This window comes from Dermacentor albipictus, chromosome 10 (genome assembly GCF_038994185.2).
Source record: "Dermacentor albipictus isolate Rhodes 1998 colony chromosome 10, USDA_Dalb.pri_finalv2, whole genome shotgun sequence".
Lineage (NCBI taxonomy): Eukaryota > Metazoa > Arthropoda > Arachnida > Ixodida > Ixodidae > Dermacentor > Dermacentor albipictus.
In genome coordinates, this window is record NC_091830.1 from 78,483,640 (window position 1) to 79,422,003 (window position 938,364).

Below are 938,364 nucleotides of genomic sequence, written 5' to 3' on the forward strand. Positions count from 1 at the left end.
TACTAAGTGACTCGCAAACGGCAGTAAAGAATTATGCCAAAGGTCGAATTTCCAAGGAAGCCATGTCCATTCTGGCCAAAGCGGGCAGATCCAAAACCGCGAGCTCGAGGATCATATGGTTCCCCGCGCACGTCACCACGGAAGGCGACGCGCTCCCGAACCTAAACGAGACGGCGCACCGGACGGCGCGAGACATGACCCGCCGCGCCGAACAGGGAAAGGCCTCTCGCACGATAGCGAACGCTTCTCGAGCAGAACGGGACAGGCTCACAAGATACAACGACATCACCAGTGCATATTTGAACGCCAGAAGGATATACCCCCCGCCGAGTCCCAAATTGAACAGGAGGCAGGCCGTCGCCTGGCGACAACTCCAGACAAACACGTTCCCTAATCCATTCCGTCTCAAACGCATCTTTCCAGATAAGCATCAGGACGACACGTGCAAATTGTGCCAGGAAAGACCAGCAACACTCAAACACATGCTGTGGGAGTGCAAAGTAGTTATAGGAGGGATGGCAGTTACTCCGGAGACCCTGTCGTCGAGGTGGGCCGCCGCTCTACGCAGCTCAGACCTCGGAATCCAGACGTGGGCAGTCCAGCAAGCCCGTGAGGTGGCGTTGAGGCAGGGCCTCGACGTTCCTCCATGGGAGACCTGAGCCCAGTCGCGTTAAACCTTGCCGGACGTACAAGAAAGTTGTATCCATCCATCCATCCTATTGAAAATATATCTCGTATATATTGTGTTTTCCTTTCTCCTTTGTTCGCTAGTGGGTTATCCTGCACAGATATTAAACCATATAACACATCCGAATTAATTGATATTATAATCACAACTACCATCTCTCTGAGGCCGTTGTGCCAAATTGCGCCCTAGAGCATGATGAATTTATTATGCCAATAATAATTTTGATTTACCAGGCTGTTTTCTGCAGGTGAGAAGGGTGCCCATGAATGGTAACATATGCAGTAGCAGGAACCTAATGAGCGAAAAATTGGTAGCGGCAGAATAGCGGCTTTCTACCGTGACAGCAGTGGGACATCAGGCGGGTGCAGAAGTGATACAATCCCGCGGTGGCAAGTGCGGCGGTATAGGAGACCCACAATTTTGTTGTGCTGGAAAATAGGAATATTCCATATCTCCGACAAGGACTTGAAAGCTGAGAGCGCATTAAATCTTGCTCATTTATACGACAATGCCACCATCACTTTTTTCTCGAGTGATGACGCCTACACACCTCGTTCCAACAATCAAATATCACACGCGTGTAGCAATATGCTTGCTGTATAAGGACTGGAGCTTACGATGACTAACTGCACAAGCGGGGCCAGAAATTTGCAGCCAACGATACAATTGTAAAATGAGTTTTATAGAGCTGCTTACTGGGTAAGGTGAAATAATGAAGACATCCATGGCAAGAACAGAACCAGGAATGACAAAAATTATGTGCACCATCTCTTGTGTGGGGTAAGAACACCACTGGAAAAATGAGGATAGGCTATGATCTATTCCCTTTGACAGAAAACAAGAACACATTTTGTTACGTTTCCGAAACACAGCAAACCCTTTACTCAAGAAATTTTCTAGAATAATTTAAGAGTGTGAGTGAGTGCAAAACTGTCAGCTCTAGGTTCGCTGGTCTTCTGCGGTCTTCAGATGGCTTCGCCCATCTTCTAGCACAACGGTCGGTTGCCCTTAGTCCAGGGCTCCGCTGGATGCTGCTGCGAGTTGTGCTCGCCGAATCAGACCTTCTTGTCGACCTTGCGATCGCTGGAGAGCACTCCCTCCCCTTGCTCCGCACTACGGTTTGGTACAACGGGTACCACGTCTATCTTCTGGCATGCCCACGTTATGTGATACAGCGTGGGTGTTTCGTGGCACCAGGGGCATTTGTCATTGTACTGTGTGGGATAAATTTTGCTGAGTACGTTTAGATTTGGGTACGAGCGCGTTTGTAGCTGCCTCCACACGACAGAGTCCTCTCTGCTAAGAGAGTTGTGCGGTGGTGGATACCGCTTTCTGCAGCCCTTGTAGTAATTTACTAACGCTGAATAGTCTTGGGGTACAGGTTCTGTCCCCTCGAGGTCACCTACGTCGGATGCTCGGTAATAAGTGTACCCTCGAGCTATCCTGTCCACCTCTTGGTTCCCTGCCACTCCCGCGTGTCCCGGCGTCCATGCTATCGTATGCCGAATTGGTTCTTCTTTTGTTTGTCGTTGTGTTAGGTGGTCTCCGGAGTGGAGTATGCGGAGCGCTGCGTGCCCTATTCTGCCGTGCATGTAGTTGCTCAAGTATACTGTAGTGTTCCTTGCGTGCTGGCGTTAAATGCACAGCCCGTTTCAGCCGAATACATTTGTAACGTTCTTAGAGGCATACAGCAGGGTATTTTTCCTGCTGCATCACTGACAAGCGCAATAAAAGAAAGAACAAAGAATCCTCTGAGCTTGTTTTATCCTACGCTGAAACATGGTTCTATTTTATAGGGACGCGAACAAATGACTACAAAACAGACAAAGATATATTTTGTCTGGGAAATGTCCAGTCAATTTATTGATCATCCGCACCTGGACCAATAGTGTTGCTCTCATGCACTCTGCGTTCTTGACACCTGCATTTCTCTCTCTCCCTACCTCGCTCCAGATATTTTGTTTATGGGGGAAGGAGAGGGAGGCGGAGGCTGTTCGTGTATAAAAGGCGGCGACGCTTAGCTACCCTATTCACAGTACAGTGGAGACCTGCTAGTGCACAATATTCGCAATGGGTGCTTTGAAGGTTCTTGTATTCCTGTACATTATGGCCAGCGTCATGATTGTGTAAGTATGCGGCGAGACCCTTAAAAATGTGGTGATGTACAGCATGCAGACATTTCTTGTCCTTGAAGGTTCTGATGGTCGTATGTCGTTCAAGATCCTGGAGCGGTGGCTAGGAGTGTGCAGAAAGAGTTTCAATTGCTGCCGCACCAGTGATTCTAAATATATCTTAATTTCCCTCTTTTCTGCCTGAAGGTTCTTACCACGAAATGAGCAGCGAAAATATCTCTACCATGTTATATGGATGGATGGATGGATACAACTTTCTTGAACCATGTTATACTAGCTGTAACTTTTTTTTTAACTGCATCACTGTAAGAATGTCGTTGTCTCTTCTGCGCTAGAACTAACGTCGCATGAACGTTTCAGAACTAAAATTCTAAAAGGTAGGTCTGACAATTAGGACAGAAAACTGTAAAATTCGGTTTGGATACGTACTTCTAAATGACGCAAGAAGCACAAAAGAATTGCTGAGACACGGAACTACTCGTGTCACGCCACTAGTGGATGCAGTTTCTGCATTTCCGTAATCCATCGTAATATAAAGGTTTGCTGTACGCATGCGAAATTTCTACAAGACAAATATTAAAGCACCCTGACAGACAGCTTTGATGCGTACTTTGTGTCACCCATGCCAACGCATGTAGAAATCTGCATATGACAAAATCAAAAGCTTGCTAATGCTGATGTGCCTTCAAGCAGTCACAGTCTCGGTAAGCTACCTTAAATTCTCACACTGTATATTCCGAAGACTGCAACCGAAAGGTTACCCCATATTCGCATAAGATTCTTATTCATAAATGCGAGACGATTTCATTTGCTTCTGCACCAAACTATCTGTTATATCAGTGGTCTCGATACCATGACCGCATAAAGAAAATAACAGGGTGGTTACTAGAGTGTAAAACAATTTTTTTTTGCGCTGGTTCTGCTGTCAGCTAGAACTTTTCGTTCGCGATTTCGAGTTCGCCGAACCTCTTAGCGGCTAAGGGTCCTTGTTTTTCCATCACGTATGTGTAAAGCATGTTCTGCAGCGTCCTCGTCTAAACAACTATGCTCTTCTCCGATTGCTCGCATGCACGCCAACTTTCTAAGCCTACACTGGCTCAGGTCGGCTTCCCAGAGCGCGCTGAGCGAGGCATCGCCACCGTAACAATTAAATATCTAGTTAACAGGACGCAACGGCAAACAGAAAAGCAAGGCACCTCAGTCATACAGAAAAACTTGCCCGATACAGGCGGTGGAGTGCAACACAATTACTCGCATTACAGCTACCGGAGCTTTGCGTCCCCTAAACGACCACTCCCCATCTCACCGCAAGCGACGCCGCTTGCGCTTCCACCAACGGAAGCTTCTTCTGGCTTTGCTCTCCCCTATCTCCCTTCTCTCACTCACCTTTATGGCTACGGATGGCGCAAAATGTGTGAAACCGATCAACGAGCTAAGAAAATGTTAGATTAATCTGCAATTACAAAATTATATCTCCTACGATGCGTAGAACCGGAGCCTGCAGCAAGAATGGTGTCAGCTATCTTTGAGGCTATGCCAAAAGTTGAAAACTGGGTGCAGAATATGCGCGGCACTAGAGTGTAAGGGCACTGCCACCATTGCGCTGTCACAATACCGACAACCATACTCGGTAAGCAGAGGTCCAGAGACGCTCAGTGCGTGTGCTTTCCAATAAGGTTAGTTGCGAGTCAACGATGTTCTGCATTTTTCCTTCCTTGTATCTTGGTTGTTTGCCTGGCCCCATCAAGACGTTCCACCAGTACGAACTTGCAGAAATGTCCATTCTTTTCAAGACATGGGGCCCTATAACGTAAAACTATTCCAATATGTTTCTATTCCAATTTCCTGACGTCAAATTTGCGTAACCACCGACGCAAGCACTGGCCGGTCACCCATAGGGTTGTCTGAAGAGACCAATCAAACGCTCTCCTCGTTCATAGGAGGTCCCTTTTGTTTGCTTGAAAAACGAATAACATTGCCTGCACTGAGCGGCTTGTTGTATCTAATTGGCTGACAAGAGGCGAGGAGAACGCTCAAGTGGAGAGGGATTCACTAGGGCAGAGCTAGTGCACTGAAAACCGATAACCGGATGAAGAGGGTGGTGCCGGCGTCTGCGATTGGTCGGCTTTCCCTTACTTAGATTGTGGTGGCTGGTCGAAAATCGCGGCGGAATGCAACGGAAGCTTAAGAATGACGCTAAAATTGACCCTCAGCAAAGAAGAGTTGGTAGAATGAGGTAGTAAACGTGTCGAAAGTGCTTAAAAACGTTACACGGTAACGCAAGAAGTTTTATTGCACGCAAATACACCCATGCTCTCCGGCAGGTGCGAGTAGCCAGTGCTTGATTGATCGGCGGCAGCCATCCTTTATTCCTTTCGGAACGGGGCAGCCTGCGGCTATTCCGAAAAAAATTCAGTTTTGTTCGGCATATTAATGCATCTTTATCGCGTACACGTCACTTTGACGCAGTGAGTTCGTGCGGTTTTGTGACGTCGTGTGACACGCAGGTGAAGTGGGTGCAGCCCGAAAACTTTTTACCAATAGCCGAGGGCTAATGTCGAAAAGGGGTCGAATCAGAAATAACTGTTTTTCTTTTTTCTGTCAAATCATGCATAATCAGTGTGCACACATCATATCAGATGGGGAGGTATTGCGGTTTTTGTACGTCAGGTGACAGACAGGTGAAATGGGGGGTGGTCGAAAAAAGTTTTTGACCAATCGCGGAGGGCTGATAGCAGAATTGGAATAGAAAACTTTGGAATAGTTTTACGTTATAGCGCCCATGCAGTCGTAACTTCACCTCCCGTTTCGTCAGCTCTAATGAAAGTTGGATGAAGGACATGTACGTTGCGAATTAAGCGCTCTCGTATTACTAAGGAATGATCGTAAACGGGTTATGTCCGAATGTTTTTAAAGATGCCAGAAGTGGAGGTCATAGTAATAGCTAGCCTTAAATGGATGTAATAGTCGGCCACGTCGCCAGTACTCAGTGCAACGCTTCATGTTAGAAGTACCCAGGATTCAGCGACATACTTAACTTTAGGCTCTATGCAAACAAGCAACGAATGAATGTCGAATTGGCTTTGTCATCAAAAACTTATCCTGTAAATGCTGAATATGCCAGACGGTTTCGCTCATCGCTAAAGCAACGCGTACATGGAGCAAACTTTCACGACTAATTTTGTACAAATTAAGCAACGGTATCGCTGAGCCCGTGCGCTGGCTTGCGATTCACAGAATGAAAGAGAGGCACACCTCACCATGTCTTCACCATGTCGACCCGTTGCCAAGAATAAGAAAACGCGGATAAGCAGTGCAATGTTGCAGTACGCCGGATATGGCAAACAGTGTCCCTTTACCGCGAGAGCTTCACAGTGTCGAAGTGGCGAAATGTGTATGCATGTCAACTGGCAGGTATATATATATATATATATATATATATATATATATATATATTGTCGCAACCTATTAGGAGACGGGGAAGCCGGCGTAGAGGACGTGTAAAAGCACTTTTATGAGAGCAGTCAACGCGACGTCGTTGTCGTCTCTGTTTTTCCACTCGCGCGCCACTTCAGCGTCGTTCTCATCGCCTGGCACATACCCGCGGCGACCATATAGGATGTGGCATTTGCCCCCCCTTTGAAAAAAAAGGCATCGTCCCGATGCACTAACCGCCGAAGGCTGTGCACAGACGGTGCAAAGTGGAGGTCACGAAGAAATGTAGGGCTTCATACGAAGCACGTGCACAACCTCGGGCAGATGCCGCCGGCGTTTGGAGCAGTTATGGCTGTCGGGGACAACTTCATAATTCACATCGCTGATGCGGCGCAGAACTGTGTACGGGCCGAAGTATCTTCGCAGGAGCTTCTCAGACAGCCCCCGCCGACGAATCGGAGTCCAGATCCACACCTGGTCACCGACGTTGTATGTGACGGGTCTGTGCCGAAGATTGTAGTGTCGGGCATCGTAGTCCTGTCGTTCTTGGATTCGCAAACGCGCAAGCTGCCTGGCTTCCTCTGCGCGTTGCGTAAACTCGTCGGCACCAGTCTCGTCGTCACCGCACTCGTGTGGCAGCATTGCGTCCAACATTGTTGTCACTTCGCGTCCGTAAACGAGGTTGAAAGGCGTCACGCGTGTGGTCTCTTGGCGAGCCGTGTTATACGCAAATGTAACGTATGGTAAAATCTCGTCCCAGTTCTTGTGGTCGACGTCGATGTACATACTCATCATGTCTGCCAGTGTCTTATTCAGACGTTCTGTCAGCCCATTGGTTTGGGGATGATAAGCCGTGGTCTTTCGGTGAGTGGTACCACTCAGTCGCAACACGGTATCCAGAAGAGCAGCCGTGAACGCAGATCCTCTATCTGTTATGACCACTGCGGGAGCGCCATGCCTTAGGACGACGGCCTCGACGAAAAATCGCGCTGCTTCGGCTGCTGTTCCACGTTGGATAGCACCTGTTTCGGCGTATCGAGTAAGATAATCAGTGACGACGATTATCCATCTATTGCCGGCAGTAGACAGTGGAAATGGACCTAAAAGGTCCATGCCAATTTGTTCGAATGGCGCTTGCGGTATCTGAACAGGATGCAGCAGTCCAGCTGGCTTGCCGGGTAGGGCTTTGCGGCGCTGGCAATCTAGGCATGTCTGTGTGTAACGTTTCACGATCGACGCAAGTCTTGGCCAATAGTACTTTAGCCTTATTCTTGCCAATGTGCGGGTGTATCCCAAGTGACCAGCGGTCGGCTCGTTGTGACAGGCATGTAGGACTTCGTCGCGAAGAGATGCGGGAATGACGAGTAGGTAGCTGCTGCCATTAGGTGAAAAGTTCTTTTTATAGAGAACGTCGTGGCGTAAGCAAAACGAAGGCAGCCCTCTCGCGAATAACCTCGGCACGCTGCTTGTTTTTCCCTCTAAGTAATTGAAAAGAGGAACCAGTTCTGCGTCCTCGCGTTGGTGGCGGGAAACGTCGACAGTATCTAGCACGCCTAGAAAACCCGCGTCATCATCGTCGTGGACTGCAGTCTCAACAGGGGACCGAGAGAGGCAGTCGGCGTCGGTGTGTCGTTTCCCCGATTTGTACACAACCGTGAAGTCGAACTCTTGGAGCCGAAGACTCCAGCGCGCAAGCCGACCAGTTGGATCTTTTAAATTAGTCAGCCAGCAAAGTGCATGATGATCACTGACAACGGTGAAACTCCGACCATACAAATATGGCCGAAATTTCAGGACGGCCCACACCAGAGCGAGACATTCTTTTTCTGTAGTGGAGTAGTTAGCCTCCGTCCTGGATAGCGTCCTGCTGGCGTAAGCAATCACTCTTTCGGTGCCGTCCTGCCGCTGTACAAGCACTGCGCCAAGGCCGACATTACTAGCGTCGGTATGAAGAATCGTAGGAACGTCTTCATCAAAGTGTGCGAGGACGGGAGGCGCCTGCAGCCGTTGCCGTAGGTCATCAAAAGCCCGTTGCTGGTCTTCGCCCCAGACAAAGGGGACATCTTCTCTGTTAAGATGGGTCAATGGCCATGCGATGCGCGAAAATTCCGCAATAAACCGTCGGTAGTAGGCGCAAAGGCCGAGAAAACGTCGCACGGCCTTTTTATCTGATGGCGTTGGGAAATTAGCAACGGCAGATATTTTATCAGGGTCAGGTCGGACACCTTCACGACTAACAACGTGACCGAGAAATTGAAGTTCTTCAAAGCCAAAATGGCACTTTTCAGGTTTTAAAGTTAGACCAGCTGAGCGTATCGCTTCGAAGACCATCTTTAGTCTTCGTAAGTGTTCCTCGAACGTTACGGAGAAAACAATCACGTCGTCGAGGTAGACCAGACAGGTTTGCCATTTGAGGCCTGAGAGTACAGTGTCCATGAGTCGTTGAAACGTTGCCGGCGCAGAACACAAACCGAAGGGGAGCACCTGAAATTCATAAAGTCCGTCGGGCGTAACAAAAGCGGTCTTCTCACGGTCTCTCTCATCAACTTCTATTTGCCAGTAGCCGCTTTTCAAATCCATCGACGAAAAGTAACGTGCGTTTCGTAGCCTGTCCAGTGAATCGTCGATACGCGGTAGCGGATAAACGTCTTTCTTTGTGATCAGGTTGAGTTTTCGGTAGTCGACGCAGAAGCGCAGGCTACCATCCTTCTTTTTCACCAATACGACAGGCGATGCCCAAGGACTCTTAGATGGCCGAATAACGCCGTCGTCAAGCATCGTCTTCACTTGTGTTTGGATTGCCTCGCGCTCTTTTGGTGCTACACGATAAGGGTTCTGCCGAATTGGTCTGGCGTCGGCTTCGGTGATAATACGGTGCTTAGTGAGCGGCGTCTGGCTAACTCGTGACGTGGATGAGAAGCAGCTCTTAAACTCATCGATGAGCTCAAGAAGGCTGCTGCGTTCGACGGGCGATAAGGTGGGACTGATATCGACCACAGGGGCAGGCATAGCCCCAGTGAACGTCGCGTGCTCCACTGAGAGGCAGTCCTGTATTGATGTAAATTCGTCGAAGTAAGCAACAGCCGTGCCTTTAACAATGTGTCGACGTTCCCCGGTAAAATTCGTCAGCAGGAGTTCAGCACGTCCGTCACGTACGTTAATTACGGCCCTGGCGATGGAAACGCCTTGACGCAGTACCAGTGCGTCGATGTGTTCAGCGACGCCAGTGCCAGTGTTGAAGTTGTCGCAGATGACAGGCACGAGGGAACAGCTTCGCGGCGGAAGCGTGACGTCGTCGTCGGCGGTACGTAAGCGGGGTCGCTGGTGCTCCGCGGGGTCGACGTCGTCTGAACTCGTAGAAAATGTGACAACGAGGTCACGGACATTGATCACTGCACCATACTCTCTCAAAAAATCCATCCCCAATATAAGTTCTTTACAACACTCAAAGAGAATGACGAGGGTGGCGACGAAGGTTGCACCGGCGATTACTATTCTGGCTGTGCATTTGCCAATCGGCGTCATCAACTGGCCACCGGCAGTTCTGATGTTGGGCCCGGTCCACGGCGTCTTCACTTTTCGCAGCCTGTCGGCCAGCTTTTGACTGATTATCGAAAAATGCGAACCAGTATCGACGAGAGCGGCCACTTGGTGGCCGTCAATGGAAACGACAAGATCGGCGCTGACGGCGTCGGTTACAGGAGGTGTGGTTGGAGTCGTCGGAGTTGTAGAGTCGTCGATCGTCGGAGATGGGGGCTCTTGGGTAGCTAGCCGGTTTGCAACCTCACCCCCGGAGGTCGCTGCGTCTAGTTTCCCCGGCGCGGGCTAGGGGACCTGCCCCTAGAGGCGTCAGAAAAATCGCGACGGGTCGGTGGGGTGTAACGAGCAGGAGAGGGGGAACGCGATCGAGGCGTCGTTGAACCTTCTGGCCGAAAGTTTGTAGAATTTCCGTCGCGGCTACGTGCAGCATCAGACACAGGGTAACTGCAGCTGGTAAATTTTGGATACCCAGCCGCGCGGTAGTGGCACGCGCGGTAAACATGTCCTGCTTCGCCGCAATGAAAGCATAGCGGCCGGCGGTCAGGGGTGCGCCACAAATCAGTCTTTCGAAGCGGGTAGCCGGCAGAGGATTCACTGTAGAAACGAGGCGCAGCGATCGACTGGCGGCGATACGGCATAGTTGGCGGCGGCTGTGACTGTCGAAAATAGGGCGTCGGGGATGGCGGTGATGGCTGCGTCGTAGTGGGCGACGGTGTCAGCAACATCGAAGTGGCAGGAGGTGGACGGCAGACAGCTTCCGCGTAGGTCAATCGTCGCGGCACCGCCTGCCAGTCGGGCGACGAAAAGGCCTCTCGAACTTCCTGCCGAACGATATCAGCGACAGAAGGCACCGCTGGTGCCATGGGAGAGATCCCGAGCTGCCGGATCTCCTCTCGCACAATCTCTCTGATGACTTCACGTAGAGACGTGCTGCAGCTCTCAGGTAGAATGGAAGCATTCACCGGCGAGCTCTTGCGATCATATTGGTGGTACCGTTGCTGTAGTGCCCGTTCTATAGCGGTAGCCTCCTTGGTAAATTCGGCCACTGTCGTCGGTGGGTTCCTCACGAGCCCGGCAAACAGTTCCTCCTTCACTCCGCGCAAGAGATAGCGCAACTTCTTTTCTTCGGCCATCTCAGGGTCTGCTCTGCGGAAAAGGCGGGCCATATCTTCTGCAAACATGGCAACGCTCTCGTTTGGTTTTTGAATACGAGATTCAAGTAGGCGCTGTGCGTTGTCTCTTCTGTCGCTACTAGTGAACGTGTCTAGCAGCTGGGTGCGGAAGGCATCCCACGTGGTCAAATTTCTCTCCCGGTTCACAAACCACGTCCGCGCACTGTCTTGAAGCGCAAAATAGACATTAGACAGCTTTTGCTGGGAGCCCCAGTCATTATAAGTGGCGACACGCTCAAATTGGTCAAGCCAATCTTGGACATCCTCAAAAGCGTCGCCGTGGAAACTTTCTGGTATCTTAGGATTCTGCAGCGTCACCTGCGATGGAGTTGCAGTAGCCATGGCGGAAGTAGGTTGACGCGTTCCAGCAGGGTCCTGCAAAGGGTTGAACTCGGGCGTCAGGCCTAGCAGGCGGCGACTGTACCGGTGAACAGGAGTTTCGATGAACGAAGGTGATTCCGCTTTCGAGGTATGGCTCCGCGAAGGGGTGCCGAGCATGAGACAATCCTACCCCGCACCTCCACCAGTGTCGCAACCTATTAGGAGACGGGGAAGCCGGCGTAGAGGACGTGTAAAAGCACTTTTATGAGAGCAGTCAACGCGACGTCGTTGTCGTCTCTGTTTTTCCACTCGCGCGCCACTTCAGCGTCGTTCTCATCGCCTGGCACATACCCGCGGCGACCATATAGGATGTGGCATAGTATGCATGTCAACTGGCAGGTATATATATATATATATATATATATATATATATATATATATATATATATATATATATAAGAAGCCAGCAAGCCACGAAACCACAGACATCAAAGGGTAAATTACTTGTGCTTACTAATTCAATTGAAAAGTGATCAATTAATCGAACCGGAAATGGACGAAGCAACAGATTGCCGCAGGTGGGGAGTGTTCCCACTTCTTTGGATTGCATGTGGGATGCTCTACCAATTCAGTTACGGAGGCACCGTTTCCCTATCCGCTTCCGTGGGTACTTATGTTTTACTACTGGACCTAACCTTGGGACTGTTAGCCAGCGTCACCACTCACAAATCCTGGTCATTGATGTGAAACAACGTATCCTTTCTGTCACAGGCGTGACGAACCTTGTTTTTTTAGGGGGGGGGCGGAGGGTGGTGAAGGTAACTGGTCAATAAACCCACACATGGCGTTTAAAGGCCTCAATGTTGCCGGGTTTGAGACCCTTGCTATGTGAGAACCCGAGGTAAGGAGGTTAACCGCGGGGCCCGACTTTTATTCATCATATCATAAGAAGCCACTAAACAATGACACCAAGGACACCACAGCGGTGACTACTTGTGGTTATTAAGTGAATTAAAGAAATGATAAATAAAAGGAAATAAACGTGGACGCAAAAGCAACTTGAATGCATAAAGCGACGTTTTGTTAAGAAATTAACTAGAACAGCAGTGCATTTCCCCGCAAAGTTCCGGAATGATATCTCGAAACTTTTGTCATCTTGAGAATTCGTTCCTCGCGGATCCGCCTTTCGATGTCCACGGCTAGAATTTGTCAATTTTAATATGGGCCATAAGGCAATTAGGCAAAAAGTCGTTAGTAAATTTTGTTAATTTCTCGATTATGCATTTCAACTTTTTTCTGCAGGTAGTTTCCGTCGCTTCAGTAGACCGCCTCATGAAGTAGAATTGTGCCATCTGCCATAGGCAACCTTTAAAAGCTTTTGAAACTGTTCGCTGAAACACTCGGTATGCCAGTGAAGCATAGAATCAAAGGATCCGGCACGGATGCAGTCCCAAGAATAGAAGCACATAGGAGAAATAAAAGAACTTTACTGGCGTTAGGGCTAGGGCTACGCCTTCATCGATATATACATATAATATACATATACCCCTAAAAGCAGTATTTTCATGTAAAGGAAAGAAGTAACCATCTCATGTTTTCTATGGTACAAAACTACATTACTTTGCTTAAGCGAAGGCTTAAAAAAGAACAATGTGTAGTGCATTTTCATGTTGCTGCTGCATCCTAGATTTTCACACACATGGAAAGAATTCGAAGCGCCTTCAACGCCACTTTTCGCTTCCTGTGATAACACAGATGTCAAATGAATGAACCACTTCAGTACAGTTCCAGATGCACATGACTTGATATCCAGAATGGATAGTTTTACTAATCACTTCCCAGTGGATTTTACAAAAAGAAAATGAAGATGCAATATACTGTTGAAGGGGTCTCAGCAGGTAATTTGCGCGATGATCATTTTCAAGTTTTCTGAAACTTTTAGAAATTGGTGGTGGCAGATAGGATAATTGTTTTCCCTAAGCTCGATTATCCGAAGAGGCTGGCAGCCGTATTGTTTATTGATACTTTAAAGGTCTAACAGGGCATTACATGAGGGATGGGCACATAAAAGGCAGTAATGATGGTGATGACATGAAAGGTAGGTCAGAACACTCGGTGGCAAATCTACAGGTTGCTCTGTCACGTATGAGAGCAGTTTGTCTCGGAAGGCTATTCGAGTCTCGGGCAGTTCGAACGAATAATGACTGCAGGAACGTAGTGGTGCGGGCTCGTGGCGGGATTACCGAGTTCGGATGGTCTGTTCGATGAACACGATGAGCGAGCTAAATCAGCAGGCCGGAACCCTATATGGAAAACGAAACTTTGATAAATGTATAGGCGAGAGATGCTACGACGAGAGGCAAGATGTGATAGGTGTGGATCAGATTTTACATTTGAAGCGCTAGTGTGATATGAGTAATCTGAAAGAATAAACCCAGCAGCACAGTTCTTAACAGAGTCACTGGGTTTAGTGAGATTAGTTTGGTAAGGATCAAAGATATCACGTGCACATTCATGCTTTCGTCGAAAAAGCGTTTAATAGGCATCTGATTTGACGGTTGATTGTGCCACGAAGAGATTACAGCTAATAAGGAATTTTGTTGGTTGAATTAATATGGCGTACGTGATCTGTCCAAGACAAATTTTTGCAGAGGTGAAATCCTAAGCACACGAAAGTGTCAGTCATAAAAGTTGTCGGGCATGATGGCGGCTAGAGTGGGACTCTGAAGTTCCAGGTTAGTCGAAGCCCAGCAAACTCCACGATTTCCTAAGCGATTTATTATCGGCGGACGCAGGCGAAGGGGCATCGGGGACAAGCGATTGGAGAAGCACACCAACCACGAGCTCATGCCGGCGGCGATGCTGCTCTTAAGCAGGGTACTCTTCCTCGTTAGAGTACGCTTTCGTATATCAGACTATTTTGGCCCGTGGTGCTTGCAATGCAGTTCATCGATCATACCGATCATAACGCCAGATCCATGTAGGGCTGATTATTATAATCTGTAAATTACCCTAGTTACTACTGCGAACATTCATTTCGGTTTGACTTTATTCTGTTAAGAAGTCCTATTCGACAACCAGGCGGGTCTCTTTTGCACTGATTGGGGTTTCCGTAATTTTTTCATTGCTTTGGTTGAGTAGTATATTTAAACGTGTCATTTAAGTGTTGGCACTAAATTAAAAATTTTTGATAAATATCATCGCGATGTCGATTTATTTTAGATTCAGTGAGGACATCTTTGCCGCGAACGTTTCCCAAGGGAGTGATATTTTTCTGAGACAAAAGTTAATTCAAGTAGGAAGAACAGCGTTGCCTAAATGTTGCTACGTCTATTTTTTTGTATATTTACAACGCAAACTTCAAAAATGTGCGTGTGCTCGCAGAACCCACTGCATGGCAGCAGAGGCAGCAGAGGCAGCAGGCGCGGGGTCATCAGGTACAGAAAGCACTAGTGAAAGCACTCCCGCTCCTCCAGCCACGAATGCTGCAGCTGCTCCCGCTGCTCCGGCCGCGCCTGCTCCTGCTTCTAGCGCTGGCGGAGTGCCTTCAACGTAGAGACCTAAACGTTGACGGTGAGGCACGTTATCGACATATTGTTGACGTTGTTGTCCTTGTCATTGTTGCTGTTGACATGTTATTACATATTGTTGACGGTGAGACATGTTATTATTGGTTTCATAAGATTTTTGCAAGTCCTGCGGTGTAGAGGAAACCATAGACTATCTACTGCGCTACTGCCCATCTTTTGAAAATGAGAGGCATGACCTCTGCTCAGCTCTCAATCAGCTAGATAGAAAACCGTTCACCTTGAACAAGATCTTGGGACCATGGCCTTGCATATCGCAGCTACAAAAGGCCACAAAAAAAACTGTTGCAATATTTGAAAGCTACCGGATTGAGTCAGCGTCTTTTATCCGGACTGAGTGAACTAATGATAACCCCAGTGGACTTTCTCTTCTTCTTTTAATCCTTCGGCCCCACTTTCCCTTTCCCCAGTGTAGAGTAGCCAACCGTGCTCAATCCTGTTTATCCTCCCTAACTTTCATTTATCATTTGCTCTCTCTCGCTTGGGATGATTTCTATCTGTTCATCTAAATGAGTCTTTCTAGCCGAACTATATTCGGTTTAGTTAGGCACGACATGCATAACATACTGAGTTCATGAGGCAACGCTGCATCTAATATTTAATTATTGTATGTAGGCGCTCTCTTGATGAACTTTCGTTCGTAGACAATGACTATGGTGGAGGCGGTGTTGCAGCAGGCGAGGCTAGCCTGGCATACGTAGCCGGCAATTTAACCGCTTGAGCATACTGTGTGTGTGGGTCCTCAGGTGTCGAAGAGCCCTGTAGCTTAGATGGGGAAAATTATCATTCATTGCACTTTCTTCCTGAACTGCCCGGAACCTCTGGGGAAAACGATGCCTTCAAGTGTTCTCTGCAAAAGACCATTCTTTTGCAGTCTGTTGACCATCGCTTTTCGTTCTGCGTCGAACTACGAGCACAAGCAAATCACGCTCGATGTGGCCGATATCGTCACAGCCGGGTACATAGCCGCCGGAGAAGCTCCGCGTCTGTGAGGTAATTGCACCGCACCAATAGTTGCGTCAACAAGGCCTGAAATGCCAAAAGGCTGAGTGGACGAGACCCCGCTTTGTTACCAACCTTCTTGCTTGAAGCCACATGAGGAACACTCATCGGCAAGCGAAGTCACTTTCTGTGCATTACATCCAAGCCCTCGAATTGGCTCGGTGATGGTGATATTGACAGAGGATTCGGCTTGTTATCAATGCAGCATTCAATTTAAGCATATACATAGGATTTTTCACAAACGAACACCTGCCGTGCGACGAAGTGCGCTGACTCTTTGCAGTGATACAGCAACAACACTTTCAACTGCGTTACCATAGTAGCTTGCTGTTGATGCTGATTCCGAAGAATGGAACACTAATCGCATGGCAAATCGGATAGCCTATAATATAGAGCGAAACGCGTGTTAACTTCCACCTCACTCGCGAAAAAGCACGAAGGCGGGTTTTTTCGCTAATAAAGATAGGCCAAGCATCGATGCGATGACGGAGGCTGCGCCCTGCTCTATCCAGAACAAACCTTTGCGCTGGTACTTGAGACAAAGTGTGAATGTCACCTGCGCCGATTGACATTCTCACTGCTGACAAACCTACCTTCAGTGCTCCTGGAAGGGTCGCAATTGCAACGTTAATTAAAAAGCAAGGGAGATGGTACACTTCCTTGTGGAACCTCGGTAAGAATGCGTCGCTTTGCGCTCATTCACGAGCTTAATCTGAAAGTCTCGCTCTCTAATAAACTCATGACAAATCGAAGACCATTTCCACAGACACCCAGGGCTTGGAGTCCGTCTATGATGCCAGTAAGAGGCACAAAGTCTTGTGCTTTGGAAACGTCAATAAAGACGGCGAGTGTCGAAAGGGCATGGGCGCGAAGGTGCTCGATGTGGTTTAGTGAGGCCTAGACACTTTCCTGGACACACAAACATGGGCAAAATATGATCATACACGCTGACAGTCTACCTACTCGTTCAATAAACTAAGTTAACCTCGTACATATGATTCTTTCCAATAACTTTGACACACACGATGTTCTCGATATTGGCCCATATGAAGCGCGTTTCACAGAATCATTTCCAGACTTGAGTACTGGCGCCACCCATGTGGTCTTCCACGCTTCGGGGATCTCTGCCACGCTCCAGACGCGAATAAATATGTCCAGAAAGGCTCGTCCTCGCTGGAATGGCACATTGGTCAGCACTTGATTGCTGACCAAATCATGACCCACAGCGCACGTCTTTTTATTCCGCTAAGCGCCAAATGCAACTCACGAAAGTGAATAGCGTATTCATCCCATGGAATAATTTAGAGCGCAGAGGGTTGGCGATACCTGCGCTCGTGCTGTGTTGCGTTTTTCTTTCGCCTGTCTCCGTTTTTTCGCACATTTTTAACCTCCCTTTATGTATGAAGCAACTAGACCCTAAGAACGTCCTACTGAAGTACATTCCCGCTGATCCTCCAGATTTTTAAATGTCTGCAAAATCATCTGCATTGTTAGGGTTGATAAATATTTTCCTAGCTGTAAAGCTAGTGCTCCGATAGAATTGTGTGGTCGAATCTTTCAGAATAGCCTGATTACTGCCCATATCTTTGTCATGGTAGTAAACTCCAATAATGCCTTACAGAAAATAGCCAATTTAACCCCTCTTAACATCTTTGTTCGACGACGGACGACAGCGCTTACATTGTTCAGTTTTCGCAGTGGGTTTCCCATTTCTTCGAAATTGTTATCGCTCCGCTGCTTCAATTTTTTTAGAACTTCTAGATTATCTAACATATCAACAAAGTTTACATAAATTTAGGTGCGTGGGAGGATCTCGATCTTAAGAAACACCCGTTCACACTGTTATACACGAAGTCTGTAGAAGTACAGAGGCGGTGAAAGAAGAAAGGGCGATGAAAATGAAAGTGAAAATGAAAGTTTATTTTATTTCAACAAAAAGACAGCGCCAAGACAAAGAGCAAGGGCCTGATGAGGTCCTGGTCACCCGTAGAGCAGCTGGCATTCTGTATGAGCACTTCACAACAAATTACTCAAGCGTTGTAAAAAGGATGACGCAGTAAGTTAAGATGCATGAAATTTGCACTAGAAAAGAGTGAGTCGCATACACAACTTATCGTATGAGCGGTATAAACATACACCATTTTTGACAAACACAGAAATGGCAGTCCTAAACCAGTGAAAAAATATCACAAAGCTTGCAACATGTGCGTTAGAGAAAAAAAAAACATTTGACAGCAGTGAAAATACAAGTAAATACAAAATCTGTCGACTAAAGAAATATCTTATTCTCTCTGTTCCAATAGGTATCTTTAATTGTAAATGTCAAACGTTTCTGTAGAAGGTAATATTCAGTTTCAAAGAGAAATTGATTTAATACCGTGGGAATTTCGTAGGTTTGTGTTTGCTGGCCGTAATTATTTCGTCAGATTGGAACAAGCTTAAATGTCGTTCGAAAACCATATCGGCTGCTGGAATTATCTGGACAAGAGAAGAACAATTCATGACGATGGATGCACTTAAGTAGACAGAAGTTATGTTTCATTTACCTTAAGGACTCAATGTTTTCTAAATAGCGGTGACGTAGATAAATCTGAAGGTCTGCCATGGAACCCATCAAAAGAACGCAAAGTGCGTTTCCGTATCGAAATGAGTTCAGGACAATTGCTAGACGTCGTAGTAAGAATGGAAAAAACTTATCGTGTTATCAGCCATGTGCCTGCATTCTCGACTCCCGTTCCGTGCAACTGAGTGATCATGCGCGAAGTGGCGTGTCACCACCGCCTGTTTTACCCATCACACCGACTAGAGGAGAACAAATATTCTTTTACGTGGTCACGGCTAAATGTGTGAGAAACATGTACACGGAAATGTGAATAGGCGTTCGTCAGGAAATATTCAAAATCAATCACGAATGACCGCCCCGCTTTACTGCACACCTTTGGCGCACTATTCCTCTCACATGTGTCGGCAGCGCTCCTTCACTGTTTGTTCTTGGACGTGTTGGCTGTTATGTACAATCAACACGCAGGTTACACAGCCAACACATTTACTTTCCCGGCACCAGGAAGCAGCTAGTTTGAATGCGCCTTGATAACATACAGAAACTGGGCCTCTTCTCGAAAGTCTGATACGCAGAAAAACTTAGTGTAATTAACAGGCGCAAAAAGCTCACATGTCAGAATTCCTCGCATAAGGTATGAAGTGCTGAGAGAAAGCGTGCGTGCCTTCAGGCTATGTTATCTTTAATATTATGGTGTCAGTCAAATTTGCTGACATCTACTAAAACATATTTTGTATTATTTATCACCTCGGCTTCAATGAATACCAAGGTACTCGAAATCAGTATAAGCGGGACCAATCGCCTCTGCTCTGTATGCCTTAGATCTCCATAGTGTAACATCGGTTTTATTAAAAACCTTCCTGCAAAAGAAGTACCTGCGATTTGTATTTAGGTAGGACAGAGGAAGAAGGGAAAGGCAGGCCGTTTAACGAGAAGAAAATATTTGCTGAACTTTGCGATTTATATAATCCATCAAGCCATGTTAGGAGCTATGGAAAATGCTTGCGAATGTCAGACCTAATATATTTTTATCTTTCCAGGGCACAGTTGAAGCCACCGAAAAACCGCAATATCGCCATTGATGGTGTTTGCGCCAACGTAAAGATAAAAACCAGTCACCAGAGAAAGACATCTCAATGTGGTCTCATTATTGCTTTCACACGATATTGAAGTGCAGCACCAAGATAACAAAGGATAATCAAAATACACATCGCATTGTATCCCAGCATTCTTCTAATATGAGTTATAAAAATTCTAAAATTCAATGCAGTCATGCCTATGGATAAATTTTAGTTGGTCTAAAAAAATATGCTTTTTGCCTTTGTATAGCCCCTAAATCTAGGCTCTGTGTGCAGTTTTCTCAATAGCGCATTGCAGACGCCCACTATAGTCGCGATACACAGACGTCGCCAGATCTCTTGGCTTAGGCGACATGGAATAAACGCTGTTAGGATGATCACTTGTCTTGAGTTTATCTAAATGTTTAGATAATATTGACACATACTTTATCTGTACTCGGTGACCATGTTCCACCGTCTAACAAATATCACTCAGCGCAGCACGCGCTTGCATGTGTCGGAAGTTTCTCGAATGTTATCGACGGCTGTATCCGCTCTCTGTGGTCACCGCAACATGTGTAATCTCATTGCATGTAGGCGTGACGCGAACTGTGTAGTACTTTTTGGAAGACACCCGGGTACCTGCGGTTACTCTGAAATCTTTAAGGACTCATGTATAAAAGCCGACGTGCTTGACCCACTGATGAGGTTTCCGTTATCGCCGACGGTGTTCACCGTCACCGTTGTGCTTTAAATGTAGCCTGTTTCTGTTGGCACAGGTTCAACCAATATAACTTAGTTTCATCATTCACAGTTCTGCTACTGTGTTTCTTACCATCAGTACTAAGTAACATCTGGTGGAGGTGCTTTGCGTTCATGTATCGGACGCTATTGCAAAGCGGTAATCCAAGCCCGAACCGGTAAGAGAAATCCAAGGACCAGCAAGTTAGCCGCAGGCTTCAAGAACTGCCCCCAGTGTACAGCCTATTAGCAGAGATGACTTGGAAGGTCGTTGTCAAGACACCAACACTAGCAGCTTCAGCGTCCCCCATCGCGCTTCATCAACCGAAGCAGCCACCTACCCTCCGTGCAGCTTCGTCGGACGATCCCGACACTTGCCTCCAAACTTTCGAAAGAATGTCAGCCTTCAACAAATGGACCTCTGAGGATAAGTTACGCCACGTGTACTTATCTTTGGAAGAGGCCAAGTGGACATGGTTCGAGAAATGGGAGTTTACCTTTACAACGGGGAACCTGTTCCCTAGTAACATAACGAGGACCTTGACGAGCGCCGTCCGTAAAGAAGGGGCCAAAGTTATATTCCATGTCGGAGTGCAGCTACCTATCGATAACGTTGCCATCTTTGCGGTAGAAATAGCGCTCTATTGCACCACGCTGACCCGGCAATGTCCGAGAAGTAAGTCCACCAACTCATGCGTGGTATGAAGCAAGAACGTTTTAACATAATGAGATGAAGCCCACCAAAGATCCCTGAAGAGTTTATTCGCGAGGCCGCTAGCATCGAGAAAACACTGGAAATGTGGTACGGACAATTCAACCGCTGCACGAAGTTGACAAACCACGCCGGAGTTCAATCAGTGGGCACGGACGATCTGCGCGAGACTATCAGAGTGGTCGCACGGGAGGAGCTTCAAAAGTTCTTCCCCTCGACGCATCCTCAATCAGCTTCCATCTCTGAGTTCGTCCGCAAGAATATTCAGCAGTCACTTGGAGTCCCTGCCCTTATGATAATAGTTATGTCCTTTATGTTTACTGTATGTTTCCCGCAGTTCACATGAGGAAATATCCTTTATGTTTCCTCCATGTTGAAATTTGGCCACTGCTTTTATGTTTCCTTCGTGTGTCCTCCCTTTATGTATCCCTTATGTTACCGTACTTTATGTTTCCTCCATGTTGAAATTTGGCCACTGCTTTTATGTTTCCTTCGTGTGTCCTCCCTTTATGTATCCCTTATGTTACCGTACTTTATGTTTCCTCCATGTTGAAATTTGGCCACTGCTTTTATGTTTCCTTCGTGTGTCCTACCTTTATGCATCCTTTATGTGGCCGCAGTGACTAAACCCTGTATTTTACGTAGACATGCATAGTAGAAGAGTTCCGTGTACACATTTTATATTTATAAATTTTTCCTGAGTTAAAAAGTTTTGCATTGGTTTTCATTGTAAGGTTACTGTTCCCTACATGATGCAGCGCATGGATTGAAACTCTGCTATGGCACAGAAATTCATGCCAATTTGTTCTAAAATTACAAACTAATTAGCCTTCATAGATTATTTCAGTATAACACTTGGAGAACCACTGTACGTTCCTCACTGCAGTGCTGCTGTTCTAGTTATGTCTTTGTGACTAATATAATATGTAATGTTTGGATGGAAAGATCAGGTTGGATCAGTGCTTGCACTTTTAAAAGAAAGTTTTGACTATACTTTGCAAAAGTTTGTCTGAAACTACGAACACTTTATTGGACTATCTGAATGTTACTTCAGTTTGCCACGTCTGCTCACAGCAGACCTCTGGAATGTGTTGCTTGGGTGAGAGCTCACAAGGCACCTGAAAAACAAAACAAAAGCCAATCTTTTTCACTTATTCAAAAATATTCATATAAGCAAGAACAGCCTGGCCTGTATGCACACAGCTAAGAAACGTGGAGAAGTCAAAAACAGATCATAAAAACATCAGGGCAACACAGAAGCTTTTAACTAATTGTTGTTTGAAAGAGACTGAGCTGCCAGTCCACTCAGGTATTAAATTGATCACAAATTTTTTAAAACATTTCTGCAGCAGCTGCTAAGTAGTACATGACCTATAGGAGTAGGCAACTGGCCAACAAATCTTTGTGTGCCTGCTTGTACAGATGTCTCGTAGTTATATCTCAAGTGGTTACACTGTTATATGGTAAAATTCAGGCGGGAATAAAACCAGCCGCAAACATCAGACTACATGGGAAATTATCACCAAAACTTAAAGGTCTAGTAAATCAAATGAACAATCGATTACGAAGGGTCTAAAACCTAGACCGCGATTTTGTAGCGATCCCTTTTCCGATGCTACTCCTTTTGCTCATTGATCTGACCGACATTCCGCTATCGTTATTAACTATAACAGCCAGCCGTGAAAGGTGGGTTATAAGAGTGGCAAACATCGAGCGCAAAGCATCGCAAGAAAATCGCATCCCTTATTAGGCAGTGCTACAAGCCACTGTCTTTAACAATCGCAGGAACTCACATCCCGTTCTTCGGATGAAAATATTAATGAAAACGAGCGTCTGATTGAGATGCCTCGATTAAAAAGAAATTTCGCTGTTGTAATGTCGGTCTACATTTGCCCTACAATATAGAAGACAAATACACGAGCACGTCGAAGAACACAAACAATGCAGACAAGTTCTCGCGAAGTTGCACTTCAATCTGAACACTATCAATAAAGTAATCTTCACACAAGCTAATACCTGTTCAAGTGTCAAACATCGCAGTCGCGTGCCAACTGGCGATGCCCGTGACACATCGACATGCATTACAAACGTAACTTGCGGAAATTCATATCTACGGAAGAATTTCTTGCCGGGAAACTACCGAGAAAACAGTAACTTTTAGCGTTTACGTAAATATTTGCCCATTAAGTCCCAACAATCAGCGGTGGTAGCACATCACTCCATAAAGCAAGTAAGCGGTAAGAAATGATACATTTCACGGAAACTCCCCTCGTGAAACGCTTTGCTAAATGTGCACAGCAACATGGTCAACGTACGCTCAGAAAGTGTTCTGTTGTCGTTCCACAAAGATTACTACATGAACCAAAAGCTGCGAGAATGCGCGCAAGCGTCAGACCTGCTTACCTTCAATGTGGTCAGCAAACGGCTTCTTCGTCTCGCAGGCACCACGCGACAACGCTCTTTCCGGCACGAACACTGTTGAATTGCCGATGAACACCAGCGCACGAAAGCACAACTGTCAACAAATTCTTTCACGCACCATAATTCGAAGCCACAGTATCAGGTATTCCACGAGCGAACGCGGACAGGCGAGAACAAAGGCAGCTCGGACGGGCGCTGTAGTACACAAGACACTGGCGTATCACACAAAACATAAGGCGAACTAATGGCGTTACACGAGTCCAGAGGTTTCCTGATGGTTAATGCACACGGTACGGATCACAGTTTGTTTAGGCACTTCGAAAATATGATTAAATTACTGTGTAACGAACACTCTCACCGCTCACAGCAACACAACGTGGCCCAGCTCACCGTCAACCGTTACACTGCAGCAGCGCCGCACTGCGGTTAAAACGTGAATTTAGCCTCCGAGATCTACATTTTCCTTTAGGGCATGCATTTTGGAAAAGCACGGCCTTCGAGATTTAAAAACGTCGTTGCTGGAAGGAAGGCTGGTATTTAAACACAAATTATTGATTTTAAAGTGTCTTGGTGCGCTGCCTTGTTTTTTTTAAAGTATATGCAGAGATTTTAGACGAACTATGCGAGAACGCTTGTCCTGTGGTTTATCGGCGGACACGAGCCAATCAGCGCGCATCATGTGCTGTTCCGTCGGTTGGGATGGCCATTGGGATGGCGCACGGTGTGCGGGCAGCCGCGAGAGCTGTGACGCCTACCGATCAGAAATTCGGAATTGCCACACATATACACGCTTCTTATGGTGCCCAGTGGCGTGTTTTTGAGAATGTCAGGCCTTATCTTGCATAGGTGGAACCATATTTGCTCGTAGCGTAAGGAATGAAGGCGACAAAATGTGGCGATGGCTGGCTTGCAGCGGCAGCGGAACTTCAGCCAAAGTGAAACAGGCGTACTGCTTGCATGCTCGCGTAATCAAATACGGCCATACTCCGCACACAACTTTCATACTTAGCCAACTCACAATTATAAATTGTTCAGTTGTACGCCCAAGCAAGCATTTACGGGATCCGCGCTGCTCTGCTTCTACGCGTGCTAATATCGACACAGCAGTTACTCGTACTTGTGGTCAGCGCGAAAGCGACACGGACAAAAGGAAGAAACACAACAAGACGGCGCTGTTTCTTCGGAGTGTTCCTTGTTTCCGCGTTGCTTTTGTGCTGTTGCTAAAGGTACGATGAATCATAACCAACTCGCCCACTATATGCTCTATGTTACCTACGTGTGCACTGACGTGCACACCTAGGTAACATCCCGCCGTAAACACAAAGGGCACATACTACAATAATTATAATAAGGGTTGTTTTCTTGGGGCAAAGGAAAGCATAAGTCAAGATTTAGTACTTACAATGACTCTGTAGAGTGTATTAACGGCTGTCACAAAGTTCAGGTATATCTGTCTGTATTATATGTACAGACAGTTGTTATGTGCACTCTATGTCCCCTACATGTGCACTCAAGTGTACACTCAGGTAACACATAGTGCACATCCAGTTAACATCCTGCGGTAAACATAAAGGACACATCCTAGAGGCATAATAAAGGTCACATCCTCGAGGTATACGTTAGGATGAGTAAACATGTGGTACACACAAAGTTGGCGTCCCGGAGGTCACACAAAGGACAAGGAATCATAAAGGTCACATAGGGCACAAGAAGGAAACATAAAGGAAACATAAAGGATATGACCATTTTCATAGGGGTGGATCGCAGTGGCCACAGACGGAAGCCGTGACCTACACTCCCGTAGCCCACCGTCTCCCGCCCTCACGCTCCCCCTTCAAGACCGCGCCAGGGCCCGCTAGAGCCGCAGTTCCGTCTTTCGCCGCTGCAGTTGTCAGCTCTCCCTCACATCACCCAGCGGAGCAACCCAGGCAAGACTGATGTACGGTACTCACCGGAGCACCACCCGTTCAGCTACCACTGCGTAGAAGCGGGCCACGTCTACCGCCGGTGATCATACTGCGACTTGGGAAATGCGAGGCTTCGCAGTCAACGCGCCGCGTCCATAGCTTGGTGAGCGGCCACGCGACATGGCCAAACATAACGTCACAACATAGAGGACACGCCGACTACGTTCGCGTTCGTCATCGCCAGAACGCTACCTGTCGCCGCAGAGCCGACCATACACTGGCCGAACCCGGGTCCATACCGTAAGCCCTTCTACGGAAAACTAAAAGCAGCATCCGATGGAGGTGCGGTTGCTGTACGTCGAAAAAAGAAAGATCTTCCGCCACCGACGATGATGCTTCAAGATCTATTTCGACGACGCAGCAACGACTCGCCGCTGTCCAGACGAAGCCTGGAAGCCAAAAATACGCCTGCGCAAAACGACCGGACGATGCCACGTACCAGCCACAAGTCAACACGACGCAGCCGTGATCCGACGCCAAGACTTAACTGCAACCGAAGGGACTGGAATGAGCTACTTCGTAATCAGTGTAATACTGGCTGCCAAGTTAGTGAAAGTCAAGACTGCATGCGACGGCCCTCAAATCTGGATGGCTGGAAGACACCTCCTACGGCCAGAATTAGAGTTGTTGATCGCACCTACCCCTCTATCTTCGTTATCATCTAACAGTGTTCACGAGACGTAACTTTCGGCATGGACATCTTGAACCAACCCTTCGCAGTCATTGACCTGAAGTCGAAGTCGATAGTGCTATCCGAAGATTAAGCGGTACCGCAGTAGCGCTCTCGTAGCCACCACGCCTCGCTTTCCGTGACCAAGGAAACACCTGCAGATGTAGATGGCGTCATCGACGGTGACCAAAGTCCACTGCTCAATCGTGAAATTTTGTCTCAACTGGTATCGCTAAAATGCACGGAGAGAAAGCGAAAGTGATGGTGACGAATTTAAGGCAGGAGTTCAAGCACATCAACAAAGGCACGAAGGTCGCGTGCAATAAAGAAATTGTAAAAACCAGCAATGAGTTTGTCCTCTAGGAATCTGCGGCATCTACCCCAAGGAACATAGTTCCCGAACCAGACATAAATTGAATGGTCCCTATGAGTAAGCAGCAACAGCTCAGAAGCCTTCAGTGGCGATAAAAAGAGTGCTTTTTGAAGTCATCAAGGATTCGACAAATACCACTTGCAAAGCATGCCATAATAACCGAAGAGCGTTCTCGATGACTCCGCCAGAACCCTTTCCTAGTTTCGAGTCCATAAAGTCAAGCTATAAGGCAACAAGTCGACGAAACATTGTGTGACAGCGTCAGTCAGCCGTCGAAAAGTCCGTGGTCATTCATTACGTGTTGTCTTGGTGAAGAAAAAGGACAGAACCACAGGCGCTGGCTACGGGTGGGCACCGGGGACCGAGTCCCCTCTGGAATCTTAAGCGGGAGGGGGCAGAGCCCACCCGGTCGAGGCACGCCGTAGTGGAGGACTCCGGAAATTCGGACCACCTGGGGTTCTTTAACGTGCACCTAAATCTAAGTACACCGGTGTATTCGCATTTCGCCCCCATCGTACCGCGGTATTTTTAGCAACGTACTAATTGCGTACTTATTTGTTTCCTGCTGATAAGTTAACATCACGAAATATATTGAATACCACGTGACTGCGCTCCCACTCGGATGATGAAGCAGCGCCCTCGAACAACCCCCCTCTGAGTTATGCAGAACAAAGTAAAGAAATAAAGAAAAAAAATTGTAGGACGCTTGAGCTTCGCCTTCAAGAGGGGACCAAATTCATCAACTATCATCAGAAGCTATGAAAACGGGAAAAAAACCAGCAGCTTAAAGAAACAGCGGCGGAGGACTCCAGCTTTGATTCCTAGCCTACGCACACTGATGTTCTAGCATTTATGGCCTCAAACCCTCATGCTAGCGTGCGGAACGTGACCGCTCAGGTACCATTTTCCAAGTGATCAGTTTGGGGGATTCTAAACGACTGCCTTTTACCCATACAACGTAAACCAGCACCAATGCTTACAAGCTGCGAATCTGTAGAATCGTCAAAATTTCTCGAGTTGGGTCCTTATGAAAGCCATGAGTCAACGGATTATTTAGCAACATCAGATGCCCATATGAAGCCTATTTTCGCAGAAACGTGTAGGCAAGCTTACATAATGCACAACATTGCCAATACTCCTATCTACACTGGGTAAAGCGCAATCGGCACCAGTACTAGTGCTCGCTCAATGTGCAGTTCGACATTTATGCCTGTGCTATAATCGGTCCCTTCTTCTTCGATCAGACACTGACTACATACGTGAACAAAATACTTGAAGGGGTGCTGGATGAGTAACTCAGCCAAGTCCTGCTGTCACCACTTCTGTAGTATCAGCAAGATGGGACACCCGCACACCGCAGCAGCCGAGCACAAAACTAGCTGCATGCGACTTTCCATGCACAATTGTTTGGAAGGCACGGGCCTGTGAATTGGCCGGCTAGGTCACCTGACCGCCCTCCACTCAACTTCTTCTTTTGGGGTTATGTTAAAGATCGTGGTTACATGATCGAGACGGACGTCGGATTAGTTAAAAGGAAGGATGATGGAAGTTTGCCATTGAATTCTGGTGACGCTTTTCAAGAAAGCAAATGAAGGTGTGATAAAACGGACGTGGTAGTACCTAGTTGCAACAAAGAGACCTATTCGAACACGTCCTTTACGCTGGTGTTCAACGGAGCTCAAAAATTCATAGATTGTAAGGGCACACTGAAATCCGATGTTCTGTTTTTTTTTTGGTGCAGATATCTCGGTTGCCGATTCAGCTCATTAAGAAGTGGTATATTTAAGTACTTTCTTGAACGCATCGGTCTTGACTTTTCTCTACACGTTCGTCGTTTCCCGGTCGGTTTATTTCTCTTTTATTTTTTTACACGAACCTGTTTTTGGATCCCGTATACAATTTTACGAAAACTAAAATGTTCGGTTTAATTTCATTGTGGGCTGAAGCAAGCTTCTGGCGCGAAATATAGCTAGGCGTGCACTCAGTCGGTGCGGTGCGAGCACAGCCCGAAATATTCGATTGCTTTTCGAATTTCGTGCGAAGTCAGAGCTGTGCTTCAGCCACAGTATGAAGGGGCTTTTGCTAGGAATGCGATCAGTCGGCCTTGAGACACAGATAATAAGTGTGGCGTAGAAACGAGAGGAAGGAATAGCTGCGAAGATGCGAAACTTGCTGTTGGTGCTCCTAACGTGCCGTTATCAAGGTGATACGCTGTCTCTTCGGGTTTCTGATACGCAATGCATTTGCTTTCAATCAGCATATTTGAGGACGCTGCTTTATGATGCTGGGGGGAGCGCACTCACCTGGTATTTTTCATGCTTTGTGAGGTTTCTTTGCCACTGGTAAAAAATGGCCAGACTTAGCTTGGTTAAGCCAAGAATGCGTTGCATATTGCGCGAGTTGGGGCCCAGCTTTTCCTCCGGCTGTCGTGACGTCACGTCACCTGGTTGCGCTAAAGGTCAATGGTGGCTGCCCGGCCGCGCCCAAGGGCTGAACTGAGCGATTGCAATATGCAACGCATAAAAATAGAAGCAACGTAATAACAAACATAGCAAACTTAAAAGAGAATAGACCCACATATGAGACGCGCCGCAATGAACAATGGCTCATACCCTCAATGGCGGCTGCCCGGCCGCGCCCAAGGGCTGAACTGAGTAATTGCAATATTCAACGCATAAAAATTGTGCGCAATTAGTACGGCGCTGAAAATGCCCCAGTGAGTTGCCATTTTGGGATTCCTACAAATGCATCATTGAGTCTTTTAAAATTAGGACACTACCTCTGCAGTTCGATAATTATTTGCAGTTGCCGAAGTAAATCTCAGTAACGAAGGAATTACTGGCGGCTACTCTTCGGTACTGAAAGCAATATGGACTAAGTTTTCTTCGAAAAACGCAACTGCTCTTTTTTTTAATCTTGATGCATTGCACTTTGAAAGCATTGTATAATTCCGTCAGTAACCGAGATGAAGCCAAACAAGATTGACTTGGAATAAGAATCAACAGAAGGGTGGCGTAACAGCGCTTATGCGCGGAGTCGCCGGAAAGCCGAATCAATATTAGTGATATTGCCAAGGATGCGACAATTATATGAAGGCAGATTTCACCACCAAGAGGACTCAGGCTGTGAATTTGAACTGTGCCCTACTATGAGGTCTTGTATATACGCTTAGAACGCCGTCACTTCAGCACTCAGTTATTCGAGGTCACGCGAAGATTCATCAAGTGCCAGAAATATATATATATATATATATATATATATATATATATATATATATATATTGTAAGACCCAGACCGACCATGCTGACAAGCGCTATTTATTCCAAAAAAGGTAACGCCAGAGCTCATGCGCGAAAAAGTAGAAGAGGGAACATGTTGCTGGCTATGTACAAATGAAAACGACGAAGTACATTAATAGTGCTTACATTAACTAACCTCCTCCCCCCCCCCCGGTCATGGAATCGGCCAGCCTGGCCGCAGATTGGAGATTATCTAAATGGGGAGGAGGGGCTTCATCCGCGAGACGGCAACAATTTTGGCATTCCGGCGGCACCGTTCAGTAACGGCGTGTACTGGGCGGATGAGATAGTTCACTGCAGATGTTTGCTGCAGAACGGTGTATGGGCCAATGCAGCGTTGAAGGAACTTCTCACAGAGGCCTGGAGTGCGGACAGGAGTCAAAAGCAGGACTTGGTCTCGAGAGTGGAAACGGAGGTCTTGTGTTTGCAGCGACGTTTGCGCTCAGCTTGGGTAGCTTCTATGCTTTGCCGGGCGATTTGACGGCAATGTGCAACTCGGGCGGCAAAAATCTTCTAGAAGGGACGCGTTAGGCGACGAATGTGCTAAATATTCTCTGTGGAATATGGTGGAAGGAGATCTTCCATACACAAGGAAGAAAGGGCTGTATGCGGTAGTCCACTGAATAGCACTATTATATGCAAATATCACAAAAGGAAGAATTTTATCCTACACTCTAAGAAAAAAGAGAGTAAAAAGGGAGTCATGGCACCGTGACTCTCTTTTTTCTTTTGAAGACCCATTTTTCGCGAGTAGAATCACAAAACAACAGTCAAATTTTGTGCATGGGTCGCTTGACTCTCAATAGCACGCCAATAGTCATCGTGGAAGATCGCTGCTCCTCAGAGAAAGCTTAACCTCCAGAAGCAGAAAAGTTCGATAATTGCTTTTCGAATTTTCCTGAATGTGTGTAAACACGCTCTCAAGTACAAGTTTCTTAGTTTAAGCATTAGTCATGTCACCGTAATACAGTTACTACGCAGTTCTGCACATGTTTTATTATTGAATCAATAGGAGATAGTCATTATATAATAGCACGTAAAATTATTCCTGAGAGTGCATACAAGGACACTCTGGCATGAATGATAATAAACGGTTAAAATATGGTATGTTACAAATAACTTAAGAACCGCCATTACACATGAAGAAAGTAATTTTATGCATAGAAACGTCCTATATTAAACATTTGTGTTTGTCCGTTCGTGTGTCCGTGATACCACATATAAACACATCATGTGTACAATGTGAATTCGGCGTTGATATATCCACACAGAAACTGTAGTATGCTATTTGATCCACCTAAGTGCATCATGACAATAAGGATTTTAGAATGGCACATACATTTCCTTAGATTACCAAGAAAAAATGCTTGGTTTAGTTAGCTACATAATTACAATCTATAGTGGTAATGCGAGTTGAACGCATGTGCATGCACATTTACACTACACTGAAGCAATGTTGTAGACAAGGCAATAAAAATATGAATGATCAGATACATAACAAAACCGATGACCACAAGGACAACTCAGTAACAGTGTCAATAACGACATCAATCGAACAACACAACTTCACATCTTGTGACAACTTCCCCTCCAAAATACAGGTCAACACACTCAGGAAGTGCTTCATCTCCAAGTTTCATAGCAGACACTGTACCTCTTTTTGTGACCCGAAAGGAATATCGGTGCCTTCTGAATTCTAGCATCTCTAGTCTTTCGACTTAACAAGCAACTTAGTTGCTCACAATTAAGATGCCAATTATCTGGCAAAATTGTGGGCCATCCCCTTTGCGCATTACAAGCACATCTTCTACTTTGTAGGTTATCTGTCGTAGTGCCACTGACTTTGCCTGCCATGTAATGTCAAGTGGCAGCGCGTCTTCAACCCATGGGGGGTGAAGCTCAGCCTTATCCACAGGTTTTGCACTGTCGCTACACAACACACCGTTGAAAGTTCATTCAGTGACTCGAAACTTTGCAGCAGCGGTGCCTCTCTGCAGGGGTTTTACTGATATTCCTGAAATTTTTTACACGCATTGAAAGGCTGGTAAAAGATTGGTGATTTGCCTCAAACCTCATTCACCAGAATGCTTCAGTTGCCCAAAAAGAGGTATCAGGGGGGTAGTGTATCAGATAGTGCATTTTTTTAATGAGACGGACAGTTGGGTAGCGTCTGACAAAGGAACGATGGAACTCTTGAACTTTAATTTCCAGGTATGACAGGGACTCCAATGGAAAGGTGTCTAATAAAACATATTTCTCTTAAGAGGAGCGATAATTCGCAGTCTTCATTTCTCTCTGGAACACTGGACCCAAATATTTGGGGCAAGAGTCGAAAAAAACACAATTTTGGGGAAGCAGTGTCCTTCAGAGCATTTTTGCCTTGTACAAAGACTTCCCTTGGTGGCAGCAGTTTCTTTGTCACATCATTTCGACCATACTGAAATTTGCCTACTTTTTCAAGGTCTGATGAGGACAAAATGTGCTCCTCAAACAACCTTTTTAGCACATGCTGTATTACAAATGGCAAGGCTCTTTCAAAGATATCATGCATGATATCCGGTGGTAGCTGCGACATAAGATCAAAGTCTTCAAGAGAAGACATTACTGACTCACCATTCAATCATACAGCCGCTTATACAATGCTCGGTTTATTTGAATGGTTTTCAGGGGGTCTTCATGGCGCTCTTTATTTCTTATTTGGCATAAATCTTCTCTTGTTAGTGATGAAAGGTTTTTGATTTGTGCCATGCCAAACGGACCAACAGATCCATGAGAAAAGTTGCAGGAAAAACCACCCAAGCGATGCATCGACAAGTTGTCTCCACAGACAGCTAAAACTACCACCTTTACAAACACTTGTTTTCCATCAAACATTATATTAAGGCCCCTATCCTGCAAAGTATTTAACTCTGCAAGCAATGGCCTGAGATAAATTTCCATGCCATGCTTTTGTACGTCTACATACTTTGCCATGATTGCGAGATACAACCTTTTTCAACTGTGAACGATATGCAGGAGATACGTTGATGACACTGTAATACACTCTCAAAAGTTTGTGCACATCTCTGGCTGCTCCAATTGGGTTAGCAATTTTAAGCTCATCTGTATACAATAAAAGTTGAAATAGCTTCCCATTAGAGTTCGCAAGGATGTCAGTCACATGCTTCTTATATATCCTGCCTTCGTGATAGCTTTGTATTACTTTTGCTTCGGCAGCCTTGGGTTTTGTTATCTGTTAAGAGATGCCCTTGCAGTTCATGAAATTGTTCAACACATTGCCTACATGAACGTAGTAGAAAGAAGCTCGGTAACCGTCAGTATATTGGCACTTTTGAGCCTCGGTGAAAGGGAACTTTGATTCAGCACACTGAACTCTTTGGTACTGCGAGCGAATATCATCAAAAAGGCCTTCAAGGAAGTTGCAGTTCAGCAAGTGAGTGAGGGACTCAGGTTAGTAGAAAAAAATGAATTCAGTGCACACCTCACTCGCTCTGAAAACTGTTGTATGGTCCATCTAAGTATAGCCTCAACTTCTTAGAACAAAGTTTCGCAAGTCGAATTGGGCACCCCTCGTGCTTCAGCAACACGGAAGAACAGGTTTGCAAGTGATTTTTTCAGTCCTATGGCAAAGTGTTCTAGTATTGCGGTCTCCGGGATTTCCTGGAACCTTGTATCAGGTTCATGCTGCGTATCATGAGCGGCGAGCTGGCCAATAACACCTGTACCAGGATATTCTGTTGCATCGGAATCATAAGCTTAGGATTTTCGTCTGACTCACTCCGCGTTTCTCCTTCAACGCGCGAAATCCACTGCTGGTGCTTGCGATAGAGATGGCTTCGGAGGCTTGATACTATTGTATATCACTTGTCACAGCCTTCAACGCCACACGTAACTTCGGAATTTGACTCCGTGGAGTGGCATCTTCAAGATGGCAAATCACGTGCATAAACTTAGCCGCAAAGAAATTGTATCGCGGGCATCCAAAGCCAGGCACGACACTCATCGCTATACACCAAAGTCGCAGGTTTCTTGAGTATCTCGTCAGTCAGCGCGCAACATACACAAACTATCTTCCATGGCGGAGTTAGCGGATGGCACGAAGAGCATGGCTGCCCCACCGACGAAAGCTGCACAAAGTAGACAAGTTTATCGATGGCCGTGTAGAAAAGACACGTTTAACAACCTCGACCGTAGCAGCGCCGCGGAACACTAGCAGAAAAAGAAAGTACGAGCAACGACCAACAAGTCCGCGCCGCAAGTGATCGTCTGCAAGATACCGCTGATACCGCTCGCTAGCGTGGCGAGTACCTATGGAATCTCACGTATGCATCACGCCACTCATACCCTTCCACTTGTTATCTTCGAATAAATATCGGGCTAATCTCAAGACCGCAGCATTCGTGGCCCCCAGTTGAACCTCCACCCCTTAATTAACATCCAATGTGAAAGTGACCGTGGATGAAAAAAAAAATTATCCGACGATTACGATACTCCCTAATGCGAAATTTGAGCGCAGCTCTATACGTGTTTCCATTTCGCGATATTTTGAAGCAAAGAATTTGAGAGAGACATGTAGCAGAGTCGGTAATGGTCGAAAATCTGATCTGCGGATCAAGCGAGCCGGCGTTTATACATGACTCGTCAAAGGTTCCAGTGTGATCGCTGGTGCCGCATGGTTTCCAGAAAGTACTATACAATTCGCATAGCGCATACAATCAGATTAAGAAACAATCTCACACAATAACAACCAAAACAAGCGCGAACGAGACCGACCCAACAGAACCAAACAGGCGCGGGCGAGAGCTTTGGCGCGAGCAGACGATAGTACGGAACGAGCGGATCGGCTGAGACCAGACACGAGTGCGCATCGAGCCGTAAGGAGGATCCGCATGACACCAGCATCGCGCGCGCACGTCACTGAAGGGGCCGCTCTCATTGGTCTCCGCCATTCGCGGCTCGCGTCCTTCGTCTCCCACTCCAGCGAAGGGGGGCGGAGCTGGTTACGAGGCCGACAACGCCGACGACGACGCGAAACCCAGGAACGGACGCCAAAGAGCTGCGCTCTAAAAGGTTGGCGGTAACTTAAACTAGAAAAGAAATTGGAGGACGCTTAAGCGTTGCCTAGGTTTATCACGCCCCGTTATAGGTTTATCACGCCCCGTTCGGACCAACCACTCATTCGCTCGGCATGCTCTTGAGTTACACTAAGACATAGTTTTCATATACAACACTTCTAAGTCCACGGTACAACTTTGGGGCATCCACGCACCGGTCCCGGTACGGCCCCAATGCGCTCAAACGAGACGAGGGCGAGAAGCGGGCGAGTGGCGCGCCAACTGTCGGGGCAGCACCGTGCATTGCGAGGAGGGGGTCTTCTGTGTTTGCCGCAAGATGGCTCTGCGTGTGCGCCAAGCGAATAAGAAACGTATTGGAAACCTACTTCGCTACAGGGTCTCCATCTCACACTCCGGAGACCCTGGTTCGATTCCCACCCAGCCCATATTGGAAGTTGTTTTTATTTATGAATTGCCTTCAGCCACCTTTCGCTCACGGCCAACGCCGCCAACGACATCGGCTTTTCTGCGACACGAGCTCCTTAACGCTGTCACGTTAAAAAAAACGCACATACATACATTGAAATAAAGAATGGCGCGCACCAGACTGCTTCTAATTGAGCACCCTATGCTCCAGCAACGGCTCCGGTAAAAATACACTAATAGCGAAGGCTGCGCTTTTGGAAGCTGGAAGAGCAATAACTTATTGACAAGTAAAATATAAGTCGAAGATGGTATTGTAACTAAAAAATAGCGTTTATGACCACCTTTATTTCGTGAAATTGCTCTTCGTAAAGCTGAACAAAAATGCAAACTTCGAGATCAGCTTTCTTTACAAGGAGTGAGCCGTACATGTTAGATTTGACGGCTTTGACTTTTCGCTATGGTTTTGGCTTTCGGATGACGCGAACACCGGGAAGACCCGCTTAACGCACAGCCGGGGCAAGACTATGGCGACGAATTCGCACGATCTTTGTGAAAAGTAGCGAACAGGAGCATGCTTGAAACCACCGCGCAAGATGTTTGCTTAGTGTGTTACGGCCAATAAAAGAAGGTTATTCTACCCACGGGTGCACGGAAGCAAGCTGATCTGCATGCAAGCCTGCATGAAAACCACTTCGCGCTCTTATCTTGCAGGTGCTTTCTGATTCAGGCGAGAGCGAGAAGAATTAGTTTGTATCTCCCTATGCCCTTAAAGCGAACCTGTAATATCACTAGAAGTACTCGGAAACATTATATGCGTGTTTTGATTGTGTCTTGTCGAATTTATACTGAGAAGAAATGTGGCGCACGTTGAGACATGCGCGAGTAGGCAAATTAGAAACTACCTGTAGTGATGAAGTGTACAATTTAAGTTGCTAATACCTTGTTTTCTGCCGCTTAATAAGCACATTATTAAATATATACAAGTTTTCTTGCCACCTTGGGTGAACTAACGATGAGATCATTTCGGTATTTGGACTGAGTGGAGTGCACGTAACGTTATTATGCCTGGCGAAACGCAATACTGGGATCACGCGGCAACTGGCGCTTCTTGGGCCACCGGTGATACCTGGGTTATCTCTAAGGGGTGGAATGCAGTCACAGTGCACCACAAAGGCTCTCGCTTTCCTGTGATACAAAAATTATCATCTCGGTGGCCCTAGCGCCCACCGAGAGCGCGAAATGCGCCGGCAGCCATGCACTCCCGGTATCCCGTTACAATAATCTTTTCATGCAATGTACACAAGCGCACATGAGCTTTGCAATCGTATTTTGCGAACCGCACGGGCAGTTTGCCTAATTTCCTAAGAGAAATCAACGTGCCGCAATTCGTTCGAATGCCTTGGAACTGCAATATGGCAGTTATTCGCTATGTTTCGAATCGTTCCGAGATGACGCCATTGCACCGAGTTTACATTTGCAAAAATGTGTGGCCTGTGAAGTGTAATTATGGCTCAACTTATGAACCCTTTGCATTCTTTTCTCTCATTTCTTCTTTCTTTCTTCTTTTTTGTACCCCCGGCGGCTTGCGGCACCCAACGCTTATGTAGCCTAATCTTAAACGCTTGATTCGCTCAAAAATTGAGGCTGATGTGCATTGGAGGTTGAGTGTGTAGGTGAAATATTGTCTTGCTAAAGAATTCCTAAGGACGTGCTAAAAAGCATGCGCAATTTCTCATCAACCGGAAAGCGCTAATCTTCTTATCCATTGCCAACATTCCCTGCAGTCATGGTCATCATATATCAGCAGCTTAGCACTAGGAGCAGCGATATCTTTCTAGTATTTTATAATAGTAATAACAATAATAGTAATAGTAGTGTTTATTGGCACCAAAAATGCAAAACTACACCAACACGCCAGTCTGAGCCTTTGCTGGCTTGTAGGACCGTGCCTGTGAACATTTCACACATGGTGAAATGGCGAACATTGTTTAACTGCGCGAACAAACGAACCACAAAGACAGAGAGGACCAAGGACGGGCGTCCCGTCCCTTGTCCTCTCTCTGTCTTTGTGGTTCGTTTGTTCGCGCAGTTAAACAATGTTCGCTAATATCTACCAACTCGCCCAACAGCAAGTTCTACTAAACTATGTATGGTGAAATGGTTTCACACATTTCACACATGGTTCTAGCGTCTGTTCCAGAGCATGGAATAGGAACATTCATGGAGAGTAGAATGGAACGGAACGCTCCAACACTCTTGCCTGCATAAACACTTTCACTGCTCTTGTAATGACCATGTAACCATTGAAAATAATGTTTGTGTCCTATTTATTTGACGCGGTGCTGATGCTTTGAGAGTTTGCTTTAAGTTGTTTTAAGTTGCTTTAAGAGTGATGCTTTAAAATCTACGTTGGATAGCCGACTACATTGAAAAGCTGTTTTGGAGCTCCAACAGAAGCACCAAGCAATCAGTAGTCTAGAAAAGCAAGAGACGTTTAGAGTACTGGTGAAAATAGTAGGCTATAAATTGATAGAAACTAATCCGTCACAGGCATGGGCAGCGGTAGAAGGTAGATAGAGCAGTTTTCAGAAAGAGAAGAGAGATCGAGGAGATGTGTACACAAAAATGCTACAAAGAAAAGCATGTGTAACATACCTTGGCTGCTTGAGTAGCTCAAGCAGGCTCAAGCGTTTGCGAATAAATTATCGTCATCATCATGTGACACCACAGTTGTAGCTTTCCATCTGTGTCCATGACCCTTAAATCTCTGTTTGAATAACAATTTTGAAAGGGCCTGTGCAGTAAGCCACGTATACTGAAACCGGTATGCCGGTCTCAATGTTTTCATTTTGTCATTTCTTGGCGTCGTTGTCTGATAATTACCACGATTCGTGTATTTCATTTCCTTGAATTGTACTTGGCGCAGTGAGGCCCTACAAGGTTGGATTCCCGAAAGGCCTTGCATTCAATGTTGATCGGAAATAGCGAATGCTCTGGTAAGAAAATGCACGCACACGCGCAAATACTAATGACCAAGAATTATACCCAGAATAAGGAGGTGACCTAATGCTAGTTTTAAAATGGTTAGGGAAACTCATGGCATTCGTAGTGCATAGTGGCAATCATGCACAATGCGCGGGTTCAGCAGATTTTTAGTTGGGTGCGTTGTCGAGAGCGGATGACTTTGTTTGATGACGAAGTTGAGCAGGGAGTTCTGGTTTCCCAGGTTTAGGAAACGGAGCCGGGAGGCTGCCAGTCGCTTTGAAGGCGACGGACAGGCACGCAGCCATGTCAAGGTATTTATGCACGATTACACGAGACCGAAGCAGGGGACACTCGAATTATTTCCAATGAGCACTTAGCCTTCCTTTCTTCTCATGGCATGCTGCACTGCTTCGACGAAGAAAACAACATCACACCAAATAAGTCGCATATGCTTTCTCACAAGTAAACTTTTTTTGGATCACGAACAAAGCGCTAGAATATGTTACTCGAGCTGTATTGAGATCATGAAAAGCGAAGGTAAAGCAAGTGCGTTACTTTCATTTCTCCTGTGATTGACATTACCACACCCAACATTTTAATCAGTATTTTTATGTGGTTATTCTTGCAATCAATGCCCGCACCTGTTATGTAAGAGGGCCGTATGCGTAAGGAAATAAGTCTAGTGGTGAGTTCTTCGGGATATTTTTGACGCCTAATAACGTGGCACATCGCTGTTTCTTTGAAGACATAAAACGAAAAGTCCAAAGAATATCACGTCGCCACATTTGGTTTTCAAATGTGAACTGAAAGTACCTTTAATGGTACTATTAACAAGGAACTTTAAAATGAGATTGATATCGTGAAATTTAGATTCGTGAAATCGTAGACATTAGTGATTACCTTAACGTGCTTCATGCAGTTACAGAAACCTGAATTCTGTCTCGCACTCGCATACGTAGCCGCCGCAATGGCATCGTTGGGTTTTATCACTCTACGGCATTAGAACGGCCGACCAAGACAAAGAAAATACCCGAATAAAAGTATACTTGAATTGAAATAGGAAATATGTCGTCTTAATCTTCATTTGTTGAACAGTATGTCATTGTCAAGACCAAAACTGTTATAATGACAGATCGCGAAGCATTAAAACTAAGGTAAGTTAAGGTCCACCTAATCAAGAACAAACGTTTGCAAGAAGCGGCGACATATTCTAAAACCCAATCAATCCACAACAAGGTATATCTGCAGAGTCTCTCTAAGGCGCAGGACTTTAGCCTAGCGGACGTAAAGCTAGGGTAAAATAGGACATAAAATGAGGTAGTTTCTGGGTTTCCGCCATCTCTCTTGTGTTCGGTATGTTTCGACCATTTTGCTTTGTCGCGTGTAAGCCTACTTGCAGTTTACAAGTCTAGGGCAGATAGGATTATTATTGTGATAGCCAACCATTATAAACAGTGAAAGATAACATGACATGAAGACTATTGCCGATGTCAACCTGTGGCCGCAGTGCATGAGTCACTATCTCCGAATATTTCTCAAGTATTGTTCACACGTCGGAAGAATGAGAGGAGCTCCACGCCTTCTAGAATAACAACGCAGTGGCAGCTCGGCCATAGGATGTCACTGAATTTGTTCTGCAGAACAATTTGTTCTGTTACAGAATAAAAGGAAAACAAACTTGCAGAAACATCTTGCTGCTGACAGTGTAAAAATATGTTTTTCTTTAAGCGCACCTGTGGGAGCCACATGATTTTCGATCATTCGACGGCCCACAGTGTTTATAATGTATCAATTATTAAGACTATCTCGCTCAGCATTGTTTGGAATCGTACTCTTTAGGAAAGACTGAAGGTTGCAAAAGTTGAATCGTTTTTTTCAAACAAATCTTTCGGCGCCTGTGTTTCCCGAAAACAGACAAAACAACCCACGACCACAGGTGCGTTCAGATTCTACGGATTTTAGTCCCCGCCGGCGACCCAACGGAAAAGGACAAACCTGACCAGACAGCACACAACGTAGCTCTAGGGCTCACTTTCCTAGCTGCGATATATTTTGAGCCTTTGCTAGTCCCCCGATGTGTCGTAAAGGGAGGACACAATGACTACATTCGATAATATTACAAAATTTTATAAATTGCTCAGGTGCATTTGCCCACCACTTCACCCGCAACTCAACAGTTCGCTGTCTGCTCAATGGCGACAGGTAAAAACCAACTCATGTAAATGGCCGGCACTACTACATGTTATAAATGCAGCAGTATACACGACAGATGTATGCAAAGGCTGCCATGCACGAGCTACATTAGAACACTTAATATGGAACTGCCAGGGATTAAAGCAGGATAATGGGAACACAGCGTCCACCGACAGCCGCCGCGCGTGTTGGCACGCCGCGCTGCTCATCTCAGCGCTGGACAAGCAACTCTGGGCAATACAGTGGATCGAGAAAGTCTCTAGGAGGCAAGACCTCTTGGTCAACTCCTAGGCGGGAGGCCAGTCCCCAAACATGCCGTATACGAAATAAACTTTTTTCTGTCTCAGTTGGCGCATATGACCAGTTCTCGCATAGGCACAGTCTTTATTGCATGACGTGGCATAACATATTTAAGGTGGCAAATCACGGTCTACTTGCATCTTTCCATATATTTCATGCGATGTTGTGTCACAGGCGTAGAGCAGGACACAGAGCTCAGAGAAGACGATAGCATCCAGCTGGCATAAGATAATGCGGCTGAACGCCTTCCACCATCAAGGATAATAATAATAATATTTGGGGTTTTACGTGCCAAAACCACTTTCTGATTATGAGGCACGCCGTAATGGAGGACTCCGGGAATTTTGACCACCTGGGGTTCTTTAACGTGCACCTAAATCTAAGCACACGGGTGTTTTCGCACTTCGCCTCCATCGAAATGCGGCCGCCGTGGCCGGGATACGATCCCGCGACTTCGTGCTCAGCAGCCCAACACCATAGCCACTGAGCAACCACGGCGTGTCACCATCAAGGAGCACTGCGATACACCTTTGTGCTATCGTCTTTTGTGAGCTCCATTTCCACTATCTGTAGGAAACGAAACTATTGCCTCGTGATTCTGCAATGCATGACGTATAATTTGCGAGACGCTTAATTTGAAACCTCTAAATGTTGATATGAGCACGGGCAATCTAGCGAATGGACTATAAAATTCGCTGTACCAAATTTTCAGTTAGGGATAGTTAGTAGCATCAAATTTCACCAGTCATTGTGTAAACATGTTATCCCCGGTGCCGGAAATAAAAGTGACCCTAGATCTTCGATGATCTGGAACTGTTTTTGACCGATGCTGGGCTAATATTTCCCATGTAGTCCTGCTTTTCGACGTATAACGTTTTACTGACATAGCCTTCTAATTCTTTTGGCAGGCTTTGAAAGAAATACTGGGCGTTCATATGTAAGGCTCCAATAAAGAAAAACATACTTTTTGCACCTGTGTAACGAACTCGGTAGCGTTATTTTTCTTCCGCAGCGGGAACTAAACATCCACTAAGGGAAAGTCCATGATTAAGGGAAATCTTAGCGCTCCTATTGTACTTTTGGCATTCATTCTTTTTATGGGTGTTTTGTTATGGAGGTAGGAAATATCCGCACCCGTGAAATCGACTCAGCACGTTTCTCAGAACTGGTATTCATTCTTTTAACAAACTTGGCAATGTCTTCAACGGAGATCACCAATTTCATGAGTTGAATTGAGTATATGGCAAACGATAATCACTAGAAAAAATTTGATGTTCCAAGAAAAGTCTCCCCAAAAAATGAGAAGCCTGCGCGGCAAGGCCAGCCCAATCACAGGATAAGCTGGAGGACCAGATCCCTAGGAGCTCTATTTTCACCAGCACGCAATAAGAGTCTGCGGCGAAGTCTGTTTGCGTCGTTTATAATAGAGGGATCTGAACTGCACGCCGGTGTCGATGGCGAGCTGCAGCTTGTGCTGCTCTCTCCACAGCAATCTGCTGAGTCATACGTTGCCTGGTTGCAGCCGCACGCGTAGCTCTACGATTTGCTTCTTCAGCAGCGGTTTGTGCATTGCGAGGAATTGTCTCAAATTGCACGGAAGTGTGAACACAAGTGTCGAGACTGCGTAGTGCATATGGCACATTGTTTGACCCGTGAAATGCTACATGCTGTTCTTGGTGATGACGATATATTTGCATGCCGTTTCATGTAGGGCAGTGAAAAATAATAAACTAGCCTGCTTGAATTAACCAACTCCAGCTATATGTAACAAGCAAGTGCTAGATTCAAGAAACTTGGTGGAATACAACCCAAATTCAATGCAAAGTTTCCAGCATCGACGATACGCTGCGCTAGTGACAGATCACGGGACAAGTGGCACGATTCGATGTTGCTGATGCTGATGATTTATTGGCTACCCTTTTGAAACGGGGCAGCAGCAAACAGTGACCTAGCCTGCTTGATCTAATCAGGTATACTAAACATGTTTTTCATTCCAGCAATTGTGCATAATCTCATCAGCCTTCTCTCACAGAGGAGCTGTTATACGATAGGCCCTGACTCGTGTGCACGCACAAACGATGGCGATCACCCAAGCGCCGAAAGAGCAAACGCATAAAGAAAAAGCGCATCGCCCAGCTGCATATATTCGCGAAATGTGTCACAACCTATTCTTATAAAATATAGCCTAATAAACAAGTGAAACCCACATAGACACTGTTTAGTATGGATGCTGGTTGACTTCACGGGCTCGATAAGCTAACCACGTAACTTTATCTGAGTCCCCTTTCACCTGTGCAATGGGTAAGCCGCGTGAGGTGAGGACTTCGGAAGAACACCGTGCCTACGAAGAAGACCGTCGTGAAGAGAAGAGGCTATGGGAGTGGCGACGGCGGGCGGCATGTATAACTGGCGTAGATAATGCCAAAGATGCAAAGCGTATGCACTTATGATTGGAACACCCATACCGGCTCCACTCATTTCATAATTGGGGTGGATTTTAACATAGACGCGTCTCGGACCGAATCAAAATGGTTCGTGGCGTTTCGCTTGGAAAGCTTCGGCGTTCATTGTTCCACGAACATCAGCGTGGCCACGACGCATCACCAGTCGCGTATAGACCTCACATTGGCCATGATCCTTTCCAGTGTCAGCTCAAAGCCACTGGCCATATATATCATAGAAATCATAAAGCGATAGTCATCTTGGTTACCCAATACTAAATCCAAAACAGCAGAGAAAAGAGGGTAAACAAAAAGAAGCATTGATAAGCATTGCTATTTAATAAAACAACAAAACAATCAATGTTGTATGGGTCTCATTTTCCGTCAGTATATTTATAATCAACATATTTATCACCATATATTCAGCTCCACTGGTCATCCCCCTTCACTGCGTGAAATGGTTCTGCACTTTTTTCTTCACGACAATCAATTAATTTCTTGGCCAATGCCCCACAGTGCGTGGGAGCTGTATACCCAATAGTGAACAGAAACTGCCTAGTACCGCTACGCATGTATGCTGGATGGATGGATGGATGAATGTCATGAGCGTTCCCTTCGGCACGGCGTGGTGGGTTGCGCCACCAAGCTCTTGCAATTATATTGCCTAATGCCCTACCTAGGTTAAACAATATAAAAACCCTATTAACTACCCCACCCTAACTTTCTGATCCCCTGATTCGAACTGTGCTTTTGTACGTCCCCGTTTTTTGTCGTTTCCCTACTTTTCTTCAACGAATCCTCCAATCGCCTCTTACTAATGCCTCTTGCGGACACGTTTACTTTTCCACTGCTCTCGCTGAGCCCAAGGCCTTCAATTAAGCCAGTGGGGCCTAAATTGACCGCTAGGTAGACGTCTTCACATTCTAACAAAACATGCTCCACAGTTTCCCTAGCTTTACCGCAGCAAGCACATACTTCTTCTTCCTTCTTAGACCTCACTTTATAGGTGCGTATTCTAAGGCATTCCGATGTCACTTCGAAAAGTAATGAGCTTCCCTTTGAGTTATCATAAATGGTTTCTTTCCTGATTTCGTTTTTTCCTCATTAGTGGTTACTCATGGCAGGTTTCTTTTGCATTGCCGCCACCCATGCGAATATTTCGGTCTCTCTGACTTTCCGCTTGACGTTCTCTGTTGCTTTGTTGCCCACCCTACAGGCCGCATACTTGCTGGTCAGCTTCCTAGTTCTTTCCTCCACTGTGAATCAATGTTTTTCCTGTACAGGTACCTCAAAATTCTCCCAGCCCATTTACATTCTTCCATATTCCTCAGTCGTTCTTCATACTCAATTTTACTGCGAGCTTCCCTCACTTCAAAACTAGTCCAGCCCTTATCACCCTGCACAGCTTCATTTGTAGTCTTCCCGTGAGCGCCCAATGCGAGGCGACCCACTGACCTTTGGTTCACATCGAGTCCTGATTGTACCCCTGATTTAAAGCAAATAACCGCATTGCCAAAAATAAGTCCTGGAACCAGTACACCTTTCCACATACCTCGGAGCACCTCCTCCCTATTGTATCCCCATAGCTCTCTGTGCTTCATTATCGCTGCATTTTTCTTCCCCTTAACTGTAGATTGTTTTTTCCTGTGTTTCCATATATATATATATGTACGTACACATCGTCGCAGTCTATAAATACCTTGTTGTATGGGTAAACGAAGGCTATATATATATATATATATATATATATATATATATATATATATATATATATATATATATATTGCGCCTTCGTTTACCCATATAACAAGGTATTTATAGACTGCTACCCGAGGTATTTCCTGGCCCTGTATTGCCACTGTCCGTTCACTGTTTTCATTAAATACCATAACACCTGCCTTTCTAACACTAAATTGCAAACATAAATTGTTGCATTACGTCCACAGATATTAGCCAGATGTTGCAAATCACTTTGCTTTTTAGCTAGCAACACAATGTCGTCCGCATAAAATAATCCTGGAAGCTGCTGCTGCTCTACTACTGTAGCCCCCTGTTTGCATGAGAGATTAAAATCGATATTACTTCCTTCTACCGCCCTCTCCATCCTCACCATGTCATCATAAACAGCAGTGGGGATAAAGGGCACCCCTGCCTCAGTCCCTTGTTGATATGAACTTTCTCCTCGCTCCGCGTCTTTCATCTCGCCATCTAGTTCTGAACCCACCGCCCTTGCCCAACATTCATTATATGTAAATAAGGATGTGTGCGGGTTCTGGAAACATACAACAGATTGAAGGTAGTGAAATGGTCCTATAATTAGTGCCATGAGTGCTGTCGCCAGATTTAAATACAGGAACAACAACACCTTTCTGTTAGTGGTTCGGGATGCTTGACGAATCTAAACGAAGTTGAAATTTGAGCCAGAATGAAGAAAAGAAGTAAGTTTACTGATTGGCTCTAAAGAGTCATGTTATGTCTTGGCCTAGTCTTTAGCGGAAATCCGCTTGAAGCTGAAGATGTGCCCCTTGTCGAGGCAAAGCTTGGACCGGTGGTACGATCAAGGCCTCGCAGGGGCAACACGATTCTGTAGTTCTACGGCACTCAAACTATAAACACTCTTAGAAATTTCTGGTGAATGCTTCGGCACGCTCTTGATACAGCATTATTATAACGTGATTCCATGTACGTGTGTAAGCATAGTCAGTGATTCAATAGCTTTTGATTTGACTAGCAGTCACTAGTGTATGAATCATGCGTGAGGATGGTATTGAAATATATCTCGCTGGCTTTCTTAGTAATCATTCTAATGGTGCTGTAAAGATTTTTATAGGTCTAAAAGGAATGAGCGAGATTTGTTCTATTAGTCTTTCTATGTACTCCTTTCTTTCTACGGCCACATCTCCTCACATCATGGAACAACAAAGATTGAATAATTCAAGTGATAACACATTGTGTTGGTAGGCATACTTTTGCAATTTGTTCCAGTTTCTCCGTATAAAGGAACACGAGTCACCTTGACGCCGTCGTCGCCGCTAGCATAATGCCACAATATCATCGGCGCATGAACTCAGTGCGCCGACATCTGGTGGTCACGTGATCTAAGGCCAATGCAAGGTCGAAAAAGAGTGCCACAATGCTGGTGCCTTCTTTATAAGAGCGATAGAAGGTATCCACACATGAGAGCAGTATGCATTCATTTTCGCAGCAAAAATGGCAAGGCCGAACGATCGCACCCTCATATTCCACTTAATTGCCTCGAGAGTGAAGCGAAGGCGGCGTTCTCACTTTCGATGCTAGCCCGGCAGAATACCACCCACACCCTAGCGTGGACGCAGAGCAGCTGCGTGCCAAAAAAATGACAATCGCAATATTCCGGAATGCGAAATGTGAGCGCATTGTAAACATTGTAAACATTGTAAACGAGCCAATAGTGGCCCGACTGCCTCGCTAACCAGGAAATCACTAGAGGCAGTGCGTGTGTTGCGCTTCGGTGCAATTCGCCGCAGCCGCCCCCGACAGACCTCCGCTTGTGCTTTGTTGTCATACGTGGAATCAGCGGACTCTCTTGTGGCATGCCTTGTAGATGGCGTCTTCGGTGAATACACGGCGCGCGTTTTATTATTTATTATTATTTTATTATTGTTATTATATTACTTATTTATTTTTTTATTTAAAATGCTGACCACGATCTATAGCTATCACATGCAACCTTAGTGCTTCCAATATATTTGCAAGAACATTGCGCTGTTCCCGAAATGAGTCAACAGTTGTTCTGCAGAAATGCTTAATACGTCCCGAATTTCAAGAGAACAATATTGAGAATGAGTGTGATGGTGCAGATAAAGCACTTGTCTATGGAAGGAATGCTTAAAATACCTTTACATACACATGCATCTTAAGCATGCAAGTGAACGAAAACAAACACGCCAAAAATGATAGTCCGAAAGAGAAGCTGACCAAAGAATATTCGCGAAAGCAGAACGCTTGTGATACAGAGAAAAGGGCCATTGTATTTTGACTAACGATATAGAAATCTGACAAGACAATATAGTTGTGACTAGAAAAACGCCGAAAGGTGGGACAATGCGTACAATAAGCCGGCACGAAGTGCATTACTTCGCTGTTTTTTTTGTTTTGTATTTTGCTATGCGTTCCATTGCATGTTCCAAGAAATGCAGAAACGAATAAGAGAAAATGTATTACCATAAGACAAATGGAGTCCATGTGGACAGCTGAAGGGTTAACAACATTCATAAGCAATTAAACAATGAAAACCCACTAACCGTTTATTGCGTAATAATAGATCAACAAGGAAAATCAAGCCTAGCATCGAAAGAGAAGAACAAGAGTGCCAAGTTCTTAAGAACCCAAAACCAGGGCGAGAAGTTAACAGGCTAAGGATTCCCCCATTATCAGACGCACGCTCCCCTATTTGTAGTGACACTCTTGAATGCGTTGTGTGCGTGATTCTATTATCGTATCCAGCTTTTCTGGACACAAGGGTTTAGTTCGCGTGAATGCCACCACGTGGCGTACTGACCTTAAACTTTTCAAACTTCCCGCGGTGACGCGTGATGACGTCAACCAAACAAAAATAAAAAAAAGTAAAAGCTATCCCTGTGCATTGAACTTCGCCACAATGCTTGTCCCGCCAGCGTTATCAGTGTTCTTGATCAAGCGTATTCGCTCGTCGCCTGGAAATTGCTCGTCATCCAGCGTTTACTCGCGACGAGCAATTGTTGATTCTGGGCTTTTGATTCGGTTCCTTTTTTTTTCTTCTCTTTTCCTTTTCTTTTTCTTTTTTTTCATTCTACGGAGTAAAGAAGCTAGCCTAACCGTCAGAAGCACTTCGGGGCAGCCTTTCTTCAATCGGCATACATTGTTAACGTCCGAACATCGCACCGCGCCTACTAGAGACGCCGTCGTGGATGGATTTTGATTTTCCCTTATCGAATTTGTTAAGGTGCACACAATTATTTCACTAGCGACTTTGCAATGCGCACTCATGGGCTATCGCCGCAGCTGCAAATCTAGATGTGCTTAAGTATTAAGACATATACATGGATATGTCGGTTTTTCATCTTGACCCAAAAGTCACGAAACAAGAGTTGAGCAAACTGTCCCTGTGTCGTCGCAGGGTGTGAGAGGGGGCTAGTTGGTATTCCATGCTAAAGTGACTAGCGCAAGACACTAAAGAGGCGACAAGGATAAGCGCAAACTTCCAACTGGGCGCTTGTCCTTGTAGCGTCTCTCTCTTGTCCACTCTTGCGCTAGTCACTTCAGTCTGTGTCGTCATCCGTTAGCATGCTATGGCCGAAGCTGCTCGCAATATTACGTCACATTTACTGGCCACCAGGCCAGGTACATCCTTGGGTACGACATATACAGTACTTGCAGTTAGTTTCCAAAGTAGTCTCCTTTGGCGGCTATCCACGTGCGTGAAGCAAGAACGCTATTTAAAATTATTGTGCAGTAATATAGGCGGGATTTGTAGGTTCTCCACATTCTCTACTATGTTGCCGTTCCGCCTTTATTATATAGCCGCAATGTAGACTAGCAGCTATCGAACGCCATAAAGGCTATCCACATATTCAACCCTTAATGACCATCGGTTATCTTCCCTCCTCATTACATGTCCTGCCCATGCCAATTTCTTTTTCTTGATTTCAACTAAGATGTCATTAACTCGCGTTTGTTCCCTCACCCAATCTGCTCTTTTCTTATCCCTTAACGTTACACCCGTCATTCTTCTTTCAATAGCTCGTTGCCTCGTCCATAATTTAAGTAGAATCCTTTTCGTAAGGCTCCAAGTTTCTGCCCCGTAGGTGAGTACTGGTAAGACACAGCTATTATACACAGACTGGATTCCAAGGGAAGGGAAGCGTAGCAGGGGGCGGCAGAAGGTTAGGTGGGCGGATGAGATTAAGAAGTTTGCAGGGACGACATGGCCACAATTAGTAGGTGACCGGGGTTGTTGGAGAAGCATGGGAGAGGTCTTTGCCCTGCAGTGGGCGTAACCAGGCTGATGATGATGATGATGATGATGATGATGATGACATATTCAAGGACCTCACGCGCAACTCCTGAAACTTAATTGTATTCAAGAGTTGTGCTACTGCCCAGGACATCCTTCACGAATGTTACATAACGCATTATGAGGTTTTACTTGCCAAAACCACAATTTCATTATGAGGCATGCCATAGTGGAGGATTCGGGAATAATTTAGACCACTTGGGATTGTTAACGTGTGCCTAACCCTAAGTACGCGGGTTTTCGCATTTCACACCCATTGAAATACAGCTGCCGTGGTTGGGATTCGATCCCGAGACCTCGTGATTAGCAGCCGAACCCAATAAAAGCTAAGCGACTACGGAGGGAAAGGAATGTTGGCAGTAGGAGGAAGGTGAAGGCCGGCACGTGAGAGAATTTGTTCTTATCCTCATTGCTGGAGAGTCGGTACCATCTGTCCAAGAATGACACCGTAGAATGCACTGTATTCAATGTGATGGAGTCCGCGTCCAATATTTCAGACCCGAATAATACTGTAATTACTGACGACCAGGCATCTCGCTAATACGTGCAGTCGTTTGACAGCTGCCGAGCGCTGGCGTCGGCCACAGGACCTACTTGACCTTTGTTCAATACTTGCCGACATTCTCGCCTTACTTCGCACCATTGCGTTTCAGCTGAACTGCTTCAACAGCCGATTTATTTGTGCCAGAATTTGGCCACCCTGTCAACGTTATGGTTTCTTATTTTTAAGTCATATTTTATATTTAGGCTAAGGCTGTCGTGAAATTTCCAGCGGTTTCACTTTTCCCAAAATGCCCGCATTTTTGTCGGCCTCTGTTAATATTTTGGAGGATTTTTAATAGACGTGGAAACCATTGCATGGCCCCCTGACCAAGCTGCTCAAAAAGTCATTTTATATCCCTGAGGTCATGCGCAAGTTTCCACCTACTTGCCGTTCATCAACCTCCTGATTTCCCTGTCACCTGTATTCCATTTTGACAACTGCATTCCCACGGAAGTTGGCGACGATATGTCCATGGGATTAAAGCCATTTAAATCAATTCTACTGTGGATACCACAGCCGCTTATGCTCACTGTGGATGGAAATGTTGCGCTAATGAGCGCCATTCTGAAGCATCTAAATTGATAGTCACAAAATTATGCGGATCCCACGTATGTGCGAATCGATGTAAGCAAAGCTTTCTGTGTTTGTTGTCATTGTTAAACGTAATCTCCACGGAGTAGTCAGGCACCCTCTAATGAAATGCTGTCAATGTTTGCCTGATTACGCCCATCATTGTGATGCAAATAAACGTAACTCCAACTCATTTTCTCAGAAATAAACGCTGAACGAAACGCTGACGTCATCCTGAACAAGATCAACAAGCGCCCTAGTGCTCGATCTTATGATGCCCCTATTCGTAAGCTTATATTCATGATTTAGTTATTCGGGGGGGGGGGGTGGAGGGCGAGAGCGATGTCTTCTTATACCGTAGAAACATCCCTCGGACGTCTCTGATGTGCTCGTTCTAATTCTCAAGTACCCAATGCAAACTGTAATCGCTGCAACTTCATGATGTCCTGGTGGCAGGCCACCATGGCATGTCGCGCAAGTATGACCGCGCTGATTCATTTGGGTTGGCATATACTATTTGGCGCGTCATACTTCGCCACATGCATTTTTCAAGCAGAGCTTGAAAAGGGCGGCCAACTCACTACGTCCCTTTCCTCTGTTTACTTCCGCAAAGTGTGTGTCTATCGCTGTGGTTACCAAATACGCCCAGCGGTATGCTACTACTCAAGCCTTCTGTCGGCTGAGCAACTGAAGTCGCAGGCTTTCTTCAACACGGCGTCGACGTTCAATATGGCTATCCTCAATTACTTTTCGCGGACTTCGCTCACCGCCTTCTCTCCAATGAAATCTCCTATACTACTCGCTCCTGCTAGACACAACACAAACACGCAACGACCTTAATGAAGTATCTATAACACGCTAGTTGACATGCTGTCGACGTATATTTCCGCTGAGCACCGGGATTGGAGGGTGGTCATGTCTATGGTGACATTATCGGTCTACAGCTTCGCTCAACAGCACCGCTCGTTACTCATCAGTTTTTCTTTTTTTTTTGCCGACAAGAGTATAGCGTATCTCCTCTGAATATACTTTCGGCTTTAAGTGGGACCTTGCACGCCCGCTTATTCTGTCACGTTGACGGCGACCGTTGTCGTCAGGCTGCCGCCTAATTCTGAGCGTCGCAGTCACCAGAGTGCACAGAAAGCTGTCTTCCCAAACAAACCACCGGGATTCGAGCCCATCTCCCAAATGCAGCATCTTGCATTTGGGAGATGGGCACTCTAACCATTACGCTACCACCTGCCTCCACCAATTTCCATTTATCTGCCTTCCCACTTCTCGTTTTTGCCGCAGACGCAGGAAGAACGGATGCAGAAACGAAAAAAAAAAGTAAAGATTGCTTGAGCCGCCAGTGACGCATGACTTTAACTTTGGCAGGTTACCCTCATTGGAGCGCATGTAGGCTTGCGGCTTCGTGCAGATGGTGGGTCGCCTTAGCTTTATTGTAAATTTACTTTCACCAACTCTTTTCAGCTAGAACTGAAACGACAAAAATGAGACCTACCGTTGAATATTTTTCTTGTTTTCTAGGTTTAAAGCAAAAATGCTCATTAACACTAATAGTGATTTTTTTTAAGAAATGGCATAAGGATACTATATTTCAAGGTGATGTTTTGTCAATACGGCCCGGCACCACGTATCGACGAAAGGGCATCACAGTGCCGATGCACGCGGCAGGTTACTGAATGAAGAAAACAGGAAACGACTGTTTTTCAGTTCTCGCAACATATTGTACACAGAACACAAGGCACCCACCACCATGACATTCTTTTTTTTTATGCGAAGCATATTACGAGAGCTCAACCCAGCTCCTCAGGCGCGGCGGTGTCGCCTTCAATACCACGTGACACCGTGACGTCACGACAGAGGAGAAACGGGGCTCCAACTCGCGCCGTCGCTCGCGGCGTCTCCCCCCGCATCGGACGCGGTGAGCGTCGAGCAACGCAGCGTTCGGCGCGACAACGAAATGTGCGCCTGAGCAAGCGCCGCACGCCTGAGCCGACGCCGACGACACCGGCTTTTCTGCGACACGAGCTCCTTAACGCTGTCGCGTTAAAATAAAGGCTGGTATGCTTCGCATCCTGGGCTTAACCTTAGCTAAGCCACAGCCATTTTTTTACAACAGCGACACACAATGCCGGACTGATATACTTCCTAAAGGGGTCTCATTTGATTTTTCATCGCAGTACCGCAAGCACAGTTGCGTCGCGCGTGCTTGCAGCCACGTACTGTAGCCGTGCTCCTTTTCCTCTAACAATATGGCCGCCGGCGGCTTCAAGCGCTCCCGTAGGTGGCGGATTGGACTGTCACTCGAGAAGTTTAAATACATAACCTCTTTGCATAGAAACGACGGCATGATTGTTAACATCGTTGCTCTCCAGACTGATCTTGATGAGCTAACTCATTGGTGCGGTAGGGCAAATGGTAATTAACGTAGACACAACTATACATCTCAAGTTTACTTCCGCTGCTAAGACGATTCCTAATGCCCACACAGTTAATAATACTATCATTCAAACTTCAGCGTCGGTAAAATACCTCGGTGTAAATTTTAGCTCTTATTTATCCTGGAGCACTCATATTGAACTGATTACTACCAAAGACTTAAAAAAACTTGGTCTTCTTAAACGCCGACTATGCCAAGCCAACCAGGATACAAAACTACACGCATTCAACAGGCTAATCAAGCCTGTGATAGAATACGCACCCGTGATCTGAAACCCTCATTATACCTATCTTTTTAACATGTTGGAATGTATCCAAAACAAGGCTGCTCTATTCATCCTTTTCCGTTACTCTCGGTATCAAAGTGTAACAGTACTGAAAATATCGCTCCGTCTCCCGCCTCTGGTCATGCGCAGAAAACTCAGCCGTTTATCTTTTTTCCATACTCTCTACCACAGCAACACACCATACGCAAGTTCACATCTTCTCCCGGTGCCGCACACACCGGCTCGTGTAGATCACATGAAGAAGACTAAACCCATTTTCGCTCGGACAGAACGATACAAATACTCATCTCTGGTCCTGGCTATTGAAGAGTGGGATTCGCTTCCTTCTAGCATTGCGGCTATCGCTGGAACATCATCATTTCAAACAGCTCTTTGGTCCCCCCCCCATACTTAGAAAATTCCACTAGAATGATGTGCGTTTTTTTTTCTTTTTTTTTCAGTGTGTGCGTGTGGGCCGTAACGTTCTGTGGAATGTTAGATGACATGTTTTGTAACTTCTGAAAGTGCGATTTTTGTTTTGTGGGATTTGCTACATGTGCATTTTTTCAGTACCTGTTCCTAGCATTTCTTCCCCTGTCAACTTGTACCTGGCTTATTAACTTGTTTATTCCTGTCTTCATCCGTTTATATTCTGTGTTGTATATTGTTAAGTTTTCTTTGATGAATCCCCCCCTACGTAACGCCCGCATTGGGCCTTTAGGGTATTGAAATAAAACAAATATTGCTGGCTTGGATATGTTTGGCACGAGGCCCAAGTCGGTACCGTGTCTTCTAACACGTTCTTTTGTTTTCGTCTCTGTCTTGAAAGGACGCGCACCGTAACATGCTGCAATGGTGATTGCGTTGCGCGTATGTAAGGTGAGAAACGCGGTTCTAAAATGCCTGTTCACTAACTTGTGCAGTAAGCCCATGTTTATAGTATTCGCGCAATAGTAAGAGTCACGAGTATGGCAACCGTAACCGCAAGCGCCACGTTATAGTCGTAACTTGTCGCGACAGCGTAGTTGAAATCCACTGACCCTGCCACTAAGAAATACGTGGCGAGGTATGGCTGATGAATAATTAATTGCGAAGATTGGTTTTCAGTAAACGTTTGTTACCAAGAACGGCGGGTGCTCATACTACCGCAAATGACGGATGCTTGGCGGTGACTCCAATCATTTACTCGCCACATCACAGATCTACACTTGAATTCAACTGGTTTCACCAACTCTTGCTTATATTCTCTCGCCCTTAAACTGCGCCCTCGCCTGCCACCAGGCCTCCAGCTTTTCCTCTTTGTCCCCCGCTTCTTTCCCAATCTGCTGAGACGTGCTTCCACTGATGCTTGGTCTTCTTTTTTCTCAATAAATGAAGGCATTCATTCATGTTTTCCTATGTTACTGCAGAAAATAGCGTGTCTTTTTCTACATAACCACCCTGTCTCTCACCTGGACTCTCCAATCGCAGAACAAAGTTGCGGTGTTGCAAATGACTGGGCGTCACATACACAATTTTCTAGGAATGGCCAGTAGCACGGCGGGCAATTTTTGGTGGGTGACGAGACAGTATATAGAACACCTTCTCTGCAATATCCCCACTCAGTGCTCTGCTTCGTGAGCTACTATTAGCAGCTACTACGAAGTACGAAATGAAAGAAACCTAGCTGGGCTGGTCACGGACAGGTCTTTTTGGATTCGTGATGCGTCGATATAAAATATATATATTTCGTATATAAGCCTAAATGACAGCGATATAAGCGAGGTGAGCAACGCTAGCACGTTGGTTTTGACCAACGATGCTCTTCATGCAGCACTTTCGTCTTATGCGTGTTTGCGAACGGGAATGAAAGACAGGAGGGTAATACGGCTTCCTGAAATTAAACATTCGGAATAACTCTTTGTTGGACGGTTAGACATATGTTGAGGGCCCCCGATACGAACCACCTGCAAGTCTGTATCAGCTTGCAAAGAGGAACTCAGATTAAACGTTGCCAAGAGGATAGGCTTTTAATTATCATAAAGATATCTTTATTGAAATTCCTTACCATGAGGTGAAAGCCGACTAACAAGCATTTATATTTTCTGTGTTATTAAAACGTCCTGTTAATAAAAGGTTGCTGTGCTTTACAGCCTCCTAAATTAGGTTATAAAAAATAAATTGATGCGGTAAGTGTGTAAACGCAGACGCAAGAAAAGGCCTAGTCCGTTTCCAAGTGTTCACTCAATGAAGATGGAGCGCCTCTATACTCTCACATTGTAGGGATGTCAAGAACAAAACACTTCCAAAGAGTGAGTCATGAATATAACTCATTATAAAGTGAGCTTGCTCTGGAAAAGAAAACGCTCAAAGCGCAACGATGGCTGCGTGCAAAGTGCTTCCTCTTATTCCGATCTACGGATCAAGGCGTTAGTTCGTCATACTGAAATGGTCGTACATTGCAGCGCAATCTCGGGTCCTCAAATGTGACGGCGAATGTAGGCCAGTATTCGCTTCACGCGCGCAATCTGATAAGATAACGCTCTTTCGCTATTGAATCCGTGACAACATACTGGATATTAGAAACACATGCAGGCCATCTTGAGCTAACTGATAACTTTGGAACTGTGGTTAGACGCTAAAAAAAAAGCACCCCCCCCCCCCTAAAAAAGGAATACAGTTGCTTTCAATATTAGCTGAAAAATAGTGCTTGTCGTTTGAAAAGGGCCTCCAACACTGCACAGCGGCACCGACATACAGGAAATTCAAGCGCGAACTATCAAACCAGCGTATCGTGGTTCAATGTATCCCAATAGTCCAGGGGCCAATTCCACCACGGCTACTGTGTCGGAGCTCGTATTTCATGTCAGCATTATCTGTCACAAAATCACAGTATTTTTTCTTTAGATCTTATCATTACACAGCTAAAATACATCCAGCGAAAGCCTCATCTTAATATTTCAGTACTTTTCGTTCTAACGTGCACATCCGTGATGATCCATATGTTACAAAGTACTGAAAATGTACCCAATGCTTTCCTCCAGGCAGCAGTTTTTATTCCTTATGATGCCAGGAAACCGAGCCTGATGCCACCAACGCTCAGACACTTAATCAGGAGCGCACACAATGTTCTCGCACACCTTGTGGGATGTACCGTAGCGCTGAGGTGCTTCTTGTATAATATATCAGAATCGGTTGTAAAGGCAGTCGTGCAAGTTTGGGCACATGTGCTTAAGCTCATGAAGTTGATTTGTGCCAAGATAACCTGTCCAAGCTTTCACACTTACTTTATAAGAAGTCTACAACACCATCAATATGCCGGCTGCTTTTAACTGCACGAAACAAAACTATTGAAATGATACAAACAATGTTAACATCATTTTATCATTCGAGTGTTCAGATTGGTAATCTCTAGATGCGGAGTAAGTTGAGAAGTTGTTTGCGTAATCAACAAAGCTACGTTAATTAAATTTTCAGTAATGGTTCTTACGTGGCTAAAGAAAATGAGCAGTTTGGAGCCCGTCCTCGAGATTATGCAGCCAATCGAAAAACTTTCGACTAAACATACTTCTGTAAGAGCCATGCAAACAAACATTTTCCAAGTAAACACTCTCGGAAGGCGTAACTGACGCAGAAAAGGAACGTCTGTAAAGCCACAGAAAGAACAGCAGTTCACGACGGGACACAAAGGAGGAACAACACACAAACTGCGCTAACAACTTCAATCGCTGTTTATGTGATAATGAAGCAGCTAGACCTTCAGTCGTTCCTTCCAAACCTGTAAAGTCAACCTGACCACATTTAGCCTTTCGGTATGCTGTCATCAATAGTATGGCCCCGCGAACATATTCCCCGTGGCCTTATCGTCGCCTTCCATTTTTATTCATGCTGTTTTCTCGAAAGCAAGCAGTTTAAAGTTTTGGTGTCAACGCGGCAGTGTACGTGTGCCGCCGAAAGCTTGCTTGGTCGCAGAAGCGATGCATGACGGAATGATGGTGCAGATTTAGCGCGCCGCTGGCATCAAGACAATGCGCGGCCGCCAAGGGAAGGAAGATAACGAAAGTGAACAGCTTGGTAGCTGCTCATAGAGCCGTGCCGATGGGGACGGTGCCATCCTGACGAAATCTGAGCCGGCGATATTGATAGATGCAGCGTTTTTGTTTTCTTTAATTCTTCTTCTTTTTTTTTTTTACAGCGAAGTCGTTAAGAGGAAGCTTTAACACGGGCCCTACTCTGACTCGGCCTATTCAAATAGATGTAAAACGCCGAACCCCTTTCCTTAGATAACCCCTGGACCGATTTTAACGAAATTTGTTGGATTCGGGAGAGAAAGGTAAATTCTAGTGACTATTGGAAGCGGAATTTCTATTTAGGGCCTGAATTTTGGTAAAAGATATTAAACAATTCGAAAGTGCGAAAAGTACACAAGCACGAAGTTTACAAATTAATAACTCCAGATCAAGAACTGATATCGCGGTTCTGTAAACAGCATCCATTAGACAATTCCAATATGCCGATTTATATCTTACGTGAAGTCGTTACGTTGTGAACAAGGGTTGTAGAAAAGCTGTATTTCCGTATTACTAAATTTTTTAAGATTCATGCGTAATATATCAATTTTGTCTGCTTTAGATGTGCTGTTAGATGCAATGTACATAATTTTGATATCAGTTTTCTTTGCCGAAAGAGAGTTGTAAACTTGATGGTTTCGTTTTTTTTTAATTTGCAATTTTGAACAATTTTGAATAAACAAATGATGACCTAATTCAAGAATTCGAAACCAACAGACACTAGATTTTGAGTTCTTGTTTTAAATGCAACAAACCTTGTCAAATTAGATGCAGTGGCTGTCGAGAAAAACGAATTGTCCTTTTACATTTATTAAGATAGGACCACCAGAGCTAAAGCTTCCTGTTAAGGGCTACTTTCTCCACTATCGCGTCCGCGTGTAGAGCCAAACGCTGAAGGTAGCGTAATACCGGCCCGACCCGCAGCGGTGGTGAAGCATGCGTTCAGCGCTCCCCATATGTGGGCTGATCCCGAATGTAATGCCATGCCGGGGAGACCCGCGGCGGAGATGAAGCAGGCGTTAAGCACTCCCCATATGTGGGCCGATCTCGAAGACAGTGCAATGCGGGGCCAACATACGGTGGAGGTGCAGTTCATCATTAAGGGACCCACATACACAGCTTTGCAGGTCATGTTTCTTCACAGAGTGGAAGGGCACTGAGATTTTTTAGTTATCCGCGTTTATCCTGCATGCGTCTGCGATGAAAACAAGAAGCAGATATGCCTGGAAAATCTAAGGTGGTGGAAGCAGGTGGTAACGGAGAGGTTAGCATACTCAGCCCCTGCACGTACTTATATCTGCATTGACATGGGTTCGTGGTAGTGATAGCGACCAAAGCTCTACTTTTTGTGCGTACTCTAGTCATTGTGAAACTAAGGATGTGCTTAGCATGCCCAGTCACTGAATGCTAATTGCAGCAGTTACGAGTGGTGGAATCCCGCTGGGGCTGATTGTGAAGAAAGCTTCCTTTCTCTGTCCACTCTCGTGATGGTGAAGCTAAAAATGAGGAGGAGGCCTGACGGACACAACGTTGATCGTCACCATAACAGAATGGATGGACGACCTGCGGAAAGGACAAGGCACACCAAGTTTTTAGCACTTAATTTGTCCTACAGTAAAGCGCTACAATGGCTAGTATGCCCTCATGGGAATGGTAGACCGAACTGCTTCTCACTGCTAACACTGGACTGATACTAAGAAAATACTCCGTCCGCAGGCACCACGCTACACTGAAATTAGCAAAACAATGTCAGTTTATAAACTGATATTGCCAATTATCTGGTGTCCTTCTTGTGTGTGTGGAGGGCATAAAGGTCCTGGCAATGAAATGGTAGTATTTTCGTTTTGCTGCAGTTGCACACAAACGAAATTCTTTGAAGTAATGCGACAGCGATCTACCGGCGGAGAAGACCAATCCACAATATAAAAATAATTGCTGGTTTCAGATCTTCCAATTTACTTTGCGCTTAGCTACCATCTGTTATATTTTTCTTTTTGTGCTCTTATAAAGAAGAAAACTCCACATTACTACAATATCAACAACCGTACACAAAATAGACTGGCTTTGAAGCTGTGACCACGCACCGCACTTTTCTGCATTTAGCACATGTAGTATTGGGCAACACGTTTGAGCTAAATGATTAGGTTTTCGGTCAAAGCACTGTGACAGGCGGGAGAAACTCGTTGTCATGCCCGGTCGAAACAATACCATCTGAAATCTTATTTACTTATATTCATTTTTGAAAAATCACTATAACCGTTTATACATTTGCTTCGTTTGAGTTATATTCTAGCTTGCCTCGTCAATCTCAAAAATCTATTCTCTTTTCGGGAGACGGCCTTCGTGAAAAACGACGCAACATGACAGTAAAACATCCAGCAAGGCTCTATCCAATGATTGGCGAAATAGTGCGCTGAGAGCGTGTCGACTAGCGTGGGAGTGAAAGTTGAATTATGATAGTTGTCAGCTTGTTTTGCCTCTAGCACGAGCGAGTAGTGTTAGCAATGACATTGGTGCAAAAATGGTCAGCTCAGTCTGCGATTTGTTCATGTGATCTCCGCATTGAACGTCGCAGTTGTCACTTCTGTACTTCTATGAGTACTACTGTGACATTATCAGCCCAGTGGGCTGGGAAGGCTCGATGGTAGCTCACCTTGAGGAGTATTAGGTAACAATTATTAATATACATACTTTGCGATGATGAAAAAGATGCAGAAACACCACTGGTGTTGTCTAACTATTCATAAACAGGCCCCCAAATTTCAATTAGCCCACCCCCAAACATTAGATAGGCCCACCCCCAAATTTCAAGTTGGCACACCCTTAAATTAAAATTGGCCCACCCCCCGATTTTAAGTCGGCCACGCCCGATTTTTTTTCGCCCAGCCTTAAACTTGGAGTTGGCCCATCCCCAATTTCAACTGGGCCACCCCTAATTTTCAAGTTGGTCCATCCACGAATTTTCATAAATCGTTCCCCAAAATTCCAGTCGACGCACCCCAAAATTTAGGTTGGCCCACCCCCATATCGCCCCCAAGTTCAGATTGAGCGACCCCGAGATTGCCCCCAGATTTAGGTAGGACCAACCCCATATCACCCCCAAATACAGATTGGCCCGCCTCCACAACACCGCCAAATTTATATTGGCCCACTCCAATACCACCTGCAAATCTAGGTTGACCCACCCCCATATCAGCCCCAAACTAATGCTGGCCCACCCCTCGATCACCTCAAATTTAGGATGGCCCACCGCAAATCATACCCCAATATAGGTTAGTCCACCCATCACCTACCCCCCCCCCCCCCCAATTCAGCTTGGCCCAGCCAAACATCACCCCCATGGTTAGGTTAGCGCGTCCCCATGTTACCTTCAAATTTAGGTTCGCCAACCCCCATATCATCCTCAAATCCAGGTTGGCCCACCCCCCTATCAGCCCCAAACTTAGCCTGGCCCACCCGTCTATCACCTCAAATTTAGGATGGCCCACCGCAAATCACTCCCAAATTTAGGTTAGCCCCCCTACCCCCCCCCCCCCCTCCATTCAGCTTGGCCCAGCCCCGTATCACGCCCATGGTTAGGGTGGCCCACCCCCCATATCACCCCCAAATTTAGGTTCTCCCACCCCCATATCATTCCCAAATCCAGGCTGACCCACCTCCATATTCCCCCAAACTTAGGCTTACCCACCCCTATATTACCTCAAACTTAGGTTGGGCCACCCCCATATCAGCCTCAAATTCAGCTTCGCTTACTACCATTTCACCCCAAATTTAGGTAGGGCCACTCCCATATCACTGCTAAATTCACCTTGGCCCAAATTTATGCTGATGCCACTTCCAATTTCAAGTTGGTCACCCCAACACTTTATATGACGACCTATATATTTATATGGGAAATGCGTCAAGCTTTTGGCGTTACAGGCACGATATTGCACGATTTTGCTACCAAATTGCAGGGGTACTCGACAAAGAATGCTGCCCATTAAAAGCAAATGCACCGAACGAAGGACATTTACTCAAATGGTTTTTTACGGCCACACCTACGGATTGATACCACTCGGCTGTAGGGAACACATTAACAGTAGCTACTAATCCAGACGCTGCACATCTCCTAGTTGGAACATTTCTTATTTGGATGAATATTTAGAAATAATTAACGTTCTGGCAGCGACTCAGCCTAGCAGACCCTTTGTTCCACAGGAATGTTGCATAGGCATGGCACTGGCGACCGGGTAACATTGTGGCACAGCTGGACGTCATTCGCTCGGAGTGTGTGCCATTAAGGACAGCCGAAAGTCGAAGAAAACGGACCTTCCAGAAGAACGCAATAAGAATAGCCATCTTGTTCTTGCAGGTTCCACGCTACAAAGCACGAAAGTTTTTTTTTTCGTAACACAAAGCCATGCGCAAGCTTCTAGTTATGTATTCTAATGAATAAAACCTTCATAAAAGCAATGAATTAACAAATGAACACGATACTGCTACGTTTTATGAAGGAAAAACAGAAAGCATAATATTTCAAGAGCACCACTGGAAAACCAGAACCGAAAGCAATTCTTGAGTTTTGTGTTTATGCCATTTGGTAGGAGACTATAATCCCTATGCGGCTTTCAAATAATGCGCTGCTGAGAAACCAAAACCGAAACCGAAAGCAAATCTTGGGTTTTGTGATTCTGCCATCTAGTGAGAGACTACAAAACTAGGTCGTATGCTGCTTAAAAAAAAAGAAAACCGCTGTGAAGGGGGAATCGAACCGCGGCCGCCGTGATGCGGGACGAAAGGTGCTCGGTATTCTACCACTCGGCCACGGTTACCGAGGCTTCGCGGAGGGGTACGCTCATGTTGTTATAGATACCAAGGCAATTTTCACGACAGTGTTACAAAAATCGCTTTCGGGAACAGTCTTACGCCATATGTGGAGAGTCGAGAGAGGCATCAATCGAAAGCTGAGTCTCCGGACTACTTACGCTCCACTGCGTATTACGATAGACTGGATAGTTTTATTACAGTCATCATTCTTGCCTCAAAAATCGAGCACAAATTTTCGTCGTTTTCATAGGCTTCCATTGCTAAAACTTTAACTGCTGTGGGAACAAAATTTTTACGTGCCATAGAGTGATCACTGCATTTGGCTCGTGTGGACTGTCTTCCAGAACACGTTTGTCACCTGCGTTTTTCAATAATCGGCCTGCAGCTTTTGTTATTCGCGAAAAACCCGCTCGTTCCATTGAAAACGCGCTAGCTTCGTGCCGGGCCCGCTTGGGGCGCTAGTTGGTACGTGTCCAGAAAAGCTGGATATGATGTAAGCACTTAACGCTTCGCGTTGCTGAGTGCTTGCAACCTCTGCATTACGAGAGCGACGAGCGTTTCATTTTTGGCTTGCCTAGAGGGGTACGCGCCATTGTGGATAATAGGAGTATTTCCACTATTGAACCAGACGATGTGTCTTTTTTGTTTTTTGGGGGGAGGGGGAAAGGTATGAATTATGTGCGCGATGGCGGGACCGAACCACCATCCCCCTTACAAATGCCCTAATCATTAGGTCCCTGTCGCAAGTACACTTCTATTCGTGCCAACACTAACTAAATGCTGCAAATGATCAGCGCGCCTGTCACATTACGTAGCACGGGTGCACTAGAGAAAGTATACGCGCACGACGGTCATTTACGACAAACACAAAATGACGAAATGTACAAAATCTTAGAATTTCCTTAACACTTCGCAAAAAGTTCGCCATACCAAGAGGTGCACTTTACCGGCACAACGCTTTTCAAATTTTTATTGCTTTCTTCAATAACATTCATACCAGTCAATACGCTCTCGAGACTCTGTTCTCTGTGACCAGAGGATATAAATATTTACGATGTTAACTTATATTGCAGCCTTTTCTTAACTCGCATGAAGTGCAGCGCGGCTCACAAGTGAACGATGCAACCCATGAAGTCATCAAAATCTGCTGTGGTGGGGCTGTGGTGCCAGATGTCATTGATGCGTACGCACACTGTGGTCGTGCTGCCGAAAGCCAAGTCTGTGCAGCATTCGGCGGGACTAGAGGCGAAAGCGTGTACACCTCAGTTTCCCGGAGAAACAAACAATGGACGTCCCATTTTGCCAGATTTCAGGGACACGATCCTTGTATCGCCTTCACCTGTCGTAGCCAGCTGACTCGGACGCTCTTTGGTTGCTTCTGTTACCATGTCACCACCGATTTTGGAGCTGTGATCTGTCATACTTCTCACGCTAGTAGCAACGCTGTGCTTCACAGGCTTTGTGTCCAGATTACATAAAAGGTGCGTGAATATTTATTTCTGGAGCTTCTGAAGAAGGTAATCTTCAGACTATAAATACGGAGCCGACAAATGCCAAAAAAGCAAGAAAAAGTGGCACACAGCATTTTTTACCAGCACTTACTTTAATGGCGAAAGCTGGATAGTTAGAACATGTACGTCTGTGAAATTTCCTCCTCCCGCTTCAGCGCGAAAAACAACACGTCTTATAAGACACGAAAGCAATGGCGCCGTTTTTTAGCTGGTTTTGCTTCCCTAAACAATGCGTTGTAGAATGTGCCTTGACGGTATTCTGAAATGCTGCATCGCAGTTTCCTGCGTTCATTGCCGAGTTTGGAACACTCACGCCACGTCTTGTAGGTTTTCAGTCTGAGGTCCCATGGGCAGTATTATTATGAGAACAAATCAACTTCCAACTTCATACATTCGACCATTCGAGATCGTATGCAGCCCAGAACCGTGAACGATTGTAGCTGCTCTTCACATTGCTAGGCAGAGCCATAGCACAGTTGCTGTAGTGGGACAGAATTTTCCTGCAACTGTATTTTCCCGCAACATGTATATTTATTGACGCTGAAGCGTCAAATGGCCCACTGAGGGAAAAGGCCGGCGTGTGTAGCCTCCAGCAACAAAACGCCACCTAAATTCCCATTGGCTGCCGCGCCTCGTCACGTGGGCGCTTCGGCGGCGCAGAGCGGGTGAAATGTAACACATCGCGAACACCGCTGGTGTTGCGTGAGGGGAGAGGGCATCGCTGCAACGCTCCACACCCCTTGGTCGTTCTCGGAGGACGGCGCGCGGTGCCCGAGCTAGTGCCACAGGCTGCTGCTACATGCTGGCTCCGACAGCACGTAACGTTATCGCCTGCTGGCCTTGTTGGCTCCTGCGGCTTCCTCGGTGTCGCGTCCCGCAGGACGTCGGTGGCATATGACGTTGGCCGCTATGGTACTTTGCTCGCAGCGCGAAACTCGAAAGAGCAATCAGCGGCTTTCAATTGGACGAAAATGTTTTCGCATTCACAACTCATATGAAGTGCTTAGATGTCTTCGAATTTTTCAAAAGTCCCTGCGTTCCATTCAAGTACAAAGAACCAAAATGCAGACTGATGCACGAAGCTCAATGTAGAAAATGAAGTCTAACAGCTTTGCATACGCCGCAGTTGTTGTACTGACAACATAATAAAATGATTACCTATGACCGTGCTTTTGTACTACATGCGTGTAACAGGGGGTCATACGCATGCAATGTTTTGAGAATTGTGACTAATACGGTGTGACTAACCGTGTGACTTATGGTGTGTATTTTTCCAGGCCAGTTTAATCACTTCAGAACGAGTGAACTTCCTATGCGATCATTTTTCCTTAAGTACTTCCTTTTTGCGCAACCACTTCATATATGTTAGACCTCCTAATAAAATGGTGAAAAAGCGTATTGCGCATATGCAGGCATGTGTATGTCTGTGCCTTTCTACATCTCGGTTTTTAACTCGAACACAACATATTTCTCGCACAGCACTAGGGTAGCAGCCCCGGCCATGGCCCAGATAGAGATAGCATCGCCCCCGCAGGGGCGTCTGCGCAAGCAGGCGTTTGGTTTGTTGCGACACCACGGACCCGAGCACACGAGGGTTGGACCCTCCCGCGTGTAGCCGTGCGCGGCTTAGCCGTGTCTGGGGAAAGGGGGATCCTGGGGGTTGAGCTGAGGCTGGGTGTTTGGACCTTTAAGGCCCCCCGGCGGAGGCAACACACCCCTTTGGCCTCTGCTTCACATAGACGGCACCCCCGGACTGACCCACCCGGGGGAAATCGGTAGTTGCCTTTTCCTGTCTCTCTCTCCCTACAACCTTCGTCTTTTCCTTACTTTCCACCTTTCCTGTCTCCTTCTCATTTCTTTATTACTTCTGACCTTCCTGGCAGCAAGGGTTAACTTGGTGTGCTATGACCTACCTTGGTTATAACATATGTGGTTATAGCGACGATGTACAGTTGGCATGGTAGGGTTTGCTTCACCGCATACCCTGCCGTGTCCCCTTGTTGGGCTCGGTGGTGGGTGACTGGCATCGTCGCTGAATACACAACACATTTCATGGGAACTTCCAACCCCTTCTGTACCGATCGCCCCTCTAAAAGGGGGCGCACCGATGCTACGTTCCAGTTTTTTTTTAAAAGGCACTCAGACTTTCCCTAAATTTCGCGTTGTCCACAGTGACAAACCTGACAAGAAAGCAAGACAAATTTCACCATTCGTTGTCGCGAAGCATCTCGCAGAGACCATTGGAGGCGGCTATAAGATCACCAAGCTGGCGAGTGGGGACCTATTGCTAGAACTAAAAGACAAAGCACAACACGACAAGCTAACAAAAGTTGTACAACTTGGAGACATCCCTGTCAGTGTGACAGCACACCGAACATTGAATACGGCCAAAGGCGTAATCTCTGACATAGACCTGATGGACTTGGCCGATGAAGAACTCCTGGAAGGATGGAAAGATGAAAACGTAATAAGTGTACAAAGAATAAAGATTAGACGTGACAACAAGGAACTGCCAACTAAGCTCCTGATTATTACCTTTGGCTCTAGCACACTACCAGAGGCATTAGAAACAGGATATACCAAACTCAGAGTACGACCATACATCCCAACCCTCGACGTTGTTTTAAATGCCAGAGGTTTGGTCATGCTTCCCAGAGCTGCCGAGGGCGGCTAACATGTGCAAAATGTGGCATCAATGACCACTCTGCAGATGACTGTAAGGCTGAGCCCCGGTGTAGTAATTGTAATGGTGGTCACCCAGCATATTCCCGATCATGCGCAGTCTGGAAGAAAGAAAAAGAAATAATTACAATAAAGGTGAAAGAAAACATAACTTTCAGAGAAGCAGGGCAACGCATCTCACAAACATTTACACAGACCGCATCTTTCGCCGAAGTGGTACGTCGGGGGGCAGTACCACAACGGCACTTGGCGGACGCCAGCACCACGCGTAGCGAGCGTGCGGCAACGCCACCCGCCCCCACGGTGGAAGCAGCGAAGGCTGCCCTACCTCTCCCGAATTCGTCCACAGTTGAGGCCTCCGCTAGTGCTGGCACCAGTCAGCCCAGCTCCGAGGTCAAGACTAGCCCACCAACCACCAGGACGGTGGGCTCCAAGGCCTTGTCTTCCGAGACAAGGCTTTCACGGAAAACACACCGCTCGCAAGAGCGGCTGTCCAGTGCCTCTCAAGAGGCCATGGACACAACACCGAGTCAGAAGGCGCAGTTGACGCCTAAGGAGCGGCGCGATTTTGCCGATTGCTCCAAAAAAGACAAAACTCCAATTACAGGGCCCCAAAAGGGCAACATAAGCTAAACCAAGTTCACTCTCTTTGACACATAGCACAACATTTATTTTAATATGGATACACTGATTATTCAGTGGAATATCAGAGGCCTGCTCTGCAACCTCGATGATATTCAAGAACTCCTTAATCAACTAACTCCTAAAGTGCTGTGTGTCCAAGAGACTCATTTGAAATCTAAACACAAACACTTCCTACGTCAGTATGTTATTTTTCGGAAGGATCGCGATGATGCCCTCGCATCATCCGGCGGCGTAGCCATCATAGCTGACAAATCTATAGCCTGTCAACACTTACAGTTACAAACACCCCTTGAGGCAGTGGCCATTCGAGCTGTACTCTTAAATAAGCTGATAACCATCTGCTCCCTATATATACCACCGCATTTTCAGCTCCACAAACAAGAATTCCAAACACTAATAGATCAGTTGCCTGAACCATATCTTGTGCTTGGAGATTTAAATGCCCACAGCAACCTATGGGGCGACTCGCGCTGCGACGCGACAGGTCGCTTGATTGAACAGTTCCTTTTTTCTTCAGGTGCATGTCTTTTGAATGGGAAGGTGCCCACGTATTATCACATGGCAAACAAAACATACTCCTCAATAGATCTTAGCATAGCATCTCCTACTCTTCTACCTTACTTTCAATGCAAAGTTATCAAAAACCCATACGGGAGTGATCATTTCCCTGTAGTTCTAAGCACACCTATGGCTAATGAATGCCTTCCACAATTACCTCGCTGGAGAACTGACTCGGCTGACTGGGAAACGTTCAAAAAGCTTGCTTGTTTATCCTGGGACGACATGTGTGCTTTAAACATAGACGCTGCGGTTGAATATTTTACGGCTTTTCTCCTTGACACCTCCTCCAAATGTATCCCTGTAACAAGTGGATTGTCCACAAAATGCCGTCTTCCATGGTGGAATGATGAGTGTCGAAAAGCGCGAAAGAAGCAAAACAAGGCATGGGGTTTACTTCGGGATTCTCCGACAGCAGAAAATCTAGTCAATTTCAAGCAGGTCAAATCCCAGGGTCGAAGAACGCGGCGACAAGCTAGAAGAGAGAGTTGGAGAAAGTATATATCAGGCATTAACTCCTACACTGACGAAACAAAGGTTTGGAATAGAATTAATAGAATAAAGGGTCGACAGTCTTACTCTCTACCTTTAGTGAATACTCAAGGCGACAGCATGGAAGATCAGGCGAACTTTCTTGGCGCACATTTCGAACAGATATCCAGCTCGTCGCACTACTCTGAAACATTCCAAAGGTACAAAAGGCAAATAGAAGGACAACCGTTAGAAAGGAAAAGCACAAAATACGAGGCATAGAATAGACCCTTTTGCATGGCAGAGCTTCAGGCAGCCCTAAACAGCTGCAACCAATCTGCCCCCGGATCTGACCGCATCCTATATGAAATGCTTAAACACCTGCCGCCTGAAACACAAAAAACCCTTCTTTGTCTCTACAATTCTATATGGTCGTCCGGCCGCATTCCCTCTGCTTGGAAAGAGGCCATCATAATTCCTATTTTGAAACAGGGTAAGGACCCTTCTTTGGCAAATAGTTATAGGCCTATAGCATTGACGAGCTGCTTATGTAAAGTTTTTGAAAAGATGGTAAACAGTCGCCTGGTACATTATCTAGAAGTTAACAAGAAATTAGATCAATATCAATGTGGCTTTAGAGAAGGCAGATCAACGACAGATCAGCTTGTACGCATGGAAATGTATATCAGGGAAGCGTTTGTCCACAAACAGCTTGTGTTGTCCGTCTTTCTTGACACGGAGAAGGCGTATGATACCACGTGGCGCTTTGGGATCCTTCGGGATCTTTCTGCAATGGGCATTCGCGGCAACCTGCTGAGAATAATTGAAAGCTATCTCTCTAACAGGACATTTCGTGTTAGAGTTGGCAACGTGCAATCTCGACCATTCATACAGGAGACAGGCGTACCGCAGGGTGGAGTACTGAGCTGTACGTTATTTATCGTTAAAATGAATTCCCTCCACACCATATTACCTCGGACACTCTTCTATTCCGTCTATGTGGACGACGTACAGATAGGGTTCAGGTCATGCAATCTTAGCATTTGCGAGAGGCAGCTACAACTTGGCTTGAATAGATTCTCAAGGTGGGCGGACGAGAATGGTTTCAAATTGAACCCCCAAAAGAGCACATGTGTCCTGTTTTCTAACAAGAGAAGTGTACTACCACAACCCGATATTAACCTTAATGGAGAAAGACTAACTGTTAGCCCTGAACACAAATTCTTAGGTGTTATCCTGGACACAAAGCTTAACTTCGTCCCCCACTTAAAATATCTTAAAGAAAAATCCCTCAAGACCATGAACCTCCTCAAGCTGCTCTCTCGAACAAGCTGGGGCAGTGACAGGAAGTGTCTGCTGAGCCTGTATAAGAGTCTCGTACAATCACGCCTCGATTATGGAGCCGTGGTGTACAACTCCGCAACTGAGAGTGCTCTAAAGATTCTCGACCCAGTTCACAACCTCGGTATACGACTGGCAACAGGCGCCTTTAGAACTAGCCCTGTTGAAAGTTTGTACGTCGAGGCCAACGAATGGTCCTTACATCTACGCAGAACATTCTTAAGTTTTTCATACTACACTAAGGTAAAATCAGACACCGAGCATCCATGTCATTCCATTGTTAGCGACCTGTCCGCTGTCAGACTTTACAGTAACCGCCCACGTATTAGAACTCCTTTGAGCCTACGTTTGGAAGCAATGGCAGAAGAAACAAACATCCATATCCCAGAAAATATCTTAATGCCTCCCACTCGCCTTCCACCGCCTTGGGAATGGCAGACCATGGAGTGCGATATCTCTTTTGTTGCAATAACGAAACATGCACCTGAGGCACATATACTATCACACTTCCTCGAACTCCAAGCAAAGTACTGCTGTGCCGAGTATTATACAGATGCTTCTAAATCATCTGCTGGTGTCGCGTATGCAGCTCTTGGGCCAGTTTTTTCCACCTCCGGTACTCGAAATCCTAACACAAGTATTTTTACGGCTGAAGCGTACGCAGTACTCTCAGCCGTAAAGCACATCAGAAATACAAATCTGAATAAGGCCATCATTTTCACAGATTCATTGAGTGTAATAAGGGCCTTAATGAGTTTTCGAAAACATAAGAACCCTGTTTTTAATGAACTATACACACAACTATGCCTAGCATTAATGCACAACCAGAACATCATCCTATGTTGGGTACCAGGCCATAGGGGCATAAAAGGCAATGTAGCTGCTGACGAAAGTGCAACGTCAGTCACCTTTAATGAAACGGATATGAATAAACCTATATCAGCAAAAGAACTTAAGCCCTTCTTACGCAACAAACTGAGGAAGTACTGGCAGGACCAATGGGATAATGCAGTATTGAATAAGCTACACGTTATCAAGCCAAGATTAGGGAACTGGATAACTCAAAAAATAACAAGACATAAGGAAGTGCTTCTGTGCAGATTAAGAATAGGACATACGTACGCCACTCACTCCTACCTTTTGACGGGAAGCGAACCACCGACATGTAGCAAATGTGGCAACAGGCTTACAGTTATTCATGTTCTTATTCAATGCACTGAAATAGAGGCAGAAAGGAAAAAGCACTTTCCCTCTGCGTATATCCAACACATACCGTTACATCCAGCATTTTTTCTTAGCAATGAGCCCCTTTTTACTTTTCAATCACTATTCAACTTTTTATTTGAAACTGACACCCTAAATGTGATTTGGCCAGGCTACTTGTAGCGCGGCCTCCACCTGGAAGTCGTAGCTGCAATGAAAACATTTTCGAGAGCACCTGCCTCCCAGCCCTTGCTTTCAAGGATTTGCTGAGGCACTAGTGCTACAGATTTTACATAATTTACTGACCATCCCCATCTTGTGAAACATCTATTGTCATCGCAGAAACGATCAATCACAGTCATTTTTTATATTATGTATATACTTGTATTTTACGCACTTTAGAGCAAATAAATTTTAGGCCCTTTTACAGCCACATCGCACCACATGCATATACTGCGCTTTTTAGCGAATATTTTAGGCCACTATACAGCCGTGTTTCATTACTCCCCGCAATTAACACCCATATATCATTCAGAAGTACAGACCATCGACTTGGCGCTCTTTGGTCACATCTGGCCCTTGCGCCAAAAAACCCTACTAATCAATCAATCAGAGATAGCATCGCAAATTGGGGTGCGGCACTGGGCATGTTCGTATTGCTTGATTTAGTGGAAACAGCGCGAGAAACACACACAACGCGAGCTCGGCGTTGTGTGTCTCAGTCTTTGTTTCCCACGCTCTTTTCCATCACAAGATATCTAGCATCCCTACTGAAACTTTCCGTACGCAATCCCTTAATTCCATATACTTACCGTGCAATTTTTGTAGAGCTTTCACAAAATTTGTATGGAATTCATATATATTCTATAATAATCGTACGGTAAACAAGAATAAATGTGCAGAAATAAAGGAATGGCAGTTAAAACGTGTCAGGCGGGCTATCTTCAAAAAGTCGGATGCTTTTGTACTCTGTTGGTAATGTTGTGAACACACATGGCGCAGTTACCTTCTAGAACTTAAGCTACTGTTCTGTCAAGAAGAAACACAAAATATGACATAGAGAATCGGTTACTAAGCGCCATCACGCATATATCTCCTAAAGGCAGGCTTGAGGCTGGTTGACTCCATTGTTGTCTGTTTTAATGACCCCAGAGCAGTTTCCTAGCAAAGCAAAATGAAATCCCCATGTTTGATTTTTTTTCTGGCATGAATCTGCAAGCCAAATGTATGCATATTCGAGAGCCTGCAGGACCTGGTATGATTCACACACTTTAACTTATAGAACAACAACGCTTTCCTGAGATCGTCGAGGCAAGACACATCCATTTCGATTGTGATAAAGCTCTGAATCTTCAGCATTCCCGCATTTGAAGTCAACAAATAGTCATTTTTTCCCCACAAGGACGTCCAGCCATGTTTTAAAAACGTATCATATCTATCAGTGTTTTGTATGAAAAGGTTATAACTGAGCAATCCTTCATCTCCTTAACAGTATTTTCACCGTTGTGCACTGCGCATTACGAGTCCAGTATAACGATATAAGCCAACAGTGGTTGCGATAACGCTTGTCAGGGGATGGCATATAGGCCGAATAGCGCAAATTGGGTATATAGTTGTGGCACGGTCATACAATTTCTTGTGGCGCTACTGGCTTCGAAATGTGGGTGAACGAGCCAACCGGCGATTTTATTGGCTATGCAGCCGATTGGGACACACTCGTATACTTTACGCGCTGGATCAGGGATATTATTAAGGGCAAAAAAATAAAAGAACTGAACGTTGTTGTTTTCACATTTTCATAGAAGCATGCAAAATACGCTGAACACAAGAATATCTGGAAAGCAAGAAAAATTATTTGCGGAACATTTTCCGCAATGCATTTGTTGTGTGGGGATAACATCGGGCAGAGAAACAAAAGTGATATTCACTCGAAGCCACCAATTACTTAGCTCGGTACTTGTCTAGAACATCCGAATATAAAAACTCTGTGTGGATTTCATTTCCCCTACATATTCAAATCAAATCAAATCAAATTAGGTTATGCATTACAAAAAAGAAAACGGTTACATTTTTGTTTTACAGACAAGGGTCCATAAGTCGAAGAGTGTAACCGGGGCGCTCGGTGGGTAATCAAAAGAATAAAGTTACATAGGTGGAAGAACAGAAATAAAATTTGCGAAATGTACACTGAGAGAAACAAAGAGGTTAAGTGCAACAACAGAGACGCGATTATGACTACAATGTACAGTATTGTTATCAACAAATAAAAACAAAATCGGCGTACAGCAGAACCTTTGAATTATGAAAAGAAGGAACACAACGAAATGGAGAAAAATATAATCGGTAGACCTAAATGAACATAAACTACAAATATCAGTCTGCTAAAATATACCTATAAAAATTTTCAACAGGCATAAAAAGCAAGAGAAGATATAAAAAGAAGCATTTATAAAGAAAACTAATAAAGCAATGGACAAGCATGTGAATAGCAAAACACAGAAGAAACAGTGATAAGAATAACAAATAAAGCATTTGGAACCATACTTGAGTCAATGCGTCAAAAGGAAACCATTAAAGGGTTTTTTGACAGCACAGAACGAAGTGAGGGATTTCTTCTTTGATGGTAAGCGATTCCATAGATATGCCAGCAAAAGTTGATGTTAGTTTACCATAATTTGTACGAACACGATGCCGCAAAAATTTCTGTAATAGCATATATAGTGCGATTCCAGTTAAATAAATAATTTAAGTCTATGCATTCGTGAAGCAATCGGTTTTTATCTAACTTGAAAATTAAGATTGTTAAATTATATTGCAACAAGTTCAAGGTCATTCAAATGAGGTTTTGACGGAGAAAAATGGATACATTTGAATGGCTAGGACTGTTAGTAATGAATGATACTGGCTTGATTATGTAAATGGTGAACTGTTGACAGGTGACAATTCTACGTGTTACCCCAGGCAGCATTTCCATATTTAACATGACTATGAATAGAAGCACAGTGATAAAAGAGCCTTGTGCAAAAAGAAAGTGCGTGCTTTTATTAGAGCGCGAATGCCAAATACCGTTTTTTTCTTAACATCGGTAATGTGGGAGTCATATTTGAGGTTAGCGCCCAGGAGAACACCGAGCAATAGAACAAAGTCGCCGGCTGGAACTTGATGAGCAACAAGTGTTAGCGCTAGTGGAGAAGTTAGGACCCTCCGAGCACTATTGAATATTATATGTTTAGTTTTCTCGCGAATAATAATGAGGTAATTACAGTGACACAATTCTATGATGTCAGTTAGTGCAGAATTTACCTTTGATTTTAATGAGATAAACGACGTGTCTGATAATGATAAGGTAGTGTCATCGGCTTAGAAAATGCAGTGAGATTAATGTGAAAGGTTTGGTAGGACATTAATGTAAATAATAAATCGTAATGCACCATGAGTGTAACCCTGGCGTACACCTAGGTTAATTATTACACTTTGAGTAAGCGCAGCCGTTACAGAAATCACCTACTGCTTATCCAACAAATAGGTTTTTATTAGAGTTAAGGCGGCACCAGTAATACCGTATGCTTCAAGTTTGGCGAATAAAATGCTCTGATTATTCCTGTCAAAAGCTTTGATGAAATCTAAAAAGACAGAGCCAACGAATTTACCAGCATCTACAAATTTCTTTAAAAAATTAGTTCAAGAAAGTAATAGTAAGTAAGTGGAAATTCCGTTACGGAAACCGAACTGACAGGGATTAATTATATTAACTTTTTCCAGGTTGTTATTTAAACGTTTAGCAAATATATGTGCAATAATTTTACTAAAAGAGGAAAGAATAGATGTTGGTCTGTAGTTAGAAATTAGGTCTCTCGCAACCTTCCTAAATACGAGAATAAGCTTAGGCTTCTTTAGAGATAGAGGAAAAGCGCCGGATTCGGAAATGCGATTAGTTATGAGAGATATTGGTTCGGAACTAATAATAGCAACTTAAGTTTAAATGGTGTGCGCAAATGTTATCTAAACCCAGCTTCTGTTTTTCAAGCTACATATAGTTAAATACACCTCTCAAGCAGTGAAAGACGAAAGAAAAAAGGTATTGAGGTGATCTAAACAAGGTCGACTGAGTGACTGTGTTGTTATTTATTTGTTACTGCGCAAAATAATCGCTCAAGGCATTGGTAATATGAGTGGGCTCTTGGTGTATTGTACCATTCAGTTTAATTTTAGAACATTGTTCAGTCCTAGAAGATTTATTAATAAATTCGTGCAGAGGCTTCCATCTCTTTTTGGTTTATTGTTGTGTTTATTGGATTTACTATCATTATAGCGCCTTTTAGCCTGTTTAAGTATTACCGATGTAACAGCACTGCGCTCGGGGCGTTACATCGGTCTTTCTGTAATCGCCGCGCTTCGCAATAGTGTTGTAAAAATAAGACTCCGCCAAGCTACACTAAACTACTTCCTCGTTCCTTGTCATTGTATTGATCCAGCATTGTATTGATCCAGATTCCGTTCATTGACTTCCGTGAACGTCAGCTTCAGACATACGTATTTAGATTGAAACTCCGTATTGAAATGCGAAACGCACGGAGGAAAATATCAAATTCAATGAAAACTTTTGTACCTGTGCGAAGGCAAGGTTTTGTTGCGTGGTTACCTAAATGTTACAAAACTAAATATCATTAGTACAGTTGTTTCATGTGTGATCTGTGCAATGTGTATTCTCTACTAAGCCTACTTTATTTATTTTCATTTATTTGCAGATACTGCAGGGCGTCTTCGATCCTATGCAGGAGTTGGTACAATCAACAAAAGACAGAAGCAAATACAAAGACGACCACAAAGGAAACTACCAAGAAAAGATTGAAACCTAATGAATACAAAATTTAATGGGCAATACTCAAGACAAGAGTATCAGTTATATGCACACAACTTTATAGAGGCGCAATTGCAAACCGCTGATGCGGCTTTCACAAACGTTAGTTAGGAAGGTGTTGATAGCAATGAAAATATGGTCCGCATTAACAGTCAAGTGCAAATTTTTTACGAGGTCAACTAACCGCTCCGTTTAATTAGTGTTAACCGAATGCTCTGGTAACTTGTTCCATAATAAAATAGCACGGGCCACACAATGTCGTCCGCATAAAATCAACTCGGAAGCTGCTGCTCTACTACTGTACCCGCCTGTTTGTATGAGAGATTAAATCCGTTATTTCTTTCTTCCGTGCCCTCTGAATCCTGACGCTGTACATAATTACCAGCAGTGGAGATAAAGGGAACCCGTGCTCCAGTCCCTTGTTGATATCAAGTCTCTCCTCACTCGTGGTCCCTTTCCATTCAACCAAATGGTATTTACTAGATAAATCTCTCTCAAAAGCTGTAGACAGTCGTCACCTAAGCCTACCGCTTCCAGAACATCCAACAAAATATCGCGGTCTACGTTGTTATACGCTCCTGTAATGTCTAAAAATGCCACATATAACCGTTTGCTTTCTACTCTTGATATTTGAATACACTGAGTAAGAACAAATAATTTATCATCCAAACGCCTACCTATTCTGAAGCCATTTGGAAGTTCTCCCAAAATTCCAATATTGTATGCCGAAGCTTGCAGGCTTTAATTGGATTGCCTGCATTGCTAACCTGTAAATTGTCAATGCAATTCAACGGTCAAAGGTCTATCTATACGAGTTAAATCTTTCTCACCCCTTACCTTTCTAAATAAATTCATTCTACTTTGTCGCTAACTACCTGGCATTCTTCGATCTTTTAAAGTTTTTTTCACTACTTTCATCAGCGCTACCTTACTTTGTTGTCCTAGTTGATTAATCAGCGTAATGGGAACCTCGTCCAGCCTCGTGATTCTGCGCTTAGGAATTTCCTCTTCGGCTTTCTTCCAGGTTAAATTTCTCAGCACCCGCTCCTCTACCATTTGGTTCCCTTTCATGCTCTTTTTTATTCAAATGCAACCGCGTCATTGACTTGGATATGTGCAGTTTTTATTTTGCAAATGTAATTTAATGCCGCGTTCCCTTCCTGTTTGTTTCCATCTTCGTCTGGGATATGTTTTTTTTTGTTCCTTATTTCCTGCCTTGTAACTTTATGCGGTTCCAAGATATTCTAGGTGCGGCCTTCTTTCTTTTTTTTGATGGTGGCCTTCGTTTGAGTTGATGCAAGTAGAAAATTTTAATGACATAGGTGAACACAGCCAGTATGTATGCACACAAAGGTTTACTACGCTGTCATTTTTATGTAAACAAAGAAAAAAATGAAGAAAAATTGGAGGACGCTTAAGCTTCGCCTTCAAGAGTGGGACGCGACAGCGTTCCCGTCGACCCGCCAAGGGGTATAAGACAATGCGCTACGGCACAGCAATCACTTACGATGCGCCCCGCATCGGACTTAGCGCCCACCTATCACGCGGTGAGCGTCGAGCAACGCAGCGTTCGGCGCGGCAACGAAACGTGCGCCTGAGCGAACGAAACGAACCAAAGAACTCGGTGTCTCGGAGGGGAAACGATCTACGCCAGCCAAACGTCGTGATCGGCACGGGCAGAGAGATAGATAGTAATCTAAACCGGGAGCACGGCGAAGCGTCGTCAGGGGAGAGGGAGTCCCGCGACGCGCCTGGCAGCGGTCCCAATGCGCGCGCGGCGCGCCTCCTGTCGGGGCAGCGCCGTACATTGAGAGGAGGGGGTCTTCTGTGTTTGCCGCAAGATGGCTCTGCGTGTGCGGAAAGCGCAGAAGAAATGCAGCGGAAACGCACTTCGCAACTCGTGTAATTGTGACTTCTGTACCTTACATGTTCATAATTACCGATATACACCGCAGTATAACTTTCCACGGCTCGTTTCGAAGGCAACACCGCATTCACTAGAGGCGCGTTTGCACCGCTTGAAAGCATCGAACTCGTGGCTGAGTGGTAGCGTCTCCGTCTCACACTCCTGAGACCCGGGTTCGATTCCCACCGGGCCAATCTTGGAAGTTGCTTTTTATTTATGAAGCGCCTGCCGTGATTTATCGCTCACGGTCAACGCCGCCGACGCCGACACCGACGCCGACGACACCGGCTTTTCTGCGACACGAGCTCCTTAACGCTATCGCGTTAAAATGCCAGCGCCGAAGCATTGCTCTTCAAGAAGCCTACGAGTAACGCATGTTCTGATCGTTTTTCTTGGCGTGGGATAGAGTGTGAAATACCTGCTACCTTAAACGTAAACGTTAAGTGGAATTCAGTGTGTATGGTGTCGAATGTCTTTGTTTCCTGTCCGCCTTCCGGAGCCATATCAACGCATTGAACGAAATTTTAGTAGCGCATCCCTCTGTGTACGGATTTTCCAGCAGCGTGGCGCCCTCTTTATGCAGACTGCTGACTGAGAGCAGCCAGCATCCCGCGGCGAAGCATGGCTTCGCAGATTAAAGGCGCTGCCCACTTGCCACAGCCGGTTACAAATGTGAAAGCATTATGCAGGGCGCAATCGATCACCATTTTCTCGACAAGTGAGTCATCCCTTGGCTTTAAATATTCTGCGTAGTTTTTGTCAGGGGAAATCTAATCAAAGTCACTTCATGTCCAGGAATTCTGGACATTCTCCTTCGGAACTTCACTGCAACGCACAAGTGTAACTCAATGGGAAAATTTTTTTTCGAATTTATATTTCAGAATATAGGGCGAGGGTCAAAAAGTTTCAAATGACGACAACAAGAGGGTAGTCCCTTCTAGCAACATATGCATTTTGGCACTTAGTCGGAACATTGGTGGTACGTTAAAGCAGTTAAAGAAAGTCAGACAGGGGAGGTGAAGTCCAACGACAGGAGAAAATCGTTTTGCACCCTCCCACCAGAGGGCACATTGGCTTGAAAAAGCGCCAAATTTAAACCATAAAGCGATTTATTACAGTTGGCATTGAGAAGGTATTGGTAGAGGGAGTGTTATGTAGCCTGTTGGCACGTGCAGGCTTTTGAGAAGCAGCCGAGATGGTACAGAGTGGTTATGCATGTGCATGTCTTGAGCGTGCCTGGGTATGGTTCTATGCGCATGTTCGCTCTGTGTATGAGTGTGCGGGCGTGTGCCTCCGTATTTGCGTTTGCATGCTCGCGAGTGCGTGTATGCGTGTGTCAGCGTTCGCGACGTGTGTGAGCGTTCGCAGCGTATGTGAGCGGTTGCAGCGTGTGTGCGTGCGCAAGTGCGCGCGCTTACGGTGCATGCGTGGACGCGTGTGAACGTGTACGCGTGCCAACGGGTTTTCGAATTTCAGCATGCACGATTGCGAAGAAATGTGTGCGTGTTTGTGTGGATGGCTGTGCGTGCGTATAGTGTGTGTGTGTGTGCGTGTGTGTGTGCGTGCGTGCGTATGACGGATGGAGAGAGAGTACGTGCGTGTGAGGGAGAGTGCGTTTGTGTGTGGGGGAGACAGAAAGTGCCCTTATGAAAATATGAGATGAGTTTCATATGAAAGTCTGACGAGTTTTGACATCACAGTCATCTGACTTTCTGATGAGTTTCTTTGGAATTTTTTGATGTATTCCTAATGTCATTCTATAACATATTGGCCACCGTCTTTCTGTAGAATACTTGACGAGTGTTTTTCTTGCGAGCATGAAATGTCTTCCTAATGTGCACTCCAGAGTAGTTTTCTTTCGACTTTGTAATGTCTTCCTAATGAACTTCTAATGAGCTTGTGCATTATTTTACTGGCGTTTAAAGCATGGCTATAAAAAAATTAGGCACCATGTGGTAACGTTTTTCGATGTGTCCTGATCCACAGATATTATTTAGAGTATACACGTGCCTGCAGCTGTCTTTGGTGCTTGATATGTGAAGCCTACTTCTGAATAAAGGGAAAATGAGACATCCACCTGTTTGTAGCAATTGCTACAAACAGGTGGATGTCTCATTTTCCCTTTATTCATTACTTCTCTCCACCTTGCGGGTTTCCGCAGAACTACTACGTCGAAGCCTACTTCTACGTGTATATCTCAAGCAAAGGTGCAGCACATTTTACAACATGTATGTGACTCATACGTATGCTGCACATAAGACAAATCTCAACAAAAAGAAGTTAAAAACATTTAATAAATACACACATGCTTCTTATACACTGTACAGGTAGGTTAAATGAACGGAAAAAAATAGCATGTCTTGTATATCCTAGTAGTTTCATTTAATCTCCCTGCTAATCATGGAAGATAGGCTGCTCTTGATCTGGAGAGTGGTAGTGTCAAACTGGGTGCACGTGTACCCTGCATGGAAGAAAAAGGACAAAATTAACAAAACTTGGCAATCAGCCAGTGAAATACACTGTATTTAACCAAATCATAGACCACACATAGCCGATGTGTATCGTGTACAACACCAAAACTGCCTCCACAGCTTTTGCAACCGCCCACTTCCAGAGCTAGTGTCATCATCACAATGTGTGAGAACGCATTCCACATACACTAGTGATAATGTGCGAGGTTAGCTACTAAAGCTAAATGAAAATATTTGATGTGCTAAGTTATAGCCACAGCACACCACAAGTTAAACTGGTAAAGTGGTTAGTTGAGGCATGTGTAATCATCCTGCTCATGGCTTTCAGTCAAATATCAAATGCAATGGGATCTATGGGGAGCAACATGTACCGTATTTACTCGCATAATGATCGCACTTTTTTGTCAGAAAAATGGATGCAAAACCAGGGGTGCGATCATCACGCGGGTTAAATTTCTGCGAAAAGAAAAAAATTTTTCCTCCTGCATTTGCTGCGGGACACCAAAACAAAAATGGCGGCCGGTGGAGCAAGCCGAACGTGCCGAATGCGTTTTTTCTTCTCATGAGTACATTACGTGCATTGAAACAGTTCCTTCCGTATCAGTAATGAATAGTATTGTCAATATCAGCAAGTTTGCGGCAATAACGTAGCCATGTCCACTTTGAGGGGACAGAAACACATGGGCACGCTTAGGTGCCAGTGACATAGAAACACATGGCCGGCATGCTGCGGAACCTGCGGCATCTGTCTTCACTACTATCCTAATACGGAATGTTTCCGCTAAGGGTGGGGGAATATCTTGGCTGTGTTACAGGCGTTGGTGTATGAATAGATTACACTTTTAACGTATCAGTGTAAACCTGGCTACTATCGCTGCCGCTCGTGATTTGTTGCGTGCCCACAAGTGCAGATGAAAAGAATCGAAAGGCACCTTTTTTGTTGTTGACCACAACCGTTATAAAGCCTACACATACTAAAGGCAAGTTTGGTTGCAGCTTTTTTTAGTCATGGAAGTGCGGAAAGTGATGAAAGTAATGAAATGAGGCATCTACTTAAGAATGTTTGTTGCGTGCAGACCGCTTCGTTTGTGTAGCATTCGACAGATGGTAAGCGCTATCAATATTAGCTAGACTTGGCACATGACATATCGCTGCAGCAAGTTCGGTGTACGATCATTACATGGGAAATAAAAAAAAATTGAATTTTCATGACAAAATTCAGGGGTGCCATCATTATGCGAGTAGAAACGGTAGTGGTCCACAGATAGCAATAAAAAGCTACCTGATAGCTCGGGAATAAATTTTCATCCTGTGAAAGTAAATCTGCATCTTTCTCGATTGCAAGATGCGATTCTTGTGTTAAAAATTCTGTGGGCTTTGTGTGGCCCACGCTATGGTGGAGGGCTCAGGATTAATTTTGATCCACCAGGATTCTAACACGCTCTGAATGCGTGGCACATGAGTATTGTTGTATTCCGTCCCCATCAGAATGCGGCCACTGCAGCCTTGATAGAACCCACAACTAGACTAGTGCATCGATGTGATACAGCCTAAAAGTACACAATGCTATAAACAAGGATCATCTTTCTATGTACGGCATCTTTGTGGATTAAGCTACTACATACCAATGACAGCATTCAGCTTTAACGGGCAAAGCCCTTCTTTCACTGGGCCCTCTTTGTTGGTGTTGGACCCCTTCCCGTACAAGGATTTTCCTCGGAGGCCTTCATCTCCGAAGACATGTCGCAACAGGTTGCGGGCAAATTTCGTGGGCAGGCCACCGCAGTGTGCACGGAGGCGGCTGAGCACTGTTTTTTCCACCAGAATGCCATTTCCAATGTCCACCTGCATAAAGAAGGCAAAAAAAGACACATTGAGATTTCCTTAGTTAAGGGCTATGTACACACAACGCAGGCATTACAATGCTTTAAATGTAAAAAGAGCTTGCACTTGATCTAATAAAACAATGAATTTAGTTTGTTATAGTTTTTTCTGCATATATAACAATCCAAGGTCAAATGCCCTCCTGCATTCCAGCAAAACCACTTTCGATACCATGACTTGCAACACTAGCTGTAGTTGAAAAATAGTACAGAAGTCGGACAATAATATTTGGCGAAATATACTAAAAAATCATTCCATTATTCAAGATGCCTATATTTCATATGAGGACTTCTAAAAGTGTTCTGTAGACAAGCATTTTGATCTATAGGCACAACAAGAATTATCTGCAGCAGAGAAAAAGGAAAATACTTATGATTACTCATGAATCATTCATGTAATGGCGGCCAATATTTTGGTTTCCATCACATTAATAAATGGATGGTGTTAGTATTTGAAGGCTCAATTAATCCTGCAGGCACCAAAAATCGGGCTGAAATATTGGTCAGGGACTGTTTTTCTTTTTTTTTCTTTCTTAAGTATAAATTTGGCCCTAAAACCGGTCCCAAATCAAAAATAGTAAATTTACTAGTGTCTAAACCACATTCACAAATGAGCTTTAAGCATATGGCATCTTACGATTGAGTACTGAGTATTGACAAACCATAAATGCTGTCTGCATTACCAGCGCGAAGCTCTACCAATTGAGCTACTGTGGCGCCGCCTTCCCATCCACTTTCTGTTGTATTTATGTTTTACTAATAGAACTGACCCTGGGAATGTTAGCCAGTGCCACCACTTACTAACCTCGCTAGTGGCTGTCGAACATCCTTTCTGCCGCAGGCGTCACGAGTATGTGATCTTTCTGGGTGAAGGTATCTGCTCAATAAACCCGCACATGCTGCCTGAAGGCATCAATGTTGCGGGATTCGAGACCCTCGTTATGTAAGGACGAGAAGGGGGTTAACTGACGGGCCCAATTTTTAGTAATCGTATCATGAGAAGCCAACAAACGAAGACACCAAGGACAACACAGGGGAGATTAATTTGTACTTACTAATCGAAATGAATTCATGGAATGGAAAGTGGATGAAAAAACAACTTGCCACAGGTTGGGAATGATCCCATGCCTTCGCAATACATGTGCGATGCTCTATCAATTAAACTAGCGTGGCACCACCTTCCCATCCACTTTATGGGGTACTTATGTGTTACTGTGTACTAAAACTAATCCTGGGAATGTTAGCCAGCACCACCACTTGCAAACCTTGGCGGCGGATGTGGAACATCCTTTCTGCCACAGGCGTCATGAGTATGTGGTCTTTTTCGGTGAAGGCAACTGGTTGTTCAACATCCACTGCCAAGGTTAGTGAGGGCACTGGCTAACACTCCCAAGGTTAGTTTTAGTAGCAACATATAAATACCCCAGAAAGTGGATGGGAAGACGGTGCTGTGGTAGCTCAATTGGTAGAGCATCGCATGCGTAATGCGAAGACGTGGGTTCGTTCCCCACTGCAGCAAGTTGTTTTTTCATCCCTTTCAATTACATTAATTTATTATTTATTTATTTCAATTATTAAGTACAAGCAATCTCCCCTGCGTTATCTTTGTTGGCTTCTTAAAATACCAGCCTAAATGTTTCAATTTTAGGAGTCGTAGTGCCTCTGGGGAGATTCGACCATTGGCAAAGTTTCGTATGGCCGTCTGGGAATCACTGACGATTATGCCCACTTGTGTTTGTGCTATGGCTAGCGCGATAGCTATTTCCCTTGCTGTTTCTGCGGCACAACTCCTAAACATAGCTAATAACAACCACGACAAAGTGTCGATCTTATCTGGACAGCCGCTCACCCAGTACCAGACAGTAGCCATGAGGCAGCGCACCGCATGGCTCGAGAGCTTACGGACCGACCCTGGGTTAGCCCCGCCTCACCGACTACAGATGAGGGGGAAGATCGAAGGACCAGACTTCACGAAATTACACAACACCATAGATTTCAGAGTCGTACATTCCCGCTGCCAACCCCAAAATTAAGGAAAAGTCAGTCTGTCAAATGGCGGCATTTACAGACCAGATCCTATCTGAGCCCAGCTACTATGCATCTAATACACCCAGATTTATACACGACGAACAAATGCAGATGTTGCGACTCTAGAGCCACCCTGGAGCATATCCTATGGGAAAGTATGGCTGTAATACAGGATAACGGTGACGCAGCCTCAAACAGCGACAGCAGCGCGCTGGGAGGCTGCGTTGCTCAGCTCAGACCTGCAGCACCCTCTGGGCTGTCCAGCGAGCCAAGGAAGACAAAAAGGGGCCACCAACCCTTGGTCGAAACCTAGGCGAGGTCCAGGCCTACCCCACCAAATCACATGGCACTGAATAAATGAATTAATAAATGTTTCAAGGAACAGGCATCTTACTTGCTCGGCCTGCACCACTTGTGTGGCCTTCTGCACGTCCGCCAGGCCCTCTAGCCTCCTGACTAGCTTGTTGGCTTTCATCAGCATTGCGAAGGACTCTAGAGCAGACACAGAATAGGAAAGAAACATGGCATCATTTCATACATAACTGCACAGAACTCCAGTTACATGTCATGCACCTGTTAGGTCTGTGTAATAGTTGATAATAATAATAATAGACCATTCTGGTCTTGTGAAAGTGGTGAAGTCCCTCTTGGAATTTGTGAATACAGTTAATAGATACGATGCTAAATTACTAGCAGTCAACTGTATAACAGGTGTACCAGCTAACAAGAAACAAGTTCTAAAGAAAATAAAAGCTTTATGTGCACATGTAAAACAATTCAAATAGAAAGTCGGTTAATCAGTGATAAAGAAACCATTGAGAGGAAGCTTTAGCTCATTGCCAACTCCTAATTTCCCATTCAAATACATGTAAAATGCACAAATGCTTTTATGAGGCAACACTAGACAAATCTGAAAGAAGCTTGTCACATTTGAAAGAAAAATTCTAGCGGCTCAAGGAAGCAGAATTCTTTTATAGGGCCTGGAATCTTTCGCAAAAATTCCCATAAGTGGCATGCCTAAAAAAAAATAATGCAAAAGTTTACAACTCCATAACTCTGCACCAAAAAGCAATATCGTGCTTCTGTAGACTGCATTTGCTACAGCTACAGCCAACAAATGTGACACAGGAATTTATATATAATGTGGAATTGCTGCAATTTTTTATGAGCGTTTAGCAAAGGTCCTACTCACAAATTAATGGTATATATTACGGCAATTTCGCATGCTTACAGATTTATTACTAGTAGTAAGTAACAGAATTCTGATACCATTTTTTATTGCTTAGTTGTACATTCGATAAGAGTTTTTTTTATTTTCAATTTTTAAGAATCTTCTAAAAAATATTGATGGCCTATATAAAATTTTGGCTTCCTGCAGTCAGTAGGTTTTAACTTTTCTTTTTAAGTGCAACCAAGTCAAAAAAAATCAGTGCAGTGGTTGCTGAAAAAAAGTATTTAGATAGGTGCTCCGGAGCTAAAGCAACCTCTTAAGAAAAATCTATGTTGTTAGCATCGCTTCTCCAAAGTGTTGCTAACAACATACAGATGATTTCATCTGCACAGAAGGCTTGTTTTTTACTTTTTGTGTGTGTTAGCAGGGATACCCCCCATATTTAGAAGTTTTCAGTAAAATAATGACTACACGATAATGAAGATTTGTCCTCAAAAAGAAGCATGAATCTAAAATATTCCAGTGAAACAGTGATGGCCTTAGTTTGTGCTGCACCACCTAAACAGAATAATGAACGTTGCAAGATATATTGCTAGCCCGTTTTTTACTGACCTAACTGCAAAGCACCTTTAACTTCATTTAAGAAAACATAGGGCTGATAATTTGTTTTGTGCTTATTAAACCTACCTGCCTCAATTTTCCGGCTACTTTATCATTTATTATACAACTGTTGCATAATGCACTGTAAGAAAGACACCGATTGAATACATTTAGGAATTATTCCTGTGGCAGAATTCTTGGAACCATCCTGCGTCTATTAAGCTAGTGTATGGCAGAACAGGTTCCAGTGAAATAGCAGCAATAAAATTTTTTATTCATACCAGGCATTTCATGAAACGGTGAGTGATTTGCAAATAAAAAGCCTATAAGAGAAAGACAGGCAAATTTTTTAAGCATTATTTGTGGTGGCAGACATTACACCTATACACTAATCACTAAAGCAATCATTAATAGAACACTTGCAATGCAGGTGGCGATACTTGTTACAATTGTTCTAATAGCCATGTCTGGCTCCTACATAAATAAAGCGTATGCAGGTATCTGGATCGGAAATATGTGACATATAGGGAAAAAAATCTGAGACGTGTGGAAATAAATATCTCACCAAGGTTGTTGTTTGCCGCTTCTAGCTTCTTTTTCAGCTCCTGCACCTGGGCCTCCAAGACGACGACCTTTCTCGAGGCCTCACAGTCACACCCTTCACACTGTGCCCATAAATATTGCACGAGTCAAGATGACAGTTTAATCAAGCATCAAGTGCATAGGGTGAAAAAAATCCAATGGCTTCCTTTTTAGTAAACAGTGCTTCACCAAATTTATTTGACTTTGTGTGAAAGTCACAAAAAGCAATGACAATTCTTAATATTAGTGCATGAATATTTCAAGTGCATGAACAAGGCACTTGAAATAAAAAATTACCAAAATAATTTAATTGTATTTAGAATAATGGATTTCACTCTGCGTCGTTTGAAGTATTTTCTACTTTTTCAACTTGCAACAGCTACATTTGCATGTTTGGCAGGCTTCAAGCAAGCAAGCAAAAAAAAAGATTGCAGAACAAGAGTGTGATAATTACCACAACCTAGGAGTTGTGCAACTAAACCAATGCAGTAGTGATGGCGTCCAGATGTTTCTTCACTTTTAATGCACCCTATCTCAAGGATAACTGTGCTTTGTTCAAGAGAAAGCTGTTTTAACTACAACTATGGAATCTATTCATATCATGGAGGGTTGCAAGGAAGTTTCCATAATTTAATGCACGATTTAAGAAGTATTTCTGAAGTGGGGCCATCAAGATCTGTTCTAGACAATGTACAACTCCATATTATACAACACTTTTTTGATCCAACAACCTCCTTGAGCGAGCTAGCTCGTGAGCATTGAAGCTGCAAGGAATGCAGAACTCCAGGACAAACAGCGCAAATAACAAAACAGCACAGTAACAATACCTATGAACTTCCGCTGGATAGAAATGCAACAAAAGAACAGAAACAGGAAATGGCGGACCAACAACATCGGCTATATCCATGGCTACGTATAGCCACTCCATTGACTTCTACGATGATGATAGCGCATTTTCAATTCTTGCTTCAGTTTTACTAGCAAGGCAGCATGTTCGAAATGACGCTCTTGTTCCTATGCTTTCTTTGGCACAGGCTTGGTGCAATCTTCTGCTATATGTCATATTAGAGCAGAATGGCAGAGGACTGTTCTTGGCATAATTTGGCACCAGTGTACCACCACTGAACACATGTGCATAGCATGTAGCCCCTGACAGAGGTGAGCTAATGATTTATTTCACAGTGTGATAGATAGGTAGATGATGCATTCTCACAACCATCACCTTCTCTTTGAGCACATTATGCTTGATTTTGTCAACAGAAGATTAAAAGAATACCAATTTAACTGACCCGTTGTCAACACAATCAAAGCTCGCTGTGACAATTTATTTCACTGGTTGTGTGCATGTGTGCTTGTCACGATAAATGTCTAAACTGACTGTGAATGACCTACATTTAAATACAGTGACTACCAGCTGGCAGATACAGTACAGTGCAAGAGGTTGATGTAATAGTTCTGTGGAAACCCGCAAGATGGAAAGAAGTAATTAATAAAGGGAAAATGGAGATGTTCACCCAATCGTAGCAATTGCTGCAAAGAAAAGCCTCGCACTCCCGGACCAGAATGAATTTTTCTTCAACTGCGAGGCTTTTCTTTCGAGGAACCGATGAGTTTTCTTTGTGGCAGTTGCTACGAATGGGTGGATGTCTCAGTTTCCCTTTATTAACAGTGCAAGAAGGGTGAGCTTCCTGCAAGAAATTGCTGCCTCAGTTTTAGACTCAAAAAGCAACACGCAGTAGATGAACTAACAGCCACGCTTCCACTTGGGCAGAAATGAGCCCAGTAATGGTGTCCTATGTGCTCTAAATTTTGCATGAAAACAGCTGGAAAATGTGCTCTATCAAAGCGGAAAGTTGGACCAGTTGGTATATGCTCATAACGACAACGGAGTGAATGGACACAGGACAAGCGCTGTCCTGTGTCCATTCACTCTGTCGTCATTTTGTTCAAGCTGTTACCATTACGAAGGTGCTCGGTTGTGTCAGTGCCGAATAACCCGGCACATACGTGCTGAGCGGTGCATAACAGAAAAAGTTGCTGTCAGTGTAAGAAAGAAACTGCACACTTTGTAACACGAAGAACAAAAATAGTTTACGGTACAACTCTGTTGTACAACTATTGCAATGTTGGTCCGACAGGGCACTGCAGTGACGCAACAGTCCCGTGTGCAGGGGCAAGCTCTAATGGGGCTGAAATCGCTTGAAAATCATATTTGCACGTATGCACATTTCTTTGAAAGTCCATATGTTCTGGTGAAGCATCAAGGTACAAAATAAAGACAAGATGACGCATAGTGTGTTAAAAAAAAAGTGGTAGTTGCATGAGCAACTTTTTGATCATACTGTCAAACTAAAGGTGATCTAATCTGTGCATATCATATTGACCGCAAATAAAGACGGGCACTGTGGAAGGGAACACATGAACGACTCAGGCGGTAACTTTCAACTGGTTTATTCGCGGCAGCCCATGGGCATATACGGACAAATAGAACATGCGCAGAACACAGCAAACAAGAACACTCATCAGCCTAGCGGGGCAACCAATTATAAAAAAAAAATCTATTTCCAATTTAAACAACTGAATGGAAGTGTCACTAACACAGTCTTGGCCTTTCTTTTTTTATGTGAAAAGCCTCCATCGGTTCCCATGCAGTCTGGTCCTAGCATCTCCCCAGAATCTATCTCCTTAAAAAGAGGTGCACAGTGACAGGCATTGCAGTGCACAGGCAAGTGCGCGAATTCATCTTTCGTTAACTTTTGTTCCGCGTTCCCTGGCTCGATCATTCAGGTATCGTCCTGTCTGCTCTATGTAGGACTTGCCACACGCCAGGAGGATGGCGGCTCTGTCGGGATCCTAATGAAAGGCAAGGCTGTGGCAAGAACCATACCAAGCCGCATGCAAAATTCTATGTAGGAGTTGTGTACATGATCCCCCTGGAGTGTGGCAAATCCTACATAGGGCAGACAGGACGGTACCTGAATGATCGAGCCAGGGAACACGAACAAAAGCTAACGAAAAATGAATTCGTGCACTTGCCTGTGCACTGCAATGCCTGTCACTGTGCACCTCTTTTTAAGGAGATAAAGATTCTGGGGAGAAGCCAGGACCAGACTGCACACGAACCGATCAAGGCTTATCACATAAAAAAGAAAGGCCAAGACTGTGTTAGTGACACTTCCATTCGGTTGGTTAAACCAGAAATAGATTTTTTTTATAATTGGTTGTTCGCTAGGCTGATGAGTGTTCTTGTTTGTTGGGTTCTGTGCATGTTCTATTTGTCCATATATGCCCACGGGCTGCCGTGAATAAACCAGTTGAAAGTTACCGCCCGTGTCGTTTGTGTTCTCTTCCACTGTCCCCGTCTTTATTTGCGGTCAATCTGATATGCAATAAACACTAACTAGGCCAAACTGAAGTTCTGCTGAAGGATGTAATCTTTGTGAGGGGGCTACGTGATATGCACACATATTGACAAGCCGATGTTGTGAAAGCGCCTTTCACTGCAGTCAACATGCTCTGCAATGGAATGCATTTTTTTCAACTGAAGTCTGCTGAATACCAACATGTTTGCACTAGTGTGTCATTATTCCTTAAATATGCTGGAGATATCCAGCCCTTTATGCAATATCTACTTGCACTTAGAAATTAGTGCTAACTCTGATAGTGTGCTATATTTATTAGGACTATAGTTGCACAGGTGTAGGTGAGCTTTAGAAGAAAGTGCTTTTAGCGTAATTTAATCGCCATTATTTGCCTCTTAAGCCGACGTGATATCAGAACAAAGAACTACAACATAATTGTTTGTGCTGTTACCACCACCTAAAATTATATATTTAGAAAGTATTTTACTCATTGTATTTTGCCTGTTTATCCTGCTCTACTCACTCCCCCCTGTAATGCCTCTGGAGCCTGAGGGTATAAATAAACACAACTTTAATCTCCTTTCGCACACGGTTCACCAGTGCAAGACTGCGACTGCAAGAACACATGCCTTGCACCGCACTCGGAAAGAGTACGGCGCAAGGGCCAGCCCGCGGCGGTACGCAATAAGCACAGCTTTGGCAACAGCAAATTAATAGCAAAATGACGAAAACATTTGCCGGTGTACCTTTCTTTTTGACGCCACCTGTCCCAGTGGCTGTTCGCCCCTCCGCTGCAGGACCGCTTTCACAAGCTGGGTTCTTTTTTTCTCCAGTGCTTTGTGCACGCCTGCGTATTTGATGCGTACAACACATTCGCGATGAGGAAATTTACAACCATTGTGCCATTCTGCACTCACCAAAATCGAGTAATTGTGCCTCCGCTGGCGCCGAGTTATCGGTCCACTTTATCGACACAGTGCTGCCCCGGACCTGGTCGATAAAACCTTCTTCCGTCAGCAGCCGGAATCCCAGCTGAGCGTCGACGATGGCGCGCACCGAATACACGTCCCAGGACTCTTCTGTTAGCCATTTCACCAGCACATGCGTCATGCTCTAGAATTCAAGCTGGCCGCTTCGCTCCAAAAAATATATCTATACACAACCAAATGCGCACGTGGGAAACGTCACCGCTAGGCCTGCCTCAATATTTATACCAAGCCAGGCTGAACGAGCGATGGCGCTGCTGTCTAGACAACCTTACATGGTAGAGACACACACACGCAAGCATAATCCGAGAGGTAAAATCCATAAATTTATTAAAAAATTAAGGAATTGTGTTTAAACGGACATATAACAAGGGTAATGTCGTACTAAGGTACCTATGGTAGTGCGGAAAATTCACGAAATGAACTAAAATAAATCAAACAAACATTCATGCCCCTCGTAGCCAAGCCGCCTAGCCTAGCCACAGCCGCCGCCACAGCCATTCGCTGGTGTTCGTCGTTGTACAACGTGCGTACGTCCGCGGGTTTTTGTTGTTGCCTTTGGTTGCTTTGTGCTCTGTAGGTGTGATTTCGTTTATCGTTCCAAACAAATGCGTGGGCATGGCACCAAAAAGGAAGTATATCGAGTACCTTTGGAACTCTGAAGTTGAAGTGCCGGTTCGCACAAAACATCGTGTCAAGACGCTAGCTGCCACCGACAGTGATGCCCGATCTTCAGGACACCACTCTGCGGACTCCGTGGAACACCTGCAACCGCGCTCCCCCGTAGAGACGGCCCATGAGAGCTGTGACATCAATGCTTTTGCATGTGCGCCATTGCCCCGTCCCGACACTTCACAGGCTAATAGCGCCCCTCTGGATTCTGATGATTCATCTCAACTGCATTTCGACACACTTCAGACTCGCTGCAGTACTGACGACTATGACAGCGCCAGCGAAAGTGAATTGGACGAAGCCGCAGAAGGCGAAGAACCAGATAGCGCACCGTCGGAGACGAACGCTGAGCTGGTAATATTTTAGGGCATCTAAATTAACGGTACCCACACGGATCGCCAAAGCTTTGCTTTATGAAGTTAAACTCCATGGGCTATATTAAGTTAGTGAAATTAGGTTCTTATTTCATCTCCAATTTTATATAACTCATTGTCGGGTACTTTACAGAAATATTAAGCTCCAGAGTGTCAGAATTACCGTGACTTGAGTTTACATTGAAGATGAAATGAAACAAACATTACAATGTCGACTAGAGAAAAAAAATCCAAAGTGAAGGAGAGAAGCTTCATGTTCATTTTTAACGATTAGCTGAACTCTCAGTGGTAATAAGTCACTCTATTCGATGTAGGTAGCAAACAATCGGTCACCGTTTGCAACGGTCAGTTTGTTATAGGCTGTAGTAGCCTCACATACAAATGCATAGGCTAGAAATAACTGTTATAAATTGTATAGGTAACAAAGAACTGCCGGTCAGCCAGGCGCATCTCCAGCTTATTAAATTCAATGAAGAATTGCCGGTTCTGGCTACTTGCAGGGAAAAACCTCCACACCGAGTTCTACCTCTAGCTTCTTGCGTACCCTGTCAATAAACTCCTTGACAAGGAATATAAAATTATCAGAAAACAGTGTATTTAAGACCTATTAAAGCTTGTTTCCACAACCCTATTTAGGCAAGCTATAAATTTTTTATTTAAGCATTGTGTAAGTGAGACAGATTAAAACTATTCTTAACATGAATCTTTTTCTGTACCTATGACAGGACCAACCATTGTACCCAGGCTCAAAAGTCACTGTGGCCGAAAGCCTTCTACTCATTATGGGGCACAGCATTCACCACGACGCTTCAAGAGAAGCAACTGAAAGTCTTCTGAAGCTCCTCCATGCTCATGTACCGGAAGGAACGCTGCTGCCAACGTCAAAGTACACGTTCTTCCAACATTTTAATGGGGTCGACATGAAAAAAGCCAGGCACTTTTATTGCCATAGTTGTTCATCGTACCTTGGCCCTCTTGAACAGGTTGCACAAGTTACGTGTGATAAATGCAAGGCTCAGCTTCAGGTGCCTGACCTTGTAAAAAAAGCTTCATTCTTTTTTGTGTTAGACATTGAAGGGCAAGTACGAGATATTATGAAAGCAGGGCGCACCATACCTGTTCAGCAGTCAGCTTCGCTTGACATCACTGACATCACTGACAGCGTGGGTTATCGGAAGCTTCCGCTTTCCGCTAGTGATATCAGTTTAACGTTCAACACAGATGGCGTTTCACTCTTTGAAAGCAGCAGTTATGGAATTTGGCCACTTCTTGCCCAAGTAAATGAATTGCCATTCAAAGAGCGGGCTAATAATCTAATTCTAGCTGGTTTATGGTTCGGTAACCACAAACCGGCTATGAACACTTTTCTTTTGCCTTTTGTGCTCAAGATGAATGAGCTTTCATCTACTGGTGTAAAGTGGCAGGATTTTGAAGGTTGTGAGAGAACAACGAAAGTGTATCCTGGTCCTTGCACTGTTGATAGTGTAGCCAGGAGTGAACTTATGGGCATGACCCAATTTAATGGAAAACATGGCTGTGGTCGGTGTGAATCCCCAGGGCAGGTGGTTGCCCGAGGCAACGGCCACTGCCGTGTCTACTCTGCGCCAAAGTCTATGCCCAAGCTGCGCACAAGTGACTCGTTCATTCAGCACGCCCACAAAGCCAGAGCACTAAGACAGAAAGCAAGTTGTGGAGTCAAAGGCACAAGCGTTCTCACACTTCTGGCTTCATTCACTTTTTGTTCTGGCTTTGTGGTTGATTATATGCATGCAGTGTGCTCCGGCTTTGTTAAAGCAACAACATTAATATGGCTCAAGTCAAGAGCATCCAGGGCTTTCACCTTCGTGATCGGTTTGAAGAGATCGATGAAAGGTTGTTGGGCATACGTCCTGTCTGGGAAATGTCTAGGCTGCCTAGGTCGCTGAAGGAAGTGAAGTACTGGAAAGCTGCTTACTGGCGAAACTGGTTACTGTTATACTCACCTGTTGTTCTCTCTGGGTATATACCTTCAAGAAATCTTAAGCATTGGCTGTCTTTTGTGGACATGATGCATTGCATGTTGAGTGACCGGATCGCACTTGAGAAATTGCATGCCATAAAGATTAGAATGTTAAAGTTTTTGCGGGAATATGAGGAGCTCTATGGCCTTAGTAACATGACCTTTAATTCGCATTTACTTTTGCACCTGGCTGACACCGTAAAGGAATGGGGCCCCCTGTGGGCTTACTCCATGTTCCCATTTGAATCGATGAATGGCAAGCTTACAAAGATGGTTAGGGGTACCAGACACCCTGAAAGGCAGATTGTCGAAAAGTTTTGTTTGATGCAGGCTCTTCCACTGTTATGGCATCATGTCACAAAAAGGAGCGCTGATGTTGACGACATTTTCCGAATGCTAGTAAAGGGCTACATGCTGAGAAAGAAGTGTGTGAAAATTGGGGAGGTCATGTTCTATGGCAAGGGTGTGCACAGGACTGATGGCATTCACTATAAGAAGATGGCAATAGGCTCCTTCACATTTTGCACTGCGGAACTTGATAAATCAAAGAGAGTAAATTCTTTTGTTTTTGTGGATGGTAACTTTGGCCGTCTAATTGACATCATTGCTGTTTGTTTTGAGGGGCATGCGAAATGCACATGTCTGAGACGCATTGTGCTCCACATAGAAGTGTTCAGGGTATGCGGCGATGTATTGGGGACATTTTGCAAGAACAGTTTCTCTCAGTTTGTCTTTGCCAAATGCACTGGAGAACACATCACAGTGCCAATGGCTGATGTGCAAAAATGTGTTGCTGTAGTTTGCAATAACAAGACATACTTAAGCATACTGAATGATAAATTCGGTCTTGAGGCCATTTAAAGAGTTGCTAAAGAGAAAATTGTTCAAATCAAATTTGGGTTTTCACGTGCCAAAACCACTTTCTGATTATGAGGCACGCCGTAGTGGAGGACTCCGGAAATTTCGACCACCTGGGGTTCTTTAACGTGCACCTAAATCTAAGCACACGGGTGTTTTCGCATTTCGCCCCCATCGAAATGCGGCCACCGTGGCCGGGATTAGATCCCGCGACCTCGTGCTCAGCAGCCCAACACCATAGCCACTGAGCAACCACGGCGGGTCAAGAGAAAAATTGTTTTGGGTAGTGTTAGTACATTGCTCTTCCGCAATGCCAAAACAGCCACTCTTAGATGCTTGGTAAGCCAGAAAAGATGTAAAAAAAATGGAAGTCTGGTGGTGACACTTGGAGTTCCTGCACCGTCTCACTGTAACATCATGGATTCCTACTTTGTCCCTTCAGGCGTAGATATATTTTCATTGGTCAGAATGAATTACATTGAATTCTAATAGAGCCAAATTTTTAACTTGGGAAGTTTCAAAAACATTACGTGAACCACAACAGCTTATATGCAAGAAGAATATTGTGGCATCCTTGATGTCACACTGGTGTACCTGCACTGAGATATCAGCACAAAATTCACAAAAGGTACTTTGACCATCATTTTCTCTTCTAATATATCAACTTATTGCATTTAAATCAATAAAACTAGCGTTCTTCCAGAGTACCTTATCAGTCCCAACAGATTCAGTGTTTCTCTTTAGTGCCCCTTTAAATACTCCTTAAGCCAATGCTTAAAATTTCTTGAAGGTATATACCCAGAGAAAGCGTTTGATTTTGTCGAAACCTCAGCAGTCATGGAGGCATTACGGAACCAGGGTGTAGATGAGCCGTATGTAAAAATACTGAAAGATATCTATAGCGGCTCCACAGCCACCATAGTCCTCCATAAAGAAAGCAACAAAATCCCAGTAAAGAAAGGCGTCAGGCAGGGAGATGCGATCTCTCCAATGCTATTCACAGCATGTTTACAGGAGGTATTCAGAAACCTGGAGTGGGAAGAATTGGGGATAAAAGTTGATGGAGAATACCTTAGCAACTTGCGATTCGCTGATGATATCGCCTTGCTTAGTAACTCAGGGGATCAATTGCAATGCATGCTCAATGACCTGGAGAGGCAAAGCAGAAGAGTGGGTCTAAAAATTAATCTGCAGAAAACTAAAGTAATGTTTAACAGTCTCGGAAGAGAACAGCAATTTACAATAGGTAGCGAGGCACTGGAAGTGGTAAGGGAATATATCTACTTAGAGCAGATAGTGACGGCTGATCCGGATCATGAGACGGAAATAATCAGAAGAATAAGAATGGGTTGGGGTGCGTTTGGCAGGCATTCTCAGATCATGAACAGCAGGTTGCCATTATCCCTCAAGAGAAAAGTCTAAAATAGCTGTGTCTTACCAGTACTCACCTACGGGGCAGAAACCTGGAGGCTTACGAAAAGGGTTCTACTCAAATTGAGGACGACGCAACGAGCTATGGAAAGAAGAATGATAGGCGTAACGTTAAGGGATAAGAAACGAGCAGATTGGGTGAGGGAACAAACGCGAGTTAATGACATCTTAGTTGAAATCAAGAAAAAGAAATGGGCATGGGCAGGACATGTAATGAGGAGGGAAGATAACCGATGGTTATTAAGGGTTACGGACTGGATTTCAAGGGAAGGGAAGCGTAGCAGGGGGCGGCAGAAAGTTAGGTGGGCGGATGAGATTAAGAAGTTTGCAGGGACGGCATGGCCACAATTAGTACATGACCGGGGTTGTTGGAGAAATATGGGAGAGGCCTTTGCCCTGCAGTGGGCGTAACCAGGCTGATGATGATGATGAAATACTCCTCAAAGCAAGCTGTGAAAAGAATTAGTCTTATAATACGACCATGGTCTGTAATACTTAGACCAATTTATTTTATTCCATAGAAGGGATTCTCAAAGCATGTTTGTGCATGTGTGTAGTATGGTATTTTGGGACTAAGCTGTGGTATAAGGTGTTAGCCAAAAGTTCCCGGGCTGGTGTCATTATGTGGGATAAAAGAAAAGCATGTGCTTCACATGAGTAAATGTATTGAGTGGTGAGGTGATAGGAGGGTGTTCCAAGATTGGCAAACGCACTGGGACAGATGCATTCAATCCCACGGAGACTGCTTCAAAAGGTGTTAAGCTTAAATCAACGTATGATAACAATAAACCGTTCTGTACACCCAGTCCAGGAGCTTTCGTATACCACCTCATATATTTCCACATTTGCATAAACTATGGCAGCTGCTAGATGGCATTACATGGTGGAAAAAGTCTGTTGCCACTAGTCTTTGGCACATTATAGTGTATACGGTGAGTGACTATCCGGAGATGGTTGTTCACCCTGAACAATGTGTAAAGGTGAAAATTAAATTAGAGTTTTACGTGCAAAAGCCACCATCTGATTACGTGGCACGCCATAGTGGGGTCTCCAGAAATTCAGACCACCTGGGGTACTTTAATGTGCACCTAAATCTAAGCACACGGGTGTTTTCGCATTTTGCCCGCATCGAAATGTGGTTGCTGCGACCTCTTGCTTAGCAGCCCAACACCATGGCCACTAAGCAACCGTGGTGGGTAGTGTGCAAAGATAAAACTCTGAAGTTTGGCAAAACAGCCTTACAGACATAGGAGCTTGTTCCTGACACATATGGCAGCGAAACATAATTGGTATTGGAAGTATTTTAGTGGCTAAAGAACTTTGTCTGTAAGAGAACATTGGCAGATAACACAAGGCAAGGGCACCCTTCAACCTCACAGAAGGACTGCAATGTGGCTTAGATCAGGAAAATCATACAGCAAAACAGTCCACATGCTATCATATGCCGTCAACATCACTATGGCTATATGATACCAGATTTTGCATGAGAACTTAAACGTAAGCTAAATGTGAGACTAGTGCCACACTCGCTTAAAGGGACACTAAAGGTTGCTATGAAGCACGACCGGCTTTATTGCTCGCGACCTGCTCACTATGCCGGCTCCTATGGTGGCGCGTGTCTGCGTAAATATCACGTGACTGTTCAGGAGGGACAGGGCGCCGCAACAGGTGGCGCCACAAGTTACCCTCATTTCGGCAGCGCCCGCCGTACGCTTCTGTTAGCTTCAGTACGCTTGCGTTACCATGTTGCCAGTAGGACGAGTTAAACCGCATCGTTTAAGCACGCACCGCAAAGACGTGTTAATATTCATCAGATGCAATAATCGTGGACAGCTTTCTGTATACAGTGGTAGTTAAGAGCGCGAGCTGTCAGCTAACACGCCTAAGTCTCTGGCTCATGAGCGCGCGAGAACAGCGCAGAAGCAGGCGTCTTGTGCTCGTAGCAATTCCCCTGCATAGCCGCAAAAAGCTGTACCCAACTAAAGGCTGATAGCGGTAATATTTTTCTTTCTCAGCGCAGCAGTTTTGCAGCTAAAACAAGCTCAAAAAGAGGTTGTAGTGGTGGGCGCGGCTCTGGTGCTACTCAAGCGGAGTTTTTTTTTTTTTTTTTGCTTCTGCTCTGTAGCTAGCAGCATCCCAGGGTGAAGCCGCGCTACTTTCCACCAATTTACGACAAAAAGCGCACTATGCACACTTACTCGTTTTCAGGAGCATTCACCCGATTGTTAATCATTTCAAGACGCACTCTACATGAAAAATGAATAAAACCAGACTAGAAAAGCTTGTTTGCCAGACACAATAGCCAGTTGTGACCAGAACTTTATTTCAGGTCAGCCAGATTCTTGCACTTTTAGGACCGTTCGTGATTTCGTTTTGGCACTAATTAATTTTCATTTGGTGTGCTCTTCTGTGAGATAAGAGGCAAAATTGGACAAAAATGGCCTCATAAACTTGTGGACAATCAGCTTTAGCAAGGCCCTTCTGTGAGGCTCTGTGGTATCCTTCAAGCGCACAAACAGCGGATTTTTTGTAAGTGACGGCAGCACTAGGTCTGCAAACTTCTTATGTGGTGTTGGCCCCCTAACAAGCACAGGAGCGACACTTGATGCAGCACCTTTCAGGCGGCTGACAAACCCTGCGAAAGCCAAGGTAGGGTACGATAGCCCTCCCCTGTCCATGCCTGCTATGATGGCAGTAGTAGTAGACTGAGAGGCTGGCGCCCTCAAATTAATGAGACAGCCCTCACATGTGATACCCTTTGTGTGCGCCCGCTCGATTTGCAGAGCGGAACGCAGCAATACATCATCGTGGGCGATGATTTTTACAGCCTACGAAATGTAAAGGCTCTCAGCAGTAATTGCGTTCTTGGCACGTATGCGGGCAGCAATCAGAACAGCCGGAAACACGGTGTTCAGACAAGCACAAAAACGCAACGAAGAAGCCGCCACTGCTACCGCTACACCAGCCCGCACTCGCCGTGGGGGTAAGTTCTGGCGCCACGGAGAGCAGCGGCGGTTGGGCGAACTAAGAATGAACTAAACAAGCAGTAAAAAATCGGGGGCTACGGAGGCGGCGCCGGTGAACAGGTCGCGAAGTAATAAAGCCGGTCGTGCTATGAAGTCAAGTTAAAGTGATAAAGCAATGCTCTAGAACCTCTAAGGCGTCAATCCAGAACAAGACTGAGACGGCTGTTATGCTCACTCAATGTGCTGCCAAAAATCACCAAATCATCAAGGTAGCGCAAACAAATTTCCCATTTAAGTCCTCTGAGGATAGTATCCATAAATCGTTCGAATGTTGCTGGCATGTTACAAAGGCCGAATGGCATAACATTAAATTCATAAAGACCGTCTGGTGTCACGAAGGCCATTTTCTCCTTATCTTCTGGGTGCATGGGTGTCTGCCAATACCCCGATTGCAAATGTAGTGATGAAACGTAGGCAGCGGAATGTAGACAATCGATGACATCATGACAGGAAGCGATGACAGGAAGCGATGACAGGAAGCAGATACACATCCTTTTTGGTGGCTGCTTTCAGTTTCCTGTAATCAACGCAGAACCGCCATGATCCATCCTTCTTTACTAAGGTTACTGGTGCTGCCCACGGACTAGAGGACTCTTGAACAACACTTTTCCGTAGCATGTCTTTCACCTGTCTAGCGATAACAGTCCTCTCCGTTGAAGAAAAGCGGTAAGGCTTTTGCCGAATGGGGTGCGCAGATCCGGTGTCAATTCTGTGGCGAGCACGAGAACGCGGGAGTGAAGCGTGCTGGTCGCCTTGTGTGAAATCGAACACAGAAAGATGTGCCCACTAAACTTGTGCGAGTGTGTGGTGCTCATGTCAGGGTAGCGCCTTGTTGATCATCCGTAGGATCTGCTCTTCAGAAGTGCTTCGGTGAGGATTGCTAGTGTGAGGCTGCTCCTGCTCGCTTAGAACTGTAATGGAGTTGTAAGTAATCTTGTCAAATTCAGCGAGCTTCATATCACGCGGGAAAACAGCAGGGACGCAAGAACAATTGGAAGCCCACAAATTTGAGGTGCCATTCACTACTCTCGCGAGAGAGCGTGGTACAAATACATCTTTCTTCGCGCAGCTCGACGTAAGTGGCTGGACTTGCGTGTCAAATGATGAAAGGTCATTTGCTGGGATACGTGACAGCGACCAAGGCGGTAGCAGCAACTCGTTCGAAACAACACTATAGTTTTTCTCTGGTAAGGATGTGGTGGCGAGAAGCGCGCTATTCAAAGAAATTTCACCTGTGCCTCAGTTAACGGATGCACGACATTCCTGAAGAAATTCAGTCCCGAGAATCACATCATGAGTGCACCGCGGTAGTATGAGAAATTCTGTTTTAAGATCTTCTCCTCCGAATAAAACACTTGCAACACAGGCACTTTGTTCTTCACCTTCACAATAGGCAGAGGAGTATTTCGCAGAAACGCAGACTGTCCGGCGACCTTACCTCCATCGTCCACGCCGGCTAGTTTCCCCACGGTGGTGGTGAGGTGGCACGTCGCCGTGGTATCAGAATCTGTCGGCCAATGGTCATCATAACTGTCACGTTCAAAATTAGGCCATGTTGGTGGTGGGTCATATGTTGTTGTCTGTCAGCGCCAGTGACAAAAACGAGCAATCTGTCCTGAGGCGCCTCAGTTGTAACGCACAGGCAATGCGTGACCAACGCTTTAAGCCTTGGGGTCAACCCTGGGACGCTGCGAATAGTAAACGCGATCTTCCGAATTGCGATCCGTGGTGGTAGCTTGACGAGGGCGTTGATCGTGCGTCATGTCGTCGGGAAAGGAACGTCGGTGCTGTCGCAGCTGATTGACTCGACAGTCTGCAACGCCTGGTATGGCAGACAATGCAGACACAACAGGTGGATGTTCTTGAGGTTGGTTAGAAGCGCAAACGAGCTCCAGAAACAAACACACCAGAAACTGCTGCCGAGCATATATACCGGTCACAACACGTAGCATTCACCCAAGCTATCAAGCAGACATCATATAGATATCACCACTGCCTACGCAATATGGCGATGCCCATGAAAAACAGGTCTATAGCAAACCACAAGGTGTAAACAACATTTTGTGCCATTTTCTGTCTCATGCATAGTCTATGGAATTAATATATTACATGGGTCAGCATTCACTGCATATCCACTGAGTGTGCATACTCCTAATGCAAGCAGCCTTTCCAAGGGGTTGTACTTGTGTACCATAGTGGTTTTATTTTTCGTATGTTGTGTCATGATTTCTTATCAAGAATTAATTTTGAGCTCTGTTCATTTATTGTTTGACATGTTCTTGTGAGACATTTTCTGTAAGGTATAAATAGTTTGCACATGCTTCACTTCTGGTCTTTTTTGCAAGTGTGTCTGCCATTTCCATTGCTCACGCTGCTCTATTATTGATCCAAGGTTCCTTGTTGTGTCCTGATCATTTCAGTCTGTACAATTGTTGGTTGTCACTTGAAAAGAAGTAACACTGCCACGAAGCCAAACTACACAGAACCAGGCATACACTATAGGTCTGCACCGTTTACCAAGTGTGATAACATGGCAGCAAGAACTCTCAGTGCTGTAAAAAAAGAAGGTTGGGGCCTTGTTGCTAGCCCGACTAAATCTTCATCATTTATAAAGCATGTATCACCACTTTTATTTATTTAAGCGATAGATTCACGATTGTGGACTGCACAAGGGACAAAGAAAGTGAGACTAAAAACACATTCTGTTTGTTATATCGCTTACGTTTCTTTCACTTAGACTGCCCCCAACCATGAGTCGGACCAGCTTACCAATTTGCTGCTCTTGTGAACACAAGGATTATAAACTAAAGCTAATTAGTGTGGATCTAATTACTTATGTCCAACCGCTGCAGTTTTGCCTGAATGCAAGGAAGCATGAAAGATTGCAGTAAACTTAAAGTTTTGTGGCTGCTTAGGCTTCACGACACTATACTCACTTCATAAAGACAGAGTGTACCTCCCATCTAGTAAGCCAGATTTCACGGAAAGGAGTGAACACATGATTGAAAGCTTGTGTTCTGCACACACATGCACACACAAAAAAAAACTGCATGCATGTTTGAATCTGTGTGACAGGCAAGTCTTGTGTGAGCCAAGAAAGTTTTCACTGCCGCACGCAGAAGAACATGTTTTAATTGTCTCGTCTCACTGAGCATGGTAATAAGGTGTACCTGATGGCAGGTGCTGTGCTGCTAGGTTTTTAACCAAAACAATTGATAGCTTACTGTGATTTATACACTTTAATTTCTTGCAGAGTCGATGGTATTTGTAGAGAGCACCAGGTAATTATAATTACATTTGCACATATCATGGCTGATATCACCTCTGTATCACCTCTTTCTGAGGCTCGTGTCAGCTGCACAAGCCAATCTTTGTACGAAGGGCAAAATTCAGGACTTCTAATTGTTCCATTGCACAGCTCCTAGGCCAATAATCACCTGGCATGTATGCATTGAAGTGAGCGACAAACACAGAGCGTAATACAAGGAAGGCACCTAGCAAAGGCGGATGGTCAGGAGAGACATTGAATGTGAGGTGACATGCACACTATGTATACAATTTGATGAAAGGAAAATGAAGCATAAGACAGTGAACATGTAGTTAGTGAGTCCTCTCTTTGAATGACTAGTTTGGGCAACCTTTGTCTTTTTGTTTAATCTATGTCCCTGTTAAACTTCCCTGTATATACCATTTCACCCTTGTATATTACTTTATTTACCTGAATAAGATCAAGACATTATTCTTTGATAATGTTGTTACCACATGTTTTATGCTCACCTGCAGTGCTGTAATTGCCCAGACCAACTGTATTAATAACTGCAATGGGACAAATTATGTAGGACTGTACAAAGGTAATAATTGACAGCTTGCATGTTTGCACCTAATCTAGCCTGGCACATTGTGTTTTCTAGAAAGTTGTTACGCTTTGTTGTTTGCTGTATGTTTTCATTGTATTTTGTACAATGCCTCAAAATGGTGCGAAAGTGTCTATGCATGGCGATCAGGCTTTTATATGTTAAGTGCTTGTTTGTACTTTTTTGTGTGTTGTGAGTTTGGTCATTTCTTTTACTGTTAGTTGGCTCATGCCTTGTGTGAATTCTTTGTCAAACTAATGAATAATGTGTGCACAAGTGTAAATGTGGCAAAAAATAAATTTTGCGTGGTTTTCTGAATGAGTGTTTTTAATAGCTTTTTTAAAATATACCACCACATTGGTAGCACTGCTCCATCGCTCCATAGGACTTCATCCAAATTTACTGTTGCAGCCCATTCCGAACATCACATCTTTACCTACCAAAGATGTTTTCGTGAACAAAATGTTCATTTTTTGGGGAGGAGAGTAAATGAAAGAGCAACTACCCGTATACTTGTGTCTACTAAATTGAAAATGAAATTTGTTTCTGTGTGTATGATACTAAGGTTTTTATAAGAATGTTAAGCATAGTTTGTGTGACTAGGTGCAATATAGGTAAACATATCCTGATCACATGATAGGATCATAACCTGATCAGTAAACTTTTCTGAAATCGGTATGTGATAGCTCTCTGCAGCTTAACATATTATTGATAGCACTTAACTGGTTGAAAATGTAGGCACGTGCCACATAGTAGATTGTACTAGTTCTCTTATGAAGCACTCATTCCAATTTCACTTGTTAATATATCTGGCAACTTTCTTTTCATCAGGAGAGCTTATTCACCATCCGACATATTCAGGGCGTATGTATGCTTTGACAAGAATAAGAATGTAAAAATTACCATATTTTAATGCTATTAGCCTGTTTGGGCAATTCACCCAGTGCGTGTATGTCTGCACCTAAACTCTTTCCCACCATCTTGGGTCAGCTTGTAGTCCATCGTCAAATAGGTAGAGCATCCAGTTGTAATGACGTAACTTGCTCGAAAACCGTCCTTTGGACTGACTTGGCTCACTGCCTATGTAACTCTTGGAGTTTGCCGGTCTTCAGTGATCCTCTTTTACGTCAACTTGGGTCATTGGGTATCTACCACTGTTGTGCGCTGCTCTCCAACGAACCTTTTCATGCAAACTTGGATCACTGGGTGCGTTTTACTGGGTGTGTGCTGCCTTCCATCATAATCATTATATAAAACACATCAAAAATTACCCACAACCATAACATGCATTGCTAATAGCGTTAAAGATGCCAATCATCTCGATGCACTGCCACATTTTTTTTTGTTTACGCTCATGTCTCCTTTTGTTTTCCTCACTTTATCCCGAAAAGATTGTAAGAGTGTTCACTTTTCTAATGATTGTTTGCTTCTCAATTTAATTAGCACCCAATTTTTAGCAGTTCTTTCATATGTCAACAAGAATAACTCCTTTACTACTAAAGATTTTTAAGTAAAATGTGGTACACTCATTTCTTATGTAGTCGAATGAATTATCACAATTACAGTAAAATTTCTAATATGGCTTCATTTTCTAGTATTGCATACCTATCAGAAGAGCATTTTCTTCTTCAGTTAATTCATCATTGTGTTCCAAGGACCTTTAAGATGTTTAGTAGTTTTGTTTCATTGCACAGATCAATGTCTCCTCTATGTGACTGCCAAAGATATATTATGGTTAGCTAAAGTTATAACTGCAGGCATGATAGTTGCCTTTGTTAACATGTTCAGTAATGAAATAAAATGTGTTGGGTGCATGCTAAAGAACTTGGTGAAAATTAATCTGAAACCTCCCCCTTCCACCCCCACCCCCCACTGCACTGTGCCTCTATTGTGGCTTTCGCATAAACCCCAGAGTTGGTTTTAAATCAATATTTTTGGCAAAATATGTAACACTGGGATTTGCATAAAAATGTACTCTATATGATAGAATAATCTGTATTATTAATTCTGAAGCATTACATGGCTCATGAGGTGGGAAATCTGGCATTGGCATGACCAAACGATGGACCAAAAAGTCAAGTGAGCCAATTGAGGCAGTTGATGTTGTCAATTAAGGAAAAGTTAATTAAAGCTGGTTTAGTTAAGAGAAAGTTCATTATGACACTCTAACCCATGTTATTTGATGTTAAAGCGAAGCTAGTTAAGAGGCAGTTGAGATATAGTTAAGGCACTCAAACTCATCACCTTTGGTGTTAATGCATAGCTCATTACGGCACTCAATCCCACAAACTATGGGGTTAATTAAGACGAAGCTAATTACATAGTTAAGGTAGTCGAACCCACAACCTTTCGTGTTAAGACAGGATAATTAAGACAGTTGGGATAATTGAACCCACGACCTTTAGTGTTGAGGTAAACTTAGTCAAGATATAGTTAATTAAGGCACTCGAAGCGACTACATATGGTGTTAATTAAGCAGACGTTAATTAAGGCACTAGAACCGACGACTTTTGGTGTTAAGTCGAAGTTGCTGCACTCGTACCGACGACTATTGGTGTTAATTAAGGTGAGGGTAATTAAGGCACTAGAGCAGAGTGTTATTGTTAATTAAGGCACTCGGACCGACGACAACTGGGGTTAATTAAGGTGAAGTGAATTAAGGCACTCGGACCGACGACTTTTCGTTTTAAGGCGAAGTTAAGGCACTCGAACCGACATCTTTTGGTGTTTTAATTAAGGGGAAGTTAAGGCACTTTAACCCGCGACTTTTGGTGTTAAGACGAAGTTGAAGTTAAAGCACTCTAACCCACGACTTCTGGTGTTAATTAAGACAAAGTTAATTAAGGCACTTGAACCCACGAACTTAGGTTTTATTAAGGCGGAGTTAAGACGACTGAAAGAACATGGGCCTCTCCCTGTGGTCGCAAAGCTTTCGCATTCATCACGTCGAGATAAGTGCCTCTTAAAATTTTCTCCTCCCCCCCCCCAAAAAAAAAGATTCATGACTCAATTGACGTCGTATACTATGTTATGTGATGTGCTTTGACATTAGCAATAACAAAGAAAGTCTGTGTACTCCTCTCATCGGAAATCCTATGGTGTATTGTCATTTGAGTTTCTGATGTACTTCTGATGCTAAAAAACATTAGACGATGCATTTCTGATGCTTTTCTGATGACACATTAGGAATGCATCACGTCCTCTACAGAAACTCATGGTTCATTTTCATAAGGGTGTGTTTGTGTGCGAGGCAGAAAGAGCGTGTGTATGCGCGAGGGAGAGAGAGACTGCGTGTGTGTGCGTGCAAGGGGAGAGTGTGTGTGCGTGCTAGTGCCTCCATATTTGCAAATGCATGCACGCGAATACGTGTATGCGTGTGTGAGTGTTCACGGTGTGTGTGCATGCCTGGATCTGCGTGTTAGTGCATGTGTGTGTGCGCTTGCGTGCTTGCGGCGCATGCATGGCGGCGTGTGAATGTGCACGTCTTTCAGCATGCATGCCTGCGGACAAAAGTGCGTGTTTGTGCGCGCATGGATATATGTGCGTGCGATAGAGAGAGCGTGCGAGTGCTTGTGAGGAAGACAGTGTGTGCTTGTGCGAGGGAGAGAGAGTGCGTATGTGTGCGTGCGAGGGTGTTTGTGTGTTTTCGTGTGTGAGTGAACATTTTCCTACTTACACCTACTCTTGGAAACAAACGCGGTGTGGAGAGCATTAAAACCCGTGTTTAAATCCTCGAGACAAGAACGAATGGCACTGCAGTTGTAGCATTATCTCTTTATTAAAGCGAAACCGACAAAAAAGTGCGCCTGTGACGTCAGTATTGCCGCCCTTGGCTGGCGCGGCCCCGTAAGTTGAACTGCTTGGCCCCTGGCGCGGCCAAGCAGTTCAATTTCGTTATCTTCGCTGCCGTTATCTTCGTTATCATCGCTGCCGCCAACGGAAGCAATTGCTTCCGTTGGCGGCAGCGCAATGCCTTGAGAGCATTGACGCGCTAAATTTGCACTATCATTCAATCGTGCATCGTTTCAGCGACCAAGCACGCTTTCGGCAGCACACGTTCGTTGCTACATTGACATTTAAACTTTAAACGGCTTGCCTTCGGAAAAACGATGTGAATAAATATCGACAGTCGCCTGGCCGCAAGGAACATGCTCACGGAGCCGTGCCATTCATCGCAATATCTCGAAAGGCTGGAAGCGGTCAGGTCGATGCTACCCACGATTGTTTTCCGCGTCAGTTAGGCTTTTAGAGAACGCTTAATTACAAAATATTTGTTCTTAGCTCTTACAGAAGCATGATTATTAAGCATATATTCGCTCAACTTCAATATGTCGAAGACAGGCTCCAGACTGCTAATTTGCTTTAGCCACCCAAAATTATTTAAATGGTAATTAACATACATTCGTAAATTGCGCACACAACTGCTCAACTTGATCCGTATCCGGAGGTTACTATCTGAACACTCGAATGATAACAATAATGTCAGGAAGATTTACATTGATCTATTTCTTAATATTCGGTGCCGTTAAAGAAGACCGCCTGTATATTGTTGGTGCAGTAGGCACCTAATAAAGGAGGTGCGAATACTCGGACAGGTTTTCTTGACGCAATTCAAGTTCAACTTAGAACAGATGCACCCAACCGTGCACCTCTGTCTTTACAATGTTTTCTCCTACATTGTACAAGAAACGCCTCCGCGCCATGGTACATCAAAAAAGGTGTGCGAGAGTATTATTTGCGCTAATAGATTTCTGAGCATTGGTGGCATCAGGCTTGGTTTCCTTGCGTCATCAGGAATGAAAGGATCACATAGCTAGGGGCCCAAGCAGGTAGACTACTTCCGCCACTGGGTCGGCGTAAGATTACAGACAGACAGACCAACAGACGGACGGACGGACGGACAGATATGTTCGAAATGGCTGAATAAAGGCAAATAATGCTATTTACCTTAATAGCAACTCTCTGGGGGAAAGCATTGAATAATGTTTTTCCGTAATTCGTAACAGATGGGGCAGTGCGGACCCGATTAGATTTGGGTTGGGACGGAAAATATCGGAATTTTAAGTTGAGTGCTTTGCCGCGAATAGATTGATTGTTTAAAGTGAATTATAATAAATCCTTCGGTTTTACGAGCAAAAACGACGATATAATTATCAGGCACATCGTAGTCGCAGACTCCCGATTAATTTTGCCTACCTGGGCGTTCTTTCAACTTCCACACAATGCACGGTACGCTACACTTCTTGCATTTCGTTGCCGTGGAAATGCGCTCGCCTCGGCTGGCATTCCAACCCACACCCTCTGACGTAGCGGCGCCACGCCGAAGTCAGAGCTTTAGGGTGGCTGGAAATGGGAGGCGTGAAAACCGACCTCTCTAAGCTTGTCGCGATGCGCGATCACTTCAATGTGGCACTGTTGTCGTCGGGGGCGGGGGGGGGGGGGGGGGGGCGACTGGCAAACAGTTAATTAGGGTCTGATTTATCTTGCATGAGTAACAGACAAATCGCGCAACAGAAGGTCCCCGGACTGATGTAGGATGACGCCATTCTGCCACTAGCGGACAACGCATGTGATTTAGACACTTGCGAATATTTGTGGCAAGGCAGCGACAAACCTAGACCTTAAGTTTACACAGAGAAATAGGGATTTATAATCTGTAATGAAAGGACGAATAATTACATGGTGTCAATTCAACAGCAAGTCATACGCATAGCCAAGCACTGTATATACCTATGCGTATATACAGGGTGTCCCACGTATCTTGAGAGAAATATTAAAAATATGCAAATACAACGTAACTGAACAGACTCAAGGTAATGTTGTTTTCCATCGCTTGGAGATACTCAGATTAATTTTTTTTATTTGGCCTAATTAAATAACTAGCCCTAATTAATTATTCAACTTCTCAAATATTACAATTCGGTTAAAAGTGTCAATGAAAAAACTGTATAGCAACACGAATACTCCCAATCAAACAAAAAAATGCAATGCCTCATAGCCCCCTAAGACAGAGGCTACGAGCCCTCAGTAAAGTCAAGCGAACAGTACTTAAATTCTTTCTAATCACGCATACAACATACAAAGCAGCATGTCGAAGAATGTCATCATCAATGGCTCATACCCCAGTAAGCAAGCAAAACATGCAATGGCTCATAGTCCCGTAAGTTTCATGGCTACTCACTTTGCGTGAATTAGCTGCGATGACACTATCTCTGTTGTTGTCGGTGATTTCAATGTGTATTTGTGGGTATCGAAAAGGGAGCGGTTTACGCGTTCCGTGTTGCAGACATACCCCTTGCGATGCCACACTGATCCGGCCCAACCGTCCATCCAGCGGCGTACGTGCACCGATTTGACATTCTCAAAGAATGTGATTGCAGTTGCGAGTTAAATAATGACGACCCTTAGGACAATAAATGAGTTTGTACCTTTTGTTCAAAATTATGTGTCACCTCCGAGTCATGTGCTAAATAGCTTCGCTCGTCAACCACCTTCACGGAGTGGAATGGCTCATGATTTTTTTTTACTTTCTCTTTGTCTTTCCTTTTTCGTTTCTTTCTTTGTTCTCTCTTTCATTCTTTTGTTCCTTCTTTTTTCCTTCGTTCTTTTTTTCCTTTAGTTTCTTCATTCATATATATTCAGCCACTGCATCTTTGCTTCCTTACGAAGGTATTAGCCATTCCTGATAATGTCGTTCTTTTTTCGGGAAGGAGCCATTGCTGCTGGTATTTTTTGTACCATTCCTCTACTTTTCTTGTATCACTCTTCTACTTTGTATCACTGAACTAGACACCGCTTATTGGGGCAGGGGGGGGGGGCGGTGTATGAGCAATTGCTACGAGCCACTTGAACCCTTCGCCTTAATAAACCGTGTGCCAATGTAGCCGTGCGGTTTGGGGCCACTAGGGCCACCTCGGCCACTAGGGTCGGAACTCATGTTTCCCTTGACTAGCATACTTATGTCAACATTAATTCTTTAAAAAATCCGGTATTTTCTTTCTTTATGTGTTCACAATAGACACTTAAAGTATATTCCTCAAGGAACTCACCCCAATACTTCAGTACTTTTTGTTCCAACACACACGTGCGCGCTACTCTATTTGATACAATGTACTAAAAATTATCCGTTGCTCTCCACCCGGCAGCTTAATGACGCCAGAAAACCGACCCTGATGCCACCAACGCTTATATAGTAATCGGGAGCACGCACAATGTTCTCGCACACCTTGTGTGATATACCGTAGCGCTGAAGTGTTTCTTCTATAGCGTAGGAGCAGAAGCAGAAGTGCACTGTTGGGCACAGGTGCTTAAGTTGATGAACTTGAATTGCGCCAAGAGCCATCGAAGCAATCGCACTTGCTTTTTAAGAAGCCTACTGCGCCATGAATATCAAGGCAGTTATTTTTTAACGGCGCCAAACTTTAATAGAGCAATATAAATCTTGCTGACATTATTGTTATCATTCGAGTGTTGAAATTGCTAGCCTCTAGATAAGGTGTAAGTTGATTAGTTGTTTGCGTAATAAACGAAGGTACGATAATTAAATTGTCAATAATTGATCTTAGGCAGCTAACGGACATGATTAGCTTGGAGCCAGTCCTCGAGATTATCTAGCTGAGCGAATAATTATTAAACGTGCGTCTGTATTGCACAAATGTTTAGAAGCAATCTATTTGAAAGCATAACTGATGCTGAAAAAGAACGTTTATGAGGGCGACCTGACCGAGCCCAGTCTTTTGTGATAATCTGATCAATGGCATCGCTCCGTGAGTACTGTACATTCCTTGCGGCCCGTCCGCTTTCGATGTACAGGCTCGTCCACCCTTAGGGTGAACACGGCTCGCCGTGGCCGCGCTCCGCGGGGCGCCAGTGCGTCCGGCGCGGCGGCGCATCGAAGCGAAGTGGCGCAGGCGCACACGGAACTCGGGGAGGCGCTTCGCGTCGTCTGCTACAGAGCTGGAGCGCGCCGCTCTGGCTTTGCTTTTTTTTCTTCTTTATTGCCTGTTTGCAGCACAAACCAAGAACACATTCAAACGCTAAAACATGTCAACCACACTTTGGCTAACATTATATATTAAAATCGCTTCAGCTTGATCAGTTCATCAAGAATAGCCACCCACTCGGGAGGCTCACTTTGGGCACGATATATTTCCCGAATATACGCGACACTTTCGATGAAGTTTATTCTCGCCGGACGGGCATCGACATCGGAGTGTCGCACTGCCATTCTCGTTTTCCACAGACTGTGGAGGCCAAGGAGCATAAACATATCGTACGGAACTCCTCCTTCGTTATCGGTTGGCAAATATCGAATACCAAGAGGTGTAATCGGTAGTTCTTTTTTAAGTGTACGTTGTAAGACATCCCAATGAAATATTGCATCCCAGCAATCGATGAAAACGTGTTCAATGGTCTCTGGCTTTTTACAAAGTAAGCTTTGCTGTAGACATCGCTAGACCCAGGTGACTGAGCGACCGAGGCGGCGTGGCGGGAAGGCGCACTTCACTTACTGGAGAATTTTCCAGCTATTTCGGTCTACAGCTTGCGAACAGCCTGCTTAATCAATATACATTAACAGAAACAAGCTTATCACCACATAAATCACTTAGCATGTTTTTAATAAGTGATGAGGGTAAAAATACAGTCATTTCTTCGCGCTCTTTATTAGGCTGGTGCCATTTTATTTTACTCTCACAGCACTTGGTGTAGTGCATACCGAGAAACCTATTAGGCGCGCTCTTCTTCGTTGGAGTCATCATGTGATGAGCCTAGCGCGCCATTTCGCGCATGTCTTGATGATAGAACGAACTTGCTTAATTGGCCTAAAAAAGCGACCGAAACCCGCAATAAATTCCACAGAAAGTTAGAGAACGATTGTTCAATCATGCATCATCATGTTTGCCATCGATTTTACCATTAAGGAGGGCAATAATATTACTTCGACAGCAACTAAGAAGTGACATCCGCTACTTTGCGACTTTCTTATTGACGCGTTAATGTCGCTGGTAGGGGTGCATGGAGCGCTTTACGCGATGTTGGAAAGGGCTCTCCCCTGCATAGCAACTGATTTGGCGGCAGTTTTACTCCCCCTTTTCATCTTTCTACATCATATTTTTGTTGTCACAGATTGGTTAAAATCGCCGAAGCGGTGCCGGTCCTTTGACGGCTACCTGACGAGAGAAGTCGCATTCTTATTTAGGGGAATCGTCGGTCAGTTATTTGATTACATTGATTAGGTGGAGTGAAACATGTGGTGCCATCGTTTATTGGGTTGTTTGTTTTTTTCTCTTTGGAGTCGATGCACACCGCATGCGAATGCCCTTTCTGTCCGTTTTGAATAGGTAATTGAATGGATGGATGAATGGATGCAAAACTTTAATAAGGTCCTGAGGTACGCGACTCAGCGCGCTGCGGGCCGCTCCCACGATGGGACAGTCAGGCCTTGCCCGACCGCGTAATTGAAGTGGAAAATCTATAATCTACATGTCTGTTTTCTAGCTTAAATTACGTCTTGCCGGGTAATTAAGTCGTTACTCGCTTGTATTTCATTTCAGTACTTCCTCGGAATAGGTCTTATGTATATTCTCACTAGCATTTAATTGTTCGGTATGCGTCCCGAAGCGGCACATGGCCTCTGCGTTACGCCATATAGGGGGGCATCGGATAAATTTGGAGGAAAGGAGGAATTGATTTCTCTTTTTTTAGGGGTTGGGGGGGGTGGCGAGGCTGTGTGGGTACAACCCAAATATGAATACGGCACAGGAACCCTTGCCTTGAACAAGCCATGCTGTTGCCATCGTGGGGAAGTGCCCGGTCAGTGTGTTGGACGAACGTGGCCACGATAACTAAACCGGCGGTCATGAGGCCGGCCAGGTGTCGTCTGCCGACAGCAAGCCGGTGGTCGGCCAACGGGCTCGACATTTGTAAAAGCCAAGCCCGGCCCAAGCCAGATTGCTATGTTCGGGCCAGTCTACTTTTTTTAACTGACCATGGGCGTCAGTGGGATCTACCACCGAGCCCCGCCCCCTCCCCCTTGTTTTTTGGCTTAGGTCATGCTACTCCATTTTAGCGTAATATGGTGATGTGGTGCAGCCAACGGCTGCTCAAGTGAATGACTGGCCGCTCACGAGTTAAATATTCTGGGATGACTCGTCAAATCGAAAGACACCAGAGGTGTTTCCATTAAACGCATTTTATCGACTTGCATGATGAATTGCATTTTGTTCGGTTGTTGGTTGCCGGGGCACTTCGGCGACAAAAACGCTTAACAGTACAGGATTTTATTTCCCCGGTGCACTTTCGTAAACTGGCCATGTCGCGGGTACCGGAAAAAGAAAGACGACGCATTGCAGATCTGTGCCTACAAAAGTATTCTCAACGCGTTATATTGTAGATGACAAAAAGGCCACTGAAAACTGTGAATCGAATAGACCAGGCTTACAAGAAGGATGGAAGAATTGCGGATGTTCCCCGTAAAGCCCGGCAAACTGTGACCACTGAAGCTGAATACATGACCATTGATGCGGCGGCTGCTGCAAACCCGACCTTTATCGCTCAGGAAATTAAGAACAGCCTCTGGCTGGGTGATGTCTCTGACACGACTATTAAGCGTTGCCTCTACGCCCCAGCCTAATAAAGAGCGCGAAAAAATGACTGTATGTTTACCCTCATCACTTATAAAAACATGCTAAGTGATTTATGTGGTGATAAGCTTGTTTCTGTTAATGTATATTGATTAAGCAGGCTGTTCACAAGCTGTAGACCGAACTAGGTGGAAAATGCTCCGTGAGTGAAGTGCGCCTTCCCCCCACGCCGCCTCGGTCGCTCAGTCACCTGGGTCTAGCGAAGTCTACAGCAAAGCCAGAGCGGCGCGCTCCAGCGCTGTAGCAGACGACGCGAAGCACCTCCCCTGGTTCCGTGTGCGCCTGCGTCACTTCGCTTCGATGCGCCGCCGCGCCGGAACGCACTGGCGCCCCGCGGAGCGCGGCCACGGTGAGCCGTGTTCACCCTTAAAGTGGACGAGCCTGTACATTCGTTTTTATGCGAAGCATATTACGAGGGCTCAACCCAGCTCCTCAGGCGCGGCGGTGACCATGAAATCACGTGACACCGTGACGTCACGACAGAGGAGAAGTGGCTTTGGCTCAACTCTTGCAAGACGGGCTGGGTGGGAATCGAACCAGGGTCTCCGGAGTGTGGGACGGAGACGCTACCACTGAGCCACGAGTACAACGCTTCAAAGCGGTACAAAAGCGCCTCTAGTGAATGCGGTGTTGCCTTAGAAACGCGCTGTTTCTAAGGCGTGCGTCTCTTGCTCAGGCGCACATTTCGTTGCCGCGCCGAACGCTGCTTTGCTCGACGCTCACCGCGTCCAATGCGGGGCGCGTAGTCGCTGCCCTGTAGCCCATTGTCTTACACCCCTTGGCGGGTCGACGGGAACGCTGTCGCGTTCCACTCTTGAAGGCGAAGAAGTAATGCATGAGTTGTTTCTTCGTCTAGCCGAACCAAATATAGCCAAGCAACAGCAGTTCACCAGGCTAAACAGTGGTTCAACAACTAAAATAAAGGCTAGTATGCTTCGCATCCTGGGCTTAACCTTACCTAAGCCACAGCCATTTTTTCTCTCGAAATCGAGCAGTATAAAGCTTTAATGTCAATACAAACGCGAACGTGTGCCGCCGAAAACTTGCTTGGTCGAAGGAGGGATGCACGACGCAATGATGGTGCAGATTTAGCGCGTCATCGCCGTCAAGAGGCAAGGGAGACAACGAACGCGAACCGCTAGCAGCTCCTCGCGAGACCGTGCCGATGGTGATAGTGCCGTCGAGACAAAATACAGGGTGGCAGTACTTACTGCACAGGCGCGTTCACAGCAAAGCTATGTACCTTTGGCCGGAAATGCAGTTGTCGTGTTCGGGAGCAAAAATGCCGGCCGATCCCGGAGGTTGCGGTGTACCGGACTGTCATGCGGCGGAGGTGAAGCAGGCTTCGAGTGCTCCGCCAATAAAAATAATAATAATAATAATAATAATAATAATAATAATAATAATAATAATAATAATAATAATAATGAGGATGCATTGTTTTCCGTCGATGGGTATGCTGGAATCGCACATGGCTTCACGCGCAGAAGGCATTGCCATATATGCAGAGGAGGAAATGTATGTATACTACCATACAACCTTAACTCGTAAGAGGAGAGGGGCACCGACTGTGGAGTTGTGTGTGCTGTACAAACGAAAGACGGAATTATGATATCCACTGTCTACATATATTCAGGCACACCCAACTGTGGTATTAAGAAGTTCATGACCACGCACTTTGCATTGGTTAGCCGCGATGACACTACCCTTGTGATCACCATTGGAGGCCTCAATGTGGGCATTTCAAAACCAGAAAAGAAATGGTTCACTGAGCTTGTGCAACAAGAATTTGGTTTGAAGTGCTAAACCAATCGAAGTAACTCAATTAAGTAGCAACGGTCAAGATTCTGTCTAAGGTTGTAACCGGGCCAACCCGCATAAATCACAGTAACCACAAGGCTATCGTCACTACCATTACCAAATGATGAAAATAAATACATGACCCCTTGTCTAATCCTGTCTGATGTGCTACAGCTTAACTGGTCATCCAGCTCCACAGAGTGTAATGGCTCCTAATATATATTTTTTTCCTTGTGCGTTGGTTTCGCTTTCAGAAAGTGATGATGGTATAAAGGCATTCAATCCTGTCTCTGTGGATATAAATAAGATTCAAGTAAACTCTATATCCGCGCCGTGCTTGCTTAGTGTGTGTGGTGTTGGGCTGCTAACCCTTACAAAAATGACTTTACACTGTCTATAGAAAGTCTATAGACTTTTTATAGACTACCTTGCCTTTAGTATTGAATCTATAGATTTGGACTTTTGTTGATACAAAGTCTATAGACTGTCTATAGAGAAAAGTCGTTAAAGTTTCTATTTCTTTTTGTCTATGCGCAGTCTATAGACAGTGTATAGAAAAAAGTCGATATGGTGTTCGTTTCTTTTTTGTCTGCTTTCCCACAACAGACACCTATAGACAAAAGTCTATACAGCCTCTATTTATTTTTCTCTGTTATTTGTCTATAGACTTTCTATAGACGAATGTCGATAAGAATTCTATTTCTTTTTGTCTACTCGCAGTCTATAGACAGTCTATAGAAAAAAGTCGATACAGTCTCTCTTTATTGTTGTTCATTCGTCGTCTTTAGACTGTCTATAGACGAGAGTCAATAAGGTGTATATTTCTTCGTGTCTATTCCCACTCTACGTAGTTCTTCAAACATGCACATGCACACACACACACGCACACATATACACATACACACATATATAGACACATACACACATACATACACATACATACACACATACACACATACATACACACATACATACACACATACACATACATACGTACACACGCATACATACACACATACATACACACATACACATACACACACATACACAAACATACACACACACACACACATACATATATCGCTGCGCGACCAGCTGCTCGAGTCACATTCCTTATTACCTCCTTATTCTACCAAGCACAAATTTACTAATGCATGTCATCCGCAGACTAATGGTCTTACGGAGCGGCTTCATCGAATAATAACAGACATGCTCTTCATATATGTTTCTGATGACCATCGTGACTGGGATACTGCTCGCCCGTTTGTCATATTAACGTACAATTCATCACGCCACGACACTGCGCGTTACTCGCCGTTTTATTTGTTGTGCGGCCGAGATTCAGTATTGCTTTTTAATGGAATACTGTCTACCCCTCAAGAGTCCGTGTCTTAGTATAAAAGCGATGTCATTGCTCGAGCCCAAGAAACACGCCAAGTTGCTCACCGTCGCTTTTGTGCTTCTCAGAACAAGAGTAAAAGCATTTGCGACAGTAGTCACCGGGACGCCGATTATATTCTCGGGGATCTTGTCCCTCTTCGATCTCCCACCCGCCGTTTCGGCCTCTCGGAAAAACTTATATCCCGCTACTCCGGCGCTTACCGGCTCCTCTGTCAGGTAACCTACGTAACCTACGATATGTCTCCGGTCACACCTACTACTCGCTTCATCCAGACTTCCCATGACGTCTTTCAGGTCAGCCGCCTAAAACGCTACCACTCCTTTTCTGCCTAAAAAGCAGCGGAACGGCGCTTCCACGCCAAGTGGAAATATGTTACGCAGCTCTGCACAAAGCTGAGGAACATGAGCGCGAGCTTAGGTCTGAAGAAGTGAATGGTTTAATGACTAGCCTGCTTTGTCAATTACTGTAAAAAACTGTACATTCTGTAAATAAAAAAATATGTGGTATTACGTGACAAGACCATGATCTGATTGTGAGGCATGGCGTAGTTGGGGAATCTGGAAAATTTAGACCACCTGGGCATCCTTAACGTACACCTAAATCTAAGTACACGTGTGTCTTCGCATTTCGCCCCCATCGAACTGCGGCTGCCACAATGTATATGCGCTACTCGTCTTGCTTCTTCTCTACAAATACAAGTTTAGACTAATACAAAAGTATTAGTCTGAACCTAACTTAACGGGAAGCTTTAGCTCCTACCTGGGAAATCATCAATCCTTTCTTCTTACGACCACTGCACCGCAATTCATGAGTTATGTTGAACTTAAAAGCAACAGTTAAAATTAGATTTCAGAAAACCAATTTTTATTTAGCTTCCAGTTTTCTAAATTCAAAAAATTGCGAAATCTCAAGAAACAATACTCGAATTATACGACTCTGTACCTCAGCAACTAAAGATGATGTCGGAATTCGCTAAGCTGCACCTAATATTTCATTTAATGCAGACAAAAATGATATATCATATGCCACCCTGAAATACACCGCCAACTCCTGAATATGGTATTCGCAAAACCTTAACAGGCATTGTAACTTCACATAAGTTATAAATTCATACATCGAATTTGTCCGATTGAAATGCTCCAAGGGATGCAATTTAGAGGGATGCGATATCAGTTTTCATCCGCACTAACGGATTTGTAAATTTCGTACTTCTTTTTCAAATTTGCCGATTTCCGATAATTCTTGTCAGTAATGCCATGGCCTAGATCAAAATTATTATTGCAGCGATCACTGTGATCTAACGTTCTCTCTTGAATACAACAATTCTAATTCATATCGGTTGAGCGATTTTCTCATAAAATCATTTATGCGTTTTACATGTATTTCAGCAGCCGGCATCGAAGAAGGGCCCGAGCTAAAGCTTCCTCTTATTGAATCACACTGGTTCTTAGAAAACACAAGAAAAATAACGCTGACTATACCGAAGCCCGCGGCCGCAGTTGTGCACAAATAAACAGAAAAACAACGAAGAAAGGGAACCCAACGGAAGCTTTGCGGGAGCTGTTATCTCGGCCAGACATCTCACCCGGAATGTCGACGAGCTGTCTGGCAAGGTGTCTAGAAAATCGTGGATTCATTGCAAGTCGAGCAAGTAGCAGGTTGTCTTCAAGATAACGCTGATACATAAGCGCGATCGTTTCCAAGTGCCGAGGGGAAGCAACAGTCTCAGGGTGTGCTTCTTTTTATTGTGTTTTCTTTAGTTGTGCGTCATTGCATACGTCACGGCGCGAATTTCAAATCTTTAAGGTGGATACGCCACGTGGTGGCGAAAAAAGAAAGTAAACGCATGTCCAGAATTCCTGGGTATGGTTGCCTTTAGCCTCCTTCTAAGCTGTTTTGACATCAGCTGTTGTACTTTAAAACATCCCCCACTTGCCGACACACGGTCCAAATGCTTGTGTTAGTACGCGTCTAATACAATGGCTCCTTGGACAACCGGTTGTTACATCAAATGGGATTTTTTCAAGCAAGCTTAAGCGAAGGCAATGTACTTATGGTAAAGTTTTTCGAAGTGCCGATAGAGACCATATTCTAGCGGGAGACTAAATGGCATTTTCTTCCGTTCATAAGCAACTTCTCATCTTAGATTTTTCTTTTGCATGCCGTCAAACATATTTTATAGCATTGTACTTTATTTTTTTTTCTGCACCCATCACTTGAAGCACACTTTACAACGATGATCGTTCTATTATTTTCATACCTCACGTGAGCCGCAAAAAAAAAACATCGCCAACTGCATACGTAGACATGTTTCGAGTCCGGCTTATATTGATACGCCCGTTATGATCTACAAAACTAATCCTGAACAGGAATATTTTGCTCGGGCTACAACTGACATTTCAATAATACTCAAATACATCTCAAACGTAGCGATGTTAGATTGACAAAACCACGAAACCCGTTTGAATAAAACATACTGCATTTGATAGAAAACAAAAAGCTCAAGAAATGACAGGAAGCAAAGTATTTAAGTAGGTCTTGGAATGTTTGATAAAATATTAAATTCTGAAAGAATGGATCAAATTGAAGCCGCAAGTTTACATTTGCGTAACTCTGAACTAAAAAAGACGCATCGCACCTTTTAAAGCATCTGACGCTGAATATGTAATTTTAGAGCTTACTTGAAATAGTAGAAGTGTTTAGGACGGCTTTACGGAAGTCCAACTCAAAAACTAATGGAACATATCAAAGCGCGGTGTGTAAAAAATCTATGTCGTCTAAATATAGTGTACTTGTCGGTTCGGTTAACAATATTGTGATGTTATTTTTATTGCTTAGTTACAGAATTGTTAACTCGAAGGTGTTGTAGTTGTTTCTTTTTGAATATATCGCAATACTCAGCAATTTTTAAAAACAAATAAACTTTTTAAATAATGAATCTGCTCGCGGCAGTCACTAAATTAGAGTATTTTTCTTTAACTAATATCAACCTCATCATATTCGGTGCAATGTCTGGCGAAAGGAAAAAAATATTTCTACGTTCCCACATCAGATCTATAAATACGGTGTATTTTTACACAATACAGCATTCCTAATAATGAATTATATAATGATCGCATAAGAGCCTTCGTCATAGGTGACATTGCGATTACGCAGAATGAACCGGGAAACTGCAATCGCCAGTGCATAGCGTCTTCCACTTGCCAATAAAATGCAGAAGTGTAAACCACTGGTATGGCTGGTCCATGCCGATGAACAGAAAAAAAAAATGAAATTCTGTGGTTTCACCTGCCACAACCACGGTCTGATTATGAGGCATGCTGCAGTGGGGGCACTCCTATTACGTTCGACCACCTGAGGTTCGCTAAGGTGCAACCAGTGCATCGCATACGAGTATTCTTGCATTCCGCCCCCATCGAAAGGCGACTGCCGCATTCGCGATGCAACTAGCGACCTCGCGCTCAGCAGAGCAAAGCCTAGCCACTGCATTACCGCAGCAAGTGCATACTATAGCGCTATAGTATTTCACTTCAGCTTGCATTACTGAAATGCTGCCCCTTGCACTGTGCGCTGTTGATCGTTGCTGCCCCTAAAACGTTGTGCAAAAAACAGGGAAAACATTTATTGAGAATAATTCAAACACGCTGACGACGTTACGAGGCAATTTTTGTGTGGTTTGCGAAAAAATCTTGACGAAAGACCAAACTGTTGTTGTGGATGAGAGCATTCCTGGCGCCGAAGATGCAAGGGATCAGCCTCGCATCAAGTAAGGCTGGTCTTGGCGTGGCGGCACAAGCTTCAGCCAACAAGGCTGCAAAACGGGGGAAAAGGAGAATGCACAATCCACTCCGAGAAATCACGTGTTTACCTCAATGCATACGTGAAAGAATATGCATATATATATAGGAAGCGGAGGGGATCTATGTAAGTAATTTTTTGCAGGTTCAATATGCGTTGCGAGAGCTATTTGTTTCTGGTGTAATTTTGTTGTCGTGAGCAGAGGGCCCAGAATAGAGTGCCACCAGCCATGTTTGCTGTGACATTCATGGTCGCTTGGGCACTGAGCAGGTATTTCGCAGCTGCACAATCAGTACAAATTATATTAGAAAATTTCGCAACGTTACTTGTTCTACTCGTTTTTTCTTAAGTCATTCGAGCAGCCTATTTTTGATGTTCGCCAGCGTGCGCAAAGCGAATGAAAGAATTTCATCGATGGGCGCGAAGTATTAAACACCTTTAGCGTAAACAATGGATGCGATTTCTTGCCTCATTCACCAAAAAACTGCATTAGTAAACAGACAGATGATCAGTTAAGTGTTTGGAAAGGGCATGAGTTGTGAGAACTTTTTCACAACCTAATTTATGCCAACTGAATCATGCAGTATAGTATTTAGAACGTAGCACACTACAAAAAGAGTCGTGTACATGCGCGAGAAGCTCATCCTCAGCCCAGAATACAATATTTTACGTCTAGCACAAGACACACCGAGCAAATGTTATTATTTAAGAACCTTACTGCAACGGCATCAACGTACCAGCATCCATTGATAGAAGACTGGCCTGAAGGAGCAAGTATCCTGCAGAACACACGTGAACAAAGGCAATCTATCAGTCACATTTAGCCCATGCTTCCAAAAGTCTAGCTTGCGCAAAAGGCACCTTTGCTACTGCTAGCCTCGCCCCGGTTAGCATAGACGAGTCGTCTTGCGAGACAGAGAACGGTCGTTCGGTCACTCCTTCGTTTCGGGAAGGCGAGGCAGGGTACCGAGGTGAAGAAAACGTGCTCTAGAACACCCATGGGCCGTGATTATCGGCCTGTGCCCAGTCTCAGCCCGGCACTTGTATAATTTTACCCGTCCGAGCCCAAACCAATCGGTTAAAATGGCCCAGCGCTAGCCGGAAAAAAAGTAAGCCTACTCAGCCAGTCCCGGCCCGACCACACGACAGTGCCGAGCGAGATCCGAATGTACCCTCGACAGCAAGGTGTTTCAAATAGGAATATTCGATTTGCGTTGGCGCATTCTTTTAAACAGATGCTTTAACCTTGAGTAAATTATTTTACAAAAGCGTCGCAGGTTGGAGAAAGATAGCTGCGCGCATCGTACGAGGAGCGTTTATTTAGCTGTGGCACACTGTAATAACTTTCTGTAAATACAGCGCTCGAAGTCGTCAAGAGAATTTCGTTGCAGACTTTTTGCAGAAAACCTATTTATTCGACCTGTAACCGAGATTTAATGATCTCGCGTAACCGTGTGTCGGGGAGGCGCCGAAAAGAGGAAGGGGGACTGTCGCCTCGCAACTCCTCCGTTCGTTCATTTTTTCGTTCGTTCGTTCGCTCGGTAGCTCATTCGGGCTAATGGCTTACATTCACAATCGCAGTGAATGTAATGGTTTCTGCAATGTAGGTGGTTTCTGCATAACTTTAAAGTGAATACCCTTTTTTGTTCTTTCTATGGTATGGAGTGGTTAGAGTATGCCGATCACTGTACAACATAGCCACCACAAAGCCATTTCGACCGTCGTTACTAAGCGACAATGAATGATAGCACAATATCTTTCTCATATTTTTTTAGCGCAGTGTTAACAGCTACACTGGTCTTCCACTTTCGCAGGGTGGAGTGGCCTTGAATGTTATCGCACTGAAATTTCTACTAACGTTCTTGGCTGCTATTTTGTCAAAGTGCATAAATGAACAAATTTGAATAGAAAAAAATTACCTGAAATTTTCTGCTCCCAAGCCACCATAGAGCAACGTACAGCTCCTGCAAAACACGTGCAGTGCTTGGGACTATCATCATCATCATCATCATCAGCAGCAGCAGCAGCAGCAGCCTGGGTACGCCCACTGCAGGGCAAAGGCGTCTCCCATACTTCTCCAACTACCCTGGTCATGTACTAATTGTGGCCATGTGGTCAGCTTTTTCTGCAGCTCATCCGGTTTTTTTTGTTTGTTTCGTTATGAAAATAAACTTTATGATTATTATTGGTATTCTTATTTTTGATATTATTATTATTGTTGTAGTCTTATACACTAGAGAATTACCTATGATGACATCGTAAACAGGAGAGGTCACGCACTTGACTATCGGCTTTCCGGAAATGTATGGCGAAAGAATCTATATCTACTTCGGGTACCTAGATCCAACTACGAGTGGGCAACAAAATAGTGATGGTGGTACCCGCAAGTGCTACGTCTGAGACATGGGAACGACGCACAACCGGTGTATTGCTCCCGGTATCCCCTCAAGACAGAGATGGTGTCACCGAGCACCTGCCTGTAACACTGCCGAGGAGGGATGTATAGCCGTTGCGTTGCGTGTTCATAGCGAGCTGGCAATGTATTTATTGTATTGCAAGTTATCCGTGCACTCAGGCGTTTCCGATCTGTCGTTAAGTGAAACAGTAGAAGCGATCGAATCCTTGTAACCACGGTTTTTTTTTCTTTGGATATGCCTTCACCGCAAGCCTTTCTCAATGACATTACCCACCGTAGAGTTGCTTGGCTCTCATTTGGCAATCATATGCTCTGTACTTTGTAGGCAACGGAGACTAAGCTGATCAGTCTATAATTTTTCAAGTCCTTGGCGTCCGCTTTCTTATGGATTATGATTAAGTTAGCTTTCTTCCAAGATGCCGGTATGCTCGAGGTCATGAGGCATTGCGTATACGCGGTGGCCAGTTTTTATAGATCAATCTGCCCAACATCCTTCAACAAATCTGCTGTTACCTGATCCTCCCCAGCTGCCTTCCCCTTGAGACTATAGTGGCCACAGAAATTTGCATGTTCCTGTTTCAGGAAAACGATGTGCATTTTGAAATTTTTACCTTCATCGCGTTTTCATTTGACGGAATTGTGTGAGTAGAAGGGTACAGTGCAAAAAACACACTTTATTGGCTCAATCAATACTTTCAGGGAAAAAAATTTTACCCACAAAAACATTTCATGAACTGGGGCTTAGGTTTTAGGCACGACATATCTGACACTAATCACTGATGTTATTTGTGTTAACACTCTGGACCCACAGTGCAAACACGGAAAAAGACCCACAAGCAGAAACTCCTCGCTTAGGGCCCTCACAAGTCAAGATGCAAGAAAAGTAAGGAGACACTTATTTCTTTCAAAGTGCAAAACAAGAGAACTATACTTTTCTCTTCAAATGTCTAGTAGTGCGAAGCAAGGGCACATTCGCCTTCTTGAAACAGTATCGCTGCAACAAATGAAGCGACGTGTCTTTTTATTGCGATATCAATTACATAGGCACTCCAAGCGCAATTCTGCTGACGCTGTCATCGTCACCATGATGTTCCGCGTGAAGTGCAAACACGATAACATGGTTACCACGTGCCGTGCGCTGAATGCGAGTGACAGCTTGCGAGGGTCAGCCTGCGATCGTGGTTCAATCTTACGCAACCGACGGAGGAAGGCGGGGTGTATGCACGCCGTTTTCTGTCGCGCGTAAGGCATTAAAACTTCTTTCTGGGCGAGTTGGTGCATACTTGACATAAAAATTGTTACAGCGCAAACACATGCAACCACAAGTATCATGGACGAGACAGAAGCGCTGACTGTCAACTAAATTTTTTTTACCGAAGACGGATACCTTATATGAGGGGAGAGGGAGAAGTGAAGGGGGAAGGGCGTGATACAATTGGGAAAAAATGACATTGCGCATCGATGAACGAACGTGCCAGCAGTCAACGGAATCAGGCGCAGAAAAAACAAGAAAACGAGAAAAAACTTGAAAAACACTAGAAAAAGGCGAGGGATACCAACATGCAATCAAATCAGTAAGCAGTTGCTTCCAAAAAATGAAGCTCTGCAGCAAAAACCGACACAGAAGAGGTGCTTACGCACGTGCTGCCATATTTTTGTATGTGGATGTGCATGTGAGGCATGTAGGACATGTATGTAGGCATGTATTTGTGTATTTGGGTGTGTATGTGAGGCATGTACGGAGGAGAGCAAAGGGAGGGTCTACTACAGTGTCTGCTGCTTACCGTGCGGTCGTGCGGGCGCCGTATATCTTGCAAGCGATCTGCGAAGTGGGCACGTGTGTGCCTGCCCAGACCTGATATTCAGAACGATCTGTAATGTGGACCAAGTATGCGGAGTGCTGGTAGCTTGGTATGCGCTGTGATTCCAACATTTAGTTCGCGTTACAGGAATAGAGAGGACGAGGGTCATTTCGCTCGCTGCTGCTGCCGCACTTCTGCACTCCAACGTTTCGACAGAGTGTTTCCCCGATTATTGAGCGAGATGTGTTCATGTTGATATGTGTGTGTGTGACACCGTGCTTGTTAATTTAATTAGTAAGCGAATGTTTGCAAGTTGATGCGGCCGATAAAACTACTATCCTTACCTCGTATATCTGTCTACAAATTTGCTATCGCAGCCGATGCTTCGGCTTTTTGAACAATGCAACTAATTCTGCCATTGCAATACACTGTAAAATCCTAGCTGTTCTCGAGACAATCATGTGGGTTGGCGTCCTGCACGTGACGCCCGTGACCATACGTGACGACGACTCACATGATTGGCCATGCCGTCACGAAAGGTGGTAGAAGCTGAGTAATATTACAAGAGACGCGCTAACGGAGTTCGTTACTTTTTTTAACGTACCAATCACGCCATATTATGTGGCTTTCCCCAAACTCCTGTGGAACTTATTTCTAGCTGGGTGTGACGTTCCCAAACAGCTATTCCTTCCTCATTCAAATGGCAGACAGCCTTGCTTACGACAAAATCATTTCAGAGAAGATAACCAGACACCTACTATGTGACGGTCCCCGTTGCACAGTGGCAAGAAAATTGCTCGCGACCGAATTTGACAAACTAGACAATCGCCGCTTGACGGACGAAAACAGTCCTAGGACACTAGTCCCTACTGGCTTTGGCAAGTAAAAGGTTGAATGCGCTGGTAAGATGCTTAAGGATTCTCGAAATGCGCGAAGGACTTTGGAAGTGATTGCTGGCTGCATTGTGTAACAAATATTTCTCTTCTTATTTTATCCGTGCTATATTTATTTATTATCTTTGCATATTTGCACGGCAGAGAGTAGCCATCCCGTAGATAAACTGGCGAACTTTCATGTCTTTCCCTCTATTTTGTCTCCTCCTCCTCCCCTGACACTGCAGCGAAATAGTCAGAAGTGATTCTGCTCATAAACGTATTTTGAAATTAAATTCTGGTCGTGGCTTAGGACGGATACGTCGCACAATCGCTTCATCTGGACCTGTGTTTTTCGTCAGAATATTTCTGACACTTGTCCATTTAAAATATTGCCTTCATGCGATTTTTTTCCCCGAGTATTGAATGATTGATTTGGCGCTTTCATGTCCCAAATGACTGGTAAATGAGGTCCCGGTTCTTCCCGAATGCCATAGGCATTCAGTTCATAGGTGGCATTTTTTCCGCTGGTATATATTTATTTCAGTTGAAATGGTCGCGAGAAGACAAGAATATATGATTTCAAGAACCTAACCACCTAAACCTCCTCATAGCTAATCGGGTAATTACACCTCAACGAAATGGCTGAATTCCTGTACGAGTCTTAAATATACAGCATAGGCACTCTGACGGGGATAATCAATAGGTAGTACTTACGTGTCATAAATTCATACGCCTATCATTGTTTATGTGTATTTACGGGGAGTTGAGGTAAATGTACCGGAAAATTTAGATTTCACATTTTTTATTCTATGATTGGTGCCGTTCTTTTGGTATGTGTAATTTCCTACTTTGATGTACTTTGGAGCAGTGTATGTTTTAAGGAAGTGTAATATGGATAGCATTGATCATGCTCTCAGGAACGGAAGAAGCCTAAAACAGTGAAGAAGAAACTAGGAATAGGCAAGGATCAGATGTACACGTTAAGCGACAAAGCCAGCAATATCATTACATGGATAAGATATTTCCAGTGGCTGAGCAGTTCTCCACAGGTTTATACAGTACCAGGGGCCCCAACGACGATAATGGAAGAGGGAATAGTCTAGAGGACTTTGACATACCACAAGTGACGCCAGAAGAAGTAAAGGAAGCCTTGCGAGTTGTGCAAAGGGGCAAGACCGCTGGGAGGATCAGGTACCAGCAGATTTCTTGAAGGATGGTGGGAAAATTGTTCTAGAAAATCTGGCCATCCTGCCTACGCAATGCCTCATGACTTCGAGCATAACGGAACCTTGGAAGAACGCCAACATAATCCTAATCTATAAGAAAAGGGACGCCAAGGACTTGAAAAATTATAGACGATGAGCTTACTGTCCGTTGCCTACAAAGTATTTGCTGAGGTAATCGCAAATAGAATCAGGAACACCTTAGACTTCTGTCAACCAATAGACCTGGCAGGATTTCGTAAGGGCTACTCAACAATAAACCGTGTTCACACTATGAATAAGCTGATAGAGAAATGTGCAGAGTATCACCAACCCTTACATATAGTTTTCATTGATTACGAGAAAGCGTTGGATTCAGTCGAACCCTCAGCAGTCACGCAGACATTACGGAATCAGAGTGCAGACAAGCCGTATGTAAAAATACTTAAAGATATCTGTAGCAGCTCCACAGCCACCGTAGTCCTCCGAAAGAAAACAACAAAATCCCAATAAAGAAGGGCGTCAGGCAGGGACATACGATCTCTCCAATGCTATTTACAGCATGTTTACAAGAGGTATTCAGAGAGCTGGATTGTGAAGAATTGGGGATACGATTTAATGGAGAATACCTTAGTAACTTGCGATTCACTAATGATATTGCCTCGCTTAATAACTCAATTGGGAACAATTGTAATGGATGCTCACTGACCTGGACAGGCAAATCAGATGGGTGGGTCTAAAAATTATTCTGCATTAAACTCAAGTAATTTTTAACGGTCTCGGAAGAGAAGAGCAGTTTACCATATGTTGCGAGGCACAAGAAGTGGTAAGGGAATACATCTTCTTGGGGCAGGTAGTGACCGCGGATCCGGATCATAAGACTGAAATATTCAGAAGAATAAGATTTGGCTGGGGTGCGTTTGGCAAGCATTCTCAGATAATGAACCGCAGAATGCCATGATCCCTCAAGAGAAAAGTGTGTAACAGCTGTGTCTTACGAGTACTCACCTATGGGGCAGAATGCTGGGGACTTACGAGAAGAGTTCTACATAAAGTGAGGACGACAAAACGAGCTACTGATAGAAGAATGATGGGTGTAACTTTAAGGGGGGATAAGAAGAGAGTAGATTGGGTGAGCGAAAAAACGCGAGTTAATGACATCTTAATTGAAATCAAGAAAGAGAAATTGGCAAGGCATGTAATGAGGAGGGAAGATAACCGATGGTAATTAAGGGTTACGGATTGGATTCCAAGGGAAGGGAATCGTAGCAAGGGGCTGGAGGTGCCCGGCTTCGCTGGAGACAGACCGAACCACGGACCCGCTGCTTACTTTCCACGAGATGACTACTGAATACCAGCTGGGATGCAGTCAGTTTCCGGCTCCTCACCCGAAGCTAGGCAGACCGCAGGCGTCGGTGCTGAAAATGCTGCAGACGGGCTGCTTTCCGTCTCGCTCAAGGCTGAGCCACTACACTCCCCTTGTGGATGCCCGCGGCCCTGGTCCACCTTGAAACACATGCTGTGGCAAAGTTCTGCGTTGCGCCCCTCGCCTTTCAACAGGCAAGTAGACTGGGATGAAGCCGTCAAGTGCGACAACATTGAAGTCCAGCGTCAGGCTGGCCAAAGGGCCTGCGACAGGGTTGAAGATCACGGTCTTCCACCCCCGGCGTGGGTGCGGCCCGTGACTACGACAACGTAGTCACTGAGGACCAATTAAAGTTTCTGGTCTGTCTGTCTGTCTGTCTGTCTGTCTGTCTGTCTGTCTGTCTGTCTGTCTGTCTGTCTGTCTGTCTGTCTGTCTGTCTGTCTGTCTGTCTGTCTGTCTGTCTGTCTGTCTGTCTGTCTGTCTGTCTGTCCGTCCGTCCGTCCGTCCGTCCGTCCGTCCGTCCGTCCGTCCGTCCGTCCGTCTGTCTGTCTGTCTGTCTGTCTGTCTGTCTGTCTGTCCTCCGTCCGTCCGTCCGTCCGTCCGTCGGTCAGTCTGTCCGTCCATCCGTCCGTCTGTCTGTCTGTCTGTCTGTCTGTCTGTCTGTCTGTCTGTCTGTCTGTCTGTCTGTCTGTCTGTCTGTCTGTCTGTCTGTCTGTCTGTCTGTCTGTCTGTCTGTCTGTCTGTCTGTCTGTCTGTCTGTCTGTCTGTCTGTCTGTCTGTCTGTCTGTCTGTCTGTCTGTCTGTCTGTCTGTCTGTCTGTCTGTCTGTCTGTCTGTCTGTCTGTCTGTCTGTCTGTCTGTCGGTCTGTCTGCTACTGTGTTCTTGACCGTCACTAGCCAGGGACAATATAAGTCGTCGTGGTGCCATTATTATTAGGCGGTCGTAAACACGCTGAAACCTTAGGAACGCCATCAAATTTTCGTCATGCCATCGTCGTCATTGCCTTCGACGATACATCGGCATAATTTCTTCGCCGTCATTCTAGCATAATGATGCTGTCATCATTCAGTCATGAACATGCTGCTGTTGCCATGCCACCTTCATCATTGCATCGTCAACAGCAGTCGTTATGTTGTATCACTGCTCATACCATCATCGTCATGCTTTGGTGACCACCATTGTCGTCGTGCAGTGGTGTGGTATTCATTGTCATACCGCCGTCTTGATGACGTTGTAGACGGTCTATCCCCTTCACTGTAGCTACGACACCCGACTCTCGTCATGCTGTTATCGTCATACAGTCTTAGTTATTCTGTAGTCTTCGCGTCATCATCGTCATATACGGGTTGTTCTCTCATTGTCCTCATACAGCTGTCATGCTTTTTCGCTTCCCCATCGTCGACATGCCGTCTTCCCGACGCTGTCGTTTGAAAATTTTCATCGGCCCAGAGACTTCATCCCATTTTCCTCACGTCCTTAGTCATCATACTTATTTCGTTGCTCCGTCGACGTCATTCCTACTGCGTCATGCTAACCTGGTCATGCTATGGTCACTATGGCAACAGTGACTATGCCACCGTTGCACTGCCATCGTCGTCAGTGCGTCGTAGTCAGACAGCCACTGTCATGTGTTCAATGTCATTGCGTGGCCACCCAATCGTCGCAATTCGAGCTTCGCCCTCTGGCGGCAGTCGTACTTCGTCACCATTCCATGGCCCTCATGGCGTCATTGCCACGCTGCCGCTTTGCACTTTGATATCAATGCCATTATTTCAAGATAATCATCTCATTCTCGTCATACCACCGTTCTCATGCCGCGTTTGTCAAGGCACAGATGTAATTTCTTTTTCGTCATTCCATTGTTGTCAATGTATCAATGTCATCTGGTCCTCATCATACGGTCATGCTCATCAGACACCTTGGCAAGTGACTACTACGTTATATTGTGCCGATATAGGAGACATTGTGTGTCGCACATCGCTGAAGAAACAGAAGTCCTAGAATAAACGTGATTTCATGCAAAATTTGTGTGGTTAAATTGTTTGCATGCTAATTGCATTACCGTCGATAGTCATTGTGCGATGGGTTCTGCCTGAATTTTTCCTTCTAGCCATTCCTATCCTCCGAAACGGCTATCCAGCAGGTTTCAGCACGGCTAGCATCCTTGTCCTTTTTTATAACCAGTTTGTCTGTATTTTGGCTGGCCAACGCTAATGGAAAGACAAGAGGCTAAACCAAGTGCGACAGTTCGCAACAGGAGTCAGCAACACAGCTACGCGTAAATATATTATGCCTCATCATGTTCTTTGTTTTAGAGCGCAGCTCTTTGGCGTCCGTTCCTGGGTTTCGCGTCGTCGTCGGCGTTGTCGTCGGCGTTGTCGTCGGCCTCGTAACCAGCTCGCCGACGAATCTGCTCCGCCGCCGCGCATGCGCGCTGTCGGCTCTCCGGGCGAGGGAGGATGATGGAAGGGAGGAGGAGAGACTGTGGAGGAGGGCTGGCTACACAAATGGCTCTTTGGCGTCCGTTCCTGGGTATCGCGTCGTCGTCGGCGTTGTCGTCGGCCTCGTAACCAGCTCCGCCCCCCTTTCATCCCCCCAGCGCTAGCAGCGACCGACTGATACCGCTTTCGTGAGTCCGCTACCGCACTCACGAAAGACGTCGTGCACTTCCTGCAACTCGCATTAACCGTCCATCGATCCACACCGATGTTAGTAGTGGGGGACTTTAATGTCGACATAAAGACAAACAGCAATTTCCTAACACTTATGCGGGAGAACATCCCGTTCCTCTCGCTCGTAACGCATCCCATGGCTGTGACACCTCGCGAGGCACTTGTATAGATCTCGTCTTTGAGAATCAAGCATTGGTGTACCAAGTCGAACATATATCAGTCTATTTCTCCGACCACAAAGCTTCCTTCATGACTGTCAAGAACTGTTAGTGGAGTCTTTGTTAAAGGAATACGTGTGAAAAATAAAAAAAATTCTGTGATAGCGCATACATGTGTTGCTCGATTTCTTTGCCTCAATCTATCGAAAAGGTGAAACAGCTTATTTGCTGCGCTCAAATTTCGCAATAGGAAGTAACGTAATCGTCGGTAATTTTTTTTTCTGCCACCATTAGAAATTGGCCATTCTATTTCGGTGCTCATGCAATGGTCTCAGGCACTTTCCTATCCTCACTTCTCTGAAAACAGCAGATCTTAACCTTTTCATTGTTGTCTTCAATGAAAGGAATGTTAGGCTCGACAAGTAATGTTCATTTGCTTCCTTCTGCCTAGCTTAGCACAAAAACGGAAACACATCACCAACAAACTGCAATAAAATCCCTTGCAGAAATTGACTTTGGTAATAAGTTCTTCCATAATTGCAGTCATATCAAAAGGTCAAAACATTCAACTGCCGCAGCATTCATTGGCCTGCTTGTGAACTATAGTGGTTATTTAGCAATACTGCAACTTGTCTTATCTTATAAAACGGAAAAGAAAATTTTAAACAGAAACGTGTTTCAGAATATGAGAACATCAAGAAATACGAGGAGCATTGACCTGAGTAGTTTATCTTAACCTAAAACTAGCAGCAACTTCCATAAGACAATCTGTAAAGGGGCGCTAGGATGAATACGTATATTAAAATCAAAATACATAAATAGCTTACCAATACAAAACCACGATCAGCGCAGTACAATGGGCTCAAAGCTAGCAACGTAATGTCATACACCATAAAAGAAAGGAAAAAAACGATAGTAATTAAAATTAAACACGCAACGACGAACAAAAATTGAAATTGATCAAAAAAGATCACGTTCACGTAAAAGAAAAGGTACGGACATATCGAGAACACGTCTATAGGCAAAGAAAGTGCTGCAAGCACGTGAGGGAGCATGTAAGTTATACACGTCCTTATTACCGAACACGCACACAAATTAATTTTTATGCATTGTGCCTGAAGTATGATAACCTTGTACAGAACATGTCACAGTGGTTGGAACGAACTTGCGGAAGCGCATATAAGAGCAATGCCACGACGATATATGAGAGGCCTTATAACACGTACAAGGAAGTGGTTTCCAGAAACAGTTAATCTAATATTTCTTACCCATTTGGCATTTGAACATATCTATCCAGTCTAGGAAAATGTAGTAACACCTGCGAGTAACAAACTTCAAAATTATAAAAATTCGTTAGTGATAACAAAGAAGTAATCATTTGCTTGATGAAGGCAGTGGTTTTTGAAAGCGCAAATATCTTGTTCAACCAACTTACGTGGAAAATAGCACATATTTTATTAAGCATAAAAGGTCAGAATGTTTACCCTTTTCATCAGTGTTGCATTTTGGCACATGGCGGCTGGAGCATCGCACGTTAGCTTGCCCCGCAATGTCACGTTCAGTGCCTGTTTGGTTGAAAACAGAACAGCATTTTATGGCAGCTTTTAAAAGTGTAAAGTTTATTTTATATAATTAGCCTGCCTAAGAAGTACTTCCTGTGCACTACGAATAGAAAACAATTTCACTCGGATATATCCGTGCTCAAACTTGTATCAATGCGATAATGAGAAGTGTTAATTGGAACTTCCTTTTTCACTACGACAAGATAATGTAAGTATTCCGTGCACCATGCAATCAAGGGCCCTTGAAGAAAAGGGGTATTATGGATTCCATGCAATCACGTTCAGAATCTAAAAAAGAGGGGTAGAGGACGCCTATTTCAACGGTCAGATGCGGGGGCACCATTCGTACCTCGTCGTCCTTTCATTCGTCGTAGTTCTAAAGAACAGTAGCATTCTGTGTATTCAGAAACACAAATCTTAACCTTATATAGTTATACGCGTGCGTTACAGATTGCTCCTTCTTGCACTTTGGCCCTGCGTGCTGACGGATGTATAGGAAATTATCTTGAATTAGGTGAATCAGCACAACTGAGCAGTATTCATGGAAAGCTGGCGAGCTGTTCATAATTATCACAATTGCAGAAGAGTCCACGGACCTGTATAGGTTCCTTCGTAGCTCCATTTTACTGACACTGAATGCAGCTTTCATTTTAATAAAAGAATAAGCACCTCGTAATTTAGCAGACAAACCGGTCCCTGTAACAATCTTCTGCGAGCACGTTTTTATTACGATAGCAATTATATGGCCACTCCAAGCCATCTTATTGCCGGGGCCGTCGCCATCGCCATCAGCATCGCCGTGAAGTTCAGTGTATATAAAGGTATACATATCCAATATGCCATACCTTGCTGCATGACATACGGTATATGCGGGTGATACTGCAACACCATTCTTTCACTACAGTTGCTCATACCTGGTCTTATATTCTTGACAAAATTCTTCATCAGAATTTTGAGAATGGCAGACCTTTAACAAATCACATGAAACGGAAGAACGACCGAAGATGCCTTTTATCTTAGGTGTTCGCAAACGTAAATAATGAAAGTGCGAAACAGTAACAGAGGTCAACCCTGAAAATGCTGAAACTTTATTGGCACGGCTGTGCACGCCTCTAGGATCGGCCCAAGAAAAAGGTTTGAAACATCCCCGATACGTAAGAGTGGTGGTACGCTCGGTAAGAAACACTTTGGCTTTAATCAACAAACAAAAATGAAATTATCCGGTGGCAGTATTTAAGGAGAGGACCGCTACAACAGCGCCTTTTCGCTTACCTTACATTTACTTCATTTCATACTCCCACAAAAGCTACGAGTCTTACACTTTGGTTATTATTGTAACACGTTGCTATCACATTCATTGGTTCGTCCATATTGCGAAACTGTTATATTTTCTTGTTCGTCTGTTGTGCTTTCTTCAGTTTCATAAGAAACTACGAAATACTAGTGGTTATGGAATTATGAAAAAATGACGTACGCACGTGACCGAGTCCACCTCCAAACGTAGTTTTTCTATGCAGGCTCTGGTACCTTATTGGTTGAAAGAAAATAGAAAGATAAATTTTTATAACGGCGCTACACTAACCTGGAACCATTTGCGAAATGCCGTCAATTATCACTGATACTGGGTCACTGAGCGTAGGCTGAAACATTCATACTAATTTATATATAGCAAAAGTCAATGTGAGCACCCAAGTCTCGATAACATTTCGTGTGCAATTCCTGAAATTTTGAAATATTCAACCTTAACTTCTTCATGCCTACAGATTTTTGAGCCAACATCCACTATTCAGTTGCCTATGAAATATTTACGACAGACGGGATGCAGGGGTTATCAGATACAGTGCCAGTAACGCAATGGTTGACTTCATATACATGAGAAATTGCAAGTGGCACCGGTTTTTTCACTAATCTAAGCACTCACATTACGGCTAGGATGGATTAGGTTTAAGTAAAGGCATTGGACCTCTGTGATCAGCGTCGTTATTACCGAAGTACTTTGGTTATTCCCGCTACGTTGGTTCCCACAGCGATCTCTCTTTCCATCCGTATTCTCGTCATTGTGATTCCTCTTTTAAGAAAACAGTAATTTTCTTGTCCGGTGACCGGTGTGTACTCATTATGTCAATAAATGGCTTCTTCCTTCCTGTTAATTTTTTTTCACAAGTACTGTCAGCCTTGTCACCAGGCTTTCGGTAACTGGTGAAAAAGACTGGAAATCAGCACAGGCCCGTGGCTGTTTGAAATAGAGTGGCGGGCCACAGCTTGCTATCTCAAATAAATTTTATTCACTCACAGGAATTGCTACTCGATAATTTGTAGATCCCTTTCAGTGCTGCTCTACAACACAATGTGATTTATCCTCTGTTGGGAGCTCACCTATTGCGCATTTGCCCTTTTACCTAATGATTTGTTTTAAGTAAACGGTTGAAACATATCTTGTAACCAGGCCGTTCATAATAAAGCTTATATATTGACCACTATTCGTGACACCTAACTCTGCCATTGTTCTATCCAGGTTTTGTGGAAAATAAGATTTATGCCATAACTAAAGGAAATTGTCCGCTTTCATGTCAAGTCACAAGTCACTCGAAAATGCACCTGTTACGTACGTTCCTAAATAATGTAAATACTGCTTTCAGTGTGAACTAAATTGTTTGAAATATCTAACTCTCTAAATCAATAAGGGCACGTCCACTGACTTCAACAAATTATATAATATAAACGAGTCGTAAATGTCTACGTGCAGATGACTATCAAAAGAAACAAAAAATAACAACCTCCGCACTGACCAGCATTCAGTTTCAATCGACGGCCACTAAAGCCGAATGTTGTACACCGGACGAAATCTTTAATTTCTGGCTACTTCAGAAATTGTCCTTATACTATCGCGATAGGTTCGTTAGAGCTAGCTCTTTCTGGGATGAGCTGTGTATGTTGACAAGGAGAGAAGTGAGCTAAGCTGTGAAATCCAACTTAAGAAAGATCCGAAAGACGATTCGCGTGCTTCATGGCCGAAAATGGAGAAAAATACGGCAGGTCAAGCGACGCGACGGCAAACACTCCTCGGTATGGCGGAGTAAGTTGATTGCTGACACACCTGCAGCTGTTCACCCAACCTCGCGAACAGCTGGCACGAAACGTCGAGTCAAGATTGTCACTGGCATTGGAATCGCTGTGAAGATCATCTATGACGAATCAGTTCATTACGTGCTTCGCAATTAGTGGCTCTGGGTGAGATTTCCATTACTGTCATTATATGCAACGCGCAGACATTTGCAATATTTGTGTTGCTACACTCACAAATTGCACAGTGTCACGGGTGCACAATATTAGACGTCCATGAAGTGATGACGGGAGTAGGAAAGCGGTGTTTGGTGCTTGCAGAGGCAAATTGGCGACGACAATATAAAAGCCGACAAGCATGACGCATATCGATCTCCATTTCCGAATTTTGTACCACCTTTGTAACAGTGGCACGTACCTAATCTGGAAGATTAGCCATGAATACGTTCAGAATACATTTGTCGCTTTTTAGAATAAAAACCCACATTGCATCAGGTTGCGTGCTGCATAAGATATAGGTAAACACAATTATAGGTCTCCCCTTTATTTGAATGCACGCTACAAGTTTGATTAGAGGCTTCCTTAACATTGATTCCAACACGTGCGTTGGATCTCCATAATTGACTTTGCTCAAGGTGATATGGTTGTTAAGTGTTTAAGGTAGTGTGTTCACTTCTCTACAGCCATTACACAACAGCCACGCTTGAACGGGCAAACAGCCAACTATTTCGGAGACCGGTTCATAAGCGCGCGATATATGCCACTAAATGAGATTGCTATCAGCTTTGCGAGTCGCATCTGGAAGCTAATGAGATATGATATTTCGATCATTTCAAGAGCCGCTAAAAAGGGCATTTATTAAATCTTTATGGCGTTTACAGCACTTCGGGGCTGTGCATATCTGCGTTCGCTAAATGAATTCATGGGTTAGTTTTTTCCAGCGTTTCTGAGAACGCATTATGACCGGGAATGACCACAGAGGCCGTACTAAAAATGATAAAGATTGCTTTAACGTCCGTGCTGCGGGTGATAATTCGAAGAACTTTTCTAAGATCGAAAGTAATTAGTGCATTAGTGATTGAAACAAAGCATTCACAAGCATACATACATACCGTTCGTGCACTCGTCGTAATAGCAGCTCCACACAGCTGTACAGAGTACTGTAACAGTGGCTGTAAGGGCAAATGCAATTCTCGAAGACCTGTATACATCCATGTGAGGTGCCGTTCGAACCTGTGTATGTACCGAGCCGTTCAGAAAGCTGTCAACGAAGCGAGTGGTCACGCGGGCTGACCGGCATTTGGAAGCTGAATAAACATGTGCTTCGCGCCTTTTCGTGTGTTTTGGCAGCGTTAAACAACTCAAAAAGCCAGTGCTAGTGCGTTGACAGTTGCTTGTAGGAAAAGTGTTTGAAATGGTTCACGCAACACTGGTCGTAGATGAAAATAAAAAAGAACGAAACTAACGCCAATTGACGCAAACTTGTGACAGAAAGAGGATGAATTGATACATGAGTTACCACACGAGTTAGGTGTGGGAGTCTTCTTTCAATGTATCAGAAAAAAAAAGTTGCCTAGGTTCGCTAGAACCATCCTACTTAATAAGGGGCAAATTGACTTCGCAAAGCCCGTGTACATAACGGACGCTCAGTAGAATCAATTACTGGTCTTTTTTTTATTATTTCCTTTCTTCCAGCCTACCATATTAAACTCCACTCTGTATATGTTGTTTCAACAGTGAGAAGCCAACAGAAAATGAAGCCAAGGAAAGCATATGGAAATTTGTTGCGTTCTTTATTTGACATGTGCAAATGATAGAGTAAACGTGAGTGAAAGCGGACAGAGAGAACAATTTGTCGGCAGTGGGACCTGAACCTACTCCACATCACACGTGAAATGTCATACCGTTCAGCTGAGCCGATAAACTGATTTTACGTCCCCATTTTTTGCTACTCACGTTAATGTAAATATCTGACACTAATGGTGTTAGCCTAGGCCGCTTATCAGTGTGGCGGCGGACGCGGAATACGGTGTCTGTCTGCTGATGTCACGTGGAACGCGAACTATTTTAAGCATAGACAGCTGGCCAATAACAGATTTGCTAGAATGAATGAATCATGGTATATAGAATAATAGATTAGCAAATGACAAGAAATATTTTTTTCCTACTGCTAGACAATCTCAGTCCACTGCATATTGAAAAACCTAAAAAGCAGCACATTCGTGTCACCGCAGCAATTTTAAACAACCTAAATAAAGTTGCTTCAGCAAGACGCTTCTATCTATCTTAAATATTACGCTGAAAGGTTTTACCATTCTGTAAAGGGAAATCAATGCGGGCTAACAGAACTAGTGAATGAATGAATGAATGAATGAATGAATGAATGAATGAATGAATGAATGAATGAATGGATGAAAGAATGAATGAGTGAATGAATGAATTAATTAATTAATGAATTAATGAATGAATTAATGAATGAACAAACGAACGAACTCTGTGGTACTACGGGGACATTTGATTATGAGGCACACCCTAGCGGTGGACTCTAGAATAACTATGAGCACCAGAGAATCATTAACGTGCCCCCAATGGACAGGGACAGGGGCTTTTTGCATTGTGCCCCCATCGACGCCGTAGCATTTGTAACCGCGGCTTCGTGCTGAGGCCGGTTAAACTAGCGAACACAAATGGTGAAGTCATTTTGGAAGAGCAAAGTGTCGCATTATGGAATGATTGTTTTAGCGAAGCGTTCACGACTGCCGCAAGCAATTACGATTTACCTTGTTCGCGATTTCAAATATTCCGCTGATGTTCTAAATTTTTGTATGTGCTCAAGAAAATCTCTGGAGAGTGAACAAATTCAATATTTTATCGTTGTGTGGGGTGATAGCGTAAACGCGAAGTCTCTTATTAACACCGCGAAGTACCTTTGCAATAAATTGGAGTTTGGAGTTGGAGGGGAATTCGAGTTTGGTGTTTTTTTTCCATGGGTGTCATTCTTGCGTCATCATTTGGGTGCCACAATCAAGGGCATATGTCCAGGAAGAAATTCACTGCCTTGCTAAAGATACACTGCACAAAATTAGTTCCATGTGTGAAGACAGAGTCACGACAATATCAAGTTTCCTTATTCCGAATCCTCAGGGTATAGTTTTATTAAAGTCATGCTTCTACATTTTATCCAGCACACCAGATAATAAATAAAAACTTCTTTCTTTATTCTAATTCCTGTATTAGAAGGCAAATAGCCAGACAGAAACTATACAGAATCAAGTTAAAAATTAAACACTACAGCTACTTTTCTTGCCTTCACTGTTTCATCAGAAGTCGCTTTCTGACTCTGACAGATACACAGACAGACTACTGAATTATGCAGAGAAAATGAGATTACGGACGACACAATGAAGCATATTTTTCTTTCTTAACGCTGTATACGAAGGCAATTTCGGCCTAGCCAGCTAAACGGTCATACAGTGTTCAGTTACATGCTCTCACACAGAGAAATTTTGCGTCTTTTCCTGTAGGTGACACTTGGCTTTCTAATCATTTGCTCAGTGTCACACAATGAACCTTAGTGCCACTAAGGTTCATTGTGAGTTTGGTGGGTTTGGTGAACTCGCTTTACTCAGCTTGCACAGACTTCACACTGTGCAGGTAAATAGTAAGCCACCCAGTGCGACGACCATTCTTGGCCAGTGCGAGCATGGCCTCGTTTCCAGAAGATAGCTTGGAACAGGGCCGGTGTTGTCTAGCTCGAGTAGGTGTATACTCTCCATCTCTGGACACACCTGCCGTGCAGTATACTGTCAGGACTACACTTATTCGGCTTAATTCCTGGCTGAAGACAGCATGAGAACTAGCCGGTGTTTCTTTTCTTGAGGGAAATCGTTGGGGACGACCTCAGAAAAGGATAGCACTATATATATCGCCCTGCATTTCGTTGCGGTAATGCCCAAGGAAATGCTTGTCATCAACAAACAGGTCCAGCGGCTTCGCCTTGTGGAAATAGCACATATTATTGGGTATGCAATTAGTATTTCTTCGAAATAGGCATGTTATAGGCATGGGCTCCACCAGCGTCATATTGGTTTTCACCTCCACCGCGCCGCCTTGAAGGGTGTACAAAGTATAAGTGATTTTGGCGAAATCATCATCATTTGACCATCAAAAGTGAGTGACAAGTCGGAATTGGGTAATAGAAAAGTGTTGAGTTTCGTAATATGCCCACAATAAGGCTCTAAACACAAAATTAGGCATTTAAACAGGAAGGTTTATTCAGAAACACATCTATAAAAGTACATCAACAGATAAATTGCGTTTTCTTTTCTCTGCAACTAGTGAGCTAGTTATGAAGAAGCTTGTTGCATGCAAAAGTAAACTTTACCGGCTACATGAAATCCATTTAAATTGCACACATACATACACGCAAGCATACACGCGCACAAAGACATCCGCATACAAACTCAAAGACACAGGCCCAAACCCACTGACAAAACCACAGAAACACACCTATGCACATGGACACAAAAACACGTGCGCACACGCAGAAAAGCACTCGTAGAACGACGCAAACGCACACATATATACAATAACACGCCCCTACACGCCGTGTATTTGTACACGAGCGCACAGATAGACGCAGTTACAGGCACGCGAAAACGCACGCAGACACGCACACACCGATGGACATAAACGTGCGCGCCCACACCCACTCACATAAATGAACACGGTTACACAGACGCACATGCGTACTGCCAAGCGCAAACACGCGCGCGTGTACCCGCACACCTGCATGGACTTAAACACAAGCGTGCACATACGTGCAGAAACACATAAAACGCACAAAAACACGTGCAGACACTGGAACACAGAGAAACGCACTCACACAAGCACGCAATCTCAAAATTCTCGCCGGTGAGTTCGCAAGGCGGATTCACTTCGAACCAATTCTCGAGCGGACATCTGTTTCGAGATAATTCTCGAAATCTGCGAAAAAATGTATACGCGTTGCAGTTCCTTTTCCGGTTCAATGTATAAAATGGCATTTTGTTAAGAAAATAAGTGAATTTTCGTTAATAAGTCGATTATGCATTCCATTTTTTGTGCTAATAATCTCCACTTCGAATAGACTAGCGCGTGGAATAGAATTGTACTATCCGTCACAAGCATTGTTCATGATATTTTTGATTGTTCGCTGAAACACCCTATATGTAGGAAAACTCTCTCTGTAGTACGTTTCATAATTCTGCAAGAAAAGCTTCCTGAAGTTCTCTTCTACACCTCTTAGGCGAAACGCCAAATTCCAGTATATTGAGTCCTTAAGAGTACTGGTTTAAGAGGTTTGGTATTTCAGAGGACAATAAATCAGTACCATAATTAGTACGCGCTCTACATTTATACATTAGGCGTTTTAGTTTGCTTAGAATGTGCCTAATGTGGTATTCGTATTGAAACTGAGTTTTGCTTGTGCGGTGCTGACGTAGAATTCGGAAAGATAATATGTACTTATATATTTGTTTATTCGTAAGATATGATAACTTTTGAAGAAGGGCATAACATTTTTCATATAGTTTAATGTTATCATGGGCTCGTAGTGCACTTGTCGATAGGGTAAATAAATACAGAAGGTTTGTTTCCATCCGTGTAACCATAATACCGAGGTGTATGTCAGGCTTGAATGCACGGTTGCGTAATGAATTTGGTGTTGAACAGTAAAAGGGCACCTGCGAAGAAATTTCAGTTGGGGTAAATTGACTATCAATTCCAATCGTATACTATCGAAGTAATCATGACAAAGTGTCAGGACTGGTAATTACCTAATTTTGTTATCAGTAGCTATTAAATAGCGTCTATGCAGGCGACGCGTGCATATGGCGGCACAGCGGTACAGATGCTGATATGACGAGTATTGAAGAACCGCACGCAACTGCTGATCTCTCAGTTGCGTCATGTTGCGCCTAGGCAGCCAGGCGCATGGCTCGTTCATCATATGCGAGTTGGCGGGCGTCTCTCTTGGCGCGCATTCTCCCTGTTGCTGTCGTGATTTGAGCGGTTGCAAGAATGTGATGCGTTGCGTGGCAGTCGTGTATTCGAATACGTACTCGAACACGAGCGACGGCTGTACAGTACACAACGCTGAGTAGAGGAAGGCCACCGAGTACATCTTTCCTGTACCAGCTTTCAGGGCGAATTTAAAGCGTGGACCCCGGCGCAGCCGGCCAGTGCGACGCAGACGAGACAACGCGCACAAAGCACGTAAACTGCTGTTGACGAAACTGCACAGGCTACATTTAAAGAGCACAGTCACTTACCCATCAAGATGTGCTTTGGCAAACGCTTTCTAGGGGCGACTGTAAGTGCTATATGCCCTGATGGCGCACGAAAGCCGAAGGTAACGTTCGAAGGTAAGTTGTATTCAAGGGCGATCATTTCCGGTAGTGTGTCTCTGTATCGGACGCGTCAATGTAGACGAAGGAAACCCTTTCTGACACAGCGCCAGAAACGAGCAAGAACCGCACGCTGCATTTGTCACGAAGGAGAACGCGGCGCGGTGGCAACGGTGTACATGCGGCGGCAAGCCATCAAAGCTTCGCCCACAGCGAACTGGGCGAAGCTTTACCACGGCCGCCGTCCGGTCTGTCTGGTCGTGAATTCACGCACATCTAGCATCGTATCCCTCAAGGCCCGGTGACAAGCCTCATCTACTTATCATCCTTTGCTACAGAGGGAGGCAGTTGTCTGGTCGGTCGACAAGTCCGGTGCTTCCAGCGTGCCAGGCAGCGGCCGGGCACGCTGTCGTATACGTGATGCCGGAGACGTTAAGATCGCTAGAATTTTACCCTGCTCTTTATGGTGACCTGCAGCACCGCAACGACCACTTGCTGCCGCAGCTCTAGCGGACAATTACGCAGCGAGCCCGAGCTTCTGTTTTTTTTTCAAAGGTGCAAACACCACACGCTCGCTTCAGTGAGCCCGAACAGCGTGCAGCTGGCCAACCAAGCTAGAGCGCCTTGCTACCTGTTCCAGCTGCTCCGGCCTGCGATAGGACATGTACTGTTCCCGCGCCAGTCACACTAGACTATAGACGTCCAATTGTCGCTGACGTGGCTTAACTGCATCCCGCGTGGATTGCGTCCGCGTTAAGCCGGACTATACGGCACCTTTAGCTTGGCCACCGCAATGCGCTCTTCTTGGAGCGGGGGCAGAATACATCGAGCACTACTGCTGAGCGTAGACCCGGCTGGACTCGGAGAATACGTCGTAATAAAAGAATATCACGGGCGCACAACATCGTTATCAAGGCGCACGAAGTAGTTAAGAAAGCATACTAACTGTATGGCTAGCAGACCTGCGGGACCTGTTCGCTGATACACCAGAACGGAACACAAGCAAAGAAAGCAGATAGCACGGGCGCTGGTTCTCCACATTCTTCACTGTACGTCACTTCTTCCGGGCGATAATGGTGGCGCTATTTAGAGCGCAGCTCTTTGGCGCCCCTTCCTGCGTTTCGCGTCGGCATCGAGCCTTGCCGTCATCCCTCGCCGTAACCAGCTCTGTAGCCGGGACCAGCGCGCTGCTCTAGCTGTGCGCGCTCCTGGCGCCATCTCTCGCGCATGACACGAGCCTTGCTCTCTTCGCTCCTCCACCAATGCCACCCCTGTGTGGTGGCAATCAGAGCGGTGGCTCGGTGGTGGCTGATTGTGATAATGTGCTGCTGCCCAAGACGAAACACATAACCGCTGCCGTTCGCCACTACGTGTGCTCCTCCCCCGCACTCCTCTCCTGCGGCGACCGCGCAGGAGCGCGCGGTGTTTTTTCTGGCTGCCGAAGCAGGCCCCGCACACTCTCAAGTTCTATCGATCGCCACACAGGGCGAGAAATCAACCGCTAGGGAAGGTATTGGGAAGGTAAATAAACCGCAAGGGAAGCACAAGGGAAGGTATTGGCAAGCAAACGTGGCCTCCGCCGTGATCCCGTTGATTCTTCAATGCCTAGCAGTGCGAAGGCTGCGGCGCCGTGGGGCATGCCCACAACGCTCCGCCTTCTAAATGTCACTGTGGCGCGCAGTTTAAATTTCATTTTGGATGTTAACGTACATGCCACGACCTCCAACTTTGGTGCCCACGCCAGGCTAAACATAAGCCGAACACGGTTGCCTTGAGCGAGCCTCAGTGCGTTTAGCCAGTTGCTTCGTGGCGGCACCCCTTGGCGGCAGCGGTATCCATGCCGTGTAGCCGAGAAATTTGATCCCAGGTTGATCTGTATCGGTCGTGAAAGTTGGAACTAAATGGGCATCCAAAGCTCTGTCTCTAATGTATTTTGTTTATGATCCCTCTTCTGTATATTTCTTTCGTCGTGTATCATGTTATAATGCTTCTCATACGTTTTCGGTGACATAGCTAAACAAAGAAATTAAATTGAATCTAACATTTAGTACCAATGAAATGACGATATGGAGTATAATCGAACCGTGAGTAGGTGCAGGGGGAAAATCAATCATACTAAAATAAAATATGTCGATCGCACGCACTGTGGCGATTGATGTAAGCGAAGTTTTACATGCTGTTTTGCTTTGTCTAGCCATAATTAGCGTTTATGTTGGCGGCGAATGTGCAATTTCTTTAGCGTTGCGTCCAATACCAGAGGGGTGAGCTTATTTTAAACATTACCTTGTGTGCACTAGTGCTATTTGTCTATATAGTCGATAGAACACACAGGGACAGGTGTTTGTTTGAGGTGATGTTTCGCGTCAATGTTGGCAGTCTCTGAGAATACAGCATTTACAGTGCCTCACATGTCACATCACATGATGGCCGAAGTGTCAAACTTTAGCTGAATTACGGCGACGTACGAAATTGAATTATTTAGTATATTTATACATTTAGTTAATATATTGGCCGTCTTCAGGGCCTTTCATCGCGTAGCGAAGACGCTCATATTCGTCTTAGGCTTCTTGACGGACTGCGCGTTCCCGACTCTCAGTCCACACTTTGGAACCATTCTGCTGGCGCGAGTTCACGCGCTCATTCTGCATACTTGGCCAACACGCTGTCTAGGTCCCACATCCAAGCGCTCTCTTCAAGCTATGGACACGTGTACTTGTCTTTGTCGGGCGACGCGTTTCACCGCCTAACAAATGTTATCGCACGGCGCAGGACGCGCCTGCACGTATTGGAAGTTTCTGGAATGTTATCGAAGATTCCATCCGCTGTCTGTGACCGAACCTTGTGAAAAATGATTGCATGCGTGCGCGAGGCGAATAACGTAGAACTTTGTGGAAGACGCGCGGGCCCCAGCGATTAGTCTGGAACATTCGACGATTGATGTATAAAAGACGACGCGCATGACCTGCTGAGCAGATTTTCGACGATCGCCGACTTTGTTCGCCGCTCTCTTTGTTTTTTAAGTGCAGCCTGTTTTGTGGGCACAGGTTCGCCCAATAAAAGCTAGTTTTGCCTTTCACAGTATCGCTACTCTGTTCTTTGACGTCACGACCACGTGACACTATGAAAGATCGTAATGTTTACACAATCACAGCCAGCACGCGACCTCCATTGCCCAGCACCTGTGTCTTTATCGCGTAGGAAAGCAAGCACAGCACGTGCCATATGCACAAACAGTGAAATGGCGCCGCGGCGCCGCTTGCTGCGATTCGTAATGTTCCTAAATAACAGATGTTTTTAACGCAGCACCGCTGTTCCTTTTATGCTCCAACCTCCTTTCGGTCACTGTACGCAAGCGCCCCCAAGAAAGTTCAAAACCACGCAGGCCACACAGAAGAATAGGTGTACTTGTTATTTATTTTCACACCGACTATAAGTACTTCTTTCATGCAAACATTAGTACACACTCTGAATAACCTTTCTCGTATACGCCCACTTCGATCCGAATTCACGCCTATTATTTGCGCTGCGCTGTGACGGCAAGACGGCAAGAAATAAAGTATTAAATAAGTCATCGCTTCATCACTATTAAATAAGTCATCGTTCTTATTGAGCGCAGTAGTTTTGAACCTGTTGCAATATATTAAGTATCACCCCCAGCCATTAATATATCACGTGCAAGCAATGTACTAATCACAGAGTCGAACGAAGTAGACAAGAGAGAGTAAGCGCTAAATTGAGGAGGGCGGCGCAAAGAACAATGACTGTCGCGTACTTGTAAACCTGTTTTATCTACGAACCTTAAGCATTCACGGAGGCAATCGCCTTTTTGAGGTGTTGCAAGAAGCCCAGCGGTGGAAAGAGCATGAATGGATCGATGGATGGTTGGTATCAGCGTTCCCTTTGAATCAGGGCGGTGGGTTGCGCCACTAGGCTCTTGTTATTACATTTCCTAATGCCCTACCTACATCATATATATGAAACAAAACCAGAATACGCAAAATCAAGCTGTTTTAATTACTATTATGAACTTTGTTCTTGTACGCCTTCATTGTTTGTGAGGCCCCTACTTTTCGGCCACTAAGCTTTCCATCGCCTCTTACTAATTTCTATAATGGCGATGTGACTTTCACCTATTATCGCTGACCCTAACGGCTTGAAGGAGACAATAGAAGCCTAAGGCGACCGCTGGGTAAGTATCTTCGCATTCTAATAAACACGTTCCATCGTTTCTGTAGCGTTACTGAACCACGCACATGCTTCTTTCTTGTTTTACCTCGCTAATAATTGCGCCTTTTCAGCACGCGTTAGCTTCGCAATATAAGACCAGCAGGACCATGGGCCGAGCAGCATCTGGTGGTCTTTAAAGAAAGGCACAGGGGTGCGCGACAAAGACCACAGCAACAGCGCTCAGAAGAGGCAAAGGTAACGTATCCAGTTAAATAACGCTTCAAGCATAGCTACATCTTTACATAACATCATTATTATTTACTTTCTTTATTCAAATACAGCAAAGCCATAAACGACGAGATAGTGCTACGCGCACCTATCAGTCATTTTAAAGCATTCGGGCGAAAATAAAGGAAAGCTGTTTTACAATGAGCGAAATCATGTTTAGATAGTGGTAAGGATGCCACGTCAACGACACCTAACAGCAGAGGCAACTTGGAACATTTCAAGTTACCTCTGATGATCCTTGTTGCGTTGTCAGGCCAATTTGAGACGAAGAAAGACTTGTGTCTTGAAGAAATCGTGAGTAAATATAAACATACGGCTCGGTTTTACAACCCGTGTGCCGGAAAGCGTTACCGTAACCGCATTCATTGTAACTGTTGCATTTTCTAAAGAAAAATAAGGTAATACAGAGGACAGCGCTACACCGGATACAATTGCTGAAAATGCACTGTGCTGTTGAATATACATGTGCGCTGTGCGAAAACTTACTTGGCCCACGTGTTAAAACTGTTGCAGAACATTAAAAAATATCAGCGTGTTCTGATAGCCACTGGCTATGGGAGAAAGAAGCCTGAGTTACGAAATAGCAGATAACTGCGGGTAGCACTATCAGTGTGATAGTAGTCATAACAAGGGTTTATGGGAAGGGTCACCGATGGTGTTCCAAGTTTTCGCAAGCGGCAGTTTGCCCGGCAGTGAAAGCGGGCGGGCGCCGCATTCGTCATGGCTCCTCTGAACCAGCGGTACACGTTAGTCGGGTTTTCTAACGAATTGGACTGGAGGCCTACGGACTTCTTGGAGCCCATTCCGGCGTACAGAATCTGCAAAGCATGTGGTCTGGTGCCCAGAGTGACCGCTTCTTTGCCGTGTCTGCACGTTCTTTGCAAGAAGTGTTACGACCGTTGCCGGCATGACGACGGACGTCGCTGTCCGCTCGATGGTGAGCGAGTCCGGGAAGACGACGTCGAGTGGCGGGAGTTTCCAGTAGACAACCTGCTCAAACGGAAGGTAAGAGAGCCAAAATTGCACTATGGAAATATATAGCGTTGATGAGTAAAGGATGTCATTTGTATTCAAAACTAACAACTGAACGGCAATCACGGGGATTAGCATTGCCTGGGAGTACTTGATACGAGTTTTATATTACGTCTGAACCTAAGGACACGGTATTTATTCGCTTCCTATCATTGCAACCAACGTTAGTCTTTTTATTCAATGATAATGTTGTTCCGTAACTGTCATCATCATCATCAGCTTGGCTACGGCCACTGCAGGGCACAGGCCTCTCGCATACTCCTCCAACATCCCCAGTCATGTGCTAATTGTGGCCATGTTGTCCTTGGAAACTTCTTAATCTCATCCGTCCATCTAGCTTTCTGCCGCCCCCTGCTACGCTTCCACTCTCTTGCAAACTCTTGCAATCTAGTCCGTAACCATTAATGACCACCGGGTGTATTCCCTCGTCATTACATGCCCTGCCCATACCCGTTTCTTTTCCTTGATTTAAACTAAGATGTCATTAACTCGCGTTTGTTCCCTCACCCATTCTGCTCTCTTTTTATCTCAACGTTTCACCCATCACTCTTTTTCCGTAGCCGTTGCGTCGTCCTCAATTTAAGTAGAACCCTTTTCGTAAGCATCCAGGTTTCTGCCCCTTAAGCGCGGGCAAATCCGAGTAGCTCGAGTGGGCGGAAGAAGCATTGATTGAATTTTTGTTGTTGTGTTTGACATGTGTTAGATCGAGGTCCTGTGAACACTGAGAAGCAATTAGGGGCTCTCTAACGAAGTTCATTAAAAATAGATGCAAAAAAGGAAGACGTCATCTGCGTGCGCATGTGATTATGCCACATGAAATAAATCGCCAAGATTTTATCTGTCATAACCTGACAAACAGATAGACGGGTTTGATAGGCAATCATCATGCATATTTCGTAAGTGAAAGGCTTCTGCGGGTTCACGACCTTTTTTGTCTTTGTGCTTATCGATGACCTTAGTCCTATCGAAGAAATGCCTACAACCACATGCTTTACAGCGTGCTCAAAGATCGGAAGTAGGCATTTCCTTTAAGGTATTGTTCTGCTGACGCAAGCGTTTGCTCGCGCTTTATTCAATGTCATAAGTTTTCTACAAGACAGCGGGATCTCGTAAACGAAGTCAACAGTGCAAAAGACAAAACTGTTTCTATTGTATTACAGAGCAATCAGCATTAATTACCCTGCGTACTTTCCTCTCAATCGCCGCGGCAGCCTTCCTAACTTTAAGCTTGCCGAAATAAAACCACAACCATCTTTTTTTGAAGCGATGAGGTTTTGAGTGAATATATGTGATGACTGCAACATTTTCGTTCTTCTTATTTTTGCCAATTACGTTAGCTTCTCTCCAAGGGCGAGGTTTTATTTTTTCATAATTTTCTCGGACGCCGTCACCAGCACAAGCGCAGGGTAACATGTGCCGTTGAGACGCCGAACTGCTCCTCAACCGATTATGACCATGATAAAACTGCGAGTGCAATTTTCTTAAAAGTTTGTGCAGAACGATAGAATAACATAACTATCACACCTCCAAACAATTGTCTAGAAATATTTGTTGGTTATGAAGGTAAAATGGTATACTACATATAATAAATGGGAGCATGGTGTTTCAGTGACCAATACACTGGTCATTGCGCTCCTACCTCCTCGTATGAAAACTTCAAAGCGTCCTTTTTTGAGGCATATTGCGCCTGTGCAATTCTAACATATCCGTGATGCTTCAGCGTCAAATAATCGGCATTTGGGCTGCTTTCTGATTTTTTTTTTTGGGGGGGGGGGGTAGTGACCGTGACCATCCGCCATGAGGGTCGAAACACACATACAGTAACACCTAGCAAACACGGAGGCGGCAAGCTGTCATCGCTACTACGGCTAACGAGTCCTCAATAATACCATTTCAATTAAATCATTTTAGTAAACTATTGTTCCAGGCTTTGTTGAACTATCGTAAACGCAGACGTCGTTCACAGCAAAAGCATCGGTGTTATCGTCGCCTTTCTCCTCATTCGTATCTTCAGCTCGTTCTGGTGGCAGAATCACAATACCAGTGTACTCATCTAAGTTTGCTGCACGCTCAACTGCATCGCTCGCTCACGTGATAAAACGGCTTCCTTCTGAAGAACGCTGTATAAATGCTTGAACAGAACGAAATGAAAACGCCTATTTATAAGACTGCTTATGGCCACTGTACTTTGTCAAGTTCACAAAATGTTCAAAGTGCGTTCCGTTCTTTCAGATGCCGCTCAAGTTTCGAGTTTGTTCCTAATTCACTCAACATATGTACTAAATACCGCGAAAAGCCTTACGCAAACATATAAAGCAGGCGAACAGAAATAAATGAAAGGTGACTAGACATCCCAATTCACCACGAGTCTGCAGTTGTGCAGGAATTGACGCGAAATTTTAGATATGCATTAAACAATACCTTCAAACCTATGTTAATGTGTGTGAGCGTCCTCTGGGTACAAGAGACGCATATTGCTAAATTTAAATATTCTGTTGTTCAAGAGGTATGGATTCGAAGCTAAGTCTACAAGCTTTAGTAAAATGGGCGCTAATGGGTTAAAACTGTCCAAAATTAAGTAGCCACGTGACCTTTAAGGCATGCTTAAAATTCCTCCGAATAAAATATTACATTTTGATGCGCCCTTGTAAGTGCAACTTCGATGTGCTTATTCAACTCGAAGCTGTGGGATAATTACGTGCGAAGATACTTATAGTCCGACTCATTGCTCATTATTGAATGGCTAACGGTGTCACTTTACTCTAATTTATGAACATGGTATATTAATTTTGTGAAGCAGCATTTCCAGGCGTATCGTGTCATTTTTCATTTTTAAAACCACAGCTTTATTGTGTGGAAGCGGATTTGTAAAGTTTCCGTTTCTCTTCGTGATTTCATTACCCTAAACAGTATGCAGTCACCTGCAAATAATTTAATGGGAGAGGTTATATCTTCAACGATGATATTAATCGTAACGAAGAACAGTGGTCCTAATACAGTACCTTGTGATTCACTAGAGGTCGCGGTTGCCGCGGATTAGTTTTAACCGTCAAGAACTACGGTTTGTTGGAGGATGTTTAAATAATTTTTATCCCTTTATGAGGGGCAATGCTTATGTTTACAGAAATTATCGCACATTCTGAAAGGTTCTCTGGTACGGTGTGGAGCGCCTCACGGAAATTAAGAAATACTGCTTCTGCTTCAATATTACTCTCTTTAAAGAACGCAAAATGTAGTGCTTAAATTCGTATAGCTGCGTAAGACATGAGTGTCCACTCCTAAAACCATGTTCAGATAGTGTAAAGAAGCTGAATAAATCAAGCTACTTGACCATTTCACTCTAAACGATGTGCTCGAATAGCTTAGGGCACCTGCCATGGTTGCTCAGGGCCTATGGTGTTGGGCTGCTGATCACGAGATCGCGGGATCGAATCCCGGCCACGGCGGCAGCATTTCGGTGGCAGCGAAATGCGAAAACACCCGTGTACACAGGTATAGGTGCACGTTAAAGAACCCTAGATGGTCAATACTTTCGGATTCCTCCACTACGGCGTGCCTCAAAATCAGACAGTGATTTCGGCACGTTGAACCCCATGATATTATTTTTTTAGCTTAGGGCGAGTTGCTGTTAACGAGACGGGGCTGTAAATGTAAACTTCATCACCTGACTTCTCTGCCGGTACGCCGTGTGCAACTTTCCAGTCATGTGAATCGATTCTAGCATTGTGATTTCTTCTCCAACGCTCAACTACCTGCAATAATAATATGACTGGCTTAGAAAACAAACGGCCATAATGCGGTAGGACCAAGCGCATTCGATGCATCTATCTGTAGCAGTCAGCGCCAATAACGCCAATGTGAACGTCCGTCACTGAAGGCTGAGTGAATGACAGTGCTGCCAAAGTGTCAGGTGCACTTTGATTAAATACTGACCTAATATACTTGTTCAAACCGCATGGTTCTTTTTAACAATGTTTATAATTTCATCATGTACAGCGAAATCACAAACGTTCTCATCCTCTTCCAAGAATTCTCTGAAGTTTTTTTTCGAGTATTTTAAAACTATCCAAGAAATGAATTGTTCCTATGTTTTATTGCAGCTTTGAGGATCATGTTAGCGTTTTGTACCTCCTGATCGTTAGGCGAAGTACAGTTATTTCAAAACATTTTATAGGAACGCCTCGCTTTCCTAGCCGGCCTAGGTATATTGCCTTGAAACCAATGTATTTGTTTGGCTCTCCTTTTTAGCATTCGACATCGTAGGAAACGCTCAACTTCTTCCACTAACTTATCAGGGAAAGCGCACTGAAACGCCAAAGAACAAAGGTTTACAGCTGCCTGCAAGACAGTTGGGAAATGCAATTCTAATTCCGCACAAATCGCGTCCTAATCGACATGCTCACACGTGAATATTTTTCTAGGAGTTACCTGCGCTACTCGGTCGCCTGATATCCCCTTAAATACAATATTTGATACAATCTGTTTAAATCTGTCACAATGGTGTTATGCTCACTGATGCCAAGGCTCACAAACACTTTGGAAACTATGTGTGAGCCGTTACATAAGAGTAAATCCAGGATGACGTTACGTCTTATGGAATCTTTTACAGACTGGGAAACATGAAAAACACTCAAGAAATCACCAAATGGTAGATTAGCCACGGAGTTTGTGCACTTATGACAGTCCAATCACAATCTGGCCAGTTAATATCCACGCTCAGGAATACAATATCTGGAATTGCGTGCACCATCTCAAAAAGCCCTGCCAGCAGAGTGTCGCCGCTGTACGACGGACGATAAAAACACCCACAACGGCAGTATTTTCACATACACAGCAACACGGCACAATACTGATTCGGCTGCATTCTCAAGAAATTTCCTCTTTAGTCATCTTGATCGCAACCAAGACGAATACGGCCCCAACATGGCGATTTCCGTCTTTCCGATAACTAGAGAACCCGTGTGGAAAGATCCCAGTGTCTTACATGGTGTCGTCCAGCCAAGGTTCTGTACCCATAATAACTTTCGGTTCACTAATCGCCACGAGAGATGCAGAGTCGTCAAGCTCATTTTTAACCCATTGAGGGTCGACGCCGTAAATATACGGCGCCGCGAACAGGTCCGAAAATGGTCGATGCCGTATATTTACGGCGCCGTCTGTACGTTTAAAACGCGGGCTAATTTCCTAACTTTTTCTTGCCTGGCATGTGATGCTACTATGTGGGAATACATGAAATTTTTTTCTCGCGTCTCTCTCTTTCAGTTTTCGTTCTATAGTTTTTTCTTGCTCCGGCGCGTCTGCTACCGCTCGCGCATTGGCGCGCTCGCGGGCGCGCGGCGGTTAGTTTCGGTTTTGTTCCGCACGCGGTTTCGGCTTCTTTTGCTCGCAAAACTGATGGCTATCTCGTTCTTGTCACTCAAAGGGTGACCGCCTGTTACCCGCTCGGTTGTTGCTCACAGGGGTCCACATACGAAGGATGCGGCTGTGCATGCGTTTCCTTTTTTGGCCCTTTATTCCGAAGTTGCCTCCCACGTCTGCTCAGGGAAGCAGTACCCAGAGGAGGTGCCATGTCTGCGCCAACACCACTCGGCAGCAAAATATCGCGAGGACACAAGGTACATGCGCGCTGAGTGCAACAAACCGCTCTGCGTGGAGCCATGCTTCAAGAACTACCACACGCTGAAGAAGTATTAGTGCAAAAGGAACATTTGAGACTTGCAAAAAATTTTCGTGTGCGCATTGTTCATGTGTATTTTTCTCGTGTCCATATTGTGTATAACAATGCGCCAATTTTTTTAAAAATCTTATAACTTTATTTGCTATTGTTTATTGTTTTTCATGAATACACAGTCCATATATGCCAACGCCAAACATTTTTTTCGCACTTTACGGTCACCCTAGAAAAATTACAGTAATTTTTTTCGAAATAGCTCCCTCTGAAGAATTTAAATGTGCAATAAAAAAAATCGACCCTGAGTGGTCGCATGTGGCGAAAAAAATCGACCCTCAAAGGGTTAATGCTTCGACAGTGCACGAGAAGCGCAAAAATTTATCCGCACGCGTTAACAACCTCGATTTGGTTCGGTCTTTGAGTGAAAAATGCTATGTCAGCCCTCACTTTTTCATTGCACATGCGCATGAAGCCCAGGAAGCAGGTGCATTTCGCTGTCCTACACCAATGTGCGCCCGCCGACGATAAGCTTATCTTAGTTAAGGCGCACTTGGTTGTCCTTACTTTCTCTATTTTCCAAGGCATAATTCCAAAGAAGCCGCCGCATTCCGCGAAACAGGATGGCTAAAGTCTTCAGCTAAACTAGATAACGTATTCTTCAATTTGTAGGTATTATGCATAACACTTTTGATCGCCTTCTACCCTGCAGATATCCTTAATCAGTATGTTAGATTTTTCCCATGTTGATTCGCTCGAGTGGTCAGGTAGCCCCCCCCCCCCCTTCCCACTCCAAAAAAAGAAGGTCGCAGTTTGACCGGAAAGACTACCATTCATTGCAATAGCACATTAGTGGACAGCTATACGAATTAAGAATCATAGTTTTATCGGTCGTACAATGTTGTAGACATAGGCCTACTAAATGTAAAACCAAGAATGCTGTCACGCGCGCACAAGCAAACATGAACACAACTCGCTGGATGACCGCGGGAGCTCACTGTTAAAATGACGGAGCGAGGAAGTGCCGCAGCAGCGGCGTGCGAATGGACCTTCGTGCTTCTTCTCGCATCAATCCGCATTCAACTGCGAAAATTCCGCGGATCGCAGACTCTGCCCCGTCACAGATGGCTTTCAAGATACACCGGTTCGGCGCCAGCACGCGCACGGCCACCCCGAGTGCGGTCTGCTATAACTATTCACAATGCTAAACCAGGAAAAGCAAGTAACACACACACCGAGGGATTCGGCGTAGCCATTGTGTAAAACCTTGAAGAAGATCCAAGAAATATCAAACATAGCCGATGGCAAAGGCAATCTCTCTGTGCGAGTTGACTAGTTAGCTAGTAACAGCTAGCAAGAGTATTCAGTAAAAACCTACTAGCCTACCTAAAATAGTTGTTGCCGCTTATTGTTCGTAGAAGTGTGAGTGCGACTATTCCATCGAAGGGCGACGTACACGTCTGTCATCCTCGTGATTTCATTTTGTAGACATCTCGCACTGTGATTCTTCCTAACTTGGTGCTTTTATCCCGCCATAAATTGTAGGTAGTGTAGTGCATAAACTTAAAAATTTCATCAGAGTAAAGTTGTGACCTAAGTTGTCGATAAACACACGGTCCACGACATGTCGTGTTCCATGGAGCGCAAGAGGCAAATTGATACACTTTGCGGAGTTTGATTAAACCCTTCAGAGAGATTCGAAACTGTGCTTTGTATCCCAAAATTTTTACGCAGATAGGGCAGATATTGTGAGCTCCTCATCTAAATGGGATTGGACTTCTCATTAAGATGCCCATAAAATACATTTTGTTTTGTTGCGGTGCTGCCTAAACAAAGAATGTTTAAATCTTATGAATTGTAGGATATCAGCTAGTAAACGTCACATCGTACTAGACATCGTACTAGACATCCTTCGCATGGCGAAATCACGCAAAACATCTGTCAGGTCTTTTTATCGAATGTATCTCCAAAACTGAGGCGCCATGATCAAGTGTGCGTATTCGCCACTCGGAGCCTCGTTTTAGAGCGCAGCTCTTTGGCGTCCGTTCCTGGGTTTCGCGTCGTCGTCGGCGTTGTCGTCGGCCTCGTAACCAGCTCCGCCCCCCTTTCATCCCCCCAGCGCTAGCAGCGACCGACTGATACCGCTGGATGCCGCTGACGCCGCTAGAGAGTCAAGATAACGTGACTGCATAGAACACCGTCGCCGCCATGCAGAAAGAGGAGGAAAGGGTCCCCCCCCCCGTTCTTGTGTGGCGGATAGGGTGCTCTTCAGTTGCCGACGCGCCGGTTATTTCACGTAGGCCCCGGCACGTCGACGAATACGTGACCACCTTCCCACGGCTAGACCTGGTTCTTAGCGCTGCGGAAGCGAGGGTATCATATTGTTTGTGTCGGCATCGGCGGCGTTGTCCCTGAAACCAGCTCCGCAGCTGGGGTTGACTCACTATCGGCGTCAGCGGCATCAGTCAGTCGCTGCTATCTCTTCCCTCCTCCCTTTATCGTGTTGTCCGCTTGCTGCGCGCGCTTCTGCCCCCATCGTTTGCCGCTGGGTGTACATGCCGCCCCCCTCCCCCCTCTTCCTGCGAGTCTCCGGTTGTCAAAGCGCCGGCTCGAACTTAATTCCTTTCTTCGCTCCTCCTTCACTGCAACCCCTGTGCGGTGGCAATCAGAGAGCCAGATCGGTGGCGGCGGATCTGTATATGTGCACCGCCCAAGCCGAAATTGCCGCTGCCGTTCGCCCTGTGCGGTGGCAATCAGAGAGCCAGATCGGTGGCGGCGGATCTGTATATGTGCACCGCCCGAGCCGAAATTGCCGCTGCCGTTCACCACTGCGAAATTATCTGCCAGTTCTTTCTGAGCCATGAGCGAGACGACCGATGGAAGTCCTCCGTCTGCTGCTGCTGCTGCTGCTGCTGCTGCTAAACGAGCTGCCAGAGCAGAGGCCCAGCGCCGTCGCCGTCAGAATCCAGAGGTGCGTGCCGCCGAAGCAGAAGCTTACCGTCGCCGCCGTCGAGATGATACATGTGTTGCTCGATTTCTTTGCCTCAATCTATCAAAAAGGTGAAACAGCTTATTTGCTGCGCTCAAATTTCGCATTAGGAAGTAACGTAATCGTGGGTAATTTTTTTTACCATCCATCTTATTTGTCACACTATTTTTTTCCCTCGTAGTATTATTGAATACTTGCGTTTCCGCATACGGGACGGCAGCTTGCCGCGCCGAATAAGTGCAATGAAAAATGTAGCAAATTATTCCTAAATGAGCCCACTAAAAAGGCTGTGTTTAGTTAATAAATGCCGTGACTAACGTTTAAAACTCCGACCGTAAAATATAAAAAGCGCCACGCTGCACCCACGGTGACACATTAGTGGAGCAAAGTATACGAGTGTGTGCACAATTTTCAGTGTATCACTTCGGGAAAGAAACCCCTAGACCAAACCCATTGTCACTGCGGTGGTCACAAATGACGTTGCTCTTTGAGAAGTTCTTGACACTTCCAATGGCAATGCGGTGGTGTCATAGTAGAGAGAGAGAGAGTGAACTTTAATAAGCACCAGCAGTTTTGTCGGCTGGGCCTAGGCCTCCCACGATGGGACGTCGAGGTCTTGCCTCTTCGCCGCTTCGTAGGCCTGCTGGGTCGCCCAGAGTTGGTCGTCGAGGTGGGAGCTGCGCAGGGCGGCGTGCCATCTCGACGAGAGGGTCACGGGGTTAAGGTCTTGGTATTGGTGTTTGCACTCCCATAGCATGTGGTGGAGTGTTGCCGGTTCAGTTTTACAGACCTTGCACGTCTGGCTCGGGTAGATGTCGGGGTATATGGTGTGATAGCGTGTGAGGGAGGGGTATGTATTCGTCTGTAACAGGCGAAGGGTGGTTGCCTGTGCCCTGTTTAACTTGCAGTGAGGGGTGGGGAAGGTTCTTCTTGCGAGGTAAAATGACTTTACAAGGTCGTTGTATCTGGTAAGGCGGTCGCGTCCTGCGGGTGCACCTGCACCGTCTCCGGCACGGTTGACTAGTCCTCGTGCTACGGAGTGTGTAACCTCATTGAGGTTGGTGAGGTGCGGGTGGACAACGCCGGCGTGTGCTGGGATCCAGACGAGGGTGATCTGATTTTCAGACGAATGCGGGGCTTGTCGTAAGATGCGGAGTGATTGATGAGAAATGCGACCTTTGATGTAGTTGTTGACTGCTGCGCGAGAATCACTCACTATGGTGTGACAGGCTGGGTCAAGAGTGGCCATGGCGATGGCCACTTCCTCGGCCGTCTCGGCATTTTTGGTAATGCTGGCAGCATGTCGGAGCAAGCCGCCTGCTGTGGTAACCGCCGCAAAGCGCCGTCCATCTTGGTACTCAGCTGCGTCGACGAAGGTGACGCCCGCGGTGTTGGCGTAAGCTTTGATGAGGGAAGTAGCTCGCGCCTTCCTGCGTTCTTTGTTGTAGTCTGGGTGCATGTTTGTCGGGATAGGGTCGGCGTGTATCCATTGCTGATAGAGACAAATATTATGCGGATCCCAGGTTTTGTGAGAATAGGTAGAGGCGATATTTTCATTGGTGCTTGCGAGAAGGGTAAGTTTTGTTTAGAAATAATTCGGCGGTATGGCGCACGCCGAAATTTGTAGACATTTTCATGGGAAGACTACCCGCTCAACATCAAGATGGGGTGCTTCAACGTTCGAATCCATCAACCTACAACGGAGGGACGACGGCAGAACTGGACTGCCAATGATGGCGGGACGACAATGAGATTATGTCTTTCGAATAATGATGCAGACAACGATGATATAATGATGATGGCATGACGGTGATGGAATGAGGAAGATGGCACAGCATTTGGATGAAGATAATAGATGAACTCGAACGTACCGACAAGGATGTTATAACAATTGCACGATGAAGTTGGAGTGACTGCGATGGTACGTCCATGACGGCTACACGTAAGCGGTATCATTCCGAATGTACGATGGAGATGAACTGAAGACAATGAGACACATGTTTTTTTCCGAAAGCGTAAACTACAAGCGCAATTGCATGTGAACAGTTCCTCGAAACAATTGGCAGCACACGTGAGTCGTCTGCTGTAGTTGCTCTGTGCGTGCGTAAGTTTGTGCGCATGCGCATGTTAGTGAATCACGGTAGTGAATTGTGATTATCAGGTTGAAGGGCAGATCGTTGCAAAGTCTAACCAAAGCTTGGAGAAATGGGAAGGATAGCAGGTCTTCAAGAATAATTTCGGCTTTCTAGGACGCATGCATGATTTCATCTAGCAATTTGCAGTTGCAAGTGATGCAGTTTTTTTGGGGCGAGAGGAAGAGCAGCTTTTGTTCTTTCGTTCACCTGCCGCACATTGGCTTACCAGCAATGAGCTCTCCCAATGAAATCAAGGAATCAATTATTCATTTCGTCAATTAGTAAGACAATCTTCATTACAACAGCTGAGATACATAGAGAAATATGCAGAACGAGGCCTCAAGGTTACAAACCACAGGTGGGCCTCGTTAATACAGTAAACATAGCTATTACAGCGAACATATACCAAAGACCAAAATGAATATATTAAAGGGTAACAAGATAGCATACAACGTTTAGTATTTGTCAAGAAATCGTCATTAAGCCAATACAAGTGAAAAAGTTAATGTAGCAGCTAAACAATAAATACAGATTTTGAGCTTTCCCCTCAACGCAATAAGCATGAGTTTTTTTTTAATTGAGTATGTTTAAGTGCATTCCATTGTAAAATTTATGAAAACGATGACTATTTGAAATAGTGTCTTAAGCAATAGGTGGTTATTACGAAACGGAAATCTAGCTCTATTAGTGTTACATAACGTGAAATCCGTAAAAAAATTAGGTTTTATTACACAATAATCAAAACCTTTTAATTTAACAACAAAATACGGTGTGTATATATATATATATATATATATATACATATATATATATATATATATATATATATATATATATATATATATATATAGATATAGATATAGATATATAGATATAGATATCTGTCTCACCTTCAACGACTCAAATTCGTTCTTCCCAAGTAACCGCGTGTAGACGATAATGATCGCCAACATCAATTGCACTGCGGAAATTAAAAGGCTATAAAATCGCGTTATATATCATGTGTCATTTCGGCCCACTTAAGAAAGAATAACAAAATGGGACTCGTTAAATGTATGCGGTCTTACAGGAGACAAGGGAAAACCTTACATCTAGTCACCGAAATTCGACAGCACTCATATCTCCGGACGATGCAACCTTGACGAGGCATAGTCTCACCACTGCGGAGACGAGTTGAGGCGAAACCGCACGGCCTGCATGTTTAAAACAGCACTCTGAGAAATGATTTCTAGAAAACGCATAGCTGAGAGATGTCTTCAGAGTAAAACGATCCTGCCAGCACAATGAAATTTAGTTGCAAATCATTTATCTGTAACGGTTTTCATAATTGCATGCCTCCTCCTTTCAAGTTTAGCATCTTCACCATGGTCTGTTGTTTCATTTCATTTTCCTTTTAATTCACTGTTGCTCTTCTTTCAACATGGTGTGTGTATCCTTAAGACACTATTTATGCTACAACTCGTTTTCTCCGTCGTAAGCTTATAGCTGCAACGTTACAAGATACAATATGCCATGAGCTATGCCTGTTTATTTAAGTTATCCAGAAAAAGATACTAAATACTTTAAAAACGTCCTAAGCACAATATAAAGCACTGTGGTGTCGACATGGTCCAAAATAGAAACTCTCTTAAAATAGCATTATCCTAATGCGTTTTTTTTTCGTGCTTTCCTTCAGGTAAAATGCTGGAACGAAGAAAGTGGCTGCCACAGGGTACTGACTGCATCAGAACTGAACAAGCACTTTTGCAAAGACTGTGACCATCACTTTACGTCTTGTCCCAAGTGTTCAATACTCGTACTTTGCAAGGATGTCTGCGCGCATATACAAAGCGAATGCAGGAATTACGCGGTGCCTCTTACAAATGGGTCCCCTCCAGCTACTAACAGTGACCAAACAGCAATAATGATGGCTTTTAATTCAAGCATCAATGGGCAAGTGTGTGAAATAAAAGACAGGCTTGCCCAAGTTGCAAATGATAATAACTCCCAAAGTGGATGTCTGAATGAACTTTCACATTGCATGAACTCGATCAAAGGAACGCTGCTACAAATATTAAGGGGAAGCAAAACGTTTGAAAACGTTGCGTCCCCAGCTGCCGATTGGATATCGTGCTCTGAAGCAATAAGGGAAACACTGATTGGTCATGGCCAAAAGCTGCAGGAGCTCGCAGGAGCGATAGGCAATTCAACTAAAACCCTTATGGAAGATTCAGAGGACAGGAGGCGAGCTGTAGAGCAAATGAAAGAAAATGCAGCGAACGCGTTGCAAGAAGCACTAAGGAAACATTCAGCGGCTGACAGTGAGGCGTTCAATAAAGTATGTGAAAAGGTAAACACGATGGAGAGGAGCTTAGAAAAACAGTTGCAGGATGTTACTAGGACAATCTGTAGTGTCTTAGAAAAAATTGTTGCAGGCATTGGTGAAGGAATGAATCGTCCGGAGCGAAACAGTTCGACGCCATTATATATAGAGAAAGAACTGGCCCTAAACACAATCAGCCTAAAGCGATACGAGTTTTCTGTAAAAGGATTGAAGGCAAAGAAGGAACAGGCATATTCCCAAGGCTACTGTGATTGCCCGAGTGTAAACCTATATATTTCAGGGTATCACTTGTTGCCGGGAGTGTACCTTAGCAAACATGAGGGTAATGTGTTGCTGCATGTTGGTATTCAGCTGCTGAAAGGAGTGATAGACAATTTTCTTCAATGGCCATTCGAAAAGAGCATTAAGCTGACAGTCAAACATCCGTCGAATGGCAAACATCGCCAGTTCGTAACTAAACCTGAAGACAACCTCCTGTACTATGGAAAGCCAGAAGGATCAAGTAACGAAGGGGCATACTTGAGTGACAAATCATTTCCATTGGATGACCTAGAACGTAAAGGATACGTCACGGACGACAATCTCCATATAGTGTGGGAAATCGTTCAGTAAGGCCGGACCAAATAATGATAGACGCCTTACGTATTTCCTAAATACGTCAGCTGAGCTGTTAAACGGGTTAGAAATGAACATTGCTCCGCAGCCCATCTTCGTTGAAAGCCAAATAAAGTTGCTATTGAACTGCACGTGGTATTTTTATTGTATACAGTGTTCCTGCTAGCATGCATCAGTCATATGACACAGATCAATGTACAGGAATATACCCAGTGCATGACCACAGTGGAGAAGAGTTTCTGCCAGTAAGCGTTAGTTGGTGCCATTCTATGCATCGTTCGCAATTAACTAATGTTTTAACTACTGGTATGAAGCACCCGTTGGTAATGAATTTGTAGGAAAAAATGTTAAAGAATGTTGTCATGTTTCCGGCGAGGTACATTTTGCCCGTTTATTTCGGACAGATCAAGAAAGCCCGTGATAAATTAGAAATATCGCGTGACTAACTGTCCTACCAACTCTTCTGGGAGTTCTCTAAATATATGTAAGCACTGCGCCACTCGCTCATCTCCATGCAGCCCATCGTCATTACCAATGCTGTGAAGCTGTCAAGTGCTCCAGCGTCACGAACTGTTGGGGATGGCGGCACGAGGTGAACTGATGACGCAAGATTACTGCAGGTTGCAGTAGCTGGTGCGCTGTTGAAGTTTCGATCAACACAAGCCGCTCTATATCGCCTTGTCCATCCGCATCCGACCATTACGAACCGTGGTCAACCTTATTCCGGTGGTGCATGGCGCAGCCACACGGGCCCTATCTTGATAGCGATCTGCGATGGTGGCAGAGTGCGCCTAATGCTGATAGCTTCGTGTGCACTGCGTTTTCGCAGCTTATTCCCCGTTGAATCGAGAGGCAGCACGGTCACTTCACACACAGCTGCTACGGGCATATATATCTGGAACGCGATAGTCTTACATGACGGGTGGGCGGGCATCCTCGACGGGTAAACATAGAGGTGCCTACGCATTTGAATGCAGCGCCCTCAAACGAACTCCACACTCGCTACTGAGTGGACTCTTTCCATAACGAATCAACCACCAGTTCTCGGCGCTCTCATCAACACTGCGAGGTCGTCCAAACTCTTATCAACACTGTGAGGTCATCGGATAGATTGTTTGTTGAATACACTTTCTTCTAAAGTGAAGCTTTTCTTTGCGAACACAGCCGAGACTTCATGACCGTGAGTGCTGCGACGTGGCAGTTCTCTAGCCAATCAGGCCAAGCTATCATAGCGCAGGACTCGCTCTATGTCACCGCCGCTAAGTTGCATGCACCACCATCATGGCGCTCGCCGCTACGCATCCACGGTAGTGTTGGCTGTGCTGGTGAAGCGTAAATAATATATAAAAAAACAATGCCTGAGCATCGCCTGACCTTTATCTTTAATCATTGCACCACCACCACATGGCGCTCGCCTTCACACAAAGACGGCAGCAGTGGCCGCATTGCATCTCGTTGGCTTCGCTGCACAATTCTTGTTTTTGCTTTGAAATATTGTTGCATTAGGACCGTTTTGTATATTTTAGCAACTTTTTGGTCGAAAAATCCATTTTCAAGAAGAGCCATGGGTATCGGCGACGGAAACGCGAGTGTCCATGGCATTAGCAGTAGGGACGGTGACAGAACACTGACAGCAGCAAAAGCACACCTTGAAGTGGCGATTCTTACGTGACGTGCGCCGCTGAGACAGGCCAACCACTGACTAGCGCAACTCGGTGCGCGTAACATTCCATAGAATAAAAGTGGTGCTCTTACCTTACAACCACATGCTTCTAATGCAACTACATTGTTATGACAGGTCCCCTCACTGTAGCGAGTGCCTGAAGAAACAAACAAATTGGAAGAGACTGCTTCAGAGAATCACGAAAAAGAGTGGAGGTTAGCGGAAGCTTAGAGGTACTGCGGAATTCTAGGAGCTTTCCAGCGTTGCATCATTAACCGCATCATTTATCCGCACCAAATGACTTACAATACAAAAAAAACTTTCGTTCGCTTCTATCTCACTACCATCTCAAAGCGTTACAAAATCCATCAAAACATTAAAAAGGAACAAAAGAGAAAGAAGAGTTGAAGTAGAAACATCAAATACATTTAATAAGCTTGATTGCTTTTTCTAACTACGCAATGTACGTTAAGCATACTCACCTAAATAGTGAATGTGTAACTGTGAGTTGTTGTCTACTTCGTTTTCTACGAGGTATAACCACGTGCTGCATAAACGTCCCCATTTCGAACATTTTCTAAAAAAAATAAACGGAACGTGCTTTTAATTGGTTATTTTTGGTTAAAGGAAACACCAAGTGAGCAAATTAGACAAGAATTGGTTAACAAACACCCCCTTTCGGTCAATTATTTCATTTTCCCGTAGCATACATTTACTTCTCGCTGACGCTTTCGTCATTCTTTTCATCATAGACAGCGCGTTTTGTCGTAAAGGAAGAAGAAGACGGGCAGCGAGAAAGGCAGGCGAGGCGTACACATCAGCCGAGCAGCAAACCAGAGCAAGCCCATGTGAGTACTTTCGCAAGAGTGACTTTTAATTGACTTCTTTATTTTATTCTTCAGCGTAACGCGTCACGCATCCCAAACGTCGCGACGTTTTAATGCGACTAGAACCCTTGGGATACTTCACGATCGTTCCACTTTCTGCCTGTAAGTGTAGGGGTCTAACCGTCAGCCCACCAGTTTAGATTACTGGGTATTCCATGGTGGATTGGGTGTAGAATCGGGTTGCTGCGATTTAGGAACCGCTTCAAAGCAGCCATCAGACCGGCGTGAATCACTGGCTATGTAACACTGGTGATGGGTCAATCTTCAATTAGAACTTAAGAAGAAATATTTTTCTGGCCTCATTGGGGTAGCTCGGAATCTGACTCAAGTGATATATATTCAGAGAAGCTTCTGTCAGTAGTTCGCACGCACACAACACGAGGACTTCGTTGTTGAACTGTTTGATGGCCCTGGGTTGTCCAGAGTGTCGTTACATTGAAAAATATATGTGTGAGAAAAAAAAGCTAGCGCCCTCTTTATTAACCATACTTCGGGCTGTAAGGAGAGCTTGGTCGCACTGTCGTTTTTAAACTGGGGAAATGTAAATACACCGCGAGTAATTTTACGTAAATAACGGGCAAAGCGCGCGCCTAGCTATCGCAGTAACTCTCGTATCCTTCTATGTCGGAGGCCACAAAGTGCTTACTTTATGTGAAGCAATGAACAACTTGCCACCGACGGCATCCATCAGCTACTTGTAGTGTCCTTGCCCGGTAGTCTGAGGTTTGGGCTTCGCAATGTGTACTTTATTAAATAATGTTTTTCGAGGAAAAGCGCATGTGTTAATATATCTTTGTAGCACGTGTACAAGTGACGTTATAAGGATAGCTGGAAGGCTCTTGCGAAAGCACTACAACTGCGTTATTCCCCCCCCCCCTCCCCACCAAGGTGTGTAACAAAACAAGATGTTTCAGAGCTTTGTGACAGCACGGCGTCTTTAGGTAAAGGCAAGAGTTTTGCGTCTCATGGAATGACGTGTTATAAACATGCTGATGGCCAAAATATTCAATGTGGGACGCTGAGGAATTGGTTCGAGTTACTTTACGTGGCAACTGTTGGGGCGCCAGAGTTGCGTCTCGCTTTTCAATTTGCCACTCACGGCTCCTTACGTGAGACACAGTCAGGTGGATTAGCAAGCAACCATGTAACGTTGAGTAGCCACCGGTAATGGACGGACTGCAGCACAGATCAAAAATTTTGCGATGGCAGGACCACCCCCTCGTCACGGTTTGCGCTCCGTTCAGTTAGCAAGATCAGGGGCCGTATAACTTTAAACTATTCCAATATGTTTTTATTCCAATCTTCTGGCGTCAAATTTGCGTAACCACCGACGCAAGCATCCGGCAGTCGCCCGTAGGGTTGTCTGATCAAACCAATCAAAAGCTCTCCTCATTCATAGGAGGTAACTTTTGTTTGCTTGAAAAACGAATAACATTGGCTGCACTGAGCGGCGTGTCTTGTCTAATTGGCTCACAAGAGGCGAGGAGCACGCTCTAGTGGAGAGGGATTCGATAGAGCCGAGCCACTGCACTGAATACCGACAACCGGATGAAGAGGGTGGTGCCGGCGTCTGAGATTGGCCCGTTTTCTCTCACTTATCTTGCGGTGGCTCGTCGACAATCGCGGCGGCATGCAGCGGAAGCTTAAGAGTGACGCTAAAACGGATCCTCAGCAAAGATGAGCTGGCAGAACCGGGTCGTAAACGTGCCGAAAGTTCTCGAAGACCTTACACGGCCACGCAACATGTTTTATTACACGCAAATTAGCTCATACTCTCCGGCAGGGGTGAGTAGCCAGTGCCTGAGCGATCGGAGGCAGCCATCTTTTATTACTTTCGGAACGGGGCAGCCTGCGGCTATTCAGAGAAAAATCCGCTTTTGTTCGGAATATTTATGCATTTTTAATGCGTACACGTGACGTTGACGTGATGAGCTTTCGCGGTTTTCTGACGTCGCGTGACAGGTAGGTGAAGTGGGTGCTGCCCTAAAACTTTTCAACAATAGTCGAGGCGTAACGACGAAAAGGCGTCGAATCAGAAATAACAATTTTTCTTTTGTTCGGTGCAATCATGGAAAATCAATGCGCACACGTTAAATGAGATAGAGAGGTATCGCGGTTTTCGTGACGTCGCGTGACAAGACAGGCGAAGTGGGGGTGGTCGAAAAAAGTGTGGGACCAATCGCGTAGGGCTGATTGCAGAATTGGAATAGAAAAGTTTGGAATAGCTTTACGTTATAGTGCCCCAGGACCATTGCTTCCGAAATTATTCTGTATTGTCTTTCCGTCCTTGTAGCAAAGGAGCTCAAAAAGAGTTCTCAGTTCTCAAAAAGAGCGGAGTTGCGCCTGCCTTATCCTATCAGCCGCGACTCGCTCAGCCTCATTGAGAAGCCACATTCCGGACGCGACCACGACCCTTCGTTATCTTCAATGCCATAACACTCTTGGCCTGAAGCGCAGGACATATAATGTAATGAATTGTGTGACCTCTTATTAAAGACATGCGTAACATGACATTGGACTTTGTAACATAACGTCACGAATGGTAGGCATAAATGGCACGAAAAATGATTACACGTGTCACATGACCCGATTTGCACTGTATGCATCACATGAAATGCACACAAGACATTTATGACGTGTGCGAACAACACGACAAACTTGACGTGAATTTCGTGGCATTTATGTCAAAATAGGGATGACAAGTCAAGGAAAGTATGCGTGACACGTTTGATACTGTACAACAAGAGTGACTTACATGCACGCCAAAATATGAACATGAAAGACATGTTTGGCGGGCATTCATGACATAATGCGAATGGCTCGTTGTGCCTAGTGTTGAACCAGAATCTTTTGCATCCGGTTGATCCGTTTGGGTCACCGACAGCGTCTAAGTACCGGTTCAACTCCGTAGCCAAAATATAGCGGTTGAAACTAGAACCATTTCGATTCAATTTTCATAACCGAGAAATAGTTAGAGGAGAATAGCACAAATTTATTTAGTACGAAAACTCGATGCTACTGAGGCCCTGCACTAAAGTATTGCCCGTTGTTTGTTGTTCAGGTCTCACGCAGTTACCAAATCATTATGCAGATTCATCACCAGTCCTGGAATCCATGTGAAGCGAATCTTTATTGAGGGAAAGAGTAAGAAAAAGAGATAGAGATAGGAGAGAATATATAGTGGCAACCCCGAGTCCTCCAGCCTGCCCAATTTTTCATGGAGAAAGGGAAGAGCAGAAAAATGGGGACTTAAGCATAAATGTGGAAGATAGGCTCGTGTAGCATGCGGAAGTCCCCTTGAGAGTCTTGTGTATAATAATAATAAATTGTGTGGTTCTACACGCCAAAAGCACGATTTGATTATGTCGCACACCGTAGTGAGGGGCTCCAGGAACATTCTTGACCATCTGGGATGATTTAACGTGCTCCCTTTGCACGGTACACGGGCGTTATTCGCAGCTGCCGAGGCTGCGATTCTATCCCGCACCCGCGGGCTTAGTGAGGCAACGCTTTGGCCAGTACGCCACCATGGCGGCTAGCCTTTAATATTATTTCTGTCTTCTAAATATTCTGATAGCCTTGATGGCTAGCTTCAATATACACCAGGTGGATGACGCAGTAACGCTTTTTCACTGAACGGCCGGTTAATAGGCGCTAACGATGAGATCAATGCCGGCCATTCGCAACCATTCTGGGGACACGATACGAACGTACGTGCTACGCTGTCTCAGGTATTCGGCACGCATTGCCCTCTCGCGAAGGCACGCTTCGGGTGCGATGCAGATGTTTTCACGTTAACCCAACACCTAGTTTGCCCACTGACGCACTAAACTGGAAACCGTACTAACGGTCCGCCTTCTTTCGAAACATGGCAAGGTGGTGCGTATTTACAAATGAAGCAGCATTCCAACGAGAAGTGCAGACAATGCAGGAATGATGAGAGCCAGAAAAGATGGACAACCTAAAGGGAAACTGTCATTTCTGCCTTTTGGTGTCACTCCGGAGTGTTAAAAAAAGTCTTAACACCCCGATTCACATATGGTTCGATGAAATAGAATGTTTGTGTTTTTAGTTCAATACTTCTTCGATACCGTGGCCATGACGTGCTCGACTCCAAGCGCATAATGAAAAGAAGCTGCCATGATTCTGCTGGATGACGGCTGAGCATGTTCATCTAGAGAACGCTTTTAGAGATTACGAAATTATCTTAGAGCTGTGAGAGTTGGCTTGTTTTCTAGCTTCACTACAGTCTTCATACGTGTCTATGCAGACTTCATTTAGCAGCAATTCAGTCAAACGAATTAGAAGTTTTATGCAGATATTCTGAGCTCCATTTGCAGTTTTCCCTAAGCAATAAAGCATGACAATGTGAATGCTTATTCGTATTCAGTGCACCTCGTTGTGAATCAGGATTTATAAATAAAGCACGTTGTGCTAGTGTAGTTTTATTAAGTTAACATACAACGTTCACCTTGTAACAGTGAGTCTTCAAATGACCATAATGTATCCAAATATGTGTTTCTGTAGTGACATAAAATACGAACCGCGAAATTTAGTTCTAAGCTTTCGCGTAGAGCTGATGCCACTTTCCGACTGTGTCTAGATGATTTCAGGATTGAAGATGACATTAACTGAAACCATGGCTATGGATCACTGGTCTGCTGATCATCTACCTCTTCACTTTAGCTCGCTTCGCACGTGTCGAAAGGGGGTTAACGAAGGGGCCCGATTTTTATTGATCATCAGAAGCCAACATACAACGATACCAAGCAAAACATATGGAAGATGACTTGTACTTACTAACTGAATTTAAACAAAGGATAATGACAATGAAAGTGGATGAAAAAACAGCTTGCCGCAGGAGGGGAGCGATCCCACCTCTTCGCATTACGGCTGGTATGCCCACCTACGGCAAGTTGTTTCTTCATCCGCTTTCATTGCCATAAATTTATCATTTCTATAATTCAATTATTAAGTACAAATAATATCCCCTATGTTTTCCTTGGGATATTTGTTTGTTGGCTTCTCATTATTCGCACGCTTCCATAACACAACTGCTATGCCACGGCAAAAATAAAAGGAGAAAAATTCGCATATGGCGTTGTATACAACGACCCAGTTTAAGAATATCTGGCGTTGTTTGCACGGCTCCTATATTCTTGTCTTGGGCATGTTCCCGTCATTTCTGGGACTCGTACTATCAGTGTTCAAACTTCACTATTTGGAGGAGTGAGTGCGTTATCTTTTTCGTCTAAGAAGGCCCTCGCAATATTCCTTGCCGCTGTCTCCCAATATCACTTTTGTCATTGAGGTAGTTATTTCTGTGGCATTCCTAGTTTGCACTATTCTTCAGGTTCTTATCTGGTGTTATATTGTGTGGAAATAACGGGCAAATAAGCGTATATTTTAGTCTAGATTTTGTTGTTTTTTCCGAACAACGCAACACCAAAAAAACTGCACATGCACATAAACAAATTCATATCCAAATGCAATATCCTGAGCCCATACCAACGCGGTTCCATACTTCAGATATCTACTCCTTTCGCTGTGCTCACTCAGACGCACCTACTGGTACGGCTCTCCAGCAGAATAAAATTCCGGTCGTTGTCTATCTCGACATAAAGAAGGCATTCGATACAGTTGACCATCAGATATTACTGAACAAGAATAACACTCAAGGACTTAGCGGCAAAATCCTGAACTTACTCAGAAGCTACCTCAGTAACCGCAAGCAGCATATAATACTTAAAAATGATACGTCTGCTTCACAAATCCTACTAACCGACGTGCCAGACAGTTTCGTTCTGGGGCCCATGCTCTTCTCAGTCTACATAAAAGGTCTCCCTGCAAAGCACTGGCATAACAGACGCTGATGTATGTTGACGACACTACTCTTGTATTCACTAGAGACAGTCTGCTTGTTATAAAGGCGAAAATAAATGCAGAGTTAGATAATGTTTCTAAGCGGTTCACGTCCATTGAACTGACTCTTAATCTTAGTAGGACTAAGTATACAGCTTTCTATTCCAGGAAGAAACAACTCCACACTGGACATATTACGAGGTGCAAAACTACACAAGTAGTCTCTTACAAATATTTAGCCACTTTCTTCGATTCAGATATGCACTGGAAAGCTCACGTTTATATATCTTTGTTCCAAGCTTGCTTACGGATCTTATATTCTTCTTAAGGCTTGTGAATGTTTTGAATATCCTGTCCTACGCATTCTGTACATTTCCTTCATTCCGAGTCACATATCTTATTGTATTCAGTCTAAGGAAACACTTTCATAACTTACCTTGATCCTGTATTCCGTCTGCAAAAAGGCGCATTGAGAATTATCACTTCGAGAAGCACACAATCCAGTGCATACTTGTATAGCTGATTGCATGTGTTTCCAGTGCATGCATTGTATGAATTGAAAATGGCTGAGGTCATTCACAGTATTATCGAAACCAATGATCCACTTCCTATTACTTTGTTTAAAATCGTGTTAGAAAATATAATAGCTGCAACTAAAGGGTGTTTTAATCTGCTTCCATGTCATAATCTGTACGGGAAAAAGGCTCGTGGAGTTTAACGGCGCACTTGTTTGGAATTCCCTGCCAATGCTGGTAAAAGAAGCCCGTATCCTTATGTCTTCTCTGAGAAAATACTGTTTTTTTAAGAATACTGTGGATAAAAGTACACTTGCTTTATATTTACATTCCTGCCTAAGTTGCGCATCTCAATTTCATTGTTATGTATTATGTATGTTTTGTCTGCTCGCGTGCGTGAAGGATAAAAGTACACTGATATGTAGGTTAATTTTATTGTTATGTATTACGTCTGCTGTTTTGTTTCCTCGCATGCTGCGTTTTGTACTCTAGCCTGACTATGGACCCGGGACTAGCCATTGGCTATGGGTTCAGTAATGCTTTTCTATATTGTAAAAGAATGCTGTACATAAAGAATGATTGAATGAACTCAAGGAGGTCTAAGAATAGCGCTACCTGGTATGTAAAATCTATGTTGTATAAACAATACCTCACCCTACATACTGAGCGAATCAGGTAATAGAAACAAACTCGCAATTTCAAGCATTATCAGTAAAAAGCCGATGAACGGGAGGGTGCGAAGTGCCAAGCGGGCAAAACGAAATTTTCACTCGTCCTGTCCTCTCACACTGTGATCTTCTTGCAAAGTTTCTTGCAAGAGAAAACAAAAGCACCCTCCGCCGGTTCACAAGCAAGCAACAAAAAAATTATCCGACGATTACGATACTCCCTAATGCGAAATTTGAGCGCAGCTCTATACGTGTTTCCATTTCGCGATATTTTGAAGCAAAGAATTTGAGAGAGACATGTAGCAGAGTCGGTAATGGTCGAAAATCTGATCTGCGGATCAAGCGAGCCGGCGTTTATACATGACTCGTCAAAGGTTCCAGTGTGATCGCTGGTGCCGCATGGCTTCCAGAAAGTACTATACAATTCGCATAGCGCATACAATCAGATTAAGAAACAATCTCACACAATAACAACCAAAACAAGCGCGAACGAGACCGACCCAACAGAACCAAACAGGCGCGGGCGAGAGCTTTGGCGCGAGCAGACGATAGTACGAAACGAGCGGATCGGCTGAGACCAGACACGAGTGCGCATCGAGCCGTAAGGAGGGTCCGCATGACACCAGCATCGCGCGCGGACGTCACTGAAGGGGCCGCTCTCATTGGTCTCCGCCATTCGCGGCTCGCGTCCTTCGTCTCCCACTCCAGCGAAGGGGGGCGGAGCTGGTTACGAGGCCGACAACACCGACGACGACGCGAAACCCAGGAACGGACGCCAAAGAGCTGCGCTCTAAAAGAAAAACACACACATAAAATGAAACCGGTTATCAAGGCCGGCGTCCTGAGCACCATATTGATAGTTCCCCGTGCCTGCAGATGGAATCGCCTTTAGATGTGGAACTTTATTTGAACACATCCTGCGGGATGGCTGTGAAAGCGCTGTCGCGAGGAACACCAGCAACAGCATCGAGTGAATTGTTCTTCGGACGTCCTCTCGCTTCCTCGTCAAGAGGCGAGAACGCAGTACACACAAAGCCATCAGCCCTCTGCTCTTCTAGACATTGTGCCCTCCACAGATCGCTTTCGAGATAGGGTTCGCGCTGCCGCACTCAGTGGTGCCACGGGCATCCGCTGCCTGAGCATAATTCCCACTTAATGGTTTGGGCGCTACCGAAGACAGCGGTCTTCATTCCTGCATTCCTACATTCGGCGTGTGAGATTCATCCATTATGCTTTCATGATTTCATGGTTAAACCACCCTCGCACGCTTTCACTGGCACCCGCAGCATACGACGTGCGATCGCGATGTTATCGAACTTGGACTTTATAAAAACATCATGGCAACGGGGCTGGCAGTGATGACAATTGGCCTTGAGTTAATGTATAATTTTTCTTGCATGAACACTTATAAAACAAACCAAGACTGGCTCTCACACGCAGGTGAGATTACGACGGCCAATCATAATTTCCTTTTGGCGACGATATGCATGGGTCACAAGAGTACATTGAATAAAGTGTGTGATACGATGGCGACGCCGCCGCTGACGACAGAAATTCGCCTAGGGCGTCCATATTGGTCTCAAGATAAAAACTAAGCCAAAAAGTTGAGTTCACGATTTTTGGCGGGAATCAAAACAAATGCCTTCCAACTTGTGAAATAGTAAGGAAGCGATTCAGTCTTCCTTTTCTGTGTTTTCTTTTTCAGAGCTCCTAAACAACCTGCACAAAGATGTGTCTTTGCGATACGCCGATGGGAGTGTTGATACTGGGAATTGCCTGCCTCGTAAGTATGCTACGATTACAAGCGTCCTAGCAACAGATAGTCGCAACGTGATTGCATTAAGCGCCGAAATGCCTAATTTAGGCAAAACCTTAATCCTTTAGGCAGGCTTAGCGTATTTGATAACAAAACGTTTTCAAAATAATGCAATTTACTTCACAAAGGAGCGGCATTGGTACCTATCCTCCAAGTAAACGTACTTTATCCAAAACTGCCCACCACTTTCCTGATTAAATTTAGTAAAAACAATATTAGGAGAATTAATTTAGCTTAGGTTCATTGTACACTCTTACACTCCATGTCTGTACTTTCTTGCAATGGTGCAGAAGTTTTGGGATTTTTTAGCGAATAGGAAATACGAATGCCCCTCAAGTTATGCTAATCCAAGCCGTGTCTTCTGCTCGGTGTCTACCTAGTCATCTTGTCGACATGTGCTCAATAGTCGGTGGATTGACGGAACAAATGGTTTGCCTTTGTAAGCATAAGCTGAGTCTACATAAATGCCGCAATGGAGCTTTGCTCATTTATAGGCTTCTTTTTTCTGCAATTCCTCACAGCGACTTTAACCACTGGGACTACACTAGTACCTAAGTCGTGCCGCCTTCTGTGTTAGCAGAGCCAAAGCGCCTCACTTCGCACATCGAGTTTACACCCACTAGCCACGTGTGCGCCTTTGCATGAACACGAGCAGCCAATCTGCTAGTTTCCTTTAAGCGACAAATCTGCTCAAACTCTGGGTAAATATATCGCATATACACAGCGCATGAAGACAACTTCACTATATGTTGAACACAGCGCGGAGCCTGAAGCCTCCTAGCCCGAATCAGCATGGTGTGACCTTATCATGCGTAGTCTTGGATTATAAGCTCACATTTATTGGTCGCCAACGTACGCACCCACACTTCGTTTGACTGTCCTTGCAGCGAAGCTTCGATGTCGTCATCACGTGTACTGACAGCACCGACAGACGCAGACGAAATGCTGCCTCGCGTTTCCAACGTCCTCATTGTCTTTCATCTCCTACGTGCAAAAGTGCGTTCTAGACAGCGTGGCGTTGATCCTAGATGTCAGTCCTAAAAGTTTTGCACCGATTGAAAAAGATGTCCACTTCTACATTGGTTGCACTCGTGCAGCCAGCCCAGGTAAAGAAAAAGGAGGACCTGCTGTCCTTACGTACAACAGCAGCTAAGGACAGTAAAAAATGAGAAATTAGGCCTATAGAGTGTTCTGCACAGTGCATTCATCAGTTTCAGTTTCAGTTTATTCTCCATTCAAAAAACAATGACTACTTCACAAAATAGTATGCAGACGAGGGTCCCAAAGTCAATGACTGGAACGGGACGCTCGGTTCCGAAATCAAAGAAGATGTACACAAAACGTGCGTTAAAGCAGCAAAGATTTAGGAAGTACAAATGAAACAATTGAACGCGCGTAATACAATGCAATCGTAAAAGAAAACAAACAAAAACGTACGTATATAAAAAAGGATAACTATACAGAGAACAGGTTATAATGCATGAAAGAATTTACAAAAAGAAATAAAACATTGACTCATCTTTGAACACATTCAAAGATGACGTTCGTTTAAGTGAATGGGGTAGGTTATTCCATATTTTTAATGCTGACAACGAGGATGACATTTTTCCATAGTTAGTGTTATATTAAGGTAATCAAAAGTTGTAATTATGCGCAAACCTAGTCAGGTTGGTATTATTAACTTGCAGTCCACAAATTCGTAAGCAAGCTGTTTTGTTAAGTTTTTTTAGAAAAGATAACATTTAGATTATACTTAAGCAAGCCAGATACAGGTAGTATAAAGTTTGCCTGGAGTACCGTGAGAGCATTTGAGTAAAATGAACTCTTGGTGATTATGAGAATAGCCTAGTTCTGTATGCGTTGAATGGACGACAGGTGGCAGTTATATGTGTTTCCCCAGCAAGCAATACCACTGGTGATATGAATATGTATGAACGCGAGGTATAACTATAATAATGCGTGTCCTGAAAAGAATTCGCGTGCATAATGAGAACTCCTATGCCAAAAGGTGTTTCCTGTCTAAAAAAGGCGATATCATTAGTACACTTCAAGTGAGAATCTAATTTTATTCCAAGGAACGACACACAGTCCGCTGCAGGAATAAGGTGACTATTGAATGTTACTTGGGCGATACACGGCACGATCTTCTGCTTTGTTTTAAATAGCAAGCGCTAATGCTGCGGTGCTACCAGCGCACAAGAAGTGAAACTAATTTTACGACTCAGCGCCGCGTATGCAGTCGTAGGAACGTGAAAACAAACAGCCGATCTCAATATTAACCACAGAATATACTTGACGCTTTGCCCCCAGCAAGAGATAAGACTGAGCACTGACAAATTTTACCCTTATTTCTGGCTGTCAGAACGGAGAGCCAGTGACAAGCGTGAATTTCGAACGAAGCGTATTTACGCTTCCATATTCTTACGTAACCGGCATTAGGCCGGTTACTGAAGGTTACCGACGGTGTTTGCTTACAAAGGTGAAGTTTTTTCTTCCTCCATACCATACCGTCACAGTAATTCATGGTGAGCGATGTGCATGCGCAAAGGGCACAGCATGTCCCGTAATGCTATAACCTATCATTAGCATCAAGTAACAAGCACTAATAAAACTGTCTTATCCCACTGCTAGTGCGACATTCTTACAGCAACAATGTTCGACTACGATAGATACTGTCTCTGCACATCTGGTACCTTCAGCAGTGCTGCAAGTTACTTGGGAGCTGGAGTATAGAGTCTTTGATTAATTGCGAGCACAGCTCCCATGATAAGCGAGCGGGTGTCACCACAGTAGGCGCATGTTCTCGGTTAGAGCCTTAGAAGAAGCTTCCACATTGCGAAAGAATCACGAACTCTAAATTCTATAGTGGCGTTCAACTGGTATATGGCAAACCCTATTGCGGCAATGGCGGCGCCTTCTCTTAGGCCTTTCGCATCTAACATGACGGCTGACGCTACTAATGGGGGCGAAAGGTACCTAACGCTCTGTCCTGGAGGAGTAATAGGACAACGCGAAAGCTGCTTTTGCGAAACCTTATGTGCCGTCTCGATGAGAGGGAGCACGGCTGCATTCGCATTCAGGCTGGCGGCTTCGGCGACGCAAGACGCGCTAGCCGCGCAACACCCGCGACGCTACTGCTGGACGAGCACCTATGCAAGGCGCCAAACTCTTTTTAGCATTCTGCGCATGCCAATTGCGAAGCTGCTCCAAATAATGGAACACGCCATATATTCACACGTAATGAATTTCCTAGACAGTGGTAACTTTTTTCATCCGTCGCAACATGGCTTCCGTAAAGGGCTGTCACGTGACACTCAATTAGCTGCATTTCTTCATGACCTACACTCAAATCTCGATACTAACACTTTCACCGATATCATTTTTCCTGGCTTTGCAAAGGCGTTTGATAAAGTAGCTCATGAACGCTCATTATTAAAACTTTCTCGCTTGAACCTTCACCACCCCCCCCCCCCCCGCAGGGGCGTCTGCGTGAGCAGGCGTTTGGTGTGTTGCGACACCACGTACCCGAGCACACGAGGGTTGGACCCTCCCGCGTGTAGCCGTGCGTGGCTTAGCCGTGTCAGGGGAAAGGGGGATCCTGGGGGTTCAGGCGATGCCGGGTGATCGGACCTTTAAGGCCCCCCGGCGGAGGCAACACACCTCTTTGGCCTCTGCTTCACGTAGACGGCACCCCCGGACTGACCCACCCGGGGGAAATCGGCAGTCGCCTTTTCCTGTCCCCCTCTTCAATCTTTTTCTTTCCTGTCTTCTTTCTTTTACTGTCCTATCATTTTGTCTCTTCCGTCACTTCCTAATTTTCTAGGCGGCTAGGGTTAACCTTGTGTATGTGCCCTCCCTTGGGTATGGTATATTAGGTTATAGCAGCAGTGCACGGCTGGCGTCTGCAGCCTTACACGTTAAGTGCTACAGCGTCCCCCTGTTGGGCTCCATGGTGGGTGGCCGCCATTGCCGCCGAAAATGTCCGGAATATTATGGGAACACCTGCTTTTCCACGTCTGCTTGATCGTCACCCTCAAAAGAGGGGACGCACCGATGAAATTCTAAGCCTCTTCAAACCAAAAGAAATTTTCCCCCGATTCCAAGTCGCTCACAGCGAAAAAACAGATAAAACCAGCTAGAACCGTATCACCTTTCCTTGTTGCTAAAGGCTTGACTGATGCACTTGGCCTAGGCTATAAGGTCACCAAAATGTCGAGCGGGGATCTCCTTGAAATCCATGGTAAAGAACAGCACAACAAACTAAACAGACTTGTGGCATTTGGAGATATACCTGTTACCGTTTCACCCCATCGGTCTGTGAACACAGCACGCGGTGTAGTATCTGATGCAGATGTCATCGACTTGTCCGAAACAGAGCTGTTAGAAGGCTGGAAAGAGCAAAATGTAATTAACGTTCAATGAATCATTATCCGAAGAGAAAATAAGGAAATTCCTACAAAGCACCTGATCCTCACATTTGCCACTTGCGATCTGCCACAAACAATAGAAACTGGATACACGAAGATAGCTGTCAGACCATACATCCCTAATCCAAGAAGATGCTTCCAATGTCAAAGATTTGGCCACGGATCGCAGAGCTGCCGTGGTAAACTTACATGTGCGAAATGTGGAGCCCAAGGCCATGCCTCAGATCAATGTGAAGCAACACCTCACTGTGTAAACTGTGAAGGTGAACATCCAGCATACTCCCGATCTTGTCCCAACTGGAAGAAAGAAAAGGAAATAATCACCTTAAAAGTACATGAAAACATCTCCTTCAAGGAAGCACGAAAAAGGTGCTCCCCATTCCACACCAAAACGCACGCCGATGCGACGCGTCAGGGGGCAGCGCCACACCGGCCTGCGCCACCTGCCCGGCCCGCGCACAGCGAGTCGTTGGCTGTGGCATCCCCCGCCCCCGAGGTGGAAGCAGTTAAACCTGCGCCACCTACCAAGACACAGAGGCCGGCTACCCCGGGTACGTCGGGCCTCAAGACCACGCCTCGCCAGGCGTGGTCTGACACACAAACTAGAAGCCCGCACGCGCGGGCGTCCAGTGCTTCCCAGGAGGCAATGGACAAAACACCGGCACGTTTGGCGCCGAAACACCGGCATGGCTCTCTCGAGCTCGCCAAAACAAACAAAAAACCCATAACAGGGCCAGACGACGGTCCTGTTACCTAAAGTACGCCACTACACACCTGAACACGGAACATTTCTCATCCTAATAAAATGGCTGTACAAATTATTGATTGGAATGCCCGTGGCATTCTGAACAACTTAGATGATATCAAAGAAATAATACAAGAATTTAATCCTAGGCTGTTCTGCGTTCAGGAAACACACTTGAAACAATCAAATACAAATTTCTTAACACAACACACATTATTCCGGAAAGATCGCGATGATGGCCATGCCGTGTCTGGTGGCGTGGCTATTATAGCCCAGAGGTCAGTTGCTTACCAACACCTCCACCTTCAAACTAATTTTGAGGCCGTAGCGGTTAGGGCGATTCTTTTCGACAGGTTGGTTACGGTCTGTTCCCTCTACATACCACCCGAACATCGCTTGCAACTAAGGGATCTTGAAATACTAGTCAATCAGCTTCCGGAACCATTCATTTTAACAGGTGATGTGAACGCCCACAATACGCTATGGGGTGACTCGCGCTGTGATGCAAGAGGGCGTACTATAGAAGACTTTCTTTTAAGTACCAGTGCAGTTCTTCTCAATAAAAAAGAACCCACCTTTTATAGCACCACACATAAGTCATATTCATCAATAGACCTAACCATAGCCTCTCCATCTATAATGACGTACCTTGACTGGAAGGTCGTAAAAAACCCTTACGGAGGTGACCACTTCCCTATTCTCCTAACTTTAACAAAACGAGCTGATCCCGCTCCACAGATTCCCCGATGGAAAATCGACTCGTCGGATTGGGAAATGTTTCAAGAGATCACATATTTACAGTACGATGATTTTACTTCTTTAAACGTGGATGATGCTGTGGCATATTTAACAGTTTTTATTATTAACGCCGCTGAAAAATGCGTAAAACAAACTAACGGACTTGCCAATAAGCGTCGTTTGCCTTGGTGGAATGACGCATGCAAAGAAGCACGGAAAAAAACAAAATAAAGCTTGGAGCCTGCTTCGTGACCATCCAACTACGGAGAACCTCATTAATTTCAAGAAGGCGAAATCACAGGGCAGAAGAACACGACGAGGTGCTAAGCGAGAAAGCTGGGAAAGATACATATGTAGCATCAACTCTTACAAAGATGAGGGTAAGGTATGGAACAGGGTGAACAGATTAAAGGGCAGGGAAGCACAACCGCTTCCTTTAGTAAACGCTCAAGGCAACACCATGAAAGATCAGGCAGACTTCCTGGGTACGCATTTTGAAGATATTTCTAGTGCATCACACTATTCGCCAACTTTCCTAAAGTTCAAGGAACGCATAGAGCGAGAGCGCCTTGAACGAAAATGCGCAGCAGATGAACCTTACAACTGTCCCTTTAATCTCGCTGATCTGAAGGCTGCTCTCATTTCCTGCAGCAACTCAGCACCAGGTAGTGATCGCATAATGTATGCAATGATCAAGAATATGCATCCAGAAACATTGAACACACTTCTGTCCCTTTACAACACCATGTGGGTATCAGGGCATATTCCATCCTCATGGAAAGAAGCAATTGTCATCCCAATTCATAAGCAAGGCAAAGACCCTGCATTAGCCAGTAGATATAGGCCAATAGCACTAACAAGCTGCATGTGTAAGTTATATGAAAAAATGGTAAATCGGCGTCTAATCTATTTCCTGGAAAGCAACCGTCTACTTGATACCCTTCAATGTGGTTTCAGGGAGGGTAGGTCAACAATAGACCACCTAGTTCGCATTGAGGCAAATATTAGAGAGGCTTATATACACAAACAATTTTTTCTCTCTGTATTTCTGGACTTGGAGAAAGCCTATGACACAACATGGCGATTTGGAATCCTCCGAGACCTCTCTGCGATGGGCATACGCGGCAACATGCTAAATATGATAGAAAACTACTTGACTAACCGGACGTTCCGTGTTAAAGTGGGCAATGCCCTGTCCAGGCTATTCACTCAAGAGACCGGTGTGCCACAAGGAGGCGTGCTTAGCTGCACCCTCTTCATTGTGAAAATGAATTCCCTCCACAAAGTCATTCCGTCCTCAATGTCTTATTCAATATATGTAGACGATGTGCAATTAGGATTTAAGTCTTGTAATCTTGCTGTCTGCGAGCGCCAAGTCCAACTCGGACTGAACAAGGTCTCACAATGGGCAAATGAAAATGGCTTCAAGCTAAACCCCCTCAAATGCTCCTGTGTACTTTTTTCTAGAAAGAGAGGTTTGATACAAGATCCTGATATTATGCTGCATGGACAACACATACCACTCAACACTGAACATAAATTTTTAGGCATAATACTCGACTCAAAACTAACCTTCATTCCTCATATCAAGTACTTGAAAGCTAAATGCCTTAAAACAATGAACATCCTGGAAACACTGTCATATACAACATGGGGAAGCGACAGGAAATGCCTCATGAACCTCTACAGGAGCCTTGTACGATCGCGGTTAGACTACGGTGCCGTTGTGTATCACTCAGCTACACCCAGTGCTCTTAAGATGCTGGACCCTGTGCATCATCTTGGTATCCGCCTCGCCACCAGCGCCTTTAGGACGAGTCCGATTCAAAGCCTCTATGCCGAGTCGAATGAATGGTAGCTCGAGCTGCAGCGGTCATATTCTACACTTAATTATTTTCTGAAAGTACATGCTAACAAAAACCATCCTTGTTATCCCACCATAAACAATATGACCTCTGCAACACTCTTTCGTAACCAACCTACAGCCAGAGAGCCATTCTCGATCCGTGTGACAAAGCTGAGCGAGAAGATGGATGTTCCTATTCATGAAAATAGTCTATGGCTTCTGCGAAGCCATTTCCACCGTGGTTGTGGCGAATTATTGACTTTGACACGTCATTTGTGGAGGTAACGAAGCGTGCTCCAGAGGCGCACATTCATATGCATTTTCTGGAATTACAATTTAAATACTCGTGTCCAGAGTATTACACAGATGCGTCTAAATCACATGCTGGCGTGTCATATGCAGCCGTCGGGCCATCCTTTTCCGAGTCCGATGTTCTGCACCCTCAAACAAGCATCTTTACAGCAGAGGCATATGCACTGTGGTCGGCTGCGAAACACATCAAACAGTTAAAACTACATAAGGCGGTCATATACACAGACTCATTAAGCGTTGTGAAAACATTGATGTCATGCTCCAACCACACAAATCCAGTAATTGCAGATCTTTTTTCTCTCCTCTGTACTATTTATGCATCTGGCCAACATGTAACGATATGCTGGGTGCCTGGACACAGAGGTATTGAAGGTAACGTCCTGGCAGACCGAATTGCTACCTCCTTAGACACAAAAGCTTGCAACATGTCCGTAGCCGTTCCGGTCTCAGACCTAAAGCCATACTTGCGGAAAAAACTCAGAAACTACTGGCAGCATAAATGGGACGCTGAAACCCTTAATAAACTCCACATAGTTAAGCCACATTTAGGATACTGGCCATCACTGACCAAGTCCAGACGAAGTGAAGTCCTATTCTGTCGTCTCAGAATAGGGCACATTTACGGTACACATAGCTTTTTGTTGAGCGACGGTGAACGTCCAATGTGTAGTAGATGTGGGGAGACACTCAGTGTTCAACATGTCTTCCTAGAATGCCGCGAAACACAAGTCGAGAGGAAAAAACACTTCCCTTTAGCATACAGTCAGTATATACCGCTTCACCTGGCACTGTTTCTAGGCAGAGAACCGCTATTTCACATGCAGTCTACCTTAGCCTTTCTAAACGACGTTGACACGCTCCACGTTTTCTGTCCAAGAAATTCGTAACACGGCCTCTTGCGAGAGGCCATGGTTGCGATTTCAACCTATGTTATAGCAGATGCCTCCAGGCCCTTGCACTCAAGGGAACCGCTGAGGCTGTTCTGCTATTCGTCAACAACAATCACATGTTCATTTTTATTCATCTAACGCTATTACACCGTTGTTGTACATCCTATACTTATAACATACCCTACATTAGTCATTTTCACATTTTTATTCCTTGTGTATTTTATGCAACTTCTTGCTCTCAGTTTTAGGCCTCTCTACAGCCACGTCACATCAGCCATTAGTCCATTCAGTGCTCATCACCATTGTCTTGGCGCTCTTTGGTCACACTTGGCCCTTGCGCCATTAAACACTACATATCATCATCATCACGTACCCTCTTGGCGCCATGGGTATCTCCCTCTCGTCCTCGGTGTCTTCGCCCCTGGACCATTGATCGTTACCGCCGCTGGACCACCAGGCGCCTCGTCCGCGCAGCAATTGAGTCGCGTGCATACCAGGGGCCCAGTTCAACACGGCCATGGAATCCTTCGCAAGAGAAAGGCAGACTTTGAATGTGTAGCAAAGCTTCAATGAATGGCATTCGGCAAGTGGGCGTGGGGCATTCGCAAAGCCCGACGCAGAAGCCAATACACTAGACACGGCACATGTGAAGGCACCTCAGATATGTTGTCCTACACGTTATTAGTCCCGTACATTCGTAGCGCTTCCTCTCTAGAGAGGATGCCGTTGTGATAGCCATACTGTATTGCACAGGCCTCCGGGCTCTTGTTTCAAGGGCTCTGGCGAGGCAGTAGTGCTCCAGGTAATTTTAACATCTCATATATATTTTATAATGCATCATTCTCTCACGATAGATTTTATTGCACATAGAACATGTCATTATCATCGACATAATCTTATAACAGATAGATTTTACGCACTCTAGAGCGACTACATTTAAGGCCCCTTTACAGCCACGTCTCATGAACATCATTGAACTCACAACTACATTGCGAATTCATCAACACTGGCTTGGCGCTCTTTGGCCATACCTGGCCCTTGCGCCAGTAACAACCAAACATTCATTCAACCTTCACCCCAATGTCCTAACATGGATAAAATAATTTCTTAGTAACCGATCACAGTCCCTCAGTGTTAACAATACTACCTCAGAATTTCTTCCCGTAACATCAGGCGTACCCCAAGGTTCAGTCTTAGGTTCCCTCCTGTTCCTAATATACATTAACAATCTTCCATTGCATGTTTCCTCCCAGATTCGTATGTTTGCAGTTGATTGCGTTGTCTATCGAACTATCACTTATAGTGATGACTGCATTTATCTTCAATATGACCTGACCAACATTACAACCTGGTGTGATCAATGGTCAATGGTACTAAACAATAATAAATGCAAATCTATCAATTACCCGCAGCCGTAATCAGCATGACTTTCTCTACACAATTAATGACATCCCAATCGACACTGTAAAATCTATTAGGTGCCTAGGCATTACGATCACGCATGATTTAAACTGGTGCTCGCATATAACTAACATCACATTATCTGCTAAGAAAAACCATGGGATTTCTGAAACGCAACCTCCGCAATGTTCCTCAACAGGTAAAACTACTAGCATATAAAACACTGGTTAGGCCAAAAGTCAAATACGCATCACCTATATGGCATCCTCACCAGATTTACCACAGCAACGCAATAGAGTCCGTACAGAACCGCGCCGTAAGATAGATTCACTCGACATACTCATATGATATCAGCGTATCACCATTAGAAGTAGAGTCTGGTTTGGACACACTAGCGCACCGTCGCCGTATCGCGAGCTTATCATTATTCCATAAATTCTACATCAGCTCGCTTCGCCACGCACTTTACATTGCACCACCTTCACGCATATCGCTGCGCACAGGCCACCCACAAAATGTTGCTCGCCTTAGCGCGCGCACTGTCACCTGCTCGCCATAATTTTTTCATCGTACAGCTAAAGACTGGAACGGCCTTCCCCACCACGTCGCTGCAGTCACCACCTCTTCTGCCTTCGTGGAAGAAGTAACGAGTATTCTGTCTGTAAAATAACATAGCCGGCAACCTCCTGTATTTTTGTATCATCCACCCCTTATGGAATACTCCGCAAGGGGTTTTTAAGGTAATAAAATGAAATGAAATGAAGTGAAATAGCCAGCGGATCTGCGTACGCAACGGTGAAACTGTCTAATAAGGCATTAAAAAAGAACGCCTGCATTGGCTACATGTGTAAAGAAAACCCATATATCTTGCTTTTTTTTTAAGCGAAGGTGTTAAAGCGACTCGAAGCGGTTGATAACATTATGTCAGTTTTCTTAATTTTCCGGGACCACTTGATAACTTCCGTAACTTTCACCAGCTTTCGAACGAAAAAAATGGCTGTGGCTTAGCTAAGGTTAAGCCCAGGATGCGAAGCATACTTGCCTTTATTTTAACGCGACAACGTGAAGGAGCTCGTGTCGCAGAAAAGCCGGTGTCGTCGGCATCCGCTCAGGCGTGCGTCGCTTGCTCAGGCGCACATTTCGTTGTCGCGCCGAACGCTGCGTTGCTCGACGCTCACCGCGTGCGATGCGGGGCGCGTCGTCACTGTGCCGTAGACCATTGTCTTACACCCCTTGGCGGGTCGACGGGAACGCTGTCGCGTTCCACTCTTGAAGCGAAGCTTAAGCGTCCGCTTTGCAGCTGTTATGACGTCACATGGTAGCTACGCGGCCGTGCGCAGCGCAGCAAGGAAGAGCGTAGTTGTGCGGCTAGTATGCTTCGCATAAAAATTCATATCCCTTCCCCTCCCTGAAGAACGATGGCCAGCGAAGCTGAGTATGTGAGCCCCTTAGTAGCGAACTGCAACTCCACCGCGGGTCGGCATGGCATTCCACCCTCTTCGATATCGGCCCACGTATGGGGAGTCCTTAACGCCTGCTTCACCTCGGCCACGGGCAGCCCGGCATTGCCCCATCTTCGAGATCGGCCTAAGTATGGGGAGTGCTTAACGCCTGCTTCACCTCCGCCGCGGGTCGGCCCGGCATTGCATCATCTTTGGGATTGGCCCACGTATGGTCGAATGCTTAACGCCTGTTTCACCTCCGCCGTGGATCGGCTCCGCCTTGCGCTATCTTCGGGAGCTTTGGCTAAAAATATAATTTGTGCACACAAGGCACCATTCTCTCTCTGTTTTTTTCTTCACAGAGAAATCAATGACTCCGGACTTCACGTCATCGTTCCGGGCGCATCAGCCGCTTCGCTGGCCCTATCGCCGCGAGGTGCTTGAGCCCCGCTGTCATTGTAGTCCGTCTTCTACCCAGAATATCATGGCCTCGAATCATCCCGATCGAGTGCTGCCGTCAACGCAGCTAGCCCACGATTCCGAGGTCTGGTGGTCGGACTCGGAACTTTGGTTCCTTACCATCAAATCCTCGTTCCGTCGCGTGAGTTCCCATATCTCGCTGATCCTTTTCAACATTACAATGATTGGGATAGCCCGGAAGCTGGAAGTGATCGACGGCATGCATCATGCCATTTATGCCGACTATATCACCGTCTGGACTAACCAGAGGCTCGGTCAGGCAAAACGAAGAACGGCTACAAGCCGGAGCAAGATGCGTGGAAGAATGCGTTAGGGAAAGAGGCCTAGCCTGCTCGACGGAGAAGTCCTAGCTTCTGAGAGTCAGAAGAGGAAAACGCTCAGAAGAACAAATCAGCGTCTCCATAGAAGGAAAGAAGATACCAGAAAAAGAAGCCGTCAGGTTTCTGGGAATGTGGGTGCAGAGCAATCAACGCTGCACACACACCATAAACTACTCAAGCAAGCGACAGCACAGGTGGCACGTATGATCACCCGCGTCTCGCAAAAAGGAAGTGGAATGAAGTAGGAAGATACGGTCAAGTTGGTTAAGAGCCTCATAACCAGCCGGATCACGTACGCCCTCCCATATTACAACACATGTAAACAAAGGCGAACGGGGTCAGGCCGACGCCATCATAAGGAAAGCATACAAAACAGCACTCCACCTGCCGGCCAACACCTCGACAGAGCAGCTGCTGGCCCTCGGACTCCACAACATGTTCCAAGAGCTCAAAGAAGCGCAACTAGGGTCGCAGCTACTCAGACTCCAGCAGACTACCTCGGGCAGAAAGCTCATAAAAATCTAGGTCACAAAGAAATTGAAAGGAAAGAACAAAGAACGGCAAACCTAGCCGATGAGTATCGCAGCACCATCAAGGTAAGGTCTCTGCCAAGAAGCATGGACTCGAATTTACACACAGCCAGGCGGAACGCTAGGGAAAAATATGTAGAAAAATACCTAGCAACTAAGGCGAACACGGTATAGACGGACGCCGCGGTATATCGTCGAGAACGAAGGGAAACAGAACAATGAGTCGTCGCGGCAGTAATTTACTCGGACTATAGGGAAATCGCTTGCGTGTCGGCACAGGATTGTACGGTAAATGAGGGAGAGGACATAGTTGTTGCTCTAGCAGCTGTGGAGGGCTACCGCACAAATAGATCCCTTATAATTCTAACAGACTCCAAAAAAGAATGCCGAAACTACATTAACGACAGAATCGTTCAAAAAGCGATTCAAATCTTCCTCCGCGCTGGCCGACAGAAGAAACGCATTAGACACCATCTTTTGGGTATCGGGGCACACTGAGATTGAGCGAAACCAAAGGGTTGATAGGATCGCTCGCGAGCAAACAAACCGAGCGGACCTAAACAGAGATCCTGAAGATTTCATAATAGTGATCCCAACATACTCTGCCATACTCAGTTACCATAGAGGGACGAGGATCAGATATCCTCCGCCCCACAATACACTCACTCAACAACAGGCAGTTTACTGGTGAAAGCTGCAGACAGGAACTTGTCCAAATTTACATATACTCAGCAAAATGTTCCCAAGTCAATACAGGGACGCATGCCCGTGGTGTGGCGCAATGCCCGTACTTTATCACATCACATGGGAGTGCAATACGAATAAGGCATTCCAGAAAATATAAAATCCGTGCGCAGAGTAATGGGAGAGCGTGCTCTCCAGCGGCAACACTAGCCTCCAACGGAGGCTGGTGAATCATGCCTGACGAGCAGCCACGCTCAGTGGTGCCCTAGAATAGGGGCGCAAACCATGCAGGCCGGTGATGAAGATGAAGACATCCGGCTTGACCGCTGATTGCTCTTTCTAGAGCAATAAAGTTTACTTCCTCCTCCTCCTCCTCCTCCTCCTCCTCCTCGCAGTTCATCATGTGTGACCAAGTCATTGGAGGGCGTCTACCTACTAATGCTGCGATTGTTCGCGATGTTCTAGGCTCTCCGCCCATGGACCGCCCCTATGACCACCTTAAGGCGACGATCGTCTAGCGCACCACTGAAACGGAGTGGTATTGATTGCAGGTACGTGTTATATTGGAGGAGCTCGGCGACCGCTAACCTACGGGTTTATTGCACCGCATGCAAGCATTGCCTGTAGAACTGGCTCCTTCAACCGACACCGAACTTCTCCGGGAAGATTTCTTTCAGCGCCTTCAACTGCAGCTGCACATGATCCCAACCCCACTTTCACCCTCGATCCTCGAATTTATGGCTCAATCGGCCGACAAGATTATGAAAGTCGGTTTTCCCTTCATGACAATACCTCATCGCCCTCCCCACCCTCCGTAACGCGAAGCAGGTGCTGGCCATAGCTAAGCGCGTCTCCTCGGACCTAACGAGGAGCTTACACCACAGGCAGCGGGACTGACAGCTGAGGTCGCTGCCATTCGAACACGCCTGCCGCGTTTTTCGTCACGACCTCACTGCCCGAGCCCGGTCTATCTGGTCTCAGTTCTCGTCCTCCCGTTACGTTGTACTGGTACCACCGTCGTTGTGGCTGCCGCGGAAACCAGTGTCGCCAGGCTTGGTCCTACGCGGGAGTGGTTGGGCCGAACACTGACGGCGACCGCTTCTCCTGGCCCAGATACTGTCTTTTCCACATGACCCCCCCCCCCCCCCGACCGTGTCACCAAAGTCCGCTATCTCGTAGACACTGGCGCAGAGATTTCAGTCGTTCCTTTTACGTTGGCTGAGCGCCACCACCCTCCCGACTCTCCTCCTCTCACCGTGGTCAACGGACCGGCCATCCGCATCTACAGCAAAAACTCGGTGACCCTTGACATAGGCTTCAGACGTATCTTTCACGGGATCTTTGTCATCGCGATTGCGCGGAGGCCAGTTTTCGCCGTTGACTTTCTTTAGTGCTACAAGCTCGTCGTCGGCGTGCGACACAGTCGCATATTGAACTCTGAGACGAGCTGAAAAGGCGCTTCCTGTCGCACTATACCTCTCCGGCTTCTCCAGGCACACATGGGCGTTCCTGACCCTTGGTCAGCTGTCCTTTTCCAGTTGCCGGACGTCTTGCAACCCCCCTCCTTTCAGTCCTCAGTCCCTCACAACGTCAAATGCCATATCGTCACGACTGGTCCTCCTGTGCTTGCTCGGGCTCATTGCCTCGTACCGGATCTTGTAGTCGCCAAAAATAGTTTGAACACATGCATGACCTTGGCTTCATACGTTCCCCTCTAGTTCTCGGGCATCGTCGCTCCATTTGGTGGATAAGAAGACTGGTGACTGGCGCCCCTGCGGCAAATTTTGGGCTGTCCACAGGCCACGGTCCTGCACCGGTACCCAATACCTCCCATTCCAGATTTTTATCAAGGTCGACCAGGTGAAATCCTACCACCAGATTCTTGTGCAACCGCCAAATATTATGAAGACCGCCATTATAGCAATATTTAGGCATGTTTGAAAATCCACGCATGCCGTTCTTTCTTCTTAATACTGGCCAGACCTTTCAGCGTTTCGTTGACCTGGTATTACGCGGTTTGACGTGCTGCTTTCGGAATCTTGACGGCATGCTTGACTACAGCACCACCGCCAAAGCTCGTAAGCTGCATCTACGTCAAGTGCTTGCAAGACTGAGCAAGTTAGGTGTTGTAACCGTCCAAGGATAATGTTTGGCGGTGCAGATTTGAATTTCCGCGGCCATCACAACAACGCACGTGGCATTCGTCAAATCCCGACCTGCGTTACAGCCATCTGTGAATTTCCTCAGCCATCCACCACTCGGCCATTGCGTGAAGTTCTAAGGTTCGCCAAATTTTCCCATTCCTTCTTGCCTCGCTGGGCTAATCTACTGCAGCCTCTGCACTTTCTCTGGAGCCTCAGACACCGATTACTTCAATGGCCTCCAACGACACCACTGACCACGCGTTAACAGGCATCAAAGAAGCCATTGCCAGCGTGACAGCCCTTGTTCATCCCAAATGCGACGCCCCAACATCTTATATGGTTGACGTATCGAACACCGCTGTCGGCGAAGTGTTACAGCAGTTCTTATGGGTGTTTAGCAGCCCATTGGCTTCTTTTCTAAGAAGCTTGCACCCCCCGAGCGCCGCTACAGCACGTTGGGTCAAGAGTTGCCTGCTATCTATTTGGCTGTAAAGCACTTTCGACAATTTCTCTAGGGATGCTCCTTCCGAATCCTTGCCCACCATAATCACCGACTCAACCCCCCTCCCCCCCCCCCCCCAGCGTCCAGCACCTCCTCCTACGCGCCGCTTCAAATGAGACAACTCGCCTACATTTCTGAAAACACCAGCGACGTTCGTCACGTCAGTGAAAAATCCAGTGCCGTTGTCGACGCACTTTGTCGCACTGCCATCCATGCAACGGACCATGGCCGAGCAGTGATCGACCTCACAGCCATGCCTACCGCCCAGAGTGCTGACGCCGAGCTCCAGCTGGTTCACACGAGTGCTACCTCTCTGGTGTTTGAAGATATCTTTCTTCGTCACTGCAACGTCCCCCTCGTTTGTGATGCGTAGAGCACACGTACGCTACTTACGTGCGTGGTCCATACCGCCTGGCCGTCTTTGATGAACTCCATACTTCGGCTCATCCTTGCATTCGTGCAACACAGCGGCTCGTTACTTCTCGTTATGTGTGGCCCAGTATCAACATAGACGTTGGTCGCTAGTGAGGCGCGTGCCTCAACTGCCAATAGTCTAATGTACGTCGCCACACTGCGACTTCTCTTGGCCCATTCCCGGCACCAGACGCCCGCTTCAGCCATGTACACGTCGATATTGTTGGCCCCCTTCCTTCCTGCGGGAACCATCGCTACTTGTTAATCTGCACTTACAGGTTCACCAGATGGCCTGAAGCGATGCCCCTCCTTCACATAATAGCGGAGTCGATAGCTCGAGCACTCATCATACTCTGGATTAGCGGCTACGGTGTCCCATCCACCATTACACTGGGCGTGGTCGCCACTTCGACTCAACATTGTTCGCCAATCTATCTCGGCTACTCGGCATCAACTACATCAAGAGTACCTCTAACCAGCCGATATACAATGCGATCACAGATCGTTTTCACCGCGAATTGAAGGCTTCATTCAAAGCTTCGACTTTTCCTTCATTATGGATCGAGCGCCTTTCTTTCGTTATACTTGTCATCTACACTGCTCTTCGCAGTGACTCTTCCACCAGAACCTCCAAGCTTACGTTTGGCACCACTGCACGTGTCCGTGGCGAATTCTTCGCCGTACTGCTGACGTTTCCGTCGACGCCTACACTCCGCTAGGGTGCGCTCGAGACGTCACTGGAGTGATGCGCGTACTGCGCATGCGCCCAGTAAATGGCGCCACCCTCACGATCCAAAACGGCGTCGGCAGACGCTCTTCGCTAGCCCAGTCAGTCGGATGTCCCCGAAGCACTGCTCCCGTTTCTCCAGCAATCAAGCGCGCTCACGCTCCCGAACGAAAGCGCAAGTCGCGGCAGGTTCAGCGTCATTACAGTGGAGAGGAACAGCGTATTCCAGAGTCTCCCAACACAAGCAGGTTGAAAACCTGTGAACGGATGCGACTGAAGTGACTGAACCGGTCTCCTGGGACGAAGGCTAAAGAGGCAGAACGCAAGCGACAACAATGCCTTCGGAACAAGCTCCAGTAACAGCAGCAACAGCAATAAGGCACTACGAGGGGGACTCAAGCGTCAACGACACATTTTCCCCCGCGACAACTTTCAAGCAGAGACGGAATTCACAAAAGAACAAGTACCAGTAGAATCAGCCAATAAATGAATGAATCACAGTGCATTTCAATCAAACAGGACAGTTCAGACTGCAGCAACCGAGGCAGTCATAGAAAGGCTTTTGCCTACCGCAATTTAGCTCGGAAAAGTTTCCACGCATTTTTTCCAGAACGATTAAACTTTTTTGCTTGTTTGTCATTAATCTTTGTAGATTTTTGCTGCTCGAACAACCGAACATGTGCGATGTCTTTCAGCATACCAGTATGAATGCGACTCTTCTTTTTTTTTTTACTCCTTGTTATCAATATGCTCTGTACAGGTCGTGCGGCTCAGCGAATAACTGTGTTCGAAAATATATTGAAATTTTGTGAAGCTTTTTCGTTGGAATGCTCTGTACGGATCGTGCTGATCAGGGAATATGTCTATTCCAATGTATTGAATCATTGTAATGGTTTTTGCTGTTTATTTTTCGTGTGTTGGTTTTGTTCATCTGTGTATCGCGCGGTGCCCTCCTGCCCAAGGTCTAAGACTAAGGCCTGCAATATCCTGTAAATAACTAAATAAATAAATAGGTTCATATGAGATAAAAGACCCGTGGGAAACTGGTAGGTTTATTACATGACCTCGCCAAGCTAGCCTTAGCCAGGCTTCTTACATAAGGCTTGTACAATATACGATAATGAGATCTACAGTGCAAGCTCTTCAGTATTTTTGGCCATCAGTATATTTTTTCTGTCTGATATAACCTGACTGCTACGCATGAATATTGCAGGAAATTTGGAAGTTTTTATCCAGATCAACGTTGTCGGCCTAATAGCTGTAATTAGATTTTACCATGCTGTGTCTTTGTTAACCAGCTTTACGGGTAGCGCGGCAAATGTGAAAAGACGCGCATTATTAGGCGCCACGCACCGACACGCCAGTGGTCCCAAAACTGATTTGAACCAAATGCCTTCGCTCATTTTCATACTCGACAAACGCCAAGTCATCACGCAGCTCGCAATCAGTGGGCACCAACAACAGCCATTGGTCGTTCTGGTTAATGTAGAATTCTGAGCATGAACGGAGACACGCTTGCACGTTACTTGATGCAAGCTTTTTTCCTCGCACATATTGCGATATATTACATGGACACTGCAGGTGCATTTCTGCCATCTGCGTCGCCGTAATGTTCGTATGAAGTCCGATCACGATAACATCGTAGCCGCGTGCTGTACGCGTTATCTGCGACTAAAAGCGTTTGAGTGTGAGCCGACGATGGTGGCTCAATCCCGCGCGCGCAAGGGAGCAAAGCGTGGAGGAAGCGCGCTACCTTCTGTCGCCCGCAAGGCACCGATGGGTGAGGAGGAGGGGGGTGTTATATTACGGCTACGGCGGCGGCCGGGTGCGCATCATATTGAAAGCAATCTGGAATGGGGACTGAGTGCGCCAAGCACTGATAGCTTCGCGTGCCCTGTGTTTTCGCCGCTTAGTTCGATTTGAAGCAAGCGGCAGCCCGATGGTCAACTCACTTGCTGCTGCTGCCGTTGTCTCTCACACCAGCGTTTTGACAGTGAGTGTGCGCGGTCATCGAGCGAGATGTGTCCATATTTTCTTGCGCATGCGCGGTGCCGTGCTTCTTAATTTAGTTAGTGGGCAAATGTTTACAAATCTATACGGCCGATACACTTACCATCCTTACTTCGTATAGCTCTGTGCTAATTTGCTATCGCGATCGTTGCTTCGCCTTTCATGCGAAATTTCAACATTTTACAGCATAAGCTATTGTCGGTTCATTCTAATAGTCGTTTCGTTTGGGGACGTTGTCCACCGCCGCTGTCTGTGGCAGCCATCGGAAGGCTCCTTCACCAGTATAGGGGGTTGGCCAAGAAATGAATGGACTGCCTTCAGGAGAAAAAAAAATGATTAAGGAGGTGTCTAAAGAATGCCAGAATCAAAAACATGTACAGCATAAAGTTGACGCTAATATATGATAACAACAATATTATTCATCATCATTAGCATCCTATCTTGCCACTTGTCACGTGATGCGAGATGGGTGCCGCATGGCATCGATATGTTAGCAATTTCTATTGCCATAGCATATTATTATACCACGTGGCACGACACGTAGCATTTGCATTGGTAGGTGTAAAAAGTAGTTTTTGTTTCCTATGAAGCACGCTTTCGTCTCACTATGGAGGACTGGCCAAGAAATAAGTCGATTGTCTTATGGAAGGAAATAGATGTTTAGATGTATACAAAAATGCTAGAATGAAAATATGTATACCATACATGATTAAATCAATGAGACTAGTTTACACTTTGTCGGCGCACCCTTTAAAGTGGGATCGCAATAAATTATCATCAGCAGCAGCAGCAGCATTATCAGTATCGAATCGTACCCCTTGTCAGGCTCTGGGAAATACACGCCACATAGCGTCGATACGTGCAAACTGTGCATTGCAGTAGCTTTCTATACGACTAGGTGTCCTGATATGTAGCAGTTGCAAGCAGCAGTTCCATGTCGCCTTTAACTAGATCTGGTCTACTCAAGTAGGCTAGAAGGCTATATTTCGCTGCCCTCTTTTAAAGGGGATGCCAGTAAACCATCATCAACAGCATCGCGTCGTGGGAAGATCAACGGATGTGACATGTGCACCTCGTAATCTCGACGCCTGTATTTGCTTTCGGTACGCGTTAGGGCATAAACTCGCAAGGTGTGAACCCCTGCTGAACAAGCGAATCGTACAGCTACGCGTGCAGCGGGAGCCTGGCAACGTCGGGCTCATCCGACCGTGGTGCAGAGGGCAGCACAAGCGGCTACTCGCCGTCGACGCCGGGTGGACAGTTCAGATCGTTTTCGCGAGAATGATGCGACGAGACTTCGCGGCGAAGACTCTCTAGAGCGTCCAGCCGAAAATGCAACTGCTGTGGAGCCGCTCTATCGCTCACGCTGCGACTGTGCCGCGTATGCCGCGCGGGCCTTCGACCTTTAAGGCCAGTCCTGCGCTTCAAAAGCGTTTTCTTATTCTGACACCGAAGCTTTCGCGCCGCAGACAATAAATGCGTCTAAAAATAAAGTTGTCACTGATAGCTTCTCCCGTATGCATTGCAAGAGGACATTTTCTTCCTGGCCTCTCATGCGTGGTGTCTTCCTTGTTTCTTTGTGCTCTAAGATCCGAACTTAGAGCAATAGCGAGTTTACGCTCGTCTTGAGTCCACCTTTTGTCCACACTAGGTTCCACGTTTCTTTAGCCTAAAGATATGGACCACCTAGCCCAACAATACGTTCTATTAGGCGTGTCACTCCCAGGCATTCGTTCATTCTGAGTCACGTTACTCCCATACAGTGCTAGTCAGGCAACGGACTGAGTTAGTTTCTACGCATAACTTTTTGCGCCATCGCATAGTAATAGCACTGCCGTTCTCACTACAGTGAACTAGTAGAAATTGTTGCATATTTGATTAATTCACGTATACGAAATGCCATGCAGGCAAGGCATTCTAGGCAGGGCTGGGTGAAGCAATATAAAAATGATCAATTACAAAATGAAACAAATCACGTTGTATTACGGCAAGTCATAAGTACAAAATGGATATCGAAGAAACAAAAATATCGCAACTCACCTTAACGCAAAATGAAAAGATGTATCAAGCGATTGCGGATTATTATTCAAGTGTGGAGACAACGAGCGACAAAACTGATACAATTGCAACGGCAGGGTGGTTCAAATCACTCGATGCGTGCGAGAAAAGAGAAGTGTGTTTTGTTGTAGCAAGTGCGTTTGACTTTTTCTTTGATGATCAGCCCCCGAGCAGGCATCACAAGTTCGGTACGCAACGACCAAAGGTGGCGTACGTTCTGACAAAAACAAAATGTGGGTATAATTCATGACGCAAGGACACGTTCGTTGATGACAGGTTCATAATAACGGGAATACCCGCTCATAGAAGGTTTGTTAACTCGCCTTGAGAACTGCTAAAAGGGGAACATTTCCGGAGCATACAGCAAGACCTCCTAAATAACGTTTGACAATCCATGATACGGAAAAATTTATTTATATAACTACTAGCATGAATGACACCCTAATATGCAGAAAACTGTGTTAAGCATTCGTAACCGCGATTGTATATTCGGTCGATGAAAGTTGAAATGATGGCCGACAAACGTTATTGACATCTAACCCGATAGATCAGAAAATAGGTTTGTTCTTGATGGGTTAACGCTTAATGTGGCAATGTTTCCATAGATACTTCTGATTAGGAATAATATTGCGAGAAGGAATAGGTGAGTTAGGTAAATGTCGAGCTTAAGCAAACAGCAAATTTCTCTTATTTCGAGCTCTGCGCATCAGTGCAGTTGCAGAAATGCTGGAAGTTTATTTTCAGTGGCGTTAAGATTACAGGACGAGTAATTATGGTTTGCTTTTTTCCACTCATTTTGTTTTTACTTTAGCTGTTGAATTATGCATTCACCGCAATGCCGTGCAACGATATATCGTTGGTAGATGAAATTTCACTGTTGGTAATGATTTGTTCAATTGGAAAATGTGCGAAATGTATTGCAAACCGCATTCGTATGCAATTTGGTGTCATCGCTATGTTTTATTATTACAAATGTTTGCATATAAACTGTTTTAGGAAGGACACGCAAGGTCACTTTCGATTTGTTGCTTCTGCATAAAAAAATCAAATTTCCGCTTAGAAGTCCAGCCATGTGACGCCAAAATCGTAAAGGCGACCCAAAAATGTCGATAACACTAAAAATAACGAGGACGTAAGCTGAAGGCGATGAATGAAACTTGAACTAAATTAAATTTCTCGGTTTTGCGAGGAGTGCAAAGTAACAAGCTAAATTAGGCAATTGAGAATTGCTAGCGTGTATATCTATGCACCAAGCGTGCATTTAGTGTGTCTTGCGCCCAAACATTACATCTGTGGCCCCAACCCTAGCATGTAATCAATGCAATTAACATATAAAAATGTACGTTCTTTTGCAGATCTGCAATCTAGTTGCGCTTGCCGTTCTGTACTCTGTCTTCGAAGAGAGCAAGTATTTCATTTTGTTACTCCTCACCGCTTACCGATGCAATGCGCATTAGTGAAATATCCTTTGAGGCTAGCCAAAACTTAAATTTCGCTTCTGAATCTCGTGACTGTAGTTTGATTAGGCTGCAAACGAAGAGCTTGCTAAGAAATTAGCATTTCCCGATTTTTGATGTACAAGTCGAACTGTTATCTCCATTTATGTCCATTTACTGCACGTTTAAAAGAAGAATGCATCGACCTTTGCAAAGTCGTATTATTTATGGGAACCAGAAGCAGAGTACTCAGCTCGTTTAGGTGGTGGTAATATGGTGAGTCGCTTCATTTCTTGAATGCTAATCGCAGTAACATTTACATTTATCGTGAGATGGATCCACCTGTTTTTTATGTCTGAAGGTCGTTGTACTGGTAACCGCGGAAGCGGTGAAGGCAAGGGATAAATCTAGATAATATTTAATAGTTAATTTTCGCGGGGATAGACAGTTTTTTTTTCAGTTTCAGTTTCAGTTTATTGAGCGTTTGAAATGTTTTACAGAAGTAACTCTAGGAGGTCCCATAGTCAAAGACTGAGGAGGGACCTCCAACAAAAAATACATAGAAAAAGTTTACTTAATGCGGTTAACAACAGCAGTAGCAATCCTAGGGACAGTAAGTATTAACAAACAAAGTCGAGTCATAGTAATAACAACAAAGTATAAACACGGAAAGCAGATCCGAGGAGTGTTCTTCGACTTACAGAAGCGTAAAAATTATACAACACAATCACTTTCCCAACAAGTGGCGACGAATTTTCCTCTTCAATAAATGAATGGAAGGAGATGATTTAATGGAGGGTGGTAGTGAATTCCATATTGATGTTGCTAAAAAGTTTGCAGTAAGTTTGCCGTAGTTAGTCCTTGGTTGCGGTAGGAGGTAGTTATTATGGTGTGAAAATCGAGTGCCAGTGAAATGGGGGGGTCTGGTCTTTTGATATCAACAAAATTGGTAGTTCTCCTCGACAAAATTTATACATCAGGACACTAAGACAACATTTATTTAAATCCACTACGGACAGAACATTATATGTGCGGAGTAATGGCAGAGCACTACATGAAAAATGGCTGTAACTTATTATTCTCAAAGCTTGGTTTTGTATATGTGTTGCAGGGGCGCTATTTGAGTTTCGTAAGTATTACCCCAAGAAGAAATGCAGTAAGAGATGTGGCTGTGAATAAATGCGTAGTAAAGTTAAATTAATATATGTATAGGAAAATATGGGCGGACTTTGATTAGTATTCTGATACCATATGCTGCTTTACGCGTTAATAATGATATGTCATTTGTAAATTTCAAATGATTATCCAGTTCAACTCCAAGAAATGTTGCATGGTCAACAGCCTGAAGCGAAGTCGGACCAATGTTAATGCATGGCTTCTCCTGTACACTTTTTTGCGCGGATGAAAAAATTACAAATTGCGATTTAGTAGCAATAATACTGAGCATATTATCTCGGCACCAATTAACTATTTTAACCACGTTGGCATTAAGGTGACATATTAGCGATTCCAAGGAAGTGTTAGAAGAATAAATTGTTGTGTCGTCAGCGTATAAAATACAACTGGAATGTGTAATGTATTCTGGAAGGTCATTGATGTACACGAGGAATAAAATTGGTCCTAGTGTTGAGCCTTGTAGAACCCCTATGTTAGTTTGTTTGGCACGCGAATGTGTATCAGAAATAGAGACGATATGTTTTCGATCATGTAAATAACTGCGAATTAGGGAAAGTGCTGGACCACACACGCCAACAGCGTTTAGTTTAGCAAAAAGTATGTCATGATTTAATGAATGGAATGCTTTAGAAAAATCAATAAACAAGGTACCAGCCAATTTACCTGTGTCAATGGCTCTATTAAGATGATCGGTTAAAGTAATGAGCGCTAATTCAGTTGAATAACCAGATCGAAAGCCAAATTGATAAGAGGACAAAATACTGAACTTTGTGAAATAGCTAGTTAAACGTACTACGAATAACTTTTCAATTATCTTGCTGAAAAATGATAAAATAGATATAGGGCGGTGGTTTAATAACGAGTTCTTGCAACCCTTTTTGAAAACAGGAACAACTTTAGCGATCTTTAAGCAGCTAGGAAAGACGCCAGTTTGGAATATTAGATTTATTATGTGTGAGAGTGTCTCACTGATAAGATGAGCTATAAGCTTTACATGAGATGAGTTGAAGTTATCTAAACCAGCTCCAGTGTTCTTTAAGCTCAGAATGGTCATGCGCACTTCTCCTGGGGAACTGTGTGGCAAACGATGATAAGCCTTGTCGATGTGAACTGAGAGACGTGGCTAGTCGGGGCAAAAAGAATCGACAAAGGCGTTAGCAATGGCTAAAGGATTATTAAGGGTTTGTTCCCCAACTTGAATAGCAGTTATGGCGGGATTTGGCGATGTTCTATTTAAAAATTCATTGATAATTTTCCACTGCTTTTTAGAATCGTTGCCAGCATGGTCAATTTCCTTTTCATAATACTCTTTTTTAGCGTATTTAAGAAGCCTGCGCAAAATATTCGAGTAGCACTTGTAACGAGGGAGCAGGGTTAAATTAAATGGCTTTTTTTGTTTTTTTATAAAGAATAACTTTTCTGCGCACGCGTTTGAGAAGATTATCAGTCATCCACGGACAACGAGGAAAAGCGAACCTTTTCTTACTCGTGGTTATTGTGGTTGATTCGAAAGTAGCGTTAGAAATTATATTGCAAAACAATTCGAAGGCGATTTCTGGATTATTTTGCGACGTAGCGGGGTACCAATTAACTTCGGCGATTTTCCTAACAAATGAAGTTTTGTCGAGATTTTTTTCTTTTAACATGCATATCTGGAATATTAATATTGGAATTTATACGCACGAATATTGGATAATGATCATTGAGTGAAACTTCAATGACACCAGATCCAGGTGTAACCATGAGATTCGACAATGCATGGTCAATTAGTGTATCCGGACCATTTATATTCCGCCGAGTAGGTACACTTACAAGTGATTCGAGGCCATGTCCATTCAATGTATCTGTATAAGCAATAATAATAATAATATTTGGGGTTTTACGTGCCAAAACCATTTTCTGATTATGAGGCACGCCGTAGTGGAGGACTCCGGAAATTTTGACCACCTCGGGTTCTTTAACGTGCACCTAAATCTAAGCACACGGGTGTTTTCGCATTTCGCCCCCATCGAAATGCGGCCACCGTGGCCGGGATTCGATCCCGCGACCTCGTGCTCAGCAGCCCAACACCATAGCCACTGAGCAACCACGGCGGGTCTGTATAAGCAGTGTATGATGAATTGTGAACATCTAAAAGATTAATATTTATGTCACCCATAATAATGATGTTTTTACATTCTAGCGATAGCGTGTGCAAAACATGGTTTAGTTCTAAACAAAAATCATTAAAGGATGACGACGGTGATCGATAAATAGAACCAACCACTAAATATTTGGCGTCAGTATCGAGAAATGATGCGTTCAGCTCAATCCACACTGATTCGCAATTTACTTGATTAATTGTTAAGTCCCGACGCCTGGAATATTCTAACTCTGAAGAAATGAAGACAGCTGCGCCGCCATGACAGCTGTCACTCCGGTGACAGTATTCTGGCGTATAAAATGAAAAAGAGTACAAGTTGTTATCGGTTTCGCTGAGCCAGGTTTCACTAACACATATGATCGAGAAGTGGTGCTGACTAGATGATAGGAAATGATAAATGTCATCAAAATGTTTCCGTAAGCTGCGTGCATTAAAATGTACGAGGGATCGGCAAGGAGGCTTAAGGTAAGAATCTAGTTCGGACGGTGTGAAGTATGAAGCCATAAAAGGTCTGTTGGGGACGGATTGACATTATGCACGTGATTCAGGTTAAGAGACAATAGAAAGGTCCGCTTCACAGTTAATGCGGTGAACTCGGCTGTCTTCGGACTTGCGTGCGTTAATACGGCAATTCTTAGTCCATAGGAAGCGCCATCCTTTTTCTTTCTTGAGTGCTAAGGCCTGAGCAAACAGCCTCTTTTTGTCAGCAGTAAGGTGTTCGTTAATGAAGATGGGCCCTGCGTTCTCTCCAGAGAAACCAAGGCTGCCGGTATCCATCCTGGCCTTGCGAGCCTTTGCCAGGAAATCATTTTTTTTTAGCGCGAGAGCAAAACCTAGCAATAATATTTTGATGACCTGATTTAGTGGGCCCAAGATGTGCTATCTCGATCTCGACCGGAGCAAGAGAGCATGCCGCCTTATCGACAACGGCAGTTACAATAGAAATGCAGTCTTCCTCCTTTGTAAATGGTATTCCTTTGATATCAACATTGTTGATTCTAGAATACTGTTCCATCTCGGCTAGCCTTTTTTTAAGGGCTTCATTTTCTGATTTCAGAGCCTTGTTTGATGCCGATAGCTCAGCTTGCTGGGTACGCGTGTTCTCGACAATTTCATTTAGCATGGTCAGACTGCCATCCATGCCAGAAACTTGGGTACGCAGGGTGCTGTTATCCAATCCAGCTTCCTGCAGCTTCCCTTTCACATCGGAAACAAGTTTCTCGACCAATTTCTGCAATCTACCTTGAAATTGCGCCTCGAGATCATCGAGTCGCTTGGCCAACTCTGCGTTGGTAGGTATAACGGAAAAGCAACTTGAAAAACGATAGAGTGCGAAACGCGAATGCAGCAGCAGCAGCAGTTGCGGTCACAAATACTCTTATGCTATCACCAGGGGTAAAAAGCACCAACCTGTGAAACGTAGAAGAATACTTTAGCAAGCGCACACTTGGACCGCAACTGCTGCCGCTTTGATGCCGGTGTCCATCCGACGGAAGCTTTTAAGGCCTCAGATGGTCTGGCGCAGGCGCTCTGCATTCGATCCCGTCGCCACGTAGCGGAGCTTGGGCGCACCTGGAGGAGCAGCGATTACACTCACGTGCGGTATGGAGCAGCAAACAGCTTCGCCAGCAGATGATAGCCCCGGGCCGTAGAAGTCTGTGAACCGTAGAAGAATACATTAGCAAGCGCGCAATTGGACCGCAACTGCTGCCGCTTTGATGCCGGTGTCCATCCGACGGAAGCTTTTAAGGCCTCAGATGGTCTGGCGCAGGCGCTCTGGATGCGATCCCGTCGCCACGTAGCGGAGCTTGGGCGCACCTGGAGGAGTAGCGATTACACCCACGTGCGGTATGGAGCAGCAAACAGCTTCGCCAGCAGATGATAGCCCCGGGCCGTAGAATTCTGTGAAACGTAGAAGAATACTTTAGCAAGCGCGCAATTGGACCGCAACTGCTGCCGCTTTGATGCCGGTGTCCATCCGACGGAAGCTTTTAAGGCCTCAGATGGTCTGGCGCAGGCGCTCTGGATGCGATCCCGTCGCCACGTAGCGGAGCTTGGGCGCACCTGGAGGAGTAGCGATTACACCCACGTGCGGTATGGAGCAGCAAACAGCTTCGCCAGCAGATGATAGCCCCGGGCCGTAGAATTCTGTGAAACGTAGAAGAATACTTTAGCAAGCGCGGAATTGGACCGCAACTGCTGCCGCTTTGATGCCGGTGTCCATCCGACGGAAGCTTTTAAGGCCTCAGATGGTCTGGCGCAGGCGCTTTGGATGCGATCCCGTCGCCACGTAGCGGAGCTTGGGCGCACCTGGAGGAGCAGCGATTACACTCACGTGCGGTATGGAGCAGCAAACAGCTTCGCCAGCAGATGATAGCCCCGGGCCGTAGAAGTCTGTGAACCGTAGAAGAATACATTAGCAAGCGCGCAATTGGACCGCATCTGCTGCCGCTTTGATGCCGGTGTCCATCCGACGGAAGCTTTTAAGGCCTCAGATGGTCTGGCGCAGGCGCTCTGGATGCGATCCCGTCGCCACGTAGCGGAGCTTGGGCGCACCTGGAGGAGTAGCGATTACACCCACGTGCGGTATGGAGCAGCAAACAGCTTCGCCAGCAGATGATAGCCCCGGGCCGTAGAATTCTGTGAAACGTAGAAGAATACTTTAGCAAGCGCGCAATTGTACCGCAACTGCTGCCGCTTTGATGCCGGTGTCCATCCGACGGAAGCTTTTAAGGCCTCAGATGGTCTGGCGCAGGCGCTCTGGATGCGATCCCGTCGCCACGTAGCGGAGCTTGGGCGCACCTGGAGGAGTAGCGATTACACCCACGTGCGGTATGGAGCAGCAAACAGCTTCGCCAGCAGATGATAGCCCCGGGCCGTAGAATTCTGTGAAACGTAGAAGAATACTTTAGCAAGCGCACAATTGGACCGCAACTGCTGCCGCTTTGATGCCGGTGTCCATCCGACGGAAGCTTTTAAGGCCTCAGATGGTCTGGCGCAGGCGCTCTGGATGCGATCCCGTCGCCACGTAGCGGAGCTTGGGCGCACCTGGAGGAGCAGCGATTACAACCACGTGCGGTATGGAGCAGCAAACAGCTTCGCCAGCAGATTATAGCCCCGGGCCGTAGAATTCTGTGAAACGTAGAATACTTTAGCAAGCGCACAATTGGACCGCAACTGCTGCCGCTTTGATGCCGGTGTCCATCCGACGGAAGCTTTTAAGGCCTCAGATGGTCTGGCGCAGGCGCTCTGGATGCGATCCCGTCGCCACGTAGCGGAGCTTGGGCGCACCTGGAGGAGTAGCGATTACACCCACGTGCGGTATGGAGCAGCAAACAGCTTTGCCAGCAGATTATAGCCCCGGGCCGTAGAATTCTGTGAAACGTAGAAGAATACTTTAGCAAGCGCACAATTGGACCGCAACTGCTGCCGCTTTGATGCCGGTGTCCATCCGACGGAAGCTTTTAAGGCCTCAGATGGTCTGGCGCAGGCGCTCTGGATGCGATCCCGTCGCCACGTAGCGGAGCTTGGGCGCACCTGGAGGAGTAGCGATTACACCCACGTGCGGTATGGAGCAGCAAACAGCTTCGCCAGCAGATGATAGCCCCGGGCCGTAGAATTCTGTGAAACGTAGAAGAATACTTTAGCAAGCGCACAATTGGACCGCAACTGCTGCCGCTTTGATGCCGGTGTCCATCCGACGGAAGCTTTTAAGGCCTCAGATGGTCTGGCGCAGGCGCTCTGGATGCGATCCCGTCGCCACGTAGCGGAGCTTGGGCGCACCTGGAGGAGTAGCGATTACACCCACGTGCGGTATGGAGCAGCAAATAGCTTCGCCAGCAGATTATAGCCCCGGGCCGTAGAATTCTGTGAAACGTAGAAGAATACTTTAGCAAGCGCACACTTGGACCGCAACTGCTGGACCGCAGCTGACAAATGTCCCATTCAGAGACGTCAGCTAAGTTTAGCTTTTTCCTATGGAGCTAAATAGCCATGTTGGCCGGAATTTATATTTTTTTAAATATATGCACATTCAGAAATAGTGATCTTTAAAACCAGCGCTAAAAACGTACACTGGACGACATTACAGAGGATAGGACACACGCGGCTCTGACAACTGCGTTTATTGGAAAAAACACGATGGTTTTTAAAGCCTTACATCAAGCGTGCGCATGCTCGATATTCATAATAGCAGTTGTAATTCCCAACTCATTATATCGTTGACGCGGGTGAGATTAACACCGTTATTCACCCCGGCTCAGCAAGCCCATTTCCTTCAAACATAAGGCTACGGAAGGCTGAATAACACACCCACTACATTTCCTCATTATGTGAAATGCTTCGGCCACTTCCTTTGTAATGCTACCATTATACACAAACATGACTTTCGTCAACAAAGAATGGTTTACAATTGCTTTCGAAGCACAGCTTTCCAAGGTTTAAATATTTATTGTCTAAAGAATTCTGGTGCTCCGATAGCCTTACATTAATGCATCGCCCTGCATTCCCTATGTATGAAAGTCCACATTACAAGTGGATTTGGTAAACAACAGCAAGCTTTCAGGGCGCGGGCTTTTCTCCCACGTTATATTTTACAGCCTGTGTTCTTTCCTATTTCTTCTCGTTCCTTGGACAGCTGCCCCCACCTTACCAACTTCATTAGGAGCTGAAAACAAAACTTTGACACCATATCTGGCCCGTCCTTTTTTAATCGGTGCGAGGGCATGAACGTATGGTATTACCGCTAGTTTTTTTTACTCCTTTCAACCGGCCTGCAACACTGTCCAAGTCGCGTTCGGGGGGCTATAACTTCCCAAGAATTTTGCCTGCACATGAGACAAGGAGCGAGTCTATGTAACCGGCCTCCCTGCATCGGTATACCTGTGCCTCGACACTACTGCTCATCTTATGATGACAAGACTTCTTGACTGCCATGCCCATGGAGCCTTCTACACTCCCATTTTCGACAAGTTTTCAGTGGCATTAACTGCAGTTAGTCTTCTCTCTCCAAGGGGAGTAGTGCCAACACAGGTGGTCATGTTCGACGATTAGCTTTAAATCTAAGTACTGCAGTATGCAATATTCTGGGTCTTCATGCGTCTGTTTGAGTCTGGAAACGTTTTCTTTAAGAACATTGAGATTATGTGGGGCACTTTCAGGTTTGAGGGATTTGACAAGCATACGAAAATCATCTATGTGCATAAACATTCGTATAAAATCACCGGCCAAGTGTTTCTACAATTTTTTTGTCAACACGGCTAAGAAAAACTTAACTTAGAACTTGGGCTGATTTGGCACCCATACAAACACCAGACGTTTGCACGTATTTTTGGCCTTCCCAAACAACCTACGTATTGCTGAGGTAGAAAGACAGGAGTTGCAGACAGGATCCCGTGTTAATTCCTGATTCACTTGAAAACAAACGCTCGTCATTTTCCTCCTCAAGCCATTCCTGAACGCACTGCAGAAGCATGTTATGCGAAAGGCAAAAGAAGAAGTCTTCCACGTCCACGCTGAAATTGGAACATGCTCCTGTGTTATTCTTCATTAGGAACTTTACGTTCTCCTCCGAATTGGGAACAAGGAACGGGTGTGCCACAGTAAGCGTTGACAAATGTCTGTTTGTGTACGTAGAAACAAATATCTGCCAACTGTTGTACAAGGACACGATTGCCCTAAAGGGGACTTAGGGTTTGTGCGTCTCCGCCCCAAAGAAAATTTTATGACCGGGTAGCTCAGCCCTTTTTACTTTCTTTGCTAGCGCTTCTAGATTGAACGTTAACAGCCGAGCTACTGCCTCCGGTCTGCAAAGGGTCGGGCTGTTTTCAACAGGCCGAAAATTCTTGACGACTGTATTGCGAGCATTCTTCAGCATAAGGTTCTTCAGACGTGACTGCAACGAACGCCTTTTTGTCCGAATGCACCGCTCGTGAACGTTTATCAGATAAATAATTTACCAGAGAGCGAAACCAATGGCTCTGTCCCTTAGACAGCCCGCTACTTGTTACAGCATCTACGCATTCAGAAACACATGCTGATCTTTCAACTTCTGGGGCCTTTGAAGGCACATTGCGGGCAAAAGGAATTTCCATTCCATTCCACCAATTCCATACCAGTTTCTATACAGAACTTTGGTTCCAAGCGAAGGGTATTTTCCTGTTGAGCATCCACGGTGACGTCTTCCTGGACCAAAAAATCTCCTTTTGCTGGCCGTCGCATGGTAGCCTTGGGAAGCGAAGAGTGGACGAAGTTCCAAACAAATTCTGTGGTGTGGTCTGTAGTGTTACAATAGTCGCAAAATATGCGCTGGTTCTCACATTGGTCCTTGACGCGGCACTTTATTCCAAGCACGTCCTTAAATAGTCTTGGCTGGTGCCACCATTCGCTCTTGACAATCTTGCAGGTTCTCTTGGTGTGTCCTTCTCATGGGCACATCAACCCAGAGAGGGCTTTCAGATCCATAGGGCACTTTCTATAACGGCAGTGCCAAGATTCAATGCGTACTCGGCAGATGCGCATGGCGATGAGCGGAGAAGAAGAGCTGGATCTTACAAGGGAATGTTTCGACATATACAGAACCCCACTTAATAGATATGAACTGAAGAACGGCAGATCGGGCGAGTGGGTGGTTTTTGATCATGTTTAAAAGACAGCGCTGCAATTGTACCCCAGCCAACATAATACAGGGTGGAAAACACACGGTGTTGGCTTACAACAGCGTTTATTGTAAAAACAAAAAAGATGGTTTTTAAAGGCTTACATCAACCGTGCGCGCACGGTCGATGTGAATAAAACTATTTTTCATTTCCAACACATTGCCTCGTGGTCGCCGGTGTAATGTAAGGCTATCGGAGCATAAGACATCTTTAAGAAATGAACCTGCAAACCTGACAAAGCACTGCTTCTAAAATTCTGTGTGTACACAATAATAGCATTACAAGGGAAGTGGCGGAAGCATTTAACGCAATGAAAAAGGGAGTGGATGTGTAGTCTGCCTTCCGTAACTTTATCTTTGAAGTAAATGGGTTTGCTGAACCGGGATGAACGAGGCTGTTAATCTTACTCGTGAGCACGAGACCTCTGGGTTTGGGATGACGACTGCTTTTATTCACATCGAGCATGTGCGGAAGCTGGATGCATGTCTTTAAATTCCAATCGTGTTTTTTTTTCAATAAACACAGTTCTAAGTCAGTGCCGTGTGTGTCCCATCCTGTATTATGTTGTCTCGTGCACATTTTTAGCGCTGTTTTTTAAACATAATGAAAAAGCGCCCAATCTGTCCTTCTTCAGTAATAGTGGCTCAGTCTTTTAGGGTTGTAGCAATTTCTACGAAGGGTTGGATGTCTGATTTTCCCTTCATTAATTAGTCTTTTAGGAACCATTCGAATCTGTATTCTGCCTGGCGTTTTCAGCAGCTTCTTGCATCTTGTCTCACCCGCTCATTGACTCTAGCTGTCTTACAATATTGGAAGTTCTTTTCCAAACTTCCTCTGAAGTCTAGTGCATAATCACAATGAGGTTACGAACTTCATTTGGAATTAAACGCAAGCCATTCTGTTGAATTATATTACGTTCGTATTTATTTATTTACTTCGAGATGCCTTACAGGCTCCATGAGGAGCATTGAGTAAAAAGGCATCAAAAGAAGAAAGTTGTACACTAGAACACCTTAAAGATGAGTAGAAATAATCGCTGCAAAACTGGATTACAAACGCAGAACTGCGGTAGTAGGCAAACATCGGATAAATTTTATCCGGCACGTTGCTCGCACACATAATCAAAGATCGTGTAAAAAAGTGTAGTATGAACCATGAGAAGCAGAAAAAAGAAAAAAAATACTAACAATACTGAGACAAACATAAATTATATTTACGGGTATCGTACAAAACAAACTTTTATTGGGCGAACCTGCGCCCAAAAAACAGGCTACGCTTATAGCACAACGATAGCGGCGAACACGGTCGGCGATGGTCGGAAATCTGATCTGCGGGTCAAGCGCGTCGGCTTTTAAAGAACAGTCGTCGAATGTTCCAGACAAATCGTTGGGACCCGCGTGCCTTCCACAAAGTTCTACACCATTCGCGTCAGGCGATGAAATCAGATAACACAAGGTTCGCGACAACAGACAGCCGGATAGAAGCATCGGTAACTTTCCAGAAACTTCGGATACATGCAGGCGCGTTCTGCGCTGTGCGATAAAATTTGACAGGCGGCGAGACGTGGTCGCCCTCCAAAGATAAGTACGCGTGTCAATACCCTCCTCTTAAAAAGCATCGACCCGATGCTGCAAACAAACGAAATTAATAAAGAAAAGCACTCGTAGCAAAGAAAACAACAAAGTAAGGAAGTTCGTCAGCGTCCGTAGAAGGGTTTAATGCGCACCACGTTGACCACATCAGATCGTGCGCGGCGCCGCTGTGAATGCGAAATGCCGTCTGGCACGACCTCATAGTCGAGTTCACCAATACGTCGAATGACCTTGTAGGGTCCGAAATAGCGTCGAAGTAGTTTCTCACTGAGTCCTCATCGGCGCATCGGTGTCCAAACCCAAACACGATCACCTGGCTGTCGGCTGTCGGCTGTCGGTACGCTGCTGGTTCTTGATCCGTAGGTGGGCGACCTGTCGAGCTTCTTGGGCGCGGTAGAGATAGCTAGCGACGTTAACATTCTCTTCGTCAGTGACGTGCGGCAGCATGGCGTCGAGCGTCGTCGTCGGGTTCCTGCCGTAAATCAGCCTACACGGCGTGATCTGTGTTGTTTCTTGCACCGCCGTGTTGTAAGCGAAGGTTACGTACGGCAGGACCGCATCCCACGTCTTCTGCTCGATGTCGACGTACATTGCTAGCATGTCGGCGAGGGTCTTGTTCAGGCACTCCGTGAGACCATTCGTCTGCGGGTGGTAGGCAGTTGTTCTCCTGTGACTTGTCTGGCTGTATTGCAGAATGTCTTGCGTGAGCTCTGCTGTAAAAGCCGTTCCTCTGTCGGTGATGAGGAATCCTGGAGCACCATGTCGCAGCAGGATATTCTCGACGAAAAATTTCGACTTCGGCTGCACTGCCTTTCGGTCGAGCTTTAGTTTCAGCGAAGCGGGTGAGATGGTCCGTCGCCACGACGATCCACTTATTTCCGGAAGCTGATGTCGGAAAGGGTCCCAGCAAGTCCATCCCGATCTGCTGAAAAGGTCGGTAAGGAGGCTTGATCGGCTGTAGTAATCCCGCTGGCCTTATCGGTGGTGTTTTGCGTCGCTGACAGTCGCGGCATGTCTTGACGTAACGGGCGACATCGGCGGTTAGGCGCGGCCAGTAATACGTTTCTTGTATCCTCGATAGCGTCCGTGAGAAACCGAGGTGCCCAGCGGTCTGATCGTCATGTAGGGCGTGCAGTGCTTCTAGACGCAGCGCCGACGGAACAACAAAAAATAGTTGGCGTGGACTTGTGAGAAGTTCTTCTTCACGAACAGTTGTTTTGAAGCGTAAATGAAGACAATCCGCGCTTAAATGTCCTAGGGACAACGTCGGTGTGCCCTTGCATAAACTCAACGAGGTCTTTTAGCATTTGGTCTGCTCGTTGCTGTTCAGCGAAAACTTCCGCTCTTATTATTCCAAAGAAGGCGTCGTCATCCTCGTCATCTTGCGCCGGCGGGTCAATGGGGGCCGTGATAGGCAATCGGCATCCCAGTGTTTTCGTCCGGACTTGTAGGCTACAGTGACGTCGTATTCTTGTAGTCTGAGGCTCCACCGCACCAGCCGTCCTGAAGGGTCCTTTAAGTTAGCTAGCCAACACAACACGTGATGGTCGCTGACGACTTTGAATGGCCTGCAATATATGTAAGGGCGGAATTTTGCTGTTGCCCAAATGATGGCGAGGCACACCTTTTCAGTCGTAGAATAATTGCCTTCCGCTTTTCACAGCGACCGGCTAGCATAGGATATGGCTGTGTTTCTTCTAGACTAGGACGGCACTGAGACCTAAGCTACTGGCGTCAGTGTGAATTTCTGTATCGGCGTCTTCGTAGAAATGTGCAAGAACCAGCGGCGACTGCATGCGTCGTTTTAGTCCTTGAAATGCGTCGGCCTGCGGCGTTTGCCACTTGGACTCGATATGAAATTTGGTTAGATGCGTTAGCGGCCTAGCGATGCGTGAAAAGTCCTTGACAAAGCGCTTATAGTAGGCACACAGGCCAAGGAATCTACTCACTGCATTCTTGTCGGTGGGCTGCGGGAACTTTGCGATGGCAGCTGTTTTCTGCTTGTCGGGGCGTACTCCGGATTTGCTGATGACGTGGCCTAAGAACAGAAGCTCATCGTAAGCGAAGCGGCACTTTTGGGGCTTCAGAGTGAGCCCTGATGATTTGACGGCCTCTAATACTGTTGCAAGCCGCCTAAGGTAGTCGTCGAAATTTTCGCCGATGACAACGACGTCATCCAAGTAAACAAGACACGTCTGCCACTTCAATCCTGCTAACTCCATGTCCATGACGCGCTGAAACGTTTCAGGCGCAGAGCACAGTCCGAATGGCATGACCTTGAACTCGTAGAGGCCGTCTGGCGTGATGAAGGCGGTCTTTTCGCGATCTCTCTCGTCGACTTCTATTTGCCAGTAGCCAGACTTGAGGTCCATCGACGAGAAGTATTTAGCATTACAGAGCCGATCCAATGCGTCGTCTATCCACGGAAGGGGGTATACGTCCTTCTTCGTGATCTAGTTCAGTCGACGATAATCGACGCAGAAACGAAGGGTTCCGTCCTTTTTCTTAACCAGGACAACAGGAGACGCCCACAGGATTTTCGACGGCTGGATGATATGATCGCGCAGCATTTCGTCGACTTGTTGCCTAATAGCTTCACGTCGTCACGTCGAAACTCGGCAAGGGCTCTTGCGGAGTGGTCGAGCGCACTCTTCGGTTATGGTGCGATGCTTTGAAATGGGTGTTTGTCGAATCCTCGATGACGTCGAAAAGCAGTCTTCGTATCGTCGGAGAAGACATCTGAGCTGTTGCTGCTTGCTCATGGGGAGCCTTGGATTTACGTCGAAGTCTGGTTCGGGGCCATGGTCGGCGGGGTAGTTGCCGCAGAATCTGAGAGGACAAAGGCATTGCTCGTTTCCAGAATTTCCTCGATGTACGCGATTGTCGTGCCCTTGCTGATGTGCTTGAACTCCTTGCTGAAGTTTGTTAGCATCACTTCCGTTTTGCCTCCATGGGATAGAGCAAATTTTACAGTCGAGTAGTAGATGCTGGTCGCCCTCGATGACGCCCTCTACGTCAGCGGGTGTTCCGGTGCCGACGGAAATAACAATGCTGGAGGGCGGCGGGATGCTCACTTGATCTTTGAGCACACTCAAGGTGTGGTGACCACGAAAGCTCTCCGATGGTATCGCTTGATCTTGCGAAAGCATTATCGATTTCGACTTCAGGTCGATGATTGCGCCGTGTTGTTTCAGGAAGTCCATGCCAAGAATGACGTCTCGTCAACAGTGTTGGAGGATAGCGAAGGTGGCAGGGTAAGTCCGGTCATGAACGGTAATTCTTGCCGTGCAGATTCCAGTCGGCGTAATGAGGTGTCCTTCAGCGGTCCGAATTTGGGGGCCCTCCCATGCAGTCTTAACCTTCTTCAACTGGGCGGCGATGTGACCGCTCATTACGGAGTAAGCGGCACCTGTGTCGACTAAGGCAGTGACTGCGTGGCCGTCGAGAAACACGTCGAGGTCGGTGGTTCTTTGTCTGGCGTTGCAGTTAGGTCTTGGCGTCGGATGGCGGCAGCGTCGTGTTGAACGGAAGCGGGAACGTCGCGTCGTCAAGTCGTCTTTCGTCGGTGTAGCCTTGGCTTCCTGACTTCGTCGGGACGGTGGCGTGTCGGCATTAGGTCGTCGAGATGGTTTCTTCGTCTTCTTTGTCGGCGGCGGAGAATCTTCGTCAGTTCGACGAACCGCAACCGCACCTCCATCGGTTGCTGCTTTTAGTTTTCCGGATGTGGGCTCGCAGAGCGGCCCCGGGCTGGGCCGGTGTATGGTCGGTGCTGCGGCGACAGGTAGCGGCCTGGTGACGGCGAACGGGATGGTCGTCGAGGGCTCCTTTGAGTAGCGGCGAGGTAGTCGGCGATGTCACGTGGGCACTCTCCAAGCTGGGGACGCGGCGCGTTGACGGCGAACCCTCTCAGTCCCAAGTCGCGGTATGGGCACCGGCGATACACATGGCCGGCTTCTCCGCAGTGATAGCAGAGCGGGCGGTGGTAGGGGGCTCGCCAAATGTCCGTCTTCCTCGCGTAGCTGCGCTGGGCGACGGGTAGGCGTGCTGGCGGCGTGGCGATGGACGACGGAATTGCAGCGTTACAGAGCCCTGGCGCGGTCGCGGAGGGGGGCCGTGACGGCGTGCGACGGCAGCGTAGGTCATCGCTCCTGGCTGGTGCTGCGGTAACTGAGGTTGCACCTCAGGAACTCTAAGCGATCGCTGAACCTCATATTTCACGATGTCGGCGATCGAGGCCACATGAGGTTGCGACGATGGTGGACCTTGCGCAGTTCTTCGCGCACAATGGCCCTGATGGTCTCTTGAAGGTCTTCGGAACCCAGTCCTTGGATGGCGTACTCCGGCGTGAGCCCCTGGCGGTTATATTGCTGGGTGCGCATCTCCAGTGTATTCTCGATCGTCGATGCCTCTGTAGAAAGCTCAGCTACGGTCTTCGATGGGTTACGAATAAGTCCGGGAAAAGTTCCTACCTGACGCCCCGCATTAGGAAGCGTACTTTTATGCGAAGCATACTAGCCGCACAACCACGCTCTTCCTTGCTGCGCCGCGCGCGGCCGCGTGTCTACCATATGACGCCATAACAGCTTCAAAGCGGACGCTTAAGCTTCGCCTTCTAGAGTGGAACGCGACAGCGTTCCCGTCGACCCGCCAAGGGGTGTAAGACAATGGGCTACGGCGCAGTGGCTACGCGCCCCGCATCGGACGCGGTGAGCGTCGAGCAACGCAGCGCTCGGCGCGACAACGAAATGTGCGCCTGAGCAAGCGACGCACGTCTGAGCCTTAGAAACAGCTCGTTTCTAAGGCAACACCGCGTTCACTAGAGGCGCTTTGTACCGCTTTCAAGCATCGAACTCGTGGCTCAGTGCACTAAAGAAAAAAAAGAACTCGTGGCTCAGTGGTAACGTCTCCGTCTCACACTCCGGAGACCGTGGTTCGATTCCCACCCAGCCCATCTTGCAAGTTGTTTTTTATTCATGAAGTGCCTGCTGGGATTTATCGCTCACGGCCAACGCCGCAGACGCCGACGCCGACGACACCGGCTTTTCTGCGACACGAGCTCATTAACGCTGTCGCGTTAAAATAAAGGCTAGTATGCTTCGCATCCTGGGCTTAACCTTATCTAAGCCACTGCCATTCTTTCTCCTCCTACATTTCCGGGTTGGCGTGCCGGAAAAGACGGACCATCTCCTCCGTGAGGATCGTGATCGTCTCGTTTGGAAGCTGCACTCCGTTTTCTAGTAGAGCTTGGGCTCGCTCTTTTCGCATGACGCTAGAAAACGTTTGCAATAAGCCGCTTCGGAACAGGTCCACGTCGTTAAGGTGGCTTCTCGATTCTCGAACCATATCCTGTCGGCGTCTTCCAATGCGAAATAGACATGCCGCAGCTTGTCGTCGCTGTCCCAACTGTTAAACGTAGCGTCCCTCTCATACGTCTCCAGCCAGCTTTCCGGGTCCTCAATTGTGGAACCGCGGAACGTCGGTGGCTCCCTGGGATGCTGCAGAACTATTGGAGCTGCTCCGGCTGCCATTGGGGCTGTCTTCTTGGTCGTCTCTGGACGAACTTCTCTGACAGTCTTCTTGGTCGTCTCTGGTAGAATTCCGTGTTCCGGGGCAGCTGCTGTAGCCGGCGGCTTGCTCGAATTTCCGGGACGGCGCTGGTGTTGTCTTTGCAGTCCGGGCTTGGATTACGGCTAGTCGAGGGCTTCCGGTACATGGACGTAAAGCACCACCACCAGATGTCACGTGGTGGTGACGTTGAATAACACAGTAGCAATACTGTGAACGACAAAACTAACTTTTATTGGGCGAACTTGTGCCCACAAAACAGGCTACACTTAGAGCACAACGATAGCGGCGAACACGGTCGGTGATCGTCAAAAATCTGATCTATGGGTCAAGCGCGTCGGCTTTTATACAGCAGTCGTCGAGCGTTCCGTTATCGTTGGGACCCGCGTGCCTTCCACAAAGTTCTACACCATTCGCGTCAGGCGATGAAATCAGATAACGCAATGTTCGGCGACAACAGACAGCGAATAGAAGCATCAATAATTTTCCAGAAACTTCGGATACATGCAGGTGCGTCCCGCGCTGTGCGATAACATCTGTCAGGCAGCGAAACGTGGTCGCCCGATAAAGATAAGTAGACGTGTCAATATACAACTTGCAGGTTCTAGCAGCAAAGACGATGACTTTATTTGATGAACATATTTATGGAGCAATGACAGCAATGCCACGTCACGATGACTACTTAGTGCAGGAAGTGAAAGATCAAGTTTGATTCTAATTAAGCTTGACGGTCTATCCTAATTGCGGGAGAATAATGGGCTAGCTCGGTTTTGGCTAGATTCTAGCATGCATATTGAATATTCACGACGAGGTGACCACATCGCGGGCGCGAACTCAAGCTGGGGACGGACGAAAGTCAGGAATGGTAATATGTGGATGTGAGAAAGGGGTTTACGTAGGTTGCGACGAATGTATCCTAGTGTGTTGGAGCAATGGCGCATATGGTTGTTATATGGGAGGCTCAGGAAAGATCTTGTGTAAGAATAACACCTCGATATTTGTACATTGAAGCTTCCATTACGGGATCCGTATTTATGTAATAAGAAAAACTTGATTTAAGGTGTTTGCCTGTGAAAGTCATTGCTTTGCATTTATGTGAATTAAGTGTCATTTGCCATATGTTCTACTAATCGCTGATGCGTTGAAGGTCACCTTGAGGAATAAGATTGTCCTCAAAGCTGGTTATTGGTTGGTATATTATGCAGTCATCGGCAAAAATTCGCGTGAAAGAAGACATGGTGTTGGCCCGATCGTCGATGTAGATTAGAAAAAACTGTGATCCTAATACACTGCCCCGCGGTACGCCGGAAGTTGCGTAGGTGAGACGTGATGTAAAATTGTTCGCAACGGTAAATTGCTGATCATTAGTTAGAAAGTTCCAGATTCAAGATAGCGTTAAACAGTTTGATTTGAGAGCAGTAAATTTGGCAATTACACGGCAATAAGCCACGCGGTCGAAAGCCCTAGAAAAGTCTAGAAAGATACAATCTGTTTGAAGGTTATTGTCCATGTTAGAATGTACGTCAGTTCTGAACTCTAATAACTGTGTCTCGCGCGATAAACCTTTCCTGAAGCCGTGCTGGTTCGCTTCTACCGCTTTCTTTTGTGTCTCGTTGAATTATGTTTTTGCATATTCTACGGTTTTGTCTTCGTCAAGAGCCCAATAAATATCGTCTTAACGCGACAGCGTTAGAGGCACAGTGTCGCCGAAAATCCAGCGACCATCATCGGACGTCGCCCCGGCAAAAGCATTTTGAAACCTCACATACCCAGGCCCTTTCTGTGGCACAAGGGAGCTGCTGAACTAATTGTATTTCTCAAGCTAAAATAAGCACTACTTACAGAAAACCTACAGAGATGATAGCGTCAGATTGTAATTTAAATATATGATAATGCATAAATCTGTTATGTCAAAACTCTATCATCCTTTCCAGCGTTTTTCGCATTTATAGGCCGGCCACGGTGCCCGCCATTTGCGAGCGCCGGCGCCTGTCTATCTCGCCGTTCAGGAAGCGGCTCGCCCCCTTCCTTGAAGCACTTCCAAATGGCGCTCGCCTCCACCGCATTGCGACCCACGCAAAAAGGCCGCGTTTCTACCAGAAAGCCCACCTTCGTGCATAGCGTTCGCCGCGAGCGTTTCCAGATAAACATTAAGATTACATACGCTGCAGCTCCCGGGAAGGGCGAGAAGCAGTCAGGCGTCTTTGAATGATATTGCGTTCCACTCTCAAAGACGAAGCTCAAGCGTCTTCCAAATTTTTTAATGTTACTGGCCGCGAACTTGCGATTTCGCCATGGCGGTGCTCCAAGGAGGCACATGACGTCACAACACGCACCTCGCCGCGGATATTTCTCTCTCACTCGCTCCCTATTTACTACTGTGCATGCACTACTAGTACCACCGAGACACAGGTGTTCCACCGCTGTGCAGCGCCTTTCAACCGCCGCCGTTTGGTATGACGTCACGCCGCGTTCCTCGTCGTTCCGCTCGCCTGCGCTCGCTTCGCCAGCTACGTCGGATGTCTGATATGTCGGAGGATTGAAAAGGAGAGCTCGCGTGCGTCGCCAGCACAGTTGAGGCGGCAGTATGGATGGCTACAATTCTGATAAACAGAAGGGGGCCGTGAATCGACATCGGAACGAGATGGAGAGGAAAGTAATCGCCCAGGAAACAGACAAACAGGGCGCCGAACGACTGGCAACATAGCTAGACAACCAGACTTACCTGGTCTTGCAATCAAGATTAACCAAGGCTAACCATGCTATGCCTTAGGTTTCGCTACGTATATCCTGGCATAGCCGAGCTAAGCCACTGCCAATTTTTTCCGCGCTGCGAGTGAATGCACAAACTTAAGAGTAAGCTTCATCTCTTCGATTAGGTGACAATCCCAGCTTCGTCTTTTTTCCTCTGTAAGCTCTTGAAAGCTAATGTATGTCAAGAATTCACTCTGCTGTTTGATCATAAACTTATTAGATAGGCACGCAAATGTCATCACGGTTTTTCTGGCTTGATGCACCAGTTTAGCATTCTTAACGTCCTCTTTTGTGCCCCTCAGAAGATTCACAACACCTAAAATAGCACGCAGCACGTGTAAGATCAGTGGTTTTGGCTTGCCTTGGTCTTCATGTTGTGGCACGATATGCAGCGCGTGGGCGCTGGCTCTCGGGGTGGCGGATCGAATGCGAACGGCGATTCGTGGCTATCGAATTTGGCAGAATAATACCTGGCAAAATTTGACAGACCCGAAGAGCTGGTGCAGCTGACATTGTCACCCGAAGGTCGGGCGCGGTCATGATTCAGCCGAGCGCCAGCACTTCGCTGCCAGCCGAGGAGACTGGCATACCTCGCGCGCCTTCCCCGGTGGAGACAACCGTGACGTCACACTTAGACAGGTTTCACTTTCGTTCTTACACTTTTTTTTCTCATTTAAAATGCTTTTGGAATTTGCGAAACAATTCTGCTATCAGACGTGTGGCAGGGGGTCTCGGGAACCTAAATATTATATTACGATGTCATGATAAAAAAATCGCCAGAGTTGCACATCAGCAGAATAATTTTGGCCTGAATGCGCCTTGACTGCTCAGCGAAACAAAACTCAATATCCCGTTTAAATTAGGATAGCAGAAAGTTGGGTTATTGTCGTACTCTTCCAGTCCACAAAACCGCTTTGACGAGTCTTGAGAAACATCAAAATTGAATGTTTCTGCTTGCGCGGTTGAAACTAAGTGTTAAAAGTACCCAAGGGTACCCACGCGAGCATTAAGTACCCACGCGAGCAATAATACACGTCGTCACCTTCTGCAGTGACTGCGCTCTACAAAATTCTTTTAATAGGTAACAGTAAATGTTACATAGTAATCAAGCAGGTGTCACGCGCTGATGAACTCGCTGTTATGCGAGGTATATTGATGGTAAATCTTTACCCGCATAGTTTAGGATCACGCAAAGGGTTACCAGGTAGATGGACACGTTTGTGCAAGATGAATAGGTTTGTGTGCTACGGCAGTGCGCCTGTGACGGCAGCAGCAAGTCGACGGCGACGGCGATCGTGTGACGCCTGCGGCATGATTACTACTCCAGCCGTTTCACGCGACCTTATCACATAGCGTTTCTTGGACACTGGACTTGTGCAAGAGAGAGACACGCGTTGTGACATCTTCAGCTGCTGCGTGTTATACAGTCGCACTTACCTCTAGCTATGTCATGTTGTGTATGTTACAGCCACGATGTCATTTTCACTCTGCCGATGAATTGTCAAAACCTGTTTGACATTGATCATGAAGGTGCTACAGTCACAGTTTTCTTTACACAGTTAGCTGCTGCGAGGGCGGTACTGATAACTTCTGGTCGATTCCAAGGACAACAAAGTCTAACAAGCGTTCGTGAGGAAAGAAAGCGAAAAACTGGCACGTGACGCACCCACCGGACATGCCAAAGAGCTGGAAGGCGTTAGTGCGAGAGGAGTATGTGTTCGATTGTGACCTAGCAGACAGCGAGCATTGGTTTGCTGTGCTCGAAGGCGGAAGTTTGATTCTGACGTTATCGAGACATTTCATTTGGTTAAATTGGCCCGAATAGGGTAAAGCAAGAAATAGCCGCCTACTTACCGGCTTCCCGCAAATTGACTATATTAAGGTCAATAATGCGCTGCAGGAAATAAATAAATTTATTTGTTATTTATTTATAACATACCTCATCGCACTGAATGAAGTGTAGAACATTTAAAAGTGCGCCTCTGCATTCACTGCCATCTACTAATCCTGGTCGCGCAAACATTGAGGTGAACTCAATGTTTGAGGTGAACTTTAAAGAAGGGCACGCCATACACGAACCCGAATACTTCTTCAGATTGCTCACTGCATTCGAAATCATTTTGTACCTCCGAGTTAACTTGACCGGTCCTCAAGAATATTCGCAGCTTCTTGCTTCGCATTCGCGGGGTTGCAACAGAAGTCCCAGTACTAAAATCCCCGCAGTCAGCAAATCCCGACATTTCGTTGCTGAGGAGTGCATCTTTGGAGGAGTTTCTGACAATGCGTCTGATGCACACGAGAATTACTAAGCTTACCATGACAACGACATTCCGACCCGGTACTAAGGACAATTAGCCATGCTGCAGGTGCGCAAGTCGGCAACAATTTTTCTGAACACTACCTAGTTACATTGAGCCTCGCTTATGGAAACAATCGTTCGCTGCATGACTCGAATCATGCACTTAGCCATGTGAAGCAGCATGTTGCAGTGGAGCTACTTCGCACAGTTTCATACACGTGACTGCGGGGTACCAAATCTATAAGTGCCGCAGCTATAAATGATTAAAAATATGCGGCGGTTGTTACCGTACTTGATGTTTTGGGCTTTATACAGACAGGTGTACTTATTTATTCATTCCTCGGGACAGTATTTCACGGGCTAAAAATTTAAAATTACCGCTCACTGCAACACGCACCGGCTTAATCTTGAAATTACTCGACTTTTATCGATTATTACATATTTTGGGCATATTCTCACTGCGCCTTGTACTATCAGTTTGTATGGGTGGGACTAATTGTGTAGTACTATCTGGAAGGCACGCGGGCACCACCGATTACTCAAGAACCTTCGACATCTTTGCAGCTTTGCCCGCCAATCACGGCTTAGACGATCGCTAACTGCACTCACAGCTGTCGTGATTTACTGTAGCTTGTTTTATGCTGGGCACAGGTTCACATGGTAAAGAGTTGCTTTCGTGATTTACACTATTCGCTACGGTTTTCTTCGCCATCGCCGCAACGCGACAATATACCCGAAGCACAATTTAACTGATTTCACGCAGCTGTAACTAGCTTCCAGCTATAAGGTCACTGGATCAATGGTGAAGAAAACATTTTGCATGGCATATGATGGACGATAAATCAAGATAAAGGATGATAAACGCAGTTAAAGCATAATGTAAATTTGTAATAGTACATTAGTTGTTATTTACACTCCACGCAGTGAGACGAAGCAGATAAGACACTTAGATACGATGACTTGCGTCACTATACACTATGCCATCACAGGACGCGTGCAGGTATACCTGAATGCAAGCATTCATTTATCTGTGTAGATTTTTAAAGATTAATTGATTTTCTAATTACTTATACCGCCATGTCGGGAGAGGCAGATTAGAGTACATTAGAAGGGCAGCTATCTAAAAGGAAATTATAACTATCGCCTGCATAGACATTTATGAACAAAAACACTATTGCTACAATGGGGCCGGTTTATTTAAACATTACTAGCGAAAAAGGGGTTAAGTGTTGCCGCCCTGACACCGAGTCGCTGAAAGACAGGTACACTTCCCCCTCTTCTTAAATCCATGTTGTCGCTTTAGCTCAATGCTCCTCGCTACACAGACGAAGCTCGCTGGGTGAGTAACTATTACCTGCAGAAGAATCGACATTGGGTGAGCTCGAATAGGTCGAACATTTTGAACGGGCAGCGCAAGAAGATGATTATAAAAAGACGAAGACGAAGACCTGCCTGTTGTCTTCTTTGTCTTGAGCTGCCCCTTCAGAATGGTAGACTGTTATGGTGCACTTAGCAGTCGCGGGGATGACAGCGCTTCAGGTGGGCTACGTCGAAAAGCCTCGTCTGCCTAAAACCGTAACCATTAAACACGAGACAAGCTATCTGAAAGGTCACATCACTTAGACGATGGGTGATGACTAGAGGCCCGATGTAACGAGCCAGAAACTTCTGGCACCGGCCACGCATGCGAAGTGGCGTCCAAAGCCATATTATGTCCCCGTTGTCGTGCAGCAAATTCTAATGCCGCGAATCCTAGCTGACCTTGGAGCTGTTCCGGGACCCCAACGTACGGAGCTGAGATATACGGCGTGCTTCCACAGTGCGGCAGAGAGTCTTGACATGAGAAGTAAAATGCAGAATGGTGTCAAGGAAGCTGCGAGATGGCTTAACTTCAAGGAGATAGAAGGGGCTTTGGCCGGTAGTTTCATGCTTTGCAGTGTTGCAGGCGTATGTGATAAAAGGCGCGATGCCATCCCATTTTTTGTGCCTGGGATTGACGTATGTATAAAGCCTGTTGGTCAAAGTCCCCTTAGTGTACTCGACGAGACAATTTTTCTGCGGTTTATGGGGAACCGCGGGGTGAAACTGGCAATCGCAGAGACGTAACAGCTGTTCGACTACGTCGACAACGAACAAGCGACGACAATCGCTCACAATAGTACGACTGGGTCCATGGTGCAATGTAACGGAGAACAGGAGGAAGCTAAAAATACCGATGGCTGTTGCCATTGGAATCGATGCCGCGTCAGCACAACGCGTCAGGTGGTCAACACAGGCTATAGACCAGCGGTTGTCGTTTGCGAAGTGCGGGGATGTGCTTAGAAGTTGAATAAATTGTTTGGTTTTACATGCCAAAACCATGATCTGATGATAAGTCGCGTCAAAGTGGGGGTCTCCGGGAATTTGGGCCACCTCTAAGCACTCATTTCGCCCCCATCGAAATGCGGCCACCGTGGCCGGGATTCGTTCTCGCGACCTCGTGCTTAGCAACCCAGCACCTTTGCCACTAAGCAACCATGGCGGGTTGGACCAATATTAGGGTACCTGAATTGCTGGCAGTTATTACAACTGGCCACATACTTTTCTATGTTCCCTCGCATACTAGGCCTGTAGAATCGGTCCTGAATGCGGTGGTATGCTCTGATGAAACCCAGGAGCCCAGCGGTCACGTCCTCTTGCATAGCACAGAGCACGAGTGCTCTAAATTTCTTATGGACCACTAAGAGGAGGGGACATGATCAGCCACCTAATTCTCTTTGTAGAGTAGGCCATCTTGGATAATAAAGCCATTTTTACCTGTCGGCTGAGAAGCCAAGGCGAAAAGGGAATTCAGGCTGCGGTCATTGCACTGCTCTTTCCGGAAGGTGGCCAGGTTGGGAAAAAGAATTTCGTCGATGGCGGCGAGGTCTCATGAAAATTGTCGGCGTCACATGCAGTTGGCGGTAGAGGGAGCCTCGAAAGGCAGACGGCGTCCGCATGGTGGCGGCCACTCTTTTAACGGTCTCCAAAGTAAAGTTAATGCAAAGGTTAAGGCAAGCTCAGTTGTGCGGGAGAAACATTATGTTGCTGAAGCTGCGCACCTAATCGGAATCCGCAATGCCATGCAAGCCTTTTTTCACTATGACCCTCCAAACATTTTACTTACTAATCCAAGAAAATACTGGCAGATGATAAACCCCAAAGAAGCGCGTATCAATAATCTTACTAACGAGCTGGGTGAATCGGTGACAGGTTTAACCTGCGCTAATATGTTCAACAACGCATTTTCTTCAGTCTTCACTAATCAAATGGACACACTTCCTCCCCCGCCAACCCCAAATATACAGTGCAACATGTCAACCATCACATTCACAGTACGTGGGCTCTTATCTGTGATAGAAAATATTAAGTTGTCTTCATCATCTGGCATCGATGAGATTAATTCTAAACTACTAAAACACACGAAACCCATTCAGTTTCTCTATTTATTATTTTCGCGGTCGCTTTCCACAGGCACCATGCCAGATGAGTGGATGATGGGGAGCATTACTACAGTCTACAAATTGGGCAACAAAAATTATCCCCTAAATTACCGCCCCATCTCATTGACAAGTGTGCCCTGCAAGATCATGGAACATGTAATCTACTCTTATATTATGAACTTTCTAGACGCTAACAACTTCTTTCATCCTTCACAGCACGGGTTCCATAGGGGCCGTTCTTCCGAGACCCAGCTTGCACTATTTATTCATGACGTTCATGCTAATCTTGACCATAACATACAAACAGTGCCATATTTTTGGATTACGCACAAGTGTTTCACAAAGTAGCTCATCAACGCCTATTACTAAAAATTTCTAGTTTGAATTAGCATCCTGACATCCTCAAATGGCTTGAGCAATTTTAACTAACCCCTCACAGTATGGGTCATTTAATAACCACGCTTCAAACATTATAGTCATCACGTCAGGCGTACCACAGGGGTCCGTCCTTGGCCCCCTTTTCTTAATTTACATTAACGACTTACCCTTGCATGTGTCCTGCCATATCCGTATGTTTGCCGATGACTGCGTTATTTACCGCACAGTCGATACCATCACTGACCAAATAACCCTTCAATCTAACCTGAACCTCGTACAAGAATGGTGTGTTGTTTGGATGATGAAACTCAACTCTAATAAATGCAAACTTGTCTCATTTACCCGTCGTCATCAGCCTCTTCATTTTTTTTATCTTATTGGTGACGTCACCGTGTAATCAGTGGAATCCTACAAACTCCTAGGTATCACCTTGACTAATGATCTAACCTGGAATGCGCATGTTACTAGTGTTATTTCATCGGCTAACAAAACATTGGCATTTCTAAGACGCCACCTTCGCCTCGCGCCATTGCATGTAAAACTGTTAGCCTATAGATCATTGGTAAGAACGAAACTCGAATAACCACCTGCGATCTGGCATCCGCATCAAGCATATCTCGCCAATGCCATCGAGGCAATTCAAAATCGCACCACCAGGTATATTCATTCCACATACTCTTACAACGTCAGCATATCGTCTTTCAAAACAGAATCATCCTTATCGCTTCGATCCCTTCGTCGCCGCATTTCCACCCTTTCCCTCTTCCACGGGTTTTACTATTCGACGCTTAATCGACCACCATACATTGTTCCTCCAACGCGCCGGTCACGATGCATTGGCCATCCCCAGTAGGTAGCACAACCACAATCATGCAAAAATACATTTTCAGCCTAATTTTTCTACCGAGCATCTAAAGACTGGAATGGCCTCTCTCATCAAATTGCTGCTCCCCCTGCTCTTCACAACTTCTTCAAGATATAACAACTTTTTATCGACAGAATTGAGTGCCTTGTTAGCACTTGTTTGTATGTGTTGTATTCCCACTTGAGCCAGCGGGGCACCCACTGGCTCAAGTTGGCACCAGTGTACCCCAGCCTGGTGTCCGACTTCTGTCAAGGGTAATACGCTTGGGAAAGGAGCCTGCGTAATAAATTCCCGCTGAAAACTTTGTAAGCACGAGAAATGGAGGGTTAGGCTGTTCCCATGGCGGCTATTTGCAATGTGGCGTCCCGCATGCACTGGCTGAGGTGAGGACGCCTTCCGGTTGGGGACAAACACCCTTTTAAAAGCATTGAGGCCCTATAATGGCCGAGCGCTTGGCCGGAAGCACGCCTGTGCCTATTTTGCTGGTAGGTAGCCGGTTGGAGCACTTCCCTCGCCCAGCCGTGGCGTATTCTCGTCGACGAGGCCGTCGACGAGGTCGGACGAGAGGCTCCAAGAGCCAGCTACGCAAATCTGTACTGAACCTCGTTTCGATAGGTGAACTCCCCACAAAAGCCGAGCAAGAGGCCAGGGAACACCTCCACTTATAAGAAGACAAAAAGAAATGGACGGTGGGTTTCCGGGCCGGAAGATGTTCTACCGTTGGTGCTTCACTGCTGCCAGAAGGGTTGCCGCGCCGACATCGAGCCGCTCCCTAGACAACCGCACTTTATCCCCCTCTTCTTCCAAATTTAAAAATATATTTTGGGGTTTTACGTGCCAAAACCACTTTCTGATTATGAGGCATGACCGGCCGTGGTTGCTCAGTGGCTGTAGTGTTGGGCTGCTGAGCACGAGGTCGCGGGATCCGAATCCCGGCCACGGCGGCCGCGTTTAGATGGGGCAAAAATGCGAAAACACCCGTGTACTTAGATTTAGGTGCACGCTAAAGAACCCCAGGTCATCAAAATTTCCGGAGTCCTCTACTACGGCGTGCCTCATAATCAGAAAGTGGTTTTGGCACGTAAAACCCCACAATTTTTTTTATTATGAGGTACGCCGTAGTGGGGGACTCCGAAATTTTCGACCACCTGGGGTTCTTTAACGTGCACCGAAATCTAAGTACATGGGTGTTTTCGCATTCCGCCCCCATTGAAGTGCGGCCGCCGTGGCCGGGATTCGATTCTTCCATCTTTGCTGTAGCCTTCGCGTAACAGGAGCTTATACGGGGTAATCTTGTTAAAGATTTCCAGAATTTTAAAAAATCACCTGGGACACATTGCATAATTCCAGTGGTTGAGCTGAATTATTTGAAGAAGCAACACATCAACTGCACGAGAAGTTGAAACACATGCTCAACTAATGAGGAACAATTAACTTTCAAACAAAAAATTCATGGTATATATCGCAATTTACGAATATTAGCCGGAGAGCTTTCAAGGTGCATCCGCCAGAAATAAATCTCCGAATTGACACCGGTTTCGAGATGTTATTTCTGAATATGCAATGATGAAGTAATTTGGAGTTCTAGTTAACTTTGTGCTTCAATGCATCAAAGAGCCCTTCGTTAAAAAATAATTAGAACAACAGTGCATTTTGGCGGCGCATATAATGGCGCATATCTGCAAACTGTAAATTCCTCCCAGGCGGGTAGGCCTTGCAACGTCACCCCATACTATTCCTAAATTGAAATTTGTGCCCTAAGCTAATAAATTGAAATGTGAATTTGTAAATTTGTTTACGTTAGTTAAACATGTATTTTTATTTTTCATGCTAGCAATGCCCGCCTGTCGAATGCTTCTGCTCATGGACTAGAAATACGTTATCTGCAACAGGCAATTTTTCAAAATCCCGCAAGTCTTAAACCTGATTAACGCTGATATTTCTGACTAATGTGAAAAATTAGGCTTACTAAGGAGTAACGTTCTTCTCACTTGGTATACTGTTTGAGCGAAGTCTCTAAAAAGAACCAGCGGTGTGCGATGCTTGTAAGGCCTCTGGGAAGCTAGTTCAGTACCATAATGTTTTGGGCATTGTCAAAGATATGGCATTTTAACGTGGTCTTACTTCACGACATGCTACTAGTGAAAATCTATCATAACATCTGTGTGGACATGAGCATTTGCTGAATTATATGTTTCTGTCTTTCTTTTTCTTCTGCAGAGGTATACTACCGTGGTGTCACTGCGTTCAGAGTAGTTACTGGCGTATACTACGTTCTTGGGTGCTTGCTTTCGGTTGCTCTGATAATCGCAACCCGTTTGGTAAGTACTAACTTACTCACAAAGTTCGAACAATGTGAACAAACCCCGGCAACATAACTTTATCGCATTTGTTAGTACCCTGAACGCTCTGAAGCACTAAAGAAGGGAGTGCCGCAGGGACTTGCAAGCAGCGGGAGGTAACTGGTGAGCGCTGGTTAAATTTGTAAAACAACTCCCACTGATCAACGTCCCCTCCTGGACTAATTTTGTTCAAGGCGTAAGTGCCTGATAATTGGCGGGATGAGATAGCTTTATTTTTTTTGAACAGTTGTCTTGCGACACTCCGTCAGCTCACCGTAGGGGTCATTTGCCCATGCTGCGGAAATTTGGTTTACCTTGGCCTGCCTCGCCATAGGGGTCATTGTCCCCTGCTCTTTCTTGGAAGCGAGGCGGCTGCCCGACTTTGGCGCCACGGCAGCCGCTAGGGAAATCTGCTTTTATACTTGAGTAAGGCCATTTGGCTCCCCGTTTTCAAGCGGTCAAAACTTGTGCTCTTTGCCTCCGCTAAACCGAGCTTACAGCAACTGGTGATCCAGGACATTTACGTTTCTTTTTCGAACACTATTTATTTATTTTTTATTTATTTATTTACCCACAGCACCACAGTGGCACTACAGTGGGGGGTTGTGCAAAAAAAATATTACGAAGGCAGTCACAATGACAATGTAAACACTTCATTGTCAGTACTATTAACAAGAAATGAAGATAAAGCATTCCATTCGCGAACAGTGAGAAAAAAACGACATCTCGAACATTACGGTTCTTGACCTGAATTCACGCATTTTATGGTTATGACCGACCCGCTCGGATCTGTAGTGTGGATGAAAAATGTACTTCTCCCTAGGAATAGCAATCTTATCGTAATAAATGTTATGGAAAAATTTCAGCCTTAGCTTTCTTCTTCTTACTTCAAGTGGTTCCCATTCTAATTCCTCTGTTATGCCAAACACACTAATACATCTACTATAATTACCAGAAACATAGCGGGCCGCTAAGTTCTGGATTCTTTCTGATTTTTGTCTGTCGGTCTTTGTCGGCGGATCCCATACAGTACAAGCATATTCCAACGCGGACTTAATATACGTATTAAATAGTAAGTCCCTAGAGTCTGGCGGAAACATTCTCGTGTTAGGGCGCAAAAAACACAACATTTCGCAAGCTTTCCCAGCAACATAATCAACATGTCGATGCCACCATATATTTGAGGTGATGTACACACCTAAATACTTATATTCGAGAACAGTTTCCAATAAGTGGCCGCTTATGTTATAGACGTAATTAGGTACATTATTTTTCCTCGTGAAACACATGTGCACTGTTCTTTGCAAATTTATATTCATGTGCCACTGTTCGCACCACTGGTGCAATGTATCTGGGTCTTCCTGAAAGTAAGTGAATCATGGGAATTGTTCACTTCTCTGTAGACTACACAGTCATCAGCGAAGAGTCGTATGTGGGAAGTAATATTCTCTGATATGTCATTAACACAAGAAAAAGCAATGGTCCGAAAACTTACCCCTGTGGTACGCCTGACGTGACGGAAGTTACATTTGATTTGGCTCCGTTTATCGTGACGTACTTACACCTTAAACTTAAATATTCCCTAATCGATTCAACAACCTTCTCATTAACATATAAACAGTGCAACTTGTGGACGAAGAGACCATGATCTACTACGTCAAAAGCCGTTTTAAAAACGATGAATATGCAGTCAGTGACGCTACAACGATCCAAAGCTTCGCCTACCTCATGAACAAACTCGGTTAGTTGTGTAACACACGATGTCCCTTGCCGGAAGCCGTGCTGATTTGGATTTAATAAAGATTTAGATGATTCATTATGTTCGTATATAGGATGTGCTCTAGAGTTTTACAGACATTACCTTTTAAGGATATAGGACGGTAATTAGAGACCAATTCCCGAGGCCCGGTCTTAAGAATAGGGACCACGCGGGCAACGTTCCAATCTGTAGGAAGAGAACTAGTAAGCAAAGATTTCTTTAATAGGAGAGCTCAAAAGAGAAGTAATGCAGTAATTCCCCTTTCATCTATTTATATGGACGCCATACAATTAAGCTGAACTTGCTGATAAGGGATATCACAAGTCGTGCTGGGCCGAAATACCGAACTGAAAAATTCAATAAAGGAGTTTGCCTTTTCAAGACTGCCATATATCATGTGGCCATTGTGCGCTATGCTTGGAATGCCTAAATTATCTTTACTATTGCGTTTGACGTATCGCCAAAATTTCTTTGGGTTCTTTTGGAACCTCGACGAGAAGGAGTCAAGGAAGCCCTTTTTAGCTTTTGCAACAGCCATCTGTAGAGCATTGTTAGCCGCATCCAACTGATTCATGATCACTGATTCCTGGCAGGGCTAAAGTGGACGAAACCCAAGGTTTCCTATTTGTCAGTACTAAATCTAACATATGGGTTAGTCGAGTTGCTTGGGTCACCATCTGGGTCGATGCGAAATCATGCATGATGTTTACGAATTCTTTTCCTGCACCAGAGGCAGCTCCGCACGAGCTAGAGTGTTGATTGAAACAGAGCTCTAGTAAGTTGATGTCTCCTCCTATCACAAGACACTCTGCTTGTATCATTTCTACTGTTTTCTACAATTCTCGCATTATATCAACCGAGCTTCCAGGGGTCCTATAGAAGGAGCAACAGATAAACCTTTCCCGTTTGGCAAACTAATCCAGCACCACACAGCTTCGCATGACCCAACTGGCACCTCAAGACGGTAGCAAGATATAGTATGATGAACTAATATAAAGACACCCCTCCGTGATTGTTCCTGTCTGTCCTGTAGCATGTGTAATCAGCTGGAAAATCTTCACTATCTCCGATATCAGCATCGAGCCACGATTCTGTGGCGAGAACCATGGAGGGCTCTGTCATGCGCAGTAGGTTTTCCAGATTTTCCGCCTTATTTCTGATGCTTCGGCAGTTCACAACCAAAAAAGAAATTTTAGATACTGATACCGGCTTGTATCATGCACTCTCAACAACTTGCCGTAGACCTTCGTCATGCACATATTTTATATAATTTAGGTGCAGAACATCATACTTCAGTTTTACACGAGTACCTTCACTCTTATGCAGCTTTGAAAAATTCCACAAGAATTTTCTTCTGCGACGTATAGCCTCAGAGAAATCTTCCGTGATACTAACAGCTTTCCCTTTCAACTTCTTCGCGTTGGTTACGACGCTTTGTTTACTTTCAAAGAAGCAAATTTAGCAATGATAGGTTGTTTCCTCCTTTCATGGTGTCTCCCTAGTCTGTGCGCTACTTCAATGTGCACGGTGCCTACACCAAGGTCAGAGACTATTTCCATGACGTGTCTTTTAGACGTCTCGGGAGGCTCATGAGTCGCTGTATCAGAAATTTCGCAAAATACCAAATTAGAACATCGACTTCTGTTTTCCACATCATCGACTTTTTTCACTGCGTTTCTCACCACAGTTTGGCCGTCTTCGCATTGTTTCTGCATGTAGTTAAGGTCGATTTGATACCTTCAAACTGTTCGATAGTTTCTTCGAAGCTCTCAATTCGCTTCTTTAGGCACTTCAAGATGGTAGCAGGATATAGTATGATGAACTAATATAAAGACACCCCCTCCGTGATTGTTGCTGTCTTTCCTGTAGCACGTGTAATCAGCTGGAAAAACTTCACTATCTCCGATATCAGAATCGAGCCATGATTCTGTGCCCAGAACCATGGAGGGCTCTGTCATGCGCAGTAGGTTTTCCAGATTTTCCGCCTTATTTCTGATGCTTCGGCAGTTCACAACCAAAAAAGAAATTTTAGATACTGATACCGGCTTGTATCATGCACTCTCAACAACTTGCTGTAGACCTTCGTCATGCACATATTTTGTATCATTTAGGCGCAGAACATGATACTTCAGTTTTACTCTCTTATGCAGCTTTGAAAAATCCCACATTGCGACGTATAGCCTCAGAGAAACCTTCTGAGATACTAACAGTTTTCCCTTTCAACTTCTTCGCGTTAGCTTCTTTCAAAGAAGCAAATTTAGCAATGATAGGTCGTTTCCTTCCTTCATGGTGTCTACCTAGTCTGTGCGCTACTTCAATGTGCACGGTGCCTACACGAAGGTGAGGTACTATTTCCATGACGTGTCTTTTAGACGTCTCTGGAGGCTCATGAGTCGCTGTATCAGAAATTCCGTAAAATAGCAAATTAGAACATCGACTTCTGTTTACCAGATCATCGACATTTTTCAATACGTCTTTCACCACAGTTTGGCTGTCTTCGCATTGTTTCCTGCATGTGGTTAAGGTCGATTTAATACCTTGAAACTGCTCGATAGTTTCTTCTAAGCTCTCGATTCACTTCTTTAGGTCTTGTAATGCAGTCACACCCTTCTCCTGCTTAGCCTCAATAGCTTCTAATTTCGATTTAATTTCATTCTGTCCTTCCAGAAGCATGTCTAATGTATCTTGCATATCGGGTCCGGGATCCAACTCGACATCCCCACACAATAGTAACAAGAGAAAATAAAAGCATAACTACGCAATAGGACAAAGAGTCGCCGCTCAGAACGCTTGACACATCGCGACTGTGCGCTTGCAAAGACAATGTGGGGCGGAAGCGGCAAAACATGCAGATCATTGTGACACGAATTTTTAAAACAATCACCGACCTGCATAGGCAGGAAAAATTCCTTGTAACGCAATGGCATAGCTGCGCCGGTTACATGCCCCAAGTTGACACTAACGGTACCGACTTCTTGTAGGCTGCATACTGCTGCATACGTGTCGATGCGGCTCCCAATGTTCGTAGGATGGCAGTAGACACTGGTCAAACTCAGCTGGAGCACATTTTACGCTGATGAAAACGTTGAATAGAAATTCAACGCTGTCGGGAATGGATGATGCTGGTAGCAGAGCTATTCCTTTGTGGTCGACGAGAAGTGGTGCGTAAGCAGAGCCACTGACAACCTGCATAAGGAGAAAAGATTTCGTGTAACGCAACGGCATAGCTGCGCCGGTTACACGCCCCACAACACTACACACTAGCCGTGATAGCACTATCCATGAACGAAGCTGTTCCTACTCCTGCTGACAGTGATGACTCCGTGATTACATCTCCTGTCATCGCCACAGAGCTTCAGCTTCCTAGCTCTTGACTCCCGAATACCAGAGTTTGGATTAGACAAGTAGAGACCCGTTTTCAACTCCGGCACATGACTTCACACACCTAGAAGTACCTACACATGTTCGCCGCGCTTCCCAACGACATCACCGGTGCCATAGACGACTTGCTAGCGGGTAGTTTTGGCGACCGCATAAGCGACCTGAGACGCATGGTCTTGCAGCGCCTCTAGCCATCGTAGCAGATTTGGCTCCGAATATTCCGCTCCGAGGAACTCAGCCACCAACGTCTGTCACCACTGCTGCAGCGGTTGTGTCTGTCAGTGAATAAGCACTCCGGAAACTAGAGCCAGCTTCCAATTTTGCGTCAGCTCTTCCTGCAATGCTTCCCACATTCAGCACGCATGGAACTGGCGGGCTGAGCGCTTGCAAAAGCAGTCCCAGTTGGAAGGATTCTTTGCGGGGCACGCGTGTGAGACATCGCCGGCATTGAAAAGTAACAGAGAGCCACCCTTCGTACGACCAGTGGCTACCGAAGCACGTGAGAAACGAAGACCTGCTAAGCGAGGTAAAGATACCACCCACACAGGACCCAATGAACCACAAATTCGAAAGCGATACGGGTTGGAAAACAGCACTACACGTACGGCCACAACTCGCACGGTATGCTAAGCTGTATTCTAAGGCCTCAGCTTAGACATCTTTGCTTTATGACAGGAATTGTAAAACAGCCTACGCACTCTCTTCGAAGCATGCCTGCTCTGTTAACGTGTGCCATCACTTTTTCACGCGTAGTATCTAAGGCATGGTGACTAGACTAGTACCTGCCGAAGCGTACTTTCTTCAGTGACACACTGCGTTTCTTACATGAGGTAAACATGCCATGTGTAGTGAGAACGGCCGCTTAGAGGCTCTAACGAACGGTAATCGCAATAAAACACAGCTGGCTCACACACACGCAACGACCATTCGGTCAGTTAAGAGGAAGAAACTATGTGCTGTCAGTAGTGCGGCGCATGCTAGAGTTCAACACTGGAAGGTGCCAGACCTGGCACTGCTGCAGCAGGCGGCCGAGGCTAAGCGACGAAGTCGACAAAACACCGCAGTTCATAAACACGAAGCGCACTCACACATCGTGACCACCGAGAGCATTCCACAGTTCGGGAACGGAAGGCCAACACAAAGCCGACTAGACCCTTTCGTTCTAACCGATGCAGCTCGCGGTCATTGAGTTTTCTCTATTCATGAATCTACACACGCCATATAACGCGTGTTAACTTAGTTTACCACAATTCATGTTATGGCTACAGCTACGAGGCTTACACTTTGTGTAAAATACCAAAATTTTGCTATCGCATTCATTGCTTCTCCACAATGGCTAAACTATGCTATTTTATAACAAAACATCGCTTTACGCATTCAAGCGCAGAATTAACTAGAACGCCCATGTGGTTTGTCCCACTTTGTGGAAAGCAATATACTGCAGTTGGTGCCATCCTAGAAATTATTTCTAAGAGGAGACGCCCTCCAAGCTCGCCCGCTACTACAATGGTTGCCATGACCGAAGTAATGAATTAGGAAATTGATTAGCCAAATTTTCGCAATTTTTGAATGAGTGTTTCAATTTCTACTCCTAGTAATGTCCGCCGCTTCGAATAATCCAGCCAAAGGACAATAATTTATTTGTTTATTTATGTATTGTACCTAAAGGCCCGAAGGCGTTACAGAAGGAAGTGTAACGAAATACAGAGTATGTACGCATGGCAAGTTATAATAATAAAAAAATTCAGAGAAGGAAAAGTTTTCTTGAATAGTAGTTCTAGTAGCAGATGTACCAGTTAGGTTAACAATTAAGGCCGCCAGATGATTCAGTTCATTGCTAGTTTTAGGAATAAATGAATAAAAAATAGGTTCGTGCGACAATGTGGAACGCTCTATTTATGGTGATGGTCAGTACGAGATTATATGTATGCAGGTTCGAAGAAAAGCTTTTTAATTTCAGATTGTAGTAATAAATTTTGTGCAGCAGTGATAAGCGTGCTAACTTCCTACGGCATGAGAGGAGAGGGAGGTTTAAAGTAGCGTTCATATATGTTACGCTTGATGTCCAAGAATGAAGAATGAAACGTGCGCTACGGCTTTGTCAAGAGTCTATTGCATTTGTTAAGTAATCTAAGCCAGAGTCCCAGACAGAAGAGGCATATTCAAGTTTAGGAAGTATAATTGCATTGTGCAGAAGTAGCTTTAAGTTAGTGGGGGCCATATGGAAATTGCGACAGAGGTAACTAAGCGTACGTTTAGCATCGTTAGTGATGTAGTTTATGTGTGTCTGCCAGGAAAAATTAGATGTTATGTGGACGCCTAAGTATTCATCGGAAGTGTCTCCTTCGAGTACACAGTTCATTAAGCAATAATTGGATAGTTTAGACGAAGTAGTATTGCGAGCAATCCTCACTAGTTTGCACTTTTGGCTGTCAAGTCGCATTTTCCAAGTGTTACACCAGTTAGACACCTTGTGTAGATGAGATTGTAACTTTAAATTGTCAGGATTTGATGATATTACTATTTAAATAACACAATCGTCGCCAAATGACCTCATGGAGGACGCTACATAATCAGGAAAATCATTAATATTGTTTCGTGTGGAAAGACACAGACAGAAGATACTATTTACAGGCTATTTACACTGGAGCCAGGCAGCCAGGCCGACACTCGCTCGCGCCAAGCGCACCGACCAACTTCAGAATCATTCTCGCGGCGGCTCGTTTCTTGAGCATCACTCAATGATATCGTAATAATATAAATGAGGAAAAGCAAGGGTCGGAGAACAGAACCTTGCGGAACGCCGGAACTGCCAGGACAAAGCGTAGAGTCAAAATTTTTAGCAGAGACAAATTGGGCTCTACTGGACAAGAGGTTTTAAATCCATGAGATCCACTCACCATTGACATCAAGGTCAATGCAGAGTCAATGCAATTATTTCAGACAAATAATTGGTGAGAGATGAGATCAAGTGCTTCAGAATAGACTAAGAAAATGGTGTCAATGTGAAATCCATTACCCAACGCCGGACAGATGCAATGCGTAAATGAAAGATGTTGAGTATCACAGGAAGATTATATACAGAACCCATGCTGGCAAAACGAAAAGAATTATTTGTTTCTAGGACGTTAATGCTGGCTACCACAGCCAGTTTTTAAAATTCCGGAGAAGGTAAAAATATTCACCGGGATAATATTGTCAAGTAGTAGTGACGCTGAAGAAGGCGGCAAAACTGTGATTAATTAAACTAGCGTTTTATTGGGCAAACTTGTGCCCTCAAAAGCAGGCTACACTCAAAGAACAACCATAGCGGCGAACAGACTCGGCGATCGTCGAAAATCCGCCCAGCAGGTGAAGCGCGTCGACTTTTATACATCAGTCGCCGACTGTTGCAGAGTAATCGCTGAGACCCACGTGTCTTTCACAAAGTTGTACACTATATGCGTCGCGAATACATGCAATCACATTACACGAGGTTTGGTGGCAGACATCGGATCGAACCATCGATCACATTCCAGAAATGTCCGCTACATGCAGGCACGTCCTGCGCTGTGCGATAACATTTTTTAGACAGTGACATGTGGTCACTCGGAAAAGATAAACAAGTAAACGTGTTGATATGGTCAGTTTGTCTGAGACACATATATTGCCATGCACCATCATCCTCGAAGGCATTGAATATCGATGCAATTATCATGCAATTCATGCAATTTAATAGCATGAATATCATACAATTATTTTCGCAGAGCTAGTGATAGTCAAGTTAGGACAATCCTGAACCAACCGACCTAACAGTTTTCCACAAAATGTCATGTCAGTCTCTTTATGTCTTGAAGCTCAGCCTACATGAACATTTTTATCACTAGCATGATTGATTCCCGATGACCATCACTTCAGGGTTATTGTGTCCATCAGTTGCGTCAAAAAGAACTTGAAATCCTCAGTTGTGAATACGAGCACACACTGGAATAAAGCCTTAGCCTACATCGCCCCCAAAAACCATGTAACTCATTCAAAAGTGCTGTGTCCAGTTATTATATGTAAAATCAGATCTTGTTCGTTAGAATGTGGTATTATGAATGTTTCGCTCTTGTCTTATAATTGCACAATTTTTTAACCACCACTATTTATTGTTTCCAGCCTAGAGTAACTAAATATTGTGAAATTCCCGCGCTTACCATTCTCATTTAACTCTTTGCAGTTGTTTAACGCTGATGTCCCAGCATGTATAATTCGCTTCCGCACATCCATTGGTTGGTAAATACTTCTAGCCTGGTAAATACTTCTCGCTGCCTCTTGTACAAGATATCAAAATATAAGCATTTTATACAGTGCAATTTTAGTTGTACGACCTCCAATTATAATGAAAGCCAATTTATGTGAACCACAGACTATTAGGGGAACAAAAATATTCTAGAGAAAAAAAAATGACGCCACAGGTTGTCACTGCGGCCGAAGTTCACTTAAGTGCATTAGAGTCACTTATTACACCGATGCACTCCTCTGTTTATTGCAGTCAAACCGTGGCCTCTTGGAGAAAGTTCTACTGGGAATCAAAATAAAAGTGGTCTTCTTTATTTTAATACAGTCACTAGTAATTTATACCGTGAGTATTCATTGCTTTATGGCGATTTCTGTGATGCATGCCATCGGAGGCACAATTACCGTGCTAAAACACAAACAAAATTTGAACGCAGAAGCACAGGAAACTCACGCGGGAATCCTAAACAGCTTGCCTAATCCTTTTAGCCACATGTGACAGCATATAACTGCTTTCAAAAGTGTAGCAGTAATTTTATTACGAAGTCAAACACTTGACGTAATACTTCTGCGGAAGCCCGCAAGGTGGCGAGAAGTAATTAATAAAAGGAAACTCCGACATCTACCCGTTCGTTGCAATTGCCAACATAGTAGTTGCCGCGCTTTACTTGTGCTGCCAGACCCACATTGCCTACGTTGTATTACTTATGATTGTGCACGTGATGTGCTCAAACTACTCTTGCTGGTCGGTGATATCAAGACTAATCATGGACCTTCCAGCGCTGAGCTATTCAATGCATTAAAGGAGCTGCAGTCTGGCCGAAATGCAATTCTTCACCAGTGAAAAACAATCCAACTGACGCTTAGTGACCGTGAAAAGAAAATAGGCGACTTGAAGAGAAGACTAACTAAAATTGAATCGGATTGTCGCCTCTTGCAACATTGCAAAGACAAGTAGATAACATACAGACTGTTAGTGCCAACTGCATGTCTGAAGTCTCCAGACTGGCGGCCCGCATGGATGACACAGAAAGTAGAACCAGAGGGCGCAATCTTATATTTAACGGGCTGAAAGATGCACAAAACGAAACCTGACAGGATTCGGAAAAACTGTTAATCGAACATTTCATGTTCCACCACTGAGCGGTTGTGCAACCACGTGATTTCAAGCGTGCTCACCGACTAGCCGTATGCCACCAGGATAGGTGAAGACCAATTATTAGTAAACTTGCTCATCTCAAATAAAAAGAACACTTGCTCCCTTTATGAATTAAGCTAAATAGCACTACTTATGTCATGGGCGAAGATTTCTCGTTCGAAGGCACTTGGTTCAGTTTGAAAAATCTTTGAAAACCCCGTTCAAGCTCCGCTTCGACGAGCTTCTATGCGGTAAGAAAATCTACGTATTGGACCCTGCTACAGAAAAAACGTTGAAAAATCAAAATAGCAATTACCTACTACTCTCAAACAATCGTCACTCAGCCTTTGCCCCCAACCGAACTGCGTTCTTCTATCTTTCTCGTTCACTAACATACGCAGCGTCATTTCTAATCGTGACCTCTTACGCTATCTCATCCATTGAATCTAACTGAAACATGGCTCAACTCGTCAGTCAACAATTCAGAAATCCTACCTGCCTTTAATAATTATGCGGTGTTCCGTAAAGACAGGGAGAACAATCTGCGTGGTGGTGGTGCTCTCATCGCAGGCCATAACCAATTACTTTGCTGTACCGTCAACTTAACAACTCAATTGGAAATGCTCTGGATATGCTATAAAGCTACCATTCTACACGTACAAATCGGTATCTGTTGTCGTCCACCCAGCAATGACTCGCCATTTATATCATTGTTCAACGGGGCTATGTGCACCAATAACACTACCTATCCATGTTTGCCCATTTTGCTTTTCGTCGATTTTAATTTTCCTTCCATAGAGTGGTCTGATATAGCAATTACGTCATAAAAATCGACTTGGCTAGCGAGTTCGCGAGCGCATGTCTAAACTTTGGTTTATCCGCAAAAAATCAGTAAGTCAACGCGCACGACTACCCACTCTGCCAACATTCTGGACCTCATATTAACGACACATTCCGATAATATCTCCGATATCACATACTTGCCATGCTTTAACGAACACATAGTCATCCATAGTACGTTCCCTTGTAATCTACTCATCAGTAAAACAGCTAAAAAGACACTCACGCTTTACGATAAATTCGGCTACATGAGCATAAATAATGAACTACCTAAGTTCTGTGATCGTATTACATCTGTCTTTCACTCACAGACCGCCGAATCAAATTGGCAGCTATTCAAATCTGAAATTCTCCGTTTATATAACCTACATATTCCCACTATATATATATAACTTAACGCGCATGCCATCCATGCTTCAACACAACTTTGAAAATAATAAAAATAAGGAAACCGTCTATTTCGTTCAGTTAAGGCGTTGGGTTCTTCCTCGGGATCTTCATTTGCATGGGAAAAGTATCACGCTGCAACAAAGCATTCATCATCATCATCATCATATTCATCAGCCTGGCTACGCCTACTGCAGGGCAAAGTCCTCTCCCATACTTCTCCTTCTACCCGGGTCATGCCCTAATTGTGGCCATGTTGTCCCTGAAAACTTTTTAATCTTCTCCACCCACCTAAATTTCGGCCACCCCCTGCTACGTTTCGCTTCTGTGGGAATCCATTCCGTAACCCTTAAAGACCACCGGTTACCTTCTCTTCTCATTACATTTCCTGTCCATTCCCATTTCTTTTTCTTGATTTCAACTGTCATTAACTCGCGTTTGTTCCCTCACTTAATCTGCCCTCTTCTTATCCCCCCCCTCGTTAACGGTACATTCATCATTCTTCTTCCCATAGCTCGTTGTTTCGTCCCCAATTCAAGTAGAACCCTTTTCGTAAGCCTCCAGGTTTCTGCCCCGTAAATGAGTACTCGTAAGACACAGTCTTCTCTTGAGGGATAATGACAACCTGCTGTTCATGATCTGAGAATGCCTGCCAAACGCACCCCAGGGTACTCATATTCTTCTGATTATCTCAGTCTCATGATCCGGGCAGCGATGGTGTAGAGGTAGAGCATCTGCCTCGCGTGCAAAAGTACTGTGGTTCGAATGCAGGTGCGCCGCAATTTTCCACGGGATTAAAAAAAATCCGCGAGTTGATAATCTCACTTAGTGATTACAACGGCAGTATCACACGGGAAAGGGAAGTAGCTGATGTCCTAAACATGACTTTCTCTTCGGTTTTTACTAGCGAATCCACTGACATGTGCGAAATTTTACCATAGACTGATACCCATACAAATACAATTAGGTTGAGCCTAATGGCATCGTTAAACTTATTCATTCACTAGAAAATTCATCGTCAACCGGAATCCATCGAATCAATGCCAAGGTGCTCAGAAACAGTAAGCATCTTTCGAGCATCATTGCTGCAAAAATTTTCCAGCAAACTCTTAATACAGGTACTATGCCGCTTGACTAGCGCGTTGCCCAAGTAAACCCAGTTTTCAAAAAAGGTACCAAGTCTCGTCGCAAAAACTACCACCCTATTTCAATCGCATGCGGAAGCTCCAAATTATTAGAACATGTCATTTCTTCTAGTGTAGCCAAAGTTGTATGCTTCATCAACTTTTTTGATCCTAACCAACACGGCTTCCCTAAAGGCCATTCCTCCGAGAAGCAGCTCGCTTTGTTCTTGCACGGCATTCACTCATCTCTTGATAGTAACACACCTGTCCATGCATTTGGGATTGATTTCGAAGAGGCGCTCGATAAAGTGCCTCAAGCTCGTTTACTACTCAAACGTCCAACATAAAATCTACACAAATCAGTTCCTAATTGGATTCAAGCATTCCTAACAGACCATCATCAATTCGTCTATGTTAACACACATTCTTCATCATTCTCACAAGTATTATCCTGTGTCCTCCAGGACATGCTCCTTGGGCCACTTCTGTATTTAATATATGTTAACGACTTACTCCATCATCTGTCATCGAAAGTGCGCCTTTGGCCGATCATTGTGTTCTTTACCACCCTATAACAGACTCGTCCGATACTTATATCCTCCATAACGATCTTGATCACATAGAAGAGTGGTGTAAAACTTAGTTGATGTCTCTCACCGTTAACAAAACTACACTAATTTCATGTCACCCTGTCGCAACTTCACAACTCTTGAATCCACCAATACCAAATTTTCGGTAATTCCCGGTGATTCGCTCAAATACCTAAATGTTCACATCTCCCACCACCTAATTTGGACCGATCATGTTAATCAAGGTACTAATTCTGCAAATTGTGACTTGGGATACATCCGTCGCAATCTAGCCCTTGCACCTTCCTCTGTTAAGCTCTTTGCACACATCACACTAGTTCGTTCAAAACTATATAATGCTAGTGAATGATATCATTCTTTCCAGTGAAACCGAATTAAAACGCTCGAAGCAGTCCAGAATCAAGCGTCTAGATTCGCCTCGAGCGATTACTCTTACAAATCAAGCATCACAGCACCAAAATCACAATTTGATCTACCCGACCTGGCTCATTGGCGAAGAAATTTTGGAGTAAATGTTTATCACAAGTTATTTCACTGCTTGCCGCCTAAAAATTACCTCATCGTTCCCGGCCATCGCATTCCACGCAACACCCAACCAAACGCCATCGTTCCTCCCCGTGCGCACACATCAAAAATTCAGCAATCATTTTTTTTATTCGTAGTGCACGCGACGGGATTCGCCTTCCAGCCCATAGGGTAACGATACCGAGCCTGCATCATTTAGATCTGCCATCAAGGAAACCACACACATTCACGTTAACACATAGGATTATAGAGTATACCTTTACTATTTTATTTGTCACGCCTGGCATTTACTAACTGATTTGTATTACTTTCACCTGTATGCACCAGTTTTGACTCTATTATGTTATATTCCTTGTACCCACCTCTCATGTAATGTCCCTAATTGGGACCCTTTAGGTATAGTAAAAAAATGGGAACCCAAACGGTTACCCCAAAACAAATGTCTGGCATTAGAAGAAAAAATTATCCTGGTCCGGGACTCATGCCCCAGGCCACCGCCTTTCCAGGGAAGCCGCTCTAACATATGAACTAACCACGTGGCTAGCAGATGGCAGGGTGAAGTCGAATTTGTCAACAACTCAAAGCAAAGCAAGAGTTTGACGTAATAGTTCTGCGGAACCCCGCTAAATATAGGGGAGTAATTATTAAGGGAAAATCAGACATACACCCGTTCGTAGCAGATGCTATAAAGAAAACCCATAAAGGTTCCTCGAAAGCAAAGTCGCGAAATTGAAGAAAAATTGGTACTGGTGCCGGATTAGAGCCCTGGACCACCGCCTTCCAGGTCAGCTGCTCTAATATCTGAGCTAACCACGCGGCTAGCAGATGACATGTTGAAGTCGAATTTGTCAACAGCTCGAATCAAAGCAAGAATTTGACGTACTAGTCCTGCAGAAACCCGCATGGCGGGGAGAAGTAACTAATAAAGTGAAAATCAGACATGCACCCACTCAAGTAGTTGCTACAAAAAAATCCATACGGGTACCTCGAAAGAAAAGTCTCGCAGTTGAAGGAAAATTCGTACTGGTGCCAGACTAGTGCCCTGGACAACGTCTTTCCCGGTGAGCCGTTCTACCATTTGAGCTAACCAAGCCGCTAGCAGATGACATGGTGTAGTCTAATTTGTCAACAGCTCGAAGCAAAGCCAAAATTTGACGTAATAGCTCTGCGGAAATCCGCATGGTGGAGATGAGCAATAATTAAAAGGAGAATCAGTCATGCACCCGTTCATGGCAGTTGCTACAAACAAAACACATTCGTCTTTCTCGAAAGCAAAGTCTCGCAGTTGAAGAAAAATTCGTACTGTTGCCGGACTAGAGCCCAGGACCACCGCCTTTCTGGGTCAGCCGCTCTACCATCTGAGTTAACCAAGCGGCTAGCAGGTGACATCGTGAAGTCTAATTTGTCAGCCACTCGAAGCAAAGCAAAAATTTGGCCTAATAGTTCTGCGGAAACCCGCATGGTGGGGAGAAGTATTTAATAAAGGGAAATTAGACATGCACTCGTTCGTAGCAATTGCTACAAAGAAAACCCATGCAGGTTCCTCGAAAGCAAATTCTCGCAGGTGAAAGAAAAACTTCTACGAGTGCGGGATAAGAAACCTTGACCACCACTTTCCCTGGTCAGCCGCTCTACCATCTGAGTTAACAAAGCGGCTAGCAGATGACATGGTGAAGTCTAATTTGTCAACAACTCGAAGCAAAGCAAGAATTTGACGTAATAGTACTGCGGAAACCTGCATGGTGGAGAGAAGTATTTAATAAAGGGAAAATTACACATGCACTCGTTCGTAGCAGCTGCTACGAAAAAGTTGCATACGGGTTCCTCGAAAGCAAAGTCTCGCAGTTGAAGAAAAATTCGTACTGCTGCTGGACTAGAACCCTGGACCACCACCTTACCCGGCCAGCCACTCAATCATCTGTGCTAACCAGAAGGCTAGCAGATGGCAGGGTGAAGTAGAATTTGTCAACAGCTCGAAGCAAAGCAATAATTTGATGTAATAGTCCTGCGGAAACCCGCAAGGGGGAGAGAAGTAATTGATAAGGGGAAAATCAGGCATGCACCCGTTCGTAGCAATTGCTACAAAGAAAACCTAAGTGGGTACCTCGAAAGAAAAGCCTCAAAATTGAAGAAAACTTCACCGCACTCAAGCCCTGGACCACCACCTTTCCGGGCTAGCCGCTCTACCATCTGAGCTAACCAGGCCGCTAGCAGATGGGAGAGTGAAGTCGAATTGGTCAACTGGAAGCAAAGGCAAGGGTTAGACGTAATAATCTTGTGGAAACCCGTGAGTTGGAGAGAAGTAATTAATAAAGGGAAAATCAGGCTTGCACTCGTTTGCAGTACTTGCTACAAAAAAAATCCATACGGGTAGCTCGAAATTAGGTGTGCAATTTAAATATTTTCGGCTAATTTCGGATGGACATTTTTCCTTCACCTCCTAGACATTGTACTAATCTTTTTTGTAGAATTTCTGGCCATAATTATAGTGTTCCCTAACGTCAAGCCAGTCAACTGCGTTCCTAATGAATTCTCTGTCTCTGTGCTCCTTCCTCGCGTCTTTTGATGACTCCTAGGTTTTGCGAAACTTGAAATGGCTTTGTCCTCTCCACCCTCCCCCTGTATAGTTTTGATTAGGTTGCTTTGGGTACCGAAGCATAAATGGCTATCTATAAACAAAATTACAGATTTCTTGGCAAAAGCGTCCCTGAATGGCCCAGTCACTCAAATCCTACCAACATCAGCTTTCATCATATCGGGTTAGATTTCACTGGCAAATCTTGTTCCAGGAATTTGGCGTCCCTTCTTTAACAAACTACTCCGATTTGTTGCACTTGGCACAATATTGCAATATAATATTGTGTCGTACACGAGCACTTCAAGTCGCAATCACTAGACTACGGTGCCGAATTTCATTTATAAATTTTTACCTACACAGCTGGGCTGGCTGTCTCAGCAAACTCTCTTTCTCTCTTGCGGGGAACAAAAGCAATTCTTTTATTTTTTTTCGTTATCCTAAATTTCCTAACATCCGTAATCCTAAATTTATTTTCCTAATCCTAATCCTACACTTCCTTATATATTTTAAAATATATGCTGAATTGCTCAAAAGAAGAATAAAAGGACTATTCTACTTTCTTAAATCGGACCTAAATGTTCTAAATTTACTATCGTCGGGTGCTTCGACCCTTGGGTACAACAACAGAAACTTTCGCGATGCCATCGAAGATTTTATTGCAAAGCCAAAAAGACATCGACTACAAGTTAAGGACTTAACGTTTCACGATATTTATATAAATTGATTAGGTAGCTTTAGTTTTGTTTTAATTTATTCCTTCATTCTATAACAATTATCAACTGCAATATATGCAATATTTCTCATATGCCTGTGCACGAACATTGTTTACAATTTTCGTTTTTTAGAGCGCAGCTCTTTGGCGTCCGTTCCTGGGTTTCGCGTCGTCGTCGGCGTTGTCGTCGGCCTCGTAACCAGCTCCGCCCCCCTTTCATCCCCCCAGCGCTAGCAGCGACCGACTGATACCGCTGGATGCCGCTGACGCCGCTAGAGAGTCAAGATAACGTGACTGCATAGAACACCGTCGCCGCCATGCAGAAAGAGGAGGAAAGGGTCCCCCCCCCCCCTGTTCTTGTGTGGCGGATAGGGTGCTCTTCAGTTGCCGACGCGCCGGTTATTTCACGTAGGCCCCGGCACGTCGACGAATACGTGACCACCTTCCCACGGCTAGACCTGGTTCTTAGCGCGCTGCGGAAGCGAGGGTATCATATTGTTTGTGTCGGCATCGGCGGCGTTGTCCCTGAAACCAACTCCGCAGCTGGGGTTGACTCACTATCGGCGTCAGCGGCATCAGTCAGTCGCTGCTATCTCTTCCCTCCTCCCTTTATCGTGTTGTCCGCTTGCTGCGCGCGCTTCTGCCCCCATCGTTTGCCGCTGGGTGTACACGCCGCCCCCCTCCCCCCTCTTCCTGCGAGTCTCCGGTTGTCAAACCGCCGGCTCGAACTTAATTCTTTTCTTCGCTCCTCCTCCAATGCAACCCCTGTGCGGTGGCAATCAGAGAGCCAGATCGGTGGCGGCGGATCTTTATATGTGCACCGCCCGAGCCGAAATTGCCGCTGCCGTTCGCCCTGTGCGGTGGCAATCACAGAGCCAGATCGGTGGTGGCGGATCTGTATATGTGCACCGCCCGAGCCGAAATTGCCGCTGCCGTTCGCCACTGCGAAATTATCTGCCAGTTCTTTCTGAGCCATGAGCGAGACGACCGATGGAAGTCCTCCGTCTGCTGCTGCTGCTGCTGCTGCTGCTGCTGCTAAACGAGCTGCCGAGCAGAGGCCCAGCGCCGTCGCCGTCAGAATCCAGAGGTGCGTGCCGCCGAAGCAGAAGCTTACCGTCGCCGCCATCGAGATGATCCAGGAGTACGCGTCGCCGAAGCAGAGGCTAAGCGCCGCCGCCGAGAAGACCCTGCCGTTCGCGCCGCCGAAGCGGAGGCTCATCGCTGCCGTCGAGAGCAACCAGCAGTAAGCGAGGCTGAAGCAGAAGCTCATCGCCGCCGCCGAGAAGACCCTGCAGTTCGCGCCGCCGAAGCGGAGGCTCATCGCCGCCGTCGAGAGCAACCAGCAGTAAGCGAGGCTGAAGCAGAAGCTCATCGCCGCCGCCGAGAAGACCCTGCCGTTCGCACCGCCGAAGCGGAGGCTCATCGCCGCCGTCGAGAGCAACCAGCAGTAAGCGAGGCTGAAGCAGAAGCTCATCGCCGTCGCAGAGAAGACTCTACCGTTCGTGCGGCCGAGGCCGAGGCCAAACGCAAACAAAGGCTCGCAAACAGTCAGGGTGCAACAAATGCTTTCCGGCGACAGTTTACAGACAATCCGTTTGGAAGTTTGTGTTCAGTGTGTGATCGGCTTCCAAAATGACGTGAAACCGCTTCCGGATACGTGCCGTGAGAATCTCCGGTGTGCGTTTCCCAACTCGGACTTGTGTCAATTCAGACTGTGTTCTTCATGCATGCAATCTGTGCGGAAAGGTGAAATTCCTCATTGCGATCAATGAGGAATACCGAATCACAGAAAAAAATTCTGTGATAGCGCATGTGCGTTGCTCGATTTCTTTGCCTCAATCTATCGAAAAGGTGAAACAGCTTATTTGCTGCGCTCAAATTTCGCATTAGGAAGTAACGTAATCGTCAGTAATTTTTTTTGTATAATTAACTACCCACTCTTGGCCAATCCGCCAGAGTTTGCACGTGGCACTAACGCTTAATCTCTGCATCTACGGCTGTGTTGCTACGGTGCCAGTCGCTCTCACTGAGCAAATATTGTATGTAAACGAATTTTGGTATCTGCCCGACCTAATATATATATATATATATATATATATATATATATATATATATATATATATATATATATATATATATATTAGCCGCACCGTACAACGCCTCCTGGGCCATGGATGCGAACTGCCACAGCAAACAGGTCGCTCACTTTGGACAATCTGCCCATCTGCTTTGCGTCTGCCTACGCGGGCCACGTGGCGCATTTTGGTACGTTTTTGCTAACGCGACAAATCATATGGTCGGTTCTCCCCGCGCATGCGATGACCCGCCTTCTGACTCGTCACCGCAGTACGCCCGAGGACCGTCACTCGCCGATGCGGCCTCCTCCCTTCACTCACGAGGACGAAAACTAGTCGTCCCAGTCCACGAAGCACGGGCTGCGGCGCTATCAAAATCTGAAAAGTCCTCTACGAAGCCCGTCGAATATTATAGACGTGTTTGTGGACGGTGTTCACGCACCTGCGCTCGTGGACACTGGCACCGCCGTATCTGTAATGACCGCGCAACTTAGCAGTATGTTTTTGAAAGTGACGACGCTAGTTTCTGGGCTATCCCTCCGTACAGCCAGAGCTCCGTTGGTGTTGTCATTGCAGACGTTCTATACGCCATCGAATTCAACATTTCCTCAAGCTCGCATGGCCTCATCTTAGGCTGGGTTTTTCTGTCCCGGCACAATGCCGCGATTCATTGAGCACGCACCGAAATAAGAACTCTCAACGTTTTCACACTTGACGCTGGCCGACAGTCCTTCAACTTCGAATTAGCTACTCGTCAATTACGTCCCCACAGTTCTCCCGAACTCGTCAACGGTTGTGTCTGTCTGTTGCAGCAGCCTCTCCGACACCACTGCACTACTTTCTCCAGCCGACCCCTTTTGCAACCTAAACGGTCTGCTGCTCCCTTTTGCGACCATAGAATTACTGCGGGATCAAGCGCTATCACGGGCACGTCCTGTGCTACAGGGGCTTAGCAGAGAGAAGGGAACTAGGCGTCGGATTCCTGATTAATAAGAATATAGCTGTTAACATACAGGAATTCTATAGCATTAACGAGAGGGTGGCAGGTCTTGTTGTGAAACTTAATAAGAGGTACAAAATGAAGATTGTACAGGTCTACGCCCCTACATCCAGTCATGATGACCAGGAAGTCGAAAGCTTCTATGAAGACGTGGAATCGGCGATGGGTAGAGTGAAAACTAAATACACTATACTAATGGGTGACTTTAATGCCAAAGTAGGCAAAAAGCAGGCTGGAGACAAGGCAGTGGGGGAATATGGCATAGGCACTAGGAATATCAGGGGGGAGTTATTAGTAGAGTTTGCGGAACAGAATAATATGAGGATAATGAATACCTTCTTCCGCAAGCGGGATAGCCGAAAGTGGACGTGGAGAGGCCCCAATGGCGAGACTAGAAATGAAATTGACTGCATACTCTGCGCTAAACCTGGCATCATACAAGATGTGGACGTGCTCGGCAAGGTGCGCTGCAGTGACCACAGGATGGTAAGAACTCGAATTAGCCTAGACCTGAGTAGGGAACGGAAGAAACTGGTACATAAAAAGCCGATCAATGAGTTAGCGGTAAGAGGGAAAATAGAGGAATTCCAGATCAAGCTTCAGAACAGGTATTCGGCTTTAACTCAGGAAGAGGACCTTAGTGTTGAAGCAATGAACGACAATCTTGTGGACATCATTAAGGAGTGTGCAATGGAAGTCGGTGGTAACTCCGTTAGGCAGCATACCAGTAAACTATCGCAGGAGACGAAAGATCTCATCAAGAAACGCCAATGTATGAAAGCCTCTAACTCTACAGCTAGAATAGAACTGGCAGAACTTTCGAAGTTAATCAACAAGCGTAAGACAGCTGACATAAGGAAGTACAATATGGATAGAATTGAACATGCTCTCAGGAACGGAGGAAGCCTAAAAACAGTGAAGAAGAAACTAGGAATTGGCAAGAATCAGATGTATGCGTTAAGAGACAAAGCCGGCAATATCATTACTAATATGGATGAGATGGTACAAGTGGCTGAGGAGTTCTATAGAGATTTATACAGTACCAGTGCCACCCACGACGATAATGGCAGAGAAAGTAGTCTAGAGGAATTCGAAATCCCACAGGTAACGCCGGAAGAAGTAAAGAAAGCCTTGGGAGATATGCAAAGGGGGAAGGCAGCTGGGGAGGATCAGGTAACAGCAGATTTATTGAAGGATGGTGGGCAGATTGTTCTAGAGAAACTGGCCACCCTGTATACGCAATGCCTCATAACGTCGAGCGTACCGGAGTCTTGGAAAAACGCTAACATAATCCTAATCCATAAGAAAGGGGACGCCAAAGACCGACCAGCTTACTGTGCGTTGCCTACAAACTATTTACTAAGGTAATCGCAAATAGAATCAGGAACACCTTAGACTTCTGTGAAGCAAAGAACCAGGCAGGATTCCGTAAAGGTTACTCAACAATAGATCATATTCACACTATCAATCAGGTGATAGAGAAATGTGCGGAATATAACCAACCGTTATATATAGCTTTCATTGATTACGAGAAAGCATTTGATTCTGTCGAAACCTCAGCAGCCATGGAGGCATTACGGAATCAGGGTGTAGACGAGCCATATGTACAAATACTGAAAAATATCTATAGCGGCTCCACAGCCACCGTAGTCCTCCATAAAGAAAGCAACAAAATCCCAATAATGAAAGGCGTCAGGCAGGGAGATACGATCTCTCCAATGCTATTCACAGCGTGTTTACAGGAGGTATTCAGAGACCTGGATTGGGAAGAAATAGGGATAAAAGGTAATGGAGAATACCTTAGTAACTTGCGATTCGCTGATGATATTGCCTTGCTTAGTAACTCAGGGGACCAACTGCAATTCATGCTCACTGACCTGGAGAGGCAAAGCAGAAGAGTGGGTCTAAAAATTAATCTGCAGAAAACTAAAGTAATGTTTAACAGTCTCGGAAGAGAACAGCAGTTTACAGTAGGCAGCGAGGCACTGGAAGTCGTAAGGGAATACATCTACTTAGGGCAGGTAGTGACTGCGGATCCGGATCATGAGACAGAAATAATCAGAAGAATAAGAATGGGCTGGGGTGCGTTTGGCAGGCATTCTCAGATCATGAACAGCAGGTTGCCATTATCCCTCAAGAGAAAAGTGTATAATAGCTGTGTCTTATCAGTACTCGCCTACGGGGCAGAAACCTGGAGGCTTACGAAAAGGGTTCTACTCAAATTGAGGACGACGCAACGAGCTATGGAAGGAAGAATGATAGGTGTAATGTTAAGGGATAAGAAAAGAGCAGATTGGGTGAGGGAACAAACGCGAGTTAATGACATCTTAGTTGAAGTCAAGAAAAAGAAATGGGCATGGGCAGGACATGTAATGAGGAGGGAAGATAACCGATGGTCATTAATGGTTACGGACTGGATTCCAAGGGAAGGGAAGCGTAGCAGGGGACGGCAGAAAGTTAGGTGGGCGGATGAGATTAAGAAATTTGCAGGGACGGCATGGCCACAATTAGTACATGACCGGGGTTGTTGGAGAAATATGGGAGAGGCCTTTGCCCTGCAGTGGGCGTAACCAGGCTGATGATGATGATGATGATGATGATGATGATGATGATGAAGCGCTATCTTTGGTAGCAATCCGTCCCCATGCAATGTGATGTTGCGGTGAGGGAAATGTCTTCGCAACGTGGAAGCCATTGAAGCCGCGCAAGTTCTGGACAATAGGCTCTGTTATTTCGACGTCTGCTCCGTCACCCTGTGATCTCTTTGGATCCTCCATTGCTGATAACCTTAGGCCAGCCCAACGTTCCCAGCTTCTGCGGCTATTAGAATTTCGTTCTTCTTTTGACGTCTGGCAACCTTGGGCCGGACGTCCACTGTTACGGATCGCATCGACAGTGGCTCCCAACGCACACAGCGGCAACTATCGGTTCGCGTGTCTCCTGCAGAACGTCATGTACTAAACGAGCAAGTCGACGATATGCGTCCGCGCCCTGCGATTCTACATTCGAACAGTCCATAAGCATCAGTGGTCGTCCATGTTGCGAAAATAGACGATTATGTACGATTCTGTGTGGACTTTAGGCACCACCACAAGATTACTCGCAAGGAAGTTTACCCACTACCGCGAATTGACGACGCCATTGACAACATATAAGGAGCAGAACTCTTCTTCTGAGCTCAGCCCATTCGCAGGTACTACGGTCGACCGACAGCGATAGACCGATGACAGCTTTTGTCAAGCCTGTTAACTTGTACAAATTTAAAGTCATGCCATTGGGACTTTCTAATGCGCCCGCAACTTTTTAGCTCATGATGGACACCATTCCGGGCAACTAGATATGGCATACATGCTTGTGCTACCTTGACGATGTCGTTGTTTTCGCTCCGAACTTCCCCACGCGACTTCAATGCCTCCGGTGTGTTTTGACGTGCTTGCGAAAGGCCGGCCTAGAACTAAATTTAAAGAAATGCCGATTTGCAGTGCTGGAGCTGACAATACTTGGTTGCGTCGTCTCCAAGGACGGAATCCTCACCGATCCAGCCAAACTTCGCGGCCTTTGTCAAGTTCCCTAAAGCTACATCTGTCAAAGGCCTGCGCTGTTTTTTGGGTCTGCGTTCTGATTCAGGAGCTTCACCCAAAACTTCACCACCATCATATCGCCTCTGAAGAGGCTCCTTGAAAGCCGCGGCCTCCTCACTTCGTGGTCGTCAGAATACCACCATGCGTTCGCAATCGTGCGCCGTTTGCTAACGTCACCTCCAGTTTTGCGTCAATACAACCCGACAGCCCCTACAGAGGTGCACACTGATGCAAGCGGTGTTGGCCTCGGCGCAGTCCCTGCGCAGGCCAAACACAGGTTTCTTGAATACGTTGTTGCTTATGCGAGTCACCCGCTTACGAAACCCGATTGTAACTATACCGCGATGGAAAAAGAATGTTGGCGATCGTCAGGGATCATAGTAAGTTCCCGCCATATCTGTAGCCACACATTCGACGTCGTCACGGGCCACCACGCACTTTTTTGGTCATCGTCACTAAGGAGCCCTCAGGCAGCCTTGCCCGTTGGACACTTCACCTGCAGGACTGCTATATTCGTGTGCTCTGCCGTAGCGGCTGCCAGCACTTTGTCGCCGCCACCCTGTCGCTCTCTGCTTTGCCCGATGGCAATGCCCGCTCTTCCATATCCCAGCTTGCCGTTTGTTCCACCGACCTTCGCTTCATCGCTTCTGAACAGTGGAAGGGACACTGGATCCTCTAAGTGATAGGCTTGCTCTCTAATCCATCAGTACAACTAACCACTCACCTACTACGTCGCCAAGCCCACCATTTCGCCATTCATGATGACCTAATCCACTGACGCAATTGCACCGCTGATGGTCACCAGTGGTTGCTTGTAATACCCCGTTGTCTGCGTTTTGAAATATGCCCGTCGTTCCTCTCTGATCCAGAGTGTGCACACAAGGAAGTATTCAAAACTTACTAGCGCATTTGACAGCGGTACTATTAACGCCATATGTGCAGCTACGTTCAGATTTTCGTTCACTCGTGCCCCGATCCTAAGTGCCGAAAATCTTCGCCGCACCTCTCGCCAGGTGGTCTGCAGCCGTTACCTTGCCCTACCCGGCCGTTCGGGAGCGTCAGCTTCGATCTGTATGGGCTATTTCCCCTGCCATGTACTAGAACCGTTCAAGCATCGCGGCTGTAAACCACCTCACGCGATACGTCATAACTGCCACCCACCCGGTGGCTACAGCACGCGATGTTGCCTCCTCCTTGCTTCGCCGAATAATACTGCCTCATGGTCCACCATAGGAGTTGGTCAGCGATCGTGGAAGTGTCTTGTCCTCGAAAGTCGTCCAAGCCATCGTTAAAGAGTGCCACATTGTGCAGTGCACAAATACTGCTTACCATCCGCAGACCAATGGCCTCACAGAACACTTTCACCGTACGCTTGGCGACATGCTCGCAATGTACGTAGACTCAGGCCCCACAAATTGATTGCCATTCTGCCCTTTGCAACCTACGCGCACAATACCGCCACTCAGAACATCACTGGCTTTTCACCGTTTTTCTTAGTGCGTCGCACACAATCGACGCAATCCTTCCGTGCACTGGACGAGGATGACGATATAGGCTTGTTTACTAGCCATCATTGAAATGTATCTGTACAGCGCAACAGAACAAAGACACACGAAGAAATGAAGATGAAGAGAAGCGCTTGTCTTCGTCCTAGTTTCTTCTTGTGTCCTTCTTTTCATGCGCTGAACACATACCATCCGTCAAGCAGGATGCATCAGAGTGTGTGCCTATTTCTGCCACAGCCAGACTTGCCGAAGAGTATCTCGATCTCGCGCGGGGCTTTACTTCAAATTACCAAAAGCGCCAGAAAGGCGTTGCCGGGGACACCACTTCTGCGCCCACTTTCCTTCTAGGAGCACTTGTGTGGCTGTCGGTCCCCTCCACTGCATCTGGACTCGTCGAAACTACTGGCCAAATGTAAAGGCTCCTACTGCATCTGCGAACCAACATCTCCGGTCAACTGAGTGCTCGAGCTCTTCGATCAGTCTTCGAACAATCGCCGTCGTAGACCAGACATTGTCAATGTCGACCGCCTTCAGACCTACCATGGCCTACTCAGTGACATGATCTTTGGTCGCCGGGTGGAACCGTTTTCGTTCGCGGGGTAATTGTAGAGAAGGATCGGGAGGATATAGTGGGTCGTCATTTGCAGCACTTTATAGTGGATCCGCTTCTTCAGCGCTATTACTCGTGAATTCCGCTCGCACTCGGAGTCCCTGATCTGTCTAGACTGTCGCCACTGCGATTACATATATAGATATATATGAAAAGAAAGGGAACCCACACGTGCATTTAGTATGTGATCAGAAGTGAAAGACAATGAAAAAACTTATTGATAGTGGCAGCGGAACTCGCAACCTTCACGTTAACATATGGATGGTATAAAATTGCCCGCCCATTGCGCCATTCAACATTCAGGTACCATTCCTCAGATTAGGGCCCTGCCAATTTTACAGCGATTATATTTTAGTCCATCTAGCCTCTCACGCCTACCCAGTGACTCACGTTTGCTACTAGCCAGGGCTCCAGGGTACTTGGTCATTGTCCGGATGCAATTCTGTCACTCCAGCGTCATCATTCACGCTTCGTAATTCAACTCTCATGTTGATGTTGCCATCATGTCATCGTCGCCATGCATTCGTCATCATATTATCGTCATTCCCTCGCCATCAGGCTATCTCGTAGCTTTGTCATCAATGCACAAACGCCGTGCAATTGTATTCATGTCATCGTCATCAAACTGCCTTCGCCATTGAACGGCGTCATTCCTTCATTGTCATTCCATAGCAATCATGATGTCGCCATTACAGTGCGAATATACCACCATTGTCGTGCCATCGTCCTAACTGCGTCACCATCGTATAGACGCCGTTACACATTCGTCGTCTTATTGTCGTCGTGGTGCCGTCGTTGTTGTTTCATCACCATTTGAGCTTCGTTATCCAATTCCCGCCACCACAATCTCGTAGCGTCGTCGTCTTTATGCCATCGTCGTCATTCTAATGCCCGCCTGCTCCTAGCCGTTGTCACACTGTCGCTTCACTATCGTGGTCATTTCACCGTTGTCCTCTATCCGCCGCAATACTACAGTGTTTATACGGCCTTGTAGTGTACTCGCCCCAGCGGGAGCGAAAAGAAAACTGTTCTCCTGAAGGTTTGTCACGAGAAACATGCGCACGAGTCTAATAGATTGCGTTGAATCCTGTGGACCACTGCAACCGTCTTCGTTCCATCAACGTCCTACATTTGTCGTTCCATCGTGGTCACTGCGTCATCATCATAGAGCTGTCGCCATGTCTACTGTTAGATATGGAGCTGTTTCCTGCGATTACTTCGAGTTCCCCAGACCACATCGGATTGCAGCACAGCTAATTGAGGAATGCAGAAGCAGGAAAGCGCATTCCAGAGGAGACACGTGCAAACAAGTTTGCGGCCCCCAGGTCGTGTGCCGCCGGGATTAGAAGGGGCCCTGAGACAATGGAGCTCAATCGTCCCCCTTCGCCTTTGAAGAAGGCATTTGCCACCGCTGCGGAGCCGAGTCACCGGGAGCAGGTGGGCCCTTGCACAATGGAGCATGAGCGCCCCCCCTCCTTCTCCACCTTAGAAGTGGATTGCAATTCTGCGAGGCAAGAGCGCAGTACCGGGAACAAGTGATCAAGAGTGGAGGACCAGGCGCTGACTCTCTTCGCCGGGTATGACGCCATCGCACGGGCGCCTGCCATTGGCGGAAAGTGGCGTCATCGGAGCGGACTCTCCTATTGGTCGAACATGACGTGACTTCCAGTGCTCGAAGGGTTTATAAGAAGCCTTCCAGAGAGACCTGAGCATTCTGGGATTTTCCCTGATTCCCTGATTCACCTCTCTCGAACTTCTTGCCGCGGGCCGCAGCGTCCGAGTTGCTGCTGGCCCGTAATGACTGTACGAATGTTACTGGACGCTCACCTCCTTGTAAATAATGTAGGATAAACCCTCCCAAGTTTTGCGTCTTCATCCCGAAGTCCGTACCTCAACCCCTACATCTGGTTGGCAGCGGTAGGATCGCCTCCGAATGCATCATCTGGTGGCAGCGCTACGGATAATCCTTCGTCGAGAGAGATCCTAAGGAACCGGGAAGAGATAAGAAGAGAGAGCCTTCCTCGAAAGAGGTCCGAAGAAACTGGGAGTAGCGAAGAAGGAGCGAGCCTTCGACCCAGGGAGTCCGGAGGAACCGGGAACAGCGGACAAGGGAACCGGATGGCAGGGTGCTGCAACCGTAAGTGAGCGCGTGGTTTTTTTCCTTATGATTCGCCAGACTCAAATGTTGTGTGTTCATTTTGATAGTTTTGGGAATCGGGAGTTTGATGCATTGTGTGTTTGCACAAATTAATTAAGGAAAACAGTTTTAACCACCTGTCGGGGCAGCTGCCATGGATCTTAGAAGGTTGACGAGGTTAGACTTGTTGTTGGTGTGCGACGATTTGGGAGTTGAGGCGGACGAACGGATGAAAACGCCAGCTATCATTAAAGGCGATTCAAGATAGTGGAAATGATGGCAAAAGCATTGAGCTTGCTTGGGAGGTGATACAGGAGCCACGGGAGCGAGAGCGTCGTGTACGTTTGCGAGAGCGTCGTGAACTTAGGAGTAAGCGTCAGCGTGAAGAACGCGAGAATGAACGGAAGCATGAGCTTCAAGAACTTACTCTTAGGTGTGAGCGTCACGGACGTGAGAATGAACGCGAACGTGAGCGAGAGGAAAAGTATGAGAGAGAGAAGGCAGCACTGATCAAAGAGATACAGTATTGTGATCAGTTATTGGCACAGAGACAACGGCTGTCTGAGAATTCTGTACGTAGTACAGAGCGAAAGAATGAGGTAGCATAGAGCGGATTTTCGCCAAAAGCCAACGAGAAGAGTAGTGCCTGTGAGATTGGCTGCCGATTCATAAGTGAAGGGAAAAGGCTAGCTGCTAACGATGCCTTAGTGGCAACAGAGGCCGTTAAAGGCCGTAGTGAAAGCGACGAGGTGCTGTGCCAACAGATGACTGTAGAGACAGCTAGGCCAGCTGCGCACAAATTGGCACAGTTACCGCGCGTGTGCGTCGCTGGTAATGTTAGCGAGGTTGCTAGCGAAGAAAAGGGTACTGTTGACGCGACAGAAGCGAGCACCCATGTAGAGCCAGATCTGCGTGCAGAAGTGAGGTGCGAGCTGGACGATGCAGGTGAGAGTAGTTCTCGGGATGGCGAGCTCCGTAGTCCACGAGAGAACAACTGCATTGTTCAGGGATCGGTGCGGCTCTCCGCCAGTCTAGGTAGCCTAGAGATGGATGATTTAATTAGGAATCATTCGGACTGTGCGCGTGAGACAGCGATCGATGCCGACGGGATGTGTGCCGATGCACAGCGTGCGCTGGGCAATGTAGTAGAGGGCAGTTCGCAAGAGTGCGAGTTGTCTAACTCGAGTAAAGCCTGCTGCATTGTGCCAGAGTCGGTTGAGCTGTCCGCCAGTCGAGGCAGAGAGAGTGTTGATTTAAGTGAGAATCACTCAGACTGTGCGGGTAAGAGACCGATCCAGGCCGACGAGATGTGTACCGGCCAGCACGAGGCACGAGAAGGCGACATGAAAGTGAGTGCGAAGAGAAAGCGCCGTAAAAAGAAGCGCAGTAAAGACCGGAAGACGGTAATTAATGTAGCGCCGCCAAAGATGGCAAGAACCCCAAATGGGCAGGGCGCGAGGAAGAAGGTGCGGTTGTCTAGGACGATGTTGACGCATCGAAAACGTTCGAGCCACCGGTCAAAGGGGGACCGCGAACCATGGTCTGCACGGACGCGGACAAAGGGCACGAGGCAGTTAAACTCCTCGTCGTTCCGTAGTTCTTTTCACAGCTCAGCGTGCAGTTCGAAGAAACGCAAGGTGGCAGGACGAGACCAGGTGGGGAGTAGCGACGCGGTCAATCGAGTTCGTGTTGAAAGCGGGGCGCGAGGACGCAAATTAGCAGGAGACCGTAACGTATTGGGGGAGCTGATAGTGAATCAGCCCTTTTGTTGTCTCTCGGCAGCCAGAGTAGCTTTCAGACCACGCCCACCCCGAGTACGGCTCAAAGTATGAGTCAGTCAAAAACGTTTGAAACGGGAGGCCAAGAGCCCTTCCGTAGAAATGAAGTGTGTTGTTTTTAATTTTGAACATTTGCAAATTTTCGCGATTTGAGACAAGGGTTTCTTTCAATGTGTAAGGTATGAGCTTTGTTTATGTTTTCGTTCGAGAAGCTCGAGATTTGAAAGATGCGTTTTAGGTAAACATGTAGTCTCGCGAGATGTTCATTAATAAGTATATAGGCTTTCTTTTTTTGTGTGCGTGTGTGAGTAACCTGAGGGTCAAGGTTATTGTTAAGAGGCCTATCGTAACACGCGTGTGTGTTATTTAACCTTCTTTCTTTTTAAGTGTTGAATTTTCTAAGGTTAAGCGCGTAGATTTTCAGTGAGTGCATGATTTGCACGGAGAAGCGTTCTTAGTTCCATTAGCGCGTGTCCTGTGTGGACGGAAGGAAGCAGACTTTATGACTGGGTTGCTAGTGTGTGTGGACGGCAGCCGTATTCTGACCTCTTTAGTGAACGTGCGTGGAAAGAGTTAGTAGAAGACGCATCATTTTAAGAGTTCTGCGGAGTGTGTTAGTCCCGCGAGTTTAATTGTTCGTTTACGTCACGTGTCCTGTAGGACTTTCAGGGAAGAAACGTGAGTAAGCGTGAATGCAAAGTTTGCCTACAACGCAAGTACGCGTTTTGTTTAGTGACCACAAGGCTAGTGCGCTTGTGATTACGTACTTGTGAGGTAGACCAGATTGTTCAGTGGCACCAATACGTGCGATAAGTACGCCACTGCGATAGATTGGAAACATGCTGTTCGTGTAGTTAGGCCACTTAAGTTATGTTCGGCTGTTTTCATTTGTTGTTTGCATCGTCAACGACCCTTTTGTTTTGCAACAACAATAGTACTCTGGTCTTGTCGGCAATCGAGGAGAAATGGATAGCTGTTTGGAAGGGTGGTTGGAACTGCTTTGTCAAAATTGGGGAACTAAAAGATCAGGGTTGATTTTGACTCAGTAATAGCCTGGCGAGTCAGGGGCGAAGAGCCTGCGCTTACGCGTGGTGCAGCGCTGTGTTGTTTGGTTTGTTTGACGTATGTTCTCCAGGGCCCAGGATCCCGAGGGTTGTCAAACGAGGCTCGACCCCAGTACCCTGCAGCTTCTTTCAGCGTTCCTCATGGCCAGCGAATTGAGTTCACCGGCCATTCAGAACAACCGGGGCGAGGACGAGCTGTTAGATATGGAGCTGTTTCCTGCGATTACTTCGAGTTCCCCAGACCACATCGGATTGCAGCACAGCTAATTGAGGAATGCAGACGCAGGAAAGCGCATTCCAGAGGAGACATGTGCAAACACGTTTGCGGCCCCCAGGTCGTGTGCCGCCGGGATTAGAAGGGGCCCTGGGACAATGGAGCTCAATCGTCCCCCTTCGCCTTTGAAGAAGGCATTTGCCACCGCTGCGGAGCCGAGTCACCGGGAGCAGGTGGGCCCTTGTACAATGGAGCATGAGCGCCCCCCCTCCTTCTCCACCTTAGAAGTGGATTGCAATTGTGCGAGGCAAGAGCGCAGTACCGGGAACAAGTGATCAAGAGTGGAGGACCAGGCGCTGACTCTCTTCGCCGGGTATGACGCCATCGCACGGGCGCCTGCCATTGGCGGAAAGTGGCGTCATCGGAGCGGACTCTCCTATTGGTCGAACATGACGTGACTTCCAGTGCTCGAAGGGTTTATAAGAAGCCTTCTAGAGAGACCTGAGCATTCTGGGATTTTCCCTGATTCCCTGATTCACCTCTCTCGAACTTCTTGCCGCGGGCCGCAGCGTCCGAGTTGCTGCTGGCCCGTAATGACTGTACGAATGTTACTGGACGCTCACCTCCTTCTAAATAATGTAGAATAAATCCTCCCAAGTTTGGTTTTCATCCCGACGTCCGTACCTCAACCCCTACACTACATAGTCAGGACAAACCCTGGTGAGCAAGCCTCACGGGAAAGTGACATCTCCACTTTTTTCAAGCTGTCTTCGGTACTAATTTCGCTCTGCGCTTTTATGACCTCACAACAAGCTCGCGACACCTCACCATTTACCACCTCGTTTGTCGTATTGCTATGGTCCCCAATGTGCATCAATCTTAATATATCTTATATCCCCCCAGAAATGTCCTATCTTATGCCCAGATTGGCATTTGCGCGCCTTAGCTTTGGTATTTTAAAAATCATGAAATTCAACCTTGCGGGCTGGCACAATTGTAATTTATCATCTACTGCCTACTTACACTTCTAGTTATCAATTACTGCGGCCTGGCTATCCCATTTCGTGGCTTACTGGTTAGCTCAGATGTTCGAGAAACCGTGCCGTCTTAACTCCGCCACCCCTCGTCTAAAGGTGTTGCAGCATATGTTACAATGAAAAGGAAGTGTGGTGCCGTAGATGTATACCGTGTGGAATAGCTAGATGCAGTTTTCCTAGTACAGCTGCAGCTAGAAGTTCATATAAACTGTTGCGATGTGCATCTCTTCGCTTAACGCACAGAAAGTGATAACCGCGCTCCTGAACATTGATATAATTATTCATTATGGTAATAAAGTGACAACAAACCCTGCTGCGTAATTAACATTGTTATGGACAGTTTTAAAGACGGCTACGTGTTCACGCTGGCTATCTTAGAACTTGTCACACACATACATGTGCAGCCAAAGGAGCACTCCCGCAAGTTACCATCGGTAAATTGCACGACCATGTTTCTCTAGCCTGCAGGTTTGCGCCTACCATAATTTCTTATTGTGTGTAAAGGGGTGCAGGCTCAACTGTTCCTTCACGTATACTTCGTCATTGACCTGTCTTACACAGCGTATATTCTAATCAAGGACTATCTTTGCACCAACTCGATTCCGCACCGCGCCAAGCGAGTTGGTTCCACTTATCTCGGCAGCATACTTTCTGTATTGCTTTGAAGAGTCTGCCACTTTTCTCAGACCAATTTTACAACCTGTAAAATCTTGCTAATAGATGTCTTGAACTGAGAAAAATTGCAGACCTTACGAGACTTCTTAGGTGTTGGAGCGCGAAAACGTGATATTGCAATTGGTGAAATATTTCCGCGTGTTCCTTGTCTGCGCAAGCTCTCACCTGCGTTCTAACTGCGCCTCGGTAAAGCCAAACCAAGACGCGCTAAGCGTCGCACACTGCTCGCTTGCCCGTGAGTTCATAACTCGAAGCACCATTCAGCGCGTTCAATTGAGAAACAATGTTTTTTACGCGCAAGTGTAGATGCCCCGTACGTGAAATCGGCGGGGCTATCTTTTTCGGAGCGAGGGAAGCGAGCGCCGTAGGAGGAAGGCACCAGCAGGTGAAGAGAATCGCCGCGTTCGCGTCCTTTCCCTTCGTACTTCGACCCCGCGGTGCTCGCTAAGCATGGTCGCAGCGTCTCTCCTGTGCATGCGGACTGTTATGCACATTCCCTGTGGCACACCAGGCGTCGCACCATAGAGGCCAATTTCGCGTGCCGTGACAGCGTTCCGGCCCTCCCCATTTGTGCTTCGACGCCACGGTGACCGCTGTGCATGTGCACGGCGTCCATACGCTTTCGCCTAACCCACGTACGCGAAGTGTAACGCCTCTGTACCTTTTATTTTAAATGCTCATTTTATACGCTTATAAGGTGGCGCTACCTTCTCTCCTTTGATTGAGCGCTCACGTGCTCAATGACGCACGCACTATTTCACACCTTCTTTCAGCCAGAACCGTGACGCCGCCGGGGCGTAGCGGAAACGTGATTGTCTCGTGCCTGGGAAGACCCGGTTCAATTCACACCCAGTCCGAAAATATAAAATTTTCATTTCAACTTTATTCATTAACTTTGTTTTCAGAACCCTCCTTGAGAAATTTAAAGTCAATCCGAGCATTTTTGCCGTGTTTTTACTCTTTCGTAGTCGTCCATTTTTTGTACCATCGCTCTGTGGTGACGCCAACGACGCCGCATTTTTCCGTTGTGCCTCGTGTATTGCGTTCGCATCACAATACTTCTCCAACAACGATTTCACAAACGCGGTGCTATTCTTGGCTTCAACGTTTTTCATGGTGAGGCACAGACACAGCGCCACGTTCTCGAGAAGCTGAGGCAGAGGCTATTACCAGAGAACGTGCATACTTCTTTTCAGGCAGCTCTGTACAAAATCAGGGATAGAAATTAAACTTGACTGCCTGAACAAAGCAAATGACACCAGTTGTTCTGCTCCGTCGCAACAAAACTGTAAGCGCCAAGAAACAACTTGTAGTACTACGCTTCCGATTTCCTCGTTTAATCTATGTCGCGCTGCAGTGCGTTCAAAAGTACAGCGCATCAGGCCTCAAAACAGAGCCTTGGACAAAACGAAGGTGGGCTACGTCACATTGCTGTGCAAGGGTCCCCGTGCCAAAGAACAGCGCAGCTCCAAGCAAAGTTCACATATCGCTCCTTTAGGACATGTTCCACAAAAGACGCAGCTTGTTCAGAGGAAAGCCGAAGTCGAGATGAATTACTTAATACCTTCCATTGTGTGCGTGAGCCAAATCCTATTTAACCGCCTTACTGTTACTGTGGCCTTCGATAATACCATCCATTCCATATCATGCTAAACTATTGTCTTCGTGTAGTGGCCCGTCAAGGAACACTGCGTGTTTTTGAATAGCGCAGACGACGACACAGAAGTTCAACATGATTATAAGCATGGTCAGCATAGTGCCGTAAATACGTACGGTCATTGAATATTGTGCTTATAACCCATACTAAATAGTAGAATAAGGAATGTCACTAGAGTTAACCTTTCACAAAGGCGGCTTGGCAGGTCCTCTTGTTGAAACGCTGGCATCTCCCGCGACATTCCTTGGTGTACGCTGTTCGGTCCTCTAAGCCTCCACCTTTCTATGAACTGTCCTTCATGCAGAGCGTGATATAGCATCAAGTTAAAAATAAGTTGCACTTCCTCCTATCAAAAGGTAAGGGAGCGCCCCGACTCGCTTTCAACGTCCTTTGTGACAGCCTTCTGATCACATTTCCCCAATCGCTGTCGCCATTTTTTGTCAGTTTTCATTGCCACCTTAATCATCTTGCGGTAGATGATAAGCACATGGCCCTATGTTAAGGCTATTTAAGGCTATTTTTCTTGTTTCAGATAGCAACCTCCGAGCCCGAGATTATCGTGATTGCGAATATAGATATCCCAAAAGTAAGTAACTTCATTACGGGAATGTCAAGGTGACTAGTACGCTCTAAGAACATTGAAAATTGAAATGCCATTTGATGTAAGCGTTTAGCAGGATGAAAGAAGTTTGCTTTCGTACTGTGCATAAGAATACTAGCGAACCGCAAGGGAACACTGAAAGAATGTCGGTTCAAAGTCTAAAGAAAAGCTGAAATTAGGGAACAGGGCTTAAATATAATTATTTCAATAAAATACTATCTTCACTTGACCTAAAGATTCTTGTACTACTGTATACATACACATACTTATACGTAATAATTTTATATTGCCATGCCTATCGAATGATTTAGTGTCTTTGCTTGTCCGAAACAAGAATAGCTTTCCGACACTTCTCAGGGCACAACTTTTTGGTACCTAAATTATCTAGAATTCCTCCTTTCTGCTCGCTCATCGTTTCACCAAAAATTGGTCTGCTTCGTTACAGCGGGGAATAACCAAACTGCTTAGAATGCAATGGCCTTTTCCCACTAGTCCCTGTACGAACTAGTTTCTCATCTTCACGCTTCGCGTGACGGACTACAAGATGAGTGAAATCCTGACTGCTCAATATATGTTTTAGCACAAGTTGATGAAATCTGCTCAACACGCGTTCTATATTTTGCATACATGTTCCCATGTGTCTTACAATAACCTGTTCTGCGCACACCACGCTTTAACACACGATTTAGGACGATGACAAACCATGGCGCATGGTCACATTGTAATATTAAAAGTTTGTTTGGTTTGCATTTATGCCGGCACTGTTTTGTCGGCTGAAAGCAATGTTTTATGAAAATAAAGTCAGTTGGAAGGGCATCGCCCTATATCTTACACCTAATTTTGGCCTTTCTGTATGAATAAATTTTTCTTATTCATTTTTTTCGATGTTACCGAATTGCTGAGAAACAAATATTTATTCGTACTTTCAGGCTACCATCAGGACCAGCCTTACTTCTAGCTGCAATTGCTAAATTACAGCATGGCTCTGGCAGCTGTTATATGCAATAATTTGACCCAATAAAGCTACAAAAGTGGAAGAAAAGTTGCGCAGATTAAACGCGCATCTCGGAATCTATGTGAATTTGAACAGGCATGTAACGTACACCTTGAGAAGCGCCGAGGATTCAAACCAAATACAAGCATACAGGATTCAGCAATGGAGATAGCGAGAAGACGTTCAAAGAATGGTGAAAAAAAAGCAGGGAATAGGTTATAGGACCTGATTCCTTACACGTCGAGCTGCAGTAATGGTAAAAGAGCGAAATTTAGAAGAGATGCGCGCGAAACGCTATATTGATAAGCATGAATAGATTACCTCTTTAGCTCAAGCAGGCCTGATCACTGATTTTCACCACCCCGCTAGAATGGGGTTGCCAATAAAGCATCCTAATTGTAATCATCATCATGGAGAAGAAGAAGAATTATCAGTGAATCATAACTTGCTAGTGTATTAGGGCACTAAAGAGCGTGTTTTGAAAACAGGCTTTGTAAGTGCATTGATTGAGTGCTGCTTCAACAAAGTTCTTGCGTTTTCATTGCAGAGGTCCCGCATAGAAAATGACTCTTCGGTAAGTCAGAGGCATTTACTCACAAGCATAGAGCAACTGACAACGCGGTTCTTGTAACATCGTGATTTTACAATAGTTATCTAGTCTTTCCAACGCAGTGAAACAGTTGCCCTTCTTACGAGAAATATCACCGTTGTTATTTTCGCCGCGAATTGTCGGCCATCATTACCAGCGCGTAATCACATGAGAGTAAATAGCTTTTGGCCTTTATTTTTCAGAATAACGATGTCAAAGCAGCAATGGAAGAAAATTGCTCATTTAGGCTAGTGCCACCTGCTATAAGACATGATTTAAAGTAGTAAATCAAATAAGTGAACTTGCAGAGGACCTAGAATTTGCATCTTTGACGTAGTAAATAAGTGCAGTAACACAGCATAAAAGAAACGAAACGGGCAGATTACAAAACCGAGTACAGGAAGGTTCATTCCATTTCTTTGAACATGACAGGAAATCGACTTTTTTAGAGTGCAACCAAAATAAATATTGAACAATTTATGTTATGTCTTTATTAGGCGCCGACCCGCATGCTGCAGCTCCTGAAATTTATTGGAAGATGCGGATATTGATAGACTACCTGAGAATAGCGCTTTGTACCTGTCTGTTTTTCTCTGTATTTTGCCTTATTATGCCCAGACTATCATCATATCACCCGAAATGTGCGGAATATTACCAACCCTTATATATTGCGTTCATTTATTACGAGAAAGCATTTGATTCAGTCGCAACCTCAGCAGTCAGAGAGGCATTACGGAATCAGGGTGTATGTAAAAATACTGAAAGTTATGTATAGCGGCTCCACAGCCACCATAGTCCTTAAAGAAAGGCGTCAGGCAGGGAGATACGGTCTCTGGAATGGTATTCGCAGCGTGTTTACAGGAGCTTTTCAGAAACCTGGATTGGGAGGAATTGGGGATAAAAGTAAATGGAGAATACCTTAGTAACTTGTGATTCGCTGATGCTATTACCTCGCTTAGTAACTCAGGGGACCAATTGCAATGCATGCTCACTGACCTGGAGAGGCGAAGCAGAAGAGTGGGTCTAAAAATTAATATGCAGGAAACTAAAGTAATGTTTAACAGTCTCGGAAGAGAAAGCAGTTTACGATAGGTAGCCAGGCACTGGACGTGGTAAGGGAATGCATGTAATTAGGGCAGGCACTGACCACGGATCCAGATCATGAGAATGAGATAATCAGAACAGTGAGAATGCGCTGGGGCGCGTTTGGCAGGTATTCTCAGATCATGAATGTTTGCCATTATCCGTCAAGAGAAAATTGTATAGCAGCAGTGCCTTACCAGTACTCATGTGCGGCGCAGAAACCTGGAGGTTTACGAAAAGGGTTCTACTCAAACTGAGGACAACGCAACACGCTATGGAAGGAAGAGTGATAGGAGTAACGTTAAGGGATAAGAAAAGAGCAGATTGGGTGAGGGAACAAACGCGAGTTGATGACATCTTAGTTGAAATGAAGAAAAAGAATTGGGCATGGGCAGGGCATGTAATGAGGAGAGAATATAACCGATGGTCATTAAGGGTTATGGACTGGACTCCAAGGGAAGGGAAGCGTGGTAGGGGGCGGAAGAAAGTTAGGTGGGCGGATAAGATTAAAAAATTTGCAGGGACAACATGGCCGCAATTAGTACATGACCGGGTAGGTGGAGAAGTATGGGAGAGGCCTTTGCCCTGCAATGGGAGTAACCAGACTGATGATGATGATTATGGTGATCATCATCATCATAATCATCATACTTACAGTGTAACAGGCTTCCATGTGGTTTATAGTTAGGAAACCTGGTAGGATAGACTCGTTTAAACGAGCGGCTGCACCATATTTGTCATTGGCTGGCTATCTCGTGCCAGCAGGAAAAAGCATGAACATTGATTAATAATTGAAATGCTATACTTAGGCAGACACATCTCGATGTGTGTAAACAAACGGTAATGCATTCATGACAGGCACTTTACTCATTGGTACTGCAAACAACGAGAACCTGGGAGCAGTTATAAATAAATAGTGAAGCCCAAATGAAATATTATGCGAGAGCAAGCGCGAGAATTCTCCTGCGCAGTTTAGTAACAACATTTAACTTTATTAAGCACAGTGATTATTTCTTCTACGGAAAAAGCAATAATAAAAAGGTGTAGAACTAACATTTCTAATAGGCAAAAGCTTTTGCGTGAGTAAGATTGTTTACCCATTTATCATGAAGTGCGTTCCCCGTAGTATATGCAAGAGACACCCTTCTATAAAGATTGTGACAATAACAAGAATATATACAGTTGATTCCGAACCAAAATTACCGAAGGCTTTTACAACTTATGATAAATACCGTATTTTCACGATTCTGAGCACAGCCCCTCTATTTTCGCGAGTGAATTGGGAAAAACGTTTGCATGCGAATTAGGCACCCCCTATTTGTCAGAAAGCGGGCGTAGCCAAGTCCGCCAAGCGCGCTTGCTCACTCTGTCATCAAGCCGCAGCCGTCGGAGTCCCGAGGTGGCACGGCGTCCGCGGCGCGAGTACGCCGTACAACCGAACTGTACGGATGCATGGCGAAAGCTACCGAAAGCGTCCCCATCAACTATCGCAAAGTGAATTTCGGACGCTTGGAAGCGGGTCCAAGTAAACGTTGTGGCCCAATCATTTAAGAACTCGATCACAAACCACTTCGACGGAACGGAAGATGACCTGTTGTGGGATACCGAGAGTGGCGGTTCAAGCGGTGCGACGAACTCGGGTGGCAGTGAGAGTAACTGAGCATCCGACACAAGCGGTGGGTTCATTGTGTGCAGTGATTTTTCCTTTGAAGGTTTGCAAAAGAGAATGTTATTTCTCGCACTCGTCTCGTCATGATGTCGCAGCGAAAAGGGGGAGGGGGGGGTGATTCTAGATTTTTCAAATCTAAGCACCCCCCTTCACATTGGGCCTCGCGATCGTAAAAAGAGGGGGTGCTTAGAATCGAGTCAATACAGTTGATGCATTTGAGGCTCATCAAACGTGTTCTGGGAATTATGTTAAGCGGCACAGCACATGATATTTTACCACAAATCGCAAAGCAGCAGTAACATAGTGGTACGGGAGCCTATCGATCACAGGAGCTCTCAAGCAAATTCCTTCTGATACTTTTAAGGCACTAGCGTCAAGAACCTCGTGTCGCAGAAAAATCTGGTGCCGGCGTGCTACGTCCAGCGTAGACCATCCTCTGGCCATAAATCATCTCGAACTAAGCAAAACCAAGAACCCTTCCCTCCAACGCAGGCCCTCCATGTTTACTGAAATAATTTTCTCAAACTAATCTAGTTGAGAAAAAAAAAATGTAAAGTACGGCTTAAGCACAAACTGCAGACATGATGGCGCCGAATTGTAATTTGAGTATAGGAGGAAACATACTTACGCTAAAACAAGCCTCTTTTGTAGCGTTTCTACCATTCATGTCGGAGGGCGCCGAGTGGTGCGCCAGACTCAGGCACGTACCCAGGGGGGGGCCCGGGGGGGCCCGGGTCCCCCCCGAAATCAAGTGGAATACCCCTCCCCCCCTCTCCCCACCCACGCCAACACTCCTCACACATTCCTAAAGCGCCGCCAGATGAATGTTGAGACTTGGCAGCTGTTCATCGGTCAGCCTTATGCTGCCTTTTTCACTCCTTTTAAATGGCGGTAGTTATCGGCATTTCTTGTAATGTGAAGGACAGTTTACTCATAGATTTCGCACCCGCGCGATTAAGTCGAGATGCGCTCAGTTGTCACCATCTATTCAACCGTCACGCGCATAGCTGTTGCTTTTGTTAGTTCAACCTTCTTTGTTTAGGCTGATCCTGGGACCAGGAGAGGGACGCGGCTGTTACTCAGCTGGTCTGTACTCTCATGGAACGTATTGCGGCCGGAAAAAACACCAATTGCTTTTAACTTTTCCCTTTGCTTCATTATTTCCTTGAGGTACGGCTCGCCGCGACGCTGGCAGATGCCCGGAACCATATACACGTGATATGGGTTATATAAAGTGGGAAATAAAATGATGTGAAAGAGCGTCCATCATGAAACCCTACAAAAACCCTTAAACCCATAAACAATATGACTGTCGCCAGTTACCTCGTCTATTTTTCCTTAATTGTATAGCACTTTTCGTGCAAAACTGGAAACCGGAATCAAAAATCGCAAGGAGTTGAGAAATTAAGCGATCTACTAAGGGAGAGAGCCAACGCAACAACCAAACTGCAAGCAAAAGCGAATAATAAAAATGTTAACCGTTGTTTATGAGAATATTTATGGATCAACATCTTTTTATTTAAAAAGGAAGTAGGGAAAACGCCGCCGGAAGTGGAGAATAATTATTTGCTTTGAATGACTCTTCAACAGTTATCGGTCGAACCGCCTCACGTAGCCACTTCTCTGCTGTGCTTATGTGGGTGTTTTTCTAACCTTTCTCGGTGAGCGCAGTACGTCTAGAATCGCAGAGTCCTGCGCTCTACGCGGTTGTATGGGACTGGCGGCCGCACAGCGTTACGCAATTCGCGGAACTGTCAAAACTGATCCACAAGGCGAAAATAACTGATATTCGAAACTATAACATGTGAAAGGCTGAAGAAGCAGTAAAAAAATGAACGCAGCCTGAAATCAGTAAAAAAGAAACCTGGCATAGAACTAACCATGATGTATGCACTAAAAGATAAGAAGGATAATATCATAAGCAATCTCGAACATACAGTAAAAGCAGCAAAACAATTTTTAGCTGACCTGTATACAGTACCCAGAGGAGTCACGATACCTCATTTAGAAACAGTAATGAACAGGATACAGAAACTCTCCTATAACTAGCGATGAGGTCAGAAGGGCGCTGCAAGACATGAAACGATGAAGAGCGGGAGGAGATGGTGGAATAACAGTCCGTTTATTCAAAGATGGAGGAGACATAATGCTTAGAAAACTGGCGGCTCTTTATACGAAGTGTATATCGACTGCAAGAGTCCCAGAAAACTGGAAGAATGCAGACATTATACTAATCCACAAAAAAGGAGACGCTAAAGAATTGAAAAATGATAGGACCATTAGCTTGCTCCCAGGATTATATAAGATATTTACCAAAATAATCTCCAATAGAATAAGGGCAACACTGGATTTTGTCAACCAAGGGAACAGGCTGGCTTCAGGAAGAGATACCTCACAATGGATCACATCCATGTCATCAATCACGTTATCGCGAAATCTGCAGAGTATTACGTAGATAGATTACGAAAATGCAGTTGATGCAGTAGAGATACCAGCAGTCTAGAGGCACTACGTAATCAAGGACTACAGAACGCTTACGCAAAAAGCTTGAAAAATATTGCGACATGCGTGTGGTATTTGTTTGTTTGAACGAGGTGCGTGTTCGCCATCACTCCAGAAAAGAGGAGGAAGAACGAACTGGGCTCGCGCTGTGAATCTAACTGGTCAGCGCTGCAACCGTTGTTGTAAATATAATCTGTAAATAGTTTCTCGGCTTACTGGCTCGTCCTTCGCGTAAGAATATATACAGAGGCTCTACAGCTACCTTAATTCTACACAGGAAAAGCACGGAGATACCTGTAGGGAAATGGGTCAGACAGGGAGACACAATTTCTCCAAAGCTATTCACTGCGTACTTAGAAGAAGTCAAGCTATTAAACTGAGAAGGCTTAGGAGTAAAGATCGACGGCAAATATCTCAGCAACCTTCGGTTTGCCGATGACATTGTTCTATTCAACAACAATGCAGACCAGTTACAACAAATGATTGGAGACCTTAACAGAGAGAGTGGGGTTGAATATTAATATGCAGAAGATGCCGATAATGATAAATAGCCGGGCAAAGGAACAAGAGATCAGGATCGCCAGTCGGCCACTAGAGACTGTGAAGGAGTACGTTTACCTAGGTCAATTATTCACAGGGAACCCTGATCATGAAAAGAAAATTCAAAGAAGAATAAAAATAGGTTGCATCGCATACGCCAGACATTGCCAGCTTCTGACTGGAAGCTTACCATTGTTATTGAAACGTAAGGTGTGCAATCAGTGCATTTTGCCAGTGCTGACATATGGGGCAGAGACTTGAGAATGCGTTAAGGACCGCGCGAAGAGCGATCGAACGAAGATTGCTAGGCATAACGTTAAGAGAGAGAAAGAGAGCGGTTTGGATCAGCGAGCGAACGGGTATAGACGATATCCTAATTGACATCAAGAGGACAAAATGTAGCTGGGCAGGTCATGTAATGCGCCGGCTAGATAACCGTTGGACCATTAGGGTTACAGAATGGGTACCAAGAGAAGGAAAACGCAATCGAGGACGACAAAACACTAAGTGGAGCGATGAAATTAGGAAATTCGCGGGCGCTAGTGGGAATCGGTTGGCGCAGGACAGAGGTAAATGGAGATCGCAGGGAGAGGCCTTCGTCCTGCAATGGACATAAAACATGATGATGATGATGATGATGATGATGATGATGATGATGGTGGTGGTGGTGGTGGTGGTGGTGGGCCCCCCCCGAAAAAAAATCCTGGGTAATTGCCTGGCCAGACTCCTTCTAACATCACAAGATGGCGCTCGCGTCCGCCCCATCGCGGCGCACGCAAGAGGTCGCGACTAAAGCACCTTGATAATTTGAAAGAAGCGACATTCTCCTCCTCGCGGTGAATTCCTCCTCGATTCTGCTTGCCCGCCGGCTGCGCACTGCACTCTTTTTCCCCTGGCCTTCCGCGGACTGGCCGCAGCATCCTTTGGGGGCGTGCTATTTTGGGCCAGTTGCGTGCCCCAGTGGTGTTGAAAATTTCGAGCAATATAAAAGGAGGTTTCAGGCGAGTTCTATGCCCCAGACAATTTTTCTGCCACATGATGACATGCTATACCTTGTGCGTTTGATCTAATACTCCTCGTGGCACCTCCCTTTTTGTGTGGCTCATTACGCGAAAGCCTTACATCTGTGTTTCAAGGTCGCGTTGGGAGCTACAGAAAATGTCACGTAACCGAAGGAAGGCCGGAAGCGAACCAAAGCATGTTCAACCATGTATAAGAGATGATTACCGATTAGCAAGGAACAATTGATTAGTGATTGGATTAAGAACTAAATTGTATTAAGGAGGACAAAGGTGTATTAAGGAGAATTAACGTGGATTAAAGTTGATGAAGGTGGATTTGGGTGAATGAACGTGGATTAAGGTGCGTTAGGTAGGATTGTGGTGAACTAAACAGAATGATGAAGGATTAGGGCGGATTGAGGAGTATTAAGGAGCATTGAAGGTGGATTAAGGTGTATTACGTAGGATTATGGTGCAATAAAAGGAATGAAGAAGGATTAGGGTGAATGAGCGTGGATTAGGGGAATTAAGGTCGTATAAGCTGGACTAGGGTGGATGAAGGCGGGTTAACGAGAATGGTGGACTAGGGTGGATGAAAGCATAAAGGAGGATTAAGGCATAATAAGGAGGATTAAGGTGGATTAAAATAAATGAAGGTGAATTAAGGCCACAAGGTAGGGTTATGGTGGATTAAAGCGAATGAAGAGGGATAAGGGTGGATTAATGAGTATTGAAGTGCATTAAGAAGAATTAGGGTGGATTAAGTTCGATGAAGAATTGTGAACGAGAATTATGGTGAATTAATATCGATTAAAGAACATTAGGGATGATTAAGGCCGATTAAGGTGGAAGGAGGATTAGTATTGATTAAGGTTTATTAGAATAGGCTCTATAACCTTAATCCTCCTTGATCCGCCTTAATCCCCCTTCATGCACCTTAATCCGCCTTAATCCTCCTTAATACACGCTAAGCACATTTATCCTCCCCAGTCCACGTTACCTTAAACGCTAATGAATCATTCATTAACTTGAGTAATCATTCTCTTATACAGGGGTGGACATGCTTTGGGTCGCCTCTGGCCTTCCTTGGGTCACGTGATATTTTATCTTCACAAGGCGACCTTGAAACATTGAGATCTAAGGGCTTTCGCCTTAAAAGAAAAAAAAACGCATTGTGAACTAGCTAGCGCTCATCACCTGCAATACCACGGGTATACATGCCACTAATTTTTCCAGGGCTTGCATTCATGCCATCTCACTGAAGCACAGATTGACGTATGCTAGAAATAATAGCTCCACTACAAGCCGCTATTTCAATTTTCTCTAAAACAGGCAACCAATCCTAAGATTCGCGAAAAGTGCGATCGAGAGGCTGTATCTTTGCACATAAATGCTCACAGTGGAAAGAAGACTATAGTGCTGCATTCCCGAGTGAATACCTGTTGGCGACATGCGAGGTGATGGAGCCACCGCACATAATAAGCATACTGAGGATACCGCATTTTTATGCAACGTACAAATTGCCGCAATAAAAAGGCTGGTGACCAGTCCAGAAGAATGAAAAAAATGCAGCAATATGGCAAGCTTTGCTACGAGCAGTAAGAAAGACGCCTCACATCGCAAACAATGCTGTTCTTTGTAGGAACAAAGTTGTTTCCACCAATGTCATGCAGTCACTGCTTCTTCCGCAAGCCGTCATGCTTTGAACAAGGGTGGTTGCTTGGGCTAGTTGGTAATTCATGATCAAAAATAACGTACAGCGCAAAGGACAAGGACAGTGATAGACGACATACACAGCGCTGTGTATGTCGTCTATCACTGTCGTGTCCTTTGCGCTGTACGTTATTTTTCGTCATGCTTTCCTTGTGGTACTATGAAAATGACAGAACCAACTTCAGGATTCAAGCTGCAGTTATATGCTCAACAGCATGGCATAGCGCTAAGCACATAAAGCATAGCACAGCATAGCATAAAGCATAGCACATAAAGCAGGAAACACAGCTTACAATGTTCGCTACTCCAACCTAAAGCACCGAGCCAGCTGAGCTGAGGAGAAAAATGGCGCGAACGAAAAAGAAAAACGCAAGCAAAACGCCAGATCCGCGCGCTTCCAAGGACAACGGTAGGGAGACCAATAATCATGCAGGAAACGGGGGTGAAACAGGTTGCCTTGGGGGACCGGGACGCGCAAGGGTCGAGGAGGAGGCGAGGAGGTAGAGCGTGGGCGGCAGAGTTCAAAGAGTGGCGGTACTTTCTAATTATCATCATCTTCCTCCTCAGCCCGGTTAGGCCCACTGCAGGGCTAAGGCCTCTCCAATACTTCTTCAACTGCCCCGGCCATGTGCTAATTGTGGCCATGCTGTCCGTGCAAACTTCTTAATCACATTCGTCCACCTAACTTTCTGCCGCCCTCTGCTGCGCGCCCCTTCCATTGGAATCCAATCCGTAACCTTTAATGGCCATCGGTTATCTTCCCTCCTCATTACATGTCCTGCCAATGCCCATTTCTTTTTCTTGATTTCAACTAGGATATCATTACCTCGCGTTTGTTCCCTCACCCAATCTGCTCCTATTACACTATTATTCCTGTTACACCTATTCTGTTATTCCTGTTGCTCCTGTTACACCTATCATTCTTCTTTCCATAGGTCGTTGCGTCATTCTCAATTTCAGTAGAAACCATTTCGTAAGCCTCCAGGTTTCTGCCCCGTACGTGAGTACTGGTAAGACACAGATGTTATATACATTTCTCTTGAGGGATAATGGCAACCTGCTGTTCATGATCTGAGAATGCCTGCCAAACGCACCCCCAGCCAATTCATATTCTTCTGATTATTTCAGTCTCATGATCCGGTTCCACACTCACTACCTGCCCTAAGTGGATGTATTCCCTCACCACTTCCAGTGCCTTGCTACCTATCGTAAACTGCTGTTCTCTTAGGAGACTGTTAAACACAGCTTTAGTTTTCTGCAGATTAATTGTTAGAGAAACCCTTCGGCTTTGCCTCTCCAGGACAGTGGGCATGCATTGCAGTTGGTCCCCTGAGTTACTAAGCAAGGCAATATCGTCAGCGAAACGCAAGTTACTAAGGTATTCTCCAATAAACCTTATCCCCAATTCTTCCCAATCCAGGTCTCTGGATACCTCCTGTAAACACGCTGTGAATAGCCTTGGAGAGATCGTATCTCCCTGCCCGGCGCCTTTATTTATTGCGATTTTGCTGCTTTCTCTATGGAGGACTACGGTGGCTGTGCAGCCGCTATAAATATTTCCAGTATTTTTACATACGACTCCTCTAACCCTGATTCCGCAATGCATGCATGACTGCTGATGTTTCGAATGAATCAAACGCTTTCTCCCAATCAATGAAAGCTATATATAAGGGTTGGTTATATTCCGCACATTTCTTTATAACCTGATTGATAGTGTGAATATTGTCTATTGTTGTGTAGCCTTTACGGAATCCTGCCTGGTCCTTTGGTTGACAGAAGTGCAAGGTGTTCCTGATTCTATTTGCAATTGCCTTAGTAAATACTTTGTAGGCAACGGACAGTTATAAGCTGTTCTGTATATACTATTTCAATGCTTTTTACGCCCCCTTTTTTATGGATTAGGATTACATTAGGGTTTTTCCAAGATTCCGGTGTGCTCGAAGTCATGAGGCATTGCGTATACAAGGTGGCCAGTTTTTTTAGAGCAATCTGCCCACCATCTTTCAACAAATCTGCTGTTACCAGATCCTCCCCAGATGCCTTCCTCCTTTGCATAGCTCCCAAGGCTTTCTCTACTTCTGCCGGCGATACTTGTGGGATTTCAAATTCCTCTAGATTATTCTCTCTTCCATTATCGCCGTGGGTGCCACTGGTACTTTATAAATCTCTATAGAGCTCTTCAGCTCCTTCAACAATCTCATCCATATTAGTAATGGTATTGCCGGCTTTGTCTCTTAACGCATACATCTCATTCTTGCCTATTCCTAGTTTCTTTTTCACTGCTTTTAGGCTTGCTCCATTCCTGAGGGCATGTTCAATTCTACCCATATTATACTTGCTTATGTCAGCTGTCTTACACTTGTTGAATAACTTCAAAAGTTCTGCCAGTTCTATTCTAGCTGTAGGGTTAGAGTCTTTCATACATTGGCGTTTCTTGATGAGATCTTTCGTCTCCTGCGATAGTTTACTGGTATGCTGTCTAACCGAGTTGCCACCGACTTCTATTGCAGACTCCTTAACGATGCCCATAAGATTGTCGTTCATGGCTACAACACTAAGGTCCTCTTCCCGTGTTAAAGCCGAATACCTGTTATGTAGCTTGATCCGCTATTCCTCTATTTTCCCTCTTGCCGCAAACTCATTGATCGGCTTCTTATGTACCAGTTTCTTCCTCAAGTGTTTTTAATTATCAAGGGACGTTAACCACGAGCTAATGTCCTTTCGCTTTATCCTCTGCTCGCTTCAACACTAGTTAAGGAGGGAAGCTGTTCAAGATCTGAAGTCGGCGCCTTTCGCTGGACAGCTGTAGTCAAAGCTTTGCTTCCACAAGACGTTGTTGCCATCAAAAGGGACCAAATGATGCGTCTGAATGTGCGTGGTGCCTGCGTAAGTTGGACCTCAAGATATTCGATGAGCAGGCGAAAATCTGGGTCATCATGATGTTGCTGTGCCAAGTCAGACACGGTGACGGCGCAGACAAAACTGTCAGCGAAAGATAGTTCAGGCGAAGTCGTTTCTGCATGAGCGCGGGACAGACAGCAGCATCCGTGGGCTTGAGTGCCGACTTATAGACAACCGTAACGTTGAACTCATGAAGACGATGACTCGAGCTTGGGCCTGAGGGGTCTGAGATCGGGAAGCCAACACAACGAATGGTGGTTACTGGCAACTTTGAATAGCAGAGAATACAAATATAGTCGGAACATGGGCAAGGACCATACGGCAGCGAAGGCATTCTTCTTCTGTATTCTAGTAGTTCGTTTCGGCCGATGACAAGGTACAAGTAGCGTAGGCGATCGCTCTTTAGAGACCTTCTCGCCACAGCGGAAGGATAGCTTCGAGGCGGACATTCCTGGCGTCTATGTGCACTTCAGTGTCGCCGTCATCGTCTAAGTAACATAAAATTGGAGGGGTCTGAAGCCGTCGTTGTAGGTCGCAAAAACGAGATATTGCTCTAGGTGCGAAACAAAAGCAAGATTCTCCCCTGTGAAATAATGCAAGGGCTGGGCTATTTCGAAAGAGTAGTATGAAGTGACAGCAGTACGAGCAATGTCCCTAAAAAACGGGAAACGTCGCATTTTTTCGCCGGTGTCGGGAAGGCAACAACTCTTCGCATTTTTTGGTAGCTGGAAATTGACGTGGTAGAGCTAACACAGTGGAAGGCAAGTGTCGTGTTGTAGATGGTTAGGTTGCTCCATACGGCTTGCCCATGTGTCAGAAGGGGAGGTTCCGGTCGCATTGGTGCCAATGGGTGGTTCAGGGTCCTCATTTCGTCACGAAATATGTCAAGAACCGCAATAACAGTCGGCGCACCAGCAGCTTTGCGAACTTCCTCCTGCTCTACGCGAGTGCCGCTGTGTCGATTCTAGATCAGGGACATGCTCACCCACATAACACACGAATGCACCGACCGCCCGGGCGACGCTATTTCGCCACGAGTCACAGCACATACACTCACTACGTGGTCTTGGGAAGCGACTCTCTCAGCTGGACTTGGGACGCCAACTAGCGGCCCTTGACCAGGCCCGGCGAGCCGCGATCGCCAGTGGAGCCCTGTCAGAGGGAACCACCCAGGAATAAACCGCGAAACGGTTTGTGCAATAATAAAGTTCCATCCTCCTCTTCTTGCTCTTCGCGCGCAACGCTTAGGTCAAGCTCTTCAAGTGCTGCTAAATCACGCCGGCAGGTTAAACTTCACGCAGCGGCGACGGCGCTTTGGCGATAGTACTGTTGGGAAGGATGATGCAGTGCTCGCTCTATTGTGTTGCTTCACTTATAAGCTTAGCGAAGGTAGCTGAAGGGTTGCGCATGAGTCCAGCGAAGAGTTGTTCTTTCACATGTCACAGTAGGAGACGGACATTCTTTGTCTCGGCTATACCTAAATCAGTACGTCGGAATAAACGCGACATGTCCTCGAGAAGCGTGACAACCCCATTTTTCTTCTGAAAGCAACTATGCAAAATCTACTCGGCATTTCCTTTCCTTTCGCGGTTGCTGTATGTCTCGCGGAGCTGTCGTCTGAATTCTTGCCAGCTAGTGATAGAGCCCTCTTGATTCTCTAACCACTTGCGAGCGTAGTCTTCAAGGGCAAAGTAAAAACAGCGGAGTTTCCTACAGCCATCCCCTTCATTGACTGCGGCGACTTGGTCAAAGTCGCCAATCCTCCAAGTTGTCGCACACGTGCCACGAAATCACTTCGGAACTCGCGCTGCGTGGAAGAGAATCGGGGTAGAAGTTGCCTAGACTGTGTCGCTTTATTGCGTCTGACGTACTTCTGTGGTGGACATTCTTACAGGGCTGAATATGACGTATTCTGGAGGTAGTCCTTGCAAGCGGTGGCTGTGGGGAAGTGCCCGGTTTTCCTGTGGGATTTTGTGAATGGTGGTAGGAACTTGACGCGCCGGGGGGTTAGATTAGTGGAGAAGATGGTAAACAGCACCCTCCACCAGTTTTGTCGCTATTAACACGCCATCCAGCAGTAGAGCTCCGATGGAGCAGTACACCTTCGTCGTCCTCGTTTCTCTCTCTCTCTCATTATATATATATATATATATATATATATATATATATATATATATATATATATATATATATATATATAGTCTTAAGAAGACAACAATGTCATGAAGCAGATCCTTAGTTAAATTGTATGCAGGTCGTCACAATGGGCATGCTGTTCTCTTATCAATCTGGCTGCCACGAGACCGTTTTGTCATCCACATTCTGGTGCATTCATGCTTGTCTACTAAAACAAATTGCGGGGCTGTTAGCCAGCGCCACACCTCTTGGCCATAACAGTGGAGGCAGAACATCCTTTCTACCGTAGGTGTCACCTAGTACGTAAACTTTTTTACGTAGACAACGGGTCAATCAGCCAATACATGCTACTTACTGGCTTTGGAGCTGCCGCCATTCAGACCCTCCCTATGAAATGAAGAGTGGAAATCAAACTGAAGAACTAGATTTTTTTTCTCAAGTCAAAAAAGGAGCCAGCGAGAGTTACACGAAGGACAGCCCAGGGAAGGCATGTACAGCTACCTCTTGAGAGAGATATTGAAATGATCATTAAATGACAATGCAAGTGTATGAGAAAACTGGCCACAGGTAGACTACAAACCCGCTGCTTCACATTAAGCATGCGATCGGTAATAGCACCGCATGCATAAAGAAATATCATCGTTCGTATCCAAACTGCGGTCACTTTCTTTTTTCTGGCATTTATTTTCTGGCATTTATTTATTACATTATGACTTCGATTAAGAACTAGCTACGCATAACTTCCCCTGGGCTGCCCTTCGTGCAATTGTTTGCTTTCTCCTTATGGCTTGACTAAAAAAAGAAAAACTGACGTTCACTTCAGTATACGTTATAGAGGATGAAAGTGAAAGCCTGAGCACTGCCGAGATATTAAATAAATCATTTGACATTCTCATTTGAAGGCGTTGTTATTTCATATTGTTTTTTCTCGCTAGATCTCCTGGGTCCAAGTAACCTAATGAACTCTACCCTAATAAGTTTGCGTAAAAACCTCGGCCCTGTTTAACACGAGTGGTCATGGGTTTGCGTACCTTAATAAACTATATCCCAATTACTGTGCCTCATTCATCTTTGTTTTAACACCAAAGGACATGGGTTTCAGTGTCCTAATTAAGTGTCCTAATTAAGGCAGTCGAACTCACGAACTTTATTGATAGCTGAACCCTCGACCGTTGGTGTTAGGCGAACCCATGGTGGCACCATCAATTCGGCGTTACGGTGATACCATGACGCCGGACATTGAATTTTTTGACCAATGATCCACCTAAGGTTGTCGCCTTAATGAACTGGCACTCCTCTGTTTCATTTGCACTCCACATTTTACAGCGAAGACCTTATGTCCGGCAGCCTTGATGCCTATAGGTAGAAGTCACGGGTTTATTGATCTGTTTTCTTGACTCATGGGGTTCACATAACTCTTCAAACGTGCGGTGGGTCGGATATTTGACATCTACTACCGTGGCATGAGTGGTGGCGCTGGCAACACTCTGTCGGCTTGTTCTAGTAGAAAAACATAAACATCCCGCAATGCCTTAGGAGGAAACTTTAGCTCGTGCCCTACTCCCATGCCGTCAATTTAAAGACATGCAAAACGCCGAAACGTTTTTCTGAAATAAGCACTGGGCCGATTTTCATAACCTTTGTTGAATTTGAGAGCGCAAGTTAAATTAGTGTGTTCCAGAAGCGGAATGCCGATTAATGGCTTGAATATTTTAAATGGTATCTAAAAACAAGTCGCGGTTGCGCCGAAAGGCGGAGCGTCGATTGTGATCGATAGCACATTAGCAGACAGCTGTACGAACTGAGGATAGCAGTTTTATTGGCCGTACAAACATCTAACCAGAGGCATACTACTCAAATTAACAAGCACGGCTATACGCGCGCCCAAGCAAACATGGACAAATCTCACTGGATGACCGCTGAAACTGGCTCCCACGACGCTACAGCGGGGAAGCGCGTCTGCAGCAGCGAGCGAATTTACCTTCGTGCTGCCATTCGAATCACCGTGAACTAAGCGGCGAAAGCACAACCCACGGCCGCAGGGACTGTCGCCGTTGTAGATGGCTTTCAATATAGCCCAGCAAGGGTGGACGCGCGCGGGCAGTCACCCCCCCGCCTTCCTTCGAAGCCGGGCACGAGACGGAAGACTGCACTTCCTCTCCGCTTTCCTCCCTTTCAACAGCCAGATAGAACCGCCATCGCCGGCTCACTCTCGCACGCTTTCACTCGAACATATAGCATATACGGCACACGGCAGCGATATTATCGCCCTTGGACTTTACAAGGGAGCTTACGGCCATGGCGAGAGCAGGAATGCGCCTGGATTGTCCATATAATTGACAGAAGTTATAAACTTTGTAAAAGAAAAAGTAACCTGCTGTTTACAAATTCGTAGCTCTGCACCTAGAACATCGCAATTCTGTAAACTACAGCCATTAGAGCAACCGAAGCGTAAAATTTGATGTGAAGTGATATCTTACGTAATTTTTTTACGTTGTTTACAAGAGTCTTGCAAAAGTCTTATTCGCGTATTAGTGGTCTATTTGAGAGCCACATCAGATACATAAATTTTTTCCGCTTTAGATGTACTGTTAGATACAATTTACAGAATTGGGATATCGCTTGCCATTGCCGAGTTAGCATTGTAAATTTCATGGCATCATTTTCTAAAAATATAAACTTTTTACCTAGCTTTATAAAAAGAGGATTTCTTAACAAAACGATTTTTCATGCATTGAAGCACAAAAGCAACTGGAACGCCAATTCATTTCTCCGCAAAGTTCGGGAATTGATATCTCGAAACTGGAGCCATCCTGAGAATTCGTTCTAACTGGATCCGCCTTAATAACTCTACGGCTACAATTTGCAGATCGCCATATGAACCATAAGTTAATCCCCGCAGGGGCGTCTGCGTCAGCAGGCGTTTGGTGTATTGCGACACCACGTACCCGAGCACACGAGGGTTGGACCTTCCCGCGTGTAGCCGTGCGCGGCTCAACCGTGTCCGGGGAAAGGGGGATCCTGGGGGTTGAGCCGATGCCGGGTGTTTGGACCTTCAAGGCCCCCCGGCGGAGGCAACACACCTCTTTGGCCTCTGCTTCACGTAGACGGCACCCCCGAACTGACCCTTCCGGGGGAAATCGGCAGTCCCCTCTTCCTGCCTCTTCCTCCCCAAATCTTAGTCTTTATCTCTGACTTTTTGATCTTTCCTGTCTTCTTCTCTCTTCCATTTACTTCCTTTCTCCACGGCGGCTAGGGTTAACCTTGTGTGGCTATCCTACCTTGGGTACACCGTATTTGGTTATAGTGATGGCGTACGACTGGCGTCGTGCAGGCTTGTACACAAGCTCTGCCGCGTCCCCTCGTTGGGCTCCGCGGTGGGCGGTCGCCGCTCTTGCCAAACATACACATTTTTCTCATGGCGGCGCAAGCCTCTATTCTATATGATCGGCGTCTGAAAAGATGCCGCACCGAAGCAACGTTCCAGTTCTCTTTTCGGAGCAACGCTCCATCATTTCCCAAGTTCTATGTACTGGACTGTGAAAACAACTTACCAGTGAGAAAGCGCTCTCCATTTCTAGTGGCGAAGTGTCTAAAAGAAAAAATCGGACCTACATACAAAGCCTCAAAAATTTCTAGCGGGGACCTCCTCCTAGAACTAAATGACAAAGACCAAGCGCAAAAGCTCACAGAACTTAGCAGTATTGGTAACGCAAGAGTGACAATTTCACCATATAGAACAATAAATACACGCAGGGGTGTAATATCAGAGGAAGATTTTATTGGCTTAAGCGACGAAGAACTGCCGGAAGGTTTCCAGGAACAAAATCTTACCGAAGTCCAAAAAATTGTCATCCGCAGGAACGACCAAGAAATCGCCACGAAACATCTAATACTCACCTTCGGAACAAGTGTAATGCCTACCTCCCTGGATGCAGGTTATGTAAAGGTAAATGTTAGACCGTATATCCCGAACCCTAGACGATGTTTCAAATGCCAAAGGTTTCGACATGCTTCGCATGCATGTCGAGGGCGAACTACTTGTGCTAAATGCAGCTCCAACCATCATCAAACTGGCAATTGCACCTCTTCCCTATTTTGTGTTAACTGCAAGGGAGATCACCCAGCTTACTCGTGGTCCTGCCCTTGCTGGAAAAAAGAAAAAGAAGTAATTGCTGTAACTGTGAAAGAAAAAATCTCGTTCTGTGAAGCCAGAAAGCGGCTATCGTACCTTCCGCAAAGAAGTCACGCCGATGTGACGCAGATGGAGGCAGCATCACAGAGGTCTCAGGACCACGCATAGTGGTCCCGCAGTGACCCCTCCCGCCCCCGTGGTGGAAGCAGCCAGTTCTGCTCCATCCTCTTCGCAGGCCCTGCAGACACCAGTCCCGCAGGGCCCTAAGATCAAGCGAACCCCAAGGCCCGAGACACGTGTCTCGGCGCCAAACTGTCGGTCCTCCAGCGCCTCAGAGAGAGCGACGGAGGTCGAAACGAAAACCCCGGTGTCATCGACACCGAAGGACAAGCGCTGCGCGGTAAGAGGGGCAAAATCCCAATAACAACCCAAATTAAGAAGGCTATAACCTAAGGGTTATAGCTCCGTTGTACCTGCCGTCTTCAGATCCTTGTCACCTAACATATTTCTTATCTTCCATTCACTCGTTAATATCATTTCTTACCCTTCAATTTTATAATGGCTTTTATGATCCATTGGAATCGTAGAGGTCTCTTACATACTTAGGTGACATAAAAGGCCTGTTATTTAATTTCTCTCCCGTAGCTTTATGCTTACAGAAAACAAACCTAGGTGAAAAGCACAAAAACATTTTAAAAGGCTTCACTGTTGTACGGCGCGATCGTACTCAGGCGAACCGGCTTTCGGGTGGTGTAGCCATACTTCTACAGAGCGGCATTACAGCTGGAGAAGTTGCCAATAATACTCACTTAGAAGCCGTTGCTGTCACGGTTATAGCACATAAAACCATTACCATTTGTTCAATGTACATTCCACCCCATTCACATTTTACTGTTAGAGATCTGGAGTTAGGGCCAAATAAATGAAATCTTCGTCACCTCAGTAAGGAAGCCTTCATTGCGGTGAAGCTACCTTATGTCACTCTGAAAGCTTCCTTACTGAGGGGCCCTCGGTGAAGGCTTCCTTGCTGCTTCCTCAGCATTAGGTAGCTCCAAAGCTACCTTCATGCGTCCTTACGCCGCTCCTGGTCCTGAACGATCGCTTCACCTCACTGCTTAACGACGTGACGTTTGCTTGCGCATGCGCGCTGTCGCCCACCTGCGCAGAAGCGCGAGCATGGTACGTCTTGCCAGGCATGTTCATTTCAGTCACGCGTGCGGCATGAAAGCGTTGCTAGGTGTTCCTACGCGTTGCACGACGCCGGCGTGCCAGCGTTGATGGAGCCCATCAAGTTTTGCACTGTAATGCGCTACTTTTTTAAAGTTTAGTCAACAAAACTAGAAGAAAGCGTCCACGCTTGTCTATATTATGCGAAGCATATTACGAGAGCTCAACCCAGCTCCTCAGGCGCGGCGGTGTCGCCTTCAATACCACGTGACACGGTGACGTCACGACAGAGGAGAAGTGGCTTTGGCTGAACTCTTGCAAGATGGGCTGGGTGGGAATCGAACCAGGGTCTCCGCAGTGTGAGACGGAGACGCTACCACTGAGCCACGAGTACGATGCTTCAAAGCGGTACAAAAGCGTCTCTAGTGAATGCGGTGTTGCCTTAGAAACGAGCTGTTTCTAAGGCTCAGGCGTGCGTCGCTTGCTCAGGCGCACATTTCGTTGCCGCGACGAAGGCTGCGTTGCTCGACGCTCACCGCGTCCAATGCGGGGCGCGTAGTCGCTGCGCCGTAGCCCATTGTAATGGCGCGTCGACGGGAACGCTGTCGCGTTCCACTCTTGAAGGCGAAGCAGAGTAACGCATGAGTTGTTTCTTCGTCTAGCCGAACCAAATATAGCCAAGCAACAGCAGTTCACCAGGCTAAACAGTGGTTCAACAACTAAAATAAAGGCTAGTATGCTTCCCATCCTGGGCTTAACCTTACCTAAGCCACAGCCATTTTTTTAGCTCTTCAATTTAAAGATTGTGCGACGATACAAAATTTTTTTATTCAATAATGGTGTTCGCATAAAGCTTTAAAGAGATAATCTCGAACCCAGGCATGCGACAACCGCTCCTTACGTGAGGACGAGTGAAGGCAGCTTTCAGAGTACGCTTGCTTCCTCCATCGGTCCTTCGCTGTAAGGAGGCCTAACGTAAGGTTAGGAAGCGCTCGAAGGAAATGGAACGTTTCATTGTTTGGGCCCTAGTTTTAAACCAGTTACCTAAACCTTTTTTATAGCAGGTGATTTTAACGCTGATAACATATTATGGGGCAGCAAAACAACTGACACCAGGGGACAAACACTTGAAGATTTTATCCTGACTAACGAAATATGCTTTTTAAACGCTGGTGCGCCAACCTACTGCTCCCCAAGCACAGGAGCTATGAGCTGTCTATATCTGGCGCTGTGCACTCCATCTCTGTTGATCGATATTAAATTAACTTAATTTATTAAAAAACACCTCCTTTCCCTACAGTACCATTAAGACCACCCCGTTGAAAAATCCATCTTGCAGACTGGCCTCTCTTCAGCGAGAAGACCAGTCTTGATCACATATCAGATGATCAAACAATAGACGAAATGTATGAAAGATTATTGCCTCCATACTTTCTGCAGCAGAACCGACGACCCCCAATCCTCCGGCTTCTTAAGGAAAAAACTGAAACCCTGGTGGACGAATGAATGCACTCAAACTAAAAAAGCACAAAACAAAGCATGGGATATCTTTCAGCGATATCCAACACAAGACAACCTCCTGTATTTCAAAAAAGCAAAGGCGAAAGCCCGGTACACGCGTAGGCAAGCCGAAAGACAGTCTTGACATACGTATGTATCCTCCATCAATAGCTCAATAACATCCAAAAGAATGTGGGATGAGCTTTGTAAGTTTAGAAGCAAGTACGCTCCTTATACAATCCCCATACTCTCACCTCCAGGTAAACAAACGAATTTAAAAGAACAAGCAGACATAATAGGGCAGCATTTCCATACCATATCGAGCTCACTAAACTACTCCACTGAATCTCAACAGTATAAACAATCAGCAGAAAAACAAAAGCTTCCGATAGGAGGAAGTTCCGAGAAACCATATAATGCCCCCTAACGCTTCCCGAAATCAACAGTGTACTCATTACTGGCAGAAAAACAGCGCCAGGTCCGGACAGAATACATTACACAATGCTCGCACACCTATCTTCGAAAGCAGTTCAGAAATTGCTCCGCTTTTTTAGCATAATCTGGGAAACAGGAAAAATGCCGAATGAGTGGAAAAAAGCCATTATAATCCCTTTCTTGAAAGCTGGAAAGCATCCTACAACAGCTACCAGCTACCGACCTAAAACACTCACAAGCTGCCTCACCAAGTCCTATGAATCCATTATAAACATCAGATTGGCATACGTCCTCGAAACTGAGAAACTGCTCGATAATCATCAGTATGGGTACAAGAAAGGCTGCTCTACAACACATGAGTTAGTTCGGCTAGAACACGAGATACGTGCGGCCTTTCTACACTAGCAATATTGTCTCACAGTTTTCTTTGATCTTGAAAAGGCGTACGACACACCATGGAGGCTCGGTATTTTAAGGGATTTAGCGGATTTAGACATCCGCGGCAGAATGATTAAATGTCTAGCTGATTTCATGTCCGATCAAACATTCCAAGTGCGTTTAGCAACGGTGCTTTCCAGCATATTCATTCAGGAAAACGGAGTACCTCAGGGATGCGCATTGAGCACAATATTTTTTGTGGTGAAAATGAACTCGCTTAATAATGTTATTCCATCTTCTATAATGCATTCATTATATGTGGATGATCTTCAAATTGCATGTCGTGCATCGAACATGGCAACCTGTGAACGACAAATTCAAATTACACTAAACAAACTAACGCAGTGGGCATCTGAAAACGACTTTCACTTCTCAAGTGAAAAAACGGTTAGTGTTGTCTTTACACAAAAAAGAGGCCTACAACCAGATCCCATCCTTAAACTACAGGATGCCACACTACCCGTGAAACAAGAACTCAGTTTCTGGGTGTTCTGTTTGATAAAAAGTTGAACTTTCTCGCACACATGAATAGTATTAAAAGCAAACCGAACAATGCACTTAACATTCTAAAAATCCTGTCCCGGAAACGGTGGGGCTCTGACCGTAAATGCCTGCTACACATCTACCGCACTTTGGTGTGTAGCATATTAGACTACGGTAGCATTACATATGGTTCAGCCAGACTATCTTACGTCCGATGACTTGATCCAGTCCATAACCTAGGACTACGACCGGCATGCGCTGCTTACAGAACATCACCTATACACAGCTTACATGTTGAATGTAATGAACCTCCTTTACAGCATCGCAGAGTGCTACTAACTTTTTCCTACATACTCAAAATCCGATCCTGACCACAACACATATGCTACAACATCGTCACACAGTGCAGCTCACGCTTACATTACACAAATAAACCAAGCATGATTAGGCCGCTTATCTTGCGATACGAGGAATACTGTCGGAATTATGACATCCCTCGGGAAGTCCTCCAGGCTGCCAGAAAGCCTGCACGTTTACCCCCGTGGTGTGATTTCATAGCGTTATGTGATTGGACACTAATACAGCTAAAGAAAAGAGACACACCACATCAACACATTATACAAGAATTCCGCTCTCTTCAAGACAAGTATATAAACTACATAGAATTTTATACTGATGGCTCTAAAACGGAAAAAAACACGCGGGTGTAGGGGCCGTCACAGAAAATTGGGAAACAAGTATTCAATTACCTCAGCATGCCTCTGTCTACACAGCCGAAGTGTACGCGATATGGACGGTAGTTCAAAAGATCATTCCTGATAAACTTAAAAACACTGTCATATACACAGATTCATTAGGCGTACTGAAGACTCTACACATGAAATCCCAAAGTGAACCCTTGTTAGGCGATATTTTGAATGCATTAACGTCAAACAAATATGGCAGATGAATTAAGTTTTGCTGGGTACCAAGCCATGTTGGAATATTAGGTAACAAAGCGGCGGATAGATGCGCATCAATGGCAGCGTACAAATACATTCAAAATACAGCACTTCCATATAAAGACAGTGTCAATTCGATTCGGAAGGCCTTGACGTCAAAATGGCAACGCGATTGGGACACTTGTTTAAGCAACAAGATTCATCTAATTAAACCTGTAATTGGCGAGTGGAAATCATACAGCCACCAGCAACGATTCTACGAGGTGATCTTGTGTCGACTTCGAATTGGACACACACATCTGACACACAATTTCCTTCTCCGAAAAGAAAACCAGCCGACTTGCTAAAAATGTAATGAAGCTCTTACAGTCATTCACATCTTAATAACATGTCCACACATCAATACACTGAGACGGAGGTTCTTACACGGCCTGTATAAATTGCACATTCCATTACACCCTGCCCTATTAGTAGCAGATGACTCCCTAGTGCCATTTCCTAACCTCTTCGACATTTTAGAAAAAACTGGTTATTTACACCCACTATAATGTAATGCAGTTTTACCTGCCCAAACGTTCCGTTTTATTTTGTCTTATGACTGGCGCAGCATGGCCTTAGTTGCCTTTGTGTCATTAAACCCCATTTAACTAATTAACCATAAGTTAATTAGTTAGAAACCTAATTAGTGAAGTTTCATTAAGTTATCGATTATGCATTACACGTTTTTGTGCACCTAATGTCTGCCTCTTCGACTAAACCAGTCCTTGAAATAGAATTTTGTTATCTGCCCCAGGCAACCTTTAAGAATTTTTGACATTGTTTGCTTAAACACCCGGTATATCCAAGCTGGCTCATCATGATATGCTTGTTCCATTTTCTCTTGGATAGTTTGCCTTAGTTTACTAGTATAATATTGCATGCATGGTAATTTCGTGCTGTTGTATTTTCTTGAAATCAAGCATTATATTTATAAATGAACCAATTGTGCCTGCGCGTTTCGTTTCTTTATTACAAATTCTTTCTTCACATGTCTTGTGTCTCTTGTACAGAGCCAAGATATATGTCAAGCTACCTTGCCCATATGCCAGTGCTGCTTACTACGTAATTATAACACCAGAGATGCAGCTTAGTCAAGCTTCGCTTACCTAGGTTTTTTTCTGCGACTTAATTTCTCTCTTTGAGATAAATGAAAATTTGAATGGCTGAAAGTGTAAATTGGAAAACGTGGATAGCGAACTTCATTAAGTAGCTCACTCGACATTGTGATTTATTGCGCATGTGGTGGCTTCCTATTAATGTAGTACTCCAGATCAGAGCGAACTGCGCTATTAGCAACATGGGCTTGACGAAATTATCCGGTTAAAAAAACAGGTATAGTCACCTAAGGCTACTAAATATAGTCACATATGTCTTATATACAACCGTCACAAAGTAATTACTGCTGGTAGTTTTGTTTCTGCACCCGTGTTCAGCAGCTTTCTGGCGTTGTCTGTTTTTTATAATGCTGGAGATATACCCAGTGGCCTAATCCTCACCTATTTCTTTATGACGCACGGATTTTGTCAGAGCCTGGATCTCGGTACTATAGCGGTAAGTGACTGTTTCTGTGATTCTAACACAATACTTACTACTTCAAATGATGCCACCTACTAAAAGCCTGTGCCACCTCATCAGCTACCCGTCCATGAATCGGAGAGTTACTCAAGAGCAAGAGTTTACCCTTCGTTTTCTTTTCCTACATATATTGAAAATGTCAGTGCTGCTTATACAGACAAATGCAGTCCTTTGTATGCTTTTCTTACATTTTATTTCCAAAGATATTGCTTCTTCATACGCAACCGATGCAAAATGATGTATGGGCAAGGGACGCACACGCTTTCCATGCTGACAGCAGTGCTAGGTGGCATCGCTAAGCAATGAAACGAATCACATATAATGCAGCAAACTTTATGCGTTCTCGATTCCTAACGTGCGTTGATAGCGAGGTATGCATATGCATGTTCTTCATTATATACATGGTGTTCCAACTATTTTGTACCAAGATTTAAGAAGGTGCAAAAGCCATGTAACTGGACAAAAGCAATGTAATATTGTTTGCCGTTGCTAGAAGATATTCAGGTTTCTTTTTTGCATTCCGCCTAATTACATAATTAGTCCTAAGTATTTACTCAACTTCTCAAATAGTATAACTAGATGAAATATGTCAGTGAGAAAATAGTATAGCCGCATGAAGAACTCCCGATAAGGTTTTCGGTTGCTCAATACGTGCTATATCAAGGTGTTTTTTCCGAACGTGAAGGAATCCGCCGAATACAAGCAAAGTGTCTCGAGCGGCCAGTCGCGTGGGAACACAGAAAGATGTATCAGAACTTCTTCATGCTGCCCAACAATTTTCTCATTCACACTTTGATGCTAATCGTAACAGCGGAGAAGTTGATTATTCAATTTTGTCAAATTATGTAATTAGGCAGAACGCAAAAAAAGAGTCCCTGAACCTTCTAGGGGTGGCAAACAGCATTACCTATGTTGTGTCCAGCTACGTAGTATTTGCATATTTTTAAATATTGGTGCAAGAAAGTTTGGCAACCTGGTATGTACGTGTGCATGCATAAGTGGACAAATTTATCTGTCGTGTGTCTTCGAACGTTGCCGTGGAACGCTGACGTCAGAAGGGAGCTGGACTATCAGCACCCCAAGATATGCAGTCACGGTAATTGCAAGGAAGCCTGAACAGGTCAAACAGGTTGCGATCGCTGGTGCGCTCACCGACGACAATCTTTCCCATATCTACAGCAATTCCATAGCCGCTGTCAGAGCTTTCTAAAAGGCCACGGTCTGCGCACAGGCTCTCAGATTTGTTTCAAAGAAAGAGATTAAGAACCACGTCATATACTGGTTCCTGGCACCCTTAGGACCAAAGATCGGCGACGTCCCCAACCTTAACGAGGTGGCACACGAGGCTGCGCGTGCGCTTACAAACCACGCGGCTTCACCCGACCCCTCGGAGAATAAGGACGGTTCCTCTACATACAATGAAATCACTAAACACTACTACCTACAAATTAGACAGTAGCACGCCCCACCGCACGCTCACTCGAGCTCAAGCGGCTACACTCAGAATGCAACGAACACACACATACCCCACGCAAAACAGACTACGCCATTACATGCCTGAGCTCTACAACAAGTCTTATTGCACCAATTGCAATACATCCCTTAACGTATATCATTTACTCTGGCCGTGCTCGCAAGCTCACATGAACTCCGAACCGGACAAGCGCAACAAGCTCCCCAACTCTGAGCCGTCCAGCAGGTCCATGACGCCGCCAGGAAACTCAACCTCCCAGTTCCATCGTGGAAGACGCCTACTCCGTGAGAGCCCAAAACTCGTGGCCTGCAGGACCTGAATAAAGTTTATTTCCTTCCTTCCTTCCTATCAGCTTCAAGCAAGGCATTACGCGGACGCAAGTCTTGCTGTTCACTTCTGCGCCTTATTTGTGTCATAGGATAAGTGGCTGGAATCAACAAGCCTTGTAGGAAGCTGAAAAACTTGAACACATCCTGGCCAGCGTCCAGTGCCTATAGAGATTTTCATTCACAACTTCCTGTCTTCGAAGACCATATGCATTTTGGGAGGGAAAACGTAACTAGAACCAGCATGTACGAATCTGCATTGCGTTTCTGTGGTGAACAACATGGCTAGTGGGTCCAATTCCAAAGGAACTCTCCCACTACTCTAACATTCAGTGAGATAATGCCGTACATTGGAGTAAATATCATATTTTCAATGTTGCGAGCATTCTAAGAATATTTCGTTGCCTTTTCACATCAGACTCAAGGACAGATGTCCGTCAGTCTTACACGCCTTCGGCGTTATCTCAAATAAAACTATTTGGCGCAAGCCATCTCCAGATAACTATGGGTGGATATGTGTTTTATTGTTAAAATATTCATCATCATCATCCTGGTTACGCCCACCGCAGGGCAAAGGCCTCTCCCATACTTCTCCAACAACCCCGGTCATATAATAATTGTGGCCATGTTGTCCCAGCAAATTTCTTAATCTTATCCGCCCACTTAACTTTCTTCCTCCCCCTACCAACCTTCCCTTCCCTTGTAATCCAGTCCGTAAGCCTTAATAACCATCGGTTATCTTCCCTCCTCATTACATGTCCTGCCGATGCCCATTTTTTTTCTTGATTTGAACTAAGATGTCATCAAGTCACGTTTGTTCCCTCACCCAATCTGTTCTTTTCTTATCTCTCAACGTTACACCTATCATTCTTGTTTTCATAGCTCGTTGCGTCGTCCTCAGTTTAAGTAGAAGCCTTTTCGTAAGCCTCCAGGTTTCTGCCCCATGCGTTAGTACTGGTAAGACACAGCTGTTATACACTTTTGTCTTGAGGGACAATTACAACCTGCTGTTCATGATCTGAGAATGCCTGCCAAACGCACCTCAGCCCATTCTTATTCTTCTGATTATTTCAGACTCATGATACGGATCTGCAGTCACAACCTGTCCTAAGCGAATGTATTCCCTTACTACTTCCAGTGCCTCGCTACCTATCATAACTGCTGTTCTCTTGCCGAGACTGCTAAACATTAGTGTGCTGCAGATTAATTTTTAGACCAACCCTTCTGCTTTGCCTCTCCAGGTCAGTGAGCGTGCATTGCAGTTGGTCCCCTGAGTCACTAAGCAAGGCAATATCATCAGCGAGTCGCAAGTTACTAAGGTATTCTCTATAACTCTTATCCCCAATTCTTCCCAATCCAGGTCTCTGAATACCTCCTTAATCACACAGTGAATAGAATTGGAGAGATCGTATCTCCCTGCCTGGCACTTTTCTTTACTGGGATTTTGTTGCTTTCTTTATGGAGGATTACGGTGGCTGTGAAGCCGCTATATATATCTTTAGGTATTTTTACATACGGCTCGTCTACACCCTGATTCCGCAATACCTCCATAACTGCTGAGGTTTCAACTGAATGAAACGCTTTCGCGAAATCAATGCAAGCTATATATAAGGGTTGGCTATATTCCGCACATTTCTCGGTCACCTAATTGATAGTGTGAATATGGTCTATTGTTGAGCAGCCTTTACGGAATCCTGTCTGGTATTTGGGTTGTGGAAGCCTGATGTTTTCCTGATTCTTTTGCAATTACCTTAGTAAATACTTTGTAGGCAACGGACAATAAGCTGATCGGTCTATAATTTTTCATGTCTTTGGTTTCCCCTTTCTTGTGGATTAGAATTATATTAGCGTTCTTCCAAGATTCCGGTGCGCTCGAAGTCATGAGGCATTGCGTATACAAGGTGGCCCGTCTTTCTTGAACAATATGCCCACCATCCTTCAACAAATCTGCTGTTACCTGATCCTCCCCAGCTGCCTTCCCTCTTTGTATAGCTCCCAATGCTTTCTTTACTTCTTCCGGCGTTACTTGTCGGATTTCAAATTCCTCTAGACTATTATCTCTTCCATTATTGCCATGGGTTCCACTAGAACTGGATTTTCTCTTGCATGACATTATCTTACTTCATGGCGCCCCGCGACAGCTGCTTACTGACCTTGGTCGTAACTTACTCTCGAAAGTTATCGCCGACATTTTGCGTTCCTGCTCCATTCAACACAAGCCGACTACTTCATACAATCCTCATACCAATGGCCTGACAGAGAGGTTAAACCATACTCTTACCGATGTGCTGTTCAAGTAGGTTTCCAAGGACCACCACGACTGGGACATTGCCCATCCTTACGTCACCATTGCGTACAATTCTTTCCGGCATGACACCGCCGGATTTGCTCCATTTTATCTAAGGTGCGTTCGTGAACCGACCTTGCCCCTTGACACAGCACTTCCTCCTGCTGCGATCTCAACAAGCGAGTATGCGCGCGAAGCCATCGCCCTCGCCGACCATGCACGCCAGCTTGCCCGTACTCGACTGACGGCCTCGCAAACCACTCAGCAGCGTCAGTACAACGCCCGCCACCGTGACGTGGAGTTTTCTCCTGGTGCGCTCGTGCTCCTGTGGTCGCCCTCTCGTCACGTTGGACTTTCAGAGAAACTCCTTTCGCCATATACAGGGCCCTACCGCATGCTGCGCTAGGTGACGCCTGTAAGGTACTAAATTGCTCCTGTGCTTTCAACCTCGTCCTCTACTCTGGCGTCTAGTGATGCTGTGCATGTCAGTAGGCTCAAGGCCTGCTACACTACTTCCAAATCCGGCCTTTAGTCGCTCCGGGACGGCGCTTTTTCCGCCGGGGTTAGTGCTACGGAACAGTAAGAGGTGAGCAGGGTGAAGACGACGACGACGATTAGAGGCTATCGCAGGCACTTGACTCTTGGCCAAGTGCGGCGTATTGCCTTGTAAATATACTTGCATATAGCTTTACGTCGGCGTCTTTCTATGTAAGAATATGTTGCCACTTTCATCGCTGGCGCCTTCCTTGTGTAACTAACCTGGGGAGCAAACATTGTACATAATTGTGTTTAGCACTCATAATAGAACCAACCTAACTACCCATAATTTACACTAAGAACCCTAGATCTTCGCACATGACATTACGAATATCACTGTCGATAACCTAATTATTACTATAACTTGAAACCTGATATTTATCATGAAAACGTTATTCACTGTTGCCATCGTACTTTGTTCTAAATTAACCCCAGTACTCTGCCTTTGTGACATTTCACTCCACTCAAAACAAGGTCTAAGAGATTCCACCCTTAACTCTCGATGATCACTCCATCAAGGGTATTGATCATTGTCGATTTTGGGGAGTGGTTCTTGATTTTTACCTGATGTACATTACGCATAACTGGCACCTAAAGCAATACACACATGAGGTATCAGGGTAAGTATAAATGCAAGCGCTGAATTTAGCCTTAAAATTGTGCTTTCTCTATGTCACGCGCCCACTCACAGACATGTATCTAACTGCATTGTATCATGGGTTAACGCATTCCTCTGAGATAGGTGTTTTACAATGCGTTCTATACAAGGCCATCCGCATTACTACCCTCTCACCACGTCCACGTAGCGCATCGACACTGTTTAACCGCGTAATTGTCTCCCAATTCTTAAGATATTTTATTTAAGCTTGGCATACCGTTCCTACAACTACCTCCAGTAAAAGATTATCTGAATGAATTTAAAAATTAACACATTGTTGTTCACAGCCGAAAAGTAACTGTATCAAGCAATAACTTTTCTTTATCTCAAATTGAGAATTATGACTGAAAGTTATCTTATTTGTTGGTGGCAGCATCGTTCTGAAACTCTGGTCAGGCAAACATAATTATGTGTCTCAGCAGACACTTTCAAAAGGGACATATCTTAACTTTCGCTCCACTTGATTACTGCACTGCAATGCCATTTCTAGCGGTTAGAATGCTTTAGTAAACTTTCAAGCCATAGTTCTGTATAACGGTACATCTATTATGAAACGTTATACCTTCATCATTTTCACCTTCTTTATATTAAAACTTGCCTGTTTGGTTAGTAGCAACCTCCATTTCTTACCTCATTTGTATTATACCATGGTTTTAAATATTACGTATTTGATGCATTGGAATCAAACACATTTATTTTTGTAATGTTGTTCAGCTGTTCCCCTTAAAGCCTAGAATCTCCTGCATATCTTGTGGCCATGTTTATTTTCGTTTGCAAAAGCATAAATGTATCACCTTCTTTCATGACCTCAACTTGGATCACGGTCCATGTGCCGATACATCTGCGCAACTCCTCATTGAAACGCAAGAAAAACAATAATTAAATACTAAGTACCTGTAAAGGCATAATTCAACCTATCTCATTGATATTCGGCCATACTTGTTTGTGTATTCACACATGCACCACAAGCCGACTTCGCGGCAGCACTCGAATATATCGCAGCGTATCCAAAGGAAAGCGGGAGAGAGAAGGTCTGCTGCACGCAGGCCTAAAACGTGACGTGTCTCACTGAACACAAAAGGGTGTTTATTACTGTGTTCAATACGACGTTAATAGTCGTCGCATTCCGTCGGCATTCGTTTTGGGGTGGGTTCTGCCAGCATTCTTTTTCCTTTGCAAATTTTTATTACAGAGGCTGCGTGTGGTTTTATCTCACTGCTCTTTATAATATAGTCGCGGTTTTTTTTTCTTTCCCAAGGCTTACGCTGCCAATATTTATTTGTTCTGGCGCATAACAAGTCAAACATGGTAACATTGCCTGATTTTCAGCTTCAATAATATTTCCTCATTGTCTTGCAACAGTATAAACAAGTGGAAGGTGGGCAATAATCTCCCTAAACAGTACTTCATACTTCAGTTCCATGCGTGAAAGAAGTACAAAAGCGCTTCTAGTGAATGCGGTGTTGCCTTAGAAACGTGCCGTAGAAGGTTATACTGCGGTGTATATCGGTAATTATGAGCATGCAACTTACAAAAGTCGCATTTACATGAGTAGCGCAGTACGTTTCCGCAACATTTCTTCTGTGCTTACCGCACACGCAGAGCCATCTTGCGGCAAACACAGAAGACCCCCTCCTCTCAATGTACGGCGCTGTCCCGACAGGTGGCGCGCCACGGCTGTGCGCAGACCAGTGCAAGGCGCGTCGCGTGCCCCGACTCCCTCTCCCCTGACGACGCTTCGCCGTTCTCCCACACGGGTTGCAGACTCAAGCGCCGTTCCTTTCTTTAGATTACTATCTATCCATCTCTCTGCCCGTGCCGATCACGACGTTCGGCTGGCGTAGATCGTTTCCTCCTCCGAGACACCGAGTTCTTTGGTTCGTTCCGTTTGCTCAGGCGCACATTTCGTTGCCGCGCCGAACACTGCATTGCTCGACGCTCACCGTGTCCGATGCGGGGCGCCTCGTAAGTGATCGCTGCGCCGTCGCGCATTGTCTTACATCCCTTGGCGGGTCGATGGGAATGCTGTTGCGTTCCACTCTTGAAGGCGAAGCTTAAGCGTCCTCCAATTTTTGCTCACTTTTTCGAACAAATTGTCATTGCTATCAAGGCATAGCTGGCCCCAAGACGAGTCTGCCGTATCCGTCGTTTCATAAAGGTTGTCGTGAAATCTGTAAATAGTGTGCTCTTGTCAGCCAACACGCATGACGGGAATACTGTTGAAAATTCCGCGGTATAACATCCCAAATCCACAATCTGATTAAGTGCGACGCAGTAATGAGGGTCTGTGCAATGGTTTGGACTACCTGCTGTCCTTTAATCAGTACCTAAGCTTATATAAACTGTATTTCTTTCTATTTTGCTACCATTGAAATGCGGCCACTAGACCACGATGGAACTTTCCATCTCCAGCTCGGCAGCACAGCGCCATAGGCTCTTGGCTATCGCGTTGTGGCTGGAAGGTTACTGTTGAGCGTTCTCAATCGCCAGAAATAATCCTGGAAAGTGCGATTGCACATGTGCCTAAAGCGAGCAGGCTTGACCTGCGGCCCCTTATTAGACTACTAAAAACCATGCTCGGTTTATGGCTGTGTTTCCAGCGTTAATTTCTTAGTGTAGCAGTATATAGCTAAATTCTATATACACTTTTCACAAAGTTCAGTTTTGTCCCTCACTACAATGTGACAGTGCAGTCACATTACCCGAGGAATAACTACCACTGTTTTCCGTTAAAACTCTCTAATATTTAGGTGTTCGGGAGGTATTCATGCATTTCATTAATTAACAAAAATTACCTACCTTATGCTAACCAACAATTAATTTTTTTAAAATTTTCCCTACATATATATACAGCACCTTACTGTCACCTTAACTGGATTACTTGAAATAGAGGACACAATTTGTGGGATATGAATTGCACAATCGTGTTTGGGTCTTCACAATATTACTAATTCGTCTTACAAATAACCAACTTAATGCATATATTCTCGCTCAGGAATATCAACAAAGCAGTAATAAATAAGTACTCATTTTGAAAAAGTGTTGCAATCCGTAGGATATTGGAGAGCCGCCTATTCGAAATCTTGCGAACAAAGCTTTCATATTCCAGTGAACACTCGGCGGCAAATTTTTGACATGAGCGTTACAAATTATGTAACTGTATCCTCGCACAGGGTGCGTTAGGTAAATTTGTTTTGTCTTTTACTTTTCAAGCAACCTCTGCCTCTCAAGGTTGTACGACAACATAATAGAATTGCATTACCACGAGACATATTTAGTAATTCTGTATCTACTAAAACATTTTACCAAATCTCCTGAACGGAATAAAGCGCGAACACAAAAACACGGAAGAGCAAATAAAAAAGGGCAGACTTGACTGGAAGCATTCTTCAGAGTCAGTCAAACACTAATAGGACATAAGTGTTAGTAATGATGGGGAATTGTCGCAATTTTACCAGTATCCGACATTTTAGAGCTTTGCACAAGAAATTTTCAAGGCTCCTATGAGGGTGTATTCGGGTTTATCCCACAACAGCGATATTGTCTATCAACTGAGCACAGCCATGATCCGTAAGCCAATCAACTACTGTGCTGACGGTAAGGTGGAATTGTGGTTGAAGTTGCTCCCTATCCAAAGACTGAATGGTTCCGTGTATTAGCAGGTACAAACTTCAGCATGTACTAATTGCGGCACCTTTGTGTATGCTTCGCACTAAATATTTGTTACTTTCCTTCCCATTTGTTTCGACACTTGCCTACCACAGGGACCCAGGTTCTTGGCGGTAAGTTGCACTTATTTTTGACCCTACTACATAATAAATCAAATAAATAAATGAAATTAGTTTAATCGACCGCATAGCTCAGGAAACATTCGCTTACTAATTTAAACAAGCTTGGTGTCAGCGATACAAGCAAACATGAACACATCACACTCGACGAGCGCGAACACTCGCTGTCAAAATGCTGGTGTGAGCAAGCGTGGCAGCGGCAGCGAGCGAAGGTACATTAGTGCTGTCTGTCGCTTCAACACGGGGGTGGCGAGAACACAGCGCGCACAAAGTTATAAGGCGCCTGCAGATTCATGTCAAGGTACGGCGCAGGTGACCGCCGCGGCCCTGGAATGTACGCACCTGTTGACAGAGTCCAAGCATCCTGCGCTGCTTCCCCTCATTGCTCCCTCTTGCGCGCGACATGGAGCCACGATGCTCTTGCACCCGTTCGCGAAGTACGCAATGGCTGTCGCAGCACAACGCCGCCTTCCTTCTCGTTCCCTCTCATCAACCCCCGACTTCTCGCGCGACGGAAGGCGGCGCGTTTGCTTTCGGCTTTCTTCCGCGCACCGCAGCTCGAGCCGCTATCGTAGGCTTGCGTCGCATGCACACCGCGCGCGCGACGGTGTGATCCCGTTGGACTAAAAAAAGGCACATCACGTAATTGCTATCGCAATCACAACAAATATACGCACGCGGTAATTTACGAACTGTAACCGGTGAGACAACCCGTAGGGTACGTTGGCCATCCAAATCGCTCAAGCGCGTGAACCTCCAGTGTCGCGAAACAGAATAGATCCGTGTTGTGGTTTGGCCGGGATGGAGGGAAGATGCGGTTTTTAATACGCTCTTACGAAAAATGTAATGTGACACAAAAACCAAAAGGAGAAAGGCGACACGAGCTATTCCATGTCTGCACCCGTCTCCCCCACAGTGCTACCGTACATGAGAATCCGCACTCTTTACAGATTATACATACGCCGCCAAATATACATAGGGTCTTCTTTGTCAATCTGTCAGCAGGTAGAGGTTAGAGGCTAGTTGGTGTCGGAGGTGTGGTCGATGTAACTGTCGCGGTCGCTGCTCCACCTTTCCACGTCTCCCTATGTTGACGCTGATTTCGCTGTCCGCACGACGACGTCAATACCCTGCTATCCATAACGGCGCCGATTTCGCAGTCCACCCTTCGTCGTGGTTCATGACGTCCCGGCCTTCCCCCCAGGTTTCATTTCGTGCGTTCTCGGTTCCACATCAACGCGCGCGTTGCATGAAACACCTTTCTGTTCGGTCCCCCCCCCCCCCCCCCCCGTCGCGTAAGTTGCTGCCGGGAGGGAAGCTTGAGACCGCACGGGGAGCAATGTTACCCACGAGGATTCCGATCTTTTGGGTCATTTACGACGCGTAAGTTACTGCATTCCTGTCCCTGGTTCACCCACTGCGCATATGTTGCTGCGTGTAGGGAAAAGGGCACCTGTCGCCGATGGTCTCCCCTTGTGCGTCCCTTGAGGCCGTCACACCAGTGAGCGTGCAAGGGGTATTCACTTGAATTAACTGTCCAGAATATCACCAGTTTGGAGATACCCACCACCAAATGCCCTGGAAATGCATTGTTGTGCAATAACCTTATTTGCCTACTTGAGCCTGCCTGCCTGCCTGCCTGCCTGCTGCCTACCGGCCACCCTGCCCATCCATCCATGTGCCTATCTAGCCTATTATGGCCGAGTGGGCGAAGTTGCCTTCTTGCTCGGTTCCAGTTTGAATATATCCGCCATGAAAGGTTCTAAAACTACACTGCTGTTCAAAAGCATTCATTGCCGACTTAAACCGTGCGGAGCCTGTCCGCATGCCTGCTATTGCTGCCTGTCTATTGTAGCATTCGTAATATGAAGGTCACAATAGACGTAAATCACTGCTGTGGAACTGGTGTCCACACCAGTTCCACAACCTTTATTCTCACTTAACTCTCCTCTTCTCCTGTACCCAGGCTCCTGCGCTTCTTCATCATCTTTTCGAAGGTTCATACCGCTACACCCTTCCGCTTTTTTTGCTAACCCCTCCTGCGGTAATACTTGAAAATCTTTCCGATCGAAGCACATTGAACAGAGCCACGTTCACCAATGTGCCACACAGTTTTCAATATTCCTTTCTCAGTAGCTGTCTTTGTCAGGAAGTAAGGACCATAATATTTGGCACTGGATTGTCTTATTCCTTTCCTTACTAGAACGAGGTCGGTGATTTGAATGTCTTGTATATCTGAGCAATGTATCTTATCGAAATTTCTTTTTCATTCGTTTGCGGTACCTCTCCTCCTGCGATTTTTGCTTACTCTCCTCGATAATCTTGTGATTATCTAACAGCCCCTGCTCACGGTCCGCCTGTAGAATACGGTTTTCTCCTGAAGAAGCGAACTGTGGGCTGGATCCCAAGCCACTGGTGTAGGAGCGATTGTGATGTCTTACAGCTGCTTCTAAAGAGCATTTCCATCTACCAGGTGAGCTATCATACATCCTGACGTATTGTTTCACATCTCGTATAGTATGCTCTACAAGCCCATTCACCACGGTATGGTATGGCGTACAGAATATGATTGATATATTGCGGTCTAGCGCCCATCTTTCTAGCTTTTCACTCTTGAACGCTGGACCGCTGTCACATACGATCGTCCTGATTGTCCTAAACATATCCCGTTCGAGGGGGGCAATGGCACTATCCGCATCTTCTTTTACTGCCCATGCCGCAACCATCCTGGTGCATTCATCTATCGCCACAAGAAAACCTTGCGTTTTTCGGACTCCTTCTGGTTCTTTATTTAGTTCGGCGAAACCCAGGTGTATAACTATAAAAGCCACATTGGAGTGGCAAGGTATTATTATGGCATCCGTAGGCTGCTTAGATTTCACTTTGTTGACTTTACAAATGTGGCATGAACGAACGTATTGCTTGTCGTCTTCCCTCATGTGAGCCCACGGAAATCTCTTGACTAGTTTATTGTAGGTGCGCCAAAATCCGTCATGTCCTCCAGGTTCTGCGATATCGTGGTACAAATAAAGCACTCTGGAAACCAGCGTTGGTGAGACTTGATATTGACCTTCCATAAAAAACAATTCTTCAGTGCCTTGCCACAATTTTACTTCATTGATTTATTCCAATTGTATTTTTTGCCTGTATCATCAGTCTACACAACTCATCTGCAGCGGTCAAAAAGGATCCAGCCCTATGGGAGATGGTGAAATCCAACTGCTGCAAGTAGTCACCCATCTGGTGATGATACATCCCTTAGGTGGGGTCATATTCAAAAGATAAGTGAGGGTTTGGTGATCACCAGGCCCTCACCGGTATGTACTCAAGTACTGAATTGCTTTAAGGACTGCGAGAGCTTCCTTTTCACTAGTGCTGTAGTTGACTTCAGATGGCTTGAGGATTTAGCCGAAGTAACCTACTACGTGTCGTTTTTCTCGGCCGGATGCTTCTGCACATTTCTGGTACAAGTCTGCACCTGTTCCATATTCCATAGTATGAGGCGTCGATATTTAGTTCAAAGAGTAAAGTAACATTTGGTATCCGTAGAATAGGGTCAGCAGACATTCTGTGCACCAGATCACGGTAGACTCTACCAGATCGATCATACCACGGTTGGCTCTACCATTCCTGATCCCACTCAAATGGAACTTCTTTTCAGCGTTAGGCACGTGAGGCATCTTCTTTTTATGGCAGTCTTTTATGGGAGCTCATAAATGTCCCGCTAATCCCCAAACACACGCAGTGAGTGGACATCATATGGTTTCACCAGTTGGGATATTCTCTCAACGGACTCTTGTTTCATGCTTTTGGTAGTCCCATCAAATACTCTGCCAAGGAACACAACCTTTCTTCGCAAGAACGCACTTTTCCTAAAATTAGCCGTGAGGTGTGCCAAGCTCAAGGCATTTAATACCTGAGACAGCTGTTCCTGATGCTCAGACTCTGTTTTGGAGAAGACGATAATATCGCCTATCGCATAACGCCTAACCATGCTGGCGATTTTTTCCAGCCAAAAAGAAACCGGGTATACTCGCACAGATTGAAGAGCACGATAGAATCAGTGTACATTTTTGCTTCTTCGGTTAGCGGGATCTACCAGAAACCTTAGCACAAGTCAATACGTGAAAAATATAGGTAACCACCAGTCTCATCTATAATACTGTCTATCTTTGGCATGGGGAGTGGTATGAGTTCTGTCTAGCGATTGAGAAACCTGTAATCTGTGCACAGTCTGAAAGTTCCATCTTCCTTGGCGCAATTCTTATAGGAGAGGCGAAAGGTGACAGCGAAGGTCGGAATATATCGGCGTCTAGCATCTCCTGCAATTCTTTTTTCAACGATATCTTGTGCTCTGTTGACATGTTATAAGATGAATTTCGGATGACGGTCTTGTCAGCTAATTCGAAAGGCACCTTGTGTGACTTCATCGCTTGTATAGCTTCCTATGCATACCAGTTCAGGGTAGGTCGTTGCAATATCGTCCGCGCACTTGACAGCGCGTAGGTAAATTTTCTGCCCTGCTGTGTCTCTTAATTCCGTCGATAGTCTTTCAACTGAAACCGCATCGTCCCAGTATACGTTGATTTTTAGTTTCGTTATATCTTGTCTGGACAGCAGAAAAGTCGAACATCACCCCTTGTGACACCAGTATTTCACTATCTATTTCTTGACCTTGGAATTCGATGTTTACTGAGGCCCACTCATTATGAATTGTCACTTTTCCATCATAACCCTGCACCCGTAGTACTCTTCTACTATGCAGGTGACTTGTATCTACTAGCTGGGCATTTATTATGGACACAGAAGCAACGCTGTCAACTAAAGCCATCATATCTATGTTTCCCAGGAATGTGAAGTAGGCTAGAGCAAGTTAAATAAACCATCTCAGTTGTGTTCATCGGGTCGGACTGATCACCCTTGTTTATTAGATTTTGTCATCGGAAACTTTTGAGCGTACGAAATTAGGGGACAGGGTCGTTGTCGACGTTATTCACATGGCCTCTGGGAACGCGCCAACGTAAATTCTCGGTGCTACCTACAAGGTTGCTCGGTTCTCGTTGATTACGGCTTGACCAATGCGCGCCGGTCCGTCGGAATCGACTCCTTGAGTTACCGGTGACATTTTATTCTGCAGTAGATGGTACGTCGTGAAGGCACTCCAGGAGCCCGTCCATAGTTTTAGGTTATCGTACTTGCACTTGATTTAGGATTTCCGCGTGCAGTCCGTGCATTATTAGTGCTACTATGGCAGAAGAAGGAAGCATAGGCTGGGCCAGCTTTAAAAGGCGGCGTTTTTCAAAGATATACTCAACGAGGGAGCCCTGCATGAAATTTAAATTAGGCGCGGCGTCCCATCTTTGCACTGGATTGCTTTATAATGTCCTCAAGAATTTTTCCTTCCACTGGTTCCAAGGGTTGTCAGCTTCTTCAATAATGTGCAGATCGCACCACTTCCGTGCAGAACCTCTTAACTAGGCATGTTAGTAATCTTTTCCTCATTAGAGTGTCAGTTCTTCTTCCCAGCGGCATATCATAGAATTCAAGCCAACTTTCTGGACTTGAAGACATGCCCTCAAAAGCATCGGGTTCTACAATAATCACCGGCTTCTCAGTGTCTAGACAGCTTGTAAACTATCCCACGAGTTGGTTTTGTTGCTCAATGTGATGTTGCTGTAGCTGAAGAGCTTTCAAAACGAGGCTCACCTCTTCCGTCGAAGATCATGATCCAGAGTCCTTTGGACGCATCGGTTGAACTAATTCGTCGACCATGCTAGACGCATGTTCACTATCACAGCAGCCTTCCGGCGCAGTTCAGCAGTGTGCACGGAAGCCTTCTCTACAACCAGGTTCACGAGTTCTGCCGAGTTGAGTTCGTGAGGTAGTTCCGCGTCTGGTTCATCTTCAGCTTGGTATCTCGAAAAGATTATGTCGGAATATATATCCATAAAAAGGCCTCCTCAAGGAAAAGTGTCACCCACATGTTGGAGTCAACTGTTGGCTGAGCCAAAATAATGAAGCGTTACTAGTTAAAGGACACGACAGACGTCAAGATCTATCTATCTATCTATCTATCTATCTATCTATCTATCTATCTATCTATCTATCTATCTATCTATCTATCTATCTATCTATCTATCTATCTATCTATCTATCTATCTATCTATCTATCTATCTATCTATCTATCTATCTATCTATCTATCTATCTATCTATCTATCTATCTATCTATCTATCTATCTATCTATCTATCTATCTATCTATCTATCTATCTATCTATCTATCTATCTATCTATCTATTTGTCTAGCTAAATGTCTCTGTCTGTCTGTCCGTCCGTCTGTCCGTTGGTCCATCCATCCGCCCAATTAGCCTACCCAGTGGGCGAAGTTGGGTTCCTGCTTGCGCCACCATGTATGTGCTCCTTGTAGTGATGCCGTCGTGGTCATTCCATTGCAGCCATTCCAGCTTCGTAATCTCTTTCTCGTCATACCGTCATCATCATCTGTTCTATCTCGACAGAGTAGACGGCCAACTGAAGCGTCAGTGTGCCGTCAGTGGCTATATGGAATAAAAAGCTTGAATTCTTAACATAGTGTGCAGGTGACAGTTTACTTTCGTCTTCTCTGCGGATTTGATTTCGTTTACATATATGCTCAGCATCCGCAGTAACACTTTTTCTTAAAAGTTAGCGTTTGTCCTGTCTCGACTTGTCACTAGTCCTTACTGAGCTATGGTGCATGCATTACGACGAATAACCAACATGGCCAAATCTATTTCCTTATGAAGCGAAATTTTTGTTATGCCAGTTTCCTTATATTACTCTTGTCATACTGTCATCGTCACGCCATCTACTCTGGCACTATGGTACAATTTCTCTAAAAGCGTGGACCACACGGTATGTGTTCGGGCACCGTGGTGCCTGCCGTGGTTGCTGCATCTTCATCATTCCACTTTTGTGATTCTAGTTTCGCCATGCCATCGTCGTAACACCATCATCATCATACAGCTTTGGTGATACAGTTATCGTGCCGTCATTGTCATCACCCATTGGTCATCATGTCATTGTGCACATGCCATCGCCATCACTGCATTGTCATCATTCTTTTGCGAAATTCTATTTTATACACTGAAGCGCAGTAGTAAATAGAACGCCCATGTATTTCGTTCTACAATCTGGGAAATAATATTGTTACGTAAGAAGATGCAGATGAGAAGCTATATACAACTATATTTACAACGTAATACGCCGCACTTGGCCAAGAGGCAACAGCCTGCGAGAGCCTCCAATCGTCGTCGTCATCTTCTGACTGCTCGCCTCTTCGTCATCGGTAATACTATTCCGTAGTACTACCCCCGGCGGCAAAAGCGCCGTCCCGGAGCGACTAAAGGCCGAACTCGGAAGCAGTGTAGTAGGCCTTGAGCCTACTGACATCACTAGATGTCACGACATCACTAGATGCCACAGTAGATGACGAGGTTGAGCTCACAGGAGCAATTTCGTACGTCACAGGCGTCACCTGATGCAGCACGTGGTAGGGCCCTGTGTATCGCGAAAGGAGCTTTTGTGAAAGTGCGACATGACGACAGGACGACCACAAGAGCACGAGCGCACCAGGCGAAAACAACGTCATGGTGGCGGGCGTTTTACTGACGCTGCTGAGTGGTTTGCGAGTCCGTCAGTCGAGCACGGGCAAGCTGGCGTGCATGGTCGGCGAGGGCGATGGTGTCGCGCTCATACTCGCTTGTTGAGATCGAAGCAGGAGGAAGTGCCGTGTCAAGGGGCTTCGCGACCGTAGAGTAGATAAAAGGGAGAAAATCCGACGGTGTCGTGCCGGGAAGAATTATATGCAAATGTTACGTAAGGAAGGGCAATGTCCCTGTCATGGTGGTCCTTGGAAACGTACTTGGACAGCATATCAGTAAGAGTACGGTTTAACCGCTCTGTCAGGCAATTGGTTTGAGGATGGTATGAGGTAGTCAGCTTGCGTTGAGTGGAGCAGGAACGTACAATGTCGGCGATAACTTTCGAGAGGAAGTTACGACCACGGTCAGTGAGCAGCTGTCGCGGGGTGCCATGAAGAAAGATAATGTCACGTAAGAGAAAGTCCGCGACGTCAGTGGCGCAACTGGTAGGGAGAGCCCGCGTGATAGCATATCGGGTGGCGTAATCAGTTGCGACGGCTACCCATTTCTTCCCAGAGGATGACGTGGGCAAGGGACCGAGGAGGTCTAATCCAACACAAAAGAACAGTTCCACAGGGACAGTGCTCGGCTGGAGATGACCGGCAGGTAGCACCTGAGGTCTTTTCAGACGCTGGCAGGTATCACAGGCAGCAACATAGCGTCGGACGGAGTGAGCGAGACCAGGCCAATAGAAGCGGCGGCGGACGCAGTCGTACGTGCGCGTTACGCCAAGATGTCCTGCAGTAGGTGCGTCATACATCTCAAAGAGCACAGTCTGTCGTAGATGTTTTGGCACGACAAGAAGATCAGATCCGTCAGGGAGAAAGTTCCTTCGGTACAGAATGCCGCCCTGGAGAACATAGCGGCGAACGGACGCGTCGGTAGGTGTAGAGCACAGACGCTCGATGAGTGCTCGCAGTGGTAGGTCGCGGTACTGCTCATCGGCGATGTTAGCGAAGGCAGACACAAAGAAAATGCCGTTGGCGGTACTACTGTCAGCGTCGTCAGGCTTGTCTACCGGGTAACGAGACAGGCAGTCAGCGTCCTTGTGTAGTCCGCCAGATTTGTAGGTGACAGTATATGAATATTCTTGGAGGCGTAATGCCCAGCGACCAAGTCTTCCTGTAGGATCTTTCAGTGAGCATAGCCAGCAAAGCACGTGATGTTCTGTGACAACGGAAAAGGGTCGGCCATATAAGTGTGGGCGGAACTTCGCAACCACCCAAACTAGGGCCAGACACTCACGCTCAGTGATGGAATAGTTGCGCTCCGCGGGTGAGAGAGGAGCCTGCTGGCGTAAGCGATAACACGGCTGGCGTTGTGCCAGTACTGCGCCAATTCCGTGACCGCTGGCATCAGTACGGACTTCGGTAGGCGCAGAAGGATCGAAATGGGCCAGAACGGGAGGCGTTGTGAGAACGTCGATTATATGCGAGAATGCAGAGGCCTCGTTATCGCCCCACTGGAAAGGGGCGTCTTTTTTAAAAAGCTCGGTTAGTGGTCGTGCTATGGCCGCGAAATTTTTCACGAAACGGCGGCAGTAGGAACAAAGGCGGACGAAGCTGCGCACATCCTTGACACACTTCGGAACAGGGAAGTGCGTAACAGCATGGATCTTGCCTGGGTCCGGTTGCACTCCGTTCGCGTCAACGAGATGCCCAAGGACGGTAATCTGGCAACGGCCGAATTGGCACTTCGAAGCGTTCAGTTGCAGACCGGCGCGACGAAAAACGTCCAGAACTGCGGAGAGGCGCTCGAGGTGCGTAGCGAAGGTGGCGGATAATACTATGACGTCGTCCAAGTAGCACAGGCACGTGGACCATTTGAAACCGTGAAGAAGGGAGTCCATCATGCGTTCGAAAGTGGCAGGTGCGTTATGTAGACCGAACGGCATCACTTTGAATTGATAAGGACCGTCCGGAGTTACAAAAGCAATCTTCTCGCGGTCGAGATCGTCCATGGCAATCTGCCAGTAGCCGGAGCGGAGGTCAATAGAAGAGAAGTAGCGAGCGCCATGGAGGCAGTCAAGGGCGTCATCGATCCGAGGTAGGGGATACACGTCCTTTTTGGTAACCCTGTTAAGGGGCCGATAATCCACGCAAAAGCGCCATGAGCCATCCTTTTTTACCAGTGCAACAGGTGACGCCCATGGACTACATGACGGTTCGATGATGTTTTGGCAAGCATTTTGCGAACTTCTGCGTGAATAACTTGACGCTCAGCCGGTGACACTCGATACGGGCGGTGATGAATAGGAGGGGCATCGCCGGTATTGATGCGATGTTTAACAGTTGCAGTTTGGGCCAACGACGATCGTTAAAGTCAAAAATATCGTTGTAGGAAAACAGAACGCGGTAGAGCTCACGAGCGTGCTCGGACGGCATGTCAGGCGCAATCATTTTCTGTAAGTCGGCGATGGTACAAGTTGTCGACTGAGATGGTAGAGGAGGATCTGCTGAATTGCCACGTACCTCAATAGATGTTATTGAGTGATCTTCGAAGGAGCAAAGCTGGGCCAGAGATATCCCACGTGGCAGCACTTGTGTCGTCAAGGCAAAATTGACCACTGGCAGGCAGTCGAAATTAGCCGTAATAGATAAAACGGTATGAGGTACCGTGATTCCGTGTTTAAGGAGGACGTCTTGCATAGGAGCCGCGATATAGTGACCGTCGGGCACTGGTGGGGATGACACTAGGTCAACGTAAGTCAGTGCCGTAGGTGGCAAGCGAACGAAGTCGAAGGGACTGAGGCGACTGGGCTGTGGTTCAGTGGGATCCAGAACAGGCAGGTCAAGGCGGGGAGTACTGGCGGAACAATCAACGAGAGCAGATGGTGCGGAGAGGAAGTCTAAGCCGAGGATGATGTCGTGGGGACAGTGGGCGAGGACTGTGAATAGCGAAATTGTGGAGCGGTCGGCGAGGGAGACACGGGCGGCACACATACCAATTACCGGGGCTGTTCCGCCATCGGCGACACGGACAACATGCGTCGTGGCGGGCGTGATTATTCTTTTCAGGCGGGTACGAAAGTCCGCGCTCATTACCGACAAATGCGCCCCAGTGTCTATAAGAGCAGATACAGGAACACCGTCGACTTGCACGTCAAGAAGGTTCAGATGAGTGGGCAACGTCAGTGGACGTTTTGGTGGCGTAGGGAGCAATGCAGTGTCACCTCAGGCGCTGCATCATCTAGTTTTCCGGCTGGGAGCGGCGTTTGAAGGGAGTCGGCGAAAAGGAGCGATGGGCCTGGGGAGAGCGCGATTGTCGTCGTTGGGGCGAAGGTGAACGAGAATAGGGGCGGTTCGGCGCAGGAGAGTCAGTGCAGGTATTATCGGAGCTTCCGGCATAGGGACGAGAAGGGCCACCTGAGGGACGAGAGTAGGCAGTATAAGCAGATCGGGGCGGGGAAGTCCAGCGACTTCGACAGGGCCGAGAAATGTGCCCGATTCGACAGCAGCAGTGCGCCATTCAGCTGGGTTGCGGAAGCGTAGTGGCTAAGAAGATGCGGGACGGGCGGAATCGAAGAAGCCGGATGGGTATCAGGGCGATGGGCCGAGTAGATGGTGTGAAGGCCCATGTTTTCGAACTCCTGGCGGACAACTGCCTGGATCAGGGAAACCGTGACTGCAGGTGCTTTGGTGGGGCTGGAGTCGAAGGCACCCTGATAGGCGGCCTCAATCTCACGCCGGACGATCTTGGTATTATCGACAGTGTTGTTGGGACGAGGAGCGTCGGCACAGGAAGATGTCGCTGGGGTGTTGGGCAAACAGGCAAACAGCTGATCGATACGTCGGCTTTTAGCGAGTTCCAGGCGGCGGCACTCTTTTATAACAGCATCCACCGTCGTGACGTTGTTGAATACGAGCAAGTTGCAGGCGTCATCGGCAATGCCTTTAAGGATGTGGGATATCTTGTCTGACTCCGTCTTGTGGACATCAACTTTGCGGCACAGAGCCAAGAAGTCCTGAATTTACGTGACATAGGGCTCTGTTGACGCCTGCACATGGCCGGAAAGCGCCTTCTGCGCGGCAAGTTTGTGACCGTAGGTGTTGCCGAACATGTCTCGGAGCTTTTGCTTCAGCCAATCCCAACTGGCGAGCTCCTCTGCGTGCGTCCGAAACCAAACTCGGGGTGTGCCACCGAGGTAAAAGACTAGGTTGGCGAGCATGATAGTAGGGTCCCACCGGTTATTGCGGCTGACGTGTTCGTACAGGCTGATCGAGTCGTCGACGTCTTCCCCATCTTTGCCCGAGAATACGCCAGGATCACGAGGAGCAGGGAGAGTGATGTAGGTCGCCGAAGTGGCAGCAGGTGTCGGAGGCGGCTGAGTCGAGTTGTCATCGCCGGGAGCCATGAAGCTAGGCTCGTACCGTCCACTGCGAAGCTCCGTGACGAGGTACAGGGAACGTCCACCTCCACCAGATATGTTACGTAAGAAGAGGCAGATGAAAAGATATATACAAGTATATTTACAACGTAAACGCCGCACTTGGTCAAAAGGCAACAGCTCGCGCTAGCCTCCAATCGTCGTCGTCGTCTTCTGACTGCTCGCCTCTTCCTCATCGGTAATACTATTCCGTAGCAATATCAAGAAATTGGTGTCATCTTGGAAAATAATTTCATTTGGATACCTCTTGCAAACTCACCACCTACTATTCGTGAACTGCCTTATGTGCCATAAAGCAGTTAATTTACAAGTAAGTGAGTTGAGTGTTGAGAGTTGAGTTTAGTTGAGTAAGTTACAAGTAAGTAAGTTGAGTGAACATTTGTTCAATACCTGTGTATTTTTTATCCCTATCTCGTGCTAGTAATATCCACCTCTTCGAATGATCAAGTTCAAGGAGAACATTTATGGCATCTACCACAGGCGATTTTTAGAAATTCCGTAAGACGAAAATCATCACGCTATAGCCTTAATCTCATATCCTTTGTTTGGTGTATCGAAAGGAGGCTGTTATTAACAGTAAAATATTGACAAATACCCAAAATCGTTAAAGAATTTAATGTCTAAAGGAGCAAAGTTGAGATTGGGTCACATTGTAGGTGCTAACTTTCGTTAGGTTGGTTAACTTACCTATTTTTTCAGGAGTGTCTCTAGTTGGCAACATACTAGTTGGCATTATACGAAGTGAAGCTCATGTAGAGTGCTTAAAATATTTACTGTTACCGACGTTTCACATAATTATGTGATGACACGTGGTGTAGTTAAACGTGCGACATTAGTCAAGCAACATTCAGAGGTTCAGTACGTTCTGTACATATAGAGGTTTTGTTCTGTACACTGCTGCATCTCCATTTTGGAGCATTTTCGAAGAACGAGCACAAACCAAGTGACTCCATGCAACAGATTAAATGAAGTGAAATAATGGTAATAAAATACTTATTAACTATAAAAACATATGAGATCTGCAAATATCTGAGCAAACTTGATATTACCTTCTTTTTAATACGAATCGTACGCACTGGAAAATGGCCGTTTTGCAGTAGTGGCTATGAGAAAAGTGGCAAGCAGTAAACGACTAGATAGAAAAGAGCCTCATCAGAGGTTCCGGTAAATAATTTACTATTCCATTCACCGTCCAGTTTGCATTAATGACGCCTGTAAGCTGATGGGATGTGTTAAGTTTTAAGGCGTAAATAAAGTGTCTTCTGTTGCGCAGAGCAGAAATTGGCATAGGTGGCCAGCATGCAATCTTTATATTAGCCACTCGGTGGCACCTTTATCTATTCATTACTTGTACATCAACAAATATATTCTACAAGACAGAAAAAGCAGCAGCACCAACCCAGTCAACAACCACCGTCAGGAAGCCATGAGAGGGTTCAAAAGGAGAGCTCCGCTTCGAAAATTACGCAGCTGCGAGGCTCATTTTTTCAACCTATGTGAAGTGAACCTCTCGTGAAGGGGTGATGAAGGGCTCTGGATTGGACCGATCCATTCCTCCATCTGTGGCGCGAAGGAAACTGAAACGCTTGTGCTGTTCGGCGCTCATGCTAAGCAAAATGACCACTTTTATATTTCCTTACGTTTCTTCACTTTTTTAATTTACAGGAAATGTAGAGCCCGCGTGGGCAAATCCCTAGTGTTTGGTATCTGCCATAGCGTGGAAAATCGTAGTTCTGCCTCCAAGCTATCCCAGAAGACCGTGTACGATCGCCATCACAGACTCATTAACTACAACCCGGGCTTTACAAGGTCCTACGCCGGGTCACTAACCTCACGTACGACATCGCTCCGTTGGACAGTCATCTCCCGCGTCCGCCACTGGTATCGTGCACGTCTCCCAACCTAATTCTTATGTCACCGGACGCGATCCTACTTCTTAAGCGCCTAGACGGCGCTCTCGCCCGCGGGGGTGCTATGTTAGGCGCTATTGCCGCACACTGAAGCATGCATCCTGCAGAGCATGGAAGAATGCGCCAGAAAGATGGTGAAGATGACAGTCAGAGTAGCGCTCTTGTTCTGCCATCAAGCCTGAGGCGTCTCTCTCTGTGTATACGTTGTAAATACAATTTCCTATCCTTTTTAGCTACTTTCATTCCTGTGGCATTATTGTTACGAGCCACCTCCTTCGACTAACCACGAAGACGACAATGGCGGGCATGTTGTGCCTGTTTATTAATCTTGACAATGCCTGTAAATAATCTCTGCTTATATTCGGGTTCGCTTTCATCTATTTCACGCCCCGCCACACATTGGTTCAGGTGCGGGTTACTTTCACCACACGACGGAGCTTCGAAGCGGTTGGCTCTTCGGTGCGAACACCATGGCAGATCAGCCGGAATCTGCGTCTGAGCCGCACACCGCCATTGTTTAGCCCCTCCTCGCCATCCTGGAAAGTTCAACGGGACTAATGACACCGACGTTGAGGAGTGGTTCACAACATAGCGAACGGGTGAGCGATCGCGACCACTGGGACCTTACAGTCATACTGACCAATGTGGTATTTAACCTGAGCGGAACGGCGAAGTTGGAGTGCGACAATCATAAGGTCGAACATGGAAGCTGAGAAAAATTTAAGCAAAATCTCCGTAGCCTGTCGGCAAGGCCTCCAGTTGCAAAATCGCTGCGAGGAAACAGCTACCAACACGAGCCCAAACGTCGATGCAGCCCTACCTGTCGTACATAAGATATGCTGGCTCCGTTCCATAAAGCAGACTGTGACGTGCCCGAGTCTGACAAGGTTGGGAACGTTCTGAAGGGGATCGCTGATGACGTATTCAATCAGATCATGGGCAGAAATTGTGCTACAGCCGATGGCGTGAACGAGGAGTGCGGGCGCTTGTAGGCAGGCCAAGAACCGCCGAATAGAACGACTATTCGTCTGCTTCCCAACGCGGTCGCGGCGTCTGCGTGTGCAGAGCAGCTGCCATCTCACCTTTCACCGCCTTCTGCCGCAATGAATACGATTGTCCAATCTCTAACGCCAGCGACTGGAACGCTCCAGCTCTTAACTCGTCCAAGCTATCGTGCGCAACGAACTAGCGAATCTTGGGGTTCACGCTGCTTGCACCGTCCACAGTCGTACGTCCACATCCGAGACCCAGAACTCTTTCCCTCGTTATCAAGGATTCGCTCCACGGTCTCGGAACCCTACCGATTGGAGAACTGAAGACGGTCAGCCTATCTGCTTTGGCTGCCGGCTTGTTGGGAACGTTGGTCGACACTGTAACAACCGCTGGTCGTTCGCGAAACGTATTTCATACTTTGCCCATGCTCGCCACCTTAATCGGGGCCTTTTTGAGACACCACATGTGGCACACCCACGCAACTCTGACGCTGCCGCGACATGCTCCAGCCGCTTGCTGTCACCTAGAGTTCGCCAGTCTAGTTCGAGACCTTTCCGTCTTCCGTCCTCCCGCTCCCCGCCACCTTGCCGCGCGACGTCCCTGACATCCGCGACGTCCCGTTCATTCCTGAAAACTATACGATGCAGCGCTCGGAAGTAACACTGCATCCAAGATTCCGCCCAAAATCATTTAGTTACTTTGCCGACTCGACAATGTATGCTGGACGTCGAAGTTGATGGCGTGACCACCTCTGTAGTTATACTACTATAGACGGTATACTAGTATAAGACTACGTCTTGACTAACGCTGCCACCACTAGTGCCAGTGAACGTGCTGGCTTCCAATCACTTCACTGAGTTCGCTTCTTATAACGTGCTGACCCATACTGCCACTGCAATATATAACGTCTATGCAGAACTTCACGTCAGCCTTACGCCACGCTTCGAATTGCTGAAGAAATTTATGCTCGAGAACAATGTGCTGAATTATTGTTCGGATAGACATCATTGCGTTCTGGTTCTACCTCTTACACTTCGCGCGCAGGTACTGAAAGCCTTGCATGGCGACTCCTCTGCTGGTCACCTAGGTTTTCACAAATCCTAAAACCGGATCAAGACCCGTTTCTTCTGGCCTGGTCTATATACCCTTGTGGTTAATTACGTCGCTTCTTGCATGCTTTGCCAACTGCGGAAGCCAGCAACAATGCCTCTTGCTGGCCTGCTACAACCCATTATTTGTCCGAAGACAACTTTTGACATCACTGGTAGAGACCTTTTCGGTCTTCTTCCTATCACGCCGACAGGGCATCGATAGATTGTGACTGCTATCGACCACATTACACGCTGCGCAGAGACTACTCCTATACGTTCTGGCGCTGCGTCAGAAGGCGTCAGTATCTCTCTGGAAGTCATCGTGTTATGTCTTGGAGTGCTTTGGGTCCTGTTGAGTAACCCAGGCAAGATGATTTTGTCGACAATCCCCGAAGAAATACTCGGAACGTATCACACTGTTCATAAGACGATGTCAGCTTACCACCCACTGAGCGATTTCATATAACATTAGCTGATACGACATCTATGATTATCGTACCAGACCACAACAATTGGAAAACAATTGTGATGCTTGTGCAAAACATCGCTGTTAAGTGAACTGCAGCGTACTCCCCTTTCTGCCTCGTTTACGGCCGTTTACCGACATTTGAACACGACGCTTCTTTATTTAATGTCTCTACTAACTCTTCGGCGTCTGTGTGCGACCAGCTCGTCTCCAGACTTCACCAATGTAGACAACGTGCTCGATTAAATAGAGGCGCCAGCCAACTCGATCGTAATCAGCGTTACGACAGCTCTCACTGCGGCGTTTTCTTGCGTTCCGGGGATGAGGAGGTGCTCTGGACAGCCATTCGTACCCGGGCTTGTGTGAAGATATTCTATCACGTTTCCTAGGAGCCTACATCATTACAGAACGTCTCCTGTGAACTACCATGCACTCCCACTGCAGTTCCTTGTGAGCCTGGTTGCCATGGTTCCAAAATTCGTCATGATTCGCGTCTCAAACCGTTCTGCATTTCTTGCCATTCTAATTTTCGGCCAGGCTGCCCGCTGCAGCGCACTGGGGAAGTTAGTGTGAGCACTTTGTGTGCATTTAATCTTCCTCATCTGAGCATACTCATCACCACTTGGGGCCGGAAGAGTGGTTGGCTCCTTTGCGGAAATATTTATTTTTATTTATTTACGTATTTCAATACCCTAAAGGCCCTGGTGGGCATTACATAGGGCGGATTTCAGGTAAGTACATAAGTACTATTTATAAACAATGCAAATCAAAAAAAAGAATTCTAACAGCGAAACACGTAAAAGTAAACAGCAAGTTGATTTGAACCAAGGTGCTCAAATTCGCATATTAAAAACAAGTCCGCATATAGATTGAAAACGAATATATATCAAACCACTGATCATAAATACATTGGAAATAACACTGCACACATGTAGCGTACAAAGACCTTATATAAAATGAATAGAGGCAGACATGGGTTAGCAATAAAAAAATGTTTCTTATTTTGTAAATAGCCCAGGAGCGCTTAGTGGAATACTGAAGGATCCGATATCTCGGCGATGTTTGAGGGCAGGAAGTTCCATTCGCTTATACACAATGCTAAAGGCGAATTTTAGTACTTCTTTTCGCGGGAAAAAATGGGCGATACTTTGTGCACGGTATTGAGACAACTTGAAGTATGAGGGGCTGGAAAAATGTGCGATTGGGCAAACTTTGTGCTGCTGTGGCAAAGTGAGTACAAAAACGATATCCGAGTACGCCGCTATCACATGACAAGCGTAGCTAGATTAAGTTCTGCTTTTAGCGATGGGACGCTCATGAAACGTGAATAAGGGATGTGACCAACATCACGGCTTTGTTCTGTACTATTTCGAGCATGTTAGCAAGACCTGTTAGTTGAGGATGCCATATGATAGAAGCATATTCTAGAGAGAGCCGAATGAATGAATTCAAAGCGTGCAGTCTTGTATCTTTATTAGCGAAATGCAAGTGTCGTTTAAGGAGGCCGAGCTTCTTGAAAGACTTAATAGGAATATGCTCGATGCGAGTGGCCCACCTTAAAGGAGAAGTATGATGCCCAGGCACTTGAATGGCTTGACTTGTTTGATTACTGTATCAATTATTTCATAAGAATTTGAGCATGCAGAAGAAATCTAAGTAAACTTCAAGTGCTTGGTTTTTAAAGAATAATTTCCATTTGCCAATTACTGTATCATTCCTTTAACCTTGAGATAACCGATTGTAGGTATGCGAAGTAGGCCATGCCAGTTATTTTCTTAAATATAACACAATCATGCGCGAAAAGACGGCTTGACGAAGTTATGTTAGATGCTATGTCCTAGCGTATACTAAAAAGAGAACAGGACCCATTACACTCCCTTGAGGCACCCTAGAAGTTACACATGTCAGATTATATATGTCATCGTTAAGTTTAAGTGACTGACAGCGACTGTTTAGAAATTCTTCGATTAAAGCAGTCGTTCTCTCTTCGTGACGCAGATTACGTATGTTTAACATAGTCGACTATGTGTTACACGGTCGAAGGCTTTCGAAAAGTCTATGAAAATAGCATCCATGTAGACGGACACATGGATTGATGTGTGTAGGTCTGTCACATGTCCGAAAAGTGGTGTCTGACATGATAATTTTTCGCGAAAACCATGCTGGGTGTTAGAAGTAAATTGTTACTGCCTAGATGACTTGTGAATATGTGTGTGCTCTAGTACCTTACATGAAATGGGCGTAAGTGAAATCGGCCTTTAGTTGTTAGGGGGATTGCTGCTGCCAGATTTCATTATAGGTACCATATATGCAGTTTTACAGTCCTCCGGTATACAACAAGAATCAAGGAATTGCTGCAAGATTGATGCTAGCACGTTAGCTCAACGATGGCAGGTTAAGAACCTTGGCGTTGATGCCATTGTGAACGAGACTGGTTTCGTGCGGAAGTCGATTTGTGGCGGTAGCCACGCCATGTTCCGTAAATAGGGTTGCTGGAAAAAGGGTGTGAAATGAGCGGCTGTGGCAGCTACAGCGTATCATTTAGTGGAATTTCGTAATGGACACTTCTGTGAAGTCCTTAATAGATTGCTCGGTACAGTGTTCGACCGCTAAAGCGCTGCCGTCTTCTGTCGTCAGCACCGGTATTGAGTGGCTACTTTTACGGTTCACCATATTCCAACATTTTTTAGAGTCAGTCTTCATAAGGTTAAGGAGCGGCTCAAAAAAGTATTTGTCTGTAGCTTAGAGAATGACGCTCTGTGTTTGAACAGCAATGTTTTCGTAGGCTGCCAAATCTTCACGACACTTTGAGCGACTCGCTTTCCTCTAGATCCTTTTTTTTTCTTGCCAAGGGAACGTTTCATGTATAGGATGAACCATGGGTCATCTGACTTACAAGTTACTGTTACTTGAGGCACGCTAGCACCTCCAATTATTTTTAGTTTTTTCTCGAACCAAGCACCAGTTTTCATCAGTTTTACGTTCGTTAAATTACTCGTGAAAACCAGCCACAATAGCATGTAGCAGACTGTTCAACTTCGTTATGTCGGCACACGCGTACTTCAGCAGTTGTATCATATTTTTTATTTCTTTGCTGGGGGAAGTGAAACCAAGGAATGGAAGCCCTATGATCGCTGGTTTCTTCAAGTATGCGTGTGTTAGCAATTTCAGGGCGGTTAGTTAGAACAAGACCTAAAAGGTGGTCCTTCCGCGTAGTTTCATGTAGAAGCTTTGTCATGTTGTGATAAATGAGCAACTAAAGAAAGCGGATACATTCAGACCGATTATTAAGATTATCGGTAGGTGGAACGGACCAGTCGACTTCTGGATAATTAAAATCACTGCCTAAGAAGAATAGCGAATTCGGGAAGTTGTGCATGGCTTGGTCGATGATGTCGTTCAGAAGGTCTGTGAACTCCGAACTGGAGTCGGATGGTCGATAACAAAAGCCAGTGACACAGACGACGTGCCCAAGTGACAAGAGGCCCTGGCTATTTTGAGAGTAGAGCCTACTGGAATAGAAGAGGTATGGTATGATTTGTTAACTGCAATAACTACACCACCACCACGACAACCGATTCTGTCTTTGCAGAAGATCACGAATGACGATGGCGACAAAAGCTTGCAGCTTGCGACGTCCTCCGAAAGCCACGTTTCGGTACCGATGATGATTTCGGCAGAACACGTGTGCATGAATGTCAGTCTTATTGTACTTGCTACGAAAGCTGGCGATTAACATCGAAAAGAAGCCTATGTGTAAGAGTCCCTTGTGTTGCGCCGCAGAAAATCATGCGGCAGATCGTTCAGGTCCTGAAGTTTGAACCACCACAAACCGGCGGGAGTCGAAGTGGTAAATTTTGCCTTTTAGATGAAGTTTGTTAAAGCGTACCGAAAACCGTGCGTTGTCAATGCTCTTGGCGAAATCCCGCAGTTTCTTGCGTCCGGACTGAACACTTGGGGGTAAATCTTTCAACCAAACTTTTGGTGACTCCACATTTTTTAAGCTTTACGAATTGCGCAGTGCATGTATATTAAATTTAAAGTTGAGAAACTAACAATGATTGGAGGCCGGAAACTGGCATGGTGCTGGACAAAGCGATGTGCCGGTTCAATATCCCCCGCTGTAATAGTAAGGTGATCAGCGAAAAGATTCTTGATGATTTGTTCTGTTTCCTTGTAACTGTCGTGATCGCCTTCAGGAAGGCCTTTTATAATAAGGTTATTCCTCCTTAATCTGTTGTTCAGGTCGTCAACCACGTCAACTAACTGTCCATTTGTGTAACATATATTCGATTTACCTTCGTTCACATATTCGGTGACAGTGTCGAAGTCTTGAAACTAAATAATGCTGTTCAATTTTTTTTTCAATAGTTGCAACTCGAGTCTTCAAGGTACTGACATTCTATTTGGCATCATTCAAGATTTTTGTGGTTTCGTCATTGGATTCTGTTCTGAGGGTGAGCATGTCCTAGGTTCGACGGCCCGGATTAGCTTCCACGTCCCCAGCGCAAAGCAAAAGTAAGGCGACGCCCTTTGAAAGTAGGAGCATGGAGGGCCTAGGGCAAGGTTACTTTATTACAGTTAATTTAACACCAAAATGAACATGACTAAAGCTTCTGGGTGCACTACACGCAAGAACACGTGCCCATTCCATAATTGTAATACATGGGTCTATATCTATTGCTACACCAGGAGCGAAAAGTGCGTGTATTCACAGCCACAGAGATTATGAGCGAATTGTTGGACCAGATAAACAGCCTACCTACAACGGGAGAAGACAAGTCAAGCATCTGTCACTCGTGGCAGCAAATCCCAGGTGGAATCCGTCTGGCTGGCGTTTATAAGGCTTCTGGTGGCACTGCAACATGTGACGTCACCGAATGCGTCACACTCTCCTCTGGTGCGCTGAACGGGATCGATGGGCTGATGGTTCTTTCGTTGGTCTGCTGATCCCGTGCGGCAACGAAAAGCTTGCGCGGGGAAAAATTAGTCAATCTATAACAGGAGAACGCACAAGTCAAGCATCTGTTGCTCGTGGCCCCAAAATGAAAGATCTGTGGCCTAACCGCTGTTTTATATGCATCTGTTTCTTGGAGTTGCCTTTTTCTCTTAACCAAGCATCCTCTCTTTAAATGAACGTATTAAATACCTGCGCGCTTTGTTACTGCATGACGATTTTTCTTCGCAGTTTTGTGTCTCCTGTAGAGTCCCTATATTTATGGCAAGCTACCTTGCACATACTCCACTGCTGATTAATGCTGAATTGTTACACCGGAGCTACACACTCCTATCCGGTGTAAATGTTACACGGGCTTAGTCAAGCTGCACTTAACCAGCTCTTTCGCACCATCTCCTTTGACTTTTTGAAATGAATAAAAGTTTGACTGACTGATGAAACTGAACTTTTGGAAAAGTAAAAAAAAAATTCATAAGTAGCCGCCTCGACATAGTGATTTATTGCGCAAGTGGTGGCCTCCTTTTCATGTAGTGCTCCTGATGTAGTACTGCTGTAGTACTCCTGAGCGAACTGCACTGTGCATCATGGGCGTGGTGAAATTATTTGGTTAAGAAAGACAGGTACAGTCATGTGGGGCTACCAGACAGTCAACTATGGCTTATATACAACAGTCAGAAAGTAACGACTCCTGACAGTTTTTTTTCTGCACTCCTGTTTAGGAGTTCTGTGGTGTAGCTTATATGTTTCTTATAGAATAATATAGACATAACCAATGACCTAATCATCACGTATTTATGGCGCACGGATTTTTTTCTCAGAACCTGGACCCCGGCGCTATAGCGGTAAGTCCTCTTCTCGTGATTTCAGTACCATACATAATACACCAAACGATGCTACCAGCAAAAAGCCAGTGCCACGTCGTCAGCTAGTCGTCCATAAGTCTTACAATTGCTCAAGTGCAAGAATTCACCCTTGCTTCATTTTTCTGATATATTGGAAGTGTCGGTGGTGCTCACTCAGACAAGTGTGGCCGTGTGTGTGCTTTTCTTAGAACTGATTTGCACAGCATATTACTTGTTAATATATTGCCGACCCCGAATCCTCTATCGGCACCGGACGCGCATGCTTTCCATGCGGATATCAGTACCAGATTACATCGCTTATGGTGGATCCACATGAAAGACGGCTCCACGAAAATCTGTTCCACGGGTGCTTATTCCCCCGCCCATACGGTTGCGAAGCGCATCCAGATGACGGACGGAGTGAGCAGACGACCGTGCCGGAAAAATAAAGCTGGCGGCACCGCCCGAAGTGACTGTCCACTGTGTGGCCCGTAACTTTCAAACTGAGGCTAGTATTTGGTTTAAATTTCTGTCCAGATGCTTCGACAGCAAAGTATTCGTGATGAGTCGCACCGTTTCCGAAAGCCATACTCAGATTCTCGGCGTGTAGCCCTAGAGTGCCTGTACTGGCTGAACGTGGCCTCGAAGATGTTGCGGCAACCCGGCGGATCTCAGCCGCCGTAAGTTACAAATGTTCGCTTGTTTCTAGTCACTCTAGAAGGCACCATCGGTGTAATATATACATTGTCATACTTTTTTTAACTCTGAATGAAGATGCATGGAGATCGAAAGGAAACGACAGTTAGCCGCAATGGCTGTTGTTCGGCCGAATTAGACGATGACGGGCACTTGTTCCATCAAAAGAGGTCTTCTTGGCAAAATGACTATATCGCCAACAAGCATCTTGGTATGCGAAACCACTTCTACTGAGAGCTGTTGGTCAGTGAGATTGAGGAATAACGGAGGCTGCTTCGAGTGACAAGAGAGCAGTTTCTTCAGTTGCTGCCAAATTGTCTCTCGCTCTCGCGTTCCCGTAATCGGCGTAATCGGGGAAATTCATGTCCCACAACGCTGGTAATTGCTTCGCGAGATGGAAGAAGAAAGTTGCCTCGTCTCTCAAGTTCATTGCAGTCGCCCTTGTGCGAGCCGCGCGCGCATACAGGCAAGAATGGTGTCAACAGCGATGAAGCTGTTTCATAAAGATCGCAAATCCGCGCTTGTTGCCAGACTTCAGAGCATGCTAGGCTAAATCCGCAGCATTCAACCCTCAGAATCTGGATGCGAAAAATAGCTCGGCGTTTTCCATTATGGGGGGTCGTGGACGACGCGCAGACGACAGGAATCCGGGACGCGTAGTGACGTGATACGCCGTCCGTCGCGGAAAAGACGGATTGAGTCCGTCGTGTGGGTCCATCGTTACCGATGAGAAGAATCGTATACTGTTAGATATGGCGCCGTTTCCTGAGGCTACTTCGAGTTCCCCAAACCACATCGAATCGCAGCACAGCTAATTGAGGAATGCAGAAGCAGGAAAGCACATTCCAGAGGAGCGCCCAGGCAAGCAAGTTGAAGGCCACAAGACAAGTGCAAACAAGTTTGCACCCAACAAGGTCGTACGCCGCCGGGATTAGAAGGGGTCCTCGGACAATGGAGCCCAATCGTCCCCCTTCGCCTTTGAAGAAGGCATTTGCCACCACTGCGGAGCCGAGCCACCGGGAGCAGGTGGGCCCTTGTACAATGGAGCATGAGCGCCCCCCCCCTCCTTCTCCACCTTAGAAGAAGTGGATTGCAATTCTGTGAGGCAAGAGCGCAGGGGGATCGAGTGATCAAGCAAGGGGGCCCAAGCGGCGACTCTCTTCGCCGGGTATGACACCATCGCACGGGCGCCTACCATTGGCTGAAAGTGGCGTCATCTGAGCGGAGTCTCCCATTGGTCGAACATGACGCGACTTCCAGTGCTCGAAGGGTTTATAAGAAGCGTTCCAGAGAGACCAGAGTATGCCCTGATTCCCTGATTCACCTCTCTCGAACTTCTTGCCGCGGGCCGCAGCGTCCGAGTTGCTGCCGGCCCGTAATGACTGTACGACTGTTATTTGACGCTCACCTCACTGTATATAATGTAAAATAAACCCTCCCAAGTTTGGTTTTCATCCCGGCGTCCGTCCTTCAACCCCTACAATACATTGCAGGAAAGGTTACGCTTTTGCGATTCTATCTAACCAGCGTTGATAGCGAGGAAAGCATTTGTACATTCTCCACATTATATGCAGTATATGCATGTGCATGTCGCACGCGTTCCAAACAGACCGTGGATTGCTGACGTGACAAGGAAGCTCGATTGTGAGCTTCAAGCAAGCCATGAGATGGACGCAAGTCTGTTGCCTTTCACAGTTGCGTCTTATTTCGGTTGTATACAAACGCCCGACATTAGCAAGCTTTGCAAGAACGTGAAAAACCGGAACACCTCCTGGCCAGCGCCCAGTACCTACGGAGATCTTGATTCACAACGTTCTGACTTCTCTGACCAAATATGCTCTTTCTTTGGCAAAAGCTTATTAGCACCAGCATGGGCCAATCTGCCGTTCGCTTGTCTGGTTACCAACGCCGCTAGTGGGTCTAATTTTTAAAGAACAATCCAACTACTCCAATGCTTGTCAATAAAACATCGCGCATTGACATACCTAAAAGATTTTTAATGCTATTACCATTCTCAGAATATTTTATCGCCCTTTCGGTATGTGTGAGTGTAACCGTATTCCCTATCTTCAAGAAAAACATTCGCAGAGCCCATCGCATGATAACTGACAAAGGTTACGGGTTCTGCTTTGAATCAATATACTAAGTTAGCCTATACCAGCTTCGAAACGGTTAGGCGTGAGGTGTGTGCTACAGCGGCATCCTGCTTTCGAGCTTCAGCGATGATGATAATCGCGATGATGGTTTAATGTTATCTTTGAAACGAGGCGGTGTAATATATTCACCTAGCCCGTTCTAGTTAGCGGTGTATGGTAACGAGGTATTATTTAACGAGTTAACTAGGTTCTGGCATTTTGTATACATTTTTCTAATGCTGAGTGTTTCCTACGTACACTCGGCGCAATTTAGCGCCACCGCTTGTCAGTGTGCGGGTGGCATCTGAAATGCATATTCCACCAGTGTGTAATAATGCATATAAACGCCTCATGCAGCAATATGACTCATCTCTTCAGTGTCTTATTAGGCATGCTACAACACATAACGGCGTAGCCAAGAAATCTACTCGTGGCCTCCGAGCCGAGTAGAGCACGTCGGTGCTTGCGAAGGCTGAGAATTGCTGCTCACTTGCCCCTCAGCCAGTGGAGCCCCACACCAAGCTCCTGCCCCAACAGGCGCTTGATGTGTTGCGACCCCATGGGCCCGAGCACATGTGGATCGGACATTACCGCGTATAGCCGTGCGTGGCTTAGCCTTGTCTGGGGAAAAGAGGATCGCGGGGTTTGAGCCATTGCTGAGTTCTTGGACCTTTATGACCCCTCGGCGGAGGCAACACACCCCTTTGGCCTCGGCTTTACGTTGGCGCCACCCCCAGACTGACCCACCCGGGGGGAATCGGTAGTTGCATTATACAATCCTTCTCTCTGAAGTTCGTCTTTCTCCCTCACTTCTAATCTTTTCTGTGTTCTCCTCTCTTACCTCTCATTTCCTAGGGTGCATGTGTTAACCTGGTTTAGTCTATTCAGCCTACTGAATTACATCTTACGTCATAGCACCTAGGTACACCTAGCGTCTGCGCCTCCTTCGGGTCCCGTAAAGATTCCTTGCAGGGCTCGGCAATGAGCGGCTGGCGTAGTCGTCGAAACGAAATGAAGTATTTACGGCATTAAGCATCTTTAGCGGTCTGCTTCATCGCTGTCTTTTTAAAAGACGTCGATCTTCGGGGTGCCGTCTTTTTAAGAGACGGCACCCCGAACAAACAAAACATTTTTTTGTCCAGCGCAAGGTATCCTTACTGCACTACCACGGGATACATAATCAATGCCCCGAAAAAAAAAACAGTAAGAACCTTTTCACCTTTTACCGCAGCAAAAGCTCTTATGGACGTGCTAGGTACCGGATACACGTCACTAAAATGGCGAGCAGCACCTACTGCTTAAAGTACGCGACAAGCTACCACATGAAAAGTTTTGAAATCTCATAGCTTTTGGTGAGTTTGAATTCGCGTTAGCCCCACATCGTTCAATTAACACATACAGAGATTTGGCGTCAAATTATGATCTCTTGAATCTTAGCGAAGAACTACTGGAAGGATGGAACAAGCAGGATATTGTGAAATTGCGAAGAATAATGATCAAACTCGACAATAAACAAACACGTAGAAAAAATTTTAATTTCACCTTTGCTACGAATGTGCTGCTAGAATGACTTGAAACAGGTTACAGAAAGACCTGACGAAGGCCATAAATGAAAAATCCACGCAGATGCTTCAAATACAGAGATCTCACCGTGGCTCGCAAAGTTACCGCGGCCGGCTCATTTGCGCAAAATGCGACAAGCAAGAACGCGCTAAGGACTACTGCACTAGCCCGCTAAATTGTGCGAACTGCGGCGGTGAGCATGCCACATATTCCCGATTATATCTTACGTGCCAGAAGAAAAACATATATTTGCACTGAAAGTTAAAGATAACATCATGTAGCAAAATGTTCTTCTGTCAGCTTGCTGGTTTTAGACATTACCGAGTATTGAGGTACAGCTTAATAGCTGAGCAAGAGATGAGAAACGATGGAGTAGATATAGTGAAGAAGGCAAAAGAAAGCTATGTGCTCTTAACCGTGTTTGGTGATTCCATAGTTACAGGTAACCCGGACTACGAATGCGACTTTCAATGGATCAAACTCATAGATAAAATGACCTCATCTTCGTTCCTACTGCCTCTACAACCAGTCAGGTACCTTCTCTAAGTATGGACAGCTGGGCTAGTTGGTTGTGATTGGAATTATGAAGCATGGTTCCAGCGCACAATTGAACACGGACGAGAAGCGAAGGACAACACGAGCGCCGGTCTCGTCCGTGTTCTCGTCCGTGTTCAATTGTGCGCTGGAACAATGTTTCACAATGCCATGTACCTTCTACAGGTTTAATACGGGCTATAGCTGGCATTAAGCTAACACAGCTATGGCTCGCCAATCCCACGTTATGGTTCATACAAGCTGAAGACAAGCTCCTCAGTCATCTCGTCACGTTGGAGTTTCGCAAATATGAACTCCTGCTTGAAGCGTTGGCACTAGAGGCCATGGCTGCGATACGCCACATCCTCATCCGTGCACATCAGGAAACGCCATATACAACAATGAAAGAGGCTCTTCTCGAGCGTCTCGTCCCGCCTATGCATCGGAATATGCAGCAGCTCCTGAACAATGCAGAACTCGGTGACCGACGTTGAACTCAATTTACACGTCTATCTGCAACACCTTATTGGTGACCAACTAGACTTGTTGGATTGGGTTGCATTATCTGAGTTGTTTCTACGTCTTTCAGCCAACGTACGCATGGTTCTCGTGACAGCTACACATATTCCCTTGACGGAACTGAGTGAACCTGGCGATGATATGATGGACGTTGCTCCGGCAGGCATAAACGCTGTCCGTAGCTGTCAACTTCCTGAAGTGGATTCCCTTCAGGAAACCGTGAGTGTTCGCATGTCAAGTCGCCTACTTACGTAAGCAATTTCGAAACACTCCCCCTTAATTGACCCACCCTATTCAACTCACCACCCTCTCGCGCCGCCTTCTACCAACGGCCGTTTCAATGACCTGAGCACAATTTTTCATCAGAGGGCCTGTGCTGCTACCACCGAAGTTCAAGCGCCGCGGCTTGTCGATGTGTGCATCGAACGCGTTTCCCGCGTTTCACAAACGTAGGAAACGTTCAGGCCGGTCGCCAATAACTGCGACGTGCGATCACGGCCATAGGCCAAGTAACCATTTCCACATTATCTACTGAACCACTGGAGTGCGTTTGCTGGTACACACTGGCGCGCAGCTCAGCATAATTGTGCCGTTCAAAGCTGACCGGCGCCTCCGCACCCTGTCAAGCCCGCTACAAGCTATTAACTGTTGCGTCATCGCAACTTGCGGGCAGAAGTCTCTTACCCACGATCTCTGTCTTAAGAGCGGATTGCCACCGCTCTTTTGGATAGCAGGCGTCCACTATACCCTCTGAACGGCTGATTTCTTGAGCCATTTTCATCTGCTCATGGACGTTAGCTGCTGTCACCTGGTGCACGACATCATGCGTCTGACAGTCAAGGATTTTCTGTCGCACGCCACTGCTCTCAACCCTTCTTACCTCAAACTGCCTATCTCACTGTATGCGGCTCAACTCAACGAGTTTCCGGATATTACTACACCACCTACGATGGATAAAATCGCTAAAGACGCTTTGTCCCATTGCATTGTTACCACAGGCCCGCCCGTTCACTGCCGCCCCCTCCCACCCGGTCCTGATAAACGTCGAGTTGCCCGAAATAAATTCGAGCATATGATACAACTAAAATCCTTCGTCCGTCACCAAACTCATGGTCATGAACACTATCCTGCTAGTAACAGCGCAAAATGTAGACAAGGGACGAGACAAGAAGACACCACAAGCGCTGTGGTGTCTTCTTGTCTCGTCTCTTGTCTACATGTTGCGCTGTTACTAGCAGGATGGAAAACCAACAAGCCCAAGCTGCTATTCTAGCATGAACACTATGCATGGTACCTAAGAAGAACAATGGCTGGCGGTGCTGTGGTGATTATCGAGCACTGAATGCGATCAGTGTTCCCGACCAATACCCACCGCCAAATATTCAGGATTGCACTGCATTTTAGGCGGCACAACAATATCTTCGAAAATAGATTTTTGGAAAAGTTATCACCATATCTCAGTTGAGCCAGCCGACATTCCAAAGAATGCTATAACTACGCCATTTGGCCTTTTTGAGGGTTTACACATGCCTTTCGGTTACGGTAACGCAGATCAAGCCTTTCAGCGTTTTATAGATGAAGTCACCAGAGGCTTACCCTTTTGTTTTGCCTGCATAGATGATCGTCTCGTGGCCAGCAGCGGTGCTGAAACCCGCATAGCACATCTACGCGAACTTCTGACTCGACTTTGTGATTGTGCTCTTGTCATCAATGTTGAGGAATATCAGTTTGTGGATCTGGCAATCGATTTTCTCGAGCATCACATCACCACTCGTGGCATCACTCCAGTGCCTGACAATGTTTTGACCGTGATAGACTACCCGCCACCATCGTCCACACGTAGCTCGCGACGTTTTCTCAGAGTCATCAATCTTTATCGCTGTTTCATTCCTTCATGCTCTAAATTGGTGCATCCTCGTGACGTATTCCTCTCTATTTCGAAAGCTAATTCCTTTCTTGGGACATGGTCGTTGATAAAGTTTCAGCCACCGTTGACACCGCACTTACATAAGCTGCCTTCGTGCGTCACCCTTCACAGACCGATCCCACTAGCCTCATTGCGCACGCTTCTTCGTAAGCTGGGAAAGCCGCTCTTCATCTGTGAACTAATGGTGCATGGACCTTCAGCTGCTTCTTTTCCTCTAAATTACGCGACACTGAACGCCGATACAGCACTTTCGGACGGGAGCTCCTCGGGGCCTACCTCGCAGTGAAGCATTTCAGATAATTCTTGCAAGAGCAATAATTTTATTCTTACAGACCACAAACACTTGTTTCGGCTTTACGTTTCTGCAGTGCCACCTATTTCATCGCCGAATTGACCACAGACATACGCTACGCCAAATGCTTCCTTAACAGAGCACCGGACGCTCTCAGTCGTCTCAAGATAAGTTTTGTCCACTTTACGTTGTTTTCACCAGCGCCGGCTCAAGCATCAGACGATGAACTTCCACAACTACGATCTTTTACGTGACTCCGCTTGCAGCAAGTCAAGTTTCCTCACCACGACGTCACACTGTGGTGCGACGTTTCACCTACCAGTAGCCCCATTTATGTTCCTGCTCTTCTTCGTCGTGCTCTTTTGGATACACTGCACTCAGTCACCCATTGAGGCGTACGTGCGTCGCAACACTTTATCACCGGACGTTATATTTCCCCGTGCATACGCGCTCATATACGCTGCTGGGTCCGCACTTCTACAGCGTCTCAACGTTTCAAGGTGCAACAACACACCCAGCATCCGTAGTGCGAAATTCCCTCTACCCTTGCAGTTTCGACACCATTTCACAATCCTGGGCAAGCTACGCGAAGTTGCCATCGCAAGGATCAAACCCCTTTATAGACCGCACTTCAGACGATGTGACCACCTCTACAAGTGACAAGGTGACCACTTGTCACCGCCTAACAAATGTTATCGCACATAGCAGGACGCACCTGCATGTATGGGAAGTTTGTGGAATGTTATCGATGGTTCCATCCGCTGTCTATCAGCGAACCTTGTGTAACCTGATTGCATGTCTGCGCGACGCGTATAGTGTACAACTTTGTGGAAGGCATGCGGTTCCCGGCTATTACTCTGGAACATTCCACGACTGATGTACAAAAGCCGACGTGCTTGACCGCCTGATTAGATTTTCGATGATCGCCTAGTGTGTTCACCGCTATCCTTGTTCTTTGAGGGTACAAGTTCGTCCAATAAAACGCTAGTTTCGTTAATCACAGTGTTGCTGCCTTCTTCACCGTCACTACTACGTGACATCTGGTTGAGGTGCTTCACGTTCATGTACAGGACGCGAGCCGGACAAGCCATAATCCAAGCCCGGACCGCAAAGGCGACACCAACGTCGTCCCGGAACACCGAGCAAGCCGCCGACTGTGGCAGCTGCCTGCGGAACACGGACTTCTACCAGGGACTACCACGAAGATCATCCAGAGATAACCAAAAGACAGCCGCAATGACAGCCTCCTCCTCCACAATAGTTCTGGAGCAGCCCAGGGAGCCAGAAACGTTCCGCGGTTCCACATTCGAGGACCCGGAAAGCTTGCTGGAGACGTATGATAGGGTCGCTAAGTTTAACCGCTGGAACAGCGACGACAAGCTGCGACATGTCTATTTCGCAATGGAAGACTAGGCCAGGACGTGGTTCGAGAATCGAGAAGCCACTTTAACGAGGTGGGACCTTTTCTGAAGCACCTTTCTCCAAACATAAAGAAGCATCGTGAGTAAAGAACGCGCCCACTGCCCACAGCTTCTCAATGAGACCATAGCGATCTTCATAGAGTGCATGGCCCGCCTTTTCAGGCACGCCAAACCGGAAATGTCGGAGGCGAAAAACGTCCGCTTCCTGATGCGGGGTGTCAAGCAAGAACTTTTCGCCCGGACGATTCACAACCCGCCCGCGCCCTGGCACCCGCGCCAGGGCTACATAACGCTGCGATACCATTGCCGCCACCTCGCCTACCTGTGGGCCAGCGAAACACCCCGAAAAAGACAGATATTTGGCGCGCCCCCGACCATCGCCCGCTCTGCTACCAAGGCGGGGAAGCCGGACATGTCTACAGCCGATGCCCATTCCGCGAAATGTGACTACGAGGGTTCGCTGTCAACGCTTCGCGCCCGCAGCAAGGTGAACGCCATCGGGATATCGCCGACTACCTCGCCGCCACTCAGTGGAGCCCGCGACGACCACGCCGTCCACCGTCACCCGGCCGCTACCTGACCCCGCAACAACGACCATACACTGGCCCAGCCCAGGACCGGTGTGCAAGCCCATATCCGGAAAACTAACAGCCGCTACCGATGGGGTTGCTACTTTCGTAGACTTACGTGCATTCACGCAGTTATTGCGCCCTCTTGATCGTCCCATAATCGAGATGCTATGTTTCTGCCGCTAGCAATGCTCTGTGCTCACTTATCGCATGTAATTGTCTCTTTGCTCGTTATATTCAAAGCGGTTCACACCGGACACAGCACTATGTGTCCACTGGCTACTGGCTGGTGTGTGCCACGGGTTATTCGTGGATTTTACAACGCCTCCGCAAGAAGGTGGAGCATGTACACAGGCAAAACCGATGGGTCCGTTCAATACGCACCTCACACGTGACGATTTTGGGTAATTCGCTTAGGTGCATATTTATCCTTGTTTACTCCTGCGCGATATTTTTCGGAATAGTTCCAGGAGTTCGTAATGCACTTTCTAAGCCTAAGTGAATTTCAACAGGAGACGAACGTTAAATTCAAGCTTCGCGCTCTGTAGTCGTACGTGGCTTGGGCTCGGTTCACTTAGTAGTCAATTTGTTCAACAAAAATGGGTCAAATATTACGCCTTCGTTCACGTTAAAAAGAAAAAGAACGCCACGTTACAACGCATGAAGTGTTGAAACTCGTTCTTTTTTTTTCGCTTTAAAATATTGTCTTTGCTATCAAGGCATGGCTGCCTACCAGATGTGTCTGCCGTATCCGCAGTTTGGTGCGACGCGCGACAGGAATTGTGCTGAAAATTCCGCGGTATTGTATGCCAAAACCACAGTCTGATTAAGTGGGAGGCAGTTGTGAGGTACTGTGGAGCGATTTGGACCACCTGGCCTTCTTGAACGTGTGCCTATACTCAAGCAAACTAGGTTTTTTTTTTTCAGTTTGCTCTCATTGAAATGCGGCCGCGCGTCCGAGATGGAGCCCACAGTCTCTAGCTTGGCAATAGGCGCTTTGCTATCGCGTTGTATAGGGAAAGTTACTGTTGTGCATCCTCAATCGCCAGAAATACCCCTCTAAAACTGCGATTGTGCCGTGTGTCCATAACGAGCAGACTTGACTCATGGGCCTGTATTCGACTATCGAAAACCACCCTGACTTTATTGTCGCGGTTGGAGCGTTAACTGCTTAGTCTCCCAGTAAAGAACTAAAATATATAGACTCCACAGTCCTCAGTTGCGTTCCTCACTACAATGTGACAATGCAGTCACTTTAGCTTGAGAAACTGACGCTATTTTCTTTAACACTCACAAATATATAAATGTTTGGGAGGTAGCAATATATCTGAATATGTACAAAAAATTGTCTTGATCATTGCAACCGAGAATCAAGTTTTAAAAATTATTCTTACATGTATATATCTCCCTCTATTACCTGAAATGGATCACTTACAGCAGAGGACACAACTGGTGGAATGAATTGCAAAATCATGTTTTACCCTACGCCGGCATCACTAAGTAACCTCATAAATAATCAGTTTAGGGCACATGTTTCCACTCAGGAATTGAAAGAAAGCACTGAAGAATACATACTCATCTTGCAGAAGTGTTGCATTCAGTAGGATTTTTGAGAGCTGCCTACTCAAATCTAGCCAAAAACGCTTTCATATTCCTGTGAACACTTGTAAGCAAACTGTGGTCGAGGATGTTGCAAAATAAGTTACTTTATCCTCGCACACAGGTCTCTTTGTTTGCATTTTACCTTTGAAACATCATATGCCTCTCAAAGTAGCACAGCCTTTAAGACAGAATTGCACTACCACAAGATATATTTTGTAATTCTGTGTCCATTAAAACATGTTTTCAATTATGAACAATGTAAGAAAACACAAAATCAAAAGTACAGGTGAATAAAAAAGGACAGGCTTGACTGGAAGCATTCTTCAGAAGCAGTCTTATACTAATAGGACATCATGGTGTTAGGCTGCTGAGCACGAGGCCGCGGGATCGAATCCCGGCCACGGCGGCCGCATTTCGATGGGGGCGAAATGCGAAAACACCTGTGTGCTTAGATTTAGGTGCACGTTAAGGAACCCCAGGTGGTCGAAATTTCCGGAGTCCTCCACTACGGCGTGCCTCATAATCAGAAAGTGGTTTTGGCACGTAAAACCCCATAATTTAACTAATAGGACATCACCGTTAGTGATAACGGTGAATTCTAACTATTTAGCAGTATCAGGCCTTATAGAGCTTTGCACAATAATTTGTGTAGACCTCTGCGATGGTGTATTCAGGTTTTTGCCGCAACAGCGATTTCGTCTACGCGCACAACACATCCGTGAACTTAAGAAGAAACTTTACTTCGGGTCCAACTCCGACGCGGCCTATTCAAATACATGTAAAACGCAAAAACGTTTCTTTGCCATAACCTCTGGACCAATAATAATGAAATGTGTTTCATTTGAGAGAGAAATTTAATCTCTTATGGCTGTTGGAAGCGGAATTTCGATTTAGGGCTTGAATACTGTTAAAATAATTTTCAAAAATTCAAAACTTTGAAAAAGACATAGCAGCACGAAGTTTACAAATTAATAGCTCTGATTCAAGAACAGATTTCCTGGTTCCGTCAACGGCATCCACTAGATCATTCAAAGCGGACAAATTTGAGATGTCGCTTTAAATGTTACGTGAATTACTTAAGTTGTGCACAAAAGTTACACAAAATCTGTATATCCATATTACTAAATTTTTCGAAATACATGTGTAACATGTGAATTTTGTCTGCGTTAGATTAACTGTTATATGCAATTCACAGAATCGTAACATCATTTTCCTTGCGGAGTTAGCGTTTGATAGTTTCGTTTTCTGAAAATTCGCGAAATTTGGCAATTTTGAATAAGAAAGTTACACCCTTAGTGAAAATCGCGAAACCAACAGTCACTAGAATTAGAATTTTTCTTTCATACGCAACAAACCTCGTCAAATTTGGTGCAGTGGATGCTGAGAAAAACGAAATCTCCTTTAGCATGTTTTAGATAGGAGCACCCGAGCGAAAGCTTCCCCTTAAGCCGAGCTACTGCAGTACGAATAGTAAGGTTGATTCGTGGTTGAAGTTGCACCGAATCCTAGGAATGAATGGTTGCGCGAAGTAGCAGATACCAACTTCATTATGTAGAAATTAAGAAAACATTATTTGTGCTTTGAACTAAATGCTTGTTGCTCTCTTTCCCGCTTGTTTCGACATATACTAACCACAGGATCCGAAGTTGCTGGCGGTAAGCTGCACTTATTCATACCTTATGTTTTTCCTTCCTATCCAACGTGCTCTTTATTGAATTGCTTAAACATATGCTAAGGTTGTACATGACGACAATATAACCGCAAGTCCTGTCTTGGCATGCGCTAGCAGTGTGAATCAATAAATGATAATAATGGGGTGAGAAGTTTAGACATTACGGATTATTTAAACATCGCCTGCTTCAGATGACAAAATTTTTATCCACGAGCTCACATATTGAGAAAGAGAGACATTACTTGTAGGATGAGTGTGATATTCAACTGTTACATTCAACTGTGATATTCAACTGTGATATTCAATAATTGATACTCAACTGATGAACTTCGCTATTTAACATTTTAAAATATTATACGGCACATGGTAATCTACGAACTGTAGCCGGTGAGTGTGCGAGGGGTATCCACTTCGAATGAAATTCAAGAATGATACCAGTTTGAGGACTGTCAACCTCCAAATGCCCTTAATATTACTATTAACGCGATAGCGTTAAGGAGCTCGTATCGCAGAAAAGCCGGTGTCGTCGGCGTCGGGTGTCGGCGTCCGCGGCGTTGACCGTGAGCGATAAATAACGGCAGGTACTTCATAAATAAAAAGCAACTTCCAAGATGGGCTGGGTGGGAATCGAACCAGGGTCTCCGGAGTGTGAGACGGAGACGCTACCACTCAGCCACGAATTTGATGCTTCCAAGCGGTACAAACGCGCCTGTAGTGAATGCGGTGTTGCCTTCGAAACTAGCCGTGGAAAGTTATACTGCAGTGTATACAGGTAATTATGAACATGTAACTTACAGAAGTCGCAATTACAAGAGTAGCGAAGTGCGTTAACGCTGCATTTCTTCTGCGCTTTCCGCACACGTAGAGCCATCTTGCGGCAAACACAGAAGACCCCCTCCTCTCCATGTAGGGCGCTGCCTCGACAGATGGCGCGCCACGCCCGCATTGGAGCTGTGGAAGGACCGGTGCGAGGGAGGTCGTTGCCCGGACTCTCTCTCCCCTGACAACGCTTCGCCTTGCTCCCTCGGCAGAATCCAGCGTCCTTCCTTTCATTAGATCGCTATCTGTCTATCTCTCTGCCCGTGCCGATCACGACGTTTGGCTGGCGTGCATCATTCATTTCCCCCTACGAGATACCGAGTTCTTCGGTTCGTTCCGCTTGCTCAGGCGCACGTTTCGTTGCTGCGCCGAACGCCGCGTTGCTCGACCATATGGCTCGACGCTCACCGCGTCCGATGCGGGGCGCCTTGTAAGTGATGGCTGTCCTGTAGCCCATTGTCTTACACCCCTTGGCGGGTCGACGGGAACGCTGTCGCGTTCCACTCTTGAAGGCGAAGCTTAAGCGTCCTCCAATTTTTGTTCGATAGCATTCTTTGCCTACTCGTAGGCCTTTTGAAGCAATGGACCAACCAACCAACCAACCGACCAACCGGTCGACCGACCGCCTTTTGCCCACCCCGTAGGTGAAGCTGTTTGCCTGCTTGGGCAACTAGGTGTGTGCTCCGAGTTGTGATGACGTCATGGTCGTTCCATTGTCGCCATTTAAGCTTCAGCACCTCACTCCCGTGATGCCTTTTATCCCGATACCGTAGCCCAACTTGTATGGGCGACTAGGTATGTGCTCCTAGCCGAGATGCCATGGTGGTTGTTGCATCGCCGCCATTCAAGCTGTGTTCTCTGACACTCGACAAGCCGTCGTCGCCACGGCATCGTTTTCATACAGACGTCATGCATTCATCGCCACACCACCCTAGTGACGTGGCCGCGGTCGGTCAATCTTCGTCCTTCGAGTTGTGATCTTATTCTTGTGATGTCGTCGACCCGCCATATACTCAGCCCAGTGGTCCAATTTCGCTTGTAGCCTGGACTACAAAGAATGCTTCGGGTGACGTAATGCAGCCGTGGTGGCGGCATCGTCGTCATTCAGCCTTTGTGATTCTACTCTCGTGATGGCGTCGCCGTCACGCAGTTGCCATCATACAGCTTTGGTGATACAGGTATTTTCACGCTATTATATTCACACACCTGTCACCATGAGATTATGCCCAAGCCAGCTCCGTCACTGCATCGTCACCACGCAGTCTTCGTCATCCGTTCGTTGTCATACCATCGTGGGGATAGCTTCGCAGCGTTTGCGTTGTCATCACTGTTACTTCAACATCCGACTTGCGCCTTACCATCGTCATCATAATTTGCCATCATAACATCGTTTTCAAGCGGTTATTTCACTATAGTCGCTGCTTAACTATCTTTGACCCAATGTCATGATTCCGTTGTCGGCATACTACCTTCGATTTATTCGTTACTCGTCATTTTATCGTAAGCATTATATCGTCATTGGATAGTAATTATGCTGCAGTTCTCATGTCATCGTCGTCATTTTGCACGCCATCAAATTTCTGTATCATGCATACATTGTCTTACCGTCGTGCTCATATCATCCAGTTCCTGCATCGCTGTAATTCCAACTTCGCCACCCGTTTATTGTTGCACGATTGTGGTCACCCCAGCGCCATCATTCCTATACCTTCACGGATTCTTCGTCACAACATCCTCATTATTTATTATTCGTCATCTAATTGTCGTCTTGCGGTCGTCGTAATATGGCCCTTGACATCGCAGCGATGTCGATCCATCGATGCTACGCGATCCTACTCACTGCGACGGCGCTATAACGTCATCGGGATACCGCCATGCTCATGGTTCATTTGACAAGTGATTGCATTAGCAAAGTTGCATGATACCGAAGTATCTATAACACAACTGGAACAACGAGTGTCTGAATTACTGGTATGCGTGCTAAACAAAGTTGATTTCAGGAATATGACCTCGATACACTACTTCATTGGTAGTCGCATTTCTTTTTAAAGTCATCGTAACATGAAATCCCATGTAGTTTTTCAGCGAAATTTTCTTTGACGCACTGAAGCACAAAAGTAATAAAAACGCTCACGGGCTCCGATCCACAGTTTGAGAAATAACTTCAAGCTGGTGTCATCAAAGACATTTATGTCACGTTTATAGGTCTTGTAAACTCACAGGCTAGTATTCGTATATTTCATTAGGTGCCATAAAGTGAATAAGTGAGAAGGTATTACGTGATATTTTGTTAACTTGTGCAATTAGTTTATTTATTTGTCGTGCTAGTAATATCTGACTGTTCAAGTAATCAAGTTGAAGGACACCAATTATGTTAAGGGCCATAGGCGATTTTTAAGAATTCTGCAAGGCATAATAATCATCACGCCATAACTACAATTTTATATAACGTGTTTGGTTGTGTCGAAACAAGGCTGTTATTAACAGAAAACTATCGACTAAACATCAACAGTGTTAAACAATGACGTTTAAAGAAGTAAAGTTGAGGTAGGGTGACATTTTTGGTGTTCACTTACGTTCAGCGAAAAAACCTGCGCATTTGTTCAGCGCTATCTGCAGTCATGGCAAGAAGAAATGCATGCAGATCTAACGTACTTGTTTACATTATGCGAATGGAGGCTTATGTAAAGCCGTTAATTGTATTATTTACAGCTAGTGACGATGCACACCATTAGGTGACGACAAGTGATGCAGATAAACGTACGAGACCCATCCCGCAACATTGAGTGGTTGTGTACGTTCTATACATTTAGAGGTCCTGCACGGTACAGCGGGACATTCCAATTCTGGAGAATTTTCACAGACACGGCACACATCAAGTAGCCCAAAGCGAATTCAGGGAACATAACTAACGCTCTACGCTCCACAAATATCTCAGCCCAAGAAATATCATCTTGCTTTATGTAGGAATCATATGTAATGAAACATGACCACTTTGCAAGAGTAGCTAAGAGAGAAGGGGCATACACTGAATGGCCGCACCAGAACAAAACAAAATCAGAGAATACGGTAAAAAATTTACCGTTTATCAGAGACTTACCAAATTTACCAAATTTAACAGAGATTCACTTAAAAAGAGCGCAAGAAAAGTGCTTTATTGCGATGCAAATTATATTAACAACTGAGGCGCATTTGTGCTTTCGGCGTCGGTGTTGCCGTGAAGTTCCGGAGAAAGTCTAGGGCTATGAAAGGCGCGCCCTGTGCTCTATGCTCGAGTAAAAGCATGCGAGGGCGAAGTGAGTGGTATGGTTATGGATTGCGGCTCAGTCTCGCCTACGGAAAGCGGGGAAGAGGCACGCCGCCGTTCGTCGCCCGCAAGGTATTCCGGATCGGGTAGGGAGGGTAGGGCGCGTTCTATTCCGGGCGGTCCGGGTAGTCATCTGTGAGGAGTACTGAGTCCGCGTTGCGAAACGGTTTCGCGGCTTAGCTCGCGTTCATCGCGATCGGCAGCACCAAGGTCAACCCGCTCGTTCCTGCGGACGCGTCTCCTCATTGCTGCGTTTTGACGGCCAATTACGGCGGTTATTGAGTGTGAGATGATGCTTGCGCGTGACACCCTGCTTTAATATTTAGTTAGTATGCCCACGATTACAAGTTGATACTGCCGATAAAACTATTATCCTTATTTTGTATAGCTGTTAACTAATTTGCTATCGAAATTGACGCTTAGCCTATTCGTCCCAAGTGTGACTTTTTCTTAACGGCTTCTGGGTAACCTGATTTCCCCCACTCCCAAGAGAAAATCATGGCTCGGTACAACATCTAGCGACATCCCAGCAATTGGGTTTGTATTTGCCACTGCAGCACTTCCATGCGATTTCGAAGACATATTGAAGACTTGGAGCATGCCATCCATCGGGTGCGCCGTCAAAAGATCGTTTAATCGTCATCACCAAAAACATTTATTGTGTTGACAGGGTCTTTTGCTCTGATCATTCAGAGTCTGCTTGGACGTACTGCGGTGGGTTTAGCCTGAGTATGGTTCCTCAGCAGTCCTGCATGTTCCCTTAACAAAACCAATTCGCCCCTCGCAGCTGTCGCTGGCCAGCAGTGCCTCCCATTGCTCCGAACTTGGATTTATGATTTTGGGGACTGCTGTTATAAGAGAGCGCGACGCTTAAATTTGAACTGCCTATTTGTGGGAATAAAGCGCTGTGGTTGGTGGCGTCATGGTTTGAGTCCAGAGGTGGAAAGGTCCGTTTGGCCATGGACATCTCAATGGATTCAGCAGGGCTACTTGCACACCTTGTTGTCTCTTTGGTGAAGCTGAATATGTAGGGCAGTGGGTGTCTGGCCAGTTGGCGACACGCATATGTAATTCGTTGTTATCGATGTCTTTCACGTTACACGTACATTTACCTGAATTCTACATAAATGGGTTTACGCCTTTCCAGAGGGAGTGCACTTTCTAGTGTGCTCACAAGTGTCATCATTTCGTTCGGCTCGGCCACGTAAGCGCTCCTTCACAAGAAGCTAGCCAAAAGCATCCATGTTATTCGTTTGCCGAGCAGGTTATGATATCGCTCCCGTAATTTCTGAGCCCGTTTCGTCCCATCTGTCAATTAAAATATGACCGACAGCGTGAAGATTTAATCCCACTTGTCATAGGTGTTCACTCGTTCACACAAAACGATACAGTCCTCTGTGTCGTAATCATCTGTGGGGCACGCGCACCCCAATAACGCCGGAGAAAACAATAGCCGCGGGTATGGCAGAAGCCTCGGATGGACCATCGTGCTGCCGAGTTTCAAACTCGTGAATGAAATCCGTCCCTCCACAAATTGTAGTGAGGTTGTCGGCCTGTAAAGTTGTACAGAAAACTGCTTAAGCGAGTCAGTGAAAACTGTGGAAGTGTAGACGGCCGATCGCCTTCTATTATCCTCTACATTCACTCGCATGGTAGGTATCTTGGTTGGGTGGTGGGACTGCCTGGCGGTGCCTTCTCCAGGCAGGCCTGCGTTACGGGAACATGGAGAACGTGACGGCACCCGGCAGGAGGCGTAGCCCGTTCTGGAACTCTAGGCTTCCGTAATCACTCTGAACTCTGGGCTTCCGTTCTGGAACTCTAGGGTTCCAGAACGGAGGCTTCTTTTCGGATGATGTCACACATTGAAGCAACCTGTAGTTGTGGCGCTAGGGAAATCGTTCACATTTCATCAAAACACAACGACCGTGATAGACTATCGGAGGCCGCCGAAGTTTAGTCCTTGCACTACGTCCTTCGGCGTAAGCAATTCAATGCAATATAGCGTGGTTCATATTTTCAGCGTCTGAGCAATGGCTGTCGCTCTGCGATGAACTAGAGTAGGTTCCGAGCTGCACTTCAGAAGTGGATGTTCCCTCACCCTGCAACAGGAAATGAACGTTGCTTTTCATGAGACGTGGCGGTCAGAAGTATATACCAAGCGAGTTTTAGCTTGGTTGAACATAACGACATATTATTCGTTAAATACGGGCGACGTTCTGGCAAGGTTTCAGTAACTTATTTTTGAACGAGACTCGAGAAGGTGTAAATCGAGCTCCTATCAAACAGGTCCCATGTGGTTATGCTTAACTCTTAATTATGAGACTAGGTTCGAGCAGTTCCATCCAAAGGGAAATAGGCGTGGTGCAGCACCTGGCCACAGCTGCTTTTGTTCAACATCGTGACCATTTTCATGCATCCAGCCAGCTTCCAGATACTTTACATGATATTCTGTGGAATGTCATTGTTTCGCCTGTTTGTTGAAGCATGGTAAGCTATACTAATGAGGAATCGGGAAAGCAAAAAGCGGTGGTATACAAGTGTAGAGAGTGCTGCAGCCTCTCGCGTCTATTATTACTCGCTGTTTCTGATCATTGCTCTTAAAGAGGCTTATTCCAGCTGCTTCAGCTTAGGTCCGACTCCCACCATCGTCTCCCAGACACCTTTTCCGGCGGCGGGTCGTATTCGGCACGTCCTGTTTTTGAAAGCTGGTCTATGTCCTCATGAAAAAGAGGGAGTCAAGCGAGGGTACATCGGGGGGCGTAGTTGAGGTCGGATTAATGGATTTGCTCGGTTTGCATAGACTCGCCACCTTTAAGACGTTATGGAACCTGAAATGAATGGCAAACCGATTAGCACAATTTCGTGTTAGCGTTAGCTCCTGGCTCTTTCACAACAACGAACCAGTCGCTAATCCAAGAATATTTTGTTTCCCAGTGGTCAAAGTCTCTATTTTCTTCAGATACTCAACTACTCTGGTCACCGCTATTACGTGCCACTTCAACAACTCCGAGCCGCCCGCTCTGGCAACGACAGCTTTTTTCTCTTAAAAATGCAGCGCCGACGTAGCCGGATCCAAGGTGTCAGTGTGGCATGACAATACGGTTTGCCCTAAGCGTTTGTCAACAGACTGCCATCTGTGTGGCTTTTGTTTTACCTTACATGCCTTTCGCTCATCTTTTCGCTGCTTCCGTGTTTGTGCGATGTCATTGTTACTCAGCATCGTCGCGTCTACAATGAGGCCCCGGATATCAGTGCGGGACCTCTTGCATATCCCCCCACACCTGCCTCTGCTGCAACGGGCACCTTCCACGACCTCAGCTCTCACTCGCAAGTCGGAGTTTGGTCCGTTCGAGGGCTTTTTTCTTGTCACTTTTGATGGATACAAGGCGTCCGGCTGTACCATCTTCCTTTCCCGTGTGATATTGCGACTCGGGAGGCTGGCGTTGCTCCGTCGCTCTTTCTTGCACCTCCGGAGGCTGCAGCGATTCCTGGGGGGGGGAGGGGGGGGGGCAGGGGAAGCTTCCCCTTAGGTTTGTTCTCTAGATCACAATTTTGTACTACGCGGGCCTCGGGCTTTGCAGTACGTTCCCCTCGGATGTACAGCTTGAGTGCTCCAACATGGTTCGCTCGCTCAGCCTGCCCCATTTCTTATCTCTCCGTTCAGACAAAAGACCTCCGCAATTTAAATTGATCCCGCCCCTTTTGGCGGTAGACCTTCCGCACAGCCAGTGCTAGCGCCACTGAGTGCGTGATTAAGCGTTAAGGCGGCGTCTCCCACTTTGATTTTAACATGTCTATGCGAATAATCATAGTCCACCTTGTGGCTTGCAGTCGGTTTCGCACGGCCGCGGTTGCTCAAAACGCCAGGATTTCCAAGTGTTTGGTGCTACATTTAAGCTAACACAGTGCAAGTCGTCTTGCACTTAGCGAACTCTATGCTTGTCAGACAGGGCATGGCGTGCATACTTACCTGCGCCGAACTACCTTTTTAGCCACCCGCCGTGGTTGCTCAGTGGCTATGGTGTTGGGCTGCTGAGCACGAGGTCGCGGGATCGAATCCCGGCCACGGCGGCCGCATTTCGGTGGGGGCGAAATGCGAAAACACCCGTGTGCTTAGATTTAGGCTCACGTTAAAGAACCCCAGGTGGTCAAAATTTCCGGAGTCCTCCACTACGGCGTGCCTCATAATCAGAAAGGGGTTTTGGCACGTAAAACCCCAGATATTATTATTACCTTTTTAGCCAGGTAGCGAACAAGCAAAGCTTTTGCCATGTCTTTGGCCAACTGTCGTGGCCGTGGACATCATCATAGTGCCCCAGTGCAGCTCGGCGCAGTTTTCGCGGAATAACAGCTCTGAAGCACTCGTTTGTGCCATCTTTGCCCAGCACGTACTCCAATAATGCGCCATCAGCGCCAGCCGCGAAAGTCTCTAGACTAACCGCCGCATCGCCAGTTACACTAGACCAACACTGCAGCACCAGCGCTCGTCGTGCGCCTATTAAAGTCAAAATACAAAACTTGCCGCCGCATGACAGCTCCCGCCCGTGCGCCTTGCATTCGCAGCACCTCTCAATTTTCAGCTCTTTTAACGTACAAGACGCGCGCAAGCGCGAGTCCACTTGGATGCCATTTAGGTCTTGGTAGCCGTCGTTTCTTATTTTTCTAAGGCAGCCAGAGCACCAATATTTATCGGGAGAAGTTGGACAGTTTAGTATATTGTTTGGTGCCTTACATACATTAAATGCAAGCACGTTTGTGGGATGTTTTTGTGTGAGCGTTCCTTCAAAACTTTTAGTTTAACATAGGGGAAAGAAAAACGCGAAGAAGCTTTATTGAACGTGATACAGAACAACTGATTTATATGCTAAAGAAAATGCGGCAACCGTGGAACCTTGCACTGCCGATCCATGGCAATCCATTCCACTTCAGATCGATTGACCGAACATGATTCAACACGTAGGGCTCACAAGCTCCGCAACCGTCGGCACAGAAATCTTGACGTCGTAATATTCGCAGGGTTCCTTCGCAGCTTGTTTCTGGGATCTCTTCCGATCCATTGCGATTCATTCCACTTCCGATCCATTGAGCGAACATGATTCAACACGTAGGGGTCACAAGCTCCGCAACCGCTGGCACAGAAATCTTGACGTCGTAATTTTCTCAGGGTTCCTTCGCAGCTTCTTTCTGGGATCTCAAGCAACTGATTTATATGTTAAAGAAAATGCGGCAACCGTGGATCCTTCCACTTCCGATCCATTGCGATCCATTCCACTTCAGATCCATTGACCGAACATGATTCAACACGTAGGGGTCACAAGCTCCGCAACCGCTGGCAAAGAAATCTTGACGTCGTAATCTTCGCAGGGTTCATTCGCAGCTTCTCTCTGGGATCTCAAACGACTGATTTATATGTTAAAGAAAATGCGGCAACCGTGGAACCTTCCACTTCCGATCCATTGCGATCCATTCCACTTCAGATCCATTGACCGAACATGATTCAACACGTAGGGGTCACAAGCTCCGCAACCGCCGGCACAGAAATCTTGACGTCGTAATTTTCGCAGGGTTCATTCGCAGCTTCTTTTTGGGATCTCTCCGATGATTTGTGGTAATAATAGCGTTGTTAGGTAATCATATTGCTATGGCATGAGCCGAGCGAGGAGAAGAAGAAGAAGACGTTAGCGTGTGCATGCGTGTGCAGCCTCGGGACGCCATCTTTACTTCGCCATCAATCTCGGTCCTTAAATAAAGCCTGTTTAACTTTAACCGTAACAGTTTTGTGGTTGAGGTGCGGGGTACTTCGACCAAGACGACGGAGCTGCTGCAGCAAGTACCACGCCGGAGCCGACGCCTCGCTCGACTGCCCCCAACACCACTTGAGATCCCGATGTCCCACAGCGGTGACCAACAACCTTCTCTGGCAGCTCCAGTGCGAACAACCGGCGCCTGGATGCATCAGATGGAGCCCCGCCCTTTCTCAGGAAAATTCGGCGAGGACGTGGAGGAATGGCTCACCCACTACAAGCGTGTGAGCAAGTACAACGGCTGGAATTCCACGGCTCAGCTCGACAATGTGGTTCTGTTCCTCACAGACACTGCGCTAGTGTGGTTCGAGAACCATGAAGGTATCTGCATAACGTGGGACAGCTTCGTGACTCACCTTACCGAATGCTTCGGCGATTCCACCACGAAGAGGAAGCGGGCGGAGCAGACATTGCTGCAGCGCGCTCAAGTCCCAGGTGAGACCTGTACCACGTACATTGAAGCAATCCTGAAGCTTTGCAGAACGGTCAATCCTCGAATGTCCGAAGAGGACAAGGCTGGACACCTTCTCAAAGGCATAGCCGAGGATGTGTACAATTATTTAATCGGCAAGGAGAGTCTCGCCTCGGTCGCCGACCTCATCAAGCATTGCCGCACATTTGAGGCCTTGAAGCTGCGCCGTATCACGCCTAAGTTCGGCAGGTTAGCAAATGTCGCAACGGTGGCAAGCGTTGAAGACAATGACTACAGTTTTCAATTTGACTTGCGGCAACGATAAGGCAAATTGTTCGCGAAGAACAGAAAGACACAACAAAGGGGCGGATGTCGAACAGCTTGGGTGGGCTCCCAACCAACCTCAAGAACATGCATCTGCTGTGTCCGCATTGTCTGCCATGCCAGGCGTTGCAGAGTGTCGAGTCGATCAGCTGCGACAGCACCGGCGTACCTTTCCCGACGACGTGACGCACGATCAACGAACTCGTCAAGCTACCACCACGAATCGGAATTCGGAAGATCGCATTTAATATTCGCAGCGTCCCAGGGTTGACCCCGAGGCTTACAACGTCGGTCGCGCATCGCCTGTGTGTTACAGCTGTGGCGCCTCAGGGACATTGCTCGTTTTTGTCGCCGGCGCCGACAGACAAGATATGGCCCACCACCAACTTGGCCTAATTTTGAACGTGACAGTTATGACGACCGTTGGCCGACAGACCCTGATGGTGCAAACACCACAGGCGCGCCACCCCGGAATACCTTCCGCCAATATAGTAGAAGGAGTGGCTCGCCAGCTTCGGACCGTAGCCTGACGCCCCCAACCAGTCGCCCACGCCGTTCACCGTCACCACGGCGACGTGCTGCGTCACCTCCGCCGTCGGGAAACTAGCCGGCGCGACCGATGGAGGTAAGGTCGCCGGACCGTCTGCGTCTCTGCGAAATACTCCTCTGCCTATTATGATGGTGAAGAACAAAGTGCGTGTGTTAATTGATAGTATACCTGCAACAGCAATAGTGGATACTGGTGCTACCGTTTCCGTCATGAGTGTGACTTTCAAGGAGAGGCTGGGTCGGAAAGTTATGTTCCCGTGGAATGGTGATGTGACGTTTCGTGGTGTCAGTGGAGAGTGCCTAGTTCCCCTTGGTATCTGTGTTGCAAGTGTTTTGTTCGGAGGAGAAGACCTTAAAACAGAATTTCTCGTATTACCGCGGTGCACTCATGACGTAATTCTCGGGATTGACTTTCTTCAGGATTGTGGTGCATCTGTTAACTGTGGCACAGGCGAAATTACTTTGAATAGCGCACTTCTCGACACCCTTGCCGACACATCCTTACCAGTGAAAAACTATTGTGTTGTTTTGAAGAATTTGCTGGTACCGCCTTGGTCGCTGTCACGTGTCCCTGTCAACTTCACTGCTGCCGACCTTTCATCGTTTGACGCGCAAGTCCAGCCACTTACGTCGAGCTGCGCAAAGAAAGATGTACTCGTGCCACGCTCTGTCGTGAGAGTAGTGAATGGCGTCTCAAATTTGTGGGCTTTCAATTGTTCTTGCGTCCCTGCCGTTCTCCCGCGTGATATGAAGCTTGCTGAATTTGACAAGATTACTTATAGCTCCATTACAGTTCTAAGCGAGGAGGAGCAGTCTCATACTAGCGATCCCCAACGAAACATTTCTGAAGAGCAGATCCTACGAATGATCAACAAGGCACTGCCCTCACATGAGCGCCGCGCTCTCGCACAAGTATTGTGGGCACATCTTTCTGTGTTCGATTTCACACAAGGCGACAAGCAGGCTTCACTCCCGCGTTCTCGTGCTCGCCACAGAATTGACACCGGATCTGCGCACCCCATTCCGCAAAAGCCTTATCGCGTTTCTTCAACCGAGAGGACAGTTATTGCTGAACAGGTGAAAGACATGCTGCGGAATAATGTCGTTCAAGAGTCTTCTAGTCCGTGGGCAGCACCAGTGATCTTAGTAAAGAAGAAGGATGGATCGTGGCGGTTTTGCGTCGATTACAGGAAACTGAATGCGGTCACCAAAAAGGATGTGTATCCACTTCCTAGAATTGATGATGTCATCGATTGTTTACATTCCGCTGCCTACTTTTCATCACTGGATTTGCGATCAGGGTATTGGCAGATACCCATGCACCCAGACGATAAGGAGAAAACGGCCTTCGTGACACCAGACGGTCTTTATGAATTTAACGTTATGCCGTTCGGCCTTTGTAACGCGCCAGCAACATTCGAACGATTCATGGATACTATCCTCCGAGGACTTAAATGGGAAATTTGTTTGTGCTACCTCGACGATGTGGTGATTTTTGGCAGCATATTGAGTGAGCATAACAGCCGTCTCAGTCTTGTTCTGGATTGTGTCAAACAAGCCGGCTTGATCCTAAATTCCAAGAAATGTCGTTTCGGGGAAACCGAGACGTTAGTACTTGGGCATCTGGTCGACAAAAACGGTGTGAGGCCAGATCCACGGAAGATTGAGGCAGTCAGCTCCTTCGAAGCACCGAAGTCAGTGCGGGAGTTGAGAAGTTTCTTGGGCCTGTGCTCGTATTTTCGTCGCTTCGTCCCAAGATTCGCCGACGTGGTGTACCCCCTAACATGTCTTCTCCAAAAAGCCGTCCCTTTCAACTGGACATCGGCTTGCGACGACGCGTTCCGCCAGCTAAAATTCCTGCTAACGTCAGGGCCCATATTACGTCACTTCGATGCATCCGCACCTACGGAAGTGCACGCTGATGCCAGTGGCATCGGCATCGGTGCCGTACTTGTGCAACGTCATCAAGGAGCTGAACACGTTGTGGCTTATGCTAGTCGCTCTTTGACTAAGGCGGAACGCAATTACACTGTGACTGAGCAAGAATGCTTGGCAGCTGTTTTCGCTGTCCACAAATTTCGACCCTATATCTATGGACGCCCGTTCACTGTCATTACTGACCACCACGCGTTGTGCTGGTTGGTGAATCTCCGTGACCCGAGTGGACGACTGGCACGTTGGGCTCTTCGACTGCAGGAGTACGACTTCGTTATTTCCTACAAGCCCGGGCGTCGCCACGCAGATCAGGACTGTCTCTCCCGCCTTCCTCTGACGACGACGGAGTGTGACGAAGACAATTTTGATGATTGTTTTGCTCCCATTTCTTCTACATTCCCAGATTCGATGACTTTCAAAGCAGAGCAGGAAAATGATATTAGTTTGGAACCTCTATTTGTAGCCGCATCGCGTCCTGGAGCCACCGGTCGATTTTGTGTCCGTGACGGCCTGCTTTACAAGACCAATTATGCTGTTAAAGGAGCACGCTTCCTTCTGGTGGTGCCGCAAAGTCTGCGAACGGACATACTGAGAGCCATGCACAACGATGTAACCTCTGGTCATCTAGGATTCGTAAGAACTTTGAACCGGACACAGGAGCGTTTTTACTGGCCCAAAATGCGGGCCACAGTCAAGCACTACGTCGCCAGTTGCGAACAATGTCAACGCTACAAGCGCCCTACGACCGCTCCGCCAGGTCTTCTCCAACCTCTGCCGCCACCTTGCCTGCCATTTGAACAAGTGGGTATCGATCTTCTGGGCCCATTTCCCCGATCATCTAACGACAACCGATGGGTGATCGTATGTGTCAACCATCTGACCCGTTACGCGGAAACGGCGGCCGTACCATCTTCAACAGCTGCGTCCGTTGCGACGTTTTTGCTTCGATTCATTATTCTTCGACATGGTCCCCCCCGTGTCATCATTAGCGATCGCGGTCGTCAGTTCGTTGCGGACGCCGTAGAAGAACTGCTTCGTCTCTGCAGTTCGCAGTTCCGTCATTCAACGCCTTATCACCCTCAGACAAATGTGCTCGTGGAACGTACGAACAGAACTCTAACTAACATGCTAGCCATGTACGTATCTTCCGATCACAAGGACTGGGATGACGTACTCCCCTTCATCACCTATGCTTATAATACTGCAAAGCATGAGACGACCGATTACAGTCCTTTTTATCTCCTTTACGCACGTTCACCGCTAAGCTGCATTGACACTATACTACCGTTTGACTTTCACAGCGAGTACTCTGTTGCCAAGACGCTTTGTCTTGCCGAAGAAGCCAGGCGTATCGCTCGGCTTCGCACTGTGGCATCGCAAGACCGATCGAAAGAGCGCTATGACAGCCGACATCAGTTTGTCTCGTACGCCAAAGGAGACTTTGTGTGGTTGTGGACTCCGCAACGTAAACGTGGCTTATGCGAAAAGTTTTTACCCCAGTACACGGGCCCATTCGTCATTGTAGATCGCTTGAGTGACTTGACGTACGTGGTGGCACGCTTGACGTCGGCTGGTCGTCGGTCTAGCCGGACCCAGTTAGTACATGTTGCCCGTCTTAAGCGGTTTCACCCTACGCTTTCCAAGTGATTTGGACTTGCCCAGCGGGCTTCGTCTGGCAACCGGGGATTGCTACGGCATGAGCCGGGCGAGGAGAAGAAGAAGAAGACGTTAGCGTGTGCATGCCTGTGCAGCCTCGGGACGCCATCTTTACTTCGCCATCAATCTCGGTCCTTAAATAAAGCCTGTTTAACTTTAACCGTAACAATATAATATACATAAGTAGAAGCACCGTATTACACCATCTTTGATAAAGATTCCTTAGTCTACAAGATGGGTAAATTCAGGCTTGAGGAACTATTCCGAAATGCGTCCTTCACACTCAAACAGTGTCCGCTGCTGCTGTTGTCGGCGCTGTAAACAATGCTGTTTTAGGCTCCCGTGATTTTATAGTTCAGAGCGAAGAAATAACCGTGCTTCGTGATCTTCTTTAAAGGAGAAATACCGCTACTATTTGGCGCGTGCTCCGCTTATTGGCCAGCGGATACGAGCTTCCGCTAACCATACCACTCACGTTTTTATCGTAGAAGCTTCAGCATACTTTCGGAACTTGCAGACACGCAGCGACAGATACCTGTATCTGCGCATTGCACAAACTGACGGCAAGAGAGAACAGTTTTTTTTTTACTCTGCGCGCTTATTCTGCCTGAATTACCAGACGAGCTGCGCCGCTGAGAACCTCTGTACTGAGCCCAGCGCCGCCTCTCTGTGATGCGGACAAGTGTCGAACCGCGTTCCGGATGGGTTGGTCGTCACACCTACTCTTCTAGCCACCACAGCCCTGTGGTTTCTATGCGGACGCGTCTAGTGAGGCGTACGGGCGCCAGAATAACAGAACACTGTCAGAAATTGAAGGCGCTATGCACTTATAACTAGCGCTTCAGGTGAGTTTAGACAAAGATAAAGGACGTTCCAATAGTTTCTCGACACCTGCGCGAGTTACAACGTAGCCATCACGAGAATTCACGCTGAAGTGCGACCCATGGATGCCGCCATGTCGGGCAACGCTATTTATTAGCATGCCTAAATAGTTTACGTTGAAACCGGCAAATCGTGCTGGCGCGCATCGGGGTGTCATGGGGCATCGATGATTGCTTGCAACGGTGCATCGAAGTGCCCCGGTGCGAACTGGTGCGATTTGCTGACCCATCGCATCGTCTGTGCTCGCGCCGCGTTTGGACGCGTACGACCTGTCCTGCGCCGTCCGCGCGCGCATGAGGCGCGTGGGCGCGAGCTATCGCGTACCGGCACCAGTACGCGTAGTTTGGCCTTTGCTCTCAAAAATCGGAGGCTTCGTCTCTTCTTCAAGTGCGGCAAGCATCTCCTTTTGAACAGTACGGGTCCTTGTTCTTAGCGTTTAGCAGCTCTTTTCTTCTCAGTGCCATCTCAAGGGGAAACTTTGTCCCACCAAGAGGAACGTGCTCTCAGGGCGCAGCAGGCGGTAAGTTCTGCGCACCACTCCCTACAAGCCACACGCCAGGCAGCGGAACTTCCGCCTCCTCATCCTCTTATCAGACCTCTATGAACAACGCGTTCGTCATTGGATGAGAGCAGCCGGAGAAGAGAGCGCGCACCGTCATGCGGTGCGATCGTGCAGGCGTCATTAGTGCAGCCTGCGTGTAGCCTCGTGACACAGCGGCAGCTCATGCTAGCTCCATTCACAATTCTGTGTTACGCAAAGAACAAGCCCAGGCTTGCCACTTGCCCATTCCTGCCGCAATGTATCAGCGAGACACATAAGGTGCCGCAACCTGTTCTCAAGGTTTGCCACCGTTGCCAGTGGAGGCTAGTAGCGAACACACTTCGACCAGAAATACTGTTGGTGCGCCAATTTTCTCTGCAAACTAGAAGACCCGTGGTGTGCTCTAGTTCCCACCTAGCTGCTACTCGGGTGCTGCGGACACTGTATAGCGGCCATGCGCACGCACGTCCCTTGCTGGTCCCAGCTTCACAGTAACACCGTGTGCGATCACGGACACGACAGAGACCCAGTGATAAGCAAGCCAAATGCTTTAACTGGTCTTCCCGACAGAAGAGAAGCAAAGAAGCAAAGTTATTCAACTCTGTCTAGATCTCACATCAACCCGCGTTTGATGGAGTGATCATGACACCAAAACCAGTGCTAACAAAAAAACCAACATTTTATTGGGTATTTACAACTAATATCGCGTGCTTCCGAAGTCCTTGAAGAAGAAGCATGGAAGCAAGAATCAGAGGGATTCATATGTTTTAGTGCTGCTGCCTCTGGTGTCTGTCGTTTGCTCCACGGTCGTGGTTCTTGTGAGATACCGATTACAGCTGATTGCACTCCGGTCGGTCTTCCGGTGTCATCTGCGTGGCACCTTCCTCGGGTGTGGATCCCATTCACCACCGCCTCTCCTTGAAATCCGTTTGGTGTCACTCATCAGTATAGACAGGGATAATGGCCAAGGTACATCAGCGTGCGACGTAACGGGATAAGCAACGCACGTCCGCCGTTTCCTGTACGCTTTACTTGAGACGCAAAAATTTAAGAAAAAGAGCATCCATGTTCCAGTATTTCGACCTTGCACCCAACTATATTAGAGATGAGTTAGTACTTGCTCTGCCAAGTCGCTGTACCCCACATGTGCACATGTTGTAATTGTCATTTCTTGTTGTTCTTGTCATCTGTAAGCCAAATCGGAAGTAAGCATTAATGTTACTCGAGGACCACACTCAGAAGTGATACGGATTTTCGGGGTGCGGCAACCATATATAGTTGCATATATATATTTTGACCACGTGCAGCACTTTGTAACGCGCGAAAGAGACCATTTATCACCTTATGGATGAATGGCGCTGTTTACTTTGGGTCGCGAAGGTGGGCGCAAGAGCGGCCAGCTGGTTGATCAACTCAGCGTCGTTCTCTTCTTTCTTCCCCCCCTGGGGACCGCAAGCACGTTCACCGGTCTTCGTTTTCTTCATGCGTAACAATATTATTAAAAAAAAACTGATAACGTTCCTGTTCTTGCATGTTATTGTGCTTTTACTTAGGTATCTGCTGTCTTTATATAAATACGTTTCATTAAAACTTACGCATTGTAATCTAGTCCTGGAAGGTAAACAAGCAAGGCTATAACGTTGTGGTAACTCATGCGATATTTACGTATGTAATACACAAACCACATAAGTAAAACACCATCGTGACAACTATATGAGTTTAATGAAACGTGGTTTTTTCCAGGTGAACACAAAATCGCCGGAACAGGAGAGGGTAGACAAACCAAAGTTTGACTTCGCTGACTGGAAGGTGCGTACCTTTTATAGAAATTGTGCTAAAAAATGTCAATATGAAAATTAGGCCTCATTACACCCCGATAGAGGTGCATCCGCAGATGGAAGCTTCAGCTACATATTTTTGGCATTAACCAGAGATGCGCATATGCACCGGTGAGATTACATTTTCTTAAGTCCAAAAATAATTGGAGAAAATTTTAGCCTAGAGGAGCATTGAATCGCATAAGTTCAAGTGCATTTTAGTTGTTATGTTTCATATGTGGATATTCTTCCTTTCCTCCTGCAAATGGAAATAGAAGGGTCTCTTGTTTTGGGATCGGTCGTATTATGAGGTTGCAGTGTACTTTAATATAGCCTACGTAGCTCCCTGTAAATTTGAACATTCCCAAGAATGTTGCAATGTGAGCTTTTTAAGCTTTAATCACGGAAGAAAGTGTTCCTTATATTGATTACACTTATCAGAACTTTCGATGTCATGTTTTATTACCTGCACCTAATCAAACAAGCAGTTACAAATACTTTCATTCAGCGCGCGCTCCTGCATGCCTCTACCATTTTAGACCGAGAATGCGGGTATACGTAAATTATTTTTCTGGACAAAAGGAAAAGAAACATTTGATTAATCGAAAAGCAGAAAGCAAATTTTCTAAGCGACTTTTTTTGCTACGTAGATGGTCACTTTAAATAGGATTTCGTCAGAATGCTGACCATCCCCAAATAAGAAAAAATGAAACATGTCATGCGGCATAGGTAGCAGTTTCAGAGAACTGATGAATTTGATTGTCCCATGGGGATTATCATTACTTGGGATTGATATTTCACTCCTTTTACAGGATGTTTCTGTTTGCCCTTGTACCACTGTACAATCCACGGTCGAGCAACTAGATCATCGGCCTGTTGCACTGAACAAACCGTGTTGAAAAGCAACCACTGGACAAACTTTTCTAGCTGAGTGGGTGGCAGCAGATGTATGCCACCATTTAATTAACTTTGGCGTCAACATGGGCCATTCGATATATGTGGCTAGGCATGTGGTGCATTTTGATCCACATCTCGCAAACAACTTGGGTTTCTTTGCATATGCCGATCTTCCTTGAAAAAAAAAACAATTGAAAAATATTTATGGTGTTGAGCAGTATTGAACAGCGTTCCTATGCATTCAGCGAAATCTGGCTTAATGTGCATTCAGACATGCCAAGCACGAAATTCACGCAGGTGCCACTTTCCTTAAAGCGATTTGTATTCACGTCCACTTTAATCGCTGGATTCTCTATTTCACAATTTAAAATGCGACATTATGCTCAGGGTACTCCACCCACTTTCCGGGGCCAAGTATTTCTTTACGCGTGTGTGTATGCAACCAATTTTCCGCCTCCCAGGTTGACTGGTTGGCTCCTTGTCGAGTATGTAGCGCACCTGGCTGCGGTGCTGAGACAACAGGGTTGGAGGCCATAGGTCGGAACAACTTGGTTCGCCGAGTGTACATCAATGTGCACATATTTGCCACTCTTCAACGAACCTCTTTCACATCAATTTCGGTCACCCTGCATGCAACACCGGCTAGGCACCGCTGATCGAAGAAAATCTTTCACGCCAACTTGTAGCACTCGTTAGGTGCCACACGGCATCTACTGTCTTCAATGATCCATTAATAGGAAACTTGGATTACAGGTTAACCTTAACCCAGTAACGTAACGTAGTTGCTGTAATCATACGGTAGCTCAGTAGTTGTGCGCTGCTCATCATTGGGCTTCTTTGCCGCCATTTAAGGTGACTAGTTACGTGCCACTGCTGATGTGCCACTCTACAGCGACAAAAAAGAACCCTTAAATTTCTGCCATGCTGAGTGGAATCGGACCCATGTCCTGAAGGACAAGAACCTGACGTTTAGTAGGCAGCGCCACAACTGCACTGGTTATGTGTTGCATTTAAAAGAAAGTCTCTCACGAAAACGCGTTGGCAAGCTCAGCCACGAGAGCACTGGGTCAGCGCCGCACTTGAATTATTGTTGGCCACGTGCGTCACTGAGTATGTGTCACTGGGTGTGCGGCAAGCCAGAGAACAATTATCAGCGTTAGCAGGCACTGACACTTCAAGTATGTTGTGTCTGAGGCCGTGAACGCAAGTATTGGTGGCGCCACTAGGAGGCGCATCATGTCCAAAAGCAATCGGGAGAGAGAAACCCGGTTACCACGTGACGCGTTTCCACGCTTTGGCCGGAACCAGAGTGCCATGCATTTCCGAGGCTACGCTCTGGTTCGACAGTGGTGGCGGTAGATGTCGCCGCATGTTCTCAGAGAAAAGCGAAATATTACTCCTTTTTCAGTACACGGCTCCTATACGACTCTTTTGAGCGGTGGCACTACGTTGCCTCTCTATAATAATTCAATGCTAAGCGCATAAAAGTCGATAGGCTACGTGAGACAGGTTGTGCGGATATTTTTGTTATACAGCATTGACAAGATCTTGCTTCAATTTTGTTTGTTCGAGAGGGACTTCTGATTCTTTCTGATCAGTTCCTGTATCTTTTGGTCGCTATAAACGGCTAAGTTGGAAGAACGTCTAAGTTGGAAGCCTTGCGCCACCTTAATGTAACACGTGTGAGTTTTATTGGAAATCACAGATGAGTATTAGATTAGCCATATCCACAACTGTGGGGCAACTAGTTCTCGTTTCGAGGCACTACAACGAGATATTGCTGCTGAGACTCTATCACGTTTCGAGTATGCCTTTATAAGAACTACACGATAGCATTTAGTTGTCAGAATCTATGTACAAAGCATTTCCATCGGCTAGGAACTGCAGAAAATTGGAATTTAAGCTGATACCGACTCAGTCGCTGTCATTTATCGCATGTTTAAGTAAGAACCTTCAGCATTAGGACAAAACATGCGGTTGTGAAGCTCTCGCGCACGGCATCGATCCAAAAATTAACTTCTAGAACTGCCACGCCTGAACAATTATAATTGCTCGCCGTCTGTGATATCTACCCATGTATGGAATGATCGAGCGTAGTTGTGCAATCAAAATCGAAAAAGAAATTATCTGAAAGGCAAGTTATAATGCTTGACAACTATTTATTCTAAAAACTACGGAACACACTAGTGCTCTCATGCACAGATTACCCATATTAATACTGTACAAAGCGAGTAAGTAATAAACTTCCCCACTTGGTTGCAGCGCGTACAGAGAGAGGATTAAGACGGCACTATCTAGACATTTTCAGGTAGCCATCGGTGCTACGGCTATTGCGCAAGATCGTCCGGCATGATCCCGTAGTCGAGTGCACCTAGATGTCGCCGTATCTGGTGCGGCTTGAGACAGCGTCGCAGAGGTTTTTCACGGAACACTTATCGGCGTATTGATTTGCAAAACGTCGCATATATTGGCGTACAAGGCTTCCTCGAATATTCTAGCTCCAGCTCTGTTTTTTGCTAGTTTATTGAGCACAGTTGGACGAATGATTCGTTGACGCGGTTGTGGCTGGCGGATACGTCGAAATGCTTTACGTTTGTGACGTTCAGCAGCATGCTGTCCAGCGTGGTAATCTGGTTGCTTCCTTAGCTTGAAGAGTGTTGCTTCCTTTATTTCTTCCACTGATTCTTTGTGCGTACACGTAAGGACGGCATCTCACGCTCTGTGTAGTAAATGAACTTTTGTTGCTACCATGTTGGGGAGCGCCATATTCCGGTATTCCCTAATGCTATTGGCCTGCGAGCGACCGGCTAGCTCAATACAATGGCTTTCCCGCGATTGTTGGGTGATTGTGCAGCAGTGAGTTGTTAGCTATATTGCAAGGTCACCTTAGTAAGTTGTGCGGTAACGTCTATAGCTCGTTATGATTTCTAGACGCGCTCTGTTACACCAGAATTTCCCCATGAACAATTTCACTACTTTCCAGCACGGCTACGACTTCGACGAAATAGAAGATATGGTCGCTAGCTCTGACGATCCACTTACTTATAGAAGTGGATGATTGAAAGTAACCCAAAGAGTTCGTTCAAATTAGTTGACATGGTCGGCAAGGGGGTTAAGAAGCTGTAATAATGCTGCTGGCCTTGTCATTGGTATCTTCCCGCGCTGTTAGCCTCCGCATGCCTTAATGCAATGAGCGATGTCAGAGTCTGATAAGCAGTAGTGCTTATGTTGCATCACCACTGGCAGAAAAACCAAGGTACACAGCTGTCGGATCGTCATGTAGGCATTCAGCCCTTCCTGGCTTGATAGCACGAACAGAAGAAATTGAAGATGGACTGGCGTAAAGTTATCCTTGCCAATGGCTTTGTTTTGGTACAAAAAAATCTGAGAGAGCCTTCGCTTTAATAGGCTTGGGCCAACGTCCTTCCATGTACTCGACAACGCCACTTAATATTTGTGTCTGCTCTGCGCTGTTCGGCGAAGTTTTCTATGCTTATTATTTCATGGAAGGGGCCATTCGCTTGTTTGCCTGGCTGGCTGTTCAAAGCGTGCTCAAAGGCTGCTCAAAGACTAGCTGCTCAATACAGATAGTTGGAATCACAGTGTTTCTTTGCGAATTTATACATCATGTTGACGTTCATTCTTCCTTCCTGAAGCTTCACCGTTAGTCCTTGTCTTAAGGGCCCTTTAAGTCCCCAGCAAACGGCAGTTGCAATGTTCGCTTATGACTTGGCATAGCCTGTCATAGGGCTACGGCCAAAATTCTGCCAAAGCCACATTGATGGCTGGGTACTCTTCTTCCGTAGTAGAATAGTTCACTTTCTCTTTCGGTAGCGGATTCATGGCGTAATTTCACATAAGGGGTACCTTAAAAATAAATTATGGGGTTTTACGTGCAAGAACCACGTTCTGACAATCAACGAAAGCTGATTTTTATCTTCGCGATATCCGCAGATGTATGAAAGTACTAAAATTGAATGGTAGATACAGTCTCATATAAACTGAACGTTTCCATTGGTAAATAGAGGCAAAGAGTTCCAATAATTATTATTGATTCAATTACTAAGCTGGCGTTGTTCTCCTATGAAGTTTGAAAGCTTAAAACGGGGCTTTCATTTATAGAATGCTTGACTTACAGCCGAAGTTATGGCCCAGTGACACAAGCACTTTGGATCGTACTTGAGCCGTGCTGTTGGAGCTCTAACGCCTGAAGTGTAAACGAGTATGTCCGAAGCAAATAATAAACGTACCTAATAGGTAGTAAAAGTAGTTGTGCCACACGTTTTTTTAGAAAAATAACTTTTCATTTTCATTTTACGTAAAGACGTGCCACGTCCGCCGATACTGGTCATTTCAAGCCAAGAACTACAAGCATAGTGTCAACCTACAGACAGGGATTTCCAAATATAAACACACATGAACCATGATTTATCTTGTATAGTTGGTTGAAATGGCCTTTTAGAAGATTATTTTTTCGGCTTTCGGTATTTCCGATTATGTCTCGTTTTCTAACATACTGAACTAGAAGCTGCTTACATTGGCCTCGAATCGATATCGGGTCGTTCGATCACGACACGCAGACCACGACTGATTGCATTCGGTTCGAGGCTCAATCGCGATCGAAAGTGATTGTGCACCTGACCTCGACGGGCTCCTCCGCAATTCATAGTGGCAGTATGAGTACGGTTTTACTACGAAACAACACCCGTTTCAGGGCATCAAATTAGTCCATCAAACAAAATCAACCTGCAGCACTGAAGTAATTGCTCGAAGCTCTTGCATCCACGCCGCTCTGGCACCTTCTGCAGTGATCATTGTACGAGTATCGTGGTAAACGCTTACCGTATGTAGCCAACTAATATACCAATTGGCGACATGTCAACCGATAAGCCGACATGATTTTTCACTCGATGCTCTAGCACACACATTCGAGGCCGTCAGTGCCACGGGCTGGGCAACCACTTCAAACAGATCGTGGATTAACTACACCGCAGTAGGCACAATAAAAACTATAAGTAACTGACGAGCTGACGTGAACGGCGCACAAAAAGCTCACGAGTTAGTTTGAATTGCTTGGTGCGAACGAAGGACGCGCATACACGATGCCAGGGTGCTCCAGCACGAACACATGCAACGTTAAAAAGACAAATAATGGCGCCCTTGCGTTTTTGTTCAACCACGAGCCAGAGCTTTGCGTCATCAGTCAAGCCACTGCCCATCCGTGGACAGCACACAACAGAGCTGGCAGCACCATCGCCCATGCTTACAGTTGTACTGCTGCTCCATTGCCCTTCAACCCAAAACCAGTCATATTGGCGCGGTTACGGGATCCCAAACGTGGCCGGTCCCATACGCCGCTGCTGAAAAACGTGTATATCTCACATGGTGTGCTCGGTTCCACCTGGTATGCTTCCGCTCCTCTACAAGTTTGAAGTTCTCTTTCAAGACTTGATAGAGCCATTGATTCGGGCTACTTGGTCTGTTTATACAAGGAACCTCAATAGAACAATTTCGGTTCCCAATACTTTCAAGAGTGCTTTCATTCATTTGGTCCTAAATTGTGTTCTCTAGTTGAAACTAGATGCGGCACGAAGCGGTCGCCTCTCTCTGCTAGCGCTCTTCATCAAGACAGCCTCGTGACAGTGAATGACCGCAGTGATTGAGTGAGATGTGTTTATATTGACTTGTGCTAGCGGGACACCATGCTTGTAATAGGCGTACCATGCTTGTAATACGCTTGAGGCATGCTGCCCGCCACACACACACACACACACACACACTCACACACACACACACACACACACACACACACACACACACACACACACACTTGTGGGCACTACCGACTGTACAGTGACAAATCGAACAATACAGCTGATATCAAGCTTTCTCTTGGAATTACCTCCACCTAGGTACAATTTCTCCATTACATGTCCCCTGCTTGGGCAGCTACAATTGTCTTCCCGGCGTTGTCGACACGTGCAGTAGAAATTGATGCTCACCTTGCCGCACTAGGTACTTACGAGCTACTGTGCTTTGCGATGCGAGACGCCTGTCACGCTAGAGTTTCCAAAGGAAGGCATTTGTTGAATGTACAATCCACGTTCTTTGAAAGGACTGCTACCGTTTGAGAGCGCCCATTCCAAGATTGTAAAGCGTGCAATTGCTGCCAATTCTCTGGAAACTGCTTTAACTAAGTCTTGTTTCCATTTGGTGTCAAGTAGCTTTAGCGCTCAAGTGCGACGGCAACAAGAGGCGGGCTTCCCGCCATGTCTGATTTCAGCCGTCTGCGAAACGATGCTTCAAAAACTCAAGCGCCCGCCTCTTATTAGGAAGCCAGTTTCACGCAGTTCTGTTGCGGAATTCCGTACCTTCATAAGGTATCGCACAACATTAAGAAACATTAAGAACATTAAGAAATATTAAGAAAGTGGCGAGCAGGCATAATGTTCAGGTTGTCTTCTCCGCGCCTTGTAATTTGTGTAAGCTTTGTGCCATGAACAGATAGAAACGCCTGGCTGGTTCAATTCAGCATCAGAAGAAGTTCACCGAATGCAGGCACGTGTCGTGTATTCAATCCTTCTAAGCTGCGGTCGCAGCTATATCGGACAAACAGGTCGATGTTTCAATGAGCGTGCAATGGAACATTGTCGTTATCTGCGCAACAATGAAGGGAGCTTCCTTGCAGAGGCTGCACTAATTGCACCAAAACACGTTGTGGGGCTAGTTGGTGCATAGCTTTCAATAGATGAAGCGACAATACTGACGGCACACAAGAAGAAAAATAGACAGGACAAGGCGCTACTTGCAACCCTTTATTGAAGTGATAGGTGGATGATTATATAGCCATGAGAAGAGGGGAACGAAAAAAGAGGGACACTGAATATGTGAATGCGCACGTGCGAGAACACTAAAAATATATATGAAGGGAATCACGCTCAATCTAAATATAAAACTCATCTAAAAACATTGAATTGAAGGGCGTTTTTAGATAAGCTTCAGATTTAGATTAAGCGTGATTCCCTTCATATATATATTGACACGTGTACTTATCTTTATCGGGCGACCAGGTTTCGCTACCTAACAAATGTTATCGCACAGCGCGGGACGCGCCTGCATGTATCCGAAGTCTCTGGAAAGTTATCGATGCTTCTATCCGCTGTCTGTTGTCGCCGAGCCTTGTATTATCTGATTTCATCGCTTGACACGAATGGTGTAGAACATTGTAGAAGGCATGCGCGTCCCAACGTTTAGTCTGGAACATTCGGTGACTGCTGTATAAAAGCCGACGCGTTTGACCCGCTGATCAGATTTACGACGATCGCCGACTGTGTTCGCCGCTCTCGTTGTGCTTTAAGTGTACCTGTTTTGTGGGCACAGGTTCGCCCAATAAAAGCTCGTTTTCGCCTTTCACAGTATTGCTACTGTGTTCTTTGACGTCATGACCACGTGACAATATCTTTAGTGTTTTCGCACATGCGCATTCACATATTCAGTGTCCCTCTTTTTTCGTTCCCCTCTCCTCATGGCTATATATTCAGCCACCTGTCACTTCAATAAACAGTTGCAAGTAGCGCCTTGTCCTGTCTCTATTTCTTCTTGTTTGCCGTGACTATTAGCGCTTCACCTAATGAAAACTGCACTATATACCGCCCTTAGTTCGACAAAACAAAATTTTTAAAGTTTGGAAAAGACAGGTTCGAGCGGGAGATTGTGGAAGCCTAGTTAATCAAGAATGAGAGAAACAAATGCTTCAGCAGGCCTTCCAGTGTGCTTAGTGACAAGGAGCCAAATCTTTAGAAGGTTTCCATTAGGCCTTATGTTAGAGTGACTTCATTTCGGTTTTTATGCGAAGCATATTACGAGAGCTCAACCCAGCTCCTCAGGCGCGGTGGTGTCGCCTTCAATACCACGTGACACCGTGACGTCACGACAGAGGAGAAGTGGCTTTGGCTCAACTCTTGCAAGATGGGCTGGGTGGGAATCGAACCAGGGTCTCCGGAGTGTGAGACGGAGACGCTACCACTGAGCCACGAGTACGATGCTTCAAAGCGGTACAAAAGCGCCTCTAGTGAATGCGGTGTTGCCTTAGAAACGAGCTGTTTCTAAGGCTCAGGCGTGCGTCGCTTGCTCAGGCGCACATTTCGTTGCCGCGCCGAACGCTGCGTTGCTCGACGCTCACCGCGTCCAATGCGGGGCGCGTAGTCGCTGCGCCGTAGCTCATTGTCTTACACCCCTTGGCGGGTCGACGGGAACGCTGTCGCGTTCCACTCTTGAAGGCGAAGCAGAGTAACGCATGAGTTGTTTCTTCGTCTAGCCGAACCAAATATAGCCAAGCAACTGCAGTTCACCAGGCTAAACAGTGGTTCAACAACTAAAATAAAAGCTAGTATGCTTCGCATCCTGGGCTTAACCTTACCTAAGCCACAGCCATTTTTTCCATCTGTCTTCCTTTTATTTATCTACGTTTTATACTGTTGACGATTTTCTAGTGGCTCTTACAAGTTTTGTCACTTTTTGACCGTTTTTTTTTGTTTCGACGCAGACGCTGTTCCTTAGACTCTTTATTGCTTAACTGTTCTGTCCATTTCATTGTCACATCGCTCATTTTTCGCGCGGTCACACGTTTTATCATTTTTTTAGGTGAGTGTCTATTAGAGATTGTAGTTTTGACGCAGACGTTGTAGTCAGACGCCCTTTCTTCATGTTTTCCCTTGTTTTTAAATGGTCAATATTCCCATAGAGAGAGAGAGAGAGAGAGAGACAACTTTATTGAGGCGAGCTCGACATCTTAGACGCCGTCGATGGAAGTGTTTCCCTCTTCACAAGTCCCATATGCTTCCCTAGCCGCCTGGCCACTGCAGATCAAAATGAGCTGGTCTTCCAAGGCGGGGCTGGTTAGCAAGGTCTCCCATCGCTCGGTAAGGGTGGATGAGGGATGGGGTAGGGTAGTGGGGCAGTTAAGAGGTGGGCACACTGCCTTGACGAATTCGCATACTCCGATGACATGTTAGAGAGTGCCTAACTGAGTCTTGCACAAGTGACATTCCTTCTCGTACCCTTCTGGGAACATCTTGTTTTGAAGGCAAGGGTGCGGGCAGAATCCTGCCTGTATCTGCCTGTAGATCGATTGCTGTTCTCTGATAAGCGATTTGTGAGGAAAGGGGGAACGGCACCTCTCCGTCTTGTAACGGTTCTTAATGTCCCTATAACTAATTATGGACTGTGGCCCACCTTCCTCTACCAGTTGTTCCATCTCTCAGGCGAACTGGTGGGCAAGTTCATTGCCCTCCAGCACAGAGTGAGCCGGCGTCCACATCAACTCAACTTTGATTTCAGGTCATCATCATCATCGTCATCAACCTGGTTACGCCCACTGCAGGTCAAAGGCCTCTCCCATACTTCTCCAACTACCCCGGTCATGTACTAATTGTGGCCATGCCGTCCCGGCAAGCTTGTTAATCTCATCCACCCACCTAACTTTCTGCCGCCCCCATGCTAGGTTCCCCTTCCCTGGGAATCCGGTCCGTAACCCTTAATGACCATCGATTTTCTTCCCTCCTCATTACATGTCCTGCCTATGGTATGGTATGGTAAAACTTTAATGAAGTCCTGCAGATCGTGAGTCTCGACGAAGCGGGCCGCTCCCACGTGGGAATCTGAAGGCCGAGCCTCTCGGCCGCATCTTAGGCCTGCTGGACAGCCCAGAGTTGGTCAGACAGAAGAGGGCTGCCGAAAACCGCCGAGGCCAGAAATGCCAGAAATGTCAGATATGCCAGAAATGGGCATCTCCTGCCCATGCCCATTTCTTTTTCTTGATTTCAACTAAGATGTCATTAACTTGCGTTTGTTCCCTCACCCAATCTGCTCTTTTCTTATCCCTTAACGTTACACCCATCATTCTTCTTTCTATAGCTCGTCGCGTCATCCTCAATTTAAGTAGAATGCCTTTCGTAAGCCTTTTCTAAGGTTTCTGCCTCGTAGGTGAGTACTGGTAAGACACAGCTGTTATACACTTTTCTCTTGAGGGTTAATGACAGCCAGCTGTTCATGATTTGAGAATGCCTGCCAAACGCGCCCCAGCCCATTCTTATTCGTCTGATTATTTCCGTCTCATGATCTGAATCCGCGGTCACTACCTGCCCTAACTAGATGTATTCCCTTACCACTTCCAGTGCCTCGCTACCTATTGTAAATTGCTGTTCTCTTCCGAGACTGTTAAACATTGCTTTAGTTTTCTGCATACTAATTTTTAGACCCACTCTTCTGCTTCGCCTCTCCAGGTCAGTCAGCATACATTGCAGTTGGTCCCCTGAGTTACTAAGCAATGCAATATCATCAGCGAATCGCAAGTTACAAAGGTATTCTCCATTAAGTCCTATCACCAATTCTTCCCAATCCAGGTCTCTGAATACCTCCTGTAAACACGCTGTGAATAGCATTGGAGCGATAGTATCTCCCTGCCTGACGCCTTTCTTTATTGGGATCTTGTTGTTTTCTTTATGAAGGACTACGGTGGCAGTGGAGCCGCTATAGATATCTTTCAGTATTTTTACTTACGGCTCGTCTACACCCTGATTCCGTAATGCCTCCATGACTGCTGAGGTTTCGACAGAATCAAACGCTTTCTCGTAATGAATGAAAGTTATATATAATGGTTGGTTATATTCTGCACATTTCTCTATCATCTGATTGATAGTGTGAATATGGTCACGTCTAATCAGGAACACGTTTGTGGTAAATAGACATTAAACTATCATGGGCAATCATGGTCATGTTAACTGCAAGGTAACAACCACCATGAAAAGAACTTCTCTAATAGAAGCTTGACACCTTTAGAGTCTGGTGGCAGAAGGCTTTCCAAGAATGACAGAGTACTGTGTGACCAACTTTCCAGAAACGCAAAAAAATATATTTGTTGAGAAAATACCAGAAGCTATGGAAGAGCAAAAGAAAAAGCTTGTTAGTGGTTTCTGTACCCTAGACGCAATCAATGGTATCTTACAAGCGAAATATCGCTGGTTATAATTTAAAAGATAAAACTATGCTAGAAAGACTAATTGGCAGGCAATGGTTTTGCAAGATCGGCCGCACATATTTGCTAGTCAGAACCATATGAAAGTAACAGGTGATAAAGAAAAGTAAAGGAAGGGACAACGGAAGTTTTTTGTAGTTTTCAATTGAAGTTTTAAAATGAGAAGCTGCAGGTAATAGAGGAAAGAAAGCTTGCTAACGGTTAGATCCGGACTGATAAGCTCCGCATTACGCGCGACCTGCACGACCGATTGTGCTATGGCGACGGCAGTTCTCACGTCCATGTATTCTTGGGTATTTATGTATGTGTACAAGATGTAACCCACGGAGCGTATACGAGCACCACAGTTTCTCCGCTAAACCGAAATCAAAGCTTGCATTACCGATTTTATTTCTGCATTCCTTGAAAACTTTGTAGTTGTTTTAATTGCGATCATGATATTTGCGAATTTTTCGATAAGACGCAGAACAGTAACCCTATGTTAACATTCGGTTGCTTCGAAATATTTGTTCAGTTTTTGACATTCGAAAATACCGCAATACGTATTCCAAACATCGTATATTCGCCCACCCTATACTTTTAGTAAGGCCAAGCCTTCTATATCCTGCAGGTAAATTCATTGTTTCCCCTCAGCTGTACGAGCAGTAGAGCAACATGAAACGCGTAGGGGAATTATTTCTTTCGGATTAGCGTATTATTAGGGTGCTTCAGAACATTTGCGCTCTAAACGCATTTCACAGTTATAGGGAAAATTTTAGTGATGTTGTTGTCTCACTTCAGTGAGAAACTTCCGACAATATTGGCAGTGCTACACTGTAATGGTTCATAATTTGCGATTGAAAATCAGGTCTGTGAATCGCAAAGATAACTTTCACTGACGCATTTTTCAATTTTAATCCATCGGGTAGGCAATCGGGCAATCCGCAAAGGAGGCAATCTTTACAGTACGTGCCATCTGGGACAGTTCTTACTTTGCCCCGCCCAGTAATCAAAGTGAACTTGTGCATAGCCTCCGATGAATATTTTAGATAAATGAACATTTTATTAACACAACAAATGAAAGAACATGTCACTGTTTATTGGTGTGCGGCCACTGCAACCACATCTACCTCGCCCCATGCTACCTGTGCACCGGCTCGCTCCCCTCACCATGGCAGGAGCCCTCCGTGTGTGGCTTTATGGTAAAGCAAAGGACAAATGAACACTTACGCCAGAGGCAAAATGGCCAAATTATATGCAGGTTTACAGTAGTGCAACTTCTTTTGTTGGTGTGGCGTTACTGCCAGAAAAGTAGCGGCGGCAGAGTAATCCCAAGCGACGATGCGTAGTGCGAAGATCACTTCCCAATCCGCCACTACACTCTCTATTTCTATATATACAATTTCTGCATGATCCACTTATTGCAGGAGCACACAAAAGGAACACGAACAAATGGCTTTTTGTTTCGACATTTCGGCCGGACTCTGCTTTCCATCACTCATACTCTCTATTTTACACACACACACACACACACACACACACACACACACACACACACATATATATATATATATATATATATATATTTATATATATATATATACAGAGAGAGAGAGTTAGTTTGCCCCTCCTCGCTCGATAAACAGTACACTACTGTTCAGCCCTCCACATTTTCAGGCTTAGCTACTGAAACTTGGATAACATATCACCGCCGTTTACCACACTGCCTAATGCGAAATTTCAGTGCAACTCTATACGTGTTTTCATTTCGCGATATATTGTCTGGCGCGGACAATCGTTCTCGTGCGGCACGTTGTGATGGGAGCGACGTCTGGCGCGACTGTCCTGCTAATCTGGAGAGATCGCGAGAGCCAGCGCCTGGGGCCAGCGCGCGGATGACCCGTGGGTGGCATTCACAGAAGCCGCCACCGACAAACCTTCCAGAGGACGCCATCTCGTAGCCATCGACGGGGCACTACGCTTTTCTTCTCATACATTTTCTATACTCCTCTTCGCTTTTCACGTCATGGTTCCTCTGCATCCTCATCTCCGCTTTTCAGCTCGCACCTCTTCGCTTTCACCGCTTTTTACCATCCCCTGCTGCACGCTGCGTTCACTCTCACCTTTCACTGTGTTCGTTCACTCGGTTACAAGGTAGGGCGATGCATTTTTTATGTGGAGCTATATTATTCATGATGTCACTAAATTAGGAGGGCCGACTAAACTTCAATAAAGACAATCCGACCACCATAACAAGTTGTGACCTTCCTTGTGCCGGATATGGTGATCATTTCCTTCATGTCTTTTGGAATTAACACCTGCCCTCAGCCGAAGGTCAGCATGAACTGACCAAAATGGCACTCAGACCTGCGGCGCAGCACAGGATGCTAAGGCCACTGCTGGAAACTGAACTCAGGTTCCATGTCGTTAGTCTTGACGGTATTCTCTGAGTCCTAAAGGCATCTTGCAATGTAAGCTAGATGTGGTCCGGCTTGTCTTCAGAGTTTCTCTCGCTGAATTGAGAACCGTCAGAAGGCTATCAGGCCCGTTTCGGGTCGTACGACGAAGCTTCGCAGAAGTGAGGCGCCTCGCTTCGTGGTCAAGACATGATCATTGATGCTGACACTGCAGCGGTCCCCACGTCTGTTGTCTTTGCTACAAACCTGGTTCTGTTTTCGGCTTGTGGAGCGTGCAACGGCGGCAGACCTTGTAGACAGCGGTTTGCTTATTAGTCCTTGACCGCGGCGTTGCCTTCAAGACTTTGGCTTTCAAGGTCTGTCCGCTACGCAGTGCTGAAGCCCCTCCACACGCTACCACGTTGTAGTTACTGGGAGGGATAGAACTACCGGATGCGTAAATCAATAATTTAAATGCCTATTTGACCCGAAATTGCAAAAAATTAACATTCAAGCGCAACGATAGTGTAAAGAACATTTTTCGCGTAAATCACATTTTTTCGCTTGAGGAAAAGTGAGCTATGGGTCAAATGCGCCAGCTTTTATGCATGAGTCATCGTTGATTCCAGCGTAATAACTCGTGGTCCCATGTGTTCAAGAATATGCGCCGTTATTCGCCTAGAGCCCCCGCACATATAAAATAAGGACCTTACCCTATTATTGCCGTGAAAAAATTGTGAAAATTTCGGAGACGTGCACGGACGTTTCACTCCACGCGATAATTTGGATACAGTGGTTGGGCGGTGAAAATGCTGATAAAAAACGTGAATAGTGTTCGCGACACAATATAACTGAGTGGTCTAAGTTTGCTAAACGTACCCGGTTTCCTTTGATCGTTAGGACTGTGTGACATACACAAAAAAGGCTATAACGACCATGTACTGAGTTTGGGTTGTATGGTCCTCCAAAGTTTACATGATGAACAGCTTCTATTTTTTTTTGGTTTCCAGAAGAACCGCATAATGGAAAAAGTAGCACTTCTCGTCATATGGACTCCTGTTGATGTAAGTAACCACAAATACTTTGGTAAAGTGGAGCTTGGCTCTGGCAATACTCTGGCTCCATTCTCGTAAAGTGGAGCTTAGCGGAAGTCTGAATAAGCGCCTGCATTTCGTCCGACTAACTTTACGCGTTGCAGCACGAACCTGGATCCTTAATTCCTTATTTTTTCAGTAAATGTAACCTGTGGTGCAGGGCGAGGCATCTCTCCTTTGTGCCTCTCTCACTTTCAGTAAATGTAACCTAAAGCGGCTGGTCCCGTCTGTCTCGCATTTCTTTTTCTTCCATCTGTCGCACTCCACAGTAGTCAAATATGCATACCATCTAGCCGAAATTTATCATCTTCTTGAAACTTTATTTCGCGTCAACTGCAATGCTAAGCAAATCCAATTTCTGTAAAGAAAGCACGTATTCGCTTGCACAGATGACTGCGATCGATCTAACCTGCGTTTATTAGGCGTGTGTTTCGTCAAATTCATAATCCATAAATATCAACAATTCCAGCCCAGAAAAACCACGAAGCGAGGACAAAACACATACGATGGCACGAAGCACCAATTTCTCAATGGGGTGTTTACGCTGATGCAAACTCTGTCCGTGTGTGCGCGTTTGTGAGTACGTGTGCGTGCACGTATAGATGGGTATGCACGTGTGTGTTTCTCTCTGCGCAATATGTATGCGTGTGCTCACATGTTTTTGTATCCGCATGTATGTGATGCGTGTTTGTATGCGTGCGATTATTTCTGTATATATGAGGATACGGGAGTATGTATGTTGTGTGCGCGCGCGCGCGTGTGTGTGTGTGTGTGTGTGTGTGTGTTTGTGCCTGTGTGTGTGTGTGCGTGCGTGCGTGTGCGTGCGTGCGTGCGTGTGTCTGCGTGTGTATGTGTGTGTGCATGTTGTGTACATGTATTTGGTGCCAGAAGTGTTTATGTGCTTGCGCGGTGCCTGTATCTGTGTGCAGTGTGTAGTTCGCGCAGGTGTGCATGCGGGTATAATGTATGTGTGCGTGCGTGTGTGCGCACTTGATAAAGAACACGGCATGCGGACAGCTGACATAGCCCTGTTGGCAGTATCCTAGAGAGGTAAATTATTTCTTGCGTTGAACGGCTGCAAACTGGACAGAGTTTATGTGGAGTGTGTGGGGAAAATGTTACACAAGTTGAGCAAACCAGTAACACGCCTGTTGACATTCGGCTTCAAAAAAATACCACATTACTCATCTAACTATGAATGTCGAAGTTAATGCGACTAGCATCGCATATATATATATCAATTGAAAGAAGTGCAGTCTCACGTAGAAAAGCATAAGCAAACATTGAGTTTTGACGTTTAGCTTGCGGCCCGGCCATCAAAAAGACTGCGACTGCAAACACCCAACGCTCAATTTATACATTTTTCTCTGTAAGAGCGAAGCATACTTTAAGTAATCTGCAAAAGTAAATGTAGGGCGTCATGAATACCTGCGCGCGTGCGTTCACTACGGGTAAAAAAAAAGCACAGGTCGCCTATGAATACAAACACGCGCACATTTTGTAGCGTGCACAAAAAATAGGCATGAGAAATATTAGAAGCTGGCAGATAGTGAAATTTAAGGTAGAGGAACCAGATGTTTGCAATAGAGCATGCTAGGCGTCCAAGCTGCTTGAAGAGTGCTTCGCTTGCTATTTGTTCCAAGTTAGTGCAGTTGCTGCTTGCGAGACCACGAAGACGGTCAATGCAGCCCCCATTGGTTAAATCCCCTAAAAGTTGTTTTCGAAAGTAATTGAAATGTCATTCACCAACGTCAACAAATGAAAATTGAAAGCACATTATGGCATTGTTGAAGCAACCTCAGAAAGTCATTCAATATCAACCGTCTTATTCATTTTGAATAGTTAAGTAATCTATTTGAAAACCTATGGCCATTGGTCACCTGCTGGAAGACTAAAAAAATATTTCTCATGTCAGTTTTATTTCAGTTTTGTTCAGTGCCACAAAAACGAACGAAATGATTCACAAAAAAAACTTGTTTCATGCATACATGAAAAGCACATCACTGCCATTATTGGAGAGCTTTTGCTGCACCTAATTTCAAGCTAACTTATACCATTGATTTCTTACTCATGTACTTGTACAGCAAAATAAACTGAACTTGCAAACCTATCTAAAATACAATTTTTGTTGAACCGAAACCTTCTGACAATGGAACAGATGTACTTGCAGGTGGGTTATCCACGCGAAATCGACCAGCGTTTTTTCGGACACTGTAGATATAGGTGTAAAATTTCTACACTTTCGTTGGCGTTCACAACTCGTTCAACACATTTATTTAAATTTAACAAACGTTTTCTAGCATTTTTCCGGCAGATAAAGTTTTCTGCCCAGCTGAGCTAAAAGGAATGAATTAATTTTATATTTAATGATCCACTTGTTCAAATGGTATGTATCAAAAGACGGTCAGGTGATGTGACTGCCCAAAGAGCCCATTTTAAATTATGCCAATACTTCGAGTGCTTTTGGCAAAGGCAAGAATGATTCAAGTTGCAATGTCTTTAATTTTTTTCTCGGAAAGCGGAAAGATTCCTAAGACAGAAATTGAATATAGTATAATACCCCGGTTGAGAAACTAGCAGAAAAATATTAAAGCTTTCAAGGTTCAGCTAACCGCCTGTAAAAAAAAAATTTCAGGTTCCAAGTTTTTGCAAAAGGCTCCGTGTTCAAGGCCAGAAAAGTAGATTTGTTGGTTGGCGTAAAAATATATGCGTTGAGCCATTAGACAGCTATATATGTCTGCTATGCTTGTGTATATTTAAAAAATTGAATCATTTTTTTACGAGCGAAATATTTTTTTTTCCTTTTTGTGTGAGCAATTAAGGGCTTTTCGCCGACCTGCGAACAAGCTTGCCGGCCAGGAATGCTGGCGATAAAGGTGACTTCGTCTGCCACGCGTTTGACATAGAAGCGGTGTTGCGGCCCACGTTTCATGTCTCATGAAATCCGGCCTGTGCTTGGTGCGTGCCGGTTAACCACACAGTCATTGCACACGAAATATCAGTAGCTATCGAATTCGCCGGCGAGTCCTGCACTGTTAAAAGACATGTTTCATGCAGTTTACAAAAAGAAGCGTTTGCTCCTTCACAGCCAGTAAATCCAGAAAGATCGCTGATATCGACCACACAAAGCATTTTAAAACAGATACCTTACGACGTGAGCGTGAACAAATTCGTGTGCTGTTAAGTGTTACCGCTGTTCGACAGAATGAACAAGCTCGGCCATAGAAGTCATGCATGTCCTGTTCAGTCTGTTGTTGGTCAGACGCGCACTTTTCGCGTTCACGTTAAAAAAAAAACATTTCTTTCGCAGCCGTACCGCTTGACGTCGCGTGTCTTTTTCGTATCAATAAGAAATAAATGAAGTTACAGTTCGTTTATTAAATGTTGGGGCTCACTTCATCAAAAATCTCTCCTTGCTGGACGACAAGGTTTAACATATTTATGTCGTATGCGCGATCCACATGTGAACATTAAAAAAACATTCCGCTCTGAAAAATACCTTTTTTAACTTTCCACATGAATGGCAGAGAAGTAGGGCTTTAGAATAATTTATCGCACGTAGTCTTACGCTGGCCACCCAAGACTCATTTTCACATTGAACACAAGGATTCTTGTTTTAAAAAAACTGAGCTTTACAGTTTCTTTTAGGCGATCCACTCAACCTGTAAGGCTTGAAATATTTTTCGGCTATACTATGTTAACTTACTCGTGTAGCCCGCTCCTAAGTTATTTTGTATAAGATCGCAGCATTTAGAGGCAAAAAAAAAACTGGCCATTACTCTACATTTAATTTATGCCTCTGCATTCCCCTGGTTTCTGCGAAAGAAACTGGAACTTTGCAAATTTACTCGCGTTTCCCGCGACCACAGACATTCGTAGTACTAAAGTATTTGAAAATTGGCTATCTTGGCACTCACAGCTTTTCAATGTATTTCCATGAGCAATATCTAAAGGTCTGGTTTATGCATTGTGTCTGAAAAATAAAGAACGCTGATCAGTGTCTTCTGGGTCAGCTGGGCAAGAATCAGTTTTCACAAGAAGGCCAAACAATTTTGTGATGAAATTAAATTGGGAGAAATAGTTTTGAGTTTCAACAAACATCTGAAGCGATTTGCAAGCACATCTGTGATGGTCAAAAACACTCGTTGATTTCGTGTCAAGTGACCAAGAATTAGGTATGAAAAAATATTTTTCGAGAAATTTCTCATTATACCGACTTTCGCCTATAAACAACGTTGAACTCGTTGGCACCACGGAACATTTTCTGAAAAAAAAAGATGGGTTGTTAGGCATAAATAACCCAACATACATAAAAAATAAAATATGAAAGATCACTATTTTTGTTACAACTATAACGAATATTCGTATAAAAATGTAGTCAAGAATTACAAAGCACTGCACATGTATGCTGGTTTGAATCATCTAACGTGGGGATTTTAAGGGGACTAGCATAATTAACCTAAATAATCTTCACATAAAAATAACTAAAACTGCGAACCGTACACTTGTATTCTGGTTAGAGTCATCCCCAGACTCTTCAAGAGACCAGCTTAATTAAAACAAATAAAGTTAACATAAAAATGTCAATACTTACAAAAGCAAAACATTTTTTGCTTGTTTGATAAATACGAGCTCGGCTTTTCAGGAGACTAACATAACAAACATAAATGAATATAAAAGATGTCTAGCGTTACAGCAGCACGAGCCTTGTGTTTTGATTTCAGCTGTCCAACTTGAGCTCTTCAGGCCGCTTTATGTCATGCGAGAAGCGAAGCCAGGGTGTTCACAACATAGATAATGTCGGTAGCAGCAAATGTGCAACGCATAAAGCTTGCTAAAAACAACAAAAACAAGAAAAAGCTTTAGGAACTAAGTTCCACATGCAAGAGCGAGGCACACAGTTTGCTCTCGTTAAGACGATATTGGTTTATTTGTTTTGCTTCATTGAAACTTATCACGGCTAAAACTTCAGGGCATGACGAGTTTAGTTTATACAGTGAAAGGTGAAGCAGGACTCTAATTAGGAAGAAATGCAGAAAAGGCAATGAAGAACTGCACACTGTGCCACTACACTCTAATCATTATTCTCGATGTCAAAGATGTAAACTGTGCATGCTTCTAAACGAACAGTCCAACAAGTAAAACTTTTTGTGACTTTCATAATTACAGTGGGAAGCATGTGATTTTGTACGCGCCAAATGCAATAGTGTCATGTCACCAGAGTTGAGCCTGGGTTCATTTGAAGAGACGTCTTACGAGCTCATGCAATTGGAGTACACTTTCCGCCGTACAATGCCTATTCTGAGGACTCTCTACTGTAACGAAATGCGTGTTTCCTCGCCTCAATCAATGTTATCACGAGGATTCTCTGTACTTGTGCGTAGTGCGGGTACTGTACCAAGGCCGTCACGTGCCACGTAGGGCCTCCCGCCGCTGAAGACAACCTAAATACGGTGAATCAGCCTATGTGCAGCACCTCCTATACACCAGCTTTGTGACACTTTGTGCAGGCTCTTTTGTCTGCAAATTTCACCAATAAAACAACCAACGTGGTCTAAGTAAGCTCACGGCAAGAAAGATGCACCTTTAATTGCTAATGATTTTCATTAGGCTAATAACTCGCCGTGAGGATTGGCTACTCGCTTACGTTGCCAATCGACCCGCCGTCATTGTTCAGTGGCTATGGTGTTGGGCTACTGAGCACGAGGTCGTGGTATCGAATGCTGGCCACAGTAGCCGCATTTTGATGGAAGCGAAAACACCCGTGTACTTAGATTTAGGTGCACGTTAAAGAACCCCAGGTGCTTAAAATTTCCGGAGTCTTCCACTACGGCGTGCCTCATAAAAAGAAAGTGGTTGTGGCACGTAAAACCCCATAATTTAATTTTCGTTACGTTGCCACTCATTCTCCTTGGAATGTGCACAATATCTTTGCCCGATAAGCCAACGTGCCGTAGCAAGACCCAGAACAGGGCCAAGTCACAAGGTGTGAAGTGGGCTTCGCGACGCCTAGAGTCTCAAGGCTCGTTGTTGCCTTTCTTGCGCTATGGTAAAGTTATAGGTAGACAAACAAACACGCATCTGCAGTAATGGCGTCAGGGCCACGAAGTCCTCTTTAGAGTGCGGGAAACTCAACTGACAGACAAAAGTGAATGCTTGATAAAGAAACACGCAATATTGACAAGGAATCACGTGTCGATACAAGAAAAGAGGGGATATTGCGGCGGCTGTTTCGTAGGCGGCGGCAGCCATTACATATGGCAAGTTCTGTGAATTTGGGACCAAAAGTACACCGTTTTTTATTCGCTAGGGCTCACTGCCCAGTTGAAAATGACAACAGAGGTTGTGTTCAGTACTACAGAAATTTCTGTTGTACAACAGGATTTTTCTGTAGTAACTACAGATTCCTGATGGAGCGACATACTTTTCTGATGTACAACAGACATTTGTTGTTGCTACTACAGAAGTACAGTCTGTTGTATGTCTGTTGTTACAACAGAAAGCTGAAGCTCTACAACAGATTTTTGTAGTACTACAGAAAAATTTGTCATCACTACAGGCACCCTGTTGTCCCAACAGAAATGTTCCTCAAGTAACCCGAAAAGCTTCTGTAGTGCTACAGAGAACTGTTGAAATACTACAGAAACCTATTGTGGCAACAGGCCCCCAATTGTCACAACAGAAGTGTTCCTGAAGTAATGCGACCAACTTCTGTTGTACTACAGAAAAATGTTGTTGTACGACAGAAACCTATCATTGCAACAGGCCCCCAGTTGTCATAACAGAAGTGTTCCTGAAGGAATGGACAAACTTCTGTTGTACTACAGAGAACTGTTCCACAACGGAAACCTATCGCCGCAGCATGTACCCAATGATGACAACAGAAGTGCACTGAAATTGTGTGATGCGACAAGCTTCTGTAGTGCCCGGTTGAAAAAGACAAAAGGAATTCCTGTCGCAACTACAGAAATTCTGTTGTACGACAGAAGTTGTTGACATTTCTTAATTGGGAGACATTTCTGACGTTACGACAGAAATTCTGATTTCGCAACAGAAGCATTCTGTCGCGACAACAAGAGTTCTGAAGTCGGAACAACAGCTTTATATCCTGACAGCGACTCCGACGTTACGACACCAATTCTGACGTCGCAGCAGAAACATTCGGTCGTGACGGCCAAGAGTTCCGAAGTCGCAACAGAAGCGATTTCCGTCGCGGTCCTTCAAAATTGTATGTTTGCGCATCGTTGGTGTACACTGTACTTTTCTCTTGCGCGGTATTCAAATGCGCTTCTCTGAAGCCGGCAATGCTGATGGCACCGACACCGGTAATAAAGTCGACGTGGCGAATAGTTATAATTGTGCCGTGACGACGCGGCACCAGCAACGCCCTACCGGCCTCCTCAAAATCGGCCGCTGATCAAAATCATACCATCTGCGGGAATGGCTGCGTATCCGTTTTTTTTTTGGTAAGATGTGGCACACAGGCCTGTGGACTTACATGTGCTGTTACACTGACACATTAGTTAATTTCCCAGGAATATTCCACAAGCTTATGCGAAGCGGAAAAGAAGATTGGGGTTGTTCCACAAAGTTGCGTGAAAAGCTGTCTCGCTCGGGTCTCATTAATCTGATACAGTGCTGCCGTGAGAAGCCAGTATGCTGTCAGAAAGAACTCTCATCCACGAATGTTTATCTAGCTATTTTGCATTGAACACACGAAATATATGCGCGCTCAAAAGTGTAAAGAACGAGAGACAACTGTCGAAACTAGCAGTAATAACCCTAAAAGTCAACGTTGTCTATTTCTGAATTTCTTATTTAATAAGGATATCGTACATCAAAATCGATGTTCTAGCACTGCACGATGTACCTGTCAATGGTACGAACACTCTTGCTCTTCTAGAGATGCGGCACTTGACGCGGTGGAGTGATAGCGGATCTTGCCTCTCAAAATGCAAATGTAAACACCAGCGTATCAGCACGTCGTACTATTCACACGGCTAAAACGTACACTCGAATAGCATGTTTGGGGTGGTGCAGTGGTAAGATGCCGGGCTGGGAATCGTGAGGTCGCATGTTCGAATCCTAGGCGGAGACGTTTTTTTTTTAAATTTTTTTTACTTTTATGTTTTTCTTTTTTGTACTAACAAATTTACATATCCTTACGGACGTCTCTGTCAATTTTTAATTAAATATTTATCAAGAACTACAGAACTTTCTACTACAGGACGTCACACTACAGACAACAGAACTACAGACAACAGAACTACAGGCAACAGAACTACAGGCAACGGAACTACAGGCAACAGAACTACAGGCAACAGAACTACAGGCAACAGAACTACAGGCAACAGAACTACAGAAACAACGTCCCAAAATACGACAGACTGTGAAAATTTCCTGTTGTGTTTTTCAACTGGGTGTCGTTGGCCGACTGCTTTCCCTAAAGTATACATATCGATTGTTGTACATGAACAGGCCAACGCATTTACATGGTATCCGAACTATCGCGCACCAACATTTCAAGATATGCAAATTCCACTTAGCTAGACAGAACCAAGGTAACGTTCTTTGTTGTTGCTTCGAGATGCTGTGGTTATTTTTTTTCATTCCGCCTAATAATAGAATAAGGGTTGATTATTTTATGAACTTCTCAAATATGATTAGCTACCAATTGTCAAGGAGAAAATTGTAGATAAACATGAAAAACTCCCGATACAGCTCTCCGATGCCCATTACGTGCTTCATAAACATGTTTCTCAGAGTGTGAAAGCAGCCCGCAAATACACGCAAAAGCTTTCGCACGAAAGGCCACTCGAAGCACTTTGTCTGTATTCGTGGGCTTCTTTCACGCTCGGACAAGCACTTTTATATAGCACGTATTGAGAAACCAAAAGCTGTTTTTCATGCTGCTGTACAGCTTTCTCATTGACAGCATTCATCTGATTATAGTATGAGACGTTGAATAAATAATTAGGTGAAATAATGTTATTAGGCGAAATGCAAAAATTACTCTGAATATCTCCAATCGACGTCAAAAAACATCACCTTGGTTCTGTCCTTCTACGTGGCATTTCAATATCTTTACACCTTGGTGCATGATAGTGGGGACACCCTGAATTGAATGTTTCGGAACCTATGCAACCGACTGACACCTAAACCACGGAATGCCTACTTGCGACGCATTGTAACACCACTGTCAGTGTACAATAAATATTGCTACGAGCCACTGCAGCAGCGAACGATGATGAGAAGAAAGAGAGGCTCCGGGACACTCGTAGCGAGCGGTCGCATTCCCCCTCGCTCCGACGACCACAGCACTCGCTACAGACTTCGTTGTGAGAGGTTTTTTTTACCCCTAACCCTAGCTACTTGTTAACCTTCTCCCACGACAGCGCTCAGAGCGTAGCCCTTTTTAGGGCACCCAGGGGAGAAGGTAATGTACCTGTAGCCGGCCGCTTCAGCCCTTCGTTGGACCCTGACATGGATGACACCCAGGACACAGTGCCTGGATTTCGTCTCGGCATGCCACAGCCTCGCTCGCGAGCACTGGACTTGCTGCTTTTGGAGGACCGCCGTATCCTAGGCTCGAAAGGGATGCCAAAGCGCCTGTCATCGACAACCCGTAAGAACGTCGGCCGCAAGAACGCCAACCGCCAGGCACGTGGCAACCATGATCGGCAAGAGGCCGCCAACACCACTGCCGCCGCAGCAGCTTTTTCCGAGATGGAAAGCGACAGCAATGCCTCAGCGCCTACGTCTACGAGTAGCAGCACGATCTTCTCCTCGCCGGCCACCAGCTCTGACAGCACGGAGTCGTCGCCATCAGTCAGCGCCTCGTGTAGCGGGTCACCGACCTGTAATGGTGCCGGCAACCTGCATCATTGCCTGCCTCACTGCTGACTCGCGTTGGAAACGAAACTATGACCGCGGCCGTGACAGAAAGCAGCCCACCACCATCGCTCGATGCTCCGTAACATGGCGAACAACAAACGAACGACCCCCGCCGGTGCCATGACAGCCACCCCGCGTTACCTTCCCAAGCTTTCCACGTGGCAGCTCTTGCCGAGCATTCGCCGATTGGGCCAGCTCCCCAAGCAAGCCCCCATTGGCCAAGCCACCTACTTGTCCGCGCCCGACAGAGCGAGAGAGAGAGAGGGTCAGTCTCCCTCTCCAATGACTCACTCCGGGGTCGCACCTGCGACATGCTCTCAAGGTACGAGCAACGATGGCGCCGAAGTGAAAAAATTACCGACGATTACGTTACTTCCTAATGCGAAATTTGAGCGCAGCAAATAAGCTGTTTCACCTTTTCGATAGATTGAGGCAAAGAAATCGAGCAACACATGTATGCGCTATCACAGAATTTTTTTTTATTTTTCACACGTATTCCTTTAACAAAGACTCCACTAACAGTTCTTGACAGTCATGAAGGAAGCTTTGTGGTCGGAGAAATAGACTGATATATGTTCGACTTGGTACACCAATGCTTGATTCTCAAAGACGAGATCTATACAAGTGCCTCGCGAGGTTGTCACAGCCGTGGGACGCGTTACGAGCGAGAGGAACGGGATGTTCTCCCGCATAAGTGTTAGGAAATTGCTGTTTGTCTTTATGTCAACATTAAAGTCCCCCACTACTAACATCGGTGTGGATCGATGGACGGTTAATGCGAGTTGCAGGAAGTGCACGACGTCTTTCGTGAGTGCGGTAGGGGCGAAGTAGGCAGCTACTACCAGCAAGCCGTTGGGCAACTTTGTGGCGCACAGTTCGCCAACTTCAAAGTTCGAGCCGGCGCTTTGACAACCGGAGACTCGCAGGAAGGGGTGGGAGGGGGGCGGCGTGTACACCCAGCGGCAAACGATGGGGGCAGAAGCGCGCGCAGCAAGCGGACAACACGATAAAGGGAGGAGGGAAGAGATAGCAGCGACTGACTGATGCCGCTGACGCCGATAGTGAGTCAACCCCAGCTGCGGAGTTGGTTTCAGGGACAACGCCGCCGATGCCGACACAAACAATATGATACCCTCGCTTCCGCAGCGCTAAGAACCAGGGGGGGGGGGGACCCTTTCCTCCTCTTTCTGCATGGCGGCGACGGTGTTCTATGCAGTCACGTTATCTTGACTCTCTAGCGGCGTCAGTGGCATCCAGCGGTATCAGTCGGTCGCTGCTAGCGCTGGGGGGATGAAAGGGGGGCGGAGCTGGTTACGAGGCCGACGACAACGCCGACGCGAAACCCAGGAACGGACGCCAAAGAGCTGCGCTCTAAAAAGGCAACGGGAGAAAAGGAATGCACTCCTCAACCGACCCAGCTAGCTCGGCGTGCCCGCGCCCCAGCTGTGTTCTCGGGCTGCTCCAGCCTCTCGCTCCGCAAAGCAGCCAGCAGCAGCAGCCCCACACCGAGCATGAACGTCGCCCAGCACTCATCTCCACCTCGGATTTAACAGAGCAGGCTACTCAACACAGCGCTAATCCCCCATCATCACCCAAGAGGGCCGGGAAAAGGAGGCCGCGCTACAGGCCTCTCGAGATGATCCCGCATACACCCTCGGTCGACGGCCCAGCTCCAGGATAACGCGTTGACACGGTCCCGTTTCGTCCCCAAGGGAAGAAAGGCAACTTCCTGAGACTGACGCAAGAAACTATCGCCGCACAGCTCTCAGCTAATCAGGGAGCACACCGCGTGTGTGTGAACTTTCAACGGAATGTTGTCGCCGTCGACGCGCTCCCGGAGGCAGAACTGTCACATCTCCTACAAGTCCGCACCGTCGGCGATGTGCCAGTGAGGGCGAAAGCTCTCACAAAACCACCGGCACTGGCACCATCTTCGGTGTCGACCGCTCGTTCGACGCGGACACAATAAGAGACCACCTTGAAGCCTCCGTGACCGTGATCACATACAAACGTAGGGGCCACAACACAGCGGTGCGATTCGCCGGCAACGCCGTTTCGCCCGAAGTGCTCCCCTTCAAGCAGCGTCGCACGGTTCGTCCCAGACTCCCGCGGTCACTCCAGTGCGATCGATGCGACTTGTTTGGTCACGCCGGCGCAACACGTTCGCGCGATAACCGCTGCCCATGTTGAGGAGAGTCGCACGCCACCGCAGACTGCACCGCCGACTGCACCTCACAGAGGCCGCGCTGCACGAACTGCAGCGGGAATCACGAAGCCTCGGAGCCGCGCTGCCCCAACTGGCAAATGGACAGGAGGGCTGCTGTGCTGCCCTCGCAGCAGCACTGCGCGTCCTCATAGAGACAGCAGCGATGGACGACACCACACGGCAAGTGCACCGCGGGCCTTGCAGCCCAGCAAGCCCTGGCTCACCATGGATAGGCGATCTCCGAAACGTCGGCCGCGCATTCTCCAATTGAATGTCCGCTCGATGCGCCACTGCCACGATGAACTCGCCGAGCACCTCTCACTACACGAATACGACGTGCTCGCGCTACAAGAAACTTACGCGCGTCCCGGCGAGTTTAACTTTTCCGGATTTGTGGCCTATCACAGTGCCACCGAATGCCGGTCGCATACCTGTAGCAAGGCTCGTTGCTGCGGCCTGCTGCATTCGCCTGGACGGTCCCACGCATCTCTGTATGTTCGCGCATGTCTCGCGCAAGCCGATGTAGATGTCACCGACATCGTGACCAGTCACATCGAGTGCGTGGCCGTGACTGTGCGTGTTGGGGGTGCCGACACCTCCGTCGCCAGTGTTTATGTTCGGCCCGTGCGTCGGTGGGACAGTTCCTTTGTGGTTGCGCTTGTCGCTGGCATCGGGGGTGACTCTGTGGTGTTGTTTGACTTCAACAGTCACTACACAACATAAGGGCGCTCGCACACCGAGCCGCGAGGTACAGACTTGCTCGACTCCATCCTCTCTGCGGGCCTCCTACTTCTCAACACCGGCAGTCCCACATTCGTGCGCCGGGGCGCACGGGAGAGCACCATCGACTTGTCACTTGTGAGCGAGGGTTGCCTTTAGGAGTGTCACTACACTACGAGTGCCACTACGCAGCCCGAACACTCAGGGCTCCGATCATTACCCGATCTCCATCGACCCGCACGCTGCAGCCCATGGACCGCGGCGCTCCTACCGTGTCACCGACTGGACACAGTTTCGGAAACTCTGTGCCACGCCCCCTACTGCGAACACGGATTTTCTGACTCCCGTGAGATGTTGTGTCGACGCCGGCACGAAATGCTGTTCTGTGCCTGCGGGAACGCCGGTGCCCGACATCAAGCTGCTTAACACTTCGAGCTGTCCGGCGCAGCACTGAACTCCGAGCCATCAAGAGTGACAGGAGAGAGGATTGGACTCTCAACAATCGCCTTGATGCGGCGTGCCGCCGTAATGCCAGGCAGCAGCGCAAGCAGATGTGGAGCAGTTTTTGTGTGTCGCTCGATGATACGCGCAACAAATCGCGCCCGTGGCGCATTCTCGGCACTCTCCTTCGACCAAAGATCCTGTTACGACTTTGCACCACTGCCACCGCTATTACGACTTTGATGTGGTCCCGTAGCGCTCGTCACCCGTTTCGTGACAGAGCGTTGGTAGCGAAGACTCCGAGTCAGGCGTCGGTGAGAATAACAAAAGGGACTTTATACACTATATACAGGTCATTATACAGTACATGATCGGATCGGCACTGGGGCCGAGCGCTCACAGCAAACGCGACTGTTCCAGCACGGCGACGTCCGGCGAAAACGCCTGACACATCTCACTCTAGTCGAGAGCGGCACTCTGCTCCCGGTGGGTCGGCGGATCGGGTTTTCCACGCGGCCGCGTCACAGCTTATAATGCCCCGAGAAACCATTGTCACTCAAACGGCCCAATACAAAGCCAGCACTCGACGGTCATCCGAGAGGTGCAACCAGCGACCGCGCTGGCGCCCCGGTTCAAAGTTGGCGGGCGCGGTGACCTCTAGGCAAAGGGAGGTACGGCGCCGGGCTGTCTGGCACTTGGTTGCACGTTTGGACATGTCGCTCGCCGATGCTTCTCCGCAGGATTCCGCTGCCTGGCGGCTCAGCATCTTGACTTGGCAATGGAGAATTAGGGCGCTGTGCCTTTCGGCGCAGCCCCTGGTTCGTCCAAAGGGCATTCGCAGGATCGATTCGGCATCTTGTAGATTAGGAATCCGGGCTGGTGATAATGGCACAACAGCATCCCAGCCCTCAGATGAAGCGCCGGGAAGACGAGCTGCCTCCACGTGGCTCGGATGCCAGGCGCGCACGTTCGTCAGGCTCGTCCAAGTTCACGTCCAGTGTCTGGACGCCAGGTACCTTCACGTGCCCAGGTCCCACTCGCCAGGACAGGAGCTCTGCTCACCGCGTTGTCGCCAAGGCACCTCAACCAGCTCCCCTCGGGTCGTTCCTAAGCCCTTGCTTCTCGCCACTGGTCCTGGTTGGTCGTTCTGCAGCTTGCAAAACCGACCGGCAAAAGGCAACACCCAACACGAACAAGTGCCCTCTGTCTCCCGCCAAACACCTGACAAGGCCATAATCCAAATCAACCTAAATAAATTGCTATCCCCCTTTTTGCTCCCGCTGCAACAAGAGGCAGGTGTACGATCTAGTACACAAGGCTCAAACAACCATTTTTCACATGAACAACACACCAAAATATCAGGAACAATTAATAATCAGCAATAATAATGACAAATGGAATGGTCCCCTTGAAATCACTAGGACCGAAAACATACTACTGAGGAAGCAAATGAGGTCATTCATTTTTTTCCCGATGATATTTTTGAGGAATCAGAAGCTGCTTATATTTGCGACCCGGCTTATCCGTGTAGCGGCGGTACAATAAGCCAGATTCCTCGTAAAATGAAACCCTCTTTTTTTCACTCCCCGTTTGACGCTCTTCCTCAGATCGGCTAGTGAACAGTCTTCCTGTTGCTTGCGAATCCGAGTTTCCCTTTCAACTGCAGCCAGCTCCTGCCGGTTGGCGGAAACCGGAGCGAGTATGGAGCCCGCGTCGTCTAACTGCGGTGTCGTGTCCATATCGCGGTTAGCACTGCACGTGTCATTCCCACTCACTTCCAGGACCCGCTCGCCGAGCCCAGCCTCCGAGCTCTGCCTCTCCCGTGATTGCTCGCCACTCAAGTTATCTTGATCGGTCAGTGTGCCGCACCGCTGTTCGCTCACCGACGCAAAGTCAAGTTCCCTCGACAGCGGGCGCGGTTTGGATCGCCTGAGGGCCATGTACGCCACGTCGGCAAAAAATGATTTGCCCTGATCCTTCAGCAGCTGCTCCGAGCTATTTGAGAAGAGGTAGGGAAAATGCTCCGCGAGGGCGGCAGACACAGCGGCTTCTGGGTTAAGTTTCCCGAACTCTCCTCCAATGATAACCGTTACGATCGGTAAACAGCCACTCTCCTCCTCGGCCACTTGCCGTATCCAAGCGCACTCTCCCGTAAAATCATTCGAGGAGACGAAAGACGGGCGGACAACGTCCATAGTTGCTGCAGAGTCCCGAAGTGCTCGGCACTTCTTGCCGTTTACCTTAATTTCCCGCATATATGGCTCCAATAGTCGTATGTTTTTGTTAGTTTCCTGTATTGTTGCAAAAGCAATTTTCTCTGGGCAGCTCGCAGCGATGTGCCCTTGCTTTTTGCAATTGTAGCAAGTTAACGGCTTCCGTTTTTCAAAAAAACGCGTCGTATCGTTTCGCTGCTTGGGACCATCGTTAGCATTCTGAGATGCATCCTGTCCTTCCCTTACATTTTCTTTGGTAAGGGACTCGTCTTTCCGAAACTTGCGACGCGTGATTTGCTTCCGTTCGTCGGGCTTCCCGGACAACCCATCTCTCCTATCTGCTTTTTCTACGCGCACTGCCTTGCTGTGCAAGCTGCGGCGGGTGTAATTCTCTTCCGCTAACTCTGCTGCCTTGTTTAGCTTAACCTCCTTTAGCCTATCTTGCAGCTAGAGCCTGACATCCACATCAATGCAACAGTAGAACTGCACCAACGCGATGCATTCGACGATTTTGTCACGGTCGTCGTAAACCTCTTCGCCCTTCAGCCATTCCACCAGGTCGGCTTTCAGACGAAACGCAAAGTCAACATTCGACTCCCTGCCTTTTTTTGCATACCGGAACTTCTGCCGGAAAGCTTCGGGCGACAATCTGTACTTCCGCAGTAGCGCTCCCTTCACATCACTGCAACTCTCAAACGACTCTTTCGATAAGCCAGTTATTACGTCCGGTGCCTCCCCAGGAAGCAAGGCTAACAGATTCTGTGCCCAGAGGGATCGCTCAATGCTATTCCGTTCGCACACGTGCTCACATTTCACGAGGTATTTGGCCATATCTTCTCCGACGAAAAAGGGTGGAGGTTGATCGCGTATTCTTGCACCGTTAGAAGTGAGACTAGGCGCCGGCGAGCTATTTCGGGTCTCCAACTCTTTCATTTTAAGCTCGTGCTCGCGACATTCCCTCTGTCTCCTTTCCTCATTTTCCTCCTCGCGACGTTCCTTTTCTGCCTGCCCCTCCCGACGTACTTTTTCTTTCCTTTCCTCCTCGCGACGTTCCTTTTCTTTCCTTTCCTTCCTTTCCCGACGTTCATTGATATCCGCCCATGCCTCTTCGGCTTCCTCAGCCGTTACGTCCCCAGTCCTCATGACCTCAAGGATCGCATTCTTTCTTTTGGTTGAGCCCAACTCAATGCCCAACTCCTCACGAATTTGGAGAAGTTCCTTCACCTTGTACTTCTCCATCGTTCACACTGTCCTCCTGCTGTTTACCCTTTTTGAGTATACCTGCCGTACGCTACTCTAATGCTTCTAGTAAGACATCCGCAAGTATTTCACACACTGCCCTGTTTGCCCCCTCAGCATCCCCTGGTTTTCAAAACACGCTCACTAGGCTTGAAACACACAAGGTTAACACAATGCAACACCAAATGCTTCCCTGAGCTACTATGACCTGTGTCAGAGAATGTCTGGTGTTTGAGGTAAACTTGAGGCACTCACCGCGCCGAGGTAGCCGATGCCGGTCAATCCCGTTGCTGCCATCCACTGTTACGACATCCTACCGCTGCCACCACTATTACGACTTTGAGGTGGTCCCGTAGCGCCCGTCACTCGTTTCGTGACAGAGCGTTGGTAGCGAAGACTCCGAGTCAGGCGTCGGTGAGAATAACAAAAGGGACTTTATACACTATATACAGATCATTATACAGGACATGATCCGATCGGCACTGGGGCGGAGAGCTCACAGGAAACGCGACTGTTCCCGCATGGCGACGTCCGGCGAAAAGGCGTGACACATCCCACTCCAGTCGAGAGCGGCACTCTGCTCCCGGTGGGTTGACGGATCCGGTTTTTCTGGCGGTCGCGTCGCAGCTTATCAGCGTCACCGCGTCCGCCCCCGGTTCAAAGTTGGCGGGCGCGGTGACCTCCAGGCAAAGGGAGGTACGGCGCCGGGCTGTCTGGCACTTGGTTGCACGTTTGGACATGTCGCTCACCGATGCTTTTCCACAGGACTCCGCTGCCTGACGGCTCAGCATCTTGACTTGGCAATGGAGAATTAGGGCGCTGTGCCTTTCGGTACAGCCCCGGGTTTGTCCAAAGGGCATTCGCAGGATCGATTTGGCATCTTGTAGATTCTGAATCCGGGCTGGTGGTAATGGCACAACAATCCCTCGCTATCCTACGCTTTCCATCGCGGTCGCAAAGGGCTTGAGCGCAGAGGAGCTCACGGACGCGTTCGCCGCCGCCTTTGCAGCGCCGCCGCCGTTGCTTCCGCCGGATGGCCCAGTTGTCGAGCTTCCTGAGCGCAACAAAGCCGCTCTCCTGGCGCCGCTGCGCTACTTCGCGACGAACAGAATTATGCAGCAGGTGCAGGCGCTGTGCAAGGACTTCACCTTGGGCGAGCTTCGCATCGTCCTCAACGCTCGGAGGCGATGTTCCGCGCCGCGCGTGGATGCGACCACCTATCAGACGCTGCGAAACATCGACGACGAGCAGCTCCGATCGCTGTTGGAGGTGTACAACCGCGTCTGGCGCACCGGCGTCGTCCCTCGCGAGTGGCAAGAAGCAACCGTGGCACCTCTCCTAAAGAGTGGCAAACCGCAAAGGAGCGTGAGCTACTACCGTCCGGTTTCACTCAGCTCTGTCACCGGTAAGGTACTCGAAGCTATGGCACTTCGTCGTCTGGATTGGATTGCAGTGGCACTCGACGCATTCGCTCCCGAGCAGAGCGGCTTCCGCCGGCTGCGTGGAACGGCTGACGCCCTGGCCGAGGTTGTCGCTACCTCGAGCAGGCGCATTCTACGATCGTCAGTGCACTGCACAAGCTCGGCATAACCAACCGGCTACTCCACTACGTGCGAGCGTTCTTGTCTGATCGCACGCTTCGGGTGCGGATTGGAGGTGCGCTCAGCCGGCCGCGCAGTGTGTTTTCTGGTGCTCAAGGCAGTGTTTGAGCCCCTTTTTGTTTAATCTTGCCCTCGCGCAACTTCCGGACTACATCCCAAAAGCGATGCCGCACGAAGTACGGTTGGCCTTCTACGCTGATGACATCGCCCTCTTTGCGACTGGCCCTACTGAAGTGGGCTATCAGGTGCGCGCATCCGTCCAGACGGCAATCGACGCGGTGGACCAGTACATGGGAAACATCGGCCTCCAGCTGTCGGCGACCAAAACAAGGCACTGCTGGTACACCCACGAGGCACGCTGGCACTTTCCGAAGCGCCACTGCTGACTCAGCGCCGTTGCACTCTCCCATAGCGCAAGAGCGTCGTTACCTCGGCCTGCAGATCGACTGCCGTGTCAACTTCAATGCCGCCGTCTCCCACATTTCTAAGCAATCAAGGAAAGTCGCCAGCGCCACGCGCTCTCTTCTCGCGCTTGGACACGGATGCACGCCGCAACTCGCACTGCGCGTGTACAACTCTGTGGCCACATCGAGGACACTCTACGCCCTCTCGACCACCAATGCTCGAGCGGCGAATTGGAATGCTATTGACACGGCGCACCGTACTGCGGTGCGAGAACTATACGGACTGCCTCGCTTCTCCCAAGTAGCGGTGACACTCGCGGAAGTGAGCAACTGGCCGCCATCCCTTCGTGCACGAAAGTAGGCGCCCCAAAACACTGAGCACCTGCAGCGCTCACTGCAGGGCCAGCGGCTCGTCTGCAGACTCCACTCCCTGCCGAACTCGGGTATGGGCAAACGCGCCACCGAGTTCTCAAAGCTCACTGGGTCGTCACAACAGTTCGTCTCCCTGCCGTGCTGCTCCAGTCTGCTCGACGTGGGCATCACGGTACCTGGCGTCGCATCAAAGCGCCGAACTGCGGTGCGCGCCATGAGAAAGGAGACCGCCTCCCTACTGCACGAGCGACTGGCAGGGTGCCTACTCGTCTACACCGATGGCTCGGCGACGCCGGACGGGTCCGGTGCTGCGGCTTGCATGGCAAGGGACATCTCGGAAACGCGCCAGAGCCGACTGCGCTTTGCCGCGTCGTCGACAGTGGCCGAACTCGCCGCCATCGATCTCCCTGCCGACCTCCTTTTGGAAAAGGAACATCCGAACAGTGTCGGCGGCCATTCTCACTGACTCTCATGCGGCGCTTTGCATGCTGACCAGAGACTATGCCGAAGTGCCCCTTGTTGTTCGAGTTGGCTTCAAACTACGACATATCGTCAATCAAGGCTGCGACCTGGCGCTCCAGTGAATACCCGCACACGTAGGATTACCAGGCAACGAGGAGGCTGACTCCCTCGCCAAGGCGGCGCACGGTGAGCGCTTTCCCCTCACCCACTTGGTGACGAGCTTCGACGCGGCCAAGACAATGGTTCCGCGCAGGCTCAATGTGCAACACCCCGATCGGTGCGTCGTGGGAGTAGCGCCCCCGCGCCTACTCCCACGTGCGGGCCTCTCTCGGGCTGACAGCGCCTTCCTTCTCCGCCTGCGCATCAGCTGCTACAAAAAAGCGGCGCGCACATACAGGCTCACGGGAACTGGCAGCCCCGTGTGTGGTGGCTGCGACGGTGTGGAGACATTGGAGCATCTTGTGCGTCACTGCCCGGCCTTAGGGACCGAGAGTGAGGCTCTGTACGCCTCCTACCGCCGATGTGGCTTGCCATCCACCACCCTGCAGTGCCTACTCTTCCCCAATGCTCACAGATCCATCACTAAGCGTGCATTTTCGGCAATAATGGAATTCTGTGAAGCAACACACCTCAGAGCACGGCTGTAGGTCCCGCAAACGCTTAGCTTCATTGTCTTTTTTTACTATTCTGGTCTCTCTCTGCTTTTTACTTCCGGTCTCCATCTCCTTTATTTTTTTATCCCCATAGTCCTTCCCCTGCATTGCTGTTGAGGTGTCCTCCTGTGATAGACAGTTGCGGCACTGAACTTCTCTCTTCCATTTCTCTTTACAAATCACTTCACACACACACCGATGAACCCGACGATCACCGAAATGCGTGAGCACGGGCGCCATCTTGTGTGCCTTTTTTCTGCCCGTTATATATATCTTGTACATATAGTGTCAAGCGTCTTTTCTCCCGGCAATAATTTGGTGGAGGTGCGAGATTTTCATGTTTCAGGACAGATCTACGTAGCGTACGCTCCTTGGCGGCATGTACAATGCGAGCTCAAGGTGGGGACGAGAATGTTACCAGCAGGTCACTAACCGTGCCTCAACCATCCAATGTCAACGGCACCGTGGTCTTCACACAACCACGTAACCTAGGTAACGTTTCCGGCTCTGACAACACCGACGTCGAAGATTGGCTTCAACTCTACGAACGGGTGAGCACTCGCAACAGCTGGGACGCGACTCTGATGCTAGCTAACATCATCGTTTGCCTGGCGGGCACGGCACAACTGTGGTTTCTGAACCACGAACCGGAACTTACGAGCTGGGAATATGTAAGAACAAGGGGGGCTCATTGATCTGTTCGGCAAGCCCATCGGACCCCGTCGTACTGAACAGAAAGAACTCGCCTCCCGAGCTCAGACTTCCACTGAGTCATATGTGACGTCCATCCAGAACATGCTCGTGTTCTATCGGAGATGATGACACGATGCCGGAAACGGAAAATGATGTGCATATCCTCAAAGCTATTGCGAATGACGCATTTACACTTCTGGTTTTTGAGAACTCATCCACACTGCTGGACGTCACTAATGAATGCCGGCGCTTTGAAGAAGCAAAATGTGGCCGCGTTACCCCGAACTTCAGGCGTCTTCCGAACACGGCTGCGACGTCTGCCAGCGAGTACCTCCTCCTCCCACCCTCTCCACCTGTGCCTGAAGCACCCGATAATAATGTGTGCATTATGCATCCCGAGATTGAAGCTGCCTTCGCAGTTCTTCAGGTGCGTAACCCCGATGCGTCCCATGGAACCATTTCCCTTATCCAAACTCCTGTTCACCAAGAAGTAGCAAACGCAGGATAACAGATGTTTTACCCTGTCAATGGTCTTGAATAATGCTCGCCCGCCGTACCTGAGTTATACAGAAGCCCAGGCGTTCATCGTCATTATCATAATTTCGCAGAATGGCGCACTTCCGATGGCAGGCCCATCTGCTTCTGTTGTGGACACGTTGACACATTTGCCTCTATTGTCGCAGTGCTTGGAACTCACGAACTTGACTGAGCTATCGAAACATCCGACGTGCAGGAGGTAGTTCCCGAGTGCCAGTACACAATGACGATGCCAGTGCTCCGCCATCATGGCCAGCACGATGAAACCGCTCCCATTCACCATCCCGACACCTGCCCCGCTCAACTCCTCATGCTCCCTCTCATTCTCCCCCGTTCTCCCGTCAATCATGGGGAAGTTGATGGCGCAGCTCCGAGAGGTGAGCCTGCCACATCGACCCGACCCGAAATTCCTCTGTTCGCATTACCTGGACCTCACAACCTCGTCGACGTAGACGTGGACCGTATACCTGTCATCGCTCTCATTGACACCGGCGCCCATATATCGGTCATGAAATCATACCTCCGTATTTGTCTGAAGGAGGTTGTTACTCCTGCTCGAATCGCTGTAGTCCGCGTAGTCGATGGTGCGACTCTGGATGTTGCTTGGTTGTGGACCGCCCGTGTCACTGTTGCGAGACACCACACATCACTTTTGCTTTAAGTCTTGCATCAGTGCCCACCGGCAATGATGTTAGCACTTGACTTCCTCTCGGCACATTCAGCTCTTATTGAATGCTCGGCAGGGGTTATCCAGTTTGCCTTACCCCATGTCGTCGAGCTTTCTGCTCCTATGCCGATTGGGCTGTGTTCCACCGATTACATTCGTTTACCACATCTAGCCGTGACGTACATCAGCGTCTCTCCAGATCCCCCTGGGTACAACGGCGATGACATCTTGTCGCCCAATGCTACCGTCCTCTTTTCGCAGAATGTCATGTTTCCGCACTCGGTCATCAGTGTAAAGGGCAATGCCGCATGCCGCATCTTCTTATTGTGAATTTGGGCTATACCCACAGGTGATACTCCCGGGTATCTCTCTTTCCACCGTAGGTACACCCTCCGACTATGATGTTTCCGTCTTAAATGAGCCTGCTGCATCGCCTCCTGCTGCTATTGACTCGAACCCCACGATGCTAGTTAACATAACGAAGACAATCGCCACTGACCTTCTGGACGAACACGCGCACGCACTTCGGGGCCTGCTCATGTTGTACCAGGACGTTTTTGATCACAGTGACCGACCACTGGGCCAAACAACAGTTGTCGAGCATCGGGCTCACACCGGCGACGACAAACCCATACACCAACGTCCCTATCGTGTGTCCTCCGCTGAGCGTCAAGTTATACAAAAGGAAGGGGAGAAAACGCTTGCCCGTGATATCATCGAACCTTCTTTAAGCCCATGCCATTTTCTGTCGCGCGCGTTAGAAAGAAGTACAACAGCTGGTGCTCCTGTATAGACTACCGTAATCTTAACCAAATAACAAAAAGAGACCTGTACTTCTTACCTCGCATATAATAATAATGTCTTTGTTTGTGTCATATGTCTAGCGTGCGCGACACTAGAGGCCAGCAGTAAAAGCTGTAATCAATGACAGCTTGACAAAGCCGCAGGCCCCCACGGACTTGACAGCAGTATAGCGGCATTGCTTACATCAGAAAAAGAAACAGACACGGTACACAGTACAGGATACAATGCACCCTGATAAATCAACTCCATTTTCCGGAACTGAATAGAAACAAATTTATTGTGATGTAAGGCAGAAAGCAATGACAGAACAAATAACTAGAACGAAATAAAAAAATAATACGAAAGTGTAGCCTACTAAGGTAAGAAAAAGGCAATTCACTACAATTCAAAATACAATTCAAAATACAAATCATCAACACAAATTACTCATTAGGTGGAAAGAACATCCATACGTATACAAGAAAATGGGGAATGGAAATATGGTCACTTGGAATAAGGAGAAAGGACTTACCTAAAACAGTAGTAAGTTGAGAACAAGAATAACGGAATAAGAAAAAAAGATGTATGTAAGAAAGAAGAATATATGTATGATGTCCTTGACTGTCTCAGTGGTTCAAGTATTTTTCGTCGATAGGCCTACGTTCCGGGTATTGGCAGATTACAGTTGAGGAGATGAATCGCGAAAAGACGGAGTTTACGACACCTGAAGGGCTCTATCAGTTTGCGGTTATGCCATTCTGGCTATGCAATGCTCCCGCCACATTCTAACGAATGAGGGATACCCCCCCTAACTGCTCAAAGTGGTCAATCTGCTTGAACGACCTCGATAATGTCATTGACTTTTCGCCGAATTTCGACACACACGTTGAGCATCTCTTCACAATTATTTCAGTGTCCCGTAAGGCGAAACTTAAGCTCAAGTCGACGAAATGTCACTTCGGCCGCCGGCAACCTATTGTGCTCGGACTCCTCGTCCACCCTTCTGGCGTTCGTCACGATCAGGAGAACGTTCGCGCGTTGAAGTATTTCCCGGTGCCCACCTGCGCAACCGAGATTCCAAACTTTGCAGGCCTCTGCTTCTATTTCCACAGAGTTGTGAGAATTATTGCTGACATCGCAGGCCCTCTAACAAGACTTTTTAGGAAGACGCTACTTTTGTCTAAGGTCCAGGCCAAGCTTGCGCGTTCGCTGAGCTGATGACGCAGCTCACGTCGCGACCCATTTTCGGCCACTTTTACTTGTTCGCCCCAACTCAGTTTCGCACGGACGCCAGCGGCCACGGTATCGGCGCTGTATTGGCACGAGAGCACGGTTGTGACCATGCCATTCCTTACGCTGGCCATCTTCTGTCATCAGACGAACGCAATTACTCGATCACCGAACGTGAATGCCTTCTCCCCTCGTTTGGACAGTACGTAAATTTCGCTCCTACCTCTATGGACTGCCGTTCACGGTTATCAGCGATCACCACGCCTTATGCTGGCTTTCGTCTTTAAAGGATCCAGCTAGACGCTTTGGTTGGTGGGCTCTACGGCTCTAGAGTACTCTTACACAGTGATGTATAAGACAGACAGGCCGACTTCAGGAGGACGCTGATTCCTTGTCACGTCATCCGTTTGAGCCACCAGGACGGCGCAAGACCGCCGATTCAACTTCCGTCCTTGCGCTTACTGCGCTTGCTGACATCGCCGATGAGCAACGACGTGACCCTTACCTGAGGGAGAACATTCTCAGTTTGACGGACTTGACAAGTTGCCCCTCTGCGCGTATGTTTGTGCGGCATAATAGCATATTGTACCGTTATAACATGCACCTAGATGGCCCTAGACTACTAGTGGTCGTTCCCAAGCATATGCGTGAGACTGTACTCGCACAGTTGCACGATGTTCGAACAGCTGCCCATCTGGAACTGCCAAAGGCATATGATCGTGTTTAGCGTCGTTTCTTTTGGCACGGTATTTAGCGTTCCGTTTGCCATTACGTCGCCTCCTGTAAATCTTGTCCGCACAGAAAAAAAAGAAAACAGCAGCTCTACCAGCTGGCCGTCTTCGGCCCATTGAAACACCATCTGCGCCCTTCTTTCGGGTTAGTCTTCATCTCCTTGGCCCTTTTTCTCTATCAGTTAGTGGGAACAACTGAATAGCAGTTGCTACAGAGTACACCACCCGGTAAGCGATCATGCGGGCTCTCCCTACCAGATGTGCAACTGACGTCACTGACTTCCTTCTCGACGCAGTAAACGTAACCACGATTCACCCTATAACCTTGGTGATATTGCGCTTCTTCGAAACCAGTACGGCGAGTTGGACTTTGTGAGAAGCTGATGTCGCCGTACAGGCCCATACCGTGTCTTGCGACAAGCGGCAGACCTGACGTAGCAGTTACAACCTTTCCATACCTCTGCACAGCGACCCTACTCTGATATCGTTCACGTCGCTCTATTGATGTGATATCACTCAAATTTACCAAGCGCCGGGACAGCGCCTCTGTCGCCGGGGGGTCACCCTAGAAGGCGCTGCAGCAGCGAACGATAATAGAGGTACAACGAAGACAACGGTCGCCGATAGTCGTGCGCACCGGTTCCAATTTGCATGCCTGGCTTCTGTCCGATGCTTATGTTTTGTAAATATATTGTAAAGCGTGTTTTCTGCCTGTAACAATGTTAATAACGCTCTCATTGGCTCTTCTGTTGAATGTCATGCTAGTTCGTTATTTCTTTGCTTTCGGTTGAAAACTGTAGGATGCGCATCTTCGAGGGAGAACCGCATGCAGCGACATGTACTGCTCCTGCACATATGCTAGTTACCGACATTTTCTCAACAAGGTTGCGCACGTAATGGAACAACAAATGCCATCACTGCATAAAATATGTGGCTTCACGCGTAGAACGGCTGTATAACGCCAAGACTTCGTTCCATTATTTCCCTAGTTGTAGCGCGCCAGCTCGGTCAATTACTCACCTTGTAAATTGGGCCGGTCCCGGAAAAAGTGCCATATTAAACTGCGCCGTTCACCAAACATCGGCAGAAAAAGCACGACCGATCTCGGAGATTTGAATGAAGATATGGCTCAACGCGTAAAACGTTTAATAAAAGCTCGGCGAATTGTGGATAAGGCATTTCAAAAATGAAGATAATTAAGGCGACATTGTAAAAAAAAATATGGCGGGTTCCAGAACATGCGTAATAAAAACTCGAGCGATCACGAAAAGTGTTGTAGCGTACTCAACCCCAGCGAGAGCAAAAGCGTCTGATCTCCGTGAGCTTGGGGACAAGCTTGGTTTAATTTAAAAAAAGAGAAAGCACGTTGTGGAAAAGGACAAGATATACATGGCGTCTTAACTGCGTGTCTTCCAGGGTGCGCGGGAGATCACAAGCGGGGGGATGTTGGCAGCGTACGGCCCGAGCGCTCCGCCGGCGCCCAAACATTACTCGAAAACCCGAGCGAGTCTAACGGTGTGCGTTGCGCCCTGGGGGCTGGAAGCCAAGGTTCCGTCATCGGCGACCACCACAGGGTCATGTAAATTTTGGCGATCGTGGGGACTGCTATAAGAAAACTGCGCAGATCCTGTTAAACTGGGTGAATCGTTGATAAGATGCGACGAAATCTGTCGATCGCGGCAAATGTGTAAAGAAAGCTGGGCAAATTCTAGTGATGATACAATGAAAACTGTACCATTATTAGATCAGGTGTAACGATAGCTAGGCCTATTCCAAGAACAACGTAACAGTAAACTCTGCAGGTTCGACATTTGTGAGGAAAACTGCATCGACCTTGGATACCGTGTAGTAATAAACTGGGCCGTTCCCACGCATCTGTCATGAATTCTCCCCGATCCCGGAGAGTTTCACAAAAATGATACCTCGGATGAAATTATAATAAAACGTGAGATGCTTCGACTCAGACCCAACCCGCAGATAAGGTTCAATGAAAATTGGAACAGCTCCGGACACAGTCTAAATATAAACGGGGCCAGTCCAAAAGCATGTCAAACAATGGGATAAAAGGTAGGTCTCTCCCAGAGTTAAATCTGCCATATTTACAGCGTTCAAATCCCCTCCTAATGTAAGCTTCCTTCATGCAGATTCCAAGATTAGCGTTGGGTCTGCGCAACCCGTAAATACGGAAGCATTCCGGGGCTTCTTCCCTCGGAAATAAGTCCGCGCCTCCCTCCGTCTGTCTGTCTAATGCCGGACACAATTCGCTGGATAGGTATACATTGGGCCCGAAACGGGTGTATATGAGAAGGCCTCAAGACTACGCATCCCTTGTTAGATGTATTATTGTGGCTCCATATCGTGAATATAGAAGCTTTATTTGGAGTTTTTAAGGTTAACAAGACAGCAGTAGGATTAATTTAGGTGGGAATATTTACACCTAAAAGAGATTAGTTAAGACCATTGAAGGGTCAGGAAGCGCAATGGACATTGCGTTGGCTATCAGGTAGTTGGGTTAGTTGACACCATACATGGTGGTAATAAACAGCGCGACTTTTAGCGTATACCATAGGGAAAGGAGACATACGCAAGCGCCGAATGTCTTTTTTGCCTCTGCTCTACGTAAAACTTGCGCTGTTTATTTCCAAAACGTAACGGATTATGGTCACGATGAAACTACTTAAGCATAAGGATAAGTAATTGAGGGTCAATAAGAATAGTCAGCCTAACTAAAAAATAGGGTAAATAATTAGGTTAATGGAGAATGTCGGGACGGAATAATGATTAGGCCTAATATAAATGGGCAACATGATTAGCTAAAATCAGCATAATAAAGACTAATTAGGATTAAATATGTCCATTAAAAGCTAACTACGACTACACAGCATACGTCATGCACAGTCAAGAATAATGATGGTACTACTAATATTTCTTTATAAGAATATGTAAAGGATTATTGCATTAATTCTGCTTACATTACTTAAGCCTACTCATGAATATTACGGGCAATAATGAGAGACGTATGCGTGCAAGGCGAGCAACTGCAAATAGTGCTTGCGTGCCCTGTGACAATATAACTGCGGAATCTCTGCAGTAAAATTTTTCTCCCTCATGCTGCAGGTCTTCGTGATATACAGACTGGGAATATTCATCTCCACTGTGAGAGCGCCGCCAACGTAACAAGCCTTCCTCAGGAGGGACATGCCCACAGCGCTTCTCCATCTCCTGCCGACACCAAACGCCATGGATTAGCATATTACTAAAATCATTAAAGACCGTGCGGTGTCATTATATGCATTGGGAGGTGCTCAGAGAAAAATATTTTCATTTTCCTGCAGCCATTTTTTTTAAATAAACGCAGTGATCGTGTGATGTGCTCACTGTTATATTGTTTCCAGTGAAATGCCGTCCCACCAAAGGAAGACACAAGTCGGAAATGGAAATTTGGAAATGTATAGGAAACGTCCGTTTTTGTTTCTTTTCACCTCCCCGACATTCAATATCTCTCACGATCTCAGCAATAATAATCTTGACTAGGCCTTGAACCAGCGCACTATTCTCCAGTGAATGCAGTAGCACGTTGGAACCGTCTGAACAAGTTTAAGTCTGTTGTGACTGAATGGCGTTTACGCTCCGTGTATTCACTCGCCCTCGGAGCCAGTCTGTACAGAGCTGAATCTAGAATATCCTGGAGAATACGCTCCTCAATGCAGGATTTTACATGCGAATTATGGAATTATCGGCGCTTTAATATCAATTTCTACTGCCTAGTAACCGCCATTAGCAGCGAAAATATTTGATCCTGTCAGACATCTGCTTCACCCCATGGCGAACACCCTAAGCCAAAGAGGGGCCCTGAAGCAATATTCATCTATGTCCAGAAAGGCATACCAAATTATTATAAAGTATTCCAAAAATACGTTGCAAGAACAAGACCTCCAGATAGTTCAGTCGACGCAAAATTATTGGCAATCAAAGATAGCCTTGTACGTTGCGCTCCGAAGGCTACGCGGGGTGTGGGTGCGCCCCCATAACGTTCCGCCTCTTGAATGTCACTGCATGGCACAGTTCAATCTTGATTTATTTTGATGCGACCGCATCAAATAGCCCATTCAGCCAGAAATATGGTGGGGTCTGTACCAGAAAAATATCCCATTGGCTGCAACCCCACATCTTGACGCTTGCTCTGGCCTTGTCGAAGCTGAGCTGAAAAAAGGGAACGCCTGCTGCCGCAGTATTGCGTGAATGGAGAGGGCATAACCAGTCACACTCGCCCTCGCTCTCGGAAGTCTGTGTTATCCGCGCGTTCCTTATCAGCGCATGCTCTCGCCTGAGTTCTAACTGCGCCTTGGTAAGGCCAAATCTCTACACGACGAACATTTGAAGGCGCTCGCTTCACCGCGAGGAGTTCATAACCGGGCCGACCACTCAGCGGCACCCGAGTGGACATTAATGCTTTCGCATTTGCAACTCATCAGAAGTGCTCAGGTGTGTTCTGATTCTTTTGCGTTCGCATTCGCAACTGATCAGAAGTGCTGAGGTGTGTTCTCATTTTTTTGCGGTCTCGTAGACGCCACTAAGGATTTTTGCACCTATGACGCACCGAACTCGCGACCTATTCCTCAACTGATGGTTTAGTTCAGGCCGTCTCCTCAGATAAATAATCCCTTTAGCGAGCTTCAGCGCAGAATAACTACGCCCGGCTATGTTTGGATGTAACAAATGGCGTCAGTAGCATATTTCCTTTCTCACTCATTAGTACAACAATTGCACTATTTCCCAGGGTCTAACAGGAGATCTTCTTTAAATTCGCACATGTGAGTCCGTCGACAGCGCGCGAATTGGCATCAAGGAACGAGTATAGTCCGCAGTAACGCGGACGGGCACCAAGCACAGCGCAGTTACGGTACGCCCGATCACATTCTAGGCTGCATAACGTAGCGTCCGTTGCTGTCATCCTTGCCGATGGCACTGGACGGGATTCGGTGAGGCTGCCACGGGAACAGAAAGTGTCCTACGTCACGCCAGAGCCACTACACCAGAGTGCATCATGCGTTCGTTGGGGTGGCCGGAGTCGTGTTAGCCTAGATTTCGTGTGCACTGAAGCACGCCCGCTTCAAGGAGCCTTCTAGCGTGGGATAATTAACGCCATCGTTTCGCCGTGTCAAATGACTTATACTACAAAAAAAAAACTGTCCTTCCTTGCTGTCTCACTACCAGCTCAAGGCGTTACAAAATCCATGAAAACAACCAAAGGGAACAAAAGAGAAAGAAGAGTTGAAGTACAAACATCAAATAAATTTCATATGCTTAGTTACTTTTTTTAACTACGCAGTCTACGGTAAGTGTGCTTGCCTAAAAAGTGAATGTGCAACTATGAGTTGTCTACTTTTTTTACCACTCATGACGCCATGCAACATAAATGTCTTCATTTCGAATTTTTTCTGGAAAAGAAGAACTATTTTAATGACTGGGAAATGTAGAATGTGGAGCATCTGGCCTGCTACTCTACGTAAGGGAAGGGGAATAGGGGAAGAAAAAGGGTCACAATGGGGGATGGTAATGGGAGGAACGAGGTGATGGACACATTACACAACTGGTATCACAGGCCCAGGCCCATGTCATCTAAGAAACGTGAAAGAGCACGCATTGTCTCTGTCGTCTGCCAACTCTGTGGCCATGCGCCTAGCAAGAGCGTTTAATTGCTTATATTTGGTTAAAGGAAACAGAACATGCGGTAATTCGTTTAGGCAACAATTGCTTAAAGAGCACCCCCTCGGGTGCATTATTTCATTTTCCCGTAGCATACATTCACTCTTGGCTGAGGCGTTGGTCAGTATTTTCGTCATAGGCAGCACCTTTTTCTCGTAAAGGAAGAGGACGACGGGCAGCGGGAAAAGCAGCTAACCGCTCCCAACAACGGAGGGATAAACCGGAACAAGGCCATGTGAGTACTTCCGGAAGAGTGACTTTTATTTGACTACGTTATCTCAGTCTGCAGCATGATGTGTTACGCATTGCGAAGGTCGCCACGTTTTAATGCGATTGGAACCCTTGGGATACTTCACGCTGTTTCCGGCGTCTGAGCGTAAATGTATGGATCTAACCATCAGCACACCAGCTTGGAACACGCGGACTTCTTTGTTGAACGGTTAGATGGCGCTGGGTTGTCCGGATTGTCACCACATTAAAGAATGTAAGTTGAAAAAACGAGCTTGAACCCTCCTTATTAACTATACTTCGGGCTGTAAAGAGTGCTTAGTCGCACTTTCGTTCTTAAACTGCGAAAAATTTTGTAAGGCCGCCGTGAGTAATTTTACAGAAATAACCAGCAACCCGCACGCTTTGTAAACGCAGGTAACTGTGGTGTCCGTCTATGTCTGAGGCGACAAGATGATTTCGTTATGTCAAGCAAAAAAAAAACAATTTCCCAAGAAAGCGCCGACAAGCCACGTTAAAGGTAGCCTCCTTGCTCGATATTCTGAGGTATGTGCTTCTCTCCAAGTGTACATTATTAAATAATTTTTCGCGAGGAAGAGCGCATGTGTTAAAATTTGTTGGTAGCACGTTTACTAGCGACATTATATGGACAGCTAGAAGGCTCTTGCCACAGCACTGCAAGTACCTTATTCTCTCCACAACAATGCGTGTAAAGAACAAAATGTTCCAGAGCTTTGTGACAGCACCACGTATTTAGGTAAAGGCAAGACTTTTGCGTCTCGCGCAATGACTTGTTATAAACAAGTTCATGTTCACAATATTCAATGTGGGACGCTTAGGAATTTTTTCGATTTACTCTACATGGAAACCTTTGGCGTCCCAGTGATGCGTCTCACTTTTCCATTTGCCATGCACGGCTCCTTACGCGAGGCACAGTCAGGTAGTTTCCCAAGCAAACATGTAACCTTGAGCAGCCATCGGTAATGCACGGACCGTAGCACAGATCGAAAATCTCGCGATGTCAGGACCACCCCGTCGTCACGGTTTGCGCTCTGTTCAGTTAGCATGATCAGGACTACTGCTTCCGAAATTATTCTGTATTGTCTTTCCGTCTGTATAGCGAAAATCACATCACAAGAATTTTTTGATCTCGGCTTTTTAACTCACTCCTACTGATGGTTAACACGTGTTTCGGCAGATGGCACCGCAAGGTTTCACACAATACAGTACCTTCATAATTTGAAAGTAGCGACACTCTTTGAACTCTGCCGCGGCCGCGCAACCTCCTCGCCTCCTCCTTGCCCGTCACGTGTTCCACCGCGGCAACCAGTTTTGCCCCTGTTTTTCTGTACGACGATTCGTCTCCCTGCCGTTGCCCTTGTAAACGCGCGGATCTTGAGTTTTGCTTCGGTTTTTCTTTTTCGTTCGCGCCATTTTCCTCCTTAGCATGGCTGGCTCGGCGCTTTAGCTCGGCGTAGCGAACTTTGTACGCCGTGTTTCCTGCTCTATGTGCTAGCGCTATGCCGGGTAGTTGCGCATATAACTGCCGGAAGAACCATGAAGATGGTTATGCCGTTTTTACAGTACCACAAGGAAAGCGTGACGGCTTCCGCAGGAAGCAGTGGCTGCATGACATTGGCCGAAAGAACTTTGTTCCGACAAAGAAAAGCGTTGTTTGCGAGCTGAGGCGTCTTTCTTATAGCTCGTAGCAAAGCATCCCGTAATGCTGCATTTTTTTTTCATTCTTCCGGCCTGCTCACCAGCGTTTAAGTTGCGGTTGTCCTCAGTATGCTTAATATTCTGGGGCGGCTCGATCACCTCGCACGTCGCTAACTGTTGTTATTCAGTCGAAGTGCAGCATTATAGATTCTGCTTCGCGCCCTGAAAAAAATCAGCGGCAAGTATGCACGGGGTATTGCAGGTGATGAGCGTTAGCTAGTCATCATTGAGCTTTTTTTTTAGTTTTAAGGCGAAAGCCTTGAGATCTCTGTTTCAAGGTTGCGTTGTAAACTGTATGTACCACATGACCCAAGGATGGCCAGGGGCCGTATTCTGTAGCGGTTCGCTTTGGAACCGGTTCGGTCAGGCTATTACGTCTGGATTACGTCACTCGGAGAAAAAGTAGAACGGGGCGGCGTGAGGGGAACCAGTCAACGAGCGGCGGTCTGCCGGGAGATCACGTCATCATTTTCGTTTGAACTTCGGGGACGGTATAGCAATTGAAAAATGTCGGTGGTTTGATAATTAAACATTCGTTTGTATAGAACACTTGTAAATATAATTTTCAGTAATGAATGTGAGCTTGCGGCGGAGACGGCTACTTTGAGTGGCAATTTTATTTGTGTTGTTTTCTTATTTAGTCGCTAGGTGGTGTGCCATACATTATGTAAACAACTTGTCTCACTTTCTTTACGTTTTGGACTTGTTCGCGCGCCGAAACCGAAACGATGTCGTCACACAAGGACAGGTGACTGGGTCCTCATGTTTCAGTGAGGCAGCGTGATATACTCGTTTCATTTGTCGAGGAGCACCCCTACCTAGCAAAGGCGTCGTGTGTGTTGGGCCAGCACAGCTGACGGCGGCTTTCTGCTCCGCCGTGGATGGGAATCTAACCCATCGTTTTTCTTGGCCCACAACTGTAATAGCCTTGGCGACGGCTGTAATGATCCGGTTGACCGAAGGCTGCGACAGTGCAATCGCTTCTTCATTCCTGACGCACTGTTGAAAGCTCCCGGTGGCAAAAAACCTCAGCGCGCACAGCACTTTCATCGTAGTGTCGACACCACTAAATCTTTGAGGTCCGAGATCTTCCTCCAGCTCATCGCAAAGACGTCGCTCTATGTCTTTGGAGAGCCTAAAATTCCTTCGAAACTCTTCTTTGGACATGCCGAACGCGTCGCTTCGTTGCCTCTCGTAGCATCGTTGTCTTTCGGCGCTCGCCAGCAGCACAACCTAGCACAACCAAAGGAGCCGGCATTGCCGTCTCTGTCTTGTCTCGTCTAGGTGCCGGCTCGTCAGCTGGCGCTAGATTAGCCGGCAGCCACGGTTGCCCTAGCAACCGTCGACATCATGCTCGCCACCGCGCGCGACCCTCGAGCGAACCACTTCTCCGCGGTTCCTCTCGTAGCAGGGAACCGGTTCCTTTCCAGATAATTGACAACCTGTGTGACGTCAACAAAATATGTCGTCCCGCCCACCAGGAATGACGACAACGAAGCGCCGACCAACGGCAACAGCCAGACCGAACCGGTTCCAAAGCGAACCGCTACAGATTACGGCCCCAGAGGTGATCCAAAGCATGTCCACCCCTGTATAAGAGAATGATTACCCAAGTTAATGAATCATTAGTGATTCACATAAGGTGCATTAGGGAGGACTAAGGTTGATTAGAGGGTATTAAGGAAAATTAAGGTGAATTAGATTGCATTAAGGATTAAGATGCATGAATAAAGATTAGGGTGGGTGAAAGGGGATTAAGGCGGAATATGGTGGATTATGGTGAAGGGTTGATGAAAGGTTATTAAGACCGATTAGGGTGCATGAACAAGAAGTATGGAGGATTAAGGTGGATAAAGGAATATTAAGGTCGAATAATGTGGATTAAGGTGAATTAGGGTTGATAAATGAGGATTAAGAGCGAATAGGGAGAATTAGGGTAGATTAAGGTGGATTTGGGACCATGGAGCTGGATTAGGTTTGATAGAGGTGGATTAGGGTGTAATAAGGTAGATTGGGGCTATAAAGCAGAATTAAGTTGGATTATATTCCCATGAATAAGGATTAAGGTGGATGAAGGAGGATTAAGGCGGATTATGATGGGTTAGGGTTGATAAAGGAGTATTGAGACCGTATAGGGTAGGCTAAGGTGCATTAGGCGCGATATAGGTTGATTAGATTGTATTAGGTGGATTGGGAGTATTAAGCTGGATTAAGGTGGATGAAGGAGCATTAGGGTGTATTAGCGTGGACTAAGGTGAATTAGGGTTCATTGAATATTAAGACCGGTTAGTCTACCATAATCCTCCTAATGCACTATAATCCACCGAATCCCCATTCATCCATCTTAATCTACCTTCATTCACTTTAATCCACCATAATCCATGGAAGTCCTCCTTATTGCACCCTAATCTAACTTCATCGACCTTAAATTACTCTAACCCTCGTTAATGTACTTTTATCATCCTTAATCAACCCTAATGCTGCCTTGTTCACTTTAATCCACCCTAATCCCCTATAATCGTCCTTAATTCATCTTAATCCACCCGAAGCCACATTCATCTTAGTCTACTCATTCTCCTTCATTCACTTTAATTCACCCTAGCCGACCATAATCATCCTTAATGCACCTTAATCCGTGTTAATCCACCCTTATCCATCTTCATGCACTTTTTTCCACCCTAATCCTCTATATACGTCCTTAATGCACATCAGCGCCCCTTCATCCACCCTAATGCACCTTCATTGACCTTAATCTAACCTAGTCCTCCTTTATGCACTTTAATCCACCTTCATTCACCGTAATGCACCTTCATCGACTTTAATCCACCTTAACCCTCCTTAATACACCCGAATTCACCTTAATCCAATCACTAATCAATTATTACTTTGCTAATCATTAAGCACCTCTTATACGCGGCTGCACATGCTTTGGTTCGCTTCCCGCCTTCGGTCACGTGATATTTTCAGCAGCTCACAACGGGACTTTGAAACAGAGGTCTAAGGCTTTCGTTAATAAGCCACACACAACGGGATGTGTCACAAGCAATAGTAGATCAGACGCACGAAGTAAAGCATCTGATCATGAGGCAGAAAAGTTGTCTGAAGTATAGAACTGGCCTCAAAGTTGCCATTACTTCGGTATACCCAATTCATACGGCTTTAAGAAAAAACCAACCTCCTCATAAACGTTGCCTCCAGCATTATCGATGCTGTTATTAGCATTTCTAAAGATTTTCAACCGCACTGGGGCACACAACTGGCCCAAAATAACACACCTCCATAGAATCGTGCCGGCCGTCCGCTAGAGCCCAGGAGGAAAAGCGCGCCGTGCGCTGCCGGCGGTCGAGGAGAATTGAGCAGGAAAGTGCCGTGAGGAGGAGAGTGTCGCTACTTTTATATCATCAAGGGGCTTTATCACGGTGTAGTCTCGCGCTGTATATTGTCAAAAATTACCGACGATTACGTTACTTCCTAATGCGAAATTTGAGCGCAGCCAATAAGCTGTTTCACCTTTTCGATAGATTGAGGCAAAGAAATCGAGCAACACATGTATGCGCTATCACAGAATTTTTTTTTCACACGTATTCCTTTAACAAAGACTCCACTAACAGTTCTTGACAGTCATGAAGGAAGCTTTGTGGTCGGAGAAATAGACTGATATATGTTCGACTTGGTACACCAATGCTTGATTCTCAAAGACGAGATCTATGCAAGTGCCTCGCGAGGTTGTCACTGCCGTGGGACGCGTTACGAGCGAGAGGAACGGGATGTTCTCCCGCATAAGTGTTAGGAAATTGCTGTTTGTCTTTATGTCAACCGGACACTCGCAGGAAGAGGGGGGAGGGGGGCGGCGTGTACACCCAGCGGCCAACGATGGGGGCAGAAGCGCGCGCAGCAAGCGGACAACACGATAAAGGGAGGAGGGAAGAGATAGCAGCGACTGACTGATGCCGCTGACGCCGATAGTGAGTCAACCACAGCTGCGGAGTTGGTTTCAGGGACAACGCCGCCGATGCTGACACAAACAATATGATACCCTCGCTTCCGCTGCGCTAAGAACCAGGTCCAGCCGTGGGAAGGTGGTCACGTATTCGTCGACGTGCCGGGGCCTACGTGAAATAACCGGCGCGTCGGCAACTGAAGAGCACCCTATCCGCTACACAAGAACAGGGGGGGGGGGGACCCTTTCCTCCTCTTTCTGCATGGCGGCGACGGTGTTCTATGCAGTCACGTTATCTTGACTCTCTAGCGGCGTCAGCGGCATCCAGCGGTATCATTCGGTCGCTGCTAGCGCTGGGGGGATGAAAGGGGGGCGGAGCTGGTTACGAGGCCGACGACAACGCCGACGACGACGCGAAACCCAGGAACGGACGCCAAAGAGCTGCGCTCTAAAAGAGCGGACCTGCGCCTGCCGTATCCTTTCATCCGCGACTCGCTCAGCCAACTTGAGAATGCACATTCACGGACGCGACCCTTCCTTATCTTCAATGCCATACCACTCGTGGCACGACGCGCAGGACATATAATGAATGCCATGACATTTGATTATTCACATGCGTAACATGACTTTTGCTTTATATCATAACGTGATGAATGTCAGGCATAAATGACATGAAAAGTGATGACACGTGTCACATGACACGGTTTACACTACATGAATGACATGAAATACACACAAGGCATCTATGACGTGCGCGAAATAATATGACAAATTTAGCATAGATTTAATGGCATCATTTATGTGATGAAAAGCGTGCGTTACCTGAGTGACACTGTACAACAAGAGTGACATGCACGCACACATGTCAAGATACGAACATGAAATACAAGTACAACCGACATTCATGACGTAATGCGAATTTCACGTCACGAACTTCTTTCGTTCCGTTTATCCGTTGGTTCACCGACAGCATCTCAGTACCGGTTCAACTCCAGAGCGAAAAAAATTAACGGTTGAAATTCGGACCGGTTCGATTTAATTTTTATAACCGAGCAATATTCAGTGACAAACAGTACAAATTTATTTAGTACATGAACTCAATGCTGCTGAGGTGCTCCACTGATATATTACGCCTGTTGTGTATTCTTCAGGCAGAACATAATTACCAAATCATAACGCAGATCCCACACCAGGGCTGGAATCTATCTGAAGCGAGTCATTATTGATGGAAAAAGGAAGACAAAACTGATAGAAAGAGGAGAGAATATATTGTTACAGGGATGTTTGGAGTATAGAAAGACTGTATTTACAATATATAAACAAGATGCGTCAGAGTAATTAGGATGGCTGACCGTCAACCACACGCAGCAGCCAGCTTCCCCCGAACTTCTTCCACTCTCTTCTTTCATCCTTCCGTAACAATATTGTGGTAACGCATAGTGCTCCAGCTTGTCAATTTTCTCATGGGGAAAGGGAAGAGCAGAAGAATATAGCACTGAACAGTAATGATGTAGATACGCTAATGTAGCATGCGAAAGGCCCCTTGACAGTCTTCAATATAATAATAAGAATAAATCGTGTGGTTCTACGTGCCAAACCACAATTAGAGTATGTCTCACGCTGCAGTGAAGGAGTCTACATTAAATTAGACCACCTGGGATTTTGTAACGTGCTTCCTGGGCACGGTACACTGCGGTTGTCTTCGCTGCCGAGGCCGGCATTCTATGCCGCACCATCGGGCTTAGTAGAGCAACGCCTTAAGTACTACGCCACTACGGAGGGTAGCCTTCAATATAATTTGTGTCATTTAAATATTTGTAGAGCCCTTATGGCTAGCTTCAATATACACCTGGGGGATGGCCCAGGAATGCATTTTGCACTTCCTCCACGCCCGCAGTGCAGTGCACCTCCTCCACGCCCGGTTAATTGGCGCTAACGAGGAGGTCAAGGCCTGCCATTCGCTGCCATTTTTGGGACACAATACCAGTATATGTGCTAACCTCTCTCAGGTATTCGGCACGCATCGCAGTCTCGCGAAACAAGGCGCTGAATGCGATGCAAATGTTGTCGCGTTAACACAACACCTAGCCTGCCCACTGGCGCACTAAAGTGGAAGCCCTACTAACGGTGCACTTTCTTTTAAAACATGGGAAGGTGGTGCGTATACTGAAATGAAGCAGCATCCCAACGAGAAGTGCAGACTTATGCAGAGATGATAAGAGCCAAAAAAGTGTACAACCTGAACGGAAAGCTGTTATTTCTGCCTTTCGGTATCGCTCCGGATTGATTAAAAAGATCGTAACGCCCCGATTCAGGTATGGTTCGAGCAAATATAATGATTTTATTTTGTTTTCTGTTTTCGGTTCAGTACTTCTACGATACCCTGGTCATGACATGCTTGAATCCAAGAGCATCTTGAGTAGAAGCCGCCATGATTCTGCAGGATAACGGCGGAGCATGTTCATCTACAGAACGTTTCTAGAGATTAATAGGTTATCTTACAGCTGTGAGAGGTAGCTCGTTTTCTAGCTTCAGCAGAGTCGTCATACTCCTATTTGGAGACTACGTTTAGCATCAGTTCAGCGAAAACGAATTAGAAGTTTTATGTAGTTATTCCGAGCTCCATTAGCAATTTTTTTTTAAACCTACAACATCACAACGTGAATGGTTATTCGTGCTCAGTGCGCTTCTGAGGGAACCAGAATGATTTAAGAATAAAGTAGGTTGTGCTAGTGTAGTTTTATTAGCTTAAACGAAATATTTGAACTTGTAACAGCGAGTCTCCAAATGAGCATAATGTATACAAATATGTGCTTCTGTAGAGAAATCAAAAAGGAACCCCGAAATTTAATTGTAAGCTTTGGCGTAGAACTGATGTCACTTTCGGACTGTGACTAGGTGATTTGAGGGCCAAAGATGACATTAAGCGGAGCCATGGCTATGAATCAATGACCTGCTGACTATGTGGTAATTTACATTTTCACCATGTACCTCTTCATTTCCATAGCTAAAAGAAACAAGAAAAATTCGCATATGACGTCGAATAGAATGGCTCAGTTTAAGAATATCTGGCGTTGTTAACATGGCTCGTATATTCTTGTCTTGGGTTTAAGCATGATCCCGTGATTTCTAGGACTCCTACTGTGAGTGCACACGCTTCACCATTTGGCGGAGTGAGCGCTTTATATTTTTCGTCTAAGAATGCCGTCACCTTATTCCTCGAAACCTTCTCTCATTATCATTTTTCTCATATAGGTAGTTATTTCTATGGCATTCGTAGCTTGTACTATTGTTCTCCTTCTTATCTTGTGTGTGCTATGGCGGGCAAATGACGGGCAACTGAGCGCATATTTTTGTCTACATGTTGTTTTCTTTCTTTTTGAACAAAGCAACATCAAAATTATTTCGAAGAAGTCTAACAATAGCGCAAACTGGCACGTAAATCCGTGTTGTAAAAGCACTGTCTGCCCCTACATACAGGGGTTAAGGGATAATTGTAATCCTAGAATTTCAAACATTATCAATAAAAAGTCCGATGAATGCGAGGTTGCCAAGTGCCGAGCGGGCAAAATTAAATTTTCACTCAGCTCTTCCCCTCGCACTCTAATCTTACAAAGTTTCTTTCCAGAGCAAACGAAACCACCCAATTCCCGTCTACAATAAAGCAACGAAAAAAAACACAAAATAGAAACCGATTAACAAGGCGGGCATCTTGTGCACCGTATACAGTGAACTCCACACCCGCGGACAGAATCCCCTTTAGATGTGTAATTTTATTTATCACACAATGTCCCAGTTTCGCCTGAAACGTGAAGCACCGATTAGGATGGCAAATTAGAGAGCTATGCGGAGTGAGGACGGTAGGTTTTTCGGCCTTGTAAACTTGCGAACCTTCGTTAGCTATCTAAATGAACACGCAAGGTGTCGCGCGCGCACAGGCCAACAAGAACACATCTTACTGGATCGCTGTCAAAGCGCTGTCGCGAGGAAGAGCAGCAGCAGCAGCGAGCGAATTGCTCTTTGTACGGCCTCTCGCTTCATGGAGAGCTGAGCGGCGAGAACGCAGCGCACACAAAGCCCTCAGCCCTGAGCACTTCTAGACTCCTTACTCAGCACAGATCACTTTCAAGATGCACAGCCACTTTTAAGTAAGAACGCCCACCTCGTCGTTGGGCCTTATGGAAGACAGTGCACTTCCTCCCTACCCTCCTACCTTGGGCGTGCGAGAATTGCGCTTCCGTGCGTTCATGTGTGAACCACCTTCGTATACTTTCACTCACACCTGCAACATACGGCTTGCGGTCACGCCGTTTCGCACTTGGACTTTATATGGAACATCACGCCAACGGGGCTCGCAGTGATGACAAGAGACCATGAGTTATTAAATAATTGTGCTTGCATGATCACCTATGAAATAAACCAAGACTGGCTCTCGTGCGCATCTGAGAAAACGACTGTCAATAATAATTTCGCTTTGGCGATGATATGCTTTGGTCACGAGAGCACAATGCCTGAAAATATATGATACGACGGCGATGCCTACGCTGAGGGCAGAAATTCGCCTACAGTTTCCATGGTGCTATCGCCATGAAAACTACGCCCAAATGTTCACTTCACGATTTTTGGCGGGACTCAGAACAATAGCCTTTCAGCTTGTGAAATACCAAGTGATTGATTTTTCCTTTTTTGTGTGTTTTCTTTGTCAGAGCCTCTAAACCCCTTGTATAAAGATGTGCCTTTGCGATACACCGATGACCGTAATGATACTAGGAATCGCCTGCTTGGTAAGTACACTGAAATTACAAGCGTTCTAGGAACACATAGTTGAAACGTAAGCGCAAGAAGTGGCGAAATGCTAAATCCAGGGTAAACGTTAGTCTTTTAGGTAGACGTAGCCTATTTGTGAACAATGAACATTTTAGGAATACGCGGACAATTTAGAACATAAAAGTGCGGTTTTGGTACCTATTCTCCAAGTACCTTTATGCGAAACTATTTACCGCTTTCATCTTTAATATTGCGACAAACAGAATTAGGAGAATCAGTGTAGCCTAGCTGCTCTGTATATTCATATACTGCATATCTGTAGTCCCTTGCAACGGTGTGCACGCTTTGGGACTTCTTAGCCAATGTGGAGGGCAAATGCCCCTCAAAATGTGTCCATCCAAGCCATGTCCTCTCCTTGTCAGTCTTGTCAGCTTGTCGATGCATGCTCCATGGTTGTTGGACTGAGCGAACAAATGGTCTCGCTTTAAAAGCATAAGCTATGTTTGTATGAATGCGGCAAAGGGGCTTTCCCACATTTGTACGCTTTTTTCTTAAATTCGTAGCAGCGACTTTATCCAGTAGTAATAGAGTAGTACCCAGGTCGCGCCGCCTTCTCCGTTAGCAGAGGAGAAGAGCCTAACTTGGCACTCTGAGCTTTCACCCACCACCTGCGTATAGATCTTTCAAGGAACGCGAACAGCCGATGTGCTAGTTTGCCTCACCAAGAAACCTACTCAAACTATAGCGAAAGACATTGCAAATACGCGGCGCATGAATGCAATTTTGCTATGTATTTACCACAGCGCCGAGTATGAAATCGCTTAGTCCGAATAAGCAATAAGAGTGAAAAAGATAGGAAGATGAGCTCGCATTTATTTGTCACACACGGACACGTGAACACTTCGCCTGTCTGTCCTTGCAGCAAAGCTTCGCTGTCGTCATCACATGTACCGACAGCAAAGACCACCACAGGGAAAGTGGGGCCTCACGTTTCCAATGCCCTACTTTTCGTCTCTCGTCTGCTTCGTACAAAGATGGGGTGTAGAAAGCGTACTATTGATGCTGGATTTCGGCACTCAAAATTTTTGGAAAAAATTCCACTTCTGTGGATAAAAATAAAACATAAACCCTACTGGCATCACGTACCATAGCAGCGAAGAATAGCAAAAAATGAGCAATTAGGCTTATAGACTGTTACGCATCTCGCGTGCATCCCCAGCGCTAATGCTGTGGGGCCACCAGCTATACTGAGGACACTAATGCTTTGCAGGAACTTCATAAATTTATGGTTTGTTTCATTATAATATTGCTTATCGCGCTCGATGAAATGGTGAACAATGAACAGTGCGTCTCTATTCACTGCCATATAGTTTTCCTGTTCACGTAACTGCCATGCTTTGAGGTAAACTTTAAATAAAGGCACGTCATACATGAACCAAAATTCTTCTTGATATTTCTCATTGCATTCGAAATATTTTTGTACCTCCGGGTTAACTTAATTGATCCTCAAAAGTATTCAAGGCTTCTTACTTCACATTAGCGTGTTAGCGGGGTTCTAGCGGATGTCCCTGTTCAAATGTCTGTGTAGTCACAATTACTTCCAGACGTTTCGTTGTAGAGGCGGGCATCTTTGGAAGAGTTTCTGGCAATGTGCCTGATGCACACGGCATTTACTAATAGTATCATGACAGCGATAGTCTTAACCAGTACTTCAGAGAATTTGCCCTGCTGCAGGTGCGCAAATTCAGAACAGTATTTCTGAGTATTGCCTAATGCTGTAAATTGATCATTACATTGAGCCTCACATGTGGAAACATTGGTTTGCTGCACGACTCGCATCACTTAGCCAGGTGAAGCAGCACGCTGCAGGAAGCTATTTCACGCAGTTGTTCACCGGTAGCTGTGGAATCAGTCTTTAACCCGAAGTGTCGCAGCTACAGATGATGATTGGAAGCATGCCAACCTTCTAAACTTATCTGATGCCTTGGACTTCATACGGACATCTGCACTCATTTATCCTTCTCTCGGGGACCACATTTCACCCGCTGACAATTTAAAGTTCTCGGTTAGTGGAAAACGCTCCTGCAAAATTTTGAAATTTCTCGCATGTTATCGCTTATTCCATCTATCGGGCATGTTCTCACCACACCTGGTAGAGTCAGATTATACGCGGGACACGATCTGTATAGTGTTTTCTAGAAAGCATGCAGGCACCCCGAATTACTCTCCAACCTTCGACGAGACATGCATCAGAGCCGACGCGCTTTATCCGCAGATCACAGCTTCGACGATGGCGGACTGCTCTCGCAGTTATCGTTGTGACTTGCTATTGCTTGTTCTTGCTGAGCAAAGGTTCGCCTAATGAAAGGTTAATTTCGTGTTTCACAATTTTCACTACGGTGTTCTTCGCCCTTACTACAACGTGATAATGCACACGAAGTACAACTTAACTAATTTCACAGAGCTATATGTCGCACCCATCTATAAGGTCACCTAATTTTGAATTGTGGAAAAAGCACTTTGCAAGGCATATAATGGATGATAAATGATGATGAAGGACGATGAATGCGCTGAAAGCTTGATATAAATTTGTAGTAGAGAATTGCTTATGGTTGACGTTGCACGCAATGAGAAAGACGAAAACAGATGAAGCACGAAGAATATGTGAAGATCTGGAGCACTCCACAGTTCTCAAGATGGACATGTATGGAAGCAATCATCCATACAGAATTTTATTGATTGATTTATCTAGTATATTTATCGGCATGGTAGGAGGGATAGGTTAGAGTTGATGAAATGCATAGCTGTTTGAGCTGAAAATTTAGGCGACACGTTTTATAAAGGCATTTGTGAATAAAAACAATATTGTTAAGGTGAGGTTCCATTATTTCCAAACAAATTGATGAAGAAGGGGAGAAGGGTTTCCGCATCGACACATAGCTGCTCCAAAAACAGGCGCATTTCTTCCTCCTCTTCCGTCCTTGCTGTCGCTCAAACATAACACTCCTCCCTTCACAGACGAAACACGCTGGGACAGTAAATATTACGTCCGCTCAGAGTAACGGGAATCACATGTATACGTCGGCCACTCCGCCTGTTGCGATAAGAGTTTAGGAGACGCTTTTTGCCTGACTATAGAAGGTAAAATTGATAAAGGCAATCCACGTCCGTGTATATGTCAGTCACCATATGTATAACATGCGTTCTCATTTGGGGACATAAGCGCTAAGTGGTCGCCGCGTCTTGCTTGAGGTGGCAACGTTTTATCGTGCACTACAGCTGCTTCTCGTTATTTTTCAAGTGCTGGAATTCGGTATCGCTCGTTTTCCTGAGTGAAAATTCATAAGTCTTGGTTCCTGTCACTCAATTACGCACATGAAATGTTCGCACAAATTGGAAATTGCAGTATATCAGAACGCACAGACAATGATACTTTTTTAAGAAATAGCAAAAAGGCGGACTGCGTTCTGGATACACCTGCTACGCCTGATGAATTAGGTGAGGAGCTACACTTAACGAGCAATCATAGTGTAAAAACGCTTTGGAGAAGACATCAGCTTATTATAGTGAAATCGGTGCTGAAAATTAACCTTGTTTCAATGAGATGCTGACTCCGTGCCAAATAGCTTGCGCTACATGCCCAAGACTACACTTAGCTGTCTGCATCAAGGTATATGAATGAGCTGCAATATGAACTGTCACATAAAGTTTCACTTTTGCCTCTCCAGAACTACAAGACCCTTATGGGCTCATTTCAGGACACCCTTGCAGACTTTACAAGAAAGGAAGCACAAATAATTTAAAGCGAAGCTTTCTTTGCCTCTGCCTTCGACTGTTCCTCTGCTGCTGCTGTTGTCTGTTGCTGCGTATGCTGGTCTCCAGTATGCCGCTAGCGTCCGCCATGTCAGTATGAAGTTGAGACGCACACCATTAACGTCGGCAGCATCGGGACGAGGTCGAGACGTGCCCATGTCACAAAAACACAAAGGCAAGCCCGGTCGGTGTTTTGTTTCATGAGTCACCGACGCCGCTTTCCTTGTCCCACGTGATTTATTTAATGTACTTTGGGTGTGGGTATGTGTTTGTCTGGAGTAGCCTAAATGCGACCCCTTGTGTTTTGTCGAGTTGCTTGGCCGGCGCTGGGAGCGCGCGATGCCTCAAGCGATGCCTATGGGCTATTTCGTGATAAGTCTCGCAGCGTTCCTCGTGTCTCTCCTCCTCGTTCACACCGTCCGCATCCACGGACGAGGCTCGATGCGCCAGATCTCGAGCCATACTGTGAAGCTACGCGCTGCCAGACACAGCCACGTGAGCGAAGACCCACACGAGGGTTTCCAGGCTCCTTAGGGGGTGCCGAATGAAGACACGGTACTCCTGTTTGGAAATTCTACCGCGGAGGAAATTGCCGATGGCCTGCTTGCTATCGTTGATGACGGTATTAGCTTCCGCATGCATGGCCATGGCAAGTGCGGTGTCCTCCGCTTCCACCTCTCGGCCAGTCGTGGTGGTTGTAACATTGTTAGACAAACAGCTTTCGGCTGCTTTAGATAATATAAAACAGCCTACGTTGTTTGGTTTTTCAGGTACTGGAAATGGGATGCGCTCAGTATAACATATGCAAAGCGTTGATACGAACAGAAGCACAGCAGGTGATATGCATCTTTATTTTTCTACGATAAGCTGCATCTCTACACACCCAAAACAAAAAAAAGCTGATAAAGACATTAAGGGTATATGTTAGTGAACGAGAATTGTCTGAAATTCCAAGCAAAGCGTGTCAGTATTTAGAAACCTCTGTGAACGTGAATGGTATTTTGTGTTTGCAAAGCAGAGCATGGATACTGCTTTCTTTCTAGATAAGGTAATGGTTGCAATAAAGTGGTTTTAGCAACTCACTTTTAAGAGAAGTGCTAGTTCTTGCCAGTTACCACCCCGACCACTGCATGAAACTACTTCCTACTTCTTGGTACTCATATGCTTCGAGCTAGCACTGTTATTCTTTCTTACTCCAATAATGGGCATCGTTATTTATTACATGCGATATTGGCGCGGGTTATTCTGCATCCCTGGCCATTGCCTAATCGAATCTATTACAGAAAGATTATGCATCACACGAAGAACGAAGGTGCTTAGCATTGCTGAAGAGAGCGTAGAAAACACCATGATGCAAATATTTATCGATATCTAAAGGCAAAATGGCATGAACTCAATTAATTATAAAATCTTCTATTGAACCCAACAAAAACATGCTAAAAATAAAATTTACTAACTGTCGAAAATGTGGTGGCATTTGACAGTGTGTCTTCAATACACAATCAATTAGACCGAGCCTAATTGAAGTTGCAGAAACCGGAACTTGTTGTACATCTTCCCTCGTAAACGTTTATGCGTGTACCTGAAACAAAAAGAAATGTGTAAAAAGCTACACTTCATCATCATCATCAGCCTGGTTACGCCCACTGCAGGGCAAAGGCCTCTCCCATACTTCTCCAATAAGCCTGGTCATGTACTAATTGTCGCCATGCCGTCCCTGAAAACTTCTTAATCTCATCCGCCCACCTCACTTTCTGCCGCCCCCTGCTACGCTTCCCTTCCCTTGTGATCCAGTCCGTAACCCTTAATGACCATCGGTTATCTTCCCTCCTCAATACATGTCCTGCCCATGCCCATTTCTTTTTCTTGATTTCAACTAAGGTGTCATTAACTGGCGTTTGTTCCCTCACCCAATCTGCTCTTTTCTTATCCTTTAACGTTACACCTATCATTCTTCCTACACTGAGCCCTTTACAAATAACACAGGTATCGAATAAGGAACAATATCGACCAACAGGAAAACAAACACGCCTCAAGCTCAAACACAAGTTTAGGGATCTGTTATAGAACGCTGGCTGCATCTTGGAGAGTTCTGTTGCGAAGAAAACTACCTAATGTAGAGGCTATTCTCGCGCTCTGCGTTGCCAATGATATTTTCAGGTGCATTCCCGTACACAAATGAAAATTGTAGGCTACATGACTGTTACTGCACGTGGCTTGTATGTTCTGTACGCTGCTGTTGGTGCTTGTCATTTTCTTGTGTTATATCCTCAATTTTTTGGTTAACCTTTAGGGGCAATTTTACCAAGACCGATTTTAGCACACGCCACCTGTCCTAGCACATGAGTGACATTATGGTACGCACACAAATCATATATACACAGATTTATTTTCACTGCGCAATCTTTTTTTTATGTTTCAGTCATACGAGTGTATGTTACAACCAGTGCATAACGAGGTAAGTACAACTCGTCAAAAATGAACTGTGAGGAAATTGAGCTATTTTTAACCTATATAAACACGACGTCAAAATCAGTGATTAACCTATATAAGGAACGCACGCAGAAGACACTTTCATTTTATTTACTGGTAGCTATACGGATGCCTTATTACACTTATAAACACTACATGAGAGAATCTAAAAGCAAGGACTGAAAGAAATTCCTTAGGTATTATGCAACAAAATACAAAAGCTGTAATTTTGCCCTGTCAGAAACAGATTTTTTTCTCCAGAGCACAAATTGCGTATAACTAGCGCGGCCATTGAAATTGTAGAAAGCATTAGAACTCTAGAAGTTCTTCTTTACTTGTAATATGTTATGATAACCTAAAATAAATAATTTAATAACTGAACTTTTAAAATGTATCGGTATATTTGCAAGAATCCATTCGTTTCTCCCAGTTTTTGTTAAGACATTATAACAGCCTGTTATTATAGTATGTCAAGTATTGTTTCTGGGTATGGGGAAATGCAATGACGAATAATATTATTCAGGCATAAAGAAATAAAAAAAACTCTTAGCATCACAGGTAATGACTGCTGTGTCCAAACTGGTGATTGTTAAACCGTATAACATGGTCCGACTTCACAAACTCTATCGCTAACTCCTAGGAATAAAGTATCGGCAATCACTGTGTAATAATAATAACGCTTGCTTTAATATATTTCGTCTGGAAACGCATGCTGCTCAATGACGTACTCGTCACGAACAACATTAGATCTTTCCAACCGTCAGAACGAATTTGGGTGATAAATGCTGCAGTTCACTGCTCCTGTGTCAATAAATAATTAACTCCAAAGAATAATAACGCTTGAACAATGTCGTTCACGTGATTCTAGACAATAACGTTTATTATCAAAAGAGATGCAATGCTAATTTAGGTGTTGGGGAATGTCCCTGTGTATAAGTAGTTTGTGTATGTGGCATTACTGATCATGCTTATTATGATTCGTATTTTATAAAACCTTGTCACGTTTTGTGACGTTCAATGAACTAGCCCTTACGTCCTGGTTGCTTTCCATGCATCAGGGAGGCCTGGGCTCACGCCAAGTGGCGAGCTTCACTTTTGTTTTCTTCCGACCCTACCTGCATCCTTGAGATGAAGATAAATTTGAAGGAAGGTATCGCACGCATCTTCCTAACTTGTAATTGCTTCGACAGTATAAGGTTTGATTTAAGCGCTATAATGCAGCGCTAACTGCAAAAATACTTGATCCAAAAAGCACAGATTGTGTACTTGATTTAGCGCCTTCTGTAGTCGCATTTCTGGGTGCAGCAGTTGCCTCATGAGACTGGCGCTCTCCTGTCCACAGAGTTTGTTATATTACACTCACCTGAACTTGACAAAGGAACACATGCATGCAGTGGACAAGGTCATGGTGAGTGTTACACTCAGCTAGAGAAATCGCATATCACAGCATCAAACATTCGTTATCACTAGGATGAAGAAGCATTCCCGTTTATGCCAGTCGGTGGTGAATTCATGAATTAGATTAAAGTACAAAGGTCGTTCTCTTTAGCTAGCACTAAACAAGTAACATTTTATTGACTCACACTTCTGAAAATAATTTTCTACAATGCGCGCCGACTTTGGACCTGGTTTTGGTTATTTCAAAAAACATTTTTTAATCGGTCATGACAAATCGCGCTTTCGTGATTTTTTCGGTCAATACGTGGAAGAGGTGTGAAATACTGGCGTAATACGAACGGTCTGGTGCGTTATCTAAAATATCCATTGATTGCCTTCCTAATTATAGATCTTGAGGCACTTGCGCCAACTGCGAAATTGATGCTGAGCAGAAGTGAAGTTGTTCGCACCGCACCTAATGAGAATATCAACGTTAACACCACCGTAAATTTATGCGTTACGAACTTCTGTTCGAATCGGTTGTCACATCAGTTGACAAAACCTCCAAGTGATAAAGCAATGCTTTTTTGGGGGGGAGGGGGGAATCCTATCAGGGAAAATAATAATAAGTATCATCATCAGCCTATTTTTTGGGTGACCTCCACTTATATCTGTCTTGCCGTTGCTGTCTCCAACATGCGCCTGCTAATGTCCTAAATTCATCACCCCACCTACTTTTCTGGCATACTCGACCGCGCTGCCCTTCCTTGGCGCCCACTCTAGAAGTCTTACGGTCCCCCGGTTATCTACGCTACCCATTACATGGCCTCCCCAGCTCATGTGTTTCTCTTAATGTCAACTACAATATTAACTATCTCCGTTTGCTTTCTGATCCCTACCTCTGTATGCCTGTTTCTTAGCGTTATCCCTAACATTTTTCATCGCATCGCTGTTTGCTCGGTCTTTAACTCGTTCTGCAGCTTCTTCGTCAACCTTCAAGTTTCTCCGCCATAGGTTAGCACTAACAGAATACTATGTTATCCGCAAAGGTGCGTTGGTCTTCGTCATCTTGGCGCGGCGGGTCAATTGGCCGTGAGACAGGCAATCGGAAATCAGTGTTTCAATCTGGACTTGTACACCACGGAGACGTCTATTTCTTCCAGTCTTAGGCTCGAGTGTCCTAGCGCCCTGAAGGATGGTGTAACCTTACATGCTAATGCAATGGGTGATTGTCGCTGCCGACATTAAAGTGCCGGTCATATATTTAAGGTCAAAAATTTTACTTAACCCGTATAGTGTCAAAGCAGTATTTTTCCGTCATAGAAAAATCGACTTCCGCTTTAGACTTGAACGATTAGCATAAGCTATCACACTTTCATTCCTGTATTTTTTTTGGTATATCACTGCACCGAGGCACACGCTAGATACGCCGGTATGCATTTCCGTATGGGCATCTTTCTTCAAGAGGGTAAATTTTGCTGGTGAACACAGGCGTCGTTTAGGCTCTTGTAGTACTTTGGCATGGGGAGCTTGCCCGTTGAACTCGATGTCTCGTTTGGTGAGATTGGTCAATGGTTTCGTGATGCGAAAAAGTATTTGACAGGGTGCATATAGTAGGCAGGAGGCCAACGAATCTAGCTGCTGCTTTCTTGTCGAAGGGCTGCTGAAATTTCTTTATGGGAGCTGTTTTCAATGGGTCAAGAAGGAGTAAGGACTTGGTGATGGTGTGCCTCAGTAGCATGAGCCATCGCTAGAAAGAAGCACTTTATGCTTAGGCTTCCATGTCTTCTTCGTGTCCGTCAGCAAATCAGCGTCTGCAAAAACTCAGCTACCGACTGTGATGCAAAATTGTCCATTTCTATGATCACTTGGTCATGTACTTTTGGGAGAGTAGTTAACAATAAGCACTATTTCAAAAATCAGGAGACTTAAAGGTCGATAGTAACGATAGTAACGAGATACGTTTTTGCTTGCTTACGGTTGTATTAGCCATTGTATAAGTGAGTCTTACGTAACAAACTTCACATTAGGGTAGGCACAGAAGGGCTCAAACATTTAGAAGAGCTGATATGAGAATGTGTGCGTAACTATTGTCACAATGACAATTGATCGTGGCAATAAATGTTTGAGTAACTTTGTCTGAAATTCTGTCACCGCAGTGTTGTGTGCTAAACAGGGACGGGATTCTGAAACGATCACTTTCGGCGATGCTACATCCTTGGCCATGCCTTCGTCATCGGCAGAAGCTGATTCCCTTCTTTAGCATAATTGGATCAACTGATTGGCAGGTTGAGCACTTCGTCATTCGATTTTGCTCGACCAGTCAAGTCAGCTCGCGTCTGAGGGCAGAACTATCGCCAAAGTGGATGGTTTCAGCATACGTCCCCAGCTTTGCTGGCCATAAACATTCGCAGATTGGAATGGCTCATGATTTACACTACTCGAAGCTGCACTTTTCCGGCTTCAGGGTAAGGCCGGCTGATTTATTTCCTCAAAAAGGATTCCAAGCCGCTTAAGGTGACGTCGAAATTTAGGCAAAGATGATGACGTCATCCAAGTAGATGAGACACATCTGGCACTTAAGGCCTGCCAAAACCATGTTCACCACGCTGCTAGAATTTTTCAGGTGCTGAGCAAAGCAGAAACGGCGTGACCCTAAATTATTAGAGGCCATGCGACGCAATAAACGCAGCCTTTTCTTTTTCCCTCTTGTTGACGCCAATTTTCCAGTAGCCAGTCGTTACATCCATGAAAGAAATATATTTTGGTGTTACAGAGCGGGCCCAATCCGTTTTTCCTCGGTTGGAGGAGGTATACCTCCTTCTAAGTGAATTTTAAGCGGACAATAGTTGACTGAAAACGCCGACTTCCATCCTTCTGCTTCACCAAGACAACAGGATACGCCCACAAACTATTTGATGGCTGAATAATTTTTTTAGGAAACATTTCGTCGACTTGCGGCTTCATAGCTTCTTGATCCCGCGCACAGACTTGGTGCTGGTACTGAGGCAGTGATGGGTCGCATTATTCGGTCATTATGCGATTCGTAGTACTTTCTCATTGTCTAATCTTTGATATCGCAGAAAATAATTCTTCGTGCCGGGGTGTAGAAACCTTAAGAGCGTTACTTGTTGATATAGGGGAAGACGTGTATTCGTGTCGAAACCTGGTTCGGGAACTATGATATTCTAAGTAGATAAATCGGAATATGGAAGTAATGCCGTATCGCAGGTCTCCAAAATTTTCTTGTTTAAGCGATCGTCCTGCCTTTGTTGATATGCTTGTGCTCCTGGCTGGCTTTTTTCAGCATCACTGTCGCTTTCATCCATGCAGTCAAGAGATACCTCTTGTGGCGCAAATTTTATGGTCGAGCAGGAGATGTTGGTCACAATAGGTGACACCTTCTACGGCTGCGACTGTTGCGGTTCCGAGAGAAATGATAATGCTTGAGCGAGGCGGTTTGCTAACTTGATCTTCGACCACACATAAGGCATGGTGTTTCGGAGATCTCACCGTCGGTATTGCGTGTTCTCTAGTTAGCCTTATCGGTTTAGACTTCAGGTGCATAACGGCACCGTATTGGTTCAGGAATACTACACTGAGAATTACATCTCGAGGGCACTGTTGAAGAATAACAAAGGTCTCAGGAAAGGTTCGGTCATAATCATAATTCTTGCCGTGCAGGTTCCAGTCGGCGTTATCAGGGGCCCTCCAGCTGTTCGGATTTGAAGGTTATTCCACGCTTTGCTCAATTTCTTCAACTTGGCGGCAGCTGATCCACTCATAATTGAACAGCCAGCTCCTGTGTCTAGAAGAGCTTTGACTTTGTGGCCATCGTGTAGGACGTCAATAGCACTGGTTCTTTGTCTTGCGCTGAAGGTAAACCGTTGCGTCCGGTCACGGCTGCGTCACTTTGTCCTAGTGATGTTATATGGAGTCTCGAAATGTATCGGCGGCGTTTCGATTGAGTTATGTCTTCGTCTGATCAGTGGCGTGTCGTTGCTACGTCGTCAACATGGGACTTGCAATGGCGTCTTCGACTGCGGAGGATTTCCGACACTGACGGATAGTAACCGCACCTACATCGGCTTCTGGTCTTAGTTTTCACGATAATGGCTTAATGACCGGCTGTGGTATGAGCCAGTGTATGATCACCGCTGCGGTGACACATACCATCCTGCCAATTGTGAATAGGGACTCCGTCGAGGTCTCCAGTCAGTGGTTGCGATGTAGTAGGAAATCTGACGTGGTCGATCGCATTGCGTGGGGCGCGGTAAGTAGTAGGCGAATCCTCGTACGCCGATCTCGTAGTATGAACGTCGGCTGTAGACGTGGTCCGTTTCTCCGCAGTGACAGCGCAGCGGGTGGTCGTCCAAATATGTCATAAGTCTGTCTTTGGTGTGCTGCGCTGGTGGATATGCCGTAGGTGGCCGGTGGTGCAAGGCGGCGACTGGCGACGGAATTGCTTCGAAGCGTGACGTGGGCGCTGTAGGGGGATTATGGCTGCGGATAGAAGCGGCGAAGCACGTCCCTCCTGGCTGAGGCTCCAGTGGTCCAGAGAGTCCAGGCGACCGTTTGATTTTCTCACATAAATTTTTGGCATTCTGAGGGATGGAGCGGCGTAGCACATCGCTTCTGGCTGCGTCTACTGTGGTTTTAAGAATCCTAGCGACTGCTTCATTTTCTAACATACATTTCGGCATTCGAAACCACTTGAAACTGCAATGAAGGGAAATCTTATCAGGCTCCTCCCTAACGACCGATCCGAAGGTAGCACACATGTAGGCGGTACCTAGTGATTAAACTTCGGCGTAGTTTGTCGTTAACATACGGTTGTTATGTTGCCTTTCACCATTTCGAGTTTTCTTGCCATGGTGATAGCCTGAAAACGAAGCTCTTCGACAGTCTTCGCTAGACTTCACATCATTCTGGCGAAACGTTCTTGCTTCCCACAACGCAAGACCAAGCGCAGTTTTTTCTCCTTGGGGATTTCCAGGTTGGCGTGGCGCAAAAGCTGGGTCACGTCTTCGGTAATGATCACAAAGTTCTCGCTACGTAGCTGCTTTCGGGCTTCCAGTAGAACTTCAGGCCATTCTTTTCTCACACAGCTGGTAAAGAGCCTAACGCACTTGCTGTAGAATAGGTCCCGCGTTGTAATGGCATACTCGGGGTTCTCGATCCCTGTCTCCCCGGCAGCCAAAAAGGACTACACTGGCGCAGCTAGTCCTCTGAGTTCGAATTGTTGAAGATTGAAGCACCTTGGAATGTCTCGAGCGAGGTTTATGTATCGTTGAGTGAAGCTAAGTGGGAGATAAGCGGTTTTGAGGAGGTATGCCGAAGCATTACCACACTTGATAGTTTGCCCTGCCTAGAGTTTCACTCTTGGCACGTGTTCCATGTGTTTTGAAATAAGGTGATGCCACATTAGTAAAAGTTACCACCCCATATCACTGCCTTCACCATGTTGCAAATTACTTGACCATATCGTAGCCAGTTGAAGTAAATAAATTTATATGTGATTACAACCTACTTTATGCTTGACATCTTTTTCGCAAGACCCTTTCTACCGTAACACAATTACCAAATGTTATTCACAATTTCGCTCGTGTTCTTCATAGATCCGGACAAAGTGGTGTAATATTTTTAGATTTTAGAAAAGTGTTTGATCTTGTATCTCATACGAACGTTAAATTAAATTCGAATAAATTAACCTTTGAACCTACTTATAGAATTTGGTGGCTGCTGATCTAACTAAAAGCATGCACTTCATTTCAAATATTGACGACTAACGAACTTCCAATACCATCTCGAGTGTCCTAGTGCAGCTTACCTGGCCCTTTACTATTTGCGATGTACAATGTTGACTTTAAAAATGATATAAAATCTCTTAATTCAATTTGCAGACGCTTGTGCACTGTATAATGAAATTACCCGCCACGAAGATCGAGTAGTACTAAACTGTAAGGTCCAAAGCATTATTTATTGGTATTATCGGTGGCGCATGAAATCAAATGTCATAAAAGCAGTCTACTTGTCAATAAAGAAGGAACAAATAAAAAATACCGGTCGTTTGTTTACATACTAGGTTCCGAGCTCCTTATGGATGTCAGCGAATACATGTCCTTGGTAATCAATACAACCAAGAAAGTCAGCTGGAGTACTCGCGTTTCTAGCATATGTACCTATTCGTTCAAGAAACTGCTTTGTGAGGCAAGATAAAACGTACACCTCCTGGTACTAGATTAACAGCTTATGCAGTACTGGTTCCCCGTAAACGCGAATAGGCCAGCGTTGTCTGGAATCCCTATAAAACTAACATCGGCATGTTTGAAATGATACAGACATAGGCTGTCAGATTCGTCTATTTGAAATATCAGACAAGTGACTTTCCCGCTAGTTTAAATACACATCATAGTATTCAGACTTTTCAATTACGAAGAAAAGCAGACAGACTAAAATTTCTGTTTTCGGTCAAACAAAATCTCGTCTATAAACTCAGATACTTATTCGAAGCCACTTACAACACGGCATCCTCACGCTGACTTATAACACCCAGACTGGTGTTTTCAAATATTCCTTCACTCCACACACCATAACGGATTGGAACACTACAGTTTTCACAAATATTCAAATTTATTTTTAAGACATATTTGCCTTTGATATCACTGTCAATAATTTAGTGCGAATTCATACCCACACTTATCAATTTTCTTTTGTTCGGTTAGCCTGGGTCTCATCAGCTACTGCAACGGCTTTGTACAATGTTTTTTTTTTGCGTATCTGTGCGTGCAACACGCAATTGTGAACATGGTTGCGTTGAGTGTAAGTTCTTAAACAGCATTACATATCATTGTGTCGATTGGCACGCTTCATTGTCCTTGCACTTCGTATTGCTATTTACTAATAATTGTAAGTTCCTGCCCTTTTCCTTCTCGTTTTCCTCCTTTTACATTTACTGCTGCTCATGGTTGCTGGGTAATGTCACATACTAATATCTGTACACGTTGCATTGCTATATTTTCATGTACTTTTGCCCGGCCTGCTTCGGCCCTCGTCCGGGCCTGCAGTATTCTGTAAACATATGCTCGAAAATAGCCTCTGCGATTGAGAAGCCTCGGCTGCTTTAATGGGGCTCACTGAACCTTCTACCGTAGTTATTGGGGCTCTCATAAATTCCAGGATGTGTAGAGTAGTCCAGCCTTAGTACGAATCCCCAGCAGCGGTAATCCGCTCCGCGAAGCGTGCGCACGCGGCTCCGTACTCGTAATAAGAGTGGAACTACGTAATAAAAGTGCACAGGATACTCGTAATAAGAGTATCCTGTGCAGCAGTACTCCCTTCGCACCGAGATTTTCATTACTCGAGGCCCGGCGATAACACCGACAACAGACAGCACCACAGGTAGCATTCAAGAAAACTTCCAGAATGAAATGCGTGTCGCGCGACGATCGATAACTTTTAACGTTTGTTACGTGGTGAAACCACGTGGTTACGTGGTTTTTTTTCATCTAAGTGCGCTAAATACACAAAATTGCTGGAACATTTTCCCCTAATAATGGAAAAGCAGAAGAGCAGAAACTGGAAGCGGGCTCCACTCCACGGCTTCTGCTGCTTTCTTTCAAATTGGTACAGACAGCTCTCGTTATAACTAAGCCATAGAGGTACATTTAATTTGTTTAATATCGTGAGTGAAGCAACACTGGAGCAAGAGCTATTTCATTCCCCTGTCTTCGTTGACCGTGCTTTTATAATGAAGTTAGTCGCGTGTCCAATTTCTCCCCATCCTGTATTGCTGGTCTGGCAAATGACGCTTGCTGCTTCCCATTTAGCTATGACCGAAGACAATTAAGCAGGCACTTCGTATATAATACGGAAGCTTCACAAGAAAAAGTATATTCTTTGCTGTTGCCTGTAGGCAACGTTTGTCTGTAAAGACCTTGGTACTTTGCTACAATTCTGTTTGATATAATAGTCAGCAATAACTGTTTGGTAGCTTTTAGAGCGGATCACCTATTTAAATTGCAACAAACTAAAATTTGCTTACAGTTTATGATTCGCTATTGTCTCGCAAGCTATTTTTCACATTTTTTCTTGAAACCTAGTTTAGAAAAGATATATTCTTTTTTGTGTTTAGGCGCAAGAGCTTATCACGAACGATAATGTGGTGTTCAGACCGAGACTATGAACGATAACGAGGTTTCGGCGTGCACGTGCTGCACACATTTCTTATCTTTAATCTCTGCAAGAGTCAGCACAGTTAACATTCATTCAATACTTGTCTATCATAAAAAATATTTCCTTGCTAGCGCTATTGTTGCTTGCTTTCCACTTTTTGAATTTCATGCTGTGTTCGTAGTGTTGATTAGGATAATCAATATTCTGCCACAATTACACGCTTTACCTTCTTTCAGGCTTGTGCTTGGAAGGTTGTTGGTAACTCGACGATGCTGCGGCGCTTGTACGCCACGCTGCTTTTACTTTTGGGTGGACCTGAAAGAATAAATCAACGCCTAGAATGTGCGCTCCATTTGCTGCACTTGTTCAGTCTACTTGCCCTACATTAGGGCACAGCTATTTTTTTATTGTTGTGTACTGGATAAATGCCACCAAGGAACATTGCAGGGACGAAATATTTATCGCGTAATTGGGATGGTCTCGCATTATACCGAAATGGACATGTCTTTATCACACAAATTTTTACAACTATTTTGTTTGGCGTGCCAAATAGAAAACCTGATTTTGAGGCACACCGTAGTAGGGACTCGGGATTAATTTTGACACCCTGTGGTTCTTTAACTTGGACCTAAAGCTAAGCGCACAGGTATTTTTATGTTTCAACGCTATTGTAATGCTGCCGTGCCTGGCATTCAAACCCTCGGCCTCATGCGTGCCAGCGCAAACAACCCACTGAGCAACCACGATGGGTGAATAGAAATATTTTAATAACATTTAACAGCCAAGCTGTATGGAACCTCGTACCGATGTATATCCACGGATGTCTGTTTGCTTCCCTGATGTACAACGTAAGTTGCTTTATCTCTATATTATGCGCTGTTAATGTATTCAACAGCTGCCTATCAAAAGAAGCCTCAGGTAGGAGTCCAAGACTCGACAAAAGGATATGACTTGCTCCTAGGTGTCAGTGGTATGGCAATAGTGGTTCTTCACGTACTAGTACGTTCTTATTCTAGTGGTAATTGAGCATTTGAAGACCCTCTTCTCGAAGCTTGCAGCACTTTTCTCTTACTTAATACATGACTCAGGTACTTTGAGTTCACTGACGTGAATCTCTTGTCTTTTTTAAAAACAATCTCCCTGTGCTGGGTTACTTTTGAACTTTTTGTTACATGCTACGTGTGGCACATCACATATTGGCCCTCGGGCTTTCTTCTGAACACGAATCCAAATTTTCGTAGAAAGACCCAATGTTACCAAATATGTAACTGCAAGTGGTGGGAATGAAGCTCTCCCATTTGGAATATACGATGCTTCTCATTGCGGTATTCGATTTGGTAGCCTCATGTACATATGAAGCGTAGCACCAGCTTTCATTTCTTGATTGCACAGCACTCAAAAGCCGCGAGAAGTGGACTTTCATAAAGTGCTCCGTCATAAATGTTGTTCATCCCTGGCCTTTGCTAAATACATTTCTTTTACGATGACTATCGTGAATATTTCTAGCGAAAGTATATCTCTGTGAAAAGGGGGCCCTGTTTTCCTATTTCTGCCGTCATTTTGACTGTTGATCTAAAATCTGCGAGTTGTATTACTTCTTGGTATTGACAGCAAGGTAACGTCGTATCTTCAGAACTTTCTCTATGTCGAACAGCCACCCATTATTGGCATGAGAATACTCCCATGATACCAAAATCACTAGTTGCGAGGCCTAGACGCCTCCTTTATCACAGTAGTCTCCGCGTCGTTTCTTTCTCTTAGGGTGTCGGCTAATCCAGTAGTAAGGCGCCCTTGTTTCATTGATCCGTTGCTGCTTCTGCTTAAAAGATTTCAAAATGCTACTCACTTGCTTCGCTGGCATGAGCTCGATCAGGAAATCATGGCACTTGGACACCTGTACGAGCTCCATTATTGCTAGTATTTGCGGATTGACGGGGACTCAATCAGTCTACAAATGTTCTTTACAGCTTGTACAAACTTTCTCGTTTACTGTGCAGATGAAACCAGAAGAGCTGACCTACAGTTGGTTGAAAATACAGTTGGTGCTTCATATTTCACGCTGCAGCCATTGCAGATTATGCCCTGCGACAAGATCTGGCCGGCCAAGTGACCCACTTGGCCGACGCGTTTATATTATATTGTCACGTTGTAGTGGAACTAAAGAACCAGACAGTAACAAAAACTGCGGGTCATGAATCGATCACTTGGTTGCGCGAAACTCTACCAAGAACAACAAGTGACACTCATAGCACAGCGACAACAAAGCACAGATGGCATTTGCCGAAATCTGATTTACGGGTCAAATGCTTAGGGTATGCATATATTAATCGTGGACTGTAATGTAATCGCGGCTGCTCAGCTGTGTTCGAAGATGAGCAACACCACTCGTGTCGCACATGGAATCTGATTTCAAAAGCTTTTCTCGCCATTGAATCCGGGACAGTTTCGGTCGGAGTCTCGATACAAGCGTGCGCGTCTTGCTCCGAGCGATGGCATTGCTACAGAAAAACATGTGAACTTTGGTCATATATCCGCTGCCCCCCCCCCCCCCCCCCTTATTAATTGCAACATGATGCTGCTGCAAAAAGAACATGAAAGGGAAAAAATTGATGAGCCATTCAACTCTATGAAGCAGGATGCCCAGCAAAGCTGTTTAGCGCATGACACAGATGCGACATAGTATTTTTAACAAACGTACGAACATAACTAGTGTCATGATCGGTGGTAATTGTGACGATAGGCATGCAAGAAAATTCGCACATTACCTCTCGTAATAATGTGAACTAATCAATTTTTTATTTATTTACTAATTACTAATTATTTTTGTACAAGGTATTCAAGGCAAAAATGAATCAACTATGGCAGACTCGAACCTCGCCAACGTTCTCGCCCGAAAAGGACCGCGTCATCACATCCACCGCCTACTGCCGTCGCAGCTTCCGACCGTATGCCGTTGATTTCAGAGAGGGCGTTCTGGAACCATAGGCAACGACGTAGTCGGTAGCTTGATCCGAAGTTGCGATTCAGAAAGTTTCTTTGGAACCGTGCGTAGGGGTGATTGAATCCCGGCCGCATGGCCTCTTGGCGTCGACGTCTTTGTGCGCCATTCTCGGCGTCGCGATATGCGTCGTCGGCTGTTGCTCATCACCTATGGAGCACACGGTGCGCACGCTGTTAGCGAAATGGTATCACAAATTCCTTTTGTTCGCCTTACAAGGTCACACTACGTCACGCACTACGTCATACACCCATGGAGACGCAGCTTCGATGGAGCGCCGTTTTAGTCACAGGTGTCTCTTAAACCGAGCTTAGACGCGAGTGGCAATACGCGTTTGCTTTTGTTGTTGGCTCTTGAGCTCTCACTTCTTTGGGGGTTTTCAGCGCGGATGCCATAAGATCCCGGATGCTAACAATAGGCAGCTTCGCTGTAACATGCACGCACCTATAAATAATAACGTGACAAAAAATAAAGTAGCATGCGTGGCATCCAAGCAAGCGCACTACGCGGGCGACTTCAGCGCCTGCGCAGCACCTCTGCTATAGCCAAATGCTGTCGGGAAATTCATCAGAGCCCTGTGCACGAAGACTTCGAATTACCTTGTACGGTGCGAAACAGTGTTGCCGATGTCTTCCACTCAGTACGCGTGCGCCTCAATAGCTAAACACGGTTGTCAGGCAGGTATTCCCGTACGGTTGTCGAAGACATTAGTGCCGACTGTCGATTTGTGGTTGGTTCATATTGCGCAGAGGGCGAGTTGCAGGCTTCTTTAGCGCGGTCAAGAAAGCCGGTGGTGCCGAGGTTCTCTTGGTCAATGACGTCAGGCAGCATTGCGTCAGGTGCAGTCACCTGCTTCCTTCCTTATATCACCTTGAACGGCATTATCTGCTCTGATATTTGTACAGCCGCATTTTAAGCTAAGTTAGAGTAAGGGAGGAGGGTGCACTGCGTCTTGCCTTTTAGGTCGGCCTAAATTGTCTAGATGTCGTCGAGGACCTTGTTCTGGCATTCCTGAGGGCTTTTCATCTGCCTTTGCTCGGCGGTTGTTGTCCAGAGACTGAACTGGTTGTAGTGCAGGAGTGAGCGAGCTTCGCTGTGAAAGGTACCGTGTCGTATCAACATGTTTTTGATGAAGTATTTCGTTACTATGGCTGCACTTTATCTTTCAATAGGGTGCAGGAGTGGTTAGCAATTATGATGCATTTATTCGCGCATTTTCATGTCGTAACGTCGTAACGAGCTGGTCCTGAGCTAGCCGCAGTGAACTTAGCCCGTGGACTCATGGCGGCGCCTCGCGGCAATCGCTGCACCTACGCCATGTATCCGACCGCATCTCGATGCCAGCTACCAGCCAATAGCAGCCAGCCAATAGCAGCCGTCCCAGGGAAGGACAAACTAAAGCGTCCGGTAAAGAAAGTAAAGCGTCCAGAAGAGAGAGAGGACACGGCCGCCTTCTTTTGAAAAGAGAGCGTATGAGAGATTGTTGACTTCGGGATCTGCTTGCGAGCTCCACACACCGCGCTCCACTGCAAAGCTTGGCTGAGATGTTCAGAGCAGCGTATGCTATCCGCGTACTAAGATATTTCACCGAGCCCAATGGGCGGTTCAGGGTCCCTTTAACACGCGCAATATACACAGTGTCCCAACTAATATGCACCAAGATTAATAAAAATGATATACAACGTAGCTGGACAGAACGAAGGTAATTTTATCTGCCATCGTTTGGCCAGAGAGTATTTTTTTTCATCCACAATAATTACATAATTAGTCATCAATTAAGCAACTTCTCAAATAATATAAATACAGGAACAATGTCAATGAGAAAATTCAAAAGCAACATGCAAAACTCCCGATGCAGTTTTCTGCTGCTCAATCAACCCCTCCTCCATAAAAGTGTTTTTCCGAGCATGAAGGAAACCCGCGAATACGCGCAAAATTGCCGATAGACTGGCCTCTCTCGGTAAGTAAGTAGAAAAGGACCTTATTTTTGTGTCGGAAAACGACAGAATATAGACAACCAACTCGACAACACCACAAGAATACGAACCCTCGCAGTATAAGGCAATTGTGTACGACGAATTATGCGCTCAAAATTTCATTTCATTTCATTTATTTTCGTCTTAAAGGCCCGTAGGCATTACATAAGGGGGGAGCAAAATAAAGGTCAAAGAGGTATGTAACAGTTGACAAAGGCGAGCAATAACAAAAAAGGGTATGTAACAGTAAAATGTTCTTGTCACGCGTATACAATGCAAAGTAAAATTCACGGGATTGAAACACGAGAAAAAGGAAAAAATATAGATATATATATGAAACACTCAATTATTACACGAGAAAAATACAGTGAAAAAGGCATCACAAGGGAAACAAGTAAAAATAAATAATAATCAGCTGTTCAGAGTGCAGAATTGAATATGACAGGAACCTTTTGCCCTCATGAAAAATGGTCGTTTAGTTTATCCCGGAATGATTTGCGGTTAGTGCATGATGCGATGGTGTTTGGCAGGCCATTCCATAGTGCTATCGCGTCCGGAAAAAATGATGACATTAAAGCTAAGGTGCGACAGTTGGTGCGTGCGATGCTATGGTCATGGCTTAGGCGGCTAGACGTCCTGTGCGGGTGTTGCAGCTTTTCGTTTCTCGTGCGTGGGTGATAGTAGAAATGATGAAGAAGACAGAGGCAAGATATAATGCGGCGTGACTCCGTAATGGGATGGGATGGACAGTGATGGGATGGCCAGGGAGTGTTTCAGTGCGGTAATACTGGTTTTTCTTGAATAGCACGATGGTATAAATCGGACGGCGCGATTCTGCACGGCTTCAAGGTCAGCGGCGAGGTACGCTTGTGATGGGTGCCAAATGGATGAGGCATATTCTAGTTTTGGGCAAATTAATGTTATATATGCTAGTTTTTTTTTATGTCGGGGGATGCGGCCTTAAAGTTACGGCGCAGGTATCCGAGTGTGCGAGAGGGTGTAGCGCAGATGTTTTGAATGTGAGTTACCCATGATAGCGATGGTGTTAGATGGAGGCCAAGATATCTGTAGGATAATGCGGAATCAATGGAAAATGAGCCAATACTGTATTGGTGCAGATTCATGGTGCGTTTTCTGGTGAAAGACATGGATTTGCATTTGTTAATATTTAAGGAGAGGAGGGATTTATCGCACCAAGAGGAGATAGTGTCAAGATCGTACTGAAGAAAAGATTAAAAGAAATTAGAGTCGTAATTTGCTGCACATAAGAATATTCGTCGTAAAACACTTGATGATGACTGTCGGCTGTATATCACTTAGCACTGCCGAAACATAGCGACCCACTAAATTGCCAGACAGTGAAACGTGTTGTGTGTGAGGCATGTACTGCATCGCCTCCAAATACACGAAGCACCGGTAATACACGACATGAGGCTGCGTCCTTCTTTCTAGCGCTTTTTTTTTCTTAACACGTTGTTTGTGCCATCTAGCAGTTTTCTTTTTAAATCAGGCAATGCAACCAAAACGAGAAGGATTGCGCGCCTGTGCATGTGAACGCTGAGAACTGTTCCCACGCTGTCGGCTCACGAAGCAGCCCTTGCTCAGTGACCCACTCTGGCGGGAGATTGGGTGAAGTGCAGTAAATACGCACCGCACCCGTAGCACAGCTCCGTATAGCGTTGGCCTCAAAGACGTTCATTGATAAGCGGAACGTGGCCTATGCATTTGTGACGCAGCTTACTAATGCGTTGGTCTACTGTGCTTGAGGAAACACGTTGCATTGGTTCCAATCGGCCCAGCGCGGGGAAGGTTTAAGAAGCTTCGTGATGGTACATTCTGCCGGTACGAATTGGGCATCGCGAAATCGGCTGGTCCAACTGCCGCAGGGCTCCTTTCCCATGCCTCCGACTGATCCCATTGTGTCACATAGCAGTACTGCCGTAAAGTCTGCACTCATGAAAGGTTTGAAAGTGCCAACCATGGGATAAAGTTACAGGATTTCTTCTGTCGTTGTGGAGCTGCACATTGTCAGTGGTACGTTCCCACAAGAACAGAGTGTTTGCCTGCTCTTCACATTGTTGCACGAGTTTTACATGACAGTGCAGGAGGGTACGTTGTCACTGTGCCACATGGCAAGCAAATAATTTGCTTAATTTCCTAGCTGTAGAGTTAATTATCTTTCAAAGCAAATGTTAATACAGGTGCAGTAAGGATACAAAGTTCGCAACATATTCAATGTTTGTTGCTTTCCGTGCAAGAGAAAAAAAAATCTCCAGAGAACAGGTGCAATTAAAGTGGGTGTAATATTCGAAAACAAATTAACGTCCCCGTTCATTCAACCCACGAATTTAATGCTATCGCAGAAAATTCTTTACGATAGCCTACACTTTTGCACTGTCAAACTTAATAAGTTGGTTAAGATATACTTTCAAGAGGCATCGGGAAATTCGGCAACTCGCAAAGGTGTACGAAGCAAACGTGAAAATGCACCCCATTAGCTGCGTAGCGTCTCACCGAACGCGTCGAAATGCGAGAACGTAACCTGCGGCACAATTTTTTTATTCTCCCTTCACGTACATACCAAATTCGACAATCCACGTCTCCGCGCATTGCACTTCTCGTGCGAGACGCCACTTTCCAAAATAAACCGGCAAAGTAGCGCCACGACAGCTCTCCGCGCAATTTCGAAGGAAAATCGCAGCGATTGCTGCGACGGTGCGACTGTGCGACCAACCGGTTGGTCGCAGCCGAAAATCGGGATTTTGGCACTGCGACTGCTATTTTCATCACAAACGAGGCAATCGCACTTCCGGTGCGACGAAAATCGCATCATGTGAAGCAGGCTTAACGCGTTTTTCAGCGTTCGCATGCACTGGCGCTCCGTGTATTTTGGAGGCCACGCGCAGGCTTCCTGGCGGCGCTGCTAGATGGCGCAGACTGTCCTTAGAGAAGGGCAACAGATGAATGCCGCTGCAGTATAAGCCTCATACATAAATCGTTTCTATGGTGGCAAAATTTTGTGCGGCTATACTTATTCAACATTAAACCGATTACCATTAATCATGATCGTGAGATGTGTTCTACCGTTATTTTTTGTACGTACGGACTAGGCTGCTGGCTGAAAAATGTGTGAAAAAGTTTGACAGTGATTTGCAGATTTAAAATTTTGCATCTTCTAAAGTTTACGCGGGCAGAAGATGGTGAAGAACCATCTTTTTTACGTGCGCCATGGAATATTTAAAGTCCGGGTGCTACGATGCTAGGACATTGATGTTTTTAAACATTTTTGAACCATCATTCACCAATTCATGATTTTCATTTTATTCTTGGCACAGGTTCTGAACACTAAAGAGAAGCTGTGGTTGTACCTGCAAACTTATAACAGCAGTGAGATACACTTTCATAGTACTACTTCACCTTACAAATGTTTATATATGTCGAAGAATAATCTACAGGGCAACGAGTACAATTTCACAGAAACATTGAGATACGCTAGAACACAGTAAGTAGGCTTAAACGTATTTACCTAAATTTTGCTTTTTGATGAGCGAAACCATAATGTAAAAGAAAATATTGGCACTTACGCGCCACAGGCCATGTCAAGCCAAATAACCATATCGATAGAATATTATGAGACACCTACACTAAGCAAGGTTTGTAGCTATACCGATCAGAAATGGCAGCAAGTAAGTAAATAATTTGACGTAACTCGGGAAATTAGGGACACACACGGGGCTAACTGAACCATGCGGAAAGCGGAGATGAGACGGACAGTGGAGGAGGATGTTATGGTCAACGCATTGAAAGGGAAACGCAGCGCCGTGAAAGATCAGCACTGTGGCGGCGATGGCTACGAGATGGCACCAGAGAAGGGGGTGTAATATGGGACGTCCGTCGGCGGCGGATGCTGTGTATCGTGCCCACGAGTCCCCCATGCACTACTCCTCGCGATCTCCCGATTAGCCAGGCAGAGGCTCCACATATCGCTCAGCTTGCAACGTGCTGCACCTAAATTAAAGCACGAACTGCGCTCTAATTTCGCGTTAGAGAGTATCGCATTTGTCCGCGAATATCTTGTCCACATTTATTTCCCTTTATTTTGTAAATTCTACACTTTACATTGAAGTGGAACAAACGACTCTGTGCTTTCCTCAGCTTCATTATTTGTTGGTTATAAGGGGGTGTAGCTAATTGAAGTTGCATCTCTCACTTCCCGTTTTGTCGATGACTTGGTAACAAAAACAAATCGGTAGCATGATTTTCAGGCCATTAGGGGATAACAAACACTTGAGACATTCTTTGTTCTTTGGTGTAATATGTGCTGGTGTTTCTGGTTTTTAAAAGAAAACATTTTTGGACAAGTTTTTCAGTTGTTTTGCTGTTTGAATATGAACGCCACACTAGTTTTCGATTACCTATTAACCAGTGCCAAAAGAACGGAATACAAAGAGTTAGAATAATTGTGAATATGCATATGCCACGTAGCTGCGCAAATCTAGGTAACGTTGTTTGTGGTCGCTTGCAGATACTCAGATTGCTTTGCGCCTTCCGCCCAGTTACATAATTAGTCGTAATTAGTTATCCAATAAGAAAAATATTATGTTTGGAAAAAAATAATCAATGTCAACATGAAAACTCGCTATGCAGGTATCTGTTGCTCAATGCGTGCTACATCAAAGTGTTTTTCAGAGCTTGAAAGAAGCCCTCGAATACGCGCAAAAGGTCACGCGAGGCACTTTGCGAGGCACCTATTTCTCATTCTTAAATGCTCAAGGTTGATATAAATATTTTGGTCTGAGATTAATGAGATTACTTATTTACGCTTTATTGTAGTTTAAGCGTCAGTGCTTCATGTGCGATAGATTCATTACGTTTTTACGCATTTTCATTACGGATCTGTAATGACGTTATTAGGCAGCGCAGGTCGAACTCGTGATTCAAGTTTCCTTCATTTTACAGAGATAGCATTCCATATTACGGGCGACTGGTACGGACTAGATGGGATGAAAAGCCAATGACCGCCGTGGAAGTTTTTAAACCACCAGATACGCTGAGCAACATATACAACCTAGATGAAACAATGGCCACTTAATTACCCTACGTAGATGAAGGAGAAAGCATTGTGGCCACACAGCGCGACGCTTAGGCATTATGCACAATGCAAGATTGTTGGTTCTACTTCCACGAAGCATCAAGGGTTTGACTACCAACAAAGGCTGTGAGTTCGATTGCCTTACCTAACTACACCCCAATTACCTGAGGTTATCAAAAGACGTAAGGTCATAGGATTGAGTGCTCTAACGCACTCAATCTATATCTCAGATATCTTATCTGTGCTTTCATTCAACTACGCCTTAATTGACACCTCAGGTCATGGGTTCGACTGCCACGAATGCTTCTGGGATCCAAGGCTTACTTAAGTGTGCCTTAGGTAACTTCGTCCTATTATATACTAGCGGTCGCGAGTTCGACTCGAATCGTATAAAGGTCAAATGTTCGTAACCTTTCCGCGTCATCCTGTGGTCATGCCACCAACGCCGCATTTTCCGGCTCGTGAGCTATTTAATGCTCTAGAATTCGAATTGTATATTTCCAATAAACCGGAACAGCACATTCTGCTGGAGACGGAACAGTTATTTTTCGGATATAACTTGGCTTGCATGCTGTATCACAGAGTATGTATGCGACGTGCTAATTACATAAAGACAATGTTGCATTGAAATATTGCATGTATTATGAACTGACAGACCGGTTTCGCTTATATTTACAATATTCTCAATTATCTGCAAGCAAGATATTCGCGGTGTATGGGACGCTGATTTACCTATCATCATCAGATATTAGATATTGTTAGTAGACTGCATACCCCGCTCGCCACGAGGGAAAAAAGTGTCTATCTCGGCTTCCTTTTCTTTGACCTGGCTGCTCGCCAATGACCCTTAATACTTCGAAAGATTCACGAGGCATTCGGGAGTGCTATCGCCATATCTTTCAGTAATGTTTTGGTAGCGCCGAGAAGCTATTAAGAGATACTCCCCATCTTCGGGCTCCTCCCCTCATCCTCCGCTCTAAACTTAGCTACCTGGCATGAACGGAGGAGTGGAGAAGGTGCAGCTTGCGCGTGCTGCACATCTGCCTCGCCCGACATCATAAACAGATCTTGCCGCCTGCCATACTCATAAGATCGCCGCCAAGACGATCCATGAAGGCACCGAAACCTTCACAATTGCCTACGAACGGCTATAATATTGCACTTGCGATCCTGGGCTGCCTCCACTGCACCAAACCTACTCCAGCATCCTACGACAGATCTCCTCAAGGTGGTCGGCCTACCCATCAATGACTACACCGCTCAAGGCCAACTTTGCGTCAACAAAATAAGTCATACCATCCTGGTTAACATTCAAATATAGACTGCGCTGACTTCTACAACACCATCCGCATCTTCAACTTTAGCGGTACCACCTGCGAGGTGGCCACTCACGTAGCTGACCGTTCGGACACCTATCGCGGCGTAATCCCCTTACCTGTCGACACACTCGAGCAAGCTACCCTCCCCACCCTCGTCGGCTACAATCCAAACTTCAGAATCGGATCCATCAGTAGATTGGGAAACACCGAATCTATCGTCATCACCTTCCAAGGCAAGCGCGTCCCCCACTATACCAACTACACGGATTGTGCCCTCTCATATATACCCTTCCGGAAAAAGATCGCGCATCCACTCACTGCCGGGAAGTATGCCGTTGCCAGGGCGTGCACCTGTTAACCGCGGACACACACTGCCTGAAATGCGGAACCGTTGACCCCTTAATGAACCACGACTGTAACCCGGTGTGCATTGTCTGTAATGTGTAATAGAGCACAATCTAAGGGGCTGACCGCTGTACAAGCAGCGGTAAAAGCCCCAACCGACCACCTGTGGACACTCTCACCAATGGATAAAGCCAATGGACGCTCTCAACCTCGGCCCAAGCGCTGCCCAAGCCCGCACCAGAAGCAGCAACAAGACCCGAGGGGCGCGCTCTACCTCCAAGGGCGGAACCTTCCGGCCATAACACCACCACCGTGACATCCCTCAGTGCTCGTGACAGACGCAGCCCCGTTAAGCTGTACTAGGGTGTCTTCCACCTACTCGTTGCCACCTGAGCCCTCCAACCCATCAGCATCTCTCATTCAAGGAAACGCCACTCTCAGAGATGATATCGGCTTGCTAAAACTGGCGCTTTATGCCACCTTGCCAGCCTCCCAACCTTCTGAGATCCTGAGATGTTGTCTCTGCAAACTTCTTATTGTCATCCGGCCCCATAACTTTCTGCAACACCCTGCTACGCTTCCCTTCACTTGGGATCCAGTCTGTAACCCCTAATGACCATCGGTTATCTTCCCTCCTACATTACACGTCCTGCCCATGCCCATTTGACCCGCCGCGGTTGCTCAGTGGCTATGGTGTTAGGCTGCTGAGCACGAGGTCGTGGGATCGAATCCCGGCCACGGCGGCCGCATTTCGACGGGGGCGAAATGCGAAAACAGCCGTGTACTTAGCTTTAGGTGCACGTTAAAGAACCCCAGGTGGTCGAAATTTCCGGAGTCTTCCACTATGGCGTGCCTCATAATCAGGAAGTGGTTTTGGCACGTAAAACCCCATAATTTCATTTTTATGCCCATTTGTTTTTATTGATTTAAACTAAGATATCATTACCTCGGGTTTGTTCCCTCACCAAATCTGCTATTTTCTTATCCCTTAACGTTACACCCATCATTCATCTTTCCATAGCTCGTTGCGTCGTCCTCAATTTAAGTAGAATCCTTTTCGTTAGCCTCCAAGTTTCTGCCCCATACGTGAGTACTGGTAAGACACGGCTGTTATACACTATTGAGGGATAGTGGCAACCTCCTGTTCATGATTTGAGAATGCCTGCCAAACGCACCCCAGCCCATTCTTATTCATTTGATGATCCGGATCCGCACTCACTACCTGTCCTAAGTATATGTATTCCCTTACCACTTCCAGTGCCTCGCTCTACCACCGAAAATTCAACGAAGCTGTGCCAGTCTTCTGCACAGACTAAGGCTGGGGGTAGCGTTTACGCGCGGATACGTGCAACTCATGCGACGCGCCGAGTCTCCACACTGTGAGGTGTGCAATGTGACTGAGACTATAGGTCAAGTGCTTTGTGACTGCCCTAAGTTTGTGGAAGAGTGCGATAGGTTTGTCAAGGACCTTACGCGTCTCGACAGCGCACCGTTGTCGGAGGACGTTATTTTAGGCCCTTGACCAGACGCTCAGCCGAGTTTCAAGGCCATCAAGGCATTACTGAACTTCTTAAAAATTACGGGCCTGGATTGCACACTTTGTGCATGCCAAATTGCTTGCCATATGTTCTACATCTTCCTTCTATCGTCATCATCACCCATAATGCAACTCTTTCTTTCCGCTTTCTTTCCCTCTTCCCCTTCCCCCAATGCCGAGTAAATGGCTAGAGGAATATACCTCAGGACGACCTCTCGGCATTTCGTGTCATTAAACTTCTTTCTCTCTCTCTCGCTGCCTATCGCAAATTGCTGTTCTCTTCCGAGACGGCTAAACATTACTTTAGCTTTCTGCATATTAATTTTTAGACTGCAGGAAGGAGAACTTAGTCTGACAGGGTTCGTGGTCCGCCTCTAAGTGGATTGTCGGTCCCGAGGGAGTACAAAGTGTCGACGAGCAATGTGGTTACTGGGCTCAGCACAAGCGGTGCGTAATATGATGACGATGATAGCCTTAGAAACTGTGGCGCATACCCGCTCTGGGGGACGGACCAAGAAAGCGACGTCAGAAAGCAAATATGGAGTAACCCTGAATTAGACGCCTGAATTTGAAAAAAATGGGATCAAGGAAAATGGTGCAAGCCAGACTGGTATGAGCAGAATCAGACTGAGATATTGGGGATGGATGGAGATGAAGATATATGGCGATGGAAATCTGAAAAAAAATATTATAGGACAATTATAAGTGCACAAGGTCATTCTCCTGGGATTCTGAAAAAAAATATCTGAAATTTACTAATCTTTTTGGGCGAAATTCCACTACTTATACAAGCAGTTTGCATAGATATTCGCACTTTGCAGTCTACAGCGAGCTAAATAAGCTACAGGACGATGCTTTTTGTGCCAATTTCTATACAGGTAAGTGCCTCCAAGGCTCACTATATTTTACAGTTATATAGGACATAATTAAAAAACCAAGCAGCCACCCAAGAGCTAATGACACACTGGAAATGTACATAAAACACTAGGAAAGGCTATATTTTTCATTTTCAAGCACAATTTTTAAAAATAATCTATTTAGTGTCATCTCTCCTTAAGAGATGGAACGCGATAGCATTGAGAGATCTCCGATTGGTTCTCACGCTGCAGCGAAACAGCAGTTTATGTAACCGGTGTGTTTGCCGGGAAACGCTCGCGGCGAACGCTATGCCCGAAGACGACCCTTCTGGTAGAAATGCGGCCTCTTGCGTGGACTGCGAGGCAAGCGCTACCTCGAGGTGTTGCAAGGAACAGCAAGTGTCGTTCTGTGGCCTTCGAGATTTGCGCGCGCCGGCACGCGTATATCTGGGATTCCGTGGCCGATCTATGCATGGTAGAAACGCTGGAAAATGGGTTTGTGTTTGACTTTTTGCGTTACGAAATTGTGTTTTCTCGTACATTGAAATTACTACTCGACGCTATCATTTCTCTACGCTGTGTGTAAGTCATCCTTTACGATTTTTCTGACGTTCAGTACCTTCAGTAATTACTTCAGTAATTCCTTCAGTAAGTTTTTGTTACACTGAGGTTGTGCGTGTTTGGGTATGGGAGGCTGAGTTTTCAGGGTTCGGAATAATTTTCAACACAACGACAGTCGATGCAGGACGCCAACGCGTGATTTGCTGCGGCACGGAGCCCTTAACGCTAACGCGTTAATAACGTGACGCGCATATGCGCCTATATTTTGCCACGCATCAACGACGCGTTTTGCAACCTTCAAGGAGTAGAATTATTTTTGTCCTATGACTACCGTGTTTGCTGGTGGCAGGTGACAATGGCAGAGTTTTTCCTCTTTCCAAATCAATGGTGCTCTTTTTTGCGGGCAGCATTCTTAAAAAAAGGCCAGTTGAATCGCCCTCCCCCCCCCCCAAAAGCTATCCGCACTGTAAATAAAAAAGGATTGTCAAGAGATTTGGCTAAACTGGCCTTACCTACGCAAATGTGCAGGGCTCTACCTGGGGATGAGCCAAGGCATTATATCTTATATCGGGTTAAAAAATGTTTCCTTCATCTAGAACGAAAACCTTTCATTTTTTGACAACTGCATTCAGGTACACTGGGAGGTCAAAAGGTGGTTCCAAGAAAAGCGGCTGTATGTACCATGGGGAGTTATGGGCTATGCATGCCGCGAGCTGAAACCACTGAACACGTCTTCCTAGACCGCAGAAAATGCCAGTGATTTGGGATGTTTTACACAAAAGTACTAAAAAGGACTTGCCGCTGGATGCATATGGCAGGAAGCTTTTGCAGTACTACGGGAAGCTAATGCACCAATTGATGGCGTCATGCTCATTGCTCTCTACAGCATTTGGAAAAATTGCTTCACAGTGTTTAATGCACATGCTGTTGTTAGACCAATTCGTCGGCATTTCCGAGAACTTATCGCAATATTTCATGTAGCACTTAGACAGCAAGCGCGCGTTCCAGAATAGCTCAACGAATCGGAGCCACTTGAACGCCTAAACAAAAATTCAACTCCTGAATTGGCGAATATTGGTTGCCATGTTTTAATCTTCTTGCTTTTAGAAATATGACCGTCTTCCGAGCCAACGCTGGCGATGAAGCATAAGAAAGCGTCCATGGCGCTATGGTTGAAACATCAGCCTTCTGTGCTAGTGTTTCCGCGTTCAAGTCTTGCCATGCGATAGTTTTAGTAATTCTTTATTTATTTATTTATTTATTTATTTATTTATTTATTTATTTCACAGTTATTTGTTGATATGGACCAGTTTAGAACATCATGAAGCCGGTTCAATGCGCAAGATCGTAGTTTAGGCAAATTCGTTTAATACCCAACATTCCCGTGCTGACTGAACCGTCCCATTTGCAGTTACCGTAGACACTACACTCTAAAAACTAGGAAGGGTATCGCAGGAGTGAAGCAGCCGGTTCACTCTTCAAAGCGTTGTTTTACTCTTGCAAAATGTCGAGGAGAGTGAAATGCATTGGTCACCGAGGAGAGAGTGGAACGTGATTTTCACTCTCCCCTATAGAGAGAGAGTAGAATGCCCGTTTTACTCTTGCGGCAACAGAGAAAAAAAGGTAGCGTAATCTTCTGCTTCAAGTGTAGGTGGCTGGCCCCGAACATGGCAATGTATCAATCATGCACGCTGAGTAAAGAACACATCGTTTTGCTTCTAAGAGAACAGGCCGCCGCAGTTCGAAATAACGCGGAGCGAGCGCTCTACTTTTTCACTCGGAGTTGCTCCACCGCGCGTGCGCGCGCGCTCAAGATCGCAGAACAACACAGCACCGGAGAAAGGTGATCCGTCCCGTGAGCAGAGCAGCAATGAAGGCCAGCCAAGGGAGATCTTGTGTCAGCCTTCTCCCGTCGCCACGAAAACACGACAGTCGTTCGTCATGCCTTGGATATAACAACAAATTCTCCACGGTAAGTGAATTCTAACTTAGGTGCACATTCTCCGTATATGTCATGCTATCGCCAGGAAGTCGTCGCTGCGCTTAGCCGACGCGATTGACAAAGGACTAGGCATACGCGCTGTGTCTCTCGATGTCAATAGAAAAAGCCAGTCGTCGCGATAACTGGATGTGATTTTATCTTATTCCTGTGGGTGGGCAGCGCAACCCACAGCAATATGTTCAACCACCAAGTCGCCCAGCTTGCCGTCTTGATTTTATCACTTTGACGTTGTCCATAAAATCTTTAAAAATCGCAAACGCTGCCAGAACTATGATATGTTCAATAAGACGCCAGGCGAGAGGACGCTTAAAATGGTTCGTTCACCAGCCCGTGATTCCGAGCCTATGCGGAGCGTGATTAGCGTACGTTTTGTGTGTTTGGATGTATTCAATTTGGCAGTGTACTCTGTACGGAACGCTGTTGAACTAAGGAATCACATAACAGAAGCCGTCATTTTGTTGGCAGCATGCTTTTTTTTAATAAATAAACCGCGCGCTTGACGGTGTCTCGCGCACGGAGAATCTGCGACCACTGAAGTTACGTGCAGCACCAGTGCTAGTTAGAAACTTTGCCGCAGCCATTCAGCTGCATGCTGCAAGTGGTCAATCTGCGACCACTGAAGTTACGTGCAGCACCAGTGCTAGTTAGAAACTTTGCCGCAGCCATTCAGCTGCATGCTGCAAGAGGTCAGTTGGGCGCGTTATCTTGAACTTACTGAAAACGCATGAGGAATCCATGTTTTATGCTGAAAAAAGTATAAACCCTATATAAGCGATCTTGCGCGCGGCAGCTACAAGCGACGCGATGGAGGTGGCTGTCGCGTTCGCTCGTCACCTACAAGTCGTACTCCGTGCGAGCGACGATATTGAGCGACGCCTCCCCGGTGTTGCCGGCATGAGAGCTGCAATAACGCGTGACGCGTGCTTTAGTAATTTACGTTGATGTATTTTACTATAAAAATAGCATAAAATATTTCCGGAGGTCTTGCAGTAGGTTCTTATCCTTGCGCGTATAAAAATTGAATCATTTGCTCGTTCCGCGCGACAATCGGTAGTATTTGAGCGATGTACATCCAGTTCCGACTTCGCGCTATTGGCTAGTCGCTCATAGCACTTCGGGGCGACGAGCGACGATTTCAAGATTTCCAGAACCGAGCCATCTAATCAAGCGACGGCCCGTTTTGTCGCTCAAAGCCGTCGCTCGTCGCCGTCGCGCACTAGATCCCCCTCACAGTGTTTATCCCTAAGACTGAACTGTTTTTGTTCATGTATTGAAATGGTGTGTTCAAAAAATGGCTGTGGATGAGCTAAGGTTAAGCCCAGGATGCGAAGCATACTAGCCTTTATTTTAGTTGTTGAACCACTGTTTAGCCTGTTGAACTGCTGTTGCTTGGCTGTATTTGGTTCGGCTAGACGAAGAAACTCATGCGTTACTCTCCTTCGCCTTCAAGAGTGGAACGCGGCAGCGTTCCCGTCGACCCGCCAAGGGGTGTAAGACAATGGGCTACGGCGCAGCGACTACGCACCCCGCATTGGACGCGGTGAGCGTCGAGCAACGCAGCGTTCGGCGCGGCAACGAAATGTGCGCCTGAGCAAGCGAAGCATGCCTGAGCCTTAGAAACAGCTCGTTTCTAAGGCAACACCGCATTCACTAGAGGCGCTTTTGTACCGCTTTGAAGCATCGTACTCGTGCCTCAGTGGTAGCGTCTCCGTCTCACACTCCGGAGACCTTGGTTCGATTCCCACCCAGCCCTTCTTGCAAGAGTTGAGCCAAAGCCACCTAGAAACAAGCGCAGCTGCTAATATACCGACGCGTGTGACGGCGCGAGTTGGAGCCCCGTTTCTCCTCTGTCGTGACGTCATGGTGTCACATGGTATGGCATGGGATCAAAGGTCATTGAAGGCGACACCGCCGCGCCTGAGGAGCTGGGTTGAGCTCTAGTAATATGCTTCGCATAATAGGTCTGGTTTTGTCTCCTGTTGCGGTTTTCGCGTGCACCGTGCAAAACTGAAAGGTTGCTTATGTCTACGAACTCGGTGTATTGTCGAGCAGCTAGTTATGCATCGGCATCGAATATAATGGCTGCTGTGTGGAATTACAATTGCAGGGGCGCTTTGCCTACGCTTATTGTTTTGGACATGCCTGTGCATTCGCTAATGTGAGTTGGCGTGTCAGAGTTATGTCATATGAACAGCTAAATCAGCCTTCCTCTAGGGGTTACAAGTGTAATGTGTGCATTTTGCTATTGCATGGCAGATCAAAATGTGTTTATCGCTTGAATATTTTTAGTGGAGAAATAAAATATCAAAATAAAATGTTGTTTTAACTCCGTGTTACGAGTCTCTCATACACAGAGCAATAAGTTGGTGTAATAAACTAATAACTGCGGTTTAACTACAACTTTTACATGCCTTCAAGAATCTAAAATGGTAGATTTCAAACTGCAGCAGTAGTCGGGTCTGTCAAAAATGAACTCCATTGCGCACCTCATACATGAAAATAAGTTCATGCCTTTTAGTAAGCTTAGATGCAGGCCGCAGTGAACTTTCTTGTTAGTATTGAAATGTGGGTAAGCTTGCCATAACAAGCCTTGTAGCCCTTTTTTATAGGCACATCCATATATCCATTGAACTGAAGGACAATATTTTAATCCCTACTGATCATCATGTTAGCAGCTGTAATCCTCAAATTATGGCTTCAGCAGTGGCACAACCAGGGATGGTGCGGGGGCACGCTGCGCATGTGCTTAAGATGTGTCACAAGTGCTGTTTGCGATACACCAGTCTCATGACAGACCTATGACGTCTTTGAAATGACCAATATTCTATTCATTAGCAGGAGTATCCTAACATTCGTGACAAACAAGGACGAACTGTTGGTTATTTGCTTTTTGCTTAAATCTAAAATTTGAATTTGGTTTAGCAGTTGACTGTTGCAGTCATTTGGATGTTTTGCATGCATTTCACTAGGAAGAATAAGAGCTAAGACTTTCTTTTATTGCCATGGCCTTGACTGTCTTGATGTTGTTTTGCACCATGCCCTTGTGTGGACGTTTGCATACAATATTTTTCAGGCACCCGCTTTATATAACGCAAGAAGGCAGCTGCAAGGACACGAGGATGGGAAAGAGCCAGTGCAGCGGGACTTCACGTAGTGCAGAGGAGCCAATGCCAAAAAATCAAAATACATTGGCATGCAATTTGGACAATAAAACTAGTATGTGGGTATATTGCGTGTACCATTCGACCAAATGTCAACAAAATCAAGATAGGGTATGTTACACAAAGATGAAAATTCTCACGTGCTGCAGGCAGTCATCCTAACATGGTATATTTATGTAATGTCTCTGATTGGAAAGTCCAATCAAGTGTGCTCTCTGGAGACAAACACATAGCAGCAAGTTTCATTGAAAAGTTAGAAATGCGTTTTAAAAACGCTCATTAGTTCTGAGAAGGGAGTGCTTTTTGTCTTGCATCTCAACAGATACATCCATGTGATAAAAAAATAGTGGTACAATGAAATCGCACATTTGCTTAGTGACATGATGCATACTTGCAATGAGCACGGTGCCTGTGTTTACTATAGAAAGAAACAGCCCATGCTTGGTTGGGTTAGGCCCACTACAACATACAGGCATGGGGGGGGGGGGGTGATTGTTGCTTTTTTTTATTTCTGTGTCGTGAGGTTTATTGACGTGCGTATAGGTGCAGTGGCACGCAGTATGGCTAGTACAAAAAGGGGGGGAGGCAGATATATGTGGCTCACTGTACACGACACGGCAAAGGAAATCCGGGTTCAGCAACTATGTTAAATGCCATGTGCGTAAATTTTACAACGCTACTCATTTGAAGCGCGCACAGGTGCATATTGAAGAAAAGCTTTCCAGGGTAGATAATTTAGTGCGTAATTTACACTAACATTGCTCTAACCACGTGACATAATAATTTGAATATGCTGCACGGAAAAACCTAGAGCGAATTAAATTGTGTGTCGGCTTCGTGTGTATACATAAAGTCTTTCCTATGCATTAGGTTTTTCGCATAATGCATTACCAGTTGACAGCCTATCTTAACATGTGTATTCTGTTTACATTACAGTTGTTTATTAGTTTACTCATTTGTTTTGCAACTTATGAAATGCCGGTGTATATATATTTTCAACATTTGACATAACCCTGTATGTTTTGTAGGGACAACCCAGGACGTGCATTTCTTAGCACCCAGTCAACTGCCAGAAGTGACTCAAACACAGGCCACCAGTAAGTCGACATCAGTTGCAATTTTACATTATGCAGTTGGCTGCTGCCTTGTACTCAGGCTTTTTTTTAAATGAGATGGTGGTGTCGTTCTAATGTACATTTTCACCATAAAGGTGCGACCATGTCTCACAGAGGCATATATGGTTGCTATTCTCTGTGAGGGACGGTTCTCGTGTTCGTGAAGCATTTGTGTTCGGCAGTATGTCGCCCAATGAGTCAGATATAAACACTGTAACTTGCCACTGCCGGCAAGTAGTTGCGAGAAATAGAATATATTACGACGCTGTAAAGTTATTTCATTATTTCGAAGAAAAGTTTTGCAGCAGGAAAAAAGGTTGCTATTCCATGTAAACATGTCTTTTTTACACAAGTTATTTAACCAAACTGTGGATGCGTGAAATTCGTGACTCATGAATTGATTTTAATTTATCCTTTAGTAATGCTTCTGAAAGAGACTAGAAATAGCATGTGACTACCTCTCCAATCAGCAGATCATACACTTACAGTCATAAGTGGTAGTTCCATGCAGTCTTTTTTTCTATATAACCTTTCCTTTCAGCAGCATTGGAACTGGTGGCTGCGTTTTCAGAAGGAGGAGTGCACTTGGCACTGTATATGTATGTCTGCATTCGGTTTTCTTTGTTTGTGTCGGCTCACTGACACAAACAGTGCAAAAATCAGTTGTACCATGAGGCTCATGAGGCCATGAGGCCTTGTCTCACGAGACCATGAGAAATGCTGCACTTCATATTTTATAGTACTGTATGACATTTAAATCAAAGATAGCACATAAAATGATGGAGAAAACTAACCGCTGCTGTAGCTGTTTTCCTCAAAGAAAGCTTGTCTTTTACGGGCTGTCTTATTCTGAGCTCTCCACCGATGTTTCAGTAGTATTACCCCTTAGTGAGTGAGAGATTGGGGGCAATTAATCGTGTTAGTGTTTAAATGGTGTCCTAATTTTGTGTATTTGTTCCAACAAAGTTGTCTAGGTTACTTTTTTGTGTAGTGCAAAGCTTATGAAACCATCAGCAGCTACTGAGTTGCTAACATGCATATGCATTTGTCGCTATACAAGTGGCACTCGGCTGTACCACTGCAGTGCTGCGGAAATTGCCAGCACCAGCAGCCTTGCAACAGCTGTTTCACAGCATGTCTGTATGTGCTAATTTATAGTTAGGTTGGGATGAGCTAGTATTATGGACCACTGCTACTCTGTATTTTGACAGATTCATATGATAAGTGATGTAATGGGCACAGCGAAAACCTGTCCATGTTTTACTATGGTACTTAAAAAGGCTCTCCTTTTCGTCACTGGAGCAGGGGAGAAGAGCATGCAGGCACTCCTGAATGTACATATATTTCAAAACATGAGAAACACACACACACACACACATATATATATATACATATATATATATACAGTAAACCAAAGGAAGGAGCATTAAATCTTTCATCTTGAATTGACTTGTAGAGCGCAAAAATACAACACAGACCACAGAGAAGCTCGCATGTTAACAGGTTTGAAACCCACAATAATTCAACAGATTTGATACTTCAGGCGTGCTATTTTACGCAAGGGTGAAGGGAAAGGGGAGAAAACCAGAAAAAAAGAGTGGAGTGGAAAACAAAGGAATCGCGTCAAAAAGCATCAGAAACATCGTGCAGCCAGGATCGCCAGGGGGACATCTAAAAAGAACTCTCATAAAATTGTATACAGGGCGACCTTACGTATTGTTTGTTTCAATCAACTCAAATCACATGCAGCCATTACTGCGATCAAGTTGTTTCCTTATGTCATATGAGGGCATGATGTGGGCCCGAAAAACTGTTTATAGCTGAAGGATTATGTTAGATGCTAGCCTCATTACCTGCCTTTTTATCATATTGTTATCAGCTGCTTATGTTAGTGACAAAAAGTAAGAGTACGAGCTTTTTCCTGATTCACCATTCCACACATGTCTTTGTGACTATATGTACATGCAGACGATCCATAGATGAAAAATAACCCGTACAGTAGAATCTCTTTACAAGATACACATGGTTGTAAGAGACCTCTGAATATGGTTTGGTTGGTTTTCCAATGTTTGCCATGTTAACAACACTGTACACAATAGACACGGTTGTTACTAACGACTTTTTATGTATTCACTACTTCGAAGGGACACAATCCTGACACATTCACTTCATGCACCTTGTGTGCTCTGAAGGGCGTAAAGATCACGCAATCCTCACACAAGTCAATTGCGCATGTCTCTTTAAGCATGAACTAGAAAAGGAGGGCAACGAGGACAGTGCAGGGCACAAAGTGTGCGCAGTTGAAGCTGACGAGCGTCTAAGAGCACCTCAAAGGTACTGCGAGCAACAAGGCTTGCAAAGTGAAGTGTTTAACTTCCAGAAGTTAGGAAGGAAGCTAACACAATCTACAGTCACTAAAAAGCTGCGAATGTCTTCTTTAAAGGGCCCCTAAACCATCGAGTTTGAAATTTAGTTGCGGTGTTGCAGTTGTACATGTTAGGGGAACGAACACGTTGCTACGAGAATTTTTCGAAATGGTGCAGTAATAGTGGAGCTACGTGTGTTTATCGAAAAGTAGACCCCGCTCATTTTACTCTTTCATCTGGTGCACGCCATCTGGACAGTATCGTCTTTTCCTCCCCTAGTACGCCTCCAATTGTTACGGGACAGGTCACCACCAACGACCTCTGTTGCTGCCGTGCAGGCCTGTCGTCCTGCGAGGGGTGGCGGTAATGACCTCACCAATATAATGGGACTGTACGGTGACTCTAGTTGCAGAGCCTCATAGGGAGACCCTTTTGTTGGCGTTTCTGTTCTTTGCCCCCACTGGCTGCTCACAATGGCATTGCGAGCAACGTGACGAGGAAGAAGGAGTGTGTATTTGCTTGCAGGCCTTGCCGGAAGTTGTACACTTTTGTTCGACCAATCGAGAGCACCGGAAACTGGTGACATCTTCAGAGACAGCCTGATGATGTCAGGACAAACTGGGGGGTGCAGGATGGGTCAAGAGAGGCACACGGGGTCGTTTTCTTCATATTGTGTGCTCCCACAGTGCTACGCACTGTGGCGTTTGGCATCGTCAATTGTGACGGCATTCTGATTTTGATGCGCGTGTTTACTAGAAATGTTCAAAAAATGTCGAGAAGAGGTTCCGGGGCCCTTTAAGCCACTCTGAGCAATTATTCCTTTAGATGTATCTAAACATATTTTAGTGACGATGCATAGTAAAGTGATCTAGTCTGGCTCCTCAGTGTTATAAAATTTTTGGTTCGGAAAGACATGTTTTCCGTGCCTCTTGAGTATCTCTTCTAATGAGGCTTAACTGTAATGTACACACACAATTGTGTAACTGCTCCTGCAAGTATTATTCATTAAGCCTGGTCACTGATGTGCAAAGCTTGTGGTTAAGTTTTGATGTCCGTACTTTTTAGACCTATGTTTATTAATTCAGGCTGTTCTTATTGGTTCATGGATGCAGGAGACAATGTCTACGAAATTATTGGCCCTGATGACGAGAGTGCTCAAGAGGCAAACGACATCTCTGTTGCAGAAGTGAGCCCGATACCACCTGAAGTTACCATGACAGGTGACACAGCAGCAATAGATACATAGACGGCCATGTGTACCGCAGCTGCAACAGTGTACGAGGCAAGCAGCAGTGTGTCAGCATCAGCAGCAGTGTCAGAAGGAACCGCACCAGGCCTGGTAGAGCAACACATGTGCTATCACTGTGACTTTTTTGTAGTGAATACAACTCATTTGCTCAACATACAAAAGCTTTTCATCATGACTGTGAGCCAGTGCTCTTGTGCAGCAAGTGCAAGACTAAGTTAGGTGTTACAACACAGTACAAGCATCACTTTAAGATATGCAAACATATTGCAGTAGTTGCCTCCCCAGCCAGCCCACATAGCGACAACAATGTGGAACACATGGTGGGACACACCTCTTCCCCGTTAGAAGATAGTGGAGACTGTCAGTGTTGTTGCTAGATTAACTGGTCTTTTTAGGCAACTAGAAGGACAACACAGGTGTCATAAGATTGTTGTTGTTGTTGAAGAGGTAAAAAAGAAGTTTGATGCAGCTGAAGTGCCAACTGATACTGAGCAAATCAAAAAGAACCACCTGAGAAAGCAACACTATAGAAATTTGGGTATCAATGTGCCGCCAACTCTGGTAAGGATGTCATAGGACAGAAGTGTGATGAAAATAACACAGACACTGCTGTTCCATCACTGGTCACCGTGAGCAGTGACTTGTAGGGCAAGAGAGTCAACCGAAACGAACATTATGGCATAGTGGCATGCTCCCATGTGACCACTTTCCATGTTATTTTGCATGATACAGCTCAATCTCCAGAAACGAGACAACAACTTGTCTGTAAAAAGCTTTCACAAAAAATTATTCATAACACTATTAACACAGCAGTATCCTTTTTTGTGGGTTCGAGGTTCCCGGGTGTCCATTATAGCAAAAATTGCGGAAAAAAAGAACATGTGTTGTACTTACACCTTTTTAACAAGTACGAGGAGGACAGAACTTTTCTAGTCGTGCATCTTCATCATACTATGAAGTTGTTAAATGCCTTTTATAATTATAATTACCAGTTATATCTGAGTGCATTGCATGCATTTAGCAGGTGTAAAATCAGGTAAGTTTGATCAGAGTCTTATCTGCAAGAGAGCCCTATATTCAAAAAAATTGAATTAAAATAGGTACGTTAGAGGCGCAGCCTTTCAGCACTTTATTGCGTGCGGTTTAAGCACTGCTCAATACTGTGGATGGCAGTTTCAACCGGCACAGCACTGCACTTTGTCACGGTCACGTGTCTTCAAAGCGGTGTTTACCATTTGTGTTGATTTGTTTGTGTATTCATAGAGCAAATTTTTAACTTAATTTTTTTCCGCATTCTTGTGCTTGCACTAAGCTTGTATAATGCAGTTACAAAATGTGCGTCACTATAACGAACTGTTGTTTTGAGCTTACACTTGCAAATAGTAGTGTTCAGATGGCCGCACTTCTATGTAGGTGCACCGATAGCTTTGTGTATGTTCTCATGTTTGTATAAAGCTTATCTAAGCTAGTTACAAAATGGATGTCAATAAGCATTGTGCTGTTCTTTAAAGAACTGCTTGGTTGGTTTTACACTTGTGAATTACTATTGAGGTGGTGGTATTTCCATGTAGGCCTACTGCTAGCTTTGTTTGTGCTCACGTGTTTGTATTAAGCTTTTACAAGGGAGTTACAGCATGTACGGTACTAAGCGCTCTGATATTTTTAAAGAGCTGCTTTGTTGGTTTTACACCTGTGAGTAATAGTACTCGGGTGGCACTAGTCATGTGTAGGTACACAGGGACCATTTGTATACATTATACTCATGTGAAGCAGTTACAAAGTGTATGTCACTGATCACTGTGATATTAGTTGAAGAATTGCTATGATGGTTTTACACATGTGAATAATAGTGGTCAGGACACAGTACTTGCGATGTATAGTTGAACTTATACAGTGCCAAGACACGGGCTGTATACGTACCAAAAGAAATGTATGTCATTACATTGTTGTGATTATTACTGTTTGGATTTTATTAAACTCTAATAAAATTGTTTCTTGTATCTATTGAGGTATGGCAATTTGTCATGCAACGAAACTGAGGACCTGAACTTGTGCATACAAATAAACAGCTAATTTAAGAGTGTACTGCTCATATTCTGCGAAACCAGTTTAACAAATCTTCTATTACAATGCTGGAAAAATGACAGAGCTGACAGAATGTACAGAAAGAGTTCTGCACTGGCTGAAGGACTGCCCCACACTGGAGTTGGTAATGTTGCGTTTATTGGAGTAGAACAGGAAGTGCACTTCTATTAAAAATGTGACAGTCAATGTAGAAACATGTGGCAGACGAGCAGTGTGTCACATTCTTTTGAGGGTCCTCCATGCCTACTACTGCATTTCTAGTCTTCCTGGGCTCTTCGAATAAGCCTTTGTTCAGCCAAGGTTTTTAGTCCATGACAGTTGTTCTACTGGGTTTGTAGCAATATTGAAGAAAAAAATTCAATGGTTTTCAAGAACTTTCGAGGCCCCGACACAGCAACTTCAAGGGCCTCGCGTGATTTTTTTTTGTAGTTTGGAGAGGCAATAACTTGTTCAAGAACATTGTTAACTTTAATGCAAACGAAAGAAAAAACAAATCGCATTTCACTAATTTCAAACATTTGAAACACTGCTAATTTGCCTTTCACCGCCCATCACTAAACGCACACAAGGAAGCATTTCAAGAAAGCGCTCAAAGTTTTTCTACAGTAGCACAATTAACTACTTGCACCTGCAACATTTGCAGTTTTTGAATACTGTTCGGTTAGACAGCGCATGTGATGTCAGCTGTTGCCTCAGCTTTTCACCATCAAATAATAGTCATTTGTAATTTCCTTTTATTGTGTCTGTAGCTCTCGATTTACTCATCACGGCTTTTCTTTGAATGCCTCAACTGCTGAGCTTCCTGGTTCTGCTCCTCCAAGTATATTTGTCGCCGGTTCCATGTGCCTAAAACTGGTACCTGCAGCTCCTTTGTAATTTCAGCTTTAAGGACGTTGCTTTCCTTCTATGACCTCCACAGACAATTCTCTGTGACATGCGAAGAGTGTCACAGAAGGAAGAAAACGCTTGGCAATGTCTGCTAAGTCTAGCCAAGTGTACACATTTAGGGACTTTCCAGTAGATCTAAAGATTCCAGGTTTTTCAATGCCTTGAAAATGGCATTTTAGAAATAAAGGGTTTTCAAGGATCGCTGCGAACCCTGGATTCTAGCACCTAAATAATTTTACACGCTCATTTTGCCATGGAGCTCGGAAATTCATGTTTTTTAGCTAACGGTGCACTATCTCTGTACATTGAAGCCACGAGAGCGCAACCATTTTGGAGTAAAGAAAAATACTGAAAGCTTTTATTACCACTCTTTTTCTATGGAGCTTCGTATTGCCTAGATAAGTTTACGAATGTGCCTGGTTTTGGTGGGCGTTTCTTCGACATTTTCGGTGAGAAGTAGATGACTAACCCCCGTATTCAGAAATGTACCTTAATACAAAGCTCATGCTTGACTTTATATAAACGATGCCTGGTGCGAACGTCCCCCATACGCTCAATGCCTTTCTTTTGGTGCGTTCACGACTTGCGTCATTCAGATCAAGTCAAGCATGGGCTTCAGGTTATGATCATTTCTGAATATGGGAGCAAGCGTGCGCAATTCCGGGCAACGCATTACGCCATTGACACTGAGAGGAAACGGGGAAAACAAAGTTAACGCCCTATGCTCCTTAACTTTCGCGTACATGTGGTGTGCCTGTATCGTGGAAGACGAAACAGCGCAAACGCCAGGACGAAAAACAGCATCAACCACACCAGCGCTTCGTGGTGTGGTCCATGTTTTTGCGTCGTCCTTGTGTTGCGCTGTTTCTTCTTCTAAAATGCTCAACCAACTAGCCGGCAAGTCCATCCTGTGGATATATATTGAACACACGTATGAGTGTAGATGGTCTTCGAAGCTTTTAGAACGAGCACTGCCACAGGATACGAGCAGTACACGCGTACCAAGTGGACACATTAGTCTTTTAAACATGCGTGCCAATGCATGTGACACGGCTATCGGCACGAGCAGTCTCCAAGTGCTGGAATGCATGCTCTTCAAAATGCTAACAATCCGCTGCTAATGCAGGACAACAGCTAACAGCGGACTGAACCGAACTCTAAACTAATGCACTTCAAAAGAACGCCTACACAGCAGCGTGAGGTAAGTCGAAATGCCTGGTACTGGCGTCGAACTTGACCATATACGAATGGAACTGGCGGGAAAAAATAAACAAATGCTCACCAGGATACGCGCGAATTAAATTCACATACCTGGATGGTTGGCACGATACTGTCACGAGTAGGTTAACGCCTGGTACGCTTGCTTGAGCGAGCGGAAGGAACACAGGAGCGCAAGGTGCAGCACACACAACATTCATTCAAAATGGACTCTTAAGAACAGGAAAACACGGTAACATTCGACTTATCGCTCACGGCATGCGTCCTCCCTTAGTAAGCTTACCGCGCGCACTACCGCGTTTACAAACGTCTGTGCGACGATTGTCTATTCACTGTAGTATGAGCGCTTACAGTACCGGCACTGTTCGACGCGAGTATCGGCGTCCCCCGGTCTGTGGTCTGTCGATGCGATCTGGTCGTCGTCCGTCGTTGTTAGTGTCCGGCGTCACCGATGCCCCAGCCGACGTGACGACGGCACGGTCCCTGAGGCGCTGTCGCGCTCCGGCAGAGCGGGGCTCGTGCCGGCAGGCACTCCCGGTGCGCGCCGGCCCAGCTTGGTTCTCCGGACGGGATGGTGACTGGCTGTAGCCAGCCTCCGCGCGTCTACGTTCAGCGGCAGCAACGCTGACGTGTCCTAGCAGGTAGGTCCGGGCCAGCGGTGGTTCCAGGGACGTCGGACATCTGCTCGCCGAGGCTGGTACTCGGGCGGGACGTCGATGTGTCGCCTAAGATCTGGGGCAGGACCCAGACAGGCGATCTCCGGCCGTCTTCTCTTCGAATGCTGCGCCCTGTCACCCCGTCCTTCTCTGCGCGCGCCCCTTCTCCAAGATGGCGGCTCCACGTGCTCGCTCCGCTCTTTCTTCCTCGTCTTCTTTCCTTGTCCACGCTTGTCACTCCTGACAATGGCCCCCTTGTTTTCCGAGTTTTCGCTCCGCGAAAACTTCACTCACTGCTCGTCTCCTCTTGGGTTTATACGGACACTGCACTTCCACTTCGTCACACCACATATAACTTCACTTCGCCACTTCTTCGTTCACACGTCACTGCATTTCACTTCACTGCACTACACCACATATAACTACTCTTCGCCGTTTCTTCCTTCACACCCTCACTGCACTCCACCGCACTTCACTGCACCCACACGCACATCACGCAAGTTTCTGCCAAGTCTTAACACTACGTCAATGTCAACGGTGCCACCCTTCACACAGCACTGTTCTACTTTGGTAGCGGCACCTTTTGGCTTCCTAAAAGGTCGCTCTACTCATAAAATCCGCACCCACGTTGTCTCACCCTTTAGTATACTGCACCGAGAAGTCATACTCTTGTAACACTAGGCTCCAGCGCATGACTTTGGCGTTGTTGTGCTTTACCCGGTTTAGATACTCTAGTGGCTGATGATCAGTTTGCACAATGAACTGAGTCCCATATAGATAAATATGAAATCGTTTGACAGCCCACACTAAAGCATAGCATTCCTTTTCTACTGTAGCGTAGTTTCTTTCCCGGTCATTCAACTTTCGGCTTGCATAAAGGACAGGGTGCAATACACCATCAGCCTCCTGCAACAGCACAGCCCCTACACACCTTTCCTATGCATCTGTTCGCAAAACGAACTTTTTCTTGAGGTCCGGTGCCCTCGGAACCGGAGGTTCCGCCATACATTTCTTTAATCGTTCAAATGCCTGTTGATGACATTCTGACCAGGGTAATATATTCGGAGCATTCTTTTTCGTGAGATCGGTAAGGGGACTCACTATCTCCGCGTACTGAGGGATAAACTCTCTATAGTACCCTGTAAGGCCTAAGAAGGATCTCAGCTGTTTCTTATTCACTGGTCTAGGAGCACTCTGGATCTTCTCTAAAGTGTCTGTATGGGTCGCGACGTGGCCCATGCCCAACGTGTGACCAAGGAATGTAATTGCATGGAACCCAATTTGACATTTGTTCGGCTTAACTGTGATCGCCGCCGCGCAAAGCCTACCGAACACTTCCTGCAACGTTTCCAAGTGCTCCTGCCAAGTATCTGTTGCTACTAGGATGTCGTCTATATAGTGTTCCACATTGTGTAGTCCCTGAAGTACTATTCGCATAAGCTTAGTAAACGTCTGTGCAGCAGTCTTGAGTCAAAATGGCATAAACCTGAATTGAAATAAACCCCGCGCACATAAGAAGGCTGTTTTTTCTTTCGATTCCTCGTCAAGGGGTATCTGCCAATACCCTTTAGTTAAGTCCAGCTTAGAAAAAAACTTTTTCTTGGCAACCTTCGCAAAGACTGCATCCACTCGTGGTATTGGTTCTGCATCATCCACCAACACCTTATTTAGGCGCCGAAAATCGACACAGACTCTGTTAGACCCGTCGGGCTTCTTTACCACCACCAGAGGCGAATTGTACGCAGAGGTGGAACGTTCGATCACTCCCAATTCTAACATCTGTCCAATTTCGTTATCTATGTCCTCTTGCACCGCTAATGGGAGAGGATACTGTTTTACGTTGACTGGCTTGTCGGTTGTTAATCGAAGGCTGCACTTGAGCACTGTCGTCTTGCCCGGGAGATCCGAGAATATCTCATCAAACTCTTTTAGCACTGTCTGCACTTCTTCTCTTTCCACTTCGGTTAAAGTAGGGTTTATCACCACCTTCTCTCGACCCATTGTTTTCTTGCTGCTGTACTTGGGGATTTCTGCTTCGTATGGAGTTTCAGCGTCCGATTCTGTGATGACCATTCCTGCAACTTCCTCTACATTTTCTGGTTGTCTCAACTCGTATCCTTTCAGCATGTTCACGTGAAATACTTTTCTTCTTTCTCCAATTTCTAGTTCGTAGTCCACGTCGCTTACTATCTTGCTCACATTGAATGGTCCTTTCCAACTCATGGTGAGCTTGTTGGTGTCATTTGGAAGTAGCACCAGTGCCATGTCCCCAACCTGAAGAACTCGTTTCCGGCTTTTCTTATCATAATATTTCTTGTACGATGCCTGGGCTTCGGTAAGACTCTCTCGGGCGATGCGACAGGTTTCTTCTAGCCTATATCTCAATTCCAATAGATAGACATACGAGGACTTTTGCTCTTCTTTCAATTTCGTGTTCGACCACATTTCCCGCAAAACCATTAATGGTCCCCTCACCGCTCTGCCATAGATTAACTCGAATGGTGAAAATCCAGTGCTATCCTGCGGCACTTCCCTATATGCAAACAAGAGTGCAGGTAAATAGCGATCCCATTCCTTGGGTTTCTCTTGACACACCTTGCGTAACATGCTCTTAAGCGTGCCATTGAACTTTTCTACCAGCCCGTTACACATGGGGTGATATGGCGTCGTCAAGAGGTGTCGTAGAGACAACAGTCTGCAAATCTCTGTCATCAATTCTGATGTGAAATAGGTTCCTCTATCCGTCAGTATTTCCTTCGGGACTCCATACCTAGTAAACATTTCTACCAAAGCCTCAGCAATTGTTACCGTGTCCACCATTTCTAATGGGACAGCGTCAGGATATCTTGTGGAAACATCCACCATTGTGAGGATGTACTTGTTTCCTTTATTTGACGCTGGATTAATAGGGCATACAATGTCCACTGCGACCCTCTGGAAAGGTTGCTCAATAATAGGCATAGTCCCTAGAGGTACCTTTGATACCAATCCTTTTGGTGTGGTTCTCTGGCATATGTCGCAAGATCGCACAAACCGTTTGATGTCACTTTGCATGCACCGCCAAAAGAATTCTTCTGATACTCGGCTGGTCGTCTTTCTTACTCCTTGATGGCCAGCCATTATAGTGTCGTGCGCCAACTCGAGGACTGCTCGTCGTAAACTCGCTGGCACTACTAGCTGTCGTGTTTCTCTTCCATCGTGGGTTCTGGCGATTCGGCACAGTAATTCTCCAACCTTCTCAAACTTATGTACGACCCGGCTCTTCTTATTCTGAATCCATTTCCCTAACATTTCAAAATAATGTCGCAACGTACTATCCGCTTCTTGCCTTTTCTTCATTTCTGTCGCGGTTATATCGATGCCGGTGCCTGAAGTCTTCTTTATACCGACATCTTTCCTATCCTGGTTGTTTGTGCTTTTCTCTACTGACAAAATGCTAGCTTCTCCGGTATATGGATCAGAGCTTCTTTCGTTATCTCTGCCCCCGGCTTTGGTGGATTCATGCTCCGTCCTACTTGTAATCTGGATATTGGGAAAACTCCAGAGGGGATCTGGATCATCCACTCTTCTGACTCAGGGCACATTCCCAAGAATGACGTCGTAAAGCGGTTCTTTGACGCACCGGGCTTCAATCGAACCGCAATAATAAGGTGTCAAAAGCAATACACGAGCCATAGGCATTCGCCTTACTGTACCATCCGCCAATCGACCTGGCGTTTCTGTCCCGGTGATATCTCTTTCCGGCACCATGGATTGTCTTACCAGAACAATGTTGGACCCAGTGTCTCTGAGTACAGACACTTTTCGTCCCTGCAGCATTCCCACTACTACTGGCATCGAGGTTTTCGGGTCTTCTGACCTCGGAGCCGTCGTGACAGCGCTTGCCTTGTCGCTGGCCTCCTTCTGTTCCATTTGCGTACTGTCAACACCAATGGTATTTTCGCTCGCAACAATGCAGGCAGTGTTATTTTCTGACTCAGCTAGGCAGGTTCGCATTGTATGTCCATGCCGTCCGCACCCCTCGCACTTCAACGTCGAACTGCGAGTGCGACCCAAGGGACAATTCATAGCCCGATGCCCTATCCTGTCACACATAAAACATTTGATTGTACTCCGAGTATTTTCTCTCTCATCTGGTATCTTCTTATCTTCCTTCCCCTTTCCTAAGTGCCTTCGGCCTTGGGCTTCTAAATAGCGGTCGGCGTGTTCAGATAGTTCCGCCACCATCCTCAAGTTGCGTTCTTTCAAGAATACTGCCACGCCCTGTTGACATGATGCTAGGAACTGTTCTCCAATCATGTTGTCCCTCAAGTCTTCAAATGTCTTCTCTACGTTAGCCATCTCCAACCAACGATCAAAATAGTTGGAGATTCGAGCGGCGAATTGCTGGCCTGTCTCGTTATCCTGTGGCTTGGAGCTTCGGAATTTATCCCGGAAACCTTCGGCCGTTAGTCTGAAGCGTTGTAGGAGAGCCTTCTTTACCTTGTCATAATCTAGTGTGTCGGTCGCTGACATCCGGCTGTACACGGCCAACGTTTCCCCCACGAGACACATACTCAATCCCGTCACCCAGTCACTCTTCGGCCAGCCTTGTCCAGTTGCTATTCGCTCAAAACGTTGTATATAGGCATCCAGATCATCTCGCCTTTCGTCAAAAGGGGCGATAAGCTTTTGGGGACACACTGTCGCTATTCTCTGAGGTAGCACGTATGAGCTATTTCCTGCCTCTTCTCCACTATTACTCATGCGCAGCTGCAATTTCTGTTCTGTAAGCTCTTTTTCCAAAATCAAATTCCTATACGCACGCTCGTCCGCATCCTTCGCTCTCTCCTCAGCTGCCTTCGCTCTCTCCTCATCTTCCTTCGCAGCCTCTCGCGCCTCTGCGCGTTCTTCTCTTAATCGCTTCTGTTCCTCGTGGTACAGTGCTATTATGGCCTCAGCCGACGTGCCCGCGGCACTTCCCGCCGTCATCAAACGTTCAAGGTCCATTCCGCTGCTCAAGACACCCCGAGGCACGTGACGAAGTTAAAAGGATCCTGGCAGGCCCGCCAATGTTGTCACGAGTAGGTTAACGCCTGGTACGCTTGCTTGAGCGAGCGGAAGGAACACAGGAGCGCAAGGTGCAGCACACACAACCTTCATTCAAAATGGACTCTTAAGAACAGGAAAACACGGTAACATTCGACTTATCGCTCACGGCATGCGTCCTCCCTTAGTAAGCTTACCGCGCACACTACCGCGTTTACAAACGTCTGTGCGGCGATTGTCTATTCACTGTAGTATGAGCGCTTACAGTACCGGCACTGTTCGACGCGAGTATCGGCGTCCCCCGGTCTGTGGTCTGTCGATGCGATCTGGTCGTTGTCCGTCGTTGTTAGTGTCCGGCGTCACCGATGCCCCAGCCGACGTGACGACGGCACGGTCCCTGAGGCGCTGTCGCGCTCCGGCAGAGCGGGGCTCGTGCCGGCTGGCGCTCCCGGTGCGCGCCGGCCCAGCTTGATTCTCCGGACGGGATGGTGACTGGCTGTAGCCAGCCTCCGCACGTCTACGTTCAGCGGCAGCAACGCTGACGTGTCCTAGCAGGTAGGTCCGGGCCAGCGGTGGTTCCAGGGACGTCGGACATCTGCTCGCCGAGGCTGGTACTCGGGCGGGACGTCGATGTGTCGCCTAAGATCTGGGGCAGGACCCAGATAGGCGATCTCCGGCCGTCTTCTCTTCGAATGCTGCGCCCGGTCACCTCGTCCTTCTCTGCGCGCGCCCCTTCTCCAAGATGGCGGCTCCACGCGCTCGCTCCGCTCTTTCTTCCTCCTCTTCTTTCCTTGTCCACGCTTGTCACTCCTGACAGATACTTTGTATCCGCGTATTTTCGGAGAACATATAATGCACGGACTGGAAAAGCACTCGATCGTGAGCTGAGCGGCACATTTGTTATTTTGCTGGGGTGACGACAAGCCGGGAATAGTTCTCACGTTGTCGTCTACGTTGTATTCCTTCGTTAGTCGTAGCAAGGAATGGAAATGATGCAAACGCAAACGTATTCCAGTACACAACAGCACAACATACTGCAGAGAAACTCCACCCACCACAGACGATTCCTCAAATACATTTGTTATATATATAACCTCTAAAAGAACATGACTGGACCTGGTGGCTGTGTGGTGTAATGGTTAGGATGTGTGCTTTGAATTGTATAGATGCGAGTGTACGCGGGTTCGAATCCACGTGATGTATAGAGTAATGTGGTTCTTCGTAAGTATGCGATTCGCTTGACTATTGTGTTCTGATTAGATTATGTGACTCCTCATTGTGAACTTTGCGAAGATAATTGCGGATTACGTGTCAATTAGCTTTTGTTTCTCGGCAGTGGCGTTCGGGACGCATACGCATAGGCCGATTCCGAGCAGTCACGCCTCATGGTAGGCAGCAAATAGCCAGGAAAAATGACTTTAAAATCCTGCATAACTTTGCTCACGCCTATTCTGAAGGCCGCTTGGAATTGGGCCACTGACTCTGAGGAGCCGCCTAGGGAACGGTATATCAGCGGTCCTAATTTGATCTGATTTCCTGCCTGCATGCGTGGCCACGACTTCGCTAAGAGGGTATTGGGAAGAGTACTAGCACTCGAGGGAGTAGAAGTACTCGGTCTGGTGGAGTGCCATTACCCCTGCGGTGAGAGTGTTAGCTCTCTGCGGAAGAGTACTAGCACTCTCTGTAGGAAGAGTATTATCACTCTGCGGAAGAGTACAAGCAATCCCTTCCAATGGAGTACCGAAATTCTGTCAACAGGAGTTGAACTACTCTCTCTCTCTCAGAGGGTTGATCTACTCTGGAAAAGAGAGTGAAATATGGGACAAGCCGCTACTCCCTCAAAGAGAGTGCCCGGAAGTCTCTTTGTTTTTAGAGTGTAGCGTCAGCGTTCCTACAGGTAAATTATCGCTATAAACTCTATGCGGCTACCAGTTGAGGCTCAAGCAGACACGCCGGGTGTCCCCCAAGAGAGGTGTTAACGTAGTTTCCGTTGAGCACAAACTGCGGAACATCTCGAAGCTGAAAACACGCATTGCGATAATATATGCTTATTTTATCGTATCAGGAAAGCTGAAAATGTAGGGCATATTTTATAAAGCGTACGTAAGTGCAATTAGAAAAGGGCGTCAAGACTCTGATACGCTTACCATCGCGTCGGTTAGTGAACGTGTTTTGCAGAACTATATGCATGAAAGACTCAAGGACTAATTGTACCAAGTTTGACATGAAATATGCATGTGCAAACTTCACAAGCATGCCCCCTAGCTAGCATCTTCCGAAGAGTTTCTATTTTATTATTTTTGGCCTCTTTCGCTCTTTCTACAATACGATGCCACCGAAGGGTGTGAATGTCGCCACGTGGCATCATGTACTTACCATAATCATCATCAGCTTATTTTACGTCCACTGCAGGACGAAGGCCTCTCCCTGCGATCTCCAGCTACCCATGTCCTGCGCCAACCGATTCCAACTGGTCCCTGCGAATTTCCTAATTTCATCGCCCCATCTATCTTCTCCCGTCCTCAGATGCACTTTCCTTCTTTTGGCACCCATTCTGCAACCTTACTGGCGCACCAGTTATGCAAGCTACGCTTTGCATTACCTGCCCAGATCCATTTTCTTGTCGTACTGTCAACTAGAATATCGATAATCCCCGCTTTCTCCATGGTCCAGACCCCTGCCTTCCTCTCTCTGATGGCTAAAATACCATGGGTGCTATAACGTAAAGCTATTCCAAACTTTTCTATTCCAATTCTGCCATGGGCCCTCCGCGATTCGCCGTAACTTTTTGGACCACCCCCACTTCGCCTGTCTTTCACGCGACGTCACGAAAACTGCAATAGCTCCCCATCTGCTATGACGTTTACACACTGATTATGCCTGATTGGACCGAACAAAAGAAAAATAGTTATTTCTGATTCGACGCCTTTTCCCCATTAGCCATCGGCTACTCGTCAAACGTTTTCCGGTTGCACCCACTTCACCTGCCTGTCGCGCGACATTACAAAACCGCGAAAACTCACCGCGTCAAAGTGGCGTGTACGCGGTAAAGATATATTATTAAGCCGAACAAAACTGGACTTTCTTCTGAATAGCCAAAGGCTACCCCGCTTCGAAAGGAATAAAACATGGCCGCCGTCGATCAATCAGGCTCTAGCTACTCGCACCTGCCGGAGAGCATTGGTTTATTTGAGTATAATAAAGCTCTCTGTGTGGCCGTGTAAAATTTTTGAGCCCTTTGAGCCCGTTTACGACCTCGTTCTGGCAACGCTTCTTTGCTGAGGATCGGTTTTAGTGTCATTCTTAAGCTTCCATTGAATGCCGCCGCAATTTTCGACCAGCCACCGCAAGCTAAGTAAGGGAAAGCGGACCAATCACAGACGCTGGCACCACCCTCTTCATCCGCTAATCGTTTTTAATACACGGCTCGGCCCCATAGAATCCCTCTCCGCTGGAGTGTTCTCCTCGTCTCTTGTCAGCCAATTAGATAAGACGAGCCGCTCAGTGAATGCAATGTTATTCGTATTTCAAGCAAACAAAAGGGACCTGCTATGATTGAGGAGAGTGGTTGATTAGTCTGTTCAGACAACACTGCTGCTCCCCTCCCGATTCTTGCGATGGCGGTTACGCAAATCTGACGTTGGGCGATTGGAATAGTTATACGTTAGAGGGCCCCATGTAATTACCGACGGTAAATTTCTGCCCCTTCCTTCTTTGCTGGAGAGAGCATGGTACGCTGAACACGCAAAACATGCTAGCTGGTGGCAAACAGTAAACGGGGCAGTACACACTGTGAAGGTGGTGACTCAAAACACAGAGAGTGCAGCATTTTAATGATGTTTCACTAATTCATTCCTGTTTTTTTTATTTTCTTAGCACACGCAGTAAGGTGACAGCCATGTCTACTTAACGAAGACGCTCTTCTGTCATTGGCACCTCTGATCGTCTTGACCTTTCAACGCCAGACAAAAGAGTCTAATGACAGTGTACGGAGGCTCGGGGCACTTGCTACTGAAGTCCTGCAGGTGCACGTTGTATAAGAGCCATGCGGTACGCTGACGAAGGCCTTGCTTGTTTACGCCGGTCGTGAACTGCGAGCGATGAAGTTTTATTGGTTGTAAGTTCACTGTTCTAGGTGCACTGCGGACGCTTTAATCGTACGAGATATTGCGATCGCATAGGTTTTCATGTGTAATGCTACCGCAACTTGCGATGAATAAAGACCAAGATTATACCGGATAGTTCTCAATAAACTAAAATCGACAAATCCAACTTGGAACAATTAAGAAATTCGAAGTGTAGCTAATGAAAACCGCAAAATTTTCAATGAGAAAATTTATTACAGGCGAGAGAAAAAGGGCGTGCGGGTATTCGAAATTTCAAATATTTGAAATATTTGAATAGTTGATTCGCATTTCACTAAAAAATTGACTATTCGAAATTGCCAAATATTAGTTGGTCCTCAAATATAAGGAACATAAGAATCGCTCGAGTAAGGAGAGTCAATACAGTGATATTGACACAAGCGAAGACAACGTATTTCGATTAGATATGTCGCCAGAGAGCTGTCCCTCTTAGGCAGACGCCAGTTTTTTTTTTGAACACACAGGACGAGTAACCTCAGCTCAATAACTTCAAATTGTTCACTTTCTTTATCTGCTTCCTGAATGTTGACTCGGCCTCATTGGCGTCGGCGTCCGCAGACGAGGCTTTAGGCGTGCGCCCGTAAGTGCTTCTACTCCTCCAGTGAAAGCTCAAGCGACGCTGTGTACGTAACTACCAATGAGAGAAGAAGGTTCGGTGACACTTCCCTGCAGTACCACCACAATATTGTTGCCCTCTGCGCACCACGACCGTCAGAATACACTCACTGCGCCCAAGATATCTCAGAAGTCGTAGTGTGCCCCCTATTGAAGGCACTTGCATGGCAAACGCGCGGAGGGCTAGGGGCCTCAAGAGACGTGGAACGCGTTTGCGTTCCAAAAGAACGACGACGCAAGCAGGACGCACTGTCAACGGTATGCTCAGTAGACTCACGGTGGACCACACCACTTGCAGACAGTGCGTTTATTGCTCGAGATTGAAAGCGAGAATGCCTAACCAGTATCACCGCTAACACTTATATGCTTGTTATGGCCCTGTAATTTTTTAGTCACTCATCTAGAATGCCTCACTTGTAGACTGCCTATTAGACGTCTGTTTGAACAAAACACCGCCGACGCCGACACCGACACCGACGCCGAGGACACCGGCTTCTCTGCGACACGAGCTCCTTAACGCTATCGCGTTAAAAGTATATGTTGCTTAAACAGACTCAAGCTGGTATCCTTTCAGAACACTGCTGAGCATTGTAGGATGACACTTTTTCAACGAATACAATGTACGTAAAGCGTCTGACGTGTTCCCTTTTCTATTACTGCCATCAGTATTGTACATCAGATAACGTGAAAACGTTATTTGTCATTTACACTCCTCAATCTACTTGGCTTTCAGTTTCTATTGTCACTACAAAAATGCTTAAACAAACGCAATGCGACCTCGTGTTTTGACACATTCTTAACAGAAGCAATAAATTTTAATTTCTTCACAAATAAGGACACGTTCAATGCGGCATTCGAAGTTCGTTGTTCTTAGTTTGATTCAACTCGAAAATTCACTATTGGAACACACCTAATATATACGTACTGTACAGCGTACTGAAAAAACAAACGAACAAGCAAGATGTACAGCGCAGATGAAATAACCAATCGATACTACCACTCGCTATTGCTGATAATCTATGGCTGTGCTCCTTCCCGAATCATCAATTTTGGCGACAATGTGCTAGATGGCTTTGCTAAACAAGGTTGTGCTACCGTGGCTATGTGGATTCCTCTATCATTTTATCGTATGCAGCGATGATGTTTGCAGCAGGTTGTCATTATCCCTCAAGAGAAAAGTGTATAACAGCTGTGTCTTACCAGTACTCACGTACGGGGGAGAAACATGAAGACTTACGAAAAGGGTTCTACTTATATTGAGGACGACGCAAAGAGCTATGGAAAGAATCATGGGTGTGACGTTAAGGGATAAGAAAAGAGCAGAATGGGCGAAGGAACGAACGAGAGTTAATGACATCTAAGTTGAAATCAAGAAAAAGAAATGGGCACGGGCAGAACAAGTAATGAGGAGGGAAAATAACCGATGGTCATTAAGGGTTCCGGACTGGATTCCAAGGGAAGGGAATCGTAGCAGGGAGCGGCAGAAAGTTAGGTGGGCAGATGAGATTAAGAAGTTTGCGGGGACAACATGGCCGCAAATAGTACATAACCGGCCTTTGCTCGGCAGTGGGCGTAACCAGGCTGATGATGATGGTGATGATGATGATGATGATGATGATGGATTTAGCGTTCCCGCTTCACTTAGCAGACGACCCCTGGTGAAAGCGTGGTGCCAGCTAATCACGTAAGCGCAAACCAATGTCGGGAAAGCCATATGCTTCCGCGGCCTCGCCTCTGGTACTGGGACGCAACCAGCGTTGGAGCAAATTGTCACACGCCTTGAAGAGGTCTCGTAGGCGCGACGTCGACTTAAGTGCCTACTGGTATGGGCATGGCGGCCAGACGCAAACGCTGTTCACTTCTCCCACTACCATGCCAAAGAATCTTCAGTAGAGCCTGAGGCAAACGCCAATCGAGCATCACGGAAGCTTGATGCAACATGGACGACCCTCTAAGCAACTTTTACGACGAGAACGAGTACTCATATAGAGAGCAAAAAAAATTGCAGTATTTTTACAGCTTAGCAGTTCAGCGCTAGGTTCTGGTGCTTTGTGGCCGTATGCAAGAAAGATGGCGGCTTCCCCATAAATAAAAGAGCTAACACATAAAATAAAAGCGTATTGCCCAATATGCGCAAGTTGCGTTTAAACGCGAGAAGTATCAAAACATATTGCGCTAAAAATGATTGTAAATAAAAAAATTGGCGCCCAAGCACTTTGTACAGATGGGTAACCAGCGAAGCTAAAATGTGGGGTCCCGGTGTTTATCACGCAATTAATCCCGACGTTCAATAAACGACGGCTTGTTAGGCTGCTGGATCCTCGGTAAACCGTTGCTGCTTGCGGTCAGCTGCGCCAGCCTGTTCTTGTGCACAGACCACAGCATCGGCAAGGCGTAGACTAGCTCTTTCCCAATTCTGCTCGCAGGCGATGCTGATCGAAAGGTGCCTGTTCCTCAGGAATACGTATGACGAGTGGCATACGCACTTCGGAGCCGGAGAGAAATTGCTGCGTGCGTGGTCTATTGCAACGGAGAGCAACGGAGTCACTACTGGCGCAGCTAACCATGGGCTCATCTTTCTCTTTTTTTTTTTGCCCATGCGCATATGATTGAGCCGGAGGAGTTTTCGGCGTACAGGTGGCAGACGACGGATGGACGGACGAATCGGCTAGCCTTATGCAGCTTCGCTGTAAAATAGTGAGAATAATATACCGACAGGCGGACAGGCGAATTGGCTAGAAACACAGCTTTGCTGTAGAAAGTAAAACAAACCGGAATAGACACTCTTTAGTACGGATGACATCTTGACGTCATGGGCTCATAGGCAAATCACGTAACCTTATCTCAGTTCCCTTCTAGCCGTGCAATGGCTAGGCCGCGTGTGGTTAGGCCCGCGGAAGAACAGCGCGGCTGCAACGAACACCACCGTGAACAGAAGTGGGAATATGCGCGGCGACGGCCGCCTGGACGTAATAAGGACAAAGATCGTGCCGCAAGTGCCAAACGTGTCCACCGTTGGTTGGATCGCCCCTACCGGCGCCACTCCAATCGTAATTGTGGGTGATTTGAACATACGCGTGTAACGACCAGATGGAAAGTGCTTCGTGGCGTTTCGCTTGGAACAGTTCAGCATTCAATGTTACACAAACAGGCCTACGACACGTCATCGGTCATAGATAGACCTCGTATTGGACAAGAACCTTTTCAGTATTGCCACAGAGCCACTGGACGCACCTAATAGCGATCTTAATGCTATAGTGACCTCGCTGACCAAATAATAAATCCAGAAAAGCAAGCAAAAAAATAAAAATGAAAGGACATTCAGTATACAATTTAATAAAAACAACAAAATTAAAAAAGCGAAATTCATTGTGGCATGTGTCGTTTATTGTATATCATCCTATTTATTGTCGAAATATTTATCACCATATACACATCTCCGCCAGTCATACACCTTCACAGAGTGGAATGGCTGTGTTTTTTAGAGCGCAGCTCTTTGGCGTCCGTTCCTGGGTTTCGCGTCGTCGTCGGCGTTGTCGTCGGCCTCGTAACCAGCTCCGCCCCCCTTTCAGCCCCCCAGCGCTAGCAGCGACCGACTGATACCGCTGGATGCCGCTGACGCCGCTAGAGAGTCAAGATAACGTGACTGCATAGAACACCGTCACCGCCATGCAGAAAGAGGAGGAAAGGGTCCCCCCCCCTGTTCTTGCGTGGCGGATAGGGTGCTCTTCAGTTGCCGACGCGCCGGTTATTGCACGTAGGCCCCAGAACGTCGACGAATACGTGACCACCTTCCCACGGCTAGACCTGGTTCTTAGCGTGGCGGAAGCGAGGGTATCAAATTGTTTGTGTCGGCATCGGCGGCGTTGTCCCTGAAACCCACTCCGCAGCTGGGGTTGACTCACTATCGGCGTCAGCGGCATCAGTCAGTCGCTGATATCTCTTCCCTCCTCCCTTTATCGTGTTGTCCGCTTCCTGCGCGCGCTTCTGCCCCATCGTTTGCCGCTGGGTGTACACGCCGCCCCCCTCCCCCCTCTTCCTGCGAGTCTCCGGTTGTCAAAGCGCCGGCTCGAACTTAATTCCTTTCTTCGCTCCTCCTCCAATGCAACCCCTGTGCGGTGGCAATCAGAAAGCCAGATCGGTGGCGGCGGATCTGTATATGTGCACCGCCCGAGCCGAAATTGCCGCTGCCGTTCGCCACTGCGAAGTTATCTGCCAGTTCTTTCTGAGCCATGAGCGAGACGACCGATGGAAGTCCTTCGTCTGCTGCTGCTGCTGCTGCTGCTGCTGCTAAACGAGCTGCCAGAGTAGAGGCCCAGCGCCGTCGCCGTCAGAATCCAGAGGTGCGTGCCGCCGAAGCAGAAGCTTACCGTCGCCGCCGTCGAGATGATCCAGGAGTACGCGTCGCCAAAGCAGAGGCTAAGCGCCGCCGCCGAGAAGACCCTGCCGTTCGCGCCGCCGAAGCGGAGGCTCATCGCCGCCGTCGAGAGCAACCAGCAGTAAGCGAGGCTGAAGCAGAAGCTCATCGCCGCCGCCGAGAAGACCCTGCAGTTCGCGCCGCCGAAGCGGAGGCTCATCGCCGCCGTCGAGAGCAACCAGCAGTAAGCGAGGCTGAAGCAGAAGCTCATCGCCGCCGCCGAGAACGTCTTTGAGAATCAAGCATTGGTGTACCAAGTCGAACATATATCAGCCTATTTCTCCGACCACAAAGCTTCCTTCATGACTGTCAAGAACTGTTAGTGGAGTCTTTGTTAAAGGAATACGTGTGAAAAATAAAAAAAAATTCTGTGATAGCGCATACATGTGTTGCTCGATTTCTTTGCCTCAATCTATCGAAAAGGTGAAACAGCTTATTTGCTGCGCTCAAATTTCGCATTAGGAAGTAACGTAATCGTCGGTAATTTTTTTTTAATGTTTAGGACAGAGACTTCTAAAGTGACGAAATCGTCAGCGCTGTTGTTTCAAGAGCCGGCGATTACAGTGTAGGAGTCATCCGACGCGTGGTGGGCTTTAAATTCTTAGTAGACACAAGCAACCCCTCACGGGCAACCAAGCTAATGGTAGCCGAAACTTTCGGGAGAAAATCGGATTCAAAGCGCTAGGACACCAATGACGCTCGTGACAGCACACTGGCTTCCGGTATACGTAGGCGACCAAACGCTGCAACACAGCGCTGACAGAGTGCAAAACAATAATAAAAAAGGCATGGGGCGTAGTGAAAACCAGACGGAATATGTTGAGCGAAGTTTGACTAGTTAAAATAGAGATGAAGTTACGGGTACTATTTCAAACGATGATTCATGCCCATGAAGTCACGTTCGAGTACCGAGGTACGAGGTGAGTATACGTGCACGTCGGCCGCGATAACCACACGGACATGGGGCGCCAACGCCCTGCTGCTCCCGGTGCGAAGTCTGTGGCGGTGACACAGAAGCCTGTATCAATGCGTGTAAAAGCTGCGTGGGGCCACATAGAGCTAACAGCTATTGCGATCACTAATCCTACGCGGAAACGTCGCGGCAAATGACGCCCAAAACCACAGAACGCTCCCGCCCCGAGAAAGCCTCTGCCTAACATGTGCACCGACCATAAACATCACGATTTCGTGTTATGATGCCACGCTGCGCGCAGCAAAAGAAGGACCTGCCACGCTACAAGGAACCCCCAAATTGTCCAAAAAGTAAGGTATTCGAGCAAAGACAGCATTACATATGACCAGTGAAGCTACGAGAACCAAAACAACCGAAACTACAAGACAGAACAAAGACACACGCGGAACAACCGAAGTCGATACATCATCATGATCGTGCTGCGAGAATGAAAGGTCAAACAGAGCAATCCTAATCAAGCGAACTGAAGGCAACGAAACTAAAATAGAAGGAGAATGAAGAAAAACGTAAAACGAAAAGGAAAAGAAAGCACCAGGCTTCAATTGCAAAATGAAGATATATGACTAAAGCGACGCTTTCAAATAGATCTTAATATGATGGCGTGGTACAGTCAAATGCAATACCACTTGAAGAACAGCGCCGCCTAAAGAAATAAAGAAACACACACCGCAGGCTCAAAACAAACGCCAATTCCACTTACAATTACACGCGGAATCGATCAAAATAAAGACGTCTGGGTTGCCGGAAAACAGACAGCGACGATGAGCCACAGATAAAGAAGCTTTAGTTAGACCTGTTGCTAACGAATTGCACAAACAGTTGCAATCACGCCACCAGCACAAGTCTGAATACTCAAGCAACCTTAGCGAAGAGGCGCAAGCTGCGCAATTTAACAAACCGAGAATCCTTCATTTATCAAGACCGAGTGACCCGAAGAGCGCTTTGGATTATTTACCTTAATCCGATCTACCCAAGGTTACCTCGCAGCATATCTTCTAACCCTTTTCAACCCGAAGCACAGTTTAGGGACAAATGAAAGATATTCGGTTCCGCGCTAACAAACTACGGCTTCCTTCCGATTAGGCAAACCACACACGATTGAAGACGCTCGCGCAACCTGTGTCTGCTTCACAACTGGGGTGGCTCAATAAATCTGGTTTATGTTATTGTGCTGTGAATGAAGCGAAGATGAGGCAACGGAAGCCAGAAGAAAATTGCAATGCCAGAAACTGGTGGCACAAGCAACGAGTGCTACCTGGATACCAGGGCGAGCCTTGGGAAACTGTAGGACTCAAGAAAGATCTCAATGCAACGAATATAATTTCTTTATCATGCTTAGGGTGAAGCTAAATACATTTTAACAGAGAAAAGCAAAACAAGAGAACAGCATAGGAAAAGATTTTCTCTACACCACTCCCCATAAAGTATAATTCTGACTACTATCGAACTCCTTCTAATGAGCGGTTTCTAAGACAGGAACAAGTGCACCCAGCGCTCGCAATTCCCAGCTGCTGTAACAACGCTATACACGTTAACTGCCAAACAAATATTTCAGGACATGCGCAGAAGACAAGAAGGAAGACAGACCTAAAGTTTGTGAATACTTACCTTGAAAGCCACGGAGTCGTTGTACTCGCTCATTAAGACGACTTTCGACGAATGAGTTAGAACGCCGTACGCTGATACTTGATCGCCGAAGTAATTATCGGCCTTGCTTCTAAAGTCGCCATTTGCGCAAAGCTGAAATTATAGATGCATAAGAAGCGTTAGGTATACCTATACACATGCGTCCAGATAGAAAAATACCAAATATAAAAGGCAAGTTATTCAGCTGTTGGATAGTATAGGCAGAGAAATCGAATGCAATCAAACGTCAAAATGCACCTCAAACACTGGCCTATCTCCTGTAAACATGAGACACCAGCTGGGGAGTGTGACCGTAAAATAAAAAATACATGTTCTTGAGCTATATAGAATATTTCTACACTTTTTTAGGAAGCAATACAGTAAAAAATTACGTGATATACAGAGTCCCAGCAAAAGTTGGCCAATGTTTAAAAATATTTCTCTGCGCTAAACCGGGACGTGACTGAGGTAAGGTTGTCGGCCACTCTAGCTATGCCGCAAAATCACGGCATTCTTCTCAGGCGTCTACGTTGCATAAGTATTCAAGATTAAAAATCGACGCTGCAAGTACCAAATTTAGCAACTGTTTACGACCGAACACTGGGATTTGGCTCTGACGGATCTTGCTACACTAAGCGCATCACTTGGTGTGATGATGTGGGTAGTTCGCTAACTGCTCGATGCACAATGTCTACGCAACAAGCTCGGATTAGGCTCTACCAGATGGCGCCGCCTACATAGCCTGAGTAAACGTTTGAACCTTCGAAACTTCGGCAACCCCTCGTGGTTTGTGCCAAGAAAAAACAATATTCAAACAGGGCGCGCTCAATGAGTCGTGTTAAGTCAGACACCCGTCTGGGCATCCAGCTAGGTAGCCTCGCGCAAGTCGTTCGGTCCTTTTCCTGTCGCGTTTCAGAACGAGTCGATAACAGCCAGGTAAGCACGATAGTTAGGACGGACAATCGTCACGGTGAAAGTTTGCTCATCAGTTTATTGTGGAGAGCGAAGTGTGGCGAAGCCTGTGCTACCTACTAGCCATAGAGTTTAGTACAATTACTTGACGGACGTCCGGCGCATGTGTCTACGGGAGCTGCAAGCAGAGTGGTTCAGTCAGCGTGGCGATCATGGGTAGTGCATGGATTTCCCAAACCTTCGTCCTTCTGGGTTCAGGCTGCTTCCTGACTTAATAACCTCGTTATTTTCGACAAAGTACTTTGGAAAAATACGGGTAAATGTTACGAACATTGTTTGACGGATGATTTGACCACAGCACCCCTACGAAGCACATGGCCGCGACATTCAAATCATTAGGCCCCAGGCGCATGCATCAACAAGGGGCCATAGTATGCCCTTATGAACTTCCGACAGGCAAGCCAGCACGTTGAAACGCTTGGCACGTTTCCATTTGGCAACCTTGGCAGGCTGAACTGCTGTAATTACTAGCAATTGTGAGTGTTTGCAGAGTTAGTATTCCGCACTTAGAAAAGCATAGACTGCTCTGAAATTTCGGACAATGAAGTCGGATAAAGCGTGATAAACAGAGCCTCAAGAACGTCTGAATGCACAAGCAGGAAGATCAGGCAAGTCGTTGTACTCCCCATCATCCACATGGTGCAGCACGATCGCAGCACCAGGATTCCCTCAAGAAATATTGTGGGAAACTTCATGAGACTAGCTGCTACTGGTACGAACGAGGAGGCGCGCAGAAAATATCATCTGCTTGCGGACAACGAAAGTGATTTCCCGATAATTGCAATCCAGTGACGAATCTAGGCGATGAGTTTGACACACATAAATGGGAAATTTTGATCTCTAACGAACACCCAAGTAATGACGTCGTTTCAATTAAACAGCAAGTTATGTTCATAGTAAAGAAATATGAAGACGTCAGTGTGCCCATCAACAAAAGAAAAACTTCTAAAGCATCTAACATAATATTATAAAACTGAAAGTCACGCAAGATGGCGCAATAACAAAACCTTACTCAGAGTACTGTGGCTCGAATAAATTCGAGCTGGTTCGAGGAAGTTTGAAAATTTTAATCGTGCCAGCGCTTACGTTTGCAAATGCAACTTCGTGATTTGAATTTAAAATATTGTCAGAATTAAACCAAGCTTTGTAGTGCCAAATTGCGTGGATGGCCCTTGTTAAATCTCCGAATGAGTCTATGGAAGGGCTCCAAGAAACTACTTCCAATGTTAGCGCCTTCAATATAACTCAACCGCATAATGCCCAAAAACGATCACACATGAAATGAAATTCAAACAACCTCTTAGCAAGTAGTTTAAGATTACTGTGAGCACATTTAACAAAAACATGAAATTCTGTAATTGGTAATCCTACATTTGAACTTTCTTCAATTGGTCTTCATAACGGTTAACAACATAAACATTACTCCAGGATATCAAAAACACTGTTATAAACTATGCCTTAAGTTTTTAGGGCTTCTTTTACATACGCAGGACTCACCACTGTGTTGTCTATGTTAAAAAGTGGCAAGCGTTTTTACTAAAGTTAGTAAACGACTCATGTACATATGTCATTCTTTGTCAATGCTCATCTCAAACTCACTCAATGCTCAAACATATCTCATGTTTGTAGTGTTGTTTCTACCCTTACAATGCCTCGATTGTTTTCTGTAACCTGGATGGATTTCCTGAATTTCGCCGATTAGCCTATGTTTCTTTTTTTAGATTGTGCACTGCAAATGATCTCATTGTCTTTCGGCATCACATACGTAAATTTGTTTTTCTGTAATACCTTGTTGTACCTTACCAGCATTTTTTTTATGTAAACAGCGACTTTCTGGGTGACATAGGTTCGTCAGGCACTCTCCTGCCTCCAGACATGTCCCCTGAGGGAATTTCTCACTTGCCTTCGATAAACTAATGAAGAAATAAAGACATCACATTTCCATGGCGTCAGAACCGCGGAAATATTTGTTACCTCGCGCAGTTAAGGGTTAAAATAAGTACCAGATTCACTGCGAAAATTAAACTTAGGTGACCTTGAAAGAGACTTGCCAGATTGCGACTGTCCCTCCACGCACCGTGGCACGGGCTGAAAAGACTTTCATTGAGCGAGGATGCTGTCCCCACAAGGTTGTACTCCAGTGTGGACAGGTCGAAAGATAGGCCAGTCTGTATCGACGGTCTGGTGTAATTTGCTCGGGGCGACACGATGTGCCAGTGTTTTAACTGAAAGGAGTCATAAGCAGACGCGTAGACAACGGTTATGGAGAAAGGCACAGAAAATGTATGCGGAAAAGGCGAGCCATATTGTTATATACCTTTTCCAGCTCACTACTACATGCACTTAAGAAACTCGGGAACTAAGATCCGTAGGGATTAAGAGGTAATTCGCAAGTGTGGCTGACTAGGGAAAATTGGTACGGCATGATCTTGTATTGTTTCTAGCTCATCTCAGGAAAAGTGTAAAGGAAGAGAGAAGAAGGCAAAGAACAAAAATGAAAGAATAGGTGCTAATTTCCAGCTGCTTATTTTGCGACTCTTGCGAGCACATTTTCTTCTACGCGCACAGCCAACACAATCACACACTGAAGTGTTAAAAACAGCTCACTGAGCACGTCCCGACTGACCAAGAAAGTGTATTTTCTTGCAGGGTGAAGAGAGTGAACTCACTCATACATCTGCAAATTTCGAATTATCCTCCGGTTTAAAACCATTGCGCTGAAGTTGATTCTAAATCCGATCTAGAACAAGACATTTGATCAATCGTGGGGTGCAACCCCATATTTTACAGTGCCCAACGAGCAAACCACTGAATCAAGTTCTATTCTTGGTATTGTTGCAACTCTGCATGGTAAAGCAAGTTTCCGTGTTCGCCCCTGAAGAAGCCGTGGCCTGTGTTATTTCGGAAGGTGTGGAAATTGTTGCCCGCTCTAATGATGCACGTCCTAAGTAGTCTGTTAAGCAGGTTGAAAATTAATTGAGTGCGATTTCTGTCTGTGTTCCGCCTGCCGACTTTATACCACTCGCAATTTTTGTGCCAAAGCAAACGAGGCTATCTCCTTTGCATTTAAATGCTATGACGGAGTGCCACTGATCAAGGTAAGAACCCAACCAAAAGAAGCTTTCCTATAGATTTACCCTCAGAAAACTGTTGAAGAGCATTAGGATAACTCATCTTCATATATCATTTTGTTCAGGAACTGGTAAACTTGACCTACCAATAAGGGCGATTTATCATAAAAACGACACCTGCTTGAAGTCAACAGCCCTCTTTTTGCAAGCTAAGCTTCCCTGTTTGGCAGTTAATTATCCTTTCCAAAAACCTGACACAGATGAAGCTAACTTCATTAAACCTAATCCTTACAAAGGCTACCAGGCCTTCTCCATCAAAATAAAAGATATTTACGTCGGAAGACCAATACGGTGACATGCGGTTTCAGAAGGAAAGTGTGAGCCCTAGGGTTAATAATCTAGAGCTAGAACCCACATTGATTACCTTGGAAGACGTTATTTGCCCGTGTAAAAAAAGCGCGTGAACCAGATCTTGCATACCTACTATGCCGAATGATTTGTTTTATTGCTATAGCAATTACACGATCACTCTACGCGCATGTCTGCTGTCGTATTGGGCACGAAGTTCCGGAAAGAGTCCAAGGGTGATAACATCGTCACCATGCGCCGTATGCTGTACGTTCGAGGGTGCGACGAGCGTGGTAAGGTGAGCTGACGTTGGCGGCTAAATTTCGCGCTCGCATGCGAAGACGAAGAGCAATGTTATTTATTCACTCTTGAAAATAAAATGACAGTAACAAGATATACAGAAGAAGGTCCCACAGCTCAGGACAGACCCGGGAGGAAAGCGGGGAGGAAACGCACCATCTTGCATCACGAGCAACGCTCCAAGGGAAGGGAAGACAGGGGGTGTTCTTGCCCTGCAGCTGCTGCGCATGGTACAGCCGCCTGGGCCCTATTTTGACAGCGATTTGCGATGGGGACAGAGGCCACCGGGTACTGATAGCTTCGCGTGCGCTGTGTTTTAGCACCGCATACCCGCGTTGAAGCGAGAGGCAGCACGACGGTTCATTCCCTCGCTGATGCTGCCGTGCTTCCCAACGCCAGCGCCTTGACAGTGTTTTTCCGGGTTGATCGAGTAAAATGTGATCATATTTTCATCTGCGCGCGTGATGCCATGCTACTTAATTTGGTTAGTAATAGAATGTTTTCATGTTTATACGATTGGTAAATGTACACTCGTTATTGCCTATAGCTGCCTACTAATTTGTTATCGCTGCAGATGCTTAGCCTTTCGGGCAAAATGGCGACATTATGTATTGAGCGTCGCCACCTCTCTCACCAACGAGCACCCTAAGACAGACATTTTGAAGGTCTTCCAATGTGTGGATGATTTTTTTTGTTTTATATTGACTGTTCCTCAGTTCAGGAGGAGGACCAGGTTGATACGTTGATGTCAATTATGAGAGATTCTCTTGCACACTTGATGTGATGCTTAAGCTCCTTCAGGGCGGTGCTATCCGGCATTTCGACCTTCGTCTGTTTTGTTCGGTAGGACACACCTGTTGTAGCTGTTGTTGTTGTAGTCCAGTCCTACCCTACAACTCGGCTCATTTCTAGCTTGTGAAAAGAAGCATCGCTAATTCTTGCTTTAAGAAGGCCTAATGAAATTGTGCCACCATTCCGTGTTTGCTATTACGGACAAAGCAGGCATTCGTCAACAGCAGGCTAACCCAAGCTGTTGGAAGTGCCTGTGGGAGAACGCATGTTTAAAAATATTTCAAAGCATCAGCCGCAAGAAACCAAGGCGGAATTAGCACGGAGCGAAATAAATGTAATTCTATATATTCCTATTACATCTCACTATTTGATGAAGATTGCTTCAAGAGCGGGGCAGTGCTGTGCATTTTATGCGTTGCATATTACAATCGCTCAGTTCAGCCCTTGGGCGCGGCCGGGCAGCCACCATTGACCTTGAGCGCAACCACGTGACGTGACGTCACGACAGCCGGAGGAAAAGCTGGGTCGCGCGCGGCCGCAGCCACCACCTGACTCCCCACTCCTCCCGCTAGGGGGGCTGCGCCGGCGCGTGACGTCACGGAGGAAAAGCTGGTCCCCAACTCGCGTGGTCGCGCGCGGCCGTAGCCACCACCTGACTCCCGCTAGGGGCACTGAGCCGGAGCGTGATACCTCGCCCTCAAGAAAGATGGGCTAGGTGGGAATCGAACCAGGGTCTCCGGAGTGTGAGACGGAGAGGTTACCAATGAGCCACGAGTTCGATGCTTCAAAGCGGTACAAAAGCGCCTCTAGTGAACGCGGTGTTGCCTTAGAAACGAGCCGTTTCTAAGGCTCAGGCGTGCGTCGCTTGCTCACGCGCACATTTCGTTGTCGCGCTGAACGCTGCGTTGCTCGACGGTCACCGCGTCCGATGCGGGGCGCGTAGTCGCTGCGCCGTAGCCCATTGTCTTACACCCCTTGGCGGGTCGACTGGAACGCTGTCGCGTTCCACTCTTGAAGGCGAAGCTTAAGCGTCCGCTTTGCAGCTGTTATGACGTCATATGGTAGCAACGCGGCCGCGCGCGGTGCAGCAAGGAAGAGCGTGGCTGTGTGGCTAGTATGCTTCACATAAAAAAAAGACCGCGCAATATGCAACGCATTCTTGGCTTAACCAAGCTAAAACTGGACATTTTTTTCTGCACCAAATAAAATAGATAGGCTTTGTAACATAGTCGCGGCCGTTAGGCCACGGCAGGAACGAAACGTACGTACACGCCTGGGAACGAGACAGGTAAAACTCCGCCTTTATTGTCAACAGCAGGGTGGTTATATAGTAATCCAGGAGAGGGGGAATGGAAAGGGGAGACAGCGAGTTAGAAAGAAAACTTCACGCTTGCGCAGTGTGTAGCCCGCATAATGACACAGCGGCCGATACAACACTTCTTCCTCCTAAAATCGGTCAACAGGTCTCCTCGTCCTCGTAGAACGTCGTAAGACTTGAGCGGGTTCGCTTTGCACTACTGCTTCGGGTGACGGAAGTGCCGGGAAGGCGCGGTCAGCATGATGATCCCCAACTGCAGGCGGCAAGGCAGATGCTTCCAGTCCCCAATCGAGCTGTGGCGAGGATTCCTCTGGCCTGAATGTAGCGCCGTCCGAGCACGCGTCTTCCGCAATGTCGGGTGACTGCGTTTCTGTAGGCCGACGACGCACCTGGTCCACGTGCCGCCGGACAATTGCTCCAGGTGTTTCTACTGTAAACATTCGGGTCCCAGATGTAGATGTCACATGTCCTGGTATCCATTTGTCTCCTGCCCCATAGTTGCGAACGTGCACACGGCTCTCTAGTTGGGGCAGCCACTCCTGGTTATCAGACGGTGCGTCTCCACTACCCTTCCGAAAACACGTTTCCAGGCGCGATCTAATCTGGTATCCGAGAAGCATCTGTGATGGCGACTTTCCGCTCTTCTGGGGTGTCCTTCTGTAATTGAGCAGTAGTCGCATTAGTTTGTGCTCCAGTTTTCCTTCCTTCAACTTCCGAAGACCATCTTTCACTGTTCGGACAGCTCTTTCGGCGGCCCCATTAGATTGCGGGTGGAAGGGGGCGGTCCTAACGTGGGATATGTTGTTGTTCTCGACAAATGTTGCAAATTCACGACTAGTGAATTGTGTTCCGTTATCGGAAACTATCGTTCTGGGCACGCCAAATCCGCTGAAAATGTCCCGCAAACAGTGGATTGTAGCTGTCGAGGTAGCTTGCTTCAAAGGAAGCGCTTCTATCCACTTGGTGTGCGAATCGATTAGCACAAGCACCATCTTGCCTTCTATCGGTCCGGCAAAATCCACATGGATGCGCGACCACTTCTCAAAAGTTTGTGGCCAGCTTGCTGGTGGAGCGGCTGGCGGCATGGGCAAATTGTCGATGCAATTCTTGCACTGAGCCAACATTTCCTCAATCTCTCGGACTAGGCCTGGCCACCAGAACAATGATCGCGCAATCGATTTCATCGGCGAAGACCCTTGGTGGGTTTCATGCAACAGCTGCAGCAATCGCTTTCGCGCACCGGCAGGTATAACCACTCGATGGCCCCAATAAATTAACCCATGTGCCAGGGACAACTCCAGTCGACGGTCAAAAAATACCGCCAGGCATGGCTCAAGGCCTTTCGAGCTTCTAGGCCAACCACGTAGCACGTAATGCTTGGCGCGATCTAGTGTCGGGTCGACAGCTGTAAGGTCCTTCAGCTCTCGTGTCGTGACTGTGCCTTCCTCCAGGATTTCCAAAGAAAAAACGTACTCTTGCGGCTCTAGGGGCTCCATACTGGGACCGCGTGATTGTAGCGGAAGCCTGCTGAGGGCGTCCGAGTTCAGCAGTTGTCTTCCGGGAGTGTACTGAAGTTTGTAGCAATATCCTCCGAGATAGAGGGCCCAACGCTGAATGCGGGCTGCAGCCATAGACGGTGTTGGGCGGTCGGCCCTTAGCAATCCGAGGAGAGGCTGGTGGTCTGTAACCAAGGTGAATTCACGGCCCAACAGATAGTCTCGGAATCTCGTGACCCCAAAAACGAGTGCCAGTGCCTCACGTTCCAGCTGCGAGTAATTCCGTTCGGCTTTCGTGAGAGTCCTTGAACGGAATCCTATCGGTGTGTGGACGCTGCCTACTGTGTGAAACAGTACTGCGCCAATGCCGTGTGGGGAAGCGTCGCACTCGAGTTTCAGCTCCTTTAACGGGTCAAAATGGGCAAGCACTTCGGCATTCTTGAGACACTGTTTGGCCTTGGCGAACGCAGTTTCCTTGGGCTGGTTCCACTGCCATCGCGCATTCTTTTCTAGTAACTGATACAACAGGGACAATACGCTTGACATGTTCGGCAAAAACCTTGAATAAAATGTTAGCATTCCGACAAACGAACGCAGCTCGCTCACGTTACGAGGGCTCGGTGCTTTAGAGTATGTCAAACGTTTTATTCCAAAGACCCATAGGTGCCCTAATGAGCGTTTGCGTGAACATAACAACGTCGAGAATGATATTTCATTTAGTGCTTTTCTCGCTCTACACTGTAAAATTTGCGGCTGTACGCCTGCGTTCAACACATCTATTTGAACGTTGCCAACGCTTGTGCTTAACTGTAATTACGCAGTAACTGAAGCAAGTGCCGATGTGAATTTGTCGCAAGCCCGTAATAGTAGGAACTGCCGTTTCTTCGGCCTCAATTACATCACATTACGTCTTACGGTTTTTTTATGCAGCAAGCTTCAAGTAATGCCGGGGAAATGGTTCCCATAATTGAGGAGGCATTAAAAGAACATTGATCATTGGAATCTACAGCTCTTGAATCGTGGATATTGTAATAAATTCCCATCTATGATTTCTGCAGAGAGGCTAGTTCACAATATAAACCCCCAACAACCACCGCCATGACCAAAAAGGAACTAATAAACCAAAAAAGGAAGGCTACTTAAAAACGAATTAGAAAGTAACATAGTGACACTGTAAAAGACGACGATTTAAAATGTCTGTCAAACAGAAAAAAAACGCCATAACAAATTAGCGAAGCAACCCTCATCCTCCACACACTGGGCTGCTCAAAGGTCTGTGCAAGATGGTCATGTACCAGCACACTGTATTCCTGTAGCGGTTTCTTGGCCGACTACACAAGCAGACAAAAATGTTCCAATATTAACTTAATAGTGTTGCAGTCCATACTGATTTATTTAGGCGGAAATCTATTACATGTGCTGTCAATTAGAACATAATAGAGAAAACCTGAATAACAGTAACTGGACTGAACTTTGGAAAAGTTCAAAGGTAAAAAAAGTTGATAACCCTTAGTCAAACTTGCTTGTGCCTAATACGACGCTGTACAGTTCTTATTTTACAGCAAATAATATCGTTAAAAGAAAGCTTTCACTGTGACTTGATAAATCGGTGTCATGATGCCAACGAATGCTACTGCGCCGTGCGTCTATTTCGGCTTGTAGTGACGCGAGCTACTCAGCTCGCGTCGCTGTGACGCGACCGGCGTCGTTGCGACGCAAGCGGAGTCGCTTGACGCGTTCGATCATGGACGCGAAACGTATAAATACGGGACCAGCGCTTGCGCTGGCTCAGTCCGACGGGCGCCCCAGACGCGCTTGCTGCTTTCGCCGTCACCGCGTTGTTGGCTTGATTTAGGGCACAAGTTCGCCCATTAAACTCTCTTTAAGTCTACCACCGACGCAATGCCCCTTTCCCTCTACCTGCGTGCCACGTAGCTCACAGTCACGTACGTGACATTTTGGTGCAGGTGCTTATGCTTCGGACACCCCCTCAAAGCCGTGACACCAGCCCAAGTGCATCTGGAGCTGTCTTCCGCGTCGCCAGCTCCAGAGAATACAAGAAGGAAGTAACCCGGAGCGGCCGCCGACTACAAGGACTGCCCGCTGAATTGGGACCACTACCTGCCCCTGGTCGTCGTGTGAAGCACCGCTCGATGTCACCAATGCAAGCCGCCGCCACACCTCCGCCGCTCGTCGTCCAGCAGCCGCGAGTACTTCCGTTTTTAGCGGCTCAACTTCCGAAGATATACAAGATTGGCTGGAACGTCACGAAAGAGTTGCAATCTTCAACAAGTGGTCTGACGAAGACAAACTTCGGAACGTCTTCTTCTTCTCTCAAAGACTCTGCTAGAACCTGGTACGAGAACCAGGAGCTGTCCCTGACAATATGGGAGGCTTTGACGAGGCATTTATCTGCAACTTTCGGAAGTATTCTGCGCAAAGAACGAGCTGAGGCCTTGCTTCAAACTCGCCAGCACATCCAAACGTGTTCATAACCGTCTTTGCGGAAGAAATGCAAAATTTTTTCCGCCACGCGGACGCCAACATGACTGAAAACAAGAAGCTTCAGTACCTTATGAGGGCCGTCAAGGAGCAACATTTCGGCCCTCTCATTCGAAACCCGCTGATGAACGTTGCCGAATGGATTAGGGAAGCGGCCACTATTGAGAAGACGCTGGAGCTTCACTCAAAGCAGCACGATCGCAAATTACGCGCTGCTCCGTCACACTGCGACCACTCCCGAAGTGCCTCCGCAGTAGCCCTTCGAGATACCATCTGCGCCATCGTGCGCGACGAGCTGCGCCAGTTGCTACCGGGTGCGCAAACACAAATATCCTCGCTCACCGACGTCGTAAGGGACGGTGTACAGCAAGCGCTGGGCACACTAAATCCTGCCGAAACGGTGCCAACCCTTGCCAGCAGCCACGCGTTTTAATTTACGCCACCACTCTGCAAAGCCAAGCGAGACCAACCAGCTGGCGACGGGAAGCGTACACGCCACCTCAACGCAGCCAAGCCTACTCGCCACCGCCGCGCCGGCCGCAGGCCATCCTCTCGAACACGTTCCGGCAAACCACCACGAGGAGGACTGACATGTGGAGAATGCCAGATCAACAACCGCTTTCTTTTCACTGTGGTGAAGCCGGCCACCTCCAAAGAGAGTGCCCCTACCGTCAGATGGGCCTCCGCGGGTACAACATCGACGCCCCACGACCCATTCCTGGCCAACGGCCTCGAGAAATTGAAGCATACCTTCGAGCGACCGAAGATGCCGCCCCACGTCGCTTCAGGTTCCCGTCACCCTACCCATGCCGTTGGTCTTCGCCGTACCAAAGGTATGCGAGGGAGAGGTCACCAAGACCTCGTAGGGGAAACTAAAGCCAGCGACGTCGGGAGGTGGCGCCGCCCTCGAGCGAAGACCGAAAAACCCTCCAACCACGCTGCATTCTGCCGCCTCGACGCATTCCGACGCCTCGTCGCATTCCGACAAGACGACGCGACCCGAGGCAGCGACGCCACATAACACGAAGCGGCGACCCCACACCACAAATTTGATGGCGTGGCTGAAGGCCACAACAGCACCTTGCCATGAGGCTTGCACCCGACGCAGCCGCGACCATGCGAAGCGACAGACCGCTCAGTCGGTGATCGACCGACATCGAACCCGGACACCAAGTGCCGACATACAAGTTACCCTAGATAGACATCCAGTGGTTGCACTCGTCGACACCGGGGCCGGCTACACCGTCGTTAGTGCATAATCCTTGTCACAACTCAAGAAATTCAAAACCGCATGGGAAGGTCCTCAAATAGGAACAGCCGGAGCCACCTCATAACCCCGACGGTACGATGCAATGCGCGAGTAGCTGTTCACGGTCAGAGCTACCTTGTGAACTTCATCCTACGGCACTGCTCTCGCGACGCAATCCTCGGGATGGACTTCCAGAACGAAAACGGTGCGTTTATCGACCTGCAGACGAAAACCATAACACTGATGACAAAACGGTCAGAAAGAATGCAAAGCAATCATTATCATCGCGCCACGTTCACCATCCTCGACGATCAAGTGAGCCTCCCGCCAAATGTTAGCGTCATGGCACTCGTCAAACCAGACGCGTTCGCAAGCGGCCATGTGAGCGTCGAAGCGAACATTCAGCTGCTTCTGGATCGCCAAATTTGCGTCGCACGCAGTGTCGTCCATCTGCGTAAAGGCAGAGCGGCTGTGCTAATAATGAATTTCAGCACGCAACAGAAGCACCTCAACAGGGTTACGATGGCCGCTTTCTTGGAAGAGTTCGCTGAAATAAGCGATGCATTAGTGCTCTCCGCGTCATCCCATGAGGCGTCGTTGACGGTGACTGATGAGGTGAACTTCGACATTAACCCCGCACTGCCTCGACAAAAGCAAGAAAAGCTGCGTCGTCTTCTGCGATATTACGAATGTTTTATGCGAAGCATATTACGAGAGCTCAACCCAGCTCCTCAGGCGCGGCGGTGTCGCCTTGAAACCACGTGACACCGTGACGTCACGACAGAGGAGAAGTGGCTTTGGCTCAACTCTTGCAAGACGGGCTGGGTGGGAGTCGAACCAGGGTCTCCGGAGTGTGGGACGGAGACGCTACCACTGAGCCACGAGTACGATGCTTCAAAGCGGTACAAAAGCGCCTCTAGTGAATGCGGTGTTGCCTTAGAAACGAGCTGTTTCTAGGGCTCAGGCGTGCGTCACTTGCTCAGGCGCACATTTCGTTGCCGCGCCGAACGCTGCGTTGCTCGACGCTCACCGCGTCCAATGCGGGGCGCGTAGTCGCTGCCCTGTAGCTCATTGTCTTACACCCCTTGGCGGGTCGACGGGAACGCTGTCGCGTTCCACTCTTTAAGGCGAAGCAGTAATGCATGAGTTGTTTCTTCGTCTAGCCGAACCAAATATAGCCAAGCAACAGCAGTTCACCAGGCTAAACAGTGGTTCAACAACTAAAATAAAGGCTAGTATGCTTCGCATCCTGGGCTTAACCTTACCTAAGCCACAGCCATTTTTTTTAAGGTCGTCGATGATGCGGCAAACGCACAAAGCGAGGCATCGCATTATAACCGATGAATCGGCTCGTACCGTTCACCGAAGTCTCTACCGCGTTTCAGCGCGAGAACGTAAAACAATCAATACACAAGTTGAAGAAATGCTTCGCGATGACGTCATTCAGCCGTCCAAGAGCCCGTGGTTTTTACCCGGGGTGCTTGTAAAGAAGAAAGACGCGACCCTATGGTTTTGCGCCGATAATAGACGTCTCAACAGCGTCACAAAAAAAGACGTCTACCTGCTTCCGAGATTCGACGACACGTTAGATCGACTGTGCGGCGCCAAGTTGTTGTCGTCGATGGACCTCCGGAGAGGCTACTGGCACATTGAGATCGAGGAGAGGGACCTGTTACCTTTCGCCTGCGACGCGCGGTCGAGCCGGCGCGGATGCAACGGACGCCGGGGCCTTCGTTCAAAGCGGCGGACATTTTGGCCCGTTCGGAGCGGCCGCAACGCATCCCCGCCAAACGCGTCCAGGCTTGTTTCAGTGCCACGTGTCTTCTTGTGTGCGTGTGTGTGTGTGTGTGTGCCCACGCTTGTCAAAGCGCGGCAGTCGGGGAGAGGAGCTCCCCAAGTGTGAAGCGAGGAGATCTGACCGGCGCCAGCCCGGCTGATGCGTTACTACACTCGTCTCTACATGTCTTTCAGCTCGTCCGTGCCTCGCTGTCAGGTGGTCTCATCCCGTGACCTTCCTTCTTGCCCGCGACGCCAATAGTATAAGAGCAGCTGCCCCCGGAACCAGGAGAGAGGCTCCGAATTCTTCCGTCGAGAAGCGTGCTCTCCCGTCTCTCCACTTCGGTCGACCTGACCGGCCGCTCTTTTGCGATACTAGAATAAACAAGTTGTTCTGTTAGCAGTCGACTCATGCTTTGCCAGGACCTTCGGATGCTTCCAGTGGTGCCCCAGGCCGCCAGGTCAACGCTACCCTTGGGGCTTGCGACCCATTTGCAACAACTCGTGCCAGCGGTGCGACTGCAATAACGGGTGTCAGCCCTGAGGCTCCAACAGACCGTGAGAAGAGTGCTATCATTATGCCGGACGCTCTTTACGAATTCATAGTCATGCCATTCGGGCTATGCTCAGCGCCCGCGACATTTCAGCGTGTCATGTACACCACGTTGTCTGGGCTGAAATGGCAGATATGCCTCGCATATCTCGACGACGTAGTTTTTTTATGCGAAGCATATTACGAGAGCTCAACCCAGCTCCTCAGGCGCGGCGGTGTCGCCATGAAACCACGTGACACCGTGACGTCATGACAGAGGAGAAGTGGCTTTGGCTCAACTCTTGCAAGACGGGCTGGGTGGGAATCGAACCAGGGTCTCCGGAGTGTGGGGCGGAGACGCTACCACTGAGCCATGAGTACGATGCTTCAAAGCGGTACAAAAGCGCCTCTAGTGAATGCGGTGTTGCCTTAGAAACGAGCTGTTTCTAAGGCGTGCGTCTCTTGCTCAGGCGCACATTTTGTTGCCGCGCCGAACGCTGCTTTGCTCGACGCTCACCGCGTCCAATGCGGGGCGCGTAGTCGCTGCCGTGTAGCCCATTGTCTTACACCCGTTGGCGGGTCGACGGGAACGCTGTCGCGTTCCACTCTTGAAGGCGAAGCAGTAATGCATGAGTTGTTTCTTCGTCTAGCCGAACCAAATATAGCCAAGCAACAGCAGTTCACCAGGCTAAATAGTGGTTCAACAACTAAAATAAAGGCTAGTATGCTTCGCATCCTGGGCTTAACCTTACCTAAGCCACAGCCATTTTTTCTCATCCACTTTCGACGAGCACCTTAAAAGGCTGGAGACCGTGCTAGAGGCAATTAGGGTGCCGGGACTTGATCGGAAATCAGAGAAATGTCGTTTCGCCTAGGAAGACCTCCTGTTCCCCGGCCACGTAGTTAATTGCAAAGGCGTGCGTCCGGACCCCAAAAAGACGGCAGCCATCGAAAGTTTCCCGATACCCAGTGAAAAGAAAGCTGTGCGTAGATTTTTGCGGCTCTGTGCGCATTGCAAGCGTTTTGCACGAGTTTTCTCTCGAATTCAAAGACTTCAAAGACGCTTGCAGTCACCGCCAGTACTCGGCCATTTCGGCCAGAGCGCTGACGCCGAGATCCACACGGACGCAAGCGGCATAGGACTCGGTGCTGTGTTGATTCAAAAGACGAACGGCCTGGAGAACGGCCATCGCCTACGCGATGTCGAAATTGGAATTGAACTATTCGACGACCAAAAACGAATGCCTCGCGACGACCAAAAACGAATAGCTGCAGCAGGTCGACGCCCGACTATACAACCTACAACGACAAGACAAAGTGTACGCACTTGGTGACCGCGTTATGGTGCGGACACCAATTCGTCGCCGCGGGCTTAGTGAGGAGATCCTGCGCCGTTACTTCGGACCCTACAAGATAACTCCGCGACTTGGACCGCTGGTCTGCGAGGTTGTGCACGATGGAGTGACACGGTCACAGCGACGTCGCGCACCACCTGCGATGGTGCATGTCGCGCGCCTCAAAAAGTTTTTTTGAGCGTTAGCGGACTAACAGACATTCTTTTTTTTTCGTTTTCAATGGTTGATTGCATGCTTACAAGTTTCTTGTTTTCTTTAGCATCGGACTGGTGCTTTCTTTCACGGGGGTGGGGGTGGGGGGAGGGAGTAATGCCACGTCCGTTTATTTAGGCTTGTAGCGAAGCGACGTACGCAGCTCGCGTCACTACGACGCGACCGGCTTCGCTTGACGCGTTTCGATCATGGCCGCGATACGTATAAATACGGGACCATCGCTTGTCGCTTGTGCTGCCTCAGTCCAACGAACGCCCCAGACGCGCTTGCTGCTTTCGCTGTCACCACGTTGTTCTCTTAATTTAGGGCACAAGTTCGCCCATTAAACTCTCTTTAAGTCTAGCGCCGACGCAGTGTTCCTTTCTGTCTGCCTGCGTGCCAGGTAGCTCACCGCCACCTACGTGACACTATTTGCAAACACATTACCTTGCGCACTTTTTATGCGAAGCATATTACTAGAGCTCAACCCAACTCCTCAGGCGCGGCGGTGTCGCCTTCAATACCATGTGACACCGTGACGTCACGACAGAGGAGAAACGGGGCTCCAACTCGCGCCGTCGCTCGTGGCGTCGCGGCGGTATACAAGCAGCTGAGCTTGCCTCTGCTAGACACTCACGAGGTGAGATGCCTCCTGGAGACAGAGCTGCTCGTTGGAATGAGAAGCGAATGTTGCGGCGTGCTACAGAGACTGTTTCTAGGTGGCTTTGCTACGGCGCAGCGACTACGCGCCCCGCACCGGACGCGGTGAGCGTCGAGCAACGCAGCGTTCGGCGCGACAACGAAATGTGCGCCTGAGCAAGCGCCGCACGCCTGAGCCGACGCCGACGACACCGGCTTTTCTGCGACACGACCTCCTTAATGCTGTCGCGTTAAAATAAAGGCTAGTATGCTTCGCATCCTGGGCTTGACCGTAGCTAAGCCATAGCCAGTTTTTTTTCTAAACAGTCATGCTTGCTTGGCTTCAACTTCAGCAAAAAAAAAAAACCAACACAATCGAATGTGTGCTAAATATGCCTGCATGTATGCACCAACCCCGTTTGTTTGGACGTTGGTAATAATTGCACCTGATAAGATAGCTTGCAATGCAGCTACCGAAGCAAGTGCAGGTGCGTGTTCTTCCCCCTATGCCTGTAATGGAGTGTACACCGTGTTTTTTCAGCCCTTGACTGCGATAATACAAATGTTCTTCGTGTATTGAACAACCAAAGCATGCATCATTTTAGGGTCAGCCGAGCTTTTTCTTTAAACCAGCAAGACAAAATTCAAGACAAATGGTTCACATACTGAATAATTATTCATAATGCATTTGTCATTTGAAAGTACTTCACTTTATTTGTGCACATCCCCATCTACAATTCTTGCCGGAAGGGCTACAGACACACACAACTGGACACTTACTGTCCATCAAAAGAATGCAAAACGTGAATGAACTCTAAGGAAATGTGAATATATACAGCGGATAGACAAATACTGAAAACAAGTAGAAATGCATGAAAATATTTCTGACATACAGTAATTAACAATAAAGGTGCAGCTTCGCACATTATCATTGTGGTCTGCAATCCTTGCAGCAGGAAGGCCTCTCTTACCAACTACGTAATTAACACAAAATGTGCCGAATAAAGCAAATTAGAAAGGGCAGTTAAAATTGTGTTAGCAAGCAGCATGAAAAGATGTGGCAATGCGTATATACAATGAATGTAACGGTGTGCTATGCACAATAAATACAGCAGATAGGTGTGCAATGTGTTGCACATTGAAGTCTAAAAAAAGACTTTGCGTACAAAGTGACCTGTTTGGTCTACTATTTGGCTGACGGCTTCACATATCAGGCAAAACATGCATATGCGGCACAGTTCGCCCCCCCCCCCCCCCACACACACACATACACAAGTGCCTGCTGTACGAAGTTTCAGTTTTGTAACCAATGCCATGCAAAGTAGAAAAAACAGAGGAATAAATTCGCTGCATCCACCCGACAATTTATAGTCTGTATCCACGCAATGGCACTCGGCTCAGAATTGAAAACAGCCGGCTACAAGGTGGTTCTTGGTCCTTTTGCTTGACCTATGAAAAGTTCACTCAAGCACACGTCTTGCTTGAATGTGCCACAAAACATCGAACTATTTGTTGGCGAATATGCATTCGCAAGCCTGAGCTAACATACTTCTGCAAAAGCAACTTTTCAACATTTTCTCTGTGAGAACTACACGCACCTTCAAGATTAACCTCCGCATATTCAGCCAGGAACCTTGATATGGACCTTGACGGAGCCTTCATCTCCAAGATGGTATCAGCTGAGACAAATGCCTTGAAATATTCCTCAAAGTGAACCAGGACAGCTATCACTACATTTCTGGGCCTGATTAGGCTGCGAGCCCCCTTCACGTACCCCTTTAAGTGGACGAGTGCATTGTAGCTTTCATTTTCTCCAAATGATACTGTCATTCATGGCTCACAATTCCCTGTTGCCTTCGTTACAGCCCTGAGAAGAAATCCTCCGAAGTAGGCGAGGATGTCGCATTCAGTTGATGAAACTGCCTCAATAACAGGATCCTCTATGCTCTCCTCGTAATCCGTAAACTCCACAAGCTGACTTTGTAGAGTTGGCCCAAGAAGGTCGGCAAGGTGCAGGCTGTCATCAATGTCGTAGCTTGTTTACTTCGCTGTGTGTAGAAACTGCCCTACACAAACCAGCTTCAAAGCGCATTAGACATCGCGTGCACTTGGGGTAGGCTTTTTAATGCGCAAGAATGAGAAGATAATTTTCAGGTAGTCTCGGATTTATCGACTGGTCAGGACATACACGCACCCTCGGTGGCATAGAAGTTCTTCTGCGAGGCTAAGTACGACAGATGTTGAAATCAGAGGGCCTGCCTGAGACGGCTTCCAGGGTGCTGGTCCCATTTTCACATGTCGCAGCGTATGCTAGGCAAGGTTAAGCGTTGCTATCGCCTCTTTATACTTGGTGACGTCTACCTTGCTCAAAGCAAGCTCAGGATGATGTGATGACATTAAACTATACAATCTCCAAAGTAGCACAAGAAACACGCCGCTGCTTCGGCCTCGGCTGGAAGCTTTTATTTGCAGATTAGGTTGCGAATACCAGCAGGGGCTTCACGACGAAGCTGTACAGCAATGCTGACCTTCATTTTGGCAAAAATGTCCAGTGCTGACGTGGACAGAAGACAAGCCATTTTCTATCTTAAGGTCATTATCGCAGTCGTGCTCGAGTACTTCCTCTACAAGTGTGATGTCGGCCTTGTTGCCAGGAAGACCCTGCAGGTACACTGTTTCATTGTTCAAGTAGAAACAGCTTACTCGCAAAAGCTGCTCCCGGAGTTTTTTAGAACTTGTTCTGGATCCGCCATAAAGTGCAGCACCTTACCTTCAAGGTGAGGGTGAGGGACACTGCTAACTGTTTAAGAGTTTCGATCGCTAGAAAGACCTAGCAACCACCACACAGCCCGGTTTGCTGACCCCATATCGCTTGCTACGACAAGGACTCTTAGCGATATTCTCTGAAGCATTTCTATGAGGTTGAAAACAATGTCTTTCAGCAGTAGTCCACCAACAGCTCTGCCCGTGAAGCGGTTTGTAATCGCTTGTTTATAGCGCTTGCTTGGATCGCCCACCATGAACACCCAAATGTGGTTTGCTACATTGTCTGGTGTGTCGGGCAGGGTCGTACTGCCAAAAAGGTAGTCCAGTGAACGCTCATGCTCGTACCCTTGAGGGATTTCCATTTCATCTAGGAATAGGACACAATCCTTTTCAATATCCTCCGTTGCCTCCACTTTGCGTTTGAGTACATCGAACACTTCATGGAGGATACCTTGAAGAAAGCGGATGTTTAGTACGCTCCAGATCAGGGTTCTGTCTGAGGGCAGGGGACACAATTATGATCGAAGAAGATCATAACCAGCTGTACCACATGCACGCTTGATTTGCAGCGATGTTCTGATTGTTTATTCAGACCAAACGCATCCTTTGCTATTTTTTTCTATTTAGTACTTTTTGGTCTTCATTTAGGAATGTCATATTGGACATGAATTCAAGTTTTTTTGCGCCCAGACTTGTCGCTTGAGGCTTCGAATGGAGGCCTTTGCCTGGTTGTGCAGCATTTACAGTCTTTTGTACTTCCGTTTTAGGTGACTGTTCTTTTTTTTTGAAGCTCTGCAGTGTAATTGCCTGTCGATTCTAGCTTTTCATTGGTGTCGTTTCCACAGAAAGTGAACAAGACCAGATTGGTAGTTCCCTGGTTATCACAGGACCCAGCTGCTACTTCTGGTGACAATTCTCACGTCATTGTGCCAGTAGGTTCAGAATGTACCTCTGTCAGCTGTAGTGAAGGGAGCATGCTCCGAGAAGTGCTATTACTTAGTTTAGCCGGTGTATTGCTTGACAACTCTCTCGATACATGGGGGAGGGATAAGGAAATTTTCTTTTCATTATCAATGCCGTTTGACTGAAACTTGCTATATGTTGCAGCAGCAGTCCTCTGTTGTGAAGGCTCGTCGTCCTCATCACTGTCAACACTGCAGCTGACAACTAAACACCTGGGTGGGTGAGCGTTTGCCTCATATGGTAATGAAGTTGATGAACGTAAATCTGCAAAGCATGCAGAGCTACTCGTTCCAGAACTGCCTGGACTATCGCACATGTTCAGGCTGTAATGCTGATTCGGTGAGTGGATCACATTGCTGTCACAGTTCTCCGTCAACTGATCTTGCACATCTTCAGCTGCCATAACACCAACGCATAAGCTGTTTGATATGCTACCACACTGGCTTGTAGCTCCATTACTAGCTCTCAGTCCAGTTGCCACCACGTTAGCAGAGACTGTGTTTTGGGAGAGAAGCTTTGGTGGCTTGCGGCGTTTCGGTACAGCTGTAAAAAATTGTTCAGAAGCAAGAGTTAACAATCAAACCGAACAAAGGCAGCCCCTGTGCTTTATTTTTACAGACGATAGCATGCCAAAGGGATTTTATGCTGACTGATCGCAGCGTCACCATCAGTGCGACTTCAGCCTTAATGAGCGCAGTATTGCCATCGTTTGTGTCACGAAACGCTAGTGACAAGTGAGGTGACGCGAATGTTTTTGTAGACAACAGTGTTGTGGCATTACCACTCCGGAGTTGAAATTACTCCGGAACAGTCATGTTTGAGACGGTGCTACTTCAACGAATGTCTTTTTATAATTCCTCATTTTCTTTTTGTTACTCCTGAAAAAGTGAGTCACATCACTGCAAGGTAGGGCCTGAGAGTGGGCATAGGCATTTTTAGACTGCAATGAGATTGAATTAAAATAAGATAGGGCGCAAGCTCATATTTGCCGAAAGTAGTCCTTATTGCCATCCGCCATAAAGGTTCCCTTCTGTGGTCTACACCCGTTGTACACCACTCATTCTCTCACCCCTATCCCCCGCACACACCATACCTCCTGCATACCCAAGTCATGCCTCAGGTGAAATTTTACATATAAGATTTCTTTCTTGTGGAGGCTTGCTAAAACTTAGCTGCGATAAGGAGCGACAAGCATGAATTTTTCATAGAATTGAGAACCTACAATCCTACATTGATACTGTTGTCAATATTTTGTGAACATTTTGCTGAAGCACCAAGCCGTTTAAAATTGTTACTATATCAAATGCTAACTAGTCATAAAGTCGAGTATGCGTCTGCTATCTGTGATCCAGGCTTAAGTAACCTTTCAGATGCAATAGAGTCTCTTCAGAATCGCTCAGTTCGCTTTATCGTATCAAACAGCTCCCTTACTGCCCATGTTTTGCTGAAGAAATCTAATCTTGGCCTTCCGAACTTCCTCTCAAAGAAGAAAAATATAACGTACGCATTTGTCTATTTCATAAAGTTTTACTTGAACCAGTCATTTAAACACCAAGTTCTATCACAAGCATCGTATTTTTCAGCCCGTATTGATCACCAGCATAAGGTCGCCATTCATTTTTGCCGTACTAACCTGTTTCACGATTCATTTATACCAAAGACTAGCTCAGGATGGAATCACCTTTGCAGTGCCATAGACAGCATTGAAGATGTAGTCATACAAGGCCGCAGTTGTTGATCGCGTCACAGAATAACCTGCGCAGTTGGTAATTCAACAAGTATTTCATTTCAATGTACAGTAATGTTGCTAACGGTATTGTCATTGAAGGCTTTTGGTATTGACATGTTAGAATAACCTGTCCTGTTAATCATTTTTGTTTTTGTTGCTTTGTTTTGCCTTTTTATACATAGCATTGTTGTTGTTTAAATTATTTCGCTTGTATAATCAGAATGAACCCACGCCCTCTGTAATGCCGCTTGGGCCCGGAGGGTATTGCAATAAATAAAATATGTATTACTTACTACGAAATGGAAAGAGTGTAGGGATGGCATGTCTTGTTAGCTTCGTCCAATTATCTTTTCTGTTTTGCTCGAAGCTGCGGTCCTCAAAGTGGGCCTGCAGGCCATAGAAATTTTGTAAATAACACCGCGGTATTGTCATTGCTTCGATTCTTATTGCACATCATGCGACGGAAGCCACGGGTGTGAGCTTGTAGCGTCTAAAAATGTACCGGCTTACGCACCATGGATGCACTTAAGCGTCATGAAGTGGCAAGCTCGTTCTTATGAGCATTCTTTCTATGCAGGAATGGCAGGGTGTATGACAGCTCTCTACGAGAGCACATAACCTGTTAAATAGTAAGCCCAAAATAGGTTAGCTATCAGGGTTGCTCGTAACCATGCTGGCATTTGCAAGGAAATTGAAATTGCTTAACGGTGTTGAAGTACACCCACTGCAAATGGAGACACTGCTCAACTTCTACATCATACTGCAGCTCCTGCCTATTCAATTCCTCACTGCTTCTTTAGAATTCCTTGCTCTGTGCATGGAAGCACGACCACCTTCAGTATAACAGCAAACTACATAACTAAGAAAATATGCACCAGCTGCCGCTGCTGCATGCAGTTACTGAGGCTAGGCAGTCCAGCTTACAAAAACATTACCTACACGAAATGCAGTTGGTTTTACCTCGAATTCTAGTACACATTCACTCGTCAGTCAATTGTGCACGTTCTTGATGCAATTCAATTCAGCCTCGCTAACTGCGATTGTGCGTGAGCATGCAGCAAAACTTTATATTGTATGCCAAGGATAACTCTATCGCACGAATAAGGATTAGAGCAATACTTACATAGCATAAGTATGACGAGGCCGACGTTGTCTATAGGTCTCGTTTAAATTGCGCCAGCCAGCGCTTCCTTCAGGTAGGACTGGGCGGAAAAGAAAGCATCCACACGCCATTGGGGCTTATCTTAGAGCACTGCGGTACGCAGCGGCCGGTCATGATTGTCATCTTCGAGGTCGGGAGGGGTAGGATTACCATCCGCAGCCGAGCGGGCTTAACAGCTGATTTCGTTCACAGTTGCGGGAGCATTCGATGGCTTTCACACCAACCCAGATGTCATTCATTACTGAAACACGAAAGCAGACTGGCTGCCGGCTTCTGCAGGTCGTTGTAGCGCCTACCGAACCACAGAATAGGGACCGCACTGTAGCACGACGCCACGTTCGAGTGACAATCAAAATGGCGGAAGTGGAGGTTGGCAGCAGCGCCATCCGCGACACTTAGAGGAATTCCGGCGAGCGCGGCACGGGCGCTTAAAAAGGCTGGCACCACCCTAAAAAGGCGGTACATGGAGGCTCCCTATTATGGAAGCACCTAAGAGGAGTCCTGTTGAAGTGCACGTCTCACCCATAAGTCATGTTGATGGTGGCAATATGTTCTGTCGCTATATTGATTCAATGTTAACGCATTGTCGTCGAGAGTCATCGTGAGATTGGATCTGCTGCAATATTTTACTCACAAGTAACTGCAGTGAGTTATCAATTTGCGAACGCTATAGTGCACTGAAATTCTGTCTTTTTGAAGAAATGAAGAAGTACATGAGTAATTTCCCGAAATCGGCACTGAATATCATGAGGTAGTTGGCAGTGTTGTATTTTGAGTAAATAAGTGGCAGAACAGCTCTCTGCGGCAGCATCATGCCTGGAATTTCAAACGACGTTAACAAAGCGAAGTGTAACTCTTTACTCCCTGCCCAAGGACTGTCGCAACTATTAAGTTCCAGCAAATCGTGCATTCTTTGGAAGCAATATCTACCGGCGTTACTATTCGTTGAATTATTCATTGCATAAACAAACTAATATAACATGTATGAAATGGAGGAATTGTATGCGCATGAAAGCTACCACATGTTGATAGCATCCTTCTTAAGGAGCCGCCGGAAAGCTTAGTGTTTTTACTGAGTAAGTATTTTTTTTTATTTTGACCTCGCTTTTATTATATTTATGGTAGTGACGTGAAGGCTAGCTGTTAGAACATTAGAAAGCATTGGCATATTTACCGCGCCCTACCTTTCGCGTGCCTCTTTCTCTAGGATTTAAAACAAAGGCAACGAGACTCGAAGAACAGGAAAGAAGCTTCGTAGCGCAGCAGTGGTTCTTTTAAAGGTGATGCAAAGAAACTAGGGGCGCTCTAAGCCTAATTCGACTGATTCGCAGCATTCACGGGGCGTTCGCCTCGGTAAGGCCCGTGGCATTCTATGTTGATGCCAGCGACAAGCCTGAACACGGTACGGTTTGTGCGGACTGTAAACGGTGTTTTAGGGCCTATTTCTGAAACATGGCAGCGTAGGCTAACAATGTGCCACGTTGGGTGAACCAATACACGGCAATGTGTGCAACATTCACGTGGGAGAAATGCAGTTCATCACATTATTGTATGAAATTGGTCCATTACTGTGGCAGGAATCACTGTGTTCGCTGCGTGTTTGAGGTCAATACTGATGTGGTTAGCAAGCGCGAAGCGAGGCGAGCAATTTTATCAATACTCCATGGACTTGCTTTAAAGCGTAAGACAGAGGCTTACGCAAGCGATAGCGCCAACTATAGAAATCCGTGTTTGCAAATGTGTCTTAAACCTGAAGTCAATATAGATGAAGAGTTGAACAAATAATCTCTTCAGACTAATAAATCAGAACGTCAGAAAGAACACTGTACCTTTCTTTCAGCAGCAGAAACACGCATCTGTTGGCATCATCCGCATCGCAGACTTCGTATATATTTTTCTTTTGATGGTATAAGATAACAGCGTGTTGAGCCCCTGTGTAGAACTCACAAACTTGCGTGGCGCATTTTCCGCACTGCTCGATAGACCAGAAATAATTTAGTGTCGTTTATTTTCGAAGTGCAATATTGGCATTGTCGGAAAATAATATGTTCGGGTTGTACAACTGTCGCGCCGCAAATGTGCGTCGGTATTTAAAGAGTCTAAAAATTGTGGGTCTATCCCGAAGATTGTGCACTTTGAAAATGTGGGCTCGTCTCCAAGTTTTTACCGTCTTAAAAAGTGGACATTACCTGTTGGAACCGAAGGGAAGCCGTGAGGGAAGCCCTCAGGGAAACACGCAGTGGAGGCCCGCGTAGCGCATGCCACCCACTTGGCTCCCTAAAATTCTTGTAACCATCTCGCACTGCTTTGTAGATCCTGCCACCCGCGTTTTACGGCACATGCTTATTTTTGTAATGCTCACGTACTCGTCATGAAAACCAAAAGTACGCCTAAACACTGGAGGAATACACCAGGCACGTTGGGTTTCCCGAAGATTATTAAAAGAGCCCGCAACATCAAGCACTAGCTCTGAAAGCCCTCAAAGAGTTTCGAAACATTGCTTTCCAAGATTTAACGCCAATAAAAATTATTAATCACAAAATTGCGAGAATGAATCAATTTACTTGGTGCAAAGTCATGAAATAAATCTTGTAGGAATAAAATACTAAATACCATCTATATCATAGCGAGCACGAATCGGTAAAGAAATGTACTAATGAGTACTTACATTAAACTTGTCCATTTTACTCTTACCCCGAATTCTCCATTCACAATCCGCGCCTGATAGCCAGAGCAGGCTCACTTCATCCCTATTTTTTATGTAGGATGGAGTAGAAGCCCGCAAGGTAGTGAGGTACTTACGGTACCTTTCGCGAAACGCGTTTGTCTTCCTGATTGCTCTGACATTTGTTTTTATTTCTCCCATATTTGTCTCCACTAATCGTAAATAATTAAGTAAATTACACTGCTCTATTGCATTGTTTTTGCAATGGCCTGTTGACAGCCGATAATATTCGATCGTTTCTATGCAGTAATTCATTAGGCTAGATATTCCCAATCACTCTCAAATAATGCTTGATCTCTTACCCGGAGCCCTGTCTTTCCCTCTGCTGTCTTTAAAACAGTCTTTAAAATTGAAAGTGATTAATAGCGAGAAATAGAATGACGACAACAAGAAACAAGGACTCGGAAAGCATTCCTAAAGGTTTCCGTTTTATCACAATCTATATTTGTTCGCTCTCTTTAGACCAAGGCAAGCGGTAATTCTCATTGATCGGTTCTGATATCTTCGGTGGGCTCACTACCTAAATGCGAGACAGTGAAAACATGATAATGCAGATTCCAGACCATTCACCTTGCTTGCACGAACGCCGCGCTGGAGGGATGTGGTTAGGCGCCCATATTTGAAGCAAAAATATATTCAACGAAGCGACGAATATGGCCTCTTACATCCTATACGAATACTCACCAGGCCTTCGTATCGTGGGTTCGTGGACGTCAACACGGTGGGCGGGAAGGCATTACAAGGTTTGTAAAGAAGCGATGCCACCGAACTGATGGCGATTACAATGTCGACCGTGTAGGTGCTGTGGAGAAAGAACGCCGAGCAAGAATCGCATCGTCAATTACGGTGGCCCACCATTTCAACTCATTTATGAATGATCGCCCTATATAGCCCTGCGGGCTTAGTCATAGCCGGTCGAACAATACGCAGCCACACGTGCTCTCCCATGTTCTAAAGTACTGGAAGCTAATCTCTGCCTTAAAGCATGCACCGATGATTATGTTCCACGATGTAGCTACGTTGCAGTGGATCTGTTGCTTCGGTAGTCTCTCTCTGTCTCAGACAAACACACGCGTGCGCACCCGCACGCAGTCACATTCACATACAGACACAAAAGTACATAATGGCTCCCACCTCGCACGCCATTCTGCCAACACGGCCAGCTACGACATTTTCTGGTACTTTTGTACACAGCACTGTGAGACTTGGGCGAAGGAGCGTGTCGCTTGCGTTAGGAAGGTATGGTGCAGTGCTGTTATTAGGCCTAAGTTATCCACACACTTTTGTTGCCACCTTGTCCAAATCGTACTACATTGTCATGGCTTCAGTTCATATTGAGGAATAAGGGTTCGTGCCACCTATAGCGACCTGGGGCGCAGCGGCGTGACATCGCACTCGCTAGTTTTTACTCTTATTGGGTTTCCTGCTTTTAATGTACCGGCCGCGTTTCTTTCTTTTCGTGTCGTACATGCAGCGATCTGCTCCCTCGGAAAGCGCTCGCGCTAATGCACAGCACAGGTGCAGCCAGCGAACCATATTAACGCGACAGCGTTAAGGAGCTCGTGTCGCAGAAAAGCCGGTGTCATCGCCGTGGGCGGCGTCGGCCATGAGATGAAGTACCGGAAGGCAATTCATAAATTGGAAACAACTTGCAAGGTGGGTTCGCTGGGAATCGAACCAGGGTTTCCAGAGTGCGATACGGAGACGCTACCACTCAGACATGAGTTCGATGGTTCAATGCGGGACAAAAGCGCCTCTAGTGAATGCGATGTTGCCTTAGAAACGTGCCGTATAAAGTTATACTGCGGTGTATATCGGTAATTATGGGCATTTAAATTACAGAAGTCGTCGTTAAAGGAGTAGCTAAGTACGTTGCCGCTACATTTCTTGCTCGCTTGGCGTACACTCAGAGCCATCTTTCGGCAAGTACAGAAGACCTCCTCCTCGCAATGTACGGTGCTGCCCCGACAGGTGGCGCGCCACTCGCCCACTTGTGCCCTTCGTCTCGTCAAGAGCATGCCGAGCGAATGAGTGGGCGGTGCAAACGTGGTGCGATAACGCTATCGTGTTTCACTGTTGAAGGCGAAGCTTAAGCGTCCTCCAATTTTTTTGAAGCGAAACTTTCTTTGCGAGCCATGCCAGATTTATTTGACTGTAGTAGCTGCCTGTTGCTGCTTGTGCTGCTGCTGCTCGTGCTTTGTCACCAAATATATCCCCCTCGGCTGAGGGATGATGGTGCCATCTAGGAGCGATGGCTCATGCGACTTTTCCCGCAGCAGTGCGAGGTTGAGAGGGGAAGACAGCCTGCGCATACGGATCATTTGCCGTTGATAGAGCGAGGGGACGCGTAAAGCCAACACCACCTAGACAAGAGAAGGCCTGAGCTCTCGGCGAGTGATGTCAGGGAAAAGAGACCAGCAGAATGCTCGGGGATACGGGTTCGCGCCCTTATGGGGAATGTTAACCAGAGCGCCCTTGTTGTTTTTAGGCATAGCTGAACGGATGGCCCGCAGAGAACAAAGGGTATTCCAAGATTATTTTATTTATGGAAAACTATTTACTCGCGGCATTATTAAAAAGCCCGTCCATAAAATAATGAAATGGTTCAACCTTAGGACGGAGAACGAATTTAGGGTAAATGATGAAGGGGAGCACAGTGTTGCCTTCTTCTTCAGAGAAGCTTCTTTGCCTTGATTTTTCATTGACGTCAAAGAGTTTGCGTTCATGCTACCTTAAAAGTTCTTCAACAGAATGCTAGCACTGCACCATAACACAACTATCTTAGGACAAGTTTACCTTGTGCCCTTCTTCACATGCGAAACACATGTATTTATTCCAGTCTAGATTAGGCTCTAAAGGAGTAATTGCACTTTGGAGGCATTATTACATGCAGTACCGCAGTCCCCATATTTACAACACCTCAAATGAGCTTAGCAATTGAGATACAAAACATCCGTGCAACTATTTACAAAGAAACACCTGCCTTATTCCGCAGGATCCCAGCTCTCTTTGCCTTAGCATTGGCACCCAATATTCTGTCATTGATCATGCGGAAACATGAACGCATGATTTTTCAGCCCTGATTTGTGATTGCTCCAGCAATCGGGCACGCAGCACTTATTAGGCATATCCTGGTATGAACGTAATCCACATTCTGCGGTAATGAAGGCTTACCGGACACACCAACGCAACCGCAGCACGAGCACAGAGACTACATGCACGGTTCACGTCCAGAAAAAAAGTGCGCTCGGGAGCATATCGCAGCATGGCAGGATTTTTCAAACCCCGAAGTTATCCACGGAGCGGCAGAGTTTGCGGAACTAACCGAAGCGTGATCGCCGTCGTCGCCCACTCGGCCTTCCGCGCGTCATTTTCAACACAGGCGCGCTGCTTGTAGCTTCGTTGCACGCTGCACGGAACTTCTATGTGGGCCTCTTTCCCCTGATGTAGCTCAAGGGGAGAGGGTACAGCGAGAAGGCCTTATGTTCTGTAGAGGGCGTTGGTACAACCGCGATAAGAAAGGAGGGATGATCTTACGTAGCGCGTGCCTTCTGCCGCCTAGCAACAACGTCGACGATCGTATCTGCACCTCCACGGGGAGGTACGGCATGCCAACCAGTGGCGCAGAAGGCCAGCTTGCCTCTTTTACCCACTATAGCACTGGTTGCTTTCGAAGGTGCACTGCATTGCAAAGCCCCTCGTTAGTGGCGTACTTGAGCCAGATCAGAAGATGCGCGTGAATACCACGTAAGCTTTGCTCTATATAGGATGCAGCACCATACGTCACACCTGCTGAACATTCAACACGAGACAGTACTTTTTATTCTTTAGGTCCTTCGTCAACGGCTGCGGCAAAATCTCGCGGCTGATATAATACCAGGATTGGTCGCATAGCGCGAATTATGATGAGTATGGTAAATTAAATGCGTCTCTCTAAATAATGATTGTGCTCACGCTCGCCACAATTGTTTATTTCATCAGCATTTCACGAACGTGCCAAGAGATCTCTACTGGCCTCGTGGACGAAGTATTCACATGTCGTCACATGCCGCATATTGTTGGCCATTAGGTCATTTAGCTGCGCTCCATAATATAAACGAATTCAAATAATGCGTTGCCCTACAGAAGCTACATTTTAGCTTCTTACGTAGGAAACCAAGATGTGATTATGAGACACGCTAAAGTGGTGAATCGGAGGGAATTATAACCATTTGAATTTGCTAAAATGCGTTGCTCGCGGGACACAGACGATGAAACATGCAAGATGAACACCTCAGACGAAGTCGCGTCAGTAACGCGCTTTGCTGAGGTGAAATGGATTACCAATCCTTTCAAGTTCACCCCCTGTGAATTATGACTACTCGACCTTCTCCAACCTGCACCTTAATTATAGTACAGGAGCGTTTTTCCATTACAACCCACATCGAAATGCGGCAGCCGCGGTCGGAACTGAACCCGCAATCTCACGCTCACCAGTGCAGCACCAGAGCGACATAGCTACCGCATAGATTTCGCAGCTTTTAACCGTAGTGGCTGTAAGGAAATATGGTTGCCTCGATGATATCACTGCTTACTCCGTAATGAATGCAACATCCGTCAAAAAAAGACACCAGCTTAAACAGTTGCCGTTTCATCGCTAATATGTGTCGCTTTACTTCAGTGTTGTGACCAGACTTTTTTTTGTTTTTTCCAGGAGGAGGCTCGCGATGTTGCAGAGAGAGTGAACAGATGGGTATAGGAACGTGTGCTTTTTGTACCAAGTATCCACCAGGCACATACATATCTCGAGGAGGAGTGGTGGGGGGACTGTTGTTTTCCCTGTTGCCCTGGGCCCCCCGCACATGATTTTATTACCCTGCGAGTAACGCACGAAATCAGGCTCCTGCGGTGGTCCAGCGGTAGGCTAATAAAACACTGCAACAGAATTTACACTTCTACATGACCGCTCTCGACGAAGGCGACGATGATGGATAATACTTTACTTGAGCATTAGAGAAAGTATAGTCACATCTCTGACGAATACATGGTGGAAAATAATGTTTAGGTTCTCTTCGGCTGTTCCATGCGGACGTGAACGAAGCCAATAGTTAGCCACAGCATAGACTAACATTTCATTGCTGCTAACGTAGGCCGCGAAGCCAAAAGATGTAATTTAATAGAATAATCGCTATACAAACATGTGCGGCTAGGCCTTCAGCTTTATTTAAACATGGTTTCAGATTACATGCAAGCACTGCTTACCATCGCATCGATATTTCATGCCTGAGAATAACGTACAGGGTTTCAAAGAAGAAGCGGAAGTATCTTCCTAAATTTCTGACCTCCCGTGGTTTTTTAACGTCCACCTAAATTCTAGCCGCCGATCGTTTTGGTATTTCACCACATCGGTGAGCTGCTGCAGTGCTAGGTGATCCTGCCGTGGCCCCCTACTCCGCAAAACTGGATGTTAATTGAGTTACTGCGAACAGCGAATGTTCATGCCTAGAAGCTTCTCCGCAGGAAGAAGCAGAATTCAAGGAAGCTGGACTACAAACTGTGCCTTGACTCATGTCGCAGCAGCAAGAGTGGTTTTGTAAAGCACCAGTCATCAATTGCAACGCATAACATTAAAATTTAGACAAGTATTTAGGTTGAATCAATGTCCTCCGATAAAACTGATTACAATGACAACAGAGAAAATAATGGCGTAACTCATGCCATGTAACATACATGAGAAACCAATGATATGCAGTGGTATGGATGCTTCATTACAAAGAAAACAATAATAAAAATTCAGAAAGCAGTGTATTTCAACGCACTACGTCGAAGAAACACGATGTACACTGGGCATATCTAGAAGCCAACAAAGACTACGAAGGACACCATAAGGGAAAATAATTGTTCTTACTAATTTAATTAGAAGGATGGTAAATATTATAGAAATAATAGCGGATTAAAAACCAACTGCCAACAGGTGGAGCACGAACGCCCGTCTTCGCATTACTACAAGAAGTAGCATAATTATAGCTCAATTCAAAAGTGTATTGCGCGCGTAATGCGAAGAATTGAGTTCTTCCCCACTTGCTGCCAGTCGGTTTTATATCCGCTTTCATTTTCATTATTTATCACGTCTTTATTAATAAGTTCAAGTATTTTCCTCTAATCTTCTATGTTGGCTTCTTCAGATATGACTAATAAAAAATCTGGCCCTTAGTTTCCTTTCTTCTCGATTACATAGCGAGACCTCGAATCCGGCAGCACGGATGCCTTTAAATAGCATGTGATGGTTTATGAAACAGTTGCCTTCAACCAAAAAAGTGACGTACGCGTGATGTATGCTACATAAAGGATGTCCCATATCCGCCGTCAAGGGCGTAAGTGGAGGCGCTGCCTAACATTCCAAGGTTTATTCTAGTAAATAAACTTAAATACCCCAAAAAGTGGATGGCAAAACGCCACAGCGGTAATTCAGTGGGAAAGAGAATCAGACGCATAATGCGAAGATGTGGCTACGTGCCTCATATGCGGCCAGTTGTGTTTTTTCATCCACTTTCATCTCCGTTATTTTTTATCATTTCTTCAATTCAAATATTACGTACAACTAATTTCCCCTATGCTGTCTCTGATGTATTTCTCTGCTCGCAGCTTATGTTATTGCTAACAAATAATAGGACTCTTGGTTTCCTTTCTTCTCGTTCAATGTATCCTGGGGAGATTTTCAAAGCAAGAATATTGGAGCGCAGGAACAGGAACTTGGCTTCTAATAATGCATTCGAAAGTTGTGATATGCCGGGCAGACGCGCAACGGAGTTGAAGCAGGCGTCAAGCTCTCCCCATACTTGGGTCGATTCCGAGGATAGTGCAATACTGGGCCGATCCGCGGCGTGGGTGAAACGGGCATTAAGCAGTCCTCATAGGAGCGCCGATCCCAAAGATAGTACAATACCGGGTCGAGCCACAGCATGGGTGAAGCAGGCGCTAAACCATCCCCATACGAGGGCCAATTCCAAAGTTGTGCTATGCCGAGCAGACTCGCAACGGAGGTGAAGCAGGCGTCGAGCTCTCCCCATACGTGGATCGACCCCGAAGATAGTGCAAGACCAGGCCGATCCACGGCATGGGTTAAACAGGCATTAGGGCCGATCCCGAAGATAGTACAATACCGCGCCGACCCATGGCGTGGGTGAAGCAGGCGATAAACTCTCCCCATACGTGAGCCGATTCCAATGTTGTGCTATGCCGGGCCTACTCGCAAAGGAGGTGAAGCACGCGTCGAACTCTCCCCATACGTGGGTATCCCCAAGATATTGCAATACCGGGCAGGCAGGCAAGTGAAACAGGCGTTAAACATAGCCGATGCGTGAGGCCATCCCAAAGATAGTGAAATACCGGGGCGACCCGCCGCGGAGATGCAGTTCGCCATTAAGTGGCCCAATACACTGCTTCGCTGATCATCGTGCTTCATAGTGCGGAAGGGCAATGACTTTTTATCATAGTTGGGGAGCTAAGTGGAGGAATATTTGGATATCACATGTTTACTCATAGGAATTGAGTTCGCCATGCTAGCAGTGATCACATGGCTCTCCTTTCTAAAGCATAAAGCTTGTTTAAGTGTTCTATTGTCAATTGCTCATATTGATAAACAGTAGTTATGACGTGAGTGAGTCATTTAGAAGTCTATTTCTGTTCTTAGTCGAGAGGACAAAAAAGATTAATTTCACTACTATGACCGCACATTAGTAAGATATCATATCCGTTTATAACTAAAACTTGACTACCAATGGAGAATGCCAGCTGTCTTGTTCTAACGATGAAGCATTGTTAGAAGATTATTTATTTTTGCAGGCTGTTTCGTTATTTCTTGAAAACAAAAGCTTGAATATTCTTTGCGCATTCATTTAAAGTTATTTACTAATAGCAACAGACTTTTCTTAACCTCGTCTTTTTCGTTCCTTGCATTGTTAAATTGTAGATATGAAAAAAGGATAACAATAAGTTGATCCGCACACCATATTTCTTCGCAGATTTCAGAACATATAAAAAGTACTTTACTACAAGAAATATTGAAGAAAACCTAATATGGATGCCTAAGAACACCATACTTGGTCAAACTGTTTAACACTTTAGATAATGGAATGAGATGAAGTGGCAATGGCAATCTGAATACTATTGTTCAAGTGATTCTTGTTCTTGCAGTAGGATACTGCATCAATTTTAAATGAAGGCTTTATGAAACTCTTCCAAAAAAGATTAATGGCAAAGAAATATCATTTCCTTTATGTTTTATGTTTTAAGTATATATCTGTTTCATCTACAGAAGCGCCGCTTCTATCACTCAGCCGAGTACCAGGGCACATTTCTACTTACCTTTATTTAGTCACGCTCATACCACCTCTTAAAAGCACTCTATTCGACCCACACAGACATTTAATCGGACTGGAAAGTAACACATGTTGATGGTCATTCCCCTGCATCCATCCACCAGCCCTACTGAGACCCAGTTCGAGTGAGTCTGATCAATTTGACTGATTGCTGATATCTGCGACCTATGACCGCATTTCAGAGGGCATTTGCTGATATCACTGTGGAATGCCACGGTGTAATGCCACCAAGGCAAGAAGGTGCTGGTTATCTTCCCTCTCATGGCAAAACGCATGTGTCTTAAATTTGCTCACAAGTACAAGCAGCGCGCTTTGGTCATTAAGAGAAAAATTTAGCTTGGTAGCTTGTATATAAATAGTGGAAGAATGTGAAATCATTTTTTCGGCATTCACCGCGCATATGAGGGTGATGGTCTGTTGTATTTCAAAAAAGTTTAAAGGTACTATTTACAAAACGCTAATTCATTTTGAAACTTACGTTTCACAAAATTTGTTGAAAGTTGCAGAATTTAAAATGAAATCTCAAGTACCAAGTTGTCAACCTTGAAGATTCGTATTTAAAAATATATCACAATTCTTAATCTGCCCCTAATATGACATCTAAAGAGGGCGGAATGAAGCGATTAGAGATCTACAATGCACCAGTAATTTGTGAAAAGTACGTTTGCAAGATAGACGTAAGCTTTATGTCAAATTTATAAAGCAGTCCACTCATAAATCAAATTTGATCTCTATAGATGATGTACTTGTGACGGTAACAGAACATATATTCACGTGGATGTAAACATGCATGTGTACATATACATGTATGTTTCGGTGCACAGTCACATTGGTGCACAGATTTGTAAACCTCGGGCTCGTTTTATTTTTGTCTTTAAAAATTGTGCATTTTCTTTCAATTATGGGGTCCTCACTGACACGTTTCTTCCCCACTTGCTAGAATTTAGCCTTTCGCTCCAAACGAAACAATTTAATAAAAATCTTCAGGCGGTAGCCTCATCAGACCATTTGGACATTTCGCGTTCATTTGATTAGGGAAACATGAGTCCTCATGACTTCGAGCGAAAGCTCCCTCTTAAGTTTCTCTAACAATCCCGTTAATAATCTTCTTAGCCATAGACACCTATTTCCAGCTGGCGCCTAGTGCCACTTTGGAAGCACTCGATAAATACTAGTATGGCGCACGTGAAGTTGCTTGAAGTAATGCAGCCTGGGTTTGGTACACTCTTGCTATTTGACTTTAGCGTTAGCGTGCAAAATCTCTACTGATCTACTGACCATATTGATATTCGTTCACCCTCAATGGGGTTCTCTTACCACTTACTTGGCAACTTCCATGAGTGTCGCTGTGAAGTTGGATAAGACGTCGCCGGTGTAATCGTCGCAGCCGATGGCGATGACGGTTTTCGCTGTCTGGTCCCCACCCTGGATCTGTTTAAATTTCTGGAACACAAGCAAAACACGACGGACACGATGTGCTTCTAGTCGTTGTCTACATAGCAAGAGCTAGAGCAAGTCTAAACCTGCATTCGTAATCACATCGCTCTGTATATTTTTCTATAAACACAGTGATTCACTTCTAGCATGTCGCATACGCACTTTTATTAAATAGCGAAATCGTGAAGAGAAGGTACCCGGTGTATTAAAGACTAAACAGGAGTTGCACATCTGCTCTCCGCTTGCTTGTAAGGCTTTGAATAGAAACTGAGCCTGAGCGCTCCACTTGGTGATGTCGATATACAGAATTATGCACAAGTATCTCTATGCGGCACTTTGGCAATTTTACGGAACAAGCGATAGTGCCCACTGCCGACGCAGTCATGGAAAATATACAGTGGTTGCTTGAATAACAATTGAGAATGTCATTATGAGGATGTTAGCAACGATGTGTTGCACTCGCGTTTTTGTAAAAAAAATAAGCAATTTTGAAGACTCAAAATTAAGAACACATGCTGCTTCAACACTTGGGGCGAAATAGCAGCATTTACATAATAGGGAGTACCTTGCAGTTGCCCACGTGGAAAACAAGCGCAACGTATTAGCACGCACATCATCGTTGTCTTTGCGTGTTGCTATTAAGGTATACAGCCACACATTTTCATAAATTGTTGAAGCTTTCCATGACACGTGATACGTTGCGCCCATTTCGAATGCGCACCTTGTGTAGCTCATTATTGCGGTGTCTTCCGCAAGACACCGTGAGTGTGCAACCGTTTCAATATGCTCAGAGCACCCACTTTGTTTCAAATTCACCCAATATAATTTCTCGGTGTCGTAGCCAGCAAGAAATAGATCATAAAATCGGTCACTATATGGAATGATCTCATGCTGACGAAAACGTATTAGCTATTATTTGTTCGTATTATACAGATCAGCTGTTTGCTTTGAAGATGGTATGCCTAGCGAGATGGTACTAAGTCGCGAACCCTTCGATCTCCACCTACCAGATGGTGCCACAACATCAGCATCGGTAATGCGGGGTGTATGCGGAACGCTACCCATACCTAATTCTTTATTACATAAATCACTTCTATCTACGTTCTCTACGATGCTACGCCTGGATAGTATGCTAAAGCGTATCTCTCAGCATGTCGTCCGCTGTTGAACGAAGACATGACGCGAATACAGAAGGCTTAACGTATCACGTTTAATGTACGCAATCTGTCTAAAGTTGCACATTGCGTTTGTTGGTATATTGTCACGTGGTGGTGACGTTAAGAACACAGTAGCAATACTGTGATAGACAAAACTAACTTTTATTGGGCGAACCTGTGCCCACAAAACAGGCTACACTTATAGCACAACGATAGCGGCGAACACGGTCGGCGATCGTCGAAAATCTGATCAGCGGTTCAAGCGCGTCGGCTTTTATACACAATCGTCGAATGTTCCAGACTAATCGTTGGCACCCGCGTGCCTTCCATAAAGTTCTACATCATTCGCGTCAGGCGAATAAATCAGATAACACAAGGTTCGGCAACAACAGACTGCGGATAGAAGCATCGATAACTTTCCAGAAACTTCGGATACATTCAAGCGCGTCCCGCGCTGTGCGATACGATTTCTTAGGCGGTGAAACCTGGTCGCCCGATAAATATAAATACACGTGTCAATACCCCCCTCTTAAAAAGCATCGTCCCGATGCTACAAAGAGAGCGAAACACAAAGGGACACTTATTAAACATAGGTAACAAAACAACGAAAAGAAATAAAGTCCAAAGGTCAGTTACGCGAAGTGCCAAAGTTCGTCAACGCTGGTGGTACGGCTTGAGCCGCACAACGTGGACAATTTCAGGTCGTGAGCGGCGCCGCTGTGACAGCGAAATGCCGTCTGGCACGACCTCGTAGTCCAGTACACCAATACGTCGGATGATCTTGTACGGTCCAAAATAGCGACGCAAAAGCTTCTCGCTCAGTCCTCGTCGGCGTATAGGGGTCCAAACCCAAACACGGTCACCGGGCTGGTACTCAACAAAGCGTCGTCGGAGGTTGTAGTGTCGGCTGTCGGTCCTCTGCTGGTTCTTTATCCGCAGGCGGGCGAGCTGTCGGGCTTCTTCGGCGCGCTGGAGATAGCTAGCGACGTCGAGATTTTCCTCGTCGGTGACGTGGGGCAGCATGGCGTCGAGCGTCGTCGTCGGATTCCTGCCGTAAACCAGCTTAAACGGCGTGATCTGTGTTGTTTCTTGCACCGCCGTGTTGTAAGCGAATGTTACGTACGGCAGGACCGCATCCCACGTCTTGTGTTCGACGTCCACGTACATCGCTAGCATGTCGGCGAGGGTCTTATTCAGCCGCTCCGTAAGACCATTCGTCTGCGGGTGGTAGGCCGTTGTCCTCCTGTGCCTTGTCTGACTGTAGTTCAGAATGGCTTGGGTGAGCTCCGCTGTAAAGGCCGTTCCTCTGTCGGTGATGAGGACTTCTGGGGCACCATGTCGCAGCAGGATGTTTTCGACAAAGAATTTCGCCACTTCGGCTGCGCTACCTTTCGGCAGTGCTTTAGTTTCAGCGAAGCGGGTGAGGTAGTCCGTCGCCACGACGATCCATTTATTTCCGGTTGTTGACGTCGGAAAGGGTCCCAACAAGTCCATCCCGATCTGCTGGAATGGTCGGCAAGGAGGCTCGATCGGCTGTAGTAATCCGGCTGGCCTTGTCGGCGGTGTCTTGCGTCGCTGACAGTCTCGGCATGTTCTGACATAACGGGCGACGTCGGCGGTCAGGTGCGGCCAATAATACTTTTCTTGTATCCTTGATAGTGTCCGGGAAAATCCTAGGTGTCCAGCGGTCGGATCGTCATGTAGGGCGTGCAATACTTCTGGACGAAGTCCTGACGGGACAACAAGAAGGTAGTTGGCGCGGACTGGGGAGAAGTTCTTCTTCACGAGTAGATTGTTTTGAAGCGTGAAGGAAGATAATCCGCGCTTAAATGCCCTGGGGACAACGTCGGTGTGCCCTTCCAAATATTCGACGAGGCCTTTTAGCTCCGCGTCTGCCCGTTGCTGTGCAGCGAAGTCTTCCGCGCTTATCATTCCGAGGAAGGCGTCGTCATTCTCGTCGTCTTGCGGCGGCGGGTCAATGGGGGCGCGTGATAGGCAATCGGCATCGGAGTGTTTTCGTCCGGACTTGTAGGTGACAGTGATGTCGTATTCTTGTAGTCTGAGGCTCCACCGCGCGAGTCGTCCTGAAGGATCCTTTATATTCGCTAGCCAACACAACGCGTGATGGTCACTGACGACTTTGAATGGCCTGCCATAAAGATAAGGGCGAAATTTAGCTGTAGCCCAAACGATGGCGAGGCATTCCTTTTCGGTCGTAGAATAGTTGCCTTCCGCTTTTGACAGCGACCGGCTAGCGTAAGCTATCACCTGTTCGACTCCGTTTCTCCTCTGGACTAGAACGGCACCGAGGCCTAGGCTACTGGCGTCAGTATGGATTTCTGTATCGGCGTACTCGTCGAAGTGCGCAAGTACCGGCGGCGACTGCATGCGTCGTTTGAGTTCTTCAAATGCGTCGGCCTGCGGTGTTTCCCACTTGAACTCGACATCACATTTCGTTAGATGTGTTAGCGGCTCCGCGATGCGTGAAAAGTCCTTGACAAAGCGCCTATAGTAGGCACACATGCCAAGGAACCTACGCACTGCCTTCTTGTTGATGGGTTGCGGGAACTGTGCGATTGCAGCTGTCTTTTGCGGGTCTGGACGGACACCAGATTTGCTGATTACGTGGCCTAGGAACAGAAGCTCATCGTAAGCGAAGCGGCATTTTTCCGGCTTCAGAGTAAGCCCTGACGACTTGATGGCTTCTAGTACTGTCGCAAGCCGCTTGAGGTGATCGTCGAAATTCCCGGCGAAGACGACGACGTCATCCAAGTAAACGAGACAGGTCTGCCACTTCAGTCCTGCTAATACTGTGTCCATGACGCGCTGGAACGTTGCAGGTGCCGAACACAGTCCGAATGGCATAACCTTGAACTCGTAGAGGCCGTCTGGCGTGATGAAGGCGGTCTTTTCGCGATCCCTTTCGTCGACCTCTATTTGCCAGTAGCCAGACTTGAGGTCCATCGATGAGAAGTATCTAGCATTGCAGAGCCGATCCAATGCGTCGTCTATCCGTGGGAGGGGGTATACGTCTTTCTTCGTGATTTTGTTCAATCGACGATAATCGACGCAGAAACGTAGGGTTCCGTCCTTTTTCTTCACTAAAACAACTGGAGACGCCCACGGGCTTTTCGACGGCTGGATGATGTCGTCGCGCAGCATTTCGTCGACTTGGTGTCTTATAGCTTCGCGTTCTCGCGTCGAAACTCGGTAAGGGCTCTGGCGGAGTGGTCGAGCGCACTCTTCGGTTATTATGCGATGCTTTGCGACTGGGGTTTGTCGAATCCTCGATGACGTCGAAAAGCAGTCTTTGTATCGTCGAAGCAGACTTCTGAGCTGTTGCTTCTTAATCATGGGGAGACTTGGATTTATGTCGAAGTCTGGCTCGGGAACTACGGTCGTCGGGGTAGATGCAACAGAACCCGAGAGGACAAACGCATCGCTGGTTTCTTGAAATTCCTCGATGTATGCGATCGTCGTGCCCTTGTTGATGTGCTTGAATTCCTGGCTGAAGTTTGTCAGCAACACCTTCGTGTTTCCTCCGTGCAGTCGAGCGATCCCTCTTGCGACGCAAATTTCACGGTCGAGCAGTAGACGTTGGTCGCCTTCGATGACGCCTTCTACGTCAACGGGTGTTTCGGGGCCGACCGAAATGACAATGCTGGAGCGAGGCGGGATGCTCACTTGATCTTCGAGCACCCTCAAGGCGTGGTGACTACGAGGGCTCTCCGGCGGTATCGCTTGATCTTCCGACAGCGTTATTGACTTCGACTTCAGGTCGATGATTGCGCCGTGTTGGGTCAGGAAGTCCATGCCGAGAATGACGTCTCGTGAACACTGTTGGAGGATAACGAAGGTGGCAGGGTAAGTCCGGTCATGAACGGTAATTCTTGCCGTGCAGACTCCAGACGGCGTGATGAGGTGTCCTCCAGCGGTTCGAATTTGAGGGCCTTCCCACGTAGTCTTAACTTTCTTCAACTGGGCGGCGATGTGTCCACTCATGACGGAGTAATCAGCCCCTGTGTCGACTAAGGCAGTGACTGCGTGGCCGTCGAGAAGCACGTCGAGGTCGGTGGTTCTTTGTCTGGCGTTGCAGTTAGGTCGTGGCGTCGGATCACGGCTGCGTCGTGTTGAACTGAAGTTGGAACGTCGCGTCGTCAAGTCGTCGTTCATCGGTGTAGTCTTGCCTTCCTGACTTCGTCGGGACGGCGGCGTGTCGTTGTTATGTCGTCGAGATCGTTTCGTCGTCGTCTTCGTCGGCGGCGGAGGATCTTCGTCAGTTCGACGAACAGCAACCGCACCTCCATCGGTTGCTGCTTTTAGTTTTCCGGATATGGGCTCGCTGACCGGCCCCGGGCTGGGCCAGTGTATGGTCGGCGCTGCGGCGACAGGTAGCGGCCTGGTGATGGCGAACGGGACGGCCGTCGAGGGCTCCACTGAGTAGCGGCGAGGTAATCGGCGATGTCACGTGGGCGCTCGCCAAGCTGTGGACGCGGCGCGTTGACGGCGAAACCTCGAAGTCCCATCTCCCGGTACGGACATCGTCGGTAGACATGACCCGCTTCTCCGCAGTGGTAGCAGAGCGGGCGGTGGTCAGGAGCACGCCAGATGTCCGTCTTCCTCGCGTAGGTGCGCTGGGCGACGGGTGGTCGTGCTGGCGGCGGCGGCGGCGGACGACGAAACTGTGGCGTGACAGGGCCCTGGCGTGGTCGCGGAGGGGGTCCTTGACGGCGTGCGACGGCGGCGTAGGTCATCGCTTGCGGCTCACGCTGCGGCGATTCAGGGGCTACTCCAAGTTGTTGGAGTTCCTCACGCACGGCGTCGGCAATCGAAGCTACTTGAGGCTGTGATGATGGGAACAGCTTTTGTAGCTCCTCCCGCACGACAGCTCGGATAGTCTCGCGCAGGTCGTCGGCGGCCAGTGACTGAACTCCGGCGATGCTTGTCGAGGTCGTGCGGCGGTCGAATTGCCGGTTTCGCATCTCGAGTGTCTTCTCGATGCTAGTGGCCTCGTGAAGAAACTCGTCGACGGTCTTCGGTGGGCTTCGTACCATTCCGGCAAAAAGTTCCTCCTTCACACCACGCATCAGCAGGCGCACTTTCTTCTCCTCGGGCATTTCAGGGTCGGCGTGGCGGAAGAGACGGCTCATTTCTTCCGTGTAGATCGCGGTCGTCTCATTAGGTAGCTGCACCCGGGTTTCCAATAGCGCTTGGGCTCGTTCTCGGCGTACGACGCTTGCGAATGTCTTCAGGAAGCTGCTTCGGAAAAGTTCCCAGGTCGTTAGGGTGGCTTCTCGGTTCTCGAACCACGTCCTGGCCGCGTCTTCCAATGCGAAGAAGACATATCGCAGTTTGTCGTCGCTGTTCCAGTTGTTAAACGTAGCGACTCTCTCGTACGTCTCAAGCCAGCCTTCCGGGTCCTCAAAAGTTGAACCACGGAACGTCGGAGGCTCCCTGGGCTGCTGTAGCACGATGGGCGATGCCGGGGCTGCCATTGGGGTGGACTTGGTGGCAATCTTTCTGGTCGTCTCAGGCAAAAGTCCGTGCTCCGGGGGCAGTTGTTGAAGACGGCGGCTTGCTCGATGGTCCGGGACTGCGTTGGTGTTGTCTTTGCGTTCCGGGCTTGGATCACGGCTTGTCGGGGGCGTCCGGTACATGGACCAAAAGCACCTCCACCAGATGTCACGTGGTGGTGACGTTAAGAACACAGTAGCAATACTGTGATAGACAAAACTAACTTTTATTGGGCGAACCTGTGCCCACAAAACAGGCTACACTTATAGCACAACGATAGCGGCGAACACGGTCGGCGATCGTCGAAAATCTGATCAGCGGTTCAAGCGCGTCGGCTTTTATACACAATCGTCGAATGTTCCAGACTAATCGTTGGCACCCGCGTGCCTTCCATAAAGTTCTACATCATTCGCGTCAGGCGAATAAATCAGATAACACAAGGTTCGGCAACAACAGACTGCGGATAGAAGCATCGATAACTTTCCAGAAACTTCGGATACATTCAAGCGCGTCCCGCGCTGTGCGATACGATTTCTTAGGCGGTGAAACCTGGTCGCCCGATAAATATAAATACACGTGTCAATATCATGATGGAGGCAGAAGCAGAAACAGGACAAAAGAACAACACAGACGACAGACACTTTCGGCGCTGTGTCCGGTTTCTGTGTTCTTCGTTCGTCCTGTCTCCGATGCGATACGCCTTTTGCCTCGATAAATTCAGTGTTTTGCGTGTCAAAACAAAGAATCTGTTTATGCAGCACGCTCTAGTGAAAGAATACCGAACGCTTTGCACGACCAGAAATTCTTTAATGTACTCCTAAAATGAAGCACACAAGCGTTCCGCCACAGGAGATCGAACCTGCGACTACGATCCCAGCGGCCCAAGCCTAGAACACTGTTGCACGAAAATGACCTGTGCGCGCTTCTGTACCGGTCACTGCAGGAGAGGCGTTTCGGTTCCTTCTGAGGCGTGAGTATTGTGTCGCAAGGCGAAGAAGCACTTTTGTTATGCCGCAAATGTCTGTAGACATCTACACTGTGGTCAAGTGTTAAAGGGAACGCTCAAATGTCAGCCTCTCACTCCACCGGTGCCCTAACTTCATGTGACGGCTTAAGTTTTGTCAGTGAGCCCCACAGCCCTGCAGGAAGGGTGCAGTGCTATAGAGAACTTGGGCAAATGACTGACAGCAGGAGCCTTAAGGTCCACCTTGTCGATGGTTCGTCCGAAAAGATGGCCAGAATTTAAAATCTGCTGTTTCTGGTGCGCCCAAATATTCACGACACAAAGTAACAAATCAAAAAGCATTAAAACTATCAGATACATGTATATCACTATGTTTTTTTTGCAGAACGCCTAATGCTGCTTTAAGCACCCTTGCATAGGCTAATGAGCAATTGCTGCTTGTCAATGAATACGCAAGCGTTGTCACAGGACATTTCGATTATTCCAGCATACTTAAAAATTATGCGTTATTATGCTCTGTTTATTACGGTCTTCTATGAAGAGAATGTGTAAGCTGGGTTGGCTGCGTTATTTCTGAAACTCACTTTGCTTCTTTTGATCAGTGTCTCCGCCTAATTACTAGCCTGTAAAAGTCCACTAAGGGCTTCCTCAGCTAACTTTCTTAAGGCTACAGACCACAACTTTTCCACGTAGCATGTAACCTGATGTATATGTGTATGTACACAGAAACGCCATTTCCTTGACGGGTAACAATAACTAAGCCGCCTGTTTTGGTATTTGCCGATCCGACATGCTGGTCAAACCCAGTATAGCAGACTTAACTGATAGCTGCGTAATTATGGCTGACACGAACTAGCAGTCCACGTTCAGGAATTCTTTTTTTAATGTTTTCGTACTTTGTGGTAGGCCTATAGAAAACCCCCTCCCCCCAAAAAAAAGAAAAAAAACGAATATCAAGTTATTTCTCACATAGAAAGGCTCGGGTCAGTCAACTTCCTTATAGCGGTTCTATACTGTAATCTTTAGCACAGCCACGTCAACCTGCCCTTGTAAGACAAAAATTATCACGTGGTGTACGCTGCCTCAATTAAATGCTGGCTCCAACTGTAAAACAAATAAATTCTTCTGAGAACTATTATTCAATACTAGTTTTACTTACTGCATATATTAACGCGATAGCGTTAAGGAGCTCGTGTCGCAGAAAAGCCGGTGTCGTCGGCGTCGGTGTCGGCGTCGGCGGCGTTGACCGTGAGCGATAAATCACGGCAGGCGCTTCATAAATAAAAAGCAACTTCCAAGATTGGCCCGGTGGGAATCGAACCCAGGTCTCCGGAGTGTGAGACGGAGACGCTACCACTCAGCCACGAGTTCGATGCTTCCAAGCGGTGCAAACGCGCCTCTAGTGAATGCGGTGTTGCCTTCGAAACGAGCCGTGGAAAGTTATACTGCGGTGTATATCGGTAATTATGAACATGTAACGTACAAAAGTCACAATTACACGAGTTGCGAAGTGCGTTTCCGCTGCATTTCTTCTGCGCTTTCCGCACACGCAGAGCCATCTTGCGGCAAACACAGAAGACCCCCTCCTCTCAATGTACGGCGCTGCCCCGACAGGAGGCGCGCCGCGCGCGCATTGGGACCGCTGCCAGGCGCGTCGCGGGACTCCCTCTCCCCTGACGACGCTTCGCCGTGCTCCCGGTTTAGATTACTATCTATCTCTCTGCCCGTGCCGATCACGACGTTTGGCTGGCGTAGATCGTTTCCCCTCCGAGACACCGAGTTCTTTGGTTCGTTTCTTTCGCTCAGGCGCACGTTTCGTTGCCGCGGCGAACGCTGCGTTGCTCGACGCTCACCGCGTGTTAGGTGGGCGCTAAGTCCGATGCGGGGCGCATCGTAAGTGATCGCTGTGCCGTAGCGCATTGTCTTATACCCCTTGGCGGGTCGACGGGAACGCTGTCGCGTCCCACTCTTGAAGGCGAAGCTTAAGCGTCCTCCAATTTTTAATATTAAGGGACACTAGAGTTACTATAATTTGACCTGTATCAATAGAACACAATTCTGCAGTTCCGAAATCACAACCCTTGCCAGGAGAATACGTATGGCAAGCCCGAAAATACATGAAAAATTAAATAGACGTGGCGGTGCTACTTTGAACTTTGCACTTCAGCTTGCCGTGACGTCACCGATTTTGACGGCGCTTGCTCGAGCCTAAATAACGTTTATCGCTTAACTTATTTTACTCTTTATTCGCAAAATAGCCGAAGGGTAAACATATTAGGTTCAGTAAGTTTCACTTATCCACAGCGGCTCAAATAAGATAAAATATCTTGAAATTCACGATGTCGCACTAGCAAAACAGCGCTTAGGCGGCGGAGCGATAAAAAGAGAGATATTTTGCCTAATTTACATACTACCACAAAATAATAAAAATAAAGATTTGAAATAGTGCACGACCTTTTGAAATTTCTTTTTAGTTACTAAGTTGCGTCACTTCGGGCCACGACTGAATTAGCTCCTACTCAAGATAATACTCGACTTGTGTTATGTAGCTGGCTCAAGCAAACATCTCTCCTTCTTCTGCCGGTAAAAAAAAGAACATTACATAAAGCAAGAATCCCCGCCTAAAACATACCACTTCTATAAACTTTTGCGCTGCAGCTTACAGCGTTCCCAAGCAAAAATGAAAGCATACGAACAATTTCAAGGTACACTGTAAGCCCCGCTACGGGCGGCTGCAAAACAAACCCAAACGGACGGCGCGGGCCATCTGGGCAGGGGACATGCGTCTCGACGAGATTGTTTCCACACTTGAGTAATGGCTATCAACGGTTGACCCAGAGCGGGGCCTTGCAAGAAAGCAGAGTAACCACGCCGTCGGCACCCAGGGCTGCCGCACAGTTCGGGGAGCGGAGAAGACCATAAGAGCCACATTAGCGGTCGCGCATCACAGTAAAAAAAATTGGAGGACGCTTAAGCTTCGCCTTCAAGAGTGGGACGCGACAGCGTTCCCGTCGACCCGCCAAGGGGTATAAGACAGTGCGCTACGGCACATGCGCCCCGCATCGGACTTAGCGCCCACCTATCACGCGGTGAGCGTCGAGCAACGCAGCGTTCTGCGGGGCAACGAAACGTGCGCCTGAGCGAACGAAACGAACCAAAGAACTCGGTGTCTCGGAGGGGAAACTATCTACGCCAGCCAAACGTCGTGATCGGCACGGGCAGAGAGATAGATAGTAATCTAAACCGGGAGCACGGCGAAGCGTCGTCAGGGGAGAGGGAGTCCCGCGACGCGCCTGGCAGCGGTCCCAATGCGCGCGCGGCGCGCCTCCTATCGGGGCAGCGCCGTACATTGAGAGGAGGGGGTCTTCTGTGTTTGCCGCAAGATGGCTCTGCGTGTGCGGAAAGCGCAGAAGAAATGCAGCGGAAACGCACTTCGCAACTCGTGTAATTGTGACTTCTGTACGTTACATGTTCATAATTACCGATATACACCGCAGTATAACTTTCCACGGCTCGTTTCGAAGGCAACACCACATTCACTAGAGGCGCGTTTGCACCGCTTGGAAGCATCGAACTCGTGGCTGAGTGGTAGCGTCTCCGTCTCACACTTCGGAGACCCGGGTTCGATTCCCACCGGGCCAATCTTGGAAGTTGCTTTTTATTTATGAAGCGCCTGCCGTGATTTATCGCTCACGGTCAACGCCGCCGACGCCGACACCCGACGCCGACGACACCGGCTTTTCTGCGACACGAGCTCCTTAACGCTATCGCGTTAAAAGGGAGCTTCGGACCCCCGTCGCATTGTGCTTCCTCGGAATCCCCACAGGCGTTTCCCTTGCGCGCGGCCGCTGGCGGGGGTAAACTCCTTCCCAGCTGGGGTCTCCCCGACTGGGCGTCAAACGCCGTAACGGGCGGGCGCGTCTGACTTCCGCGGTGCTCTCATCGGCACCCTTGAAGAATGCTTGGTTCGGGTCTGGCCGCGGGCAACGGAGATAGCGCGGCCTCAAGCAGGCGCGCCAGCCTCATTACCTTTTATGGCTTTGCACCGCGCGCTGACCGGCGTAGGGATTCTTCGAGCCGCAAAAGAGCCTGCGGTTTTGTCTCGGTTCCGAGGCGCCGTGGGAACGTCTTCTTCGGCTTACGGCCCGGACACGAGGCCGACCTCGGCGAGTGGACAATTATCCCGGGCTCCTCTGTAACAGTTTGGCTTGCAAACAATTGCATCTTTATGGCGCCGCATGGCCTGCGGGTTCTTGGAATCCGGTCGCGTCGCGCACGTGTTCGAGCACTGGAAAACATGGTCCCGACGTTCCCAGGCTTTTTGGTTTTGTGAATGTATTTTGTTGGTCAGTGCTTGTTGCGCCGGCTGTGCTCGAGAGCCGTTGCTCGGAACTTGCGATGGGTACAGCTGGCATGACCCTCACCCCTTTGTTGTTGTATATTGTGTATTTCGGGTGAGGATTCTACACCGTGAACTGTACTAAAAAAAGATGTTCTTTGACTTTTGGTTGTTCGACTGGCCAATCCCGCACCCAAGTTCTGCTGAACGCAGTGATTGGTGAATGGATTGTCCAGTTGAGACGCAACCCGGCGGCAATTCGCCAGCAAAGATTGTGGGCGGAGCGTTGCGTCTACAAAATGCGGCCGCGGCGCTCCGAAAGGGAGTTCTGGACCTGGCTCCGGTGCTAAGCACCATCGGCTCTGCCGAAATAGGGTCGCCCTATGTGGTCCAAACCAGTGTAGCTATTTGTAACCGATGTACTGTTGAAACTATGCAATCTTGTAACCGAACTTTGTAATTTTATCTGTAAATACAAGTTGTTGTTCGTTCGTTACTGCAGCGGCTTTGTCCTTCGAACCTAAGACACCCATTGAGCCACCTGTGCAGACCGTCTCTGACGGTGCGTCTCGGACGCCGACGGTGGGGGTGAATGTCTACGAACCAATCGATCGATCGTTTGGCATCGAATTCTTACTTACACATCTATGGCATTTAACATGAGCTTCTCAAACACACATTCAATTTCAGGTTACAGGACACAACCCTACTCATGGCATTAGAAAGGGAAATACGAGCGGGTGCTTTCGAAGCCTTGCCAACGCAGCGTTGCAAAGGCGGGAGCACTAATCCGCCATTAATTCCTTTCTTGCACCTCGTGCAGCTTTGCATAGAGAAGAATGTATTCGTGTGCTCAGTTGGGGCGAGACGTCGAAGCATTCAAATATCTGAACAACGCACATCGTACATTACGCTCTCCTATGTGATATTTCCTGCGGCCTGGAAAAAAAAATATTGCGTAGAAGTGGCATCAACCAAGGCATATGAAATTGACGACGGATCAAGATCGGTTATGGCAGTCTAGTTTGACGTGCCATGTAGTTGCTAGCGCGCCACGTAGAACGGGCTTCCGTTCTAGCCTAAACAGAAAATCTATTGCAGGCAGAGATAGATATATACATTACTGAACCCTCACCCACCTCAAGAAGCGGTTTCGTCCTCGCCGCCATGTAGCTGAAGTCAGAGCGATGCACCAGCGCCCTGAGCAGTCCGTAGTGCTTGATGCCTTCGTTACGCAGCGCGCTCAGAGCGCCAGCTGCGTGGTCCAATTTTTCTGGTAGCAGATCCCTGCAACGGAAGATTCGGCTGCAAGTGCCGTCCATGGGGGCTACTTGATAACGGCGATATCTCTGCGAAAATAAACCACTCGGTGGATTTGCATTTCCGAAACGAATAATCACCAGTTTTGAAGACAAACCACGGTTCTTTAATTAGACAACGTGATTTGCAGTCAAATAGACAAAATAATATTAAGTAGGAAATGTAAGAAAAAGTAAGCAAATAAAAAGAAAACCCATAGATAGTTTATGTGGAGAGAAAAGTGGCCCACCCGTCCAGGGTGAGAGTTGCGCCTAAGGCGCTCGGTAAAACAGCGCGAAGTAAACGGCAGTGAGCTATTCTAGCCGACGGGGCGAAGTTGGCCCAAAAACAATAATTCCCGTGATGGAGTTCCATCATTTCCTTTTTTCGGTATAGCATACCAGGATGGAATACTTTCAACTGACATACCGAGTAAGCCTTAGCGCACCCAGAGCACGCAGGAAATATTATGCGCTTAGTTAGTTTCCTTCCGTTATAGCAGAGTCCTTCCATGTTTTTCTGGTCACGAAACTCCGCCGTCATGCTATGGGAGAGGTTCATATGCTGCCCAAAGGTGCCGCGACGCGGCGCCACTGTGCCACAGAGGGCATCGTTCGCGTACCGAAATGCGTGCGCAGTGCGAGGCGAGCTGACTTTTCGGGTGCGTTCTGTGCATGTGCTGTGCTATTTTTCGAGTGTTGGGCTGTTTGGTTGAAGTGGTGGGGTGGGACAACAATGCCGAACACGTGTTGCGTGTCTGGGTACCGTTCCGGCTACAAGGGCACGACCGAAAAGGTGTCATTGTTCTGTTTACCTAATAACAAGGAGCAGCGCGAGAAATGGAAGCGGGCCATACCGCGGCAGGAAAGTGGCGGTTTTAATTCCGAATCGAAGTATACACGTGTGTGCACGAAACACTTTGACGCCTCGGACATCGTCACTGCGTGCAATTTCAACATCAACGGCGACGATGTGTCCCTGGAGCGTGAGAAGCCGACGCTGAACACATTTGCTTTATGCATTGTTGCAACCTCAATTTGTGTTATACCAGGATAGAGTAGTTCACAGCAATAGCGCCCTTACCCCGACCATCTATGAAAGGTATAGCATTAGAATTCCTTTAAATGCAAGTATTAAAACAGAATAATATGCATTGTTTTATTTTCCATTGTCCTTTAGTCTTGGCCGATGATTGGCTACAATTCTTCAATTGCACGTACTTTTAAGTCTATAAGCTGCTATGAGTAAAAAGGTTATTAGCACACTGTTAGCTACATTTGTATTGTGATTTGCTGAGCAAGTTTTGTCTGCATGTTTAAGTAACAGCTGAAGAAGTAGACAGGTGGTATCTCTAACAAGCCATTAAAAAAATTGCTGTATTTGTGATGTGGCTACTTGTGTTCGTTTGAGAGTTCTTTAGCCGTGTGTTATGAAATGCTTATGCTTTACACTTTCTTGTTTATAGAAACAATCGACTATGCATTCTGTACTTATTGCCATTCGTTTGCTGGTGTTTGTTTCCTGCCTCCCAATGCATACCTCTCACGTTTGATCTTATTTCTTTATGCGTATTATATCAGTGTCATGCTTTTAACAAACTTCTTGCATTGTGAATGGTGGCCCAATTGTGACCGGACGCCTCCGTGCTATCTGTATTTCGCTCCGCTTATTTTACATGATAAATAAATGATCGTGCTTGTATTTTGTTTTTGCACCAACACGTTTTATTTATTTTCTTAATCGAATTACAGTTTTTTTTTCATTTTTCGACCATGATAAGAATATCAGGACCAGTGATTGCAACATTTTAACATATTGTAAATAGTTGCGAATTAAGAACCAAAATACCTAGTCTCGTCGTTTCTGCGTCGAAACCACGAGCAGTGTGAATAAGTGCTGGGCTTACTGACGCTTCTAAACGACTGCTTGCTAAGGCAATTGCCTAATTACAGCTAGTTTCAACTGTGCAGGTCCTAACACTTCAGGTTCGCCTTCATCCGTTGTTAAACGCCTTACCGAAGGCATTTAGCAGGATGCTTTGTGGGGCAAGTTGGTTCATTGTAATAGGAAACATTGGTTGCGCTTTCTAGACAATCACATGTAAGAAGACAGCACAGGTCTGTCTGTCTGTCCTGTCTTCTTACATGTGATTGTCTAGGAAGACATTTAGTAGCGAAGTTCGTCTTGCATTAATTCTACCTAAATCTTATTCAGAAATGACATCGCTTTGCAAAAAATCTTAAGCGCATGAAGCAGCTCAGTTCCCTTATCTTTGTCATTAAGTATTCTACGCTAGGAGCCCTTTGCAATAGCAATTTCATTCTTTTGATCTCGTTATAAGATACTGCCCACAGAGTCCTTCTATGCCACAGTTTAACAGAAACTGAACAGCTGTGCTCGGCGAACAATCTGGCGCTATGCGCAACGGAGAATTGGCGCTTACTCCTCTGGTGATAAGTGGGACCACTGGCGTTTTGTTGCGAAAGCGCGGTGTTTAATTTAAGGCAAATATTAAAAAGCGGAGCCCACCGAAGCGTTGAGGTGAACGGCGATGACGAAGAAATCCGGACCGGGACCGCCCGGCCGTGTACAACGGACGCACTTCGACGGGGGCGAAATGCAAAACACCCGTTTATTTGAATTTATGTGCATTTTAAAGGATCCCAGGTGGTCAAAACTAATCCCGAGTCCCCCACTATGGCGTGCCTCATAATCGCATCGCGGTTCTGGCTCTTAAAATTCCAGATCTTTCTTCTTTTTGGTCTGAGACCGCCGCAAGCTCCATGTTATGAGCGGCTTTTTTTTTTCGTCCCGTGCGCTCATATCAGCGCAGAAGACACGCTCAGGCAGTAATTTAATTATATTCAATGTTAAAAATAGTTACGTGAAACTAAAGTGATCGTTGAGGAAGTTGAGAAAGCTAGAATACCGAGGCTGCCCCACACACAACCACAGCGGTAGCGGCGTTCGCATGCCCTCTCATGCACGGTTGCGCCTCTAGCGGCGGGCGCTGGCGCTATATGAAACTGAGGCGGCAGTTTCGTGACCAGAAAAAACATGGAAGGACTCTGGTTATAGTATACAATTTTCATACTGCTGAGACAAAAGTCAACCGGTAGTCAGCTGACAATAGCGTCTCGCACTAAATGACGGAATTATCACAAAAAAGCACTGTTTACAGAGCACGTGCGCATATGAGAAAGGACAGCCCATTGACACGTTTTAAAGCAAATAAACAACCACTGAAAAATGTCAAAGGCTGCGAATGTAGTAGTTGAGCAACCGAGACTAAAGAATTACCCACACGTCATGTCGAAGAAGGGCTCAAGTGGGTTGAGAGGAATTCACAAAAACAAAGGCAAATTGCATAATTGCGTTTATTTCAAGTGCCATGGAAGGCTCAAATCTATACTAGGTGGCCTTGAATGGTCCGAGGAAAGCGGAACTTGCTTCGTTTTTGTGTAAGGTTACGTACAAAATGTTGCTTGCCGTCACCAAGTGGCATCGCTATGAATCTTCCCATGTGCTTTTATCTAGCCAAGAATCCAGGATATATTATTTCAGATTTCTTAGCACACTAATTCCTTGGAGCGACAGCGCATTACATGGAACAATTTGTTTTACCCGCTTGTTTATTGGTTCATTCAACGTGTGATCAGCTAGGTGTGTGTCCATTCTTGGTCAGTTATCTAGAACGATCATGTGCCACTGCTATAGAGTTTTACAGAATTCAAGAATGTGACTAGATGTATGTCGTGTTTATATATATATATACACCTCTCATCGTCAATGGTCCGTCGACAAGCATCGTACATCGCCTTCGTCGTCTTGACATTGTTGCGTAAACTCTCGCACTATGCCAGCTTGATTTGGTGTTTGCACTGTAACTTAACTTGCGACTGGTGAAGATTCGCAAAAGAACATTCGGTGAGAACAAATATGCAGCATTGCTGGTTGATAAGAACAGTGCGCGAGGTTTTCCGTTTCGAAGTAGTCAAAGAAACATTTATGCACCCAAAGCCATTGGTTATACTGCATTTTATTACCTGCTTCACACAAACCTTCTCTCATTTAGATTAAACCATGTACGTTAGAACTGCAAAACAACTTTTTTATTGCGATAGCAATTATGTGGACACTCCAGTCGTGTTTCTGCTGTCGCCGTCACCGCGACGTTCCGTATGAGGGAAAGTGTGCGAGGGTGAGCCGGCCAACGTGGTTCCGCTAATTATGTTCACCGGCCTCGAGCTCCACCACTGGAAAAGCTAGCGCCACCGTCAGCGTGACGTGCTAGGAGGGATCACGTGAACATAGCGGCCGCGTCGGCTGCTTCGGGCGCGCCGAAGCGAGCTGAAAACGAGTAGAAATTCACTCGTACGCTGCTGTCCTCATTTAGTGGCGAAATTTTCCCGCATCGAGTGTCTTCTTTACAACGCTTCAAAGCGCTACAATAGGTAGTGGCTGCCTTTGAAGGCGTGCAACATGTTAGGCTACTGCTCGGTTCCGCAGGGCCGGACGCACGTAATGGAGTCCGGTGTCAGCCTTATTCACACGTAGCCGCAGGACAAGAAGCTGCGTGAAGCTTGGCTCGCGAAACATAAAACCGGCAAAGAGTATCGGCTACAACTCGGGTATGCAACAAGCACAGACGCGAGGAAGATTTCTGCTACGGCGCCCGGTCTGCGATGTTCTGAAAACGCGCACGGAGACGCTTGCCCGAGTCCGCTGCCCGACTAATGTCATGACGGTTTGGTCTATGAACTTGTCGATGCTATAGATACTGGCAAGTTCACTGGAATGAAAAGGCAGCGGTAAGAAGCACATTTTAAAAAAAGCATGGCATGTGGTCATGCTTGTGTTATGAATTAATGCACTGAATTACAAAAAAGGAGCAGTGGGAAATTGCACGCTGAGAACGCCGATAAACATACAGTGCGACGAAACTCGAGAAACAATATTGAAAGATCAAAGAATTTAGACGAAAAAAAAAGATTGAATCGTCGCGGCGGCACACTACAGTCCCCGTAGGCATCGAAGTTTCTTCGATGAAATTTTTTTTGAACAGCTCTGATAGCGCCCACGCAACAATGGTTGCTTGTATACTGTCAAATGCTCATATTCTGAGGCCTAAAGCTCATGGCACCGTGAGAAAACGAGCGCGCGGAGAAAGCGAAACAGTGCGCGGACAAGCATGCAGACGCGCAGTCAGCCGCTGCGAATCTGCGCGATCGCTGCATTGAGGCTTCATTCTATTACGCTCCATTTAGTTATACAAACACTATAAGAACACATTTTGAGTACAGTCTCAATTTTACAGTACAGAACATCTATTCGCGTTTCCCGTGCACTCGCACGTAATATCTCGGAGGCACGTCAGCCGCCCTGGACTCTCATTAATTTCTTTAGCGTATGTTCCAAATTTATGGATGAACAAAGATTCCCTCTGCTCGCGTGCGCGGGTGTGTTGGAAACCAGATTGCAAGAGCACAATGCTCACGCATTCAAAGGAGTAATCTGGCAGCCGAAAGTGCCTGGAGAAGGATAAATTCGGGAGACTTTTCACATGCGCGTGGTGATTGTTGAACCGCATGCGGAAAGGGGTCTCTGTTTGTCCTATATATTCCTGCTTACGCACCTCACATCGAATTTTGTGCACGACGTTACTGGAATCACAGTCAAGATTTGCGTTAATTTTATATACGAAGGACGAGTTCGATGCATCAGTTGTGTCTGTTGTTGTCATATGACGGCATACCTTGCAACGAGTTTTCCCACAGGGTCGACAGCTTTGGGCGTGTTTGACATCTGTGTCCTCACTCTGAATAACAAATCTCTTAAATATTTGTTTTTTTATACACAGCCCAAGGCGGCTGCGTGAAGATAGTAGCGAATCGGATGCTCTGTTTCATGATATTGAGGACTCGCTTGAGGAAATCACTGCCGGCGGACAAAGGACGCCATCATCCTTGACCACGAGTTCCAGTGGCTGCCCCCAAGCAGAGTACTCGCATCTGATGGGGTGCGCCCCGCCTTCGAGGGGATGGCCATCATTGCCAGTCAGCTGAGGTGCGTGCTCCTGCGGGGTGCCGGATGGTCGCATGTATCTTGGCTTGATCGCACCTCGAATGGTTACGCCGGACCCACGCGGCGGGTCTCACTATCCCGTCCGGGCGATGCCCAGGCAGCCCCCTGTGACGAGGCGGACCAACATGCTGCAAGTGCCCGGAGTTCCGGCACGACCAGGGGTGCCGGTCGCTTAGGGGGGTGCGGACACCGGAGAGATTGCCCCGCCTACGCCGAGGCTGTCGGCTGCGCAGTGCCAACTCCAAGAGATTGACTGGCTAACACTTCAGGTACGGCGCGATCCGGCACTTTTTGGTCCCGAGAGTTCGTGACTTTGCGGAAAACAATTGAGAAGCGGGTGCGATTTGAGATGCGTGCCTTTAGTATGAATAAATATTTAGCCTCGGGCGTCCCACCGAAGGTTCTTCAGGTAACACAGAATCTGGCAATGGATACCTTTGACGAAAAAGATAGAGAGCAGTGGAATGTATACTACGGGAGTCCTCGCTTGGGCTCCCCCGGCTGGTGGCACAACATAGCGTGCGCAAAGCATCGTAGCTTAAAAACGACGAGCAGATTCTGTTGTGTCAGTGAAAGCTCACAGAACTGGAAGGGCTGGAACTGGTAAAATACGAGGGGAAGAAGAATGTCAACATCCAAGAACAACAAAGAGAGGAACGAGAGCGTGACAATATCCTATCGGCGATGACAGGTGATTCTCAGAGCCATAATCTTGAATTCGAAGCGACCGGTTGTTCTAAAGTAATCAGCGAAAAAAAGCACGAGACAGTGGGCAACGCCTCAAACGTCATAAACCTTCGAGCAGCCCATTGTCGAGTGCACAACTAAATCTCCATTCGAAAGGTCTAATTTTTTGTCTGGCGTCAGGAAGCGTGAAAGAGTTTCAGTTGTTTCAAGATTTGGTTGATTTCGCGAGAAATTTACGACTACGGGAGTACTTTTATGATCGAAAAATTACAGAGGGGTGTCTTGACCAGCTACCTGGACTCTCCGAAAAATTATGGACACCTGGCGAGGCACATGACAACTACTTTGACATGTATATTTCTGCGGTTCAAAAAGACATTATAAAAGAGTGCGAGAGGCATCGTTCCATCTGCAGTAACCTCTCAAAAGAGGAAGAGCAGGCGCTGCCGAGGACAAGCATTATCTGCAAATCAGCGGAACTGCCATGGGAACGGAGATGGCGCCAAATTATGCAAATATTTTTATGGCATCATTCCAAATACCATTCCTCGCAAACTCAGTCGTAAAACCAATATTTTATAAACAATTTTGGATGACATTTTCTTTGTGCAGGCCGGCAATGAACAAAGCCTATTGGACTTCATTTCGAATTTCAATTCTCTGTACCCGTCCATCTGCTTTACGCACTTCTCACAAGATAGCATTCACTTCCTCAACGTCACTCTGTCACTGAGTGGCGGCCGCATTTGCACGTCCCTGTACAAAAACCGACATATGGTTCGCAATATCAGCATTTCTATAGTAGCCACCCTCATCACTGCAATACAAGCATTCCCTACTCCCAGGCACAGAGATGCGGAAGAGTCTGTTCCGAATCTGCGCAATTTGAGCGACACGCGGAGGAACTTAAATCTGCTCTCATACGCCAAAAATATCTTCCAAAAATAGTGGACGATGCCATTGAACGCGCCCGCAGCTTAGATCGAGCACAGATAACGGGAGAAAGGGTAAGGAATACCAATACACAATCAAATCCGAACTCGGTCCTCACGCATGCTACCTGTCCTCCGTGCGTCAATGGCATTCTCAACCGCCATTTCAATATCATAAAACAGAGCATCCGACTCGCTGCTATCTTCAAGCAGCCGCCTCGGGTTGTGTATAGAAAAAACAAAAATTTAAGGGATTTGTTAGTCAGGGCCAGGACACTGATGTCAAACACGCCCAAAGCTGTCGACCGTGTGGTAAACCTCGCTGCAAGGTATGCCGTCACATGACAACAACAGACACGGCTGAGGCATCGAACTCGTCCTTCATATAAAAAATTAATGCAAATCTTGACTATTGTTCCTGTAATGTCGTGTACAAAATTCGATGCGAGGTGCGTAAGCAGGAATATATCGGACAAACAAAGACTCCTTTACGCCTGCGGTTCAACAATCACCGCGTGGATGTGAAAAGTGTCCCATATCTACCCTTCTACAGGGACTTTCGGCTGCGAGATCACTCCTTTGAACGCGTGAGCGTTGTGCTCTTGCAATCTGGTTTCCAAAACACCCGTGCACACGAGCAGAGAGAATCTTTGTTCATCCATAAATTTGGAACATACGCTAAAGGAATTAATGAAAGTCCGGGGTGACTGACGTGCCTCCGGGAGATGACGTCAGAGTGCATGGGAAACGCGAATACATGTTTTGTACTCTAAAATGGAGACGCTGGCCACCGCTTGCTCGTCCCTCAGCATGCGCCTCAAGGAGGCAAGCGGAAAACCAAAAAAGTCAGATCCCTGCCCCCTGCCACTCAAGTGGTCATTCTGAGGGACCTATGGCCCCTTCTTGGAATCCGCACGAGCTGACTTGATGTCAATTGTCGGTTAAACGTTCAAAAACTGGACCTCAAGGAGGCTATTTAACTCGGCTCTCTAAACTTAAGCCCAGGGACGCACTTGCTTTGCGAATCTCACGCTTATATTCTTTTTGGAACAACATATCTTTTCGCACCCTGGCAGGACCACAGTGTAGCCGGAACGGGCCGTGCGTTGTATATGTGCACTGTGACACTGTGGTTCTTTCCACAAGTTGCCGCTCTTCTGTCTTCCTTCCGGGCCCCTTCTCTATTGTTCCCCCCACCGCCCGATTCAACTTGCCCTCTCAGCCGCTACAAGGGCAGAGCACGCACTGGTGCTGCGCTGCGACCGTTTTCTCCCTCCTTGCCTCGGGTCGACGGGAACCTAGCTGCGGCTACTTCCCGCCCCCTTCGCTCTCCGACTTACGTCTCCCTCCTCCTGAGTGCTTTAAAATTTTTCGTTTCTTTTTTCCTTTTTTTATTCTCGCTGACCTCCTTGCCCTACGTACATGGGTCTTTGCCTTCCCCTTACCCTGCATAGTTGCCAAAGGCAGCTGCAAATCTGCCAAAGCGCCAAAAATCAATCACTGTCGCAACTGTCCTTCACGGTTTGATGTGTTTGAGGACCGGGCACTGGGTCTAGTGTCCGCGCTACCAGGGCCGAACTGCCTTTTTTTTTGTAAACCCTGATCAAGTTCGGTCCACCGATCGGAACTGTTGAAATGAAATAATTGTCCTGTCTACCTTGTAGCACCACTCAAGGTCTTCACGTTTGAAAGGTAGCGTGAAAAATTCCTCTTTCCCCACTAAATATATATATATATATATATATATATATATATACATATATGAATATATATATATATATATATATATATATATGAGGAGGGGGTGCGTGTTTCGAGTCCGCTGGCCACTTCTTTCGTTCACAGTCGAATAACCCTTTGATAAATGGTAGCCAAAGTACCGAATTTACTGTTTTAAACAGTTGTTCGCATGATAAATCACCCATATTGCGTGCTTGTTGGTTTCAAATGTTCTTGCTTTTCTGTTTAGTTTACCTCAGGATTCTAATACCTTCATGTATTTCATTTATTTGTTTGTCAAACCAGCAGTGTGATCTCTTCTAGTGTATAAACGAGCGCCCAAATGTTCTCATTTGCTATCTTAATAATACTTAAGCTGTTGACATGCATTGTAGTTAGGCAGACATCAATTTTACGGAGAGTAACAATGTTTATTTACCATCCTGTTTAAGCCCCCTAGGAAAAACAGCACATTTGCATGTCTTCTGTAGTCACAAACCATGCATAAATGCATATATTGCAACTTTTCTCATTTTATGTTGCAATATTGTGCTTATTCAATTTCTGATGTAGTCAAAATTTCTGTTCCAGACATGCAGTAATGAGGATGGCAACAGTATAACGTTACACACTACATGCACTAAGCAGAAGCTGCTGCATGCTACAACAAGGTCATTGTGTGGACTTTGTATGCTCTTACGAGGTTAACAACACTTAGTTCAGAAATAAATATGCTTGATGTATGCTGTATTTGCTTGCTAGCCTTGAGATGAATGTCATTTGTTTGTAGCAGATGATATGAACGTTTGTTCATGTTTACAGTTCACCATAATTTGTTCGAGCATAAAAGATAACACTACATGAGTTTGGATAATCTCTGCTGTATATCACGTGTCACTGTTCTGCCCTAACAGTGTCTGTGCCAAGTACATCTTGGTCATCACGGTAGCCCCAATCTACACTAACAGGAAGGGGCTGGAGCCGAATTCACAAGACCACGAAGAAAGAAGCCATTCCAGAATTACTGGGATGAGATGTAAAGCCTACGGACGACTGTGTCAAGAGTTAAAAGAGCCTTCGCCATCATTCCACCAGCACGGATATTGGTAGAGTGATCCAGGTACCTCAACAACAAAAACAATTATGTGTCTTCAGATGTACCTGCAACCTCTAAACAGGCACAGTCAGCACTCGCATAAGAGATACGTCTACTTGCCCTTACTTAGTGAGCTTCCTGGCGTTGCCAATTCGTGCCAATTATAATTTTTTTTGAATGAATGCAAGCTTTTTCATTCGACATTCTTGTTAGAGATCACTCCTCTTCCTCATCAAAACATTAAAGGTCAACCGATTCTTTGCTCATACTTAATACCAGTCACTGTCTAGAAGCATAACACATGTGTAGCAGTATTTTCTAGTGCACGTTTCCATGTGCAATTCCTCTCCTAAAATAGCTGATGCGGCATTGGCGTGTGTCTTGAACGCCAAAATTTATTTCCTAGTCTGATTCAGGATTGCTATCCTTGCTCGACATCATGGGTTTTTGAATTGGCTACATTGTAGTGATTGATTGCAGAATCTGGTTTCGCTGCTGTCCGACTTGGTACTTGTCACCGCGTTACGTTTCTCATATGTGGGAGCCTGGTCAGTTGCTTTGGGAAACAGTCTTTCGAGGGAAGCACCTGCTCCTACAGTCCACACAGTGACATAGACTGCGAATTTACAACCGTGGTTGATGCTCCCCGTTCCGTCCTTTCCAGCTGCTGCCATGTGCAAATTTTGCTTGTGGCCTTCCTCGGCCATACATGATTACTTGGTTCTAAGTGTATGAAGTTGATATCGACATGTGTGGAAAGGCCTGCCAAAGTGGCTGCAAATTGGTGATGTTCACAAAACCGACCATGCCCATGTTAAGAGTATGCGGGGCACCAAGTGTGAATTACACATTAGGAACATGCAAAATAACAAAACGAAAAATGCATGTAGGAACAGCGGTAACGCTAAAATGCCGGGCACTGCATGTCACTGTGATAGCTGCTGCAGCAGATGCTTGCGTCACCCGATTGCTTCGCAATCCAAATCGCTCATCTTCAACGGCGACTGTCGGTGCAAACACGTGGGACACACTGTCCTACCTGCTTGCGCTGGTGGTTGTTGCTTGCTACCAGACTACCATGTGCGATGAAGGCAAGCACTGGGGCTACAGTCGGAAGGTTCAATGTGCCAAAAGCAACCCGTCTGCGTGTATACTCACTGTTGTCATGTGGATCGTAGCCAATGTATAGTGTACAGTGCCAATGTATAGATTGAGCGTTATGTTAGAGTACGCTGAAGTGATTGCAGACTCTTTCAATGTTGTCCCACTTGGTCATGGTTGCCGTGTTGCATTTCTAGGATGTGGCGGCCTGGTTATTTGCATTGGGCAATGCCCCCTCGAGGTAAGCACCTGCTGCTGCAGTCCGCGCTGCGACAGACTCCCTGTTTACATGTACTGCGATTGGTGCTCCCTGTTTGTGCTTTGCTGCTGCAGCGGATGGTAGATTATGCTTGTGGGCCTTCATCGGCCGTGACGTGGCGCGAACGGAGACCGCAAACGTGATTAAATGGTCCAAAGTGTGTCAAGTTAATAGCCACATGGGTGGAAAGGCGTGCAAAAGTGGCTTCGGAATGCTAATGCCCATGTTGAGAATGTGGGGCACCAAGTATGGGTTACACATTAGCACCCCCCGAAAGGATAAAAAGAAACATGCAGGTTCGAAAGTAGGCAATGTTAAAATGCCTGATCGTCCATGTCGCTGTGTTGGTTGCGGCAGCAGATGCTTGGCGTCACCCGATTGCTTCGGAATGCAAGTTACGGCGACTGTCGATGCAAACATGTGTTGCACTGCCCAATTTGCTTGCGCTACTGATCGTCGCTAGCAGCCAGATCGCTATGTGCGACGACGAAAGTGAGCAGTTTACGAGCTCGCGTAAATGGTTTCAGCGCATCTTCTCATGCAAATTTGATTTCTGCTATTGTTCTAGAAGGTATACTGCTTTTCGTTTGCCTATAAGTTCGCCCGTCCTGTTCATTCACTTGTGACTCGTTTGTATCGGTGTCAGTAGAGGCTCTTTAGTCTCTTGGCGAATAAAACGCAACAGCTCAGGCGTGCCGCAAAGCATACAAGGCGAGCACGGCGCGTACCCAGCGTACTCCACCAGTAGAAAGCAGCCATATTGAATATTGCTCTAAAAATGGCATTTCCGCTTCCTGTTTAAATAGCGCCATCTTTCGGGCCCTCGGCTAAGTTCCATGCGCTGCCGTTTCTTATTTTCCATAGAGTTTCTCACTAGAGCGGAGGAAATCTGGCGCTGCTGCGATGTGGTATGCATGGGAATGCCGGTATATTGGGACTTCGCATCGGCATCGTTCTCGGAGAGCCAGGCAGGCCCCGTTCCGGCTGTTACAATCATCCATTTTCTACTAAAGCAGCACGTAAGAAGCTGCTTTAGGTTTTTTTATTACACAAAATCATGTTTTGTTCCACTATGAGAACATGTTATAGCATGTACAATTATATGATACGCAAAAAGTATCAGCCGGCCGCTAAAGTTGGAGGACAGAAGACAAGATTCGTGGTCTCTTTGGAGCCGTTTGTCGTCTGTTCTCGCTTTTCTTCGCTTGGTCATGCATTGTAGGTGAGTTAAGATGCAATATGCGTGAATTAAAATACTTTATGTAGATTTTACTTTAAGAACGCCTTATTTGTGTAGCCATATCCACGTTTTAGATGAAGCCTCTTACATCACCAGCAAACACAAGCCTCGCAGACACATATACCGTCATTCCCATGACGGCGCGGCACCCCTTAAGAAAATCGCATATGCAGTGGCGCCAGATTTCTCTCTAGCTGTTATAGTGAGAAACTCTATGTTATTTTCGAACCACTGTCGAAGGTACAGTTTTCCTTCTCTAAAGTTGGATCTTTATTCTATGGACGCCTTTGGCGAACGCCACAGGAACGCATTGCAGGCGCTCGTATGTGTTTAAAGCGGTCTGCGACGTGGATAACGTGTGCGCTGATCTTCAAAGCCATCTGCGATGTTTCCACAGTGCGCATAGTGTCGGTAGCTTCGTATACGCTGTGCTTTCGATGTTTCGTACGCGTTGACGCGACTGGTGCACGGTGATCAATTGGCTCGCGGCTGCGGGCCGCGATTCTTAACTGCAGCGTTTTTCACAGGCAGTTTCCGCTGTCATCGAGCGATGTGTATTTATATTACCTGTGCACGCATTAAACAGTGCTAGTTAATTAAATTAAAACACGTTGACGGGCTACATGGTTTTAAACCATGTTAGAATCGCGACCATGATAGAAAGATAACCATGGTACCATGATAAACCATGATAGAAGCGCGTCTCAACAAGGAGGTAGAAAGAAGCAGACAGACAAAGACAGCGCTGTCTCCGTGTATGTGTTTGTTTCTACGTCCTCGTTGAGTCACGCTTACTCATACTATTATTGTTCGTTTAGTTACTTACTTCGTTACTTCGTTACTTCACTAATTAGCTATCGCAATCAGTGTCTCGCGTTTCCGGCGTACTTGCGAAAATTTTTTTCCGGAGATCACTTTTTAACCTCGAAAGCCAGCGATTTTTATAACTTACTCAAAGTCGAACGAAATTCCCAGCTTCATAATCTTGTACGTCCTGGCCCTCTGCCGGAATACATGCCAGCTAATGTGATCGCGAAGTCCAGAAATTGCACTGGAAACTACGAAAACGTCAGTGTAGAAGAGGTAGTCACAATACTTGTCAGGTGGGTAGACGCTTTCAGAGCCGGCACTCTCGCTTACGGTGCAGATGATTTCTTTCACTGCGTGCAGGAAAGGGGAACCACAGGATTAGTCTAGCGGTTCTCGATGACTCATGTGTAGCTCAACTACGAGAAAAAAAAGAGGATTACTCTTGCGAACATAAGTTACTCAAGAGATACTAAGGTGCGTTTCTTCTGAGCGAAAGCTTTCAGTGCTTGCATCTGAGCTCAACACAAACTCTATGGGCCGCTCCTCGAACAGAGTCGTTATTATTTTCCGAGTGCATTCCAAGAGTCCTCTTGCAACTAACACAGCCAGGCAGTGCAAGAAATTACGAGAGGCGTCGAGTTTAACAGAAAATTATTGCAACACCCAAAGACTCTAGGGGCTATGATATGTGGCCTCCCCTTCCCCCCCCCCCCCCCCCGCTGCGGAATGCTTGAGAAAAATTCTTACGAGCTCTGATATTTTTACGTATAGCCAAAACGCGGTACATCTATTCATTTATGTACACCACAACTACCATCGTTTCGACAAGAGTACGTTTGCCCAGGTTGTAATAGCTACCTCGTTTAAGAAATGTAGCACACATGCACACAGTGCATTTCCGGTCCCAGATATGGCATTGAATTGTGGCAGCATATTTGCAGCGAAATTCACTGAACGGCATCGCACTTCATTGCGACTGAATAGTGGTGACATCTCAATGCTGGTGATAGCCTTTTCCAGGCATGGCACCAAAGAAAAAGAAAGGGTGCTGATGTCTTCACACGGGTGTATGAAGAACGCACGCTTTCAGTGTCCTACTTCTGGCTGCTGTACTAATAGGTGTTCCGATTGTTCTCGGTAATTATTGATCTCAATGCTAGGGAGAGCTTCCAGCATTCCCCAGCGTACCCCCCTGCGTACATCTCACAGGGTAAAGTTAATTCCCCGATAAAAATTGTTAACTTGTCAACTTCACAAAATCCCCTTGCAAACGTCGCAAGACGCCATTCTTGTAAGCAGCAATCGGCTTTTGAGATCTTGCGCTGAATATTGCAAGCGCCTTTCTGCTTTAAAGCCGCTTGAGGATTTTTTTCAACGGGGCTTAAATGGAAGAAAAAGCATTATGTAAAGAAAACTTTTATTCGGTTCGCGAAAAGGCGTTTTTAAACAAAGTTCCACAGAGGTTTCCCGGCTGTCCACAATACGATGACCCAAAAAATAAACACTACAGTTTCATGGACCTTTAATGGCACTAGCTTTCTTGGCCGGTCTGTCCGTCCGTCCGTCCGTCCGTCCGTCCGTCTGTCTGTCTGTCTGTCTGTCTGTCTGTCTGTCTGTCTGTCTGTCTGTCTGTCTGTCTGTCTGTCTGTCTGTCTGTCTGTCTGTCTGTCTGCTGTCTGTCTGTCTGTCTGTCTGTCTGTCTGTCTGTCTGTCTGTCTGTCTGTATGTCTGTCTGTCTGTCTGTCTATCTGTCCGTCTGTCCGTCCGTCCGTCCGTCCGTCCATCCGTCCATTTCCCCGCCTGTGAAGGTCACTGTTGTTAAGAACGGCCTGCGGAGGTGAACATTTTGCCAGCCAGGTGCGAGAGCAGCGTCGACGTTTCCTGGAAAGCCACCATAATGCTCTAGTCAAACGGCGTCACTAAGTCTACTGTGTCCGGAGGACAATACGCCGCGTCCTTGATTCTTCGTCGCGGGATTGCCGACAGGAGTTCGCCGAGCCAGGCTTTGAGACTGAACACACCACCGCCGACCCGGTCTGCCGTGAGCGACGGAGTTCCCGAGGGAACGCACTTGGAGGCGTCCTCCCACGCACCGTTTCTGACGTAAGCCCTGAGTTCTGCGAAGACCGTCTGACCTCGTGCGGAAATGTGTGTGTGTCTGCCCTTCCTCTCAAAGGCGGCTCGTCTACGATGACTGATCGAATGGTTCTTTCACCTAGGGATCGAGTGTTTATAAACCGCTGTTGTGCGGCTGCTCAGGGCACTTTCTCTCGCATTCATGCTAGACTGATGAACTGCAACGTCCTTATGTAGATACTGTTAATAAACCCATATTCCTCGTTCTCAATGAGAAGCAGTCCTTCCCTTCAACAACGTTACCAGCGTGGATAAGTTGGACGACGGCAGTTGGACGACGACGGATAAGTTGACGACATGCACACAGTGCATTTCCGGTCCCAGATATGGCATTGAAATGTGGCAGCATATTTGCAGCGAAATTCACTGAACGGCATCGCGCTTCATTGCGACTGAATAGTGGTGACATCTCAATGCTGGTGATAGCCTTTTCCAGGCATGGCACCAAAGAAAAAGAAAGGGTGCTGATGTCTTCACACGGGTGTATGAAGAACGCACGCTTTCAGTGTCCTACTTCTGGCTGCTGTACTAATAGGTGTTCCGATTGTTCTCGGTAATTATTGATCTCAATGCTAGGGAGAGCTTCCAGCATTCCCCAGCGTACCCCCCTGCGTACATCTCACAGGGTAAAGTTAATTCCCCGATAAAAATTGTTAACTTGTCAACTTCACAAAATCCCCTTGCAAACGTCGCAAGACGCCATTCTTGTAAGCAGCAATCGGCTTTTGAGATCTTGCGCTGAATATTGCAAGCGCCTTTCTGCTTTAAAGCCGCTTGAGGATTTTTTTCAACGGGGCTTAAATGGAAGAAAAAGCATTATGTAAAGAAAACTTTTATTCGGTTCGCGAAAAGGCGTTTTTAAACAAAGTTCCACAGAGGTTTCCCGGCTGTCCACAATACGATGACCCAAAAAATAAACACTACAGTTTCATGGACCTTTAATGGCACTAGCTTTCTTGGCCGGTCTGTCCGTCCGTCCGTCCGTCCGTCCGTCCGTCCGTCCGTCTGTCTGTCTGTCTGTCTGTCTGTCTGTCTGTCTGTCTGTCTGTCTGTCTGTCTGTCTGTCTGTCTGTCTGTCTGTCTGTCTGTCTGTCTGTCTGTCTGTCTGTCTGTCTGTCTGTCTGTCTGTCTGTCTGTCTGTCTGTCTGTCTGTCTGTCTGTCTGTCTGTCTGTCTGTCTGTCTGTCTGTCTGTCTGTCTGTCTGTCTGTCTGTCTGTCTGTCTGTCTGTCTGTCTGTCTGTCTGTCTGTCTGTCTGTCTGTCTGTCTGTCTGTCTGTCTGTCTGTCTGTCTGTCTGTCTGTCTGTCTGTCTGTCTGTCTGTCTGTCTGTCTGTCTGTCTGTCTGTCTGTCTGTCTGTCTGTCTGTCTGTCTGTCTGTCTGTCTGTCTGTCTGTCTGTCTGTCTGTCTGTCTGTCTGTCTGTCTGTCTGTCTGTCTGTCTGTCCGTCCGTCCGTCCGTCCGTCCGTCCGTCCGTCCGTCCGTCCGTCCGTCCGTCCGTCCGTCCGTCCGTCCGTCCGTCCGTCCGTCCGTCCGTCCGTCCGTCCGTCCGTCCGTCCGTCTGTCTGTCTGTCTGTCTGTCTGTCTGTCTGTCTGTCTGTCTGTCTGTCTCTCTGTCTGTCGGTCTGTCTGTCTGTCGGACTGTCTGTCTGTCTGTCTGTCTGTCTGTCTGTCTGTCTGTCTGTCTGTCTGTCTGTCTGTCTGTCTATCTGTCCGTCTGTCCGTCCGTCCGTCCGTCCGTCCATCCGTCCATTTCCCCGCCTGTGAAGGTCACTGTTGTTAAGAACGGCCTGCGGAGGTGAACATTTTGCCAGCCAGGTGCGAGAGCAGCGTCGACGTTTCCTGGAAAGCCACCATAATCCTCTAGTCAAACGGCGTCACTAAGTCTACTGTGTCCGGAGGACAATACGCCGCGTCCTTGATTCTTCGTCGCGGGATTGCCGACAGGAGTTCGCCGAGCCAGGCTTTGAGACTGAACACACCACCGCCGACCCGGTCTGCCGTGAGCGACGGAGTTCCCGAGGGAACGCACTTGGAGGCGTCCTCCCACGCACCGTTTCTGACGTAAGCCCTGAGTTCTGCGAAGACCGTCTGACCTCGTGCGGAAATGTGTGTGTGTCTGCCCTTCCTCTCAAAGGCGGCTCGTCTACGATGACTGATCGAATGGTTCTTTCACCTAGGGATCGAGTGTTTATAAACCGCTGTTGTGCGGCTGCTCAGGGCACTTTCTCTCGCATTCATGCTAGACTGATGAACTGCAACGTCCTTATGTAGATACTGTTAATAAACACATATTCCTCGTTCTCAATGAGAAGCAGTCCTTCCCTTCAACAACGTCACCAGCGTGGATAAGTTGGACGACGGCATGGACCAGCTTCCGTCTAATTGATGCCGGACTCCTATTTGGACAACTGATTACGAGCGGTGGGATTGACCTCCCAATCCTCACAACTGGCTGAAAGCGATGAGACGGACTTTGCGACGTGGAGCAGCGTCTGCGGTGAGTGCTTGGTTCTTGCTTTGACTCTCTAGGCTTCATTTTGTGGTTGTTCTGTTTAGAACAGTACGACTGTTAGCTAGGTTGTGTTTTCCTAGGTAGGTTTACACAGCAGAACCAAGGCAGGAAAGCAGCAATCATGGAGTTAGGAACACTGCTGAGAGACGAATCGTTCATTGTTGGTGAGGAACAGGGCCTGGATGTACGCAAGGAAATGCCTAAAATCGGAAATATTGGAGCTAATTCCCGAACAGGCTAGTGAGGAAGGAATTGAAATGGGATTGGAACTTCTAAAAAAAAGAGGGAAACGGCAAAGAGAGAGGGAAGAACGGGACAGAGAAGAACGGGACAGAGAGAGAGGAATGCGATAAAGATCGCGAGTTAAGAAAAATGCAACTTGAACTTGAAAGCAAACGTATGGAGTTGTTTCAAGGACGCGAAGGGGCTCAGGGACGATGAAGTAAGGCAGAATCATGCCGAATCGACAGGCTATTAAAGCCATTTGAGGTGGGGACCGATATAGAAAGATGGCGAAGGGTACCCGGAGTTTGCATATAGCTCAAAGGATGTGATGCACAATTGGGGACCAACCCTTTGGTTTCCGAAACACCCACAAACTTATAATGGAACTGGAAAGAAGCTTAAAATAAATAGAAGGAAATTGAAAGCATAAAATTAAAACTCAAGCAGACATCACGGCAGTGAGAAACACGCTTGGGGCTAGTATGCAGTTAGCTAGTGCGCGTGTCCGGGCGTGCCACGACGGCAGGACGGCGCAACAGTCTCGACGTGGAGACGCGGCGACAAGTTGATGAAAGGAGTTGCGCCGGTGTCAAGTAAGGTCGGGGTATAAAATTGTTGACCGGGCGACCGGAGTGTGCCAGCTCTGGCTTGCAGCGGTGAGGCAGGCGGCTTGGCGGCACGGGCACACGGTGGCCTCGTTTTAACGCGATAGCGTTAAGGAGCTCGTGTCGCAGAAAAGCCGGTGTCGTCGGCGTCGGCGTCGGCGGTGTTGACCGTGAGCGATAAATCACGGCAGGCGCTTCATAAATAAAAAGCAACTTCCAAGATTGGCCCGGTGGGAATCGAACCCGGGTCTCCGGAGTGTGAGACGGAGACGCTACCACTCAGCCACGAGTTCGATGCTTCCAAGCGGTGCAAACGCGCCTCTAGTGAATGCGGTGTTGCCTTCGAAACGAGCCGTGGAAAGTTATACTGCGGTGTATATCGGTAATTATGAACATGTAACGTACAGAAGTCACAATTACACGAGTTGCGAAGTGCGTTTCCGCTGCATTTCTTCTGCGCTTTCCGCACACGCAGAGCCATCTTGCGGCAAACACAGAAGACCCCCTCCTCTCAATGTACGGCGCTGCCCCGACAGGAGGCGCGCCGCGCGCGCATTGGGACCGCTGCCAGGCGCGTCGCGGCACTCCCTCTCCCCTGACGACGCTTCGCCGTGCTCCCGGTTTAGATTACTATCTATCTCTCTGCCCGGGCCGATCACGACGTTTGGCTGGCGTAGATCGTTTCCCCTCCGAGACACCGAGTTCTTTGGTTCGTTTCTTTCGCTCAGGCGCACGTTTCGTTGCCGCAGCGAACGCTGCGTTGCTCGACGCTCACCGCGTGATAGGTGGGCGCTAAGTCCGATGCGGGGCGCATCGTAAGTGATCGCTGTGCCGTAGCGCATTGTCTTATACCCCTTGGCGGGTCGACGGGAACGCTGTCGCGTCCCACTCTTGAAGGCGAATCTTAAGCGTCCTCCAATTTTTGACCAGGCAGCTGGGCGTAGAACTCGGGCCCATAGACCGACTGCTCTAGTCCTGCCGACGGGCACAGCAGCTCGCCGGCCTTGAGCAGCTGGCGGCACGCTCGGGTAGATGGTGACGCGCAGGAATGGGTTGGCGGGAGGCCACGGTCAGGTGAAGTCCTGGTGGCTTCACGACCAGTCCTGGTGGCCCGAGGGCACGTCTTCAACTCCCGGTCCAGCGGTCGACGTTCTCCTGGCGACTCTTCCTGGAAATCTCCCGGCGTCTCCCCCTGTGTCTTCCCCTTTCTGCCAGCGCGCCTCGCTTTTTCTCCCACTGTGGCCGATTAGTCGTTTTCTCATTGGTTGGTTGACGCCCCGTGGTCTCTCCTAATAGGTTGGCATTTTCTTCTTGCTTTCTTTTCTTGCGCAGCGTGCTGGCTTTGTTCGGCGTTGTCGTTTTCTCTCCACCTCCAACACGGAAGTCGCCTCGGTTCGCGCGCTCCTTGTCGTCTGCTTCTGTCATTCCCGACCACCGCACCATGTCGCGCACTACACATATCACAAAGGCAAACCTAGTCGAGTGGATGAAAAGCGCGGAAGGGTACGAGAGCAGAGACTGCATCATTGAATGCATGAGTCTAGAGCAGATTTACAAAAGCATCCCACCATCTGTGAAGCTGGGGGTGCAAGACAGAGGAAATGTAAGCACTGTGGAAAGGGCGGCGGAATTAGCCGACGAGTACGCAACGCGTATAAAGCTGAACGCCGAGGACGGTAATTGGGACGGTCGAAATGGACCGCGGAAACCATTTCCGTTCAAAAGGGGTTCGCAGACTAGACGATCGAAGCCTGCAGACGTGGAGGAAAAGCCCGCACAAAGGAGTGAGTAGAAACCTAATGGGGAACCGTACAAAAAGAGCAGAAAAGAACATTCAAATCTTTTAGACCGACCCGCTGCTATAAGTGCCACAAACTGGGACATACCGCTGTGAACTGCGGAAAGCCTAGCGTAGTTTTTTCCTAAGTAGATAAAAAAGAGGAGAATATTGAACTTTTATGCCCATATCTTCACGACTTGCAAGCTAATGGCGAACTATGCCGGGTGTTAAGAGACAGTGCCTCAACGATGGACAATGTCCATCCGTCTTTCGTGACGGTAGATGACTTCAGTGGAAAAGACGCATGGATCAAACAGGTTGTAGAAAAACACAGCGTGTGTCTGCCCATGGCCAAAATCAAAATCAGTGCACCATTCGGGGAGCTAGTGACCAAGGCTGCAGTTTTCTAATTTAAACCACTACAGTACCCTGACATTTCTTCGAATCGTTTGAATCGGTTACTGCGTAAAAAAAGAGCTTAAACTGGGAGAGCGTATAGTACAGGCATTGGCTCGAGGCCCAGCTTGTAAAATCGCGTCGATTTCGGCTGAAAATGCACAAGCTGCTCTGGCGGAAGTAGAAAAAGAGATAACTTCCATACCCGAATCTCAGCGAGGCGCGAGGGACAAAAAAAGACAGTTGAGGAAAGCATGCCAGCTGACCAGCACAATGAGATCGTATCACTAGGGTGTCGAAGTTCACGCCTGAAGGAACAGCAAGCTGACGCAATCGCAAACGAGACAGGGCCGTTATTATCACCGGCCTCAAAGAATTTTGATCAGTTCTTACATGTGGACAGAGAGTCACTGGCAGCCGAGCAGGAGAATGATGACAGCTTAGCTAAATTACATCACACAGCTAAAGAAGGCATTGCTAGGCGCAACGTGGCGATACAAGAGATAGGAGGATTGTTGTATCGGCCCTACAGAGATCGCAAGGATAGGATTCTAGATCAGTTAGTCGTGCCTACTAAATACAGGGAGGACCTTTTCAGTCTCAGCCATGGAAATGGGTGGTCCGGCCACCTAGGCATAAGCCAACCAAAGGAAAGATTGCTTATGGAATACTACTGGCTTGGCTGTTTCAAAGACATAGAAAACTTTGTAAGATCCTGCGACGCCTGCCAGCGCTTGGGTAAACCAGGAGAGACATGGAAAGCTCCAGTAGAGGCAGTGCCCTTAATAACAGAACCTTTCAGACGACTTGTTATAGACACGGTAAGGCCTCTACCAAAAGCAAAATCGGGTCAGCCGTACCTTTTTATCATGCTGTGTTCGGCTACAAACTTTTCAGAAGGAATCCCTCTGAAAGAGCTCAGCTCCACCGAAGAAGTAGACGCGCTTTTGACAGTATTTGCATGAGTTGTGTTTCCAGCTGAAATTCAGGCGCATCAAAGTTCAGTATTCACCAGCGCACTGACTCCCACATTCTAGAAATAGTGCGGGGTAATGCTGATACACAGTTCCGTCTATCACTCTCAGTCAAAAAGTGTAGAGAGGCGGCATTCAATGCTTAAGCGAGTTTTGCGGGCGCTCTGCTACGAGCACAAGGAGGACTGGGAGAACTGTCTTGCGGCAACTTTGTTTGCTTTGTCAACGGTTCCACATGAGGATACAGGGTTCTCGCCAGCAGAACTAGTGTATGGGAGGACACTCCGTTATTCACTGATAATGTTAAGAGAGATGTGGGAGGAAAAAGGAGAGAGTCTAACAGTGGTTGAACATGTGCTAAATCTGTTAATATGGCGAAGCGCCGCCGAAGACCTAGTCGAAAGAACATGGCAGTAGCTCAAAAGAACGCGGAATTCTGTTACGACAAGAATGCGAGGCTTCGTACATTTAACTCCGGAGACCAGGTAATGATTTTCAAACCTTCAAGAAATAACAAGTTTGAATTTCACTGGGATGGACCCGTTAAGAAGCTGCGCAAACTTTCAGATACTAACTGTACTCTTAAAATGCCCGGTCGCAAGGAAGGGGGTGAGGATATATCACTGGAATTTGATGAAGTCATAAATAGATCAGAGAGCAGGATGGCCCTAGTACCAAGTTTAAGGAGTATAAGGCCACCTCCAGCTGTGAAATCGGCCTAGAAGAAGTAGTAGAATGTTCGGTAAGCTCGCACGCTCTTAGACCCCAGCAGTGAAATGAGCTAAAAGGGGTGTTGGGGGAATATCACGAGAGATTCAGCGATTGGCCAGGTAGAAAGGAACTAATAAAGCATAAAATAGAGCTGACATCAACCGAACCCGTAAGATCAAAGCCTTACAGGGTGTCTCCAAGACAGAGAGAAATAATGGAGGCAGAGATATAGCGCATGCTAGAATTGGGAGCTATTGAGCCCACGGAGAGTGACTACACGTCATCGCTAATACTGGTAGAAACCCCTAACAAGGACCCTCGTCCGTGTGTTAAGTACAGGAAATTGAATGCCATCACTAGGGATCAGCTGTACCCGATACCCAACATTGAGGAACGAATTAGAAGTGTGCAATGGAAGTCGGTGGTAACTCCGTTAGGCAGGATGCCAGAAAACTATCGCAGGAGACGAAAGATCTGATCAAGAAACGCCAATGTATGAAAGCCTCTAAGCCTACAGCTAGAATAGAACTGGTACAACTTTCGAAGTTAATCAACAAGCGTAAAACAGCTGACATAAGGAAGTATAATATGGATAGGATTGAACATGCTCTCAGGAACGGAGGAAGCCTAAAAACAGTGAAGAAGAAACTAGGAATTGGCAAGAATCAGATGTATGCGCTAAGAGACAAAGCCGGCAATATTATTACTAATATGGATGAGATAGTTCAAGTGGCTGAGGAGTTCTATAGAGATTTATACAGTACCAGTGCCACCCAAGACGATAATGGAAGAGAAAATAGTCTAGAGGAATTCGAAATCCCAAAGGTAACGCCGGAAGAAGTAAAGAAAGCCTTGGGAATATGCAAAGGGGGAAGGCAGCTGGGGAGGATCAGGTAACAGCAGATTTGTTGAAGGATGGTGGACAGATTGTTCTAGAGAAACTGGCCACCCTGTATACGAAATGCCTCATGACCTCGAGCGTACCGGAATCTTGGAAGAACGCTAACATAATCCTAATCCATAAGAAAGGGGACGCCAAAGACATGAAAAGTTATAGACCGATCAGCTTACTGTCCGTTGCCTATAAAGTATTTACTAAGGTAATCGCAAATAGAATCAGGAACACCTTAGACTTCTGTCACCCAAAGGACCAGGCAGGATTCCGTAAAAGCTAATCAACAATAGATCATATTCACACTATCAATCAAGTGATAGAGAAATGTGCAGAATATAACCAACCCTTATATATAGCTTTCATTGATTACGAGAAAGCGTTTGATTCCGTCGAAACCTCAGCAGTCATGGAGGCATTACGGAATCAGGGTGTAGACGAGCCGTATGTAAAAATACTGAAAGATAACTATAGAGGCTCCACAGCCACCGTAGTCCTCCATAATGCAAGCAACAAAATCCCAATAAAGAAAGGCGTCAGGCAGGGAGATACGATCTCTCCAATGCTATTCACAGCATGTTTACAGGAGGTATTCAGAGACCTAGATTGGGAAGAATTGGGGATAAAAGTTAATGGAGAGTACTTTAGTAACTTGCGATTCGCTGGTGATATTGCCTTGCTTAGTAACTCAGGGGACCAATTGCAATGCATGCTCACTGACCTGGAGAGGCAAAGCAGAAGAGTGGGTCTAAAAATTAATCTGCAGAAAACGAAAGTAATTTTTAACAGTCTCGGAAGAGAGCAGCAATTTACAATTGAAAGAGTTAGCGCTGCTAAATACATTTCAACTATAGATCTCTTGCGGGGGTACCGGCAAGTTCCCATTCAGTGTCACCCACTATGCCGCATTTATCTCACCTGTAGGCACTTTTCGCCCTCTCGCACTCAGCTTCGGGCTGAAGAACGCACCGTTTAGCTTCTCTAAATTAAAGGACATTGTCCTAAATGACTTGTAGGAGTCCGCCTTGCCATATCTTGATGATGTAGCATTTTTCATCGGACAGCTGGGAACAACACGTATCGCATCTCAAACAGGTGTTCTCACAGTTGAGGGAAGCCGGCTTAACGATAAAAGCAGAAAAGTGTAGATTTGGTTGTTCGCAGGTTGCTTATCTGGGCCGTGTTGTCGGCCAGGGCAGCTACGACTGGAGAGTTTTCTCAGCGACGCACGAAAGCAAACCTGCGTTCACTTTTGGGACTTGTGAGGTACTATCGACGGTACATTCCGAGTTACACGCAAATGGCAAGTGCATTAACCGACCCCCTCCGGAAGGGAGCACCGGTAAGCGTGCACGGGGATAAGGACAAAGAGAATGCTTTCCTAAGTTTTAAAACACTCTTGGTTTCTGGTCCTGTGCTTCGCGTGCCAGACTTCACAAAGGAATTCATAGTTCAGTGCGATGCAGGTGACACAGGTATGGGCGTGGTACTTTGTCAGGTGGGCGACGATAACGAGGAGCATCCTATTCTCTATGCCAGCCGTTAACTAACTGTAAGAGAGGAAGCCTACAGCGCTTCAGAGAAGGAATGCGGTTGTTGAGTTTGGGCCGCGCAGAAGTTGTCGTGTTACTTGTGCGGAGCGAGGTTCATCTTCGAGACCGACCGCTGTCTTCTGACGTGGCTCAATCAAAAATGAAATAAAGGTGGCCGCTTGCTCCGATGGAGCCTCACTCTCAAAGAATACTAATTCTCCGTTAGATATAAGAAGGTAAAGTTCAATAGCAATGCGGATGGTTTGAGCAGGCTAATTTGAATTCTGCGTTTAAGGGGTCTGCCTGAATTTTAGGGATACTATATTGTTAATTTTGTTCAGCCAAGCAGATCCCATCTCATTTAGCAGGATTCCCTCCATGATTGCTGAATTAGTCAGCCCAAAATTGCTTCAAAAAGTGGCATAGCGAAACGCCGCATTTTTAGTTTGTGCGCTAATACTTTCTTTGAAGCCTAGCGGGTCTAAACTGAGATCCAAGATACGTCATCGCCACGCAGAGCCGTGTTGTGGGGTTCGTTTTGCAGTTGCCTGTCCTTGTTGGATGTTTTGGGGCGTGACATCATTACACAAGTGGTCGTTGCGAGCCAAGGCATCACTCCCTGGCCACCAGCCGTTCTCTTCCTGCGCAGCGGTTGTCAGCGCTGGACAGTCGAGATTTTCCGGGCTATGGAGGCGCTGTTAAGAACGGCCTGATGAGGTGCAAGTTTTGCCAGCCAAGTGCGAGAGCGGCGTCGACTTTTTCTGGAAAGCCACCATCATCCTCTAGCCAAATGGCGTCACGTAGTCTACTGTGTCCGGAGGACAATACGCCGCGTCCTCGACTCTTCGTCGCGGGATTGCCGAGAAGAGTTCAATGAACCAGGCTTTGGGACTGAACACGCCACCTCCGACGCGCTCTGCCATGAGTACGGGAGTTCCTGAAGGAACGTATTTGGAGGCCCCGTCCCACCCGCCGTTCCTGACGTAAGACCCGAGTTCAGCGAAGACCATCTTACCTCGTGCGAAGTGTGTGTGTGTGCCCTCCGGCTCAAAGGCGGCTCGTCTACGATGACTGGTGGAACGGTTCTCTCACCTAGGGATCGATGGAGGACTGAATGTTTATAAACCGCTGATCTGCGGCGGCTCAGGGTACTTTTTCTCGCAGTCATGCTAGAATGATGAAGTGTCATGTCCTTATGTAGATACTGTGAATAAACCCATATTCTTCGTTCTCAATGAGAAGCAGTCCTCCCCTTCAAGAACGTCCTCAGCGTGGATAAGTTCGACAACGGCATGGGCCAGCTACCATCTAATTCATGCCCGACTCCAATGTTGACACCTGGTTACGAGCGGTGGGACTGACCTCCCTATGCTTACACTGTGTATTGTCATGTCGTGAGTGAGCGAGTGAAGAAACTTTATTGCAGGTCCGTCGAGGACGCGAACTCGTTGCGCACCCGGCTAGTCCCACGTCAGGACCCGCGGGTCTAGCCCACCAGCCCGGTCGCGGGCACGCCGGACAGCCAGGATTTGCTTTTCTAGTGGGGGGCTACGCAGAAGCGAGTCCCGCTCCTTCTTGATGAACTTGGTGTATGTCGACCCGCACTCTCAGAGCTTGTGCGCTAGAGTGGAGGTCCAGCCGCAGGAGGAGCAGGCGTCCTCACGATACACGTCCGGGTCAGCCTCGTGGAGAACGGACAGACACGGATATGTGCTGGTATGCAGAAGCCTAAGCGAAACGGCTTGCGCCCTATTCAACTTGGGGTTAAGTGGTGAAAAGACCCTTCTAGACATGTAGAAGAATTTAATACACTCGTTGTGAGTTTAGCAGAATGTTTTGTTGGGCAAGTTGATTCATTTTAATTGGAGACATGGGTTGCGCTTTTTAGACGCTTGGGTTGCCCTTTACAATAGGGAGGCACGTTTTCTAGATAGTATGTTTAGGTGAGCCACGCCACGGTTTATTTCTGATTTTGGGTTTTTCTTGTTTTTTTTATGCTGCTGATACCTTGAAGCGCCTGCGCTGGCTTGGTCTGATATTTAAGTGTTTTTTCTCAAATAAGCCTCAGTTGTTAGTTTGCGCCTGTCCTGTCTTCCTTCCTTGTGATTGTCTAAAAAGCGCAAACTATGTCTCCAATCGTTGTGAGTAGCAGGACGTCCCTGTGACCGTAGGGAGGAGGGACGCAGAGGACGCTCCCGCGCTTCCTCTGCTTCTTGCAGAGGAAGCGCGGTCAGTGAGGTCACGCGCAACCTCGTGAGCAGACTCATTGAGGTTCGGGGGGAGCACCCTCCACCGACCCTACGTGAACGGGAAACCAGTGGATTGAATGATGCCTGAGAGCATATCGACTCGAGCTGATAAGAAGACGAGCAGCCTTCTTGGCGATGCAACCCTTCTGACAAGCCGTAACTGCCGTTTTGGAATAGCTATATATCTCGCACCCACGACCGTCTAGCAGGGCGATGGCGATGGCGGCTTGCTCAAGGACTACGGGGTCTGAAGTGCGAATGGAGGCGCTATTCGAAATCTTGCCGCTGGAGTCGACCACAACGATGGCAATGCTTTCCATCGCTCTACTCCGCGGTGTCGAAGAAGCTCGCTCTAATGTCTCGTTGCTTGATCTGTTTGAGGATGGCTGCTGCTCTGACCTTGAGTCTGCCCTCGTAATGGACGGAATGGACGTGTCGGGGCGCAGGGATCCCTCCGAACTTGTCTCGAGTGCACCCAGGTATCGGGGTACTGACCATCGGGAATCCCGCAGGTTTGTAACCCAGCTCTTCGAGGATGTGTTTACCTGCCGCTGTGGTGCTCAGGCGAGTGAGTTGCACGCGTTCTTGGGCTTCGGCAATCGCCTGGGCAGTGTTACGCACCCCCAGTTTTAGGAGATCCTCGGTATGGGTCCTGATATGTAGTCCGAGAGCCCTCTTGACCACTTTGCGGATGAGAGCGTTGAGCTTGTCTCGCTCCGCTCTGAGTCAATTGTGCATAGAAATTACACGTAAAGTGACATAGTGCGAAGGCATTGATAAGCTTGAGATATTTTTCCTTCATTCTTTGGTACCGGCTTGCTATTCTGCAAACGAGGCGGAAAGCGTTGTTCGTCCTTGCGATGATCTTGCGGAGAGCCGTTTCATTCCAGCCGTTGGATTCGACAAGCATGCCCAGGACCCGAATAAGGTCGACCCTGGGTATCAACCCCCGTCACAAGTGCGAAGACTGATGCTGCTCTCGGAGACTCGCTTCCAATCTTTCGGTCTGGCTCCCTTCTCTTTTCTGTAAAGCAGAAGCTCCGACTTGGCGGGGGTGCATCAGAGTCCGGTGGGGCGGAGATACTCCTCGATCACGTCGATCACCTCCTGCATGGATTCTTCGACTCCGCTCTCGCAGCCGCCGGAGCACCATAAGGTGATGTCGTCGGTGTATATGGTTGCTTGACGCCCTCTACGCGTGCCAACCTCTCGGGAAGACCAATCATACAGATGTTAAAATGCGTGGGTGAGATGACGGTGCCCTGAGGAGTGCCCCGCCCTCCGAGGGGCACATCGTTGGAGCGGAAGTCTCCAATGCAAAGCGCAGCCTTTCTGTCCGTTAGGAAAGAGCTGACGTGGCTATGGAATCTAGAACCGAGACCCAGGTCTGAAATGGTTTTTACGATGAAGCTGTGGAGCACATTGTCGAAAGCTTTCTCGAGGTCCAGACCCAGGAACGCCTTCACGTCTCTAGAACGGCCATCCACAATCCGATGCTTTATAAGCTTCATTACATCCTGCGTCGAGTGTCCGGTGCGGAAGCCTATCATGTTGTACGTGTGAACCTCGTTGTCATCGAGGTACCCGTTGACCCTGTTGAGGACGACGCGCTCCTGACTTCGCCAACGCAGGGCCTTAGAGAAATCGGCCTGAGGTTCTCGATGTTTGGTGCCTTGCCGGGCTTGGGAAAGAGCACCGTGCTGGCCATCTTCCATTCTGCAAGAACAACGCCGTTATTCCAGGACTCGTCGATTTTGACGGTCAGAAACACGATCGACGTGTCCTCGAGGTTTCTCAACATTCTGTTGATGACTCCGTCTGGATCCGGCGTAGACTTGCGGTTGAGCGCGAAGATGGCCTGTCTGACCTCGGCAACGGAGAAGTCTTCGTCGAGCTCGGGGCGTGGAGGGCCTCGGTACTCCGGGAGTTGGGTGACTGGATCTCCGTCGCGACGGACGGGCAAGTACTTCTGTACGAGGTTTGAGACAAGCTTATCGACCGTGTGAGACCTCGTAGCTTCGTGAAGGGCCCGGGCGAACGTATTCATCTGATTTGACTTTGAGCAGCTTTCGTCGAGAAGGTGCTTCAGCATACCCCAGGATTTGCCGCTGCGCATCTGTACGTCGATGGATTCGCAGAGCTCGTCCCACTGCTGCTGGCCTAGCACCTTGCAGTCGTCATCGATGACCTTGTTGAGCTCGGAGTTCTTTTTTCGTGCCTGCGATTGAGCCTTTGACCCTTTCATCAGCGGAGCAGGGCGTTTTTGGCCTCGATCAGTTGGGCTAGTCTGCTGTCCATCCGCTCGACGTCGAGATCGGTTTCCACTTTCTTGGTAGCCGCGGAAGCGTCGTTCCGTATGCCTTCACACGATTCCTTGAGAGTGGCGGGTGCCCTGGCTCTGCCGGGTTCTTCGCCAATTTTGCGAAAGCGGTCCCAATCGATGAACGTGAATTCCTTGATCCTACAACGAGACACCTTGAAGTTGGTCTTGAGAATGTAGTCGTCGCTGCCGAACTCCATAGCGGTGTTCTCCCAGCCCACGTCCTCAACGTTCCGACAAACGCGAGATCCGGTGTCGAGTCCCGGGTGACGGAGTTGCCGATGCGCGTAGGAAAATTCTTGTCAGTGACCAAAGTGAGGTCCATCTCGTTGGCGTCTCGCCACAGATTGCGCCCCTTGGTAGTGTCGTAGACGTAACCCCAGATGCCGTAAGGTGCGTTGAAGTCACCGACGACGACCAAGGGTCAAGGGCCGGCCAAGTCGGTCACTTTCTTGAGGATGGTCTTGAACTACTGGCGTGGGTGCCTGGGGTTGCTGTAGATATTGAGGACGAACATGCTGTTTCTGCGCTGATTATGCTGTGGTACGTCGAGCAGGATCTCAACCATTACACCTTCAATTCTACCACTCGCCTGCTTCAGGTCGTGGGTGAGATGAGTCAGCCTTTTATCAATCAAGGTGCAAATCCCTCACCCCCGGGCAGGCCCGACACGGCCCTGTAGCACTGGAGCGATGCGGCGGAGACTAATGTTTCCTGCAGAGCAATTACTTGATATTTGACAGTGAAAGAACTGAAGAACTGTTGCAGAGGGGCTTTTTTGTTAGAATACCCCCTGCAGTTCCATTGCCAAATACGAAAACTCTCTTTGGACCTATCCATTATGGCGGACCGGATGGACTCCCACCTACCGGAGTAGTTAGGGCTGGGCATAGACTGGGACCTCCTCTCGCCACTCTGGTTCTATACTGAAGTCTAGCTTCCTTTAGTATGGCGGGAACGGTAAGCGGTTGTATGACGGAGGCGGATGAAGCCGTTCGCGCTTCAATGGCGTCGATGCGACCAGCGAGAGCTCCGAGGCCCCTGCTGGGGTCTCCGAGTGCAACCTGAATTTGACGAACGTTATCGGTGAGACAACTGACGCTAGCAGTGACTTGTTTGAGGCCATCTGCCAGCCCAATGAGAGTTTGCTTAATCTCGCTGACTTCTGCGGACAACGCTCCCGATTCACCTGTTTGTTTTACTACTGCTTTGCGTTTGGAGGATGTCGCAGTACCGTCTACTGGGGCTGGGATTGGAGTCTCTGTGGTCCTGCCTGGCGCACCGTTATCCGACGCATTCGAAACGAGTTTCCGAATCTCTGCCATTTCTTTAACTAGCCTCTTGATTGTGGTCTTGAGGTCGTCGTTCTCTTTGCGTAAGCGAATGATTTCCGCGTCCCTAGCTTACTCTGGGTGCGGGTCGTTACGAGGTGCCTGAGCAGTTTCTATATTGGCACCGAGCTTGGGACGCGCCAGATCGGCCCAAAGGAGGGTCGGCTGCTTCCCCAAACACGTGGAGGTGGGCTGAGGTCCAGATGCTGGCTAGGTTCTGCAACCTGGTCTGCCCCTAGAACTGTATCTGGATCTGTATCGGACTCGGGATTTAGACATCGACCTGGCCCTGGAGACGGAGCGGCTCCTGGTGTGACCCCTGGAGCGGCCACCAGACCTGGATCGTCCCCTGGACCGGGAGCGGCTGCGACCGTATTGGCGTTCAGGTGATGCTTGCCGGGCTTGATTCGCGCCCTGCATGCGCGGGAAATGTTCGGCGTTGGAGGCGCGGGAGCGTTCCCCCGTCTGCGCCTGATGAGATCAGGCGTCTGAAATCGTCGCTTGCACTCTTTGGCGGCGGTAAGGTGGTCGTCACCACACAACTTGCATTTGAGTTCGCACCTATGCTGGGCGCCGGGGTTTTCTTCTCCGCATCCTCTGCAGATGGCGTCGTTGGGCCAAGGGCAGACGTCGGAGCAGTGCCCGAGTCTGTCGCAGCTGTAACGCACGTCCATTTGCTTGCGAAATAAATTGCACCTTACGACAGTGCCGCCATAGGAGACAAAATTCGGCACCCGATACCCCTCGAACAGGACCACTACGCTGCCGGTGTTCTTGATTCTTTTGGGACCCAGCGCCGTGGGATTTCATGGGCTGACGAGTTTTCTGCCGATCGCCGTGGGCCCGTCGCTAAGGAAGACACCTCGGATGACGCCCTTGCACGTGTAGAGGGGGATGGCCTCGTGAGCGCTCACCTCGAAACGTTGACCGACGACGGTGATGCCCTCGATGCCGAAGTAGCGTGCAGCGTTGTCCCTGTTTGTGTGCTGATCCCCATCATGTTTCGTTGAAAGTTGGAAAACATCATGTCGGTGTCTCCCGACACCGAATCGAGCCCGGCAGCCTGCCATATGGCGTCGGCGACTGCGGTAGGTCCACAAAAGCACAGGCCTCCCCTGGGCCGCACGACGATCTTTGATTATTCCTTGGGCATCGGAGGGATCCTGGCCCCTCGAATGATCTTGCTTTTAATGCCCGCGCGGTCAAAGAACACAGTAGCAATACTGTGAAAGGCAAAGCTAGCTTTTATTGGGCAAACCGTGCGCACAAAACAGGCTACACTTAAAGCACAACGAGAGTGGCGAACACAGTCGGCGATCGTCGAAACTCTCCTCAACGGGTCATGCGCGTCGGCTTTTATACATCAATCGTCAAATGTTCCAGACTAATCGCTGGGACCCACATGTCTTCCACAAAGTTCTACATTATTCGCGTCACGCAGGCATGCAATCAGTTTTCACAAGGTTCGGTAACAGACAGCGAATGGAACCATCGATAATATTCCAGAAACTTCCGATACACGCAGGTGCATCCTGCGCCATGCGATAGCATTGGTTAGCTGGTGAGACGTGTTGCCCGATAAAAGCAAGTACACGTCTCAATACCCCCCTTTTAAAAAGCATCCACCCGATGCTGCAAACAAACGAAAGTAATAAAGAAAAGCACTCGTAGCAAAGAAAACAACAAAATAAGGAATTTCGTCAGCGTGCGTAAAAGGGCTTCAGACAAACTAGCTGGACCACTTCAGATCGTGCCCGGCGCCACTTTGACTATGAAATGCCGTCTGGCAAGACCTCATAGCCCAGTTCACCAACACGCCGGATAATTTTGTAGGTTCCGAAATAACGTCGCAATAGTTTCTCACTGAGTCCTCGTCGACGTCTTGGGGTCCAAACCCAAACACGGTTAGCGAGCTGGTACTCGACGAAGCATCGTCGGAGGTTGTAGTGTCGGCACTCGGTACGCTGCTGGTTCTTGATACGTAGGTGGGCGAGCTGTCGACCTTCGGCATGCTGGAGATAAGCAGCGACGTCAAGATTCTCCTCCTCAGCGACGTGCAGCAGCATGGCGTCGAGCGTCGTCGTCTGGTTCGAGCCGTAAACCAGCTTAAACGGCGTGATCTGTGTTGTTTCTTGCCTTCTTACAAAGGCGTCTTCCTGTGCTTTTTCATTTGCTCGTGCTCAATTGACAGTTTCATTTGCTTTAAGCTTGTGTCATGATGCTTCGACAGCAATACACTGGTGACAGTAGGGTGCTGTTTGTCCGGTGCGTACTCAATATTTTTCTTGCTGTGGGCTTAACTAGAGAGGCGGTACTAGTTGAACATCGAACCAAGATTCGGCGGTGGTTGAGGCAAGCAACTCCGGCTCATCTCGGGGCACCTATACTAAATAGTTGGATGTACTTTAATCTACCGTCTCCTGCAAAACGGAGCCGCCGAAGTACACTGTACTCGAAGTTAAAAGTGCGTTCAGGAGTGGCGTACGCCATGCATTGGTGTGGGGTGCAAACGTGGGAACGTCGCGCCAGCCCATGCGATAGCACCGCTATCGCCAACATCCGTCGTTCACCCAGAAATGCGGTTATCAGTTACACTGGTTTTGCGTGGCTGACTTGGGCATCCAAGTTCGTGTGGTTTGTGATTTTTTTCTAGTTTCTGTAGTTTAGGTGACGCATTCGCTTACAGCAAAGGCTTGATTTTCACCAATATAATTTAGTTTAACGTCCAGACATCGGTTGTCGCCGGAATATTGTCATCCACGCTTAATAATTACCAAAGTAATGAAGTCCCTTTATTCGCCTAATTCTTTGAATATTTGTTCAGTTGTCGCCGGAATATTGCCATCCGCGCCTAATAATGTACTAAAGTAATGAAGTCATTTTATTCGCTTATTATTTCCATATTTGTTCATCTAAATAACGAGTATGGTTACGTTTATTCAGGAACATTTGTTTATTTATTTACTCATGTATTGATTTTGAATGTATTGATTTCGAGACCTCGGCAGCCGCATCTCGGTGGGGGCAAACGAAAAAAACGTCACCGTCCCGTGCATTGAGCGCACGTGGAAGCTGACCTGTCAGAATTTTTCCGGAGGATGCATGATAATCAACCGTGCCTCATATTCAAGTCATGGTTTTTGTGCTAAAACCACAGTAATCGTACATTCATTGTATATTTCACATAAAACAACTGCGTAATTATGACATATTCCTTTTATAATTAGGTATTGTTGCTATGCTGAATACCTTGTTCATCAAGAGACTTTAGATGTAAAGTAAGCAGTCAGATTACATAACGTTGATTTATTTTTTAAGTTGTGTTGGCGTAGAAACATCGTCATGTGTACTCTTTTTTTGTATGACACATAACGCGAAGAAATGAGAGCGCATATCCAGAGTAGTTGCTTTGCTGCAGCCTGACGATATATGAGCAACGTTTATTAATTCTGCTGTTAACTATTGTATAACTTTCGGTTTCACACTGCCAAACTTTATATAATGAGTGGACTTCTGCTTCTGAATATATATATATATATATATATATATATATATATATATATATGTGTGTGTGTGTGTGTGTGTGTGTGTGTGTGCGTGTATATAATCTTTTCTAACCCCCTCACGCGTTACTCCACCCGGAGGAAGCCTGTGAGGACATTGAACAAAATGAATAAATGAATCAGCAAACATTCACAAATGCAACGGGAACAACAAGCCATCGTTGCAGACCGTCCTAAAGGAAGCAAGCCGCTTTCATACATGATGATGACGATGATCGTTTACTTGCAGTCACATCGAAACGGGTCAGTGACAGTCACCTACACTGCTTGACATAATCAGGTATACCATACAGGGTATTGATTCTAATGTTTTCGTGTACATCTCCTTGATCTTTGTGCAGCACAGCTCTTTCGCTCCTGCTCCTTCGGCAAGCGTCGGCGTCGACAGCGGCGTAACACCAAACATAAAAAAGCGAACGCGGAGTGTAGTGGCGAGGAGGAAAGCGTAGTGCGACGATGGGAGCAGAGTAGCACGCGTCGTCTGGGAGGTCTGGGAAGATATTAAGGAATTTGGCTCTGTTATTGTTTTGCTCGGGTAATTAGAAAGTAAAACCTGGTTGTTTTCGTTGAAAACAACCTTGTTTTCAACGAAAATAAGAAGTTCTGATTATTGATGACGTTCTTCTCAACACAATATGAAGGTGCACGTTAAACAACCCCAGGTGGTCCAAATTTCTGGCGTCCCCTACTACGGCGTGCCTCATAATCAAGTCGTAGTTTTGGCACGTAAAAACCCATAATTCAACACAACATGCCAGAATAATAAGAGTTCATACCAAAACCAGTAATACAGACGCACCCTTCTGGGCGAGTCATGCGGGTTTGCGCTGGGTGTATCGTTTTAGCCCGGCATTACTTCCGTCGGGGCAGAACGTCGTGCTTTGGTGAGTCGAGCTGTGGTATAGTTCATCCTGATGACATGGTCGAGTATGGCAAAAAGGCCATCATAGTGCGCCACAAATTTGTGTTCACAGACCGCGTTTCTGTGTCGGGGTCGACAACTAGACCAAAGAACTAGCTGTATAGACAACGCCGCAGTGGCAGCTGTTGTGTCGTGTGTATGATTTATCATGCGAAGCTAGCGTGCGTAGACGAGCAAGCCGACGAGCCTCGTCAGCACGACAGGGTGTCTCTGTTGTAGGAGGATCGCCAGTATAGTCGACACTGTGAGGGCGGTGTCTAGGGTGAAACGAGGCCGGGGCGCATACCGAGGAAAGAATGGGCTGTAGCAAGTGATCGGGTGCCTTACAGGATGGGAAGCGCACGTCCTAAAGGAAATAATTTCATTCTGACTCCTATGATTCGATTCGACATAAGCATAAGCGTTCGGCTGGCACATTCTGTACGCACATGTGTTAGGGCATGGTAGAGAATGGAATGTGAGAAGGTACGAGCTCACAAGAGTAGGAGCTCCTCCACATCTGCAGTGAACTGCTGTCAGTGCCCATGGTCGCTGACTAGCACTGGAGGCTGCCCTTGACGGGGAATTATGAAGCGAAGGAAAAAAAGAGAGAGCGCAGCAGCAATGGCTTTCGTCTCGCAGTAACAAGTACTGCGGTCAACGCACGCCACTATCCAGTTTTCACCCGCGGTAGCTCGTGGAAAAGGCCAGCTTGCTCAGAAGGCGAATTGGAGGCAGCACAGGTTGGAGTTTGACTAGCAGGATGTTTGTTCGCGTGTTTATGACACTGTCACGTAGTGCTGCTGGCAACGTATTGTTGGCTTGTATGACGCATTTTCGCCAATAAGAGCGTTCTCGAGCCCAGTACAGAGACCGTGCTGGTCCCAGGAGGCTTGAGGTGGGGTCATCGCGCATGATAAGTACAGCAAAAGAGCGAAGGCTCTCCGGACCCTCCAATCTTATGGATGCATCAGTTGTAGTGCAGTTCTTTTTGTAGATTAAACCATCGCGGACGCGAAACGAACGTGCAAAAGCAGAATATCGCGTTGCGGGAAACCATGGCTGAAACTTGGGTACTTCAGCTTCTGAACCTTGAACGCATCGCTGTCGGGAAAGCAAAGCAGGTGCCAGGGAAGCAAGATAGTGTTCAAACGTAGTCAGCGTCCCAGTTCGTGGAATCAATGAACATACTTGAAAGGCAATCATCGTCAACATGGGGCCGTCCGGTCTTGTACGACACAGCGAAATCTCACTCGTGATAACGACCTAGTGCGAAAGCCGACTAGATGGATCACAAAAGTTAATGCGCCAGCAGATTGAGTGGTGGTCCGTGACAACTGTGAAGTGTCTGCCGTATAATTGCGAAGGAAGCCTTTGAACCACGATGAACGCAATATATTTGGAAGGCAAGATATTCGTCCCAAGGTCTCTTTGAGGGTTCAGCACGAGGTGGTTCAGGACCGCTTTGAAATGTAACACCCGCTTATGAAAACAAGAATTGTGTTTAGATAAGCGGTTCCTAAAGTGTACGAACAATCTGCGAGCGCTAATATGAAAATCGGAGGCAGCCGCTCCATCCCGAGTTGTCATACGCTTGTTCGGAACTTACACAAAGCAAAAAGAGTGTATTTAGCTGAAGCGAATGGTGGAAATACGAAATTTGTTGGAGCCGTGATATTTTAAGACTATTATGTTCCTAGGCCTTTCTTAGAGCATATGTTAAATTATAATACTATCTATCACCTAAACTTCACTACTATGAGTATTAAAAATTTTTAAAAATTGGATGTGCTTTAGTTTCGGTTAAACCTAGTGGAATAGCGATAGCTGAAGACCCCCGGCTGCGCTTAAGCTTCGCTTGTAGTTAGACATGTTGTTATTATACTGCGGCCTCAACTATGGCGGCAGCGACGCGAGATCTCTCCTTCTATATTCCCGGTTATCACCGCTGCGGTGCGCGGGGTGTGACGTCATACAGAGGGCGCAGGGAGCGCCCAACAGCAGGAGCGGTGGCCGCGCGGCCACCGCGACGAGCCGAATCGCTGGAGGATCAAGGGCCGTAGTGTGACGTCACAGTGCGGCCACGGCTCAAAGTGCGGCGACGACGAAGAGGCCAAATCCTGGCGTAATATAGCTATCGCTACAAAAGGGAAAACGTCCTGAGACTGACCTTACTGTTGAAGCCAATGAGCAGTGTGCTTAGGTCTTCAAAGGGTGACATGGTCATTTTCATAACTGCACAAAATTCATCCCGAACTAGTCTAAACGCTTAAGACATTGACGTTTTTAAACTGCAGCCTCCCTTCAACCACTCTTGTTGAAAAAAAGGAAAGAAAGAGTGAAATTACCATGTAATCAAGCATTGTTAACACATTTCCACAACAAAAAGACACCTACCCATGGGTGGGGTAGAAGATGTCTGTTCTGGGGTGGCTGGCGTTGGGTGCTTTGCTGCGGAGGGACGCGGATTTGCGAGTGGACCGCTGTCGATGTCGGCATCCGTGCGCGCGACGGTGCTGCCACCACCAACTGCGGAGAAACAGGCCGCAATGGGTCGCATATTGCAATATAACAAACGTTCCGGCTCCATTTGCCCACTCTAGCCCCACGTGACTACGATGTTTGACATTTTTGCGGTTGGGTGGAGCAACGTCGTATGGTATTGCCGGAGATTAAATAGCTAAATAATCCCTGAAAATGAATGAAGGAAACGCTGTCAGAATTTCGGCCGTGAATTCGAGTTCGGCTTATCCAAAATGCGACATGTGCGGTATAGTCGAAGCCGCTCAGCTACCACTGGCACAGAAGGCTTTAAATACATGACGATAGCCTTTGGTATGGTTGCCATTACATCTAGCGCCTATCTCATTAGGACATTTTGATGAAATTATGGTATTTCACTTTTCAATGTCGAGGGGGTTTGTTATCTAGCATAGGGACATGCAGTTATAAAGGGCTTTGTTCTGTACGATATACGACGAGTTCCAGACGGGCACATGACGAAGTACTTCTAGGGAAATCGTTCTTAGTACGTAAAGTATGGACATGTGTATGCTCCAATCATGGCGTATGTTCAGATATAAGATATTGTGGCGAAAGTAGGTAGAACTACTCTCATAAAGTGTCGCTGGGTGTAGCCACCTTGCATATTCAAGGCAGCTAGCGTGGAATGTTTACTATGTGGGCAAAAACAGCACTGAGAAGATTGCGATTCTCCATAGAACATTGGGATTTATTTCACGTGAGTTGCTGTGCTCCAGCTGTAGGAGCACCCAAGTTAAAGTGACACTAAAGCGAAACAATAAATCAGTTTAAACTAATGAAGCATTGTTTGAGAACCCTGCAGGCAGTCACTTCAGAAAAATAGTTTGAATATTAGATAAAAAAATGAAGGTCCAAGTATCACTATTTGAATTTCGCTACAAAACCCCAGTGCCTGTACGTCTGCGTGATATCAGGGATTCCAAATTTTGTTTTCGCATTTGGGCCGCGTGTCTGAGGGAAGGTTTAGAATTTATTATTTGGTTCCATTAAAACAAAATTTAGTCAATCTGTACCGCTATATATATTTAGTAGGCCCTAGAAAACGCCATAAAAATCCAAAACGTCACAGCCCCCTGGTGTGGGAACTCAAGTAGATGTCGCCACCCGTATTTCGTTCTTGCGCTTTTCTGGCTTAACAAATGCCTTATCATTGTAAGAGTGGCGTTTTTGGTATTGTAGACCGGTAATTTGCTAATGAAGAACAAATCATTTTACCCTTTAGAGTCCCTTAAAATCTTGTCACGTTATAGTGCATGTAGCTCTAATTACAGCTGCAGGTTTCCCCAATTCAAGATCTTGTGCCGGTCCAAGACATTTCAGTATACGCTAAAGCGAAGCTGGCGTAAAGCGGGTATTCAGTTCCCGCAAACAGTTTATGCTCGGCAACGTAATTTGAAGCATAGATATTATTTACCTGCTCGTGAAATTTGTGATACGGCGAAGCACCCACCAACATGGCTCACGTTATCCTCACGACTGCGGATTCCACTTTATCCGGCGTGGCGTGGTAAAGAGAATCACAAGAGGAAAATATCATCTTATACTACGTTAGTGTGCATTATTCTTATGACTATTGCAGTTCAAACGGATCTTTGAAATTTGTAGTTATTGCTCGAATTTTTTCTAGAACGCGCTCTCCAGTAGCCTCGCCAGGAGAGTGCCAGAAGAACTAAGCAGGAAGCTGAGGTATTGCCATTAAATTCTTACATATTCCTTTACCCAAATATTGTAGACTACAGGTTTACCACATGTAGGTGTTTAGCATACGCAGTGCCTATTCTGTGGACCAGACCACAGGCTAAACTCTCACTTTACTCTGTGGACCAGACCACAAAATACACATCAGCTTTATTTTGTTGGGTAGTGGGGTAGTTCCCCCTGTCGGTCGGGTGCGCTAGCGAACATTGAACGATTGAGATGTGCGCTGTCTAGTACCTGCTTCGGAAGTCTGCACGTCGTTGTGTGTGCGTTGTATGCCATGAAAGCGGGACGAAAGTTCTCCTCGTTTAAGGAACTCCGATCGGCAATAGCCGACTATGAGCGCACGGTTTACGCCGAATTTTGGATTAGTAAGTCGCGAACCGTTCATGCTGCAAGAAAGAAAGGCATCACACGCCCCATTGACGAGAACCTGACCTACTACAGTTTGACGTACAGCTGTAAGCACGGCAGAAGAACGCACAAATCCGAGTCAACGGGTGTTCTTCCTAAACAAACGTAAGTTATTGACTCCTCCGCATGTTTAAGTCACTTTATTGACGTCTTACAAATCGTGAAATAATGGCGTTGGGGGGGTATAGCTTAGTGCAGGAATGGCGTACACCACGTGGAAAGCCGTGAATCCATGTGGCAGGAGGAATGTAACTTCACTGCTCCTATGTATCTATTTTATGCAGGACATACAAAATCAAATGCCCGGCCCACATTTCCTTCCTTGCCACCAAAGATGGGAAATGCTTGGAAGTAATTGAAGTTGTTGACCAACACACTCACACGTTGAGTGAGGTATGTCTAATACACTGCCATTCAATCAACAAATTAGTTTCCCTTTATCCTATAACTGTACTTTAATTGAAAACTACAAATACTACCCGCTATGCTTTCCTTGATATCTGTTGGCTTCATATGGTTGCGTCTAACAAGAACGCTGAGGCCCTCGGTCAATTCTTTCAAACAAAAAATGTTAATACATGCAGCAGTAGATGAGCTCCTGAATTCGTTCTTCTTCCTTGCAGAAATGTTTCCAGCACCTGCCACGCCAAAGAAGACTCAATGAAGAGGAAACAGGAGAAGCGAAGAAACTTCTTGCACTCAAAGCTAATAAGAAATGCATACAAGGGCACTTCTTCAATGGTGGGAAGAGAATACTCCTGCGTGACCTTCACAATTTAACGACAAAGATGCAGGCGGAGAAAGTGAAAGGCTCAACGCTTGACTTCATTGCCTCCCGTGTGCAGGAATCTGGCGGCACTATGGAAATGCTTGTGGATAGTGATGATGTGCTGATTGCCCTTTTCTACCCAGATAGTGACATGAAAAAGGCATATGAGAACTTTCCAGAGATTGTTTTTGTTGAAGCCATTCACAAGAGTAATGATAAACGGATGCCATTGTATGTTGTCCTTGTGGAGGATTCCAATGGTGAGAGTGAAATAGTGGCATTGATATTGTGTGCAGGTGAGGACGAGGCAACATTACAAGCATTGTTTTCAAGGTTTAATGTGAACAACAAGTCAACCACGGACACTAAAGTTATTATGACTAACAAAGATTTTGTAGAAAGAAAGACCTTGAAGAATGTGTTTCCCTGTGCAGTCAGCACTATATGCTCATTTCATGTCCTGCGAACATTTAAAAGGGAGTTGACCATAGAGAAGATGGCTGTCACTAGTCAGATGAGGATGCACATTCTGGAATTATTGCAGAAGTTGTGCTACTCTCAAACTGAAGAAGAATACCAAGAGACCTATAAATGCTTGCAGAACACTGGTTGTGCCAAGGTTCTTCAACATTTCGATAAAAATTGGCACCCGATACGCAATGAATGGGTGGAAGGTTTGAAACATCAAGCCACAACCTTTGGAAATTCCACAAATAATCGTGTTGAGGCCATCAATCAGAAGATAATGCAAGTTGTCAAGCGGTATGCGCCTCTCCACGAGATGTTTTCTGACCTGCTTACTCTTGTGAACAGTCTGCGTCTTGAACGGGATCAGAGAGCAATGGAAGCCTTGCTGAAGGCCCCAGTGGTGAGAAATTTAACAAATTGTGAAGAAGAATACTGCAACATCTTGACACCATATGCATTTGCTATAGTTTCCAAGGAACTGAAAAAGGCAAATGAAATAGATTCCTTAGAACAGTATGCTCACCTTGAAGTGTCTGAGGAAAGCTGCTCATGTAGTCTGTCCAAAGCAATGCGCCTACCATGTAGACACACATTCTTTTACCGTAAGGAGCTTGGTCTACCAATGTTCTTCGACAACTCAACACCAAGAAGATGGACAAGAAGCTTTTATAGTCAGTCTTGTCGACTCTTTGCCAGAGATCCAACTGTTGCAGGCCACGCTAACGTGGTCTCTGATATAGCTACAAGAAAGGTAATGTCAGAGTGTCAGAAGCATAGACAAGCTATGACAATTCTCCTAAATATTGCGACACTTGTTGCGGAACTGCCAATGCGAAAGTATCAACAAACAGTAGAACTGTTGAAGGCATTGAAGACAAGCATTGAAGAAAGAAAAGAGGTGTGCCTTGTTGAAATAGCAGCACATGACGGTTCAGACGACGTCATGCAAGTCATAGACAGTACAAGTGAGTGTTTTGTTTCTTGCATTTATGCCTCAGCACTAGTTTCATATTTTATGCGGTGACACGCATTGCACCTGTGAAAATCAACTGTACATTTTTATGGCAGGCCAGCCCATGGACATGCCAGCATCCAGCAAAGGAGCAAAAGCGTCCGTGTCACTACCCACTCTGGAAGGAGCGCCTGCAGCAACATTAGAGCAAGAATGCAGTGCAAGTGGTAAGCTGCATTGCATTTGCTTTAAGTGATGCATTTCCATGGTTTTTCTGAAGAGATGCCAGTTCTGTCTTATCTTGCACTTAATTTTTTTAAAATTTATTAGTTTATACTCTCAGGACCCAGAGGGCATTACAGAGGGGGTGGATACAATGTAAATACAAAGCTATAATGTGGATTCAAAGGAAAATACATTTTGTTTGTGAAACACATACTGTTCCCGCGTCTAGCGTTCCCGCGTCTGCGCCTGATGAGATCTGGCGTCTGAAATTGTCGCTTGCACTCCTTGGCGGCGGTAAGGTGGTCGCCACCACACAACTTGCATTTGAGTTCGCACCTATGCTAGGCGCAGGGGTTTTCTCCTCCGCATCCTCTGTAGATGGCGTCGTTGGGCGAAGGGCACACCTCGGAGCAGTGCCCGAGTCTGTCGCAGCTGTAACGCACGTCCATTTGCTTGCGAAATAAAGTGCACCTTACGACAGTGCCGCCATAGGAGACAAAATTCGGCACCCGGTACCCCTCGAAAAGGACCACTACGCTGCCGGTGTTCTTGATTCTTTTGGGACCCAGCGCCGTGGGATTTCATGGGCTGACGAGTTTTTGTCGATCGCCGCGGGCCCGTCGGTAAGGAAGACGCCTCGGATGACGCCCTTGCACGTGTAGGGGGGGATGGCCTCGAGAGCACTCACCTCGAAACGTTGACCGACGACGGAGATGCCCTTGATGCCGAAGCAGCGTGCAGCGTTGTCCCTGTTTGTGTGCTGATTACCATCATGCTTCGTTGAAAGTTGGAAAACATCATGTCGGTGTCTCTCGACACCGAATCGAGCCCGGTAGCCATATGGCGTCGGCGACTGCGGTAGGTCCACACATGCACAGGCCTCCTCTGGGCCGCACGACGATCCTTGATTATTCCTTGGGCATCGGAGGGATCCTGGCCCCTCGAATGATCTTGCTTTTAATGCCCGCGCGGTCAAAGAACACAGTAGCAATACTGTGAAAGGCAAAGCTAGCTTTTATTGGGCAAACGGTGCGCACAAAACAGGCTACACTTAAAGCACAACGAGAGTGGCGAACACAGTCGGCGATCGTCGAAACTCTCCTCAACGGGTCATGCGCGTCGGCTTTTATACATCAATCGTCAAATGTTCCAGACTAATCGCTGGGACCCACATGTCTTCCACAAAGTTCTACATTATTCGCGTCGCGCAGGCATGCAATCAGTTTTCACAAGGTTCGGTCACAGACAGCGAATGGAACCATCGATAATATTCCAGAAACTTCCGATACATGCAGGTGCATCCTGCGCCTTGCGATAGCATTTGTTAGCTGGTGAGACGTGTTGCCCGATAAAAGCAAGTACACGTCTCAATACCCCCCTTTTAAAAAGCATCCACCCGATGCTGCAAACAAACGAAAGTAATAAAGAAAAGCACTCGTAGCAAAGAAAACAACAAAATAAGGAAAATCGTCAGCGTGCGTAAAAGGGCTTCAGACAAACTAGCTGGACCACTTCAGATCGTGCCCGGCGCCACTTTGACTATGAAATGCCGTCTGGCAAGACCTCATAGCCCAGTTCACCAACACGTCGGATAATTTTGTAGGTTCCGAAATAACGTCGCAATAGTTTCTCACTGAGTCCTCGTCGACGTATTGGGGTCCAAACCCAAACACGGTTAGCGAGCTGGTACTCGACGAAGCATCGTCGGAGGTTGTAGTGTCGGCACTCGGTACGCTCCTGGTTCTTGATACGTAGGTGGGCGAGCTGTCGACCTTCGGCATGCTGGAGATAAGCAGCGACGTCAAGATTCTCCTCCTCAGCGACGTGCGGCAGCATGTCGTCGAGCGTCGTCGTCTGGTTCGAGCCGTAAACCAGCTTAAACGGCGTGATCTGTGTTGTTTCTTGCCTTCTTACAAAGGCGTCTTCCTGTGCTTTTTCATTTGCTCGTGCTCAACTGACAGTTTCATTTGCTTGAAGCTTGTGTCATAATGCCTCGACAGCAATACACTGGTGACAGTAGGGTGCTGTTTGTCCGGTGCGTACTCAATATTTTTCTTGCTGTGGGCTTAACTAGAGAGGCGGTACTAGTTGAACATCGAACCAAGATTCGGCGGTGGTTGAGGCAAGCAACTCCGGCTCATCTCGGGACACCTATACTAAATAGTTGGGTGTACTTTAATCTACCGTCTCCTGCAAAACGGAGCCGCCGAAGTACACTGTACTCGAAGTTAAAAGTGCGTTCAGGAGTGGCGTACGCCATGCATTGGTGTGGGGTGCAAACATGGGAACGTCGCGCCAGCCCATACGATAGCACCGCTATCGCCAACATCCGTCGTTCACCCAGAAATGCGGTTATCAGTTACACTGGTTTTGCGTGGCTGACTTGGGCATCCAAGTTCGTGTGGTTTGTGATTTTTTTCTAGTTTCTGTAGTTTAGGTGACGCATTCGCTTACAGCAAAGGCTTGATTTTCACCAATATAATTTAGTTTAACGTCCAGACATCGGTTGTCGCCGGAATATTGTCATCCACGCTTAATAAGTACTAAAGTAATGAAGTCCCTTTATTCGCCTAATTCTTTGAATATTTGTTCAGTTGTCGCCGGAATATTGCCATCCGCGCCTAATAATGTACTAAAGTAATGAAGTCATTTTATTCGCTTATTATTTGCATATTTGTTCATCTAAATAACGAGTATGGTTACGTTTATTCAGGAACATTTGTTTATTGATTTACTCATGTATTGATTTTGAATGTATTGATTTCGAGACCTCGGCAGCCGCATCTCGGTGGGGGCAAACGAAAAAAACGTCACCGTCCCGTGCATTGAGCGCACGTGGAAGCTGACCTGTCACAATTTTTCCGGAGGATGCATGATAATCAACCGTGCCTCATATTCAAGTCATGGTTCTTGTGCTAAAACCACAGTAATTGTACATTCATTGTATATTTCACATAAAACAACTGCGTAATTATGACATATTCCTTTTATAATTAGGTATTGTTGCTATGCTGAATACCTTGTTCATCAAGAGACTTTAGATGTAAAGTAAGCAGTCAGATTACATAACGTTGATTTATTTTTTAAGTTGTGTTGGCGTAGAAACATCGTCATGTGTACTCTTTTTTTGTATGACACATAACGCGAAGAAATGAGAGCGCATATCCAGAGCAGTTGCTTTGCTGCAGCCTTACGATAAATGAGCAACGTTTATTACTTCTGCTGTTAACTTTTGTATAACTTTCGGTTTCACACTGCCAAACTTTATATAATGAGTGGACTTCTGCTTCTGAATATATATATATATATATATATATATATATATATATATATATATATATATATATATATATATATATATATATATGTGCGTGTATATAATCTTTTCTAACCCCCTCACGCGTTACTCCACCCGGAGGAAGCCTGTCAGGACATTGAACAAACTGAATAAATGAATCAGCAAACATTCACAAATGCAACGGGAACAACAAGCCATCGTTGCAGACCGTCCTAAAGGAAGCAAGCCGCTTTCATACATGATGATGACGATGATCGTTTACTTGCAGTCACATCGAAACGGGTCAGTGACAGTCACCTAGACTGCTTGACATAATCAGGTATACCATACAGGGTATTGATTCTAATGATTTCGTGTACATCTCCTTGATCTTTGTGCAGCACAGCTCTTTCGCCCCTGCTCCTTCGGCAAGCGTCGGCGTCGACAGCGGCGTAACACCAAACATAAAAAAGCGAACGCGGAGTGTAGTGGCGAGGAGGAAAGCGTAGTGCGACGATGGGAGCAGAGTAGCACGCGTCGTCTGGGAGGTCTGGGAAGATATTAAGGGATTTGGCTCTGTTATTGTTTTGCTCGGGTAATTAGAAAGTAAAACCTGGTTGTTTTCGTTGAAAACAACCTTGTTTTCAACGAAAATAAGAAGTTCTGATTATTGATGACGTTCTTCTCAAAACAATATGAAGGTGCACGTTAAACAACCAAGGTGGTCCAAATTTCTGGCGTCCCCTACTACGGCGTGCCTCATATTTAGGTCGTAGTTTTGGCACGTAAAAACCCATAATTCAACACAACATGCCAGAATAATAAGAGTTCATACCAAAACCAGTAATACATACGCACCGTTCTGGGCGAGTCATGCGGGTTTGCGCTGGGTGTATCGTTTTAGCCCGGCATTACTTCCGTCGGGGCAGAACGTCGTGCTTTGGTGAGTCGAGCTGTGGTATACTTCATCCTGATGACATGGTCGAGTATGGCAAAAAGGCCATCATAGTGCGCCACAAATTTGTGTTCACAGACCGCGTTTCTGTGTCGGGGTCGCCAACTAGACCAAAGAACTAGCTGTATAGACAACGCCGCAGTGGCAGCTGTTGTGTCGTGTGTATGATTTATCATGCGAAGCTAGCGTGCGTAGACGAGCAAGCCGACGAGCCTCGTCAGCACGACAGGGTGTCTCTGTTGTAGGAGGATCGCCAGTATAGTCGACACTGTGAGGGCGGTGTCTAGGGTGAAACGAGGCCGGGGCGCATACCGAAGAAAGAATGGGCTGTAGCAAGTGATCGGGTGCCTTACAGGATGGGAAGCGCACGTCCTAAAGGAAATAATTTCATTCTAATTCCTATGATTATATTCGACATAAGCATAAGCGTTCGGCTGGCACATTCTGTAAGCACATGTGTTAGGGAATGGTAGAGAATGGAATGTCAGAAGGTACGAGCTCACAAGAGTAGGAGCTCCTCCACATCTGAAGTGAACTGCTGTCAGTGCCCATGGTCGCTGACTAGCACTGGAGGCTGCCCTTGCCGGGGAATTATGAAGCGAAGGAAAAAAAGAGAGAGCGCAGCAGCAATGGCTTTCGTCTCGCAGTAACAAGTACTGCGGTCAACGCACGCCACTATCCAGTTTTCAACCGCGGTAGCTCGTGGAAAAGGCCAGCTTGCTCAGAAGGCGAATTGGAGGCAGCACAGGTTGGAGTTGACTAGCAGGATGTATGTTCGCGTGTTTATGACACTGTCACGTAGTGCTGCTGGCAACGTATTGTTGGCTTGTATGACGCATTTTCGCCAATAAGAGCGTTCTCGAGCCCAGTACAGAGACCGTGCTGGTCCCAGGAGGCTTGAGGTGGGGTCATCGCGCATGATAAGTACAGCAAAAGAGCGAAGGCTCTCCGGACCCTCCAATCTTATGGATGCATCAGTTGTAGTGCAGTTCTTTTTGTAGATTAAACCATCGCGGACGCGAAACGAACGTGCAAAAGCAGAATATCGCGTTGCGGGAAACCATGGCTGAAACTTGGGTACTTCAGCTTCTGAACCTTGAACGCATCGCTGTCGGGAAAGCAAAGCAGGTGCCAGGGAAGCAAGATAGTGTTCAAACGTAGTCAGCGTCCCAGTTCATGGAATCAATGAACATACTTGAAAGGCAATCATCGTCAACATGGGGCCGTCCGGTCTTGTACGACACAGCGAAATCTCACTCGTGATAACGACCTAGTGCGAAAGCCGACTAGATGGATCACAAAAGTTAATGCGCCAGCAGATTGAGTGGTGGTCCGTGACAACTGTGAAGTGTCTGCCGTATAATTGCGAAGGAAGCCTTTGAACCACGATGAACGCAATATATTTGGAAGGCAAGATATTCGTCCCAAGGTCTCTTTGAGGGTTCAGCACGAGGTGGTTCAGGACCGCTTTGAAATGTAACACCCGCTAATGAAAACAAGAATTGTGTTTAGATAAGCGGTCCCTAAAGTGTACGAACAATCTGCGAGCGCTAATATGAAAATTGGAGGCAGCCGTTCCATCCCGAGTTGTCATATGCTTGTTCGGAACTCACACCAAGCAAAAAGAGTGTATTTAGCTGAAGCGAATGCTTCATTGTGATATTTTAGGACTAATATGATATTGACCGTGATATTTTAGGACTATTATGTGCCTAGGCCTTTCTTAGAGCATATGTTAAATTATAATACACTCTATCACCTAAACTTCACTACTATGAGTATTAAAAAATTAAAAAAAAATTGTATGTGCTTTATTGTTGGTTAAACCTAGTGGAATAGCGATAGCTGAAGACCCCCGGCTGCGCTTAAGCTTCGCTTGCAGTTAGACATGTTGTTATTAAACTTAGTGCTGGGCTACTTCTCACCATCCATACTGCGGCCTCAACTATGGCGGCAACGACGCGAGATCTCTCCTTCTATATTCCCGGTTATCGCCGCTGTGGTGCGCGGGGTGTGACGTCACACAGAGGGCGCAGGGAGCGCGCAACAGCAGGAGCGGTGGCCGCGCGGCCACCGCGACGAGCCGAATCGCTGGAGGATCAAGGGCCGTAGTGTGACGTCACAGTGCGGCCACGGCTCAAAGTGCGGCGACGACGAAGAGGCCAAATCCTGGCGTAATATAGCTATCGCTACAAAAGGGAAAACGTCCTGAGACTGACCTTACTGTTGAAGCCAATGAGCAGTGTGCTTAGGTCTTCAAAGGGTGACATGGTCATTTTCATAACTGCACAAAATTCATCCCGAACTAGTCTAAACGCTTAAGACATGGACGTTTTTAAACTGCAGCCTCCCTTCAACCACTCTTGTTGAAAAAAAGGAAAGAAAGAGTGAAATTACCATGTAATCAAGCATTGTTAACACATTTCGACAACAAAAAGACACCTACCCGTGGGTGGGGTAGAAGATGTCTGTTCTGGGGTGGCTGGCGTTGGGTGCTTTGCTGCGGAGGGACGCGGATTTGCGAGTGGACCGCTGTCGATGTCGGCATCCGTGCGCGCGACGGTGCTGCCACCACCAACTGCGGAGAAACAGGCCGCAATGGGTCGCATATTGCAATATAACAAACGTTCCGGCTCCATTTGCCCACTCTAGCCCCACGTGACTACGATGTTTGACATTTTTGCGGTTGGGTCGAGCAACGACGTATGGTTTTGCCTGAGATTAAATAGCTAAATAATCCCTGAAAATGAATGAAGGAAACGCTGTCAGAATTTAGGCCGTGAATTCGAGTTCGGCTTATCCAAAAAGCGACATGTGCGGTATAGTCGAAGCCGCTCAGCTACCACTGGCACAGAAGGCTTTAAATACATGACGATAGCCTTTGGTATGGTTGCCATTACATCTAGCGCCTATCTCATTAGGACATTTTGATGAAATTATGGTATTTCACTTTTCAATGTCGACGGGGTTTGTTATCTAGCATAGGGACATGCAGTTATAAAGGGCTTTGTTCTGTACAATATACGACGAGTTCCAGACGGGCACATGACGAAGTACTTCTAGAGAAATCGTTCTTAGTACGTAAAGTATGGACTCGTGTATGCTCCAATCATGGCGTATGTTCAGATATAAGATATTGTGGCGAAAGTAGGTAGAACTACTCTCATAAAGTGTCGCTGGGTGTAGCCACCTTGCATATTCAAGGCAGCTGGCGTGGAATGTTTACTATGTGGGCAAAAACAGCACTGAGAAGATTGCGATTCTCCATAGAACATTGGGATTTATTTCATGTGAGTTGCTGTGCTCCAGCTGTAGGAGCACCCAAGTTAAAGTGACACTAAAGCGAAACAATAAATCAGTTTAAACTAATGAAGCATTGTTTGAGAACCCTGCAGGCAGTCACTTCAGAATAATAGTTTGAATATTAGATAAAAAAATGAAGGTCCAAGTATCACTATTTGAATTTCGCTACAAAACCCCAGTGCCTGTACGTCTGCGTGATATCAGGGATTCCAAATTTTGTTTTCGCATTTGGGCCGCGTGTCTGAGGGAAGGTTTAGCATTTATTATTTGGTTCCTTTAAAACAAAATTTAGTCAATCTGTACCGCTATATATATTTAGTAGGCCCTAGAAGACGCCATAAAAATCCAAAACGTCACAGCCTCCTGGTGTGGGAACTCAAGTAGATGTCGCCACCCGTATTTCGTTCTTGCGCTTTTCTGGCTTAACAAATGCCTTATCATTGTAAGAGTGGCGTTTTTGGTGTTCTAGAACGGTGATTTACTGATGAAGAACAAATCACTTTACCCTTTAGAGTCCCTTTAAGTCTTGTCACGTTATAGCGCATGTAGCTCTAATTACAGGTGCAGGTTTCCCCAATTCAAGATCTTGTGCCGGTCCAAGACATTTAAGTATACGCTAAAGCGAAGCTGGCGTAAAGCGGGTATTCAGTTCCCGCAAACAGTTTATGCTCGGCAACGTGATTTGAAGCATAGATATTATTTACCTGCTCGTGAAATTTGTGATATGGCGAAGCCCCCACCAACATGGCTCACGTTATCCTCACGACTGCGGATTCCACTTTATCCGGCGTGGCGTGGTAAAGAGAATCACAAGACGAAAATATCTTATACTACGTTAGTGTGCATTAATCTTATGACTATTACAGTTCAAACGGATCTTTGAAATTTGTAGTTATTGCTCGAATTTTTTCTAGAACGCGCTCTCCAGTAGCCTCGCCAGGAGAGTGCCAGAAGAAATATGCAGGAAGCTGAGGTATTGCCATTAAATTCTTACATATTCCTTTACCCAAATATTGTAGACTACAGGTTTACCACATGTAGGTGTTTAGCATATGTAACTGTCATAGGTTTGCCCGGTCACTCGCGTTCCCTTATAGCCGGCATGAAATATTGTCTTGCTACGACCTTAACATCGGCGACTGCGTCTCACGTGCTTGAAAAAGGAACATACAATATGGTTGCCATTATATTGTGCCGGTAGGATGAAAGAAGAGAGATGAGGAATATCGGAGACGCTGGCTGCTTCGTGTCATTGGTGGTCAGCCATGTTAACTGCTCTGACTCATCCTGTATATAAATTGTAATTATAGTCTTTCTACACTCGCAACATCCCAGTAACATATTGGTGGAGGAGCGGTGTGCCGGCCCTCCCTTACAAACAGCATCATCGGGTTTTCGCGCAATTTGCCGCGCCTTGAGCAGGATTAACAGGATTTCCAGGATTAACTGTTTTGTGCGCGAGGATATGACTTTATTCCTTCTTTGCATCTAGTGCTATAAATAATCTCCGCTTCCTCCGACTTACGAGCATGTGCCTAACAATGGGTCGGAACAGAGGGAGCTACGATGACTAGTGAGTTGACTGTTGCAACAACCCTACAGTTCGATCTCTGCTTCACCGATGCGTGTTTATCACTTGGCACTTCAAAATATTGCTACGGAACACTACATGCGATCACGAAGGGACGAGCAGTGTGAAGACGACGATGACGAATAGAGGCTAGCCCTGGCTGTTGCATCTTGGCCAAGTGCGGTGTATTTCCTTGTAAATATATTTGTATACAGCTTTTCGGCTGCGTCTTCCTACGTAACATATCTGGTGGAGGTGGACGCTCCCTGTACTTCGTCACGGAGCTTCGCAGTAGACAATAAGTCTAGCCTTCGTTCATGGCTCCCGGCGACGATAACTAGACTCCGCCGGCTTCGGCACCTGCTTCCACTTCGACGACCTATATCACTCTCCCCTCTCCCCTTTATCCTGGCGTATTCTCAGGTAAATATGGGGAAGACGCCGAAGATTGGATAAGCCTGTTCGAACTCGTCAGCCGCAATAACCGGCGGGACCCTACTATCATGCTCGCCAACGTAGTCTTTTACCTCGGTGGCACAACTCGAGTTTGTTTTCGGACGCATGAAGATGAGCTCACTAGTTGGGATTTGCTTAAGCAAAAGCTCCGATACTTGTTCGGCAACCCCTACAGTCACCAACTTGCCGCGCAGAAGGCGTTTTCCGGTCGTGTGCAGACGTCAGCAGAGCCCTATGTCAGGTACATTCAGGACGTCTTGGCTCTGTGACACAAAGTTCACGCACACCTGACTGAGTCAGAACAAGTTTCTCTCGTCCTCAAAGGTATTGCCGATGAGGTCTTCAACTTGCTCGTTTTCAACAACGTGGCGGCGGTGGATACAGTTATAGAAGAGTGCCGCCACCTGCAACATGCTAAAAGCCGAAGTATTGACCTGCAGTTTGCCCGTCTGCCCAAAACCCCAGCGGAATCTTATTGTGCCGACCCTCCTCGTCCCATCAACACTGGCGATGTTACTAGAATTGTCCGGCGTCAGATCGAGGCCACCTATCCGGCTGCCTTCGGCTCAGGCCCCACCAACGCACCTGCAGTCAAGGTTTCCCTGATCGAGGCAGTTGTCCGCCAGGAGTTGAAAAAAAAATTACCGACGATTACGTTACTTCCTAATGCGAAATTTGAGCGCAGCAAATAAGCTGTTTCACCTTTTCGATAGATTGAGGCAAAGAAATCGAGCAACACATGTATGCGCTATCACAGAATTTTTTTTTATTTTTCACACGTATTCCTTTAACAAAGACTCCACTAACAGTTCTTGACAGTCATGAAGGAAGCTTTGTGGTCGGAGAAATAGACTGATATATGTTCGACTTGGTACACCAATGCTTGATTCTCAAAGACGAGATCTATACAAGTGCCTCGCGAGGTTGTCATAGCCGTGGGACGCGTTACGAGCGAGAGGAACGGGATGTTCTCCCGCATAAGTGTTAGGAAATTGCTGTTTGTCTTTATGTCAACATTAAAGTCCCCCACTACTAACATCGGTGTGGATCGATGGACGGTTAATGCGAGTTGCAGGAAGTGCACGACGTCTTTCGTGAGTGCGGTAGCGGACTCACGAAAGCGGTATCAGTCGGTCGCTGCTAGCGCTGGGGGGATGAAAGGGGGGCGGAGCTGGTTACGAGGCTGACGATAACGCCGACGACGACGCGAAACCCAGGAACGGAGGCCAAAGAGCCATTTGTGTAGCCAGCCCTCCTCCACAGTCTCTCCTCCTCCCTTCCATCATCCTCCCTCGCCCGGAGAGCCGACAGCGCGCATGCGCGGCGGCGGAGCAGATTCGTCGGCGAGCTGGTTACGAGGCCGACGACAACGCCGACGACGACGCCGACGACGACGCGAAACCCAGGAACGGACGCCAAAGAGCCATTTGTGTAGCCAACCCTCCTCCACAGTCTCTCCTCCTCCCTTCCATCATCCTCCCTCGCCCGGAGAGCCGACAGCGCGCATGCGCGGCGGCAGAGCAGCAGATTCGACAGCGAGCTGGTTACGAGGCCGACGACAACGCCGACAACGCGGACGACGACGACGACGCGAAACCCAGGAACGGACGCCAAAGAGCTGCGCTCTAAAACATGGGTCTTCACGCCATCTGCTTGGCCGATCGCCCTGATATCCACACGGCTTCTTCGATCCCGGCCCGTCCCGTATCTTATTGCCCACCACGTTTCTGTAACCCATCTGCATTGCACACTGCTGATGACAAGCCCTTTTGTTTTCACTGCCATCGAATCGGGCACATTACTCGGCACTATCACAGTCGCTGGAGTTCCCGAGACGCAACCCACGCACGACGTTCTTAGGAAGTGCCTCGCATGGGCTCAGCGATTTCTGCTCCTAGTTTTGGCACCTCGCCCGGGATATTCTCCACTTTCTGCTATCGAGCACACGGATGTGTAAGGACCTTCCTGACACCTCATCTGCCCGGACCCGCCGACCAACGTTTCACCAGTGCCTCATCTTTGAGCAGCCACGGTACCGCCGAGCTATCGCAAACCCTCGGCGCAACGCCAGCTCGCCCTTAGCGTGCAGCTGCACGTAGCGTCGCACCGGCCTCCGCTGCGTCGCGACTCGCTCCCGTTGTCTCGAAGCCGCCGATATGTAAAGTATAGTCGACGGTACACTAATCTCCCAACAATAATTATGACGACCCTCACTGGTCCCGAATGCTCCAAGCCCACCGAGCGGCCCATCCAAAGGAAGCAGTTTCAGCCACGAACGCCTACCTCAAATCCGCCATGGCACCTCGTTATCGCTGAATACTGCCTACGCCACCACGTCCCGCTGCCTCGACTCCCAGCGGAAGACTACTAGATCGTCTTCCGCCTTGGTCGTGGCCTCAAACTCCGCACAACCACTAATGGGGCCCTCCTTGCCTCACTCTGTTTTAGCGCCAGCGTTGAGTACGGCGACGCCCATGTCGAGGACCGCGTACGCATAAACCCGTACAACTCTTTCACCATCAGTACACCCTCGGAGCAGCGCACCCGGCAGTATGTGCGAACGTCTTAGTTGCGTCTCGCCACCCAGTTGTACCCACTTCGCGCTTACGTTGCCGCACCTGACAACGCCCTCTGCGGCATAATCTAGAGCGCCGTGCACAATCAAAAGCAAGAGGAGATAATCGAGGACCTGCAGGCTATGAATCATAGCAGCACTTACGCCGTCGCTGACGCAAGGCAGATGGATCACTCCCGGTCCACCCTGATCACCTTCGTCGGCACGAAGAACTCCCTCGCACCGTGCTGTTCAACTGCGGCCTGTTTATCTGTCACCCCTTCCGCCCCATGGCTGAAGCTTGTTTCAATTGTAGGAGCCATGGTCACCGCTCCGACGTATGTACCAAGCCCATGTGCGGACGTTGCCCACGCTGCGGAGCTGTGCACGTGGAGCGGGACCCCCTGACTTCACTCCTAAATGCATCTTGCGCAGCGGCACACATGTTACGGGGTTACACACACATTACGAGCAGGGGCTGCTCACGCGCCCCCACCTCCCCAACTCTTCCACTCACCAAACCTCACAACCCATCGCTCTCCAGACATCACCGCCACCACCTCCCGCCCCTATGTCCGCCTCCTCTTCGGCCGCGTCTTCTTGCGCCGCCTTCCCCTCCCGCAGCCCTCCACATAAGAGGCGCTCCTCTACCGAACCTGCCCCCACCCTGTAGATGGAGGCTGTCATCCGCCATACGGCCTCGTTCCTCGTGGCACATGAACGACGCATCATGGCCGCCATTACTGCTCTGCGTACGGACACGCAGAGCTGGGTGGCTCAAATTAAAAACCGCATGGCCGAAATTGAGGCCCGCCAGAGTTCCCTCGAGGCCGATCTTGCCCAGATGACCATTAATGTCTCATCCCTCCTCCCCTCATCCTTATCTCCCAAACACCCTGCACCAGCAGGTGCACCCCGGCCTCAAGATGGCCAGACAACCCCGCGCCTTAATTTCTGGCAGTGGAACTGCCACGGCTTCCGCGCAAGGCGGAACACCCTGCAGCTCCAACTCCAGAACATCCCTCCCTCCGACCTCCCCGCTGTCATCGCCCTACAAGAAACCTTCTCCGCAGTAAAACTACGTGACTACGCAGCTTTCCACCCTGCTTCCCCTTCACCTCCTAACGTTACCACGCTAGTTCATCGCGCCTACATGGCAATCGAGCATCCACTCGACGTTCCGAAGTGCACTCACCTCTTCTTGGAACTCCTTCCCCGGCGGCGGCAACATGCCAGCCTCTTTGTCTTCAATGTATACAGCCCTCCCCGCACACCTGCAGCTCCTCTCCTCCCCCTTCACCGCAACGTCATTTCACACGCGAGCCGGAACGCGCTCCTAATTCTTGGGAATTCCCACGTTCATCACGTAAGTTGGGGCTACCCCAAGAACTGCAGGAAGGTCCTGGCACTATGGATCTTCTTGCAGAACGAACAGTTGACCGTCCTTAACGATTTCTCGGAACCCACCCGCATCGTCTCCAGCGTACAACGGAACACTAATCCGGACATTTCCATCTGCAAAAATATCCCGCACGCCATGTGGACGAACACCTGGGTCTCTCACGGTAGCGACCACTATATCCTGTGCGTCTCTCCTTTCCCACCCTATCTTCCTCCCGCAAGTGTCTGGTGCAGGTGGTGGACTGTGTTCGCTTCCGCCAGTCGCGGCACGAAGCCTCCACCTCCATCTCAGACCTCTCTCAAGGGACCACTAGCTTGCTTCAGGATGTTTCCTCTGCCACTTCCACCGTCCCCACCCCTCCTCCCTCCTACACGGCTGATAGTCGCCTCCTGCACCTCTGGGAGGCGTATCAGTCCCTGCACAGCCACTGGCTTTCCCAGAAACACAACCGCTCGCTGTGCCTCCTTGCTCACTTGGCAATGGACATGGAGGAGCACTGCTCCTCTCTCACCAGGCAGCAGTGCGGCCAGACCTGCGAGCGCATGGCCGGTAACCTCGGGCTGAGGGATACGTGAGTTCTCCGACGTGCCCTCCTTGACCCGTCGCATTCCAAGGCCATGCACCGCAGGGACGTGACGCGCCTCCTGCACTCGTCTCTACTCTCTGATTCCGACTTTCTTCTTGCTCTTCGTGATCGCTATATCTGCACCAAGCCCCTTCTTCTCACCCTTCCTACGCCGGCAACCCTTATTCTGCGCTCGGCGCAGATATCACCCTGAGGTTCGTGCCGCGCTGCATAAGCTGCGCACCACCACCACACCAGGGGCCGACCAAATCTCTAACAAGGCCCTCCGTAATCTGGACACCCCATCCCTCGAGGCCATCCCTGACCTCTTTAACAAACATTGGCATGAAAGCACTCTGCCTTCCGAGTGGACCCACGCTAAGGTAACTTTCCATCTCCATACCTGGCAAACCAATAGACATCCAAAATCTCTGCCCTAGTTCCCTCACCTCATGTCTCGGTAAGCTCTTGGAGCAGGCTGTTCTCGACCGCTTGCAGAACTTTCTAGAAGAACACCACCTTTTCTCCGATTCGATGTTTGGCTTTCGACCTTCCCTTTCTACCCATGACGTGATGTTCCAGCTCTCCGAAGGAATTCTTGACTCTATTCACGCCAAGCGCACTCGTGCGGTCTTGGCAATCGACCTGACGAAGGCATTTGACACCGTCCTTCATTCCGCCATCCTAGATGCTCTTTCCACCCTTAACGTGAGTCCTCATATCCACGGTTATATCACGGTTTTTCTTGCCCGTGGCACCGCTGAGATTTCATTCGGCCCTCGGACCTCTCCAAATTTCACTCTTGGAAATCAGGGCCCCCCCAGGGTTCCATCCTCTCCCCCCTCTCTTCAACATGATTGTTTTCACCATGGTACGTGCTCTCGCTGCCATTCCCAACCTGTGACATACTTTCTACGCCGATGATATCACGCTCTGGGTAACCGCCGGAAATATTGGAGAGATGGAGGCCATCCTCCAGGCGGGTGCGGACGTGGTTGCCGGTCATGCTCGCGCACTCGGGCTGGCCTGCTCCCCGTCAAAGTCGGAGCTTCTGCACGTCTCGGCTCGAGGCACGCCCCCCACCTCTTCCCCCACCCTTAGCATTATTATTGACGCACACCCCGTCCCTTGTGTCTCCTGCCTACGCATGCTGGGCCTCCTTCTGCAATCCAGCGGCAGACACACGCCTAACTATCACCATCCACCAGACCGTCAGACGTATTCGACGTGTCGCTAACCGACATCGCGGCATGCGTGAGCACAACGTCCGTCGTCTTGTCCAGGCCTTCGTTCTCAGCCACTTTGTCTACTCCCTCCGCTATCTCTTTCTCTCTCGCGCCGAGGAAGAGAAGGTGAACTGTCTCATCCGCCAAGCCTACAAGTCACCCTTGCGCTTCCCACCTACACCCCCACATCTCGTCTACTGGCAATGGGCGTTCACAATACTCTTTCAGAGCTTGTGGAGGCCCATCGCATGGCACAACTCAACCGCCTTTAGCGCACCGCATCTGGTAGAGCCCTTCTCTCTTCCCTCCGCTTAAGAGGAAGCTTTAGCTCGGGCCCAACTCCGACGCGACCTATTCAAATACACGTAAAAACGCAAAAACGTTTCTCTGAGATAACCTCTGGACTGATTTTGATGAAATTTGTTGCATTTGAGAGAGTAACATAAATTCTAGTGACTGTTGGAAACAGAATTTTGATTTAGGGCTTGAATTTTGTTAGAAAGATTTTCAAAAATTCAGAAGTTTGAAAAAAATAGAAGCATGAGGTTTCCGAACTAATAGCTCTGCATCAAGAACAGATATCGCGGTTCTGTAAACGGGATCCATTAGATCGTTCAAAGCGGACAAATATTGTATGTCATTTTACATCTCACGTGAATTTGTTACATTGTTTACGAGGGTTCTGCAAAAGTTGTAATTGCATATTAATACATTTTTTGAGTTTCATGTGTAACATATACATTTTGTCCGCTTTAGATGTGCTATCAGATACAATTTCACAGAATTGCGATATTATTTTTTCCTATTGAGTTACACAGTTGTAAACTTGATAGTTTCGTTTTCTGAAAATTTGCAATTTTTGTCAATTTTTTATAAAAAATTGATGACCTAACTAAAAAATTCGAAACCAACAGTCACTAGATTTTAAGTTTTTCTTTTAAATGCAGCAAACTCAGTCGAATTTGGTGCAGTGGTTGCCGAGAAAAACGAATTCTACTTTCACATGTATTTAGATAGGAGCGCCCGAGCTAAAGCTTCCTCTTAAGACCTGTGTCCCGTGCCTGTGTAACCCACCCCTTACCGTCCTCTGTATCTTCCATGCTCACTGTCAACCCTCTTCCCAAGAACATGCACCCTGAGCATCACGCCGCGCGTCGCTCTGCCCGTGTCTCTACCCTCTGGCGCCAATACGGCACAAAGTCTAACTCTGTGTATGTCGATGTGGTGCCATACAATTCCCACTCCGCCTACGCCCTTGCCACCATTTCCCATACATTTTCTCTCCGAACTGTTGCCACTATACCTGCCCCCACTTCCACTGCCGCAGAAGAAGCAGCTATTGCACTCGCCATTGCCAATACCCAACCCCTTTTGAAATTCAGCGACTCCATAGCTGCAGCCCACAACTTTGCGAAAGGTCGCATTTCCTCCTCCACGCTCAGCATCCTTGAGCACTCCCCTCCCCTTCCTCGTCGTATCCAACTCCTCTGGGTTCCGGCTCACGCGGGGCACCCTGGCAACGAGGCGACAAATTCCATCGCTCGCGAGATTACAGAGCGAGCTGGCCCCCTACACTCCGGAATGGACGCGCGTGACTCCGTACTCACCTTCCATGACATCACCCTTCATTACCGCAGCTCTCGCCTATCCCTCCCCCCCCCCCCCTCACAAATCCCTGTCTAAGCTCCAAGAGAGCAGGTGGCGCATTTACAGGCCCGCACTTTCCTCTCTCCTGCCCGACTTGCCCTTATTCACCCCGGTGCTTTCTCACCTGAATGCACGCTCTGCAGACACCCACGAGCAGATTATGCTCATATTCTGTATTCATGCCCTAAACACTCACCCCTGCATGCATCTAGTCCGCAGCTGTGGGAGGCTGGTTTGGCCAGCTCTGAGTCGGATGTCCAGCTACGGCTAACGATCTGGGCAGCGGAAGTCACCACCAGGCATGATCTGGAGATAGAGGCCATGACTGCCAGACTGCAGGCCGCCCACGGAATGGTGGCATATTATTTTCCTTTTTTTGCCTTCACTAAATAAAGTATGTATCACCACCACCTGGAGCTCCCTGACCCGGTCTACTTCTACTGCCTACTCTCGCACCCCAGGTCGCCCTTCTCATCCTTATGCCTGACGCTCAGATAATTCCGCCACTGATTTTCCTGCGCCGAAGCGCCCCTATTCTCGTTAGCTTTCGCCCCAAAGACGACAATATCGTTGTCCCCGGCATCGTCGCTCCTATTTGCCAACGCCCTTCGGACGCCATTCCCAGCCGGAAAACTAGACGATGCAGTGCCTCGAGGTGACGTTGCATTGTTCCCTACGCCACCAAAACCTGTGCTTACGTTGCCAACTCATCTGAACCTTCTTGACGTGCCATTCGATGGTGTTTCCCTGTCTGCTCTTATAGACACTGAGACGCATTTGTCGGTAATGAGCACTGCCATTACTAACCTGCTGAAGAAAATCATGCCCTTCACGACGCATGTTGTCCGTGTCACCGATGGCGGAAGAGCCCTCGTAATTGGTGTGTGTGCCGCCCGCGTCTGCTTCGCCGATCGCTCCACTATCGTGCTATTCACAGTCATCGCGCACTGTCCCCACGATATCATCCTCGGCTTAGACTTCCTATCCGCACATTCTCATCTCACCACTTGTTCCGCCAGTACTCTCCGCCTTGACCTGCCTCTTCTGGATCCCGCTGTGGTTCTGTGGTTCTGGAACCACAACCCAGCGGCCTCAGTTCCGTCGACTTCGTGTGCTTGCCACCTTCCGCACTGACTTACGTTGGCTTGGTGTCATTCCCACCAGTGTCCGATGGTCACTACATCGCGGATTCTATGCAAGACGTCCTCCTTACACGCTGTATCACAGTACCTCATGCAGTTTTATCTATTACGGTGAATTGCGTCTGCCTGGCAGTGGTCAATTTTGGCTTGACGACCGAAGTGCTACCACGCAGGATGTCTATGGCCCAGCTTTGCTTATTCGAGGATCACTCAGTAGCATCTATTGGTGTAGACGACAATTCAGCCGATCCTCCTCTACCATCGCATTCGGCAACTTGTACCATCGCCGACCTAAAGAAAATGATTGCGCCCGACATGCCGTCAGAACACACTCGTGAGCTCTACCGCGTTCTGTTTTCCTACCACGATATTTTTTACTTTAACAATCATACTTTGGCCCAAATTCCAGCTGGTAAACATCGCATTAGTCCCGGCAATGCCCCTTCTACTCGTCGCCGCCCGTATCAAGTGTCACCGGCTGGGCGTCTAGTTATTCACGCCGAAGTTCGCAGAATGCTTGCCAAGAACATTATTGAAGTGTCACGTAGTCCATGGGCGTCACCTGTTGTACTGGTAAAAAAGAAGCATGGCGCATGGCGCTTTTGTGTGGATTATCGGCACCTTAAGAGGATTACCAAAAAGGACGTGCACCTACTACCTCGTATCGATGACGTCCTTGACTGCCTCCACGGCGCTCTATTTCTCCTCTATTGACCTTCGCTCCGGCTACTGGCAGTTGGCGCGGATGATCTCGACCGCGAGAAGACAGCTTTTCTAACACCCGACGGTCTTTATCAATTCAAAGTGATGCCGTTCGGTCTGTGTAACGCTCCTTCCACATATGAACACATGATGGACTCCCTTCTTCACGGTTTCAAATGGTCTACATGCCTGTGCTACTTCGACAACGCTATTGTATTCTCCCCCAACGTTCTTTACGCACCTCCAGTGCCGCTCTGCAGTCCCGCACGTTTTCCGTCGAGCCGGTCTGCAGCTCAACGCATCGAAGTGCCCATTCAGCTGTCGGCAGATTTCCGTCCTTGGACATCTCGTTGACGCGAACGGAGTGCAACCGGCCCCAGGCAAGATCCATGCTGTCACGCACTTCCCTGCTCCGATGTGTGCCAAGAATGTGCGCAGCTTCATCGGCCTTTGCTCGTGGTTCCACCGTTTCATGGAAAATTTTGCCGCCATAGCATGACCACTAACCGAGTGCTTGACAAAAAAATCCCCTTTACAGTGGGGCGATAACGAGGCCTCTGCATTGCCCCATCTAATCGACATTATCACGACGCCTTCCGTTCTGGCCCATTTTGATCCTTCAGCGCCTACCGAAGTCAATACTGATGCCAGCGGTCACAGAATTGGTGGTGTGAGCGTGAGTGTTGGGCCTCACTTTGGGCGGTTGCGAAATTCCGCCCATGCGTATATGGCCACCCTTTTCTGCTGTCACAGACCATCACGCATTTGCTGGTTATGCTCACTGAAAGATCCCACAGGAAGACTTGGTCGCTGGGCCTTACGCCTCCAAGAATAGTCGTATTCTGTCATCTACGAATCTGGCCGACTACACGTGGACGCTCACTGCCTATCTCGTTACCGGGTCGACGAGCCCGACGACGCCGACAGTCGTACCGCCAACGGCATTTTCTCTGTGTTTGCCTTCGCTAAAATCACCGATGAGCAGTACCGAGACCTATCGCTGCGAGCACTCATCGAGCGTTTGCGCTCTGCACCTACCGACACATCCGTTCGCCGATATGTCATCCAGGTCGGAATTCTGTACCGAAGGAACTTCCTCCCTGACGGCTCTGATCTTCTTGTCGTGCTTGTGCTATCTACGATAGACTGTACTCTTTGAGATGCATGACGCGCCCACTGCAGGAAATCTTGGGGTAACCCGCATGTACGACCGCGTCCGCCGCTGCGTCTATCGGCCTGGTGCTGCTCGCTCCGTCCGACGCTATGTTGCTTCCTCTGCTCCCTGCCAGCATCGAAAAACGCCTCAGGTGCTACTTGCCGGTTATCTCGAGCCGATAACCGTCCCTATGGAACCGTTCTTTCGTGTTGGATTAGGCCTCCTCGGTCCCTTTCCCTCTTATATATTGAACCTCCTTAGGTTTACTATTCGCCAAACCAAAATTATCACGTAATTGTGTCAGCTTCCTTTCTTTAGCGCTGTGCTCCCCGTACTGCTCATGCCTCGAATGGCCTGCGCGTATCAATGTGACATAGCTGTCTCGAAAGGAAAGTAGCAAGTGCTTAGCCCTAAAGGAAAAGAAAACAAGGGCACGAAAGGCACACGATTATTGTTTCAGGAGAGATCATCCAGAAATGGCGGGCAAAATTTTCAAGGAGAAGTTATGCACGACTCAGTGTCACTGCCAGATATGCAGTCCGCCGGTGGCTTAGCCATGTTGGAGCGTGTAAATAAGACTCCCGAAAAAAGGTTTTTTTTTACAGTTCACTTAAGAGAAAGCATACCGACCACGTTACATTATACGTCAGAATATGAAATGCATGCATGAAATGCACATGAAATGCAGAGGGGCTAGGTCCTAAAGCGACCCGAATGCTCTTTCTCTGCTTCTTATGTGTATTGCGGAAAAATACAGTCAAGTGTGGAGCTTACGAATATCGCTTGTAGTAATAATGAGGGCGAGCACCATGACCGCCATGGCCATCAGGCAAAAGCACATGATAACAGCCAAGGCAGCCACCCTTGGTCCAGAGACACTGCAAGGGAATAAAGGCCACAAGTAGAAGGAAAACTTTTATTAAGTAGCCATTTATAGAGGAATTCTTTTTGTGATAAACCATGTTTTATTTACGTTATCCCACTGTTTTATTGGACCCTTAAACGGTTTTAAAAGATTTTGTGCAAACGTAATGAGTCATTAGACTAGGTCCCTCTTAACATTCAGTGACGCCTTGAAGCGGTTCACCTAAATTTGTAGTGTATTATAATGTTTTGCTCTGAATAGAGCAATGCTATGAAAATATCTATGCGAAGAATAATGATGGGTATAGCGTTAAGAGATAAGAAAAGAGCAGATTGGGTGAGGGAACAAACACGAGTTAATGACATCTTAGTTGAGATCAAGAAAAAAAATGGGCATGGGAGGACATGTGATGAGTAGGCAAGATAACCGATGGTCATTAAGGGTTACGGACTGGATTCCAAGCGAAAGGAAGCGTTGCAGGGGGCGGCAGAGAGTTAGGTGGCTGGATGAGATTAAGAAGTTTGCAGGGACAACATGGCCACAATTAGTACATGACCGGGGTAGTTGGAGAAGTAGGGAGAGGCCTTTGCCATGCAGTGGGCGTAACCAGGATGATGATGATGATGATGACGATGATGTCTTAGTAATGTCGAACGCTAGCGATTGCAGCGAAGCCACTCCGCCGAGTTTTCTGCCGCCCCCTTACCACTGACGCATTTGGCCTAATACACACCAATGGGTAGAGCTACTTGATTGGCTACACAGGTCGCATAATCTATGATTGCTCCAAATTTATGGTGAACGAATGTTATTCCCAATGGTTGTAATGTTGGTTATATTCTTTGCATAAGAAGTAATTGAAAAGCCACATACAACGACCATCTATCTCAGGCAATTCCAGCACACACAATGTGGCGTTGTTTGTGTTCAAACATTCTCCATGTTGACACGGGCTGCGCGGTCGCTGTTCGTCGCCAGCTTTCTTTTCAAGAGCGCCGTGGATCGCCTTCGGTGCGCTGTGGGCTGCAAATCTAGTGATCGGTGATATGGCAAGCTGTGACATCGGGTTTCTCAGCAAAGCCACTGCGAGAGGAGTTACTGCACACCATAAAGCTGTCGATGTCCTATAGACGCCAGCATCTACGCGTTGGTGGGCGCCACTTAACGCTGGAGGATTACTACCACAATATGGAGTTTTAGCGTGCAAACGTAATCCCAAGAGGACTGGGTGTTTTACCAGATAAACAGAAGGGCAAGTATTACCGACTATCACGGTGCATCCACTCGGAGGCACAGAGCCCAACCAGAGAAACAGAGAACTAATATAGCGGTAACGTATTCTACTTTGATGCTGGTGTAAGTTTTTGCCAGGGGCGTATTCGTGAACACATTGTCATTTTAAACGTTTAAAATTTTTACACTTGGTTACAGTAATATTAGCTTTGTGTTTTGGCAGGTTAAGTTCTCTGCCACTTAGTGGCTGCACCGTGCTGGTCGTTGTACAGTTGGTGCAAAGGCTCGCTTTAAAGCCTGTACTTTAGAGCCTCTAATGTAATCTGTACAGTAAATCTAAGCAATTCAGGCTGCTCACGCTTCTTTATTGCAGCAATAGTTGCCTGAAGGGGCATTTGTTCAGGTCTCCGCCTAACCGGCAAAACGCCCAGCTTGCCTGTGATCACCAAAATAGTGCAGCGACAGAACGTGTGCGACGCACGCTGCTTGGATAGCTCTCGCTGGGGGTCGACAGCCAGGCAACTAGCAGAGACGTCCGAGAGGCTTCGCGCGGCGTCTCCAAGACAACCGGAAGTAGACGGCACGACGTCACATCATGACGCAAAGAGAGTGAAAGCGGAGCTTAGCCCAGATCACTCGGGCAACAAGATGAGTCGAAAAGCTTGGCTAGGTAGGAGGGTAACATGTGATGGTACTGTAGCGCTCTTAAAATGAGACGCTTCACTCCAATTGTTGCAGGAATGTTTTACTGTAGCTAAATTCTTCGCCTCTACGAAACTGGCCCAAAGCGTTTCATGGACGTTTAAGAGGAAAAGAGGCCAAATTTAATGTTTAGGTTTATTGTTTTGCGAAAGACTTATGTTGCTAGTCGCCGCGACAGTGGTACCTAACTATTGAAAATCTGAATTGAGGAAAGCCTCGAGATTTATGTAGTGTTGTTCCTTGGCTCTGCGATGAGCTAGGATAAATGAAATGATGTGCATAATAACGAAGCATTCACTGAAAGTCTATAAGAATCAAAAGAACTACCCGCTTTGATGGCATATTTATTTAAAAGTGAGGGTATAATGTGGAAAATTTTTTGATCGATTCTATTCATCTTCGTTTATTTTATGCATATCTATGTGAGGAATGAGTACACAATATGTCATTTCAATATATTTATGAAAAATGTCATCAGTGTTTCGTAGCGTGCTGTGAGCAAAAATATTATTCAATAAATTTAAAGGAAAATAAGGTAAATAATCACTGAACAATCTTCAGGCGTTCGACATCCGTGTTTTATAAAAATATAATAATCGCGCTAACGGTGAGAATACTAATTAACACTGCAGACAGCACTAAGAAAAAAATCAAATAGTCATTAGTCAAGAAAAAGTCAAGAAAAAGGGTTTAAAAGCACGTTTTGTCTCACAAGGTAATCATGGAAGGAACATTTCTTTTAGCACCTTGCTTCTGAATGTATGCGTAAAGTTGCAATGGAAAAAACAAGGAAAACCGCTTTCTACAAAAAACCGACATCTGAATATAGCCTTGAATCTTAACCAAAAGTTGAAATAATATTGATGTAAACAAAGTGGTTTTAAAAACATTCTAAACCATGAGAAGATCCCGAGTACTTCCTAGTTCAACCTATTAGAATGGTAGGTTGATTTGTCATGCAAGCTCTGTGAGTCCTATAATATTCCACTGGGACCCAGTAAAAGTAGTCTGGAATTTGGTTGGAAATATTATAACACTATGATCTTTTCTACCACTCACTTTTTAACGTGCTAGAACTGCAGCATTCAGACCAAACAGTTGTCCCGAATTCCTGTGTCGGCAGTACCCTACATTACAAGTATATTTTGTAAAGTCGACAGTAATCTAGTGATATGAAAGGACAAGAAAAGTGTACCGGCGTTCTGTAATTGAGGTTGGATGCTACTAGAAAGACATTTGTGTTTATTACCGTTGCCAAAAAATAACTGTATGCACTATTATGTAAGAGAAAATTTTCACAATCGTTTTGATGTTAGCAGCCTCAGCCAGGGACACCAAGAGTGCAAGTCAATTCACACATGTGTGGAGGAAACACACTCAAGCGTTGTAACGTTTTAATGTAAGTCATATTGAAATTATGGCTGGAATAATCTAATCATTCTATTCTAGTTTCATTTGTTAGACGAGCTTTACCGATGGTTCATGTGGCATTCCGAATACGTTATAGCCAAGTGGCTGGCCATATGTAGTCGTTCATAATAAAAGAACACAATAGAGCGTAAGGACTCTTTACGTTTTAACAGACCAGGTGTTTTATTTATAAAGGAAATGCAATGCGAGCACCTGCGCTGGCAGTATTGTACAATGAAATACGCACATTATTTTTAGCTTCGCGTGCTGCTGAGTGAGGTATAAACAGAGCAATCAGTACTCTACGCACTGAAAAGCTAATAGCATTTCCTTCATAAACGCCAGATAAAAATGCTCGCCATGTTTTGATATGGCGGCAATGCAGCACCTTGAATAGCTGTCGATTGCGAGTGTTGGTAAACGTTTGTGAAACGAGATTATTTTATGTCTCCGTTTTAGCAGGGTTTTTCCATCATAAATCTAGCACTTCTTCGAAACCAAGACGCGAGGCTGAAGCTGGGGAAAAGAGAATTGAGAAACCAGATTTTCAATATGCCTAACCATACAAAACCAGCAAATACTGTAGCGAAATAGCATAAGGGAAGTTATTTAGTGTTGTAGTTGAAGTATATTAAACATTAATTGAAGGTAAATGAAAGTGGACAAAAAGTTGAGGAGCCACTGGAGACCGTGAAGGTGGGTGACCAGTGAAGCTGTAAAACATCCCACAGGGTTAGACGAGGGAACCTGTATTTATTTTCATTATTTCGTATTGGTAGCGATGTTTGCTTTGTGATTGTTGTGATATACACTGATTGGCTCGCTTGCAAGCTTTGACAGAATCTCAACCAAAGGTAAATCTATGCACAACTATTCTAGAGTCGCTGAGTCACATCGCTTGGTCTGGCACTTTAAATCAAACTCTTCTATTACAAACTGGGTGAACCATGTCGTGTCTGGTTTTGAAATGTCCACATCGAAATATCCAATGATGCCTACATGAGTAGTGCCATCATGGCTAATCCATGCAAAGTGTGCTGTCATGAACTTTTCAATATCATACATTCTTTGGTGTGCCTCAAGATATACACTTAGTGGATACCACAATTGCGCGTTTCTTTTCTACGGCACAGCCATCCCAGCGGTCAGTGGCATTGTCCTCTTGTGAGTCACGGGTCTACGGTTGTACATACATCTTGTGCATTGCTTATATCGCAATGCCTCCTGCTCGTGAGTCTATGTACTGTTCAAAAAGAATTTCAGTATTCCCATCCCCTTGCAACAATTCATACTGATTTATTTATTTTTGAATATGATTTACTGTTATTATTATTAGGGTGGACTTGCCTCAATCTGCTTCACCTCAGTCGCGGATCGGCCCACATTTTCCTCATGGACTCGATAGATGCATCGAGGGGTAGAGGTATACAGCTTAGCTGTAAAAACAACTTGCCTCTTGTAGGAGCTAAACCCACCACCATTTATTTACAAGCGCCTTCTAGCCGCTGCCGTCGCACAATTGGTAGTCCATCACGCGCATGATGCTCCCGCTGGTGGCTAAATGCTTTTCTTTTGGGTTCATTTTGCTTTCCTTATCATTACCCGTACTTAACTAAATTAGCAAATTACTTCCTCTATGCGTTCACTGGCTTTATTATCTGTTGGCTTTTTATGAATAAGATACATGGTTGTAGCACATGGGATTCCGTGAGTGTAAGCACAGCCATTCTATTCATAAAAGCGGAATTTGTAATCTTACATTATATCGCATCTCATAACGTGTTTTTGAAAAGTCTGAGTACATTCTCTAAACTTCCATACCACAATGAAAGATAAGAAAACCGGACATATACCTGTTATCGGATTCGGCAGCTGAAAACAGAAAAAAGGACTAAAATTAATCTTCAAGAAATCTTTGCGAATGGCCATATAGGGCGAACATCTTCCCAGCCTATGTTGATATATATGCTTTGGTACTCTTGGATGTTGCACTTGAAGCAGAGTTGGATATTTCCAGGAACGAACATTTATTTCTGATTCAGTTTGTTCACGATTTATTACTGGCCTATATGCTTTTTAACGCTCCTTCCTTCAGTGAAAATTTAGATGCGCCACGATATGCAAACAAAGCGAAAGGCAGTAAGCAAGGAAAGCAGCACAACCTGACTCCAAAAGTCTTACACCTCGTATACCAACTTTGTCCGAGAACTATCAAGCGTTTCTTTCTCTCAAGACAATCAGAGGCGACACTGGTGTAGAAAATACAGCCCGTACACGATATAATGGCACGTCAACAGATTTAAACCGCATCCTTGGGGAATAACAGAAATATAAAAGTGCAAATATGTTATGGGAAGGCGTTTTCGGCTCAATACTTGAACTGTATAAATATGCTGAGATGATAAATGGCCCCTTTCAGGTTTATAGCTGTCCTATATGTACGTACCCATATTCGGCGAGTTGCACCATTTCAACGCGCGCTGTGTTTCGATATACGTCACTACGGTTATTATGGCTCCCTGCAATGGTATCAATCAGGAAATGCTTCACCCGACATCGCGGTACCTACAAAAGGCAATAAATTGTCAAAAATCGAGAATTATGGTCTCGCAACAGCCTTGTCTGACATTAACCGAAAGTGCGATTTCGCGTTCTTCGCCAGATGATCGCAGATGAGCGCAGAAGACTATGTTGGTGTTAAGCCACATTGGGAGCCGCCGCCATTCAATACGCCGCGCTTTTCTAAGTTACCAGATGGACACGCTTTCAACGCGAGAATGTCACAGTTTCGACCGAAAGGTGAAGCAGTGAATTACGACAAAAACGTGTTCATCCGCTACACGAAGTATCGATGGTAGTTTTATTGGCCGCATAAACTTCCAAACATTTGTTAACTAAATTAATATGATGTCACTCGCACATGAGGGCAAACATGAACGCATCCTAATCTATGACCACGGAACTCACTGTCAATCCACAGGTCTGAGGAAAAGCGGCAGCAGGAGCGAGCGTATTGCCCTTCGTGCTGCGTCTCTCTGCAACCCGAAGCCACAAACGAGAACGCAACGCACGAGAGACCATCAGCCCTAGGCGTGTTCAGACTCTGTAGCCATCGAAGGTAGCTTTTTAGATGAAAATCAACGTGCTTCGTCCCAACCTTCCTTTCTGGCATGCATGATATTGAGCCATTAGTCGCCTTACCATCGCACGCTTTCACTCGCACCGACAGCGTAGTGAGCGTGGTCGTGATGTTCTTCCATTTGTCTTTATGCGGCACGCCACGTCAACGGTGACAACGACGCCGACGATAAAGCCAAGAATTCACTTGGAGAATCCATAAAATTGCGATCTCACTAAAAAGCTACAGATGAGCACGGTGCTAACGAAAGCGCTTGTTTAAACCATGGACTGATTAGGTGCCTGACCTAGCGAGTACTATCACAAAAGAAGGGCGTTTGCAGCGTATTGAGCACCTACTTCCGCGGTACTTCCGTGGTCATCACCGAAATGTCCCGTAATCAGCCCTCGGTATGACTTCGCGTCAATGTTTCGAGAGAAATATAACACGTGCCCCAAAGTCCAATTAAAATGCACAGTGCCTGTGGGTCAGTTTCGTCAGCAAGACGAGTATAAGGGCAACACTCTAGCGGTGAAGAGTGGGTTCCGTGGGGTTCCGTGGGGTTCCATGGGGTTCTGGTTCTGGAGCTCGCGATTCGTACACAGGTGTCACAAAGTGTTTCGCATACACCACCGCAGCATCTAGAACATGGTAGCTGATCTGAGCTATAACTGATCGTCGAACTAAGCTGGCTAAGCAGACCCATGTCGTTGTCCATCTCTATTATCGAGAGTCGCCTGTTGGTGAGCAGATTAGGTCGCGAGGTTGAAGAAATTAAGTGACGAGATTATTTCACATATATAAAAGTTAAAACTGACAACTCTCCATGAATATACAGCACATTTCATGTCGGAGCTCTACGTTTCTGATCTCACTACGTGCCCGAGCACACACCTGTCGGCATATACACTCTACGGTACGACAGATCGAAATTCAAGATATATCTCTATAGGCAACTAGGACAGGTAATTCGATTATTCTGCCCCAGAAAATGAGAATGGTCAAACTGTTCCCAAAATCCCATCCACAGCATCTTGCGCACCATTTCGCCAAACTCCGCCTCCGATGTTGGGCGAGTGCCGTCACCTTTTATGCAATCACGCGGTAGGTGTAAACTAAGTGTAAAGTGGAAGTGGAAGTGTAAATCCAAGTTGGCCGTCAGCGGCAGTAAACTTGTGGCAATGTGAGCATCTTTGCCTTGGCGGTCGTTATTGTTTCCAAAGAATGCGGCTCTTTCTGTCACCTCGAAGGGTTATTTTTTATTGACCGTCAATAATCCAAACTTTAATCCGTCATCGTCTAGATTTTCGCTGGTCAAGTGGTAGTGCCTTGGCAAGCATCCAACGAATGCCCACTGCCGTTTTAATACGTAACAGTCCCACCCAGACATAATACTACATCGTTCTGACATGAGCGTGACATGAGGATGCGCTTGTTTTCTTACGCAGCACTCTGTCTTATTCTAGGCGCTTTGGCATAGGTAAGTAGGTAGGCAGGTAGGTTGGTGTCTCCCGCCATTTTAATAAAAAAAACTAATATGTGACCGTTAAGGGAATCTAACCACTGCCGTCGACAGTGCATCCGTAAAGACTAATCGCATAGCCACGATGACATGCATACATCTCTCGGTCCAAAGACAGCGAGCTCTTTGAAACATTTGGCGCATGCTTCAAGTGCGAGATTATCGTGTTCTTTTCTCGTGAGAGTTCCCGCCTATGGGTGGTGTTACACTTCCCTATATCGGGCCATCAGTGTACATTTCTCAGTAGTTTCCTTGTAGAAGCTAGCGGTTTGCTTTGTAACCGGTTGGCTCTCGCGAAAGGCATTCGCCGGCGATTTTTTGTCATCCCTGGTGGACGTTACTCTCAGTTTGTTGTGACACAAGGTGTAAAACATCTGCAAAGGGAACCTTCCTCTGCTGGGGGCGGCACCGGGAAGAATTGGTTCGCTCGAGCGTCGCATATGCGGGCGTAAGCATGCTCTCAACGGCTGTTAAGGCAACCGTGGACGCCAGCAAGACTTGCGCTGCCAGGTGGGGCGAGACAGAGACACCATTAGCGGCTCATTTCTTTCTGTTGCTGGCGGACTTTGGCGAAAGATAAGGACGTTACGAACGTTGCAACGCGTTTAAGACGAGCGAGGGAGAATTCCGAAGGAATTTAGGCCCTCCAAAGAGTGCAATGGATTTGGGTTGAGCTGAAAGAATATCTCAGACAACAAATATTTAGTGGCATTGGACTTGCGACGAAATTGCTGTACGAGATGCATTTTTCGCCTTTTTTTGCTATGCGGAGTTTTAAGCAGTGTCTCTGAATGAAGAAGGGATTGGGTTGTCGCAATCGTCAATCAGTCACATCATTACAGCCGTAAATAGAGCCACCACGACTGAGGAAAACAAAGTTTGGGTGAGATTCTCCTCCACGACGCAGGAGAAAGCAGCAGCCAAGGAACGCTTCCTTGACCGCTGCAAGATGTTAAATTGAGGATTGTGCGGTGAAGCTCTCATTGCAATCGCCCTCCCTATGAAGCTACGGCCCGGTGAAACATAGTTTTGAGTCAGGGCCTACACCGAAACAAATAGAACGACGTCATTTGCATGAAGTATGGCACACAACCTAGCGACAAAAATGTAACAACGCAATATAAAATTACACCGCCAGTGGCTGTCCGCAGCGCAAGCTCACAGCGATTATTGAAAATTAAACGTGCAAGCACTTTATCTTAAACGCGCAGCTTTTCAATGATAACGTTGCAGAGATTTCACGACCGTGGAAGCTGCGTGGCGGTTGTGTCGCCGAATATACCAATGAATCACAGCGGAGGAGGCCCGCGTCTCTGCCACTGGATTCCCCTTAGGAACACCACCAGATGGCTTTGGTCTCCGCTCATCCGAAGCAGCGACGGTACTGCCCGTGCGCGTGAAAGACAAAAGTGGCATATTCGCCCGAAAGACTAAGCATCGATTTCGATAGCATATTAGTGCACGGGTATACGAAGAAAAGAAAGCAGTTTTATTGACCGTGTATACTTGTAAACACTTGGAATACTAATTAAATTAACAACAATGGTGTCCCACGCGCATACACAAACATGAACACATCTCACTCAATGAAGGCGAAAACTCTGCTTTCAAAACGTTGGACTGAGGAAGTGCGGAACCAGCAGTGAGCGAATTGACCTTCGCGCTGCGTCTCGCACTAATGCGAGCTAAGCCGCGAAACCACAGTGTGCGGTGGACTCTGTCCCCGTCGCAGATGGCTTTCAATGTACAGTGGTCCGGGTGGACGCGAGCGGCTGCTAGGGCCACCAGGAGAAGACTTCCCCCTTCCCTCCCTACCCTATACCCAATCGCGATGGAAGACGGTGCGCTTTCTCCTTTCTTGCCTCTATTGCGTGTGCGAACTTGAGCTGCGATTGCCGGCTCACCCTCGCAGGCTTTCACTCACACATATAGCACACGGCGTGCGGCGACGATATTATCGCCCTTACAGTGTATGCGGTACCTCACGGTGGTAGCTGAATCTGTAAGAGCATCGCACGCGTAATGCGAAGAGATGGGTTCGTATGCCACCTGCGAAAGGTTGTTCTTTCATCAACTTTATTAAAATAATTAACCTTTTCTTTAACTCACTTAGTAAGTACAGCTAATTTTCCGTGTGTGGCTCGTGTTGGTTTATTATGATAACATTTTATGAAGAAATTTCGGGCGCCAAACTGGATCTTCTTTTTCCTTGACGTGAGGCTGCTGGTGATCTATTTTAGAGAGAAAGGGAACATCCTATCTAGCTGACAGCATGACTAGACAAGGAAGTTAAACCTTTGGCCCGTGCAATGAATGTGCACCCCCCCCCCTGCTTCGGGCGACTGGTCTACCAGTTATGTTACCCAGAACATCTGCAACGTGTCTGTGTGGGATTGCTTTAATATAGAAATGAAACGGATGAAATTCAGAGCTGGGTAATGCCTACTGCGGTGCTTTGTATACGCAGGTGGTTTCATAAAGAATTACAGGCATGCTCCTACAATTTCTTGCTTAGAAGGTACACTGCTCTGTTGCTCCATCTGTCAAAGTTTTATTTAACAGACGTACAAAGAGGGAGAGGGCGAAGTAAGTGTGGTAGCCAAGACACTGCGAGCAGTCACAACCGTCCCCATGAAAGCATGAAAACGCTTTCCAATAACAAATTTCCTGTCGTGCTTGCCGTGCAAGAACCTTGCAAGGCTTCCGGGCTATGTGACGTGTGTTCCACCCTACGAATGCATGGGGAGGGACGTCAGGGTGTGCACCCTAGTTAAGCGCGCGACGTCGACCACGTCATGATCGAAGTCGTGCCTAGTGGTGAAAGTAGGAAGACCAGCCTCTTCCAGCTCAACGTATATAGTTCCCCCACGGAGAGATACCGAACTCACACTTTCGACGCCCTTTCTCGCGAAGCGATGGCCAAGGCTGCCTCCAGTACCTTGCTGATATGTGGAGACGTCAACACCCAGCACATGCAATGGGAATATGAAGCCGACTCGCCGAAAGGGAAGAGGCTAGCCTGGCGGATGGACGGCCTCGTCCTGACGGTACTCAAAGAACCGGCGTCGCACACCATTATCGGACAGGTAGTGTACCGGGACACATCTCCCAACCTCTCCGTCTGGTCAGCCACGGCCGTGGTCACTTGGTCGAACTCCTTCGAGGATCTGGGGAGTGACTACAGGATCCTGTGCGTGACTCTGGGAGAGGATGAAAGCGAGGAGGCCACATGCCGAAAGGCCAGCATCGTAGACTGGGACCGATTTCAGAAAAGTGGAGAACGAGACAAGAAGGAGGGCCCGATCGAAGACATCAGCGAATATTGCAGAGAACTACTCGCGGACGTACAGAAAGCCACCGATGAGATCGAATGGGCTGACTGGCGACAAGAACCCCTCAAAGTAGAGGCAGGCAGATCCCGCGGTGGCGGAGTCGACGGCCATACCCAACCGTCCAGAGTGGAAAGCCGGTTGGCACATCTCGCAGCGGCCAAGAAATCCATGCAAGAGAGAGCGAGTAGGCAATAACTCAACAGGAAGTTACGAAAGAAGATCGCCGAAATCAACCGGGAGATCAAGAGGCATTGCGCGCACCTTTGCGAGCAAGAATGGCAGGAGCTGTGCGACACGATGAAGGGAACATGAGCACTGGACGCACCTCGAAGATTCTCAGGCACCAGCTCGACCCGGGAGGCACGAGAACGGCGATCCTTACAGAGACTGACGCTGCAACAAAAGTACCAGGGTGACCCTGAGGCCTTCGCGGAGGAGATTGTGAAGACGCACCTCGCTCACCCAGAAGGGCAGACTCACCCAGAATACCGCGGGGCTGCCAACGACGAGCTTCACGCGGTCTTTTCCGTGGAGGAAATCAGAACGGTCCTCCAGCTACTGAAGACCAACTCGGCGCCCGGTTCTGACAGGATCGCCAACAATATCCAATATCCTCAGGAACCTGAACGACGACGCCATCGAGATGCTCTGCGAGTACATCAACGTATGCTGGAAGGAGGGTCGAATTCCGCAAGGGTGTAAGACCACGTACCTTATACTGATACCAAAGCCGGGCAAACCGCTGGAAGTGCGAAACATGAGGCCGATTTTCCTCATGTCCTGCGTCGGGAAAGTGATGGCGCATGCCTGCCTCAAGAAGGCGACGATCCTGCTCCAAAAAGAGGACGCTATCGGCACCCACATTATCGGTTTTCGTGTGGGACTTTCCATGCAGGATGCCATGCTGCTGATCATGGAACAGGTCGTAAATGCTCCGAGCCCGCAAGTGCGCACCCTGCTCGGGCTAGACCACAAGAGCGCCTTCGATGCTGTGAAGCACGTAGCCATAAAGGGCAAGATCAGCCGACTCGATCTCGGGGCGAGGTTCCACTGATATGTCAGCAGCTTCCTGAATGGGTGCGACGTGACGGTGAAGATTGACAGGGCCCCGCCACGAACGGTCCGAATGGGGGTGCGGGCACGCCGCAGGACTCCGTATTGCTCCCCATGCTTTTCAACCTCGTCATGATCGGCGTGCCGGAGCGTCTTGACGCGATAGAGGGCATCAACTATACGATATACGCAGATGACGTGAGGCCTTGGACCACGGAGAACACGAGCATCGGCGAAATGTAAGACCGACTGCAGCGGGCCGTCTGGGATGTGGAGCCGCACCTTGAAGACATGGAACTCGTCTGTTCATCCAACAATCCTGCTCCACAGGCCCTGCAAGAAAGGACCCCTTTCGCAGGGCGTGCCTGACACCCGTAGTTTGTGCGTCCGCGTTTCGGCGAGGGAGGTGATCCGAATACCAACGGTGCCCCAGTTGCGAGTGCTCGGCCTGTGGTTGGAGGAGAACAGTGCGAACGGCGAGCTGGTTGCCCGACTGCAGAAGAAAGTGGCCGGCGCCACAAACCTCCCGCGGCAGGTCGCGAACAAGAGGGAAGGAATGAAGGGACACAACGTTACGAGGCTGATACAGGCGCACGCGCTGAGCCACATAGCGTACGTCCACGCGTAGGCCAACTGGAACTGGAGTGAAACCGACAAGCTGAACGTTGCGATCCGCAGAGCGTTCAAGACAGTCCTGAGAGTACCCCAGTGCACGCCAAGCCACAGGCTCCTTGAGCTGGGCGTACACAACACGCTCGAGGAGATCGTCGAGGCGCAGGGAATTGCGCAGCTGGAGAGGCTGTCGAGCACCGTAACGGGAAGAAGAATCCTAGACTTGCTCGGGATTTGATATCAAGAGGCACGTGGACTGAAGGAATCACTGCTACCGGAAGTCAAGGATGCAATACAGACGGAAAATATGCCGAAGAATATATACACCCGGTGCATGACGCGCAAAGACGCATACGAAGGGTTGTAGCAATCCTCGAAAAGCATGGAAGACGAGAACGTGTCCTCTTTGTCGATGCAGTCAGACACCCGAGGCCAGTTGGTAACTCGGAAGGCGACGAGAGATGTCGACCCCAAAGCTGCTACGACGGAATCTGCGAGACGAACCGCAGTTACCAACACCCACATCACTACTACTACTACTACGACAAAAAAGGCAGCAGCAACAGTGGCAACATCGACACGGGCGGCCGACGGCGTCGGCGCCCGTATTATTCATGGCGATCGCAGATACAAAGGGAAGGATCCGAGTCACGGCATCAGTGAGACTGCCGTTGGCAGAAGCAGCGGAGCGGATGGCCATTGCCCTCGCGGCACTCCATGGAGGTGCCGCAAGCATTATCATCAATGACTCCAAATCAGCGATTCTCAACTACACCAAAGGTTGGGTGTCCGTGGATGTGGCACGCATACTCCACGCTCGAGCCGGGCACATTGGGTCGGACACAATTACAGACAAGTCCCTCAAGTGGTTCCCAGCGCACGTCGGGGAGCTTGGCAGCAACAACAACAGCAGCCGCTACACAGTGACAACAACAACGCTAACGGCCGAAGATGAGCCGACACACCTCCCACCCACAACGAGCTCGCCCACCTCGTCACAAGGGAGCTTACCCGCCGCGACGCGGTCACCCAGACGGCAGCCGCTGCCTTTGTTGTGTTGGACCCCAGCGGAACTGTGACGGCGACGGCGGCGGCCACCCCGTCCGACGCCACCGCTGTCGTTACCAACACAAAGCAAATTGCGGCGGACGGAGCTGGGGATCATGGAGGCACCGACTGCGATGTCAAGGAGTTTCCGGCAACGTACTGACAGGTGCTTGGTCACTATAGGAAAGACCGAAAGAAATATCTACAACCCTACGGGTGGTTGGACAGGTCCCAGGCGGTCGACCTGAGACGGTTGCAGACAGGCACTTTCACCAACCCCTACCACCTGCACCGCCTGTTGCACCCGTCACCCGGTTTTCCGTAGTGCGAGCACGAACGGGCCGATATGGCCAATGTGCTTTTGGAATGTCAACGCTCTGAGGAAGAAGGACCAGGAGGAATGGGGAAGACAAGAGCAGGACCCTCTGAAATGAGGCGCGTCGCTATGAGATGGCAAGCCGTCATCCTCAGCGAGGCAGCTGAAGACCAGGAGCGGGCCGTCCAGCGAGTCATTGCCTTTGCCGAGGATCTCGGAACGTTTTCCTCGGGCTATGGACCCCTGGCAGCCTAGCCCCGGGCACCAACAACAATAACCGTTGGACCAGTAGAGTTTATTCCTATCCTATCCTATCCATGCGCCAAGCGCTGCTGATGCGCGTGACTGACCGACACTTCTTATTGTATACAATATGATGGAGATGCGCCTGGATAAAAGCAATGGTTCTTCTTGGTTACACATGCTACTTTGAGGAATACGCAATCGTTGGCTTTCCTGAATGTTCAGCTATATAGAGATCTTTATTTATTTGTGTAACAGTGCATGTATTTCTAAAAAGCGAAGCCATTTTGCCTGCTTATGAACTCGCTCTGGCATAGCCTTGTTCGCCAACCTAAAACACTGTTGTCCAAAGTGAGACCTCCTTTTGCTCTTGACGCAGCGATAACACAATAAGAGATTGTTTGGGGAATGTTTGCGGAGCCTTTTCCATAGGCTAGTTAGTGATACCGGTCTTATGGTACCCCACGTAAATGCCCGCTCTCAAAGCTCGCAATGAGCCGCGCTTCTGTAGCAAAGCGCATGGTAGAATAAGGGCATAGAAACTCAATGTTGCCTTGTTTTACCTAGAATATGCGGAAAAATTTACGCAAATTGATATGTTGAGAAATCTGACGTTAGAATTTAGAGGAAATAAATGTTTATACCTTCTATTGGTCAAGCACACATGATTTTGGCTTCTAGCGCGAAGTGAAACACGGACACAGAAAGGAGCAGACAGGACGAGCGCTCCTGTCTGTCTGCTCCTTTCTGTGTCCGTGTTTCACTTCGAGCTAGAAGCCAAAATCATGTTACCGTACCAACTCGCCCAACTGTCTATCCTTTTGCAAAGCACACAGACTGTAATTTTAATGTCTGGAATGCATGAGTTAGCTTAACCCGGTCGCATCGGTGACCACTTGGAAAAATGAATGGCGATAAGATTCATGGTGCTATTGTCGAAGGTAACAGGACCAATTTCCAGCTGTTCTCAAAGTCATCACGCGACGAGCGTGCATAAGGTTCTAGTTCAATGAAAATCAACTGAACCTGCGTTCGAAAGTGCCCAAATACAGGCAGTGTGCCCTCCTACCGCTCCTACCAAAAGCTTTCTGTAAGCCCTCGTTGAACGCGTGAATTTGGGCAATCGCCGTTAATCAATACTTGTCGTAGAAGTTCAACAAGGCTGATTCTTGGACTAGTTCATACGGTTTACTCATAAGTGCAAAGCCTTCAGCGCAATTCAAAAAGACAGGGGCGTGACAGAGACACAGGACAGCGCTATCCTGTGCGCTGTCCTGTGCCTCTGTCACGTCCCTGTCTTTCTGAATTGAGCTAACGGCTATGCCCTTATGAGTCCTCGTAGAACGCATTCTCATTCAGGAATACCTTCTCACGCCCTACTTAAGAGCATTTCGCATAAGTAGGCGAGCACTTACCAGAAGTTAAGGGCATTGAACCAGAAGTTTTCGTGAACTGAGACTGGAATGCAGACTCCTCTAGAAAAAAGAAGATGAAAATAAACTTGAGTGACAGAGCACAACCAATGTTCAGTCACCGAAAAGTTGGTACGAAGTGGTTTGTCAAATGACAAGAATACCTCACGACGCGTTGCCATCAAAAAATATTTATTATGCCCATCACAAAGAAATTGCTTACCCATTATCAGGCTGCACTAGAGTATCCTTTGCACACAGTGGATGCTGGAACGTTCTGGGCTGCTTAAAACGGTTGCTACTGGATGACGGTAGCGTCCCTGGTGCTCGAAGTCAGCACGAGCTGAAAAGAAAGTTTAGCTAGAGTCTCTGCCCGTGAATTCTCAGAACGAGAATCCAAGTAAAGTGCGCAATAAGATTTCTAAATTTTATGTAGTATGGACGGACACAACGCAAATATGAAGCTAACGCAAACTAGTAGAATACGAACGTGTAGCATTGCGCGTAAAAACATAGAGAAACGGAGGAACACAGTCACATACACAAAGCGCAAACTGTCAACAAACCAACAGAGTATTGCCGAGAAGAACGTGGCAATATCTATACATTCCCACAGGCAACGATGCGCACGACGACAGGCGCAGAACCACAATGAAACGACGTCAGCAGACACGTGTCGTAGCATTCAGATACACTATTTCCTTATCTAATATGGCAACATGGGCTATGTTAACCAATTTTTCTATGAACCTTGTAACGCAATGGACCTCAATAATGATGCGCGTCACTAGAATATTAGACTTCACAATGACCATGCACTTCTCAAACTTCGGTCAGTAGCTGGCGTCATCATAATGAAGTGCCAGCCACCTTATCATACTTTTATTTACGTTGTTAGCCTGCTCGCGAAGCCGGTCGTTGTTGCAACAGCCCGTTTGTCCGACGTAAAAAGGTTACATTTTAGAGCTTTAGCTTTCATGTAAGCTTTTCTAAGCCTTCATTATATTTTACAAACTTAATTTTGGTGCTTCCTGACACACGTTTTTTTTTTCACTCTCACTCGGGTTTAGTTATACTGGAAATTTCTCCAAGCTTGTTCGGTGCGCAAAACGCGAACCTAATGTAGCAAGAGTATACTTGCAGAAGGATGCAAAATGACTAACTCTAAGGAAAAAGAAAAGAAAGCATATGTCAAGAAACACCAAACTAAATTTGTGAAATGTAATGAAGGCTTAGCATGTCAGATACCTCTAACGTGTAACCGTTTTTATGCGGAACAAAGGGGCCGTTGAAGGAGGGGTGCAACCTTATAACAATTCGGAAAGCCAACCATTTCTAGGCGCTCGCATAGTTGAACAGAATTACGCTGTCCTCAGAGAAAGCGCCATTCTGACTATTGAGGTGATGTCAAGCCAAGGGTTCCAACCTTCATATGAACCCAGGTGTTGCTGCCTCAATTTCTGCACTGCTTCTTATTGCCGCCTGCCTTTTGGGCATATTTAACGGTGGTGCCACGATACACCCAAAAATGAACAGATGGTTCGGCACCATAGGACGGGCATTTCGGGATACTTCAGGCTATGTAAAGGCAAAAGCGAGACAAAAGACAGTCTCATACGTGAGGTGTGGGATAGCGGCACCAAGGATATACAAGCCCCGCCCAAAATCAGGACGTCGAGTCCCCTTAACGTTGTAGCTACTGAACTGTTATATTGTAGTTAGCATTGTTTTTAATTTGGGCGTTTTAATCCAGTCTGTCTGTACATCTATCTATCTAGCCTCTAACGCTAACACAGTGGTTCAAGTTGTCTGCGTGCTTTGACCACAAGGTGGATGTTTTTGGCCGCGATGCCGTCATTCTCGTTCTATCACCGTCATTCGAACTTCATGGTCTGATTCTCGTCAAGCCGTCGTCGTCACGCCTTCTGCGTTAGCCCAGTAGCTCAAGTTGTGAGGTTAGCTGGGTGAAAAGGCATGGGATGCTACTCCTCTCGTCATCATGGTCATATTATTGTAGTCATTCAAGCTTTGCTATCTCACACTGACCATGCCACCATCATGTTCGACATACAGTGGTCATAGATTCGTACTCTCGTCGCAATGTCATCAAGGTCCTTCTACCATAGTCTTTCAAACGTTCACATCACTCTCCCCATGCCATCGCGATCAGGCCATCATCGTCATGCAGTCGTCTTCACGCTCCTTTTTTCCATGTTCATCACATCTGTAACGTGATATCATGGTCATTATGTTCTTGTCATTGCACCTTCTTCGTCCCAGCGGCGCAATTCCTCGTTCTGTCTCAATCATACTGTCGTCATCCAATTCTGGTTATGCCACCTCGGCCACTGTCATGCCATCGTTTCATCACGTTTTCCTCAGAGAGTAGCTGTCAAGCAGCCATTGTCGTGCCGTCTTCATCATGCCGTAGTGGTCAGTCCGTGATCGTCATCCCAGCTTCGTCATCCCGTTGTCGTCCTACCGAAGTCATCGCACCATCGCCGTTGTGCACACGTCGTTACTCAATTATAGTCATGACGTTGTCGTCACGATGTCGCCGGTATGATGTGTTCATAATTTCAGAATGGTTACCTCATTGCGATCGTGTCGCCTTTGCCCTACCCGCGACGCAATTCCTTCTTCGTCATTCGATCGTCGTCAGACAGTCGTCATCATTACGCCGTGCTCATGAGCCACCTTGGCAAGAGTGTGCCATAATAAAGGGCGGCCGATAATGGTCGCAGTGTATGTCGCATGGAAGCGAAGAAACAGCATCAGTATAACGACTACATATTGCAAATAAAATGGAATTTAGCAATCGGATGCGTTTTTAGATTGCTGTATTCTAATCACATTGCCGTCGCCAGTCATCGGGAGATTGGTTTTGCCGTAATTTTCGCGGGCTCGATAATTTCAAAAAATTACGCGTCCAGTAGCGTAGATACTTTGATTTCTACCTGTTCGGCAATATTTTCTATGATCACGTCATCTGAAGCTCTCTACTCAGGGGATGTCTGTTCCTGTCGATACCAAAAAACAGGGACATAAAAGCGCTCGCACCGGCAACTACAAGCTGAACATACCAGCGCTCTTTATGGGGTAGTGTCGTGTTTCAGGAGTAATCAATCGCACAAAAAACCAATGTCGTCATACAATGGGGCCCAATTATCGGGCAGTGCGTACTGCATGTAGTGACATTTTGCTTGCGGATAAAAACCGGCTTCATTATTTAAGTGTTGTTTTAGCTTCACAGGAAAAAGTTATCACAAGTTTGGTCATTATATGACAGAATCATAATGTTTAACATTGAAAAAACATATGTTACATAAGGACCCAGGTAAAGCAAAATTGTTTCATGCCTGCGAGTAACAGAAGGTGCTGGTTCGTTGTGGATAACATTTTTCTCTTTAATGAAATTCCTGCCAGTTTGCACAAGTTCTCAGAACTGCTTCAAAATAGGCTGAACGTTTTGCTCTTTATGTCAGTGTAGGGCGAATAGGACATAAAATGTTTTCCAGAATTCGCAAATAACTAAACAATACGCAGTGTTCTTCACCCAACATTCCCACGTGAATATAAGGGGATACCATTAAAAAAATACTGCATCCTTCCACACCTGCTGTAAGACATCCTATTAGGAGCACATATGTCCCACAACCCATATATGATGTAAAACAAAACGTCCTCCCACGCATAACAATCACGTTCGCATGTATCACATGGGACGTGCCCCACATAATAAAATACAAATGTCATTGCATATATGTGATGTATATATCCTGTATAATTAAGTGTACTGGTCTTCAAAATAGTGGCAACTGTCAGAAAGCGCATGAGACAGGACTTGGACAGGCCTTCGTCTCGTAGTGTACCTAAATACCCTGATGATCACTCTGATGAGGAGTTTTTATACTAGATACCAATTTGTCATGCGTGGTGTCCCAGCTAAGTTCAGTCAATGTTTAAGAACATGCGAACTACAGAGAAATGACACAACCGAAATCATGTTGTTCGTGTGGATCAAGGTAAACTTTTTATTACGCGCAGTTGCCTAATTTGGTAGGAACCTTGAGCTATGCATCGTAGGTGATAACTCGTAGGTGATAACTCGTAGGTGATAACTGTAAGGCAAGACTACAAATTAGAAAGCTTTAGGATGCTCAAGAAAACGCCATATTCCGCAACCTAAACTTCCGTACTTCTGACGATATTGTCTTTCGGGGTCACACAAAAACGCCCTCGAATCATGCTTAACGCACGTGGCGTGACGCAGGTGCGTCACGCGGCTTTGCGGCACGAGGTGCGGCTGCTCGGCCGTGCTACCTTAGTGGCTATGGTGACGTGCTGCTAAGCTCAAGGTCGCAGGTTCGCTCGCAAAAGCCAGCTGTGACGGCGTTTCGAGGGGAGCAGGATCTCAAAAAACACTTCTGTACATAGATAGAGGGCCACGTTCATGGAACAGAGAAGGTAAAAATATACCGGAGTCTTTCACGGCATGCCTGATGTACAGGATCGTGATTTCGGCACGTAAAACCAGAGAATTTAGTTTTAAGCATCATACATCGACTTAGTGCTCGTGAGATCGCTGCGTTGACGTTCTTGGAGTTCGATTTCGTAACTTGTGGTTGGGTGCTTGCCTTTCCGCATAGCTTCTGACCGACACAGCGAAGGCTAACTCGCAAACGCGTCCCGTGACTTCTTCCTGCTTAACTTTTTATACCGCAACGTGTCACACGCCTACGACTTTCGGGGCAGCAAATGGTCATGTTGCGCAAGCGTAAGTTTTAATTAACTGAGGCACGGTATTGCATTTGATGTACCAGCTATGCTATACACGCTTAAATTATTATTTATCCTTTGGCACGAATGCAATGATATATTCCTGCACCACATGCCAAAATATTTCGCTTTATCTGCGGCTTGAGCTGCCATGTTTCGTCTCACAATGACGATGCCAGAAACTAGGTTACAATAACAGCTCCTGTGCACAGTCCTCTGGCGTTCATGTTTGACCTTTAATTAGTGTTCGCTAGTTCGGATTGAAAGAAAGATGTGCTTGAGCATCTTAGTCCCGCGCAAGGCGACGACGGCTTGACCACTATATGATGGCGTTAGAATAAAATGACGGCCTGAAGACTAGGGTATGCAATGGGAGGCGCTACTCATCGCACCACTTCATGTCAAGCAATTATTGTGCGATGACCTTGCTTTAACTGTGGACAGTTTTACGTGCACCTGCATGACAACGGTGCCAGATAAAGCGCAAAATATTGAAGATCGCGAGCTCTGGAAATCAGCTAAGGCGAACGGCTTGTTGGTATCGGTAAAGAACGCTGCTATTAATTAACTACCATGCGCGAGTACAGAGCAAACGGCGAAGGTGGACAGAGACACACGCGGAACGACCTAGCTCAGAAGTCTTATGCTCGAGCCTGCTGGGCCCACGCATAGCGACAGCAAGAAGACATCCCAGTTACATCGCTAGAATGAAGACGATTGGACGACCACGACAACGTTACAAAAGTAGAATGGATACGATACGATGACGATGCAATGACGGCAGTTGGGTAATGAAGCCGGAATGTCCATTATGGAAGGAAGACAACGGCATTACGAAGACAACGTCGCCTCGAATAACTAACGATCCCTGATGACACGAACGCAATAAGCATAATAGAATTATAAAGGCGGGCTCAAGTCAATGGCAGGATGACTATTGAAAGGAATTGACAAACGATGGCGATGGAAAGACGATGACGGCTAAAAAACAACGGGATGGCAACCGAATGAGGAGACGGTATGACGACAACCAGATGACTCAACTGAAATTACTATTATGGAAGAAAGAAAACGGCATTATGAAGGCAATATTTCCACGAGTGCAGGACGATGACCAGCGACAACAACGCAATAACAACAATGGAATGATAAAGGCCGTATGACGTCAATAGGATGGCGACTATAGAAAGACAAAAAGGCAAGACAACAATTGGGAGAACAATAGTATGGCGACGACGGTAAGAGGACCACCGGATGACGAAACTTGAATGACGGCGATGGAACACTCGCCTCGGCGCACGATGAGAAGACCACGAGTACACGCCGAGGAATGTACGACGATGACGCAATGACAAGGACGGCCTGACAATGGCTGCGCGATCACGGTGGTTTAAACCAAGGATTGTTCAAATTCTTGGCTTTGCTTCGAGTGCCATAAGTGTTTGACTTCGCCCAGCCATCTGCTAGCCACCTGGCTAGCTTAGATCGTCCAGCTGCTTCCGCGGATAGTCGGTCTTCTCTGGTTTGAAGCCCGGACCAGGACAAATTTTTCTTCAACAGCGGGGTTTTCTTTCGGGGAAGGCGTATGGGTTTCTTTAGTAGCAATTGCTACAATTGGTGGATGTCTCATTTGGCCTTTTAATTATTGTAAAGGATGGTTAAGAGGAAGCTTTAGCTCGGGGGTTGTGATATAGATACATGGGGGCAGAGAAATAATCTTTATTTGGCGACCATTGCACAGCCTTTGATGACGGTTGTCGCATATAAAGAAAATGTTATAGCTTAGTGAGGCTTGGAAGGAAATGTTGATTTACACGGGCAAGCGTTTTAAAAAATTTTTCAAATTTGAAACTTTTCAGAGAAGCAACTCTGTCACTATGGAATGAAAAATGATATTTCAATTTTGAGAACAGCATTTAATAGCACATCTAATGACAAGAATATGTGTGTATTATACATGGCTCTCAAATAACCACTAAGGTAGGAGTACGAGTTTTGCAAAGCCATTGTAAACCTTGTACGAGATCTACGTAATATATAAATTGACGTATCAAGCTTTTCCGGCCCAAGTGGTCTAATGGATGCAGCTGATAGCACTACGATATCTGATTTCGGTGCAGATGTTAGGGACTTGTTAACTTTGTGCTTCTTTTTTTATAACTTACCGGTTTTCGGCAATTTCTGTAAAAATGTACAGCCTAAATAACACTTCTGCTTGCCACAGTTACTACAATTTATATTTCTATCTAAAATACAACCAGGCTTATACAAACTCGTTTAATAGATATTCTACAAAAGCAATTCTGTGTTTTCTATGTATTCGAATCGGCGGCATTGAACTTGGCTTTGGCCGAACGCTTCCTCTTAAGTTTGCGCGATGACGGTGGTATGATGATGATGTAATGACGTCAACAGAATTAAAATGATGGCGTGACGACTGTGTTATGATGACGACGAAATAAATACGCGATTATGGTATGAGAATAAAGAACTTCTAACGATGACAATGGCATGAAACCAAGCATTGGTCCAGTGAAATGAAAATAATGAAATGACAATGACGACAAATGGACGTTGTAGCTTACGCCCACGCTTACGTAAATCACCTGCAACCCCTGACCGTCTCGGTTCGCCCTAGAGTTTAATACTTATTCATATGATGTAGCAAATATTTTGCTAAAATGAGATGACAGATTGCAATATGCCCGATACGGGAGAATGGTCCAAGAAAGCAGCTTCTGTATATATATCCACAAATATATCTGCTGAAATACCCACCGACCCAGCTGCACTCACGGGCCAGCAGATCCATGGGAAAGTGGGCAAAGACAGCTTAGTTTTTAATAAAGTAGTGAGACAGATCTATGCGGGGACAAGTCGCCTTTTCTTTACCTTCCTCCCGATGGAGCCGCAACTGTTCTCTTAGCCGTTAGGCTTCTGTGCCCATTGGTTCGGCGCCATAAACAAAAGCCGCTGTAGATGCTCCGATAAAATTTTTACCTGGTGTATATGTCGTAAGAAGGGCGTGAACCGCAGGAGAAGCACTCGGTCAGACAGGGTTCGAAGTCGGCCGGAAAGTGGTCGCTGGGCCCGAAGAAGCGCAAAATGGCGACGAGCAAAGTGGTTACCGCGCTCACCAGAAGCGGTGCATAATATGATGACGATGATATCCTTAGAAAATGTGGCGCATACCCACTCTGGGGGACGGGCCAAGAAACAGGCGTCAGAAAGACAACAAATAGGAAGTAACCCTTAATTAGATGCGTGAAAATTTGAAAACATGAGAGCAAGGAAACTTCGGAAAAGCCATTCTGATATAAGCAGAATGAGATGGAGAGAAAGACCTGAAAATAATATTTCAAAATTATGGTAGGAGACTTATCGGTAAAATATTTGATATATATGTAAATTGAGGGAAGCTTTCAATGAGGCTTGCGTATTTAAATGAAAGAGAAGTGAAACTACCCAACTTCATTGCTACTGTCGGTTGATTTGCCCGAGATAATATATTGAAGACGGAAAGCTGCGTTCATGCAACTGGTACACTGACTGCGAAATTTCTAAAATTCATCGTCTTTAGTTAGGCACTGTCCGACTGACTATTAAAACAAGATCAATGGCGTCAGGTTAGAAGCAGCCCCATCATAAAGTGGAACTTGTCAGTGGGGTCATGTGGAAAGCAGACTACGACATTTTGGTAATGAAGATGACGATGATGACGATGAACTCCTATCAGGGCTCGTACCCACTAAGAGGGATACGCCATCAATCGCGCCACAGTAGAGAGGTAAAGAAAATTCTTATTTCAATATGAGAAACGCAGAGTAAAGGAGGAGGAGGAATAAATGTTTATTCTACAACCAGCACTTTATGATGGCCGAGCCTAAGCCTACCATGAAGGAACGTCGAGGGCTTGCCTCGCCGCCGCCTCGCGGGCGTGCTGGGTTGCCCAGGTTTGGTCGTCGAGGGCGGAGCTCCCCAGAGCCTAATGCAACCTCGACGAGAGAGTCGTGGTGTTAGTCTGTGTGTACTGTGCTGGGCACTCGCACAGCATATGCGGTAGCGTAGCGGGGTGAATGCCACAGCACCGGCAGTTGGGTTTAGTGTAGACGTCTGGAAGTATAAGGTGGAGGCAGGTGGGTGAAGGGTACGTGTTGGCTTCTGGTAGACGCAGGGTGGTAGCCTGCGCCCGGCTGAACTTGGGGTGAGGCGGGGGAAAGGTTTGACGACTGAGGTAAATGGCCTTAACGACATCGGTATAAGTTGTCATATATTCCCTGGTGTCCAGCTCATCTCCAGTGACTCCGGCATGGTTGACTAGGCCTCGAGCAATGGAGTGGGTGACCACGTTGAGACTGGGGAGGTGTGTGGGCAGGGCCCGCATGGGCCGGCATCCATGTTAGGGAGACTATGCTGTCTTTAGAGTGTGGTGTCTGGCAGATGATGCGAAGAGCTTGGGGAGAAATACGGCATTTACTGAAGTTAGTGACAGCTGAGCGAGAGTCACATACGATGGTGTGAAAGGTTGGACCTAAAGTGGCCAGGGTGATGGCCACTTCTTCAGCCGTCTCGGCAGTGGGGGTAGTGACGCTGGAGGCGTGGTGTAGGACTCCATCGCGTGTGGTGTTTGATCCCCACCGATGGCACCGGCTGTTGGAATCTCAGCGCTGCCACCAGCTGTTGGAACCTCAGTGCTGACACCCGTTGTTGCAACCGGACCGTTGGCGCCCGTTGTTGCAAATGGGTCGCAAGCCCCAAGGGTAGCGTTGGCCTGGCGGCCTGGGGCACACTGGAAGCATCCGAAGGTCCCAGCAAAGCATGATTCGACTGCTAACAGAACAACTTGTTTATTCTAGCATCGCAAAGAGCGGGCGGTCAGGTCGACCGAAGTAGAGAGACGGGAGAGCACGTTACTCAACAGAAGAAATCGGAGCCTCTCTCTTGACGTCCGGGAGCAGCTGCTTTTATACTCTTGGCGTCGCGGGCAAGAAGGAAGGTCACGAGATGACACCACGTGACAGCGAGGCACGGACGGAATGAGAGACATGTAGAGACAAGGAGGTGACGCATCAGCCGGGCCGGCGCCGGTCAGAGCTCCTCTCCCCAGCTGCCGCGCTTTGACAAGCGTGGGCACACACACACACACGCACACACGAAGACACGTGGCACTGAAACATGCCGGGACGCGCTCGGCGGGGATGCGTCGCGGCCGCTCCGAACGGGCCAAAATGTCCGCCGCTTTGAACGAAGCCGCGGCGTCCGTTGAATTCGCGCCGGCTACACCGCGCGTCATAGGCGAAACGTAACAGTGGTGACGGCCACAAATCGTTTGCCATGGGAATATTGGGCTGCATCAACAAATGTGACGCCAGGTACGTGAGCAAGGGCTTTTATGATAGCTTCAACCCGAGCTTGGCGCTGGGCCCTGTTATATTCAGGGTGCATGTTTCTAGGGATAGGGTCTATGTAGATCCAGCTACAGATGTCGGTCGGGATTGGTTGATTGGGGCCCTGTTACTAATTGTAGGTGAAGCCAAGCGTAGACAGAATAAAGCGTCCCGTTTCAGTAAGGGTGAGCCGTTCAACCTGAGAGCGTTGTTGGGCTTCAATGAGTTCGGAAAAGTTGTTGTGAACTCCCAGTTGGTTGAAGAGTTGAGTGCTGGCGCAATGCGCGAAGCCAACTGCTTGCTTGTAGACCCCTCGTATGAGGGCGTCGAGCTTGTTTTGCTCAGCCCGGTACCAGTTGAGGTACGCAGCAACGTAGGTAATATGACATAAGGCAAAGGATTGGACGAGGCGGAGAAGGCTTTCATCCTTGAGTCCCCCTCGTCGGTTAGAGATACGTTTAAGAAGTGGTAGGGTGTTTTGAGATTGGACACTGGTCTTGTTGAGAGCCAAGGCGTTGGAGCCATTGGTAGAGATGGTGAAGCCGAGGACGCGGATACTAGGGACATGTGAGATAGGACTGCCATATTGAAGGCGTAGGGTGATAGCGTCACATGGTCGGTGATCACATTGGTGTTTGGGAGGGCGACCCCGCTGAATTGGCTTGTAGAGCAGAAGCTCCGATTTAGCTGGCGAAAAGCGCAGTCCAATCCCTTGGAGATAGGCTAGACTAGTATGCCTGTGAACAGATAGACTAACTCAAAGGTTCATTTAAAAAGAGGTTACAATCCAGGAGAGAAGGAATACAATGGTTATAAATAATTTAGAGAAAACAATTTCTGTTAAATGAATGCTGATCTGATAGGTAAAATAAAGCTGCAACGGTGTTTGGCCAATGTTTATTTCCTTTTCTTACAACGTACGATAAAAGGAAGATAGCAATCACTATATTGCTTATCAAGTATTTTAACACTTATAATTCATTTCTCTTTATCCCTCTCCTAATTAAGGCAACCCGCACTATCGCATTCAGTAGTAAGCACGATGGAAGCAGAAAGAGAGCACTAGGAGGGAGAATGGAGTCACTGAGTCTAGCTTTAACGAGGCAACATTTCTGACGCACTACTCTCTCAGCTTTCACTCGGGAAATTATGGGAAATGTGCACATTGCGCGTTAAACCTTGCATACACCAATAGGCTTAGTTCGTGGTGGTTTTGATTGCCGCTGGCTACCGTCTAGTCGCCGCCTCTTTATCCATCCCGTCCCTTTCACTTTATGCTGACTGCATTTGATGTCTTTGGTTCTCGGCCTCGACACCTGGAAACATTACTTCCCTGGAAACGGAAACCATACCTCTGAAGTCTGCGCCAAACTAGATGCTCGATACACCTGCCGAGCAGCCACACAAGCGGCGCAGCGGTGAAGCGCAGCAGCGGGCTGCAACTAGAGTGGGTGAGTCAATAAAACCTGATTGGGTCCAGCAAAACGCGACAAGACACGCACCCGGCTAATCCCACGTTGGGACTGACAGGTCTAGGCTGCCAGCCCGATCGGGGGCGTGCTGGACGGCCTGGATTTGGTCTTCATAGACGGTACTGCCAGCGTATTCAAGAAAGGAAGCACAAATAAGACAGATGACGATTATTGTTGCGTGGACAATATACATGCCAACGAGCGAAACTGTTTTTAGAGAGTACAGTAAATATTTACAGTGTATAACGCCGGAGTGCCAATTTGGCGGGGAAAAATTTAGTAACGTCGGGCTCTGCCTCGATGTACTCGAATCGAGAGTGGGTAGTGGTTAGGTGTTTAAGTATGAGAACGGTGGTATTAAGTTTCGTGTTAAGTATGAGAACGGTGGTATTAAGTTTCGTGTTAGGTTTGGATTGCATGTTATTGTGACAAGGGAAGGGAGAGATTCCGTGGGTTTCCTGTAAGGCTATGATGGAAGTCAGGTAGAGACAGCTGGCAATACACTGCTGAAGACTGATTTTATTAAAGCCAAAGCCCCTTAAATCAATTGCCAGACTACAACTTCAGAGGGCAATAAACTAATGCGCATCGCTTGAGAGGGACTGCGTGGGGGGCGGGGCTGATGGCTTGGGTGAGAATGGCTACTTGTACCGTGACAGAATCAAAAAAAGCTGTCAAGTTTTTGCTTGCGGATAACCTCTCTGAGAGTAGCTTTCACTTGAATTAGAGATGTTTAGGAGTTGGAAGGCTCAGATGGCAAGGAGCAGGTCGAGGATAGTCTAGCCCTGCTTACCTGGGCTGGGTCTGTCATGGGCTTTGAGGGATGTGGCGGTGTGGTGATAGGGCCGGCAGGTTTCGCCCTTAAGGTGGAGTGGGGCACTCAGGTCTTCCTGGAGCTTCTGGTGCGGGTGTTCATGCGCTCCTGGCGTTGGAGGTGGTCGCTTGGGGCTTTTACCACTGCTTGCACAGCTGCGATCCCCTTAGAGTGCGCACCATTACAGACTATGCACACCGGGTTGAAGTCGTGGTCCATGGAGAGGTCGAGGGTTCTGCAAGTCGGGCAGTGTGCGTCCGCGGTTAATGGGCACACGCGCTGGTGACGGCGCACTTTACGGCAGTGAGTGCAAGTCTTGATCTTCTGCCGGAAGGGGATAGAGCAGAGGGCAGAATCCGCATAGTTGATGTAGTAGGGGACACGTTTGCCATGGAAGGTGATGAGAATGGATTCAGTGCTGCCCAGTCGCCTGGCGGAGCCATTTGGTAAATTTGGATTGTAGCTGACGAAGGCGGGGAGGGTGCCTTGCTCGTGTGTGTCGACAGGTAAAAGGATTACGCCGCGATAGATGTCCGAACGTGGGTGGCCACCTCGTCGGGAGTGCCGTTGAAATCGAAGGTGTGGATGGGGGTGGTAGACGTCACCACGGTCTATATCTGGAGATCTAACCAGAATGGCATCATTGATGTTGGTGACGCGAAGTTAACCTTGAGCGGGGGGTGACTTATGGCTTGGCCAGCCGCCTTGAGGATGATCAGGCGTAGGACGCAGCAGTACGTTTTGGGGCAGTCGAAGCCGCCCAGGATCTTCATTGCAATTTTCTAGTTGTTCGAAGGGAACAGTGAAATGTTCTGTGCTTTCTTGAATGACTTGGGCGGCGATTCCATGAGTATGTCAGGCGGCAAGCGCTGTTCATTGCGTCGGGCGAGACTGGTGTGCAGCTCGCGCCAGTTGTACCTTCTCCACTCCTCCGTTCATGCCAGGCAGCTAAGCTTAGCGTAGAGGGAGCTGAGGGGGAGCCCGAAGTAGGGCAGTATTACTCAGTAGCCTCGTCGGAGTTACCGAAAAATTACTGAAAAAGATGGCGATAGCACTCACGAACGTTTGGTCAAAGTTTCGCAGTACTGCGAGTCATTTGCGAAAAGCCAATTCAAAGAAAAGGCAGCCAAGATGGACACTTATCTCCCTCGTGGCTAACGCAGTATGCAGTATACAAGTGATATCTAATATTTGATCATGACAGGTAAATCAGCGACCTATACTCCGCGAACTTCTTCGCTTAGAGGTAATTCAGAATATCGCATATGTAAGCGAAGCCGGGCTGCCAGTTCCTATTACATACAATACACAATGCAACATTGTCTTTATTTGAGAAGCGCATTGCATGCATACTCTGTGATACAGCATGCATGCAAGTAAAAAAATTATATCCTACAAAAACTTTGCCTAGGCCAGCTGAATGTGCTTTTCTGGTTCACTTGAAATACATTATTTTAGTGCAAAAGCATTAAATGGCTCATGAGGAGGGAAAACCCGCTTTGGCGGAGTGACCACACGATGATGCGAAACGGCTATGAACTTTCCAAGTTTATATAGTGAGAGTGGAACTCACAACCACTGGTGTAAGTTAAGGCGAAGTTCACGAAGGCACACTTAGTTAACGTACTCAACCTCACGACCATTGACGGCAGTTGAACCCACACCCTGCAGTGTTAATTAAAGCGCAGTTGATGAAGGCAAAGTTAAGATAGAGTTATTTACAGCATTCAAGCAGATGACCTGACGCTTTATTAAATGCTAAGGTACTTAGGGCACGCTCAGGTAAGGCACTCGAACTGACGACCTTTGTTGGGAGTCGAATCATTGATGTTTGGTGGAAGTAGAATCCACAATGTTGCATTGTGCATAATATCTAAGCATCGCGCTGGGGCCACAATGCTTTCTCTTTCATCCGCATAGGGATAGTTAAGTGGCCTTTTTTATGTTGGCAGTATAATTTGATCAGCGTACCTGGTGGTTTATAAACTTCCAGAGCATTCATTGGCTTTTCGTTACGTCCTCTCCTTACCAGTCGCCCATAATACAGAAAGGTATCTCTGTAAAATGAAGGAAACTTCCATCCCGAGTTCGACCAGCGCTGCTTAACAACGCTATTACAGGTCCATAATGGAAATACATTAAAAAATTAATAAATTTATCGTGCATCCCACACTGACACTTAAATTACAGTAAAGCGTAAATAACTGATCTCATTAGCGTTAGACCAAGATATTTCTATTGACAAGCAGCATTTAAAAATTCTATATAGGTCCCTCGTAAAGAGCCTCGAGTAACCTTTTTCGCGTATTCGAGGGCTTCCTTCAAGCTCTGAAGTATACTTTTCTGTAGAAGGGTTTGAGCAGCAGAAACCTGTATAGGGAGTTTTTTGTTTCCATTGATAGTTTACATAGAAATATAATATTTCTCAAGTTGATCAAATAATTAAGGCTAATTATGTAACTAGGTGGAGTGCCAAAAACAATCTGAGTATCTCCAAGCGACCACAAACAATATTACATTGATTTGCCCAGTTACGCGGCACTTGCATATTTCAAATTCCTCTCTTTTTGTTGCGTTGTTTCGGCCCTGATTATTAAGTAAACAAAAAGTGTGGCATGCATATTCAAACACGAGCACATCTAGAAAACTTGACTATCTATAATACCATTTAGAAACTAGAAGTAACCGCACGTATTACAATAAGAAATAAAGAATGTTTGAAGTGTTTATTATCCACTAATGACCTGAAAACAATACTATCGATTTCCTTTTGTTGCCATGTCATCGACAAAAACCTGAAGTGAGGGATCCAAATTCTGTTAGCCACACCCACATGTAACCAAATGTTAATGAAGCAAAGGAAAGCACAGGGGCGTTTTTTTTTCTTTTTTAATGAAAAGTTTCGAAATTACAAAATAAAGGAAAAGAAGTGGCCATAAATCTCGCCGCCAAATATGATACTCTCTAAAGCAAAATCGGTGCGCAGTTGCCGTTTTAATTTCGCGATGTATTGGATGAAGCGGACAATCTGTCTCGTGCAGCGTGTTGCAAACTGCGCGAAATGTGGTGCGACTGCCCGGCTACTCGGGAGATCGTAGCAGAAACCTGTATAGGGAGTTTTTCATGTTGCCATTGATAGTTTACATCCAAATATTTCATTTCTCAAGTTGATCAAATAATTATGACTAATTACGTAACTGGGCGGAGTGCCAAAAACACTCTATAGTATGAAACACGTCGTACAAATTGGATTACTCGAATTCTTCCCCAACTGACTAGAATGCATAACGCTATATAGATGTTGAAAATATATAGAAAAACCAAGTAATCGGCCCCTCCAAATATGCCTGACCACCGTTTATGTACTCGGTATAAACGCCAAACAAATCAAAACGCATATTTTCAAACTATGGCATCCATTGCGATGGATACCGCAAAAAGCAGCGTGAACCTTAAGGACTGGACGGGCGTATCACCCGCTTTTTTTAGTTTTTCCTGAAACCAAAGATCGCGACAACCTACATAATGCTGTTGTTTTTTTTTTTCAAGGCATATAACTTTGACAGCACGTGGAATCACAATTTTAGGCAGCGTCCATGTTTTCCTGCTCCCTCAATCTTCGTCATCATTTCGAATATTCCTTGCTTTCTCCTTATTGATCAGTTTGACAGTTCCACGAATTATATCTGATCTCTTGAGTTGGACACATTCATGCCTTATGTCTTTCTTAGGTCCTTTGTTATTTGGGCGAGCTTACCTGCTGGTCGCCTTGGCTCCCGCTTCAATTTATGCTTCCGAAACCAGCTTACCTGCATTTTCATTCATTATCTCTACGTCAACTTCATCTCGCTGTTCTAAAGCTGCGTGTGTGTTTGCAAGCACTAGCCTGAATTGGTCTGGTTTTGCCATTACTCCGTCCAGGTTGGCCCAATTCTTCTTAACCAATTTTGTTCTTTCTCTATCCATATTGATGATAATAATAAAACTCACAAACCTATGTTCACTGCACTTTACCCTAATTAACACTTCTACTTCCTGCACTATTCTGGGATAGTACGAGAGTACGAAATCTATTTCATTTCTTGTTTCTCCATTAAGGCTTTTCTCGGTCTACTTTCTGTTGCTGCGCTTCCTGGAAAAGGTACTCATTATTCGGAGCTCGTTCCTTTCCGTATATTGTCCCAGGATCTTTCCTCTAGTGTTCCTAGAATCAATGCCGTATTTGGAAATTGCTTGTTTACCAGCCTGCTTTTCCCGCACTTTTTCAATGAAGTCACCCGTAACTATGCCATATTGAGTTTGCAATTTTCTAATCGGTAATTTAACATATTCATAAAAGTGTTCTATTTCATCATCATCGCGACTGGAGGAGGGAGCGTAGGCCTGTACTGCCCTTATTCTATACCTCCTATTACGCTCTATTATTACTCCTACCTTTACAATAATCTTCTAGTATTGATCATTGTATCCCGCTCTGTCCTTATAGATTAGAAATCCTCCTCCGTATTGTCTGTTATCCGGAAGTCCTCTGTAGTAGAGGATGTGGCCGTTAGTCTGCACTGTATAAGCCTCACCTGTTGTTCTAACCTAGCTAAGGCGAATGATATCCCATGCAATGTTTGGTAATTCTTCAAAGAGTGTTGCTAAGCTGGCTTCACTCGAGAATGTTTGTGCGCAGAACGTATCCAGATTGAGTTTCCAGTAGTGACCTGCCCGGATCCAGATATTCTAGCACCCTCTGCCGCGTTGCAGGACTGACTACCACCTTGATCAGATGTTCCACAGCTGCTGACGACTGAGGGCCATGGGTTAGTTGTGCCATGAGGGAGGTAGTTGCCGGATACTACATCAGGGAGGCCCATTCCTCTTCTGGTGAGGGTCTGTTTTTCTTGAAGCTCAGTGGAGCTTTCTAACTTGGTTTATTTACTGTAGCCTTACTGGCTCTCGGCATTGTTTTGCCGGCGTCAGGCACCACTCCAGGCCTGAAAATACAGTGTACTGCAGGAGGATTCGGCCTTACGACCTTCAGATTATAATCCCGGTGTTCTACCTATTCTCGACGCCCCAGCCTGTCACGTAGCGACAAATGGAACAGTTCCAATGGATTATTAAACCATGCTGCAGGCCATAATCACGTTCCAACCTCACCAACCTGTGATCCAACGAGACGCGTGAATGAAACTCAATTCGGGCATGTGGGTACTGATTGATATGGGCAATAGTGGACCGTGCAGTGCACCGAAAGAAGTTAAAAGACTAATTTCCAGCGACGGCTGACTTCCCTAAAGAAACCGGATTTGAACTTCTCGCTATCACAGCCGAGCATCCGATATAGCTCTGTCCGATAACCCTCTAGGCAGCGAGGGCCCTTTCAGGCGTAAACGTCCAGCCCGGAAGAACCTACATGACTAAAAACTTACTCGCGTTATCCGTGATATATAGGTTAGGTAGCACTAGGTTGTTCATGCGGCCCCATTCCACTGTCTCTGGCCGCGTCAAGAGGCGCGAGAGAAGAAAACAACTAAAAAGTGAGAGAAAAAGGTAAGAAAAGATTTACAAATGGTTCGACCATCGTGGTTCACTAGATATTAGGACTACAACTGTAACTTATCCTCAAAAAGTCACCGCGGCCACCAAGGTCACGAACCACGCCCGCACGGGGCCGCCTCCTGCTGTTTACTGGCGCAGCTAGTCGTTAGAGACCCCGAACAGTGCGTTTTTTCAATCCCAATTATTAACAAATCAGAAATGTTGTGTCATGTGGTAACTGCAGCAAACGCGCCTGTCCACCCGAGGTGGTGCCATTATAATGTTGAGACTTGGTTTGTACACTTCGCGCTGGAAGACAACCGTGCGGGAAATTATTATCAGAAAATTTAGGCGCCACATTGAGGACCATCGAGCGTAGGACATCGAGCATAGGTAAACTAAAGGCACTAAGCTGTAACAAATTTATGTTATAAATCAATGCAAAGCTAGCGGAGCGGGGCATAACGCGATAGGTAAGACGACATTACTAATTCGGCAAGGAAGCGAGAGCAGTTCCATTTCTCTGGTTGCGTCGGGAGCCGCGAGAGAATAAAAATAAATGAAAGGTGAAAAGAAAGAGAAAGAAAAGGTTTACAAATTGTTCTAACATCGTGGTTCTTAACCGCACATAAGAAGGCGACCGTAAAATCGGCTAACTACACTAGACGGCCAGGTACACTAGTACACACGCTTTATACGAAGGCCGACTAAACCTGTCATCAACACGACGTACACGACTATTGCATATGACATAACTTAATCGAAATTTGGCAACAAGGAAACCATGGGACGCTTACTGGGTACGTCTGAAAAAGGTATAGCCGCTCCCACTTTTTCAACGGATCCGTTGACCAGGGTGACCACCAGGGTGGCCAATGCTGCTCTGGTGAGAGAGTGCGTAACCGGTTCCGGTCCCCGGTATCAGGCCGCACTTCAGGCCTAATTGTGCAATTTTCTTAATACATGTTTTTTTTTATTTTCCGGTGGAGAATTGCGCGGCACCGGGATTTGAACCACGGTCCTCTTGCACGGGAGGCGGATACTCTACCGTCCTCGCAGGAGTTAAATTAAAGAATAAATTATGGGGCTTTACGTGACAAAATCACTTTCTGATTATGAGGCACGCCATAGTCGAGGACTCCGAAAATTTTGACCACCTGGGGTTCTTTACCATGCACCTAAATCTAAGTACACGGGTGTTTTTGCATTTCGCCGCCATCGAAATGCAGCCACCGTGGCCGGGATTTGATCCCGCGACCTCGTGCTCAGCAGTCTAACACCATAGCCACTGAGCAACCACGGCGGGTGCCACAGGAGTTGTACGCCTCATTTAACCTACAGTGGTGCCTTTTAGAGCGCAGCTCTTTGGCGTCCGTTCCTGGGTTTCGCGTCGTCGTCGTCGTCGTCGTCGGCGTTGTCGGCGTTGTCGTCGGCCTCGTAACCAGCTCGCCGACGAATCTGCTGCTCCGCCGCCGCGCATGCGCGCTGTCGGCTCTCCGGGCGAGGGAGGATGATGGAAGGGAGGAGGAGAGACTGTGGAGGAGGGCTGGCTACACAAATGGCTCTTTGGCGTCCGTTCCTGGGTTTCGCGTCGTAGCTCGCCGACGAATCTGCTCCGCCGTCGCGCATGCGCGCTGTCGGCTCTCCGGGCGAGGGAGGATGATGGAAGGGAGGAGGAGAGACTGTGGAGGAGGGCTGGGTACACAAATGGCTCTTTGGCGTCCGTTCCTGGGTTTCGGGTCGTCGTCGGCGTTATCGTCGGCCTCATAACCAGCTCCGCCACCCTTTCATCCCCCCAGCGCTAGCAGCGACTGACTGATACCGCTTTCGTGAGTCCGCTACCGCACTCACGAAAGACGTCGTGCACTTCCTGCAACTCGCATTAACCGTCCATCGATCCACACCGATGTTAGTAGTGGGGGACTTTAATGTTGACATAAAGACAAACAGCAATTTCCTAACACTTATGCCGGAGAACATCCCGTTCCTCTCGCTCGTAACGCGTCCCACGGCTGTGACAACCTCGCGAGGCACTTGTATAGATCTCGTCTTTGAGAATCAAGCATTGGTGTACCAAGTCAAACATATATCAGTGTATTTCTCCGACCACAAAGCTTCCTTCATGACTGTCAAGAACTGTTAGTGGAGTCTTTGTTAAAGGAATACGTGTGAAAAATAAAAAAAAATTCTGTGATAGCGCATACATGTGTTGCTCGATTTCTTTGCCTCAATCTATCGAAAAGGTGAAACAGCTTATTTGCTGCGCTCAAATTTCGCATTAGGAAGTAACGTAATCGTCGGTAATTTTTTTGATCAGTCGACGTGGACCAATCTCGGTTATACCGCACGGATGGCACTCGCTAGAGAACCTGGTATTTATGACCTGCACATGTGCGGCCACACATAGTTGAGGATATATATAATTTTTTTAGGAGTGTTCCCGTACAGTGATAAACGAAAATAAAAAAAAACATTTAAAAAGGGTAAAAAATTACCGACGATTACGTTACTTGCTAATGCGAAATTTGAGCGCAGCAAATAAGCTGTTTCACCTTTTCGATAGATTGAGGCAAAGAAATCGAGCAACACATGTATGCGCTATCACAGAATTTTTTTTTTATTTTTCACACGTATTCCTTTAACAAAGACTCCACTAACAGTTCTTGACAGTCATGAAGGAAGCTTTGTGGTCGGAGAAACAGACTGATATATGTTCGACTTGGTACACCAATGCTTGATTCTCAAAGACGAGATCTATACAAGTGCCTCGCGAGGTTGTCACAGCCGTGGGACGCGTTACGAGCGAGAGGAACGGGATGTTCTCCCGCATAAGTGTTAGGAAATTGCTGTTTGTCTTTATGTCAACATTAAAGTCCCCCACTACTAACATCGGTGTGGATCGATGGACGGTTAATGCGAGTTGCAGGAAGTGCACGACGTCTTTCGTGAGTGCGGTAGCGGACTCACGAAAGCGGTATCAGTCGGTCGCTGCTAGCGCTGGGGGGATGAAACGGGGGCGGAGCTGGTTACGAGGCCGACGATAACGCCGACGACGACGCGAAACCCAGGAACGGACGCCAAAGAGCCATTTGTGTAGCCAGCCCTCCTCCACAGTCTCTCCTCCTCCCTTCCATCATCCTCCCTCGCCCGGAGAGCCGACAGCGCGCATGCGCGGCGGCGGAGCAGATTCGTCGGCGAGCTGGTTACGAGGCCGACGACAACGCCGACGACGACGCGAAACCCAGGAACGGACGCCAAAGAGCCATTTGTGTAGCCAGCCCTCCTCCACAGTCTCTCCTCCTCCCTTCCATCATCCTCCCTCGCCCGGAGAGCCGACAGCGCGCATGCGCGGCGGCGGAGCAGCAGATTCGTCGGCGAGCTGGTTACGAGGCCGACGACAACGCCGACGACAACGCCGACGACGACGACGACGTGAAACCCAGGAACGGACGCCAAAGAGCTGCGCTCTAAAAGGAAGCCAACAAGTGATTTGAACTCTTGACCCTTGGATGTTGCCCGGAAAGATTGCTCAGTCGGTTGGATCGTCAGGCCCCAGGTTACTTTGAAGCGCAATAGCTCCTGCTCCGAGCCTCACACTTACGTGGAAAGGGACTGATGATGTCCGCGACGGCCGATTTTTGGGAGTGGTTGGAAGGCATACTTTCGTGGAAAAATGGCCGCCCGCGGAGAAGAGCGAACTCGAACGGCTTTAGAGACTAGGAAAAGCTTCATCACGTGCTCAACGAGCGCGTGATCGAATGCGCGCGGTGTTGCTTTGTCTCTGCGTGTAGTAGTTAAGAGAGCCAGTTTAAGGGAGGAGAAGAAGAAAGGAAAGGAAAGTCTCTGAAGCAAAATTGCAGCGCCGTGGTTTTTAAAGCGCACCTGTGGTAGAGAAACGGAAGGCAATATAAGCGTGCGTGGCCATGATACGCACACGACAAACTGCCTTAGAATATTTAGACTTGAGGGAGAGCTTCGTTAACAAACGATAACACGGCAATCAGCACTCGAATACGACGAGAAATTAGACGTGGAAAATTCCCTTGAAATAAGTATGGTTTGCGAGACAAGTGCTTGTAAGTATTGAAACTTTTAAAAGATGAGGGGGAATATGCGCTCAGTGAGAGGGCAGCGTCCGCACGAGACCACCACCAGTCACCTTACTGAGACGTGGAGGGCTTTGATGTAATGGTTATCAATACTGTGGAGTGCGACGTGTGATAAAGTGTCGTTGACAGCGCCACACTCGTCAATTTCTCGGTTTTCGCTATAAAATACAGACGTTTCATCAGTTTCCCAGAAAACATTAACTGCGTCCATTTTTTTAGGTAGAGTGCGCACATAAAAGTTCGGAATTTTTTTACGGTGTAGAACTGTGCGTGCGCTTTCTCTGTTACCCTCCTGGAGAGAGAGGTAGTTTAATGAATGGAAAATGTAGAGAGGTCGGCCGGATATTGGAGCATCTGGCCTGCTACTCTACGTAAGGGAAGGGGAAGAGGGGAAGAAAAAGGGTCACAATGGGGGATGATAATGGGAGGAATGAGGTGAATGACACATTACACAACTGATATCACAGGCGTGAGTCCAGGCCCCTGTCACCTAGGAAACCTGAAAGTGCACGCAATGTCTCTGTCGTCTGCCAACTCTGTGGCCACGCGCCTAGCAAGAGGTCCTCTGACAGTGGTCCATTGTGTAATTGTCTCAATGTACCTGCCAATGTCAGTCTTTCTCGCGCATACTCAGGGCACACCACGAGCACATGTTCTATAGTCTCTACCGCGCCACACACTGAACAGTCCGGGGAGTCTGTCCGTCCAATAATGTGCAAATATTTGCGCGTGAAGGCGACGCCTAATCGCAGTCTGTGTATCAGGCATGTGTGAGGGCGTGGAATTCCACTCAGAATTGGAAATTTCATATCGGGATCCAGGCTTTTAAGGCGGACGTGACGAGCGTCTGGCTGGGCCCAGCATCTCCTCGTCGCACTCCTCATTAATTCCGACAGGAGGCATGTGATGTCCGGTCTGGAGAATGGCACTACAGTTCGCAGGCCATTGCTGAGGGCGCGCCTTGCTGCAGCATCGGCCATCTCATTACCGTTGAGCCCACAGTGTCCCGGGATCCATTGGAACACTATGCGGTGGTGTTTTTCTTGAGCGTATGAAAGCAGCTCGGTGATCTGCAGGGCCAGAACCTGATATGCGGTGTGGCGCAGGAAGCATCCCAAAATTTGCAGCGCGGGTTTTGAGTCCGTGAAAATGCACCACTCTTGAGGTCTTTCCCCGCAGATGTGGCGAATCGCTTCCCGAATAGCCACAAGCTCTGCAGCGGTTGATGTTGAATTATGGTCTAGTATGAAACCTCGAGTCATCTGTTGGGCTGGTATCACCACAGCTGCTGTCGATGCCCTAGGTGACACGGAGCCGTCTGTGTACACATGAACATATGTCTGGTATTCTGACCAGATGTACGCGAGAGCAAGTTGTTGTAGTCCACTGACGGGAACCAATGATTTCTTTAGTATGCCGGGGACATGTACGCACACGGAAGGTTGAACCATCACCCATGGTGGTTTGACGGGGTGATATGGAAGGGCATAGCCTGTTGTTATGTGGGGTAGATGGCAGTGGAGTGCACTTGTGAAACTGCTTTCCGGACGCTCATGTAGAACCGACGTCAATGGATGGCAATGGTGTCGTGTCAGTAAGCGTAAATACACACGAAGTGGTTCGTGGGACAGGTATATCGGTAATGGGCATACGTGGGCTTCCTCAATTGTGCCTTTGTTGGAGGCACGCCGTGGCAACCCGAGGCATATTTTGAGTGCCTGCGCTTGGACGCTCTCTAATGTCCGTAAGCAGGAAATGCTCAAGTTTGAGAGTATCGGAAGGCTGTATCGAATGTAGCCCACGAAAAGAGACTGATAAAGTCTTAGTAATGAGCCTTCCGTGGGGCCCCATTTCATGCCTGTTGCGAAGCGAAGAACATGGCAAAACAGATTAAGTTTTTGCTTCAACATGTTAACATGCCTCGTCCATGACAAATCGCGGTCAATGATAATGCCCAAGAATCTGTGGTGGGAGACATACGGCAATATGACACCGTTAATGGAGATCGGGTAGCGCCAGACGGATTTGCTCGTGAATGCAACCACAGCACATTTTTCGGCAGCTAAGCGCAAACCCTGACGCCGTAGGTATCGCGAAGTAGATGACACAGCCCGTTGTAATTTCGCACGTAGTTGTGGGCGTGTTGCACCAGAAGCCCAGATGCAGATGTCATCTGCATATGCACTGATGTGGATGTGAGGTGGAAGCTCACCCACCAGGCCAATCAGTGCCACATTAAATAATGTTGGGCTGAGAACTCCTCCCTAAGGAACTCCGCGGCATACCTGATGACGGTTAGTGTCTCCGTCAGGCGTGGACATGTAAACAAAACGGCCGCTGAGGTAGCTCACAATCCACAGGTAGAGCCGGCCGCCAATACCCAAGTCATCTAGGGCATCGAGAATGGCTTCATGAAGGATGTTGTCGTAGGCCCCTTTGATATCTAAGAAAACAGCGGCGACGAGTCGGCGTTGACGTTTTTCATGTTCCACTGTCGTAACGAGGTCAATGACGCTGTCAATTGAAGAACGACCCCGCCGAAAACCGGTCATCATGTTCGGATAAAGATCATTTCTTTCCAGAAACCATTCGAGCCTCGCCACGACCATTCGTTCCATAACTTTGCCAACACAGCTGGCTAATGCAACTGGGCGGTATGAGGTAAGGTCATAAGGAGTCTTTCCAGGCTTCAAGAGAGCAACCAGGCGGCTGATCTTCCACTGCTGCGGAACAATACCGGATACCCATGTGTCGTTGTAATAATTGAGCAGTGCAGTGCGACCAGCCCTGCCAAGGTGAGACAGAGACGAGTACGAGATCCCGTCAGGGCCAGGAGCAGATGAATGCCGACACGACGCAAGAGCAGCCTCTAATTCGGGCATCGTAAAGAGCAAGTCGTAGTGGTTACTTGAGGAAGGTGGCGCGAAAACTTCGGATGGGATAGAGGCTGGTTGAGTTGTGCCCACAATCATTTTGCAGAAGTCGTCCGCTACCTCTACATCATTGCGGCGTTGGTAAAGGGCCAGAGCATTGAAAGGGTACCTGTCTTGTGGGGGGAAACGTAGGCTCCTGACTACATGCCAAATACGTGACAGCGGCTTGCGAGGATCCAGTGATGAGCAGAACTTTCTCCAGCGCTTCCTTCCTAATTTCTCGAGATGGCGCTTTATGTGTCGTTGAGCTCGGCGACAAAGGGCGAGATCGTACGTGGATTTCGTCCTTCTATATTTCCTTGCAGCGCGCCGTCGGACTGCGCGCAACCTCTCGAATTCCACGTCGATAGGAGACCCCGATGAAGGTGCACATATGGTCCGCGTGGCCTCACCGAGGGCGGAGGTGATCAAGTCTTCTATTTGCGTTGGTGACTCCAGATTCGCACAGGAATTCTCCACGAATGTCTTAAAAGTGGGCCAGTCAGTGCACCGCACATGAGACGAAGTGGTAGGTGCGAACCACTTGACGCAGATATACGTTGGTATGTGATCACTGCCATGTGTTTCCACATCACTGAACCACCTAATAGAAGACTGTAGTCGTGAGGAAACAAACGTCAGGTCCAAGCAGCTACTATAGGACGCGCCACGCAGAAACGTAGGAGAGCCATCATTAATATCGACGAAATCCTGTGAGTGCATAAAGTCGGACAAGGCTTTGCCTCGGTTATTCATTACTGTACTTCCCCATTGGGGGTGATGAGCATTGAAGTCGCCCACAATAATATGGGGAGCTGTGCAACTCTGGATTGCTGAGGACAGATACGAGAAATCAATGTGATCTCTGGGTGGAATGTAGCCGCCGAGGATCGAGAACACCCGCCCTTTAAGCGTTAACGTCAAGCAAATGTAGTGGTTCGAGTTATGGTGCTGGAGGGCAAGGCGGTAGTGTGGAATATCTCGGCGTATGCACACTAATACCTTGCTGGTTTCATCAGCTTCTCGAGACCACAGCAGTACATATCCAGAAAGGCGGAAAGCAGAAGGCAAGTTGGGCTCACATATAACAATCACAGGGAAGCGGTATTTCTGGACGCGCTGTCGGAAGTCACTTAGGCGACCACGCAGGCCTCGGGCATTCCACTGCATCACTACACTGCGACGTATGTGCATCGACACAGAGGAGGGGTTGTGTGGTAGCGCCATAATGAATCACTGCAATGCCGCCAAGAGCGGCTCAATTGCATCCAAAAACTGAACAACAACCCTTGCTGTTGGCGTACTGAGGCCTGAAAGCAGCGTGCGCATGGAATGTAAAAGTTCTTTTAGAAGAACGTTCACCTGCTGGTCTTCCGGCTTGTCCTTAATGTCCACTGGACCGGCACGGATTGATGGACGCGTTGGTTCGACGACTTTTGATGACAGAGCAGGCCATTCCACATCAGAGGAGGTGGATAATGTACCCGCATCTTTCTGAACCACCATGGTAACATGGGGCGCTGCAGCAGGCGGCGTCTTATCATTCTGCAGCTCAATACGTTGAGGCAACGGAGCTGAGAGTTGCTGTGACGGCGCCTGAGACAGACTAGTGACGCGTGACTCTGTGCGTTGGTGTCGGGAACGACGTTTGCGGCGACGAATAGACGCGGCCGCTTCTTGGTGACTGGAGTGTTCTTTTACCATCTTCTTCAGGATAAGCCTCTCGTTCTTCATCCTAGGACAGTCTTTAGCCGTCGCCTCATGAGCGCCGAAGCAGTTGGTGCACTTGACTGTCTCCGTCTTGCAAGTGTCATGCTGGTGTGATCCGCCGCATCGACGGCAGGATATGTCGTTTCTGCAAACAGCACTCACATGGCCAATCCTGTTGCATTTGCGGCATTGAACAGGCTTTGGAACATACAGACGGACAGGATGCCGCACATAGCCCACCTTGACGTGGGATGGGATGGAGTCGGCCTCAAAAACAACTTTAACACACTGTGATCGGCCGAAACGATGAATGTCGACTATCTTGGCCGTAGATTTGATCAGTGTCCGCAGGTCGCTGTCCGTTATTTCAGGGTCTACGTCTGTGATAACTCCAGCGGAAGTCCGTTTGCCGTGAGAGAGATAGGGGCGGACCGGCATACCGCCTAACACGCCAATTTCTTTCAGTTTGTCCACGGACGCCCGAGATTTCACATCTACCGTAAGGACATTCTTCCAAGCGTCGATTCTGACCTCTTGGACTTGTCCCGGAATCAGCTGGTCGAAGAATTGGGACAGCCGCTGTCTGTTGATGGTATTCAAATTAGACGTCTCCGTTGTGGCTACGAAGGCCACAGAGAACCCGTCAGGTGCATCAACATTCTCTGCAGGCAACTCCCTCGCTGCTTATATATATATAACTTATATTTGTCACCGGAGCGGCAGCTGAAGAACCTTATTTTATGCATTGATACCTTTTGCTGTACTCATATTTGTTACTTATAGACTAGAACGAAAAGATGTAGACAGCGATTTACAATTTCTTTGCATTCTGTACCTCCCTATGGTAAAAGTTCATGTATAGGTTCTTTTACGCGTACGTTTGGTACCTTCTGTGGCTTCATGAACTACAATTACTGGCTTACTTCAGCCTGCGTCGTGGTATACTTCAGCCAGCATGCTGCAACATGTGAGGTCTATGGGATGCACCCTCACTAGTGAGGAATGCGCTATCACTAGACAGAATTGACTGTGATCAGCTCGAACTGCATGTTCTTATCACCTTTATCTCCGCTAGTAGAACTGCGATGGGTCTCTCTGTTGATACACGGCTTCTTTCACTCCCATAAATACAGTCATCGCATGTTAACGCGATAGCGTTAAGCAGGTCATTTCATAGAAAAGCCAGCTTGGGCGGTGTTGTGACAAAAAAATCCTCATTGATTGAGAGCGTAATGCGAATGCGAGTCAAGGCATGTCGTGGTATGAACGCCATAGGTGGTATTTACGCGAATGCGTGACCACCTCAGACGGAGAGGAAGAGAGAGGATAAGGAACCTGCCGCGGAGCCTCCGAGTGTGCCCCCACGTGGTGACGCAATACTTTGACATTAAGGCTTGTCTGTCTGTAGGAGCAGAAAGTTTCCATCCATCGCGGAATTCGACCAGTGGCGCTGCGATCCTGATGTCATCGCTCCTGTGTGGAGACAGCGCCTACTCCATTTCTTTTTTTCAATACCAGCCAGATAGGCCGATGCTGCCTTTCCCCACCCTCTCCTATCGTCCTTTCCTGCTCGCCCCCGTCGGCTAGCGCTCGCGCCTGCTTCGCCCCAAAAGTAGCGCCAACCACTTCCCTGCTCGTCCGCTCCACTCCTGTGGTCGGCCCTGCCTGGACGGCTAACGCGCTACGGGAGGAAATCCGTGGAAAAGTTGGTTCAAACCCTGCGGAGCAGCGGTTGAGGCGAGATTTTGCTTCGTCAGTCGGTGACTGGCCTTAATAATGTCGTGTGGGGAATGCGCAAAGAAATAGTGAAAATTACCATTATTTAAGACCTAAAGCGACCGCACGTTCAGAGTTCGTGTTGCCATAACACGACGAATGCACACAGTGTGATCAAACACGCCGGTAATTACCTCAGTTTCAGGTTTTGACTGCGTGAATGTACGTATACGTGGTTTCGTAGGTTCGTTTACGTACCTGCAGGACACTTTTGTTCGGCCGGCGTGTGAGAGATTCCAACTGTCTGGGGCCAGCAACGCCTCAACAGGGCCACTTCTGCCCCGCGCCTTTTCCAGATGTGTGTAGCGCATGCACGTGTTGTGGCAGCCATGAGAAACGTTTTTACACGTAGACAGTATTGATAATTTGAACAACGTGCCAGCACATGAAATCGTTTTTTGTGTAATTATTACCATGAAAATGGTTGGAATTTGATAGCAAGAAGGAACTTGGTGGGACAACTCGATAAATGTTCCGAAAATAACTATCCCCCCACCTCATTACCACCAGTAACACTTTTCTTGGTGTGCTTATTTGATATTGTATACTACGTGCGTCTGTGTTCTTTTGGGTTGTAAGTTTTCGCAAGGGAAGCATTGTTGCTTTAACTGGAACATTCAAGGCACACAAGACAGAGAAAAAAATTGATTCTTGGGTTTCACGTACCAAAACCAAGATCTGATTACAGGCACGCCGTAATGGGGGACTCCGAATTAATTTTGACCAGCTGGGGTTCTTTAACGTGCCCCCAATGGACGGGACCACTAGCGTCCTTGCATATCGCCCCCATAGAATTGCCGCCGCCGCAGCCGGAATTTTATCCCGGACCAATCCGTCTGCACGTACTTTGGTCGCACTGGGCCAGCAATGGTGGTCGGAGCGCGCCGGAGATAAAAAATTACCAACGATTACGTTACTTCCTAATGCGAAATTTGAGCGCAGCAAATAAGCTGTTTCACCTTTTCGATAGATTGAGGCAAAGAAATCGAGCAACACATGTATGCGCTATCACAGAATTTTTTTTTTTTTTCACACGTATTCCTTTAACAAAGACTCCACTAACAGTTCTTGACAGTCATGAAGGAAGCTTTGTGGTCGGAGAAATAGACTGATATATGTTCGACTTGGTACACCAATGCTTGATTCTCAAAGACGAGATCTATACAAGTGCCTCGCGAGGTTGTCACAGCCGTGGGACGCGTTACGAGCGAGAGGAACGGGATGTTCTCCCGCATAAGTGTTAGGAAATTGCTGTTTGTCTTTATGTCAACATTAAAGTCCCCCACTACTAACATCGGTGTGGATCGATGGACGGTTAATGCGAGTTGCAGGAAGTGCACGACGTCTTTCGTGAGTGCGGTAGCGGACTCACGAAAGCGGTATCAGTCGGTCGCTGCTAGCGCTGGGGGGATGAAAGGGGGGCGGAGCTGGTTACGAGGCCGACGACAACGCCGACGCGAAACCCAGGAACGGACGCCAAAGAGCCATTTGTGTAGCCAGCCCTCCTCCACAGTCTCTCCTCCTCCCTTCCATCATCCTCCCTCGCCCGGAGAGCCGACAGCGCGCATGCGCGGCGGCGGAGCAGATTCGTCGGCGAGCTGGTTACGAGGCCGACGACAACGCGGACGACAACGCCGACGCGAAACCCAGGAACGGACGCCAAAGAGCTGCGCTCTAAAAAAAAATATACAGAAGTGCGAAGCGTTTTTCCAGGTGACAAAGAATGGCCAATGGGGGAGTGGAGGAGGCTGGGGAGACAGGAGGCGTGGAGGAGGAAACGCCGGGGAGAACGGGGTGGAAAAGATATAAGAATGGCGCTACTTTTTGAAAATTGTTCAATTGTATCATCCGCCTGGCTGTCCACAGCGGAAGTCGGAGGACGACTGACAGATGTGTAATAACCTGACACCTGACGGACGCAGGGACAGAGCGTCTACCACTTCTCATCGGGAACGGCAGCTCCGCGCGCTCAGACGCCCGCATTATGGCAGCAGGCGTGGCTAAATTAGTCACGCAATGTGGGTAGCGTCGCAGCGCGGCAACTCACTAAACTAAGGGTCCCCATCGGCGCCTATTTTGGAGCGAGACTTTGCACTGTCATTGACAAAATAGAGGAGGCGTTGGTGGAGAAATCCTGCCCTGCACTATGCCTAACGCCCCCCCCCCCTCCCCGTATTAACTGAGATAGTTTTCAGCTCCCTTCTTTCTTTTAATTATTCCGATGTGTTTCGGCTTAAATGAATATCTATGAATGATAACATAGCAAGCATCGTGAATATACGCTACTGAAGTCGAACACGCAATACAAGAAAAAGGGTTGCGTGGCGCATAACGCTCATGACTGCGAGGTCGTCGGATAGATTGCTTGTTGAATACGCTTTGTTTTAAAGTGAAGCTTTTGTTTGCGAACCAAGCCGAGATTTAATGACCGTGAGTGCTTCGACGTGGGAGTTCTCTAGCCAATGGGGCCAAGCTATCACAGCGCAGGACTCACTCTATGTCACCGCCGCTATGTTGCATGCACCACCACTACATGGCGCTTGCCGCCACGCATCCACGGTAGTGGTGCCCGTGCCGGTGAACGGTACATAAATTATTAAAAAAAGCAACGTCTGGGCACCACGTGATCTTTATCTCTAATCATTGCACCAACACCACATGGCGCTCGCCTTCACAAAAAGACGGCAGCGGTGGCAGCATTTGATTAGCCTCTCTGCAATGCCGGAATAAAGTATTCCGAGTAACGTTGAGCAGATGCACACAAACTCGTGTTTCGACTCTTTTTGAACTCGCACAAAGCTTCGCTTTACATAGATTCCAACTCGTTCGCTCCGCTGCATAATTTTTTTTTTGGCTTCGAAATATTGTGGCATTAGGACCGTTTTGTCTTTTTTAGGATCTTATTGGTCGAAAAATTATTTTTCAAGAACAGCCATGGGTGTCGTCGACGGAAACGTGAGTACCCACGGCATTAGCAGTAGGGACGGTGACAAAACAGTGAGAGCAGCAAAAGTACACCTCGAAGTGCCCATTCTTATGTGACGTGCGCCGCTGGGACAGGCCAACGACTGGCTTGCGCAACACCGTGCGCATTACATGCGATAGAATAAAAGTGGCGCTCTCACCTTACAACCTCATGTTTATAACGCAACTACATTCTTGTGACAGGTCCCCTCCCTGCAGCGAGTGCCTGAAGAAACAAGCAAATTGGAAGAGACTGCTTCAGAGAATCATGAAAAAGAGTGGAGGCTAGCGGAAGCTTAGAGGTACTGCGGAATTCTGGGAGCGTTCCAGCGTAGGATCATTAACCGCATCATTTATCCGCGCCAAATGAGTTACAATACAAAAAAAAACTTACGTTCGTTTCTATCTCACTAACATATCAAAGCGTTACAAAATCCATCAAAACATTAAAAAGGAACAAAAGAGAAAGAAGAGTTGAAGTAGAAACATCAAATACATTTAATAAGCTTGATTGCTTTCTCTAACTACGCAATGTACGTTAAGCATACTCACCTAAATAGTTAATGTGTAACTGTGAGTTGTTGTCTACTTCGTTTTCTACGAGGTATAACCACGTGCTGCATAAACGTCCCCATTTCGAACATTTTCTGAAAAAAATAAACGGAACGTGCTTTTAATTGGTTATATTTGGTTAAAGGAAACACCAAGTGAGCAAATTAGACAAGAATTGGTTAACAAACACCCCCTTTTCAGTCAATTATTTCATTTTCCCGTAGCATACATTTACTTCTCGCTGACGCTTTCGTCATTCTTTTCATCATAGACAGCGCGTTTTGTCGTAAAGGAAGAAGAAGACGGGCAGCGAGAAAGGCAGGCGAGGCGTACACATCAGCCGAGCAGCAAACCAGAGCAAGCCCATGTGAGTACTTTCGCAAGAGTGACTTTTAATTGACTTCTTTATTTTATTCTTCAGCGTAACGCGTCACGCATCCCAAACGTCGCGACGTTTTAATGCGACTAGAACCCTTGGGATACTTCACGATCGTTCCACTTTCTGCCTGTAAGTGTAGGGGTCTAACCGTCAGCCCACCAGTTTAGATTACTGGGTATTCCATGGTGGATTGAGTGTAGAATCCGGTTGCTGCGATTTAGGAACCGCTTCAAAGCAGCCATCAGACCGGCGTGAATCACTGGCTATGTAACACTGGTGATGGGTCAACCTTCAATTAGAACTTAAGAAGAAATATTTTTCTGGCCTCATTGGGGTAGCTCGGAATCTGACTCAAGTGATATATATACAGAGAAGCTTCTGCCAGTAGTTCGCACGCACACAACACGAGGACTTCGTTGTTGAACTGTTTGATGGCCCTGGGTTGTCCAGGGTGTCGTTACATTGAAAAATATATGTGTGAGAAAAAAAAGCTAGCGCCCTCCTTATTAACCATACTTCGGGCTGTAAGGAGAGCTTGGTCGCACTGTCGTTTTTAAACTGGGGAAATGTAAATACACCGCGAGTAATTTTACGTAAATAACGGGCAAAGCGCGCGCCTAGCTATCGCAGTAACTCTCGTATCCTTCTATGTCGGAGGCCACAAAGTGCTTACGTTATGTGAAGCAATGAACAACTTGCCACCGACGGCATCCATAAGCTACTTGTAGCGTCCTTGCCCGGTAGTCTGAGGTTTGGGCTTCCCAATGTGTACTTTATTAAATAATGTTTTTCGAGGAAGAGCGCATGTGTTAATATATCTTTGTAGCAAGTGTACAAGTGACGTTATAAGGATAGCTGGAAGGCTCTTGCGAAAGCACTACAACTGCGTTATTCCCCCCCCCCCCCTCCCTACCAAGGTGTGTAACAAAACAAGATGTTTCAGAGCTTTGTGACAGCACGGCGTCTTTTGGTAAAGGCAAGAGTTTTGCGTCTCATGGAATGACGTGTTATAAACATGCTGATGGCCAAAATATTCAATGTGGGACGCTGAGGAATTGGTTCGAGTTACTCTACGTGGCAACTGTTGGGGCGCCAGAGTTGCGTCTCGCTTTTCAATTTGCCACTCACAGCTCCTTACGTGAGACACAGTCAGGTGGATTAGCAAGCAACCATGTAACGTTGAGTAGCCACCGGTAATGGACGGACTGCAGCACAGATCAAAAATTTTTCGATGGCAGGACCACCCCCTCGTCACGGTTTGCGCTCCGTTCAGTTAGCAAGATCAGGGGCCGTATAACTTTTAAACTATTCCAATATGTTTTTATTCCAATCTTCTGGCGTCAAATTTGCGTAACCACCGACGCAAGCATCGGGCGGTCGCCCGTAGGGTTGTCTGATCAAACCAATCAAAAGCTCTCCTCATTCATAGGAGGCAACTTTTGTTTGCTTGAAAAACGAATAACATTGCCTGCACTGAGCGGCGTGTATTGTCTAATTGGCTCACAAGAGGCGAGGAGCACGCTCTAGTGGAGAGGGATTCGATGGAGCCGAGCCACTGCACTGAATACCGACAACCGGTTGAAGAGGGTGGTGCCAGCGTCTGAGATTGGCCCGTTTTCTCTCACTTATCTTGCGGTGGCTCGTCGACAATCGCGGCGGCATGCAGCGGAAGCTTAAGAATGACGCTGAAACGGATCTTCAGCAAAGATGAGCTGGCAGGACCGGGTCGTAAACGTGCCGAAAGTTCTCGAAGACCTTACACGGCCACGCAACATGTTTTATTACACGCAAATTAGCTCATACTCTCCGGCAGGGGTGAGTAGCCAGTGCCTGAGCGATCGGAGGCAGCCATCTTTTATTACTTTCGGAACGGGGCAGCCTGCGGCTATTCAGAGAAAAATCCGCTTTTGTTCGGAATATTTATGCATTTTTAATGCGTACACGTGACGTTGACGTGATGAGCTTTCGCGGCTTTCTGACGTCGCGTGACAGGTAGGTGAAGTGGGTGCTGCCCTAAAACTTTTCAACAATAGTCGAGGCGTAACGGCGAAAAGGCGTCGAATCAGAAATAACAATTTTTCTTTGGTTCGGTGCAATCATGGAAAATCAATGCGCACACGTTAAATGAGATAGAGAGGTATCGCGGTTTTCGTGACGTCGCGTGACAAGACAGGCGAAGTGGGGGTGGTCGAAAAAAGTGTGGGACCAATCGCGTAGGCTTGATTGCAGAATTGGAATAGAAAAGTTTGGAATAGCTTTACGTTATAGTGCCCCAGGACCATTGCTTCCGAAATTATTCTGTATTGTCTTTCCGTCCTTGTAGCAAAAATCACATGACATAGATTTTTGATCTCGGTTTTCCAACCGAGATCAAGAGTGTCACTCTGTATGTTCTCAAAAAGAGCGGAGTTGCGCCTGCCTTATCCTATCAGCCGCGACTCGCTCAGCCTTATTGAGAAGCCACATTCCGGACGCGACCCTGACCCTTCGTTATCTTCAATGCCGTAACACTATTGGCCCGAGGCGCAGGACATATAATGTAATGAATTGTGTGACCTCTTATTAAAGACATGCGTAACATGACATTGGACTTTGTAACATAACGTCACGAATGGCAGGCATAAATGGCACGAAAAATGATTACACGTGTCACATGACCCCATTTGCACTGTATGCATCACATGAAATGCACACAAGACATTTATGAAGTGTGCGAACAACACGACAAACTTGACGTGAATTTCGTGGCATTTATGTCAAAATAGGGATGGCAAGTCAAGGAAAGTATGCGTGACACGTTTGATACTGTACAACAAGAGTGACTTACATGCATGCCAAAATATGAACATGAAAGACATGTTTGGCGGGCATTCATGACATAATGCGAATGGCTCCTTGTACCTAGTGTTGAACCAGAATCTTTTGCATCCGGTTGATCCTTTGGGTCACCGACAGCGTCTAAGTACCGGTTCAACTCCGTAGCCAAAATATAGCGGTTGAAACTAGAACCATTTCGATTCAATTTTCATAACCGAGAAATAGTTAGAGGAGAATAGCACAAATTTATTTAGTACGAAAACTCGATGCTACTGAGGCGCTGCACTAACGTATTGCCCGTTGTTTGTTGTTCAGGTCTCACGCAGTTACCAAATCATTATGCAGATTCATCACCAGTCCTGGAATCCATGTGAAGCGAAGCTTTATTGAGGGAAAGACTAAGGAAAAGAGATAGAGATAGGAAAGAATATATAGTGGCAACCCCGAGTCCTCCAGCCTGCCCAATTTTTCATGGAGAAAGGGAAGAGCAGAAAAATGGGGACTTAAGCATAAATGTGGAAGATAGGCTCGTGTAGCATGCGGAAGTCCGCTTGAGCGTCTTGTATATAATAATAATAAATTGTGTGGTTCTACGCGCCAAAAGCACGATTTGATTATGTCGCACACCGTAGTGAAGGACTCCAGGAACATTCTTGACCATCTGGGATGCTTTAACGTGCTCCCTTTGCACGGTACACAGGCGTTATTCGCAGCTGCCGAGGCTGCGATTCTATCCCGCACCTGCGGGCTTAGTGAGGCAACGCTTTGGCCAGTACGCCACCACGGCGTCTAGCCTTTAATATATTCTCTGTCATATAAATATTCTGATAGGCTTGATGGCTTGCTTCAATATACTCCCGGTGGATGCCACAGTAACGCTTTTTCACTGAACTGCCGGTTAAATGGCGTTAACGAACAGATCAATGCCGGCCATTCGCAGCCATTCTGGGGACACGATACGAGCATATTTGCTAAGCTGTCTCGGGTATTCGGCAAGCATCGCCGTCTCGCGAAGTCACTCTTCGGGTGTGATGCAGATGTTGTCACGTTAACCCAACACCTAGTTTGCCCACTGACGCACTAAACTGGAAACCGCATTAACGGCGCGCCTTCTCTTAAAACATGGCAAGGTGGTGCGTATTTACAAATGAAGCAGCATTCCAACGAGAAGTGCAGACAACGCAGGAATGATGAGAGCCAGAAAAGATGGGCAACCTAAAGGAAAACTGTCATTTCTGCCTTTTGGTGTCACTCCGGAGTGATAAAAAAAAATCTTAACGCCTCGATTCAGGTATGGTTCGATCAAACAGAATGTTTGTGCTTTCGGCTCAATACTTGTTCGATACCCTGGTCATGATGCGCTCGACTCCAAGCGCATAATGAAAAGAAGCTACCATGATTCTGCTGGATAACGGCTCAGCATGTTCATCTAGAGAACGCTTTTCGAGATTACGAAATTATCTTACAGCTGTGAGAGTTGGCTTGTTTTCCAGGTTCACTACAATCTTCATACGTGTCTTTGCAGACTACATTTAGCAGCAATTCAGACAAACGAATTAGAAGTTATATGTAGATATTCTGAGCTCCATTTCCAGTTTTCTCTAAAAAATAAAACATGACAATGTGAATGCTTATTCGTATTCAGTGCACCTTGTTGTGAATCAGAAGGATTTATGAATAAAGCACGTTGTGCTAGTGTAGTTTTATTAAGTTAACATACAACGTTCACCTTGTAACAGTGAGTCTCCAAATGACCATAATGTATCCAAATATGTGTTTCTGTAGTGACATAAAATACGAACCCCGAAATTTAGTTCTAAGCTTTCGCGTAGAGCTGATGCCACTTTCCGACTGTGACTAGATGATTTCAGGACTGAAGATGACATTAACTGAAACCGTGGCTATGAATCACTGGTCTGCTGATCATGTACGTCTTCATTTTAGCTCGCTTCGCAAGCGTCGAAAGGGGGTTAACGAAGGGGCCCGATTTTTATTGATCATCAGAAGCCAACAAACAAAGATACCAAGCAAAACATATGGAAGATGACTTGTACTTACTAAGTGAATTAAAAAAGAAGGATAATGACAATGAAAGTGGATGAAAAAACAGCTTACCGCAGGTGGGGAGCGATCCCACGTCTTCGGATTACGGCTGCTATGCCCACCTGCGGCAAGCTGTTTCTTCATCCACTTTCATTGCCGTAAATTTATCATTTCTATAATTCAATTATTAAGTACAAATAATCTCCCCTATGTTTTCCTTGGGATCTTTGTTTGTTGGCTTCTCATGATTCGCACGCGTCCATAACCCAACTGCTATGCCACGGCAAAAATAAAAGGAGAAAAATTCGCATATGGCGTTGTATACAACGGCTCAGTTTAAGAATATCTGGCGTTGTTTGCATGGCTCTTATATTCTCGTCTTGGGCATGTTCCCGTCATTTCTGGGACTCGTACTGTGAGTGTACAAACTTCACTATCTGGATGAGTGAGTGCGTTATCTTTTTCGTCGCAGAAGACCCTCGCAATATTCCTTGCCGCTGTCTCCCAATATCACTTTTGTCATTGAGGTAATTATTTCTGTGGCATTCCTAGTTTGCACTATTCTTCAGGTTCTTATCTTGTCTTATATTGTGTGGAAATAACGGGCAATTAAGCGTATATTTTAGTCTTCATGTTGTTGTTTTTTTTCGAACGCAACGCCAGAAGAACTGCACGTGCGCATAAACAAAATTCATATCCAAATGCAATATCCTGAGACCATACCAACGTGGTTCCATACTTCAGATATCTACTTCTTTCGCTGTGCTCACTCAGACACACCTACTGGTACGGCTCTCCAGCAGAAGAAAATTGCGGTCGTTGTCTATCTCGACATAAAGAAGGCGTTCGATACAGTTGACCATCAGATATTACTGAACAAGAATAACAATCAAGGACTTAGCGGCAAAATCCTGAACTTACTCAGAAGCTACCTCAGTAAACGCAAGCAGCATATAATACTTAAAAATGATACGTCTGCTTCACAAATCCTACTAACCGGCGTGCCACACAGTTCCGTTCTGGGGCCCATGCTCTTCTCAGTCTACATAAAAGGTCTCCCTGCGAAGCTCTGGCATACACAGACCCTGATGTATGTTGACGACACTACTCTTGTATTCACTAGAGACAGTCTGCTTGTTATAAAGGATAAAATTAATGCAGAGTTACATAATGTTTCCAAGCGGTTCACGTTCATTGAACTGACCCTTTATCTTAGTAGGACTAAGTATACAGCTTTCTATTCCAGGAAGAAACAACTCCAGACTGGACATATTACGAGGTACAAAACAACACAAGTAGTCTCTTACAAATATTCAGGCATTTTCTTCGATTCAAATATGCACTGGAAAGCTCACATTATATAACTTTGTTCCAAGCTTGCTTACGAATCTTATATTCTTCTCAAGGCTTGTGAATGTTTTGAATATCCTGTCCGACCCATTATGTCCATTTCCTTCATTCAGTCACATATCTTATTGTATTCAGTCTAAGGAAGCACTTTCATAACTTACCTTGATCCTGTATTCCGTCTGCGAAAACGCGTATTGAGAATTATCACTTCTTCTGGAAGCACACAATCCAGTGCATACTTGTATAGCTGATTGCATGCGTTGCCAGTGCATGCATTGTATGAATTGAAAATGGCTGAGGTCATTCATAGTATTATCGAAACCAATGATCCACTTCCTATTACTTTGTTTAAAATCCTGTTACAAAATACAAGAGCTGCAACTAAAGGATGTTTTAATCTGCCTCGATGTCATAATCTGTACGGGAAAAGGCTCGTGGAATTTAACGGCGCACTTGTTTGGAATTCTCTGCCAATACGGGTAAAAGAAGCCCGTATCTTTATGTCTACTCTGAGAAAACACTGTTTTTTGATAAATACTGTGGATTAAAGTACACTTGCTTTATATTTACATTCCTGCCTAAGTTGGGCATCTTAATTTAATTGTTATATATTATGTATGTTTTGTCTGCTCGCGTCCGTGAAGGATAAAAGTACACTATGGCAATATTTACTTTCGTGCCTACATTATGTAGGTTAATTTTATTGTTATGTATTACGTCTGCTGTTTTGTTTCCTCGCATGCTGCGTTTTGTACTCTAGCCTGACTATGGACCCGGGACTAGCCATTGGCTATGGGTTCAGTAATGCTTTTCTATATTGTAAAAGAATGCTGTACATAAAGAATGATTGAATGAACTCAAGGAGGTCTAAGAATAGCGCTAACTGGTATGTAAAATCTATGTTGTATAAACAATACCTCACCCTACATACTGAGCGAATCAGGTAATAGAAACAAACTCGCAATTTCAAGCATTATCAGTAAAAAGCCGATGAACGGGAGGGTGCGAAGTGCCAAGCGGGCAAAACGAAATTTTCACTCGTCCTCTCCTCTCACACTGTGATCTTCTTGCAAAGTTTCTTGCAAGAGAAAACAAAAGCACCCTCCTCCCGTTCACAAGCAAGCAACAAAATAGAAAAACACACACATAAAATGAAACCGGTTATCAAAGCCGGCGTCATGAGCACCATATTGATTGTATCCCATGCCTGCAGATGGAATCGCCTTTAGATGTGGAACCTTATTTGAACACATCCTGCGGGATGGCTGTGAAAGCGCTGTCGCGAGGAACACCAGCAACAGCATCGATTGAATTGTTTTTCGTACGTCCTCTCGCTTCCTCGTCAAGAGGCGAGAACGCAGTACACACAAAGCCATCAGCCCTCTGCGCTTCTAGACATTGTGCCCTCCACAGATCGCGTTCGAGATAGGGTTCGCGCTGCCGCGCTCAGCGGTGCCACGGGCATCCGCTGCCTGAGCATAATTCCCACTTAATGGTTTGGGCGCTACCGAAGACAGCGGTCTTCATTCCTGCATTCCTACATTCGGCGTGTGAGATTCAGCCATTATGCTTTCATGATTTCATGGTTAAACCACCCTCGCACGCTTTCACTGGCACCCGCAGCATACGACGTGCGATCGCGATGTTATCGAACTTGGACTTTATAAAAACATCATGGCAACGGGGCTGGCAGTGATGACAATTGGCCTTTAGTTATTGTATAATTTTTCTTGCATGAACGCTTATAAAACAAACCAAGACTGGCTCTCACACGCAGGTGAGATAACGACGGCCAATCATAATTTCCTTTTGGCGACGATATGCATGGGTTACAAGAGTACATTGAATAAAGTGTGTGATACGATGGCGACGCCACCGCTGACGACAAAAATTCGCCTAGGGCGTCCATATTGGTCTCACAATAAAAACTAAGCCAAAAAGTTGAGTTCACGATTTCTGGCGGGAATCAAAACAACTGCCTTCCAACTTGTGAAATAGTAAGGAAGCGATTCAGTCTTCCTTTTCTGTGTGTTTTCTTTTTCAGAGCTCCTAAACAACCTGCACAAAGATGTGTCTTTGCGATACGCCGATGGGAGTGTTGATACTGGGAATCGCCTGCCTCGTAAGTATGCTACGATTACAAGCGTCCTAGCAACAGATAGTCGCAACATGATTGCATTAAGTGCCGAAATGCCTAATTTAGGCAAAACCTTAATCCTTTAGGCAGGCTTAGCGTATTTGATAACAAAACGTTTTCAAAATAATGCAATTTACTTCACAAAGGAGCCGCATTGGTACCTATCCTCCAAGTAAACGTACTTTATCCAAAACTGCCCACCACTTTCCTGATTAAATTTAGTAAAAACAATATTAGGAGAATTAATTTAGCTTAGGTTCATTGTACACTCTTACACTCCATGTCTGTACTTTCTTGCAATGGTGAAGAAGTTTTGGGATTTTTTAGCGAATAGGAAATACGAATGCCCCTCAAGTTATGCTAATCCAAGCCGTGTCTTCTGCTCGGTGTCTACCTAGTCATCTTGTCGACATGTGCTCAATAGTCGGTGGATTGACGGAACAAATGGTTTGCCTTTGTAAGCATAAGCTGAGTCTACATAAATGCCGCAATGGAGCTTTGCTCATTTATAGGCTTCTTTTTTCTGCAATTCCTCACAGCGACTTTAACCACTGGGACTACACTAGTACCTAAGTCGTGCCGCCTTCTGTGTTAGCAGAGGCAAAGCGCCTCACTTCGCACATCGAGTTTACACCCACTAGCCACGCGTGTCAGGGTGTAGACGAGCCGTATGTAAAAATACTGAAAAATATCTATAGCGCCTCCACAGCCACCGTAGTGCTCCATAAAGAAAGCAACAAAATCCCAATAAAGAAAGGCGTCAGGCAGGGAGATACGATCTCTCCAATGCTATTCACAGCGTGTTTACAGGAGGTATTCAGAGACCTGGATTGGGAAGAAATAGGGATAAAAGTTAATGCAGAATACCTTAGTAACTTGCGATTCGCTGGTGATATTGCCTTGCTTAGTAACTCAGGGGACCAACTGCAATGCATGCTCACTGACCTGGAAAGGGAAAGCAGAAGAGTGGGTCTAAAGATTAATCTGCAGAAAACTAAAGTAATGTTTAACAGTCTCGGAAGAGAACAGCAGTTTACAATAGGCAGCGAGGCACTGGAAGTCGTAAGGGAATACATCTACTTAGGGCAGGTAGTGACTGCGGATCCGGATCATGAGACAGAAATAAACAGAAGAATAAGAATGGGCTGGGGTGCGTTTGGCAGGCATTCTCAGATCATGAACAGCAGGTTGCCATTATCCCTCAAGAGAAAAGTGTATAATAGCTGTGCCTTACCAGTACTTACCTACGGGGCAGAAACCTGGAGGCTTACGAAAAGGGTTCTACTCAAATTGAGGACGACGCAACGAGCTATGGAAAGAAGAATGATAGGTGTAACGTTAAGGGATAAGAAAAGAGCAGATTGGGTGAGGGAACAAACGCAAGTTAATGACATCTTAGTTGAAATCAAGAAAAAGAAATGGGCATGGGCAGGACATGTAATGAGGAGGGAAGATAGCCGATGGTCATTAAGGGTTACGGATTGGATTCCAACGGAAGGGAAGCGTAGCAGGGGGCGGCAGAAAGTTAGATGGGCGGATGAGATTAAGAAGTTTGCAGGGACGGCATGGCCACAATTAGTACATGACCGGGGTTGTTGGAGAAATATGGGAGAGGCCTTTGCCCTGCAGTGGACGTAACCAGGCTGATGATGATGATGATGATGATGATGAGCCACGTGTGCGCCTTTGCATGAACACGAGCAGCCAATCTACTAGTTTCCTTTAAGCGACAAATCTGCTCAAACTCTGGGTAAATATATCGCATATACGCAGCTCATGAAGACAACTTCACTATATGTTGAACACAGCGCGGAGCCTGAAGCCTCCTAGCCCGAATCAGCATGGTGTGACCTTATCATGCGTAGTCTTGGATTATAAGCTCACATTTATTGGTCGCCAACGTACGCACCCACACTTCGTCTGACTGTCCTTGCAGCGAAGCTTCGATGTCGTCATCACGTGTACTGACAGCACCGACAGACGCAGACGAAATGCTGCCTCGCGTTTCCAACGTCCTCATTGTCTTTCATCTCCTACGTGCAAAAGTGCGTTCTAGACAGCGTGGCGTTGATCCTAGATTTCAGTCCTAGAAGTTTTGCACCGATTGAAAAAGATGTCCACTTCTACATTGGCTGCACTCGTACAGCCAGCCCAGGCAAAGAAAAAGGAGGACCTGCTGTCCTTACGTACAACAGCAGCTAAGGACAGTAAAAAATGAGAAATTAGGCCTATAGAGTGTTCTGCACAGTGCATTCATCAGTTTCAGTTTCAGTTTATTCTCCATTCAAAAAACAATCACTACTTCACAAAATAGTATGCAGACGAGGGTCCCAAAGTCAATGACTGGAACGGGACGCTCGGTTCCAAAATCAAAGAAGATGTACACAAAACGTGCGTTAAAGCAGCAAAGATTCAGGAAGTACAAATGAAACAATTGAACGCGCGTAATACAATGCAATCGTAAAAGAAAACAAACAAAAACGTACGTATATAAAAAAGGATAACTATACAGAGAACAGGTTATAATGCATGAAAGAATTTACAAAAAGAAATAAAACATTGACTCATCTTTGAACACATTCAAAGATGACGTTCGTTTAAGTGAATGGGGTAGGTTATTCCATATTTTTAATGCTGACAACGAGGATGACATTTTTCCATAGTTAGTGTTATATTAAGGTAATCAAAAGTTGTAATTATGCGCAAACCTAGTCAGGTTGGTATTATTAACTTGCAGTCCACAAATTTGTAAGCAAGCTGTTTTGTTAAGTTTTTTTAGAAAAGATAACATTTAGATTATACTTAAGCAAGCCAGATACAGGTAGTATAAAGTTTGCCTGGAGTACCGGGAGAGCATTTGAGTAACATGAACTCTTCGTGATTATGAGAATAGCTTAGTTCTGTATGCGTTGAATAGATGACAGGTGGCAGTTATATGTGTTTCCCCAGCAAGCAATACCACTGGTGATATGAATATGTATGAACGCGAGGTATAACTATAATAATGCGTGTTCTGAAAAGAATTCGCGTGCATAATGAGAACTCCTATGCCGAAAGGTGTTTCCTGTCTAAAAAAGGCGATATCATTAGTACACTTCAAGTGAGAATCTAATTTTATTCCAAGGAACGACACACAGTACGCTGCAGGAATAAGGTGACTATTGAATGTTACTTGGGCGATACACGGCAAGATCTTCTGCTTTGTTTTAAATAGCAAGCGCTAATGCTGCGGTGCTACCAGCGCACAAGAAGTGAAACTAATTTTACGACTCAGCGCCGCGTATGCAGTCGTAGGAACGTGAAAACAAACAGCCGATCTCAATATTAACCACAGAATATACTTGACGCTTTCACCCCAGCAAGAGATAAGACTGAGCACTGACAAATTTTACCCTTTATTTCTGGCTGTCAGGACGGAGAGCCAGTGACAAGCGTGAATTTCGAACGAAGCGTATTTACGCTTCCATATTCTTACGTAACCGGCATTAGGCCGGTTACTGAAGGTTACCGACGGTGTTTGCTTACAAAGATGAAGTTTTTTTCTTCCTCCATACCATACCGTCACAGTAATTCATGGTGAGCGATGTGCATGCGCAAAGGGCCCAGCATGTCGCGTAATGCTATAACCTATCATTAGCATCAAGTAACAAGCACTAATAAAACTGTCTTATCCCACTGCTAGTGCGACATTCTTACAGCAACAATGTTCGACTACGATAGATACTGTCTCTGCACATCTGGTACCTTCAGCAGTGCTGCAAGTTACTTGGGAGCTGGAGTATAGAGTCTTTGATTATTTGCGAGCACAGCTCCCATGATAAGCCAGCGGGTGTCACCACAGTAGGCGCATGTTCTCGGTTAGAGCCTTAGAAGAAGCTTCCACATTGCGAAAGAATCACGAACTCTAAATTCTATAGTGGCGTTCAACTGGTATATGGCAAACCCTATTGCGGCAATGGCGGCGCCTTCTCTTAGGCCTTTCGCATCTAACATGACGGCTGATGCTACTAATGGGGGCGAAAGGTACCTAACGCTCTGTCCTGGAGGAGCAATAGGACAACGCGAAAGCTGCTTTTGCGAAACCTTATGTGCCGTCTCGATCAGAGGGAGCACGGCTGCATTCGCATTCAGGCTGGCGGCTTCGGCGACGCAAGACGCGCTAGCCGCGCAACACCCCCGGCGCTACTGCTGGACGAGAGCCTATGCAAGGTGCCAAACTCTTTTTAGCATTCTGCGCATGCCAATTGCGAAGCTGCTCCAAATAATGGAACACGCCATATATTCACACGTAATGAATTTCCTAGACAGTGGTAACTTTTTTCATCCGTCGCAACATGGCTTCCGTAAAGGGCTGTCACGTGACACTCAATTAGCTGCATTTCTTCATGACCTACACTCAAATCTCGATACTAACACTTTCACCGATATCATTTTTCCTGGCTTTGCAAAGGCGGTTGATAAAGTAGCTCATGAACGCTCATTATTAAAACTTTCTCGCTTGAACCTTCAACCCCCCCCCCCCGCAGGGGCGTCTGCGTGAGCAGGCGTTTGGTGTGCTGCGACACTACGTACCCGAGCACACGAGGGTTGGACCCTCCCGCGTGTAGCCGTGCGCGGCTTACCGTGTCCGGGGAAAGGAGGATCCTGGGGGTTCAGGCGATGCCGGGTGATCGGACCTTTAAGGCCCCCCGGCGGAGGCAACACACCTCTTTGGCCTCTGCTTCACGTAGACGGCACCCCCGGAAATCGGCAGTCGCCTTTTCCTGTCCACCTCTTCAATCTTTTTCTTTCCTGTCTTCTTTCTTTTACTGTCCTATCATTTTGTCTCTTCCGTCACTTCCTAATTTTCTAGGCGGCTAGGGTTAACCTTGTGTATGTGCCCTCCCTTGGGTATGGTATATTAGGTTATAGCAGCAATGCACGGCTGGCGTCTGCAGCCTTACACGTTAAGTGCTACAGCGTCCCCCTGTCGGGCTCCATGGTGGGTGGCCGCCATTGCCGCCGAAAATGTCCGAAATATTATGGGAACACCTGCTTTTCCACGTCTGCTTGATCGTCACCCTCAAAAGAGGGGACGCACCGATGAAATTCTAAGCCTCTTCAAACCAAAAAAAATTTTCCCCCGATTCCAAGTCGCTCACAGCGAAAAAACAGAAAAACCAGCTAGAACCGTATCACCTTTCCTTGTTGCTAAAGGCCTGACTGATGCACTTGGCCTAGGCTATAAGGTCACCAAAATGTCGAGCGGGGATCTCCTTGAAATCCATGGTAAAGAACAGCACAGCAAACTAAACAGACTTGTGGCATTTGGAGATATACCTGTTACCGTTTCACCCCATCGGTCTGTGAACACAGCACGCGGTGTAGTATCTGATGCAGATGTCATCGACTTGTCCGAAACAGAGCTGTTAGAAGGCTGGAAAGAGCAAAATGTAATTAACGTTCAAAGAATCATTATCCGAAGAGAAAATAAGGAAATTCCTACAAAGCACCTAATCCTCACATTGGCCACTTGCGATCTGCCACAAACAATAGAAACTGGATACACGAAGATAGCTGCAGACCATACATCCCTAATCCAAGAAGATGCTTCCAATGTCAAAGATTTGGCCACGGATCGCAGAGCTGCCGTGGTAAACTTACATGTGCGAAATGTGGAGCCCAAGGCCATGCCTCAGATCAATGTGAAGCAACACCTCACTGTGTAAACTGTGAAGGTGAACATCCAGCATACTCCCGATCTTGTCCCAACTGGAAGAAAGAAAAGGAAATAATCACCTTAAAAGTACATGAAAACATCTCCTTCAAGGAAGCACGAAAAAGGTGCTCCCCATTCCACACCAAAACGTACGCCGATGCGACGCGTCAGGGGGCAGCACCACACCGGCCTGCGCCACCTGCCCGGCCCGCGCACAGCGAGTCGTTGGCTGTGGCATCCCCCGCCCCCGAGGTGGAAGCAGTTAAACCTGCGCCACCTACCAAGACACAGAGGCCGGCTACCCCGGGTACGTCGGGCCTCAAGACCACGCCTCGCCAGGCGTGGTCTGACAAACAAACTAGAAGCCCGCACGCGCGGGCGTCCAGTGCTTCCCAGGAGGCAATGGACAAAACACCGGCACGTTTGGCGCCGAAACACCGGCATGGCTCTCTCGAGCTCGCCAAAACAAACAAAAAACCCATAACAGGGCCAGACGACGGTCCTGTTACCTAAAGTACGCCACTACACACCTGAACACGGAACATTTCTCATCCTAATAAAATGGCTGTACAAATTATTGATTGGAATGCCCGTGGCATTCTGAACAACTTAGATGATATCAAAGAAATAATACAAGAATTTAATCCTAGGCTGTTCTGCGTTCAGGAAACACACTTGAAACAATCAAATACAAATTTCTTAACACAACACACATTATTCCGGAAAGATCGCTATGATGGCCATGCCGTGTCTGGTGGCGTGGCTATTATAGCCCAGAGGTCAGTTGCTTGCCAACACCTCCACCTTCAAACTAATTTTGAGGCCGTAGCGGTTAGGGCGATTCTTTTCGACAGGTTGGTTACGGTCTGTTCCCTCTACATACCACCCGAACATCGCTTGCAACTAAGGGATCTTGAAACACTAGTCAATCAGCTTCCGGAACCATTCATTTTAAGAGGTGATGTGAACGCCCACAATACGCTATGGGGTGACTCGCGCTGTGATGCAAGAGGGCGTACTATAGAAGACTTTCTTTTAAGTACCAGTGCAGTTCTTCTCAATAAAAAAGAACCCACCTTTTATAGCACCACACATAAGTCATATTCATCAATAGACCTAACCATAGCCTCTCCATCTATAATGACGTACCTTGACTGGAAGGTCGTAAAAAACCCTTACGGAGGTGACCACTTCCCTATTCTCCTATCTTTACCAAAACGAGCTGATCCCGCTCCACAGATTCCCCGATGGAAAATCGACTCGTCGGATTGGGAAATATTTCAAGAGATCACATATTTACAGTACGATGATTTTACTTCTTTAAACGTGGGTGATGCTGTTGCATATTTAACAGTTTTTATTATTGACGCCGCTGAAAAATGCGTAAAACAAACTAACGGACTTGCCAATAAGCATCGTTTGCCTTGGTGGAATGACGCCTGCAAACAAGCACGGAAAAAAACAAAATAAAGCTTGGAGCCTGCTTCGTGACCATCCAACTACGGAGAACCTCATTAATTTCAAGAAGGCGAAATCATAGGGCAGAAGAACACGACGAGGTGCTAAGCGAGAAAGCTGGGAAAGCTACATATGTAGTATCAACTCTTACAAAGATGAGGGTAAGGTATTGAACAGGGTGAACAGATTAAAGGGCAGGGAAGCACAACCGCTTCCTTTAGTAAACGCTCAAGGCAACACCATGAAAGATCAGGCAGACTTCCTGGGTACGCATTTTGAAAATATTTCTAGTGCATCACACTATTCGCCAACTTTCCTAAAGTTCAAGGAACGCATAGAGCGAGAGCGCCTTGAACGAAAATGCGCAGCAGATGAACCTTACAACTGTCCCTTTAATCTAGCTGAACTGAAGGCTGCTCTCATTTCCTGCAGCAACTCAGCACCAGGTAGTGATCGCATAATGTATGCAATGATCAAGAATATGCATCCAGAAACATTGAACACACTTCTGTCCCTTTACAACACCATGTGGGTATCAGGGCATATTCCATCCTCATGGAAAGAAGCAATTGTCATCCCAATTCATAAGCAAGGCAAAGACCCTGCATTAGCCAGTAGATATAGGCCAATAGCACTAACAAGCTGCATGTGTAAGTTATATGAAAAAATGGTAAATCGGCGTCTAATCTATTTCCTGGAAAGCAACCGTCTACTTGATCCCCTTCAATGTGGTTTCAGGGACGGAGGTCAACAATAGAACACCTAGTTCGCATTGAGGCAAATATTAGAGAGGCTTATATACACAAACAATTTTTTCTCTCTGTATTTCTGGACTTGGAGAAAGCCTATGACACAACATGGCGATTTGGAATCCTCCGAGACCTTTCTGCGATGGGCATACGCGGAAACATGCAAAATATGATAGAAAACTACTTGACTAACCGGACGTTCCGTGTTAAAGTGGGCAATGCCCTGTCCAGGCTATTCACTCAAGAGACCGGTGTGCCACAAGGAGGCGTGCTTAGCTGCACCCTCTTCATTGTGAAAATGAATTCCCTCCACAAAGTCATTCCGTCCTCAATGTCTTATTCAATATATGTAGACGATGTGCAATTAGGATTTAAGTCTTGTAATCTTGCTGTCTGCGAGCGCCAAGTCCAACTCGGACTGAACAAGGTCTCACAATGGGCAAATGAAAATGGCTTCAAGCTAAACCCCCTCAAATGCTCCTGTGTACTTTTTTCTAGAAAGAGAGGTTTGATACAAGATCCTGATATTATGCTGCATGGACAACACATACCACTCAACACTGAACATAAATTTTTAGGCATAATACTCGACTCAAAACTAACCTTCATTCCTCATATCAAGTACTTGAAAGCTAAATGCCTTAAAACAATGAACATCCTGGAAATACTGTCACATACAACATGGGGAAGCGACAGGAAATGCCTCAGGAACCTCTACAGGAGCCTTGTACGATCGCGGTTAGACTACGGTGCCGTTGTGTATCACTCAGCTACACCCAGTGCTCTTAAGATGCTGGACCCTGTGCATCATCTTGGTATCCGCCTCGCCACCAGCGCCTTTAGGACGAGTCCGATTCAAAGCCTCTATGCCGAGTCTAATGAATGGTAGCTCGAGCTGCAGCGGTCATATTTTACACTTAATTATTTTCTGAAAGTACATGCTAACAAAAACCATCCTTGTTATCCCACCATAAACAATATGACCTCTGCAACACTCTTTCGTAACCATCCTACAGCCAGAGAGCCATTCTCGATCCGTGTGACAAAGCTGAGCGAGAAGATGGATGTTCCTATTCATGAAAATAGTCTAATGGCTTCTGCGAAGCCATTTCCACCGTGGTTGTGGCGAATTATTGACTTTGACACGTCATTTGTGGAGGTAACGAAGCGTGCTCCAGAGGCGCACATTCATATGCATTTTCTGGAATTACAATTTAAATACTCGTGTCCAGAGTATTACACAGATGCGTCTAAATCACATGCTGGCGTGTCATATGCAGCCGTCGGGCCATCCTTTTCCGAGTCCGATGTTCTGCACCCTCAAATAAGCATCTTTACAGCAGAGGCGTATGCACTGTGGTCGGCTGCGAAACACATCAAACAGTTAAAACTACATAAGGCGGTCATATACACAGACTCATTAAGCGTTGCGAAAACATTGATGTCATGCTCCAACCACACAAATCCAGTAATTGCAGATCTTTTTTCTCTCCTCTGTACTATTTATGCATCTGGCCAACATGTAACGATATGCTGGGTGCCTGGACACAGAGGTATTGAAGGTAACGTCCTGGCAGACCGAATTGCTACCTCCTTAGACACAAAAGCTTGCAACATGTCCGTAGCCGTTCCGGTCTCAGACCTAAAGCCATACTTGCGGAAAAAACTCAGAAACTACTGGCAGCATAAATGGGACGCTGAAACCCTTAATAAACTCCACATAGTTAAGCCACATTTAGGATACTGGCCATCACTGACCAAGTCCAGACGAAGTGAACTCCTATTCTGTCGTCTCAGAATAGGGCACATTTACGGTACAAATAGCTTTTTGTTGAGCGACGGTGAACGTCCAATGTGTAGTAGATGTGGGGAGACACTCAGTGTTCAACATGTCTTCCTAGAATGCCGCGAAACACAAGTCGAGAGGAAAAAACACTTCCCTGTAGCATACAGTCAGTATATACCGCTTCACCTGGCACTGTTTCTAGGCAGAGAACCACTATTTCACATGCAGTCTACCTTAGCCTTTCTAAACGACGTTGACACGCTCCACGTTTTCTGCCCAAGAAATTCGTAACACGGCCTCTTGCGAGAGGCCATGGTTGCGATTTCAACCTATGTTATAGCAGATGCCTCCAGGCCCTTGCACTCAAGGGAACCGCTGAGGCTGTTCTGCTATTCGTCAACAACAATCACATGTTCATTTTTATTCATCTAACGCTATTACACCGTTGTTGTACATCCTATACTTATAACATACCCTACATTAGTCATTTTCACATTTTTATTCCTTGTGTATTTTATGCAACTTCTTGCTCTCAGTTTTAGGCCTCTCTACAGCCACGTCACATCAGCCATTAGTCCATTCAGTGCTCATCACCATTGTCTTGGCGCTCTTTGGTCACACTTGGCCCTTGCGCCATTAAACACTACATATCATCATCATCACGTACCCTCTTGGCGCCATGGGTATCTCCCTCTCGTCCTCGGTGTCTTCGCCCCTGGACCATTGATCGTTACCGCCGCTGGACCACCAGGCGCCTCGTCCGCGCAGCAATGGAGTCGCGTGCATACCAGGGACCCAGTTCAACACGGCCATGGAATCCTTCGCAAGAGAAAGGCAGACTTTGAATGTGTAGCAAAGCTTCAATGAATGGCATTCGGCAAGTGGGCGTGGGGCATTCGCAAAGCCCGACGCAGAAGCCAATACACTAGACACGGCACATATGAAGGCACCTCAGATATGTTGTCCTACACGTTATTAGTCCCGTACATTCGTAGCGCTTCCTCTCTAGAGAGGATGCCGTTGTGATAGTCATACTGTATTGCACAGGCCTCCGGGCTCTTGTTTCAAGGGCTCTGGCGAGGCAGTAGTGCTCCAGGTAATTTTAACATCTCACATATATTTTATAATGCATCATTCTCTCACGATAGGTTTTATTGCACATAGAACATGTCATTATCATCGACATAATCTTATAACAGATAGATTTTACGCACTCTAGAGCGACTACATTTAAGGCCCCTTTACAGCCACGTCTCATGAACCTCATTGAACTCACAACTACATTGCGAATTCATCAACACTGGCTTGGCGCTCTTTGGCCATACCTGGCCCTTGCGCCAGTAACAACCAAACATTCATTCAACCTTCACCACAATGTCCTAACATGGATAAAATAATTTCTTAGTAACCGATCACAGTCCCTCAGTGTTAACAATACTACCTCAGAATTTCTTCCCGTAACATCAGGCGTACCCCAAGGTTCAGTCTTAGCTCCCCTCCTGTTCCTAATATACATTAACAATCTTCCATTGCATGTTTCCTCCCAGATTCGTATGTTTGCAGTTGATTGCGTTGTCTATCGAACTATCACTTATAGTGATTGCTGCATTTATCTTCAATATGACCTGAACAACAGTACAGCCTGGTGTGATCAATGGTCAATGGTACTAAACAATAATAAATGCAAATCTATCAATTACCCGCAGCCGTAATCAGCATGACTTTCTCTACACAATTAATGACATCCCAATCGACACTGTAAAATTTATTAGGTGCCTAGGCATTACGATCACGCATGATTTAAACTGGTGCTCGCATATAACTAACATCACATTATCTGCTAAGAAAAACCATGGGATTTCTGAAACGGAACCTCCGCAATGTTCCTCAACAGGTAAAACTACTAGCATATAAAACACTGGTTAGGCCAAAAGTCAAATACGCATCACCTATATGGCATCCTCACCAGATTTACCACAGCAACGCAATAGAGTCCGTACAGAACCGCGCCGTAAGATAGATTCACTCGACATACTCATATGATATCAGCGTATCACCATTAGAAGTAGAGTCTGGTTTGGACACACTAGCGCACCGTCGCCGTATCGCGAGCTTATCATTATTCCATAAATTCTACATCAGCTCGCTTCGCCACGCACTTTACATTGCACCACCTTCACGCATATCGCTGCGCACAGGCCACCCACAAAATGTTGCTCGCCTTAGCGCGCGCACTGTCACCTGCTCGCCATAATTTTTTCATCGTACAGCTAAAGACTGGAACGGCCTTCCCCACCACGTCGCTGCAATCACCACCTCTTCTGCCTTCGTGGAAGAAGTAACGAGTATTCTGTCTGTAAAATAACATAGCCGGCAACCTCCTGTATTTTTGTATCATCCACCCCTTATGGAATACTCCGCAAGGGGTTTTTAAGGTAATAAAATGAAATGAAATGAAGTGAAATAGCCAGCGGATCTGCGTACGCAACGGTGAAACTGTCTAATAAGGCATTAAAAAAGAACGCCTGCATTGGCTACATGTGTAAAGAAAACCCATATATCTTGCTTTTTTTTAAGCGAAGGTGTTAAAGCGACTCGAAGCGGTTGATAACATTATGTCAGTTTTCTTAATTTTCCGGGACCACTTGATAACTTCCGTAACTTTCACCAGCTTTCGAACGAAAAAAATGGCTGTGGCTTAGCTAAGGTTAAGCCCAGGATGCGAAGCATACTTGCCTTTATTTTAACGCGACAACGTGAAGGAGCTCGTGTCGCAGAAAAGCCGGTGTCGTCGGCATCGGCTCAGGCGTGCGTCGCTTGCTCAGGCGCACATTTCGTTGTCGCGCGGAACGCTGCGTTGCTCGACGCTCACCGCGTGCGATGCGGGGCGCGTCGTCACTGTGCCGTAGACCATTGTCTTACACCCCTTGGCGGGTCGACGGGAACGCTGTCGCGTTCCACTCTTCAAGCGAAGCTTAAGCGTCCGCTTTGCAGCTGTTATGACGTCATATGGTAGCTACGCGGCCGTGCTCAGCGCAGCAAGGAAGAGCGTAGTTGTGCGGCTAGTATGCTTCGCATAAAAACTCATATCCCTTCCCCTCCCTGAAGAACGATGACCAGCGAAGCTGAGTATGTGAGCCCCTTAGTAGCGAATTGCAACTCCACCGCGGGTCGGCATGGCATTCCACCCTCTTCGATATCGGCCCACGTATGGGGAGTCCTTAACGCCTGCTTCACCTCGGCCACGGGCAGCCCGGCATTGCCCCATCTTCGAGATCGGCCTAAGTATGGGGAGTGCTTAACGCCTGCTTCACCTCCGCCGCGGGTCGGCCCGGCATTGCATCATCTTTGGGATTGGCCCACGTATGGTCGAATGCTTAACGCCTGTTTCACCTCCGCCGTGGATCGGCTCCGCCTTGCGCTATCTTCGGGAGCTATGGCTAAAAATATAATTTGTGCACACAAGGCACCATTCTCTCTCTGTTTTTTCTTCACAGAGAAATCAATGACTCCGGACTTCACGTCATCGTTCCGGGCGCATCAGCCGCTTCGCTGGCCCTATCGCCGCAAGGTGCTTGAGCCCCGCTGTCATTGTAGTCCGTCTTCTACCCAGTATATCATGGCCTCGAATCATCCCGATCGAGTGCTGCCGTCAACGCAGCTAGCCCACGATTCCGAGGTCTGGTGGTCGGACTCGGAACTTTGGTTCCTTACCATCAAATCCTCGTTCCGTCGCGTGAGTTCCCATATCTCGCTGATCCTTTTCAACATTACAATGATTGGGATAGCCCGGAAGCTGGAAGTGATCGACGGCATGCATCATGCCATTTATGCCGACTATATCACCGTCTGGACTAACCAGAGGCTCGGTCAGCCAAAACGAAGAACGGCTACAAGCCGGAGCAAGATGCGTGGAAGAATGCGTTAGGGAAAGAGGCCTAGCCTGCTCGACGGAGAAGTCCTAGCTTCTGAGAGTCAGAAGAGGAAAACGCTCAGAAGAACAAATCAGCGTCTCCATAGAAGGAAAGAAGATACCAGAAAAAGAAGCCGTCAGGTTTCTGGGAATGTGGGTGCAGAGCAATCAACGCTGCACACACACCATAAACTACTCAAGCAAGCGACAGCACAGGTGGCACGTATGATCACCCGCGTCTCGCAAAAAGGAAGTGGAATGAAGTAAGAAGATACGGTCAAGTTGGTTAAAAGCCTCATAACCAGCCGGATCACGTACGCCCTCCCATATTACAACACATGTAAACAAAGGCGAACGGGGTCAGGCCGACGCCATCATAAGGAAAGCATACAAAACAGCACTCCGCCTGCCGGCCAACACCTCGACAGAGCAGCTGCTGGCCCTCGGACTCCACAACATGTTCCAAGAGCTCAAAGAAGCGCAACTAGGGTCGCAGCTACTCAGACTCCAGCAGACTACCTCGGGCAGAAAGCTCATAAAAATCTAGGTCACAAAGAAATTGAAAGGAAAGAACAAAGAACGGCAAACCTAGCCGATGAGTATCGCAGCACCATCAAGGTAAGGTCTCTGCCAAGAAACATGGACTCGAATTTACACACAGCCAGGCGGAACGCTAGGGAAAAATATGTAGAAAAATACCTAGCAACTAAGGCGAACACGGTATAGACGGACGCCGCGGTATATCGTCGAGAACGAAGGGAAACAGAACAATGAGTCGTCGCGGCAGTAATTTACTCGGACTATAGGGAAATCGCTTGCGTGTCGGCACGGGATTGTACGGTAAATGAGGGAGCGGACATAGTTCTTGCTCTAGCAGCTGTGGAGGGCTACCGCACAAATAGATCCCTTATAATTCTAACAGACTCCAAAAAAGAATGCCGAAACTACATTAACGACAGAATCGTTGAAAAAGCGCTTCAAATCTTCCTCCGCGCTGGCCGACAGAATAAACGCATTAGACACCATCTTTTGGGCATCGGGGCACACTGAGATTGAGCGAAACCAAAGGGTTGATAGGATCGCTCGCGAGCAAACAAACCGAGCGGACCTAAACAGAGATCCTGAAGATTTCATAATAGTGATCCCAACATACTCTGCCATACTCAGTTACCATAGAGGGACGAGGATCAGATATCCTCCGCCCCACAATACACTCACTCAACAACAGGCAGTTTACTGGTGAAAGCTGCAGACAGGAACTTGTCCAAATTTACATATACTCAGCAAAATGTTCCCAAGTCAATACAGGGACGCATGCCCGTGGTGTGGCGCAATGCCCGTACTTTATCACATCACATGGGAGTGCAATACGAATAAGGCATTCCAGAAAATATAAAATCCGTGCGCAGAGTAATGGGAGAGCGTGCTCTCCAGCGGCAACACTAGCCTCCAACGGAGGCTGGTGAATCATGCCTGACGAGCAGCCACGCTCAGTGGTGCCCTAGAATAGGGGCGCAAACCATGCAGGCCGGTGATGAAGATGAAGACATCCGGCTTGACCGCTGATTGCTCTTTCTAGAGCAATAAAGTTTACTTCCTCCTCCTTCTCCTCCTCCTCCTCGCAGTTCATCATGTGTGACCAAGTCATTGGAGGGCGTCTACCTACTAATGCTGCGATTGTTCGCGATGTTCTAGGCTCTCCGCCCATGGACCGCCCCTATGACCACCTTAAGGCGACGATCGTCCAGCGCACCACTGAAACGGAGTGGTATTGATTGCAGGTCCGTGTTATAATGGAGGAGCTGGCGACCGCTAACCTACGGGTTTGTTGCACCGCATGCAAGCATTGCCTGTAGAACTGGCTCCTTCAACCGACAGCGAACTTCTCCGGGAACATTTCTTTCAGCGCCTTCAACTGCAGCTGCGCATGATCCCAACCCCACTTTCACCCTCGATCCTCGAATTTATGGCTCAATCGGCCGACAAGATTATGAAAGTCGGTTTTCCCTCCATGACAATACCTCATCGCCCTCCACACCATCCGTAACACGAAGCAGGTGCTGGCCATAGCTAAGCGCGTCTCCTCGGACCTAACGAGGAGCTTACACCACAGGCAGCGGGACTGACAGCTGAGGTCGCTGCCATTCGAACACGCCTGCCGCGTTTTTCGTCACGACCTCACTGCCCGAGCCCGGTCTATCTGGTCTCAGTTCTCGTCCTCCCGTTACGTTGTACTGGTACCACCGTCGCTGTGGCTGCCGCGGAAACCAGTGTCGCCAGGCCTGGTCCTACGCGGGAGTGGTTGGGCCGAACACTGACGGCGACCGCTTCTCCTGGCCCAGATACTGTCTTTTCCACATGACCCCCCCCCCCCCCGACCGTGTCACCAAAGTCCGCTATCTCGTAGACACTGGCGCAGAGATTTCAGTCGTTCCTTTTACGTTGGCTGAGCGCCACCACCCTCCCGACTCTCCTCCTCTCACCGTGGTCAACGGACCGGCCATACGCATCTACAGCAAAAACTCGGTGACCCTTGACATAGGCTTCAGACGTATCTTTCACGGGATCTTTGTCATCGCGATTGCGCGGAGGCCAGTTTTCGCCGTTGACTTTCTTTAGTGCTACAAGCTCGTCGTCGGCGTGCGACACAGTCGCATATTGAACTCTGAGACGAGCTGAAAAGGCGCTTCCTGTCGCACTCTACCTCTCCGGCTTCTCCAGGCACACATGGGCGTTCCTGACCCTTGGTCAGCTGTCCTTTTCCAGTTGCCGGACGTCTTGCAACCCCCCTCCTTTCAGTCCTCAGTCCCTCACAACGTCAAATGCCATATCGTCACGACTGGTCCTCCTGTGCTTGCTCGGGCTCATTGCCTCGTACCGGATCTTGTAGTCGCCAAAAATAGTTTGAACAGATGCATGACCTTGGCTTCATACGTTCCCTTCTAGTTCTCGGGCATCGTCGCTCCATTTGGTGGATAAGAAGACTGGTGACTGGCGCCCCTGCGGCAAATTTTGGGCTGTCCACAGGCCACGGTCCTGCACCGGTACCCAATACCTCCCATTCCAGATTTTTATCAAGGTCGACCAGGTGAAATCCTACCACCAGATTCTTGTGCAACCGCCAAATATTATGAAGACCGCCATTATAGCACTATTTAGGCATGTTTGAAAATCCACGCATGCCGTTCTTTCTTCTTAATACTGGCCAGACCTTTCAGCGTTTCGTTGACCTGGTATTACGGGGTTTGACGTGCTGCTTTCGGAATCTTGACGGCATGCTTGACTACAGCACCACCGCCAAAGCTCGTAAGCTGCATCTACGTCAAGTGCTTGCAAGACTGAGCAAGTTAGGTGTTGTAACCGTCCAAGGATAGAGTTTGGCGGTGCAGATTTGAATTTCCGCGGCCAACACAACAACGCACGTGGCATTCGTCAAATCCCGACCTGCGTTACAGCCATCTGTGAATTTCCTCAGCCATCCACCACTCGGCCATTGCGTGAAGTTCTAAGGTTCGCCAAATTTTCCCACTCCTGTGAATTTCCTCAGCCATCCACCACTCGGCCATTGCGTGAAGTTCTAAGGTTCGCCAAATTTTCCCACTCCTTCTTGCCTCGCTGGGCTAATCTACTGCAGCCTCTGGACTTTCTCTGGAGCCTCAGACACCGATTACTTCAATGGCCTCCAACGACACCACTGACCACGCGTTAACAGGCATCAAAGAAGCCATTGCCAGCGTGACAGCCCTTGTTCATCCCAAATGCGACGCCCCAACATTTTATATGGTTGACGTATCGAACACCGCTGTCGGCGAAGTGTTACAGCAGTTCTCTGTGAGTGTTTAGCAGCCCATTGGCTTCTTTTCTAAGAAGCTTGCACCCCCCGAGCGCCGCTACAGCACGTTGGGTCAAGAGTTGCCTGCTATCTATTTGGCTGTAAAGCACTTTCGACAATTTCTCTAGGGATGCTCCTTCCGAATCATTGCCCACCATAATCACCGACTCAACTCCCCCCCCCCCCCAGCGTCCAGCACCTCCTCCTACGCGCCGCTTCAAATGAGACAACTCGCCTACATTTCTGAAAACACCAGCGACGTTCGTCACGTCAGTGAAAAATCCAGTGCCGTTGTCGACACACTTTGTCGCGCTGCCATCCATGCAACGGACAATGGCTGAGCATCGACCTCACATCCATGCCTACCGCCCAGAGTGCTGACGCCGAGCTCCAGCTGGTTCACACGAGCCGTACCTCTCTGGTGTTTGAAGATATCTTTCTTCCTCACTGCAACGTCCCCCTTGTTTGTGATACGTAGAGCTCACGTACGCTACTTACGTGCCTGGTCCATACCGCCTGGCCGAATTTGATGAACTCCATACTTCGGCTCATCCTTGCATTCGTGCAACACAGCGACTCGTTATTTCTCGTTATGTGTGGCCCAGTATCAACATAGACGTTGGTCGCTAGTGAGGCGCGTGCCTCAACTGCCAATAGTCTAATGTACGTCGCCACACTTCGACTTCTCTTGGCCCACTCCCGGCACCGGAAGCCCGCTTCAGCCATGTACATGTCGATATTGTTGGCCCCCTTCTTTCCTGTAGGAACCATCGCTACCTGTTAATCTGCACTTACAGGTTCACCAGATGGCCTGAAGCGATGCCCCTCCTTCACATAATAGCGGAGTCGATAGCTCGAGCACTCATCACACACTGGATTAGCGGCTACGGTGTCCCATCCACCATTACACTGGGCGTGGTCGCCAATTCGACGCAACATTATGCGCCAATCTGTCTCGGCTACTCGGCATCAACTGCATCAAGACTACCTCTTACCAGCCGATAAACAATGCGATCACAGATCTCAGAGCTCCGACTTTTCCTTCATCATGGATCGAGCGGCTTTCTTTCGTTATACTTGTCATCTGCACCGTTCTTCGCAGTGACTCTTCCATCAAAGCCTCCGAGCTTACGTTTGGCACCACTGCACGTGTCGGTGGCGAATTCTTCGCCGTACTGCTGACGTTTCCGTCGGCGCCTACACTCCGCTAGGGTGCGCTCGAGACGTCGCTGGAGTGATGCGCGTACTGCGCATGCGCCCAGTAAATGGCGCCACCCTCACGATCCAAAACGGCGTCGGCAGACGCTCCTCGCTAGCCCAGTCAATCTGATGTCTCCGAAGCACTGCTCCCGTTTATCCAGCGATCAAGTGCGCTCACGCTCCCGAACGAAAGGGCAAGTCGCGGCAGGTTCAGTGTCATTACAGTGGAGTGGAACAGCGTATTCCAGAGTCTCCCAGCACAAGAAGGTTGAAAGCCAGTGAACGGATGCGACTGAACTGACTCAACCGGTCTCCTGGGGCGAAGGCTCAAGAGGCAGAACGCAAGCGACAACAATGCCTTCGGAACAAGCTCCAGAAACAGCAGCAACAACAATAAGGCACTTCGAGGGGGACTCGAGCGTCAACGAGACATTTTCCCCTGCGACAACTTTCAAGCAGAGACGGAATTCACAAAAGAACAAGTACCAGTAGAATCAGCCAATAAATGAATGAATGAACATCACAGTGCATTTCGATCAAACAGGACAGGTCAGACTGCAGCAACCGAGGCAGTCATAGAAAAGCTTTTGCCTACCGCAGTTTAGCACGGAAAAGTTCCCACGCATTTTTTTCCTGAGCGATTAAACTTTTTTGTTTGTTTGTCATTAATCTTTGTAGATTTTTGCTGCTCGAACAACCGAACATGCGCGATGTCTTTCAGCATACCAGTATGAATGCGACTCTTCTTTTTTTTTACTCCTTGTTATCAATATCGCGTTGTTATCAATATGTTCTGTACAGGTCGTGCGGCTCAGAGAATAACTGTGTTCGAAAATATATTGAAATTTTGTGAAGATTTTTCGTTGGAATGCTCTGTACGGATCATGCAGATCAGGGAATATGTCTATTCCAATGTATTGAATCATTGTAATGCTTTTTGCTGTTTATTTTTCGTGTGTTTGTTTTGTTCATCTGTGTATCGCACGGTCCCCTCCTGCCCAAGGTCTAAGACTAAGGCCTGCAATATCCTGTAAATAAGTAAATAAATAAATAGGTTCATATGAGATAAAAGACCCATGGGAAATTGGTAGTTTTATTACATGACCTCGCCAAGCTAGCCTTACCCAGGCTTCTAACATATAGCTTGTACAATATACGGTAATGAGATCTACAGTGCAGGCTCTTCAGTATTTTTGGCCATCAGTATATTTTTTTCTGTTCTGATAAAACCTGACTACTACGCATGAATATTGCAGGATATTTGAAAGTTTTTATCCAGATCAACGTTGTCGGCCTAAAAGCTGTAATTAGATTTTACCATGCTGTGCTCCTATCTTTGTTACCCAGCTTTACGGGTAGCGCGGAAATGTGAAAAGACGCACATTATCAAGCGCCACGCACGGACACGCCAGTGGTCCCAAAATTGATTTGAACGAAATGCCTTCGCTCATTGTCATACTCGACAAACGCCTTGTCATCACGCAGCTCACAATCAGTGGGCCACCAACAGCAGCCATTCGTCGTTCTGGTTAATGTACAATTCTGAGCATGAACGGAGACATGCTTGCACGTTAGTTAATGCAAGCTTTCTTCCTCGCACATCAGAAACAAGAAGACAGTGCGCATTTCATTGCGATATGTTACATGGACACTGCAGGCCCATTTCTGCCATCTGCGTCGCCGTAATGTTCGTATGGAGTCCGATCGCGATAACGTCGTAGCCGCGTGCTGTACGCGTTATCTGCGACTAAAAGCGTTTGAGTGTGAGCCGACGATGGTGGCTCAATCCCGCGAGCGCAAGGGAGCAAAGCGTGGATGAAGCGCGCTACCTTCTGTCGCCCGCAAGGCACCGATGGGTGAGCAGGAGGGGGTGTTATATTACGGCTACGGCGGCGGCCGGGTGCGCATCATATTGAAAGCGATCTGGAATGGGGACTGAGTGCGCCAAGCACTGATAGCTTCGCGTGCCCTGTGTTTTCGCCGCTTAGTTCGATTTGAAGCAAGTGGCAGCACCATGGTCAACTCAGTTGCTGCTGCTGCCGTTCTCTCTCACTCCAGCGTTTTGACAGTGAGCGTGCGCGGCCATCGAGCGAGATGTGTCCATATTTTCTTGTGCTTGCGCGGTGCCATGCTTGCTAATTTGGTTAGTAAGCAAATGTTTACACATCTATACGGCCGATACACCTAACATCCTTACTTCGTATAGCTCTGTGCTAACTTGCTATCGCAATCGTTGTGTGGCCTTTCATGCGAAACTTCAACATTTTACAGCATAAGCTATTGTCGGTTCATTCTAATAGTCGTTTCGTTTGGGGACGTTGTCCACCGCCGCTGTCTGTGGCAGCCATCGCAAGGCTCCTTCACCACTATAGGGGGTTGGCCAAGAAATTAATGGACTGCCTTCAGGAGAAAAAAAAATGATTAAGGAGGCGTCTAAAGAATGCCAGAATCAAAAACATGTACAGCATAAAGTTGACGCTAATATATGATAACAACAATATTATTCATCATCATTAGCATCCTATCTTGCCACTTGTCACGTGATGCGAGATGGGTGCCGCATGGCATCGATACGTTAGCGATTTCCATTGCCATAGCATATCATTATACCACGTGGCACGACACGTAGCATTTGCATTGGTAGGTGTAAAAAGTAGTTTGTGTTTCCTATGAAGCACGCTTTCTTCTCACTATGGAGGACTGGCCAAGAAATAAGTCGATTGTCTTATAGAAGGAAATAGATGTTAAGTAGATGTATACAAAAATGGTAGAATGAAAATATGTATAGCATACTTGATTAAATCAATGAGACTAGTTTACACTTTGTCGGCGCACCCTTTAAAGTCGGATCCCAATAAATTGTCATCAGCAGCAGCATTATCAGCATCTAATCGTACCACTTGTCAGGCTCTGGGAAATACGCGCCACGTAGCGTCGATACGTGCAAACTATGCATTGCAGTAGCTTTCTATACGACTAGGTGTCCTGATATGTAGCAGTTGCAAGCAGCAGTTCCATGTCGCCTGTAACTAGATCTGGTCTAGTCACGTAGGCTAGAAGGCTATATTTCGCTGCCCTCTTTTAAAGGGGATGCCAGTAAACCATCATCAACACCATCGCGTCGTGGGAAGATCAACGGATGTGGCATGTGCACCTCGTGATCTCGACGCCTGTGTTTGCTTTCGGTAGGCGTTAGGGCATAAACTCGCAAGGTGCGAACCACTGCTGAACAAGCGAATCGTACAGCTGCGCGTGCGGCGGGAGCCTGGCAACGTCGGGCTCATCCGACCGTGGTGCAGAGGGCAGCACAAGCGGCTACTCGCCGTCGACGCCGGGTGGACAGTTCAGATCGTTTTCGCGAGAATGATGCGACGAGACTTCGCGGCGAAGACTCTCTAGAGCGTCCAGCCGAAAATGCAACTGCTGTTGAGCCGCTCCTATCGCTCATGCTGTGACTGTGCCGCGTATGCCGCGCAGGCCTTCGACCTTTAAGGCCAGTCCTGCGCTTTAAAAGCGTTTTCTTATTCTGACACCCAAGCTTTCGCGCCGCAGGCAATAAATGCGTCTAAATATAAAGGTGTCACTGATAGACATTCATAGTAAAATATTCTTGCGCGCACAATTGACAAGGACGCTGTGAAGGGACGCTGTGTCACACACGAGCCCTTGTGTGACACACAAGCGCTCGTGTGTCCCCTTCACTGCGTCCTTCTCAATTGTGCGCGCAAGAATATTTTACTATGAATTCGTACCAACTCGCCCAACTATCAGTTCTGCTACAGTGTCACTGATAGCTTCTCCCGTATGCATTGCAAGAGGACATTTTCTTCCTGGCCTCTCATGGGTGGTGTCTTCCTTGTTTCTTTGTGCTCTAAGCTCCGAACTTAGAGCAATAGCGAGTTTACGCTTGTCTTGAGTCCACCTTTTGTCCACACTAGGTTCCGCGTTTCTTTAGCCTAAAGATATGGACCAACTAGCCCAACAATACGTTCTATTAGGCGTGTCACTCCCAGGCATTCTTTCATTCTGAGTCACGTTACTCCCATACAGTGCTAGTCAGGCAACGGACTGAGTTAGTTTCTACGCATAACGTTTTGCGCCATCGCATAGTAATAGCACTGCCGTGCTCACTATAGTGAAGTAGTAGAAATTGTTGCATATTTCATTTAATCACTTATACGACATGCCGTGCGGGCAAGGCATTCTAGGCAGGGCTGGGTGAAGCAATATAAAAATAATCAATTACAAAATGAAACAAATCATGTTGTATTACGGCAAGTCATAAGTACAAAATGGATATCGAACAAAAAAAAATATTGCAACTCACCTTAACGCAAAATGAAAGGATATATGAAGCGATTGCGGATCATTATTCAAGTGTGGAGACAACGAGCGACAAAACTGATACAATTGCAACGGCAGGGCGGTTCAAATTACTCGATGCGTGCGAGAAAAGAGAAGTGTGTTTTGTTGTAGGAAGTGCGTTTGACTTTTTTTTTTTTGATGATTAGCCCCCGAGCAGGCATCACAAGTTCGGTACGCAACGACCAAAGGTGGCTTACGTTGTGACAAAAAGAACATGCGGGTATAATTCATGACGCAAGGACACGTTCGTTGACGACAGGTTCATAATAACGGGAATACCCGCTCATAAAAACTTTGTTAACTCGCCTTGAGAACTGCTAAAAGGGGAACATTTCTGGAGCATACAGCAAGACCTCCTAAATAACGTTTGACAATCCATGATACGCAAAAAGTTATTCATATAACTACTAGCATGAATGGCACCCTAATATGCAGAAAACTGTGTTAAGCATTCGTTAACGCAATTGTATATCCGGTCGTTGAAAGTTGAAATGCTGGCCGACAAACGTTATTAACATCTAACCCGATAGATCAGAAAACAGGTTTGTTCTTGATGGAATAACGCTTAATGTTGCAATGTTTCCATAGATACTTCCGATTAGGAATAATATTTCGAGAAGGAATAATTGAGTTAGGTAAATGTCAAGCTTAAGCAAACAGCAAATTTCACTTATTTCTAGCTCTGCGCATCTGTGCAGTTGCAGAATTGCTGGAAGTTTATTTTCAGTGGTGTTAAGATTACAGGACCAGTAGTTATGGTTTGCTTCTTTCCATTCATTTTTTTTACTTTAGTTGTTGAATTATGCATTCACCGTAATGCCGTGCATGGTGCTCTAATATATCGTTGGTTGATGAAATTGCACTGTTGGTAATGATTTGTTCAATTGGAATATGTGCGAAATGTATTGCAAACCGCATTCGTATGCAATTTAGTGTCATTGCTATGTTTTATTATTGCATATGTTTGCATATAAACTCTTTTAGGAAGGACACGCAAGGTCACTTTCAATTTGTTGCTTCTGCATAAACAAATCAAATTTCCGCTTAGAAATCCAGCCATGTGACGCCAAAATCATAAAGGCGACCCAAAAATGTCGATAACACTAAATTATATAACACTAAATTAACAAAATAATAACACTAAACACTAAATAACACTAAATTAACCAAATTAATTTCGCGGTTTTGTCAGGAGTGCAAAGTAACAAGCTAAATTAGGGAATCGAGAATTGCTAGCGTGTATATCTATGCAGCAAGTGTTCATTTAGTGCGAGTCCTGCGCCCAAACATTACATTTGTGACCACACCCCTAGCATGTAATGAATGCAATTAACATATAAAAATGTACGTTCTCTTGCAGATCGGTAATCTATTTGTCGTTGGGGTTCTGTACACTCATTTCAAAGAGCGTAAGTATTTCATTTTGTTACTCGTCACCGCTTACCTATGCAATGCGCATTAGTGAAATACCCTTTGAGGCTAGCCAAAACTTAAATTTCGCTTCTGGATCTCGTGGCTGTAGTTTGATTAGGCTGCAAAACGAAGAGCTTGCTAAGAAATCAGCATTTCGCGATTTTTGATGTATAAGTCGAACTGTTATCTCCATTTATGTCCATTTACTGCACGTTTAAAAGAATGCATCGGCATTTGCAAAGTCGTATTATTTATGGGAACCAGAAGCACAGTACTCCGCTCATTTAGGTGGTGGTAATATGGTGAGTCGCTTCATTTCTTGAATGCTAATCGCAGTAACGTTTACATTTATCGTGAGATGGATCCACCTGTTTTTTATGTCTCAAGGTCGTTGTACTGGTAAGCGCGGAAGCTGTGAAGGGAAGTGATAAATCTAGATAATAATTATTAGTTAATTTTCGCGGGACTAGACAGTTCCTTTTATTGTACCGGCGTTTTGACAAATTTCCCATTCAGAGACGTCAGCTAAGTTTAGCTTTTTCCTATGGAGCTAAATAGCCATGTTGGTCGGAATTTATATATTTTTAAATATATGCACATTCAGAAATAGTGATCTTTAAAACCAGCGCTAAAAACGTACACTTGACGACATAACAGAGGACAGGACACACGCGGCTCTGACAACTGCGTTTATTGGAACAAACACGATGCCTTTTAAAGCCTTACATCAAGCGTGCCTGCATGCTCGATATGAATAAAAGCACTTGTAATTCCCAACTCATTATATCGTTGACGCGGGTGAGATTAACACCGTTATTCATCCCGGCTCAGCAAGCCTATTTCCTTCAAACATAAGGTTACGGAAGGCTGAATACCCCATCCACTACATTTTCTCATTATGTGAAATGCTTCTGCCACGTCTTTTGTAATGCTATCATTGTACACAAACAGGATTTTTGTCAACAAAGAATGGTTCACGGTTCCTTTCGAAACACAGCTTTCCCAGGTTTAAAGATGTATTGTCTAAAGAATTATGGTTGCTCCGATAGCCTTACATTAATGCATCGCCCTGCATTCCCCATGTACGAAAGTCCACATTACAAGTGGATTTGGTAAACAACAGCAAGCTTTCATGGCGCGGGCTTTTCCCCCATGTTATATTTTACAGCCTGTGTTCTTTCCTATTTCTTCTCGTTCCTTGAACAGCTGCCCCCACCTCACCAACTTTTTTAGGAGCTGAAAACAAAACTTTGACACCATATCTGGCGCGTACTTGTTTAATCTGTGCGAGGGCATAAACGTATGGTATTACCGCTAGTTTTTTTTTTTACTCCTTTCAACCGGCCTACAATACTGCTCCAAGTCACGTGTGGGGGGCTTTAACTTCCCAAGAATTTTGCCTGCACATGAGACAAGGACCGAGTCTATGAAACCGGCCTCCCTGCATCGGTGTACCTGTGCCTCGACACTACTGCTCATCTTATGATGACAAGGCTTCTTGACTGCTATGCCCATGGAGCCGTCTACTATCCCATTTTTGACAAGTTTTGAGTGGCATGAACTATAGTTAGTCTTCTCTCTCCAAGGGGAGTAGTGCCAACACAGGTGGTCATGTTCGACGATTAGCTTTAAATCTAAGCATTGCAGTATGCAATGTTTTGGGACTTCATGCGTCAATTTGAGTCTGGAACCGTTTTCTTTAAAAAACATTGAGATTATGTGGGGCACTTTCAGGTTTGAGGGATTTGACAAGCATACGAAAATCATCTATGTGCATAAACATTCGTGTAAAATCACCGGCCAAGTGTTTCTACAATTTTTGGTCAACACGGCTAAGAAAAACTTAACGTAAAACTTGGGCTGCTTTGGCACCATATAAACACCAGATGTTTGCACGCATTTTTGGCCTTCCCAAACAACCTACGTATTGTAGAGGTAGAAAGTCATGAGTTGCAGACAGGATCCCGTGTTAATTCCTGATTCAGTTGAAAACAAATGCTCGTCATTCTCCTCCTCAAGCCATTCCTGAACGTAGTACTGCAGAAGCATGTTATGCGAAAGGCAAAAGAAGAAGTCTTCCACGTCCACGCTGAAATTGGAACATGCTCCTGTGTTATTCTTCATTAGGAACATTACGCTCTCCTCCAAATTGGGAACAAGGAACGGGTCTGCCACACTAAGCGTTAAAAAATGTCTGTTTAAGTACGTAGAAACAAATATCTGCCAACTGTTGTACAAGGACACGATTGCCCTCAAGGGGACTTAGGGTTTGTGCGTCTTCGCCCCAAAGAAAATTTCATGAATGGGTAGCTCAGCCCTTTTTACTTTCTTTGCTAGCGCTTCTAGATTGAACGTTAACAGCCGAGCTACTACCTCTGGTCTGCACAGGGTCGGGCTGTTTTTAACAGGCCGAAAATTCTTGACGACTGTATTGTGAGCATTTTTCAGCATAAATTTCTTCAGACGTGACTGCAACGAACGCCTTTTTGTCCGAATGCACCGCTCGTGAACGTTTATCAGATAAATAATTTACCATATAGCGAAAGCAATGGCTCTGTCCCTTAGACAGCCCGCTACTTGTTACAGCACCTACGCATTCGGAAAGACATGCTGATCTTTCACATTCTGGGGCCTTTGAAGGCACATTGCGGGCAAAAGGAAGGTTTGCACCAATTCCATACCAGTTTCTATACTGAACTTTGGTTCCAAGCGAAGGGTATTCTTCTGTTGAGGATCCACGGTGACGTCTTCCAGGACCAAAACCTCTACTTCTGCTGGCCGTCGCATGGTAGCCTTGGGAAGCAAAGAGTGGACGAAGTTCCAAACAAATTCTGTGGTGTGGTCTGTAGTGTTAAAATACTCGCAAAATATGCGCTGGTTCTCACATTGGTCCTTGACGCGGCACTTTATTCCAAGCATGTCCTTAAATAGTCTTGGCTGGTGCCACCATTCGCTCTTGACAATCTTGCAGGTTCTCTTGGTGTGTCCTTCTGATGGGCACAGCAACCCAGAGAGGGCTTGCAGACCCGTAGGGCACTTTCTATGACGGCAGTGCCAAGATGCAATGCGTGCTCGGCAGATGCGCATGGCGATGAGCGGAGACAGAAGAGCTGGATCTTACAAGGGAATCTTTTGACATATACAGAACCCCACTTAATAGAATGAACTGAAGAACGGCAGTTCGGGCGAGTGGGTGGTTTTTGATGATGTTTAAAAAACAGCGCTGCAATTGTACCCCAGCCAACATAATGCAGGGTGCAAAACACATGGTGTTGACTTACAACAGCGTTTATTGTAAAAAATAACGATGGGTTTTAAAGGCTTACACCAACCGTGCGCGCATGGTCGATGTGAATAAAACAATTTTTCATTTCCAACACATTGCCTCGTGGTCGCCGGTGTAATGTAAGGCTATCGGAGCATAAGACATCTTTAAAAAATGAACCTGCAAACCTGACAAAGCACTGCTTCTAAAATGCTGTGTGTACACAATAATAGCATTACAAGGGAAGTGGCGGAAGCATTTAACGCAATGAAAAAGGGAGTGGATGTGTAGTCTGCCTTCCGTAACCTTATCTTTGAAGGAAATGGGTTTGCTGAACCGGGATGAACGAGGCTGTTAATCTTACCCGTGAGCACGAGGCCTCTGGGTTTGGGATGACGACTGCTTTTATTCACATCGAGCAAGTGCGAAAGCTTGATGCATGTCTTTATATTCCAATCGTGTTTTTTTTTCAATAAACGCAGTTCTAAGTTAGTGCCGTGTGGGTCGCATCCTGTATTATGTTGTCTCGTGTACATTTTTAGCGCTGTTATTTAAACATAATGAAAAAGCGCCCAATCTGTCCTTCTTCAGTAATAGGGGCTCAGTCTTTTAGGGTAGTAGCAATTTCTACGAACGGATGGGTGTCTGATTTTCCCTTTATTAATTAGTCTTTTAGGAACCATTCGATGCTGTGTTCTGCCTGGCGTTTTCAGCAGCTTCTTGCATCTTGTGTCGCCCGCTCATTGACCCTAGCTGTCTTACAATATTGGAAGTTCTTTTCCAAACTTCCTCTCTAGTCTAGTGCATAATCACAATGTTGTTACGAACTTCATTTTGAATTAAACGCAAGCCATTCTGTTGAATCATATTGCGTTCGATTTATTTATTTACTTCGAGATGCCTTACACGCCCCATGAGGAGCATTGAGTAAAGGGGCATCAACAGAAGAAAGTTGTACAGTAGAACACCTTAAAGATGAGTAGAAATAATCGCTGCAAAACACGGTTACAAACGCAGAACTGCGGTAGTAGGCAAACATCGGATAAATTTTATCCGGCACGTTGCTCGCACACATAATCAAAGATCGTGTAAAATGTTTAGTATAAACCATGAGAAGCAGAAACAAGAAAAAAATACTAACAATACAGAGACAAACATAAACGAAATTTACGGGTATCGTACAAAATAAACTTTTATTGGGCGAACCTGCGCCCAGAAAACAGGCCACGCTTATGGCACAACGACAGCGGCGAACACCGTCGGCGATCGTCGAAAATCTGATCTAAGGGTCAAGCGCGTCGGCTTTTAAAGAACAGTCGCCGAATGTTCCAGACAAATCGTTGGGACCCGCGTGCCTTCCACAAAGTTCTACACCATTCGCGTCAGGCGATGAAATCAGATAAAACAAGGTTCGGCGACAACAGACAACCAGATACAAGCATCGGTAACTTTCCAGAAACTTTGGATACATGCAGGCGCGTCCTGCGCTGTGCGATAAAATTTGTCAGGCGGCGAAACGTGGTCACCCGCTAAAGATAAGTACACGTGTCAATACCCCCACTCTTAAAAAGCATCGACCCCATGCTGCAAACAAACGAAAGTAATAAAGAAAAGCACTCGTAGCAAAGAAAATAACAAAATAAGGAAGTTCTTTAGGGTCCCCTAGAAGGGTTTAAGGCACACCACGTGGACCACTTCAGATCGTGCGCGGCACCGCTGTGAATGCGAAATGCCGTCTGGCACGACCTCATAGTCGAGTGCACCAATACGTCGAATCACCTTGTAGGGTCCGAAATAGCGTCGAAGTAGTTTCTCACCGAGTTCTCATCGGTGTATCGGGGTCCAAACCCAAACACGATCACCTGGTTGTCGGCTGTCGGCCGTCGGTACGCTGTCGGCTGTCAGCTGTCGGTAACCTGCTGGTTCTTGATCCGTAGGCGGTCGAGCTGTCGAGCTTCTTGGGCGCGCTAGAGATAGCTAGCGACGTTAACATTGTCTTCGTCAGTGACGTGCAGAAGCATGGCGTCGAGCATCGTCATCGGGTTGCTGCCGTAAACCAGCCTAAACGGCGTGATCTGTGTTGTTTCTTGCACTGCCGTGTTGTAAGCGAAGGTTACGTACGGCAGGACCGCGTCCCACGTCTTGTGCTCGATGTCGACGTACAATCAACAGAAAAAGTTTGCGGGATGCGGTTTCCCCTTGAAATGTGAATTCCTGCACTGTGAGGGCTTGACACTTCGCATTTAATGAATCACTGTGTGGGTGGCGAAGGCTATTATCCTGGAAGATTTGATTCGAGGCTGTGTGGCCACGCTTCGCGAGAATTTAGCTTCTTGGCATATCCTGCGTCCCGTAAACGTTTGCTGTTGACTGTACATAGCTAGCATGTTGGCGTGGGTCCTGTTCAGGCGCTCCCTGAGACCATTCGTCTGCGGGTGGTAGGCAGTTGTTCTCCTGTGACTTATCTGGCTGTATTGCAGAATGGCTTGCGTGAGCTCTGCTGTAAAAGCCGTTCCTCTGTCGGTGATGAGGACTTCTGGAGCACCATGTCGCAGCAGGACATTCTCGACGAAAAATTTCGACTTCGGCTGCACTGAATTTCGGTAGTGCTTTAGTTTCAGCGAAGCTGGTGACAGAGTCCGTCGCCACGACGATCCACATATTTCCGGAAGCTGATGTCGGAAAGGTTCCCAGCAAGTCCATACCGATCTGCTGAAAAGGCCGGTAAGGAGGCTTGATGGGATGTAGTAATCCCGCTGGCCTTCTCGGTGGTGTTTTGCGTCGCTCACAGTCGCGGCATGTCTTGACGTAACGGGCGACATCGGCGGTTAGGCGCGGCCAGTAATGCGTTTCTTGTATCCTCGATAGCGTCCGGGAGAAACCGAGGTGCCCAGCCGTCGGATCGTCATGTAGGGCGTGCAGCACTTCTAGACGCAGCGCCGACGGAACAACAAGGTAGTTTGCACGGATTGGTGAGAAGTTCTTCTTCACGAACAGTTGTTTTGAAGTGTGAATGAAGACAATCCGCGCTTAAATGTCGTAGGTACAACGTCGGTGTGCCCTTCCAAATACTCAACGAGGCCTTTTTGGCTGGGTCTGCTCGTTGCTGTTCAGCGAAGACTTCCACGCTTATTATTCCAAGGAAGGCGTCGTCATCCTGGTCACCTTGCGGCGGCGGGTCAATGCGGGCGCGTGATAGGCAATCGGCATCTCAGTGTTTTCGTCCGGACTTGTCGGTTACAGTGATGTCGTATTCTTGTAGTCTGAGGCTCCACCGCGCCAGCCGTCCTGAAGGGTCCTTTAAGTTAGCTAGCCAACAAAACATGTGATGGTTGCTGACGACGTTGAATGACCTGCCATATATGTAAGGGCGGAATTTTGCTGTTGCCCAAATGATGGTGAGGCATGCCCTTTCAGTCGTAGAATAATTGCCTTTCGCTTTTGACAGCGACCGGCTAGCATAAGATATGACCCGTTCATGGCTGTCTTTCTTCTAGACTAGGACGGCACCGAGACCTAGGCTACTGGCGTCAGTGTTAATTTCTGTATCGGCGTCTTCGTCGAAATGTGCAAGTACCGTCGGTGACTGCATGTGTCGTTTTAGTTCTTGAAATGCGTCGGCCTGCGGCGTTTGCCACTTGAACTCGATATCAGATTTGGTTAGATGCGTTAGCGGCCCAGCAATGCGTGAAAAGTCCGTGACAAAGCGCGTATAGTAGGCACACATGACAAGGAATCTACTCACTGCCTTCTTGTCGGTGGGCTGCGGGAACTTTGCGATGGCAGCTTTTTTTCGCGGGTCGGGGCGTACTCCGGATTTTTGATGACGTGGCCTAGGAACAGAAGCTCAACGTAAGCGAAGCGGCACTTTTGCGGCTTCAGAGTGAGCCCTGATGATTTGACGCCCTCTAATACTGTCGCAAGCCGCCTAAGGTGGTCGTCGAAATTTTCGGCGAAGACAACGGCGTCATCCAAGTAAACAAGACACGTCTGCCACGTCAATCCTGCTAACTCCATGTCCATGACGTGCTGAAACGTTTGAGGCGCAGAGCACAGTCCGAATGGCATGTCCTTGAACTCGTAGAGGCCGTCTGGCGTGATGAAGGCGGTCTTTTCGCGATCTCTCTCGTCGGCTTGTATTTGCCAGTAGCCAGACGTGAGGTCCATCGACGAGAAGTATATAGCATTAAAGAGCCGATCCAATGCGTCGTCTATCCGCGGAAGGGGGTATACGTCCTTCTTCGTGATCTTGTTCAGTCGATGGTGATCGACGCAGAAACGAAGGGTTCCGTCCTTTTTCTTAACCAGGACAACAGGAGATGCCCACGGGATTTTCGACGGCTTGATGATGTCGTCGCGCAGCATTTCGTCGAATTGTTGCCTAATAGCTTCACGTTCTGGCCTCGAAACTCGGCAAGGGCTCTGGCGGAGTGGTCGAGCGCACTCTTCGGTTATGATGCGATGCTTTGCAACGGGTGTTTGTCGAATCCTCGATGACGTCTAAAAGCAGTCTTTGCATCGTCGGAGAAGACATCTGAGCTGTTCCTGCTTGCTCATGGGGAGACTTGGATTTACGTCGAAGTCTGGTTCGGGGCTATGGTCGGCGGGGTAGATGCCGTAGAATCTGAGAGGACAAAGGCATTGCTTGTTTCCAGAATTGCCTCGATGTACGCGATTGTCGTGCCCTTGCTGATGTGCTTGAACTCTTTGCTGAAGTTTGTTAGCATCACTTCCGCCTTGCCTCCATGGAGTCGAGCAAATTTCACGGTCGAGTAGCAGATGCTGGTCGCCCTCGATGACGCCCTCTACGTCAGCGGGTGTTTCGGTGCCGACGGAAATAACAATGCTGGAGCGTGGCGGGATGCTCACTTGATCTTCGAGCGCACTCAAGGTGTGGTGACCACGAAAGCTCTCCCATGGTATCGCTTGATCTTGCGAAATCATTATCGATTTTGATTTCAGGTCGATGATTGCGCCGTGTTGTTTAAGGAAATCCATGCCATGAATGACGTCTCGTCAACAGTGTTGGAGGATAACGAAGGTGGCAGGGTAAGTCCGGTCATGAACGGTAATTCTTGCCGTGCAGATTCCAGGCGGCGTAATGAGGTGTCCTTCGGCGGTCCGAATTTGGGGGCCCTCCCATGCAGTCTTAACATTCTTCAACTGGGCGGCGATGTGTCCGCTCATTATGGAGTAAGCGGCCCCTATGTCGACTAAGGCAGTGACTGCGGTGCTGTCGAGAAGCACGTCGAGGTCGGTGGTTCTTTGTCTGGCGTTGCAGTTAGGTTCTGGCGTCGGATGGTGGCTGCGTCACGTTGAACTGAAGCTGGAACGTCGCGTCGTCAAGTCGTCTTTCGTCGGTGTAGTCTTGGCTTCCTGACTTTGCCGGGACGGTGGCGTGTCGACATTAGGTCGTCCAAATCGTTTCTTCGTCTTCTTTGTAGACGGCGGAGAATCTTCGTCAGTTCGACGAACAGCAACCGCACCTCCATCGGTTGCTGCTTTTAGTTTTCCGGATGTGGGCTCGCAGAGCGGCCCCGGGCTGGGCCGCTGTATGGTCGACGCTGCGGCGACAGGTAGCGGCCTGGTGACGGCGACGGGGACGGTCGTCGAGGGCTTCTTTGAGTAGCGGCGAGGTAGTCGGCGATGTCACGTGGGCGCTCTCCAAGCTGCGGACGCGGCGCGTTGACGGAGAACCATCTCAGTCCCAAGTCTTGGTATGGGCATCGGCGATACACATGGCCGGCTTCTCCGCAGTCATAACAGAGCGGGCGGTGGTTGGGGGCTCGCCAAATGTCCGTCTTCCTCGCGTAGCTGCGCTGGGCGACGGGTAGGCGTGCTGGCGGTGTGGCAACGGACGACGGAATTGCGGCGTTACAGGGGCCTCGCGCGGTCGCGGAGGGGGGCCGTGATGGCGTGCGACGGCAGCGTAAGGTCATCGCACCTGGCTAGTGCTGCGATAACTGAGGTTGCACCTTATCAACTCTAAGCGATAGCTGAACCTCATATTTAACGATGTCGGCGATGGAGGCCACTTGAGGTTGCGACGAAGGAGGACCTTGCGCAGTTCTTCGCGCACAATGGCCCTGATGGTCTCTTGAAGGTCTTCGGAACCCAGTCCTTGGATGGCGTACTGCGGCGTGAGCCCCTGGCGGTTATATTGCCGGGTGCGCATCTCCAGAGTATTCTCGATCGTCGATGCCTCTGTCGAAAACTCAGCTACGGTCTTCGACGGGTTACGAATAAGTCCGGGAAAAGTTCTTGTTTGACGCCCCGCATTAGGAAGCGTACTTTTTTCGCCTCCGACATTTCCGGGTTGGAGTGCCGGAAAAGACCGGCCATCTACTCCATGAGGATCGCGATCGTCTCGTTTGGGAGCTGCACTCCGGTTTCTTGTAGAGCTTGAGCTCGCTCTTTTCGCACGACGCTTGAAAACGTTTGCAAGAAGCCGCTTCGAAACAAGTCCCACGTCGTTAAGGTGGCTTCTAGATTCTCCAACCAGATCCTGGCGGCGTCTTCCAATGCAAAATAGACATGCCGCAGCTTGTCATCGCGGTCCCAACTGGTAAACGTAGCGACCCGCTCATTCGTCTCCAGCCAGCTTTCCGGGTCCTCAATTGTGGAACCGCGGAACGTCGGTGGCTCCCTGGGCTGCTGCAGAACTATTGGAGCTGCTCCGGCTGCCATTGGGGCTGTCTTCTTGGTCGCCTCTGGACGAACTTCTCTGACAATCTTCTTGGTCGTCTCTGGCAAAATTCCGTGTTCCAGGGCAGCTGCTGTAGCCGGCGGCTTGCTCGATGTTCCGGGACGGCGTTGGTGTTGTCTTTGCGGTCCGGGCTTGGATTACGGCTTGTCGGGGGTTTCCGGTACGTGAACGTAAAGCACCTCCGCCAGATGTCACGTGGTGGTGACGTTGAATAACACAGTAGCAATACTGTGAACGACAAAACTAACTTTTGTTGGGCGAACCTGTGCCCACTAAACAGGCTACACTTACAGCACAACGATAGAGGCGAACACGATCGGCGATCGTCGAAAATCTGATCTACGGGTCAGGCGCGTCGGCTTTTATACAGCAGTCGTCGAATGTTCCACACTAATCGTTTGGACCCACGTGCCTTCCACAAAGTTCTACACCATTCGTGTCAAGCGATGAAATCAGATAAGACAAGGTTCGGCGACAACAGACAGCGGATAGAAGCATCGATAACTTCCCAGAATCTTCGGATACATGCAGGCGCGTCCCGCGCTGTGCGATAACATTTCTCAGGCGACAAAACGTGCTCGCCCGATAAAGATAAGTAGACGTGTCAATATACAACTTGCAGGTTCTAGCAGCAAAGACGATGACTTTATTTGATGAGCATATTTATGGAGAAATGACAGCAATGCCACGTCACGATGACTACTTAGTGCAGGAAGTGAAAGATCAAGTTTGATTCTAGTTAAGCTTTACTGTCTATCCTAATTGCGGGAGAAGAATGGCTAGCTCGGTTTTGGCTAGATTCTAACATGCATATTGAATATTCACGACGAGGTGACCACATCGCGGGCGCGAACTCAAGCTGGGGACGGACGAAAGTCAGGAACGGCAATTTGTGGATGTGAGAAAGGGGTTTACGTAGGTTGCGACGAATGTATCCTAGTGTGTTGAAGCATTGGCGCATATGGTTGTTATATGAGAGGCTCAGGAAAGATCTTGTGTAAGATTAACGCCTCGATATTTGTACATTGAAGCTTCCATTACGGGATCCGTATTTATGTAATAAGAAAAACATGATTTAATGTGTTTGCCTGTAAAAGTTATTGCTTTGCATTTATGTGAATTAAGTGTCATTTTCCATGTGTTCTACTAGACGCTGGTGCGTTGAAGGTAGCCTTGAGGAATAAGATTGTCCTCAAAGCTGGTTATTGGTCGGTATAATATACAGTCATCGGCAAAAATTCGCGTGAAAGAAGACAGGGTGTTGGCCCGATCGACGATATAAATTACAAAAAAACTGTGATCCTAATACACTGCCCTGCGGTACACCGGAAGTTGCGTAGGTGAGGCGTGATGTAAAATTGTTCGCAACGGTAAATTGCTGATCATTAGTTAGAAAGTTCCGGATTCAAGATAGCGTTAAAGAGGTCGATTTGAGAGCAGTTAATTTGGAAATTAAACGGCAATAAGCCACGCGGTTGAAAGCCGTAGAAAAGTCGAAAAAGATACAATCTGTTTGAAGGTTATTGTCCATGTTATAATGTACGTCAGTTGTGAGCTCTAATAACTGTGTCTCGCGCGATAAACCTTTCCTGAAGCCGTGCTGGTTCGCGTCTACCACTTTCCGTTGTGTCTCGTTGAATTATTTTTTTTTGCATATTCTACGGTTTTGTCTTCGTCAAGAGCCCAATAAATATCGTCTTAACGCGACATCGTTAGAAGCACCGTGTCGCCGAAAATCCAGCGACCATCATCGGACGTCGTGCTGGCAAAAGCATTTTAAAACCGCACATACTCAGGCCCTTCCTGTGGCACAAGGAAGCTGCTGAACTAATTGCATTTCTCAAGCTAAAATAAGTACTACTTACAGAAAACCTACAGAGATGATAGCGTCGGATTGTAATTTGAATATATGATAATGCATAAATCTGTTATGTGAAAACTCAATCACCCTTTCCAGCATTTTTCGCATTTATAGGCCGGCCACGGTGTCCGCCAATGCGAGCGCCGGCGCCTGTCTATCTCGCCGTCCAGGGAGCGGCTCTCCCCCTTCCTTGAAGCACTTCCAAATGGCGCTCGCCTCCACCGCTTTCTGACCCACGCAAAAAGGCCGCGTTTCTACCAGAAAGCCCACCTTCGTGCATAGCGTTCGCCGCGAGCGTTTCCAGATAAACACTACGATTACATACGCTTCAGCTCCCGGGAAGGTTGAGAAGCAGTCATGCGTCTTTGAATGATGTTGCGTTCCACTCTCAAAGACGAAGCTCAAGCGTCTTCCAAATTTTTTAATGTTACTGGCCGCGAACTTGCGATTTCGCCGTGGCGGTGCTCCAAGGAGGCACATGACGTCACGACGCGCGCCTCGCCGCGGATATTTCTGTATCACTCGCTCCCTATTTAGTACTGTGCATGCACTACTAGTACCACCGAGACACAGGTGTTCCACCGCTGTGCAGCGCCTTTCAACCGCCGCCGTTTGGAAAGACGTCACGCCGCGTTCCTCGTCGTTCCGCTCGCCTGCGCTCGCTTCGCCAGCTACGTCGGATGTCTGATATGTCGTAGGATTGAAAAGGAGAGCTCGCCTGCGCCGCAACCACAGTTGAGGCGTCAGCATGGACGGTTACAATTCTGATAAGCAGAAGGGGGCCGTGAATTGACATCGGAACGAGATGGAGAGGAAAGTAATCGCCCAGGAAACAGACAAACAGGACACCGAACGACTGGCAACATAGCTAGACAAACATAGCAACATAGCTGCGCAAACTTAAGAGCAAGCTTAATCTATTCGATTAGGTGACAATCCCAGCTTCGTCTTTTTTCCTCTGTAAGCTCTTGAAACCTAATGTATGTCAAGAATTCAGTCTGCTGTTTGATTATAAACTTATTAGATAGGCATGCAAATGTCATCACTGTTTTTCTGGCTTGATGCACCAGTTTAGCATTCTTAACGTCCTCTTTAAATAAGATAGGGCCTAAAAATACCTCGCCGTGGTCTTTCCAGTAAGTTCTGAAAATTCCTTCGCAATCGATGGCCATTTCTCCCTAGGCTTTTGCAAAGTCTCCTACTACCTTGTCGCTTGATATCCACCTAGAGATGTGCGGTGATGCAACAACAAAGCATTCATTCAGAGAAAATCAACAGCTAGCTTCGAAGGATTTGCAATAGAACTGGCAGGCATGAAAAAAGGTAATCTTCTATGTGCGCTACAGTAGGAGGTAGGCAACTGCAGAGAATTGTGGCCTTCTATTTAGCTCTTGGCGCCGAAGAGGGATGTGTTGGTGGGTTTGTTAGTATTGATTCAGGCCAAAGAACAGTGAAAGAAAAGCAGGACAAGAAACACCAGAAAGCGCGAAAGCTGACTACCAACAGTTGAAGTATATTTCGAGATAGAAATACACGCACCTCTGAGAAAAAAAATATGGCTGTGGCTTAGGTAAGGTTAAGCCCAGGATGCGAAGCATACTAGCCTTTATTTTAGTTGTTGAACCACTGTTTAGCCTGGTGAACTGCTGTTGCTTGGCTATATTTGGTTCGGCTAGACGAAGAAACAACTCATGCATTACTTCTTCGCCTTCAAGAGTGGAACGCAACAGCGTTCCCGTCGACCCGCCAAGGGGTGTAAGACAATGGGCTACAGGGCAGCGACTACGCGCCCCGCATTGGACGCGGTGAGCGTCGAGCAAAGCAGCGTTCGGCGCGGCAACGAAATGTGCGCCTGAGCAAGAGACGCACGCCTTAGAAACAGCTCGTTTCTAAGGCAACACCGCATTCACTAGAGGCGCTTTTGTACCGCTTTGAAGCATCGTACTCGTGGCTCAGTGGTAGCGTCTCCGTCCCACACTCCGGAGACCCTGGTTCGATTCCCACCCAGCCCGTCTTGCAAGAGTTGAGCCAAAGCCACTTCTCCTCTGTCGTGACGTCACGGTGTCACGTGATTTCATGGCGACACCGCCGCGCCTGAGGAGCTGGGTTGAGCTCTCGTAATATGCTTCGCATAAAAAAGTATCTTCCGTCGGAGCTTCATAGCTTATATTAAAGATGGCGGCGTCACCAAGGGCTTTCATGGGCCAGCTACCTCACTTTGTATCGGGCCGATGGCTCATGTTGAATTCTTTGAAGCGACATTTGTACGGTGTGCGCAATGTTAACTGTTACATGTTGAACAAGAATGGTGGTGTCTCCAGATGGATTCTCCTTAATCTGCAGTACATATTGTGGTAGGCACTTAGCAACTGTAGAAAGTGCGACTTCACGGTGTGCGGCTGCTTAGATTTGAAGCATTTTGAACGGAACGGCATATGAGACTCCGTTCTTCTAAGCAGGTTGCGACCGAAAGCGATACCTCCGACGGTTGTGGCCATAATTCGTTTGATCCAAAACACGTCTCGAGCGTTTCTAGGTTTCCTTAAGAGAGTAGTGTCTGGCCTCCATTTGCTAATGGCAACTCCGGCGATATACGATGTCAACGTAGGTCAACGTATCAACCATCAACGTATGAAATTCGCTGGATACGTTCCTCTGCACACTTCCATCATGTCCCGAAAAATTCAGGTTTGAGAGTTGCACAGATTTTTTAAAAATGAATTTAATAAATTGCCTCGAACACCCTACCTTAACTGCTTCTCAGTTACAGGCAACAATGTGAATGATGTCCGGTATGCAGACGAAAGCGACGAGAGCGCAGAGAAGTCGAGGATCGTGAGCTAGTGCTTCGCGTGAGAAGTTGTTGTGACGAGAATTTGTGGTCCCTGTGGACGGACAAGTGAAGGGGGGCATGGCAAGCGGTGTTACGTTGTTGGCTGCACGAACTTCAGCCCTCACCACCCGCACACAGAGTTTGAGCCGATCCCGTTCAGCCGAGGTTAAGCCTATGTGTCACAGTCGCGTAATTCATGGGTGTGCGGCTGGCGGACCTGAGCGACTCACCTGAAGCTAATTAAGCCATCAGGATGAAGAAAACTACTTCTGTGGTGCAGTTTCGCCCATACGGATTGGATATAAACGATTCCTCATTTCGTACAGTGCACACAGAAAAAGCGAGAAGAGATGACATGGAGCAATATTGAGATTGGTACATTGCCGTTTTCGACGGAAGGCTACCGGCCGAACTCACCGGCACTCCTCTAAATAAAATGCGACTACGAAGATGAGTACGAAGCACAAAAGGAGATGTATTAGCTTCATTCCGGCGAAACATCAGTTTACAGCCCAGTCGTGTTTTGAAGTCAAGGCTGATAAGGAAAACACTCGCTCCTGTGTCCACTAAGGCCAACATAGCAACACTGATATGTCGTGCGCCTAGACAACAAGGCGTCACAGCTAGGCATGCGCCATGGTAGCGGCGCAAGAGTTATCACTCTTTGGTTGTGCTGAAAAGCACCCACATTTAAGCTGTCGCGCGCTTTTATTCCTGTAAGATAGAAATGGGCAGTTCGCCCGCCGCTGTTCGGTTGATGGCTAAATAAAGCCGTATTGTTCTCGCGTCACCGTTGCGCAGTTCTTCCGTCAGACACGACAAACACTGTCTACGAAAAAAAAAACAATCTTGTTATGGCACATGGAGATTGGCCGCATAGTGACCGCAGCCGTGGCCTTTTTGTACAGCGCCCGCCTCGGCTGCAGGTTCGATTCCCACTGCCGCGGGGCACCCACTGGCTCAAGTGGGTACCAGTGTACCCCAGGCTGGTGTCCGACTTCTGTCAAGGGTAATGCGCTTGGGAAAGGAGCCTGCGTAATAAATTCCCGCTGAAAACTTTGTAAGCACGAGAAATGGAGGGTTAGGCTGTTCCCATGGCGGCTATTTGCAATGTGGCGCCCCGCATGCACTGGCTGAGGGGCGGACGCCTTCCGGTTGGGGACAAACACCCTTTTAAAAGCATTGAGGCTCTATAATGGCCGAGCGCTTGGCCGGAAGCACGCTTGTGCCTATTTTGCTGGTAGGTAGCCGGTGGGAGCACTTCCCTCGCCCAGCCATGGCGTATTCTCGTCGACGAAGCCGCCTGTTGTTGGACGAGAGGCTCGAAGAGCCAGCTACGCAAATCTGTACTGAACCTCGTTTCGACAGGTGAACTCCCCACAAGAGCCAAGCAAGAGGCCAGAGAACACTTCCACTTATAAGAAGAAGAAAAAAACGGTGGGTTTCTGGACCGGGACCTGAACTCGGTACCTCCAGCATAAGCGGAAGATGTTCTACCGTTGGAGCTCCACTGCTTCCATAAGGGTTGCCGCGCCGATATCGAGCGGCTCCCTAGGCAACCGCACTTTATCCCCCCTTCCCATCTTTAAAAATAAATTCTTAGAAGCCAAAACCACTTTCTGATTATGAGGCACGACCCGCTGTGGTTGCTCAGTGGCTGTAGTGTTGGGCTGCTGAGCACGAGGTCGCGGAATCCGAATCCCGGCCACGGTGGCCACGTTTAGATGGGGCAAAAATGCGAAAACACCCGTGTACTTAGATTTAGGTGCGCGTTAAAGAACCCCAAGTCGTCAAAATTTCCGGAGTCCTCTACTACGGCGTGCCTCATAATCAGAAAGTGGTTTTGGCACGTAAAACCCCATAATTTTTTTTTATGAGGTACGCCGTAGTGAGGGACTCCGAAAATTTCGACCACCTGGGATTCCTTAACATGCACCGAAATCTAAGTACATGGGTGTTTTCGCATTCCGCCCCCATCGAAGTGCGGCCGCCGTGGCCGGGATTCAATTCTTCCATCTTTGCTGTAGCCTTAGCGTAACAGGAGCTCATACGGGGTAATCTTGTTAAAGATTTCCGGAATTTTAGAAAATCACCTGGGACACATTGCATAATCCCAGTGGTTGAGCTGAATTATTTGAAGAAGCAACACATTAACAGCACGAGAAGTTGACACACATGCTCAACTGATGAGGAAAAATTAACGTTCAAATAAAACATTCAGGTACATATCGCAATTTCCGAACATTAGCCGGAGAGCTTTCAAGGTGCATCCGCCAGAAATAAATCTCCGAATTGACACCGGTTTCGATATGTTATTTCTCAATATGCAATGATGAAGTACATGGGTGTTCTAGTTAACTTTGGGCTTCAATGCATCAAAGAGCCCTTCGTTAAAAAATAATTGGAACTACAGTGCATTTTGGCGGCGCATATAATGGCGCATATCTCCAAACTGTAAATTCCTCCCAGGTGGGTAGGCCTTGCAACGTCACCCCATACTATTCCTTAATTGAAATTTGTGCCGTAAGCTAATGAATTGAAATGTTAATTTGTGAATTTGTTTACGTTAGTTAAATATGTATCTTTATTTTTCATGCTAGTAATGCCCGCCTGTCGAATGCTTCTGCTCATGGACTAGAAATGCGTTATGTGCAACAGGCAATTTTTCAAAATTCCGCAAGTCTTAAACCTGATTAGCCCTGCTATTTCTGACTAATGTGAAAAATTAGGCTTACTAAGAAGTGGCGTTCTTCTCACTAGGTATACTTTTTGAGCGTAGGCTCTAAAAAGAACCAGTGGTCTGCGATGCTTGTAATGCCTCTGGGAAGCTAGTTCAGTACCATAATGTTTTGGGCATTGTCAAAGATCTCGCACTTTAACGCGGTGTTACTTCACCACATGCTACTAGTCAAAATCTATCATAACATCTGTGTGGGCACGAGCATTTGCTTAATGACATGTTTATGTCTTTCTTTTTCTTCTGCAGTGGGTGTCTCTGCGTACACAGTGCTTCTTGGCCTATACTTCGTTTTTGCGAGCTTGCTTTCGGTTGCTCTGATAATCGTATCCCGTTTGGTAAGTACTAACTTACTCACAAAGTTCGAACAACATGAACAAACCCCGGCAACATAACTTTATCGCATTTGTTAGTACCCTGAACGCCCTGGAGCACTAAAGAAGGGAGTGCCGCAGGGACTTGCAAGCAGCGGGAGGTAACTGGTGAGCGCTGGTTATATTTGTAAAACAACTCCCACTGATCAACGTCCCCTTCTGGACTAAGACAACAATGCACCCCCCCCCCCCGCCTTTTTGCGTACCACATCATACTAGCACACGGAGCGCAGTTTGTAAGCCAGCGCCTCGCGGCAGGCAAGTACTCAATATCGTGAGAGCATTTATTGCACACGCGTGCAGAGAATTCGCGCCGTCACCACTGTCTTCGTGCTGTCCTAGCGATGGCGTATACGCGCGGCTCCTCCGTAACGGCTAATGAGGGTCTCCAGATTCGTGGTGTGCGTTCGCCGGTAGAAATGACGAAGAGGAGGAGTCGCACCGTCAATGCTCGGTCTAGCCCGAGGCGGAGCAAGCGCGACGTTCTGTCTTCCGCGGCTGGCATGAGCGTTGTGTGCGCAAACACATTAAGTACACCAGCGCTATTACTGAGCTGTGTTTATGACGAGCACTGTGCACGTCGAGCTATTGGGCGAGTTAAGTTAGCGCGCTCCGAGCTCTAAAGAAGCACGCTCGAGTGCGCTCGAGTGCGGCGCCTTCGGAGCTTAACTTAACGGCCATTTTCGCGAACTCTTTTCGGGTGCACGAACGCTCCGTCTGGCGAATGTTACGTTGCTTCCGTATCCGCTACCGCACTTCGCGCGCTTTTCGAAAATGGCCCCGCCGACCGTACTGCAGCAGTTCTTGTTAGACGATGAAGAGGTAGAAGAACTCGACGCGTGGCGGTGGGTTGCAAGCGATGCAAGCTCAACGTTCGCGCGAAGACCCGCGTGTATTTCACAAAGTTGTACACTATATGCGTCGCGAATACATGCAATCACATTACACGACGTTTGGTGGCAGACATCGGATCTAACCATCGATCACATTCCAGAAATTTCCGCTACACGCAGGCGCGTCCTGCGCTGTGCGATAACATATCTTAGACAGTGACATGCGGTCACTCGGAAAAGATAAGCAAGTAAACGCGTCGATATGGTCAATTTGTCTGAGACACATATATTGCCATGCACTATCATCCTCGAAGGCATTGAATATCGATGCAATTATCATGCAATTCATGCAAGTGAATAGCATGAATATCATACAATTATTTTCGCAGGGCTAGTGATAGTCAAGTTACGACAATCCTGAATCAACCGACCTAACAGTTTTCACCAAAATGTCATGTCAGTCTCTTTACGTCTTGAAGCTTAGCCTACATGAACATTTTTATCACTAGCATGATTGATTCCCGATGACCATCAGTTCAGGGTTATTGTGTCCATCAGTTGCATTAAAAAGAACTTGAAATCCTCAGTTGTGAATACAAGCACACACTGGAATAAAGCCTTAGCCTACATCACCCCCAAAAACCATGTAACTTATTCGAAAGTGCTGTGTCCAGTTATTATATGTAAAATCAGATCTTGTTCGTGCGAATGTGGTATTATGAATGTTTCGCTCTTGTCTTATATTTGCACAATTTTGTAACCGCCACTATTTATTGTTTCCAGCCTAGAGTAACTAAATATTGTGAAATTCCCGCGCTTACCATTCTCATTTAACTCTTTGCGCTTGTTTAACGCTGATGTCCCTGCATGTATAATTCGCTTCCGCACATCCATTGGTTGGTAAATACTTCTAGCCTGGTAAATACTTCTCGCTGCCTCTTGTACAAAATATCAAAATATAGGCATTTTATACAGTGGAATTTTAGTTGTACAACCTCCAATTATAATGAAAGCCAATTTATATGAACCACAGACTATTAGGGGAACAAAAATGTTCTAGAGAAAAAAATGACGCCACAGGTTGTCACTGCGGCCTAAGTTCACTTAAGTGCATTAGAGTCACTTATCACACCGATGCACTTCTCTGTTTATTGCAGTCAAACCGTGGCCACATGGAGAAAGTTCTACTGGGAATCAAAATAAAAGTGGTCCTCTTTATTTTATTACAGACACTAGCAATTTATGAGGTGAGTATTCACTGCTTTATGGCGATTTCTGTGATGCATGCCATCGGAGGCACAATCAACGTGCTAAAACACACACAACATTTGAACGCAGAAGCACAGGAAACTCACGCGGGAATCGTAAACAGCTTGCTTAACCCTTTTAGCCACATATGACAGCATTTAACTGCTCTCAAAAGTGTAGCAGTAATTTTATTACGAAGTCAAACGCTGGACGTAATACTTCTGCGGAAACCCGCTAGGTGGCGAGAAGTAATTCATAAAGGGAAACTCCGACATCCACCCGTTCGTTGCGATTGCCAACGTAGCAGTTGCCGCACTTTACTTGTGCTGCCAGACCCACATTGCCTACGTTGTATTACTTATGATTGTGCACGTACCGTGCTCAAACTACTCTTGCTGGTCGGTGATATCAAGACTAATCCTGGACCTGCCACCGCTGAGCTATTCAATGCAGTAAAAGAGCTGCAGTCTGACCGAAATGCAATTCTTGACCAGTGAAAAACAATCCAACTGACGCTTAGTGACCGTGAAAAGACAATAGGCGACTTGAAGAGAAGACTAACTAAAATTGAATCGGATTGTGCGCTTCATGCAACATTGCAAAGACAAGTAGATAACATACAGATTGTTAGCGCCGACTGCATGTCTGAAGTCTCCAGATTGGCGGCCCGCATGGATGACGCAGAAACTAGAACCAGAGGGCACAATCTTATATTTAACGGGCTGAAAGATGCACAAAACGAAACCTGACAGGATTCGGAAAAACTGTTAATCGAACATTTCATGTTCCACCACTGAGCGGTTGCGCAACCACGTGATTTCAAGCGTGTTCACCGACTAGCTGCATGCTGCCAGGATAGGTCAAGACCAATTATTAGTAAACTTGCTCATCTCAAATAAAAAGAACACTTGCTCCCTTTATGAATTAAGCTAAATAGCACAACTTATATCATGGGCGAAGATTTCTCGCTCGAAGGCACTTGGTTCAGTTTGGAAAATCTATGAAAACCCCTTTCAAGCTCCGCTTCGACGAGCTTCTATGCGGTAACAAAATATACATATTTGACCCTGCTATAGAAAAAACGCTGAAAAATTAAAATAGCAATTCCCTACTACTCTCAAACAATCGTCACTCAGCCATTGCCCCCAACCGAACCGCGTTCTCCATCTTTCTCGTTCACTAACATACGCAGCGTCTATTCTAATCCTGACCTCTTACGCTATCGCATCCATTGAATCTAACTGAAACAAGGCTCAACTCGTCAGTCAACAATTCAGAAATCCTACCTGCCTTCAATAATTATGCGGTCTTCCGTAAAGACAGGGAGAACAATCAGGGTGGTGGTGGTGCTCTCATAGCAGGCCATAACCAATTACTTTGCTGTACCGCCGAATTACCAACTCCATTGCAAATGTTGTGGGCATGCTATAAATCTACCATTCAACGCCTACAAATCCGTATCTGTTGTCGTCCACTCAGCAATGACTCGTCATTTATATCATTGCTCAACGGTGCTATGTCCACAAATACCTCTACCTATCCATGTTTGCCCATTTTGCTTTTCGGCGATTTTAATTTTCCTTTCTTAGTTTGGTCTGATATAGCAATTACGTCATAAAAAAAGCAACTTCGCTAGCGAGTTCGCGAGCGCACGTATAAACTTCGGCTTATCCGCAGAAAATCAGTAAGTCAACGCGCACCACTTCCCACTCTGCCAACATTAAAACCTAAATTAATGACACATCCCGATAATTTCTCCGATATCACATACTTGCCATGCTTTAACGAACACGTAGTCATCCATAGTACGTTCCCTTGTAATCTACTCATCAGTAAAACAGCTAAAAATACACTCTCGCTTTACAATAAATTCGGCTACATGAGCATAAATGTTGAACTAGCTAAGTTCTGTGATCGTATTACATCTGTCTTTCACTCACAGACCGTCGAATCAAATTGGCAGCTATTCAAATCTGAAATTCTCCGTTTAAATAAGCTACTTATTCCCACTATACATATAACTTAACGCGCATGCTATCCATGCTTCAACACAACCTTGAACATAATAAAAATAAGAAAACGGTCTATTTCCTTCAGCTAAGGCGTTGAGATCTTCCTCGGGATCTTCATTTGCATGGGAAAAGTATCACGCTGCAACAAAGCATTCATCATCATCACCATATTCATCAGCCTGGCTACGCCTACTGCAGGGCAAAGTCATCTCTCATACATCTACTACCCGGGTCATGTGCTAATTGTGGCCATGTTGTCCCTGAAATCATTTTAATCTCCTCCGTCCATCTAAATTTCGGCCACCCCCTGCTACGTTTCCCTTCTGTTGGAATCCATTCCATAACCCTTAATGACCACCGGTCACCTTCTCTTCTCATTACATTCCCTGTCCATTCCCATTTCTTTTCTTGATTTCAACTGTCATTAACTCGCGTTTGTTCCCTCACTTAATCTGCCCTCTTCTTATCCCCCCCTCGTTAACGTTACATTCATCATTCTTCTTTCCATAGCTTGTTGTTTCGTCCCCAATTCAAGTAGAACCCTTTTCGTAAGCCTCCAGGTTTCTGCCCCGTAAATGAGTACTCGTAAGACACAGCTATTACACACTTTTCTCTTGAGGGATAATGGCAACCTGCTGTTCATGATCTGAGAATGCCTGCGAAACGCACCCCAGCGTACTCATATTCTTCTGATTATCTCAGTCTCATGATCCGGCCAGCGATGGTGTAGAGGCAGAGCATCCGCCTCGCGTGCAAAAGTACTGTGGTTTGAATGCAGGTGCGCCGCAATTTTCCACCGGATTAAAAAGTAATCCACTTGTTTATAATCTTAGTTAGTGATGACAACGGAAGTATCACACGGGAAAGGGAAGTAGCTAATGTCCTAAACATGACTTTCTCTTCGGTTTTTACTAACGAATCCACTGACATGTCCGAAATTTTACCGTAGACTGGTACCCATACAAATACAATTAGGTTGAGACTACTGGCGTCGTTAAACTTATTCATTCACTAGAAAATTCATCGTGAACTGGAATTCATCGAATCAATGCCAAGGTGCTCAAAAACAGTAAGCATCTTTCGAGCATCATTGCTGCAAAAATTTTCCAGCAAACTCCTAATACAGGTACTGTACCGCTTGACTAGCGCGTTGCCCAAGTAAACCCAGTTTTCAAGAAAAGGTACCAAGTCTCGTTGCAAAAACTACCACCCTATTTCAATCACATGCGGAAGCTCCAAATTATTAGAACATGTCATTTTCTCTAGTGTAGCCAAAGTTGTATCCTCCATCAACGTTTTTCATCCTAACCAACACGGTTACCCTAAAGGCCATTCCTCCGAGACGCAGCTCGCTTTGTTCTTGCACGGCATTCACTCATCTCTTGATAGTAACACGCCTGTCCATGCATTTGGGATTGATTTCGAAGAGGCGTTCAATAAAGTGCCTCATGCTCGTTTACTACTCAAACGTTCACGATAAAATCTACACAAATCAGTTCCTAATTGGATTCAAGCATTCCTAACAGACCATCATCAATTCGTCTATGTTAACACATATTCTTCATCGTTCTCACAAGTATTATCCTGTGTCCTCCAGGGCACGGTCCTTGGGCCACTTCTGCATTTAATATGTGTTAACGACTTACTCTATCATCTGTCATGGAAAGTGCGCCTCTTCGCCGATCATTGTGCTCTATACCACCCTATAACCGACTCGTCCGATACTTATATCCTCCATAACGATCTTCATCGCATAGAAGAGTGGTGTAAAACTTGGTCGATGTAGCTCACCGTTAATAAAACTACACTAATTTATTTCACAGTCGTCGCAACTTTCCAACTCCGGAATCCACCAATACCAAATTTTCGGTAATTCCAGGTTACTCGCTGAAATATATAATTGTTTACATCTCCCACAACCTAACACGGACCAATCATGTTAATCAAGGGACTAATTCTGCAAACTGTGTCTTGGGATACATACGTCGCAATCTCTCCCTTGCAGCTTGCTCTGTTAAGCATATCTTATTTTGTTATAGCGCAAGCTTGACAAGGACAAAAGAAGGCACATCAGACACACACAGCGCTAATGTCAGTGTGTGTCTGATGTGCCTTCTTTTGTCCGTGTCAAGCTTGCGCTATAACAAAATAAGATATGCCGTACCAACAAGCCCCTATTGCTATCCTTCTGTTAAGCTCTTTGCACACAACACACAAGTCCGTTCAAAACTACATTATGCTTGTGCATTATATCACTCTCTCACGTGAAACCTAATTAAAACACTCGAAGCCATCCAGAACCAAGCGGCTAAATTCGCCTCGAGCGATTACTCTTACAAATCAAGCATCACAGCACTAAAATCACAACTTGATCTACCCGCCCTGGCTCATCGCCGCAGAAATTTTCGAATAAAACTTTATCACAAGTTATGTCACTGCTTGCCGCTTAAAAATCACCTCATCGTTCCCGACCATCGCATGTCACGCAACACCCATCCAAACGCCGTCGTTCCTCCCCGTGCCCACACATAAAAATTTCCGCATTAATTTTTTTATTCGTGCTGCACGCGACGGGATTCGCCTTCTCGCCCGTATGGTCACGATCACTGAGCCTGCATAATTTACATCTGCCATCGAACAAACCACACACATTCACGTTAACACATAGTATTGTAGTGCATACCGTTACTATTTTATTTATCGCTCCTGGTATTTACTAACGGACATGTATTACTTTCACCTGTATGCACCAATTTTTACTGTAATATGTTGTATTTCTTGTACCCACCTCTCATGTAATGTCCCTAATGGGACCAGTTAGGTATAATCAAAAAGAGGAAACCCATACTGGTACCCCGAAAGAAAAGCCTGGCATTTGAAGAAAAATTCGTCCTGGTCCGGCACTCATGCCCGAGACCACTGCCTTTCGAGAGCAGCCGCTCTAACATCGGAACTAATCACGTGGCTAGCAGATGGCAGGGTGAAGTCGAATTTGTCAACAACTCGAAGCAAAGCAAGAGTTTGACGTAGTAGTTCTGCTGAATCCCGCAGAGTAGAGGGGAGTAATTATTAAGGGAAAATGAAACATACACCAGTTCGTAGCAGATGCTACAAAGAAAACCTATACGGGTTCCTCGAAAGCAAAGCCTCACAGTTGAAGAAAAATTCGTACTGGTGCCGGACTATAGCCCTGGACCACCGCCTTTCTGGGTCAGCCGCTCTACCATCAGAGCTAACCAAGCGGCTAGCAGATAACGTGGTGAAGTCTCATTTGTCAAAAACTCGAAGCAAACAAAAATTTGACATTATAGTTCCGCGAAAACCTGCATGGTGGAGAGAAGCAATTAATAAAGCAAAAATCAGACATGCACTCGTTCGTAGCAGATACTACAAAGAAAACCAATTCGGGTTCCTCGAAAGCAAAGTCTCGCTGTTGAAGAAAAAATTCGTACTGGTGCCGTACTAGAACCCTAGACCAACACCTTACCCGGTCAGCCAGTCTACCATCTGAGTTAACCAAGCAGCTAGCAGATGACATGTTGAAGTCGAATTTGTCAACAACTCGAAGCGAAGCAAAAATTTCACGTAATAGCTATGCGGAAACCCGCATGGTAGAGAGGAGTAATAATTAAAGGGAGAATCAGACATGCACCCGTTCGTAGCAGTTGCTACAAAGAAAACCCATTCGGGTTCCTCGAAAGAAAAGTCTCGTAGTTGAAGAAAAACTCGCACTGGTGCCGGACTGGAGCCCTGGACCACCGCCTTTCTGGGTCAGCCACTCTACCATCTGAGCTAACCAAGCGGCTAGCAGATGACACGGTGAAGTCTAATTTGTCAACAACTCGAATCAAAGCAGATATTTGACGTAATAGTTCTGCAGAAGCCTGCATGGTGGAGAGAAGTAATTGATAAGGGGCAAATCAGGCATGCACCCGTTCATGGCAGTTGCTACAAAAAAAAAAACACATTCGGCTTTCTCGAAAGGAAAGTCTCGAAGTTGAAGAAAAATTCGTACTGGTGGCGGACTAGAGCCTTAGACCACCACCTTCCCCGGTCAGCCGCTCTACCATCCGAGCTAACCAAGCGGCTAGGAGATGACATGGCGAAGTCTAATTTGTCAACAACTCGAAGCACAGCAAAAATTTGACTTAACAGTTCTGTGGAAACCTGTACGGCGGAGAAAAGTATTTGTTAAAGGGAAAATTAGACATGCACTCGTTCGTAGCAGTTGCTACAATGAAATTGCATACGGGTTCCTCGAAAGCAAAGTCTCGCCATTGAAGAAAAATTCGTACTGTTGCTGGACTAGAACCCTGGAACACCACCTTACGTGGCCAGCCGCTCAATCATCTGTGCTAACCAGAAGGCTAGCAGATGACAGGGTGAAGTAGAATTTGTCAACAGCTCGAAGCAAAGCAAGAATTTGATGTAATAGTCTTGCGGAAACCCACAAGGTGGAAGAAGTAATTGATAAGGGGCAAATCAGGCATGCACCCATTCGTAGCAATTGCTACAAAGAAAACCTAAGTGGGTACCTCGAAAGAAAAGCCTCACAATTGTAGAAAAATCGGCCGCACTCGAGCCCTGGACCACCACCTGTCCGGGCCAGCTGCTCTACCATCTGAGCTAACCGGGCCGCTAGCAGATGGGAGGGTGAAGTCGAATTGGTCAACTGGAAACAAAGGCAATAATTAGACATAATAATCTTGTGGAAACCCGTAAGTAGGACAGAAGTAATTAATAAAGGGAAAATCAGGCTTGAACCCGAGCTCAAAATTAAGTGTGCAATTCAAATTTCGGATGGACGTTTTTCCTTCACCTCCTAGACATTGTACTCATCTTTCTTGTAGAATTTCTGGTAATAATTACAGCATTCCCTAACGTCAAGCCAGTCAACTGCGTTCCTAATGAACTCTCTGTCTCTGTGCTCCTTCCTCGCGTCATCTGAAGACTCCTAGGTTTTGCGAAACTTGAAATGGCTTTGTCCTCTCCACCCTCCCCCTGTATAGTTTTGATTAGGTTGCTTTGGGCACCGAAGCATAAATGGCTATCTATAAACAAAATTACATATTTCTAGGCAGAAGCGTCCCTGAATGGCCCAGTCACTGAAATCGTACCAGCATCAGCTTTCATCATATCGGGTTAGATTTCACTGGCAAATCTTGTTCCAGGAATTTGGCGTCCCTTCTTTAACAAACTATTCCGATTTGTTGCACTTGACACAATATTGCAATATAATATTATGTCGTACACGAGCACTGCAAGTCGCAATCACTAGACTACGGTGCAGAATTTCATTTATAAATTTTTACCTGCACAGCTGGGCTGGCTGTCTCAGCAAACGCTCTTTTTCTCTTGCGGGGAACAGAAGCAATCCTTTTATTTTTTTTCCTTATCCTAAATTTCCTAACATTCGTAATCCTAAATTTATTTTCCTAATCCTAATCCTACACTTCCTTATTTATTTTAAAATATATGCTGAATCGCTCAAAAGAAGATTAAAAGCACTATGCTACTTTCTTAAATCGGACCTAAATGTTCTAAATTTACTATCGTCGGGTGCGTCGACCCTTGGGTACAACAACAGAAACTTTCGCGATGCCATCGAGGATTTTATTGCAAAGTCAGAAAGACATCAACTACAAGTTAAGGACTGAACGTTTCACGATATTTATATAAATTGATTAGGTAGCTTTAGTTTTGTTTTCATTTATTCCTTCATTCTATAAAAATTATCAACTGCAACATGTGCAATATTTCCCATATGCCTGTGCACGAACATTGTTTACAATTTTCGTTTTTTTGCATATTAAACTACCCACTCTTGGCCAATCCGCCAGAGTTTGCACGTGGCACTAACGCTTAGTCTCTGCATCTACGGCTTTGTTGCTAGGGTGCCAGTCACTCTCACTGAGCAAATATTGTATGTAAACTAATTTTCGTATCTGCCCGACCCAATATATATATATATATATATATATATATATATATATATATATATATATATATATATATATATATTGAGGGTGCAAGGGTGCAGCGGTGGCGTAGAGGTAGAACACCCGCCTCGCGTGCGAGAGGCCCGTGGCTCGAATCCCGGTGCCGGCAATTTTCCACCGGATTAAAAAAAAATCCGCGTGTTGACAAAATTGCACAAACACGCCTGGAGTGTGGCCTGATCCCGGTGACCAGATCCGGTAACGCACTCCCTCACCAGAGCAGGATTGGCCATTCTGGTGCATTACTTGGCCACAACCTCCTATGAACACAACAAACAAACCCCAGCCCTCAGTCCCCAGCAGCTGCAAAGCAACTGACCACGGCGGCGGTTAGACCTGCGACGCAGCAGACGGTGCTAAGAATCACTGGCTCCGGACAGGCCGCCATCGGAATATGAACCTGGCAACGTTTAACGCTAGAACGTTATCTAGTGAGGCGAGTCTAGCAGTGCTATTGGAGGAATTAGAGGGCAGTAAATGGGATATAATAGGGCTCAGTGAAGTTAGGAGGCCAAAAGAAGCATATACAGTGCTAATTAGCGGGCACGTCCTGTGCTACCGGGGCTTAGCGGAGAGAAGCGAACTGGGAGTCGGATTCCTGGTTAATAAGAATATAGCTGGTAACATACAGGAACTCTATAGCATTAACGAGAGGGTGGCAGGTCTTGTTGTGAAACTTAATAAAAGGTACAAAATGAAGATTGTACAGGTCTACGCCCCTACATCCAATCATGATGACCAGGAAGTCGAAAGCTTCTATGAAGACGTGGGATCGGCGAGGGGTAGAGTGAAAACTAAATACACTATACGAATGGGCGACTTTAATGCCAAGGTAGGCAAGAAGCAGGCTGGAGACAAGTCAGTGGGGGAATATGGCATAAGCTCTAGGAATAGCAGGGGAAAGTTATTAGTAGAGTTTGCGGAACAGAATAATATGAGGGTAATGAATACGTTCTTCCGCAAGCGGGATAGCCGAAAGTGGACATGGAGGAGCCCGAACGGCGAGACTAAAAATGAAATAGACTTCATACTCTGCGCTAACCCTGGCATCATACAAGATGTGTACGTGCTCGGCAAGGTGCGCTGCAGTGACCACAGGATGGTAAGAACTCGAATTAGCCTAGACCTGAGGAGGGAACGGAAGAAACTGGTACATAAGAAGCCGATTAATGAGTTAGCGGTAAGAGGGAAAATAGAGGAATACCAGATCAAGCTATAGAACAGATATTCAGCTTTAACTCAGGAAGAGGACGTTAGTGTTGAAGCAATGAACGACAATCTTGTGGGCATCATTAAGGAGTGTGCAATGGAAGTCGGTGGTAACTCAGTTAGGCAGGATACCAGCAAACTATCGCAGGAGACGAAAGATCTGATCAAGAAACGCCAATGTATGAAAGCATCTAACCCTACAGCTAGAAGAGAACTGGCAGAACTTTCGAAGTTAATCAACAAGCGTAAGACAGCTGACATAAGGAAGTACAATATGGATAGAATTGAAGATGCTCTCAGGGACGGAGGAAGCCTAAAAACAGTGAAGAAGGAACTAGGAATTGGCAAGAATCAGATATAAGCGTTAAGAGACACAGCCGGCAATATCATTACTAATATGGATGAGATAGTTCAAGTGGCTGAGGAGTTCTATACAGATTTATACACTACCAGTGGCACCCACGACGACAATGGAAGAGAAAATAGTCTAGAGGAATTCGAAATCCCGAAGGTAACGCCGGAAGAAGTAAAGAAAGCCTTAGGAGATATGCAAAGGGGGAAGGCAGCTGGGGAGGATCAGGTAGCAACAGATTTGTTGAAGGATGGTGGACAGATTGTTCTAGAGAAACTGGCCACCCTGTATACACAATGCCTCATGACCTCGAGCGTACCGGAATCATGGAAGAACGCTAACCTAATCCTAATCCATAAGAAAGGGGACGCCAAAGACTTGAAAAATTATAGACCGATCAGCTTACTGTCCGTTGCCTGCAAAGTATTTACTAAGGTAATTGCAAATAGAATCAGGAACACCTTAGACTTCTCTCAACCAAAGGATCAGGCAGGATTCCGTGAAGGCTACTCAACAATAGACCATATTCACACTATCGATCAAGTGATAGAGAAACGTGCAGAATATAACCAACCCTTATATATAGCTTTCATTGATTACGAGAAAGCGTTTGATTCAGTCGAAACCTCAGCAGTCATGAAGGCATTACGGAAGCAGGGTGTAGATGAGCCATATGTAAAAATACTGGAAGATATCTATAGCGGCTCCACAGCCACCGTAGTCCTCCATAAAGCAAGCAACAAAATCCCAATAAAGAAAGGCGTCAGGCAGGGAGATACGATATCTCCAATGCTATTCACAGCGTGTTTACAGGAGGTATTCAGAGACCTGGATTGGGAAGAATTGGGGATAAAAGTTAATGGAGAATACCTTAGTAACTTGGGATTCGCTGATGATATTGCCTTGCTTAGTAACTCAGGGGACCAATTGCAATGCATGCTCACTGACCTGGAGAGGCAAAGCAGAAGAGTGGGTCTAAAAATTAATCTGCAGAAAACTAAAGTAATGCTTAACAGTCTCGGGCGAGAACAGCAATTTACAATAGGCAGCGAGGCACTGGAAGTCGTAAGGCAATACATCTACTTAGGGCAGGTAGTGACGGCGGATCCGGATCATGAGACGGAAATAATCAGAAGAATAAGAATGGGCTGGGGTGCGTTTGGCAGGCATTCCCAAATCATGAACAGCAGGTTGCCATTATCCCTCAAGAGAAAAATATAATAGCTGTGCCTTACCAGTACTCACCTACGGGGCAGAAACCTGGAGGCTTATGAAAAGGGTTCTACTCAAATTGAGGACGACACAACGAGCTATGGAAAGAAGAATGATAGGTGTAACGCTAAGGGATAAGAAAAGAGCAGATTGGGTGAGGGAACAAACGCGAGTTAATGACATCTTAGTTGAAATCAAGAAAAAGAAATGGGCATGGGCAGGACATATAATGAGGAGGGAAGATAACCGATGGTCATTAAAGGTTACGGACTGGATCCCAAGGGAAGGGAATCGTAGCAGGGGGCGGCAGAAAGTTAGGTGGGCGGATGAGATTAAGAAGTTTGCAGGCAGGGCACGGCCGCAATTAGTACATGACTGGGGTTGTTGGAGAAGCATGGGAGAGGCCTGTGCCATGCAGTGGGCGCAACCAGGCTGATGATATATATATATATATATATATATATATATATATATATATATATATATATATATATATATATATTGTGACGAAGAAGATCGGCACGGTGAAAAGAAGCCCCGTTGCCTTCGCGTGGCACGTACCCAGTTTGTTCGCTGGCTGCGCCCTAACTGCTGGAGCCGAATAAACCCCCTTTACAATTGGTGGAGCTGCGGGGTACAACCAGAATTCTGGAACTTCGTAATCGGACACTGCAGCCCATCTTCATAATGCCGGAAGAAGGACCACCACAACCACAACCCGCTGCCCCTGTGACTACCGTGGTCTGCCCCGGCCCGTTGCGGCAACGCGACCCACCCATCTTCAGTGGTACAGAAGACCATGATGTCGAAGACTGGCTCGCTGACTACGACCGGGTGAGCATCCACAACCACTGGGACGACACCCAAAAACTTAACTACGTGTCGTTTTACTTGAGCGGTGTCGCCAGCGTGTGGCACCGCAACCACGAACGTGGTCTGACGACGTGGACAGTATGCTGGCCTCGCGGATCGCACTTGACGGGATCAAAGCGTCCGCTGTCCAGCTAGATAACGGGTCGAACGCAGTTGAACATTTAAAACAAACTTTAATTACACTGAGAAGGTCAAAAAAGCAAGTTAAAAATACACAAAACGTTCAGTTTTAGCCCCGTAAAAAAGTGGTCCGGTCTCTAGGGCTGGTGGGGCGAGTCTGCCCGTCCCGCGCTTTTCCAACTGTGGTTTCCATCCCCGTCGCCGCCCCCAGGCACGGGAAACAACAGCCGACCACCCCGAAGCGTCGTCACTGGGTTTCTTTCAGGAACCGAACGGAGGGAGCGGGGTCCTTTCTCTCGCGCACAGCTTGGAGTTCGCGAATGCACGGCCAGACTTTTCTTTCAAGAGGGAAGCGGGCCTCCCTTACTTTTATGGTTTTCTCTTTCACTGGCCCCCCGCGGACTCCAAGCTGTGCGCGAGAGAAAGGACCCCGCTCCCTCCGTTCGGTTCCTGAAAGAAACCCAGTGACGACGCTTCGGGGTGGTCGGCTGTTGTTTCCCGTGCCTGGGGGCGGCGAAGGGGATGGAAACCACAGTTGGAAAAGCGCGGGACGGGCAGACTCGCCCCACCAGCCCTAGAGACCGGACCACTTTTTTACGGGGCTAAAACTGAACGTTTTGTGTATTTTTAACTTGCTTTTTTGACCTTCTCAGTGTAATTAAAGTTTGTTTTAAATGTTCAACTGCGTTCGACCCGTTATCTAGCTGGACAGCGGACGCTTTGATCCCGTCAAGTGCGATCCGCGAGGCCAGCTTCACTTTTTTACGGGGCTAAAACTGAACGTTTTGTGTATTTTTAACTTGCTTTTTTGACCTTCTCAGTGTAATTAAAGTTTGTTTTAAATGTTCAACTGCGTTCGACCCGTTATCTAGCTGGACAGCGGACGCTTTGATCCCGTCAAGTGCGATCCGCGAGGCCAGCATAGTAAAAAAGTGAAGTCGACTGCCATCGGCCGCCAACTCAACGTCCGCTGCAGTGGAATACGTCGCACGGCAAGACCTCCGGTTTGACCATGACATCCGCCTACTGCAAGGACACGGCATCGCCTACAAGTTGAGCAGCTGACGGCACACAGGGCAACGACAAGGTGGGCTCGTTTCAAATTTCATCGCGCAGCTTAGCAGGCTTCACGGCATACGTCCGCTTTGAGTGAGATACGTCGTGAAGCACGCACGCCAAAATGGATCAGGACAAGCTGACGCCCGAAACGTCTCAAATTATGACAGCAGAGCATGAAGCTTCCACGGCAAATATTCGACCACAAAGAGCAACTACGTTTTCCATAAAAGCTAAAGAAACGTATGAAACGAGCCGCGAAGAGCACTGCCGGATAATAGACGCTGCCTGGAAGAACGTGGAGACAGCTATTTTCAAAGTGTCATGTGCAAAAGAGGAAGACGTTAACAACGCCGCAACGCAGCTTCGCGCAAGCTATGAGCGCTACGAACACGTCGCAGCCAGATACTCTACCTTCCTCGCCAAAACGAGCAGATCTGAAACCCAGCAGGAATTAGAACTTCAAAAAGCAATAGACGCAGATCGTTATGTGACTGTAAGCGACAAATTACGTGAGGCTACACAACGAGAACGCGACCGCTTACAAGAGGTAACGTCGCAGCACTCTCTATCGGCCCACTCAAGCGTTTCTTCGAGGTCACGACGATCGGGCTCGTCAACAATCAGCCTAGCCGCCGTACAAGCACGCGCACAAGCTGAAGCCGTCCGGGCAAGAGCAGAGTTTGGTCGCAGAGAGGCCGCAATGCGTATTGAGAGGGCAAGGATTGAGGCTGAATTGGATATTTTGCAGCATGAAAAAGAAGCGGCAGCTGCAAACGCACAGGCGAATGCGCTCGAGGCAGCCGTGGAGCAGGATGGCGGGGAGCGCATACGCACGCTCCCTCCTGGGGACCGAACGCTGCAGACTAGGAGTTATATCGATGAGCAGCAAGCCCTACGCAACTCTGCGCTCGTGTTTACTTAGGAGGCCGTTACCAACTCAAGCGACGACGTAAACAATGCTCGCACGTCGCCGAGGGCCAACACAGCTGCGAATAATTCGATGTGTCTGCGAGCTGATGAACGTCCACCTGACTACGATGCTGCCCCTAACAACCCAGGTTGTAAGCATGCTGGAGCCACGAGTCGTCTTATGAACTTACGAGTTGGTCCGCAGCCGCTTGTGCACGCCCCGACACACAACAGTTCAAGCTCAGAGCTAGCCGATGTCCTCAAATTCCTGTGCCGCAAAGACCTTGTTTCAAGCGGTCTTATCAAGTTTGATGATCGACCTGAGAACTTTCGCGCTTGGAAATCATCGTTCAAAGGTGTCGTCAGAGATCTAGGTCTTTCTGCCCAAGAAGAGCTGGACCTTCTCATCAAATGGCTCGGCCCTGAATCGTCAAATCAGGCTCGGAGATTGAAATCGGTGCACGTGAATGACTTTTCAACGGGCTTAAACGTTGTGTGGAAACGGCTCGACGACGCCTTCGGGTGCCCTGAGGCAGTTGAGGATGCACTACTGAAGCGGCTGGAAGACTTCCCGAAGATAGCTTACCGGGAAAATACCAGACTCCAGGAACTTGGCGACCTCCTGCTAGAACTCGAGGCTGCGAAAACTGACCCGTATCTCGCCGGTCTTGGCTATTTGGATACCGCAAGAGGGGTCAACAAAATTGTCTCGAAGTTGCCATCTGGACTTCAAGAAAATTGGATGTCGGTGGGGTCGAAATACAAAAAAGATCATGACACTGCATTTCCACCCTTTTCTTTCTTTTGCAAATTTGTTAGAGATCAGGCCAGCATGAGGAACGACCCGAGTTTCATCTTGCGTGCACAAAATGCGCCGTCTGAATTCAATCAGAGGAAGCAAGACAATGCTACCAAGACCACGCGGCAAAGATCATCTGTGTCAGCGAGGAAAACAGAAGTGGATCCTGCTTTTGCCAAGATTAATCAAGATGCCACTGCTAACGAACAGCAACCGGAATCGAGGGACTTTAAAAGGTGGTGTCCATATCACAAGAAACCTCACCCTTTGGAAAGGTGTCGCGTCTTCCGTGAGAAAACCTTGGAAGAGCGGCAATCTTTCATAAAGAAGCAAGGGATCTGCCTACGATGCTGCTCATCCAAGAACCACATGCAGTGGCAATGTCAGGCAGTTCTGAGATGCCTCATATGCGACAGCGCCGACCACCCCACAGCGCTTCACCCAGCACCGCCAACCTCAGAGCCGTCAAGGGCTAGTGGGTCTGATGACAGTACCACAGATGACTCAGAAAGAAGAGTCACATCTAGGCGTACTGAAGTGGCGAACGCTGACAACAGCACAAAGTCGTGTGCCAAAATCTGCCTCGTAGAGGTCACCCATGACACTCAGCCTGAGAAGACAGTTAGAGCGTACGCGATTCTTGACGACCAGAGTAATCGCTCGTTGGTTAGGCCAGAACTCCTCAACGATTTCGGAGTGAAGGGGACGCCTACGCAATACACGCTCCGCACTTGCTCCGGCAGTACTGAAGTGGTTGGAAGAGTCGCTCATGGTTTTTTCGTGCAGAGCATGTCAGGCGAAGTCAAGTTTCCTCTTCCACCTCTCCTCGAGTGCAATGCAATTCCAGAAAACAGAGAGGAAATTCCGACACCTGACGCTGCAAGGCACTACCCGCACTTGAAGTCAGTAGCAAATCACATTCCGCCTCTTGAGGAGGCTGGAATACTGCTCCTCCTTGGCCGGGACATCCTAAGAGCTCACAAGGTTCGTCAGACAATCAACGGACCCCACGACGCGCCGTATGCTCAGAAGCTCGACCTCGGATGGGTCATTGTCGGCGATGTTTGCATTGGTCGAACGCGGAAAACGGGCAGCGTCAACGTGTTCAAGACCCATGTGCTGGACAGTGGGCGACCATCTCTTTTCGAGCCGTGCCCAAGACATTTTTTTGTTAGGGAGGCACCGATTCTCTACTCTGCGGATAAGGTCTCAAAAGATTTACGATTGGCAGCAACATTGGATGACACACTGGCCCCGAATCTTTTCGAGACAACAGAACTTGACAACCAGCGTGCTCTCTCCATGGAAGACAAGACATTCCTCAAGATAATGAATAGTGAATTCACCCAAGACAAATTAAACAATTGGGTCGCCCCTCTACCCTTTCGCACACCGAGAAGTCGGCTTCCGAACAACAGAGAACAAGCTCTGTCTCGTCTGCTCTCGCTACGGCGTACCCTGCGAAAAAATCCTGAAACAAGGGAACGTTTCGTGAACTTCATGAACGAGCTCTTCATTAGGGGTCATGCGGAGGAAGCTCCACCACTTCACGTGGACGAAGAATGTTGGTATCTGCCCATATTCGGAGTTCACCACCCCCAGAAGCCTGATCAAATCCGAGTCGTATTTGACTCCAGCGCTCAGTATGAAGGGGTATCTCTGAACAACGTTCTCCTGACCGGCCCTGACCTGACGAATAACCTTGTGGGGATTTTGATACGCTTCCGGCAAGAACCAGTTGCGGTTACAGCGGACGTCCACCAAATGTTCTACAGTTTCATGGTTCGCGAGGACCATCAGAACTACCTGAGGTTCCTCTGGTTTAAGGGCAATGATATCTCCAGAGAAATCATAGAGTGCCGAATGAAGGTTCACGTTTTCGGCAACAGCCCATCGCCAGCTGTTTCAACGTATGGCCTTCGACGGACTGCCCAACAAGCTGCCCCACGATTTGGTGAAGATGCCAGGAAGTTCGTTGAAAGAGATTTCTACGTCGATGATGCACTTAAGTCTCTTCCGAGCGAAGAAGATGCCATTAGTCTGCTGCAAAGAACACAGAAAATGCTTGCAACGGCTAACATAAGGCTGCACAAGATAGCTTCGAATTGGCAGAATGTGCTGAATGCATTTCCTCGAGAGGACCACGCCCAGGGACTGAAGAACCTCGACTTCGGCACAGACGCGTTGCTTACGCAAAGAAGTCTCGGTTTACTGTGGGACATAGGCGACGACAGCTTCGTCTTCAGGGCTCCTCCTCAGGACAGGCCATATACGCGGCGAGGAGTGCTGTCGACCGTCAACAGCCTTTACGATCCACTAGGGTTTGTGGCTCCAATAACGGTTCAAGGCAAGTACCTTCTCCGTGACCTCGTGACGAAGGGTTATGACTGGGACACGCCGCTTTCGGACGAGAAAAGGCAGAGATGGGACGAGTGGAAGAACTCTCTCCAGACACTACAGCACCTTCACGTGCGAAGAACGTATGCGCCAGTCTCGACGCTTGAAGCCGAAAGCAGGGACATTCATGTATTTTCAGACGCGTCCACAAGGGCGGTCGCAGCTGTGGCATACCTACGCGTGACTGACAAGCAAGGAAACAGACACGTCGGATTTGTGATGGGAAAGGCCAAGCTTGCTCCACAACCAGAACACACCATCCCCAGGCTTGAGTTGTGTGCAGCAGTGCTTGCTGTAGAGATGACCGATTCTATACTACGAGAATTGGACTTCCAGCCGAACTCGGTCACGTTCTACACGGATAGCAAAGTGGTCTTGGGTTACATATACAACGAAACAAGAAGGTTCTACGTGTATGTGGCCAACAGGGTGCAGCGGATACGTAGCAGCACGCAACCTGAACAATGGAAATACGTTCACACAGACGAAAATCCAGCAGACCACGCCACTAGAACGATTCCAGCAGCACAGCTTAAAAGCACGAACTGGTTGTCCGGACCTGATTTTCTCTCACGACGAGAAGAGGAAGCACGGTCGTCGAGCTTCATCCTCTTAAATCCTGATGAAGACAAAGAAATACGCCCTGAAGTCTGCACTCTGGCGACGGAGGTGAACAGACGACAGCGACTCGGAGCTGAACGCTTTCATAGACTCTCGAACTGGAAATCTCTCACTCGTGCTGTAGCAAGTCTGATCCAGGTTGCCCATCGCGCAAAGAACGCATCACAAGGAGAGGTAGCTCCCGTTGAGGCGCTCTCCAAAGCCAGGCTCGTCATCATTCGCGCAGTACAGCAGGACGCATTTTATGAAGAGATATGCTGTATCCAGAGAGGAGAGCAGGTTCACAAGACAAGCTCGCTTCGAAGGCTTGACCCATTCTTAGACGCCAACGGCTTGATCCGCGTCGGCGGCCGCTTGAACAGAAGCGACCTTCCAGACGATGAAAAACACCCTCTCTTATTGCCGGGTCGGCACCATGTGGCGAAGCTTCTCGTGCGCCACCACCATGAATGCGTGCAACACCAGGGCCGACACTTCACAGAAGGAGCCGTACGAGCTGCTGGGTATTGGATCGTCGGAGGTAAAGGGTGCATCTCATCTGTGCTGCAAGCATGCATTTCATGCAAGAAGCTGCGAGGGCGCTTTCACGACCAGAAGATGGCTGACCTTCCGGCAGACCGAATCAGCACAGATCCTCCTTTCACGAATGTTGGAATCGATGTTTTCGGTCCCTGGATGATTGTCTCTCGCCGAACGAGAGGTGGTGTTGCAAACAGCAAGCGCTGGGCAGTCATGTTCACCTGCTTAAGCATTCGCGCAGTGCACATTGAGCTGATCGAATCAATGGATACGTCGAGTTTCATTAATGCCTTCCGAAGTTTCCTAGCAGTGCGAGGGCCCGTCAAGCTAATACGCTCTGACTGCGGGACCAATTTTATCGGAGCTTGCCGAGAACTTGGAATCAGCGCAGAGGGCATTCATCGCTCACAAATAGGCAAGTTCCTCAGCGGAAACGGCTGCAAATGGATATTCAATCCACCGCACGCGTCGCATACGGGCGGTGCGTGGGAGCGGATGATAGGCATTGCACGTCGCATTCTTGACTCAATGCTCATGCAGTCACGTCATCAACGACTCACGCATGACATTCTTGCAACCTTTTTGGCAGAAGTTGCGGCCATCATTAATGCCAGGCCCATAACTCCTACTTCGTCTGACCCCGAAGATCCCACAATCCTAACTCCGGCGACACTCTTAACCCAAAAACACGGAAGCGCATCTGTAACAACTGGGCAGTTAGATACAAGCAACCTCTACAAACGGCATTGGCGTCTCGTGCAAAACCTGGCTGACGAGTTCTGGAAGCGCTGGCGCACAACGTATGTCACTACTTTGCAACAACGCCGAAAATGGCAAGCAACAAAACCCGACCTCAAAGAAGGCGACGTCGTTCTACTCAGGGATAAAGAAGCAACCCGCAACGACTGGCCCGTCGGAGTGATTACACGAAGCCTGCCCAGCGCAGATGGAAGGGTGCGCAAGGTCGAGCTGAAAACAGCCAAAGACGGGGTTGTGAAAACATTCTTCCGGCGAACAACAGAAGTTGTGCGTTTGCTGTGACCGTGATATAGTGGTGGCGTCTTAACAACGGAAGACACGAGACGGGGAGTGTTCTGTGCGCGTCGCGAATGCACGGCCAGACTTTTCTTTCAAGAGGGAAGCGGGCCTCCCTTACTTTTATGGCTTTCTCTTTCACTGGCCCCCCGCGGACTCCAAGCTGTGCGCGAGAGAAAGGACCCCGCTCCCTCCGTTCGGTTCCTGAAAGAAACCCAGTGACGACGCTTCGGGGTGGTCGGCTGTTGTTTCCCGTGCCTGGGGGCGGCGACGGGGATGGAAACCACAGTCGACCACCCCGAAGCGTCGTCACTGGGTTTCTTTCAGGAACCGAACGGAGGGAGCGGGGTCCTTTCTCTCGCGCACAGCTTGGAGTCCGCGGGGGGCCAGTCGAAGAGAAAGCCATAAAAGTAAGGGAGGCCCGCTTCCCTCTTGAAAGAAAAGTCTGGCCGTGCATTCTCGACGCGCACAGAACACTCCCCGTCTGGTGTCTTCCGTTGTTAAGACGCCACCACTATATCACGGTCACAGCAAACGCACAACTTCTGTTGTTGGCCGGAAGAATGTTTTCACAACCCCGTCTTTGGCTGTTTTCAGCTCGACCTTGCGCACCCTTCCATCTGCGCTGGGCAGGCTTCGTGTAATCACTCCGACGGGCCAGTCGTTGCGGGTTGCTTCTTTATCCCTGAGTAGAACGACGTCGCCTTCTTTGAGGTCGGGTTTTGTTGCTTACCATTTTCGGCGTTGTTGCAAAGTAGTGATATACGTTGTGCGCCAGCGCTTCCAGAACTCGTCAGCCAGGTTTTGCACGAGACGCCAATGCCGTTTGTAGAGGTTGCTTGTATCTAACTGCCCAGTTGTTACAGATGCGCTTCCGTGTTTTTGGGTTAAGAGTGTCGCCGGAGTTAGGATTGTGGGATCTTCGGGGTCAGACGAAGTAGGAGTTATGGGCCTGGCATTAATGATGGCCGCAACTTCTGCCAAAAAGGTTGCAAGAATGTCATGCGTGAGTCGTTGATGACGTGACTGCATGAGCATTGAGTCAAGAATGCGACGTGCAATGCCTATCATCCGCTCCCACGCACCGCCCATATGGGACGCGTGCGGTGGATTGAATATCCATTTGCAGCCGTTTCCGCTGAGGAACTTGCCTATTTGTGAGCGATGAATGCCCTCTGCGCTGATTCCAAGTTCTCGGCAAGCTCCGATAAAATTGGTCCCGCAGTCAGAGCGTATTAGCTTGACGGGCCCTCGCACTGCTAGGAACCTTCGGAAGGCATTAATGAAACTCGACGTATCCATTGATTCGATCAGCTCAATGTCGCGTCGCGAATGCACGGCCAGACTTTTCTTTCAAGAGGGAAGCGGGCCTCCCTTACTTTTATGGCTTTCTCTTTCACTGGCCCCCCGCGGACTCCAAGCTGTGCGCGAGAGAAAGGACCCCGCTCCCTCCGTTCGGTTCCTGAAAGAAACCCAGTGACGACGCTTCGGGGTGGTCGGCTGTTGTTTCCCGTGCCTGGGGGCGGCGACGGGGATGGAAACCACAGTTGGAAAAGCGCGGGACGGGCAGACTCGCCCCACCAGCCCTAGAGACCGGACCACTTTTTTACGGGGCTAAAACTGAACGTTTTTGTGTATTTTTAACTTGCTTTTTTGACCTTCTCAGTGTAATTAAAGTTTGTTTTAAATGTTCAACTGCGTTCGACCCGTTATCTAGCTGGACAGCGGACGCTTTGATCCCGTCAAGTGCGATCCGCGAGGCCAGCATAGACAGCCTTCAAGACTAACGTGACAGAGGTATTCGGGCGCCCCGCGGCTCGCAAGCTTCGCGCCGAGCAACGTTTGCGTGGCCGTGCGCAACAGTGCGGGGAGACATTTACGAGCTATATAGAAGATGTTGTCGACCTCTGCAATCGCGTTGACGTCGCAATGCCTGATGCCGAGAAGATCCGCCATATCTTAAAAGGCATTGAAGACGACGCCTTCCAGATGCTGTTGGCGAAAAATCCCTCGACAGTCTCTGAACTCGTCAGTCTGTGTCAAAGCTTTGACGAACTGCGCAAACAACGCGTAGCCACCCGCCAATCTACACCTCAGGCCACTTCAATGTCGAGCTTGGGTGCTGCCCCGGATAACACTTCGCTGCTGCTACAGATCAAGGAGTTCGTCCGTGAAGAAGTGGCTCGTCAGCTTTCCTTGATTCCATTTGCACACGGCCAGCCGAGTACTCCGTTGGCGCCCGCTCTCCAATCTATCATCAAGGAGCAGGTAGCCGAGCACATTTCGCCTTCTCTTCAACAGGCTCCGACGGCCGCTCCCCTGACGTACGCCGAAGTCGCGATGAGGCCTGCGCCACAGATCTATGGCCCCCTTCGCCCACCTTTGCGCCCACCCGTATCCCCTCCAATCCGTCCACTGGTGAACTATGCACGACCACAAGACCATTGGCGCACGGAAGACAACCGTCCGATTTGTTTTTATTGTGGCCGTGCTGGACACGTTGCACGTCACTGTCGCCTGCTTCCACCGAACGTCCCGAACAATGTGCGTCCGTATGCACCACGTTTCCAACAACGCCGTAACCATTCGGACGCCTTTGAATCTCCTTTCCTTTGAAACACCGCACAGTGGCGTAGCAACAGGGGGGGCCGGGGGGCCGTGGGCCCCGGGTGCACGGGGCCAGTAGGGGGGGGGGGGGGGTGTCATATACGTCTGAAGACACCCAAAAATTGTCGATATCCTCGCCTTCCTCGACTACACCCGGGGGGGGGGTGACAGAATAGCTAAGGGCCCCGGGTGCCAGACGACCTAGCTACGCCACTGACACCGCATTCTCCGCCGCTCGCTTTCCCCCATGCACGGGCGGCGGAGCCCTTTGCGCCAGGAAAACTAAATATCGCAGTTCAGGAGGCGAGAACTGCGGTGCCAGCGAAATGTATAAGGCCTCACACTTCTCCGACGAATGGTATTGAAGTCGCAATCGAAGGAACATTGACGCTAGCACTTGTCGACACCGGCGCTGCACTTTCAGCGATAGATGCCCGTATTTGCCGCAAGATCGGAAAAGTGACGACGCCGCTTTCTGGACTGTCTCTTCGAACTGCCAACGCGCAGCACGTTGAGCCATCCGGCGCCTGCACTGCTCGTGTTGTCATTAAGGAGGTCCTCTCTATCATAGAATTCATCGTGTTGCCATCATGTTCACACGACGTCATATTAGGTTGGGACTTTCTCTCCACACATCATGCGATCATTGACTGCGCCCGCGCTGAAATCGAGCTGTTTCAGTTTTCGACCGATATTATCACTGACCATAAGGACCATTGTCGCAAAATCGCTGTTTCAGATGACACCGTTATACCTGCCTGTTCTTCCACTCTTGTCAGTATCTCTTGCGAATCTGTAGATGACGGCACAGTACTCTTCGCTCCGTCTGAACTCTTAGTTCGCCGCCGCTCACTACCACAGCCGTTCGCCGTCCTCGAGTTCAAAGCTGGTGCCTCTCTCATGTGCGTCTCCAACCCATCAGCTGAACCAATTACTCTACGCCGCCGTGAAAGCCTTGGCAGAGCGCAGCCACTTACCTCATCTTCAATTTTTGACACGTTGGACGACTCCACTTATCTTGCTGCTCTCGAGGCTTCGCCTCCTCAGTCACTGCCGCGTTCTTTTACGCCAGCTATTGCCAGTGACCTTACGACGCAGCAGCGCGACGAACTTCTTCGCTTGCTCCAAGGCTTCTCTTCGTCTTTTGACTGCCAAGCAACATCACTCGGCCGCACCACGACTGTTTCGCACACTATCGACACTGGGAGCCATGCACCAATTCGACAGCGTCCCTACCGAGTATCGGCGACTGAAAGGCGCGTTATCAATGACCAGGTGAACGATATGCTCAATCGCGGTGTCATCCAGCCTTCTAGTAGTCCTTGGGCATCACCAGTCGTCCTAGTTAAAAAGAAAGACGGCTCCATACGATTTTGCGTCGATTATCGAAGGCTTAATAAGATTACCCGAAAGGATGTATACCCGTTGCCACGTATTGACGACGCACTTGACTGTTTGCAAGGAGCGGAGTTTTTTTCCTCCTTAGATCTCCGCTCTGGCTACTGGCAGGTGCCCATGGCTGACGCTGACTGTTCGAAAACCGCGTTTGTAACACCTGACGGCTTATATGAATTCACTGTGATGCCGTTCGGTCTGTGCAATGCGCCCGCCACCTTCGAACGCATGATGGACGGCATCCTACGCGGCCTGAAGTGGCATACCTGCCTCTGCTACCTCGACGACGTTGTCGTCTTTTCTCCTGATTTTCCTACCCATCTTCGGCGTTTACATCAAGTTTTGACCTGTCTCCGGGATGCTGGTCTCCAGCTTAACTTAAGAAAGTGCCGATTTGCCGCTCGAAAACTGACCATATTAGGCAACGTTGTCTCCAAAGAAGGCATTCTTCCTGATCCTGCTAAACTTCGCGCCGTATCCGAATTTCCAAAGCCCACTAACTTGAAAGCACTACGCAGCTTCATTGGCCTATGCTCTTATTTTCGACGTTTCGTTCGCAATTTCGCTACTGTGATCGCACCACTAAATCAACTTCTCCAAGGCGACAATGAACTTTCTGCTTGGTCGGAAGCCTCTGATGATGCCTTTACGACTCTTCGTCACCTACTCACGTCTCTGCCAATCTTGCGCCATTTTGATCCCAGCGCACCTACAGAACTTCACACTGACGCCAGTGGTGTCGGCCTTGGTGCCATGCTCGCACAACGCAAGAACACTAATGCCGAATACGTTGTCGCCTATGCCAGTCGTGCCCTCACGAAACCTGATGCCAATTACTCAGTAACAGAAAAAGAGTGCCTGGCTATCGTATGGGCTCTTCAAAAATTTCGTCCGTATCTCTACGGTCGACGCTTTGACGTTGTGACGGATCATCACGCTCTTTGCTGGTTGTCCAACCTAAAAGACCCGTTGGGCCGCCTCGCTCGGTGGGCCCTCCGAATCCAGGAATACGATATCCGAGTCGTCTATCGCTCTGGACGCAAACACGCCGACGCCGATGCCCTCTCGCGCTCCCCTGTTACTTCAGACAGAAGCACTTCTACCGACAGACATGACATCTCACCACTTGACATCCTCGACATGGCATCGGAGCAACAACAAGACCCATGGATCGTCATGATGTTCGACTTTTTGTCAAATTCTCCGGCAACTTCGGCACCTCGAGCGCTACGCCGACAGGCGCAGCATTTCAGAATCCGGGACGGACTTTTATACCGCCGCAACTACCACAATGACGGCCGCAAATGGCTTTTAGTAGTGCCTCGCAACCTACGACAAGAGTTATGCTCCGCTTTTCATTCTGACCCGCAGTGTGGTCACGGCGGAGTGTCAAAAACTTACACACGGCTTCGCCTACGATATTATTGGCGAGGGATGTACACCTTCGTCCACAAATATGTACTCTCCTGCATTGCCTGCCAGCGACGCAAATGTGTCCCGCATCTCTCCACCGCTCCTCTCCAACCACTTCCCTGCCCAGCTCAGCCATTTGACCGTGTCGGCATTGATATATATGGGCCTCTTCCATCTACTGGCGCTGGCAACCGATGGATTGTTGTCGCCGTAGATCATTTGACAGGGTATGCTGAAACCGCCGCCTTGCCAGCCGCATCAGCAAAAGACATCGCCTCGTTCATACTACACAACTTCGTTCTCCGCCATGGCGCACCACGTGAACTGTTGAGCGATCGGGGCCGCGTATTCCTCTCAGATGTCCTGCAGTCACTCTTGTCTGAATGCCAAATTATTCACTGCACTACTACCGCTTATCATCCACAGACCAATGGCTTAACAGAACGATTCAACAGAACTCTTGGTGACATGCTATCAATGTATGTTGCATCTGACCACTCCAACTGGGACGTTGAACTTCCGTTCGTCACTTACGCATATAACACTGCCTCTCAAGCCACTACCGGATTCTCACCATTTTTTCTGCTTTACGGACGCCATCCCTCCAGCACCATTGATACGGTTCTCCCGTACCGGCCGGACCCTGCTGAATGCTCACCTGTTGCTACGGTTGCTCAGCACGCCGAGAAATGCCGCCAACTGGCCCGTTCGTTGACGTCTGCTCAACAGTGCCGCCAAAAAGAACGCCATGACCTCAATCCTCCCCCTCACCCCTTCCCCGTCGACTCAATCGTGTGGCTTTGGGTCCCACCTGTTGCTGCTCCTGGCCTTTCGTCCAAGCTCCTCCCGAAGTACCACGGGCCCTACCGCGTGGTTGCACAAACATCACCAGTGAACTACGTGGTCGAACCCGTATCGCCATCTTACGATCTGCGTCGTCGAGGGCGAGAGACTGTGCACATTGACCGGCTGAAGCAGTATTACGATCCGCCCACCTCTTCCTAGGTCGCCAGGATGGCTCCTCTTCAATTCCGGGGGTGATTGTGACGAAGAAGATCGGCACGGTGAAAAGCCCCGTTGCCATCGCGTGGCACGTACCCAGTTTGTTCGCTGGCTGCGCCCTAACTGCTGGAGCTGAGTTTGTCGCTGCTGCTCTACGAGCCGAATAAACCCCCTTTACAATATATATATATATATATATATATATATATATATATATATATAGAATAGCCGCCCCGTACAACGCCTCCTGGGCCATGGATGCGAACTGCCACAGCAAAGCGGTCACTCACTTTGGACAATCTGCCCATCTGCTTTGCGTGTGCCTACGCGGGCCACGTGGCGCGTTTTGGTAAGTTTTTGCGAATGCGACAAATCATATTGTCGGTTCTCCCTGTGCATGCGATGACCCGCCTTCTGACTCGTCACCGCATTACGCCCGAGGACCGTCACTCGCCGATGTGGCCTCCCCCCTTCACTCACGAGGACAAAAACTAGTCGTCCCAGTCCACGAAGCATGGGGTGCGGCGCTATCGAAATCTGAAAAGTCCTCTACGAAGCCCGTCGAATGTTATAGACGTGTTTGTGGACGGTGCTCACGCACCTGCGCTCGTGGACACTGGCACCTGTAATGACCACGCAACTTAGCAGTATGTTTTCGAAAGTGACGACGCTAGTTTCTGGGCTATCCCTCCGTACAGCCAGAGCTCCGTTCGTGTTGTCATTGCAGACGTTCTATACGCCATCGAATTCAACATTTCCTCATGCTCGCATGGCCTCATCTTAGGCTAGGATTTTCTGTCCCGGCACAATGCCGTGATTCATTGAGCACGCACCGAAATAGAACTCTCAACGTTATCCCACTTGACGCTGGCCGACAGTCCTCCAACTTCGAATTAGCTACTCGTCAAATACGACCCCAGAGTTCTCCCGAACTCGTCAATCGTTGTGTCTGTCTGTTGCAGCAGCCTCTCCGACACCACTACACTACTTTCTCCAGCCGACCCCTTTTGCAACCTAAACGGTCTGCTGCTCCCTTTTGCGACCGTAGAATTACTGCGGGATCAAGCGCTATCTTTGGTAGCAATCCGTCCCCATGCAATGTGATGCTGAGGCGATGGAAATGTCTTCGCAACGTGAAGCCATTGAAGCCGCGCAAGTTCTGGACAATAGGCTCTGTTATTTCGACGTCTGCTCCGTCACCCTGTGATCTTTTTGGATCCTCCTTTGCTGATAACCTTAGGCCAGCCCAACGTTCCCAGCTTCTGCGCCTGTTAGAATTTCGTTCTTCTTTTGACGTCTGGCAACCTTGGGCCGGACGTCCACTGTTACGGATCACATCGACAGTGGCTCCCAACGCACACAGCGGCAACTATCGCTTCGCGTGTCTCCTGCAGAACGTCATGTACACAACGAGCAAGTCGACGATATGCTTCCGCGCGCTGCGATTCTACATTCGAACAGTCCATAAGCATCAGTGGTCGTCCTTGTTGCGAAAATATACGGTTATGTACGATTCTGTGTGGACTTTAGGCACCACCACAAGATTACTCGCAGGGACGTTTACCCACTACCGCGAATTGACGACGCCATTGACAGCCTACAAGGAGCAGAATTCTTCTCTTCTACGCTCAGCGCATTCCCAGATACTACGATCGACTGAATACGACAGGCTGACGACAACTTTGTCAAGCCTAACGGCTTGTACGAATTTAAGTCATGCCGTTGGGACTTTGTAATGCGCCAGTCACTTTTTAGCGCAGATGTACACCATTCTGGGCAACTTGATATGGCATACATGCTTGTGCTACCTTGACGATGTCGTTGTTCTCGCTCCGGACTTCCACACGCAACTTCAATGCCTCTGGTGTGTTTTGACGTGCTTGCGAAAGGCCGGCCTACAACTAAATTTAATGAAATGCCGATTTGCAGTGCCGCAGCTGACCATACTTGGTTACGTCGACTCCAAGGATGGAATCCTCACCGATCCAGCGAAACATTGCGGCATTTGTCAAGTTCCCTAAAGCTACATCTGTCAAAGGCCTGCGCTGTTATTTTTTTAGGGGGGGGGGGAGGGGTATGTGTTCTCACTTCAGGAGCTCTATCATATCGCCACTGAAGAAGCTCCTTGAAAGCCGCGGCCTCCTCACTTTGTGCTCGTCAGAACACCACCATGGGTTCGCAATAGTGCGCCGTTTGCTAACGTCGCCTCCAATTTTGTGTCACTACAACCCGACAGCCCATACAGAGGTGCACACTGATGCCAGCGGTGTTGGCCTCGGCGCAGTCCTTTCGCAGGGCAAACATGGGTTTTCTGAATACGTCGTTGCTTATGCAAGTCGCCCGCTTACGAAACCCGAGAGTAACTACACCGCGATGGAAAAAGAATGTTGGCGATCATCAGGGATCTTAGTAATAATACTTAATACTTTATTGATGACTTGAGAATTATACAGTGGTAGAATCGGGCCTGCCAAAGCCGCGGTAGGCTTGAATGGCAGTGCCCGGCAGACAACGACAGACACATCAGTAACACGTTATTAGACAACAGTGAGAAAAAGAACACATACACATGACACGCTTCCCATCACGCATTAATGTGTCTAAGAGCCTTTCTAAGACCATATTTGCTTTTCAGATCTTGTATGCTTTGAGGAAGTGAATTAAACATTGCTGGGACATAATAGTTACGGAGTCGTCGACCATATTTCGTCTTACAGCGGGGTGTAACGTAAGGATTCTTTGGTCTCAGGGAACGAACAGGCACATAAGGAATTTTGTACTGGCTTATCCAAAAATGCTTTAAGATAACACTTTTTATTAGCAAACAATTTAAATCAGGTAAAGACAAAGTTTTGAACACTTCAAATTTGGGGGAGGCAACATGCTTCAGAATTCCACGAAGGATGGAGTTAACCCGGTCTACCAAATGTTGGGCGCCATGAGCATATGTAGATATCCCATACCGGAGTACACTGTAGCATAAGGCATCTACTACAAGCTTTCGGACAGACAATGGCATGTAAAATATAATATTAAACAAAGCACAAGACACTGCGCGAAGTTTTTGACAAATACACGCGAAATGAGAGTTCCAGGATAAACCACTGTAAAAAAGACACAAAGGTATTCAATTGAACAAGCGTATTGCACAGGGGCACACGAACAGGGATTGCAATGTGATGTGGGCAAATATAACGGGTATGATAGGGTAACTTGCTCGACAGGGTTGTGGAAACAGATTAGTTGAGTTTTGGACGCATCGATATGGACTACATTATTCTGAAACCAGTCGATCACTTTTGTAGTTGCATTTGTAAAGAAGAGAAGGCGTCAGTGTAACTTCGAGCATGTGAACCAAGGACAGTGTCATCAGCATGCTGATTTAATTTGACATTCACAACATTAGATAAATTGGTAAAACATAAATTAAATAATAACGGACTTAAAATAGAACCTTGGGGGACGCTAGCTTTAATTTCGGTCAGGTTGCTACGAAATTTTCCAATAGACACAAGTTGGTGCCTATGAGACAAGAAGTTTTTCAGAAGCCGCAAAAACGCACCCCGAAAGCCTGACAAAGAAAGTCTGGTTAGCAATATACTATGGCAGACAATGTCAAACGCTTTGCGGACGTCTAGAAACTGCACAAGCAATCTGATAGTGTAAAACGCAGAGTTTTGTGTATCGGAAAAATCTTCAAGCAGAAACTGCGTGCCCCGATTCGGCACAAAACCATACTGGCTAGGAGATAACACGCCATGATTGGTTAAAAAGCTGCTCATTGTCTTGAGCAGATGTTTTTCCAATATTTGCCCAATGCATGAAAGGATTGAAATAGGCCGGTAGTTTTCGATATTGTTGCGTGCGCCACTTTTAAAAAGAGGAATGACCAGTACATTTTTCAGATTATCGCGAATGATACCAGTGGTAATAGTATTGTTTAAAATGAGTAGTAGCACATCTTTTACTGCTTCTAAAGCTCTGCGAAGCTGTAATATCGAAATTCCATCAATTCCTGTAGACTTATTTGGTTTTAGACTGAAAGGATTGATTTGAGGTCATGTTCCGAAAACATGGGAAGAACGGCAGATTCTGAAATACTAGTTTGCAAGGTGCAAATATCTGGATGAGGTCTCGCTACACCAGACACTTTTGAAAAAAATGATTTAAAATCAGTAGTGGTGGCTGTACCATTTGAACAAAAACGAGACATCATATCAACACGGCGATTAGCGTTTACATCACCACCTCTAAGATTGTTAATTAGGGACCATGTTTTGCTGCTGTCACAACGAGCGTCCGTGAATTTTGTCGTGAGTTATTACATTTTGCTAGAAGTATCATAGCATTGACCTTATTTCGAAGCTCTTTGAACCGAAGCCGCAAAGCCGTGCAATTAGGGCTTGTCTTTATTTGAACCCATAACAAGTATTTTGCTTGTATTGCCGCGAGTATTTCTGTCGACATCCATTTTTAGTTCAAGTTACGTTGTTTGATTTTACGGACCCATGTAGCTGCAAGCCGAAAATCGGCGAACAGTGTTACAAAGTTGTCATAGGCGCCACCTGGAGGAACAGTCATCAAAACGTTATGCCAGTCGTGATTCATTACACATTTTTTCAAAGCCAGGGGGTCAACAATTGAGATTTGTTTGACTTCATTTGGAACGACCAAATTGGTAGTGTCATTTGTTGGAAAGCGGCAGACCATGTAATGATCAGCAAATTTCATTGTAATAACGGCAGATTTGACACTTAAGTTATGTGCACGTACATTTATATGATCTATGCAAGATGTGACAAGATGACCAGCAAGAAATTCTTCGCGTGTAGGTTCACAGATCGTGTTTTGCAAGCCCCATTTGGAAATGACGTCCAAATAATTGCCAACTCTCGTTGCTGAATGGCGTAGCGTATCTATGTTGACATCCCCAATTAGGCAAGCATGGTCCATTGACGACATCGAGGCCAGGGCGACATCTAGTTCATCCAGGAATATACGACCATTGCAACACGGCGGGCGTTAAACGGCAAGCAGAACTAGTGACAAGGAAGTTGCGCAAAGACGCACTGCCACAATTTCAGCTTGGGAAAACGAGAAAGTCAGCTCAGTTATCGCCCATGTGTCCCGGATGAAAACTGCCACACGCCTCCTCCCCTTTTAATTGGCCTAGTGTATGAAAAAACTTGGTATCCAATAATCTGATACTGATTGATGCAGGCGGATGGAATGTTAATCTCGATAAGCACGATCGTATCGACACAGGAGTTCAAAGGAGTAAGTAACGCCTGAAAATCGCCTCAGTGTTTTCTAATACTGCGAATGTTGACGCGAACAGCATGGAAGGCGCAACCATTAGATTTGGAAAGGAACTAAGAACCTCGTTTAGATTAGTACATGTCTTGAAGGCAAATTTGTTCATGCTCATGCAATACTCTCGAGATCAGATGCCTTATTGATATTGTCACGTGGTGGTGACGTTGAAGAACACAGTAGCAAATACTGTGAAAGACAAAACTAACTTTTATTGGGCGAACCTGTGCCCACAAAAACAGGCTACACTTTTTGCACAACGATAGCGGCGAACACGATCGGCGATCGTCGAAAATCTGATCAGCGCGTCAAGCGCGTCGGCTTTTAAAGAACAGCCCTCGAATGTTCCAGACTAATCGTTCGGACCCGTGTGCCTTCCACAAAGTTCTACACCATTCGCGTCAGGTGATGAAAACAGATAACATAGGGTTCGGCGACAACAGACAACGGATAGAAGCATCGATAACGTTCCAGAAACTTCAGATACATGCAGGCGCGTCCCACGCTGTGCGATTAAATTTGTTAGGCGGCGAAACCTGGTTGCCCGATAAAGATAGGTGCACGTGTCAATACCCCCCTCTTAAAAAGCATCGCCACGATGCTACAAATATAAGGACACTTATTAAACATCAGTAACAAAACAACGAAAAGAAACAAAGTTCAAAAGTCAGTTACGCGAAGTCCCAAAGTTCATCAACGCTGGTAGTACGGCTTGAGTCGCACAACGTGGACAATTTCAGATCGTCAGCGGCGCCGCTGTGACAGTGAAATGCCGTCTGGCACGACCTCATAGTCCAGTGCGCCAATACGTCGGATGATCTTGTACGGTCCGAAATAGCGACGCAAAAGCTTCTCGCTAAGTTCTCGTCGGTGCATAGGGGTCTAAGCCCAAAGATAGTCACCGGGCTGGTACTCGACGAAGCGTCGTCGAAGGTTGTAGTGTCGGCTGTCGGTACGCTGCTGGTTCTTGATCCGTAGGCGGGCGAGTTGTCGTGCTTCTTCGGTGCGCTGGAAGTAGGTAGCGACGTCAAGGTTCTCCTCGTCAGTGACGTGCGGCAGCATGGCGTCGAGCGTCGTCGTCGGGCTTCTGCCGTAGACCAGCTTGAACGGCGTTATCTGTGTTGTATCTTGCACCGCCATGTTGTAAGCGAATGTTACGTGCGGCAGGACGGCATCCCAAGTCTTGTGTTCGAAGTCGACGTACATCGCTAGCATGTCGGCGAGGGTCTTATTCAGCCGCTCCGTAAGACCATTCGTCTGCGGGTGGTAGGCCGTTGTCCTCCTGTGCCTTGTCTGACTGTATTTCAGAATGGCTTGGGTGAGCTCCGCTGTAAAGGCCGTTCCTCTGTCCGTGATGAGGACTTCTGGGGCGCCATGTCGCAGTAGGATGTTTTCGACAAAGAATTTCGCCACTTCGGCTGCGCTACCTTTCGACAGTGCTTTTGCTTCAGCGAAGCGGGTGAGGTAGTCCGTCACCTCGACGATCCACTTATTTCCGGTTATTTACGTCGGAAAGGGTCCCAGCACGTCCATCCCGATCTGCTGGAATCTTCGGCAAGGAGGCTCGATTGGCTGTAGTAATCCTGCTGGCCTTGTCGGCCATGTCTTGCGTCGCTCACAGTCTCGGCATGTTCTGACATAACGGGCGACGTCGGTAGTCAGGCGCAGCCAATAATACTTTTCTTATATCCTCGATAGTGTCCGGGAAAATCTGAGGTGTCCAGTGGTCGGATCGTCATGTAGGGCGTGCAGTACTTCTGGACGAAGTCCTGACGGGACAACAAGGAGGTAATTGGCGCGGACTGGTGAGAAGTTCTACACGAGTAGATTGTTTTGAAGTGTGAAGGAAGATAATCCGCGCTTAAATGCCCTGGGGACAACGTCGGTGTGCCCTTCCAAATATTCGATGAGGCCTTTTAGCTCCGGGTCTGCCCGTTGCTGTTCAGCGAAGTCTTCCGCGCTTATCATTCCAAGGAAAGCGTCGTAATTCTCGTCATCTTGCGGCGGCGGGTCCATGGGTGCGCGTGATAGTCAATCAGCATAGGAGTGTTTTCGTCCGGACTTGTAGGTTACAGTGATGTCGCATTCTTGTAGTCTGAGGCTCCACCGTGCCAGTCGTCATGAAGGATCGTTTACATTCGATAGTCAACACAACGCGGGATGGTTACTGACGACTTTAAATGGCCTGCCATAAAGATAAGGGCGAATTTTAGCTGTAGCCGAAACGATGGCGAGGCATTCCTTTTCGGTCGTAGTATAGTTGCCTTCCGCTTTTGACAGCGACCGGCTAGCGTAAGTTATCACCTGTTCGACTCCGTTTCTTCTCTGGACTATAATGGCACCGAGGCCTAGGCTACTGGCGTCAGTATGGATTTCTGTATCGGCGTACTCGTCGAAGTGCGCAAGTACCGGCGGTGACTGCATGCATCGTTTGAGTTCTTCAAATGCATAGGCCTGCGGCGTTTCCCACTTGAACTCGACATCACATTTAGTTAGACGTGTCAGCGGCTCGGCGATGAGTGAAACGTCCTTGACAAATACCTGTAGTAGGCACGCATGCCAAGGAATCTACGCACTGCCTTCTTGGTGATGGGTTGCGGGAACTGTGCGATGGCAGCTGTCTTTTGCGGGTCTGGACGGACACCAGATTTGCTGATTACGTGGCCTAGGAACAGAAGCTCATCGTAAGCGAAGCGGCATTTTTCAAGCTTCAGAGTAAGCCCTGACGATTTGATGGCCTCGAGTACTGTCGCAAGCCGCCTGAGGTGATCGTTGAAATTTCCGACGAAGACGAGGACGTCATCCAAATAAATCAGACAGGTCTGCCTGTCCATGTCATGACGCGATGGAACGTTGCAGGCGCCGAGTACAGTCCGAATTGCATAACCTTGAACTCGTAGAGGCCGTCTGGGGTAATGAAGGCCGTCTTTTCGCGATCTCTTTCGTCGACTTCTGTTTGCCAATAGCCAGACATGAGGTCCATCGACGAGAATTATTTAGCGTTGCAGAGTCGATCCAATGCGTCGTCTCTTCGGGGGAGGGGGTATACGTCCTTCTTCGTGCTCTTGTTCAGACGACGATAGTCGACGCAGAAACGTAAGGTTCCGTCCTTTTTCTTTACCAGGACCACAAGGGATGCCCACTGGTATTTCGAATGCTGGATGATCTCGTTGTGCAGCATTTCGGCGACTTTTTCTCTTATAGATGCACGTTCTCGCTGCCAACCTCGGTAAGGGCTCTGCCGGAGTGGTCGAGCGCACTCCTCGGTGATTATGCAATGCTTAGCGACTGGTGTTTGTCGAATCCTTGATGACGTCGAAAAGCTGCCTTTGTATCGTCGGAGCAGACTTCTAAGCTGCTGTTGCTTAATCACGTGGAGACTTCGATTAATGTCGTAGTCCGGTTCGGGAGCCATCGTCATCGCGGTAGATGCGGCGGAATCCGAGAGCACAAACGCATTACTGGTTTCCAGAATTTCCTCGACGTACGCGATCGTCGTGCCCTTGTTGATGTGCTTGAACTCTTGGCTGAAGTTTGTCAGCAACACTTCAGTTTCCCCTCCATGCAGTCGAGCGATCCCTCTTGCGACGCAAATTTCCTGGTCTAGCAGTAGACGTTGGTCACCTTCGATGACGCCTTCTATGTCAGCAGGTGTTTCGGTGCCGACCGAAATTACAATGCTCGAACGAGGCGGGATGCTCACTTGATCTTCGAGAACACTCAAGGCGTGGTGACTACGAAAGCTCTCCGGCGGTATCGCTTGATCTTCCGACATCGTTATCGATTTTGACTTCAGGTCTATGACGGCGCCGTGTTGGTGTAGGAAGTCCATGGCGAGAATGACCTCTCGTGAACACTGCTGGAGGATAACAAAGGTGGCAGGGTAAGTCCGGTCATGAACGGTTATTCTTGCCATGCAGATTCCAGTCGGCGTAATGAGGTGTCCTCCAGCGGTCCGAATTTCAGGGCCCTCCCATGCAGTCTTAACCTTCTTCAACTGGGCGGCGATGTGTCCACTCATTACGGAGTAATCAGCTCCTGTGTCGACTAAGGCAGTGACTGCGCGGCCGTCGAGAAGTACGTCGAGGTCGGTGGTTCTTTGCTGGCGTTGCAGTTGTGTCTTGGCGTCGGATCAGAGCTGCGTCGCGTTGAACTAAAGCTGGAACGTCGTGTCGTCAAGCCGTCTTTCGTCGCTGTAGTCTCGGCTTCCTGACTTCGTCGGGACGGCGGCGTGTCGACATAAGGTCATTGAGATGGTTTCTAAGTCGTCTTCGTTGGCGGTGGAGGATCTTCGTCAGTTCTACGAACAGCAACCGCACCTCCATCGGTTGCTGCTTTTAGTTTTCCGGATATGGGCTCGCTGACCGGCCCCGGGCTGGGGCAGTGTATGGTCGGCGCTGCGGCGAGAGGTAGCGGCCTGGTGATGGCGAACGCGACGGTCGTCGAGAGCTCCACTGAGTAGCGGCGAGGTAGTCGGCGATATCGCGAGGGTGTTCACCATGCTGCGAGCGCGGAGCTTTGACGGCGAAACCTCGCAGTCCCATCTCTCGGTATGGGCATCGGCGATACACATGGCCGGCTTCTCCGCAGTGATAGCAGAGCGGGCGGTGGTCGGGGGCTCGCCAAATGTCCGTCTTCCTCTCGTAGGTGCGCTGGGTGACTGGCGGGCGTGCTGGCGGCGGCGGTGGAGGACGGAATTGCATCGTTGCAGGGCCCTGGCGTGGTCGAGGAGGGGGACCTTGACGGCGTGCGACAGCAGCGTATGTCATCGCTTCTGGCTGGGGCGGCGGTAATTCTGGTTGCAGCTCGGGAACTCCAAGCGATCGGTGCACCTCTTCTTTCACGATGTCGGCCATCGAAGCCACTTGGGGCTGCGACGAAGGCAGGACCATGCGCAGTTCTTCACGCCCACTGGCCCTGATGGTCTCCTGAAGGTCGTCGGAATCCAGTCCTAGGACAGCGTACTGCGGCGTGCGCCCCTGTCGGTTATATTGCCGGGTGCGCATCTCCAGGGTTTTCTCGATCGTCGATGTCTCTGCAGAAAACTCAGCTACAGTCTTCGGCGGGATACGAATAAGTCCTGCGAAAATTCTTGCTTGACGCCCCGCATCAGGAAGCGGACTTTTTTCTCCTCTGACATTTCCGGGTCGGCGTCCCGGAAAAGACGGGCCACCTCCTCAGGGAAGATCGCGATCGTCTCGCTGGCAGCTGCACTCTGGTTTCTAGTAGTGCTTGGGCTCGCTCTTTTCGCACGACGCATGTAAACGTTTGCAAGAAGCCGCTTCGGAACAGGTCCTACGTCGTTAAGGCGGCTTCTCGATTCTCGAACCAGGTCCTAGCGGCGTCTTCCAGTGCGAAATTGCCATGCCCCAGCTTGTCGTCGCTGTCCCAACTGTTAAACATAGCGACCCTCTCATACGTCTCGAGCCAGGTTTTCGCGTCCTCGAACGTTGATCCGCGGAACGTCGGAGGTTCCCTGGGCTGCTGCAGAACGATGGGGGACGTTGGAGCTGCCATTGGGGTTGCCTTGGCCACAATCTTCTTGGTCTTCTCAGGTAGAAGTCCGTGCTCCGGGGGCAGCTGTTGAAGACGGCGGTTTGCTCGATGCTCCGGGACTACGTTGGTGTTCTCTTTGCTGTCCAGGCTTGGACCACGGCTTGTCGGGGGCGTCCAGTACATGAACGAAACGCACCTCCACCAGATGTCACGTGGTGGCTACGTTGAAGTACACAGTAGCAAATATTGTGAAAGACAAAACTTTTATTGGGCGAACCTGTGCCCACAAAAACAGGCTATACTTATAGCACAACGACAGCGGCGAACACGGTCGGCGATCGTCGAAATTCTGATCAGTGGGTCAAGCGCGTCGGCTTTTAAAGAACAGCTGTCGAATGCCCCAAACTAATCGTTCGGACCCGCGTGCCTTCCACAAAGTTCTACACCATTCGCGTCAGGTGATGAAATCAGATAACATATGGTTCGGCGACAACATACAGCGGATAGAAGCATCGATAACTTTCCAGAAACTTCGGATACATGCGGGCGCGTCCCAAGCTGTGCGATTACATTTGTTAGGCGGTGAAACGTGGTTGCCCGATAAAGATAAGTACACGTGTCAATATACAGAATAGGTGCATCTTCATCCCTCTTATCCAGTATCCTGCCATTTTTGGTCCAAACGAATTTAAATTTTTTTCTTTGCCTTTCTGCCTTGCCAGCCGATACAGCTCCCGTTGGGCACGCGAAAGATTATCGCTGAAGTAAAGCTGCGGAAAGGTACCATCTTGAGGTAGATAGATAGATAAACTTTATTAAAAGAATAATCAGAAAAACCGCTAATGGTCGGGGCCCTTAGTCCAGGGCTCCGCTGGCTTTTGCCATCTTCTCAGCTCTCTTAATCAGCTTGAGCTGGTCGTCGAGGGCCGAGCTGGACAGCAGTGCCTCCCATTGCTCCTTCGTTGTGTTCGTGTCGGTGTGTTCTATGTTGTGTAGTGTGCACTCCCATGTAATGTGGTATAGGGTTGGTGTGGCCCCACACCATGGGCATTCGTCCCTGTAGGCTGTCGGGTGTATCCGATGTAATATGTGCAGGTTTGTCTAAGTGCCTTTATGGAGCCTACGCCAGGTAGCGGCATCTTCTGTCTTTAGGTTTCGATGGGGTGGTGGATATCGCAAGCGACGCCCTCTGTGGTAGTTCACAATGGCTGAATACTCGAGGTCGACAGGGTCCAGGTCTTGTGTAGCCGGCGTGATGAGTGCTCGGTTATGTACGAATCCTCGAGCTGCTCTGTCGGCTTGCAGGTTGCCCGTGATGCCAGTGTGGCCCGGTATCCAGATGATGGCTTGGGTGGTGATGTCCTCAGAGCCTTCCTTGAGAATTCCGGCTAGGACTTGTGCAGCAGGTCTTCCAATTCTAGCCTGTAGGAAGTTGCGGCAGGCCTGCTTGGAATCCGTGAGGATCGTCAATGGTTAGTTTGCGTGTAGGCCCTCGCGGATGGCTAACGCGATGGCCAGCCCTTCAGCTTCCGTAATCGTGCAGGGGCGGGTCGATGCCGCGGAGGCAACGTGGCCTCGGTGGTCCCATGCCACTGCAACTGCGCCCTTGTTGTTCATCCCATACATGGCAGCGTCCGTAAAACGGGCCGTTGTACTGAACCTGAGCGCTTTCTCCATGTACTGGGCCCTTGCTCTGCTCCTGCGGGAGTGTAGGTTAGGGTCCATGTTGCGTGGTATTGGGGCAACGTGAAACCTGTCCTGGACGTGACGAGGTTTCAAGCAGGTTTCTTGGGTTCGTGTTGTTATTGCTGGGAACCCCAAGGTTTGTAGAACCTGCCGGCCCGTGCGAGTCCGCGCAAGTCTCTGTTGTTGCGAGACGTAATGGGCTTCTGTCAGTTCGCTGAGGGTGTTGTGCAACCCTAGCGCCAATACTTTTTCAGTCGATGTACTCATCGGCAGGCGGAGAGTGGTCTTCAAAGCCATCCTGAAAAGTGTGTCGGCCTGCTTTGTCTCGGACTGTGTGAGGTGGCAGTGAGGCAGGCTGTATGTGATTCTGCTCACCACCAGGCTACTGACCAGTCGGAGGGTGTCCCTTTCCTTCATGCCTCTGTTCTTGGATGTTACGCGGGAGATCATGGGTGATATCACCTTGACATTGCTTTTAAGGAGTGTAAGGGTGTGTGTGGCCCGCTGGTTGGACTGCAGCCACATGCCCAGCACCCTCAGCAATGGCTTCTCTGGTATGAGGCCCCCGTTGAGGCGTACCTCCAGTCTTCTTGTTGGGTCTGTGGGGACTGTGTGGTTACTTCGGCCTCGCCAGACTCGTAGGAGCTCAGATTTCTCGGGGGAGCATTGTAGACCTCGTTGGCTGACGTAATCTTGGATGAGATTTGCTGCAGTTTGCAGCCGCACTTCGTTTTCAACGAGGGACCCTGTTGTAGTTCAGAGTGTTAAATCGTCTGCGTAGATTGCGTGCCGAAGACCTGCTACGTCCTGCAGTTTGCTTGCGAGACCGATCATGGCGACGTTGAACAGCGTGGGAGAGATGACAGCACCTAATGGTGTGCCCTTGTTGGGAGGGTGGTACACTGGAGTCTGGATCTCTCCCATCTTCAGCTGCGCCGTGCGGTGGCTCAGGAAGCTCTGAACATACTTGTACGTTCACTCGCCGCAGTTGGTGTTGGCCAGCCCTTCTAGGATTCCTTGGTGGCTGACGTTGTCGAAAACCCCTTTGATGTCGATTGCTAGGATGACGTGTTCGCCGCTGCGGGAAACGTTGCTGAGGACTTCTTTCTTGATTTGAAGTAGCACATCTTGTGTGGACAGGCCTGCGCGGAAACCGAACATGGTGTCCGGCAGGTGTTTGTTATCTTCCAAGTGTCTCTGTGGTCTCGTGTTTATAATTTTTTTCGTACGCCTTCCCGAGGCAGGACGTGAGCGATATGGGTCTGGCGTTTTTCAATTGCCAATTTCTTGCCCGGTTTAGGGATGATGATTATTCGTACGTGTTTCCACATCGCCCGTACCGTACCTTTTTCCCAGTGTTGGTTGAGAAAGGCCGTGAGCGTGGAGATAGACTTGTCCCTCAGGTTCCGGATCATCGAATTCGTGATTTGGTCCGTGCCCGCCGTTGTGTTACGGGTGGTGGCTGCGATGACTGCTCTCAATTTGTTTTCGGTGATAGGTTCGTCCATTAGCGGGTTGGGTTGTCCTGTGTAGGGTGTTCTAAATGGTTGTGTGGGAGTGGGATCTCCATAGCACTTGGTCTTGATGGCATCGAAGAGGTCTTGTTGGCTGCCTGGGTAGGTGTGTGGTAACCGTTCCAGAGCCCTGTGTCCTTCTCCTTTGGTTTCGGTGGGGTCCAGGATGGCCTTGAGGATATGCCACGTCCTCACCGTATCCAGCGTGCCACCGAAAGAGTCACAGAATCTATACCAGTTCGCTGAGGCGAGTTGCATGGCATATTCTTCTGCTTCTTCTGTTATTTCTGCTATGCGCGTCTTCAGTTTCCTGTTATATTTCTGTTTTCTCCAGCGGCGGGTAAGGCCCCTTTTGGCATCCCACAAGTGTAGTAAGTGGGTATGCACCTCTGGGGTCTCGTCCGTTCTGGCGATTTCCTTTGTGTGGGGTTGTTTATGTCGACGGGGATTGTCGCACTAGTCTTACAGGTTCGGGATTGTGTCGGCATGCTGTTCTTGGGCTTCCCTGATTTTTCGCCAGTGAGTGAGTTTAGCTGTGCCGATCTGCCTGCGTAGGCGTCCACTCTGTAGTGCTATGTTTAGTATGTAGTTGATCGCTGCCTAGGTTTTCATGTGTGTTTAGCCATTCGGCTCCCGTGGTTTGAGTGATGAAGGCGAGGTCGGGAGTGGTGTCACGTGTTACGCTGTTCCCTTCCCTCGTCGGTTTGTTCGGGTCTGTGATGAGTGTGAGGTGACACTGTTCAATTAGTGTTTGTAGCTGGAGACCCTTCCAATCCTGCCTCTGGTACCTAAATAGCGTGTGCTGAGCGTTGAAGTTGCCTATGATTACCAGGGGACTGTCTTTAGCGAGGCGGAGGGTGTCCCCAAAGTGTTTTCCTATGTTTGCCCGCCTTTGACTGGGAGGGCAATAAATGTTGAGGGTGAAGGCGCTCTGTTTCTGGTTGCGTTTGTATATTAGTTCGAGAAGTACATGTAGTATGTCCACATCGTCTATGGGTTTGTGTTGTATGGTTATCATGTTCGTGTCTACTAGTATGGCTACCTTCCACTTGTCGTCTTGACTTGTGTGGTATTCTTCGCAGCCATGTAGTGTTGGTCGGGTACCGGGCACTTGTAGGGCTCTGACCCCCGGTGGCTTTGAAGAATGGGCGATCAATTGTGTCAGCAACCCTTTCTGCCTCCGGTACCCACGGCAGTTCCATCGCCAAATTTCTAAGTTTTCTTTGACTTGCCTGTATCGTCTTGGCATTGTTGGACGTTGTGGTCGGTGATGTTACGACTTGGTTCGGTTCTACTACAGGTGTGGCCTTGTAAAGGTTCTGTCGTAGCGTCTTTCATAGTTTTATGGAGTGAAGCTGGTTCCTAAGCTTGCTATCTAAAGTGGCTTCCATGTGTCTTATTGCTGCATCTGTGCGTTGTATTGCAGCCTGTGTTATTTGTTCCAACTGGGCGCGTGTAGCGTCCATGAAGGCTTGCATCTGGGTGCGGATGGCATCGACATGGGGTTGTAGGTCAATGATGTTCTTCTGCGGAACCATCTCTTGTGGTATTTGTGTGAGCTGTATCACTTCTTGTTTGAGTTTGAGTTTTCTTGTGTGAGTGTTTGTATCTGTGCGCGCATGGTGGCGAGTTCCTGTTCCAATTTAACAGATGGTGGCGTCTTTGGTTTTTTATACGAGGGGGAGGCTACTGCTGCCCAGCTTACCTCGTGTTCTTTGGTGATAGTCCTTTTGAGTGAGGGTTCCTTGGTCTTTCGCTGGTGCTGCTGGGGCCCCTTGTTCCCTTAGGATTCCTCGTGCAGCGAGCCATTGCTGTATGGCCGAAACAGGGTGCATCTTCAAAAGGACTACAGGAATGGTATTGCTGCGTACGGGAAGTCGGTGAACGGCAGAAACATCGGTCAATTTGAATTCGGAAATGTTTAGCTTCACCGCCAGTCCTGACAAGAAGGAAGGCAAATCCTCGTTGGGGTTATATTGCAGGCCATGAATATCAAAATTGCAGCGTCGGTTGTATTGCTCTAATTCGCTAAGTGCAGAGCCAACCTTCTCAAGCAGCTCAGCCTGGGCAACAATCTTAGAGGAGAGTGTATCTACTTCCGTGCCAAGCTCGCCTACTACTATCTGGTTCGCAGTTACAGTGGACGACACCGATTCATATTTCACAATAAGAGAATCGAGCGACCCCTGTATCTGCAGAACAGTTTCTGCAGTTTTTTCTCCGATAGCTTTGAAGGTCAGTAGTTCTTCCACTCGACTGGCCAACATTTCGACTGTACTCGTCAGCCAGTCCAGTTCATCATCCGATTTATTACCTATTGCAGGTTGCTTGACGGCTTGCGTTTTGCATGCCGGGCATACCGAAGATCCCCGTTCCGCTGCTGACATTTTCGAAACGTTTGATTCAGCGATCGTCGGGCAGTTGCCAGAAACTCATCGTCTCGCGGCAATGGCTCAGCACAAGCGGTACAATCAGGCATTGTGTTGCAGTCGGCGGCAGAGAGCAAAATAGAAAAACGAACGCCGGCAGGTGTTCATTTGAACTCACCTGTCGACAGCAAAATAACAGATCAGTACATGGTACATGATACATGGTACATGGTACAGTACAAGCAGCCCTTTTGTAGACGGTAGTCCGATTTGAATGGCCTGTCGAAATCAGGTGACCAAGGCGATGGGAGCGACGGAGGGCGACAGGGAACGAAGCCGATGTTGGCCCTTTGGTATCTTGATGCGAAAATCGGTGATCCAAGCAGCCAACGCTCGTCGATGCGTGTTCCCTGATAGCCGAATTGGTAGCTTCAAGTGCTTGCGCAGTTTTATATATATATATATATATATATATATATATATATATATATGCTTTTGTGTGTGTGTGACAAGAAGGGAAACCGAGAGGTGCGTTTAGTTGGTGATCGAAACATCACAAACCCACTCGATATTGAAGCCACGAAAATCATAGGGGAAGACATTTTTAGTTTTAATTGAACACTAAAAACGGAAGCGAAAGACAATGGAAAAAGCATACTGATAGCGGGAGCGGGACTCGCGACCTTCAGGTTAACATATGGATGACAAGGATTGGGAGGATATAGTGGGTTGTCCTTTGCAGCACTTTATAGTGAATCCGCCGCTTCAGCGCTATTCCTCGTGAATGCCGCTCGTACTCGGAGTCCCTTCTCTGTCTAGACTGTCGCCATGGCGCTTATATATATATATGTGTGTGTGTGTGTCTGATTAGTTAGTGATCGAAACATTACACGCCCACTCGATAATGAAGCCACGAATATCATAGGAGAAGACATTTGTAGTTTTAGTTGAACACTAAAAACGGATGTGAAAGACAATGGAAAAAACATACTGATAGCGGGAGCGGGACTCGCAACCTTCAGGTTAACACATGGATGGTATAAAATTGCCCCATTAGACTTTCACGTACCATTCCTCACATTAGGTCCCTGCCAATTCTAAAGCGATTATCTTTTAATCGATCTCACGCCTACCCGGTGACTCACGTTTGCTACTCACGTTTACTAGCCAAGGCCACAGGGTACTTGGTCATTGTTCGTATGCAATTCTGTCATTCAAACATCATCGTCAAAGCTTCGCAATTCAACTCTCGTGATGATGTTGCCATCACGCAAATCGTCACCACGCATTGGTCCTCATATTATCGTCATTCCCTGGTCATCAGGCTATCTCGTGGTTTTGTCAGCATTGCACAAACTCCATCCAATTGTAACGATGTCGTCGTCATCAAACTGCCTTCGCCAATCAACGACCTCATTCCTTCATTGTCACTCCATAGCATAATGTTGTCATTACAATGTGAATATACCACAATTGTCGTGCCATCATCATAATTGCCTCGCGATCGTATAGACGCCGTCGCACTTTCGTGATGCCGTCGTTGTCATTTGATCACCATTTCAGCTTAGTTATCGAATTCCCGTCACCCCAATCTCGTAGCGCCGTCGTCTTCATGCCATGCTCGTTATTCTAATGCCTCCTGCTCCTAGCCGTTGTCACACTGTCGTTTCGCTATCGTGATCATTTCAGAATTGTCATCTTTCCGCCGCAATACCACAGTCTTTATACGGCCTTGTATTTTACTCGCCCCAGAGGGAGCGAAAAGAAAGCTATTCTCCGGGAGGTTTGGGACGAGAAACATGCGCACGAATCTAATGAAGTGCGTTGGATCCTGTGGGTTAGATGTCAAAGTCCAGGTATCAGCGACCGCTCAACCGTCTTCGTTCCATCAACGTCCTACATTCGTCGTTCCATCTTGGTCACTGCGTCATCATCATAGTGCTGCCGCCATGTCTACATAGTCAGGACAAACCCTGCTGAGCAAGTCTCACGGGAAAGTGACATCTCCACTTTTTTCAAGCTGCCTTCGGTACTAATTTCGCTCTGCGCTTTTATGACCTCACAACAAGCTCGCAACACCTCACCATTTACCACCTCGTTTGTCGTTTTGCTGTGGTCTCCCAAAGTGCATCAATCTTATTATATCTTCTATCCCCCCAGAAATGTCCTATCTTATGCCCAGATTGGGATTTGCGCGCCTTAGCTTTGGTATTTTCCAAATCATGAAATTCAACCTTGCGGGCAGGCAAAATCGTAATTTATCATTTACAGCCTACTTACACTTCTAGTTATCAATTACTGCGGCCTGGCTATGCCATTTCGTGGCTTACTCGTTAGCTCAGATGTTCGAGAAACCATGCCGTCGTAACTCCGCCACCCCTCGTCTAAAGGTGTTGCAGCATATGTTACGATGAAAAGGAAGAGTGGTGCCGTAGATGTATGCGGTGTGGAATAGCTAGATGCAGTTTTCCTAGTGCAGCTGCAGCTAGAAGCTCATATAAACTGTTGCGATGTGCATCTTTTCGCTTAACGCGCAGAAAGTGGTAACCTTGCTCCTGAACATTGATATAATCATTCAATTGTGGTAATAAAGTGACAGCAAACCCTGCTGCGTAATTAACATTGTTATGGCCAGCTTTAATTACTGCTACGTGTTCACGCTGCCTATCTTAGAACTTGTCACAAACATGCATGTGCAGCCAATGGAGCACTCACGAAAGTTGCCATCGGTAAATTGCACGACCATGTTTCTCTAGCCTGCACGTTTGCGCCTACCATAATTTCTTATGGTGTGTAAACGGTGCAGGCTGAACTGTACCATCACGTATAATTCGTCATTGGCCTGTCTTACACAGCCTATATTCTAAACAAGGACTATTTTCGCACCGACTCGATTCCGTACTGCGCCAAGCGAGTTCGTTGCACTTATCTCGGCAGCACACTTTCTGTATTGCTTTGAAGCCTCTGCCACTTTTCGCAGACTAATTTTACAACCTGTAAAATCTTGTTAATTGATGTCTCGAACTTAGAAAAATTGCAGACCTTAAGAGACTTCTGACGTGTTGGAGTGCGAAAACGTGATATTGCAATTGGTGAAATATTTCCGCGCGTTCCTTGTCTGCTCAGGCTCTCACCTGCGTTCTAACTGCGCCTCAGTAAAGCCAAACCAAGACGCGCTAAGCGTCGCAAACTGCCCGCTTACCCGCGAGGAGTTCATAACTCGTAGGGCCATTCAGCACGTTCAATTGAGAAACAATGCTTTTTACGCGCAAGTGTAGATGCCCCGTTTATGAAATCAGCGGGGCCACCTTTTTCGGATCGAGGGAAGCGAGCGCCGTAGGAGGAAGGCACCTGCAGGTGAAGAGAATCATAGAGTTTCGTATAAATTACTAGAGGGAACTCTGGCGCTAGTGACTACGTGAGCTACAATGGGAGCTGTTGTCCCAGGATGGGAAATACATGGATTTGCCTAAACTTCGTCCTTTTTGGCTTCAAACGGAATTGTGACTTTGTAAACTCGTCATTTTCAACAGTTTATTGCGCAATAAATAGTTAAATAAACATCATTAAAATTGCCCGACGGCAGGATTCGAACACAGGGACTCTAGCACAGGAGCCTGATATTGAAACCATTCAGCCACAGATGCATGTATCGACAAGTGAATGAAACGCACTTATGAATTTATCGAGGGCATGCCAGTGCTTTGAGACGCTTGGTGCGTTTCGATTTGGGCACATAGACAAGCTCAGTCGTTGCAATTAATACCAATTTTACGCGGTCCCGGCGTCTTCTGCACTTCGAAGAATGAAGATTGCGCTGAAATATACGACAATCAGATTTATATAGCGTAATATACAAAGCCACAAGAACGTCTGAATCCATAAGCACGATGATCAGACAAATCCATGTACTTCCCATCATTCCCATGGTAGGACAACGACTGCAGCGCCAAAGTTCCCTCTAGTAATTTTTGTAGGAAACTCTATGAAGAGAATCGCCGCGTTCGCGTCCTTTCCCCTCGTACTTCGACCCCGCGGTGCTCGCTGTGCATGGTCGCAGCGTCTCTCCTGAGCATGTGGACTGTTATGCGCATTCCCTGTGGCACACCAGGCGTCGCACAGTAGAGGCCAATTTCGCGCGCCGTGACAGCGCTCGGGCCCTTTCCGTTTCTACTTCGACGCCACGGTGGTCGCTGTGCAAGTTCGCGGCATCCATACGCTTGCGCCTAACCCACGTTCGCGAAGTGTAACGCCTCTGTAACTTTTATTTTAAGTGCTCATTTTATACGCCTATAAGGTCGCGCTACCTTCTCCCCATTGACTGAGCGCTCACGTGCTCAATGACGCACGAACTATGTCACACCTTTTTGTCAGCCCGAACCGTGGCGCCGCCGGGGCGTAGCGGAAACGTGATTGTCTCGTGCCTGGGAAGACCCGGTTCAATTCACACCCAGTCCGAAAATATAAAATTGTCATTTGAACGGTATTCATTAACTTTGTTTTCAGAACCCTCCTTGAGAAATTTGAAGTCAATCCGAGCATTTTTGCCGTGTTTTTACTCTTTCGTAGTCGTCAATTTTTTGTACCATCGCTCTGTGGTGACGCCGACGACGCCGGATTTTTCCGTTGTGCCTCGTGTAATGCGTTCGCATTACAATACTTCTCCAACAACGATTTCACAAACGCGGTGCTATTCTTGGCTTCAACGTTTTTTATGGTGAGGCACAGACACAGGGCCACCTTCACGAGAAGCTGAGGCAGAGGCTATTACCATAGAACGTGCATACTTCTTTTCAGGCAGCTCTGTACAAAATCAGGGATAGAAATTAAACTTCACTGCCTGAACAAAGCAAATGACACCAGTTGTTCTGCTCCGTCGCAACAAAACTGTAAGCGCCAAGAAACAACTTGTAGTACTAGCGCCTGTGTGTGTCACGTCTCACCTTCGTCCTTGTCTTTTTAACGCGCTATAACCCTCACGATGTCTTGCCAACAAGCCCAAATCACTGCTTGTAGTACTACGCTTCCGATTTCTTCGTTTAATCTATGTCGCGCTGCAGTGCCTTCGAAAGTACAGCGCTTCAGGCCTCAAAAGAGAGCCTTGGAGAAAACGATTGTGGGCTACGTCACATTGCTGTGCGAGGGTCCCCGTGCCAAAGAACAACGCAGCTCCAAGCGAAGTTCACATATCGCTCCTTTAGGACATGCTCCACAAAAGACGCAGCTTGTTCAGAGGAAAGCCGAAGTCGAGATGAATTACTTAATACCTTCCATTGTGTGCGTGAGCCAAATCTTATTTAACCGCCTTACTGTTACTGTGGCCTTCGATAATACCATCCATTCCATATCATGCCAAACTATTGTTTTCGTGTAGTGGCCCGTCAAGGAACTCTGCCTGTTCTTGAATAGCGCAGACAACGACACAGAAGTTCAACATGATTATAAGCATGGTCAGCATAGTGCCGTAAATACGTACGGTCATTAAATATTGCGCTTATAACCCATACTAAATAGTAGAATAAGGAATGTCACTAGAGTTAACGTTTCACAAAGGCGGCTCTCCCGCGACATTCCTTGGTGTACGCTGTTCGGTCCTCTAAGCCTACACCTTTCTATGAACTGCACTTCATGCAGAGCGTGATATAGCATCAAGTTAAAAATAAGTTGCGCTTTCTCCTATTAAAGGTAAGGGAGCGCCCCGACTCGCTTTAAACGTCCTTTGTGACAGCCTTCTGATCACATTTCCCCAATCGCTGTCGCCATTTTTGTCAGTTTTCATTGCCACCTTAATCATCTTGCGGTAGATGATAAGCACATGGCCCTATGTTAAGGTTATTTAAGGCTATTTTTCTTGTTTCAGGTAGCAACCTACGAGCCCGAGTTTCGCATTGTTTGGAAAATAGATAAGCCAAAAGTAAGTCTCTGTCTCTTCATTACGGGAATGTCAAGGTGACTTGTACGCTCTAAGAACATTGAAAATTGAGATGCCATTTGATGTAAGCGTTTAGCAAGATGAAAGAAGTTTGCTTTCGTACTGTGCATAAGAATACTAGCGAACCGCAAGGGAACACTGAAAGAAAGTCGGGCAATTTGAACAGGCAAGTTACGTACACCTTGAGAAGCGCCGAGGATTCAAACCAAATACAAGCATACAGGAGTCAGCAGTGGAGATAGCTAGAAGACGTTCAGAGAATGGTGGAAAAAAAGCAGGGAATAGCTTATAGGACCTGATTCCTAACACTCCGAGTTACAGTAACGGTACAAGAGCGAAATTTAGAAGAGATGCGCGCAAAATGCAATATTGATAAGCATGAATAGATTACCTCTTTAGCTCAAGCAGGGCTGATCACTGATTTTCACCACCCCGCTAGAATGGGGTTGCCAAAAAAAAGACATCCTAATTGTGATCATCATCACGGAGCAGAGGAAGAGTTATCAGTCGATCATAACTTGCTAGTGTCTTAGGGTACTAAAGAGCATGTTTTGAAAACGGGCTTTGTAAGTGGATTGATTGAGTGCTGCTTCAACAAAGTTGTTGCGTTTTAGTTGCAGAGGTACCGCATGGAAAATGACTCTTGGGTAAGTCAAAGACATTTACTCACAAGCATAGAGCAACTGACGATGCGGTTCTTGTAACATTGTTATTTTGCAAAAGTTATCTTTTCTTTCCAATGGAGTGAAACAGTTGCACTTCTTACAAGAAAAAATACCGTTGTTATTTTCGCAGCGAACTGGTCGGCCATCCTTACGAGCGCGTGATCAAATCAGAGTACTTAGCTTTTGGACTTTATTTTTCAGAATTACGATGTCAAAGCCGCAATGGAGGAAGATTGCCCATTTAGGCTAGTACCACCTGCTATAAGAGATGACTTAAAGTAGTATATCAAATAAAAGAGCTTGCAGAGAACGTAGCATTTGCATCTTTGACGTGGTAGATAAGCGAAGTAACACAGCATGAAAGAAAAGAAGCAGGCAGAATGCAAAACCGGGTACAGGAAGGTTCCCTCCATTTCTTTGAACATGACAGTAAATCTGTTTTTTAAATGTGCAACCAAAATCAATATTGAGCAAATTGTATTTTTCTTTATTAGGCGCAGATGCGCATTCTGGAGCTCCTGATATTTATTGGAAAATGGTGCGATTTATAGAACAGCTGAGAATAGCGCTTTGTCCCTGCCTGTTTTTCTCTGTATTTTACCTTATTATGGCCAGATTATCATTCTATCATCTGAAATGTACGGAATGTTACCAACCCTTATATATAGCTTTCATTGATTACGAGAAAGCGCTTGATTCAGTTGATACCTCAGCAGTCATGGAGGCATTACGAAATCGGGGTGTATGTAAAAAAAAAATTGGAGGACGCTTAAGCTTCGCCTTCAAGAGTGGGACGCGACAGCATTCCCGTCGACCCGCCAAGGGGTATAAGACAATGCGCTACGGCACAGCGATCACTTACGATGCGCCCCTTATCGGACTTAGCGCCCACCTATCACGCGGTGAGCGTCGAGCAACGCAGCGTTCGGCGCGGCAACGAAACGTGCGCCTGAGCGAACGAAACGAACCAAAGAACTCGGTGTCTCGGAGGGGAAACGATCTACGCCAGCCAAACGTCGTGATCGGCACGGGCAGAGAGATAGATAGTAATCTAAAGAAAGGACCGGGAGCACGGCGAAGCGTCGTCAGGGAAGAGGGAGTCCCGCGACGCGCCTGGAAGCGGTCCCAACGCGCGCGCGGCGCGCCTCCTGTCAGGGCAGCGCCATACATTGAGAGGAGGGGGTCTTCTGTGTTTGCCGCAAGATGGCTCTGTGTGTGCGGAAAGCGCAGAAGAAATGCAGCGGAAACGCACTTCGCAACTCGTGTAATTGTGACTTCTGTACGTTACATGTTCATAATTACCAATATACACCGCAGTATAACTTTCCACGGCTCGTTTCGAAGGCAACACCGCATTCACTAGAGGCGCGTTTGCACCGCTTGGAAGCATCGAACTCGTAGCTGAGTGGTAGCGTCTCCGTCTCACACTCCAGAGACCCTGGTTCGATTCCCACCGGGCCAATCTTGGAAGTTGCTTTTTATTTATGAAGCGCCTGCCGTGATTTATCGCTCACAGTCAACGCCGCAAACGCCGACACCGACACCGACGCCGACGACACCGGCTTTTCTGCGACACGAGCTCCTTAACGCTATCGCGTTAATACTGAAATATATCTATAGCGGCTCCACAGCCACTGTAGTCCTCCATAAAGAAAGCAACAAAATCTCAATACAGAAAGGCGTCAGGCAGGGAGATACGATCTCTCCAATCGTATTCGCAGCGTGTTTACACGAGGTATTCAGAGACCTGGATAAGAGTTAATGGAGAATACCTTAGTAACTTGCGATTCGCTGATGATATTACCTTGCTTAGTAACTCAGGGGACGAATTGCAATGCATGCTCACTGATCCCGAGAGGCGAAGCAGAAGAGTGGGCCTGAAAATTAAAATGGACATAACTACAGTAATGTTTAGCAGTCTCGGAAGAGAAAGCAGTTTATGATAGGTAGCCAGGCACTGGACGTTGTAAGGGAATACATCTAATTAGGACATGCTGCTAGTGACCGCGGATCCAGATCGTGAGACTGAGATAATCAGAACAATAAGAATGCGCTGGGGCACGTTTGGCAGGCATTCTCAGATCTTGAACGATTGCCGTTATCCATCAAGAGAAAAGTGCATAACAACAGTGCCTCACCAGTACTCAAGTACGGGGCAGAAACCAAGAGGTTTACGAAAAGGGTTCTACTCAAAGTGAGGACAACGTAACAGGCTACGGAAAGAAGAAGGATGGGTGTAACGTTAAGAGATAAGAAAAGAGCAGATTGCGTGAGAGAACAAGCGCGAGTTGATGATATCTTAGTTGAAATCAATAAAAAGAAATGGGCATGGGCAGGACATGCAATGAGGAGGGAAGATAACCGATCGTCATTAAGGGTTACGGACTAGATTCCAAGGGAAGGGAAGCGTACGCGTAGGTGGTAGGGGGCGGAAGAAAGTTAGATGGGTGGATGAGATTAAGAAGTTTGCAGGGTCACCATGGCCATAATTATTACATGACCGGGGTAGTTGGAGAAGTATGGGAGAGGCCTTTGCCCTGCAGTGGGCGTAACCAGACAGGTGATGATGATTATGATGATGATCATCATCATCCTTACAGTGGGACAGGCTTCCATGTGGTTTATAGTTAGGAAATTTGGTAGGACAGACTCGTCTAAACGAGCGGCTGCACCATGTTTGTCAATGTCTGGCTGTCTCGTGCTAGCAGGAAATAGCATGAACGTTGCTCAATAATTGAAATGCTATACTTAGGTAGACACATCTCAATGTGTGTAAACAAACGTTAATGCATTCATGACAGGCACTTTACTCATTGGTACTGCAAACAACCCGAACCTGGGAGAAGTTATAAATAAATAGTGAAACCCAAATTCAATACTATACGAAAGCAAGTGCGAGAATTTTCCTGCGCAATTTTGTAATATCATTTTACTTGACTAAGCACGGTGATTATTTGTTCTACTTACGGAAAAAGCCAATAATAAAAAGGTGTTGAACTAACATTTCTAATAGGAAAAAGCACTTGCGCGAGTGAGATTGTTTACCCATTTATTATGAAGTACGTTTCACAAAGTATATGCAGGAGACACCATTCTATAAAAATTTTAACAACAAGAATATACACAGTTGATTCCGAACCAAAATTACTGAAGTCTCTTACAATTTATGGTAACTAGATGCATTTGAGGTTCATCAAAAGTGTTCTAGTAATTATGTTAGGCGGCACAGCACATCATATTTTACCACAAATTGCAAAGCAGCAGTAACATAGTGATACGGGTGAGCCTATCGATCAGAACAAGCAAATTCCTTCCGATACTTTTACCGCAGTAGCGTTAAGAGCCCCGTTTTAGGGGCTTAAGAGTTAGGGTGGATTAAGGTCGATGAATGTTTATGAAGGCATATTATGGTGAATTAATATCGATTAAGGAACATTAAGGACGATTAAGGAGGAATGAGGATTAGTACTGATTAACGTTTATTACAATATGCTTTATAACCTTAATCCTTCTTGATCCACGTTATTTCTCCTTAACGTACATTAAGCACCTTTATCCTCCCTAGTCCACGTTACCTTAAATGCTAATGAATCATTAATTACCTTGAGTAATCATACGCTTATACAGAGATGGACATGCTTTGGGTCGCTTCTCGCCTTCTTAAGGTCACGTGATATTTTATCTTCCCAAAGTGACCTTGAAACATAGAGCTCTAAGGGCTTTCGTCTTAAAAGTAAAAAAAAACGCATGGTGAACTAGTTAGCGCTCATCACCTGCAATACCACGAGTATAGTGGCTACCAATTTTTTCAGGGCTTGCATTCATGGCTTCTCACTGAAGCACAGATTGACATAAGCTAGAAATAATAGGTCCACTACAAGCCGCTATTTAAATTTTCAGTAAAACAGGCAACCGATCCTAACAATCGCGAAAAGTGCGATTGAGGAGCTATATCTTTGCACATAAATGTTCACAGCGGAAAAAAGACTCTATAGTGCTGCATTACCGAGTGAATATCAGTTGGCGACGTGCGAGGTGATGGAGCCGTCCCTCATATTAAGTATACTGAGGACGCCGAATTTTTATGCAACGTACAAATTGCCGCAACAAAAACGCTGCTGAGCACTCCAGAAGAATGAAAAAATGCAGCATTACGGGAAGCTTTGCTACGAGCAATAAGAAAGATGCCTCACTTCGCAAACAATGCTATTCTTTGTAGGAACAAAGTTGTTTCCGCCAATGTTATGCTGTCAATGCTTCCTGCGCAAGCCATCATGCTTTCCTTGTGGTATCATGACAACGACACAACCACCTTCAGGCTTCATGCTGCAGTTATATGCGCTACAGCACGGCATAGCGCTAGCACATAGAGCAGGAAACAAAGCTTACAATGTTCGCTACGCCGAGCTAAAGCACCGAGCCTGCCCAGCTGAGGAGAAAAATGGCGCGAACGAAAAAAAAAACGCAAGCAAAACGCCAGATCCGCGCGCTTCCAAGGGCAGCGGCAGGGAGACCAATAACCATGCAGAAAACGGGGGCAAAACAGGTTGTCATTGGGGTGGGGGGACGCACAAGGGTCGAGGAGGAGGCGAGGAGGTAGCGTGGGGCTGGCAGAGTTCAAAGAGTGGCGGTACTTTCTAATTATCATCATCATCATCATCCTCAGCCTGGTTACGCCCACTACAGGGCTAAGGCCTCTCCCATACTTCTCCAACTGCCCCGGTCATGTGCTAATTGTGGCCATGCTGTCCGTGCAAACTTAATAATCTCATTCACCCACCTAACATTCTGCCGCGCTCGGCTACGCTTCCCTTCCCTTGGAATCTAATCCGTAACCCTCAATGACCATTGGTTATCTTTCCTCCTCATTGCATGTCCTGCCCATGCCCATTTCTTTTTCTTGATTTCAATCAAGATATCATTAACTCGCGTTTGTTCACTCACCCAATCTGCTCTTTTCTTATCCCTTAACGTTACACCTATCATTGTTCTTTGCATAGCTCGTTGCGTCATCCTTAATCTCAGTAGAACCCTTTTCGTAAGCCTCTAGGTTTCTGCCCCCGATTTGAGTACTAGTAAGACACAGCTGTTATAAACTTTTTTCTTGAGGAATAATGGCAACCTGCTGTTCATGATCTGAGAATGCCTGCCAAACGCACCCGGTCCACTCTTATTCTTCTGATTATTTCAGTCTCCTGATCCGGATCCACAGTCACTATCTCTCCTAAGTAGATGTATTCGCTCACCACTTCCAGTGCCTCGCTACCTATCGTACACTGCTGTTCTCTACCGAGACTCCTAAACATTACTTTAGTTTTCTGCAGAATAATTTTTGGACCCACCCTTCGGCTTCGCATCTCCAGGACAGTGAGCATGCATTGCAGTTGGTCCCCTGAGTTACTAAGCAAGGCAATATCGTCAGCGAATCACAAGGTACTGAGGTATTCTCCATTAAACCTTATCCCCAATTCTTCCCACTCCAGGTCCCTGCCTGATGCTATTCTTTATTGCGATTTTGTTGCTTTCTTTATGGAGGACTACGGCGGCTCTGGAGCCGCTACAGTATTTTTACATACTGCTCGTCTAACCCTGATTCCGCAATGCCTCCATGACTGCTGAGGTTTCGACAGAATGAAACGCTTTCTCGTAATCAAGGAAAGCTATATATAAGGGTTGGTTATATTCCGCACATTTCTCTATCACCTGATTGATAGTCTGAATATGGTCTAGTGTTGTGTAGCCTTTACAGAATCCTGCCTGGTCCTTTGGTTGACGGAAGCCTAAGGTGTTCCTGATTATATTTGCAATTACCTTGGTAAATACTTTGTAGGCAACGGACAGTAAGGTGATCGGTCTGTAATATTTCAAGGCTTTTTGCATCCCCTTTTTTATGGATTAGGATTAGGTTAGCGTTTTTTCCAAGATTCCGGTACGCTCGAAGTCATGAGGCATTGCGCATAGAGAGTGGCCAGTTTTTTTTAGAACAATCTGCCCAACATCCTTCAACATATCTGCTGTTACCAGATTCTCCCCAGCTGCCTTTCTCCTTTGCAGAGCTCCCAAGGCTTTCTTTACTTCTTCCGGCGTTACTTGTGGGATCTCAAATTCCTCTAGATTATTCTCTCTTCCATTATCGTCGTGGGTGCCACTGGTACTTTATAATATCTCTATAGCACTCCTCAGCTACTTATATAGTAATGGTAACTTATACCTCAGTAACATATATTAGTAATGGTATTGCCGGCTTTGTCTCTTAACGCATACATCTCATTCTTGCCTATTGCTAGTTTCTTTTTCACTACTTTTAGGCTTCCTCCGTTCCTGAGAGCATGTTCAATTCTATCCATATTATACTTCCTTATGTCAGCTCTCTTAAGCTTGTTGAATAACTTTGAAAGTTCTGCCAGTTCTATTCTAGCTCTAGGGCTAGAGACTTTCATACATTGGCGTTTCTTGATCAGATCTCTCGTCTCCTGCGATAGCTTACTGGTATGCTGTCTAACCGAGTTGCCAACGACTTCTATTGCAGACTCCTTAATGATGCCCATAAGATTGTCATTCATGGCTTCAACACTGAGGTCCTCTTCCTGTGTTAAAGCCGAATACCTGTTATGTTGATTGAGCCGGTATTCCTCTATTTTCCCTCTTGTCGCTGACTCATTGATCTTCTTCTTATGTACCAGTTTCTTCCTCAAGTCTCTCTAATTATGAAGGGACTTTAACCAAGAGCTAATATCCTTTCTCTTTATCCTCTGCTCGCTTCAACACTAGTTAAGGAGGGAAGCTGTTCAAGATCCGAAGTCAGCGCCTTTCGCTGGACAGCTGTAGTCCGGCCTGCTCTCCAGCGTTTAAGTTGCGGTTGTCCTCAGTATGCTTAATATTCTGGGGCTGCTCGATCACCTCGCACGTCGCTAACTGTTGTTATTCAGTCGAAGTGCAGCATTATTGATTCTGCTTCGCGCCCTGAAAAAAATCAGCGGCAAGTATGCCCGTGGTATTGCAGGTCATGAGCGTTAGCTAGTCAACATTGAGCTTTTTTTTTAAGTTTTAAGGCGAAAGCTTTGAGATCTCTGCTTCAAGGTTGCGTTGTAAACTGTAAAATGTGAGCTTGCGCCGGAGATGGCAAGTGGGTGTGGTAATTTTATTTGTGTTGTTTTCTCGTTTAGTCACTAGGTGGTGTGCCATACGTTATGTAAACAACTTGCCTCACTTTCTTTACGTTGACTTGTTCACGCGCCGAAATCGAAACGATGTCATCGCAGGTCCTCATGTTTCAGTGAGGCAGCGCGAAATACTCGTTTCATTTGTCGAGGAGCACCCCTACTTAGCAATGGCGTCGTGTGTGTTGGACCAGCACAGCTGACGGCGGCTTTCTGTTCCGCCGTGGATGGGAATCTAACCCATCGTTTTTCTTGGCCCACAACTGTAATGGCCTTGGCGACGGCTGTAATGATCCGGTTGACCGAAGGCTGCGACAGTGCAATCGCTTCTTCATTCCCGACGCACTGTTGAAAGCTCCCGGTGGCAAAAAAAAACCGCAGCGTGCACAGCACTTTCATCGTAGTGTCGACACCACGATATCTTTGAGGTCCGAGATGTTCTTCCAGCTCATCGCAAAGACGTCGCACTATGTCTTTGGAGAGCCTAAAATGCCTTCGAAACTCTTCTTCGGCCATGCCGAACGCGTAGCGTCATTGCCTCTCGTAGCGTCGTTGTCTTTCGGCGCTCGCCAGCAGCACAACCAAGCACAACCAAAGGAGCCGCCATTGCCGTCTCTGTCTCGTCTCGTCTAGGTGCCGGCTCGTCAGCTGGCGCGAGATTAGCCGGCAGCCACGGTTGCCCTAGCAACCCTCGACATCATGCTCGCCACCGCGCGCGACCCTCGAGCGAAGCACTTCTGCGCGGTTCTTCTCGTAGCAGGGAACCGGTTCCTTTCCAGATAATTGACAACCTGTGTGACGTCAACAAAATTTCCCGTCCCGCCCACCAGGAATGACGACAACGAAGCACCGACCAATGGCAACAGCCCGACCGAACCGGTTCCAAAGGGAACCGCTGCAGAATACGGCCCCAGAATGTCCACCCCTGTATAAGAGAATGATTACCCAAGCTAATGAATCATTAGTGATTCACATAAGGTGGATTAGGGAGGATTAAGGTTGATTAGAGGGTATTAGGGAAAATTAAGGTGAATTAGAGTACATTAAGGATTAAGATGGATGAATAAAGATTAAGGTGGGTGGAGGATGATTAAGGCGGATTATGGTGGATTCTGGTGAAGGGTTGATGAAAGGTTATTAAGACCGATTAGGGTGCATGAACAAGAATTATGGGGGATTAATGTGGATAAAGGAATAATAAGGTCGATTATTGTGGATTAAGGTGACTTAGGGTTGATAAAGAAGGATCAAGACCGATTGGGGAGAATTAGGGTAGATTAAGATGGATTAGGGACCATGGAGCTAGATTAGGTCTGATATAGGTGGATTAGGGTGTATTAAGGTAGATTGGGACTATTAAGCAGGAATAAGTTGGATTAATTTGCATGAGTAAGGATTAAGGTGGATGATGGAGGATTAAGGCGGATTATGATGGATTAGGGTTGATAAAAAAGTATTAAGACCGTATAGGGTAGGCTAAGGTGCATTAGGGGCGATGTAGGTTGGTTACGTTGTATTAAGGTGGATTGGGAGTATTAAGGTGGATTAAGGTGGGTGAAGGAGCATTAGGGTGCATTAGCGTGGACTAAGGTGAATTAGGGTTCGTTGAGTATTAAGACCGATTAGTCTACCATAATCCTCCTAATGCACATTAATCCACCGAAACCCCATTCATCGATCTTAATCTACCTTCGTTCACTTTAATCGACCATAATCCACGAAAGTCCTTCTTAATGCACCTTAATCCACCTTCATAGACCTTAAACTACTCAACCCTCCTTAATGTACTTTAATCATCCTTAATCAACCCTAACGCTTCCTCGTTCACTTTAATCCACCCTAATCCCCATAATCGTCCTTAATTCACGTTAATCCACCTGAAACCACATTCATTTTTGTCCACCCTAATCCTCCTTCATTCACTTTAATTCACCCTAGCCGACCATAATCCTCCTTATGCACTTTAAGCCGTGTTAATCCACCCTTATCCATCTTCATGCACTTTATTCCACCCTAATCCTCTATAATCGTCCTTAAAGCACATCAGCGCCCCTTCATCCACCCTAATACACCTTCATTGACCTTCATCGAACCTAGTCCTCCTTTATGCACTTTAATCCACCTTCATTCACCCTAATACACCTTCATCGACATTAATCCACCTTAACCCTCCTTAATACACCCGAATTCATCTTAATCCAATCACTAATCAATTATTACTTTGCTAATCATTAGGCACCTCTTATACGCGGCTGCACATGCTGTGGTTCGCTTCCCGCCTTCGGTCACGTGATATTTTCTGTAGCTCACAAAGGGACTTTGAAACAGAGGCCTAAGGCTTTCGCTTAATAAGCCACACACAAAGGGATGTGTCACAGGCAATAGTTGATCAGACGCACGAAATAAAGCATCTGATCATGAGGCAGAAAAGTTGTCTGGAGTATAGAACTGGCCTCAAAGCTCCCTTTGCATCGGTATACCCAGTTCATATGGCTTTAACAAAAAACCAACCTCCTCATAAACGTTGCCTCCAGCATTATCGATGCTGTTGTTAGCATTTCTCAAAATTTTCAACCCCACTGGGGCACGCAAATGGCCCAAAATAACACACCTCCATAGAATCCTGTGGCCCGTCCGCTGGAGCCCAGGAGGAAAAGCACACCGTGTGCAGCCGGCGGGCGAGGAGAATTGAGGAGGAAAGCGCCGTGAGGAGGAGAGTGTCGGTACTTTCAAATTATCACGGGGCTTTATCACGGAGTAGCCTCGCGCTGTATGTTGTCAAAAAAGAGCGGACTTGCGCCTGCCGTATCCTTTCATCCGCGACTCGCTCAGCCAACATCAGAATGCACATTCATGGACGCTACCCCGACCCTTCGGTATCTTCAATGCCATGCCACTCGTGGCACGACGCGCAGGACATATAATGAATGCCATGACATTTGATTATTCACATGCGTAACATGCCCAGTTGAAAATGACAACAGAGGTTGTGTTCAGTACTACAGAAATTTCTGTTGTACAACAGGATTTTTCTGTAGTAACTACAGATTCCTGATGGAGCGACAGACTTTTCTGATGTACAACAGACATCTGTTGTTGCTACTACAGAAGTACAGTCTGTCGTATGTCTGTTGTTACAACAGAAAGCTGAAGCTCTACAACAGATTTTTGTAGTACTACAGAAATTTTTGTTGTACAACAGGATTTTTCTGTAGTAACTACAGATTCCTGATGGAGCGACAGACTTTTCTGATGTACAACAGACATTTGTTGTTGCTACTACAGAAGTACAGTCTGTCGTATGTCTGTTGTTGCAACAGAAAGCTGAAGCTCTACAACAGACTTTTGTAGTACTACAGAAAAAATTGTCATCACTACAGGCACCCTGTTGTCCCAACAGAAATGTTCCTGAAGTAACCCGAAAAACTTCTGTAGTGCTACAGAGAGCTGTTGAAATACTACAGAAACCTATTGTGGCAACAGGCCCCCAATTGTCACAACAGAAGTGTTCCTGAAGTAATGCGACCAACTTCTGTTGTACTACAGAAAAATGTTGTTGTACGACAGAAGCCTATCATTGCAACAGGCCTCCAGTTGTCATAACAGAAGTGTTCCTGAAGTAATGGACAAAGTTCTGTTGTACTACAGAGAACTGTTTCACAACGGAAACCTATCGCCGCAACATGTACCCAATGATGACAACAGAAGTGCACTGAAATTGTGTGATGCGACAAGCTTCTGTAGTGCCCGGTTGAAAAAGGCAAAAGGAATTCCTGTCGCAACTACAGAAATTCTGTTGTACGACAGAAGTTGTTGACATTTCTTAATTGGGAGACATTTCTGACATTACGACAGAAATTCTGATTTCGCAACAGAAGCATTCTGTCGCGACAACAAGAGTTCTGAAGTCGGAACAACAGCTTTATATCCTGACAGCGACTCCGACGTTACGACACCAATTCTGACGTCGCAGCAGAAACATTCGGTCGCGACGGCCAAGAGTTCCGAAGTCGCAACAGAAGCGCTTTCCGTCGCGGTCCTTTAAAATTGTATGTTTTCGCATCGGTGGTGTACACTGTACTTTTCTCTTGCGCGGTATTCAATCGCGCTTCTCTGAAGCCGGCAATGCTGATGGCACCGACACCGGTAATAAAGTCGACGTGGCGAATAGTTATAATTGTACCGTGACGACGCGGCACCACCAACGCCCTACCGGCCTCCTCAAAATCGGCCGCTGATCAAAATCATACCATCCGCGGGAATGGCTGCGTATCCGTTTTTTTTTTTGGTAAGATGTGGCACACAGGCCTGTGGACTTCCATGTGCTGTTACACTGACACATTAGTTAATTTCCCAGGAATATTTCTCAAGCTTATGCGAAGCGGAAAAGAAGATTTGGGTTGTTCCACAAAGTTGCGTGAAAAGCTGTCTCGCTCGGGTCTCATTAATCTGGTACAGTGCTGCCGTGAGAAGCCAGTATGCTGTCAGAAAGAACTCTCATCCACGAATGTTCATGTAGCTATTTTGCATTGAACACACGAATTATATGCGCGCTCAAAAGTGTAAAGAACGAGAGACAACTGTCGAAACTAGCAGTAATAACCCTAAAAGTCAACGTTGTCTATTTCTGAATTTCTTATTTAATAAGGATATCGTACATCAAAATCGATGTTCTAGCACTGCAAGATGTACCTGTCGATGGTACGAACACTCTTGCTCTTCTAGAGATGCGGCACTTGACGCGGTGGAGTAATAGCGGATCTTGGCTCTCAAAATGCAAATGTAAACATCAGCGCATCGGCTCGTCGTACTGTTCACATGGCCAAAACGTACACTCCAAAAGCATGTCAGGGGTGGCGCAGTGGTAAGATGCCGGGCTCGGAATCGTGAGGTAGCATGTTCGAATCCTAGGCGAAGACGTTTTTTTTAATTTTTTTTTACTTTTATGTTTTTCTTTTCTGTACTAACAAATTTACATAACCTTACGGATGTCTCTGTCAATTTTTAATTAAATATTGATCAAGAACTACACAACTTTCTACTACAGGACGTCACACTACAGACAACAGAACTACAGACAACAGAACTACAGGCAACAGAACTACAGACAACAGAACTACAGGCAACAGAACTACAGGCAACAGAACTACAGAAACAACGTCCCAAAATACGACAGACTCTTAAAATTTCCTGTTGTGTTTTTCAACTGGGTGACTTTTGCTTTATATCATAACGTGATGAATGTCAGGCATAAATGACATGTAAAGTGATGACACGTGTCACATGACACGGTTTACACTACATGAATGACATGAAATACACACAAGGCATGTATGACGTGCGCGAATAATATGACAAATTTAACATGGATTTAATGACATCATTTATGTCATGACAAGCATGCGTTACCTGAGTGACATTGTACAACAAGAGTGACATGCACGCACACATGTCAAGATACGAGCATGAAATACAAGTACAACCGACGTTCATGACGTAATGCGAATTTCACGTCATCTCTAGGGTTGAACCGTAACTTCTTCCGTTCCGTTTATCCGTTAGTTCACCGACAGCATCTCAGTACCGGTTCAACTCCAGAGCGAAAAAAATTAACGGTTGAAATTCGGACCAGTTCGATTTAATTTTTATAACCGAGCAATAGTCAGTGTTAAACAGTACAAATTTATTTAGTACATGAACTCGATGCTGCTGAGGTGCTGCACTGATATATTACGCCTGTTGTGTATTCTTCAGGCAGCACATCATTACCAAATCACAATGCAGATCCCACACCAGGGCTGGAATCTATCAGAAGCGTCGTTATTAATGGAAAAGGGAAGACAAAACAGATAGAAAGAGGAGAGAACATATTGTTACAGGGATGTTTGGAGTATAGAAAAACTGTATTTACAATATGTAAGCAAGATGAGCCAGAGTATTCAGGATGGCTGACCGTCAACCACACGCAGCAGCCAGCGTCCCCCGAACTTCTTCCACTCTCTTCTTTCATCCTTCCGTAACAATATTGTGGTAAGGCATAGTGCTCCAGCTTGTCAATTTTCTCATGGGGAAAGGGAAGAGCAGAAGAATACAGCACTGAACAGTAATGATGTAGATACGCTCGTGTAGCATGCGAAAGGCCCTTTGACAGTCTTCAATGTAATAATAAGAATAAATCGTGCGCTTCTACGTGCCAAACCACAATTCGAATATGTCTTACGCTGCAATGAAGGAGTCTACATTAAATTAGACCACCTGGGATTTTGTAACGTGCTTCCTGTGCACGGTACACAGCGGTTGTCGTCGCTGCCGAGGCCGGGATTCTATCCCGCACCATCGGGCTTAGTAGAGCAACGGCCCAAGTACTACACCACGACGGAGGCTAGCCTTCAATATTATCTGTGTCATTTAATATTTGTAGAGCCTTGATGGCTAGCTTCAATGTACACCTGGGGGATGGCCCAGGAATGCATTTTCACTGAACTGCCGGTTAATTGGCGCTAACGAGGAGATCAAGGCCTGCCATTCGCTGCCATTCTTGGGACACAATACCAGTATATGTGCTAACCTCTCTCAGGTAATCGGCACGCATCACAGTGTCGCGAAACAAGGCGCTGAATGCGATGCAAATGTTGTCGCGTTAACACAACACCTAGCCTGCCCACTGGCGCACTAAAGTGGAAGCCCTACCAACGGTGCACTTTCTTTTAAAACATGGGAAGGTGGTGCGTACATTGAAATGAAGCAGCATCCCAACGAGAAGTGCAGACTTATGTAGGGATGATAAGAGCCAAAAAAGTGTACAACCTGAACGGAAAACTGTTATATCTGCCTTTCGGTATCGCTCCGGATTGATTAAAAAGATCGTAACGCCCCGATTCCGGTATGGTTCGAGCAAATATAATGATTTATTTTGTTTTCTGTTTTCGGTTCAGTACTTGTTCGATACCCTGGTTATGACATGCTTGAATCCAAGAGCATCTTGAAAAGAAGCCGCCATGATTCTGTAGCATAACGGCGGAGCATGCTGATCTACAGAACGTTTCTAGAGATTAATAAATTACCTTACGGCTGTGAGAGGTAGCTTGTTTTCTAGCTTCAGCAGAGTGGTCATACTCCTATTTGCAGACTACGTTTAGCATCAATTCAGCCAAAACGAATTAGAAGTTTTATGTAGTTATTCCGAGCTTCATTAACATTTTTTTAAGCTAGAACATCACAACGTGAATGGTTATTCGTGCTCAGTGCGCGTCTGAGGGAACCAGAATGATTTAAGAATAAAGTAAGTTTAGCTAGTGTAGTTTTATTAACTTAAACGAAATATTTGAACTTGTAACAGCGAGTCTCCAAATGAGCATAATGTATACAAATATGTGCTTCTGTAGAGAAATCAAAAAGGAATCCCGAAATTTAGTTGTAAGCTTTCGCGTAGAACTATGCCACTTTCGGACTGTGACTAGATGATTTGAGGGCCAAAGATGACATTAACCGGAGCCGTGGCTATGAATCAATGACCTGCTGACTATGTGGTAATTTACATTTTCACCATGTACCTATTCATTTCCATAGCCAAAAGAAACAAGAAAAATTCGCATATGACGTCGAATGCAATGGCGCAGTTTAAGAATATCTGGCGTTGTTAACATGGCTCGTATATTCTGGTCTTGGGTTTAAGCATGATCCTGTGATTTCTAGGACTCCTACTGTGGGTGCACACGCTTCACTATTTGGTGGAGTGAGCGCGTTATATTTTTCGTCTAAGAATGCCGTCGCCTTATTACTCGAAACCTTCTCTCAGTATCACTTTTCTCGTATAGGTAGGTATTTCTATGGCATTCCTAGCTTGTAGTATTGTTCTCCTTCATCTCTTGTGTTTGCTATGGCGGGCAAATGACGGGCAATTGAGCGCATATTTTGTCTACATGTTGTGTTCTTTCTTTTTGAACAAAGCAACATCAAAATTATTTCGAAGATGTCTAACAATAGCGCAAGCTGGCACGTAAATCCGTGTTGTAAAAGCACTATCTGCCCCTACATACAGGGGTTTAAAGATAATTGTAATCCTAGAATTTCAAACATTATCAATAAATACTCCGATGAATGCGAGGCTGCCATGTGCCGAGCGGGCAAAATTAAATTTTCACTCATCTCTTCCCCTCGCACCCTAATCTTAGAAAGTTTCGTTCCAGAGCAAACGAAACCACCCAACTCCCATGCACAATGAAGCAACGAAAAAAAAACACACAAAATAGAAACCGTATAACAAGGCCGGCATCTTGTGCACCGTATACAGTGAACTCCACGCCCGCGGACAGAATCCCCTTTAGATGTGTAATTTTATTTATCACACAAAGTCCCAGTTTCGCCTAAAACGTGAAGCACCGATTGCGATGGCAAATTAGAGAGCTATGCGGACTGAGGACGATAGGTAAATTGTAAACTTGTAAACCTTCGTTAACTATATAAATGTACACGCATGGTGTCGCGCACGCACACGCAAACAAGAACACATCTTACTGGATCGCTGTCAAAGCGCTGTCGCGATGAAGAGCAGCAGCAGCAGCGAGCGAATTGCTCTTTGGACGGCCTCTCGCTTCATGGAGAGCTAAGCCGCGAGAACGCAGCGCACACAAAGCCCTCAGCCCTGAGCACTTCTAGACTCCTTACTCAGCACAGATCGCTTTCAAGATGCGCAGCCACTTTTAAGTAAGAACGCCCACCTCGTGGTTGGGTCCTATGGAAGACAGTGCACTTCCTCCCTGCCCTCCTACCTTGGGCGTGCAAGAATTGCGCTTCCGTGTGTTCATGTATGAACCACCTTCGTATACCTTCACTCACACCTGCAACATACGGCTTGCGGTCACGACGTTTCCCACTTGGACTTTATATGGAACATCACGCCAACGGGGCTCGCAATGATGACAGGTGACCATGAGTTATTAAATAATTGTGCTTGCATCAGCACCTATGAAATAAACCAAGACTGGCTCTCGTGCGCATGTAAGAAAACGACTGCCAATAATAATTTCGCTTTGGCGATGATATGCTTTGGTCACGAGAGCACAATGCCTGAAAATATATGATACGACGGCGATGCCTACGCTGAGGGCAGAAATTCGCCTACAGTTTCCATGGTGCTATCGCCATGAAAACTACGCCCAAATGTTCAATTCACGATTTTTGGCGGGAATCAGAACAATGGCCTTCCAGCTTGTGAAATAACAAGTGATAGATTTTTCCTTTGTGTGTGTTTTCTTTTTCAGAGCCTCTAAACCAACTGTATAAAGATGTGTCTTTGCGATACGCCGATGACCGTGATGATACTAGGAATCGCCTGCTTGGTAAGTACACTGAAATTACAAGCGTTCTAGGAACACATAGTTGAAACGTAAGCGCAATAAGTGGCGAAATGCTAAATCCAGGGAAAACGTTAGTCTTTTAGCTAGACGTAGCCTATTTGTGAACAATGAACATTTTAGGAATACGCGGAAAATTTAGCACATAAAAGTGCGGTTTTGATACCTATTCTCCATGTACCTTTATGCGAAACTATTTACCGCTTTCATAGTTAATATTGCGACAAACAGTATTAGGAGAATTACTGTAGCTTAGCTGCTCTGTATATTCATATACTGCATATCTGTAGTCCCTTGCAACGGTGTGCACCCTGTGGGACTTCTTAGCCGATGTGGAGGGCAAATGCCCCTCAAAATGTGTCCATCCAAGCCATGTCCTCTCCTTGTCAGTCTTGTCAGCTTGTCGATGCATGCTCCATGGTTGTTTGACTGAGCGAACAAATGGTCTCGCTTTAAAAGCATAAGCTCTGTTTGTATGAATGCGGCAAAGGGGCTTTCCCACATTTGTACGCTTTTTTCTTAAATTCGTAGCAGCGACTTTATCCAGTAGTAATAGAGTAGTACACAAGTCGCGCCGCCTTCTCCGTTAGCAGAGGAGAAGAGCCTAACTTGGCACTCTGAGCTTTCACCCACTAGCTGCGCATAGATCTTTCAAGGAACGCGAACAGCCGGTGTGCTAGTTTGCCTCACCAACAAATCTACTCAAACTATAGCTAAAGACATTGCAAATACGCGGCGCATGAATGCAATTTTGCTATGTATTTACCACAGCGCCGAGTATGAAATCGCTTAGTCCGAATAAGCACTAAGAGTTAAAAAGATTGGAAGATGAGCTCGCATTTATTTGTCACACACGGACACGTGAACACTTCGCCTGTCTGTCCTTGCAGCAAAGCTTCACTGTCGTCATCACATGTACCGACAGCAAAGACCGCCACAGGGGAAGTGGGGCCTCACGTTTCCAATGCCCTACTTTTCGTCTCTCGTCTGCTTCGTACAAAGATGGGGTGTAGAAAGCGTACTATTGATGCTGGATTTCGGCGCTCAAAATTATTGGAAAAAAATCCACTTCTGTGGATAAAAATAAAACATAAACCCTACTGGCATCACGTACCATAGCAGTTAAGAATAGCAAAAAATGAACAATTAGGCTTCTAGACAGTTAAGCATCTCAAGTGCATCACCAGCGCTAATGTTGTGGGGCCACCAGCTGAGAAGTAATGAAACCACTTTTACGGCTCGGCGCCGCGTCTGCAGTCGTAGCAACGTGAAAACACACAGAAGGGACCCTATAACGTGAAACTATTCCAATATGTTTTTATTACAATCCCCTGAAGTCAAAATTGCGCGACCAATGAGGCAAGCATCGGGCGGTCACCCGCATGTTTGTCTGAACAGGCGAATCAAACTCTGTCCTCGTTCAAAGGAGGTCACTTTTGTTTGCTTGACCAACAAATAACATTGCCTAAACTGAGCGACTTGTCTTCTCTAATTGGCTGACAAGACGCGATCAGCACGCTCAAGTGGAGAGGGATTCGATGTGGCAGAGCCAGTCCACTGAAAACCGATAACCGGATAAAGAGGGTGGTGCCGGCGTTTGTGATTCGTCCGCTTTCCCCCACTTAGCTTGCGATGGCTGTTTGAAAATCACGGCGACATGACACGGAAGCTTAAAGATGACGCTAAAACGGATTCTCAGCAAAGAAGAGTTGGCAGAACGAGGTTGTAAATGCGCCGAAAGTGCTCGAAAAGGTTACATGGCCACGCAAAAAGTTCTATTACACGCAAATAAACCCATACTCTCCGGCAGGTGCGAGAAGCCAGTGCTTGATTGATCGGCGGCAGCCATCCTTTATTCCTTTCGGAACGGGGCAGCCTGCGGCTATTCAGAAGAAAATTTAGTTTTGTTCGGGATATTATTGCATCGTTAACGCGTACACGTCACTTTGACGCGGTGAGTTTTGGCGGTTTTGCGACGTCATGTGAGAGGCAGAAGTGGCTGCAATCCGAAAACTTTTCACCAGTAGCCGAGGGCTAATGGCGAAAAGTGTCGAATCAGAAATAACTATTTTCCTTCTGTTCGGTGAAAACATGCATAATAAGTGTGTACACGTCATATGAGATGGGAAGCTATCGCGGTTTTCGTGACGTTGCGTGAGAGGCAGGTAAAGTGGGGGTGGTCCAAAAAAGTTTTTCAGCAATTGCGGAGGGCTGATTGCAGAATTGAAATAGCAATGTTTGCAATAGTTTTACGTTATACCGCCGCTGAGCGCGCTGTTTTGCCAACAGTGCGGCCGCTAAAGGAAGGTTGACTTCAGTCTGCAGACGCGGCTGCATTGGAGTTTGTCGTCCCTAATTTCTGCGCTTTGGTACCTCGCTTCTTGCCTCACATATTCTTTACGGTTTTGCGTATTCAAGAAATGTTCAATCCCGGCCTTCCGCGTCGGATTTACAGAAGTGGTGCACTTCTTTACATCGACATCTACAGCCACAGATCATCGCTGGCGTCAAATATCCGGGAAAAGCTGCATCGCTGATATAAAATAATGTGACACGCTAGCAAAACATGCCTATCTGCGCATAGGAGCAGGGAGGTTCCACCTCGAGACGGGTCAACATAAGCGGCCACGCAACATAGGCAATGGCACCTGTGATGCGGATGCATATATTACGGGCCGGTAATTTATTACTGATTCTCGTTTTGTTTTACCTTCATCATGCTTACATTTTCCGCGTGCCATAAAGCATTATTAGGGAAAACTGTGTTCGCATAAGCCCTCATTTATGGCCCGTACTGTTCTCGCAAGTACGCCGATGCGTTCGCTGACACCAATGGTGTAACAAGGGAGGTGGCTGTTTATGGTGCAGTACCCCATTCACCGTCTCTTCTTTGCCATTTGACGCAGAGTTAAACAGTGCCTCTCTGGGATTAAGAAAAGTGTCAGCATGACAACCCGCACAGACCCACCCATCTAACGAAGCGAATGCCCATGTGCCGTTCATTGCGTGCACATGAGGAGCCCCAGGCCGTCGAAATTATTCCGGAGTCCACCACTGCGGCGCACCTCGTAATCATATAGTGGTTTGGGCGCGCAGAATACCATGGTTTAATTAGGCGCTGTTTTAGCGAATGCGACCGGCAGCCTACGGCAATGGTGGCGTACGGTTGTCGGCACAGCGCTGGGTCCCCGCTTGCAGCTTATTGTGTACGCGCCGCGCGAAGTGCAGGGTGGTCGATTTCAAATCGCTAAGGATATAACTGAACTACGACAGCTGTTTCCTTCGTTTCAGCTGCTTAATTTTCAGTTCAGGTCCGCTGTTAGCGCGGGCACGAACTCGATGGCGCCAGGCCTAACGTTGACTGAACAGGATCAAGAGTAGCTCTATATTTACGTGCACGGCTTGGGAGGGCTGAAGTTCATGCATTCCAATTTCTTGGGCGTGTTCTAAGTTACTTTGTGCGCGATTATTATAAATGCAAACGAAAGGGCTGCAGCTGTCACGTTGTCGGTTCGACGGCCACTCACGCGTTGTTCGACCGAACGTGGTCGGCACGCTGACTTTATCGGTGCCGTTGACATAAAAGCCCATCGCAGTACAACTGGCGCTCGTTGTTTGCATATTGTCATCCTGGTTAATAAAAAACTCGTGTCAGCGACCAAGTTCGATAAATACGTTGCCAATCGTTGACGTAAGCGTCCTTGGGGTTTCGTATTGACCCCTCTTATACATATCTCAGGGTTCCGGCCTCATCTTACCTTTAGTTAGTATGTAATAATCAACGCTGCTATATCATTAGGTTACCTGTCATGTAAGTGCTGCCGAACCCCACAGTCTCTCAATGTGATGCTCTACAAAACACTAAAATGATCTAAACACCGTTACACTGTGCCTGTTTGGAATGACAATAAAGATAATCAGGGCACATTCATGTCTGAGCTTCAGTCAGTATCCTTAGGGTGACGCCATAATTACTTGCGTCTCTCTGTGTTCGACCAAGACGATGAGCAAAACGAGAACGAGGTGAAAGTGGGAGCTAACGTTTCGACAAGTAGACTTGTCTTCTTCCAGGCGACTTACGAGTTCCTCGCCACAGTATATATAGGTGGGGTTCTTCAAAAGGGGAGAGCGGGTAATACGGGTGGGTGGGGCAATGAGCGAAGGTGCGTTGGCGTTGAGGGTCTAGAATTGACCATAAAGGAGTGCTGTGCACAAGGCCGGTGACACGGCCGTCTGCCGGCCACGTGTCAACAGCCGTGGGCCAGCCCGCGTGTCAACGGCGCGCACGGCACCCCTCTATCACCTGTTTCGCTGGTGGTCGTAGGCTATCGCGTTTCTAAATGAGATAACAGAAGCAGCGTCAGGAATCGGTGCTGGTAAGAAAAGATATATAAAAAATACTGACACCGAATAAATGAATAAAAGAGAAAGAAAGAAATGAAAAGAGTCAAAAACGAATAGCAACAAAGTGATTGTTGTTACCTATATTTTGAAATTTAGCATAGCGAATAGATTCTAAAGCTCCCTTTGACATGTTTATGCCTACTGGTTGCAATCTCTTGAACTTATGGATAAGGTATGATTCTCCGTATTGTGTTTCTCGTTCGGAACGGAAATTTCACTGTAAGCTGCAGAGTTTAAATTCCTCAAAATTATAACCTGGTTGGTTGAAATGCTCGGCGTCGGCTTTGGGATAAATATCTAGCTGTGTCCGCGTGATGTCCGCTTAGTCTCACATTCAGTAAAGGGAAATCTCGCGTGCAATGGGTGGTGAATATTTCATGTTCCTTACTTCAAGATGAAGTTCGAAAATAATTATTGGGCCCGCGTCCCTACTTTCTAGTCACATACGACGTTACTTTTTTTGCTTTCTTGGATCGACGCATGATACTTTTATCTAGAGAATTATTTGCCAGATTAGGAGTAACAAGATATTAAAATTCAAAGCAGGGGTAATTAGAACTATAGCAATAAATTAGCTACGGAAGTGTTCGAGGGCGTAGTAATTCTTCGTATGCGCGGCGCAAAATGTAGCCCGCTATCCGGGCATAACTACCACTGTGACAAGCTTAAATTTAACGAACGTGGAGGAAACGTTAGGAAAATATAGGCGCGAAGAAAACTCTGGCGGCAATAAACCCAGCTTTTCTAAAAGAATGCTTATTCAAGCTTTAGAATATGCGATACGGCTACTATTAGCAATGCTTCTCAAGGTTACGAAATACCTGTAGGCTAGAACAACTTCATCTTAGTCAAATTTTTCTCAAACGATTACTAAACTGTCATTTATCCCTAGTTTTGTGTGGCATGAGGTGTACCAGGCGTCACCGGTTCACTGAACGACGGAGCATCTTTGTTTGGTGACTGCAAGGGCCACGTAATGGGTGATGTGCATACAAAGTTCGAACTTCACGGACTAAATTGGCTATTGACAACAAATTAGGTATGCATGCGTTCTGGAGCATCATCAGTGTTTCTTACGAGCGGTGCAAAATTCAGACCACAGCCCTAAAACTGATCTGTAACTTTTACGTGTTATTGCCTGCGAGGTCGAATGTCATTAAAGTAAACGGGGGGGAGGGAAGTGCGCTATAGCAAACCATTGTACAAAATAAAATATTCAAGTATTATAACGCAGCATACAGCCGCTGTTATGAATGTTCCATATTGTCCCGACACAGCGCTAGTTTACAAATGGTAAAGAAGGACCGTTGGAAGTTCACTGTGTGGCAATATTTTTCACGTGATTTAATAGACGCGTTGTAGAAATAGTTCATCTCTCCTTTTTTGCAATTCGTGTGTGTCATCCGAACTTCGCAGTTTGCTTCTGCAGCATTATTGATTAACTAAACATGGCACCTTGTTTGTATTCGACAAAATTAACGGCCATGTTATGAGTAACGTGTAGGCAAATTTAAGCTAAAGGTAAAGTGTTGGCAAAATTTACGGCATTTGCAGTGAATTTGGAGAGTGCGTGATCTGGGCCTTTATATGTGCGTCTCACGAACAATCAGGAAACCCTCACGAATCCCTGCGAAAACTGTGTACGAAGCCTAGAGGAACTTCAGTGACAACGGAAGGGTTGAGAAACACATTTACCTAGTAAGGATAAACGCCGACGCTGACTTAATGCTCCAAGATATTTTAATGAATATCGGTGGAGCTTGGTCTAGAAGTGCCATTCTATCTCGGTATGCGGCAATGAACAGTTAATCGCCGTCAATGTTTATCCGCGGACGTTAAAAGGAAACGCTAGGGTGAAGCGATTGCTGGAAATTCCAGCAAAGCTACTGCCACCAGCAGCCAACCTTCTCGTTCTTCTCTGTTTTTCGTAACCCACGTTATATCTATGACATAGATCTCTCTTGGGAATTCACTGCTAATCGATACCGCCACTCTCAAGAAAGTGGCACTACGAGCTCTCTACCTGGTATCTGAGTAGTCAGCGATTGTAGAATAAAGAGTAGGTGTGATGCTGTTTTCATGACATCGTCATCACGCTGTGGTAACTTTGTTGTCGTGATGCCTCTGTCATAATGCCGCAGTACGTTCCGTTGAACTCGTACAGTCCAACTGCCGTCGTCCTCATCGTTGCGTGCGCGGTAATATTCGTCATTTCACTGCCGTCGACTTCAGGCTCTCGTATGTCTACAAACCATGCAGACGGTGACAGTTTAAACATAATGACCTCTGGAAGAATTGGTTACGTCCATGACGCGTGATGTCATACATGTTCACGTGTCCTCAGCTGGAATTGTAGGTTAAGACACTTGCTTGTTCATTAATCCATCTTGCTTTAGTTTGTACCAACCTTAATTCATCTTAACCCACTTTACTTCCCCTTCATTCGCTTCACCTTAATTCACTTTACTCCACCTTCAGCCACCTTAATTTAATTTCTAACTTTAATTCTGTATTACTACTGGTCTCATACAAGACGATGATGACGTCGCAAATGGCGATTGTTGCGACCGCTCGTTGCGAACATCGCCGGAATTTTTTCCTCTTGGGATATATGATGCTTTCGCATTGTACCCATATGACTGTGTTCTACCAGCAGTACGAAACAAATGCCAAAGCAGAAAACTTTCTGTGAATGCTTTGGAAAAAAATTCCGTGATTGAAGAATGAAAGCTGTCTCTTCGAGATGACTTCGAGCATTCTAGACGTAAGGAAAATTGCGACGTTTTGCGAAATTTCAGAGCAATACGCGCCACATGCGTGATGCTCCACGGTGCTCGCGGTATGTGCCTTCTGTAGGGACGTTCCTTCCCTGGCCAATATGCCACCGGTTTTTGACGGCTCACGTGCTTCGCGTCCCGCAACAGTGAAAGATAAGGTGTCATTACGGTGAAAACTTATGAGGGGTTATGTGAGTGCCATCACGTTTGATAATGATTCCACGCGGATGGATAAGGTGCAAAAAGTGAGGAGGGCTTAAAATGGGGGGAACAATTTTCTTGAAACTGATAATAATCGATAAGGGTCGGATCGTGTGCGATAAGGCTGATAAGTACCAATAATTGTTGATAAGGGTCGCATAATGTCTAATATTACTGAATAGCCCAGACAAGTGCTGATGACGATGGTGTCAACTCTAATAAGGCTAATAACGACCGATAAATGTTGATGAAGGCCGGTCGAGACTGGCAAGGTTGATAACTACTGGTAAGGGTTGCTAAGTGGGGATCTAGTATAATAGGGCTTATAATGACGTATAAGCATTCATAAGATTTTATACTGACCTGATAAGTTTGGTAAGATTATTAATGACACCGGGCTTACTGAAGATGAGCAAGTAGCACAATGCATACTTAAACAGCTCCAGTGGATTTTCTGCGTTATTTTTTCATGGTAGTGCGACGTTTCGGGCAACCTATTCGGGCAATGCGAAACCATTCCGACTGTGCTTGCTCTTGTCTTTGGCGTCGGCATGCACCGACTTACTAACCCCGTGTACACATCTCCGGGGAGCTCAGCGCTGAGCGCGGTCCTTGTTGGAAGGATTCTCTGAAAAAAAAATGTAATTGTAATCGTCAATCCCAATCACAGCAGCATGGTTCAGGAAGAAATAACAACAGTCATTGTCACATCAGCGACGATGATCTGTGCGCACTAGAGCGCTATCCCATTCAATATAGAGCAGTGCATTGCTATCCTGCCAGCGCATAAACTTGCGGAAACCAATTCGACATTGGGTGACGTGCCATTCTATTTGTTGTCTATTACTATACCCTGAAGGCCAAACTACATTACAGAGTGCAGTGGTTACCTTTAGTACGAAATGATGCATGCGTGCTACAGGCACGTATGCATGCAAAAATATGTATTGGGAAAGTGTATTCGTAATAGAAAGATATATGAGTTTGTGAAATGCGCTTTATTGGATACGATGAAAATGCGCACGGGAATGTGATTTCTCTTTTAATATCCTTGTGGAAGGTGTAATGGCAAGGCAGCACAAATTCTGAATGATGAAATTCTAACCTCATGGCGATGGCGTCACTCAGGTTGAACATAATGCGGAGCGAAAACAGGTAGGTCGCGCTTAAAATGAGAATTAACTAAAGACACAGAGGGGCTCTACGATGGTGTGCTCTACACAGACTCTACGATGGCGTGCTAATGACGGCATATAGAAATTTGATTTCATGCCGCATACAGCGACAATTCTGTTATAATTAGATAGAATAAAATGACCATAGGTCTGTTGAAATACTTCTAATGCATTTTCTTTTTTCATTTTCATTTTTTTCTTTTTTTCTTGAAACCCCCTCGACAACACATTCCGAAGTCAATATGCCTTTTTCGGCGCCTCAACCCAGAATATCGCCTTCTGGATGCCGCCGTAACGACACCTACGTTAAGCGCGTGGGGCAGTGCCCCTTGAAAGACCATGCCGCTGCCTTTCAGTCACCCCATACATTGCACCGCAGACTTCTCGTCGCCACCTTAACTATTTCAACATTACTCGACCTATTACTACTATGCTACTCAAGTCACTTTCAACTCATGTTTTTTTTTTGTGTGTGTGTGGGGGGGGGGGGGTTCTCCTTCTTTTCTGCCTCTTGTGTTACTCGCGCCTGGCGCACAGACCGCTTGACCGGCCGTTCTAATGCCTCAAAAACATGCCGCCAACGACTCCCCCTGAATACCTCCTAACCTTTCGCATCCCCAACACGCTCCCGAGGCCCCGTACTTCTTAAAGATTTCATTTTTCTCTTTCTTTTTCTTTCACTCCCCCCCCCTTTTTTGTGTCTTGGTGCCGCGCTGGCTCCCCTCCCTTTTTTCCCCCTTTTTTGCGCTTTTTTCTGTTTCTATTTTTTTTCTCTCCCCGCGTGCCCACTCTCACGCTCTTGTCCCCTCGTCTTGAGAATGAGGCTCACAGACGACGGACGACAGCACCTGTTCCCTCTTGTAATCTCTCTCTTTAAAACCAGCCGCCAGCGACAACACCCGCACGTGACGTCACTGCACTAACCCTTTAAAACTAACACGCCGAGGATGACGAGGCCGCCTTTGACGAAGATAGGTCCTCCTATCGAAACGTTGGCCAGCCTGTCTGAGGCACTCCATCCCTGTTTAGAAACTTTATATTCTAATGCATGTGGTAACTTTCCATTGCTCATGTCCGATACTGATGCGGCACATTCGAGTTTCGAGAGCATCAGTGACATTTAAAGCAGACGTTTTAGTGTCAAGGTTTTTTTGTTGGTGATCAGGGCAAGAGCAGCCATGAAAAGTCCGGCACGTAGCCACCAAAGGTGATGTACCTTGTGAAAAAAGAAAGTGTGGTACAATTCATGATGCAGGGACAGGTTTAACAATTACCAGGTATTGGTTACGGGTATACTCGTTTCCAAAAACTTCTTAGTTGACGAACCTCGAGAACTTCCTAAAAGGAAAGACATTTCCTGAGCTGAGAACAAGGCGTCCTGATTGATTCGGGGTAGTTGACAGGCCAAAACTATTTTAGATAACTACTAGAATAGATGGTGCCCCAATGTGCAAAAAAATTGAGCGAAGCGTTCGTCACCGTGGTTGTATGTTCGGTCATTCAAAGTCGGAATGCGGTCCGACAAACGTTATTGAAATGCAACATGATTGATAAGCAAATACATTCTTGATTGGTAAGTGCTTAGTGTTATGATTTAATGCGAGAAAGAATACATGTTAGATAAATCGCAAGCCACTTGGTTTCAGCTCTAGGCACATCTGTAATATTTCAAAAATCATGAAGGTTCATCTTTGATAGCATTGAAATTACGAGACAAATAGTAACGATTCCTTGTTTTCGTAAACTTTAGTTCTTGAATCAAGTATTTAGCTTACTGCAGTGCATAGCGTTCTAATCGGTCGTTGGTGGCTAGAATTTCACTGTTCGAAAACTTTTGTTCAGTTGGAAAAGTTATATTCGAGATGGGGGGGGGGGTGCGCGTACGTATCATGTTATATACGTTATGTACGATTATATTATAGTTTTATAATCATTTTATATAAACTCTTTTAAGAAGGTCAAGCAAGGTTCTTTTCATTTCTTTTTTTTTCCGCGAAACACAAACAAATGTTCGCTTAGTAATCCCGCCAAATAATGCAAAAATCCTAATTGCGATTTAAAAATTTGCATAATAATGGAAAATTAAGAGGACATATGCTGAAGGTGATGAATGGAATTTACGCTAAATTCACTTTTTCTGTTTTGTGAAAAGTGTGAAGTAACAAGCTAACTTAGCGAATTGAGTATTGCTAGTGCGTATGTCCAGGTGGCAGGGCTTGATTTGTCATGAATCACGTGACCAAACATAAATGCGGGGATCCTCTATCCCCCATGCGTGAAGCCCACATCATCCGCAGCAAGGACCTTAGCTCCACCCCCTTCACACGTTAGAGGCGCATCTGACGCGCAACTGACACGCCAGAGGCGCTCGCTCATTAATACAATGATTTCACACTGAGCACCACTAACCACGCTACTGTGGAGACTGCAAACATGCCTCGACCAGAGAACGTGGGCGTTGCTTATACGTCATAAGCCATGACGCTAAGGAATACGTCGCACTACCCTAATATTTCTGAGTAAAAACAAGCAAGAGTGTATAGCTCGACAAAGCACAAATCAGGAGCCCTTATGAAATGATTCGCGTCGGTTGGACTGGCCTTACACAGTTTCGGCGATGTGTTTGGAAGTTACTACCGTCACACTTCTAGCAAGTGATATATGCAATTTATGTACAAAATGTTTATTCTCTTACAGATCTCGAACGTATCTAGCGCTTTGACTGAGCTTGCCGGATTACTACAACTGGGCAAGTATTTTATTGTGTTGCCCATCAACGCTTTCCGACACACTGCGCATTAGTGAAAAATTCTTTGTAGCTAGCTGAAACTCAGGTTTGGCTTCTCAATCCCATGACTGAAGTTGGGTCAGGCTGGAAAAAGAAGAGCTTGCTAAGAAATTAGCACTTCATAATTTTTGATACATAACAGTAAAACACGTTGTGGGGCTAGCTGGTGCATAGCTTTCAAAAAAAATTAAGCGCCAACGGCAACGGCACACAAAGAAGGAACAAAAGACAGGACCTTGGACAGTAGAAGCGCCTTGTCCTGTCTTTTGTTCCTTCTTTGTGTGCCGTTAGCGTTAGCGCTTCATTTCCTGAAAAAAAATGATATGTAAGTCCTATGTACTGCATGTTTAAGATAATTATTAATTCAATAACCTTTAAAGAGTCGCTATATGTATACGAACCGGTAGCATAGTACTAAGCACCAAGTTGGAACCCACATTGAACACAGACTTTTCTATTACTTATAATAAATTGGTGTTAGAGCTGCTTGTTTTTACACTGCGTATATCACATGACAGTTATGATAGCAATGGGGATATATGAAAAAATCCGCAGAGCACATCTGATGGTGACTGTCGGTGGTAATGCATTTAGCTTTGACTTGAAGTATCCGCCATTGTTGCTTACAGACTACGATGTTGGGCTGCTAAGCACGAGGTCACAGGCTACAATCCCGGCCACAGCGACCGCATTTGTATGGTGGTGACATGCGAAAACACCCCTGTAATTAGAATCAGCTGCACGTTAAAGAACCCCTCGTGGTGCGCATTGTTCCGCAGTCCTCCACTCATGGCGTGCCTCATAATCAGATCGTCCTTGCGGCACGTAAAACCCCACAATTTAATTTTGAAATAATTTAGTGACGCAACGCAAGTCGAAATGAGGTACATATGAGTCATCTGCTGCAGCTTGACTCCTCTTTGGTGCATCGATGGTGGCGGTGATGATTTATTTGCATCCCGCTTGAAACGTGGCGGTGGAAAATAGCCCCTTGCATGCTTGAGTCAATAAAGAATATTTGGTCCGCTGTGCTGTTTTTTCTGGTTATCCAGCTCCAGCTTGAAATAGCAAGCTCTGCTTTTCGTGTTATCATGCAGACTTTCCGTTCTCCTTTTTTCCTTCGGGTTCTCGAAAATCTCCATGCTCTTCCTGGTTTCGATTATTTGCATTCGATTCACTGTGTCTGTATCTCTCACTTTCTTTCTGATCGCTTCTGGTCCTCGTTATACACTCTAAATTACCCTGCACTTTACTGCAACCTTTCTTGGCGCTTCCCGAATCGCTAAATACTCTGATGCCATCTAGTGCCACCGCCGAGAAGCTTGCTTATGGCGCCGTTGGCTCCCGGTTTTCGCTCTACACATTTTATTAGCCTGTCCTTCGTAACTAGGCTCAGGGCAATTGAATGTGTATATACACAACCAGGAGTTATGAAAAAGCAAGTGAGGAACAGACAGTCAGCTGGATACCAAGAATGAAACCGGAAAGACGTGCGTGCGAACGCTGAGACATATGTCATCAGGAAAGTGGGCTCCTCTCTTGCACTTCTCTCAGTACGCGCAGCGCCATCTAGTCACCCTGCCCAGAAGTTCGCGTGTGGCCTCTGAGGCGAGAATCTTGGCGAGCCGGAGTCTGCGGATGTTGCGAATTTTTACCTCGCTTACTGCCCACTCAGTGACACATGTTGCGAAAGCTCATTCACGAGCGGCACATAGCGGTGCGTACACGACGCACCTTGCTAAAGCGTCGGCGTGCAATGCATTCACTGGAAGCAGCACATTCCTGTTCCCTCTGTTGTGCATCCTGGCAATGCCTCGGGTTTCTTTCATTGAGAAACCCTTTTGAAGTGTGTTCGTGGAATTTGAGAAATCCGTGGGATTTTCTACGGTCAATGTACGGCGGAACATTTTCAGTCACACATGCCTAGTCGTGCAAGTTCAAAGCCTATAGTTCAATGTTCACAGATTATTGGAAGATCGGCATGCACCTGCTGGCAAGTACCCAGTGTCGCAAGTTTCATTGGATACAAGTTTCAAAGAGGTTCATTGGATACCAACCGCATGCCGAGTGGCACGTATCCAGTGCTCCTAGTCGGTGGAGCGAGTTTCTCGAACAGCAGCAACTACTGACTTCCAATTTGCAGTAACATACGTTGGCATGAAAACGTTTCGTTGAACAGGGGTAAGAACGTGCACGTTGCCAAATACTGTGTGACCCAAATCAATTTGATGCTGGAGTTCAAATGTTCCCCCTTCAGGACACCAGACCGATGCGCTACGGATTCGGCCACGGACTATCGAGTGACCTAGGTAGAGGCAAAATGGGTTCATAAAAACAAGCTTGGATACATAGATACATAGAACCCGTAAAGTCCGTGAAGTACATAAAGAATTCTGAAGGGCTAAATCCTGTAATCCCTAAATCAAAACGCCGTTCGCATATGACATCTCGACAACTTTTATAGTACACTTTAACTATTCTACTCAATAAATTAGGTGGAAATACAAAAAAGCAGCGAAAACCATCTCAAGATTACTTTATATGCTACTGCGCTAGCACTGAATATTTATAGACAACGTATTGCTAGTCTTGAAAGGAATGATGCAAGAGACGTGTACTGTGGTGAGAGTCATTGGCGCTTGCTTAAGATGGAAGCATTCGGTCTGACCGCTGAACGACTCTGTAAATTAGAGCAATAAAGTGTCATCATCATCATCATCAGCCTGGTTACGCCCACTGCAGGGCAAGGGCCTCTCCCATACTTCTCCAACAACCCCAGTCATGTACTAATTGTGGCCATGCCGTCCCTGCAAACGTCTTAATCTCATCCGCCCACCTATCTTTCTGCCACCCCCTGCTACGCTTCCCTTCCCTTGGGATACAGTCCGTAACTCTTAATGACCATCGGTTATCTTCCCTCCTCATTACATGTCCTGCCTATGCCCATTTCTTGCCCATTTCTTGCCCATGCCCATTCAATAAAGTGTATCCTATGCTATCCTATTCTTGCTTAGGAACACGTGACCCCATGAGATGACGCCGCCTCCGAAACGCATGACGTGCCTGTGCGTGCAGACGCTGAGATTGCACCTTCAGTGGTCGCACCCTCCGCGGCACAAACTCAGTGACGCAAGCTGACGACAGCTTCCTTGAAGGGCGCCAAAACACCCAGTTCATTCATGGCGCTTCCCGCAAAGGCGCTGGCATGGAAAGCGTTCGCTGAAAGCTCACATCCCGCTAGTTCGTCGTGTTGCTGCCCTTCAGAAACCCTTATGACGTGGGCTCAAGTGCGTTCAGCATCGACAAAGTCTAAGGCACCTATTTGGCCCCGGCACATCGGTACATTCAAGTGGCAGATACGAAGTTGTCGAGATTGGTGTCACAGCCCTTCATACCTTGTGGCACAAGTGTTCATGCAATGGGTTCAGAGCAACGCACAGTGACTTGCAGATACCCATAGTCGGATACAAATTTAGAAAAAAAGGGGAGGCCCAACCCAGATGACCAATGCGTGACAGCCGATTGCCTCCGCGACTAAAATAGTTCCGCTAGAAAAATCCTGCTCCTGAAACGCGTAATTCTCAGTATAAATTAGGAATTTCGTATTTTGATGACTGGTTTAGTAGAGCTCTCATGTGCTACTGCACATGCTGGATAGCGATAGAAAAATAACTCCGTGCCTTCTACAATGCTGCCCACCGTCTGCTCGTTAGCTTCATTGCAAGTGACAAAAGTAGAAAGAGCAGCTCTGCAAGGCCTTTGCGCTTGTCCACATATATCTACGTCTCGTTTTCCAAACTTAAAATAAGTAAGTTGCTATTGAAAAAGTATTTATATAAAACAATGCATTTGTCGCAACCATTACAAACCTGGGCTCAGAATACGGTTGAGGCAGGCAGGTACAAAAATACTTCATTCATTGTTTTAAATAAATACTTTTGGTTTTAAATAGCATGAAATTTAATTTTTTTGTTTTGTGTTTTCCCAATTTCACAGCATGCATTCTACAGCTAGCGCGCGCAGTGAGCACTGGTGGGTAGCAATCAATCGACGGTGCTACACAACGCTAGAACACCGTTGCTAGACGCTCCGCTATCTCACTGCTGACAATGATCGTTCGCGCTTAGCTGGCGGTGACAAATATATGCGTTGAAGGCTTCTTCTGCAATTTTCCGTTGAGACAATCGTAGGTTTGTTGCATGCGCGCACACTTTTTCTGATTTCTCCTGAGAATGGTTTTGCTCCATCACTTCACCCAGTCCGACCAAGAACGCAGCGACACAGTACAGGAACACACCCGCCGCTAACAATAGGCTCCAGTCTTTGGAAAACTTTTCTCGTCATAACTTCACTCGGCAGCAAAATAAAACAACATGGAACAAACACGCAGGATGTGTGTTCGTAGTGGTTGCCGCGGGATCCTGTTTTCAGGCAAAGCGTAGTGCAGCGCCAGCGATGCTCACTGCAATGTTCCTTCACCGGATGACGGCTCTAAATAAACGCACGCGGCACAAATGGCGCATCGTAAGCTCGCAGTAATATTTCCTGCATGATAGACTACAACAACCAGTTCTGGAATTCAGTCTGACGTGGTACTGAAGCACACAGCTTGCACGACCTCGCACAGCTCGAAGCGCGGGCGGCCATGTTCTCCGTCGGCGGGGTCACCGGCCGTCCGGCTCATGACGTTAGTCCAGAGTGCGCGCCCATTGGTGGATGCTCGTGTGCCTCCGCCTTGGAGGAGTAGACGCCCCCCTTTTTTCTAAAGTTGTATCCGACTATAGTGCCAATGTTGGTGTCAAAGAACTTTATTGATCAGCGATACGTATCCATTCCGGCATCTACAGTGAACCATTTGTCGGCGGGAAGGTGGGTCACAGAACAGCGGCACAATGGTTAATGTGGCCACTTACTAACCCACGCTAGTCCAGCCATGGGCAGGTTGTGAATTCGCGTTTCCTCAGTAAAGCGTTCCCTCCGGACAGTAGCTATTTGCGTCATTCATTTGAACACAGATTGATCAGTGACCCAGCTTAGAAGGAAAATGATCAGTGAGCGAGAAACATGGGTAATCGGAAAGGCAGAAATACAGTTGATTAAAAAAAGTCGTAGTTTCGCTCAAAAAGCGAAGCCTTTATTGAGATAGCAAATTAGTAGACAGTTAAGTAAGGATGGTAGCTTTATCGGCCGTATAAAATTGTGTGGGAAGCTTTTCCTCTTCTTCTGGCGCATCACTGATTTTAGACATGAGCGAGGGTTGATGTACGCCTTATGAGATAAGGAAGAGGATTTAGAGGCGATGGAGTAGATCAAGTGGAGGGACATACAAATAAAACCCCTCGTCTCCTAATTGGGCCTGGTAGTTACATATTCGGAAACATTCGCTTACTAACCGAATTAGCAAGCATGGTGCCAGCGTGCACAGCAAGTTATGAACACATTACACTTGATGACTGCCCACACACTCTCAAAACGCAGGTGTGAGCAAGCGCTGCAAAAGCTGCTAGTGAAGTGACCTTCGTGCAGTCTATCGCTTGAACGCAAACCGCGGCAAGAAAACAGCACGCAAAAAGCTATGAGCCGTAGATAAATCACTGTCATGATACGGCACAGCCGACCGTGCTGCCACGCAAAGTACGCAGTTGCTGGAGAAGCAGAAGCCGCTCCCTCCCTCCATCCCGCGTTGCCTCCCCACTTTCCTCCGTTCTGCGAGTGAGATTCAAAACGGTCGTCAGTTCCCCTCATCGTGCTCAACTTCTACCGAAGTTTTTTTTATGCGGAACCGCCCATGAAGCGGCATCGAAGTGCCATGACCGGCCTACTAAGTAATCAAGCGACTACTTAACACCATCTTAGACGCAAGCCTTCAAAGACTGGAAAGCCGCTCTCGTCGACGACACCGTGTCGTATCGTCCAGAACGATCACGCTTCCTCCGGAAGCTTCACGGTTACCATCAAGGCTGCCATCACAGCAGTTCTCATACAAAGTGGGCACAATACTTGGAACCCTTTGGTATTATTCTCCGTAAAACTCGCGGCACAGAAGACAATCCTTCCCATTGCTAGTGTCGGCAACGCAACCAAGACGTCAGTGCAGAGGAACTAGCATGCAATTTGCCATCTACGATGTATATGGGACTACTTATCAAATCCCCAAAGGAATATGATTACAATATTTATACTGGCAATACAGCAGTCACATCCGTCTACACTGAATGCCGCAACAAACATCCACTTGTCCAGAAGAAACAGGTGTGGTTCTTCGGCAAATATACCACCGACATCCGGCAAAACAGCGGGACAGATTGTCACCACTGACACCCGATCCCCTTTCCCGATACTCCACTATCAGTTCACTGAAGGGCCGCTTGAAGACCAAGCGGCTACTGAACGTTCCCAAAACACTATGCTTTGCAAGCGGCCTAACTACTGTTTACCGATTTCAAAGCAGACAGCGTCAAGCTTACAGGTACTTCCCACTGCCTGTGTTACAGGAATCTTGAACACTCAAGTCTTAATGCAGCTATTGAAGAACACAATCCCGACAACAAGCTTGAAGCAGAATATAGCGCTGTAGCTGATTATGACGATCAGGCCATAGGCGTGCAGGTCGAATCACGTCGTCAGATCGCCGCTTCAGAGTGACCTGAAAGCAAGCCGCAACGAGGACTATTCGGATGCGCAACCTAAGCAGGCGGCGACAAACACAGCACCGTCACATTCGAGATTTCAATAGCCTAAGCTAACTTTCCCGCTTTTAAAGGAGATATTCACTAGTGGTCAAGATTTTGGGAGCAGTTTGCGAAAGCAGTTCACCTGAAGTAGACATTATCGCACATGGCTAATTTCGACAACTTCGGGAACTGCCTCGCAGCTCAGGCAATTCTGGCAAATCGACCACAGAATCTGGTTCTGCGGACGCTGTCGAGAATATTAGGAAACGATTTACGACCAAAAAATTAATCGAACAGCATCACTTATCAGCCTTCAGAAATCACCCCGACATGGTTTTCGAAAGGATCTAAGAGGTCTCCGGAAGCAACACGATGCCGCGCAAGTGCATATTCGTTGCCTGACTTCATCGAACATACCAGCACTTCGCTTTTCGGCAATGCTGTTAGTCTCCATGCGGCACGATTTGGCATGTGCAATTGTCCTCGTTTTCGTGCGCGCGATAAGCGGACAGAACTTCTAAAGTGAGTTCTCATCGCGTACTCTCCCGGAAACGTTTCGGGACAAACGATGGCTGCTGCGTCTTCAGAAGCCGAGTTGAAAGGTGCGCTCAACTTTCCCACGGTAGACTAAAAAAGCTGGGGGCCATGCTTCACGGCGATGGCACGGGCCCAATTGAACAATTAGAAAATTAAAAACCATAGGACTGCTTCTTTTCTGCATAATACGTATTTGGCAAATCGCGAATGTTTCTTGTGCCAATAGAACAATCATGGTACACACACATGAGAGGCTAAGCTTTCTCTTGCTGAGAAAAAGCATCATCTAGATGAGGTCAATCTTGCTTCAGTCGTACGTCCAGTCAAGGTCTTGTCGTGTACAGCTTACCTGTTAGGTTTGGCACAGGAGACATGCATCCAGCATGTTTGGACCGAACTACAAGAAGCAAGAGGTTACAGCAAGATCCACCAACAGCACGGCAGCATTTATGTAGTCAAACTCAGAACTCCGAAGTATTGTACCATAGTGCAATAAGTAACTTTCGAAAATACTACGGAGTATATCTTGAAACTTGATATACTTATGCCGGTCAAAACGCTAACTCTTCAAGCATTAGAGGTATCTTGGATAGTCGAAGCTAACGATCATTTATCAAAGGTCCCGCAATAATCTTACGAGTGAAAATCGTTTGTGAGATAAGAATCGCTTTCAACACATTTGCAAGTGGGACTTCATGAAAATGTGACAAGCGTAAAATTACAACATTTCTGTTTCGTAGCTAGCACAATGCTCCAGTAATAACTGTGCAAGCAATCATGGTACGTTTAGCTACCACGAAGTTTCTGCACCATCCAACCACAACAACTGCGTGGTTGTGGTCGGAAGCTGTGACTTCAAGGCGAATTCCTTGCAGATGCACCGTGTCTTCTTGCAGTAGATGCCGAACCGCGATTGTGCTTGCTCAAAGAATGAGTTCATGTCTAGACATCATTGACCAATGAACTCGAACGCAGCCGCGTTATCTAAGGATTAGCCGCAATCGATTCTACCTTTTGGTGGACACTACACGTATCAATTCGCTACGAAGCATTCTTCGAACGCGATGTCAATTTGGTGAGTGCGCTACAACCAGAGATGTTTTCTGACAACGAAGAAACATAACAGATTTTACATTCATTTTGCTAATTAGATTACAACGAAGACAGCAAATAGAACAACCGTCGAAAGAAGGCGACACGGGACAACCAGCTGGCGTCTTCGTTGTAATCATGTTTAACCAACTCACCCACCAGCATGCGGCCATTGATAATTCAAAAGAATGAGCATAACTGGTCGAAGCGACTCCATGAAATACGAGTCTCTGGACACACAAAGAGTAGGTGCGCGAAAACGCTTATATTAGACGAGTTGTCTACTATATGATTCAGAGAAAAAGTATAAAAGAAGAATCACTTACTCGGATGCTTAGAGCAGCGTTCTACACATCTTCAGGTGCACAAGCCCTCCCACCTCTTAATTACTGTCTAGATAAAACGGGGGGGGGATCTGAATCCCAAACTGCTGCACTTCCGATACCTTTTTGCTGGTACCCCATTTCCATTGACCCAGACAAACAGAAGGCGCTTCTGCAGCTCGAAATACAGCAACCTCATTCCATGTGAATTCCGCTTTCTTTGGTTCAGTACAGTCCTCTGTAGCCCGAGCAATAAAATTGCATTCGGGTGCCTTTTTGATAAACATCTAGTTCGTTCCTGCTAAGCGCAACTATCCATCATCCCTTGGACACCATTCGTGATGAAGACAAGGCAATAGCCTCCATGCTGAAGAAAGGTTTGTACTTCAATGATGAGCTCATTGGTGCAGACATCTTCAATACAACTTTAGACACCTACATAATGTCGAAGAGAATCATGAGAGACGCAGGTACAAATTTCCGTAAGTGGAAAACAAATGAAAAACATTTGTAAGAGGCATTTGAGCGTTAAGAAGAACTAGTAGAAAATGTACCAGAAACACCCGTTTTCGGTAAGCGCTGAGGTACAGCGACTAGTATGTTCCAATTCTATACAAATTTACTTTTCCAATACATGAACCACGCCCACGGCGAAAGGCAATGCACTCGACTAAAAACGTTTCTGGTGAAGGTCGAGGGTACGCTGGCTGCTCATCACGACAACCAACGCACTGAACAACGAGGCGTTCGCGCGTCGTTTTCCTCGCCATAGTCACTGAAGAACACATCATGCCGGAACCTACCGGGCAGCATCCGTGCTCGCCTTTTGTCAATTTATCGCTTCCAAAAGATCGTGGAAAAATCTGTGGCACAGATGACGTCGAGGTCAATGATTGGATCTCATGGTATCAGCGTGTAAGCAAACACAGCACGCGTGAGGATATGCTTATACTGGCGCACGTGGCATTTATGGTAAAGGCACCGTGCGTGTCTGCTGCGAGACGCATGGTCATGTCATGCATGAGCAGAACATGACCGTGAAACCAAAGGTTATGAATGGTTTCGCGCACAGTCATCTTTTTAATCAAACATTTCCTATGCTAATCACATTCTAGCGCTTTGCCATGAATTTGTCAGTAACATGTCCGAAGTTGGCAAGATCGGGCACACAGTCAAAGGTAGCGGCGATGACGCAATAAACATCTTGGTAATCAGGAACTGTGCTTCCGTGGACGCTATTGTGAAAGTGTGTCGGCGATTTGAACAAGGAAAATCCCGCCGTATCTCCCAGCAATTCAACAGGCTCCCCAATACAGCCGCACCATCACCATACGAAAAACCACCACCGCGTTAACAATTGCCGACTTCGAACACTTTGGCATGTATCATTCTTCGTGAACGAGAAGCAATAACACCGGCACTGACAAGGCATGTTCCTGAATTTGCTCATTGCTCAACCAAAGATGTTCTCTCCTCTTCTGTCCGATGTCTCGACTGTCAATCAGACTGTAGTTTCAGTGATTCAAGGCATGGTTAGGCAGAGAGTCGGTAATTTCTTACTCTCTTTCTGCACTGCGCGCATTCTGCCAGTCATACCAGTCACACCACCAGTTCAACCAGTCGCACCGAGAAACCAGCCCTTTTACTCTCAATACTGCAGTTCCTCTGGGTGGAGGACGACGGATGATCGCACAATGTTTCACGTGCTCGAGTTGGGAATATTGCGTGGCAGGACTGGAGGCGCCACCATCGCCTACTGGGTGGAACATCCGTAACTCCCTTCCTGCAGTCTATTCCCGTGTAGCATCGTCCCGCTCTCTTCCGACTGACACGCCAGATTTCGACGCTCGTACCCCCGTGTACAGCAGGTCACCACCGCCACGCGACCACCGATGTCACTCACTGCAAAACCGCTCAGTCCATTCGCCGCAAGCCCGCTGTTTCCCGTTACCTGCCAACCTTGGAAGCTACGCATCAGAAGATAAACGAGTGCAGCATGCAGAGGTTAAGGTGCATTCTTGACTCGGCTTCAAATCCTCGTCTCATTCTTTTTACCAGCTCTAATATGGTCGATCTCCAAGTTTACAGCGTTACTGTTACGGTACTTATGGTCGCCGGTGCACACATCTCGGCCATGAGCGCTAGTCTTCGTGAGAAGCTGAAGAAAGTGGAAACACCTGCTGTGTAAGGTACAGTAAGAGTCACCAATGGGAGCCCACTTGCCGATTTTGTAAAGAGTACTGCCGCCCTCAGTAAATCCGGCAATCGAACCAGGGCTCCGTTTCTTGCGCTTGAGCAGTGCCCATACAATCTGTCATCTTGGTCATTGACTTTTCTCCCACATTCAGCTCCCGTAGACTGTGGCGCCAGGATCCTTCAACTTGAACTTCCCTCTGTTCTCGAGACTCTTGTTGCTAGGCACACGCAGCTGTGTTCTTTAGAGTCCGTGCGATTGCCACCCCAGTCCACTACTTCCGATATTTGGACCCCGTCTCCTGCTGTCGCATATGGGGTTTACGCTGAATCCCCCATTATTGACGTTGTCTCGGCCCAGCATGTGACCGTACCACATACGGTTGTTGAAATTGTCAACAATGACGCTCATCTGGCTGTGCTCAGCCTTGGGTTATCCAGCCACTTTCTACCTTCCGGAATGGCACTTGCAACGTTGTCATCCTTAAACGACCGGCAGATTTCCACGCTAACCTCCGAAGGCACTTCAAGCGCAGCAGGATCCATTAGCCCGCCCACCAGTGAGTACAATAAAATTATTGCCGCGGAGCTTTCACATACGCGCATAGATGAGCTTTGTCATGTGTTAGTGTCAAAGCGGGATGTTTTTCACTTCGTCAATCGTCCACTTTGCCAGCCGACGGTCGTCATGCATCGAATCGATACCGGCGAAACAAACCCCATTTATCGACAGGATTATCGCGTTTCTGCTGCTACAAAATGAAGCCCACAGGATGACGCTAAAATAAATAATAGAACTTTCATGTAGCCCATGCGCATCTCCAGTTGTGCTGGTCAAGAAAAAACGGCACGTGGCGTTTCTGTGTCCATTAGAGTCACCTGAACAAGATCACTAAAAATCACGTATATCCGTTGCCACGCATAGCTGAGGTCCTCGACTGCCTCCATGGAGCAGGTTATTTTTTGTCCATTACCTGCGGTATACCTCATGATAGGCTGCCGCTCATCCTACGCACCATGAGAAGACGGCGTTTGTGACACCTGATGGGCTATACCAATTCACAGTTTTGCCCTTCGGTCTATGCAATCTGCCAGCCATATTTGAACTCACAATGGATTCTCTCCTTCGAGGCATCAAATGGTCGACTTGCTCGTCTTATATAGATGACGTTACTGTTTTTAAGGACGCTTAGCAACCATATTCAGCACCAGCCAGCCATTCTGCAAGTTTTCCGTAATGCAGTTCTTGGCCTCAACACATCCACGTGCCCCTTTGGCAATATTGCTCGCTCACCTTATTAATGTTGTAGGAATCCGACCTTAAAAAGAAAAAATGGTACCGTGAAGCATTTCCCTGCACCTTGCTCAACCAAGGAGGTTTCCTCCTTCTGTGGCTTATGCTCCTATTTGCGCCGCATTTCCAAAATTTCGCTGTCATCGCCTGTCCGCTTACTGACCTTCTAAATAAAGATGCGCATTTCTCATGGGGCCATCAAGAAGCTAATTTATTTTCGGCGCTTATCAGCCTCCTGACGGCTTCTTCTCTGTTGGCGCGCTTCGACCCATCTGCTCCTACGGAAGTTCGGACGGATGCCAGTGGATACGCTATCGAAGCCGTCCTTGCACAGTGCCAGCGTAGTCACGACTGCATTATAGCGTACACCTGCCGCATGGTCTCCTTACCCCCGGCCCCAGAGTGCAATTACTCAATTGAAAAGGGTGAATTCCTTTCCCTTGTTTGAACCATCTCCAGCTTTCTACCATACGACTTTTGACGGCCATTTACGGTAGTGTCTGGCCAACATGCCCTATGTTCACTTTCCTCGATGAAGGTTACTACAGGTTACCTTGGACGCTGAGCTATGAGCATACAAGAGTACTCGTTTCCCTCCGAGCACAAGACTGGCTAATTACCTCAAGACGCGGACTGCCTGTCTCGATATAACATGGATCGACCCCACAGCACCAACCATGATCTCGATGCCTGTGCATTTTTTACCTCGGAGGTTCTTACTTGCGGCAATGAACAGCCGCGTGATCCGGCATTACGCTCCGTAACCATCCTCCTCAGCTACGAGGCCTCTGACAAGTTGCCACGGATTTTATCATTACATAGTGGAATTTGATACCACCACAGTGTTTAGCCCGAAGGTGCTGAGCACTTGCTTGAGGTGCCCTTCCAAGTGCGAAACCGCAGCAGGCGATCTTGGTGTAACGCGCACTTATGATCGCATGCGGCGACGTTTTTCTTTAGCTTGGGCTTTATCGATGCGTGCAGAAGTATGTTTGCAACTGCGAAATGTGCCACCGATACTTTCTGCCGGCTTTCGACATCCTATTGATGTCCCAGTAGAGCCGTTCTTCAGCGTAGGACTCGATCTGCTTGAACCTTTCGCTACATCAGCACCAGGGAAAAAATGGGTCGCTGTCGTGACGGACTATGCCTCACCTAACGCTTTGCACGCGCACATACCACCAGCTGTGCTACCGTATTTACGACTTCTGCACGATGTCATTCTGAACTGTGGAGCTCCTCGTCAGCAGCTGACCAATCGCTGTCCTTAATTCTTGTCCCGTTTCATCAATGATCTTCTCGGCTCATGTTCCACAAAGCACAGTCACCACCACCTATCAGCTGTGGACAAATGGCATGTACTTTTATTCACCCAGTGCTTCGTTGGCGATTTCCTTGACATCATCCTCCCTTCTGTGTCCACGTTTTAGGTACAGATACTTGAGCACTCAGCGCTCAGCAGTCCTCCATAAAAAAAGCAACAAAATCCCCATAAAGAAAGGCGTCAAGCAGGGAGATACGATCTCTCCAATGCTATTCCAGCATGTTTACAGGAGGTATTCAGAGACCTGGATGGGAAAGAATCGGGCATGAGAGTTGATGGAGAATACCTTAGTAACTTGCGATTCGCTGATGACATTGCCTTGCTTAGTAACTCAGGGGAAAAATTGCAATACATGCTCACTGACCTGGAGAGGCAAAGCGGAAGGGTGGGTCTAAAAATTTTTCTGCAGAAAACTAAAGTAACGTTTAACAGTCTCGGAAGAGAACAGCCGTTTACGATAGGCAGCGAGGCACTGCAAGTGGTAAGCGAATACATATACTTAGGGCAGGTAGTGACCACAGATCCGGATCACGAGACTGAAATAATCAGAAGAATAAGAATGGGCTGGGATACGTTTGGCAGGCATTCTAAAATCATGAACAGCATGTTCCCAGTATCCCTAGAGAGAAAAGTATATAACAGCTGTGTCTTACCAGTACTGACGTATGGGGCAGAAACCTGGAGGCTCACGAAAAGGGATCTGCTTAAATTGAGGTCGACGCAACGAGCTATGGAAAGAAGGATGATGGGTGTAACGTTAAGGGATAAGAAAAGAACAGATTGGGTGAGGGAACAAACGCGAGGTAATGACATCTTAGTTGAAATCAAGAAATAGAAATGGGCATGGCCAGGACAAGTAATGAGGAGGGAATATAACCGATGGCCATTAAGGGTTACGGACTGGATTCCAAGGGAAGGGAAGCGTAGCAGGGGCCGCAGAACGTTAGGTGGGCGGATGAGATTAAGAAGTTTGCAGGGACGACATGGCGATAATTAGTACATGACCGGGATAGTTGGAGAAGTATGGGAGAGGCCTTTGCCTTGCAATGGGCGTAGTCAGGCTGATGATGATGATGATGACTTGAGCACTTTAGCTGCCCATTTATTTTGATCCATGTTCCTGAATCTCTCTGCAAAAGCAATATTGCTATACGCTACTGCGACGCGAAAGAGTCCCTAACTACATCTCCCTCCACTGCTTTATTTGGGGGTTTTCCATGGACTCCCAAAGCCAACCGGCCCAGCGATATTTGGTGCGCAAGTCCACCGATGCCACGGGAACTACTTTTCCTCTTCGTACCGCTAAGAAGAAGGGGAAAATTACAACGCAGACACCCTGTGCCACTTCTTTTTCTACATCGAATAACAGCGGCATGAATGCATAAGCAAAAAAAAACAAAGAACGGAGTTATTTTTTGGGTTGTCCCCGCGCATTGTAGGCTTTCGCACTCATCTGAGATGAGCAGATTAAACCTGAATACCGTACATATCGAAGAAAGCAAGCTTTCATTGGCACATTTATTTGCTATATTGAACTCGTTTTAGGTTGTACTGTATTTTTTGTTGTAAAAGACGATTCCTTAGGTCACATTCTTTTTTTTAGAAAAGCAATTCTGGCTTTGTCAAAAAAATTATCTGGCACTATAAAAATAACCAGTTATGCTCGATTAAACACATGCAACACTTGCGACACCCATCTAATCCATCAGCAAACAGTGCAGATGTCCATTTCGCTACTTCGGCAGAACCATGCGTAGTGTTGGTGTCATCTGCGAGCTTTGTGCTGGCTTTTCCGCAGTGCATACGAATGGTTAACCACGGCATCGCAATTGATGCATGGAAAAGAGCTACGTTACTCTGGCTCCCTGTGGGAGGCTACGGAAGGATTTTAAATGGAAAACACGAGTAAGGAACGAAGTTTCATGCACGCATACATTCGTGTTTTGGTGGTGGTAATATAGTGTGTCGCTTCATTGCTTCAATGCAAATCAGATTGAAGTTGAAATTTATTGCGAGATGCATCCGGGTATATTTTTTTCTGAAGGCCATTCTGTTAACCACGGAAGCTATAAAGCCAAGGGATCAATCCAGACAATATTTATTCGGTAAAACTCTCAGTGATATTAACTTACTGTGATTTTACCGATGTATTCATAATTTTCCCTTCAGATATGTAAGCTAAATTTTGCATTTTTGCTTCTTGAGCTAAATGGCCCTGGTGATAGGAATTTAGGTATTTTTAAAGATATGTACAACACGAAATAGCGGCTGACAATTTTAGAAACAATGCAATGCCGTATTCTGCCTCGCATCAATACCAGGTTTTTCATTTCGTCTCGCTTGCTAGTTGACTCGAGCTTTCCTAAGATGTTGGGAGTGCTTCTCCAAACTCGCTGGGTAGACTTCCCTCCCTAAATGAGTACGCCAACTAACGGCAGTCCTAATGACAACGTCCTTGTGAACTTCATTTTGAGGTAAACACAAGCCGTTCGCTTAAGTCATATTGCATCTGTGATCATGGTTCGCGTCTTTCAATTTTCTTTGTGCATAATTTATTATTTCTGCTTACTTTAAGGATTTCCCTTCGACATTACGCAAAGAAACAGATTTTTTTCCGCGCTCCGAGTCGCTGCACAAATTGACCACTACACTTCAAACCTAATGTATGCTGAGAAACCCCTCTCTACTTATAAAGTTATGAGATACGCAGGTAGATGTGAGTTCAGTTTTTGTGGCTTCATGAATTAGTTCAGCATTTTTGACGTTCTCCTTTAGGCTCTAAATATATCTCGACATGGTCTCGACTAGCGGTTCTTACAGTTCCTTCACAAACCTGATCTTCCCCTCTGGTTAACCTCCCTGCCTTTCCGCTTTCCTCTGTCTCCCTCTCTTTTTCACAATCCATCGGCCCTTTCCCCTCTAGGACCCCTACGGCCCCTAGGAAAAGTCTACTACAAATTTCTCGGTTAAAGCAGAGCTAAAGATCTATGGTGACGAAATAACAAAACATTACTTCAGAGCAAATCGACCAGCTTCGAAATACATGCAATAGAACTGGTAGGTATGCAAAAATATGACATCTTCCAAATGAACTATAGTGGGTGGTCCGCAGCTGTAGAGAGTGTGGCTGCGTGGTTCGTTCTAAGTGTCATAGAGAGGTGGGAGGCTGCGCTTTTAATACCGATTCACAGCGCAACACAGTGGGACAAAACAGGTCAAGAGAAACCAGAGAGTACAAAGGGTAACTGCCGACAGCTGAATTATATATGTCCACACAAATGCATGCATCCTGGAAGAAAAACTTTCTTGCGTCGAAGCTTGTCAGGTTAAATTGAAGGGGCCGGCATCACCAAGCACTTTTATCGGTCAGTTGAATCGCTTTATGTCGCGCCGATGGCTCATGTTTGATAACTTCGAAGCAACATCTATAGGGTGCGCGCAATGTTAACTCTTCCAGTTTAACAAAAATGTGGTCCCTCCTCAGATGGTTGCTCTGCATTCTGCAGTAAATATTGTAGTAGGCGGTTAGCAGCTGCGGAATGCGTGACTGCAAGGTGGGCGACTGCTTAGATATGAAGCTTTCTGAACCATGTGGCATATGAGACTCCGTTTTTCTATGGAGGCTGTGACCGAAAGCGAAATCTGGGACGGCTGTAGCCATCATTCCTTTGCACCAAAGGTATGCCTGTAGTGGATCGATGTTTTAGAGCGCAGCTCTTTGGCGTCCGTTCCTGGGTTTCGCGTCGTCGTCGGCGTTGTCGTCGCCCTCGTAACCATCTCCGCCCCCCTTTCATCCCCCCAGCGCTAGCAGCGACCGACTGATACCGCTGGATGCCGCTGACGCCGCTAGAGAGTCAAGATAACGTGACTGCATAGAACACCGTCGCCGCCATGCAGAAAGAGGAGGAAAGGGTCCCCCCCCCTGTTCTTGTGTGGCGGATAGGGTGCTCTTCAGTTGCCGACGCGCCGGTTATTTCACGTAGGCCCCGGCACGTCGACGAAAAATTGGAGGACGCTTAAGCTTCGCCTTCAAGAGTGGGACGCGACAGCGTTCCCGTCGACCCGCCAAGGGGTATAAGACAATGCGCTACGGCACAGCAATCACTTACGATGCGCCCCGCATCGGACTTAGCGCCCACCTATCACGCGGTGAGCGTCGAGCAACGCAGCGTTCGGCGCGGCAACGAAACGTGCGCCTGAGCGAACGAAACGAACCAAAGAACTCGGTGTCTCGGAGGGGAAACGATCTACGCCAGCCAAACGTCGTGATCGGCACGGGCAGAGAGATAGATAGTAATCTAAACCGGGAGCACGGCGAAGCGTCGTCAGGGGAGAGGGAGTCCCGCGACGCGCCTGGCAGCGGTCCCAATGCGCGCGCGGCGCGCCTCCTGTCGGGGCAGCGCCGTACATTGAGAGGAGGGGGTCTTCTGTGTTTGCCGCAAGATGGCTCTGCGTCTGCGGAAAGCGCAGAAGAAATGCAGCGGAAACGCACTTCGCAACTCGTGTAATTGTGACTTCTGTACGTTACATGTTCATAATTACCGATATACACCGCAGTAGAACTTTCCACGGCTCGTTTCGAAGGCAACACCGCATTCACTAGAGGCGCGTTTGCACCGCTTGAAAGCATCGAACTCGTGGCTGAGTGGTAGCGTCTCCGTCTCACACTCCGGAGACCTGGGTTCGATTCCCACCGGGTCAATCTTGGAAGTTGCTTTCTATTTATGAAGCGCCTGCCGTGATTTATCGCTCACGGTCAACGCCGCCGACGCCGACACCCGACACCGACGACACCGGCTTTTCTGCGACACGAGCTCCTTAACGCTATCGCGTTAATACGTGACCACCTTCCCACGGCTAGACCTGGTTCTTAGCGCTGCGGAAGCGAGGGTATCATATTGTTTGTGTCGGCATCGGCGGCGTTGTCCCTGAAACCAACTCCGCAGCTGGGGTTGACTCACTATCGGCGTCAGCGGCATGAGTCAGTCGCTGCTATCTCTTCCCTCCTCCCTTTATCGTGTTGTCCGCTTGCTGCGCGCGCTTCTGCCCCCATCGTTTGCCGTTGGGTGTACACGCCGCTCCGCTCCCCCCTCTTCCTGCGAGTCTCCGGTTGTCAAACCGCCGGCTCGAACTTAATTCCTTTCTTCGCTCCTCCTCCAATGCAACCCCTGTGCGGTGGCAATCGGAGAGCAAGATCGGTGGCGGCGGATCTGTATATGTGCACCGCCCGAGCCGAAATTGCCGCTGCCGTTCGCCCTGTGCGGTGGCAATCAGAGAGCCAGATCGGTGGCGGCGGATATGTATATGTGCACCGCCCGAGCCGAAATTGCCGCTGCCGTTTGCCACTGCGAAATTATCTGCCAGTTCTTTCTGAGCCATGAGCGAGACGACCGATGGAAGTCCTCCGTCTGCTGCTGCTGCTGCTGCTGCTGCTAAACTAGCTGCCAGAGCAGAGGCCCAGCGCCGTCGCCGTCAGAATCCAGAGGTGCGTGCCGCCGAAGCAGAAGCTTACGGTCGCCGCCGTCGAGATGATCCAGGAGTACGCGTCGCCGAAGCAGAGGCTAAGCGCCGCCGCCGAGAAGACCCTGCCGTTCGCGCCGCCGAAGCGGAGGCTCATCGCCGCCGTCGAGAGCAACCAGCAGTAAGCGAGGCTGAAGCAGAAGCTCATCGCCGCCGCCGAGAAGACCCTGCCGTTCGCACCGCCGAAGCGGAGGCTCATCGCCGCCGTCGAGAGCAACCAGCAGTAAGCGAGGCTGAAGCAGAAGCTCATCGCCGCCGCCGAGAAGACCCTGCCGTTCGCACCGCCGAAGCGGAGGCTCATCGCCGCCGTCGAGAGCAACCAGCAGTAAGCGAGGCTGAAGCAGAAGCTCATCGCCGTCGCAGAGAAGACTCTACCGTTCGCGCGGCCGAGGCCGAGGCCAAACGCAAACAAAGGCTCGCAAACAGTCAGGGTGCAACAAATGCTTTCCGGCGACAGTTTACAGACAATCCGTTTGGAAGTGTGTGTTCAGTGTGTGATCGGCTCTGGTTCTAAAATGACGTGAAACCGCTTCCGGATACGTGCCGTGAGAATCTCCGGTGTGCGTTTCCCAACTCGGACTTGTGTCAATTCAGACTGTGTTCTTCATGCATGCAGAAAAGGTGAAACAGCTTATTTGCTTCGCTCAAATTTCGCATTAGGAAGTAACGTAATCGTCGGTAATTTTTTTTTAAGTAGTGTCTAGTATGCACTTGTTAACAGCATGATTTTGCCTTCATGCCCGTCTGGTGATCACAGACAAAGAGTCGTATATCACGTTCCGTTTAAGATAGCAGGAAGTTGGTTTATTGGGTTACTCTCCGAATGCACACAGCCACTTTGACGGGTCAGGAGAAACGGGAAAATAGAAGGTTTCAGCTTGCGCGATTGAAACTGAGCCTTACAATTACCCGAGGGCCAACCATGCGAGCAACAATCCACATCGTCCCTTTCTTGCAATACTACGGTCTACAAAAGGATTTTATCGGGTAACAGTAAATGTTACATAAAAAAAACAAGCACTTCCCCCCACGCGGTGTTGAGCTCGTTCTTGTGCGAAGAATATTGCTGGTAGATGTTTACCCTGCATAATTTAGGATCAGGCAAAGCGTTACCAGGTGGATTGACGGGTTCGTGTAAGACAAATAATTAGCCGCGCAATGCGGGTGCGGCTATTACGGAAGCAGGAAGTCGACGGTTACGACGGTCGTTTGACACCGGCGGTATGATTCCAACTCCGGCCCTTGCACGGGAGCTTAGCTTACCACATACCGTTTCTTAAGCACCACATAGTTACTGAAATTGCGTAAGTGAGAGAAACACAAATTGTGACGTCCCCTTTGGGTACGTGTTATAAAGTCATACTTACCTGTGGCTGTCATGTTGTGTTTGTTACAGCGACGATGTCATTTTCACTCTGGCCATAAAATGTTGAGGTTTGTTCGACCGCAACCATGCAGTTGCTACACCGTCACAATTTTCTGCGCACAGCTTGCTGCTACGAGGACGGTAGCGGGAAATGTGGGTCGATTCCGTTTACAGTACAGTCTAACGCGACGCATCACAGTCAGAGCTTTCACGAGGATGGGACTCGATAAACTGGAATATAACATACGCGCCGACGTGTTAAATAAGTGGTAGGCTGTAGCACGACAGAAGTTAGTGTACGATAACGGCTTAGCGGATGAAGAGCGTTGGGCAGTTGTGCTCAAAGGCCGCAGTTAGGTTCTTAAGTTGATGAATCATTCCAGTCGTTTACAATGGCCCGACGCATGATTGAGCAAGAAATACCTATCTACTTACCGGCTTCCCTCAAGTTGGCGATACTGAGGACAGTGTACAGTTTTAGCGAAGACTGAAAGAAAGTTAAAGGGCTCTGCGACGTTTTTAATGTCTCTAGTAAGCTTGCTCAGTAAAATAATCATTTGGGCATTGTCGAATATAGCGCACTTTCGACGCAGTCCTAATTCGTCACATGCTACAGTGAAGGCACATTATGCAATTTGTACGAGCGCGAACGTTTTGGCTAAATAGAAATTTCTGTTGTCTTTTTTTTTGCAGGCACTGGAAGTACAGTTGTCAATATAAGACTGGTAGTTAGTGGCATATATTGCTTTTTAGCTTGCTTGCTTTCCCTTGGTCTGATACTGGCAGCCAACTCTGTAAGTACTAAGTTACTCACAAGGACCGAACTATGCGAATAGTCCTCCCAAATTTTGTTTCGCTTGTTAGTACCCAGAACGCCCTGAAGTGTTAATGAAGGCAGTGAAGAGCGGTGGGAGGTAGCTCGGGAGCGCTGGCTGAATTTCTAGTAGAGCTCCCACTGAAGAACGATCGCATGCGGAGTAAGACAACAATGTGCTTTTTGCATACAACCTCGTTATTGCATTGTGAGAGAAGTTTCTAAGCCAGCGCCTCATAGTCGGCAAGCGCTTAATATTGGTAGCAATTATTATGGACGCTTGCAGCAAATTCACGTCATCAGCGCTGATGAATTGTCTACATCCATGCGCCACTCGAGCTTGGGACTTGGACAACTCTATTAAAAATTTCTATGGGAATTCAATGAGAAATTGAATGAGATGTATGCATGTCGCCCAGATTTGACGGGAAGTGAATGATATGCTATGCATATTGAACGAGCTCTCATAGAAAATGTGCGAGATCTGTATGATGTGCTACGCAGACTTCTAGGAAGTGCATGAGATTTATGCGACGTGCTATAAGAATGCGTAGAGCTTGTATGAGATATGTGTGATGTGCTATGTGGACCTGACAAAATTATGTACGAGGTGTGTGAGGTGGCGTGTGAATTTACACACTGTAGTCGTGCAGGCGAAATGATCTTTGAGGATGACTATGAACTGCATACAAAGTATGTGCACTTAAGTTGTGTGCATACAAGAGCTCAATAATGACAGTAAGATTTATGATGAGTTGTTTGTAGTACATGCAAGAACATGAGCAATGTGTTTGATGACATTGAACCATTGTGACACACATACCAGCATACATTATAGAGTAAAGAAGAGGTTCGGAGTTAAACTTCTGGAATTTCATGCAATGAACACATACATGCCAATCATAGCTGGTGTCGGTACTTTTGATGCAAATATTTTGACTTGCGGACTAATTCTCAGATGAACACTTGTGGCGATACTAGTTCCTTTGCATGACGCATTCCTCTACCAGACAATAAGCACTGGATAACGTAACAATATGGTCGAAACAGAGAATGAATTCCCTGTTCCCTTCAGATCTGCCTAAGATTTCAATGCAATGTAGGAGTTGGGTACCTTGAATGTTTCCTAATAAAATGGTGCATGTTTGTTTTTGCACACAATAAAAGAATCTGGCAATGTGATCACAGTGCATAGAAAACACTTCAAACAAGGATGAGTGGGCAAAGGTGTTTATGGCAGGCAGTTTGATCAGTGAAAGAAGGTGCATGCACTTTGTCACATCCTAATACAGCTTGCAAGTTAAGTGATGGGCTTTTACATGCCGAAACCACTTTCTGATTATGAGGCATGCCGTAGTGGAGGTCTCCGAAAATTTCTATCACCTCGGGTTCTTTAACGTGCACCTGAATCTATGCACACGGATGTTTTCGCATTTCGCCCACGTCGGAAGGCGGCTGCCATGGCGGGGATTCGATCCCGCGCCCTCGTGCTCAGCAACCCAACACCATAGCCACTGAGCAACCAGGGCGAGTAATATTGCTTGCATCGGAGATGTCAGTCAGTAATGGGCGAACTTGAAGGTGTATATTTTCCAAATAGCCAGGTGCGTGAACCAGAATACCGTCAAATACAAATTTGCTCTCTTTTCATTAGCCACGGTAAGAGCATATTAGTGCCTGTTTTTGCCAAAACGTAGAAGCCAGGAATGAAATTGGCCATGCATGCCCACATAACAAAAATAAAAAGCAGAAACAAGAAGCACAGTGTAAATAAGTTGGTGAACAGACAGCCAAAATAGCCGTCAAGATTAATCGCACTTTGTTACAAATAAAATAATAAAATTATATAACCATTAATAACTAAACATGTCATGTGATCAATGCACAAGTACTGCTATGAAAAATTATTTGCACTGTCTTTCACAATTTGTTGAGAGAGCTTGATCTAGTAAAAATCCGCATATGTGCACAGCAGTGGCAAAAAACGAGATTAGCGTCGCAACTTGGTGACCACTATCTGCCTACTTACTACACAAAACTGAATTTGAAATTAAAGAAGAAATGACAAAGCAGTTCATGAGCCAATTATGGTTAAGCGCACTGCAATGCCTTGTCATGCGTTGAAAGCTGACCTCGAAGCAACCAAAATTTAAGTGCCCCTACATTAACGCAGGGTCTTTAAATGACGAGCACGTAGCACATCCTGGCATTCGCGGACGCCGTCACGAAATGAAAAACACCATTGCAAAGCGCTGGCACAATAACGACTCATGTCGGATGCGCGCGCACACAGAACGAATGCGGGCAGTTTCCTAAAGCACTCATAAAAAACATTGCGGACGTCCTTACGCGTTCGATGCATATGAGAAGCGCCCGCAAAAACACACACATACACACACACACACACAAACACACACACACACACACACACATACACACACACACACACACACGCCGAACGCCAGCAGTCTCCGAAAGCAATCGCGAAAGACGGTAAGGATGTTCTTGCAAGAAAGTAAATCCAAACGGTATGGCACCATTTCCCAATGCACAAACTGCACCATCGAATCATGAACAGTACCCATCCATAGAACGGCGCACAACAAGCCGGAACAAAGTGTACGCCACTCGACGCCAAATCCGTCGGCGATCTCACCGCTGAGAAACACGAACACTGTCTAACATTCACAAACCAAACGACGATGTGCTGCGAACTTCTAAGAAATTTTACGGCCCTGACTGGTTGATGCGGCTGCTCCGCAGGCTGTCCTCGCTGTTGAAAGCAATGTCAGCAAAGTTCTTGAAACAGGCCGCCTAACACGCACAGCATGTAAATAATACGCCTCTACTACCCATGCGATCACGGTTACCGGAACCAGAGACACCACAGTAAACATCCTCTATCGTATTGAAATGATGTCATTTCCCTTGGTTTCGGTCGAGGTTTATAGTTACATGCTCAGCTGCAGGACTATTCCTTTCGACCAGGGCGCGACTCGTTCCTAGGACTGTGAGGGCGCTGCGGTCGAGCTCTGCGCCAAGTGAGCGGCGCTGCTCTGCTGACTGTGCACGCTAGTTGCGGTGTTTGCGCTGCTTGTGCTGTAGCCGATTTTATTTTCTCACTGTGTGTGCCTTGTCACTGTCCTCGTGCACGTGGCCGGCGGTTGAGACCTTTTGCGTCGGGTCCAAGTTCTGCGCTCATGGAGGCGCCAGTACCGGCGACGTGGGGGTCACCGAGCGTTAACATTGAGTGCGCACTTTGGTTTGCAGGCCCACTTATTTTTCATCTCATTCGTTTCTTCGGACGTGCGCCCTCAGGTATGGTGTCTGTCGGAAATTATAGTTCAGCTTAAACAACAACAAAAAAAAGAAATAACGGCTGCTTTCGTCTGCGAGTACCATGTAAATGCCGAGAGCCGGGACAAACAACCATAACAGTGCCAGGATGTAGCAGACGACACCCGCACGCTTGGCGCGGACGTCGATGGCAGCGCTGCGGTGGCGGGAACGGCAGCGGGCCCCTCGGTGCGCATAGGCGAGGCGAGGAGTCGACGTACTTAAAGGAATCTATGAACGTTGCGACGGCCCGGGTGGGCGATGCGATATTGGTAGCTTGATCATATTTACGTGGTGCTTACAGAACATGTGCTCCTTTTTTGTGTGCATTAACGGTCACTAAGCCCTTGGGCCTCTGCAACACTATTAGCTCGCTGTATGTTTATTGCGGTGCGCCGCTATTGATAATAGTAGTGCGGTCTATTCGCGCTTTCTTTGAACCGGCTATTGAGAACCTCTGGTACTCTCGCCGCACCCACATCGGGTCAGAGTGCATGGAAGAATGTGTTGATAGTTTTGCTATCGCGCGCTGTAGATCAGCGCAATCCGCCTTTTGCAATGCATTGTGGCGCCATCGTGCGGTGGCCCCGAGAAACAATTTGGCAGACGCCGCTGCGGACCGCCACAGCCGTCCCACGCGAGACTCGCGACCAAACAAGCAGCGTGCGACACAAGACCGAAGCAACGTGCGCGCATCTAATCTGCTTGCTTTTACAAGGTGCGTACAAAACGGTCACGGCCACTTACGTGTTCCAGGACGTGCGCGCATCTAATCTGCTTGCTTTTACAAGGTGCGTACAAAACGGTCACGGCCACTTACGTGTTCCAGGTTATGTTCGTGTATTTGGTACTTGCCAACATTCCTGAACCTCTCATGCAATTTACAAATTCTTTGTCATTCTACAATTTTACTAATGTTCCAAAAGTAATGAGAATGAAGTTGTATTGGTGAAGATGTTTTAAAGCTATTGACAGATGGGGTGGCATGAAATCACGAAAATGCACGTAAAAATCGTGATAACACTTAGGCTGCTTTCTTAATTGTTAGCAATAAAAACCCTCACGAAAATACGAGAGAGGCACTTGCTTTAGGTAAGTTTATTAAGATACGTTGCAGAAGAAGGCCAAATTGGCAGCAACAAAAGCACTGAGAAAAACTCTGTGATCTAAAAACAACTTAGTTTCTGCTGTTCCAAGTGTGCTGCTTGTGTACAGCGTGTCAAGGTAAATAATGGTTAATAATGTGTGCATAGAAAAATGTGGGTGCTGAGAGAAAGCTTTAAGAAAGTGCGCGCTGTCTTTCCTAAACACGATTTCTGTCTAGGATTTTTGCAAAATATAAAGTGCACAGGCTGGCAGGTTTGGTAGAAAATTTTCAACACTCAACACTTTTGCTTAGATTTTAGTGCAACCAGTCCAATATGTGTCCCTAGTAAAGCTCAGCGTCAAGCTTGAAGCTGATCTCTGATGTCACATAAGCTGTAGGTTGTAATAACGTGGTATCACAAACTGCTTGTTACGCATGTCACTCAACCTGGTACAGTGGTCATTAGTGAGAGTATAACCAAAAGCTGGGTAATCTTTACCCTACTGCACATGATGTGGGATAGGGCGTGAACTATGCTATACTGGTACCATCTCCCTCATCTTCTCCTCCACATTGTTCAGTCAACTCGCTTATATGCAGAACTTCTAGAGGCATGAATGTGGTGTTGACTGCTAGACTTGGCTGATGTGAATTTCTACAGTTTTTGGTACCCTCAAAGCCATGCTATACTTTGCATGCATTTTAACATGGTCAATTTGAAATGTGTAATTAGCTGTGGCATTTTCAGATAAACAAGGCCTGTTGTTGTGAATAATGCATTACTCGCATTTTCTGGTACTCTTTCAAGGAGCAGCCTATAGGCTGCTCCCCGATGAAGTGACCACCTTTGCTTACAATACGTGGCAGTCTGGTCAAGTTTACTCAACCTGACTGCCATCTATGCATGAGGAGGAGGATAGAGGCAAAAAAGGGATCTTGGAATAATGTTTTTGCACAGATACAGCATACATTGCACTTTTGTTATCTTCCAGGATTTGTTACTGAACGCTTTCTATGGGCGAATATCAGCAGTTTCATTCCTATTTATACTTAATAAGAATTGCTTTGTTCACAGTGTCACAGCTCACTTGTTTTAATGCAGTTGTGGCTAGAATACTCTGTTGCTGATCCGTGCTGATCTCTACGCGTGAGTTGATCCCACAACATCCAGGCACAACTGTGCTTTGCTTCATTGACAAGGTAATATGATATGGACACATTGCGCCACAGTATAAGTTTTGGGAAATGTTTTAAGAAGAGACAAGTGTTGGCCTTGGTGATGAATACGCTCGTTTCCTTTTTTTAAAATGCTCTCTTTGCAGTGTTACTCGTGTACAAGTTTTCAGAGGATGCTTACTCTCTTTAAATGCAAACTGCCATGGAACTTGTTTATGCGTTATTCTTTCACTCTTTGTACTCTTGCACTCTTCCCGCAAAAAAAAGCCGTTTTAACGCACAATTCATAAGAAAGGAAAGGAGGTGGCAGGACATAACCCAGTCTAACAACCATCTAATTTTACTGCTTGCACAGCAATATAAAGTGAGAGGCGAAAGGGCGAGAACAGATAAATCGACAATGCATGTTGCTCACGCAACTGCGCAAAGGACGCATGGCACGGTTACTATGACACTTGTTTTACAATGACAAATAAGGGGTCTTGCTATCTGATAATCCACTGGAGGGGCAGCCAACTCGCAGATTTCCTGTAACCCATATAAAGAAAGGCCCACAGATCTTGCCAGCCCTATGCTCCTTGTAGATTGCCAGAATTGCACAGTTTTATAACAAAATAATGCAAGTGAGCTTCGCCCTACCACGTGACCGCCAAATAACCTGAGGATCAAGTTAACGTGGTTACAAACCCAGTGATTGGCCTGTTTTGCCGACGTAGTGTCTACTGGACGACAGTGCTATATAACACGCATCAACACCCCTGTGCTCTGCGTACTCTTCTTGCATGCTTTTTTTTCACAGGTAGCGGATACTTACTTGATTCCAGAACAATTTAGTTTGTTATACACATGATACTTCACTTGCCAGTCTTATATTAAACGTGGAATGGGTAGGAACATATTGTGGTGTTTTTATGGTGCCCTGGCGCTTTCAGCCGGTGCAGACGCTTCAAGATTGTGTTTATTGACAAAAATTGGGCTCAAGCCATAGGAGGAGGGTTGTAAAAGTGTAATGAAAGCCTCCTGATAGATGTGCTCAGTTGTGCTGCTCTGGACACTTATTGGTTACCCCTATTGGGTAATGCTGTTAGGATTATGGGTGCATTGACATTGTAGGGCCTACAGGATTGCTAGCTTTACAGAACACATTAAAACAACTGTAGGGATGCATGTCGTGCTCTGGTATCTAAATTGACCCATCAAGTGACCACCTTTGCTTACACTATAGGGCAATCTGGTCGAGTTTACTTAACCTGACTGCCATCTACGCACGAGGAGGAGGAGGGAGTAAAAACAAAAGGACCTCCAATTAATGTTCTTTTACAGATGGCCCATACTTTGCATCTTTCTTATCTTGCAGACTTTGCTACTTAAAGCTTTCTATGGGCGAATATCAGCATTTCATTCCTATTTATACCTATTAGATATTGCTTTGTGCTCAGTGTCACTTTTTATTTATTGGCTTGTGACAATAAGCTGACTTCTTCTAACGCAGGTGTGGCTTGGCCTGCAGAAAAAGTGTAAGCAGACTGCTGTCTTGCTGATCAGTGCTGATCTCCACGCCCGAGTTGGTCCCACGACATCCAGGCGGCACTGTGCTTTCACAGGGTAATGTGATAGCGACACCTTGCACCTCAGTATGGGCTTTGAGTTTGACTTTTCATAAATGTTTTAGAAGACACAAGGGTTGGCACTGGTGATAAATACACTCGTGTTCATTATTAAATTGCCTAATTTCGCAGTGTCCCTCGCGTACATGCTTTCACAGGATGCTTACAATCCCTAAATGCAAACTGCCATGGAGCTTGTTTATTCCTTAAAGTAGCACTCTTTCACCAAGAAGAAAGCCTTATGTAACGCACAATTCAAAAGAAATATCAGGAGGTGACAGCACATAGTACAATCTAACAACTATACAATTTTACTGCATGCCCAGCAGTATCAAGTGAGAAGCGAAAGGGCAAGAACAGATAAATTGACAATGCATGTTGCTCGCACAACTACGAATGAGACACGTGGCATGGTTACTATGACACTTGTTTCACAATGAAAAAGAAGCAATCTTGCTATCTTCATAACCTCCGGAAGGGACGTCAACTCGCAGATTCCCTGTCACACATATAAGGAAACACATTTCGCCACATTTCGCCAGCCCGTTCAGACATTTCGCCAGCCCTATGGTCCTTATACATTGCCACAGTTAGACAGTTTTCGAACAAAATAATACAAGTGAGCTGTGCACTACCATGTGAACGGCAAATGACCTGAGCATCAAGTTAACATGGTTGCAAATCCAGTCATTTATACATTGGCCTTTTTTCCAGACGTAGTGTTTACTACACGATAGTGGTATTTATTATCCTTCAACACCTCTTTGCTCTACGTACTCTTTTTTGCATGTTTTTCTCATAGGTAGTGATGCATGCCTCTTCATTATTTACGTGCCTACACAAGAAAGCAAGTTGCTGCCATAGCGAGAAAGAATTGTATGAAAACCCGACGTGAAACTAATTTTCTCAGTACTGAACAAGGTATGTTTGTAGGTTTGGGTTAGCGTTGATTATTTCGATAGTTTTTGGAGCTTCATACGGGTACTTGCTCACACTAAGGCAGATAAGCTTGTGGGGTATGCTTCTGCACATTGTAAAGTGCACTAAACGTCCAGGTGCGAGCCTCATCTTTGGGACGAAGTGCACTAATGGCAGCAATCACGGCGCAAATGATTCTCATTGAGTCAGGCAAAGCACAAGTGTTAATGTCTGCTCCCTTGCCCAAAACAAGTTTTAGGTTCAGTGCAGCTGTAAGAGGACATGTTAAACATAACTTCCATGCTTTAAGTGGGTGCATTTGTCTGAGGGCATAAGGTTTTTTGTCTTGCAACTGTTTGAGGGAGGGGTACTGTGCTCCCTTAGCATTTTCATGAAGTTGCCATGAAGTTGTTCATCCCGAAAATATTGAACAATTACCCTTTAGTTGATACAGTGCGAAGAAGGGATCAGTTTTGATGCCTACATTTTTTGTTGACATACTTGTGCTGCCAGTAATTTCTTCTCAGCTTCCTCAATTATGTTGAGGCCCCAAGCTCACGCTACTGATACCTTCAAATGCAGTCTTTTCAGGATAAGGCTCCTAGCTTTGCAAGTGTGGTTGAAGAAAAGGTGGCACTCACAGGTGGCTATTCTATACGTAAGGGAAACGAACTGGCAAATATTGGTTCCATATTGTGTTTAATTGTGTAGGAGGTAAAGGTTTGAAGAAAATTCGTCTGGTCTCTAACGTGATGATAATCACTTACTTGGTCAGTGACATTAACTTCACAAATCATGTTACGCAAGTAAATGAATTTTTGTCAAACACCTAACAACGCTTTCTACCAAACTTATTACAAACCAAACCGATACTTACTGGTTTGTCTCACTTGTATCCATCATAGAAACAAGTGCCACCTTTCCTTCAAACAGACTTGCATAGCAAAGAATACTAATCCAAGAAGTCTGCATTTGAAGTCATCAGGAGTGTCCGCGTGCTGCCTCAAGATAATTCGGCTAGCTGGGAAGAAATTACTGCCAGCAAGAGCTCAGTGCTGACAGAAAATCAAGGGCTTCGAAACTCGAGCGTTCATTGCAGGGAGTGAAATATAGCAGATGATTATTTGTGCCTTCTGGGACATACAATGTTGTGACTTTGGGGTGGAGTACGAAAGACGGACTCTTTCCGCAGACAAAGAAGAAACGAAAAACTTTATACCATATTTACATATAGTGGACGATGGCGTACAGGGGCTGATAGCGCAAGAGCGCATCAGACTGATTGGGCGGCTCGAAGCGACCCTTTTCTCACAATGGGCCGGTTCCCCCTTTTAGTCCCTTTGGCGAACCTCGTCGGCAGGAACCAGGCGGGGGAGTGTGATGATGTCGCCCACGTCCAATTCTTGATTCCTCGCGGAGATAGCCGGGCGCTTCTTGAAGTCGCCTTGAATTCTTGATTCGTCGCGGAGAAGTGGCAGCTCCCGTCGCCTCGCTGATATGCACGTGGGCCACGTAGTATGGCGCAACAGCACCTCCGCCTCCAGATAATAAAGTCGAGATATTCGACGCAGCTCAGCGTATGCAATGTTCTGATTGAGTGTCGTCCTTGATGAGGTTAAGGGAATGGTTTTGCCGCCCTTTCATCCGCTGGTCTTTCCTTTGCTTGAATCTGAGAAAGCTCATGGAGTGACCGAAAATCAATGCCAGCCACTTCGGTGAAAGAGAGCGCCCTCCCAATGCTCTCCACAACGCCAGACCGAACTCCGTGAAAACAAACGCTCTAACCCCCTCTGTGCTCTCAACAGCACCGTTACAGCTATTGTACTAAACACGAAACACGTACCTCACAAAGAGCCCGAGATACAGACCTCCACAAATAGCACTCTCAAAGAAGACATATTCAAAGAGAATTAACTGCTTAAGAATATTTTGGGAAGCAATTCCTTACTATCTTTCGTCAGGCAAGACACCGATGAGGCGATGGAAGAATGTTTATATTTTGCCCTGTCTCGCTCCGAGTGAAATATTGTCACTTGTCATTAGGTTTACCAACTTGCTGACATGCGTCCCATGACTTAACAAGTGTTTCAACTACTTTCCAGCATCCTGGCCAATAAAAATCTTGCGTCAGCCTAGCCTTTGTCTTCTTGATACCGAAGTGACCAGCCCAAGCATTCCCATGCGCTAATTCTAAAAGGTGTGGTTGGTATTTTTCGGGCACAAGTAGCTGGTTGTATGTCCGACCCTTGAAATCCTGATATTTGCTGTACTTGAGACCTCCTCTAGTGAAGAACAATATGTTCTTTCGAGCCAATCCATTTACATTAGCCTACAGCACAGTTAGCGAAGGCTCACTTTTCTGTGCCGCGATAAGCGCCTCTCGTTTAACCCTACTAAGCAGCTCCCAGCAAAAAGAAGCGGGACTAATTAGTGAATCTTCCACTTCAGCCCTAGGCGCCCCGTTTTTCTGAGTTTCGAAAGGCTCCTGACCCACTATCACTGATCCAGTAACTGACTCATCGCAAGTCTGAGTCATCTGCTTTTCATTAGCCGTTTCTCCCGTCTTGGACTGCCACTGTGAGAATGGTACATTATCAGTTTCCTCGTTTGAAGATTAGCTTTCACGTTTCTTTGAGAGGGCGCGCGAGTGCTATTGCGTTAATGCCATGCAAGCGAGACTGGTAGAGGACGACCAGCCCTCGGTTTCTAAAAGGTGCTCCGATTTGTTCGGAAAAAGATATGAAATGTGTTCGCGTAAACTTGGATTCACAGCTGCCTTCGTTTGCAACCTTCCAAAAGCACCCTCGAGGGTTACCCCGGCAGCTGGCCATCACGCGATCTGCTCTGCTGCGACTTGTCTGATACAGGTGCATTCTCCTGTATAGGCCCCGGGAGAAACACTGGACGCATGAGTAACATCCATGATGGCGGCGGAATCGCGAAGTGCCCTGCACATTTTCCCATTTACCACGACCTCCGGCATATATGGCTCGAGAAGCCTCAGATTTTTGTCTGAATGGCCAGCACTGGCGAATGCGATTTGCTCCTTCCAATTTAAGGAAATATGGCCTTCCTTGTTGCAGGAGAAGCAGATTACTGGTGTCCGTGCTTCGAACGCGTGCTATACCGCTGCCTTAAATTTAGAAGCCCCAGCTGACTGGGCTGTCTCTGCTAGCCCTTCCCTCGCCACCTCAGCCTTAGTCGGTACTCCTTTGCTGAAGTCATCGTTCGTGGATGATTTTTTATTCGGCGAAACTGGGTTGCGAGGGGAAACCGCTTTAGAGAATAGTCCTTTTTTTCTAGCCTATCTTCCTGAATCGGTTATTCTTGAAAGATTTGGCACAGGTAATATTCCTCCGCGAGCTGCACTGCTTTCTCTATGTCTTCCTCTGGGAGGTTGTTCTGCAGCCAAAGTCCAACTTCTTCTGGAAGAACTCGATAAAACTGCTCCAGTGATATGCATTCAAGCACCTTGTTGTGGTTGCCGTACAATTCTCCACTTTTGAGCCACCCCTTTAGGTTAGACTTTATCTCGTACGCGAACTCAATGTGCGGCTCGCTACCCCTTTTTGCCTGTGTAAACCACTGTCGAAATTCCTTGGCAGAGAGGCGGTATTTGCGAAGCACGGCTTTTACATTTCCATAGCTGTCATAGTGTTCCTTAGACAACGGTGCTAGAACTTCCGCAGCCTCTCCTGGGACAATTGAAAGAAGTTTTTTGAGACCAAAGGCTTTCGTCCAGCCCGGTCTTCGCACACGTGCACACGTGCAGAGAAAGTGTGATATCACCGCCTATCCTGTACGGTAGCATCAGATCCTGTATTCTAAATTTAGATGTACCATCTCCACCAAAAAAAAGGACTTGAATGCGCCGAGCTGATTCGAATTTGCTCTATTTCCAGTTCTCTCATTTTAGTTCTCTCATCTCGCTCTTCGCGCCTGTTTTTCTCCTCTGCCTCCTCGCGCATTGTTCTCTGATCTGCCTCCTGGCGCCTTTTCTGCTCCTCTTCGCGCATATTTTTCGCGCTTCTCCTTTCAAGAATTTCTCCCCAAACCTCTTCCGCTTCCCCATCAGTTACCTCTTGCGCCTTCATAACGTCCACAATTTCTTTTTCGCCTTGCCCCGGCAACCGGAATGCCCATCTAACAAACATCAAGAAGGTCCTGTATCCTGAGCTTCTCCATCGCAATCTGACGGCTCGTCTCTAGTTTTGCCTCTAAATTAGCTTTGCTTCCTGAAACCGCAAATGTATGTAAGGCCTGAAGCGAACTAAGACAAAACCACTACGACCCATTTAGAATACTTGAGCAATGGTCCTTAGCATTTACGTGTGCGACAAAGGTCTGGCGATGCGAAATGCAAAGGTCGGGCACTCCCCCCTCCAAAGTAGCTGACGCCGGTGGTCCTCGTGGCTGTCGTTCAGCGGTGTAGAGGGCGTTATCTGCCTTCAAATTCCACAGCTTGCCATCCACTGTTGTCACTTCGGGGTGGAGGACGAACGTCGGACTGTTGCCGCATTCAAAGAAGAAAAAAAAGTTTTATACAATATTTACAGATAGTGGATGACAGCGTACAGGTAGCAGCAAGAACGCATCATACCAAATCGACGGGTGGAAGCGACTCTCTCTTCTAAGAATGGGCCGGTTCTCCCTTTTAGTCCGTTTGGCCACCCTTGGCGGCAGGTACCAGCTGGAACAAGGTAATGAAGTCGCCCGCGTCGAATTCTTGATTCTTCGCGGAGATGGCTCGGCGCGTCTTGGTGTCGCCTCAAGCGTCTAATTCTTGATTCGCCGCAAGGCGGCAGCTCCTGTTGCTTCGCTGATATGCGCGTGGTGAACGCAGTATGGCAGCTCCCGTCGCCTCGTGGTAGCCATGTGGTGCACAACAACAGCTAAATGCGATCTTCATGTCGACACTGAAGCGCCACCTGTGCAGACAGTCTCATGAAAACTTGATCTATTTAAACCAAAAGAGCCCATTGAAACCACGAAAATATCTCGAGGCTCTCTTCCTACAAGCCCATTAACCTGCAACTGCCATTCTGCACAAAGTAATCAACATTGTGGCAATTATCCCAACCCTGACGAGAGTAACATGCACCATGGAACGTGCGAACAATAAGCTCTTTCTGAAACAAGACCATGAACTTAACCTGCCAAAACAAGAGGTCTGTTGGCTTGGCATATGTCAGTGACCATAAATTCATCATCATAAAACAAGATGCGTTAACAACTGCAAACTCAGGTCAATGTCTTCATGGGCATCATTTTGTGGAGCACAGATGAAAAAAGGCCCAGTGTGACTAGTGATCCTGCCCAGGAGTCCTAGATGTAAAGAATTGTGAAAATCATTAGCATAGGTTAACAATCGTAGAGCAAATTTGTTCTGTCGCTTGAAACAACACCATGCAAATTAAGGAGTGGTGCCAAATTTTTTAGGTGTAGTGAGCACTTTCATTTAACATATAATTTAGTTAAAAAGGAGGTAAGCCAGGATGGGTCTTATTAAACTAATGGCAGTAATTTTCGCATAAATAGATATTTGTTCAAATCATCTGAGAATTTCTTATTTTAGAAAGTATGAAATTTCCTTAAATGCAGCTGCTGTGAGATGATTCTGTATAATCATTTGACCTCTTGCATTTACTACTTCCCTTAAGTAAATTAAATTCTGGAGTTTTGGCTCCCAAAACCACAACATAATCGAGGGGTGATTTAGTGGGGACTCTGGACAATTTTGGACACTTGCGATTCTTTAATGTGCACCCCATGCAACTTATGTTTTTGCATTTTGCCAGTATCGAAATGCGGGCATTGTGGCCGGGTCATTATATTGCGTCATTTGGCTTAGCAGTGCAATGTTCGAGCCACTACGCCACCATCGTTTTTACGTTGCTGGCAGAGGGGTAGTTTCAAAGAAATTTAGTTTGCTGGACCTGTTTGTACTGCTTTTTAAAAATAAATTTTAGGCTTGTTACTTGTGTTGCTTCCATACAATTATTTATTGTTGATCAAACAGTGTTTTTCTTTTTTACTGTGATAACTTGTTCCAGTGGCCTGCTAATGCGACAGGTTATTCTTCTACAGTAATACATGTTCCATTAGAAGTCATAAACATTGCTGAAAAACACTTATTTTTACTAAATTTTGTTCAGTATCCAATATGTGCTGAATGGTGGAGCGTTTACCTGTGTGAATGTTGGCAAAACTGTTTTTGCCTATGCGCTATCATATTGCATAAGTGAAAATAAATTGTTGGCTTTTCTTTACTTTTTCAGGTGCCCTGCAAGCTCTCACTCAAGGAACACATTCCACTGTTCGTCTGTCAGCAGACTGGGTGTATTAAAGTACCATTGGAAGGTCCAATAAACAACACTTGTGAGATGTATCAGATGTTGTTGCTTAATTTCAGAGATATTATTAACGCAAACTTGAACCGCTGTGCAAAAGATCCTATGTAAAATATACTCTTTTATTTGCAAATACAAGCCTTTACTTCATCTGACATCTTCACATCAAAATTACTCCTGGCCGTAGAATTGTGAACAAACCATTACAGCAAGACAACACTGCAGTGAAGTCAACAGAAGTGATCATGCATCCAGTACCACTCACAGGAATTCTATTTGAATTATTATCGTAAATATGCAAAGAAAGTGCCACCACATTTTAGGATTTATACTCTTGCAGGTTGTACATGGTCGTTCGTCTGGTATGCACTCAGCTCGTACAAGCAAACGCGTCCATGATGTATGAGAATCTCGTTCATTGGCAAGAACGCAGTCTCATACACACGTGCAGTACGACAAATCGTTCCGTCGGCGAGAAATGCTTCAGTCGACAAGAAATCGTACAGTCTGTGGAGCAATAATAGTGTACAAGATTTCTCGTAGATTCTCCTTCCCATTCTTTTTAAATAGGGACAGCCCAAAACTTTCTCGTGGTTCTACTGCAACACCTGTATTCTCTCTCACTTTTGCTTTGCAGCATATCGTAAGGCACTAGGAGTACACAGGCAGTATCTTTGCGTTGCAGAATAAATAACACAACGTAATTGGTGGGATAAGATGGATTTATATTTGCGTAGTAGATCATATTCTACAGCGATGCTTGAGATGTTAGACCCTTGGCTAATGCCCGACGTACACCGGGAATCACTGATGAAGGTACCTTCATTACCGTAATAGTCACTCTAACCCTGGTTGCACAGCAACATGGCAGCGCCTATAAGACAAGGATAACCCACTTATTAGAGGCTGAGAAAGAATCTTGGAGAGTTTGGAAGAGTTTGGGAAAAGTCCGGCTGGCACATTCGTACAAATGCATTCAATGGCTACAAATTCAAGAGATTAGATTGCAGCGAAGCTGCTTATGGGTACTACTCCCTGCACCTCTCTTCGGCGTCAACAAATACTCAGGACAAGAAATACTTGTCGGTGTTCCTTGCATATGTATTTAGAGTGCATTAGTTTTCAACAGACACCATTTTCACGATGAGTAGACTACTGGCTCTATAATACGATCCCCGCCTAAGCCCTCCTTACGAATGCTTAACCAGCCAAGGTTAAACGTGCAGCCCGGTGTTTACCTCTGGGTTAAACGAAGGTTCTAAACGACGGCTCGGTAGGCTGCCGGATCCTCAATACATAGTTACAGTTCGCGGTCGGCTGCAGGAGCTTGTTCTTGTTTCCGGACTACAGCATCGTCACAGCGTAGAAGAGCTCGTTCCCGGGTCTGCTCGCGGGGTCGCTGATGGAAAGCTGCCTACCCCTCGGAAGTACGCGTGACCGTGGCCTACCCATTTCAAAGCCGGAGAGAAATTGCTGCGGGTGCGTTCGGCTGCCATGGAGAGCAACGACGTCAAATCTGGCACAGCTAATCCAACATTATTTGGATTGCAGAAGACCTGCTCACATCGATCTATGACTTCATGGTACCTGGGCCGACTGTTATAAAATCTAATGAGGATGATCCCGTGCAGGCAGCGATAATTTTCACGGCACCGCTTTTATCACGCAAGCCTTGTGAATGGAAATTTCGGGCCAGGTAGCGTGACACCATGAAGTGCAGTAAACACGCTGTCTGTCTAGCCGCACGAAACAGAGCAACAACAGGTCTGTGATGCCCTTATATATCCGGGGCGCGCTACACTGAAGGAAGCAGCGTGTCTTTATCCCCGTCTGAAAAGACTGGATAACCCGTGGAACTTCTTTCGTGATTGGGATAGGGGCTTGCAATTGTTCCCCTTGAACGAGGAATTCCCAGTAAGCGCGAGTCATAAGCTCGCGTTGATTACGTCCCTGCCCATCGTACACACCGCCCATCGCTGCTACCGATTGAATGATTTAGTGAGGTCTTCGGACCGATGTCCGGCGCGGCCTTTCGGTTGCGCCGGTCTGTTGGAAAGATGACCAAACTTGATCATTTAGAGGAAGTAAAAGTCGTAACAAACACGTTGTGTTGTCTGCGTGGCGTTGGCTGATTACGCGCTTCTCTTTGTTTGCTTCGTGCATGCTCTTCGGGTTGCGCCGGAGGAGTTCACGGCGTACAGCCGACCGACAGACGGATGGATGGCCGTACGAATCGGCTGGCCCTATACAGATTCACTATAAAACATTTTTCAAAGATTTGCTGCTGTGCGACCTGCGGCGGCTGTGCCTTCTTTCACAACGCCGTTTCTTTGTTGGTGTTCCGAGCGCTTGCATATCTAGTTTCCTTCCGCTCTCCCGTGGTGGCAGTGCATCTACATTTCACGCGTGTCTATGTTTGCTCCGGCTTCTCGCGGCGACTGTCCCGTCGTCCACACGTATATAAAAAAAATAGGAGAAAGAGAGCTTCTGGTTCTCCACTTTGAATTTCACGTCTCTTGTGTCGTCGTAATGGGGAGGCCGCGTATATTCTGGACTCCTGTTGAGCAACGCGGCTATGTGCTAAGCAGCTTCGATTGTCATCGACCTTCAAGTAGTGAAACGTATCATTATTTTTCCGGCAATCCACCAACTGCAGACTGCGCATAGACAGAATGGAAAGCAGACACTGAGCAGACAACCTGGTGCGGATGAAAACGTGTTCAGGGGCGTCCAGCCTTCCTATATTCGGCATAAAAATTCACGCGTAATAGGATGGCGCCCGGTGGATTTATGAGGGGGGGGGGTTAAATTTATGCTTTTTCTGTGTGAATTTTGCGGAAGCAATTTCGGGAACCGGAAACACGTCATAGCCGTCGGGTTTTGCGCACAACGTATTGGCTAAGTATTTCTGCGGCGGTCCAATTGATACTAGAAACTACTGTGACAGCAACGCCTCCTCCAACGAGACGCCTTAACAGTGACTTCGTTTCTGATTAAAAGCGCTCTGCCACGCCTTGTGAGCCGAGAGCGCAGGGTAGTGCTCTCAAACGCACCGCTGAAGGCACCTAACTCTAATCAGAGAAGCTGGCTGCTGGGCAGCCGGGTCAGCTGTTATCGCGCTCACGGTCGCCGTAGGATGCCACCAGCACATGCAAAATAGTTAATAACACGGAGGATGATAAGTGACTTCAGCAGCCGCTTCGGGCAGCCCTATCTGAAGCCCACGGTATGAAAGTGGTAACTGAATACTACAGGGAACTACATGGTATCTTGATGACATCGGATCTTTACTCGTATTTGCCTTCGGGCACTGGTCCAGCAACTGCTGTCGGAAGGTGCCCCGTAAAAAGGCGTGCCCATATCTTCTCGTTTGTGTGAATAGATGAGCATTGCCGCGCTTAGCAATGAGACATTGCTCAGCAAATAAAATAGCTTCTGACGAAATAAAACAGACTAGTGCCTGAAAGCATAAAAGTGCAGCAGATACAATTGGAGTTTATATATAGGGAATGTTTGTGTGAGTGCATGAAGAGTCGAATAAGAACTTTGTGTTTTACCCAAGCACGTGAGGCTGGGAGCCTCCCGCGCCTAACCGTGAGCGACTTAGCCGTGTTCGGGGAAAAGGGGATTCTTGGGGTTCAAAAAATACCGGGTGTTTGGACCTTTACGCCCACTCGGTGGTGGAAACACACCTTTTTGGCCTCGGCTTCACGCAGACAGCACCCCCGCACTGATCTAACCGGGAGAAATTGGTAGTTGCCTTTTCCCATCCTCCTCTCCAATCATCGGCTTTCTCTCCAGCCTTTACATATTTCCTGTCTTCTTTTTTCACGTCTTCCGAGTTTCCTGGTGCCAAGATTTAACCCTGTGTGAGCCGCTTACCAAGGTTTTCATATTCGATTATAGTGGTAACGCACCACTGGCGTTTGCAGGACCTGTTTAACAGCTCCTGCAACGTCCTCTGTACGACTCCCTGGTGGGTTGCTGGCGTTGCAGCCGAAATCTCCACATATCCCTATGACTAGTTCCTTCCCCCTACTCCATGATGGCGTTCAGAAAAGAGGGCGCACCGATGAAGTTTTCCAGTATTTTGGTCGGCAAAAAAGAACGTTTCCCCCATCTACATGTTATTCAATGTGAAAAACCAGATAAACCAGTGCGAGAAATTTCACCATTCTTTGTTTCGAAGTCTCTTGCCGAAGTTTTTGGTACAGGTTACAAGACATCGATGATGGCATGCGGAGAGCTTCTCTTGGAGCTCCAAGACCAGAAACAATACGAAAATTACCCAATCTTGTCTCATTTGGGGATGCGAAAGTAACAGTAACCACACACCATAATATGAATGCCACCCGTGGAGTTGTCTCAGATGATGATCTGGAGGGCTTCGATGGGCAACACATCAGCATTAAAAGAATAAAGATGAGACGTGACAGCAAAGAAATCCAAACCAAGCACCTGATACTCGCATTTGGCTGAAATGTTCTGCCCGATTCTACAGAGGCCGTGTACATCAAGCGCCGTGTTAGCCATACGTGCAAATCCCCTCAGGTATTTCAAATGTCAACGTTTCGGCCACATTTCACAGAGCTGCCGAGGCAGCCAGGCCTGTGCGAAATGCGTTGCCCATGAACATACATCTGAATCTTGCAAGAACACTGTCCACTTTGTAAACTGTTATGGGGAGCATGCCGCGTACTCATGGTCGTGCCCATCCTGTAAAAAAGGAAAAAAAGAAATTGTGACGATAAAAGTAAAGGAAAACAACTTTCAAGGAGGCACGGAGGCTGGTATCCTACCTACCTAAGAACACATTTGCCGATGTGACATGTGAGGGGACGGCGACAAAGCGGCTTCTCGCGGCTCTCCTGCCCAGCCGGTGATTATGCCATCCGGCCACCCAGCGGCCATAGACGTCAGACTCTGGAGTGGCACCTGCCGGTGCGAAGGGACCGTAATTGAGTAGTGCGAAGCCCGACTCTCTTGCTAAATTGCCTATGCAGATAGCGACTGCGAAACAACGATTTCACTAGACTTTGGTCCACATTGCGAGAGTTTTGCGTATTTAACACCCAGACAGAGAGCTATGAATTTCTCCGCTAGTCGGACGCGCCGTCGAATAGGTGTTCTGTGGCCAAACTGCCATAAAGCGCTTGCTGACTCACTCGTCAGACTCATGCAGGAAACGACGGCAACCTCGATAGCTCCACGCGCTACGAAGAAACGCTGCAACCGACGCTACTGTTGTGTTGTAAATTGCCATGAACGTGTAGGACTGAATAACAACGTTCAGAATTACCGATTTCCATTGCGATCGTATGAAGCGGAAAGGCAAAAGCGCCGGATACGCACCGTTGAACGTGTTGGGTAATCGAATTACTTGCATTCCCCACAACACAGTAGCTCGCATGAGAAAGTGCGACAATGTTGTTCTGCTGGAATTGCGCTGCGTAGCCCTGACGGAAGACCGTGGCAACGAAGCGAAAACTCAAGAATCTGCAGCGGCCACTTCGTTGGCAACAGAAAAAACAACGTTGTGATCCATCCTGCGTATGTTCTATCGATATTTCCACCTGTTAACAGACGTCCACCTCCGCTTGACTCGATAAGGGGAAAGGAGAGATCTGGCTGGTCAGTTTAACCAAATATTTTGGTTCGTTTATGAATTCAAAATCCTGCTCTAGAGCATCGTTGTATCGCGAGCTCATTTCTAGTTTCGGTATTTTGTATGTGCTGCGCTGATAAAACAAGCACGTTTCGCGATTTGCTGAGCCTTCTCGACTGCGTCTTTCAAATGTGAGCAATGAAGTTGCGGTAGGAGCACTGGATGATTGCGAACTAACGCAAGTGCGTAAAAAATAAATGTCGTGTTTATTTACATTTATTTCTGCGCGTGTGTTGGTTGAAGCGTCTACGAAAAGTTCAAAGGTACTGAGTGGTGCTGTAGCTCCTGCGAGACAGAAAGACGCGGCGCGCAGGCATTGTGGGAAGCTTACCATCGTTATGTTCACACGCTGTTTGCTGCCTTGGAAGACTTTTTCAGTTTGCTGCCCTCAAAAAGGCTCTGGAAGGATTTACTGTCTGTAAATAATTGCGAGAAAAAACAGGATAAAATGCATAAAAATGTAAGAGATACTTTAGTCTTGTGTTCAGGAAATTTTCAGTATGAACCAATTTGAAAAATCTCAGTGGCTATGGTGTTCGTCTGCAGAGCACGAGGTCGCGGGATTATATCCCGGCCACGGCGGCCGCATTTTGCTGGAGGCGAAATGCGAAAACGCCCGTGTACTTAGATTTAGGTCCACTGTAAAGAACCCCAGGTGGTCAAAATTTCTGGTGTCCTCCACTACGGTGGGCCTCATAATGAGACAGTTGATTTGGCAAGTAAAATCCCATATTTAAATGTTTATTTTGAAAGGCTTAGATTTGTATGCTGATACGCCTATAAACAAACCTGATGCTCTCTGTACTTGCGAGTTGCAGCACGCCGAAATAACACCTGAGACTTCTCCTATATTGTACACGTACTTCGCCCTGCTGAGCTTCCTCTCTTTCCGAAGCGTGGATGGGCCGAAGAAGCTTTCCAGGCTCTTGATTTTTAGGAAACCGTGCCTCAACACAACCTAAAAAGAGTGTTGAGTGTGGCCTGTGCACCTTCGCTTGCGGACAGCACTTTTTGCACTACTCAGTTCGTGCCAAGGATGCGATGGGGGCGCTGGTGACCGGTTTTTCCGCAGCGCCGCCTGGGCAGAGTCTCAGCTCTACAGCTAGCACTGTTCCGCCACCCCAGAAGTAGGCACCATCGACCTCCGGGCCGGTGGCCTCAAAGGTCTCGCCTTGCCGAGATGAGGCCTTCAGGTCAAGCCCAGTGCTTTCAGGAGCGCGTGTCGAGCGCCTCGCAAGAGGCAATGGACACAACAATCAGCCAGATGGTGCCGCCAGCGCCTAAGAAGAGGCTAGCTTCTGTCGATCACTCTAAAGTATACAAAACTTGCGTCACGGCACCTGGAAAGGGCCTGTCAGCTAACCTGCATCTCTTAGAACGCACAGCACAAAGCACATTTATCGTCATGGAGGCACAAATAATCTAATGTAATGCTAGAGGATTTCATCACAACCTAGAGGACATTACAGGACTTCTACGCAAACATAATCCAAGCTTGCTGTGTGCTCAAGAGACACATCTGAAACCCACACGCAGAAACTCCCTTTGTCAGCACCCAATTTATGGTAAAGATCGCAACGAGTGGAACGCCCAGTCTGGAGGTGTAGCAATAGTTGTCCACAGGTGAGTAGCTTGTCATCATGTCGCCCTTCAGACGGCCCTTGAGGCAGTGTCAGTTCGGGCAACCTTTCAAAGTAAATTGTTCAGTATATGTTGCATATACATACCCCCAAATTTTCATCTCCGAAAATGCGATTTTGATAACATAATTGATCAGCTCCAAGACCCTTGCATATTCGTTTTCATGCCCACAACACCACATGGAGAGACCCATGATGGGACGCGAGAGGTCCCTTTATTCGAAATTTTCTTGTACACTCCGGTGCATGCCTCTTCAACAAGAACGAGCCAACGTATTTTAATATTCATCATTTTTCATATTCGTCAATAGACCTCTCGATTGGCTCTGCTTCAATTTTTTCTAACTTGCAATGCAATTTACCCAAAAATCCCTATAGACGTGACCACGTTTCGGTAATGTTAAACTTAATACTTGTCGTTCTGATGGGACCGAGATGCTCGCTTTTCGCATAGGGGGAAATTTACACAATGATGTGACGGTACGCGCAAAGGCCAGCGCCATGAAAGATGACGAAGCGCGTAAGCTGCACGTTCTTTTACTGGCCCGCCATTAAAATAAAGTTCAGTTGGGAGTCTACGCACATCCTGTCCACTTCTACTTGTGCTGTCCGTGTGTTTATAGCGCAGTAACCCCTGTATTACAAGATAATCTACACCCCGTAGCTCTAACGTCAACTGTTAGTAAATTGCTAGAGAGAATGCTAAACACGAGAATATAGCACGACAACGAATACACACAACAAGGTATGCATGCGACGCAGGCAGGCTTTCGGTCGAACAAGCGTAGACATGACTGCCTGGGGTTGCTCCGCAGAGTGATCAAGCGAACGTCTCGCAAACAGCTGCCTGACTGCACTCTTGCAGTAGATGTGCCTAAAACATTCGACAATGTAAAACAAGAGGACGTCCTGCAGGAATTTACAGCCAGGTACTCTAGCCAGAAACATACAATTGCATCCATAGCTTCCTATAAAGTAGACCGATGCAGTTTCTTCATGAGGATTCTCCATGGGGCACCAATGTACAACTTCTCTGAACCAGACCTCGGCGACATTGAAAATTAGAAAGCGCCACCCTTCGCACGATCACTGGGCTACCGAAGTACACGAGGAACGAGGAGCTGGTGAAGCTGGTAGCCATGTCACTCATGCGGGACATAATCCATAACGCACGATTTCGAATGCGACCTCGGTTGTAAAACACGACTCAAGGAAAACAGATCATGACATGGGATCAACAAGTCCACGCCAGGATAGAGCCCACGGAAATCACCGTAACACCGCCCTGTGAAGCACTGCTGGACATACGGCGGCAACAAGGCGTATCGCTGGAGGAAACACGGAAGCTAGAAAACTATTTGAAAATAGATTGGAACTAACGCCGCAGCACACCATTGACATCTACGGGGACGCTGCAATCAGAAACGATATAGGCAGCATTGCACCAGCACATCTGCACGCAGCACAATGGCTATCAAATACTTCAACTTTCTGTGGGTGCAACCTTGCACGCAGAATAATTAGCCAAATGGGGAGCCGTTAACACCATTCGCATTGGCATGGAGACATTGTAGAGCAGTGTGTGAGAGATAATAATTGGAGCCTTACTGTCTCCTACAAAGCGGTGGCCGAAATAACGGCCCCTACGACAGGTGATGCTGTTGCAAATGACACCAGAAAAAGTTTCAATACATGGCACTGGCACAATGGAAACCGAGGCACACCGACACGGATGGAGGAAATGCAGCCACTGACGCAGTGGCCGCGCAAGCGGGTGGGCTTTATCACTCGTGCAGAACCACGGCAAACCAAAAGTCAGTTTGAGACTAGGGACTTGACCTTGTTGTTATTTTGTGGCCCAGTTTAGGCAACTACAGCCAAGCGCAGGACGAGCTCACACCTGCTGTATCAGCCAATAATCGGAAATGAGGCACGCATCTGGGTTCCGCGAAGAGGGGACGCCGGAAACACTCAAGCGTGAAGATGATATTGGGGGGGTGCTTGAGGTCACCGCCACCGCTAGTACCCATGCGCTTCCCAAATGTCCCGTCGACCGTCTCGGTCACGGAAATTGGGCGACGCGACGCTGCCCAGCTGGTTTGATGTTTGGCATCGGCGTGCGCCTTCTAAGAATGCCCGTGAAGACGGCGGTAGCTTTAAACCACTTGGCCGGCGACGGCCGATGGATGCTTTTGTGTGCGATTGCCATCGGGTCCCAATTATGGTGTTTGGATTTCAAGCGAACTGGCACACAGGTGCACAGGAGACATATTTCTCAGTGCTGGCCGGGTAGCCCGCTGTCCGGCGGATATGCAGTCAATAATCCGTGATTTCACGGAAAAATTCTCGGCAGTTTGCATGGCGGCCGCTTGCAGGTGAAAAGTGGGAAGACATCACGGGCCGATACTCGACGCCCAACGTAGGGGAGAGGGAGGTGGCACGTGTCTTTGAGAAATCCTATCCCCTGGCGTGTTCTAAAGAGTGCCACTGTTTCCACCAATGCCGTGCGCGGCACGAAGGTGGTTGTGCTATTCGTTACAATGATGTGAACTCGCATGAGTGATTGACTGGTTTGCGACTTCTGTGTACAACTGAGGGCTTAAAAACTCATGTTCGGTTGTGTGAAGCAGAGCGGAGCTTCGGGCTTGGACTCGGACAGACGCCTCTGCGTTTGAATAAAACGTCACTTCGTCGGACAACGGCTCTTCCTTCGCGCTGCCACCGTGCACTCGAATCATCGAGGGGCGCCGACTTCGGACCTTCAACACCTTCCCCCCTTGACTAGCGTTGAAGCTACCAGAGGACAAAGGGAAAGGAAATTAACTTCGAACCTCACCAAACCCCGCGGATCAGAATCCATACTTAAAAAATTGGAGGACGCTTAAGCTTCGCCTTCAAGAGTGGGACGCGACAGCGTTCCCGTCGACCCGCCAAGGGGTATAAGACAATGCGCTACGGCACAGCGATCACTTACGATGCGCCCCGCATCGGACTTAGCGCCCACCTATCACGCGGTGAGCGTCGAGCAACGCAGCGTTCGGCGCGGCAACGAAACGTGCGCCTGAGCGAACGGAACGAACCAAAGAACTCGGTGTCTCGGAGGGGAAACGATCTACGCCAGCCAAACGTCGCGATCGGCACGGGCAGAGAGATAGATAGCAATCTAAAGAAAGGACCGGGAGCACGGCGAAGCGTCGTCAGGGGAGAGGGAGTCCCGCGACGCGCCTAGCAGCGGTCCCAATGCGCGCGCGGTGCGCCTCCTGTCGGGGCAGCGCCGTACATTCAGAGGAGGGGGTCTTCTGTGTTTGCCGCAAGATGGCTCTGCGTGTGCGGAAAGCGCAGAAGAAATGCAGCGGAAACGCACTTCGCAACTCGTGTAATTGTGACTTCTGTACGTTACATGTTCATAATAACCGATATACACCGCAGTATAACTTTCCACGGCTCGTTTCGAAGGCAACACCGCATTCACTAGAGGCACGTTTGCACCGCTTGGAAGCATCGAACTCGTGGCCGAGTGGTAGCGTCTCCGTCTCACACACCGGAGACCCTGGTTCGATTCCCACCGGGCCAATCTTGGAAGTTGCTTTTTATTTATAAAGCGCCTGCCGTGATTTATCGCTCACGGTCAACGCCGCAAACGCCGACGACGACACCGGCTTTTCTGCGACACGAGCTCCTTAACGCTATCGCGTTAATATGCGGGCCGCAGGATCTCCTAGTAGAGTACTCAAGCATTACATTCAGACAAAAAAAAGCAGGCAGCAAACAGATACCACTAGATGCTACACCTGTGCACCTGATTGAAGAGAATGGCAGGCTTACTATCTCGGAAGAGGTTTTTCTTTAGCAGGGCTATGGTCAACACAGTATAAACACCACACCTACTATGAAAATGGCACCAAGCAAGAGAAGCTACGACCTGCGAACACTTACACCTGATGCACACTCTGCCAGGAGTCATAAAGAGGAGACTTGCAGCGGCCTAATGGGAGCTGCGCAGCGTTTTCACAAAGGGGATCTAACGTACAACACTTTCTGCAGGAAGACATGGGAAACTTAGGAAATGGAACACAAGCTAACCCTCAAAAACAAAGACATCGCGACATATGGCGCACAAGGTGGCTTGTTTCAAATACTGCAGGAGGATTCGACCAACCCATGCGAGAGCGACAGTAGTGAACATGCACCCAGTAATACCAGTGTCTGGATAATGCGGAAGATCGAAGGCTCAGATGAAGATTTGCCTCAACTAGCAATGCGGGAATCTAGGCTCCTTTGCCACCTAATTCCCAACAGCAGTCGAGATCCGTACCCTTCTCGCAAATAAAGTCTTTGTGCGTTATTATAGCGCCCTATCCATTGTTGCCATTATCTTCATGAACAGCACTGGGACAAATGCAACCCCCGCCTCAGTCCCTTGTTGGTATGAGTTTTCTCCTCCCTCCTCATCCCTTCCCACTCAACGTAAGCTATTATTTCGAGGTAAATCTCCCGCCAAAGCAGTATACAATCGTTGCCACAGCTTTATACAGTCGCGTATTTGCTTAGGCGAGCGCGATCTCGTGGTGGTTCAAAGAACGCAACGTCGGTGACGTCGCGCTTGTTCTACACTGTGATTGGTTTACCTATTCGGCAAGAGGACTACCACGCAGCACACACTGTGACCAAATCTCGGCGAGATTCGCAAAGAGATTTGCTTTTAAAAGCAAAGTACTAGCCGAAAAATGGACGCGGCAGCAGGGCCCAAGCTGACGGGCGAACATACCAGTTAACTGTATCCAGTAAAGATTAACTCCACCCTCTCAAGGTGGTATTATCTTTAGCACTTTTTTTACCAAGCCGCGCACTATATTTATGGTTTTGTTGTTGTAGCGAAATACACTGCACAGTTATCAGCTGCGTCAACGAGGAAACAACTTCGAGTTTTCTGTGCTGAAGCTCAATTAACCATACCAAGTGAAAAGCATGAAAATGGAAATAGCAGGGGTAACGGCTTCTTGGCTCATGTTGCAGGCATCTAGTGTAAAGGAGGCAATGAATACAGTATACGTGCGATGTCCGCAGTGCCACTGGCCGCCCTCATCTCCTTATCATTGTTAGCTTCCGGGCAGTGTTTCTTCTGCCATGTATAAGAAGCCTTACCTGCTAGGTCGTACGAGAATGTAGCACCCGAGTACCTTTATTTAGAATGCCGTCCTAAGAACTTAAACGTAATGACAAGTCCTGCGATCACTGTCTATGCTTCATCCTTTGGGCAAAACTGTCAACTTTAATTACGAAGCTTTATGTGCAAAGCAAGGACGTGACTATATGACGCAAAATATTGCGGGATTCCGTATTAACTTACACCGCCAAACGTTCCCCAACATGCGCCTATGTGTACTTTCAGGAGGATAATGACGAGTTGTGCATGCATTCTACAAGTGGAATCGCACTACTTGAGCACGTGATCTTGAGATGTTGGCTCTGTATAAAGCAGACAGAGAAAGGCAGAAAGAAAATGTACCACCCATGGAGATGCCAATGAAATAGGAACATCGCTCCCCTGGTGTACATACACAGGTCCATCATTTGATGCGAACCCGCGCTTTCACGGCCTGTCGTTCTCGTTTGCTTGTTTATCCTGTTCTGTAAGTTATTGCTGGCACCAGGGTACGTAGCGTACTCGTCGCCAAATTAAATGGAAAAGTTTTTTTTGGTGGATTTAATGAAATACACAGTAGGTAACAGACAGATCACGCTATTGACTACAATTACAGACCTTCGCCCTGGCACGCACGAATCAGATAACACGGGCATGCAAAACACCCGTGGGCTACAGAATATACAAGGGTGATTATTTTTTTAGTTTTCATGATTGTTTAGGAATCACCTATTGCAGTTAATTATACACCTTGAGCTGGATTATTCAGAGAGGGGGACATTACTTGAATGACTAATTCGAACACACGTTCGACTAATTTAGAAACATCCACTAATGAACTTCATGAATTACATGACTGCACATATTACAACTTACACATCGAATACCCACCACATACACCCACCCAACACACCCAACACACTCAATACGGAAAAGTTGTGGTGAGGTCGCTAAGAAATTATTTCTCCTGAATAAATAAACGAACGAATTGGTGGGTAGGAGGCATTGAACTGAGGGCCTTTAGCGCAGCAGCACAAAACTTTATAACCATTAGGCCATAGGTGCATGCATCAGTGAACGGAATCGAACATCGTTCAGAATTTGCGCGTGCATCGATACACTTCACGGACTTCTAATACACTTCACGCACTTCATTTTTTTATGTTATCAATAACTAGACGTGAAAATGCTTATTTATATCGTTTTATATTGTTTCAGAAGAGTACTCACATTAAATGTACGATTTATCTCTGCGTCAAAATTTCAACGGCGGAATGTGTGTAGCCGTGTTGACGCTCCAATGGCGGAGTCTGGTGCCCAGAAGAAACTGCGCTCTAAGACTTCGGGTTAGGCAACCATCGCTTGCCGGAACGAGTTCCATAACCGCGTACGCAATCTTTTCAGGACGTGCAACTCTCTGTCGACTTGTGCCCTTATTTTCCCACGTGTAGCATCCCCAAAGCACGATGACTAGAATAGTACCTGCCGAAGCGTGGTTTTCATAGCAAGGCGCCGTGCCAATCCCTTCGCGCAAACATGTCATGTGTAGGGAGAACGCCTCCCTAGAGGCACCGCCGAAACGCTAATGTCAATAAAACAGAACAGGCTCGTGCGCCCGCAACGCCCACTCCGTTACTTCAGATGTAGAAACAATGTGATGCTTCCGGTGTGGCACACGCCGGACCTTAACACCGGAGGGTGCCAAACCTGGCTCTGCGGCAGCAGCAGGCCGAGACTAAGCGACAGAGTGAAGCAGACACTGCAGTTAGGGAACGTGAAGCGCACGCATAGATGCGACCTACGGTGAGCAATGCGCAGGGTACGGGAACGCGAGGCCAACACAAGGCGATAACGCGGGCAACGCCCTGAAGTTGTAGCCGATTCGGCTTGCGGTCATCGAGTTTTCTTTGTTCATGGGTCTACATACGTGACACCGCACTTGTTTACTTAGCTTACTTCTACTGCATTTCATATTGGTCCTGCAGCTGCGAGCCTTACGTTTCGTGGGCAATTATAAGTTGTTGCCATTCCATGCGTTGCTTCACCCTAATGGCGAGACTTTGACATATTTAATAAAGCATCCTAGTGGCTAGCATAAATAGAACGCCCGCGACTTTGGTCCTACACTGTATGAAATAACGTACAGCAATCGATACCTTTGGGGAAATAAATTCCAAGAGGAGACGTCTTCCAAGCTCACCGGTTGCATTTCCCAAAGTACAATGAGTGCCCTAAAATAATTAGTCACGAGGTTGATGTGCAACATTTTTGTAATTGGTTGAGTGTGTGTTTGTGCTTCCGCCGCTAGTTGTTTCTGCTCTTTTGAAATACTCCAGCTGAAGCACAAGAGCTTGGCCAGTATCGCCTTGCCGCAGACGATTTTTTTTTAAATTGCGGAAAAAATAGAAATTAGCAGACCGTAGGCGTATAACGTGTGGTGCGTCTGACGGGTACACTGACATTACCGCGGGTTCTTATCCACGATGGCAATGACTATCGCTCTTCACCCTATGACCTTAGTTTCGCACAGCTAGTCTTTGCCAGTTTAGGGCAAATTTGCACCAACCTACTTGCCACATAACGTCTCGCCTCTCTCTTTCAATAAATATCACTTGGACCGTCTTCGCCTACGTGAAAATGTTTACCATTACGATGCATTATTCTCCGTGACCACCAGGTCAATATTAATGTACCCATGAGGTGCACCAAGAAGACCTTGAAATCCATTGAGCCATGCACGAGCACACACGGGAATCAAGTTTTAGCGTCCATCGCCCCTATAACCAATGTCAACTGGTTCAAAAATGTTGGGCCCAAATATGACATGTAAAATTGTCACTTCGTTCGTTAGACCCTTTTATTTTGTACGTTTTGCAGTTTTACTTTATTTCTGCAATTTTGTGACCCCCACTCTTCTCTTTAATGTGTTGGGCTGAGAATACGTAAATAATCTCAAGCACATGAGCTTAATTCTCCTATTTATTAGTTTGTAGCTGTTTGACGCCGGTGTACCTACAGATATACTGCCCTCCCGCCGCCGTACAGGCCTGGTGAAACTTCTCGCTGTTTCTTTCAGGCAAATTCAAGGTATATGCATTTCTTGCAGCTCATTTTTTGCTGTACGAGTTGCAAATATAGGGGAAGGTAAATTATGCGGACCACTGCCTATTTGAAGAACTAAAAATCCTGGAGCAGGAAATAACGTCTCAGCTTGTCATTACGGGCCAAGTCTAATTAAGAGCATTACGCTCACTGATGAATAACACTGATGCACTTCTCTGTTTATTGCAGTCAAACCGTGCCCTCATGGAGAAAGTTGTATGTGGAATCAAGATAAAAGTGGCTGGTTTTGTTATATCTATGATATTAAGCATTTATCTGGTGAGTATTCACACCTTAACTCCAAGTTCCTTGCCGGACGCCACTGCAAGCCACAATTTAGGTGCTAAAGCGTGAAAACTTGGCGCGGATAAAGGCACGAGAAATTGACGTGTTTAGGCGGCTTGCCTAACCCTTTTAGCCGCATGTGTCAGCATATGATATGACTGCCTCCAAAAGCGTATTAATATTTTCTCATTAGGAAAACTGATTTATTAGCACGATGCTAGATTTTTGAGGTTTATTAGGAAGAATGTGGTTCGCAGCAGTCAACCGCATCCACATGTATTATATGTTGAGGGCTTTCACTCTGCGGACATCCACCGCACACTCAGGTAAGACATCGCTCGCATGACTCATTCCAGATAAAAGCATCGCCATCGTTTTAGAGCGATTATTTTTTTCAGTTGAGAATGTCAAATTGAACCACGTATGAAGGCTGCTGGAAACAAAAACTTGAGTGTGTCGTGAAAACGTCTCCTAATAATTTTTCGAGTTAGAACCATATCATTTAGTTTTTGCCTAGCTCAGTGTGCAGTGTCTCTGATAATGTTATAGATATTGTAATCACGACTGCTTCATATAAAAGTACTTTTCGCGCTTGCGCCCTAGTAATTCGGTAGTGAAAATGCTGAAAATGGACGCCACGTAATCTTTACCCTGGTGCGTTATCGTTCACATTACATCACGCTTATCACGTCGGTAAGGACGCTAAGGCAGGATGGTGGTGTTGCTCCGGTGGTATTTTCTCAAGAAATAGAAAGCAGAAGATACAAGCGACGCAACCAAATTTGCTCTAAACAAAGATCGCCGTATAGTGGGCCACATGTATGTCCTAAGAGTAAAAAAAATGTCTACCACTTTTTCCGAAGACGACTCAATAGCACCTCAAAATGAGAATGACGGAACAACACTATGTTCCCAAAAGTAACGTACTTTGCTATGTCTACTTGCTTAGCTCTAGAGTTTCTACGTGCACAAAACCAGCAGTCGGACTTGATACAAAAACTTGAAATAGGAACATAAATTTTGGTCCCTTACTGCCCCTGTAGGGGATTGAGGGCATTGAGTTGAATTCACGGCGTAAAAATATATATTGCAGTACGTGCTTGCACATCACAGTTCTTGAAATATGGGTCACCTTTTGGGATAGAAAGCATCATAGGTTTGGGCCTTCGTACGGAGCTATATGAAAACTAGGCTGTCGGAAAGAAGTATTGCGGTTTTGCTTAATTTATGAGGTATTTTATATTTCGGAAGTTTGCCCTTGCTATCATGGAAATGAAGAGCCTTTGTTACCGCTTGAACCAGTTTCCATGAAGAAATATTGTCGCCTAAATTTGGTGCTCATAAACGTAGGTAAAAACGGCGCTACATCTGTTGCAATAATCATACAGTGCTTCTCACTAGGCTGTTATTTCTTTTTTAATAAAAAAGCTGCACACATGGCAAACAACATGTTTTTGAAGTTTAGCTTTACGCAAAGGCGGATATGCTTTGTCATTCTTACGTTAGCATAAGGATAACAAAACTTGCCGCAAGAGCCATTTAACGATGGCATCGGCGGTAATGCTTTGAATTGTTATAGTAACGCACTGAATTATTATAGCGACACAACCCATTCCCACCGTCCAAACGAGTTCTGTATGAGAGGTGCAGTGGATCGGGATTCTTTTGCGCGTCCTTAAGAGCATTCGGGTCCATCAAGCGCCACCACCGCGGAGCCTGCGCGTGAAGGTCCGAGATACATGGCACGCTGATGCATGCGAACGCTGAGGGCCTCTCCTCTCTCAAGCGTTTTGTCTGGACATGCTTCGCCGCCATGTAGCACTGCCGGGAAGCCCGCGCGTGGCCTTCGAGATGAGAAATGTGGTGCGACGGTGCCTCCGAACGCTGATAATTGTTCACTCGTTTGCCGCACATTCAGTGGACGTGTTTAGGGACCCGTGCTGGCGAGAGGATCACTGAAGAGCAGCACATACCCACTGCGTTCATAGGGCAGCTCGTCAAAGCGTTGGCTTGAGAGTCGATCATTGAAGTGCGAAACATACCCAGTGCAGTTTCCGTGCAGCCTGCGAGTGCGTTAGGTCGCTGCGCTTGAGGAATCCTTGTGACATTAGCATATAACTCGGTTCCGCGCAGCATATGAGAAACCTAAGGGTTCTTTTTGTCATTATGGAGGGGGCACACCTGCAGAGGCACATACGTAGCTACCCAAGTTGGCACCAAAGAAGGTTATGGAAGAGCGGGACACTTCTACTGGTGCATGCCCAGTGACCGAGGTAGGCGGGAACGGGGTAAGGCGCGCACACGCACACGCGCACGTTTATATATGTGTATATGTATACATATGTATGTACACACACACCTATATATATATATATATATATATATATATATATATATATATATATATATATATATATATATATATATATATATATATATATATAGCCATGGGGACAGACACATAGCCCCCGTTAAGTGCGTAAATTACCCTATGATTGCTAACACACTCACAAAAAAGCCCAAGGACACTGCGATGCAGCTTCTTAACCACTAGTGCAGCGTACCGTAATTTGCGGTTAGTCACATGCAGTGTCTTCTCGACCGTTGAGTGGACCGGGTCGCGGAGGCGACGCCTCTGCTTCTCTGGTACGTAGGGAAAGTGCCCGTGTCTTTTTGGCCGTCGCATGCGGTGTCGACGTAGTTGTCCTTGCAATAGGCGCAGTCTTGACTGGTGGCGTTGAAGAGCTCTTTGGTGATGTTCTTTGTAGAAAAACAACGTACTTGGTTTCTCCTCGTGTTTAGTTGGTTGGCAAGTTCGTGAGTTCGTGTCTTTCTTGTTGTCGCATTCATGTTTTCGGTGACGCTCTCGATCATCGCCTGTGTTGAAGTCACCATCGGGATCGCTGAAGGTGTTGTTGAATTTGCGGATGTTGATCTTGGTGATGCTGTTGCGACAGCTGTTGGGGTAGCGCATATATCTGAATATGCCTTTGATTGCTGACGCTAATTCACGTAGAGATGACTGAGTCGCGTGTACACTGTTCCTTTCCAAGAGATTTGTCTGGTGGTGAGTACAGTGTGGCAGCCTTCCCAGAAGGCTCTTCCGAGGCTGCCGCAACATCACGAATTGGTGCATCGGTAATTGTACAGTGCGTAACGCTGCTTTGCGTGTGCGACACTTTTGCACTGGTAACGTCTTGTTGAGGTGTAGTACGCAGAAGAAGGCTTGAGCTTCGCGAAGCAGCTAGATCTCTAGATGTATATAGCTTAAAATTCGCTTCGCCTTGAAAGGTATGTGCGTTGGTGCTGGTACTTGTATTTTTATTTCGTCTTGGCAGTAAACAAGTTGGCTTAGTTTCATCAGAACAAGTAACAGCTGCGCTTCAGGTAGGCCATTGCTTGACAGCCATGTAAGTGCCACGTGACAAGACACCCGGTGGCGGGCCGCGCGTACAATACAAGGGTGTGAGCGCCTCAAATGTCGAGAGGGTATATGGTGAAGATGGTTACCAGGTCGACATCATTATGCAAGGCATGCGCTTGTAGGTGCACTTCTCGGGAGGATGATTATATGGGAAAGCTGTAGGCGATCTGGTCTTATAATACGTGGCTTTGGTTGGAACTGATGATGATAGCTACGTGGAAAATGTGGGTGACTGTGGCGAACCAGTTCCAATGTGTTCCGTTGTTGGTTAATGAGGGGGTCTGCAGCGTATATTTTAAATCGACTGATCATCTCTTCCTTGACTTCCTCCCACGATTCACCGTTGTCAGATATATGCATTAGGTAGAAGGAAAGTGCTTCATCATCATCATCATCATCATCATCAGCCTGGTTACGCCCACTGCAGGGTAAAGGCCTCTCCCATACTTCTCCAACAACCCCGGTCATGTACTAATTGTGGCCATGTCGTCCCTGCAAGCTTCTTAATCTCATCCGCCCACCTAACTTTCTAACGCCCCCTGCTACGCTTCCGTTTCCTTGGAATCCAGTCCGTAACCCTTAAAGGCCATCGGTTATCTTCCCTCCTCATTACTTGTCCTGGCCATGCCCATTTCTATTTCTTGATTTCAACTAAGATGTCATTACCTCGCGTTTGTTCCCTCACCCAATCTGCTCTTTTCTTATGACTTAACGTTACACCCATCATTCTTCTTTCCATAGCTCGTTGCGTCGTCCTCAATTCAAGTAGAACCCCTTTCGTAAGCCTCCAGGTTTCTGCCCCGTAGGAGAGTACTAGTAAGACACAGCTATTATACACTTTTCTCTTGCAGCATAATGACAACCTGGTGTTGATAACGCATACGTCTGATTCGTGCCAATTCCTAGTTTCTTCTTCACTGCCTTTACACTTCCTCCGTTCCTGAGTGCATGTTCAATTCTATCCGTATTATACTTCCTTATGTCAGCTGTCTTGCACTTCTTGATTAACGTGGAAAGTTCAGCCAGTTATATTCTAGCTGTAGGGTTAGAGGCTTTCATACATTGGCGTGTCTTGATCAGATCTATCGTCTCCTGCGATAGTTTACTGGTATCCTGCCTAACGGAGTTACCACCGACTTCCATTGCACACCCCTTAATGATGCCAAGAGAGTGTCGTTCATTGCTTCAACACTAAAATCCTCTGTCTGAGTTAAAGCCGAATACCTGTTCTGTAGTTTGATCCGGAATTCCTCTATTTTTCCCTCTTACCCCTAACTCATTGATCGGCTTCTTATGTACCAGTTTCTTCTGTTCCCTCCTCGGATCTAGGCTACTTCGACTTATTGCCATCCTATTGTGACTGCAGCGCACCTTGCTGAGCACGTCCACATCTTGTACTATGCCAGGGTCAGAGCAGAGTATAAGGTCTATTTCATTTCTAGTCTCGTCATTCAGGCTCCTCGACGTCCACTTTCGGCTATCCCGCTTGCGAAAAGAAGGTATTTATTAGCCGCATATTATTCCGTTCTGCAAAGTTTGCTAATAGCTCTCCCCGGCTATTCCTAGAGCATATGCCATATTCCCCCACTGACTTGTCTCCAGCCTACTTCTTGCCCACCTTGGCAGTGAAGCCGCCCATCAGTATAGTGTATTTTGTTTTGACTTTACCCATCGCCAATTCCACGTCTTCATACAAGGTTTCGACTTCCTGGTCATCACGACTGGATAGAGGGGCGTAGACCTGTACAACCTTCAATGTGTACCTGTTATTAGGTTTCTCAACGAGACCTGCCACCCTCTCGTTAATGCTATAGAATTCCTGTATGTTACCAGCTATATTCGTATTAATCTGGAATCCGACTCCTTGTTCTCATCTCTCCGCTGAGCCCCGGTAGCACAAGACGTGCCCGCTTTTTAGCACCGTATATGCTTCTTTTGTCCTCCTAACTTCACTGAGCCCTATTATATCCTATTTACTGCCTTCTAATTCATCTAATAGCACTGCTAAACTCGCCTCATTAGATAACGTTCTAGCCTAAAATGTTATCAGGTTCAGGTTCCAATGGCGGCCTCTCTGGATCCAGGGATTCCTAGCGCCATCTGCTGCGTCACAAGTCTGACCGCCGCCGTGGTCAGTTGCTTCGCAGCTGCTGGGAACTGCGGGCTGGGGTTTGATTGTCGTATTCATATAGGGGGTTGTGGCCAAGTACTGCATCAGGGTGGCCAATCCTGCTCTGGTGAGGGAGTGCGTTACCGGTTCTGGTTACCGGGATCAGGCCGCGCTCCAGGCCTGTTTATGCAATTTTTTTTAATCCGCTGGAAATTTGCGCGGCACCGGGATACGAAACATGGTCCTCTTGCAGGCGAGGCGGATACTCTACTTCTACGCCACCGCTGCACGAGCCCTAGTTTGCGAGTCTGCGAGATTATTGGTGTATAAAACGGAAAGAAATTATAGTCTGTTACTAGCGATCACTACTGAGTACAGTGCTATTAATTAGGTTTAGTAATTATTCACTCGATGAGGTGCTCAATTTTAACAGTAAATATTGGTCGCTTTCAGAAGTTAAGTTAAACATAACGATAATTTACCTAAATTGCGAACGAAATATTTTACCATGCACTAAACCTCGAGGAAAAGCGCGCGCAGGCGGCCTTGATGTTTGGGTGTCACTTCTCAAGCATTCGGTCCGCTGGTTCTTGCAGAAATTGACAGTGTCACATTCCGCATAGTTCAGGGCGCCAATATACATCATAAATGAACATTCGAGTCCGTGGGCTATGCTGTAAATGACGAGTCCTTTCCCGTCCATTCAATGACGAAGAAATATTTGGCCCCTTCCACTACGGCTTCGTTACACAATACACAAACAAAATAGACCCAGCGAAACTTAAGAGCCAGCCGAATTAAACAAGTCTGGAAGCGCAGTGCGCCATGGGTTTAATCCATTATAGTGTCAAATAAGAGGATGAAATTCATTTTATATATCTCCCCATACACTTTAAACGGGTCTACAAAATTGTCCCAGCACCAAGTTTCAGCGATATGAATTTAAATAAATTCGACATATAGCGCGAGACTCTCATCAGGATCAAGTGCTCATTGTGCCATTCGCGAAAACTTGAGGCATTTACTAGCTATTAAATTAAAAAATGTATTCCCCATAAAGTTACGGTGAAGGCATCGCTCCATGATCGGCTTCTCAGTAGAAGTAGATGCCCAGGATCCCTGGACTTGCACCTGTTCGTTTGAATTAACGTTTCTCGTGCTTTCTTAAATACTAATTTCACTTTGCGCTTTTCAGGCGTCAAAAGAGGCCCTCGACATGCCGCCTTTACCTGCCTTGTTTGGTGTTTTCCTGTGGTGTCTCATGGAAAAATAAATCTTAGTATAATTTACAACGGCAACAACATGTGCTATTTTACGGGAGGCCTGGTTTGTGAACATTAACGTGTTTCATCTATTTCATGAAATTCCACCTCGCCGGCTTCCACAGACCTGATATTTCACATTTAGCCTGCTTACACATTCAGTTGTCAAATACTGCGGCCTCGCTCTGCGATTTCATAGCTTAGTGTTTAGGGCTAATGTACAAGTGAAGAACCCTCCTTACCTCCCCCCCCCCTCTGCCCATCCATCCAAGCCATGCAGTAAACGTTACGATGGAAATGAAATTTGAAGTGGAATATACATTCGGCGCATGATAGCATGACGCAGTTTTGCCGCAGTGATGTCTTCTAATACAGCTGCAACCAGGTGATGTATGAAGCTGCTATTAACTTCTGCGATACATGTCGATACGCTCAACGCAGTGGAAGTGCGAAACGCGCTCCTGAGCAAATATGTAATCCCGAAATTGAGGTAATGAATCGACAGTATAGCCTGCTACGTAGTTAGTATTGGTATCGGCAGTTTTAAAGGCTCTGCTACGTGTTCACACTGGCTGACACAAGAAAGTGTTAGAAACACAAAACAGCAGCAAATGCACCACTCGCGAAAGTTACAGTAGGTGGGTCGGCCAACCAGATTTCTGTAGCCTGTACGTTTACGCCCACTGTAATTGGTTCTGGTGCGTAAACGGTGCCGGCGCGAGTTATCTGTCACATTTAATTAGCCATTGACCTGATTTACCCAACCTATGTTCCAAATCAGGACACTTTTTTCACTGGCCTGACTCCGTACCGCGCCAAGACATCGCGCTTCCCTTATCTTGGCAGCATATTTTCTCGCCCAGCATGTGTTGTTTTAAAGGATATGCTGCTTTCCGCAGAATTGCGTTTTAATACCTGTAAAATCATGCACGTAGGTGTCTTGAATTAAAGAATGCAAAGTACTCCAACGCCAATTTCAGACACACAGCGTATTTTTGTCTTCAACCTCTTCTACGGTGGAGTAATGAAAGGAGGAAGCTCTCTCTAGAAGCTGACGCGCAGCCTGAGCTCAAAGTACGCGGATAATTTCTTTTTCAGACAGCCCCGTACGAAATTAGCGAGAGAAATGAATCCTGAATTCCTAAACTAAGCATGCGATACCTTTTCTGCTGCTCGATGGCAGCACAACTGAAAGTCTCAAGATAAATCTTGTAGTGACCTACCAATTTTATTGTTCGCCTGCCTCTATATTCCGTCATAGTGCTTTCAAGAGTGCAGCATGTCAGGACTACAACATAATCCTGTTGCCTTGGGCAACGTCTACGAAAAGCGCCACACCTTATATTTTCTTTAGGCCTAGTTCAGCCAAAAACGCGGCTGGTACAGCGGAAAGCCGAGGTCGAGTTGAAACATTTAATGCGCTGTATTGCGTGCGTGAGCCAACGAAGATTCTTGGGCGTGACTGTGGTGAACGCCTGCGAAAATAATTACCGATTTCCTATAATGCTACACTATTGCCTTTGTGGAGTGACCCGACAAGGAATTGTGAATGTTATTGAATGCGAGCAGGTAATGAAACAGAACTTCAAAATTATTTTAAATATCGTCAGAATAGTGCCGTAAACACGTACTGTCACTACACATCATGCTTATAACGCATACTTATCAAAAGAATAAGGATTGTCGCTAGAGCGAACGTTTCAAGCAAGCGCCTTGAAAATCTTGAAACAGGGGTAGCTCCGCCAAACTCCTTGGTAAGCACTGCTGAGCACTCTAAGCCTCCATCTTTCTGTGAACTTCTCTCGCTCCCGCTGAGGCTGATAAAGTATCAGGTAAGCAATAGGTTGCACTTTCTCTTACGAATACTAAGCGAGTGCCCTAGAAATGAATTTTGCAGCCACGCAGCTAGTTTGCTGGGTGACACCACTTCATTCACGTTTCCGAATGCTCGGCTGCCATTTTTGAAGTAAATTGTCTGTATCACATGAACCATAGAGGTAGATGAAAAAAAATATGTGACCCTATGTTAAGAACATTCGTCTTGTTTCAGATATCAACTATTGATGTGGATGCTTTGGTAGAAGCTTATGAAAAAGAGCTTGCCAAGAATGACAAGGTACGCACTAAGAAAAATAAAAATTGATATGCCACTCGAGGTTAGTGTTTCGCAGAATAAAAGCAGTTAGCTCTCGCCCTGAGCGTAATAACATCTAACCACATGGGAAAGAGAAGTCGAGTGAGTGGTAGATTATAAGTGGAAAGTAGGAAGCTTGATTTAAAAATGCATAAAAAATGAATAATTTGGTAAAACACTATCCTCACAAGACCTGAGGAGTCTGGTGTTACTGTAGACAGACACATACTTATACGTTATAGATGTATAGTGACTTTGCTTTTCGAACAATTTAGGTTTTTTGTCCGTTCGAAGCCAAAAGCGGTTTTTTGAGTCTTGTCAGAATCATCCGGAATCCTTCCTTCTTGCTGGCTCACCATTTCAGCAAGAATGTATATGCTTTGCAATAGCGCGCCAGCACCACACTCTTTACAATAGTATGGCCGCTTTCCACTGGTGCAGAACTAGATTCTCACCGTCACGCATACTGTTATTGACACAGCGCCTTTGCTATCCAATGTGTGCTTTCGCACTCGCTAAGAAAATCTAGGGCCTTATTACGTAAAACCATTCCAATCTGTTTTTATTGTATTCTACTGACGTCAAACTTACCTATCGACCGACGCAAGCATCGGGTGGTAATCCGGAGCGTTGTTTGAAAACAAAATCAAATGTTCTTCTCGTTTAAAAGAGGACACTTATTTTGATTCCAAAGCGAATAGCATTGAAAACGCTGAGCAGCTTTTCTTATCTAGTTGGCTGACACGAGGCGAGGAGCACGCTCAATGGGAGAGGATGTCCATGGGGCTGAGGCAGCGCAATAAAAGTAGGTAACCAAATGCGAACGTTGGTGCCGGCATATGCGATTGGTCCGTTTTCCCTTGCTTAGTTTGCTGTAGCTGGGGCGCTATAACGTAAAGCTATTCCAAACTTTTCTATTCCGATTCTGCAATCAGCCCACAGCGATTGGTCGAAAACGTTTTTGGACCACCCCCACTTCACCTGTCTGTCACGCGACGTCACGAAAACCGCGATGGCTCCCCATCTGATATAACGTGTAAGCACTGATTATGCGTACTTTGACCGAACAAAACAAACATTTTTATTTCTAATTCGACAGCTTTTTGCCATTAGCCCTCGGCTATTCGTCAAAAGTTTTCGGGCTGTACCCACTTCACCTGCCTCTCACGCGACGTCACAAAACCGCAACAATTCACCGCGTCAAAGTGATGTGTACACGATAAAGATGCATTATAAGCCGAACAAAACTGAATTTTCTTCTGAATAGCCGCAGGATGCCCCGTTCCGAGAGGAATAAAAGATGGCTGCCACCGATCGCTCCAGCACTGGCTACTCGCCCCTAAGCCAGAGCATAGATTTATTTGCTTCTAATAAAACTTTCTGCGTGGCCGTGTAACGTTTTCGAGAACGTTCGGCACGTTTATGACCTCGTTCTTCCAGCTATTTGCTCAGGATCCGTTTTAGCGTCACTCTTAGGCTGCCGTTGCATGCCGCCGCGATTGTCGACGATCCACCGCAGGCTAAGTAAGAGAAAGCGGACCAATCGCCGACGCCGGCACCACCCTCTTCATCCGGTTATCGATTTTCAGTGCAGTGGCTCGGCCCCATCGAATCCCTTTCCACTAGAGCATGCTCCTCGCCTCTTGTGAGCCAACTAGATAAGACAAACCGCTCAGTGCAGCCAATGTTATTCGTTTTTCAAGCAAACAAAAGTGACCTCCTATGAACGAGGAGAGCGTTTGATTGGTTTGTTCAGACAACTCTGCAGGTGACTGCCCGGGGCTTGCGTCGGTGGTTACGCAAATTTGACGTCAGGAAATTGAAATAAAAACATATTGAAATAGTTTTACGTTATACGGCCCCTAGTAGAAATTTGCGGGGACATGCAACGGAAGGTTAAGAATGCCGCTAAAGCGGCTCCTGAGCAAAGTAGAGTCGGCAGAGCAATGCCGTATATGCGCCGAAAGGGCTCAGTAACGTTACACTGCCACGCAAAATTATTTATATTAGGTAAATAAACCCATATTTACCGGCCGCTCCGACTTGCCACTGCCTGAGCGATCGGCGAGCAGCCATCTTCTACTCCTTTTGGGACGAGGCACTGTCCGGCTATTCAGAAAATATTTCAGTTTTTCTTTCGGCTTAATATTCCGCCAGTAATGGTTCAGGAAAAATTGCATTTCTTTCGTTTGGCATAATCGAGCATAATAAGTTTCCGCCTATCATATCGAATGGGGCGTACTTGCCGATTTCGTGACGTAGCGTGACAGACATACGATTTGGGGATGGTTCGAAATTTTTTTGACCAACCGTGGAGGGCTGATTACAGAAGTGAAAGAGAAAAGCTTGGAATAGCTTTACGGTATAGCACCGCTAGTTACACAAACGTTCTGCATTTTTGTACTTATGATTAACATGGCCACTACTCCACTCTGTTCCCTGCACACCTTTCATTATCCCACGATTGCAGACACCGAGAAATATTTACGGCGCATGGTCATATGTGGTATGAAAAGTGTGTTACGATGCCTGCCCCATTTCGGGGGCCTGGTAAGAGAATCATTTGATGAAATAATATCAATTTGAACTCAACCGCACTGCCTTTAATCTATTCTTGGCATTTTTCTCCTATTTCCGATAATGTTTTGTTTTTGTTCTGTTCGTTGCTGCCCACCTGCTCAGAACCACGTATCTATTCGTACTTTCAGGTTACCTTCATTATCAGCCTTGTCGGTGCCCTTCTTACGCTGTGGTGGGAGTTGCTAAATTACAGCATAACTCCGGCAGCTGTGCTACGCAATAATTTGACACAATGTAAGAAAAAACGAGAAAAAATAACATGTCCAGATGACACGCTCATCTTGGAATCTATGTAAATTTAGTTAACCATGAAGTCAACGCACAACTTAGAGCAGAACTGGGAATCAAATCGTATGCAAACATCAAGCTGTCTACAGTCAAGATATAGCCACGAGACATTAAGAGAATTATGGATAAAAAGCTGAGAATAGCTTAGATTCCTTACACGCAGAGGTGTAGTAACATTAAAAGAGAGAAAACTCAAAGGAAGTGAATGCAAAATGCTTTGTTAATAAGCATTAATAGATTACCTGTACAGCTCAAGCAAGACTGGTGACTGGCCTTCACCATATCTCACTTCATAGGGGATACGAATACAACACCCTAATTGGTATCATCATCGAGGAGCGGAAGAACGTGGAGACGAGGATAATTTGCTAGTGTCTTACCAATACTAAAAAGTAAGGTTGGAGACGGGCTTTACAGTACAGTGAGCAATCCTGGTGAAAGAGCATCGAAGCAAGCCCTAACCGTATCTGCAATATTTTGCACTGCCACCATTCCGTAGAGCTACACGTGCACATATCTATGACTGCCACGACAAGAGCCAAGCCTGCCGGGTTTGCCAACGAATCAACCGCCGTTCTGAGTCGACTCAAGCGCCTGCGCGGAGCAGCGTCTTCTGGACTAGAAGGCTCTATAAGCAGGTGCCTTGTCTTCGACGCTTCAGTACAGCGAGCGATCCGGGTGAAAGCGCATCGAAGCAAGCGCTAACCGTATCTACAATATTTTGCGCTGCCATCATTCCGTGGAGCTACACGTGCACACATCTATGTCTGTCACGACAAGACTCAAGCCTGCCGGGTTCGGCAAGGAATCAACCGCCATTCTGAGTCGACTCAAGCGCCTGCGCGGAACAGCGTCTACTCGACTAGAAGTTTCGCTGATAACCGTACACCGAAGACAAGTGCCGAAGGAATACGTCACTGCCGCTCAACAATCCGCCCATGTCCGCCCCCCTCATTCTGAGCTCGGCGACGAGAGCAGAAGGCAGTTCAAACACTTGACCCGGCCGACTGTGTTACCTTCCGTATTCGTAGGTTGGTAGACAACTTTTTTACTATTGCGTAAAACACTATTCAGATAGCATTACTGCTTTCCTGCCGTCGTGCGAGTGACGTTTGTGTACATGTTCAAAAGGCGGGCTTACATGGTTCGGTGATGCGAAATGACGTTTATGGCACTTGCGTCAAACATTTTTTAGACAATCAGCAATCATTGACATCCACCGAGTGTGAAGCATGTTTCCATGTGGGAAAGTGTTCGGGAGTAACAGCAAAGGCGTTCAAGCAGATGAATTCAAGCAGATGAAGTTCCTGTGCAAATCCTGACGATGGCAGGTCGTCAAATGATGACAAGGAAAGAGCCGAGCAGTATTGGTACAACATTCAGAAAATGCTAACCACTTTGCTACCCCTCTCAGAGAAAATGGAATAAATACTAGGAATGAAACGAAACATTGATAGCATTGAGAGTTTTGTGCAAATGCTCTCTGATAAATATGATGAGTTTGCAACGCGGTTGAACAAGCAAGACCAGGCGATAAATAATCTTCAGAAAGGGGTGGCCGAAATAGAAGCGGGAAATCTAAGGGAAGAAATACTTCGATTGAAGAAAGAACTAAATGAACTTCAGCAATACAGTAGACGACAGAACCTAGAGGTTCACGGCATTCAAGTAGGAACAAATAAAAATTTGTTGGCCATAGTAAACTCTTTGATTGAGGCACTGGGGCTACATGAATTGACTGACTCCGACATTGACAGCACTTATAGGTTGCCCTCACGGCCCAATCGTGTTCCACCTATTATCATTCGTTTTGCCACACGCACGATGAAAGAGCAATGGAAAGCAAAAGCTAAGCTGCTGAAAGAAAGACAGTCGGATGTAAATTTTTTTGAAAACTTGACACCACCAGATAAGAAGCTTTTTTGGCCCGGATTCTGAAACACTCCTTTTCTTACGAAGGATGTCTCACACGCTGTAAGGCGACCTGGCATCAATTCTGGAACGTACCTTACTACGGGGCACTAAGTTACAGCTTCCTTGGTGCTTCCCCGCCCTTAGGGAGCCGGCACGCTACTTTCATGCTTCTTAACCATGCTCCTCTACCTTAACGCATGCTTCTCCGCACGACTTTCCACGCGGCACGCTTGGCTAGGATAGGTGCCGTGAGCAGTCAAGGCCGCGGTAGCCATCCGCCGTGTACTGACGTCCAGTTTGGTTCGGCGGACCGCGTTCTGTGCCACATCTTTTTACTGTGGTTTTGTGAAAAGCGAGCGGCGAGAATGACGACCTTGCGATATTTCTCCGAAAATGATTTTGTTTTTGTTTCAGGTTGTCCCACAGTTTTATTAGTTGTTTCACTTAGCGTCGGCGGACGTGCTGGATGCTGTTGTATTCTGCGCACAGCAGCTCCCACGCTTTTGCCTTAGTGTTCAGTGACACAGCCTCTGCTTTCTGGCTTTCAGTCACATTGCCGTACCTTTGTAGAAGTTCCGTGAAGAAGTCTTTTTATTCCTCCGTGAAATAAGCTTTGCCCGGCTTGGCAAATACACACACATCCAATACAAACACATGCAAAAAAAAAGCGACGCCAGACCAACCGAATTCAGATGCTGCCATAGTTGAAAGACTGAGTTTACTTTCCTGCCATATGCATCATGTTTGAACTATTTTTACGTTATTAACCAACGAAATGATATTTATGCTCCAGTATAGAAGCAGCAATGCAATTTTAACAGTCCCGGTACTTTACCTTGGCAATTCATTACAAATATTTCCCATTTTCTGGAAGTAATATCGAAACCAGAAGCCTCTATTGTTACACTTCCTATGGTGAGGTGCTCCTTCCGCAGGGAAGGCGAAAGCAAGCTTTTAGAATTCGCGGTGGCCTTCCGAGGGCTCATAACGTTTAGGCAGCATGGAGGGCTCCTTGCAGAAGGTAGGGAAATGGTCTAAGGTTAGGAGCATTTCAGAATAGGGCCCTTCATCTTGCACATTCAAAAGCAATGGAAAGAGGCTACCAGTTCGTTTGGGAACGTCGCAGAACAGTGCTTGCACGCAAGCAACCAGGGAACTCTGCAATTAAAATTTCGGCTGAGAGCGATCTCGAGAAGATAGTATAAGTGTTCTGGCCTACATAACTTGCTGGATTCTTCGATAAACTCGTAAATACCATGGAGGGTTCAATGTATAGTCCAGATTACTCTAACCAGTAGGTAAAACAGACTGAGTGAACCTACAACGCGTTTTATTTGCCAGATTTCAATGCACGTAGTGTGAAAAACAAGGGGGAACAAATTGAGTGCCGATTGGAAAAGACGTCATTGAAGTTCCATGTACTGTGCGTCACTGAAAGATGGTTTGCAGGTGATAAGGATGTCTCTTTTTTCAATGGCTACAGGGAACTTAGTGTATTTCGTAGGTCAAAAAAGGGGTGGTGGTGTCACTGTTTACACAAGGGATGACGTTGATTGCACTGTGGAAAAAGAGTACTAAGTGATTTCAAATGACTACGAAATCATTACAATATCTTTTGGCAACACTTTCCTAACTGCTATATACAGGTCTCCATCGGGAAATGCCACGCGCTTCTTTCAATATCCTGATCATGTTCTTGAATATCTGTCAACTTTTGTGAAGGAAAATATAGTTACTGGGGACATAAATATTAACATTTTGTCAAACAGCCCTGCAGAAAAAATTTTTATCGTTTATGTCTAGTTATTCTTGCGAAAATCTCATAAAATGTGCTACGCGAATAACTGTTTCCAACGAGGCAATGCTAGATAATTGTTATACAAATAGTGTGGAAAATAATATAGCCTCTGGGGCACTATCTATCGATGTTAGTAATCATTTGCCTGTCTTTTGTATCTTACGAAAAACAGTAAGGAAGAATAGTTATGAAAATGTCATAAATTTAGAAGAATTGATGATTGTAAAATAGATGTGTTCAAGCAGATCGTGCTTGATGCAGGTTAGCCTGAAGTCCTGATCGAAGAGCGCTCTTCGATCTGCTTTATAAGATTTTACGAAAAGATACTGGACTTATACCACCAGGCTTTCCCAGTAGTTGTATGGAAAAAAAAAAGAAAACGGTTAGGAAACCATGCATGACACCTTTAGTTTATAAACAAATACAAGACAGGAACAAGCTGTTTCAAGAGTTCTTGAGACAGAAAGATAGCGATAAATTCAATGAATATAAAAGGTATCGCAATAAACTAAAGAAGGAAATCAGAAAGGCAAAAGACAAATTTTACGGTAATAAATTTGATGGCGTTGATGATTCAAGTAAATTATGGAATATCTATAATGAAATATGTCACTCAAAGCCCACTCATTTAATCCCCCATGAAATTAAGTTTGCCGGCAAAGCTATCACAGGTCGAGACCTTTCCAATATATTTAATCAGCATCTTTTAACTTGCCGCAGGAAATAAATATGACAAAAGTGGACCCAAGCAGTTACATAAACATAAGTTGTTCTGAAACAATATACCTGATGCCTACTAGCGAATTCGAAATAATTAGCATAATTGGATCTAATAATAATAAAACTGCAGCTCGTCCCGACGAGACTAATGCTGATGGAATCAAAGCTGTAGCATCAATGATATCAGTTCCACTGGCACACATTTGCCATGGCATTCTGAAAGACGGATACTTTCCTGATGAATTAAAGTAGCATGCGTAGCTCCGGTACATGAAGGTGGAAAAAAAGACGACTTAGGTAACTATCGTCTTATCTCCGTTCTGAATGTATTCTCGAAAGTAATTGAACGCGTGAAATTTAGAAGTATAACTGACTTTCTAGGAAAACAAATTGATAGAACCCCAGCAGTTCGGATTTAAAAAAAAAAACAAGTCCACTGAGCTAGCGCTACTAGGCATTAAAGAAAAATTAGTTGAGAATATTGAAAACGAACAATTTACGGTGGGAATAATTTTAAATATTAAGCAAGCGTTTGACTCAGTTACTCACTCTATATTATTAAAAAAGCTACCCTGTTACGCCTTCAGGGGCCAGACTTATCAATTAATCAAAAGTTATCTCGAAAATTGCAAACAGTACGTGATATTAAAGAGCTGTTCCTCAGATCACAACATAATCGCAACGGGAGTACCACAAGGTTCGATATTAGGACCCCTTTTATTTCTTTTATTCGTTAATGACATCTGCGACATACCCCATACTGAGGAAATAGTACTTTTCGCCGACGATACAAATGTATTTTTTCACAGTAAACATTTGGAACAGGCCGAATTAGAAGCTAATATATGGCTAAGAGAACTATCACTGTGGTTAGACGCAAATGCGTAACAGTTAAATACAAGTAAAATAAAATATCTCATCGTCAGAGCTCGAAACTCCCATATAAAAATAGTTTGAACCAGCGTTTTAAAGACGCAGTGCTTGAAAAGACGAGCAGTGTAAAGTTCTTAGGCGTATTTTTTCAGGAACATTTATCGTGGAATGACCACACACCCCACCTCCAAAGTGAGCTATCTCGAACAACTGGCACATTGTGGAAAATAGGTTCTTCAATTCCAAACAGATTAAAACCGGTTATATATCGTGCACTAACTCATTCCCATCTTCAATACCGCTTACTGACATGGGGCTCTACGATGACAACAAATTTAAATAAACTAGACGTTTTACAAAAGAGCTGTTCATGTTCTTGAACGCGTCCGCTTCAATCATATTACATCTCCATATAAAATGAGGTAAGAATTCCACCAAATCATATTTATACAGAGAACCTTCCGCTTTATATGTTCACAGAAATTAAAGAAAACTCGGAAAATTTTGAGTCTATCTTGAAACGACCACAGTAGACCACAACTTTGGCGCGATTAACTATACACTGCCTAAGATTGCAACTAATTATGGGATACAAGGCTTGAGGTATAAAATTACCAAGCTCCTAAATGAAAACAAGGAAATGCTACACCTAATAAAGCAATCACTTTCAATAAATTTGTGTAAAAGAAATATATGTAACCAAACGTAGCTCATCGGTGTGATGTGTGATTTTCGTGCGAACTCTGTGTTATTATAAAGCAAGTTTTAAATGTTTATTCTTGTCACTTTGAGCCAAACGAATACTGTAGCGTTTTTATATGTAAGATATAGTAAAGTTCTATGCATGTTTTTGTTTCCTGATTCCTATATTTGTTACCCAACGTATACTGCTGCAAATCGTGACGTTTTATTTTCGCGAAAACTGTTTTGTTCGTGCTGTTTTTTGGTTGCTCATTGTGTGCTCGTTTTTTTTCGCTTGTAGTGCATAAATTCTCGATCTTGCCTCATACATTCTTTGTTCCAATCCCCCCTCCTCTTTTTCTTTTCGTTCCTCCTCATTCTTACGCTGTCCTGATTGATTCGCTGGAGCACAGATTGTACAGAGGTCAGGGCCTAAGTCAGGCGCACGCTAGCGCCGTTAGTCCTGACCATTCTCGTTTTCTTTGAGCAAACCGGAAAACTTGTGAATAGAAAAAGAAAAAAACAAAGATGTCCTCAGCCCTCAAATGTAGATAACCTCTTCAACAAAATTATTGCGTCTGTCGTTGCAGAAGCCCCGCATGGGAAATGATTCATGGGTAAGTCCGAGGCATTTACTTGCAAGCATACAACTGACAATGCAGTTTATGTAACATCGTGGTTCCATTCAAGTTATGTAGTCTTTGAATCGCAGTGAAGCAATTGCCCCTCTTGAAAGAAAAATTACCGTTGTCGGTTTTCTAGTCAAGATCTAGAGTCTCATTATGCTTACATGAGCCAATGACCAATGCCCTTTTTTTTCAAGGTAACGAAGTTAAAGCAGCTGTCCAGGCAAATTGCTCAATTAGGCTAGTACAGCCTCTTAGAAGACATGATTTAAAATACCATACCACACAAAAGAACTTGCCGAGGTCATAGACACTTGACATGGTCGATAATCGCACCCACACGTCAAAACAAGACATGCTCAAACGACAAAATAGGGTATAGGAAAGACCCTTTCATTTCAGTGTACTTGAAAGCAAATACATGTTTAAGACTGTAATCTAAATACATAGTCAATCACTTTGTTTTCTGTCCTAATTGGCGCAGTTGCAGATGCTCAAGCTGCTGATGTATACATCTAAGGCGTCGTTATTGATTTCATCTGAAAATATCGCTTCTCCGTTGTCTGTATTTGGTTCTGTTTTCATTTACCACATCCAGAATGTCTTCACGATGAGAAACTCAGCAATATGGCCTATAGTTACGAAAGTTTGGCGGGTAGACTCGTTCAAACAAATGGATGCGCAAACTTTGTCAATATTTGGCGATCTCGTGGCAGCAGCAACAAGTAAAAATGGTGCCCAATATTTTATGCAGTAAGCATAGGCGGTCACATCTAGACGCGGTTAAACAGGCGATAACGCATTCATGTCAAGCACTTCAGTAATTGTGTATGGCAGGAAACCAGAAATGAGGAAGAGCGGATAAATATCTTGCGAAATGAAAATGCAACAAAATGCGAAGGAAAACGTGGGAGCATTCCTATCGAAATTTGTAATAACATGGCGATTGATTAGCCGCAGTGGTATGTTGTTCTACTCACGTAAAATGCAAATAACAAAATCAATATAAAAGTAACTATGGTAATAGCAAAGGAAGAGATCTAAGAGTAAGAATATTTAATTGTTTAATACAAAGAAAATATTTACATAGCATAGTTCATTATACAAGACAGGGTTCTCTAAGCATAGTCGCATTAAACATAAGATATACAGTTCGCAACTGATTCGTAAGGAAAACTACTGGAGAAATTTATAATTAGTGGAAATTCCTCCAAGTATTCTAGGGATTATGTTACGTAGTAAAGCACAAGAAATGTGAAATCATAAAGCAGCACTAACATTGTCGTATGGCTGAGCAAAAGAATCTGTGGAGCTCAGGAACGAATTTCTTCCAATAATTTTGATTTATCATTTAACTCTACCCAGGGCGAAATCATATCCAATTCACTATAGCACCACAAGGCTTCAAACTTCTAGAATCAATTAGGTCGTACTTCTACTAATAAACTTCAAAATTCTATTATCCACACTAAAGAAGCTACACGGAGACGTCGGTCACGAAAAATTGAATGCCAGATACATTCGCTTTACTATCACATATCAGTACTCCCAAAAATATGAAGCCACCTCATACGGACACCTTCATCCTATCCTTCTACATAGAACAATATATGTAGCACAGATGCTAAATGACAAGGCTTAGTCTGTCGAATACTTCGGCTGTAGTCTTTATTTTGCACTTTCATGCTTTACTCTGATCTGGTGGATCTGTTGACGAAGTATTCCACAGTCATTCTATGTGCTAAAGTGTAACACAAGACAGTAACTATCATTATTCATCGTACCTCTTCAAACGAATGTATAAAAGTGCACGTTCTTGTTAGAATATATTCCTGCAAAAATGCTTAATCCGTTAAAATTGATCTCGTTGACTTACTATTCAGGCGGCGTTTTTTATTATGTTAGATTGGAAGCTGACCCTCGAGGCGATAGCGAGTGTTTCGAGTAGTACATAATTGTTCTTACGGCGGCCATAAAAAACTAAATAAAATGGATGAAGTCACGTTGTGATGCATCTACGGTACAGTTCTGGCAAGACAGAGTACGAGCGACAGTACTAATATAATGTAACACCCAAACCTATAGAAATACGATCTGACAATGTTTGAATACAGTACAAAAATAGCTCGAATAATATGCGGACACCTTGCACTGTGGGAATCGATGTAAGCGAAGCCATTGTGCTGCTTTTATCGACGATAATTACATTTGATGTTTATAGCGAGAGCTTAATATCTTTAACATTTAGTCTAACACGAGACTGTTCATTTGATGTTAAACATTACCATTCGTGTACCACTGCTGTTTGTCTGCTTAGTACATAGAACACACAGTGATAGGTGTTTCCTTCAGGCGTTGTAAGGCGCCATATTTCGTAACCTCGGAGAGGGTTGAGCATTGTCACTGCCTCACGTGGCACATCGCATCGAGGCAGAATTATTAAACTTCAGTTCCGTTATCGGGCTCTACGTGCCAAACCACTGTTGCATGTCGCAGTGGCGGACTCCGCATTAATTTTGACACCGTGGTGTTCTTTAACGTGTCAAAAAATGTATGTGCACATACGTTTCCTATTTCACCCCGGTGGAGATGCGCCCTCCGCAGTAGGGATCATACCCGCACCTCTAGCAATGCCATAGCCGCAAAACTGCCGCAGCGGGCATTCAAGTGTTGATTTGATGGTCGACCGCTTCCACAGTGGTACCTAGACCCCGCGGTCGGCTTTAATTAATGCGGCTCTGGTTCTACACACCCTGCGTAATTTCTCCGCTTGACATATTTTCACGGTGTTTATTTTTTTCAGAAATAGCAGGAACGTGCTGTAATGTACCTTGAACTTAAGCATATTCAGTTTCCCTGCAAACAGTGTCATATGGTAGTAGGCTTTCCTTGCCTTCTCATGTCACCTCCCACTCCCCCCTTGTATGGGAACTGCCCTTTCTCCTGCCTCCTCTCTGCACATCAATCTACATCCCCTCTGGACTCGCACGTTACTAGATAGGGAAGCGCCAAGTAGCACGCATTTCGGCGAATGGTCACCCGTGCGTATATAATGCTATGGGCAAACAATGCCGCGTGGCGAGCGAGTACTCAAGACAAGGTAAGCGAATAGGCGGTCTCACCTGTAGGTGTCGGAACTGGCGTAGAAGCCACAACTCCTTCCCCAGAATCATGTCTCTAGGGAGGCCCTGGAAAACAGAAACTGCTGGGACAAACTTTGTCCCCGCCGATGTCCATACCACGCATGTCGAGTACGCCCACTGGTACAGCACGCTGCATCTTAGCCCTTACAGCGGGGACGGATTGTGTGAGCATCATGACGTTGGTGTAGCGCTGTTCACTCAGCGCTGGCATCCATAAGCGGCAACACGTCACCTGTCCCTTTCACAAAGACCGGCAACATAGGCGGTGGGTGATTGGCAGGCCGGGTAATAGATCCGCATTTTTGGTCACTGAGGGTACTCCGTGGCACTGTGACGAATACGACCACAATAGAAGAAGCCGGGTCATGTGGTGAGGGTCGGTGAATGTCCCGCCTCCGGCATGCCTACAGCAAAATGAAAGCTATGCTGCAGTTCAGCTGCCTTTCGAGCGTTAACACAGGTTGACGTTTCCGCAGGCTTAGCAGTGGGGTTGGCAGTGTGGGTAGAGCCCAGCAATCCATCCATCGCATAATGGCTTGAAGCAGAAGAGAACCAAATGATGTCGCAGACCCCTAGAAGGTCGAGCTTTTCATACACCTACTGCGTTACGTATTGGTTTGGTGCTTGCCTGCGGCAGCGAATGCGCATTAAGCGATCGCCATAGGTAGAAGGGAGCTGGCGGAAATCATTCACTAGGTTCGCTATCCATTCAGCCCAGGAAGTGTACGCACAGCCGCCTTATCTGTGTCACTCGGCGGCATCACTATGCCGGCTTTCGGCGAGCGCGAGCGACATCTTCGCGTCTTCCGGCCAGCCCTGTCAACGGGCCAATTAACGGCGCATACAAACGACATTCAATGGTCCTCGAAGCCATGAAACTCTGGAACTTCCTGGGAGATGGTGACGGAAGTGTGTTATGGGCAATGGCTGTTGTGTTCTAGGGCATGTGGAACATAGCCAGGTCGCTAGAGGCCGCAGCCTAGGGGTTATGGACAGCATGCGCCAATGATGCAGTAGTACCTTGAGTCACTGCAGTAGCATCCATGTCCAAGGGAACATGTACGGTGTACCTTGGCGGTAAAGGAGCTCTCCTATACATGGGTGGTCAATCCGTGATCTGGGGATTCGGATGACAGGCATGGTCGCTGCCAGATAAGATGCCGAGGAACCGTGGACGCCGTGACCGAGTAGTGCTGCAAGCGCTGAAGCAGATTCAGCAGGATGCTGGAGGATGCGCCCGCACCGCAACACGGTCTCTGAGGGGGCTCAACGAGCAGAGGTTCGTTTAGCGGCTGCGCCATTGTAAAGGAGAGAAGCAGAGAAGCGGACGTCCCTGCAATCGCCTTCATTACAGTCTCTTCTTCCTCTTTCGCCGCGGCTGCGGTTCGGGCGCTGAAGCCCAAGTGCGCAGCTTGGACCTCAATATGAATCGATATGTATATATATATATTGTCACGTGCAGCGACCGTATGAAGAATACAGTAGGACTACTGTGAAATACGAAAGTAACTTTGATTGGGCGACCCTGAGCCCACAAAAGCAGGCTACACTTGAAGAACGGCGACAACGGCGAACACAGTTGGCAATCGTGTAAATCTGATGAGCGGGTCAAGCGCGTCAGCTTTTCTAGATCAGTCGTCGAATGTTCCAGAGTAACCACTGGGACCCGCGTGCCTTCCACAAAGGTATACAACATTAGCGCCGCGCATACATGCAATCAGGTTACACAATGTTCGGCTACAACAGACAGCCGATAGAAGCATCGATAACATTCTAGAAACTTCCGATACATGTGGGCGCGTCCTGCGCTGAGCGATAACATTTCTTAGACGTTAAAAGCGCTTACCCATAAAAGATAGACGAGTTTACGTGTCGATTCGCCACCCCCCTCTCAAAAGGCATCTTGCCGATGCTACAAACACAGCAGGAGAGTGAAGCACAAAAGCTCGCTTGTTAAACAAAGTAACAAACCAACAATAAACAAAGCCCAGGGTGCCACAATCCAAAAGTCCAAAGTCCAGCTATGTGATGTCCCCAAAGTTCATTAGCGCTGCTTGAACGGCTTAAGTCACACAACATTAACTACTTCAGGTCGTGAGCGGCGCCGCTCTGATATTGAAATGCCGTCTGGCATGGCCTCATTGTCCAGTGGGCCAATGCATCGGATGATCTTCTATGGTCGGAAATAGCGGCGTAAAAGCTTTTCGCTCAGTCCTCGTCAACGTATAGTGGTCCGCATCCAAACAAGGTCGCCGGGCTGGTACTCGATGTAGCGTCGTCGGAGGTCGTAGTGTCGGCCGTTGGTCCTCTGTTGGTTGTCATTCCGCAGGCGGGTGAGCTGCCGGGCTTCTTCGGCGCGCTGGAGATAGGTAGCGACGTCAAGATTCTCTTCGCCGCAGACGTGCGGCGGCATGGCGTCTAGGGTCATCGTCGGTTTCCTGCCGTAAACAACCTTGAACGACATGATCTGTGCAGTTTCTTGCGCTGCGGTATTGTAAGTAAACGTTACGTACGGCAGGACCAAGTACCACATCTTGTGCTCGACGTAGACGTATACATTGCTAGCTTGTCGGCGAGGGTTTTGTTCAGGCGCTCCGTGAGACCATTCGTCTGCGGGTGGTAGGCAGTTGTCCTCCTGTGGCTTGTCTGGCTCTATTGCAGAATGTCATAGGTGAGCTCTGCTGTAAAGGCCGTTCCTCTGTCGGGGATGAGCACTTCTGGGGCACCATGTCGCAGCAGGATGCTCTCGACAAAAAATTTCGCCACTTCGGCTGCGCTTCCTTTCGGTAGAGCTTTAGTTTCAGCGAAGCGAGTGAGATAGTCCGTCGTCACTATGATCAACTCATTTCCTGATGTTGACGTCGGAAACGGTGCCAACTAATTCATCCCAATCTGCTGAAATGGTCGGCAAGGAGGTTCGATCGGCTGTAGTAATCCTGCTGACTTTGTCGGTGGTCTGTTGCGTCGCTGACAGTCTCGGCATGTCTTGACGCAACGGACGTCGTTGGCGGTCAGACACGGCCAGTAATACTTTTCCTGTATTCTCGACAGCGTCCGGGAGAATCCGAGGTGCCCACAGGTTAGATTCTCATGTAGGGCGTGCAGTACCTCTGGATGCAGCACTAATGGAACAACAACAAGGGAGTTGGCGCAGACTGGGGAAATGTTCTTCACGAGCAGGTTGTTTTTTAGCGTGAACCAATACAATCCGTGCTTCAATGCTCTAGGGACAACGTCCATGTTCCCTTCCAAATACTCGACGAGGCATTTTAGCTCCGGGTCTGGTCGTCGCTGTTTAGTGAAATCTTCCGCACTTGTTATTCCAAGGAAGGCGTCATCGTCCTCGTCGTCTTGTGGCGGAGGATGGGGGTGCGTGATAAGGAGTCGGCGTCACAGTTTTTTCATCCGGACTTGTAGATTACCATGACGTCATGTTCTTGCAGTCTGATGCTCCACCGCGCCAGCAGTCCTGAATGGTCCTTTAAGTTAGCTAGCCAACACAACGCGTGACGGTCGCTGACCACTTTGAATGGCCTGTCATATAGATAAGGGCGGAGTTTCGCTGTAGCCCAAATGATGGCGAGGCATTCCTTCACAGTCGTAGAATAATTGCCTTCCGCTTTTGACAGCGACCGGCTAGCATAAGATATCCCCGTTCAAGTACGCCTTTCCTCTGGACTAGGACAGCACCAAGGTCTAGGCTACTAGCGTCAGTGTGGATTTCTGTATTGGCGTCCCCGTCGAAGTGTGCAAATACCGGCGGCGACTACATACGTCGTTTGAGTTCTTGAAATGCATCGGCCTGCATCGTTTCCAACATGAACTCGACTCGATGCGTGAGAAGTCCTTGACAAAGCGCCTATAGTACGCACATATGCCAAAGAATCTATGCACCTTGTCGATGGGCTGCGGGGACTTTGCGATGGCAGCTGTCTTCTGCAGGTCAAGGCGGACTCCAGATTTGCTGATGACGTGGCCTAGAAACAGAAGCTAATAATAAGCGAAGCGGCACTTGTCCGGCTTCAGAGTGAGGTCTGATGACTTGATGACCTCTAATACTGTCGCAAGCCCCCTAAGGTGACTGTCGAAATTTCCGGCGAAGACGACGACGTTATCAGAGTAAACAAGACAGCTCTGCCACTTCAATCCCGTTAAAAGTGTGTCCACGCGCTGGAACGTTGCAGGCGCCGAGCACAGTCCAAATGCCTTAACCTTGAACTCATAGAGGCCGTCTGGCGTGATGAAGGCGGTCTTTTCGCGATCCCTCTCATCGACTTCTATTTGCCAGTAGCCAGACTTGAAGTCCATTGACGAGAAGTATTTAGCCTTGCAGAGACGAACCAATGCGTCGTCTACCCGTGGGATGGGGTATACGTCCTTCTTCGGGATCTTGTTCAGACGACGATAATCGACGCAGAAACGTAGGGTTCCGTCCTTTTAGAGCGCAGCTCTTTGGCGTCCGTTCCTGGGTTTCGCGTCGTCGTCGGCGTTGTCGTCGGCCTCGTAACCAGCTCCGCCCCCCTTTCATCCCCCCAGCGCTAGCAGCGACCGACTGATACCGCTGGATGCCGCTGACGCCACTAGAGAGTCAAGATAACGTGACTGCATAGAACACCGTCGCCGCCATGCAGAAAGAGGAGGAAAGGGTCCCCCCCCCCCTGTTCTTGTGTGGCGGATAGGGTGCTCTTCAGTTGCCGACGCGCCGGTTATTTCACGTAGGCCCCGGCACGTCGACGAATACGTGACCACCTTCCCACGGCTAGACCTGGTTCTTAGCGCTGCGGAAGCGAGGGTATCATATTGTTTGTGTCGGCATCGGCGGCGTTGTCCCTGAAACCAACTCCGCAGCTGGGGTTGACTCACTATCGGCGTCAGCGACATCAGTCAGTCGCTGCTGTCTCTTCCCTCCTCCCTTTATCGTGTTGTCCGCTTGCTGCGCGCGCTTCTGCCCCCATCGTTTGCCGCTGGGTGTACACGCCGCCCCCCTCCCCCCTCTTCCTGCGAGTCTCCGGTTGTCAAAGCGCCGGCTCGAACTTAATTCATTTCTTCGCTCCTCCTCCAATGCAGCCCCTGTGCGGTGGCAATCAGAGAGCCAGATCGGTGGCGAAATTGCCGAAATTGCCGCTGCCGTTCGCCACTGCGAAATTATCTGCCAGTTCTTTCTGAGCCATGAGCGAGACGACCGATGGAAGTCCTCTGTCTGCTGCTGCTGCTGCTGCTGCTGCTGCTGCTAAACGAGCTGCCAGAGCAGAGGCCCAGCGCCGTCGCCGTCAGAATCCAGAGGTGCGTGCCGCCGAAGCAGAAGCTTACCGTCGCCGCCGTCGAGATGATCCAGGAGTACGCGTCGCCGAAGCAGAGGCTAAGCGCCGCCGCCGAGAAGACCCTGCCGTTCGCGCCGCCGAAGCGGAGGCTCATCGCCGCCGTCGAGAGCAACCAGCAGTAAGCCAGGCTGAAGCAGAAGCTCATCGCCGTCGCAGAGAAGACTCTACCGTTCGCGCGGCCGAGGCCGAGGCCAAGCGCAAACAAAGGCTCGCAAACAGTCAGGGTGCAACAAATGCTTTCCGGCGACAGTTTACAGACAATCCGTTTGGAAGTTTGTGTTCAGTGTGTGATCGGATCTGGTTCCAAAATGACGTGAAACCGCTACCGGATACGTGCCGTGAGAACTGTTAGTGGAGCCTTTGTTAAAGGAAAACGTGTGAAAAATAAAAAAAAATGCTGTGATAGCGCATACATGTGTTGCTCGATTTCTTTGCCTCAATCTATCGGAAAGGTGAAACAGCTTATTTGCTGCGCTCAAATTTCGCATTAGGAAGTAACGTAATCGTCGGTAATTTTTTCTTCACAAAGACTACAGGAGATGCCCACGGGCTTTTTGACGGCTGGATGATGTCGTCCGCCAGCATTTTGTCGACTTGGTGCCTTATAGCTTCACGTTCTCGCGAATAAACTTGATACGGGCTCTGGTGGGGTGGTCGAGCACATTTTCGGTTAATATGCGATGCTTTGCGACTGGTGTCTGTCGAATCCTTGATGACGTCGAAAAGCAGTCTTTATATCGTCGAAGCAGACTTCTGAGCTTTTGCTGCTTAATCGCCGGGAGACTTGGATTTATGTCGAAGTCTGGCTCGGGAACCACGGTCGTCGGGGTCGATGCGCAAGAATCCGAGAGGACAAAAGAATTGCTGGTCTCTAGAATTTCCTCAGTTGATGTGATCGTCGTGTCCGTGTTGATATGCTTAAACTTCAGGCAGAAGTTTGTCAGCAAAAATTTCGTATTTCCTCCGCGCATCCGAGCGATCCGTCATGCGACGCAAATTTCACGGTCGAGCAATAGTCATTGGTTGTCTTCGATGACGCCTTCTACGTCAGCGGGTGTTTCGGTGCCGACCGAAATAACAATGCTGGAGCGAGGCGGGAGGCTCATTTGATATTCGAGTACACTCGAGGAGTGGTGACTACGAGGGCTGTCCGGCTGTATAGCTTGATCTTCCCACAGCATTATTGACTTCGACTTAAAGTCGATGATGGCGCCGTGTTGGTTCGTGAAGTCCATGCCAAGAATGACGTTTCCTGGACATTGTTGGTGGATAACCAAGGTGGTAGGGTAAGTCCGTTGATGAATGGTAATTCTTGCCGTGCAGATTACAGCGGGCGTTATGAGGTGTCCTTCTGCGGTCCGAATTGACAGGCCTTTCCATGCAGTTTTAACTTTCTTCAACTGGGCGGCGATGGGTCCACCCCTGACGGAGTAATCGGCTCCTGTGTCTACTAAGGCGGTAACTACGTGGCGGTCGAGAAGCACGTCGAGGTTGGTGGTTCTTTGTCTTGCGTTACAGTTAGGCCTTGACGCCGGATCACGGCTGCGTCACGTTGGCCAGTGGCTGGTACGGGGCGTCGTCAGGTGGTCTTTCGTCTGCGCATTCTTTGCTTCCAGACTTCGTCGGGATGGCGGTTTGTCCTTATGTTGTCGAGGCAGTCTCTTCATAGTCTTCGTAGGCCGCGGAGGATCTTTGTCAGTTCGACAAACAGCAACCGCACCTCCATCGATGGTTACTTTTAATTATCCGGACATGGGCACACAGACCAACCCCGGGCTGGGCCAGTGTATGGACGGTGCTGCGGTGACAGGTAGCGGCCTGGTGACGGTGAACCGGCGGTCGTCGTGGGCTGCACTGAGTATCGGCGAGGTAGTCGGCGACGTCACGAGGGCGTTCACCTTCCCTCGGGTGCACTGCGTTAACGGCGAAGCCTCGCAATCCCAGGTCGTGGTATGGGCATCGGTGGTTCAGATGGCCGGCTTCACCGCAGTGATAGCAGAGCGGGCGGTGGTCGGGGGCACACCAAATGTCCGTCTTCCTCGCGTAAGTGCGCTCGGCGTCGGGTTGGCGTGCTGGCGGTGGCGGCGGAGGTGGTGGATGACGGAATCGGGGCGTTACGGGGCCCTTGCGAGGTCGCTGAGGGGGACCTTGACGGCGTGCGACGGCGGCGTAGGTCATCGCTTCCGGCTGGGGCTGCGGTAATTGAGGTTGCACCTCAGGACCTCCAAGTGATCGTTGAACCTCATCTTTCACGATGTCAGCTATCGAAGCCACTTGGGGCTGCGACGAAGGCAACAGCTTGCGCAGTTTTTCGCGCACAATGGCCTTGATGGTCTCTTGGAGATCACCAGAGCCCAGTGCTTGGATGGCGCATTGAGGCGTGAGAACTTGGTGGTTATATTGCCTAGTGCGCATTGCTAAAATATTCTCAATCGTCGTTGTCTCTGTCAGGAACTCGGCTATGGTCTTCGGTGAGTTTCGGATCAGTACGGCGAAAAGTTCTTGCTTTACGCTTCGCATCAAGAAACGCACTTTTTTCTCTTCGGACATTTCCAGGTCAGCGTGCCGGAAAAGACGGATCATCTCTTCCGTGAAGATGGCGATGGTCTCATTGGATAGTTGGCCTCGGGTAGCCACCATAATTTTCGCCCTTTTTTTACGGACAACGCTCGTGAACGTTCTCGCGAAGCTACTGCGGAACAGGTCCCATGTTGTACGGGTGGACTCCCGTTTCTCGAACCAAGTCCTCGCCGCATCTTCCAAGGAGAAGTACACATGTCGTAGCTTATCCTCAGAGGTCCAGTTGTTGAAAGTCGAGATCCTTTCGAAGGTTTCGAGCCAGGTTTCCGGATGCTCCGACGTAGGTCCACGAAAGGTGTGGGGCTCTCTGGGCTGTTGAAATACGATGGGTGACACTGGGGCTGCCATTGTGGTTGTCTTGGCCACAATCTTCTTGGTATTCTCAGGTAGAAGTCCGTGCTTCGGGGGCAGCTTTTGAAGATGGTGGGTTGCTCGATGGTCCGGGACTACGTTGGAGTTCTCTTTGCGGTCCGGGCTTGGATCACGGCTTGTCGGGGGTTTCCGGTACATCAATTAAAAGCTCCTCCACCATAATGTCACGTGGAGCGACGTATGAAGAACACGGTAGCAATACGTTGAAAGACGAAAGTAACATTTATTGGGCGAACCTGTGGCCACAAAAAGAGACTACACTTGAAGAATGGTGAGAATGGTGAACACAGTCGGCGATAGTCAAAATCTGATCAGCGGGTCAAGCGCGTCGGCTTTTATAGATCAGTCGTCTAATCAGTGTTTGTCGACAGTGCCAACATTCATGTCTAGCCATATTGCGTGTATGCTAGAGCTTCTCACTGCCGAATTGTGCCACAGGAGACAGGGGTTAGCCAAGCTTCACTTTAACAGCTCTTTCCAGCGAGCCCCTTTGTCTTCTTTGGATAATCATCATATTGATTGAATCCCTTATTTATTTATTTAGTTTCTTATTTGTTTATTTATTGAGGTTTATTTGTAAAACTGAACCATTAGAAAAGTTAGCGAACTTCATTAGGTAGATGCCTGGAGAATGCAATATATTCAGCGAGTCGTGGCCTCTGACAGCGTAGTTCACCTGATCATAGAATTGCAATATATGCACCGTGCGCTTGACGAAATCATTTGATTAAGAAAGCCAGTGTAGTTTCACCTAACCCTACCAGATGTAGTGCAATATGCCTTATAACGCTGGAAGTGTACTTTCTGCACTCGTGTTTAGGAGCTTTTGGCATCGCCTATATATACGCTTTTGAATACTGGTGACAGAACCTGTTACCTAATCCTTACCTGTTTCTTTGTGACGGTTGCATTTTCTTCTCAGAGCCTGGACCCTGGCCTCATCCTGGTAAGCCACTTTTTCCGTGATTATAACACGACACTTTCTACTCCAATCCATACCGCCTACTAAAAGCCAGCGTTGCGTCATCAACTAGTTATCTATAAGAAGGATAATTACTCAAGTGCAAAAGTTTATCCTACCTTCTTTTTTCCTCCAGGTATTAGAAGTGTCAGTACTTATAGAGAAAAGAAGTATAGCCGTGCAGGTGCTTTTCAGACATTTTAGTTTTACAGCGCAGTGCTTCCAGATATAGCACCGACACCAAATGATGTATCGACAGCGGACGCATACGCTTTCTATCCTGATTACAGTGCCCGGTCACATGGCCAAGAGATGAGAGGAATTGTAGATATTGCAGGAAGTGTTAGGCTTTCGTGATTCTCTATATCCAGCGTCGATAGTGAGGCGTGCATTTCCACGTGCCCATATTATATATAGTTCAAGTTCAAGTTGAGCTTATTTCATCATGAACATCTACAGGTGTGTGCATATGTGTTTGCACAACTGTGGGCGTCATGCATACGTACCTACGTATGTAATATCATATTACTGGCGTATACCCATGAGCTAAAGTATGCGGACCAGTGATTTCGCGATAAAAGTAATTTTCTCCGCTTTCTGAGACAGCATTTTGAAATTAAAAAGGGCAATCCAAATATTCCTATTGCGAATTTTCTAGTGCAGTCGCCAGTTTCCGTTTATGAGTGTTAATTACGAAGAAATTCTGTTTCTTGCGCAACCCTGTGGTCGTATACTTTTGCTTACGGATGTACATACATACATACACACACACACACACACACACGCACGCACGCACGCACGCACGCACACACACACACATACATACACACATACATACATACATACATACATACATACATACATACATACATACATACATACATACATACATACATACATACATACATACATACATACATACATACATACATACATACATACATACATACATACATACATACATACATACATACATACATACATACATACATCATCCTCATCAGCCTGACTACGCCCTATGCTGGGCAAAGGCCTCTCTCCTATTTCTCCAACTTCGCCAGTCATATGCTAATTGTTGCCATGTTCCTGCAAGCTACGTAATCTCGTCCTCCCACCTAACTTTCTGCCACCCCCTGCTACGCTGCCCTTCTCAAGGAATTCAGTCCGTGACCCTTAATGACCATCAGTTATCTTCCTTCCTCATGATATGCCCTGCCCATGCCCATTTCTTTTTCGTGATTTCAACTAAGATGTCATTAACCCGCGTTTGTTCCCTCACCCAATCTGCTCTCTTCTTATCCCCCCTTAACGTTACACCCATTATTATTCTTTCCATAGCTCGTTGCGTCGTCCTCAATTTAAGTAGAACCGTTTTCGTAAGCATCCAGGTTTCCGCCCCATACGTGCACCATACGTGAGTACTGGTAAGACACAGCTGTTATACACTTTTCTTTTGATGGATAATGGCAACCTGCTGTTCATGATCTGAGAATACCTTTCAAACGCACCCGAGCCCATTCTTATTGTTTTGATTATTTCAGTCTTATGATACAGAGGCGCGCTTTCTAGCTGCCCTAAGTAGATGTATTCACTTACCACTTCCAGTGCCTTGCTACCTATCGTAAACTGCTGCTCTCCTCCGAGAGTGTTAAAAATTAGTTTTCTGCAGATTAATTTTTAGACCCGCCCTTCGGCTTTCCTGTCCAGGTCAGTGAGCATTCGTTGCAATTGGTCCACTGAGTTACTAAGCAAAGCAATATCATGAGTGAATCGCTAGTTACAAAGGCATTCTCCATTAAATATAATCCCAAATTCTTCCCAATCCATGTCTTTGAATACCTCCTGTAAACACGCTGTGAATAGCATTGGAGAGATCGTATCTCCATACCTGAGGCCCTTCTTTATTGCGGTTTTGTTGATTTCTTAATGGAGGGTTACGGTGGCTGTGGAGGCGCTATAGATATCTTTAAGTATTTTTACATACGGCTCGTCTACACCCTGATTCCGCAATGCCTCCATGACTGCTGAGGTTTCGACTGAATCAAACGCTATCTCGTAATCAATGAAAGCTATATATAAAGCTTGGTTATATTCTGCACATTTCTCTATCACCTGATTGATAGTGTGAATATGGTCTATTGTTGAGTAGCCTTTACGGAATCCTGCCTTGTCCTTGGCTTGACAGAAGTCTAAGGTGTTCTTGGTTCAGTTTGTGATTACTTTAGTAAATTATTTGTAGGCAACGGACAGTAAGCTGATCGTTCTGCAATTTTTCAAGTCTTTGGCGTGCCCTTTCTTATGGATTAAGGTAATGTTGGCGTTCTTCCAAGATTGCGGTACGCTCCAGGTCATAAGTCATTGCGTATACAGGGTGGCCAGTTCTTGTAGAACAATCTGCCCACCATCCTTCAACAAATATGGTGTTAACTCATCCTCCCCAGCTACCCTCCCCTTTTGCATCGCTCCCAAGGCTTTCTTTGCTTCTTCCGGTGTTACTTGTGGTATGTCAAATTCCTCTAGACTATTCTCTCTTCCATTATCGTCATGGCTGCCACTGGTACTGTATAAATCTCTTTAGAACTCCTCAGCTACATGAACTATCTTTTTCATATTTGTAATGATAGAGTAATGATATTGCCTGCTCTGTCTCTTAATGCATATATCTGATTGTTGCTATTCCTAGTTTCTTCTGCACTGCTTTTAGGCTTCCTCGGTTTCTGAGAGCATACTCAATTCTACCCATACTATACTTCCTTATGTCCGCTGTCCTACGCTTGTTGGTTAACTTGGAAAGTTCTGCCAGTTTTATTCCAGCTGTAGGGTTAGAGGATTTCATAAATTGGCGTTTCTTAATAAGATATTTTGTCTCCGGCGATAGCTTACCGGTATCCTGTCTAAGTTACCACCGACTTCTATTTCACACTCCTTAATGAGGCCCATAAGATTGTCGTTCATTGCTTCAACATTAAGGCCCTCTTGCTGAGTTAAAGCCGAATACCTGTTCTGTGGCCTAATCCGGAATTCCTCTATTTTCACTATCCCCGCTAACTCATTGATCGGCCTCTTATGTACCAGTTTCTTCCGTTCCCTCCTCAGGTGTAGGCTAATTCGAGTTCTTACCATAATGTGGTCACTGCGGCGCACCTATGGTCTCCGGCGCACGAAGCGATTACGGTGGAATAGAAGTTACATAAACAGTTATAAAGAGCCTCAGAAAGGCCTGCTGAGGTTTCCATAGGTGGCTTATACTAGTCATTGGCAGTGTTGTCAACCTCGCCTAGTTAATATTAAAGGGATAGTAGGCTGAGTTCTCGTGATGGCACTGTCGGCGGCGGCAGGCTGTTTAGGAAGAGATTGAAAAAGAAATGAACACTGTGCTTTCGCGCTTCTAAACGTTGTTGTTGGAAGGACGGTGTTCGAAGACGAGGGGAGAGAGTGGGGATGGGCGAAGCGAGAGGCTAAAGAAAAAATGTTAGGCACATCCCATCTTACAACGCCGGTCGCCGGTATTCAGTTTAGCATTTAATCAATATGACGACGTAAGGTATTCTCACCGTGGAATTGAATGATGTGTCGGTCATGTAATTCGGTGGGACTCTCTTCCCCGCTGCTCTTGAACACTTCATTCGCGAAGGCTGCCTGAGGACGATAAACTCCTTGGTGTCCGCACACAACTACAAACACCTTGTGCGGCAACTCGGCTCCTCTCCTGAGCATCTCTTATTGCCTTGGCAATCATAGACGCCCCATATGCATTTCTGCCATCGCTGTGATGCTCGGTTTAAAGACCAAGGGAAATAACATCGTCGCTGCGCGCAGGACAATGTAGGAGCGAGTGAAAGCATGTAAGAGTGAGCAGATGATATCGGTTAACTCTCGCGCGCAAGGGAAGAAAGCAGGGAGGAAGCCCGCTGTCTTCTGTCGCACGCAAGGCAACGGAAACAGGGTACAGAGGGGGTAGGGGCGTCCTATTGCGGTGGCATCCATTGAAGTATGAAAATTTGTGGAGTTTAGTTACATCTGTTAGCGAGTCGAAGGGGCCACAAGCCAAGTTCATTCTCGTTGGGTGCGGGCGTTCAAACTTTTCTATGGGGTATGATTCCGTATATTTCTTCTCAGGCAGTGAACGAAAATTTCGTTGTAGTATAGAGTTGTGCTTCTTTGAAAATATGGTCGTCCTTATCGAAGTCACTCGCTAGTGATTTAGGTAAATGGTGCATTGTATCTGCGGGATGGTAGGTGAGTCTCGCATGAATTTGTTGTTCAGTCTAATCTATGCATTGTTTTCTAGAAGTTGCACATTCTAGGCAATAGACTATGTTCATCACTGCGTTGTCCCCATCATGGCAGCCATTGACTCTGCTCCGGAAATACACTTCGCCTCGCCGTGAAGGTCATTGTTCCCTTCTATAACCTAAGCGGCTCTCCGTCAGTGGCACCACCAATGCAAGTCAGTAAACTTGGTAAACCTGGTTTTACTCTTGTATAAAGCCAGTCGAGTCTCCGTTCTGAACCTTTCCAGATGTGTATTGCCTCCGCTAAACTGAGCTCCCAACGAAATTATTTTTTCGTCTGAAGGCTACTGTGGGCAAGTGGCAAGACATTGTAATAAATTTATTGTTGCTGGTGAGAACTGGGTAGATTTCTTGAGGATGTTTGCCAAGTTTAGGAGTGCGTTTCAAAATCTAGTAACAAGAAGAGGTATTGCTGTCGTTGCAATTTTAAAGTGGTGTCTGAAAACATGGAATAACCAATATTTGGTCGTACTAGTGTAGGATTTTTGAACGGCACAGTTAATGTTTTATAGGGCTTCTTTAGTGATGGAGCCTTTCAATGTAAATTCGGTTTCTAAGTCTAATGCGATGTAGATGTGTAGTGGCGAAGCCACTACACAGACCTATTTGCAATGTCTGGCATGGTGGCTTGTGTATTCTAGGTATTGTTTTTTGTCGAAAGATTTCTTATACCTCATTGTTGTTGGTGTCCCGTTGTACATATATATATAGTGTCCAGGAAGAATATGTGTTCGGTTGCATATTTCGATGCGAATTATATTGGGTGAAAATAATTTCAGAAACTAACAACTTTATGCAGACTGTCCTCATCATGCCCCCATATTATAAATATATCGTCTATGCATTGTAAGCATGTGAGCTGGTCACTATGTGCCGCTGTATAAGCACAAATCCTCAATGAAAAATCAATGAAGCCTTGAACTGTGTGTTGTACAGAAAAAAAAAACACGTTAGTGATGGTCTGAAAGATTACGCGATCCGACCTTCCATCCTTTGCGTGACACTGTGCGGGTCGCAATGGAACCGGCGTATTTACATGCAGATAGCGCTATAGCAATACATAACACACACACCACCTGTCCGCTTCGATGCGCCACCAGCATATATCGCAGTCTCTCTATAAGGAAGCGGGAATAGAAGCTTGGCTGCCTGTACACGCCTCAAACATGACGCGTATCCGCCGTGGCAATGCGGTTTGTGGCTCATTGCTGCAATGTTAATCACATTAAGGTCAGCACTCATCGTGAGATGAGTTGGGCAAGCATTTTTTCGTTTCCAAACTTTTATTTTGGCTGCTGCTTGTGGTCGTCCGGATTTTCCTGACTGATGCTTGTATTGTAGTCACGGTCTGGTCGTTGTCGACGCTTAGCCTGCTACTATTTATTTATTCCTGCTCATCACGCGTTCAGCCTTGTGGCGTTGCGGGATAGTGCGTCTGATAAATCTCCGAAGATAGTCTTCGAACAGTATAAACTGGCTGAAGTGCAAGTGCAATTTCGCTGAACGGGACTTCATATTGTCACGGCTCACTGGAGACAAGAGCGGAGAGGGGTATTCATTTGAGAGAATTAGGGCAAGCGCTCAGTCCAGGCTTCTTCTTCTGTAGCGCCTCGCTTGCACACACACGAGGTCGTCGTCTTCCTCGTCAACGTGGTTGGGCACAGATGGCGTCACAGCATTTGCCCCCTCCAGAAGCAGCATCGTCCCTATGCTCGGCGGGTAGGATCCGGTGTCCAGCAAACCAGAGTGGGTTTATGTCATTCAGAAAAATAAGGTTCCATGAGCACCACGTGCACAGTCTCAGGCAGGTCCTGAAGGCGCCTCGAGCAGGATGGGCTGTGAGGAACGACTTCATAGTTGACGTCGCTAAGGTGTCGTAGAACCTTGTACGGTCCGAAGTATCGGCGCAGAAGTTTCTCCGCGACGCCCCGGCGGCGTACTGGAGCCCAAACCCAGAACCTTTGGCCGGGCTGGTAGACGACGCATCGGTAGTGTTGATTGTAACGTCTGGCATCACGGTCTTGCTGGCTAGCAATGCGAACGCGTGCGGGCTGTTTTGCTTCTTCGGCGCGCTCTGTAAAATCTGCAGCGTCAGTTTCGGAATCGCTGGAATCATGAGGAAGCATAGCATCCAGTATTGTGGTCACTTCTCGACCGTAGAGGAGACTTATTTGGCGTCATTGTTGTTGTTTCTTGCCGAGCCTTACTATAAGCAAACGTTACGTAGAGTAATATTTGGTCCCAGTTATTGTGTTCCACACCGACATACATGCACAGCATGTCTGCGAGAGTCTTGTTGAGTCGATTGCTTTGCGGGTGATAGGCTGTCGTCCTACTGTGTGCCGTGCCACTGAAGGCGAGTACAGTTCGCAAAAGTTCAGCCGTAAGCGCGGTTCCCCTGTCGGTTACGATGACCGCTGGAGCACCGTGCCTCCGGACGACGTTATCGATGAAGAACTGTGCGGCCTCGGCTGCTGTGCTGCTAGGAAGTGCCTTGGTTTCATCAGATCGCGTGAGGTAATCTGTCGCGACTATGATCCACTTATTTCCGGCAGCAGATATTGGGAATGGGCCCAAAAGGTCCATCCCGATTTGTGCAGACGGTGTTTTCCGCACTGGAACGGGATGTAATAGTCCGGCACGTTTCGTCAAGGCACGTTCGAACGTAGTGTTTCACCTGTGCTGCGAGCCGTGGCCAGTAATACTTTTCTTTGATCCGTGCTAATGTTCCTGTGTAGCCTAAGTGACCTGAGGTAGCTTCATCGTGACAGGCTTGCAAAATTTCATTGCAGACAGTTTTAGGGACGACTGATAGATACCTCTTCCCTGTTGAAGTGAAATTCCTCCTAAAAAGAACACTGTTGCGTAGGCAGAATGATAACAGGTGCATTGAGAACAATCTGGACTTGTTTGTGGTGCGACCTTCTGAGAAATCAATTCGTGGCGTACGCTCCTGCTCCTCTTGCTGTTGTTGAGAGATGGTGGCGGCATCAACAATTCCTAAAAATCCTGCGGATTCGTGATCATCTCCGCCTGACGACTCGATCGGCGATCTGGAAAGGCAGTCAGCGTCTAAGTGCTGCCTTCCCGATTTATAGACCACCGTCATGTCATACTTTTGAAGTCGTAGGCTCCAGCGTCCCAAACGTGCAGATCGATCTTTCATGTTCGTCAACCAACAGAGAGTATGGGGGTCACTTATAACTTCTACTCGATTGTTCTACTCGAATAGGCAATGACTCGCTCAGCGACGTCTTGCCGCTGAACAAGGACGGCGCCAAGACCTACGTTGCTGGCATCGGTGTGGATCATTGTCGGCGCATCCACGTCAAAGTGGGCAAGAACAGACGGAGTTTGTAGACGGTGCTGCAACTCGTTAAATGCCTCCTCCGGCTCCTCGCCCCTCACAAACGTGACATCTTCACTGCTTAAGTAGGTGAGCAGTGAGGCGATGGGTGCGAAACCCACCATAAATCGTCGGTAATATGCGCACAGGCCCAGGAAGCGTCTGATTGCCTTTTCGTCTGTAGGCCTTGAAAACTTTGCAACGGCTACGATTTTCTCAGGATCAGGTCTGACACCTGTGTGACTTACTACATGGCACAAAACTGTAGTTCTTCATAGCCAAAGTGGCACTTCTCAGATTTTAAGGTATGCCCAGCGGACCTCCGTATGGCTCGAAGAACCGACCACAGCCGTCTGAGATGGTCATCAAATGTGGCAGAATAAACAATGACATCGTCTAGGTAGACTAAGCAAGTCTTCCACTTCAGGTCTGAGAGGACAGTATCCATTAGTCTTTGGAACATGGCAGGGGCGGAACACAAACCAAAAGGGAGAACTTTGATTTCATAGAGCCCATCAGGCGTTGCGAAAGCAGTCCTTTCGCGATCCCGCTCATCAACCTCTATTTGCCAGTATCCGCTTTTTAAGTCCATCGATGAGATGTGCCGTGCATCCCGTAGAAAGTAGAAAGTAACCTGTCGAGGGAATGGTCGACGCGTGGTAAGGAATACACATCTTTCTTGTAACCCGATTGAGCTTGCGATAATCGACACAAAAGCGCAGGCTACCATCCTTCTTTTTAAAGAGTACCATGACAGATGCCCAGGGGCTTTTTGACGGCTTGATGACATCGTCTTCTAACATTTTCTTGACTTGATGCTGTATTGCTTCGCGTTTTTTCTCCGCCACGCGATTTGGATGCTATCGGATGGGTATTGCTGTTTCCTCCATAATAAGGCGGTGTTTCGTCAATGGTGTTTTACACACTTGGGACGTTGTAGAAAAGCAGTCCTTAAAATCGTCAAGCAGTTCCCTGAGACTTTGTTTCTGTTGCGGCGCTAAACCTGGGTCTACGTCGACGACGTGTGCATGTGGCATCGTATCGGTGGTCGATTCCTCTTTTACAGCAAAGCAGTGTTCAACGCGGTCAATTTCATCAAAGTATGCCACAGCGATGCCTTTAGTGATGTGCCGGCGTGCATTGGTGAAATTTGTCAGAAGCACCTCTGTGTGACCACCGATTCGGATGAAGATACCGCGAGCAATGCCAACACTTTGATGGAACAGAAGTGCAGTTAGTTGTTCGGCTACACCGTCTTTGTTATACTGTTCTCCGCAACTGACGGAATGGTGGTGGTATGCAGACGTCGTCGTCGGCGACGCGTAACGATGTACGTTGGCGCTCTTCGTCGTGGCTCGTCTCTGCAATAGTTGACAAGGTTATCTCGCCGTCCCGTATGTTAACGACGGCACCGTACACCCTCAAGAAGTCCATTCTAAAAATGAGTGATCTGCAGCACTCTTTAAAATCATAAAAGCGGCGACAAAAGCTGTATTGTCTATCTGGAGTCGGGCAGTACATTTTCCTGTAGGTGTCATCATCTGGCCCCCGGCATTTCGAATATAAGGGCCCGTCGATTGGATTCTGATTTTCTTAAGCCGGTCTGCCAACTGCTCACTCATTAACGAAAAGTCTGCGCCAGTATCAGCTAAAGCTGTCACGTCGTGCCCATCAATCGTTAAGAGTAGGTCAGCACTCACAAATTCGTCGGCGTTCCGTTTCTCCGCGTTGCTCTGCTCGTTTTGCTCTAATGCTGGGCGGCGTTCGGTGGTTCGACGACTTGCAACCTTCACCCCGGAGGTCGCCGATGTTAGTTTCCTCACCGCGTCGGCGAAACTGCGACGGTTCGGCGAAGAATAACGCAACGGAGACGGCGACCACACCGCAGATTAGCTGAGCTGCCTTGTTCCCGAGTGACACTGTCGTGGAAGCGTCGATGTCTCTCTGGAAACTGTCGCGGAGTGGCAGGGGACATTTCCTGGGTGCCACCCTGGAGATGAGGGGAAAAAAATTGGAGGACGCTTAAGCTTCGCCTTCAAGAGTGGAACGTGATAGCGTTATCGCACCCCGTTCGCACCGCCTACTCAAACGCGCTACGCCACCCAAACGTCGCGATTGGCACAGATAGCCGGGCCCCGACGCGCCATGAAGGCGGAAGCGATCACGGGGCGAGTGGCGCGCCACGTGTCGGGGCAGCGCCGTACATTCCGAAGAGGGGGTCTTCTGTTTTTGCCGCAAGATGGCTCTGCGTGTGCGCAGAGCGCAGAAGAAATTTAGCGGAAACGTACTTCGCTACTCGTGCAACTGCGACTTCTGTAAGTTACATGGTCATAATTACCGATATACACCGCAATATAACTTTCTACTGCACGTTTCTAAGGCGACAGTGCATTCACTAGAGGCGATTTTGTCCCGTTTTGAAGGAACGAACTCGTGGCTGAGTGGTAGCGTCTCCGTCTCGCACTCCGGAGACCCTGGTTCGATTCCCACCAGCCCATCTTGCAAGATGTTTTTATTTATGAAGTGGCTTCTGGGATTTATCGCTCACGGCCAACGCCGCGGACGCCGAAGCCGACACCCGACACCGACGACACCGGGTTTTCTGCGACACGAGCTCCCTAACGCTGTCGCGTTAAAAGGATAAGTGTGCCCTGGTTCGCCACATTGAAAACACAATGGTCGGTGATCAGCAGTGCGCCATACGTCGGTCCTGCGAAGCTGGGGTCGCCTGAAATGCTCCCTGTGTATCCAGGCAGCAATAGGTGGCCGCTGGTGGTACTGCTGTACTGGCCCGGTAGAAAGCGGGCGACGAACAGCGTCTGCGTAGCTGTATGCTCGCGGCTCGGGACACGGTTCAGGGAGTGGCTCAGGTGATGCAAATGCTTGCCGGATTTCTTGGCGGACAATTTCAGCGACCGAAGCAACATTGAACTCCTTCGGTGTCGCTGTTTGCTTCTCAATCTCCTCGTGCACAATGTGTCTTATTAGTTCACGCAGCGAAGTCTCGTCTGTCACTGTCAGTACTGCGGCTCCTGCAGGCGCATCGTTAGTCAGGCGTTCGTATTGCCGGCAATGCTGCTGCAGCGCCCACTCGATTGCTGTGGCTTCCTTAATGAACTCTTCCACTGTTGTGGGCGGGTTACGCACGAGACCAGCGAATAGCTGTTCTTTGACGCCTCGCATGAGATGGCTCAGCTTCTTCAAATCAGGCATGTTGGGATCCGCGCGGCGAAACAAACGAGACATGACCTCGGCAAACATCGAAACACTTTCGTTGGGCTTCTTAATGCGCAACTCGAGAAGGCGTTGTGCATTATCTCGGCGATCAGTTCTTCCGAAGGGGTCAAGTAGCCGACGGCAAAATTCGTCCCACGTTGTCAAATGTCAACCACATCCTTGCGCTACCTTCAAGAGCGAAGTACACATTGGAAAGCTTCTGGTCCGGACGCCACTGATTGTCCTTAGCTGCGCGTTCATACTGGTCCAGCCAGTCTTCGGCGTCTTCATACGTGCCACCCTGGGAGCTAGTGGGGACTAGGTTGTTTTCAACAGTCACCTGTGTTGGACATGCAAGCGCCATTTCCTGAGTTGGTGAGGTCACTGACAAAGTTTCTTGGAAGAGTCCAAATTCCGGGTAAAGACCTTGCAGGCGGCGGCTTGCGCGATGCACTGGTGTCTCGGACGCGTGGATGATGTCTTGAAGGGCTGGATGCAGGGCTAGTCGCAGGAGTCGTCCCTATCATTAGGTGATGATGCGATACCCAGCACGTCCACCAGTGTCACGGCTCACTGGAGACTACAGTGAAGAGCGGTATTTAATTGAGAGAATTAGGGCAAGCGCTCAGTCCAGGCTTCTTCTTCTGTAGCGCCTTACTTGCACACACGAGGCCGCCGTCGTCATCGTCAATGCGGTTGGGCACAGATTGTGTCGGGCAATATATGGAAGCACGAACGATATAGCTATGTGTATACAAAGAGTGGCACAAACCTTAAACAATATATACAGACAGCATAATTTGAGACTGTTAACTGCTTACTTTGTAGCTTACATTAGTGTAATGTGTATAAAGTAACAACACATGTTGTTGAAATACATGTAAATCAGCAAGACCCATTTCATAACTTATTCGTGCAAACAAGGCACGCAACAAGCACATTAAATTTTCAGAATATCTCAGTATGTAGTATATGAAACGTACGTTAGTGAATGTGTGAAGGATTCCGCTATCCGGCATTCCTCTCTTTTTGTGAAAGCACAAGAACAAACATGTCCTTCCTACGTTGCTCCTACGCTTCGAACACAGTGTTCGAAGCGTAGGAGACACCAAGCGTCGCTTGCAAAGACTGAGTTCTTAATTCTCATGCTTCGCACTGACGTGTTTTTCTCTGTCTCTCTCGCACGCTACGGCATGGACAGCGAGACTCCATCAACTTGATCCCGGTAAGCGCTGGTCATTCGGACACAATTTCAGCGCTGCTTGCATGCAGTGTGTTAAGATCAAGATTTGAGACCATACCTAATCAACTTTTCACTCGGTCGCCTCCTGTTTTTATCTGAAACTGACGTTCATCAATAAAGTTCGAAAGCACAGACTGTTGCGTTAGTTGATGTAGCAACACGAATACTTCAGTGCAAATCGCACACAGACGCACACAGATTGTGTTCCAGCCACGATGCTCTGTCCTTCCTGCATACTTGCGTGTGTGGTTTGCGCTGATGTATAAATGAGTGTTGGTAGAGTGCCATGAAGGTAATTCTTCTTTTTTTAATTTCCAGTCTCATCTGTAACGTAGGCACTTATTTCATATTATTGTAACTGACCCTTTTTTCGTCTGAAAAGTCTTTTGGTATATGATCTGATATGGCTGGAATGCACGAACCCTCATTGATCGTGAACCCTCATCGATCATCGAAATTAGTTCCGAGTGCATCCCAAGCAGTATTGTAGCGTCTGCGTTGCTGCGCTGCTAAGGAAGAGGTTGCCGGTGCGATCCCGGCTGCTGTTGGACGATTGTAATTTCGTTTTGTGTGGCTACATTTAGGAGCACTCGAAGAACAGCAGATAGGGAAATGTAATCCAGAGTCCTAGAATACGGTGCATCTCACGTTAAGATTGTTGTTGTCGCATGTAAAACTTGCAGAACTTAGTTTTGAAGTTTTGAGTCAGGAAGATTGCATATTGAGCTTCCCTTGTTTCGAATAGTTCCATTCGTTGTTATTTTTAGACGTCACAAATTATTTTACTTATAATATATTTCACACCTTTAGGCGCTTCGATAAAAGGTTGTTTTCCAAGTCCGAGAGAAGCAGGGAAACGAAGGGGCTGGATTTTTGTTCATCACAACCATGCTAAGCCAACAGGCAAAATGGGATGTTCAGTATTCGCCTGCCATGACCCTGACGAGCCCTGACGAGCGCTCTCAAGGCTAGATCAAGTAAGCCTCAATAAAGAAGGTAGTGGCCGGATGATTGCCGTCACCGTAGCAGAATTGGCAGTGCAACGCATACATAATGCGGAATGTTGTGGTTTCCTCTCCAACCAGCAAAATTACCTTTTCTTGAACTGCCGCTTTGAATTTTACCTCTTAATTTCTACGTTATAACGTCAACGATGCCCAATTAGCCATATGCTTCCTTTTTCTTGATTGTCTCTTGGCTTTGAATATCCCTTGAATGTGAGAATTGAGGCAAACGCTTCGCTCGCTGACTCTTTTTACATCGATCCTTTGTGAAGTGAAACAACATGAAAAGTTCGAAGACGAAGTAACAGATAGAATAAGGTTGGTATCCAAGATGAAGGAATTAATACACAGTCAAGAGTGTATACGTCTCCAACGTCACTGCTGCATGACGAAAAGTCAAGCAGCTGGTCCTGAGCGAACCTGCCCTCCATAAAAACGTACTCGCCGCACCCCTCCCCCTCCCCGCCCCAGCCTCCCGACCTTTTCTTATTTACATGGAAGGATAAAGACACGTTCGTGGTTGCAAGCGCATCGGCGCAAAGCAGAGCCATAACTCAGTGCAAATGACATAAAAATGAGGACAGTTTCGCAAATAATTGTTCACATGGTAAAACGACACATTTTATAGCATACCTTTTTCTAAGGTTTATACACCAGAAGGCAAAGAGCGCCGTCTGCTTGTGTATGGCGTAGCGTTGGAGGATTAATATTCGAGGTAATTTACATGTATTTAAAAGAACCGCCAAAATCGAATTGCGACTACTACGACAGATTTCCTTTTTTCTGGCAAAAGGACCAACGCTGACAACTTGTTTTCGTATGGGTCGCTAGATTTAGACAAAAAATTTGCTAACTTTCTAATTAGTTCTCGCATTTCGCTGATATTGTCACTAGAACTGTGGATTATGTGTAACAGAATGTAGGCGTTTTAAGAATGCTTTCATATGGGGCAACATGGTGTGATGCGTTTATCGAAACGTTTCTCGTTCGTCTTGGGTCGTGTAGTCTCGGCAGCTCAGAAACTGTGAAATTTCCAGCAGAGTGGAGCACTGTAGTGGTGCATTAAAAAACAATGCATGATGTGAGCAGGAAACCTAAGCTTTCGGTCGTGATTTGGCCTAAGAAATCCAGCACTGTTTTAAAGAACATGGGTTACCTAATTTTGCTTGCACAAGGAGACACATATAGCGCAATGTGCCTGTAGATTTTCGGGTTTTCGGTACTCATGTAAACTAAATTATGAGACGCGAGCATTGTAATGATGGTGACTTTAATTACGTAACAGTCATACAGGGGAAGTAATATGTGGCCGCCTTTTTCTTCATCTGTAAGATAAGATCGGTCTGTAGTGCTCTGTCCGCAATGCACGAGAAGCGAAAGTTTTATGCCTTGTATTTCCTTTAATGTATATATTTTCGGACAGGAGGTCCCCTTTCAGCCACATGCTCTCGGACCTCCTTCTGTATACTTATGTAAACATGTATGTCTCCTCCTTATTAAAGAAATAAACTGAACTGAAACTGATAACGTTTGGATAGTGAACAAAGCCAGACGCCGTAATACGTACACCTTTCGGAACTTGATATGACCTATTGTTTACCCAATCACCTGCTGCGTTTTAAACCTAACCACAACTTTCACTACAACAAGTGCTTGTAACTAAGTTTACCCATTTAACCTAATGCTAGCCTTGCGATTGTCTACTAATTGAATGCATTTAGTAGAACTAGAGGAACCCTTGTGTTAAGGTCCATTTTCTTAGGTTTTTTAAAGAAAGAAAAATAATCTAACGGGCGTTTTGTGAGCAGAACGTAAAACCTATTTGCCAAAGCTCTATTAACGGCAGCATATGATCTGCATGAATACAGAACACTGCTCGATGTTTTCAGATTTGTTCAGTTGCCAATGTGCGGTGACCATTTTTTTTATTTTGACCAAAAGTAACCATTTTTCTCCGCGACTACCAAAAAAAAAGACGAAACCAATCTGAGTCTTGAATTTAACGAAGATAATGTAGAAGCGCCTGTTTAGCCTGAACTTTCTTTTGCAAAACTGGGCGAATCCGCAATAGCGTTAGCTCCTAATGAAAAAGTGTTGTGTCTATGGCTCTAAAATATTTAGTGATAGAGTACGGGGGATTACCGTCGATTGTAATTGATTATTACAGAGAGCGGCTGCATTATGTGGAGGAATGGAATCGCCTGAACGCGACATTGCGCAAAATTTGACAAATTTGAGATATTTTTTTTAGGTATCTGTGACGAGCACAGCTCATCACAGGTACGTATCGCACGCAACATGCAGAACTTTTGTCAGCATATCGCCACAAAAATCGTTGAAATTGGAAGCAACTACTTTCGCTGCAGGCGGCATTAAAAATTCACGACAGTGACTAAAGATAAGGCGTAATGTTGAATTAGCTGTACATCAAGCACCCCCTCCATTCAAACCTGTAAAAGTAAATGCACAGGGAAACCGGTGCGTAAGTTAAACGAGCACTAGCACCACGACAGACGCTAAGCGACATTACATAAGTACCGCCACCACAGGCGACGTACGTCACGTGAGCACGTACGTGTGCGGAAGTGCAGCAGACAGCACTCATTCTTCCAGGCTTCCTCCATTCGCGCAAACCTTGTTGAACTAACTTAGTGCGTAAAAGTAAATTGCTTCAGAAAAGTGCGTAAAGTACGCCTTACGCACAGCTGCCGACATGATAGCTTGGGACTGACGAGACTACATAAGTCTGTTACGCGGAAATTGAAAGACAAAACGCTTTCACTCGAGCCGTTTCAGGTCCATCATGGTTAATCGTCATTCCTCTAGGCCCTCTGCCTCGCGCAAGAAGGTTTCTCAACTAATTGAACTTCTAAAAGTAATATCCATCAGAAAATTCGTAAAGTACGACTTGCACACAGCCTACAAATATGACAGCGTCGGATTGCGATCCACTATACGATAAAACATAATTTTGTTTGGGGGAAACCCGAACATCCTTGTTATAGATGCCATGGCGGTACTGTTGTAGCACAGTTTGCCATGTTGTCGATTACGGTCGCAGCACACGTGGTGGGACCGATGCATAGACGTACGACAAACGCGCACGCACGTCTACGGAAGTGCGGAATAGATCCTATTCTTGCAGGCCCTCCGCCTGAAGCGAGGGTATCATTGAACTAATTGAATTTCTCAAAGTTTAACTGTGCCACAAAATTCGTAAAGTACGACTTACGCACAACCTACCGACATGATACCATGACATTACAATTCGAATCTACAAAAAAATTAATTATGTTAAGCGGTAGTTTCAACAGAGGCACCTTTTCCAGGTTCCATTATTTGTGTTAGTAGGACACGAAAAATACCGACCCCAACTAGACGCTAAATCTTGGCTTTAGAAGGTCATCCTAAATTTCTCTTTTAACTTCCAAAATTAAGTCAATCGACTTAAAGTCATCCAATATTAAGAAAAAAAGACATGATGCATGATATCTTTGGTTTCAGAATTAAAAACAAGAAATGTGACCGAATAAGTAGCACCGCGGTTGCAACATACAGGGTCCGCGCCTGGTCGTGGCTGTGACATCAAATTAGGAGAGACGACCCAATTATACTTTCCATATCGCATTGTCACATAAATCTGTGAAACGTGTGCATTTTACTTTTTCCCCTTTAGCAGCAAATTATCACTGCCATCAAGGTATGGTCAGCCGCTAGATGAGTCTGCGTTATCCGCAGCTTCATGAAATTTTCGACAAATCTGCAACAAGTCTTGCCGTGTGAGCCAGCCTGCGTGACAGGAATCCTGCCTAATATTCCTGGGTTTTAGCTGCCGAAACCAAAACCTTTATGCCGGAAGGCCGTAATGGGGGACTCTCAATGGATTTCCACCGCCTGGTATTTGTTGACGTGTGCCCGAGCTTTAGTAAATGAGAGTTCATTTTTTTTTATTTTGCACCTATCAAAACGCGGCGGAGTATATAAGATATAACCCCTCTATCTAAGGACTGCAACGCCATAGGCACTGGGCTATCACTGTGTCTAGTAAAGATTCCCGCTGTGCGTTCTCAAGAGCCGGAAATCTCCTTGGAAAGTGCGATTGTATATCTATACATAGCGAGCCTACTAGACCGCATTTGAACACTGAAAACCATGCTCAGCACTCTCATTGTACTTCGAGCCTTGATTTCCATAGTCGCCTAGTAAACGCCTCAATTCTATGCATATCTCTAACAGCGTTCAATTTTGTTCCTCACTAAGATGTGAAAATGATGTCCCATTACCCCGTGGAACTGCCGCTATTTACCGTTAAATCAAAGCAATATTACGAATGAAGGATCTATATCTCTCATTATGTACCAAATTACCTAGGTTATGCAAATAGACAATAAAATTTTAAGAATCTCCTTCAATATGTACCGCTTTTTTGTCACCTCAACTGGACTACTTGAACTAACGGACAAACGTTGTAGGAGTAGTTACAAAATCATGCCTAATACTTCACAAGTATCGCTAGTTAACCTCATAAATAATCAATTTAAGGCATACATTCTCACTGAGGATTTGAAACAAAGCAGTAATGTATAAACAGTTACTTAGCACAACTCTTGCGCTTAGTAGCAGTTTTGAGAACTGCCTCTTCAAAATCTTGGCTGAAACGTTTTCGTATTCCACTGAACACTTGTGAGCTAACTACTGCAAACAGCGTTACATAATAAGTCACGTTATCCCCGCCCCCAGGTACGTTAGGAAGTCTTTGTTCTTGATTAACTTGAGTGCCTTTTACCTTTCAAGCGACATCTGCCTCACAAAGAAGTGCCGCTTATATTGAAAAACTGCACTAACACGTGAGATATTTAGTAAAACTGCATCTATTAAAACAATTTACAAATTATGTATAATGGAATAATGCGCGCACTTAGAAAACGGGAAAAGAAATAAATAAGGATGGGCTGGACTGGACGCATATTTTAAGAAGCGAGAAAAAATGGGACATAATTGTTAGTAATAATTGTAATGTCATGCAATTTTATCGGTATTCGACATTATCGAGTTTTACACAAGAAATTGTCTAGACTCTTATGATGGTGCATTTAGACTTCCCCCGAAACACAGATGTCACCTATGAACACAATACAGCCTTTATCTTCAAGGCAAGCTAATACAGCACTGATGGTAAGGTGGAAACGAGGGTGAAGTTGTTCCAATTCCTAGAACTGAATGGCTGCGCGAAATAGCAGATACCGACTACACCAAGTAGAAATTAGGTGATATTATCTAACTTAATATGTTGTTCTCTTCTCCGCTCTTTACGACATTGGTGTATTACAGGGCCCCAAGTACCTGCCGGTAAGCTGTATTTATGTTTAATTGCTCTAAATATTAGTTTTCAAAAAGCTGTTTACAAATATTTCACACACCTTAGAGTTACGAAATATTTCGCAGGTATCGTTTTAAATCCATTATGTTGTTGGATCTTTCTCGGTTGCATTTGTTCAGCACATTACATTGTTCGAATTTGCCGCAAGTTTTGTATTCGTTGGTCTATATGGGTATGTATTTTGACTCCCTGACCTAACTAACGTGATTACGCAGTGAGGTAATTACCTTGTTATATTTATTTATTCAGTTGTTTTGCTCATTGTTTCTTATATTGATATGTTATGTCTCCCAATCGAAACTTGAATTGTTTAAACATGCGTTAACTTTCTACACCACAGCAATGCTATCGCAACTCCTGTCGTCGTCTACGCTGCCAGTACAAATAAATAAATAAAAAAAGGGGTTAGGCTTTACGGAATAATTCAAGATTCTCTGCTGCTCACAAGATGTTTCTCTGCCTTTAGCTGGCATATTCAGAGAGACAGACAATAGTCGCAGCAGAAATGTATTCAACTAATTGACAAAGTTCGCTATTTCACTTCATCAATTATTTAGTTACGGCACCCGGTAATTTACGAACTGCAGCCGGTGAGTGTGCGAGGACTAATTATTTGGAAAGAATTTACAGAACGGCAACAATTAGGAGATAAGCACCGTCAAACAGCCTAAAAATGCATTTTTGTTCTTAGAATTATTTGCCTATTTCCACGGTTTTGAGCCTGCGTGCCTACTTGCCTTCCTGGCTGCCTATCTATCTATCTATCTATCTATCTATCTATCTATCTATCTATCTATCTATCTATCTATCTATCTATCTATCTATCTATCTATCTATCTATCTATCTATCTATCTATCTATCTATCTATCTAATCTATCTAATCTATCTATCTATCTTGACACGTGCACTTTCTAATTTTCGGGCGACCGCATTTCACCTGCTAGCAAATGTTATCGCTCAGCGCGGGAGGCGCCCGCATGTATCACAAGTTTCTCTAATGTTATGGATGGTTCTATCTGCTGTCTGTTGTCACCGAAGATTGCGTAATCTGATTGCATATGCGGTGTGAATTTCGTAGAACTTTCCGGTGGACACGCGGGCACCAGTGATTATTCTGGAACCTTCGGTGACTCATGTATAAATGCCGAAGCGCTTCTCCCGACGCTTCTCCAGTTGCTGCCACGGACATTCTTCTGGAGCAGACGAAAGGCCCATGGATTGCGTCCATGCTGCGTTTTTTGTCCAGCCCATCGACACCCACTACCAATCGCGCATTACGACGCCAAGCAAATCGCTTCTCCATTCGCGACGGGCTCTTGTACCGTCGCAGCTACCTCCAGGACGGCCGCAAATGGTTGCCTGTCATGCCCCGACACCTGCGTTCGCATATTTGCGCAGCGTTCCGTGACGATCTCCAGTGCGCGCATGCAGGGTGTAGGGGTTGAAGTACGGACTCCGGGATGAAAACCCAAACTTGGGAGGTTTTATTCTACATTATGTACAAGGAGGTGAGAGACAAGTAACATTCGTACAGTCATTACGGGCCGGCAGCAACTCGGACGCTGCGGCCCGCGGCAAGAAGTTCGAGAGAGGTGAATCAGGGAATCAGGGACTGTCCCAGAATCTCTGGAAGGCTTCTTATAAGCCCTTCGAGCACTGTAAGTCACGTCATGTTTGACCAATGGGAGAGTCCGCTCCGATGACGCCACTTTCAGCCAGTGGTAGGCGCCCGTGTCGCGGTGTCACACCTGGCGGCTCTCTGCGGTCTTGCCTCGCAGACTGGCAATGCACTTCTAACGAGAAGGGGAGGGCTGCTCATGCTCCATTATCCGATGCCCACCTGCTAATCCCGGCGCTACGGCCCCACAGCGGTAGCAAATGTCTTCTTCAAAGGCGAAGAGAGGTACGCTTGGGCCTTCCCGGCACGTCTGGCTGTCACGGCGCATTACCGCCGTCTTGGTTTGCACCTGTCTTGTGGCCTTCAACTTGTTTGCCTGGGCGCTCCTCTGGAATGTGCTTTTCCTGCTTCTGCATTCCTCAATTAGCTGTGCTGCGTTTCGAAGTGGTTTGGGGAACTCGAAGTAATCGCAGGAAACAGCTCCATATCTAACAGCTCGTCCTCGCCCCGGTTGTTCTGAATGGCCGGTGAACTCATTTCGCTGGCCATGAGGAACGCTGAAAGAAGCTGCAGGGTACTGGGGTCGAGCCTCGTTTGACAACCCTCGGGATCCTGGGCCCTGGAGAACATACGTCAAACAAACCAAACAACACAGCGCTGCACCACGCGTAAGCGCAGGCTCTTCACCCCTGACTCGCCAGGCTATTACTGAGTCAAAATCAACCCTGATCTTTTAGTTCCCCAATTTTGACAAAACAGTTCCAACCACCCTTCCAAACAGCTATCCATTTCTCCTCGATTGCCGACAAGACCAGAGTACTATTGTTGTTGCAAAACAAAAGGGTCGTTGACGATGCAAACAACAAATGAAAACAGCCGAACATAACTTAAGTGGCCTAACTACACGAACAGCATGTTTCCAACCCTACCGCAGTGGCGTACTTATCGCACGTATTGGTGCCACTGAACAATCTGGTCAACCTCACAAGTACGTAATCACAAGCGCACTAGCCTTGTGGTCACTAAACAGAACGCGTACTTGCGTTGTAGGCAAACTTTGCATTCACGCTTACTCACGTTTCTTCCCTGAAAGTCCTACAGGACACGTGACATAAACGAACAATTAAACTTGCGGGACTTACACACTCCGCAGAACCCTTAAAATGATGCGTCTTTTCATTACTCGTTCCACGCATACTTATCAGAGAAGTCAGAATACGGCTGCCCTCAACACACACGCGCAACCTAGTCATAAATCTGCTTCCTTCCGTCCACACAGGACATGCGCTAATGGAACTAAGAACGCTTCTCAGTGCAAATCATGCACTTACTAAAAACCTACGCGCTTAACCTTACAAAATTCAAAAACACTTAAAGAAGGTTAAATAACACACACGCGCGTTACGATAGGCCTCTCAACGATAACCTTGACCTTCAGGTTACTCACACACAGAAAAAAAGAAAGCCTGTATACTTATTAATGAACATCTCGCGAGACTACATGTTTACATAAAACGCATCTTTCAAATCTCGAGCTTCTCGAACGAAAACACAAACAAAGCTCAAACCTTACATATTGAAAGAAATCCTAGTCTCAAATCGCGAAAACATTCCGATGCTCAAAATAACAAACAAAATAACACGTTTTACTACGGAAGCTCTCTTGGCCTCCCTTTCCAAACGCTTATGTCTGACTCATACTCTGAGCCGTCCCCGAGCTGGTCGCGGCTTGAAAACTACTCTGGCTGCCGAGAAAACACAAAAGGGCTGACTCACTATCAGCTCCCCCAAGACGTTATGGTCTCCTGCCAATTTGCGTCCCCGCGCCCCGCTTTCAACACAAGCTCGATTGACCGCGTCGCTACTCCCCACCTGGTCTCGTCCTGCCACCTTGCGTTTCTTCGAACTGCACGCTGAGCTATGAAAAGAACTACGGAAAGACGAGGAGTTTAACAGCCTCGTGCCCTTTTTCCGCGTCCGCGCAGAACATGCTTCGCGGTCCCCCTTTGACCGGTGGCTTGACCATTCTGGATGCGTCAACATCGTCCTTGACGACCGCACCTTTTTCCTCGCGCCCTGCCTTTTTGGGTTTCTCGCCATCTTTGGCGGCGCTGCATTAATTACCGTCTTACGGTCTTTACCGCGCTTCTTTTTACGGCGCTTTCTCTTTGCACTCGCTTTCATGTCGCCTTCTCGTGCTTCGTGCTGGCCGGTACACATTTCGTAGGCCCGGATCGGTCTCTTACCCGCACAGTCTGAGTGATTCTCACTTAAATCAACACTCTCTCTGCCTCGACTGGCGGACAGCTCAACCGACTCTGGCACAATGCAGCAGGCTTTACTCGAGTAAGACAACTCGCACTCTTGCGAACTGCCCTCTACTACATTGCCCAGCTCACGCTGTGCATCGGCACACAGCCCGTCGGTATCGATCGCTGTCTCACGCGCACAGTCCGAATGATTAACTGAATCATCCCTATCTAGGCCATCTAGACTGGCGGAGAGCCGCACCGATCCCTGAACAATGCAGTTGTTCTCTCGTGAGCTACGGAGCTCGCCACCCCGAGAACTATTCTCAACTGCATCATCCAGCTCGCACTTCACTTCTGCATGCACATCAGGCTCTACATGGGTGCTCGCTACTGTCGGGTCAGAAGTACCCTTTTCTTCGCTAGCAACCTCGCTAACATTACCAGCGACGCACACGCTCGGTAACTGTGCCAATTTGTTCGCAGCTGGCCGAGCTGTCTCTACAGTCATCTGTTGGCACAGCACCTCGTCGCTCTCCTTGCGGCCTTTAACGGCCTCTGTTGCCACTAAGGCATCGTTAGCAGCTAGCCTTTTCCCTTCACTTATGAATCGGCAGCCAATCTCACAGGCACTACTCTTCTCGTCGGCTTTTGGCGAAAGTCCGCTAGACACTTCCTCATTCTTTCGCTCTGTACTACCTACAGAATTCTCAGACAGCCGTTGTCTCTGTGCCAATAACTGATCACAATACTGTATCTCTTTGATCAGTGCTGCCTTCTCTCTCTCATACTTTTCCTCTCGCTCAAGCTTACGTTGATTCTCACGTTCGCGTGCCTTCTCACGTTCGTGACGCTGACACCTAAGAGTAAGTTCTTGAAGCTCATGCTTCCGTTCCTTCTCGCGTTGTTCACGCTTACTCTCACTCTTGGGTTCACGACGCTCCCGCAAACGTACACGACGCTCTCGCTCCCGTGGCTCCTGTATCACTTCCCAAGCAAGCTCAATGCTTTTCTCATCATTGCCACTATCTTCAATCGCCTTTATGATAGCTGGCGTTTTTATCCGTTCGTCCTCCTCAACTCCCAAATCGTCGCACACTAACAACAAGTCTAACCTCGTCAACCATCTAAGATCCATGGCAGCTGCCCCGACAGGTGGTTAAAACTGTTTTCCTTAATTAATTTGTGCAAATACACAATGCAACAAACTCCCGATTCCCAGAACTATTAAAATTGAACACACAACCTTTGAGTCTGGCGAATCATAAGGAAAAAAAACCACGCGCTCACTTACGGTTACAGCACCCTGCCATCCGGTTCATTCGTCCGCTGTTCCCGGTTCCTCCGGACTCCCTGGGTCGAAGGCTCGCTCCTTCTTCGCTACTCCCAGTTTCTTCGGACCTCTTTCGACGAAGGCTCACTCTTCTTCGCTCTTCCCGGTTCCTTAGGATCTTTCTCGACGAAGGTTCATCTGTAGCGCTGCCACCAGCTGATGCATTCGGAGGCGATCCTACCGCTGCCAACCAGATGTAGGGGTTGAGGGACGGACTCCGGGATGAAAACCCAAACTTGGGAGGTTTTATTCTACATTATGTACAAGGAGGTGAGAGACAAGTAACATTCGTACAGTCATTACGGGCCGGCAGCAACTCGGACGCTGCGGCCCGCGGCAAGAAGTTCGAGAGAGGTGAATCAGGGAATCAGGGACTGTCCCAGAATCTCTGGAAGGCTTCTTATAAGCCCTTCGAGCACTGTAAGTCACGTCATGTTTGACCAATGGGAGAGTCCGCTCCGATGACGCCACTTTCAGCCAGTGGTAGGCGCCCGTGTCGCGGTGTCACACCTGGCAGCTCTCTGCGGTCTTGCCTCGCAGACTGGCAATGCACTTCTAACGAGAAGGGGAGGGCTGCTCATGCTCCATTATCCGAGGCCCACCTGCTAATCCCGGCGCTACGGCCCCACAGTGGTAGCAAATGTCTTCTTCAAAGGCGAAGAGAGGTACGCTTGGGCCTTCCCGGCACGTCTGGCTGTCACGGCGCATTACCGCCGTCTTGGTTTGCACCTGTCTTGTGGCCTTCAACTTACTTGCCTGGGCGCTCCTCTGGAATGCGCTTTTCCTGCTTCTGCATTCCTCAATTAGCTGTGCTGCGTTTCGAAGTGGTTTGGGGAACTCGAAGTAATCGCAGGAAACAGCCCCATATCTAACAAGGGGTACTGAAGACATACGCGCGTCTACTCCTTCGTTACTAGTGGTGGGGGATGTATCGATTCATCCATCATTATGTCCGCTCCTGTCTGGTTTGCCAACGCCGTAAAGATCCCCCTCGTCGTTCAAACGCCCCATTGCAGCCTTTGCCTTGCCCCGCACGTGCTTTTGATCGAGTAGGCATCGACATTTATGGACCTCTGCCAACCACATCAGATGGCAATCGCTGGGTAATCGTGACCATCGACTATCTTACGCGCTATGCGGAAACTTCCCCTTTGTCCAGCGCTTCTGCACGTGACGTCGCCTGGTTTTTCCTTCGCCACGGAGCTCCCCGGAAATTACTCAGTGACAGAGGCCACGTCTTCCTATCCGTCGTCTTCGAGGCTCTCCTCAAAGAATGCCGCATCATTCATCGCACTACAACTGCTTATCATCCGCAGACTAATGGCATGACCGAGCGCTTTAATCGCAATCTTGGTGTCATGCTGGCCTTGTACGTTGCATTCGACCAAACCAAATGGCACCATGTTCTACCTTTTCTGACCTACGCTTACAACACCGCCACGCAAAATACCGCGGGATTTTCGCCCTTCTTTCTCCTGTACGGACGCGAACCTTTTTCCACAATGGATACTATCCTTCCGTACCGCCCTGACTCCACGAAAACAACTACCCTATCCGAAGCTGCTGCACACGCAGAAGAGTGTCGCAAGCGTTCCCGTATATTTACGTCAGAAGACCAGCAAAGCCAGAAGCACCATCGAGAAAGTTCCAATGCTCCTGTATCCTATGCTCCTGGCTCGCTAGTGTGGCTTTGGGTTCCAGCCTCTACCACTGGACTGTCACCCAAACTCGCGTCGAAGTACCAAGGCCCATACCGCGTGTTCAACCAAACGTCTCCAGTCAACTATATTGTGGAACCCCTCGAGCTACCTTTGGATCATCGCCGTCGTGGACGCGAAATTGTGCATGCCTAGCGTCTCAAGCCCTACTATGATCCGCCTGTGTTGTCCTACCCGTAGGTCGCCGGGACGGCTTCCTTTTCCGCGGGGAAGATAAATGTACTGTAAAATAGGGAGCAGTGGGGATGTGGCTAGGAGAGAGACAACGACGACGAGAAAGAACAACCTTGTTTCGGTGCTCGGTCCGCTACACTACCTCTCGCTGCTCCAATGTTCTAGTCGCAAACGCTTACTGCTCAAAGTACTTCGCGACAATATGTGTATTGTAAAGGCGTGTATTGGTCACCGGCCATTGGGACCGACCGTTAGAGGAGGCCACGGACTCCCAGCACGAGCGGCATTCACAGGCAAAAGCGCTGAAGAAGACGACTCACTAGAAAGTACTGGAAAGGACGATCCACAAGATCATTCCAATCCTTTTCTACAATTCCCCCCAGGAATGAAAAGGAGCCACACGGTAACCTAACCGCTTGTCACTAAGCGTTGGTCATAGTAGGTCTTAAGGCTTAATTTTGACAATGTCTCGTCCACAACGGTGCGCTTCCAAACACGGTTCAATGGCTTCGCTCACGTAGCTAACGGGTGATGCGCGCTTGACGATATAGTATAGCTATTCATACTTGTTCAGTAGTTTCGGAGAGAGCCCAGGTGCAGCGCAAAGAACGGGAAGCCGCAGAAGCGCTCCAGGAAGGAAGGTGGCTGCAGAGGTGGTGTCACCGCGAGTGCTCCTATGGCTCTCATGATCGCTGGAAGTAAAGACCCGTGCGAGGTCGCGGCAGACTTCAGCTGCGACAGATGCGTCCGGCCGGTATGATGAAATTTTCTCGATGGAGTGCGATGATTGCCGGCCGTATAAAAGGGAAAAGGTGAAAAGCTAGTGGTACTCTAACTGACGGCATTATAGGCCTACGTGGTTAAGGGCGTAATAGCAACCCAGTTTTGTGGTCGGAGGCTACGTACACTGCGAGCATGTCGCCAAGCGTATGGTTAAAGAGTTCTGCAAGGCCAGTGTTCTGCACATGGTAAGCAGTAGTTTTGCGGTGAAAATCGTGGCACTCTTTGACGATGGCTTGACGATGGCGAGCAGCTCCTATGGTGGAGCAGGACGCAGTGGGAATCGGCGAAGCAGGAAGGAGGCAAGTTTGCGCACTGTATCTGTAGGGAGCGCGGAAGCATCGGCGTATCGCGTGAGGCAGTCAACAGCCACGATAGCCCAGGGGTTACGAGCAGGTGTCAGGAGAAGTGGCCCATACAAATCGATGCTGACGCTCCTGAATGGCCGGGCAGAGCAATGTAGTCGTTGCAGACCGGCTAGCGAGAAGCGCGGTGAAGGTTTTCGGCGCTGAAAACCGAGGCAAGCTCGAACGAGCTTCTAAACGCAGCTGTACATATTGTGCCCCTGTCAAATGCGCTGGTAAATTTTGAATACTTCCGAATGTGCACACTGGGGGTCACAGTATAGCGACGCGTATATTTCAGAGCGCAGACTGTGGGGTACTGCTAGAAACCACTGGCGTCTATAGGAGGTGCAAGTGCGTCGGTGGAGTAGGTTGTCGCAATGGTGGACTCAACGGTATCACGCATGAGCGGTTGGTTGATTGTGCCGGTTGATCAGAGAGCAAGTCTGTAAGCTAGGTTGTCCAGTGGTTTCTGCAGTGTTGGGAAGCGTAGTGTGAAGGTCGATGGAAGAAACGGCAAGCTAAGATACGGAGCAGCGGGCCTTATCGTCGGCCAAAGGAGAGGGCGATGGCGTCAGAGTGCTGGCGGCCGCTGCGGTGGACAACGCGGACATCGTAGTCCTGCATGGAGGCGAAGCCCCTTTAGGCAAGACGGCCTGAGGGTTCTTTCAAGGACGACAGCCATCATAGTGCATGGTGATCCGTGATAAGATCAATGGACGGCCGTATACATAAGGTCTGAACTTGTTAAGAGCTCAGATAAGGCCAGGCATTCTTTTTTTTTCGCGGTGTAATTCGTCTCACCTTTTGTAAGCGTACGACATGCATCAGACATGACATATTCTGGAAACTCCTTTTTCCGCTGCAAACGAACAGCACAGAAGCCAACATCGCTGGCATTTGGGTGCACCTTGGTAGGCGCTGTTACGTCGTAATGACGCAAAATTAGCGGAGAAGCTAGCAACTTACGGAACTTTGTGAAGGGGTCGACATACTAGGACCACGATGATGTGCTGGGCCAGTTGTATTTAAGCAGCTTCGTCAGGGTGGTTGTGATGGTGACGAAATTGCGAATGAAGCCTCTGAAGCAGGAACACAGACAGACGAAACTGTGCAATTCTGTGATCGACGCCTGCTTAGGGCATTCGGTGACGGCCCGGAATTTGGCTGCATCGGAGAGAATTCCATCCTTGCATATGACATAACCTATAATTACAAGCTACCGAGCAAGAAGTTGGTACTTCTTGTGGTTTAGGCGTAGCCTTGCGTTTATTAAACACGTTGAAACAGACCGGAGCCATTATAGGTGCGTGAAGTCACGGGCAAAAGCGACAATGTCGTCAAAATAGTACAAACACATTTGTGACTTGAAGCTGCTCAGAACTGTGTCGATCTTCTGCTCAAACGCTGCAGGCGGATCACAAAGTCCAGAAGGCATTAGGTTACATTCGTTTAAGCCGTTGTTTGTGACCAAAGCTGTCTTTGGCCTATAGGCGTCTGCCATGAGCGTGCCTGAGATCATTCCCTTAGCGTAAATCTGGAGATGAAAAGAATTGTGCCCCTTGTACACCGTCAATCGCGCCACTTGTGCGCGGGAGAAGGGTAGACGTCTTTGGGGAATTCTTGCTCAGGCGGCTGTAGTCCATGTAAAGCTGCACTGAAGTATCGTTCTGCGTAACTGAGATGACTGGCGATGCCTATCGACTGTAGAAAGGTGGTATCCTCCCGCGATGAAACATGTCGTATACTTGTTCATTGATTACACGACGTTCTGCAGGAAATACACGACATGGACGTGGGAGCAATGGCAGTTGTGTGCCAGTATCGGTGCGGTGTGTAACACTTCACGTGCGGCCCAGCGAAGATGGACCTTCATCGAACGAAGAACGAAATCCAACCTCCCTAAGATATGTGACGTAAATCGAAGCATTTGTTGGCGTGTTTATTGCACTTTGCAGCGTATGTCACGGCGCAGTTTCGCCTAGGTCATCGCCAACACAGACGCCTAAGGCTTTTTACATAAATGACATCCAGTTAGGAGAGACGATGCATTATGCTTTCCATACCGCATTGTCGCATGAAGCTGTGAAACGCGTGCATTTTACTTTTTTTCCGCTTTCTCAGCAAATTATCACTGCCATCAAGGTATGGTCAGCCGATAGATGAGTCTGCCTTATCCGCAGCTTCATGAAATATTCGACAAATCCGCAAAGAGTCTTGCCGTGTAGGCCAGCCCGCGTGACAGGAATCCTGTCGAAGATTCCTGGGTTTTACCTGCCGGAACCACAACCTTGTTAGCCGGAAGGCCGTAATGGGGGACTCTCAATGGATTTTCACCGCCTGCTTTTCATTGACGTGTGCCCGAGCTTCAGTAAACGAGAGTTTTTCTTTTTATTTTGCACCTATCGAGACATGCCGGAGTGTCTAAGATAGAACCCCTCTATCTGAGGAGTTCAACGTCACAGGCACTGGGCTATCACTGTGTGTAGTGAAGATTGCTACTGTGTGTCCTCAAGCGCCAGAAATCTCAAAGAAAGTGCGATTGTATTGTGTCCGTAGCGAGCCAACTACACCCGTGGACACGCATTCGAATACTGAAAACCATAAACAGCACTATCACTGTGCTTCCAGCGTTGATTTCCTTAGTTTCCTTGTAAACGCCTCAATTCAATAAATTTTTTTAACAATGTTTAGTTTTGCTCCTCACTAAGATGTGACAATGATGTGCCATTACCCCAAGGAACTGCCGCTGTTTACCGTTAAAACTAAGCACTATTACGAATGAAGGATCCATATCTCTCATTATGTACCAAATATCTAGGTTATGAAAAAGAGACAATAAAATTTTAAACATTTCCTTTGATATTTATCGCTTTCTTGTCACCTGAACTGGATTACTTGAACTAATGGACACATTGTAGCATTAAATGCAAAATCACGCTTAGTAGTTCACAGGTATTAATAATTAACCTCATAAATAATCAATTTAGACCATACATTCTCACTGAGGATTTCAAACAAAGCATTTATTTATAAACAGTCACTTAGCAAAACTCTTGCGCTCAGTAGGACTTTTGAGAGCTGCTACTTCAGAATCTTGGCTAAAAAGCTTTCGTATTTCACTGAACACTTGTCAGGAAGCTCCTGCAAACAGCGTTACATAAGAAGTCACTTTATCCTGGCCCACAGGTACGTTTAGAAAGCCTTTGCTCTTGAGTAACTTGAGTGCCTTTTACCTTTCAAGCGACATCTGCCTCCCAAAGAGGTGCTGCTTATATTAAAAAACTGCACTAACACGTGAGATAGTTAGTAAAACTGTGTCTATTAAAACAATTTACAAATTATGTTTAATAGAATAATGCGCGCCCTTAACAAGCGGGAGAAGAAATATGCAAGGATGGGCTTGACTGGACGCATTTGTTCAGAAGTGAGAAAAAATAGGACATAATGGTTAGTAATAATTGCAATGTCACTCAATTTTACCAGTATTCGACTTTATCGAGTTTTACGCAAGAAATTGTCTAGACCCTTATGGTTGTGTATTTAGACTTCACCCGCAACACTGATGTCACCTATGAGCACAATACAGCTTTTAACCTCAACGCAAGCTAAAACAGCGCTGACGGTAAGGTGGAAACGTGGTTGAGGTTGTTTCAAATCGTGAGACTGAATGGCTGCGCGAAATAGCAGATACTAACACCAGCATAGGGGGTAGAAATTAAGATGATATTACGTTTGTTAATATGTTGTTCTCTTTTCCGCTCTTTACCACATGGGTGTATTACAGGGCCCCATGTACCTGGCGGTAAGCTGCATTATTTTTATCGCTCTAAATATTAGTTTTCAAAAATCTATTTTCAAATATTTCGCACACCTTAGAATTACGAAACTTTTCGCAGGTATTGTTTTATATCAGCTTTGTTACTGGCTGCTTGTCGCTTGCATTTGTTCAGCACGTTACATTGTTTCAATTTGCCTGAAATTTTGCATCGTTTGTCTATATGGGTATGCATTATGACTCTCTGACTTAACTCATGATTATGCAGTAATGTAATTAACTTGCTATACTTATTAAATCAGTTATTTTGCTCATTGTTTCTTATCTTGATATGTTATGTCTCCCAATCAAAACTTGAATTGTTTAAACATATCTTAACTTTCTACACCACAGCAATGCTACCGCATCTCCTGTCGTCGTCTACGCTTACAGTATGAATAAATAAATAAAAAAGGGCTTTAGGCTTTACGGAATAATTCAAGATTGTCTGCTGCTCCTAAGATGTTTCTCTGCCTTTAGCCGGCATATTCCGAAAGGCAGACATTAGTTGCAGGATAAACGTATTCAACTAATTGACAAAGTTCGCCATTTCACTCCTTCAATTATTTAGTTGCGGCACACGGTAATTTATGAACTGCAGCCGGTGTGTGCACGGACTATTTATTTGGAATGAACTTACAGAACGGCAACAATTAGGAGATCCGCACCATCAAACAGCATAAAAAATTCATTTGTGTTCTGTAGAATTCTTTGCCTATTTCCACGGCTTTGAGCCTGTGTGCCTGCTTGCCTGCCTGCCTGGCTATCTATCTATCTATCTATCTATCTATCTATCTATCTATCTATCTATCTATCTATCTATCTATCTATCTATCTATCTATCTATCTATCTATCTATCTATCTATCTATCTATCTATCTATCTATCTATCTATCTATCTATCTATCTATCTATCTATCTATCTATCTATCTATCTATCTATCTATCTATCGACAGGTGTACTTTCTAGTTTCGGGTGACCGCGTTTCACTTTCTAGCAAATGTTATTGCTCAGCGCGGCAGGCACCCGCATGTATCGTAAGTTTCTCGAATGTTATCGGTGGTTCCATCTGCCGCCTGTTGTCGCCGAAGATTGCGTAATGTGATTGCATGTGCTAGCGAATTTTTTAGAAGTTTCTGGTGAACACGCGGGCACCAGTGATTATTCCAGAACCATCGGTGACTCATGTATAAATGCCGAAACTCTTGTCCCGACGATAAGATTTTCGCGATCGGCAATTGTGTTCGCCGTTATCGTGATTTTAGTGTATCTTGTTTTTGTGGGCAATGGATGGCCAAATAAAAAGGCTGAGTTACTTACAGTTTTGCTACTCCGTCCGTGCCGGTTGCTACTACGTGATATGTGTTGGAGGGGCATTTGCGTTCTAGTAGTGGGCGCATGGGCGAAGTCACGATCCGAACCCGAAGCCAGAAGACAACAACACCGTCGCTCTAGATCGTCGAACAAGCTGTAGACTACAAAATTTGCCTTCGGACGAGGCTCTACAGCACGAGAAAAGCAGAGAAATCGACACCAACTCAGCAGCAAAGATTAGAACAGCGTCACCATCAACCGTAGTTCTTTAAAGAAAAGCACACTTTAAGCAGAATTACAGGCTTTGGGTCGTATCTTGCCACGCAACAATAATCACCTTTTGGCTCGTTCGTAATTCCTTTCTTTACGGTTGCGCGCCCAGTGTTTCCAAGTCACGAACGGCATGCGCGTTGTCAGTATGACAGAGCATTCTCGACAGTAATGTAGCGCCTTCGCCCGCTGTGAGGCTACCCCTCTGTGCCCAAGCCATGGCCCGCAGTTCCACTGTCCACCGCTACCGTCAGCATGCCCTACCGTCAGCATGCCCACCCGTCACCAAGCGCAGCATACCAAGGCATGCCGACGTTTGGCGTGCCGCCAGCACCTTGCGCTCTGCCCTCACAGAGGAGATGCGGCTCACGTCTACCGCCGGTGCCCGCCCCTCGATATGGGTCTCCGAGAGTTCGCCGTCAAAGCTCCGCACACACAGCAATGTCAACGCCTTCGTGATATCGATGACTACCTCGCCACCACTCAGCGAAGCCCGGTCCGCGCAGCGCCAACCATACGTTAGTCCAGCCAGGTGTCCCTCCGCCAGCCCGTACACCGAAAACTAAATACATCAATAAATGCAGGTGCGCTTGCTCTACACCGAAACGGTGACGATCCTCCGCCGTAGATGACGACGCCTCAATATCTAGCTCGACGACGTAGGAACGACACGCTGCCATTCCAACGAAGCCTAGACGCAAAAAAATACGTTGATAAAAGGAGACCTAACGATGTGAAGTTCCAACTACAGTGCAAGTGACAGAGCCATGATTCGACGCCAAGACCAAACTGTAATAGAGCACAAAGAATCAACGACCTCGAAGTACTTCTTGATGGCCAAGCAGTAACCGTCTTAGTGGACACAGGATCCGACTACTCCATCATCAGTGGAACCATTACCGCGCAATTTCCGTAGGTTAAGACTGCATGGGAAGGCCCTAAAAATTGAGACAGCGGTAGGACATCTAATATCATTGAACAGAATCTTCAACAATCACCGTTCGTGACCGAACCTAACCTGTCACCTTGATTATCTTCCAACATTTTTTACGAGACGTCATTATTGGCTTGGAATACCTCTACTAACAAGGAGCAATCTTCGACTCTAAGATCTCGGCAAAAAAATAGGTGCGAGCCAAGTGTTTTTAACGACCATTTTCTCTCTAAAGAAAAGAAAACTCAAGCTCAAGAGAAGAAAACAATGACAGATGGAAGGAAAAAAAAGGATAAAAATAACGAGGTTGTTTTTAAACTTATGGAACCGCGAACATTTAGTAATCAGTTACCCACTTCATGCGATTTTTTATTACTGCACCTGGATATATGGAGCCTCCAGAAACATTGAGGTATATGGTAATTTGTTGACCTTTGTGCAACACACTCACACACGTTTCACTTATTTCTTTATCAGGAACTTGCTTATCCGAAAACAAGTGTCAAACATATCCACTCTAAGCTATCAACTGGAGCTCGCTCGTAGGCGAAGCTTATCATCAAACACTACAAATAACAAATCTGTACATGAGGGTGCAGATCAGTACGTAAGAAACAACGCAATATTCACAGTTATAACAGATATAATTTTCAAATCATCATGGTACGAAGAACTCGTCATCGAAAGATGACCACACAAAGCAGCCAGAAGCCTTGTACATCATAAAAATAATGCACGTTAATAGGCGTCATTCACGGGTCACCGCAAAACAACATAATTGAGTTCCCATATGATTTAGATAACTGGTTTGATAGCAACAGTAATGATGGTACTCAGATTATTTTATTGGGTGATATCAACATTTGCCATTATTCGAACCGGCATAACTACACAGACATAACAAGCTATGGATCACAAGAATTATTCAGATTGCCAACATGCATTACTAACTCAAGACCGAGCACGTTGGATCACACAATCACAAACATATGTGACACCCAATTTTCAAGTGGAACATTATAATAATGCATTACTGATCGCCTTCATATTTTTGCAACCATCACATCCTGCAGCCAGTCATGAACTCAGCAAAAGTGTATAACCTGCGAACATGATGATATTTGTAAAGCTCTAGTGTATGAAAATTGGCGCTCTGTATAATCGGCACCCACAAATGACCATAAATATGAGCAGTTCATGAAAATATTTTATAGATATTAAGAGTAATTGAATGCACTTCAACCATGTCCAGGAGAAGCACAAAGCGAGAACACAAGCTAACTGCCGGTATAATAAAGTCAATACATCCCAAAGATAATATGTATAGGAAAGTAAATCGAAACCGCACAACGTGACGTCTGAAAACAACTATATGACATGCAAAAAAGCTTGAAAGCGTAATCATGATTTCTAAACAAAAATATTTCTGCTCTAAGGCTAAACGAGCACATGGTGACTCAAAAGCTATATGTAAAACAATATATACCGCGCTAAGCACGTGCAACACAAACAGTATATATGCAATCTCGAAAATGACACAAGAATGAGTGATCCGTACAATATTGCTGAAAGTTTCAACAGTTACTTCACTACAATTACCAATAATGGAACTGTGAACAATTCAAATACATCACAATCAGACACAGTCACAACAACTAACCGATCCAGTTCCCTGTTTCGTCAGCCCACTGACCCTCATGAACTCAACAACATAATCTTCTCTTTAAGAAATACTTCACCATCCTATCTAAACCTGTTATTTGTCTCGTTCCTCAAACACTGTTCGATTAGTTTACGGGAACCCCTATAACATATCATTAACGAAATGTTCATTTCGGCGTCGTTCTCGCCGCCTATAAAATTTTTAAGGCTGTACAAGTGTTTAAGAATGGAGACAAGATATTGGTCAATCGCCGACCAATATCAGCATTGTCTGCGTGTTGAAAGGTTTTAGAGAGAATTGTGCTAGCCCGACCAAATGAGTGTTCAACAGCGCACAACGTCTCTGCAATGTTTATGATATATAGAAAGAATGTCGACAGAAACAGCGCTAATATTGAATAAACTAAAATAAATTTAGAATGAAAATTAACCAAGGGTATATTCATGAAAATAACCAAGGCTTTTCATCTTGTGAAATACGGCATATTACTAAAAAACGAATGAACCACAAATCATTAAACATCAACAAATCTTCTTTACAAAGGGTTAACGAGACAGCATTTTTGGGCGCCTAACTCTATAGTCAACTAATGAGGTATAAACTAGTCCGTGAGACTACACTCACCATTCATAACAAAGTCTCAATATTGTGTAAACTACGTTAGCTTTTCCTTGAACACACTCCTTTGTGTTTATGTCAGTTTTATACACTAGCATATTATGTATGCTGCTACCATATACGGACTCACGTACCCCACCACTTTAGTGCCAATTATTTCAGCCCAAAATACAGCGCTTCGTGCTATTCTCTTCTTTAAAAAATCGCAGTCAATCACATTCGCGTACCTATTGCTTAATATACTGCCCGTGTAACCCTGCTTTGATTACCACGTTCTCGTTTTGCTTTGCTAAATCATCCACAAAATTATACTGTGTCCTGCTAAAATTAATGATCACAATACCACATTCCGATTACGATCTTCACCTCGAAAGCGCTAACCGTTTCAAAATATGGCACTAACTATGAAACAATTGCATTGTCGCATGCCGAATCGCTGCTCTAGAATAAATCACCAACAGATCCTACAGGACAACAGCCATTTATCTGTTAGGGAACTAACCTTCGCAATTTTATGCTCGCGTCATTTGTTCAATAAGTATGTTGCATATGTGTATTGTCTCAGATTCTTTTTATCTCACACGCTGCAGTGTTTATATTCCAGCAAATAACATAAGGGCCCACGAGAGTTAGAGACCCGCCTTTATACCGCACCAAATGAGCTTATCCTCATGCGATTAATAAAACAATTTGAACTTGAACTTAGAACTTCAAGTCGATGTCTATAACGCTATCCGAAAATCACGCAATAGCGTCGGATAGCTCTCGTAGTCACCACGCCTTGAGCCTGCTCAAATATCCAGTGAGCATCCCGCCAGACCCCAGCATTATCATTTCCGCCGGTACAGAAACACCCGCAAACGTAGACGGCCTCATCTATGGCGATTAACGTCTACTGTTCGATTGTGAAATTTGCGTCGCAAAATGGATCAGACGACTGCATGGAGGAAAATCGAAAGCAATGCTCACCAACTTGCTTCTGTCTTCTCGGATTCTGCCGCATCTACCTCAAAGACCATAATTCCGGAACCAGTCCAACGTAATCTCAAGCCTCCAGATGAGTAAGAAACAACAGCTTAAATGTCTTCTCAGACGATGCAGAGGTTGCTGTTCTACGTCATCGAGGATTCAGTGGACAAGAGTTGCAAAACACTCCCTAATGACTGAAGAATCTGCTCAACTACTCCGACAGAGCCCTTACCAAGTGGCGATGCGAGAACGACAAGCCGTACGCCAACACTTCGATAAAATCCTGCGCAACGACGTCATCCAGCCGTCGAAAAGCCTGTGGGCGTCTCCTGTGGTCTTAGTGAAAAAGTATAGAACTCTAGCTACGCTTCTGCGTCGATTGTCCCTACTTGAACAAAATATTCAAGGTCGTATACCCCTTCCCACGGATAGACTGGCTATTACACCGACTATGCAACGCTAGGTACTTTCGGTCGATGGATCTCAAGACTGGTTATTGGCAAATTGAAGTAAACGGAAGGGGTCGAAAGAAGATCGCGTTTAACACGCGAGACGCTCATTTCTAGTTCAAAGTGACGCCATGTGGTCTTTGCTGTGGGCCTGCAACGTTCCGCCGTGTGCTGGAGACAGTCTTGTCAGGGCCGAAGTGGCAGACATATTTCGTCTTCTTGGCTGACCTTGTAGTCTTCGCCACGAATTCCAAAGATTACCTGAGGTGGCTTCAGACAATGCTAGGGATGGTCAAGTCATCTGGACTCACCCTGCCCAGCCGTTTCACTTACGAAAAACATCTGTTCCTAGCCTAAGTCATCACCAAGTCTGAAGTGCGTCCCTACCCGCAGAAGAGAGCTACCATCGCTAAATCACTAGCATTTCGGGGCCCATCGACAAAAATTCAGTGCACAGATTCTTTGGTCGGCACGCTTTTTACAGGCGTTTTGTAATAGTGTAAGAGTATCGTGGCACCATTAATTCATCTTACAAAAGGGGATGTCAACTTGAAATGCAGGGGACGCCAGGAGGATGCATTTGAGGAGCTGAAATGACGGGTGCAGTCACCGCCGATGGTTTCACATTTCAACGAAGACGCCAAGACCGAAATCCACACCGTCGAACAAGTAGCGTAGCCCTCGATGTCTTCGCTGCTCTTGCAGACATGGTGCTGGTGTTCGGGGCACCGGTGGTTTCGACTTTTCTCAGCACAGCAAAAGTGAGGGGAGCTTCTGCCGATTCATTGACAGGGAATCCCACTGCGCAATTAGTGAGTTAAGCAGGATGTCGGGCGGATTGCGGTCGCCCTAGAAGTGTTGAAGTACCAGAAAAGAGACGCCCGTGCTCCTTCTAACGCAAGCGCGTCATCTCTTATCCTGACGCTGCTCAGATATGCTGCTACCACCTCCGCTTTGGAGCAAATGCAACCGAGTGTGCGGGGCCCTGTGCTTAGGAAAGAAATATCCTGGCCACGCACTGAAAGCGGCTGGTGCTCCATGTCGAACTCCACGCACCACATAACATGTGATACCGGCTGCGTCAAGAGACATCAACATGGGCCATTTGTCGAAATTTCGATTTCAAAAAGAAAATCGTTTTTCAACAGATCAGCAAACGCCGTCTCAAAGCGATAACCCCGCAATCACACAGACGATATTGTCTCGAATTTCCGGCCATTGCGAATCGCGCTTATTTTATGTCACGGATGCAGCCTCGAAAACCTGTTTCCAGGGGGGCACAGCTGCCGGAGTCAGTTTAATTCTGGCGATGCGTGCTGATCGCCAAGATCACCCCATATATATTGTTCAAGCCATGAACACCACGTAAATCGCGTCGATCTCTAACGATTGACTTTAGCCGACACCGAACCTTTCGTTGGAAATTCGTTGTGGGGTACGGGAACCCCGTGATCATAGAAGCAGATCTTGTTCTCCACTTCGGACATCTTGTAAAGATGCAAAGCTCCCGGCTACCAGATTCTATAACACAGTTGAGTATTCGTGACATCACATCCTGCACGGTAATGATGACGTTTGCGCTCCTTCGACCGAAAGAACCGAATATTTGCGCAGCATTGACGGAGTTGTTGAAAGAATTTCCCTGCCTTACATCTCCTGTCCACACCACACGTCCTGGCAAACACTCGTTACACAATGCAATGTGACATCGGGACCCTCAGTGCACGCCGATCCTCGCCGGCCGCCTAAAGCCCAGACCACACGCATTCTCGCGTTAACGCGTCCACGCATGCGCAGACGGTGCGGCATGGCTCGTACGCCTCGAAACGCGGCGTGATCTGGGGCAACAGCTCCGCTCTGTTATCGAGCGCTTCGGTTGACTCGCGTCGGGACTCCTAGCTACGCAGCTACGGCGCGAAACGTTCAACTCTCGGTGAAGCAGATTTATATCATGCAAGAAAGTGGTTCTTCTTTCCTTTTTACGCTGCTCTAACAGCTATAAAGCTATTACAATTAAGGTTATATGAATTGAAGCATTTTGAAACACTGTCGTTAACAAAGTACGAAGCGGTGCCTGTCAAGGCGTCTGTGAGTGAGCCGGGTGAGCGCGCGCTGTCGCGCGTCTTTGTGGATGCAAACCGCCATTACTCGCGAGGCGCGTCAGGCGCTAGGCGCTCGGACGCGGGCTTACGCGCATCCGCAAGTGTACGTGTGGTCTCGGCTTAAGAGGCTGAACATAGCCCGACGAGAATTTGAGCATGTGTTTGAACTCGGCATTGTGCGTCCGTCCCCAAGTACGTGGTGAACCCCACTCCACTTATTCGCAAGATCTACTCTAGGTGACTGGCGCCCATGCGGCGACAAGCTTCCCTTAACAAGACAACACAGACGCACAGCTATCCGCTCAGCCCCCCCCCCCCCCGCCCATTGGCCTGACTTTGTCGTAACACTGCACACAGCCACTCTGTTCTTCAAAAATTGACGTCATCAGACGTTATCATCAAATACCGGTGGAAGCGGCTGATCTTCTCATGGCCCCAGTAAGGACACACTTCGGTATATCTGCGCGTCCCCGGTATGGCGCCGGATGACGCCATACCGGGGACGCTCAAATATAGCGTGGACGCCATACCGGGGACGCCATACCAAATCCTTGCGTAACATGGTTTACGCAAGGACTCGCAGAACAGACCAGACGCTTCCGAGGGAAACAGACGCGCTCTTCGGGTTTCTCCCGCGGAGTCACGCATAACTGTTATAATAAATGGCTAAATAGTTCAATATAACCATATATTTATCTTTTACAAGACAAACACAAGGTTCAGAATAAAAGAAGTTGAACTTAAAATTATTATGTGCTCTATTACAATCTCCTAGATGCAGATTGCAGAATCTGCTAGAGCAGAAAGCCACATACAGTGATTTTTGGCAGCCACTGACATTAACAGCCAAAGCGGAACATGAGGGCCAATTCCGTCACGATAAATTCAAGTAAATTAAATCTTAAGTTCCGTCGTTTTGGTGCAAATGCCTGCCAATAAATTATGTGAGTGCTACCAAAGTATCAAACAGGAAATTTGGCGGTCCGTACAAGCCACCAATGTACAGGCTTCAATTTAATAACTTTATCCCACCGAGACAGCTTTAGTATCACAAGAATTCTCAATAGCTATGAAGGAAATTGAATCTTTGTTTGACGAAGGGTACAGGTCCACCCGTTCCGTTTCTGTCTTTCCTTTAACTTTGAGGGACAACCTCGGCACAAGGTGTACCTTCATGGAGTCATGTGTAAGTAACTCTTATTAGTACGGGTTCAAGGTGCCTTAGGTATCTGATTTGTTTAGTACACTTTGAGCATGCACATTTAGAATCGTAATACGTATATTTCTGGGCGAGGAGGTCATGTATCCGAACGTAGCGGAGGTAGAGTTCTCGATATCGAAGTTTAGTTATTTCATTCGATAATAATCTTCACATGGGGGACTCATCCACTGCAAGTAATAATTTTATTTGAGTAATGTATCGTAAATTGCTACTAACACACTCATTAAACTCGCCTGCATTCAGAGGAGTTTAGAAGCTTTATTGGACATATCTGCAATGGCATAAGTAATGGTACTGCCCAAATATTTTGCCAGCTGCTATTGCTGTAACGTGAACAAAAATCTCACCAATTTGTTCGATTTTCATTCAGTTTATAAGTTCAAGCATTAAAATCAACCGATTGCCTCACAATTCAGAATAATAGCCCATTAGAACAGGAGGTCCCCCTACAGCCTTCCGCTTTGGGTCCTCCTTTGTATATCTTGTTACTGTGACTTTATTTTCTTGAGTAAATAAATAAAATTCTTCTTCTTCTTCTATTGTCAGCAGCAATGTCTCGTAACCAACTTTCAAATTACAATTGAGAAAGATGCTTTCCGTGCAATACATTCACGCTGCATATGCGACGGTCGTATTAAAATCCTCATAGGTGTATTTTAAGTGCTTTGTCCGCATACCAAAACTGGCAATAAACGCTCGCAATCCACCAACCGCTAACAAACCACTACAGACAATAAGCAAAACACGCGCTTTACCGAAAGAACAAAGCAAATAGCAAAATTAAAACGTTAAGACTTACGGTGTATTTCGCAACGAGGACACTGATTATTTAAACAATAAAAGAGTTTCCTTCCACAGCTAATTTAGATAGGAAGTTCTCAAAAGGCTGAGAAGAGCGACAAAAACGATGCGACGGGGAACGGTTTTTATAGTCTATAAGTAAACTGTTCAGCGAAGTCTTCCGCTCTTGTTCTCCCAAAGAAGACGTCGGCATCCCCGTCGCCTTGCGGCTGCGGTTCAATGGGGGCACGTGATACGCAGTCCGCATCGCAGTGTTTTCGTCGGTACTTCTAGATGACAGTGATTTCATATTCCTGCTGTCTGGGACTCCACCACGCCAGGCATCCTGAAGGGTTCTTCAATTTTGCTAGCCAACACAACACTCGGTGGTCGCTGACGACTTTGAATGACCTGCCATATAGGGAAGGGCGGAATTTCGCTGTGGCCTAAGTGATGGCATGGCATCTCTTTTCGGTCATAGAATAATTGACTTCCGCTTTTGACAGCCACCGGCACTCGTAAGCTATCACCCATTCTAGTTCGTCTTTACACTGGGCAGGAGGGCACCAAAGTCTAGGTTGCTGGCGGCAGTGTGGATTTCAATATCGGCGTCCTCGTCGTAGTGGGCAAGTACCGGTCATGACTGCATGCGTCGTTTTAGTTCTTGAAATACATCAGCCTGCAGCGTTTCCCAACGAACCCGACATGAAATGTAGTTCGATGTGTCAGCAGCGGACCGATGCGTGAAAAGTCCTCGACAAAGCGCCTGTAGCAGGCACACGTGCCAGCGAATCTAGCTAAAGCCTTCTTGTCGATGAGCTGTGGGAACATTGCTATGGCAGCTGTCTTCAGCAGTTCGTAGCGGACCTTAGACTTACTGATGAAGTGGCTCAGGAACAGAAGCTCATCGTAGCGAAGCGGCAATCTTCTGACTTCAGAGTGAGCGCTGATGACTTGATGGCTTCTAGTACTGTCGCAAGCTGTCTACGGTGATCATCGAAGTTTCCGGCAAAGGGAACGATGTCATCCAATTAAACATGAAAAGTCTACCCCTTCAATGCCGCTAATACTATGCCAATTACGCGCTGGAACGTTGCAGGCGCCGAGCAAAGTCCGAATGGCATGACCTTCAACCCGTAGAGGCGGTCTAGCAGGATGAAGGCGGTCTTTTCGCGATCTTTCTCGTCGATTAATACTTTCGGATAGTCCGACTTGAGGCCCATCGACGTGGAGTATTAAGCATTGCAGAGCCCATCCAATGCGTCGTCTATCCATGGCAGGGGGCATACGTCCTGGCTCGTGATCTTATTCAGCCGACGGTAATCGATGCAGAAACGTCGTGTTCAGTCCTTTTTCTTCACCAGTGCTACAGGAGATGCCCACCGCTTTTACGACAGCTGGATGCCGTCGTCGAGCAGCATTTCGTCGACTTGTTGACTAACAACTTCGTGTTTTCGCGTCGAAACTTGGTAAGGGCTTTGGCCTATTGGCCGAGCAGGCTCTTCGGTTATGCGATGCTTTGCAAATGGTCTTCTTTGAATTTTCTTCTTTGTATTCTCGGAGGAGGCACTCTAAGCTGCTGCTAATTATTCACGAAGAGACTTGGATTTATGTCGACATCTCGTTCGGCAGCTGTGGTCGCTGGTGTAGATGCGGCCGAATGAGAGAGCACAAACGCATTGCTCGTTTCCACAATTTTCTCGATGCATGCTATCTTCGGGCCCTTGATGATGTGCTTGAACCCCTGGCTGAAGTTCATCAGAATCACTTTCGCTTTTCTTTCGCGCATTCGACTGATTCCTCTTGCGAAGCAAATTTTATGGTCGAGCAGTAAACGTTGGTCGCCCTCGATGACGCCTTCTACGTCTGCGGATGTGTCGCTGCACGCTGGAGTGAGGCGGGATGCTGATTTGGTTCTCAAGTACACTCATTGCACGCTGACTGGAAGCCCTCTCCGTCGGTATCGCTTTGTCTGTGTACAGCGTTATCTACTTCGACCTCAGGTGGATGATGGCGCAATGTTGGTTGGGGAAGTCCATGTCAAAAATTACCGCTCCTGAACACTGTTGGAGGACAACGAACGTTGCAGATTAGGAACAATTGAAGTCTCCTGATAACGCGAATCATAATCCTCACAGCTTACACTCTAACCCTATCTTCGGCTGGTCGTTTCTGAGCACTCTGGAGCGCTCTCGCGAGCGGCTGTTGTCTTCGACTGGTTGAAAGAGGGTGCGCGCCCTGCGTTCGGCTGGTTCCTCTCGATTGCTCTCCTCTATCTTGGAGCGCTCTGAGGCGCTCCGAGCCCTGTCGTCGGAGCAGTCATCGAGATTGAAACGTCATCGCAGTGCCGCGTCGCTGCTGTTGGCGGCGGCCCACCGTAACCTTGGCAACCTAGGCCACTGCATGCTGGCTTTTCGACGAACGTTCGTCCCGCCGGCACGTCCACCGGTTTTTCCGGCAGCGCCGGGAGCTTTGGATAGGCGAAACATCGGACGTGTGCAGTAGTCACGTGGTTTCGCATCAGCAATTTCCTCCTCTGAGAGCGAGTCGCATGTTCGGCTTGCGCGCTTGTCCCCTACCTTTGAGTTCGGGAAACGACCGATCTACCCGACTCTGCTTCGGGGCGCACGGGCGACCAGTCGAAGATACCTAAAGACAAAGGTACACACTTTGGGGTGTATATCTGCCGCACAACAACAATCGTTATCTGCCTTGCTTGCATTTCCTTTCTTGAAAACGCCGCGCCCGCTACTTTTCGGTCGGTATTGCTATGTCATGCTGATAACGCGCATGCCGTTCGTTACTAGGAACTACCGTGCTTGCAGCGTTAAAGAAAGGAAATCCGGACAAGGCAGATGACGTTTATTTATGTGTGGCAAGATACGACCCAAAAGGGTGTAATTTTGTTTTACACCGTACGTTACGTTCACCCGATGTGTACGCAAAACGCGTCCTGAAATTCAAGATGCAGAGAGATTTAAAGCATGTTTTATTTTTTTGTTGCGAAACAACAAATGAGGTGGCACAGATGACATGTAGATACGGCCGCTTTAGTGCGCTTTAGATATTCGGTTAACTGTCGGTAAATGCGTATATAATCTTTATTTCTATTTGCTCCGTTTCTCATACGCATGCACATAGAAAAAGCGTTAGGTTTTGAAGTGCTGAAGCAGTCGATTCAACTACATGCCGCTTTCGGTATGTCCCGTCTTTTCGAAGGCCCTTGGAAATTGAGTATTACGATGACATCATTTTGCTAAAAACTTCGTATATTCACGGGCTGTCAGTTTGGTTTTAGAAAGAATTGCCTGTGTTTGCACTCCAATTGCAAAAGTATAAAATATACAGGCATTGGAAAACAAAATACTAGATCTCGTTATTCTTATCTTCTTAAAGGCATATGACCACAATAATACTGCTATGTTCGTAAGAAACCCGAGATTTATGACTGCTCAGGTTCTACTGTTGCCAATAAATAAATCTTACAAGGTATATAGCCCCCTGGCAGTTTTTGTGCATGTCCATACTTTCAGTCGGAAAGGTATTAACAACCCAGTTCCGCGAGAAAGCAACCAGGTTAATTTGCTTTTAAATACTCAATAGATATTTCGAACATGCACAAGACAATTTGAATTTTAAATATTGTCCCCCAGTAGAAAGAATGAATAATACAACGGAAAATGTTTGAATGACGAAACGAACCTTTATTGGCTGAACATGTGCCCCCCAAATGCAAGTTATACTCAAGGCGCCACCATAGCGACGAACACGGTCGGCGATCGTTGAAACACTGATCTGCCGGTCAAGCGAATCGGCGTGTATACATGAGCCATCGAAGGTTCCAGAGTAATTGCTGGTGCTCTAGCCTCTTCCAGAAAGTTCTACACAATTCGCGGCGCACATGCAATCAGATTACACAAGCGCGGCTATGGTGTTGGGCTTCTGAGCACGATGTCGCGGGTCGAATACCGGCCACGGCGGCCGCATTCCGATGGGGGCGAAATGCGAAAACACCCGTGCACTTAGATTTAGGAGCACGTTAAAGAACCCCAGGCGGTCGAAATTTCCGCAGTCCTCCACTACGGCGTGTCTCATAATCAGAAAGCGGTGTTCGCACGTAAAACTCCATAATATAATTTGTACCAGACAGCATAAAAAAATACATCGATAACTTTCGAGAAGCGTCCGATACCTACGGGCGAGTCTCGCGCTAAGCGATAACGCTTGTCGGACAGGAAAGAAGCGGTGACCAGAAAAGGATAAACAAGTACAAGCGTCAATGCCTCCTTTCGAAAAGCATTCTGCCGATGCTACAAACATAACAAGAGAGCAAGAAACGAAAACAAAAGGACACTTAATAAACAGTAACAGAGCGACAAAGAAACTAATTTTAATGTATACAGTAAAAAAAATAATGTCCAAAGTTCAGTTATGCGAAATCCGAAAGTTCGTTAGCGCTGGCAGAACGGCTTGAGTCGCACAACAATGAGTATTTCAGGTTGTTAGCGGCGCCGCTGTGATTGCGAAATGCCGTCTGGTATGACCTCATAGTGGAGCACACCAATGTCTCGAATGATCTTGTAGGGTCAGAAATAGCGACGTAAAAGCTTCTCGCTAAGTACCCGTCGGCTAATGGGGTCCAAACCCAGACACCGTCGCCGCGCTGGTACTCGACATAATGTAGTCGAAGGTTCTAGAAGTGTTGGCTGTCAATCCTCTGCTGGTGTTTGCTCCGGAGGTGGGCGAACTGCCGGGCTTCTTCGGCGCGCTCTAGAAAGATGGTGACGCAAAATTATTTTCGTCGGTTATGTGTGGCAGTATGACGACGCCGAGAGCCGTCGTCGGGTTCCTGGCGTAAACCAACTTGAACGGCATCATTTGAGTTGTTTCTAGCACTGCCATGTTATAAGCGAATCCCACATACGGCAGGACCGCATCCCACGTCTAGGGCTCGACGTCGACGTACATTGCTTGCATGTCGGCGAGCATCTTGATCAAGCGCTCTGTAAGACCATTCGCTTGCAGGTGGTAGCAAGTTGTTCTGCTCAGGCTTGTCTTGCTATATTGCAGAATGGCTTGTGTGGCCTCCCCTATAACGGCCATTCCTCTGCCGGTAATTACTTCTGGAGCACCATATCACAGCAGTATGACCTCGCCGAATAATTTCGCCACTTCGGCTGCACTATCTTTCGGCAGAGCTTTCGTTTCAACGAAGCGTATGAGCTAGTCCGTAACTACGACGACACTAGTTATTTCCAGATGCTGACATCGGAAAGGGTCCCATCAAATCCAGGCCTATCTGTATAAATGGTCTGCAAGCAGACTCGATTGTGCGTAGTAAACTTGTGGACCTTGTCAGCGGTACGTTGCGTCGCTTCAGTCTCAGCATGTCTTTACGTAACGGGCGACGTCAGTGGTCAGACGCGGCCAATAATACCTTCTCTGTATCTTCGATAGCGTCCGGGAAAATCAGACTGTCACCGGAGTTGGATCATCATGTAGCACGTGCAGTACTTCTGGGCGTAGTGGTCAGGGACCAACAAGGAGTTAGTTTGCATGGACTGGCGAAAAATGTTATCTTCACGTGTAGCTTGCTTTGAAGCAGAAACGAAGACAACCCTCGCCTAAATACCCTATGAACAACGTCAGTGTTCCCTTCCAAATACTCGACAAGGCCTTTTAGCTCCGTGTATGCTCGCTGCTGTTCAGCGAAGCCTTCTGCTCTTGTTCTCCCAAGGAAGACGTCGTCATCCTTGTGGCCTTGTGGCAGCGGGTCAGTGGGGGCACGTGATAGGCAGTCCACTTCGGAGTGTTTTCGACGGTACTTCTAGATAACAGTGATGTCATATTCTTGCCGTCTGGGGCTCCACTGCGCCAGGCATCCTGAAGGGTTCTTCAATTTCGCTAGCCAACACAGCACATGGTGGCCGCAGACGACTTTGAATGGCCTGCCATATAGGTAAGGGCGGAATTTTGCTGTGGCCCAAGTGATGGCGTGGCATCCCTTTTCGGTCATAGAGTAATTGACTTCCGCTTTTGACAGCCACCGGCTAGCGTAAGCTATCACCCGTTCTAGTTCGTATTTACACTGGGCAGGAAGGCACCGATGTCTAGGCTGCTGGCGCCAGTGCGGATTTCAGTATCGGCGTCCTCGTCGTAGTGGGCAAGTACCGGTCACGAATGCATGCGTCATTTGAGTCCTTGAAATACATCAGCCTGCAGCGTTTCCCAAAGAACCCGACATCAAATGTTGTTCGATGTGTCAGCAGCTCACCGATGCGTGAAAAGTCCTCGACAAAGCACCTGTAGCAGGCACACGTGCCAGCGAATCTAGGTAAAGCCTTCTTGTCGATGAGCTGTGGGAACATTGCTATGGCAGCTGTCTGCAGCAGTTTGTAGCGGATTTTAGATTTATTGATGACACGGCTCAGGAACAGAAGCTCATCGTAAGCGAAACGACAATCTTCTAACTTCAGAGTGAGCGCTGATGACTTGATGGCTTCTAGTACTGTCGCAAGCTGTCTGCGGTGATCGTCGAAGTTTCCGGCAAAGAGGACGATGTCATCCAATTAAACAAGAAAAGTCTACCCCTTCAATGCCGCTAACACTATGCCAATGACGCGTTGGAACGTTGCGGGTGCCGAGCACGATCCGAATGGCATGACCCTCAACTCGCAGAGCCAGTCTAGCAGGATGAAAGCGGTTTTTTCGCGATCTTTCTCGTCGTATAATAGTTTCGAACAGTCAGACGTGAGACCCATCGACGAGGAGTATTTAGCATTGCAGAGCCGATCCAATGCGTCGTCTATCCATGGCAGGGGGCATACGTCCTGGCTCGTGATCTTCTTCAGTCGACGATTATCGATGCAGAAACGTCGTGTTCAGTCCTTTTTCTTCACCAGTGCTGCAGGAGATGCCCACCGCTTTTACGTCAGCTTTATGCCGTCCTCGAGTAGCATTTCGTCGACTTGTTGACTAACAGCTTCGTCTTTTCGCGTCGAAACTTGGTAAGGGCTCTGGCCTACTGGTCGAGCACGCTCTTGGGTTATGCAATGCTTTACAAATGGTGTTCGTTGAATTCTCTTCTCTTTATTCTCGGAGGAGGCTTCTAAGCTGCTGCTAAATATTCACGAAGAGACTTGGATTTATGTCGACAGGTCATTCGGCAGCTATGGACGTCGGTGTAGATGCGGCCGAATCAGAGAGCACAAGCGCATTGCTCGTTTCCACAATTTTCTCCATGCATGCTATCTTCGGGCCCTTGATGATGTGCTTGAACTCCTGGATGAAGTTCGTCAGCATCACTTTCGCTTTTCCTTCGCGCATTCGACTGATTCCTCTTGCGAAGCAAATTTTATGTTCGAGCAGTAAACGTTGGTCGCCCTCGATGACGCCTTCTACGTCTGCGGATGTGTCGCTGCACGCTGGAGTGAGGCGGGATGCTGATTTGGTTCTCAAGTACACTCATCGCACGCTGACTGGAAGCCCTCTCCGTCGGTATCGCCTTGTCTGTGTACAGCGTTATCTACTTCGACCTCAGGTCGATGATGGCGCAATGTTGGTTGGGGAAGTCCATGCCAAACATCACCGCTCCTGAACACTGTTGGAGGACAACGAACGTTGCAGATTAGGTCAGGTTACGAAGTGGAATTGTTGCCGTGCACATTCCCGTCGGCGTTATGACGTGTCCTCCAGCTGTTCGAATTTGAGGGCCGTCACATGCAGTCTTGACTTTCTTCTACATGGCGGCGAACAATCCACTGGTAGTGGGGTAGTCGGCTCCTGTGTCCGCTAAGACGGTAAGTGTGGAGACGTCGCGAAGCAAATCAAGGTCAGTGGTTATTTGTCTTCCATTGCAATTAAGTGTTGGCGTCGGATCACGACTGCCTCGCGTTGAACTATGGCTGGTACGTCGCGTCGTCAGCTCTTGGGTCGGTGCATTTTTTGCTTCCAGGCTTCATCGGGACTGCGGCGTGTCGTTGTTAGGTCGTCTAGATTGCCCCTTCGGCGTCGTGGTCGGCTGCGAAAGATTGTCGTGGCTTCGACGAAGAGCAACCGCACCTCCATCGGTTGTTGCTTTTAGTTTTCCCGATACATGCTGATGGTCCGGTCCCGGGCTGGGCCATTGTATGGACGACGCTGCGGCAACAAGTAGCGGCGTGGCGACGGCGAACGGAATGGTCGTCTAGGGCTGCACTGTGTCGCGGCGAGGTAGTCGTCGATATCACAGGGGCGTTTACTTTATTGAGGGCGCGGTGCGTTGATGGTGAACCCTCAAAGTCCCGTCTCACGGTAAGGACATCGGCAGTAGATGTGTCCGCGTTCTCCACAGTGATAGCAGAGCGCACGGTGGTCAGGAGCTCGTCAATCTTAGATCTAATTATGCGCGGGGCGATGGGTTGGAAGTGCTAGCAGCGGCGGTGGTGGACAACGGAACTGTGGCGTTAGCGGGCGCTTACGTTACGGCGGCCTGCGCCGGTGTAAGTCATCGCTTTCAGCTGAGACGGCGGCGATTGAAGTTCCGTGAATGACTCATGGAGCTCCTCGCGTATGATGTCGGCAATCTAAGCCACTTGAAGCTGAGATGAAGGGAGCAGCTTCTGAACCTCCTACCGTACCACCGCTCTGACAGTATCGTGCCGGTCGCCCTCGGCCAGTGATTGAACTCCGGAGTAGTTTGTTGAGTTCTTGCGGCGGATAAATTGTCGATTCTTAATTTCCAGTGTTATCTCGATGCTGGTGGCCTCGCGAAGAAACTCGTCGATCGTCTTCGGTGCGCTTCAAGCATACCGGCGTAATGTTTCTCCTTCACACCACGCATGAGTTGGGAGACTTTCTTCATGGGCATTTCCGTCTCGGCGTGGCATAATAGACGACTCATCTCCTCCGTGAACATGGCGTTGGTCTCGCTGGGCAGCTTCATTCGTATTTCTAGTACAGCTTAGACTCGCTCCCTGCATACGACGCTTGCAGGAAACTGCTCCGGAACAGGTCCCATGTCGTTAAGGTGGCCTCTCGATTCTTTAACCACGTCCTGGCGGCATCTCCAAATGCGAAAAAGACACGTCGCAACTAATCGTCGCTGTTCCAGCTGGTAAACGTCGCCACCCTCTCACACGTCACCAGCCAGCTTTCCGGGTCATTGAATGTTGAACCACGCACCGTCGGTGGCTCTCTGGGCTGCCGCAGCACTATCGATGTTAGGGACACTGGGGCCGTCATTGTAGCTGCTGTTGCGGCTGCGCATATCCTAGTCTTCTGAGGAAAAAATAGGTGCTACGAAGCAGCCCTTGCAACCTGCGCCTAGATGGCTGGTACTTGGTGGCGTGGATATTAAGGCGTAATCCTTCACTGGCTCATGAGTGTCCGGGTGGAGTCCATGCTGGATGCAGGAAAGCGACGATTATCGGCAAGGGGAGCAAGGAGAGGGGACGCCACTGGCGAAAGGAACGAGGAGAGGAGGCGCCATGCCAGTAGCGCTGTGCGAATGGGCGTGTGGGGGAGCGTCGACATGCGCGCGGGGGTGCACGCACATCCGCGACAAACCTTGCAGCCATATGGCTGTGATTGCATCAGATGCTCGCAGCCACGGTGGCATTCGTCCGCAAGAAAGTTCACACAACAACAGAGGCAGTCATGGATACGTTTTCGCCTATCTATGACTGCCTAGGCTATGGCTACGTTGAATTGCGATAGGTGAAAGCCTATCGCAGTTTACCTCAGCTAAGTGCCCACATATTTTGTCTTCCTGGCTCGGGCTTGGCTCGCGGCTTTGCGGAGACGTTCGGTACCTGAATGCACTAGCACGTCCACCAGATGTGGTGTAGTAGTGACGGTGAATAACACAGCAGCAAATCATTGAATGAAAAAATAAGTTCTATTGGGTGAACTTGTGCCCACAAAAGCAAGTTACACTCAAAGCACAGGGATAGCGGCGAACACTGTCGACAATCCTCAAGATCGGCTAACTGGTCAAGCTCGTCTACCCTTAGATATGAGCCATCGAAGGTTCCAGGGTTATCGCTGGTGCCCCGGTCACTTCTGGAAAATTCTACACAGTTCGCGGCTCATATGCAACCAGATTACACAAGCCTGGGTACGAGTATCAACGACTATCGCGTGCTTTGAACTGCTTGATGTGGAAGCTGAGACGAAAGAATAGGAGACATTCACATGTGGGGATTTCTGCGGTCTTTGTTGTCCGTCATTGCTCCATAATATCGCTCATGGCTCTTGGAAGATGCCGATTGAAGGTAAGTGCGCTCTCGTCGGTCTGCCGCCTTCGTCTCCCTAGTAGCTTCCTCAGATGCGGATTCCATTCGGGATCTCCTCTTCTTGGAAGACCGGTTGGTGCCATTCACCAGGATATAGAGGAATTAGGGTCAATGTTTATTACGCGCTTTCAGGCCGGAGAAGCCACGCATGTTCGCTGTTTCCCATAAGCTTAAGTTGAGATGCATTAAAATTGAAAAAAAAATGCGCATTCTAGTTCTCCAACCTTGCACTCAACTATGTCACAGCTGCTCTACCAAATCCCTCTACCGCGCGTGTGGATGTGCTGTAATTATGGCTACTTGAAACATTTGCAAACGGTTCGCCAAAACGGGAGTAAGCATCAGCGTTACTCGAGGTTTCCGCTCATAGCTCATACTTCTGTTCTCGGTCCGAGAAGCGTTTATCCTTATACATATACACTATCAAATATTTGCAAACTTCCCTTCTTCCGTGATACTGTGCGTTGATTTGAAGGGTCTACTGCCTTTATATAACGATACATCAATAAAAGTCACTGCCATCTCCTCCTCAAATATGAAGTGGCACCGCACTAGTGTGGTGTTGACGCATACAATCATGGCAGATGTTGTACACACTCAAATTTTTTGAGACGCCATCCTGACTACTGTTGCAATTTTGCGAGTATTTTGAAAAAGTCTTTGAACAGAAAGTTGCTTTCTTTTTTTCTCTTTTTGTAGCTGGCCCCAAAAAAGTCGGACGAGAAGGATAAAGATGAGCCTTCAGACAAAAAATCTTCAGCCGAAACAGCCAAGGTAGGTTCGTTTTGCATAACTACTGCTAAATGTAGTCAATATGTAAAGTGGGCCTCATTCAACCGTGATAGAGGGTGCCCCTCAGGAGGAAGGTTCACCTCTGTCACTTTGTTTTAAGCGGAGACGTGCACATAAGATAAATTTTACCTTATCCGAAAGGTATTTTATAAGATTTTCGTCCAATGGAGAGTTCGTTCGAGTAGAAAATTCAACGTCTTTTGTTTATTGTTCGGGCGAATAAATGAGCTTCGAGTATGTTCCAATATAGCTTACTTGGCTTCTTGTAAAAGTGAAGATTCTTATTAAGCTTGAAATGAACCCGCCGTGGTTGCTTAGTAAGTATGGTGTTTGGCTGCTAAACACGAGGTCGCGGGAGCGAATCCCGGCTACAGCGGCCGCATTTCGACGCGGGCGAAATGCGAAAACACCCGTGAACTTAGATTTAGGTGCACGTTAAAAACCCCAGGTGGTCTAAATTTCCGGAGTCCCCGACTGCAGTATGCCGCATAATCCCAAAATGGTTTTGGCACGTAAAACCCTGTAATTTTTAAGATTGAAATGCGAGGTGCTTATTCTTTATTAGCTAACAGAATATTGGTTATCTCCATTATAGCTTGTGAAACTATCGATGACGGGTTTCATTGTTTGCACTTAATCAAACGTAGCCATACAATAACATTGTTACTTTCCTTACATGCGCGCTCCTACATGCCCCTACAATTTTTGGGTGATATTAAACATATTACGTAGGTATATCTTAAAGTTCAAATAGAAAAAGAAGCACTGTAAAAATGAACAAAAGCAGAAAACAAAATTTAATGCAACGTAAGCTACTTTTAGCCTGGGCGAATCAACAATTGCTAGGGGATTTTGCCAGAATGCTGGCCACTGTTTTCGCAAGATATAAAACAGGAAACTCGACCTACGTTATAGGTGGGACCCTTCAGACTCCTTACTAATTTGGTACCCCAATGACGATTAGAGTTCATTGGATACTTCACCCACTTAACGGTATGCTTGTGTATCCTTTACTGCTTTGTATATTTCACTGTCTAGGAGCTAGACAACCGGGCCGCAGTGCCCTACAAGCAGCGTTCAAAAGCAGCCACTGGGCAAACTTTGGTCACTGAGTGGGTGACACGAAGGGTATGCTTCATTCATTTTAAACAAATATGTTAGTTTTAAAGAAGACGGTCAAAAAAAGCACGTGATAAGCACTGACTGCGAAAAACATGCTTATCGACGCCCGCACAAATATGTACTATTCCCGATGGGTTGAAAGGAAGGAAGTAAGCAAGCGATGGCGAGTCATCATGACTCAACTTTTGATACGTATGCGTCACAAACGTAAAACTATTAAAAGCTACAATACACACTGCGAACACAGTTCGAACCGATTAACCTCTAAGTGACTGAGGTTCCCTATCGCAAAGAGCTATAGAAAGGGCGCTCACGCAAGTGGTCCCTAACCGAGCGTTAGCATAACGCGTAAGCGCCCCTTCTATGCACTGTAAACGGAAACGAGCCGAAAAATGCATATTAAGGAATGTGACCTCCCTTGAGACTACGTGCCTGAAAATTGTGCTCCCTTACAGCGGTGTAGAAATGTTCAGCGTCCTCCATTTCTCTCCCTCGCAAAATGAGGATGAAAGAAGCAGAAAGAACCTCAATTCTACATCCTTTTTAAGAGGAAGTTTAGAAGCTAGAGGCCTTCCTTTAGCGTAAACGGAGTTCTATTTCTCATTTTATGCGTTATTTTCTTTCTTTTTTTTCACATCTGTGAGTAGGAAATTAGAAAGGAGAGATATATTGTCCAAGTGGTTCTTTTTTCTTTTTTCTTTTTTTCTTTCTGCAAGTATATACACTTCCGGAGCGCAAGCCAACTTATTTAGGGCGATATAATAGACGATTTGTTCGTCTCGTCAACCACAATGTCCTGTCGCGCTGCCAAAACCCCGGTCGGCATCTGACGAGCTGCCTTCGGAAGCGAGATCATGCAAAACTTCGGTGGCTTCGGCCACAGAATGTCGTCGCTCCTGTTCATTTTCCCATCAACTAAAAGTGACACTGAAGGCACAGCCCGCAAAGGGCCACTGTCGTCGGCGCCGGTGACAGCACTTGTGTTGCTCATCGCATTTCTGCGTGTGTCTCTATATGCGTGCTTACGAAGTAATTTTGGCGGCCGTCGGAGAGTGTTTTGTGGAGTGTGGAACGTCACAAGAAAGCTACCTGCCTCACTGCGCAGCACGGCGGTGATCGGCCACCGCGTAGTCATCGCTTTGACGTGATCTGTGTACTACAATACGCGTTTGTGGTTGATGCCGCCGTGCTCGTGCATTCCCTACTGCGCCACAATATGACAGCGGCTATGGAAACCTCACCCACAGTCCTCACAGAATCGGGCCGCGCACGGTGTCGACTGCTTTGGAAACGGCGCCTTTCGAATTACCGCTTGCCCAGTTGCCGCATGTTTCACGCGGCCTTTTCAAGCTGTGGTGGTGAGTACGGCGCGGACCCATTGCGCTATGCGCATAATGCTCACACCTTTTATGTCGCGGTCTTGAGACCCATCGGTACTCTCAAGAAAACTCAAAAAGCCAGTACCGCATAAAAAATAGACATTTAAATTTTTTGTTTCAATTTGTCGTGTTCTACGTGACAGAATCATGATGTGATCCTGCGACCTCGCGCTTAATACTAACCAACAACGCCAAGGACACTTATAGCAACCACGGCGGGTCAAAGAGTGTTGGAATTTCGTCATCAGGTGTGCTTGATAACCATTTCGCCCTAAGTGTCGATATAGGTTGTGGCAGCCCACTTGAAAAACACAACAGGAAATTTTTGTCTGTCGTATTTTCGGACGTTGTTTCTGTTGTCTGTCGTTCTGTTGTCTGACGTCCTGTAATTCTTGATCAATATATAATGAAAAATTGACAGAGACCTCCTTAAGGCTATGTAAATTTGTTAGTAGAAAAAAGAAAAATAAAAAGAATCCTTACAGGGGATTCGAAATTCCCACCTGAGAATCCCAGCATCTTACCACTGCACCACGCCGCACATGCCTCCTGGTGTATATTTTACCTATATAAACACTCTACGTTTATGCTTACATTTGCATTTTAAGAGCCAAGATGTGCTTCCATTCCACCGCATCAAGTACTGCATCTCTAGAAAAGCAAAACTGTTCTTACCATCGACAGGCACACTGTGTAGTGCTAGAACATCGATGTTGCTGTAGGATATCCATAATAAATAGGAAATACAGAAATAGACAACGGTTACCGGGGACACTGTTAGGTTGCTACTCCTTGTTTCGACAGTTGTCTCTCGCTCTACACTTTTGAGCGCACATATAGTTCTGTGTTCAACGCAAAATAGCTACATAAACATTCGTGGATGATTATTCATTCTGACAGCATACTGGCTTCTCTCGGCAGCGCTGTACCAGAATAATCAGACCCGAGCGAGACAGCTTTTCACGCAACTTTGTGGAACAACCTAAAGCTTCTTTTTCGCTTCGTAAAAGCTTACGCAATGTTTCTGGGAAATTAACTGTGTGAGGGTAACGGCACATGTAAGTCCACGGGCCTGTGTGCCACATCTTACCAGATAACACAAAACGGATACGCAGCCATTCCCGCAGATGGTATGATTTTTATCAACGGCCGATTTTGAGGAGGCCAGTAGGGCGTTTACGGCGCTTTGTCTTCACGGCACAATTATAACAATTGGCCACGTCGACTTTAATACCGATGTCGGTGCTATCCGCATTGCCGGCTTCAGAGAAGCACGACTGAATACCGCGCAAGAGAAAAGTACAGGGTACACCACCGAGCGAAATCGACATACAATTTTAAAGCGTCGCGACTGAGAGTGCTTCTGTCGCGGCCTCAGAATGTATGTCGCTGTGATGGAAAGTGGCACATTTCTAACGCCATGACCAAAAATGTGTAGTCCCGACAGAGAGTTCCTGTTGCGACGTCAGAATCCCTGTTGTGACAGAAAGTTGTTTTTGCGACTTCGTAAACTCTTGTTGTCGCGACAGAACATTTCTGTTGCGGCTTCAGAACTCTTGGCCCTCGCGACAGAATTTTTCTTTTGCGACGTCACAATTACTGTCGTAACTTCAGAGTCGCTGTCGTGATAGAAAACTGTTGTTGCTACTTCAGAACTCTTGTTGTCGTGACAGAACATTTCTGTTAGGACTTCAGAACTCTTCGTCCTCTCGACAGAATCTTTCTGTTGCCATGACAGAATCGCTGTCACGATAGAAAGCTGTTGTCATGACTTCAGAACTCTTGTCCTGACAGAACGTTTCGGTTGCGACTTCAGTACTCTTGGTCTTCGCGACAGGATGATTTTGTTGGCACATCAGAATTTTTGTCGTAATGTCAGAAATGTCTGTCGCAACTACAGAAACATCAGGAACTTCTATCGAACAACAGCAATTTCTGTAGTCGCGACAGAAATATCTGTAGTTGTGACGGGAATTCCTGTTGTCTTTTTCAACAGGGAGCGATTTGTCTTACAGCATCATTATCTTTAAGGCGGCAAATTACTGCTATGCAGCATGAACACTGCGAACAATCAGCCTGTTTCTGTGTTAAATGGAGGAACGCAGTGTGTGCACACAATTATGTTCATTTTATCAGTTTTGTGAAATAAGTTTCAAACTGCATGCATTTTCACTGGAAATCTGTACCAGCCCTTCCTTGTACCAAACCCTATGCATAAAAATTTGTGCATTACAAATCACAGTTTCAGGCTGTTACTGCCTACAATTTTTTTTTCAGGATGCAGACACAACTGCGTTTTCATAGTGATGTATTGCACGTCTGACCAATGCTGAAAAGGATAAATGGAATAAATTCAATGAGGCCTGCGAATTTGTTTGCTTGGTCAGGCTTTGATGTATTTTAGTAATATGTTTATGTGCAGATGTCATGTGAATGCATACTTGGACTTTAGTTACGTTTCAGTGCATCAAAAGAAACCACCTAGCCAATCTCAATTTTTTTCTTGTTTCTTGCCCTTGGTGTCCACATACCTGAATGTAGTCTGAGCTTTTGTACCAAGACAACAGCAGGGCATCACACATGCTAGAAACATTAAAACAAAGAACAAGGAATGGGGCACAAATGATCCACGGAGTCACAAAACAACAAAAAAGCTTCAAAGAAGCGGAGGCACTCAGATTTGTGCAAGCATTTAATATTAGCAGGGTGACCTACAGCCTCCCCTTTCACAAACTAAATAAGGCTGAAATGTCTAAAGTTCATCAGGGCAGCAAGGGCTCCCGAAAACAGAAGTGCCAAAAAGCTGGAGGCTCTTGGTATTCGCAACACATATGAAGAACATGACACTGCATGTGTTCATGCCTCAAAGAGAACGTCTGAATTCTACAATACAAGGAAAGGCTCTTTTACAAAAGGTGGGATATCCCCTGATAGAGCAGTATGGCTAAGAAAAACACAGTTTTGCTACCCAGACAAACAAGAAAGGAAATTCTAGTTTCACGAATCCCAAAGAATATGAGCACGGAACACCACAAAAGCAGAATAAAGGAGCAATCAAAGGCTTCACAAAAGAAATGTGAAAGAAATCCAGACATACTACACAGATGCGTGTAGAGTGGCAGCAGACAAATTCACAATAGTGTCCTTCAATCGGTCCAGAGGGATAACGACCTCCATTGGGAACCCTTTAACTTGCATCGTGAAGGCAGCAGCCACAGCGCTGGTCTTTCGAGGTGCAGAAGCAAAAGCAACAATCTGCATTGGCCATGATGGACTCTAAGGCAGCATGGTGTTCGTGCATGACGGGTACCATCCCACACAAAATTCACAGATTGGCACCAGGTGGTAATTTGGTGACCGGCGAACTCTGGACTCGAGGAAAATGAGAGGGCGGACCGAACTGCTCGAGCAATAAGCATCCGAGCACTAGTCAGTCCATTCAAGGAACCCCCATTGACTCACACGGCCCCTTCGAAAACCAGGAAAAAGAGAGACCAAAATATAGCTGCCCGCACTCCAGCCTTATGGAAGAATAGGCGAGGGATTCACGCTGTGTACAGACTAACGCATATCTACACCTACAAATACTCAGTAAGATACACCCTGCATTCTATGAAAGTACGTGTTCTTGGTGCGGGGAGCTGCCAACTCTTGCCCACATAAGATGAGCGTATGAACTACAGCCTCCAAATTCTAATTCGCCCCTTACGGCGCAAGTGCCAAGTAACTGGTACTGGGATGTTTGGCTTGCTAGTGAAGATGTAGAGAGCCAGAGAGCTCTTCTCGATCAAGCCCAGCAAACCACAGAGACCAGTGGAGCCCTGGACTGAGGGACACACCGACCGTCCAAACCACTAAGAGAAATAAAGTGTATACCACTATTACTTGCCCTTAGTGCTATCAGCCAACAAGTTTACCTGCAACTATAAATGAGCCACATGTCATTTGATTCGCTCAGTTTTCATTCAGAAAATGCACTCTTTGTAGGAGGGCATACATGATTCATTACGTGTGTGCAGCATTTTGTTGCCACAGAGGGGCTTATAATATGGAAACCGACATAAACATTAATACATTCTGCAGTAACCAGTTCTGAATTGAGCTTTTAAAAATAAAGAGGAATTTCGAGAAATGACAACAAATGTTTCTTTAACTCGCTGAGTAGTGTGCTACCATCTGGGATTTTTTTATACCACGTGGTAGAGGTGTGTGGCTGTCGCTGTATTGCTTTCAAGCTTCTGCATTATGTGTGCTTGTGGCACCTTGGACTAATTCTCAAAGCAAATCTGTTTCAGGCAATTGTGAATTCTTGTCAAACATGACACGCATATTGCTCTATTTGTCTTGGAAAATTTATTCAGAAAAGCAGCTTTTACAGCTTCAATAAATTATTCATCATGGCCAATTCAGCTGGCCCTTTCCGAAGTTGACCATTAATTTTACAGCAGCGGTTTCCATAATTCTAGTATTCAGTTTGTATACTGCTTCTTTTCAGATATGTTAACATCATAGAAGTCTGCATTCATAAGAACATAAACAGCCAGAGGCCACATTGCAAAGACGGGGATCTGAATATCAAGAAAAAAAATCAATAATGAAGGTAGCAGCAAGTACTCACAAGTAAATGCTTGTTGTCAGAGGGATGCAAGAATAATACAGCCTATCCAGGGGGTGCACGAAAGCCAGATAATGGCCACAAAAAACAAAGCCTACTCATATGTCACAGCCATTTTAATCAAAAGTGAGATTTAACTCCAGTGTACGCCTAATGAAGCCTTGCTAATTAGGTCAATTTACTAGCACTACCGCCCACTACTGCTGTGCTCCTTAATAGTGGCTCACACTTGCAGGCAGCAATAGGTGCGGTGACATCCATCACCTGTGCATCACTCATTTTGGACAATACACACCTTGCTGCAAGGAAAAGGAGCCACAGTATAGCTTTCTAACAATTATTGGGAATTACTTTGAGAAAAGCGTTTTCTACGACACCAGACTAGACCGGCTTGCCTTGGAGCATGCTCTACACCGAGAAAGTAACTCCTTGCCCCCGAACCCAAAATTTTTGTTTACCTGGCATAAGACGACGTGCAGAAAATGCTCACCTGCCCGCTACCCTCCTCAACACCCCCCCCCCCCCCAACACACGCACCAAAATATTCCTAGCTAAGGCACTGGCCCCTGTTACAAGAAATCGAAGTACCGATCCTTGTTCTTGATGTTCGCCGATCCGGAACAAGATCAAATTGGCTAGGCAAAATAAAGAAGACACCAATATCAGCCTTCCACCTGATATGAAGGATTGCTTCTAAATGTGGAGGAGAATGTACCGAAATAGCCAGTAATCTTGTTTGGTCTGTACTCCAGCCACATATTATTTATCAGGCTCAGATTTACTGGCTCTCACCGAAGCAGAGATACCAGATTGAGATCATTATTCAGAACGTGATGAGGGCAATAGCTGCTCTCCCTCTGTTCGCTCAAGAACATGCCCAGGTGAACACCATGGCAGCATTGCTAATTCAACGTGAATAAGCATGTCAGTTAAAGAGGTTGCATGTTGCAGTCACTTCTGATTGCTCGGGTGCAAGAACAGACTTAAAGCCATAGCACGGCTGTACACTGATATTCCTTTGGACCAATGTATTTTGTACAGACGCTGCTATTACAGGAGATGGAAGCACAGTGTGAGTCAGCCTTTAGTACTTCCCTCTTTATAAAAATAAGGAATATACAATGGATGTCTGCAACTCTACTTGAGCTCCATACCATACATGACAAGAGTCTGCAGAACAGGGCTGGTACTCGGTAAAGTCACGCATGACACCAATGAGGTAGCCTCATTTTTATCAAACATCACCCAAATACAGACACACCAATTCCTTGACTGCCATTTAACAGCTGAAGCAAGACAGTAAAGCCACATAGCTTTGTCAGAAGATACACAAGCTTCACAACTACTCACGTTTATTGCTTGTTTACAATAGATGCAGGGACACATCTCTGGCCTTTTCAATGCCATGGCAGATAACGAACACAACAACATCAAGAACATGTATCTACCCGCACTTCTTGTGCCAGGCTCACTTACCGTCTTTCTACCCTGAAAAGTTTGCTCTGATGCCGAAACATGCTTTTACGCTCAAGTTTGACAGCCATTGCTGAATCAATTTTGCAAGCAATGTCAAGGGTGCAGTATTCTTAACTGCAATTTATCATCCAGAAATACGTAATTTTAATAATGTGAGCACAGGCATCTTGACTCACTTATTATGAATGGAAAGAAAGTTCGCTGCTGCCCGATGAAAAGAGTAATCTTTTGCAGTTGTAGAGAGTCAGTGTAGCTAACTTCATGCAATATTGTTTCACAGCAAGTTTGTACAAAGTATCATTACAGGCAGGGAGTTATACGCCTAATTGTGCTTTTCACTTACTCTGAATGTGACCTTAAACAAAGTATTATGTGTAAAAAGGACAAATGTTCTTTGAAATGAAGCATCTATCAGCGAGTCGCATTTTGTCTTTTGAGACTTTTTAGCATCCATGGTGGAGAGATTAGATTGCCAATGTATCTCTCTAAGTCTTGCCTCTAAAGATGCACATGGCATTTAGGAACGTAAATTTTATTGGACCAGGGAGGGACGTACGGAAATACCTTTAATGAGAAAAGGATCTGCAAGGTTTCCAGCCTGGGCTCAGGCCACCCGGGCATTATATGTGGTGAGGCATAGCCTTTCCACCGCTACCCGGGCCCACATGATTGCCCACAGTTGGTCGTGGAGTTCCGAGCTAGTCAGAGCGCTTAGCCATCGCTCCTCGAGAAGGTCCGGTTCTATCGTGTCCTCTACATACATTGATCTGAACTATGTGCACTTCCAAAAGATGCGTGCCATGTCTGCGTGTTCGTGCTTGCAGAGCTTGCAGCTCGCGTCAGGGTATTGTGCTGAATTTACTCTGTTTAAATGTACCGGGTTTCAGAACGTTCTGGTTTGCAACCTTCTCCAATCTGTTTCTTGAAACCTGTCGAGTTGTTTGCGGGGTTGTGGGTATGTTTCTCTTTGTTTCATATAGTGTGTCAGTATGTCATGGTACGTGACCAGTCTGTCCCTGCTGTCTCGTATCGCTACTTCGTTGTCGTCGCCTCCCCGCAGTCCTTCCCCTTTCTCCGGAGGTTGCGGGGTGTTGGGCCGTCACTATCCGAGCCGCGGTGGGTTAGTTTTCACGCGGCTCAGTGGGCCTTCTCTTTGAGGTCGAGAGGGCCATTCATGGTTACTTCTCCCATATGTGCCGAGATCCATTTGAGGTATTTGGGTCATGTCAGAGAAACACAACTGTATGGTTCCAAAATGGTACAGTGTTACTCCGCTGTTTCAAAGGTGATTCAGAAGAGCTTTCTAACTCCATTGACTAAATTTTCAGAGGTGATTGCAATGGGTGATTCCCCTGTTACTCTGGTATTGCTATTCTGGTGCTTACTTTCAGTGATATACACACCATACCAATCTTGGAGCTCAACTTTCAAGAGCCAATTAAGAGGCATATAATGGGTGATTTAATAAGTTTATTAGGCTTTTCTAAACAAACATATAATTTATTCTTTATTTTTGCTGTCATTCTGATGGCCTTTGTTTTCAATGGCCATATTATTTTCATTATTATGGCCTTCAATGTTTATTTGCAATATCCCATATAACCCACCGTGATTAGACGTAAACGAGAAATCAATATAGAACAAACAGTAGATGTGGGCAAATGTATGTGGATTGACTTCAACAGTCACCTGCGAAGGTTTAAAATCAGGTTGCTCTATAGATTGAATAATCTCACTTGTAAAGCAGCACTAAGTGTGTTCATATGCTCCTCACTCATCCAGTATATGTAAATGTAACCAAATGTAGTATATGTAACCAGCACACTCTCAGACTTTAGCGCAATAATTTAATGTGTTGTGTTATGCTTTTAGGTTGAGACTGTGAATGGAACCATTATTAAAATGAGCAAGCTAGAGACAACTATTGCAGTGTTTATAATTTGTGGTAAGTGTACCATGATATTGCAAAAAAACATAAATAATGCTCCTCTCAATGTTTGCATCTATGCCTTTCGTTCATCTCTTAGTCTCTCTGAAATTAAGCAGCAGGGCATGGCACAAGCACTGCTGCTTACGTTTATAATGGAGTCATCCGTGGGTTTCAGACAGTCAACTCCTGTCCCTTACGCACATATGTTTTCCTATTTTCAAAACCGTTCCTGTCATACCAAAGCCAAGGTTCACTGGTCCCTCATGGTATTGAAGCTTGCTCACCAATTACTTAGAGTGGATGATACATTTTCTTGATTTTGTCAAGTGCAATCTGCCCTAATTGCCCTAATCATGGTATGAAAGGCAGGTCCTGCTGGTCCAATGCAACTTCTTTAATAAAAAAATATTATAATTGGCATGTTTCTTCTCTTGGCCACCCGAGTGCATCCTCAAAACCAAATACAAACATTTTCTTTTTAGGTGCACTCTTGAAAACAAAGGCTTGCAGCCACATGCATGAAAAAAGTACAAAACAGATTATGTAAATACTCTGCAGTGGGCCGATTATGCAATGTGTAGAGTAACTAAGGCTGCACCCCTAATGTATTAACTGTATTTAGGATTATGCAAGCTTTTTGCTACTTAAGCCATGTTCTAAAATTGCATTGCATAACCTAGCTGTATATGTGACTAAAATGTGGTAGCTCAGTTGAAGAAGCTACAAGTAGCATTCCTGTGGGGTATATTTGTTCATTTGAAAAGCAGATTTTACACAGCTGGTCATATGACAAGAAATTTGGTGTGCTCTTAATACTTCATTCCTACATTGCATATTACACTACACCTTAAAGCCCCACACAGCCCACATATAGCATCAGTTAATTAATAAAATGTGAATACCATGTGAACATCTGTAATGTTCCTCTTCAGGCGAATATGTACAGTACTGTACCTATGCCGCCCTCACCATTCGTCTACACGCTAAAAGGAAGTTCATTTATATATTTGTGTGCGAGAAAAATACTAAACAGCATTTCATCGGCATGTCATCGGCGAGCATATCTCATGACAGCCTGTCAACTGTACGTGCCAATTCGACCGAGTCGTACATACATAAGGTGCGATTCGGCAAACATGAACCTATCTTCAGGGCCAGTATATAACATGGATTCCTTTCTCGAGGTTACCGTTATTATTATTACCTACCGTCCATATAAACGATCTATCGGTGATAGTGTACGCGCAGCACGGCAAGGAAAGGTCCTAGCGAGTACGGCACCTCGATTAGGCCTGCGATATGGAGCTGCGATACAACAGAGCTGCAATACGGAAGCGACCGACGTTTCACATACCCTTAACACGCTAAGCTAATTGTTGACAAAACATGATTTTACCACTAGCGCTGGCCAGGCAGAAAGCGTTGTCGGCCGCATATGCCAAACTCGGTCCAAGGACGCTCGGGGCGGGCAAGCAAATACTTTGGCCCGGGACGGGCTTGGACCTAGGAGCGTCTAGCAGGGGAACATTCACTGGCGACAGCCGGGAAGTCAGCGAGTCGCTGAAAGCTCTTGCGCGAGCGGAACGCAAGCGAAATTCAAATATGTTCATTTCGACTACATATTTAAAATATCCGCCGTCTACAATCAGGCATCGCGAAGCATTGGGCCGCGCAACTGCTACGCAGTTAACCTAAGAACCCTCGGGCTAATCACAGGTCATATATCGAACCCCACGTCGTAAGAATGGGCCATTTTTCCATGTCCTTCACCTGCGGGCTTCCCTCACGCAGCGAGCGTACCAAACAAAAGTCAATCTATTATTGCCCGGCCGGCATCGCGTACGGCGGACGTGAGGTGGCGCACAACGACGGAAGCTTTGCCCAAGCCGGATTAGCAAACAGCAAGAAACTGCCGTATTGTAATAAGTCGTGGTTATCAGCGCGTGAAATGACATGGAAGAGCTCAATCATAACCTACGCTTATCCATGCCGGCCTGGTGGCTGTGTACGCGGATATAACACATACCGTTACAGAAAAGTGTTCACAAACAATTAACAGCCCTACTCGTGTATTTAATAACGTTCTATACTGCTCGTACCTTTGCACTAGCTGTTACCAAAACTAAGATAAATCCTAACCAATTCACCCACCTTCCTGTCTTGCTGACATAATATGACTCCTGAAAGTTATTCTAATGCATGAACATATCGTATTCACATGTGAATATATTGATTGTTTACTTCAGCATGAAAAAAAAGGATGCTCCATCTGTATAATTTCGCATAATTACATTTTCCTTCCTTTCTTTCCTTTTTTTTTTCACGGTTGCAGTGGGTTGAGTACAATATGTACAAATAAAATATGTACGTCACTTTCGCACTATACTCCATCCCTTAGGAACAGCAAATCAGCAGTCAGGATGACAGATACATTTATTTTCTTATTAATTCTTTAAAATTTGTATTCAGTATGAGACAGCTCACACTTAGCATGCTTGGTTTTTAACACGCTCTTGGTCAACAACGACACGTATGTTTGGGACTCGGCTGTAAACTGTGCAGTGCATCTTTCTCAGCATGCTTTGGAATGACAAGCCAAACCTTCATCTTCTGCAAGTGTGGAAACGGACAGCTTATGCAACTACATACCCATAACACATCTACAAACCTGTCATTCTTATACACAAGCGGTTGAAGTGTGATGTCAAAATATATGTCACTTTCATCACTCATTGATTCATGCGTGACATCTCTTCTTGTACTAATCACGACGTGGCTAAACGTTACCATCTCCAATAACATTTTTCTTTCCGCATCTGCATACAACACTTTTTGTTGTGAATGATGCAACTGCATAGAAGGTGGCATGCTCATAGCTTTAGAAAAATAATTTCTTGCAGTTCCAACTGGCATTCCTTCGTTGCTAGAGCACGTTCAGCAACATGGTGTCAAGTGTCGTCACTTGTTTGGTACCGTAAACGAGCTCCTCCAAAGTCCTCTGCTTTGGTTCTTGCAATGCCGTTTTTCAAGCATGTGTGATCTACGGAAGGACGGCATTTAACGTCCTGTTTTTGAAATCGGCTTGCATGGCTACCGTCTCGGGGAAGGCCTCGTTCCTGCGTTCCGTACGGCTATTTGTCTGCGAGTGGCAAGCTGGGTGAAAGAACGGCTGTCCCGCGGCTTATTTATTTATTTAACGTACTTCCTAGGCCCGAAGAAGTTACAGAAGGGAGTGGAAAATAGGTGAAGGACATAACTTATGGACAAGAGCATCAGCAAACAACAAAAATGTACTAGTACAATTATACAATATTAGCTTATAAGAAACCTTAGTACATAAGTATTATTTATATTTATTCAAACTACGTGATTCAACACAGATTACATAAACGAAGGTGCATAAGGGATGTTAATAAGCAGCAGATGATAGATGATTACAGTGATTGTTGGGTTCTTGTCCAGCGGGACTTATCTTGCTGCATTGCATGGTGGATTTAGTAAGCGTCGCGGCAAAAGGCATTAATCTGTTGCTGATAGGGGTTTCTCGGACACTGCTTAACGAGTACGTCGTCCACGAAGTATTTCGCCTCTTCTGCCGCGCTACCTTCCAGCAAGGCTTTCGTTTCAACGAAACGAGTGATACGGCCGCTAGGCCGGATGATTTACTTATTTACAGAAGTGTGTGACTGGTAATGCATCAATTAGTCCATTTCAATTTGCTGTAATGGTCGGAAAGGCGGTTCAATAAGCCGTAGCAACGCCGACGACGTTGTCGGGGGCGTCTTCCTTCGGTCATGGTCTCGGCATGCCTAAACGTAAGCAGTACTTCGCTTACATTCCCGCTACCATAGCAGCCATGGTGCGCCGCTGTCAGGTTGTCACGTAGGCCTCTGGCCGTAGTTTTGATAGTACCTACAGGAGGAGTTAGGTGAGCTCGACTGGCGGGAAGGTAATCTTGAAGAAGACGTCGTTCATCAAAGAAAACAAAATATTCGCCTAAATAGGCTTTGGAACAATATCGGGTTTGCTTTCCACGTATCCAACAGCTTTTTTTTGTGTGTGTTCCCGCGTCTGCTCAATACCTGCCAAGGTACCTTAGGGGTTACGGCGTGGCACCGCTAAGCACGAGGTCGGGGCCTAAAATGCCGACCACCATGGCCACGTTTCGATGGGGACGAATTGCAAAATCAACCGTGAACCGGGCATTGGGGGCACGCTAAAGCTCCCCTGGTGGTCAAAATAAAGTAATCTGCAGTCCCGCGCCACGACCTGCTTGATAATCAAGTCATCCGTTCGTCACGTAAAGAACGAGGATTCAATTCAGTGTCTGCTCACTGCTTCTGGGTGAAGTTTTTTGCACTTATTCTTCCAAGGAAGACGCCATCCTCTTGTTCACCTTGCTGGCTTGCTAAAGGGCCGCGGGATAACATATTGGCATACAAGTGCTTCTGCCCAGACAACTAAATCACGTTGGTGTTAATCTGACTGTCTGAATCTTCACCGTGAGAGCGTCTCTGAAGCTCCCTTTAAGTTTTCCAGCAAACGCAAGGCATGGTGGTCGCTTAGGACTGCAAAGGGCCTCCTGTAAAGGTACGGCCGAAATTCTGCCATTGCCATTGCAATGCTATTTATAGCGTTTTCCTTGATAGAATGGTTTTCTTTTGCTTGTGATAGCTGCGAGCTAGCGTTCGTTGACGTAACCGGTAAGTTTGAAATCTCTTTTTTATTTTTACTTTCATAGCGTCGATGCCTACTCTACTTGAGTCGGTGTAGATTTCGGTATCCTTGTCCTTCTAGGGGTGTCATCGATGTCTATTGCAGGCGTCTATTCAATTTTTGAAGCGATTCAACCTCCGTTATTCACCATTTAAATTTCACATCTGATTTTGTTAGAAGTGCCAGAGGCACGGCCGTACTAGCAAAGCCATTTTCAAAACACCCATAGGCACATGTACCAAAAATTAAAAAAAAACTTCGGTGTGGCTTCTTGTGAACTTACTGCAGAAAATCTGCTATGACATCTGTCTTTTCAGGGCAAGCACTGATTCCAGATTTGCTGATGACGTAGCGCTGGAATAGGAGGTTTTCGTACGCTTTTCTTTTTGTACTTCTGGGTGGGCCCCGGAGGCCTTCAATGCCTCAAGTACTGATCAAAACAATCTGAGATAATCGTCGAGTGTTTTACCAATGACGACTTCGTCACAGTCGACGAGATAGGCCGCTCCTTTAAGTCACCCCAACATCTTATTCTTAGCCTTACAGGCGCCCTACAAAACCCGAATGACACGACAGTGAAATGGGCCATGCTGCACAGCCGCATGAGCGCGCTTTTATTTCGAGCAGTCTCATCGAGTTTTAATGGCGAGTATCCTTTTTCGAGAGCCATCGAAGAAATTTGTCATTGGAAAGGCAGTTCAATGAGTCTTCAATTCGAGTGAGCGGGTGTACGTCCTGCTTTCACGATTTCTTAAAGCGACAATAGAGGCTTTTAGTTGGGTTTCTGCTACCACCCACGCACGCACCGTGTGAGGAAGTGCATACGAAACACGCGCGAACGAAAGGGCAATAGTTGGCCTGACACAAAAGTTGAGAAGGGCTTGTTGGCTTGCATGCGCACGAGCCGGTCGTGCGCTACTCAGCGCGGCCACATGTGACCTTTGGAACTGTGTAGCCAATATCAGCCACCAATCAGTCAAACCACGAGACAGAATTGTATCTTCGGCTATCATCATCATCAGCAGCAGCAGCCTGGTTACGCCCACTGCAGGGCAAAGGCCTCTCCCATACTTTTCCAACGACCCCGGTCATGTACTAATAGTGGCCATGCCCTGCCTGCAAATTTTTTAATCTCATCCGCCCACCTAACTTTCTGCCGCCCCCTGCTACACTTCCCTTCCCTTGGGATCCAGTCCGTAACCCTTAATGACCATCGGTTATCTTCCCTCCTCATTACATGTCCTGCCCATGCCGATTTCTTTTTCTTGATTTCAACTAAGATGTCATTAACTCGCGTTTGTTCCCTCACCCACTCTGCTCTTTTCTTACCCCTTAACGTTACACCTATCATTCTTCTTTCCATAGCTCGTGTCGTCGTCCTCAATTTGAGTAGAACCCTTTTCGTAAGCCTCCCGGTTTCTGCCACGTAGGTGAGTACTGGTAAGACACAGCTATTATATACTTTTCTCTTGAGGGATGATGGCAACCTGCTGTTCATTATCTCAGAATGCCTGCCAAATGCACCCCAGCCGATTCTTATTCTTGTGATTATTTCCGTCTCATGATCCGGATCCGCCGTCCCTACCTCCCTTAGTAGATGTATTCCCTTATGAATTCCAGTGCCTCGCTGCCTATTGTAAATTGCTGTTCTCTTCCGAGGCTGCTAAGCATTACTTTAGTTTTCTGCAGATTAATTTTTAGACCCACTCTTCTGCTTTGCCTCTCCAGGTCAGTGAGCATGCATTGTAATTGGTCCCCTGAGTTACTAAGCAAGGCAATATCATCAGCGAATCGCAAGTTACTAATGTATTCTCCATTAACTCTTATCCCCAATTCTTCCCAATCCAGGTCTCTGAATACCTCGTGTAAACAGGCTGTGAATAGCATTGGAGATATCGTATCTCCCTGCCTGACGCCTTTCTTTATTGGGATTTTGTTGCTTGCTTTATGGAGGACTACGGTGGCTGTGGAGCCGCTATAGATATCTTTCAGTATTTTTACATACGGCTCGTCTACACCCTTATTCCGTAATGCCTCCATGACTGCTGATGTTTCGACAGAATCAAACGCTTTCTCGTAATCAATGAAAGCTAAATATAAGGGTTGGTTATATTCCGCACATTTCTCTATCACCTGATTGATAGTGTGAATATGATCTATTGTTGAGTAGCCTTTACGGAATCCTGCTTGGTCCTTTGCTTGACAGAAGTCTAAGGTGCTCCTGGTTCTATTTGCGATTACCTTAGTAAATAGTTCGGCTACGGCTATAGCCGTATCGAAAAATGTGCTCTCGCGGATACGCGAGAACACGGGAGAACGTCTCTCAAAAGCCCGTAGAACTCGCAGCGGAAGCTACGTAGCTTTTTAGAAGCTGTGGGCGCACGCAAGAGACCGTGCTTGCTCCTGCGCGCAGCCCATGCGCACTGTCGCCTCCGGGGGTTTCCTGCGCACGCAGACCTGCTGCGAGCGCCCAACTAAAACTGTCTAATAACATACGGGGACATTGCGTTTCATAATTTTTTTAAGTGATTGCTACCGACTGTTGAATGGCTGGAAATTTCGCGCAGCATTTCCTCTACTTGTTTGAGTACAGTCTCTCGTCCACATTTCCAAACATGGTGCGGGCTGTGACAGACTGTTCGAGCGCGTTTTTTCGGTTGTTCTGTGTTGCTTTCTTTATAAATATTTGATTATGAAAAGAACGCTCCTATAATATAGGAGGAAGAAAGGTAGTTGACTTAGTTTACGCCCGGGAAGACTCGGATTAATGCCGAAAGGTTGTTCTGCGAATTCCACTGGTGAAGTTGGTAAGGTGGACTTCGAGGGGATGAGCGTATTGCTGACTGCCTTATATTCGGCGTTGAGACTGTTAAAGTCCGGAACATTGAGTGAAGTCGCTTCTTTTTCGCGCTCAGCGTGCCCATTAGCCCATCCGCCTGTCAGCCCACGCAACGATTGAGTGACGTTTGCGAAAGCCATTAAAAGGTTCTGCGAAACAGGTACTATGTGATTAGAACAGACTCCATTTTCGTACTATGTCATGGCGGCATCTTGCAATGTAAAGTATATGTGACGCAGCCTGTCTTGAGAGTTTTAATTTTTTAATGTTGTGACCCGTGCGAAGGTCATGAGCCACGTTTCTTGCCGTCTGAAGAAGCAGGAGTAAGGTGCCTCGCTGCATGGTTAAAATAACGATCCTTGATGCTGACACAAGGAGTAGCCATCGCTCTTGACTTTGGAGAAAACTCAGCTGTTCTTTGAGGCAGTCGTCCGCACTCCCATAGCATACCTTGTAGCCTACGCCTAACACAGTTGTCTTACACAGTGGCGTTATCCTAATGATTTTAGCTTGCAAGGTACGTCGGCTACGAATTGAAGGAGCCCTTCCACACGACGCCACGTTGTAGTCACTTGCCAGAATAGAACTGCTGAGTGCGCGGACCAAGAATTTAAATGTATGCTTTGCCAAAATTATTAGGAATAAACCAAACAACATTAACAACAAAACGATAGCGGAAATCACAATTGTCGTGCTTAGAAATCTGAGCTGTTGGCAAAGTGCACCAGCTTTCATGCAGGACCGCGACGGCTTGGGCTTGTCGGTACATACTCTACAGCTGAACAGCGCGCAAAGACGAGGGAAATGAAGGGGGAACACACACTGTCGTTGAATGACGACTGAATTCTTGGTTAAGAAGCGACGTGCATATACCTATAGAAAACAAGAATACATCATTGCGCATGACTACAAGTGTGAGACACCGATTACGTTTTCCCAGAATTATGTACGGCGGTTGTTAACATAAGTTCTGCCTCAGCCAGGGCCACAAATGGAGTGCTGACGCAAGACGCACCATTCGCTGCGATAACGGCAACCTGAAAGATTTGACGTGCACGAGCCTTAATGTAGCGTTTTGCGGATCGCGCACCGTGAGAAGTCAGGCCCCTTAGTACGGCACACATGACACGTACTATAGAGTAAGACCAAGTTGCTACCCGTACCTCAGCTGAGACTACAGGCATGCTCTCTTAAACGATTGTGTAATCAACGACCAGTCTACACAGTGTAGGAGTGTCCAAAAGGTATAGGCACTTCGTACACCACCCCGGCTTCACACTTGACAAATGGTGTGGCATGCTTTTTTCTAGGGACTGCTTGTTGAGGTTTGTCGTAACTGTCCTGTCGACAATGTCGACCTAGCTTATTAGGCGCCGACAACTTCAACGCCTACATGCTGGGCGACTCTTTTTATACTGTGAGGAATGCCATGAAGGTAAGGTATGATAGCGTACCTGCTTCTGTCGCTGTCTGGCTGCCTCACCGGAGACAGTTTTCCGCACTAAGGAGTAAGGAGAGAATACGGATATCCGGCACTGAGCAGCCTCTCCACTTGGGAACAGAACCCAGTGGGCACATTGTATGCAAGTCATAGGAATTCAAGGGCTATCGTAGATTCCAGCGTGATCGCTGATGAGCGCGTAGGTTCAGGAAAGTACGTTATTATTCCTGTAGAGTCACCAGTCAGATAAGGCAGCGCTCTTTCACTATTCCAACGGGGACAACATCTTCGATTTTTTTTAGAAATCTACGGGCGTTCAGCTCCAAGCGACCATTTGGTCATAGTGATTGGACGATGAAAAATGGCGAGGAAAAAACTTGAATTATGCACCTGTGTCAGTAATGGCCAGTAGGCTTGATTTGTTAAATGTAACCAATTCGCTTTGGGCATTAGAATTGCCTGGCACATATGAGAGAGGCTACAAGAAGTATGTAGTCAGTTTGGCCTAAACCGTTCAAAACATTGCTCTTATGAACAGCTTCTATTCTTTATTTTGATTTTTCAGGCAGCGCTGATCTACGGAAGCCTAATGTATCTCATCTTCTGGACTGGATTTGATGTGAGTAACCACAAATACTCTGGTAAAGGGAAAGCTAAGCAAAAACCCATGTAAAACCATTCATGTCATGCGGGGAACTTCTCCACCTTGGACTGTCTACTTGGACCCTGAATTCGCTGTTTAGAAATTCTACATATTTTAGCAAATGCATCTCAAAAGGGCTTGTCCCTCGTTTTCGCTTTCCTTTGTTTTGTCTATTGCACTTCACCGTGGTCAAATATGGGTCACCGACTACCCAGAAAGTTATGTTCTTCTTGAAGTTTCATTTGGCGTTAACTGCAATTGTGAGCTCCATCCTATCTCCGTAAATGAAGCACGCAACGGCTTCCGTAGGTAAGCGCAATTCCGATGTAATCCATGACCACGGTGTTTATGTAAGCTGAGTTTATTATCTTGTGTGCGTGGGCAAATTCTAATCCCTAAAAAAACTGTTCTACTCCAGAAAAAAAAAACACGAAGTGAGGTCATAATTTACACGGCGCAAAGCGCTAGTGTAGTAATGTGGTGTTTATCCTGATGAAATTTCTCTCTCTCTCTCTCTCTCGCTCTGTGCATTCGGGCGTGCGTGTGTGTGCATGTTTGCGCGTATGTATATGTAATATGTGTACTACATCTCTCTCTGTGTATATGTGTGACATTTATGTATGTGCGTGTATGATCTGTGTCTGTGTTTATGCCCCCTTTTTGCATACGTTTGTTTTGTACATGTGGGCCTATCTGCCTGCGTGATTGTGTATCTATGTGTCTTTCAGCGTTTATATGTGAGTGATGTGTCTACATGTGAGAGAAGTGTGAGTGTTTATGGGTGTACTCCAGGCGACAAAAGCCTATGGACCACGGTATCTCCAAAACACGTGCAATTCCTCAGAAACTTGTAGCAGTAGCGAGTGAAAACTGCACACGACAATGTTCTTAGCATATTCTAGTCGAGGCTCTAAATGCAAATACCAGACGGCGCGATGAGGTTGCGGAATTTTTCTCGGATTTCATGGTCCGTAACATTTTGTCGCCGGGTGTAAGACTGTGATACGTGCCTGTCGCCGGAGCACGCTGCTTGTGTGCGTGTGTTTGTGTGCGCGTTGGTATGGTAGCGTTTTTATGTGTGGTCAGGTGCATCTTTTCGTGCGTGCGTGGTGTTCGCATGCGTCTGTGTGCAGTGTGTGGTGCACGCCGGTCTTTATGTGCGTCTGACGCGTCAGTGTGTGTGCACTTAACATTGTGCGCGGACACCTGAGCTAGTGATTTCTGCAGTATCCTAGCCTTCAGGACAGATTAATTATTCCATCTTTAGCACGTCCTGAACCTCAACACTGATTCATGGGAAATGCATCTGGGGGACGGGGGCCGAAGCGCTCAATGATAGCTTGAAACGCCTGTGATTATCTAACGCGTACGGACAGCGCGCTACGCGAGAGTATTTGGGCATTGCGGCCCCGATGGTATGCGGCCACCAGCGGTCTGAGGCCGACCACTGGAAGCGTCAGCGCTGCAATTGTTCTTCGGGCGAAAGTTGCATGACAGGACATCGATTCGGCCCGGCGAGAGCGCGCACGCTGATTTCTTCGCGCAATTTAGAGGGGTTTCTTAATGTTTCTTTCTTCTGAGTGCTGCGCGTTGTCGTTGAATATTACTGACTGCCGTAATAAACAAGAAAAAAATGTTGCTCGGTGCCTTCTAGGTGCTCTCTGGTATGCTGATCACGTCATTTATTCGGCCAAGGCCGGTATCTGTTCTAATTTGCTCGGATTGTTCGTTTAGAATGCAGCGACAAGCTCGATTCTATGCAAAAATGAACTCGTCAGATATCTTTTTGGCAGCTTGAATGAGTTAAAGATAATTCATTGTTCTTCACTTATCACTAAGTTGGGAGTATGTCTAGGACTGTCAACGTTCAGGGGGTGACAGGGCTACCTTTCGCACAGTCGGAAATGAGTTGTGCCAATTTTTTATTCATTTTCAGCTCGATCAGTGAGCCTTAACTACTCTGTAACACAAACAGAAAATAAAATTCCATTAACTTCACACTTGAAAATATAAGCGGTCTTCCCAACGCACTCCGTATATTCTGGCGTTTTGTTTGGTATTTGTTGTTGTCTTCATGTGTCTTCCTGGCCACAAACACAAACTTACAGCAAGGCTCATCTCCTGTGTTGTGCATTGGCGGCATTCAAAAGCGAGACAACAACGCAGCGTGGCATACGCTTTTTTTAAGAGTCAAGTGAGCGCTGACACCGAAAGCTTTCCATTGTGCGGTCGAAGAAAGTTCATATAGCTGCTACGGAGATTTAGCCATCAAAGGTACCAGGTACTACATGCAAGAACTGTGCTTACACCACAAACTAGTGCAGGTAATGGCGAAAACATTTATATATACTTAGAGAACACTCTGACTGAACCTAACGACGCGATAAGTGTGCGGGCGCGTTTTTTTTCCAGTGTAATTAAACAAAAATCAGAGGATGCCTAATCACCCTTTGTGAGTTCTGAATGCGAATGGATTAAGACGTAAGCCCTAAGTGGCTCATGAGTGTGCGGGCGCAATGCGTGGCGGACGCATGCAAGCGGTGATCACCGGCGAGGGGAGCAAGGAGAGGAGGTGGCATGCCAGTAGCGCTGTGCGAGTAGGCGCGTGGGAGAGCGCGAACATGCGCGCGTGGGTGCGCGCACATCGGCGACAAACCTTGCAGCCAAATAGCTGTGATATCATCCCATACTCAAGGCCACGGGGGCGTCCGTTCGCAGAACAGTTCGGAGAACAGCTGTAGTGGCATTCATAGACAGGCTTTCGCCTATCGTAGTTTAGCTCAGCACAGTCCGCATAGATTTTTACTGTCCTTTTCAGCGCCGCTGAGCTGTCCTTTGGTTTATGAACTCTTCGGGCGCCAGGGAGCGCGTTGACGTGCTTGGCCAACGCGTCTTAGATACCACAAGACCACAGCACTTCCATTGGTGACGTCATGCTTCCTTTCCCTATTGTCATAGAATCTAATGGAGACGCTTCCGAGTAAGCTGCGTTGATTCTGATGTCGCCGCTTTTGCTCTACGGGACTTGGCTATGGTAATTTCGGTCCAAGTAGCATGATGTAAGGTGCAATGCACAGGCCTGATATTTGGGAGGTGCTGGTTTAGTCCACTGCGTAAGACACTCGGCTTCTGAGTGTGGGTATGTGTATACAAAACTCACCACAGTCAACGTGACACTACTCACATTCATTGACTTCTTTGAGCATTCGTTTGCTTAAAGCGACCACCGAGGAGAAGTAACAAGATGCCATTCGGCTCACGCAACACCTCGAACGCCAGAGCCGCAGCCAAAGGGAATATTTTGGCCGCTCGGCCGCGTCGAGCCGCGCAGGTGAAGTGCCACCGCAGCCAATGGGAATATAAGCACCGGTTTGCTGCTGCAGACGCCGGCATCTTGGCTCAATTGGCCATTCGATGATTTCGCGTCCAAAAAGTACATTACAACATTCTCAGAAATGGCGAATATATTACAAGATCTCCTATGATGATCAAACCAACTAAAGGCCGGAGGTTTCCGAGATATGCTGCGGTGACAGCCTCATAACTAGCTGCATTAGTCGGTTCTATCTCCCGAGCATACTTATCTTTTTTTTACATGTATATTCGCGATTTAAAATTTGCCCCGGGTTTCGTGAACCATTGGGCATCTGTAAATCGTTCTCATAGTACTTGATCACCATCTCGTTCTAATTGGCGCTGAGCAACAGCGAATACTTCCCTACATGTATAGAACCTAGAAATCTAAACAATAAAAAAACTAGCGGTCATGCGCAAAAGTACCATAACGAATTAAAATTTGGCGGTGTTAGGTTTCCACCATTATGTACATTGTGATTGTTGTGCAAAAACAGGCGAATGCACTATAACATTCTGACGTTGCAGTGACGGTCAAGAATACAGTAGGAAAGCTGTGAATAGCGAAACTAACTTTTATTGGGTGAACTTTTGCCCATAAAAACACGTGTCAATGAAACCACAACGTAAGCGGCGAACACAATCGTAGGTGGTAGGAACTCTGATCAGTGGGTAAGTAGCATCGGCTTTTATACATGAGCCATCGAAGCTTCCAGAAAAATCGTTGGTGCCCGCGCGTGTTCCAGAAAGCATACACAATTCGCGTCGCATATACACACAAGTCAGAATGCACAATGTTCACTGACAACAGACAGCGGATCGAACCATCGGTAACATTCCAGAAACTCCCTAAACATGCTGACGCGTCCCGAGCTGGGCCATGAGGTTTGTTAGACGGTGGAACGCGGTCACAGTGAAAGATAATCAAGTACACGTGTCAATATTCTATGTGTCGGAACATCTCCAACCGCCTGGCACTTATATCATGGAATGCCTACACGTGACGCAGGAATGTAACTGCACTGCCAGTGTACAAAAGATCTTAATTGTACACACCTTGGCTCTTTTGTAGAATGTCATGCTCGTTCGTTTGATTTTTTCCGGCTGCTAACCTTAGAAAGACGCATCTTCCATGCATTAGCACATACAGCGACTTGTACTATTCCTTCACAAGTGCTTCTTGCGGACATATTTCCGACACACTTACGCACCTAATAAACCACCAAATACCATTTCTTCGAGAAATATCTAACTTTATGCGTATAATGGACTTATATTGACGCGATTTCGTTGCGTTCCTCCCGGAGATTTAGCACATCTGCTCAGTCGGTTGCTGAACTTGTAGAATGCGCTGATCCCAGAAATAGTGTCATACTAAATTCGGCCCGTCACCAAATATTTCTATTGAAGGCTTGTCCTGTCTCGGAGAGTTGAATAAAATTTGTTTCATCGCGTAAACCTGAGCGAACTCTGGATAAGGTGTTTTGAAAATGGGAACCATTCCTGCGACAGTGTAAAAATAAATGGGATGGATCGCGAAACGTGCAATAAGATCTCAGCGGATACCAGAGAGTGTCATGCAAATTCGGCTGATCTTGTGGAATGCTTAATAAAACTTGAGCAGCACCTATTAAACTACGCCAATCACTAATAGGGTGTGATGAAAAGTGTGCCGATCCTGGGGATGATGTAATGAAAACTGAGCAATTCCCAGTGATGATACAATGAAAGTTGTTCCAATCTCAAAGCCGGTTTAATAATAGCTCGACCTATTCCGGAGCCAATGTAATAGTAAATTCTGCAGGTTCTAGGTTTGTAAGGGAAATTGGACTAATCCTAGATACAGTACGATAATAAACTGGGTCAATTCCAAGGCCCAGCTCTAAGAACATCTCCACGATCCCGTCGAGCATCATAAAAATGTTGCCTCACGGCAAACCTTTCACGAAAACTTAGCAGAACCCAGTTCCAATTCGCGGATAAGGTGTAATGAAAAATTGGAGGAAGCTTAAGCTTCGCCTTCAAGAGTGGAACGCGGCAGCATTCCCGTCGACCCGCCAAGGGGTGTAAGACAATGCGCTACGGCGCAGCGATCACTTACGAGGCGCCCCGCATCGGACATTGCACCCACCAATCACGCGGTGAGCGTCGAGCAACGCAGCGTTCGGCCAAAGCCACCTAGACACGGCAACGAAACGTGCGCCTGAGCAAGCGGAACGAACCGAAATCTCGGTGTCTCGGAGGGGGAACGCCAGCCAAACGTCGTGATCGGCACGGGCAGAGGGATATGTAGATAGTGATCTAAAGAAAGGAAGGACGCTTGATTCTGCAACCCGTGAGAGAGCACGGCGAAGCGTCGTCAGGAGAGAGGGAGTCGAGGCCGCGACACGCCTCGCAACGGTCCCCGCACAGCCCCAATGCGCGCGTGGCGCGCCAAATGTCGGGGCAGCGTTGTACAGTGAGAGGAGGGGATCTTCTGTGTTTGCCGCAAGACGACTCTGCGTGTGCGGCAAGCGCAGAAGAATTCTAGCGGAAATGTACTTCGCTACTCGTGTAACTGCAACTTCTGTCAGTTACATGCTCATAATTACCGATTTGCACCGCAGTATAACATTCTACGGCACGTTTCTAAGACAACACCGCATTCACTAGAGGCGCTTTTGTACCGATTTGAAGCATCGAACTAGTGACTGAGTACTAGCGTCTCCGCTTCACACTCCGCAGACCCTGGTTCGATTCCCACGCGGCCCATCTTGCAAGTTGTTTTTATTTATGAATTGCCTACCGGGATTTTTCGCTCATGGTCAACGCCGCCGACACCAACGACACCGGCTTTTCTGCGACACGAGCTCCTTAATGCTGTCTCGTTAAAATAAGACGTATCCAGGAGACGTATAACAGAGTCAGTCCCAAAGCATTCCAGCGAGTGCGTTGGGGGCAGTATGATCAAAGGTAGGGCTATCCCGGGAGCTCTGTAATATTGAACTGGGCAGGTTGAGGTGGTGTAATGAAATCTATGGTGATCCCAGAGAAAGTGTAATAGTACACTGGGCAACGGTTAAAACTATCGATAAATTTCAGAAACTTCCGGTAAATTAAGGCCCGTCCTGCGCTGCTCGATAGCATTTGTTGTGCTGTGAAAGGTGGTCACCCAATAAAATTAAACAAGCACACATATGAAAATTGCTGGTTTGAAAATGAATATTTAGGATCAATTTGTTTTCCGGCTGATTAATTCCCAAGGAAACAACTCCAGCAGCCAGCACACCGTTCAGGGTAACAACGTTTGTAGTGGGTTCTCAGTGTGAGCTGGTAGGCAAGACAGCAGCACACACCCTTATTCAGAAAACTTCGGGAAGCTTATTCTCGAAAGCTTCTCTTTAATACTGCGCCAATCCCGGTAAACATATGATGAAAACGGGGCAGATCACGGAAAAGATGCAATAAATATTTGGCAGATTTCCATGATAAGATGATGAAAACAGATGTGACCTCAGAGAAGGTATAGTGAAAACTGGGCTGATGCTGGTACTGTTGTAGTGATAACTGGCACAATCCCAGAGAACCTGAGGGAGAAACCTGTCCAATCTCAGAAAAGACGCATAAAAACTCGGCTAATTTTGGTTACGGTGCAATGAGAACTGACCCTGTGTGAGAGGGAGGGTTATGAAGTGCTGATCCCGATCATTGTGTGAGAAGTTAGGGCAATCCCGGGACCCTATTAATGAAAACTGGGTCGATTCCCTTTGTGGTGCCATGAAAACTAGGACCATCTTGCCTAATGCGAATGAAAAAATGTGGAGCATGCCTAATCTTCACTTATAAGGTTGGAACGCGATAGCATGCATGTGAAGATCACCGACTGCTTTTCACGCTTCTCAGCAACTGCAGCTTATATAATTATTATATTATGTAACCGTAATATTTACCAAAAAACGCTGGCGACAGACTCTATGCACGGAGGTGAGTTTTCTGGTAGAAACGTGGCCTTTTCCGTGGGCCGCTATACGGTGGAGGCGAGTGCCATCTGGAGGTGTTGCAAGGAACCGGGTGCATCGCTTTATGGAAGGCAGAAACACTGGAAAAGGTGTTTGTTATGGATTTCCCGCGTAAGAGAATTGTGTTTTCTCGTGTATTGAAAACAATCCGACGCTACCATGTGTGTAAGTCGTGCTTCAGGTTTTCTGTGACCCATTTTACTTTAAGAAATTCGATTATTCAAGTAACATTGTTGGGCTTTACTAAGGCCAGCGTGGTTGGGTACGCGTGGTTCGGATTAATTGTTGCCGCAACGATGGTGCCGGAAGCTTATGCTGGATCTTCGGAGACCTCACGGAGACCTCAAAGCTATCGCGTTAAAACTTACGTGATAGTTTACCTCAACAGCGCAGGCATACAGGAACAAAGCCACAGATTCGACTCGAAAGCGCAATTATTATTAATATGAGATAAGCTATACGAAATTAGGTTACTTGCTTTATCAGCTGCATAAGCTGCTGCAGACATTCGCTTCTAGATAAGTTGCCGAGCATATTGCCACACGCGCACAGGCAAACATCAGCAGAGCTCGCCCAATTACTGCTGACACTCGTTGTCGGAACGCTTGCGAGGGGAAGTGAGGCAGCTGCAGCGAGCGCATTGCCCTTCGCGCGGTGAGTCGGCCCAATGAGAACTTAGCGTCGCGAATACAGCGAACGCAAAGCCATCAGCTGTCAGCCTCGTCGATTCTGTACGCACCGCAGATCACTTTTAGGATAGCGCCCACGCGGCCACGCACAGCCCTGCCCTATGCAGCCGCCGCGAGAGTACAGCGTCCCCCCTTCCCCCTTCTGCTGCATTGCGCGCGATGGAGGGCGGTGCGCTTCCTCCGTTGCGCGTGCGAGACAGAGCCACCGTTCCTCGGCGCTCGTCCTCGACTTCTTTTGCTAGTACGTAGAGCAAATAAAGCGCGCCCTCCATGTTATCGCACGTAGAATTTATGAGGAACATTACGGGGCCGGCGATGACGATAACGATGAAAATTTGCCTGGAGTGTCCACATAATTGTTTTCACAATAACAATAATAAAGGAAAGCACGAGTGCCGCTACTAACTGCTCGTTTATGTATCGATAGGCTGCCTGTGAATAATCATTTGCTAGTACAGCTTGTCATTGCCTGCTTTTCGTGTGTATGACTGCAATTCGCTCTAACATACCACAGTCAGGGTACAAGAACATCGATACCAACAGTCAGTCTTCATAATAAAGCTGGACTGATCCGGCAACGGTTTCCTCAAAACCGAGTCGATCCCTGCAATGGTGGTATTCAACAAGAGAGGTGCGAGGTCATAGAGCTCACGCAGGTCGCGTGTCGAGGCATCGTAGAGTTACGTGCGCCTTACCTCGATGCTAATTGAACAAAACGTCAGTGATCGTAGAAGATTGTGCAGGGAGCATCTCGCACCAATTTTTAAGTAAACTAGCATTACTAGCACGATAGCTTTTTGTATACTATACTTATAACCTATGAAAAACGCATCACCTAGCTTAGTTTTCAGCAACTGCGTGAAACCCGCTGTTCTTTGAAAGCGAGCCTTTATTTCCGAAAGCTCCCCTCACTTACTCGACGGTGGCTAATGAGCGCGGCTGCTGGGCGATGATCCTGTCTTATCGATCAGTGGTTCTTACTTTTTTAAAAATGGATTACGTGGCTGATGACAGCATTGAATCCATTGAGCAGCGACTTTTGGGCCAGTTGGTTAGGCATAGCAGATCACGGTCAAGCGGGCACAAATGAGGATAAAGTGAAGAAAAGACAAGACAAGCACTTACCACGATTCAATGCATCGGTTCGTTCTGAAATTCTTATTCCAGCTTCACGGTTATCTCCATATCGCGAAACACGTCGAACTAGCGACAATTGTTCCGCGGCACTCAACTTTCGCTTCACGGCGAACTAGGGTGCAAGAGTGAGGATGTGCTCTACATTTTCCGGTAGATGAACTTGACCGATAGTCTTCACTTCACACTTGGACGTATGGGACCGCCTAGGTAGGCTGTCTCAAAGGTTCCTCCGCATTTGCTGCCAAACAAGTTCTGTACTGCGAGCAACTACAGCGAACTAGAACCGTAGATAATGAATACCACCGGATGGCTTCTAGGTATCAAGAAGCCGCGTGTAGAGGAGATCCCTATCCGGTGGTATTCGTGGTAGTAAGAGCCGATATTTGAGCAAGTTCATGCTGCATAGAAATAGCGCAACCAGTACTTATTCCGTAGGCAATCAACGCCCACTCAGCGATTGCGTATTTTTTTACGTTCTACGTGAAAATCTAGGTTTTTATTTCCATGTGTAACAAAGAATAATCGTAATAACATTACTTGAGCGTAATGATGATTATTGAGGCTCAAAAAGATACTGTGGCTAACTGAAAATGTTAGGGTAAATAATTATCCTAAGATAGAGTACTATGGGACAATAATAATTAAGCATTTAAAATGCAGAACCCAATTGACTATGTGAAATAAAAAATTAAGCAATGATCAGCAAAATTATATATGTTTAATTAAGATCAAGTACAATTACATAACATATGCCCAATGAAAACACGGGGAATGCGGGAGATAGAAATTTAAGACGACGAACAAAACGAGAACAAGGTTAAAGCAGGAGCCAATGCTTCGACAAGTGGACAAGTGACCTTGAAGAACACTAGTCCACTTGTCGAAACGTTGTCTCCTGCTTTCCGCTTGTTCGCGTTTTGCTTAGCGTCTATGCCCAATGAAGAATTACAAAGGTAATAATGGTAGTACTGTAATTAGGATACGTTAAGCCTTATTTATTTAATTGGAATTGCATTACCTAAGCCTATTCAAGATTAATACGGGTAGCACTAATAGCTGCATGAGTCCAAGATGAGGGACTGGAAAGAATGTTTCTGCACTATGTGACGATACCACTTCGGCGTTTCTACAGTAACATTTTTCTTCTATTTTCTGCACGCATTCGTCATACACAGACTGCGAATATTCGCCGCCAATTTGCCAGCGCAGTAACCTCAACAAGCCGTGCTCAAGAGGGACACGCAGTCAGCGCTGCTCCATTTCCTACTTCTACCAAAGGCCACAAATTAGCACTTTACATACAAAAAAATCAAGACCATGTGGTGTCATTGATACGTTTTGCTGGGTGCTGAGACGGGTGTATTTTCTTTCCTTCCTGCCATGTTTTTTTTTCAATAAATGCTGTGATCGTGTTCGGGGTTCACAAACTGTGTTGCTTTGTTTGCACGGAGAAAGAGGTAAACTTTAAAAGGAAATTTCGCACTGTATTGGAAATATTTCTTCTTTTTCTTTCCCGGAGTTAACTATCTCTCACAATGCCAGCAGTTATAAATTTCGCCAGACCTGAAACCCGCAGATCATTCGCCAGTTCAGTAGCACCCTTGAACCGTCTGAACAAGTTTCAGTCTGTTTTTACCGAATTGCGTTTAAATTGCGTATATTCGCACGACTTCTAAGCAAGTCTGTACCTAGCTTAACCCGGAATATCCTACTCTTCATTGCTGGCTCGTGCTCGCTTCTTTACGTGCGCTTTAGTATGGATTAGTTACTGCTTAGTAACCAGCATTAGCAGCGAAAACATTTGCCCGCTTCATAGGTCTGTTTCACTCCATGATGAAAACACTAAACCCAAAAGGGACCCTGAAACGCTATTCGTCCAAATCCGGAGACGCATTCCAAATTATTATACAGCATTTCAGAAATACTTCAAAAATGGAAGTGCTTCATAGCGTTGAGTAGATGCAAAATTAATTACAATCCAAAGATAGCCATTGAGGCCCGTCCAGGTGCTGCTACTCTTCCTGCGGCGGCTTGCATTGGGAACGCTACGCCCGGCGGGGCGGTCTACACAACCGTTCGCCCACTGAACGTCACTGTGTGTGTGATCCTGGTCATTTTGTTTATTTTGATGCGAAATCATCACATTGCACAATAAGCGAGAAATCCGGCGGTGTCTGTAGTTGTGAAACTTCTAATTTGCTGCGATGCCACTCAGTGGCGCTTGCTCACGCTTCCTGGCTCGGCCCGCGACGGAGCGGACCTGCCGAAAGGAACAGTTGCCGCAGTGGTAATGCGTGAAGGGAGAGGGCATACCCTTGACGTCACGTCACCCTCCCACTCCCTCTCGGAAGCCTGTGTCATCCCAGCGTTCCTTCTCGGCGTAAGTTCTCACATGCGTTCTAAGTGCGCTTCGACAAGGCCAAATCAAAACATGCGAAACATTTGAATTCGCTCACTTCGCCGAGAGGAGTTCATAACCCGGAAGAGCGCTCAGCGGCGTCCGATTAGACATTAGTGCTTTCGCATTCGCCACTTATCAGAAGCACTTAGGTGTCCTCGCATTCATTTACGTTCTCGTAGACGCCAATACCGATTTATTTTCCCCTCTGACGCGCCGAACTCACAAACTATTCCTCAGCTTACGGTTTAGGTCACAGCGTCTTCTCAGGTAAATATTCACTTTTCCGCTTTAGTGGGAAAGAAAAGTACGTGCAGCTGTGTTTTCACGCAACAAATGGTATCAGTAGCACATATCATTTCGCACTCATTAGTACAGCAACTGCACTATTTCCGAGGGCCTAACAGAACGTCGTATTTAAATTCGCTCGCGTGATTCCGTCGCCAGCGCTAGAATTAGCATAAAGGCGTGCGTATAGCCAGGAGTAACCCGAACGCGCACCGCAGTTACGGTACAGCCGAGAACATGCTATATACGCTGTATGACGTAGCGTCTGTTGCAGTAGTCCTGATCGATGGCTCTCGACGTGATTCGGCGCGGCTGCCACGGGTACAGAAAGTTTCCTTTGTCACGCCAGTGCCACTATACCAGAGTGGGTCGTGCGTTGGTTGGGGTGTCAGGTGCCAGGTTGGCCTTTGGCCATGAGTTCAGGTGCACAAAAGACACAAAAGTGCTGGGTGATCACAATGGGTGATCGATGAAACAATGAGTGATCAATGCGCGGCGGCATGCCCCGTTTTACGCGTGTAAGCATACAAGGAGCAAATGTTTGGCGATCGTGATTTCATCCGCCTGACGTATCTGACTTGGCCAGCTGCTGCCTGGCACGCTACATGAGCCGGGATAAATCGGCGGCGTAAGTGATCGATGCTGCACTCCGTATTCACGTTGATAGGATTCATAAGCTTACGAGTTTCAGCCATGATTAGTGACGCACCTCGAAGGTACGATACGGGAAGCAAGCATGTTTCAGTGAACATGCTTGTTCCAATGTAGCATTCCAGGCTGGAAAGACGAGCGCCAACTCAGCCAGCTATGGAAGACGACGACGACGACGACGAACGGGGGGAGCAGTAGCACGAGCGCGTACACGCGGTAGCGCCGAAAGGGCGCCGACGAGCCAGCTGTGGGAGAAGACGACGCTCGAGCTATTACTGATGCTGCCAGTTCTTTTCTCCACGCGAACACGATAATGGGGAAACTAGCCCTTAACAGCTTCGCTGTAAAAGAATGCAATCTCAACGTCTCAAATCTCGCATTGTACAGATGGACAGTATCTTGCCCATACGTCCTTCCTTCAGAGTCGTTGACAACTGGAAGGCAACTGGGATTTCAGGTAAAGTTTACCAAATGTGCACACTTGGCGAACTAGCCACACCACCTGCTTGACTTCTTCCTTGAAGTCACTACTGGTCATTTTGGGCTAAATCTATTAATACCAAAGCAATGCCTTATAAGACGGTGAGTTCTCACATTGCTACTTTGACAACACATCAAGCCGATCCAACTCCAGCCAAATCACATGCGTATTCAGTTTGTGAAGTTAAAGATGTTACCGTTCTGAATTGGGGGGCTGCGCAGGTGTTTGCAACCCACACTAATACTGGCACCGCTTAGAGCGACGATGTTCTGCGGGAGGCAAAGATTGGCTCATATCTAAATTCAGAGCGCTGAATTTCACCCCGAGTGGGGAAAGAGGGGCGCCAGCGCCCAAACGCACCCAATACGACTATACCTAGGCGTGGTACCAAAATATTAAAGACAAACCAACAACCTGGCGGCATCTCTCAGAGTTCCTGTAGCCAAGGACCTCACAACACCACCCGACCGAAGGAACCGAAAATATCACACCAAGAAAAGAAGACCAAAGAACGACATCTTCAACCCTGGGCACACTCTACCCAACCACATCCTACTATACTCACACATGTGACACCACTCAACAACCACCCGCCACTCCCTCCTGTGCAGAGCGGCACGAGAAGCGAGGTCACGAGGCCAGCACTCCCACAACAAAGTCCACCCATGCACCTGGAAGGAAGGAAGGAAATAAACTTTATTTTTCAAAAAGAAAAATAGGCGAGCGTTGTTGGGCCTCTAGTCCAGGGCTCCACTGGCGCCAGCGACTCTCTGGGCTTGGTCAAGGAGAGCCACTTGGCTCTCCTTTCCCTCGTCCGTAAGCCATGCCTCCCACTGCCTGTTTAACATGAGTGAATGTGTAGTTATGTACGGACTAGTAATATGCGAAGGCATGCAGCTGGATCAACGGCAAGAGAGGGCCCACGATTTCATGCGGATTGACAACCGGAGGTGCCTCGATCCAGACCCACAGTTGTTTATTTATTAATGTATCTATACGTTCTTTCAAGGCTTAGTAAGTATAACAAAAAGGAGTGGTCAAAACATATAATAGTTACAATACAGGGCAATCGAAAATCGCACTATAAGGTAATTTGAAGGGCAATGTTCTAGTTAGTGGAGTCACAAATTGAGACTGTGGAGGGTTGAAGGCGGTAACATTCATTGATGGTTCCTCGCAAAAAGGAACAATGGTACAGATTAGTTTGGCTTGATGGCATTTCAATTTTGTTTAAACGGACGATGTGAGATAAGTTGTGACTGGGTGCACTGAAAATGCTTTCTTTAGGACAAGAGGTAAATAATATATCTATTAAAAACGCAAAGACGAGAGCAGTTGTGACGCAGCGAGAGGTCAGGCAGTTCTTGTGTTATATTCCCCGACGGGATGCCAGAGTGGCGTGAATAGTTTGACAGAATAAAATGGGCGCGGGTCTCTTTGCTTTCAAGGGAAATGGCAACATTGGCATGAGCATGTTGTCGTATGGCACATGCACATTCCGATTTTGGGTGGACGAGTGTTTTGTATAGGGTAATGTTTGGTGACGTGTCTGCTTTCGTCTGAAATAGCCTAAAGTTCGCTTAGTATTGTTAGTGACACATTCAACATGCATATGCTATGAAAGGGTGCTAGTGATGTACAGGCCAAAATACTTATGGGAGTTAACAACCCACAGGGCAGTAGCACTAGTACAATATGGAAATACATTACAAGAGGCAAAGGTAGAAAAGGCGTCTATACTTTTCTATTTAGTTGTGGTAAGCTGTACTAGAGATTTGTCGCACCAGTTGGATACACTGTCCAGGTCGTCCTGTAGCTTACTTGAATAACCAAGGTTAATTATTATGCGACAGATGACACGAACATCCGCGAACAGCCTATGCTTGAATTAGATGTATAGGAATGGAGGTTACCAATGTAGACAAGAAAAAACAACGGACAGAGTACAGCTCCTTGTAGTACAACAGACGTTACGGAACAAGGTCTGCACGTAAGATCGCTAGCGGTGACATACTGGTTCCTATCGAAGAGGAAATGCTTTGGCCATGCAAGTATCATGGGGTCAATATTAGGAAGGGAAGGTTTAACGATCTGGTAAATTATGAGAAACAGAATAGAAAGCTTGCGACAAGTCCAGAAAAAGGCAGTGGCTCTTTTTTTCCTGTTCTGCATTAGGAAACAAATTGTTTGCAAAAGAAAAGAGCTGCATTGCACATGAAAGTCAATTTTTAAAGCCACGCTGCACGTTGTTAAAGATATAGTTGCTCTCGAGAAAATTAACAGGATATGAATAAATTATTGCTCCGACATTTTACTTGGCATACATGTTAAAGACATGGGTCTGTAATTATGAGCGGCATGGATGCCGCCTGACTTATGAACCGGAACCAAGACGAGTAAAAAATTTTCGAGAAAATAATAGATTAAAATATTTCAATGCATTTTTGACTTGTGGAGTTTGTAGAGGCAAGCTCACAAGCGGAAGAAATCTTTAGATTGCTGATAAGCTTGGTCCCTCGCCACCCCACCCCCCCGCTTCGCGCAAAAATTTGCGCGTGGTAAATGTAGCTTCACATCCGTTGCCAGCAATTGATCAAAAAAATGAGAAAGTGTAATTTAAGATGTCACAGCACTCGTGAGGCAAAACAGGCACGACAGACTGAAGTGACTGCACGATGTTCTTTTTAGTACCAGAGACAATAGACCAAAGCTTCCACGGATTATAAACCATAAATCATGGAAGAATATTGCTCAGACAAGTTTCTTTTATATTACCTAATGCCTACAAAAATTCATCGGCAATGTGGCAATAATAGAACCAGTGATCATGATGATTTATAACTCTGGTGCCGCAAAACAACCATTTTTGTGTGGCGCAGGTGCTTTAATGAATTATTATATGATGGATAACCGGAATTGGATGGTACCCTTCTTTTACGTGTGTAGAGATCAAATAAAAATAAAAACAGAATTTTGTTTCTTTATAGAGAAACCAGTTCTCTTCTGCCGCTCTGTGCGAGAAGTTCACGAGGTGAAAGACTCAAATGAAGGACTCATACCCGGCACTTCTTGAAGAAACATCGGCTCTGTAGTTCTCAAGTATAATTTTTTAGCTTTTCTCACCACTAACATGTGCTTTCAGAGTGATGTCGATGATTAAATGGTGGCTTCTTCCTTGCAGGAACGTTAGGGGGGAAAATTTGGGTGCAGTGGTAAGAATAACACCCACTTTGTTGGCAGAGGTTGGTCGAGAATGCGTAGGTTAGTGTAAAAGTTGGATTAGGCCAAAATCACGGAAGAGGTCTAAAATTTCTCAACATTTCGGAGAACTTTAACAGTAATGGAATCATTCGGCCACAAAACATTCGTAAAATTCAAGTCCCCTAGTATCAACAAACGGGACTTATGGTATCTAATAATAGGATGAGTCATTTCATCATGATGTTCGTCAGAAAATGAAATAGAAGCACCAGGCAGTCATTACCGGGTACAGAAAATAAACTAACGCTTTGCAATCACCACTTGTATACACGCAACTTGCAATGATGGAACAAGCGGATTGCCTTGTTACAAGCGCATTTTGATTATTGTATTTCTAATACCACAGATGATATGATGCCGTTGTTCGCGAAGTTGACTTTTATGCTTGTAATTAACCCCTCTACGATAATGCCCAACTCGGGCGCTGTAGCTATTTGTAATAAATAAATAAATAAATAAATAGCTATCACTATCCTGATCGCATGCCGTGGTCATATTCGTGCAAATTACAGGCGCTTTTACTATTCAATACTTATCTACTTCTTATTTGTGCGCACAGTCGCATTTCAGTGTGATTACAATATCAGAGGAACAAGGATCAATGGCTGACAGCAAAGCTACACGTTTGGAGAGTATACTTTGTGCGTTAGTTAGGAGTACCGACAAGTCTTTCGCTTTCTGGCGTACACCAGATGGCTATGAGTAAACATTCTCCTGAGTGACTGTAGACTCAGTTACGGCCACGTGCGCGTTTAGGGACAGAAATATCGCAGACGCTATCGGTGGCCGCGCAGTAGGCGTATGTTATTTGGTGATTATAACTTTGTTGGTACGAAGTGCGCGAACGTTGACCGAATTTTATTGGTGTGCTATTTGCTGGGATCAGCCGCGCTAACATCTGCGCTCAGAATGGCCATACGTGACCCACTGTTTCCAGCACTCTTGGGCACAGAGGTGGAATTTTGTCGACGCTCGCACTTCCAGGGTACTTTTGTCCACAATAGTACAACTCCTTTAATGCAAATGTCTTGAATGCAGCTTAATATCCGAAGCAGCAGGTCACCATTGAGAAAATTGCCTTGCCTACACACTGGCGTGGCTGCAGAGAGAAGACACTTTGCACTATGTGATACGAAGGCATTGTTTAGCAAATATACAAAAAGGTATAACATTTCAGTCCTCGAGTTCTTAGATCACAGAAGCAACTTTATTTTCTTCAATCACTCGTCTTGCACTTGTTCCTGGTGAACGTAGTTCTTGACCCCAAACGCCTTGCAAGGATAAACTTGCTGCTGTTAGGTGGAACAAATAGTATTCGTGAATTTCCATCCTAAAGAAAGCGGCAAAAAAGGATAATCACAGAACACAAGCAGTAACTTCTGTGTTAGAAAAACATGTACGTAGACCAACACTGTTGGAACAAGGGATGTTGCTGTAGCCAACATTTTGACATAGGTAGCCGACATTTCGACACACTACCACTGCATCCACTGGTGCAGGTAATGTAGTTAGAAGCGCTCTTAACAAGCTCTTCATATCAAGATCAGCTACGGGCTGTCCAGAGGGTCCACGATGACGCCATAAGGCTCGGCCTGGCGGTGCCGACGTGGACTCGGCCCGCCTCGGTCTGAAAAGACCGGGCTTCAGGACACTAATAAAGTTTTGTGAATGAATGAATGCTCTTGCGCAGTACTTCTGGAAAATGGACTAGAACGCACGACTCTTAAGGCATTAAAGTATGGGAAGGATATTTCTAAGCTTTCGTAAGGATGCCTACAGCAGTATATGCTTTGTGGAAAAAACTTCGTGGCTTGTAAAAAGAGAGTCACCTGAAGTAAATATAGAAAAAAATAAACACTGTTTATTCATTACGTTGTTATATGATGGGGACTGATTGTCTTTCAGCCAGTTTTGAGAGAACTGAGAGAAGTCTTTCTTCAGGCTCGCCTGCAGCCTCATCCAGTTCAATCTGTCGTTTGCGCGCCTGCAGCTCCCTCTCTTTACAACGTTCCCAAAAGTAACGCATGGGTCGCTGCTACTCGACAAGTTGCGATATCAGCGCTTGCTGTGACAAAGTTTTTTTTTTCTTGCTTTGCCACTGCGCTTTCTTTTCGGCTGTTGTTTCTGTCGTACTTCGAGTTTCACTATTGCAGATGGCCAGGCACCGCGCAGGAGACGGCAATGGTGGTCCTTCGGTCTGAATTTTGCTGCTTTCTGAGTGAGGTGATGCTGTGATGGATGCCACAGAGGCTGTGTCACCAATGAAGGAGTCATTGTCCTCCTCATCCACTGCATTCCCCGTTTCCATACATCATATGATGTGAAACATAAAAATTAGAGTAAACTGAAAATGAAACTATCATTCTTGTGCATATGTTCCTGAGGAAATATTCAGTTAATAGGCACAAACCAACACAAGGAAAACATAACACTCAAATTGCAAACTACTTCACTACAGTTGATACTCGAGACTGTTACTGTTACGGATGTTACGCCCCATTGCACGTTTGTAGAATATTGGTTTTACAGATTATGGAAGAAGTAGGACTACACAGAAATTAATGTGACAAATTTATTCAGCGCGAAATATTGGTTTTTGGAACACACTTCAAAACACCACTGCAAATACGGCTCAAAAATATAGGTACAATCACCATTGCACTTGCGTGCTCTAGCTACGGTGCCACTGTCGCTGGACGCTGTTTCTTGCAGCATGCTTGCGTCATTCATTGGCAGCGCAATTGTTTCAATATCGGATATCTTTGCTAGAGGCCCTGCATTCGAATCCTGCCGTCGGACAATATATTCAATGTTTATTTAATTATTTAAATCACAGTACTAGCTTAAAAATTAAAAGTTTGCAAAGTCGCCTAGCCATTTATAGTCAGAATGACGCGGGTTAGGCAAGTGATGTGCAGTGAAGTCACTTTGGAGTGAACTGATTGGAGCATAAATATCCACAGGACATACCGATGAGAACCGAACGTCCAAGTACCGGGTGGAAGGAGAAGAAGACCGCGTGTGAAGGACGAACTCCGCATGAGCTCCGGCTCTTGGAATACCTCACAGCTGATCTTTTGTTTCTACAACGTGCTTACCACCACTAGTCGACGGATCTTAACGGTAGAAATCTTTTGACACCGAGATCTGCCAGATCCGGTGAGACCTCGGCCCTTGGACATTTCGAGGCGAGCAGGCCGCAGCGCTAGGCCTAACCTAGGCGCCGCGATTACGGTGCGACAGCATCGCGTGCCGCACATGCCCACTGCACTGCTACCGTGATGATGCCTGCCCGAGATCCCCTGCCTGCTGCAGCACTGGATGAAACCACACCAGCCACCGCTATGGATGAAGAACCGACTCAAGACAACGAAGACGGGACTTGGTTTCTCGTGGCCCGAAAGCGCAAGAAACAGGTCCAAGCTACGTCGAGCTTGCCACCCAACACCGAACCCGCACAGCAGGACCACCTGCATCTGAGATTGCGCAATAAGAGCTCGCAGCTGCCCCCGCTACCGATCGACGACTTGAAAGTGGTCTTCCGACCGAGAGATGGACTGAATTTCGGTGAGTGGCCGCAGCACTCTATAGCCAGAGCTATAGGCACAGCGGCTCAATTAAACGAGAGCACGCTCCACCAGCTAACCATCCGCATACGCCGAGAGCAGAACGTAGCAGTGGTCAGCACACCGGACGAAGAACTAGCGGCAAGACTGCAGCTGATCAAGTCTATATGCCTGGAAAACAAGCAGTACGAGGTTCAGGCCTATGTAGCTGCTCCGGATGCTTCCTGCAAAGGAGTCATCTCCGGCATAGAAAAGAACACAACCCCGACAACGCTGATGACAAATATCCGACCACCGATGGCTCAGGTCCTGCATGCAAGAATGATGAGAAATTCACCCACCGCCATCATCACGTTCTCTGGCATTCGGGTTCCCCGGTGCATCTACTATTACGGAGCAGAATATTGGTACTACATTCATAAACCCCGACAGCAGCTGTGCAGCGTGTGCCTCTCCACGGGTCATCGAGCAGATGTTTGCCCGACCCCGGATAAACCCCGGTGTGCTGCGTGCGGAACGTCCAACCCCTCCGAAGGACATGATTGCACGCTAAAATGTTTTCATTGTGGTGGTCAGCACCCCGCCACTGACTCTCGATGTCCTGTAAGGTAACGCAAGCCCTTTAACAAGAGCCACGTGTTCCGAGAGCAGCAGAAAATGACGGAGCAACAACTCCAGCACGACAAGAAGTCCAGCAAGGTAACGACATTCAACGGTGCGGCACCTGCGACTACTGATGCAGCACGTGGTCGTCCTCGCTACCTATCCCGGGGACACAGCCAGTCCCAGAGTCGCAATAGGTCCAGAGTCCGCAGGCCGTCCAAGGACCAGAAGCAACCACGTGGTCGAAGCCGATCTGGGAGCCGCAGCCTCACGCAGCAGAAACAGCCACCGAAGGAACCTCAGACCGCGTGGACGAAAACGCCCGACCATCACACCAGGAAGGCGACAGCGGTGAGTTGGTCAGCGCAGTTTCCGCCTCTTTCCTCCTCCCTTCCTTCACCTCCGTCCGCACAGCAAACAAACAAGCAAAACAAACTGTCTCCCACAGCGACGCTTTCACTCACCCAGACACACACACTCGCACCTGAGAAACTCCCTCACAATTCCTGCACCAAACAAGAAGTGTGCGAAATGATAGAGGAAATGGCGACTGTTTTAAGAGCGGAGATGCAAAAATGAAGGAAGAGATCATGGCTGATGTCAAGCACATGCTACAACAGGTCATGCAACAAGCCATGACTGACATGAAACAATTCATCGGTGCAACTTTTAGCTCAACTTTCAACCATCAAAACGACTCACTTCCACATGACCCTAACGCCACTAGAGAACCACGAAGATCACACCCTTATACCCGTCCGGCTCGTACAACAACACCTGCCCTCACCAGCGAGGCGGTATCAACCAATCATGGCCAGCAAACCTAAGAGGCGCACTACCACCACCTTCCGGGTGTGGCAATGGAATTGTAGAGGATACCGAAGGAAGAAGGGTTCCCTCACACAGTTCCTAGCCACACGTCCTCACCCACCAGACGTTATAGCACTTCAAGAAGTACATTGCACTCCCACACTCACTGGATACAATGCATACACCGACAAACATGACACCAGCAAACAACCACTAGCTGCCACCCTTGTGTCCAAACAAATCACAGTGATAGAGCCCACGCTCGACAGCTCCCACATTCCGCATGTGCTCTTAGAAATTGTACCTAGGAATTGGTATGAAACCAGCTTGTTTTTACTTAATATCTACAGTGCACCCGGATCGCGACGAGACGACTCCGGACAACTTTTTTCGGCCGCCAGTAAACAAGCCAAAAAATTGATTATTCTGGGAGATTTCAATGCGTCCCACCCAGCCTGGGGGTACCAAATAGAAACTCTAAAAGGCCTCCGTCTAGCCCACGCCATGAACCTTCATCAATTCACTCTGCTGACAGAACCTGACAAACCAACCAGAACGGGTAACAGTGTAAGCAGGGATACCTGCCCCGACCTAACAATGGTCAAGGGGTTGACTCAATGCTCCTGGGACAACCTAATGGAGACTCTGGGCAGTGACCACAGCATTCTAGCCACAGAAGTCCAACTGGTAGCCATACGCACCCCAGAACGTTCAATTAAAATAACCAACTGGGACACTTTCCGGCGCAACAGAACCAAATCTGAACAACACGACCCGCCATCTCTACGCGAGTGGACACAACAGCTACAAGCAGATTTTAAAGTGGCCACTAAGCAAATTACTGCAACAACGGAGACACCGGATGTGGAAAGACATCTGCTCCATCTCTGGGAAGCTCGAAGAGGCCTGACCAAACGATGGAAGAGGCAGAGGCACAACCGTAGGCTGAAACAAAGAATCGCCCGAATCACAGCAGAAGCTGAAGAATACGCCACCAGCCTCACTAATAGCAATTGGCACAACCTCTGCGACCGCCTCAATGGCACACTAAGTAGTTCCAAAACGTGGTCCCTCCTCAGAGCACTGCTCGACCCAACGAACACAGTCCGCACTATAATCCACAAAGAACAAATGAATGATGACGCGCTCCTCCAAACACTGCAACAAAGATACATTGCTACAGGCCACCGACCGGAGTACAAAGACTATCCACACGAGGAAGCAACCCAATTGGACGACGATGTTACAGAGGCAGAAGTGAGAGCAGCCCTACATGGCATAAGACGAAACATGGCGCCCGGAGCAGACGGTATTCACTATGCACTGCTACACAACCTCGACGACCAGGCCATACGCCAACTCACTGCATACTACAACGACTATTGGCAAAACGGAACGCTTACACAGGAGTGGCGACACGCCGATATCACCTTAATTTTGAAAGCCGGGAAACCGCTGTCCCTCCAAAATCTCAGACCCATTTCCTTGACCTCGTGTATTGGCAAACTCTTCGAGCACGTAGTTCTGAATCGCCTCCAGCCTCACCTCGAAGCGAACCAATTCTTTCCCAATACCTTATTCGGCTATCGACCAGGTCTCTCTGCGCAGGACATACTGCTACAACTTAAGGAGGAAGTTGTGGATGGTCCAAGTAAAGCTCAAACAAGAGCCATTCTGGCGTTGGACCTCAAAGGAGCCTTCGATAACGTCTCACATGACCTCATTCTAAACAACCTTGCATTCTCCCGATGCGGAAAGCGCATATATGATTATGTCCGAGTCTTTTTATCTGACCGAACAGCCACCATCGGCCTAGGTGATATTCGGTCGGATATCATAAAACTTTCCGGCAGAGGGACTCCCCAGGGTTCGGTTCTCTCACCCACCCTGTTCAACGTGGCGATGGCAAAGCTACCAGCGCTCCTCGACAAACTTCCGAACGTGCAGCACGCCCTGTACGCCGATGATATTACAATCTGGGCGACCACAGGGTCAGACGGCGCCATTCAGGATGCACTACAGGAAGCCGTAAATATAGTTCAAGAGTATGCGACAGCCGGAGGACTCACATGCGCAGCTGAGAAGTCGGAGCTCCTGCTTGTATTAAAAAACGGAACAAGGCCGATATTCCACCAGCCATCACATTGCATCTCAATGGCAACGCTATTCCAAGGGTAGACAGACTACGTGTACTAGGACTTCACATACAACACAACGGGAAGGCCACACATACCCTACACGTGCTCCGCCAACAAGTTACCCACATAACGCACATGATAAAGCGCATTACAAACCGCCGACCAGGACTGAAAGAAAAAGACGTACTCCGAATCGTGCAAGCCCTCATAATTAGCCGATTAACCTACCACCTCCCCTATCATAATCTGACTCAGACTGAGATGCACCAGATGGGCACCCTCCTCCGTACGGCACTAAAGGCAACGCTGGGACTACCCAAACATGCGTCTACGCAGCTACTATTACGACTGGGGGTGCACAACACCATCCGCGAACTAGTTGAAGCTCATTTTAACAGCCAATTGCAACGTCTGCAACGAACAATGCAAGGGTGCCACATTCTATCCCGGCTAGGATACCAAATACCAAGAAAATTACAACAGGAAAACCGCAAACTTCTTCCGCTTAGCATTCGCAACAAAATTCACGTGGTCCCAATTCCCCGGAATATGCACCCTGACCGTTATAAAGGTCGACGAAAGGCAAAAGCACAGGCCCTGGCTCGCCTATTTGGCGATGACAAATCAAACACTCCAGTCCTATACACCGACGTGGCCCGCTACCCACAAAAACGTGCCCTATGTCTAGTCGTATTAGACAGTGCAGACATTCTGAGACCTTCGGCCACGCTCAGCACTGTGGACAGTGGCACGGCGGAAGAGGCTGCTATTGCCCTAGCCATCGTACACGCTTCACCCATGCCGGCGCCGGATGGACCTATCACAGTGGTCACTGATTCTCAGACCGCCTGCAGGACTTTGGCACAAGGGAGGGTGACACCCTACACACACCGCATCCTTACATCATTACACCCCTCAGCGTTACACAGGGTGCGTATCGTCTGGACACCTGGACACGCCTCTCTCCATGGTAATGAACGTGCTAATGCGGTATCCCGAGAGCTCGCTAACCGGGCGCCATTGGAAGAGCTGTCCAACCCAGACGACGCACCGACAGAACCACTGAACTACGCTGAAACTCTACGATATTACAGAGATACCAGGAGCCACTACCCTCTACCCCATAATTCCCTTAATCGAGAAGATGCCGTCGCGTGGCGACAGCTGCAAACTAATTCATTTCCCTGCCTCTTTTATTTTCTCCTCTTCCACCCCACACAATATCCCTCATACTGTCCCAATTGTGGAGCAAAGCCCACAGTATATCATTGAACCTGGGAGTGCCCACAACCTCCGGGCTACTCCCCTATTCCTTCACCTTCCCCTTCCTCCTGGGAGACTGCGCTGACCAGCTCAGACCCGCAAGAGCAGCGACGGCTGATCCGGCGGGCACGCGGAGTGGCGCGAGCCAATGGGGCCCTGAACTAAGGGCTCCACCCTGCGAGGAAGTCGCCCAAACTCATGATAAATAAATGTTTTCTATCTCTCTCTATCCAAGTACCGGTTAGCCCGTCCAGCGGATAACAATAGGTCATTAATTTGAGGATGTGCTATTTAAGACATCCTTCGGACATCCACACGATTGTACTTCTGGGATCTAAACAAATCGCAAAGCTATAATCCTATGGTTGTGTAAATTACGATTTCAACGGGATGTTCCATACCGTAAATATGTGGGACCAACACACACAATCCAACAGGTAGAACGTGACCATATCGCGAAATGTTAAGTGTCTTCAACAGCTAGCTTCAGCGCGCGCTCCTCCGAAAAATGTCAGCCAGCAACATGAAGCTGCTGATGCAGACTTCTGATGCAGGCGATAAATGGAGAAGCTGCAATGAACGACCAAAACTGCCCAAGCATATCGGGAGGAAACGTCCCAAAGAGGCAGGCAGAGCGTCGGAGCAGCTGCGCATTGCCACGCATTACCACCTACCTTGAAGGGCACCTGAAATGGTTCGGACAAATTTTGTAGACGCGTAGGGTACAGCTTGTACTACGCGTACTACGCGTACTGTACGCGTAGTGCAGCTAATGGAGCTACAAGCGATTAGAAGTTACCCTCCTCCCTAGCCATGCTTTTCTTTCTCAACTCGTTCGCCGAGCGATCGGGGCTAAGCTGCTCCTTCACTGGTTCTGCGTCACGGTGCGACGTCACATCTTCCATTTCCGGTTGTTTTGGAGCCCGCCCCCGCCTGCGAGAAACCGCTCCGCTAGCCGTTTGGCCGTCGACCCCAAGCGAGAGCTATCGAAGCAGAGTGCGTTGCGAGCATTCTGTCGTAGCGCCGAACGTGTCTGGTATTCCGGTAATCACACACCACCTGAATATTTCGACGGAACGATGGAGGCATAAACTCGAGTTGATGAAGAAACTAGCGTAGACGTACGTGAGCTGCCTTATCGGTCTCCACGGTCCAACCACCCGTTGGCGCACAGCTTAAAGAGAAGTTGAAAGGTTTTACAGAAAAAATGAGTGAACATCTGTACATAATGGTTTTCAACCCTCCGATTTCGAATATCGTATCGAAATTGAGTGAAAGAAAGCGCAAATATATTTTATTTCGACGAAAAGTGCAGCAGCGGACACGCCCAGAGTAGATTAATAGAAAGGAGGAGAGGTTGGCCTGACGGAGGACCGCGGTAACCAAGCGAAAGCTCAAGAATCTGCAGCCGCCACTTCGTTGGTAACAGAAAAAACAACGTTGCGAACCATCCTGCGTATGTGTCGTCGATATTTCCACCTTTTAACAGGCGTCCGCCTCCACTTGACTAAACAAGTGGAACGGAGGGATTTTGCGGGTCAGTTTAACCAAACATTTTGGTTCATTTATGAATACAAAATCCTCTTCTAGAGCATCGTTGTATCGCGGGCTCATTTCTAGTTTCGGTATTTTTTTGTCCTGCGCCGATACAACAAACACGTTTCGCAATGTGTTGAGCCTGCTAGCCTGCGTTTTTCAAATCTGAGCAATAAAGTTACTGTAGGAGCACTGGGTGAGTAATTGCGAAGTAACGCCCATGTGTAAAGAAAAAAAAATGTGGCTTTTGTTTAGATTTATTTGTGCGCGCTTGTTGCTTGAAGCGTCTGAGAAAAGTTCAAAGTTACTGAGCGAGGTTGTAGCTCCTGAGAGAAAGATGCGGCGCGTAGGCACTGTAGGAAGCTTACTTTCGTTATCTTCGCAAGCTCTTTGCTACCTTGGAAAACGTTTTCTGTTTGCTGCCCTGAAAAAGGTTATGGCAGGATTTGCTCACTGTAAATAATTGCAAGAAAAAAAACATTACGATAAAATGGATAAAAATATAGGAGATGCATAAGTCTTGTGTTCGGGACATTTTCAATATGAACAAATTTGAAATGCTTAGAGTTTTACGCTAATATGAACCAATTTTAGATGTCTAGATTTTTATAGTGTCATGCCTATAAAGAGACCTGATGCTCTCTGTACTTGAGAGTAGCAGCACGCCGAAATAACACCTGAGACTCATTTTATATTGCACACGTACTTCGCCCTACTGAGCTCCTTCCCTTTCCGAAGCGTGGATGGGCGGAAGAAACTTTCCAGGACCTTGATTTTTAGAAAACCGTGCCTCAACACAACCGAAAGAGGAGGGTCCATTGTGGCCTATGCGGCTTCGCTTGCGGGCAGCTGTTTTTGTACTGCTCCCTTCGCACCAAGTCTGCGATGGGGGCGCTGGTGACGGGTTTTTCCGCAGCGCCGCCTGGGCAGAGTCTGAGGTCTATTCCTCAACCGTTCTTCATACTGGATGGATAGATGGATGGATGTTATGAGCGTCCCCTTTGGAACGGGGCGGTGGGTTGCGCCACCAAGCTGTTGCTATTATACTGCCTAATCTCCTAACTCAGTTAAACAATGAAAAAATAATAAAAAAATAAACACTATGAACTCTCGCTCTC

The 938,364-nt window shown here is 46.7% G+C and overlaps 6 protein-coding genes, 2 long non-coding RNA genes and 1 pseudogene across 30 annotated transcripts; 5 read left to right on the forward strand and 4 right to left on the reverse strand.

Moving 5' to 3' along the window:
• Window positions 1-79,302: 79,302 nt before the first annotated feature.
• LOC139051075 (uncharacterized) lies at window positions 79,303-90,193 on the reverse strand. Its single transcript, XM_070528149.1, has 6 exons — window positions 89,987-90,193; window positions 89,816-89,916; window positions 85,691-85,790; window positions 83,749-83,846; window positions 81,069-81,288; window positions 79,303-79,433 (listed from the first exon to the last, which is right to left on the reverse strand). The coding sequence occupies exons 1-6, from the start codon at window positions 90,177-90,179 to the stop codon at window positions 79,351-79,353; spliced, it is 795 nt and encodes a 264-aa protein (XP_070384250.1). The 5' UTR covers window positions 90,180-90,193; the 3' UTR covers window positions 79,303-79,350.
• A 29,574-nt stretch (window positions 90,194-119,767) lies between these two features.
• LOC139050345 (uncharacterized) lies at window positions 119,768-136,248 on the reverse strand. The gene is made up of 5 exons (XM_070526582.1): window positions 136,141-136,248; window positions 131,888-131,968; window positions 121,832-121,876; window positions 120,650-120,691; window positions 119,768-119,925 (listed from the first exon to the last, which is right to left on the reverse strand). The coding sequence occupies exons 1-5, from the start codon at window positions 136,241-136,243 to the stop codon at window positions 119,768-119,770; spliced, it is 429 nt and encodes a 142-aa protein (XP_070382683.1). The 5' UTR covers window positions 136,244-136,248.
• Window positions 136,249-146,488: 10,240 nt separating this feature from the next.
• LOC139050531 (TNF receptor-associated factor 6-like) lies at window positions 146,489-160,762 on the forward strand. Its single transcript, XM_070527040.1, has 2 exons — window positions 146,489-146,874; window positions 159,369-160,762. Exons 1-2 carry the CDS (start codon window positions 146,590-146,592, stop codon window positions 160,626-160,628), a joined length of 1,545 nt encoding a protein of 514 aa, XP_070383141.1. The 5' UTR covers window positions 146,489-146,589; the 3' UTR covers window positions 160,629-160,762.
• Window positions 158,781-162,810, reverse strand: LOC139050532 (uncharacterized). Its single transcript, XR_011508938.1, has 3 exons — window positions 162,777-162,810; window positions 162,387-162,451; window positions 158,781-158,886 (listed from the first exon to the last, which is right to left on the reverse strand). It is a non-coding gene; the product is annotated as an uncharacterized lncRNA (long non-coding RNA).
• Window positions 162,811-163,044: 234 nt separating this feature from the next.
• LOC139050262 (uncharacterized) lies at window positions 163,045-391,439 on the forward strand. Of its 15 annotated transcripts, XM_070526449.1 has the most exons (15): window positions 163,045-163,142; window positions 171,932-172,009; window positions 195,068-195,116; window positions 196,260-196,277; window positions 224,258-224,358; window positions 234,036-234,125; window positions 259,539-259,592; window positions 261,149-261,175; window positions 285,401-285,424; window positions 294,495-294,512; window positions 316,824-316,847; window positions 329,743-329,760; window positions 347,750-347,815; window positions 363,141-363,194; window positions 391,188-391,439. In XM_070526449.1, the coding sequence occupies exons 2-15, from the start codon at window positions 171,956-171,958 to the stop codon at window positions 391,245-391,247; spliced, it is 657 nt and encodes a 218-aa protein (XP_070382550.1). In that variant the 5' UTR covers window positions 163,045-163,142; window positions 171,932-171,955; the 3' UTR covers window positions 391,248-391,439. The 15 variants fall into 15 exon arrangements, with proteins under 15 accessions (XP_070382550.1, XP_070382559.1, XP_070382554.1 ...); XM_070526458.1 differs by lacking the exon at window positions 363,141-363,194; XM_070526453.1 differs by lacking the exon at window positions 316,824-316,847.
• Window positions 391,440-393,934: 2,495 nt separating this feature from the next.
• On the forward strand, window positions 393,935-921,663 carry LOC139050390 (uncharacterized). 7 transcript variants are annotated; one of them, XM_070526672.1, is made up of 14 exons: window positions 393,935-394,014; window positions 745,333-745,410; window positions 756,680-756,731; window positions 777,787-777,887; window positions 808,124-808,213; window positions 817,066-817,131; window positions 826,594-826,620; window positions 838,968-838,991; window positions 851,065-851,088; window positions 857,442-857,459; window positions 869,495-869,512; window positions 890,820-890,894; window positions 910,996-911,049; window positions 921,427-921,663. In XM_070526672.1, the coding sequence occupies exons 2-14, from the start codon at window positions 745,357-745,359 to the stop codon at window positions 921,601-921,603; spliced, it is 780 nt and encodes a 259-aa protein (XP_070382773.1). In that variant the 5' UTR covers window positions 393,935-394,014; window positions 745,333-745,356; the 3' UTR covers window positions 921,604-921,663. The 7 variants fall into 7 exon arrangements, with proteins under 7 accessions (XP_070382773.1, XP_070382775.1, XP_070382779.1 ...); XM_070526674.1 differs by lacking the exon at window positions 817,066-817,131; XM_070526678.1 differs by lacking the exon at window positions 756,680-756,731.
• LOC139050488 (uncharacterized) lies at window positions 394,422-412,127 on the forward strand. The gene is made up of 4 exons (XR_011508904.1): window positions 394,422-394,553; window positions 404,373-404,450; window positions 410,669-410,704; window positions 412,061-412,127. It is a non-coding gene; the product is annotated as an uncharacterized lncRNA (long non-coding RNA).
• Window positions 458,554-603,324, reverse strand: LOC139050487 (uncharacterized). Of its 3 annotated transcripts, none has more exons than XM_070526931.1 (14): window positions 603,180-603,324; window positions 595,624-595,743; window positions 595,404-595,463; window positions 584,599-584,617; window positions 579,310-579,413; window positions 565,259-565,390; window positions 553,908-554,039; window positions 529,671-529,734; window positions 515,297-515,444; window positions 502,071-502,189; window positions 493,071-493,188; window positions 469,523-469,696; window positions 466,482-466,613; window positions 458,554-458,814 (listed from the first exon to the last, which is right to left on the reverse strand). In XM_070526931.1, the coding sequence occupies exons 2-14, from the start codon at window positions 595,625-595,627 to the stop codon at window positions 458,650-458,652; spliced, it is 1,371 nt and encodes a 456-aa protein (XP_070383032.1). In that variant the 5' UTR covers window positions 595,628-595,743; window positions 603,180-603,324; the 3' UTR covers window positions 458,554-458,649. The 3 variants fall into 3 exon arrangements, with proteins under 3 accessions (XP_070383032.1, XP_070383030.1, XP_070383031.1); XM_070526929.1 differs by having other exon boundaries at window positions 529,527-529,734; XM_070526930.1 differs by lacking the exon at window positions 553,908-554,039 and having other exon boundaries at window positions 529,527-529,734.
• LOC139050804 (uncharacterized) lies at window positions 554,573-558,561 on the forward strand (annotated as a pseudogene).
• Window positions 921,664-938,364: the final 16,701 nt, after the last annotated feature.

Excerpts from the sequence above, each read along its gene's own strand:
- LOC139050487 (XM_070526929.1), bottom strand. Across the intron at positions 554,040-565,258 it reads ATCTTCTACCCCACCCACGG|TTGGTGGTGGCAGCACCGTC; the intron begins GTAGGTGTCTTT and ends GTTTCTCCGCAG. Across the intron at positions 529,735-553,907 it reads ATCTTCTACCCCACCCATGG|TGAAAGAAATCATCTGCACC; the intron begins GTAGGTGTCTTT and ends TCCTGCACGCAG.
- LOC139050390 (XM_070526672.1), top strand. The coding sequence starts at position 745,357 with ATGTGTCTTTGCGATACGCCGATGACCGTGATGATACTAGGAATCGCC. Across the intron at positions 826,621-838,967 it reads GCATGGGAAATGATTCATGG|AGCCTGGACCCTGGCCTCAT; the intron begins GTAAGTCCGAGG and ends TTTTCTTCTCAG. Across the intron at positions 838,992-851,064 it reads TGGACCCTGGCCTCATCCTG|CGAGACTCCATCAACTTGAT; the intron begins GTAAGCCACTTT and ends CGGCATGGACAG.
- LOC139050345 (XM_070526582.1), bottom strand. The coding sequence starts at position 136,243 with ATGGATGTATACAGGTCTTCGAGAATTGCATTTGCCCTTACAGCCACT. Across the intron at positions 121,877-131,887 it reads ATGCAACACTGATGAAAAGG|GAGCTGTACGTTGCTCTATG; the intron begins GTAAACATTCTG and ends CGTGTTTTGCAG. Across the intron at positions 120,692-121,831 it reads TTGGGAGCAGAAAATTTCAG|GATACTTGCTCCTTCAGGCC; the intron begins GTAATTTTTTTC and ends TGTGTTCTGCAG.
- LOC139050531 (XM_070527040.1), top strand. The coding sequence starts at position 146,590 with ATGGCTCCTCTGAACCAGCGGTACACGTTAGTCGGGTTTTCTAACGAA. Across the intron at positions 146,875-159,368 it reads ACAACCTGCTCAAACGGAAG|GTAAAATGCTGGAACGAAGA; the intron begins GTAAGAGAGCCA and ends GCTTTCCTTCAG.
- LOC139050262 (XM_070526449.1), top strand. The coding sequence starts at position 171,956 with ATGTGTCTTTGCGATACGCCGATGGGAGTGTTGATACTGGGAATTGCC. Across the intron at positions 259,593-261,148 it reads CGAATATAGATATCCCAAAA|AGGTCCCGCATAGAAAATGA; the intron begins GTAAGTAACTTC and ends TTTTCATTGCAG. Across the intron at positions 347,816-363,140 it reads TTGACTTCGCTGACTGGAAG|AAGAACCGCATAATGGAAAA; the intron begins GTGCGTACCTTT and ends TTTGGTTTCCAG.
- LOC139051075 (XM_070528149.1), bottom strand. The coding sequence starts at position 90,179 with ATGACGCATGTGCTGGTGAAATGGCTAACAGAAGAGTCCTGGGACGTG. Across the intron at positions 85,791-89,815 it reads AGGTGGCGTCAAAAAGAAAG|TGTGAAGGGTGTGACTGTGA; the intron begins GTACACCGGCAA and ends TTATGGGCACAG. Across the intron at positions 83,847-85,690 it reads AGCGGCAAACAACAACCTTG|AGTCCTTCGCAATGCTGATG; the intron begins GTGAGATATTTA and ends TGTCTGCTCTAG.